Raw genomic sequence first — 1,153,433 nt, 5'->3', positions numbered from 1 at the left:
TTTAAAGTTGGTCTTTTTTTGTGGGTGAAAGATAGTTTTTACTCTTCTAAGCCTTTCTTTTTTTTCTTTTTTGGTGGTACTGGAGTTTGAACTCAGGGCCTCATGCTTGCTAGGCAGGCAATTTACCACTCGATTCATTCCGCCAGCCCTCTTCTAAGCCTTTCTATGAAAGGACTTTTTCCCCTCTATTTATTCTGAGACTGGGGAATAAAAGGAGTCTGAGTGGTGGGCACAGGTGTGGCTGGCTAGAGAACAAGGACCTTGACAAGCCCCTGACAGCAACCAAGGCTGTGTTCTCAGGGCTGTGCAGGCTGGTCTTGTATCCCACACCCATCTCAGGCCTCCTCCAGCTGCTGTGCACAGAGCAACTCTGATTCCAGGTGCCTGTGCCAGACAGACTCTCAAGGGAATCACCCACACTATCTTCAAGTTCTGAAGATGGTAGAAAGGTAGACCCAGAACACAACAGCCAACTAACACGCCTGACTTCACTACTTTATCAACAAAAATGACAAATGGTTGTCTGGTTAGGAAAAAAAAGAAATTTGGGTTTAAGAGACAGGAAGTGGGTGTGGGAACTAAATGCAGAGAAGGGAATTTAAGGCAAATCTGAAAGGAGAGTTTGCCTTTCATCCAGGATGGATTTGAGTGAAATGGGAGGTGGGAGACCAGTAAGAAAAGTTGGCACACTCAGCGCTTGAGTTCACAAATGTATGGGCAGGACGGCATATCAAACATGCTTTTTTTTTCTTTTTGCTATTTTTTTTATTCATATGTGCATACAATGCTTTGGTCATTTCCCCCCCTCCCCCTACCCCCTCTCTTACCACCCACCCCACCCCCTCCCTTTCCCCCCCACCCCCTCAATACCTGGCAGAAGCTATTTTGCCCTTATCTCTAATTTTGTTGAAGAGAGAGTAGAAGCAATAATAGGAAGGAGCAAGGTCAAACATGCTCTTTAAAGAAGTGACACCAAAATAACCTGACACTCTTTATTTTGGCAGTACTGGAGTGTGAGCTCAGGGTTTTATGCATGGTAGGCAAGCGCTCCACCACTTGAGACGCTCCACCAACCCTTTTCTTTTGTGTTGGGTGTATCTTTTGAGATAGGGTCTCACTTTTTGCCCAGATTGGGCAAGGCAGAATGCCATGCTGGAATTTCTTTAACTCCATGTTTTTCAAACTTACTTCCCCACAAGTCCCATCATTCACCTAATCTGTCAATTCTTATGGCCACTCTGGTTCCAGCATGTGTTGGTGTTGGTGTCAGAGAATTGACCTGGAAGTGGAGGATGAGTTTGGCTGGTGGGGTGGGGGGAAGGTGGGGAACTGTTGAGCTCAGGGGCATGACTGTCCTGTTGGTGTGAGACCAGATTACAATGGCAACCTGGTGTAGTGCACGCCTGTAATCCCACCACCAGTGAGACACTGTCCCAAAAAACAAAACAAAACAAAAAACCAAACGACACCCCCTACAAAAATAAACCCATACAATTGCTTTTCAATACAGAAATGAATTATATAGAATGTAAAAATCAATTTTTTTCCAAGAATGGTTCTTCAGCCCCCCCCCTCCACAAGTAAAATGAAGCAGTTTACAACAGATGGGACTTTTGGATATTTTTTGAGTAAATCAAAATATACTAAGTTACTCTGTGAAGGAAACTACTTTAAAAACTATGCTCTGTTCTTGTCTAAGTGATCCTTCACTCAGTCACTCAGTTAATATGTAGTGTGCCTGTGTGACCCTGAGTATTGTGTAGAAATACTTAACACAGTAATGCAAATGAGACTTCCTAGACCCTCAGGGCAAGTGTGAGGTCCTGAGTTCAAACCCCAGTACCAAAAAAAAAAAAAGTTCCAAGAAGTTGGTTAATCTGCTTCGTGCAAGTCAGAGCAGGACAAGTAATTATAATTCAGGCATTTTAAGTTCTTGCCAAATTTCCATTCTTGACAGACTGCTGGATTTTGTGTTCTCATGGTTCTTTCAAACAAAGCGTCAGACCACTGGGAGTACTGGAGTGCCACTAAGGGTTGCTTACGGTGGTTATATGGTCTTTAACTACTACAGCCATGATCTCAGATCAGTCCTGCCGGGATTTTTCGCTTCTCTTTTCCTATATTTTAAAAATAAACTTTAAAAAGTCTTAGAAATTATGTATGGGGAAAACAATCATTTCTTTCCTGAAATTAGCCAGGTGAGAAATACAGAAAGGAGGAAAAGGAGAAAATTAAGATAACACGATGCCGTAGATTCATAGGCTACAGGTAGTGATTTATAAGCCACCAAGTGCCCTTCCCCCATTTTGCTCAAGGTGTGTGATTACAAGCGCATGGTGGGTCTGCCTCCCATGAGCACCTCGTTACCTGCTTGGGGCACAACTCATGTGCCGCTTCGTGCGCCTCACACTATGGATTTTATGTAGCTCCACAAATTGGGTCACGTCATCTAAGTGAAGCCACTATTTATACAGAAACCTCTCTGCGATAATTCTCAGCCAGGGGGTGACTCTCACTTCGCCCCTGGCTGCCCGTTCCAGGAGTTATTCCAGTTCATCCTGGGTGAGGTAGTGGATGCTATTTATTTCACAGGGATCTGGATTTATTGTCATGTTCTTCCTCACAAGCAGAGAGTAACAAACTTCATGTTCTTCCCAAACTGGATCTGATATTGCCTTGTAATGATATCTTGTCATAAACATAATGTCCTCCAGAGAAATCTGGGACCGAAATTGATGTAATGCTAACAATGCTAGTGGGAAACAGAGTGTCTAGAAAACTAGAGAAAATACACATATTTGTTTTCCTCAAAGGAGATCACCAGTTTCTTTGGTAACTGATAATTACCCAAACCTTGATTTTAACTTGCTAAATTTTTGCGGACTCAAATCTGAATAGTAACCTGGCTTTGGTTTTTCCTGTCTTAAAGGACTGAGTCTCCCACCAAAAATCCTGTGGAGACTGATGAACCTCACAAGGAAATGTTCACCTTCTTTCGTCTACCTGTGATAATGGCTAAAGGTAAGGAGCGGACTGATAGTCCCCGCTGATTCTAGACATTCTTAGTGCCCATTTGCAATTCCTTCTTCAACGTTGTTTAGAAAGTCAGACTCCTGAACGGCGTCAGTCCTGCCCAGAACAACCCAAATGTCCCATCCCTTCTTCGTCACGGCGCCTTCATGAGACCAAGAGCACAAATCCAGTTCCCAGGCTCATGTCCAGCTTTTTCCCCTTGATTCCCCGGATTCACACTGATACGGCTGCTCCTGGGAGGGGTGGGTATGTGGTCCTGGGGGGATGCCCAGCTCAGCCTGCAGCCATCTCAGTGCTGCTTCCTCACTCCTGTGGCATCCTTTTCTTCCAGTTCTGCAGGGTTGCTCAGTGGATGACTGGAACAGGAGTCGGTACAATGTCCCAGAAAGAACGCATGTGGGAAATAGTCCTCATACTTTATTCCTGGCTACAGAACAGATTGAATATGAATGCCAACCTTCTGGGTAACATAATCCATCATTAGCAGCCTGGAAGGAGCGAAGACCCCTTGTCGTGGGTGCCCAGGACAGACCCTGTATCCCTGCTCTCCCGGCTGCAGGGGTTTGGGTGAGGTGTCTCCAGGTGGGCACTTGCAGGGCTCCCCCTGCTGCAACAGCTTGCCCATGTGCATTCTGACACCATCCAAGTGAGTCTTGGACAGAGACCAGTTCTAGTGCAGATTTGTGCCCCACAAAGGACCTGAGATCCCCAGGTGACAGCAGGAAGAGGTAAGTGCTGTGCATCGTGGGTGGGACTAGAGGTGGCACTGAGGAAACAGAAGGCACAGTTGGAAGTGTGGATTAGGACACTTCATCCCCAAACACAGCAGCAGGAGATTGGGAAATGCCACCACAAAGTTGCAGGCTTGGGTTTCAAACCAGAGGAGTTGAGGAACAGAGACTGAGGGACAGAATTGAAGAACATTGACACGGAAGGGACTTCCTCAGAACTTCCCTTGTCTGAACGTTACCAAAGAAGGGGAAGGGACCAGGGGTTCCCTCAGCTTCCCAGTTTCCATGCAAGTCATAGGAACTTAAGATTCACTATGAAAAGCATTTTAAGAGGGTCTCACAAAAAGGAGAATCTCACAAGGTGAAAGTTTAGCGAAGATTTATTCTAGTAAAACAGGCTAAAGTAGAAAAGGGAGAAAGAAGCATTTCCTGTTTCCCACACAGAAATGGGACAGAAGACTCAAACTGGTGGGTCTTTTTTTTTTTTTGGCAATGGTGGTATTAGGTTTGAACTCAGGGCCTCACACTTGCTAGGCAGGTGCTCTCACTGCCTGAGCCATTCTACCAGCCCAAGCTTATAACTTAACATCTGAAAGAAGGCAGATGCAGATAACTACTTTACATTTTCCTATTTTTGTAAATTGGAGAAGGTGATGGGAGGGGAGCTCTGTGCTCTGGTTTTTAAGTTTTTACTTCCCAGTATTAATGTGTCTGGTCCTTCATAATTTTTAATTTCCCTGTCACCTCATCTATCCATCCATCCTCATGACTACAGACAGGTCCACTGATCCTGAATCCTTTCTTTTGGGAAGTCGGTCAATGCCCTGGGAAAATCTACTCAGGAAGATCACATCCTAGAAGAGGCTGAAGGAGACAGCCACCCAGAGAGACACTGTCACCTCATCTCACAGTCCCTCCTGAGGCCCAAATCACAAAACAACCTTTCTTCACCTCACTCTCCTATAACCTGTCACTTCACCACCCCACAGAAGCCCCAAGCCCCTGTTGCTTTCTGTCACTCAGGGTCCCAAATGAACTCTGGCTCTGCTTCCAGTCTCATGTTTTGTGGGACTTCCATGGATGTGCATGTAACTGAAATGGGTTTTCCTGTTAATCTTCCACTGTGAGCGTATCTCATAGTCTCCTGACCAACACTTCAAGGGTAGAGAAGTCCCTTCTCTCCCCTACAGAAGAGGGAGGATTTGTGAGCATGGGTTTATAGAAAGACTTTCAGCTCTAGGATCTTTGACCAAGCTTTCTTAATGAAAGGTACCATGTCCTTTTACCCAGGTAATGAAATAGTTTGGTTGGTGAGTTACTTTTCCTTTCTAAATCTCTCTGTGTCCTACCTTGCTTCTTGGACCACTTCCCAGAATTCTGGCTAAACTGGAAAATATCCTTGCAAATACAAAAACTGGAACTTTGATCCTGATTCTCTGAAACTTGAAGGAGACCTCACATTTCATATGAAATTTTAGCACAGGGAACATTATTTGCAAACTGTGGCTCTCTGTGCCACCGTGAAGCTTCTAACTTACTAGCTCCTGAATTTTTCTGTGACAAATTTAGTTCAGCTTCATAGAGGAGCCAAGTAAATACAGAAATAGTTTGAGAATGAACTTCAGAGAAAGAACCAGGTGTGGTGGTTCACATCTGTAATCCAAGCACTTGGTAGGCTGAGGCAGGAGGATCACAAGTTTTGTAATCTTTTTAAAGTGGTACTGGGGATTAAACCTAGAGAGCTGTGCGTGCTAGGCAAGTGCTCTGCCACTGAGCTCAATTTTTGTGTTCTTAACAAAAAAAAAAACCACACCCCGATTTGTCTCTGTCTCTTCATCAAATTCTGTTCATACTGTATCTTTTCTTTTCAAAAAGATTACTCAAGCTGAACGGTTGTAGCTCATGCGTGTAATCCCAGCTTTTCCAGAGGCAGAGATCAATCAGGACCATTGCAGTTTGAAGCTGGCAGACAAATAGTTCACGAGACCTTATCTCAAAAATACCCAACACAAAAAATGGGCTGTCAGAGTGGCTCAAGTGGTAGAGAGCCTGCCTACCAAGCATGAGGCCCTGAGTTCAAACCCCAGTACCACAATAAAAAAAAGGTTTTTCAACTTGTGAATGCATCTTCCACACACTACCCAAATGGACAGATGACTCCATCTCCAGTGCCATGGAATGTAACAATCCATCTTCTGCTAGTAAATGGCTTGTTTTGCAAACTGGGTGATCATGGAAAATGATTTCGACAGAAATACACCTATTCTTAGTGCATTTTAAAGCTGTTTTTAAACCTGGAGTAAATTATGTAAATTACCTGGAGTAAATGATGTTGAAACATATTATGTTAATGTATGATTAAAGTGGTATTTCAAACAGACAGGGAAAAGATAAATTATTTGAGAATTGGTGGAGTAACTGTCTAGCTTTCTTAAATGGAGTACAACCATATTCTTCTACTGTCATATTAGAGACGCCCATATGAATTTAAGATTTTTTTTTTTGTGAGACTGGAGGAGTTTGAACTCGGGGCTTCCTGCTTGCAAAGTAGACACTGTACTGTTTGAACCATGCCGCCAACCTATTTTGCTCTGGTTATTTTGGAGGTGGAGTTCTCACTATTTTATCAGACTGGCCTCAAACCACAATCCTTCCAATCTCAGCCTCCTAAGTAGCTAGGATTATAGGCATGAGCCCGCGGCCCCTGGCAAATTCAAGATTTACTTGAAAACATGAAAGCATAAAAGTTCAAGAAAAATAATGTGTGAATAATTACATGATATACTCTCAGGATAAAGTCTTTCTAAGCATGACACCAGTATCAGAAATCTTGGAATATGTGCACAAAAGTAGTAAATTTAAATAAATTAAAATTGTCCTTCTCTATGTCAGGAAAGTCATGACCAAAGAAAAAGAGAGGTCAGAAAATGGAATTCTTTATCCCAATAACATTACGTATGAACACTTAATATCCTTACGCTAACAGACGTTGTTTTACAATTAGGACAGTTATGATAGAAACATGACTAGTTACATGAGTATCGATGCACAATTTAGAGAAGGAGCCGTTGTATGAACCTCCAGGTGTTGTGCAGACTCTGGTCTGAGGGATAAATGGCCTGTAGCTTGGAAACAATCAGGCAGAGAGACACAGAGAGCAAGGATGCTCCCTTCTGCCTTTTTATTCTGTTCTGATCTTCAAAGGACTGGACGATGTCCAGTTACATTGGACAGGCACACTATTTTAATCTGTGAATTTAATGCTAATCTCACCTCATGGTCACACCCAGAAATAATGTTGGATCAATTTTTTGTGCATCTTGTGGTGCTGCCAAGTTCACACATACAATGAAACATCATGTAAAAATTGTGTGGGTAGAATTCCTCCATGTTTGGGAAGTGAGAGAAATTTGAGTGGTAAACTTTGTCATTCAAAACAGCTTGTAGGAATGTAAATCTGTATATAGTAGAGATGCCTGCACACCTATGTTTACAGTAGCACTACTCACAATGGCCAAACTATGGAATCAGCCTAGATGTTCATCAACTGATGAATGGCTAAAAAAAATGCAAGATACATAGATACTCAATGGAGTATTATACAGCCATAAAGAAGAATGAAATTATGGTGTTTATAGGAAAATAGATGGAACTGGAGATCATGTTAAGTGAACTAAATCAGACTGAAAAGACAATATTGCATGTTCTCTTTCATATGCAGACTCTAAACCTTAAAAAATGAATGTAAACTGGGGAGGGGGACTCTTTAGGGGTGAAAACCAGTGTGGGAGACGGTGAAAGGAGAGTGTAAAGAGGGAAATTTGAGCCAAGTACTTCATACCTATGGATAAAAACAGAGTAATGAAACCCATAAAAACTGTTGAAAGAGAGGATAAGAAAGAGTAATAGAGGAGATGAATTTGATCAAAGCACACAATACATATGTACAGAAATGTCACAGTGGAACTCCTTTGCACAATTAATGTATGCTAGTAAGAAAAGAGAAAAAAACAGGTTCTAGAAGATGGCTCAGGAAGAAAACAAGAGCATGGAAGAACAGGAAAAATTTGAGATGTTTTTAGATAAAATTCAACATCCTACAAAAGAGAAATATTTTCATGAGTTCATAAAACATCTCTATTCTTGACTGTGTAATGGACCCAAAGAATGACAAAACATGAAACTATGTATATAATATGACCTTAAATGTTATAACTAATATTAAAGACTGAAATATATAAATTTAAAAACAGAAAGGCTGAGGATGTAGCTCAGTGGTAGAGCACTTGCCTCACTTGTACAAGGCCCTGGGTTTAACCCCCAGCACCTCAAGAAAACAAACACATAAACAAGAACCAGAACACACTTGGTTTAAAACTCAGTTTCTTAAATGGGTTAAGAAATCTTTAAAATATCTAAATGTTACTGAGATGATCTAGTAAGTAATGGCATAAGTAAGATCCATATAAATGTGTAATTCACACAGAGGTCACATTGCTGGGAAAACTTCTGTCCTTGCTTATGGTGTGACTCACACCTGTGATCCCAACACTCGGGAGGCTGAGGCAGGAGAATCTTGAGTTCAAAGGCAGGCTGGACTACATAATGACAACTGTCAATATTTGACTACTGCCAAAAAGAAAATTGTCCTTAAATGGCATATTTTAATTCATGTATATTGTCCTAACTTTTTAAAATGAAAATAAAAATTAAGCTTAAAGATGTCAGAACAGAAAAATAAAAAAAAATTACGGCACAAGTGCTCAGAATATCTTGGGCTGCACAGGATCCATGCCCCACTGGGACCCCCGCCTCTTGGGCCATGCCAGATCCACCCCCCTCCAGGACCCCTGCCCCTCAAGTCCCCTGCCCCTAAGGCTCTGCTGGACCCCAGCTCTGTGTGGGACAACTGGAGCCACACGCCACTAAGGTCCCTACCCCTCAGGGCCAGGCCCCAGCTCTACAGGCTTTCCAGATAACCCCTCCACCAGGCTCCCACTCAGGCTGCCACTAGAGGGCTCCAAACCTGCCTGAGAGACACCCAGACAGAACTGGATGCTAAAGGAGTAATAGAACAACTAACCTGCCTGCAATTCTACTGTTCCAGAGCTGGTAATTCTTTTTTCTTTTTTTCCCTCCCTTCTTTAAGGGTTTGGCTGCCTTGTTGGGCATTTGATCACCCACCATCTCTCCCATTTTTTTTCTTTTTCCCTCTCTTCTCTCTTCCTTTTATCTTTCCTTTTCTTTCTCTTTTTTATCCTTCTACCTTGGTTTTGTAAGTATTAATATTGCCACTCAACTAATACACATAGTCCAGGGACAGAAATGGTACCTAGTGGACATATGGGAAGAAGAAAAAGGGATGGAAACCATTCTCCCCTCAAAAATAAAGTAGTAGAGGATTTAGAGCAAAATGAAGAAAACGGATACCCAGATCTAGACTCCAACAAAACAAAGATAAACTATGCCAGGGAACCCAACAAAGCCCACAAGAACACCCAGAAAGAAGAAATCCTACAAGTAATTGAGAATTTCATAGAGATGTTATTAGACATGGTCAACCAAAACATACAGGAGGCACTCAAGAAATTCCAAGAAAACAAAAATAAAGAATATGAGAAAACACAGAAACAAATAAATGAAATCATAGAAGCCCTAAATAAACACTAAACTGAAACTGAGACCACCATAAATGGAGAGATAAACAAATTAAGGACAAAAATTGACAATATTAAAGAGGAAGTAACCCATGATATAGAAAACCTCAGAAAAAAGAATGAAACAGAAATACAAAACAAAATGGAAGGCCATTCCTGCAGAATAGAACAAACAGAAGACAGAATCTCAGAACTTGAAGATGAAATGGTAATTAAAGGAAAAACTGAAGAACTATTACTTATACAACTTAAGACCTGTGAAAAGAAAATGCAAGAACTCACTGACTCTATCAAAAGACCAAACCTGAGAATCATGGGCATTGAAGAAGGAGAAGAGGTGCAAGCAAAAGGAATGCGTAATATATTCAACAAAATAATAACAGAAAATTTCCCGAATCTAGAGAAAACTATGCCTGTTCATGTACAGGAAGCCTCCAGAACACTGAACAGATCTGACCAAAATAGAACTACCCCATGACATATTATTATTAAAACAACAAGTACAGAGACCAAAGAAAGAATATTGAAGGCTGTAAGAGAGAAAAAACAAATAACATACAAAGGTAAACCCATGAATATCACAGCAGACTTCTCAGTGGAAACATTAAAAGCAAGAAGAGCATGGAGTAAGGTCTTTCAAGCACTGAATGAAAATAACTTCAATCCTAGGATACTCTACCCAGCAAAACTATCATTCAAAATAGATGGAGCAATAAAAGTCTTCCGTGATAAGCAGAAACTAAAACAATATATGACTACAAAGCCACCACTCAAAAGATTCTTCAAGGAATTCTGCACACAGATAATGAAAGCAAACAAAACCATGAAAGGGCAGGCAGTACCAAACCATAGGAGAAGAAAAGGCAAGAAAGTAGAGAGTAACATTGATTCAGCTGCACACAATCAAATCCTTAATCAACAAAGACAACTACATGACAGGGATCACCAAATACTTATCAATACTAACAATGTTAATGGACTAAATTCCCCCATCAAAAGATACCAACTGGCAAACTGGATTAAAAAGGAAGATCCAACAATCTGCTGCTTACAGGAGACCCCCCTCATCAACAGAAATAAGCACTGGCTAAAAGTGAAAGGCTAGAAGAAGATTTACCAGGCCAATAGTCCCTGAAAACAGGCAGGGGTAGCAATACTTATCTTGGACACAGTAGACTGCAAACTTACATTGATCAAATGAGATAAAGAAGGACATTCCATACTAATAAAAGGGGAAATATGCTAAAAGGAAGTAACAATTATCAACCTATTTGCACCCAATGTCAATGCACCCAATCTCATCAAACATACTCTGAAGGACCTAAAAACATATATAAACTCCAACACAGTGGTTGTGGGAGACCTTAATACACCCCATCACAATAGATAGGTCATCCAAACAAAAAGTCAATAAAGAAATTCTAGAACTAAATCACACCCGAGATCAAATGGACCTAGCTGATGTCTATGGAATATTTCATCCAACTTCTGCACAATATACATTCTTCTCAGCAGCCTATGGAACCTTCTCCAAAATTGATCATATCTTAGGGCACAAAGCAAGCCTCAGCAAATATAAGAAAATAGAAATAATCTCATGCATTCTGTCTGTTCACAATGCATTAAAACCAGAACTCAACAACAAAAACAGCAGTAAAAAACATGCAAACAATTGGAAGCTGAACAACACATTGCTCAATAATGAATGGGTCATTGATGAAATAAGAGAGGAAATTAAAAGATTCCTGGAAGTTAATGAAAATGAAAATAAGACCTACCAGAACCTATGGGACACAGCAAAGGCAGTCCTAAGAGAAAGTTTATAACCATGAGTGCATATATTAAAAGGACAGAAAGATCTCAAATCAATGACCTAATACTACAGCTCAAACTCCTAGAAAAACAAGAACAAGCAAATCCCAAAACAAGCAGAAGGAAAGAAATAATAAAAATAAGGGCTGAAATCAATGAAATAGAAACAAACAAACAAAAAAAAAACCATACAAAAAAATCAATGAAACTAAAAGCTGGTTCTTTGAAAAAATAAATAAGATTGACAGACCCTGGCAAACCTGACTAAAATGAGGAGAGAAAAAAAAACCAAATCAGTAAAATCAGAAATGCAAAAGGGGAGATAACAACAAACACCACAGAAATCCAGGAAATCATCAGAGACTATTTTGAGAGTCTATACTCTAACAAATTTGAAAATCTTGAAGAAATTTAGACAGATTTCTAGAAACTTATAACCACCCAAAACTAAACCAAGAAGATGTTAATCACCTGAATAGATCTATAACACAAAATGAAATTGAAGCAGCAATAAAGAGTCTCCCAAAAAAGAAAAGTCCAGGACCTGATGGATTCACTGCTGAATTCTATCAGACTAATACCAACTCTCCTTAAACTGTTCCACAAAATAGAGATGGAAGGAACACTGTCTAACTCATTTCATGAAGCCAATATAACTCTCATACCAAAACCAGACAAAGACACCTCCAAAAAGGAGAATTACAGGCCAATTTCCTTAATGAATATTGATGCAAAAATCCTAAATAAAATAATGAAAAACTGAATCCAACAACACATCAGAAAGATCATTCACCATGACCAAGTCGGCTTCATCCCAGGGGTGCAGGGGTGGTTCAACATATGCAAATCTATAAATGTAATACAGCACGTTAATAGAAACAAAGACAAAAACCACTTGATCATCTCAGTAGATGCAGAAAAAGCCTTTGATAAGATCCAACACCACTTCATGATAAAAGCTCTAAGAAAACTAAGAATAGAAGTAATGTACCTCAACATTGTAAAGGCTATATATGACAAACCTACAGCCAGCACTATACTTATCGGAGAAAAACTGAAACCATTCCCTCTAAAATCAGGAACTAGACAAGGGTGCCCACTATCCCCACTCCTATTCAACATAGTACTGGAATTCCTAGCCAGAGCAATTAGGCAAGAAGAAGAAATAAAAGGAATACAAATAGGTAAAGAAACTGTCAAAATATCCTTATTTGCAGATGATATGATCCTATACCTTAAAGACCCAAAAAACTCTACTCAAAAACTCTTAGACACCATAAACAGCTACAGTAAGCTGGCAGGATACAAAATCAACTTTCAAAAATCATTGCATAGGGCTTTAGCTGTAAGTCTTAAAGGCTGGGGATGAAAAAGAAAAAAAAAAAAAAAAAAAAAAAAAAAAAATCATTAGCTTTTCTATACACCAACAATGAACAAACTATGAAGGAATATATGGAAACAATTCCATTCACAATAGCACCCCCAAAAATCAAAGACTAGGAGTAAATTTAACAAGGAATGTGAATGACCTCTACAAGGAGAATTACAAACCCTTGAAGAAAGAGATCAAGGAAGACTACAGAAGATGGAAAGATCTCCTGTGCTCATGGATTGATAGAATCAACATAGTAAAAATGGCTATACTACCAAAAGCAATCTACATATTTAATGCAATTCTCATCAAAATCCCAATGACATTCATCACAGAGATTGAAAAATCTACCCTAAAGTTTGTTTGGAAACACATTAGGCCACGACTAGCCAAGGTAATACTCAGCAAAAAAAGCAATGCTGGGGATATCACAATACCTGAATTCAAACTATATTACGAAGCAATAGCAATAAAAAAAACCATGGTATTGGGACAAAAACAGACATGAAGACCAGTGGAACAGAATAGAGGACCTGGATATGAATCCACACAACTATGCCCACCTTATTTTTGACAAAGGTGCTAAAAATATACAATGGAGATAAGACAGCCTCTTCAACAAATGTTGTTGGGAAAAGTGGTTATCCATTTTCAAAAAACTGAAACTAGATCCATGCTTATCACCCTGTACTAGTGTCAACTCAAAATGGATCAAGGACCTTAATATCAGACCCAAAACTCTGAAGTTAGTACAAAAGAGAAGGGAATGCTCTGGAAGCAATAGGTATAGGCAAGGACTTCCTCAATAGAACCCCAGCAGCCCAGCAACTAAGAGAAAGGATGGACAAATGGGACTTCATAAAATTAAAAAGCTTCTGTACAACAAAGGAAATGGTCTCTAAAGTGAAGCGATCACCCACAGAGTGGGAGAAAATATTTCCCAGCTATACATCAGACAAGGGACTGATAACCAGTATATACAGGGAACTTATGGAACTAAACTGTCCTAAAATCAATGAATCAATTAAAAAATGGCCAACTGAACTAAGCGGAACTTTCTCAAAAGAAGAAATTAAAATGACAAAAAAGCACATAAAAAAATGCTCACCATCTCTGGTCATAAAGGAAATGCAAATCAAAACCACACTAAGATTCCACCTCACCCCTGTTGGAATAGCCATCATCAAAAACACCACCAACAACAGGTGTTGGTGAGGATGTGGGGAAAAAGGAACCCTCTTACACTGTTGGTGGGAATGTAAACTAGTACAACCACTCTGGAAAAAAATTTGGAGACTTCTTAAAAATCTGAACATAGACCTGCCATATGATCCAGCAATCCCACTCCTGGGGATATATCCAAAGGAATGCGACACAGGTTACTCCAGAGGTACCTGCACACCCATGTTTATTGCAGCACTATTCACAATAGCCAAGTTATGGAAACAGCCAAGATGCCCCACTACTGATGAGTAGATCAAGAAAATGTGGTATTTATACACAATGGAATTTTACTCAGCCATGAAAAAGAATGAAATCTTTTCATTTGCAGGTAAATGGATGGAACTGGAGAACATCATTCTGAACGAAGTTAGCCAGGCTCAGAAAACCAAAAATCTTATGTCTTCCCTCATATGTGGACTTTAGATTTAGGGCAAATGCAGCAAGTCCAACATTTTTGGACTTAGATCACATGACAAGGAGAGAGCACATACAGAAGATATAGGAAAACCCAAAACATGAAAGTGTTTGATGTCCCCACTCCAGAGGAGCTAATACAGAAACCTTAAAGTGACAGAAGTTATCAGAGAAGGGGATCAGTAACCAGTGTAAAGATCAGTTAGAGATGAATCGACATGGGTCATAACACATGTGTACACGAAAGGAATGCTAGGAATCGTTCTGTATAGCTATCCTCAACTTAACTAGCAAAAATGCTTTGTCTTTCTTATTATGCTATGTCTTTTCTTCAACAAAATTAGCAATAAAGGCAGAACAGGACCTGCCTGGAACTGAGGGGGGAGGGGGAGAGAGGGAGAAGGAGGGTGGCAGGGGGGAGAAATGACCCAAACAATGTATGCACATGTGAATAAATGAATAATTTTAAAAAACAAACAAAAAACCCAAATGCTCCGAATAACTAAAAACTAATAAATTAATTCAATGTTTGAGAAAGTTATTAGGTAGTATAAATTCCTGCCTTCATATCACAGATATTATCATGCAAATAAAGCTCTGGCCCAAACAGTTGTGTGAACAGGTTCTATTAAAACTTTAAAAATATTTGCCACATTCTGGCTGCTCTCTTAGGTACCGTAGAGAAGGAAACCTTCCCATGGGTGTGTGACTCACACACCTGCTTTGGGCACAGATACAACAGGACTTAAAAAAAAACCAGCAGTTTACAGTGATAATAATTCTGTAAAAAGACGAGTATATTTTATTGTTTGCTTTTTTTGGAATCTAGTTCATTTTTTTTTGAGACAGGGTCTCACTATTTAGCCCAAGCTCATCTCAAACTTACCATGTAGTCCAAATTGGCCTTGAACTCACTACCCTCCTGTTTCAGCACTCTTGAGTGTGGGATTTCAGGTGTGAATCACCACACACAGCGATTTAAGAGTGGTATTTGATAACCATAATGGTGCAATATAGAAAGTGCAGGGAGGGAGGTGAGAAGAAGATTTCAGGATGGAAAATTCCTGGGGAAGGATGATTACATGAAAGGAAGGCAAATTAGAAGCAGCAGAAAGGTCACTATATATTAATGGAACCTAGAGGAAGAGGTGGAGACAAGATCAAGAAAACCAAGTGAAAAGAAAGTGGATAGCTAAAAATGTTTAGACAGACAAGTGCAGGCATGAGCAAGAGGCTAAAAAAATCTAGTGGATGCTAGATTGAAAAAGAGAACTACAGAAATAAAACTGAGAAGTTGGACATAATTCAAGAAAAATATTTCAGAAATTGACTATGTCTTAAATTCAGATTCCAAGGGTTTGCCATGTTTTGGAAATACTGACACAGAAATTTCAACATGGAAGCCAGGCATGGTTTACTCCTGTAATCCCAGCACTTGAGAAGTTGAGGAAGGTGAATGCAACTTTGAAGCCAGCCTGGGCTAGTTAGCAAGACCCTGTCTCAAAACAGAACCAAATGAAAAAAAGAGAGCCTTTCACATCTTTGAGAAAACTCAAGCACTCAGAAGAGGACACCATCTCTCCATCTGCTAGGTACTGCAGAAAAATCTGTACTCTCTGCTTTCCAACTGGAATAGGAGCTGCCCATGAACCTCAAAGGCAATGCCACCTCTTGTGAAAGAGGTCCACACACTGTCCTGTTCAAAGACATCGCTCAAAACAATTCTTCCTTTCTCTTCTGCATCAACAGATTTTCCCTCTCTGTTGGATTTTTCCCATCAGCATCCGCCATGCAGTTACTATTGCATTTATTTAAGTAAAAGCTGTTTTTAGTCCCCATTTACTCAGCATGTAACTCCTCTACTCTGTTCTCCAGAAACTCTTAGAAAATGTTCTTCATGCTACCTCCAATTCCCATCTCTAGTATTTCTCTCTCTCCCTTCTTTTCCCTCCTCCTCCCTCTCTCTCTTTTCTTCTCTCTCTTTCTCCCTCTCTTTCGAACATTTAACACTATCAACTAACTTAATCCAATCCATTAAGTACAATTGTTGTTGAACTGTTCACATTTTTACTCCTAGTTACAAAATTTCTAAGTGCAAATTCCTAAAACAACCATTCCCCATCATTTGATTACACAGGCTGAAACTTCTGTAGATATAAGAGATTATGTTTCAATCTGCATATTGAAAACTATGATTAATCAAATTTTTGGCAATTTTGAAATGAAATAACTTCCATGACTGGGTTAATTTTATCTGTGTAAAGCTAGAAAACATTAGCACTTTAATTATGATCACAAAAAACTAATTCTGTTTTGGAGACAGAATTAGTTTGGGAGTGTTAGCGGCTTTGAGTGTGTTCAGTTAGGACCGGAGGTGTGGCTCCCATGGTAGAGCACTTGTCTTGCAAGCACAGTGCCCTGAGTTCAAACCCCATATCAAAGGGAAAAAAAGCCAATACTGGAGAGACAAGAGTTGTTGGGAAGGAAATTAGTTATATTCACAGGCCAGCCCCTAGAAAATGGGAGCCATGGCCACAGAGCCCTTTGCACCCCTCACTCCCTAAGGTCTTAGGGCTTTTATAGGGAGAGAAAAGAGGAACCCAGAGGCACTTGGCAGAGAGACTGTGTGCTAAACATATTTGGACTTTTAAAAATAAAACATTCCTGTAAAAAAATCAAAGTAGGGTGGGACAAGGATTTTATTAATAGCTAAGACAGAGCAAGCAGGAGATGGTGAGGGATGCACACCAGTAATGCTATGTGGCCTGTCTTTAAACAAACAAACAAATGAGATGCCAGTAACACCTATTACAAGAACCAAAACTCAAAATACTGACTACACCAAATGCTGGCGAGAGGAACTCTCGTGTAGCAAAGAACTCACATTCATTGCTGATGGGAATGGAAAATGTGATGTCCATTCCTTTTCCTCTCTTTTATGATATTATTACCATGTACTTTACGCCTGTATATTTATCAAGCTCTGTACTACAGTGTTATAATACTCTCCCTTCAATCCACTCCAATCAACAACTGTCCCACAAAAATCTCACTTGTCAATGTGCTGTGAATTTATTCCAGGAGAATTAGCTGAGCCATTTTGCTGAAGTTCTAACTTGTCATTGATCCTTTGTTACAGCATCAGACATGACTTAGTAGTGTTGGTTTGTAGTCATGGGTCTAAAGTGACTTGGAGTGGTTTCTCCCAGATTGTCAGCAGTGCTTAGTGACACTGAGGTTGATAATTTGCACTTGATCTGGGTGGGACTCCTCATTACACTGGCCCTCTAGCTGTCAGGAAACCTTTGTTCTAATGATGTCACTCTGTTAATAACCTATAGATTTTTAAGCATTTTCATTTTGGGAACTGTGAATCTTTTTTTGGATAATTGAACTCAATTTAGCTGTCACTGTTAGTGCACTCATTACTCATGATTTCCACGTTGCTAACATCTTCTGGAAATCTTGGTCCAACATGTGAGACCCAGGCATGTGTGACAGGTGCTCCTTTCTAGGTGCTGTGAAAAGGGAGTGGCATTAGAGATTTTGTCTCCTGATTTAATGACAAATTTTAAAAAGGTCAGCCCTTTGCTTTGGTGCTTTAAAATTTGTTCTCACTGTAAGCTTTTCTCTTTATATTCCAAAGCTATAAAATGCAATTTTTGCAATTTCTTTATTTATCTGGTTTTCTTCTTTCTGCATACACTATTGGGAGATAGGTAATATAGAAAAGATGATGAAGGGGGAGTACAAGGAGGAATGGAGAGAGAAAGAGAGACAGATGTCTGAGAGAGGAGAGAGAGAATGAGAGCGAGAGAGAGAGAGAGAGAGAGAGATTATATGAAAGCTCGGACTAGGATTCTTATAGTGTGGTGATCCATATTACTTATCCCTTTTCCATTTCCTTCCTTATCATAAACTTTTAATTCATCTCTTCTCTTTCCTATTGCTTCCCACTTTGGTTTTTCATGGGTTGAAAACCATATGACTCAACTATTTTAATTTGGGCTGTGAGCCTTTGTTCTGTGTCTTGAAGCGTTTCTCATGCTGCCTCTGCATCGAGGTGATTTCCATCTGGCACAGCATCACACAGACCTGGCCATTCAACTGATGGCCGCAGGGATGCTGCCGTGCAATGTGGAAAGGGATGGTCTAGCCAGTAAATAATACCATGTAAAATGGTTATTCACATACCTTATACCATACACAAAAGTAATTAGAGGTGGATTACAGATCTAAATAGGAAAGGGAAAGCAATAAAAGCTTTTAGAGAAAAACAGAAAACATCTTCATGGGGTTGAAGTTGGTGAAAAACATTTAATAGGATTAAGAGAATGCCAATTACAATGGAAGAAACAGCTGAGTTAGATCTTATTAAGATCAAGGATTTCTTTTTCTCATGAGACACTATTGGGGGTGTAGCTCACTGTTAGAACCCCTGACTAGCAAGTGCAAAGCCCCGGGTTTGATCCTTAGCACTGTAAAAACAAAACAAAATACCCACAAAAACACCCAAAAAAAGGAGGGGGGAGAGAGAAAGAGAATGAAAAGATATTTGCAATAGATGTATACAGCCAAGAACTTTTATTCAAAATGTAAAATAATTCTTACAAATCAGTATGAAGAAAATTAAACACATCACAACAAAGGGATACTTCAATAGCAATAAACATCAGGAAAGGAATTCAATTTCATCAGTCCATGGTGAAGCGCAAAATAAAATCAAAACATGGTGCCATTAAATCACCAGAATTAATCAGATTGACAAGATGAAAAAAAAGGGACAATACCAAGTTGTGAGAAAATTGAGGGTCAGACAGAACTTTCACGTACTTATATTACAAATCCAATATTAAGTGAAAGAATCCACATAGAGAAACATACATTCTATTTATATGCAGCTCAAGACCAGGCCTGACAGTCCATATCGTTTATGGAGCCATAGGCTACAAATGTATAAGGAAAGACAAAGACAGATTAACCCCAGAAATCGGTGGGGGGCAAGGCGGGGGTTATCAAGGGCCTGTGTGTACTTGGTAATTATCTGTTAGATTGAACAGTTGTATTTTATACATGTTTCCATGTATGTCATATTTCACAATAAATTAAGATGCAAAGAACACGTCCATAGCACACATCCACAGTCAGTTTCTTGGCCTCCAAGTGGCTATCTTTCTGTCCTTTGTGCACACAGGATCCAGCTGTTCTGCTGTCTAGAGTGAATAGTCCAGTCCAACTTGCTTCCATCTTGGTACTACAATTCACTCATTTTGGGGCTCCTCAAGTAATCGCTGTCTACCCTGTCACTTTTCTAAATCCACATTCCCAGCCCCATCTCAGGAAGAAGTCAGATTTGCACTGATTGTTGGGACTGTTCCCAGGAGTTAGGATAGAGTCCTCTTTGTTTCTATGACTACAAGATTCCAGGTCAAATTTTTCTTAAAACCATAAAAGTACAAAGGACCTTCTTGTACCTATCTCCCCAAGGTAAAACTTGCCCTATCCTTCTAGGTGATTCTATTCTCAGTGACTCAAAGGTAATTTTCTATAAAAGTAGTTGATGCTAAAACACTTTATCCCTCTAGAAGTCAAGGTGATGACAATTATTGGGTAAAATGTACAAACAGGTGGAGGATAAGAGAACCTTATTGATGGATATCTCATGCAACAGTACACACAAAAGTAGGATTTACTTTACAGCAGAATAAGTATTTCAGTAAAATAAACAAAAGGAAAAGGAGTGTAAGCATGAGGAACTGGAGTGTATACTCATCAACCTTTAGCTAGAAGGTGAAGGTGAAGATTTTGTTTAACATATGAAGTATTTGCAGAATGACAGAGAGAACATGTTCCAAGGATTGCATCAGTACACATAATCTAGTTCTCTCAGGGCCACTGCAAGCTGTGGCTTCAACCATTGTAATTTAATAACTCAATCATGCCAGCACTGACACTGGATTTGCCATGTCAGGGTTTTAGAAACTTATAGAAGTCCAGTCTGTGGTTACAACTGTGAGTTTCTTGTTGTAGTGATGGTGTCGTTCTCATCAGTATAAAACAAGTGGAGTGACATTTTTCTTATAGGAAGCACAGTACTGAGAACAAAACCTGGCAATTTCACTAAAGAGAAGAAAAACTGCAAAAAAAAATCTAAATTGCCCATGTCCTGGCACCATATCTATGTAACATATTTGCCTGTTTATAAAGCAGTCTGGAATATAAAGGTGTCCTTCCCTTGCAAAATAAAAAGAGGAAAAATATTGAGAATTGGCTCTCTTGGTATATGAATGGTGCTGACATCAATTAACAATAGTGAAGTCACTGAATATCTATCCTAAATTATCTTACTTCTATCCCCAAAGTACAAATCCCCTCATTCTTCCAGGTGAATTCTATGCCCATCTACTCTGAATATAAATTTGTAAATTGTTACCATCCTAAGTCAAGATTTATGTTAAGCAGTACCATCTGAATGTGCAATCTGCCCTACTAAAATTCCTTGTAAAGAGACTGATAGCCTGCAAAACACATCACCAGGTAATACACCTTGGGTTTGTTGGGGCAAGAATGGCAAGACTAAAACACATACCTAGCCAATGAATCACACCTATGACATGCCTGTAAACCATCATCAAAGCAGCTTATGGAAAGTGGTGTGACATTCATTGAAGCTTCGTGATGGGCTGTTTTCAAGGATAGGTGCATACTGTAGGATGTTCATATGCTATGAAATTGTAAATTCCACAAATTCTAAGAGTGCCTATGACTGACCAGAAGCATAAAAATCCAGAGATTTGAAATAAGAATGGCTGTCAAATTTCATTACGTAGGTTTATAAAGTCTCCCTCTTTTGCTTCAGAAGCTAACTGAGGGGCTGTGAGGAACATTGTCCCCCATAAAACTGAAAAGGGTTGTTATCCATGGGAACAAAACCAGAGACATCATTGCTCAGCAAACAGTGTAAAGCAAGAAAAGCAGGCCTCCCCAAGTACTGCTCCAATTGTCTTGATAAACAGTTCACATACAAGACATTCTGTTTCCTGCCCTTCGAGAGGCAAGTACTGAGTTACTACTGTGTTCTGGGCTTAGTTCTGGCAAATACTAAGAAATGATCGATCACTTTGAAACCTCATCAGTGATTTCTGCCTGGGTCCCCTGGCTCTCTGGATATTAAAATAATACCGAATTCCTCTCAAAATTCCCAATCGTGTCTTTTACTTCCTTGATGATATTTAGAATTTTGTAAGGTTAGTGGCTAATAATCACCTGCACCATGAGGGTTTACAACTACTGGCTCTTATCTCCCTGGTAGGACTCACATCAGCTTGCCTCCTCATTGATCTGACTAGTCTTACTGAGTCCTGGACCCTGGGGATGAAGAAAAACTAGACAGTTTAACTTGGAGTCTATGGTGATGATTTTCTCCTTCGGAGATGATGATTTTTTTAAAAAGAAATTCCAAAGGAGGATCCAAGATGACAACTAGAGGGAGGAAGCAGACAGCATGAGCTCTGTGAATCAGAAATCTTGCTGAGATGCTGGAGACACACCTGGCAGGAAAAACACCAAGAAGAAGCAAAACTCTGACACCCTGAATCCCCAGCCTGTACAAAGCTTCTCCATGCCATATTACACTGAGAAAACAGGAGGGCTCCCATGCCACCAGACACCAGCTCCAAATCTGCTTGGGAGATGCAGGCCAACAGGTGAGCAAATAAGCAGCACATGGTATCCCCACAGCTACCCCTGGGGTAAGCCAGCATAGCCCTCTGGACAGTCTGACCCCCCACCCAACACACACACACACAAAAACCTGGATAATAAACAAGGAACTGAAAACAACATGCAGCAGAGGGGGCAGGGTGCACTGAGCACACCAGAGAAGTGGGGAGAGGCAAGGAGCTGCACTCCACATGAACTTTCAGTAAAGAAAGCCTAGAAAGGCAAATGAGCTGACAGTAGGCAGGTGATGAGCTGCTGCTTGAAATAGGGCAGATAGCAGTCCACAAAGCTCGTCTCCTGACCCAACCACCTGGCAAGACTACGACAGAACTTCTGCTTAAATAACAACACCAGGACAGGATGCTGAAGGAGTAACACCAGAACTACCAAGACTGAAATTCTATTGTTCCTGAGCCTGAATTTTTTTTTCTTTCTCTCTAAGTGTTTGTCTACCATCTCTCCCTGTTCATTTCTTTGGGTCTCTATTTTTTTTCTTCCTTTTTCTTTTTTCTCTTTCTTTCTTGGTTTCATTAGTTTTACTATTGTAAGTTAGCTAATACTAAATTACACACAGACCAGGGACAGAAACAGCACCAAGTGGAACAATGGGAAGACAAAAAAGGGATGGAAACCATTCTCTCCCAAAAAATAAATTAGCACAGGATTCAGAGGGAAATGAAGAAAATGGATACCCAAATCCAGACTCCAACAATACAAAGATAAACTATGCCAAGGAACCCAACGAAGCCCACAAGAACACCTTGAAAGAAGAAATCCTACAAGAAATCACTGAGAATTTCATGGAGATGTTACTAGACAAGGTCAACCAAAATGTACAGGAGGCAGTCAAGAAATTCCAAGACAACAAAAACAAAGAATATGAGAAGACACAAAAAACAAATAAGTGAACTCATAGGAGTCCTAACTAAATACCAAAGTGAAACAGAGAATACCGCAAATAGAGGGATAAATAAATTAAAGATGAAAATTGACAATACTATAGAGGAAGTAACCCATGATATGGAAAAGCTCAGAAAAAAGAATGAAACAGAAATAAAAAATACAATGGAATGCCAATCCAACAGAATAAAACAAGCAGAAGACAGAATCTCAGAACTTGAAGATGAAAAGAAAATTAAAGGAATAACTGAAGAACTGTTACTCAAACAACTCACAACCTGTGAAAAGAAAATGCAAGAACTCACTGACTCCATCAAAAGACCAAACATGAGAATCATGGGCATTGAAGAAGAAGAGGTGCAAGCAAAAGGAATTCATAATATATTCAACAAAATAACAGAAAATTTCCCAAATCTAGAGAAAACTGTGCCCATTCAGGTACAGAAAGCCTCCAGGACACCAAACAGACTTGACCAAAATAGAGCTAACTCACAACATATTATCTTTAAAACAACAAGCACAGTGGTAGAGAAAAAACATTGAAGGGTGTAGAGAGAAAAAACAAATAACATCAAACCCATCAAATCCATCAAACCCATCAAAATCACAGCAGATTTCTCAATGGAAGCTTTAAAAGCAAGAAGAGCATGCAGTGAGATATTCCAGGCACAGAATGAAAATAATGTCAACCCTAGGATACTCTACCCAGCAAAACTATCATTCAAAATAGATAGGGCAATAAAAGTATTCCATGATAAGCAGAAACTAAAACAATATATGACCACCAAGCCACCACCACAAAAGATTCTTCAAGGAATTCTGCACACAGAAAATGAAAGCAAACAAAACTATGAAAGGACAGGCAGTACCAAACCATAGGAGAAGAAAAGGCAAGAAAGCAGAGAGTAACACTGATTTACCTTAATGCAATCAAACCCTTAAACAACAAAACAACAGAATGATAAGGAATCACCACATACCAATACTAACACTGAATGTTAATGGTCTCAATTCCCCTATCAAAAGACACTGGTTGGCAAACAGGATTAAAAAGGAAGATCCAACAATCTGTTGCTTACAGGAGACCCATCGACAGAAACAAGCACTGGTTTAGGGTGAAGGGCTAGAAGAAGATTTCCCAAACCAATGGCCCCCCCAAAACAGGTAGGGGTAGCAATATTTATCTCGGACAAAATAGACTTCAAACCTACATTGATCAAATGAGATAAAGAAGGACATTCCATACTAATAAAAGGAGAAATACACCGAAAGGAAATAACAGTTATCAACCTACATGCACCCAATGTCAATGCACCCAATTTCATCAAACATACTCTGAAGGATCTAAAAACATATATAAACTCCAACACAGTGATAGTGGGAGAATTTAATACTCCCCTATCACCAACAGATAGGTCATCCAAACAAAAAGTCAATAAAGAAATTCTAGAACTAAATCACACCATAGATCAAATGGACCTAGCTGATGTCTACGGAATATTTCATCCAACTTCTGCACAATATACATTCTTCTCAGCAGCCTATAGAATCTTCTCCAAAATTGATCATATCTTAGGGCACAAAGCAAGCCTCAGCAAATATAAGAAAACAGAAATAATCCCATGCATTCTGTCTGTTCACAATGCATTAAAACTAGAACTCAACAACAAAAACAGCAGTAAAAAACATGCAAACAATTGGAAGCTGAACAACATATTGCTCAATAACAAATGGGTCACTGATGAAATAAAAGAGGAAATTAAAAGATTCCTGGAAGTTAATGAAAATGAAAACATGACCTACCAGAACCTATGGGACACAGCAAAGGCAGTCCTAAGAGGAAAGTTTATAGCCATGAGTGCATATATTAAAAGGACAGAAAGATCTCAAATCAATGACCTAATACTACAGCTCAAACTCCTAGAAAAACAAGAACAAGCAAATCCCAAAACAAGCAGAAGGAAAGAAATAATAAAAATAAGGGCTGAAATCAATGAAATAGAAACAAACAAAAAAATACAAAAAGCTGGTTCTTTGAAAAAATAAACAAGATTGACAGACCCTGGCAAACCTGACTAAAATGAGGAGAGAAAAAAACCCAAATCAGTAAAATCAGAAATGCAAAAGGGGAGATAACAACAAATACCACAGAAATCCAGGAAATCATCAGAGACTACATTGAGAACCTACATTCTAATAGATTTGAAAATCTTGAAGAAATGGACATATTTTAGATACTTATGACCATCCAAAACTGAACCAAGAAGATATTAATCACCTGAATAGATCTATAACACAAAATGAAATTGAAGCAGCAATCAAGAGTCTCCCAAAAAAGAAAAGTCCAGGACCTGATGGATTCTCTGCTGAATTCTATCAGACATTTAAAGAAGAACTGATACCAACCCTCCTTAAACTGTTCCATGAAATGGAAAGGGAAGGAACACTGCCTAACTCATTTTATGAAGACAGTAATACACTCATCCCAAAACCGGACAAAGACACCTCCAAAAAGGAGAACTGTAGGCCAATCTCCTTAATGAACATCAATGCAAAAATCCTCAATAAAATAATGGCAAACCGAATTCAACAACACATCAAAAAGATTATTCACCACGACCAAGTAGGCTTCATCTTAGGGATGCAGGGATGGTTCAACATACGAAAATCAATAAACGTAATAAACCACATTAACAGAAGCAAAGACAAAAACCACTTGATCATCTCAATAGATGCAGAAAAAGCCTTCAACAAGATCCAACACCATTTTATGATAAAAATTCTAAGAAAACTAAGAATAGATGTAATGTACCTCAACATTGTAAAAGCTATATATGACAAACCTACAGCCAACATCATACTTCATGGTGAAAAACTGAAACCATTTACCCTAAAATCAGGAACGAGACAAGGGTGCCCACTATCCCCACTCCTATTCAACATAGTACTGGAATTCCTAGCCAGAGCAATTAGGCAAGAAGAAGAAATAAAAGAAATACAAATTGGTAAAGAAGCTGTCAAAATATCCCTATTTGCAGATGACATGATCCTATATCTTAAAGACCCAAAAAACTCTGCCCAAAAACTCCTAGACACCATAAACAGCTACAGCAAGGTGGCAGGATACAAAATCAACTTACGGAAATCATTAGCTTTTCTATACACCAACAATGAACAAACTGAGAACGAATAAACAATTCCATTTACAATAACCTCAAAAATAATCAAATACCTAGGAGTAAACTTAACAAAGGATGTGAATGACCTCTATAAGGAGAACTACAAACCCCTGAAGAAAGAGATTGAGGAAGACTGCAGAAGGTGGAAAGGTCTCCTGTGCTCACGGATTGGTAGAATCAACATAGCAAAAATGGCTACACTACCAAAAGCAGTCTACATGCTTAATGCAATTCTCATCAAAATTCCAATGACATTCATCATAGAGATTGAAAAATCTACCCTAAAGTTCATTTGGAAACACATTAGGCCACGACTAGCCAAGGTAATACTCAGCAAAAAGAGCAATGCTGGGGATATCACAATACCTGATTTCAAACTATATTACAAAGCAATAGCAATAAAAAAAAAAACATGGTACTGGGACAAAAACAGACATGAAGACCAGTGGAACAGAATAGAGGACCTGGATATGAATCCACACAACTATGCCCACCTTATTTTTGACAAAGTTGCTAAAAATATACAATGGAGATAAGGACAGCCTCTTCAAAAAATGTTGCTGGGAAAAGCGATTATCTGTCTGCAAAAACTGAAAGTAGATCCATGTTTATCACCCTGTACTTGTATCAACTCAAAATGGATCAAGGATCTTAATATCAGATTTGAAACTCTGAAGTTGGTACAGGAAAAAGCAGGAAACACTTTGGAAGCAACAGGTATAGGCAAGGACTTCCTCAATAGAACCCCAGCAGTTCAGCAACTAAGAGAAAGGATGGACAAACGGGACTTCATAAAATTAAAAAGCTTCTGCACAACAAAAGAAATGGTCTCTAAACTGAAGAGATCACCCACAGAGTCAGAGAAAATATTTGCCAGATATACATCAGACAAAGGACTGATAAACAGAATATACAGGGAACTTAAGAAACTAAACTCTCCCAAAATCAATTAACCAATAAAGAAATGTGCAACTGAACTAAACAGAACTTTCTCAAAAGAAGAAATTCAAATGGCCAAAAAACACATGAAAAAATGCTCACCATCTCTGGAAAAGAAACACAACTCAAAACCACACTAAAATTCCACCTCCCCCCTGTTAGAATAGCTACCATCAAAAACACCACCAACAACAGGTGTTGGTGAGGATGTGGGGAAAAAGGAATCCCTGTACACTGCTGGTGGGAATGCAAACTAGTACAACCACTCTGGAAAACAATACAGAGGGCTTCTTAAAAAACTAAACATAAATCTGCCATATGATCCAGCAATCCCACTCCTAGGGATATACCCAAAGGAATGCAATACAGGTTACTCCAAAGGCACCTGCACACCCATGTTTATTGTAGTACTATTCACAATAGCCAAGTTATGGAAACAGCCAAGATGCTCCACTACTGGTGAATGGATTAAGAAAATGTGGTATTTATACACAATGGAATTTTACTCAACCATGAAGAAGAATGAAATCTTATTAGTCTCAAGTAAACGGATGGAACTGGAGAAAATCATTCTGAGCGAGGTTAGCCAGGCTCAGAAGACCAAAAATGTATGTTCTCCCTCATATGTGGACTTTAGATCTAGGGCAAATACAGCAATGTGGTTGGACTTGGGTCACATGCTAAGGGGAGAGCACACACAGGAGGAATGAAACCCAAAACATGAAAGTGTCTGATGTTCCCATTGCAGAGGAACTAATACAGAAACCTTAAAGCGACAGAGGTCAATATGGGAAGGGGATCAGGAACCAATGAAAAGGTCAGGTAGAGATGAATCAACTTGGGTTCTAACACACTTGTGTATGGAAGCAATGCTAGCAATCTCTCTGTATAGCTATCCTTATCTCAACTAGCAAAAATGCTTTGTCTTTCTTATTATTGCTTATGTCTTCTCTTCAACGAAATTGGAGAAAAGGGCAGAACAGGTTCTGCCTGGAAGCTAGGGGGAGTATGGGGGAGGGGAGGGGACAGGGTGGCGGGGTGTTACGGGGGAGAAATGACCCAAACAATGTATGCACATGTGAATAAATTAATTTTAAAAAAAAAGAAATTCCAGGCTGTCTCTAAATTCCTATGAGGATCAGTCTATTCTTAAGTTTACCCTAGAATGTAAAGCATGGGGAGTTCAACACAAGCCAGAACTCTCAGCAGGCCCCCACACATAGTCTTTGTTCCAGCATTCCAACCCATCTGTCAAAAGCTGTACTCGCTTCTCAGGATCTCCACTCTTTTTCTTGAATTGGGCAATTCCTCATGGGAAAAGGTAGCTCTGGGATTTTGACTCCATGCTTTTTAGAGCTGTTCAGTCTTTGAAGTCCATTCTTGGCGGGTGGGGTTGTGTGTCATTGTGTGGCTTGTCGTTACCTGAAGTGAAGCATGAACAGCCTTTGACATAAGAACTATGATTGCTGAGGACAACATCTGTATACAAGAGGTGAGGGGTCAAGAGACCCGTAAATATATGCTTAAATTTTCATTCATACATGCATACATTTCATTCAACCAGTAGTTGCTGAACTGCACTTTATGCTATAATCTAGATTTTTGAGTCCAGGCCGGATTATTTACAATGACACTTAAGCTAAGTCAAATTCAGCCAGGTGCAGACCAAGGGATGCACATTCCAGATAGCAGGAAAAGAATGTGAAAATGCTGAGATGCAAAAGTTTATCGCCTCAAAGCCAGAGGCGGTGTCCTCCCACCACTACTGGACTTGTTACGTTGAGTGGACACCTTTCCCTATTTCAGAGACAATCTGTATTCCTTGGCTCTGCACATATGGCAAGTGCAAGTCAGTGCTCTGCCAGTAAGGACCCTCTGACCATGGGAGACTGAGTCACCTGTTGAAGCTACCCTTGCTGTCTCTTCCCTATCTGGGGGAAGTGTGGCCCCCTGAGAGCTTGTTTTCACTGTTTTTCTTGGTGACCCAGGCTCTAAGATTCTGGGGGCAGAAGTGCACTGACTTCTCCTGGTGATCAGCCACCGATGTCCCTGCTTGACACTAATCCTATATAATTACTTCTATTGAGCTATCATTTACATAAAGTGCATGAATCTTAACGTCACTCAACTCTAACATATGCATTCACCTATGTAATTGACACCTTGTTAAGATAGAGAATATTTCCCAAATCTCTAAAGACTCCCTATTCCTTCTTGGTCACTGATCCTGACATCTTCAATTGTGTTTGCCTGTTTTTGATCTTCATTTCATTGGAATCACACGTGTCTGGGGTTCTTTCACTCAAGACTGGGGTTGTGAGATTTATGCGTGTTGTGTGTTGTGTTTAGCAAGTTTGTTCTTTTTGTTGCTTGACAGCATAAACAGCAAGGCTGATTTGCTCATTCCAGCTGTTCTGCAGGGCTTCTCTGGGCTGGCAGGCTGGACATGTACAGAAGAGCTCCGTGATAGAGGAAAAACCAACTTACACTGCACCACTTTTTATAGGGTTGTATGAAAACCTAGGAAACAACTAGCTTCTCAAAGTAACATTGAGTATATCAATGACTTCCTAGCCTAACAGGGTCAAGGTCTGCATATAAGGGCCAAAGTTATAAATGCTGTTAACAGGGCTGGTGGAGTGGCTCAAGTGGTAGAGTACCTGCCTAGCAATCGTGAGGCCCCGAGTTCAAATTCCAGTGCCACCAAAATTAACACATAAACAAATTAATAAAAAATGCTGTTAACAAATGGATCAAGCCAAAAGAACCACCCAGATGTGTTCCTCAGCAGGTACAATTCACCTGACTTTAGGAGGTAGTTCTGAATTTTTGACAGAACACACATTTGCACTCCCACCAGTGTGAGAACAACAGTTACTTTATAACCTGTCACTGCTTGGTAACATCTGTCCTTAAAATTCTTAATTTGCATTTACCCAATGATGATGGAGTTTCTTTTTTCTCTGCACATATGGTTAATGCACGATTGGATGTTCTTAAAATAATTTTATTCTGTAGATCAGTTCAGATTCACATCAAAATTGAGTGGAAGGCCCAGAGTTCGCATATACCTCCTAGTCCCCGACATGAACGACTGGCTATTGTCAACACCCACCATGTACATGAACCTACATTATCATTCAGAGCCCACAGTTGAGAGTTCATTCTTGGTGTTGGGTGCTGTGGGGGTGCACAATTTCATGATGGGCATCCACCATAATGGCTCCATACGGTGTCGTTTCACTGCCCTAAAAAAATCCTGTCCTTCTCCCCATTCATCTCTCCAGCTCCCCAACCCCTGGCACCACCTCTCTGCTCTTGTTCCTGCTTTCCTTTTACTAGATGGTGTCTTTCACTCTGTAGCTCTTTCCTTGGCTTCTTTCTTAGCCGTATGCATCTTAGGTTCCTCTGTCATTTTGTGACTTGATAGTGCATTTCCTTCTCTTGTTTTGAAATCTGTATGCTTATTAATGTTGCCTATATAAGAGGAGACGAGCCAATTCGAGTTATAATACATATGCATGGAAATCACAAGGAAACCTCCCCTGTATAGCTATCTTAAACAAGCAAAAATGTCTTTTATTTTTTTTAACATAACCTGATAACAGGAGGACAGAGCAGTTCTTACCTGGGGGTTGATACCAGTAGGAGGGGGAGGAGGTGGGATAAGTGTGGAAGGGTCAATATGGCAGAAATATTATGTACTCATGTACGTAAATGGAAAAATGAGACTGTTGAAACTATTCTAGGAATGGGGGGAGGGAGAGATAAGGAATGATGGAGGGGGTGAATTCAACTGTGATATATTTGATATATTGTAAGAACTTTTGTAAATGCCACAATGCACCCTAGCACAATAAAATAAAATAATTTTCAAAAGTACCTATATAAAACTTTGGTCTTCTTCACCTCTACCATTGCCATCAGTTTGAATATTTTAATTGTACTCATCCCATTTCTAGCACATGATCTAAATATTTCACATCATGAAATTAGTAAATTGAATTGATTAGATGTGCTCCTTGTTACCTCAGGAACACCTCATCTTTCCTGCAACAACTCCTCTTTTCCTTTACTTTTAGTTAAGTATGTAATGATGTCTCTCCTTCCACATTCAGCCAGGAGTGTATACAGTGGAATTATAGCATCGTTATCTAATCTTCAATTATGTCCAATCTCCCTAGGATATGGCGTTTCCATAACAGCCAGTTAATTTTTTTGGTAGTATTGACAGTTGAATTCAGGGCCTTGTGTTTGTGCTCTCCCACTTGAGCCATACCTTTGCCCCTTTTTGCTTTAGTTATTTTTCAGCAGGGTCACCTGCTTCTTTCCATGGCCAGCCTCTGACTGCAATTCTCCTATCTACGCATAGCTAGGACTGCAGGCATGAGTCACCATGCCTAGTTTGTTTGCTGAGATTGGGGGGCGGGGTCCTTCCTTTTTGCCTGGGCTGGCCTTGAACTGCAGTCCTCCCCATCTCTGCCTCCTGAGTAGCTAGGGTTATAGGTATAAGCCAACATGCCAGGCGATAATCAGTTCTTTTAGTCACGCTTCACTTACACTTTTCAACAGCAAATGTAAAAATTAAGACATCAAAGACTTGGTGAAAATTCGAGTAAACAACACTGCGGAAACACCGTAGTGAGGGTCCTTGGACAGCTACGGCTTCAGTCTTGACATGGCTTCCTCTGGGCAAAGCAGCAACCTGGTAAGCTGCTCTAGCAGGGGAATTACTTGTGAAACACTTGGTGGATCGCATTGACAGTACCAACAGCAAAAGTTTTTACCATGTTAATGAAGTCACCGCCTGCAGCTTCTAGAACTTCACTGTGTTTGCTAGAGCTTGTTTACTTCTTCTGCTACCCTTCCTGGCACAAGCTATCCACTGGAAAGGCCCGTGTCTAGCTGTCCTGTCATCTAATACAGCTTGACTGTGAGGACCACGCCCACTGGGGTCTTTTGTGGTGCTGACCTCTCTAATCAGGGATGTGGCTGGTCCTTGTTTCTTTTACAGCCCCTCTGCAAGAAGATGCTCGTACCTGATAGCACTGAATGATGTCTGATTGTCTTGATGTACCAGTTTGTTTACTCATTCATCTCAATAAAAGAGAATTCTGCCAAAACTTTACATATGGGAGTCTAAAGCATGTAGAAGAAAGATTGTGAAGCATGTGAAAATTGTAAACCAGAAAGTTGATGGGATATTAAACACAAATACATGCCTAAGTTCATTCTGTAACATGGCTAAGAGGTTATACTTGAAATTCAAAAATAAAACACAAAACTCACTTGGATCAAGGAACTCAGGCCACCTTATTCCACAAGGACCTGTTCCCCCTGTCTAACTGAGGGAATGAACACCCACAAGGACCCCCAAGAGTACAGATGGAAGGACAACTACCACCAAAAAACACATAAGCACATCCCAGCTGCCTGCTGATGTGCCCGAGTTCAGAACTAAACTATGCCTCTCACCATCTGCAAGGGTCAAAGATGACAGCCATCATCTCCCTCCTTCCTTCCTTGTGCTCAGGATCATGTAGGTATGGGGACAAAATAAAAAGAAAGGAAAGGAAGAAAGACTTAAAGAATCTCAGTTAGCTTTCAAGTTTAAAACCAACATATCAAAGTTCTTGCCCTTAGGGCCAGAGGTAGCAGCTGTATTTCAGGAAATGGACATTACTCTTCATTAAAAAAAAATGTACATATATATATATATATATATATATACACACACACACACATATATATATATATATATATACACATTTTAAAGGGTTCTGAGTGAAGGAGATTAAGATGAGGGAATATGATTGATGGACTTCATATGCTTACACAAAATAGAACAAGGAAACCCCTTGCAATTGCTTTAAGTGGGGTGGGACAGGGTGGAGGGGGAGAGATGATCGGGGAGAGCTAACCAATACACCAGGGAATATGATTGATGGACTTCATATGCTTACACAAAATAGAACAAGGAAACCCCTTGCAATTGCTTTAAGTGGGGTGGGACAGGGTGGAGGGGGAGAGATGATTGGGGAGAGCTAACCAATACACCATGTAAGCCTATTTCAAACTGTCACAAGTCCCCCCTGTACAAATATATCCTAAACAAAAATTTTAAAAAAGGGTCTTAAAGAGTTTACCAGATCAAAAAACCCCTACACTTATATATTCTGCAGAGACATTCTATCAATTCAACAGTGACATCTAATACCCGCCATTACTCACAAAGTACCAACTAGCAGCCTAAGGCTGCCTACAAGCCAATTCAGTAACCACTAGCCATATGCAGCTACTGAGTAACTACTTATGTGAAATTTTCCTAGAAAGTACAGATAGAGAAGTAGATCTTTTAAATGCATTTGAAACAATATGGTATTTACCACGTTTACGATACTATAGGCAGATTAATCTTTTATTGTATCAAAATTTTAATCGGACAGCAATATTAAAATGTGTTTTTTCGTTTTTACCTTTCAATAAATACTTGCTATATAGTCTTACCTGAAATGATACATTAACTACTCAGTTAAGAGGAAATTGAAGCTATAAAACACGTAGTTTTGTTAAGTTTTTATTTTTTGTTACACAGCATGTAAGAATAAAACTCTTAAGATTTCCAATTTGGTAATCTACGACAAGCATTAAAAAGTGCACTGATCAAGGTACAATTATAAATATACATTCAGCAACAACATTAGCTTTCCTCGCTATTACTCCTCACAACCCAGCCCAAAGTAAGACCTGGCCATAACAGTGGTTCTTTACTAGGGAAGACTCTGCCCCTACTTTGTGTCGTTCTGGTCGTCATGGCAGGAGGGATGCTACAAGGCATTAGCATGCAGAGCTCAGAGATGCTCCTAGTCATTCTTCAGTGCACAGGACCAACTCCCACAACAAAGAATTATCCAGACCAATTGTTGACAGTGCCAAGGGTTTTCTTAACTCCTCTAAAGTAGGACTCTACTCTCTTCCACTTTACTTCTGAAAACAGACTTTGCTAATTGGCAAACACTAATTAACAGATTTAACCAGGATCATTACCAAAAGTAACAGGTTGACCTTAAGTAACAAACGGTTCTTTCAGAATGGTTAAGCCACAAAATCAACGTAGAATGACAAAACTATGATATACACTTGGCCCTTCATCCAAGGACATGACCAATTTTGAATTGAAAATATTAGAAAAAAAATTCCATCTGTAGTATGTACAGATTTTCTTTGCCATCATTTCCTAAACAATACAATACAGCGGTCAATTACATGGCATTTGCTTTGTAAATTACAAGTAATCTGAATGATCTAAAGTATACGGAAGGATGTGCAAATGCTATGTCACGTCATGGGAGACTGAGCACCATAGATTTTGGTATGACTGGGGTCCTAAAACCAATGCTGAGGACTGGTGGATCATGACAGATGACTACATACCATTTAATTTCCCTTGAACCTGCTCTGCTAGATTTTGGTGTGTAGGGGGAAGTGCTGGAGAACTAAGCCATGGCCTTTTGTACATAACCACACTACCACTGAGCTACATCCCCAGCCCTGCTCTACCAGTTTAATCTCTTAAAAAGGACTGTTCTGAAGTAGCTAAGCAAATAGTTTCCTCTGCTCATTTTTCTGGACTATGATAAAAATTTAATGATATATAAAGTACCTGGAAAATAGCAAAATGTTCTGAAAATGTCTGTCAAACAAAAAATGAAGAGCTTTTCTTATGTCTTCAAATTTGTCCTATCTATGTCTTGGAAAGATAAATTAAGTTTTATTTGCTCTCTCATTTTACACTTTCTCGTAAATGTCTTTTACAAATAGCATACTGGGTGTGTAATACAAAACTGTAAGTCAGTTGTTTTCTCCACACAAATTCTGGTTGTAAGCTATCTATGTGGCATGAGAGTTCTCCTCAAAGGAAACTAAATTTAAAACAACAAAAAACCCAAAGCATACCAGGTGAGGAGATTTTCAACAATCATTCACTTATACATTCACATTCTATGTATTTTCTCATGGTCTATAAACTGATTCAAATGATTTAAGTTATCCCACCATGTAAAGAGAAAAGTCTCTACAATAATTTTAAACCATGGAGTTATCTTAATTTCACCAGTGGCTGCTTTTTTCATAAGTTCCTTCAGTTCCTCCTTTGACACATAGCAGTAGGTTTTAATCTCGTTGGGATCTGGATTCAAAGTTACATTCTTCTTCAGAAACAAAATGTAATCAATTTCATGTTCACCCCAGATTCCATCAGATTGTGCCTTGTAGTAAATTCGGGTTAGATAATTCATTTCTTCTGGATTAACCTAGGACACAAAAGGAAAAAATAATAAAACCACTATCAACAACAAACCCCTAAAATTAACTCACCATATTTCAACAATGTCTTGAATGAGAGCAGTACGGTTTTAGAATTAGAAATTTTAAAGTATTATTTTCCCATTCAACATGTATGGAAAAATTACTACATTGCTTTGAGTATCTCAATTTTTTTTTTTCATGGGAAGGGACCAAATGTAAGGATTTTTTTTTCAAAATATTAGAAAATATTTATCTTTGATTAGATTAATTATAACAATTTTATACACTGGCTAACAAATCAGTGAATCTCAGTATTAAACAAAACTATGACAAGTGGTATTAGGGAATCAAACTTTAACAGGCATGGAGGTGCATGCCTGTTATCCCAGCACTTGAGAGGCTGAGAAAGGGTTGTAAATTCTAGGTCAGCCTGGGCTACATACTGAGACACGGTCTTAAAAAAAATAAAAAAACAACAAAAACTTAAATAACGCTCTGTATTCAAGGTTCTGGAGCTAATTCATAACTCAGGAGGTTACAAAGCACAGCCCTTAAACTTGAATTTAAAATTTTTACTGGGACTAGAATATGGGTGTGATGGTGCACATCTATAATCCCAGCACTTGAGAGGTGGAGGCTGTAGCAGGAGGATGGAGATTTCAAGGTGAGCCTGGACTACAGGTGAGACCCCGTCTCAAAAAACCAAAATAATAGAGGAAAAAAGCATAGCTCAGTGGTAGAACAACTGCCTAGCATGGGAAAGGCATACCTATAACCCTTCAAATAAAAATTTCTACTAAAAAACTTTTTAGTGTATGTTTCAATTTCGGTTTGTGTGGTTGGCTAATAAAACTGTTACCTCTTCTAAGGGAATTCCTAATTCAGCTTTTAAACGTCTCTGTGCTGCTCGTCTTACACCAATGGCATCATTTTCTTCAATCTCGCCTGGATTATTTAATGGATGACTACAGCAACTATTAGTAAAACAACCTAGAAAATATTAATATAGATACAGATTAACTTTCCTTCAAAGTAGGTGTGAAAGATCAAGAAAGTTTTATAAGTAATAAAAAAGTAAAATGATTTTAGGAGCTATAAATTATTTATAACAGGCTATAGTAATTATTTTGCAAGACATTTGTAGGCAAATTCTTTATGAATGCCTCCTTAACCAAAATATCAGAATGTGTAGCTAATTCAGATATTTAAAACATATGCACATATATACACAACCTTTTCCTTAATAGTTGCTGTCCTTTACTGCTGTTTTATTAGGTTGCACTCAGTTAATATAAGCTCATTTTACTTAGAATATGAAACTATGTCACTCACAGGATTTTCCACTTTGACCTTGTTTCCAACAAGTTCAGAGTGATAAAAGAGTGAAATTGAACATAGTTTCCAACAAAATCTACCTTGTACATTAAATATACTAACCTGGAAAGGTAATTTTAGCATCTGATCTCTGCTGTAGCAGGAGCTTATTTTCAGTGTTAAATAAGAACACACTAAAAGCTCGATGCAATAATCCTGAAAGCAATAAAAAAAAGATAGTTGTAGCCATATTATATATATCAGCTATTGCCCAATTCTCCCCTGGTAGTTCAGAATATGAGTAGTAACTTGTTGACATTTTTGTTTTTTGCAGTGTTCTATCTGGACAGTCTCTGCATGGCTATGGTGGACAGGAGTTCTTGCATTTAGCAAGGCAGTCAGCTACCAAGTGGAAGATGGTGATTTTAGCAGCTTTCTCATGCCAAATGCTCTTTCTGGAACATTAACCCAGGCTGCCAGCCTTCCCCTCCTGGGGATGTTGTGAAGGTGCATGTTTCCATTTATGATACCTGCCCCTCTCTCTACTCATTAAAAGATTTATAGGATTGATAACTACATTAGGAATAGTCTGTTCCTTCTTTACAAATTAGTAGGACATGAGTAGAGAGAAATAGCTATTAAACAGGGAAGGTAGCAAGATAGACTACTATTACACCACTTAACTGGAACGAAAGATAAAATATATGATTATTTGCGAGTGGGCCAAGGATGATGTGCATGCCTGCCAGGAGGGAGGGATCTGGAAGGTGGTAGTTCGAAGCAGCCCAGGCAAAGAGTTAGCAAGACTCCATCCATCTCAGCAAAAAAAGCTGGGTGTGGTGGTGAGGACCTGTCATCTCAACTATGTGTTAGATGTAAGCAGGATCACAGTCCAGGTTGGCCTGGGGAAAATATGCAAGACTCTACCTGAGAAATAACTAAAGCAAAAAGGGCTGGGGGCATGGCTCAAGTAGTAAAGCACCTGCTTAGCACGTGTGAGACTAGGAGTTAAATCCCTAGTAATGCCAAGAAAAAAACTGCATTTCTTTTACTATAGTACTTTTCTCAGCTACCTTGAAATGCCTAGACAAAAAACTTTATATAACAAATAACATTTTAAAACAGTACCTTTATTGATGTTTTCATTCAGGTGACAATTCTTCTTGGTGTCAGCCCCAATTTTATTGTCATTTTCATCAATAAGAATACACATCTCTGCCAGGAGCTGAACCTGCTGCGAATCGAGATGGCTGGTATTTACTCCAGGCATTGTTATGAAATGTCTGATCTGTGCCAGAACGCTAACATCAACAACAGAAAGGAAGCGCATTAGATCTTATTTTCTGAGTATTATAATTTTCATTATAAATACAGTGGAGAGACAACTCTAGACCTGAGTCCAGTAACTGATTCAGCCATCAGCAGCCTTGCACCTTTCATATCCTTAGGTTCCCCCAAGAATGCTGCCCAGAGCTCAGCCTACCTTGGCCATTATTTCTCCTATAGGCAATCATAGCTGGCCTTTTTAGCAGTCACTATTAGCTGCCAAACTCAACGTTCTACTCAAATTTCTGATCTGAGACCCTCTGCACCATCTGACAGTCAACACTTCTTCCTTTGTGCACTTTCCTTCCCCATGATCTGGCCCTGACCCAACTTTTTAATCCTATTTTTCCACACAGCTTCTGGATTGTCCACTGTGTTCCCACAGCTATCTCTTGCCATTACATAATTAAGCTTAAGAATGGCACACACCAATGATTATTGAAATCCACTTTTCAAGGTTCAATTCACGTACCAAACATTCAATAATCCTTTTCCCAATGTCCCAGTAACACTGAATCCAGTTTTTTTCAACCTGGGCTCCTAGGTAGAAAAAAAGGTTTGTGTGTTTTGTCAATTATCCCACAGGCTAATTCCAGATAAACAAGAGAAAACTTAATTCATTATATTTAGGTGCTTGGCAACTTTGAGTATCAACTCTGCCTTTGTAACAAAGGCCATGCCAGAAGCAGGCAAGGCCTACACTGGGCAATGTGGAACTAAGTGCAGCTGTGTTCCACTGAGTCTTTCTTATGGACACCGAAATCTGAATTTCATTTAGCTTTTATGTCACGAAAATATTTTCTTCCTTTGATTTTTGTCCAAAAAAACCCATATTTAGAGGAATTCTTAGGCCAGATCTGGCCACTGGCCACAGATGATCCATACATAACTTAATGCATGAAGGCTTAATTTTCTGAACTCCAATTAATTCCTCCCGTGTGACTTAAACCCCTTATTAAACCACGTTCTATATTGTATATACCATTTTTTACACATCTGTATCCAGCAGCATATAACCACTCTAATCTTTGTATTCTTCTGGGCACCTGTATTCCTCCATGGTTTTTGAATCAGTTTTTGCACACACAAAATATTTTGAACATTCTCTGTGCTCTACTTCGTGTGCGATTTTCTTGCAAATGATTACAAAAAACTTGTAACAAAGTTTGAGCATAGTACAGAATGTATACAAAGGCTTTAAATACCAAAGTCCAGAAATGGCTACTTAACACAATTCGAAACAGAATTGGAGGAGTGTGTCAAGAGTCACTTGTGATAGTGAGACACAAAATAATATTTAATACCAAAAAGCTGAAATGAGATTAATGATTAAATCAAGAGATCAAGAGGCAGTTACTGTAGAAAATAAGTCTACTTCAAAGTTAGCCTCACTTTTCAAAAGATGCCATTTACAACGTCCATGGGACACATATATATTATAGACGTATATATAACGTACACCACTGAGGCGATGTCATTACTTTTTGAATTGATAACTTCTTTCTTTGAGGACAGCACTTGAAGATACTGTGTTCAACCCAACAGACGGATTTGGTTCTATCTGTGAGCTGCTCCCCGTGCCTCTCCTGCCGCACTCCCAAAGCAGCAGCCTCTGATCTTGGCTGACCATCCTCCTCCAAGAACTTCACAGACACCGCGCACGTATTTGCTGCACGCAGAACCAAGCTTTGGCTTTTTTTTTTTTGGCGGGACTGGGGTTTGAACCCAGGGCTTTAAACTTGGACAGCAGCTGCTCTACCGCAGGAGCCACAGCTCCCGTCCACTTTGCTCTGCGAGCCGTGTGCCAGGCTGTCCTGCAACCCCCATCTTCCGGCCTCAGCCTCGCAGGCAGCTGGGACTGCAGGCGTGAGCCACCGGCTCACTTTCCGCCTACGTCCCGACAACGACGACCTCAGCTTGTCGCCAAAGAGAAGTGTCCTTTTACATTCCAGACCTGACTCGACTTGGTGACACACTTAGACCCTCTTAAGCCTAAGATGCCTGAAGCCGTCAAGAACCGAATCTTAGTCCCCGCAGACACGCGCACGTGGCGCCCATCAACCACAGAACCCGCGCGCCTCGATGGCTGGCGTGGCCGCCGGAGGACAAGTCACCCCCACGCCGGGAGGGAGCCAGCCTTCGGGTTCCGGCGCCCCGGGTTTCTGACACTCTCCCGCGGACCGCGAGGACGCGATTCTGCGACCACTCGGGCCCGGCCACCACCCCCGGGTCCGCGCGCCCCCCACCTTCGGCGACCGCGGCCACGGCGCGGCCACGGCTTGGCGCCCCGGACGTCACGCCCGGCCCCAGGTGCAAAGAAACGAGGGGCGTCGCTCAGCCCCGCCGCCGAGCCGCTAGCCCCGGAGACTTCCGTCCCCCTGCCTCGGAGTGTCACCTCGACCCTGTCCACCCACCCCGCTGTCTTACTTCGTCCCGCGTCCCTTCATTTCGCCAGCGGCCCCAACCACAACCCGCGTCCCCGTACCTCAGGCCGGAGACACCGGCCGGTCCCGGCGCGCGCCCTATTTAAGTGCTGCCGGCCGTGCGTAACGCCCCTTGGCCCCGCCCCCCGGCTCGGTGTCCAACCGTTGGCGCTATCGCCCGGCCGCGCCACATGCTCCTGGCCAATCGTCGCGGTCGTGCGCCTGACGTCACGACCGCGCCAGGCTGTCGCGCGGTGGCACCACCTTCCTGGGCCTCGGTTCGCTAAGATGCGTGGGACTCTGCAAATTGCAGCAGGGACCCTGCGCTGAGACCCCGGGTCCTCGTAGCCTCTGAAGGGAGGTGTTCCGGTCGCCTTTCTACCCCGCTGAGGAGAAAGCAAGCAACTGGGGAGGCGCCAGAAGGGGGCGCGGCCCAGGGTCGCTCGACCCGCTAGCCAACCGTGCTCTCGGTCCTGCACAGGGAAGCCAATCGGCTGCAAGCATAATGAGGGTGGGACCAAGGCGCTGTGCGCGGAGTGCGTGATGACGTCAGACACCTTGACGCTCGTGCTCTGAGGAAGTCTTAGTTTTCCTGAGGGGACTCAATGGTGCGCTGTACCCTATAACTTGCAGAGGCCTTGAGAAACCGCCTAGTGGGATTTTGGAGTCCTGTGCTTAAGGATAGAGGGCCGAGGAGGTCTTCTGCTAGCTGGATTTAATGGAAATTAAGCAGAAATTAAGCAAAAATTAAGCTGTTAAGGCCGAGCGCCGGTAGCTAACGCCTGTATTCCCTGCCACGCAGGAGGCTGAGCTCTGGATAATGGGGGTCCGGCGAATAGTTCGGGAGATCGGATCTCGAAAAATCCCATCACGAAAAAAGGGCTGGTGGAGTGGCTCAAGGTGTAGGCCCTGAGTTCAACCCCAGTACCGAAAAAGAAAAAAAAAATTAAGACGCTGTTAATGTGTTATGATGTGCTGGTTTGGAATATTGACCGCCCCCATCCCTGGTCGCTCTGGTCGCTGAAGAATTTGCCTTCAGTAAGAAAGAGCAGGCATGGGGTCCTGCAAAGATAAGGCAGGTCGTAGAACTTGGATAGGATTAATTTGGCACTCATTAAAGAAACCATCAGGTGGCCTTTTCTTATTCAAGTAAGTTGAACAAATCAACGATATGTTAGCAGTCTTTTACTTTAGATTACAGGTGAAATTATTTGTGAATTTTTAAGTACCATGAGTGTAAGGAAATACAGGCCCCAAAGTGACCACGTGGAGAGGACTGATCTGGCCAAGAGATTCTTTATTGCCGGTGGGAGAGGGAGAGAGCAGAGAGCCTGAGAGAGGGAGAGAGGGGCAGGGGCTTAAATACCCCTCAGTGGGACTCAGCATGATCTGATTGGTTAGGGTCTTATGGCTCATGCTGATTGGAGGTTGGGGCAGAAGGAGGGTTCAAGCTAGACTTGAGGCTGGACTGTGACCTTGGGAGGCAGGACCGTGACCCAGGAAAACAGAAGCTTAAGGGTGCAGTAAGAACTGAAACCTATTGGCGCCATTATTGCCAACAATGAGAGATATGTGTTTTGGCAAAACGTTTATTTCCCTGTTATACCTGTGCTATTTTAAATATTGAATTTTCAGCCATAAAGTGTGGTGCACTGGCTCTCAAACTTTTGGTCTTTGTACACTTTTACATTCTTAAAATGTGTTGAGGACCTCCAAAAAGTTTTGCTTACTATTGACTGGATTGTACCTACTCTTATATATGATCAGACCAGGGCTGTCGTTTCCCATAGGCTGTTGGAGCTTTGGATCAGCAAGATTCTACTGCATGTCACAAGTTGTTCTGTTAACATCAGTACTTCGGGATGTGATTCCTTGTCAATAATCAAGCCATCATTTTCAGCCATTAGATTTCCTAATTCCTATAGAAGATCTTGGGATCTTCTGGACCAGTGTCTTCTTAGACACTCAGCCCAATAACAGGAATACTCTAGGTCCATTGCTGTTCATTCCAGTTGAATTGGTCCTGGCATTTAGCAGCTGAAGAAACACTAAAGAAAGATTAGCAAGATCCCAAATTGCATGATAATATCTCATTTAACATAAAAATGGCAGTGACTTCCCAGCTGGGGCCTATGACTTTCCCAGTCACAGGTTTCTGTCCTGGCTTACAGTACCAAACATGGGTCTGCCTCCCATGGTATAACACATGGGGCCGACGGCTGAACAGGACTATTACAGCAACTCCCCAACCCCACTGCATAGTGCCCTCCAACACTATGAATGCTAGCCAGTAGGGAGGAATCTTCCAGCTCTGTCCTGACTTGATTTCTCCATGTCCTATAATCAGAGCATGTGGTGATATCTTTAGCAACAGGGCCTTAGCATCCAGATTCCACGTGCAACCGTAGTGGCAACAGCATGTATGGTGTGGGAGGCCTCTCTGCCCAACAGCTCATAGGGAGGTAACCCATAGCCAGCACTGGTGTTTTTATTTGACTACCTTTGTTACTGGAGAGCCCTGTTCCATGGCCTCAATGCCAATTAATAGATAACAAAAGCAGGGTTTTGGAGGAAAAGGAAATAAAATTCATTATTCATCAGATGAAGAAGAGGACAGGGAGAGTCAATCTTTGAAAGCTTGGTCATTCCACTTCTAAGAGAAGATACTCAGTTTTTAAAGGGGAGTACAGGAACTCAGTTTGAGTACGTGATAAAGTTCATGCCCCAGAATAGGTGTTGGCTTTGGTTCCCCAAGTGCCTGGTGCCTCATCTCTGAAGCTATATGTCTTGGCTGACAGGTTTACTTCTCTGGTGGTCAGCAATAATGGGAAGAAGACTCCCTGGTTTAACTGAAGAGGGAAGGGTGTTAACCTTGGGCTGCTCAGCAAGTAGATGAAGAAGGTGAAAAATGTCAGTTTGAGAAGCAGAGTAAACTGGCCAGCATGCAAACTGGCTACACCAAAAGTTTTGCCCTTTTGTAGTTCCAGTTACACCTTTGACTTTTGGAAGCACTTCTTTCTTTTCTTTTTTCCCATGCAGGTTGCCTTTACTTAAACTCTTCAGTTGTTACAGTGCATGAGACCATTGTAAGGTACTGCCAAATAAAGACCACACCACGTGTGGAAAGGAAAGGTTTATTGGCCCAGACTGCAGGGCCCTCACTCTTTTTGGGTTCAGAGTGAGGTGGCTTGGCTGAATTGGGTAGTGGGCTTTATAGGAGGGTCCAAGCCATGGGGGAGGGAGAGAGTTTCTGGTATCTGATTATCTGTGATCACCAGATGGAACAGGTTGACATGCCTGGCTAGTTGAGTAACTGGAAGTTCCTGAGTTGTTTTGCAAGCCGAGAAACAGGCAGGGAGAAACAAGCGGTCATAAATCGGGGGTCTGGTTTCGGTGCTAGCCTCAGGTCCTTCCACCTGCCCCAAGAATGCCAGGGACCTAACATTCCAGCCTTTTGTTGGTATTATGGGTGCCGATTGATCTGGCTGCTTCGTGCTGAGTGGAGGTGTTGTTAAGGGGGGGTTTGGCTGGAATTTGGAAATTTGTGGGGTCCCTAGAGCAGAGGCTGATGGTTTTTCCCAGGCTTCATTTGCAGACAAGGCCAGTTGTTGGGAAAAGGTTGTAGTAGCATCTGGTGGGAAGTCTGTCTGCTGAGTTCCCTGAATGATCCTGGAGGCATCTAGGGTTAAAGAGAATTTTCCTGGTTTAAGGGTTTGTATTATGCAGGAGTGGAAGAGGGAGAGAGTTTGCAGGGGAGGCGTAGCCGCGTGGGGCCCAGCGGTATGCAAGAGTACTCATCCTTTGCTGTAGTGGAAGAGCCTGAAGTTGGTGGGCAACATTTTATCCTTGAAAGGTGCTGCCACTGGTGGTCCCGTTGAGCTTGACAGCGATGGGCGTTGTGAGGATGACCAGATGAGGGCTGGTCCACTGAGGTCCCAATGGAGAGGGTCAAAGATCCTTTAGGAGAGCAAGATTTCCTGGTTTAATTGAAATTGTTATAGGGTGAGGCAGAATCTGGTCTGTATGCTGTCTGAGAAGTTCCCGGAGGAGGTTAAGGTAAGGCAGATAAAAAAGTGTCTGCTAAAGGCTGTGCTTATCGTAACTCCCAAGAAAGCTTTAAGCTGCTTTTATGGTATGGGGGAGTGGGAAACTGAGGATTGGGTTGATTTACTCGTGACTCAGGGAGTGAGTCTGTCCTTTTAAGAGCACACCTAGGTAGGTGACCTGAGGGAGACATAATTGAGCCTTCTTCTTAGAGACTTTGTATCCCTGGAGGCCAGGAAGTTTTAAAAATGACTTGGTTGCCGTGCAGATAAGGGGCTCTGTGGCTCTGCATTGAAGAAGGGTGGCCTCTGATTGCTGCCAATCTAATAAGTCTCTGGTTGGAGCCTATCCACAAAGATGACGGCTGTCTTTAAATTCTTATGGCAAAACTGACCAGGTTAGTTGCTATGAAGCAGTTTTGGGACCTTTAAAGGCAAATAGAGGCTGACTGTCAGAATGTTGGGTTAAATGTAGCACTTCTGGATAAAAGAGAGCTTTAGCTCATTATTTTACATAAATTGACACTTTTTTAAATTAAATTAAATTTTTTAAAATTTTTATTGTTTTATTATTCATATGTGCATACAATGCTTGGATCATTTCTCCCCCCCTGCCCACTCCACCCCCTTCCTCTCCCCCTCACCCCCTCGATACCCGGCAGAAACTATTTTGCCCTTATCTCTAATTTTATTGAAGAGAGAGTATAAGCAATAATAGGAAGGAACAAGGGTTTTTGCTAGTTGAGATAAGGATAGCTATACAGGGGGTCTGTATAAAACAGGGGTCTTGTTTTATGGTGCTAGCCTCAGGTCCTTCCACCCGCCACAAGAATGCCAGGGACCTAACAACCATGATTTGTATAGCCAATGTTTTGATAATAGCTGTGATTTTTATTAATATTCCACTGGTGGAATCTTTGCTTCCATTTCCTATATGGGGAACAGGAATTGTTTCTCAATCCCTCTATACTTTATCCTGTTATACTAAAATAAATACTTACTAAAACTTCAAAAAAAATCCCTCTGGTAGTCTACACTGCTTGGTATTAATTACCCTGTATAGAACAGGCATTTTTTTTTTTACCAAGGTTTTTATTTTACCAAGTCAGGTGTCATTGTCTTTACTGTTTGCACCTTTAGGCAGAATTCTCCAACTGTAGTTGGAGGGTATGCCCTAGAATTGCATTCACCAGACAACATCGCAGTCTGTTTTCTTGCTGGAGAGAGATGTAAATAGTGTTCTCCGGGGGAGGACAGTTGTTCATTCCCAGGATAAGCCTGGTGATTTTTTTTATTTTCAACGTCCTGTTTCCATATTCATCTATAGCTCTCTGTTGACCTTCATATTTTGGGGGGATTGTCATGAATTAGGGTGTGATTTGTCCTGGTGTCCATTACAGTTCATGTAGTCTGTACATTAGTAAAGGACCAATATATTTACATTATAATGTTGGGAGCTACCCAAAATAATATTTCGATGTATCTTCCAGTATGGATGAGGTACCATAATAAATTTTACATTGTTTTCTGAGTTTAGGGTTCTGGTCTTCCTTGACACAAGAGAGAGGCATAAACTAAAGAGGTATATTGGTGTCTTCCCTCACCTCTTATAATAGTGCAGGTTGTGCAAGATGGTGGTCTAGAATGAGAAAGTAAAACTGAAAATCAGTCCCCATATTGATAGGAATCAGATAGGCTTGCCAGACTTGTCCAGAGTCATCCAGAGTTCTTCCCTTCTGGTATAGATAGCCATGGCGGGGGCTGCAGATGGCTCTTGGCAGCTTCAATGAGGCAAGGCCAACAGTTGCCCTTTCAGGCCTGATCCCAGCTCTCTTCAGAGCTGAGTGAGGGCAATCCTGGTTCCAGTGCCCTTTTACTTGCATATGGAACAGGGTGTCTTTGGTGGCTGTCATCCTCTAGGGCATTCCTTGCTCTAATGCCCAGACTACAGCTAAAGCAAATCTCTTCACTTGGAAATTTTCTTCACCATCATGTGCTTGCAGCAAAAAATATGAAGTGTCAGCTTTTTTAATTTGAATTTTTACATGAAAATTTAAATTTTACTATTAATTTTTTTGGGGGGTACTGGGGTTTGAACCAAGGGCCATGCACTTGCTAGGCAGTGCTCTATCACTTGAGCCACACCTCTAGCCCCCAAATTTTACTATTGGCAAGAAATACTGTAAGTTATTTCCTTGAGATAGTGTTGCGGGAAACGACGAGAGAAACAAAGTCACCGAGACCATTTTCACAGGAAGCAGGGAGTTTATTACACTAGCAGACTCAGGGGAGATAATTTCTCAAAGCCCTGAGCCCTGATCTGTGTCAGGAGCTGGGGTAAATACTTACAAAGTTTGTCCCCACCCCCCTACAGAATGTGGTCACAGTTACAGGAAACATTGCAGAGCTAGCTGGAGGCTTACAACTTTTGAGAGCTGGCAGAAAGCTGCTTGTAGACTCAGAGTGGGGAAACCAAAGTGAATACCAGACACAGTAAATCCCAGGAAAATAGCTAAGATGGCCCCAACAATAGCAGGCACATTCATTTATTTTCAAGAAATTGTCTGCCAAATACCCATCTTTGAATAAACTTGGTTTATTTCTCAGTAGTTCTTTGCAATAGAAATGTTTTTTTTGGGGGGGAGTGGGGAAGCAACTAGCTAGTTTAGCTTATAGCTCAAACTTTCTCAAGGTGTTTTTTCTAGAGGCAAATTTGATATATCATTTGATATGTAGCAGAAGTACACTTCCTATTTTGTTAAGCAGAATATTAAAGAGAAAAGTAACAAAGGATTGACATTATACGATTAATATTTTTTTTTTTACTGCTTTATCAAGGACACTGTTAAGTAGAACCACTTCTTAAATGACTTGGAAGTCTTATGGCTTCTTGAAAGGTGGCCAGAAATTTGGCTTGCTTCTTATCCAGCATCTGGTCTCACTTCTTACCTTGTTCTTCCTCTGTTTGATAATATGAGTATATCATCCAATTGTATGTGGACTCCTCTGGTGTCCTAGCCCTGTGGGATTGGGATCTCCATAATGAAGGAGGATACTGGTCATTGGCCTAACTATGTTTTGTCCCTCTCTGGCTCTATTTTTGCTGCTTGAATCTTCTCTGCCTGAGTCTGTCCCTGCATTCACCATGAATTTCAGGAACAATAGACTGATAAACATCTTTTTTTTGGCCTTACTAGGGTTTGAACCCAGAGCCTCATGCTTGCTAGGCAAGCACTCTACCACTTGAACCACTCCACCAGCTCAATTGATAAACATCTTGTGGTAAGAGTCAAAACTATCCTCCAGACAACAATGATTTCCTTACAGTGACAAGGCCCTCTTGACCAATGTTGAGATGATGTTCAACCAGACAACACTTTTGAACTGGACTGTTTAATGCATCCATCTTGCCCCCTACCCCAATTCTTCCTCTTTTTAAATCTAAAACTCATGGCCATATCCTGAAGATGGGCTGAAATGCTTACTCCCTCTTCCTGTATGCAGCCAACACATTAATAAATCTACTTTCTTTGATCTTTACCACTATTTGTTCCTTTAATTAGCATATTGGGGCAAATGGCCAGACCTGACATGTTGCAACCCCTGGAGTTGGATCTCTGACATAGAACTTCAGTTATAAGGTTTCCTGAATTTCTAATAAGCTCCTCCAGGTGACTTAAAATCAGCTAGCCCTGGCCAAGTTTAAGCAAGCTTTCAAGAATCTTTGCCCCAAAATGAAACAATACTGCTTTATGGGAAGTAGGTCTCTTACCTCTTACCAGGAAGATTTTTGCTTCGAAAAATGTGGCTTGTCCCTTAATTCAAACCTCAGTTCCACAAAAAAAAAAAAGGGCTTGTTTTTGCCATATAGACTATTTTAATGAACTGTGTTAGTTTTTTACTTGATCACAAGACAGTGCTAGGAGAATTACATGTTGTAAAGGTATAAAGGAATAAAATTCTTTTGCCCAATAACAGGAGCTAAAGATGGAGTCCTGTCTTTGTACCTTGAAAAGGAAGGTTGTTCTAGACCCTTAACATTTTGGGGAACTCAGCAGGAGTTCATTACTGCAAACTGGATTATTTGCTCTACAGTTTTCTAATGCAGCATGGTTGTTCTCCCACCTATAGGTTTTCTTATTGCTTCTCAGGTCCTTTCAACTTTAGTTGCAATTGCCAAAAGTCCTTTATCTTAGCTCAATTTTCCAGAGGAGGGAATTTGGAGGGTCCTGTGCCCTTTTTGAATTGGACTTTGTGATAGATTACTCATTTTTGGTTTATCTGTTACTCTGAGGTCAGAATCCCATGCTGAGCCAATAAATGGTGACCAAGAGGTATGAGTCAATGTCTAAAATACGGTCAATCTCTTAAACAGGAGTTGTGGTTGGAGCTCTTACCTCTCCAAAGCTGTGGTTGCAGTACTATAATTGATGTGAATAATAGAGGAATTTAGAAATTATTTTGTATCTTCCTTATTCATTTTGTATGATTACGTGTACTTAACCCTTGACATTATTTTGCAGATTCTTTCAACTATTTATATGTAAGTAGTCTTATAAGCAGCTTTACATATGTTGTGTGATTGAATAAATCAAACAGCTTCAGCTAAAAAATATTATAAAATAAATATGTGGACATTCTTCTACATTGTTATGGTTTGGATAGTATTCTATGAGTTGTAGCACTGATTAAACACTTTGAGATTGAGTGCTCTAGTCAGTTTTCTGTTGCTTTGAAGAATATCTGTGATAATCAAAGGAGTAGAGATTTATTTTGTTTCACAGTTTCAGAGGTTTCAGTCTATTGTCACTAGGATCCATGGTTTCTAAGCCTGTGGTAAGAGGGGATCATGGCAGAGAGGGAGAGGTTACCGGACACCATCCTGGTGAAATATTAGCATGGCCCATTATAACATTTCTTCTATTCTCTTATGTTCTAGCCACTTAATATTCTTTGAAGATTTGGGTTCCTAAAGGAAGGTGGGCAGTTAAATACTTTTTACTTTTTTTTGGTGGCAGGGGCAGCATTGGGATTTAAACTCAGGGCCTGAGGTTTGCTAAGTAGGCATTCTTACCACTTGAACCATCCCTCCTGCCCTTTTTTGTGATTTTTTTTTTGAGATAGGGTGTCACAAATTATTGTAATCATGATCCTCCTGATCTCTGCCTCCTGAGTAGCTGGGATTACAGGTATGAGCCACTGGTGCAATTTTGAGCTCTTTTTCTATTTTTTGATGAAACTAGTGTTTGAACTTAGGGACTTGTATTTGCTATCAGGCACTCTACCACTTAAACCATACCCCTAGCCCTAGAGAACACCTTTGAAATAGTTATTGAAAACACAGTATTTAAACTTGGGGAAGACTACATGGAAATGTGCAGAGATGTTTGTAGTATTTGAATCCCTTTACTATAAAATGCTACAAAATAAATGTCAGATATGATCACTCTGTGGTCTCAATGTGTCTCCCCAAATTCATGTGTTGGAAACTTAATACTGTTGGGAAGTAGGGCTTAGTGAGAGTTGGTTGTAGTGAAGTTTCCACCCTCTTAAACGCCTCTAAATACAGCTTGTGGGAGTGGGTTCTCTCTCTCCTACTCTTTTGCCACGTGAGGACATAGAGTTCTCCCTTCCAGAGCACACAGTGTTCAAGGTGCCATTTTGGAAGGGGAGAGACTGGGCCATAACTTGCCAGTGCCTTGGCCTTAGACTTCACAGTCTCCAGAACTCTGAGAAAAAATTTTCTGTGTTCATAAATTACCCAGTCTAACATATATTGTTATAGCAGCCAGAATGGACTGAGGTACTTTAATACTACCATTCATTCTCTTCATTTTTATGGCCACTGCATTTCTGTTCACTTGGCTTACTCCATCTTCAAACCAGCAATGGTGTGTCAAGTCCTGGTGGATCCAGTCTTCCAATCTGACTTCTTTTGCCATCTGCTGTTTGTTTTTAAGGGCTCATGTGATTAGAGTGGGCCCTCGTGGAAAAAAATCTTCCTATCTTCAACTTAACTGTGTCATATGATATAATCATTTAAGTATCTCATATATTTAAATGTTCCAGGAATTATGGTAGGTCATCTGTGGGGTGCCTTTTAGAATTACACCTGCTACAAAAAGTGATCAATGAGATTTTTAAGTATTGTTGCTGTCATCAATAACTCTAAACTTAGTCCGCCTTCTTTTCTGTTCTTATTTTTGTGCTTCATTTATTATTTTATTCTTTCAACAAAAGGTTCTTGTTTCCTTTATGTTAGGTACCAGGGATACAAAAATAAAAGTAATAGCTATTATCCGGGAGAGCTGTCTAAACAAAAGATATAACACATGATCTGATACAATGTCAAGATAAATTTCTAATCTACAGCTATGAAAAAATGCATCTTGGATTGGGAGGAAGGACACAGGGACAGGGGTTTACAGGGTATGTTTGATTGTTAACTAGGGAGTTTCCTAATATTTCCCCTCTTATAATTACCTTATTTTCTAAGAATCTGGCTATCATGAAAATGAGCACAATGCAGATTTGTTTCTTTACTCAAATCATGAAAACTCTTTTTCTAGACTTGACCTAAACCTGTATTTCTAAACACAGTTTGAAGATCAAACCAACTTGCTGAGGTTAGAATACTTGTTCCCTTTGGTATATCACATGGACAGCACACAAGGTAGTAACTTCCATTCAAAAATTAAATAGAGGAAAGATGGTGAGTACTTATTCGGTGGAGATTTAACACAGAGAGTGTAATAATGTGTTTCCAGGTGAGAAGTTGGCAGCATTTACTCAAGTGGTACTTCTTCCAGAGTCATGGCATATCCAGGAAACCTAGGTCAGTGTGAGTGATGAAGAGACAGCTATATACAGGGGGAATGCCATGTGATGATTGAAGTTACACTGCCATAAGCCAAGGATCGATTGCTGGCAAACTCTGGAAACTCAGAAGCATGGAATAGATTCTTCCTTGAAGCTCTCAGGAGAAAACAACTCTGCCAATACCTCGATCTTGGACTTTCAACCTCCAGAAATGTAAAACAGTAAATTTCTGCTTAACTTTTTAGTTTGCACTCTTTTGTTACTGCAGCCCTATTAAACAAGGACTGTATACTAATACACAATAGAAAGAAGATGGGCTTTGATAGCTGAATTTAAATATTTGCTCTGCTATATATTATCTTTTTGTTTTCTGACAAGTCACTTCAACATTCTCATGCTTAGGTAAAATTCAGTTTAGAGAAATAACTTCCTTATTGTTTTGGGGGCTGACTAAGTTAGAAAATATGTAAACTGGCCCTTGAAACTTGATCCATTTTTCTTGATTTTATGATACTTTATAAACACATTCAATTATTTTCAGTGACTGTGGAATCCCAAATATATCTAAAATTTTTTTCTTCCATTAACCATATCTTAAGTGGCATCCAAACTGTGGGTGCCATGTTGCAAAATAAAACCAGATAGTAGAATATGAGTTATCTGTAAGACAGATCTCTTTCTGGGTCACTGGGGCAGGAGTTAAAGCACTCTTAAGCATTTTAAAACATTAGGGCCAATAAGACATTTCCATGAGTGATATTTTCTTGCTTACTTTAGATATTTAACATTAGTAGAGTGCACTGAGCTGGTAACTCAGTCACTCAGTGAAAGTGACTGGCAACAAGAATTACAGAGAGTGGCCAGGGCAGAAACAATGAACAGCAGAGGTGGCAGAGATAATGAGAGATCACACAGAAGTAGAGCTAGAAGGCAAGAGCTTTAGCAGAAGCTAAAGAACGAAGCTGTGAAGAGCCAAAGAGAGGCTTTGGGCCCCAATTTCTGGAAGAGTTCCAGGGAGGTGCCAAGTTTTAAGGGTCAAGGGATGCAACACTAATCTCTGCAAAGCTAAGGGTTTCAGTACCTAGAGAACTGTAACACTACCAGGTGCTGCCTGCTGCTGCTTGCTTCTGTGTGGTCACCCCAGCTGGAAGCCAAGTAACAGCTGCCAAGTGCTGGGGCCACCGTGATTAAAACCCAACCCAGTAAACCTCTAATCTGAGCACCTAGAACCTGGAGCAACAGGCCCCTATTTCTCAGAAGATGGAGCTGTAAGTCTCTGGGTCTGCTAGCCTAGTCTTTATGCCTTTGGCATCCGGGATTGCCAGTACTGGAAGAACTTCTCCTTACCTACTCACAATTTCTATCCAGGTAGAGCAAAAGGCTCCCAGTCAGCTGATTGGTAACAGTTGAATACAATATTGTGGTCTACAAAGCTTTCTATTGTTTCTTTCTATTCTGCCCACAAGAATGTCCTGTGCAATATTTGTCGTTAAATAAAATTGTTACTTGAATGTCACAATCACCAAGTTTGATAATGAGATTTCTCTAAGGAGTCAAATATTTTTCCCTTAGTTCATGTTATAGAATTGTTTCCATGATAAGATTTTATTATTATACTTAATGCAGAAACAACTTCATGCTTTATTTTTTACATCCTTTTGTTACTCGAATTCCCAGATATGTTATTTTTAATTTTTTTTTAAGTGCAACAAACATACTATATTACTGGTTCTTGGATCTGAATCTTGAGTTTAATTTTTAAATGAAGGAGTAAGAATGTTGACCCACTTAAAAGAAAAATGCTTTCATGCTTTTGACTTACTCTGGATGAGCTTTACAGGCCCAGTTAGAGGAGGTTGTTTATGTAATAGCTCTAGTTTATTATGTAGCTTTCTCAACCTCAAGAAAAAAAGCAGCTCAAGTCCCACCTTTTGCAGTGAACAGCTGATTCTGTTTTCTCTTTTTAGCCAATGGTGATCAGATATTTCAGAAGGAAACCGTGTGAGTCATCTTCTGCAGATAAACTGAAATATTAATAGTTCTGCTTCCATCAGGCTCTCCTGCAGCCAAATAGCAAGACTCCTACAGAGCCAGCGAAGCGGTGCATAGCAGTCAGCCTGTAAAGCAGTCTAGATTAGAAAGATTGTGAAACTGATTAAAGGTTACAAACTGTATACCTGATCTGGCATTGTAAGGGATTATTTTTATTTTTGTTCCCAGCTCTTAGCCCAGAGCGAGGTTATAGGACAGATGGACTTAAAACCTGCCTGACCGTGGACCCCTCACTGGAACCCCTGCTGCGGTGAGTAGATCCAGTCTAACGAGAGGTCGCGAGTGCGTTTTCACGCGTCACAGACGCTCCAGGGTTCTAGGGAGTTGGCCCCCCGAACCATCGTGTGTATTGCATTGGGAGGGGTACAGGATTGGGGTCTTGCAGAGCCTGCGTCCTAGCATCTCCAGAAAGCTCCTGACACGAGAAGCTTGGAGCCCGTCTGCGCCACCAGGGGGCGCCATGCCCGCTCGCCTTCCAAGGTCATTCGCTTCGTCTTCGCAGTGCTAGCGGCTAGCTCCAGCCGGGGCCACAACGCAACAACGCAGGGGCCGAGAGAAAAGATACCCCTAGCTCGTCGGGACCCGTGGAACCATGGGGGCGGAAGCCACGGAGGAACTTCCGGAGTTGTCGGGCGTGGGGCAGAGGTCGGGGCGGGACTTCCTGCAGTTGCCGGAAGTGCGGGCGCACCAGTTGGGGTCGCCGGGTCGCGTCAGTGCGGAGGCGGCCGGTGTCCTGAACGTCTGTCGTTCAATCCTGGGCGCTGCGTTGTGGGGACCCACGGACTGAGTGTGACCTGGGCTGACTCCGGGAGGTGGCGAGTGCGGCGGCTGTGACAGGTGAGTGCCGCCATCTTCCCAGCTGTCTGGCTCCGCGTCTTTCCCGGAATGACTGGAGGAGGGGCCGAGGTGGCGGGGTGGGTGGGGGGAAGGGTCGCAGTGACGCGGTGGAGGAGGGGTCGGCGTGCAGCGGAGGGCTGGGGGCGGACGAGGGGACGAGGTGGTTGAGGGTTCGAGGAGAAGGAGGGCTCCCTTTGCCCTACCGGTGTCCCAAAGTGGTCCCTGCCGGGGCTGCGTGTGTCGGGGCGAGCCCAAAGAGAGGCACAGGTCGGGTCGCTTGGAAGGAGGGGGTACGACGGGATGCAGTGCGGGATGAGCGTATGCTCGGGTGACTAACCACCGCCATGCTTTTGTTCCTCTTCTGAGGAGTTCTCCTTTCCTTTCTCTTACACTGCCACCACCGAGGATGCACATTAATTTTAAGACAGCTGTGCTATGCAATAATACATAAGCATCCTAACTTACCCCATTCACCGAGAAGACATAATTTATGGTCGGCTTTCATCCAACTTAAACTGCGGCATTTCTTATGCTTGTCTGAGTCTTGGTGGAGATGCCATAGTCTTCTATAATGAGTGTTAATTGCTTGGAAGTTTCATTCAAGTTCAGATGGCGCTCCATTAAGTTTAGTAATTTGGCTGGTGACTTACAGCCTTCAAAGCATTCCAGAGATTCTTACCTGTAAGTAGGATAGCTCAAGATAATTATATGTCTTCAGGATCTTTTTTTCCTTAAGAACCGCTGCACTGTGGTTCTTTGCTCCTTGCTGTTTTGGTTACCTTCCTGATCAAATTCGAGTGTTTCCAAATTTCTTTTGAACTGTGGTCGCCATACCTAAACACTGTGTAAATATGATTTTATAAATGAGTGGTGCTTTTAGCTCCTTGTTTTGGATACTTCTGTCTAAATCCTGCCCACAAGAGACTGTAGGGCAGTGGATGCTGGGCCAAGCAGTAGCAGTGGTATGACCTTGGGCAGAGAACTTTCTAAGTCTCCATTTCCTGTTCTCTAAAATGTTGTTTATATCAGCTTCATTTTGCCTATATAAGATTAGGGAAGATTAGGTTATATACTATGTAAAGCATTCATGGAAAGTGCTGGAGACAGGAGATCTTTAGTGTTTCCTTTCTTTTCTCACTCTTTTAGTACTTCTTTTTGGATAGCTGTGTTAAGAATGTTATTTTGCCCTTGTGTTATAATCCTTAGTTCTTTCCCCAGAGGCTAAAGTAAGAGTTTTCTTAATTATCGTGGCTTTATTTCTCTAGGAAAATATTTTGTATTAAATTTCATCCTAGATTTGGGTTTCTTTTTTTAACTGTTGAGATCTTTTAAAAAATCTTGGCAGCAGTTTATCCAATTAATAATGTCTCTCATTTCCTGTAGAGACCATTGTCTCTTCTGATACTGGTCAGAAGTTGTGTTTGAATTCACCTTAAAGTCTTATTATGATACAATGTTACTAAAAGCTTTATCTTTAATACCACTTGCAAATATATATTTTTTAACCATTCTTTTTATCTTTTTTTTTGTGGTACTGGGATTTGAACTCAGAGCTTTGCACTTGGTAGGCAGGCACTGTACAGCTTGAGCCACACCTCCAGCCCTATTTTAATCATTCTTTTGCATATGATTGCTGTTCACAAAGTTAGACATTTAAGTAAGTGTTTTTCTCTTGAAATATCCCAGAGGATGTGAAGCAGAGAGTAATAGTTTGCATTTTATTCAAATTAAAGAATAATTTGTTGTGTTGCATTTTCTTTCTTTTCTTTTAACAGTACGGGGGTTTGAACTCATGACTACTTGCTTGCTTGACAGGTGCTTTACTGCTTGCACCACTTCTCCATCACTTTTTGCTATGGTTATTTTGGAGATAGGGTTTTGCTTTTTGCTTAGGCTAGCCTTGACCACCATCCTTTTGTAGTATGCTTCCTGCTGTCACTGGGATAATGGATGCATACCAGCATGTCCAGTTTTTTCTATTGAGATGGGGGTCTTAAAAAGTTTTTTTTTGCCTGTGCTGGCTGGATCCTCTCATTTCAGTATCCTTCATGGCTTGGGATGATAGGTGTGTGCCACTACACTTGGTTGTTGGTTGAGATGGGGTCTGCAGAACTTTTTTCCCTGGCTGTCCTTGAACCATAGTCTTCCTGATCCTCAGCCTTCCAAACAGCTAGGGTTACAGGTGTGAGCCACTGGTGCCTGACTTGTATTGATTTTTAAAAACAATTATTTTTTTAATCACAGAATAAATTTATTTATAACTTGAAAGGTTCTGATGCAGCAATTTGAGATTTAATACAAAGGAATTGTTACAGTTTTTAATACACTTTTATATATGAGGTACTTGATTTGATTTTTATCAAAATCCAATACAAGTATTGTTTTAAAAACCATTTTGGCTGTCTGCCTTTCTCAAAGTACTTGAATTTGATAACTTTAGTGACAGTTTACTTGATACTGAACATATTCAGAAGAGCAGAAAGCTAAATGTTCATTGATGATATTTAGTACTACAGGTTTGTAAGGGTGAGAAATTCAGCTTGCTAACACAGAGTATAGTTATAGATCTCATTAATTTGTTAATTATTTGGCCACTGCCTGCTCTGGGCACAGTGCTTCTGCGTCAAAACTGTTCTGCTGTGCTTATAAGCAATGAGGTGTGGGGGATAATATGTTTTGGCACTGTGTAGTAAGGATAAATGAGTTTGACAGGCCGTAAGTCAGTTCAAGAGACATTATAGTGAAGCTTATTTACCTAAGCCCTTTGTTTATTATGGTGATCTGCCCTATAATATTTGGTAAGTATGAATATTTTGAAGGAAAAGAATTACTTTTTGGAATTTTAATTAGTTTTTCTGGTGGGGCTGGGGTTTGAACTCTGGGCTTCATGCTTGCAAAACAGATGTTCTACCACTTGAGCCATACCTCCAGTCCATTTTGCTCTGGTTATTTTGAAGATGGGTTCTGGCTGGCCTGGAACCTCCATCCTCCTGATATCAGCATCTCAAGTAGCTAGGATTATAGGCAATGAGCCACCAGTGCCCAGCAGTTTTTTTTTTTAAAGTTTGTATTTAGGTGGAATAGTGCATAGTAGTTAAATTACCTTATTTAAAAAAAAATTGTGGTGCTGGGCTTAAACCCAGTGTGTCTATCGTGCTAGGCAAATTCTCTACCATGGAGCCATAACTCTAGCCCTAGCTTATTTTTAGAGTGAAACAATTTTCTTTCCCTTTGTAGTTCTATGATTAACTTACTGAAGGGTTTAATTTGTTAAATATTATCAGACTATTAATTGGATTTCAGAACTCTACCTTGAAGTCATGTTGTAAGGGTTAGTGACTCTTTGTTTTTATCCATCCATTTAAGCCTTATAAGCAATACTTTGTAGTAGTTTTCAACTGCAGGTAGACCTACTGCTAACTTTCCTTCATAACTCTCCATTTTTTCTGTTCTCACTTCCTTTCTTGTTTAGCTTAGATTCCATGGTATATCATTTCACTATTCCTTTTACAGATGCCTGCAACTTCTTTGTTTCTCTTTCCATTACATGATCTTAAGAAATCCTATACTTGTTATTAAATCAAACATGTACTTTTTTGCTAATACTGTCACATGGCCTGAGATGGAGACAGTAGTGCCTGCAACCCTTAAGATAATTTAGTTCTTGGGTCAGGGACTTATGTGTATGGAGGATCTGGTTTGAAATGAAGGAAGTGGTGATAGGACCAACAGACTGCTGAGAAAAAAAGGTTAAGGATATGAATACAGAGACAAGAGTAAAGGTAGAAAAAGTTGCAGGAAAAATTGTAACAAAGAGAAAGTGTGGTAAAAACAACAAAATTTAAAAGAAGTTAAAAAAACAAGTGGAAGCTAAGGAGCTAATTTTGGAAGAATATTGGTAGGTGAACAAAAGCCAAAGAAATTATAGGAAGAGGGAGAACTTCAATTAGCCATATCTTTTAGTGTTAATAGGCCAGTATATGGCATAGACATTGTGAACCCATCTTTAAAATAAGACTTCAGAGTTTGCAAAGTTACAAAATGATAGCATTACTCTAGTATGATAAATCTCCATTTTGTGTCAGGTTTGAGGATGTAATTGAAATGCATGTACTTGGTTGAGTTAATCAGTAGGAAAAGATTGCTGTGGTGAAGTGACAAGAAAAGCCAGGGAACATCATGTGATTTAATAGGAGTTGGAGAGGAGAGGCTTAAAAGCTCTGTGAAAGGCAGAGGGAGGGTTTTAAAATTAGTTGTGAAGAAGACTGCTTATTTTGTAGTGAAAATACAGGGCCTGAAAAAGTCAGTGGTGTGTCAGTTGAGATAAAATAAGTGATCAAAAACTTGTAACTTGAGAGGAAAAAGGTTGATACTACAAATTTGTGCATTTTTTGTAACCAAGTTGTAGAAGTTTTGGGATACATTAACCACCCAGTTTATGCTTGTCACAATGTTTGTACTGATGAAGTTTTAAAGAGAGAAGGGAAGCCCTTTACCATTTTTAGTTGCTTGACTTAAATATCTGGAGATATTTAAGATAGCTTTCATATTTGATGTTTTCTTTACAAAACATTTGTTATTAATTGATTGATTGATTTTTGGTGGTACTGGGGTTTATATACTCAAGGCTTTGTACTTGGTAGGCAGGCACTCTACCACTTAAGCCAGGCACTTTACCATTCCAGCCCTTTCTTGCTCTGGTAATTTTGGAGATGGAGGTCTTGCTTTTTTGCCCAGGCCGACCTAGGCCACAATCCTATTTTGTGTTTCCCCTGTAGTTAGAATGACAGGCTCAAACTACCATACCCATCTTTTTTTCTTGTTGAAATGGAGGTCTCATAAACTTTTTTAGCTCAGGCTGGCCCCATACTGCATCCTTCTGATCTCAGCCTGAGTAACTTGGGATGACAGGCATATGCCATTGTGTCCAACTATTGATTGAGATAGGGTCTCACTAACTTTTTCCTCTGAGCTAGCCTTGAACTGAGAACCTCCTAATCTCAGCTGGCTTCCCAAGTAACTAGGATTACAGGCATGATATTTATTTATTTTTTGACACAGGCTGGCCTCAAACTCACAGTTTTCCTGCTTCATCCTTCTTAGTGCTAGGAATGTAGTTGTTAACCACCACTCCTGGCTTACAAAATATATTTTAAAAGCTACAAGGTAAAGCAAGACTTTCCTTTGCCATTTTAAAATAAGGCCTACACATCAAGCTCAGAAAACCAAAGGCCGCATATTTTCTCTCATGTGGAATATAGACCTAATACAAATACAAGCAATATTATGATAAACAGGTCACATGCAAGAGAGGGAAGACAAAAAGAAGGAAGTTAAGAAAGTGAATATGGTTGATGTACTTCCTACACAAGAATCAATACAGAATTAAAAACCTGTTGAAATCACCATATGAAGGGGACTAAGGTAGAAAGGAGAAAATTAGAGATGAACAAATTCGGGTTGTAATACATATATACAGGGAAATGTCACAAGGAAACTCCCTGTATATCTATCTTCAACAAACATAAATGCCATTTTTTTTCTTTTATAAAATTGGAGAACAGGAGGGCAGAGCAGGTCCTGTCTCAGTGATTGGTACCAGTGGGAGGGGAGAGGATGTGGGGAAGGGGTGTGGGAGGGTGAATATGGTGCAAATACTGTGTACACATGTATGTAAATGGAAAAATAAGATCTGTTGATCTTATTTTGTGTGAGGAATGAGGGAAGAGGGGATAAAGGAGAATGATGGAAGGAGTGAATTCAACTATGATACATTGTAAGAACTTTTGTAAATGCCACAATGTACCCCCAGTACAACAATAAAAAGATGAAATGAGGCCTACACGTGAGACAAGTTGATTCTTGCCTTGTTCTTACAGAAAAATGGAATAGACATATCTTTCCCTGTTCCTCCCATTCAGTAAGGCTAAAAACAATGAACATTATGTACAAAACTAATATAAGACCAAAAGATAGAGAAAAAAGTATATTGACTAAGTACCTTGGGTTCCGAGAAATGACACAGAGCTTATTTGGGACCAGAGGTTAGTTCTCTAGGTTTTTTCCTTACATCATATATCCCTGACTTAGTACTAGAGAAGCTTGCAAACCAAATGACTCAGACAAAACAAAAACAAAACCAAAACCAGAAAATCCCCCAAAAGGAAAAACCCACAAAAGAAAAACAACAACAACAGCAACAACAACACAGCAAAACAAAAACTCAAGAAAAGCTTGATCTCTAGCTGAAAGACCAGGAAAGGAACAGCCTACCATACAGACAATAAATGTCTAGGTAATAAATGTTTAATTCACCTAATAAACTGAACAGTTTTCAGATGAAGAAATATAAATGGCTAGTAAGTACTTTAGTATCTTTAACCATCAGGGAAATATAAGTCAAAACTACATTGAGGGTCCACCTCACCCCAGTCAGAATGGCTATCACCAAGAGAACAAAAACCAGCAAATGCCAGCAAGGGTGCAGGAAAATAGGAATTCTTATGCAATGCCACTATGGAGATCAGTATGGAGGTTCCTCAAAAAATTAAAAATTGAATTTCATATGATCTAGCTATACCACTTCTGGGTATATACTTAAAAGATTCAAGTCAGCTTACTATAGAGATACCTGTGTAGTCATGATTATTGCTAGGTGCTCATCAACAGGTGAATGGCTAAAGAAAATGGTATATACACATAATGGAGTAGTATTCAGATATAAAAAAGCATGAAAGTAGTCATTTGTAGGAAAATGAATGGAACTAGAGCACATTATTTTAAATGAAATAAGCCAGTCTCAAAAAGGCAAGTATCACATGTTTTCTCTCATGTGGACTCTAGGGGGAAAATAAAAATAAAAGGGGGTGCATTAAGGATGTGGGAGTGGATTGGGGGACAAGAAAGGTCATACATGTATGGAAATGTCAGTGAAACCCCATTGTACAATTAAAAATAATTATAAAATAGAAATGCTTTAATAAGCAGTTACTAATCCTTGAAACAACAGTCTCAGAGAATACAGGATATAAAAAAGAAAATGGAAATTTTAGAAGTGAAAAATAAGTGAAATAAACTCAGTGATAGCTCAGCAGCAGAATGGAGAAGACAGCAAATAATCAGTCGATTTGAAGACACCAATAGAAGCTGCCCATTCTGAGCAACACAGAGAAAATGGAGCAGAAAAGAAGAATGAACAGAACCTCAGGGATCTCTGGGACTTTGACAGAAGATCAAACATTTATGTCCTTAGAGTTCCAGAAAGAGAGGAGAAAGGTGGTGGTAATAAAAAAGTGTGTGAAGAAGTAATGGCTGAATAGTTCCCACATTTGGCAAACTATAAACCTACAGATTCAAGAAGCTAAGAGAAGCTCAGACGGTTTACTCTCAAAGATGTTAAGGCACATCAAAGGCAAACTTCTGAAAATTAAAGCATCAAGAGAGAGAATACTACTTTACCTGTAGTGAAAAAACAATTTGAATTATAGTGGATTTCTCCTCAGAAACTATATTGACCAGAGAAAGTGATACATTTCAGGTGCTGAAGGAAAAGAAGTATCAGAATTCTAGGTCAAGTGAAACATCCTTCACACTGTTTGCCTTCAGCAGACCTGCTCCTCACATAATTGATAAAAAGTAAGTTTTCTCAACAGAAAGAAATGATAGAAAGAATGTGGGGATGGTAGTAAGGATGAACAAACAATGGAAAGGGCAAACATTTTGGAAAATTCAGCATACGTTTCTTTTCTATGTTATGTTTGAAAGTTGAAGTGTAACTATCTGATGTGTTTCTAGTCCTGTTGAAGTGTTTAAATACCTAGAACAGACAGTAACAAGTTGTGCAAAAGAGATAACCTTGGAAATACTGTAGATAAATCAAAATGAAATTCTAAAACATGTTCGAATAACCTCCAAGAAGGCAGGGAAAAGAAAATAAGAGAAGGAAGGAGGGTGAGGGAAAGGAGAGCTAGAGAGATGGGGATCGAGGGAGTAGGAGAGGGAAGGAGGGAAAGGCAGAGGGAGGGTGGAAGATAGGGAGGGAGGGAGGGAGGGAGGGACAATATGAATGTGATGGATGTAAGTTTGGATCAGTATTTGAAAGTCATCATTGTCATTGACTGTTGGTGGGTCAGTAAAGAAAAAAATCTGCACATTCATATTAGTTGATGCAGAAAAAAGCATATGACAGAATTCAGTACTCAGTTGTGAAGGAAACTTAGAAAATGAATGAGAGAGAAATGTCAAGTTGATAAGCAACTACAAAAAAACCTATGGCTAAAGCATCATTCTTAATGGTGAAGGAATAATTATTTTGACCCTGAGGTTGGGGCAAAGCAAGGATGTTGTCACTATTATAATTCATTACAGTACTGGAATTTCTAGCTAAATCAATAAGGTAAGAAGGAAATAGGCTGACAAATCAGAAAGGAATAAATAAAACTTTTTTTTTTCAGATAACATAATAGTCTACATAAAAAATTCCAAGCAATCTACAAAAAAAAAAAAACTTCTGGCATTTATAAATTCAGCAAGAATGCATGATACAAATTCAATTCACAAAATCATTTGTATTTCTATATATTAGCAATTAATGTGTAGAAACAAAAATGCAGTATTATTTAAAATTGCTCAAAACTAGTGAAAATGAGGAGACACATAGGACTTTTATGTAGTAAACTACAAAACTGACGTGTGACCTAAATAAATACTGTTTTAATAGGTTTGAAGTCTCAACATGATAAAGATAACACTTCTTCTTAAATTGATGGACAGCTTTACAAAATGGCTATCAAAATTTCAGCAAGAATGTTGGAGAAAAGAAAAGAATATCCTAAAATTAAGGGAAAGACCAAAAAACCAGAATAGCTAAAACAATTTCAAGAAAGACTTAAGTGATGAATCACTGTAACTCATATGAAGACACAACAGCCATGTATTGGTGGCTCATGCCTGTAATCCTAGCTACTCAGGAGGCAGAGATGAGGAGGATCGTGGTTTGAAGTCAGCCCAGGCAAACAGTTTGCAAGACCCTTTCTTGAAAATACCCAACACAAAACCCTGCTGTGGAGTGGCTCAAGTGGTAGAATGCCTGCCTAGCAAGTGTGAGGCCCTGAGTTCCCTCAGGACCCCCCACCCCCATGACTCATAATAATAAAAAACTTAGTGGTGGAGGGATAGATACATAGATCAGTGGAGTAGAAGACTAAGATATAACCCCACACATGGACAGCCAATTGACAGAGATGCCAGAGTAGTTCAGTATGGAGTGGATATTGTGAACATACTAAATGCTACTGAATTACACCTTCCTCCCCTCTCCTCCCCTTCTTCGCCCCCCTCCCCCCGTCTCTCGATCTCTCTCTCTCTCACCCCCCACCCTCCCTTCTTCTCTCTCTCTCTCTCTCTCTCTTTCTTCTCTCTCACTCACTGGAAATCTGGGCCTCATGCTTGCTAGGCAGGTGCTCTACCACTTGTTCCATTCTATTAGCTCTTGAATAATGCACTTTGAAATGGTGAATTTTAGTGGTATGTGAATTTCATCTTAGAAAATAAATATAGGATGAATAGTCTTCAACGAATAGTGCTGGAGTAATTGGACACCATAGGCATAACCAAAAAACAAAACCGTGACCAAAACCTTCCACCTTATAATCCACAGAATAAACCATCAAGTTTAAAAGGTTTTGCTGTGTGAACAGCTCTGTTAGGATGAAAAAAGGCAACAGATTGGGAGACATGATCTGCAACCCACTTATATTGGTGATTTTAAACTGCAGAACAATTCATGTTGTAGAATATATAAAGAATTCTCAAGTCCTATTAGATAATATGCAAAAGACAGGAAGAGACATCTCACTAGAAAGGACATTTGGATGGAAAATAAGCAGAGGAAAAGGTACTCGCTATCACTAGCCATCAGGGGAATGCAGATCAAGGCCACAGTGAATTATCTCACACTAGGAAAAGCTAAAATTAAAAATAGTGATAGGGTTGTTGGAGTGACTTAAGTGGTAGAGTGTCTGCCTAGCAGGTGGGAAGGCCCTGAGTTCAAACTCCAGTTCCACCAAAACAAAACAAAAAAAAAAAAAGAAAAAAAATAGTGACAATACCAACTGCTGGAGAGAATATAGTGCATTAAGTCTCATATGTTGCTGATAATAATGTAAAAAGGTCCAGCCACTCTGGAAAAATAGTTTGACAGTTTGTTTAAAAAGAAAAAAACAAGCTGGGTGCTGGTGGCTCACGCCTGTAATCCTAGCTACTCAGCAGGCAGAGATGTGGAGGAAGCCAGCCTTGCAGTTGGAAGCCAGCCCTGGCAAATAGTTTGTGACATCTTATCTCAAAAAAAAACCCTTCACAAAAAAAAAAAAAAAAAAGGGCTGGCTCAAGGTATAGGCCCTGAGTTCAAGCTGCAGTACTGAAAAAAATTCAAGCACTCAGGAGGCTGACACAGGAGGATGGCAAGTTCAAGGTGAGCCTAGGCTACACAGCAAAACCCTGTTTGTTTAATCTGTGGATATGAACCCAGACCAGTGGATGTAAAATGTGCAGATTCGGAGGGCTGACTATACATGAAGTGGCCAGGATAAGCAAATTTACATACAGAGAAAGTAGAGTGGTGGCTGCCTAGGGCTGGCCATGCAGAGTGGATTGGGGACCTGGGATGTGACCGCTAATGGGAATGGGGTTTCTTTTTGGAGTGATAAAATGTTTGAAAGTTGATCATAGTAGTTAATTGCACAGCTTCCAGAATGTACAGAAAGTCATTGAGTTGTACACTTTAAGTGTGTGACTTGTATGTTGTGTGAATTATATCTCAGTAAGATTAAAAAAAAAGGGCAAAAACCTAAGCATGTTTGTTGTATGACTTAGTGTTAATTCCTGGACTCTTCACCCAAAAGAAAACAAAGTTTATATTTACACAAAAACCTGTATATTATTTATAACAGCCCCATTTGCAATTGTAAGAAACTAGAAGGATCTACAGATTTTTGTATAGGTGAATAGTTATAAAAATGTGGTTAAACATCCACACTGTGGATACAACCTGTCAATAAAAGGGAAATAATTACTGTCACCACAGATTGAGTGGATCGTCACTATTGAGCTAAATGGAAAATAAATCTGAAATTGGGAGTTGTGTATACAGCTGAGGAGAGGGTGTTGGGATGACTGGTAAGTAACATGAGTGTGATCTTCGTGCTGATGGAAAAGTTTTGTGTCTTTTTTAATTTCAGGTGGTACTGGAGTTTGAACACAGACCCAAGGGCTTCTTGGCATGCATTCTGCCACTTGAGCCACACCCTAGCCCTTTTTTACTGTAGTTTTTTTTTTTTTTTTTCAGATAGGGTCTATTGTTTTTTCCCTGGGCTGTCTTGGACGCTGGTTCTCCTACTTATGTCTGTTGTGTAGCTGGGATTACATCTGTAATTAGCAAGACCACAGATGTGTAATCACATCTGAGATGTGCTTCTGAGATGTGGTCTTGCTAATTTTTTGCCTGGACTGACCTAAACCTGCTGTTCTCCTAAAGTCTTGTTTCCCCAGCGGCTGCCATTGTAGGCTGAGACGCTGTGCCCAGGGGAAGCCATGGGCCCCTGAGGCGCGGTGCCAGGGGAAGCCTTGAGCCCAGGGCCTTGCGTTCGTTCCTTGCACAGGCGCTGTGCCGCTAGCCCCGCCCCCGCCCAGTCTGCATCTCATTAGAGAGATTGATTTATGTGACAGGTGATGATGGTACAGACACACTGAGCCAGGGCCATTGGCTCACTTGACAGAATAAGCAAATTGATCAACAAATTTTGCTATTTATGATGTAACTATTGGAGAACCTCTCTATGCTGTTTACAACTGCTCATGAATTGGCTGTTGTTTCAAAGTAGTGAGTTAAGAAAAGAAGATCCTGGTTTTTTTTTTTGTGGTAAAATGGAGACTTACTAACACGAGTGTTTTGGTTAAGAGCAAGTACAAGCTTAATGAATAAGTTAAAGCTTTTAAAAGTGTTTTAACTATAAATCATAGACTGTTTTCTAGATTTCTAACATTTTTTGGTTAGGCCTGGCTTTAAAAATTTTATTTATGAGAGCTAAATAGTATATAATAAAAAAGAACAAAACTAGTTAATTTTTATGTACCTATATTTATATAGTACTATAGAGAAAAGGATTATAGATGTCCTCATATTCTAAGATTAAATTAATTGATTTCTGCTGTTTTAATCATATCACTAAAAATCTAAATGAATCGAAGTATTATAAGTGATAATATTTTCTTTTGTGGAAAGACTATTTTCAGCTTCAGTATTTAGGATTGCCAGCTTAATAAACCAAACAGGAAAGATTTTTTGTTTTGTTTTGTCATCATTATTATTGTTGCTTTTATTTTATTTTATTGTTTTTTCGGAGACAGGGCCTTGCTATGTTTAAGGCTGGTCTTAAATCCGTGATTCTCCTGCCTCAGCCTCCTGAGTGCTAGGTGTGTATCGCCATGCCTAGCTTTTATTATATTAATAAATCTTTATGGACGATACTCAATTTTGTGTGTGTGAATACATTCTATCTCCATTACAACACATTTGAATAAACTATTTTTTCTTGAAACCAACCTGAGTATATTTAAAAAGAAAAGAATACTGGTGATCTTAAACAACTGTAGTAAAGAAATCATTTTGCAACAAAGTATGAGGGTATTAAGATTATTAAGTAAGCTAGAGCCATTTAGAAGGAAAGGGATAACATTTTAGGGATTTCTGTCAGCATCTAGTAGTGTTGGAAGAGTCAGGAAGATGGCTGGACACTACAGATAAGTCTTGCTTTGGGGCACAGGCCTTTTATGCAGTCACTTACATCACAGATTTAGCCCTCTGTTTGGAATGTAGATGTTTATGTAGTCCTCAGGATTGTTTCAAAGGTCAGCATATTTTCCCATCAAGTTGATAACATTCATTTAGTAGGGCCGTCCCCCTAATGTTGGGATTTAGACCAAATTTTCTTTTCTAAATCAAGATTACTTGGGCATGTTGGTTTCTTAGAGGTCATGGATGTGACCTGTTTTGTCTTGTTCTGTCCTGGGGAGGGGATAAGCATGCTGTTACAGTGAAGCCCTGGGCTGGTTGTCAGCATTTACACAAACTGATGCAGAGATAGGGTTGTAGAGTGTAGTGATAGAGGAGGAGGGATAATAGCAAAACAGTAAGTGGGTAATACTCAAACAGATCTGCAGTTGATGTACTGAGTAATGTGTAAGCATATTACTTAAAATTGTATTTTACTATGATGGTGTGATTATATTGATAGGAAGAATGGATAATAGCAAGAAATGATTAGAAAATGCCCAAAGTAGGTAAATCATAATAATTAAATGATTTAGATTTGAATACTTAGCCACATGTGATGAGCTGGAGTTGAGATATGCTGTTTATATAAAATATAGAGCTGAATTTTGAAGAGGTAATCATAGAAGAGTACAAAATATCCTATTAATATATTTTGACTATAAAATATTTTAGACATGTTAAATTATTAAAAGTAAATTCACATGTTTTTACTTTTTAAGTTGTGGCCATTGGAAAACTAAAAATTACGTATGTGGCTTGCATTGTAGTCTTGGACTCTGTTACTCTAGAATCTACTATAGATTGTTTTGGTGGTACTGGGGTTTGAACTCATGGCTTCAGATTTGCAAGGCAGGTACTCTATCACTTGAGTCCTTGGCCCTTGGCTCTACTATAGTTTAGATAGTGTGATTAAAATTGGTTACCTCTAGGGAGTAGACTAAGCCTGAGTAAAGGTGGTATAAAGGAGAATTATTTTTATTATGAGTCCTTTGTTGCTTGCTTTTAAAAAATTTGATGAAGTTTATTAAGAAACACTCTTTAACAAAAGGCTGTGTTCTCTACCTTAAAAATCTTAATTTGTCATGTTTTAAATTGCATAGTATATGTTAACCATAGAAGTAAAGCTTGTAACTGAAGGAAATACTTACCTTGTCCACAGTTTTTTATTTTAATTTGTTGTATCAGAAATGAAGTACTGTTTTTCCTGCTGTTCAGCTTATTGCAGGAGTGACTAGGACACTACCTTCTTGAAGTAATGCCCACAGAAAGCGGAAGTTGTTCAGCTGCTCGCCAAGCAAAACAAAAACGCAAATCACATAGCCTTTCTATACGAAGAACTAACAGCTCAGAACAAGAGAGGACGGGACTACCAAGAGAAATGTTAGAAGGACAAGTAAGTTAATAATTGATTTAAAGATGGTGGTTGTGTTAATAGTGTTATTCTAATAGTCAAATGCATACAGGCTTATAAGTAGAAGAAAGGTTTGGATTCCCAAATCTTTTACCTTTTAATAAATGCATTAAAACTACTTTAAATTCAGGAGCATACACAGAAGTAGATTTCTGGGTTAACATACTTATAATATCTAAAAAGACAGGTATGAATATGAATTGGTTTTATTTGTACAAGTTAATTGACAGTATAGTTTTGTATTTTCTGTCTCAAATAGTCTTAAGAAAAAAAGAGCTTCCTACAGTTTTAATGATTCTTTTTGTTCTCTGAAGTATTTTGGAACCAGATCTTTTAGTAACTTAACTTAGCTTTATCCTGTCTCTGCTGTAGTAGGCATACTGTCATTTGATTAAATGCAGTAATCTCATTCATAAAGATAAATTTTGTATATTCTGCTTCTTTGTTGAAAATGCTTTGAGTTTTACAAGATTATTGTGAAGCCCAGACAAAAGTATATGTTATATTAAAATAATCTATAGATACATCTAACATATGCTGCACATACAAGTATGTGTATAAATATATGTCAACAGTTGGAATTCATCAGCTATAATGGTTCAGGAAAATAAAGCTCAGATCTGAGAAATGGGTTCTTATGAATATTGACTATTTTTTTCCTTTTTTTGTGGAATGCTTCATGAACTTGCATGTTGTCCTCAGCCAGGGGCCATGCTAATCTCTGAATTATTCTAGTTTTAGTATATGTGTTGCTGAAGTGAGCACTGAATGTTGGATCATGTTAGAACATGGGTGAATTTGTGCCTGGACATAACCTGTACAAAGGCAATGATGCCCACTCAGAACGCAACAGTTGCTGCCTCAAAGTAGATACTCAGAATTCAGTTACTATTGTCGTCATCCCTCAGTATCCCGAGGATATGAAGTTTTGTTAATGTGTCAAGTCCTTATATACAGTGGTACATTATTTGCATGGAACCTAGAGATGCTATGTAAAACAGTTGCTGTACTGTATTTAGCAAATGATAAGGAAGAAGTCTGCACACGTTTAATTCTAGTGTCCACATTTTTTTTTTTTTTTTTGAGATAGGGTCTTGCTACGTAGCCCAGGTTGGCTTTAAATCCATGGTCCTCTTGTCTTAGCCTCCCTATACCTGGGATTATAGGCATGTACCGCTATGACTGGCTTTTGTCAAATATTTTTGGTCTTTTATTGGTTGACTATATAAGGTTAGAATCCATGTATATTGAGGATCAACTGTCCCTTATTCTGTTTTATGTAAAAAATGATTACATTTTAATTTAATGTTGGAAATAAAATCATAAAAACAGGTTTGATTTTCTTAGTGTGTTATTTTGCTGTACCGCAAAGTACCACAAACTACGGGGCTTAACCAACAGATTTATTTTCTCACAATGTGGAGGCTGAAATCTGAGATGAAGGTGTGGAAAGCATTGGCTTGTCCTGATGTCTCTCACGTGGCTTGTAGGCAGCTCTGTCTGTCCTTACATGATCTTTCTTCCCTGCATATCCTAGTCTGCTCTTACAAGGATGCCAGTCATCATGGCCTGCCATTGTGACTGTGTGACTGCCTTTTACCTAACTCTAAATGTAGTCACACACTGAGTACTGGGGATTGAGGCATCAGCATACGAATTTTGGTAGACACAAGTGAGCCAGTAGAGAAAGTTATGTGGTAAGACTTCAGTGGTGATGGAAACATTTCTACCTGTGCTAGCTTATAAGGGAGCCACAAGGTGCACCTGACTGTTGAGCACTTGAAATGTGGTTGGTGTGAATTGGAACCAAAATCACTTTACTTAGAAATTTAAATAGTTATGTGGCTGGTGTCTATTATAGTGGACAGGCAATCAGCCTAGGATAGTTTCTAGATAGTCTTTTATTTACTTACACTTTTAGCTGTGAGAATTCTATAGCATCTTTTGCTGGTATAGTCTAGAGTTACCTCCCACGTATTCTTCTCTTGGCCTTCTTGAGTGCTTGTCCTCCATTGTGATGTAGCACACAGAGATAATTGCATCTCACAGTCACTGTCATGAAGGTAATTCAGAATTCTTTAAGCTGAACACCTTAGTCTCATGCACCACTCTAATGTCTTGCTTCTTTGTGCCCCCCACATTCCCTGGAAAGTACTTATTTGTTCAGTGAGTACAGTTGTTTGGAGTGGAACCAACCAGCATGTTCTGTAAGTGGTCAGTGTAAGGTGTTCTGCATTCCCTTTACAGCAGGAGGGAAGAGAGTGCTAAGTGTTTGGTGCAAGCAGTTGGCATGGTAGGTATAAGTGGAATGATGTGAGAATGTAGAGTTGTTGATTGCCACTAGATTGAATTATAGTAGTAACCACTTTCTAGACAAAGTATATAGTAATGTTCTTTTAGTTGAGGAATGTTATAAAAAAAGAGTGAAGAGTAGTCTGAATGATGCTATGCTAGGTTTAACTACATTCATAAATGATGTAGTTTAGAAAGCAGTGGTTAGTTCAGCAACTGTGTACAGGTCTGTAGTTGCAGAGTACTGCTAAATCTGTATGTCTGTATGCATGAATGCATATATGTGCCTGCCTGTCTGTCTGTCTGTGTATCTATCTATGTATCTATCTGTCTATCTATGTATGCAGCACTGACTGTAGCTTAAAGAGCTGCTTCTTGCATATATGTTCTGTTTTTTTTCAGGGGTATGGTCAGTGTTGATGTGATGAAATGCAAATTCATTTATAAGCTTTACTGAATCATAGTAGCTTTTCTGTCCTGAATTTTCTCAAGTGGTGCCAGAAGTTCAACACCTGTTTTAGGCTTTGTGAAAGTAAGTGGCACAAGAAAGAACTGATAGGAAAGGTTGAAGAGTAATTAAGGCAGAAAAGTCTCTTGGCTTCTAGTGAGAAAGTTCTCATTTTACTATTTTTAATTTCTTGATTATTTTATAAAGTGAGATTAGTGCTTTGTTTTCTGAAATGCATTTCAGCCTTTTTTTCTGTAACAATTACTTTTATAATAAAGTGCATTTAATTATTAGGTAAATACAACATTTTAGTTCTGAATAATAAAGATCTTAAAACATTAAGGGATCTGGTGTAGTGGTGTACTCCTGTAATTCTCGTTAGAAGCTGAAGGAAGGAGGACCAGGAGTTCAAGACTATCCTGCCTAATAGTGAGACCATGTCTCAATAAAACCCCAAACCAAACCAAACCAAAGTTGGATATTTAAGAAGAGATCTGGCATTACGTGGAAGTCAGAAAGGCTTCTGTAAGGATTTGCTAGATGGGAATGTTCCACAGAGAGAGTTGAACATGCATAGACCACAAGGTAGGGCTGAAAATTAAATTGTATTTTTTAGTTCTGGACAAGTTCATGTTTGCAGTTATTGGAACTTTTTTTCTTTGATAGTTTAGTTTTTAATTTTTCATTGTTGTTTTAAATTTTTCTTTTTCTTCCATGTTCTTCAGTAGCATTTTAGAGGGATGATGAAATTATCAATTCTACCAGATTCAGTTTTGTTTGTTTTGAGACAGGGTCTTGCTTTGTAGTCTACACTAGCTTCAAACTTGTAATCCTCCTGCCTTAGCCTCCAAGTGCTATCACAACGTGCCTCGAATCAGCTTTTTACACTAGTGGTTCCATATATATATATATATTCTAAGAAGTTTAAAAAAATGTGAGAAATACATGATTGTCAAAACTCAGATCGCTAAAATGTTATTTCCACCAAAATTTGTCTTCCTAAGAAAATTCCTTCCTGTAAAAGGAATTTAGATTCCTGAAAAGAAATTTCATAAGTCCTGTATATCTTTTTTTTTTAAATTTGCAACTCATCAAATATAAAAAAAATTGTGCTGTGTGTAAATTTAAAAGTTACTCTATTACACCAGTAGTACTTAAGTATTGGAACATTATTTTAGAAATACTTGTTGAGAGTGTTTTTTTGAAAATTACTTTGAGTGCCTTGGCAGGACACATGTACAAAATATTATGTAGGCCATACCCTCAAGGAGATTAGAGGAGAATGAATACTATATTAAGCAGTCTTTTATATATTAGCAGGATCTAGGAAAAGTATTTTGTAAACTTATTTACAAAATAAGTTATTTGTTATCTTGGATGCTGTTCACTCATTTGACCCTATTTAAAAATTTAGTTTCTTTTCATTTCCTTCCCTTGACCTTTTAGATAGAGACAAGATGTGCAGAGACATGAAGAATGGCTCAACTGGGAACTTAAAAGTTAATATTTTCACTTAACTAATAGACATTTTGCTCTTTTAGGTGAGATTTTTCTTCTTCCCCCTTTTCATAGTCATCTTAGTAATTAAGTAGAGTTACAGAAGTATCTAGTTTGCTGTGCTTAAAGCACAGTGGATGTAATGAGATGATAAAACACATCTATTAGTGTATAGCCTGTTAAAACACAATTATAGTATATGATACAACTTAAAGACCACGTATAAGTTCACTTACAAGAATTGCCTTTGTTGTCCACATATTTGGAAATTTTTGAATAAGGTAAGCTTATATTCTGTGTCAATGCAAAACAGAGCTCTTGCTCCAAAGGGAATAAGAGTTTATTCTGAGCCAGTTATGCATGAACAAGGCCCAGAACATGGATGCAAGTACCCTCAAATAACATGCTCCGCTGTGAAGATACTGCATAAACTTTTATAGCCCCCGAATGAAAGGATGTCATGCATCAGTGCTTTTACCAATAAATTGGTGGGGGCATCAGGTAGGTGGACTGCATACAGCAGGACAGAGAAATCTCTTACAAGTTTCAGATGTTATCTTACAACATTCTTAGCTTCAGGGTTGGTAGAAGCTAGAGGTCTGCTCAGTTTAGCAATATATTCTAAAAGAATGTTAGCTTAGATAAAGAGGTTGATAGTAAGTGGCTACTAAGGGGGACTGAAGATAGCCCAAGATACTTTTGGCTCTTGCTCTGCAGCATCACATCTCTCTATGCCTGGTGGTCTAGGTGGCCAGTCAGTCTGCAGGAATTTAGCACACATGTGCTACTTCAGAGAGCTTCACTTCATACTTGTGAGTGGAGAAATTTTGTTACTTTGAAGAAGTGCTTGTTCTTAAATCTTGTATTCCCCTAGGTAACCACTTATACAATTTGATTATAGTTCCTCTATAGAAATTTGAAACTTTTTTTTTTTTGTGCGTGTTAGGGATTGAACCCATGCCCTTGTGCTTGCGAAGCACATGCCCTACCACTGAGCTGTACTCCCAGCCAGACTTTAAAATTCTGTAAACATTTTATGTATAAGAAATAGATAATTATATAAGAGTTTAAGGTAAAAGATAATTCACTTTGAAAAATGTGTATTGGTACTTGGTATTAGACTTTCTCCCTCATTCATTTATTCATTCTAAACAAAATCTTTCTCTTCTACAGGATTCTAAACTGCCTTCCTCAGTTCGTACTACTCTTTTGGAACTGTTTGGTCAAATAGAAAGAGAATTTGAAAACCTGTATATTGAAAACTTGGAATGTGAGTATCTCTTATCTGAATATACTTTTTAAATTTTTCACGTCTCCATAGAATTTGTTCAGAGTAAGATTTTTGGGTACATATTCATGGCTATATTAATTTTCTGTTCTGCTGTAACAAACTTAGTGGCTTAAAATAACACAAATTATTATGTTACATTTCTGTAGACCTGGCACAATTCTCCCCAGACTAAAGGTGAACTATGCTCCCTTCTGGAGGCTCAAGGGATGAACATTTCCTGCTTGTTTGTACTGTGACAGAATTCAGTTCCTTGCAGTTTTAGGACAGGTTCCCTTGCTACACTGCTTGGTTCATGGTTCCCCTCCCCCTTGGTGATGGATCCTCTTGTGCTTTCCTGACCAATCCTTCTGTCTCCCCTCCACATGTAAGAACAAACATTCTAGGATTGGGTCCCTGGGATAATGCAGGGTGATCTCTCCACCTGAAGAGCTCCTTTTACCTTGTGAGGTAACATATTTACCAGTTGTGGGAATTGAAGCCTGGGAATCTTTGAGGGGGCCATTATTCTACCTGTTGCACCTCCCAATTCTAATTGTGATTTTGTAAAAGATAAATATGCACTATAAATTGAGAAAACTTTGATTCTTGTGTTTCTTTATATGATACCAAAATTATGCATTATCTGATTGATTAAAGGTCAGATTTTTTTGGTTTTTATTTTGGAAGTAATGCCTTACCTATGCTTATAAAAAAAAAAACACAGTATAAAAAAAGAAAAGATCTGCTATTACCCCTTCACCCATTGCAGTCTTCAAAGGAAGACATTTTCTACACTTTTTGCTTTTAGTTCTTCTGGTGATTATTTCTATAAACATAAATAATCTACTGCCAGTTTTAGATCTGTCCACCTTAGGTTGTATGCATTAATGCTTCACCGTAAGACGTTAGAAAATGATCATGCCTTTTATCATCTTTCACTGCTCCATTACTGCCAGTTTTTATTTTTATAGGAGTTGTGTTTATAAAATTTGTATTGTGCACACTAATAAAGCCTTCCATGCTTTATCTATAAGTTGACTCCAGAAATTGAATACTAACAATACTGTGTTATTAGATTATTTTTTACTTCATAATTATTGTGGTTGGATCAGTAATGAAGAGAATGCAATCCTATGTCATATGTAAACTTTGTTGATTTTAAAGTTCTTTTAAGCACTAGGTTTTTTTTTTTTTTTGGCGGCACTGGGGTTTGAACTCAGCCTTATGCTTGCTAGGCAAGCGTTCTTACCACTTGAGCCACTCCAGCAGCCCGAAGCCCTAGCGTTTTAATAACTGAAGTATTACTGAGTTTCCATTATGATCTAAAGCCTTATGTTTTATAAGTTCATGGAGTTTGTTTAAGAAATCATGGGATTGTGAATTACTGGTCATGAATTACTGGAAGGTACTTTGAGGTTTGCATAGTCTAACACTTACAGGTTTTGGTGTCTCCTGACTACCCATAAGAAAGAGTCCAAGTTTCTTAGATTGGGTATTGTTTAGAGCCTTTTGCCATAATGCTATTCCTGACTTTACCTGGTTCTGGGCTTTGGCCAGACCAGTATCCTGCTTATGCAGTTCCAGGAGGCTGAGCAAAAGGGTAGGCTGCAGAGTGGGGTGGACCTGTGTGCAGATCAGATCCCACCTGTGCCACGCCAGTAGCTTTGACTTTCCTGGCCGTGTCTTCAGTTCCACAGCTTGGCCAACAGGATAGATGCCCCAGACCTGCTCTGGATGGCCTTCTGATGCACAGAAGGACCTGTGTCCTCTTGTTTTTCTTCTCTGTATCACTGCTTGTTCTGTGCTTTACAGCTGGTGTCCTTCCTTTCATGTTCTCCACCCCGCACACACACACTATAACTCTTTAATTCCTGTTGAGTTTTCAGATCTTTTCTGGATTTTTAAATCTTTGTTATATGTAATTATCAGTTGGAGATTTTGTGGTGCCAAACACCAAGAGTTACATGTTGTTATTGTTTGTTTTCTTCTTAGTTGCATTATCCTCAGTTAGACTAACAATAATCTGTTGAATTTTGGACAGTTTCAGAATAATGTTTTTAATTGTACAGAATCAACACAAACTATACCGATGTACAGGTGCCCTGCTTGAGACCCTGATAGCAGCATCTTCACAGGGTTGCAAAGTATATGAGGTTTAATTTGGAATGCATCTGGAATGATGACTTGAGTTTTTAGAAGCCATAAATTGTAATCTTGCTTTCAGAATGTTTTTCATATCTTTATTTTGATAATACTAACGTAAAACATTTTTTACATGTGCACATTTTGGAAGTGGTAAGTATACTTAAACAAAAACATCTTACATGTTTGAAAACACTTTTTTTATTCCCAGTGCGTAGAGAAATTGATACTCTTAATGAACGCTTAGCTGCTGAAGGACAGGCGATTGATGGGGCAGAACTGAGTAAGGGCCAACTCAAAACAAAAGGTAAGGTGAATGCTTATAAAAGTATTGCCTGTAGATTACTTGTCAAGGAAATTTGGAATTTAATGAAGGATACTGACTTCTTTGCTTTTTGCTGACAGCAAAACTTGAAATACATACTTTAGGTATGGGTCTAGATGAAAAAAAAGAACAAGGAAGCTTGAGTCCTTGTTCCAGCTCTGCTGCTGTCTCCACATCTTGGTGGGCAAGCAGATCATTTAGGCTTCACTTTTGTTCTGTATAAGACAAAGATGTACTCTGTGTTGCTGTGGTTTTTTAGTTGGACAATATTTGATTGTTGATTCTGTCTCTGCAGCCAGTCACAGTACCAGTCAGCTTTCTCAGAAACTAAAGACCACTTACAAGGCTTCCACCAGCAAGGTATGCAGGGCGCTGGCTCTTGAACCAGTCATGTGGTGTTTAAGGTGTGCAGACGTGTACTTTAAATTGCATATTTTTCAATTAGAAATGTGTAATAGAAAAAGAAAAAATGTCTGGTTGCTAGGAAAGTTTAATTTTTAAAGAATTTCATATGTTAAGTGGCTATAGTATATATATGCTTAAGACTAACTTGTCCTAATACTCATCAAAATCAATATGTTATGTGTTAGTAAATATATTGTGTTTAGAGGAAAAATATATTTGCTGTTGCTAATTGGAGAAAGCTAATAAATAGATAAGGATAAGGCAATGAAAATTAAATATCAGGGCTAAAGCTACATTTTAGTTCATTATCTTTTCTTTCTATTACCTAAGTATGATGAACAAGTGAAGGTCTGTCTTCAAGGCAAGGATTTTAATTTTAAAGTTTCTTTTTTTGACCTTCTTAAAGTGGCAAGGGTGTAATTGTTTGGGAAGTCATCATATGATGGAGCAATATTTTGAGATAATTTTGTATGCATCTCTACATTGGAGTATTTCAAGTATGTAAAAGATAAATTAACTACCTTACCCTTAGTGAATGTATTCTCTTTTGGCTAAACCTGGGGGGGAAAGTTGAAATTTATAGTGAATATGCTGTGGTTACATAAATAGTTGTTGCATTTTTATTTTTCCAATTTGTTCTCTTGTGCTTAAAGTTATTTAGCATGACAGCTGCTGTGAGATTATCTGCAATTAATAGGGCAAATTGTCTTTCTGCTGTTTCTCCTTATTTGAGTTTTTGGCAGTTGTTATTTAGAAGAAAATACGAGTATTGCTGACATTTTCTGTTTACTTTGAGAACATCTAGAATGTAAGTTGCTAATGTATTTGATTTTTTTTGTCATATAATATCTAGCTCACACTAGTTTTAATCAATTAAATTTTTTTCTTCAAAATGAGGTGTGAAATTATGTTCTTCCTCATGTAATTTCTTGTTACATTATATGGAATTACATTGCTTATTCTGGTGCTTACAGTTGTATGTATGCAATGAGTGATCTTAGAGTTCCAAAACTTCCTGATTATTGTGAAGTGGAGGAAGATCTGATTATATAAAGTTATCCTTTGCCATGTGCAATAAAAAATAAGGTTTGGACAAAGCTAAATATATGTACAATAATATTTTGCTTTAAAATATATGTTAGAACTATTTAAAGCCCAGTCATTTTAGGGTTAGAAAATTCATATAAATTTATAAGAAACATATTAGTAGTGACCTTTGTAGCATTTTTCACACGGTGCATACCCATCTTAAAAATACAAAACATCTGAAAATTGAAGAAATAATTTAGTAACAGAATATATTCTGGTTTGTACTACAGCATGGATTCTTGGTATTAAAGCTAAGCATGAATGCAACAAGAAAAATGCTGCAGTCTAGATTCATTACTTTCTGTCCTTCTGACTCAGAGCCATGAAAAGGCAAGTCGCATGTTTGGTGAGATAGTGGGAATACAAAAGTGTTTTAAGTAAACCCAGAAGAGGTTTTTCAACTTCCTGGGTGGCCAATGACATGTTCCTAATGCTTTATTGGGAGGAGGTAAGACAGTCTAACCTATAAAATACCTTAAATTTGTGAAAATATTTGCAAATATTTTTATAAAGTACCTTTCATTGCAGAAAAAAAGCCCTTTATGATTTTTTTCAGAAGTGCTTTAGATTGTACCTCAGTTGAAATGATTTAGAATGACAGGCATAAGCATCATTTAATTGCTTCATTCTGCCGCTTTTCTGTATGAACATTCCTTCTAAGTAATTCCATCTGTTTTATTGGGCCTCTAATTGTGACTAAGTCAGTGTCTTTAAGAATAAAGACGTGTAGGGGGCATTTTGGAAGCAACATGTGACACGATATGTTAACGGTATTCATAAACAGCTTATTATTTTCTCAAGTAATACCAAAAATACAGTTGGGTTTTCATGGCAGTAATCCCTCCGTTCTTACCCTATGTATGGGATAGGTGAACAGTAATAGTATTATTTATATTAGAAATGGTGGGAGACTTGGAAAATGAAATTTACTACAGCTTATCATGGGAAAAGTATTATCCCTTCTAAAATGTTGTAATATTATATTTGTTTAACATCTGAATGACACCGTCAGTAAATGAAAGCACTTTCTCATATTGTGAAGGTATAATTTTGCTGGGTTGAATTGGCTGAATAACTTTGAGAAAGGAAAGAAGATATGATGAGTTAGAAGTTGAGAAACCCTTTTATATTTTCTGATAAATTTAAACCAAGTCAAATAGAATCTGTATGTTACTGTAAAAATGTTAGTGTCTTCATCAAGCATTTGTTTTAGTCTTTTACTATATCTGGGGATAGTTTAAAATGCACATACCTAATGGATGAAACAGTGGATTATACTTTAAATGTGTTTGTGTAATTCTTATACATTCTTTAGGACTTTGCTGAATCAGTGTTTAAAATAAGCTGTATGTTGCCACCAATTTTTATTTTTCACTTGGTTTTATTATTCTTAATAATCTGTATTTTTCTGTTTACCTAAAAACTGAGAAATCTTTTATCTAAGAAGAATTTCGAAATCAAACTAAAGAAATGTTTGTGTTAAGTTTCTTCCTCACTCTATATTTTTTTCTTATAAGAGAAAAGGAAAATTGCTTTCTGTATATGTTCATTATATGAGACAGTATCTTACTATGTGTATATATTATTGTCTGTGTAGTTTTCATGTCTGTTTTCCATTAGAATGTGAGCTTCCAAAAGGCAAGGAGTCCCTTTGCCTCCTCCATCTAGCACAGTACCTGGCTTCGAGCAAGTGTTCAATAAACAATCTTGAACAAACCTGCTCATCTGTAATAAGTGTGGTCTTTTGATTCCTCCCTCATATGTGGGCTTTTTCCTTCAGAAAATATGTGGTCGTTGTAGTAAATTATCAAAATTGTAAAAAAAATGAAAGTTCTCCTATGAGCACAGTAATTAGTGTTAATGGTTTGGGATATTATTCCTGATTTTTCATGTCTGGCTGGCTAGATAGCTCTTTGTTTTTTTAGAGAATTTGGAAATTTTGTCTGATGATTTGGATTTGTGGAAGAGTGACTTGAAATGCCTGCCTATGCCCTTCGTCTGTAGTAAGACATTTCTCCCCTGACTTCTCTTGTATCATACTGTGGAGTGGTAGAAGTCTTCTGAAGCCCCTAGAAAGGACTTCATTCTCTGTGACACTGAGCTGAATGAGACTAGTGATACTGTGCAAGGTGTCTGAGTTCTGTTCATGCTTGTTTTGTGTTCCTTCAGTGTTTATAATGATTTATGTTTGTAAGCGATTTACATATTCTTAAGACATCTTTTTGCTATTTTAACTTTTTCACTTACAAAACTTCAGTAAATGTTTAAAAAGACCCCTTTCCTTCTCAATTTTAGATTGTCTCCAGCTTTAAGACCACCACGTCCAGGGCTGTTTGCCAGCTTGTGAAGGAGTACATTGGCCACAGGGATGGGATCTGGGATGTCAGTGTTGCGAGAACACAGCCAGTGGTGCTGGGGACAGCATCTGCTGGTGAGTCAGATGCAGACAGGTTCAGCTGCCTCATAGAAATGTGGCTTTCTTTGATAACTGGTAAAATTGACTTTCAGTTAGAGTAGCAGAGTGGTATTTGGAAGCAGGTGTGGTGGGGGTGTCATTAGAACTAAAGTGCTTGCCTTGATGTGGGAGCATCTGCTCTGAAGGCCTGTAATCCTGTCTTTCTGTAGTCCTGTGGGCAGAATGTCAGAGCCACCAGTGGACTTAGATTTCTGAGGAAGGAAATATTTGGATTTAACTTACTAGTGTTTAGGAGTCAGTATTTAAATGGAGATACAGCGTAAGTGGAATATTTTTAAAATGTTATGTATATTTTGATTGGCTTTGATCTTTGGTATTCATAGCCAGGTGTGTTTCTGATTTGGGAATATACTTGACATTGTTCTTCCAGTAGTGAAGTATAACTCAGGGAAGCACTCTGGGAATAAATGGAAAGTGCACATTCTTTAGGGAGTGTAGCTGGTTGTGAAGGCCTTCGGGAGTCACAGTAGGGTGTTAGAGAGAGACACTTTTTCTCTTGCCACAAATAAGATATTTTATGAGAGCTAAAGGTGGTATAACATAATACCCCTTCAGATACAAATTGCTAGAATTAAAAATGGTGCTTAAAAGTCATTGAAAATGACTCTTCTCAGCCTTTTTTTTTTGTGTTTTTTTTTGGTGGTACTGGGGTTTGAACTCAGGACCTCACTAGGCAAGCGTTCTACCACTTGAGCCACTCCACCATCTCTCAATTGTGCATTTTAAAGATGGAATAGAACATGGTAAACTAGTTACAAAGGTGAAGAAAGTTCTTTCTCTTTTTTTGAAACTGTTTATATGTACCTGAGCACCTCATATTGATTTTTGAAATTGCAATTAAAAAAAAAATAGTGGAGTCTTCTTCCTGTAAGCAGCCTGAGTTCACCTGTGAAAATGATTTGCTCCTTTCTTGACCCAGAAAACACCACAAAATTATGCAAATTAAGACATTAAAATCTCCATGTTCACTTTAATAATACCCAAGAAACTGCCCAGGCTGTCAAGGGTTTGCATATTTGAAAAGCTACCAAGTATCTGAAAGATTGTAACCCTAGCCACTCAGGAGGCAGAGATGAGGAGAGCTGTGGTTTAAGGCCAGACCGGGCAAAACAAAACAAAACAAAAAAATGAGACCCTATATAAAAGTACCTAATACAAAAAGGGGCTGAGCTCTTTCTGCTTCATGGAGACGAAAAGGAACAAATTGTTCCTAAACTAGAAGATGAGGTTTCACAGAAGAAACAGATATCCCTGAAGAAAAAAAAAATTATGGCACAGAATAAATTCAGCATAAAATAAAATTCAGCAGCAAATAAAAGAAAGAAAAGTGGAGCTGGCTTTGGTGGTGCATATCTTAATAAGTGTAACATTTTTGCACTTGGGAGGTGGAGGCGGAAGAATCTTGGGTTCAAAGTCAGTCTTTTTTTTTTTTTTCAAGGTCAGTCTTAAGTTACGTAGTAAGACAGTGACTTCAAAAAAAAAGTGGAAAGATATTTTCTAATATTCTCGAAATTTCACTTGGAAAATTGAAATTTATTTATCAGATTTTTCTTTAACTTTATCTTTTTCCCTTTAATGTCAGTAAGAGTAAAAGACCCAAAGGAATATTCATTATCTCATGTAATGGACTTGATGCTATTTGAATTTGAATATTTGACAATGATCTGGAAAGCTCTAATAAATGGCCTCTAAAGCTGCAAGCATGGTGCTGTGAATGTAATAGTTAACTAGGAAACTGAACCCCCAGTGGTCCTTCTGCCAATTTCATGGCCTCAGACAACTCACAACTTCTCTGATCTTGGAAACATTTTTTTTTTTTTTAGATCAAATGAATTTTATAGAGTAGTCACAAGAAGTACTATTGGTAGTATAGCATACTTTTGGAGCATCTTACTCTCTTTTTAAAAAGACCATAAAATCAGTTATGGTTAAGTTATGACTTCTTTACCTTACAGACCACACGGCTTTGCTGTGGAGCATAGAGACTGGGAAATGTCTTGTTAAATATGCCGGCCATGTGGGGTCAGGTAAGTGTTGACCTAAATGAGAGCCAGCTGTGTTGACGGGAGGTTTTAGATGTGATAGGAGATTTGCCATTTTGGTTGTCTGGGGACAGTGTGATATATTCAAGACTAGAATAAACTCTGTACCTTTAGTTTGTATTAGTTTAATAAAGGGAAAAAGCTTAGTCCTAAACACTGTACAAATTAGTTTACATTTAATATTGTGTGTAAACCACATGTAAGAAATTTTATAACTGAAATGTGTCCATTTTCATTACAAAATATATATCTATTTTAAAGATTTACTTATAATAATTTAGATCTATTTTGGCTAAATAAAGAATACTCCTCCTGATAGTGCTTTTGTGTCTATAGTTAATGCTACTTATAGTAGCTCTCTTCTGTCTTTTCAGTTATACCTGTATATGCGCCAGTGTCCTGAAATTTTCTCTCCTTTCTCCCAAACATTCTGTGAGGTTTGTTATACCTGCAATGCCTTTATCTTCAGTTTCTTCCAGAAGCTGCTCACTCATGTCTACCTAGCTTTGGTGGACAGTGTCTGAGTCAGTATCACCTTTAGCTTTTGCAAAGTTATACACTTGGATGAATCCTCATTCATTCCAGTGCCTTCCTGCTCATTTCAGGAGTCTAACTGGGCTGGCAGATCACTACTTCTTCCATTTCTTAGTGCCTTCTCTCCTTCAGCTATTCTCTTATCACTTGGCCTTTTATCTCTTTTTTGCCATGGTTTTACCTTGTTAGTGTATAAACAAACTTGTACTTTTCCCATATTAAACATCCTCTCTCCATATTGCTTCCTTACTTGTCTTCCTTATATCTTACAGACTGTGGTGGTGGTCCATTGATTGCAATTTTCTAACATAATGCCAGGAATATATATAATAGGTACTCAAAAAAAGAACAAAATTTTGTTAAAAGAGTGAGTGCTGTGTTCTGTTTCTATGTCCTCACCTCAGATTTATTCTTTATTAGGTAAAGTTATTTTTAGGATTATATATTGCTTAAATGAACTACTTAAAGATGTCTGCAGTTTTCACTAGCACTTCAGTCATCTGTATTTTAATACTAACAATAAAAGATCATCTTCTAGCATTTTTCACTTAGTTCCTTAGAGAAATAAAATTCTAATGGCACACCTAAAAAATTTCATTAAAAGAGACAACTTAGTGAAGTTCAGTAAAATTCCCATACATGTTCTGTGTAAGGATTATGCATTTTCTTTCCGAGGTATAGAAGTGAGGATTGTGCCTCCCCAGAGTGACTTGAGTTCAGCTCTTGTGTCAGGCTAATTGATATCGATTTCAATCTATTTAAGACTTAGGATTTACTTGAGGAAAATCCTAGATGGGTAGGTGGCTCAGGACCTACTTAGTACCTCTCTGGGCTCCTGCCTCAGTGTGCTGGTTTATGGACTTAAGCTTATAGTCTTATTGACTACCCACTGAGATACCCCATCTGCATTCAAGGAAGAAAGGCAGGAAGGATAGAAGAATGGTGGGTGCTGGGATTCTTCTTTGGCTTTAGCTTTATTAAGAAAATAAGACTTTTTTTTTTTTTCATTTTTCTTTTATTATTCATATGTGCATACAAGGCTTGGTTCATTTCTCCCCCCTACCCCCACCCCCTCCCTTACCACCCACTCCACCCCCTCCCGCTCCCCCCCCTCAATACCCAGCAGAAACTATTTTGCCCTTATCTCTAATTTTGTTGTAGAGCGAGTATAAGCAATAATAGGAAGGAACAAGGGGTTTTGCTGGTTGAGATAAGGATAGCTATACAGGGCATTGACTCACATTGATTTCCTGTGTGTGGGTGTCACCTTCTAGGTTAATTCTTTTTGATCTAACCTTTTCTCTAGTTCCTGGTCCCCTTTTCCTATTGGCCTCAATTGCTTTAAGGTATCTGCTTTAGTTTCTCTGCATTAAGGGCAACAAATGCTAGCTAGTTTTTTAGGTGTCTTACCTATCCTCACCCCTCCCTTGTGTGCTCTCGCTTTTATCATGTGCTCATAGTCCAATCCCCTTGTTGTGTTTGCCCTTGATCTCATGTCCACATATGAGGGAGAACATACGATTTTGGGTCTTTTGGGCCAGGCTAACCTCACTCAGAATGATGTTCTCCAATTCCATCCATTTACCAGCGAATGATAACATTTCGTTCTTCTTCATGGCTGCATAAAATTCCATTGTGTATAGATACCACATTTTCTTAATCCATTCGTCAGTGCTGGGGCATCTTGGCTGTTTCCATAACTTGGCTATTGTGAATAGTGCCGCAATAAACATGGATGTGCAGGTGCCTCTGGAGTAACAGTCTTTTGGGTATATCCCCAAGAGTGGTATTGCTGGATCAAATGGTAGATCGATGTCCAGCTTTTTAAGTAGCCTCCAAATTTTTTTCCAGAGTGGTTGTACTAGTCTACATTCCCACCAACAGTGTAAGAGGGTTCCTTTTTCCCCGCATCCTCGCCAACACCTGTTGTTGGTGGTGTTGCTGATGATGGCTATTCTAACAGGGGTGAGGTGGAATCTTAGTGTGGTTTTAATTTGCATTTCCTTTATTGCTAGAGATGGTGAGCATTTTTTCATGTGTTTTCTGGCCATTTGAATTTCTTCTTTTGAGAAAGTTCTGTTTAGTTCACGTGCCCATTTCTTTATTGGTTCATTAGTTTTGGGAGAATTTAGTTTTTTAAGTTCCCTGTATATTCTGGTTATCAGTCCTTTGTCTGATGTATAATTGGCAAATATTTTCTCCCACTCTGTGGGTGTTCTCTTCAGTTTAGAGACCATTTCTTTTGATGAACAGAAGCTTTTTAGTTTTATGAGGTCCCATTTATCTATGCTATCTCTTAGTTGCTGTGCTGCTGGGGTTTCATTGAGAAAGTTCTTACCTATACCTACTAACTCCAGAGTATTTCCTACTCTTTCTTGTATCAACTTAAGAGTTTGGGGTCTGATATTAAGATCCTTGATCCATTTTGAGTTAATCTTGGTATAGGGTGATATACATGGATCTAGTTTCAGTTTTTTGCAGACTGCTAACCAGTTTTCCCAGCAGTTTTTGTTGAAGAGGCTGCTATTTCTCCATCGTATATTTTTAGCTCCTTTGTCAAAGATAAGTTGCTCATAGTTGTGTGGCTTCATATCTGGATCCTCTATTCTGTTGCACTGGTCTTCATGTCTGTTTTTGTGCCAGTACCATGCTGTTTTTATTGTTATTGCTTTGTAATATAGTTTGAAGTCAGGTATTGTGATACCTCCTGCATTGTTCTTTTGACTGAGTATTGCCTTGGCTATTCGTGGCCTCTTGTGTTTCCATATAAATTTCACAGTAGATTTTTCAATCTCTTTAATGAATGTCATTGGAATTTTGATGGGAATTGCATTAAACATGTAGATTACTTTGGGGAGTATCGACATTTTTACTATGTTGATTCTACCAATCCATGAGCATGGGAGATCTCTCCACTTTCTATAGTCTTCCTCAATCTCTTTCTTCAGAAGTGTATAGTTTTCCTTGTAGAGGTCTTTCACATCTTTTGTTAGGTTTACACCTAGGTATTTGATTTTGTTTGAGGCTATTGTAAATGGAATTGTTGTCATACATTCTTTTTCCATTTGCTCATTGTTAGTGTATAGAAATGCTAATGATTTTTCTATGTTGATTTTATATCCTGCTACCTTGCTATAGCTATTGATGATGTCTAGAAGCTTCTGAGTAGAGTTTTTTGGGTCTTTAAGGTATAGGATCATGTCGTCTGCAAATAGGGATATTTTGACAGTTTCTTTACCTATTTGTATTCCTTTTATTCCTTCTTCTTGCCTAATTGCTCTGGCTAGGAATTTCAGTACTATGTTGAATAGGAGTGGAGATAGTGGGCATCCTTGTCTGGTTCCTGATTTTAGAGGGAATGGTTTTAATTTTTCTCCGTTAAGTATAATGGTGGCTGTAGGTTTGTCATATATAGCTTTTATAATGTTGAGGAACTAAGAAAATAAGACTTTTACCAAATCATCTCCTGAATCTGGGTAAGGAAAATGGGAAGATACCATAACTGGTTTAAACTGACCTGATGTATTCCATGTGGCTGAGGAATTCACTCCTGGGGTCTCTACTAGTCATGGATAGATTGCAGTACAAGCTGGGAAGGAGAGAGGTTGAAGCTTATGGTCAGTGAGTACGCAGTAAGCAGCATCTGCATGGCAGTTGGCCTTTGCCTCTTGTAATAATCATGTTTTCTTTTTCCATTGTGGTTTATTTTAGCTCTAAATGACTTTCCCATCTGGAAAGAAATAGATTATTAATACTCATTTTCTGTGTGTCTTATAATTTAGCAGTTCACACTTTTTATTGTGTTTCTATTCTAACTTAAACATATATTCATAGTTCAATTGAATGGGGAGATCTAGTATTGAACTATCATAGTTCCCTTAATTTTTAATTTTAATTTTGTAATAGCAGTAGTTAATAAGTATTGATAACATGCTTTTGTCATTTTAAACTTGTTTTTGTAATATTTTTATTTTACAGTAAATTCTATAAAATTTCATCCTTCAGAGCAGTTGGCTCTCACTGGTATGTTGATTTTTTTTTTCTTTACTGAACAAAATGATTGATAATCTTAAACAGTCTTTTTATCAGTAGCATCAGCATCATCCAGGGCTGTTTTGAAATTTGGTAGATCTTTTATGAATTAAGTGAGAAATGAACAAAGGAATACGTTGAGTAGTACTTCTTAAACTCAATAGTGGATCACCAGTTAGAATAATTTGAATTTATTCTGAGGTTAAAATCAATTTATATTCTTCTTGAAGTCATTTTTAGAAAGCATTTTTGCATATGATGATTCACAGTAGATTGTAACACGGTTTTGCTCTTTCCTGACCCTGTCTGCATCTGAAATAAAAAAATGAGAAAAATAATACAGAAACATGATAATTTTCCAAAGCTAGCATTTTCATTCCTTTCTAGATACTTTACCTAAACTGTGATAGCTTAAATTTGCCATATTGTATAGAGAGGTTTTAGAAACATTCCTTCATTTGTTGCTTTTGAAGAGTAACCTTATCGTACTGAGGATTTTTCCTATAAAATTGTCAGACACCCATGAGCCCTGTGATATTTTGGAGACACTGGTGATAATCTTGAAGGGTATGTGTTGGTTTTTGGTAGACCCAGAGGTCAGCAAACTTTCTGTAAAGGACTAGTTAGTAAGCTTATGGTCTCTATCACAATGACACAGTTCTGTTGTAGCATGAAAGTAGCAGAGATAATGGAGAAATGAAGGGACAGGGCTGTTTATTTTCAAAAATGGGTTATGGAGCAGATTTTTCTGATCGTGGGATGGAGCGCAACAGTTGAGAGATGACTGAGTGCTTCGTGCAGGTGGAATTGTGTAGGAAGGAGCCCAAACATGAGTTTAATGTTTGAAATGCAGCAGCCACTCAGTTTGGTCAGAGAATTTTTATATGTGAGAGGAATACAGTGGGAAGGAGGGTCATTTTCATAGGTCTCGATCATCCTGGCTAATTTATACCTTAATAAATGTTTCAGGAGAAAAGTGGGCAAGGAATTTAAGCCTGATTACTTTGATGGTTTGTTGTATGATTGGAAAGAGGGAAGGAGGCGAGGAGATGAGTGGCAATTGCATATGTCTAGAAGTAAACGTTCAGGAAAGGAGGGGTGAAACCAAGAGGCATTTTAAAATGGAGCTGGTAGAAACTTTGAGACAGATGAAGTAGAGAGGAAGAGGTAGACTGTAATTTTTATGTATTGTTGATTTAAAGAGAAATTGGCAAGTCAGATGAATAAATTGATTTCTGTCATAAAAATTACACTATAGTTAAAACATTAACTTTAGGGAAGCTCTGAGGAAGTGAAGAGAAGACTGCTTTGATGAGGGTGAAACATGATCATTCTGGTGTATCTGAGGTCTGTTTTCTGCTCTGGAGTGCCATCCTTTGTCTTTTCATTCCTAAGTCAGAGCATTTTCTTACAGACTGGCTAATGAAAAGAGAGGAACAGGGAAGCAGCACAGATAAGTAGTACTAATAGGTGCCTGGCAAGTTGTAAAGTCCTATGGATAATGAGTGCATGAAAATGACTGTGACTTTCCTGAAACACTTCATAATCTGCTATAGTCATGAGTTAAGTATGATGGAATTTCTATTTAGACTGATGGAAAATAGAATTTACTATTTGTGATTTTTTTCTAAACTCCCACAGCTTTCTTCCTTAAAACGAAAGGGGAAATATTTTTATATAATATCCTGATTTTGCACATTTATTTTACTTTTAATAGCTTTGTGCAGTCTCTGAAAGTAGCTATATAAGTAAAGTACATTCATTTTACTAAATGATCACTAAGTTAGAAACATCTAACTAATGTTGCTTAGCCAGAATAAAGAGCAGATTTTATGCATGGCATGTACATTGGATAATTTTTCCCCAATTTCTCTCTACAGCTTCTGGAGATCAGACTGCTCATATTTGGAGATACGTGGTACAGCTGCCGACACCTCAGCCTGTTGCCGACACTAGTGTAAGCTCATTTACTTACCCTGAAAACTCAGCATAAGCCTACTGTTGTCTGGGTGCTTGCAAATTTTAGAATACACTTATAGTGTCTGCTGTGACTTGAATGTTTGTACCCCTCCATTCATGTGTTAAAGCCCTAGTCTCTAATATGACTATATTTAGAGATGGGGCCTCTAAAGAAGTAGTTAAGATTAAATGATGTCATGAACATAGAGCTGTAATCTGAGGGCTTTCCTCTTCTCTGTCTGTTAATGCTTATAACTTCCCTCTCTACCGCATGTGAGAATAGAGTGAGAGGGAAGCCATCTAAAAGCCAGAATGAGAGCCCTCACCAGAAACCACACTGGCAGAACCTTAATCTTACACTTTCAGTCTCCAGAACTGTGAGAAAATTAATTTCTGTTAGTAAGTCACGCAGTCTGTGGAAATTTGTTAAGGTAGTTGGAACTGACTAAGGGAGATTTTGGCACCCAATGTAGGATACTGAAAACTTTAAAGTGGCTTTAGAACTAGGTAATGGGTAGAAGTTAGAGGAATTTTGAGATACATGTTAGAAAAATTCTAGTTTTCTGGCAGAAATTTGAATGTTAAAGGTGATTCTGGTGAGGGCTCAGGAAGAAAAGAAGAGAGCAAGAGTCTTCTTTGCTCTTAGAGATCCATATGTATCGTCATGAACACAATGTTTGTAGAAATACAGATGTTAAAGGCCATTCTGGTGAGGTTTTCGAAGGAAATGAGCAGGTTATTAGAAACTGGAGGAAAGTCATCGTTGTTAAAAAGTTCCAGAGAACTTGGCTGAATTGTATTCTAGTGTTTTGTGAAAGGTAAGAATTTTCCAGTTTCAGAGTGAACTTGGATATTTACCGACAGGATTTCTAAGGAAAGTATTAAAGGTATGGCATGGATTCTCTTAACTGCTTAGAATAAATTGTGAGAAGGAGAGAGCTACATTGAAAGAATTGTTAAGGAAGAAAGGAACTTGATTGGAAAATTCTCAGCCTGTCCATATTGCAGAAAAGCAAGAAAATATGTTCTGAAGAGAACATTAAGAGTGTGGCTAAACAACTGTTTCAAAAGATTTGTATAGGTGTGAAATGTGAATGTAGTCAGCCACCTCAGCAGAAGCTAGCAATAGAGTGAGGTTAAACTAGAAGAGACACTGCCAGCAAGGAGTGAAGGAGACAGTGAAAATGGGATGAGATGAAGGAAGACTGTCCGAGTGCAGGCATTCAGCAAGCATTAGCAAATAGGACTGTCTGGCTATAGACGTGTATTATTCTTAAGATAGTAATCTAGTTTTGATATTTCTGCCTTTGAATGTTACTCTTCTACTTTTTTTTTTTTTTAAACATTATTCAATTTGGAGATAGGATAAAGAATTATTTCCAGCCGTAAATGCACTTGTCTGTATTTGCTCATTTTTACAGCTCTTCTTTTGGTGGTAGTGGGATTTGAACTGAGGGCCTCGTGCTTACTAGACAGGCCCTCTACCACTTGAGTCACACCCAGCCCTCATTTTTAATTGAGTGTTTTAGTAGTTCCTCTTTATCCACAGTTTCATTTTCTGAGGTTTCAGTTAAATTTTTATGCATACCATTAAAATATTAATAGTAAAGATAATTAAAGTTAAATAGATCTCTGTGATGGTAAAAATGTGTATAAACAAAAAAAAATTTCTACCTCTTTTGTCTCCTGCCCTTTGCCAACGAAGGTTAAATGAACTTATAATTGTTCTTTACTATGGTACTCAGTACATGCATACTTTAAAGAATCTGTCAGTACATAGTGCAGTTTGGAAAAATTACATCCTCCTGGGTACTTTATGGGCACGCGACCCCACCACGCCCAGCTAGTGACGGCAGTTCTTTTTGTTTTTGAGACAGGGTCTTACTGTGTAGACCCTGAACTCATAATCCTCCTGTTAGCCTCTGAGTGGAGTGCTAGGATTATAGGCATTTGCTGCCACAATAGTGGTTACAATTCTTGAGTCTACTTTTCTCTATCCCTGGGATACTGCTGCTGCTACATGTATCAGAAATCTCCACTGAGCTCTCCACGGACATCCTTCTTGTCAGGTTACCTAGGAGGTACAGGCCTGATGGGACATAGGGCATCAAGGTTTTTATTCCCTACTCCTCGTCTGTCTGCAGGAACCCTTGCAGCTGCTCACACAGTTGACTACAGAGATACTTGGCCACAGAACTTTCCAGAAAGTACTGTGCTCTTCTCCTCACCCAGGTACAGGTGCAGAAGCACAGGACTCCTCAGCCATGGCTGTAGTTGCTAAGGAGCCTCATGGCCCAGGAGCCAGTGCCTGTTGAGCATCTTCATAGGCAGCACCAGGGACAAGAGTCAGCTGGGCTCAAAGCTCAGAGCTGTGGCACTCCTGTCAGGAATTTTTGGTGGATATGGAGTTTTCTCCTCATCTCAGTGAAGTGTATCCACCAGGAGTCATTTTTACCTTGAGCAGCATGACCTGAATGAAGGTCTCATCTCTTGCAGAAGGAAAAGATTTTGTTGATTCTGTACCCTTTCATAGATTTACAAGTCCTCCTCTCTAGCCAGATCACTGAATTCGTGTCTTAAACTAGTTTCTCTGCCTTAGGTGTGACTGCTCACAATAGTTCTTTGCCATAGTCTATCAGGAGTGATCTTTCTAGAATCCCCCTTTGCCTTTGAGGTGAAGCCCTTTCAAAATACCTTCCATGATTTGCAGGGCATTTTTTGATTGCCTTTCTAGCCTTGCTTTTTTACTTTCCCTCCCTACTCCATCCAAACTGAACTCAGCTGCTCTTGCTGCTCTGTGCTTGCCATGTTCCACACTTACCCAGGCTGCCTCTCTCTCACCTTCCCCAAGCTCTTCATCCTTCACATTTGCTCATATATGGCTTCCTTAAAGGGGATAGACCACACTTGTGTGCTTTCAAGGCATCCTGGCACTCTTTCTTTGTAGCTTTTAGCATAATCTGAAATGAGTAATTAGTTGCATACTCATTTATGTTGAACTGTCACCAAATTATGGATCCTCTCTCCCTGGAGAAATACTAACTCTGGTTAATCTACTTTACCTCTGTCTCTTTTCCACACTTGAGCAGTGAGCATACAACTGATGGTCCTTACCTTGAGTTTGTGGAGTTTGTGTCAGTGAGGCCCTACCTGTGACATTCCCATTGCACTTCCCAGTCCTTCCCACACCCCTCTCCCTCCCATCTGCAACTTTTGCTTCTCTGAGAAGATGGAAGCATTGAGAGAATTCTGTCTACTTTTCACACAGCTGCTTCTGTTCATGGCACCAGCTGTCCTCTTAAGTTGTGGTTGTGTCCTTGCCTGCATTGTTGGGACTCTTCTCTCCTCCTTGTGAACATTGTTCCTGCAGTGATACCCTCTGGCCTGTGTCATCAGAATGTTCCATTCTCGAGTCCTTCCCCACAAAACACACGTCCATCCCATAGCCTATCAAGAACCACCACCTCATTGGCTTTCTTTTCCATGCTGAACTCAGAAGTGTCCCTCCTGAGATACTCTTTTCTCAGGCCAGCTTTGTCCATGCCACTTTGCTCAGACATCAACATCCCCTTCATGTTGCTTGTCCAGTAGATACTTGGAAGCTGTTTCTTGGGCTCCTTAATTGTAGTTATTAACTATGGCTCTCCCTTTAATGCATACCTATTTCCTCCTGCTTTCTTCCCTCCTCTTGAGTTTTGATGGCTGGCTTTCCTCTGATGCTCTGCCTGCTCTCCTGTGTGTGGCTTTCTTGTTCTGACTCTGTTGCTCACTTGTAATTCTCCTACACTAGTCCCAGCTGGTCTCATTCAGCACTCATGGCTGTATGGACCATCTGTTGCTGCTGTCCCCCAAATTTTCATACCATCTCTGGTGTGTCTTTTGAATACAGTCTTCCGTAGCTAACTGTCTGACTACTCAATTCATCTCTATTTGGGTGTCCCGTAGATATCACAGACCTTCTGTATCTGAAATTGGATTATGGATGTCCCCCATCCTGCTCCTTTCATTGTGCTACACGTGTCAAGAAATGTTACTGTCATTCAGCCAGTGGTTTGGACCATACACCTTTCAATTTTCTGTGAACTCTTGTATTTTTCTCATGCTGCCTATGGATGTCCATCTGTCAGCAAATCCTGAAGCTTTACTCAAAGAATATTTTAATCACCTTTTCTTCTCACCTCCATTTACCACCCCTCTAGTTCAGGCTGCCTTCTCTTCCCTGTTCTATAATTTGTCAGGTTCTCCCTTGTGTTTCCTGGGGCTGCTGTGACCAGATACCACTGGTTGGGTGACTTCAACATCTAATTTATGTTATTACAGATCTTGAACTTGTAAGTTCAAGATCAAGGTGTCAGCAGGATTTTTTTTTTTTTAATAAGGTCTCTCCTTAGCTTGCAGATGGTCACCTTCACACTGTCTTCACATGTTCTTTTTTTTGTGTGTGTCTGTTCAAATCCCCTCTTACAATATACCAATCATATTGGTTATGACCCACTTGAGTAGCCTGATTTTAACTTAATTACCTTCTGAAAGGCCCTGTTTCAAATGTAGTCACATTATGAGGTCCTGGGTGTTGGGCTTCAGCATAGAGAGACACAATTTAGCCCACAACAAACTCCTTTCATTTTTCCCTATGTATGATTTTCTGTTATACACGCAATAAAATCTAAAATCCCTTCCATGGTCTGCCAGGTTTTGCATGACTCTGTGTGCCTACCCGTCATACTGTGCTCCACCCACCTGGCAATTTCAGTTTGTGTAGCAGGGGCCTTTACCTTTCTTCCCTATGTCTGGAATTCTGATACCTTCAATATCTGCATGCCTTCTTCTCCCCACCCCCTTTTTTTTCTGTGGGTAAGGGGCACTGGGGTTTGAACTCAGGGCCTCTCACTTGCTAGGCAGGTGCTATAATCATTTGAGCCACAACACCAGCCCTTTTTTGTGATGGGTTTTTTTGAGATAGTGTCTCATGAACTGTTTGCCTTGGCTGGCTTCAAACCATGATTCTCCTGATCTCTGCTTCCTGAGTAGCTAGGATTATAGGCGTGAGCCAGTGGCGCCCAGCTTCTCCCTTTCTTCACAGTCTGACTCAAATGTTACCTTGTCAGAGTCTTTCCTTACTAATTTGGTATAAAATAGCAGTATCCCAACTGTATATCCTCATCTTGTTTCACTTTTCTTCATGGCACTTATTACCTTGTGACTGTGTATATATACATGACATATATTCCTGTATTAGTGTGCATACATGACATATTCCCTTGCATATTGTGTTCATGTGACACAGTAGTGTGTACATACATGTGATACACATTCTTTACTAGTGTGCGTGAGGTCTCTCTTCATTGTCAGAAAGAAACTTCTTTGAGGTAGAAACTTTTCTCGTGTATACTCCAGGATTCTTATCACCTAGAATGAGCATAGTCTTATATATGACAGATGTTGTCTGTTCCCCTCTTTGCTGTGTAAACATTACCATTTGTTTGTAAACACCTGATCAACATTGGTTGAGTGAATACACATTTTTTTTGAAGAGCTGACTCCTAGGCTGGCTGTTACATTTTTATTTCATCTGTGGTATTTGACAAAAAATTCTTTGATGTCATAGGAAAGTAAGTTATTTTAACTTAGAATTCTACTGCTGTAATACTAGGAGAGCTATTCTAAGTTAATTTAATGTAGAACTCTAAGCCTGTATTTTAAACAGGCTCCTGAGAATTGAAATGCTTTTCTTGTATTGTGATAAATTACTGACTTTTAATTATTTTTTTTAGTTTTATATTACATTTATACTTATAAATGGTAAAATCTTAAAATGTTGAAAATAACTTTATTTGCTATTTTCTTGGTTAGTGGAAATGAATTCATTTGATGTCATAGTGGCCATAATTTTTTTCTGATATTTGGCCTTTGGTTATAGCTAAGTTATAAAATTGTAAAGCATTCATTGAGCAAGTAATCAGATATTGTGATTGTATTGCTCATAATAGTGAATAAGTCATTGAAAGATAAATGATGGTCTGTACCATGTCAGAAAAAACTTCCAGGGTTCCCAGGAAGTCCTTCTTTTCTGATTTTACCCTTAGCAACAAATATCTGGAGAAGACGAAATTGAGTGCTCTGATAAAGATGAGCCTGATATCGATGGAGATGTGTCCAGTGACTGCCCTACCATTCGGGTTCCACTGACGTCTCTCAAAAGCCACCAGGGAGTGGTCATAGCTGCTGATTGGCTGGTTGGAGGGAAGCAGGTGGTGACAGCCTCGTGGGACAGAACAGCGAACCTGTATGATGTTGAGACATCTGAACTTGTTCATTCTCTCACAGGTACCTCACTAGAAACGGTTGAGCTTCCTAGTTGGGTGCTGCCAGTTGATGTTCATGTGTCGATGTCTGAGCCTGCAAATGATTTCTCGGCCAGAATTGTTTTTAGTCCTCTTGGCTCTGGTTGTAATTCTTGGAAATCCTTTCTAATTCACAGAACTGCTGGTAGTTAAATTTATTTTATCTTTAGGAGATTAATTGTAGTATGTAGTATTTAGATATTTGAAATACAGGTTGTTTTATTGGTTTTTGTGTTTCTTGTGACAAATTTCTAGAAACTTAATGGTTTTAAATAAGAGGAATTTACTATCTCATGGTTTCCTGGTCAGGATTTCTGGGTCCCTAGTAGCTACTCCTCTGCTCTGAGCCTTGCAGGCTGAAGTGAAGGTGTTGCCTAGGTGGGACCTCACCGAGGTTTGTGGTCTTCTTCCAAGTTTACTGGCTACCGGAGTAGTCCATTTCCTTTTGACCATGTGACTAGGTGTCCATTTTCTTGATACCTTTCAATTAGGGACTGTCCTGAGCACCTAGAGGCTGCCCTCGGTCCCTGGTGGACCCTCCAAAGGCAGTTTGCTATCTTTCAGGCCATCAGAACACATCTCTGCTGAATTTTTGAGGTTCTGGAGGGGCTAGCCACTTTAAAAGGGACCACCTGATTAGGTCAGGCCACCTAGGACAACCTTTCTTTTGATTAACGCAAAGTAAACTGATTTAGGGACTTTAATTACATCCATGAAATTCTTTTTGCCCTATAGTGTACCCTAATTACCAGAGTGGTATCATTATGTTTTTAGGTTTAGCCCAAATGGAAGGGTATAATACAAGGTGTGTATTTTACTGAAGGCCCATAGTATTATGCTGTTAGAAGTTACTCTAGAAGTGAAGAATTAAGATTTAAATTGCTGCAGTCAGACTGTTAAAGTGATTTTTCTGACTTTCTATTAGGATCAGAAAATGGGTTTATATAAACATCTAGTTCTCCCTGCTCCTTTTAAATGGATGACTGAAGGGACTTCAGGCCTCTGAGGTAGAACTGGTTCCACTGAGATTCCATGTACTGTGAAGTGATTCCTATAGGCTCAATTTTCACTGGATATGGAGTCCGCAAAGATTTTTGATTCTTTCAGTCTAATTGTGTGCCTGCAGGTGGATGATCTTGTGTTTTTATTGTACTTGGTTGTAGGGCACGACCAGGAGTTAACTCACTGTTGCACACACCCCACCCAGAGGCTCGTGGTGACCTCCTCCCGTGACACGACTTTCCGTCTCTGGGATTTCAGGGACCCTTCCATCCACTCTGTGAATGTTTTCCAAGGACACACGGAGTGAGTTGCCATTGTTCAGAAATCTTAACTATTCATGAAAAAGGTTTTATGGATTGCCATTAAAACATAATTCTAATCTTAATTTTCAGTATTTCCAACTTCACTGTCTTTCAGAATGATTGCTGCTTTCCTAAACATTTTGCTACATTTTTCATAGGATTTAAAAGATTAAGAGAAGACCCTGATACTCTTTCAGGAAATTGGTGGGATAGAATGGAGCAGTTGGGGGAAGGGAGAGCACTCCAGGGTTGGTGGCATGAGTAACAGGAAGGATGATCCTTGTCATCCTTGAGAGAGTCCAACTGGAGCTGTTTTCAGCCACTTGAAATTTATTGCAGTGCATCTTTTCACTCTGTTTTTTGATATTACATGTATTTGCAGAGCATATTTTGTGAGATTGTGTGTACACACAGACAAGCAGAGACCCTCATTCTAGTGTGTCCCTCTCTGCTTGGATTTCTGTCAGGCAGCTTGAGCACGAGGATAATAAACTTGTTCTTCTCCCAGCCTGATCCTTCTCAGTAAAGGAGGAGGCCATCTGTCCAGTTCTGCATGACAGACCTTGGGATTTTTCTTTTTCTTTTCTTTCTTTCGTTCTTTTTTTTTTTTTTTTTTTTTTTGTGGCATTGGGGTTTGAACTCAGGCTTCTAGCTTGCTAGGCAGGTGCTATACAACTGGGATATTTCTTGATACTTCTCTTTTAGGCCTCTTTTTTCACTAAATGATGTCCCCCATCTGGTCCATCAACAAGACTCTTGTGTAGACACACCTTCCCAATCTCAGCCTCCCAAGCAGCTAGGATTACAGTTGTGAGCCACTGGCACCTGGCTGAGCTCTTATTTTTTTTAGTGTAGACCTATGAATATAATTTCTAAGCATTTTGTGGTTGTGTGTGTGTGTGTGTGTGTGTGTATGGGTGTGTGTGAGATTAGGTGTTGTAGGCTTAGAGTAGACATAGTATGTCATTCACATGAAGCTCTTCTACCCAGCTCTTCTGAGATGTGACTCTAACCGTGAGGATAAGTGAAAGTTTTAATGAAAATAGGATATATGTGCAAGTCTCACTGTTGTTCACATTTCATTTTCTCTTTTCTCACTGGAGTAAGCATAAAGTAGTATATTTTATGGATGTATAGATCCTTAAAGTTTTAAAAAGGTTTCTTTTTGGTACTAATTTCCTTGCTGTATCAGAGAAATTTTATTTATTTTTAGGCCTTTCTGAATTGGCAGGACTTCTAGGTATAAGGAGGCTGAATTTTTTTCTTCCGTTTCTACATTCTGGGCAGACTCAGGGTGGCTGAGCATGTTGTGCCCTCTAGCCTTCCTTATGCAGGCTTAGGACTTGGTCAGCAGATGGAGCTATAGATGTCTTTATTGAATACAAAGTGCTTCATAATATTAGTGGTAAGCCTTTAGAAGTGTCTCTAATTTAGAAAGCAAGAAATTAGACATTTCTACAAGGTTTTATATGAGGAATCTTCTTACTAACTATCAATTTTTTCCTTTGTCATGGGCTCTATAGGTTTGAGCCCATACGTCAGATAGCTGATAGCTCAAATGGTAGAGCACCTGCCTAGCAAGCATGAGGCATGAATTCAAACTCCAGTACCACCAAAAAACACCCCCAAAAACCCAACAATTCTAACAGATAGCTGATAGCAAATACATATGAATTTGTATTCATGACAGGGCATGTTTTTATTAAAAAGAAATTCTTGATTAAGAGCAGAGGGATAGCTAGTGTCTTCAGTGTGTGTTCTGTTTAATCACTTCTCTATGATGTTTTAAATGTGATTTATGAAAACAAACCCTGGATCTCCTGCCTTTCCTCAGTCTTACCATCTAATAGGTCTTGTGTCTCGAAGGTGGTTCTGCCATGGTCTGCAGCAGCACCTGTGTGTTCCTGTTTTATTAACACCCTGAGACCAAGTGGAGTTACTATTGGGCCTGTGTGTTTACTATCTAGCAATTAAGGTGTCTGCCACCTTAATAAATAAGTGGAAATGTTCTCTTAGAAGCTCATTACTAGGCCTACAGTACTGTCTCTAATCTAACAAGTAACTCTTTTGGTTTTCTAGAATTAAATTTTTTTTAGTCCTTTAACTCAATTCCTGAATATTAAAAGCAAAACTCAGACTTGCAGTTCTTAAATTTGTTGTCCTTACTGGGTAGCCCTGAAAAGTCATATTTGAGGTGTTTTAATGTGAATCATTGCTTAAACAAAGGCAGTTTTTTTAAAACATAATATGGTTATAAAAGCCTTTCTCATGTAGTACATATTAACATGATACGGAACTCTGGAAAATTCACTTTAGGGCATATTTTTGTTTATGGAAGTTCAACATTAAAATTTTTAGTAACATGTATTAGAACATAGTACCTTTTATATTGTGAATAATTGACTTTCTTATCCAAGTAATTTGGATTTCTGTGTTGGGTTTTCTTCAGGCAAGAAGTAGCTGCATAGGTTTCAGGATTATTAGCCTAGTTTTGTAATCTAGTTTCTCTAGGAGCTGGAAAGAGATTTTTTTACCCCTTTTTTCACTTCCTCTTACTGTTATCCTTGTACGTTTTCATGGCTTTTATACCTTTTTGATATTTGTACTGTCATTATCTTAGCCAGATAAAGATAGGGATTTCCTTGATGTAAGCTGTGTTTAAGGCTTTTATCACATATTTTTAGAAAGGGCTAATACGCATTTTTCTTTTTTGATGTGTTTCATTTATTTTCACTCTGTGTTATATGACATGTCTTCATTATAATAGGAACTCTAACAATAGCATTTATTTGATATGACTGGCTATTATTTGACTAGTTAGTAGTAGTTCAATATATGTATCAATTTATAAGAAAAGTAATTTTAGATATTTTATATAGCATTTTATAAATAGCAGGAATGTAAAATTATGTGTATTGTTCTCAGAAATAATAGAAATATTTAATTTGAAAATTTTTCAACGACACAGGAATTTCAGGTATTGGCAGTTTATTTCTCACATATCTCTGACATAATCAAGAGCTGGAGCTGAAATCCAGTGCATTTTACCTGAACTGAGCTAAGTCCTTATCTGTTCAAGTGCTTTTCGCCTGGCAGGGTAATTCAGTAAGCCCAGCCGACTGCTTCCCAAGCCATCCTTTCTTCCTTGTCTGTGTCTTGCACCGTTCTGATGAGTTGGTCTCCATATAGACGTTCCAGCGTGCTTCTCAGCGTGTGGGTTGTGGATAGTACACATGTGTGAGAGGCTATTACTGTCAGAGAATTTGTATTTAGGTTAATTGCACTCACTGTCCTTTGAGAAGACCATGAGAGATGCCCATTTGTATTGTTCATTAACAGAAGGACCCTGGTTCCAGTCCTTGTGAATTCCTTTGACACTACTGTCTTCATGGAGTTTGTGGAGTTTCCCCGTCCCTTTTGTTTTGTTTTATTTCAATTGCTATTAAAAGGAGCTGACAGTTGAGGCTGTTACTGGTCATTAAGCTTCCTCCACGGGTGGCCAATGACTCCAGTTTATACCCAGCTAGCAGTATTTATCTACAAGTGTGAATAAACTTTGCCACCAAAAAGAGTCTGGAATTAGCTCAACATGGATAAAATATTTGAGGATAGAAAGGAATTAGCTTTCTTCTTTTTGGCTTTCTTTCCATAATTATAACTTTATTTTCAGAATGCAAACTTTGGCACTTTTGTCTAAAGAAAACAAAACACATCTAACAAAACAGAAAATGTCACCTAAAAATGGTAATGATTAGTTTGAAGTTAAGATATTTTCATATGCTTTTATTGCCAAATACCTAGGGGATGGATTTTTGGTACTAAATTCTAGGATCGCATACTTACCATGGTACAATAGCTTAGAATTTTATGTCCTGATAATAGTTTTCTTTGTGCTTTTAAAAAGAAGAATGTTTGGGAAAAGACATTTTGTACTTGGATGGTATTCAATTTTAAGTATAACTGAATGCTGTGCTTTGTCTAAGTTAGTATGCGGGATGCCTGAAGTGTACACTGAGGTCATGTGGGCAGCACTCCAGGTGTGCTGCCTCAGTGTGGAGATTTTGGAAGACCATATCAGGTTTTTAAATTTGGTTTACTACTGGTGATTGCTTTTAAGCTTTCCTCTGTGAGAAGGAAGGAAGAGGAGAAACAGGTATCTGCTCAGTGGTGTCATTATGGACAAAAGTTCAACCCCCTGAAGTGCCTCCCCAGGTGGAAATGGCTATTTGAGAAATAAAATGACCTGTAAATTACAGTGACCTCAAAACCATAGCTTAGGCCTTTGAACTCAAACTCCATCCCAGGTTTACATTCCCTTATCCATATTGTATCTTCTTTGTAATTAAGTAGATTAAAATATTTTTATTTTAAGGACTTACATTGTCCCTGGCAATAATTGGTCAATACCTAAGACTAACAAAGGAAAGCTGAGAGTAAGAACTAATAGGCTAATTGTATAAACTCCCAAAATATTGCCCCATTTTAGGTTTTTCACTTTTCTGAATAGATTGCACAGATTCAAAGAGAAATATAATGGTCAGTAGTTGGCAGAAATGAAGTCTAACTGCAGAGGTTGTGTTCAAATGTGTTTGTTTTATCCGTGACCACAGAAATGACCAAACAGACTTCAGTAGGTAGAGAGTGCTGTGTAAGCACACTGTGTACATGTATGTGTGCATAGTTGTTTCTTGAGGGAAGGACACCATTCTGTAAGTGTCACTGGTTTCACTGGCACCTTGTCCTAGGTCAGCAGCTACAGAGCTCTCCATTCTCTTTGTTCTGGGATCAGTATCCTGCAGTTTGAATAGATGGTAATTTACTGTGTCTGTTCCCTGTTGGTACATTTAAATTCTGATTCAGAATATACTTTTCAAAAGTAAGAGATTTAATATTTATCCATTTTTCTCTTTTAAAAACCCTCATTTAAGAAGGGCTTATTAAAATAAGGACATCAAGAAAATTGGTACTTTAAAATTGTTCTACTTAACAGCTTTGCTATGAGCTGCCCAGGTCAATCACTTTCACTGAGGTGACCTAAATAGCAACCATCAGATTATTGACACAGACTGTTTTCAGTACAGACTCACTGAGACAGGCATGAAACTTCTCTCTGTAAGCTAGCAGGTGGAGGCAGAAACTACTGTGTGTTGTGCAGAACTGGCAGTTGGGGAGAGAGAGCAGCTGCTAACAAGCCTGTCTTAGTTTTGGAAAAGGTGATAGTGACAATGGTATGTGCTTTGATTCCTGGCACAGCCAAGCTGGACAGACAGCCCAGTCTCACTTAGCTCATATGAGGCTCTCACTGGTCAGGTGGCAGCTACTTTCATTTCCTGTCACACTCAGCCTGGATTCTCAGCTTTGCATCTAAGCTGCAGGGTTCTTGACACTCGGTAACAGAGCAGAGTTAACACTTAATTTAACTGCGTTCTTTTGGGAGCGAGATGTTTTACATAACTGATTTCTCCAGTAATCCCTCAAGAACCAAAACTTACTGAGAAAGGCTGAATCGCTTAAGTGTGTTGTGTGTAGAAAGGGAAATCGGGATGCTTTCAGGAATCTTGTATGTGTTATAATGTTGCTGCTTTTCCATGCCAACTGGTCCCCAAAGTTTTGTGTCTCTTCTTTGTGTTTTGTTTTTGTTTTGACTTTTCTGGAAGTCACTTGTGACTTTTGGTGTTCTTATGTTAATGTCTAATGGTGTTTCTTTTTTAGGCCTCATTTTCTTTCATTTATGGGTCCTGATATTTTAAAGGTGACGTAACAAGAAAAGTTAACCCTGAATAAAAGCCCAGGGTACATTCTTAAAAAGCAAGAACATGAGTGCATAGAAGTTAGGAATTTGCTTCTATATTCTGAAAGGTGATGTTGGAAAGTAAGCCAAGAGCATACATTTGTAAATCATGTATATATATATGTCTTTGAACATGCAAGTAGTTGTAAGAAATCCTATGTGGTTGGAGGTATGGCCAGCCTAGAAAGCGTGAAGCCCTGAGTTCAAACCCCAGTACTGCAAAAATTAAAATACAATACAATAAAAAAAGAAAAAGTCCTTAACTAGCTTACATTGTCTCGGAAGACACAACAAGTACATGAAACAGAACATAGAGTGGAGTTCTGTTACTTAGTCTATGATGTCTTAAAGGGCTTGATTGGATGATTATAGATACTAACCTGACTTTGGAATCTACCTGAATGTGGATTGGGCTCTGGAACTTTTGGGTATGAAAATAGTGGTATCATGACTGCCTTTATCTTCCTTTTAGTACTGGTGGGCATCTTTCAGTCCTTGTGTAATGCAGAGGATGGCAAAGGATAGATTTGGAATCTTTGAGTTGATTTACCTTGAGTCATTTAATACCAGAATCTTAGCAGGATATGTTGGCCATGGCTTGATGAACTTGAGTAGTAAAAGTATTTTCCCATTGCAGTGTTTCACAGCCAGCTTTCCCCACACCCCATTCCTATAACAGCCAAATTTGATGGTGTGTGTGGAGGGAGGTGTGTTTGTTTTTCAGGTCAGGGGGCAGTTGCTTTGGTGGTTTTTGCCAGTAGTTTGCTTTTCTGTGGGGTCCGAAGCACACTGGGGCCATTTACCCACCTGTGAGCTCCTCAGGGTTATAAAGGATGGAGGGTTTTTCATGTCCTGTGCAATGGTGTCCCTTAAATGTCAATTGCCAGATGACCAGGCATAGAAAATGCTTGAATTCTTTTTTGGGTGGGTCTCTCTAAGGCAAGGCTATAGCCTGTTCTGAACTTTTAAATGTGTCATTTTACTCAGTGTGCCCTCCTCACCTAAGGGGAAACCCACGGGTACCTTCCTGGTGCCCGTCTGTTCCCTTCTTGGCCTCCTTCAGTGGGTGGTAGAATCAGGTACAGCTTGTGTTCAAAAACTGTTGTTCCTTAGCATACTGAAAACATCCATTTCTGTGTCAGTGGAGGTGAGTTACAGCTGTTTGCACAAACAGGTACATGTATATCTATGTATACATATGTACATGTATGTGTATATACTTGATATAAATATCATTCATCACCTCTGAGAGGCATTTTCGTACTATGGAGCTTGTCTCCATGCAGGGTGGGCTGTGACAGCTCTGGGTGCATGTGGTCCAGTGTTGCGTAAGTGGAGGAGTCCAGTTCAGGCAGCGTCTTTATTTCTCAAAGCCTTGGGCATGTCACTGCAGACTTAGGACTGGTGTGTGGGTCCTGCCTGGCACTCTGTGCTCTACATGGTGTCTCTTAGTGACTCATCTCTTGTTTATCAGTTAAAACAAGAGTGACTGTTCTGCTTTGCAGTTTATAGCTAAGTAAAAATCTGAAGTTCTTAATTTTCCTAACAAATTTCCTGTTTCCTGTATTATATTACCTTAAAAGCTGATACAAAATATATCTGAATTTTTTAGTATCTGAAAACTAAAGGAAACCTTCAAAATTCTTTTTATATGCAGAATTACACAATGGGTGCTCTGGAGACATTGGCCTCTTAATTGATAAGCACGTGACAGGTAGAGTCTTGGATCCAGAAAAGGAATGAAAAGTTAGATTATTAATACCAGATATTAAAATTTAAATACCATGCATTTCTCTCAGGTTCTTTAAAATTACTGATGCAATTATGAATATTCTAAATTCTACAGCTGACTATTATGATTTTTAATAAGAATGAATGACATTGAATGACCAGATTTCAAGAAAGCAAATAAGAGTCTTGACCCTTGATATTACAAGAATGGAGTTATTGTATAAATCTTATTAATTTAAACTTTTTTGTGATAATTTTATATCAAATTGTATTGAACTGAATATCATCTTTGTGCAGCTTATGAAGTAGGTTCTTACTATTACAGTTCAAAAATCTCAAGGATTTAGCCCAGTGACTAAATGTACTATTTTGATGTGCTTTGAAATCACTTTAGGAGTCTTGTCAGTGGGCCAGTGATCAATGTGGTTATTAACAGAAGCTTGTGTGTAACTTTAGCATGACTGTCAGCAGCACCTTTTTAGCCCTTCAGATGATATTGTGCACCCTAAAGCTGCATATGTATCTCATTAAAAAGGGGGTGAATATTGCCATCTTCTTTGTTAGAATGGAGACCTCACAGGCAGCAATTTTGTCCTCTTAACTGTTGCATGTTCTCTCTCACAGAGTGGGACCTGGCACAGGTCTGTAGTGTAGATGTATTGGAAATTTCTGACAAGAGAGGAGTAGAGAGCAGTGTAATCAAGTGTAATTCACGTTAGGTGAATTAATACCTTCGTTCCAGGAAACAGTTGAATTTCCAAACTGTTTTATAAAAAAGGGTCACCTGTGATACAAGTTTGACTTTTCTTTGATGGTGTTTTGTCTTAGAGTCCATTTTTTGTGGGGATTTAGCCATCAAGGACTATTTGAAAATGTGTTTGATTTGGACATTATTTTTCTCTTTCTCGGGCATCTGAGTTCTTAAAATACAGGCTGTGTGAGTTCTTTAAATTCTAAAAAGCACACATGATAGGAAAGGCAAAAAGAACCTCTGCTGTCCAAGATCCTAGCGTGTCTATGTATTCAGGTTGCTAAGGGTTAAGGCTTATTTTATCTGTTAGAAGTATGGTCTTATATAAATAGTTTAGAAAATGATAGTGAGGAGGGAATCTGGCAGCCTGATTACTTTGGACACCAAGAGTGCAGTAGCATCCTGTTCTGTCTGGCTTTAAGCATTGTTGTGTGCAGGTGCACCCTGGTTTTTTGTTGGCTCGTTGTACCATACTTTGGTTACTAACTCCAGACAATGCTTGGTTTGAAAGTCAGACCTATCAGATGATGTAGATGTTTTTATATTTGTACTTTTATATTATACATGCACTTTTATATTAATACTGGGGCGTACTTGAACAGTCAAAGTAATAAAGTCCCAATGGTATTTTCATAGGTGATCTTTTAGAATCCATCTTGTATACCTTGAACCCATAAAAGCTGGTGTGTTAAGGAAAGGGAGGCCCTGCACACTGTGTTTCTATTTAGGGAGCACTTGCTCTCTGTAAACTCACTGATTTTCAGATGTAAAAACATAATTTTGTAGGAATCTTTATTTTAAAAATAAGAAATGGAAACTATACTGAATTTTTGGTGTGGTGCCAGAAAAGCACACTGCATTAGCATTTCATGGTCCAGCATTTTCCACATCATATATTTTTTTTCTTAGCCGTGAAATTTCAGCAGATTGTTATGCAAAACGGTTTTGTGTCTCTGTGTGACTGGGAAGACAGCTGTTAGTCCTAATGAGGAGTGCTAGCATTACTGTATCTCCGTTGATTGAGACTCACGGAGGGAGCAGAATGTTCCAGATCAGGCAGTGGTGTGTGGTGAGAAGGTACCATACTGTCAGCTGGAAGTATATGCTCGGCTGCTCTCCACGACAAGATAAATGAGTTTTGCTGGAGTTTGGCAGAGTCGGAAGCTTTTCCAGTGAGTGGTTGTAGCTTACCAGCCTCCCTGTGGGACCCATAGTTTAAGGGTGCCTTTAAAACTACTGCTTCTTTGCCATTTTTTCCCTTTTGATGTTCTATAATACTTGTCAAGATTGTAGTTTATTAAAAACCTGATGTTTTCGAGTTTCATTAATATAGGGTTAGATGATCTTTTGTTGAGGTTCCCCCTCCCCCATTAATTTAGCAGAATGTTAGCTGAAATTTAACTTGGCCAAAACTGCCTGAAGACTATAGTCCCAAGAAAAGTCAGTGGGCATCTTTACCTTCTGCTTTTCAAAGACCTATCTGTAGTTGGAGCTCTTTAAGCCTTCTTGTAACATTTGCATTTAAGAAATAGCAACACATGATTTATACTCGGGTCTGTAAGCCAGTTATTTGTTTTTTAAAGAAAGAATTCGGATGGATTATTGGACTGATTTTACAATTACCCTCTCTGTCATTTCTCCCTTTATTGTATATTGCTATGTGCAAGATTTTATGTTTTATGCTCCTCTAGGTGTAGTGCTGTGGTTTCTAACCAGGGTGGTTTTGTTTATTGTCACATGTAGGGAGGGGACATTCAATAGTGTCTGATGAGCAGAAGCAGGGAGGCTGCTACTCTCTGCAGTGTCCAGGATGCCTCCAGCAGAGAACGATCCTACCCAGTGTCAGTTCCAGGTGGGGAATTAGAATGAGCAAATTCGTGCTGCAGATGCATGTGATGTGGCAGACAGTCTTTCAGAATGCAGATGTGCTGTTGAAGATGTCACCATGACATCATTCCTGATTGTGTGCTGGGGGCCTTAGTGTTAAGTCATAGTTTATTGTTAGGTCTTGTTGAAACTCCCTGATTCTTAGTAGTTATTCTGATGTTGTATTTTTAAAAATCTTTATCAAGGCAGCGGGGTTTAGACTTAATTAGAACTATACTTGTGTCCATTTAAATAAAGAGGGCTTTCATCAAAATGGGACACAGTGACTGGATAGTGCTCATCTCGTTAGGCATCTGAATAGAACATGAAGTTATATCTCACAGTATAGCTTTAGTGACAGGGACAACTGGCATTTAAATTGGAATTACTAAATTCCAAATAGTTAATAGGCATAAATTCAGGATGTAGAAACCAAGCTTTTGTCCATGAAATAAATGCTTTGTGAGGATAAGAGGACACTTTATTTCCTTGGTAGGTGGAAATTTACATGCTTGTCATCTTGGAGGGTGACTTCAGGAGCTTCAGTGAGTGCTGAGATGTGTTTTAAGCTCTTGTACAGTGTGAGCGACCCCAGGTTTTGTGGTCATGAGGAACAGTTGTAGAGGTGAGGCCTGTGTCTCTCTATATAGCTCCTGCCCTGATATCTTTCCATCTATTGACACTGGCCTGAAATCAGGTGATGTCTTTCTTGGTGGACCAGTCCTAGGGAGATAAGTTATTAACACATTGACTGAAATGGACACCTGGCACTACACTAGGCAGGAACCAGGTCCCTTAAAGACCCATTTAAAGAGATGAATAATAGAAATGGGAACTCAGCTGTATAAAATAAAGGCAATATCATGACCTTTAGGCTCCTCTGTGACAGGGAGGTAGATCATGTTTTAAAGGGTATGTACATAAGTAGACTATTTCAGTCCTAAGTTCACTGGAAAAGTAGATTTTTGTCATATTATTAAACTTTGTTAGTCAAAAGAGATGATTGATTTAGGCTTTTTTTTTTTTTTTTTCAAATGATAGTTTATTATTTCTTTTATGACTATCTCCTAACAGGCGATTGGCTACTTCTCTTTGACAGGAGGAAAGCTTGCATCACAAGTTAACAAACACAGTAGCCAATTCTGGGACAACCTCAGCTGGGAGGCACCAGTTTATTGTGATTGGATTTCTTCAAAGATGCACCTAGAGTGATAACATTACCACTTGTTTATATTTCTAATCTTAACTTTATTATTACTTAGAGCATACATAGTTATCACTGTATTGGACAGTGTATCTTCTACATTTCAAGGACAAAGTTAACCAACTAAATAACACAAAATAAAATTGTTCTTTATCTTTCTATTTTTATAGCACTTTCATTCTTTATTGTGTGATTCTTATGTCTCTGTCTTGCATTTCAGGTCCTCTTCTTCTGTTCTACAAACCCCCTACCCCCAAGTCATGTATTTCACATTGGAATTAAAAAAAATTAGTAATTATCTTCCCTTGATAAGTAGGCTCAAAGAGAGTGATTCTGATGTTTATTCTTCTCAAGCTTTTTGTTGTTTTAATTGTGGTCTAGGCTGGGTACACTAGTACATAGCTATAATTCCAGCACATGGGAGGCTAAGGCAGGAGGACCAAGAGTTTGAGGCCAGTCTGGGCTACATAGGAAATCCTGTCTCAAAAATTATGGCTAAGTATATACCACATGAAATTTGCCATTTTAATCATTTTTAAGTATACAGTTTAATGGCATTAAATAAATTCACATGGTTGTATAACCATCACCACTATCACCAGAAGTTTTCAATCATTGTAAGCAGAAGCTCTGGCCCCGTTAAGCTCCCCGTGCCCTCTCCCCCCAGATCTCGATGACCTCTGTTCTGATTTCTGTCCATATGCGTTTGTCTATCCATGGGCTTCATGTGAGAAGGTCCTTCAAGGCTTTAAAGTGTCACCCTCATGTGTCGTGTGTTAGGATTTCCCTTCCTTTTTGTGGCTGGATATTCCTCCATTATATACATATACCACATATTAAAAAAATCTGTCTTCTGATAGACATTTGGGTTGTTTCAGCTTTTTTGGCTCTTGTCAGTAATGCTGCTATGAATATTATTTCAGTACTTTTCAGTTATTTTAGGTATATACTCAGAAGTAGAAGTGCTGGATCATATGTTAATTCCATGTTTGTTTGATGAACTACTGTGCTGTTTTCCACAGTGGCTCACCATTTTACATCTCCCCCCAAATATACAAATATTCTCATTTTTCTAAATTCTTTTCAACACTTCCTATTTTAATCTTTTTTTGTCTTTGCTAACAGTCATTCTGAAGGGTATGTAGTGATCTTGTCATGTTTTGATTTGCATTTTCCTTGTGACTAGTTATGTTGAGCATCATTTCATGTGCTTACCTGTCATATGTATGTACGTTTTTAAAAAATGTATTGAACTCTTTTGCTGTATTTGAATTGTTTAGTTGTTAGTGTTTTCTTTAACTCCTGTGTTCTTAATTAATTTAATTAAGTTAAATTGAGATTGCACTTAGAATGTTATGGGAAAATTCATTGCCATAAGACACAAATACATAAAAATTTTGGCAGGTTCTGTCTACCTTACAGTTTTCTGGTAACTTATTTTTGCTCCATTGCTGGAGATAGTGGAGTAGAGTAGAAATAGGCTGCGTTTTTACTTTACTGAGAGAGAAATCAGGTGTTCATATTTAACATACTTATGGCGTGCACATCTCCACCCTTTCCACCCACCTTGCCATCTCTGGGAACAGGACTGTGTGTGCAGCTTGTAGTGTGGGAGCATAGTAGTCATATCTTGCATGCTTGCTTTTGAGATGTCTGACCCATACCCTTTACTTGTAGCACTGTGACCTCTGCCGTGTTCACTGTGGGAGATAACGTTGTTTCAGGCAGTGATGACCGCACAGTGAAAGTATGGGACTTAAAAAATATGAGATCCCCAATTGCAACCATTCGCACAGATTCTGCAATTAACAGGTAAGGGTTGATTGTAACATAATGCCTTATTTATATTGATTTGCTGTTTAATCAATACAGTCTTATGAAAAATGGCCTAGCCTTCTAGCAAAATATATTTTATTGATCCTCAAATGCAAGCTTAGTATTTGTAAGTACTTACAGTTTTCCAGCGTATAATCAGGATGGTGTAGTAAGGTAAGAATAAGAATGAACCTCTTATGGCCAGATGTTGTAGGACTTTTGTTTACTAACTAAGGGATTGATTTTGTGTTAGGATGGGTATGTGTCTGCTGTTGGGTAGTGTATGTCTGTGTTGTGCATTTTATGCATGGGGTCTGTATGTGTTCTCATAGTTACTTAATCTCTATTCTAATGCCATAGGCAGACAGAACCTGCTAGTCCAGCTTGCCTTGAAATGTGAATAGTATGGAATATCCTACTGCCCATTATCTATAACTTTTGCTGTTATTATTTTACATATGACCCATTTGTATTTCTTCTTCACAGAATCAATGTGTGTGTTGGCCAAAAAATCATAGCCCTCCCCCACGACAACCGACAAGTGCGATTGTTTGATATGTCAGGTGTGCGACTAGCACGACTTCCCCGGAGCAGTCGACAGGTAACATGAATTCCCAAAGCCCATTAGAGGAGAACTTGGGATCTCGTCTTAAATCACTGCTGTGTAGAAGAAATGTTATGAGAGCCACATTAAAATTACAATTTTCATTTTCTAATAACCACATTTAAAAAGGAGAGAAATCAATTTTAACATCTCCAAATTTATTTGTTTATCCAAATTTACCCACAGCAATATAATTTCAACATATAATCAGCATAAAACTATTAGAGATACTTTATATTCTTGTTTTCTCACTCAGTTTTCATTGGAAATACTTGATCTATTTTTAAAACTCACAAAATTTGAAGTTGAAAAGCAGAGTCATCATACTCAAGTTGTTCACTTTTCATGTTTAAAATAAGATCAAATGTTCCATTCTTCATTTTCACTAGCCAGGTTTGTTGAGCTCCTCAGCCTATATTCATGGCTGCCATGTTGGAAAGTACAGTATTAGATATTTTCCAATGAATTTATACAGAATAGAGACGCTGAGTTCAAGGAGTGCAAGGAATTGCTGTGCTCAGGCATGTGCGGTGTTAGTCACAGATGGACGGTACTCTTTGAGATGGGATCCCTACTTCTTCCACCAACCAGAGAAACCGCTTCTTCTGGCACATTGTTTTGATTATTACTTTTAAATTAGGGAATTGTTTCTTGCTAACTTCAGATGTGGTGAAAGGGAGTCAAGTCAGGTAGTGTTTCTGTGTGTGCTATTCAGACCACCCCACCATGGTCTCCTGCAATGCCTGATAAGAATTGAGACTCCGTGGCTCCAACTCAGTCCCACAGGGTCAGAATGTCTGATGGGAACACCTCCAAGCCTGCATTTATATAATTCCTTGGGTGATTCTGATGTTCTGTGAAGTTGGGGCCAGAGGCTTAGTGTGGATGATGTTGGTTAGTGACACTTTTCCATTGGTAGGTAATGGGTGGCTTTAATAAATACAAACTCTCTCATTTGTCAAGACAGTTTTAAGGTTTTTGTGTTTAATTGAGCCCCAGGATATAGTCACCCTCTTGTTTGTTTTCTTTTGATATTTTCTGGATGTCATTATGATTTCTGTGTGGCGAATCAGCAAATCCATTCTGTTAATCCATTCCTTGGGCCCTCTAGCTCACCTGTCTGTGTCTGCATGCCCACACACCTCAGAGGTGAGCATCAGTGGCACCTCGTCACCATTGCTCCCTTTGGGCTGCTGTTCTGTTATTTCCCATTGTTGATAACCACTCTCATATCATCATATAAAGCCTTAAAGGACAGTTCACGAGCCACAAGCCAGCTGTGCACTAGATGTGTACTTCAAACACTGCAGAGGAAGGATGGTTCTAGAGGTGGTTTGTAAAGTGAGGATTTGCTACCAACACAGCACCTTTCTCTTCAAGTGGCATGTGGTTTCTGAAGAGCAGCTATCTTTACTGCAAGGGTCTTTTAGCCATTCTCCTTTTGGATAGCTCTTTAGGTAACCATTCAAAGTTAATTATTGATGTTTTTATTCTTGGAATGCACAGTATAGGAAAATTTCTCATGAAATTAGAGTAACTAAAAAAAAAAAAATCTCCAAAACCCCTAGCAAAGTCATGATTTGTTTTTATATTTTGTTAACTGCTAAGTATTATGCATTTAAGTTGCATTTTCAACACAGTAGAAAATTCTCCTTCAGATGTGCCTGTTTGTGTTGTAAGATTGCTATGCAGCATGTAAAGTTTGCATTTATGAGACTTATGAGCATGTGTATGACTTTATTAGAGAATATTTTCCTCAAGAAAGAAAGAAGTTCTAAGTGGTTTTTGTGGTCCTAATTCTATGTAGAGAGTTTCATTTTAAATTATCTATAAATATTCAATGTTATTTGAATTGTAGAATTCTGTTGTACTTAGATTTGTTATATCTCAAAGTGATGAAATAGATTTTTAAGATTAATGAATAACATTTAGCTTTAGTTTGAATTTATAACCATTCAAAAATATATAAATATAGTTTTACTGTCACAGTTAGAAATCTCTGGTTTATATTGTTCTAATTGCTTGCAGCTGACCAGTTTTAAAAAAGAGAAAAACTAAACAAAATGTTTATGGGAACTCTTTTCTTTCTGTCAGTACTAGGGATTGAACTCAGGACCTTTTGCATGCTAGGCAAATTCTCTACTACTGAACTACATTCCCATCCCTTTTTATTTTATTTTGGGACAGGGTCTTGCTAAATTGAACAGGCTGGCCTCAAACTCACAATCTTCCTGCCTCAGCTTCCAAAGTACCTGGGATTACAGGTGTATACTACCACACATCGCTTATTGGAACTTTTAAGTAGTAGAATGAAATGGACTAGTAATTTAAAATTGGGGTTGACGTAGGCAATATTTCCCAAAACCATGTCTTAGGAAAGCATGCTTGGTGGACTGTTAGGGGAACTCCAGGGTAAAAATGCCCTAAAAAGTGAAGTTGTTTCAGGTTTGTAGGTGAGGAAATGTGATCTTACTCCCAGGGTGTTGCATAAGCCAGTGCATTCTGTGACATCCATAGATTGCCCCAGCGTGTTTGTCTGTGGATCCTTTTTCTTGCTGAATGAAGGAATGCTAGTAGCATACCAGGCATGGAAATCCCTAAGGCTCCCTGGTGTGAAACTGTTGACTCATCAATCCAGGAGGCACAGCTTTCAGCTCTTCTCCCTGTGTGGCTCTGGGGCACAGGGGATTTCCCTTTACCCAGTTGTCACAAACACCATTTCAGGGTTTCTGTAATGAACGCCTTGCATTTATCTTTAAATAGTTCATATCTGAAGGCACGGACTTAACTGTCAACTAACCAGTGAATGTCATTTCTGTTTTGTTGTATGTTGTTCCTTCCTTTTGTGCTTTGTAGAATAGTTTGAATAGCACTGGTGTTAGTTCTTCTCTAAAGTCTGGTAGAATTCAGCAGTGAGTCCATCAGGACCTGGGCTTTTCTTTGTTGGGAGGTTCTTTGTAACTATCTCAATCTCATTGTTTGTTACAGATCTGTGTAAGTTTTTAATGATCTCTTGGTTCAATTTTGACGAGTCATAAGTGTCAAGAAATTTATCTGTTTCTTTTTCATTTTCCAGTTTGTTGGAGTATAGGTTTTTAAAGTCTTCATGTATGATCTTCTGAATTTCATGGGTGTCTATTGTAATATCTACTTTTTTGTCTCTGATTTTATTAATTCAGGTCTTCTCCTTTCTTTTAATTAATTTGGCTAGAGGTTTGTCAATCTTGATTATTTTTTCAAAGAACCAGCTTTTTGTTTTAATTGATTTATGGTGTCATTTTCTTGGTCTGCAATTCTTTGATTTCTGCCCTAATTTTTATAGTCTCTTCCCATCTATTACTTTTTGGATTGGCTTGCTCTTCAGATAGATTCTTATGTTTTTTCCCTGGGCTGGCCTCTGACTGTGATCCACCTACTTATACCTCCATGTAGTTGGTATTGCAAGCACACACCACCATACCCAACTTACTGGTTGAGATAGGGGTCTTACTAAATTTTTGCTTAGGCTGCCTCATACCATGATCTTCCCTATCTCTGCCTCCTGTGTAGCTGATATAATAGGTGTGCACCACCCCAGTACTGGGGTTTGAATTCAGAGCTTCATACTTGCTAAACAAGTACTGTACCATTTGAGTTACATCTCCAGCCCTTGACTCATTTTCTTAAAGAAAAGAATCCTAAGCACTTTTGGTGTGTGTTCACTTCCTCAGGGCACTTTCTTCATGGCCTCACTAGCATCACTTCCTCAAGGACTGTTTCCATGTGTAGTATTTTTGGCTCACTTGGACTAATCTGTGTGTTAATTTTTTTCCTTTTATTTTCATCATTTGAGAGGTATAGTTATTAATTTGCTTTAAAAGTATCATTTCAGGAATAATGCACTAATTTTGGTTTGTCTGATTATTAATAGGGCCACAGAAGAATGGTGTGCTGTTCGGCATGGAGTGAAGACCACCCCATGTGCAACCTGTTCACGTGTGGGTTTGACAGGCAAGCCATTGGCTGGAACATCAACATTCCTGCATTGTTACAAGAGAAATAAGGTCACCACATTCCTCAGTTTTGTGGTTTGCCATGGACTTTGGATTCATGCAGGCTCTTTTGCACATTAATCTGCCATTTTGTGAGCGTTTGACCCTTGGAAGGGTACTTTGTATATGTTCTTTTCACATCGTGCCCAGCCTGCATGAAATGTACAGAAAGATGTGCGAACATATTTTTTATTTTTGTCTCGTGTGTATATATTGACATTCTCTGGTCAGTAGAAGTGAAGCTCACCCCCATTAGCACACAAAATGCTTGTGAGTTGTTGACATCTGACAGATGAGCAGTAGGGCATTACATTTGTGTGAGTTAATGTGAACCTGTGTACTTACTGTGAGGCACACATGGTCTGTTGCATTTTCTGGAATGATTATACATATCTACCTTGTACTGGGGAGGCTGCAGAGCTGCCATTGTGTTGGCTAACGAATGGCAGGAATGATCAAAGATTTCACGTTGACTTCTGTGTGATGTTTAGCATGTGCTAATGTGTAGTTCAATTTCAACTAATTTCTATTAGAGTTATGTAAAAATAACCTGGATTTTTGCAACATTTGCAGAGAGTTTCTTTTGAAAAGAACAAGTTTCTGCTCTTTTTATAGAAAATCATTTCAATCTCTTGAGGTCTCATACTAGCAAATTCTAAAATATGATTATTCAAATCTGATTTTAGATATTAAGCAAAATTTAAAGCACTTTAGTTTATAGCTGTGGTTATAAACAATTTTTAGAAGTTTCAAATGACTTATCCATTGAATGTGACTTGACCTTTATAGGAAGGCCCTGCTACCTGAAAACAGAATCTTATTTATTTTCTACATCTTGGGTTTGCATATTTCTAAATGCGTTCACTTCCTTGGTGGTATTTGAGAGCCAACAATGCAAATAAATGAGTACTACCTCAAAAATATTTGGAAAACTTCAGTCTCACTGTTGCCTAGCTGAAGCACTTTGGATTTATAGCTGGAATACTAAATTCAGTGTAGAAGGCAAGAAAGACAATCAAACCAAATGTGTGCTAAGGTAAAAGGTTCTTCATTTAGGCTAATAAGATGATAACCATGACAAATACTTCATAGGTAACAGGATGTTTTTGTCTTGAGTAGCTGGGATACCTCTCATTGCCAATCCTACTACTGCGTGAGTGAGCCTTTTATTCTTGCCTTCTTAGAAATTACTGTCCATCTGATATTTGTAAGTTAATAGTTCTTATTGAGTTACAGTTTTGATAAAGAGACATCTCAATTACTGCCCCTCATATTTTTAATCCTTTAGATGCAGCCATTGGAGGGTGATCACTTAGAGAGGCACAGGAAGGTAATATTAAACTTTCATTGTAGCCCCACCCCACTCTCAGTTCCCTAGGTTTTCCAGTTTTCTGGTGTTGTAGGAGGGCATCTGAGCCCGTAATAGCCCTTTGGTTGGGTGTAGTACTACAGTGCATGGGACGTTCTGGTGTCCTTTGCTGGAGCTTACCAAGAATGAGAAATGCCTCATTATTGGCACCTTTTACTTGGGTCTTAAGGAGCTGATCTTAGGAACTTCATACCTGACTCATCTGAATGATTTTGAAATGATTGACATGGCCAGGAAGCAGAGACCTGAGAATAACCGATAAGAACTTATGCAGAGTTGAGGTTGCCAACTGAGGGACATACCAGGAATGTTTTAGAATAATTCTGTTTCAAAAATTAGTTGTAGTTTTAAGCCTGACACCTTCTGATCACAGGTCTGACCACAATGTTTTTGAGAACTGAAGTCAGGCTGGTTATAATGGTTGGCTAGAATTTCAAGTTTCAGCTCCTATTGTCTGAGTGTATTTTGCTTGATGGAGTACTGTATCACGATATTTGCTATGGCCTAACTTTGTCTTACAGTGAGAGATGTTTGCCATATCCCCTTACGCCACTGCATATGCAAAGTTACGAACATAGAGGACTTCTAGTGATGAGCTGCACAAGCCATGTTCTTAGATTCCTGGTATTTGAGTTGAAAGTCTAGATATCTTAGAATGAATTGTTAAGAACGTTGAAAAATGTATCCACATAGCTAAATCAGACTTAAGAACAGAGCTCTGCCAGACAAAAAGAATTTTGAAGCTTTTAAAAATGGCCGTTGATGATGGCCATTTAGTTCTCTGCAGACTAGTGACTTTCACTGCCAGTAGTTGCTCACCTTCTCTTGCTAACTGAAGGGGGTCAGCCTCCCACACCAGAAACGAGGCTCCCCACTCATTTCTACGAGGGCGAAGACCCTAACGGTGCTCAAGCAGAGTTCTCAGGAGCAGGATGTGACTTACCGTAAACTGCTGTGTCACCTTCTAACGTGATCTCATCCCACTGCTGCTGTGGCCACAAGTGTTGTTATTTTCAAGAGGTTTATGATCGGGGATAGTGCGTGCACGTGTGTGTGCGTGTGTGTGTGGCTAAAATTAAGTCACCTTATCAGCCACATGTGACCTCATGTGAAATAGTGTTTAGAAGTAGGAACACTATTATGTGTTGAAGTGTCCAGAATTTCATTTAATAGTGGAAGGAAGGTGTGTGGTTACTAAAAAAAATGTGTGTTGATAGAAAATTTTAGGAGATTTGTTATTAGGCACAGCAACACTCTTTCTCAGCCACTGCACATCAATTTCTGTAGAGTCAAAAGTTCTGTACATATTTTGGAATCTGAAGCCTATGTAAGTCATTTGTTACTTAAATCTGTGAAAATAAGTCTCTTTGGAGGAGAAAGTATGCATTTATAAGTGTTCTGTGGAAGCAGTTATTTTTATTGTATTGATGTAATTGTTTTTAAGTGTTCCGTGTCTTCATTGCAATATGAAATTCATTAAAACATCCGTGTTCCATAATTACTCTTGTAATTATGTTATGAGAGTCTTCCTATTTTTACTTCTCTTCATGTTTTACTTTGTGAACCATTGTTAATGGTTATAGAAATACCACAATTGCCTAGAAATTGAACAAGTTATAATGCCTATTTGAAAAAAATAATTTTAGATTTGGAAATCCAATTGCCTTATATTCTCTAACCATCTCTTATGCCAAAATTGAATAATAATTGTGCCTGTTCGTCCCTATCACCACCCCACAATTTCTGAGAGAACTGACAATTGGAACTAATACAAGCTTTTGCTAAAGTATCTTAATACTCTTATTATAGCAAGCTTACTTGAAGATTAAAAAAAACAAACCTGTGGTTACACAAAGTCAGTGCCATTTTCTCTAAGAGAATGCAAATCGAGATGGGGTGACTACTTGTGCATGGTTATATTCTAATCTAATGAAGTGTATGGTTGTTAGAGAAACCCCAGAAGATGTTAAAGTTCTCCTGGATATCTCCTTGCTTGTTAGCAACTCCTTTCTCAGACCTGGAAGGCTCACTGCTTAAATTGTTACAGTGTTGTAATATTCAGACCTCACCAGAAATTTCTCTTCTGCCTGCTTACCTTATTACCTTACTCCTCAGAAAACATGTGATTATCTAAAGTTCATAATTGAATTTTTTTTTTTTTGTCTTTTCTTTTTTTGGTGCTGGGAATTGGACCCAGGGCCTTATGCATGCTAGGCAAGCGCTCTACCACTGAGCTACATCCCAGCCCTAAAGTTCTTAATTACGCCTCCAGCTAATTTAAAGGTTTATGTTATATTAGTGTAAAGAATTGAGAAGAAAAGACTTACATTGTTATGATTTAATCAAAAGCTGCTAAAATAGCTCTTTCCCTTACTATCCTTAGATTTGGGTTTTCTCCTAATGTAGAATTTTGTAGATTATTTGAAAAATTGGGAACATCTCAATCATGCAACAAGTATTATATAGTCCATATATAATATGGTGGGAAGAAGCTGAAAATGAACTCAGATAAAAGTTGTATAATTTAAAATTAATTTTATTAAAGTAGCTTTTGTTAAGCAGCTTTTGGTCAAAATGAAACCAGATTAAACAAATCTTTGGAGCTGTAAGTGGTCCACATGAAATATAGGGTAGAATTTTGGGGGGGACCTATATATGATTTGGGCTGCAATAGAGAATTGTGAGGGAACTCCTTTAGGTGATTTGGCCGAGTAGGCTTTTCTAAGGAGGTGACATTTAACTGAGTCCTAAAAGTTGACAAATGTGTCCAGGAAATTGCAGAAACAATTCCAGGTGAGGGAATGCCACACAGAAAGGTGCTGAGAAAGAGCTTGGGACACTGCTTGTGCTGGTGGACAATGAGCACAGTTTGACGTGGGGACCCCTCCCAGGGGAAGACTGGGGGTGAACAGGCACACACAGTGCCACTCAGAGGCCTTTGGGAGGAGTATGGGTTTTATCCATATCCACCGGCTTCCATGTGGAGATGGACTAGACAGGTGAAGATTAGAGTCAGGTTGGTGGTGGAGTCATCCAGGTGAAAGAGGCAGGTGACCAGCCTGTGTGGATGGCAACAAAAGAAGGGTGGCTTTCAGGTCTGTTTTGGTGGCAGCACAGGCAATTCTTGTTGGAAGGAAGGGTTCAGAATGCATCCGTAAAGAACACTTCTGCTGAAGGTACAGCTTTGACTTCACAGGCATTCCTCAGTATACCCAATGGATGTTTTGGGTATTTTTTATTAGTATAAAATAGTACGGGGGGGGGGGATACATTGTGAGGTTTATATGTGTGCTCACAGTATATCTTAATTAGATTCACCCCCTTCATCATTTTCCCTCATTCCCTTTCTTAGAACAATTTCAACAGGTTTCATTATTCTGTTTTCACACATGAATTCACCATTTTTACCCTCCTTTACCCTTTCCTTATGCCCTCCCCTCCCACTGGTACCCACTCCTGGAAAGGACCTAATTTACCCAAGGATATTTTAAGCCCTGACAAAATATCTGTTAAGGATTTCCCCTTAAAAACAAAAAAGGTAGATACCACTTTGGGAATTTGAATCACACCAGGCATTAGGGTTATGTTACCTTGCTAAATTGATCTGTGACCTACAGGTAGTAGATATTTTGTCATCACCACTTTCCAAACGCTGTCACTCTCATTGCACTGTGCCCATCCCACACCCACATAGGTACTGCAGAAGTTGTCACTTTCTGGTACCTGACTCTTTATCCAGGTACAGTTGATTGGTTGAGGTGAGGGGGTACCTAACTGAATTTTTCAGGATCTTCCCTTGAAAATTTTGGACCAAGAACTGGGAAAGCTAGTCTCTTGTAGACTAGCCCAGGAATTATCAGTGACCATGTTAGTGTGAAAATAACATGAAATGCTTTAAAGAGCTAAGAAAAAGTTATTAAAATTGTATACTTAACAACAATAATAATAACACCCTACCTTTCAGGAATGAGTGTGAAATAAAGATACTTTGAAAATCAAAAGAGTTTTCACCAATGTATGCCTTTCCTAATGGAACTCCCCGCCCTGCCCCACATGCCCGCATGCCCTTTTGGGGATAGTTCTGGGGTTTGAACTTGGCTTTTGCTTGCTACACAGGTGCTTTACCACTTGAGCTGTGCCTCCATCCTTTTTTTTCTTTATTTTTCAGATAGTGTCTCTCATTTATGCCTGGGCCAGCCTTGGCCTGTGACCTTCCTGTGTACTTCCCTCATAGTTGGTATTCAGGTGTAATCCTGCTCTTTGGTTGAGGTGGATCTTGCTAACTTTTTACCCAGACTGGCCTCAAACCATGATCCTCTCAATCTCCCCCTCCCAAGTAGCTGGGTTTATTAGATGGAACGTGAGAGTGGCATGATACATCCTAGTAAAACTTCTTAAGAAGATACTGTCAGAAGAAACAGTTATGAAAAAGGTTTTTAAATTTGGCAAAATGCCAAAACACATTACATGAGATGTACAATTACAGTTAGTGATTTAAATATTACATAGCAGGAAAAGTCAGGGATCCACACACAGCTACATGCAATGCTTTTTCTTTTCTTTTGAGACAGAGCCTCTTTATATTGTTACCCAGGATGGGCTCAGGTGGTCCTTTCGTCTCAGACTCCAGAGTGCTGGGCTTGCAGGTGTATGCCACCATGCCCAGCCTACCTGCAATCCTTGACCTTGGGAACATAATTTTGAATGAAAAAGAAGCCACTGGTACTACATACTATACGAAGTATACCTTTTTTATAAGGCACAAAATGCAAAACAAAGCGCTGTCTATTCATCTATGTATACATGTATGTACCATCTATCAATTACTAATATTTGTATTACTAATACAAATATATCAATTACTAATATTTCGGAACATGGGAATGAAAATACAAAATTTAGACCTGATGTTGTGGTGCACATCTGTAATTCCAGCACTCAGGAAGCTAAGGCAGGAGAAATTTTAAATTCAAGGTCAGCCCGAGATACATAGCAGACCCTGTCTCAACAAAACAAAATAGAAAACAAAATCTAGCCTCATTTTGTGAGCTGAGGGTAGAGGATGCGATAGGGAGACAGAGGCTGAAATAGGGAGATTTTTAACAATATTCGTTTGGCATATCTAATATTGTATAATTAGAATAGTAATATAAAAATTATTTTAAAAATGTGTTATATTCCAAAGATGGATAAAGTGGGTGCTGATAAAATGGGAAATTTGTACTAATACATTTTTTTAAAGCATCAGTTTCAAACTTATTGCACGGCTATAATTACTTTGAACTAGTTATTTTTTCATTTACAAACATGTAGTCTTATTATTCTAGAATGTTTGATTTTCAGTCGGTATATACATTCCATAGGAGGATACACACAACCAATTTTATTCTAAGACAGTGTTCTTGAAAAAGTGGTCACTAAGGAAACTATAAAAAGACACTGCACTACACTGTTGTCAAAATTGGGCTGTTTTCAAATACAGTTCAGGAATTTTAGCTTTCAAGTAGGAAATGTAATAAGGATTTCATTTACCAGGTATGATCATAAAACAGTAAAAGTCCTTTTTGTATGTTGCTCCTAAACTGGGACTGAAGATAACTTCCAGTTCAGGAAACAGTCCCAAAATTGTGTTGAGCAGTTCCAGCATACTACAGTAAGAATGGTTATTCTTTAGTATGGGTTTTGAGAAGCTAGCATTTATCTAGCTAGGTGGAGAAGTTCTGGAATATCTGCTAAAAATAATTTCCACGGTGCATAATAATTATAAGTATCTTCTAGTTCCTGATACGATTTTTTTCTCCTTTTGGCAGGGCTGGGGATTGAACCTCACACATGCTAGGGAAGCGCTCTACTACTGAGCTGCACCTCCCGTCCTCCCCCTTCCCCCCCCCCCACCGCCCTGCCCAGGCAGTAGCACATTTCTGTGTTGCTGTGATTCTTAGAATCACTCTAGAGGGCTGGGATGCTCTGCTAAACAACAAGCAATAACAAATGTTCTACTGGTAAGCCTGATTTTTTCCTTTGCAGTGATAAAATTAATTGTAGTTATTAACTATCCTCATTAGATGGAGCTATTTTTTCTTTTTTTTGTTTTTGAATGGCTTTGTTGTGGTGTAATTGATATCCAACATAGTGAACATATTTAAAATATAAAGCTAATGATATATATTTTTACCAATGAACTCATCACCACAATCAAGATGATGTGCATACAAATCATCCAAAAAACTAGGAATTTATCCCCTGATCAATCTGGCTGGGTCTGTCAGTTTTTTTGATACTCTTAAAAGACAATCTTTTGTATTGTTGACATGTTTTGCTTTTGTTTTTGGTTTTCTTTATTTCTTTTTTCTTATTACTTTGGGTTTAATTTCTCCTTCTTCTGTTCCTCTTCCCTATTCTGTTCCTCTTGTCTTTCTCTTTCTTTTTGTTCTCTCCCCGTCTCCTGAGTACTGGGATTACAAGCATGCACCATCGCTCTGGACTAATTTCCTCTTCTTTGGCCATATGGTCTAAGGTAGAGACTGAGGTCTTTGACTTCAGGTCCTCTTTTCTGTTGTAGGTTAGTGCTATCATTTTTTTCTAAGTACTACTTTAGCAATTTAGCGGTCCTTTACAAATTTTAATATATTATTGTCATTTTCATCCACTTTGAAATACTTTGTAATTTTTATTTTAATTATTTTCTTTGCCTTTTTTTTTTTTTTTTTGAGGGTCTCACTGTGTAGCTAAGGCTGACCTTGAACCTGTGATGCTTCCTGAGTACTGGGATTGAAGTACAACACTTGGTGTACAACACCCAGATTTTTTTCTTCAAGTTTTTAGAAGTGTGTTAGTTTACAAATATGTGAAAATTTCCAAGCATCTTTCTATTGATTTCTAATTTATTTACATTGTAATTAGAGATCTTACTTCATATGATTTGAATCTTTTTGCACTTAAAGAGTCTTTGAGGCCTTGGTAATAATAATATCTCCCTTGGTAAATGTTCTGTGTACACTTGAAAAAAATGTATTCTGTTGCAGTTGGAGTGTTATGTAAATGTCAGTTAGGTCAAGTAGGCTGACAGTGGAGATCAGGTTTTCTGTGTCCATATTTTTGTTCAGTTATTCAGAAAGGAAATATAGCTGTGACTTTGTCTATTTCTCCTTACAGTTCTATCAGGTTTTATTCTTGCATTTTGAAGTTCTGTTATTAGGTGCATAAATGTTTATAATTATGACCTCTTGACCAACTGAACCTGTGTTATTATGAAAAAAAAATTTTTTTAAGGGGACAGTACTGGAGTTTAAACTCAGGGTTTCAGTCTTAAGCCATGCCTCCAGCCCTTTTTTTGCTGTGGTTATTTTGGAAATAAGGTCTCACTTATTTCCTGGAGTTCATTCCTTCATTTTAGGCTTCCTACTGTAGCTGGGATGACAGATATACATACCCATCACAGCAGGCTTTTTTCTGTTGAGATTGGGTCTCATGACCTTTTTTGCCTTAGCTGGGCTGGAACTACGATCCTCCTGATCTCAGCCTCTTGTGTAGCATGGGATGACAGGTGAATACCACTGCACCCAGCCATTGGTTGAGATGGGGTCTCATAAGCTTTTTGCCCAGGGTGACCTTGAGCCATGAGCCTCCTGATGTCAGTTTCCCAAGTACATGCTAAGAGCCTCTGGTCCCCAGCTTGAAAGGAACTTCTCTATCCTGGAAGTATTATTTCTTTTGAAGTCTACTTTATCTGACATTTATAGCATGACTCCAGCTCTCTCCCCTTTTTTCTGATGGTACTGGGGTTTGAACTCGGCCTTGTGCTCTGCTAGGCAGATGCTCTACCACTTGAGCCGTGCCTCCAACCCATCCAGCTCTCTCTTCTGATTAGTATTCAGATTATATGATTTTCTCATCTTCATAATTATACCCTGTTTGTATTTGTATGTATAAAGTGCATTTTTTATAGGCAGAATATAGTTAGCTTTTGCTTTAGTTTTGTTTTTTTGGTCAGCATAATATTGTTTTGCCTTTTAATTGCAGTGTTAAGATCATTTACCCCTTATGGGGTTATTCATATGATCATGTTTAAATGTACCATCTTACTTTTTGTTTTATATATGTTCTGCTTGCTGTCTCTCTTTTCCTTCCTGCTTGTGTTGGTTTGAGTGTTTTATGATTGTTATCCTTTTTAGTTGGACAATTCTTTGTTTTATTTTAGGTTACTGCAATTTAAACTTATCATAGTCTACTTTCTACTTTTACATGTGATACAGATCCTCTACTGCACTGTTGTTCTGTTTTGTCTAAATGATCTTTTAAAGGAATTTAATAATAAAGGCATTTCATCTTTTTACATGCATAACACCCATCTTACTGATCTTCTGTTCTTTGTATAGCTGCACATTTCCATCAAAAATAGTTTTTTCTTGAAGGACTTAACAACGTTTCTTGTAGTATAGTTTTCCTTAGAATTAATTCTTTTGGCTTTTATATATGTGGAAAAACTATGTTTTTTAAAAGATGTATTCACTGTTAATAGAATTCTGGTTTGACTATTTTTTTCTCTCGATAGTTTAAAAATGTCGGTCCACTGTCATCTTGTGTGTAGTGCTCCTGACACTAAATTGTCTGCCATCTTCATCTTTGTTTTTCTGTCTCATTGGTTTAATATTTTTCTTTACCCTTGTTTTGAACAATCTCATCATAGCAGGCCTTGGTCTAGTTTTGTTCATCTTTTTTTTGTGCTTGGGGTTGTTTGATCAGTGTACTCACACTTAGAATGTTTTTGGCTATTATTTCTTTAAATATATTTTGTCCCTTGTTGCCTTTTTTTTCTTCCTTGGATGACTCCAGTTATTTGCTTATTCAATTGCTTGAAGTATTTACTGCCACAATGAATTATTTATATTTTTTCATCTTTTTTCTCCTTGTGTTTTATTTTTCATAGTTTCTTTCTTCTTTTTTTTTTAGAACGAGATAATATTAATAGCAACCACTCTCTTGGATCACCCCCCTCCCCTGTATAACCACCACACATTCAGTTTATACCCACAACCCATCCCTGATTTGTTAAATATGGTGCAAGCTCACAGACATGTACTCAAGTCTAGGTGTGCTGTAGAGTCCCTGGAGATCTGAGAGCCAAGGTGGAAGGCACCCCAAAGTTTTCCAATGCCCATGCCCTGGAGTGTGGCTCAGAGGGCCACAGCCAGGAGCTAGGAGCTGGGCCAGCTAATGAGGGAGGTAGTAGCCAGATGGCCTACTTAATTTGTGTGTCTTTTATCTTTCATGTCTCTACTTACTATGTTCAGACCTTCCTCTTTTTGAGCATATGAAAACAATAATAATAGCTATTTAATGTCTTTGATAAGTCTAGCAACTGTGTCAATTCTGGGTCAGTTTTTGATAAGTTGATTTTTATCATTATGAGATCTGTTTTCCTCTTTGTTGCATGCCTGGTAATATTTGATTACATGCTAGACATCGTGAATTTTACCTTTTTATGTGCTAGATGTTTTCATATTCCTTTAAATATTCTCATCTCTGTTCTGTCATGTAGCTAACATTGGAATAGTTTGGTCATTGTGGACCTTGCTTTTAGACTTGTCAGGTGGGACTAGAATAGTGCTTGGTCTGGAGCCAGTCACCTTGTACTACTGAGGAAAGATGGCTCCTGACGCTCTACCCAGTAGGAGCACACGTTTTTCCTGACCCTGTGTGATCTTGGGGTAACAGTTCCTCTACCTTTCTGGTCACTGTTTCCTCACATGCTCAGTGCTCAGATGAATACTTGAAGGAGATCCTACTTAGATCTTGAGAGCTCTCTGTGAAGTTACAGAAAATACTTCTCTAGACAACAAAGAAAAAGAAAAAAAATGTTGAGGCATATAAAAAATTGCCAACCTTCCTCTGCCCTGATGTTGAAATGCTCTTCTTGCAAGAGCATTTTCCTGTATTTTATTTTGTTGGTAGTACTGGGTTTGACCTCAGAGCCTTATGCTTGTCAGGCAAGCACTCCACCTCTGAGCTGTGCTGCCAGCCCTTTTATCTTTAGTTTATTTTTCAGATAGTCTTGTTTTAGCCTGGCTCAGCCTTAGACCATGATCCTCCCGCCGACCTCTGCTTCCCATGTAGCTGGGATTATAGACAAGCTCCACTGTACCCAGCCCTTCACATTTTAAGTAAATCAATTCAAATTTACCAAATGCTGGATTCAGAAGATTTCCAGAACAAATTAGGAAATTATGACTTCATAGTACCTAATTGTGTAGATAAGAACTTTTTAATTGGTGACACTTTGAGGTTTTGTTGTTGCTGTTTGTAAGTGAAACATTTAGCTAGAAAATGAAATCTTATTTCTTTACCCATGGTTAACATGTCTTGAAGGAACTGACTAAATGTATTGCTGGCACAAACTTGAGCAAACTAAAGATGTGTGAATGCTGTAATATATTTTGACTGAAGATTTATGAAACCATTGTTATTTTATTAGCTTCAAGACAGTTTTTTCCTACAGGATTTTTTTAAAAGGCACCTGTCAATCACATATGGACTTCAGTGAACTTGAGACAAGGGAAGACAGCACTGTCACCCCTTCTGGGTTATAGACCTCTCAGAATTCACTGACGGTATCTCCAGTTCTTTCATGGCTGTTGTGATGGTTAATCTTGACTGTCAACTTGATTGGATTGAAGACACCTAGGAGATTAGTAAAGCACACTTCTGGGTGTATCTGTCAGGGCATTTCCAGAGAAGATTAACTAAGTGGGAAAGACCCGTTCTGAATGTGGGTGGCACCACGCCATAGGCTGGGGGCCCAGATGGAATAAAAGGGGAAAGAGGAGGAAGCAGGCATTCTCTCTCTCTCTCTATCTCCTTTTCTGTCTCTCTCTCTACTTCCTGGCTGCCATGAGGTGAGAACTTTGCTCCATCATGCCCTTTCACCATGATGTTCTGCCTCACCACAGGTCCAGAAACATGGAGTTGCCTGAGCATGGACTGAAACTTCTGAAGTCGTGAGCCATTCATCATCTTCCCTTAAGTGTTTTTTTTTTCTTAGGCATTTGTCATAATGATGAAAAACTGTTAAAAACTACTCAGGAAAACAAAGATAACACTGTGGTTGTGGGTGTTGGGGTTGAAATTGCCAAGGAATTTTCAGAAGCCTTGGGGCCTTGGGGTTGAAATTGCCAAGGAATTTTCAGAAGCCACATGCAATGAATTTGTTTAATATTTGGTATAGACATAAAGTAGCATATATGTTCTGTTTCTTCTCTAGCTAATGATTATCTTCCATAGTTCAGCACTTTTAAAATGTGCAAGGAAAGAAGAATCCAGCAAAATTTCACCTAATTACTTCCTGTGGGATATAGAATTCCTGAAAACACACACACACACATACACACACACACACACACACACACACACACACACACAGGCTTCTGGAGCAGCTCTCCTCAGGTGGCCCGGGTGGAATGATGACCCCAGCAGATTTTATAAGGAAAGAGGTTTGCTAGACACCCAGAAACCGCTCTCAAGGGTGCCTGCAGACATGATTTGTTACTTCTTAAATTAACACTGCATGTAACCAATATTCATGAAGCCGAAGGGTTACAACTGAGATTTTTGCCCTTTCTTGAAACTATTAGAAAACCAGACCAAATGAGGCCAGCATTTCTACATTCTGGAGCTGGAGAGGGAGCCCTATTTATCCAGCTGGACCCTAACTCAACCTGGGCTGCTGCCACCCCTCTTTTGCTCAGTCGTATTAGCTACTCCTGTAGGGAAGTGAGTTTGCACCGTGTGAAACACATACCCATCACTTTCTAGATTTTATCTTCAGAGCCAACTTGTGCACTGAGCTCCAGATCCCACACCGATGTCTTGGATGACAAGCACTAATGTCACAATCCATTTTCCAAAACATTTTATTCTGAAACTTTTCAAGCCATGGAAAAAAGATTGCTGAAGTGAAAATCCTTATTTCCAGCACTTGTCTTTTATGATTTGCATGTTAAATTCTTGGGGCTTGGTGTGGAGGTCAGTGGTTGAGCACGTTTATCATGCACAGGCCCTAAGTTCCTCCCCAGCATCAGAAAGAAACAAGTAACTCACATTAATGTGACTTTAAAGTTAGAAGCATTAAATTGTCACAAAGTGTCCCTGGCCACATTTCTGCCTGGCTTTGGAAAGCTAATGGTGTTGTAACCTCTTGGCCACAATAAACAGCCATGCAGACCTCAGCTCAAGGAAGCTGATGTGCAGTGAGTAGGTTACTATGGCAGTTATCAGTGTTTTCAAATACCACGGAGTGCAAATTGCCTCACTCAGCAGTGTCCATTTTTAATCTGCACATTAGTCCTTTCTGCAAATCAGCACCTGGTAGGAAAAACTGATCTATTGTTAGATTGAGGGACTCTGGCAGCCTCTCTTTGTGGAAAAGAGAGAGATAAGGGCAGAGGAAATATTTTCCACAATCTGCCATTCTGAGTTATTGATCCTGATTGACAGCAGGGACATTTTAACTTCTTAGGAGTCTATGTGCCATAGAAGCCTGGGCCTGGAGTGGGTGGGCAGTACTGCAGGGGACACCCAGGCACAGTTCTGACTGCTTTGTCTTCAAGCTCCCTTTCCATTGCTGCTTCCCTCCCAATCTATCCTGGGAGTCCAGTACCCTCCTGGTTTTTCTTTCATTACATACATGAGCACACTCACATGCACATGCAGCATACACACGCATGTGTACCCACCACACAAATATGCACACACCTGTACACACAACATACCTCACACATGCAGATAGGTGAGCACTCACAAATGACCACATGCATGAGCACACACATGCACATTCCCCATAAATATACCTGCCTATGCACACACCATGCTTACACATAGATACATACATGGAAGCACACCACACAGTGCACACATGGGAACATGAACAAAGCACATACGAGTACACACAGGTGCATATCCACATTCACAAGCTACTATGCACAAGCCAGCGCACGTGAGCACAATACCCACACAAGTCCACACGTGCATGCACACACACACCACATACACACATGGGAGCATGTAAGGTGAGCCACACATGTCCATGAGTGCACACACTTATGTGCATATATCATAGGCACCCCATGGCTTTCTCCCTCTCTGCCAGCTGCAGATACCTCTCTGTCACGAGTCCCTTGTAGTGTATTAAAATAATTCACCCCGTATCTGTTTCTAGGAACTGAAGTGGGGTGGAGATGTGCACAGAAGCAGGTAGGTGTGGTGCCTTCCAGGACAAGCGTGCTGCTGAGTGTCAAGTGTGAACTGATGCACTCAGTGGGCACCGGGAGCTTTGTGGTTAAGCTGCAAAGGTCTTTGTGAGTGACAGGAGGAAGGAGAGTCACTGAGATGCAGGCCCTGGTGTGTGCTGTTGAAGTGGGAAGTTACAGGAGAGAGGGCAGAGCAAGGAAGGAGGAGGAGGAAGAATAGTCAGAGTTGAGGTTGGCCAGCCAGCTGATGAGGCAGTGGGTGAAAGGTGTGGAACATTCCGTGTCAGACAGTATCTTCTGCGAGAAGCATCAGAGCAATGAGTCTGCCATGAGATTTTCACAACACGTCTCAATCATCCAGACAGGCCAAGACCCAGAGGGACGGTATGTGGACCTGACTCCTGACTTCACCCTCTTCAGTGAAGTTCCTTAACAAGGTTGGCTTACTCAGGAATGCTGGGATGAATCAGTAATCCATGAGGTTTCCTGTGCCCACCTGAGGAATGAAAAACCTGCTATCTCTGGATGCTGCCTGAATGTGGTCAAGTACTCGAGAGCCTCACAAGCTGGGTGTAGGGAGAGATAAATATTACTGTCACCATCATTTCTACTATGGCATCCAGCAGAACAACTTCCAAGTGTTCCAGGAAGTTCAGATGTTGTGAGTTGTTTGCAAAGAACACTGCTTGTCCTTATTTAAGTCAAAAGCTTCAAAGGATGAGCTTAGTCCCAGGTTATGAAGTATTTCTCAAATTTTGATTCAGGAATTTTAGGAAAAATAAAAGGTCTAGTTTGAACTGGCTTAACAGATGGTTTACTGAATCATGAATTGAACTGATGTGTCTAAAAAAATCATCTTCTGGATTTTTAAATTAAGTATTCAGTTTCAGTTATGGTCTCATTAGAAATTAGAAAAGAAACCCAGTGAACAATATTGCCAGTAGAAGGAGAGCATGTAACTTGTGTGGTGCCCTACCCATTCACCTAAGAGTGGCCTTCAATGTCCTTTCTACCCAAACCACCACAAGCCAGAAGCACTAGTGGCTGTTTCAGGAGTTTCTTCTCTGTTCTTGATTCAATGGGGGTAGTCACAAGGTTGTAAGAGCTGTGTGCATAAGAAGTAGTAGTATCTTCAAGAAGTGGCATGATGTGTTGTGTAGTTTTTCAAGAAGTTGTAAGAATAAGGGCTGGGTTTGGTGGTGCACACCTGTAATCCCAGCTACTCAGGAGTCAGAGGTAGAGGGATCACAGTTTGAGGCCAGCCTGGGGAAAAGCATGAGACCCCATCTGAAAACAAACTAAAGCAAAGGACAAGGGGCCTTGCTCAAGTACTAGAGCTGCTTGCCTGGCAGACTTGAAGCCCTGTGTTCAATCTCCAGTCCTGCTAAAACAAAACAAAATACAAAACAAAACACTGTAAGAATACAGTCTAGGTCTTTATCAGAAATTAACTCTATAAATGTCGATTGTTTGCTGTGTACTTGGATGAGCCAGTCAAGTTTCACAGTTGCAATTTAAATGTGTGCGTGAATTGTGTTCTGACAGTCTTCCGGATAGAAGTCACTACAGTTTTCAGTGTCCCACAAGTCCACACACTCCATCTGGGGAGACCTCTGTCCCCCCAGAACGTGAAGCAACACATCCTGCTTCACGTCTGACCCAGAAACTCAGTTATTCTTACACTAATGACCACTGTGGAGAGGGAATCCCAACTGTTACTAGGAAGATTCAGGGCTCCTGATTAAAACCATAGTGCTTACAACCGTTAGTAAAGCACAACCCCCAGCCAGGTCCTAACCTCACACTTCTCACAGCAAGTGGGGACTTCCCAGCATTTTTTTTTTTAAGGGAATTTAGATCCTGGGCAGTCAAAAAAGATTGAAAAGTCATACCTGACAGAGGGCTCCAAGGGAAACCACAGGGTAATGAGTTTCTCAACAACTTCAAGTCCAATGAGGAGCTTCTCGACATACTCACTTCCTAAATTATAACCCAAAAGAGGCCCTACCCCATCTGTATCCATAGTTAGCATGTGCACAGATTTAAAATTTCAGTTTCTTTATTTGACAACTGAAATCATACATATGACCAAGTGATCTTGCTTTCTGCTCTAAAAGGAGTTTTTGTTTGTTTATTTGTTGGTGGCACTGGGGTTTGAACTCAGTGCTTCATGCTTGCTAGGCAGGCACTCTACCACTTGAACTATTCCACCAATACAATCAGAACATATTTTTATTTATTTTTGGTGGGCCTGGGGTTTGAACTCCAAGCTTTGTGCTTGCGAAGCAGGCATTTTACTGCTTGAGCCACGCCTTCAGTTGCTTTCTGCTCTATTTAGAGGTTTTTCTAGAGTTGGCTTTGGTAATAGATGAATCACAAGTTCCTGACCACCCAAATCTAATTTCTCCATATCTCAGACCACATGCATTTATGCCGATGGGAAATGGCATTAGAGGATTTGATTTGTTGCTACAAAGATTGATTTGGAAGTTGAGTGAATTTCACACATGTAACAGCTATGGCAAGCCTACTAAATCATAAAGTCCAGTGAGCTTATTCCTAAAAAGAAAATCACATTAATGATTAAGAATGTCATAGGTAAAGGGATAACTGGCCTTATTCTTCCACCAAAATAAAAATTTTTTGGCAGTACTGTGCTCTGAACTCAGAGCCTCATGCTGCTAGACATGTGCTCTACCATTTGAGTCATGCCTCCAGCCCTTTTTTGCTTTAGATATTTTTTGATAATTTTTTTTTTTGCCCAGGGTCAGCTTCAGACTACTATCCTCCTACCTATTATTCCTCCTGCTAGTTGGAGACATACACCATCCTGCCTGGCTGTAATTTCTATTATCTGGAAAACCAGATACCAAATGGGAAAGATAAGAAATTTGAGTTTTCTCTGTGGTCTTCCTGGCATTTGAGTATATCTGGATAAAATACAGTTCAAACACAGTCAAAAATACCCATAGAAGCATAACCTTTTGGATCATTTGTTTGTTTTCTGCTGTTTGAGAGAGAAAAAAAAATGCTGTTTGTGAATATACATACATACCAGGCATAGAAAATAATGGCTTCAGTCCATATATGAAGACTTCCAGTAAGAGAAGGCGTGTCAGAATTGCACTTTATTCTTCTTTTTAAGAAGCACCCAGTTTACATGCTTAGGTTCCCACGGTGGAAAAGGCCAACTTGGCCATCACACCTGCCCCCACCTCCTGCCCTTCTCTTTGCCCATGTGCCCTGCGGCTAGGCACAGGGCAGCTATGTGGTCTGAGAGGGAATAACAAGCCTGCCTTTCTCTCCCTGGTTTTCACTTGTCTCCTTCTTGTACATCTTTTTTCTCTTTCATCTCTTGTTGAATATTCTTTTCCTAAAAAATTGTTGCCATCTTTCTCTTTTTCTCTTGTGTTTTTTCAGCGTTCTTTTTCTTTTTCCTTTTCTTGTCACTCCTTTGCTATTTACATTTGATTCCACATAAAGCTCTTGATATTTTAAGTGACCTTTAGTGGCAGGACAGGTGATGCTAAAACCTGTGATGAAGAAGAAATAATTCACCTTGAGTTGGGCCACCTGAATGCGACCTCTGGTGGATCGTCAAAGACATCAATCAAGTGATTGAGAAACTACAAATTTCTCATCTAAGAATAAACCAGCGCTAGACTTCTTGCCATTAGTTGAACTTTAATGCATGTTGACTTGCATCTGTCTCCATACCGGGATGGTGGTTTAAAGGACACTTGACAAATCAGTAAATCTTTGATTTAGTGAAAGCTGGTGCTTTTGTTTTCTATTGCTGCCATATCAAGTAAGCAGACACTCAGTGGTTTTGAACAGCACATGTTATTATTTTACAGGGTTTCCCAAGGTGTAACAGTGCTGAGCTTTTTTTTTCATGGGGGATCTGGAGAAGAATCTGTAAATGCCTTCTCCAACTTCAAGGGAGCCCACATCCCTTGGACCAGGGACCCTCCCTCCAGCTTCAAAGTCATGAAGGTTGTATTTCTGCATCTTTCTTTGTAGTCTAATCCCTCTGACTTCTACTGATCATTTGTACCAGTACAGTGACGTTGGCCCCATGCAGATAATCTAGGATCGTATCCATATTTGAGGGAAGGCTGATTAGCTCTTTTTTTTCCCCTGCAGCTTTACTCCTGACCTCATGCTGTCATACAGTCATAGGATCTGGGGATTAGGACTCGGGGATTTAAAAAACTTATTAGTAAGTATGATAGTTTTACAGGGGGTTTTATTGTGACATTTCAATATATACATATGTTGTACTCCAGTTTGGTTCACTATTCTTCCTCATTCCCTACTCTCCGTCTTAAAATGATTTCAGCGGGTTTCAGTGTTCCACATTCATACATGTATAGGAAGTACCTCAGCCATATTCACTCTCCTTCCCCTTTTTCATTAGCCCTCCTGCTCCCTCTAATACTCTCTCCTTAACACGGCCTGTATTACTTTCCTGTCCATCGTTGGTTTAGTGTCTGTTAGTTGTTCAGTGGGGTTTTGCCTTGCTATTTTACCTCTTAACTACCTGTAATTTAGTCAGCCTTCATCTGTTACTCTTCCTTACCCTTTTCCCCTACCCTGTATCATTCAGTAGTTTTCAGTGCATTTTGTTGTGTCTTGTTCCTACACAGATGCAATGTATTTTGACATCATTCACTTTATCCTGCTTTTCTTCTTTTCCTCCTCCCTTAGTCTCCTCTAACAGCTCCGCTTTTGGAAACATGTTATATGTACATACACATACGTATATATGTATATGTACATCTATGTATGTATGTGTCTACATGTATATGTTTGTGCACATATAAGCAATATATATATGTATATTTAGCCTGAATCTGTATTTGGATTGTTCTTCCACATGAGAGAAAACAGGTAACTTTTGAGGACTCAGACGTTTTTGAGAGCTGTTATCTGACTACCATTGCAAGTATGAAATTTTACATTACCCTTTAAAATAATTTCCTTTCAATGACCAAACATGAACTAAATTAGTGGTGTGATGTTCAAAAATATCAGTGTACTTTTAACCTCTTTTGTGTGTTTATAACATGTTAACATCTAGTGGACTTTGTAATAAAAAAAGGCTTTTAGTTTTACATTGTGCAATCTTCACCTGCTTTCTAAAAATATATTAATTGGCCTACGTTATCTGTCTCTCTTTTTTTGTCCAAACCAGAAAAATTGTTTAAGAGTAGCAAGTCATTCTTTGAGATATGTCAACTTTTTGCCAATTTTTCATAAACATCAGCATAATAAAAATGGTCTTTGTTGCAAAGAAATTTGCAATACATGTGGGGAGGTATCTTCAAATATTAAGAAAATTTACAAGATTGCTCATAATTCTATTTGACTTTTTCTTTACTGGACCATCAGTTTTGAAGGGAGCATACTTCATGTACAAGTAATTCAGCTAAAAATATTAGTCTAATCAAGGACCTGCCCTTTCCAGGAACTGGCTTGACACTCGTGGAAGTGGATGTGAAGCAGCGGAGGAGATGGGAGCTGGTAGCAGAATTCCTTTCATACTGGACTCAAACATTTGCCACCGTGGTTAGTAACCCAGGGAGAACAAGTAGCTGATTTGATCATTTGGTTGTTTGGAAGTTTCCTAGTTTTCTAATTCTGCCTGAGGCATTTTATTGGATTCCTGGTGTCACCCCATGCTGTGTGACATTTGGGTAGAGACAGGCTGTCTGGGAGGAAAGCGTCCAAGGAAAGAGAGATGAAAACTTTCACTTGCCATTTTAGAATATTACTGATGAACAGGTGTCTGGGTCCTTGCGATGCCCGTATCTGGCTTTACAACTTAGATGAACACCATCAATGTTCAGTTTCTTTCTGCTAAGCTTCCAGGTCCAGTGCCTCCTTGTCACATGGTTCTAACAACCATTCTTGTCACTTTTCTGGGCTCTTTAACCTGCATCACTTCCACTGAAGGGCCTTAAAGACCTGTCATTTGGACCTTTCCTCTATCCTCTTGAGCCCTGATTAAGATGGGCGTGGAGCTTGTCCTGTCCGTTTTGTTCTCCCTTCCATCTTAGTCTCAGCTCACCTGGGTCTCCAGCTGCTTCCTGGGTGCAGAGTGTCTTAGGACACGAGTCCTTCTCTGAGAGCTCACCAGGGGGCAGGGCTCACTGTTGGACTGCCACAGAGGCTCTGGGCTCCACACGGGCTTTCTTAGGAATAGGCTAAAGTACGTTAGTGTGTAATTTATGTGCCTGTAGACACTGTGAGGTAATATAATTGGTCTGTCAGGGCAGCGGTGGTGTTTGCTTTGAAATATTCCTGTCAACACCCTCTCTTAAAGCTGCTGGGAATGTGCTGTGCCTTTTGATGTACTGATTTAAAGAAACCCCTCAGGCTTACCTGGGCCTCATTCATTAACTTTTTCCACATCGTATTTAGAAGCACAGAACAAATTCATCAAAACAGTGCCTTGGTTTTTGTTGGGGGGCCTGGAAAAGCACGTCTGCTTCTGCATCTGATAATTTCCTTCAATAAATAGGGATCATTGTAGGATGTGAGGTACAACAAATACCTGTTCCAAGCACGGTCATGGAGGAAGAGGCGTCCTTCCAGGCGACACCTATTTGCAAAGCTTTAGCATTGTGTGTGTGCGTTAGCTGTGTGTGTGTGAGTGTGTGTGTGTGTTCTGCAGCAAGCAGAAGAGTGCCATTTTCTGAGTACAGCCTGGCTGCCCATATGTGGTGCCTTCTGGAGGAAAAATCCCCTTCTGTCATCTGTCAATACACAGATTTAAGTGAGCAACCCCAAGCCTTAAGCAGAGATCTGGAGAGATTACCACACGTAGGTCTTTTTTCCTCTTCTCACTTCTCTCTCTTAGGGACATATTTCTAGCCCAGGCTGGCCTTGAACTCAAGATCCCACTGCCTGAGCCTCCCTAGTGCTGAGATTACAGGTGTACACCACCAAGTCTGGCTTTTTTCACCTTTAAGGATAAGGAGAACATATGTGTCCCCCAGGGAACCTGGTGGGGAGCAGTCACATCTTCACAAGGCTTCACATGCTGGGTATCCCTGAGTAGAAGAAGGCAGGCCATGGGGGCCTGGAACCAGGGCGTGTAACTCCCCCACCTCTGTTTCAATGGCCATGGTGGGAGCGTTTACACTAATTACAGCAATTGGCAAACACTACCTGAGTTTAAAAATGTCTTCCGAGGGTATGGTGAGGTATACCTGTAATCCCTGCACTTGAGAGGCTGAGTCAGGAGGGCTGTGAGTTTGAGACCAACTTGAGCTACACAGTGAGACCCCATCTCCTCTCTCTATCCTCAAAAGACTTCATTTGAAGACCTACCTGCAATAGCACACTTTGAAAGGAAACTTATGTGTCCGTGTATGTGTGTGTGTGTGTGTGTGTGTGTGTGAGAGAGAGAGAGAGAGAGAGAGAGAGAGAGAGAGAGAGACAGCTAAACATGGTTGGAGGCCAGGAAGGAAGGGGTGTGCTGAGGGACGGACGGAAGCTTGGGGGCTTGGTGAGGAAATGGAGTGGTCATACAAGCACAAACACTGGAAAGAGAAGAGACTCCTCAAAGACAGGAAAAGTATTCATTTGCCGTCTGTTCATTGATAGGAATCTTTCACAGCCCCTGGCACACTTTCTCAAAGATTCTTTGTTTTGCATATACAATCAATGTTGTTTCAACTGAAAGGTGTGCAAGTAAGGAATCATGGGATTTGGGATGAGAACTGGAGGCCACCACACAGAGGTCTTGGGGTTTCTTAGGATAGGTGGGAACTTTCTAGGCTTTACAAGGGGAACCAACCTGCCACAGTTTTTCTGAGAAAGAACCATTTTCATTGGCTGATCTGGGGTGGACTGCAGAGGAAAACCCCTGGCATCTAGGTGTTTGGTAGAAGTTAGTGATGAATTGAATTGTGGAGGGAGAGATAGAAAAGAATCATGATGAATCCAAAATGTTGAGGTAGGAGAAGGAATTTGGGAAGAAATCGAAAAGCAACTATTCTGGGGAGGAAAAAATTAAAGACAATGAGTTCAGTTTTCCAAATACTAGATTTCAAATCAATGTGAGACACAGCTGATGGTTTGTTAACGAAGGCAGTGACCTCTTGTTTGACTTCGAAGATGTGGATGTAAGGGACCACCAGATACAGAAAGACATTTGTCTCAACGCTGTGTGACCTCCACAGATACCAGGCTTCTGCTTCTTTTAGTTTTCTTCAAAGTAGAAACAGCCGAATGCACAGGAAGAGGCTCACATTAACCCTTTCTCTTGTACTCCACTAACTAAAGAGGGTTTTGGCGTCTCTTTGGCCAGTCATTAAAATTTTAATTAAACTACACAAAGAAGTAATATGCAGGGTGATGATGTTTAAAAGTAGTGTAGTTTAAAAAAAAAAACCAAGTTAATTTATTGACCAAACTGAACTTATATAAAAAAAAAAACCCAACTCATCTCTACTGGCAAGCAGATGTCTGTCACCTTTTCCTTGGGGCTCAAAATCCATGCTTGCATCTTATAGGCTTGCTCACCTAGGGCAGCGATCTGGGTAACACACAGAGCAGTATCTCACGTAGCCCAAGTAGCTGAGTTTTCACTTCACAATCCCCAAAGGGGTGACTTTCTAAACATCTAGCCACTTGCCAGAGCAGCGGAACCTTCCCATAAAGCTTCAGTTGTATTTAGCCACCAGTTTGGTCCAGGGTGGACGCAATCTGCCCACCAGCTGTGCTGGACTACGTGGGTCCCTCCAGAACAAATGATGTGTCATGCTCACCTGGCAGGTTGCAGTTTCACTGGATGGAACTGGGAGAACTTTTGTAAATGCCACAATGTACCTTCACCCAGCACAACAATTAAAAAAAAAAGAAAAGAAAAAAAATATTGTTGGTCAGGTGTTGTAGGACATCACGATTGGAAGAAGTTATTGGTATAGATCAATTTAGGAAAAAATAGAGCAGTGCAGTGGGAAGTTCGCATTGGTGTGTGTTCTAGAATTGTAAATAGTGCTGGTGCGTCTGTGATCAGAAGACTCCCAAATTCTTTGTGTCCCTCAGGAAGAATCCATTCCAGGACACGTGGGTATAAATGGGGTTTATTAAAAGTTAGGAAAGGAAAATACAAGGAGGGCATGGTGGACCCTGGTGGAATCTGGAGGCCAAGAGAGCATGCTTTTCTTTTTCAGGTGCTTTTTTTTTTTTTTTTTTTATTCATATGTGCATACAAGGCTTGGTTCATTTCTCCCCCCTGCCCCCACCCCCTCCCTTACCACCCACTCCGCCCCCTCCCTCTCCCCCCCCCTCAATACCCAGCAGAAACTATTTTGCCCTTATCTCTAATTTTGTTGTAGAGAGAGTATAAGCCATAATAGGAAGGAACAAGGGTTTTTGCTGGTTGAAATAAGGATAGCTATACAGGGCATTGACTCACATTGATTTCCTGTGCGTGGGTGTTACCTTCTAGGTTAATTCTTCTTGAACTAACTCATGGGAAGGGCAGACCCTGGAGATCCCTTCCAATAATCAGCGAGTGGGGAGGGGATGGGTGGTCCCCAGGCCAGAGCATGGTTAATCTGAGATGTAATATTTTTCTGAGTTCCAAACTTTCCCTAATTCTAGCCTGCCTCAGAATGACCTGGAGGTATAAGAACATGCTAAGGTGAGAAATATACATTAAACTTGGAGAAAATACCTCAGATGAGAGACAAGAGCTTTTCAGTAGGTGTGCTGATGGGTTATTTGTAAGAAATAGTTCAATAAATACGATACTGTATTGGCTTTGGGGAAAAAAGATTCAGTTGTAGAGTTGGGCCTTGTCCACAGCAGGCTTAAGGCTGTGTGTTTGAACATGGCCTATTATAATGGACGAGGGGCCAGCTGCCACCACCAGCCAGGTGACTCACTCTGCTTTTCACTGGATCAGAAGCTCAGTGCTCCAGCTGCAGGCCAGGGGTGGTGACAAGAGGCTCCTGTGGGCGGAGAGGAGAGCACTTCTGCTTGACTTCAGTGCTCTGCTCCCACACCCCTCCCTCCCGCCTTAGCCCTAGCAAGTGGACGTCTGCATCCTCCCCAGGGAAACCAGAGGCTGAGTGTCTCCCACGGGAGTGAAAACCCAGGAGAGACAGTGTGGTCACTCTCAGAGCCAGCAGCATCTGTACTCGGGCCTCTGCGGGGAGGAAATTACAGGAATCCACAAGAAAATGTGTCACAGGCTGTCTTTAGTACAGTGCATGCCCACCACCTGTGTTGCCTAAGCCGAGGGATAAATTGCACTCAGTAAAGTTCACACATCTTTTGTGCACAGCTCCATGTGGGAGCCAGCGTGGGTTCACCAGCAGACCACAACCTCTTTTCCTGTTCCTGGAGTTGAGCCCTGAAGATGAGCACAGCTTCCAAGAGTCCATGTTTCCACTTTTCATCTGTGTCCTAGGTGAAACCAGGTAGAAATGACATAAACTAATTTGAGTATATATATTTTTTGTCACGGACAGACCCCAATTCCAGGTGGCTTAAATCACACAGAAATTTCTTTCCCAAATGAGAAATTATATTTTAATTAGCTAGGATTAGTTTTGGTGGTGAGTGACAGAGCTCTCGAAATACCAGGCTTAAACGCTTGCTCTTCAAAGCGTGATCTATCCTGCAGCAGCCTGGCCACTGTCTGGGAGGTGTCTGGGGAAGTCCGATCTCAGTCCCAATCCCAGGCTCTGTGGTAAGAAATGGAGTGACTCATATGCACGCTGAACTTTGAAATACAATTTAAAAATGGGAGTTTATTTCTCTCATATGTAGGTTTGGAAGTGCTCTACCAAGACCAAGCGTGCGCTGTATTACGTCAGAAAATCAGATTTTTTTTTCTTTTTTTTTTTCTGGCAGTCCTGGGGTTTGGATTTTGGGTCTTGAGCTTGCTAGGCAGGCACATAGCACTTGAAACATGTGCCCAGCCCCACCCCACCTCCTCCTCCTCCTCCTCCTCCTTTTCTTTTTTGCTTTAGTTGTTTTTCAGTAGAGTCTAGCACTTTTTGTTAGGCCAGGCTTCAGATAGTGATTCTCCTACATTTGCATTCTGAATAGCTGGGATTACAGGCACACGCCATCAATTCTCCTACATTTGCATTCTGAATAACTGGGATTACAGGCACACACCATCAAAGACAGCTTACTTGTTGAGATGAGGTCTTGCGAAGTTTTTGCCTAGGCTGGTCTTGAATTGTGATCTTCCTGATCACTACCTCATGAGTAGCTGGGATTACAGATGTGTTCTACCATCTCTGGCTTAAAAAAAATCTTTTAGCTTCTATTTCAGGGTCTTCCTGTGGTTGAAAATGTCCACATCTGCTTTGTATTCCATACCTATATTTCATGTAAAGACAGTTCTCACAAGTTGCTTGTTGCCTGTGGTGACATCCTGTCAGCTAGCACTTTGGCACATGGCCACACTTAGATGCAATGGTGACTCTCCTACATGTTTTGGTTTCTTTCTTTTTCTTCCAATCCTTGACTGTTTCTTTTCCTCTTAAAAACCATTTTCACTGAAATCCTTGGCTTAGGTACTGTTTCTAGACCAATGAGTGAATTCAACATGGTCACCACATTTCAATTGTCATCAAAGTCAAAGGGCTGCTTTCCAGAGATGACCCTGAACTGGGAGCAGCATTCAGTGTCCTTTGGCCTTTCTTTCCAGTCTCTGAAGTCACCTTTTCTAGAAGGCTGGATCCATTTGAGCCACTTGCTTTCAGTGCAGTTAAATCCAGCGAGATAGCTGATGAGAGGGAAGTTCCTCAAACTTTAAACCATGTTTTTAAGAACCTGATGTTCCAAAAACTGGGAAGGTATTGCAGTTTAGGCAGCTAACTGCTAGAGCTACCTGAATAAAAATCGATTTGTTATTTTAGTTCATTAATTTTGTTACAGAAAATAATAAATAGAAGGAACTAGAAGAAAGCACTTTGAGGTAGAATGTGAAATTTGGTGAGCATTCGTTTTTGCAGCAGATGCTGGATGAAGATTTGCATCTATAAAAATGTCTCCCCAGCTTTGAGAGCACCTTGGTCACCTGTGATTTCTGATTTCTTAAATTAGGGTGACATAATGCCTTTATGCCATGCATATACTTCAGAGACAATTAGGTGGACACTCAAGAGCCTGGCAGTATGTTGGTTCCAATGAATTCTTGCTGTTTTGTCTTTCCCCAAGGAGATTTGGGTTATTTGAGGATAATATATGCTTGGGGGTACAATAGAGGTAGTTTTTTTCATGACGGTTCCATCACTGAGCTGACCAGAGAGGTGTAAGAGGAAATGCTCACATTATAGACGGAGATTGGTTTCCTCAGAGGCCTGGTGACCCTGTGACCCTTTGCTGTGATGAGTGATGATGGAATCACACATCCAAATAGAATGTGAGCAAAACTAGTCTTATTACTTGGACATCTGCATTCCAGTGCACCTTGGCTTGTATCATTGCTAACTGATTGGGATGAGCCTGTGTTCATTTTTCTAACTAATTTGTAAGTATTGATACAAATGAGAGAATGTGTGAGGATTCAGGAAACATTGAGCTTCAGTTGGCATGAACAATTGTTCAGTGTACTTTGGGCACCATTGACATTTTGTTCCAGAGGGATTTTTCTGCTTCTGATTTTCCTAAAAGGAAAACACCCCCATAGTTTTGATGACTGCTATTCCTCCTATACCACATGTTAAGATTTGTCCATTTTCTTCAGCTGTGTTGCCCAGCATCTATTCCAGTAACACGCTGGTTCTTATTTTCGAAGTGTAATTCTGTTGATGAGGAAAGGCCTCTCAAATGTAATTCAGCTCTGTTCAGAAGACCTCCTGCAGTGGAGGCCTCCATAGACTGGTGGCTCTTCCTCTTCTTGAACAGGCTGTGAGCTGTTTGATTGTTGGGAGTTTCTCAGTGTAAATAACAGATGTGACTGGTTGACCATCAAAGAGATTATGTTACTAGGATATCAGAGTGTGCTAGTCAGCCATTTGTCACTGTGACAAAAATACCTGAAGCAAACAACTTAAGGGAGGACAGATGTATTTTGGCTCATGGTTTCGGGCCGTTGTCACTTGACTCTATGTTTCTGGGCTGTGGTGGAAGGGTATGGTTGAGGAAAACTACTCACCCTTGGCAGCCAAGAAGCAGAGAGAGACAGGAGGGGGCCAGGGACAAGATGTATCTTTCAGAGGGTCCGCTTCCTCCAACCATGCCACATTTTCGAATAGCCCATTCGACTATGAATTCATAGATGAATTCGGTTAGTCCATTGATCGAATTAGCACCTTCGCGATCCAATCACCTCTCAATAAGCTATACCAGCTGGGACCAAGCCTTCAAAACATGAGCCCTTTTGGGGAACACTTCATATCCTAACCATAACCCTGGGCCCATGAAATCTTCATCCACGTTGGCTAATAGGAAAGAGCTAAGGCACTTTCAGAGATTGAGAAGGTGGATGCTCACTGATACTGCTTACCTGAAACCAGTTAGCCAGGCATTTCCTTGCATCCTCAGCTCAAGATCCTGTTTCAGGTGTGAGTGTCTCACAGGTCTGGGTTGCTTCTCCTGCCAACCTTCCTTCTAACTGAGCCAGGGAGAGGGAAGATCTATATAGACCCTCCAGCTTCTGTGCAATAAAAGATCCCATTAAACCAATAAGGGAGCTGAGAAAGAAGGTTCTTCAAGACATCAGGCTGCAATTAGGAAGGGAGATGGGTGCCAAGGAACTTTCGATGATAAAGGTAGACTCCAGATAACTAACTGAACTGCATCCTTGTAAGGGTTATGTGTGCCCTTAACCAATGGCTGTGGTTGGTTTGCGTTGATGATGGCACTTTGTCGTCTATACCCTCCTGACTAATGGGAGGCGCGTGCAAAAGGATGATGACGTGGTGTGAGGTCTGGTTGGTTGGTCTACCTGCATTTTCAATATTTTTTTTCTTTTGGAGGTTCTGGGATTAAAATTTTAGGCCTTGCACTTGCTCAGCAAGTGTTCTACCATGTGACCCAAGCTTCCAGCCCTTTTGCTTTGGTTATTTCTCAAGTAGGATCTCACTGTTGTGCCTAGGCTGGCCTGGACTGTGACCCTCCTCGTTAGTCCCGCATGTAGTTGGGATGACAGGCTTATGACACCATACCCAGCTTTTTCCTGGTGGAGATGGAATCTTTCTGATTTTTTTGCCCATGTTGGCCCTTAATGGTGGCAATTTCTGCCTCCCATGCCTGGTTTGTGTTTTCAATTCACTCCCACAGTCTAATAAATTGAATTATTGGGAGGTATCCATGAGAACTTTCTTATAATGAATGTGTGGTAGTAGCACACATATGTGTGAGACTTTTAAGACCTTCTCTAGGAGTTATATATGTTTGTGTTGATAAACACAGAATTTCATCAATAACTCACGAATTTGATAGGTCTTCTAAAGGCAGTATGTTATATGTATATATGTGTGTATGAATATATATATGTATCTCCATATCCATAACAAAAATTGAGATAGGTATAGACACAGTTTTATTGTGCTCTACTCATGGTCCCAGATTGACTCCTAGGGATGAGTGTGCTGGATACCTATTGAACAGGGATATGTTGCATCCCAACTCCATCAGTGTACAATGGTCACGGTGTTTCACACCTGAATATATTTCTTGTTGTTGACCAGAGCTCCCAAAGTCATCTATTTCTATGACTTCTAGATCTTAGGCTCTCAGCAACTGTGAACTTGTGCTTACATCAGGGAACTGTTTCTAGGCTCTTAGCGAGAGAACTATAGACTCTCACTGGATAAATGGAAGAACATCATGCTAGAGAAACCATCCATGTGCCCCAAGTCCTGTGTTCCCTAGAGAGAGCTGCAAAGCATATGGGTAGAGTTAAGTTCTTAAACTTTGTAGCTTTGACATATAAGGCAAGCTGTTTAAACTCTTCAAAGGTTCAGTTTCTTCATTTATTATGTGAGGCCCCAAATCCCAAAGATGTGAATTAAAAGTCATAAAGAAAAGTGAGTAGCAAGTGCCCAGAACATAGTCAAGTACTTGATACTTTTTAGTTTAAGATAAATCTTACTCAAAGCATGCAATTCATTTCCATTAACTCTAAGAACTACCTTATATCCTATATGCACTCAGCTGACAAATTGAATGGCCAAGGTTCAAGTTAAGGTTTGATTTCTAACCTTGCTTCCCATTCCATGATAAACTGCCTCCTGAATTACTTTTTTTTTTTTTTTATCACCATCAAGAGCATCCAAAGTTCAAGAATTGTGTGAACACTGAATATTTCAGACTCTCTCCTCCAGTTCCTGCAAGGTCACTATTCCCTTTCCTCAAGGCAGATGGTGGTCCTTCAGGGTGTCTTCCCACCAGGTGAATCTTTATTAAAGTCCCTGGAAGGGAGGGGTCAGCTGTACACTAACCATCGTGTATCAGGCTTTCTCTGGGCAGCTCACTGATACACGTGTCTGGAGTCTTTGTCCCTCGTGGGAACAGCACTGGTGCTTTAAACTGGGAAAATGAAATCTTATCAAGCCTCTCTCTCAGGTCAACCCCAGGAAATCAAAAGTGGGCACACATCAGCATGACAGCAGCAAGGTCAGAGAGAGGCAAGGTCGTTTCCCGGGATGCCTTTGAAAGTTACCTCCACCATAATTATCCTTTAACATGAAACGGGCCTGAAAAGGGTCCTGATGATGAGAGAAGAAATATTTGGAAAGAAAATTACTTTCATCTTAAAGAAAGTGAAATAACTACATTAATATTCTTTATTACTGAATTGGGTTGGCATATTAGGCAAATCACTCTCACAGCTTAATTAAATTGGCATGATATTTTGAAAATAACTATTCTCCTTCACTGTAAATGTGAAGTGTAGCTGTGAATTCTATTGTTAAAGAAATGCTATTTGCCAGACCGTGCCCTGAAGAGACCACCGATAACCACTGAGTTATCATCTGAGCATCTTCCACTTTTGTACTTGACAATATGGCACAGAACTCTCCTCGCTCATGAAATATTATAACAAAACATGAAATGTATTCCAATGTAGTCATGCATTCTAGCTCATTTGTCAATCTGACCTAAATCCTTATTTTTGTATTATTGAGAACCTCCTCTGGGTACCGTATTTCTCTTCAGTGTTACATACTCTCTGTTAGGGGATTTCTCCATTTTGATTACATTTTGTCATTTTCTTTGGACAGGAATTTCTCCAGTAGTCATTGGGTTATTGAAAATACAGATAAGTCTCATTTTATGTGCTAAATGAATTCATAAAGTTTATATTTGCTATTGTAGAAAATAAAATGGTGTCTGAAGTGTATGCACACACCTTAAGAACAATGGTAGGAAAACTTTTGGCAGTGAAAAGTTTTCTTGTGATAAGAACATTCACTCCCTTATTAAATAATGATAGAGTTTGACTAGGTTAGATTCCTAACACTTTGTGATTTTGCATGACTGAGAACTTCCTGTGCTGAATTTACTGGAAAGGGGGCACACATGCATCATTCTCTTGATGCTGAATCTTTGGTTCCCTGGTGGAGGTGACGTCTGTGTCTTTGTGCATGTGTATCCTCTGTAAGTATTTGATAACCACAGTGAGGTGCTGTGTTGATAACATGAACCTAGTGTCCAAAGATACCTTACCTCATTGCAGTGACTAGCACACACTAAGTAGGGCTTGTAGAGTGGGCGTGGCCAGCAGAGTGGGTGTGACTGGTGTCCTGGGCAAGGCCAACAGAGGTGTGGTTTGCATAGAGAGTGTGGCTGGTGTGCACTAGCTCTGTGCAGGTCTGCAGCGCCCTCTGTGGGTGTGTGTTTGGGCAGTTTGTCCCAGGCATCCTTGTGTACCTTCCTTTGATCCCCTATCAGCCCTCTGGGATAGGTGGAGCTGAAGAGTATGTTGTAGATAGATTGATGTATCTTCTTTTCTCTTCAGCTAGAGGACTTTATGTGACTTTACACATTTATTTAAAAAATAGAATTTAACTCTTTGCTAGGCATATCAAAACATGATATCTTGCCATAGAGAAGCAGGGAAGCAGAGAAAAGAAGTTGTGTTAGTTTGAGCTTCAGAGACTCATTGTGGGAGGAGGAGATAAGGAATGTGCTCTGGGCACAGCAGTGGGCAGTTGGGGCAGCCCCCTGCCATCCCCAGCCAGTTCCCACTGTTGAAGCCTGCTGGACATCACCTGAGTCCATTCTATCTTCATTATCAACCCCCACTCCCCACCGCCCCTGTGTAGTGGAGCAAACACTGGTATGTCTCAGGAGGCTAAGTAAGTTAGTGTGAGCCTGAAAAGGAAGGTAGGAACACTTCCTAACAACACCAGAGATGTGTCCAGGCTGTGCCATGGAGAGTAATGAATCACTGTCTTGTTTAAGTCACTTTTATTTCGTTGTCAGCTAAAGCAGCTAACACAGAAACAGTGCTTGACTAAATATACTTCACTAAAGAATTCTTGTCTTTCTTTGAAGTCCTCAGTGTCTGTTTAGACCTGGACTTGATTGAGATCGTTAAGTCACTTCCCTCTCTGGTTGAGGTAGGTTTTCTGGGCATGTCTCAGCCTCTTCTTGGCTCTCCCAGCTGAGTGATGGATGGCCCACGTCCAAAATGTCATGTTTAGCTCAGTGTGTCTAAGCGTATATTTTTAATTTGGAGAATTATATCTACAAGGGTTTATTGGCTTGTAAAAATGACCATTACATAATATCCACATGAACTGTTGCTTCTAGCAGCTTCCAGAAGAGAGCAGCATAGTTTGGATCTCACTATTATCCTGAGGTGTAAGCAACTGGCCTCACCAGGGAAGCAAGTAGAAAGAAGCCAGAGGAGGGCAGCTTTGACTCTGGTATTTCTCTCTAGTTCCTCAGTGGCCAAGGTCACCTGTTCTCCACCATGCAGGAACTCTGGGTCTCTCACTTCCCCTCACCAACAAGATGCATCAGTAGTAACATTCATGAAGTGCTGAGTATGTCAGTGTTTTCATAGGGTCCTGACTGTACCTTACAAACCCCATGAAGTAAGCTCTACATCTGCCTCTCTATCATGGAGGAGGAAGCATGACTTAGAAAGGCAAAGGACAGACTGTGATCGTGCAGCTGGTATGAGCGGCAGAGCTAACCAAGGCAACCCTGAAATAAATAAATCTCTCTCTCCCTCTCTCTCTCTCTCTCTCTCTCTCTCTCCCTCTCTCTCTCTCTCACTTCCTCTCTCCCTCCCATTTAGGGGCATACTCTCGTTGGATGTCTGCTGGACAGTATGACAACATATTTGATTTAATGTAACACCCAGTGCTAGCTAATGGCTGTATGCTCACATTTATAATATACTTGTTACATAGTAGTTTATTTGATAGCTTTATTAACCCTGTTTTAGAGAGCAGAAAAGGAGACTCAGAAAAAAGTGAATGACCTTAGCCAAAATTGTTATACCAATAAGTGACAGGTATGACACGGAGCTCTGGGGCTCTTGATGTTTTCTGCGTTCTGTTCTGGGGCACTCAGTGAACAGAGCTCATTTCAGTCAGCATTTGCAGGCACTAGCCCTTCCTGGCTTACACACAAATTGCTAGATCTCTGCTTTGTAAAATCCCCTCACTTAATCCTCACAATACGTCCAGGAGGCAGACAGCCTTGGGGCTGTCATCATACTATTATACAAATGCATAAACCAACTTAGGAGGGCGGAATCATTTTTCAAAATGACAGAGCAAGAAAATGGCAGAGTTAGGATTTGATTCCAGGTCTATTTAATTCCCAAACTCTTTCCTCCTTTCTCTAACATGGAACATAGCTAAATGTTCTAGGAGACACAGAAGAGGCACCAAAGCCTTCACCTACAAAAACTCACACTTAGTGTAAATGTCTTGATTATGGGAAGCAGTCAGGGTGCTTTGAGGCCATCTGTCACTTAGTTCATGCCTGTGTGATGTGACATAGTCGTGGCGATGTGGACAGAAGAGGAAGCTGAGCTGCTCCAAGCAAGATGGGAAGGGCTGTTACCAGTGGTGGCCAGGGTCAGGGAAGGCTCTGGAGGAACAAGAGAGCACATTCATGAAAGAGTGGGGGGGAGACTGAGAGTCAGAAAATAAAGTTTGGTGAAACTGTGTGCAGGTAGGGCAGAAGAAATGGGAGAGGGACAATGACAAGAGTGAGGCCAGGGTACAAGTCTGCAAGGAGGGAGCTGGAGATTGACACACTGATCACGCCACTCCTGCACTTGGCCTTTTCAGTGCCTGGTTTGCTAAACCTAACACACAGACATATATGCATGCATCTACATGCACACACCACCAACATAGGTATACATGTGTGCCGTGCAACACCTGAATACATGTGCAAAGTTTGCAAATTCACACTCACCCACACATACACATACCATACATGTATGTACATATAGACACATGCAGATGCTGCAGAACTCAGACCCCAAAACCACTTCTGTATGGGTAGAATTAGAAGGAGGCTTCCTGATGGGTAAAGAAGAGGATCATAGCAGCATGAATCTGACAAAGAAACTACAAAATCCTCTTCCCCATGTCCTGCTCCCCTTGCAAAGGCAACTGTCCCTCCTCCCCCTAACCACCACCAGTGACTTACCCTTCCTCTCTCTCCTGGGCCTCTGGCTTCTTCTCTCACTAGAGCCATGCAGCCTCTCTCTGAATCCCCTGTACCACAGTAGCTCTCACCTTGGGCGCTCTCTTTGCAAGAGAGAAGAGAGGGTGACAATTTTCTCTCTAAAGGACAGCAATAAAAGTCATTTTCCTTTCTCTTTCCTTTTTGTCTTGTTTTAAAATGTCTTATTATGGAAATTTCTAAACACATACAAAGTAAGACAGGGTGAATCCAGCTATCTGATTGATTCATGGTGATCAGTCTCTGCCTTCACCCTGCCCCACCCCATTCCTTTGATATAAATATCTCCTGTCACATGGGAGTTTGATTTTAACATGCCATTCTGAAGGAGACTGGGGCTATGACTACTAGATCTACTCGAGGATGCCTGTAGCCTTGAGAAGATCAATCACTACGTAAAAAATATCATCAGATTTAGAAAAGGGAAAAGTTAAACTGGGGTGTACGAGGATGGGGTTTCCCATTGTCTTCCCATGTGCTCCACATCTCACGAGGAGGTGTGAGTGTGTTGTTCGTGGTTATTCTATAAAACCTTATTTTCTTGTAAAGTGCTGTGCTTTTTATGTGTGCCACTAAGCCCAGCACACTACCCGCCTGGGATGCTTGTCTATCTGGTCTGTCCTAGTGACAGCCTGCGAAGCTGGCTTTTCCTGCATCCTATGTGGAGGACTGCTAACCACAGACCAATGACAGAGGAAGTGACTCTTCCTTGGCTTCCTGTGCTCTGTGTGCCTTGCCTGACTCACTCTGCACCAGAACACCTGCTACCCGAGGGCAGACTTGTTTATCCACCTCTAGCTCACAGCAAACGGCGCGGGGACTCATATACAGAAATGCTTAATAAATGTTTAATTGAACTTCGCTCAAGCACCTATCTGAAGTGCCCCCCCCCACCGTTAATTTTTTTTTTTTTCTTCATGGTATTGCATGAGACACTCAACTCATATTGGTGGAAAATGAGCTTCTGGGGCCATCTGGTGATTAATTTCACCCTTCAGAATGTCTGGCTCCAGTTGTCCACATCCCCCACTCTGGCTTTCTCCCCACACCTGCGGGAACCCCTGGGGTTGTTTTTTGCCAGGCCTGTCAGGGAATTTCTGAAACCAGCTTGACACTTTGCTTTATTTTGAAAAATGATTCAGAGTGGAGTCAACTGTGGAGCGAGGCCAGGTGATTTTGTGTGTGGTGCAGTAGGAGCAGGGAGCAATTCTGCTGGTGGTGTCGCTGGGGTGGGGGAGGGCATGTCCACAGGCCCCGAACCCCTGGTCAGAGGAACAGGTGGACTAAAGCAACCTCATTGCTCTGGGCTTGTTATGGAGGGAATTCTGTGTGCAGCAGCTCTCAAATGCTAACATCTTTTCAAGCTCTATGTTTAATTTTTTCTCGTTCAGAGAGCACAGGCAGGATGCGGGAGTCTGCCAGAAGACTGGCTGTGCTGCAGATGGCTTGATACAAAGGCTGTGTTGCGTAGGAGAACGTGTCTTGAGTTCGTGCAGAAATCTATGAGGCCAACTCATAGGGTGTCATTAATGCAGGTTGAGCGCTTACTTGTGGTCACACAGATCCGAGCACTTTACCCATCTCTGTGAGTAGGTAGTTTTATGGTATTATTCAATTAAGAAGAAATTGAAGCATAGGCTGACTGATTTCTCAAGGCCTGATGAGTTTCATGTGGAGTTCTCTGCGTGTCAGTACGGATGGATGAGCTTCGGACATGCTATTATAAGCAGTCCATGTGCCACATGTGTGGTAAGTCCCATTATTTTACATATTGATAAAAGTAATATTAAAAGGACAAGAAGCTCCTACTGAGTCGACAACAAGGCTGCTTCCTTCACTGAATACTGAGGTGATGGATGTTGGAAGCACTGTGGAGGACCATGGATGAGAACATCAACAAGCTGTCTCTGACTTGGGCTTCTCACCATACGATACTTGGGCTTCTCTGACAGATGGAACTTTCCAGAAGATACAGAAAAAAATCTCCCAGACTCTGTAAGAACTGACCTGAGTGGTCACCCAGGTCTACATCCACCATATTCTGTTCGCCACAGAGTCTGCTCCTTCAAGGGAGAGGACTGTACAACAAAGATGTGGATAATGGAGACTCCACTCCCTGATTATGGGTGACTTTGTATCTTGCCACTACACAGATTTGCCATTATGAGTAGTGCACTATATGTCTTGATTTTGCATGAAGAGAATTGCTTTTGAGTGTCTACCCAGACACCGAATTGCTGGGCTGTCAGATATTCACATTTCAACTATATTAATAATTAGAGTGGTCACACAGCACCCATCACTGAATTTAATGCTTCACCATCTTTAAATTCTCGTTATTTTCTCAAGAGGGGCACAATAGGTAACTGGTCTTATGAATTGTACCACAGGATTTTTCAAAGTGGTTGACCAATTTGCATTCCACCAGCTGTATCTGGAAGTTTCTCTTGTTCAAGATCCTCACCAACTCTTGGTATTTTCAGATTTTTAAATTTTTTCCAATCTTATGATTGTGTAATGAGATTTCATTGTACTTTTTAATTTGTATTTCCCTGATCACTGATAAGGTGGGAACTCTTTGTGTCTTTGTTGCCATTAACAATTTTTACTTTTTGTTTTGTGTGTCCTGTAGAGTTGCCTTTTTCTCCTTGGTCATAGTGAATCCTTTGTCAATTATAAGTTGTAAATAGCTTTTCCCATCTAGGAATTTAAAAAAGTTCAATGTAGTCAAATTCATCAATCTTTTCCTTTACAGGTTTTATTTTTTAGTGTCTTATTTAAGAAATCTTTCCCTATCTCAAGGTTAAGAAGGTAGTTTTCTATTTAGTCTTGTAAAAATCCCATACTTCCCTTGAATATGCCTGTGTTAGAGTTTGGATCTTCAATTTCTCTAATGGTCATAATGGTCCCCAGCATGGTGGTAGTGAGAAGTGGTGCTAGTGAGAAGCTTTTAGAGGCCTAGTGGGAGGTCTTAGGTCATTGGGGGCATAACCTGGAAAGAGATTTTTGGGATTCCAGCTCCCTTCTCATTGTCATTCACCTCTCAGCTCTGAGGTGACTGGTTTTACTCTGTTACATGTTCATCTCATCATGATGTACTTCCTTGGCATAGACCCAAAAGCAATGGGGCCAATTGACCATGGACTGGAACCTCCAAAACTGTAAACTCAAATAAATCTTTTCTCTTTATAAGTTGATTATCTCAGGTATCTTTCATAGTAATTGGATGCTAACATGAAGAGGAATTACCTTTCATAGCTGGTGTGAAATTAGATGGAGTCCATTTTCATTTTCTCTACATGAATACTTAATTGTCTAAGCATCAATGGTCTATATAGTTCAACCTCTGCCATTTATTAAGTATCCTTATGAGTTCATATAGCTCAATCCATGTCTGGGCTCTCTATTCTGTTTCATTGTCAATTCTTTGTCAATATCTTAATTAAATGAATTTTGTCATAAATCTTGATACCTAGCAGGACACGTGCAGGATTTAAAAAGGAGAAGTCTATTGGGGTTTTGATCACCATTTCATTGAGTCTAGAGATCAGTTTGTAGAGTATTGACATTTCAAAATCGTGCACATTCTGATATGCTACTTGGCATAACTCCATTTATTTAGATCTTTTAATTCTGATGTTTCTCATAAAGTTTTATAATTTCCTTCATAGAACTATTAAGCATCTACTGTTAGAGTTACTCCTAGGTGCTTCATATTTTTGGTGTTCATATAAATGTTGTTTTAAGATTAAAAGTATTTCTATTTATTGCTCATAGAAAGAAATGCAATTTTTTGTATTCATTTTGAGTTGGTAAATTTTCTGTTGTCTTGTTTTCTTCATATATTATTCATTCAGGGATAATTTTAGATTTACAAAAGACTTGAAAATATAGAATATAAAGAGAACTGTTAGGTACCCTTTTAGTTTTCAGTGGTGTTAACATCTTTTGTAATCAGGACACATTTGTCCACATTAAGAAATCAAAAGTGGCTCTCTAGATTAACTAAGAGCCAGACTTGATTCTAGTTTTGCAAGTTTTCCCACCTGGATTTTTCTGTTCCAGGGTCCAATCCAAGATCCGACATTGGATTATGTCATCATGTGACTGGTTTTCTCTCATTTCTTACAATTTCTCAGTCTGCTTATTTTTCACAGCTTTAACCATTTTGAAGAGTATTGGTTCTTTATATTGAATAAAGTCCATCACTAGGTTCTCTGGTATTTTCCTCACATTTATACTGGAGAATGAGTTTTGTTTCTTTTTCTTGAAAATTCATTGTCTAATGGTCCAAAAAGGGCAACATAAATATATCTAGTGACTTATGTTTGGGATCTCAAGAATCTCCGTTTCCAGTGATCATATTGAATGAAGCCTTGTGTCTGACATTCCATGAACGATTTTCCAGCTCTCAGACATTCAACAGGAGTTCTATTTAACTAAAGTTTTAAATATTCAAATTGCCTAGAAAAAAGTTTGTCCTGTTAATCAAAAAATGTTGTGAAGATAACGAAGTACATTAATCTCCAAGAAAAATTTCTGTATAGGTTAGGTAACAAAAATTGGGAAATTTCATGGAATATCTGTGAAACCAGGGCTCTGGCGTCACTATAGCTACTTGTGGAAAGACAGAATAAGGACCCATGGAAATCTGTTCCTCTATGAAATCAATGAGAACACTGACAAAAATAGTCAAGGTTAAGTTTGAAAGTTAACCAAAGGCTATAAAAATTTGAGTATTTATTCAAGCAAAAATGGATAACTTTAAGCAAAATTGTAAGCTTTCTGGTTTAACCTGAGCTATTTCTATCCCTCTGGCTAGCTTTGTGGTAGCCTTGAAAACCCATTAACTTCACAATCACACTACCTATAAAATACTGTAGACTAGCAGTCAGTAGAGGGGAAAGAATGGGGTTGGAGCTCCATAAAGCCTCAATACCAGATAATTGTCCTTTGATTGACAGGAACTGCCTGTCTTACAGTTCCCTAGAACACCCTGCCCCCACAGGACTTTTCTTCATTTGACTCAAAGTGTTCTTGGGACAATTTTGAAACATAATATCTGCCTGAGGTGACAATAGCATTTGGTACAAGCAAGAAGCTGACCAAAAAACTTCAAAGGAGAAGTTGGGGAAGTAGATATGCATAAGAGGCAATATTATTTCTGGGAATTTAGAAGACTGTACACACCCATAGGATTGCCCACATCCCTGGGACTGTGCCTATCCCAGGAAAAGACCTGAGAAGTCCTAATCTTTCACCTCTGGCTGACCTTGAAGCTCTGTGCAAGTAGAAAGCGAAGGCTAAGACAGTTGGAAATTGTCAGAGAAAGGTATGCTCCAATGTGCTCAAGGAGGCCCTTGACGATGGCTGGGAACATCATCAATTCAAGGCGTTAAAGGAAGTATCTGTTCAGTTATTAACTGACTATATAGTGAACTGAGTAGAGACGTCTGTGACTACAAATGACAGAGTGCAGAACTTGTTCAGGAATGTCACTAAGCAAACAAATAACAACAACAATCAGCTGGGATGGGATGAGATTTCTGAATTGTCACATTATATTCCCTCCTTCCCTTCCTTCCTTCTTTTTTTTCCCTCTTGGGTCTCATGTGTAGCCAAGGTGGCCTGAAACTAATAATCCTTCTGCCTTAGTCTCCTGAGTGCTGGGATGGCAGGCACGTTCTTCTACGTGTGGCATACATTTTATTTCAGAATTCCATGTTTTCTACTAAAAGTTGGGACAGCCAAGGAAACGGAAAAGTATGGTTCCTATACAAGAAAAAAAAGTGAATCAAATGTGTCCCTAGGGAAGTACATATATTGTATTTACTTGACAGCCTTTCTTTAAATGAATTTTTTATTAGGAAACATTCACTACACGGGACGGGGGACTCACAGTGACAACTCCAATCAGACTTACACTGTACACTATCCACATTGCCCTCATTGTCTCTCCCCCCACAGCCCCCTTCTCACCCCACCCAAAGCAATTGCAAGAGGTTATTCAGCTCTGCCTTATATAGGTATATGAAAGCCATCAACCATATATAGTCTCCTTAATCTCCTTCCTTCATCGCCCCTCCGACCAGTACCCCCACCCTGCACACACTGTGCCTATTTCTCAGTCCCTGTTTTCATTGTTAATATTGAAGTTGATGTTCAAAGGGGCATCTTAATGCATGCCCTCTGTAGGTGTGCCCATTTTGGTCTGTTCCATCCATTTTACCCCTTTACCTTCCTCCCCCCATTTTTCAACAGTTTTCAATACACATCCCCATATCCTCTTCCTTCACATCTTATGGTATACAAAACTAGTGAAACTCTTATCATTGTCTTTCCTTTTCCTCTTTTCCCGAGTTCCATAGAGTAGTTCCACTGTTATAAACATGTTCTACATTTGAGTTTGTATATGATCATGCTTGTTTTTGTGTATATGTTTATCTTTGGATCTATCTTCCCTGTGTGAGGGAAAATGTGTCTTTTGTGTTTCTGATCCTGGCTAGATTCACTTAGCATGATTTCCTCCAATTGCATCCATTTACCTTCAAACCCCATGTCATTATTCCTTGCAGCAGAGTATTACTCCATGTGTATATGTACCACAACTTCATGATCCATTCGTCAGTTGTAGGGCATCTGGGTTGTTTCCAGAGTTTGGCTGTTGTGAATAGTGCTTCAATGAACATAGGTGTTGAGGTATCTCTACAGTATCCTGTCTTATGTTCTTTTGGGTAGATGCCCAGGAATGGTATCACTGGATCATATGGCAGTTCTGTCTCCTTACCGTTTCCCTTAGTGGTTGTACTAACTTGCATTCCCACCAGCAGTGTTTAACGGTTCCTATTTTGCCACATCCTCGCCAGCATTTGTTGTTGTTATTACCCTTGAATATGGCCATTCTAACTGGGTGATAGGAAATCTAAGTGTTGTTTTGATTTACATCTCTTTTATAGCCAGGGAAGTTGAACACTTCTTCATGTGTTTACTGCTCATTTGTACCTCTTCTTTTAAGAATTCTGTTTAATTCATGTGTCCATTTCTTCATTGGGGGGTTGATTCTTTGGGGATTGAGTTTTTTGAGTTCCCTGTAGATTCTGGGTATTAGTCCTTTATTGGATGAGTTGCTGGCAAAGATTTTCTCCCATTCTGAGGGCTGTCTCTTGAGTCTGGTAACTGTTTCCTTTGCTGTGCAGAAGCTCTTTAATTTGATGTAGTCCCATTTGGTCATTGTTTCTCTTAGATGCTGAGTCTCTTGAGTTCTGTTTAGGAAGTCGTTTCCTGTACCTATCTGTTCCAGTGTATTTCCTACTGCTACTTGGAGTTGTTTCAGGGTTTCAGGCCTTATTACAAGGTCTTTGATCCACTTTGAGTTGATTTTGGTACAAGGTGAAAGACAGGAATCTAGTTTCATCCTTTTGCATGTGGATATCCAGTTTTCCGGCAGCATTTTTTGAAGAGGCTGTGTATTCTTCCTCATGTGTTTTGGGCTCCTTTGTTGAAGATCAGTTGGCTATAGAAGCATGGGTTTATGTCTGGGTCTTCTATTCTGATCCATTGGTCTTCCTGTCTGTTTTTGTGCCAATACCATGCTGTGTTTATTGTTGAAGCTGGGTATTGTGATGTCTCCAGCTTTGGATATTTTGCTCAGAATTGCTTTGGCTATTCGAGGTCTTTTGTGTTTCCATATGTATTTCATGATTGATTTTTCTGTTTCTGTGCAGAATGTCATTGGAATTTTGATAGTGATTGCATTGAATATGTGGATTGCTTTTGGTAGTATGGCCATTTTCACCATGTTGATTCTACCGATCCACGCACAGGGAAGGTCTTTCCATTTTCTTATATCTTTGATTTCTTTCTTCAGTGGTTTATAGTTTTCATTAAAAAGGTCTTTGGTTTCTTTCATTAAATTTATTACAAGGTACTTCACTGTTTTTGAGGCTATTGTAAATGGGATTGTTTCCTTGATTTCTTTCTCAGTCTGTGTATTCTTGTGATATAGGAAAGCTACTGATTTCTGTATGTTAATTTTGTATCCTCTACTTTGCCAATAGAGTTTATGATTTCTAGTAGTTTTTTGGTAGAGTTTTTGGGGTAACTTGGGTATAGGATCATGTCATCTGCAAATAGGGATAGTTTGGCTTCTTCCTTCCCTATTTGAATTCCCTTTTATTTTTTGCTCTTGTCTTGTTGCTCTGGCTAGAAATTCCAAAACTATATTTAATAAGAGTGGGGAAAGTGGACAACCTTGTCTTGTTCCTGATTTTAAGGGGAACAGTTTCAGTTATTCTCCATTTAGTATGACGTTGGCTCTAGGTTTGTAATATATAGCCTTTATTGTGTTGAGGAACATTCCTTCTATTCCTAGTTTCTTCAGTGCTTTTATCATGAATGTGTGCTGGATTTTTGTCAAAGTCTATTGAGAGGATAATGTGGTTTTTGTCCTTGTTTCTGTTTTTATGCTATATTACATTTATGGATTTTGTATGTTGAACCATCCTTATATCCCTGGATTGAAACCAACTTGTCATGGTGTATGATCTTTTTGACATGTTGTTGGATTCTGTTTGCCAGTATTTTGTTGAGAATCTTTGCATCTACATTCATTAAAGAAATTGGTCTGTAGTTCTCTTTTCCATTTATGTCTTTGTTTGGTTTTGAAATGAATGCAATTCTGGCTTCATAGAATGAGTTTGGTAGTATTCCTTCCCTTCCTATTTCCTGGAAAGTTTGAGGAGTATTGGAGTTAGTTTTTCTTTAAACGTTTGATAAAATTTGGTCATGAATCCATCAGGTCCTGGACTCTTCTTTGTAGGGAGACTATTACTGCTTTAATTTCATTGTAAGTAATAGGACTGCTTAAGTAGTTAATATCTTCTTGGCTCCATTTAGGTTGGTTATATGCATCTAGGAATTTATCTATTTCATCTAGATTTTCCAGTTTACTTGAATATAAGTTTTCAAAGTACTCTCTAATGATTCTCTGGATTTCATTGGTATTTGTGGTTTTGTCCCCCTTTTCATTTCTGGTTTTACTTATTTGGGTCTTCTCCCTCATCAGTTTTGTCATGTTGACTAAGGGTTTATTGCCTTGTTAATCTTTTCAAAGAACTAACTTTTTGTTTTACTGATTCTTTGTATAGTTTGTTTGGTTTCGATATCATTTATCTTGGCCCTGATCTTTATTATTTTTCTCTGTCTGCTGGTTTTGGGTTTGGTTTGTTCTTGTTTTTCTAGGAGCTTAAGATACATCATTAGATTGTTTATTTGAGAGGTCTCTGTGTTTTGAATGTAGGCAATTATAGCTATAAACTTTCCCCTTAGCCCAACCTTTGCTCTGTTTCATACATTCTGGTATGTTGTATTTTCATTTTCATTGGATTCCAGGAAATTTTTGATTTCTTCCCTTATTACTTCAGTCATCCAGTGGATTTTTTTTAAAGCAGTGTGCTGTTAAGTCTCTATGTGTATGAATATTTTCTGGTGTCTCTTTTGTTGTTGATGTCTAGTTTTATTCTGTTGTGATCTGATATGATGCAGGGGGTTATTTCGATTTTCTTGAATTCATTGAGACTTGATTTGTGTCCTAAAATATGATCTATTTTGGAGAAAGTTCCATGGGTTGCAGAAAAGAATGTGCATTACCTGTTTTACCTTAAGCTTCTAGAAAAACAAGAACAAACCAAACCCAAAACCAGCAGACAGAGAAAAATAATAAAGATCAGGGCCGAGATAAATGATATCGAAACCAAACAAACTATACAAACAATCAATAAAACAGTAAATCTACAGAGTGGAATACTCTGTAGATATCAACCATGTCCATTTGGTCTAATGTGTGAAGGAGCTTTGAAGTTTCTTTGCTGATCTTTTGTCTGGATGACCTATCTAATGGCGACAGTGGGGTATTCAGGTCTCCTGCTATCTCTGTGTTAATGTCTATCAGTGCTCTTAGGGCCACTGGAGTTTTTTGGTGCCCTGTATTTGGTGCATATATGTTAAGGATTGATTTTTCCTCTTGATGAATTGTTCCTTTCATTAATATGAAGTGACCTTCATTGTCTCCTCTGACTGATTTTAGTCTGAAATCTATTTTGTTAGTTATGAGTATGGCTACTCCTGCCTGTTTATGTGATCCATTTGCTTGGAAAACTTTTTTCTAGCCTTTGACTCTAAGCCAGTGTTTATTTTTTTCAGTGAGATGAATCTCTTGTAAGCAATATATGGTTGGGTCTTGTTTTTTAACCCAGTTTGCTATTCTGTCTTTCGACAAATGGCATTGAGGCCATTTGCATTCAGTGTTAATATTGAGAGGTGCTTGTTTCCAGACTTTCTTGTTCCCCTGTTGTTTAGTTTTACCTATTCCTTGTTTATTTGTCTGCTTGCTCAAAAGGGTTTATTCTTTCTTGAGTCTTCCTGTCTCACTCTAGTTTCTTCTTCTATATGTAAAAGTCTTTTACATATAGATTGGCTTGGTGGTCACAAATTCCTTTAGTTTTTCCTTGTTGCAGAAGGTTTTAATTTGTCCTTCAATTAGGAAGGATAGTTTTGCTGGGTAGACTAATCTAGGTTGATGGTTGCTTTCTTTTAGGACCTGGGTTATGTCTTTCCATGACCATCTTGCATTTAGAGTTTGAGTTGAGAAATCTGCTCTTATTCTAATGGGTTTGCCTTTATATGTGACTTGTTTTTTCTCTTTTGCAGCTTTCAGAATTCTTTCTTTGTTCTGTGTGCTGAGTGTTTTGATTATGATGTGTCTGGCAGTGTTTCTTTTTTTGAACCTGTCAGTTTGGTGTTCTGTAAGCTTCCTGTACCTGGGTGACTCTTTCTTTAGTTCAGGAAGGTTTTCAGCTATTATTCTATTGAATAGGTTGTCAGTGCCTTTAGTCTGTATCTCCTGTTTTGCTTCTACACCCATGGTTTGTAGGTTTGGCCTTTTCATGGTGTCCCATATATCTTGCACATTCCATTCATATATTCTTAGCATTCTTTCATGATCTTTTACTGTTTGGTCTAATTCCTCTACTTTGTTTTCCATTCCTGATACTCTGCTTTTAACTTGCTCCACTCTATTTACCAAGCTTTTGATTGTGATATTTATTTGGGATATTGAGTTGTTTATCTTGGATTGATTATTTTTCAGGGTTTCCATATCTTTATTGATTTCCTCTTTCATATCCTGGATAGTCTTCTCAATTTCATTCATCTGTTTGTTTGATCTCATTTAATTGTTTATTCATGTTCTCTTTGAGGTCTCAATCATTTTTACTACTGTTTTTTGGAATTCATTATTTGATAGTTCTTCCTCTAGGCAGGTGTTTGGATCCTTAGTAGTGGAATTGGCTTTTGATGGAGAGTGGTTGTCTTGCTGTTTCATTCTGCATTGAGATTTATGCATCTGAAGTTGTTTTTGGTTAGGGTTTTAGTCCTTATGTCCCTGTGGTTGGTGTTTTGCATTGTTTTTTTCTCCTGGAGCTCCAGCAGTGTTCCTCAGAGAGCAATATGCTGGATATGTTACCGCTTGCAGGGTTATTGTGGTGGTGATTACCTCTTTTCTCTCCTCAGCAAGGGGCTAGAGTTCCTGCTCTTTGATGGAGGTGCAGGGGCTCTCCTGCAGTCACAGTGGGGAGCACTGGGTTTCTTTGCACTGTGAGGGGTAGGTTTCCTAGTACCAGGAGAGTAGTGGATTGCCACTCAGTGTAGGAAGTAGGATTCCAGCTCTTGGACAGGAGAGACAAGACTGTTTTGCAGGGAGGTGCAGAAGCACTGGGCTTCTGTGTATCTTGGGGGAACAGGGCTTCTGGTGTCACCTGCAGAGTGGCAGGTTATAGCTTTCCTCTCCTCAGTGGGGAATCTGGTGTTCTTGCTTTTTGGTGTGGGAACAAGGGCTCTCTTGCTGTCAGGGACAGTGGGGAGGCTGGACCTCTGTGCTCTGTGGAGAGGGAAGCCTCCTGGTGCCAGAAAATAACAAAGCTTGGAGCCTGAGGTTCACTTGGGTGTGTGGTGGCAGGTTCCGGCACTGACTAACAATTTAAGGGTTCTTGTGGGGCAGCAGAGCTGGCAGGCTTGAATCGTCTGGTTCCCACAAGGCGGTGGAGGCTTTAAGGTCTACTTGCATTGGGGTGTAGGCTTCCAGGCTCCATGGCAGCCATTGCAGGGTGAAGGACCCAAGTCTTCAGGTAGCATGGGCCCTGAGGCTTGCTTGCTGGTGCTGGGCTACCAGGAGCCATGGCAACTGCTGGAGGTCCAGGGGAACCAAACCTTTGGACAGTGGGAATTCTGTGGTCTGCTTTATAGGTATGGGCTCCAGGAGGGTAGGCAGTAGTGTTGCAAGCTTGGGGGTGGGGGGACCAAATCTTCAGGCAGTGGGGTCTAATTTCCCACATGGGCTTCCAGAATCTCAGTTTAGTGGCTCTGCTGCCAGCTCGGTTCAGGAGAGCCAAGTTTGTGAGCATCCAGGGTTCCCAGGTCCAATCTCCCACATGGGCTTCAAGTGCACAGTTCAGTGGAACCACTGCTGGCTCACCTTGGAAGAACCAAGCCTGGAAGCAGTGGGGGTTCCCAGCTCAGTTCTGTGGTGTTGATTCCAGGGAAACAGAGCCTGTGGGCTTGCACCTTCTGCTTCTGTGGAGCAGCAGGAGCCAAGTGTCCTGCTTGCACAGTAGCACTGGGTTCCCTAGAGTTTCAGGGTGAAGGTAGCAAGTTGTGTGGTAGTGGGGAGCATGGAGCTCAAAGTTCCTATGTGTCCCGGGAATCAGGACTTACTGCCAAGGGAGTGCAAAGTGATGGAGCCTGGAGCTGTGTGGTGACTTCAGGAGCAGGGGATCAGGAGTGTTGAGCTGTGAGTCATTCTTCCCATTCCTTCCGTGGTTAGTTGCTTCTCTATTTGTGGATTTGGAGAGGGCTTTGATTCTTGCTGGTTATGGGACCCCATGGGTAACTTTTGGGGTCCTCCAATCTTCCTTTTTCAGGGTAGTCACTGCTGGGCTATATAGATGTCAACAATCTGCCATCTTAGCCTGTTTTTTGAGACAGGATCTCACTTTGTAGCCCAGGCTGACCTTGAACTCATGATCCTCCCGCTTCAGTCTTCTGAGTAAGTGCCAGGATTACGGATGTGAACCACTAAGCCCAACCTGACAGAGACTTAATCCACAGGACTTTGTCGTTCTTAGAGTCTTCTTGCATTACTTGGCCTACAGTCTTTCCTCACATTACTTCAATCTCTTGCTTTGGTCATCATATATCCTACTATCCTCATTGACTCCCGGACTCCCTTTTGTAAGAACCCTTACATTAAACCCATGTAGATAACCCAGAATAATCTCTCTATTTCAAAATCATTCACTTAATTACATCTGCAAAATCCATTAACTATATAAAGGTAACATCCACAGGCTTCTAAGATTAGGATGTGAACACCTTTGTGTGTGTGTGTGTGTGTGTGTGTGTGTGTGTGTGTGTGTGTAGCATTATTCAGTCTCATACAGGATTTAATAGATTTTATTTGGCAGAAATAACCAGTGAACTTAAAGATAGGCCAAACTGAGTCTTTATCATTTGAGGAATGGAGAGAACAAATGATGAAGGAAAGTAAGCAGATTCAGAGACCTGTGAGAGAACATCAGGTGACTAACATATGTATACTGGGAGTCACAGAAAGATAAGAGAGAGATGAAAGAACATTAGAAAAGAAATGAAAACCCCAAACTTCTCAAATATTATGAAAAATACTAATCTGAATGAACTCCAAATATGACAAACTTAAGGAAATTCATACCCATACATTTCATCACCAAACTATCAAGTAAAACAAAGACAAAGGCAGAATCTTGAAAGTGGCAAGAAAGAAATGACTCATATAAGGGGGTTTTCAATAATGTTAATAGCTGATTTCTTGTCAGAAACCATGGAGGCCAGAAGGCTTTGGAATGACATTCTCAAAGTCCTGGAAAAAATTAAGTCAAGAAGCCAGATACAAAAAGACCAAATATCCTCCAAAACTGAAGGAGAAATTATGATATTCCTAGACAAACCAAAACTGAGAATTTGTTATTAGCATAGGTTCTCCACCAGGAACACTTTTGTCCTTTTGGTTGAAAGGTAAGAATACCAAATAATAAAGCAAATGATGACATCAACAGATGCAAGAAAAACATTTGACAAATGCAACACCCTTTAATGATAAAAACACTCAGAAAACTAGCAATAGAAAAAAAATGTTCTCCACCTAATAAAGAATATCTATGAAAAGCTCACAGTTCACATCATACTTAATGGTAAATCTCTAAAGTCTCCTTGCTCCTAAAATTTGAAACAAGGTAGTTATGTCTGTTCTCACTACTTCTGTTCAAAACTGTACAGCAGGTTCTTGCCAGGTAACTTAGGCAGGAAAGGTAGAATTAAATGATTTCTGTTTATCAGAAATATCATACATATAGAAAATCCAAAGAAAGACCTCTCCCCCCTCCAAAAAACACCAACTATTAAAACAAGCCAACAAGATTTCAGGATTCAAGATCAGCATACTAATTTATTGTATTTCTATAGACTTGCAATAGACAACCAAAAAATTAAGAAAATAATTATATTTGCAATAGTTTAAAAAATACTACTAAGGAATAAATATAACAGAAAAAATGCAAGAGTTGTGCATTGCAAATCACAAAATATTGCTCAAAGAAATCAAAGAACAACCAGATAAGCAAAAAGACATCCATGGTTGGAGGAGAGGCTCAAGAGTTAGAGTGCCTGCCTGGTAAGCACAAAGTCCTGAGTTCAAACACCCATACCGCACACACACACACAAAAGGACACCCCATGTTTGTGTGCTGGAAGAGTTGATATTATTAAGATGGCATTAGCCCCCAAATTGATGTACTGATTCAGTGAAATCTCAACCAACTCCCCAGCTGGCCTTTGTTTTTTTAGAAACTGATGAGTTGATTTCAAAACCCATGTGCAACTGAAAGAGTTCCAGGATAGTAAAGATCATTTTGTAAAAATCATTTTGTAAAAACCAACAAAATTGGAGGATTCATACTTCTTGATCCCCAAAGTCACTACAAAGCTACAGTAATAAGTGTCCTGACACTGGCATAAGAATAGATCCATAGGTCAATAGAATATGATTTAAAATCCAAAAATAAACCCTTACATTTATAGTCAATTGATCTTCAACAAAGGTCCCAAGGTAATTCACTGGGGGAATGAATATTCTTTTCAACAAATAATACCATGACAACTAAATAATCATTTACAAAGGAAGGAAGAGGAATCTCTACCACTCCATATGCAAATAATAACTCAAAAAGGATCATAAATATAAGAGCTAAAACCATAAGATTCTTAGAAGGAGATATAGAAGTAAATATTTTTGACCTTAGGTTAGGCAATGGTTTCTTAGATATGGAGACTGAAGCAGAGGAAACAAAAGAAAAAAAATTGGATCTCATTAAAATTAATATTTTTGTACTTCAAAGAACATCATCAAGAAGGTGAAATAACAAAGTACAGAATGTGAGAAAGTACTTAAAATCATTTTCACAACATATCTACTAAGGGACTACTATCTGGAATATAAATAAATCTTGAAATTAAACAATAAAAGGACAAGTATCACAAATTCAAAATGGGCAAAGGCCGAGTATGTTTGTATACAACTGTTATTCCAGCACTTGGGAGGCTGAGGCAGAAGGAATGAGTTTGAGGCTAGCCTGGGCTACAGAGTGAGACCTTTGGTTAAAAAAATGGACAAACTCTTTGAGTAGATTTTTTTTTAAAGAAGAGATATAAATGGAAAATGAGTGCAAAAGATGCTTAAATTCATGTGCTGGGTTAGTCTTAATTGTTAACTTGATTGAAGTGAGAGAACTAGGAGATCAGTAAATCACATTTCTCAAGAGGATTAACTAAGGTGGAGACCTGCTCTGAGTATGGGTAGAACCATATAATAGGTTGGTGGCCTGGATGGAACAAAAGGAAGAGAAGGAGAAAGCCAGTGAACACAGGCATTGTCCTCTCTACTTCCTGGCTGCCAGGAGGTGAGCGGCTCTGCTCATCAAATCCTTTCACCAAGATGTTCTCCTTCACCATGGCCCACGAACAGTGGAACCAGCTGACCACAGACTGGTCAAATTAAATCTTTCTTGTTTTGAATTGTTTCACTCAGGTATTTGGTCACAGTGTTGAGAAAACTAACACACCATTTCTGAGTAGTATTTGGAAATAAAAAAGATTACAGTAGTGATAAATTCTATAACTTGGACTTGAAACTAAAGGGAAGCTAAAGGGAAGTGATCACACACGCAAACCACTTATCTGTGATTCCATTTATATGAAATGTCCACAGCGGGCAAATCCGTAGAGTCAGACAGTAGATAAGAGTCAAACAGTTTACCAGAGGCTGGAGAAAATTGGCAATAGGGAGAGACAGCTAATGATACAGTATTTATTTTGGGGTAATAACATATTCTGGATTTTTTTTGATACCTCAATTACAAAAATGGAAGTTATTTAAGTTATCTATACATACAGAGTACATGATACAAATATTTATTACATACAATTTCTGCTTCTCAACAAGAAAGTTATGTATACAGTACAAACTGTGGTAAGAATCCCACTGTGTTCTCTGATCCTAAGTCTCATACTTGTTTCTTTCCCACAACTGGACTAGCTCTTACAGTTATATACCCATTATGGCACTTATTTTCCCTAACAGTGTTCTTAAATCAGCAGTATACTTAGCAAGTTTTTTTTTATCTTAAACTCATGCATGTTCTGGATTTGTATTGATGATATCTCACAACTTTGTGCCTCTTCCCACCATGTGCCAAAATTTTAAACCTAATGCTTGCCACTTAGCACTTTTTGAGTTTTTGAGTTTGGGTGATTTAATTAGTTGCAGTAAGTTGTAGACTAAAATTGGGGAGCAGGAGGGAACTGAGTGACTTTTTTTCTTGTAACTAAAATTTCTCAAGGGGAGAGATTATTTTCTCTATAAAACTTGTATTGAGTTCCTTCTTTGTGTCGTATCTTCTCTTTTTTGTCTTTAATGTCTCCAGGAATGCCCAGGAAGGCATTCACTGTGGATTGTTAGTACTTATTTTGAATTTCACTGCCTTGAATCATGAGCGATTCTCTGTCTACTGAAACAGCAGTCTAGGCAGTCTGGTGTGGACTCCAGAATGATGGGAATTATTTCTGTTATATTGTTCTCTTCACACAGCACTCTTCTCCAATGCTCAATAAAAATTCTTTGATGACAATGAAGAGGGTAGTTTTGTACTTCTTAGAAAGTGGAAAAGTGCCCTTTCTCTAGAGTAGCAGAAGACCAGCTACTAGAAGTGGATTAGATTACCTAGCTAATGAGGGCCAAGTTGCTTAGGATGGGTTATATTGTGGCAAAAATCTTTGTCCTTAAATTTACTGTTAAGTTGAACTTTTGTTACCTCTCACTCCCACCTACTACCTCAAATTTCCATAAAGTTTTCCTGTGTATTTAGGTCTGCTAGCAATGCTCTTAGCTTTAGGTTCCTGGATAATGTCTTGCCAGGACCAAGTGACACTGTTAACACATTTTGGCACACAGCCTAGACAAAGCAAGAATAATATAGGCTTGTACACAAGGCAGGGTTTTCCTCCTAACATCTGATAGTGACAAGGAAATTGATGGGCTGTCTCTCAGGCAAAACATTTTCTCTGTTTTGCTTGTCTTTTAATGACAACACCACTGACGGTGGCAGAAACAGCAGCTAACATATGTCAGGCATTTGTGTTTCAGGCACTGTTCCATGTGTTTTATATCTTCACTCATTTAATCCTCAGAACAGCCCTATAAAGTGTGTACTATTATTCAGATTTACAGATGAGGAAACTGTGACATTGAGAACCTAGGTAGTCTATGGCCATACCACACTGAACATGCCTGATCTCATCTGATCTCAGAAGCTAAGCAGGGCTGGGCCTGGCTAGTACTTGGATGGGAGAGGCTAAGTAGTTCCCAGTGTCACATGGTCTTTAAGCCACAGAGGTAGGTAACCCAGATGGTCCAGCTCTGGGGTTGGTATACTACCACAATAATAGGTCACAGCTTGTGGGAGCTTTTTTGTGGTATGGGGTATTGGGGATGGAACCCAGGGCCTCATGTATGCTAGAGAAGTGCTCTACCATAGAGCTGTACCTGTAGCCCCTGACCTGTGGCACTTTTGACTTTCCTAGTCCCTGTGTACCTCTCTGGCATCTTTGGATAGTACAGTGCCTCAAAGTGCTGAAGGGCTGTGGATCTGAAGGAGGCATTCAAGCTAGAGTGTTCAATTAGCTCATTGGACTTAATTATCCTTTCTGTTAAGCTAAAGATGAAAAGGAATGCACTGCACACTTTCCGATGACTCCTTCTCTGATTGCTTTCCATCAGTTATTCACAGATATATGAGGTGGGAAGTTCCCTGCCTTCCTTGAGCCTATTCTGCTCTTTGTTTGTATATCAGACACACACAGTGTCTCAAAACTAAAGCTGTCAGACACTGAGGGGCTCATCACCTCTTAGTTCTCTTTTGCTTGCCCAGGACTTTTCATATTTCACACCATCATTTGTATCCTTCTTACAGTTTTTAGTACTATACCCAAGCATCACACTAAAGTTTTTTGTTATTTTTGCTGTGGGCTACAGTGGTGGTCAACAAAGACTACCTAGTAGCTTCTTTCATCAAGCTACAAGCTGGATGGTGTGGTTTCTGTCTCCACAATCAGCTATGAATCTTGCACCTCAAATCTGCAAACTAAAATAAAGCTCATGAGCAGCAGGGTTCTTCCCTGAAGTGTAGGCACATCCAGAAACAGTACAGCTGCTTCCAAAACCCCTTTTGCTCTAGGAGTCAGAATTTCCAATATTACCAAAGTCAGAATACACCCTCCCCCCAATACCTTTGTCTTCCTCAGTTTATTCAAATGCCACCTATCATTCATTGTCCCAATCACTTCCTTGTGCAGGAAGTTTTCCCAGATCATTCTATTTTGCTGTTCTCATTTTCTACACATTTAATACTCTCATTTACCTATTATGTTTTCCCTTATGACAACTCCTATGCTGTCTTCACCATTTGATTTCCTCATACTTTTAAGTTTGGTTTCATTAACAAATCTGTCACTTCCTTAGTATGAGACATTATGGTACCAAGTTTTTATTTTATTTTTTAAATTATTATCCTCAAGGACTTAGTATTGTGATTTGTTCATAGTGAGGCTTAATAAATACTGATTCATTAAGAATTTGGGAGAGACAGATGTTGCTGTCCTCTCTGTCAATGATCAGTTGAAATTTCAGTAACGGTAGGGAAGGCGAATCACCAAGGTAAATGATAAGTGGGAAAAAGAATCTGCCTATAGTAACTACTATCATCATCATTATCTTCTGAGTGCTTACTTTGCCCTTCACATTCCTCATGTCATTCAGTTCTTATGACAATGCTTCAGTGTAGGCATCATTATTCTATGATGAAAAGATGAAGAACCGTGGCTCAGAGGGAGTAAGGTGACTGCTGAAAGCTACGGAGTGCAGCTAGGTCTTTCTGATGCCCTAGTCTATGTGAAATTAGCCATTTCTCCTATAAGAAAATCAGCTCAAAAAACGTCTGGGAGATGTCAAGATCAGTGACAAAGTAAGTAGCGTGACTCTGTACAGAACTCAGCTGAGCATAAGTTAGGCAAACTGGGGCTCAGTCCAGGGATTTTCCTCCTCTTTTTCAAGGGGTGTAAGTGACTAGGACTTGATAATAGGTCACGCCTTCCATAAAATGGTCTGTCTTCACAGGGAGCTTTCAGGGTAGTGCTGTTTCTTTTGAAATGCAAAATAGTTCTTCCTAAAGCACGGAAGTTCTAAAACCTCTGTCTATGATATTTATGCAAAGAAGTTTAATGGCTATGTTAAATCCATGCAGTAAGGAGCTAGACTGATTTCTTTCAAAGGAAGACTCCAGCCAGAAAGCATGCAGAGCTCCAATGCTTCTGAGGACAAGGAGGTTAAGAAATCAGAGATCCTAGCCAAGGTGGGTGGATGGCACACCCTCCTGCAGCAGGATGGGCTCCATTAGAAATGATAAGCCTGAGGGATTGGGCAGGGGCTCCTCATGACCACATCACGTGGAGACAACACTCCTGTCATCTGAAAGTGCTCTAGGCCTTACTCTAGCCCTTTCCCAAGGGCCACAGGTGCTCTGTGCCCTCCAGCTCCTGCTGAGTTCATGGAGTGAAAGGTCTCTTTCTTCCATTCTGTATTTAGTCACATGGTTTTCAAAGCTTCATTGTCTTTTAGCTCTGTGTGTAGGTCAGTGGCAGTGTTTTTATTTATTTTTTATTTATTGATTCATCTCTTCCTGACCTCTTCACCACTTCCTGTTCTCCTTCCCATATTGATCTCTGTCATTTTAAGGTTACTCTGTTAGCTCCTCTGCAGTAGGGACATAAAACACTTTCAAGTTTTGGGTTTCCTACCTGTCCCCATTCCTCCTTTATGTGCTCTCCCCTTAGCATGTGACCCAAGTCCAACCACATTGCTGTATTTGCCCTGATCTAAAGTCCACATATGAGGGAGAACATGATTTTTGGTCTTCTGAGCCTGGCTAATCTCGCTCAGAATGATGTTCTCCAGTTTCATCCATTTACTTGTGAATGATAAGATTTCATTCTTCTTCATGGCTGAGTAAAATTTCATTGTGTATAAATACCACATTTTCTTAATCCATTCATCAGTAGTGGGGCATCTTGGCTGTTTCCATAACTTGTCTATGTGAATAGCACTGCAATAAACATGGGTGTGCAGGTGCCTCTGGAGTAACCTGAGTCGCATTCCTTTGGGTATATCCCCAGGAGTGGGATTGCTGGATCATATGGCAGATTTATGTTTAGTTTTTTAAGAAACTTCCATATTGTTTTCCAGAGTGGTTGCACCAGCTTGCATTCCTACCAACAGTGTAAGAGGGTTCCTTTTTCCCTACAGCCTCACCAACACCTGTTGTTTTTGGTGTTTTTGATGATAGCTATTCTAACAGGGGTGAGGTGGATCTTAGTGTGGTTTCGATTTGCATTTCTTTTATGGCCAGAGACGGTGAGCATTTTTTCATGTGTTTTTTTGGCCATTTAAATTTCTTCTTTTGAGAAAGTTCTATTTAGTTCAGTTGCCCATTTCTTTATTGGTTCAATGATTTTGGAAGAGTTTAAATTTTTTGAGTTCCCTATATATTCTGGTTATCAGTCCTTTGTCTGATGTATATCTGGCAAATATTTTCTCTCACTCTGTGGGTGATCTCTTCAGTTTAGAGACCATTTCTTTTGTTGTGGAGAACCTTTTTAATTTTATGAAGTCCCATTTATCCATCCTTTCTCTTAGTTGATGAGCTGCTGGGGTTCTATTGAGGTAGTCCTTGCCTATACCTATTGCTTCCAGAGCATTGCCTTTTCTTTCCTGTACTAACTTCAGAGTTTCAGGTCTGTTATTAAGGTCCTTGATCCCCTTTGAGTTGATACTAGTAAAGGGTGATAAACATGGATCTAGTTTCAGTTTTTTACAGGCAGATAACCACTTTTCCCAGCAACATTTGTTGAAGAGGCTGTCTTTTCTCCAACATATGTTTTTGGCACATTTGCCAAAAATAAATTGGGCATAGGTGTGTGGATTCATATCCGGGTCCTCTATTCTGTTCCACTGGTCTTCATGTCGGTTTTTGTGCCAGTACCATGCTGTTTTTATTGCTATTGCTTTGTAATATAGTTTGAAGTCAGGTATTGTGATACTTCCAGCATTGCTCTTTTTGCTGAGTATTGCCTTGGCTAGTCATGGCCTCTTTTATTTCCAAATGAACTTTTTGGTAGATTTCAATCTCTGTGATGAATGTCATTGGGAATTGCATTGAACATGTAGATTGCTTTTGGTAGTATAGCCATTTTTACTATGTTCATTCTACCAATCCATGAGAATGGGAGATCTTTCCACCTTCTGTAGTCTTCTTCGATCTCTTTCTTCAGGGGTTTGTAGTTCTCCTTGTAGAGGTCATTCACATCCTTTGTTAAATTTACTCCTAGGCATTTGATTGTTTTTGAGGCTACTGTAAATGCAATTGTTTCCATATATTCTTAGTTTATTCATTGTTGGTGTATAGAAAAGCTAATGATTTCTGTAAGTTGATTTTGTATTCTGTCACCTTGCTGTAGCTGTTCATGGTGTCTAGGAGCTTTTGGGTAGAGTTTTTTGGGTCTTTAAGATACAGGATCATGTCATCTGCAAATAGTGATATTTTGACAGTTTCTTTACCTATTTGTATTCCTTTTATTTCTTCTTGCCTAATTGCTCTGGCTAGGAATTCCATACTATGTTGAATAGGAGTGGGGATAGTGGGCACCCTTGTCTCATTCCTGATTTTAGGGTAACTGGTTTCAGTTTTTCACCATTAAATATGATGTTGGTTGTAGGTTTGTCATATATAGCTTTTACAATGTTGGGGTACTTTCCATATATTCCTAGTTTTCTTAGAGCTTTTATCATGAAGTGGTGGTGGATCTTGTCGAAGGCTTTTTCTGTTTATTGAGATGATCGAGTGGTTTTTGTCTTTGCTTCTATTAATGTGCTGTATTACATTTATAGATTTGCATATGTTGACCCACCCCCTGCATTCCTGTGATGAAACCTACTTGGTCGTGGTGAATGATCTTTCTGATGTGTTGTTGGATTCGGTTTTCCATTATTTTATTGAGGATTTTTGCATCAATGTTCATTAAGGAGATTGGCCTACAGTTCTCCTTTTTGGAGGTGTCTTTGTCTGGTTTGGTGATGAGTGTAATACTGGCTTCATAAAATGAGTTAGGCAGTTTTCCTTATCTTTATATTTCATGGAACAGTTTAAGGAGGGTTGGTATTAGTTCTTCTTTTAAGGTCTGATAAAATTCAGCAGAGAATCCATCAGGTCCTAGACTTTTCTTTTTTTGGGAGACTCTTTTTTGCTGCTTCAATTTCATTTTGTGTTATAGATCTATTCAGGTGATTAATATCCTCTTGGTTCAATTTTGGATGGTCATAAGTATCTAGAAATCTGTCCATTTCTTTAAGATTTTTGAATTTATTAAAATATAGATTCTCAAAGTAGTCTCTGATGATTCCCTGTATTTCTGTGGTGTTTGTTGTTATCTCCCCTTTTGCATTTCTGATTTTACTGATTTGGGTTTTTCTCTCCTCATTTTAGTCAGGTTTGCCAGGGGACTGTAAATCTTACTTATTTTTTCAAAGAACCAGGTTTTTGTTTTGTTGATTCTTTGTGTTTTTTTTTTTGTTTCCATCTTATTAATTTTTGCCCTTATTTTTATTATTTCTCTCCTTCTGCTTCTTTTGGGTTTTGCTAGTTCTTGTTTTTCTAGGAGTTTGAGATGTAGCATTAGGTGATTGATTTGAGATCTTTCTGTCCTTTTAATATATGCACTCATGGCTATAAACTTTCCTCTTAGGACTGCCTTTGCTGTGTCCCATAGGTTCTGGTAGGTCTTATTTTCATTTTCATTAACTTCTAGGAACCTTTTAATTTCCTCTTTTATTTCATCAATGACCACTGATCATTGAGCAATGTGTTGTTCAGCTTCCAATTGCTTACATATGTTCTGGTGTTGTTTTTGTTGTTGAGTTCTAGTTTTAATGCATTGTGAACAGAGAGAATGCATGGGATTATTTCTATTTTCTTATATTTGCTGTGGCTTGCTTTGTGCCCTAAGATATGACCAATTTTGGAGAAAGTTCCATGGGTTGCTGAGAAGAATGCATATTGTGCAGAATTTGTATGAAATATTCTGTAGACATCAGCTAGGTCCACTTGATCTATGGTGTGACTTAGTTCTAGAATTTCTTTATTGATATTTTGTTTGAATGACCTATCTATTGGTGATAGGGGGGTATTAAGGTCTCTCACTACCATTTTGTTGGAGTCTGTATATGCTTTTAGGTCCTTCAGAGTATGTTTGATGAAATTAGGTGCACTGACAATGGGTGCCTATAGATTGATAATTGTCATTTCTTTTTGGTATGTTTTTCCTTTTATTAATATGGAGTGTCCTTATTTATCTTGTTTGATCAATGTAAGTTTGAAGTCTACTTTGTCTGAGATAAATATTGCTACTCCTGCCTGTTTTTGGGGCTTTTCCCATTGGCTTGGGAAATCTTCTTCTAGCCTTTCACCCTAAGCCAGTGCTTGTTTCTGTCAATGAGATGGGTCTCCTGTAAACAACAGATTGTTGGATCTTCCTTTTTATTCCAGTTTCCCAAATGGTGTCTTTGGATGGTGGATTTAAGTCCATTAACATTCAGTGTTAGTATTGATAGGTATGTGGTGATTCCTGTCATTTAGTTGTTTTTGTTGTTTAAGGGTTTGATTATGTGCAGCTGAATCAATGTTACTCTCTGATTCCTTGTCTTTTCTTCTTCTGTGGTTTGATGCTGCCTGTCCTCTCACAGTTTTGTTTGCTTTCATCTTCTGTGTGCAGAATTCCTTGAAGACTCTTTTGTAGTGGTGGCTTGGTGGTCATATATTGTTTTAGTTTCTGTTCATCATGGAAGACTTTTATTGCTCTATCTATTTTGAATGATAGTTTTGCTGGGTAGAGTATCCTAGGGTTGAAGTTATTTTCATTCAGTGTCTGGAATACCTCACTCCATGTCCTTCTTGCTTTTAAGGTTTCCGTTGAGAAATCTGCTGTGAATTTGATGGATTTACCTTTGTATGTTATTTGTTTTTTCTCTCCTACAGCCTTAAATATTCTTTCTATATATTCTGTGCTTATTGTTTTAGTGATAATATGTCGTGGGGTAGTTCTATTTTGGTCAAGTCTGTTTGGTGTCCTGGAGGCTTCCTTTACCTGTATGGGAATAGCTTTCTCTATATTTGGGGAATTTTCTGTTATTATTTTGTTGAATATATTACAAATCCCTTTTGCTTGCACCCCTCTTCTTCAATGCCCATGATTCTCAGGTTTGGTCTTTAATGGAGTTGGTGAGTTCTTGCATATTTCTTTCACAGGTCTTGAGTTGTTTTACTAATAGCTCTTCAGTTTTTCCTTTAATTTCCATTTTATCTTCAAGTTCTGAGATTCTGTCTTCCTCTTGTTCTAGTCTGCTGCAGTGGCCTTCCATTGTGTTTCATTCTTTTTTCTGAGGTTTTCCATATCATGCATCACTTCCTCTTAATATTGTCAATTTTTGTCTTTAATTCATTTATCTCTCTATTTATAGTGTTCTCTGTTTGACTTGGTGTTTATTTAGGCCTCCTATGACTTCATTTATTTGTTTCTGTGTCTTCTTGTATTCTTTATTTTTGGTGTCTTGAAATTTCTTGAGTGCCTTTTGTATTTTTTGGTTAACCATGTCTAGTAAAATCTCCATGAGATTCTCAGTGATTACTTGCAGGATTTCTTCTTTGAGAGTGTTCTTGTAGGCATTGTTGGGTTCCTTGGCATTGTTTATCTTTGTTTTGTTGGAGTCTGGAACTGGGTATCTGTTTTCTTCATTTCCCTCTGAATCCTGTATTATATTATTTTGGGGGAGAATGGTTTCCATCCCTTTTTCATCTCCCTGATGCTCCACTTGGTACTGTGTAACTATGTTCTTGATAGGCCTGTTTTCTTTCCCTTGGTTTAATTGTATTTTGTGGCTGTATTGGGTTTTTAGCTTTGTGTGTGTGTGCTCTTTCTATCCCTGGTCCAGGTGTAATTTAGTATTAACTAATTCACAATAGTAAAACTAACAAAACAAAGCAAAACAAACAAAAAAACCAAACCAAACAAACGAACAAACAACCCCAAAGAAATCAGGGGGAAGAGATGACCAAACAAACACAAAAATCAAGCAAGAAACAAAACAAACAAACAAACAGACACACAACAAAAACCTCCAGGTTCAGGAACAATAGAATGTCAGTCTTCATTTAAGTGCTGGTGTTACTCCTCCAGCATCCAGTCCTGGTGTTGGTATTTAAAGAGAAGCTCTGTCATAGTCTTGCCTGGTGGTTGGGTAGTGTTTTTTTCCCTTCTGTCTTTCAGAGGCAGCTGCTTAGTCAGCTCCTCACTCAGTGAGGTGTGGCAGTTTAAGTTTGAGTGTTGTCCTCAGGTTCTGGAGATCAGCTCGGTAGCTGATCAGCTGTCTTGCTTTGTAGTTGGGTTTTCGCTATGCTGGTTTACTGGGGGCTTTTTTCTTTTCCTCACCCTCTTTCTCTGGGGCCAGGTCAGTGATCCATCAGCCAGCTCCCTGCTGTCAGGGTGTTGTGATGGTTTGCTGATTGTTTTTTCAATTTTGCAGTGTTATTTGACTTTTGATGTTGCTTACTAGCTTAGGAGATGAGTTTTGTGGTCTGTGTGGCTTATCACCTACCCACTGTTGGCCCTTCTGCCTTTCCAACCTTTGTTTACTGATAGTTTGTGTGGAGATCAGCTCCTTGATCCCCCCCCCTTCTCTGGTGCACTTTCAGTGTCCCAATCCCTCTGCTGTGTGCTAGGTTTCAGTTTGTTGTTTATTTAGTTTAGTTTTTTTTTTTTTTTTTTTTGCATGGGGGTCAGTCTTCCCAGGGGGCTATGCTGGTTTATCCTATGGGTGGCTGGGGGAATAGCACGTGATGCTTGGCACTTACCTGTTTGGTCTGCTGAATGTCTCCCACGCAGGTTTGGAGCCAGCATCTGGCGGCAATGGGAACCCTCCTGTTTTCTCAGTGTAACGTGGCATGGAGAAGCTTTCTGTGGGCTAGGAGTTCAGGATGCTGAAGTTTTGATTCTCCTAAGTGTTTTATTTCCACCAAGAGTGGCTCAGTGTCTAAGCAAGGTTTTTGATTCACAGAGCTCATGCTGTCTACTTCTGTGCCCTAGTCACCATCTTTGATCCTCCAGTGGCAGTGTTTTTAGTGAAAAAAAAGCAATCACAGTTCATGTTCCTCTGTTTTCCTCATCTGTGCCATGAATTAAGGTATACTAGGGCAAAGGACCAGCACGAGAAGCTGACATCATGCCGGCAGTGTACTTGCACTCCAGTCACTAGACAGAAGCACAGTTTTGCACCAAAGCTTGGCCAAAGAGACTCCATGGTTTCTCTTGAAAGTAGATTCCTGGTGATGGTGTGATCTGCCAGATATAGATATATCTGAATGTCAGTAAAAGTTAACACCAATCTGTGATCCTAACTATACTGAGAATCAAGATGAAGAAAGAGTTTCAAAAACATAAAGAAGTATCTAAGGTTCCTTAGATAGAGACATAGTTAAATAGAAGGTACAGGGAACATTTTATTTTTTCATTCTGGCCATGCTCAGTTTAAGGTCATAGTTCAAGAAGGAAAGATGATATACATGTTTTTGGACATGCTTAGTACAAGGTCATAGAGCACATGTTCAAATGTTTAAAATGGAGGACAGGAACACTTTTGGGCATGTTCAGCTTGTGTCATAAAGATTGTGGACAGAAAAGCCTCTGGTCACGCTCAGCTTTCTCTAAAAAATTTTAGCTGAAAAAGGAAAGGACATGTTGAAGATGCATTAATATAGGAGTTTGCCACTAAAGACAGTTGCCTTGATTAGTGGTTAACAAATTGGGTTTTTGTTTTCCTTGGATGAGAGCAATTGTCTGGCATGGGATTGTCATGGTGAACTACTAGAAACCAGTCCCAGTGGCCTCTGGAGGAGGTGCATCAGCCCATTAAGGGGATTTAGATTAGACTGAATCGGTGGCTGTGACAGTTTACTCCTTGTCTTGCTCAGACCCACTTGTTTCCCACGTTAGATTCTCTCCCTAATGCTACATTTTTCAAGGATTCTCAACAGTCAAAAACTCTGGGAAATTTTCAAGAGCACTGGTCAGTGTAATGCATGTCAGCTTCTGATGGTGTAGCTTGTCCTGCGGTGGGAATGGTTACACATGGTTTCCTTCTTCTATCACTCATCCCAGATTCCCCCACTCCTTGGCCAACATTTTTGCCTGTGATATTGATTCTATAAAGTGGAGCAACACCTGTCAGTATCAGGTGCACTTGCCTGATGAAGTAAATAGAGGTGCATTCCCGTGGTGAATGAGCCCCCATTCACAATGCTCTTACCAATTTCCCTATGCTGTACTTGACAATTACAGCTAAAATGAGACATAGTATCACCAAGAGATAAAATGATTTCTCCTTTACCCTACCATGTACTTCATGATGATCAGGGTCAATCTCTTTTGTCAGTACAATAACCCCCTTTCCCTGTTGGTTTGCAGGTATGAGTTGCTTCTAGGGACCTGACAGCAGTTGTTGATTTAAAATACTGTGCCTCTTTCTATGTCCTCTGGCCATTCTCAATAGCAACTGGAGTACATGCCTCCAGTTGAAGTTGAACATGCATGAGGTCTGGAAGGGAAGGAAGGGATGTTTCAGGTGTAAGATGGTTAGTTTCATATGTCAACTTGGCTGGGCCATAGGCTGCCCAGATATTTGGTTAAACACTATTCTCGATGTTTCTGTAAAGTGTTTTTGAATGGAACTAACGTTTAGACTAATGAAATTTGAGTTAAGCAGTGTCCTCCCTGAAGTGGGTGAACCTCATCCAATCAGCTGAAGGCCCAATAGAACAAAAACTGTGGTCTCTCAAAGAAATGGAAATTCTGCTGTGGACAACTTTTGTATTCAAACTGCACCTCTGCCCTGGGTCTTTAACCTGTTGCCCTATCCTACAAACTTTGGATCTTGCAAGCCTCCATAATTATGTGAGTAAATTTCTTGAAGCAATTCTCTCTCCCTTTATACATACACCCTTTCTTTGGCTTTGTTGATCCTGAGACCCCTGATTATTATGGTGTGGAAAAACAGCATGAACCAGGACACAGGAGTGCCTATTATTATTAGAGAATAAAGCACAAAGTGTGTGAAATTCTTGAGGGTCTGAGTCCCTTGGAGACTGAATTTGGTATTCTAACAGACACTGTATGTCTCTTTATGAGTTTAACACACCCAGCAAAGTGGGCAGAGCCTCCAGTTTGAACTGTGGTGATCATTCGAGCCCTTATTATGAAGTAGCCAGCCAGTGCAGTCACCAGCCTGGCCTGAGATTCTTTGCTCTCATACCTTCGTGGCCTGCTGTCTGACCTCTCTTTCCTGTCAATAGTTGCTACTCAACATTGGAGCATGCATTACCATTAATTTTTAAATAATCCATTTCAGGTGATCAAAATTGAAAGTAATGAAACTTATATTGTTCTGGACTCTATGCCAAGCAGGAAAGGCTTATGTCCAGCCTCAAACTACCATTTCTCAGAAAGTAGTCAGTCACTCCAAAATCCCTAAGCCCATGGTTTCACTTTGACAGCTTGTTGGGGGCCTCCAGGTTCTTGAGGGGACCTGAGATTTGGTCTGCTATGGGTTCCTGCTGGCTCTCAGGTATGTAGCCTGCATCCAGAGACCCTGGTGGTTTGGGAGTTTCGATTGTGCCTCATAGAGGTTCCTGGGGGCTTGTCACTAATTACATGTCATGGATCTTTTGTGTATACACAAATGGAAACTAATAGTCATGATCTAACAGGCCCGAGACCTAATGCTTGGGCTTCAGGGACAATGCTGACTTCTCTGGAGGTGTCATTTGACTACCAGGGCTTGACATGGCCACATCGGCTGGTGGCAGACTCTGGTCACAAGGGACATTTATCCACTTAGTGTAATTGAAGGGAGAGCAAAAGAAAAGTGATGTGTTGCTTAATAGGCTGCCATGTTCATGAAAGGAAACCAACAGAGACAAGTCTAAGCAGGCTTTTTTCTAAGGAGGCTGTCTAGAGCAGTGACCTTGTACTCGTGCAATTGTGACATGGAGTTAGATGGAGAGAGAGACAGCAAATGCACTGTGCAGGTGCAACGACAACCTTTTGCAAGCCAGAATATGCATGTTTGCAAATGGGGCCCATGCACTCTTCCTCTGACAAAAATCTGGATTTAAAAGATTAAATGCAAACAGTGTGTTGGTGCTGAGTGTCTATATTTCCCTTTTCTTGCAAGTCTTGACTGCATCCACCTGCTCCCTGTTGTTCTATTCTTCATTAGTAGAAATACTTATTTGTTTATTTATTTACAACTATTTAACATCAACTAAAGCTAGGCAGTAGGGCCACACTAGTAAATAAGCAAAACAAAACAAGCAGCCTGAAACTGGTGCTTTGGTGGAGTTTCCTTCCTGCAGAATCTCTCCTGAAGACCTAGGAGGATATCTGTAACCAGGGCAACAGCAGAAACATGGTCGTGCCAGAGACCAGCTTGGAGTGTCCTCTGTGCTGTTCCCTTAATGGTCCTGGTCATTCCTGTAGTACTTCCTCAGCTGGGCTACACTGATCACTGTGGGAAAGAGCCCTTACTCGACCAGCGTCCTCACTGTCCAATGACTATCTCACTCTTTTCTAGTTAAGGGCCAGTGAGCCATCTGTGCTCACCATCTTCATGGTATTGTCATTGTTCCCACCCTACCTCACTGTGTCACAATGTTACCTTAATCTTCTAATGATACAGATATCCTCTGAGTTGTTGAGGACCTATTCCAAGTCCTCAAGCTCTTCGTCTTAAAAATTATTTTTACATGGTCATTTTCCCGATGTGCTCTTTTCTCTTAGGCTCATAAAAATTGCATCACCTCATTCCCAGGGGAAAGTTATTATTATTATTGTTGTTGTTTTAAGACAGAGTTTCACTATATAGCCCAGCCTGGCCTTGAACTATGTTCATGCCTCAGCCTTCAAGTGCTAGAATTACACATGTGTACCCCCATCCCCAGTGCTTGGGACAACTTACCACCCTCCATGAATCCAGTTCCTTCTTCCATTCCCCCAAACTTCCTAACCCTGGGAAACTACATTGTTCTCATTCTTAAAATTGTGGTGTCTTTTAGTGAAGATGTTCTTTGAAGCAATTCACTCACCTGAGCCACCCTCTAAATGCTTTCAGTGTCTCTGAAGAAAAGCACCTGGTATTTGCTCAGTATCTCCCAGTGTAAGGAGTTTTCACTTTTCTGGTGTGATTTTTACCAAGGCTCTGCAGAGGATTACCCCATTTTATATTTGAAGCCCCTGAATGAGTTAGTTTTACCTGCCCAAGGTCACAGAGCTTGTCAATGACACAGCAAGCACTAGAAGTCCAGCATATTTCCATTCCCCCACTCTGAGCCCACTTCCCTCAGAGTCAGTCATCTGTCTTTCAGGAGTTCATTAAAGTTGTTCCCAAAGATAAGTGCCAGACATTTGTCAAAATTCTCCTATAGCAAACCTGAGTTCTCTCTCTCTCTATGTGTGTGTGTGTGTGTGTGAGAGAGAGAGAGAGATAGAATAGAGAGAGAGAGATAGGAGAGAGAGAGAGAGAGAGAGAGAGAGAGAGAGAGAGAGAGAGAGAGAGAGAGAGAGAGATGGTTTTTGAACACTGAAGTTCTCGGATGCGAGAGTGATCTGGCTGTGATACATCTGTCATGCCATTGGTGATAGTTAAGGTAGATTTGGTTGAATCTGACTGGCTAGGACATTGTCCCCTCCCCCACCACCATGCAGTGTGTTCCCCCCAAAATCTGCAGACTTGGTGGAAGAGTACGATTTTTCCTGAAAGGGGACAGTTTTTTGGTCCAGGGTATATGAGTAGCTGTGCTCCCTGGTAGAACCTCCAAAAAATTCTCAAACGTGTAAGTTCTTAGTGAGCTCAATTTGAGGTTTAGTCAAGTAATTTATAGGTCTGAAAAGCAAGAGATTGGGTGTGGCTGCTTTGGGGGTAGATGGGTACTCACAGCCGTCATTATTATGCTTAGACTCCTTCATGCTTTAACTTCACTGCTAAAGACTTAAAAAAAAATTCTGATCCTTTAAGAGCAGTGGGTTTCTGCAACTCACTGTCATCAAGCTAAACTCAACTAAGCGAACCTGATTTAATAGCTCCAAAGTGGACAAGGGTGTGATCAATCACAAACCTTAAAAACCATTGCTGTGGACAGTTTGTCCTTCAACCTTCATGTACACTTATCAAATTTTAAGAATCAGAGTAGATTTCATTTTCTTTCCTTGGGAACACACACTTAGCTAAAACCTTTTACTAAGACAATATATCATAAACTTCATGTTTCATGCTTTAAAAAAAAGTGTCAACAAGAAAGAAAAATGCTGCAAGAAATGAGCCTGTACTCCAGCCTAAGGCAGGCTGGAGCTTGACTGGCTTGAAGAATGATTTAGGTAGATGTGCAGAACCATTATGTGTAAAGAAGTTACCAAAATTGGACTGCTCATTTCCAAGAATGATGGGTTTCTTTTCTCATGGAAGGAAGTCCTCTGAGAGCGACAGCAGGCATTGGGTGCCAGTCTCGAGAATCACTTCTGGGAGGACATAAAAATTTTAGTTTGGAGACCTTTCTCTCCTTTAGCCAATAAATAATCCCTCCCACCAGACATTCAGATTCTTGAAGCTTGGTGATTCGTATCAGATGACTCCTGAGGCATGACACACCCCATTCATACTTTCAGGTCCCCTTTATTTCCCACTAATAATCCTGGTCCTTAATAATCCACTCTATGAGGGATAACTTTCAGACTGAAAAAATAAGAAGCTCTTCAGAACACTGACAGTCAACTGAGAGGAATTGCCCACCCCTAAGAATGAAAAGACGGTGTCAAATTTTTCCTGAGCTGTTTTAGACACCGCCCCTCCCCGCCTCCATATCTACTTTCTACTTGAGATCTCATGTGCTGTCTTTTGGGTTGAGCATCACTGTAGTTAATATGAAATAAGTATAGACTGAGCAACAACAGAAGAAATAGTTTTCCTGAGCTGAAGAGAATGTGTGATAGAATTGCAGACACTTCTTAGGACGGAGTAAATCTTATCCATGATCACTCAAACAGCAGTAAACAAGACCTGTGTTTAGCGTATTTGTAATTTTGTCTATTCCTGGGGTAACAAGTGAAACATCAAAGTTCTTGCAGCTAGCAAACTTATGTCCCTTTCTGGACATATTTGTGTCCAGACTTAGGTCTCTGAAAAGGAACAAGATGTGTTATTGGGATAACGCTCAGTGGAACACGGGAACATCCAATTCATGCAGAGTTATATAGGGTCAAAACTGTAAACATCCCCTAGTGGCATTTTAGGTTTTTCTTTTGTCCCGATATTCATCTGGATTAGTATTCTATAGGACAGTTATCAGTCACATCTATAGATTATTTGTTATGGCAAATTTGGGTAGAGAACCCAGAACATGTTAAATATTTACAATGCTTTAATTTTTCAAAGCATTGTAACATTTTGACTACATTGATTCCCCTTTGCAGTCCTGTGAATTTGTTGAATAAGTTTTGTTTCCCATACTTGACAATGAGAAAACTGAGGGGCAAAATCATGTATGAAATGGTTCATTTCATTTTACACAGATAATGAGATGCCAATTAAAGGTCTGAAGGCTTTTCATTCCTTGTTTTGTGATTATTTAGCTAGTTTACTTACATTAAATCTGTAAGGGTAACATCTGGGCTGGTAACTGTTGCTCTGGCATAGTCACCTAGATGTCATAATTATTATAAAAAGAAGAAGGCTTTAGAACTGGTATGCCATGTCTTTGGAATGGGCAGATGCTGCTCAGGACATCCCATCATAGGGTTCCAGAGAACCTTGAACACAGCCTGATGAAGAGAATCCCAGCAATCCAGGAAAGAACAATTTTACTTGATATTTTTATTCACTTAACAGAAACATTCACTTATCAGATATCAATGAAGTGCAATTTACATACCTTAGAGGCAAATTAACATATGTAAATTCATATTTTAAGATTTTGGATTTTTTTTTACAAATATTACAAATGTACATCCATTGGTACAATATTGCCATTCAGTCATGCTTTTTATGTACATACCTTCAATTAAGAATTATTTATTAACTTCATTTTGTTTAAAAAATGTGGAAAATTAACTGGGCACTGCTGGGAAAGATTTTTTTAAATGGATGCATGTACTGTAGAGTGATAGAAATCTAGTGCCTGTGGGAAAAGAGACACAAGAATCCAGATAACTTTATTTTTAAAGGATGCTTAACTTCTCCAATTTTTTAAAATGATGAGTCAGGAAATAAAGTATTTCTTCCTCAAGGTTTGATAGAGCGTACATTTCCCTGCAGGGATGATATCGTTTGATCTGAATTTCTAGAGATGTCGCCATCTTTGTTCCTTTTGGGAGGTCAGACTGAATGGGCACGTTCCAGGAGTCCAAAAAATCCCTGTAGTCAAGCTATCACATGAACACATCAGGAAGGCTACCGCTGAGCATAAATCTACTACACAGATCAGCCCAGGGGCAGAGCATGCCTGAGACTTCACTCCTCTCAGGGACATCAGGGAATCGGAACAAAGGAAGCACACATCTATGGGTAGAGAAGAGCAGACAATATGAGGGGGGAAGAAGAAGGAGGAAAAAAAATAAGAAAGGAGCCCAAACTGTATTAGAGAAGGCACCAGCAAAGAAGGTATGACATATTTTGCTGGGTGCTAAGTGAGACTCTTGCCATAAGAGGTGGTCGTGGTAGTCAAATGGCAGTATGATAAAATGAAAGACTTTTTCTAACTTTCCTTTGGTCATTACTAGAAAGTGATATTTATTGTATTTTGGGCCAATTACATTATTTCATTAGAATGGCTTCTTAAAAAATAAGTATATAAGTTTTTCTAAATTAAAAATGTCTACTATAGTTAAATTTCAATTGTCCTCTTAATTTTTTAAAACAAGATACTATAGACTCATCTTGAAATTTATAATCTAAAAATAAGATCTCATCAAAATACTCTAACTACTCTATTCTGGGAATTGATAGACTATGTATTTACTATTTATGGCTCTCCAGATACGGTAAACACTGTACCGAAAAAACCCACTTAACTTTATTGATAGGAACTGTTTCTCTTGAAAAGGAAATTATATGCAAAAATATGAGCTATGCATTTGTTTGAAAAGTAACTCAGTTTGACATTTCTGAGGAATAAGACATCACAAAATCAGTAGTGGAATGAAAGATATACACAGATTGAAAGAGAATCACAGGAATAGAAAAGGAAACAATAGTTATAGACTTGCAAATACTTTTGTTGCCAAAAACAAGATTCAAAGAAATCCTAAATTCAATAACTTGATATTATACACTGTTATGAAACCTTGTGCTGGAGGTGGATGAGCAGAATGCTTATGGCCCTTTCCCCTGGACTTGGTCCTATGAAAAGGCTCACAAATAATCAGACACTGACTTTTTTGACTAAAAACCAGGCAGGAAACCTTAAATTGCTTATCTCCACAGTAGGAAAGCAATGTGTATTTTGGAGGCAGATAAAGATGATGCTGATTTTATTTAGACTTCAGTAGTGGGACTAAATAGGAATGAACATAGAATACAGAAAATTTGGAAAGAAAAGACTTTGAGCCATTTGTGATGAAGCATAAAGATGGGTTGCTAGTTTTGAGAGCAGTCAAGGTGACTTAGATGCCTGGATGGTCCCTAACTTTGTGTTCTACCCATCTTCATTTTTTCTTTGCTTGGTTATATATATGTATTTTTTCAGGGTAACTAAAATTCACACATCACCTATTTGTGTTTTATTTACCTTACAGAAAGCTCGGGTGGGGAGGTGTATGTGAGTTATTCCCAAGACTAAGTGAAAAATGCAGGCTAGACCTAGTCTCAGATACTGTTGGGTTGTTCTTCGGATCACTGCAGTGAGAGTAACATCCTTCAGCTTCCACTGTTGGCCTTTTAGTCTCAGTGCTTACATGACTGGTCTGTCCCTGGCACACCAGACACTGCTTCAGAATCCTGTGACGGCCACTTCACAGCTGGGTGAGGCGCCTGCAAGTCGTGTGGCACAGTCTGGCAATGGTGTGCAGCCCTGACTTGAATACCTGGTGGCTTCAGAGAGTAAATGTATCCAGCCTTTTCACTCTCTCTGCTTCACTGCCCTCTGTTTTTCACATTGCTTGAAGGCTGTCTGGCTCCCCGGTATATGGCTCACATTGGGTTGTGTCAGCATTCCGTCTCCTTTCACTGTACAGAGCCTGGGATTATCCTCTCCCAACTTCCCGCTTCATTTCGCATTCACCCTGACAAGCGTCTTCCAAGATATTCAAGTATTTCCAAGAAAATCAAGTATTTTACAAGTACCTTCTTGGAAAAGCCCCAGCTTCTCAAACTTACTTTTGGAAGCATTAAAACTCTTCCCTTGCTATGGACCTCTGAAGAGCTTTCACCTCTCTGCCCTGATGACTTAGTGTGAATCCCTATGGTGGTATTCAGGGGTAGAAGGGAGTCAACCAGTGGCCTTCCTCAGAAGGAGAAATTCACATTTTAGTAAAGTTTGGGTTGTTTTTTGAGCCAGTGCCTTAGAAAAGGAGTCATGACCTGCAATTCAGGCATGTGGAATGTTCCTTATTGGAACAGCGATTGCTTTCCATGGCTCTTGAATCAGATCAGATGGGTGGCACCCACTGAGCCTGTTTGTGGTATGCCCCATCCTGCCTTTTTCCACTACAGTTAAGGCCCGCTGCTGATACTAGTCTCATTATAGGACTAACATTGCTTGGAGCACATTGATAGAAAACATCAGACATTCTACAAGTCACAGCTTGGAATATGAGTAATTTGAGGTTTGGGTCCGAGATTTCAACCATGAATCCTAAGTGCCTCTAGACTTTCAGAGAAGGGTTCCAGGTATCTGATGGTGAGGAACAGTGTTTGTGCCACAACTCAGCTCATGAGATATCCTAGTTCTCTAAGATTTCTCCTAGTGATACTTTGAGTTATCAGAAATTTATATAAAAAACTGGCCCTTTGATCCTAACCTCTACACTGATTTAAGATTTCATTTTACTCCCTTGATTTTTATGAAAGGCTAATATGAATTACCTATTTGTAAAAACATTTTCTTGTCTTTCAAAACTTTATCTCAAAGGAGTTACTAAAGCGACCATTTCCTTTTCTAAAAGGACTCCAGCGATAAATTTGACCTCATATTAAATCCCAGGAAGAGTTTCTATTGTCATACTAATATGGCTACTTCATAGTTTTTATATCAAATTGCTACAACACAAGTTGTTTCATTTTGCCTCGTTGTTACCATATCTGTGTTTATACTAGAATATATACAGCATGATGTAATGAGTGCATTTCTTGGGGAGTAGTCAGCTGGAATTCTATGCTAGATGCCCATACTCCAGGTGAGGCCATTTCTGTGATTTGTTATTTAGCATAATGCATTTCAGATAGAGGCTTTTTAATTGTAAAAATTAGAGACTTGTTACCTACGATGACAAATGTTAGAAATGAGTTCTCTGAGGTAATGTTAAAATAATTCCAGGAATGTGGGCTGACTAAAGATATGTTAGAGAAGTGACTTTCTCTTGCATGAATCAGGTACCTCTTCCCTTAGTAATGATGCTGTGAGCTAAATCCCAAAGGATCCTGTGTCATAGCGAGTTGTGAACTCTGTATGATGCCTGTTATAGAGATGATAGAATCCTGCTTCTTGTATTTTGGCAACTGTTGTGAGTTAATTCTTCTTTTTTTTTTTTGATCATGCAACATGATTATTGGAAAACCTAAAAAGAGTAGAGAGCTGTTAGTTCCACAAGTCTAAGTTAAACACTGTTTAGAATGGTTGTATAAGTGTGTGTGTATTTGCTTTCTAATAAAATTTAGTTTAAAAGTCAGAATTTGGTCTTAGACACAGTTTCCTTATTTCATGGTAGGGAAGTTGTAGGGTAGAATTACAAACTTACAGATTTTCAATGGCTATCGTGATCTACCAAAAGAAGCTAAGAGCTGTGATCTATTGAATAGGCATAGGCTGATCTGCAACACTCACTTGGTAGGACGTCTAAAAGTAGCTTCCTTACATTATAAATTGTAACTCCTCGGTGCCTTGGGCAACGATTCCTTTGCACTGCAAGAATGTTTGTCATCCTTCTGGTGCTATCTTAGTTGTTCTTTAAAAGTGCACATCTGAAATCCTTTTTGAAAGGAGGTGGTGAGAGCTAAAGAAATAATGAAAACAATAGGACATACCTATTTCTTTGGGGGAGCCAATTGCTTTTCTCTTCATTTGTGGCTTATCTTGAAGTGTCACATAAACATGTGCTACCGAGACTTGAACCATGCCAGAGGGCTCATGGCAAGCGAAGGAAGCTTAGGGAATGGTACGTTAGAGGCTCACTTCTAACATTAGGCTTCAGTACTATTTCCCAAGCCCACACCTAAGCTCCTCTCTCCTGAAGAGATGCTATCATTTCGCACCACCAAGAAGAGAGGGAGCTAGTGCAACAACACTTGTAACTCTAGATATGGAGGACAGAATTCTTGGGACTAGCAACCTGGGCAGAAGTGTGTCCCGAATTCAAATCTAGTTGCTCATCCAAACATTGACACTCCTGTGTTTTCAGAATGCTGAAGGAAAACAAACGCTGAGAACTGATAGATAGATACCTCACATTGCTCCACCCACACGGCCATGTTTCACTCTGGTCCAATAGCAAAGGAGTCTAGTGACTTAAAGAGTTAGTAGAAACTGATCTTGTTCTGGTGGCTTCCTCACCCAGGTGCCTAGACCAGCTTTCTGAAAAGCCTTAAACAGCTGCTGTTTAACGGACTGGTAGGTGTGAGCCCCCAGCTTGGCCTCACAGTACATGGATGGCGTGTCTCCATGGTTTGGGATCCGTGTGCTCAGCTGTGGACAGGAAAGAGAAAGAGCAAATCAACCACCAGAGAAACAGGAGCTTCACTGAGGTGTTTAGCAAGCAAAACACCAGCTCTTGGTCTTGGTCTTTGCTTCTCTTTCTCTCTTCCCTTAAAGCAAAAAAGCACCATGATAGAGAACATCTGTATTGGCAGTTACCTGAGTTTTATTAGAAAATTCTATGGAAAACCCAGTTATTAGGAAACTTTTCTCATCAGAAGTACAAATGATTAACAAACATATAACATGTAACTTGCTTGTTATTAAAAATCTAAACACTGTTTTTTTAAAAGGATTTTTAAAAAGGATTGGGGACTCAAAATGGGGGGTGGCAAGGCAAGGATGATGTATGCACTAACAACATCACGGTAGGCAGGAAAGAGGAAGGGCTTTGAGTTATGTTGTTAGTCACCCAGGGAGAAAGATAACAATAGGATGTGTTAGCTGGGGACAGTGGTCCTCCTGGGCTAAGTGGATGCTGGGATCCCTTATTTTTTTCATTGTGACCTTGCCTTCTTCAAACACTTTCTTGCTTTGTTTCCCAAATGCTCCAGGCTTTTGTCCAGGACACTATTCGTAAACAGATCAACTCAGTTCTGTTCCTCCAACAGGGCTGCTACAGTCACCTAAAGCAAGAAGACCCTGCTAATATCCCTGCCCCTTAAGAGACCTTGACATCCCTGTTCAGCAGGAAGTAGAAAGTAGATAGAGGAACATCCTGTGCCCCATTCCCTTTTATATATATAAAAGGAAGGACTGTTAGGGTAATAAAAGGAAGCCATGTTAGAACTGGACCCCCTCCCCCTTGAAAGTGACTTACTGAAAACTCTCCATCTGGCCCTACAGAAAAATAGACATTCACCTTCAGTCATTTACTAGAAACTCCACCACCTGGCCCAGAAGGAACGACCCACCCTTAAACCATATCTCAGGAGGGTCAGAAGGGATATTGAGGATTTTCTCACCCAGTGACCTTCCTGAGACTTCCCCACCCACCCTCCTTTATCCATCCCCAGTCTGAAAGCAGCTGTGGACTCCAGCTCTCTTGCTGGGATCCCTTCTGCAGGGCTTCTGAACAATAAACTCTGTGCTAGCATAAAAAACAAAAGGAAGTGTTCTGTGTCAGGCTTTTGAGTTATAATAAACAAAACTTTGGAGCCAATATAAGGCAGTGATCAAATATGGCTTCAATCCCCCAAACAGTGTGTGTGTGTGTGTGTGTGTGTGTGTGTGTATGTGTGTGTAACTGGGAGGATGGAGGGTTGGCTGGGAGTGGGAGTTCAAGATCTCACCACAGGGTCTTCTGAGAGTTTGTGGATCAACCACACCACTCACTGGTCAATGCTCCCTCAAGCAAGTTTAAAACAAGAGGCTCTGTTTGTTTAGCAAGACAAACTCAGTGCCTCCCTGACCTTCTAGTCTTTGGAATAAGTGAGACAGGGAAAAGTGCCCAGAGTAGACAGCATGGAGGCTGAGCTCTCTGGCAGAGCTGTAGGATGGTCTGGCCACAGACCCATGTCTATCATGGCTATGGTAGAGACAGAAGTCACTGCCAAGCTCAGAGCTAAATGTGCAGTTTTCAGTGTTCTCTAAGTTGACAAAAATGTTTAAGTGTAGGTTTGTCTATCCTGTTCTTCTACTGGATAGACTACAACCACCCCACTATTCTTAGATTTGGAATCATTGCCTGGGTTAAAAAAAAAGTACAGAAAAATGAGCAAAACTTTTTTTTATTTGTTGGCTTATTTTTCAGTTGTCTGTTCTTTTTTGGTTATGTGCTTTTGGAGCACATAAAAATCTGTATTTCAATGAAAAAAACCCTCAAGTGTAGCTATTATCTGTATTGACAGAGAGAAAGCAGGTTCTGAATCATTGCTATAATGAAAATGGGTAGGTTTATTCCCTCTAAAATCAGGAACGAGACAAGGGTGCCCACTATCTCCACTCCTATTCAACATAGTACTGGAATTCCTAGCCAAAGCAATTAGGCAAAAAGAAATAAAAGGAATACAAATAGGTAAAGAAACTGTCAAAATATCCCTATTTGCAGATGACATGATCCTATACCTTAAAGACCCAAAAAACTCTACTCAAAAGCTCCTAGACACCATCAACAGCTATAGCAAGGTAGCAGGATATAAAATCAACATAGAAAAATCATTAGCGTAAACTAGTACAACCACTCTGGAAAAAAAATTTGGAGGCTACTTAAAAAGCTAGACATTGATCTACCATTTGATCCAGCAATCCCACTCTTGGGGATATACCCAAAAGACTGTGACACAGGTTACTCCAGAGGCACCTGCACACCCATGTTTATTGCAGCACTATTCACAATAGCCAAGTTATGGAAACAGCCAAGATGCCCCACCCCTGACGAATGGATTAAGAAAATGTGGTATCTATACACAGTGGAATTCTATGCAGCCATGAAGAAGAACGAAATGTTATCATTCGCTGGTAAATGGATGGAATTGGAGAACATCATTCTGAGTGAGGTTAGCCTGGCCCAAAAGACCCAAAATCGTATGTTCTCCCTCATATGTGGACATTAGATCAAGGGCAAACACAACAAGGGGATTGGACTTTGAGCACATGATAAAAGCGAGAGCACATAAGGGAGGGGTGAGGATAGGTAAGACACCTAAAAAATTAGCTAGCATTTGTTGCCCTTAACACAGGGTAACTAAAGCAGATACCTTAAAGCAACTGAGGCCAATAGGAGAAGGGGACCAGGAACTAGAGAAAAGGTTAGATCAAAAAGAATTAACCTAGAAGGTAACACACATGCACAGGAAATCAATGTGAGTCAATGCCCTGTATAGCTATCCTTATCTCAACCAGCAAAAACCCTTGTTCCTTCCTATTGTTGCTTATACTCTCTCTTCAACAAAATCAGAGATAAGGGCAAAATAGTTTCTGCCTGGTAGTGAGGGGAAAAGGAAGGGAGGAAGGGGCTAGAAATGACCCAAACATTGTATGCACATATGAATAAAAGAAAAAAAAGAAAATGGGTAGGCTTTAGGGTAAAGGAGAAATTCTAACCCCTACATTCACTACTGTGAAATTTGGGAGCAATTATCTAGCTTTTCTGAGCAGTCTTGTCCTTATATCTGAACTTGAAATAATGTGGGATTCAGATTTTCTGTGTACTTTTCTTAGGACACCCAGGGTAAAGCCACTGGCATAGTGCTCGGCTACACGAGGTGTTCACCCATAAGCTCTTTTCCTGCTTGACTTCCTAGAGCCCCACTAACCAAGTCCGGTGCTGCTGGTGTGAGGACCACACCACGCAGCAGTCTTAAGTCTGCAGGGAAATGCCTGGGAAGTTGGAGAAGAGGATTTTTTTTGGAGGGGGGGTTTGGTAGGAGGGTTGAGCTCAGGCCCTTGGGCTTGCTAGGCAGGTGCTGCTTCTTGAGCCGGTAGCCCTAGGAATTATTTTTTATGTCTTGTCTTACCCCCACCACGGACCAAATGATGCCCTAATTTCCAGCCCAAGTCTAGCCGCAGGCAGCCAGCTCTCCCTCAGAAAGGACAGATGGGACCTACCATACCAAACAGCCGCGCCCACCGGGCGGAGAACGTGTGCTTGCAGAGCCGGGACGACCCACCGCAGCTCCTCTTCCCGGTCGTGGCATTAATGATCTCCAGGTCCGCGTTGCCCACGACCCAGTTCAGGCTGAAGTGGGGAGACTTTCCCGGCTGCCGGGCCTCCGCATTACTCACTCCTGTCAAGAGAGAAATAGAGAGCAGCCAAGCATTAACAGTCCTGCTCCAAACAGGGCTCCCGTGAGAGCAGATAATGGAAAAAAACCCTGCGTTTGAGCTGGGATGATATATTCACATACATGTCATCCAGCCTTCTATCTTCAACATAGTCATGTTGAAGTCATTGTTTTACTTGTAGGGATGAAGGTTGAAAATCAAGTACAACCTTGATGACAGCCTCATCACTGGTACCTGTTTTTAACCTTTAATTTAAAGGATTTTATGGGCAGTCATATTCAAAGAGCTCAGCCCAGATTTTACCCTGTCGATTAATATTTGTTGAATGAATTAATGAACAAACAGAGCCATGTAAAAACGATCTAAGAATGTGTATTTATTGGGCACCCATTGGATGCCCAGCCCCACTCAAGGCAAATAATTTCAGACAGATCTTAGCTTTATAGTTTAGTTGATTGAGAAAAAAAAAAAACCCTAATATAAATAAGAGAGATATAGATGTACGATAATTAATCAAGCAATGTTAGCTACAAACAGCACTGGCTATTTGCACTATGCAGTGCAAAATGAAAATGGGAGGCCCTCTGTAGGAAAGTTATTAAGAATTTCAAGAGTTCAACAGAACATTAAACTAAACACAGGATTTCTTTTTTTTTTTTTAATGAATCTTAGTTTTTATTTTTATTTATTTATTTATTTTTGTATTGTATTTTTTTTCCCTTTTTCTTTTATTATTCATATGTGCATACAAGGCTTGGTTCATTTCTCCCCCCTGCCTCCATCCCCTCCCTTACCACCCACTCCGCCCCCTTCCTCTCCCCCCCCAATACCCAGCAGAAACTATTTTGCTCTTATCTCTAATTTTGTTGTAGAGAGAGTATAAGCAATAATGGGAAGGAACAAGGGTTTTTGCTGGTTGAGATAAGGATAGCTATACAGGGCATTGACTCACATTGATTTCCTGTGCATGGGTGTTACCTTCTAGGTTAATTCTTCTTGATCTAACCTTTTCTCTAGTACCTGTTCCCCTTCTCCTATTGGCCTCAGTTGCTTTTAAGGTATCTGCTTTAGTTTCTCTGCGTTAAGGGCAACAAATGCTAGCTAGTTTTTTAGGTGTCTTACCTATCCTCACCCCTTCCTTGTGTGCTCTCGCTTTTATCATGTGCTCATAGTCCAATCCCCTTAAACACAGGATTTCTAAGCTCGGGGTCCTGTGCGACTGGGTGGGTTGCATGTCCATGAAGTGGTCTTACCCAGCAAGCATCCAGAATTCTCAGGGAAGTCCTTAATTCACAGTGGGTCTCCCCTTGTTAGATTGTACGCTTGACTTTCACTTGAGGCTCTCAATCCCCACAGCTAAAACTCCACACAGCAGAGCACAAGGAGAAGGCAGAGTCAGGGGGTTGGCAATGCTTTCCAGCTTCAAATGTCATCTCCAGCCTCAACTCCTGCTCAGTCCCCTCCCAACACTCCTCATTCCGATCAGAACTTCCTGGAGATGCTGGGGGAGATGTCTGGTAAACTTCAGTGAGCACCTCCGAAGTCCCTTCTGTCCTGTGCCACCAACTGGATGATCCACAAGCAAGAGTCTGGTACTACTTTGCCTTCCCAACTTGTTGGCTGTCTGCTTCCCTTCTTGAAGGTTATGCTGATGAATCTGTTGACCTTTGGGGAGAGGCCATTGAAGAAAGATACGCTACGGTGGTTGGAGGAATGACACCCAAGTGAGTACAGTCGATCGTTTCAATAGCTCTCATGTTTTGGACTCCTGGCAACCCCACATATGATACATGCTAGATGCTGCCCTTATAAGTTGTAGGGGGCATGCCCAAGGGCTCAGTCGCCATTCAAAATCTCATGGTCCAATCACAATAGTAAGCAGACAAGGAATTCAGTCTGTGGTCTGTTCATTTTAATCATATTCTGGGATATTTAGTGTATGATCCAAAACCCTTCATCAGATGCCTCCTACTGGTGCCTCTTGAACCTCTCACCTGCCATGGCTCCCATAGGCTCTCTTATATCACTTTCCCAGAATACAGCCCAGTTGACCTCTCTCCCCCCTTGATCAGTTCCACCTTGTGAAGGTCAACCCTGATCCTCCAGTCCTGCTTGCATTCTTCTTCTTTTCTTTTCTTTTTTTTTTTTCTTGTGGTATTGGGGTTTGAACTCAGGGCCTACACCTTGAGCCACTCCACCAGCCCTTTATTTTGAAGGAGTTTTTTTTTTTGAAATAGGGTCTATTTGCTCTGGGCTGGCTTCCAGCCTTTATCCTCCTGATCTGTGCCTCCTGAGTAGCTAGGATTACAGGCATGAGCCACTGGCACCTGGCTTCCTGCTTGCATTCTTATTCTGCCTTCTAAATTCCTGCTCTTTGCAGTTGGCACGAGTGACAGGAACCTGTCAAAGGTTCTCAGAGGTCTAGCCATGTATCATGTAAGCATGAGGATCCTGGAGAGAAGCACCAGAAAATTCAGGAAATGCAATGCATCAGACCTCAGGATGGCTACTAAGGGAACTTGACACTCAATGTTGGTGGAGAAGCCCAGGCTTCTAGAAGCAGGTCAGGTGCAAAGCATTGACTGGCTGAGCATATCTCGAGCCCTGGGATCTGCAGCAAGCTCCTGGGGAGAGATCTGTCCCCATGCTGAGTAAAATACCACACAAGGTAACTTTCTGGAGGCAGCCTGCTTTAAAATTCAGGAGATGATGCACTCGACTCTGAGTTGTGCAGCCATAGACCCCAGGATCCTCCTTGCTCCCAGCTTCACCCCAAATCCAGGGCTTCTTGGATAGAACCGAGGCTCACTCTAAGTACACTGTGTCTGAGTTTGCTGTCTGCCACTTACACAGCTCAGCTCCAGACTGAAAGTCACCCTGTGACCTTCTTCTGGTCACAGATGGGCAGTGTTGGACATTCAGGCTAATTCCACTCCGTTCATGTCAGCTCTTTTTCCTAGAATTGATTTGCTGTGACAGCTGCCCACCCCTGAGAGCTGGACAGGGGGGACAATCTGGCCCATTGGCAGCCATGGGCTGTCCTACTGGGCAGGGACCGTCTTAGCAGGAGGAGGCAGCTGCTGAGGTCAGGGATGACTGGGTACAAAAGGAGGTGGCCACCACTTGGGATATGCATGCAGCCAGGCTTGGCAGTGAGACAACCTCCTTCTCCTCTTTTCCCCCTCTTTCTCTTTTTCATTCCTCTAGTCTCTACAATGGTCAGGACTGACCACCATGGTGCAGAACTGGGTCTTCTCCGAAGTCCTAACCTCTGAACTCAGAGTAAAGCCTTGGAATGCCAATATGTAGCCTTCCTGGTTCCTGACAGGGTGTTCCACTCCTGATCTCTTCCCATCATCTCTTTACTGGGGACAGTGTTGCAATTTTGCTTCTGGCTTAGGCATCAAGACACCTGCCTGGGTGAGGCTCAGCTGCAGTCCACTGGGCTCTCCTCCCAAGGCTTGGCTGCCAGCCTTGCTGGGGCCCAGACAGTGCTGGGAAGGCAGCCGTGAGGGTGCTCCTGTTAACCTGGCACACTCTGCTCTGCACATGGGGGATGCAGGGGAGGAAAGGAAGGGAAGGAGGGAGGAAGGGAGGGAGGAAGAAAGTGAGGAATGGAGGGAGGAGAAAAGGAGGGAGGGAGGGAGAGAAGAAGGGAGGGAGGGAGGAAGAAGGAGGAAGGGAGGAAAGGAGGAAGGCAGGAAGGGAGGGAGGGAGGAAGAAAGGAAGGAAGAAAAGGAGGAAGGGAGAAGGGAGGAATGGAGGGAGGAGAAAAGGAGGAAGGGAGGAAGGGAGGAGAAAAGGAGGAAGGAAGGGAGGGAGGAAGGGAGGAAGGAAGGAAGGAAAGAAGAAAGTAAGAAAGGAAGGAAAGAAGAGGGAAGGCACAGGATTCAACTCGCAGTTGAGACTTGTAACTTAGGAACCTGAAACTAGGGTTCTAGCCCACCTTTGCTCTGGGACCTTGGCACATATCATTCTTTTCCTTCTTTTGTTCTTTGATAGCTGTAATTTCACTTCCCAAGGTGATGTGAAGATCAAATAAGACAGATAAGAGCACTTTTAAATCAAGTGCTATAGTTATTGTTAGTTCCATTTGAAGGAAGATTTGAAGTTCAACTCTAGTTTGCTTAGTACTCTGCAAGTCGCAAATATCAAAAATGTTCCCAGTTAGATTATAGAAAATGTTCTCAATTTAATTATAAATCACTTAATTGTTCCAGGGAATGGTAATCAGTCAACAAACATAAAACATTTTTACATTCGTTTATTTGTTTTACATATGCCCTTAAGGTCTCTGTGGGAGACATTATTGTCCATTCATACGTGAGCCTTTAGTTTAAGAATTATCTCCCTTCAGTCCTTTTCAAGCAAAAAATACTTCCCAAAACAACCTGACAGAATGACAATCTTTTCTCCCATTTGACCCCTCCCCTCGTTCTTTCTTTCTTTTTTTTTTTTTTTAATTCACCAACCGTATAGAGACAGCACTGGAATGTTTACTAAATATTCTTTCCAGCAGAACAATTTTTTTTTTGTGATACTGGGGTTTGAACTCAGGGCTTTGCACTTACTAAATTGGCACTCTACCACTTGAGCTATATCCCCAGCCCTAGTAGAACAATTTTTGACATTACTATAATTAATGATTGCCCAAGATGATGGAACCATGTACCAGACTCACTTGAATTTAATATGCAAATTTACCAATGTACAGTGAAACACACAATAATCATGCAGAACATTCACATCAGTCTAACACTGTATTCTCCTTTGGTAGGAGAGACCAGCTGCAGTCATGAGAAGGTAATCTCTGGGTGCTGTTTTTTTGGGTTAGCTTTTTTGTTATTGCTGTTTATTTATTTATTTGAGACAGGGTCTCACTATGTAGCAAAGGCTGGCTTTGAACTTGAGATCCTCTTGCCTCAACTTCCCTTGTGCTTACACTTTTAGATGGTGCTGGATAAAATGAAGACATATCCTCTCAGGCCTAGAAATAAAAGTCTGGTTTGTACTTAATTTTTTCCCTCTGTATGGCTAGGATTTGTGAAATGACAGAAGGTCTTAAGTCATTCTTCCTGAAGGGATATGAAAAGATTGATGATAAAAATCAAGGCACAAGGACACAATTCACAATAGTCACAGATGTACCCAGCTCAGACTCCTTTTATGATGTTTTAAGATAACACATCAGCATGCATTTAATAATTCAATGCATGCAGAAAGTACATTATTACTTCCTGTCTCCAGATCACAGCATTAAGTGCCTTATGGAGATTATTTCAAAACCTCCCTCCACAGAAGGACACCATCAGATCAGAATCTGTTAGCTGACGTGGGGCCCTAGTCCTGGTTAAGATTTAGGTAAGAGCTTTTGTGGTTTGAACGTGAAAGACACCAGCATTGTGCCAATTGCTTCAAGAAGAAAGTAATACTCAGAAACTCAGCTCTGTGAATACATGGATTAGTTTATTTCTGGGGTCCAGTACCATGTTACTTACATAGGCTACTGCAGACCACCTTAAGCAAAGATTCTGTGAATTTAGCCGTTGACATCCAGAAACTAAAACAAATCAAAAATAAAATTAACCCAATATGAACCCTGCAACCTTTGGCCTTTAATGAATGTTGCCTTTCATGAATTGTTTTGTAACAAGAACACACTGCAGAATTTAATATGGTCTCCATATGTAGAGAAACTATACTTTAATAATGTAGCATTGTATTCAGTTTCTGAGGCTGCTGTAACAATTGCTTTAAACTTGGTGGCTTAAAATAGTGATTTACCCTCTCAGAATGCTAGAGTCAGAAATCTGCAATCAAGTGTCAGCAGACTGAGCTCCTTCTGGAGGCTTTGTAGGGGAATTCCTTCCTGGTTTTCTAGCTCCTGGTGGCTACAGGCATTGGTTGGTTTGTGGCCACTGCAATCTCTGCTTCTATTTTTACACGGCCTTTACTGTTGGTGTCAAATCTCCCAGTACCTTCTTCTTATAAGCACCAGTGTGATTGCATGTAGGCAACTCTGAGATGACTCACACCATCTTTCCATCTCATGAGCCTTAATTGAATCACATCTGCAAGGATTCTTTCTCCAAATACGGTAATAATTTATAGTAACCTTACATCCAACAAGTCATCCCACACTCTGGGCATCACTTCCTGGAGTGATCCTTCACTCTGGATTCACTTCTTAGAGTAATCCTACACTTTGAGTGCCACTTCTTGGAGTAGGTGAGAGAGTTTAAGACTTCTTCTGGGCCGTGTTCACTTTCCCTCCCTTTGTGCCGTTAGTGAGACTCCTCTTAGGGAAGGCAGTGGCCTGGTACTGTGGCACAGCTGCCCACGAGAACATTTCTTGTGCAGACAGGCTGGTGGTGGAAAGTGACCAAGAGAAGCAGAGAGCACCACAGCACATGCTGCTATCTGAAGGAGGTCTCCCTCAGTCAAGGGCGATCTTGGATTTGGAAACTTGTGTAGAAAGCCCAGGAAAAGGTGAGGGAAAGATGGAGTCCCTGAAAAGCTGTAATCTGGTAAAGAATAGGATCTAGTCTCTCTCTTTTTTTTTTTTTCCAAGCAGTTTTGGAAATAATTCTATCCCTACCCAATAAGTTTCCTATTCAGAGTAGTCTGATACCTAACACAGAGATATGTTGACATTTATTAATTCATAACATATTGCATGATATATGGGTTAATAGTTTTTTAGGGATTTTTTGGAGTGTATCTTACTCTAAAGTAAATCTGTAGGAGAACATGCTCGTCTCTACCAGCCTTTGACACAAATATTTGGCCAGGTTGACTAATAGGGAGAGAGTGGTTCAGTGAGGTTGTCTGGCTGTCATTTCAGTGCACATAATCGTGCTAAGAGGGTGGGCTGTAGAAACAGAGCAAGGCCAAATATCAGTTCTGTGACTTACTAGCAGTGTAACCTCCGATAAGTTAATTAACCTACTGCTGCTCCTCCTCCTCCCTCCCACCAGCATTTGATTATTACCGCTGTCACTAGGAGCCCTACTGTCACTGTGACACTACTGTTGCTCCTATCATCGCCTAAGAGCAAAGAGAGAATCTGTAATTCATCCATGAAACTGACTTTTATTTTGACCCACATAGCTAAATAGAGATGCCTTGCTCTAAAGATGCCCTTATTTTCCTTTTATTTTTTTAAAAGACATGTAAGTAAGACATTGCAGCATGTCTTTAAATAGCCAGTGAGCCTACTATATTTAAAATATAATTCACTTTCCCCAAATTAAATTTACAGAAGATATTGCAGGGATGTAAGTTTTTACATGAAGTGAGGCAAGCCTGTAATACAGGAGAGCATTATATTTAATTTTGCAAAATGAATGGAGTAGTATGCGTGCTTCCAGGCATAGAATCATAAAATTGCAGGGATAGAAGGAACCTTTGAAATTTATGTACTGCTAGGTACCCTGTGAGCTCTCGCTCTCTCTTTCACACACACACACACACACACACACACACACACACACACACACACACACTTAATTGAAGTAGAATTAGTAAATTTAATGTGAATTTATGGATTTGGGTTACCTCACTACTAAGGCTATATTAATGCCATTTTATTCATTGTCACTAACATAATGTCATCATAATTGCTAGTAATTTCATAGCTACTGTCTTGTCCTAATAGAGCACTTCAATGGAGAATGTATGAAACCTAGTATGAAGTCTGGAGATAGTGTGGCAGGATTGAGGGTGGACAGTCAGTCCTGTCTGCAGTCAGATTGTCTTTACACGTTCTCTGGGTATTTAAATAATAGCCCCCTTCAGCTTGTCCCCTGCTTTCTTTCACCTGACTTGATGGTTGACAGCCCCCATAATGGCAGCACCATCCACGAGTGTTCTGTGAGAGTCTGTTCACGTAGCAGCAACGTCCCAGGACAGTGAGGCCAAGGAGTCTTGTCTTCTCAGGAGAGCTTATATTCCCCCAACACCACTGATTTCTAAAGACTATTTGTAGACTCAATAGGATCATGATCTCATTCATGAGGATGAGAGATTGTGGTTTACATTCCATATAGTTTGAAATGCTCACAAGATCCTTCAAAAGATGCTAAATTTCCACGGCAGGTGAGCTGTAGTGTACTGTTATTTTCCACACCTGTTCGTATGATGCCAGACCCCCTTTACCCAGTTAGGTGCCAGCTCATTGTGACAGGAAACTTGCTACCTGCTAAGGGGTGGAACTAGATGACTTTTAAGACATCTTATCATCTGTCTCTTGCCTTATTTACCCTACGGCTACTTATGTAACCCCTTAAAGGCCAAGCAGTTTTAGATCTGGGTAATTTCAAATGAACTTGAGTTCTTATCTTTGTGTCTCTCAAACACTGGGAGGTGTCACCAAGCCCACAGCAGCCTTTCTCAAAAAGCCCTTTTCTCTCCCACCTTCTTATCCCCAGATGTAACTGCAGCCCTGCCTGTTTCCTGAAATTTTCTTGGAAACCCTTCTCCCATTTCTTCTACCCTCTTCTCTTTCTATTTTCTCTCCATACTTCATTTTTTTTGTTCCTTCAGCTCTCTGCTCATGTTGTCACCTCAGTAGGATTGTGCCTGATGCATTATAAGAAATCAATATAAATTTGTTGGATGATTTAATGAATGCCTGGATTATGTTGATAAACCCATTGATTTGGACAAATTAAATATATCAACAGTGGGATTATTTTCCTTGGACTATTGACAATCAGCCAAAACAGCCTGCTCAAAAAAAATTATTTGTTTTGACACAGGATCTCATGATCCTCCTGCCTCAGCCTCCAAAGTGCTCGAATTGCAGGTGCGAATGACCACGTGTGGCTTCAAATACTTTTTAAAGCTCATGCATTTTATATAAAACATTTACAAAATTCGCCACTCCATCACTTATCTTTATTTGTTATAATGTAAAAATAACCTAAAACAAAATATTTACTATGATCTCACTGGGTTATTTTGCAAACTACTATTCGTGATCGATAATTTTAGAAATTTCCCTTGAATTAAAGAGATCTGACATGTCATATGAGATTCCTCATCTTAGTGTGACAGTATTTTGAAAATCTGGACTCACACAAAATAGGAATATAAATGGAAGCAGATATTCCTAGAATGGAAAAAATAGATGGTATTGAACAACATTTACAGTCTTCTATTGGTGAACATTTTGATAAGTGTCAAACTTCTTTCTGATTAATTAAGTTTCTGTGAAACACAGATGTCTGAAAGGGCTTCTAGATAAACAGGCAATTCATTTTTATTGTTTTAGGACAGCATGCACTGCGAAGAAAGACAGCTGATGTTCTGTTGTATTTTATCATCAATATAGTAATACTCATCACATGAACATAAACCAAGAGTCTTAAACAACTCATGGTTCCAGAGATCAGTTAGTTCTCTGGGCACATCTCTCCATTTTCATGTTTATTGCCAAGACCTGACCATGGGCTGTAAAAAATAATCATAGCTTTATCTTTAGTGTGGACTTGGAAAGTTCAAGGTTGAAAAAGTATCTATTAAACATGCCATTAACATGAACAAAGAGTTTATCCTATCCCCAAATCACTTTGTTGTTATCTTTTTCTTGATGAAAAAAATTAGTCTTGAGTTTGAAAGCTCACTGAAGCATATATCCTCAGCTTGGTATAACAAGCTGTCAAATCCACTTTTTATATCATGTCACTTTTTTTCCTAAAAAGGTGAGTATTCAAAGCACAGATTTTTTTTCTCATTTAATTTTTTTTCCTTTTATTATTCATATGTGCATACAAGGCTTGGGTCATTTCTCCCCCCTGCCCCCACCCCCTCCCTTACCACCCACTCCGCCCCCTCCCTCTCCCCCCCACCCCCTCAATACCCAGCAGAAACTATTTTGCCCTTATTTCTAATTTTGTTGTAGAGAGAGTATAAACAATAATAGGAAGGAATAAGGGTTTTTGCTGGTTGAGATAAGGACAGCTATACAGGGAGCTGACTCACATTGATTTCCTGTGCGTGGGTGTTACCTTCTAGGTTAATTCTTTTTGATCTAACCTTTTCTTTAGTTCCTGGTCCCCTTTTCCTATTGGCCTCAGTTGCTTTTAAGGTATCTGCTTTAGTTTCTCTGCGTTGAGGGCAACAAATGCTAGCTAGTTTTTTAGGTGTCTTACCTATCCTCACCCCTCCCTTGTGTGCTCTCGCTTTTATCATGTGCTCATAGTCCAATCCCCTTGTTGTGTTTGCCCTTGATCTAATGTCCGAATATGAGTGAGAACATAACGATTTTTGGTCTTTTGGGCCAGGCTAACCTCACTCAGAATGATGTTCTCCAATTCCATCCATTTACCAGCGAATGATAACATTTCGTTCTTCTTCATGGCTGCATAAAATTCCATTGTGTATAAATACCACATTTTCTTAATCCATTCGTCAGTGGTGGGGCATCTTGGTTGTTTCCATAACTTGGCTATTGTGAATAGGGCCGCAATAAACATGGGTGTGCAGGTGCCTCTGGAGTAACCTGTATCACAGTCTTTTGGGTATATCCCCAAGAGTGGTATTGCTGGATCAAATGGTAGATCAATGTTTAGCTTTTTAAGTAGCCTCCAAATTTTTTTCCAGAGTGGTTGTACTAGTTTACATTCCCACCAGCAGTGTAAGAGGGTTCCTTTTTCCCCCGCATCCTCGCCAACACCTGTTGTTGGTGGTGTTGTCAAAGCACAGATTTTTATTGATTACCATTCTCACCATTATTTTTTTACCTTATTGAATTCGTAAGAAGGATGAAGGGAGGACTTTTTTGGGGTAGCTGTTCACAGGCAATGATGCAGCATTTGCTGAAGGATTCAGGACTCTAGACAGCCTCAATGCGGGGTTTTGGTTGAAGCTAGCCATGGGTTAGCCTGGGCTGTGCAGTTTTCCAAGTATGTCTTTGGAGAACATTAATATACGCCCTATGACTGGGTTAATAAGGGTATCCTTTTCAGCTTGGCTGCTCTTTTTAACCCAGAACTGATTTTGTCATTTCTAAATTGCAGGCTTCATTCTACTAATGCATGCGCTTCATCTTTAAGACAATTCTGCAAACTGACCTTGAGGAAAGCTTCAAGCACAACTCATTTGCTTGTTTGAGTGTCTTTTTATTATTATCTTTATGCAAGACCTCAACCCTTTTTATTATTTTGCAAGTAGTTCTAATCACTTCCTTTCAAAATTTGCATGGTTAACAGGAAATCAATGTGAGTCAATGCCCTGTATAGCTATCCTTATCTCAACCAGCAAAACCCCTTGTTCCTTCCTATTAATGCTTATACTGTCTCTACAACAAAATTAGAGATAAGGGGAAAATAGTTTCTGCTGGGTATTGAGGGGGGGGAGCGGGAGGGGGTGGAGTGGGTGGTAAGGGAGGGGGTGGGGGCAGGGGGGAGAAATGAACCAAGCCTTGTATGCACATATGAATAATAAAAGAAAAAAAAAAAAGAAAAAAAAAACAAAAAAAAAACAAAATTTGCATGGTTAAATTTTAAATGTCTATTAAGAGTAATGCAGTTAATGTTTAGAACTTGCATGCAGGTGAGATATCAAGCTGTAGGCTTATTTGCACCTCTACAAAATAAAAACCATATTCTAAACAAGCACATAAGTACAGGTAGAAATGCTTAGTCAGACCACACTGCTGGTGGTACAGGCAGACGTCACCTGGGGGAGGGGATTGAATAGGTATCTTAAGTGCTTTGCTTTTATAGCACTCAACAATGTCAAGTGGTACTGAATTTTTCAAATTTTTAAAAAATTCACTGCATTTACACTTGAAATTAAAAAAAATTCCTATTTTATTTATGTTAACATATTCCCAGATGAGAACAGAAGAAGAATAGATGCCCAGGAAATGATGTGCTGGTACCCAAAGGATGGATAATAACCACTTCCTTGAAGTTCAGTAAGGATGGTTGTAGTTGTATTTTCTATTTCTTTGTACTTTCGGAGTTTGAACTATTTGTCACTAGTAGATGAACAAAGAAGAATGAGGACAACTCAAAGATCCAGGGCACAGAAAAAGAGAGAATTGAACCAATCAAAATGAATGAAAATTCTCTTAAGTTTAACTTAAAAATAAAACTAAGAGCTACACCATATTTTGAGGTCTCCAATATGGGAACATTTGCCTCTGGTTCTAACCTAATCATTCTAGGTCTTACCCAGAGTTACTATTAACCACAATAAGTAGTTTTAAGAAACAACAGGAGAAAGGAAAAAAGGAAGAATGAAAGCAAGAAAAAGGGATATTTTCCCCAAAGTGATTTTTTTAAAAATCAGAATTGATGAAATATTTGACCATTTAAAAAAATAAATACAATTTTCTAGACCTTGAGTTTTGCACTTGGCCGTGGATGAGTCCCGACTCTTATCTCAAGGATTGGGAGAAAAGCGGGCAGCTAAGAGTTTTACAAGCTTCAGTGGGTTGGTTTACTGCTCCCACGCCAATTCACCATTAGTTCGATGTTGCCACCTCTTCAGCTAGTCTTGTTTTGCATTATTAATTTTATGGTTTTAAAAATAGACTTCTAAACAATTGCACTATGTTGCTGTGGGACACAATGTGGTATGCTGAAAGAATTTACTATTTAAATCAATCAGATCTGAGTTCAAATTCCTGGTCCCTATTGAGCAAGTTTATAAAGCATCTTAAGAAAGTTATTGAATTTATGTGAGTCTCTTTTGACTTTTAAAAAACAGAGATAATACTACTTGTTGCTGGTTCATTTGAGGATCTAATGCAATATAACATAAACTTGACATTAAGAGAGAATACTTATTCAAGAAGCATTATCTTCTTTCGATAAATAATAGCGCCATTCTCTGAAGAAGCTTTTGAACTTTATAATAAGTGCACCAATCAGATCAGGCCCCTCTGGGTAGTCATCTCTCTCTACCACCAAGAAAACCACCCAGAGATCATTCATTTCTCAGAAGCTAAGTTTGGATCCTGGAGACTCTGCAGCTTTAGGCATACCTATAGACTGGATCCAGCTTTTTATGGCTTGGACCTGTGAGCTGAACTAACTCTGCCCAACACAGGAAATCTCATTACACTCTCTGTGTTGAGGGTGAGGGGACAGCCAAAGCTGGCAGCAGAAGTAGGGAGATGGGGATGCCACAACAAACAATGGCAGCAAGCACACTGAAGTTAAGTCCCCACTTGTATGTAGGTGTGACCCTGCCTTATTAATATTAACTCAACCCTAAGGATGGTGGATGGTAGCGAAGAAACCACCCCTTCCACCCTAGCTCACCCTTATGGTACAGTAAAGAAAGGTAAAGCTGTTAGCTATTTAACATTCCTACCTCTTTCAAATAGCCTCACTGAGGATTACTAACATCGACTATAAGTTCTCCTTTACTGCAACATTTGCAAGCTTCTGTAATCTAACTAGGTCCCATGGATTTGAGCACAGAGTAAAGCCAGTCCTCTTATGAATTAGTTTTTAGTAGAATGACAGAGTGCCACAAAACTCTGTCCACTGCTGACAAAAGGTAACAGGATCTCAGACTCTTAGGCAGAAGGTCTTGTATGTTTAAAAAAGCCTGGAATTTATTATTATTATTATTATTTTGGCAGTACTGGGGTTTGAGCAACTGGAGTTGCTCTCTAGCAACTCTACCACTTGAGCCATTCCTCAGTCCTTTTGCTCTTACTTTGATTTTCAGAAAGAATTTCACACTTTTACTCTGGAGTGGCCTTGAGTGAAGATTCTCCTTTGAGATTATAGATACACATCACCATATCTGGTCTAAAAATCTGAAATTTTAATATGTGAAGGAATTGGGATACAGTCACCATTCAGGGATGTATTGGGGAGCACCCTTCTTTTACCTTCTCTATTTTAACTTTTCGATCTGTGATCTTATTTTCCACAAAAATACATAGAAGGTGCTCAATTTTTAAGTGGTGAATATGGCAGAATAAATGAATAAGTGGACGCACTTTTGTGAGAGGTTATCTTCTTAGACGCTTTGCTTAGCATAATTATGCATTTTGCACGAATTATTTCATTTCCTTCCATATACTGCTCCCACCACCCTCGATTTTACCCCTGATCTTCTATTGTAGAATAATTTTAGATCTCTGGGAATAAATCTCAGTCCAATTACTCCCAGCTGCAATGTCAAAATGGCTGTTTCATCTTACTATTATCTCTTTCAAGCATTTGGGTTCAGACTGAAGGAGCAAAGCCTGTGGTTTTTGTCCCCTCTCTCCTGGATTCTAGATTAAGCTGCTCTCTGCACCAGAGTTCTGCTGTTTCCACTGCACCTGCCTGATTTTGCTCCAATCAGTTCACCTGCCCCAGCCAAGGAACCAACTCAAAGATCTACAGTTTTCCTCCAGGTATCCACCACGAGACTGATGAAATACAGTTAAAACCTCACACACTTCCTCTCTCAGCTTCAGTCAACTCCCATCAACTTGGAAGGCCCCTTATTGTGGAAGATCACAGAAGATAAAGGTCACCTTTCCAAAACCCTTTGAGACTTCTTACTGGCTACTTTCTAGTGTGCACAAAACTGCATGACTTCCAATGTGTTTCCTCAGCTGTGTGACCCATAACCCTCACAACCAGCTGTGCACCAGGTGAGCTGAAGTTTTCCAGGTCTCTAAAGACACCTGGGCTCTGTGGGAAGCAAGAGCTGTGGCCAGATCAGTGCTTGCAGAGTCACCTTGCTGCCTCTGAGGCACGCTTCCTACACACTTTGGGACCCACTCCAGCTGGCCTTCTGGGCCTGGTTGCCACCTTCCTTCTCTTTGCATCTGTCACCCCCCTGCTTGCTCCTCTGCAAGGCCTCCTGTAGAATAGCATCAAGGCAGATGCCGGGGACCTGCTGCACACACGTCATTGAGGGTCTTTGTTTATATTGGCTACTTTAGACACTGCAGTCAAAACTACACAGTGAGGCTGGTGGAGTGGCCCAGTCACAGAGAGCAAGCTTGAGGCCCCGAGTTCAAACCCCAGTACCACCAAAACCCCAGAACAGAACAAATAAAAAACCACATAGTAATGTATGATTGGTCCCACATGAATTCATGCTAAAATGTTGCTTATTCCTCTATTCAGAGATACACTGTATCCTTTTGTCTCTTTTAGGTCTGTCTTTGGATTGTTGCAATTTTGCTCGTTAAGTTTTAAATAGTTATTAACCAAAGTAAGTATGATCTGCCCAAAGGCCAGTGCCATGGGCTGCCGACAGGAAGGAGGTGGCAGGTCCCTCCAGGGTGATGTTTCCTTACCACTGAGGAGAGGTTGGTTGTGCCGGTATGAGGTGGGCAGCTGGCCGATGTCCTCCGTCCTGTGGCTCATGACCCGGGAGAGATGGCCCGTGTGGTGCAGGCTTCCCACGACGATGCTGTGGAGGTACACAGGCTCAATGAAGTGACAGAGGAGAGCACCCTGTAATCCCAGGACATTCCACCTGCAAGGAAAAGCCAGGGCAAGTCAGTGGGATTCCCTCAGGGACAGCAGACAGGGAACCTGGTTGTTGTGTGCAATGTTGGAGCCTTTGTGCCTTTTAGCTACCTCGTCCTCAAGGTGTCCCTTTTCCCATCACACAGAGTTGGGGAAGGACTGGCCGGGGAGCTCCCCAGACATGGCAGAACCATCAGGACAGCTTTGGCCTGTGGCCACTAATGACTGTGAGCTTCTTGGTCGCCAGGGGACTGAGCTCCAACAGCGCTTCTCCATGTTAATAAAGTTGGCTTCCTTTTCTGGAAAATGAGTCGTTAGAGAGAGAGGAAGTGGAATGTTCTCTCAGGGACTTAAAATTAGAATCTTTAAAAAAGACAGCTGCCCCTCAAAGTGAATCTGAATTTTTCTTTATATCAGCTGAGAGATATCAGGAATTGAATTTATTTCAATTTGGGGAAAATACCATCTTCCACTCCCTTTGTCCTCAGCAGTCAGAATGACCTCCAGGGTTGAAATTAAAGGACATTAATAAATGACCTTGTTCTCATCTGGGGATGATTTTGACTTTAGAAGGCCAGATCAGAGATGAATCTAAAGCCATTTTCTTTGAAAAAAATACAGTTCTGGATGAATGTTTTTGCTTCTTCAAGCAAAAATGCCAGGAGCCCTGAAAGATTTTCCTGCCCCTAAATTTGGGTGGTAAGAGGTTGCACATATTTGCTATTTCAGGCAACATTTTGTGGTTTTCACTCTAAATAATGTATCTAAAACCCAACCTCCATCCACGGCAAGCTTTATACAGCTAATTCTTTCCATGATTGTTCTTTTCATTAATTAACATTTCTCCACGGTTGGAGCAATTATTGTGGGGCCTCCGTGCTGTACATCTCTTTTCATGATTAATAAGGAGTCATTATATCTTCCTTCCCGAAGCAGTCAATTAACACAGAATTCTTTCCATTAATTACCGAATGTCTTTCTACCTGGAGAGCAATCTGCTCTGAGAACCTGTGACACCGATTGCTTTAAAAGTTCTCTTTAAATTTTATTCCGAAAACACAAGCAATTTAGCCAGTGATATTAATTTGCCTCAGAAGCATCACGGCGAATAGAAGCATCTTTTAATCTCATGCAAGAAAAGGCAGCCATCTGGCTGGCGAGAATTTCAGGGAGCAACTCTCCCACACTCCCTCCGAAAATGCAGGCCATTAAAGTAATGTGCTCATCTACATAAAACTCAAATGGAATATAAAAGGTAATATTTATATACAAACAATTTAGTCCTACAATTTAAACAGTCATTGGTTTTATGAAACATTTACTTTAGTCTATCAGATTTGCATAACTTCATTAAAGAAAATATTGTGGTCATTTCTATAAGTCACAGCGTTGCTCTCCAAAAGCAAGGAGAAGGCAGTCCTTGTCTACATCGAATCGTGTCAAAGGGTAAATATCAAAAGGTTCTGAGAGAAAGGGCACATCTGAAAGAAGCCCCTCCATTAGGCAATACTGTTTCTGCCTAAACTTGTGTTTTCACCAGAACAATCTAACACGCTAACCATGGTTCTCTCTTCCTCACTTTTCACTGATAGGTTATAGAATGTCTACAAAACCCAGGGGAGGACTTTGTGGTAGCTGAGACTTTCTTTGAAGGAACAATGCTAATGGTTTTGAGGGATTTGGTTCATTCCCTTAAATCTGAAACCAGAAGACAGGCAGAAAAGTGGAGGAGAAATTTAACAAAATGGATATCATTTAGTGTTTTAGAAACCTCTGTTTCAGATGTGAAGATGGTGTAAAAGTACACCAAGAAAAGATCATTGTTTGTAGGCAAGAATGCTGGGAAAGTGGGCGGAGAGAGTTATCGTTTATAGCAAAGGGTTCTGGGTTGCAGACAATCCAAGTGGGGCCTATTAATTCTCAGACTGCTGGTGGAATTTCAAAATTTCTTATCAATTAAAAGCGGGAAAATATACATTTCTCCACTGATAACAAAGCGCTTTCTTGAAACAAGCCATATCTTTAAAAATAAAATTAACATTCACAGCAGATAGATCATAGTTCTTGAGACCATCAAAGTATTGGTTTTGAACAAAACTTCTGGAACATACTTGTGTGGTTCTGATTCCACAGGATGGTTTAAGGACAAATAACTTCTATATCTGGTTTCTTCTTAATAACCTTTACAATAAAAAGAAAATCAACCTTCTCCTTGCCTGGCTATTGGAGTTTAAACTTATTCAGCCAACATGATCAATAAAACCAAATGTCTTTCTGAATATAAGCTGGAGAATTCTGAGCATTCAGGATTGAATGGAAAAATATCTCTCCTTTTGTTCAAATAGCTGATATTACTGCAGTGTTGACAGACAAAAAAATCCCAGGTCTAGTTTTCAATATAGATAATCCTTAAATAAATATATTTTTGTCTGTTTGTCAATCATTGAAATACCACAGAGAAGTGGGGAAAAAAATCTTGGAAAAGACTGTCTTCCTTTAGCCAGAGATGCAATCTCCTTGCTGAGTTCAAACTGTGTCCTCCAAGTTACAATAGGAACAATTGTGAAATTCCTTTTAGGATAGACTATACACAAGACTGTTAACAACAGTTGTGTGCCTTATATATAAGACAGAGAATAACAATTTTCCTTGTATATTTTGGACAGTTTGTCTTGCTACTTATTGTTTTCATCACCTCCAGTTGACCCTGAGAAAAGGTGTAACTAAAATTGTGGTGAAATCTATAGCAAAGCCTTTAAGCACCTTGACAAGTAAACTTTCTTTGTCCTCTTCTGTGGACAAATTTGCCCGGTACTGGAAGGAACTACCATGTTTGGCCTAATGTGTGTGAAGCCCACATTGAGGGGAAGAGGGGTGATGATTCACAGTCTTCATGTGTGACACATAGGCCCCCAACTTTATTTTCCATCTGGGGTCATCACCCCTCCCCCACACTTTTATAAAGACAGGCAATAATGCCAAGCCAGAGACACTTGCCATTCCATTTCCACTCTACTAATATCTTTCCTAAGTAAAAGAGATGACTGATATTCTTTGACTCAACAATGTCTTTGCTAGGAATTCAACCCACAGGTACCTATCAATAAGGTGTCAGGATATATGTATAAGGAGAGTTATAGAAAGATGCTTGCAGTTGCAAAGCAAACAAATGAGACAAAACAAAACCAAAAAACCCTGGAACTACTCTGGTTGCCTCTTAGTAGGGAATTGGTTAAGTAAATTATGGTATATTCAAACAGATATGATGGCCTGGTTGCCTGCCTGACCACCTGTGGCACATGTCACCTGCCTCCTCAGCACTGCGTCCCTAGATGACCCCACCCTGCTCTCCTGGTCTCCTGATTTTTTGTTTGGACGATCAATCTATTGATGATAGGGGGTATTAAAGTCTCCCACTACCACTGTGTTGGAGTCTGTGTGTGCTTTTAAGTCCTTCAATGTATGTTTGATGAAATTGGGTGCACTCACAGTGGGTGCATAAAGGTTGATAATTGTTAGTTCCTTTTGATGTATTTAACCTTTATTAGTATGAAATGTCCTTCTTTGTCTCATTTGACCAATGTAAGATTGAAGTCTACTTTGTGTGATATAAGTGTTGCTATTCCTGCCTGTTTTCAGGGGCCATTCCTCTACTCTTCTCCTATGTGGAGTCTTCACTATACTAACTGCCTAGTGACTTGCCCCAGGCATCAAGACCCTTGCTATTGCCCTAGAAACCCCTCCCTCAGCAGTATGTTTAGTTGGAGTCCATGAGGTCTGAAAGTCATCTATGAAGTTGTCTTAGATCCATGCTTGGCCATTTCTCTTGTATTCTTTTCACCTTTGTAGTGTTTCTGATCCAATCGCCAGTTTTGTTTTGCAGAATCAGGCTTCTCTTCCCTGTGTTGCCTGCACACACCTGGGTAAAATCCTGGGAGGATAGGGCTGTCCACTGTGTCTGAGGTGGGAAAGAGCCAGCCACTCTGTCCACTTTACAGGGAGAGTAACAGGGAGGCAGATGCAGCACCATTTCTGACTTGCTGTTATTGCTTTTAAATTTGATAATCATCATCAAATTGATCACTGACTACTTTCATCATGAAATGATGCAGTCTAATGAAAGAAGAGGTTAAAAATGTTTGTGATCCAAACCGAAAATTTGGGGTTGAATGCATATGAGGAGCAGTTGTTTAAAAAAGACCTATATTTCGAGATGAGGAAAATGAGTAACATGCATTTGACTTCTGTAGAGATGGTAACACTTTAAAGATAAGGTACCTGCCAATAAACTAAGGAGAAATGATGTCAGAATTTCCTCCTAGGTGGGCTATGTGCAGAAAGGAGGAGGGAGGCTCACTTTAGGAGGATGTTGAGCAGCAGATCTCTGCTTGGAAAGAGAGCTCACTCTTCACAATCAGAATCTAAGTTTAGCAATCAGACAGTGCCTCATTCTCCAGAGAGCAGCTATCATTTTTTTATAGTTCGTCTTTATGGAGAAAGTTTTAATCTATTCATTTAAAGACATGTGGTGATCAATAATCAGGCACAGGTACTTAAAATTGGAAACCATATCTAAAAGAGCATTAGTTCCAGAAGATTTAGATTTTTATTTGCCACTCAACTTTTGTTTCTTAGAGACAAAAGCAAAAAACACCATTCTGGTTTTCCTTGTTCTTTAAGGAGACTGTGGTTTTTGCCTGTTGGCAAGAGTTTAATAGACTGTTTCTGTGGCTTCGTAGAGCCACAGAACAGACCACATGTCCAGGAAGGTGACAGGTGACAATTTTCTTTGCTGAGGTCTGTTCCGTGTTCCATAGCAAGACAGGGCTGGTTGAGTGTGTGCTTACTCAAACCTTATTTTGTGGTTTTCAAGGTCAAATTTTCATTGACAAGGTGAAACAACCCATTTTCTATAGATTCATTCAGACTTTGAGGGTGATATTAGTCATGGGATTTTAAGAAACATATTTTATCAGATTCCATGATTTTCCAAAGAGTTAAGGTAAATGAGCAATTTCTCTCATAATACTGTATTAGTTTCTGAAGTTTTCCATAACAAATAATCACAAGCAGCATGGCTCAAAACAACAGGAATGTTTTCTCTTTTGATTCTGTAGGTCAAAAATCTGGAATCAAGGTTTTGGCAAGGCCTTGTGCCTGGAAGCTCTGGATCCTTCCTTTCCTGTTCCAGCTGCTAGCAATTTTTGGTGTTCCTTGTTTGTGACCACATCACTCTAATCTCTGCCTCTGTCATCGTATGGCTAGTCCCCAAACTTCCTCTGCCTCTGTTTTACAAGTTCACCTTAGAGGTCACCTGAATGGGGAATGAACCTACACTTGCCATCCTTAACTTAATCCTATGTTTACCCTCTACCACGAGTGGGTTCTATCATATCATTTTTCAGAATATGTCCTAAGAAAGAATTCTGAAATTTAGAAAAAGGCTTTTGTAGATGTATTATTAGAAACGCTATTCACGGTAGCAATCATTTGGAAACATCCCAGACATTAAGCTAGAAAGAACTTACCAGCTAATGGCATAACTATTAGGCATAATATCATGCATGCATTAAAGTGCTCGTTATTTTTAAAAAAGAGGCATGGTTATAGCGTTAAGTAACAGCATGTGAGCAAACTGGCATGCATTGCAAAATCCCAGCAACAGGAGAAAATGTAAGCCTAAGAAAAAAGAGTAACGGAATATAGCAATAGTTGACCATTGTTTTCTATGACGGTTGGAGTATTGGTTCCTACTTCTTTTTGCTTCTTTTTTTTTTTTTCCTAATTTTTCTTTCTTATGTTTTACTTTTTAATGAGGGGAACCTTTAAACGTGGGATACCATTCATTTTCAACTGTTATTTCAGCAGGAAATTTGTCAGGTTATTCTTTGATATCCTCTTTTACCTGAGGGTATTTTTTTTTTCTTTTTGTGATGCTGGAGATTGAACCCAGAGCCTTACTCATGCTAGCTAAGAAATCTACCACTAAGTTACATCTCTAGCCCTTGGTTTTTTGAGCAGGGTCTTGATATGTAGCCTAGGCTGGACTCAAACTTTCAGCTCCTGCCTCTGCCTCCCTAGTGCTGGGATTGCAGGTGGACCATGCTCAGCTCATTAAAAAACAAAACAAAACAAAAAAAATAGCTAACAGGTGCATTAAGAATGGACTGTGGCCCCAGGGACTTGGTTTTGTCTTCTCTACAAAGCCAGTTCACTCACAAGGGGGCTCATCCTTCCTTCCCACTTAGAACTTTTGAACTAGCTTTTATTTTGAAGGTTGTATTTAGCACCAGGATTTCAATGAAAATTTCTTTTAGACTGAGAAACCTAGAAAGGAAATTTCACTTTCAAAAGACTTTCATGGCCCAAACATTTTCCTGGTAATTTTGAGGGCTCTGTTCCAAACAAAAGGAATCTGATTTTGTTTTCTGTTCTGTTCAATATAAAAATTATTTTTGAAGGAAAAAACTTATCAGGCACATCCCTACTCCAGGCTTCAGGGCAGTCCTTTTCCCATCAAAGAAAAAGCAAAGACTCTTGCCCTCCCAGAATGCTTCCTGTGTCTGATCTGCCCAGTTTGGGGCTTCCAGCTTTGGGTGACAGTGAGGCAGAACATGTCCAATCTCTACTGTAAAATTGCTTTTAAAGGATGGTGCCACCTTACTCATGCAAGACGAAGACACGCCTGTGTGCCCCAGAAAGGGGACTGTATTCTTAATGGAGCCTTCAACAAAGCAGATACCCAAGTGTGTCTTAGATTTCACTGAGGCATTTATGATTGAGTTTGTGTGACACCTTGGGGACCTATGTGTGGAGGTGACCAGGTGCTTAAGCAAAGTGAGAGATGACAGGCTCCCAGCTTCTTGCTAAGAAGTAGTGCAACCCGAGCCAGTCACATGCATTTCACAGAGCTTCAGCTCCCAAATCTGTGAAGTGAAATTAATAATACTGACATTGATATAACAGCATCTGTCCTGTTACACATGAGTCACCTTGAAAACTGGGTCCATGTAAAGAAATTTAAAACACTGTACAGAGTTGGCATTGCAGGAAGGGCCTCTTCTGTGTTCAGTGTCCTGGGTCCAGGTGCCACCCCGCCATCCCTTATCCTCCAACCTCTGTGACACCTGCTGTTCTCTGATATACCATCAGGGAAGAGGACTAAGAAATCTTGTAGTTTCAGCCCTCTGCATTGGCTCTTATTCTGGCAGGTAAGCGCTGTGGCCTGTCCCTGGCCTAAGCTCAAATCCAGTCTTTCACAGCCTCTGCTCTGCAGGAAGAGACTTTTCTTCTCCCTTTCTTTATCCATCATTCTGATCAGCTTCAGTGAATAGCAAATGTGGTCTCTTCTTTGGGACCTCTGGGTCTCCTGGAGGACAAGGCTCTAGATCTGTGTGTTTTCATGTTAGAAAGCCTTTCCTCTTCTTGAATCACCAATCAAGTTATGAAGCTGCACTTCCATCCATTGCTTCTGGGCTGGTCTGGGGACCTGGCATCTTTTCAAGATCCCTTTATATCTCCAAGTGGTTACATAATCCTCAAATGAGTGTGCACCTAAGCCCCTATGATACTCAGACACTTCTCTGAGAGCTGAGGTAGGGAATGGCTTTTGCTTCCTAGTGGGCATCTCTCAGGGAGACAAGGTGTAAACAGAAAAACAGCTAAAGAAGAAAAGATTCCTATCAGGTGGAGACAATCCTTAGCCTTCTCTACTGGGGCCCAGCAAGTAGCTGAGAAGTAACCAGAGCTGGCATTATGGTTCGTCAAAGGTCAAGACAGTGTTTCAGATGGAGCAGGGGAAAGCTGGCTTAGTGATGGTTCCAGAACTTTTTTGAATAGTGAGGAAAATTACATAAGGATGGAGGAAGGTGGGCTGACTCTGTTATGATGAGAAGTTAAGTCGTTAAATGATTCCTAGAAAAATGTTAAGGTTTCATGAAAAAGAGTCATGACACTAGTCACCAGAGAGATTGCTCTGCTTACGACGAGGCTTTCATTCCTTGACAAAGAATCAGGACCACTGGGGAGGCACACAGTCAGACTTATCATCATACTCCCTTGACACTTACTTGCTATGCCCTGCAGACTGAATGGCGGTCTCCACAGGAGTTCTAGAGAAAGTCCAGAGTCCATGTACAGAGGACAGAGGGAAAAACACTTAGAACATTAGATGCTGTGTAAGGAAAGGTGAGAAAGATTTTCTTTGCTATGTTTTATGGCTCATTATAAACCACTGTAAAAATCTCAGACGTTCTGTAACATTTTCACGTTTTCCTGTAAGCTGATCTTACCATTGACACTGTAAAATGCAATCAGTTGTTATTCATAAAATTCTGTACTCAGAAGAATGCCTGTTGTTATGTAGAAATATTATTACTAAGGCATTATAGCTCCAAAAAGGTGATACCTGTCCATTACTTTTGATTTGTAGGTGGGAAATAATGTAGCTGTGTTGTTTGAATCTTTGGATTCAACAGCCTTCAGTTCATTTTTCGTTGATATCAAAGGGGATTTGCAAAGAGAATTGCAGATTTCTCCAGTGGAGATACTTTCCCTAACTTTATTAAAAACACAATTTCGTTCATTTTAAAACATGAAATTGTAGGGAATGAACATTTCTTCATGGTGCTTAAATGGAACTACATCTATTAATAGAGAAATTTCTAAATTACTAAATATCATTTAGGATAAGAATTTTATTTTCTTAGAAATGAAATCTTTGGGTTGTGAATTATAGATACATTCCTAAAATCTATGGGAAGCACAAATTTTTTTTTGTCTTGCTGGAAAGATTAGAGTCTTCTAAAATTTTAGTTCCCACATTGAATTCTATAATACACCTGTTCCATTTTACAGTTTGGCTGTTCTGATGAAAGAATAGGTTTCATTCATTTGTTTGTTCAACCAGGAAGCGTCTACTGACCACTGAATGAGACAGAATAATGATAAGAGTCAGAGCCTTTCCCTTCACCTTGGGTCTCCCCACAGTGATAAGAATGTCTTTTATGTATGGGTCTCAGTAGTGTCCATCTACTAATTGATGGTTGGTTCCTGAAGCAAGTGTAGCCAGTGGCAAGAGAAATAAAGGTGTTAGTCCTCTCCAGTCCTAGTCTAGTGTCTCCAACCTTTATAAACTCCCTTTCAACTTAGCAAAGGGGTACAGACACAGGCTGCAGAGGGATTAAAAGCTGTTATTGCCTTTGTAATGCCCCAGTCTTTCATCATTCCTTTTTCCATTCTCCTTTCCATCTCTCTTTGCTTCTCCCATAAACACTCATGGTGCCTGTTATATGCAGGTATTGACATGTCAGACACTGAATGTATTATGTAGATTAAGACGTGGTTGCTGTCCCTCAGGTGAGATTTTGGAGGGAGGAATAAATTGTAATGAGGAATGAAGGGCTCCTGAGGACACATGAGACCGCACAGCTAGCTCCACATGTGTTATTTCTAGACTCAGTACACTTGTTACAGTCTCTGATGATATGCTTTAACAATTGGCTCTCAAAAGAAAAAAAAAAAAGCTTACATTTGTAGTTTTTGCCTGTTTTCATGGTGTAAACACTATTACCACAGCAATTTTTGAGCTACCAGTATGAAGTCACTGACTACAGATTTGGGAGGAAATAAAAGAAGTTTGGGCAGCAGCAGATTACTTTACAGTGTTTCCTTGCTCACAAGCATAAATACTAGTAAGAGTAGTGGAGGTAATAAGGGTTTTATTTTGGGGGGATGCTAGGTCAGTGGATTACCACTGAGCTATACCTCCAGTCCAAGTGATGGGTTTTGAGTACCTTCATCTTAATATAATTTATTTAGTTGTAAGTTTAAGTAATTTAACTTTTAATAATGACTTTTAAAACTGCTTGAAAACTTAATAATTAGCTCTTGAGGACCTAGCTCTTTCCCACATGCTGGTATTATACTGGGTACTGTGTATCATGGTTATAGTTTTTACAGCCTAGTGTGTCCTCCCACCGTTTTATAGACTGTGACTTCTATGTCTTTGTGTCCTCAGAGCTCCATTCTCCAAAGAGCCTTGAGTGTCATGAATTCATTGAGTTACAATGTTTCATCTGCATTTGTGTATGAAAATCCTTTATTTTGAACATTATTTAAGCCCGAGGTTGAATTTTTGTTTCTGTACAGGATAGAAAACAGATGAACACATACATTATCAGATGGTCTCTTTGTGAAGCCTTTGTACAAATAATGCATATTACAGATGCTTATGGACTTGAGTCATTAGCATAACATATGCTCCTGCTCAAAAATGGCAAATGTGCCCCTGTTCTAAAATAGCTCGTGCTCGGCATTTGCATCCTTATCTCATGCTCAGGGTCTGATTATGGCAGAGGCACAAGGACTGCCATGCCAAAGGATGTGTTTCAATGCCAATTGCTTTTGCCTGACCCAGACAGGACTGTTCAGAGCTGGTGCATTATTTCTGTCATCGCCATGGTCACCATTGCCCTGTCCTCATCATCATTACCAACAGTCACTGTTTATCACGGGCTATCATGTGCATCTCACTGTGACAGACACCATGCAAATGAAGTGGCACCAACGATCTCTTGAAGGTCAGAGCTGAGATGCAGAAGCAAACACATCCCTGCCATTCCAGTGCAGGAGACAAGGTGGGTAATGGGGTGGGACCCTAAAAGAATGACCCTACAGCTAGGCAGGGAGCGGGGGCACAGTGGGTGACACAGGGGGGAAGAGGCCAGTTAGTGGAGAGCCTCAAAAACTCTTCAGAGTGTGAGTGGAGCTAAGGTGAGATGCTCAGCCAGATAGGAGGATGAGAGGGAGAGAGAGAGACAGAGAGGGAGAGAGGGAGGGAGGGAAAGGGGAGAAGGAGAAAGAGAAAGAGAAAGAGAGAGAGAGAAAGAGAGAGAGAAAGAGAGAGCCAGAGGGAGAAAGAGGAATGACAGAGGGAAAGAGACAAAGGGAGACAGATACAAAGAGGGAGACAGGGAGACATGGAGGCAGAGACAGAGATAATGGAGAGAACAGAGGGTGGAGGAGTGATGAGAGAAAGCAAAAGAGTGAGGAGGCAGAACAGAAAGCATAGAAAGTGGAAGGTGGGGAGATGGGCTTTGAGGTGACAGATTGAAGGAGTGAGGAGACATCTTCAAGCTCCTACTGGGTATCTCCCCCTTCTCCATTGTACCCCTCTATCCCATCTCTAACTACCTGGTCACCAGATCTGGGGAAAAGGAACTAGGTGAATGGGAAGAGAGGATGAAACTACTGACTTTGAACATACTTGCACATGTGGATTAATTCCCAGGCAAATTCAGGGAGAGTTCTCATTTCTTCTGGTTAGAGCCAGGGACGTTACAACTTTTATTTCTCTTTACAACACAGTCTAGAATCTTCCTCCATGTAAGACACCATTTAAAAATCCCTGGAGGGGATGCAACGTGGACTTTTATTTTTCAAGGTGATTTTATTAAAAAGAGAAAGACCTGACTTTAGAGCATTACCATTGAGAGACCTCCAACAACAAACACAGGGCAGGTTTTGTAACCGTGTTTAATTTACTGTCTATTGATGCTTAAGATCCCAGAGACAACAAAATTTCATTTCTGTAGTGTTAACTTCATTTTTCTGGGAGTCAGAGAGTTAATTTAGAAACCCAAATGCTATCTTAGGGTACCAAGAGAATTTCTGTTAAAGTGAATATTGCTGCTTTTTTCCCCCTTTCACTCCATGCATAGATGAAAACATTACAAAGGAGGAATGCATTTTCTTCTGAAAGATGAGCTATTTGGTGACTATGGGCTGCTCCCTTTGATACAGAATTCAGTGCTTTGATTTACTGTCATTAAGTCATCTCCTTACTATACTGAACCAGGAGCAATCAAAGCCACGGATGTAAATGGCGCCATTTTTTCCTGTAGTCACTTGGTAATTTCCCATGAGAATCTGGAATCACTGCTGTCAGGGGCTGATGTTTTCTCTGCCCTGTAGCCCCAGGAAGCCTCCAACAGGCAGCCGAGGGGTGGAGCCTGAGACAGGGGTAGAAGGAAGAAGTCCCGAAAGGCACCCTCTTCCCTCCTGGGAGCTGGGATGCTGGCTTTTTCCCTGGGTTCTGCACTTCCTGGCATTGCCTGATGTTCCTGCCTTGGACCTCATACACAACTAAATTCTCTTCACCCCTGGGCTTTGCGTTCCCCTCTCCAGATGAAAAGCAGCCAGTGGACCAGTCCTTGAGGTCATAATAAGTAAATAAATCCATTCAGTTCATCCACAAATATTTGTCGAGCATATAAGATGTGCCTAGTTTTGTATAGGTACTTGGGGGTGATTGCATTTTAACTGGGATTACAGGAGACAGCTTTGCCCACCCCCATTTTCAATCCCCAGATTCTGTAGTGGTGGTGGGAAGCTGAGGACCTCACAGGTACAAAATGCTTTCTGTATTAGCTTGCAATTGCCTTAGGTGATGTCATTGGGTTTTCCTGGGTCCTTATTTTATTTTTTTATGGTACTGGGGTTTGAACTCAGGGCCTCATGCTTGCTAGGCAGGTGCTCTACCACTTGAGCCACTCCACCAGCCCTCCTGGGTCCTTAGGCCATTTTTCCCCTCTTCCCCAACCCTTCTCCCTTCGCATCCTGTGAGACTAACCTCATCACCTGACTAGTTTCAGCCACAAATATGTCTATGTAGGTGGTTTAGGGGCACCAATGTCATTAGAATTTGGAGGCGTATCCTTGCTTAGAGACCGTATTTGCATAAAACGCTCTGTTTTTATTTGGCTTATCAACTATAGATTAATACATTTATCAAAGTTTCCAAATGATCATTAGATTCACTTTTTACCTAGTTTTTTTTTTTTTTCCTTTGCAGTACTGGAGACTGAACTGATGGCCTCACTCTTGCTAGGCAGGTGCTCTACCACTGGTGCCACATCCCCAGGCCTTTTGCTTTTAGTCTGATTTTTAGATAGGGTCTTGTGTTAACTTTGCCTGGACTAGCCTCTGACTGAGAGCCTCCTACCTCCACCTCCTGAGTAGCTGAGACCACAGCTGTGCACTACCACACCTGGCCCTTTGCCCAGGTTTTTTATGACCACCTTATCATGTTGTTATTGTCATGAGTGGCTTTGGGGGAGTGTATGGCTCTTTCAGAAAAACTTAAGCTGCTGTTCCGCCTCCTGCCAAAGCGTACCCTACAACTATTTTCCAAACTTTGACTTGAGGTTGGTGGTGGATGGAGGGTGGGTCTTGGGCATCACAATGAGTTTGAGGAAAGTGGTGTGGTTTAGGCTAGCTTGGAGCCTCCTTCCAAATAGCAGGTGCCTTGTGAGGGGGCTGAGAGGGGGCTGCCCTGTCTGCAAATTCCTCCTCCTCTTGTTCAACCTGGTCTCTGAGACCAGTAGAGGAGACTTTTGAAAATTCTCCTAAAAGGAAGGTATCTTTGGGAAATAGGAGAACAGCAGAGTCCCACTTAGCTGAAGGTTAATGTCTTTCCTTAGGCAATTGTCAGGCTTTAGTGTAAAGTAAGTGGCCTTATTTCAAATGCTGCCTTTGCTTCTCAATCAGTTCTGTAGCTGGACTTAACAATGACCAGGTATTTTATGTGTTTGCAGCAGGAACTTGACATTGCTAGGAACTTGCTTGCTCAAGGCACTTTTGCCTCAAGGACATGGAATGAAAAATGTGCCTTGGTCATTGAAGACAGGCACTGCCTTAGGCATCTAGCCTCTTAATGGTATGTGATGTGTTTCTCTGACTTCATTCAGGACCATGAAATGGCTTGGAGCCTTCTGTTTGTCATTCTCACAGAGGACCACAACCGACTTTTGGAAGTAGATAGGTAATGAGGCTCTTACCTGGCGATCTTGTCTGTGCAGGACATTGTGACTAGCTGCTCCCCTAGCAGGATGCCGTCCCATGTCTGTACTGAGCTGGGGCCCCGGACAGGGACTGTCCCCTCCCCGGACTCAATCTTGGTGCGCAGGTGCCCTCGGAACTTCCTGACGATGTGTTTGCTGCTGTTCACTAGGAAAGAAGAGGTGGTGGTGAGAGGTGGCAGGGACACTTGTGAAGAGACACAAGGGTTCTGTGGGTTTGCTGTGGATTTGAGACGTGAGAGAGGAGGAGGGAACTGACAGAGACCATGTCAGAGGGCCTTGGAGGGAGCTGAACAAGGGGGCAGGTTTTGGAAGTAAATGCCAGAGTGGGAGGAATTTCCTTATTTCAAGAGTGACATGGTTAAGAGCTGGGGTCCTGCACAATGCTGCTTTCCCTGGGTCAGCTGATTGTGCTATGAAGGGCAGAGAGTAAACATCTCAGAAACTTTGCAGGCCATACTGTCCTGTTACCATTGCCCAACTCTGCCACAGAAGCACAAAAGCAGCCTTGGATGACAGGTCAATGAATGAGCCTTGTTGTGCACTGAAACTTGAACATATAATTGAACATATAATTTTTACACATCACAAAATGCAGCTGGTCCTCCCTGTCTACCAGCTATGCATTTGTGGATTCAATCAACCAAAGATAAAAAATATTTGGAAAAAGTTTGTATCTATACTGACTTATTCCCTAAACATGGCAGCAAAACAGCTATTTACATTGTAGTAGGTATTACAAGTAATCCGGAGATGATTGAGAGCTTATGGGAGGACATGCATAAGTTATATAAATGCAAATACTACATCATTTTATGCAAGGGACTTGAGTATCCTTGGATTTTTGTATCTGTGGGGAGTTTGGGAGCCAGTTTCCCATGAATACTGAGGGATGTCTGTATTATTATTTTCACCTTTTTCCACCATTTAAAAACTGCAAAACCATGCTTATCTTTTAGACCATATAGGAAAAGGTGCTGGGTGGGTTTTGACCCTTACATTTATTTATTTTCTTTCTTTAAAAAGATTTTGTGTATTAAGTCTGGATTATATTGTACTAGAGAAATGGTTAACTCCTTTGCATACAAATTATGCATAAAAGAGCACAGTGATTCCAACATTTACATACATACAATAAGATAGATGAATGCTGAACACTTTCTTGAAAAAGTTTCTGTTTAAGTTTTGGAAGGTGTGTAGATAGAGTTTCTCCTTCATTTGCTCTATAAAGTGCTGAATAGTAGACACTTGAGTTTTTATGGGAACTTTCTCCTACAGAGATTAATTTCCAGGGTGCTTTCTTATTGGTTCTAAGAGCCGAAGTTCTTTCAGCACACTTTCATAGTACCTAAAGGCTATCTTTTGGGAAGAAGGGTTGCTGCACTTCCTGGAGAAAGAAACTTTTGGGGGTGTTTCAGACAGCTTTTTCACCCTAGAACTCACCAGATACCTAATGAGATCCAAGTTGGGTTTGTCTGTAAGTGATCCTTAGAAGGAAGAACCAAGGGGAAAACAAGTGCCCATAACTCCCCAGGTAGAATGACATTCTCTCTGGGATTGGCACTGGGAATTGTATGACAATGCTGATAGTGTGATAACGATGACGGTGCAGACAGTAATGGTGATGACAGTGGTGATAAGGACAGTGATGTTGATAGAGGTGGTGAGAATGATGGTGACACTACCGCTGCTGGTAATGATGAGTATCATGGTGGCATGATTGTGGATATGGCAATGATGATGGGTAATGGTGAGTATGGTGATGAGGATAACGGTGTTGACAATGATTATTAGTATGATGGTGATAATGTAGATGTGATGACAATGATGATGATGGTGATGACAAATTAAACATAAAATAATTCATATGACTCAAAAAATGCTTGAACAAACCTTGAGTTTAACCTGAGTTTTTATGTCTTCCAGGTGGAGTATTTGTTAAATATCAGCTTTCTGTGGCAAGCAGAATGGGGAGTGGAGGAGCCAGCATATCTCACAGCTTCTACAATATTTCCCCAATGTTAGGGACTTTACTCCCTAACCTCCTCAGTTGGGAGGTAGTTTCTCAGGGAATATGGTACTTACTCTCCTCTATTTGCATTGTAGTGTTCTCATACTCTCCCTATGTGTCAACTATCATGTCATCTTTTAAGTGTCCAAAGTTGCTCATTGTATTGTAAAGTCTTTCTAAATTCCTACCATCTGTTAAGGTCAAGACAATGGGAAGTCTGGCTTGAATTAACAATGGTTTCTAGGAGTCAACCCAAAGTGTTTAGACTAGATTAATTTTACCTCAAGAGCCAGGTGTGTGAGACATCCCCGAGAGTCTTAATTTTGGAGCAGTTAAGTCTCCAGCTGCCTTCTCTAGCACACTCCCTGATGAGCTTGATCAGTCCCAGGGCGAGTTGAAGAGCTGATGAACTCCTAGAACCCGCTTCCTCTGACTCCTTCTTGGTTAATTGCAAGAGGCAGGAGGGAGTTGAAAATGCCTCTTCAAGTAGAAATGCCAAATCTAACTAGAGACTTCTGGGGACTGAACTTAATCTTTAGTGGATTTATAGTATGTCTCAGATGGTGGGGCTATGGAACGTTAAGATGCTGCTTGTCGTGTATAAATGTCCCAAATCCACTGGAACATTGCATTCCAATTTTGATAGTCCAAATCATTGAACTCTTCATTATCATGATTATAACCTAATGTCCATACCTTCTGGGATTGACATTAAGGTGACTTAGAGTAGCAATATGTTTTAGAAAACTACTCCAAGTGAATATTTTGTTTTTTTAGGGAAGAGTCAAAAGATGACAATAAATGATAATTAAGTAAATAAATCCTCTAGGGAGCTAAGGATTTATCTAAAGAGCAATGCATGGTTGCTACGATGGCATAAGGGAGAGAGAGAGAGAGAGAGAGAGAGAGAGAGAGAACTGAAAGCCAAAAAAAAAAATCCACAAAGGTATAAGAAAGAAAGAAAATATCTTTAAACATTAAATAAACATCACATTTTCAAACTGTCTTAAGATAGGTATATATCTATGAGGCAATCCATTATTTATTATAGTAATAAAATCTACAATTTTTGCCATGTTGTCATGTAGGTGATCCTAACCTTATTGTATGGTGATGTCAAATTATAAATCATTAAAATTTATTATCTTACAATGCATGAAAATTATCATATATTGCATATTTCTGTAACTTAGTAGGAAATTTGCAGATAAGAATATAAGGAACTGAGATGTAGATTCCCTTACTTCTTATGGAATTTGTCTTAGTTTCCTAAATTGTGCTATGTAATAAATGTTCTGGTTTAGAATGAGTGTACTAGGCATTTACCATGAAATCATATATATATATGTATGTATGATTCTGCTGTTTTTTCATGGCATCTTGTGGGAGATACATCGGGGAATTTTATCTGTTAACTTCTTGGAAAATGATAGTGGGAACTGAATTTACCAGATTATTTAAAAATCAGGCCATATGCAGTGATGTTGGTAATTTGGGAGGAAGATAGGCTAATCAGCTGCAGTGAGGTGCTCTGGATCTTTATATTCTCTTAAATTTAGGATCTTACCAGAATGGCCTCAGTTCTAGCCCAGGCCTCCAGAGCCATTAAGGAAATAAGGTTGCTTTCTGAGAGGCTGGAGGGAGCCTCATCACTCCTTGGTGGAAGCTGGTGTCCTTAAGTATCTTAAGGACAGTCATCAGAATCCCAGCTCTGACCTAGGAACACAAAGCATGTTGACCTGGTTGTGAAGAAATAACTTTTAGGCATTTGTCTCCATTTTGACTGACTGTGGCCTCTCTGAGTCCAGGAGGAAGTCATAGGATTTAGCAGTTTTGAGTTACCTGAGATAAGTGGAGTGGTTCTGGGTTGTGTGAGATCAGTGACCACCATTTTCAAAGGCTGTTGCTAAAGCAGCTTTCCCTCACAGTGCGTGTGATGGACCAGAAGAAGCCTCTTCCTCCTGCCCAGTGTACAGCAGGTCAGGGATCTTGCGCAGAGCTCTGCCTGGCCTTTGCAGACACACTGCCAGACTCTCCTCTTCCCCAGATCTCTCCACTCAGCCACCAAGAAATAAGTGCCCAATACAGGTGGAAGACCATTAAGGGGGTTTAAATCCAGTGGCTCAAAATATAACTAACATTCAGAATACTCCCAATCCTTAGACCCCACTCCTCCCTCATGCACCTTGGTCAAAGGGAGTCTGGAGGGACCTGAATCTAAAAAGCTTCTTAGGTGATGCTGATAGACAAACCTGCTTTGGAAACAACTGAATTGAATACATTCCTAAGCTTGCAGTCAGTATTTCTCTCAAAGCATCATGGACTAATTGGCACTGATACAAGGGATGGAGACGTTTTGATCTGTTAAGATAAGTGATTTGGTGGAAAAAACAGAACTGAGAAACTGAGAATTTCTGCAGCTACAGGCCTCCCAGGAGACTGGGGCTCAGTGGTAACACCAGTGTCCTCATGTTGTCTTTTGGACCCAGAACCCCTGAACCTGGCCTCAGGGAGTTGGGATCATCTAGTAGACTTTGACCCATAGGGTCAGGGAACCCATAAACTTTCTGAGCTGTCAAAACAGCTGTGAGGCCAGAAAGGTCTCTGATGGAAGGCTGTCACTCTGCACCTTGTGGGGAGTTGGAAATATGTTCCTAGAAATTCCAAGTGAGGCTCGGGTCTCTCACAGGTCATCTGGTTATGTAATACTTGTTTTAATGATTGTTTAAAACTTCAGAAAAATTTTTTTATTATGCTCTGCATAAAAGGGCAGGGGATGATCTATGTTACCGCTTTAAAGTTCTGGATTTCTCTTAGACGTGGACATGTGGTAGCTTTCTTTGTGGACATTGACATTCAGAGCCTGTTGAGTGTTTGTGTGTGTGCATCTTGCTATGCATGTGTGTTTGTGTGTGCATGTGTGCTTATGCACATGTGTGCATGAAAGAGGGAGGGGGAAGGGGCTAGAGAGAAACACAGTGTGGGGAGGCAATTCTAGTACAACTGTGGCTTGATAAAGTTTAGCATGTGTCAGGCCCCGTGAGATGTATGATAGCTCTGTGTAGACCAAATGCAGAAGTGAGGAACAAACAAACGAACAAACAAGCAAAGTGATCAGGCCAGAGCAGGCGCTATGCTGATAGTGGGTGAGGAGGCAGAGAGAACCTTGGGAAGACTGAGAGCTGCAGTCCACAGCTTCCTTTGGTTTGGAATGAGCTTAGGCCCTTGATGAGCACTCAGTGGAATGGACAGGGTATCTGTGCCCTGCAGCCTCTGCATTTGTGGGCAGAATGATATTACAGGTGATCTTTGGGAGACAGCAGGTCCAGAGAACATGGATTCCAGGGCTTTGTTTAGGAGCGTGGACCTGGGCTGGTGGTCCAGTGAGCCTGGGGTCTCTACAGGTGAATCTGCGGAGGGTTAATGGTGCTGGCTGCAGACCTCTGGGACTAGGTAGATGGGAGTTTTCCCAGCTTCTCCATCTAAGTCTTTCTGCAGGGGCCTTGTCACCATAGGCTCTGCCCTCTGGTTGGCCCTGGCAGGAGCCTCTCAAAGCAAAGACCTTGTCACTTGCATTCCCTTATCTAGCAATCTGACTCTTCTTAAAGGGTAACAATGAAAAACCTGCATAAGTGAGCAGCAGGAGAACTGCTCACTCTTTTCTTGTAAAGCACTGCTCAGTAAATTACTTTAAGGTGGGAATTGCAGAAGCTGTTCTGCTGCCTTCCTTAGTTGGTGCGAGAGATGCTAGGCAGTCTCTGAAGGCTCCTTCCAAGCAGAAGAGAGTAGCCATTTGGCTTTTCTTGCCTTTACTGGGTGAATAAGGGGAAAGCAATGTATGGCTTTTGGCTGAGGAGTACAGTTTACCAAGTTGCTGTGTGCCTGCCTTCTCTGAACTCGCCAGGTGGGAAGAGTCAGGAGATATCAGCCTAATTTAGAGGCAGAAAGCAGGCAGTAGCAGCACTCTCTTGCCTGACATATCTGCAGCAAAAATGTGGGGGAAATGCTTTATTTTTTTTTTTCTTCCACCAGCACCTGCCACTTCTTAAAAGCACCATGAAATAAAAGACATCTGTGTCTGAAAGTGCACCTCAGGGGGCCACTGTGGATGTATTTGTTTGTTTTCTAAACCACCGACATTAGAAGTTGAAACTGAGGGCTGGATCAGCCACAGTTGGTGCTTGATGTACAGAGACATGGGAAACCCAATGAGCCAGAACTGTCCCCAGGGGAGACCAGGAAGCCTCAGGCATGGCCAAGGTTCTTGCAGTCCTCACTCAGCTTTTTCCGGACTCCTGCTGGGGACACATGGGCCAAGGAGGAAGCTGGATAAAGTAGGGCTAGTCCCAAATGTCTCCAAGGATTTTTCCTTCCTCAGTCTGAGGACTCTTAGGCTGAGTCTTTGTAATGCCAAACTTTTCCAGAGAAAATGGAAAGATAATTCCTAGTAGCCGTCTGTTGGGAAACGGATCAAATTTCATGATTTTATTGAGCAGGTTGCTATTATGTAGATCCAGCTGGGGGGACATTTCCAAGGAAATATTTTCCTTCTTTCTGTTTCAGAAAGCTACACAGTAGAGAAGCAATAGCCTGTGTGATCTTACAGGGTCTGTCCTGTGCCCACTTCCCTCTGGGGTAGCTCTGGGTATCTCTCTCTAGCCCTCTTACCCTTCTGGGAACAATTCCTTAAAAAATTTCTGATAGTTAATGGGTTCCCTTTTTAAACTCTCAATTCCACCTGATTCTCCCATTTGCTTTCCAAAGGATGTGAAAATGTCCCTGAGAATGGCCTTATGGAGAATTCCCACCAACAATCTCCAAAGGAGAAAGCCATGGAGTTCGAGGAAAGTTGTCACAAAGGAGAAAGGAGTTCCAGTCTGAGGGTTAGAGAAACAGCTAAACTGACGTCAGGTTAAGAAACACTACTTTCTCCCCTATGTCTTCTTTCTCTTTGGTGGAGACCCTCATCACAAGCCTGGAACACAGCAGACACTCAATAAATGTTCATTTTTCCTGGCCTTGGTAATTAGAACAGAAGTGTAGCTGCCCATATGAGGAAAATCGAAGGCCAAAGCCACCCTTAATAATGGGGCATTATCCAATGTGTTTCTACTGGGGATTTCCTCAGAGCACAGAATATACTTGCTGATGTTTCAATCCTTATTAGAGCTAGATCTGTCATGGTATATCATGTGTGTGTGTGTGTGTGCATATATACATATACATATATATATACATATACATATATATGTTTTAATTTTTTATAAATATTTAAATATTTTGATAGAATGAAAACCACAAAATATCATATCTGGGTGAAGAAATACATATACATATATTAAATTTTTTCTCTTTGGCATACTAATTTTATTTCCTTATATATTTATATATTTATATTTCCTTATATATTTCAATATATATACCCCCTACACACATACTTATTTTTTTTGTCTACATAGGAAGATTTTTCCTAGACTTGGAAATGTGTGTGTGTGTGTGTGTGTGTTGTATACACTTATACATATACTCATGTATGTACAATATGTATGCAAGTCCCACATAGAATTTTGTAAGGTGAGGAGGAGTGAGCCCTTGACACGTTCTGTTTTATGAGGAAGAAGCCATCAGCAACACCAAAGGGAAAACCCACCCTGTCCTCTAACCCTGGAACACACAGTGTTACCAGTGTTTGCTGATGGAAGGTGACTGGGAGGGGTGAAAGTGCATGGTTGCTTCTTGTGACTCCTCCATTGAAACACTCTGGCTGGACAGACCTGCCGAGGGGCTCAGCAATGGGAGTGCGCCCTTAACCTGGGTGGCACTTTTGCAGAACCTCACTCCCCACTACCTTCATTCTCCCCAAAATTGTAAGTAAAAGCAGTTTTTGCAGAGCCAGTTTGACTTTTCTTCCACCCTATGTAATTCTCATTTGCCCTCTCCCTTCCATTTTCCAGCCTGGGAGGTAGGGACTGTCTGTCCTATTAAAACAAAGCAGAGAACTATGGCAATTAAATAGCTAATTTTAGATGCAAACTACTTTTCCGCCATGATCTGGGCATCTCAGGCTAAGATTTTGGAGTTATGATTACCTAGCTAATTTGGAACTGTGATCTCCTTCCAGCGTCTTAGAGCCATGGCCCGCTGCACGCACGGGGCGCCTGGGCCAAGCTAGCCTGGGACCTAGTCCAGCTTGGCACAGTTTACAAAAAGCAAATGTGCGGTCTCTTACCGTCAGTGGTGATTTCGTAGGGGGAGTTGAGCCTGGCGTCCCCGCAGGGGGACGTGCTCACGTAGAGATGGAAGAGGATGTTTTCTCGAAGTCTGTAGCCTCCCTCCTTTAAACGCACGAAGATGGACCGCTCCGAGTCCTCGCGCCTCTTGCTGGGGACACAATGAAGACGCGGGTCATTTACTGCAAACCAAACCCCAAACCTTCCAACCAGGCGAATCATTTTGTTCTGTTTCCTAGAGTTGTTCCCCAGTTTTTCTTTTTTATCCCCTCTACTCAGACCGTGTTTGCCCCTTGCAGGACCAGATTGCAATGAAACCACGTGAAAGCAATCACAGCCAGTGAAGAGCGTGCCATTCTCCCCCTCCCGTAACGTTTACATTTTAGGTTTATCTTTTACAAAGCCAGCAGTTACCATTTATAAAACCGCAATTCTGTGGATTAGCAAACACTCTTCATGGCAGTATCTCGCGGTGGACTGTTGACTGGACAGAGCCTTAGTGGGCCACACTTGTGTGTATTGAAGAGGGAAAGGGACTTTAAAGGTGGAGCTGGGCTTGGGCACCAGAAGGACTAGATGAAAACAGTAAACAGGGCAAATCTGCTTTTTTTTTGCATCCAACTATGATCCAGGGCGAATCTGGAATAAATAAAGCTCCTGAATCTTGAAGGGATAACTGGATCTTTTGCTCCAGGAAACTCTCCCCGTTGCAGCCCTAAAACTCAAACCTAAGGGCTTCCCCTTCCTTGAGGTGGGGAGACCCTGCAGTGGGCATTGAACCAACGTGGCTGCTTTTCCTTGCCCAGATTCTGTTTTCCTTGGTTTCTGGCAGTCTACTTTCTGCTAGTCTTGCTGTTTCTACATATTCTGCCCCACTGGTGATGGATTCTGTGGTGCTGGGTCCTGAGATGTCATCATAGGCGGCAGAACAGACATTGTCTCCCCAGGAAATCTTTGAAGTGCCTAACAGCTCCTTAGCTGCGACCTGCCCTCTCTTTACTCAGGCATACCCCTTGGGGACAATGGAGCCTCCTCCAGAGCTCCATCCGGGTCTCCCAGCTGTGGAGCATGGTTTGCAGTGATGCAAACCTTGCTTCATCTTGCTGGCATTTGCAGTGCAGGGATGGGGTGCTGTTGTCTTTGAATTCCTCCCAGCAGGAGGCATAGCACTGGGCACACAGCCAGCTTCTGGCAAACATTGGCCTGATTGCCTTCTATGACACAAACAGGAACTAGGGTACTCGGAAATATTTCCGGTTGAGCAGTTGGATATTCCCACATTTTGAGAGGTTTCCAGGTCTGTTCCCCTACGTTCAGCCTGTCGGCAGGACTCCTGGAACTGATGTGGCAATATATCAGGCTGCTGCCTGCCGCTCAGAGGCTCAGATAAAAATTAATTGAGTGTATTAAGGTATTGCTTTTATCTGAGTCTGTTTGGCATATATTTGGGCCTTTCTTCCCTTTGTGTGGCTTCTGCACATGCTAATGGGCCTGAATGAGTCACTCACTAAAGTCCCCCCTGAGATTCCACTTTTAGTGAATTTGAAGAATACCACTTAGAAGGATAAGAAAAGGCAGCTGGAAGATGCAAGGCAGGAACGTTCTGGCAAAGAGACCCACAGCAATCAAAGCACTGTGACTAAATAGCTCAGTCCAGGAATGCATCGGAGACGTCATACACTCAAATCCACCTGCGTTTCTGCTCATGTCTTAGACAGGGATGTCAGCCCATCTGTGACAGTCTGCCTCTTCCTGCCATGAGAACACTGGAAATTCCACTGTTGGAGCACATTTCTTAGGGTCTGAATGGCCTTATTAAAATGCATCTGCAGGTGGGGCCAGGAAACAGGCAACACCACAAAACCCTCACTGCCACTTTAGTTACCTTCCCTGAAGACAAGGTCTAGTGATTGCAACATATTTGGGAATGTGGAGGTGTGGGGAGAACTGAAGTCAGGACAGGGTGACCTCCCCAAGGAGGATGAGGGCTGGAAGGTACTAAGCACCAATGTCAAAGTGGTCACTGTGTCATTTGCAAGAGCTACTTGCCTGGGACTTCTCCAGTGGAAACTGAGCCTGTTAACTGCAGATGGAGGACTGGGGACAAGAAGTAAAATGGCAGCCTGTCTATGAGCCTGGCATTTGAGAGATGGCCCTGGTCAGTCTTGCAGAAATCCTGAGTTCTATAAGAAATTTCCTTGGATGAGAAATTCTGAAACAAGGCTGATAAGGAAAGAAGGACTCCTTCTCTTCTGCAGAAATGCTGATCTGTGGGCCACATCTGAAGTGGACACAATTTGCTAAAATTGAGCAGAGATGTCAACTTCGACCTGACACCTTTCCAGGGATGAAATGAAAGTTTACTAGGAAGCAAGTGCATTGATCTAAGTCACCCTGCCTTATAACTGAACACACTTTTGATTCAATCAACACAATGTTTTCCCTCCTTCCTTCCTTCCTTCCTTTCTTCCTCCCTCCCTCCCTCCCTCCCTTCCTTCCTTCCTCCTTTTCTTCCTTCCTCCCTCCTTTCCTTCCTTTCTCCCTTCCTTTCTTCCTTCCTGCCTCTCTTGCTCCCTCCCTCTTTCTTCCTCCTCTCTTCCCTGCTCCCTCTCTTCTCTCCTCCTCCCTTGCTGGACCTGGGTTTAATAACTGGAGGACTGTGGTGAGAATAATACTGCCTTTATTTAGACCCACAGTGAAGGTACCAAAACTGGGTGGCTATTTCCTTTTGGGGAGTTCCTCTGTGTTCTTGGCCTTGGGGCTGGATTGTCTCCTGGTTCCACTGGCGTTTGGAGTTTGAGTAGCTAGCTGACTGGAGAAATACCTTGTTGAGCGTGGATGGCACTTAAAATCCAGGCTGGCTGGGCCCTGTGGTTTCCTTGACTCTAGAGGCACCTGAGCCTCGTGAGGAAGCTTTTGTTTGTGGGATGTGGTAGTGAACCCTGAATGTTTTAACTGAAAGAATAAATGGAATGAACTGTGACAGGGCATGTCCCAGGGTGCGCGCATATGTGCAGGCATCTGTGTGGAGGTGTGTGTGTATTTACCCATAGGCAAATAGGGTGTTTCCTGGAGAGAGACATTGGATACTGAGGAAGATACCTGGTATTTCAACATTTTACTGGTCTGTGTAGTGCTCAAGGAAGCCTCAAATCTGAATAAAAATAGATGCTTATGGCACATAGCCATATGCTCACCCTATGTAGGAAATCAAGTGGGGATGAGGGTCTCTCTTCTGTTCAGTGGCTGCTGACCAGCCTAGGTGTGTCAACAAACCCATCAAGGAGCTGCAATCCCTGGGAGACCATGCAGCCCACGCCAGGGGCCCATTTACCTTAGGTGCAGTTCCAGTTGTGCGTAGAGGAAGTGAAGAAATGCTCTCCTGGCCACAATCTCAGCATGGCAGTCATTGACCACCAGTCCCTGGTCACTGATGTGCTCACCGCTGATGCACTTGGTCCCCGAGGACAGGACGATGACCTGTGCCTGCCTGGTATCCAAGCCTAGGGGACATAGAGGATGGTCATAACAGCTTGGATTTCACAAACCCCATTCCATGGCTGGGAGACCCACTGCATGTATCCTTGTCAACTCTCCCATATACACCAGCCTTGAGGTTCAGCAGGCTGACATGCACAATGCAGTTTGCTATGTTTGTTGTGGGATTTGTGAAAGTCATGCAAAGTACTGCTTGTAGAATCTCCCCTTGTTCGTGGTATGCCTTTTATGCTGTACCCTGGAAGGCAGCTGGGCCAACAACTGTCATTCTGAGACCTCTGTTGACTTCTCTAGACCAAGATCAGCATGCTGACTCTTGAGTTTTGCCCCCTTAGCTATATCTGACGAGCTGATTATTTATCTGATGAGTAATTGGGAGTTTGTATTTTCCCCACCTTTGTGCAGGAGGCTTGGAAAAGATGGGCATAATACAGATGGGGTGGTAGCCTGCCACCAAAGAATTGACATAGGGCTAGAGCCCAGTTCAGCCTTGGAGGAGGAGGAACTGGACAGCTGTAGGATTTCCTGCTGAGATCCTAAAGGGGAAGAGGAAGGGCCTTTAGCTGCCCCAGAAGTTCTGCCACCTGCCCACGTCCTCCAAGTTAATGGTTGCATCTTCATTGAAAGATTGGCTGATGGAAAGTGTTATACATAGGTGAAAGCAAAAGAAGGGCTCCCCAAGCCTGGGTCTGCCCTGTAGACCTAGCTGTATTTTTCATGGAGGTGCAACCCAAATTATGGGGAGAGATATTTGTGCACACATGGGGCCTACACACACTCCTTCACCTTCCCTCAGCACAAAGAAACCAGGTAAACAGCTTAATCCAGGTGGCCTTCCATTCCAAATACATGTTTCATGGGGCATACTCCTGCATGGTGTGGGGACACCTGCCATTCATGTGTCACCTGCAGGGTTTGCTCTGCAGTTCAAGCCAATATTTATAAGTCAAGGCCCAGTGGTTTGGAAGGTCAGGGGTATGAGTGTCACACACGGCAATCTGTGCCTTATAGCACTGGTTGGAAGCCGAATATGACTGTGGAAGCTGCTGCTCAGGCTGCAGAGGGGGGAAAGCCTGTGAAGAGGTGGCAGGGCCAACCTCTAAACATGTTCCCTTCCTGAGTCACATTTCACATGCTGGTACTGGGGCCTGTGGAGGGGTGTCTGATGGTTGCAGCGCCTTTTCCACTTGTTCCTGTTCAGGGGTAGCTATCTCACCAGCAGTGAGCGATCAGCACAGGTAGATTGAGTGCTTATGGGTATATAACCATTTGCACACCAAGCCCATGCTGTTGGCCACAGCCTTGGGCAGGAACTTTGTGTTGTGCTCACAGTAATTGCTCAGGGTCTAGACTTGGCCATGGCTTTGTTCCTGGGCTGTGTTTTAGGAGCAACATAACTCTGTGATGAATTTTGTACTTCCTGAAACTTATATCTAAGAATGATATGCAAATCATTATTAGCAATGAAAGTGAATGAAATTTCAAATTCAATGTCACCAGGCTTTCCATTGCCCCTGTGCACCAGAGGATGGATGGGAGGTAGCAAGTAATGACACTGTTTCTCTTTCAGCACTTTACATGTCTGAGAGGCCACAGCTCCTTCCCACCTTCATGGAATGTACAGAGCGAGTAGCCTAGAGTCAATTCCCTCCTTCCTGATCTTTCTAGAAGGTCTCACAGGAGCTGGTCCATAGGGCTTAGAAAACTTGAAAATCATATATTTTCATGGGTTGATTTCTAGAACTGTGAAACTGGACTTTTGTTTGCTTCTGGCCATATGTGACCAACTGAACGAGTTCTAACAAGTCTATTAGGCTGGCAAGAGACAAACTTGCAAAATATCTTAAGTTATCATTATTGCTATTATTTAAATGTCTTTTATTCACAGCAAGAACAGAGACTTTTGAGGTCAGATTTACTAATGGGGCAATTTTTAGGGTTCTCTGGATCCCAGGTCCCAATCATAAAATGACAGCAGTACCAGCTACTGCTTAGAGATTCCCTATCTGTCCCCTCTAACTGGTCTGAGGTTTTACCTTTTCTCTTGTTAGGATCAACTTTCAGGACAGGAGTTGGATAGATTGTTTTTATTAACATGAAAAAGCATTGGATGCTCCATGGTTTACTTTTCACAAGGTTAAGTTTCATTTTGGTCATAGTTAAAAGAATCTTGTTAGTAAAAATGGTTCTTTGCAATACTAGAAATCAAACAAAACAAAGAAAACTTCAAAAACATCCTCCAGACTTAACTATTTAAAAATATGATAACAATCGCTTTGTTTGAGGAGATCCTAGAAGACTACAAATCAAAGCTTATTCTTTTTCCTGCTCTCATGAATCCATAAGTACACACGTATTTTCTCTTTACTTAGATGGTGAATTCCTTGAGGGCAGGAACCAGAATTTTCCCAAACTATTCTAATAAGGGACTCCCTAGGAGTCTGTGTAATTAGACGTACTGCCTGGGACAATCCAGTCTGTGTTGCTGACAAAAACAAATCCAATTTTCTAGATTTTGTAACTGAAAGTCAAGGGGATACCTTGTTACATATTTTAGTAAGCTACTGTTTGAAGGATTTTGGATTCTGTGGTCAGTAAAGAGGATGGTTTAGCAGCTGATCATATCCCACTCTCTTGCATTCTCTGGTAAATCAATCATTTCTTTGAAGAGACAAAATGCAAATTGAGGGCATAGCAAAACAGACTTTCAATTTTTAATAAGATTTGCTTCCCCAAATGTAAATGATGCTGGGCACATCCTAATTATTTTATATGTACTTGTTCTCCTATCTTGAAATTTTCTCCCTTGAAAACTTAACTTTGAGCCCAAGTATCAACTGGCCCTTCTTGCTTCCCCCTTTCTTCCCAGTTTGGATCTTTTTTTGGATATTAAAAAGGGGAGCAGAGAGGGAAAAAAGGGAGAAATATGCAGCTATAAGAGAGACCAGATGGAAGACTGAGGAATGAAGGAAGGGAACAATGGATGCAAACCTTCCATATGCATTCACTGGGCCTCCTCAGCTGCTAGCCACACTGCCTCCTCTTCTGTTCCAAAAAGCCCCAGCAGCTGGGCTTCCTGACTTCTTCTTCACAGTGCTGTCCCCTCCCCCCTCACTTCCATCGCTTTCCTCTGACTTCTCTTGGTGATTTCAACTTCTGAAAAAAACTTAGAAGTCCTGGTCATGCTGTCCTTACACTAACCCTTCCCCAGTGGTGGAATTTGGCTTCTTGGTGGTCACAGAGAACAACTGGACATGTTTAGCCACCATGTCAGCCACTATACCACTTTGATAAAAGAAAAAATAGCATACAACCAAGCTTTTTGTATTTTATTTCCTTAGGAGAAGCTTAAAACAACTACAAATGCAGCTGTCACCCTTTCCTGGGGTCTGGCATCTCATGGATCAACAGTTCTCTGGTAGGCTGCCTTCTAGTTGGGGGGTCCCAGAGGTAGAGTTAGCAATCATTTGTCAGCAGGAGCTAAAGCTACAGGAAGGAAGGCAAGCCAGCTGCTCACTCACCTCTCCCATGGTCCCCAGGAGCCATTTTCTACCTGAAATAGTTAACTTGACCCATGGGTTGTTGAGAAATACTCAGTGAGGCTGCCTTATTGATGGAGAAAACATATCCCAGATTCCAGCTTTAAAGTAGGCATTTAGAGTAATAGAAACTAACATTTGTAATAATATCTTGCCGTATTCCAGTATTCAGATGGCTGGTGCACATGTAGTGTAACCTAGACAACTCTGAAAGGGTGGCTACTGTGGCTTCTGAACCCCCTGACCTGATTCTCCTTTGGAGAATTTCCTGTGGAAATTAGAGCTGTAGACAAAAGGGAAACTGCTTTCTCTTCATCCCTCATTAATTCTCAACTCTGCTTGACTCCAGGCTCTGCTATATTCTGTAAATTATGTGGCTCAAGAAATGCATTATTTGCTTATTCCATTTTCATCAATCCTCCCTCCTATGGGCCAGCACCATGCTCAGTAACATAGGGGACATAAGACACAGTCCTGCCCTTTAGCATGTGTTTAGGGAAACAATGCAAAGACAGAGTGTCTTCAAAATAAAATGTTGTATGATAAATAGCTCATATGTACTTCACAAAGAATGTCACTAGAATGACAGAGAGAGAGAGAGAGAGAGAGAGAGAGAGAGAGAGGAGAGATTGACTTATATTTAGGAAGCTTTTGGTGTATGGCCATGTGGTATAGGAGGTATGCCAGGTAGAAGGTACACAATGGCCAAAGGTGTGGACAGAGGAAGATGCAGGCGCATTTTTGGGAGACAATGATAAGCCTATTTTGGTACCAGTGGGAAATTTGTATAGGGAAGTGATGGGTTTGAAGCTTAAATTTCAGGTGGCAATTGAATACAGAATCTTGAATGCCACCCTGAAGATATTAAATCTTACATACTAGACAATGGAGACTTGTTGAAGAACTTTTTGAGCAGGACAGAGACATTGTTGTCGTATGTGAGTGCAGCATGGAGGGACTGGATGAGCAGAGAGAGAAGGTTGGGATAACAGGTGGGAGGCCACTGCAACAGTTTACAGTCTGGACATTGTACAGTGAGGACTTGGGAAACACCAGCAGGCCTGGACAAGTGTGTGTGTGGGGTGGATTCAGAGAGAAGACTATGATGAATGAATCAATAAGACTGGGAAATTAAAAGAGAGGATGGGGAAAGGTAGAAGTCAAAACATATGCTCGAGAATTACATATTAAAAAATAAAACTATAAATGTTGCTATGAGGAACAGCCAAATTCAAGGCTGGCAGTCTTAATTTGGAGAAGAGGAGAGGTCAGAAGTTTTGTCATTATTTCTCCCCTGAAAGCTCACAGAGAGTGACTCAATGGCATCATCAGTTTTATGAGTTGGAAAATGGAGCTGAATCGCAACTGAAAAATACAAGCCAAAAAATTAAAAAAGATTAGGAACAAAATCTTCATTAACTAGCATTTAACTGGACAATTGTTTTCTTAACCTTCCTGTCTAGTGGGAAGATACAAATTATCCTAGTGAGGGCCATCAGTACTGTGGGGTGCTGTCATCCTCGCCCCTCATCAGATAAAGATCCCTTTTCTGTGTTGAAGTAAGAATTATTCTTCTCGTCTTGTGACTGTTAGCGCCTATGTGTGAATTAAAGGTATTCAGAGTGGTGTAATGGGACAGCTTGTTGCCGCACAGAAATTTTTTAGATTTTCCTTTTGACACTTTGGTTCTCAATGTAGAGACCTTAGAGTCCTGGGGATGTCAGTGAATGGACATTACGACGGGACTGCAAAGCTGTGTGTACTTACAAGTGCTCATAGACTCCATTAATGACGCTTTGGGAAACTAATGTGCCTCAGATCAGGCTAACTGGAAGCAGAAGCTGAGTTGGGGATTCTTTGACAGTGATTTATCTAGAGATCCAGGAATGAGGGTGGAGCAGAGGAAGAAGCTGGGTAAGGAGGAGTTTTTGCTAAAGTCTAGACCAAGACTGGCCTGACAAAAAAGTCATTGTCCTGACTTGAGGCAAGGGTACTGAGAGTTTTGACTCAGTGCCAGTTACTCATCAATGGTGGGCATTTCCAGGCATGCTGGCTTCTGTTGGCCAAGGTCATCTCTGGAGAAGGCTGCAGCTTGAGATGCTCCCAGCCAGCACTTGGGACAGGTGGGGAAGGAGGCTGGAGCCAGGAGTGGGCCTGGGTGTGCAGCCGATAGCACCTACCCTGATGTGTTAATATCCTTTAAATAATACTGGTATAACCCATAAAATGCACATTTATGTAGAAGCATCACTATTGATCAGGTCATTTCTTTTCTCATAAAATGGCATAAAACCAACATGAGAGCAAAACTAATATCCTATAACAGCATGAGAACTGGTCTTAGAAAATATAAACATACTAATTTTTATAAAGTAAGTAGAAAAACAATCAAAGAGCTCCTTTCCCACCCAAGTACCAATCCCAGTTAGTTTTGTGGGATCCACTGACCTTTCAATAAATAGTAGATGATTTCAATGCTATTTACAGAGTTTTGGTGCACATAAAAGTAAGGAAAGCCTTTAAGCTGTTGTTGTTATGAAATGCCCATATTATTAAAAATATCCACCTCGCTGAGACTACACAAGAAAGAAAACTGCAGAGGACTTTCAGTTAGGAATATTAAAAAATTCAAAATAAAATTTTATCCATCAAGCAGCATAGGAAAATGATAGCACAGCATTTCACTACAAGGCAGGCTTATGCCAGAAATGTGAAAATAGATTATATTAAAAATGCAATACAAAACATGATCATAATCGCAAACACTGAAAAGGCATCAGGTAAAATCCAACCATCAGACTTTAGATAAAAACTCAATAAAGTAGAATAAAGGGATTTTTCCAATGTGATTTTATATACACACACGAATCATGCTTGATAGGGAAATACTGGAGGGATTTCTACTACTCAGGAAAATACCAGAATGCCCTCTATAGCTCTGTTATTTAACATCTGCTGAAGCTATTACCCAACACAGCAAGAGAAAGAAGTCAGAAGTGTAGTAATTGGAAAGGAGCAGGTAACATAAGCACTGTCTCAGCATGCTGTGATTGCATATGTGGAAATCTCAAGAGAATCCAGTTGAAATACTGCTAGAAACAATAAGCGAGCTCAATAAGGTGATGGAGAACAAAGTTAATATACAGAAATCAATAGTTTTCATATATATATATATACACAACAACTAGAGAGAAACTATAAAGGAAAAACAACTCCATTTATAATAACAACAAACAAGGTAATAGGAATAGGTTTAACAAGCAATGAGAAAGAACTATAGGGAGAAAACTTTAAAGCCCTGCTGAAGAACTCCAACAATATTTGAGCGAACAGAAAAGACATGCTGTATTCCTAGATAGGAAGATGAATTCTCTCCATGTTGATTTATAGGTTAATGTTATTTTTATTAACAGCAATAGTGCTTTGTTTCGGACCAAGATGCCTGGGTCAACGGTATAGTTTATTTCTTTTTTGGACCATGAAAGCCGATGCTATAGGGAAACAGAGAATTCTGAAAAAGAAGACCAATGCTGGGAGATAAACCCTAGTAGATACCATGCAGGCTGCAAAGGCTCACTAGCAAGCCACTGTGGTTCTGATGCATGAAGTGAGGTAAGTAAAATAAAGCAGAGAGTTCAGAAATTGACCCAGATACCCACACGAATTTAGCACAGGATAAAGAGAATATCTCCAATCACCTTGTAACTGAAGAATTATCCGAAAAATATAGTTGCATCTTTATTTTACTCCATGCATCAGGGTAAATGCCAAATGAATCCAAGACTTAGGTGTAAAAAATGAACTTAACATGAATGTTTATAACTGCTGTATTCAAAATTTCCAAGATTTTAGATGTAAGCATGATGTCCTTTAGTAGGTAAAATGGATGAATCACCTGTGGTCCATCTGGATAACAGAATATTACTCAGCACTAAGGAGAAATGAATTATCAAACCACAAAAAGACATGGAGAAAACCTAAGTGCTTATTAGTACATAGAAGAAGCTAATCTGAAAAGGCTACATACATACTTGTGATTCTAACTACACAGCATTTTGGAAAGGACAAAACTATGGGGACAGAAAAAAATCAGTGGTTGCTGTGGGTTGCTGGGGAAAGGTTGACCAGATGGAGTAGAGAGGATTTGTAGAGCAGTGAAACCACTGGAAGATGCAGTAATGGTGGATACATGCTGTTTTATTTGTCCAAATGCATAGAATGTACAAAACTGAGAGTGAATCTTAAGTAAATTATGGACTTTGACTGATTAAAAAAGATGTATATGCCTTTGAAGAGAACAAGAGATAATTTCTTTATGAAACTGGTGGATGAAGGGACTTTCTAATTCTGACTCTAAGTTCAATGCAAGAAGAATTTTAATTTCAAGTGAAAAACTATTTCTATATAGAAAAACATCTTGAAGAAAACTAGAAAATTTCAATTTATGTCATAGACAAAACACTTATTTCTCTACTATATAAAGGACTTCTAGAAATAAAAAAAATACACTAACAGAGTAATGAGAAAAAAGTAAACTAGTTCAGAGAAAGAAAACAAATGGTTCTTAAGTATGTGGGAAAATAGTCAATTAAATGAAAACCAATGAAATGAAAATACAATGAGATACAATTCTTCATGTATTAAATTGAAAGGTACAATTGAAAAGGTGGTGAGAAGACATCTACTTTTATAAATGGTGGACAGAAATATATAATGGTAGAAAACGTTTGAAGGACAATTTAGCAACATCAATCCGATTTTGGAAATGCACATACTCTTTGCTCCAGCAATTCCACTTTTGGAAATTGATCTTATATATATTTGTGTATGTTTGAAAACTATCCATGTGTAAAATCATTTACTACAGCAATGTTTGTAATAGCAAAATAATACAAATAACCTAGTGTCCAGCAATAGAGATTAAAGATATCTTTAAATATATTAAAGATATTAATAGCTATTAAAGACACTAAGGAGGTTAAAAATATCCACTCTACATTAGAATCTTAAAAATTCTGTGTGGGAAAGATTCCTAGGATATATTGTTAAGTGAAGAAAGGCGAGATACAGAGAACATGTATGATATCCTGCCTTATGTATTGATAAAAGGAAGATAAGAATATATATGCATTTCCTTGTATACACATTAAGAAACTCTGGAAGGTATCTTTTAGGGTCTGCAAATTTACCCTGTGCATATGCTAACGTTAGCCTGTTTTATAGATGTTGGTAGAAGACACAGGACTTCCAGGTCAGAGACAAAGGATGCTATTACAGCACAGCAGGCAGTATAAGAAGCTCCATTTTGGCTTTCTAACCCTTGCTCCCTGCCTCTGCCCTCAGTCTCAGCAGATGATGCACACAAAGTGGGTCTTGGTTGTAGCTGAGTGACAGGGACCTAGGGGAACTCTCCATTTCCTAGTAAGGGGTAGGTGAGCCATCCTGCCTTTGTCCCACAGGGAGACAGTACCTCATCCTTCAAGCTTGCTTGTTGCAAACACTGCTCTAACAAAGGTTGCAGACCAAGAGTGGTCACAGCCCTAAGTTCTTCCCTTATCCACAGGAAAGTGTGACGATGTTCAGGCTGGTGGCCGTTGGCCTTTCCCAACAGTATCCAAGAAAATAAAGGTGATTACATTTGAGGTGGGAGGGATGGGAAAAGGCAGATAGGAGATGGGTCAAAGGCAAGCAGGCTTTCACTTTATACTTTTGGATACTTTTTGATGTGATATATAATCAATTTTAAATATTAAAACAATAAAATTACAACTAAAATTACATAAATAATAGATCTTCTCATTTAGAAGACTGGAACTTAACAACTGTGACAAATAATACCTATTATCAAGAGAGATGTTTATAAATAAGGAATAAATAAACATTAAGACTAAATAGAAGCGCTCCTCTGTGTGTGTATGTGTGTGTGTGTGTGTGTGTGTGTGTGTGTGTGTGTGTGGTAATGTCCTTTCTGGATGAAAGGGAATTTGTCAGGGGATAACATTTAACAGCATGAGTACCCCATTACTAACTACAGATGTCTTACTTTTGAAGCAACTTATGAGGCTTACGGGTGGCATACTAAAACCATGTGAGATCTTAAATCTACTGAGACTAGGTTTTCATAGCATGTAATGAAGATGGATTTTTTTTAAAAGCATCTAAAGCAAATGCTTTTAAATATCATTAGAATATATGTAAGTAATACAAATTAGGTAACATCCAGGTAACTCACTTCTCAGTGCTTGTAACAAAGCTTCAGTTATGTATACTAAGGAAAAAGTTTTAAAACTTTGTCCCCCATTAGTGGTTATACCTATACAAGCTATTTATGAAGTAGGGATGGTAATAATAGCTACCTGTTTTTGAACACTTGCTATTTAAATGTATTATGACAGAAGATGACAGGCTGGCTTCCTATCAAGCTGGCCTACATCTGATGTAGGTGGATGGCTTGCATGTTTGTGGCTGTCCAAATTTCATGTTGAAACATAATTCCCATTGCAAAATATCAAGGTGTGACCTTTGGGAAGTTATTAGGTCATGAAGGCTCCATTGTAATGACTTGATAGTGTTCCTCTTATGAGATGGCTACAGACTATGTAGGTCCCTCTTACTCTTCCATTCTTTTTACTGCGTGAGGACAGAGCATCCCTTCTCTCTGGAGGACATATGACCAAGTGCCACCTTGGAGGCAGACTGGGGCCCTCCCGGATGCTGAACCTGTCTGCACCTTGATCTTGGACTTTCCTGCTTCCCTTTCCTGTGATAAGTACATTTCTCTTGTTCATCGATTACCCATTCTCAAGTACCTAATTAAAGTTGTACAAATGAACAAAGACATTGGCCATCTTTTTAGCACACTATCCCCCTACCTAACTCCAGAACATCTCCAGGAATGCACTTTTATTTATTTAACTGGAATTAAGCAGTTCTTTCCTTGTTTCAACTATTTGAATACAAGCTTCCTTATTTTATACCTGATTCTGGAGGCATGCATTCTGGTGGTAGGCAGAATACATTACCAAGTTTTTAAGAATAAATCCAAAGCTAAAGTATGTCAACCTGCATCAAAGAAATAAATCTCAAAATTTTAGAAATTAGAGGCAGAAAGAAATGATTTTTGTTACACAAGAGGACTGTCCCAAGGGGGTGGTATATAATTTATTCCAACTCCTTGTTTTCTATACTATGTCTGTGGAGTTTAATGACTCAAGTAATAGGGTTTGCACACTTCCCTTGAGGAAGACTCTTCCAGAATTTATTGGCTTTTAGCACTAGGAAACTTTTGCCAGTATTTAGTCTAACCGAACTTCTGCACAATTTCATTGTATTACTCAAATTTTGTCTGTAAGAGCTCCCAGTCTCCTCGTGGTTCATATTCTCTGAACATTTGCAGAGAATATCATAATCTGCTTGCAATCCCACCTCTAGTCATTATTTGACTAACATCTATGTTTTATTTTTCAATTTTTCCCTGCAAGTAAGTTCTTTTCTCTTTTAAGTTTCTGCTTCCATTCTCTAAATTTCCTCTAATTAGATCTAATGTATGGATTTAAAAGTGCCTGTTTTATCCATGTCTGGTCTGATAGGGGCATGACTGGGCTAACACTGAAAGAAAACAATTTTGCTTTTGACAGGAGATTTTTTTTTCCCACTAGGGTTTTGAATGATCGTCACCCAGAAGTTAGAAGACACTAATATGCCACAGGCTCTAATTCTCTAAATGTTGCAAATGGACTAAGTTATGGGTCAGTGTTTTGTGCATTTCTCTATGAAAGATGATACATCTACAAAGTATCAAGTAATAATATGCGGTTGGTAGGCAGAATCCAATAGGCTCTGTTTCTTACTCCTCGGGACTTTGGTCAAGTAAATTTGACTACTTTCCATTGTCTTGTATGAAAAAAGTTATTAAGGGCTAAAAAAATCACACAAAGTTAAAAAAATTTAGATCTCATAATTTCTAGCTGGAAATTTCAATTCCCTTATAGTCATATTTGTTTCTCTATGAGCAACAAGGCTTTTTTCTATGACTTCTATTAGAACAATGTTAAAAGCTGTGCTTTCTATTATTACTTAGATTGACTACAAGCTATATGTTCTTTTTTGTTGCTGTTATTTTGGTGGTACTGTGGTTTGAACTCAGAGCCTTGTGTTTGCTAGGCAGGTACACTACTACTTGAGCCACACCACTAGTCCTTTTGCTTTTAAGTTTGCTTTTCACATAGAGTCTCACTTTTGCCTGGGTGGTTGGCCTCAGACAGAGATCTTTCTATCTACTTCTCCCAAGTAGCTATGATAACAGGCATGCTCCACCATACCCAGAAAAAGAGGGTTTGTTTGGAGCAGTTGAAGAAGAACATTCAAGGATATCTTATAAATAAATCTGACCATGGCACTAAGATATATGCTCAAATAAAAATTTAAGAAGAGTCCTTACTTACATCAAGGACATATTTTTAATTTTCATCCATCTGCCCATCCATCCATCCATCCAACATATATTTGAGTGCTTCAAAAGAAAGTGGGGTTGCGAAATTTTCCCAATGTTTGTAGGTCCCAAAGCCTGTGTCATCAGCACATACTCACAGGCCAGGGAAATAAGCAGGCATGGTAAGAAAGAGGGAATTTAGTAGGATTAGGGCAATAACAGATGTGAGGACAACTGAGAAGAGGGTGGAGGGTGATCACAGAAGTTCAGTCCATTGAAGAAAGGGAGAGACAAAGAATTTTTGTCCTGACTGAATGGTGCATAGACATTTGCCAGATGAAGCAGGCTGCATGGAGGGAGTGGTGGGTTGGATGCAGAGGGACTCTGTGGTCAGATGTAGTGGCCCCTGGCAAGTGGCACTAACAGTACCATCTGCCTTCTTCTCAGGGACTTCTCCCGAGAAGAAGATGGCAACCCAGCCTGCCATGTTGCTTTCACAAACTCTGTAAGAACTAGTAGTCCTTGTATAAAAGAAATCAACCATGTTCTTGACTTTTTTCCCTTAAATTTGTCTAATCAGAAGAATCCCTTGGTTATTGCTAAAACTACAAGTGCTAACGCCACTTCCTGGCAGCATGCCACCCCCAAACTGTTGAATAAACAAGTTCTTGGGAGTTTCCTGAAAAGCTGTCTTTTAAACAGTATTTTTGGGTTATGCTTATGGTCAGGTGAATTTGAGGAACACAGGCATATGAAAAAAACAGATGCAGAATTTTAATTTTTTCCAATTGGCTGTAGGATATCATGTGGATAGAGTTTGAAAACTAGTGCTATTAACTGAAGTAGAGTTTTAGGTAAGTAATTTGGGAAAAGAAATCATTAGCCTTGAGAAGCAGATTCTCTGACATTGAGACTTGCACACATATGACACTCAACAGACTCAAGGGTATTGAGTATTCTGTGTGTATCTGCAGGCACTTAGTGGCATTTGCCCCCTTATCAGTGTCTCAAAAGATAGTGATCATCTTACCAGTGAATAATCAACCAATGCTGAGGCTGATTTTGTGAACAAGCTGTGAAAGCCTGGATTTCTAAGCACCTTATTGTTAGAATAAATAGGATAGTCACATACTCATTAATTTTCTTCAAAAAGAAAAAAAAATGCTTCCATAGGGCATGCTCATCCCCCACCCCTTTTGGATTGCTGAGACTGTCAATCCATATGAGCACCAGCTCCTTTGTCAGGAGCCCTACTAAGAAAACATGGTGGCTCCTGAGAGGAAGAGCATAGGAAATCACAAAACAGGTGGGCAGAAAAGCATGGAGAAACTGAGACAACAGAGAAAAGCAGCAAACTGTTCCAAGCCTGGCCTGAGTTCCCTGGAGGTAGAGTGAAGCTGAAGGTGTAGAGTTGAGATTATGCAGCTTAAAGCACAATATTACCTCCTCATATTTTCCTTGATATCTCAATATATATTCCAAATTTTCTATACTATATTAAATAAATGTTACTGAATGTTTAAGTAAAAAAAATATTTTAAACATGTTTTCTTTCTTTCTTTTCTTTTTTTTTTTTTTTAAAAGATGTTGGGTCCAATTGCTCCAAGGTCTTAATGGGGCCCATATGAAGGAGTATTGGATTTGAGAATGCTAAAAACAAATGATTCTGTTATTTTAACACTATTCATTCTTTTCCTTATAAAATGACTTGGGCTTGTTTGTAGACACAGATTCATATGAAACCCTGATGAGGGATGAGGTTTGCTGTCTTCAGCAGGTTGACAGCCACTGAGTTGCCTGTGTCAGACAACTGTGACCACTGTGAAGGCTGGGTGTACACGTTGATCGTATGTGTACATGCATGTAAAGATGCAGGTTAGCGAAAGGCACCTAGCACCATCCAGAAACAATGTGGATGCTTGGCACTACTTGCTGACCAGGGGGACCTGCAGGAGTCATGAGAAAGTCAGGGTGTTGAAAACACTGAAACCATCAAGGATTTGAATTGAGCTTGCCACCACTGTTCAGCTTATTGTTTATGTGAGACTAATTAAGACATTGGTAATCAGCTATCTAATTTTGTGCTATCAGATGGATTCCTAATTGATACAACTTGAAGGATGCATAAATTTCAAGGTAGTATATGACATACATTAAATGATGTAAGGTGACCAGACTAGCTTATGAAGAGGTTTTAACTTATATCCACAAACATCAACATTGTAAAGGGTTTCCCTGGATACAAAGGTGGTAATTTCACATTTAGTAAACATACTCAATGCCCTCATCCTACCTCCAAGAAAGAAGTCGAACGATACAAACTCTTTGCAATTAACAGGCTGAAAAATCTATTTATCTCCCTGTTTGGATTGGGCTGAGTATGCTCTTCGCCCCATTAGTAACTCATTCTTTTATATCAAAGGAGCAAAATATGAAACACCTGGTCTGATCGATGAAAAATCTTTTCTTTTGTGCACCAAGGATGACTGACAAGATCTCCTTGCTGGTGCTAAAACCAGAAATAATGAGAGTGCAAAGCCACAGCTCATAAATAATTCATGGGCTAAATATTTTAACTGACAGTACTTTCTCTATCTGTAAGCAACCACTTGATATTCTCATTTTTGCTCTCTGTTCTTATTCTCTGCTTTAAAGAAGCTAGATATGGGATCATATTTGAAATAGTTCAAAGGGAAATTCTCTTTTAGGGCCTATGAGTTCTGTTCCTTCTGACCTGTGTCCCTCTGTCAACCTCCTAAGACCTCTATCTTTTTCTTGACAGAGCTGTGTGAGCTACTTTTGCTTAAATTTGGCTGGTTAGTTAAAACACTTGTCCTTGGTTAATAGCCCAATGATGCAGGTATACATTGACCTACCACCGGAGGCCACCCCCATAGCCTACCATTGTGACTTCTCTCCTCCCCTCTCTTCCTGTACTGACTTTGTACTGACACATTCTTATAGCTGACCACGATCAGTTGACACCAAAGCTAAGACTCTGTCGTAATTTTGGTGGTAAGGCATTGGTGAAGAAGCAAACAGGCCTCAGTTTTGCTGCGTGCTGCAGTTTGGATCTGTAACATCCCCCAAAGGCCCATGTGTTAAAGGCTTGATCCTTGGTTTGGCACTACTTGGAGGTGGTGGAAACATTTAGAGGTGGGGCCTGGTGGGAGGCCTTTAGGTCATTGGGGGTGTATCCTTGAAGGGGATTGAGACTGAGGGACTCTAGTTTCTCTAGTTTCTTCCTCTATTTGCTCCCTGACTATGAGGGGAGTGATTCTTCTGCCACATGACCCTGCTGTGATGTGCTGCTTTGCTTCAAATCTAAAAGCAACAGGGAAAATGGATTATGGACCAGAATATCCTAAATTGTGTGCCAAAACAGTCTTTTTCTCTTTGTAATTTGATTATCTCAGGTATTTATTGGAATGATAGAAAGCTGACTAGCATACTGAGTTAAACCATGAGACCCTGGATTTCCTTAGTGCGAATTACCTCAAATTCCAATACAGAGGTGACTAGACCCGCCCCATTTCCTCCTCCAATATTTATTACAGAGCACCCCTTTCAATATCATCACCTAATGTGGATGGAAAAAATTTTAAATATAGAGTCAACTAGGTAAGAAAGGAGTATGAACAACCATGACCTCAAGTGCAAGTATTTGAAAGTCCACAGATACTTCAAAGGGCTATAGTTTTACCCAGTTTCACATTTATTCATTAATTAGCCCAAACTCTTTAGAATATTTTACGGTACCTCCAGCCACACAGTAGGGGGCCCAGACAATGATAATTACTCCTCCTGCTAATAGGTAATGCTTAGTAATTTTCTGAAACTTGCTCCTTCCTTCCCTTTTCTTCCTTTCCTTCCCTCCTCCCTCCCTCTCTCCTTCTCTTCCTTCCTTCCTTCCCTCTTTCCCTCCCTCCATAAACATGATTTACCAGACATTGGAACTGATTGTATATAGTTAGGGTGAATATTTTAGCTTGTTGAACAAGATAACATGGTTTAAGCATCCCAAATATCTGTCAATGGATGTTAGTATCATTTCTTTTGCTTTTTTCTCTTTCACCAACAAACTTAGTGTTATGTTTCCATTTAAAATAGGGATCACAGTTTAAGAGACTAGAAAAAACATGAGGTTAGTTTTGTTGCTTTTAGCTACAGTGTTAGATTTTCTTACCTAGGGAAGGCTTTTAGGCAATTAGATTGCAGCTAAAATTGAATGCTTAGTTATGAGTTAATGATCAGAAAAATGCAGAAGTGTTTGAACAGCTTCAGTGGGAGAACCTGATCTCAAAAGAGGGCAGCAGAAGTATTTTCTTTCTCCATTTTAAAAAATGTGTTTTCCTCTAAACACTTCCTTACTGAGAAGGAATAAATGAAGGCATTTTGTGAGGATTTAGCTCATGGTCAGGGTTAGTGTTCCTCTCTTTAGCTAATTTACCTTTGAAGGTTTTTTTTTTAAATAGACACCTTTTAAATTATTCTAGATGAAATTGTCTCTACGAGAGTAGGGTGTCAGGGACTGATTTTCTTTTCTTGTATTTTAAGGAGGTGTTTTAGTGTGAATGGGTCAGCATTCAAGCCATCCAGGGTTCAGTCATAAGGATGGTAAAATCTTTCCTGCAGTTTGTAGTCTAAACTTAGTGGTTCCAACCAAAGATTTAAAAACAGTTGTGCATCGGTACTCTATTGCTCCATGAAGCTGGCTTCTGTGAATCTTAATGCACCTGTCTGAACAGATCATGGTGACATATCATCAGCTTCACATTTCTTTGTCTTCACTTAGCAATCATTAAGATCAAGTCCTTAAAATCCAGAGGACAATTTACCATCTTTTGTCATGGCATGACACTTCTGCTGTATTTTTTTTTGTCCAGTTCTTTTGTTTCAGCTTATCTTCCTCATGCCTGACTGAAAATAAATAAAAAGACTCTGCTTAATTTTAAGATCAAAGTGATTTCTCGTCATTTAGGGAAGAAAATGGAAAGAAAGAGGTTTTGAGATATTTGGGGAAATAAACTACTTACATCTTGATTCTGCTGGGCTCTGTGAAGGTGAATGTCTGCAACTACTCATGGTATAATGAAATGAGAAGTTTCCACTGTATGTATTAAACTGTCATGATTAATCAAGGGCAATGGGCAAATAGCATTTAAATATCAGCTTTATCTGGTTCAACACACTAACATGATTCTTTATTCAAGCTGGAAGTGTAGTGTGGACCATGCAGGCAGACTTCATGTTTTCACTTTAGGTTCAGAGTGTGTTCCATTGTTGAATTAATTGGCACTTTATATTTTTCCCAATAAGCCAGGCCTGGACACTTTGCTCAGAGTGTTTCACATTCTCAATGGTTTTCGTGAATTTCAACTTTACCAGGCTGTTTGTGCATCTTCTTCTTTCGTGTAAGTCCACGAAATTTGGGGAGTGACTAAAGCTGTATGTTAGCTTAAGTGGGGAGTAAAAAACATCATTTCTGAATGTTTTGCAGGACAGGCTAGGAAATGGAAGGTTTAAAAACAAACCCTGACATCCTTACTAAGTGAACTTCCTAAAGTCATGAGGGTAAGGAGAAGGTCAGAGCGAAAATGTGGAATTGTTGAATTCTCATTCTTCAGGACCCAGGTTGTTTTTGAAGCATCAAGATCTGGGGGTGAAGATGCACGACTTTTTTTTACGTAAAATGTTCTAAATCTATGAAACAACTAGGAAAAAAGTTTTCTAGTGTCTCTCCTAGGGTTATGTCAGTTGAACCAATTAATGTATGTCAACATGCTATTAGAATGACACATTTTCTTATAAGTGAAAATTGCCATTATGGACAGCTCCTTCAAGAATGACTTTCTTGTGGAAACTGCACTACTTCATTAACTTTCAGTGTACCTCACCTCACACAGCTATGAAGGTCGGATGAGAGTCACACAAGGTATTATTGTCAAATTCATCTCCCAAGTGCATGTTTCTGGCAGCACTTGGGGTTTAAGCTCAGGACTTTGTTTATTATTCTACCATTCAAGCATGCTCCAGCCCTTTTTGCTTTAGTTATTTCTGTTTTCAGACAGTCTTGTGTTTTGCTGTGATCCTCCTGTCTCTGACTCCCGAGTAGCTGGGATTACAGAGGTGGGCCCTCCCCCACACATTTTAAAAGGATGTTTTTGAGGATGCACTCTGTCACAGCAGAAGGAAGGCATTGATCCTAGACAGTGGGTCTAGGCTAGAAGCAATGGTCCTGGGGCAAAGGTCCTGCTGGGGTTGTTAGGGAAAGAAGTGGGTGATTCTGAGGACACTTGTGACTTGGAGGCTGTATGACTTAGCAAATGTGTTAAAGGATCCTCTTTCCTCATTTAGTTTTCAGCAAGAAAAAAGAATTTAGCTGGACTTTCCTAATATGGAAAATCTAGCTGGAATCACAACGAAACACCCTTGTACATTAATGCATGTTAATGAAAAGAAAGTCTAGCTGTAAACATGAATCAAACTTAAGTGTGATATGGTTGGTTCTGAGCTAGTGATGGAAGTGAGGAGAATCTATGTGGCCTGGATACGATGGATGTTCTCTCTAAGGGGAGAGCTCTGCTGCTGGGGAATTCAATGCAATTGATGATTCTGTTTACAGCATCCTGATCTGTTTGGTGGTTTTCAACTCTTAGAATTGCTCAAAACATAGAAGACTTAATTATGGGTATAGAATAGAATATAAATATCATGGTATTAAAAATATAATTGAGAAAATTGAGCTAGTACGGAAAAGGGTGGGTTTTCATCCTCCATTTACATAAAAGGAAGTGAAGCTGTGGCATCTAACTTTGATAGACCATGAAACAAAGGTTATGTAGATTAAATAAATTACAAAAATTACAAATACAAAAATGGAAAATGAAGAGGCATCAGACTGTAATAGTGTGAGTTAGCAGATGTCCAAATGTAGAATCAATAGAGTATTTAGTACCATAAACAAAATTAATAATTGGGTAGAAATAGCTGCCTCAGAGAGTGAGGAAAAGTGAGCAAGGGAACTAGAAAATATTGGTTTTCATAAGTTCTTTCCTATCTGAATGATTACCACATGACTTCATTAATTAGAAAAAATTTAAAAATCATTCTGTTTATATATATATGTATATATATGTGTGTATATATATGTATATATATGGAATAGTCTTTCTCATAATAGCTAAAAATGGTCTCTACCTCATTAATGGAAAGAACTTTCCATGAGCTAATTGATACAAATGAGTTGGCATCTTACCTACAAATGGAAGGTACAAATTGAATTATGTTTTATTTCAGAATAAGTTTTTTTTATTGCATTATAATACATGGAGCAACTAGAGCAACACATTGAGTCTTAGCGTTCTTTAGGCATTTGCTTGAATATCTGAAGTAGAATGAAGTTACAAGGCACATTAACTTTAAGCAAATGAATATTTACAAATATTCCTAGTCTTTATTGTACACATTTCTTCCTAAGCTTTTCTAAATCAATATTTCATTTCTTTTCCCTGTGGTACTGGGGCTTGAATTCAGGGCCTTCACTTTGAGCCACTCCACCAGCCCTATTTCTGTTAAGAGTTTTTTGAGATGGGGTCTCCTGAACTATTTGCCCAGCTGGCTTCGAACCGCGATCCTCCTGAGTAGCTAGGATTCCAGGTGTGAGCCACTGGTGCCTAGATAAATTAGCATTTCTAGTAAATAGTCCCTTTATAACAGTAAAGCAAATTTCAGCAGTTTATTCTCCAGTGTTTATAGATGACTGATTGTGAAGTCTCACTCTCACATAATAAACTAAGTTTGTATAAATGAACAACTTGCCTGCATATAAAATAGTGTATACACTGGCAACTTAGAGTAGCATTTTCCCACAAGCCTTTGTAAAATATTACTGTTTTCCATGTGAACTCTGAGAGTATCTTCCAAAACCTGCCAGTGTTGAGTTTTCCAGAAAAGTAGACAGACATTGGACAATCACAGCTTTAGAGCTAGGATATGTTGAAAAACGACTTGCCAAGTCATAGTGACTTATGCTGTTGGGGTCAGAAGGATATTTCACAATAAAAAGTAGCAGTGGTTGCTTCCTCTCCTTCTTCACTCATTCTCTTCCCCTCTTCCTTGCAGATCAAGATGCTAATTCACACTGAATTATCCTGGAATCTGTGGCAGAAATTGACGTGGCACTATATATTTTTTTAATTTACCAAAGTTTTGCTTGACTGGTCCTACAGCTTTGTATACAAAACTCTTTTAGAATTCTTTTTGTACTGGATTTAAATTGTTCTTAATGCCTTTTTCCAACTATATATGATTCACAAGGGTAGGCACTTGGTATATTTTACTTCTTGTTTGTTCTCTAGAACCTAGAATGGTTGGCACTCAAATAATTTGTGAATACAAAAGTACCATTGCTACTAGTAACTAATGTATACTTCTTATTATGGGTTAGGTCTACTTCTAAGTGCTTTATCTACATAAACACATTTAACCTTCAAAATAATCCTATTAGACAGTTATTCCTCAAATTATCCCCATTTTAAAGGTGAGAAAACTGACTCCTAGAGAGGCTAAGTGACTGGTTTAGGGTCACAGAACTAGTTGCATGGGGAGCTGGGATTCAAACCTAAGCACTCTAGGGCTAGAATCACGCTCTTGGCCTGAACGACCCTTACTGCTCCCTCAGTGATTATTATACCCAGTGTGGGGAATTATGTCTTTCTTTCATCCCTTGGCATGCAGAATGGTGCCCAGTGGATAGAAGAATCCAACTAACGGTTGCTGGCTGGATAGAAGAAGGTCACAGGCAGCAGTAATGATCTTGGTTGAGGTGAACTAAGCCCTCAGTTAAGAGTATTTCCTCTTCTACAGAGGTGAATGTCCTCAAATGTAAAAGGAGGGCAACTGTTAGTGGCCAAGGCAAGGGGGCATGCCACCACATACAATGACACCATTGACAAAACTGAATTGCTTTAGCTCAGTACAGGATGCTGTGTGTATAAAGCAATTTTCACCTTTCAAAGGATTTGATGCACTTTATCTTACTCAACAAATGACATTGTGAGCAGGCATTGCTATTTCCATTTTACTAAGGTGTCCAAATCGGAATAAGGCTAAAATCACATGCCCTTGTGGCATGTCTAAGACAGTCCTGGGAATTTTGTTCCTGTTCCACTGATCTTGAGTATTGGAGAGGTCCCCTGGGGTCTAGAACAGCAGACACATATGCCAATCATCTGATCTTTTGTTTTTTAGTGTAAATATTTTTGGCATTCAGGTAGATGGTCCTTGTTAGCCCCAGACTTTGCTTACACATGCAGAGCCATGTGTGGTTATGAAACTTTAATTACCCCCAAATTGTTTTTTACTTTATGAAAATCATTCTCTAATCGATCATTACATACTCATGCAAAACTGGAAATAAAAACAGTTGAATACAAGGTCAGGTTTTGTGGCTTATGCCTGCAATCATAGCTACTCAGGAGGGAGAGATCTGGAGGATCTCAGTTCAAGGTCAGCCTAGATAAAAAGTTAGTGAGACCCCATCTTAATCAATAAGCTGTATGTAGTGGTGTGCAGCTATGGTCCTAGCTATAAGGGAGGCTGTAGGTAGCAGGATTGCGGCCTGAGGCTGGCCTTTGATAAAAACAAGTGACCCTATCTGAAAAATAACTAAAGCAAAAAAAGGAGTGGGGGCATGGCTCAGGTGGTAGAGCACATGTGTAGCAAGTATGAGGCTCTGAGTTCATACTCCAGTACTGCCCCCCCAATAGTTGAATTCAAATAACCAGCTTGTTAGTTAATACAGGTTAGAAATGAGACGTTTTCATGAATTTGATCCTCAAAATGAATCTTCATTTTCTCCCAACCTGGCTTATTGAAGAGGTGACATTCCACTGGGTTTGACTATTTCCTTCCTGATTAGGCTGTTTTTGTTTTCTAGGATGGAATTCAATGTCTGGGTTGAAGAATCTTGGCAGGAAGGAGGGATTTCCACCAGGTAGTTTATACTCCAGCAAGAAAGATGCTGAACTCTCAGATGGCAGAGTCTCTGAAATGTGCCTCCTTGTCTCTGTGTAGTCCTCTGTGTTTCCCCATGTCCCCTGCATCTCTTTGTGTTCCCCTACTATTCCTCTGTGTCCCGTGTGTCTCATATTTCTCTACATACTTTGCTTCTCACTGTAGTTCCTCTGTGTCCCTTCTGTGTTCCCTTTATCCTTTTGGGTCCCCTGTGTTCTATGTGCTCATATAAACTCTGTGATCTCTGTGTCCCTTGTGTGTTCCTTTTTGTACTCTCTGAGGCCCCCTGTGTCTTCTCTGGGTTCCCTACTCCCTAGTGTTTCCTTTGCATTCCCTTTTGTCCCTCTGGGTCCTCTTTGTTCCCCTGGGTACCTGTGTTCTTTCAAGTCCTCTTAGTTTTCCACCTCCCCCACTTCTCATAGCTTCCCACCAGTGATAGTGCATGTGTGAAGTCTGCACAGAGACAGGCTCATGGATGCTGTTTGGTCATGGGAATCAGATACTCTGACAACCAGCAACCTTGGAAGGTCATCTCCACCCCTGGCTTCCCTCATCCAAGTTGGCTCCATCTTCCTTCCCTGGGTCCAAACATATGTGGGGACACATATGTTCTGTACAAACAATGGCATCAGCCCCTAGTCTTAAATTCATTAGCGGTGACAAGGGAGGAGGGAATCTCCTTACCTATCAGTCTCAAGTGACTTATTTGGTGGCCTGATCTGGCCTTAGATTTCAGCTTTAACAATACCAGCACTGATTCTTCTTGAAAACAAGGTGTGGGCAAAAACCAAATGGAAGTAGACCAGACAGGTCTTTTCAGATTGTTCATGGAAATCGAGAGAAACTTGATTTGGCAAGCTAATTATACCACCATTGTCAATATGGTTGTTCCTGGTGATAATATTGGTCACTGAGCTCTCTTTTAGCATTCTGATCTCCGTGTAGTATACTGATCCCTCTGCAGTATACTGATCCTTCCATTTTATAGATATATAAAACTACAACACATCTTTGCGTGCTAGAGAGTATCCTTTAGTTCCCAAGACCAGGTAAACACTAAATTCTTTTCTTTGGAGATAAAAATTTCCACAGGAAATGGAAGAGGCTGTTACCTTTGGTCATGACAATTCCTGCCAGTGCTTTGTGGCGGGCGTGCACTGATGTCAGGCCAACTGTAAGCTCTCGGAACTTCTGTGTGACCAGCTGGAACACAGAGTCAGCAAATTCCTGAAAAACACAAGCACCAAGGCTTTTTGAGGTGCTGAGCAGAAGTAATGAGTGGACATCTGGCTCTCACATTCCCTCTCCTCGGCCATGTCCCCATGTGAGTGTACAGAAGTGCCCATCACAGAACAGAATGCCCCATGACCACATGCACGTGCCTGCTGTCTGTCTTGATCTTCCCCATGGCCTTAGGAAGAAGTTGATTGTGAGGAATTAATTCCCAGCATTGTTCTTGGCAGAAATCCAGACCTGTGCCTGCATGGAGATGTGCAATTCCTCCCTGTCCTTGTCCCTTTCAGGGGCAGGCTCAGAGTAGTCTGTCAGGTAGGACTTGATTAGAAGAATCCTAAGAAGATTAGCTACCACTTTCTTCTCAGCATCACAGACCAGTTTTAAGGGTGGCTGGCACATCACGGGATACACCCCCTGGTGAACTGCTCACTATAGCTCCTCACAGCCCCTTCTCTACCTTCCTGCAAATGCAGACATGTACACATGCGAGCAAACACACACATCACACAGTGCACATAGCCTGCACACAAGCATTGCATGTACACACAAACACACATGTACTTCCAATACACAATGCACACGTGTGCATGCAAACACATGCATACACACACAAATGCAGGCACACTAACCTAACTTAATGTAACTTAATCCCTTATTAACCTGCCCAAAGGCCAACCCACTTCTCTGTTGAAACAGTACATATATAGTAACAAAGCTGGTGCAACCCAAAAAGTGTGTCTCTGTGCCTGCCCCCTTCCTCCAGGTCCTCCAGGTCCTCCAGGTCCTCCAGGTCCTCCAGGTCCTGTGGCTGAGATAGAGCCTCTTCCTAAATATGGATTGTCATGACTTTTTACTGGAGGCAGCATGGGTGGTATGACTTTCACAGGCCTTGGAGCAGGGAAACCTAGTTAGAGTCCCAGTTCTGCAGCCTATGAGGTCTGGCAAATCATTCAAAACCTCTGAGCCCCAATTTCCTAATTTACAAGGTAATCCTCTTAATTTCCATCTGACGGCGTTTTTGTGAGGATTGGATGAATTAATGCTTTTTAAACGCTTAGCACAGTGCTCCACACTGACTAAGGACTCACAATGATGCCTGTAACTGTTACTCTTATCATTACCATATTATCATTATTTCCCCCAGTCACCAAGGTATTGACTAAGTCTTTGTGTGACCACATTAAACCATTAACGTCTCCATAAAGTGAGCAAACAGTTCATTTTCTTTTTTAACGAACTAGATGTTCATGTCTCTACCAGGTGCATTTTGATATCGTGCAGGCATTGATGTAGATATGGACAGGTTTCTGATAAATATATGAGAGAGATAGTTATAAAAACTTCATTTGTATGCAATAAAACATGTCATATGAAAACAGGGCTGCCTCCAGGAAACAAAACACTGCCACAAAAATAACCCAGCATCTTTTTTCCTCCTAATCCTTCAGTGATAAATGGTGGGCAGCAGCGAGGGCCCAGGGCTGCCTCTTTCAAGCTCAGATTCTAGGATTCAAGGGCTTTTCCCTGGCTGTTGGAGCTATTGTGGCAGGTGCCACAATAATTATGGAAACCCTGTAATGTATTGCTGCTTCACAAATTGGCTTCCCCTCAGTGGGTACAATGCTGGGTGAAATTGAGTAGGGTGAACACTGACTTTTCAGGGATGGTTATATACTTGGGACTCTGTCCATCTCTTCCTCTCACTCAAGCTGCTTAATATGAGGCAATCCCCTCTAGGTGTTTGCCAGAGAGCCACAGGGTTTTAAAGACTAATCCCTGAGGTTGGTTGAACCAATCTTTTTATGTCCTGGAAACTGAAGTCCAGAGAGAGCAGCCTACATCCCCAGACACCTTCTGTGCTATGCCCTGGGGCTGCAGAGAAAGTAAACACAACTCGGGGCTTAAAACATCAGGAATTCATTCTCTCACAGGTCTGGAGTCTGAAGCCCAAGCCCAAGATGTCAGCAGGGCTGTGCTCCCTCCGGAGGTGTAGAGGAAGACCCTTCCTGCCTTTTCTGCTCTGGTGGCGCCAGGCATTCCTAGGGTTTTGGCTGCATGGTTGCATCTCTGCTTCTCTCTTCATGTGACCTTCTCTCCTCCATCTGTGCCTTTTCCTCACCTGTCTCTCATCAGGACATTTGTCATTAGACTCAGGACCTTCATGGAAAATCTAGGATGAGCAAATGTCAAAATCTTTAACTTGATTACACCTGCTAAGACATTTTCCCCCAAATACATCAGTCACAGGACTGGATGTGTCTTTTGGGGGCCACCAGGGTATGAATGTGGTTAGTTTTTATTTGTTCTGGAGGAGTTCATCTCTTAATTTGAGCAATGAGGAAGGGATTGATCTGACTTTTACCTTGGGTGCCCAAATCACATCGTTGTGGTCATGAGTGAGTGTCCACATGGACAGAGAGTAGACAGAAACCTCTATAACAGATCTCATCACCACCAAGATGGGTGATGCCATCTCCATTTAAGACAAGGTCTGATGACAAATCACATCCCTGCCTCAAACTGGGATGCCAGAGAGTAGAGGTCATCCCACACAACCTGTTCCCCATTGAGAACCTGGAACTGAGTTCTGAGCTGGAACTAGGAGGGGACCCAAGGGTAGGTTTACCTGTAGAGCTCCTTCTTCCAGGAGTGCAGAGAGCCTGAAGCTGACAGAGAGACCCAGAAGGGCTCAGTGATGACTTTGAGTTTTGGAAAAGTCAGCCTGTCAGTGAAGAGATGATCCAAGCAACCATATGACAGGCATGGGGCCACCAGCTTTTCCTTCACATGGTTGCTGGGCCTCTCCAGAGGGGCAAATATTCCAGGAGCTCAGAATATTTTATGGGGGCAACCCTGACCTGGAACCCAGAGACACATGGGATTCTGTGCTCTGTAAAGTATTGGAGCTTGAGGTTTTGGACAGGTCTGGGGAACTGGATGATGTTATATCCATAACACTGAGCCTGGGACATGTGTTTCCACTGTCCCCTGCAGGTTCCCACCTGGCCAGAGGATCCAGAAATGCTCTGTCTGAGGTTGATCTTTGAGATGGACTTGAAGAAAGAGTGGGATTTGCTATATTTTCTTTTGCAAACTTCCACTTCTCAGATAAGAGGATGAATTTGGCTCTCTTCCTTCTGGACAGCTTCACAGTATTTCAGTAAATGAGAGAAAATCTATTTTCTGTTCTACTGCCAGAAGCTTTGATCACAGGAGGTGACTACCTCTCCCCCTCCCCCAGAGGTTGTGATGACATTCTGTGAGCAGAGGTGCTTCACATGGCCTATCCTTTGTCCTGCCATCTCTGGACTCGGTTTCTAACTGCTCATGCTTCTTAATCACCATTCCTTAAGACCTTAAGTGCTTCAAGGGCAGAACCACATGTGGTTCTTCCAAAATCCCTTTCTGAAGTTTGTATATGTGATTCCTGGGTATCATGTGTTCCTTAGAGTTATTCTAAATGGTACTTTTTAATTGTCCTTTCTTCTTTCTAAGATGAAGTTTCCCATGTCCAAGGGTGACAAGAATTTGTCACATAGGGAGATCTCTTAGGCCCTGAGAATAAGATATCTCCAAACTTTGGATTAATTACATGGAATATGAAAAACCCAACTTCATTTTGGAAACCTAAAGACCCCTCTCCTTCACTTAGGACCAGAAAACACCCAAACAGAGTAGCAGAGACTTGCTATGTGCCAGGCGTGGTACTGGGCCCTGTGTATGTATTGTTCTGCTTAATCCTAACATGGAAAGCATTAATGTTATCCCTTTCATTAAAGCAATATAACCAAAATTACATGAGCAGATGTGGCAGACAGAGGATCTAAACTCCACAATTTGACTTCCCTCCATGCTGAACTCAGGTGACCAGATAACTGAGAGAAAAGCAGGATTTTTTCTGTCATCAAGACCTGTCATGGGTTTAGCTCCTTCTGGATTTAAACAGCACTGTTTGTAATGGGACATGACCAAATGTGCACTGTCATCCTGCAGAGGGCCAGACTGCACACACAGAGGCCCCAGGGTCCCTGCATGCCCTCCAGGCCTGCATCCCAGGATGCTTTGCACCCATTATGAGCTAATTAGGCCTGAGCCACAGACATCCCTAATGGAGTCATTTAAGGAAATGCTGAAGCAGAACAAATCACATTTGGTTTGGATTTTAGCATTTCCACAGATGAAGAGTTCCTTGACTCACTTCACTTGGCAAAGCTCAAGGGCCAATGGGACTTCAGGTAGACTGAGCTGTTCAGAGTGACAGGGAACTTGAGCTAGCAGAGATGGCCTCAAACTGAGCAAAGCGACATAGTGAGAGTGCTGGTGGCGAGTTTCTCCCACTCAGCTGCCTCTGGGAGGCCCGAGACAAAGCTGGTAGCTGTAAGATCACTGTTCCTGGCATTACCCACTCAGTCCTGGGGGAGGCCAGGTCCAGTTAGCAATAACTGTGACCATCCAGGATGAGGTCCTTCACCCTCCCAAAACACATGCACGCCACCAACTCCCTAACTCGTTTCTTAATCTGTTATGTATCCCTCTGGTCGCTTAAATCCTGTCTTGGGCAGAAAATGCTTCTTGTTTCAGTATTCAGAGGTCTTCTCTCATTTCTGCAGTCCTCTGTGTTTAGAATGCCAATAACACCCATGTTAGGATTTATTTATATTTTATCTTGCATGATTTCCTAGCAGTTTCCTGTTTTTAATGACATAACCTCAACTTAATCTTGCACATTTGTGGGGAGCATGGCTTGTGTTAGTTTTGGACTTTCTTGGTCTTGTCATAACACTGTTAGCAGCTAGGTGGGGCAGGTGCCCTTAGGGCAAACTCCTACATTAATGTACTTTGAAATGTCCTTTGCTTTGGTTTCAGCTAACATCTTTTTGAGTAAAAGAAGCTGAACATGCCTAGAAATGTTCCTGTCTGCCATTTTAACCTTTTGAGCATGTGCTCCATGACCTTGAGCTAAGCATGCCCAGGCATATGTCTGACATATTTCCTTCTTGAACTATGACCTTAAACTGAGCATGCTCGTTAATGTGTACTTGAAACCGGGCATGCTTAGGAATGTGCCTGCCCCAATGTGCTTTCTGACATGACTGTGTACAGGCTTTCTGAATAAAATCCCCAGCTTCCTTTGTTGGAGGAGGGCACTGCTTTTGGAATAACTCTAGGGCTCCCCCTACCTGCTACAGGTAATAAACCTTTCTCCATTCTATTATCTTCTGGTTGTGCTTATCAGCTTTGCACTCACTAAGAGCAGAACCCATTCTGTCCGGTTACAGCACTGTATGTGGTCACGGCTGTCGTCAATGATGGTGCACATCTTGAATGGATGATCAAGTGTATGAACAGATGAAATTTTCAGGGGTGAATTAAAAGGACGTATCAATGGCTGTCTAAAGAGTAAAAATCTCAGGAAAAAATTGATAATTTTTCTTCCTTATTCTCACCATTTTCTCCAACTGTAACATATTGTGTTTGTGTGGTTGGGTGGCATAGCAGAATACTACGGAGTGTGTGGCTTATAGTTCTAAAGACTGGAAGTCCAGATCAAGGTGTCTGAGCTTGTTTGCACTGCCGTTTTGCTGTGTATTCACATGGCCTCTTCTTGTGTGTGTGGAGAGAGCAAAAGCTAGATCTCTGGTGGAGACTAACCCTTGGAATCAGGGCCCCACTCTGAAACTTCATTTAACCATGACTACAGATACAGTCATATTGTCAATTAGGGCTTCAGCATATGAATTTGGGGGCAGCATAAACATTCAGTCCATACTATTTTGCAACCTCCTCATCAAGTCCTTCTTAAATGGCAAAATGCAGTTTTTTCATCCCAACTGGCCCCAAAGTCTTAATTTATACTAGCATCAATGTTTGAAGTCCAAAATTCTCAATTGAATAGCACTTAAATCAGGTGTGGGTGAGACTCCAGGTATGATTCATTTTGAGGCAAAATTCCTCTCTAGCTGTGAACTTGTGAAAGCAAACAAGTTATGTGCTTCCTAAATACAATGATAAGACGGGCATAGAATGGACATTCCCATTCCAAAAGAGAAAACTAGGAAGAAAGAGGTAATTGGTCCCAAGCAAGTCTAAAACCTAGCAGGGAAAATTCTGTTTGATCTTAAGGCTTGAGAATAATCCTCTTTGGTTTGATTCTTTGTCCTTCAGGGCCACAGTGCTGACAATATTACTTCCTAGGTTCAGGGAGAGAGTGAGCTCATGGTGTCTCTTCTTACAAGGACACAAATGCTATTGGTTCAGGACCCCATCCTCGTGACCTAATTAAACTTCATGACTGACTTCTTTACTCTAAATATTGCCACACTAGGAGTTGGAGCTCTGACACACAAATTTTGGGGGGACACAAATATTCATCCATAACACACACAAAACACAGTGTGACCTGATCAATATCCTTTCTGATACCATGTTATGCTTTAGTCTGGTGATTACAGGATATACTGTACTACTCATTCTTTCACCTCATGGATTAGATCCAAAAACATGGGGACTTCAGGGGTTGCAGGGATGGTGAGTATTTGTCAATATTGGTATATTCCTTTCATACTTGACATGTGACATCTCCTTGCTCCCTGTCATTGAGGTGGACCAGGGCTGTCCTCTGAGTGTTGGAGGAAATGTTGTTTACTGATTTTTGGTGTGGGCTCTAAAACTCTGAAGATATACTCCATGTTTATGTCTTTGATTCTTTCTCTTTTTCCTTCCTTCTCTCCCTCTGTTTCTAATTCTCTCATCTCTCTATTCCCTTCTTACCAAGCTAAAGGCAGAGATCCCCAGGGTGGGGCTACGAGAGCCAGAAGCTGTGATTTATCCTCTTGCTGTGAACTGCATGATCTCGTTCATATTAAGTCACTGATTTGGTTACAGAAACAGCCTTATTGGTGGGGAGGAATCCACTATAAAAAGGCAAATAAAACCCAATAATCAAAATTTCAAAAAGCAAATAGTGCACAGTCTTGTAACTTATTATGAAGAGCCAATGACTTCGCACAATAACTCATAATAACATGAGTTCTTCCAATGACTTGATAAGTGTGCTGGATCCATGATGAGCTGATCCACAGCTGACCTGACGCGTATGGAGGTCCAGATGGCAATCTTATCTTCTCCAACCAAATGAACAGATTCATATGAGAGGTGTGTGGGGGCCTGCAGATAGCAAGGATCAGATCCTCTCCACTTTTTTGTTGGCTGCTCATAAACCTTTTGAATATGAAAGAAACCAGTATTGAGCCTTCATTTATGGAACATCTAATTGCTGTTTGTCACTGAGTGTGGGTTCAAATATGCCATAGGAAACAGATGAAGCATCATGTATTTATTTTCTTTGTGATAGTTGATATTGGACCAGTAGGAAGAGGAGAGTTGGAGTGCTTCTAGAGACTTGTTTTTGGTGCAAAATTATCCTTGATGAAAGACAAACTGAGCCTCACACCATGTTCAACTGCAGCTCAGAAGCAGCCCTGAGAGGTACACAGAGACCATAGTCACCCCAGAGTCTGTTTTCCAGGTCAGAGTCCTGGAGAGGACTTGGTGTTAAGGCGTTGGCTGTCTTCTCTCTCTTCATCTCTGAACCCAGGCAGCTCCACTAGGGCATTAAAAAAAAAAAAATCTCTCCTCTGTAATCCTTTTCTCTCTATCTTTAAAAAATTTTGAGGGGTCTATAAGATTTATATTAAACATGATTCTCAATGTTCTATAAAGATAAATATAAGAAGAAAAAATCTCAAAGATTTAAAAACTTTTCTTACTTTGGGTGGTGACCTAATTAAAACAAAGAGAGATTTTCAGTTGGCTTGTTAAGGTTTATCTTTGATATTTAGCCAGTGTTATTTCCTATGACTACTTTAACAAGTCTTGCCTGTGGGCTGTCATATCTGGATCTTCCCTTCCTTGTTAAGATCCTGGCAGGTGGGAGCAATTCACCTCCACTAATAACTTACTACTCTTAAGTCATTCATCTCTGTCTCTGAGAAATGACCTCAGAATGGGTTGGGTGGGGTCATGCTCGTTATGGATTCTTTTCATCCTTTCAGGGCCCTTCCTTGCTTCCTCCCTCTCTCTCTCCCTCCCTCCTTCCCTCCCTTCCTTCCTCCCTTCCTTTCTTCCCTTTTTTTATTTGACATGGGGCTCTCTGTGTTGTTCAGGCTGGCCTCAAACTCCTGGGCTCAAGTATCATTCTGTCTCAGTCTCCTGAATACTGGGACTGCAGGTGTGTGCCACTGCACCCAGCCCACTTTGGTTTGTAAGTGTTCTTTATAGATCTACAATACCTTGTGCTTGTTCAAACACAGCCATCTTGCTAATAACCCCAAGTCACTTTAAACATGTTTTTTGTGAGGGATAATTTTATCAAATATTTATGCATTGAGCTATGACCCTTAGTTTTCCTGTTATTTACAAGTTAAAGGAAGAGAACTCATAAATACTCATGCTCAGCAGGAAGAGAAACTTGTTCTTCAGGTCCATGTTGTCTTCTTACAGACTTGCAGGAGTCTGAGAAGTAAAAATTGGCTTTGGAAAAGTGTAGAGAAGCTAAGCCTTCAAGCTTTTCTGCTCTGCATCCCTCCCTTTCCCAAAGAAAACCCTTCTTGCCTGCTGTCTCTGCAGTGCAGCTATTTTAAGTGATGGGTTTTTAATTAAATCACATATATGATTGCAGCTGTATGTAGTTTTTCAGCGTGAATTTCTGTATGTAAATGACATTGTTCTTGATTACATGGGGGTTAGAAGTGAGACAGAAACTTAGAATTCATATAGGGAGAGACATACTTGTTTAATTTAACACGAGGAATTTTTAATGTTTTAATCACATGGGACTTAATATATACAGTCAACTTTGGTTACAGCAAATGCAACTAATCAGGCCTTGCAATAACTTGATTTTTTTTCTCCACCTGGCTCTTGGTTTATGGTAGAAGCAGCTCAAGTGCTCTGAAACAAGTTTGTGTCTGATTAATTTTGTAAATTCAAATTCCAAGGTATACTTACAGGGCTGCAGGGAGTTCATTTAATCTCCTAGAATGTATAAATATATCCAAATTTAGCACCAAACTACTTAATTTAAAGAATCCTTTTGGAGCATGTGGGCCAGGTTATATCGTATTAATGGCTTACATTAATCTTGACCTTGAGGACATAGACATCTCACTGTATATTATGAGCAACCTATATACCTTCATTTAGGAGTTCTTTTGTAGTGTCTATATCTGAAGTTCTGTGGTAGCAACTATGATGCTTATATTATGTGTCTGTCCCTTTGAACTTTGAACTCGAATCACAAAAGGTAGACACACCTGAGCTCTGTCTCTACAAAGCTGGAATGCCAGCTTCTTTAAAAGGTTTCCAAATGTCAGAGCCCTGGGTGTTCCTCATCCTTCTTCATAGCATGTAGAAGCTATACCCTTTCTTGGCACAGCTGTATAGTTATCTTTCTGCCTCCGTCCTATTTGTGTCGTACATGTGTGATATGCTGTAGCCCTTGTGGACAAGTGGTTAAGATTTTAATTGTATCTGTATTGGTTAGTGGTAATTATATATCAAACATCGCTGAAAGTTTACTACTTACACATGCTTGCTGAAGGCTTTAAGTGCCTTTTTCGTTAATCCTTACAAGTCATTTCATGGTTAAGGAGCTGCCTTTGTTCCTATTTTTGTTAGTGATCATGTAAATTAACTACATTGTAGGCAGCCCATAGTGCCTGTCCTCCACGTGGCTTACTGGTGGAGTTGCACAGGTATTTACAGGAGGGAGACTACCTTTGGGTAGCATCTGGAGGTGGGTGGTAAGTAAACTCGCTGGAGGAGAGAGGATCTCTTGGGCTTTGAAGGAGTCATGCAACCTAAATTGGCAGGGGTTATAAAAGCAGGTAAATCCATAGCAAGCTGGATTGTGAGGACAGTCACTGGCCTAGGAAGACCAGTGCATTTTAGTAGGACTGTACCTTGCTGCTTGTGACTGTTCCCATCACCAGTGGTGGCAGCACATCGCCATTTCCAGTCTGTATTCTTACTGAGAACTCTGGAGGGGGACTGCTGATCTATCACTGCATTACCAACAACTGGGTCCTCAGGGATTACTAACCCCATTGCATCCATGCAGAAATTAAAGTTTAGAAATGGTTAGTAACTTGGCCAAAGCTTTTTCTTAAGTGCTGAAGAGAACTCAGGGTTTTGTGTTTGTAGGCAGGCACTCTACTGCTTGAGCTATGCTTCCAGCCTTTTTTTACTTTGGTTATTTTTGAGATAGGGTTTCCCTTTTTGCTCTGGTTATTTTGGAGATAGTGTTTCACTTTTTGCCTGGCTGGCCTGGACTACAATCCTCCTATTTTATGCTACATACTATACCTGGAATGACAGGCATGTACCACCGTTCCCAGATTTTTTTCCATTGAGATGGGGTCTTCCAAATTGTTTTGCACAGGCTGATCTGGATCCATAATCCCCCCTTTTTTGGCCTCCTGAGTAGCTTGGATTGTAAGCATGAGCCACTGGCGTCCAATGTGGCCAAAGTTTCAAAGCAAACAAGTAGTTGGGGCAGAAATGGAGTTGTCTTGTCTGAATCCTGAGTGTGGCAATCAGTCTCAACCCACTGTCTGCTGCTCCTCTGAGGTGGAGTTTTTAAGGCCTCAGGACACAAATCTGACCATATACTATACATCCTTTTAAATTTAAAAGGCTGTCCATCTGTAGACTCTAACTCCAGTCCTTGAGTGCCTAGGGGAGGGAGGAGAATCCTACAGATTCTTCCATGGTCTGGTCCAGATCCAGTGGGGAAGAACACTAAGGGTCCCAGGCTGAGGTCCCTCCAGACAGGAGGCATGGGTGACTGTCTGTCACCCTGCCTCAACAGTGACCAAGTGAGAGCTGGGGGAGGGGCTGAGAAGCTGGACAGAGGCAGGCAAGCTGCTGCCTTGCAATACAGAAAGCTCTCCTCAGGGAGACTGTAAACCTGCTCCAAAAAGCCCGAATAATCAACAGAAGAGTCATTTGCAATATAAATTCTTTGTTAAATATGAAAAAGAGAGACATCCAGCTGTACTCATTATTGTTAGTGATTTAGCAATTTAGGAAATGCTTGCAAAAGCGTCCCTTGGTAGCACGGAGGGTTGATGTGTCTTCCACAGTCATCCATGGCCTCCCAGGGCACCGTTTACACTGCTGGGGGAAAGGCAGCGTATCTTCCCTGTGAAATCTGATGAGGCGCTGCTGGCTTCTACCGGGGCAGATGTTGGCAGTTGGGTTGATGGCGGGGACGAGGAGTCTAGAGAATCCAGAGTCACTTCCAAAGCCTGATGCACAGAGCTCCGAGATACCCACTGTTGAAGCTACTATTGCCCAAATTGGTAAAGGCTGGACATTTGGAACAGAAACTGTCAGAAGAGAGAGAATTTGGCTTCTCATTAAATGATAACGATAATCAGGTACTTCAGATCTGAAGGTTAGGTGTGGGAGTCACCCCATATTTAATAAGTTGTGCGTTAGTTACTGTAGTTAATGGAAAAATGAAACAAAATGCTACATTTGCTTCTGCTTTTTATTGCTCAAATTTTTGCCTCTTGGCCCCAATGACTATGGCAAATTACCAGTATTCATATTGGAAAAATAAACTTTAAATGGGAGCATTGCAAGACTCAAACTTTATTCATTCCCAACACTAATATTTTGAATGGCATAAATAAATACAATGTGTTCAAATTTGCAAACACAGTCCTCGGGGTAAAATTGACATTCCGCCAAAGTGGTAGGGATATTAAAATCAATAGATTATAAGAAAGAAATCCTTTAGTAAATATTTTCCTGGTGAAATCCTGTCTTTGGGTTTATAATGCTGAAATCTCAAAAAGGTTAGATTTGCATACGGGTGGGGCAAGACTGACTTTAGGACCCAATATTGACACATTCTCCACTGCTGTTTTCTGCTTTGAATTTTGTTTTACAGCACAGGGGTGGCATATCCAGGGGGATGGAGAAGGGGCTTAGGAGGGCAGGCAGTAGAGGGAATGAGGGTCAAGTGCTCTGGAAGTAGAGCATGTCCTAGCTATCACATGACAGGCTCCTGCTCTTCCCGAATGGGTGCTGCTTCCAGAACTGGGGAGGCAGGAGAAAGGCTGCTAGAAAATTCACCCAGCCAGGCAGCAAACCAGGGCCTTGGAGATAATCAGAGAAAATGGAAGACAATCTTCCCAAACTTCCATCTTAATATTCCTTCCTCTTACCATGAGAAAGGCAGACTATATGTATTGGTATGAATCCTATTTGCTGACAATTACAAAACCACTGTCCAACTAAATAATTCAAATTATTTGATTATTCAATTATACTCAATCTCAAATGACCTAGAGGGCAGTAAATGAATTTGGATGAAGCCAGGAAAAATGAAAACCCTTTATCACAGCCGTGGTGTAGTGGGAAAAGCCCTACATGTGGGATCAGACCTGGTTGAATTCTGACAACATTTTCTCCCAACTGTGTAACCACCAAGGCAATTAGCATCTCTGAGCCATGGGTTCCTCATCTGCAAGAGGCATCATAATAATGACTCCTGGAGTCTCAGGTTCTGAATCATGGCAGAGAGACCTATGCTGACAACATTAACACAGAACATTTCTGGAAAATGTATTTTTTTTTAAAGGCAGGATAACATGCTACACCACCAAGAGACAGACAGGTGTTTATTTTAGGAAGCATTAATAGTACCATAATTGGTAGGTAACAGCACAAGACTGTGTATGGCTTCTTAAAGGTCTTTCCCTGACTATGTCCTCATTCAGAATATTCTGGTTGGATGTACCATGGACTCTGAGGCTTGGAGTTACTACATTTTGGCAGATTGCATTTTTCCAGAAGATGACTCATCAGCTTCTCTCATCCCACCAGTGACTCTTTTATGCCTCCCATCCAGCAGTGGGCTTTGTGTTCACTCCTCAGTGACCGTCCCAACCAACAGAGTGGTGAGAGGCTGGTGGGGTGTGACTTCTGAGTGAGTGAGGTTATACAAGGCCACTCCTGTGAGTCTTGTTCTCTTGGGAAACCCATGGAGAGAACCTGAAGCCACAGCTACACCTGCCTCTACTGGAGACTCTTCTGGGAGGTGAGTCTTCAGCTCCTTGCCACCCTTCTGTTGAACCATTCTGTCTGATGCCATGTGGAAGGAGATAAGCCATCCCTGCTGAGCCCTGCCCACATGGTGGGTTTATGAGCAAAATTCATGATCCTACTCATTTAAGCCACTAAATTTTGGTGGTTTGTTATACAGCAGTGGTGACTAACATAGATATCACCAAGTAATATCATTACTCTATTACAAGAGATAATACAGCCTAGGGCTTCAAAATGGGTATTCTGAAGTCATGCAATCCAGATTCAAATCCTGACTTAACTGCTATGTGATGTGATGAGCATTATTTAGTTCATCTCTCAAGTAGAAACAGTGTCTCCATCACATAGGGTCAAATGAAGTAGTGTACCTAAGATGCTTAATACAGTACCTAGCACTGTGCTGTAGTGTCTAGTACTCAAATATCAGCTATTGTTGCTTTTGTTCAGCCTTGTGCAAACATCAGGTTTCCTAGAAAAAATATAGAAACACCTTATACTTGTTTTCATCATCAGTGAAATGAAAGCTTTCTCAGTAGTAAGCTGTTTAAAGAATATGTTTTCATATGATTAAGCAGGGGTGGGTGCTTTTCAGAAGGCACATATTAAACTAACCTTTTCTGAAATATTTTCAGTATGTTAAGTGGCTTGCTTGAATTTTCCTTCAGCAGGGTTAACTCTGTCTGACTACACAGCTGGCCCTGTGATTCAGTCTCTACAACTGCACTCAGGGTGTAGCTCATTTTAAAAGAGCTTGAAAAATAAGTTGAATCGTGAGAAACTCAGAGCAATGTATTTGACTTTCACTCAACAACCTCGGACACAGGTGCTTGGATCCAAAGCTAAGCTTAGAGGAAATTATATGCATATCAGGCACTCCATTTAGGCATTATTAGTGAAAACATCGGTCAGTTTCTTGGTGAGGAAATGCTCGCCACTTAAATTCCTTGTTTGACCTTTTATTGCCTTTAAATTTATTATTATCATTTTTAGTTTAGAGACAAATGTCTTAGACAACAACACATCTAAGTACTAAATAAATGCTATTTGAAGTTCCACTGTCCCATGGTATAAGCTACTTTTTACCTCTACATGCTGTTTTCTGTACATGCTCCATCCTCTCCTTTCACAGCTCAGGTCACATTATTTTGTGACTATTGACATGCACATTGTCCTCATCACACTAGACGCCCCAGGGTAAGAATTCAGTCTTCCTCATCTTTGCAATCACAATATCTAGCAAATGCACACATTGTGCCCCAACCAGATGTGCACTAACCTTGGAGACATTTGTGTGTGCACATGCTGCCTCTGAAGACCTCCCTGAAGGGAAGTTGGGAGGGATTGAAAAGGTGTCAGAGTCAATTCCTGTGGACAGGCTGTGCTGTCTCCAGGATGGCCAGGGGGAGAAGCCATACTGGTGAAATTATATCTCAAGCATTTCTGCTTTTATTTCATCTCTATACTGGTCCCTTGGGGGGAAATCAATCAAAATTTATTGAGCAAGGCACTAATGAAATATGGAGATAAATAAGACAAGGTCCACTATATAAAAAAGCCTATAATATGAAAGAGGAAAATAAAACACATTGTGTTATAAACGGTAGCTGGCATTTCTCAAGGTCTCAGTACACAGAGTTATTCTGTGCAACCAAGGTGTATCATTCCTGTCAATCTACATTTTGTTCCTCAGAGGAATTACAGCTACTAACCTGTTTTGCAGATGACCAGGCTGAGGCTGAGAAAAATGAAATTCCTTGCCAAGAGCCCACAGATAGTAAGTTGTGGATCCAGGACTCACCCAAGTTCGTTCAGACCCCATGGAGTTGCTGCCAGAGATGCTGTGGTAAAGGAGAGCCGGGGAAAGGTGGGATACCACTTAACATCTTTCGACAGAGTGAGTGTGCAGACTACTGAAAGTAAATGCACTCATGCTGATAAGAAGTGAGGCACTTCAAATTCTGCGTTTTGCACAAGTTTGGGGTCTATGATCCTCTTCACTGTAGCAGTTTAGGAAAGCAAATGACTGCCAACTTCCTGAAACAGGCAGACAGCCACCTGCATCAGAGCCACCTAGAGGTGTCTGTGGATCTATATGCCCTTCTCTGGTCACCTGAATTGAATCAGGGCTCTGAAGGTACAGCTCAGGGAATTCTAATGCACACAGAAGTTTCATAGTGATTGCCCAAACCTTGGAGGGATATAAGCGAATGAAAGGGAAGTAGGCAGGTGGAGAGGCCTCTGTCCTCAAAATCAGGAAGCCAAGATCAGACCAGCGGCTGTTGAGCTGGATAGACTAGGAGGCAGGGGCAAATCCCACTTCCTAGGTTGGAAAACGGGAAGAACTCGGTGTTCTCAAGTGTCTTTTGTGTGAACTATTATATTAGTCCATCTTGTTCAATGTCACTTTGGTCATCAGTACCATCTTCTCTGGTTCTTGCCCCCTCCTCCCTCCTTCAGGGCCAGTGTCTTGATTCCATGTGCTGGACTCCATGGCTAAGGCTCTCTTCCATCTCTTTGGCCTATGCAGGTCACACCCTGCACAGTGCTACTGGGTGACAACGGACTCCCACCAAATTCAGCCCCTGGAGGAAGACTGCCTGGTCATCATTCCCGTGAATGTGCCCCAACCAGTCTAACTAACCCAGAAGTTGAGCTGGAATGTACCATCACTCTAGTTTCTCCAATTTGGGTAGATTGTTTACTGAACAAGAGAACCCTTGGCCTGAGGATAAGAAAATTCTTCAACATGTATAATGGGATGGATGAGAATGGGCAAGGTTTAGGCTGTTGGTTGATAGCATTTTAAAATTTCAATTTTGTAGGCATTAAGGTATTTTAGTCTTGTTTTGCTAGCATGTTTTAATTCTACCTGATTAGTTACAATAAAGAAACAGCCTAGGGAAAATGAAGAAATTAATGTTTTTAAAATAGAGGATCTGAATATAGCAAAAGTGGAAACAAAGTTGTACATGTATAGCTGATGCTATATGGGTGACAAAGGTTTTTCAATGTCAGGAGCTGACCTGCTTTCTCCCCCTGAGTCTGACAAATAGATTCTACTCTCTGCTTTTCACTATTTATTTTGTGAATTAGCCCAGTCATTACTCAGTTCAGCAGCACCTGTAGCAAAGAGTAGATGGCCAAAGAGAGCTCCAGTTCATGTGTTATTTATGAGCAGCAGCTCCCGGTAAGAGGGAAAGACATTGATCTTGACAATGCCTGCAGATGCTAGGCTTCCCCAGAAACCAGGTTTTGTCCCTCCATTATACCAATGAGGTGACCAACACAGAGGGAAGCTGACTCACTGACTGAACTGTCATCTTGTTGGGGGTACAGTTAGAATTCAAATTCTGATGTTTGTATTTGAGCTCCAACATCTGGGCTTTTGACTACAGTGTCTGATATGCCTTCCAAGGATTTTGCTAATTCAGATAAGCATAAGATAAGAGATCCCATGTTCAGTGTCTTAAGTAATTGAGAATTTAAGGGTTGTGTGCACAGATGTCTGTTCTACCTGTTGAGTAAGTAAGTTTGCAGTTATTCAGTTTCCTAAATTGTCAAATAGTCACAAATATTTTCATACGTATTAGCAGTAGTTACTGCTTTAACCAACTTTAACTTGGAATACTATAAAAGCATAGGAAATAAACTAAGAATGGCATTGAAAGATGAAATACAGATGAAATATATATTTTTTGTAAACTGATGCTTTCTGATCTGCTCAGGAAGATATTTTGAGTCTGGGTTTAATTAGAATCTTTAAATTCTCATTAGCATACTCATATGATGTTGGTAACAGATGAGGCCCTCAGTTTGGGGCTGATTCATGGTTGTTTGCCTTCATCTCGATAGAGAAAGACATAAACAAGAGGAAGCATTTCAGAGAAAAAAATTCCCATTGGAAATAGTTGTTCCATAAAGAAAGTAGTATTTGTTTTCAGTTATTGTCTAAATAATAAGGAATGCTAACATCTGTTTTGCAAAACCACTGTCAAGGTCAGCCTCATACTGGTTTCCAGATGACATGAAGGAGAATCTCTCAGACCCCTTTGTTTCATGATTTCACTCCTTAATCTGCTTTCTTTCCCTTGGAGACAGACTCTGGAGAGGAGAGTGAGTACATTAAAATGGCAAAAGAATTCCAAACAATGCATCTGACTTGCCAATAAAACTAGGGTGGGGCCATCATTGAGAATTTCCAGGAGTCATGGCTAGAGCAGAGGAGAGAGACACATTGCTGTCTACCCACGTCTGCCAAAAATGACATTCTTTTGGCTGTGGTTCACATTTCCTCCTCACACCAAAACAAGTGTCACCCGTGTGGTGTTTTGTTCCCTTCTCGAATGTCATATCTTTAATTCGATTGCTTATTTATATATTTGATGCCCCCTACTGCAGTAAAAGCACCTGCATTTAGCAAGGGCTCTTCCTGATCGCAGAACTCAATAAAATCTTGAAAAAAGTAAGGATCACAAATAATGTGGTAGCCAGTTCATTTCAGCTGAATGATATTTTAAATTTGTTTAGAACATATGTGAAATGAGGCTGGCTCCTTCAGGTGTATTCTGGTGGAGTATGAGCTAAATCCTTTGGAGTAGATAGTGAGTAGGCCAAGGAAGAGCAGTGAGATGGGTGAGGACCAAAACTGATTTGGGCAGTGCCTTGGTTTCTGTTCTGTGGTGTGTCAGATTCTGCTGCCAAAGATACACTTCTTATTTCCTGGTGCTGTCTGGCCATTCCCACTGTACATACAGAATATGGTTTCTCTACACCTTCACCAACTTCCTCAAGACTTTGATATCGCCAACAGTACTGCCACCATAGTGCTTAAGTGTCAGGTGTACTTGACCTTGTCTCTGTTATGCAGGTGTCCAGCTGCTCGGAAAGTGGGGACAGGGAAGATGACTTCTTAATGCCTTGATGACCTTGTATATCAATCATTTTAAGGTGACCAGTGTGTCAACCTTCCACAAGACTCAGTGTCATCTTGTCTCACATAGGAAAGCTCTGTGGGACAGTCATCCTTGGGAATTGTCAACTCTGGCCAAAGATACTTGGACCTAAGAACAGAACTACATTATAAATTCCCATTAAGAGCTTTTTCTCTTCAACAAAAGAGGAGTTATTTTGTTTTCTACCAGGCATGGCCTTTAAGCTTTCTGGCTTTGTCACATGCATTAATGAGTGCCCTTAGGAACTGGAAGGAAGGACAGAGCACCCTTATTTCCATCCATGCTGCTGAATCTTCCAGTCTCTCTCTGAGTCATAAGGACCAGCTTGTGAGATACCCTGGGAAACAATGCAAAGGGGTGTAAACCATGGGGCCCTCACAGCCTCTCAGTGTCTACAGAGGGGTGCCTCTATGCTCAGGGGGTATATCAAGAAGCTGAGCCTTCTGCATCATGAATCTGCTTAGCTATCTGACACAGGAAGGTGGTCAGTGTCTGCTTCTGGCTGGTGGCAGGCCCTTCCCTATCCCTCCGTGCTGCAAGGACACCAGGATATGGGTACAGGCTGGTGATGGGCATTCCATTAGAGGTGGACACAATGGTCTTCCTTACACTGGAGAAGTCACATAGGACAATGATTCATTCATCTCCAGTCATCCTTGTGGATAGCCTTCATCTTTCTTATTCCAGCTGGGAACCTTGAGAGAAGAGGCTGCCTTATGTGCAGAAGACTTTCCAGACCTGCCTTCTTTTCACCCCTTTCACATGAATTGAGTCCTATCTGAAGACTTAGGCATTTCCAAACCTGGACACTAGATTGTCTTCACTTTCTCAGCTTCTCTTGGGTGTTTGCACCTTTCCCTCCCGCTCACAAGTGGGGTCAAGCCTTCTGTTTTTGTCTGTGTCTCACTGTGTTCCTCACTCTGTTCATTACCAATGCTTGCCTGGGCATTTTCCTCTAACTTCAGCCAGTACTGTGATACTTCCTTCCAAGGCCAAAAGCACTCATCTATGCTGTGTACTAAGAAATATGACAGCATTTAGTTTTCCTGTGAATATATGTGACCCGTCCTGTGTTTTCCAATATGATCAAAAGAGAATTCCAACTAAAGTAAGTGCACCTTGAGGTCAAGAAGCATTTTGTTTTAAACTCCCACAAGGCATAGGAACAGAGTAGAAGACACAAGTAAATGCTTGTTGAAGCAAATGTTTAGAAAAAATTACACAAACTATTTTTATAGACTCTATAGTCATCACTTCAATGTGAAGCCTACTTATCTTCCATATTAAGACAAACACTTTCATATCAGGTCCTTCTCTCTAAAGACATCTTCCCAAATCAACATGCAGAGACTCTGTATTTTTTTCTCATACATTAGGTAGGTCTTTTGTTCTTATCATATTGCACAAGGAATCAAAAATGTCTGTGCCCATCCTCTGGACCTGTAACAATGAGATCTTGCTGGGTTCTGTATCTTCTTCACTGCCCAAAATTCAATCCATAGTGGTGGCTAATGACCTTGTGCTTTCTAGAAAACAATTCGGGTTTCCAGTCTCAGGAGCCAAGGCAATTGCTACTGTCAACTCACTTGCCACAAGGCACCATGACAAGAAGCAGAGAGGCTGAGGTGCAAGCGGCTAAGTACAGCCTACTCTCCAAACAGACTCCTTTTTAAGGGGACACTGACACCGGAACGCCATCTTGCCTCCATTCAATAACTTGTGAGGAGAAAAACCTAAGTCTTATGTTGCTAAGATACCTAGAATTCTTTCACTGAAAAGTTGAACCCTTTAAGAAAAGTGCATGAGAAATAGAGATGAGAGAGAGAGAGAGAGAGAGGGAGAGAGAGAGTTTGTTTTTAGGCATTTTCACTTTCATGTGGTCTGTTTTACTCCCTTCTTTCTTTTGTGTGTTTGAAAAACTGTTAATAGATTTTAGAAAGAAAATCTGTCTTTGTTATGAGCAGCCCAGGTTTTTTCTTTTTTTGCATTTTAAGGGAAAAGCTTGGAAATGCCGAACTATTATAACCAGTGGAAGTCTGTCCAGTTTGTGATAAAACCAAAACTAATTTATCTTTTGTTTACACTCTGCTCCCTTCAACAAAGCTTCTCTGAAGAGGTACATCTTCATTCCACTCCTTTTGTTTGTCATCTTTTTTTTTTTTCCAGCTTTGTTTTGCAACTGACAAGTGGAAAAAAATCTGACACCAACCTTGCAAGATGGTAATGCATTCAAGACTTTTTTTCCTGTCAGATGTGATAAAAATCTTGCCTAAAACCATGTCCAACCTTTTCCGCAGAAAGTCCAGATGGCTTTGCAGCCTGTAGAACAGACGTTACAAACCGATGAGTCTCACCATGTCAACAGGGCAATGCCTTTCTCACAACATAAATGCAAAACAAAAGACAGCATCTGTGATTTAGGGAGGTCAGGGGCATGGAGGGGAAGGGCTGATGCTTGTGTTGTCTGGGGAAGGAGTGCAAACAAAGACAAACTCAGAGCTGGCTCAGAAGATCTCCCTTGAAGGAGAATTCCCTCAGGCGGGATGGTGAAGGGAGGGGAAAGGGCTGAAAATCAGCTGCAGAGGAGCAGAAATAGATTATTCAAGATAACAGGAATTTAACTTTTCTCCCTTAGAAGATGAACCATGGCCAATAGCATCAGTTAAGTGTGTTTGGTATCTCCCTCAGTCAGAGTGGTGTTCTATTAGGAGAGATTCCATTTCTGATGTCAACTGGATGCTGGTGTGCTGAAATTTATCAACAGCAGAGTGTGTGTAAGAATAGAAGCCCTGGAAAAGTTGAGAATGCAATAGGACCTGGCAGGAGTGACATCGTTTGTCACTTATTTTTAGTTGTTATCAGAATGAGCAATAATTTCTTATTTTTGCTGCCCACAGCTAACACATTTTAGGTGGATAAAATTGTTTGCAAACATAGCTGATGGGTCCTTTGGCTTATCTGGAGAGATAAGTCTGTAAGATTTACATTATATTGTACAGTGGGAGAAACTGAGGCTAATAGAAGACAGCAAACTCTTCAAGCTATTTCTCATTAATGACCAGGTAGAACTGATCACCCAGCTTATTCCTTTCCCAGTGCTATCTCACTACCCCCATCCAGAGATGATAACCAATGGAATTTGCTTTCTTGTCTCTGCCTTCCATTGTCAAAGCTTTGTTGAGCTCATTATTGTATCTTTGATGAAATTCCAGCCAAATCAAATCCTTCACTGGGTCAAGATTTTCCTCTATTACAAAGCCATTCCTAATCAGCTCTGCCCAATTCTGACAACCTTGTGTACTCACAAATTCAAGTGATTGTTCTTAATCCTGCCTGAAAATTTTATTCTCCTGGGGGAATTGAAAAACATTCCAGTGCCAAGGACCCAACCTAGACCAAGTATAACAGGATGGCTGGGGATGAGGCCATCTCTGTTTTTAAATGCAGATTTCAGTGTGTAGCCAGAGTGGAGTCACTGGCAATGTGGCAAATAACCTGTGTGTGCTGGAATGGCTTATATTCTTTTCTGGAGAAAACAGGTTGAATGTCTTCCTTATGTGTGCTCACCTTGTTTTAACTGTTTAAATTTCAATGTCCCTGGAAGGTCATTGACAAACAGGGGACAATGTCTCCCTGTTTGGGATCTTGCCATAGTGTATAGTGCAGAGCTTGACACAGTGACATTTGTAACTGTTGCCTGGCTGAGTGACAGGGGCTGGGGACCATGAATGTGACATGGGAGTGAGAAAAATCAGCAAAGTGAAAACCAAGACATGACCTTCAAGGTGCTACAAAATCTTGAAAAAAGGTGAGACAGTTTGGCACAGGAAGTTATGTGGAGGACGTGCATTTGCACCCCGAGCTGAATGTGTTGAAATGAATTGATGTGCTTTTTCAGTCTCCTAAAGCCGCTTGGGTACCAGACAGGCCATCAAAATTTCGTTAAAAATATTGGGATTAGTACACCTGGTAGATCTATGATATAATTTAGGAAACATTAAAAGAAATCACCATGAACAGGAGATAAGAAGATCTCTGGGTTTGCAGACAGCCTAAGTCTGGGACATGGAATTTCCATGGGCCCTTGTTTCTTCATCTAAGTATATTGATAGGATTGGTTTTGTCTTCAGAATTCTTGCTTATTTAGAGATAAGGAGCAGCAAAGTATGTGAAGGGACTCATTAAGAAGTTTTGATTTTTTAGAGTTATTAAGTTTAAAATATGAAACAATTATAAATTATTTAATTCATCATTTTAAGACATTCTTCAGAGAAATCATCTGTCATCTTACATGGAGAACTACAACTTCTTTAAAACTATGTTAATCACTGACTTTAGTAGCAAAAAAGTGGCCTTTGTGTAGTGAATTAGGAAGTACTTGCTGTGTAACAAACCATGCTAAAATTCAATGGCTTCATCAACAGGCATTAATTATTTACTTAAGAGTCTGAAGTTTGGGGGGTTAGGACACTGTTGGGGCTTGGCTTCCAAGTGTGGCTTAGGATCAAGTTTGCTTCACTAGCATCTTATCATCCTTGGATCAGGAGCTACCTGAAACATGTTCTCATTATAGTGATATTCTAGAGTTCAATTCCAGCTGCTCAAGTGAGTTTTGAGACTCTGCTGATCAAGTCCCTTGAAATACAAAAGGCAGATACATGTATAAAACTAAAAACAAAGAGGGTAGGAAACTATATTTCTTCCTTGGAGGAGGGAGAAAAATCAAACTAAGTATTTCCTTTTCTGTGGCTTGTTTTTATTTTGAAATAGAGATGGCTTATAATATATCACATAGAACAATTTAAAAGATTATTGATTATTGGTACATCTGTAATACATTTGATGCCTTTTCAGACAACTACCAAACTGAGACATCTAATTGGTGGGAGACATATTGAATGTTGGTTTGGTGCATGGAGATCTTCCTGTGGTGATTTGTGCACAAAGGTCAAATTCTTTGTTTTAAATGTTGGGGAGACAAGTGGGAGGTGGTCAAGAGACAGTTATCTCCAAGTTTGCTTGGGGTTGTCTGTATTTAGCATCTTTCCATTCACAACATATTTACTGACTGTGAAATTTTTTGGACATTTTCAGTTTAGTACCTCTAACCTTAAAGGATTCCTTAGTGTTGACTGGCAATCATTTCAGCCATCCCTGTGTCTGACTTTAGCAAGGTAGTGCCTTTTGGCTTCTTTGTCATCTTTCAAATGAAGTGATTGCACCAGATGCATTTTCCTGATTCTGACTAAATTCTGACCTAATGACTCTGTTGGACTCTTCAGGACACTGGTCTCAAACATTTTCATTTTCTTTGATTCTCTCCAGCCCAATGGCTCTTCTCTTTGTTCTCAGAGAATGACTCTCCTCCTCCTTCATTGACAAGCACTCTTCTGACCAAGGCCTAAAACTTGTAAATGGACAATTCCTGAAAACAGTTCTTAATGTTTAAGTAGCTTTTATTACAGTATATTATTTTAATTGTTTTATTTGGTTGTTAGTAATTGTGGCTACTTTTACTATGCCAAATGCATAAATTAAACTTTATCATAGGTATGTATGTGTAGGAAAATCATGATATACACAAGGTTTGGTAGTATGTGGGGTCTTGGGTATCCACAGGGGTTTTTGGAACATTTCTCTGATAGCTGGGGCTACTCTAGGGGATTTGCATATGCAATTGATAAAGGATAGAGAAATGAAATTATCCTGGCCTTAGAGCAAGCCTTAAATCCAGTGACTGGTGTCTTTATAATAGAATGGAGAGGAAGACTTGAGTGCTGTTTCACAAAACAGCCAAGTGACCTCAGTGTATCAGCCCCTAGGTTTATTTTTATCAAAAACCTGACACAGCCAGAGTCAAGTTTTCACAGATACAATTATTTTTAAAAAATAGCTCAAACAGATTTTTTTATTATTTATTTCTTTTATTCATATGTGCATACAATGTTTGGGTCATTTCTCCCCCCTTCCCCCCACCCCCTCCCTCTTCCCCCACCCCCTCCCTCTCCCCCCCTACCCCCTCGCTACCAGGCAGAAACTATTTTGCCCTGATCTCTAACAAACAAACAGATTTTTAACCATTTAGTGCATGCTTGCTTTTCATACCTGGTTGCACCTTATCATATAGCTGTTACCCATTGAGAAGATAGGGCCTTGTAGCTATAAGACCCCATTTGGGAATGAGAACTTCAACCCAGAGACTCCCTGCTAGTCTGCTGAGTGATGTCATCTAGATGGTGACACTCTTCTCTGATCCCAATCTCCCCCAGAGCCCGGGTGCCTCCCTTGCTGTAAGCCTTTCAGACAATCTCACACCAAGAGGGACAGCCATGCATGCAAACCTGTCAAAGTGTGGTCCAGTACAGCCTGTGTGTGCTACTGGCACCTGTTGGTCATCTTTTTCCCCTTGCTCAGGCCTACGGTCCCTAATCTATAAACACTGGCGCACCCTGGAGGACACCGTGTGACAATAGAGGCAGAGACTGGAGGATGCACCCACAAGCCAAGGGAAAAAGGATTACCAGCTACCACCAGAAGCCAAGAGAGAAGCTTGAAGCAGCCAATCCTGATGCTTCTTCCATTCTAGTTCTGGGATCCAGAACTATGAGATAATAAATTTCTTAATCTGTTCAAACCCAGTCAGTGGTGGTACAGTTGCCTGTCTTACCCATGGTGGAACATGTTCCAAGGCCTCCAGTGGGTGTCCAAAACCACAGATAGTACCACATTCTCTCATATACCTATGATAAGGTTTAATTTATAAATGAGGCACAATAAGAGATTAGCAATGATAACTGGTAATAAAATAGAATAATTATAATAATATACAGCAGTATAAAGTATTTACAACTGAGAAATTGTTTATTTCTGGAAGTTCCTGTTTAATAGATTCAGACCATTACTCATGGGGGGGGTAACTGACACTTAGGGTGGTGAAACTTTGGGTAGGGAGGACTTTTGTGATTTATTCCAGTAGCACAGGAAACCAACATACAAACTTGACCTTCCTCTCAACTATGCCAATTCTCTGCTTGCTTCAGAGTTGAGAAGCACATTCCACTATGGTCTAGAAATGCAAATAGATGCCTCCTTGGTGGTTCTCCAAAACACCTATTCCCAGGGTCATTTTCCTCTGGTAGTCATTTTTTCTCTCTCTCACACTTGAGATTGCAGAAAATGGAACATTCAGTCACTTACTCATTCAACTGTGCCTTGTCTCCTTTGTGCCCCTCACACTTAGCCTTCCCCCTGCCCCTCTTTGTGGCCTCCAAAGGGCTTTTGTTTGGGACTCCTTGATAATGAGAGGATTCCAGTTGTCTGGTGCTGTTTCTGGAGGGGGAGCAGGACAATGGTTGACCCGGGGCTGCCTTTGCCTTCTTGTGACACCTTGTTACCAAGTGAATAAAGACTTGGTTGCTACTCAGAATTTAGCACCTTGGCCTACTTGACCACGATGACCACTTAGCAACCCCATGACACATTTAAATTACCTCCCCAAGAGAGGATAAAGGAGGAAGGTGGAAGGGGTGAATTTAAGGATGATATACTTGATATCTTGTAAGAACATTTATAAATGACACAATGTACCCCCACCCAGCACAACAATAAAAAAAGAATTACCTCCCCATAGTCTGGGTCCTGGGGCAGGCTGACTACGAAAGTGGAGGGGCTTTCCTCTTTTTCCCTTTTCCCTCAGTCATGCTGTATACTTTTCTCATCCTGTCAGGAGGAATGGTATATGTCTTACTTGATTGTTATGCTCTGTGCCTCCCAGGTGTCTGAAGAAGATTCCTCCTTTTCTTGGTGCTTTGGGGATTTTTTTTTTCTCAAAAGAACTAGTAGAGTAGCAATTTTGGGGTACTGGGTTTGAACTTGGAACCTCACACTTGTTAGGCAGGTGCTCTACCAACTGAACCACTCTACCAACACTGTTTGCTTTAGTTATTTTTCAGGTAGGATCTTTTATTTTTGCCTGAGGTAGTCTTGGATGAGGATCCTCCTACCAGTGGCCTCCCAAACAGCTAAGAGTATAGGCACACATGCCACCATGCCTGGCTTGTTAAGATGGGGGTCTTGTTAATTTTTTGCCTAGACTGGCTTTGAATCATAATCCTCCTGATTGATCTCTACCTCCTGAGCAGCTTGGATTACAGGTGTGAACCACCACTCCCAGTTTAGAGCAGCATCTTTACTATCTCTCTGCTTCTTATCTATCTTATTTCTAAACCTCTTAATTTTGCCAATAGATTAAAATTTTTTCAAATGTAGTGATGTCATTTGTGGATTAAACCCATTAATGAAGGCTCTCATGCTATGGAGTGGTTCTTCCACATTTCCCCTCCTTATCCCTACAGCTTAGCCACTCCCAGCATTTTCGTTTACAGAACCCAATTCCATGGCTGGGCCCTGCCTGTCCTGGGTACGCCCATTTGCCTCCTTATGTTACCTCAGCCCCATCTCCAGTCCCTGAGGGTCTGCCTCAGGCAGATGCTACCTTCTCCACTCATTAATTCTCTTCTCACCTGTGTGCCTCCAATATATCAAGAATAACTTTCTTATGCTACCCATCACAAACTATAACTTGTTCACCCACTTGATAAATATTTACTGAATGCTTATTCGAAATAAGAGTTTAGGTGCTTCCCTGAGGGTAGCAACTGTGTTTTCTTCATTGGTAAATTCCTAGTGCCTTAACAAGTGCTCCGTAAATATTTACTGAAAAGGCATTTGGAAATTGAAATCAGAATGCACCTGTGTGAGTAGTTCTGTTGCGTACTATTTTTGTGGCTTTGGGCAATACTTTATCTCTTTTTTGAGGCTTGCTTTTTCCTCATACACAAAGTACATAATAACACCTGTTTTGTTACTTTGATGTGGTCACTATGTTAAAGGAGGCAAAATGTAAGCGAGGCATTTAGTAGGCAGTAAAGCAGTATGCACCTGTAAAATGTTATCACTCTCATTGCTAGGTTTCTGATATGCTCACGGAATCAGTGTTCATGGAGCTGAATTCCACTCTATCGCCAGACTAGTGTGTCATCTCCTATTTAAAAACCACTGGCTCTTAGTGATATTTCCCAAATGCCAGAGAACATCAGTACTGGTTAGTAAGCCCCCAATTCTTGGTAAAATATTGAGGATGTCTGAGACGCTTCCTCGTTACTTTGGTTACTGAGTGTTTACAACATTATAACAGTGATTTAAGAGGTTAAGAGATTGATGCATTGTTTAAGAGACTGTGCATTGATCTTAAAGATAACAAAATGAAAGAATTGACTTATTTATTTAACGGCATTAAAATTCAAATATGCAAGTGATTTAATGTTTTGAACATTCATATGTCTATGATAAAAATGAAGTGACCAAGCAAAAGTTATCAACTCTGGCTGCTACCAACAGAGGGTGATAGTTGTCTTTCATATGGGATAAGTTACAATTGAACAGATGGGTTTTTAGAATGGAAACTGGCATAAACAGAAGAGCTTATATATGTTATTAAACACAGAGTATTAAATGCTAATATTTAACATAAATTGTCAAGAAAATCAAACTTACACAGACAAATCTTTGATGTTTCTCTCCCTCCCTCCTTCTCTCTCTCTCTCTCTCTCTCTTTCTCTCATCCTCTTCTCCTCCCTAGGATTCTTTAGTTTGGCTGATCAAATACTAGAGTGATTAGTTAGAGTCTAAAGTGAATATCAGACAATCTTAAGAACTCATACAGCATTCCTTGTGGTCTTGTTTCCTGTTATTGAATTTTATGCTGATAGCTCTGGTATGATACTCTCAGGCACCTAAGTTTTCCAAGAGACTATATGCTCGGGCAATTTTAGGTTCAATATACCTCCTGCCCCCACACATGCACAACCACCCCCATTCTCACCTTCCTGCACCAGGGTGTGCATTTGTTACAGTCAATGGATCTGCCTCGTCACACCATCACCACCCAGAGTCCATAGTTTACATGAGGGTTCATTCTTGGCCCTGTACATTTAATGGATTTAGACAAATGTATAACAACATCTGCCCACAATTACAGTATCATGCTCTAAAAATTCTCTGTGCTCTGCCTACCCTTCCCTCACTGCCCTTAATCCCTGGCAACCACTGATTATTTTTTCTGTCTTCCTACTTCTGCTTCTTCCAGACTGTAGTATAGGCAGAATCCTATAGTATGTAGCCTTTTCAGGTTGGTATTTTCACTCAGTAATAGGTATACATTTCTCTATTACTTGGTGTGTTTCCTTGATTAGCTCCTACCTTTCAGGCTTCACTTTGACCTGGTTCTCAGTCCTTGACTTCACTGAGTCTCTACAATTTCTTGCTGCTTAACTTGTTCATTCATTCATTCATTCATTCATCCATTCAATCAGCAAAAGTTTAATGGGGGGCAATTTTGGAGCAAGCACTATGGAAGGTAAAAATCAGATATGGTTTAGTTTTCATGCTGGGTAAGAAACATGAAGATGTTTACCTTTACACAGTGGAATGATTTCTGAGTCCATAATGCCTTGTGGTGAGACCCTCCCAGATGCTGACGTTTGCCAGTTTTAGATTAGCAGCCTCAAATGGCACACTGTCTGCATCAGAGATTAAACACTCCTGATAAACTATGGGGCTATCGGGATCAATGGGGAAAAGCCACTCCTGTTCTGTCTGTGTGCCTGTATGGATGACTTAATAACCTTTCTTGAATGAAAGACCAGAAGAGAAAGAAGACAGAAGAACCAACTTAGCTCAGTCTCCCAATTCTATGGGCATGGAAGTCAAAGGAGATGACACCAATTAATTGATGAGTTGACTGAGAAGATACTTAGGAAGAGCGCACTGTCCCAGGCATGGAGGATGCCACTGTGTCTAATTAAGGGCTAGTTCTCTTGGTACTCCTGCATGACAGAGAAAAGCTGAAAAGGGGAGAATGAGAAGTGGGAGGAAACGGTAGGCTGGCTTCTTAGCGCTGTAGGTGCTGACCCAACCCCAATTCCAATCCCCTGCCTCTCTACTGTCGCTTTCTAGCAGACGTGGCTTAGGGGAAGAGTACACAGGACTATTAAGGACAATAAATAGTTTTTAGTTCCTTGGATAAAAAAATTGAGACTAAAGGTTGAACTTATTTAGTATTAAGTTAAACAATATTACTTTGATAATATTTTGACCCATGGAAATGGAAATTTCATTTGTGTTAACCTAATAACTAAAATTTGTGCCTTGGAGTAAATGATGATTTCAGTTATCAAGTGATGTCTACAATAATCCAGATCTGGCTATAAGGAAATGAAAAATAAGGCGAACATAATACTTGAAGAATAAAAGGGCCGGGTGTCGGTAGCTCACGACTGTAATCCTACCTACTCAGGAGGCAGAGAGGATCCCAGTTTGAAGCCAGTCCAGGCAAATATTTTGCAAGACCTTATCTTGAAAAATCCTTCACAAAAAAAAAAAAGGGCTGGTGGAGTGGCTCAGGTTGAAGGCCCTGAGTTCAAGCCATAGTACTGCAAAAATAAATAAATAAACAAACAAATAATTATAGGGGTTAATAAGGATCTCAATTTAAATCCAAATGTTGCCTTTACTTAGTTATGCAAAGGCAATACTTAGAAACCACTCAGGTCACGCTTCTGTAAAGAGAGGAATGTGAGCCCTCTAAAGAGACAGTACTGTGATCCACTGGACATGACTGTGGAGCTGCTTTCTTGCCTCGTCCACCTGCTGCAAAGGCTGAATGCTCACACCAGGCATTTGTGTTGCTGCTGACTGCAATACTTTTGCTTCTGGTGCTGGTTTTGATTAGGTTTTTGGCAGGGGTCATCTAGTCTTGGTGGTAATAGCAGGGATAGGTGTGTGCCCCATCCAAGGCATCTTGTCTTGGAGACAGGGCTTCTGTAGGGATGGGTTTTCAGACATGCTGTACTTGAGACACTTCCTGGAAGAAGTGTCAATAAAACCTGAGCAAATTCTTCCAGAAAATGAAAAACAAAAGATGTCTGAAGCTTTTGCTTTCCTTTTTCTTTTTGGCAATATTGGGATTGAATTTAGGGCATTTCGCTTCCCAAGCAGGTGCTCTATGACTTGAGCCACAATCCCTAGCTCTTTTTGGTTTTAGTTTGTTTTTCAGATAGGATCTTCCACTAACTTTGCTTGGGCTGGCCTTGAGCTACAATCTTTCTATCTCCACTTCCCGAGTAGCTGGGACCATAAGCGTGCATCACCACCCCTTTTTAATAATGGATTTCTGCATATCTGAGCATCTCAATCTTCAGACACATAAGCTCAGTGAGGATGACCATGATACAAATAAAGACTTTGCATGAGAAAAAGGACGTGTCACTGTCCCTCTGCTTTCCTCCCTTACGCGGGTCCTTCTCTTTTTCTGAAAACCCTAGATCCTCATCACCACAACCGGGGACTTTTATTCCTCAAACTAGATCTCTCCCCTGAGATGATGGAAGTGCAGTTAAATGAAGCCCCTTGGAAACTAGTGTGCTAGATCTTAAGACTTCCTGAGAATTTAAGTGTAATTTAAGAAACTGGAAGAAATTATTGAGTCGGTGTCCTAATCCCCTGAGAGTTTCTGTACTCACTCGAGTGAGCAGCTTTAATCCTCTGTGGTACCCGCGACCTCTGGATGGCATTTTTAATTACCAGAATCTAATTTCTTCTTCTGAGTAGCATCTGTCGTTCAAGTAAACTCATGTGAAGATAAAGTATGAAAATCACTAATTTGACTTTGAGGTGAAATAGAATAGAAGAATAATTTTGCAGCCTGCCTGCTCCCCAACTCCCAGGCAGCTTTTGTGATGCATTGATCTCTTCCTTCTGCTTTGCACCCTCTCTGAAGTTATCTGTATCTGGGGTGGCGAGAAGACTGTCTGACTTTGCACCCACCCAAGACCCAGGGATGGAAGTAGTTTCTTCTGGGATGTGGTGGGCTGCTGCATTTTGCATTCTGCACTCTATAGAAGTGAAAGCAATAGAATTAACTTCTTCCAGGAGTCAAGGCACTGATCCACAGGAAACTGGCCACTCACACCTTCAGGTCAGGGTGAGCCTTGGCCAGTTTCCAGGTTGGCCTGAGACCAGTCATGGCAGGTTCGGTTTTGCTGCTGTGATTTAAACTCTGTTTTGTCTTAAACAGTTCTCAAAACTCACCTAACCCATGATGTTGGCATCTCTTCTGACTACTCGTTTCTCTAGTGATCATTAAAACAGCTAAGTTTGTCAACTGCTTATTGTTTTATGCCAGGCACCATGATAAGTACTTTACATACATTCTCTAATTTAATTGTCACAATAACCCTTCAAGGGTTGGCATTTAACCTTTTCTCATTTGCAAAGGAGGGGAAAAAAAGCATAGACAGGTGAATAACTTGCTGAGAGTCACATGGCTGATGGTGGCAATCAGGGTTCAAAACTGAGATAGATCAAAGCCTCCATAGAGGCTCCCATTTAAACCGTCTGATGTGATCTGGAGGCCCCTGGATGCCATGAAGAGTGAGCCGGTGCGTTCATTGTCTCCAGAATGAGCTCCTTGTCCTTGGACCCCTAGTTTTTCTGCTGTGTGTCTTGTAGCATTGTCTCCTAGCTGTTTAATTATCTTCTTCGTATAGATTATGGAGGGAGTGAAGATGGTAGGGTGGCAGGACTTGGGAAGAAAGGAAGATGTGATCCTGAGGTTTTCTCACCATTTTATTTGAATAGAAGCAGAAGTTCTTTAGGATTTTTCCAACCTTTATGTTCAATGCTAAAGCTGAAGTCATTCCTCCAATTCTTCCACATTGGCATATTTCATGAGCCTTTGATGAGTGCCAGGTATCAGGCCAGGTAGGTGGAGGTGGGAGTGCACAGGAGAGATGCAGGATCTTTGGTGTCCTACTTGTGCAGGGGTGGCCCCACAGGGGACAGCCAGCTTTGGGGAGAAGGACATAGGGGAATGACCCTTTATGCATCCATGCCAGCTCTTATGTCTTTCCTCTTGGCAGTGCCCAGCTGTTGGCTAGGACTCTAACATGGATAAGCAGGTCTTTTCCATGGTCCTCCTGGGTTCCCAACATTCAGCATCAAAGTAGAAGCATTATAAAAAGTGTTTCTCCAACTCATGAACAGTTACCTTTTTCACGTGTGGGTTTATCTTTGTGACAAGATTCCCTGTTAGCAAAAGGCACCAACATTTGCCACCGTGAGTCACTGCTTCCTGTGATGACAGGAGAAGCACAACCCAAACAGAACACAAACAGTTAACTCTGCTAATGTCCAGGGAGGATGGGGGAACCACAGCCACTGCACAGCAAAGAAAGCCACCAGTCAGTCCATCAGAGGGGCCTTCAGCTGCAGAGGCCAAACTCCCGTTATGCAAAGCTTTCACAAAATGTGCTTTCCATTTAACTTTCTTTCTGAGATGGTAGATATTCTAAAGTGCCCGTGGCTATCGGTGCTGTCTCTCGACTCATTTCTCCAGTCAACTGGCAATGCTAAAGATTCATAGCATGTCTTTTGCTAACTGGTAATATTTCTGAAATTTACTAGGTCTGAAAAGCAGTCATTTGGAACATTCTGCAGGGCAATTTCTAGCATCAGCTCTTGATGAAGAAAGGAAAGGCAATCTGTGAAAAGCAAATCGTATGATGATGAGAGAGCTCAGGAGCCCTTCAGACTTAGGTACTGGGTAATTTAGGATTGCTGTGGTAGGATTTACTCATTTATGCACCTGACATTTCAGATTCTCATTTTGGGCCACCTCTTCCCCTTCCGCTCTAGAACTAACTATTACAGTCATCATGAAAATCATACCTAGAGAGGCTTGCCCACATGTTGCACAGCTGCAATCTAAACCCATTCCTCTGCAAAACTGAGCAGTGGTTTTTCTTCCTGATGCTTGCCCCTTCAGCAATGCCATTGTCCCCCATGTATACTGTGCCCGTTTATCTGGGATCTTTTTGCCTCATTCACACAGAAAGAACAGATGAGGAGACCACTGCTGCCACATGTGTTGACACTTCCACTGGGAGACCCTGGAGAAAGCCCCACACGGGAAGAAAATCCAGACAACATAGGCTGAGGTGCTTGACTGCCAGCCCTTGCTCATCCAGCCTGTACTCCAGCATCAATTCCTTCTTCCTCCTGCTGGTGGGCTGCATCTGAACCCAGCTTCCTGAAGGAACTCTTTCTTCTCTGGCCACACCCTCCTCACACCTCCTCACTGCCTGTCTCCTGAACATCCTCTTCCCCAAGGCCCCACCTGGGCATTCTGGCTGTGCTCCCTTCCTCCCTGCTGTGACTGACTCTGTCCACCTCCCCGACCTGCTTATTCAGGGTCTCACAGTAGGGTCTGTAAGCACAGCTGCACATGGTTCAGACTTTTAAAAACTTAGTCTTAGATTTCCCAGGTGTGAAGCCCACCTGCTCCACTTGGACAAAAAAGTTTCCTCCAAAGGCATCTCTGGCAATCCATGCATGTAAGCAGAAGCAGCAGAGACTCCTTCCAAGATGGGGAGGCCAAGAGGGTCCTGAGGAACTAATTCTTCCTTAGGGGACTCCCTGCCTGGCTCACTATATGTGTGGTATCTGTGTAAACTTGGGGGCTTCTTCTGCTCCTTGGATACTTCACTATTGGTACAAAATTTTCTAAGGTATATTTCATCCTCCTAATGACAATAAAAGGGGAAAGTGATATTCACCCAAGAAAGACTAAAGATGGAGCTCCAGGACACTCTAGTTCTGTAGATAGCCTTACTTTTTGTCTGGTGTTCCCCCTGTCCTCATCATTCTTACATTTTCTCATCTTCCTCTGGGAGTTTCTACCATGAAGCAACAGGGTATGTTAAGTGATCCTTCTTTGGAGCCCCAGAGATCCTCTCCTTACAAGTCTCTATGGAAAAGAGGAGGAGATACCAGGAACAATTTGAGTTGGTGCAAATCTTAATCTTACCATGCCCCAAGATGCACCTCATCCTGGGGTGAAGGCTTCCAGGAAGAGTTTGGGGGCAGCTTAGAAAGTGGAGACCAGATCCAAGCCAAGCATAGCATCTGGCTGGATGTGTACAGGTGGCAGGAGGAATGTCTTCAGGGGGCTCGCCTGCCAAAGCACACTGTTTGCAGGGCTTCTGCCTTCATTGACTGCAGCTTGGGGCACCCCACATGGCTGAGCAAGTGTAAGGCATCCTGAATACCGTTTTTGGCATGGTTAATGTTTCTTGAGCCTTCCGGCAAGCCATACATCATGAAATATTGATATGGTTCCACTAGACTGCTGCACCTGACATTTGATTTATAGCTTTAGGTGTTCTTTTTTAATTCTAAACAGTCAATGAAGGATCAAAGGAAATGTCATATTTGCAGTGTTCAAGCTCAGAGTGGCCCCTCTGAAGCTAGACAGAAGCCACCCAAGGTTACTTTCTGCCAACTGGCTCTTCCCTGGGCCACCTTGGGTGGGGCTTTGAGGGTCTCAGCCTCTTTTGAGGCTGAGACATCCCTCCCTCTCACCCCAACATTTCAAATATTTATCACATTAAATATCAACCTCCAGAATATTGCCTTCGCTTAAGCTTTTCACGTTCCAATGATTTTTTATTATTTCCATCGACCAAAATAAATGAAGAAAATGTTTTAGACTACACTTGAAAGCATGTAAAAATCAATAACTGGATTTTAAAAGATTTAAAATGTCTTGAATACATTCATTTTCAAACATTTTTCCTCTGATCTTTAAATAGCTTTTCTTGGAGCATAACTATTTTTTGAAAAGTCAAATATGAAGCATTAAGGGTATAATTACCATTTTAATTATAACTCAATCATCCTATCTGCTTTGCATAGAAATTAAAGCTTTTATGTCAGGATTTTGGGCACTCACAAATGTGCAGGAGCAATTAATGTTATAAGTTTATTTTTTTAAAAACTGGGTATGAACTTTGCAGTTCTTCATTTCATTCTTGTTCAGATGGAAAAGCAGAAATGTTCCTGTTTGTCATTTGATTTCCAAAGTGAATCCATTTCCATTTTTGAGTTAGTGTCAGAGTCCTTCTTTAAGAGGCAGTGATGAAGGAATTGCTAGGTTGGAGTTCTGTCTCTGTTCACAACTTTGTTAGCTTCTTTCCACCTCAGTCTCCTTATCTATAAAATTGGGTCATAGCAGTCCTTAACTTGTAGGACTGTTGTAAGACTTACATGAGTGAGTATGGGTAAGGTGTTTGAGGACAATGTCTGCCTATAGTATACACCCTGCACTTTTCTTATGGTTTGTATGAGACTTCTATTACTGTAGGATCCAAAATAATTCCAACCATTCTGGTAGTTATTGATTTTCCTCCTACCGCGAATAGGATTGTTTAAAAAATGGTAGTAGTACCTGGGCATCCTTTGTATTCACAATGCATGGAGCTCTTCATATCGAATCACAAATCAATACAAAATCTTGTGCATCTCACAGACGCACGGTGTTGTCATAATTTTCTGCTTCTCTTTCCCTCGTGTGCATGCAGGGATATAAAGTTAACAAGGGGTATTTCAAAAGTCTCCATTTTGCATTAATGAAAATGCCATTTGGCTAAAACTCAACTAGATTTTCATTGAATTTAGCCCTGAAAACAAGATAGTAAAATGATACATTTCTTCATCATTTTACTGCAAGTGAATAACGTGCTTTGGAAGCACAAGGTTGCGTGTGTGTGTGTGTGTGTGTGTGTGTGTGTGTGTGTGTATGCATGTGCATACTCGTGTGCAAAATGCAGCCTTGCCATTTTTCTCCCAGTTAAACCCCCAATCTAAGATTTGGTCCATTTCTTCTTGAGCTGCCTCTGCAGCCACTGGAAGGAAAAAATCATTTTTATGGGCATTGCCGTGGCAAAATAAAATAATTCCATTTTTAGAAAGGCTGTTGAACTGGCCCCTTCCCTCCAGCATTTTTTTTTCTTTTGCTGACTGCCTATTTCTGTTTACATTTTATTTTTGCTTATTTTTATGTTTTATATTTTTCTTACTTGTGTTTAACATCTTATTTTTCTGCTTTATTAGGAAAAATGACAATGGAGGCAGGCAGACATAAGTTGAAAATAATTATTATACCACATCTTCTATACCATGAGTCAGATAATGTTCCCAGAGAGTTAATCACTAAATATCACTTTCATAATCAAGCCTAATCCTAAGCATAATTGTATAATCACCAAGAGCCTGACATGCATAGTGGATTGGCTCTGTAAGTGATTGTGTGGCCTGGATTTTTCCAGGACAGTGGAGATCTCACATAAATTTATTACTTTCAGTGAAGGAAATTGATTAAACACCTAGGTGCACAGCGCTTAATTTTAATAGCTTTGGAAGTTTTTGTGTAAGTAAGATCACTTTTAAGAAAACTTCCTTTTCTTAGGCCCTGTGTTCTGGATAGGGTTCCGTGCAGGAATTCATGGTAACTTTTTAAAAAAATTATTATCATATTATTGTTGTACTAGGGGAATGCATTGTGGCATTTACAAAAGTTCTTAGAATATGCCATAGTTGAATACACCCCTCCACTATTCTCCTTTATCCCACTTTCCCCTTCCCCCATTCCTGGAATAGTTTTAACATGTCTCAGTTTTCCATTTTCATACATGAGTACATACTATTTCCAGTACATTCACCCTCCAACATCCTTTCCTTATATCCTCCCCGCCTCCCATTGGTACCAACCCCCAGGCAGGACCAATTATACCTTCCTGTTCTGTTTTTGAAAACAGGTATTTTTGTTTGTTTAAGTAAAGGTAACACACATGCGCAGGAAATCAATGCAAGTCAACTCCCTGTATAGCTATCCTTATCTCAACCAGCAAAAACCCTTGGTCCTTCCTATTATTGCTTATACTCTCTCTTCAACAAAATTAGAGATAAGGGCAAAACAGTTTCTGCCAGGTATTGAGGGGGTGGGGGGGAGAGGGAGGGGGCAGAGTGGGTGGTAAGGGAGGGGATGGGGGCAGGGGGGAGAAATGACCCAAGCATATGAATAATAAAAAAATAAAAATTTAATAAAAAAAAGATAGCTACATAAACAGTTTCCTTGTGACATTTCCATTTATATATGTATTATAACTTGAATTGGTTCATCACCTCTATTTTTTTCCTTTCTACCTTATTCCCCTTCTTACGGTGATTTCAACAGGTTTAAAAATTCTATGTTCATTCTTGCATAGTAAGCACATCAACCATATTCACCTCAACTTTCTTCTTTTACCCTCCTGCTCCTTAGTGACTTCCCCTTAGCATAACCTGTTTTTCATAATATTGCTTGTCTATTTCCCACATATTAGAAAAAACATGTGGCCTTTGCCTTTGTCTTCCTGAGCCTGGCTTACTTCACTAACATGATGTCCTCCAATTACATCCATTTACCTTCAAACCACATGGTTTCATTCTTCTTTAGAGTTCATGGTAACTTTGGATAAACTCAGTTCCACAGTGTTGCTGGGTGCTTCCATCTGCCCTTTGTGTTCTGTGGGCTACACTAAGTGCTCCAAGTCCCTGTCCCTGTCAGTGGGGGCACAGACAGAGATGAGGGCTGGGGAAAGTGAGTCAGTTCACATCACCTGCTTTGGCCTCTGTGGGTGTCATTACCCCTCAACCAAAGATCCAGCTTGGACGGGCTGCCTTCTGCCTTCTCTGAATTCCCATCCCACTGGCTCTTGGTTTGTTGTACCCAATTGGCCTCCCTAAACTCTACCCACTCCAGGCTGAGTGGTCCCATCCTTCTTGATGGTCAATCCTTCTTGAGCATCCAATGGGAGTGTGCTGGGTTCCTACAAGACCCAGATCCATGAAGCAGTAATTTTAAGAGAGGAAGAATCAAGAGGGAGTAAGAACCCTCTCTGAATAGGTTTGAAATGTCTGCTACTTACATAGCTACTGCCCAGCTAGGCAATTTAAGATAGCAAAGAGTAAACTCTAATGCTGTTAGACAAAGTAAAATGTTTGCCATCTTCTAGTATTTATCATTACATGAATTTCATAGTAACACAAGCAATCAAATGAACAGACGTAGCCCATTCATAGAGAGGGTGGGCAGTCATAGGTGACAAACAAATCCTGCTGGTGGAGAATGTAATGGAGCTCATGACACATTCAGTACCACCTGCTTCCTTTTGCATCATCTTGCAGCTTGTGATGTACTAGAAGTTTCCTTTAAATTCAAGTACTGGTTGCTCCCTGAAGAATTTGAGAACCACCCAGAAATAAAGAGAGGGGAAGTAGGCTTTTTATTATTTATTCATTCATTTATGGACTTAGCAGCTCAACACACAACCATCGAACACCTTATTGGTGCTGGGGATGTGGCAGTAAATGAAGGTGAAAGCAAGTCTGCCCTTACAGAGTTCAAGTTCGAGCCTGACTTCTCTGAGACTCAGTCTCCTCATTTATAAGCAGATGACAATGCTTGCTCATTCAGCTCGGGGCTGATACAAAGACCAAGTGAACTGATGTTTGGGAATGCCTTTTGTGAACTCAAGAGTGTTGTCAAAATGTAATTTGTCCTTGTCAGAAAGAATCCCAAAGAGTGTGGGATTCTCTTGTTACTATGTCAGTTACAGACAGAAAACAATCTAGTTCCCACCCTCATTACTGGAAAAAGAGTCTCTTAGAATACAGCTGTAAGCCTGCAAATTCTAGCAGGGTGTAAAGATATATTACCAGTGTCCAAACAAACATCTCTTCTTGTAGAAAACTGTTCAGAATAGTGAGGACAAGTTCCAACAGCTTATGAAAATAGCTAATGACCCCATTCTTATTTTCTGCCATATAAATTCTTTCAAAATCCTGGACAAAGATTGTTTACAAACTCTAGAAATTATGAAAAAGAAAACTAACCTGCACAGATATGTACACAAATCAGAAATTACAAGTCATTAAAACAACATGAAACAGGTATGAGAATAAGTCTGGACCCATATGACAGGGCTGGTATCTTAGGAAAAGACATGCACACACATAAGTATTTATGTATATGTACATATATATATATATACACACATTTATGCAATGTACAATATGAGGGTACGGGAGAGGGGATATCATAAAACAGTGGAGAAGGGAATTGTTGTTCAGTAAAGTTTTTTTAGCATGACTGTAAGCAAGCATAATCTTGCCTTTGGATCACACCTCCCAATATATGACAGGTGGATAGAAGGAGCAAGAAAAACAAGCAAAAATGAATATTTGACAAGCTTTTGTGGGGATGGGTAGAAAAGATCTTCCAAAGTACAAAAATAGAAGAATCAACCATACATTTTACAGATAGATTGGACAAAAACTAAAAATTACTCTGTACTAAAACGCTCCCTCAGAACTGAAATAAGAAGAAAAATAAAAGATGTATTTAGACTTGGAAGGCTGAGGCAGGAGAATTGCAAGCTTGAGGCCAGCCTGGACGACTAAGAGAAACTCTGTCTCAAAAAAATGTGGTAGACTACTTCCTTAGCATGTGTAAAGCCTTGGGCTCAACCCTCGGTATAAACAAACAAAAAGATTACAATCACAATATCTCCATTGATAAGAACTCATAACCTAAATTCCCCTCATATAAGAACTGGAAAGAAGAGTCCACTTTTTGAATAATTGATATCTGCTATTTTCCCTTTAATAGAGCATTTCCCTAAACACCAGAATGTTCTGTGCTCTATCATAATACCTCTCTTTAGCTTGTGCTTACTTTCTGGGATTTTATGTCCCACTGGAAATTAAACATCATATGTATAATCAAGTGATACAGCTGAATTCCTGGCTAGTTAGATAATAACTGTCTTGTCTCTTACTTCTCCTCAGCGACATTAGACATTTTCTTTGGATAGATTCCCAGAAGTGGGATTACTAGATCAATATATACGGACATTTCTGAAATTATTAGCATGTATTGTCAAATTGTTTTGTACAAGGTGTAGCAACCAGCAGTGTCTGACAGTGACACCCCACACATGCAGAATGGGACTTACGCTCATGTAGACTCTTCTTCCTTTCCCCTTCCCTCCTTCCAGCATCATCATGTCCTTTTTCATCCTCCTCAGACTCGAAATGATTTTGAGTTGCCCCCAGTCCTATCAAAATGGGAACTATATATTGAAATTGAGTCATTCATATGAGGCTTGATGGATGCTTCATGTAGCTCCAGTTTCTAGTGATGTACTACTGAAAGCAAGATCAGTCTCAATAAGCATTGTTGTTTTTAACTCAGCAGAATGGGACTTTCAAATCATTGGGATTTTAAACGTGAAGGGCAGTGTTTGTGTAAATAAATAAATCAGCCAGATTCAGGGTCTGGTACCTAGCATCCCTCAGACTATGTCATCTGGATATTTTGATTATAGGTCATCTGGTGCTTCTGAGGAAGCCATTGTCTAAACTCAGGCCAGGACCCAATTTCATGTCTTCAGGTAGCTCCTGTTAGTGAAGGCCAAGTGCACTCTCTCACACTAACAAAAACTGTCAGACCATGGTGTAACAGTTCTGAGTTGTGCCATGTACCATTGAACAACTATCCGAGAAAAGGGAGTTTTTTACAATGAATTATTTGGTCACTTTGGGGTTGGCTTCTGGCTGTCACTCTGCCAGATAACAGCCATGATGAGATTTGCTGCCAGTCACGGTGAACTAGAAAATAAGAAACAGATGATAAAACAATTCCTTCAGAAGAAAATATTAGAAAATAGAAAGGCTGGCAGACAAATGATAGAATGTCTGTGGCCATTTTTTTAAGCACTCTCATAAAACATTTTGGAGGGTGGATGGTGAGGGTATGCATGCAGTGTGGTGTTGCACCATAAACAGAACTGAACTGGCCCAGAACTAGAGCCCTGTGGCAGCATAGGATCGTTGGGATTAGTTCATCAGTAGGAACATATTTTACTATGAAATGTTCTGATTACACTAAAAAAATGTAAAATTCCCATCCCCGAGACAACAGGTTTCATTTCCACTTCCATCTGTCAGACCGATGTACCATATGACCATGTAGTTAAAAACCCATATAAGTAATTTGGAACAGAAATCCATCCCTTTGGCTCTTTATGGGTCTCCCCATAAGATGGCATTCATATAGCCCTCTCCTCCTGCCCATTTGCAAAGGCAGCTTCCAAATTTTGCTTCACCAAATCTCTTTCCTTCCTTGCAGCTAGTCAGCCCTGCAGTGAAAAACCCCACATCTTCCTTATTTCGGAGGTTATTTCCCAGCCTTCACTATTTGAAAAAAATCCCACTGTGGGCAAAGACAACCTCATTATCTAATGCTCCTAAAACACGATAATACCACCCTATCTTAAATAAAACTTCACATTCTGTGTCAGGGAGAATCCCCAGTTACAAGGACCAATATTCAGGTTGAAAACAGCACAAGTCTGGTACCCCAGTACTCTAGCATGGAGGGAAGTAGGTTTCAAGGACCCAGTTCTTGCCTCTGGGCATTTGTGTACAACTTCTACTTGGTGAAGCAAGCCTGGTGGGGAGGAGAGAGGCAGTGCAGTGGACTTGTGGACTCCAGAACTGGGGTTAAAGCCTGCAGCAGAACTAGAGAGACTGTTTTCCTGCCATCTTCACCTACCTCCTCAGAGCAATCCAAGCACTGGGCTCAGGAGACGCAAATTAGTCCCTAGTGATACTTCTAAATAGCTCAGTACCAGAGAAAAGTGCAGGTCTCAACATTCCTCGCTGTCTTTCTAATGAAAGTCTTTGAAGCTTGGTGGGAGGTATGGGAGAGATGGAAATAATTAAGGATGGGCCATAAACTTGATTTTCTCTGTCTTAAATCCCACTCTCTTTTTTTTTTTTTTTCCTGGCAGAGAGGACTCAGACCCATTTGCTAAAAGACCTTGGTGGACACTGACGGGCTTGGAAAATACCTCCTCCCCAAAATAGTATAGTGTAGAAGAAAAAGCCTAGGCTCAGAGCCAGAGGGACTTTAGTTTGAATCTAGATTCTCTCTCTCTCTCTCTCTCTCTCTGCTCCCTCTCCCTCTCTCTTTCCCCTTTTCCCTCTCTCTCTTGTCCTCTCTCTCTTTCTCCTCCCTCTCCTCTATTTTTTTAATTTTTACAAACTATTTCAGTTGGGTCTCTTTATTACTTACTACACAGGTTTTTGGTTTAGGTCATATAACGATTAGCTAGTTTAAGGTGTTCACCAATTGAGGAATGATGAGGAAAGAACAAAATTATACCTTTTAGGCCAGTATTGAGGAAGGATAATGAAATAATAAATTAATCACGCCAGGAAATATAAAATAGCCACGTGGGGTTATTTAATGAAGGAAAATAGAAAACAGGCAGATGGATCCTAAGTCACTGACAGCATCACTCCATGGTCATAGAATGTAATCTAAGTCTGGAATCATGAGAGAGCTAAGAAAGATAGCGTGCCCGCTGCATACTATTGAAGCAGAAAAGCTGTTGTGTTTATAACGATCACTATGCAATTGCTAAAGGGAAAAATTTGGTTATAGTGTTCAATTACTTCAAAATTCAGTATCTATATAACATATCATATTTTACCAGCACCTAATCGAAACAGACTCAGTTCAGCTCTACCTACCACATTTGGCACAAGGAGGAAAAGTTGACTCGGCTCTGTTGAATTTATTTATGACAATGTCAGAATCATGAAAATAAAACACCTCTTTGGTGTGTTTAGCAGGCATTTTTATTAATTAATAATTTAAACAGGAGCTTGCAGTGCAGTGGGACTGGCCTGGAACTTGTGATCTTCCTGTTTCAGTCCCTCAAGTGCTGAGATTACAGATGTCTATTACCACCCCTGGTCCAGACCATTTTAAAAAGCTAAGTCAGGGCATCAAAAAGTGTTAGAAGTCAAAAAAGGAAGCAAGTCCTATTGTAGAAGCTTCTCTCTTTCTCTCTCTCTCTCTCTCAATCTCTCTCTCTCTCTCTCTCCTTCTTTGCTGGTGCTGGGGTTTGAACTCAGGGTCTATGCAGGCACTCTACCAGTTGAGCCACTCTATCTGCTTTCCCTTTTTAAATGAACTAATATATTAACACTTTTAGAAGAGGAATCTGGCACTCAGTGGGTTATAATATGATATCTCAGAGATTCTTTAGGATATTATAAAGTTATAAAAAAGCACTGTTAGGATCTATTTGCTGAAAATTATACAATACTGATAAAAAGAAACTAAGGAAACTCTGAATGAATGGAGTTATGTTCTGTAATCATGGGTTGGAGGCCTCAGACAGGAAAATGTCAGTTCTTTCCAAATTGACCTATGTTTTTAATGAAACTCTTATCAGCATACCAGCAAACATTTTGTGGACAGTGACAAGCTTATTCTGCAATTCATATGTCAAGGCAGAAGTCCTAGAATAACTAAAGCATTCACCTTACGAAAAGAAGAGTAAAGTAGGAGAACTCGCTTTGTCCAGTATTAACTTTCACTCCACAGCTGTAGCAGTTAATTGTGTGGCATTGGTGGTTGGGTGGATACATAAGTTAAGGGAGTGGAATAGAGAACTTGATTCGCAAAAATGTCCAGCTGACTTCTCATAAAGGTACAAAGGCAAGTCAATGGAGGACATACAGCCTTTTTTTTTTTTTTAAACCAATGGTACTGAAATAATTAGACCTTCACAGGCAAAAAAAGAAAAAAAAGAAAAAAGAAAAGAAAAAGAAAAAAAAATCAATCTAAATCATGAACCCACAATGGATGCAAAAATTAGGTGAAAGCAGAGCATTGACTTAAACTACAAAACTTTAAGAAACAAAAACAGTAGAAAATCTGTTATCTAGAGCAAGGGGTGGTGTTTTGGTTTGGGTATGCAGTGCCCCCCGAAAGGCTCATGTGTTCAAGGTTTGATCTCCAACTGGTGATTGCATCATGAGGGCTCTGACCTAATCAATGGATTAGTTCAATGATGAATTCATAATTTGATAGCATTGTTGGGAGGTGGGGCCTGGTTGGACGAAAGAGGTCGCCAGAAGTGTGACTTTGAAGGGTAAATCTTCTGCTTTCTACTCTGCCTGCTTCCCACATGCCAACAAGTGAGCAGCTCTGCTAGGCCACACACTTCTTGCTATGATTTCTACTCTTACTTCAGGCCCAGGAGTAGTGGGACCAAGTGACCATGACTGAAACCTTTGAAATTGTGAGCAGAATTAAATCTTTCCTCGTGTTAGTTGATTTGCTTAGGTGATAAACAGTGGTTAGTACAGGAAGAGCTCTTACACTCAACACTAACAATTCCCAAGAAAAAACATAAAACAATTTGGTTTCACCCGAAATTAAAGCTTTTTCTCTGCAAAAGACTCCTCTTTAACAGACTGAAAGACATGCCTCAACCTTCAGGAAAATATTCGCAAATGTACATCTGACAAAGAACTAGTATCAAGAATATTCAACCAGGAATGGGGTAGGGGAAGAAGAATAATGAGAGGGTGACTTCAACTATGATATATTGTAAGAACTTTTGTAAATGTCACAATGTACCCCCAGTACAACAATAATAAAAAAAATAAAATACCATTTTATTACCCATGATATCAAATGACTGTATATTATCCAGTGTGCAAAAGGTACTCTGTCTGGATTGTTATTTAAATATCAATTATGATTGCATCACATTAAAAAAGTTGGATATTTAATCTGAGAAACAAGTATGTAGCCTCAAAAAAAAAAAAAAGAGAATATTCAAAAGACCTTCCAAACTCATGAGTAAAAACAAACAACTGAATTTGAAAGTGGGCAAAAGACATGGGGACATTACAGTGAGGAGGACGTATAGATGGCACAGATAAGCACAGAAGGTGCTCAGCTACATTTGTTGTTTGTGAAATCCAAACAAAAGCCACAGGAGATATTAGCACATACCCAGCAGAATGGCTAAAGTAAAAATTAATGACAACACCAAATGCTAATGAGGCAATGAAGAAACCAGACCACTCCTATTTTGCTGGTGGGAATGTAAGATGCCCAATCACTTCGGAAAACTTGATTTCTTATTAAACTAGACCCGTGAACATCACAGAACTCTTCTTAAAACAGACACCTAAGAATGGGTCTTGGACATTTATTCCAGGGAAATGAAATGACCACATTCACACAGACTCTATACTTTTTTTTTTTGCAGTCAAAGTCTCCTTTTTTACTAGCATATTATAGTTGTACATGGGGATGCATTGTGACAGTACATAAGTGCTTGCAATATATCTTTTTAAAAAATTATTCATTTATTCACATGTGCATACATTGGGTCATTTCTCCACCCTGTCCCCTCCCCCACCTTCTCCTCCCTCCCCCCCCTTAGTTCCAGGCAGGTCCTTCCTATTCTGACCTTATCACTAATTTTGTTGAAGAAAAGACACAAGCATAATAAGGAAGTTTTTGCTAGTTGAGTTGAGGATAGCTATACAGAAATATTCCTAACATTGCTTTTGTTGTACCCATGTGTTACGACCCATGTTGATTCATCTCTAACTGATCTTTACACTGAGTTCCTGATCCCCTTCTCATGATAACCTCTGTTGCTTTAAGGCTTCTGTATTAGTTCCTTTGGAGTGGGGACATCAAACGCTTTCATGTTTTGGGTTTTCTACCTATTCCTATATTTCCCGAATGTGCTCTCCCCTTGTCATGTGATCCAAGTCCAACCACATTGCTGCATTTGCTCTAGATCTAAAGTCTGCATGTGAGGGAGAACATGCGATTTTTGGTGTTCTGAGTCTGGCTGACCTCGTTCAGAATGATGTTCTCCAGTTTCATCCATTTACTTGCAAATGATAACATTTCATTCTTCTTCGTGGCTGAGTAAAATTCCATTGTGTATAAATACCACATTTTCTTGATCCATTCATCAGTAGTGGGGCATCTGGTTGTTTCCATAACTTGGCTATTGTGAATAGTGCTGCATAAACATGGGTGTGCAGCTGCCTTTGGAGTAACCTGAATCACATTCCTTTGGGTATATCCCTAGGAGTGGGATTGCTGAATCATATGGCAGGTCTATGTTTAGTTTTTTAAGAAACCTCCATATTGTTTTCCAGAGTGGTTGCACTGGCTTGCATTCCCACCAGCAGTGGATTATGGCTCCTTTTTCCCCACATCCTTGCCAACACTTGTTGTTGGCGGTGTTTTTGATGATGGCTATTCTAACAGGGGTGAGGTGGAATCTTAGTGTGGTTTTAATTTGCATTTCCTTTATGGCTAGAGATGGTGAGCACTTTTTCATGTGTTTTGGCCATTTGAACTTCTTCTTTTGAGAAAGTTCTATTTAGTTCAGTTGCCCATTTCTTAATTGGTTCATTGATTTTAGGAGAGTTTAGTTTCTTAAGTTCCCTGTATATTCTGGTTATCAGTTCCTTGTCTGATGTAAACCTGGCAAATATTTTCTTCCACTCTGTGGGTGGTCTTTTAAGTTTAGTGGTCATTTCTTTTGTTGTGCAGAAGCTTTTTAATTTTATGAAGTCCCATTTATTCATCCTTTCTCTGAGTAGCTGGGATGCTGGGGTTCTATTGAGAAAGTCTTTGCCTATACCTATTTGTTCCAGAGTGTTTCCTGCTCCTTCCTGTAGTATCTTCAGTTTCAGGTCTGATATTTAGGTCCTTGATCCATTTTGAGTTGATAGTAGTACAGGGTGATAGACATGGATCTAGCTTCAGTTTCTTGCAGAAGGGTAACCACTTTTTCCAGCAACGTTTTTTTTTTTTTTTTCATTTTTCTTTTATTATTCATATGTGCATACAAGGCTTGGTTCATTTCTCCCCCCTGCCCCCACCCCCTCCCTTACCACCCACTCCGCCCTCTCCCTCTCCCCCCCCTCAATACCCAGCAGAAACTATTTTGCCCTTATTTCTAATTTTGTTGTAGAGAGAGTATAAGCAATAATAGGAAGGAACAAGGGTTTTTGCTGGTTGAGATAAGGATAGCTATACAGGGCACTGACTCACATTGATTTCCTGTGCGTGGGTGTTACCTTCTAGGTTAATTCTTTTGATCTAACCTTTTCTCTAGTTCCTGGTCCCCTTCTCCTATTGGCCTCAGTTGCTTTAAGGTATCTGCTTTAGTTTCTCTGCATTAACGGCAACAAATGCTAGCTAGTTTTTTAGGTGACTTACCTATCCTCACGCCTTCCTTGTGTGCTCTCGCTTTTATCATGTGCTCAAAGTCCAATCCCCTTGTTGTGTTTGCCCTTGATCTAATGTCCACATATGAGGGAGAACATACGATTTTTGGTCTTTTGGGCCAGGCTAACCTCACTCAGAATGATGTTCTCCAATTCCATCCATTTACCAGCGAATGATAACATTTCGTTCTTCTTCATGGCTGCATAAAATTCCATTGTGTATAGATACCACATTTCTTAATCCATTCATCAGTGCTGGGGCATCTTGGCTGTTTCCATAACTTGGCTATTGTGAATAGTGCTGCAATAAACATGGATGTGCAGGTGCCTCTGGAGTAACAGTCTTTTGGGTATATCCCCAAGAGTGGTATTGCTGGATCAAATGGAAGATCGATGTCCAGCTCTTTAAGTAGCCTCCAAATTTTTTTCCAGAGTGGTTGTACTAGTCTACATTCCCACCAACAGTGTAAGAGGGTTCCTTTATCCCGCATCCTCGCCAACACCTGTTGTTGGTGGTGTTGCTGATGATGGCTATTCTAACAGGGGTGAGGTGGAATCTTAGCGTGGTTTTAATTTGCATTTCCTTTATTGCTAGAGATGGTGAGCATTTTTTCATGTGTTTTCTGGCCATTTGAATTTCTTCTTTTGAGAAAGTTCTGTTTAGTTCACGTGCCCATTTCTTTATTGGTTCATTAGTTTTGGGAGAATTTAGTTTTTTAAGTTCCCTGTATATTCTGGTTATCAGTCCTTTGTCTGATGTATAGTGGCAAATATTTTCTCCCACTCTGTGGGTGTTCTCTTCAGTTTAGAGACCATTTCTTTTGATGAACAGAAGCTTTTTAGTTTTATGAGGTCCCATTTATCTATGCTATCTCTTAGTTGCTGTGCTGCTGGGGTTTCATTGAGAAAGTTCTTACCTATACCTACTAACTCCAGAGTATTTCCTACTCTTTCTTGTATCAACTTAAGAGTTTGGGGTCTGATATTAAGATCCTTGATCCATTTTGAGTTAATCTTGGTATAGGGTGATATACATGGATGTAGTTTCAGTTTTTTGCAGACTGCTAACCAGTTTCCCCAGCAGCTTTTGTTGAAGAGGCTGCTATTTCTCCATCGTATATTTTTAGCTCCTTTGTCAAAGACAAGTTGCTTATAGTTGTGTGGCTTCATATCTGGATCCTCTATTCTGTTCCAGTGGTCTTCATGTCTGTTTTTGTGCCAGTACCATGCTGTTTTTATTGTTATTGCTTTGTAATATAGTTTGAAGTCAGGTATCGTGATACCTCCTGCATTGTTCTTTTGACTGAGTATTGCCTTGGCTATTCGTGGCCTCTTGTGTTTCCATATAAATTTAACGGTAGATTTTTCAATCTCTTTAATGAATGTCATTGGAATTTTGATGGGAATTGCATTAAACATGTAGATTACTTTGGGGAGTATCGACATTTTTACTATGTTGATTCTACCAATCCATGAACATGGGAGATCTCTCCACTTTCTATAGTCTTCCTCAATCTCTTTCTTCAGAAGTGTATAGTTTTCCTTGTAGAGGTCGTTCACATCTTTTGTTAGGTTTACACCTAGGTATTTGATTTTGTTTGAGGCTATTGTAAATGGAATTGTTTTCATACATTCTTTTTCTGTCTGCTCATTGTTAGTGTATAGAAATGCTAATGATTTTTCTATGTTGATTTTATATCCTGCTACCTTGCTATAGCTATTGATGATGTCTAGAAGCTTCTGAGTAGAGTTTTTTGGTCTTTAAGGTATAGGATCATGTCGTCTTCCAGCAACATTTGTTGAAGAGGCTGTCTTTTCTCCATCATATATTTTTGGCACCTTTGTAAAAAATGAGGTGGATATAGTTGTGTGGATTCATATCTGGGTCCTCTATTCTGTTCCACTGGTCTTCATGTCTGTTTTTGTGCCAGTACCATGCTGTTTTTATTGCTACTGCTTTGTAATATAGTTCAAAGTTGGGTATTGTGATGCCTCCAGCATTGCTCTTTTTTGCTGGGTATTCGCAGTCTCTTGTGTTTCCAAATGAACTTTAGAGTAGATTTTTTCAATCTCTGTGATGAAAATCATTGGGTTTTGATGGGAATTGCATTAAACATGTAGATTGCTTTTGGTAGTATGTCCATTTTTCCTATGTTGATTCTACTTATCCATGAGCACGGGAGATCTCTCCACCTTCTGTAGTCTTCCTCAATCTCTTTCTTCAGGAGTTTGTAATTCTCCTTGTAGAGGTCATTCATATTCCTTGTTAAATTTACTCTTAGGTGTTTGATTTTTTTTGAGGCTATTGTGATTGGAATTGTTTCCATATATTCCTTCTCAGTTTGTTCGTTGTTGGTGTATAGAAAAGCTAATGATTTTTGTAAGTTGATTTTGTATCCTACTGTCTTGCTGTATCTGTTTATGGTGTCTAAGAGTTTTTGGGTTGAATTTTTTTTGGTCTTTAAGATATAGGATCATATCATCTGCAAATAAGGATATTTTGAGAGTTTCTTTACCTATTTGTATTCCTTTTATTTCTTTTTCTTGCTTAATTGCTCTGGCTAGAAATTCCAGTACTAGGTGAATAGGAGTGGGGATGGTGGACACCCTTGTCTCATTCCTGATTTTAGGGGAAATGGTTTTAGTTATTCACCATTAAGGATGATGTTGGCTGTAGGTTTGTGAAATATAGCCTTTACAATGTTGAGGTGCTTTCTTTCTGTTCCTAGTTTTCTTAGAGCTTTTATCATGAAGTGCTGTCGGATCTTGTTGAAGGCTTTTTCTCAATCTATTGAGATGATCAAGTGGTTTTTGTCTTTGTTTCTATTGATGTGCTGTATTACAATTATAGATTTGTGTATGTTGAACCACCCCCACATCCCTAGGATGAAGCTGACTTGGTCATGGTATATGATCTTTCTGATGTGTTGTTGGATTCGGTTTGCCATTATTTAAAAAGGATTTTTGCATCAATATTCATTAAGGAAATTCACCTATAGTTCTCCTTTCTGGAGGTGTCTTTCTCTGGTTTTGGGATGAGTGTTGTATTGGCTTCATAAAATGAGTTAGGCAGTGCTCCTTCCCTTTCTATTTCATGGAACAGTTTAAGGAGGGTTGGTATTAGTTCTTCTTTAAACATCTGATAGAATTCAGCAGTAAATCCATCAGATCCTGGACTTTTCTTTTTTGGGAGGCTCTTGATAGCTGCTTCAATTTCTTTTTGTGTAATAGATCTATTCAGGTGATTAATATCCTATAGGTTCAGTTTTGGATGGTTGTATCTAGAAATCTGTCCATTTCTTCAAGATTTTCAAATTTATTAGAGTACAGGCTCTCAAAGCAGTCTTTGATGATTTCCTGGATTTCTGTATTATTTCCTGGATTTCTGTAATATTTTAATTATTTCTTTCCTTCTGATTGTTTTGGAATTTGCTTGTTCTTGTTTTTCTAGGAGTTTGAGCTGTAGTATTAGGTCATTGATTTGAGATTTTTTCTGACCTTTCAATATATGCACTCATGGCTATAAACTTTTCTCTTAGGACTGCCTTTGCTATGTCCCATAGGTTCCGGTAGGTCATGTTTTCATTTCCATTAATTTCCAGGAATCTTTTAATTTCCTCTTTTACTTCATCAATGACCCATTGATCATTGAGCAATGTGTGGTTCAGCTTCCAGTTATTTGTATGTTTGTTACAGCTGTTTTTGTTGTTGATTTCTAGTTTTAATGCATTATGGTCAGATAGAATGCATGGGATTATTTCTATTTTCTTATATTTGCTGAGGCTTGCTTTGTGCCCTGAGATATGATCAATTTGGAGAAGGTTCCATGGGCTGCTGAGAAAAATGTATATTGTGCAGCAACTGGATGAAATATTCTGTAGACATCAGATAGGTTCATTTGATCTATGGTGTGATTTAGTTCTAGAATTTCTTTATTGATTTTTTGTTTGGATGATCTATCTGTTGGTGATAGGGGGGTATTAAGGTCTCCCACTACCACTGGGTTGGAGTCTATGTATGTTTTTAGGTCCTTCAGCATATGTTTGATGAAATTGGGTACATTGACATTGGGTGCATATAGGTTGATAATTGTTATTTCCTTTTGGTATATTTCCCCTTTTATTATTATAGAGTGTCCTTCTTTATCTCATTTGAACTATGTAGGTTTAAAGTCTACTTTGTCCGAGATAAGTATTACTACCTCTGCCTGTTTTTGGTGACCATTGGCTTGGTAGATCTTCTTCCAGCCTTTCACCCTAAGCCAGTACTTATTTCTGTCAATGAGGTGAGTCTCCTGTAGGCAGCAGATTGTTGGATTTTCTTTTTAATCCAGTTTGCCAATCGGTGTATTTTGATGGGGGAGATTATTCCATTAATATTCAGTGTTAGTATTGATAAGTACATGGTGACCCCTATCATGTAGTTGACTTTGTTGATTGAGGGTTTGATTATGTGTAGCTGAATCAATGTTACTCTTTACTTTCTTGCCTTTTATTCTACTGTGGTTTGGAATTGCCTGCCCTTTCATGGTTTTATTTGCTTTCATTTTCTGTGTGCAGAATTCCTTGGAGAATCTTTTGTAGTGGTGGCTTGTGGTCATATATTGTGTTAGTTTCTGCTTATCATGGAAGACTTTTATGTCTCCATCTATTTTGAATAATAGTTTTGCTGGATAGAGTATCTTAGGATTGAAGTTATTTTCACTTAGTGCCCGGAAGACCTCACTCCATGCTCTTCTTGCTTTTAATGTTTCTGTTGAGAAGTCTGCTGTGATTTTGATGGGTTTACCTTTATATGTTATTTGTTTTTTTTTTCCTCTTACAGCCTTCAATATTCTTTCTCTAGTCTTGTGCTTGTTGTTTTAATGATAATATGTCATGGGGTAGTTCTATTTTGGTCAGGTCTGTTTGGTGTTCTGGAGGCTTCCTGTACCTGAATGGGCATAGTTTTCTCTAGATTAGGAAAATTTTCTGTTATTATTTTGTTGAATACATTATGAATTTCTTTTGCTTGCACCTCTTCTCCTTCTTCAATGCCCGTGAGTCTCAGGTTTGATCTTTTGATGGAATCAGTGAGTTCTTTCATTTTCTTTTCACAGGTCTTGAGTTGTTTAATTAATAGTTCTTCAGTTTTCCCTTTAATTACCATTTCATCTTCAAGTTCTGAGATTCTGTCTTCTGTTTTGTTCTATTCTGCTGGAATGGCCTTCCATTTTGTTTTGGATTTCTGTTTCATTCTTTTTTCTGAGGTTTTCAAAATCGTGGGTTACTTCCTCTTTAATACTGTCAATTTTTTCCCTTAATTCATTTATCTCTGTGTTTATGGTGATCTGTGTTTCAGTTTGGTATTTATTTAGGGTTCCTATGATTTCATTTATTTGTTTCTGTGCATTCTCATATTCTTTAATTTTGTTGTCTTAGAATTTCTTGAGTACCTCCTGTACATTTTGGTTGACCATGTCTAGTAACATCTCTATGAAATTCTCTTTAATTGCTTGTAGGATTTCTTCTGTCAGAGTGTTCTTGTGGGCTTTGTTGGGTTCCTTGGTATAGTTTATCTTTTTTTTGTTAGAGTCTGGATCTGGGCATCCATTTTCTTCATTTTGCTTTAAATCCTGTACTACTTTATTTCTGGGGGGAGAGTGGTTCCCCTCCCTTTTTCTTCTTCCCATATTTCCACTAGGTACCATTTCTATCCCTGGACTATGTGTAATTTAGTATTAGCTGTGTTACAATATTAGTACTAACAAAAGCAAGAGAGAAGGATAAAAAAGCAGAAAGAGATGGAAAGATAAAAGGAAGAGAGAAGAGAGGAAAAGAAAAAAGAAAAAAAAATGGGAGAGATGGTGTGTGATCAAACAGCAAACCAAGAAGCAAATCCCTTAAAGAAGGCAAAAAAAAAAAAAAAAATCACCAGTTCTGGAACAGTAGAATTGCATTCTTAGTCGTTCTGATGTTACTCCTTGAGCATCCAGACCTGTCTGTGTGTGTCTCTTAGACAGGTTTGGAGTCCTCCTGTGGCTAGTGGCAGGTGGGTGGGGTCCCACAGGCCTACAGCAGAGGCCTTTCATTGAGGTGAACTAGTGGGCCTTTGGAGCATGGGTCTGTCATGCCTGAAGGGTGTGGGCAGGCTGAGTGGAGATCATTCATGTCTGTGGATTGCTGGCTTGGCAGGCTTTAGGGGCATGGTCCTGGCAGAGATCATAAAGGCCTGTGCAGACCTGAGGGCACATTCCAGTGGAGATCATGCATGTGTGGATTGCTGGCTTGGCAGGCCTTAGGGTTGTGGCCTGGCAGAGCAGAGATTGTGCAGACCTGTGCAGGCCTGAGGGCATGGCCTGGCCAGACTCTATACTAATGCTTATAGCAGCTGTATTCATAACAGTCCCAAGATGGAATCAGTCCAGATGTTTTCTAATGAGGAGCTGGTTAAACAAATTTTGATACAGCCATACAGTGGAGTACTATTCAGCAATAAAATGGTGTGAACTATGGATACACACAACAACTCCAATGAATCTCCAGAGAGTTATGCTGAATGAGAAAAGATGATAACACAATACAGTTAAGATTCTATTTATACTGATCCAAGATGGTGACTGGGACACAGCCAGAGACAGTATGAGTTCTGTGAACCAGGGACTTTGCTGAGACACTGGAGACACACTTGGCTGAGGTAAAGCACCAGGGAGAGCTGAAACTTTGGCACTGTGAACCTGTAGCTCGTGGAAGGGTTCTCCACACCATGATTTAATAGCAGAACAACTGGCACTGCAGGCTAAGTCCTGCCCCATAGGCCCACAGAGCTGCTGCTCTGAGGCCATGGGATCTATGATCCTCTGGTCCACTCCTCAGCCCCACCAGGCCTGCAACCCACAGGCCCATACGATATCCACTGGCCTGCACCCCTCAGGTCTGCCAGTGTTGAGCTCCACAGTCCCTCATGATCTCTGCTCTGCTGGGCCTAAGCTTGCTAGTTCACCTCAAGGACAGGCCTCCACCTGTAGGCCTGTGGGGCCATGCCCACCTGCCACCTGCCACAGAAGGGCTCCAAACCTGCCTAGGAGACACCAACAGGTCTAGATGCTAAAGGAGTAACACCAGAACTACTAAGACTGAAATTCCACTGTTCCTGAACTGCTGATTTTTTCTTCTTCTATTTCTGTTTCTTTCTCTTTTTTCTCCTTCCTTGGTTTTGTTAGTTTCACTATTGTAACTCAGCTAACACTAAATTACACATAGTTCAGGGACAGAAACAGTACCAAGTGGAAATATGGGAAGATGAAAAAGGGATGGAAACCATTCTCCCCCCAAAAATAAATTAGTACAGGATTCAGAGAAAAATGAAGAAAACGGATACCCAGATCCAGACTCCAACAAAACAAAGATAAACTATGCCAAAGAACCTAACGAAGCCCACAAGAACACCCTGAAAGAGAAATCCTGCAAGTAATCACTGAGAATTTCATGGAGATGTTACTAGACATGGTCAACCAAAACATACAAGAGGCAGTCAAGAAATTCCAAGACACCAAAAATAAAGAATATGAGAAAACACAAAAACAAATAATGAAATTATAGGAGCGCTAAATAAACACCAAAATGAAACAGAGAGCACCATAAATAGAGATGAATGAATTAAGGATGAAAATTGACAACATTAAAGAGGAAGTGACCCATGATATAGAAAACCTCAGAAAAAAGAATGAAACAGAAATCCAAAACAAAATGGAAGGCCATTCCAGCAGAATAGAACAAACAGAAGACAGAATCTCAGAACTTGAAGATGAAATGGTAATTAAAGGAAAAACTGAAGAACTATTAATTAAACAACTCAAGACCTGTGAAAAGAAAATGCAAGAACTCACTGACTCCATCAAAAGATCAAACCTGAGAATCACGGACATTGAAGAAGGAGAAGAGGAGCAAGCAAAAGGAATGCATAATATATTCAACAAAGTAATAACAGAAAATTTCCCAAATCTAAAGAAAACTATGTCCATCCAAGTACAGGGAACCTTCAGAACACCAAACAGACCTGACCAAAATAGAACTATCCCATGACATATTATTATTAAAACAACAAGCACAGAGGCTAGAGAAAGAATATTGAATGCTGTAAGAGAGAAAAAACAAATAACATACAAAGGTAAACCCATCAAAATTATAGCAGATTTCTCCATGGAAACCTTCAAAGCAAGAAGAGCATGGAGTGAGGTCTTCCGGGCACTAAATGAAAATAGCCTCAATCCTAGGATACTCTACCCAGCAAAACTTTCATTCAAAATAGATGGAGCAATAAAAGTCTTCCATGATAAGCAGAAACTAACACAATATATGACCACAAGCCACCACTACAAAAGATTCTCCAAGAATTCTGCACACAGAAAATGAAAGCAAACAAAACCATGAAAGGGCAGGCAGTAGTAAACCACAGGAGGAGAAAAGGCAAGCAAGTAGAGAGTAACATTGATTCAGCTGCACACCATCAAACCCTTAATCTACAAAGACAACTACATGACAGGGATCACCACGTAACTATCAATACTAATACTGAATGTTAATGGACTAAATTCCCCCTCAAAAGACACCGATTGGCAAACTGGATTAAAAAGAAGATCCAACAATCTGCTACCTACAGGAGACTCACCTCATTGACAGAAATAAGCACTGCCAGAGATGAAAGGCTGGAAGAAGATTTACCAAGACAATGGCCCCTGTTAACAGACAGGGGTAGTAATACTTATCTTGAATAAAGTAGACTTCAAACTGACATTGATCAAATGAGATAAAGGACACTCCATACTAATAAAAGGGGAAACACACAATAAGAAAGAACAATTATCAACCTATATGCACCCAACGTCAATGTACCCAATTTCATCAAACATACGCTGAAGGACCAAAAAGCATATATATATAAACTTCAACATAGTGAGAGTGTGAGACCATAATACCCCCTATCACCAATACATAGGTCATCCAAACAAAAAAATCAATAAAGAAATCCTAGAACTAAATCATACCATAGACCAAATGGACCTAGCTTATGTCTACAGAATATTTCATCCAACTTCTGCACAATATACATTCTTCTCAGCAGCCCATGGAACCTTCTCCAAAATTGATCATGTCTTAGGGCACGAAGCAATCCTCAACAAATATAAGAAAATAGAAATAATCCCATGCATTCTGTCTGACCACAATGCATTAAAACTAGAAATCAACAACAAAAACAGCAGTAAAAAATATGCAAACAATTGGATCTGAACAACACATTGCTCAATGAGAGGAAATTTAAAAGTTCCTGGAAATTAATGAAAATGAAAACATGACCTACCAGAACCTATGGAACACAGCAAAGGCAGTCCTAAGAGGAAAGTTTATAGCCATGAGTGCATATATTGAAAGGACAGAAAAATCTCAAATCAATGATCTAATACCATAGCTCAAATTCCTAGAAAAACAAGAATAAACAAATTCCAAAACAACCAGAGGGAAAGAAATAATTAAAATAAAGGCTGAAATCAATGAAATAAGAACAAAAAAAATACAAAGAATTAATGAAACAAAAAGCTGTTTCTTTAAAAAAATAAATAAGATTGACAGACCCCTGGCAAACCTGAGTAAAATGAAGAAAGAAAAAACCCAAATCAGTAAAATCAGAAATGCAAAACGGGAGATAACAAAAACACCATGGAAATCCAGGAAATCAGCAGAGAGACTGCTTTGAGAGCCCATACTCTATATAGAATTTTGAAGAAATGGACAGATTTCTAGATACTTATGACCATCCAAAACTGAACCAAGATGATATTAATCACTTGAATAGACCTATAACACAAAATGAAATTGAAGCAGCAATCAAGAGTCTCCCAAAACAGAAAAGTTCAGGATCTGATGGATTCTCTGCTGAATTCTATCAGACATTTAAAGAAGAAATAATATCAACCCTCCTTAAACTGTTCCATGAAATAGAAAGGGAAGGAGCACTGCCTAGCTCGTTTTATGAATCCAATATTACTCTCATCCCCAAACCAGACAAAGACACCTCCAAAAAGGAGAACTATAGGCCAATCTCCTTGATGAAGATCGATGCAAAAATCCTGAAGAAAATAGCTCCCCCTAGATTATTGCTGAAGTAGAGGGAAATATCTTGTTGCTTTCTGCTGGATTTTGCCTGTGTCAAAATCACCCTCAAGAGCTTTGGTGCAAAAAACTCTTATTTTACTTTGCTTATCAAGAAACAGCTCAAGAGAAAGGGGGCTACAAAAGTTTGTCACTGTGCTAATTTATGATACATCTAGTTCAGACACATTGCTCTGATTCAATACAAAGTTCACACTCTGACACGTACAGCTGGCGGCAGCTACGTAGATAAAGAATTTAACAAAATGCTGCAATGTTACATTTCAGAGTGACGGAGAGCTTCTTGGCAGCTGTCTCATATTTTGTGCCTGCTGCCAGTTGAGATGAAAAAATTGTCAGACTATTTATTTCTAAATGGAAATCTAGGCATTAATAATAACAAAAGCGTGAGTAAAATAAGAAAAACCTTTGCTATTAAATTTGTTCCAGTGATCCTTAAGAGTTTAGATAATTAAATCGATGAGAATGTCTCACTGCTCAGCATCTTTCAGACTGGAAACAAACGTTTTTAAGTTTTAGAACAATTGTCTACACGGCGAGGTAGTTGGAGAGGTTTGGTTGACATCATAACCAGCTCTAAGGCATGGTGGTTTTATACAAAATTTCCTACGGTATCGATCATTTTCCAGGCTGCTTACCCACTTTCTAATTCAAACCTTCGTTTTGCTCCTGGTTGTGGTTTCTGCCCCATTAGTTTCTGTGTGAACTCTGCTGTTCTGCTTAGTTGCTTTGGAAGCTGAGGGCTCTTTTGGATAGCCTGACTACATATTTTATTAATTGCTCTCCAAACACTGCCTCCATGATTGCTTCATTTAAGATTCATATGTAGTGACTTGGGAAAATCCTTCTTTTGCACTGGCTGCAGGGTTTGGTGCCATTTGCCAGCCTGGAAACTTGATTTGTCTCTCAGGCACAGGATTGCATGGAAGTGTTTCTAAGTTCATGGTGGAGTGGAATTCGTAAGGGCTGGTTACTTTGATTTGTTGTTTCTTGTTCAGAAGTTTCCCAAATGGATTTAGAAACACAGGACAGAATTAAGAGCTTCTGTACTTCAAAGGGTACCATGAAAGAAATTGAAAAGACAGCCTATAGAATGGGAGAAAATATTTGAAAATCATAAAATCGGATAATAAATCATAAAATCATAAAATCAAATAATATTCCAGAATGGAAATTTGTAACTCAGCAATAAAAAGACTCAAATAAAAATGGTGTAAAGATTTGAATAGGTATTTCTCCAAAGACGATATCTGAATGGCAAATGGCACATTAAAAGATGCTCGGGTTTATTAGCCACCAGGGAATAATAATTAAAACTTCATGCAATACTGTTTCATCCCCATTACATGGCTAAAATAAAAAAGACAGCTAATAAGTGTTGTCAAGGATGTGAAGAAATTTGAACCCTTATTCCTGTGTAAAATGATGCAACCAGTTTGGAAAACAGCTTGGAAATTTCTCAAAATGTGAAATACATTTCAACCCAGCAACTTTACTGTTAGGTGTACACCAAAGAGAAATGAAAACATACATTCACATAAAACATGTATTATCTATCAGAATAGCCCCAAATAGAAACAAACTGAATATTGGATAGATCAACTGACAAAAGGATAAATGAAATTCATAAAATGGAATACTACTCAACAATAAAAAGGAATGAATTACTGATACATGTTACAACATTGTATTTAATGAACAAAGCCAGGCACAAAAAATGTCATATTGTGTGGTTTTTACATAATACATACAGAAAAGGCAAATCCAAAGAGATAGAAAGGGAATGGAGATTAGTCAGTGACCAGAGGAGCAGAAATGATAGTGGGTTCTTTCTAGAGTAATTAAAATGTTCTAAAATAGATAGTTTGTACAATAGTACAATTATACTAAGAAACATTAAATTGTACACTTTAAAGGGTGAGTTTTATGGTAACTGATTTATATCTCCATAAAGATATTATGGAAACAATGAGATTAAAGTACCAATAAAAGTTCTGGTTTCATCTTTTACTCCAATGAATCATCTATACCCTCCATGCCTTGGAGACATTAATTTTTTATTATAAATTTTTTATTAGGATGTATTCATTATACAGGGGGAATTCATACTGACAATTTCAAATTAGACTTACATTATACATTATTTACATTACCCCCATCATCTCTCCCCCTCAACCCCTTCCACCCCACTAAAAGCAATTGCAAGAGGTTTCTTAGTTCTGTTTCATATAGGTCTATGAAGTCCGTCTACCATATACTGTCACCTTAATCTCCTTCATTCACTCTCCCCCTCACACTAGTCCCACCCCCCAACTCTGTGCCTATTTTACAGTCCTGGTTTTCATTATTAATTTTAAGTTGATGTGCAAAGGGGTGTGGAGACATTAATATATTTTAGTAATCAACTATGGGCCTCTTGAATTGTTTAGATAGCTTTGAAGGGTTTTTCAGAAATCTCCCCCTCTTGTGATGTGGTCATTGTTTTTTGGGCTGTTTGAAAAGTTTTGGGGAAAGATAATTTTACAACTGTCAGTCACAAGACTTGGATTTGATATGATTCAGAATGGCATGTACTATTTTCTCTAATTATATGTGAACAAGTTAAAATCTTAAATCTGCATGACAGGTGACAGTGGAGATGTTTGTTAACCCACATTGTTTTGGTGGCATCTAACAAGTATTAAATATTTTTTGCTGATTCATGAAAATTATTCCAATGAAGTCTGGCATACTTTTGATATTTTGACAAAGGACTTCAAGACAGCACAGGACAGCCAGTTGCTGCCACTGACAGTAGAGAAGGGCTGAGCATCAAAGAGAGTTCCCACATCTGGGTCCCTTTATAGCCTCACAACTGCCTTTCTTTTACAAGTTTTTGTAATTTTGGTTCTGTTATGGTATCTGTTCAACATAATGCTAGTGAATTAACTTGGTTATTTTGGAAAAGATGTATCTACTTATTTGAAGAAAAATCCCCAAGTTTCATGTGATCTGTTTAACTCAATTGATAAATTTATTAAGTCAAAATAATTTATCCTATTACACTGGAATCACAGTTACTTGACCAGTTGTCCTGTCTCCTCTGTCTTTAGAAAAAGATGAGAAAAAAAGTCCACACAGTCTATCAGAGCAGACACTTTTGTTGACAGTAGCAGAACTGGTGAGCAGTGAGCCTGCCTCTAAAGTCAACCATCTTGGTCTCTGCCTGCCTTCTCCTATTGATTTGCAACTCCAATTGCAAGTGGCCATCTCAGAACCCAAGTCCCTAAGCTCATTAAGGAAAGTGCTTGCTCCGTTTTTCACTCAACTGCCATGCTTATTAGAAGGGCCCCAGAATTGGCTGCGTTTCCTTGGTTTTTACTAGCTCTTCTCTTGGTTTTGATCCACTTTGACACCATAATTGCTTTGTTTACAGTTGTGTGGGACACAGTCTTTAGGCAACTAGTGAAACTTTTCTGGGAAGGAATTGGGATCTCAAAGTGTAGTAGGCACTGTTCATTTCTCCTCACCATGATCCTAAAAGCTAAGGGCTCTGAGAGCCCAACTTTATAGAACAGAGTATTAGACAACTTGCTTCAGGTCATGCTAACAGGGTGGAGTCAAGATCCAGGCTCAGACAGCTGAATTTCAGAGTCCACAGACTTAGCCAAACTTCCTCACTTAACTAAACTGCCTCAGTATGCTTTGTTGATGAGCTCAGACTAATCTTGAGAGTGTTTTTGACCTCAAAAGGTAATTTTTCTTATGCCTCTTACTATCTTTTTCTCATCATAGTAAAGCAGAATACTTGCAATAAGTGTTCCTTAATTTTTAAATTTTTGTTGACAGCACTGGGGTTTGAACTCAGGGCCTGTGATGGCTAGGCAAGTGCTCTATCATTTGAGGCATGCTCACAGCTTTTTTTGTTTATTTTTCAGATAGGGTCTTGCTTTTCCTGGAAGGCACAGGACCACAATTCTCCTAACTCCACCTCCTATAGTAACTGAGTTTTCAGACAATTCTATAATAAGAATTTTTATTGTATGGTGTGACTGTATATGTATATGTATATGTATGTATTTGTGTTTACATTTGTATATATGTGTATGGGCATGTATGTGTGATGTGTGTATGCATGTAATGGAAAATTTCATGCAGAAAAAAATGTATGCTGGAGGAGGCTGGGATTTGGGCTAGGTGGGTGATAGCTGGGGAAAGAGATGATGATGGTTATTGATAGAATAATAATGTCACCATTTTATGAATCAGCCAAAATGGCAGCCCCACTTCCCGTGCTCTAAGACAGCCCCACCCCTACCAGAGACTACTGCACCTGTACTAACTTCCTTACCCTCCCCCTTCTATAAAAGCCACTGCTTGCCCAGACTCAGGGCTGCGCCATCTTTTGCCTGGCCAGTCTGGCAGTTTGGGCCTGCCATTAAACTTTGCTCTATGGATCTGAGACTTTTCCTGTGAGCTTTCTTGGTGAGTGGCATTTTTCCTAATATTTGGTGCCCTGACTCAGATCGGGTTGAGTTCTCGGCACTGACCTTGCTCTCCTGGCCTCCCCCACCCCATCCTGCTCTCTCTCTCTCTCAATTCCCATTCCTTTCCTCTGGGATCTGAGCTGCTTTACTGGGACCCCTGATCCTAGAAAACTCCACTCTCTCACTAGCTCACAGGGAAGTTCCTCCACCTCAGCACGCCTCCAACCGCCATCCACCACCAGCCAATCTTCCCTCAAGGTCCTTTCTCCCTTGGTGAGTCCTCCTCGCATGCAGAGCTGTGGTCCCTCTCTCTCATTTCCTTGAAAACCCTAGCGCTGGGTTGCAGTTTGCGCTGTCTCTGGGAACTGGGTTCCCCACTAGGTACTGTGGACCCCCCTGTGGTGAAGACGTTCCCTCTGGGGGTTGTGTTCCACATTTCTCTCTCTCTCCTGAGGACCTGATATTTCAGGGACACCCACCATATCTCTCCTCAGGTCAGGCCTTCACCATGGAAGTTGGACCATCCCAAATTCCTTCAGACTCCCCACTGGGATGTCTCCTGGCCAACCTTGGGCCCCTCTGCCTAACACCTGATCTTAAGCCACAAAAGCTCATTTTTCTCTGTAATCAGGCCGGACCTGAATATCCGTTGGACAATGCCTCCAAATGGCCACTTAATGGCATTTTCAATCCCAATATTTTAAGGGATTTATACAATCTCTGTGAGCATGCTGGTAAATGAAAGGAACTTTCCTACATCCAATCCTTTCCCTATCTCTGCATCAAACCCTCCCTCTGTACTTTCTATTCCCCTGCACAGATTCTAACAGCCTGTAAGCTAGTTTAAATATCAACCAATTCCTCTCCCAAACCTCCTCCTTCCCCATGTAAACAGACTTCTTGCACTGCTTACCATAGCTATCTCCTCCTATCTTCCTGAAAAACTTTCCCCATCATGGAGTTAAGCAAGCCACTCCTCGCCAACTCTGGCCTCAAGGTGGTTCCAGTTCTGGGAGAGCTCATGCTCCCTTCCTGTGGGCTGAGACCAAGCCCTGGATTTTTTTGGGTACGCCTCATGGTACACTGGTGGAGTCCTGTTTGATTATGTCATTTGACAACTGCTTCTCCTCCCCCCTCCATCTAATGTCCGTTTCTCCTGAGACAGTGACCGGAGAGTGGAGGTTTCGTTTTGCTGAAAGCCAGTACCAGTCAATGGGAGTGACCTAGAGACACAGGTGATGTCTAATCCCTCAGGTCTGTGTCATGCCTCCAGGCTCTGCCTTCCCCTCCCTTACCTAAGATGTCAGCACACCTTTCTGCCTCCTCCATGGTCTCACCATGTGTCCTCTGTCTCTGTCTGCCTTCCCCTCCCTGGGCTTACTGGGACCCTGCCTCCCATGAAAAACTTGTAACATGGTACCTTATGACTTAAGTTATTCCAACTAGTTTGCCAGGCTTCTAGTCTAAAGTAACTTTAAGTCAGCTGTTTTACAAAAGCGCTTACAAAAAATCACGGCTGCCACACCCATGTTGTAACTCCACCCCCACAAGGGGAGGAGGGAAAGCAAACAGGTGCACCTGTGCACAGGATGCTGGCTCCTGGACACAGCAAAAACGCCTGCCATAGCTAAGAAAATCCATAGAGAGGACCCAGCACATCCTGGGCTGCCAGCCACTTGTGGCGATGGCTGTGGCCCGCCACCACGTCCCCTAGGATAAACATGTGCAGAGTACACAGGAAAGGGGGAGGGGTGACAGGCCACAGGATCAGGCCTAGGCATTCAGGGTCATTTGTCCCAGGTGTGTGTGGAGGGAGTGGCCTTGCACAAGTCCTGCTCCTAGCCCCACCTCACACCTCGGGGCATCAGACCCAGCTCTTGTAAGCCAATTATTAGCTCAAGTTATAGTACCAGAAATAACTAAATAAACATTACTGTGGTCTCTAAACTTCTCATTTAGAATTTTCTATACCTTTAGCCTCAGCATAAATTTTTCCCTCCAAATATTAACACTAGTTGTCCCGTATGGTACTGTTATTGGCATGAAATGCCCTCTGAATGCCCTTCTCTAACTTTACAAATGATTTATTTCTTTGTTAAAAAGGTAGCCTTTATTAAAGAGGCTGCCTGCTGTTAGCTAAAAGACAGGATCCTAACGTTTTGTTCTTTCTAGATGGGATCTGCATCTTCCAGTCTTCTGGCTGGTAGATGTTGGAAGCTTTGAACTGAGGCCTGGCCTCAGTATGCCTTGGGTGACCAAGAGAAGTGGCCTTCACAGGGTTCCTTAAATTACAATACCATACTCCAATTAGACCTTTTCTATAAAAGGAAAAAAATATATATAAATATATATATTATGAAAAAATGTCTTCCCAGCATGTACAAAGCCCTGGGTTCAATTCCCCAACATTACTAAATAAAAAAAAAATGGTAAGGAAGATAAGTGGCGTTAATGTCACTTCAGCCATCTCATAGTGGAAAAACGTAGTTTAACCTAGACCAGATCCCTTAGTCTTCAAGTGAGGAAACTGAGGCCCAGAACAGTTCAGAGACCTGCTCTCCAGAGTGTCAAGGTGTCAATGTAAAATAACAACTTTGCTTTACAGCAACACCCTAAAAAAAGAAAATCCCCCTACCTTTCTACAACATCTTAAGGAGGCTATCAGAAAGCATACCACGATGGACCCAGAGTCACAGGTGAGAGAGCTTCTCCTCAAAGATAAATTTCTACCTATCCTCACCCCTCCCTTGTGTGCTCTTGCAGAGAAACTAAAGCAGATACCTTAAAGCAACTGAGGCCAATAGGAAAAGAGGAACAGGTACTAGAGAAAAGGTTAGATCAAAAATAATTAACCTAGAAGGTAACACCCACGCACAGGAAATCAATGTGAGTCAATGCCCTGTATAGCTATCCTTATCTCAACCAGCAAAAACCCTTGTTCCTTCCTATTATTGCTTATACTCTCTCTACAACAAAATTAGAAATAAGGGCAAAATAGTTTCTGCTGGGTATTGAGGGGGAGGAGAGGGAGAGGGCGGAGTGGGTGGTAAGGGAGGGGGTGGGGGCAGGGGCGAGAAATGAACCAAGCCTTGTATGCACATATAAATAATAAAAGAAAAATGAAAAAAAATTTATACTCATGGAGATCAAAAAAAAAAAAAAGATAAATTTCTAACAGTCAGCCCCAGATATTCGTTAAAAACTCAGACTGTGGCTTAAGGGAAAAAGTCATTGAACCAAGTAATACAGCCAGCCGTGTCTGTATTTATAGATATGTCTGTATGTCTGGGACCTTACTAACAGGAGAGAAAAAGGTAAGAGACACCATGGCCTCATTGCTGCTCTCAGAGAGGACCCAACCCAACTGGGGCCTACATCCTGGACTTGCTACCATGGTGGACAGGAGGGGTATTTCTGCAGAGAATGCAAAAAGGGGGGACAGCCTGGGAGACAGCCCCGCCCCCAACCGGGACCTTGCCCTCTCTGCAAGGGTAACCACTGGAGGTCTAAGTGTTCCCATCTCCAGATGGAAGGTGAGGTGTCATCTCCTATGGATTGATGGGTCCCAGCCTCCTGTCCACACTCCACTTCTTGGTATCAATGTTGAGGAGCCATAATGGCAGAAAAACAAAAGGTCATTTTCCTCCTAGACAGTGGAGCCCATTTCTCTGTTTTACCTTTTTCTCTGGGTCCCCAGTCCAATGACAAAAGTTATCATTCAGGGCAAATCTGGAAAGCCCCTAGAGTGCTAGTTTACCTGGCCTCTGGCCTGCTCTTGGGGAAACCTCCTCTTCTGTCACTCTTTCCTCATAGTACCTAAAACTTCAGTGTCCCTGCTGGGATGGGATTTACTATCTCAACTAAAACTCAAATTCTCCTCTCCCCCAGGCAGCTATCTCTTATGCCCCCTCCTTCAGGAACAAAGAGATTCCACAGTATGGACTGATGAGATGAGTGTAGGGTGAGTCAGGATGGCCCTCCCTATTCAAATAAAGCTCAAAAATCCCTCACAGTTTCCACACCCAAAACAATATCCCCTCAAGCCTGAGGGACAATGAGGCCTTATGCCTCTCATAAATTCCTTAAAATAACAAGGGCTACTTAGTTGCTTCAGCCCCTATAATAAATTTAAAATTTTTATAAAAGTTAATTTTAAAATACAAGTTACAAAGTAAACAACTGGAAAAGATATAGATAGGAGTAAATGTATTTTTTGAGAAGTTAAAGGAAAAAGATGTGTTTTTAGATGAGAAAGGATTTTGTAAAGAAGGGTTTGTTCTAAATATTGTTTCAAATAAGAGGGATAAAGACAAACCATTAAAGGGTTTAGTATGCTATATAAAGGTCTAAGTAAGTTTTAAAGGTGTATAAAAAGCTTCAATGTGTAATAAAGTTAAAATTGACTATAATCTAAAAGTTGCCTAAAAGATTTTTAGGGTTATGTCAAACTAAAATCAAATCTTCTGTGTCTATAAAATAACAAGGTTATATTAATATTGTTCTGCTCTGAGTAATATCTACAAAAAACCAAGAAAGATTTTACCAAAGAAATTGTTTTCTGCTGATCTTGTCAAGCTTTAAGTACTACTAAATCAGAGTTCATTTATGTATTTGCTTATGTGTCTTAAATGACCACCTTGTAATTGTTATGTTATACTTTATCTAAATATGGTACAAACATTTACAAAGTTAAAAGTGCCAATTTCTATAAAATAATGAGCTAAAAGCTCTCTTTTATCCAAGAGTGTTACATTTAAATCCTGACAGCCCCTGCCTCCCACAGGTCACCTACCTAGGTGTGGCTTTAAAGGGACAGACTCACTCCCTGAGTCATAAATGCATCAACCCAATCTTCCATTTCCCAACCCCCATACCATAACACAATTTACAGCTTTCCTGGCAGTTATAGGATTTTGCAGAATTTAGATCCCTAGGTATGCAGTCCCTGAGCAGACACCTTTTTATGCTCCTCCTAATATTCCTATTTGGGTTTTAAATAATTTATGGCCACCCATTTCTCTTAGAAAACTTGCCTCCAACAGACTCTGCTCCTCTGGCTGACTACCTGCCTACCTTAACCTTCTCAGGGAACTTCTCAGAGAGTATGCAGACCAGATCCTGCCCCACCCTATAACAATTTCTGTTAAACCAGGGAATCTTGTTCTCCTAAAAGGATCTTCTACCCTCTCCATTGAGACTTTGATGGACCAGCCCTCATCTGGTCATTCTCATGACACCCACTACTGTCAAACTTGATGGGTTCCCCCAATGGCAGCACCTCTCAAGAAACAATTAGAAAAATGGAGAAGGGAATTGGAGGACTCTTGAAATTGTCTAGGGAACAACATTTCACAGTGGTTCTCCTGGCCAATGCCCATCCTAATGCCTATGTTTCTTGCTCTCTTATTCTTAAGCTTCCTCCTTTGTATCATACTACATGTCTGCTGTTGCTAATCAAAAATTTAACCAGTTGTACCTCCAGGGATACCAACCTCTCCAAAACCATCCAGAGGACTGCTATGAGGGCTCCCACGAGGACACAGGAGCCTGAGGATCCTGTCCCATACAATGCCCCCTGTCAGCAGGAAGCAGCTAAAGAGACCGATGCTTCACCCCAATTCCTGATCCTCAGCCCCTACCCTCATCATTATTAAAGAAAAAATGGGGGAATGATAGAACAATAATGTCGCCATTTCGTGAATCAGCCAAAATGGCAGCCCCGCCCTTAAACAAATTCCCGTGCTCTATGACAGCCCCACCCCTACCACAGACTACTGCACAAGCACTAACTTCCTTACCCTCCCCCTTCTATAAAAGCAACTGCTCACCCAGACTCGGGGCTGTGCCATCTTTTCCCTGGCCAGCTTGGCAATTTGGGCCTGCCATTAAACTTTGCTCTATGGATGCGAGACTTTTCTCGTGAACTTTCTTTGTGAGCGGCGTATTTCCTAACAGTTATCACCTGTGGACCTGAATGCAAAATACAGAAAAAGCAGATGTTAACTGTGCTGCAACAGATAGCTGTTGCCTTCATGCTCACCTGCTGCACAAGAACCCAATAGAAAGGAGTGAGCTGTCAGGTCCTCTCCTTGCTGGCTGCCCTTCCTCTGCTCCATCATGTTTACCTGTAACTTGAGCAGCAGTGATTGCTAATTTGTAGGAGCAGAAAGGCAGTCCAAAACTAAAATCCAATTCTTGCTTCCTTTGCTACCCAGATGGATGAATTAAAAATCTCTCCAAGAAAATGGGTACTAAGTATATCCCATGGTTTTCACAAATGCCAAAAATAAACCTCATAATAGAAGTATTCAGATATCAGTTTACTCAAATAAGCTGGAACAATCAGACTAGAAACATAATGAATTGTTTCTGAAAGAATGTTCCCATAAGTTTTTGGGTGGGTATGGGCCAACTGCTTCTTGGCTTTTTCTGTAGTAGCAGCAGAGTGGGAAGCATAGAAGAGAGCAGGAGTGGTCTGGAGTAGATGTTCAGAGATGGCCGGCAAATGGATTAACTGATGATATGTCACAGAAAGAGATCAAGCCCAGTGCCTTTGGCCAAATACATTTGGAGCTATTTTATCAAATGCCTTGATTGCTGTGATTGGTGTTGGCTGCCATGAACAGCAATACTGCATCTGTCAAGTGTGAGTCTCATGGTTCCATCACTGTGCTTCTTAAAGAGATGTTATAAGGAGGCATTGCAACATTTATGAGGTGAGACCTAGTGGAAGGAAAATGAGGTCACTGATGCACACCCTTAGAGGACTGGCCAGATATTGGCCCCTCTTCTTCTGTCTCTCTCTCTTGCTTCTGGGCTGCCTTGAGGGAAGCAGGTTTGCTCTATCTTGTGCCCCCCACCACAATGTTCTGCCTTGTTACAGGGGTAAAGCAATGGGGACAAGAGACCATGAACCAAAACCTGAAACCATGAACCAAAATCAATCTTTCCTCCTTGGAAGTTGATTATGTTAGCTATTTCATTGCAGTGTTAGAAAGCTAATACACTGGGCAAATTTTTTTGCTGGGAGTTTCTGAGCCTCAGGAAGGTCAGGGAACTTTTTGACCCGAGTGTGGGATCTGCTCAAGGGCAAGCCCATGTCTAATGCATCTCTGTAAGTATCCCTAACCCCTGGCACACTGCCTGGGGTAGAGGACTGCTTATTATAAATATCTGTGAAATGAATGAATGGAAGGATGGGTGGCTGGAGGGATACATGGAAACCAGTGTCTTTGCAAGTAGGCCTGACACAAGTTATGGGATGAACTGTGAGCAAAGTTTAGCAGTCATTTACATTTTTTCTAAACTCAGAGGAACATTTTGATATGTCTGAAACAAGAATTAAATAAATCCCTGCCTAAATAGGAAATACTTTGCCACTTTTCTCTGATTTCAAAAGTCATCAAAGCAAAATTTGCACATCCTGATTGTCTTATTGTTTTTGCAGCTAGCTCTTCACTTGGTTTACCTTATATGGAATACACAAGTCAGATACATGTTTGCATTACAAATAACTGCCTTCCAAGTTCCTTAACATTGAATTTGGGTTTGAATTGTGCTAAATGGGGCTTCTCATTTGGCTGTGGTGGTTAATCCAACCATTCATAGAATGTTTCTGTATTTCTTCATAACAAATATAAACAAAATTAGCTCTTATTCAAAAATAGTTTGGTTGTAAAATCCAGTGGTTTCTAAACATGTCCCCCCATTTTCAGAAACTCCAATATGTAAACATTCAAATTTATGGAATGCATATATTCAGCATCAATTCATTTCAAAAATAATTCTTTGCTTTATTATGAGCTTCACCACAGGTAACTTTCAAACAATGAGGATCTTGTAATGCATTTAGAATGTTACTCACTTTGGGATAATTAGACATAACTCCTAAAGGGAAGTGGTAGCACCTCTATGACAGAAATTATCTCATCAGTGTGTGGTTATTTTCATGTCTGTCTCTCATGTTCACTGTAAATTTCTTAACAAATTTTATCATGTTTATCTTTGTTTCCACACTGTCTTAAATACACAGTGTCCACTGAATGCTCTAAGCATCTAAAAGATATTACTGGATCTCTTGCACACCTTCGTGTCTCTCAAGATTCCCAATACATCATGGGAACCTCACCTTATATCTGTTAAATGGATATCTTTACTGCAGAAAGGTGGATAATTCCATATTATGATGTATGAGTACTATGTAGCTGGGCAAGGAAAATGAAAGGCTTAAAGGTTCCTTGGATAGTTCTTCTTGTTATAAAATAAGAATGACCTTTGCAACTCCTTAGGTTCAGCTGCTTATGAGTTATGAGGGCTTCCTACTGGAAAAGACATTTCCTACAGCCTACTTACCCTCAGAAGGCCACAAGACTTCTCTGTAGAAAAAGTTACGCTTCCTTAGTCCACGGAGGACTCCCATGTCAGGTGAAGTTTTATTATTGTCCTTAGTGCTAGAGAGAATGTTTCAGTTCATTACTCCCCATCTTCATCAGCGATTCTCAGCGGCAGTAACCTTTATGGTGTATATGTGTGAATGCAGTTGATCTGCTTCTATACTTGGTGTCCTGTCTCTACTTTCTTCTTCCATCTGCACAATCTGCCGTATATAACGACTCTAGATAACCCCAAATTACTGGACAGATTATTGAATTGAGTTATTTTAGAGCTAATTCAATGACATTTTCCTCTGTTTTATGAGATTTTTTGGGGGGTGTTTTAGCTATAACAAAAAATTGACTTTTACAAAGTGAGTTACTGATTAGGAGAAAATATAAAGTAGGTCCAGATAGTACCTGTTCAAAGAAACATATGGCATTGGGGTGTGTGTGGTGTGGTGTGTGTGTGTGTGTGTGTGTGTGTGTGTGCATGATTGCTTATGGCTAAATTAAATTTCTAAGACCAAATAACCAAGTATTATGAAGAAAAAAATAACCACCCTGATTTTACCAAGGATTTAGACTATACTTAAAACTCCAGTGGATTGCTGTGGAACAATGCACACACTTAGTTTAGGTGATAGGCCAACTTGATGACTGGTTTGAATTGGTAGTTGTTGATCTGAGTGGCCTGGCTTCCTTGAACTCTGCAATATAAGATGCTGTTGAATATTTATGCACATAGGTGGGGGTTTATTGCCATTTGCCTTCTGACTCAACTATCCTTCTTAACCTTATCCTGGGGTGGAGTGGGATGAATTGTCATGAAATCTCTGATACCCATTTTTTAAAATTTAGGTCAGTGTAATTATTCATGCTACATTGCTATATTGATTTCATTTTGTTTAACTCTCATTTTCAAATGCAAGGAGAAGTTAAGGGAGTATCATAAAATCTTTCAAGGTAACTGGTCAGACTACAAAGGAAGATGGACAGAGTGGACAATCATGGAACTCGCCTCCGAGGTGATAATCCAACCCATGGGTCTTCAAATCTCATAAACTGCATGTAGTCTGAGTATTGTGCCAATATTGTGTTATTAGCAGTGACTATCATTTGCTTTATCTTGGCAACATCATTTAATTCTGCTGCGGTACCTCATAGAATAGATTACAAGCAGTGTACATTATTATGATCTGAAACAATAACATCTATTTTAAATGAGCAGTCTCATGAAAGCAAGTCCATCTGGAAAAACTTTAAAGATGAACCACCCTGCCCAAATTCTATGGCAGTTCATTAAAAACAGGGAGAATATTAAGGAATGTGCAGTCAGTTCTCTTTTCATTCGTGGCAGCTGATAAGTACTTAGTTGAACACTACTTCAGAAGTTCAGCCCAATATATTTAAATTCATTCAACCAAAAGTTTAGCTATCTTGGGCTGCACACTTTCAATTGACTGTTCTCAGTTCACTGCTTCTGGTCTCTAATAACTACATTACAGATAAACTTCATTTTTTATCATTTTTCCCCATTTCCAATTTCTCTTCTTTGGATCTTTGTCATATAAAATGTTCCCCACTACTCATTCCCTCTGAAAACCCCTTTATAGGCAAAATACTAAAACAAGAAAATCAGGTCTTGTTAAGTCATATGAGGAATTTTTGAGAATGTGGCAGAGTTTTAAAGGTGCATGAATTTTCTATTTAGGGTGTCCCCAAACATGGACCAGCTAGTTCTCCATTTGGCAATTATGTCTGTCTTATAAATAGATCTAAAATTAAAAATGGCAGCTCCAAAGAGAGTCAACTAAGAGTCCAAATCTACAGATTGACTCCAGAAATTGCAGAATGGGTGGATAGACAGGTGGAAAGGAGAAGGGATTTCTAGGCTGAAAAAAGACAAATATTTTTTCTCCCTTTTCTTCCATCCCATCAGGTTTCAGGTTCTGAAAAGAGAGTGATGGATGGACTCTGTTCCTTTGCATGGATTGGAGAATGGGATGCTTGCTAGCTGGCTCACTCCATTATCCACTTGTTCCTGGTAGTTTGGCCATTAGAAGTTGATCTTTCTAACTACCAGCATTCCAATTACTAGCAGTGTCTACAGGTTCCCCTACCTTGAATTTGAAGTACCTTATTTTCTTGAGACACTTTCTTATTCTTGGTTGAAAAGAAGATAGTTTTCAAGTTTCTATTCAGCATTTCTGTGTCATGTCTCTCTTCCCTAACTACCCCAATCTCATCCCAGTTGCACAGTCACTTGCTGGGCTGTATTGCTCCATCTTTTATCTCTATCATACTTAGCAGCAGCTTTTCCTTAAAGCTAGCTCAGTCCCCACTGAAAATGTGGATCAAGTTTGCATCTCATTGAATTGGCAGCATACCAGTGACATACTCACAAGTGAAGTGTGTCCCTATACCTTCTTCTGGCCCCAGCACTTGGAATAATGAACAGAAGTCATCTTTTCTGGGATCATGATTCTATCAACCAGCTTTGATGTGGGAAGTCAATAAAAAACTTTGCAGTTTGCAAAGACCTTCAGATGGATTCCTGGCTGTGTTTTTGCTGTTTTCACTTTCTTGCTTCCAACATCCTGCTATTTGCTTTGATTTACAAAAGGGTTTAAAAACAGACATGCAGAATCAAACAAAACCAAACAAAGCACAAATATCTACTCATCTAGACTATGGCACATTCATGACAGACCATGAAGAGTTTCCAAATCAATAAATAATTCTATTAAGAAAGAGAACTTTTCTAGCATTGAAAAGTTGAGCAATTGCTGTTGGCAGAGAAAATGGGTTATTCTGGTCCCTGCTCCTTGAGGCTTCCTCAGGGGCTCAGAAGGATAGAGAGGTGCTCATCTTAGACAGGCACCTGCCTACATGTGACCAAGTGAAGATTTTAATAAAGGATTTTGTTCCTAACAATAAAATACAGAAGATTTGGAATGATTGACTTTCAATATAAATTTTGAGAGTTTCAAGATTAGCCTTCCAGCATCATGTTGTACTCTGACTTTATTTCTTGAGAAAATGAGGGGGTGAACTTATAGCTAGAGGTTGATAGTCAAGTGGATAGGAAACACTACACATGTGCGGATTGTAGGCTGTCATGTGTGCTGTGGTCCAAACAGGTTGAGAGTCACATTGACCTAGAATTCAATTTGCATTCACCAGAACACCACCCATCCTATACTATTTCCTGTTAGCTGAATATTGCTTTTTCATGATCTCTCTCTAATACTTGTGACACTTCCACCCTTTAACTCCTCCTCCTCCTCATGTATATGTCCCAGGCTCTACTGATCACAGTATTGATACATGTTTCATTCAACCAGATTTGGGCCTTAATTTAGCTAGTACTGAACTCAGAAGACAATAGGAAATCAATAACACTGAGTTCTGGGGTTGTCCTTCTGGGAGCCCCATTTGCTCTCCTTTTCTCCCACCCACTTTGAAAGACCAGTAGTTAAAGTGAAAATAGTGACAGTCGAATTTAACAGTTCATGAATTCTTGCTTTTGCCATGATCTCACTCACGTAATCATTAAAACAACCCAATAACGTAGCCTCTTTAATCTACTTTCCTATGTCACAGAGAATGGTAATCTAACTGGCTCAAAGTCACTCAAAGGGTCACTCAGAGACCCAGGATTGAAATTCAAATCAGTTTGACGTCAAAGTTCCTACTTAGAACCACAACACATGAGATTATATTTTCTGCTTATGTTAGATGCCATGGCATCAAAAGGTAGCTCAAGGGAATGGTTCTTCCCTGCTCCTAGAGGTTTCTCTTAAGACACGATCATTACTGGAGGAGCCCTTCAGCCCCTGTACTCTCTGACTCCACCCAGGGGAAGAGGCATTTGGTGAAGTTGGTCTTTCTCTTCCCTCTTCTTCTCAGCTTTTCCAGACTTGCAGAAAGCAAGCACTCTCTGGTGCTTGGGAACAAGGGCTGCACTGGGTGGAAAGGAGCCTAAAGTTTCTATCTCTGCCTGTGACTGTGGACACTTGGGACTTTAGCTTTACTCTGGGACCTGGGTTAGGAAACCTCATCATTCTGTCATCATTCAAAGCACCCACCTGCCAGGGGGTCCAGAATAATGTCTATATGAATTAGACTGTATATTCTGGGAAAACTTTCATATGCCTGGTATCATTTGACCTCCAGGTTGCTCAAAGCAGTTTCTTCAGTCAGGAAGATTGGCCATTTTACACATGAGGGCACTCAGACTGAATAAGTTGTCATAGGGCACCCAGCTAGTAGGTGGAGCAGGACTTAAATTCAAATGTGCTGATTTCTCAGAGACTTTCTCCCAGCTCCATAAAATTAATCTACCCTTGACTTTTTAGCACCATGAGTGCTCTCTTACAACCATACTTATCACAGTAGGGGAGGCATCCTAGCTTGATCTACCAGTGACCAGTGTCCTGTTATGAGAACAGACTATGACCCAGGCTGAAGTGTGTGCTCTTGCCATGCTGATGGTTAGGACAGTTCAGGGCTGCACCCCCCTTTTCCTGTGGGGCAGGATGAGAGTTCTGAGGCTAGGTCTGAAGGCTTCCTCACTAAATACCTTTGTTTCTTTTGGCCTTTTCAGTACTTCACATTCTTGTCTCTTGGGATTGAAATCCAGAATGACATCACATGAAAGCTGTAAAGGCCAAGAAATGAGCTTTGTAAAAGCATACTCACTCTGATTCCTCAGTTTAGATAACCAAAAACCTCTACCCTAAAGTCTACATTGTGAGTTGTTTTACCAGACACTTCATTTTACTGAAACTGTCACAAACAAAACATGTTTAAGACTCATACTGAAGGCAAAGACACCTTTTATCACTGCATTTCTTATTATCATGATCAGAAGGAAAATGCCTTGTATTTAAGGAACAGCTCTCTCATGCTTGGTGTTTGTATAGTAACTTTAGTCTGTATGCCTTTGATTTGAGTACTTGACTGAATTCTCAATTCTACTAAGTGCATTAATTTAGAAAAATACATTTCAAAAATGCTTAATTCAAATGCTATTGTCACAAACTTTTGTTCCACTTTATTATCTTCCATGCATCATTATCTGTACAGATGAGAGAGTGGTGAGTATGTGAAGGTAACAGAGGGCGGGACTGGGATGCAGGGGTCCTGAGCTTGTCTTGGCTCTCCCAACCTGAGAGGATCTCACAGTGCTCCAGTTCCTAGGGCTTGCATGGCACTGTGCCCATAGGTATTCCTCCAGTCCCCAGGAACTGAAGTAGGCACTGCATCTTAGTTAAAAACAAATACAGTATAGAAGGAGTAGGTGATTCTAAGAGGCACAGGCCAATCTGAATCTGGCTGGGTTCTTGTGCTTGAGAACGCCACAGAATATTTGAGAAGGAATCGAGGCGTAGCTGAGTGAGGTTTGAAAAGCCTCAGGATGCAACACGTTTAAACAGATCTGACACTAAGCCACTCTGCAACTCCTTTGAAGAGTATTCGGTGCTAAGGAGCATGGGGTGAGAAGGTGAGCTTCTTGGAGGTAAAAGATCCTCAAATGGAGTTTCCAACCCCATCTCCCTCTCTGGCCATTACATCTGGGGCAGCAGGTCCCTGTTAGTCCTGACACACCAAGTGCGTGATCTCTTCCTGCCAGGTGTCCCCAGCTCTCCCTCTGGGGGAGAAGCTGGATCTTGAGAGAAAACATCACTGGAGTGAGAAAACATAAGCTTTGGTTTGGGGCACTATGTTACAGCTCACCTGCCAGCCTGGTGATGTGACTGTATTTATTGCTCTTTAAATGTTATCAAGTAAGTGGCTGCTGGCATATTGTACCCATAATTTACACATCACATTGACATATGGGCATCTCATACAAAGTTTCCTTTTCCTAGAATGTGAGCGCTGCAAGTGAACATTCAAGCATGGTCTCTTTTTTCAAGATGAGGAAACTGAGGCCTCTCAGGAGTAGCTGAATGCTGTCAAGCCTCTTTCTCTTCACCTCCCAATCAGTCCTGCTTCTGGCCTTCTCCTCTTCATGCTTAGAAGATGCTTTCTCTCTATCCCAGAAACAGGACTGGTAGGACTCATGTTATTTTTTCTTAGAATATTTGCTCTCTTTCCTCTTCTCTAGTAGGGCATGCCTGTCCACTTGAGGTCACATTTCCACAACCACTGTCCCTGGAGTAAGGAGGAGAGACAGGGCCACAGCACTCTCTGTATGCTGAATGCTATTCTAAGTCCTTGTGTGGACCTACTTAAGTCTCTTGACCGTTCTGTGAAGTGGCTGTATTTATGATCGCCCCATTGCCTGAGGGTCAAAGAGGCTTGGGTCCCATAGCAGGCAGTCTGACTCAGGAGGCTGTGCTAATCCTCTTCTCTGGCTGTACCCCCTCCCTGAGCATGTACGTGCAAGGTATCACCTCCCCAGAAGGGAGCTGAAAAGTACATAGGGAAGGGCCCAGAAGACTTTATTTTTAAGCTCAACTCAATGGCTGCATGATCCTTGGCAAATCTTTGGACACTTCAATTGGGTCTGGCACACACTAGGTACTACACAAATGATTACTGACTTGGTACACATATAAAAATTACTGCCCTGAGATCACATGTATGCAAAGCACTAAATATGCTCTTAGTATATACCAGAGTTGCTAACCATGGAAACAGAATAGGCCCATGACAACTAAAAAGTAAATGGAAGGTGTGTGTGTGTGTGTGTGTGTGTGTGTGTGACAGAGAGAGAGAGAGAGAGAGAGAGAGAGAGAGAGAGAGAGAGAGAAGAGAGAGAGAAGAAATGAACCTAGGGCCTTCTAGGGTGCTCCCTCACCTGCCTTGGCAGTGGCTTGCAGAGTGTGGGGTACACAGTTCATTGTTGGGGGATAGGGTGGGAGTGGCTACTGAATTGCTTTCCATGGGAAAGAACTCTTCTCCATCCGTTCTATATTCTCACAAATGATCTTCAACACTTCTAAAGAAACTATTATTGCCTGCTTTAGTCAAAAGTTAACTCAGGATGGGGTGTCAGGAGTTTGGATGTGAGTTTTCCAGATAACCAGACTGCAGTGCCTCTGCAGATGAGTGGTCAGGTGTCTGTAGGTGCTCAATCTGCTGCCATCTTTCCTGGGCTGCCCAAAGTCATGGCCAAGTCCAGGGATAGCTGCCATTCTTGCTAGAGGTCAGTATTTGCCCTGCAGCTCCCTGTGGTGTTGACCTAAAATTTACTTGTCTGGTATGAATCAGAGACTCTTTTCTCAGCTGTCCCTCTTCCCCTCTTCTCTCCTGAAGCATATGGCCTTCCCTGCAAGAATTCTGCTCTAACCCCAGCAACACTCTTGCATGTTGGTTTCCTAGGGGACCTGAGCAGGGATGAGAAGAAAAAGAAGCTCAGGACTGTGCTGACTTTGGACTCACTCTCAGCGTTCTGCCGTTGTCATATTAGCTAAGAAGTACTTCCTGACGAGTTCCCCAGTGTGTGTGGAGTTCCCACTCCATCCCGAGGGATCTTCCCACAAAAAGTGTGAACACTGCTGGGAACATGTGTAAAAGCACAGAAACACATGAAAATAGCCCAATGATTTACCTAGGTGCCGAGAGAAAAGGCCAAGAGGCTTGAGTACAACTGGGTGAGGGAAAGAAGTCTCCAAGGAGGGGCTCATCTCCAGGGTGTCCTTTGGGGGTGGAGGCAAAGGCAACCTTGGCAATGCCCTATGTGCTTTTTTCCTTGTTCTCCCTCCCTCTGGCTCTTTGTGACTGGGGGACCTTTCTTTCTTCTCTCCGGGATGTTCTTCTTTTCTTTCTCTGGCTCATTTAAATGTTGGCATTCTCCCATTTGCCATTTTCTTTCTGCTGTTCTCTCCTTTTCAGTGTAACAATGAATCCCAAAGGAAGGGGTTACCTAGCTATGCCAACAAAGCCTGTCCCACCAGTGAGGCTGCAGGCTTCTAGCTGACAAAAGTGATCTTCCCAGGTGGAAGCTGTTGGCAGGCTCCCACCACCTTCCTGCTGCTTGGAGGTGACAGCAGGAGCTAGGGAGCCAGGAGGAAGATGCTTAATGGGGACAGACCTACTCCAGGCTCCTCTCCCCTGAGCACACACACGGGGCTTCCAAGCATTTATCAGTCTCTGGACGTGGCACCCAGGTTTGTGCCTTTACCCCAGCTTCCTAGTGTCCCACATGTGTGGTTAAACTCTGCAGTCTTTCAAAGCCAATCACCACTTTCCTTTTGCCAGCCTCCAATAGCTTTTCTCTGTTTGGAACCAATAGCAAATTCTTTTTGGTCACTATTATTAAGTCACCAGCCACTTTTAAAAAAAATGATACTGTGGATTGAACTCAGGGCCTATCCTTGCTAGCCAAGTTCTCTATCACTTGAGCCATTTTGATTTTTTAGTTATTTTTCAGGTAGGGTCTTGTGTTTTTTGCCCCTGACCAGCCTCAGACTAGTCTTATCTGTGCCTCCTGCCTAGTTGGGATTACAGTTGTGTGCTGCTACCATGCCTGGCTCCTTATTTGAGTCAGGGTCTTGCTGACAATTTTTTGTTTTTTGGCTTGGGCTTGCCTTGAACCATGATCTCCTATCTCTGTCTCCAAAGCAGCTGACATTACAGGCATGAGCTATCATGCCTGGCCTCTGTCTTCTTTTCAAACTATGTTCTATTTCCTATATAAGTTAGTAAAGTCATTGGAAACTGGGAGAGTGACAGGTTGGCATCCCAACGATAAGTTCACAGCTTTAAGGCTCAACAGCTAGACTTTGGGCAGAGGCTTAGATTTTTTGTACCTCAATGTCTTCATCTGTAAGTAGGAACACAAGCAGTGCTTTTCTCAAAGGCTTTATTTGAGGGCTGATGTGCTATTATATGCAAATCACTTAGAATATTTATTAGTATTTAAAATATTAGCTACTAATGTTACCATCAACATCATTATCACTAACATCTGTAATTGTGCTAGTAAATAATGAGAGAATTGGTAAAACTTGGTTTATGGACTCTGCTTAACTACTGAATGTCATATTAGCTATATTTGAAAATGCCAAACATAGTAAGAACTCATAGACTTAAACTCCTGTTTGTTAAAATCCTTTTACTTAAATTTCACTATCCATGTTTTGGTAGGAAGTAAAGTGGTAGAAGCTATTGTGTAAATGAGTAGATTAGGACTGGAAGTGTAGCTCAGGTGGTAGGCACCTGCCTGGCAAGCACAAAACCCTGAGTTCAAACCCCAGTACCACCACAAACAAACAAAATAAAACCAAAGAACCAAATGAATAGTATACATTGTATCTACACTGTATAAACATATGTTGAATAGAGGTGTAGTCTGTTATACATACATTGTACAAATGCACATTATAAACACAAATAGTGCACACATTACTTACAATGTATAAATGTGTAAGTGTATTAAGCATCCACAAAGCCTTCAATGACTATTTAAGGAGGCTTTTTTTAAAAGGCTTTTTGCATGTGTAATATCAATGAAGTGACCTATCATTATTGTTCTGGCTCACAGTGCCTCTTCTGAGGAAGCAGGATATGCTGACAGGCTATCAGAGTTCGAGAGCTATATATGTAGAAGGCATTTCTCTTTTTGTAAAAGACAACCTTGTTCTCCTTCATGAACCACAAGAGGGTGTATGTGGCCAGAGAACACAGAAGGTGGACGTGTTGGAAAGAAGAAAACCACTTGAATAATTCCTGCTTCAAATTGCAAAAGCGTTCACACCTGAGTGGGGAAATACAGAGAGGCAGGTGTCCTTCCTCTAAAGGGTTAGGCCCAGAGCTGGATTTCTGAGCCTTGCTCAGAGAATAGAACAGTCCTAGGGTGTGTTTATGGAAAATAACAGAACTTCACATAAACCCTAAAGATGTCCAGTTACTAAAATCTAGGAGGTCTCCTTTTGGATGTGGTCCAGCTTGTCTCAGCTTGCTGATGCTCCCCAGGGCACTACTCTGACCCAGAAGGGGTCAACAGGAAGAATTGTCTTCTCTGTCTCATTCCATGTGGGGCAGGGTGACTTAAACCTGGAGGAAAAGCTCATGCTTTCTTTCTTTCTTTTTTTGTTGGTACTGGGGTTTGAACTCAGGGTCTTGTGCTTGCTAAACAGGCGCTCTACCACTTAAGCCACTCTGTGTCATGGTTTGGACTAAAGCAGCCTTCTGTCTCAACTTCTACCTTTCTTAAACCAAGTACTAACAAAGCAAATATCACAGATTCTGAAAAATGTCAATAACCTTCAGAGAAGTAGATTTCAAAATTCAGAAAGATCATTCTCTTTCTTTCCTTAGATAAGTTATGGAATTATTGGGCAAGAAGGGCTGGTTTCCTACATAATTACTTTCTGTTCAATCTTTTACCCAAGTAATACACTGTGATATACGAAGTCAGAGAAGCATGACGTTCATTTCAAATAAGTGATTCCTGGGCTATACTGTCAGGCAGTTCCTTCTGGGGTCTAGCCTACATCAAACCTTTGATAATTTTATATGCAAATGAAATCAAATGAAACAGTGAATGTCGGCCCTCACAAATAAGAGTCCACAGCAGTAAACAGAAATTCTTAACAGCATTTAGGGAATGGAATTAAATTTTAAAGTCATAACCTGCTGTTATACTAGAAACCCTCATGACCATCCTCTGTGAAATTTATTTCCAAAAAGTGAACAATCTTTTAAGAGAATAACAACTAGTTTCCATTCAAAGGGGTAGAAAAGGCTGAGTGAGATAGACAAAGAAAGCCCTAATAATGGTACCCAGATGCAGCTTCTCCTCTTTCTAAGGTGTCTTTGGTGTGCACAGTGGACAGAAAGCCATTTTGACGTCTAATAAAGAAGGAACACTGTGTTCTCTAGCACACAGGAGTGCATGGGAAGAATGGGTGTCTGTGTTCAGTGGGAAACACCATGTCTCCAGGCCTCTTCTCAAGGGAACTTCACAGACACATTCTACATGGTTAATGTTTGCCTTCCCTGATCCAAACTCACAGAATCCAGTCTAAACACTTGTCCCTGGGGCAGGGACAGTTGCAAAACAAGTGCCCCAATGTGCCATCTGACCTCCCTTCCTGGGTTCCCAGCATGGTCTGTGTCTGCCAAGTTCATTACACTGATGTAAATGCTAGTGGCTCCTCTCTAGCAAAAGAGAAATTCCCTCCATTCACAAGGCTGAATGTTGATGAAAGGCATTTTTGAAGCAAAACAAAGTTTAAAAGAGTCTTTATAATAAATAGCCAAGGACCTGTTTCTCCTTGGCTAGTGACTAATTCAGACAAAACTGAGTGTAGGTGCTAGAGTCTGACCCAACACCCTGGTCTTCTGGGAAGAAAGAATGCATCATGGATGGTGACATTCCCACTTGAGTCTTTGGCACAAATTCTACCATCCAAATGCCATGTGTAGGTGGAGCTCTATAACCCTATCACATCAGAGCTCTGGAGAAAGCCCTGGGCTCCCATTCTGTGAGTCAGCAAAGTGAGACATCATTTCTGTTAGGTTAGTTCTGCTGAGTGGCTGAGCTGTTACAGCACCAATTCAAGCAATGTCTTTTGTTCCATGATGGGGCCACTGAAATACACATTTTCTTAAAAGAATCTGGCCAATGTTGACATGGCCAGGGTCTGAACAAGAGGCTCTGATTATTCAGTAAGCAGATGATTATTTAACAGTTAGTGACATCATCTATACTTCCATTTCCTGACACTAGATGGTATGAAAGGAAGCAATAAAGGTCAGGTAGAAAAAAATGCTAAGTTGTCTTAAATTCCATCATGCTGGTCGTTTTGGGAAGGAGGAAATTATGAGCTGGGATAGCAAGGGAACTATGTGTAGACAGACTCATAGTTTGGTGGGTCCGTGGAGGGGTGGATTCAGCTGCTACAGGCATAAGAAGCCATTTTGCTCCAACCTGACTGGCAGTGGATAAGCACTTGCAAGCATTTGCTCCTGTCTTAGGGTGAATAATGCACAGATATACTTTTACAAGGTCCCCAAATTACTGCATTTCAACCATATGTAAAATAAGAATCAAATAAGATTATCATTTCTCTATTTCCCCACAAAATTAGGTAGAAATCCTTCATAAGAGAGTGGCTGGCCCCATCTCAGGTCTGACTGATCATACCTTGCCATCAGGTGTTGGGGTACATTTTGAATTCTACCTTCACTGAAATCAGCACCAGGTTTGAGCTCATATGCCCCACATGAAATAAAGCTGCATTTCAGATACCATTATTTAGGGTACCTCCATTTTCACTAGAGGAAGTATTCTGGATTTTCTGACACCTCTTGGCTTTTTGAGAACAGAGGTGGGATGGTAAGTCTCCATGTAGCCAGAGAGAACTGTGGGGGTTGGGGGAGTAGAGAAGGAGGAATTTTTACTTATTATTAGGTGTCCTTATCTTCTTGCAATCCCTGTAGGACTCAGAGAAATGACCCCTTCAGAAACGTCAACTCCAGGCTTGTTGGTAAGTTTTGAGATTCATCAAGAGGTTGAGGTTTGTTCTGTTTGGGTGTCTTTGTGAACAGTTGCTCTTCTGAGGTGGAATTTACATCACAGTTTGCTATACCAGCAGGTCCCTGGATGCCTTGAGGTCAAACCCTGATCCCAGTACCTCAGGGAACTAGCAGGAAGTGAAGCTGAGAAAGTGGTAACAACATCAAACAATATGACTGCCTATAAAGGAGAATGAGTGCCTGTGACAAGGTGTACAGAAATCACTTTTGGTCAATAACAGGACTAATAAAGTCCTAGGCAACAGCTCAGATGCCATTCTGGAATTGCAGGGGCTGTACACATGGCCAATGGCAAGTCTGCACTTACTGCCCCTTCCTATCTGTAGAGAATAGATCTGCTACTGTTGCTGGGATGTTTTCAGATAAACCAGCTCAGACAGGGTTAAGCTATTTCAAATGTGGGTGAATGTGATTTCCAAACTGACTCACTTTTAATTTAAGTCTGTTTAAACTTTGAGGACCTTTCCATTGCTAATTTGTTATGGCAATGTCAGTGAACAGTTGGTTTTGCTTTACAGCAGTCAGGATGCTGCTTCTTTCGAGTAAGGTGAGATTAGCACAAGTAAGAGATTAAAAAAACACTCTAAAATGGTCAAATGCAACTGGGGTTACCTGGGTGTTCTGGAGAGGAACAGAGACATCGTGCAAACAACTTATTCATGTCTTAAAGTGCAGTTGCACTCATGCTGTTACAGACTTGGTTCCCCTGGGCTGCAGCTAATCCTAGGGACAAACTTCATGAAAAAGGATCATGTACAAGAGCTCTGATCCAAATGTACTTACTATAAAATGCCAAAACTTAAGAAATGGTTCCTTTTAATTACTTTATATACTCCCATGGTTTCTTCTCCCCTTGAGTACAAAGGGGGGAAGCTCGAATAGCTACGAAGTGCAGCAGATGGAGGAGAGTATGGGGAAGGTATGCTGGTCTGGTGAAAAATGGTTAGGACTGAAGCAACAGGCATAGTTTTCTCTAAATGGACCTTAATGGGCTTGGTCAAAGCAATCAACAGTCAGGTGTCATTTTTAAAGGCATTCCCTCTCTTACTCTGAGGAAAAAGTATATTTTAGTTGCCTTGACTAAGTCTTTGTGGGTACTATGAATACCAATTTGCCTGACATGGGAATTTTAAAAAGAAATGAGAAAATAGAAGGAATAATGAGGATGAGTGAAAAATTCACAAATAAGCTAATTGACTCCTTTTTTTCAGGATTACTGTGCATATAGGTAAATATTTTCCTTTAACTAGCGTTATTGCAAAGCCCTTCATTCTCATGGAAAGGAAATCTTGAAAAATATGACTTAATGGTGAATTTCAGCTTTTACAAATTCAGTTGTTTCCATGCTAGCAGTGGGAAGCAAAGGCTGAAGAGAGATTTTGTGATTTTCTCATTTTTCATGATGCTTTCAGGTAATGAGCGTTCATACTCTCACATAGTCTTGTTGTTAGTTCCAAGTGTCTGGTTAACCCAGAGGAGTCTTGTACCTACTGCAAATAAGGAAAACGTGAAGGATTTGAGCTGAGGCTCCCAGCTATCTCCTAGTGGGCACCGTCATTATCAACAGCTATTTATGTCATGCCATCTGAAGTACAGCAAACTCTACATTTTTATATCTGTTTCATGATTTTAAAAAATTAACAGATGCTTTGTTTTTGACACTCTGGCTGAGTCAGATCTCAAGAAATTGAAGATGTCAGACTAGCCAGGTTCTGAGACACCCCAAGGGACAGGAAGTGGTGAAAATTAGACCCTGGTGAAATCACACACATAAGTTCACATGCTTTTGAACTTATTCTTTCAAAACCCACACTGTCAATGAGTCTATATGATGCTGTTTTCACCACTGGAAAGCTACTTTAGTTTTGAAGAAAGTTGCTATTTTGAATTATGAGCATAGTAACTATGGCCATACATGCAGACACACCTGCAGGTCTTGGGAGGCAAGTATGGGAGGTTCTGCTTCCTTAGAATGGTCCTCACCAGAGAATAAATGCCTGCCCTGATCTGTGGTCTACCACCCCAGGCTGAGGCTGAGCTCAGTCATGACAGACTCCAGGTGTGCAGGTCCCTGACTGTGCGGTTCTCCGACTGGAAATTAGGTGGAGGAATTTACTGGAAATGCAGATTCCATCATGCGAGAACCATTGTTTCTTCCAGTAGGTTCCATAGCTGTATATTAAGCATGCTTTCCTAGCTGTTCCTAAACATCGTCATATGTGAAGTGTTTGTTTTTTTCATAGATTATCACTTAAAGAAGAGAACTCCCACTGGGGTGACTCTGAATCTGCATTCTGAAGACCCAGTCATTGGTTAAAGCATGAAACAGACTTCTGTGGAAGCCATAAGTGGCTTTGTTTGTCACCCTGGAAATCTAAGACTGTCTTGGAAATTTGGGCAAAAAATATTAAATAGTGGTGTCAGAACCCTAAGTTCCAGAAACTGCATCTTTTCAACAGGAGATATGGCTATGTGGTCCCAAAGCAGACATTGGCAGAGTTGTCATTGCTCAGGGGAGACAAGAAATGCCCTGTTCTAAGAGTGTAGGCAATAGTTTTGGCTCTATCCATGGCAGGTGGTAGCAGAGCAGTTAGACAAGGGACACAAAGTGCCAAGCCATTAGGGACTTAAAATTCTAGAGTCATGGTTCCTTTGGGACCAGAAATCTACCTGAGTAGGAAGAAACTTATATCCATGGGGATCCATGATATATAGATGGGGGAGATTAGTGATGCAAAGATAAGGGGGTCCATGAAGTATAGACAAGGGGAAATTCATAAAGTATAGATGATGTTAAATGAGGGGGCACGATATATAGATGGGAGTCTTCTATGATGTTTAGATAGGAGGACCTATGATGTATAGATGGGTGTCTGTGGTATGTAGGCAGAGGGTCCATGATGCACTGATGAGGGTTCTATGATGTAGAGGTGGAGGGTTCCATGATCTATAAATGGAAGTTTTCACAATATACAGACATACGGTTTGATAATATCTAGGCAGGGAGTTCCATGTTGTATAGACAGGGGATTCCATAATGTACAGATGATATTCTATGATCTATAAATGGAGGCTCCATGATCTATAGGTAGAGGGTTCATTATCTATAGCCATCATGGGGCCTCCATCTGTATATTGTTGAACCCCGTCTTGACTTTTGGACACTCTGTCTACACATCATTTAGCCCTCTCTCCCTATACTACAGACTCCCTATTTATGCATCATGGATCTCTCAACTAAAGGTCACACAAGCCTCCCATCTACACTTCAAGGAGATAAGGAAGATGGGGTTTAGGCAGTGCAGTATTTACAGTGATTCTTGGAATCTTTTCTTTTGATTTTTTCCCCCCCTGAATTCATACTTTATGCAGGACAGAATTTTAATTTCATAAGGCTTTCTGTGGTTCCTGGTCCTGAGTCCATTGGCATACTTGGCCTCCTCCCAGCCGGGGGTGGACATCTCAAGGGGCCCGAGGGAGAGGATAATGAGCCCCCTGGCATGGCGGTGTGCCGAGTGTGATGAATGTTCGCATTGCTCTGTGCCCTTCATCATCCAGTCGGAGTGGTTAGCAGACTGTCAGAGAAAAATAATTTAGCAGCCGTGGCTTTAACTGATGTGCTGCATTCTGGGGTCAAATGACTATTACAAAGTAGTAGCGCTGCCTGGTTTCTCCATCATGAGAGCTCAGGGTTGACAACATGAAGGAAGGAGGCATCACTCCCAGAATTCACTGACATCCTTCAATTTCACACAGTAGGAAGCAGGAGAGAGCTGGGGGGAAGGGATCTATCCTACTAAATAGAAAACCCCAGGCCTGGCTGGAAGCCAGCATCTCTGCAGAGTGGTGTCAGGCTGGATGAGAGTGAAACAGCAATGGGTTGACAAGCCACAGACACTGGTAGAGGGCTTCTCAGGGAAGGTGTCAAGAGAAGCTAGTCCACCAAGATCCTCCCAAAGGTCAAGGGAAAGCTCATCAGGGTGCCCTTCCAGGTAGCTGGGTGTAAAATGCTTCCATGGCTGTCTGGCCAGTTTAGACTACAGATAGTAGAGAAACAGAACAGGGAGGAAGAAGAGAGGAAGATAAAAAAGATAAAGGCCTAAGTAGAAAGAAAGGAAGGCTTTAACATTTCTTACTAGCAGGTGCACGGGGACTCCTTGGAAGCTGTTCTTGCTTTTCCATCACTCTGTTTTCACTTGGATTTTGTATTTATTTGAAGATTTGTTGGAAGACAACACCATTGGAGATTATGGTAAAAGCCCCTCCCACCTGCTCCTTAAAACGACAGAGGATGTTCAGTAAAAGCTTGACATTAAGTGAATAAACAGAAGGCAGAGACAGCCAGAGAAACAGGTATCCCTCGATCGGAACTCCTTGGTTAATTATCTTCTCTCTCCTTAGTCATCCATGCTTTGTGACAAGGAGAGCATCTGCTTTGCCCATTGTCTATCTCATTTTTGCTTTGAGTCAAATAAATATTGAATGAATGAGTGAATTCTCTACACAGTCACAACTCAAGTTAAGGGATCCTTTCCCCACTTTGTGTCTGCATACAGTATTCCTGGGCAGTAAAATGAGGTTTTGGTGGCATCCTGCATTCTCGAACAGATTTATGTCCCAAGGCAAAACAATGGATTCTGTTCTAGGTGTTGTGATGCAATGACAGCAGCCATCACTGTAATAACTTACAATTATTAAGTACTTACCATGAATCCCGCACTGGGCTAAGTGCCTTTTAACTATGCAAAGTGTTTCTTTCCTGATTGATGCCCAAAATGAATAAAGATAATTTTCCCTATCTACTGTATTAGTACTAAGTCTCAAAGTGATAAGAGAAAAGATAATTTGCATAAATAAGCAATTATAAGACTTGGCAGAATAAGGCTGTTTTAAATGGTATGAGAGTAGTTCCTGCCGCATAGGCAGCGCTGAAATGAGTGAAGGTAAACTCATGTAAGAATACAGACCCACAGGGCATGCCTAGCATGCAGAAGGCCCTGGGTTCCATCCCCTGGACAAACAGACAAAAAGTATATGCACAACTGTGCATGCAAAGGTGGGAGATGATCACATCCCTTGAGTAAAGCAGGACTCCAGTTTTCTCCCTCTGACCTTTGGCCTCTGCCAGCCTTCTCCTGGGTGAGTCTCCAGCTGAGCAAAAGGCCGGGGTGTAGAGGTACTGGCATTCAATAGGACTGTCCAGGTCTGCTTGGCTGTCGCCAGCCTCCCTCCCTAGAAACTCAACCCAGACCATCATCCAACACATAAATTTTACCTCCTGATATTTTCTTCTACCTGCTGAGTTACTGGAGTGTCTGGCAGTGTGACCTTCCTGCACTGTGACCCTCTCAGTGGGGACAGGATAGCCCATGCTCCATTCAGAGCCAGTGAAGGAGAGGCCTGCCCATTGCCCCCATCACAGGGAGAATAACCCAGCTCACATCCATCCCAGCATCCGTTCACCTGGCTGGCTGCTACCTGAGAATTCTCACCTGTGGTAATAGGTTACTTTTACTTCTGCTGGGCGTGTGGCCGGGCAGCCGGATGTCAAAGAGGGCCTGCAGGGCGGCCTGTGCGGCCTGGCCCTTGGCCAGCTTCTTGCTGCGTCCTGAGCCTTCGAACGTCCTCCCGTCCACGCACACTGCCATGACAAAGCTCTTGGCTCGAGGCTTCTCGGCGGTCTCCGAGAGGCACACGTACCGCAGGCCAGAGCGCAACTCATTCAGCACCACCACCGGGTTCCTCTCGCCCAGGGTCCCTGGGCCCGGCCTGGGTCTGTCGGGCCGGGCCTGGCCCATGAGGTCCAGGGTGTGGTAGAGAAGTCGCCCTCGCCGGTAGGCCGTGGACAGCAGCTCGGTGTCCATCGGACGACAGCTGGGGAAGTCCTGGCTCCGTGTGGACGGTTCGAACTCCTTGAAGAGTGTGTCTGGGAAGTCCGCCTGGTCGGAGGTGAAGTCTGTGCACGGGCTTGTGGCGTTGCCCATGGCCAGGTGGGCCTGGCAGGCGTTGGGGAACTGCACAAAGGACTTCAGTGCCAGCTCTGCTGCCCGCATCTTGGCTTTCTTCTTGGTGGGTCCTGTGCCCTCAAATGTGAGCCCGTTCACTTCCACAGCCACGGCAAAGACTGGGGCATGCACGGGCCCAGTCTGAGACACCATTCGGTACTGCAGGCCCGGCTTCAGCTCGTGCAACTGTACCAGTGCGTTCTTGGGTGTCATTGACCACGAGAGCCTCTTCCAGATTAGCTGGAGTTTGCAGAAATGGCCCCCATTACCTTCCTCCAGGGGTCTTTTCCTTTTAATGCTGGGTGTGCTGCCTCTGGCCCGGTCCCCAGGGGGCAGGGGCCTGGTCCCCAGGTTGCTGACATTACGATTTTCCTTCACTTCAGCGCTGCTGGTACCTGGAGGTGAGAACAAATTAGTCATGACCCAGGGCATTGACAGGTCACTACTAATGACAGATACTGTTACCAATGACCATATTGCAAAGCTCGAAATCCACGAATGTGATGCCCTTGGCATCAGCATGATCAGCCAGACCGGTGAGAGGTGTGATGGCCTCTGCCAGCTCCAAGGGACAGTATCTGGGTTGCCCATAGGATAAAGGACACACATCCTTAGGCAGCTCTTAGAGAGCTGTGCCTGAGAAGTGGGGAAGAGGAGCATATTCTGCTCCTGCTCTACCCATTTGCTGCTCTGAGTGTGACAAGTGTGACTTGTGATGTCATAGCCTAGAGGTACCTTCTCTCTGCCAATGCTGTCCCCAAGACGAATCAGACAAGTGGTCTTTCCTGTCTCTGGGTTTTGGCAATACTGAAAGTTAGAGAGGCCTTTCTTGTAATGATGGACTCCGTCCCTTCCCACCTGTTACCAGGGCCCCAAGGTTCAGTGCCCAATGACCACAACACCCCTAGCACTGAGGAGAAGGGACTCTGTTGCTTTCATACTCCTTTATATACAGCCCCAAACAAAATTTATTAAAACATCTCCTAATTCCTACCCACAGGTGAGGAAGGCCAGTGTTTCCTGAGACTTCCATGGAGCCAAGCAAGGGGAGTCATAGCAGCCTTCTCTCCAAGCACCTGCATGTTACCTGTGCAGGTAAATACAGATTTGGTAGTTCTGCTACACCACTTGTTTACCATTTAGGATGACAGAGCCGATGGTTGTGACAGAGATCACTAGGCCCTGAATCTGAGCTGTTTACCACCTGATCCTCTGCAGATAGTTTTTCCCAGTCCACCTCAGATGAAATAACCCACTGGGATCCATCAAAGTCCATGGGTGTTCAGACGTGGGCTTTTATGCTTCATAACAAACGCGGTTCTTGGGCCTCACTATTAGAATCACCTGGAGCTCCTCACCAGTCAGCATGGTTGCTATGTCCTCATTCCCTGGAGGCTGTATTGTCATTGTAAATAAAAAGCCCACATACCGATGTAGCAGGGTAGAACAAACGGTGTAACTGAACCAAGGGGTTGCTTAGGGCAGCGCCAGTGTTCCACCTATCCTAGACTGTGGGGTCATCTTATTTCTGCTGAGATCCTTACCATCAAACCAGACAGGCAAACATCTAAAGTAGACAAATAATGCCAAAGTGTTTTTAAGGCTATTTACCTACAGGTTGGTAGCAAAGAACACAAACAACTCCTTTGGAAAGCATTTTGGGTGCATTCAGCGAGAATCAAGAAACACGCATCCTTCTTGGCTATTTTGCCCCTGGGGCTATGTCCTAGAGAAACATTCACAAGCAGAAACGGATTTACAAAGATGTTCATTGCAGCTTATTTTTGCAAAATTTAGAAATGCCTAAGTTTTCATGGTTAGAGGAACAATAAATCAATCTTAACATAATCATACTGTAGAATAGTATATAGTAATTATATCTGAAGAACTCTAACTATGTGCTTCAATATAAATAAATCTCAGAAGTTTAATGTTAGATAACAAACTTGCAAAATAATCCACAGAGTAGGATACCATTCACACAAAGTATGTAATCAGATCCACGTGGAGAAGCTTAGATGCATATATAATAAAGACACCTGTCTGGGGAGAAAGGGAGGGGAAACGGGATGAGAGGCTAGAGGGTGACTTCATTTATATCTTAATGTTTTATTTCTTTTGGGAAAAATGATCTGAAGAAAATTTAGTAAAATCATTATTGGCTAACCGTAGGTGATGGATGCATTTAAAGACAATTAAATTTTTTCTGGATTGGCTATCCTGGACCAATGTTCCCTGTGAAAGCAGTGTGTTTAGGAAACCTCAGTTGTGGACTGCCCCATGACCTTCTGAGACCATCTTGCCTTTTGCTGGGGAGTGTGCTCCTTCAATACTGAGCTCTTAAGTTTACTGTATTACACTCTGAGAATTATGGTAGTGATGATACCATAGTACCATTGTTTTTTACTGAGACCTATTAGGTTCTTTGTCTCTACTTTGTTCCTTATTCTTCAAAGTAGCCCTGGAGATGTGCTATATGCTAACCAATTGATAGGTGGGAAAAACCAAGGTTTAAAGATGGGAAGTGAGTTTACAGAGGTTACACTGCTTATTGGCTTAAATATGACTCATTTCTAGGAATCTCAGATTTCCTCTCATCTGTGCCATTGCTATAAAGTGATTTTATGGACACTAAATAGTTCCATCATTTTCTCAGCCACTGTATAGAAACACCCCTTTTTGGGACCTCTGGAGATAATGATGATGCTGAGGCCACAGACTGCCTGTGTGTGATGGGTCCATGAGCTGATCTGGCCAGGCAAAACCACTGTCAGCTTTCTTTTTAGGCACCTTACAGGTGTCTCCAGGGACTGAGAGGCCTAGGTTCTCATGACGGATGTGAATGAATTTTTTTCTCATTAAGCAAGTGGAAACTTGAAGTGGTTTTTATAGCTAACCCATAGCTTAAAAAGAGATTTTGAGTGCCTGGATGGCTGGCGACACATGGCCCTATTTCTCCACAGGTAGGCTGAAAAGCTACATGGGGTGAGATAGAGCAGGCTCCCCACTGCACTCCCCACCCCTTGGTTTATGACATTGTTGTTGGAGAATAATAAAGAAGAAAGCACAATTTCACAGACACAAAGGACACCTTTGAAAATCAGGTGCGTTCGAGGTGTCCTGACATTTGAGAATGTTCTTTTTAGATTGTATGCTGCCTCCTCTTAGCTCGGGGTTAACCCATCGGTCACTCAGCCATGTCTGCTGTCACTTCTCTATAAAGATGCAGAAACAGCCAGTGGGAGGTACTGGACTCTGCTTTCAAAGTCACCTCAATTTCCCACTCATTTAGTTTTCTAAATTCAAACTGGTTCTACTATTGTCTTTAGCAATTTGATACTAAAAATATTATGTTTGGGGAGGTAATTTTGTTCAAAAGTGTGAATCTGAGGGCTTTGTAAGTGAACAGTATTCATTTGCAATCTATTTCAGCAGAAATAATTATCTTCTAAACAACAAGCACCAAATCTCAACCATTTTTGCTCATCGATATGTAGTTCAAGCTCTACCATTTAGGACTTTTCTAGCCAAGGGGGAGTAGATCAGATTAACCATGTGTTTTTTCCAAACTGAACTCAAAAATGGAAAAAAGAACAAACAATGCAACTCCCAGCCTCCCACATCAGATTGCCTGGAAACTTGTTTGGCGTGCTCTCATTTCTTATTGATTTCTTACAATGTGGGGATTGAGTAAGGGTGTCCATGTGATTGCAGTGGGCCAGCATATCAGATGACCTCTGCTGGATCTTAGGAACCCAACTCACAAACCAGTGCTTTTCCTTGCACCTGCACTGCAGTGCCTTTTATTCTCTTCCCTTCAATAGCTCTCAATATCAGCTGACTGTCTCAATTAAATATCTGTATGACATAAACCACTATAACCTTTTGAAATGATCACTAATCAATAGCAATCCATAAAAGGTGCAGACTTTGGTGCCTATCCTAAACACTGGCTAGAATCTCTGGGGTAATATTACCCAGTGTTTAAAGAGGCTAGTCCCCCTTTCTATCAGCCCAAATGCTCTGGTGAATTGACCTGCAGAATCCAGAAGACACTATAGGGTGCAGATTTGCTTGGGCTGTGGTCTCTGTTCTGGGAGCCTCCAGATGTGGGGAGATGCAGGAGCCACTCCACAGCATCTGGATTCAAGCAGGTAAGAGAGAAAATGACCCCTTAGTTACTTGTGCCTGTGCTACCTTGAGTAGGTCACTCTACCTGTCCAAACTCCTTTTTTTTTTTAACAGAAAATGAAGATTTTAATAGAATTTGCCTCATCAGGTGAATGAGGGTGAATAAAGTTAGCATGTATAAGTGGACTTGCAACAAGCCCACCACATTTTAAACAACAGTGCAGGCAGACTCCTCTCACTTGTTTCCTTCTGTCCAGTCCGACTTTCTCTCCCTGCTTATTTTGTTTGTGGGAGTTCTTGATCAATCTTCCCAGAAATTCTAGGACACTCCAAAAAAAGGGGTAAATAATTCCCTATTTCTGCTGTGCTGTGTTGGAAATTGCCATCTATGACCTAGGAACATCCTATTCCCTCCTAAGTGTCAAAGAACAACATTGACTTCTCCATACCCAGAACAGAATGCATCTTGTCTCTCCCTCTGGTTGACAAAACAAACATTTACTCTCACAAAAACTTAACAGAACATGCTTAGTATCAGTGCATATGAAGAAATACACTGGTCTTTTCTTTGGGGCCAGTTGGGTTCAGTGAGAGAGACACGGACACTTGAAATATTCCTGATGTGACAAACTTGGGGCCTAAGTGAGCCTCCCCTTCTCCAATGCTGCCTGAAGACACTCCGAGCTCAGTTGTAGGAAAGTTCAGCTGCCAGGCCCCCTCTGGCATTTTGCTACAGCCATTCTCTGTGAGCTCTTCACACCCCAATTTTACACATTAACATTTTCTCTTCCACATGGAAGGTATTAAATATGTTGCATTCTCCTCCTCTGACCCAGGAAATTGTGCTCATTTTTCTCCATTTAGTTAATAGGCTTCATACACCCAATTGTCATATATAATAATCCACAGATAAAAAGAAGAGCAAGAATGCTTTTTCTTTTAAACATAGACTTGAGCTGGGGCATGGCTCAAGTGGTAGAGCACCTGCCTATGAAGCCCGAGGCCCCAAGTTCAAACACCAGTACCTCAAAAAAAAAATGTTGCCATAAACATAGACATGAAAAGCCACTGTTCATTCATGTATGTGGTGGTAGTGGTGGTGGGATTCATTGCACCCTGAATCTAAGCTGTGTCCATCTGCACTGACTGTTTGTTGTTAATTTTCCAAACTTGTCCTTGGGATCTGTGCCTATACCAGGCCATACCTGGGCTGTAAAGGGACACAGGTACGCCCTCCTTCCTGGTGGGAATTGTCCCCTCTAGGTAGGTCATAAATCCTTTCTCTGAGTATTACTGTAGCCCTGGGAGTATTCAATCTATGCTAATTATCTGAGAGAGTAGATTTTAGGTGCTTTTACCCTACCTCTATAGTAATATTTGAAAATGATGAGGCATGTGCTCATAATTGCAGCTACCTAAGAAGCATAGGTAGAATGGTTGTGGTCTGAGGCTAGCCCTGGGCAAAAGTGAAACCCTTATCTGAAAAAACCCTAAAAGCAAAAAGGGATGGTACCATGGCTCAAGTGGTAGAGCACCTGCCTAGCAATTGTGAAACCCTGAGTTCAAACTCCAGTATCACCCCCCCCAAAATGATGACTATGTTAATTTTCTTCATGGCAGTAATTACTTCACTATGTGTACATGAACTAAAACACCATGCTGTATACATTAAATATATACAATAAGAAAGACACTATGAAAAAATGAATTGGATTTAGCCTCATGAAAACCTGATTATACTGGCAGATAGACAGCTGTGCTTTCCCCCTAGGCCCAGGGCTTGTACTGTTTTTGAGTCCTCCCCTCAGACTCTGTTCCTCCGAACTGACCTAGGCAAGCTGGAACTTTTCCTTGGCTGTCCCTTGTTAGGTTTTGAGCCATCAGTGGCAGAGGCTTGAGCTTTTCTTTGGAAGTACTCTCCAAACCTTATGGCAGAGACAGCAAACTGGCCTGTGTGTCTCTGGGGCACAGAGTTGGATTCTGCCCTCCCTATTGCTAGAAGTGAGACCTTGGTCATTACGGCTTCTGAACCTCACAAGCCTGTTATGTGCTTCAACACCTACAACCTACTACACAGGTTCATTGTGGCATCAGTGGAGACAAAGGGTCCATCAATGTGACAGGCACTCCAAGTGTGTGCTTGTTGTTAGGATGGTGACTAATTACGACCATGGAAGACTCAGACAGTCAGCATCCATTGCCTTTTGGGGGTATGATGTAGGGAGCACAGTGACCTTCTCCCTGGGAGTTTCCTAGTGGTTCCAGGATTCTAGGATTCAAGGGACCTATTTCCAGAATTCTAGGATTCAAGGGGCCTATGTGAGAAAAGTGATTTGGTTCTTAAAATGCATTTGTTGTACCTTGGAACAATTCAGATTGATGGCTTATAATAGGATATAAGAATTAGTGAATTCTTTAATTCCACTAGGAATTCATTCTCCCAAACAATTTTATTCTTGCCAATCATAAGTCATAGCATGTTGGAACTGGAAGTAGCTCTGAAAGAAACTGGCCTCCTTATTCTGGGGCAGACTGGGACCCACTTGTCATGTCAGCTAACATCAGGTGTCATTTAAAGGCTTATTATCCCCATCCCAACTGCTCTTCTGTTTCTCTCTTGGTCATTATCTTTCTCTCTCTCACACACACACCATTGAATAAGACTCCTTATAGTTAATAACTTAGGCTAAGCCATTGGATGTCAATCCATAGGTGAACAGAGTCTGAACATGTAATACAGCCAGGGTGAATTTGTGTGTGAGTGTGTGTGTGTGAGTGTGTGTATATGTACAAGTCCTGCAGAAGAATGCTGCAGGAGAATGCTGGGAAAGCCGACAGACAAAAAGAATGAGGCTCTGGAGGAACAGGGTAACTCCCACTGACCTCACCTACCTCACTGGGGCTCGTAGCACAATCTTTTCCCCTTGGAAAATTCCTGATCTGGATTCCACACACCTTTCCTGATGAAACCCAGTCCCAGTGAGACCAGGAGGATGGCATCATGAGTGTTCACAGTTGTGTATGTCTTCCTTTTGCCTCACAAATGCCTCATCCTTCAAGACATTAAAAGGAGACATCTCTGAACTGTGACTTCTACAAGGTCTTTTCAGACACATGTCCTTCCATTATAGAAATTAGAAAAAAAATCAGACAAATAACTTCAAACCACATTAGATAAATACCACAAGCAGCAGTAATAGAACAATCATGAGCAATTTGAAGACTGCCAGGCACTAAAAGAAAATGTCTAAGTCAGGGAGGTGTCTGTATGGGAAAATGCAAAATGAAATTATTTCATTCTGCTTCTCTCACACATGGATTTGTCTCCTGAGCCTCATAAGTGCATTATCTCATTTGACAAAAAAGTGTCAGCAAGTGTAGTGCAAAGTTTAAAGCATAAAAGAATTGCATTTTGGAGAGAAAGAGCAAAATTTGATATTGTCATAGCTGTGGCTAACCTTTTTTTTTCAAATGAAATATATCCTTTGGACTTTATTAAGTTTGATGACCTGGGCTGCCATCATTCAAAAGTGGAGAGACCAGGTGGAGGTTGGGGTCTTTGGATAGGATCTTATTGCTATCATCCCTCTGATGTGTATGCAGAAGTTGGTGCTTGCCAGTGGGTTTATTTATAAGCCTCTTCTTCTTCTGCCTCTGCCTTGCAGGCTAGCATCCTCTGCCTGGTCATTACACACAGCCAGCTTCCTCTCATGGGTTGACATCACTGGGATCATATGCATCACTAATAATGACACTGAGTGTCTGTGGGTCAGGAGGGCTCCGGGGAGCCAGCCATCCAGTGCTCCATGCTACATTTGCAGAGATAATATTGTTTTTAGTGAAGGTTATTCAGCTGCCAAGCAGCCCCATTTTTTTCTTTTTTCTTTTTAAGAATGACCCTTCGCCTAGACCACAGAGCTTAGCAGTAGGAGAATGGTAGGTGGCCTGGATTATTGATGTGTAGAGGGTTAGGAGGAACCCCTGTGCTGTGGTGGATGGCTGGTGGCATCTGGCTGGGCTGTGTAGAAAGTAGCATGGCTCTGGCATTTGCTGGTTCCATGTGGACATCACAATGTGTGAGGCTGGGCAGCTAGCAGAAGACGCCTCCTTCAAAGACTTGTCATGCTTGACCCCATGAAGCTGTGCTGTGTGTGCACAGGATTCAGGGATAAACAGACACAGCAGGGGAGGACAATTGTCCATCAGAATCCAAGGGCACCAAGAGCCCAATCTAAAAGCTTTGGCCTCAGCCATTCCCCCCTAGGACCTGGTCAAATCCAACCTCTCTGCAGAAGTGATGGAACCAGGATGGACAGCGTCTTATTGCTTTCCAGTGTGGGAAGGAGCAAACTTTTCTGAGCTAAGCAATGAAGGCAGACATGTCTTGGGAGCCTCTCAGCCTGAACCCAGTCTGTTTCTGATTGGCTTCCAAGTGAGGCCTTCTGGTCACCAAGTTCCCTCAGGTCGAATGTGTGAAGGGTATGTGGTTGGTGTACCCTGGTTACTTCTTCCCTGTTCCTTTGCTCAGTGCCTTTGAATGGAAGGACTCACAATTCCAGGCAAAAGCTGTGATGTGTGCTGAATTGCCAGGGATCTGGTCAGCTCCGGAAAACAGGGCCAATTCCTGATGGTCGAGTCCATGCAGTGATTAAACGTGAGTTGCTTTTGCTTTAGAGTAGCCTAGACATACCAGATCCACAGCATGCAAAAGCATGAGACATAATGACTTCCTCCATTCACCTTTGCTCTCACACCCATGGACCACACATGTATGTGCAAACACCACACCACACTTACACACAGAACACACATACCATACAACCACACGTATTGCATACTGCACATTCACACAATACACACATACGCTCAGCATACCCACCACACACACACACACACACACACACACACACACACCCCTAATACACACATACCACATACCCACCACACACACACACACCTAATACACACACACACACACAATACACACATACCACATACCCACCACACACACACACACCTAATACACACACACACACACAATACACACATACCACATACCCACCACACACACACACACACACACACACACACCTAATAAACACATACCACATACCCACCACACACACATACACACACAGACACACACACACCTAATACACACATACCACACACACACACACACACACACACACACACACACGTCTTTTGGATAGTAAATTGGTATTGCATTGGCAATACTTAGAACTATTAAGGCAGGTCCAATTACTATGGAGGTTTGTCTTTGAATAGTTTGTGAAAATATAGTTTTCTAAATAAATTAACAGCATCTATACAAAGGGAGAAAAACAAGTTTACTGGTCAACACTGAGTTTTCCCAAGCATTTCAAAAGCCTTTTAACATATGCTAAACAATTAAAAGTTATTTACACCTGTAAGTTTCTACCCATTAACCAGTAAAGTGAATGAGGGGAAAACACATTAATTATGAGTTTTGATCATTAGCCAATCTTGATGGAGTATTTCCTATGTTCTATGACCTTGCCTTTCTCCAGCTCCACAATTCAGGTTGTTCACTGTCTCTTGCAAATGAGCACAAGGCTCCGAGAAGTGAAATTCATGGCCCAAGTTTGTATGGTTCACATGTCCAAGCATAAGGTAAGCGTGCCACCATTTAACCTTTACCCCAAGCGAGGCTCCTACTTTCTTGACTATGCTGGTCTCAGGAAGGGGTCCTTGTGCTGGTGTTTCAGTGGGAGAAAAAACTTCTTAATGGTACGGGGAATTTCTCAGTCCTCAGGACAGAATAGTAACTACTTTCCAAAGGTGCTAGATTATACTGTTCTCAGCTCATTGTAGTTGAAAAGGGGGCCCATCTGTTAGGTGATATTAAAGTGCAGAGGTACTAAAATGGCTTGGAATGTTTTGGCCCCCTCTTTTAAATGCTTGACAATATGCCTCAAGGGAGAGGAGAGAATAGTGCAACCCAAATCTCCCAGAATCCTCTCTCTCTCTGTCTTCTCTCTCTCTCTCTCTGTCTCTCTCTGTCTCTGTCTCTCTCTCTCTCTCTCTCTCTCTCTCACACACACACACACACACACACACACACACACACACACTATTCTGGGCTCTCCTTATTGATCTGAGCAGAAAAGTCTGCTCAGCCTCCCTTACTTAAATCAGTTATTTTACTTTGGCTTTGCTCCATTTCATGCACCAGAAATGTTTTGAGAGGGAGGGTCTAGTCCGGTTCTTTCCTTGTTAAATAATTGTACAAATAGTGTTCTAAGACACGATTGTCATTTTTATTCTTTCATTTTTCTGTTTGAAGAGTTAAATAAAGGAAAGAGAGGGGATGGTCTAAGAAAACAGCCTTATTTCCTACAGTCTCTGGAGTTGTCAGTCACACAGACATCACTGATAGTTGACTTTCCCCAAGATAATGATGGGACTCTGGGAGAAGACAGGACTATAGGTGAGGATGGAACCAGGTGAGGGTAGAACTCTAGGTGACAGTAGGAGGGACTGCAGGTAAGGATGAGACTCCAGGTAAGAACGGGAATGTAGGTGAAACTAGAATTCCAGGGAAGGACAGGACTTCAGGAGTGTACGGGATTCCAGCTGAGGATGGGGCTGAAATGGAGCTACAGGTGAGTGTGGAGCTACAGGTGAGGATGCAGTTCCATATGTGTGAGACTCCAGGTGAGGATGGGGATGAGTTTGATCCTATAGCTGAGGATGCTGAGAAAGGATGCAGGTAATGATGATCTCCAGGTGAACATGGGATTCTAGTTATATCCATGAGGACATAACTATGTGTGAGAACATGTCTACAGAGACATGTTTCTTGAGAGAATAGGAGCAGAGCCTCCTGCTATGGGGAAAACCAGACAACCCATCCCCAGTGGCTCCAAAGGACTCAGTCGTTGGGGGACAGTGGGAGACACCCCTCATTGAACAGGGATTCTCCATACTTTGGGGAAGGGGAGATGCTTACTTAGATTGTCTTCATCCTCCGTGTTTGTGGTGCCAGGACTTAGGTACTTGAAGGGAGCGAGGAAGGTTGACAATATGCTTACTTTGTCTGGAAAGAAAAGAAGAACAGGAAATGCACTTTTGACATCGAGTTTCAGAAAAACTCAGTGCTTTCATATGTTCTTATTACTGAGGGGTCGGACAAGGGAGGTAGAAAGGTCATTTTGGTTTCAGACACTTCATTCTGGCTCAGTCTTTTTATTGAATTGCTGACAGCATTTTATCAAATTCCTCTCTCCATTCAATTTGAAACTTTATGATTTCCATCTTTCTTCTCTTATTTTTGGCCTCTTCCCTGCTTTTGTTCCATATCCTTCAAAACTTTAAGTAATTGTCTTTGGAGTAACAACCTTGCAGGTGGGCAGGCCAGTTACTTACCCTATTAAGGCCATTTTACAGAGAGAAACTAAGGCAAATAAAATGATCCCACAATTAAGAGAGAATTGTTCAAATAAGCCCAATACTCTTTTTCCTCATTTGTGGAGAATTTGCTTTGTAGACTTGAATGCGTGAAAAAGTGGGCTTATAAAAATCATAGCTATATTAGTTAGTGGGTATTTGAACAGAAGTATTGTGGGGGAGAGAAGGGAGGAGGGGCAGTGTAGGTTAGAGGGCCTGAATAGTCTTTCCTGGGAACGGGAGGTATAATTGACATTGTGGGTGGAATTCCAGGGACTGCCCTTTTCCCCACTCTGGTGGCCAGAGAAGGAAGGCAGACCAGCCAAGCATCTTGGGTATAGAATGCCAAGCAGAACACAATGGGAAAATGGACCAAACTAGGAAATAGCACTCATGACCAATAAAATAATATTGGCCATAGCAATTTTTCTCTTAAACAGAGAGGGGAAGGTTTACAATAGGTTCAGAGTACTATTGGGAGAAATTTTAGAAAATGAGTAATGAAGGGAATCAAAAGAAAAGTTCCTTATTTTAGAGACTTCAAAAATATATGTTAGAGAAAAGATAGTTACTTCAACAAATGGTGTTGGGAAAACTGGATCACAAGTAGAAGACTGAAAGTAGACCCCTATCTCTCATCCTATACAAAATCAGTTACAAATGAATCAAGGATCTTAATATAATACCAAAAGCTTTGAACCTACTACAGGAAAATATAGGAATAGCTCTTGAAGATGAAGGTATAGGAAATGCTTCCTGAATAGAACCCCAATTGAACAAGAATTGAAAAATGGGATTGTATCAAATTAAAAAGTTTCTGAACAGTAAAGGAAACAACTACTAGAATCAAAAGAAAACCTACAGAATAGAAAATGTTTGCCAGTTATTCATCAGAAAAAGGATTAATACCCAGAATGAATAAAGAGCTCATAAAATTAAACATCAAAAGAACAAAGAACCCAATTAGGAATGGGTAAATAATTTGAACAGTTTTCTAGGAAGAAGTATAAATGGCTAATGAATGCAGGAAGAAATGTTGAGCAGTCTTAGCCATAAAGGAAATGTAAATCAAAACATCATTGAGATTCCCTCTTACCCCAGTTAGAATGGCCATCATGATGAAAACAAACAACAACAAATGCCAGAAAGGATGCAGGGAAAAAGAAATCCTCATACAGTGTTGGTGGGAATGTGAATTAGTATACCCACTATGGAAGTCAGTATGGAGGCTTTTTAAGAAACTAAATATGGTCTTGTCATATTATCCTACTATACCCTTCTTGGGCATGTATTTGAAGGAATGTAAGTCAACATACAGTCAAGATACCTGTACACCCATGTTTATAGCAGCACTATTCACAATGGGCAAAGTATGGAATCAGCATAGATGTCACAGATGTCCATCAACCAAGGAATGGATAAAGAAAATGTACTATATAAACACAATGGAGTATTACTCAGCCATAAAGAAGAATGAAATCATGTCATTTGCAGGAAAATGGATGAACAGGTGATCTTTATGTTAAGTAAAATAAGCCATACTGAGAAAGACAAATATCACATGTTCTCTCTCATATGTGGAATCTAGTCTTTAAAAATGAATAACAGGAATATAAAATAGGTCCTTTTTGGAGGTGGGTATCAATGGGAGGGAGGGAGGAAGAGGATGAAAGGACAAGGCTTTCAAAGAACAAGGCTGTGTGTGTGAAAAAAAGAATCTACTCCCAGGAAGTGAGCCTGACAGAGACCCAGCAAGCCCATGGAGCGCCCTCAGTTCTCAGATTCCCCGCTGCACACAGACTCCCCTCACATCTGCACTCTTCACTGTTTCAGTATGACTCTGAACCACATTTATTAAAATACTAGTGATGAAAATGGAGACAGTACCTATCCAATGTGGTAAGACTTGCAATAGAGTCATTTCTGGTAGTCTATTGTGTGACTTGCCCAGGGCTTGGATATTAGGACTTGGCTGCTGTGTTATGGTGTGCCCCTTTCCTTTTCCTTCTGACATTGTCCACACCTGAGGGGGGATGTCTTAAGGATGTTACTGTGTTTGCAACACTGCTTCTGGTCTGTTTCTGTCATTACAGAGGAAACCTGTCTTTATCCGTGCTCCCATTTTGCACGGTATACCTTGAAGTAAGTGTGATTTTTCATGGAAATGCTCACTGGTGTTTTTATGTGTCCTTAGCCTTCAGGCATCCAGACTCAGCTTGGAACTTGCTCTTTTCCTTCTGAGGCTGAGCCCATTTTCTCTTTAGCCCAGCTTTCTGGAGGCCAGGGAGTTCACATTGAAATTCATCCAGGAGCCTGTTAACAGCTGTTGTTTCCAGTAGGGACAGGCAACAATATAGTATTCACACAAAGAGAACAATAAATAACTCAAATATGAAATGCCTGCTCTTTTTTTGTTCTACCAAACAAGAAGAATAAACCCAGGGAAGGATTTGCTCTCCCTGAACTCTTTCAGCCCAAGCTAATTTACTACAAGAGAATGAAATATCTTGCTTGAGTTATAATTTCATTAAGGGAGTCCAATAATGTTACAGAAAGAGAGTGAAGCTCAAATGATTTAGTCTGGAGGATCTCAAAATGAAATTACAATTTTTTAATAAAGTAGGGCTACCAGCCAAACATCCACAAAAATATACTAAACTATTTCAGAGCTCACCTTAGCAAAATTATGAAATATTTAAAGATTAGTTTAGATCCATCAGTTTTCACTTTCTGCTATTACTAGGTTTATCAAATAAAAATACAGGATACTCTGTTAAAATTGAATTTTAGATAAACAACAGACTTTAAAAAAAAGCATACATACATCCTCAATATTGTGTGAGGCATATATAAGCAGAGATAATTATTTATTGTTTTTCTGAAATTCATGTTTAAGGCAAAGAACTTGAGTAGACACTTCTCTAATTACAACATACTAATTGCCAATAAGCTCACGAAATGTTGCTCAACACGACTACTCATTGGGAAAATGCCATGAAAACCACAATGAAATGCCATTTCCTATCCATGAGGGTAGCTGTAATAAGCAAATCAGAAAATAATATGTTGGTGAAGATATGGAGGAAAGGAGAGCCCTTGTGCACTGCCGGTGGGAACAGAAAATGACGAAGCTGCTATAGAACCAATAGTTTCACTTACACATCCAAAGATCAGAAACGCAAAGAGATATTTGGACCCATATTCAGAGTGGTATTATTCACAGCAGCCTAGAGATGGAAGCAGCTCAAGTGTCCATCAACAGATGAATTGATTAACAAAATGTGGTATGCCCACACAATGGAATACTAATTAGCCTTAAAAAAGAAGGAAATCTTGGCATTTGCAATGATATGGTTGAAAAGGGAGGAGCTTATGCTAAGTGAAACATGTCAGACACAGACAGACAGATACTGTATCCCCTCACTTACATGTGCAACCTAAAAAGACTAATTCAGAGTGGATATAGTGTAGTGATTGTCAGGGCAGGAGAAGTCGAGGCAAAGTGAGATGTTAGACAAAGGGTTGAAAATTTCAATTATAAGATGACTAAATTCCATCAATCTAATGCACAGCATGGTAGTTATTAATAAGGTATTGAGTCCTTAAAATTTGATAAGAGCAGGTTTTTTGCACTTAATTCATGCATGCGTGCAAGCACACAATGGTAGCTATGAGTAATGATGGATGTGTTAATTTGATTGTGGTAATTACTACACAATATGTACATATATCAAACCATCATATTATATGCTTTGAACATATAGGAAACTTTTATTTCCTTTAGATTTTAGATTTCATAGGCCAGCTTAAACAAACCAACCAAAGAAAATAGGAAACCAAGAGTTACTAACACTTATTTTCTAAGGAGCACAGCTGGAATTCCAACTAGTGTCTACTATCACTATGGCTTTATAAAAGAGAAATATTTTAATGCTGGAGGTTCACAACATCTGTGTGAGAAAGTGTGTATCCCATTAGAATATTCTAAGAAAAAGGAGTGAGCAATTACATTTTTTAATACAGAAAACTACAACACAAATTACTCCATGCCGATGCCTTTCTTTCTCCATTGGCTTCTTCATGCACATTTGTCTGTTCAGTGTCTTTATGCAATTGGTTCAATGTTAGTGGAATTCCAGTACTCAACTAACTTTGTGTTTTTGTTTCTCACAGACATCTTTGGAAATTCTGGTTTCTTCCAGATTGCTGATGTAAAAGATGGAAGCCATGTTTTACTCGACCCAATTCTGGCATGCTGAGAGAAGCTGATTGAATTCCCCACATGTCTCATTGGCTCTCCCAACTCTGAGTATAAAGCCTAGCAGAAGATTGGCGACAGGCCGGGTGCTTCTCTATAGAGAAGTCTGGAAGGCCAGAGTGGGACTTCCTGCTCTCCAGCCATTCTTTGGCTTCTCGGTTTAAGCCCAGCTTTTCTGCTGTGAACCAGTTGGGAACTGATCTGGGAGAGATGTGTCTGGCCTTGTGTGGTTTTGTGTAGGAGTCAAGAGTCATTTTCAGGAAAGGTCTGGCCACCGTTAGTCACACCACAACGCTGTATTACTTCAAATGTTTCAGGACATTTGCATTACAGACCTTATTACTTGAGGAGAATAAGTGGTTTTGCCCTTAAAGAGCTGTATGTATCTTTTTGAGTGTGTGGGGAGCGTTTTCCCTTTCCTGGAACCACATGACATCAGGTAGAAGAGGGAGCTGCAAATGGAGGTTCCAGAGTTGTTATTGTGGTGAGATCATGACAGCTTAAGAAAACTACTAGGCTGTCAGAGGGCTAAGCGATACTTACTGGAATTACTTTTAGGCATTTTAAGATTTCCTCATCACCTTTAATTATTCGTTTATTTATTTTTGGTGGTACTGGGGTTAAACTCAGGGCTTTGCACTTGCTAGGTGACCTGAGCCATGCTCTTCTTCATAATGTATGGAAATTAAAATCTCCCAAATCAAGAGTTTACTTACTGGTTCTTGTTAGCATTTTGGGATTAATATCTTTGCATATGACAACTGTGGATTATTTACCCTGCAAAATACATGTGGATCTACTAACAATTTTGTATTTGATATCAGGGACTGATTAGTCCCCTAAGGGGACTGTAAGAATGTCTCATGTAAAATATTTCATGTTAAGAACCTGTGGTTGAAGTTACAGTGTACACATTGATCTTTGCCAAATGAAAATAACTGCAGATATTGAAGACACTTGGTTACCTCGTAATGAGTTAACCTGCGTAATTAGTGGTGGCCTGACTTTGTTCTCTTTGATGTACTTATTCCAGGTAAAGAAACTCAGACACTAGTCCTAAAGTGAAATAATCCACCCAGGCTTATCCATGGGTCACGGGCATGTCCACATTCCCAGCTCTGGTTGTCCTCCCTTGGGAGCAAAGTCTACGTAAGGAGCTCTTTCTTTTCTTTTTTTTTCTTTCTAGAGGGAAAGTTTCTACTGGAAGTGACCACAACTTTTTCTGAACTCATCCCCTTCCCTTCCTCTTTTCCTTTGCCAAATGTTAACTTTCCTTTGTTTAAGCTGTCATGTATTTAAAACCAGGAAAACAGCATTTTCCCTGTTACTGAGACCACAAAAGAACATGTAATGAATAAAATTCCATTGTGTAATTTTACTCAGCCATGAAGAAGAATGAAATCTTATCATTTGCAGGTAAATGGATGGAATTGGAGAACATCATTCTGAGTGAGGTTAGCCAGGCTCAGAACACCAAAAATGGTATGTTTTCCCTCATATGTGGACTTTAGATCTAGAGTAAGTGCAGCAATGTGGTTGGACTTGGGTCACATGACAAGGGGAGAGTGTATACGGGAGATATGGGGAGAGGTAGAAAACCCAAAACATGAAAGCGTTTGATGTCCCCACTGCAGAGGAACTAATACAGAAACCTTAAAGCAACAGAGGTTAACTTGAGAAGGGGATCAGGAACCAGTGTAAAGATCAGTTAGAGATGATCAACTTGGGTTGTAACAATTTCGTACATGGAAGCATTGGTAGGCATCTCTTTGTATAGCTATCCTTAACTCAACTAGCAAAAATGCTTTGTCTTCCTTATTACGCTTATGTCTTCTCTTCAACAAAATTAGAGATAAGAGCATAATAGGTTCTGCCTGGAAGCAAGGGGGAGGGGGAGAGAGGGAGAAATGACCCAAACAATGTACGCACATTGAATAAATGAATAATAAAAATTAAAAAAAAAGACATATAATGAATAATATTATGATTCAAGGGCTTAAATTTTGAGTCAAGTTAATATTTAGTAGAAGAATTATATGGGTTTTCTCCAGAAATAGCCACATGCAATATATTCATAAACAGAAGTTATCAAGATTATTAAAACTCAGGAATAGGCCTTGCTAAGGAATATTACCATATGCAAAAAGGAAAGCCAGTTCTCTACTCTGCCCTTCCAAATCCAAGACCATGATTTGACCCCACTGAGCAGAATAGGGTTCAGTAACTTTTCAATTTGTCTTGCCACTTTCTATTTAGATGAAGAATGGAAAATATAAATATACCATATTGTGTTACGTTGTGAGCTGAGAGCATGTGAGCACATTGGTCCAGAGTCTACACTGCAGTCCAAGAGAGAGCAGGAAGGAAGGGTCACTAGCAAGTTAGCTCACTTCTAGCCATGATGAAATAGCTGGAATTTGACTAGCTTTCTCATTGCAAAAATAGTAAAATGGGACAAAATGTCGAGAGCCACTGTTTTCAGAGACTGGAAAATCAGCAGTGGGCTGTCTTTGAGAAAAGGGAAACTTATGAGATGAATCCCACAGTTACTATGCTTCCTGCCTGGAAGCAATTTTTAGTAGTAGAACCGTGGACCCTAAGAAGAACACTGCAATGCTGACAAGTAGAAAAGGCAAAAATGAATATCTGAGCCTTGGAGGCCAGTAGAATTTGAGGGCAGAAGGCTGCATATAGAGGGAAGGGGCTCCAGAGGTCTCTGGAATTCTCTGACATCTTTGGTTAAGGCTGAGATGAACATGAGCAAAGGGAGAGCCTGAATCTGGCAGGTAGCAGCTTCTGGGGGCCTGAAGGCTAGATGAAGACTTGGGAGGCTGCAGAGTCTGAAGGACCGGTGTTTCAATCATGCAGAATGGAGGTGCCTCACTGAAGAGCTTTTGTTCAGTTATCTTAGAAAGGCCATGTTTAGGACTAGGGGTACTTGGAGTAATGAGTTCTGAATATGACCCAACAAAGACTAAAACATCTTTGAAATAATCAAGCTAATTGGCTAATAATAAATGGTTTATTAGAAGAAAAATTAAGAAACACTGCAAAATTTAGATTTTCAGTAACATAGTATCCTCACATGTCCACAGGATAACAGTAATAACAACATAGCCAGACATGGAAAGAAGCAGGGATAGATCTCTATAGTCTATCATGAATTTCTTCCTTTGTTCATGAGGCAGTAGCCTGAATAGTTAAAAGATGTGAAGCTAAAAGATTCCATGACATTGAAATGACCAGATCAGGACTTTAAAGAGAGGTTATAAATACCTTTAAGAATTTAAAGGAAAATGTGGACTTAATGAATGAGTGGATGGGGCATCCTGGTAGGAAAATGAAAACTCTAAAAAGGAAACTAATAAAAATTCTGAAGCTGAAAAATCTACTATTCGTAAAATGAAAAACTCACTTGATGGATTTATAAGTACATATAGGTCTCACAGATCTAAGTAGAATAAACCCAAAGAAAATAGTATCTATGCATATCATAGTCAAATTGCTGAAAACAAAAGATAAAAAAATCCCACAGTAGCCAGAGATATAAACCACTTTGCATACAGAGCAACTATTATGAGAATGATAAAGCACATGTCTAAATTTCACTAAACAACTATTAACTCTTTAAGGACACAATAATGACAATGTATCACAATAAGATACCAATGTACACCAATTGGAAAAGCTAAAATTAAATAGACTGAAATGCTAAAAGTGGGAAAAGAATCAGAGAAAAATCAGAACTCATATATTAGTATAACTTTAGAAAATTTTTGAAAATGTTTTGGCTCTTAAATATACCTGTCCTATGAACTACCAACTCCATTTCTTGGATATCCAAGATAAATGAAATATATATGCCTGCAAAAAGACTTGCACAAGGATATTTGTAGATACTTTATTCAACACAGCTCTAAACTAGAAATATCCCAAGTGCCCAAAAATGGAATGGATTAATGAATTGTGTACATTTATATAACGGAATAGTGTAAAGCAAAGAAAAAAAAAGAACGAAAAGATTAAACTATCACAATACATTATGTTATGAATGGATCTCAAAAGCATTATGTGGGTAAAAAAATCTAGTCACTAAAGAGAATGTGCTATGCATTTGAATTTATAAGAAGTTTCAGATCAGGCAAAATTGCTTCATGGTGAAAGAAAAGCATTACCTCATAAAATCACTATTTCAGAAAACTTCATGGTAAGAGAAATCAGAGTGGTGTCTTTCAGGGAAGTCTAGGGGTGGCTGGGAAGAGACCGTATTTAGAGAGGATATGAGCTACATATGTGAATGCATTTGTCATTGAACTGTAACTCACACAGTTTTTACATTTCATATTATGTAGCTTGTACTTTATTTCTAAAATATTACAAAGCAAAAAACATGACTAGAGAAGAAAGTAAATGATGGGAATCAAGTTTCAAAGTATTGTTTAATCTAGAGAAGGGAAAATAGAGGAAGGAAAGAGGTATTATTTGCTCTATAGAGAAGAAAATTCAGAATGAGAGATATTAAAAGAAGGTGTTTACCAGAAAGAATAAATTGTCTATTCACTTTATGCCTCTACTTAACAAGACTTAGATTTTACTTTTATTTTCTGCTTATTGTGTAGATATGAAAGCTTAGATATTAGAAATGCTTAGACATTCAACAAGAAAGATCACAACCTCACATATAAAGCCTTTGGAATGATCCGCAGGTTCATATCAAGGCAACTGTGTGAAAGTACCACAAAATGAGAGGTTATTCATGAAAGCAGAAATGAGAGTTCTAGAAAGTAAAAAACTGAGATCAGAATTATGAAGCTTAGGCCCAATCACTCCTGTCTCAGCAGCCCCAAAGACTCAGTTTACTCACAAACATGATTTTAAGAACCTTGAAAACATTGCATTTTCTGGAACCTACATTTTGTGGGTGAAAAAACTGTGTTGGGTATTAACAATTTTTATCAAGTAGGATACAATTAAAAAAAAAACCTTTGGTAGATAAGTTTGTTAGTTACCTAGAAAACCCATTCATATGAAATAACACATGTGCTTATAATTTTAAAGAAAAATGATAATTGCTAAAATATCTAAGAATTTGATCTTACACTCTGCCTTCTAAAAGCACTAAATATTGTATAGGATGAGCTATTTAAAAAAATACATAAACTGAGCACTTTGGTCCTGCCCTTATTTCGAACATTGAAAGTAAGGTTTTGTACTTTGTATCTTCCCCTTTTGTAGGCCACATGCATTTCAACATCCAGTGCAGCTATCTTGAACAATTACGTAACTGGGAAAGAAGGGTGACAGTTGGATGCCACAGAACTCTGTTGGTGCCCTTGGGCTACAATACTTCAGCCTCTTTTGTAAGTTCCCTTCTTATGTTTTCCTTTGGCCAAAACACACTCTGACAGATGGCCTCCCTCCAGCTCGACCCACTTTCTTTCATAACTGCATATTCTAATTGCACATAGGTATGTCTTTACATGGATGTGGCTTCTATGTAAACACAAACATAAATCAGTAAGAACAGGTGGGCTACCCTGGGAGCAGGGAAATAACCTTCATGCAGACATTGTGGGTTAAAGGCAAAAGACTTGTCTCACACACTTTCAGGAACATGGATTTTAAAACCCTGTTTTCAGGCTCCTATCCTATAAAGCAATTCAGTCAATTTTTAAAAGACTAGGTCAGAATTGGGTTTTGCAAAGCACAAGAAGGTTTCATTCCTTTGGTGACCAAAGGGTTTGAAGCTCTTACAACAAATTCAGAGATGGATAAAAACTCATGGGTTTAGTCCTGAAAGCATCTAATTAAACAGGAGGCCAGCCTGCAGAATTAGTTACCACTCCACTGTTATGGGCTCAACTGTCCTCCCTGTCCCCCAGAATTCACATGCTGAAGTCCTAACTCCCAGTCCCTCAGAATGTGACTGTATTTGGAGAGAGGGTAAAAATGACATCACTGTTGTGGACTCTCATTCTATCTAACTGTTGTCCTTATAAGAAGAGGAGATTAGGATATAGGACATGCATGAAGGGCAACAATGTGAGGACACAGGGAGAAGGCAGCTATCTAGGGGCCAAGGAGAGAGGCTTGGGGAAAACAACCCTGGTACACCTTGATTTCAGACTCCAACCTTCTCTTATTTAAGTAGTCTGATCTGTGGTACTCTGTTATGGCAGCCTTAGAAAGCTAGTACATTCATTCTACAGACATTTATCGACTGCAAATATTTGCATAGCTAAATACATGATTTCAGACTCCAATGCAACTTTGCCTTCTTCAGAGGGCATCTTTTAGAGAGTGACCGATTGACTGAGACTTAACAGCTGACAGTTATGCCTGCTGTTTACAAAACACTAGAAGTCTTTGAACCCAGGAAGTGTCTGGTAGAGTGACTGTGGGGTTAACCACTCAGGAGAGGAAAGAGAAATCCAAGCAGGAGAAACAACATCCTCTGAATAGTGAGGCAGAATATCAGTTTAAGCTTCCAAAATCAAGTAACTCTGAGAAGAAGACAAAGAAGAAGAAGAAGAAGAAAAAGAAGGACAGAGAGAGAGAGAGAGAGAGAGAGAGAGATATTCATTCTACACTTGTCCTGTGGGATAACCAATATTTGAAGAAGGGACATAGATGACCCATTAATTATGTCCAAGCTGACATTGAAAACTTTGATAATTAAACAAAGAAACTCTTATGTGTCCTTCTCTCTCAGATGGGCTCACAACTGAGTGAGATTATAAATTTTAATCTGGACTAGATGGAGTTTCATAAATTGAAACAATGAGTAGAAAGTTACTGATTCCATCTGAGAGCCAGAAGGATAAAGAAAGGGGGAGGGAGGATGAAAGAGAATGTGGTTAAAAGGAGAAAGTGGAAAGAAAAACAATCCTTGTTCCATATGTATATTCAGAGTTGAAACTCAGAATGAGTCAGCAACACTGCCTTCTGAGGAAGAATCCACTGCGTACTGCCTGGTTCCTGGGGTCCTCACCCCAGCAAGTTGACCCAGCTTCCCAGTCTCTCACCCTGGTGGTTATGTGCTATTCCTTCTATGCAGAGGTTGAAAGTGAGTAGAGAGTGGGAGCTCTTTTTATTCTTTGACATCCTGAGGTGTTCAGGAAATATACAACTCCTCAATTTCTTTTCAATTTCCCCAAACTCCTAGGAAGCAACGAATGCCATGTCAAAGTTGTGGGTAACTTCTGGCGGTGACAAGAGCTATTAGTAACCATGAATGCAATCACAGACATTAGAAGCATGACTGTTGAATAGTGGTGTGGCAAAATCTAGAAACTTTCATGGTTTCATTTCTGAGGCATCTTGTTCTCCTCCTCGACAGCTTCCCCTCATAGCATATTCCTGGGTCAATACTGGGGCACACTACAGGTAGGTTTTGGACTAGATTATTACTTCGATGCTATCCACAAGTCTCCAAGACCACACAGACATTCTTGGCTTGACGTATATATCACTTTCCAGCTAACTCTGGTTTATTTTTGGAACTAGGGAAAAAGCTTAAATACAAACAAGCACATACTGTTCCATGTGCTCTTCCAGATGTGAACAGTGGGCACAGATACAGATGGTCTGACAAATGATTGACAGGGGAAGGTGAATCTTTGCAGGAAAGTATATTTATATTAGGAAAAAGTTCTAAAGGTGTATGTTCACACTTCACTTAGTCTCATAGCTTTCTAAATGATCTGCCAAGGCATTCTGGGACTTTGCAAAGTTCTAAACAATTTCCTCATTTTATACTCTGGGAATGGATGCTTTTAGAAAGTGCATGATATCCTTGTCTGCATTTGTGTTTAGCATCCTCGGTGAACTTCACTGCTGAAACAAAGGTCATGCTGGACAACTTGGGGTGATGGAGCCTGGTGTAGCAGCCATAATCCTGGATATGACTGTGTCTCGCTTTTTCTGCTTGGGGCATCTGAAAGGCTCACAACAGTGAGAGCTGGTGTGATGGGAGAGAAGGTCAGAGATCGGCTGCTCTATTCTTTCAGACCTTGCACCAGACAAGAGACAGAGCAGCTTCTTTGGAGATTTTCCTCCCATTAAAACCAACAAGACAGAGGCTATCCAGAGTTCCTCCTTCAGCAATTGCCTCTTGAATCTACAGCTTGCTGAGAAATTGGCCTTCTGAAATTATCTAGGCAGTTAAGAAAGTTTTTATACAGCTGTGGTATATTTTTCATATTAGGAAATAAGACATGTTCTTTTTTTGAATTTAACTCTATATCCAAGTGCCAACTCTCATACACTGAAATAAGGACAGTTTCCCTCATGGCACTCTCATTTTGGAAGTTATAGAAGTTGTTCCTTGTCCTATTTTTTTCCTGCAGTGCTGGAGATGGAACCCTGGCCACTTGGATGATAGGAAAGAGCTCTACCACTGAGCTATGCTGCAGCCCCCTTGTCCTAATTTTATGTTTCTGTAGGAAATTTCTCAGGTGTTCTCTTTCTTTGAGCTCTATATTTGTTGGTTCTTTTCTAGACCTGGGACAAAGTTACTGTCAGTTCTGAAAGATCTGACCTTTTAGAACAACTTTAAATCTCATGGTTTCATTGTGTTCATCTCTGCCACCATCTAGTAATTTTTTTGGGGGGACCATTTGCTGGTGCTGAAGGAGCTCTTGGAAAGAGATAGCAGGTGGCCAAGGCCCAAGAGATTGTGGAGGATTTGGAGATGGGATCAAGAGACTTCATTGCTCACTTGGCTCTGAGAATTAGTCAATGCGTGAGAAAGTCTAAGAGACAGCTAGACTGTGATTCTACCAGGGAATTCTATTAGTTAATCAGCTTGGAGCTTGAAGTTCTTATGAAATACAAATTGAACTATATAGAGCTGCATAGGTACCATAAGGAACACAGTTAGTGAAGCACTGCTATAAGAAGAAGGATCGTATTCCACATAATCAGTGTTAATCCTACAATGACTCCTTTTCTGAAATTTCTTGTCCCTATTGGCATGTTGTTCCCAAAGTCTTCATTTAATATGTTGATTCTCTAGCCTTCCCTTTGTCTTTTCTTTGAAGACACATTATACTAAAATCCATTTGCTAATTTACACTTTTACATGCTGCTTTCATTTCATGAAAATGTTGCTCTAACTAGTTTTCTCTGGACAGGCACTTCCTGCCTTTCCTCTGCTAGAAATTTCAACCCTATCACCTATGTCCACACATGGACAGCTTCATTGGCACCCGGTATCTGATCTGAGGTTCATTTGGGTTTTTAAGCAGTGCATTGAGCATTGATATATCTGAGATATTGTTGTTTGAGACATGCTACACAGCATGGTAGAATTCAAATTATGAACTGCATCTGCTGTCTGTCCCTTTACAACCCTTTTCGTTCTCCTTCTCTTGCACTGTAATAGTGCAGCATGGGCCACATTTCCAAACTTGTAGGAGTCTGCTCATCTCTTATCTTGGATGGTGGCCAGTGTGGGTGCTATTTTTAAGTTTTCTTTAATGTGCACAATGTCTCTTTTTATTTTAAGGAGGACACATTTCCTCACTTGGCTGTGGATTTTGGATTGTGATTTCATAGTGACATTGAGGTTGTGGTTCACAGTGCTGTTGAGTAAAGCAGCATTGTCCCTAGTTTACTCAGCAAGGACAGGGGGCAGTCTGCCCCAGCATGCCTTCATCTGTCCCAGTTTGTCCTGTCGTTCTGGTGTGATCCTTAATAGCATCACTTCAACTTACAAGTGTCCCAGTTTGGCAGATAAAGTATAAGGTCACCCTACTTATGAATAAAGCTCTCATTTGAAGGGACATAGCCTGAAGGCAACTGTATGTCCTCTTTAATCCCGGACTCCCTTCTCATTCTAAAGTCAAATTCTTCAATTCTTACTAGACATTTTATCTGATTGTTAGATAGACATTTCTAAGTTCATCTCTCAAAACTGAGTGAGTGTCTTTAGTATGCCCAGCCTGTCTATGACCTATTTAATACCATGTACTCAGGATCCAAATTAGAAGACCTTGAGTCACTTCCACTTATCCATTTTCCTCACTCCATGTGTTAAATGGGTTACCCAGTTCTCTTGACCATAGTTTCCAGTTATTTCTCAGTTCTGTATCTGGCTATCACCACATAAACCTTATGTGGATTTTTGCAATAATCTCTTATGAATTATGTTTATCACTTGTTGTGCAAATCACTTTTCTTGAATGGAGGTTATGAAGAGGTGCAGGAGGTAAGAGACACTATGGAGACCTTGGAGTTACAAATAGATTCCTATGGCTGCAGGGAGGAGTCAAAGGTACGTAACAGCTGGAGAAGAAGCAGAGCCAAGCCCAGTAGGGCCCCATTTGCTTCATAATATTGCTGAGACTGCCCTTGAAGGTCTCAGGGAGCCATCAGAAGGTTAAAGCACAGGCTGATGGTAAGGAGATTTACATTCTGCAAAGACCATTGCATGAACTTCAAAGGGGAGGGAGCACATGTGGATGAAGGAATTCCCTCTGCTGGGGAGATGGATATACATGGATGAAGGAACTATCTACACACACACAGACCTTTCTATTCTTCAAGCTTGATCTGTCATTTTTTTTCAATTTTCTTTTCCCTCCCTTCTTTCTTTCCTTCCTTCCTTCCTTCCTTCCTTCCTTCCTTCCTTCCTTCCTTCCTTCCTTCCTTCCTTCCTTCCTTCCTTCCTTCCTTCCTCCCTCCCTCCCTCCCTCCCTCTCTCTCCTTTTTTTTCTTTCATGGTATTAGGCTCTCACACTTGCTAAGCAGGCACTCCACCACTTGAATCACTCTGCCAGCCACTTATTTTTAAGATAGGGTCTTGATTTATGCCTGGGAAATCCTGGACTGGGATCCTCCCATTCGTGCTTCTTCTTATAGCTGGAATGACATGTGAATGCCACAGCACCCAGGCGTTGGTTGAAATAGGATCTCATGAACTTTTCCCCTAGGCTGGCTTCAATTTGAGTTACTGCATCCAGATCTGAGCTCTTCTCTTTAACTCTCTGTTCAGAGATCTCCCATGACTGTCTTGAAGTAAAGCCTAATGTAGATTTCAAGCTCATGGAGAGTGAGTGAGTGACTGAGTGAGTGAGTGGCCTTGGCCATCTTCCACAAATGTCCTATACCTGAAACTCTCTGATGGTCCTGAATGTACATCATTGAAAGTCTTCACTTTGTAAATTTTCTGGTTTGGTAAGAGAACAGCTAGGTTGTGATGCACCTGAAGTCTTTTCTAACCCTGCCTCATCCTCTGATTTTCTAAAACACTTCCCACACATCACACTTGACAGTTACCATGTGTCTCTAGAAGAGCCAGAGAGTTTGCTAGCTGGATCATCCCTCCCTGGGGATAAAGGCCTGAGCTTTGCTGGCAATTTGGCTGCTCAGGAAGTTCTAAGTCCTAATTCATCTACAAGCTGTAAGAAGCTGTCCTGTCTGCTGACCTTCTTAAATCCCAGTTTCCTTATCTGTAAAGTACAGACCACCACTGCCACTACCACCACCACCATCTTTGTTAATATCATGGGGTTGTCATGAGAATTAGCTGAGATGAGGGTGTGAAATGCTACACAGTGTCTTGTGTATGACATGTTGCCAGTCATCAGCTTTAAATGATTATGAAGTCTGACTTATAGGATGCAATAACTCTCTTCTTTACTAGGCTTTCTGAAGATATTTTTGACACTTGCATTCTTGAAGGCAATTGCATCTGGTGTTTCTTTTTATCTCATTTTCTAGTATTAGTTTTATTAAGATACTGAACTGAATTAATTTGAAAACTAGAAATAAGATATAAAACCTCCAAGCAGGTCACTCTGTCCTCTGTTGACTTCAGTTAGTCACATTGTCAACACTAAGTCCATGTTCTTCTTCAACACTGTTAAAAATTTGGTTAATTTCTCATCTCTTAGATAGATCAGATACCCTAATAATTGAAAATGGAACAGAGATCCCAGAAGTAATTTTATAGAGAGCAGGTCAAAGTGTTAGTACCTGAATTTGTGAGTCTAAATTGAATTATTTTCCTTTAGAATTGAGCTTCTGGCTAATGTATGAAAATGATATTTATTGTTTTTAACCTCCCTAATAGACTGGTTTATTCATGCAGACTGTCTCAGGCCAGGTGTCACTAAATTATCCTTCCCAAGACTGACCAGAACATGACCGCAAGATCAAAGCAGTCTTTGCGGTACCTGTTTGTGTAATGATTCATAGCAGTCACATGTCATGGGGCATATGAATTGACAAACAGCCCTACAGGGTGTGAGATGGCCCCTTGTTCCTTGCCCCACTCTCCTCTCTCTCATCTGCAACACATGTCTTTCTTTAAGTCTGTCTGTTGTAACTTTGGGCCATTTGAATAAAGGGTGGAAATCACCTGTCATTCACTCATTCTACCATTTATTCAACCCAGATTTTCCAGGCACTTACCATGTCCCAGTGTCTAAGAATATATCCCAGAATTCTCTGTTCTTGCTTATTTCCTCCACAGCCTTCATCAAACCTTCAGCACTAAGCATTACCCTTGTTTGGTAAATACCTATCTCTCCCAGCTACAATTCAGGTGTCATGGGACAGAGTTCTATCTGCCTTGGCTATAAATGCTGAATCCCCAGGGTCCAAGATGTGGTCTGACACAGAGCAAGTGTGCAGAAATATTTTTTGAAATACTAAACAAGTGTTGCTCAAGATAATCTAACCTTTCAAATAGTGCAGGGTTGTAAAGGAAGCAAATATTTCTCTTGGTCCAGCCTGCTCCCTCTTGCTTTGTGCCAACTCTTCTCTTTGAGATAAAGTTCTCATCACTTTCTCCCTAGGGTGCCAACGAGGAGTCCCCTCCATAAGATTCCCAACCTTATGATCCAGATAAACCTTCTACGCTTTTCCTGATGTCTTCAGGGACATAGAACATTCTCATTTGCCATTTCTTTCCTTGAGATATTCCAAATAGGGTAAGGAATAATGGATTAAGGGGCACAGTTTAAATGGTGGAATTTTAGGTATTGAGACAGACATAGAAGAGACTTTGGACCTTCCAAGGAACCTTTCACATATAGCACATGCTCTCTGCTGGTTTGAGTGTCTTAGTTTCCCTGGAAGTCCAAGTTTACACTTGGGAAGAAGAGCTTTTCTTTCTTTGTATCAGCAACACAGACTGCAGGAGCACTGCTAAAGGGTGAGAAGTCATTCTGTCTCTTGGGACACAGGGACAATGACTTACTGAAGAACCACAGAACAACCTTCTAGAGAACAACTGAGAGTGTATTCCAAGTACCCTTGATTTTTCCTGGAAAATCTTTGCTAAGAATCCAGCATAGATTTCGGCATTTAGCAGGACCACAATAAATGTTCACTGAATGCAAACACTGATAACACAAGATGAAGAGAACATGGATTAATGATAGGTTTTAGGTTATTCTGTTGTGTCTGAGGTGGGTGCCTAAGTTCTAATACTAGTGAAATATACTGAGTTCTTGTACATGGTCTGTTAATGCAAAACACAGTGAGTTGCACCACTGTGTTTAATGTGCACCCTCCCTGCCATTTTCTAAGATTTTGATCGGATGGGTGTTTGTAGTTCAGGGATAGAAAGTGGAAACTGCTTCATGAGATCAAATTGATTTCTCCTGGCAAAGATCTCCTTTATAATTAGATGAATGAAGAGGGTTAACATTCTGATCTACAATAAGTCTACATCACCTAAGATTTGTACATAAAACAATTTTATAGAATTGGTAGGGATTTAGACCAGACAAATGGGATTTAAACAGAATTTTGGTCAAAAATACTCTATTTTTTTCTTTTTTTAGCTACTAGTTTTCATTACAACTCAGCATTTTTCTGTTTGTGGCTGATTTTCAGTCAATTAACAGGGTCATTCATTCCTGTTGCTTGGGGCCTTTCTACCTCCCAGTCTCCTGCAAAGCTGTTACTAAATGCTCAGATGTAATAGAAGTGTCACAAAGATTCTGCAGAGAATCCTCGCGCTGTGTGGACAATCCTGCCTTAAGACTGATTTGTAAATAGAAACTTTCCTGTATTCAAGGTTGTGATAATGTAATGTTATTTTGAAGGCACACTAAATTGTCATTGAGTAAATGGGGGAGGGGTACCTGTGTCACATCATTAAGACTGTGGGTAACAGTAAAAAATAAATAAAAAGAGGAAGAAACACAAAGTCTGATAGGTGGCTGTCCTCAAGCGGTTCACCTGATGACGGAAGCCACTGTTGGGCAGGCAGACATGAGGAGAAATTGGCACTTGGCTGGCGAAAGCCCTGAGTGAGGTGACATGGCATGTTTGCATCCTAAATGCACTCAGTGCTTAGAGAGCACTGGAATGTGCGTCGATTTTACTTCTTGTCCTTTTTCAAGTTGGCTTTGAGGATGAAGAAGTCAGAGGAGTGACAGCTCAGGTTTGGATAAGAGGAAAACACATGGACCTAGGCTGGAGGAGTGAGGGTGGTATGAGAGACACAGCAACACAGGACAGACAGCGATAGCTCTGTTACCCAGGACCCTGGGACCAGCCTCTGCCTGCGCCTCTCCCAGGGCAAGAGGGAAAAAGCCAGTCAGAGCAGCGGTTTTTCAATAAAACCTAAGCAGGTGTTTGCGTAGACGAATGCGAGGCTGGTCTGGAGCCTCCTTAACAACTTTCACACGAAAGGCCGTTTATAGAGCGAAACACATCGCGTTGTAAAATATTAGTTTCTTATTACTTCTTGTGAACAGCAAAGTAAGTAAAGAGCACAATGTGGGAGATGGATTTTCTGTGAGATAGGCAGCGTGGTACTGCTTTCTATTAGATTCCATGAAAATCAATCTGCAGCCTCGTTCAGCCTGGTAAAATTAGATCTAAAACTATTTAATTTTGTTTCCAGAGTGTTTTTCCCATCCAATGCCTAGCTTGAGGACACATGGCGATAAAATACCTTGAGTTATTACCGGCTCCCATGTGCCTCTGCCTGGTAAGACTTGTACAGCATTGTGTGTTTTCTAAGGGTCTATGACTGGGATAAAATGCTGTCCACTAAGACTGCGATTCTGTCACCTTCCTGGTATTAAGAGGCTCATTTTTTAATCCTCTTATTTTGCATTCCACATGGCTTGGTAATAAAATGTGGCAAATGAATGTTGTTAATTTGCCTGAGTACGACTTTTTATGTTTTTGGAATCAGCTGAACGTTGCAGAAGGTAGTTATTCTGAGGAAGCTGTGCTGGGCTGAGAAATGACACTACAAATGGGGGTGAAGAGGAATTAAGAGTTGTCACTTTTCATCTGTCCTGGGGACACTAACACTGGCCCTCACTGTACCCAGGGATGCATGGATCCAGATGGCAAGATGCAGAGGCAGGTGTGATACCAGGGTAAGGTAGTGTGGCAAAGAGCCCTAACTAGGTATTTTTAGAAACCTGACTTCGTTCTCTCTCTTTCCATCTTTTCAGCAGATTGCCAGATAGAGCAGACAAGAGAAGTGACAACTCTCACTTCCTCTTCACCCCCATTTGTAGTGTCATTTCTCTTGTGAAACAGAAGTTCCCTGGGATGCTAATGAAGACATTTCCAAGGTCATAAGAAACACTACATCCTTACTCCACCTCAGCTATTTCAAGTCATATCAGCCAGCTGAATGTTACCAGCCCTAAGAAGCCCTTTACTGAAAGCCAGATTTCAGTAAAGAAATCTGTTTAATTTTATAGATCTCAACATTCCACAAGTGCATCTGCTCATGGGAATTTTGGGGGGCAATAATGCTTAATTTTGTTTGGCAAAGCACAATTGATGAACTGCTCGCCAGATCTTACTACAACTTTCTAAAATTAATCGAGAAAAGCCCGCGTGGGTGACTTACCCACCTGTATAAGGTTGTGGAATACTTAGAAAAAGATGAACAATGCAGAGCAGAATTGCATGTGGTCTGCTGGGAGAAAGAAACTCCAGAGGCTAAGGGACTTAACAGTGGAGTCAGCGTAATGGTGGACGAGGGTTTGAGCATTTGTAATTCAGTTTTCAGCTTTCCAACCATGTGTAATAAACAGCTATGGGCATCAGAGGGATGAGCGGGGGGCTCAGCTCTAACAGATGGAACTACTGGAGAGAGGTCTGTGATGGCTGAGGTGATAACACACCACCCAGATCACAATGAAGTAAGTATTTGATTTTACTCAGAAATTAGTAGATACCATGGGTGAAGCACTGAGGTTGTTACCATATTGCATCATCCCTGATTTTCAGGCATGCAGAAGGGAGCAGTGAGTCCCCTCTGCTTCAGAGAGGAAGGCCTGGATTTTGGGGTTTTAGAGGTTTTTTTTTAATTTTTATCATTTTATTATTCATATGTGCATACAATGCTTGGGTCATTTCTCCCCCCTGCCTCCACCCCCTCCTTACCACCCCCTCCCTCTCCCCCCACCCCCTTGATACCCGGCAGAAACTATTTTGCCCTTATCTCTAATTTTGTTGAAGAGAGAGAATAAGCAATAATAGGAAGGAACAAGGGTTTTTGCTAGTTGAGATAAGGATAGCTATACAGGGAGTTGACTCACATTAATTTCCTGTGCGTGTGTGTTACCTTCTAGGTTAATTCTTTTTGATCTACCCTTTTCTGTAGTTCCTGGTCCTCTTTTCCTATTGGCCTCAGTTGCTTTTAAGGTATCTGCTTTAGTTTCTCTGTGTTGAGGGCAACAAACGCTAGCTAAGTTTTTAGGTGTCTTACCTATCCTCACACCTCCTTTGTGTGCTCTTGCTTTTATCACGTGCTCAAAGTTGGGGTTTCAGAGTTAACACGTCCAGGCTATCATCAGTTGAAGGATTGCCGAGGATTGGGCAGGTACGGTTCTAGGGCCATCACAGTTCCTTTTCTACAAAGACTAGACACAGCCTCAGAATTCTCCTCAACACAAAAATCTACACAGCCAGTGTTGGTCAGTGGGAATTGTCATGATAATGAAGACCACTCCAGGGAACAAACCACACACTGCTTAGTTTATAATTAAAAGAAGAAATTGCTTAATGATTTTGTAGACTGGTCCCAGCAGACAGACACCATGTAACTCTGCTCTGCATTGTTCATCTTTTTCTAAGTATTCCACAACCTTATACAGGTGGGTAAGTCACCCATGCGGGCTGACTTTTCTTGATTATTTTTAGAAAGTTGTAGTAAGATCTGGCGAGCAGTTCACCAACTGTGCTTTGCCAAACAAAATTAAGCATTATTGCCCCCCAAAATTCCCATGAGCAGATGCACTTGTGGAATGTTGAGATCTATAAAATTAAACAGATTTCTTTACTGAAATCTGGCTTTCAGTAAAGGGCTTCTTAGGGCTGGTAACATTCAGCTGGCTGATATGACTTGAAATAGCTGAGGTGGAGTAAGGATGTAGTGTTTCTTATGACCTTGGAAATGTCTTCATTAGCATCCCAGGGAACTTCTGTTTCACAAGAGAAACTTGAGAAGCACTGACATATGGACTGTTAGAAGGCCTAGCTTAATGTCATTGGAACTGCCCGGCAGTCATTTCCTAAGTAACGCAATGGAAAGATTTCATTTACCTTTGAATTGCTAAGTTCCAGGGTGAGGGATAAGAAATGCTTAATTTTGTTTCAGTATTTGGTGTAGAGAGGTGGTCTTGTCAGGGATGGGATATATTCTAAAATGTTATTTCTGAGCAATTTGTTTTCATCAAGTCAGTCTATGCACATGTATTGACAGCTTACTAAGTGTCAGGCATTTTCTACATAGTGGGGAGTCAGCAGAAAAGGAAACAGAGGGTATTTCACTAAGAACCAATGTTGCATGGAATTTTGTTCCATGGTAAAATAGAGACTTCTATTTAACCTACTCATACATAAAATGTATGCTATTACAGTTAAGTCATCTACATCAAATGTGAATTATAAAATATAGTAATCATTCGAAGACATCTGATGAAATGAACTGAAACAGCAGGAAGCACTCACACACAGAGTCTGATATGGGTACCCCATGTTTGTAGATATTCCTTATCTTTGCTGTTTAGCATCCATTCTTCTTCTAGTAAACAAATACCCTCTTTCCTTGGGAGCAGCCACTCCTGACTTGTAGGCTACTGATTAGGTGAGGCTAACCCTGTCTTAGCTCTAGGGGAACCTCTGATTTGCTTGATCCTGACTTCCTGTCCAGAATGTACTCCAGAGTCCAGAACAAAATGAAAATATGGGGTTTTTGTTCAGAAATCAAGCATTTCAAGATGGCAACACCAAAGCATGAAGTTAAAAGAAGGATCTTTCTGGGGACCTCGTGTGGCTGTGCCTGTACCATGCACGGGAATCCACATGCCTTGCCTGGTGGTTCTTTCATAGGTGGGCACAGGAGTCAAGCCAGGCCAGGGAGACTCAGAACCAGAATGCTTGATTGACTGATGGGCATCTGCAGGATGAAGGGACCATACAACTGTGGAGCCACTGTATCTGTTCTACAACTGCAGGAAACTGGACCTCCCAGGCCCTGTGTGTTGCCAACATGGAAGAGAAGACAGTTGGAGGCGTTGGAATACTGGCTTCTATCCTGCCATTGCAGTCTGATTCCAGCTGGGTCTGAGTCAGCTCTGCTACTAGACCCTTCAGTTCCACGAGCCAAGATTGGTTTTCAACACTTGCAACCAAATATATTCTAACTTATATAATACTCATCCCAAAATAATTTAAATGTTTTCTATTGGCTTCAAAGCCCTTATCAGTAAAATGAGAATTATAATATCTCTTTGGGTCATTGTAAGGACCCTGTCTCAGTTATCATTCTTCATCTCTTCTGCATCATGGAATAGAAGTTTCCTTATGTGGTATGATAGCTAGAACTCCATACTGAGGAATAATTATTTAGCCTTGTGTTGGCAAGGTGTGGGCTACTATCCTGGAAATTGTGATATATTTTCTAAAGAACTTGTTGCTGCTGTAATCAGTGAGGGGCCATTATTACTCATCCCTACTTGATTCATGCCAGAATGAACACACTGAGGTTGCTACTTGGGCCAAGCTGAATTGAGCAGTCAATTTGAAACCACAGAGCCTTTACAAAAATCCACAGGGACTGCAGCAGCCTAGTCTTCAAAGGGAACAAACAGCAGCCCACTGAGTTAACCCATTTGGAGATTATTGAGTTGCCATTTACAGTTGTCCCTCTGTAAAGTTGGGTCCTCTCAGCATGCAACAAGGTGTATTTCCTCTCTAATCTCTATATGCTTTTCATCTAATGCAGAATTTGGCTCTGCATCCCTCACATAGGCCCCTGGACCACCCAGGTACACCTTTATCATTGTGGCTATTGTATTATCTTCTGCTGTCCCAGCTAACTCAATCTCTTAACTCACTGCTGCAAGGTGGCCAGTACATCCTTATTTCATTTGGGTATGACCATAGGGTGGCTGTTCCATTGATACTGACCGATGTAGTAGCCATGAGGAGCAGTTTTATAATCCCCGTGGCTCAGTGTCAGGGCTTCCTAAGAACTAGGCTCTGAGGTAAGGCAGGGGCCCCTGCTATCTTCATGTCTTGGGAACTCCTGGGCTTACTGGGGTAAGAAGTGACTTCCAGCCAAGGGACTCATGCTTCATGGTTGTTTTCCTAATAACAAGAGGTAGAGAGCTCCACCAGTTGTTTAATGGGAACATGAGCCATTTGATCCAAAGCAGGAGAATCCTTTCTTTGCATAGAAGAAACGATTGCCAGGTACTGCATTTGCCTTGTGACTTTGTGGAAAGCTGAAGCCCGGGTTGGGGCAGGTTTGAAAGGTTGACATGGAAGAAACTCCACTGTATGGCTTCCTTTTGGGGCCTGTCAAACTTCCAGCATGCATTCCTGAGCTTTTCTCACAGGTCATGCCACCAGGAGCCATGTCAGGGACTGAGCATGCCCAGAATGTACTGAGGGTGTGCTCTTGAATGTCTAAAAACATGACATGGCCCAGTGCTGACCTTTCATAATTTCACTGGCATTTTTATGGCATTCCAAGGGTGACACCACCTTGGCTAATTTGAGATAGGTTGCACTTCGCGGGGTACCTGCTTCATTCCTTCACCTTCACCTTCAGTGAAAACACATCATTGTATGACTTGGCAATGAACTTCTTAAATGGCAACAGGCGGGACTCTGGGGGTGGCAGAGAGAGGCCACTGTGCACAGCCCTGGGTGGAGCAGAATCCGAATCCACCAAACTCTCCTCCTTTCCTGCTCATCATGGGCTACCCAAAACTCTTAGGTAAGTAAGAACCAGACAGCTACAGGTCCTATTTTTCTTATTTGGTCAGCAGTGAAATTCATGACCCCAAAGGACCTTGACCAGATCCCCCAAGACCAAAGTGATGAGCAATTGTTTTTGAAATCCTGAAATGTGAGCTGGAACACAATAAATTGGGGCCATCTTACTCAATCTCAAGGAAGTGGTAGATTGATTCCCCAAGAGCTCATATTTTCTATTGGTTCTTTTGCTTAGATTATTTAAGAGTATGTAACTCATTTAAACTGAAAAATCATATGTTCTGTTTTGCTCAAATTAATTCTCACATAGAAGATTCCCACATCAAATTCTTGCTGTACAAGCCGGAGTAGGAACAATTTCACCATCCCTATAGGACTGCTCAGAGACTATAGGTTTATGTGGGGCGCAGGTAATGATGAAGGCAAGAGGGAAGGCCAGGTCTCAAGACACAATTCTATCCACACCTCATTTTGCCAGAAGGCAACAGTGGGCCCAATGCTAATAAATAAGTACTTATCATGTATTGACTATATTTCTTTTTTTTTTTTTTTTTTAATAGACAAGGCAAAATTTACTTCTGCAGAAGGATGCACACCCGGTGGCAAGTCCTCTGGGGTTTTATCTGAGGCCATGCTGTCCCTCTCCTGCCCCTGGACTGGGCAGGTTTTGGGTTCACAGTCTACCCAGTTGGCTAATTAGAAAGGGGCCAGGTTAGGAGGAAGAAGGCTTTGGGAACAAAGAAGTTGAAAAGTTCAGAGAAGCAATAACTGTTTTTGGTTATCAGCTCTGGAACCATGGCTTCTAGATGAATTCTTGTCCCTACCCAGCTAAGGATAACAACCCTTTGTTCTTAATAGAAACCTTTATCATATTAAGCTGAGTCCATGAAGCCATAAGGCAGTTATTACTGACTCAATCCTTTGACAGAGAAGGATTGACTATATTTCAAGAAAAAGTATAAAGCATTAATTTACATGTATTGCCTCAACAAATATTCATGGCAATCTTCTGAGTTAGCTACAATTATTATTCTCCTTTTCATCCAGAAGAAAGCCAAGAGGGGTTTAAGTACTTTGCTCAAATTCAGGTTGACCAACCCTCAAGCCTTCACAAAGCAAGAGATCTCCACAAATAAGGGTTCCACATGTCAGTACATTTCTTGGGGAAGATACCATAATCTACCCACATATTCACCATGAATTCTGAAACCTCTGAGAAGTTGTGCACAAAATAGTCTTGCTTATTTTGCTCTTTGCTTATATATATACTGGCTACAAATTGTTTTTTTTCTTCAACGTGGGCTGCTATTTTTGTGGAGACATAGATTGTCATCTTAATGAGCTTGCTGAATGACCAAGGAGCATTATGCCTGTCTGGATCTCATAGCCCAGATGCCCACACCACAACATTAATTACCTGACATGTGCTGATGTCTTCCACGTATCAGACCCTTCCCAGGTGCTGAGATGTTGAAAGACACACCTTGCTTTCGTGACACCTATGTTGATAAATTCCTCTTGAGTGATGCAAAGGAACATCTCACCATTACACCTCTTGCCATTCACTCATAAAACTCTGTGCACGTGATACCAAGGAAGGACAGAAGGTGGGCCCAGAGGCTGGCCTCATAGCAGATATGGCTGGATAAACTAGCAGATGGTCATCTTCCTCAAGGATTTCTTCCTGATCTTTGAAACTTCCCTACATGAAAACTGTTGGTTCCTAGAAATAAATCTGGCCTTGGCTTTTCCTCTCAAGGATTGAAAGATCTTTCAAACTTTGGGAAAACTAATAGATAATCCAATGCTTAGTCTAACTTGACATGGCACAAGCAAAACAGGATGTTGAGAAGACTGAATGGAAATTTAGGGGAAAATGTAGAAAGTGTTATGGATCATTGTGTTGAAAACAAGGAAATTTTCCAATTGAATGGAAAGCTAGGACCCTTTCTGACTTCGATGGAAGGCATGCACTCAATCTAGCATACCAAATATTTGCAAAATGGCCCTCATTTATCCTTTTTTCCCTTCTTGTCACTACCTTCCATCCTGGTGACCCAAGACCCTGGTTCTCGCCTCATTCCAGGACTGAATGATGGATTGTGGCTTTCTCATTTAGTAGATGATAGGTGGGGGAAGGAGGAGGGAAGCGGAGACACCTTGCAGAACAGCAGGATCAGTTCATGCCCTCCATCAGAAACCTTTCTCAGGATGGCTGGCAGGAAAAGAGTGACCCAGGTCCTGAGGGAAGGTTTCTCCTTTTCTGGCTGTGCTGCTGCATAAAGCCAGCAGCCATAAAGCCCACTTATTTTTATAACCTTGCATTAAATTAAATGTGTTATTTTATACAAGCACTTACAAAGTCCACTAAATACCCACTAACACTTCCCTTATTCCCTGACATGGTGACAGACAAGGCCAGCCCAGAGCCCAGCAGAGTTCCACATTGATTTGCTGTTTCTGTGACAGGGCTGATTGGCTTAGCTGGGAAGCATCACTGACTTTTAATTGTCTCCCCTTCCACTCATCTTCCCAGGAAGTCCAGGGTGACAGCCTGCGGTCATATGGCATTTGTGGGCCTGTCTTTTGCAATCACCACTGAAGGGGAACTTGGAGATGAGATCCCTGGAACCTCCAAAGGGAGGATCTCAGCTATTCCTGAGGACTTCAGAAAAGAGGCTTCTAAGAATTCAAAATCCTGGTATTGGATGGGATTGGGGTTTCAGAGAACGTTCAATATGGTTCTGGATGTGGTGCCCTCTTCCCACCTCCCTATCCACACATTCTCCCTTAAGCCATTCTGGTGACTTCTGTCCTCCACTCCCAGGCCTCCTTCTGCTGTGGGTGGGATTTTCTCTAAATGGTGGTTCTCTGGATGGCATTGGTGGGCAGAGAGACACTAACTGTCCAGTTAAGTGAGAAATAAGAATAATAAATACTGTCTGGATTAATATGCAGTGATGTAGACTGCCTCTAAAATGCATGTCTTATTATTTTAGAAAATATGAAACCATACAACAGTTTTCAAAGGAAATGGGATTGCCTGCAACCCCACTTGCAAGAGCACACATTGTTAATCATTCTGCTTTGTGTGGAGAGTCAAAGACAGGAGATAAGTAGAGATTGAATTTAAAAATTTAATTTTTAAATATATGAATGTTTGCGTCAGTAATAAAATTGTGATCATAGTTTGCATGGTATTATAATCTTGACCTTCCCCCCGTTTAATATATTGGAGCATTTTCATTATTAAAAGACTTTATTCATTTTTTTATGCAGCACTGAGGATTGAATTCAAGGTCTTGAACTTGCTAAGCAGGTATCCTACCACTTGAGCCATGCTCCTAGTCCTTCTAGGTCTTTGTTTTTCAGATAGGGTCTCTGGTTTTGGACCAGGCTGGTCTCGGACTGCAATCCTTCTATCTATACCTCCTAAGTGGCTGGGATTACAAGTGTGTACCACCACACTTGGCTATCAAAATTGTGTTTTAAAACATGAGTTTAAATGTTTACATAACATATTCCATTGAAAATATATACCAGAATGTTTTACCATTCCCATATATAGGTATAGAGAGTTCCCAAGGTTTTAAAATATCATACATATGTACTTTTTGATGTTCATATATTGTTAATACTATAATAATATGCTTGAATTTTTAAGCACATCTCTATCTTTTTAGTTTATAGTCCTAGAAATGGCTGGGTCAAAAGAAATAATTTCAATGCTTTTGATACCCTAAATCAAACAATTTCAGAAAGATTGTATGACTCCCACGATCACCTATACAGTATGGGGTGCCCATCTCACTTAGCCCTCACCGGCTGTGAGCTCTGTTATTTTAAAGCGTCATTTGAAATGTAAAAGTGCATCCTACTGCTTTGATTTGCTCATGGCTGATGACTAATGAGGCTGTTATCTTTGTAGGTGGAGTGGTCGTTTGTATTTCTGGTGTGTTTTAGTTTTCTGATGCTTGCACTCATGGTCTAATTGACCCCTAAAGGGTCAACCTTCATTCTACGGACTGAGAGCACCAGTATAGACACCTGTAACTGGGAACTGTCTCACAAGCAGTCTGGATGGTGGGTTGGATCTGGACTCCATCCACCTGTGATGCTGAGGCCTGTCCAGCTTAGAGGATCAGAATGGGAGCCTCTGAATTATACCCTATATCCAGCCCGCATTCCTGTAGCTGATTTGGGCAGGAAGCTGCATCCTACCTCAGAAAGTTCTGGGTCCTTTGTGGTGAGTCAGCAATTTCTTTGAGTCAGTGATTGCCCAGTGCAAGAGACTTGATGAGCCCCGGCTGACCTGCAGGTCGATGCACCTTCTCTCACACACCTTTGACCCCCAGACACTCTCCTGTTCCTTCACAGCAACACCTTGCTAGCAGCAAACAGTGCACTTGCCCCATGGAGCTGCTTCATAGAGGCCAGAGTGACATCTCTGCATCACTCACCTGTGTCTTTAGCATGACAACCATGCCTGCCACTAAGATGATACCATTAGACAATGGCTTCCTGCCTTTGTCAGAGTGTTTTATGACTTTGATGTGATCTGAAGCTAAACACAAGTGTTTCTCTTTTCAGAAGTCTCATCTCCGTGGCCACCTAAACCTACCACATCTTCACTGGTTACCATCAGTGCTGGGGCTTCAACTTGCCTCTGTAGCAAAGACGGAGGAGGAGAGGTTCAGACTGTGGGTTTTCTTGGGCTGAGATAACATGTAATCACATTTCCTGAGAGTAAAATAATAAAGCAAGGAATGGTTGATTCCTTTTGTACAAATAATTGATATCAATTAAATCAAAATGTACACCAGACATTAGCAGAAAACAACTCCTGCTCTAGAAATATTATTTTAGGGTGGTGGTTGAGATTTAAATTGTTGATGGTGTTGCCTTGAAAACCAAAACAGGCATCAGCTCTGATGCCTCTTCTCCACACCAGGGCTGAAGAAACACCAAAGTCAGCTTTTCCATTTGAAGAGTCCTCCACCTTCCTTCACTCTCAGGGAGCATCAAACATGATGCTCATGTTTGAGTCACCACAAGGACAGGTGGAACTCATCTGATGATGCTTGTTGCACACACTCAGGTTTGCAGCAGGGCACCTTCCTTCTTCATCTGAATTTCTTCCTGGTGATTGAGAGCACTGGCTGGTTGTTTGAGTGAACATGGTGCTTTTTCTTTTAAACTCAATCTAAATCCCTCTCCTCCAGCTGCTTTTATTCCTCCTCAGAGCTCTGGGCTTGTTGAACTCTTGCACTTGTTGTGGGTGAGGAAGGCCAGCCCTGGGTCTTCACTGGGCCAAGCTTCATGTGCTGGCCTCCAGGGCCTCCTTTCTTCATGGTGCCAGACCTTTCCTGATGCCTGGATGGAGGCTGCTTCTTGCTCTGCTTTCTATAGCCCTGTGGGACTAGCTGGGCTCTCCACCATCAAATTGTCTCCCTTGTCTCTCTTGTACCTTGTGGTAAGTTTGGGTACATTTCTCCAAGCCTTTCTGGACCTATGGAGACTCAGGGTTCCTGGTACAGTCCATTTCTTGTCTTGGCAGTCTCCTTGCTCTCTCATCTGTCTTCTCCAGGGTACTCAGGTGACTGAGGCACAGGTGAGTTTGGGAGGCTGGGGAGCTGCTCCCCTAGTTCCAGGTGGGACAGAGGATTGTTCTTGCCCGTATACTTGGGGTTTCATTGTTGGATGGGAGAACAGCGTGACAGCACACCACCTCTCCTTCTTTCCTGATCTCCTGGGATAGGATCAGGACGAATCAGGACTTTTTGAGATAGAAGTTTCCAAATCCTTTAATGACTTATAGATTAATTCAAGACTTTTTGGATTTAATTTGGGATTAAACCCAGGGTCTCCCACTTGCTAGGCAAGAGCTCTACCATTGAACAACAACCCCAACACTTTTGTTTTTGAGATAGAGTCTAACTAACTTTTTCTGGGCTGGCCTCAAATGTTCAATCCTCCTGCCTCCAGCTCTGGAGTAATTGGTGTTACAGGAATGTACCACTATGCCTGGATGGACCTACGGTATTTTTGAACATAAAGCCAAGAATTTGACCTGTTCCCTTTTTAGGTAATATTCTGATGCAATCCTAGTTCAGGATGGCTGCCCTAATCCATAAGTAGGCCTTGAAGGAGGAGCAGTCTCAGACAGGCATGGGGCACTTATAATTGATAACACGTGGCTATACTGCAGCCGTGACCTCAGGAGGCAAGGCAGTCTATAGGAGAACAAGCTTTGCTATAAGATGCACATGGAATCCTACTACCAAGGCTGCTGTGAGAATTGAGTGTGCTACTTACAAAGGGATTAGACAGTGCCAGGTGTACAGCAAAAGCCATATAAGGGCTGGAAAACATGATTCTGCAGCAAATCTACTCTCTGTTATTCTGCATTTTCAACTGAAATTTGGAAGCCACTGATGTAGGGTTGTCAAGATACTTTTCTCTGTTCAAAGACCCCAAAGCTGCAGTTTAAAACAATTTCTATGTAAAGCTGATGTGGAAGACACCCTTGGCAATGGTCCATCAGCCTAAGAGAAACCAATAGACCTGATGCATCATTAATTTTCCTTTTTTTTGGTCCAGTCAAGTTACTAGGAATTTTGAGGTGGACACTCATTTTCTGAGAAATCTGTCAACACTCTAAGGCACATGGTGTGCAGTAAGGAAGCAATAGAGATGTTTGTTCATAAGAGCCTCCTCTCAGCATGAGCCTCAGCTCAGAAGCTGTCCTGCACTAGCTCAGCATGAGCTTCAAGAGGCTCAGGACATCCTTGAGGGTTTCAGGGGCTGATGGGAGGACGGTGTCATTCTGAGACAACTCTCAGGTCTTTAAAAGCAAGTTCAAAACATTTTAAAGATCTGGACTTGTTTAGTCTGTTTACTACATTGTCTTGAAGTGTTGGTTGGAAAGAGAAGCCAAAAACTTATAAGAAGAAATATTTTAAAAATAAATGAACTTCAAAAAATGTATAAATGCATGTTTATATTAAGTTTGGGCTTTAGCTACCATTGATTTGTGACTTTGATTTTGTTTTTAAAATAGCTTCCCCCCCCTTTTTTTGGCAGTATTGGGGATAGATTTAGGTTCTTCTGCTTGCTGGGGCAAATGCTCTACCATTTGAATTATTCCTTATGTTCTTTTGTTTTTTAGTTTGTTTTTCATATAAGTCATGTGCTTTTGTCTAGGAGAGCCTCAGACCACATTCCTCCTATCTCAGTGTCCTGAGCAGCTGGGATCACATGCATGTACAACCATGCCCAGTTTAGTAACTTCCCATTTTAAATTTGGGCTTGAATTTGGGGACTTGCACTTGCTATGCAAGTGTTCTACCACTTGAGCCCACTTCTAGCCCACTCCCATTTTATTTTAAAGCTATTGTACCTATAAATGAAAAAAAGTCCAAACTAGCAGTAAATATTTCTTTTGTGCTGACACCAAAAGCACAAAAGTAGTTCCCACATGTGGGTTAGACAATATTTCAGGCGATCAACCTGAGAGTGGCAGATGGACTCCATGAGTAACGGGCTGTACAATCAGTATGATTGACAGTGGCTTGGACCCATCACTGCACAGGCCCTGGTTGGGTAGGAAGTGTACAGGGTGGTCTTCACTAAAATGCTGGTATGGCTTTGAGCTGTATTTTCCTTTCCCAAGGGTAAGCCATGTTGCCTCTCTAAATCTCCATTTTCTCCTCTTTACCTAAAAAATAATAGCTACTTCATAGAGTTGTCATGACTATGAACTAAAGAAATCCATGGATGCAGCATGTGGGCTCTGTTTTTGTGACATTAGCCTGCTTTTTTCTCCACTCATTTTCCTGTCTTTCCCCACTACTTTCATCCCAACTGACAGCATGGCTTGTGCATTGTCTTAGGTTAGCAGGAGGTGACCAGACCCTGGGTTGGGACTCTGCATGGAACTTTGTTATAGCTATCTCTCAGCAGGAGAGCATGGACAGCTTGGCAGTGCTAAATAGTCTAGAATAGTCAAGAAACCACAGAGACCACAGTGTGCCCCATGAAAGGCCACAGGCAGGAGACAAGAATGTTAGAATCAAACCAGGCAGCTGATAACCTGAAGCTAGAGAAGGATCTTGGGTGACTTGAGCTATGCTGGTATGGGAAGTGGGTGTTCAATGGACAGAAACCACTCCATTCTGCATAAAGAGGGCTCTGTGTACTAGTTAGGTGAGTTCTACAAGAGTAAATTCTATTTCTTCGCACCTGTATTTGGCTATAAATTCATACTCAGACCATATGAGGACTTCATAATTACCCTGTCAATGTCACCTACTCTTCTTATAATTAAGATAGTCAAAATTACAGTTGAAATCTATAAGCACTTATTATGTGGCCATATGCCTCACTCAGTTCTTGCTATCTTATGAGATGGGCCCTTTTACCAGCCCCTTTTTTTCAGAGAAGGAGCCTGTGCATACAAAGTTAGACTGTGTAGCCAGTAAGTGGTGGAGCCAAGACTCAACTGCAAGGTCAGTGTTCACTGCTTTGCTGAGTGGCATCTCAGCCTCGTCCTTGAGAAGTTTGTAGGCTGAGCTCTGAGGATGCTCACAGCACAATGACAAATTCATCTTTTTGAATTTTTTTTTGTCAAAGCCCAAAGAATGTTTTATAAAGCTGATTTTCAAATTATGCAATCAATTCTGCCAAGATGGGTAGAAATGTTTAGCAATACTCAATAAATATTGGAAAAGAGTTTGGCTAAGTAAGATGAAGAAATCCTTGTACAGTGACAGTGAGTCACACTGTGATTTCTATTTGGTTCCACCTAAGGAACTCAGCAGACACTCATTATGTGCTACACCAATGGGAGGAGGGGCTGAGGAACATAGAGTTGTCTCAGGGCACACTCAGCCATATCCGAAGACACCGTTGACTATCATGACTACAGAATGGAGGTGATCCTGGTATCCAAAGGATGGAGGCAGGGGTGCTGGTAAACACTCTACAGTGCTTATGACAACCCCAAAACACAGAATGTCATCTGGTCCCAGATGACAGTATGGGCAAGCTGGAGTGACCCTGGGAATATAAAGACGTCAGCATTCTGGTTTGAATGTGTCTGCTTTCAGCTGCCCCTTCTAGTTGGCTGTTGCTGGATCAGGTCTCTTACAGGTGAAGCCTAGCTGGTAAAGGTCTGTTAGTCATTCTTCTACCATTTTGTACCCACTCTGAGCTCCACAGCCTCAGGGGTACCTTTCTGGATATGAGGGGAAGGCTGTGGCAACAGCAGCTCTTGTTCACCTCATGCTGGTCTCACCGCTTCACTGTACAAATCTCCATCAGACCTCTATGGGCTCTCTGAACACCTTGCCAGCATGTGTTTGTTTTAGGATAAAATCTGATGGGTTTCTTCTCTTTTAAAAATCCTCTTGTGCGTGTTTGAAGATGAAGTCCTGACCCTTCCTTCTTTCCCCCAGCTGCCAGTCTCCCCTTGTGTCACAGGATTTCAGCCCTAGAAGATACCTATTCCACATCAGCAGTACTCCCAGAACCTTTTTGTGGCAGTGAGACCGTTCTTGCCCCTCAAGTATGCCTGTACAATGTCCTTCAAATGCCACTCATCTTACTCTCCCCAATCCTTTTTCCCACCCAACTGTGAGGTAGGTGCATGCACCCAACCATCCTGTTGCCATCTGCCACCCGTCAGCTGTCTTGTAATAGCTACAAGGCTGTCACCCACCCAACTTTGTCCTCTCATGTTGGGGAATACAGTGAGCACTCAGTTGACAGGAAGATTGGACAGAGGATGGGTGAATAGATATGTGTGCAGTTAGATGGCTAAGCGGATGGATGGCTAGTAAATGATTGGGTAGATACATGATGAACTGATAGGTAGATGGGTGATGGATGGATGGGTGATGAATGGAAAGATGAATGGAGTGATTAATGGATGTAAGGATGGATGTATAGACAGATGGCTAAATGAGAGTGTGAATATAGCTGGTGGGTTGATGTAAGGATAGGTAGATGGGTAGATGGATGGAGAGTGGATGACAGACAATTACATAAACATTACATCCCATTGGAGTGATAAGGGATATTTGTGACCCTCCAATTGAGATTTAAATAATTCTTTATTTACTTGTATATTATAAAATGATAGTTTGATTGTAATTTTACCATATCAAGTTAATGCAAATAAGCATCCTCAATACAGTGATTAACTCTTAACAGTGAAAGTAAAAATTCAATTTATAATAAGTAAAAAACCAAATTAGGAAAAGTTATTTGCTTGATTCTGTCTACTGGAGTCAAAAGAAAGTAATTATCAGCTTATGTGAGAAGTTATAGATTTCTCAAATGCCATCTCTTCCAGGCAGCCTTTCTCACTGCTTTTAAAAAAAGTAGCATCTCACTTCTCTCAGCATTGGTAGAGCTCCTATAGCACTTACACCATGGTAAGTGCTTGTTTACACTCTTTCTGGCATCAAGAGCCTGGATATGAGGCTGGTTCCATCACCTACCAGCTCTATGATTATAGGCTATTGAATGAATATCTATAAGTCTGCAGGTTCCTGCTGTGAATGAGAAAAAATAGTAGGATCAAAGTCAAGAGCTACAGTGGATCTTTAACAGATTATATGTGTGATAGCATTTTGCCATCTGTGAAGATGTAAGTTAATATTAATTGTCATCGTCACATAGGTCATTTCCCTACTGCAAGTTCTTAGATGGATTGGATTGGTCTGTGAGTCACATGAACATATTGATGGGTACATATACATAAACATATTCTATGCATATTCACATATATATGTATATATACTCACATATTATTTTTAAGTAAGATGATATTTGACAAGTAGAAAAACACATTTACTGAATAAATGAGTTATGGGGCCACTGATGGCACCCAAAACTGAGAAGCAAAATGGAATTGAGGCTCAATTGATGTGTGCCCATGGGTGTTTGTTGAGAGGGTACCAATCACTTCATTGCATTTCAGTTACAAGTGGCTCCTGATCTAACTTACTGGAAGGGCTCAAAGTCTTTAAAACCATAGTAGGCCATAGTCCAGGTTCCTAGAGTAGTGAGCTCCTGGTCATCAAGTTGGTTGACACTGGTTCTACAAGAGTGTATTTTCCACAAGATGGACAGAGGAGAGGCCTAGAACATGTTGTTTCTGAGGCGTGCAGTATACCTGAAAAGGCAGGTGCCCCAGGAGGGTCTACTACAGGCTGTACAGAAATAGTTGTGGTTTAGTGAAGATCTCAGGTGAGATCCAACTCCATCACCCACGCTTGTGAGGTTGTAAAGAAAGCATTCTTCCAGGTGCTCCATCTGGAGGACTGGGACTGTATATCACTCACTCTTCAGGAAAACTAGGTCTCAGCCCTAAGCTATGAGGTGAGAGCTCCACTAGATAGAACTTGCCCTAGTCAAATATTCTCTGTCAGCAATGTCCTGCATTGTGGGTCCCATGAGAGAGAAGACCAGAAATGGTGGATGGAAATGTAGACCAGATGGTCAGGAAGCACAGACCAGAGAGTTAGGAAGGGTAAACTATATGATCAGGAAGGCTATGGATGGTGGCATGCCCAGATACCCAGGAAATATAGATCAGATGACCTGGAAGTGTACACCAGAAGGTCAGGAAGCAGAGACCAGAATGTCAGGAACTGTAATTCAGTTGGTCACGAAGTGTTAGATAGATATTCAGGACATGTGGACAGATGGTCAAGAAGTATGGACAGAAGGTCAGGAAGTGTAGAAAAAATGGTCAGAAACTGTAGGACAGATGATCAGGAAGTTTAGACCATCTAGTTAGAAAGTGTATGAACAGGGATGTGCAGTGTAGGCTAGGCAATCAGGAAGTGATTTGTAGGAGATTCCTGAGGCATTCTGCTAATTACTTTGCATAGATTATCTATGCATTACCGTTACTATGGTAATGATGAAGCACTGTTGAGGATGGATATCTTTCCTGTTTTACAGATGAGCAGAGACACAGAGAGATAAGTGATATTCCTAAAGTTATATAAAAGTAGACAGAAATAGAACCTGCACTGTTTGCTGGACAGATGGAAAAAATTCTGAGGTCTCATTAATTTGAGCTTCTTTTTATTTTATTGGTGGTTTTTGTCACTCCCTTTTCATATCTGTGCTATTGATTGAAAATCACTCCTTTCTGAATCACAGCCTCACAGCATTAAGAACTGGGGTAGGTACTCTTCTTCTGGCCTCTCTACACCCCTTGTGACCTTGACTTTGTACTCATCAGGATGCCTTGTGGCTGCTGCATAGCTACTCTCAACTCACTATTTCTCCAGAGTGGTTGGTGCTCAACAAGAATCTGTGAGTGAGTGACTGCATACATTGATGCCAAGTGTGTGCGCCAATGTAGGGCCATGCAAGAGTCTGCAGGAAGAGTTCAGGATATCCAGATGCTCAGGATAATTAGTAGCAATGGGCCTGCTTATTAACTTTCAAGTCAAAATACTTAGAAATTTTAAAGAATAAACTACTTGAAGCACATTTAAAAACTACATGAAGGTCATCCTATGTCCTTAGCTGAGAATAAGACTGAGATGTTTGGAGAGGCTTCGATTTTGGAGCAGAAGGCCTGGATGGGAGACCAGTTCTAGCTAAGCAACCTCAGTTGGCTCAATTCCTCATCTCAGAGCTGTGATCCATCGCTGTACCTGTCTGTCGTGTGGGTTGCAAGTGGGCTTTATAAACTGAAGAGCATCACACGACATCCAGGGTAATCATTAACGTAATGATGGTGTCATTACACTGCCTTTGAAAATCAGTCCTGGTGCCTGTGAGCCTCTCAGTTGATTTCAAGTCAGCTGTGAGCAACACTGAAGTTCCAGGAAAACTCTTTAGATTCAGACTCAGGATTTGAGTTTTAATACTTTTTTAAGGGCCCGATCCTTGGCTTTGTTCTTGTTCTACTTGCTGCTAAATCTCCCTTCCTCCCTCCCTCCCTCTGTTCCTTCCTCTCCTTATCCATTACTCCCTTTTCCTTCAGTTCCCTCCTTCCTCTTCCTCACCCTCACTCTCCTCTTTCTCTTTTCTTCTTTCTTTCCCCTCTCATTTTCCCTTCTCCTCCCCAACCCTCCCCTGCTCTCCCCTCTCCTTTCCCTCCCTTCCCCATGACACCTGCTTTCATGTCCCTTTCTTGATGGCCACCATGCCCACATGACTGCAGAACCTCCAGGGGACCAAACCTCCTTGTTCTAAGACAACCTTGGCTAAAGCACTCAAGGTATCAGGTGCTAAGGAGATGCTCTAAGTCCATCTGACAGCCACCTAACTAAGGTTTTATTCAAGGTACCAACAAAACTACTGCAATAGCACTGAAAAGGAAAAACAAACAGTCCAGGTGAAGTCTCTATCTAGTGTCTTTGGTAAATTATTTCCATTACAATTCATGTAGCTCTCCAGGCTGCAAATCCTATGAGTGGCCAGAGTATGACGGTATAATTCCTCAAAATTTTCTCATGCCCAGGGCCATAGCTAGTTTTAGGGTGAAGTTCACTGACACAAAAGTGATTTTCAAGCACAATGAGCATTCAAAATTTCTGTAAAATACATCAAGTCTTCCAAAATTTCTTCAGAACATACTGAAAACAAAACAAAACAAAACCTATGTTGTGATTTTTGTTAATTCTCTTGGAAACCTTTCCTTTTCTGTTGCATGTATTTTGTACCATGAACCAGATGTGTCCTAGGCCCTTTCTGAATGTTAACTGCATAGCAGAGAGAAGCAATGCACCCACTTTGAAGGCTGAATCATAGTTAAATTGTGGCACTAAAGAAATGGACATGCAGACAAAGCTGGTTTTCAGAAAAACAAAATAAAAACAGGGGTGTATATATACACAAATGTGTAAGGTGACACATCATTTGGTTATTAGCCATTTGATCTTTTTGGTGTCTATGGATCTACTCCCAATAAAATCTATAATTTTAATTTAGAATTTAGTAAATGGACAGTGGAGCCTCATTATAATACATTTTTTAAAAAAATAAAATGATATCAGATAAGAGAAGCTTATCTTGGCTCTTACCTCAGTGGAATTAATTATAGGAAAACTAAGGGTGGCTTTTCAGAGAGTACAGCTTCACTGGATATAGTGGTGTGATAATTCCTGAAGGAGGGTGTTGGGATCTGCAGTAAGCTAAGGGTGATAGAGAGGTATTTGTTGGCACAGCGGTTTTATTAATATCTCATTGTGTCTCTAAGCAGTTCTTGCAATGTAACCAGATGAATTATACTGTCCAAGGTTATTGTTCAGATAATCCGCTGGAAGTAGTAGTTTCCTTCTTTTATCACACAAATCTAAGTGTTAACTAAATGCTTGTTAGCGCTTCGCATTACATCGGAGGGATTCATTAGCTCTTACATCTCTGGATGTGTGCTTTAAAAGTCTTTAGATTAAAGATGCATCAAAGTGACTTAGCTCTGTAAGTTTTGGGCTAGAAACCAGGGCTCTCTGGACACCATCCAAGTGTAAAATGTAGCAAAATTGCCTCTAAAAATTAATAATTCACCAAATCTACGGGCTAAGCCCAGTCTGGCTTGAGAAGATAAGTAAAATAAATATTGTAAAGTCAATTTTTAATAATCTGTGGCATGAAATTTAAGCACAAGAGAAAACATTTAGTAATTAGGCAGGAGCATTCAGTGCATGATTAAATGTGAATAATATTTAAAAGCCCCATACCTTACTTGCTAGCAGGAAAGATCATTTAAAGTTCTAATCTGAATCATAACACAGCTCATACAGTTTCTTTGTTTAATGAGTGCCTGCCTTGTGATTTTCATGTTTGAGTAGTTGCTTTTATAAGTATTTCTACATCGATAGCTATGTGTAAGGCTGACATAAAGTAGCCTAGACAGATATTTGATGGGGGATTGTCAGACCAGTGCAGTCACTGAAAGTAATATAATTAGATCCTTCACTAGGCCGGTAACCAGTGGTTGGGTGTATTTATCTAATTATTGAGACAGCACATTTACATCTGAGGGGATTTTATTATGAGATTTGGAGTTGAGGGTGATCTTTTGTCTCTATATATGAAATAGAAACTGGCCTCTGGGCTATAGTTTTTCATGATGAAAAATAAAATCCCTGATGGATGATGGCAGGTCCTCATCTTCCAGGAAGAGGAATCAAAATAAAAGGCAGAGGAAATGAAATAGCCTGACTGAAAAATGGAGAGAGTGAGCACAGCGCTTTCAGAGGGTGAGCTGCAGACACAACATGTGCTCTGCATTCAGGGTGAAGGCTCTGGAAAGGAAAAGGAAGGGCAAGAAAATGTAATTCTGGGGGACCTTATCAGTTACCACTTGTGTAAGACCAGCAACAAATCAGATTGTTTTAAAAGATACAGTATTAAAGTCTTTGTTGATCTGTAAGGAATGTTCCCAAAGGAGGTTGCCTGATGTACATACGCTGAGCCAAGTAGAGACAGACAATCCAGAAGAAAATGAAGAATTCATATCAGTTCTGCATTGCTCAGGTCTTTCTCTGCTCTCACAACCACACCTCCGCTAGTGAAAACCTTTCACCACTAGAGGGTGCTCAACCTCCCCACCCAACAGTTCTAATCAAAGCACAGGTAAGGTCAAAGATGGGGGCTCCTGGATGGGGAAGACAATTACATGAAGAGGGGACAAAGTTTGGGTGGGTTCTTTGGACTTCTCTTGATTTTCATTAACAAAAAGAGCCCTTCACACTAGAGTGGGAGTCAAAATCTTCTAGTGAAAACAGTGAACTGTTTTTTCCCTGCCCATGTATTTGTCTCCTGTCCACATTGACAGAAGGTGTGGGTATCCAGATTAAATGGCTAGGTAGGCTTTGGAGACATTAACTGGCTACACTCAACATAGCTAAAACAAAAGATCTCAAGTGTCATACCTTAGAGTTCCAGGGCTGCCGCCTTATGACTTCATAAAGCCCATTAAATCTTTTTGGCCTTTTTCTAAAAGCCATGGGAATTTGGGAGTCAGAGAAGGATTTGAATTTACTCTTCTCTAAGGATGTCTTTTATTACAGAATTTTATTAACTTATTGAATATTTATTGGCATCTTCTATGGACCAGATACTGTTTTAGACCTTAGGGCTATGGCAGTGAATAGAACAGACAAAAATCTTGCCTTTGTGAACTTAGATACTAGGGCATGAAATGTGTCAAGCATCAAGACACATGATACTCAGATGGGATGGCATGATGTTTGAGAACATGAGAGGTAAGAGCAGGAACTGGCTGTTATTTAGTGTAGGCTGTTTTCCTTGTCCTTTCTACCATAAGACCCACTACACTGTCACCCAAAGTAAACCCCAGGGTAGGGGACATGTTGATGGGAAGGTGGTTGGAGGACAGGAATGGAGGTCATCGTTTAACCCTAATTCCCACTAAAATGCTTGAAGAGTTCCTAGACTGAAACAGGGGGAATAAAACCCATTTTGCATAATTGTTTTTTTCTTGATCTATTGAACTGCCAAAGAATGGCTGATGTAGGCATCCATTGATTGGACTATTTTCCTCTGAGGTTGTTTGAAAAATATATGGCAGAGGAAGCAACTGAGGCATCATAATTTAATATTAGAATGTTAAGCATAAAACTTCTAAATATGAAAGTTCTTCTGAGATAAGAAACCTCCTATTCAAAAAGCCCAATTATGGGCCAACAACCTTCACGAAAGAAAGCCCTGGACCTGTCAAGAGAAACAAAGACTTGGTTTTTGACCCCCATGAATTTGTAATTCAAGGTCAGCATGAAGAGCAGAACAGGAACATCAAGATACGTTGAAAGAATGATAAAAAAATATGTGGAATTCATCAAGTCCAGATGTTTCACAGCATTATAGTTTCCTGATAAATCCTGAAAGACTTATACACAGTCAGACATTTTTGGTGCTCTGATACTGTAAATTTATTTACACAGACAGACATTCTAGAGTTGACTGAGTGCCCAGGAACGAGGAAAGAAGTCACTGTCCATGCACTCATACCAGATAGCAGCAAATGTTTCTGAAGTCAGGAGTTTTAGTCTGAGGCCCTTGCCATCTGGACCCATCTGGCATTTTATAAGGATATGATGCCATGGTGCAGGGGCAGTAGGAAGCAGTGTGGTATCACTGAGCTGAAGGTGGGCGGTTGTCCTTGTCAAGAGGAGATTTGGCCCTCCCACACTGGGCCAGGAACACTGGTGACCAGCATTGCTTCCCAGTAGCACAAGCCCATCCCCACCAGCCATGCCTCTGTCACCCAAGAGTCATTATTAACTCACCAACCATATGTACATGTATCTCAACATAAAGTTGACATAGTCCAACAACTATTGAGTGAAAGCTGATGCTATGGTTTGAATGTCTCCTTCAAAACTTATGTTAAAATTTAATTGTAATTGTAGCAGTATTAAGAGGTGGGACTTTTGAGAAGTGATTAGGTCATGGGGCTTCTGCTGTCATGAATGGATTAGAGCCATTTTCATCAGAATGGGTTAGTTATCTTGGAAGTGGGTTCCTATTGAAAAAGAGTGAATTCAGCTTGTTTCTTCTGTCTTATGCATGCTTGCTTGTCTTTCCTTCTTGCTACAACATACAAGAAAGCTCTTACCAGATGTGGCCCTTTGATCTTGGACTTCCAAGCCTCCAGAACTATAAGCCAAATAAAATTCTATTGAATTCTAGGATCTTGGTAGTCTTCCTACCATGACAAATCTTTATCATCTGGCTCTAGCTCAATTCTCCACCGAGACTCCCATTGCTGTCACCTCTTAGCCCTCCCTAGAGCTAGAGTTCCAGTCCCAGGCATAGACTCCTGGATTCACGCTGTCGCTCATACTGTTGACTTCCCCATGCCCTGAAATTGCTGCCCTTATTTTCTCTCTAATGAGATCCCCATTCACTCCTTAAAAGCGAGCTCAGGTCCTGTGTATTCTGTAGAATCATCCCAGTAAGATCTATGTTAGAGCCATGGTTTCCAGGTCATACCAACAGTGGAATGCTCTGTGGTCTCTTCCTGGCCTTTACTGACCTGTGGTAAATATTCTAGCAGAGTATTTTCAAGTGATTTTCATATAATACTGGAGAGTTCTATTGTGAAGTAGTTTAATTTCCTGAATTATGTCGTAGGAAAGTTTTAGAAATGGCAATGAGACCAGCCTTTCAATGTGCTCATTAAATCCCCATGTAAATTTGGCGTTTTATCATGATAGTGCATTAGGAGATTGAAAAAAAAGATTGAGAGAGATAAATAAAAAATAAAAGGCACAGATGGGGTATGGACAGTTTCTCATTGCTTGTTCCATATGATAGAACTCAACACATCTGGTCTGCTCTGAAAAGCATCTTTGCACTAATTTGTTTGTCAGTATCCATTGAGAGGACGATCTGTCATCCTGTCGTGTTTTGGTTGCCCCGAGATGTTTGAAGACAAGGCTAGCCACAAATTGGAACTGTGGCCACCTGGGAATGAGTGGAGGAAACCACCAGCTGTTCAAAGTAGCATCAACTGTGATTTTTTTTCAAGCCGAAATTTCAATATAAGTTCTCCAAAAGCATTTAGCAGCTGCATGGAAAAAGCTAATCAGGGTAATAGGACAGTGAATCCATTCTTCCTCACACTATGGTGTGTGTGTGTGTGTGTGTGTGTGTGTGTGTAACCCTTATTATTGGCTGACACAGCAATAGAATGGCATGTTCAGGAAGAGCATGGAACCTGTCTTGCTTCTTGGTATTTTAAGACTTCTGGTCAAAGGAAACATAGCATTGTTCTGCAATTTGTCTTGACTTGCAGAAAGAAGAATAGAGATTTCATTGTCTGCTTCATTTAATTTCTTGATGGTCTGATGTGGTCATTGCTCCACTACTTCATACACCACCTGTTTCTCAGAACACATTATGCTCAGTGGCATTCATTTATTTGGGTTTTTGTCTCCCTGAATAAATTTTAATCTTCCCAGAGAACAGATACAATTCTCTGTCCTAGAACACAATAGGTGCTCAACAAATGTTATTTGGATTGAATTAATTTAAATTTATATCTTTTGAGCAACACATGAAGTGTCTAATTCTTAGATTCAGTGTGATGCGGCTAATGTTCCAAAGATCCCTTTGCATATTGCTGGCTATTTATCACACAGCAGGTCTCTATGGAGCACTCACAGTGTGGGAAGCACTGAGTTCACCTTCTTAGATTTCCCAGAGAAGAATCAGGACTGCTAAGAAGTATAGTCCTCCTTTGCAAGAGTCTTTGTGAGGTCACAAAATTTGCCTACCAATGAAAGCTATAGGTGTTCTTGCCTTGCTAACTGTTAATTCCTGCCTGTCTCTGACTTCTCTTTGTCAACATGCTAGTTTATAACCTGAATTTCATGACTGAGCTGGACTTATTTTAATTACCACGAAGACATTATGAGCATGGAGTATACCTGTTGAAATAGATTAGCAAATATCAACTCCTACCAAAAGCCATTGCCTCCCAACTATAACTCAGGTGTCAGAGAAAGATGTGCAAATATGGAGGAGGGAGGACTCAAAGTAAAGCCAAATGGTGTGGGTTAATTCCATGGACTGGCATTCTTCAAAAATAAAGTTTGCTATCATTTCCTTCTTCTACTCAGGTCATTTTGAGCAGTGCTGTGTTTGTCAGCAGATCATGTTTATGTTTTATTTTTGATCTAAAATGACAAAACAAAACTAATATAGAGAAAGTTAGTCAAGATCTGATGTGTTTAAAGGGTCTGCAGTTTTAAAAAAATGGTGGTATTTTGGGCTTCCTGGTCAGTGGTAGGAAGCTAAGCAATGCAGAGAAAGATTGCCACCTGAGGATTAGCTGGGGTGCATGATTCTTTGAAATGTACGATTCTGTGATCTTCACAGTATAAAAACAGAACAAGAAAAATCTATGAAGGAAAAGGAGCATATGTCCAAATCTTCAATCTGATGAGGTATAGAGCTTATTATACTTAATAAACTGACAAAAATGAAGTAGATAGAGCCACAGTTCTGCCATCTTTATTCATCAATTCAACAAATATTTAGAGTTTTCCTAAGTCCTGAGGTGCAGTGGTGAATAAGTCATGGTCTTTGCTACAGAAGAGCTGAGTGTTGCTTCCAGGTCTACCTTAGAAAGATGTTTATAGTCAGGAAAATGGAGAAAGGCAGAATTACGGTAGGTAGCAGTATCTGGTATTTGAACAATTTTTAAATTTTATCTCCAAGATTAATCTTTAAATTTTAGATAACCCATAAATAGAGCTACACAAAAGCTAATTTTTGATAAAGGTAAAAAGGGAATTCAGTGGAGGAATATTGTCTTTTCAACAGATGGGCTGGAGTCCTTAAGTATGACTCCAAGAGCTATAAAAGAAAACTTAATGAATTAGATCATATCAAAATTAAAACTTTTCTTCTACAAAAGACCCAAAGAGGGTAACAGAAACTAAATGCTGTGAGAAAATACTTGCAAACAATATATCTTACAAAGGACTAGAATCTAAAATGTATAAAGAATTCTTAAAACTCAATTGGAACAAAGCAATCCATTTAGAAATGAACAAAAGATAAGACATTTCACCGAAGAGGATGTACAGAAAGAAAGTAAGCAAATTAAAAGATGTCCATCATTTTGTCTATTAAGTAAATTCAAATTAAAACCACAGGTGATGTTACCATACACCAAGCAAATGGCTAAAATGAGAAGTAGTGACCACAGCAAATGCTGGCGAAGACACAGAAACTGGGTCATTCATATGTCTCTGGTGAGAATGCAAAATGTCACAGCCATTCTAGGAAACGGGTTAGCCATTTCTTATAAAACTAAATGAGTAACTAATATATGACTTAGAAATTACATTCTTGGGCATTACTCCTAGAAGAAATGAAATTTAGCTTTGCATAAAAACCTATATGTGAATGTTCATAGCAGTTTTGTTCATAGTGGCGCAAAATTGTAATCAGCTCAGATGTTCTTCGATGAATGACTGGTTAAAATATGGTATATACACACCGAGACTACAGCTTAGCAATAAAAAGGAATGAGCTATTTATATACACAATGACTGACATAAATCTCCAGGGATCAAGCTGAATGAAAAAAATATAAAATTTTTTTTAAAAAGGGAGAAAAGCTAGGCAGGCCTTGGCGTGGTGGTACATGTCTGTGATTCCAGCTACTGTGGAGGTAGAGAATGAGAGGGTTGTGATTCCAGCACAGCCTGGGCAAAAAGTTTGTTAGCGTCCACCTTACCCAATAAAAGCTGGGTGTGGTGGCCCCATGCCTATCATCCCAGATGCACAGGAGGCATAAATAGGAGGATCACAGTCTAGGCAATCAGGTCATAAACATGAGATCCTACATGAAAACAGCTAAAGCAAAAATGGCTGGGGGTGTGGGAGTACCTGCCTAGCAAGTGCACAACCCTGAATTCAAACTCCAGTTTTGTCAAAAAAAAGCTAGCCCATCCTTACATATTTATGTTTTTTAATATAACATTTAAAATGACAGAATTATAGAAAGAGAATAGATTAGTGGTTGCCAGGGGCTAGAGATGGAGGGTGGGGAGTAGGAATGGGAGGTAGGTGGATGTGCGTATAAAATGAAAAAATAAGGGACACTTGTGGTGATGGTGCATTCCATATCATGACAGTGATGTTGATACACAAGCCAACACCTGTGATAAGATTACTTGGAAATAATGCCTGCATACACACGTAAGCACAAGGGCGTGCACACACCCCTGCACGTAAACAAGTAAAATTGGGGAAATCTGAATAGATTGGATGGATTGTACCAATGTTGAGATCCTGGTTAACATATTGTACTGTAGTTTTGCAAATGTTATCATTTTTCAGAAACTGAATAAGGGGTACATGTGATATCAGCAATACTTCTTATCATTATTTTTAAAGTTTAATTAAAATTTAGTTAAATGCTTACAGGATTATGTGGAATTTACGTTTGCATAAATTTCATAATCAGAATAATGTGTTAAATCACCATAATAAACTGTGGTAGTGCTTCTGGTGGTGTTTTAGCTGATGAAATCTCATTAACCTGACATAGGACAAAATAGTCATTACCCACAAGCATATCCAATGGCCTGCAAGCAACAAATACTGAAACTTCAGTTTTGAGCCGTTGGCATGCAGATGGGAATCATGGCCTTCAATGAACTGACCCTGAAAAGAGAATATAGTTGGATATTATTCTGGACATCTAAGGCCCAGCCCACATAGACCCACATGTGTGAAAGCAGACAAAAGACAAAAGACAAAAGTCATTGCTCTGTCTAGTACCAATATGATGAATATCTTCTGTTGAAAAGCAGATTCTCAAGTTTGGGTTTTACAGCAAGTATTATTTTTAGCTTCTTGGGTTCTGCTAATAATTTGTTCCAGTGAAGATGCATTAGACATGAGGTTGGTCTGTGCCATGCTTACATAGGGAGTCACCTTGAATACCTGATTTTGGGATCCTGATAAAAATTAGGTCAATTCTGTTTCTTCCTAATATTTCTGCCTTTCTTTCTGACTGTTGTTTTAATTTTTTTCTCTCTTCTCCTCTCCTACCACCTCCTTCCATATCTTTTTTCTCCTCTCATCACTCATTTGTTGCTAGAAAACCATGCTTAAAGAATGGCTAAAGGAAGGTCTCTAAATAGAAAGTAAATAATAAAAGAAAGGGCTTAGGACTTAAAAATGGGAGGAAGAACATTAAAATGAGTAAAAGTGGGGCTGAATCAATAGACTATCTTCTCATGTGTTTCCCAAAGTACATGAAAGAGATTTCAGATAAATATGTTTAAAAAGTGGGGTTGGCAAAGGGACCCAAATGAGGTAAGGTTTTTATGTTTCATTCAAAGATGTAAAACATTGATGCCAACAGACTGTGGTATGCTATGTCTGTATTTTGTAACACTTACAGAAACCACTAAGAAAACTATACCAAACAGCATGCTGAAAAATATTATGAATAAATCAATGTGGGACTCTTAAAAATGTTCTTACAGTTTATAGGCATGTTTACAAAGAGAAAGAAGAAACAAACAGAAAACAGAAAATGACAGCCCTAAGTCACAACATGTCAATAGTTATCTTAAGTATAAGTCCTCTACACCAATTAAAGGACAGAGATTGGCAAAGTACACAACATGATCCAGCAATACACTGTCCACAAAAAATTCTCTTTGATTACAATAACATAAGTAGTTTGGAAGTAAAAGGATGAGAAAATATATGGCATGTGAATATTAATAAAAATGAAATGTCTGCATTAATATAAGATATAATAAGCTCCATTGCAAAGAAAATTACTTCAGACAAAGAAGGAAATGACACACTAATCAATCTATTGGGAAGATACAACTGTCTTCAATGTGTATGCACCAAGCAGCAAGGCATCAAAATCTATGAAGCAAAAATAGATAGACCTGAAATGCGAAATAAACAAATCCACAGTTTCATTGGGAACTTAAACTCTCCACTCTTATCAATTAATAGAATTACTAGATTGCAACTAAAAAAGAATACAGAAAAATAAAACAAGACCATCAACCAACAAGATCTAATATTTATAGAACATTTCATCCAATGACACAGAATATACATATTTTTCAAGCATATACATATTGGGCTATTAAATTTCAGCTTGTTTAAAATAATTGAAATCCTACAGAATATGTTATCTGATACAATAGAATTGAACTAAACATCAATAAGAGACAAGAAGAATGTTTCCAAGCACTTGAAAATGAAACAACGTACTTCTAAGTAATCATGTATTAAAAAGGAAGTCTCAAAGTAAATACAAATGCATTGAACTAAGTGAAACTGTAAATAGAATATCTTAAAATATGTTGGATGCAGCTAATGTAGTGCGGAGGGTGAAATTTATGTCACATTTAGTACTTAAACATTTTCAAAACTTTCTCTAGAACACTGGTATCACAAATGAGGAAGGATCTCAAATGAAAACTTCAAATTCCTATCTTATAAACCTAGAAAAAGCAGAGAAATACAAAGCCAAACTAAGCAGGGATAAAAGAATGAAGATAAATTGATGCAATTGAAAATAGAAAAACAAAAAAAAATGAAACAAAACTGGTCAATCTGTAAAACTGAAAAACATCTTGCAAGTCTGAGAAAGGTAAAAAGAGAAAATACAAATCAAATATCAGAAATGAAACAAGTTATCACTACACAAGCTGCTGTCATTAAGCATGGTAAGGGAAACAACAAGCAAATTTAATTTCATCAATTCAATATGTCAGAAATAGTTTCTACAAACTCCAAAAACTCAGTAAGGTTGGGAATGACAACCTGAATAGTTCTAAAACCAGTGAAGAAGATAACTTAAAAGTGAAACTCTCCTAAAAAAAAGATACTCAGAGCCTCTACCCTTACACCAACACCTCAGAGTAGGTCAGGTACCCCTTTCTTATCTCCTGTCCTTTTTCTTCATATACTTTTCACAATTCATATTAAATTGATGTGATAATTTTATTAAAGATTTTCTTCAACTATATTACTTCTTTCCCTACATGTACCCAGCATTAACCTGATACATACTAGTAAATGCACTGAAACGAATGATATCTTTAGATGAGAGAAACTTATTTGTTAGGTTACTTATTCAAATTGTCACATTTCAGAAATTGCTCTAGAATATCACAATCGATTTTGTTTAGCTCTGAAATGTCCTTTTCATATTTTGTGTAGAGAGTAATGCTGGGTTTAGGAATGTCATATTCCGGGGACTGAGGGTGTGGCTTAATTGGTAGAGCACCTGCCTAGCAAGCATGAGTTGAAACCCCAGTACTGCCCCCCCAAAAAAAGTTACCCATATGGATCCAGGCATGGTGGCTTACACCTGTAATTCCAGCACTTGGGAAGCTGAGGCAGGAAGATGGTGAGTTCGAGGCCAGCCTGAGCTACACAGTGAAATCCCATCTCAAAACAAACTCAAAAAACATTTGAAGGGAAGAGGGAATTGCATGTGGGAGCCAAGGCTCCACAGATAACTGGGCAAAGATTCTACCCCAACTCTATCCAGCCCCAAACCTCCATCTCTCTTCCCAGGATCGTCTCCCGGCAACCATGACTTGCCTCCTCACACTGATGGGGAAATTTCTGGAAGAAAAATACGGTTTGGAATCTATACAGAAGTAATTGAAAGGACTAGTACTAGGAAGTTCCATTTATGAGTGTAGTGTGTCCGAAAACTTCAAAGGATTCCTTCAGAACTTTACTACTTCTGGATATAGCAGTTTAAAGTAAATTTGGAACATGAAACAAATTCCCCACATTTCTAATCAACAAGCCTCCATGTATATTACATCGCAACATTACCATCATACTTAATTATAAGCTTATATTATGTATATGTGCAATTTTTAAATCACTTGACAAGTTGGTGCATATTAGATAGACACTATAGGTCAACATGACCATTTTGACACTTACATACTGATTTTGTTTTTGCAATCAGAAAGAAAATAATATTTTAAAGCAGTCGTTAGAGAGTTTGAGCTCTGGATTATGCCAGAGCATAAATTCAGGGTAAGTTGATAATGAGAGAAAATTTAAGATGACGTAAAATGATGTCAATACAGGCCAGTGGCAGGAATTCCACATTAAATGTTTGTGAATTAATGTATCTGGAAAACACTCACCAGGGACTACTTTTTGCAAGGTTTTAGATTTTGCTGGCAATTCTTGAGTGAGGCGGACTCACACCTTCATGTGGAGGGGTGGGGGACGTCCAGTCCGATATTTAGAAAATGCAATGTGGTTCATTGCTGGGGCTGTGTGGGAGGCTCTGAAACCATAAAGAAAGACACTTCGCCTTCCCTGCCTCAAGGCTAGCAGTGCCTCCAACAAGAGTTGTCCCGGGGCCATGGTGAGACAGCTCGAGAAAGACCTGATTCCTATATCACATTTTCAGTCTTTAATGAAAAGCAGTTTTTTGCCATCAAAAAGGCTATAATTATCCCATTATAGCTTTATTTATGCCACCTGTTTCCTTTGAAGCTTGGGACTTTTCCATAGCCTGTACAGAGGAGAGTGCCCTGCTATTGGGGTGGCGATAATGAGCACTTCTACAACCTGAACTCAGACCTAGCAGGCAGAGGCAGGCCACCATGCCCTGCACTGTCCCAGAGGGCATAAGATGCACATGTGGAAGTCAAAACAATATGCCGTAGCTTCCAGTGTACCTGTGCAAGCCACCTGTCATGTTGTGTAAGCTTTATTCTCTGCTCCCTTGGAGAGCAGGCTGGAAACCCAATCCTGTGTGCTGTCTCCTTTATGCTCCAGCATAAGACCCAATAAAGCCTTGTTTGGATGGTGTTACTTTGCCTCTTGGTGAGTTCTAGCTTGAACTGGGTAAAAGAACCCAAAGCCTAAGCTGGGAACACTAAGAGCTGATGATGTAAGAGTGGGATGCCTAAGTGAGGATAGGTGGAAAGGTGGCTCAGATGCAGAGGGACAATGGGAGCCTGGCCAGGTGCTGGTGAGAGGGTAGAGCTGGTTTCAGGCACTGTCTGAGTAGATGCATTTGTGTAAAATTAATTCCCAATGTTTTTATTTTAAAGCTTTAATTCCCCTAGGGTTATTGGGTAGAAAAACCTTGTTAAGAATGATGTAATCTCTGCTGCTGAGACAGCTAGGATCATTCACTTGTGGTGATTTGTTGGACTTTATTCTTGCAGCTTGCTCCTGCCCCATCACCACTTGCTCAGCATTTGCTCAGTGCTAGCACTTTGTGTATGGTCTTTCCATTTGAGTACAGCCTGCAAGCATCCCTCCTTTCCCTGTGTGGGTGACACTCCAATGTCCAGAGCTGAGAGTCTACACTGGGTTCTGTCCGAGTCCAGCCAAGGCTTTTGTCACTGTTTGGCTTCTGCCTCCCTGTGGCCACCCCCCCCTCACAAATTTGAAGATGTGGCCACAGAGAACTTTGTAGTCTATACATCATTCATAAGAAATTCAGTAAAATTTGTAATGATGCTGAAAAAACTTTTTAGAAAGGGAGTTTAACCTTTCTAATAAAACCACTTTGGTTAGCATGTTGCTTGTGGCGACACCACCTTTGTTCCCTGAATACGTTTGCCTTATTAAGTAAACAAATGTTAGCCAATCTGAATGAAATTATCCACAACTACTGAAGTCAAGAAGATATTTAATGTTCAAACTCCAGCCCTCACCTTTTGTAATGTAACTTTATTTTTTAATAGAAGCAACTCTTGGAGACTCTTGCTGTATGTGCATGTGGTGTGTGTGTGTGCGTGTGCGTGTGTGCACGCATATGTACAGAATTTATACCTTCATTCAAACACAGCAGCTCTGGTAATTACTTATCACTGTCTATTAATTTTCTCAAATTTTACAATATGGAGAATAATCACAAGGAAACCTATACTTTCCTAAAAGCTGTTTTCCCCCATTCCTTTTGAAATTCAGATCTCCTTTCATTTTAAAGAAGCTCTTTACTGATTTTTAGCAATCACATTTATTTCTCATGCATGAAAGCTGACAATCTGCAGTTTAAAAGGCAATTATGCCTAGCTTTTCATTTAAAAGCTACTCAGATATTACAAAATAATAATATATGACAATGTTAGGGTTGTGCTTAGATTAATCTTCCTAGAATATTTCATAGTATTGTAAACACCTTTATAAGAAATTTTAAAAAGCATTTACACCACGAACAGTTAATTTCTGTTTTCTAAAATTTTCTACCTTTTTCACACTTGTAGGAAATAGAGCATTGGTCTATCTTAATGCACACAGATGCATCTGAATTTCCCTAGGGGAGAAGCTACTTTAACTGCCATTTCAAATTTTACATTTTTGCTTTAAATGAGTGATTTCATTTCAATAAAAAGGTCTTATTTTCTGTCATGAAAATTCAGCTGCTTCTTGTAACCCTGAAGCATCTTGATTTATTATTGACTATATCCTCTTTCAAGGAGAATATTCTTCTCAGAGACATTATGCGGGAGCCCTTATATTTCTTACTCTTTGGCATTTTCTATTAATCTCGCTATATCTGTGTTCATGCTAGTTGGATAAAAAATTAGAAAAGTGTAGTAGCTACATATCTGGATAACTACGATTGCAAGAATGAATATATTGTGCTCACCTGAATGGCCTGTCTACTGTGTGTCATTAGCTGTGTTAGGATGCTTAGAAATTTAAGAAGAATTTTCAATAGGGAAAGTTATTTCTCAGTGCTCTAGGAAAAATATATAAAGTTTATCAAAATAAATTTTAGAAATTATTTTTGTAAAAGATGTAAATAGGGAAACTACATTTTTATAATTTTATATCCCAAAAATCATTTGGTAAGCTTATATATGTGCTACATACATACACACATACACATCCAGCTAACTTTATGTATTCATGTGCATATTTGCATCTATATATGAAGTTAGTTGTAGTTTATATGTGTAGTTTTAGTTTATCTGTACAGTTCATATATATTTATGCTACTATATATCTACAGAGCTAGAGTTTATATACATTTATAATATATATTTATAGAGTTACAGTTCATATATATCTATAGTTATAGTGTACAAATTATATTAACAGCCATTTTGGTCAGGACATTTATGGACAGACATACAGCCAACAAGTTATAAAAAACAAGTCAAGAATTCTTGGGATAAGAATTGTGTGGAATAACAATTGTATTGCTGATGCAAAAGGCACATCTATATGAAATACCTCTTGCCCTTAGGAAAGTTGAACTGTAGAGTTGACTCATCCAAGCTAATTGGAAAATTACTATTGACAAGAACTGTGTGAAAAAGGGAGGGATCAAGTGCGACTGAGTGCTGGGGGCAGCCTCGCAGTGGAAAGAAAGGCTGCTTTTTTTGAGAGGATTTGGAGGAAGGAGCAGGAGTTGGGCAATGATAATGGAGCCTGGGGCACACTAGAATTTCTGGCTGGAGTAGCAACAGCAGCAAACACTGGGGGTTAAAATTGGCATGAAACGTGCGGGAAATTGTTTAAAAAAGGTTAAAATCCACCGAAGGTAAGATGAGTGTTATAGTTCGAATAATTAAGAGCAAAAATAATCTTATTTAACTATTTTAAACAAATTTTCAATGTTTCTTTCTAATGTGAGATTCTTGTCCTGAGTTCTAATTTCCTATGCACTTAGATTTCCGTAGCCTGAATGACTCTATGTGACTCATGAATACTAAGACTTCCACAGGTCCTGTTGTCTGTTCTTTTCCCAACCTCATCTCTCATTCCCTTCTGTCTTAGTTGTGCTGAGTGGTGTGATGTCGGGGTTGAAAACCAGAGCCCCAATGTCAATTCTAGACTTTGGGCACAGACTGACTGTTTACACATTTTTTAGTGGGTTGAGGCTATTTGCTTTTTAGTGCCTATAGTTCTACTGCATGCTATTTCACGTGTTTGAGTTGTGCCAGTGATGAACTGCATAGAGCCTGGTTTGGAGAGACACAGGCTGAATTTCAAGCTGAACTTGACCCCTTGTTAACTATATGATCTTGGGTCAAGTCATCTGTGGTTCTGATCCTTGTGGTATTAACCACATCTAATATTCTATCTCATCTTTAATACTCCACAACATTTTCTCCATTATATCTAGTCCTAGAGGTGGTTCTATATTGTTTTCCTACAACATCCAGAGCAGGCCATGAGTTAGATCTTAATTTTGAAACATTCCCCAGGGTCCATTAAGAAATGAATAGGACACCAGAAAAACAGACTGTTTTTAATGAGGAAATAAGGTCCTTGGGAGACCATGAGATATAAGGATTTGGGTGAGTTTCTCAGAAAAACCTAGCACTGAAAACCCATGCACATTTCACATTCCAGCCTTTGCCAAACATAGAGGAATGAATAACTTGAAAACTGCAGAGTTGTCTTGCAGGTTTAGTGGCAGGCTGGTCTTCAGCTCATTAGGTGGTGTCCATTGAATCACTTTCCTAAGTACAACTGTCATGTTGACCAGATGTCAGTTTTTGTGTCTGGGCAGTGAATGCCTAGTTTCATTTGCTATCAGGAGGTTAAAAATTTTTGTCCTCTGAATTTCCTTTAATTATCTAGTTAAAAAAGACCATTTTATATTCTTTGGAGGGGGGAAACAATAGAATATGAATATTTCTAGCAAATGTTTTCCCCTTCAATAAACTATCTACAAACATTGTTTTCTGGGAAAGCAATATTCCTGTCCAGTATTTTTATTTTTTTCCTTCACATGTAGTGTTTGTGACATATGCCTTCTAGTATCTGAAAGATAGAAGTATTTGTGTAGTTAGTCTTACAGAACAAAGAGACAATTTCGTGGAGAAACGCTCATGCAGACAATTCATTGTTTTCACATGGTTCTTATTTTTGGAGGACATTTTAATTAAAAATAATAACAGCTAACATCATTTGTCTAAATCCTTTATACATAATATCTTAGTGAATTGTCACATTTGATTCTTCCTATTACATAGGTATTTCTCTTCACTCACATAGGAAATAAAGTCAATAATTTTTATTTATCCCCATGACATACTGAATTATGTCTTCTTTTCTGTGACAACCTATTGACCTCATAATAATCAAAAGGGATTTTAACATTAGTTGGAATGTTGATGCTTCTAAAGCTAAATAATTTCTACAGATGGTCTCCTTTAGTTTTCAGAGTTGAAATTGATAAGATAGTACTCTCTGTGTTTTACACAGGTGAAGGAATTGAACTCAGGGAAAGTAAGTAACTTGTGCTAATTCTCTTGCCCTAAATTCTTTTTTCACTGTGGAAATAAATATATAATTTGGGTTTATGTTTCAAGTACTCATAAGTAAATTGTATAGATATTTAGCATACTAAGTTTAATTACTATTGAAAACTCAAAACAAAATTCAAATAATTCCAGTTTAATTTTTAACTGTTGTATGTTAGAAGTTCATATAATAGGATCTTTCTATAAGTCGCTCATAACTACAGTTAAATGCCACATAGGGGTTTATTAAGTCAATAAATTTTAAATCATAGAATTAGATAAGGTATGGATTATTCAGGTTTTCTGGAATATCTTTTCTCTTTATTACCCTGATACCATAAGCACTTTACCTTTAAAATAAAGCTTTCTTGTTAAGATAAAAATACAGTTAGAGTTTCTGTCCTGGGTAGGAAAGGTTTCCTGACATCTTCTTGTCAAATTCCATTTCAGTTATATCTTGCTCCCTACCATAAGCATCACCCTGTAGGACTCACTTGCTGATTTCACACTTAATCTAATTGTTAAATTTTCTCTTGAGTTAATGTGTACTAATTTTTCCTGTTTTAGATGTAATCTCATACCATAGGCCTGATAGCTACACAGTGTTTGAAGTTAAACTTGATAAACAAAAATATAAACAATTACCAGAGAAATCAAACATTTTCCTCTAAGAGCTGCTCTGCCAGTTCAAATAATGTCAATGTTATTCCAAGCTCACCCCTCTGCTAGTCTGCTGGCAATAAACATTTCATAAAATGAAAGGATCAATAGCAATCTTTTTTGAGAGTAAGGCACTCACTACTTATGAAATTGAATGAAAGATTAATACGAACTCAGTCAAATATTATATGGTACATGATAAAAATTACAGAACATAGAAGAATTCTGATTAACATTTTAACTCTTTTATTCTTTTCCTCACAGACATGGAAGGACCACAACGAGAATTCTCACCCAAGATAAAGTGGAAATGGATCAAGAAGAGCTGCAGAAGTATGACCTTGTGAACTACATGAACAACAAAACAAAACAAAACTAGGAAAATGGAAAAATGCAATAAACCAATTTGAAAAGTTAATCACACTAAGATGGAAAATAGCAACGTAAATGATTAAAAAACTATAGCAAAGGGATGAAAATAATGTCATCATGGAAAATTGAATTGAAATAATACTTATGATGGAATGGGAGGGCTTGGAAAGAAGTGAATGGGAAAAAAAAAAACGAAACTTTTGAAGATGAGATTAAATGCAAACTAATTTAAAGCTTTTCCTTATCAGGCACAGGCCAAGGGCAGGAACCACCCCTAATGTGAAGCTCATTTCTGTCTGTCCTCTTCTGAGAACTCATTTTGCTTCATAGATCCCTTCCTTGGGCTGGAAACCCAGAGTATACAACCAGTTCTTGCTGGAGTTATCTTTGACACTCAGTCTCCGTCAAAATTTACCTGCTATTGATTTCATTCCCTATTAACCAAGATAACAAATTCTCAGATGGCAATAATATCCCATTGTGGAATGTTGTGTAATTTTGGTCTGCTATATGTAAGAACTTTGATTTCCCTAATAAAGAAAGCCAATATTTATATTTAACTATATCCCTTTATTTTTAAGTTCTTTAGCTGTATGTTAAAGGAATTGTTTCTTTGTGTGGGACCAGAGAAGAATGGGAAATTTCAGTACCTTTCAAATTACAACTCTTATATCTTAAAACTATTATAACTATGAAAAACCTCTTTACAATTTTTCAGATATCAGTATAAGTTTCACTCATTTCTCAAAGCTCATTTTTAATAATTTGGACTTCAGTGAGAATCAAAGGTGAAAGAATAAAAGTTTTTTAAAGTGTTATCAAACTATAATGGAAATCTTCTATAGTTGCAGATTGAAACAAGTTCTACCCATCATCTGTCCGTCCATCCATCCAGTCATCCATCCATCCATCATTTGTATGTGCTCAATAGTAAATCACATGATATGAGGATAACAGAAACATAAAATAGACTCAAGACCTTAAAGAGCCTTTTCTTTAGCTGAGGAAATTAAAAGTTATCAATAATGTAAAAGAATATATTTTCAATAGTATTAATGAAAACAGTGAAGGTCAGAGAAAAAGAAGATTGAACAGTGACTGTGTGGAAAAGGCTTATGGGCCAAAAAGCTGATTAGTCTGATGGAATGAAGTTTGTTAAGAGTAAGAACTAAGGTTACTTGCTAAGTTTTCCCCATTAAAAACAAAGAAAAAAAAGAAATAAAGTTGGCTACTTGATAGGACAATTAAAAAATACAATTAGTAAACATCTATAGAGGATCATTCCATATTTTAGGGAAAAGGTAAAACAGGTGAAACCATCATTAGCCTATGGGGGGACAGCAGATTCTGAAATAAGACTGCAAGCAACCTTTCTCTCCATTATGTAAAGACCATATCCCTATAAGGCTCTGTCTTGGAATGGGCATTCTCCATTATACTTTTGAAGATGGATCTAAACGGGACCATATGCTACTAACTGGAATTTAATACTGGACAATGGCAAATGGGAGGGAGAGATGAAGGACAAATGTGAAAAGATGAAAAACAAATGCTTTTTGTTTTCAAGGAACAGGATAAGAAGTTTAAAATCATAAAGTTATCCCTGATGTTCTCCTTTTGCATATAGTTCTTTGGGAAAGTCATTTAGACCTTTTGAGCTTTTCCTTTCCATTTCTGGAATAGATTTATTCATTATTATTATTATTATTGCCTCTCCTACCTCAGATAACTACTGTGATGATAGGAAAGGGTTTTGTGAATTATCTAAGTAGTACCCAAAATATACTAATAGAAGTAGTATGAACTATAACAACTAATCTTTATTGGGTATACTTCTAGGGACTTTAAATATTGACTTATTTGATTATCACAACAACTCTATGACCTAGGTATTAAGTCATTGCGTTCCCCATTTTATGAGTGAGCAAACTGAAGAAGAGATGTTAAATGGCACAGCATGGGTACAGAGCACTGCACTCACAAGGAAGCTGTACTGCCATGGAAATGGTACTGGGTTGGAGTCAGAAGGCCTCTCTGTCAGTTAATAGCTATGCTACTTAAAGAAAAGTTACTTGAACTCTCTGAGCCAGAGTTTGTACATTTGTTTTTAAAAGGATAGTAATTTTTATCTATATTACAGTGTTCATGTAAGGATTAAAATAATAATAATATATGTGAATTCATCTATTACAGTGCCTGCTTCATGGTGGATTTTGATAAATATTGCCTTTTTATTCATTTATTCAGGCATTTTTTGCTCATTAATACTCTTTTAAAAGTACTTGACTTATACTCATGGAGGGTTGACTATCTTAGAAGGTTTCAACCTATGCAATTTTCAAATATTCTGTTTCATTCTTCTTAATTTAATTATAGTAGTTGGTTTCTTGAAGCTCATGACTTCATTAATGAAATATCTGAAAATTGATTGTTCAATCACTTAATTGTAAAACATGAATGGAACTTCTTAGTTAATTACAGCCAGTAGCCAAGAGTTTAATTATAATTTTATATGCCAGATTTACCCAAAGCATTTTAATGGTGGGGATTAAATTAGGTACCTTTCAGAGAACAGGTCAGTAGAATTCTACTTTGAGGACTGCATGAAATAAATTAGAACAGTATGGAGTGAGGGAGAGGGTCTACAATAGAACTTAAGAAAACGGGGCTCTTGTGGCTCTACAAATATTTGAGATTATCCTAGAAAAAACATTTAAGTTCTTTGGGCTTCAGTTTTTTCATCTGTAAAATGGAATTTTGTTAGTACCTTTTTCCAAAGATATTAGTAGCAAATGATTTACCCTTGTGGTTCATGGCAGGCAACAACCAACTTGGAACTCAGGTTTGAGGAGGAAAATTAAGTGGCCCTAGAAGAGATCACTAAAATTCCATCAGGGAGAACAAAATAGGGTGAGAATCCAGAAGTCCATCTGTACAATTGTTGCATTGAGTGAAGAGAGATGATATGTAATTTTGATATTAAGAAAGAAGGAGCATTATAAATATAGGCTAAAATTGATATTCTTTAGTTGTCCAAGGGGAAAGATAAGTCACATTCTCTGTTGTGTTTGATCTAGTTAATACAGGTGTTTGAAACACACATGTGAGCTGTGTTGGAAAACACGCATGACAATCAAATGTGATTGTGACATTGAGCACGGCCCCTTTTGATTTCACGTAGTGTCAGAGTCTACAAGTGGCTTTGCTAAGAAGCTGGAGAAAGGAAGGAACCTTAGGTTACTGTCCTTACTGTTGGGCTGTACAGAAACCCTGAAAACAGCAGGAACAGGTGTAGATCTTGATGGCACGTGGAGAAGGTGAAGTCTCTGCTCAGTATCTGTGCACAGAGGGCTTTAGGAAGCTGCAATGTGGCAAAATTTAGTTATCTGAGTGAATTTCAGACGAATTAAGAAATATTACTAAGGAAGAGAGGAAAGTAAAGGATCAGACCATCATGGTTTCTTTCCTATGGCTATGTTAGGCATGGCGCCCCTGTTAAGCCACTACACTGCATGAAATGAAAATGCCCAGCAAGCCAGTACTTCTGGCTCCAGTCTTCAGGGAGGAAGGATATTAACTTAACAAAAGAAGCAATGTGAGGTTGGTTTTTCCATGCCCCTTGTTGACACACAGTAGTGTGTCAAACACCACAGAGAAACAGGCAAGGTGAAACAGAGGCCATAGTTTACATGTCAAAGCTAAAGTTTAGAGGATGGTATAAGTGTGATAGCTGTGAAATTGATTTGTGGAAAATAGGCTGGAACGACCATGAGCTAAGGTAGATTCTAAATGATTCTAATATCATGTTCTACAATTTTTTGGACTTTAAATTCCTTTCTATATTAAAAGAGAGAAAATACTACAGAAAAGAGTAAACAGGAATAAATAGATCAATGAAACAACAGAGAGGGCCATGGTAAATGGAAGATAGTGCATTACAAATTAGTAGAGCAAACATAGATTGTTAATTGAATTCTCTTAAAAAACTTGTTATTAGCATGGAAAAATGAAATTGAGTTTCTACCTTCTTCAAAACATAAAGATCAATTATAGAAGGATAAGACTTAATAATTTAAAACAAAAATCATATAAAACTTAATAAACTGTAAAGAAGATGCTTGCATATGCTTAAGAGAGAACCAAAATTGCAAAGACCATAAGTAGACAATTTGACAAATTTGACTTTGTTAAAAGCAAGGACATCTCAGGCTGGGATGTAGCATGGTGTTACAGTGCTTGCCTAGCATGCGTCAGGCCCTGGGTTCAATCCCAGCACCAAAAAAGAAAAGACAAAAAAAAAAAAAATGCAAGGACATGTCTTTGCTAAATTTAAACAGAGTATAAAGAAGGCCACAAACTGAGATACTTTTTTTGTGGATAAAAAAAATTTATATCCACAATATACACTACACAATAACCAGCTTAATTAAAATGGGTAAAAATATGAGGATTTTATAAAAAGAATTGAGAGGTAAGTAAATTAATTATAAGGTGTTCAATACAATGAGAAATCAAGAATTTGATTGAGGTTGACTAAATTGCAGTCAACCTCAGAAAGATGAGAAACAAATGAAGAGACCCTGTGATTTCCTCACTCGACACCTTGGGAGAGCTTCTGGAAATTCTCAAAGCATCTGAATCTAAACCTCCCTCAATTCTCAAAGCTCTGATTTAATTGCTATAGTTTTTGGTGGGGCTTCTTTTTGCTTTTTTAATTTTTTAAAACTTCTTAAAAAATTCTAACATGCATTCAGGGTTGAAAACTGCTGTTTAGTATGGCAACAGCCATGTGTGTAGGTTCTAAACTTTAGTGATACCTACCTATGTAGAGGCCAGACTTGCTATGCTAATTAGGCCAATAGGATTTGAATGACTGATTACTTCTTTTTTATAGCGTCAGGGTCATAAGTGTGATAGAGAGTAGTCTGTTATTCCCTTTCGAAAGCTCCTTCCCATTCTTCTTGTTGTTATTACAATATTTATTAATGTGTCCACAAAATAATGATGCAGTCTATTGTATGGGATGCAGTCACCTGAACTGTGTTGGGTCTTTTTCCTTTCCTTGAGAAATTGACTAACATATCTGAGTTTCAATTTCCTCAGCTACTATAAAGAAGTTTTAATAATTTCAGTGCTTAAGACAGTGGAGAACAAACCATAAAGCATCTAGCACAGCTCCTGGCGTTCACAGGAGCTAACTTCAGATGCTCATAATGGTAACTTGGGAAGTCCCTATTGATTGCTCTGGTTTGTGTTTGCTAGAATGAAGAGAAAGATGGAAAAACAGGCATTCTCAGGAAAATGTGGGGCTTACTAACAGCATGGCAAGGAATGTAGAGCATGAAAATCATCTTCAAGAGGAGACTGGAGGATAGCAGTGCGCGGAGGCATACATGTGCAAGAGCTTGGACAGCTTGTCAGAAAGAGTCAAACATGGAATAACAAGAGAAAGGTTAAATTGATGAAGGGAAAATAATTCAGAGGTCTGAGTGTATGAGAAAAGCATGAGCAAATTTTATAAAATGTGATTGGTTTGAATAAAACGTATAAGTTTGAATATGTATGACCTGTAATTACTTTTTCATGGCAGAGATTCTGAGAACCAAAGAGGGAAAATACAGGTAAAAATGAAGATATTACAGAATTGAAAGGGATTGAATGGAAGAATGAAGGTTTTACATAGTGTGACTATAGTACCTGCACTGGTCTTTTTTATTATTATTAATTTATTCACATGTGCATACACTGCTTGGGCCTTTTCTCTCCCCTACCCCCTGCTCCCTCCCTCTCCCCCTACCCCCCCTCACTTCCAGGCAGAACCTGTTCTGCCCTTATCTCTAATTTTGTTGAAGAGAAAATATAAGCAATAATAAGAAAGACAAAGAGTTTTTGCTAGTTAAGATAAGGATAGCTATACAGAGAGATTCCTAGCATTGCTTCCATGTACAAATGTGTTACATCCCAAGTTGATTCATCTCTAACTGACCTTTTCTCTAGCTCCTGATCCCCTTTTCATGTTGATCTCTGTCGCTTTAAGGTTTCTGTATTAGTTCCCCTGCAGTGGGGACATCAAATACTATCATGTTTTGGGTTTCTTACCTATCCCCATACCTCCCGTGTGTGCTCTCCTCTTATCATGTCACCCAAGTCCAACACATTGCTGTATTTGCCCTCGATCTAAAGTCTGCATATGAGGGAGAACATAAGATTTTTGGTCTTCTGAGCCTGGCTAACCTCACTCAGAATGATGTTCTCCAGTTCCATCCATTTACTTGTTCATGGCTGAGTAAAATTCCATTGTGTATAAATACCACATTTTCTTAATCCATTCATCAGTAGTGGGGCTTCTTGGCTGTTTCCTTAATTTGGCTATTGTGAATAGTGCTGCAATAAACACGCATGTGCAAGTGTGTCTGGAGAAACCTGTGTCTCATTCCTTTGGTATATCCCCAGTAGTGGGATTAATAGCTCATATGGCAGATCTATGTTTAGATTTTTAAGAAGCCTCCAAATTTTTTTCCAGAGTGGTTGTACTAGCTTGCATTCCCACCAGCAGTGTATGAGGGTTTCTTTTTCCCCACATCCTCGCCAACACCTGTTGTTAGTGGTGTTTTTAATGATTTGCGTTTCCTTTGTGGCCAGAGATGGTGAACATTTTTTCATGTGTTTTCTTGCTGTTTGAATTTCTTCTTTTGAGAAAGTTTTGTTTAGTTCAGTTGCCCATTTCTTTATTGGTTCATTAATTTTGGGAGAGTTTAGTTTTTTGAGTTCCCTATATATTCTGGTTATTTATCAGTCCTTTGTCTGATGTATAGCTGACAAATATTTTCTCCCACTCTGTGGGTGGTCTCTTCAGTTTAGAAACCATTTCTTTTTTGTGCAGAAGCTTTTTAGTTTTATGAAGTCCCGTTTGTCCATCCTTTCTCTTAGTTGCTGAGCTGCTGGGGTTCTATTGAGTAAGTCCTTGCCTATACCTATTATTTCCAGAGTGTTTCCTGCTCTTTCCTGTATCAACATTAGAGTTTTGGGTCAGATATTAAGGTCCTTGATCCATGTTGAGTTGATACTAGTACAGGGTGATAAACATGGGTCTAGTTTCAGGTTTTTGCAGATGGATAACTACTTTTTCCAGCAACATTTGTTGAAGAGGTTATCTTTTCTCCATCATATATTTTTAGCACCTTTGTCAAAAATAAGATAGGCATTGTTGTGTGGATTCATATCTGAGTCCTCTATTCTGTTCCACTGGTCTTCATGTCTGTTTTTGTGCTAGTACCATGCTGTTTTTATTGCTATTCCTGCATTGGTCTTTACCTGACCTCTTATCCTTGGGTGTGGGGACCAGATGTTGGGTGTGTCACATAATAGGTGACAGTATAGGATGAGGCTCCTTCATCTTCCTGGAGATTAAATTCCACCAGAACACCTGGAAGTAATATTTTAGGAAATTTAACCATTATGGAATTTTAAGCTTTATTTTAATAAGAAAAGTAATATGACATAATATAAAATAAGACAAAAAACTGACATGGATTCTAAGGTGGCTACATGAGATATTAAAGAAGCTGTATTTGTAACGGGATGGTTTGGGCTCTGCCCCTGGACAAGTAAAAGTGAGTTCATGACCATCTGCTGTTCAGAGTCCTCTAGTGGACTGTGGGCCTCTAGATGTGTGGTGTTTAGATGGATTTTAGCTCCTAATGGCATCTGTCTGTTGGAGTGAAAAGGAGTAGCTGGCACCTACCTGGAATCCATGCTGAAAATGTGACTAGTGGATGACAACACGATTTTCTTGAACTTTGGGGCCATCTGACCCAACCATAAGAATTACCAAAATTGTGAGGTTTATGGTTTTAACTCATTTAAAATCAGAATGATACACTGATGCTTATGTATTAGGGAATCAAGAGGCCTAGTTTCAATTTCAGTTGATGACAAAAATCGTTCCCTTCCCGCCCCACAAGGAAGACAGCTTGCTAGTAGAAACTCAGAACCATGCTACTCAGTGAACCATTGAACTTTTTACTCCATTTTCCTACTTAAAGAATGAAGAAATTATTTTTGAAGCTCTGAAAATTCAGGGTAAAACAATAGTTTGTCAAATAACCTAAAATATCATAAAATACAATGCAGGCTTTGTTTATTCTTATTAGTTAGACTTTCTTTCTAGGTGAACTTTATGCCACACTGGGCCCAGCATGACCAATTATTAGCCTCATGGGGAAGCTACATGCCTCATTTAAAAAAGCAAAAGGACAACAGAAAGAAAGCCAGCACAAAAACAAACAGGAAAGAAAAAGTGGTATCCCTATTTTGAAAATAAATTGCATCCCAGAAAAGCAAGAGACGTGTTTTCGTTCACATACCTGGGCCAAGAAGAAGAATGGATAAGACGTTCATTAAAAGAATATTTGCAGAATCTTAGAAAGAGAATTATGGGGTCATAATTCATGGAAATAGATTTTAGGGGAGTGGTGTGGACCTCCATCACTCTTGTGATCATACAGAAGCCCCTCCCCCATCATAAAACCTGTCCAACCCTCCTTCAGCCATCCTCTTTTACTGATATCTCAGGTAGTCTTCAGACTCTCCCCATAGCTGTGGTTTTTCATGCACACATCCTATGATGCACACACAGTCCAATTTCCCACATATACTCTTGGAAAAGCAGTTCTGGAGAGAAATGGGCTTTGGATTTGCATTAGGATACGTGTGTACCCCTTACTCTGGGACTCAAGGATGGATGGTTTTCATTGGTTCTTCTTTTGGTCTTTTCATCAGTCTGGATAAGACAAAGACTATCTCACCTGAAGCAACCTTCCTTTTCTTTATTTTCAGGGCCAACTGACTCCATAGACTGTTATCAATAATTGTCACTGGTTTCCAAATATTCTGTTTATTCATCGTTTCTTTCACTTATTTTTCACACTTGAATTCCATTCCCTTTCAGATACCAATGATCTGTCCTTTATTGATTTGTATTATTCAGCTACATTTCTCCACTGTTTGTGCAGGTTCGATTTGTCCTTAAAATAAAAAGTTCTTAAAAAGTCTCATGTTCAACATTTCCTCCTACCTTTTCCCTTTCTAACCCAGACTTCTCCTGTGATGTGTATATTTTTTTCTCATCTAAATCCTTCCACAAGCCTCTACACTAGCAGATGAAAGATCCTTAGAGGATTCCTACAACAGAAATCAGAGTTCCACCTAAAAAGAATTCCTAAAGGAGAAGCCTAACAAAGCACACATAAAGCTATGTAAATTCCAGGATGTCAAGTCCTTCTTAGTGGACACTAAAGGTATTACATGAAAGGAGGGGAGTCCTTAGTGAGCCTAGACCTGGGAGCTTTGTGCACACTAGCTCCTGCAAGATTGAAATATAGTATCTTCAGGTCCAATTTAATCTCTATTAGGCACTCAATGGCTAAATTAAGAACTTTATGGTTACTTAATTTAGATAAACCCTTACTATTAACCTCCAATAATGTCATCATTTCACTGAGTAGAAAAGAAAACATCTGGGTGAGTTCAATTAGCTAAGGGCGTGGATGTGGAGGTTGTTGAAGAGCCTGTGCATTCTAATTGTGTCTTGCTGACCTTGATGGGAGATTTTAACCTCACAGGAGGCTCCTGTCATCATGGTATCCCAGAAATGGACAGACTCTGTCTTTGTGTACCTAGCTTTCACTAGAATCTCCATGTTGTCAGAACATGTTCAGGGAACCCTTCTAAATCATTGTGACTGAGGAATTCTTTATGCATATACATAATCCTCAGTTAGAAGCCCATTCTTTTTTCTGACCTTTAAGAGTTGGGGAAAATAATGTCAATTATATAAGAGACTTTCACAACCTTTGTAAAATCATTATTAGGGTTTCTGTCCACTTTACTTTCTGTGGCCTCAGTGATTCTGTTTCTTTAGCAGTTGTACTTGCATTTTGTGTGCTATGGGAGACAGGGACTCTGAACAAGTACCCAGGGGACATGAAGGTGTCCAGTCTGCCTCCACCTCTTACACCTTTGGTGATTATTTAGCACCAGTGGTCTCACCACCACGACGATATGGTAGGACCTTTTCAAAAGCTTCTCTGATTTTCAACCTCTAATTCATTATGCCAGCATCTATGTTTCGATAGCTCCTTTTGCTCAGTATTTCTGTTTCGTCCTCATGTAGATCTGATCACAAAGGTGACTAAATAAGAATGAGATGTTTTACATTATTCTTCCCTGAAGAAAGTTCTGAGATGGGGCTCTGAGTGTAGGAAACTGTATTCTGGAGGTAATACCACAAGGCATTGGTGGATGTTGGGGAAGGGAGTTGGAGGACACTAGGGCTTTGGGACACTTGACAAAATTTGCTTCAGAGTTGTTTTACCCCAGATAGTAGGATTTTGAGTATCTGTCTTTTATTCTTCATTGAGCTGCTAGGGGATAAGAGGGTATCAATTTCCAATACTTCTAGCCTGTCTGTCAACCATGGCCAAACCTCACATAGTCAAAAGTGCTTGCAGAGGGAGGCTCTGAGTGCTTGGGCCAAGTGAATGTTAAGGAAGAGTGATGACAATGATAGTGTCTGCTACATGTTGTCATGAGATTGCTCTAGAAAAGGCAAAAAAAGAAAGAAACATTTCTGTTCAAATAAAAAATTTAAAATGATGATTCCATCACATCTTGGGGAGCCTCAGCATTTTCTTATTAAAGATTCTTAGATGGTCTAGAGAAAAGAAGAAGAAGGCTGAACCATTGGCTATGTAACTTGTATTATCTGGAAATTATTCATAATAGCATCATTTTTTTCAGGTAATACCTACACCATTTTATAAATTGATAAACTAGTGACATAGGTAAAAGTGCCCCCCCTTTATGTGAAAGTCACCAATGTATATATAAGTGGGAGTGCATGAGCAATATTTATCCTCAGGAGTGGAGAAGACAATTAAGTGCAATAAGCATTGCAAGTGACACAGTTGTCTTGACACTTGACCTCTCTGCTATGATTTGTGTGTGGCCTGTTCTTTAAGGGCTCATGTATTGGAAGCTTGGCCCTCAGTGTGGTGACATTAAGAGGTGGTGGGACCTTTAAGAGGGAGGACTAGTGGGAGGTCATTGAATAATTGTGGACATGCGCTCAGATAGGATTAACATAGTTTTCACAGGATCCAAATCTTGTTCTGGCTTCTTGTCTTGCTATCTGAGTTGTATCTTATACACATTCTTCCATTATTGTGTTTTCATCTGCTGTAAGGCACTCTCCAGAGAATACCATTCCCTTGATGCTCCAGAACTGTTAGCTTAAAAATCTTTTTTCTTTAAAATGTATCCAGCCTCAGGAGTATCATAGAAACAAAAAATGGGCTAATATACATTCAATGATTATGCAAAGTTCCATGTCTGAGTCCTCTTGGAGTAGGCTCACAGGTCAGCAAATAAGCTAGGAACCCTGTGTGTCCAAAGAGGATGCACAGCTGCAGAGGAGGGGACATGGATGTAGAGGAGGGGACATGGATGCAAGGGAGGGAATACATCTTTGTAAGGAGATATGCCTACAGAGGATAGAACACTCCTGAAAAGGGAAGACCATGAATATTTGAAAAGGGAACATGCTTATACGTGAATGGGGCATGAAAACATGAGGAGGGAACATAAATGTGTGAATTGGAGCCATACCACAGAGGAAGAGACACATGTGCATGAGGAAAAGAGCTGCAGTGATGGGCAAATCACTCCCTAACCCATGATCATTAAAGGAGGATACCCTACAGAATCAGGGCTCTTTTCTCTTCTACATATGAGAGGGATGGTAAATTTAAGCATTTTGCTGAGGTTACAGAACATCTCAGCTGCTTGCAAAAGGGCAGATGTATAACAAATAGCATGAAATAGTAGACCTTGGGTCACAGACTCTGAAGTCACAGCTGCTGTGACTGAGCACCATCCTCTGGCTGGCTAGAGGCAGGTGCCTGGCCGGAAGGCACACAAGCCTTCTTCAAAGTCAAAGTGTCTACCACCCTCAAGTAGCAAAGTCCAGTTTAATCTATGATAATAACTTTCCAGCACAAGAAATCTGCATTTTTTTGGTGGTGCTGGGTTTTGAACTCAAGGCCTTGTGTTTCCTGGGCAGGTACTCTACTACTTGAGCCACATTCCCGACCCTACATTTTTTTCTTGACTCAAAGAATATCTTAGAAATTAAAGTCAATTACAGTAGCTCTCAAATGTCAGCATGTATTGCAAACACTAGGACTGCTTATTAAAACATATTTTGCCATGACTCACCCTATATTTTCTGGCTTACTAGGTTTAGAATGGGTCCGAAAATCTTCATTTCTAACAATCCCCAGGTGATGCTGTTAATGCTGGTAAGAATCACACTTTGGGAACCACAAGACTATATTGCAGCCCTTACCTATAATTTAGTGCCATATTACCTCTGCCCCCTCACATGTCTGAATAAGGGAAGTCTTTGGAGAAGTAATGTCAGTTAACAGATTTGACTAGTAAGCTTCTGGGCTTTGTTCTCCCATGGAAATATCAAACAACCAATAGAATGACTAAAATAGCTTTATGGTAACTCTAGAAACGGGTAAAAGAGCTAGGCAAACCAAGAAAATGTCAAAGCAAGAGAAAGACATTCAAAATGTAGGAAATTTTGTGGTGTATTTTCTCATCCATAACTCACCATCCCCCTGGTATAGTGAGGCATAGTTGGGAAGAAGCTGCACAGGCTACTGTTCTTCAGAAAAAGAGTGGAACTTGTTTGCAACATGCTGTCTTGTCTGGAGGCTGCTCAAAGAACTGGTATTTGCCTCATCTGACTCAGGTCAAAAGCAGTGGAATAGTGTGGACATGAGTTGGAGGCCATTGATAGAAATTGTGGATGCAGCAGTTGTGGAGAGAACTACGAGGAAATGCAGACTTTCAGGCACCTGGAGGTAAGAGATTATGAGCAGAGGAACATGATACAAATATAGTCTTGAGATGAAGCAAAGGTGAGAGTCTTAGGAAAATTGAGACATTTAAAGGAAGACATGTATAAAGGAGAACTGGGGGTAAAAAGCACATTCACAGGCCAAAATCATGCTCAAAAATAATTTGAATAAAACTTGAGCCTTTATGCTGGATGGACAACTGAAGACATTGCCCTCCACTAGATAGTCTGCAAAGACTCAGAGTAGTGACTGCTTTTTCAAATGCCTAGTTTTCAGCAAATAATCACAAGACACATAACAAAAATGCCAACTACAATAATACTTAAAAAAACCAAAATAAGCAGGAAAATAATGCTTTTATAAAGGAACAAAATAAATTTACAGAAACCAACCCTAAAGTGATACAGGATTCAGGCTTACTAGAGAAAGGCCTTTAAAATGTCTTAGATATGCTCATAGTTAATGGAAAAGATAAACAACAGCAAAAAATAGAGGAAATCAAGAAAACTATATAAAGGACAAAGTGAGAATATCAGAAAAGATAGAAATTTAAAAGAAAAATAAATAGAAACTTTGGACTTAAAAAATTCAATAACTGAACTGAATAACTCACAAAGGAAATTCAACAACAGATTTGAATAGGTAGAATATAAAGAATCAGGTCATTTTGTATTATTGTGTATGAGGAGCAAAAGGACAAAAGAATGAAGTAAAGTGGGGTTGGGAGTGCTGACCAAGTAGTAGAGCACTTGCAGAATGCATGTGAGACCTTGGTCCAGTCCCCCAGTACCAGAGAGAGAGAGAGAGAGAGGTTGAGGGGGAGAGAGAGGAAAAAAGAATGGAGTAAAGTGAACAGATACTAAGGAACTTATGAAATATCAAGTGAACAAATACATGCATTATGAAGAAAGAAAGGACCTGAGAACTTGTGTGAAAAACTGATTGTTAGAAGTTTCCCAAATTTGAGGAAAGATATGGACATACAAATACAAAAAGCTCAACAAACTCCAAATAAAATCTTGAGGAGAATTTCTAGCAAGGTCAAAAGAGACCTACATGAAGACACATATATTCAAATGGTGAAAAGACAAAGACAACCTTGAGAGCAGGAAGAGAACAGAGACTTATCTAAAATCTGATGATCAGCAGATGTTCAAGCAGAAATATTATTGATAAGAGGCAGTGGGGTGATATCAATCTGCTGAAAGAAAAATTATTAAACAAGAATTCTATATCCAGCAAAACTAACCTTAAAAATGAGGTTGAAATTAATATATTGCAAGATAAACAAATTCAGAAGTTCTTTACTATTAGTCATGCCCTGCAAGAAATGTTAAATGGACTCCATTAAGTTGAAACAGAAGACAGTAACTCTAAACTATTCAAAATAACATTCTCCAGTAAAGGTTAACACCGGGACAAATACAAATTCTCTATTAGGTAATTTTGTTTTGTTAACTCTACTTTTTATTCTTTTGTGGGATTTAAAAGAGAAAAGTATACAAAATTACAGACTTATGTTAATGAATACATGATATATCATTGTGACATCAATAACATGAAGTATGAGGGCCACAAAGGTGTAGAGTTTTGTATACAATTGAAGTTATGTTGTTAGTTTAAAATAAATTGTTACAGCTTTAGAATTTTTATGACAACCAAAAAGAAAAAAAGTATAAAATGTACACAAAAGGAAGCTAGAGGGAAATAAACTTGTTATTATAAAAAAAAGCCAACTAAAATATAGAAAAGCAGGAAAAGAAGGAAATTAATAAATTGCTATAAGACATATGGATAACAATTAACAAATGGCAGAATAAGTTGCTATCAACAATGACTTTAAATGGAAATGAACTGAACTCTCCAATCAAAGACAGAGATAGATTGGAAAAAGATTAAAATTAAAAAGCAGGATCAAACTACATACTGCCTATAAGACATTCACTTTAGATAAAAGGATACAAATAGGTAGGAAGTGAAAATATATAAAAGATATTCCTGCCAATAGTAATAAAAGTAAAGGTAGCTATACTGATATCAGACAAAATATCCATAGTTTAGGTCAAAACTCTTACAAAATATAAAAAAGGCACATTAATAATACTAAAAGGGTCAACTCACCAGGAACATTATAAATATATATGTACCAAATACTGGGTCTCATAAATATGTGAAAGAAATAATGATAAAATTGAAGGGAAAACTTCATAATAATAGTAGGAGACTCTATAGAAAGTAGAGTGTTTCTACTTTCTATAATGCATAGATGAACCAGACAAAAGTTCAATCAGGAAACAGAAGACTCAAACAACACTACAGACCACTTTGACCTAGCATCCATACACACGACATTCCACTAACAAGCAGAATACAGTTTATCTTAAATGTAAATGAAACATTCCAGGATAGACCATGTCAGTCTGCAAAACAAGTCTCAATAGATTTAAAAAGATAGACGTCATATAAACTGTTTTCTTCAGCCACAATGATATTAAACTAGAATTCAATAGCAGATGAAAAACTGGAATTAGTTGGTTCATCAAAAGAATTGATAGAATTGACATATTTTTCTAGATTCACTACAAAAATAGAAGTTTGAAATAATTAAAATCAGAAATAAAACAAGGAACATTATTAATGATTTTACAGAAATAAAAAGTAGTACAAGCAAGTAATATGAGTAATTGTTTGCCAACAAATTTAATAGAGCAGGTATAAGGGAATGAATCTGAAAACACATATCTATTAAAACTGTATTGTGAAGAAGTTGAAAATCTGGACAGACTTATTGCTAGCAAGTATATTAAATCACTAACTGAAATTTTTTCAGAAAAGAAAATTCCAGGACCAGATGGCTTTACTAGTGAGTTGTACTGTACATTTAAAGAAGAATTAATACCAATCTTCTTAAAACTCTTTAAAAAAAACTTAAATAAGAAGGAAAATTAAGAAGCTAGGAAATTTGCTAATTCACTGTTTAATGCCTGCACTATTCTGTAGCAGCCAGACAAATATACCACAAAAAAGAAAACTCCAAACCAATTTCCTTGAAGAATAGTGATGAAAAATCCTTAACAAAATAACAGTGAACTGCTGGTAGAGTGGCTCAAGTGGTGGAGTGCCTGCCGGGCAAGTGTGAGGCCCTCAGTTAAACTTCAGTATGACCAAAAAATAAATAAAAATTAAAAATAACAGTAAACATGACTCAACAGCACAACCAAAGAATTATTAACCTGGGCCAAGTGAGATCTAATACCGGAATACAAGGCTGGTTCAATATTGAAAATAAGTGTGATACATCACATCAACAAAACAAGAGAGAGGAAAAAAAATACATGATTAGCTCAACTAACGCAGAAAAGGCATTTAGCAAAATTAAAATCATTTTCATGCTAAAAGCACTCAACAAACTAAGAGTAGAAGTATACTATCTCAACATGCTAAAGTCACGTATGGAAATTCCACTGCTAACATTATACTCAATGATGAAAGACTGAAAGAGTTTCTTATGATGTTAGAAGCAAAACAAGGTTGCCTGATCTTGCCATTTCTGTACAAAATAGTACTAGAATCTCTAGACAAAGTGATTACAGAAGAAAAAGAAATAAAAGGCATCTAAATTGGAAAGGAAAAGGTAAAATTATCTCTCTTTGCAGATAACATCTTTTATGTAGATAATATCCAGATGTGGATGTTCTTATCTGTAGATAATCTAAGTATGTAAATGACCTTCTATACAGAAATTCAGTTTGGGAAACTGGATCTTAACATGCAAAAGAATAAAGTTAGAGCCTTAATTAGTACTATATATAAAAATTAATTCAAAATGGATCCAAACTCTCATGTAATCGCTGAAATATTACAGTCTTATAAGAAAATTTAGGAAAAACAACTCATGACATTGGATTGGTAATGATTTTTTGCATTTGATACCAAAAGCACAGGAAGCAAACGAAAAAAAATACTTGAACCTCATAAAAATGAAAATCTTTTGTGCATCAAAGTACACAATCAATGAAGTGAATATGTGGCCCACAGAATGGTAGAAAACTTTTGCAAATCATTTATTTGATGAATCATTAGCATTCAGACTGTATAAAGTATGCATAAAACTGAACACAAAAAGAAAACGAAGTAATGGAAAATCTAATTAAAAAATGGGCAAGACTTGAGTAAAAATTTCTTGAAAGATCTACAAATATCAAAAAGCAAATGAAAAGATGTTCAATGTCACCAAATATTTGGGGAAATCCAACTCAAACTGCAATGAGATATCACATCACACCTACTAGAATGGCTACTGTCAAGAAAAGATAACAAGGAGGGTTGGTGAGAAGGTGGAGAAGAAATGGAACCCTGTATCGTATTGGAGGGAATGTTAAATGGTGGAGCTCCAATAGAAAATGGTATTATTATTTTCATAAAATTAAAATAAAACCACCATATAACCTAGCAATTCCACTTCTAGTTATGTACTCAACAGAACTTAAAGCAAGGACTCAAGGAGCTATTATAGCAATATCATTTGCAAAAGCAGGAATTTGAAAGCAACACTAGTGTACATTGATGGGTGAACTGATAAGCAAATGTGGTACAAACATAAAATAGAACACTATTTGGCTTCAAAGGAAGAAATTATGACAATGCTATAATATGGAAAAAAAACTAGAGGACAATATGTCAAGTACAACAAGCCAGTCAGAAGAGGACAAATCCCATTATAATTCTACTTATCTGAGTTACCTTGGATGGTCGAATTCATTGAGAATGGGGAGTTAGTATTTAATGGATTTAGAATTTCGGTTTGGGAAGATGAAAAATTTTCTGTGACTGGATAGTGGTGCAACAATGGTTGTGCAACAATATACTTAGTGCTACTGAATTATACAGTTAAAAACGGCTAAGATGAAACTGAAGATCATCTTGCTAAGTGAAATAAGTCAGACTCAGAAAGACAAATGTTACATTTTTTCTCTCATATGTGGAATCTAGATTTAAAAACATGAGAGTAGAAGGAGGATTATTTCAAAAGAGGAAGGAGACCATCAGGTTGTATGATAGGAGGACAAGAGAGGATAATGTGGGGATGAATATAATCTAAATGCATTATGTACATTTATGAAACATCATAATGAAACCCATTATTTTATATAATTAATATGCACTAATGAAAAAGAAAAAAATGGCCAAGATGATACATTTTATGCATCGTGTATTTTGCAATAAAAGAAAAAGAAAAAAAAAGAAGACCCTTGACAAGTTTTAAGAGAACTTTCTTCTAATATTCAGTGCAAATTTAGATTGTGTTATGTGGCTGTTTTATTACCACAGGCTACAGAGGAAGTTCCAAAAAAGTTTAATCTCATGGAAGAATTTTGGTTACAAAAGACCGAACTAGAATTAAATTCCTTTAGGGATTTCTCACCCCCTTGTAAGAAGAAAACTAAGACTTACTAGGACTCCACTTAAAAAGGAAGAAAATGGCGGGCAGCTAAGCAAGGAAGCACAGTATAACTGCTGCTGCTGCTGGTCTTCCCCCTCTATGGAAAGAGTGTGCACATGTCCCCGAGCAACGTGGTGTCACAGGTACAATTTATTTACAAGTAGCTCTAGGTCCTGCTCAGTATCCAAGCAGCCAACAGATGGCTGTTAGCAAGGATTGCAGGTGAGAAGAAGGCGATCTGTTAAAAACCAGCTGCTTCCTTAGTCTTTTGCCAGATGCAAATCTAGCACCACCTGGAAGAAATTTAATCATTTGATATGTATTTAAAAATAGTCACTTGCTGAATTTAAAATGTTAATTTATAATGATATGATGAGCAAAATAATTAGAAAATATAGATTTGTCAAATTAGGGTGCCAAGCAATTCAGATTATGATAATATTGAATTACTGTTATATGTGTGGATTAAGCTAGACCTAAGTAAACAAAAACAAAAAGAAAGCCTTAAAAAAAGAAAACAGAAGCAACAGTTGTGTGATAATGCAAGATTAAACTCTTCCTGGAAAGTTAAATTCTAGTTAGAACTAACACAAAGTTTGAATATTGATTCTTAATTCTCTCAAAAGGTTCAGTGTGGCAGAACCTTATTGTATAGCATTAGGTAAGCTTTCTTATCGGGCTGCTACTTTTCCAAAAATTAATATTCTTACTACAACTAATTTTGAGAGAATTACGTCATCTATGATTATCAGTTCCCAAATTTCTTAATGGAGACATCCCATTTCTAAATCATCCAACAGCTGACATACTTTTTGTGGAAAAGAATTTGTTAAAAGAATGTAATTTTGCATATATAAACTATTTCCTCTTTCCCATATAGTTCTCACCCATCATTACACAAATATGTCTTAGGTAAATGTAAACAAAACAACACACAATCTTAAGCAAAAAGATTTTTTTAAATACATGTCACTCCCAGGATTGTACAAGTTCATATGTCAATCAAGTCATTTGTAAGTGTGGTTACAATTCCTATGCAGAATAAGATATTCAGAATAAATAATTTGGTTATAATAATTCATATACTTTTTCCAGACAAATTATATGAGCTAAATGAAATAGATGATTCCATATATAACTAAACATTTCAAATCATGGAAAGCTTATATTCTATCTAATTTCACCCATGGTTCTAGCTATGGAGAAAGCTTACAAAATTTTTTTAGACCTTACCTACTAGTGAGAACAGAAACCAATATAATTCCTTGTCCCTGTGTTAAACAATACTGGAAATTCACTACTGTCTCAGGAAATAGCTGTCCCTGAAAGATAAGCCTGTGAATCAACTAAACAGCTTACTTATCAATCAACAACAATAGCTTGCCCACAGGGACTCATCTCCAGAGCATTGCTGAGGGTAGGAATCGGAAGTTATACCATGGCTCTGCTGCATCCCTACCAGTTCTCTCCTTGCAAGCCCTGGCTTAATGTTTCCCATTCCCCAGCTCCCAATTCTAATCTTCCACCCTGAAACATGCTAACGCTATACCAAGATGGTGTTTCCCTGTACTGAGGGAGTCTAGAAGTCTAATCAACAAACCATTGTGATGGTCTTTGTGGGGAGTTGAGTGTTGGTACTATACGTCATCAAGATGAACTTAGGACATGGAGGGTGGAAAAAGGAAACCATTAATAGCTCTTTCTTGCCTTTCCTCATCCCCCAAACATGTATCTATTTAACCTTTTATTTTGGGTAAACTGAAATATTGAGACTTCTTTAAGAAAATAGGATCTTTGAATTGCCTGAGAAAGATCAAATCCTTTTTTTTGAAAGAAAATCCATCTCATGATCTCTTGGGACAGATTTTCATGCTAAATAACACATTTTGTCTGAATGAAATAAAGCCAACCAAAGCTACAAAACATTGTAAGAGAATAATTTTTTTGGGTAACTGAAATAAAAAAATTAAAGACATACAACTTGGCTTGGTATAGAAGAACAAAACCCAGGAGGGCTGATAAAAGTGGGAAAAATTGTGATAGACACAGCATACACTCTTGAACTTAATTCTGGAAGGATTTTGGGTGAGCTGGTTGAGCTGCCACCTGACGTTAGGTTCTCTTTTCTGATTTTGCCATTGTGAGGCCACTTCTAGCTGTGGAATGGGAGACACACCTCATTAACTCCCATGGCCTCTTGGGAGTCTCTGTTCTGCCTCTGATGTATTTGTGTATGTGTATTTGAATCTCTGAAAATCTGCACAGGAAGGACAGTATATGTGTACATTCAAATTTCTTGCAAATACGGACTCCCCCTCTGCAAAACAGGCACTTCATTTCAAACTCACAATTGTGTAAGTCTTCTGCCATCAGTGAATTAATTGGTAAGTAAATGAGAAAAACTCCTGCTGGAAAATAAGCCTTTTGAGTCTCAAACTTCTCTTCCTTGATTTATTATATGAAATTAAGCTTTTTTTTGCTTTCTGTTATTTGTTGTTATTGAGTACAAAAAGAAGAGAAGAAAGTCCCCTGCTCCTTCTTGTCCACTGTTTCCAAGACAGGCTCCACTTCACTGGGTGAAGGTCCTCCATATTGAACCTTGTCTCTTTTCTGCTTTGCTGTCCCTCCACTATTGCTATCATGAAGCCATCCCATTCTGAGATGATATCTTTCTCAATGCCTTTTCAGCTTCTTGTGCTGCTCACTATTATTGCACATACCCTCATCTCCCCAGGCTCGTCATTCCTTTCCCATGTGTCCTTGAGGACCTAATTTGACTCCATGTTATGGACTGAATTACATCCCTCCAAATAGATGTGATGAAGCCCTAAACTGCAGTATCTCAGAATGTGACTACATTTAGAAGTAGAGTCTTTACAGAGGTGATTAAATTAAAATTCATTCATTTGTGTTCATCTCAATCCAATATGACTGAAGTCTTTATAAGAAGAGGAAATTTGCACAGACAGAGACACCAAGAATTTGCACAAAAGGATGATGCTGTGAAGATACAGAGAAAAGATACCATCTACAAAGCAAGGAGGGAGGCTTCAGGAGAAACTAACCCTACTGACAGTTTGATTGTAGACTTTCAGCTTCCAGAAATGTGAGATTATAAATGTCTGTTGTTCAAGCTCTCTAGTCTATTTTGTTACAGCACCTAAACTGACTAATATACTTCAAGCGGATTTTGTGAATGTAGTCTCTTATCAGTTTTGGTTGATTGCCTTCTCTTTGACAAAGCAGTCAGTGTATATGCCAGTGTCACAATCATTGCTATCTTTTGAGCACAAGGTGCTTTTTCTATGCATTCTGCTTACCTCTGGAGACTCTAAGGCTTTGAAAACAGTTTTCCATGAATGTAACTCCGAAAGACTTCTTCCCAAAGACAAAGTTCCAATGTACTCAGTGTCTCTGGCCTAATACAATGACAGCAGTATGTCTGTCTCAGACCTTCCTGAAAATTCAAGTTGGTCTCCCATAGACCGACACCCCAACTTCAGCTATCTATTGTCTCCATGCTTACATAGCTTCAGTTGGCAAAGGCATCCTTACTGTTTTATGTTTTTCTGCCTGCCCCTCACTCTGATAATCTATTAATTCTTAAATAACTAGGGCAGTACTCACCTAAAAAAAGTCTAATTGTGAAAGCTTTTGCAAAACGAAGAACTATCTAGCAAAGCACATAAATGCTCCCTAATGTACATTAAAAAAATTAGTATTAGATTTGCTTAAAGTGGGATAGATCAAATACTCAATGGACCAAATATGAAAAAAGCAATTTTGTGTACAATATGCTGACAGATTTTTATGGCCAAATTTAAATTCTAATTTGGACATTATATATTCTGTTGGGTTTTTTTTTTTTTGTTCGTCTTTACTAAGATGAGAAAAGTGGTTAGTATGACTCAACTGAATTAATTTCTTTAAAATCAGTGTCTGCTACATATCATGGGTGGGGCATGTGGAAATTATTTCTGCAACAATTTCCCACTTGAACCTTGGCAAAGAAATGTGATACCAATGACAACATGAAAAATGTCTTAAACCAAATGATTTCTGTGTCAGAGCTGCTCACGATCACTCTAACTTCTGTAGGTCATTTTCCATTTCAGATAACCGGTCCTATTGTCTTTACAAGTACACGTGTACTTGTCAGGCCCACAGTCCTGATGTTTGGTGCAGAAAATATGGTCATTGTAATTATGGCTCTTCCCAGAGCGAGGAAATAAGAATCCAGCTCATAATCCTTTTATCATCGAGTTGGATGATTTATTTCTCACCAAACGAGAATGGAGAAATTTCAAGGGCAATTTATCTAATTCTTTCTCTGCATATAATTCCTTTAGAAGAAATTTTCCCTGATCAGGAAAAGCACATTTTCAAGAAAGATTCTTTAAAGATATTGATCTCTTGTGCATTCCCTGGCCTGTGAGAGACCTTAAATAATTGTCCCAATTAAGCTACAAGGTGAGTTTCTAAATTCCCCCACCAAGCATCACTGATTATGTCTAAGTTGTTTAATTGTTATTTTTGCCATCAGGTTTCTATTTTCCAAAGAAAAATGATTAAGGGCTGCATTCAGCTTCTCTGTCCCATTTTTCTTATTTTCTCTGCCTTGTCCAGACCAATGTCCCCCTCAGTTCTGCTGTGTCCAGAGACCTCACTACAGCTTACTGTCCACCTGTATCTACTCCTGGGACTCTGATGATTCAGCTGTTAAAAGCACTTATGCCATATGTTAGCATTTTACATTTGGTCCCCAGAAAACCATTTTGTGAATGGAGGCTTAAGGAGACAAGTAAAATAGTGACAATATGCAAATTGTGTAGCTGAAGCTGGAATGGAGGTATCAAGTCCACTTGAGCCTCTGCTGATTGCTCTGGCTGCATCTTGATCAAAAAGAGTCATGTGAATATGGAAATGTGCAGAATGGGATGAGTTTTGTGGGCCTAAGGATACCTAATGTGTGTGTACTTATATGCAATAATAACCATAATAACTTACAAATATGATTATTTAAAAATAAAAACAAAATCACAGCACATGCCTGAAGACTTCTTTGGTTTTTTTTTTTTTCTGGTGGTATTGGAAGGTTGGACTTAGGCCTGTGGTTGCTAGGCAGTGCTCTACCTCTATCACTTGAACCATTCTGCCAGCTTTTTTTTGCCAGCCTGGTCCATGAGCCTCCTATTTGCGCTTCCCCAGGTAGCAAGGATGCCAGGTGCACGCTACTGTGCCCAGCCACTGGTAGAGATGGGTCTCATAAACTTTTCTCTTAGACTGGCCTCGAACAACCATTCCCCTGATCTCCACCTCCCAGGCAGCTAGGATTATAGGCTTGATCACCAAGAACCTGAAGACTCCTGAGCATTCTATAATGCTCAATTTATAGATGTGCTGAGGTGACATCCTTCCTGACACTCACTCACCCTACTTCCCCTCTCAGGTTCCACCATAGCTAGTTTTAGAAAATTCACTTTGGATACAGAGCAAAAGTGGGCTGTGTGGCTGGGTGAGGTGGGATGGAGGATAATGGAGGCAAGGTGGAAGCCAGGGCAATGAGGTAGGAGGCAGTGTGAAGATTTAGGAGGGTCTGAGTGAATAGAGTGACCATGGGATCTTGGTGGTTTGGGAGCCATGGACACGTCAGGCTTCTGACTTGAACAGGTGGGTGGGTGGGGGACACTACTATTTTTTAGCAGTTTTTCTATCTGATTTGATGGATGCCTTGCCTCCAGCACTCATCACATGGAGTCCCCACCTGTGTATACCTTGTCGAAGGGCAGAACTTTCCCGTAACTTGTGTTTGTGCCTCTAGTCTTCAACTCAAGGCTTGGTTCATAGGCAGAACTCAAAAATGAGTTCAGTGTGTGCATTAACCAGGGAGAATTTTAATATTGTTGCCCTGGTTAGTGACACAGATAGAAGTCACAGGTGGTTTAATGTCACTGGTTCTTCCATTGAAAGTGATTAACCCAGGGCTGGTCCTATTGACATGCTAGTATAATTCCAGCTAAGTAAGAGGCAGAGGGCAGAGGTAGGAGGATTGTGGTCCAAGGCTGACCCTGGACAAAATTGTTAGAACTTATGTAAAAATTAATGAAAGCAGGATGGTGTAGGGGCTTTCATTTCTTGAGGGGTAGAGCACTTGCCTAGCAAGCGTGAGCCTCAGAGCTTAAGGCCTACTACTTACTGTCAGCAAAAGGGGGAGGGTTATTCAAGGCTCAAGAAATCTGCACCTTTACATTAATATAAGAACCACCTTATGTCTGATTAATGATTTTTCTAGTGAAGACAACAAATAAACGTTCTCTTATTTTTCATAATACACCCAAAACACGATCCTGTCTGAATTTGTGTGACTGAAGATATTTTTGATACAACCCTAGTTTATAATGCAACTTAAGTTGGGTTTCATCAGCGTTAAGAATGTCCACTCTTTGATATGCACAGTTAGGAGAACGAAGAGAAGAGCCACAGGCAGAGACAATATTTGCAAATCACAAGTACAACATAGGACTAGTATCCAGAATGTAAAGTACTATCAAAAGTCACGAGGCCCTGGGTTCGAGCCCAGCACCAAAAAAGAAAAGACAAAAAAAAAAAAAAACCTCACTAAAAATATAATCCAGTAAAAATGGAAAAAGAGCCAGATGTGGTGACACACACTCTATAATCCCTGCATTTGAGAGGTTGAAGTGGGAGAATTATAAATTTGAAACCAGTCTGGATATAATGTAGCATGATCCTGTCTTAATTTTTTTTTCAAAATTTTTAAAAAAGAAAAGGATTTTAGTAAATAGTTCCAAGGGAAGAGACATAGATGCCCAGTAAAATCGGGAAAGGACAATATTCTTTAGGGAGGTGTAAATTACAAGCTCTGTGATATACCTCTATACATCAATTAGAATGACTAAAGTTAAGACAACAATAACAAAAAAAAAAGAAGAGAGAACCCAACAAACATGCTTCCTTACAGTCGTGGTGTGAATCCATGCTAGTGCAGCACTTTGGAAAAGTGTTTACTGTTTCTTTAAATAAAATTAAACATACACTTACCCTATAACCCATCAATAATTTTTCAAAGGAAGAGAAAACTTACATTCACACAAACACCGGTGCATGACTGTTTATAGTAGTTTTATATATAATCACCGACGCTGGAAGCCAAATATTTTCCTATAGGTAAGAATGGATAAATAAACCTGATACACCCATGTAATGGAATGCAATTCAGTGATACAAAACAGGAAATCTCTAATACTGACACTCAAATATTTCATGCTCAGTGAAAGAATACTTTCCAAGTGACACTTGGAGGATGATTCCATTTATATGATGTTCTCAAAAAAGGAGAATTATAGAGCTAGGAGAAGAATCTATGGCCTCCAGACACTGGGGCTGAGGCAGGAATTGACTGTAGAAGGGTATGAGGAAACACTTTTGGGGCAATGAAAGTATTTTATTTTTGATGTGCCTGTCAAAACTCATAGTGTACTAAAAAAGAGTGAATTTTACTAGATACTCAATACATCTCAATAAAAAAACTCAGCTAAGGAAAAGAAGGCAGCCAGCGCTTTTTTTAAAGTTTGAAATCATTGAAGAAATCCCTTAAGGTTTCTACTTCCTCCTCATTACACTTGAGTTCCTGGAATGAGATGCAACCATCACGATAAACATCTGGCTTAATGTTGACTGGCTAAGTCTTTCTTTCTTTCACTTTCAAGCGCTCTCAAGAAAGTCCACTGGGTTAGTAGGAAGGCCCAGAGGAAGTCGCCCATATAACAGTTATATAGTTATAGGTTTATGGAAGACAGGGGAAGACATCCTACTGACTTTAACTTTTTTCTCTCAATTTTTAACGATATGAAAGAAATAGCCAAGATGAGCTGTGCGAACATTATGCTAAGTGCGATCTACTGTACAATTCCATGAGGATCTTAGCATATTTATAGTCATGGCCTTGCCAAGGATGGGGACGGGGTGTTGGTGTGTAATGGGTAAAGAGTTTTAATTGGGAAGTTGCAGAACTTGGAGATGGATGGTGGTGATGGTTGTTCAATTGAATATACTTAATGTTACTGAACTGTATGCTTAGAAACACTTAAAATGGTACATTTAAAGTTATGTCTATGTTTTAGAAATTAATAAATAAAAGGATGTCTCTTCTGGTGTGTGTACTAGGCACCATCTCTTGAGTGTAGAACTTTCTATCAAGGCCTTTTCCAAGGGTGCCTGTAGAGAACCTGCCTAAAAGCAGTCATAGTAAACAAGTGTTGTCTGTGCTTTGAGCTTTTCTGCAATGTGTAATTCCAACTGAGCCCCATGGAAACTTTGTGGAACAAGTAGAGTTGCTCTTACTCCAGTTTACAAGTTGCAGTCTGGCTTCTCCACTGAGGTACAACTGGGCTGAGTACGGTTGGTGAGTGTAGGGTGGAGTCTCCTGGTTCCCAGGTTCTGATCTCCTGTTTACATGATAGGTGCTGACTTTCCCTTAATGGTCAATGATGGATCTTTTTCTCACTAGTGATTTTTAAGGAAAGCATTTTGTGTCTGCATCTACTTCACTTTTGTAAGATCTCCTGGGGAGCATAAAGAAGATAATGACATTCAAACATTCTCTTCCAATTTAAAGTTATCTCTCCTCAAAGGTGAACTTCTGGGCCCTTCTGGCAGGCAGCCAGTGTGAGCCAGCAGTGCCTGGTGTTCAGCTTCCCATAGGAAGGTGTCTTGGCCAGAGGATGGAAAGGGCTTGTTTTTTTTTGTCTCCCACATAGCTGCTAGATCCTAGGGTGTGTGAAGTTCCAACACCATGGCACAGCAGGTGTGAGCTGCGGCTTTTCTTGGAGACTTGATATAAGCCCAATGCTTCCTTTATCAGAAAGCAGGATGCCCTGTGTGAGGAAGCCCAGCACTGGAGGGCACAGCCACCGGAATCCTAGCAGCCTGTGGATTTACAGGTCATTTTATTTTGCTCAGCCTCACTTTCCTTATTATTAGCTTTTTGAAATGTGGTTGGGATGAAATAAAATAATCCACATAGAACATCTCACCCAGTGTCTGCTCCAAAGCTATACACAGTAAAGGCAAACTTTCTTTCCCCGGCCCCCCACCGCATTCTTGCTGGTAATATAATTGGTTTAGGCGCATGTTTATCTCCACCCGCCCCTGCTAGCACCTAGGCTTTGTCCTACCCAGCTTTGTCATCCATGTGGGAGTAAGACAGCTGCACAGAATGTCTCCCAGCGTTCCCTGAAGCTTGGTCTGCTGTGAGTGTGTTCTCTGGGGAACTCATCATGTTAGAGTAGGGAAGCCTATACTCTCCTCTTTGATCTTTGCTCTACCAGTCTGGCAATCATCTGAAGTCTGACTCGTATCCCCAAGGTCATTTTCTTTTATGAATATTCAGCTGACTTTGGGCTGATGGAAGGTAGGAGAGTCACAATTCTGGAAATTTTAACTTCCTTCTGATGGTTGAGATCAGATTAAACATCTGAGAAGCAGGATAGATTAATTTAGAACTTGAACTACACTAACTTGGTGAGATGAGAGGGTAGTAAGGGTGAAGAAAGAACACAGTCCAAATCCCTTGCAAAAATTCAGTTCGGGTGAGCACAGGATGCCACCTATATTCTTAGGCTGCAGTCAGCCATGTGCCTGGGCAGTGGTACCTAAGATTTTTATTGCCTGACCCCTTTCTGTTGCCACATCTCTGGATTCTCATGTCTTTATCATCCAGTCGTCTTGTGGACCTCAGTGAGAGCTAACAATTCAGATGCCTCACTGATAACATTGATTGTGGCTTCTGATGAATGAAAAAAGAAATTTAAGATAGATCTTCTTCTCCCCCCAGGTCTCACTTGGGTCAGGTTTAATTGGGGTAGCTCACAGGGAAACAATTGTCCTGAGAATTTTCACCTTGAGTATGTAAGTTGTTCTCTAAATATGTATTAGTCCTTTGAAAATACCACACATATTCATGAGCATATCTTGGAGTCCCCAGGGCTGCGAGCTACATCTTAGAAGTTAGGTTGACTTTATCCAAGGTCATGCAGATCTGGGGATGGATTCAGGCCAGTCCTATTCCCAAGGGACTATCCACAAGGAATATGAGAAGGGAGTGATTAATAAGCTCTAAAATATTATGTACTCATGTATGAAAATGGAGAAATGAGGCCTGTTGAAATTATTCTAAGAATGGGGTGAGGAAGGGATTAAGGAGAATGATGGAGGAGGTGAGTTTAACTAAGATATATTTGTAAATGTCACAATATACCCCCAATATAACAATAATATGATAATAAAATATATTTTCCTCAAGACTTCTCTATGGTGACTAAAAGTCCCACTCTTAGAATTCATTAGCCCCTTCTGGTATTGTATCCATGGAAGGGCCCAGATAAAATGAACTTGTCTGTGGAGGGCTATTGCTTTAAACCATGGGAAATTTCCCATGAGGGGGTCATCAGACTAGTTTTCAGAGACTGCCTGGGTCTTTGTGTTGTAAACCAAGCCTAGGACAGCACAAATAGGTACAGCTCTGAGTGTTGAGCACAGAATGACGTGAAAATTCTACAGAGAGGGGAAAGGGGAGGGGGAATTCTGAGCAGATTTCAGTTTATCGATTTTAAAATTTGGTTTCAAATTTATTTACTGCGTTTTTCTCACTCTTTCTCTTTTTTCCTCTTTCCTGTGGCACTATGATCAATTCTCATAAACCAGGAGAGACTTCTTGGTTTATAACTACTGCATAAAAGTACTTTTGGTCCTAGCAAAGCAGTCACTTTGACTGTATCTGTCTTTAACACTGTAAGTGCTTATCAATTTAGCTCTTGGCTACCAACTGGATACCCAAGATCCAGCCAGAACATGTATGTAAAAAGCCTGTTTTTCCAGGCTTTTGTCAGGCCTTCAAAGCAAATATCTCTCTGACAGAACCCAAGAAAATAAATGCCCAGTTGAGTTTTCAAGAACTAATTAAGGTACTGTCTAGCTTTATGAGAAATGTCCTCTCCTGGCCTGTCTCCTTATCTGTTCCCTGGAAAAGAGACTGAGGTTGGAAAGGAAATCAGGGATTGGTTCCAACTGTGTTTTTGTTTGGGCTGTGTTGACATATTAAAGCCCCATCGCTTCAATTGCTGGCATAGGAGCAAGATGGAGGCTTAGGCACAGGGTGAAGTGACAAATACAAAAGGCACTGTGCCACCTCTGTGGAAGAATTAAACCCACTGCTGAAACCGTGCCCAGCAAAACCAACACAGACTGACTATTAACTGGTCAGCTTTGCTTCCAGGGGCATGGAAAGCAGAGATCACAGTGAATAATGTAACCATTCCCGGTGCAATTCTGGCACTCCATGCCTTGGGAAAATAAAAATAAATGTTTATGCTGGCGGATTGTAAAATCTCCCACTACTTCCTTTATTCCATCTTGTGCTTTTAAATAGCACACATTAAGCTCACAGGGGAAGCTGGGTCTGACACAGCACCGTACCCCTCTTCACGAAATGAAAGCAATCTGTCTGACGAGGACATTGAGGACCAGTAATTTACTACCTCAGCTGTAATTTTAAATGCTCCCCACTGCAGGGGTTGATGCTTTCTTCCTATAATTATAGTGGAATCAAAAGACTAGCACAGTAATGCATTGAGCTACTATGCCAGCTATTTTTAATGGAGGCTTCTCGGCCAATATGTTTTTAATATGTCATCCATGCAAGGTTGTCGGGATCCATCCTGTCCTTTTGTTGTTTCTTTTTAAATAAAAACTAATATTACGACTTAAAATTTCAATGTTTATGACAAAGAAAAATACCCACAAATTTAAAATAAAGTCAAACCCAGCTTGCCTGTTTAGTCTGTTATAGAATAACTCTTTGAGACAGAGAGCCAGGATGGAAAGTCAAAGTAGCCACCTGGGGAAGGTTAGGTACACACTGTGGGCTCCTCGTTCTAGGTCTCTGAACCTGGAGAAGCAGTGCCTTTCCTGTTGTGGAGCCCACTGAGGATACGACCTGGTGTTCATACATGGCACGGTTTGCCTGCTTCCTGGTCTAACTTGTCTATGCCCTCTAATCGTGGTGCAGTCCCATTTATGTGACTAGCTCACAGAGCACAATGCTGTTTAAGCCTTCTAATAGTGTACACATCTTACCTAACCACTGCACTGAGGGGGAGGTAGCAGGCTTTTCCCCATTCAGTGAAGAATTTGTGAAGATCTATAGGTGTGCGCATAGCATGGTGTCAGTAAGCTAGGTCCAGAGACTGTTCTCCTCTACCACATAACACCTTCCAGTCGGTTCTTGCCAAACAACAGCTTCCTTCTTCTGACTCAGATCTTCAGCTGCTGTTCCTTTACACTTTCCCTCTTTACACTTTCTGAATTATTGAGTATGGAATCTGGAAGAAGCCTGTGGCATCTCTGCCAACTTTTGGTTGTTTTGCAGAGAAGAACACTGTAGCTGAGAAAGTTGGAGCAACCTGCCTGTGTGGCACAGCTGAGCTGATCCCCTGATCCCCGGCCATGTTCTTTCCACTGCAGTGAAGCTGTCGTGCTGCTTAATCCATTCAGATTGCCCTCTAGGAATTGGTAGTGGCCTCCAGCTGCATCCATTTCTTCTTCTTCCTATATAAAATGCTGATTGCAGACGTTGAAGGAGTCCTTTTTGTAAGAAATAGAAACTTCAGGCTGGGTTTAATTTGGGATGCTTCTCAGCAGAAAAAATGCATAGAAGAACCCCTTTCCTGCTGTGTGCCCATAAAGCTGACTGCTTAAGGCTGTTAAGGTTATGACCTTTCCATCAATGATCAAATGCAAAATGCACTTTTCAGGTAACACTTAATACTCATATCTTGACTTACGCTATCTTTATTTCCTTTCCTATTTGCATTTTTTAAATTCTCATTTTAGAATTTATCTGGAGAAAGTGCAAAGAATTTGAAAGCTATTAGTCACTCTAAATTTCACTTAAGCTATTAGGTGAAAATTGACACATTTTTAATGTCATACTTTTACATTCTTAGGCAAGTTAAATTTGGAAGCATATCAAAAAGCTCCAAATAATGAAAAATTCTAGAATTGATGGGAGAATAATCAGATCAAAAATTCTGAAATCAATTTATTGAATTGATTGGTTTCATGGTTATTTTCTTAAGTGTCTATTTATTATAACATGAATTAAATATTTTAAAATATCTTACTACTTGTAAGGCACAGGTAGGTCCTTCTGGGAAGAGAAAAATAAATAAAATATTTCTGTTGTTCTAAAGGCACCTATAGTCTAGAGGAGAAGACATTAACACTTTAAAGACATTAACTTTAAAGTTAAGACATTAACACGTATATATATATACGTGTATATATATATATATATACGTGTATATATATATATATATGTATTATATATATATATATATGCTTGTATTGGGGTTTGAACTCAGGGACTTGATAGGCAAGCACTCACGTTTTTGTCTGGACCAGCCTCAGACTATGATCCCCCTACCTCCACCTCCTGAGTAGCTGGGGTTACATGGATGCACTACCTTTCTTGGCTCTAGAGACTTTTTTTCTAAATACCCTATGAGGAGGTGCCAAAGTATGGATGAAGAAATAAATGTTGAACTCATGCAATAAATCCAGCCAAGGGAAAGAAAACAATCCAGCTTTAGAGACAGAATTGAACAGGACTCTCGTGGGGGAATGCCGAGCAGTTTATTCTGGATGAAGCACTGTGCACTTCAAATGGACATAAGGCAGGAACTTGAACATGGGCCTGAGTACCTCAGACTTCATCAAGGTAACGACAGAGAACTGCACAGTCACAGCTGTGGAAAGTCCTTTCACATTTGTCAGGCCTATCCCTTTCCCTTGTTGATAGAAAAATAACAGGTCAAATGAGTGTTTTTAATACAAGCACATCTGGAGGTCATTATATGCTTATATACTTTTTAAAAAGGTGTATTAGTTACTCATGTTTCAACTGTAATACATGCATCTTTCTAAACCAGGGACAATAAATTATAAGACAAAATAATTGGTGAGGCAAACATTTATTGCTGTATACTGTAATACCAGAGGGGTTAACAAATGGTACATAGCAAGATTATTGAAAATGCTAAAGTTAAGTTAACAGAGATTTATATTTAGAAGAACAAAAACCAGCAGTTTAAAACCATGACTAACTCAAATAACATTACAGATGCATTCTAACAAGTGTTCCTTTCCCAAGCTGCAGGAATCCCACTTATTTGTGTGTGCATATGTTTATAGGAGTTTTTTTGAGCAACCAAAAATACTGTAAACACACAATTTCAGTCTTTATTAACTCAAGAACATCAGTTTTTAGTATATTTTATGAATCATGCAGTGGACGATGTATAGGTGATCATTTAGATGTTAAGTAGATAACAAAATCTATGGAACCAATTTCTCATAAGAACCAAAGAAAGGAACCTTTAAAAAGATCCTCACATTTTTTTAGCAGCTCAGCACCTTACTGGAGAATGATCCCAAAGGAGTGGTTTTTCAGCTTTAAAAGCAAGGGAACACACTATTTCACAGAGGATTTAATTCCACAGAGCCCACCAGAGAATTTTCTTATATTTGTAAAATTTACCTCATAAAATCTACCCACTGTCCCCTCCCTGATCCCCTTCTGAGCTAGCAGAGCTCTACTTCTATATGTCTCCAGCCATCAGATGACAAGAAATGGTTCTTATTTTTAATTTTTGGTTGGTGAAACTAAGAACAGAACTTATTTGTTTTCTTATTACACTTTATGCTGCTTAATTGTTTACATTATTGCAGCCTGGTAAAAAATTTTCCTATTCAAATTGTAACATCCACTAGACCCCATACTTCTCAGGTTTGTGTGCCTTCATGAGTTTATGATTTTTATACATCTAAAATATTGAATAAGACAGGACCACAGACAGTGTCCTATACTGCACCATTACAGATTATTCTTCTTGTGAACAGAAATCGCTGGACGTGGCTACTTGAACATACTGTAATTAAATTTTGGTTGTGGTCATTTAAATGATTAAAAATCAAGTTTATATATGTTGTAATTCAATACACACTACATCATCTTACTTCAAAGAAAACAGATCAGTCTAGGAGTTCAGTTAGCACAATGAACATCTACTCTATGCCAGATAAGAGACTCCTGAGATGAATAAGCACAGTATCTACAGTTGACATACAACAGCTCTGATACCTCTTCAGCGAAGTAGATCAGAGGCATTGTGAAGAAACATTGTGGCCAGTATAACGGCAGAAGAATGAACAGAATAAGAAGATAGTGACATCTTTCATGGAAACCTTTCCTAGAGGATTAGTAGGATCACCACATAGAAGGAATAAGGGCAATCCAGATGAGGATACATGAGCAAAGGCAGAGGTGTCAAACAGCATGGCCTATCAATAAGATGCAAGGAATTCTACTTTGCTGGAGGCAGGCTGGCTGTGGTGTGGTATGAACAAGTGGCTGCCAGGCCAGGGAGAATCTTGCTTGTCTCTCTAGGAATTTCAGACTCAACTGAGAAGAAGCAACAGTTAGAAGACAGAAGAGTAAAGCTGGTGAGAAACAGTACCTATGGCTACAATAACCTCTTGTTCTAATAGTCTAGAATCATCTGAAAAGGAATTTTATCTAGTACAACATCTCTTAAGTGAAATTAAGTACAGTGAAATTAAGTATTTTAAATGATCTGTTGGATGATCTTTCCTAGAATTTTGCCTGAGATTGATATTGTTCCTAGTAGACTTTACTTTTCATAGTACACTCATCCCTTTATGGAAATGAGGGAATGTTTACATAATTCTAATCCTAAGGGAACTTGCCTCAGTATTCTTGAGATAAAGGGAATGCATTGCACATAGGAAGAAAGTCCTGTTTGTTTGAAACTTTGGAGTTAGTATGCATACTATTTTAAGGGTCTAAGAGATAGGTATGGCTGGAGACAGAAATGAGTTGAAGGAAAAAAACTGAAAATTCAACAGATCACAGAGGAAATGAAAATCATTTTAAAGCTTCATAATCTCATCCCAAAGGTCAATAGAATACCATGGAGGACAGATCTGAAGAGCACAAACTTGTTCAGTTTTGTACAGATTACTGATTAAGCCTAGGGACAAGGATGGTAATGTAGGAAAGGATGAAGTATAGCAAACTCAGGAATCAGGCTGTCATCCAGAAGAGAATTAAAGGATGTCAGCAACAGAAGTGAGGAGAAGCCGGTTGACTGCATCACTGCTGAGTGGTTGGAATCATCAATATACCGTGCTGGGTAGGGAGTGAAGAGGCAGTGGAACAACATTTTGCAACTTGGATCCTCGTTTTGCTGCTTACTCATCATATGTGATTGGGGAAATCCCTTTCTCTCTGAACTTTACTTTCGTCATCAGCAAATTAGACATTATATTGCCGATCTCATAAACTTGTGAGGATCAAGTGAACTAAGTCCATCATAACAACATCTGGAGCAGCTTAAAACTTAATGCATGTTGGCAGATACTGATTTGGGGGTTGAGGGAGTGATGGGTCTGTAATGGTTCCTAGGTTTCTGCAGCAGTGGTGGAATGCAGCACTGTGTGTTGGCAGTGGTTATGGACAACAGGGTTGTTCAGAGAACGGTGGAGTTGTGTATATGTTATTTCTGCTAGGGGAATTGCAGGGAGTTTATGTGAAAATGTGAAATAGGAGGAGGCTTGATGGACAATGGGAACCAGTCAAGAAAGAGGAGGGCATTCTCTGAAGAGGAAGGCAATGTTTCTGGAAGAGAGGTGAGGACAAAGGAATAAATCTTGGAGGTTATGGAAAATAATATGGTGAACAGCAGAGCAGGTGGAGGGGTAGAGTGTGAAATGAGGGCAAGGGCTTGAATGGACAGATCAAGATCAAACTCTTTATGCTAAAGTGGGAGAGTCATTGAAGTGTTTTAAGTCAGGAATAATTAGATTTGCATTTTAGAAAATCACTTTGTCACCAGAGTTGTGGTTATCTAGGTGAGAAATAATGCAGACTTAAATTAAGGTGATGCTGCTGACGGTGGAAAGGAGCTGTAATGTATTAAGGGAATATAAATAAATAGGACTTGTTGACTTCAACTTGGGATAAATGGACACAGTTTTTTGGATTGGGAAATTTGGATGGCTTCTGGTGGTATTTACTAGGATAAAAGAGTAGAGAAGCAAATCTTTGTAAGAGGGAAGATGGTTAGTTAGTTTTGAGGTGTTTGGGGGTTATCTGGGTGGAGTTATAATAGGTAGCTGGATAATTTCCAGGCATGAGAGAAACTTGGGGGACACAAGACCCAGCCTTTCCTTATAGAATCCCAGTGCTGAATTGGACTCAATATATGCCATCTTGTTGGTGTTGTGCTTACAATTTTTGTGTTAAACATCTCAGCCTTTATTTCTTACACTGCCTTTGTGAATGTGTCTCCTAGCACACATCTATTCTGTCAGTCAACAGCCATCTTCTCCTCTGACATCTGGCTCTCACATCTTGAGCTCTGAGCATCCTTGTGTAGACTCCACGGAGACATGGGATGTGAACCCTGGTTCCTGTCCCTGGAAGCTGAGGGTCTAGGGCTGGGAGATATAGATCCTCATTAAATAAAAGCTGAAATAGGGGATGACGTATTATAGTAAGGATGTACATAATGCAGAGAGGAGCATTGCTGTTAAAAGGCCAGACCAGGCAAAAAGCCAGTGAGAAACTGTCTCAAAAGTAAGCTGGCATGGTGGCCAATGTCTGCAATTCCAGCTATGTGGAAGGTGAAAGGTAGGAGGATCACAGTCTAAGGACAGCCCTGGCAAAAATGTGAGATCTTATCTGAAAAAATACTAAAAGCAAAAAGGGCTGGGGGCAAGGCTCATTTGGTAGAGCACTTTCTTAGCAAGCTCAAGAACCTGAAATCAAAGTTCAAGCCCCAGTATTGCAAAAAAAAAAAAGAAAAAAGGTGTGTGTGTGTGAATGTATTTGAAACTCAGTGGCACAAGGGAGCATAGAGGAGTTAGGGGCCACTGCAGTTCTATGTTGGATATAAGACTTTATAGAGGCTGGAAAAGTAACAGACCACTTCAGGGCGGGTGGGGGGGTGGGAATCAGGCAGGAGAGAGAATAGCACTCTAGAATGCTAACACAGCATAAACAGGGGAGGGATATAAACCTGAATGTTACATCCAGAGAGTACAGATTCATGGCAGAGGAAATATGCCATGGGGAAATATGAGTAACCCAGTGGGCTATGTGCACCTGACAAGTCAGGCTGATACTGTATAAGTTACTTTTATGTCCCAAGCACCCAGGAGAAGCTGTAGCCCTGGGTGGCTCTTTCTAACTATCTGTTCAATGAGATCTTCTGTTCAAATCAGAGAGGGCTGGTATGGAGAGGTTTCGTGCATGCCCAGGATATAGGAGAGAAAAGAATGTATGGGGAGAGATGGGCTCCCCAGGAAGGAGGAGGTTGCTGTTAGGTGGAGGATAAAAGCCTGCAAGTGAGATGAGGTATGTGTTCAGAAGGTTGGGTTAGGTACCCATGTCTAAGTGTGATGAGCTGGAAATCAGGACAGAGAGAGCTCTGGAAAGACAACACTATTAATGGTACCATATGTCATAGAGGGCCTGACCCAGAGAGGGATGCAAAGGAACCATTGGCTTCAGTGACATGACAGCCACTGGTCATCCTGGAGCAAGCAATTTCTTCACATTGGTGACACAGTTCCTGGCATATTTATTATTTTCTGAATTTTTTTTGCAACTGTCCCATGCCACTGGGGTCCTGGTTACGCCTATATCCCAGTTAGGGATGGCTCCTGTGAGATGCTCAGTAAATGCTTGTGGAATAAATGAATGGATATATTTTAAAGAAACAAGAATGGGAAAGCAATCTTTCCAGGGGAGAATCTTTCCTGTGTGTCCAATAACACAGGATCAACCCTGGGCAAGAGGACTGTCTTCCTCCCACATTGAAGCCAAGGGCGCAATTGCTTTTCTGACAGGAAGATTCAATGGAAATCTTATGCACACCTGATTTTAAGATTTCGGGGCAATTTCCTTCCTTGAGATTTAATGATTTGTTTCATATTTATTTGAGAGAATGTAATGGAAGGTGGGGGGCTTTTGTTCTAATCTCCTGCTTTATTTACCTGAACAACAAATTGCCTATCTCTAGGCCTGGATTACTTTATCTGTGAAGATAGAGAATAATATTTCATCTCTCCTATGAAGGGGATTGGACTACATAATCTTCCTGAGTTACACTTTGCAGATTGGGAAGTCTTTGAAAGGTTTCCTGGACTTTCCCCACGGTTTAAAAAAAATTGAGAAGGAGAAGGACACATACAGTGAAAAGAAAGAGTGTGATGCCTTATTTTTTTTTTAACCTGGTTTGTTCTTACACCTTTTTTTTTGAGTTCAACCGTGTGAGCCAAACCTTGTTATGAGAATTCTGTGATGTTACATGCTTGATGGATATTTAGCATAAATTTGAAACTGGAGTTGGAAGAGACAGGGCCGGCCAACGCAAAGAAAATGTGTACATCAATTACCCTTTTGTGCCTGCGTTTTATCTCAAGATGCAAAGGTCACTGGGAATGAGTCTAAGAAATGCTTCCAGCACAGTCAAGAAGATAATTGTATGAATTTTGTAGGCATAGGAAAGCAGTGTCTAATCACTCTAAAACACTAACATTTTTGTTTCTTCCCAAATCTAGGTGAAAATCATTTGTCTCAGAGGCAGTTAAATATTACTGTGAGAAAGTTCTCAACTGCTTTGAAAATAGTGAAGATTCTTTGCATTTTCCACAAAAGAAATGTGTTTTTGGAGGTGAGAAATTGTCACTACACAATTACCCAGAAATTTGCAAAAGTACAACATCTTTCAGAGGGGGAGAGAGAGAGAGACAGAGAAGATAAGTTACTCAGTTACTCAGAACACAACCAGAAAGCTCTGTGTGGGGCAGAAAGAATGGTGGGGAAGTTTTAAGGAAAGTGGGGTGGTGTCCACAAGAAGAGTGCTTGAAGGGCTACCAGTGTAAGTCCCTCTGGGGGAAGGGAGGAGGCCAGTTTGTAGAGGTCAAAGTTCAGACCTTTTTGTTGCCTCTTCTGTGGATCTCAGACAAGTGCCCTTTGCAAGAGGGAGACTAAGCCATGCCCAGGTGAGGTTCAGAGGAGGAGAACTCCACACCAGGGGCTCTGAGCAATTGTGTTTCAGAGTCCTGCATTGTGAATGTGCTCATAAAACTTCCAGTTCTTATGGGATGAATTCAAGGCTCCTGAAAGGAGGTCTAAGCTGTCTGATTGACAGCCCAGGAAGCTGAAGGCCCCGGAATGCATTTGGCGAGTGGTTATTGCTGCTGCTACCATGGAAACGCACACAAGATTGGGGGAGACAAGGTGAGGTTTTAAAGACAGCCTTCTTTTTATAACTTCCCCTTACCTTATCCTCTTCCATCTGATCGCTGTTCCCATGGCAACCAGATCAGAAAGGCCATCTGCAGCTAGAACTCTGATTTGCACCGTGGATTTACCAAGTGCAAGGCAATACCTTGAGCATCCAGGGGAGGCAAAGGCAGCCTTCACTATAGCACACCTCTCAGTCATATGGAGGGCTGCTGGACGGAAATTGCCAAAAGGTTTCAGGATGCCACAGCTCTCTGGAACATGAATGTAACTCCAAATGCTGGGACTCAACTGGGGCCAGTGAACACGTGCAGCCACATTAAATCCACAAGTTACAGACAACTGATAACCCATAGTAATTTCCTTCCCTAGCAAATAGAGATTACGATGTCAGACTGCCCATGAGCGGAAGGATAGCAGTCTTGGGGAAATCCTAGTCATTATCTGCAGATGCTCATCTAGCATTTGGGTCAATAGTCTAAAGTATTATCATTGCTGTCTGGGAGTGTACCACACTTAGAGGCAGCTCTGCCTTCTGTATTTGTTCACTGGCTGGGTGGACTTGGGACAGTACGACTTTTGTAAACCCTTGTTTAACTTCTACCAATGAGGCTAATACTCCTTCTTTACTGAATGGGACTGTCACACTGATGCGTGATGATGTACATGAAAACAGTGAGAAGGAGTACATAAATAGATAAAATGGGAGCCAGAGCGGAGTGCCACCCTGTGCATCTCTTTTTCAGATACAGGTGATATTTAATATTCAGAGAACTTATTTGTTATTATTTTCCTTAGACTTAGAGACTAAATCCATATCATTTTATTCAATATTTAAATCCAATTTGGGACTTACAAAATCTATGACAGATCTGATATCCCAGAACACTTCACGTTGGTCTAAATACATGGCATTTTCCAGATGCTGGCAGGGGCTTTCTCATGCTCTGAGGCTCGTCTCGGGAGGGGTCCCTCCATTAGAGGTTTTAAGATGGTTCCTGTGGGATATGAGTTATGTCATAGCATATTGTTTTGTTATGTATCTGTGATCAGTTTCTCTGCCTGCTAAATGTAGAACTTGAGTCCAACATAATTCCAGAAAATCTTTGCTGAGCCTGTCAGTAAAATCTAGGTGATGGAAAGTAAATAAGATAGCAATGCTGTCCAAACAGATCCACGTTTCAGGCTTGTATGAGCACTACTGATTCTTTCAAACCCTAAAATACTATGCAGTGTCATATAAAATGAACACCATTCAATTGTAACATTAGTTTTCCCATATTCTCAATAACATTCTGACATAGGCAATGCTTTTGAAGCCCAGGAAGCAATGTTGAAAACTGCATGCTGGAATGATATTTCCATTTCTTGCCCTGACTTTGACATTGAGCATGAAGGTTACAATGGCTAACTATAGGTGAGGTCATTAAAATCTTTCTATTGTCTGGTCTGTGGTTTTAAAAATTTTTAGATTTTTTTATATATTAGCATATTATAGCTGTGCAAGGGGTACATTATGACATTTATAAAATTGGTTACAGTATATCTTAGTCAGATTCACTGCCTCCATCTTTCTCTTTTATTGACCCTCCCTCTTTCTTAGAACAGTTTCAACAGGTCTCATTGTTCCATATTTATACATGAATACATAGTGCTTTGTCCTCCTTTGTCTTTTCTTTATGTCTTTCCTCCTTCCACTGGTACCAACCCCTGGAAAGAACTTGTTTTACCTTCCAGTCCTTCATTTTTCTTATTTTAGAAAAAGATGTTTTCGTTAATGATGGTTATACAGGGAGTTTTATTGTGGCATTTCCTTATTGCTCTGTACTTTCCTAGCATCTCTGGGTTTCAGTACCTTGATATCCTGGGCCCAACGACCACATTCATGAAGGAACCAACTCTACACACTGAGATAGTTGTTTGAAGACTTTCAGCTACTCAATATGATAGTTATCATCGTCATTAGCTACCGGCCACCAGAGAGGAGTGATAAAATGGGGACACTCAGAAAAGGAAGGGATTGAAAGGAGACGGATCCCACACCAAGGGATCCAAAGACAGAATGTTCCCAAGGGAGAAGCCAGCATTCTAGGTATAGTGTCTGAGGTGGATGGCTGGCAAATGTTGGTCTGGGAAATCTGTGAAGTAAGCCACAAGGGTCACATCTTAGCCTGCAGGATTACCTGTCTGGGTTGATTAAGACATTAGGAAGAAGTGAGATTATAGAGGCCCATTCTTATGGCAGGGGTAGGTAGGAAACCAGACCTTATTCAGACAGGATGGGTTCAGAGTAATCCCTGGGATACAAACAAAAATCCAGGCAAGGTACCTGCTATGTGGGTGCTGGGAGCAATGTGGAAAAGCCCTAACATACGATAGGTTTGTTGGGACACTGTTGGTAATGGATTATCCATGTACATGGAATAAAAATAATTTTCAGACCATCCTTCTCAAGTAGTCAGGCTTGGTTTCCATGGTCTCAGATCCTGTTCCTAGGAGATGAAGAGCTTCAGTTGGGCAACTGGGAAAAGGCAGGGTAGGTGGGGTACACAGCTTAGATGCTTACAGAAGCCCTATTCCTTAGAGAGAATACAGTAAAGCATGCTAGAAGGAGCACGGGATCCAGCGTTACTTCATGTCTCCTAACCCACGGGTAGAATATGAGCAGCTAGAAGGGAAGTGTACTTCAGACAGAGAATGGGAAAAAGTAGCAACTCCGACATGTAATTGGCTTATAGCCAGTAACCGCAGACAGTAGGTGAATCTGCTTAGTTACTTGAGAGACGCATTGTGCAATTGATTCATGTTTGTCAAAGCTGAGAGCAATGATTTACAGGGAAGAATACTTGTGGAGGACATGTAGTTCATTCATCTGTCTACAGATAGTTGAGCTGTCCTTTCAATAGAAAGATAAACCATCAGACAACTGCATGCTTGAGTCAGGTTGTTTTGGTGTTGTCACTGCCTTGCATTATTCTCTAAGTTTGCGAATAAAAGAAATGCAAGAAACCACCTTTAAAAACACAAAAAACTAAGACAAGGAGAAAACTCTTTTAAAATAACAAAGGTCATATGTAAAAGCCTTAAGCTCAAACAGGGTATGGTGAAGCATGCCTGCAATCCCAGCACTGGGAGGAAAAGGAAGGCATGTTTGAAGCCACTTGGGCTTCATAGTGTTACTCTATATGTTAGTGTCCAAACAATAGAAGTAACAGCAGCAACAACAACAACAAATATCCACAACTAGAATCTTACTCAATGATGAAACACTGAAAACCTTTTCTCTGGGATCAGGAACAAGAAAAGAATGGCTGCTTCTTCCATTCTATTCATCAGAATATTTGCCAGAGCAAGTAGGCAAGAAAAAAAGAAATAAAGGGTATCTAAATTGGAAACAAAGAGACAAAATGACTTACATTCACTTATGACAGAATCTCAAATGTAGAAAACCCTGAAGAGTCTACAAAAAATAGTTAGAGCTAATTGAATTTAGCAAAATTGCAGGATATAAAATCAGTAAACAAAAACCAGTTCTATTTTCATATACTAACAAATGATCATTTAAAAAAGAAATTAAGAAAAAACATTTATAATCATATCTAAAAGAATAAAATACTGGGTGGGGAGCATGGATCAAGTGACAGAACACCTGCCTAGCAAGTACAAAAGTCCTGAATTTAGACCCCAGTTCTGCCACAAAAAAAAAAAAAAAAAATCCTTAAAAGAATGAAATACTTAGGAACATAAACAAAGAGGTTTAAAGAAATCTCCAAAATTTGTACACTGAAAACTGTAAAGCATTGCTGAGAAAAATGAAGACACAAATACAGGGAAAGATAGCCCATGTTCGTGGATTAGAAGATGATTAAAACCTCATCATTAAGGTGATTATGTTACCCTCCAAATCTATGAGTCAATGCAATTCCTATCAAACTCCTGATGACATTTTTTCAGTAGAAGTAAGAAAAGCCATGCTAAAATTCATATGGAATCTGAAAGAACCTTGAATAGCCAAAACAATGTTGAAAAAGAACAAAGGGAACTCACACTTTCTGATTTCAAGACTTGCTATAAAGCTACAAATCAAATCAGCATGGTACTAGCATAAAGACAAATATAAAAGCCAGTGAAATGGAACAGAGTTTAAAAATAAACTTTTGCATACATGATCAAATAGTACTTGACAAAGTTCTTTGACCAGTTAATGGAAGAAGGACAATGTTTACAACAAATTATACTGAGAAACTGGAATGCAAGAGAATGAAGCTGGATTCACCTAACACTATATTCCAACACTAATGTGGAGTGAAGTCACAAAGATAAGACCTCAAGCTACAGAACTCTGGAAAAATCATAGGGAAAATTTCATGACATGGAATCTGGCAGTGATTTCTTGGATATGCACCAAAAGCACAGACAAATAAAAGAAAAAAATAGATAAATAGGAATTCACCAAAATTAAAAGCTTTTATGCTTCAAAAGACATCATCAAGAGAAAGAAATACACAAAATGTGAGAATGTATCTGGTAAGAGATTGGTATCATTAATATCTGGAATATATAAAGAGCTACAAATCAACAGCACAGAATGGAAAGTTAGTGTTTAATGGGTACAGAGTTTCAGTTCGGGAAACTGAGAAGTGTTCTGTGGATGGATGGTGGTAATGGTGGTACAAAAATGTGAACATACTTAATACCACTAAACCATACACTTGAAAGTAATAAAGTTGATGTCATGTGTATTTTGCTAAAATAAACACTCTTCCTGCTAGCTTATAATATTTTTATTGTGTGAATTTCGGAGAAGCTGCGAGGACTTTATCTTCTGTCGTCTTGGCTATGCGAAAACTCACGCCTAACTCTTCTTTATTCTATGTTCTAGGTTTCTTTGGAGACATTAGTATACTTTTCCCCTATGAATAGGAATTTTGTGAAATATTTTTTTAAGTCAAGTTTCTCTTTATACTTTAATTGCAAGGAACCCAGAAGTAAATTTGTAGCTCAACTTAAGAATTGCATATATATACGATCATTTTGCATGTGAAATTATTTTTCTATTTTATCCTGTTTCTGGACTCAATTTTAATGTATTTGTTTTTCTATTTTGATACACTGAAAATATTTTAATGACTGACTTCAATGTCCTTATGAATTTGTGCTGGGCTAATTATTGTAAATATGTAGATAAGAATACTCCCTTTTATTTGGTTGTTGGTTTTTTTTTTCCTAAAAACCTTGTAGGATTTAAATTATAGATTCAAATAGTACTAAAAGTAAAAGCTGAAAATATCAGTAAATTCAAAATGGCATATTTCAACACTCTTCTGTTTCAACAACATAGTTATTTTGTTAGTCACTTTTCTAGACACTGTTAGCTCTAGGTATTTCAGGGTTTGGATAACCCCATTACTGAAACAAAATGATCCTAATGGTGTAATAAGTTACAGTATCCAAACCAACAGTTTTACAATTCAACAGTAATTCCAACAAAATTTTACAGTCATTTTGTCCCAGCTCTACAAATGTTTACAGAAAATAGTGCTCAGCTCTCTGGAGAGCAAATAATTTTCAACATCATTTTGCTTGAGAAGAAACAAAGGTCTCCATGGAAAACTCAGACATCTCTTTGTCTTTTATATCCTGAGATTTTGTTTTTCTAATCTCTCAGTGGAGTTTTTCACATGAAAACATGCAAAGCCCATTGATAATTCTGTGATTTCACCAAATCTTTAAAAAATAACCTGCTTTTTCTCATCCAGTATGGAACAACCAGTGAAAATCAACAAACTAACAACAACAACACAAACAGACCTGGAATTGGTGAATCCAGCGATGTTATATTTGGCTTGTTGGTGACTCTCAATTACTCTTTTATTAATACTGGTGTCCAGGAGCCATGTGTATCCTCTGAGGTTGCTTTTCTTTGAGAGACTTTAACATTTACATATTTATAAAGATAATAAATACGTGAGTGGCTATAATACGATGTTTAATCAAGTAAGAACTGAGCTTATTATAACCGTTTCAACTTTCAAAGTATTTGCAAATCAACAGTGTTGGAATTACCCCTCCAGTTTCAAATACAGCGTTGGAGTAACTTAAAGGAAAACCTCCTTCATTACTCCACTGTGTGCCAGGGCATTTTTCTTTTCCTGAATGAAAGAGTCAGCATCTCATTTATTAACAATGCAGATACACATCAAAGCCACTATTGAATCTGTCTCTCCCCATTTATTTTGCTTTCCCATTTCTACAACCTATATTTCTTGTTTAACAAATTGCTCTCGATGTGATGTGTTCACAATATGCCCATAAGCTCAACTGAAACACAATTTCCTGCTAGCTTCAGTCAAAATACATTAATCCTCTAGATATTTCCCAGGACAATACTATCTCTCATGTGCAGACTTTATTTCTCTCATTTGGCTGCAAAGGAGAAAAATCCTTGAAAATTGGTTTGAAAAGTGACACACACACACACACACACACACAAAAGCAGAGTTAAGTTCCTTGTGTACACAATTTTCCTTAACTGCTCCTATTTTCATGAAAAACACTCATGTATGAGTAAAATTAAGAATGAAAAAAGAGTCACTCAACAGCCAAGGGCCCTGTATCGATGCCATCACAGTGGCTGCCATCCTGTCAGTCAAATGCATTGCTAGAACCACACGGTCATCGTACCTCTCTTTGTCAGCACTCAAGTCACATCTCCAAGAAAACCGAGCACTCTGCTTATGGAATGGAAACACCCAAGTGCTGTTTATTCTCTTTACTGTTCATTCAGGGGGACTTATATGAAATGCTCTGCTTGGTTCAAAAAAGTGCTTTTGTATCTAGCTAGATAAGCATGCATGCTTGTAGATGAGTAGGTGCACATGTAAGTACACAGGTAGAGAGGTAGGTATATAGATGAATAACATATGTATAGAGGTAACATGTAAGTATGTAAGAAGATATATGGTTATATAGACAGGTATGTATGTATGCACTCACATAATTATATGTACAGGTAGGTATGTATGTAGGTAAGTCTGTAGATGCATGAAGAGGTGTGTGCTAGCTATGTACAAGCATAGTTATGTTCTTATGCAAGAACACATGTATCTTGGTACATGTGTGGGTATGTACATAGGTTTTTACATCTGTAGATAGGCAGGTAGGTACATAGGTGACCTGTACAGGTATTTATGTATTTATTTACATAGGTGTCCATGTAAGTTGGCATGTATGCAAGTGTGTAGGTAGGTACACATGTAGGCACATGTGTAGACATGCATGCAGGCATGAACACACATAGGTGTTCAGATAGGCATGTGTAGACATGTGCCAATGGCTTTCACTCACTAGTTTGCCACTGTCTGCCTTGCAGGAAGGGCTGAGGGAGGACACAAAATGTCCCAGGCCTTGCCAGCTGCAGTTGATTGCTAACCCATCCGATCCACAAGGCTGAAACACTAACTTGTTCCTCGCCATCTTGTCACCTTGTCAAGATACATGCCCTCATGGAATGTAGCATCTTGCAGGGAAGGCTCGGGCTTTGCAGTGTGTTTGATGTGAGGTAAAGGTTGCAATGAATCTCCCTTGTTCGTCCCTCTACCTCACTCTCCTTGTGTACATTGGACAGAATACGTATTGGGACCAGAACCTTTTCAAATTCAGACTTTTGATGTAATACTAATCCGCAAAGTGCTGGCCTTGGCTTGGACTACTGAAATTTTATCCGGTGAGAACTAAGATATATGACTTTTCCTACCTCTTCTGGCCACATCATCTGCTTTTAGCAATTGGATGTTTGAGATGGTCTGGCAGGGAACTGAAATCCATGCCAGCTGGTGAAAGCTCAGAGGCTTCATTTTTCTGGTACAGTTGAGCCCTTATTGAAGATTGGAGAGACAAGATTCCTAGAGATGCACATCAGTTTCCCATTGGTCCCTAAGTTTTGCCACTGGGCCAATTATCTCAAGACGCAGTTGTAAATTGTGCTAGAGAAACAGTAATGAAAAGTGTGTATGTGTGTGCACCTGTGAGTGCGTGTGTGTATGCACTAATGGACAAGTATACGTGTATGCACATGTGTACGTTTTCATTAAGCACTAATACACGTCTCGTTAAAGGTTCCTGAATAGCAGCCATGACAGAAATCTTCTCTGTTAGGGAGAAATAGAATTCTAAATTACTGCATTACCATCCTTAAATTCCAGATCACTAATATAGTTTATATAGGTAACTCAAGATGGATAATGAAGGAAACCATCTGACCAAAAGCTTGAAACTTTCAGATTCAGAAATTGAAAACATAAATATCAATATGGACTGGTTAGCGTCCAACTAGAGTTAAGCAAAAAACCTGGGCTCAGAACGTCAATTTGCTTCGCCTCTCCTTTAAGCAGTTAAGAATGCTCTTGTTCAGCAATATTCTACTGTATTTTTCTTGTCTATGTTTTATTTTCAAATTTTTCTGATGTAGACTTACATACATCATTATGGACCTCAAGAAAATGTAGCAGGGTAAAAGTAATGAAGTGCCTCATTAGTGAGTGGAGATTGCATGGACTTGACCTTGACTTTTTCTTGACCTAGTCCTGTCTCTGAGGTCTGGGATAAAGAGTCTAAAATCTCAGAACTCATTTTAGGATAGGGGTTGGGTAAAGTAAAGCTCATAGTATATACTGTAGAACATCCAAATTATTCCTAAGGCATAGTCAGACAAAAAAAAAAGTGGAAAAAGAGAGTATATATTCTACAAGGGACATCTCCAGAAAAAAGTTCCAGGCATTATAAAGAGTATAAAAATGTTTGTTTTACAATTCTTGGTTTCGGGCTTATGTGAACAAAATACAGATTCAAATCTCAGCAGAATCAAGAGTGATCAGAGAAACAAAAGGTGAGGTGGCTCTTCATTAACTGCAAGTTAAAAGGAATTTTCCTTGGTGTGAAAGTGTTTGGCTTGATTCCAGAGAGGTAGGAAAAAAATGGATAGGAATGAATTGAATTTAGAGTGGATTAGAGTCTTTTCATTGAACAAATTTAAATATTATTTTATCAGTTCCTCATTTTTCAAAAATTGTAGAAGTTACCAGAGATGGTAATACATCTTTTTAATTAGTTTGCTTTGTGAAAATATTCAGCATAAAGTATTAATTCTATTATATTCTATACATGAAAACCTCTCGTAAACATATGACTACTTCATCATGTATAAGCCAGTATAGACTTTTAAAACAATTGCTTTCTTTTGAAAGATACAGACATGATCTCAGATTTAGTGATTGAAGGACGTAGAAAAATTGTATAGTTGGCATTGCTTTTTAATCATATTCAAAAGTGGTCCACAGCAAAATGGTAATATTTGTTTCACCACATGACCAGATCTGAGTAGCCAATGACCTGTGTCCAGGTTGCTAGAGTGTGATGTATTACAATTTGCTGCAGGCAGAAATCTTAATTAAGGCCTTTCCTAAAGAGTGACCTTCAAGGAGTACATTACCGAATTGGTGTGAAAATAGACAAATGGCCAAACAACATTAGTGAAATGGTGGGAACACGTTGATATGTATTTTCCCCAAAAGATTATGCTGTCAGTGATATTTGCTGGGCAATAGGACCTCTTCAATTATCAATTAGCCTTGCCCTCTAGGAAGAATATTATTGAACAAAAATGGAAGAGGGTTCTTGGAGGCTCTTCTTGAGTGAATGCATATCCCCTTCCTCAAGGTCAAATATTTTGCATCTCATTGCAAGCCTGTCCTATCTATGAACATGGTTTGTATGGGTTCTGTGTAGGACAATGTCCCTGAGTCATTTAGTTCTTTTGCTAACCATATTTGTGTATCCGTGTTTATCTAGGTATGTGACAATACAGTCACATATCTGTTCTTGATGGCACAGTCTGACAGGTTGATTTTTGGGAAGGAGACAGTTTCTTCCTGGTCAGCAAACTGGGATGAAATGGGAATGCATCTGATCTGGTCAGGGATCTTTTAGTGCACAGTGTGCCATCTCCTTTGAGAGAAGTGGAACAATATCCTCTACTAAGATTCAGTTTTGGCAGTGGGTCCGCCAGTGTAACCATGTGGCTTTATTTCTTCCAAATTTCTCCAGGCTGTGTGAAGTATCATGGCCAAGTGTTTCTCAATCTGCTCACTTCTTGGCCAAAATTATTTGCTTTTATTTTAACTCTTAGACATTTGACCAGCTCTTCATGTAGTAAGAGAAGCACACAGATTTCATCTCATCTTGTCTCTTGACAGGGTAAACCATGTTTTTCTGGAATACATTGGCTGGTTTAGATCATCTGGTGGCCTTTATACATTAATCTGTCATTTGAGTTTTACAGCATCCTTTGATCTAGCGTTTTTCTGTGACTCCAAAGGAATGAATGTCTTCACAGCCCCAACTTAATGTGTTTTCTTAGTAGTAAATTGACAAATTTTGACTTGTCTTTTTCTCTTTTTATTTTTATAATAACTTACACATAGGAATTGTTCATATTAATGGGTTTCACTGTGATATTTCCTTACATGCATATATTGCACATCGATCATGCCTACCCTTCCTTCTACATTCTCCCCTCCCCTCTGTCTTCTTCCTTGTCCCTAGTCACCTTCTTCTAATTTCAGGGTTTTTGTTTCTTTGTTTGCTTGTTTGTTTTAGTTTTCGCATATGGGAGAAAGCATGTGATATTTGTCTTTCTGTGCTTGGTTTATTTTGCCCAACATGGACTTCTGTGTTTGTGTTAGCAGAAGGAAGACAACAATGTCAATCTCAGAGATTCTTAAAATCATGGGAAAATCATAAATATGGAAATGGCTTTGAACAGTAATTCTTAAGTAAAAATAATTTCAAACTGCCTGGTCTTAAATAACGTGCACTTTGAACTTCTCAAATAACTACGTTTTAAAGCCTAGAAGAGGAATATTTGGGAGATAAAAGATGACAAAACAATTGTATTGTGGAAAAGATACTGGATGATTTTGGCATATTTGGATAAAAGGCATCGAGTTGGTTATAAACATGCTTTCTCTCAGCTTCTCTCTAGTGAGACATCTGGTGTGACTCTGTGTGTGTGTGAGAGAAAGAGAGAGAGGATGAGAGAGAGGGGAGGGAGAGGGAGAGGGAGGGGAGAAGGAGAGAATGCTGTGGGATATTTAACACCACATATATTTATACAGTGCAGATTTATCTTTGCAAGTTGTTTTTGTGGATGCAAAGGCATCTCAGTCATCACTCTTTTAGCTGACCAGCCATCTAATGATGAGAAGTGGAAGTTCATACTAGCTGCAAGGTAAGTAAGTCTATGAAAAGTACTGACATCAAGGAATAAGCAGAAAGTCGGAGCCCAGGAGAAAGAACAGCTCTGAAGCTCACACCATGGCAACCTGTCCTAAAGGAAGAATAGGACTTTGTCACACAGGAAGGCAATAAAAGGACAGTCATAGCAGACAATATCACACTACAGATTACATGGAAATAATAAGAGCAGTAGGCTAAGTGATAAAAATAATCTATAAGAATTTCATCATTTACAAGGTAAGTTCAAAAATATTAGTTTAAATGACCTACATAAAAATTCTCTGAGGTATGCATCATTACTTTTAAAAAAATAGTTAAATGGCTCAATCAAGGTAATAGAAAATTGAGATAAGACAACCAAGCACTGAACTTGGTTCTGCCTTTCCCAAAGGTGAAACCCATTCCGCTTTGTGAAGTACACAAGTCAGTGGGTAGGAGGTCAGATTTAAACCTAAATCAATTCAGTGATTAAGCAAAAGGAAGTAGAAATCTGAAGTATGATGGCATGTTTGATATCTATTAACAATAAAAGAATAAGTGGCTAAAGCAGTTGCCTTCTGTAATCTTTACAACTTTTCAATTTCTTTTTATGAAATTGAAAATTTTGAGCTTGACTTATAATCTCCTTGACACCTAGCATTCTTGTGCCCACAGAATGTATCACTGCCCTTGAATTGTAAAAAATCCTCATGACCAGTCAAAAAAGGAAAGCCTTCTAGCAGTGTGCTCTCGGGGGAAGCCCACCTGATTCAACATTTTGTCACTTCAATAGTCTTTCTGTCTGACAATTAACAGCTCCAGTTAGTAAGAAGTCCCAAACCAAAGTGCACCGTGTTTGTGGAAAATGAAAATGGAATGGACAAAATCAGATTCCACAACCTTGGAGAGTCCTGGTCCTAAACTTCATTTGGCATTGAGCCTTTAGTGTATCCCCACTACCCACCCCTCAACAAGGTGACGAGCTTGTTTGCCAAAAGGCTTCGGAAAAAAAAAAAGAGAAGCAAATAGGGTCAAAGGACCTCTTTTGCTTGCACTACCTCTGTTGTTCATGGCTGAGTGATTCACTTCTCTGAGCCTCTGTTTTCTCATGTTAAAAAGTAGACAACACTTCCCCAGCTTGTCTAACTGAATTATTGTAAAATATCAAAGGATGTAAGACAGGGGAAAACTGCTTTTCATTTGTAAAATGCTACAAAATGAAGGTTATTGTTCTTCCTCTTTCTTGACCCTTAATAGTTGTTGATAAGTTTATTTTGTGATATAAGCATCATTCACTCATTCTATAGTTTTTCAATGAGTCTCTGGTTTTGGGTTTAAAAAACTGAGTAGAGAATAAGACAGAGGAGCTTACAGTTTAGTGGCATGAGATAGTAATAAACTGAGAGTAAGTGAGAAAAATGTGCCAGTTTGTAGTAAGTGCTGTAACAGAGAAGGAAAACCTACTAATGGGGATGGTAATGGTTGAGAGGGACTTGATTTAGGGTGGCTGTTATTGATTAAATTGTGTCTTCCCAAGAAGATATGTTGATGCCCTACCTAGTCCAGATGACCTCAGATTGCCATCTTACTTGGATGTAGGGTCATTGCGGATGCAATTATTAAGATGAGGTCCTATTGGGATAGGGTGAGCTTATGATCTAATATGACTAGTGTCCTAATAAGAAGCTAGCTCTGTAGCCAGGTGGCACAAACCTGTAGTCCTAGCACTTGGAAGGCTGAAATAGAATGATTTCAAGTTTGAGAGTTTGAGGCCAGTGTGGGTTACCTAACAAGACTCTGTCTATATAAAAGGGGGAAAATACTGCCTTGTGAATGTCATGTAAGAACTAAGATGGAAATTGGAGTGTGGTGTCTGCTGGCATCTGGAAAAAGCTGGACGAGGCAGGAATAATCCTTGTCTAGAGCCTACAGACAGAGCACGGCTGTGGTGACACCTTGATTTTGAACTTCTGTTTTTGAGAATTGTAAGATCAATTTCAGTTGTTTTAAATCCAGCTTTGGCAGTCCTTTGAAACTTAAATGTGGTCCAAGAAGGCTTCTATATGGGAGTAATGCCTAATCATTAGCCAGAAGAAGGAGGTAGGGATGCCAGTCAGGTAAAACTGTCTCCACTCCTGGGGGCACCAGGCTCAGGCGTTTCATAAGCAGGAGGGCTGAAGGATGGCAAGCAAGGGAGAAGGAAGTGGGAGAGGAGACCAGAAAGGAAGAGGAGGGCTCTGTAGGATGAGGTAATGCATTTGGAGTTCATGTCCAGTGCAGGGCAGAGGCAGAAACGAGCCTCAAGCACAGAGCATTACTGCCATTGAGCCAGGACTCAGTGGACATCTTTAATACTATGTGGATGCACCAAGCAATGTCACAGTGAATTCCAAAACATAGAGCTAACTTAAAACACCAGAACAGACAAGTCTCAAGCATAGTTTTAGAATTATGTGACATAACATTTTCAGTTTTTATTCAACACATTTATAAATTCTTCATCAGAACTTTAAAAAAAAGGCAGAAATCACTTTCTAAAGCATCTTTTTTGACTAAGTAATAGAGTTGCTCATGATTCAGATTTTTGGCAATGTAGAACCTGTCACAGTATTTTATTTCTGGAAAATGATAAAGGAAGTACTTGTGCTATTTACAAAGTAGTAGGTGGTGCAGGTTAAAGAAGAATTTAAATTAATTTTGCTAATTCGTGGTTGATAGCTTTAGTCTATCTTCTGTTTATTTTTGCTGTAATTTTTAAAGTGTACATGTTCTAGTTTTATGCCATGATAGGTTCAGGTCAGAGTAATGAATACATAGAGTTCACTGGGTAAAACAATGTCAACATATTCTTCTGCGAGCTGTAAACAAAGAACTAAATGAGGAGTGGAAGGGCCCCAGTTCACATCTGTTAACACTCTCTGGTGATCTGGTCATGAGCTTCCTAGTGGCTTATCCACTAGGATAAGTTATTAACTTAGCAAGTGTTTAAATGCTCAAAACTGGGAGTAAATGCTTAAAGTCAGTGTGGTCCTGCCATCAAAGAGAAACCCAGTTATTGTGATGAGAGGCACAGTGTCATGTGCAGGACAGTACTTGACACCATACACATACATGCTCTATTTCTATGGTTTCTTACTCAGGACACAGACTTGGAGCATTCAGTAGAAAGGTTGGGGAAAAAAGCAAAAAAAAAATAGGAATAAATGTCAAGTGCATGCTATTTCATTTTCTTTTATGCTCCTAGAAATAATCACTAAAATTTTGAAGGAATGATAATATCTTTAGACGATATTTATTGTCTCTTTCTAAAATCTGCTTTGGGTCTGAGATTGACCACCTACCTTTGGTTGAAATAGTGCCCTGTCTGGATTCTGCTTCTTGTTTACTTTTAAGTGTGTAAATATTTGCATATGTGGTACGTTGAAACACTGTGCTTGTTAGAGAACCTCTGCTTGATTACGAAAGCCACAATAATAACACACAGCTATGAATGGTGAGCGAAAATGACCCTTTGTTCTAATTTTTAAAATCTATGGACTACAACAGTACCCTTGGGGACAATAACCTGTGCAATAGATTAAGAGCCTGTTAAATGCTATTTTCAGCTTGGCAGAACACCAACTGCTAGGTTACCCTTTAGTTCCACTTCTTTTGATGTATGGTAAACTTACTATAGCCAGGTGACAACACTAATGTGTCATTTCAGAGTGATTAAATAACTGTACAAACAAATGGAATTAGGTTTACTGTCTAATTTCTAAATAGAAAAGCTGGCTGAGCCAAACAGTAAGCGTGTGTGTATGTGTATAGGGGTGTTGGCACATTGACTTTCCAAATACCTACCGTGGGCTTCAAACCTCCCTAATAAATTTATAATCTAGTAAAAGTATACTTTGTACTATATTTAGAGTGTTAATGCAGCTTGAAGTCAATGCCCCTCCCACACCTTCTCAAGCTACAAACCTCTTTTTTTCTGAAATTCTGCAATGACTTCTGGTTTAAAACCTAAAAGGATTTTTATCGGTCTAGTGATTTTTTTTCAGGTTTCCTATTTAAAATTCTCAACCAAATCACAGGTATAATTTGGATTTTTCTAGTAGGAAGTGTTGGATCATTCACTAATTTTAAATAGTTTGATTCTGATTATAATTGCTTTTAGACTGTAATTCTTCTGGTATGGATGATTTGAAAACTAGTTTTCATTATAAATAATAATAAATTCATCTGAATTCCTTTAAGTCTATCACAAAATGAGCCTTGCAAGAATATTGCATCAGCTACAGCACCTGGCTTCAGAAGAACTGCCAGTCAAAAGCAATGTCTATGTTGGTGGAAACACATAGGCTATATATCAAATACGTAAGTTAATATCTAGTTAATGTTACATGTATTTACAAAACACCTCAGAGGACTTCAACCTTTCCAAGGACAAAAGGACTACTTCTATGAATGAATTCAATTAAAAGTATCTTACAATTTTTGTAGCCAAGTAAAAATAAATCCCAAACAGTGCTATTATGCCAGACATTTAAACATTTATATGCAGGCTGATGCATATAATTCCAGTTCTAATAATAGATTTGGGCAGAGCATAGTCTTTGCAAAGATTTGGAGTAGACTTCAGTCTTTAAGATGAGTGAGCTTCACTAGTTAGCATTTGTTGCCCTCAACACAGAGAAACTAAAGCAGATACTTTAAAGTGACAGAGGCCAATAAGAGAAGAGGACCAGGAACTAGAGAAAAGTTACTTTGAGAAGAATAAATTTAGAAGGTAACACACACACACAGGAAATTAATGTGAGTCAACTCCCTGGATAGCTATCCTTATCTCAACTAGCAAAAACCCTTGGTCCTTCCTATTATTGCTTATACTCTCTCTTCAACAAAACTAGAGATAAGGGCAAAATAGTTTCTGCCTGGAAGTGAAAGAGTAGGGGGGCAGAGGAAGGGGGTGGGGTGATTAAGGGAAGAGGCAGGGGGAAGGGGGGAGAAATGACCCAAACATTGTATGTACATATGAGTAAAAACAAAAAAGATAAGTGAGTTTCAAATGAGCTTTAGAAACAGCTCATGACATTGAATTAAAATATGAAGGCAAGTACAAACCTTTCTAGTTCTCATCAACATTGTCAAAATCAGCACAACAATCAGCAGCATCATTGTCATCAATATCATCACTGTCACTGTCACCATTACGTCATCATCCTTTTGTCCCGTCTTATTCATTTCTCCCTTCCTACACTGTTGCATAGCGACCAACACATGCTACACTATGAACAACGACTACTATGACTACTGTGTGCCTAGGCTGGTAAGGCTGAGATGTGGAGTAGAAGCAATCAATATTTAAGGGTTTTAGAATATATATTTATAGCACCATGACTCAAGGTCATGGCAGGGACATGGAATACAGAGAATTTTAGACCCAGTGCTACTTGGAGTGGCCACTAGCTTTTGTGCTGAAGGTTTTTTAACCTCTGTAAGCCCAAGTTATCACAATGGAATGGGTTGATGCTTGCCTCAGAATTGTGAATTTCACACATCTTTATTATTATTATGCTTTATTATTGTTGTGCTGGCTGGGGGTACATTGTAACATTTACAAAGGTTCTTACAATGTATCCAAATATTGTAATATTGATGAATTCATCCCTCCACTGCTCTTTCATCCTCCCTCCCCTTATTCCTGCAGCAGTTTCAATAGGCATCATTTTTGGATTTACTTACATGTGTGCACATTATTTGCCCCATATTCTCCCTCCTACCACTTTCCCCACCACTTGCCCCCTCCCTTTGTGCCAATACCCCCCTACTGCAGAACCTGTTCGCTCTCCTCTTCTCTGATTTTGTAGAAGAAAAAAACATAAAAAGATAATAAGAAAAACATGGCATTTTTGCTAGTTTGAGATAAAGATAGCTATACAGGGAATTCCTTGTGCTGTTAACATGCATATATGTATTGTAACCCAAACTGGTTCATCTCCACCGGACCTCTTCACTACTCCCTAGTCCCCTTTCCATAGTGGCCTCTGCCAGTTTAAGATTACTATATTCATTCCGATACAGTGAGCACATTCAAGCTTTTAGTTTCACGCGTCATAAAAAGCTCCATTTTTCAAAGAGAAAATCAATCATACGAAGATTAAGTAATTTACACAAGGAAGCACAGATGTCCACTGCCAGCCTGGGTATGACCTAGGATCTCTTTGATTAGGGACTTTATGTCCCTAACCTCTTGCCTGTACTGTCTCCATCGTGTGCAATATCACACATTTACCTTCTTTTCTTGTTTTGTCTTTTTGGGGGGAAAGAACTAGGGTCTGAGGATCTCAGCCTTGCTAGGCAGGTGCTTTACCACTTGAGCCACTCCACCAGCCTTAAAGTTTCTTTTCACTTTTAAAAACTCAGAAGGCATTTCTAAATAACTTTGCAGAAAATTTATTTCTCCATCAGAGATGGATTGTAGAGAAAGGACTCATTTAAAATAAAGGGCCAACACACAAACTGTTTTCTAACTCATCGGTTCCTCTCAGTTGTACTAAACACTTATTATTCTTCTTGTCCTCATAAATAATTGATCTAAAAATACTTATGAATCGCATATATGTGTGCTCACACAAAAATACAGTTATACACAAGCACCAGTAACACTCGTTTAGATAATATTGCTAAACTTTCAACCTAGAATCATCTTTTAAAACTGACTCGACATGTAAATGTCACCTTGGCCTTCTCATAATTTATAAGTTAGTTGGAGAGCTCTACATACACACCTGAGATATATGCAGAAGTAATTTTTCGGAGTGTAAATTGCGTGGGAGTTGAAGGAGAGGGAAGCTTTGTGTCGGTTGATGAGGTGGAGAAAGCTCATGTTGAATCCAGGTCCGAGGAGCCAGTTCCCATGGTCCTACCACCTCCATATTCATACCTGATTTCCCTCCCTCATGTGTCACCACCTGTCTGGTCCCTTTTGTTATTCCAGTTTGCTTCCTGTGCTCAAAAGCATTTTTAACCTAGCTATGTGTAATATAAATCAAACTGCTGGTATGCTTTTCTGTCTTTGGAAAATTATAGAGGCTAAAATTGGCATTCCTTTGAAACCATGATTTTAGTGGAAATTCTGTTCTCACAGCTATCCAAAAGGGCTGCATGGCAAAATCAATTGCAGTTCATGAACCCATCTTGATATTCATAGGTTGTTTTAAAAATATTAACTTATTTGCTAATATTTTTAAAAACTTGGGGTGAATTGCAGCAAGGGAATCTTTAGTAGGCCCATCAAATAGAAGTAATATAGGTATGCAAAAGTTATATTTAATATTTAGTAGATATTGGATGTTTAAGAAGGATTCAAAAACAGATTTCAAAGCCAGGTATGGTGGGGCATGCCTGTAATCTCAGTACTTGGGAGGCTGAGGCAGAAAGATTACGAGTTGAAGCCAGCCTGGGCTAGTGGGACCTTGCTTTAAAAAACAAAATAGAACAACATCAACAAAAATAATACAAGATTTTTTTTACAGGTAAGAACCTACTGCAGGGCAGAAATTCAGTGTCTCAACTGCATATTTACATAGTAGCTTCCTTGCAGCCAATGCAAGATTCAAAGAAATCATGAGACAAAAACAAGCCATTTATTATGGAAAAACACTGCTATTGCTGTCTCTGGAACTTGGAGACATATTTTCTCCTCTGTCTTTTTAAAGAGGTGATAAGTGGTGGGTTTGGGCACCTTAAACATTTCTGCAATAAAAGGAATTTTCATTTGCTGTCTGTGAGAACCTTTTTTGAGACTTCTGGAATTGCACCCAGAATCTTGTATGTATCTTGTGTGCAAAATATATACATTAATTTTTCTAGTGCTAACTATTCAGAGATGTTTCCAGGTTTTCAAAGGTAATCATATCCATAATGCATTCCACATACAGTTGTATTGGATTCATCAGAGAGATGACAAAACAGAGTCCTGGTCCTGGACTCCACCAAACCAGGATCACTGAAGGTGGACTTAGGAATTTGCACTAAAATGACTCTCTCTCTGTCTCTCTCTGTTTCTGTCACACACACACACACACACACACACACGCACACACACGAACTAATTTCTGTTTCTTATAATTATCTTAATTCAATTAAAAACAAAAATAACAAAAATCAATTTAGCAAGAAACAACTCCACAGAGGGACTCAATCAAGACAGCTCAAATATATCTCTCTCCAGCAGTCTGTCTTGATCCAAGGGTAAAATGTAAACTAGCCAGGGGAATTTATGGACTTTATGTCCTTCAGACAATCCTTCATAAATATCATTTCTCCCCACTGGGCATTTCAGGAGGATTAGAAAACAGAATTCAAGGTTTTCTTTACTGACAAGAACCTGCAGGACAGAAATTCAGTGTCTCAACTACAGATGAAGCCACTGAATTTGTTAACCAACTGGGCAGAGGGTAGGATTAAGATGGTATTCTCTTCTTTCTAAGAGTTTTTCCTGAGTGAATGGTTGCCACCTATCTGGTCCCAAAGTAGGTCAGTGGATGTTACACTTTGGGAATAGCCTGGTGAGGTCTGAAATTAGAACTGTAAGAGGGAGGCAAGTCTGAAAAGATGCTACATGGTGTCTACTTGGGAATCATTAAGCTCTGACCCCACAGGAATTGTGTTCACATAAAAAGAATACCATGTTAACCCTAACTGAGGTTGTTTGGGTTCCTTGATAGATCAGCCTGTTTCTGAGGCTGGAGGGGGGTGTCCTTATCTTCTACAATTATCCATCCATCACAATCATCTACAACTGTCAGACCAGTCATGCTAAAGACTCTTTACTTCCAGGGGCATTTTAAATTTTATTTCATGTATCTACACGAGGGAAGAAGACTTAATTGAATATATGTGGAAGTACACATTCACATGCACACAGATAAACATATTTTTCATCTTTCATGAGCAATAAAACGTGCTTTTACCAACCACATGTGCCTCTCCAAATCCTAATATTCCCTCCAAGGTTTCTCGTCACTCCCCCACAACCTTGAACCAGTGACCCAGCAACCAATGGATGAACTAAATCTACTACATTCTTTGATTTCTTACAGAAGCTAAGCTACAATAAATCAACTTCAAACTGTGATCCACCTGCTTGCTGTGGGCTCCCCACTCTTCTTCCAGTCTTGGGCATCACATCTGTGATGTGAGAAGTCTGAATCAGTTTCTCTTGAGTGCATGAGCTGTACCTAGGGGTGCAGTGATGGGTTTTGTGGTTTAAGTTATTCATTTGCCAACTTGTATTACCCTAACATTTTTTTTCCTCACAACCATTGACAAATAGAAAAATAAATGGGATCACATTGCTCTAGTTATTGCATAAAGAATCTCTAAGCATGCAAGAAAGAATTATATTTCAATAAATTTTGTTAAGATGTCTGTAGTTTGTATAGATCTCTGTAATGGCATAACCATACGGTGCCATTTCTTTGCTCTCATTATTTTACTCATTTCCTTATTTTTCTGCTGTAATCTAGCTTATTATCTTAATTATGTTTTAAATAACTTGAAAAAACATTAATGAGTAGCAGCAAGATTAAATCTAAGTACATGTATAATATCCACATTGTATAACAAAATTTACAAAGTAAGAACTAAAAGAATATGGCACCTACTTCTATTATTTAGAACTTCATTAATTAAATTACTTCACTGCCCAAGATTATGTACCTCTCTATCAGCTATCTATGTATCTATGTATCTATCTATCTACATTATCTATTTAATTTTTAGGAAGAAATCCACTTATTATGCAACATTAGCCTTTTATGAGGAACTTATTAAAGTTTAAAATAAGATGGTTCCTGTAACATTAATGTGTCAATATTTTCATGCATATTTCTTACAATGTAATCTTTATGACAACATCATGAAAAATGATACTTAGTTTTATAGACTGATAAATTGTTTGCAAACACAAAATTCTTGAGCAGCAAATTCAAACCTATTTAGGAATGTTAAGCATAGTTTGTGTTTAGGAATACAGGAAAATATGGTTGCATAAGGATCCTGGTAAATATGGACCACTTAGAGGGTTCGCTGTACATTAAATCTAATGTAAGAGTTGGGGCTTTCTTTCTACAGAAACTCAGACAATACCTGCCTGAATATTGGCTCTGCTCTTCTGAACTGTTTTAAGACTAACGAGCCAGTCTATATAAGGACCCACACTTTTTTGAGACGTTTCCCAAACTTAGTTCCAATCTCTTTTCACTTCTTTGTATATCATCTATCTCTCCTCCATTTGCCTCCATCCTCCTTAATTGGCCATCACTTCTCATCAATGGTCATGACTCTGCTATTTCAGAAAGACTCATGTCTCTCAACTCCTCCATGTTTTATTTCAGTCAGTGGGTTGTTTATGTCTTGGTTCAACTGACCGCTTCTGGATTGTCTTTCCAATGTCCCCTGGTGCCTTCTTAAGTCATGGCAATTCTTACCACACAGACAGACTATTGCCTTTCAGTCCTACTCTCAATACTAGTAAATATTCTTGCTAATTGTTAAATTGTGTTGGCATAGTATGGTTTGGGCCTGGGCTGGCACCCATTTTTTGGAATTGGGCAAATACTATGTAATAAAAGTCAGTCTTTGTCATAACTACTCAACTCTGCCGATGTAGCAAGAACAAGCTAAAGATGATGCATAAGTGAACAGTGTAGCCATGTTTCATAAAACTTGCATTGAGATACATGAGTCATTTCTTTTCTTTCCAAGCCTGAAGTCCTTGATTTACTCTAAATTGTTAACTTTCAATTTCCTCTAAATTTATTCAATGCAAAAATCATGGCCAATAGCTGGCCACTCATGCTTCCTGGAGGACTTGCACTCTGTGCTCTAGGCAGCATCCTCTTTCTTCATATTCTACAAGCCAATCTTACTGTTTTCTCCTGTCAAGTCAAGCGCCTTCATTTCTCCCAAACTCAACTCTTTCTTTTCCCTCTGCTGAACGGGAAACAGTCCATCTGGCTCTGAGAATTCTGGCACTGACTTAGTGCTTATCTCTTTGCAGACATGTGTACATTCTGCAGCCAGTATGCCCTGTCTGGAGCACCTCTCTGAGCACCACTGGCTAGGCTGACTGCACCCAGGCACGGTCTTCCACCTGTGTGGACTCGATGTCCACAGTTAAACCTGTGCTACAATCATGGGCCATTACAAAATGTCTTTTCATGACAGCAATGAATCAGCTGCTTCAAAATGCCAGTCTGCAGCCTGGGGACATTTCACAATAGTTTTCCTTAGGCCATGACAAAAGAAGAAAAACAAGGACATTGAAGTAAAATGTTTATGAAACTACATTTTTCTCAGTATTTAAAAAAATTCCTTAAATTTTTTAGTCACTTTTTTGCTACTAAGACACAGATAAGAGTAGTGTGCCCAGTATCCTGTTTTGAAATTGCACTGGACTGTGAAGTCCACAAATCTAGGACCCATGGTCTACAAATGCACATGCACAGCATAGGGTAAATTACAACCTCCCAGTGTGCATTGCATTGCTCCATTTAACCCACATTCTACATAATCGGAAAGTCTAAAAATGGGGACAAAGCCAAAGATGATGACAACCATGAAGGGAAGCGGGTACATGCAAGTGATATCAAAGTAGGTCTTTTTTTATGTGTGTAGCAACAAACAACTCAGATGCCAGTTTTCCTTTCCAGGGAAGTTTTATGGTTGGGTTAGCTGAGTCTCAGGGAGGTTAAATGATTTCCCTAAGGCATCATCTGACACACATCCACACACACCTTCTCACAGAAAAGACTTGTTCTGCTTGAGTTGAAATCCAAGCACCTTCTAGCCCTGAGCCATTTGCTCTAACTACCACACCGAGGACCCTCAGTGGGCAGCTTGCTCCCCAGCAGCCCCCAAGGTCTGCCATTCTCATTCCGTGCCATCTGTTTTCAACAAACATCTTCTTTTACTAAGAAAACTCTAAGCTAGGAGCTTCTGTCATCTTTTATTTCTTTGTCCATGTGTGAGGCATGTTATAAAAAGGTAATAAATAATTTTAAAATTTTATACTCTTTTATAACATTTCTCCTCCTTGACCTAAAAATCAAAATGTACTTTAGTAATCATCTGCTACCAGTTGTTTTTTTAATACCTGATAATATGCATGAACTCCTGATCTGATAATCTATGTTACTGTGTCTTCATGCAAAATAATGTGTGTCTAAAATAATGTGCGTTTGGGGTTAGCTGCAAGGATCCTTCAGAATATTTTTCACCTACAAATGAGTAATTGTATTGGCGATTGGTCAGGAAAAACATGTGTTAACATGCATTTGTTTATAAAAGTTTGGTCATGGGATTCATTTCAAATGTACCCCCTGCAACCCTTCTGAAATACAGATATTCTGTCTACAAATGAGAAAAGCCAGGAGGTAGCTAGCTTCCTCCCCTTCTACTCTGTTGTTCCAGGACGCAGAGGAGAACCAAAAAAGTGGGTTCTCACCAGACACTAGATCTGCCAACATCTTGATTTTGGACTCTCAACTTTCAGTGAGAGAGAAATGTCTGCTGTGTAAACTCCTTGTTCTGTGGGATTTTGTTATGTAATCCAAAGGGACTAAGACTGTGAGTGAGATCAAAATGTTTTTGACTCCTAAGTGGTTGCTTACTCATTCTTTGAGTTGTTGCTGAGGGACTACCTTGTAGCAGGGGCAGAAGACAAACAATAAAAAGTAAGCTTAATAAACAAATATGTGAGTAGGATGATGGGAAATGACCATCCTATGTAGAAAAGAAAGAGTGTGGCTCAGATGTGCTAGGGTAAGGAGGAAGACCCTATTTTAGATGTGAAAACCACACTAAGCCCTGAATTTAGGAAGGAGCAAGATCAGAGCAGCTGTGGTGAAGAGCGATGCATAAACAAATCATCCAGGGTAGGAGAGCAACAAGGGCACCTTTCAATAAACACATGCTTTCTGTCCTTCAGCTGAAGCACATCTTCCTGTGTTTTCCTTCCAAATCCAAATCTAGTCTTAGCTCGTTTCTCCATAGTGTTAATCTGACAACTTCATCACATGGAGTGTGATCTTTTGATGTTTCCCTAGATCAAAGCGACAGCTTTCAACAACAGAATTGAAATCTACTAATGCAGTTCACAGCTTCAAGCATCAGCCTGAGCGTGGAAGGGGAATGGAGTTGGGTTTGAGTGTCTCTCCTGGCCCAAGTGACACAGTTGAAATAGGATCAGATGTATAGGAGTTTCCTCTGCCTTGTAGTGAGCTCTGTGTTCTAGGCATGGGACATCCATGACAAACTGAACTTGCTATTGTTGGTGTCTATGCAACTTTCTTGTTGCAAATGTGTGGAGAACTCATAAGAAGAAAAACTGGAAGCACCTCTCTCTTTCCAGTCTCTGAATCCTATATATACAGCACTTTTCTGGCCATTGTCTCTTGGTAAGCAGGGAGAAGATGACACAATATTTCATCCGGTTTTTGATCATTCAGATACTGGTGATGTAGTGAGAGTTATTTCTCTAGTTTTAGGTATGTCTGATCCAAGATCCACAATTTACTGATTGTGTGACTTTGGGGAAGCCTTTGAATGTCTCCATGTTTCGTATTTCCAAATTCCATGGTAGATATGAAAACAAACACACAAGTCATATGTTCCTCATGCTAATGAGAACATGTATAAAAATATAAATCCTCGATCCAATCCCAACACATGATCAGTAAGCCCTTGACAATCCTCACTTGATTTCCGATTAACTAAATAGGTTTAATATAAGAAGAAGCTAAATGGATGAAAAGCCTCTGCAGGTTATTGGACTTCCTTCCACACCTAGGATCAGCTCTTGTAGATGTCACTGTTAAACATGGAACATGTCATCCTAATAAAAGGCTGCATCTGGATTTTGGCCTAAGTCACTGGTGAGCAGGAAGCCTCAATTTCCTCACTTATAAAACGAGAATCAACCAGTTAACTTGCCCCACAGAGTTGGTGTGAGATCTCATGTGGTATTTGGATGTACTTATGGCTTTCTGAGAGGGTCACATTTCTTTCCTCGGTCTGTAAAAACTGCTATATTCTGAATATGTACCCCTACAATTTCATATGCTGAAGCTTAATTGCTAGTGTGCTAGCATGAAGAGATGGGGCGTTAGGAGACTGATTTAGCTAGCTTGTAAATTAGGTTGAAGGTAGTGTCTCAGGCCCTTTTTATTCTTCTGTCCTTTCTGCCATGTGAGGACATCTAGGCCTTTGCCAGACACCAAATCTGCTAGTGCCTTGATCTTGGACTTGTTAGCTTCCAGAATGGTACAAAATTAATTTCTGTTAAATTACTCAGTCTCAGTCATTTTGTTAAGCCACACAAACTGACTAAGATAGCTGGGTAAGAGGAAATCCAAATTCTCTACAACAGCAATGTATAAATAGACTGTATTTCAGAGTGCCCTGTGAGGAGCCAGTATGTCTATAAAGACCCTGATAATCATGCCTTGTTTCAGGGTTTTATTGTGTGCCATGCATGAGATGATAAGTGTGTTTTCCAGACTAATGGCAATAGTGTGTGGAACTCAAATGCCACTTCCTGGTGAAAATGATCAATCTCTTTGATTTCACCAGTAAACATGTTCCACCAGGGGGTCACTAACATGCTTTATGACCTCACTGTCAGCGATGATACCATTACCAAGCTTGATAAACTATTCTTTTGAGATTTCTTTTTAATCTTATTTTTTTATGCAATCATGGGCGACAGTAACCAATAAATTTAGCTGGATGCTTTCTCACTATTAACTAACTCTGAAGAAGTTCCCAGGGGTTTTCCAGGACCAAACCCTTCAAAGAATTCATGCAGGACACTGGGACTGATATTCACCATGGGACAGAAGTTTAAGGCCTGAGCTGCTACTGTTTTCTTTGCCATTAGAGTTACAACTTGCCTAAATGTCACTTAGTTAAAATGCAGCATTCTGCAGATTTGCAGACAGGACTGACTATTTGTCTTTAATAAATTCATTGACTCACAGAAGAGGTATTAGATTATTTGTTTGAGGAAAGGATGTGTAAGTGGTACCAGACTGCTGATGGGCAGTTTCTCATTAGGTCCGTAGGCTCAAAAGTGCTCAAATCCAAATTAAGCTCTAGAGCCTTTTTGGAAAACATTGTAACAGCTGTGAAGTGGAGAAAGGGAATTTAAATGAGAGCCCCAGCTAGGGATCTTAAAGGGGTATCAGCTCAAGCTCTTTCTATGTACAACACCACAGGTCTGGCTAGTTTATGCTTTCTTTGAGTCAAGGTTGAGAATTTTTTTTTTAAACAATTGTATTTTAATGCTTGAGCTGTTTCTAAGGTTCCATTATCCTAAAATCCCATTTGCAGGAGCTTTTTCTAACTACTGTTTTCAACCACTGAGGACACTTACTGCCAGCTGATTAATTTCAAACTAAAATTCAAATTTAAGGGCCATCTTAAACTAACTGTGGGAAACAGCTTCTTTTTTGAATTCATATTAATAAGTCTTTTGGAAATCTTGGAAATGAAAGATAGGATGGATGATGACACCTTAGGTCCCTTATGATTCTATTATAATTATTGTTAATTTCAGATCAAGAGCTGTCCTCTTATATAATTACTTCTTCACTAGACTCTAACCTAAATGTCTTCTAAACACTAAAGCCTTTTGCTACAAACTCAAAAACAATTAAATACGTTTATAGAAGGAATCTGAAATCCAAGATTTTTTTTTTCCTTGCTTGTTTTGTTCCATTTGTGTGTTATTGGGGAGTTGGGTATGATATTGGCTTGGTATACTTAAAATATTGGAAAATGCTAGGGTGAATAATTTCAGCGAATAGATCACATATCAGAACGGTTATCTTAATTCAATAAATATTTATGGAGCACCTCCCCCATGGGAGGCTTTGTTCTCATGGTTAGAATACAAGATTAAACAAAAATGGTAGAAATCTGTTTCTTCAGGGAGTTTAACTTCAGAGAGTTAACTAGAACTAGTTAGTGGAGATAGGGTGTGTGTGTGTGTGAGTGTGTGTGTGAGTGAAATTGATGCATCAGAGGTTGAGAAATTCTATGGAGAACACAAAAGCAAAGTCAACAAGACAGTGATTGGTGGGGCTTAGATAGGGTTATCATCGTTGGACAGTGTGTAGTCAGGTAAACCTTTGGCCAGAAGCCTAAAAGTGAAAAGTCACTTGAGGTTGAATTAACTAATCAGCTCTGATCACGTGTAAGAGCGGTGATAATTTCTGTGTGCTAGGTTCTAAGTTAAGTGTTTTGCTTTAGCTGTGTAATCCTCAAATTCACTAAATAAGAATGGCATTATTTTATCCATTGCTTGAAGTCCAAAGTCTGGAAACTATTTCCAAGGAGGCATGATATTAAGTAGAAAAGTTGCGACTAAATTCAAGAGTGTGTAATTCACTGGCAGAGTGGCTCAAGTGGTAAGAGTGCTTGCCTAGCAAGTGTGAGGCTCTGAGTCCAAACCCCAGAGCTGACAAATAAAAAAGAGTGCATAGTTCAAGGACTGGGGGTGTAGCTTGCTTAGCATCCACAAGGCCCCGACTTTCATCCACAGCACTGGAATGAACAAACAAATACAAGATTCTAAGGCAAACTATTAGCCCTCCAAGTTTCCATTCTCATTGCCATTTTCTCACAGCTTGAAGTTCCATCCATAAACCACACTCGAAGATTGGATGGTTGGATGTCCCAAAGGAATGGAACAGGGATTCTGGTTGTTCCAATGAGATGAAGTAGATGGGTCTGGTCTCATCATGCTTGGAAAATATTCTGAGTCCATTTTGCCTTTTTCACAGCAGGCATTGAAGAGATATCCAGTAAATAGTGTGGATTGTGACAAATGACTGATTTTAAAATTTTCCTGACACATCTGCGGTTGGGGAGAATGAATAGGTCTGGAGATCTAATGTACAGGGTGAAGACTATATAAGATCATAATATTGTACAATGAAAAATTGAGAGTAGATTATGGCTGCTCTTATCATACACACACAAAAAGGGAGCTATATGTTGCATAGCAATCCTTTCACTGTGTGTATGTGTATAAAAACATGTTGCATATGCTATATACCATATATACAAATAAAATTTTTAATGATAAAAATATCATTTACCCAGACACTTAACAGTTCTAAGAAACATATCTTGGTACTGAGATCACGAGAAACCCCACACCCATACATTAATAATGAATATAACTAAAAATATACCATAACCATGCTGACTGATAGGGAGTGCTATGAAGTTTTTAAAAATGTTTCCCAGGTTAAAATCAAGCCTGTTTCCTGAATGTTGTAACATCCTGTACTAACTCTAGCATGGTGGCACCACCAGGGTGGTGGGCTTGACAAGGGCTTTTCTTCTCGGTCTCAGTTCAGGATTCTCTTCTTGCATGTCATGCATGGCATTCTTCAGATTTGTCCTGAAGCTCCTGGCATGGTTTCTAAGTAGGTGGGGAGCCATTTATGTGAGACAGTAGTGAGGCTACTTTAGCACTGAATTATAACAGGCTCTGCAGATTGACTATTTGGAGAGGCTTAGAGACAAGAACAATGGGCATATTTGTTTGGTTGCTGAGTAGTTTTTGATTTATAGTTAAAGTTCTAATACTCTGGAGAATATTTTTGTTTTTTTTATCAAGTACCTCTGACTTCATCTTTTTGCCTACAATCATCTGCTATCTTTTAGATTTATTATGTCTGAATCAGCCATTCAAATATTTTTGAAAGAGGTTTTTGGTAAATTAACAAAATATGTAAATATAAACTATATACCAGCTATTGCTTATCTAAGGCACTCGTGAATATGTAGAAGAATGGACTTGCTACTTTGAAATAATAGTTGAGGAATTCATTTAATATCAATTTGTATAACCTCTGTTTCAATGTAACAACCATGAATTCTTAATTGCTTTTCAAGTATTTGAATGAAAAATAAATTTGGAAATGCAATGTCTCTCAATGCCCTTGTGATACCATATAAATTTTAAATATTCAGTAACTAGAAAGTATTTCCCATATATCTCTATCCTTCAGTGTGACACATTTCTGTCTGGACCACTGCCATCTAAAACAATTTGTTACATTAACAGGCATGTTCTACATCTGGGCTGTCCAATAGGGTAGTCACCAGCTACCTGAAGTGTTTGAGTGCTTCTGTGGCCAATAATACATCTTAAACCTTCTCTCTCAGCTTACCCCCTGATAACTCCAGGTTTATTAGGTACTCCTGGAAGGAAGGAGTTTGTCTACATGTGGAACACCCCAACTTTTCTGAGAGATTGCATCCTAAATCTAGATTTGGAGCAAAGTTCCCAATCATGTATTACTCTCCCTAGATCACAGCAAAAGAAATAATTTTCAACAGGTATGCAAACATTTCCAAGGGCTACACTCCTCACCCTGGGGGCAGTATGGAAAAGAATGTAACAGAGAAACCTCCTGTTTCCAAAACGGTTCATGACACACTCTTCCTTTTGCTACTTGATGACCTAAGTCATAATTAACTTGCACTAGGGACTAAAAGGGACAGTAAAAAAAAAAAGTTCTTTAGGAACCTGAGCAACAATTTGGCATTTCTTGAACGTTTTCCCAGCTTATCCCAGCAATAACTCCAGGTCTCCCAGTTTCTCTTGAAAGAAATTTGCACATGTGTGGAGTGTCTCAGTTTTTACATCTTCTGTCCCAGACCATGCATTCCAAGTCTCCTAGCTCTCAGAGCAGAAGGGACTACCATGTGCTAATCTCCCTAGATCAAGGAGCAAAGAGGTAGGTGTAGTCAGGCGTGCAAACCTTGTAGGAACTCCACCCATGGGATCATTCAAAGAAGGAGCTAGAAAATGCAGTTCCCATTTTCACTGTAGAAAGAAGTTTATAGCACACTATCCCAATGGCTGGCTCTAACTAAGTTGCACCAAGGAGCTAATGGGGCTGATGAACAGCAGGCAGCACAGGCAGGAACTTGGACTGTCCCAACTAGACCACAGAAAACGAACAAGGGGAAAAACAACAAGCTGACTTCCAGGAACCTTTTTCCCCAGTATCAGAGGATGCAGCCTGAATATGAGTGTTGGCATTTGCCACAGAGCCTCTCCCCAGCTTATGAGAGAGGGTGGAGAGTAACATGCATGCTCAGCTTCAGCATGAGGCAAGAAGGAAGTGTAACATGCATCCAGCACCTCAGCTTTTACAGCTATGTCTAGAGGGGCTGGCTTCTACCTTCCTGATTATGAGGTACTGGCAGGCTATGGCACTTCTTATTTGCCAAAGGATCATCAATATCACAGAGAACAGTCTAGACAGATGCAACAGACACCTTGAGATCTCTGGCTACATAGAATGGTGAAATCCTCTTTCACAAGGCCGGTCTGACAAGACTGGAAGTGACAGTTGTCATCTGTATTGTATGCAAACCAATAGAAAGAGTCATGGAAAATGAAGAAACAGGAAACTGAACTCCAGAAAAAAAAAGAGCAAGAATAGATATTTGTGCAGAAACTGATATGAATGAAGTGGAGATATGAGATGTACCCAACAAAGAATTCAAAATAATTGTCATAAACATGTTCACCAAGGTCAAGAGAGCAAAGCAGAAACAAATTTAGAACTTTAACAAAGAGACAAAAAGTTTTAAAAACAGGAATGATGATGCTGAAGAATAACAGAACTGGGAAATTCAATAGAAGGGTTAAATAGAAGTACGTTAGATTACACACAAGAATAGATCAGTGAACTTGAGGACAGGCCTCTGGAAAACATCCAATGTGAGAATAAATATAAGGAAGAATAAAAATAATGAAAATGGCTTAAGAGACATGACATCATCAAGCTGAATAACTTACGCATTATAAGGGTACAGAAGAGAAAGGCAGGAACAGAAAACATTTGAAGAAATAATTGCAGAAAACTTCTCAAGTCTGAGAAAGGAAATAGAAAGCCAATCCTGGAAGGATGAATCCACAGAGATTAACATAGACCCATCATAATTAAAGTGTCAAAAGTTAAAGAAAAGTCAGGCACCAATGGCTCATGCCTGTAATCCTAGCTATCTGGAGAGGCTAAGCTTGGGAGGATTTTGGTTCAAGACCAGTTTAGGCAAATAGTTTGTGAGATCTCATCTCCAAAATAACCACAGCAAAATGGGCTGGAAGTGTGGCTCAAGCAGTAGAGCACTTGCTTTATAATTGTGAAACTCTGAGTTCAAACTCAAGACACACAAAAAAGTTAAAGACAGAGAGTATGGAAAGCAGCAAGGCAAAGGTGAGCCATGTACAAGAGAATGACCGGAAGACAGCACTGGATTTCTCAGCAGACACCTTGCAGCCCAGAGGAGAGAGGAATGATATATTCAACATCCTGAAAGGAGAAGCCCCACAACCTATCTTTCAAAAAGGAAGGAGTGATAAAGACTTTCTTAGACAGAACAAAAATATGAGAGTTTATCACCCTCAAACTATTCAACAAGAAAGCAAAGGGCTTGAATAGATATTTCTGAAAAAAGAAAACTATACAAATGGCCAACAGATACATGGGAAAAATGCCCAACATCTCTGCCAAGTGTGGTGCCTCTGCCTGCAATCCTGTGCTAGTGCATCCTTCACCTTTACCCCAAATACTCAGGAGGCTGAGATCAAGAGGATTGTGGTTAGAGGCCAGCACAGGCAAAAAAGTTTGTAAGACCCCATCTCACCCACTGAGAGCTGGGTGTGTGGCAGGCACCTGTCATCCCAGTTACTGTGGAAACATAAATGGCCCAAGTTGGCCCCAGCAAAAAAGCGAGACCCTATCTCAAAAATAACCAAAGCAAAACGGTTAGAGGAATGGCTTAAGTGGTGAAACACCTATCTAGCAAGGGTAAAGTCCAGAATTCAAACCCCAGTACCACTAAAAAAAAAAATGTTGGACACCTCTAATTATCACAGAAATGCAAATTAAAAGTACATAGTACCTCATACCTGTTAGATTAACTACTATAAAAGGAAGCTGGGTTTAGTGGTACACTCCTGTAATCCCAACACTTAGGCAGGAGGTTGAGGCAGAAGGATCACTAGTTCAAAGCCAACTTGGGCTAAATAGTGAGTTCTCAATCAGCCTGGGATACCAAATACCTGTCACAAAAAAACAGAACAAAATGAAAGCAAGCAGAAAAGATGAAAGATTGCAGGTGTTGGTGAGGGTGTGGAGGGAAGGGCACCCTTGTATACTGTTGATGTTGTTATAAATCTGTACAGCCATTTCGGAAAACAGTGTGTATATTGCTAAAAAAATAGAATTATATGATCAAGCAATTTTATGTCTGAGTATATATCCAAAGAAATTGAAATTAGTATGTTGAAGAGATGTCTATGCTCCCATGTTCATTGCAGCATTAGTGACAAAAAACCAAAATATGGAAACAATGCAAGTGTCCTCAATGGATGAATGGGTTAAAAAATATGGCATACAAACACAATGAAATACTATTCAGCCTTTAAAAAAGTGGGAAATTCTGTCACTTGCAACAACATGGGTGGCACAGAGCTGGTAAGGGGGTGCAAAGACTCAGAGAGGAGATGCAGGTTCTGATGAACTACTGTTTTGTACACTGTCAATAGCAAATGTAGATTTCAAAATAGCTAAAACAAAGGCTTTTAAATATTCTTACTACAGAGAAACAATGAGCATTTGTGGTGATGGATATGCTAATTAACCTGATTTAATTATTCCACAATGCATACACACATTGACACTTCACATTTTACCAAATAAATATATGCAGCAGTTTATCAGTTAAAAAACATTTTTTTTTTGGTTAAAAGAATATGTCTGGTGAGCTAGCAGAACTACAAGTTAAATTTTGTTAAATTTTGGTTAAACCTGAGTAGCCACAGGTGTTTATAAACTCCTGCATTGAGCAGTACAGATCTTTAGAATAATGTAGAAGCCTGCTACCCGACAGGCCTAAAATTTTGAGGCATTCATGTTTTGGGTGGGTTTTATGTTGGGAGAAAAAGAAATCCTTTATTAAGGGGTATTTATCCCTTGCCAAGTACATGGAAAATTATGCAATTTGGCTGTGATGCAGGAACTAGTGGAATCTTCTGTGCTCATGGCAATGCCAGGAGAGGATGGCTGGGTCTGAGCACTTGCTAGATTCTGGAGAAACTCTCACTTCTCAAGACAGAAGGTGACTGTACAGCCACAGGAGAAAGAGAAAACAGAAGAGAGGTGAAGGAGAGAGCCAAACAGAAAAGTCATAACGTGAACATGCACTGAGCACTGACAAGCATTGAAACCCCTTATTTTATAGCTGTAAAGCAAACCTATTGGCCAAGTTGGAATCAAATTTTAGCTGGAGGCTTTTGGGAACTTTTTGGAAAAGATGTTACAGCAGTGATAATGTTACCTCATAAAAAGGGAAGAACTGGAGAGGAAAACTATATAGTAGCCGGGAAGCAGCCTGAGTTTCTTCCTAAATAAGGGCTGAAAGAAGTTTGGCTGTCCCAACAGCACTAACCAGGGAACAGGGAAGGAATGTAGTGGAAACCACCATGTGTGAATCTTCCAGGTTATGGAGCAGAGTGGAGTAACTGAGACTTTTTGGCTGGTTGCCTCTGGTCTCTAAGGCCCTGAACTGACAGCCACATGAACAAGAGATCAGGTGAGCAGTGCCCTCAGGTTCCAGGTAGGAAACCCTGACTGGCTGCCACCATGACCTATGCAAGTCTAGCTCACACCTGTTCCAACCCCCTGACTCGTGTGGGGAAAACACATGTTGCAGAACAGTAAGGATATTCTTATAACATTGTCATATAGCTAAGAGATAATTTGGTACCAATCCTGCCATTGGGAAAATGTGAAGTGGGAAAACATTTTAGCTTCAAGATGCACCTCAAGCTCTAGAAGAAATCTTTCTTCTGGCACTCTGTTCCCAATGAGAAAGGATGGACTGTCCCATCTTCCAGGGATGTGCCTGAATACAAGTCCTTTCTCTGCAGTCAGCACTATTCTAGGACCTTAGGAAGAAACAACTTGAGATGGCCAAATATTTTATCTTGATCTTCATCCATTCATGGAGCTGCTGGTTGCTGATGGGCCAATTGGCACCTGTAGCAATTATGCAGTTCTTACTTAGCTCTCTTGTGAGCAGATTTTTCCATTCTTCTTTATGAGATTTAGGGAAGATATATTGCCTCTCGCATTTAAGTCCTTGGTTTTGCTCTCTACTCACACTTCACTTGAAGTGTGACTTTTTCCACCTGTGTGTGGGTAGGGAGTTTGAACCAGCCTCAGGTGTGGATGGACAGAACTCAAGTCAAATTCAAACAAAGCAGTATCAACGTGAGAGATATCCATTGGTGCTCATGGAGAGCAGTCAGTCCATGAAGTCCCAGCTCTCCACTTCTTTCGCAAGGGGCAATTGTGAGGCACGTGAGGTTCCACACCAAACCCTTCAGTTTTCCTAGACACTATATGCTCAATTGTCCATTGGGGTAGCTGGCTTGAATGATAAGGTCATCGGCTGTACTTCCTCTTTGTCTCTGTGCCGGTTTATCCTTCACCCTTACCCCACACAGACCACTCCAACTTGCTTCTTGCATGAGGAGCTCTCTTATCTCAGAAAGATCACTGCACCCTGGAGATCTTTGATGTACAGCCATATTTAATAACTACCAATTGAAGAGAGGCAACATTTCCTTCTTTCTCAGCTTCTCTCACTTTCATGAGGTAGGGCCCTGATGCAGATGCTTTCAGGCAGCTCATTACTTGGGCACATATTCTTGACACACACACTTCACACCGAACATCTGCTTATTTACCTATATTGGCGACTCTGCACTGGAGAAAATGAAGGCTGGCATAATTTCCTTCAATAATGTCATCCTGTTTTACACCATAATAAGAACTAGAAAAGAAACACTTATTTTAATGGTGTTGCATGCTAATATTGCCTAAAGCACAGCTCTCCATGAACACCCATGTGCACATTTCCAACAAAAATAAGAGAGGACTGAATTACAGCATGAGTATAATCTGTAAGATGAGGACAAAAGCAAATGGTTTCACTTGAAGTATTTGGATTTTTAAAGTTCTTGGGCAATAATAGCGAAAAGGAGATTTGCCAAGTAGTTTGTTTTAAACACGCTTGTTTGTGAGTCATCCTTACAATGTGTTGGGTTAAGGAGTCATTGTTCACCTGAAGTAGCAAAAATAAGGATTTGGCATCTCTTCCATGCTGGTCTGTGCTTTCCTGGTTTATCATCATACCTGCTATGTGGAGGAACACTTGATTCCAACAGTTCTGGCTGTCAGTTCCTTGACCACTGGAGGGAAGATTTCCATTAGAAAATTTCAAGTTCAAAGTTTGTCTTGGTTGCACTGAGAATGTGAGAGATCGTTTTATTCGGCGTTCGTCCCTGGAAGTAGCTTTTGCTTTCTGCCTTTCTTTATTGGAAATGGGACTGTTTGCTTAAATGGAGACTTAGGCAGACGATTATTATGGTTTATTATTTCTCCTTCAAATTATTTAAGCAAATCAATATCCAAAAGCAAATTTTACTTGTCTGTCTTTATATTCTCACTAAAAGCTGAGAAAGGCAGAGAAATCCCAGACTGCTATAATTTTCTTTGGGGAGCAGCAACTATGGGAGCTGATATTACCAGTTAAAAGCTTTACTAGGTATTAAGTGGTCATTTCCAGTGATGGCTTGGACAGTCAACTTGGTACGACTACAGCGGCTCAGGGGCAGACTTGCTTTCTTTCATACATGGGAATTAACATTTTTTTAATTTCTTTTGTTCCCCTTTTCTTATTTCCCTAATCTGTTCCCTACTAACGTTCATCTAGTGAATTTGGGAACACTGCATGTCACCTCATTTTATAGTTAGAAATTGTGTCAGAGGGCTCACACACATGACTTCTAGAGCATCTTCTCAAGATTGCATGGATTTGGTGAGTGCAGTCACTTTGACAAAGAACAGTGGAAAGAGCAATGCCTCTGAGAATGGCAAAGTTTGGGATCCATCCAAGCTTTATAGTTAACTAGTCAGGAAGTTAGTGAATTTCACTGAGTCTCTGTTTTCTCATCTAAATAACCAGAATATAAACTCCCTGAGGAAAGGGGTTATACTCTCATCCTTTTCTTCCATAAGGATAGCCTCAAAGCAGAGGACAGTGCTGTCATATAATAGGTGCTCACTAAATTTTAGCCTTGAGTGGCTAAAACATGGCTCAATTCACATCCTTTTTAGTCAGAGCTTTGGTCACTCTGAAAAAGACTTTGTAAGTGGAAAGGAAAAACAGTTGAAAGAAAAAAATTAGATGAAACATACAGATAATCTTTACTTTGTATTTAAGGACAATCACTTTTGAAAGTATTCCAGCAATGAAAGCTATGGACTCAGACCTCTTCTAATTAGATCAAAAAATATCATGTTGACTATATAACTATGCGCCTTGCTTCTTTTGTAGGAGTTTAGAAACAGATGTTCAAAACAAATGAATTCACAAAGTTAGCGAACTATTCCACTATCTAACTTTGCCACTAACTTTACTCAAAAGCAAATGACACACAACAGCGATAAAACCTAGACTATTATGTTCAGTTCTAAGACTTAACATGGCATTTAAGGTTATTTAATGATAAACCCAATTTATTTATTTGGGCAAGCAGTGTCTCTCACTATGTAGCTCAGGCTAGCCTCAAACTCATGATCCTCTTACCTCAGTCTCCTGAACGGTGGGAATGCAGGCACACACCACTATACTTGGCTTTATTTTAAAATTTATATTTATTTGTATGTCATATGCCATTCACTTCCTACATCATCCTGAAAACATGTTTATGTAATCTTTCCACATGTGTGCTCTGAAGACAGTGTTCCACACATCAAATATCCTGGAGAGAAACACACATACCTAGGTCTCTCCTAACTGGAATCTTCAGGTGTGGACCATGCACACCTGTGTATCTGAGAAACCATGTGGAAAAATCTAAAGCCATGTCAGAAAAAAGCCACTATTTCCTGAATGTTCTACTCTGATCAAGAGTGGATTTGAAAGGTGTATGTCAAATGTTCCACTAGCCCAAGTCCTCTTATTTGGGGTCATTTAATTTTGTTGCTCTGGTAGGCTTACCACACTATCAGGCCAAGAATAAGTTGTATGATTCAGGATTTGGGATTTCCCACAGCATGTTACAAAAACCATTGACCCAACTACTTCCCCACCTTGCATGTGTTTTGTAATTTTTTTCTTCTTCCTGTGCCTTGGAAAACTTAAGAGAATATTCAGATAATTGCTATTTAGGCTATATTCTGCCAACTAGAAATGTCTTTTCAGAAGCTTAAAAGCCATAGATATATTGTATTATCTAGAATGAGTGCCCATTGCTGTCTTTAATATAGGAGACTCACCTCAGAACCTACTCTAAGGAAAAGCTCACACTAGGTTTTTTATTTAAATAAGAGCAAAAGTATAAGCATGTAATAGCCAAAAATGATCCTAAACTAGGTTGAATACATACCTGAGAGCACATGCAACTTTGACAACACATTTAGTTAGTAATTTAATGTATTGTTAGGCTAAAAATTCAATTATTAAACTATAGGCACTGCTTTAACCTGTTTTATAATAAGTTTGTATACATATGTGTATGTATAAAAACATCTGAAGGATACAAACACAGTTGCATGGATCAAGATGAAGGTTCAAGAAATACTACATGCTATCATTTCTAGTATTACAGTTGCTGCTGCTGTTACATTATTACCTGCATGCAAAAATACATGGGTACTTCTTAGTCTAAGAGTCTTGTGTTTGGTTTGAAATGCCTGATAGTAGCAAAGTTCATACATATAACCAGATAAGGGCTCACAATCACCAATTTATATCCTCACAAATTGCAAGATGTGAGAAAGTCACAGGACAACTCATATAGGACAAGAGCTCTAAGAGGAAGGAAAACTAGCTTTGGGAGTCTGACCCCAGGAGCGTATTATGTCTGTAAAAGAAAGGGTTTGCCAAAGGCCATTCCTGGAAACAAATATCTGTAAAAACGGCCGAGGAAAGAATCACTTGCTAACCAGGGTCAATACAAGTGTCTGTGAGTATTCACCTTCAGAGCTCTGTTTTGTGGTGATTGTGTAGCTCCTCTGTCACTGTGTGTGTATGTGTGTGTATGTGTATATGTGTGCGTGTGTATGTGCATGCATGTGTTGTGGCTGTGGTGGGGTGGTACACTGTAAAATGGGGACTCTTACATACTAGTGTAGACCCTAAAACAATTTACCTTTTCTCAGCAATGATAATTCTCTTCTTCCTTTGAACTTTCATATATCAGTTATTGAGCTAGTGTATTTTAATCCTGGTTTTCAGTAGTCCTTAGAGAATTTTTTGATGCTACTTTTCAGATCATTTCCACGTCTTATTTGGTGGAAATGATGTTCCTGAAACTCCTTGTAATGTTCCCTGATGTGCAGCTCTGAACCTTATCAGCAACTCCTAACCACGTGCCTCATTTGTGCCTCTTGTTTCCCCACGGTATTAACGACTGCTCGCTCTTACCAGAGTGAGGATTATAGTGTGATTGGTTATAAAGCCTTTAAGCTCTCTTTTTAGCTGTGTTTCCAGTCTTCATATTCTTACTCTAACCAGGCTCTCTGCTCGGACCAGGTTTGGATGGGCGAGGTGAGAGAATGAACTGCTTAGCATCACTATATTCTTCCGTCTGCTGCCCGTGCTGCATCTCATTCCTAAGATCACCAATTAACAATTCCATTAGCAAATCAATAATGTTGAATGACAAAACTTAAAACCAGCAGTGGCTATTCTTCAGCTTTGGTTTTTAACACATAAGGCAATTATACATGAATCTCTGTTCAATCTGATGACAAATTAATTAATAATGATAACCACTGATATCTGCTTAGATATCTAACACAAAAGCGGAAAATAAATGATAAAATTAGAACCAGGGCATGAACATAAATGGGGACTCTTAGTGGGGGAAACCAGTGGGAGGTAAGGGGGGGAGAGAGGATGAAGGGGGAGAGTATTGCAGGCATGTATGAAAAGCTTATAATGAATCCCATTAAAATTGCAATAAAGATAAAAAGGGAGTATGGAGGGGAGAAAAAAGTAATAGATGGGTGAATATGGTCAAAGTATGTTACATGCATATATGGAATATCATAATAAAATGTGCAAAAAATAAAATTGGAATCATACTTTTGTGTAAGCAAAAGGATGATTCAGTCTTAACCCCCTAAGTTGCAGATCACTAAGTTCAATGCTGGAATGGCTAATTACTTTAGACAATTACACAGCCAAGAAAACTCTCTCTGGGCTTTCTCGACTGTCTCTCCTCATATCAGACTTGTCTCAAAGACTTGCTTTGAGACAACATCTCGTCAGTCACATATCCAAGGTCTTTCATTTTAATCAGAATCTAGTTCCACCATTTTTGATCCTTCACTTATTAGTAAGATAGTAACTTTATTCCAATTTTATATCATCCAAATTAATAGTGGTTTTTTTCCTTCTGAGAAATAACTAATGACATCAGTGAAATTAAAAATTCCTTATATGGGGTTTAATTCTAAAATGTAGTTAGACTCTCCTTTTCCTGGACTTATCACCATGTCAGTGTAAATGCTGACTATTTACACTTCTTATCTGTTATTTTTTATCTCTTATTTTATAAGTGTCCTGTCCTGTACAAATGCTTTGCATATTATGAGCTCTTATTGTCTTCCACATTGTTTCCATCTGGTTTATTTGCTCACTCAATATCCATTCATTTATCTGTCCACTTTCATTAAACATTTCATTTATTTATTTAGCACTTAACTATGTTCCAGACAATGTCCAGGAAATGGGAAGATAGATAGATGATAGGTAGGTGGATAGATGGATGATTCATGGGCTCTAAAAGGGTACACAGAATTTTGTTTAAGAGTCTGAGATATACATATTATTATAATATAATGAGTATATTTGGTGCAATAGAGCGAAAACAAATTTGGTACTCTAAATTATGAAGCATTAAAATCTAGGCAATCACCAAATATGAATCCCACTAAAGATAATAGCCACTCATTCCTATAATTAATTCATAAAGATATAAAATAAAATCCAAATCATTAAAATTCCTTAGCCATCTCTTTTTTTCCATAATTAGCACCCATCCATTTTTAAGGTTGTTGGGGCAATTTCCAAACCCATTGGCATCATGATTTTGAGTGTTTACTAAGTTCCTCAAGACAGACTTGGATGGGTCAGTAAGAAAGACCTCTTCCTGAGCCCAAAGCCTAAAAGCCTTGGAACAATGGACCTAATGAAAAATTTAATATCTCTCACTTCCTTGTTGTATTGACTTTTTGTTTGGTTTTCATGGGAATTCAATTCTGATTGTTTGCAGTAGGCAGGTGCTTTGACTTTGATTAAGGAAATGGAGCAGCTGAGTGGTGGGAATGGGGTCAAAGTGCACGTGTGTGTGTGTGTGTGTGTGCATGTGTGCACATATGTGATGTGTATGTGTATTGTGGGGCCTTAGGAATCATTGGCTGTCAACACTGAGGAACAATAAAGAGGCCTGCTACCTTATGCTTAGAGTATTTTCAGATGTCTAGCTGAAGTGGAATATACAAAAAAAATGGCACAGTCAACTCTATGCTTGAGCCTCAAGGATCAAAGATAATTTATACCAACAAATACATATTCCTATCTCTTTTTTTCCCTTCCATTTTCACAGCTATCAGTCCAATTAAGTAAGCATCCTTGCTTTAGTTATGGGCTTTAGAAATAAAATAATAATAACTTCACAAATAAGCTAGATTCTATAAACCCTAACTTTCACATCAGGAAACCACCCCAGAAAATGCTTTGTGTGCTAAATAGCTATTTAAAAAGTCACAAATCTGGCAGAAATAATTTCTTTCCATTGTTTGTATTTGGAGGAGGAGGAATTTCATATTGTACTTGTAACATGTACAAATCAAGTTACCTACAGATTCATTTTTACATAATACATTACCCTAAACATTTGAAACCATCATAAAGAAAACAGAAGTATGAAATTATAACATATTGCCCTAAGTTTTTTCTTCAGAAATCTCATTTGTGAAAGTGTATCTGAAATCTGATAACATATATTTCACCTAACTATGATTCTTTTTTACCCTGAAACCTTCTCTAATTGTTCTATTCTAAAATATTCTTATCTCTGTTTCACATAAATGACCTGCAATTGGTGCAATTTCATGGGTATCTAAAGGGTTTTTCAATTCAAAATATTTCAACAGCTTGACATTGTTCACCAAAATTCTGCCATCAGTACTGTGTGGTGCTTCCCTTTCTAGTTACCTTGGAAGTTGCATATGTGAGTTTTGATTAAGGAGGTTGGCTTCAATAAAGAGATACTTGCCATTTGCTATACCTGCACTTTTATGGCTACTAGGTGAAACAGCTGGCCTTGTGTTTGTGTGTGGGGAGGGGTAGATTGTCAAGGGAGAGAAGTCCACAACACGTCCTAGGTAGAGACGGCTTTGTGGCGAACATCAGGTTGTAGAGGAGCAGGACAAAGTCTTGCTCATGAGAGTTGAAGAAGGCAACAATGAGGAGTCAGATATATAGCACGTGGTAAGCAGAGCAGGTGTTAATGGGTATGGAGTTGAACTCTTCTTTACCTTATAGGCCACGTGGATGAACTATTCATCTTTTCTCCTAAGGAGAGGCACAGACAACATGAAATAGTTGTTTCATGGCATTCCTCCAGTCCCACCACACATCCCTAAGTCACACATTTGGTCACATAGAACACAGGTGCCATAGACAAGCACGCTTTGACACTTTGCTGTTTATAACATGTTAGTTCACATCCTTCATAGAATGATCCTGGCATGGAAATATGCTCAGCGCTCAAATTTGCTTTTGTTAGTAATTATGTGAAATACAGATAATGATTCCTTCAAGTTTTTGGAACCTTCACAATTTGGAGATATCAACCAAGTGACCATGTTTTAGTCGGGGCGGGGGGAGGGAGATTATCCTACTTTTTAACTAGAAAACTAGTCAATACCCTGGAAGAATAACAAAGGAAAAGAATTCTGAAAGGAAGTATCTCATTTTAGAACTGTGGTGCTTACTACAATATCTTGCTTCCAAGCTTTCTCAAAATACAAATATAAATCTGTGTGATCCAAATATACTACTCCTGGGTGTGCATCCCTGGGTATATGCCAAGTCAATATATGCTAGTGATGTCTGCACATCCATTTATTATAGTAATGTTCACAATAGCCAAATTATAGAATTAGTCTTGGTGCCCATCAGCAGATGAATGGATAAAGAAAATGTGGTGTACATACACAATGGTATTTTATTCATCCATAAGCAAGATGTAAAACCTGAAATTTTGACAAAATTATGCCATTTGCAGGAATATGGATGGAAATGGAGATCATCACGTTAAGTAAAATAAGCCAGACTCAGAAAGACAAATATCATATGTTTTCTCTGAAAGGCGTAATCTATATTTAGAAAGACATGAAAGTAGAAGAGGGACTGTTTGGGAAGAGGACGAGAACCAGTTGGGGGGTTGGGAGGGGAGCAAGAAGAGGTAGTTGGGGATGAATATGAGCCTAGTGCATTATATAAATGTATGAAAATGTCATGATAAAACTTATTATTTTATTTGATTAATACACACTAATAAAAAAGGAAAGAAAGGAAATAAAATAAAATACATAGTCTACTTTTCCTTCTAAAACACTCTCATCCTTACAAAGTAGATAAGGGTTTTTAAGGTAGTTTTTCTTCAGGGATGACTCAAGTTGGTGCCCAGCATTATACCTTCCTTAATGATTTTATGGGCTTTGCTTATAAGAGCATCTTAGTGAAGAGTTGGTTGTATTTGAAAGCCTCCTTTTCATTTTAAACCAATTAAGAAAAGAATCACCAACGCTAAACCCAAACTAATGCCTTTGTGATGGCTGGCAAGAAGGATGCTATATGTGTCACATCAAAACTTGTCAAAGGATGCTATGTACAGAATGATTGGAAAGGTAAAAATATAATATTGTGTGATGGAAGCAAGATATTATATTAGAATAGTCTTCCTTCTGTTTGATCACACATTTTACTAAAAGAGCAAGACAATCTTCCAGCATAAGATATTTCAAGTTATATTGGTGAGAACATCAGACAGATGATCAGGCAGAAAGTGGGCCAACAGCAGCAGGGAGAAGAAGTAGATGACTGATGGGTCTTTGCTGTTGCCTACATTCACAAATCTATCATTCTGGATGCACAAATTAAAATTATTCACTAAGCAAGAATGCCATTGAACTGTACCTTATAAAATTCCTGGAGTAAGTAGAAAAATGCCAGGCTGATATATCTGTGCAGTAAGAGGCATATAATACGCCACTGTCAATAACAGCACCCGCACTTTATGCACTTCACTCTTTTGGAGGCAGCTGTGAATACCCAAAATGCACACGCAGCCTCTGCCAAATACACAGCAATGGATTGTACGCTAGACTTGCCACACTCTGACTCCATCTGAAGCAATTAGAAGATCTTGTTTAACACATTTTGTAGGAGAGCAATTCCACATCACCAGCAAGTTCAAATGTTTATTGTCTGAACCACTGGTCTGCCCAGATATTTCAAGCTTTATCAAATAATGTACTCTATTTTTTTATTCTTTTGAAACCATATTGGAACCTATTTTTTTAAAAAAAAACTCTGACCACATTTCATATTTTATGTAACTGATCCAACACATAATCTATGAGTAATTATTCATTGAGTCCTGTTATATGTCAAGCACTCTGTTAAGGAGTTACATATATGCTAGAATTTTCATTTTTCGGCCATGAAAATTATATGAAGAACACATCTTTTATCTCCATTAGTAAATTGTGGACCAGAATGACCATAATTATTAGGTTAATTTTCTAGGTCTTCGTGTTGCCCAGCAGAGCCTGGATTTGCACCCATTACAATTTTTCCTGGTTTCCCATTGTCTATAGCTCCTTCCTGCTGATCTATGATCCTCTTTGACCTTTGCGTGATTAAGCTTTTCAAAAAACAATCAGAGGAGCTACCCCTCCTGTACTCAGGCTCTCAGGCCTTCCTTGTGAATCTAAAGCCCTTTCACTTTCTCAGAGATAATACAACCTCTTTTGTCTTTTCTTTTATATTCTTTGCCTTAACCATATTCTTGCCACCTTGTAAATATTTCTCCCATTTAAAATGATGGACCCATCATTTCCCTTTAGATCTTGTATAAACTCTACATGTAAGGCCTCTACATTGACTATCTTTCCTTCCTTCTTAAGACATTCTCTTCCTTGGTTTTCCTCATCTACTTTCCAAACTCAATATCTTGTCAATAATCACTGACACATCCTCCCTTCTCCAATTTACCCAGGTCCTAATGAGTTCACCTCATTGACTTCATCTCTACCATCACTGACTTACTATGGGATTACCTGGTCTACTTCAGTAGCCTCCTAAGCGGTCTAGCAAGATGGAAAGAATCCCCTCTGTCTCTGTTTCACAATGAGCCAGAATGACCTATTTTATTCAAGAATCTGATTGCGACACTCTTCTACTTAAAGCCCTTCAAATAGGTACCATCCTCTTATATTGATATTTTAACAAAAGCTGTAAGGTTTTGAGTTTTTTGGGTACTCCCAAACTCTCCAAATCCATCTCACACATTGTGTCTTCCTCCTCCTTTCTCTGTGAGATGTGGTTCTCCCGTTTACTGAACTCATTTTAGTCACATACCTTTGCCTTTAAACCTCTTCCAGCATTCTATGTTTATTTCTTCCTCTTTACCTTGTTGAATTTTACTTATACTCAGGAAAGTTGTTACCTTCCCAAAGATGTTTATCCTAACCATGTCCATTTCCCATTAGGCCAAATCCTTCAATGAGAAGTGCTCAAAGAAGTCATCATATTGATTAAATTCTGGCTCACCTAGTACACTCCAGGCCACCTTGCCTACAGGGCTATGGGCATGGTCCCCATGTTCTTTCAGGGTCAAACACTGTGTGTCATGCAGCATAGAACATTGCTAATGATCACTGAATGCTTAAATAAATGAATGAGTGCTTGAATAGGATTTGCCTTTTGGAAAGTACATTGATCATTTTATAAATCTATCCTTTTAGGAAACGAACCAATAAGGAGGCTGCTTTGTAGCCACAAGATCTCTTCCTCCTAAGCACCATTTGGTGAAAGATGTAACCAACATTCCAAAGGTATAAGGGCTTCCTTGGCTTCTGACTGTTTATATTTCCTATGTTAAAAATCCTACTTCTAACCTAATGTGGACTACCTAGGTACAATATTCTATACTGATTGTAACTCAGTTAAACATTTTATTAATTGAGTTGATAACTTTACAGGCTGATTCTTGTTATTGTCAAATAGTGATTGCGCCGTTCAAACCCAAGTTTTCTTGTAGAAGAATATCCAGCCTATATTCTGTATCTGACTTCTAGTACCACTTTAAACCTCTTCCAGCATTCTATGTTTATTTGTTCATGCTACTTTCAAAAAGCAACATGGTATCTTAGGCTGAAACCTTAAATCAAATACTTTTATGTCTGCAATTTGAATTAGAGCAAAAAAATCCCTGGGCATTGTCCCCAGAGTGTTAATTATTAATGTTCCCACCGTGTACTTTCTGTAGGCATTTTCTTACATCATCAGTGTTTCTTTCCCTGAGGACAAATCATTCCTTGACTGTTTTGTTGATGCTATTTTATCCCTTCAAGATACATTCCCTATCTCTTATTCCCTGTACTGATCTTTTTCCCTTTTAAGAAACCAACAAAACCAGTATCAAGAATAATCCTTTACCCTTACTGTGCTAAAGCACAAAGACTCAGTCCTTGGGTATCATTTCCTATTCTGATCATGGATGACTAAGGGATCTTTATTTCTGTTGGAGAAAGTGGCTATAAGCTTCATACCATGATGTATCAATCTGTTTTACTTCCTGCTGTGGATACTCGATAGCCTGTCCCTGTGCAGTTCCCCTAGCCTGTCCCTGTGCAGTTCTCCCCTTCCACCTGTCTTAGGAATGAGCAAAGGAAACTTTCTCAAAGTCCGTTTTGTTTTTTTATGCCTACACTTCAGAGAGAAGGAACCCTTTGTGGGAAGGAAGAATGAGTACTCTGCATTTTGCAATATTGAGAAAAGGGTGCCAAGATGAATGATTGAGTTATCCTAGAAGTAGAGAGAGAGCGAGAACACAGTGATTTGAGAGAGCTGGCTTTATCAGGAAGACTAAATACTCATGAGAGGCACCATTTACACAATGCTTGTTTTTTTAATTTAGTATGCATTCTAAAATAATTACAAAAGTGCTGTGAATGAACAGAACAAGAACTTTGTTGGTTTTCCTTTAATGTATTGCAGGAATACAATATATTCCTGCAAGTTAATACTTGGTATTAACTTCCTATTGAGTTTGAATGAGGCCTTCTGGGCTTTTTAGTCTTTTGGGTCATTAGAAGTCTTCCTATGCCTAGTTCTTTTATCCTACAATCTCCAGGGATTACTTAGAATTAATCACACTCTGATATTCAGTATTTCTTCTTCCTTATCCTGTATCCGTCAAACCCTTTCACTTAGGCATTGGTTGGAGAGCACTTAGTTTGAACTAGCTATCAATATCCCAGTTTTGCATGCTGTAGAGTCAAATCCATTTAGATAGCAACATTTTGTCAGGACAGAAACATTTCCTGAAGTTGCTACAGCACTTAGACAAACTCGGAAGTTTCAACAAGCTCACGCAGGCAGCTTCAGATTGTCTGGATTGGAGCAATGTTACGTGGAATAGAGTGTATGCTCTTTTCAAATAACCTTATTTTTTTTCAGTTAACATGTGCATTACAAGAAACAAACACACAAAGCAAAGAACAAAGCCATCTGTGGCCACAAGCAGTACAGTTGGAATGTCCTAGGTCCCACATGTACACACAAAGATCCATTTTAGGTAACTGAGATTGTGTGGTCTGTGTCACGCTTTTCTACACATGTTCACAGTGTGTTGCTCAACAGCTCAAAATCCCAAAACTACATGGACATTTTCATAACTAAGAATGTACTACACCAACTCAATCTGTTTGGGGAAAATTGAATCCTGACTTCTTTTGGGACAAAAATGTCACTGGTGACAGAAATGGCAGCAGGCCTCTCTCTAGACAGAAGTATTGTCAGAGTTACAATTAAAAATACTACATTCCCTTAATGTAAAGCATACATGGTTATAGCACCCTAGGGGAGATTTGCTGGTGTGCCCTTCTTGACATCAATAGTTGCGAAGTTGTGCCCATCACTGCAAAATTTACCCATTGGTATTTACTAGTGAAAGATGTGACCCTGTTTGGAATTAGGAAGTAGGTCCCAAGGATCAGAAGTCAAACAGGACATTTCTTTTCCTTAATTCTCCTCTAAATTTTTAAAAATTTCTTCTTTGTACAATTCTCACTTCCCTTTTATTCCATTTTCCATTGTTTATGAAAAGCAAAGATATTTAGAAAGTGAGGGAGTGAAAGCTTGTACACTTAAAGATGGACTATTCAATGAAACAGTAACAGAGAAAGGCCATACCTGGGATTCTCTAAATTCTTTTGTTAGTAGAGGGAAAGTCTTGCCTCAGTTTCTTGGAAAAGGCATCTCTGCCCTGATACACTGCTCCAAAAACCCCATGGCATCAGCTTGTGTGAGCCTCCCTTGTCTGAATCTCTTTTTCTTCCTAGTCAGCATTTTCTCATGTGGGACATTAGAAGACAAATCAGAGAGAGTTAGGCCTGGTAGCATGGCCATGACTACCCTCACTGTAGGTCTACGATTATTTCAGTGGATGGAATTAGGCATGTCCCCAGGTCTCCTTGAGCCTTGTCATCATTAGCTATATACTGATGAAGCTGGCCCATGTACCTGGGCTGCAATCAGGGTTGGAGTCTAGAATAACTGGAGAGTGTGTTCATAAGGCTTTCTATCTCCATAAGGATTCTGATTCCAGGGCCAAATGGGGTTTACATTAGCTCTTTTGGAAATGTGCCCAGGTCAGTTTGGATAAAGTCCTCTGGAGCATTCTCATCCTTCAGTCTCAGACAATCTGAGGGGGAGCTCGGGATGTCTGACATGAATCTTACGTAGCTCTCATGTACATTCCAAAAGATGCCTACCCACGTGTTCTCCAATAACTGAAAACAGTTGAAGCTTTCATTTTGCCACACATTTGTGGTTTATCTTTCACCAAGTCTACATACATAAGCCAGAAAATAATGTTAGAACCCTAACTACAATAATGAGCTGAAAAAAACGGGTGTGCATCTAGTGCGAGTCCCAACCCTGCTGCACAGTGGGAACTTGTTACATGCTATTGACTCAGAGAAAAGCAAATTACCCCTTGGAATTTTCTCTGTATATTCTATAAATTCCACTCTAACTGAATAAAACAATGCAGTTCTGACAATGAGCTTAAGAAAATACTGGTCAAAAGCTAGACTGGAGTTTTTTGAACATTTGTCTTATTTCTTTCTCCCTCCCTATTTTATTGTTTTCATTTGAGACATGGTCTTTGGACAGTTCTCATGTTATAAATTAGTTTATTTGATTTTATCTTCAATGAATCATTCCAAGTGATTTTGGGTCTGTCCATGAGACAAGGAGCAAAATCTGAGAAGAGTAGAAATTGGGTCTGTCTGTCTGTTGATGGTGGGGGCCTTCTCAGCAAAGCCAAATAAGTCTCATTTGCCTCAGGTTTCAAGTAAGGACAGAGTCCTCCTCAGTTCCCAAAGTGTGAAGATAACACCAGTCATTGAAGACAAGGGCTATGGGAGCAAGACCTCTGACTGCTGTTCCTTGTACACCAAATGGTTTGAAAAAGCAGAAGCAGCTTTCAACTTTTTCAAATCACAAACATGAACTGTGGTATCTGCAAAGCCAATGATGACATCATTCATATAGATGTCCCAAGAGAAGTTTTCTGTGAACTCTATCTACTTGTTCTTTGACAACCCATTCTAAATATTCTACAAGTCTATATGCCTTTCATGGTCTAGCATTTTTTATTCTCATTTTAAAGAAGTGGAACATGAGGCACAGAGAGGTCACTAGACCAAACCATGGAGGTCTGACTCATGTCGATTTGCATCCTGCTTATATGCTGCATGTCTCCATCATGAACTAGAATTTGGTAATATGAAATGGATCTTATTTCTATTTCTCTGAGAAGTAGAAGACTTACTGAACATCAGTCTACAAAGCAAACAAAATATGGAACAGGAGTAGGGCGGGGTTCTCTGAGATGTTGTTGACGTGAAATGAAAGCACTCAGCGAGACTGAGATGGTTTAATTGTGCAAAGCAAGCAGACAGCAGATTTCTATCTGATGTTCAAACTAAGTCGGCTGAGCGGACATCACAGGAAGTGCTCTGGCTTCGGCAGGGAAAGGGCAAGCCTGAAGCAGAAAAATATAAGTGTATATAAATACATGTATGTTTGCTGCCCTCAAGGGACCTCCCTCTGCCTTTTATTGACTCTTGCCGCAAACCATGCCAGACCTGAAAGCAGTTTTTGCTGTTTTTAGAACAAGGAGGAGGAGAGGCAATTAAACAAATCAGTCAGACATCAGAGGGTGGAAAGACCTAGGTGGGTTCAGGGTTTGAGGTTAATTCAAAAGTTGGAGTTAGGTTGTTGAAATTTGGTTGTGTTGGGACTAGAATCCTGGGAAGTCCAGCAGAAGGTGATGGTTCCCATATCAATCAGAATGGCTCTGGGGAGCTCTCTAGAGGTGCCTTGGTAGGGGCCACGACAACTTTGGGCTCTGCAGTTGCCTCCCTCAGCCAGTACCTCCCTTTATTGGGGAGTGAAGGTGATGTGTAGGTCTGAGTGGGGAGACACAGGAATGAAGCAAGAGATATCTCCTTCACATCAGGAGAGGTGGAGCAACCATGCCTGTGTTTCTTTGGAATCCTGTGTTTATCTTCTTTTCTCAAACTATAGCCCTCACTGTAAGAAAAACATCCAAATTCTAAATCTGGCCATGGAGACCTTTGGAGGGGTTTCTGTCATCTTCCTTGGGCACTTTTGCATGTGGTTACTTTTCCTGGCCTCCTCTCAGCCACAGCTTATCACTGCTCTGGGATTCGGGGTGTTTGGTGCAGACCCTCTCAGAGATGTTTGCCATGGTAGGCTACCTGGATGTGGAAAAGAAAACAAAGAGAATGGGTAGAATATTCTCAGCCCACTGTCAGTGGCTGCTCTGCTGTCATGGCCCTTTTTGTCAACTACTGAGAAAGTCAACTCTTAAGTAAGATGTGGAGTCAATGCATTGAGAATAAATGCCAAGTCTATAGATGATGGGTGGGTGTGAGAATGGGCCTTGGGGCTTCTAGAGGCTACAGAGCAGGTCATGTGGCCTGTGCATTCCAGTTTTCAACTGGAAAATAAGGACAAACACCACCTATAGTCATCTTGGTGGAGAGGCTAGAAACAGTGACCATCCTCAGCAAGTGGTAGACTTAGGAATAATTCAACTAAAATTCTCTAATGTAAAATGGCGGAACAGGACAACAGCTGGGCTGACTCACTTCTTTGCAATGTACTTTATAACAGTTAACAGTAGGTACTTGAAGACACAGCTACCAGTCAACGTGAAGGCCATAGGTTTAAGGGAATGTAAAGCCAGGTACCTTGGACTTGGTATGTCACAGCAATGGTGTCATGCCCTATTGTACAACTTTTTGAAGGACGCGTGAATGAAGTGGGTCCTCTTTCCTGACAGGCTATTAAGGGGCTCATGTCTAAAGGGAACTTCAAGTTGTTTAGCAATTTTGTTTCATAGAAATTATTCATACACCCTTGTTCAGTATTCCCAGAATATTGTCTTATCAGGCACAAGCTGGGCAACCCCACCAGGGGCACCAACACAGCATCACAAGCTGCTTGTGGATTTTTTATAATTCTTATCACCAGCAGTAATGATGGGAAACCAAAACATTTCTTTAGGAAGCAATGACTGGCTGGATAATGGCTTGAGGTCCATTGCTCCAGCTGGTCAATAGTACTTCTATTTTGGTGGATGGGTGGAGAAGCATCAGGCCAGAACCTGAAAGTGTAAGTGCATGTGTGGACAAAGGTCGGAGGATTTTTCAATGAGCATAAATCTTGATAATGAGGTGCATCCCACACCTCAGGCTCATCCCCAGGAGATGCATATAAGCCTACAGGCATCCAGGCAGTGCCTGTAATGAGATCCCACTTAAATGAAGGGGAGCAATGCAGTTCATTACCCCAGGGGAAGTGTAGGGCTGGGTCCTGGCATTCAACCTTCATTGAAGCAAACGCTCATTACACCTTCTTATTTGCCCTGGTGAGAAATGAGCCCCATCACTGTAACCTGTGCAAACATCATCTTTTCATCAGTATGTGGAGGCTGTGACCAGGGCATCGCCATGCTGGGAGTCCTACCTGGGAAGCACAGCCACTTGGGAATGTTTAGGGCCTTGAGGTCACTTTAATTCCTGACTCTGTATTGCCTGAGCAGGAAAGTAGCAGGTTGGTGCATTTGCCACAAAACACCCTGCCATAGGTGAACACTGAGTGAATTATTAATGTCCTAGTAGGAGGTTTCAGAAATTGGGTTCCATAGAACCCTATAACAGTTAGAAATTTAAAAAATAGCTTGGAAAAGATTTGACACTTGCTCTATTTCTTCTTCTGAGTTGACATCAGCATAATAAATGTCCAGATATGGTGAAAGAAAACTGTTAATTTTTTTCTTCTTCATCTTATTTCACCATGATAGTCCTCATAAAGCCAACCAACAACTATCTGTCATGCATTTTGAGAAAGTTTTTTAACCAAATTATTTGTATCCTTTAAAGTATCTTTCTGCCAGGGTATGGTGGTGCACACCTATAATCCCAGCACTTGTGAAGCAGAGGAAGAAGGGTCATGAGTTTGAGGTCAGCCTTAAACTGGGCTACATGCCTGGCTACATAGCAAGACCCTGTTTCTGAAAACAAAAAAGCAAAGCAAAACAAAATGCTCCTAAACCCCAAACTTTCTGATCACCAAACCCACAGCAACAAGATTGTAATTAGTCTCTGGATACTCAGAATGAAAAGACTGTGTTTTAATGACATCTGGGTTGATGTACCAGGGGGAGAGAGAGAGAGAGAGAGAGAGCACAACTTGGACAGCCTTTGGCATCCCCATACTCCATTCTCTGTGTAAATGACCCATGAGTGGTAATTTTGATTAGGACACATTGCAAGCACAATTGAAAACTGGTGAGCTGAGATGTGTGTCAAGGGTGGGACCCATCTGACCTGACATTGGATCACACACTGACATGTGATTTGTCAAATGATCTGTTTGACTGGGATCCCAAGTTTGGGACTTCATGAAATACTCAAAGTGTGTCTCCTGGAATCTGGAGAGGGTTGAAATATTCTTTGCACTGGAACTTTCCTCTGATCTTTTCACTTTAACATTTTTAGTGGCTCTTGCTAGCCTGAAGCTAGTGGATGTGAGAGTATGAGTTAAGAAGGAGGAGAGAGCAGGTTATGCCCATATTCACCTATACAGAGTCCCAGAGAGAGCAAATTCTTGGAGGAAATACAGGAGATACAAATTGGAGATGTCAAGACCATTAGCTTTTCCATGCAACAGAAAGTCTATGGTAGACTTAGGGGTCCCTGGCATTGACCATAGGAGGGGCACACATGCATGAAGCCAGTGTTTAGGTCCGTTTTCCTCAGCTTACTGTGGGTCAAGCTGTGGTAGGCACCATGAGAGGAATAGAGACAAGCAAACAGACACTTTCATAGAGCTTCTTGGGGGAGTTACAAGTGTGACTTTTGATGGGAGGTTTTAGGTTTTCTCAGCTGAAAACACACACTTAGTTAAACCTCCCCTGACATGTGTGCTTCCTCTGTCTTTTCCTTCTTGGACAAACTTCTTAAAAGAGAAGTGATTGAAGCCAAATGTACATATGCCCATCTTTCTTTCTAGCTTTTCAGATTTCTGGGGTTGACTGTACTCCCAGCCAAAATTCATGTTGACATTGGCAAGGTTACCAATTAGCTACTAATGCAAACCAAACCCAACATGCAAATGTCAGAAGGAGCCACTCCTGAACCCAAAACTATCAACAGACCCTGCTTAAATCTCTCTCCTTGACTTCTGGGAGTCTATTTTCCCCAAACTTTCAGATGCCAGAGACCTGCACAGGACAGCCTCCAAATTCACCAACGAGCAACAGGTGCCCGCTAAGAGCTTTCCAGATTTCTAAAACTCTTCTACTTTCTTTGCTTTGGTAGCACCAAAGGTGAGATGGCAGAAGACATTCTCTCAGCTTAGAAAGTTGTATCCTTTGAGCTCCTGTGGCTATCTTCTTGTTAGGAGAGTCTATGTCTTGTCTCCAGCCCAAGATGGCACCGATAAAACTCAGGGAAAATGGAGAGATTAGAAAGATGTGAGACAATGAAGGGAGTTGAAATCCCAGGAGGAATGAGAAATGAGAAATAAAGCATCCACCAGAGGAGAACACTGTGAGCAGACAACCAGTATTGCAGTTTCACAAGGTAAAGGGAAGAATTTGAAAGGTTTGTAAATAGTGAGGTGTAAGGTGGAAACAGACACTGGAGCTTTCCTTTTTCTTTTCCCAAGATGCTCCCCTTTCAGTCTTCCTGTTAGTCTGTGTCCCCTCAGTTGCTATAGATCCTAAGTCCTTCCCATAAAAATTTTCATGTTCATGGTTGGTCCCCCTCACTGTTATACCTCATCATTCCTATTTCATCCAACATATAATTTAAAAACTACTACTATGGACAGTGTACTAGACACAGGCAAGAAATTCAAATAAATGTCATATATGACTCATCTTTTCTGGAGTTTATATTCCAACTGGGGAGCCAAAACCGATAGGCAAATATTGGAATTTCACTGAGTGAGGAGCCTCATTACTGTGGTCCTTGAGCTGACAACCTGAATGGCACTTAACAACAGGGAAGCTGTGACATTGCTGCCTGTCCTTACATGGTAGGCAGAACTGGGAAAGCGGAGGGGATGGATGAAATGATTGTAACAGAGGACAATCAAAAGAACCTGTCTTCCACCTTCCTTCCCATTCCCTGTTATTAATGCCTTAGACATGGGCTCCATTTCTTTCTTTTTATTGATTCATACTTCCAGCCCTCTTGTATTTAGTTATTTTTCAGATAGAGGCTTGTGTCTTTACCTAGACCAGCCTTGGACTGAAATCCTCCAACCTACATCTCCTGTTTAGCTGGGATTACAGATGTGAGGCACTACACTTGACTCTTGGACTCCATTTCAATGAAGATAAAAAGCAACCATGGTGTGTCAATCATGCAGATGTCTGGGGGAGTAGGATCTCCTAAACCACATGGGAGGAAGAACACTTTTTTGCTATTGGTTTCACAGGGCTTTGTCTTCTATTCCAGGTGAAAATCTTGTGGCATGGTGATACCAATTTGCAATGTGATTTCCCAGGGGAGTGTTTTCAAATGACAAACATTTTAAGAAAAGGCTCACTAGCTTTAATTATCCAAAAGAGACATATGTGAAGTGATGGGATAGTCCTGGGTCTTCCTGTATGCAGAAGCTCCCTGGAAGTATTTATAGCCTAGACCACTAAGAGAAGCACAGATAGAAAAACTGGCTCTGACTTGTGTGGGCACAGCCCATGTGGGCATTTCCACATTGCCAGGATAGATAAAAGCATTGGGCAGGGGCTCTCAGAGGGCCTAACCAATGTGACATCGGTTGTAAGCGCAATATTTCATACCACATTTCAACATTGCTAATACTATCTACCTTTCTGCATAAGAACCTCAGGGGGCAGCAAGAAGTCACATGGAAAAGCCCACCAAGGCTCTGAGATGGAAGGAACAGGCTTTTCTGTTGGGCATTTTCTATCACCAATCAATGTGTCTGCCCAGGGGTTGTTTCACTCCTTGAGAACGTTAGACTCTCTAGGGCTGGTCAACTCGAAATATTTCATATCAAATAAGCATTTATTAGAACCCTGTTATTATGTCCTCTTACTTCCTTTCCATACAGCATGAATGGTGCCTATGGGAAGTGATCAATGGGAACCTGTGTTTGTGCATAGTTGTCCTCATCATTTTTACCTTGTTGCGTCCACAGATAGGTTATTGTGTGCACCACATAGATACATTATAAATTGTTCATATTAGAACAATAAAAGAAATAGATAAGTAAAAATATAATTTCTAAGAAAGTAGTTTCTAATTGGGGTGAGTGATCATATGTTTGGTGAGAAAGTGGGCAAAATTAACCTATACAATTAGAAGTAGGAGTGTTGTTACCCAAGGGGGCTTGGGATGAGGAGAAAATACTGGGAGGCTTCTAGGGAGCTGGAAAAGTTTGTTTTGTGATTAGATGCTTGGTAAAATTATGTGTTCATTCCATAGCTACTTATCAAACTGTACTTACTACACATCCCTTTTCCCCTGGAGGTATTTTATAATTCAAAAGAAAGTTTTTAAGAATTTGGGGCTGACTACTTTAGAGGTAGTTTTCAGCAGAGAACACTTATTATCAGCTGACTGACCAAGTTTAATATCTCCTGATAATCTTGGAACTGAGATCTCAGAGCTCTTGTAGATGCCAAGGAAGCACAATTGACCTCCCAGAATCCTCTAGTGAATTCTTTGAATCCTTTTGTTTTCCCTTTTGTTGGTACTGGGGTTTGAACACAAGCCCTCACACTTGCTAGGCAGACACTCTGCCACTTGAGCCCCTCTGTTAGCCCCAATTGTTTGCATCCTAATGGGTAAGTACAATGTCTATTGGTGTTTGGCTTAGCACCACATGGAGGGTTACTAGTCTTCTAGAAACAGCCATATTTGTCAGGAGGTCTCTGAAGTGGTTCTGTAGTGCCACAGACTTGCCAGAGCATAAGACTGTGCTGCTGTTGCAGTGAATTTGCTAGAAGGAGCCATGGGTTTTAGGAAGACTCAGGGTACTGAGTTCTAATTCAGGGACATTAGAGGGAAACTTAGGTTTTTCAAACTCCTGGCAATCCCGATGTTCTGCAAAGCTGTCTAGCTATGATGACTATTTTCACTACATTGCAAACTACTATTGGTTAGAAGGAAGAGTAGCATATAATGGTTGTTCTGTTTTTAAAATAACTTTTCTTGCATTTTGAGAGCTAGAAGGAAGTACTTCTGGTAAGTCTATTCGTACTGTGACCATTTGACAGCACAGCTGAAGAAAGACTGGCACAAGTATTACTGGCATAGTCAGGGATTAGGCCATGAGTTCACAGCCATTAAGAACCAAGACAAGCTCCTTACATGGTGGGGGGGGGGGGTCAAAACACCAGCTCATTGGAGTTTCTAGGAATAGTTAATCATTTTTGCTTCTTTTCACTATTGACTCATTCTTTGATGTTTCTGAAACTCTCTCTAGGGTGGAAGAACCCTGCATTCGGTTGCAACGCTGATTGTACTCACTCTAGCTCACTATTTTAACTAGCAGTCTCACGTCTGGATGCACCTATTAAACATATATTCTAAGCATTATAAACTCATGCTTGCAGTCCTACAACCAAGTCGGAAATAGTATGACTGGATGGACAGAAAGGTGACAACCGGAAGGCTACATGAATGAGTCAACAGGTAACAAAACTAGAGTCACTTCTCCATCAACCAGCAATGATATGTTCAATAGGATTCTAATCAAAATTTGTCATCTTGCCTCCTTCCCCAATCTGTCACTGTGTAGGTTCCTGAGGAATCAGGCATTATGCCAGGGCTCTGCCGTTCACATAATTTCTGGGCAACAGAGAAACCAGTGCTTCTCTTTGTCAATCAAACAAATAGAAAATCTCAAGGAGAATCCCTCCCAGCTGTTAATAGAATCTTCATATAAGAGTTAGTCTGATTCGGAGGATGAAATGAAATGAACATTCGGCAATACTTCTGCATCTGTGTGGCTAAGTTCTTGGTAAACACAATATACTGAAGTGATATTGCCCTGTTTCCTCAGATTAAATATATCTCGTCCTCAGATTTATACTGGCACTTTATGGCTTCTGCAAATGACTGCCTGAGCACTGCAAAGTAATTCCACCCTGTCATATTTGTCTTTGGAAATTGTAACAAATTATGGTGATTTATAACGTCAAACTCAACTCTTCCATTTTTCCCCAGACGGCAATGTCGCTGATGGCAAGAGTCTAGGCCATCCATTTATTCTGGGTAGAGGATGACAGTGAGACATGTTTCATCTGCTGCCATGACACTTGCTTCCCTTTGAGGGGACCCTGTCAACATAACTCAAGCTGTCCCAAAATGGATCTGCACCTCCACTTACCTATGGTCTCCTAATGAGGTGTGACTTCTCTGGGCCAGGCTAGTGGCTGCCTGCCCTGAATTTCCTTGTCTCTGACCCTTCTAGTCTCTACCAGTCAATAGAAGTTAAATGTTGGCCTTCCATGGTGCAGGGCAAGCTGGGGTCAGAGAATGTGGTGAAGTACAGCCCTGTTTCTTCCCAATCATGTTTCTTTTATTTCAAGAGGGGGCAAGAGTCCAATCTCTTTTGTGATTTTCTGGACAATTCAGAATTCAAATCTCTTAGGGCAAAAAGATAATGTAGACAAAAAAGTCTACCTACCAGACCCAGGAACCTTGTGACTGGCCTGAGTGCTCAGGCTGATAGCAGACCTGGTTCAAACTCCTTTGCTAATAACTGAATATGTTCCACCAGTTTCACAAGCTGTAGACCTGACCCCAAATGGGTGGTATTAGGATGTAGGAATTAGAGTTAGATGAGGTCATGAGGGTGGGGCTTCCTGATAAAGAGAGAGACCAGAGCTCCCCCTCTCTCTTCAACACAAGAGGATATAGTAAGAAGGTACCATCTTAAGCTGAAAAGAAGGACCTCACCAGGAACCCCATTCCCCCTCACCAGGGGCCAGAACTGGCACTTTGATCTCAGAATTTTAGCCTTGTCACAGAGAGAAAATAAATCTCTATTGTCTAACCAACAAAGCTGTGGTATTTCTGCATGGCAGCCAAATAGACTGACACCCTGCCTCTTAGTAAGGTGTCATTCTGCAAACCTTAAGACTGCTCTTTTCTTTGGCACCTAGGGTTAAGAGACACCATCAGTCAGCAAAACTTGCTGGAAATGCAGGTCTGTTATTGACAGCACCCTCTTCCCACAAAACAACATCTACTATGGGAGCACAGATTATGAATTGTTCTTGGATTAGTCACAATTGTAGAATCTATTTTATAAGTAACTAAAATCAGCTGTATCAGGATTCTGACTTTAAATGACCAGATAATAAGTCCTTCCTTCCTTCCTTCTTTCCTTCTTTCTTTTTTTCCCTGTATTGGAGTTTGACCTCAAAGCTTCGAGCTTGTTAGGTGGGTGCTCTGCCACTTGAATCATGCTTCCAGCCCTTTTTGCTTTGGTTATTTTTGAGATAAGGTCTCACTTTATATGCAGGCCAATCTGGACTATGATACTCCTATTTTACACTTCCCACCATAGATGGGATGACAGGTGTGCCATCATGTCCAGCTTTTTCTTTTGAGATGGGGTATCAGAAACACTTTTCTTTTTTTTGCTTGGACTGGCCTTGAATCATAATCTTCCCAGTCTCGGCCTCCTGAATAACTAGGATTATAGGCTTGAGATATTGCATCCAGCTAAAACTTTGTTTCTTAAAACATTCAAAGGAAAATGAGGAAATTGAAATTGCACTTTTAAAAAATTGGAAATAAGTTTAGAAATGCAAACAATACACTGCAATATCAATGTGGACAGAGAGTCAAATTTTGAGATCACTATGTGGCTAGCACACAAAACACTAACTAGGTCACAGAGCTCTTCTAAGGTAAAGTTAAAGACTACACAGATGCCATGCCACAAGTATTGCATGTCTCCACTTCGCTTCACTTTCTGGACCAATGCTGGTTTCTTGGATATCTCCAAGCAATCTTTTGCATGTCTTCTTCTTTAGCTGTGTGCCAAACATTTTAGATGGAGTGTTCCTGCCACAAAGGAACAAGCTGTTGTGGGCCTTCCCACAGGTGTCTGGATTGGGACCAGGGATATTATGAAACCCCTTTTGGAGCACACATCAGAAGAGTATCATCTACTCCCTCATTTGATCACATCTCAATTTGCATTACACATTGGAGATCCAGAAATAAAATACAATCCCTGAGCATGCAGTGGAGGAGACACAGGCAAACAGCAGGGTTAATACCAGCCAAGGGTATATTTTGGAAGACCACTGGCACTGTGAAAATATAGAATGTGCTCCTGACATAGACATGGAAATAAGTGGCAGAGTGGTGGCCTCCTGGAAACTTGGAGAACGGGATGTCCTATGACTTAAGAGAAGGGGGTGTTCCACACAAGAAAGGCAACCCATGTGAAGGCAGAGGAGGCTGAGGCCAAGCTCATGTAGGAATTTGAGGTCACTTAGGATGACTGGAGCACATTACGTAATGTGGGGATACTGGGAGATAAAATCAAAGGAGAAATGAGGGCTGGCAAAACCTTTGTCTCATTGCTGGTCTGGCTGTTGGTCCCATACAAGAGTTAGCTCAGCACTTAAAGTTCCAGGTAGAGAATGAAAGGTCACATTGCTAAGGCATTCACACCTTCAGAGTGCTTCTCCTTGGGATCCTGCTTTAGCCTTTCCACTGTCTTTGGAACTTGAAGGACAGAAGGTGTCATTTTCATATGACCTGCAAGAAGTCTCAGCGCACAGGGGAGGAGACTTGACTGGCCCCATCCAGCATTAACAATAGTGCTGGACACGAATCTTTGGAGTCTAAAGCTAGAGTTTCCTCTATGAGGTTATAGCAAAGGGATAGCAATGTTAGAGTAGCTAAAACAGGGAAACTTGAGTAGTTACGATCCAAATTCAAGGTTTGGCTTCATGATACAGCCATGCTGGGGTCTTGGCATGTTACTGAGAAGTTTCTGAACTTTAGCTTTAATTTTTTTTGTTTGTTTTCTGCCCAGGAGTACAGCAGGTATGTTACTCACTTCACACGTTTTAAGGAAAAACTTAGTAACGAGAGTATGGGAAAGACCTTCTGTACGTAAGTCTTGCTCATGTTTAGTGCCTTACTGGACAGTAGCTGGTGTTATTTTCCCCAGGCCTTGGTCTATTCTGCTATAAACACTTCACTCTGAATTGGTGCCCCAATTCAGAGACTAAAGGTAGAGAACTTAGACCTGCTAGTGTTGAAGTGTGATGTCTCCTGCACTGCATTGGCTATGTTAGTTCCATTTCTCTAAAACTGAGGACAGAAAACACAAATGAAGAGCAAAGAATGAGCCAGATTTGGAAGAAACTAGTCTTCTACAAAATCCTGAAGTTCATCTGTCTAACAGATCTGGTTATTTCTATCAGCTCACAAGGGAATTTAGAGTAACATACTTCTGTTTGACGATTTTGCTTTTATTTACAGGGGCTCGATCAAACATATATTTTACTTGATAAGTGGGAAGTGTCAAAATGTGCCACATAGAAAGTGGTGACAAAAGAAATCATTTCAATAAAATTACATAATGTACAACAAATCATTGAAACAGCCACATTACATATGGTTTGCATGCAACATGGCATCATATAGTTTTTTGACACTCTGCAGAGAGGTATTGGGTCTGGAGTAACTATGTTTAAAAAGCAATTTGCAGAATTTCTGTTCTTTTAGTGGTTTGAAAGCAGTGATAATTTTTTTGGTAGCTGACAAGTGAACAAAAAACAATAATTGAATAGTACCATTTTACCCAGAAGGCAAGCTGATAATTAGAGGTGTAACAGACAGTTGGGATTTTATCTGAGTAGTGGCAGCTCTTTTTTTTTTTTTTTTTCATAACACTAGGAACCAAATCAAGGCTTCCATTCTCAAGTGCAATAAAAGAAGAAAATGGGACTTCATCTTCGTTTCTTCAGTTTTATCCATTCTAGATGACACATATGTTTCCTCATCCATAAAGAAAAGTTCATAGGCCCTAAAATAAGGAGGGTGCATCCACTCAATAATCTGGGGAATAAAGAGAATTTTTCAGTAGCCAATATGGTCAGAAATGTAATGTAAATAGTCAGTTTATCCCACCCATAGTACCCTGGACAGCAGCTAGCAGTGACCTCCTGGCCTGGCTACCTCATGAGCTATTCCATGGGGACAGGGGTCTTACTGTGCCTCCTCGAACAAAGACTCAGACACAGTTTGGTTCCTGGATCACAACTGTTTGCATGAGAGACTTGTTATCCATGTCATGATTTTCAGCTTGTACTTTGGTGGCTGGGCTCTTTTAGGCCCTGCTAAGAGATGCCATGGTACAACTTCCCTACCTTGAGTTGTTGAAGCAGATATGATTCCACCCTGAAAATGGATGGGTGCTTCCCCTCTCCACACTCTCTGTATTCCTGTGTTGTACGATGATGGAATTCACCACCAGAAAACGTGAATCAGAAATGAGACCCCGAACAACTGAAACTCAGTATCCTGCGTGATCTTCTCCAGTGTTCATTGAAGAGAGCTGTGTATTCTAGACCTTCACACTTCCACAGAAGGACTCCTGGAAAGGATGTCCTCCAGGTGGGACTGCAGAGCAAATCAAGGGCCTTTTGCAATCAATATGCTGTGAACACATTCTAAAATAGCTCCCTACTCTCTTTAATCACAGACGTTGACAAAAGAGCCCATTATTTAGTATTCCGTTTTTGATAGCTCATTGTATCTAAAAAGAGATCAATTAAAGCTCTCACAAACCTCTCAAACTTAATTGAAGGACAATTTAGACATCACAGTCACACACAGATTATGCTGTCCATTGTTGCATTTATTCAGTCTTGGAACTATTCATGTCTCCCACAAACCCTCTGCAGATGAAGAGGTTTCACAGTGGAAAAGAAATGTTAACATCAGAAGAAAGATAAATTGTCACTAACTTCATTCTTCAACGGATGAAGGGAGCTTTTGAAATACAAAATACATCTGAAAAATGATGTGGTGGAAATATGTGTGCCTATATTCTTTTGAATAACCCAGGGACTTGTATTCATTATTTGTCCTTTGTAAAGGGGTACCACTGGCTTAACTTATTAGTGCTAGCTGCAGAGAAGTATTAAATTTACAGCCTCTGCAGATGCAAGGTGGCTCTGGTCAGAAATCTCAAGTTCATTCTTTTTAAGACAAATTTGTCTGCATTTTAAGAACTTGTCTCTTGCAAAAGGGGGCTTTGCAGTATTTTTTAATGGCCCTTGCATAGGTTTTACTGAAAGCATGTTTTGCAGGGTGGAAAGAATACAAAGTTGGTGACTACATGAACTCAGTTCGTGGACAACTGCAGGTCCAATGCATGTTTTTCTGTCCACCATGTAGAACTGTCCAGGATGGAATCACATTGTCCTAGCTTTGTAAAGTCATGGGAATCCCATTCCACTGGTGCATGAATATCAAAGGCAGACAAGAAGGGCATAAGAAGGCAGGCAGGGCTAACCTAACCTGAGCTGCTGTGCAGAGTGCTGTGTTGACTGTACCAGTCAGTAAGTGCCCATTGCTCTCCCTTGGTGGCCACGGCCCTGAGGCCAGCCGCAGGAAGCATCACTGCACATGTGCTACAGAGGGTTTGACTGGTGTACTGCTTCAGGGGAGCTCTGGGCATGCATTTCCACGACTTTACTCAGTGCAGACCCAGATCAGAGTCCCCAGGAGCAGCATCTGGGGAGCCTTGATCTTTCATGTGACTCTCAGACCATTGGTAGCACAGACTGTGCTTTACTGCAGGGCTGTTGTGGATCCCACCTGGGAGCTGCCTGAATGGGAAAGGGTAGTGGTTGTAGAGTGGTGGGGAAGGGAGGTTGTACTGTTAGGAAGGGTATCAAACCATGGAGGGAGGGATAACGCCAGTACAGAAGATAGAGAACATGGGGGAAGGAACATGTGTGCATGTATAGACCCCAGTCTGAAGCTGAGGCAATATGCAAAGTCTATGTGATACATGAACTATGTACAATGCATGTAACAGATAACATACATACCATATATACCATACTATATGTGACGTGAAGCACATATGATCTGCAGGGCTTACACAATATGTCAAATGTATATAACATGTAAAGTGTATATAATATGTAAAGTTCACGTGACATAAAATATGTACAATATGTAAAGTGTATATAGTGTGTATACTTTGTCATTATACAATATGTAACATGTAAAGTCTACATAATAGTAAAGTTTATATAAGATGTAAAGTCTATATAAAAAATTCTACTTAACAGGGAAAGTCTGCATGACGTGCAAAGTCTAGATAATAAGTGAATTATTCTGTTTTGTATTGCTCTAGTTGAAATACCTAAGGTTGGGCAGCTTCATAGTTCTGGTAGTTCAAGGGCTCTCATCTGGTGATGCCTTTTTTGAGACTTCTGGCAAAGGCTCACACAGACATTGGGTATCACATGCCAGGGGTCAGATAGCCCATGTCTGTGTCTATTCTGGTCCCTCTCCTTTTTCTTATAAAGACACAAATTTCAACCACGTGGTCTTTACCCTAATGGCCTTACACAATAAGCCCTCCTTATTTGTGAGTTTAACACATAGAGTTTTGACCAAGTTTTGTAAAAAAAAAAATCCCAAGCACATTACTGATGCACAGCTCTGTCAGTCAACCCAGTTGTGTTTAAACTGTCTTCATCCTGAGCCTTCATGGTTTTACTTCAATGGTGGTCTCCTTGGAACCATACACCAGTGGACACCAAGGGTCTACTGTTTAGTCCAAATCACTTTCCAAAGGCTCCACTCCTAATTACCACATTAGATTAAGTTTCAATCCTTTTAGTATTTTACAATAGGGATTAAATTTCAACACATGAACCCTTAAGGGATACATGCAAATCACACGAAACCATGATATAAAGTTCAGATAATATGTAAACTGTAGTTCAAAGCACACACAGTATATGTGTGTAATATATATATGTATAAATACACATACACATGTATGTGTAAAGCCTAGATGATGAGCAAAATGTATATTCAAAGTATACATAGATAGATGTATATGTATGTAGAGTACATATATACATACATGTGTGTATAAATTTATGGATGAATATATGTATACATACTTTACTGCAGGAATATGAGTGTTCCTTAGGAAGCTTTGGAGGCTTGGGGTGCCAACTTCTAAGGAATGTCCAACAAAGAGTTGAAAAATTAGCCTTTGTCTGGTCTACTGTCTCACAGCTATTTGTCCTTAGAATTCTGAGTGCCTGTGTTGTGAGGGTGTCCAATAATTTTGAAGAGTGACAGGATGCTATGGCCATTACTCTGTATTTTGTAAGAGTATTAATGGTTCCTCAGGCATACTTTTAGAACCAAATATGGTGGGCATTATTGACACATATGTGCTTATTCTGGAAGGCCATCTGCATTTTTCTCTTCATTTCTATTTTCTATCTTTCATAAGTTTAATGATAACTCAAAATGATTAAAATCAATTTGATTTAGACATGTGGAGTTAGTTTCACCAATAACTCATAGGTTTTTGGGGGATGCAGCCTAGGAAAAAAACAAATTAAGATAAATTGAACAGGAGAAAAACAAAGACCATGTGAGAGGATGGATTTCCTTGTATGCAAAGATACTTTCAGTGAATCAGGTGGGTAGCAAACTTGTTATTTTGTATGAATTTTATCTCTTTCTGGTTCTTTTCATCCCTTTCTTCCCTTGAGGAGGATGATGGTTAGCTGAGAAAGGACTCCTTCCCAGCTGTGGAAGGGTTACTACCTTTGTTGTAGTAGCCCTACTACCTTGTCATAGAAGTAAGTGGAGAGGGTATTGGGAGGAGACTTAGGGGACTGATGCTCACTGTACTGTACTTCATTAAAAGTACCAACAAAACCTTTGATGTCAGGCTGACGTGAGTGGCTTAAGTGGTAGAGTACTTGCTTAACAAGCATGAGGCCCTGAGTTCAAATCTCAGTACTGGCAAAAACAAAACAACAATAACAAAAACTTTGATGTCACTAGAGGCTGAAGCAAGGCCACCCCTGGCCTGAGCAACATCTTAGGTGGCACCTAGTCAGATACCTGAAGCACATGAGTGTTTGGGATGAAGCAGAGCAGCAGAAGATACAAATAGCATGGATGGGTGCAATTAAAACCCGAGGCCTTAAGTCCCTAACTATCTCTACAGTGACCATCTGCAGATTTCATTTTGAAGAGATTTCCTGTTTGTCTCTGTCTTGTTCTTTAGCAGAGGAGGTGAGGAACAGAGCCAATGTCAGTTAACAGAGTCACAGCTCTGTGCCCTAAGTTGCGGTTGAAAACACTGCTTCCTTTATCCCTCTGAGTCCTATGTATTTTACCTCTAAGACAAGAGTGTAATCTCTTAAAGGCATCTTTCTGCCCATTAAGGCCACTGCTAAACTCTCTGTAGAAAAGCAGCCTTATAGCCAGAGAAAGATAATGGTTTTCAGGAGACCCCACCTGGGTTAAGGGTGAAAACAATGCTGGAGAGGTCGAAAGGGTCCAGAACTTATTACTGGGCTCCTGATAACCATTCCAACTAAAAGAGTCCTGACAAATTACTCCCTGCAAAGCCGGATAAGCCCTAGATATTCATCAGCATAATGCTTGGCCAGGCAGAGAACTGCAGGAGGGCTGGCTGCTGTGGTGACAAGGGAAGTTCTGTTAGGTGCTCATGCAGGTAAGTTGGTTTTATGGGAAAGAGTGAACCATTAAATAAGCATTGCATGTGAAAAATAGACAAAGTAAACTAAGGCAAACACAGCCCAGTGGCAGAAAGAAGGCAGTTGTAAAAAGTAGGACCCGTGACAAAGCTCTGGGCTTCTATCCAAGCAAGGTATGCAGATAAGACATGGCTTATGCCAGGTGTGTATCCTCTGTGTGCACAGAAAGTTATTCAGGTCACTGAATCATATCAGAGAAAGATGATAGAGAGGCTGTTGGACTCATAGTCTTACCTAGGTCTGACCTACCTATGGGGCTGAGAACCATAAACCTAAGTGGAGCTGCCAGCAGGGCCATGTGATACACGTCTTCTTGGATACATCCACCCATCCATCCCTTCTGTCTACCACTTTTTCATTCCACATGTTCATTATATTCCTAAATGGAAGTAGTCAATAGCAATATAGAATGGAGCCAGGCTGGGTGGGGTTGAGAACTGACTGGCTCTACCACTTTCCTCTTGGGTAATCTTTAACAGTTACTCAACCCTAGGAGTCTTAGTTTCCTCATCCGTAAATGAGGATAAAAGTAGGGTAACTTTTGGGTTTATTCTGAGGATTAAATGACTTAATGTGTTTAAAGAGCTCAGGAGTATTTGCTACAGTGAGCATGGTATAAGTGTAAACTATGATATGTCTAGCTAGTTTGGCATACATATGGACAAGGAAGGATTGGTGTCTGCCCTTACAAGATTGGTGGTATGTTCTAGAAGTCAGGTCATTCACAGTCAGTAAATACGATTTGTATGATGGCAGAGGGAAACAGAAGTCCAGTCCCCTTCTACTCTATAGGGAAGATTCCAAGGGCGAAGCGACTTTAAACTTAAGCCTGAAGAATAAGATTTTTTCCAAAAAGAGAAAGATGAGAAAATGTTTGAGTCTGCAGGGTAAGAAAGCCCATGGTGATAAAGACAGATGGAGGGGACTCCATCAGACTGAGGGTAGGAGAGAACAACGCTTTTCAACAGCTAACGTGCAATCATGGAGATATTGCTCATTTGTTGATTCTGATCCAGTATCTCCAGGTTGGGCAATGGACTCCATATATCCAAGGGATGCTCCAGGCTGCTGGTCCTCTGAGTATACTTTGAGTAGCAAAGATATAGACTGGTGAGGGACAGGTGTGGGAATGAGATGAAGCTAGAGGTTAATAGGTCAGGGAGGTGTTGCTAAGCCAAATGAATAACTTTACCTTTTGATCTTAAAAGTGATGTTGAAATATTGAAAGTGTCAGGCATGAGAGAGATTTGCTCAGTTTTGGGTTGAAAGTATCAAGTGGGCTGCAACTCAGAGAACAGAATAAGGAGGGGCAAAATGGAAGTAGGAGCTGACTTGGTAAGCAGACACGAGGGGCATCATCCCTGAATGTGGTAGTATAAATCTTGACAATAGAGAGACATCAGAAGCTGTTAAGAGTTATCAGGACTTAGTGATTAGATGTGGGGAATCAGGAGAAAGAGGTGAATAAAGAATGACTTGGGGTTCCTGTTTGAGCAAATGAGTTGGCTGCCTTAGCAGACTTGTGTTGCTCAGGCCCTGCACATTCCCCCAAAAGTCTTGTTCTCAAGAATGGCTGTTGGCCAGTACTGGGAAAAACATCTCTGAGCCTCAGAATGTCCTAAGAAGAGTGTTGTATGCTTGAGGTTTTAGGCCCAATGGTACTGATTTGGCCAGTTTATTCTAAGTGTGTGATTTATGGTCAATCCCCATTTCCCCTCTAGTGAGATGAAGTCTGAGTACCTGTGGTCAGTTGCACACGTGTTGCTTGTTTAAGTGACTGAGCACAACAAAATCTCTGGACACAAGGCTCAGGTTAGCTGCTCTAGTTGGCAGCCTTTGCATGTGTTGTCACACGTTATTGCTGGGAGAATTAAGTGTATTGGTGAGAATCCACTAAGAGAGGACACCTAGAAACTTGTGCCTGGCGTCTCCCGGACTTCACCCTGTACACTTTACCCTTTGCTAGTGACAATCTGTAGACTTTCACTGTAACAAAATGTATCTATAAGCATGTCAGCCTAACTGAATTTGGTGAGTACTTCTAGTGAATCGCTGAGCCTCAGGGTGGTCTTGGGGACCCGGCATGGTCAAAAATCCTTTCACTGAGATGATGACTATATTGAGTAGGTCTAAAAACAGTGATAATAAATTCTATTTTATAGATTTTGAGTTTGGGCAGGCAATTGAGAGGTGAAAGAACAGATGCCTATAGGCAGTTGTAGAAGGAGTGAGTAGAGAAGGCTGGCTGTGGGGAAGACTGAGAAATTATTACCATATGGGTCACAATTGAAGACACAGATGTCAATTAAATCCACAGGAAATGTAGAGAGAGTAATAATCAAGAAAAAGTAGAGAAAGGCAGGTTGCACAGCAAGGAAAAATAAAAAGCAAGAAAAGAAAAGAGAAGGCAAGTGAAAGGCTTGTCACAGAAGCCATTATATTCAAAAAGAGGTTGACCAGTTGTCAATCATATGATGTCAAGAAGTCATGTAAATTAGCAACTTGTAAAACTGCCATTGGATTTAGGGATGCAAAGTTAACTTTGTGACCTGGGCTAGCAGTTTTATTAAAAGGCATAAGCTAAAAAGGCAGAGTGTGAGGGATTGAAGAACGACTCAAAGTGAATGTGGACAAATTGCTAAAGAAATCTTAACTATGGAGAGAGAGAAAAAGATGTGCATTTTTTTGTTGTTTTTAAGCTTATTGAGGTGCTAACTGGGAAGATGGTAAAAGAATGGGAAATTTTGAAAATATCTGCAGAAGAACGTAATAGAGTTTCTACAGTGGGGTGAGAGTAGGAGTTGAGGTTTGGTGCACAAAGTAGAAGGCACTGAAAGAGAAATCACTTTAGCTGGAAGAAAATTCCTCTCTCATTGAAAGGGTGGAGTGGGCAGGGCATGGAGCCCAGTTTATAAGTTGGAATCAGACAAGCAAGTTCCTTAAAAAAATCTATTTTCTTATTTAGCAGGGACAAATATCAGTGTTTGAAAACTCTTGGAGCAAAGGAATATAACAAAGACATATAACTTTGTTATTCTCATAGTTATGTGATGTTAAGCACATGACAGCATTTGGTTATTGCAAAGAATGTTTGTGGGAGAAACAAAGGAAGAGGGGTATAGGAGGTGGAAGGAGAAAGAGGCAAGGGAATAGGGTGGTAGAAGTGGGGCAAGGTGCCCTTTCCTGGCATTTCCACAGAGGTACATGGATTTGTCCTGAATGTGCCAAGAAAAGACAATACTTTTTACCCTTCCTCAAGGACCTATTTGGACAAATAGGTTTAAAAAGAAAGCAAATGTAAAGTATGGCACCTTATTTTTCTAAATGACTTTGTTATGGAGATGGCTATACTCATTGTCCTCATTTTCCAGGCATGGAGACTGATTCCATGAAAAAGGAGGAAACATAATAATGAACTCAGTAGAGCTGGGAACATAAAGCAAAGTCATCAGAAATCTCCTTTCTTGTTCAATCATGAAGAATTCCAAACTTCTTTTAAAACAACTGTGGTATTAGAGGAGTGGTAGATACAAGTTTCTCACCTCATCTCTTGATTGTTTACACCATGTGATGAAATTTAGAACAGAAAACCACTTAAGTGAGAGTGGAATTCATATACGTATTCATGAATTTCTGCTCTAGGAATTTCAAATGAAAAATTATAGAAGACATGACTCTTTTATCTTTCTACCTTTTAAGTATTCTAAAAGTTCATAAAGACATTTATCACAGGGTTAACTGTACGCCTAGGGTCGGGGAGCATAAAGTAATCAGTACTTCTTTCTTGCATCTGGTGGGTTTATACCTAATTGACTTAACAGAGAAAGAGTTACAGAATGTAACCTGGCATCTTCCTCTTGCCCACTCTGGGGCAGATGGAGTAATGCTCAGGTGTGGGACAGCAGAGTTAGTGGGCATTTTGCTGGGCACAGGGTGTCCCTGGTGTGTGTGTGTGTGTGTGTGTGTGTGTGTGTGTGTGTGTGTGTGTGTGTGTGTGTGTGTGTATCACAGCAGATGTGTCTTTGACTTTGTTCTTTTGCTCTCAGTATGTATCCACTGAAACATGAACTTAATAAACTTGAGCTTGTAACAGAGGGAATTCCTCTTTTTTTTTAAAAACGCCCTTATGTTTTCTTAAGAGACTGGAAGGGATTTAAATGTAAACACATGCTTATAAACAAACAAACTCCACACACTCATGAGGATCAAAAAGATTTTTCTCTCTCCAAGCTGCTCTGAGAAACTGGGATCCCTTCCCCCACCTTGCAGTCTTTCCAAGGAGCCTTTCTTATTGCAAGCTCAGCTGACCATGGAGCCTGTTCTCCCTGTACTGGTTAAACACACATTATTATATTTGATTTGTTTTCCTCTTCATTCCTCTGATCAAATTTTTAAGCACCTCTTTGTTGCTTTGTTCTCACCAAATTTCCTGGAAGTGCTAACCTCAGAGTACCATAGAAAATGCCTTCCTTACAGTACTTTTGGCCTGACAGTGGTGAATTGCACCTGTTTTCCAAGAAATCTCATTCTTGAGAGTTCCAATGCAATTGTACTGGTTTTGCTGGCTCTAGAAACCTCTGTGGCACCAGAAGTCTTTGAAAACCAAGAAAAGTGCATCAAAACATTTTCACAGCTTTTATGAAAGACTGCATACACTATCTAGTTGATTAAAACCCAGTGGCTCTCATGGGCCCATATGCCACCATTTGCCTGAGATCTAAGGCATGGATCCTAGTTCCTTTCAGGAAGGTCATGGTCTCACAGGCTCCATGGGGGTCATTTTAATGGAATGCACTTGAGGTGATCCTGTGGCTTTGGAATGAAATGATTTGTTTGGCTAGAGAACTCTTAGCATGTGAGCATCAGCAGGTACACTGATGAGAAAACTGAGACCCTAAGAGGTTAATCATTAGTCAAGAAGAAAGGCAGATAGATGCAGACCTAGAACATGAAAGACGATCATCCAACTGAAATTCATCCGTTCTTCCATGTTGGTGAGAGAGAGTAGTTTGGGTCACATCTGGAGAACTGCACAGAATTCAGAGCCCAAGATCCAGAGACCTAAAAGTTAATGCATTTTTAAAATACCAAGAACAGCAGAAAAAAGGGTACTGTGGGCTGAATGGCGCTTGGCCCAAAATTTACTTACTGAAATCCTAATCCACACAGGACTTCAGAATGTGACTATTTGAAGACATGGTGGTCATAGAAACGATGTTAACACGGGGTTCTTATTGGGACACAGACACATACAGAGGGTGACCATTTGAAGACAAAGAGAGAAGATGGCCATCTGTAAGCCAAGGAAAGAGGACTGAGAAGGAACCAGCCTACTGACATCTTGATGTTGGATTTCTGGCCTCTACAACTGTGAGAAATAAATTTCTGTTGCTTAAGCCATCAGCTTGTGGCATTTTGTTCCAACAGTCTGAGGAAACCAATGTAAGGTCCAACAAATATATGTTCACTTGCTTTAAAAAAGGAAAATATGCTATTCAGGTTAAATCAAAGGGGTGAAACCTTCCAACAAGGCCTTATTTCTCAGGGATCCAGAGGTGTGAAAGCAGGCAGGCTCAGGACTAAGAAAATCAATGCAGCAGTTAGTAGGCAACACACTTCTTCCAGAATGGGCCTTTCCTCTGTCCTCAACTAATTGACTTTCACTAGCTGACTTTTGAAAGATAAAAAGGGAATATTTAGGGACCTTCATGGTATAATCTTCTCTTTACTGAGGGAATCAACAGACAAAGGGGCCATTCATTTCAGGACATAAAAGTGAAATCGTGAGAATATTGTTGCTCTTTTTACCAAAAGACGTTAGGACAAGGTTCACATTAAATATATCAAGTAATGGGCTGTCTTCAATATTTAGAGAATCATAGGACCTTAGAACTCAAAGAAATCTTAAATGGCTAAATCTCACCCTCTTTGTTTACAGAAGATTAAACTGGATTCTTAAGACTCTAAGTGGAGGTTTCCATTGCTAAATGCAGCCTATTTGCAAGTCAAAGGATACTTAGAACACTGTATGCAAAGTGAAAAGGGCCAGTCTTCACCATGACTCCCAGTTTCTTACAGTCAGTCTCAGCAATCTGGAAGTTATAGGAAGCAAGCTGCCTAGAGTTTAAAAACTACTGTGCACCATGAAAAAGACCACATAAATGAATGGATTTCACTCTTCAGTGTATTTCTAAACTAAAAACAATTTGTTTAAGTCAAAGCCTTCCTTCCTTGTTAACCAGAGTTGTTAGTGTAAATATTTTTTGGCCATACTCTTTTGGTGGAATTCAAATTGCCATGTGTGTGTCAAATATATTTTCTTGGCTTTAAGAAAGCCAAGAATTACATTAAAAAAATATAAAATAATTATTTATTATTTGTCACTAAGAGAATAAGTAAACAAAGCATGGCTGGTTCTTCATGTCCTGCCATCTTCTACTCATCCTTCTTCTGTTGTGGACACCATGATGTCTGATTGCTCATACCCCCTGTGTCCCTGGCTACTGTAGCAATTTCAAAAAGTCATCCAGTACGTATATAATTCTTGCCAAACACAGATTCTATAACTTACATACTCTTTTTATTAACTCTTAAAGCAAGAAGGCTTCTTCTGATGAAATCTTTCGTAGTAGTTCAGAAATAAAACAGGTGGAAGGAAAGGGAGTTTTCCCCTAGGAAGCATCCTTGTGAGTGTTCAGGTTCTGGGTATCTGTACCTATAAGATCTTCCTTAAAGCCAGGGGATAGATATCTGGGATCAGGAGGAATACAGTCACGGAATGTATTAAATCTGATGAGGACCCTATCAACTTCGTAACAATGAATTTATCTGGGAAATGAGGAACCAAATACGTACATTTCAGAAACTTGGACTGAGCTGGGATTTTTGGAACCTGGTGTGAAAAGCAGACAACAAAGCAGCTGACGGAACACTATAGGGATATGAGTGACCTGCTTTCACCCTGGAAGATGTGGAGCACAGGGGGATGGGATGCAGGGAAGTTATGGCCTAGAGATGGAGATCAGGGTGGCAAGCATGGGTGAGTGGTCTTCCTTCACTGAACACAGACTCATCTGTCACCACTTCACCTGATAAAGCCTGCATTAGCATGCTTGGGACCCAGAGCCTTCTTCCTCAGAACTGATGGTGGTTCTTAGCTGGTCCATGCTAAGAAGTCACTGGCCAGAAAAAGACTGGAAGACTGTTCCCGAGCATGCCTTCCTGAAGGCAGCACTGCACTCCCTAGGATGGGCCTCAGTAGTGCAGCTTATCTGTGGCCCTCTTGGCTTCCTCGTTCAAATTTGCGGGTAACACTTCAAGGTAACTGTGCTGTACGACTATCAAGGTGAGCACAGTGCCAAGGTCCCCCTTGCTGCACTCTCTTGGGAGACACAATGTACTCCACTTGAGTAAGCAAAGAGAGGGAGAAGCATAGCCTACAGTGGTCAAATCGGGGTCTGTGTACACACCTTGCTGGAGGGACAGGATCGGAATGCCCAGGTGCTCTCCAGCCTGGTGCTCCATCAGGGGGCTGCAAAATACCAGTTAACGCCTTTCTTCAATCAACCAATACGTTTACTGAGAACAGGAAGAGAGAGAAGGGGCAGAGCAAGACTTTCAGAGCCACCCTGCTGTCGGATAATTCCCTTCAAGTCAGGCCTGGTTCAAGGGATAAGGTATGGATGTGTGCTCTTGGCAGGTATTTTTATTGACCTAAAATTTCCACATTTGCTTCAGCTATTGCTTCCCATGGAATTGAACCATCAATTAGTTCATTTATGTAGTCACTCATTCAGCAAACATTTGTAAGACTGTTTGAGGCAGAAACTGTACATAAACGTCAGAATTAGTGCCCACTTGCTCTGGGAGCACTCCAGGACAGAGCAGGGAACAGTGCAGTACAGATCACAGAGTTCTCAGTTGGAGACACTGCCCCTTTGACAGAGAATCATCTTGGCTTCACAGCCTGGTGAGAGAAGGAGAGAGAGAGAGACAGGAGAGAGAGAGAGAGAGAGAGAGAGAGAGAGAGAGAGAGAGAGAGAGAGCAAGTGTTCTGTAAACGCCAGCAGACACCAGGTGGCCAATAACTGTGGGAAATTACTGTTTTAATCATTAATTACCAAATAAATGTCACTTTGTTGGTACAATATATGCAGTGATTTCTGTCATAAATTGACATCTGTAAGTCATAAATTGCTTAGTTTTAGCTGCTTTTAATTGCTAAATTTTCCCAAGCTACATGGTGCACATATTTTGGATCCAGTTCAAACTTCTCTGGCACACCGGTGCCTTGTGAGAATTGGCAAAGGACGACAAAAACATTGGATTCTGATGGTTTCAACAGAGCAAGAGTTACCAGATTTCTCACAAAAGCATTTGGCCTGATCGCAGGAGAGAGAGTTCAGTGTGAAGCAAGAAGACCCTTTAATCAGGCAGGAGACTGTGCTGTGTCTCTCAGAAAGTATGTGGTTTCCACGGTAGAAATGAAAATCAAAGGGAAACGATGCTCTAATGGACTAGAGGAGGCAGGCTCTGTCTACGCATTGTTCAGAAACACCCTGGTTTCTTCTCTGTTTGATTTCAAACAAGTTATTCCTAGAGGAACCCACAGTCCTTTCTACACAGAAGCCTAAAAATACATGCTTTTGAGAGTATTGCCATAGTAGGTTAAGAATAAAAAAAGGTATTTGGAGCACAGGCATAAAGATCTTGCAGCTTTCTTCTAAGCACAGAGATGATCATGAGGATAACGAGCTACACAGTCTACACTCATGTGAACTAGGGCAGGTGGCCTTTTTCCATTTCACCCAGCACAAATCTCATGCAACTCATTTGTAAATGAACTCCCTATTCACTTAGAATAAATAGAATTTTGGAAGTTATATAAATGACAGCTAAAGGAGGTTTGGAAACTAGTGACCTGGGATGTCAGTGCAAAGCCGTGTTGGCTGGGAGTTTGCAACCTTGGGTCCTTGGCTCCTGGTGCCCCATGCCTCTCAGTTGTCTCAGGTGGCCTCAGTCCCTTGGGCTCTCACAGGAGGCAAAAGTTGGGACTGGGCCCCTCACAGAGCTTCAGACTCTGTGACTTTTTCTCTGTCTGATCCTATAGGGTGGGTGTTCAGGTTCTGTTTCCACTGTGGCCCAGGCTCTGTGTTCCCTAATGTGTTCTCCCTCATCCTTCTGCTGGGGCAGCAGTGGTTTCCTTGCTATTTCCTTTGGGCATCCTTGCCCTTTCTTTATCTGTGGAATCAATTCCCCACACTATTTTCCTTCTGGTTTTTTCTCTTGGTTTGGACCTTGACAAGACCATCAATGTTTCTCTTCCCAGGTACATATCAGAAATTAAATTTTCATTTTAAAAACACAAACTTGACTCAGTTACACAGAAGGCAGAGTTTGGAAGGATCATGGTTTGAGGTTATCCTTGGACAAGACATTAGCAAGACTTACCAACTCAATGAACCAGTCAAGTATGGTGGTATGTACCTGAAATCCCAGCTACATGGGAGGTATAGGTAGGACTGCCATGCAGTCCTGGAGAGAAAACAACAGACCTTATCTAAAAAATAACTAAAACAGAAAAAGACTTGGGGGTATGGCTCAAGTAGTAGAGCACCTGCCTAGTTACCATGAGGCTCTGAGCTCAAAACCCCAGTACCATCAAAAAATAAATAAAAAAAACCAAGCAAATACATAAAATAAGCTAAGAAACCCATCTCTTCGCTGTCCCTGCTTTGACCAGGGCTCCTCCAATTCCAGACTGTGACTTGCTAAGGTAGTTGTCACCATCCTCTCTCAACACAGAAAGCAGCTTCGGACCATGGATCACATTTTTTTTAAATTCTTTTTTGTTTAACACAGCACATAAAAGTACATAACATGATTGGGGACTTCACAAAGTTTTAAGTAACGTATATTTCATAGACATGACCTCCCTATAGTTTCTAGGATAACTTTTAGATTATAATACTAAAATATTATCTTAAATTAATTTGAGGCTTGATTGTCTTTTTGAAGAACGGTGAGAATGAATGTGGTGGCATATACCTGTAATCCCAGCATTTGGAAGGCTGAGGCAAAAGAATCACATGCTCAAGCCAGCCTCAGCTACAATGTCTCAAAACAACCAACCAACCAACCAACCAAATAATAATGGGCGTTAGTAATGTTTTACATAACCTATCACCTGTGATTTCTTGAAATGAATGTCATGAAAATATATTCTTGACAAAAACACAGAATAAGAAATGGGATGTCCACATTTCAGATATGTTAGAACTCAAAGGCAGAACTTAGGGTTGTACAAAAACATGTACACTGTGCACATTAAAGAGAGAATGGAAAAATATTTTAAAATATGAGCTCAATGCTCTTCTTCATCTGTATTTTCTATGTGCTAAATTATCAACTCTCAGAGATAAAGTCCAGAATCCTTCAGTCCTCTACAGATTATTTACTATGATGCTAAGTGACAAAATTCCCAGGAAGAGAGAAAACTACACCTCAGTATAGGAAACAAATGGTCTGGCTAAAGGGTCAAAGGCCACCTTCCTCCTTATCCCCATCAAGAGGGTCTAAAAGAAAGCCTTCCTCTCTGCCATTTTCCCGTATGCTGTCTTTAGTAGGGAACACATCCTTTTTCTCAAGAAGGTTTTGGATTATTTAAGGAATTTTGGCTGCATGTTTTGTCTTTAGCAAATGAAGATATTCTCATTCCTGCCTCTAGACTGATTCCAAAGTCTGGACAGCCAAACATGCCCCATCAACGTATTCTTCACCTTCATTCTCCACTGGTATTCTGGTGTTTCTCAAGCCTTATTGCACATCAGATCACCTAAGATCTTGTTAAATGAAGATTTTGATTTAATAGGTCTGAGGTAGGACCCAGGAATTTGTGTTTCTGTGGAGTTACTAAGTGGTAAGGATGGTGTGAGCTATCTGTTCATAGAACACATTTGGAGCCACAAGGCTAAAAATAGCAGTGGGTGAAATAGGCCCTAAGGACCAAATCCACCCCTCTATGTTATTGCAAATGAAGTTGTATTTAAACACAGAATGCACCTAGACTCAAAATCCCCAAGTCCTACACCCTACAACCTCCTGCCTCTTTGAAGTATTTAGTTTGGACTACATCTCTATCATTGTCTGCATGCTACCTCTCCTGATGACAGAAGATTTTAGCACCTGGGGCATTGTCTCTTTTTACCTTGATTTCTGTCATTATTTTTGCAGATTTTGATATTCATGAAGATAATACTTTGTATTTAATTAATAGAATTTTTTACCGTCTTCATTTTATTTTTCTAATCTGTTCCCATGATCATTACCAAAATGTACACCTTTCTTGATGCCTCAGTTTTAGGCATCCCTCTCTCCAAGTGCTGCTTCATTCTTTTCCCTCCCTTAAACTTCAGTGATTCCTTGTACTCTTCCCCATGCCTCCCATCTGCTGTGCCTGCTGTCCTTCCTCTGCCACCTTCTCTCTACTGACGTCTATTTCAGAACCCTGGAATCCATTTCCCACTCCTTTGCTAGTCTGATCCTCCATCTTTCTCACCCAAGACACTCCCAATTTTGGAGTGGCCCCAACCACAGTTGGCTCCAACTCGAAGCTCTTTTCAGGTCTGAACTAGAGTTTCTGAAATGTGATTGCAGAGAAACAGCAAACCCCTGCCAGCTAGTGTGACCTAAAATTCATAGCATGAGTCTTAAGCAGCTCTCCATGCTTCCCACCAGTCCAACCACATTTCGTAATAATTTATTACTCCAGTTTCTGAAGTGACTATTTTACAACTTTTCCTCTCTCTACTCAAGCCTCCAATGTCTTTTTACCTTCCTCATTCTTAGCTGTTGACCATGCTTTTGGATTTTTTAAATTTATTTTTTTATTATTGTTGTACTGGGGGTATGCTGTGAAATTTACAAAAGTCTTACAATATATCATAGTTGAATTTACCCCCTCCATCATTCTCCTTTATCCTCCCTCCCCCATTCTTGGAATAGTTTCCATTTATATACATGAGTACACAATATGTCTACCATATTCACCCTCTTATACCCTTTCCTTAATCCTCACCCCTCCAACTGATACCCACCCCCCAGACAGAACGTGTTTTGCCTTCCTGTCCTCTGTTTTTGAAAAAAAAAGACATTTTTGTTTAAGACAATTATACCAGATGTTTCACTGTGACATTTCCACATATATATGTATTATAACCCGAATTGATTCATCCCCTCTATTTTTCTCCTTTCGATCTTTGTTCCCTTCTTATGGTAGTTTCAAGAGGTTTAAAAATTCTATTTTCATTCTTGTATAGGAAATACATCAACCATATTCACTACTTTACTTTCCCTTCCTGGTATTTCATCAGGAAGACAATCCACATTCTCCCTCACACCTGCAGCCGCACCTGATGCTTACCTCCATTCTGAGCCCCTGGGCTCAACTTGAAGGACACTTTCTATTCATGAATGCCACTCCACTTCCCGCTCATCATCTGAAGCACTTCTCTTTCAATTATACCTTCTTTTTGGTACCAGGAGTTTTTATTTTTTAATGGAATGCTCCATTAGCATAAAATTTCCCAACCAAAGCTCACAAATGACTGCCTTTGACCTCACTCACTTCTGCCACAGCATTTACTGCAAAATTCCTAAAAAATTCCTTCCTCTCATAATCTCTTAAGCCAATTCTGATGCAAATTTCTCCCACACTTCACTCAGAGCTGGCAAGTGATCTAGAGCTCCCCCATGACCTCCATCCTACCTGAGATCTTACCTTTCTGGAAATTTAGCAACATTTGACATTCTTTTCCTGAATCATCTGATTCTCTTGATTTCCAGGACATTCTGCCTTCCTGCTTTTCCTTCTTCTTTGCTGACTCTTTCCTCTGGGTTTCCTTCAATAGATAAGTCTCCTCTTCTTGTCCCCCAAATATGGACTTCTGGGCCTCACAACTGGCATTCTTGGCCTGCCTCTTCTTTCCCAACAATCATTCCCTAGATGACCCCATAGGGTTACAAGGCTTTAATTTTTACATGACATCTGTATATTGACAACTCCCAAATTTTTACCGCCAGCTTATCTCTACTTGAATCCAAGCTCACAAGACTACTGGCTCCTTGACACCCTGGTTGGATATTGAAGAAGACAATGATCTCAAGACCCATCCCTTCATAGCTTCTCCCTGCATTCATTTTGTTTCTCTTTTCTTCTCTCACTCACATGTAATGAAATGGTAAGTCCTACCACTTCAGCCATGAAAATGTATTGCAAGGATGATCACTAAACATCTCACTCTACACTCTTGTCAAAGACATTGTCTTTCACCTGGATTGTTGCAGTGGGTATTTCTGGCAGATTGCGTTTCCAGAGAGTGCACAGGGGTATTTCCAGTCTCACCTTCTGCTCCAGGCCCTTATTACACACCATTAAGACAGAGAAGGAGGTCCATCTTCCCTCTCCTTGAGCCTGGAGTACATTGTCACAAACCCAATGTAGGTATCAAGCATGCACTTCATGCAGGGCTCCAGGACTGAGTCACCAAAGGTTGCATACCCTTACTTGGTACTCTCTCTTTCTCACCCCACCCATGAAAACCATGTACCATTTGTGAGGAAGGCTTTGTGTACGGGCCACCAGGGGGTATGTGACCAAGATCCACAGTTCAGGTTTTAGCCTTAGCCAGATTCATAAGGAGATATGTCAATGTGGGAGGTTTCCAGGGGCTCCATGAACATGAAGTGCCTGGATCGTGCTTCAGACCCTTCACCATTCAGGTTGTGATCAACATCATCTCTGAAGAGAGGTTCCTTCAAGTGCCATATCTAGACCTGCATCCAATCCAGTCCACTGGTCGCCCTTCTTCTCACCTCATTGTGTTTCAAAGCCATTATCACATCCTAACATAGTTTATATATATTGCCTGTCTTATTCCCTTAAAATTAAGTTGGCAACTAATATTTTGCTGTCTTGTTTGTGGATTGAACTCAGTGCCCAGCACATGTGGATCTGGTAAGCATTTGATGTTGGTGTTGGTTTTATGGGTTAGCAGAATCTGGTAAACTTTAGGCAGCATTTCCAGTGTTGAAATATTTGGCTGGCCTACATACATTCATGGAAGTCAAAGTCATGGAAGGACGTGAGTTGCATGTGCTATCACACCACACTTCAGAAGAGAAAGACAAGGTCCCAAAGGTAAATGCCAACTATCCTCTTCTCCCCATCAAGAGCTCTGCTGCTCCTTATAGAAGTGCAGTGTTGTGGTAGGGAGGTATGAAGGCTGAATAAATGATGTTACCATGTAGATATAGGGCTTGCTGCTAAAAGTTGTCATCAAGAATGGTCCAGATGATTTGTCAGTGCTCTGAAATGCCAATATGCATCAAGAGGTCAAAATGGCTCCTAAGATTCTGCAAGTGATCAGTGAGGGTCCCACAGAGTCCAAGTTCTCTCCATGGGAAGCCTGGGTCCCAGGCACCAGAAGACTTCATTCCTGCTATTGGCCTGTCTTTGCGTGTGAGTGTGTGTGTGTGTGTGTGTGTGTGTGTGTGTGTGTGTGTGTGCGCGCGCGGTCTACCGCTTAAGCCACACCCCCAGTACTTTCTGCTTTAGGTTACTTTTCAGATAGGGTCTTGTGTTTTTGCCCAGGGCTGGCCTCAGACCATGATCCTTCTACCTATGCCTCCCACATAGCTTGGATTTTTTGTTGAGATGGAGTCTTACTAACTTTTTTGCCCAGGATCACCTTAAACAGTGATTCTTCTGATCTCTACCTCCCAAGTAACTAGAATTATAGGCATGGCCCATCATACCCCTCCCATTAGCCTGTCTAAAAACACAAATTCTCTTTGGGAACACAGCAGATGCATTTAGTTAAACTGGCAGCAATTGGGAATACAAATGCTGGCCTAATAGATTTTAGTCTAGACTTTGACAGAAGAAGAGCAGGAGGAGCCCAGAGGGGAGCGGTGTTAGGTCAATTGCAGTGGGGAAAAGGATGAGGATGAGGAGAACAAAAGCCATGCTCAGCTACTTTACAAGATTGACTCCAAATTATTTCAGAAATTCAAAAGGAATTTCCTGGTTTCTCTATAGATTTGCAGGTCTTTTCATCTTGAAACAGGAAATAACCACAAGACTAAAAAAAGGGAAAATAATAAAATATAACACAAGCTGTGGTTCTGTTTTCTTCCCTAGAGACCAAAGACTTCTCAGAGGTGATCCTTCCTTCCTATGGGAGCAGATGGGTTGCTATCCTTGTTATAAATGCTGGGGTTCCATGTTTGAATCTGTTTGGCTAAAACATCCTACTGTGTGAACAAAGAGCAAAAACCATTGACTTACACAAGTTGTTTTGGTATCTAGGATAAAGGTAAAGCTAAGAAGTTTTCTTCTTCCCAGGCCAACTTGTATTATTTATCCAACAAGCCAGAAGATTCCCAGACTAAATCAGTATCCCTATGTACTGCTATAAAAATTATTTTTAAAAGTCAAATTTCTGGGTTTTTTTCTCCTTAACCCTCAAAGTGAAGCATACTTCAAAAACCCAACCTTGAAAAGAATGGGACCTTAAACTTACCATTCCCTTGTTTCTTTCAAGAGGTTACAAATGATTAATTAGAAATCTTATTTGACCTAAATACATTAGTCTTAGTGGAGCAACAAGAGTTTCACAACATATTTCATCTACAATATACAGCGGAAGACTAGTTGAGAACAACGTATTTCAGTGAGCATGGTGCAAATTGAGCTATTATACATGAATGGATATCAGAAGGGCAAGTTAGACAAGAAGGGCTCACGTTCCAGAATCTGCAGAGCAGGGGTCTGGCAGTCTTCAAAAATTCAGGCAACAATTGAGACCAATTCCAGGGAAAATGGAGTAAAGCAGAAAAAGCACTGACTCCTGTCTGAGGGGTGAGGGGACAAGCATAGTCTGTCCCAGAAACTGGGGCTCACATCTGTCTACACAGCAGGCTTGGGCCAAGCAGCTGGTTGCTGCAGAAAGTTGGAAAACCTGAGGGGAAGGTCTTGCCCCTGAATTAGGCACTATGAGGCTAGAAATATCTCTTCCCAGAATGCAAGTAAAGTCACCTGTTTATCTCTGGTCCCTACTTCTTACTACTCACTGCAGGTTTGCATTTCTAAGAGCCTGATCTATAGTTTTGGATCCTCATCATTCAATACAGAAGTAAAGGCATGAGGATAATTTTAACATTTTCTAGAAACTACAGTAAAAATTTAAAAAGAAACAAGTGAAATTAATTCTAATAATCAATTTTATAAGCACAATACCGTATACTTAAATATATTAGCATATCACCTTATAGTCAACATAAGGACTTTAAGGAGATATTTTGTATTTCTGGTACTTTTTTGAAATCCATTCTGTGTTTATCCTTTATAGTACCTCTCAGTCTAGATAGGTACACTGCAAGTACTTGTAACCATATGTGTCAATCATTACAGGCAACACCAATTTAATGTGTTTCTCTGAACCAATGTAAACACATAGGTATGGGTGGAATAGGATGCATGCCCTCTCTTTTCTCTAAATACTCTCTTCATTGATGTAACATCTACTGATATCCTTGGAATTTAGCTCCAAATGACTACATGGGTAGTAAAGATGTCAGGAAAGCAAAGGGGAAGAGAAGCCAAATTCTTGGGGGAACTCAGAAATAATTATGAAACAGTTTTTAAAGGCATCAAATTTCTGCCACCCAGAACAAGAAAGAATTTGAGTACTATAATTCAGTCATCTAGACTAATTTGTGTTTCGAGGGAAATCTACTTGGTTTAATTTTTTTCTCCTGTTCTTGATGATTTGTCCAGACCAACTACACATTTATGGCAACTACATATTTATTTACGGCATACCAAAGGTACTTATTTCCCCACAGCATTAAAAACTGCTATTTTATCTCAAGAAGATTCCTTGAGAGAAAAGGAAATAGTACATTGGAAAGCTATCCATTTAAAAATGCTTCTACATGACTGGGGTATGTTCATTCTTATAATGGTTCTTGAGACTCTACAACCTAAGCCATACATCTCCCTTTCTACTTAACTCATTGCAACAGAATAAAGTCAGGATCTCAGACTTCTGTGTGTAAATTGGTCTGAGTGCAGAATTAAAGAATCTTGATATTGTTGTGATAGTTTTTTCTCCTTTAAGTTGAGATTGGTCTGGCAAAAACCACCACTACCAACAATAACAAAATAACCCTCTCTGTGTTGTCTCTCATTGGAGATATTTAAAGTTGGTTTACTTTGTGTAATGCTTTCATTCTTATTCCAAAGATATAGGGTGGCCCACTGTTGGGTTTGTTAGGGACAGACCTCATTCCTGTCTGTTGTGCAGTGTGATTTTTGCTACTACTGGATTGCTCACTCAATAGATCTATGTTTGTGGCAAAAAATATATCACTCTAGACATGTTTCTCTTTTAAAGTATGGTACCAAAAAATTGTTCTCTTTTTCTTTTTGGCAATCCTAATTTGTTTTCCCAAGTACCATGAAATCCTGATTGCTTTCTTTTATTATCTGTGCATATGAGAAAGTGAAAATATTTGGAAATAATGGGCAAGGTTTTAGCAGTTAGTGGAGAAGTACTGGGGGTGGGGATATGGTAGAAAATTCAGCTTGGGTAAAAATAAAAATGTTACATGGCCCAGTGATGTTCCCTTTCTAATAGGAGATGATTGAGTCAGCTAGAGAAATTGCATATCTAATCATTAGTTAAAAAGTTAGTGTCACCTTGTTATACATAGCCATTTAGATTCTAGACTGAAAGTTGGAAGACATACACTGTTCTACACATCACATATATGTAAATCTTCTGTATATTCTTCATTACTCTGTATAACCACTTTAAACTATTAAATTCCTAAATTACACTAAAGTATATGTTCTTTTCTTAAATGTTTGCTTCCATAAAAAATACAAACCAGAAATGCAAATATGTCACTATAAACTACTTTGGTAAGAAAGAGAAATAAAGAATAATGAGGTTAAATGAATACAGTCTAAGTGTGAATTGTATTCTCTTTAGTTTAGACTTCAATGTAGATACATAGAATTACAGAATTTTAGAAAGCAAAGGATGGACTACATACTGTCTTGAAATCCAGTAATTATCAAGAGTGAGAGGTAGGGAGAATGTGATTAAAGATGCTTATAAAAATGAGGCCTGTAAGTTCTCCTACAAGAAAAGCAAAGTTGCTCACAATTCTGTGTGTTTTTTTGGAATGTCATAGTCACTTTTTTTGAAAATCTGTACAATAACTTCTGAATACTTTTATAAGAAACCTGACTCACTCAATGATTCTAGACATTCTTTCTCTCAAAGTCCATCAAAATTTGGGCACATGAACTTTCAATGTAACATGAAGGAGGGCACCAGGCTTGGCTCATTTTGGGCTCACTGGGCTCAGTGTTCAGCTCTCTGTAGTGGACCTCAGCTGGCTACTCAGGTGTATGTCTCCTGGTCTCCCCCACAGAATCTACACTAGTGTCAACTGTAGCATCCATTCCTTCAAGACCCACTCAATCTACCCCTTCTTCCCCACAACTTTGGCTCTTCTTTATCCTTGCTCTGAAGAGGAAAGGATCAGACTAGCAATGTTCCTGCCCCTGGCAGGCCAGGTGTGGTGGGCTCAGTGTTTTGTGTTTCAGCTCTTTGCCTGAGCACCCACAGGCACTTCTGTGAGCTTTACTCATATTCCTGCTTTGATGATGTTACTCACACCAACCATATTTCTAAATGCTAAGAATCTTAGAGACAGGGAATGTTTAATCTGTGTTCCTCATAGATAAATTGTCATGTGAAGAGTAAGGACTCAAACAGCGTTTGTTGAAGCATTTTCAGATAAGGAATCTGAGTTCCAGGAACATTAGGATCTGTGTTGTTTGACAGCTGGAAGGACCCAGGACCTAGGTCACTGACTCCTCAAAGAACAGCCTTTGCATATTAACTCTCTGAGCACCTCAAAGATATTATTGATAATACAGTCTCACCTCTGTCTAGAGCAGCTTCCTTTTGGGGGGACCCATGCCGTTAAGTCAGTGGTTGTGACATTCACTTTAAGTTCACAGGGAACCTAAAAGGTTAACAAGAAACATGACTGGAAGAATGACTGATTATATGTCAGCAAGAGATAAGTCTCATGCAGACTGCCGCCAGCTCCAGGGCAGTGTGCACAGTGTGGAGGCATCTGGGCACAAGGCCTGGGCCTGGTTTCCACAATATAGAAAGTAGACTTGATTTAACATTATGGTCCTGTTTAGAGCAAGCAGTGGGGCCAGATGGCCTCCAGAAAATAGTTGGATGTTGCTTGCACATCAGCAACACAGAAAAAGTCCTAATTGCTCATCTGTGGAGTGTCTCCAGCTAGCTGTGTACAAACTGAATTTCATAGCAATCAGTGTGGTCATTTGAAATTTAATCCAATTCCTGTGGTTTTAGTAAAATGTCATTTGTTAAGTTGCTAGTTTAAAAAAGGAAGGAAGGGAGGGAAGAGAGAAGGCAGGAAGAAAGGAATGGAAGGAGAAAGGAAAGGAAGGGGAAAGAAGAAAGCCATAGACCTTCACATGGAAGTCGCAATGTTGCCCTAATGTGCTTAGCAACCCTGCTCAGTTAAAGGTGAGTGCCTGTGATTGGCAGGTGCTGGCCCTACCTCCTGAAATGCTGTCTTTCGAATCTGAAGTGGATTTTTATATTGATAAACTAGACAGACAAAACATAAATGGTAGAATCTCTCATTTATCTTGGGTCACTGTGGTTATTACAGTTCCTCCAAATAAGTTACTTTATGATGATCTGGAAGGTTCTGAGACAGGAGAAAAGGACAAATGGAAAGAGGGGAGAATGTGAAATGGGAAGAGAGAGAAGAAAGACACGCTACAGACAGAAAGATGGAAACAGAGATAGAGAGATGGACAAAGAGATATAAATACAGAGACAGAAGTAGAAAGACAGAAAGATGCAAAAAGAAAGACATAGAGATGCAGAGATAGAAAGACTGAGAGATGCAGAGACAGAAAGAAAGATAGATGGTAGATAGATTGATGATAGGTGGGTAGATGATAGATATGGAGATATAGACAGACAGAAACACAGACACTGACAGACAGATAGAAAGAGAGATGGAGAGGCAGAGACAAAAAGCTCAACCTGAAATTTTAGTGTCTCTTGAATCCCAGCATCACTGTTCATGACTCCTCACCTGTTGCATAGCACGCTGTGAACCGCATGTCTACAGAAGCCCTGGCCTGCATAAAGGAAGATGCAGAGGCTGTGTAACTCAGGGAACCAGTCTTTTCTATTCCCAATGGGAGTGCGGCTGGTGCACCAACATCTGTAACCCATAATGAGGTCAACAAAGGTTGCCTCTGGGTTCTTATGCAGTCTATTTTTCAGTTTCTAATTTTACTCCTAAATTCCATTCTGATGAGCTGCAGAGGAGGAAGCCTTAGGAAATAAGTATTTTTACCTTAGCACCTGTCTCATTTTTAGAAATTATATGTGTCTATTTGCCATATTGTCAAATCAGTTAAGGGTTTAATTGCCTATGAAACTGCTCATCTTTTACCTTAGTACTTCAGACACATAGAAATTATTTTCTAAAACATGACTTTTCTCTTAAAATGTAATATTTCTCAAAATATTGTAAGGCATTCTTATAGATGATTTTTGGAAATAATGACAGAACTTGGGGCTGCTTGTTTTCTAACCCTACATTTCCATATTGCTTGTGAAGCATTAGCAATTATTATTTAAATCTAAAGGAAACTAAGAATAATTTGCATCATTTGTCATTGTTTTCTTCTTGGAATAAATTGCTAAATTACCATCAAGAACTTCATTGTGAAAGGAACATTCTTTTCTGAGTGTGAAAATGACATATGTTGACTTTTACAAGTGATGACAAGCTTTCTATTCGTGTGTGTGTATACATATATATATATATATCTTAAAATCATCATAGACTTCAGTGTAAGAGAGGATTTTGAATGCATTTTGTTAGAACATCTCTACCTGTGGGGTTTTGCTTTTTAATGGTACTTTTTGAGGGTGAATGTGCCCTCCTTTAAAGATGTTTAATTTATGGTGGACTTAAGTGAGGATTTACTTGAAGAGTGGCTTTTTGGTAAAATATATCAAAGATTCTTTTTCATTCAGCTGTCTTTCCTTCCCTAGGACTGATTAACCTTCAAGTTCTCCAGCATGCAGAATGGTCACTAGTGTTTTAAAGGTGCTTGGATGAGTTTTCAGTGACCATGAAAGGCAGAATAGGACAGGTGCTCACAGCATAGGATTGGAACAGCTCCATCCCTCAAATGTGTCTCTCTCCAGCCTGGTAGTTTTAGGATTGGTTTGCTTCTTGGAACCACAGATGTCTTGCCTGGGATAGCGTTGGAATATTCATCAGTTCTTTTTCCCTCATAGACTCTTACTACTTGTTGGTGTAGCAACTCAGGAGGCCAGCCAGAAGAGGCTAGCAACAGAAAAGATGAGGAGATTCTGATGGGGCAAAGACCAAACTGAAACCTGCAAATGTGTAGGAAAGGGCATGGAGCAGGGCAGTAAAGGTCTGGGCCTGGATAACAGGGGAGTGGCTATGAGGGCAAAGGAGTAGGTGCCGGGCTTGAGGGGAGAACTCAGAGATGATAACCCCTTCCTAAAATTCCCTGCAGTATAGGGGCCTCTTCTGGAAATGTCAGCCTATGATGTTAGCAACAAAAATAGAGGACGGTGATGCTACTCTGATCCTGTAATTGAAACAGTAATGTCAAGACAACTCTGGACACATAACTCAGAGCAAACACCTCTGAGTTTTGGGTGGGGAATCTGCCTCCTAGGTGAAATCCATTACTGGGTCTTCTCAACTTAATGGAATTAAATTAATCTCATTTATTTCTTTCAATAAATAAACATCAAATGATGTTGATGTAAATGAATTATTTCAGGAATAATTTTAAGGTACATTTAAAAGAATGAAGGGCTGGATGTGGTGGCCTATCACTGTAATCCCAGCTACATAGGAGGCACAGATGGGAAGATTAAGGGCAAGATATTGCCTGAAAAAAATTACAGCCAAAAGGACTAGGGGCTTGGTTCAAGTACCTTCAAGTAAGTGCAAAGCCCTGAGTTCAATTCCCAGCGCTGCCACCCTGACCCCGCCAAAAAAAAAGGAAGAAAGAGAATGCTCTGAAATCCACCCCTCAAGGGTCTTCTCTTTGGATTTTTGCACATTCAGGTAAGGAGATCACACTTTCCTGAATAACTAGTCTTTACTTAAATAAAATAGTATACTACTGGAGGTGTAACTTTGGATCTATTTTTATTAAAAACCTTGTATGACAGGTTGTGTTTACAGATATTTACGTGGTGCTTGTTGGTGATAATATAATTTATTTCCCTTGTGTTTGCTTTCCATGATATTTTCTTTTGGTAAATTTAGGAAGCAAGCAGAGAAACAAAAGATGCTGTTCGAAGCAAAGCTGATCCTGCAATTCATGTGTTTTGCTGCTGAGAGTGAAGAGTGAGGGCGAATATCATGGAAACTGCACTTGGCCTAGAAGCTTCTAGGCCAGAGACTGGATATCAGAACTCCCTCCTATATCTCCCACTCCTTTAGCTGCCAGCTGGGAGATAGTACTACATTTTGTGAGGTGACGAACTGTAGCTTCAAAGCCTCTAGGGCCCTCCCACTTGGAAAAGTCTATTATTTTGCTCCTTCAGTAAAGCAGACTGGTCTCGTGAACTTTGTTGTAGCTTGAGAGAGTCCTGCCTGGGCTGAGCATCTCCTTGCTGGTCTTGAGTGTGTAGGGAGCTTCTCCGTGTGTGTTTTATAGTCCAGGTATCAGGGTAGCCCAGGAGAAAGCAAGGGCTGCTGTTCTGTCTGTTTCACATAGGAAGAAAGCAAAGTTCAGGACAGTGACCCAAATGACCAGTTGGGAATGCTTAACTGATAAGAGCCCCAGATGGTAGCTGCTGCCACCAATTTGGAAAATCTAGCACAGAGTTCTATAACTGGCTACACCCTTGCCCACTATCATCTACCTGACTTTCCTGCTCAGTGTATGAGGCCAGAGGGTCTCTTGTGCCTGTCTCGCCCTGACTCCCTGGAGACCTCGGAGGGAAGGACCATAGAGGAGATGTCACTAGTGAGGGAAGAATTGAAGAGTAGACACCACAAGGCTGAGTCTCCCTGGGAAGCAGGGGCAGGTCCCCAGGGCCAGGCTAACAGAGCCCAAGGATAGTCCTTGCTGGGACACCACTACCTGCTGTGCTGGACATTTGATGGCAGGGTTTCTGGGCCCCTGTGCTCCTGAATGCTCTTCTCATGTACATGGATGGCTTTTCTTCCCTTTAGGAGAACACACACATGACTGGCTGGTCTGCTGCCCATACTCTGTTTGGGCTAAGGGTCTCCGATGTTCTCACACACTGGCAATCTCTCTCTATGCCCCACACCCTGATATGCCCACTTACTGAGGCCATGGGGAAGTCTGGCTGCTTTCGGAGGGTTGGCTTGAGCAGCCTAACAGCTTCCTTTGCAGAGCTAGGTCTGGGAAACAGAGCTTTGGGCTTGGAAAGGAGGATTTATCTTCGGATGTATGCCTGGAAGCAGACGTGTGCTCCACATGGCTTCTCTGGGATAGGCCTGTCTCTGTCATGGAGCAGGGAGAAGGGGCTCAGTAAGCAGGGCTCTCTAGATTCAGAAGAAATCAGCCTTGGCAGAGCAATCATCTTCACTCAAAGGTATTTGTGGCAAACACTGATGAACAGAAGCCCCATGGCTCCAAGTCTGTCACCTGCTATTCCCTGGGGTAGAACTTGTGTCCCATTTGCAATACATTACAGAAGGGCTCAATGGAGTGTTCAGCCTGAAGGGAAGGCTGTGAGGCTAAAGAACATGTCAAATAGTGAAGACATTTCCAGCAGAGAGTCAGCCCCTAGGCTTCCTCCCCTCTCACTCCACACCTCTCCCGTTTCCTAAAGATGACAAACAGTGCATGAAATTCCTATCTCTAGATGGGGGGAAGTGAATTCTTTAGGCAGTGGGCAGCCTCTTCTCCCCAGGTGGGACTCCTGCTGTTTGCAGCTGTCTCTCTTCCTCTCTTCCTGTCCCTCTCAGACTCAAACTCCCTTTGTGCCACCTTCCATACACACATGAAGAAAAGAACTCAAGCATCCTTGTGGAGGCTGAGGAAGAAGAATACCCAGAGTTCTGTTGCGTGTGGTCTTGGATACAGTAGACATCCAGCATGTTGGCAGCTCTGACCTGGCTGTCTAGCATGGCAGGATGTTGAGGACAAAGGCCCTGAACCAGAGTAGGTATTGGCCTGCCCTGAGCTTGGGGGAGTCTGTGTTTGGGTCTCCGTTGAATCCAGACTAGAAAGCTGATAGTCAGCAGTGGCAGGTGGCATTATGAACCATAGAGTTTTAGAAAAAAAGCCAATGGAGAGAAAAGAGACTGGGAGAAAGAGGGCAGATTAGAAGGAGTGTCCATCAGCTTCGGTGGCAGTAAGCTGTTTCACAAACTGGGTGATTTGGAGCACAGAAACCCACTGTCTTGCAGTTCTGAAGTCTGGATGTCTATTATCAAGGTGTCAACAGGGTTGGTTTCAATTGAGGCCTCTCTCCTTGGCTTGAAGATGGCTGCCTTCCCACTGTGTCCTCACATGGTCCTCCCTCTGTGTGTGTCTGTGCGCTGATTCCTTTTTTATAAGGACACTAGTCATACCGACTTAGGGTTCACTCTTAATGACTGCATTTTATCTAACCGACTCTGTAAAGACCCTATAAATACAGTCATATTCTGCAAGTCTGGGAGGTTGAGCTTCAGCATTTGAACTTTAGGGGACACAATTCAGCTCATGTTTGGAGACCATTTCATTACCTGGCACAAGACAGGAGAAGCTGGGATAGGTAGAATGGCGAGGGAGAGGATTTGAGGGATGTTTTTGAGGGTGTCTAATAATACCAACTAGGAGAACTAAGGGCTAGTAATTTCAAGGACTATGCTGACAGGTAGAAAAACTGAACCCAAAGGAGAAAACTCTGGGAAGTAATATTTTAACAGGCAACTTGATTTCCTGATTCCCTTTTACAGGTTATTAAAGTGGATTGGTTTTGTGAGTGAATTAAGATTATTGATAGAGCAGAATGAATCAATAACAGTAAAACCATAATAAGTAGTGCTAATTAATTCACCCCTCACAAAATGGCTTGCTTGTGATTGCATTTTATGAGCTGAGCAATTCTGCTGTTTTTGTTTCTTAAAAAAATTAAAACTAATATATTCCCATGGCTGCGTAAGAAGCTGCTATAAATTAATAGTTGGGCTGCTTAGCTCATTAAAAAGGTAGAAGTTTGATTCTATATTCTCACTGCTGATATTTTTCTGAGAGGGAGATAAAAAAATGTACGACTCCTCCTTGCCAGCTCACAGGTGGTAATCATGGAGATTAATGGGTCTTAAAGATGCCAAAGCAACACCCATCACATGGAGAAATACACCAGGTGAAAAATGCAACAAACGGGCAAGCAGTGTTTCAGTGTAAGTACCTGCTGGATCAGAAAGCCATAAAATATTCTGTTTTTAAACACTCTTATGCAGCTTCATGTCTGCATACATACATTGTAAGTATATGCATAGAGATTGTATTTGGGGCTATGCACCCATGTCCACCTGTCTATTTCTTCCTCTGCCTTACTCCCACCTGCTGAGGTACCTCTGCAGCTTCTTTTACTTGTATGCTGGCCCTTGGGCTGCTCTTATGATGAAATAGGATTGGGATGGTGTGTAAACAATTGTGGTGGGACTCAGGATGGGGCTGGGATGAACAAAGACACAGGGCAGGTCAAGCATGATTGTCAGATGAAGACAATGAGGCCCAGAGAGAATGGTGTGGCTCTAGCATCAGATGAAGGGCCACAGCACCTTCCAAGTCTGCCCACATAGTCCACCTCTATTCCTTCCTCCCCGGGACATCTTCTCAATTCTTCCCTTTCTGTCAGAAAGAACACAGAAAGACCCCACTCAAGACAAAGAGGGGTCACCTGCATTGCTGTGAAGCATACTCAGTGACCGCTGGAGTGGGGCTTGCAATGTGTCCATTGAAGTAGGGATGTTTTCTGAGGTTTGGGACGTCTCAGTACAGTGAAGATTTCCTGTTTGTCCAGTGTGTCCAGGTTGTACAGGATGATGGTGGTCACATTTTACCACCATGCTCTGTGGACAGTCCAACTGAATGCTGGTCATCACTGAGATCCTTGGTAAGCAATGACAAACTATGTTCAGAGGATGAGCCCACCATGCCTTCCTGAACTGATCAAATCCAACTCCAGAGACATTGCAAACCTCTCTATCCCCTCCCGAACCTTGGAAGGTACTGGAAAATCCTAGAAAACACCATGGTAGGGATTTAATTGTGTGCTTGCATGAGGCGCTGGTAGGTGATGAGCAGGAAAGGAGGATTCGTGTAACTCATACATGGGACACCCTGGAACAAACATTAAACCTGTTTCTTTGGCAGACCACTGCGATGAGTCCTATGGCAGTCCCTTCCCCCTCCCAGGCTCAGTTTTCCCCTCTGGGACTTGAAGACAATAAATGATCTCCCCTCAGCATCTGAGAGTTCAATGAGGGAATATCTTAATTACTCAGAGCAATGACTGGCTTGAAGCAAGACGTAGCAGATTTACCAGTCATCGTACATTCAGATCGTTGTATTACTTGCTAGGAGGTCTAAGGGGCATTCCTGCCTCCACTATCCCAGACAGTTCTACACCTTGACATTTACAAAGTGACTCTAGAAAACAGCAAGTAAAATCAATACGAAATGGCAAGAAGAGGTGATGAGTAGCCAAGCATGACCTAGAACTGGAGTTGCCAGACTTAATAAAAATTCAAGGTCTCTCGTAGATGATTTGGAAATGGTGTCTCTCAAGGCCTCTTGTGCTGAAATTTACAATATCCCATTGTAAGATATTTAAAAAGTGAAAATTTAACCCTGGCATTTACAGGTGGGGTCTTTGGGAGGTAATTAAGATTAGATACAGTCATCAAGACGGAGCCCCCATATTGAATCCTGGTGATTTTATAAGAAGAGGAAGAGACCAGATATAGAAAAGAGGGCCACAAAAAAATGGAGATAGTGATTAGAATGATGTGCTCATAAACCTAGGAATGCCTGGAGTCACCAGAAGGTGAAGAGGCAGGAAAGGTCCTTCCCTGGAGTGTCTAGACAGAAATGGATACAACTGAAGTGGTTGAATGATGACATTTAGAAGAGATGCCCATATTTTCACTCCCAGAATGTATGAACACGACTGAACGTGAAGTAGGCTCTCTGTTGATATAGTTAAGTAGAGGATCTGAAGGTGAGATTATCCTGGATTATGTAGTCCTCTTAAATCCTATGATAGGTGTCCTTATAAGACAAAGAGGAGGAGATTAAAATACACACACATGTTCCTTGTCTCTTGCCATGTGATGTACCACCTTGGAACTCTTCAGCTTTCCAAGCATCACCATCTGTGGTCCCATGACCTTGAATCTCTAGTACCATGGTAAAAAAAAAAAAAACCCAATATTTTTTATAAAGTTATCCAGACTTAGGTATTTCATTAAAGCAGTAAAAAAAAAAAAGTAGTTAAACCCAGCTAAAATGAATTTCAGAAACACAAGATATATTTTATTAAAAGTATGATCCAGATATTGCATAAAATATCAATAGCAACTAATTGTTATTTATTAACATTCAAATCTAAATATTTTGTCTAGCAACTCTACCCAGTATCAAGGATCTTTGGCCCCAAGCAGAGATGAGAGTCTTTGATAAGGGCTGGTGTGCTGTGAGTGCTCCAGGCATCTTGAAGTCTTGTGTGGCTACAGCTGATGAGGGCAGTGTGCCCGGGATGGTGCTGGAGTGGACCAGTAGGCAGAGCCAAAAACAGCCTTCATCAACCCTGGCAAGCAGCTGACAGGTGAGGAGGATGTAATAGACACTAGTAGTGACAATCTTTTCACTTCATGTGTCAGGAACCATACAATGTGCAATGTGAATTGTAGCTGACTTGTACCCCAAAATTCCTATGTTGAAATCCTAACTTCCAGGACCTTAGGATGTGACTATTTGGAGGACAGCCTTTAAAGAAGTGATTAAGATAAGAGAGGCCATTGAGGTGGGCTCTAATCCAACATGACTGTGTCTTATAAAAAGAGGAAACTTTGACATAGACAGTGTAGAGTGGAGTTGACACCTTGATCTTAGGCTTCCAGGTTTCAGAACTGTAAGAAAATAAACCACTGTTGTTTAAGCTGCTTTATTTTGGCAGCTAATTGATGTTTGTGACACTTGGTTGTCAAAGCCCAAACTGATTAATTCAATGTGCATTATCTTACTCAATCATTATCACAACACATTAGCACATTGCAAATGTGAGCAATGAATGCTGGTAAGTTACCCAGAATTTCCCAAAGTGATATAGAGAGTATGTAGCACAATGATGACTAATCTTAGGGCCAGGAGATGAAAAAAGGAAGTTATAATACATTCAATCAACAAACAGGAGACCCACACTTACTTATCCTGCCTCAGTTTACCCTGGCTTCCAGCTCCAATCAACTGTCACCCACATAGTGCATCTTTCTTTCCATGTTCTTCACATGTGTCAGGCAGATAAAGACAGTCCACATTCACTCACCCAGTGTCTGGGGAGGAAGATCCCATTTGCAAAAGCAAATATAATATGCTCTTGAAATGTTTCCCAGCAGACTTGGAGTCTTAACAAGACCAAACCATAAATAGAAGGCACAACTAATTTCCTCAGACTGTTGCTATGTTAGGCACAGCCACACACTTATTTTTGCAGCTGATTCATGTAATTTCTACATTTTATTAAAGAAAGATGGAAATGGGGAAATTATAGTATACACATAAGTTCAAGTTAATCATCGTTTTATTGAATCAAGAAAATTGTTGACTGTGATTTGAGATATTGTTATTCAGCTGCCAAGTGGATACAATGTAACATGCATTCAACACAACAGATTCTTTTGTATTTATATTTTATATAGACATAGATGACATGGAAGAGGGTTCTAAAATATGCTCCAGGTAAGAATTGTAATGATATTGTGTTGCAGCTGAGGAGCACCTCATTTCTCTACATAAAGCAAAAATGCCTTATAAAAAATAAAATAAACTGGGCACTGGCAGCTCACACTCACCTGTAATCCTACTTTCTTGGGAGGCTAAGATCAAGAGGATCAAGGGAGGCAAAAAGTTTTCAAGACTCCATCTCAACTAATAGCTGGGCACAGTAGGCATCTGTCATCCCAAGCTAAGTGGGAGGCTGAGTTTGGGAGGATGACCGTTCCAAGCCAGCCTGGGCAAATAATTTGTGAGACTCTGTCTCAACAAAAAATTCTGGGTGTGGACGTGTGCTCCTATTATTCCAGCTATGATGGGAAGCTTTAAGTAGAAGGATCATAGTTCAGCCAGCCTGGGCATAAAGGAAAACCCTGTGTCTAAATTAACTAGAGTAAAAAGGGTTGAGGGCGTGGTTCAAGTAGTAGTGTACCTGCCTACTACTCAGGACCCAGTGTGAAGTCCTGAGTTCAAACCCTAGTACCACAAAAAATAATAACAATAAAATAAAATAAAACATCAAATCAGAGCTAGTAAGATAAATATGGGATCTCAACAGAAGAATTCCATAGCCCCAAATGACATCTCTAACCTTCTCACTTGTTCATCACCCCCAAACCCTGTATACACTGGATCTGAGCTCTGTGTTCCCGGAATGGCCCTCAAGTCTGGCTTTCTGTGTTTCATGTGGCAATCTCTCCCTGAAACCTCTTAGCCTTTCCTGGGATCTCTAGCAGTTGGCTCACCTTTAAAATCTCCTCTGATCACCCAACAAACGTTAATTATCATGTATTTACATAAACACTATCTCTGCTCTCTAAAGATTTACAATTCAGTGGATGGGACTGACAAGAAAATTATTAAGCACAGAACAATGCCCTTTAATTGTCTAAACTGTATGCCACATCTCTGAATAAAATAGATATATGTAATCCTGGTTTGGTGTTTATAGTTATCTCTTCAAGGGAGATGAGGGAACTTGTCTTAATGTTTTTATTTTTAAATTTTTTTAAAAAAAACTATTTTTAGGGAACTTTTAGGGTAGAAGCAAAATTGCTAGGTAGATCCAGAGAACTCCTGTATAGCTCCTACCTCGACATGCACAGCTTCCCTTTATCAACACCCCTGCAGAAAGTGGTGTTTTTCACAATTAACAGACCTAGGTTGACATATCACTGTCATCTAAAGTCCATAGTTTATATTAGGGTTCACTCTTGGTGCGATACATCCTATGGGTTTGGACAAATTTATGACATGTATCCACCATTACAGTATCATACAGAATGGTTTCTCTGCTCTAAAAATCTCCTATTCTCTTTTACATGTCCCTCCCTCTCTCTCTAATCCCTGGAAGCCATAGGCCTTTGTGCTGTCTCTATGGTTCTGCCTTTCCCATAGTGTTGTATGGTTGGAATTATACAGAATATAGCTTCTTTTCAAATAGTCTTCTTTTCCTTAGAAATATGAATTTAAATTTTCTCCATTTCTTTCATGGCCTGAGGGCTCATTTCTTTATTGCACTGAATAATATACCCTAGTCTGGATGGACCACATCTTATTTATATACTCACCTACTGAAGAACATCTTGTAGTTCCAAATTTGGTTGTTATGAATAAAGCTACTTTAAACATTCATGTGCAGTTTTATGTAGCTAGAAAGGTTCAATCCATTTAGATTAATATCGAGGAGCACATTGGTGGATTGTATGGTGAGAATATGTTTACAGCTTTTTATGTGTTCATTGATTAACTGACTGGAAGCAGAAAAATAGTTCTGGGCTGGGAGAAGCAGGAAAAAATAGCAGTCTTAACATTATATCTAAGATGTAGAGAAGAAGGCTAGAACTCTATGAGGTCAAATCAAATCTGTCAGAATTTCTCCTCATGTGAGCTTTCCTGTGAAACATAGAGAGGGGGCACATATCCAAGTTCATTGGACCCAGATTTCCAGACTTCTCTGACACTTACTTCTTGAGAGACAGGGACTCTAGGAAACCATGTAACTCCTTCTGTCTGAGAGCAGGAGGGTGTGACACCAGAGTGGGAAGCCTGGAGCAGTCAGTCTGGGTCTCTAACTTGGCTTCACTTCCTGTTAGCTTTGACCTGAGGCCAGTTAATTAGCTTCAATATAAAGCTGTAAAATGGAACAATAGTACTGGCCACTATTATAGTACCTATAATAGCGGTACCTACCTAAATATTGGATAACATATACCACATGGGATTATTTTTCTGAGTAATAAGTGAGTGAATGTATGTGTGCATGTGTACGCGTATATGTGTGTGCATATCTAGACCGATATAGGTATAGAAATATATGTACACATACACACATGTATGTATATGTATAGCATATTTACATCTATATTGGTCTAGATATATACATACATATGAGATTACATATATCAGTATGCACACATCGAGAGATATATACATATAAATATAGAAACACGTGTATAGAAAAGCATAGGGTGTGTGTGTGTGTGTACAGACATGTACACACACACACACACACATGTACTTGTGGGGGTGGGGTAGGGAGGACTGCTCTAAATGTGTACTCTTAGCACAGCTCCTCATGCATGACAAGTCCTACTTCTGTTTTATTGCCCTGGAGCAGAATGCTCTTGCAGCCCTAGGAGGCCTCTCTGTCTGCCTCCCCCATCTCACTTGGCACTCAAGCTGCATAAACAGCACTTGAATTGAGGTCCGAGCAGACCTTAATCTAATCAATTCTGAAATACTTGCTGTCGAGGGCTAACAGCCTCTTGAAGAAACTTGGGGCTGTTCCACATTTCATTTACATGATGGATGAGATGCACAAATGGATTAAGTGGTAGATGAGCACCTTGGGACAAAGAGAAACTATCTCAGAGCTCGTCTCCATCCCTGCTCCTTCAGCTGCAGCGGGAAATGATATAACCTTGCATGATTAGAATCAGGCTTGGTTGCTCCATACCAGTGCCAGCCTCTGCCAGGCACTCACATGTCATGGATACTTAATCAGTAGACCTTCTTCCAAGCCAGAGTCTACATTCCAGGTCCTAGGAACCACAGTGGGTCCTCCTGCTGCCCTTGTGACCCTAACCTTCCCCAATGTCTCCAGATACACTGGTAGTTTGGGAGGATTCAGACAACATCAGTCAAACACACAGACACATTAAAAAAAACAAACAAAAAACTAACCCATGTATTTTTTTCTTGACGTATTTTCTATTTCTACTTAAGATTAATGGCAATTATAATTATGCAATTACCATCACTTTTATTGCAGATACTATACCACAAAGTTTTGAGTACAATGAGTATGACCATCAGTACTTTTAGGCAAAGAGCCAATAATTTCTAACGTCTGTATTAAAACTATATCTGAGAGACTCACAGACCCAATTCCTGACCCTGTTACACATGGGCCCATCCTTTGGCTACTGGTATTTGTATTGTTCTTAATAAACTTCCCAAGCATTCTGACTTACAGTGAAATACACTAGTCATAAATGTCACTTGCAATTAGGTGATAATTAGACCATGTTGATTGTCCTTGCTCTATCTCTCTATCATAGCTGGTTTCATAATCATGGCATCTCTGATCAGAATTAGCTACTGTAAAAAGTTCCCCAGTTCTTTTGAAATTATTAATTACATTAAGGGTTAGTTATCGATCTGTCTTTGAAAGTACTCCTCTACTTAAGGACTGAGCCAGTTACTTCTTTGTACCATCACAGGTATTTACTTTATACTTTTTCATTTATTTTTTTGGGTGAGGAGGAAACTTGGATTGAACCCAGGGCCTTGAGCATCACAGGCAAGCACTCTACTACTGAGCTACAACCTCACTTCACACTTTTTATAATCAATATTATTTCTTCTGGTAGCTGAGGGATTCCACCTGTCATCATAAAGTAATTGTTTAGTTGTGTTCCAATAAAAGCACAGGCATTTTTTCCAGATTTATAACAAACTGTGACTTCATGGCCTAGATTAACACACCACAAAACTTACTTCCATAGAGGTCACATTTCGACTTTAGATGTCCCTCAAATTTTATCCCCCAGGAGATATGTGAAAAATGTCACACAATAAGATGGTGATTAGAGGTTACCATCTTATAAAGAGTCATAGAATTCTATACAATGGCAGGACCTTTAATATAAATAGGATCTTGAGTAGCCACAGTGTTTTTCATTTTACAAAAGGCTCTCAAATTTGGTTTATTATTTAGTCTTTGTAACAGCTCTGCAGTTCTTGTAGAATATAGAGCAGCATTTTGTAGATAAGTTTATGTAGGCCCAGAGAAAGTAAGTGACTTACCATGGTGAAAAATTAAGCCTAAAAAGGAACCCCGTGTACCCCAAAATGAAGCACTTAGGTATAAATCTAACAAACCAAGTACAAGGTCTGTATGAGGAAAACTACAGAATTGATGGAAAAAAAATTAAAGAAGAATAAATGGAAAGATGTTCCATGTCCATGGATAGGAAGACTCAATAGTGTTAAGATGTGAGTTCTTTCTAACTTGATCTAGAGATTCAACACAATCTTAATAAAAATCCCAGTAAGTTATATTTATACTAAAGTTTATATGAAGAGGAAAAACAACCAGAATTGCTAACATAGTATTGAAAGAGAATAGCAAAGATGGAGGACTAGTAGTATCAAATTTCAAGACTTACTATAAAGTTACCATAATTAAGACAGTATAGTATTGGAGAAATAACAGACAAAGAGATCAGTGTAATAAAGCAGAGAGTCCAGAAATAGACCTGCATGGATACAGTCAGTTTACCTTTAATAAAGGAGAAAAAGCATTCACAAATAAAAGAAAGAGCCTACACATAGACCTTATTCTCTTCACAAAAAATAACATCAGCTGAATTACAGCCCTAAACAGAAAATGTAAAACTATAAAACTTTGACAAGATAATGTAGGAGAAAAATCTAGATGGTTAGATTTTTCAGATACAGCATCAAAAGCACAATTTATGAAAGAAATAATTGATAACCTGAATTTCATAAAAATTAAAAATGTCTGCTCTCTGAAAGACACTATCAAGAAAATGAGAAATCATGCCACAGACTGGGAAAGATATTTACAAAATACATTTCAGATAAAAGATTGTTTGTCAAAACATATAAAGGACTCTTAATATCACCAATAAAAAAACAAACAACACAAAACATGGGCCAAAAACCTTAACTGACACTTAACTAAAGATTTGCAGATGACAAGCATATGAAAAGCTGCTCCACACATCTCATCAGGAAAATACAGATTTAATCATCAATAAAGAACCACCACACATCGACTAACATAGCTAAACTCCATAGCTCCAACACACCAAATTCTGGTGAGAATATGGAGGAACTCTCATTCATTATTGGTAGGAATAAAAAACGGTACAGCCACTTTGGAAGACTGCTTTGTGGTTTATTAAAAAACCAAACATACTTTTACCATATGATATAGCAGTCATATTCCTTGGAATTTACCCAAAGGAGTTGAAAATTTAAGTCCATACAAAACATGCACACAGACGTTTACATCAGATTTCTTCATAATTGCTACAACTTAAAAAGCAGCCAAGATGGCTGTCAGCAGATAAGATAAATACATTCAGGACAATGGAATACTATCTAGCACTAAGAAGAAATGAGCTCTCAAGTCATGAAAAGACATACAAGCAACTTAAATGTACATTGCTAAGTGAAAGAAATCCATCTGAAAATGCTATATAGTGTATGTTTCCAAATATAAGGCATTTTGGAAAATGTAAACTTATATGGATGGTAAAAAGACTAGTGGTTGTCAAGGGTTTGTGGGGATGAATGAATAGGCAGAACAAAGATTTTTAGGGCAGTAGAACTATTCTGTATGATACTACAATGGTGGACATATACCACTGTGTATGAGTCGAAACCTGTAGAATATACAACACTAAGAGTGAACTCTATGGACTTTGGGTGGCAATTATACATCCTTGTAGGGCCATCGTCGTAACAAATGTATCACACAGACGTTGATGGTGAGGGAGGCTATACATGGATAGGGACAGGAGATATATGGGAAATCTGTACTTTTCACTCAATTTCGCTGTGAACCAAAAAGTTATTAAAATCTATTAAAATAAACAATGGAAAAAAAACCATCCAGGTTCTTGATATCCAGGCTGATACTCTGCTCCTGCATTAATCACAGGAATACACCAAAGACATTGGCTGAATGGACTCTGGTCACTTAGTTTGAGAACAACTGGGTCTTGGATTTAAAAGTCTTAAGACAAATTGACGGGACAGTTAGGAATGGCTCAGTTCATGTTTTCTGATGTATCTGACTTCACTTCGAGCAAATAGGGAGGATCCACAGAGGGATATTTCAACATGGAGCCATGGTCAAGGTCACACATGCTTGCACTTCCCACCCGAGAACATTTGTTCACCTTCCTCCTTCAGGTGATGACTAAAACATTCTCAGGACTTTTGTCCTTCACATGAAACTAGAGTTGATTTTGTCTGAAACAAAAACAAAAACAAAAACAAAAGCAGAGAACCTGAATTCCTCCTAAGCAAATAATGAATTCCTTGCTCCTCCTTAATAATTTAATGTAAGTTGAACAACATCCTCATTGCTGTAGTGCGAGAAAAAAATGTGTTGCACAAATGTGATTTTCTATTCAGAAAGTAGTTTGGGTTTGTAAGTAGTATAAAGGAACACATAAAAAGGCTCCTTTATTAACTCGTTAAAATGTGAAACAATAAACAGAAATGAAATACAATGTAATGAAATCAACATATAAGCTAGGGTTGTTTTTAATTATAACTTAAGTTAACCAGAGTATCTCCTTTGTGGAAGAATTCATTTCCAAAACAAAAATGAAGTCTATAAAAGTATATTCAATTATACTAGGGAATTGCAAATTTTCTGTCTTCTGACACTTAAAAGATATTCTTTTTTCATTTCTGGCTAAAATTATTATAACTACTTATATACTCATTTCTCCTACCAAAAGTTCTCATCTCCTTTCTTGTTTACACATAATTTGTGTTTTCCCTGAACAATGATTTTGACCTCAAAATAACAAACCAAATCAAACCAAAAAACAAAACCCCCAATGATTTCTGGTATCTTCAAATTCTAGGTTACTAATTGAGTTCCTCAGCTCCTTGGAGCCCTTAAGAGCCCCTTACCCACAGGTGTCCTTTTAGCAAAAAGGGAATTGTTGGTGCTTTACTACTCATCAAGAAAACAGAAGGAATGAGTTTTGTTTTAAATACATGAGGCCACTGCTTCGATAGGGCTAATGATTACATTGGAAGGAGGTGGTTCTATGAAATTATGGTTTTGATTTTTTTGTCAGAACAACTAACAAGACAATACAGTAAACATTGGGAGTTAGCATGACTTCACACGAGTAATGATACTAGTATGGATTTTTGTCTCTTAGTTGAACAATTTGGAATCAAGCATTTTTTTCTGTGCTAAATAATACTTAAACAAAGAAAAATGACTTGGGTGTAGAAAATCCTTGCCTTCAGGTGATAAGACTGAGTAAACTACAATAGCTGTTTACCAAGACCATACTTCAAGTCTCTCATCATATATGCCCACCAAATTTAAGCTTGGAGATCATAATCTCTGCCAAGTTCCCCAACTTGACTATTTTCAAGAGCTGCCTTAAAGTCACCCAGCCTAGACTCTGATACCCTAATGTTAGCTTCTTTTAATTTTCCCATTTTGAGATACTACAGATACTCTATCAAGGTGGCATAGTCTATTCTGCAGTGGGTCTAATGAACTTTTTACTTAATCAACAAAGTCCTTCTGATGCTATTCTTTTGTTTCTGATTTTTTTTTTGAGGAGGCAATCAATATAACAAATTTGGGAAGTCAAATGATGGATTTTCAATACACAGATTATTTTACAGAAATCTCTTTTTGATAAGGTGGAGGTAGGGAGACTGAGTGCTGGTGAACACAGAATGATGGTTAAGGACTAGGGGTGCACCAAGGATCATCCTTTTGCAGTATGAGTATCACCTGGTGAATGCAGAGAAACCATTTCAAGTGTGAAACCATGCTAGAAAAAAGCAAAGTAGTGCAAGGAGTTCCTGGAATAATGAAAAGAAAATGAATCAGACAATTGAGGATAAAGGAACAAAAGCAAATTCCTACATTTGGGCTATAGTTCAATTTGTTGAACAAAAAACTTGGATTGTTTAGAAGATGACAAGGTCCTTTACAAGGTAATCCAAACTCAGGATGCACTTGGGGCATAGGGGAACCATTTTTGAGTTGGCTTGAGGCGAAGTTTGCTTTCTCTTGAGTGGGCTGGTGCCTCTCAAATTTCAGAGGCTCAAGAATCTCAGAGAGCTTATGTATATATATGTGGTGTATTGCTGCTCTGCCTGTATGCCTAGTCTTTGCTTCAGGAGGTCTGGGTGGAGTCAAAGCACTTGCATTTCTAAGAAGCAGGTTGTGCTGATATTGCCTGTTACTAGACAATACTTGAAGTAAAGAAGGCATAAATTGTGTTTAATCCTAATCATCATATTTTAAGAGACATACCGACACTTCAAGAAATCATTCCCAGAAGGAGAATCAAGTGATGAAATGCTACATGACAGGCTTGCGAATACTTGAGAGGCATGTAGCAGGTGAGCAGGGTCGCATTACGGTTTTTGGATATGAAGTGTTCTCCCCAAGGGCTCATGTACAAGCAGGGTTCAGATGTGGGAGTTTGGGGATGTGGTTAGGTCACGAGAACTCTGCCTTCATCAGTGGATTAATTCATTGATGGATTCAAAATTTGAGCATACTATTAGGTGGTGGTGCCTGATGCAGGGAATAGGTCAAGGGGGCATGGCTTCAGAGGGTCCCTTGCCCTGGCCCCTTTCCCTCTCTTTCTCTCTCTGCTTCCTGGCATCTATGAGATAAATAGCTCTGCCTCACCATGCCCTTCCACCATGATGTTCTGCCTCAGTACAGTCCATAAATAATGGATCCAGCTAGACATGGGCTGAAACCTCTGAAATTCTAACTCACAACAAGTTCTTCCTCCCTTAAATTTTTGCCAGATATTGGTCCCAGCAGTGAAAAATCTAACTAACATTGGGATTAACTCTTTTCAATTAACAAAACCAAATTATACTTTACTATGGCTACCTGAAGAAAGCAATATTGCCTAGGAGCAGCAAGCACCAGATGTAGGGAGAAAGACTTTTCCTGGAAGCCTGGAAGAACTTGATCCTGTGAGAATAAAACAGACTCTGGTAGAAGAATAAATCTTGTTCTTGGATGTAGGAGGGGATAAAGAGAGTCCAGACACATTGAATGAATCTGAAGAGAAGTAACTATTAGTCTAGAGACGCTTCAAAGACAATTTCTTCTTCCTTTTTCTCTTCCCCCTTTTTCTTCCATTTTTCTCAACCTGCCTTTTACCATTTACAATTTGACTTTGGGACTTGACATTTATTTTCAGTGCATTAAAATGACAGTCAGTGACTCTATGAGATATAGGTGAGGAGTTCCCTGCTTGTTTAGCCATTCTCTCAGAATCTGCCTTTTAATGACCCAAGTATGCACTGTGGCCAGACATTTTCAAGAAGTTCAAAAGGAATGCTGGGAGAAACTTGTGTTTGGAAACTTAGCATCCTTTTCTGTGATGTGGAAACAAAATTCCAAGTTTTGTGTGTTTATGTGTGTATATACATGTATGTATATTTGTCTGTATATGTATATGGATATGTTTGTGTGTGTGTGAGAGAGAGAGAGAGAAAGAGAGAGAGGAGAAATGAAAAGTTCCTAGCCCACTTAACACAGCTATTTATTCCCCACCTCTGTTAACTTACTTTTTGTTTGACTTGATAGTGGAAGTTCCATAGCTAATAGAAACCATCACAAGGTTACTCAGCTGAGCTTAAAGAAGTCTGCAGACCATGAGTCTAAACAGTTGGTTATATTCATCTTATATTCAGCCTGTTAACAGTAGCCTCAATCTCTTCCTGCCTTGGTTTCCTATTCTTGTGCCCATGTTAATAGCGGATATGAAATCCCATCTTTCTATTAAGTGACCAAAAAAATACCCCAAAATTGCTTGGTTCTTAGTTGTTGCTAAATACTGACTCATTTTTCTTTCATAAACCTGCTGATACTGAAAAATGAAACCTATCTCAATACTCCTTGTGGATCATCAGTATTTGTTGCTGCTACCACCACTGATTCTGGATTTTCCTACAATTTATTAAGAGCAGGAAGTCCATGCTTGGTTCCCATGCTAAGAGCATCCAGGGTTGTATTCTGATCTGGAGGAATAGGAGCAGAATAGAGCAGGAAGGCAGTTCACGTGTCACCTGAGCACAACTAAGTTCAAAGCTTTATGAACCCAAACCTGTCTGCTCCATTTAAAAGTCCTTCTCTTTTCTGTTTTCCCTGTTCAAACTCCCTTGCTTTTCTAGATCGGAGGTAGAAATTTGACAGTGCTTGTGCTGTTTTCTCCCTTCTCAGTCATCTCAAGAATGTGCTGACCTACACAAGTTCGAGTGCCAAAGAGCTCCCATTAGACCATTTGGCATATGCTGGTGGCTTTGATATCAGTATTTCCCTGCCCCTCAGGGGTGTGCAGGGTTCTGAGTTCCCCCCTCAGCTGGGCTGAGTCAGACTCCATAGGACAGGAGGGCAGTCAAAGTACCTGCCATGAATAGCAGAGTCTCCGAAGGTTCACTATGACCCAGCTGGCACAGCAGCCACTTATCAGCTAAACAGAGCATTTAATCCAAAGTCCTGGAAGCAGCAGCAATGGTCACCCTCTGATCACTCACTGCCATGCTTCTCACAACATAACAACCCATACTCAGATGTCTCAAAGGTTCTGGTGTCAAGGCCCACCTGGGGAGCCTTCAGTGACTAGTAGGATTAGTGATCAGGACCAGGTACAGGCTTCTTCCTCTCATCACAGGTCACAGAAGCAGGTGGCACAGGTTGCTGTTTGCTTCAAGAAGGCCATGGAGACACCAGAATGGTCTTCACAGTGAGGCGAGGCTGGGCAGCTACTGAGGGCCACAGTGTGGTTATCTCTAAAGGAAGCAGGATGGCCAAGTCTGCTCTGAAATGTGCTGGGGAGGGCATTACCCCGAAGCTATGAGAGTTTCTCTTCTGAACATTTGGTTTTCTAGAAAACCTTGAGATGATACCTCTTTTAACTCAGTATTCTCAGTCTGGCTGCTGTGGACACTTTACTTTGAGTACTAATGTCCAGGCCTCATTCACCAAGATGAGGTCAGCCTCACGGGTCTCAGGGAGCTCTTTTCTGGGTCTTCGGGGCTAAGGGGGAGGGCTGTCATATATAAACAGCTCTGGAGCAAGGTCAGCCCCAAGTGTGGTGGGTCCCAACAGGTAGCTTCATGGCCCAGGGGGTCAGCAGAGATGAGCTCCTTCCCAGGGACCAGGGAGCTCCTGAGAGTATGAAGTTTTGTGGAGAAAACAAATTAACTCTAGAAGACAGAGCTTATTAGTAGATGTGGCACTAGCAATAAGTTCTAGTAACCCCCAGAAGATCTTTTGGCATGAAACCTCAATGACAGCCTCAGCACTTGGTATATCCTTGCATCCCCATCTCTACATCTCGATCTGTAGGTGTTTTGTTCTCTCAGTGGCTATTGTCCCTGCTTCTCTGCTTACTTGTCATTTCTCTTGGAGAAATCCTCCTGGTCCATCAACACTCAGTTTAAGAGACGCTTCCTCAGGAACGTGCACCTGGGTCCTTCAATTTTAATATTAAAACACAGTAAGCTATGGAAATAGAAGACATTTCCTACAGACAAAAGAAAAGGCATGGATCACACCATTTGAGAAGTGCATGAGCACAGGTGATATCTTTAGGAACAGAATTACAATAATTAGAGGGTTGGGAGTTTGGCTGTATAGGGAAATTTGGGTAAAGCAGAAAATCACAAAGTGTGGAGTAAGCCATAATGATATTCAGAAGGAAGGAGATCTCTACAGGGTTCAGGGGTCAAGGACCAATTCTGCACTCAGAGGGAGACACAGCTGTCTACTGAGAACCAGATGGGTTAAGAAATATATACCCACAGGGGCTAGACGTTTACAATCCAGGAAAATGAAAATCTGTATCTAGGTTGAGCCATTTGGCTGTTTTAAGTGTCTATGCCCAACTCAGGAGCCTGCCATCCATGTATGAGTCACAAAATAATTAGTGACCAACATGGCAGGGATACTGACAAACTAAAATAAGACAGACAGCAAAGAGTTGGAAGGTTCAAGGGGCAAGAACACAGATGGTGCTGGAGACTGTGAGCTTCAGGCATAGACTGTTAACCAACCAGTGCAGAATTATATGACATAATCTCTTGTCTGCATTTTAAAAAGCTCCAAAAGCCCAGTGTTTTCTACAAAACTCTTCTGTTCAGAAAACTTGACCTGAATTGATGTGAGACTATTTATCTTCATTATTTATCACACTTAATCTGAATACGCATATGTTCTAATGCACACATAATTAATACGATTCTATAAAGTCTACTGGGATATGGCTTGGTCTACACCATATTCCTTTCTTTCAAATATAAAGGTCTCCCAAGTTCTGAATTTTGGACCATTTTTGAAGGAAGGATGTGAACATTTTTAACAACTGGTAACTTGGTACAGAGTCTACTGACCAACATACATGACAGAATGAGTTATTGAAGGACCCTAATCAAAATCACACCATGACTGGGTGGAGAGTATTTGGTTTGGTCTCTGTCAAATTCTGTATTTCCCCAACTCTTCTTTCTATACTCATTGATGGACTACCTCTGAATTCAAAGCTTTTTAATTTCTGGCCTTGTCTGCTTGTCTCTCATCTCTTGCTTTAGATTCTTTTTCAGTTATAATTTTAGCTTCCTCATGTGTCCCTCTGGGAATTGTGCTCCAAAGAGATTTTCATCAGCCAGGGAACTGAAGTCTGACTTTGCTGGCTGCGGCTCCTCCCATAGCTTTGGATTCAGAGAATGGACCTAAGAAGGGACCCAGACAGAAATGGAAACAGTAAGTAGAGAGGTCAAATTGTGGACTTTGGAGCTGCACAGACAACCTGTGTGAGTCTTGGTTCTAATGCTCACCTGAGACATGAACCCCAATGTGTAGCCTCTCCTCATATTCAATGTCTTAAGCTACCTTCCAGGATTATATGCAGGTCTCATGGCTTAGGTCATGTGTCAGACAATAGCCCCTCAATAATTTCTGGACATCATTATTTCATTTTTAATTTTTTGTAAACTAGCCAATTAGGACCTTGTAATATGTGAGCAAGTTAAAATAAGCAATCAATATCAGGAATTTATATTCTAATTAATGGGAGACTATTACAATAATAGTCTCATATATTGAAGTCTACTCTATAATATTAGTTCTCATTTTCTGAGGTCTTGGTGATTTTTAAACTAAACTTTATTTCATATAAATAATATATTCACATGATCAAATAATAAAAAGTCAATGCATCGAAATAAGACAGCAATCTCCAGAGGCACCTCAGAGGTATTTTTTCTGGACTTTTCCATGTTGGAGGTACTCACATATGTCTGGTGACCCTTGGTTCCCCGATGGCCACTAACAGAGGGAGCCACTGAAATATTTAGTGGAAAATCTGTGTGCTCTATTGAGGCTTGGTTTGCAGAAGTCTTTTTATTTAAAGATATCAAGTAGAATGGTGGTTACCAGGGGGTGGGAGTGGGGGACAGGAAACATGTTGGTTAAAGAATATAAACTTTTAGTTATAGGATAAGTAAGTCTTAGAGATGGAATGTTGAGCATAGAGATAAAATGATAATACTGTATTATGTACTTAAAATTTGCTGAGGAAGTAGCTCTCAAGTGTTCTCACCATGTAAAATAATGATGAATGTCCTAATTAGCTTGATCATAGTCATCATTTTACAATCTATATGCATATCAAAACATTATGTTTTGCACCCTAAATTTGTACAATTTTATTTATCAATTACACCTCAACAAAGTTGTTATAAAAAACCTGTATATGTAGTCTTTTAAATTTCCTTTTTGTGGTTCTTCAAAAGAAGATTCTTCACTCTGCTGCCTGGGCTGGAAGTTTGGGAGAGGGAGCTTGATTTCCAAGAGTGCATGGCTTGAGTCACTGATTGGTGGAGTAGGCTGAGTAGGGATGAGACATGGGTTAGTGAGGCAACACCACATAGGAGGAACAATTGATGTGACAAGAGAGGATCTCACTTTGTCACCACCTATTATCCTGCATCCAGGACTGCTCTTAAAGAAGTGGAGAAGGTGGTCCTTTGTGTCTACTTCCCTTACTTCTTTCCTTCCTCCTAAAAATGCTCCTTCACTCCCAGCCAAAGTTTCATTCCTATTCAACATCTTTAAAGCATTAGTTGGTATGAGTCTGCCATTTGCATTTATTGGTGAAAGTCTGGACTCAATGTATTCAGGACTCCCAGGAAGTGGGGTTATATTTTGGGGGTAAATGTCTTTACTGGAACTTTCTGAATTCATTCCAGGACCTTGTACGGTGTTATCTTCTTGCATTGTTATCTTCAATGTCTACCCAATTGATAAAACACACAGTTTTCCATTTTATCTACCATGTTAAACCAATCTCTAATCTCTCTCTCTCTTTCTGTATTTCTCACCCCCCACAACACGCACCAGGAATTTCTCCCTGTCTTGTTCAACAAGGCAGCTGCATTGTGTTATGCTTGTCCAACATAATTCTAGTTGTGTCTCTACATGGAAAACTCCTTAGGGCAGAAACTTGGTTCAGCACAATTTCATCTATTATTCAACAATCTCTGTGTAGCTCTGGTATCTTGTAAGTGATAAATTATTATAATGAAAGAAAATTTGCTCACCAGTTAGTCTTGAAAATGCAAGATCAAATTCTTGCAGCCAGCATCATGCACCTTGTTCAAATGCCTAGGATCTACTCGGGCTCCCCTGAGAAGGGATGTTCTATTCTCTGTCTGACCTTGGTACATGAAGGATTTTGCTCTCTTTCCTCTTCCTTAGATCCTTTTGTCATAGTGTGATCAACTTACAGTGAATTTGAGATCCTGTTTAAGAAGGTCTAGAAGAAGATGCTGAGAGAACAGGACACCTGAGGAAGGAGTAAAATCATTCACAAATTTTATAATGCTCAGAGTGCCATCAATTCAAATATGATGAAGTCAAGCTCCCTCAGTGTTTGGCCTCCATATTGGCTGGGGTTGCTTTCTGCCCAGTCAGGATAACCTATGGGGTCCCACCTCTTCACATGGCTCCCTTCCTCCAAGTTGCTCTGTAAGTTTCCTTTCTGGCTGGACACAGTTTCTGGTATAACATGAGTGCTCAGTAGTCTCAAATTTACTTACATTAAACATCCTTTAGATAATTTGCAATTATATATAAAAGTGGTGATCAAATCATTATGATTTCCAAAGCTTGCTTCATTGTATACCATTTCTGTGAGACATTAATCAGCAAGAGCTTAAAAAAGGCAGAGAATTCTATTTTTAAAAAAGAATAATGAAAAAAGCTTGGGAAAAATTTCTTTAAACTAATTAATTAGTTAGTTAATTGGCTTGTTAGCTATTACCATGATACTCCTCAGAAATGTTAATGTGGAAACACATGCAAATATAAATTAAAATATACATTTGTTGTATGACCTGTTTCCTTGACTCTCTTATTTCCTAGCATAGTGATTGGTGGAACAATTGGGGAAAATTCATAAGAATAATTTTTTGCCTGAGAATAGCATTTGATAAGGTGCAAAGTGCTCTCACATGCATGTTTTAAGTACGGACCATCTTACTAGGCTCAGAGAGCTAGCTTTAGAACACCAAGATGCACATAGCTGGCCTTGGGGATGAACACTGGCCTAGATAAATTCACTTTTGGCATTCTACATTTGTATTCCGATGGACCAGGCGCTAGGTATCAGACTTTCTGTCTACATAGGGCAATAGCTTTCTTCATGACAAAGCCATTTATAAATCTAAGCCTCCAAGAGTAGAAACATTCCATCAAGTTACGTTGGGAAGGATTTTGGCATGGATCCTTGCAATGAGATGATGTTGCTAATTAGTTGTCAAATGGCCCAAACTCTCTGAGTGGGCTGAACACTACACAGCCTGGGCTCTGTGCGTTTGTCTACACCCCATTGTGCCAGCACAGAGATTCTGACAAATACTCCATCATGGCTTTAATGCTACTGGAAACGTTTGCTCATCTTTTTTTCTTTTTTGGCTGACTATAAGATTCCTTTTCAGAATTAACACTTAAAGCAGCTTAAGCCACTGAAGCAAGATTAAATGAAATTGTTGAAAAATATTGAAAAAGCCTCACTATTCTGTAGCCAGTTGAGGAGAATTTGCATCTTAAAAATCCTGTTAGTGGAGACTCAAAGGATTTTAAAAGCAGGGATCCCTTTTCTCAACCCAGTCATTGTATCAGGCCTGTTCACAGGCTTGACTTGCCTGTGAACAGTGTGGTCCATTCATTCATGCATGCAACCACTCAACAAGTGTTCATGGAGAATCCCCCACCTGCTCGACATCTGCTAGGAATTGGGTTGTGGTGCAGAAGCTGAAGATGAAAAAGAAATGGCCTTTCCTCAGGAGCTGTAGATGTGATAACTCATTCATGGACACACACACTGACCACAAACAAGGCAGGTGCCAGTGAGGTCTGACCTGTCTTCTAAATATCTCAGAGAAGCAGAGGCTTAGGTATCAGCATATTTTCAATATGGGGAGCATTATCCAGGTGGATAATTTAGGAGCTGGATTTTGGAAAATGAGTAGAAGTTCAGAAGTGAAGAAAAAAAATGAAAACTCTTAATTTAAGAAATGTAGTCCAGAATGGTCTGGGGACAACTACTCCATTCAATGAAGAGATGAGCATCCCAGAGTAGGGAAAGAGTAACAGAGAGACCAGGAAGACCATTTGGGCTCCCAGTGATGGAAGGCTTTGGACAACATGACATGGACTCTGGGCTTTATACAAACACGAAATTCTCTATGAGTGTTTGGAGGAGAACAATACAATCAGATTTGTATAGCATGAAATAGTGTGGAGAGACAGTCTGGGCTGAAAGTCCATTATAACTAGAGGGTAAGTTATATACATAACAAGTATATCTATAATATATATGTCTATATAGTCATTTATATCTATGGGATAAGATATAATATATGTATATAACAAAAATGTACTATGGTAAATTATATACATATGCATATACAGGGGTTTAGTTATAACTATGGGATGAGGTACTGGATTCCTTCCCTCTACACCTACCCCTTTTCTTCTAGCCCTATTCAAGTCAGACTCCAGTGTGAATAAAGAAGCATGCAAGTTAGTGCCTACTATCACAAATTTTAAGATTGAGTTGAGAAGATAAAAGTTTGGCACTGACGGTAATTGACTTCAAAGGTGATTATTGGAGATGTCCATAGAGATTGGAAGAGTCCTAGACTCTGCAGTTTTTAATGTTTGTGTCTTGGAGTCTTACTGCATGAGACCAAGCAAAACTGGGAGAAGGCTATGTTGTATATTACAACACACTGCTTAATGCTTTCAAAAGTCACCCAAAGTTTGTGCTACCAAATATGGGCTTTTTATTCCTATAGCTCTGAAGTCTACTTGTACATGCAGCTGTGTCTTGTCTGAAACTTCTTTAAGATTTTCTCATAGAAATAGTGAAGGATACCTAATTCATGCCAGTGAAATGTCAGAAGCAAGGTGGTCTAAATTACTGAATTTTATGAACTCCTGAGTTATGCATATTTTTAGGATTTTTGTCATCTCAGAATTCATATTAAAACCAACACTAATGTAGTCTGAGGTGGTACTTCATGACAGTGATATTCTTAGATAAGGAAAAAAGTGATAGGCAAGAATTCTAATGTCATGAATGTTTTTCTCATATTCATTTTCTTGGGAAAAAGAAAACCAACACATTCATTTTGTTTGTTAATGAAATGTCTTGTGCATAAAGAGAACTCCTTATATGAAGAGGGATAATTGTTCCTTACCTGAAAGTGTTATGGTTGTTATTATTATGATGATTATAATAAATGATTTAATAATTCTAAGAATAGCACCAGCAGGTAGGAGAATAAAATGTGATGCCAGACAGGAAGTGTTACTTAGCAGATATTTACCATGCAGAGTCCTATACTGAGGGCTATGCAGGGACTTCTGAGAAAATTGATGTTTTTCAGTCAGGACAAGAGTGTGTAGTACAGGTGCCCACTGAGGACAGGGTACTGCTCTGTGCAGTGGTTCAGGAAATGACTAATGATGGCACCTGGCATCTGGTGACTTTCAGCTTCACCTGTGGCCAGGGCTTAAGGGAGGCAACTGCCTAGAACAGGAAGAGGTCCTCTGTGCCCATCAAGCAGTGATCCCTAATCCTTGGAGCAACAATGACCAATCCTTGGCTCTTGTCATAGAGCAGACATGTCAATGTCCCTTAGGGTACAGAACAAGAATGATGAAACAGCAAGGAAGGAGCCTGGGAACAAGTCCATCATTAACTAAATCCCAGAGGATGAGCCCCTTTATATTCCATTTCCTATTTCTGGTACCAATGATCTTTTTAGTCTTAAATGAATGGAGGGGCATAATGACAAAATTTCATCCTTGACAATGAGTTATGCTGAAGGTGAAAAGAACCTTCTGACCAACAGTTCCTGGTCTCATGAAAGCTCACCAGAACTACAGACCAAAGTATGAAGGAGTTGTGATTATATAAGCAAAGAGCATAAAATAATTACATGTTATGCTGATGGACTTTTCTTTAGAAAAGTTATAAACCTTCATTAAAACCTTGCAAGTGACAGTAATGAAATGAAAATAAAGCCTTTCAAGTGAAGCCCTCTGGGTGTTTTTCTTTTCTGTTTGTTTTTTGGGGAAATGTGTATGTAGCAAAAAATAAGACAGATATTTAGATGATTGTGATTTTTGTCATCTTTAAAGCAAATTCCCATCACCAAGTCTTGCTGAAAAGGCCATCCATAGGCATGATCCTATCAAAAAATGAATAGTGGGTGTGATCAGTTTCTTGGAAGTCACAATGCTTGTCTACATTCAAGTCCACAAGGTTCTCATAGAAACTCCCAGTCTGAGATGAATAAGCTGCCCTTATGCAACCTTAAGGAGTGAGGAGGCTACAAAGGATGTAACAGAAAGCTCTTGGAGAAGCTAAGTCGTTCTGCATGCATAGGGTCACTCAGTGGGAACCCTTGTAGGGTCACTGAGGAACTGGCTGTCAGAGGAACCTTGGAGCCACGTGGTCACCTTGAAGTTGCTCCCTCAAAAGGGTCAAAATGATAAATATTCTATGAAGGGATAGCAGGAAGGAAGGTCTGCTCACGAGGCAAATCCAAGCCTATGGGTAGAAGTGAAAAGGGACTATCAGGTCACTCAACGCTTGGGGCTTCCACATAGGAACTACAAAGCCCATGTTGGGAACCAGATGCCAGAAAGTGGCTCCTACCATAAGCCCCTTAGGTTGATGTGTGTACCTGCTGTAGTGAGTGAAGTAGAGTGTGCAAATCTACCTAAGTGCAGAGCTTGACAGGTGTGGAGGGCACCCACAGCCTATGTGTTGCATACACACGTCATCCTTTTACTATGAAGAAGAGTATAAATCACAAGTCAAATCTGTGATGTTAATGGGAGGGCTTAAAGGAATCTAAATTGATAAATTGAGAAAGTATACTTTGTAAGATATTTCAGACATAAAATTCTAACTTCCCAGTGTGATTTGGTACTGACCATCCTCCACCAACTGTGGCTGGTTTGATAAAGGGCTTGAGAGCCTCGGGGTGTCAGGAAGTAATGCTCGAAGGCTATGGATAATCTCACTATTCTATTACAAGAGACTTACTTATGTGCTTCAGTTTGCTGAGCTGCAAAATGAGGGTAATAATAGGTCCAAATTCATAGGGTTATTGTGAAGATTAAATGAGAAAACATATAAAGAGCTCAGAGCTTTGACCTGTAAGCATGTAGTACTTATTAGTAGCTGTTCATAGTGTTACTGTCATCTGTCATTATTATGACATTACTGCCTCACATACAGTTCTCTAAATAATGTATTCATAAGCTCTGGGGTTACTGATTCCTGATAAAATCAGCTGATGGAGAACATATTTGATAATATGAGTTTGGGGAGGGTACCTGTGAAAGAAGCTTTAATGAATAGTGCACTTTCATGACCACTAAAGATACTCAGATTATTATTGAGAAGATGTAGCCCACTCTCAGTTGGTTCTTCAATCACAACAGAAAGATGGGACATAGCACAGGGGAAATAAGGAAATACGCAAATAACTTCTGTTTTTTTTTCTTTTTGAGACAGGGTCTCCCTGTATAGCCTAGGCTGGCCTCCAACTTGCAATCCTCCTACCTCAGCCTCCTGAGTACTAGGGTCATAACCATGCACCACCATGCGCAGCAAGCAAACAGTTTCTTAAGTATATTTCTCTCTTTCTAGCAGTGTCTGTGAAAATTAATTTTTAAAAATATAAACTAAAATAATTAAAATTATTTCTACTCCTTAAAAAGTCATAATAATTACATGATAAAGTCAGGTTTACCTGCTGGCTGGCCATATGTGGCACAGGAATAGGAATTGCAGGAAATGAGTATCTGTCTGCAGAAAGAAGTGGAGATTTGCAGGTGGTCCATTAGGCATTGGCCTTGGATCACTTGCCAACTCATAGCAGCACTTACAAGAACAGCACTGGCAATATCTCACAGCTAGGACTGCTGTCCTTTCTTGCGATATTATTGTAAACTCCTAATTTATGATAGAGATTAAGACTCAAGCACAAAGCCATACACAACTGCAAGTAATAGACGCCCTGACTTGAATGAGTCAACGTTTATTTCTGTCCTCACATTCATTCTGTTTTGCACTGCCACCTGCCAGGTTGGTGTCTTTGGACACCTTCATGATTCTCTGAGCCTCAGGACCGGCATCCGTGAAACACTGGTTCTAAAGGTGCCTCTTTCATAAGTATTTGTGAAGATTACATGCAATGATAAATATGAAGCACTCGGTATGTGGTTCTCAGAGCAGCTTGGCTTGTAGCAGAGATGATGATGACAATAACAGCAGCAGCAATGCTTCGGTGTGGTAGCAATAGCACGGTCTTACCTAGTCACAGAGGGTTGATGCTAGGTGCAATTTATTATAGGAAAGAATATTTCAGTGTGAAGAGCCTGAAATAATCAGATGAAAAATCAGACAGGTTTCCATCAGCTGTACACTGACTGCCAATAGGGAAAAGCTAATTTGCCAATTTTGGGCATCATTGAAACTCCTAATTCAGTTTCCAATTTCACAGAGACACACCAAGTATGACTCTGAACTTCAGATATTCATTGTGTGGTCGCCTGAGCCCAGGCATCAGTAGTCAAGTGGAGAATGTTGTCATGAACTAGGCGGATACCAGGTGGGCCTTACGGTGTGATCATTGGACAATGTCAAGGTGAACATCACCATCTGAGTCTAAGCTGACTTTTTCCTAATTTTCTTGCTGGCATGACCACCTTCACACAGTAGACTTTCTCCTGCGCCCTGAAGGAAGCACTGTTGGTGTTTTGTGACAACATGAGTTAAAGACCACTTTTTCATAAACACCTATTTCAATGATTGTCTCCTAAACAACAGCCTGCCAAGGAAAGAAACAAAGTCTGTTTTTTTCTGCATAAAATTTGGCACACTGTACACACATTACAAGCTGGGCAAAGTTAATGAGTAACTCACAAGAGCCTAAAAGTCCACTGGTATCTACAAAGCACTGGGAGGAAAGACAGTGTGTTCATAAAGAGCCTTCCTCCAACCCCAAAGGCAAGCAGCAGTAGTTGCTGCCTGTGTTTGGGGATACTTTCAGATATCCTTCAAAGACATCTTTTGGAACAAATAATCCTTACAGATCACAGTTTCAAAAGTTCATTTTCAAAACAAAATGAAGCCAAAGATCATGAGAAAACATTACTAGGGAAGTCTCTTTCCCTTCTTAGGAACCTATGAACTAGAATAAAACATGGACCTCCTTAATGAAGACCACCATCACTTTAACAAGTCTTCTCTCTGAAATTGACTCACATGGACACTGGTCAGGCAAGTAAATGGTAATCAGTGTATGTTTGGACTGAGGTACAAACTGAGTAAGAAAAGGACTATTCTGGGAAATGTATCAGGGACCTGAACACTGTAAGAGTGCTTTCCCATCTTCCCATGTATGTTGAGAGGTAAGAAGATTATAATTCAGGTATGGTTGTTCCTGCAGTGGAGGTCCACACACACAGGTATGGTCTCTTCCAGAGACTTGGAATGTGTGTGTACTTAATTGGCACCTGCGATCACAACACTGGGCTGAATGAGTCACTCCCCAAGGTTTGTTTGTTCTCAAAGAGTCCCTGAAAACCAGGTCCACTTTGCTTTTGAATCTACTTATTTATTTACTTTGATGGTACTGGGGTTTGAACTTGGGGCTCCTTGCTTGTTAGGCAGGTGCTGTACCACTTGAGCCATGCCCTCAGCCCTCTTTTAGTTTTTGTTATTTTTCAGACAGGGTCTCATGTTTATACCCAGGGCTGATTTCAGGCTATGACCCTCCTACCAGGATCCAGCCTTCCTGGTAGCTGGGATCATAGGCAGTTTCCACCACATGTGGCTTCACTTTGCTTTTAGTATCACTGATGCTCCACTTTGTATTTTCCTCGTACTTCCCTTCCCCAAATTGGCTATTCTTCACAACATCCTTGAGCAGTAGACTCACTTCCAAAGACAGATCCGTTGAAGGATGGAGGAGGAGAGCTGGTCATTCTTCTTTTCTCCCTCTCCTCATCTCTTGGCGTGTTGATTTGCTCCCCAGTGATAAATGAGGAGGTGTTCGATTCCCTTTGTCAGTGAAGAAACTAACTCCATTGCAATGCACAAAGGAATACCCTGGCTCTTTCTTCAAGAATGCACCTTGATTGTGGCTGTCTGCACAAATAATAACAATAATAATAATAAAAGACAGCTCAGGGTGGAGCCAAGGGTGAGGATGATCAATTCTCAGAGAAATTAGTACGACAACCCACTTGGTATGACAAGCAGGGCAGCATCAGGGAAAAAATGGGAGTCTTTCTTCCTGTGCAGACAGGCCAGCCCTCCAGTGCCTCATCAGTCAAAGGTCAGGAAGCAGCACCGGCTTTGAAGTTTGCTCCCTCTGCAGGTGCTCAGCTCTAAGGACTTCAGAATCCTGCTTTGAGCACTGTCAGCACTGCCACCTGGACAGTGCTGTAGGTCTCATAACACATGAGGAGTGCAGGACTGAACAGTCCTATTCTGGTATCAGGAAGTATTCTGATTGGAATGATTTCCTTGGCTTATAATGTAATATTTGTTATAACTGAGAACCCATTGGGTACCAGGGGCCTTATAGAGGCTTTATTGATAATGCAACTTAAACTTTCATAATTCGTAGTAGACCTCTCAAGTGTTACTGTAGGGGATATATAGTAGTCACAACATCGTGACTGCTTGCTGTATTAGAAGTAATGAATTTTTCCACCATTTTCAAACCTCATAGTAAGAAGCTGAGTCCCTCTCAAAATCTGATCATTTACATAGTGATAAAGAATAGTATGAAATAACTAGTCATCAATCAATATTTGTTCCGAACTTTCCAGAGAGAAGAAGAGCCAGATAAATTCCACACCAACTCTTAAGAAATTTTTCTTCGTGTAAAAAATATGAATAGCTCCTTCAGGGTTAGTAAGTGCCTTTGTGCATTACCTCATTTTTATTCTTACAAAAATTATTCTAAGTTGACATGACTTCTACTGTTCATACAAAAACAAGCCGATGTTAAAAGTTTAAGTCCCTTTTCTGTGGATTCTGGTTAGTAACTAGAGGAGCAATTTTGATCCTAAAGACCACAGAGGTTATGGTCACAGTGCCTCATGGACAAGGGAAACACAGTTGTTGAGAAAATAAACAAGGGACGGTGAAATGCTGTGTTGTTTGAATTACTGCAATTCATATTTGCATATTGTACTTAGAAAGTTCAGCACAACTTAGGAAGTGAAATACAAAGATACTGGTTTGGTAGGGTTTTGAATCTTATATCAGCCACTTACCTGTGGTGTGTTGGGAAAACACTAACTTTTGTAAAATTCAGTTCCTTCTCTGCCAAATTCATCAGTTCACCAGCTTGTTAAAAATCAAATTAAAGAATATGGCTTTTGTTTTGGTCGTACTGTGAACAAAGGGCCTTGTGCTTGCTAGGCAAATGTTTTGTCATTTGAGCCATACCCCTAGTACTTTATGCTTTCAGTTATTTTTCAGATAGGGTCTCACTTTTTGCCAGTCCCCATTCCTATGCTTCCAATGTAGCTAGGTCACGGGCTTATTTGTTGAAATGATATGTCACTAGCTTTATGATGGGGCTGGTCTCCCAAATTCCATCTCCTGAGTAGCTAGATTTACAGGTGTGCTCCACCATGCCCAAACAAGGGTATGTTTTAATATGCTCATTATAGTGAGTGCTCAACAGTTATCACTGTTGCATTTTTTAAAGAGGTCACAATTATTTAAAGGTGGAGATCCCACTCCTATTCAACATAGTCCTGGAATTCCTAGCCAGAGCAATTAGGCAAGAAGAAGGAATAAAAGGAATACAAATAGGTAAAGAAACTGTCAAAATATCCCTATTTGCAGACGACATGATCCTATACCTTAAAGACTCAAAAAACTCTACTCAGAAGCTTCTAGACATCATCAATAGCTGTAGCAAGGTAGCAGGATATAAAATCAACATAGAAAAATCATTAGCATTTCTATACACTAACAATGAGCAAACTGAAAAAGAATGTATGAAAACAATTCCATTTACAATAGCCTCAAAAAAATCAAATACCTAGGTGTAAACCTAACAAAAGATGTGAAAGACCTCTACAAGGAAAACTATACACTTCTGAAGAAAGAGATTGAGGAAGACTATAGAAAGTGGGGAGATCTCCCATGCTCATGGATTGGTAGAATCAACATAGTAAAAATGTCGATACTCCCCAAAGTAATCTACATGTTTAATGCAATTCCCATCAAAATTCCAGTGACATTCATTAAAGAGATTGAAAAATCTACTGTGAAATTTATATGGAAACACAAGAGGCCACGAATAGCCAAGGCAATACTCAGTCAAAAGAACAATGCAGGAGGTATCACAATACCTGACTTCAAACTATATTACAAAGCAATACCAATAAAAACAGCATGGTACTGGCACAAAAACAGACATGAGGACCAGTGGAACAGAGTAGAGGACCCAGATATGAAGCCACACAACTATACCCAACTTGTCTTTGACAAAGGAGCTAAAAATATACGATGGAGAAATAGCAGCCTCTTCAACAAAAACTGCTGGGAAAACTGGTTAGCAGTCTGCAAAAAACTGAAACTAGATCCATGTATATCACCCTATACCATGATTAATTCAAATGGATCAAGGATCTTAATATCAGACCCCAAACTCTAAAGTTGATACAGGAAAGAGTAGGAAATACTCTGGAGTTAGTAGGTATAGGTAAGAACTTTCTCAATGAAACCCCAGCAGCACAGCAACTAAGAGATAGCATAGATAAATGGGACCTCATAAAACTAAAAAGCTTCTGTTCATCAAAAGAAATGGTCTCTAAACTGAAGAGAACACCCACAGAGTGGGAGAAAATATTTGCCAACTACACATCAGACAAAGGACTGATAACCAGAATATATAGGGAACTTAAAAAACTAAATTCTCCCAAAACTAATGAACCAATAAAGAAATGGGCACGTGAACTAAACAGAACTTTCTCAAAAGAAGAAATTCAAATGGCCAAAAAACACATGAAAAAATGCTCACCATCTCTAGCAATAAAGGAAATGCAAATTAAAACCACGCTAAGATTCCACCTCACCCCTGTTAGAATAGCCATCATCAGCAACACCACCAACAACAGGTGTTAGTGAGGATGCGGGGAAAAAGGAACCCTCTTACACTGTTGGTGTAAATGTAGACTAGTACAACCACTCTGGCAAGGCTACTTAAAAAGCTAGACATCGATCTACCATTTGATCCAGCAATACCACTCTTGGGGATATACCCAAAAGACTGTGACACAGGTTACTCCAGAGGCACCTGCACATCCATGTTTATTGTGGCACTAGTCACAATAGCCAAGTTATGGAAACAGCCAAGATGCCCCACCACTGACGAATAGATCAAGAAAATGTGGTATCTATACACAATGGAATTTTATGCAGCCATGAAGAAGAATGAAATGTTATCATTCGCTGGTAAATGGATGGAATTGGAGATCATCATTCTGAGTGAGGTTAGCCTGGCCCAAAAGACCAAAAATCGTATGTTCTTTCTCATATGTGGACATTAGATCAAGGGCAAACACAACAAGGGGATTGGACTTTGAGCACATGATAAAAGCGAGAGCACACAAGGGAGGGGTGAGGATAGGTAAGACTCCTAAAAAATTAGCTAGCATTTGTTGCCCTTAACGCAGAGAAACTAAAGCAGATACCTTAAAAGCAACTGAGGCCAATAGGAAAAGGGGACCAGGAACTAGAGAAAAGGTTAGATCAAAAAGAATTAACCCTTAGGTAACACCCACGCACAGGAAATCAATGTGAGTCAATGCCCTGTATAGCTATCCTTATCTCAACCAGAAAAACCCTTGTTCCTTCCTGTTATTGCTTATACTCTCTCTACAACAAAATTAGAAATAAGGGCAAAATAGTTTCTGCTGGGTATTGAGGGGGGGAAGGGAGGGGGCGGAGTGGGTGGTAAGGGAGGGGGTGGGGGCAGGGGGGAGAAATGAACCAAGCCTTGTATGCACATATGAATAATAAAAGAAAAAAAAATAAAGGTGGAGATCACATTTAGAAATTGTTCCTTTAATTAATAACTTGCAAATTTCACCAGACTCTTATAAAGTGAACTATTAAGATAGTACTGCAACTCTATGGCTTTTGCCAAGTTTAGATTTGGTTGGATGGTCTTGGATATCAGAAAGCTCCTCCCTATAAATCAGGTTATTAAGGAAGCGGCAAATGATTTAAGTCTTGGGAAATTTTGGTACTGATAACATAAGTAGAGACATTTGAATTCCAGATAGCAGGTAACATACCCTTTAAACCCATTCTACAGCTTCAACTAATATTTTTTTAGACTGAGTTTTCTCAGCATAAATTCTGGGGCCTCAGGCAAATGAATTTAGGGTGACAGTTTCTCTCCTGAGTGATGTGGTTGGGTTTCGGTCTTGACTGGTTCATTTTAAGTAGGAATCACAGAGCCGCTTATCATTGGTTGGTGCCTTGCTTCTCAAATCTTTCCTTGTGGAAGTTAAACGTTACAAGATAGGGGAAGAAGAGATTTGATGCACAAAATCAAGACTTCAATAATTCTGTTTCTGTACAACATGAGTCTGTAGAGTTACTTAAGAGCATTTACCCAGTGGCTCTCAGGCAGAAGGATTTTACATTGAATGTGGAGACTGAGTGACTCTCTGGTGTGCGTGTGCGGATCTGAGTGTACAGGGTGGAATGAGGTCTCCCTGTTACCTCCCTTCGCTGAGCTGGCTGTTTACAGAGCAGCCGCACAGGCAGACAGTCAGTGGAGGACTATGGAAGAAGACCTGTGCAAAATGTTCTCTAGCTTTCTATAATGAGGAAGAAACAAAATGCTTCATGTTAAAAAAAAACAAAACAAAACTTTAGGTGATGCTATTGCCGGACCCAACAGACACACATACAAGATGCTCACATATTTACATAGACTTACATTTAGCTAGAACTAACGGTCAAAAGCTACTTTTGGCAGCGTCTGAAATCGTACTTGGGAATTTCCCGGAAAGGGAGAAATGTGCAAGAATAAGGGTGCTGCATGTGTCCAAAGTGAAAGTGGCATCTGTGTCCTTTTTTGGTAGTTTACACCAAACATCCTTCTAGAGCAGCTTGAAAGACAGCAATGGGAAAAATTAGTTTTTAAGCAGTTGATGGGTGAGACTGTCTTTTCTCACATTAAAATACATAACTTATTATTATAACTGTTCACAAAAAGAAATAACTGATACGAATCTATGATCTGTAATTGATCATTATCCAAATCTATTCCTACTTAATTAGTGAGGATGAGATAATAAGTGTACACACCAACTATAGTATTGGCTATTTGATGTGGTTCTGGATTCAAAGGGCACCTGACTGCTTCTAGCAGCATGTTTGGTGAGAAAGTTTGGCTCTGTCAAGATCTGAACACAACCAGTTCTTCTTAGTTCCATTTGTGCTGTGCTAAAGAAGCATGCTATTTTTTTATCTGCTCATTCTGCCATGTCCCAGTATTGCAGCTAGAACTTGGAAGTCTGAGATAAGAAAAGGACAAACTATTATGGTCAGAGAACTCAGAGGGCACATTTTCCATGCAATTATTTTTGTAATAGCAGAATAAACCCATTCGTATAATGGAGTTATGCTAATAAATAGTATATTAAATTTTCCTGTTGGGAAAATAACTTAGAGATGATGAAAATCTCATCTATATAAAACTAGACCAAATAACCTATTTTCAAACTGACTGCCAGGAGAAAACTCAGTTCTTTAGATCATTTCTCTCTTCTTGTCTTCCCTTCTTGATGGCAAACCCAGCTTTGTGTCTGTGGCCTCAGGGGTCACAGTGAACTTCATTCCTATCATGCAGTGATTTATGGGGAAGCTTCCAACATTTGTTGGTCACTAATTTAATCAGGTTTTTTGATTACATGAAGCTCCTACTTTAATTATGTCACTATCCCTTATATTAGAGATAATGCCCAGGGAATGAAGTGGTCCACAATGTCACTTGGCTGTCCTCTTTTCTGAGCAAATCTCTGATTGTGACTTGAATAAAGTGAGTGATCTCCTCAGAGGAGGCTGGACTCAGGATCAGTGCCAGGGCTAGCATTGCCCATTGGATGACCAGGCCCCAGTGAGCGACAATTCCCTTTGTTGGTCAAGAATTCTTAGCAATTCCTGTTAACTCTGTGTATAATTATAATTTATTTTTAATGTATATAGTTTCTATTAGGACAAAGAAATATGTGTTATTTGTTAAGGCCATTGGTTATTACAGATATTTTCTTAAATAATGAATTGTCAACCTATAGCTATTACTGTATGAGATCCAAGAAATCTCTGACATTTAAATGGGACCTTCAGCTTTGAAAAGATTGCTCTAGGTATCTCAATGACAAGAATAGGAATGGTGAAGCACTTTGGTAAATATTGACCTAGATTTGAACTCATAGACAAAGTAGAGATTGATAAGAGGCATAACAGCTCATTGTTTGGTAAATGAATGCCTAAAATCAATGTTTAAAGTGCAAAAAATACAGGTTTTCACAAGAAAATATCCATAGAACAAGCAGATTGGTTGAGTAGCAGCACAGTATTGTAATTTAAACATTCAAAGAGTCCTATAACCATGGTGTTTATCAATCAACTTGTTAGTGATTTAGTTAGAAAGTAAGGCCTTTAGAATTTTTATCTCATGGAAATTATACCCAATTGAAGGTTATCATTTGCTGTTTTTTCCTTGGCAGGTTTCAAAATTCCTTGTTTCTCTTCTCTTCTTCTTTTCCTGCTTCCCAGTGTGTATTAATACCCGGGGTGTTGGTATATTTCTGGGGTGCAGGTCCTAATTCTATGTCAGGGATTCCGAAAGGTCTCTGAGGACCTGCAGCACCAGGATCTCTTCAAGATCCTTAAAAATGCAAAGAACAGGTTCCAACCCAGCTTTACTGAGGGTGGAGCCCCAAGGTGGGCTTGGCAAACCTTCCAGGTGGTTCTGTGATGCTCCAAGTGAGAAACCCAGGAGAATCTTTCCTGGCAAGGTTGGTGCGAGGTAATTTTGACAGGCCAAGAGAGGGGAAGGAGGGAGGAGGTGTTTTAAGACTGCAAAAGAAAGCAAGCTTTCTGAATGGGGGATTGGTTCTCCTAATACGTAATTTAATGAACTCTCCAAGGTTAGGTAGGTACCTAGGCAGAAAGAGACTGGGGAAAACCAGGTGGAATCTGAAGATCATTAAGAAGGGTCAAAAGTGGCAGAGAAAAGGACAATTGTTTTTTGGATGAAAAACATTTCTATCCAAAGAGGTCAGGAAGGACCCCATGGAAGTCTGGATTGGATTACTGGGAGAGCTGTCTCCTCCCCAGGCCAGAAGGAGTGGAAGATAAACAGGCTGGTCCCTGCTTCCCATGTGGGGGAAGGAGCCCATGAGAGCAGGATATGTCTGGTCACCAAGAAGTACTCGTCGAATAAGTTAAACCTGAAGTTAACATTATCCAGTGGGAGGTAAATGATTTGCCTCATTGTGTACCATTTTAGTCTGTCTGTGACAAAATACTGGGCAAACAGACCAAAGATTCTGGCAAAAAATGAAGAATTGTATTATTTACTCCATCAGAGTCCCTTCTAAGGAGAAGTAAAGATTGTCATCTTAGAAACAAAACAAAACTATATCAGATAAGTACCAACACTCACTGTTAAAAACTGAATTTTTAACTCACTGTTTAAATGCTGCATATAGAAGATCCCTTAAGTTTTGGTAACTAAACATAAAACTTAACTTGCTTAAGTTGCTTTCCAGTGCCTGGCCGCTAACTCTAGTGGATACAATGATGCTTTCTTTGTCTGGGAGCCCAGCTGATGGGCTTGTCCTCTTCCTTCATTTATGGACATGGCATCACTTCCTCCACCAGAGGTCAGAAGGGAAGGGAATCCCTATCACTTTTTAGCAATGCTGGGTGTTTAGGTAGGGAGAATAGTTGAAAGAATCCTAAAATTTTCAAGTCACAGAAATACGACGTACACTGGCATATGTGAAATTAACCTTGGCCCCGATGTTCCCTGTCCCATAAGTCTTTGATTGAGGTACACATTTGAGCCACAGATTGCTGACCTGGTGTGGAGAAACGATAGAGACCAGGACAGTGGACACACCATGGGCTCCTTGTGCCACCCTTTACCTTCAGGTTTCAGATATGTGATCCCCAGAGACAAAAGGCTTTTCTGCCACCTTCACTCTCCAGCAAAGTCAGAATGTGCTTTGATTCTTACACAATGCAAACCACAGGACCAAGTTCAGAAGCAGGAGGAAGTAGAAGGAATCTGACAGGTATTTTCTCATTTAATCTGGGGATTCCATACAACTGCAAGTACTAGAAATCATTAGGACTTTTGACTTCATAACCCTGGGAAACTTTCTGGCTTCTCTGAGCCTCGCTGGCTGACCCGTGTATGGGGCTAATGGTGTGTTATCTCCAGGGTTGCTTGAGATTTAAGTAGAAAACGGGCTTGTAACAGGTAAGCAATGGCTGTACTTAGCACTACCACCTGGCTTGATAATTCCAAAGAGTTCTGTCTACTGATGGTGCCTAACGCAACAGCGTGCAGTAACAATGAAATATAATCCAATTAGCTCCTGAGGAGCTGATCCTGTTAGAAATGAGAATTAAGCCCACACAGATTTCTGGAAAAGTAACCTAGGTTTTGGAGAGGGGGATTGTAAAAGAAGGGTAAAATAGTCTCTACCATCAAATAATTTACTATCCTGTTCACAACACAAGAGCCATGCAAATGAAAAGTAATTCCATATATTTATTATAAAAGCAAGTGCTGGCATTTGGAGTACGGCCTGGAGAGTCCATGGGATATTAGAGAAGAAAGAGGCATTTTGAGAGAACCTTTTGTATTTGTCCCACAGTTTATTTCATAGATTTATGCTAACAGGGTCCCTCAGTCCCACAGCTAATGAAGAGTCGGCTTGCCTGTGCTCCAGCTGAGCCATTTGTCCAAGAGAATTTAAATTGTAATCATCAGCAGGAAATACTGAATGTGCAGTGTGTGAAAGTACTCTCTGACCGTATCTGCAGTGACCATTGGCAGAGAGAAGGAAGGAGGGAAAGAAAGCGAGAGAAGAAGGGACAGGGACCAGAGGGAGTACAAAAAGTCCTTCTTTCTCTCCTAGTTCCAACTGCTTTGTTTTAAGCCCTGCTCAGCACTTGTGGGCAGTGTCTGGTAATTCTGTCATATATTAGATCTAACATTCAGATCATAGCTCTGCAGTGGCTGCTTCTTCTTCCTGCCCCCATAAATTGTTGGGGTGTGTATGGATAATAGAGAAGGCAAGAAAGAAGCATGCTAAACACTCCACCAAACTGTAAATTAACATGCCACCCTTCAGGAAAAATGCAGGTTGGGGGAAGGTGAAGGTGGTTCCCAGTCCTCCTTGTGTGGAGCCTGACCCTCGTTCCCAGAAAAGCGTTTCTCAGATTTGTTCAGGTCACAAGTGGGATGGAAATGAGCTGCTGGTCCGTTGCTTCATACATCCGGATTTAATAGACTTTTTTCCACTGATAAAAGACCACTAATGAGTTCATTTTCAAGCTATTAAATTGGCTATAATAGCTAGTTCCACTGATGATTGCGCGGAGACCTGCTGGTCACAGTGGGCTTTGTCTCCTTAGTTAACTGTTTGTTGCCCTGGTACTGAGATCTAAACAATGTCGGGGGAAAGGCTGCACAGTGGGAAGGGGACACCTGCCAGCCCTCTTTGTCTCTGCATTTCAGATTCTCAGGTCCAGGAAGTGTACACGGGAGGCTCTTGTACTCATCCAATAACCAGATCATCTATTTCTCATAGAAACTTGGTCTCGAGTGAGAGTATTAGCTGGCTAAGGTTGCACAGAGGTTTAATATTCACATGTAATATGATAGGGTTCCATGCCTTCCTAATTGTGTGCATGAAAAGAAAAATCCATGGGATGTTACCTGCTATTGTGGGATGACCTATGAAGGAAACTTCATCTAGGCATATTTCCTTTTATTGGCATTTTGCAAGAATGCAGATGGCTTTCATCAATATATTAGCTTTGTGTGGACAGGACAAGTTATGTAGCTGAAATGAATGTGTTCCTATGCCTCTGTAGTCATTGTAACACGTGCAATTAGCAAATAGCCTCTCCAGGTGTCTGGTTTAAATACACTTCTCCACTGTTTAAAGGCAAGTAATTAATAGCAGGGTGCTCATAGCCACAGTCTGCCCTTTTCATTATGATTTTAGCTGGCTGGCTTCAGTTTGACTCCCAATGCTTCCGTTTATTATAATTTTGTTTTTAGCTCTTTAAGCGAAGGTGCCCAGAGACCTTCAAGCTTGGGCAGCCACCAGCTGAATTGGATAGCTGAGTATTTTTTATTATTACTGCCTGTTTTCCTTTTAAAGATTGTTTTATTATGAGGGGACCAACAGGTCAGAGACATTAAATTGCACAGTGATAAACTGTAATGTGTAGCAATTAATGACAGAGGCTAAGCCAGGCAGTCACCTCATGCGGTCTGACTGGTTTGTGGTGAGGGTGGGAAGCACTTCATGCACGAGCACCTGGAGTCGTGCTGATTTTGTGATTGTCACTCCAGGGCGGAGCTGGATGTGCGGCTGGGCATCTCATGGGTGCATGTGTGTCCTGCCCCACTAGGCTCCGAAAAGGAAGTCCTAGCAGGAGATCCACTTTGATTACAGCTCAATGCTTTCTGTCATGAGAGTGTGCTATTGTTTTCCTCTTTCTTAGATACCTTTGCTTAGTGCGAGAGAGTTTGTGTTTTTAAATGTATTATGAGTCTACCAGCACTGATGGACTCTCTTCTTGGGGCTGCCTCTTGACCACTGGTCAAGAGAGTTGGCTGTGTATAGAGAGGACTAGGAAATGAGACCTCCTGTCTGTGGTTCTTCCTCAGGCCAACCCTTACCACTCTTCCACAGTCCTCCCCATTTGACTAAGCTCCTCCCTGCAGCCCCAGAGTCCACCTGCCATTGCTATGTTCAGCCTCACATCTCTGCATAAAGTGCTCCCGTGGAATCCAGGCATTTGTCTCAACCATATATTCATAGGTCTCTTTTCCTCATGCCTCATGACAGCCTGTGACAAGGGCCAGAAACATGTTTTGTTCATCTCTTTTACTCACACATTGTGTGGTGCCAGGCCCTTGGTGGTCATTCAGTATATGTCTTTGCAAAGATGGCAGAATCATTTCCAGTAGCCATCACTAATTTTCTGGGTGAAATAAGCTGATTAAAAGAAAAGTATCAGGATGCTGAGTGCCTGGAAAATTTGAGTCATTTCTTTGAGATCAGCACAGCATCTGCTGCTGTGCCCAGCATAAGGGGACAGAACCTCACCGCGAGACCCTGAATGCAGCTCACAACAACTGACCACCCTCTTACGATTTATTTCCCTCCACTCTGGTCTAAGGGTACCTCACAGTCAGAACTATTCTTATTTGTGTCCTGGTATTTAATAAGATCTCTGGAGATATTAGATCATATTGACTTGTGATTATTCTTTCCAATCTTATAATAAAGTCTTAAAGATAAAAACAAAACAAAACACCCACTCAAATAAAGCCAGGCCAGAACCTTTAAGCAAGACTTATTAGAGATGTGTACACACACACATACCAGCACACACACACAAACACACACACGGACGGTCCGACACATCAGGACACACACATATAGGCACAAAGACATAGATACACACAGATATATAGACAGTCATATGCAGAGGCACACACATATACATGCCTTCTAATAAAGGACAATGCAATCTCTTGTGGAAAGTTTGAACAGACACCATGACAAAGTGTCTAGATTGAGGTCAGAAGAGATAGAGCTGGGTTTGGTTCCCAGTTTGTAGAGTGGTTTTTATGCCTACAAGTGATCACATCACACGCAGCAGCCAAACACTTCAAAGATTAAGTTGTCCCCTAGTTCACTTCAGATCTGGAGGTATGTTAGATGATAAGGTGAAACAGATTATCTGCCAGTCCTCCAGTCCCCTAAGTCAAGGGTACATGGGAGGCTCACATCATTTGCTTTCTTGACAGAATGTAGGCTTGTCTGGTTGGACATTGGTTGACCTCTTGAGCATCAGAGCTGGCAGGGAATGTCAGGATAGTGAGGCTGGCAAAGGCAACAGGATCTGGCCCATGTTGAGTGCCTAGTTGCTCAGGGCTCAGCTCTCCAATCTAGGACTCAACTTCTCTCAGTGTGAGACCTCATCTCCCTGGTGCACTTTGCAATTGTCCTCCTCTAGCTAGACTCCTGTACTCATGTTTCAAACCGAGTGGTAGCCATTCTCCACTTTCTCCCACAGGTGCTACCGCAGATCCATGTTCTCATGGCCACATTTGTGTATTATGTGTCCTGTACCAGAAATGCCCTTCTCTCTTCAGCTCAGGCACTGTGACAAGACTCCATCCCTGATACCCAGCACGGGCACGAACCTCTACCTCTCCACCACACCTCTTTGAAAGAACCCCAATTTTCTTACACTAACGTATATTGGTGAAATTCTGGTGTGTTCATTTCCTAGGGCTTCCATTTAAAAAAATACCCCATATAGAGAGGCTTCACAAACAGAAATATGTTTTCCCTCTGTAGGGGCTGGATGTCTAAAATCAAGGTGGCAGCAGACTTGGTTCAGTCTAAGGCCTCTGTCATTGGCTCGTAGATGGCTTCCTTTTCCCTATGTCCTTACGTGGTCTTCCCTAAGTGTGCGTATGTGCCCTAATCTTTTTTGCTGATAAGGACACCAGTCAGGTTGGATTTTGCATCTACCCTAATGTACCTATGTTACCTTAATCTCTCTTTTGAAGAATTTGCCTCCAAAAACAGTCACTGTCTGAAGTACTGGGGATTGGGACTTCAATATATGAATATTGAGAAACACGATTCACTGAAATAAAAAGGCTATTAAATTGTAAATTAGTGATAAGAAATATATATGGTCCACATTATAATGTCAATGTTAAGAGGTTTTACTTTCTAATCCCTGCTGGGGTGTGTGTGTGTGTGTGTGTGTGTGTGTGTAGTTCTAAACCCTATCACTAAAATACCAAAGACAGGGAAGTGGGGAAGGAAACCCTTCTCCACAGGCCAGGCTTTTCTCCTGAAAGGTTAAGAAATGTCACACGTGGGTGATTCTTACAAGTCCATCTTGCAGGCTGGGAGTGAAATGATTGCATGTTTAAAGTAGCTGATCTTGGTTTTCTCTTTGGACCTTCAGAGTGTTGAAGGTCCATAAATCAGTTTCTGCTCTCAGTTGCTGCTAAAATCTGTAATATTTGGTTCCTCTTTCAACTAACTCTCAGAACAAATAATTTAAGGCATGAAGACAGTGGCAGTATATTTGATCTAAGGGGGAAATTTGCTCCTGTTCCTTTGGAAATCGTCTGCTTAGATAACATTCTCTCTCCAATAATTGGCGTTTTCCCTCTTGTAGGTTCACTAATCCAGACCTACATCACAGGAGCCTCTTGTTTACGCCAACACCCAGGAAATGGAGGGCTTCACCAGGGGAAGAGCTTTACCTCCATCTGTCCTTTTCTACTGTTGTCCTCAATGTATACAGCCCTCTTCCTCTCTCCTTGGGAACTAGGCACTGTCCTCCTGTTGACATTTTTAAGACAGGAATATGACACATACATTAGGCTGAAGGAAGGGAGAAAAAAAACCTAATTCTGCCTTTGGTGTAATTTCAGCCCAGCAGTGTAGGATTCATTCTAGATGACCTTAGCTCAAGGTGACTTGATATTTTTCCCAGCAATGAGATTTTTGGTGTCTCTTCCCATCCACCCTTTCCTTGCTGAAACTCTTGCATTCGTGGAGAAAAATGGACAGAGCCCTGGAAATGCCTGACTATTCCATCATTGCACGAATGTCACTATCAGGAACACAGTTTATGGGGACTCTTCCCCACCTTGGGGACCTCAGTCTGTTTTCATTGTGTTCCAATATGGGCAGAACCATGAGAGTGGTCTCCAGTGTTACCAGAAATTAGGAAGGGCCACATATCCAAAGGCTGAGAGCATGTTGAGATTTATCTAACCCAACCTGGGGAAATTGGGATGATGTTTTCAGTCTGTAACTCCTGTTGAGTGCTCCTCCTGAGGTATGAGGAGGGCCCCTCTCTTGTGAACGTTCATACATTCATTAGGAGTTATGTGGTATTATTTGTATAGGGTGAGCTTCGGGAGCAAGTTCTGAGGATGAACATGGCATTTGAGGAAGTGCTCTGAGATTCCACACCTGGCAGGTGAAGGTGCAGGTGGCAGAGCTGATCATTGTCATTAATAGAGGCTGCTGTCTACTCAATAGGGAGCTGTAAGGAGTGGTGGGGATAGGGTATCCCCTCTGAATTGTGGGGAGACAATACTTATGCAATGACCACAACTACTCATCTGTCCTGGAAGAATGGCTGGGCACTGCCCATCAAACAGAGCACTGGAGGCCAGGACTTTGAGAGCGGTTGACTATCAATCCTTTGGGCATCTGAGGACCCTTCTAGGGAAGGAAGCTCTGAGTGCCCATCAAAGCACCAACTGTTCATGACCATTAGAAAATAGTGGGTGCTCATGGACATTTCTTTGAATTGAGACTTTAAAACAGTACTGGAATTGTTTAGCAGATATTGTCTATTATTAATTGTATTCACTTCTACAACTCAGAGATAGCCGCGATTAAAGTCACCATCTATAAAAAAGTTAGGGCTCAAAGACATTAAACAAAGTGCCTAAATCACTTGATCAGTGGTAGAGTGAATGCTACAGCCCTGGTTGGTGTGAAGTTAGAGGCTGTACTTTTGACCATCAGTTTACCCCATTGAGGACCTTTCCTTCAATGGTCTTTGTGCACCATAAGCATTGGTCACAACAACTGACACATGCATATTAAATAGTCAGTTGAGTAGGTTAAGACACATTCCAGGAAAAGTGGCGTAAGCAAAACTATGAGAGATGGTGGAGTAGCTCATGATAATAGCTCATGCTTAGAAGGCACAAGGACTTGGCTCCAACACTCAGCATGAGAGAGAGAGAGAGAGAGAGAGGGAGAGAGAGAGAGAGAGGGAGAGAGGGAGAGAGAGAGAGAGAGAGAGAGAGAGAGAGAGAGAGAGAGAGAGGGAGAGAGAGAGAGAGAGAGAGAGAGAGAGAGAGAGGGAGAGAGAGAGAGAGAGAGAGAGAGAGAGAGAGAGAGAGAGAGGGAGAGAGAGAGAGAGAGAGAGAGAGAACAGAGAGAAAAATTTTATGATTCTCCAGCGTGACATCTTTATAATTTTTTCCATCATATCTTATCTTATTATTTTGTTGCAAACACCCATGAGACATTCTTTAGACCTGAGGATTATCCATAATTTCAAAGTGAAACTTGAAAGTCTGCTGTAGAAACACTCTGGAGTAATTTGTTTAGAATTTCAAGCATTGCAGTGCAGTCACCCAAAACAAAAGTGACTTTTAAAGCAGGTGTTCATTTTAATTAATGTTGATCTCAGTAATCCATTAACACTTTAAGTGTATCCAGGTTTACACACTGTAATCTTGTTTGTCCACGAGCTGAAAATTTGACTGGTATAAGTTAGTTATCTTTTGGTACAGTCTTCAAAGGTAGAGTTGAACAGACATGTTTCTTATTAGCCATTTTCTGGCACTCTATGACTGGAACACGATGCCTTCATGTACAAAGCTAATAACCCAGATAAGGCTGCTGAGGAAGACCACAGCTCCTCAGTACTCTACCTGTGAGCAGAAAACCAGTAGCTAAGCAAGCTCAGGGAGCACAGAGAGATTCAAGGAGTTTATTTCTCCAGGCTTACAAATTTGATTACTATAGAGTACAAAGCTATTAAAAATATGACCTTTCTATTTTTTTTAAACCTTGGCAAAAAGCCTTATAATAACTTTGTTTGACTTGGTTAGTATGATAGAGTGCTTATTCAGATGGAAATAAAATGACTTTTCTTTACTGGAAATTATACCTTGAAGTCTAAATGTCCATCATCGATATATCGCACAGACAGACACGTTAATTCAAGCCTGAAAGCAACCCATGCTGTTAAAGAGAGAACTACAGCTTTCCATCTTCTGCAGAGGAAAATGCATATTTCTGTACAGATGTCACAAAGTTAAAAAGGCAAAAGGTAAAACTATTGTTATAGGACAAGTGAAAAATATTTGATTATACTACATTATCAGAATATTGAAATTGTCCTTTATTACAGCCTTACGATTGAAATAAATATTTCTTCCTCTTAAACCATTGTTTAAGTACTTTTAAGCCAGGCAAAGCAAACACATTTGGATAGATTAGTCTAAGTTTTAATTTGAACATTAAAAATATGAAAAGGGGCCATGATTTTATTGCCCTAAACCATGATTCAATTTCTGAAAGTTAAAATCTGAAAGCTGTTGCTATCAGGGTTTGAAACAAGAAAACACTGGGGTTTGTTGATTAGTTGCCTCCCATGGTGCAGGAAAATATGTTCACTCAATGTGAGAAAATGTGTCTGTTTCAGGATTCCTTGTAAGAAGTTTAGAAAATATCCCTTTTCTTTTTGCTCCAGGGCAATGAACAGGTCTCCAGGGCTGATGGTCTGCACCCTTTTATGGAGACCTGTCATAGAAAGGCTTCATGGGTATTTTACTTCTGTGTTCTGAGATGGATGTGTCACAGATTACTTAAATTACAAAAATGGTACTTCATTCCGATGCCTGATTTTTTTTCTGCTTTTTGTTCTTTTTTTTTCTTTTAGAAAATAATGACAAACATTACTATAATGAAAATGGGGTGCAAAGAAAAGTTCTAGATGAGGTTGGGCATGTTCAGGGTTGTATGGCCAGAGACAAAGGAAAGTTCTAGAAAGTATTAAAAGGAACACAGTGATTCCTGGTCTCACTTTTCCCTTGACCTTGCCCTGGTCCCAGGGACCTGATGTGTCTTCCTCTCCTTCCTGTGGTGCTCTGATTGACAGCATTCATGAGTTACAGAATACCTCTCCCATCTCCTGAGTAGCCTGGGCATCGCCTCCAACATGGAAATCATTTTCCTGGGAACTGGCCTCCAGTACTCACTCTTGCTATGTGCCCATCACCCAGAGATACCTAACTTGAAATACGATGGAGCAGACACTTCAGGGCTCACATAGCACCAGTTGTGTGGTAGGAAACTGCCCACCAAGGAACAGTGTGTATCTCACACCAAGCTCTGTGTTTGTGCTACTTCCCTCAGAGTTAGAAAAGACAGAGGGCACACAACCAGGGGAGGTAAGTATGGGTCTTCCCCACTATTACATAAAAAATTTGTTTCTGTTCTATCTCCATGACCTTGGTGTGATCAACTGGCAGGTTTGTTGACCAAAGGGACTATCTCTCTAGCAAAGAATATGACCATTATTTCTTTATGTAGAAGGCTAAGATTGCTCTATGACCATTTTTCCTGTCCAGTATCTAAACAAGTTGACAGGAAGAGGCCACCATCCTGAATGCCATAATTCCTCCACAGAGAAACTGGAGTGCTTCCACCCCATGGAAGCAGAAATGACACCTGTGTTAGGAACACAAATAATTAGTTAGCACTCTGATATCTGTTTCACTTGTCAAAGGGAATCTATGATCCACAAATAAGGAGAGAGCCACTGAAGTTTGGATCTTGTGGAAATCAGAGCTCAGACTACCCCTCATCAAATTTGCAGAGGTGTGGGCAAAACCTAAGGGAAAGTTTTTACAAAGTTTGTGGCAGAAGAAGTTAGAATTTACTCTTAGTCATTGCAACCTCCTTCTGAAGTGAATAATAGAGCAACTCTATTTTTTGCTAATTGGTTATACATTTTCCCTCTTTTTTATTGGCACCATGTAGGAAGGACAGTGATGGTGACTTACATTTTGATAGAGGATCTCAGTGGGAGTGTTTCTGAGTCCAAATCATTACAAAAATACTTCTGTTGATGGAACATTCTGCTTCTTTCATGTTGGAAACTTGAATGATTCATCCAGACCAAAAAAAAAAAAATGAGGATCAAATAGTGAATGGTGTTGGGTGGGCCATTTCCTACCCAAATACAATATCCACCCAATTGTGCTCTGCTCTGCATCCTGGGAAACTGACCTCTGAGGATTGCATGACTCTGATTCTCTTGGTTTCAACTGATAAGCATAGGTGGACCTATTTCAGATGGTGGGGGGAGGGGATCTAAGCTATTTTTCCTCTCAGCCTCTGTTTGGAGTTTTCTGTGCTCCCCCCTATGAGATTTCTCGTGGATGGCTCTTCTCCCATGGCTACAACCTCAAATGGCAGCTCTCTCCTTCTTTCCCTTAACTTGCAAGTCCCTGGGTGCCTCATTATTCTCTTTATTTTCCCTAACATTTTGAGATACTTCTTTATTATATTTCTTTTTTGTCTTTTTAGTGTGCCTTCCTTTATTGGCCCAAATTGGGTTCCAGTCTTTAACACTCTCCTATATGTAAATCACATAGTTGCCCTATAAATTAGAAGAGTGGACTAATTTATAAGACTTTTCACAGTTGAGATTCTATGATCTCGATTCATTTAAAAACATGCCACCATTACTATTACTCCTTTATGATGACTGAACATTCAAAAATATAATTTTGGTGGACAATGCAATGATATTTATAGTTTATCAACTTTTTAAATAAGTCATGCAACAGTAAGAAACAAGAGAAATAAAAAGATTCTATTAATCCTGAAAACTCATATAATTGTAAGAAATGCTGATATATTAAATCATAGACTATTTTGTCATTATTTCCTAAGGTCATTTTAATCTTTAACAACTCATTTTCTTCCCCAAGTATTAATGTCACTTAGTTTTAAAATTAGGTTTTAGGTGATGCCATTTAGTCAGATTGAGGTAGTTACAATTTTTGATATGGTGGTGTAATAGTTTCTCAATGAATTAAGTAAGAATAATAAGAGAATTGTTTTAGTAGAGAGAATGCTGTGTTGGACTCCACATGTAAAACTTAAAGCCATTGAAATATATATACATATATATATATATATATGTATATATATATATATATATGTATATTTAAGCCAGGATTTCCAGCAATGACAAGCTGAAGAGACCATCAATCTTCTTCTTAAAAGCAAATATAGAGCTCAACTTTCTCTCTGATTCCCTGAATATGACAGGCAGTTTCTTAGCTATACTCAGTGACTCATTTGGTTTAGAGGAAGGATGATGTGAAATAATCAAAAGAGGATATGAAGTGGCACACTCAGTCATTCAAGGAAAGATAAAGACACAAAAGACAGGAGACACATGGAGAGCAAACAGCAAAATAGAAAATGCTGATCCACTTGTATCCATAATTGCATTAAATATTAATGGACTAAAAATTCAAGTTTTAAAAAAAGAGATGATCAGATTGTATAAATAAGCAAGATTCAACTATATTCTATCTACACATTATACACCATAGAATCAAAGAGACAAATACATCAAAAATAAAAAGAATGGAAAAATACACCCGAAGCAAACAGTAACTCTACAGAAAAGCTACATTTCTACTTTACTGATAGAACAATTAGGTTGAAAATTAGGCACTTAAACAACAGTATAAGGCAACTAAATGTAGGTAACGAATATAGGCACTCCATGCAATAACTTCATAGTACATATTTTTTAAAGGACAAATGGAACATTTTACAAGGGAGACAATAGGTTAGACCATAAAACATAAAAATTTGTGTTCTAAGCATTGTGGAATTAAATCAGAAAATAAGAGATGGAAATCTGGAAAAGAAAATCTCTAAATATTTAAAAACTAAACAAAATTCATCTAAGGAACATATATCAATGAAATAACAGAAGAAAATTAGAAGATATTTTAACTGAATTAAAATGAAATAATAGTGCATCAAAATCCATAAAGTGCAGCTAAGACAGTATTTAGAGAACAATCTATAGCTTTAAACACCTATATAAAAATAAAAAAAATCTAAAATCAATAATCTATGCTTCAGTGTGAAATATAAAAAGTCAGAGCAAATTAAAGCAAGGCATAATAAAGGTTAGAGCAGAAATATATAAAGCAAAAGGCAAATAAAAGGAATAAAATTGATAAAGTTTTGAGTAGATTGATCAAGGAAAAAAGATAGCAGAGTCAAATTATCGAAATTAAATATGAAAGATAAGAATGGGATCGCAAGAAAATATTGTGAGCCACTCTATTCCCTAAATGAGGCAGCAAGGTGAAACAGGGAGATTACTGGAAATTCTTGGAGATGTACACATTTCTAAAAATGACTAAAGAATCTGAATATTCCAATAATAATTAGTGAAATTCAATTGATAATTAAAGTTCTTTTCCACAAGAAAATCTCAGGACCAGATGGTATCAATGGGGAATCTATTAAATATTTCAATAAGAAATAACAGAAAAGTCCAGGACCTGATGGATTCTCTGATGAATTCTATCAGACCTTTAAAGAAGAACTGATACCAACCCTCCTTAAACTGTTCCACGAAATAGAAAGAGAAAGAAAACTGTCTAACACATTTTATGAAGCCAATACTATACTCATCCTAAAACCAGACAAAGACACCTCCAAAAAGGAGAACTATAGGGCAATCTCCTTAATGAACATTGTTGCAAAAATCCTCAATAAAATAATGACAAGCCAAATTCAACAACACATCAGAAAGATTATTCACCATGACCAAGACGGCTTCATCCCAGGAATGCAGGGGTGGTTCAACATACATAAATCTATGAATGTAATAAACCACATTAACAGAAGCAAAGACAAAAACCACTTGATCATCTCAATAGATGCAGAAAAAGCCTTTGATAAGATCCAACACCATTTCATGATAAAAGCTCTAAGAAAACTAGGAATAGAAGTAAAGTACCTCAACATTATAAAAGCTGCATATGGCAAACCTACAGCCAGCATTATACTTAATGGTAAAAAACTGAAACCATTTCCCCTAAAAACAGGAATGAAAAAAGGATGCCCACTATCTCCACTCCTATTCAACATAGTACTGGAATTCCTAGCCAGAGCAATTAGGCAAGAAGAAGAAATAAAAAGAACACAAATAGGTAAAGAAACTGTTCAAATATCCTTATTTGCAGATGATATGATCCTATACCTTAAAGACCCAAAAAACTCTACCCAAAAGCTCCTAGACACCATCAACAGCTACAGCAAGGTGGCAGGATATAAAATCAACTTACAAAAATCATTAGCTGTTCTATACACTCATAGTGAACAAACTGAGAAAGAGTACATGAAAACAATTCCATTTACAATAACCTCAAAAAAAATGAAATACCTAGGAGCAAACTTAACAAAGGATGTGAATGACCTCTACAAGGAGAACTACAAACCCCTGAAGAAAGAGATTGAGGAAGACTACAGAAGGTGGAAAGATCTCCCATGCTCACGGATTGGTAGAATCAACATAGTAAAAATGGGTATACTACCAAAAGCAATCTACATGTTTGATGCAATTCCCATTAAAATACCAATGACTTTCACCACACAGATTAAAAAAAAAAGTTCATTTGGAAACACAAGAGACTGTGAATAGCCAAGGCAATACTCAGCAAAAAGAGCAATGCTGGAGGTATCACAATACCCAGCTTCAAACTATATTACAAAGCAATAGCAATAAAAACAGCATGGTACTGTCATAAAAACAGACATGAAGACCAGAGGAACAGAATAGAGGGCCCAGATATGAAGCCACACAGCTATGCCCAACTTATTTTTGACAAAGGTGTTAAAAACATATGTTGGAGGAAAGACAGCCTCTTCAACAAATGTTGCTGGGAAAAGTGGTTATCCATCTATAAAAAACTGAAACTAGATCCATGTTTATCACCCTGTACTAGTATCAACTCAAAATGGATCAAGGACCTTAACATCAAACCCAAACTCTAAAGTTGGTACAGGAAAGAGTAGGAAACACTTTGGAAGTAATAGGTTTAGGCAAGGACTTTCTCAATGGAACCCCAGCAGCTCAGCAACTAAGAGAAAGGATGGACAAATAGGACTACATAAAATTAAACAGCTTCTGCACAACAAAAGAAATGGTTTCTAAACTGAAGAAACTACCCACAGAGTGGGAGAAAATCTTTGCCAGCTAAACATCAGACAAAGGACTGATAATCAGAATACATAGGGAACTCAAAAAACTAAACTGTCCCCAAATTAATGAACCAATAAAGAAATGGGCAAGTGAACTAAACAGAAGTTTCTCAAAAGAAGAAATTCAAATGGCCAAAAAACACCTGAAGAAATGCTCACCATCTCTAGCCATAAAGGAAATGCAAATCAAAACCACACTAAGATCTCACCTCACCTCTGTTAGAATAGCCATCATTAGAAACACCACAGGATGTGGGGAAAAAAGAATCCTCGTATACTGCTGGTGGGAATGCAAACTAGTGCAACAACTCTGGAAAAAAATTTGGAGGCTTCTCAAAAATCTAAACATAGATCTGCTATATTATCCAGCAATCCCACTCCTGAGGATATACCCAAAGGAATGTGACACAGGTTACTCCAGAGGCACCTGCATACCCAGGTTTATTGCGGCACTATTCACAATAGCCAAGTTATGGAAACAGCCAAGATGCCCCACCACTGACGAATGGATTAAGAAAATGTGGTATTTATACACAATGGAATTTTACTCAGCAATGAAGAAGAATGAAATCTTATCATTTGCAAGTAAATGGATGGAACTGGAGAACATCATCCTGAGCGAGATTAGCCAGGTTCAGAAGACCAATAATTGTATGTTCTCCCTCATATGTGGACTTTAGATCTAGGGCAAATACAGCAAGGGGATTGGACTTTGGTCACTTGATAAGGCAAGATCACACAAGGGAGGTGTGAGCATAGGTAAGAAACCCAAAAAACATGATAGTATTTGATGTCCTCAATGCAAAGGAACTAATGCAGAAACTTTAAAGTGACAGAGGCCAATAGGATAAGGGATCAGTAGCTAGAGAAAAGGTCAGTTTGAGAAGAATCAACTTAGAATGTAACATATATGTACATGAAAGCAATGCGAGGAATCTCCCTGTATAGCTATCCTTATCTCAACTAGCAAAAATGTTTTTTCTTTCTTATTATTGCTTATACTCTCTCTTCAACAAAATTAGAGATAAGGTCAGAACAGTTTCTGCCTGGAAGCGAAGGGGTAGGGGAGAGAGGGAAGGGACGGGGTGGGGAAGAGGGAAGGGGTGGGGTAAGGGAGAGAGGGGACGGGGATAGGGAGGAGAAATGGCCAAAACATTGTGTGCACATATGAATAAATGAAAAAAAAAAGAAATAACAATCTTTCACAACCTCCTTCAGAAAATAGATGGGGGAGCAACTTCCAACTTATTCGATTATTTTAATATTATATTGACAAGAGGCGCAATGACATCACAAAGAATAAAATTACAGACCAATATTCCTTAAGAATATTGAAGAAAAAACTATCAACACAATATTAATGAATGAATCTAGCACATATATCAATATTAAGTAAGATTTATGCCTGTATTGAAAAGTTTGCTCAACATAGGAAAATTGTTTAATATACCATATCATTCAGATATAGTATATACACTATATATTTATATATGGTATTTATATGCTAATTAACATATACTATATATATTATATATATACTATATTAATCAGTTAATGTAAAAAGGAAAACCTACCTACTTGGTCATTACAATAAATGCAGGAAAAACATAACTCAAAATCTAACAGTCACAAAAAAATCTAATAGTCACTCATGATAAAATTTCTCAACAATTATGAGTGGAAGATAACTTCCTCAATCTTCAGGGGGCAAATATGAAAAACCCACAACTAATATCAATCCTGAGTGGGTGGGGACTTTCTCATAAGATTGGAGACAAAGCAAATATATTCACTTTCACACTTCAACTCTACACTGTACTGAAATTCTAGTTAGTATTGCACCACAATAAACAGATAACTAAAACCAAACAGATCCATACAAGCATCCAGAAGGGAAAGAAAGAAATTAAACTTTGCTTATTTGCAGGTGACACAATCATCTCTGTAGCAAATCTGATGAATTGACAAAAAGATTATTAGAACTAATGACTGATTTTATCAAGAATTGCAGGACACCAGAATAATACAAACACAGCAATTGTGTTTTCATGTATTACTGATAATCTGAAAATAAAAGTAAGAAAATTGCTATATTTACAAGAGCATCAAAAATAAATGCAAGATTTGCATAGTGGAATTTGCAAAACGTTACTGAGAGAAATTATAGAATCTCTAAATAAGTAGTGAGGCATTTATTCCAAGTTTATGAATAAAAAACCTCAGTAATGTCAAGGTAGAAATTCTTCCTAAATTGATCTATGGGTTCAAACCTATCCCTGTCAAATCTTAGAACTTTTTTTTTGTAGAAAATGATGAAAGTCTGTTCCTAAAATTTATCAGAAAATGCAAATGACCTAATAGCTCTTCATTTGCAAAAGAAGAGCAAAATTGGAGTACTTATAATAAATGATTTCAAAATTTACTATATAAGAACAGTGATCTAGATTAATTGACTGAAATTCAGAATTCATAAATAAATGCTGACATCATGGGCAACTAATTTCTACAAAGGTGCCAAGATATTTTATTAGAGAAAGGATAGCTTTTCAAGAAATTGTTCTGGGACAATTATATAATGACATTCATAGAAATGAACTTAGATCCTTAATTTACAATAAAACAAATACAAATATTAATTCAAATGGGTCACAAACCTAAAAGTAGAAAATAAAGAGAAATTTTTTACTAGCTAGACATTGGTAAAGAGTTTTTAGATCTAGCATAAAAAGCAAAATCCATTAAAGGAAATGTTGAAGTAGGATTTCATCAAATTTGAAAACGTTTGAGCTTCAGAAAATGCCATTAAAGAAATGAAATAATAGGGCTCAAACTGGGAGAAAATATTTTCAAATTATGTATCTGATAAAGGATTTTATCCAGATTATATCTTGCTACCCAAAATGAAGACAAAACTCCAACAACAAAGTAAAAATTTGAAAAGTCATATCAAAGATGATGTGCAGGAAGCAAATAAGAATATGAAAAATACAAATAGAAACGGCATGAGCTAAAGCAATATACGCACTAAAATATCATTAATTAAAAGGACGGACAGGTCTGATAAAATATGGAGAAAAATGAAGTCCTGATACTTTCTCTAAAATGGTATATCTACTTTGATAAATAGTTCAACAGTTTCTTAAATAGTTAAGTACACACTTGCCATACAATAGAATAGTTAAACCCTTTGGAATGTACTCAAGAGGCAATGGAAGCTCATAGCTGCACAAAAAGAAGGAAGGCAACGCACATAGTGACATCATTCATGAATAGATTAGAGTTGGAGTCAATACAAATGTCCATCAACAGTACATGCATAGACAGAAGGTGGTGCATTTCCAAATCATGAAATACCTTTCAGGAAGTCAAGGGTGTGAAGCGCTACGTATAGAGAGACATGAAGTCTATTAGTGACCATCCAGGGCTGGGGCGTGGGGATGGGAGTTTACTGTAAGTACTGCAGTGGGCATGAAAAGACTTCTTGGAGTGGTGCTAATTGCTCAACTCTATAAATTTACTAGTTATTAAATTGCGTAGTCAATACGGGTGAATTTTATGGTATGAGAAATTATTTCTCAATAAGGCTGGAAAAATAAAAGTCACATTTTGTGGTACTTGAATGCCATTTACTCTTACACTTGATTAAGACGCTAGTGTTGTTTTGGGAAATTTTTCTTACAAAACCAGATTTCACATAGCCCTGTTCAGACTCTATTTTGTCACCAGTCACAGAGTTCCATCATTAGCAACTCTTCTTTACAGGGCAGTGCTAGATCATAGTGAGTAGTCTTGAATTTCTAGTCTGTCTCATTTAGCTTCTGTCATTAAGTAGCATGTAATTGCACAAGAGCACTCCATGCTTTGCATAGGATTCCTAGTCTCCTCGAATAGATCAGAGACCTCCCGAGTACAGAGCAGGGGGCTATGCTTCCTTTTACGCTTAAGAGTACCCAGTCCCAAGGCTAAGCGTTGCAGAAACAATTGCTAATATTGGTAGTTTATTAAAGAACTATAAACTATAGTGTTGAATCCTCAGACAATCCTAATGCAACTCAGGCATAGCAAGGTAACATGATTTGCCAGGTAACTCAGATAGCTAAAGATGGATTCAGGATAAAAACAAGATTGCCTGCATTCTGAAGCATTAAAGATAATTTTGGATTGCCTCCATATTTCTGATGGAATTACAGGCTTTTCTGTGGTGCGGGTTTTCAACAGGTGATGTCAACACTCTAATTGTATCAGTGATCATGGTGTCCTGTCCCCAACCCAAATGCAGGCCCAGAGCAGCCTGGGAAATCCTGTGTATGTGTTTCCTGTGTTGCTGATGTTTCTTGAAGCAGTGACACCTATGTATCAGTGAATATTCATGAGGTAATGACACTTCTCCACTTCTGAAAATAACATTGATTGATACGTTTTTAAGAGACTGACATATGTAACTCTTTATTAAAAATTATTAAATATCTCCTTGAAATAAAGAGGGAGTCATGTAATTAACAGTTATGTACTGCATGACAGCATAATTATTCATTACCAATATGCAGGAACAAAGTGACTGCTAATTTCAACTTCAGAGTCTTCAAAGGAAAAAAATACAATGCTCTGAAAGGAAGGAAACTAAAAAGAGAAGAGAGCCTTTGTAAGCACTTGAGATTTTTCTTGACTCAGTATAAAATATCTAATAAGTAAATTATGAATAATGTTATGCTATATTTGAGCAGGTGACTATAAACACGTGTACATTTCAATAAAAATAAGTTTAAAACATGCTCATAGAGAAGATTATAGCACTTATTTGTTTATCTATTTACTTACTTTTTGGGGGTGCTGGGGATTGAACCTAGAGCCTCATGAACACTAAGTATGCACTCTACTTTTCAGCTACATCCCCAGCCACAAGCACTTATTTTTCCAAGAGTTGTTTTAGCTAAAGATTTTTTTAATCCTCTGGAGAAATGTGAATTTATCTATCTGTTCATAATTGGCAAAATGTCTCCATAAATTATTTAGAATTATTGATGAGTCCTGAAATCCAAATCCCAGCAGACATTTTTCTAGCTTGTTTTCTATAATTCAAAAAAGAATTTGGTACAAGACAATAGGATCTTAAAACATTGAGTCCAGGTCTTGGATTGAATGTGGGGCCCATGTCACCTTCTTTATTTTCATTTAAAAGAAGTGAGTAGGATATAAGCAGCAAGTGTAAAATACAGACTGATGACCCAGTCACATGTGGGTGGAGGTAACTTAAGACCAGCAAGGACCAGTTTATAGGGACTTTAATTTGTACCTTAGCCCTGGTTGGGATTTTCAGAGCTGTGAACAGGGATAATACCAAGGTCACGGTTAAGCAGAAGAAGAGAATGGGCTTCATAAAGGAAAAGGACCCTAGGACTGCAGGGTTTGTATTTGGAATGTAAAGTTATATTGTGGAGGTCCTTGCATAGCTTCCTAGGAGGTCTCCACTTGCTTCTTTAAGCATTGGGAAGCCATGAAGAGTGTTTGAGCATAATCACATTGATACTTAGCAAGATTAAGCTGGTGTGACAATGCAGGACTGAAAAATGTTCATTGGCAACCAGACACCATCTAACCAGAAACAATCTAGGATATAACCTTTAGAGCTACATTCCATAAAATCCAGTGGGGTGACAGTAGACATCGTGGACATGCCTTTCCTGTGACCTATTAGAAATCACTCACGAGTAACCTGGAGTTTCTGAAGTTGCTCTTGTGCATATTTTGCATAAATAGATTCAGATTTCTGCCGCTATTATGTGTCTCCCAGTCTCATTCACTCTCACCACAAGCTCTCATCCTAGCAAATTCTTCTTTGCTATGTCCCGCTCCTGTTTTTTTGTCTAATTAACTCAGGTCCTTTCTTCATCTCTCAGGCTCAGCTCAGTCAGTCTTCTTTGAGGCACTTTCTGGCCACCCTGGCTGGGATGCAGTTCTCGTCAGTGTTCCCATGTGACTTTGTCTTCCCCCATTCTGCAGTCAGCAACTTAGGCAAATCGTTAGGTCCTCATGTGCTAAGACTGAGACTTATACATTTTAATAACTCTGCACGTGCTTGAGAAGGGGCCTTGCGAGCCTCTGATTGATTTATTGACTTGGAGGTTGCTAGTCTAGCCAAAGTTACTAACAATTAGAGTCCTGGAAGATTGTATCACAGAGTTTGAGACACAAGAAGGACTTTGATAATCATGAAGCACTTGATTCCATTTTGAGAGTTGGGCCAGTCTGTGTGTTCAAGATTGCCTTGTGTGAAGGAGAAATGTTCTTTTCCTGATTGCCTTTCTGCCTGAATATTTTTCCCACTTTTGCTACTTTCTCATACCTGTGGGAGGTTAAAAGGCACAACCCAGTGTCTAACAAATAATTTTGACTGTAAGCTTAAATCTCAGTCTTTGCACAGACCCTGTAATCAAAGTCTGAAAAGAAGCTATAAAAACTTTGTGTAAAGGTTTTCTCACATGTGTAATACCATGCCATCCCATGTAATATGATGCCTGTATGATCTAAATTTCCTGGTTTTTAATGTCGTTGACTCTGACTGCTTTATTTTTCATAAGAGAAGAAGATGTAAAGGCAGTGGCTGTTTTCCAGAATTAATGCAGCAAATAGGGAGTGGGAGTTTTTCTCTGGTTTCTCACTCTACAACTGCTTTCTTTGTTGCTCTCCATCTCCTCTGCTGGTTTTACCCTTTGCATTCATTAACCACTTGTTCTCAAACACACAGAATAAATTCAAAGTATCTGACGTGCAACTTTTTAGAGATCAGTTTTCTTTTTGGTACTGTTTCTCTTTACAGTGACTTACTATAACACTTGAAAACACAGCTTCTAGCCCAGTCCAAATATCCATTCTCCTCTACAGATTTCCCTGACTCTGTGTCTCTTTCTCCACTACTCACTGAATTTCCCCTTGTCCATGTTTCTCTCACTCTGTCTTCACTTCTGTCTGGCTCACCAAGTGTGTTAGGAGACATAAACCCACCTCTTTCCACTATAGGGAGAATATGTGGGAGAGGGATCCTCCATCATTGACACTCCCCCAACCCTGAAGATAGCAGCAAATTAGTCAGTATTGGAGTTTATTTAGTCATTATATGAGAAAGATTCAGATATCTGGGACTGTCAAATTCTGGCTATCTTTAATATGATGCCAATTTATTGTTGTCTTTTTTTCAATGGCCTCCTGGAAAGAGAAATGTAAATTATACCAGGCACCAACCATTTCTATTGGAAAGTGCTTTCTAGCTACAGGAGTTCTGACCAATTTGTACAGTGAATATATTTACTTTCTCTGATCCCTTCTCCTTGTTAGGAATTCATTTCATTTGGGTGCCATGGAGCATAGAGCAGGTAGATCCATGGTGTCCATGGAGAAGAAACAAAACCTTCCATTTTGCTGCCTACCCTGCATTGCCCCCGCCCACCTCATAGGCGTTGCAGACAGAACAATCAATGTCCTAAACCAACAGGACATTTTCTTCCTGTCTGAGAATCCAATGGCCAAGTGCAAGCTTTTGACTATCATGCTGAGAGTGCTGTGGGTCCTGCCCTTGTCTATCTGTAGGGAGACTGGGAACATGGGCAGCTGCAAGTCCCCAGGTCATGGCCATCCTTGGAAAATACTGGCAAGTAGGTGCATAATGGGACAAGAACAAACATATTAAGAAATTCTTCTCTCTGCCTCTTCCTTATGCTTTCCTTGCTGTGCTTAGGGGAAAAGATGCCTTAATACATACATCGTAAAGGACCAAGAGGGGCCTCATCAGTGCTGTATGGTAACCAAGTGTAAATCCTCTGCACGATGGGTCGTTGCCATGATTAATTGCATTCTGTCGACATCAGGCTGCATTATTATCAGCTGCTTGATGTTCAGCACTTGCTAGGCTGTTAATTATTGTTGTGTGGCTCTAAGGAATGTTTTCAAAACATTTTAGAATTCTGTTACTGTGATGGCATAGGGAGGAACTTAACAAGCCACCATTCTGCATGGAAAGACAAACAGATATTTTTAAAACATGAAAATAATTTAATTATGGCTTTTTCTCCTCTGGCTGTTCATGCCAAAAATGTAATTCTGACATTCTGCTAAATGTCATTAGTGAGTCTCAGCTATCCTGATTCCTGTTTAATTTTGTACACAAATGTAATGGAAGGAGACTCAGGGCATGGACGTAAATCGAATTAAAGGGAATGGATTCAAATCCTGCAATGCTTTAGCACTGATTTTTATGTTTTTAATCAAGTACTTATTACTAGTATTTCTATGAATTGGGAGGAATGCAAAAATATTTAACTGGTGAGTCTATCAATTTTCTGTAGATTTTGGGGAAAAAAGAAGTGTGGTCCATGCCCTTTCTCTGGGTGCTCTTTCCCACCTAACCCTGGTAACTATGTACAAGCCAAGGACATAAACAAGGTCATTGCTGCCCAGAACTATTATATACATTTTAAGGTGTCTCATTGGCATTTCTGGACTTTGGAGTTTTGAGACAAATCCAAACTTCTTTTTTCCCTGTGAATGCTGGGCAAGCAGCTGATTTCATTTTGTTTTATGAAGGTCTGGGAGGCTCCACAAGTACAAGTGCAAGAGCAAAACACACAGACCATCCTGTTCTCAAGGCTTCACAAAGAACCAAAGGAAAGTCATCATTATTGAAATAGGGAAGTTCCGACCGTGAGGACACACAGTGGGATCTGGCTCAAGCTATTCACAAATGTCCCTAAACAACACTAAGAGTTCAAGTACAACAGTTTTTTTACATTCAGGAAGTATGGATTTTTTATTTGAGAGCTTTGTGGTTACTTGATTCATTCTTCCTCTTTCATTTCAATAAGAAAACTCAGATCCACAGAACTCTACAACAACAAAGTCACACCCTGGTGAGTGGCCTGTGCCTACAACATGCAGTTTCTACCTACTGCTTTGTAGTTTTAAAAAATCTATTTGTGAAACAATTGTGCTTATTCCTTAGCATGCTACCCCCAGGAATTATAGTCACCTCTTCACCAAGATAGCTGGGATGTTTACAATTAGATAAATTCTACTTCATTTTCTCTGACTTTATCTTCTCCTGCCGTCCAACCCAAACTCAGTTTCTACTGCTCCATAAGTACTCACTAATGCCTTAATGTAAACTGTTCTGGTTCTCTGGACCCTGCCATTCCACGCATCTGCAGACCCTTCACCATGCACGTACAGCTCACCCCTGGCCTCCATTACAAAGCTTTCCCCACACTGTGCTATCTTACACTGCTGTTTCTGTTTCTCAAATCCCTACAAGGTTATTATCTGAGACTTATAAGTTGTTAAAAAACTTTTCAGTGACTTCATGTGAGGTTAGGAAACATTGCCCGCTTGTGCTTCTGAATTTGCTAGAAACCCCAAGAAGGCAGACTAGAAAAAGAGTGTGAATTCACAGGAAGCAACATAGTTACTATCTATAATTACTGAGTGTTACAGCACAGTAAAATTGCTAGTGACACACAATGAATTTCTATTGATAAAAAGGCATTAATATAAAAAGACTTAAATTGGGAGGTCAGGGTATTGAGATTAGACTCAGAAAATGATGAGTGATAGATGAATGGATGGATGGATGGATAGATCAGTCTGGATGTCTTTCTTTCGTGGTACTGGTGTTTGAACTCAGGGCCTTTGGCTTTCTAGGTATGTCCTCCCCAATTTGAACCATACTCCCAGCCTTTTTTGCTTTAGGTAATTTAAATTTTAGACAGGGTCTTGTGTTTTTGCCCTAGTCAGCCTGGTACCACAATCCTCCTACCTATGCCTCTACTCAGGTGGGATCACAGGTGCATACCAAGGAATACCCTATTTGCTGGATGAGATGGGGTTGCAGAAACTTCCCACCTTCCTCCCACAGATGGGCTTGAACCATAACCATCCTGACCTCTACTTCAGAGTAAAGTACACACATAAGCCATTGCAGGCCAGGCCCTGATGCTTTTTTAAATGCAGATTTTATGTAAAATGTAACACTGCATGGGATGTAGAGCAGTAAATAGTTCCCATTCTTCTCCTGCCACCATATCTAGGAAAATGTGACAAAATGGGACCCTTCTTGTATGCCTTCATAAAGAATATGTTATTTGGGAAGTGTCACAAAAATACACATAATTTTAAAAGGTTATCTGGAGAACAATTATCTCCATTCGTTATTGAAAACACTTCTCTAGGTGAAATATTTCAGTTCACAAAATAAACAGTTTTTGGAGTTTAACTGCATACACAATATCAGGGATGGACTAGGAAATTCAGAAAGCAGTACCTAAGAAAATGGTCTATTCAGTATTGACTTGTGGAACATATTTAAGATGTCCATCTAAGAGAGCATGAGTGCTGAGATTACGTCACTGTGCTTACCACATGGCCTTGGCTTCAAATTTGCCCTTGGAGATCAGCAAACTGAAAGTTTGAGAAACAGAAATGGCAGTGTAGGATAGCACAGTGTGGGGAAAACTTTGTAAAATTTTCTACTTCATTTTGACTCTATCTATTATTTTGTAAGAAGAAAATTTCCAGTATGACAGTCTCCATACATTGTTTGCAGTTGACCCTGTCCACAGTGAGCCTCCTTCTCTCAGGACAGCCTTATGTTGGGTTCAAAGCCTCCTTACCATCTATCTCTCATTCATTTCTTCCCTGGAGACAGAATCAGCTGACACATTTCTCTTATACGTTTTAAAACATCGTTTAGTTACCTTCATTTCTCTCTCTGTCACCTAAGTGATTCTGGTCCCTTTTATCTTACTTAAATCTTCTTCCTCAGTGGGTTTTATTTTCTCTCTAATCTACTCTGTTTTCATCCCTGGATCTTGTGCAGAAACCAAAAGTCTGAAAACACACAAGTGAAGGTTACTGTTTAAAACAGCTCTCACAGATACAGGCATGGGTGTAAAGCACTTTTCTTAAAGACAACTCTGAGATGTGTATTGGGAACACTGCTTCTCCTTTCTTAGGAATAACTTGGAAGATATAATATTTGAACTTATTCAATTTGAATTTTGTAAAATTTTCACATATAATTCCAGCCAACAGCTTTTGGTCACTTTAGTTTAACTTTGATATTTAGGAGAATAGTCTTTATTATCTGAAAAATGGCCTATTATTTATGATCCTTCATTATTGACAGTTTGGACATCTAGTGAAAAGTTTCCCTAACACAATATAAGCAGAAACACTGAATACATCAAGGATATTCCTGCCATAAGCCATTTTATTTTGAAATATTGAAATTTCTTCTTATCACAATGGCTCTGTTATAGATGACATCTGATATTTGGTAACTTATTTTTCTGTAATTGATGACGTATATCGTTTTTCCACAGAATCCTTTAGATTTTATATCTTGACAATTTAGGAACAGGAAAGGATGAGTAGCATTGTCTGTTTTGAGTTTCATTTTTAATGATGGCATTCTTCCTTGATTAGTGGTATAATCATATAGTACCTTATAAATAAACAATGCAAGTCTAATGAAACCCAACATAATTTTGAAAAGCAAATATACTTCCTTCTAGTAATAGTGAAGATTTTTTCATAAATAATTGCCATCAACACTTTTACAGTGTTCAAATTTTCAAATAATTTTGCATAAAATAACTCATTTGAGCCTTGATACTAAAAAGTTAAACAGAACTCATGGCCAAAGGCAGGGAAAATATAATTTCTCACTCTCAATCAGTATTACTCTTCTGATTAAGACTTCTAGTCTACCCCTAGAAAATATATAAAATCTTAAATTAATTACACTCTTAAGTGAGTCTTTTTAGGATGATGTATAGATAATTATACCCAATACTTGCCTCCTCAGTAAAGTTGCTTGTCAGGGTGGCTCCTGATTACAAATGAAACAAGGTTTCTGCTCCATGATGATTCATGATGCCCTTTTGCTGCTTCTCTAAAGATATTTGCATCAGGGATGCCAGGTGGAAAGTATAAAATAAAATGAAAAAATTATTTTTCTAGGTTGGGGGAACTAAAACATCAAATATTTTTACATGAGCACAGAGAATTGGAGCTGCTTCCACTACTAGCTAAAGACAGTAGTGGGATTTGGGATAATCACAGACATTGGATGTCAGGGAGAAGATGCTTGAGGCTGGTTTTCAAACTCGAAGAATGCAACAATGAAAAGTTGGATTTCCAACTCTCATTTGCTGCTATTATAATTCCTGAGTTACCCTGTCAAATCTGACACCAAATATAAATGAAGCCAACTTGTAGTCATTCCAGGAGAGACAGAGGACAGCTATAGATATTACACTTCAATGTATGGAAAATCTCACAATGTCATTAACTTTTGAATTAACAATGAGCCCCAATTGTTTGAAAAAAAGATGACATATTTTCCCATTTAGAGTTTGGGATGAGAAGTTAATTTAAATGCTAAAAGTATATATATTTGAGTAACTTGATGTCAAATAAATCTTTCAGCCTTGATATAAAATGGAATTTATAAAAGCTATAATGAATATAGTTAAAGGCATGCTTTCTTCAACATTTTTACTCAATTGAGACCTTTTAAAGCATCAGCCTATTGTTTTACTTTTATTAGACTTGCTTTCAGACCAATTATAGCAAAGAGCTTCTATTCTACGTTGGTATCTGCTTGATGATGACTGCTGACCACATTTTTTGTGTGTGTGCATATGTGCGTTACATAGTTTTCTACAACAGCCCTATGAGACAGATTGTCTTATTATCATTTTTTCCCAGGCGAAGAGATTGACACCTAGGATTAAATATTTCATTTAAGGTCATACATGTAAGAAGGTGTGGATCACATTGCAGCCAGTTCTGCCGGGATGTCTACAGGACAACAAATCAGAGCTGGACTGAGAGAAGGAAAATAAACCATTCATTATTCATTGTCTATTTGCTTAATATGATGTGCCAGGTGCTCATGCATTTCTAATCGTGCATCTACCTTGCTGATAATATTTATTAAAAAACTGGAGCAGAGAGAATTTGGCTGACTTTCCTCATCACCCAGTTTTTCAGTGGGAAAGACACAGTTCACTGAATTTCCCAGTTTGGGGTTATCAGTCCAGTCAGGAGGTAAAGTAGCAACAATATGAACTATCTATCCAGTATTGCCAGAAAATTTTAGAATAATGGAAGGGGCATCATCCCATGAACAAGAGTGCTCAGCCATTTTCTTCAGTGAACTACTCTTTTGGTAGCTGGGCTCAGAACTTGCTCAGTCCAGATGGCTGTCAGGGATATCCCAGAGCAATAGGAATCAGGGAATTCTCAGCACATGCCACCAGTTTTGGATCTAAGTGTTTTTTTTTTTCCCCTATAGCCCCACAACTCTGAACCATCTGCTGAGGTATGTTTGTTCCACACTCTCCAAAGAAAGCTCTAGGCACTATTCTTGAATTCTGACAATGCCTGTTATTACAAGATATTAAGGAGCCTCAAATCTACAACTTGCTTTGCTACACCCAGTTGTCCTCAGTGTGACCACCTCAGAGTAAAAACTTCAGACCCTGGTATTGGGTGGGGAGGGTCTGAACTTTGTGAACAATGATCAAATGGTCACATAGCAGCAGGTCAGCTATGCTTAAACTCCTCCAGTGATGGGGAATTAAGTGCCTCCCATGAACACTTCCTGTTTCTCCCAGGGAAACCTATTCCATCTTTTGGAAGTTGGTAAGGATTGCACCTTTATAGAAATTCAGCTTAGTGGTCTCACTTAACATGTCATGATTATAGGTTTACTCCTTAGAAGGAAGAGATTAAATTTAAGCTGCCCTCTTCCAAATGCTCAGTTCTTTCACATTGTACCAGTTGGAAAGGAAGTGATAGAATATTATTTTCTCTTTCAGTATGATAATCACGTGATATTTTAAAGAAAGTAGGGGAAAGTGGCAAATGAGCAAAAAACAATTCCACTTTTCAGGAAAGGTTAAAGCAAGTGCAATTTATCACATTTAAAGGGATATAAGCAGCCCATTTACATTTTGACTTGAAATATGAGGAAAACACATTGAGAGAAAAACAAAAAATTGGGGACGCCCTAAATTAAATGCCAAATATTTCAATTTTTTTTAAACAGAGAATGGATCAACCTAGAGCAAATCTAGGTATTTCCTGGGAGATTTATATGGCCGTGTGAGATATGGTGTGTGTGTGTTTACTTATCATAAATACTTTTTTGGAATATCCTGTGAAACACTTTATACTGTAAAAGAAATATTTGCTGCTTTCTCTATGTCTGTTGAAAAATATATTAGTGAGAAAATATCTTTTTAAAAGAAGACTAATGACAGATGGTGAAAGTAAAGTAAAGGATAGAAGATATCTCCCAATGAGACAACATGGTGAATATAGCTCACGCTGGCAAAGCCAAAGCTGCCTTGTGTTTCTACCTGGCAAAAACAGTAAGGCACTAAAGTTTACTCTTAGCTAAAGTTGGTACAAACTATGAATCCAGGAGAAGTTTACCTTCTGGGAAAAAATAGTATAGCTATTTCCGTTCTCATGTTAGGTAAACTTGCTAAAACATAAAATTGGATAAATTCAAGAAAAATACAATAAATCACAAATATATATTCAAAGGAAAATATCTATAATTAATATGGAAGCCAACAGTTACCAATGTCTGAATTCATATATTACTTAGAACCTAATATAAAAAAATCTTAGGGCACGAAATAATTTTAGAGCACTTATATCTAAATACAGCATTGTCAAAGAATGAAATATCTCCAAAAGAGTTATGAACACTGACCAACTCCTGTCAAACCAACAGTATGAAATAGGTTCATTCACACTCTGACATACCGTTTTCTAGCCTAGTACAATGGGCTTCAGTTGCTTACTGTAATTTCATGTAAACAAACGACATGAGGCACCTAATATTAGGTCTCGAACTCACAATGGCTATTTTTAAATCATAGTCTATTTTTAAAGAAAAAAGTATACTTATTTCTAGGACATAGAAGGTGTTGGAATTTGAACTAAAATCATGTACAGTTAGAAGACAGCAAATGCTGTGTTTTTTAAGACTTGGGAAATACCTATTTTCCATTTATCTTTGTTGTCAAAGTGCAGCCATAGGTCTGTGTCCTGCTAATTAATCAGTGACTCTGCCATCATTCTGCCTCTCCAGAATCGGTCTGCTAAGATCATTTCTCTATAAATCTTTTCAAAGGATGCTTCAATTGCTAATTGTTTATACTTCACCTCAGAGTAAACACATTTGACACCTATAGATTTTTTTTGTTTTTCACACAAAGTCTCATTTCCATATTTGTGACTTCTTTTCAATAAGTTGACCTCAAAGCTGAGAAATAAAAATCAGAATTTACATTAGATCATAACACCAAAATATATACATGGCTTTTGTCCACATTAGATCACAAACACTCAAAGCATTTCTTGACACCCAGTTTCTGTCCAATTACTTGCTGCATGAACACTTAACCCAACTCTTTTAACTTCAAATTTTCTCAAAACTATCAAGCTTGGCTGTGGAAAATGGATACAGTTACTTTTTTTAGTTTCCATGTCTGTGTTTTGGTCAAACATTGGGTTAAATATTGGTCAAAATGGCCAATGGCTAATGGTGTGCACTTGCATGTTTTGGAAATTTTATTTAAGTGTTTATTTATTATAATTAAGTATTTCCTCACTTTTAATTCTCAAATCATGTATTGTAGCATGTCAGATCATTTGATCAGAATAAAACCACCTCACTAATATAATTTCTATAAAATAAACAAGCAAGACAATGAAGTATTTGTTAAAGTTAATCTACTACCAATGACTACAATTTACCTCAGTGTTTTAATATTTTTGAATTTGTTCAAGGGGATCCCCCATAAATTCTCATACATGTACATGAACACACACATCTATACTCAACACAGTCACACACACAAACACAGCCACATTCAGTTGAAGACTCACATTCATGTCCACATTCAAACCCATATACGCTCACACTGATATTTATCTACACTTACACACACACACACACACACACAGTCTCTAGGATGGGAACCACAGATATATTCTGGGAGAAATTCAAGGGGCAGATGGACTTCAGCACCAACTCCATTATGTAAAGGAAAACTCCATCTTCTTTGGCCTTTCGCCTATTTAATTAGCAATAACATCAACATTCATTGAGTACCAAGCACAGTACAAGGGAGCTTGTGTGTATTACTTTGAGTCATCCTCCTAATTAAGTGGATAGAGGAACACTTTGCCATTTTTCAGGTCAGAGAACTGAGGTGTGATGTTCAAATTGTATAGAGCCGGTAACTGGCAGAAATAGGATTTAAAACTCAGCTCTGACAAACTGTTATATATGTACTATATTTCAGATAAAATGTTCTCTAAAATGCAGGAAAAGTAGAGTGCAATAAATTCTTGCCTACAAGATATTAATGGAAATACTGAAATTTTCCTTTTGCAGAATTTTTAATGCAAAGTCTTTGCACCGATAAACTTAGACATCTGGAGTTTGGAAGCCAATGGCTCTATTTTTTCTCCACACTCACTCTTATGTCAGAGATAGTCACTGTCTATTATACTTTATATGTTAAATTCATCCAGACTAAAATAATTGCAGGCATTCCCAGGACAGGGTCACCTGGAAGGTGATTCATAGTGAGGAGGTGAGGTAGGATCACATCAGAATTTAATTCCTCCTTCCACAAAGAAAGCAAAAAAACAACAGTGACTTCAGCTTCAGAAAGATGTGAAAATAGGTGGGTGACGTGGAGGTGGGAATGGAGGTGGACTTCCTATGACCTTTTAGAGGACAAGAATGACTAGTTTAGCTGAGTCTGGAATTGGGACCACGGACAGCTCGCTGCATCCTTCTGTCTAAGGAAGGATTAGACAGAATCCTTGTCCTTTCTACCCTCTTTATTTAGCTCCCAAATAAAGCATTTTTTGGTGAAAAGAGATGTTCTGGCTAATTTTCTATCACTACAGAAACCCAATCCAAGATATGTAAACTTAATTCTGTGAATATTTTGAGACTTCAGAAGTGACAGTTGGAAGGTACTGGTGGATTTGGCTGGCCACCTAAAAACTCCAAGACCTGGATGGTATATTAGATCAGTAATGTGAAACCAGAGATAGTGTGGTCTCATCTTTCCTTGCTTCATTACAAAATGCTTCATGACTGAGTGGCACACAGGTCACATGACCACGACTCAGCTCCCCTCTTCTCAGGATAAATAAAGACTGCAGGTTATCTCAAAGGCAGAAATGGAAACAAGTAATGCAGGAAGATGAGACATTCATTATTCCATTTACAAGGGCTGAGGATAAATGTTCAAATTCCCTGTGTCAACCACAAGAGCTCAAGTATAATTTATAAATGCAGGAAGTATTTCTCTGGGGTTTTGATATTTTCCTCCTCCAGGCTTCAGCCACATCTGTGAGGGTGCCAAGTTCTGCCATTACTGATTTACTGCGCTGGAAGCAGCATTCCATCAACGTCCCTGAGCTGCCACGGCCACCAAGCTCTCCCTGTCCCCGGGCATCTTGCTTACAGAAGAAAATTATTCACTTGCTTGCATGTTACATGCAAAACAAACTATTTTTAGCTGACTACATCTATCACCTCCTTTTGCTATCAAGGCTTGGTTGGGGGAGCAGAGAGAAGGAGGACAAAGGAGTAGGGAATGCTCATGCTTTTCCTTTTTTTTTTTTTTAAACAAAAAAGCAACACATGAGCATTCTGGCGGTAAAACAGGTTATCATAGGCAGTGACAGAGAAATGTGCAGGTTGTTCCAATTGCTGTCACAAGAGTTTTGTCTTGTCCTGCCAGGTACCAACACGAAGTGGACAGTCAATGATGATGGTGGTGTGTGCGCAATTTTTCTTGTCTGCACAAGAGAAGCTTTGTCAAGCTCCTTGCTCCTGAGGCGTCCTAGACTTTTAAAAAGGGTAGGAAGCCTTTTAAATGACTTTTCTGATAAAGTGATAGATTACATTGACATCAAACTCCCTTTTTTGACGTTTGATTTTTCACTTTGTTTTGTTAATGTTTAAATTTTTGACATGAGATTTCACTCTCCAATGATGATGCCTTGGGCTCTTCAAGTGTAGCTTTGTAATGCTAATTTTCACAGGCATTTTCTAAAGAGCATGTCATGCCTATATAAACACACAGAAAAAAGACTGAGGCAGAGCATAAGATGTCAGAATCTGGTTGAATATGGTCTTCATGCGATTAGTGGATGTAAAAGAAACAGAAATCCCAACACATGGAAAGATGGCTTTAGAGAGGAGAGTCAATAGGGACTGAGATTCATGAAGGGGGAGGAAGGAAGTGTTTCTGACGGAGGGGACATGCAGTAGTGACTCAGAAACTAAGGCTCCTGAGAATTTGAGATGCTGGAATTGAGTAACCAATAGGAAAGTTGTGTCAATGCTAAATGTGTGCACTGCTTATGTAAGTCTTGTTATGAAAGAGTTGAATGGGCCAGTTCTAAAGTCTCAGATAGGGCAGAACCAACAGATAGTGTTTTCAGTAATTCTTTATCGAGGGATTAGAGATACTCAGGTAAGCGGTGCATGCAGTCTAACAGAACCTGGAGCTATGACCAGCTCATACAACTTCTGCTTCCCCAATCAAGAAGATTGCATACACCTGAAGACCAACTCAGATGGGAACAGCTCCCTCACCTGATCTAATAGTATTCTCACAAAGCCAAAACTCAAAATGGTGGTTCATATAAGCATAAATCTAACCAGTTTCAAGACCCACTGGAAGCTCACCATCACTTCTAATCCAGCTTTTTCTAGGTCAGTACCTGTTACTGCCTGTCTTCTGGTCTCATCACTGTCCCCATTTCATCTCCATTTTAATGCAGTGATAGTCAAGGGCTCCCTCTCCTTCAGCTCCATAAAGTCAATGGACTTTAATGCCCAAATATCAATGCTCAATTTCTCTTGATTTTTGCTTGAAACTTCTCTTTCTGTCCTGCACTCTTCTTCATCCATCAAGACTTATTCATTTATAAATTCAGTCAGTCATGCAAACACACAAAGTGCTCTGTGAGATACACGACACCCCTGCTTTGTGGATCTCCATATCCAGTAGGAAAGGCAGGCAGATGTTGACAAATAATGACAACTATGACAAGAAGTAAGAAACATTTCCTGTGGATGCTTGGCCAAGGTGCACAACCTTAGGCAGAGAGGTTAGGAAAGGGCTTCTAGATGCAGAATTTACTAGGCTACCTCTGTAAAGATAAATATGGACCAGCTGAGGTCAGCTTAAAACCTATAAGGGATTTCCATTAGAATATATCTGAATTTATTCACCTGATTTAAATGCTCCATATATTAAGGGTCCTGGAACTGGGGATATAGTTCAGTGATAGAGTACTTGCCTAGCGTGTACAAGGACCTGGGTTTGATCCTCAGGACCTCCAAATTAATAATAAAAATGATAATGATGTTGATGTCATTACTGTTGCACTTTTAGCCATCGTGGGCTTTACTGAACACAGCACAAGGGCATAATCTCTGAAGTCCCCATATAAGTCTAGAATTCTCACATCCTGAGAGGCTTCTGTTCAGTCCTGGTATTCCCTGAATGTATTTTATGCATCCCTTGAATCCACAAACAGTGAACATGAATCTTACTAAATAATAAGACAAAAGATAGGTATTTAAAGAAAAACTCCTAGTGGCTACTGCATATAAATGGATATTAAGAAAGGGTGCTTGGCTTTCAGGCAACTGGTGGAATTGCCTTATTTGACTATATGGTGAACTTAGGTTGTTGCCAACATGACCTCATAAAACCTTTATTTCAAATCCATCTGCTATAAAAATATAAATCACACCATCACATAAGAGCAGTGGTTTGGAATTAAAGGCACTGGAGGTGACTTTGGATTCTTGGGGTTGAATTAGTTCCTCCAAATTCTAACTTGAAACAGTCTTATTTCCAGATTTTATACTCTACACCACCAGAGTATTTCCTAAATCGTTGTCCCAGCCTTCTAATTTGTTTTACTGTTTGGGTGGGGGAATGTGTTGGATTGTTGTGAAGTGCTGCTAAACTCAGTAAGCACTCTGGAGACATGCCAAGGTGCAATTGTTGTGTACACCCAGCTCTGTTTGTAACTGTTACACATCCTTGGATGTATCTGTGCCATGATCTCTACACGTTTAACCAGCAATCATAGGGTTCCCTTGATTGTAGTAACAAAGCAGCTGTTAAGGATGGAGACTGATGAAGAAATATTAAGACTCTACAACTGGAGGGAGGATAAAATTCAAAGGAGAAAACTTCCCACCATGCTACCACTAACACTTGTATGAGATCCATTGTCACTGCTAATGTTATTTATTATAGCTTCATGTTGCATTTGAGGCACAATTTATAAAGATAAATAACTGTAGAGACCCTTGCCAAGATAAATGAATAGTTTGAGGGTGTTTCCTTTCCATGTCTTTCCTAGGAACATGAGAAAAAAAAGTGTTTTAGAGTTCTTTGTAGAAACTTCATGAAAAAAATGCAGGGCTGTACAAGCCACTTCTTCTTTTAGCTATGGTTTCTTCTACCACTGGTTCAGTGTGAATATATGTGTTTATATAATTTTACATATATAATTTTTAAATTTAGTATGTATCAGGCACTAGATACTCTAATTTATGAGACTGAAATACCATTAAGCTGATGTAAGAAATTCTAAGTAGGCAGATATATAACTTTTCTGAGAGAAGTAATTTAGAAAAATTCAACAAGATTGGGTTTATGGACACATAGGTATGTTAACAGAAAGCTTAGAAAACTGGAAAAATATTTTTGCAGTTTTAAAAAGCTTCTGCTTTTTTAAAACAGTGTAACATTTCTCTGGCCTTTTGCGCTTCTGAAGATTATTATATGAAGTTTATACTGTATCTGTCCTAGACTCTCTGCTTTGCTTCCTAAAATAATTCATCTTCCTCAGTAACGCTCTCTTCAAAGCGGATTTATTTCTAACCCTTTCACACATAGCCAGGCACAAAGCAATGCTCTTTGACTTGAAGTTTCTGACACAGGGCAGGAAGTATAGCAAGTTTTATTTTCAGCTTCTTCCCCAAGCATCCCTAGGACTTTTCATAAACTTAATTAATACAGTCTGTCCTAAAGACAGGCTAGGAATAACTGAACAGCTTATTCCAAAAGTGCGTTTCTCTAGGAAATATTTGTTCATCCTTTTCCCACACTACTTCCATAGTCTCACCGAACAGAAACGCTGTGCTTTGAATCATTCCTAAATCTTACCAAGATGTATAAATTTAGAAGATAAATGTGCCTAGGAATTGGTCCATATTTATGTTCAATCAAAAGATTTGAGGGATAGTGCAGTGGTTCAAGCAGTAAGAGCACCTGCCTAGCCAGCATGAGACCCCGAGTTCAAACCCCAGTATCACACACACAAAAGAGAGTACTTAAGATATTTTGGTTATAATAGGAATATGTTTTCACACAATCTACCTCTGGTACCATTTTATTTGCCTTTGTGTTTAATGCATATTCAGAAGCCAAACAGAAGTGCTGGCTATATATTGAGCAGTGTTTTCTATACCATCTGTTTGAAAAGTTTCTTCTATGCATTGGACATAGTTTGCACCACTGCCCTGTGGTTTGCACTATTGTGATCTTCCACTTTAAGTAAGGCTCAGAGAGCGTATATAACTTGTGCAATATTGACTGCTTGTAAGTGGTAGCGTAGCATTTGACATATAAATCAGTAGAGCAGGCTACCTCTCCTTACTTTTCATTTATATAGCATTTTACAAAAGATATTATTGTCTTTTATAATAGTAGAAATCTTGGGAAAGTAGATACTTGGATGAAACTCAGAGTCCAGATAAGGAATTCAGGACACAGCTACTAAAGCATATATCTAAATCTCAGATTTATGTTCAACCCCACTGACTCAAGTTTTTCAATTTACATTTGGTTCCATCACCTTAATTTGCTTATATGGCACAAAATTCAGAGAAAAGAGGGTCTTTCTTATATCCTTTAAAATGTCCTCAGTAATGTATTTGATTTGAGATCATTTCATAAATTTGAACAATTTATAAAATTTTCAAAGCCTAGTGTGGTTCTTAATGTACTATTTTCAGCAGTGGATATTCCTAGCTTTCACAGGGAACAGCCTTTCTTATATTCACCAACATATCTCTCCTCCATCCTTTAACTACATTTAATCTTTTCTGACCATTCTAGTATATAATAATTTCTTCCTTCTGTTATATTGATTGCTTATCTGACAGCTTGTATCTACTTAGACCTTTTTTCTTTTCTTTTCTTTAAGCTGGTTTCTCTGTGCAAGATATGAGTGTCTCAAATGTTTAGGTACAGAAAAGGAATTTTAATTTGTTGATTACTTTGCAAGAAATGATCTCAAAACTTTGGACAGATTGCCAGAAGAGGAGAGAGAGCATTCTGGTTTGATGGCATCTGCAACCTGTGTCTGCTTGGGGATAGGGGTGGGGGAGTTTTTGTCGGAGCACCTGGGCAAGTGCCAGACAGGCCTGATTCCACTTACTGGGCCACTGAGCCACTGGTTTTCTGTTGTATCATTTTTAAAATAACATAGGTTTAGGTGGATAGGAAAGTCTCTCAACTTCTGTAAAGTTCTTGAATCTGTGATCTGCACCAAATTATTCTTAAAGTCACTTAAGACAAGTTCTGAAACCATGTGGTTGCTGACTTCCTGATGGATGGTGTTTATGCAGACATGGGTTGGTTTGGAAGTCCTGCTTCTGTAATTGAACTGAGCTGCTCATTCCATATTGTACCTTTTCATCATTATAAATGAAGAAGGTATTTATAATGTCAAATATTGGTGGACAATTAAATCGTATGTGCCATTGCTGTTGCTTTTGACAGAGAATGCAGCTACATAGCTACTATGGAAGTTTGGTTATTCATGACTGTTCTCAAATTCCCTTCTGAAACAGTTAAATGACAACTCTGTAAGGAGGGAGATTTGTAGTCTAATATATATATATAATATCATATATATATTATATCATATCTATCTATCTATCTATATATTCTTGGAGGTTGAGAGTTTCTCAAATGTGTCTGGAAGCCACTTAACCTCAGTCTATGTCACTTGTAGATGAAGAAAATACTAGGTTTGCAGTGGGGGCCTCCTGACACTTTGGTTAAGTCAGCATCTCTGTTATGAGATGGTAAAAAGATTTTGATCAGATATTTGACAAGCTAAGTACTTTAGGAATTGTGAGAGAGGAAAAAGGCTACAAAAGGAAGTAGAAGAATAAGATACAGCCTCATAAATAAAGCTGAGTAAGCAGATCTGAAACATAGATTTAAAAAGGTCCACAACACAAAAATGGAACTTTCTCCTAACTCTTCTCTTTGTGGACTTCATAGAATCTACCAATACAAACATGTCAGATACCAATCTAATGCATCAGAAATTCTGCTATCAGTCCATAAAAGGTTTAACTTAATCTGCCCCATACTATTTAGACTGGGTACATCACTCACCTTCATCATCAGTAAGGTCTTTCACAATGTAAAATTTTAATTCTCTACTTGCTCATTGCAGTATTCTATAGGTAGCATGAAGAGGTCTGATATTTAGTTGACATACTTGAAAAAGATACATGTGCCTGAAGTTTCCTTGACCAAGAGACATATCCCCATAGCTCAGGGTAGGAAGGTCACTGGCAAATGTTCATGCCCCACAAGGACTCAAACTGTGTTGTTGATACAAGGGGGAGACAGCTTTTCACCACAGAAGGATGGTCGGCAGCACAGTATCTGCCTGGCTTTCAGAAGCTCTGTCTCCCCTTGTGGAGGTCGACTCAAGGATTTTGGAGAGTTGCATGTTTCTCCTTCGGTGCGAAGGTGAACCACACAAATGCTTCAGATGTTCAGCAGTCCTCTCGTGAGACAGACGGTGCAGCTTCTCATGGCTTTGGGGATAGGAATATGCCGGTCACTGGCCACAAAATGACAAATTACCTCCCTGCCAATATGAGAGCTGGGACAGCACTCGCCACAGCATCCTCCAGATGGGCCTAATTAAACTATTAGCCAATGAGCAAGGTCTGATGGCTCCATTAGGAACCCTCCTGTGCTTAAATAAACAGCTCAGAATAAATAGTCTCTCTATCAGAGTCCTTCCATCTGTGGCTCCAGCCTCCTATATACACAGTCTCCAAAGGTCTGCTCTTGGTTAACCAGGTGGGCATTCCTGGGCTCCAGCAGGCCACCTTCCTGTAGTTCTAATCCTCTCAGATGTGCCATAAATATCTAATTTCACAGAGATGGGCTCTTTAGGTAAAAGGAACAATAGTAGCCATCAGTCATTACCTGGTAGGACTGTTGCTTTTTAAAAATTAATTTCCTTCTGCTGTTGTGTATAGCAATGTTGCTCTTGTTTTTTGTTTATTTGTTCTTGGTGCTACTGAGATTTGAACTTAGGGCCTCGTACTGCTCAGCAGGTGCTCTACTACCCCAACCATGCTCCCAGCCCTTCTTGGTTTTGTTTTATTATTTTCAATCCTCATGAAACCAAAGCATATAGAATGTCTTCCTTTCTCTTCTTTGACTGACATATCAGCCCATCTTTCAAGACCAATGTCCTCTAAGAGCTGCTGCCCAATCTCATATGACAGAGACCTCCTCCTCCTATGATCTGAGGTGACAATCCCTGTCTCAGACACTCAATCACAGACTGCAGGGAAATACTAATGTAGAGATCCTTGTGAAAAAGGCTACTGAGCGTACATGAAGCTGTGGGCATATCCTAATGCCTTCCCACAAAAGTGACACGAACGAGAGGTCAGGCCATCCAGGGGAACTATTGGGTCAGTTGTCTGGACAAGAGATAGAGATGAGCATGAGGGAGTATGTCCTCTGCCTAGCCCTGGGGTTGGCAGCTGAGGAAGCTGCTTTTTCATGAAGGACTTAGAGACATAGCAGGGAGGTGAGTCCTTGAAGTCTGCTCCTGAGATGTGAAAGAGCTACCTTTGGCCAGCCACCTGAGCAGAGGGTGCTGGTGAGGAGGAAGGAAGTGTGGAGCAGGCAAATGGCATGAGGCAGCTGTAGTGCTATAAGTACTAAAAAGGAGAGACTGGGAATGATAGTCACACTTGATCTTGGTCAGTAATCTCTACCTGACCTTTTGTGTCTGCAGGGTGGTGAGCTCTTTGGGTTCTGGCGCTTACCAAAGTTGATCTCATCTTCTCCAAAATGCTGTTACATTTCTTTAAACTCAGGACTAGGTCTAGTGGTGTGGACATAATAGTACCTCAATAAATGATAAATTGAATTGATTTTATTTTCCTTTAAACCTCCTTAGTAGAGTTTTTATATGGTTTTGGGTCAGAAACAAGCTACTGAATGCTTAGCATTCTTTTCCTGTTCCAGGAGGAGAACAGAATGGCAACCATGGCTGAATATTGAAGGGACATCAGGGCCCTTGTTGGCTGTGCATCAGGAAGGACATGGTGTTATGTTCTCCACAGAACTAACTTTGCTGCAACTCTTACCCACTGTACTTGTTGCTAGGTAGTGCTTATAGGTGCTACTTCTCCCATAGAGATTTCTGATGGTGATGGTGCTCTTGATTTTGTTTTGAGCTTTTCAGTCCACATGAAATCAGACCATGACACTTTGTCTTGATTTAGCAGCCCAAGAAGGCACTTTCAATATTTCATCATGCTCTCCAATGTCTGTGTGTCTTGTCCTCATCTATGTCCTATGGTCTTCTTTCCCTGCTGTCATTGCAGAAACATCCACTCAGGTATTTGAGCTACGTCAAATCCATTTGAAATGAGGCAAGATGAACCAATCAATACAAGAATTGATCAATATTATTCTGATGATTCTACCTGGTTTCTTGGATGCCTGTGGTCTAGATGGTAGGTTCAGTCTCAACAGGTTCAAATCTGAACACTGTGGTTCTATGGTGGCCCTGGGAACATGAGTCACACACCTCCTCTGGCAGGGACTCAACTTACCCATAGCCATAGATCCTGCTCTGTAAGCTCATAGCTGCCATGATCAGAGCCACACTTCCCTTGGGCTGCTCCTAGATTACCTGGGCACAGGAGGGATACTGAGGTAGGCCTGTTATTCAGCAGCCCATAGAATGAACTGCATTGTGACCAGGAGTTTTTATTCATTCTTTCTGTCCCTCCTGTGGAACCAGACTGGTATCCCATCTGACATCCATCCAGATTCTCTCAGATGTCAACCCATAATCTCTCACGGATGTTTCTCCTTGCATGTGTAAGCCCAACTTGGTATCCACCTCTTATAGGACCTCCCTCTGAGGTCCTGTTTTTGACTATTTTGAATAAAAACCTATTCCTCCTATACCTGCTTCCATGTCTCAATCAATGTCCCAAATCTCCTCTCCAGAAACTTCAGGTTATCTTTAACTCTCTGCTTTCCTTTACACTGCACACTCAATGCACTAGGAAGACCAGAGGTCCTGATTCATTTTGCCCCACCCTCCAGGCCACCAGTGTTTCATGCTGGATTGTATGGGCAACCCCTCATTCACCTGCTGCCACCCTTGACTTGGTAACATTTGCTGTGGAATTAGTGCTTGTTTCCTCTAGGTGATGGTATCAGGAGAGTTCCTAAGGTGACACTTACTGATCCATTTAGTCACCCACTTACATTAAGGTTTTGGCAGATCCATGAGGGCTGAAATGTCGGTGCTTCTTTTTCCTCACTGTATTTTGATCATAATAAGGTCCTAAGTCCAAAGCAGAGCTGCATGTATTTGAGATGATGACAGAGCCCAGAATCTTTACTTCTCAATAGGAGGTCTGGGATCCTTGGAGGAGAAACAAGAATAGAGGGGGGATGGGTAGGATGTAGGGTTCAACCAGAGGTAGCTTTTATTTTGGAGTTTCTTTGTGGGGGCATTCTCAGGGAGTTCAGCAACCATACCTGCCTAACTACTGAACCTGCAAGTTGCTGTGGCCATCCTGAAAGACAAACAGTAGAGCAACTGGGTGGTGATGCTTAAATTTACTCAAAGCCTAGTGCTATAGAAAATGAGTGCTTTGAAACCCTAGTCTTGAGGGACGTTTTGAATAGGGAAAAGAGGCTTTCAGGCTGATCTCTAGATGTAGTTTTTCCTGGCCATGTTTTCTGTAAGGCTCATTTGGATCTTTGAGATGTAAACGGTCCTAATCAGTAACTGCAAACACTTCTGTGATGTACACTTAATTATAAGCAATTTGATATTGATTAACCATTTATCTTAATAGCGCCACTGTAATCTGTCCTGTGTGTTTAACCAGCATAGTGAAGGAGCCAAAATCTTTTGCATTTCCAAATATTCTCTTCTCTAAGTCAAAGATCAGCATTTTCAGTGATTCTAGAGAGGAGATGGAAAGGCACATTAGAAAAAGTGAATTAAAGAATATGAATTGAAAGCTGGAGAATTCCTTTTAAAAAAAAATTAGAAAACTCCCTCATGGGAACAGATGACTTTCAGTTGGAAGTTTGTAGCCAGTGTCCCTTCTTAAATGGCCAGTACTGAGACTTGAAAGGTTTTGATTCTTTTAAAGAGCATCAATGCTCACAGTTAGTATTATACATATCAAATTACCTCTTGGAGGGAGAAAAAAGACCTACTATTTATGTTTACATTATACATGAGCTTATGAATTAGTAGCTTTCAATAAAAATTTTGTTGTGAAGTAAGACATGAGTATTGCATATGAGGTGTGAATTACTTATACATAAAATTGATGTCTCTTTTATCTAACCTCATTGACAAAAAATAATTCCCAGACTTAATCTTTCAGATAATGAGACAAACTCATGTAAGAGTAAAGTTGTGTATAATTGTAAGCAGTTTTACTAACATTTCTGGCAATTTTTACTGACTTCCTTGCCTTTGAAACATAATAATTTAACTATGTTTAAAAGCACAATATGATCCTTGTGGGTAACAATTAATATCCTAGAAAGTAATTTTGAAACACCAAGCTTCCTTTGAGTTAATAGAGTGTTCAGAACAATGCATGCTTATCTGTGGGTCCCAGACACCTCACTCCCAGAGCCTCACAGCTTCATTCCCTGCTTGTCATCACCTGCCAGCCTCCTTGGAGCCATCTCTAATTCTACTTCCTTCCTTTGTCACGTCTCCTAAACAGAAAGGTTCAGCTGGTGAAGATTTTATAAGATATGATGTTTCCTGAGATGTGAAAATATGATCGCTTGACTTCCATACTGGTTGGGGAAAGAGGGAGGAAAGAGGGAAGAGCGCGCGAGAGAGACAGAGAGAGAGATGGTTATGTAAAACTGTGTGCTCCTCTGTAATAAAGTGTGTGACTTTGGAAATGACATGTTCCTAGCTGCTCTTAACATTGTTCGAGGCTCTTCACTGTGGCCTTGAACCTGGAGATGTGGCTGTTCTATACATGGGATGAACAGAATTTGCCTCTGTGCTAGAACCGAACTTTTTCAGGGCAATGTGCTCATCAGTATCAAGTTAATTACATTAATATTAATCAATAATTTTAAAAGGAATCATATGTAGGGCATATCTTAAAATCATTCTCAAAGCTTAGCTCTTCTGTCGCTCAGAGAGTACTACGGAGAAATTAGCATAGGTTGGAGAAAAACAAAGTGAGCTTATTAAAAATCAAGATACTTTGAGATAAAAAAATCCAGAAACTCTTCTTAAAGCAATGTTATCTATTTGATTTTTTTTCAAAAGGTGCTCTTGAAGCTTAAAATTTCTGACTAATTCAGTGATTTAGGTTCCACAGTGTTATATTTTTTAACAACATATACCAGAGAGAGTGTGTACTCAAGTTCAAAAAGAGGTCCTTGGTTTTAGTTTCTCCAGGTGGCAAATTTCTTCAGATCTAGATTTCCAAAAAAATTATAAAAGCAGCAAAAAGTTATTAATCAAACTGCAGTGGCACATCCCAACTTCAATAAGCCATTTCAGGTAGAGCTGAAAATTTTAATTAATTTAAGATTTTAATTAATGGCTGCTCATTGTGAACAGGAAGTGAGATTCAGCCTTGGGAAAAGGCTGAAGGAAGGAAGAACACAAGGAACTTGAAAAAACCCATATTTTTTGATCTTTAAAATGTTTTTCTGTTTTTAAAAAAAAAGATCTGAAGAAGTAACACTTTCTCTTATTAAATTTTTCAAGAACCTTCTTTCTTACTCTCTGGGCCTTGGGCAGATTGTGTAGATAATCAGTCCCACTGTCCATCTCATTCTGAAAACTACAAATTACTGGAAGTTTCCTTTTTCTAAATCTCTGGAGGGTCCAGTAGAATGTGTCATCTCCTTTGCTGTTACCAAGTGACAGAACTCAGAAAAGTACAAAAGATTTACATGCAGTGTACCCTAAAAGCCAGAATTTCAGAATCAAAGAGCCATGAGAAAAGCTTCCTTTGATAAGAAACATTGATGGAATGAAAGAGAAGCTGGGAAGTTCCCTGGAATCCGGAAGTACTATGTCTATCTATCTATCTAGCTAGCTAGCTATCAATCATCTATCTATCATCTATCATCTGTCTATCAATCTATCATCTATCTATGATCTCTCTCTTTCCCTCTCTCATTCTGTCAGGTCCAATATAGAACACAACAGTACTGAGAAAACTCTTCACTGAGAAGACAAGCCAGTCGTCACGAACCTTGCTGGTGTCTGTGACTAGTGGAAAGTCTCCTTGGCCACAAGGTCTAGGGAGCTTCTTTGTTCTCAGGCAGCATCCTTGGGTCTGAACGGTGCCGGGGACCAGTCTTAGGTTGGCAAGCCTCAAATGCAATTAATGGGAACTGCTTTTGTGATGTGTACCTTGAGTTAATCTCTTTGTGGAAGTGTCTATTGTTTCAGATCAGGCTGTCAGTATTGTTATCCTATGAAATCTCACTGAAGTTCTACTTCTCTGTCGAAAATGCCATGATGCTAGCCAAGTGGGGAGAAAAGGTCCTTTGGAGACTGATTTTTCCAGACACTGTGGTTCTGTTCAATTGAATTCACTCAAGTTGTGGTTAACATAAACACTACAGAGAGTATGACATGTCAAATTAGCAGCTTTGCAAATCTCCTGTTAATTGTCAGCCTAATTAAAAAATTGCTAATTATAATGTTTATAACTTCAAATAACTGTTCAGCTATAAAGTACGGCCTGTCAGGTGTAAACAGGGGACTGGAGGGAAAAAAATCAATCGACATCTGTTAATTTATCAGCAGCAATGCACCAAATTGAAAAATGGATTGCCTATTGCACTGTAAATCTGCATTACGATAAAAAGACCAATTCATTCAACACCTGCTTAATAAATGGTAATGGCCGTCTTAACTGGCTTGCTCCAGGGTTTCACTGCTTATCAAATTCCCATCCTGTCTATGAGCAGAAGAAAGACAAGTACCAGCCACACGGATAGAATATAAGACCTCCTGCGACTCTGCTGAAGAGAAACATTTAACAGTGGTGCTACACAAAATTAATGAAAAAAATGATAAAACTAAAATGTGCACAGAGCCATAAATTCATATGTTAAAAGTGGGAGGTCTCTTTTCCCTTAAAGAATCCCTAAGACCCATCATTTGTTTGGTTTAGTCTGAATTCACTAGCTGCTCGATCTTGTGGGGCAAGGAGGTTGACACACAAACTCTTGGTCTTTAACATCTACAGAATTCTAGTACAGCTTTCATGAGCATTGTGAACTTGCCATGCAGAAGATCTGCAACTGTTCTTAGCATCTGCTTCACACTGCACACGGTTATTTTATGGTTGTTTCCTAAGTTTTCCAAGCACATTCCTTTCTCTTGTGAGCTTCTGCAGGTTGGGACCTCTGGCTTCACTGTCTTCCCTCTCCATCACCTCATTATGACCTACAGAGAGAAGGGGGGCAATATAAACCAGCCCCTGCTGCTTGTCTTCTGCAGAATACACACAAAGCATTCACTCCCTTCCTTGGAGGAGAAGCCACAAGTAAACTCTTGCAGATGTATTAACAAGCACTGAGCACTGTCTAGTCTTGATTCAACAAACACTTATTGAGAATTTTATTCCATGACAGAAATTATATGAAGACAAGTGAAACAAAAAGTTCTAAAGGTCCTATCCCTGGAAAGTTTATGGACTAGTGAGACTACAGACACTGAATCAAATGTGAAGGGAATGACAGCCAGTTCTGATAACCACATATAATGAGTGGTAAAGACTCAAAAGTCCCTTGGATTTCACATTTTCAGCTGGAGCACCTAAGGATGACCAGCCCAAGACAACAGAAACAGGATTCATTCATCCCATTATTACTTTTACCTGGTCTTTCATGGATCCACATTTTGACCTGATTTATTGGGTGAACAGGTGAAGGTAATGAGTACAGGTGGAGTGAGGCAACACAGGGTACCTATGGATGCTTCACCTCTCCCTTCCCATCTCAATCTCGTTGTTTCCTGTTTCTCTGAACTCGTGACTTTATGCTTAAGATTTCAGGGGACATTGGGTCTTTTCTTCCTTCTAGGGCATTAAAAAATCCTGTTCATTGCCCTGTCTGAGTCACTTTCTCTGGGCTGTGATCTGGCATGTTTCACTCCTCTTCTGTACACCATAGCTATAAGTAGGATGGGTTTCCATGTTTATTAGGTCACAACTGCTCAGAGTCTTATGGGCTATCCATTTCTTACCTGTACTGAAATCTTCTCATTTAATATCCTGTTATAAAGGGGAATGACTGACTGTGCTGGAGAAAATTCTTTAACTTATTTTCTTTATTTTTACTGTATGCATTAGAAATTGCCCTTTCGAGTCTGAAGAGCTCCTGTGGTGTAGATGGCTCCTAGGAAGCAGGAGGAGTGCAGGACAGTTAGGAAGAACACAGGCACCAGCTGCAAGATGCAGATAGGTGGCAGGCAGAGGAGTTGGCACAAAACCAGCATCGAAGCAGAGAGAAGGATGCCGTGTAGAGTCCACATTCACTGGGTAAATATGTGTCAGTAATTAAGTGCCTATAATCAATCACCTTTCAAAACAACTGTCAGATTATATCACCATTGTTCCAGGTACAGATGAGAGAGTTAAAAGCACTAATATTCACAAACTTGCCCCAAATCCTCAAACTGGAAAAGGATGGAATAAAAATGGGAACTTGAAATTCTCATCTTTCCTCTACTTCTGTCAAACTGCATGACCACGGAGGGAAGAAACAGGCTAAGAGAAGCAATCAGACCAAAGAAAGAGAAAGTGGTTGTGTTCCGGCATCAATAGATGCGTTCATAAATAAATAAAGCCCGAAGTACAGTGGTTCATCCTAGCACATGTATGAATGAGGAATAGTCCCCTAAAGATGTTTCCAGCCAATCCCAAGGAATGGAATATGCTACTTCGCCTGCAACAAGGATTTTGCAGATGTTATTAGGGTTATTTACCCTAGAATAGGGAGCTATCCTGTATTATCTGAGATTACCTATTCGCCTTTGAAATCAGAGAAGATTTCAAGCAGTTAAGGGGCCACATGGAAATCATGAGATTCATGGGACAGCCTCTAGGAGCCAAGAGTAGCCCTTGTCTGACAAGAAGAAAATGAGGCCTCAGTCCTACAACCTCATGGACATGAATCCAGCCACCACCCCAACTGAACTAGGAAGTGGAGCCCTCCAGCAGCTCCAGAAGGAAAGTCATCTGTCTGAGACTTTGACCTTAGCTATGGGAGGTCAGCTAAGCCACACATGACCACACTTCTGGCTGAGAAAATAAGTGGTGTTGTTTTAAGCCACTACCTTTGTGGTGATTTTACCACGGCTCTAGAAACTGAACATGCTTATTTCTTGTTCAAAGAACTATTTGATCTGGGTGATGGATGCACCTCTGAGTGAGTGGAACTCTATAGGCAATTCTAGCCTCTTAAAATCCCACTGTTTCTAGCTGGTCAAAGAAGAAAGACAACATGGAGAAACATCACTGGCTTCCAAGAAGCCCTAACCTCCTGAAAGGGATTCACATGAGTGTTGCTCTCTGTTCACCTATGAGTTCTCATATGGCCACACCTGGGTGAAAGGGATGCTGTGAAATACAGTTCTGCCGGACAGCCATCCCTAACAATGCCTGTCTGTGGAAAGGAGTACAGACGTATCCTGGTGGGCAGATGCTGTCTGTGCTCTGGTTACCTACTGACCAGACATCGGCATGCACATGGTCTGTAAGCACCAACAAAATACCAGAATATGACCCAGGAGGACTGCTGAGAATCAGATGGAGTAGACCGTGGTTCAAGGACACAGCCAACAGCTGTGCATACAGGTGTATTCCAGACAAAACTGAATTTAAATCCATATACTACAGATGTGTTTACTTGTAATATTCAATTAATTTGATAAATCTGTTTAATACATCATCACAGCTTGTTATAGAGTATTTTTAAGTGAATTGACTGTCTTAGAGCAGTTTTAGGTTTATAGAAAAATTGAGAAGGTACTGACAGTCTCCATATGCCCTCTTCTTATGCCCATTTTCCCTGATTCCTAACATCTTCGATCAAAGTTGTTCATCTCTTAAGACCGATGAAGAATATTTAGGTAATATTATTGTTATTGTTAACTAAATACACACTTTGGTTTATTCATTTTCTCACAGAACTTGATGAATTCAAACGAATTCATATCTACAATTATGGTGTCATGAAGGATATTTTACTGCACTAAAAATCATCTGTTTTTCACCAATTCATCCCTCCTCTTCTCCAACCCCTGAGAAGACCTGCCCTTGTTTTGGTCGTATTGGGGTTTGAACTCAGGGCCTCATGCTCTAGGCAATTATTTTTGAGATAGGGTCTTGTGTTCAGAGAACAGGCAGGCCTAGATCATGATCTTGCAACTTATAGCTTCCTGCATAGCTGGGATGACAGGCATGTGACACCACATGCAACTTTTAATTGTTGAAAGAGGAGAATCTCACTAACTTTTTCCCCAGGCTGACGTGCAACTGTGATCCTCCCCATCTCTGCCTCCTGAGGAGCTAGAATTATAGGTGTGAGCTACCATATCCAGCCTACTTAAGTTATTTTTAAGGTAGGAACTTGTGTTTTTGCCTGGGACTGGCCTCAGACTGAGATTGTCCTTCCTTGGCCTCCAGGGCAGCGAGGCTCACAGTCTGGCAACATCACGCCTTGCCTTATTTTTTACTTCTATGTTTGGTAGTAGTAGGGCTCGAACTCAGGGCTTCATGCTTGCTAGACAGGTGCTACGCTGCTTGAGCCAGCCCCTACCACTGGCTTCTTGATTGAGATGGTGTCTTGCAAATTTTTGCCCAGGCTAATCTTGAACTGCTGTCCTCCTAATCTGCACCTTCTGAGTAGTTGGGATTACAGGTACGGGCAACCTTGCTGGCTTGCCCCTGTTCTACAAGTTTGCTGCTACGGAATGTCACATGGAAGGAATTAAGCAGGCTACGGCTTCTTTCCCTTAGTAGTATGCGTTTGAGCTTCCGTCTTGCCTTTTTTGGTAGTTCATTTCCTTTTACTGACAAGTAGTATTCCATTACCTTGATGTACCACAACCCACTTGTCGACTCACCTACTCAAAGTCATCTTGGTTGCTTTCAAGTTTGGCGACTACGAAGGAAGTCGTTCTAAACATTCATATGCAGGTTTTTGTTGTGCACATAAACTTTAGACTCATTTGGGTTAATATCAGGGAGTGTGATTGCTGGATAGCACGTTAAGAGCGTGTTTAATTTTGCAGGAAACTGCAACCTGTATCCCAAAGTGGATGAACCATTTTGAATTCTTACCAGCAAAGATCAATAGTTCCTTCAAAGACTTGACATAATGGCCTGTATAATGTTTCTATTAGGGCTTCCTTTTTAGGAAGTTTCATGGTTCGGGGAACTAATTTTACTAATGACATTTCAATTAGTTAATAAAAATAGTCACTATTCATTTGGTGATGGCCACCTGCTAGGTATTTTATACTCATCATCTCATTGAATCATTTCAGTGACCTGAGAGGCTTGTGCTATTATCTCTCTCTTGGTGATAAGAGACTGAAGGCTGGGAAGGTTAAGCAACTTCCCAAAGATCACAGTCAGCAAACAGCAAAAGCAGAAGTTGAAACTCAAATTTGGCTGACTCAGAAGCCTGTGCTCTTTCTTCCCCGAGATGCTGTCACTCCATAACTTCACAACATTGTCATGTCTTGAAATGCCTTCTTAAGCATGGGCAAAGGTAGTTATATGCCTAGCTGAGTGTGTAGCTTGAATTGCTTAGAATGAGATGGGAAAAGAAAACTGAGAGAGAAAAAGTAAAGGAATTAGATCACACTTGGGAGGCCACAAACCAAAAGAAAAATAGCCACAGAATTCATGCTTTCTCGTGTGTCCACCTTGAGCAGAGGCGAGGTGGGAGGAGTCTTTTACGTTATCACTAGAATCAGTAGACTTGAAGAAGTAGAGCTTCTTGTATTGAGTCTCCCTTTTCCCACAGGAAGTAGGGAACCATAATTAAGAAAGAAGGGGAAAAATAGCTTAGGTCATTGCTAACTTCCAACTTTAGCATCTTTAATTTTGATTATTTCCCCTGGCTCCTTTGCTTATTGCCCTAGATCTTTCCTTAATATTTAAGACTTTGCATAATAGTTAATATAAAACCCTCGCAACCATTTCCAGTTAATTCAGAAAACATGTCAAATGGGGGTTGTGTGCTGGCACTGGACTTGGTCCTGAGGAAGGGCTGTGGAGACTTGGGATGGGCCTTATGTGTAAGGGACGCTCCTCTGTCTAGGATGAAAAACACACTTGCATCCACTCCTAACACATGACAGCTGAATGAACCTTGGTGGTGACCTGGCTGAACACTTTCTGTTTCACACATGCACCTGTGGTCTGATAGCTTGGCTTCAGTGCCTCACCTAAATGGTGGATAGAGTAATGGTGGTGTCTGATCACTTGGCTTCAATATAGAGATTTTCAACTATGCCCCATGCCAAGAAGTGGTGAAATAAAATATCAGCAGCTAAGAAACAGTGCAGGGAAGTAAACTCTTCCACCTGGAGGAAATCAGGGGTAGAGAAAGGCAGAAGTGATTGTAGTGGGTGTAGGTCAGGCATGAGAGGGACAGAACAGTTTTCTGGGAAAGTCTCTGTGGGACTTTAAATCCTCATGCCAGTGGAGTTGTTGATGCCTTTGGAGGCTTCTGAGTTTTGTAGACTCTCAGGTCTTTTGCCCAACTTCCAGACCCAGAACAAAGGAAGTGTAAACACTGGAGGATAGAAAGGAATCACACATGAAGGGATAAAGTAGTGAGATATCCAGGGATGCCCAGCTCAACCTGAGGGAAAAATGGGGTTAAAGCATAGTACCCTGAGATTATCCTGCAGATCATTGGGGCTGGGTGGTGTGGAGTCTCATGACTGAGAACAACTGTGAATGGAATGAGTGGAGGCCAACATTATTTAGGATCCGAGAATCCACATGTAAAGAAAGCAACACAACTGTAGAACATCATGGATGGATAGCAGGAGGATTTAGGATAGTGTACAACAGTGAGGGAAAGGACAGCTTGCATGGGAGCAAAAGAGAGCATGAGAAAAACATCAGGGATTTCCTGAAGTAGCACATGTCAAAAAGTAAGCAGAGGTATCACAGGGTCTTCCACCTCATCTCACCCATGCCATACAGTGTATCAGCTATGTTTTTTATACTCAGCACCCTAGTGGTTCTTATGACCACACAGGTGTTTGCTACATGAAGATCCAGTCTGGATTCCCAGAATCACAATTCCCTTAGGAAAGTCACCAGAGGGTTTCCAACGTGGAAAGCAGCAACACCAAGACCATTTTCTTTGATAGTTTCTCGTGTTCTACCCGATCATGGGTCTTCAGCATTCTTCTGCAGTGGGATGTATGCCTTCCGTTCTGAGGATAGTTTGTGACATTCTGCTAGAAACAGACTCCTCAATACTCTCTTTCCAAACCTTTATTCAAGTCCTGCTCCTTGCTTTCATTGTTTTGTCTTAAAAAAGAATGTGAGCATTGGACATGTATGAATCTACACTATTCACAATAGCCAAGTTATGGAAATAGCCAAGATGCCCCACCACTGACGAATGGATTAAGAGGTTAGCCTGGCCCAAAAGACCAAAAATCGTATGTTCTCCCTCATATGTGAACATTAGATCAAGGGCAAACACAACAAGGGGATTGGACTTTGAGCACATGATAAAAACGGTAGCACACAAGGGAGGGGTGAGGATAGGTAAGACACCTAAAAAACTAGCTAGCATTTGTTGCCCTTAATGCAGAGAAACTAAAGCAGATACCTTAAAGCAACTGAGGCCAATAGGAAAAGGGGACCAGGAACTAGAGAAAAGGTTAGATCAAAAAGAATTAACCTAGAAGGTAACACACATGCACAGTAAATCAATGTGAGTCAATGCCCTGTATAGCTATCCTTATCTCAACCAGCAAAACCCCTTGTTCCTTCCTATTATTGCTTATACTCTCTCTACGACAAAATTAGAGATAAGGGCAAAATAGTTTCTGCTGGGTATTGAGGGGGTGGGGGGGAGAGGGAGGGGGCGCAGTGGGTGGTAAGGGAGGGGGTGGGGGCAGGGGGGAGAAGTGACCCAAGCCTTGTATGCACATATGAATAATAAAACAATAAAAAAAAAGAAAAAAAAAGGACGTGGAGCTTTTAATAAGCTTCAATTATTTCTAACTCATTAGAAAAGCTGTTATCCAAAGTGACAAATAACAAATGTTGAAAAGGTGCAAAGAAAAGGAAACTCACACACACACTATTGGTGGAGATATGTATAGCTGTTGGAAGAGAGTATGCAGGTTCTTAAAGAAAAAGTCTGGCATGGTGGTTCCTGCCTGTAATCCCAGCTACTTGGAAAGTGGAGGTAGGAGGATTACAGTCTGAGGCCAGTCCAGGCAAAAGCATGAGACCATATCTGAAAAACAGACTAAAAGCAAAGAACTGGGGCCATAGCTCAAGTGGTAGAGCACTTGCCTAGCAAGTGCAAGGTCAAGAGTTCAATACCCAGTACCAACCCAGCCCCAAAACCCCAACTGGGCATGGTGGTACACACTTTAAATCCCAGATACTTTTGAGGCTGAGGTAGGAGGATCACATATGGGAGGCCTGCCTGGACTACCTAGCAAGTTAGAAGCCAGCCTGGGCAACTTAGAAGATTCTATCTTAAAATAAAAATTAAAAGAGCAACTGGGGATGTGGCTCAATGTTTAGCATCTGTAAGGGTCTGTGTTTGATAACCAGTATGAAAAAGCAAAAAAAAAAAAAAAAATAGACCTGCCATATGATCCTGCTATTCTATTTCTGGGTACATATCCAAAGAAAATTAAATCAGTAATCAGTATATCAAAGAGATATCTGCACTCCCATTTTTACTACAACACTATTCATAATAGCCAAGATATGGGATAAACCAATCAATAAAAGAATGGATAAAGAAAATATGGTATATTTATGAAATGGAATATTACTCAACTATAAATAAGAACGAAATCCTGTCATTTGCAGCAACATGGATGGGCCCGAAGTACAGTATGCTAAGTGAAATAATCCAGAATTAGAAAGACAAATGCTGCATGTTTTCACAATTATGTACATGCTAAAAAAAAGTTTATTACAAAAAGAGAATAGAACAGCGGTCACTAGAGCTAGGAATGAGAGAGGAGCGAGGACAGAGGTAAATAGGATAACAGGTACCAAACTACAGTTCCGTCAGGAGGAATTATTTCTAGTGTTCTATGGCATAGTAGGGTGACTATAGTTTACAACAATTTACTCTATATTTTATATAAAGAACTGGAAGAGAGGACTTTCAAGATCCCAATACAAAGAAATGACAAATGTTTAAGGAGATGGAAATGCTACTCACTGTGATTTGATCATTACATGTTGTATTCATGTATAAAATTATCACACTGTGAGGCCAAAATATGCATAATTATTATGTGTCAATTAAAAATAAAAAGGTATCTGAAACTTCTTAAATGGCTAACATAAAAGACAATAGCTTTGACAAAGTGTTGCAATTTTTTGACTGTCTGTCTCCAACCAATGAGCTTCATCGAGGGTTTTATAGACCTAATTGCTAACGGGTTTCATAAGAACAAAATGTTTGAGTCCGGATACTTCCAAAATTTTTTGGACTCTGAGATGACCCTTAATATGATCTACTAAAATCTGAGAACTTTTCTCAGTTATTATTATGGTATTTACATCAGTGATATCTGTTATATCCAGAAGATGCTTTTGCATTTAAAAGTACACTTGTGTGAAAAATTATTTACATAGATTATCCCAAATAGAATTTAATTTAAAGACATAGATTTAATATCCTTGTTTCATTGGAAAGTCCAGGATGGTGAACCAAACATTAAATTAAATGTCACATGATAATTAACCAGCTACTGCAAGTTTATATTTCAAATTTCTCTGACTCTTTTCTTTAGGTATCAGGACTGGAGCACATGTTTTATGGGGGCTATAAAACATGTGAAATTTCCTTTTAGCTACTTTTTTAAGGACTTCATAGATCCTCAAATTTGGCATGTTTAAGTTAAACTCATATATAAGCAAAATTGTACACCATGTTTTAAATGGGGTTCTTTGTAAATATCTTTGCTAATAAAAGCATTTTTATTTTGTAAATAATACCAGAGTTCCAGGAGAATAAATCATGCATTTATAAACAGCATTTGCTGAAAAGAAGTGAACTAAGCAATTTTCTGATCTCCAGTGGAACTGAGTGATCCTTGTTTTTGTAGCTGAATATTCAAAGGGATGTTTACCATAATTGGAGGACACTTGACAGTTGAAGTAGCCCACACTTAGCAGGCTTCAAAATAGGTTCTAAATTATTTGTTGCAAGCCTTTAGGTAAACAAGAAGAGTGCTTCTCAATTGTCCTAAAAAGGCACAAATTAGAGTCATTTCTGGGTTAGCCCATTACATTTCTGAATGTAATGATAAAATTCTGATTTCCATTTGTATTAGTCTTCTTTTGAACTTCAGAAGAGCTCTCTTTGAAGTTCAATAACCCTTTTAACAACAATCTAATTGTAGATGTAAACCAAAAGGACAAAGAAAAGATGGAGCCCACCCTGGGTGGCCCTGTGGGCATCATGTTTGCTGGAACTGGGTTATTCTTCCTTCTGACAAGGACATTCTCCTTGACTAGACATCAGCAGGCTCCTCTGAGCCTTCTCTGGACCAGGTCTTGCCCTTGTCCTTCCAAGTCTAGTTTTAGCAGGGATTCTGTGAAGTCAATTTTTGAGACCCCCCCCAGCCCCACTCTGAGATGATGCTAAGTAGATCCTCTGAGTAATTTCCCACACACTCCTTTACCTCATCCTTTGGCTATAAAACCCCATTGGCCCCTAGTGTATTTGGAGTTGGGTTCAGTTTCCCTCTCCTATTGCAATAGTTTGAGTATAGTGTTGCTTATTTGACGGGCCTAATGTGATCTTTCTCTTACATTTCTTATAGCTTCTTAGAATCCTACTATATGACAACTTGGCTTTGTGAGAAGTGAGGTTTTCAGGGCCTATGAATAGCTAAAATAAACCATCCAAATATTAGACCCTGAAACCCGTGCTGTTAGTTCAGCACTAAGTCTCTCAGATGTGGGTTCAGATCTAATTTGCCAAATTCTTAAATAAATATCTGAGAAGCTTGAGTTCTTGGTTTCCAAATTCCCAAAAAATTAGAATTAGCCAATTAGCAACACCAGAGTAGTCTCCTTGACAGGGAGGAAAAGTGGCACAAAACAGAGAAGACAGAAGGACAATAACTGAAACAGCAAATGACAATTGGGCCATGTAATGGCAGGACAGATACCTTTGCAACGGACAGTACTACTGCATATTATGATAACTCATTTTTGTAACAATAAGCCAGTCTCCAAGAAAAGGTAGCCTTTATTCCACATGCTTACTGAAAATATGCAAAAAGGTATTTTAATCCCTTAATGTTTTTCTTTTCTTAATAAAAACAATTTCCCCCTTTTGCTACTTATAGGTGAAGCTCTCAACATAGCAAGGGTGTTTCTGTTACATTTGGGATTACCGTCTTCCAAGTGTTCTTGGTGCCAAAGGTTTTATTATACATGACAGAGCTGTGATCCGTACCTCCTTCCACTGTGGCTCCAGGAGGATTAACTCTGTCACCCAGGCTGACTAGAGGGCAATCATTGAAGAGTTGGGTAGAGCCGAAATTTAATGTATACAGTAAGCCAAGCTCTAGCCTGCTTCAGCTTAATGATGCAGTAAGGGCAAGAACATGGATGGACATTGGTCTTGGATACACACTGTCCCCCCACCCAATAGAATAAACAGCCCCCCGCACCCAGGTTTTCTTGTCTCTCCGCCCCACACCTGTTTTTCAGCCTGTGTAGGTCACACAGTCATAGAAGGCTCCGTGCCCCACCAAGAAGTGCTCCAGCCCATGCAGAGCTGTTCCCACCCATCTGCTTTCACCTGATGGAGCACAAACTTTGTCCTGCTTGTTTGCCAGCTTCATATGAAGCTGAAGTGAAGGGAAGTGAATCATTTCTGGGGGAACTGTGGGAGCCAGGTCTGCAGGGTGAGGCCACCCACCTCTCATCTGGGCTAGAGTCCTGCATAGAGGCTGCACAAAAACTCCAGGAAGAGCCACATAGGTACTCAGCAAAGTCCTGAGGAGACAATGGCATGTTGCGTCCTCATGGAAGAGTTGATGTGAATTCCAAGAAGGAAAGGGCAATCCCAGAGACAGCTGGATGTCAAGATCATGCTGATGGGCTGCCTGGGAGACTGTCCAACACATTCACCATGTGGAAAAAACACAGGCACACTGCACACACACATACACAGACACACACATGCACACACTCACAGAGATGCACACTCACATCCAGGCAAAGACACACATAAACACTCACACACAATGGAAGTGAGTTTAGGATGGCTGATCACAAACCTGTGAAGGTTTCAACTTCACAGTCCTAAACCTCTGGGATTTCAGGAAAGATAAATAACTTACCTGGAGCTCTATGTGCCGAAGATTTAGAATAGTTGGAAAACGTACTTTGCAGTCTAACCCTTATTAAATTTGTTTTCCCTCGGTTGGCACTCAGTAGAATTTTTGTATTAGTTTCATCATGGTAAGTTAAGAATGTGGACAGAATTATGGCCCTTACTTGATACAGGGACCTTGCAGGTAACCCCACAGGCTGCTCCACAGGGAAGGACACTGAGTGACAACTAGAATGTCATTGGAGGCTGAACTCCAGAGCAGGTAGTCACCATCCCAGGTTACCAGGAAGAAGGATACGTATGCTAACCTACTCTGTCCCACCCACCCTCTTCCAAGGTCCTGTATCTACTGGTTTAATGCAGAGCAATGAACCTTATTTGTTGTCAAAAGAAAAGAAATGATGGTATTTAGAAGGCTTTTGTGGCTGATTGTTAATCAAGGTTTCTTTTACAACATATTAAAATTTAGAAGTAAAATAATAATTATTGTCTTTCCCAAAATTTGAACACAGATTATCAGAGGGCTGAAACCAGTAGCAGATGGACTTTTGTATAAGTTGCATAAATGGTTAAACATTTAAATAATTTAGGTCACATTATTTTCAAATATTTAAATGATTTTCCAGTTTAAAAACCAGAAATATTTACACTAATATTTGAGTTATTGGCTTTCGTTGAAAAAAATCAGAAGATCCAGCTTCTTTGGACCTATGTCTGCCTCTGTCTGTTGCTGGCAGATACTGACCATCAGTTGTCGCTGTCCACGGTCCCCCAGTCCCCTGCACCTCCTTTGGATGACATCTGCCCTGCTTTCTTCCTTCTTAATCTGCCTGGAGCTGGAAGCACTTGAGTTTGCAACCTCTCATGAAGGTCAATGCCTCTCACTGTATCTTAGGGCAGTAAAGTTGGGACTTAACAAATATGCCATAGATTATAAGTACAGATCAGGACCAGACTTGAGACTGGACTGCACGGTCTGCTTTTGCTTCTTGTCACTCTCCCAGTTGATTCTATAAGACAGCGGTTATAAAAAGGTGATTAGGGTGTCTGTGTAGGAACCATGACAAGAAGTGATTTCAGACAATGGGAAACTCAGACGACTAGAAGAGGCGGAGGAGGAAGAAAGTCAGTGTCACAGATAAATGTGAGTTGCATTTATTACATGTCTTTTGAGTGAGTCAGCTACACACCTCAAGCCTTTTTCTTATTTTGATTTTTAAATGGAAATTCAAATTCTTCGTATGGAAAGAAAAAGAAAGGTCAAACATAGGTAATTTCATTATCTTGCCACACATCTACTTGTCAAACATAATTTTCCAGGCTTGCTGTCTGTTCTCACATCCTCCTCTTGTTTCTTGTCTGCCGAGTGACTGAGCCTGTTTCTGGGGCAAGGAGGATCCCAGAAAGGTACGGTTGTCTTCCTGTGTGTTGTTTTCCCCCTCATTCATGTGTAGACTTCTAGATGTCTTTGATCTGTTTCTCTTTCTCCTTAGAAGGTTCTTGGCTCTTCTAAATTTCACTCTTCTTTATCAGGGCTTGTATGGGAGAGGACACATGTGTATCTTTTGTGCTTTTCTTTGTGAAGACAACACTGATTAAATCCAGTCTGGTGGGTGCCCAGGTTGAGTGTTATCCAATTGCTAATAGATAGAATGAGCCACCCATTGTACCCACTTCCATCCTTCTAATCATACACATTTGCAAACTTACCCGCAGGTCAGGGGTTGGATTCTTGATGTTGAGTCAAGACAAAGCACACTTGTACTATTTGGGGAGCATCACACATGTCCTTCTCTGGATTCTGTCTGTCACCTTTCAAAATCTTTGGCATTCACTGTTAGTTATGTGTTTAAGATGTTCCTTTACTGGAGTGTAAGTTTAATCTTTTTAGTTTTGATTGTGTCTTATCATTCCATATCCAGTGATGTTCCATCCAGAGATGCTCAATGCCTTTGCATCAAACTGAAGTGCATGCAGCTAATCTGCCATAAATATTGGCATTACATTTCACTAATATGCCAAAATGCTCCTAGAAGTTTACAACACAAGTGTGGGGAAATGCATACAGCTTTTCATCTTTCCTTTCTCCTTTGCGAAGAGTTCTCCTTGAGAACTCTTTTTCACCAGGTGAGGTGTTTCAGCAACACATTTACTTTTATTCCTATGTTCCTGCTAACACACACTTCTTTGCGGCTTAGGCCCAGTACAGTTCATTACTGACAGTAAGTGAGTTAGGGTAGGGATAGAGTTGGCCTCTGTCCTCTCCCTCCTTAGTGTCCTCATGTACACAGATAAAGCCACATCTTCCAGTCTTCTTTGTGGCTAGGGGTTCCTGTGTTCTGCGGCACACCTGAGAGGATACCGGGTGGGATTCCTGGGAGGAGGCTCTAAAGCCATGAAATCACCCAATTCCTTATTCTTCTGGAATGCTGATGTGACACCTAAAGCTACAGCTTTGAGTAGGAAAATCAGATTTGGGAGACGATAAAGTGGGAAGACAGGAGTTGAGGTACCATCTTAACTTTGTAGAGCCCTGAATTAGCTCTGACATCTACCTCTAATTTGTTAGGTGAGCAGGAAATTAGCATCTTTCTTATTTCAGACACTTCTATTTTTTTCTCTTCCACTACCTTCCAGGAGCCTTGATCCTAAATGATACATAGTTTTAAATTAGTATTTCTTGAATGAGTACTGTTGGTTGCTTCAATATTACCAACAACCTACAATTAAACTAAGGACATATCTCTGAGTAGGGAGTTGGTTTGCCTTTGACAGCTGATGTGTGCATTGCAAACACTTTCTCTCCACAAGCCCATCCTCTCCTCCTTCTGTGTAGCTCACATTGTGCTCCATGGTTTGTGCTTTTCCTTCCTCCTTCCTGCTAATGCATATTCAACAACTTCCAGATTTTGTTTTCTAGGTGGAATAAATAAGTTACTGAAGACCAATCATTTTACAAATGAAACAACTAAGAGCTAGAAGCAGGGAGTAATTACTCAGGGTGGCTCACAAATCAGTGGGGGAAAATACATTGTTAAAATCAAGAAAATTCATCTTCTGTTCACCAGTGTTATCAGCCTTGCTTTCAAGGGATCCTAACAGGCTGTAGGAGGGCAGGCAGTCTGAACGAGTGACAATGTCTGTTCCTGCCTCAAATAGGAGGGCAGACAGTCTGAATGAGTGACAATGTTTGTTCCTGCCTCAAATGTACTGTCATTGGGCCAAACACTTCATCTCAGTTCCTTCTTGGTGTAGCTTTTTCCAGAGTTTACCATGTTGACCTGAGAGTTGAATTACTTTAAAAGCCTATAATCTGGCCATTGGGGAATTCCCCAATGTAAATTCTAGAAACCTAAATTTTATTATAATGACAAAGTAAATATTGTTTTGTGGATTTACATGTGTATATATAATGTCATGTCACATATATGTCAAATACAGAAGAAACGATTTGTTGCTGTATGTATAGGATATATACATATTTTAAGGCATTTTGTGAGTAGGCAACTACTATCAAAATATGGAACTTAGAATATTTTAAGAAAGTGTTCACAATTTTGTTTTAAGGGTTATATTTGTGAAACCAACTCATTGAAATAAAAAAGGATGACGTGACGAAAATTTCAAAATATTTTTACCTCTTTATAGTAGTCACAGAAACAAATAAATCATTTATAATTTATAATGTAGACTCATACCTGCTATACTGATTGTTCCAAGGGTATGCAGCATAAGGACAGCGAGAAACTCAGAGGAAACACTGAAAAACTGGCTGATTCGTGAAAATGATAAACAAACATTAAACTCCTTTGACTGAATTAATGTGTCACACTGATGAAAAATGAGTGGCAAGGAAGCTCCCAGGGCTAAGCACCAATTCAGTTGTACTGCTGCCTCTCATTGATCACCAGCTGTATGAAGGGCTGTGCTGGACACTCATGTGTGCTTCACCAACTAGCAGGTGGGCTGTGTCCTGGCTCAATACTTGTGGACTTGTGGGATGGGATCCCAGGTAAGTTACTTTATTTCTCCGTGTTTTCATTCCCTCTTTTGTAAATAAAAATGATATTATGTACTTCATATAAAGGGTTTTTGTGAGGATTAAAGGAATTAGTAACCATAAACTACTCAACATCAGAAACATAAATATTTTAGGTATAAAAATTTAAGAAAAAAACAAATAATGTGTTAATAGTCTGAATAAAGTTCTGTAGGAAAAATTTTAGTCTTTGTAGTCAAATGAAGTTGAACATTAGATGTGAGGAATGAGAAACGACCATGTTGGCTTGTTGCCCAGAAATCAGCTTTTATGTTGTGAGTGCTTTTCACAACGTTTTCTTTTTCTACTTCAGAACAAACGATTCTTTGAAACACTCATTTTTAAAAAATCCCTTAACCCATCCCCATGCTAGAAAGTTGGCAAGTGTGGTGGCCCCAGCTGCTTCAACTTTGTAAGGCTGAGTTTCTAACTTAAAGTGACTTTTGTGCTGAATTTTAATGGATCCGTTGCATGTATTGCAATGGCTGCTCTTGGCTTTTTGGGCTTTGTTGGTTAGCATTTTGGAAGATTTTGGTGGAACTCTGATTTAAATAATACAGGTTTGATCAATATTGAGCTAGCTTGTTAGTTAAACATCAGTTGAAAAAGTTTATTCACTTTCCCATTCTTGACTTGATAAACTGCACTAAAATTGTTGGCCAAAAACCTCAAGTTATTTGTGCCATTCCCTTTGTCCATGTTGTGACTGAAAAGATTAAAGAGTACATGCTACTTTCGATTTTTAGCTTCTAGATCTTCTTGACACGACCAGGCCCAAGGTCACATCCTACTCACTAATCAACTGCGAGTTTATAAGAGAGGCAAAGCACATCTCCAGAAAGTCCAATATTTAAGAAACAAAATGAAGAAGTGAAAACAATTCAAATAAAGAGTCCTCAGTGAAACTTTTTCTGTGAGATATATGATGATGTCAGAAGCAAAGGGCCTGGGTTTTGGAGGTTTGGATTCGGGAACATATAGGTGTCTTCTAAGAACCTTGAGACTTAGTGTAAGTTGCTAAGTCTCTGTAATACAGTGTCTTGATCACTTATTCTTAATAACTGGGAAAATAATCCATCTTCAAATGATTATTGTCCAGCACCGATAACACCATGTACGAGCAATATTAAATGAGATGCCCTACACTTCCTTAGTGCTCATTAAATAAGAGGAGAAATTAACTCTGAGACGTGAGGGATCTTTGCAGGTAGAAGAGAGAAGTCCTGTCTTCCTTGCAGGTGCTGAGCTTACTCTGAGAGGCAGCTTAGGTGAAGGGACTACGGATTTCCATATGGATCAGACGGTTCTACTCCTCTCAGACATGGAACAAATGTTCAAATCCTTGGCAGCTTAATGACTCACCCACTTAGGCAAAATGTGTAATTAGTCACACATTACTGTGGTAAAGTGCCAAGTGCTTCCATGGTCTTGGAACACTTGAGCTCAGAGACTTCTGGGTAACAGAATCCTGCCTTAAAGGTTCACATGCATGATTGAACAAAAAAAGCCATTAGGTATGATATTCAATGAATTGAGAAAACATGTTGTTGGGGATTTTTTAGAAAACCATTAAAATTCCACTTCTGTTGCAGAAAGCAGGAATGGCCCTTATTTTCTCAGATCTACCCAAGAGCCTTCGCCATGTACAGCTAATAGACTTGAGCCCACACCCAGAACTATTATGTACGTGATCAAGGATTCAGTAGAGGAGTTCTGGCATGTGAGTCATTGACTTTTATAGGCTTAGGTGTTTTTCTTTTAAATTTTTTAAGTTCATAAACATTTTATAGCAATATGTTTAAAGCACAGGCACTTCTTTTAAAGCACAATAGTTCATTAGTTTTAATGATGTACTTCAGAAAGGCATGAGTGTGAACACATTACCTTTTACATGGACCGTGGTTTTCCTCTTCATATTTTACTTACATTATTTAGGAGTTCAATGGGAACAAAACATTGGGGTCTTGGAAACATTGAGGTGGTGGTTTAAAAAATTCCAAAGACTCTTCTTTCATTGAGATCCTTATTCAGTACTGAAGTTTTTATTTTTAAGATGATAAAGGTGTTTGCTAAATAAAATAATGGTCATTGGAAAGCCACAAAGAAGACAGGGAGGAAAATTATGCAGAGTCCCAGGAGCTATGAGAAACCATCTCTTACTGATGAGTTTGTGGGGCCTTGGTACATTTTTTTAAATCCTCTTCTTCTAGCATCCCTCTAGCTGAGTAAGAACCTCATATTGGCACATGCTCTGGAAAATGAGAACCTTTCATGCTTGTCAGAAAGCAGAAAATTCCTTTCATCCTAGTAGTTAAGGAGCATGGCTTGAGACCCAAGAAGATGAAAAATTCTACCAACATGCTTAGTTACAATTTAAAGAACAAAATATTATATATCATAGCAAGCTTGGAGTTGAATGCTTACATGGCAAGAGTCAGACAGAAATACTTTTTTTTTCCTTCTGAAGGTTCAATTTTTGTTTTTTAAGCCTAGAGTCTATTGGGTTTCTTTAAAGGAATTTCAAGTCTTTGAACTAAGCTTGAACATGTTGACCATTCTGCATTTGGGCAACATAATTTTTTGTATTAAAAACACTAAAATGGGTGCAATAAGTTTAGTGAATTGAGACCTGGCAAGACTTTTAAATAAGTGGAACATATTGGAACTGCCCAGAGCTGGACTGCTGTTAAACCATTTGAGAAAAAGACAAACATCTGCCCATAAATACATGTGGGTTGTCAGCCACATTGGAGGCTCCAACCAGGGTCATCCAGCAGGGATCCATCATGGAAAGGTAACTGATGGAAATCCCTTGGTACAAAGAAAGTAAGACCCCCAAGCCACATTATCATAGGTTGGGGGTCCTCCTCACCTATGATATGAGTCATTGATTCAGAGCATTAAGAATAATGTTGTCTGCCCTCTGTTGCATTCATTTTTTACCTCTTAGAAATCTGAACTAAAATTATGCATTTGTGAAATCATCATCACAACAGAAAGGTGGCAGCATCTCTTGGTTCCACCCAGGCTGATCTCCGGCTGGGCTGAGCAGCTTCCAGTTTTCTCTCACTTCTTGCTGCCTTTGAGGAATAGCCAGCACACCAAGCTCTCCCTGGACTCCCAGAAAATCCCACATGGTGCAGATGTATTATATGTATTTCCTTTGCACCCAGTAAAGCATGTTATTATGTGTTTTTACAGATAGCAGAAGATTACTATAGGCTTAAAAGCACAGTCTACTCCTGGCAAATTCTTGCTTGTTAGTGTCTTTGGTTACAACAGTCAGGAGATGCCACGGCAACAAACTAAATCACTTGGTATGTTCCACAGGCCTGGTGCTTTTACAGGGCAATTCCTGTCACTACAAACTCTAAAGTGGAGTGAGTGACTTGGAAATGGCAATTTTAGGGTCTAGCAGTGAGACAGTAGTCACTCAGCAAGTGCCCACACATCATTGTGAGCATCTACCCATTTTCTCTTCCAGCATTCAGTTCACTAACAGAAGAGGCTTATGTGATGGGAAGCTAAGTGATTCAGCCTGGGTGATTTAGGACTTGAGTTTTCCTCTCACCTGCTACATCTCCTCCTTTCACTTCCATTTTTCTTTCCTCTACAGTCTCCAGTAAACTCTGAGCCTAAAAAGACCTTGATGGTGATCTACCCCCTTGAATCGTTTCCTTGGGTTCTGTGACTGTTATAAAGGTGATATTTAATGATAAGGAGTTCATTTCTCTGTAACAGGACATCTTCACTTGTGGCTAACTCTGATTGGAAGATTCTCCATGTACAGCCATTGTGCCTGGGAGTGGGAGTGGCACCCACCATTCCACATCACTTTGTGCCAGCTCTTGAAAGCAGGTTTCTTGTTTCTACATGACACCCTTTAGCTTGTTCCTGCCTCACTTTACAGCCTCTTTGCAATCAATGTTCTCTCTGACAATGGCCCTTCTAGAGATGCCTATAGCTTGTCCTTCCATCTTTGACTTCTCTTATCACAAATGAAGCAAGGGACAGGGTTTTGCATGGTTCTGGGTGTCTCAGCTAGCTCCCACACAGGCTTCAGGCCCCAATACTCACCAAACCAGGAGGTGCCTAAATTCTGCAGTCATTCTCCTCTAAGCTTCTGCCAGTCACGATTTGCAGCAGTTCAAACAATAAGGGATTCATGTCCTGTGCTACATTTCCAGAGAGGTGGCTTTAAACAACAAATATGGGGCACTTGCTGTTTCATCTTTCCAAAGATAACAGGCCATTGAGAAATGAAAGGCAGAAGGGAGTGATCCTTCTCATTTATCCTTAGAGGGTGAGTGACTGCACAGTCCAGGTTGGCTGAGGCCAGTCCCAGTTTATGCTTATTCTCCCAGCATAATTATTAATAGTGCTCTCTCTCACTTTTAAGAGTGTCCTGGTTTAGATGATAAATTATAGGAGCACCCTATTTAGAGGAGATCTGTGCTGTGTGCACAATGGCAAAAGCCTCTTTATTTCCCTCCCTCCATCATATCATCAGACACATATCTTTCCAAGCAGAGCTAATTAGAATTTTGCATAAATGGAATTACTAATGAGAGATTTACCCTTGTGCTATTATTTTGGCTTGAAATCTGTCCTGAACTGAATGGCTGATTACAGTCAAGGTGATCGGGTTCCACTCAGTGCAACTCCTGGACCCTTAAAATCTCATTTCGTTTGACCTGGTTAATTGAGGTGTTTTTATGTTAATGCCTCATTATGGTCATGGAATGGAATGTTTTAGTTACAGTTCTTAGATCACGTTCCACCACAACCAGTCTGAATTCCAGATTTTAGAGCTATAGATTGTTCTAGTACATGACCATGCTTTAAAACATAGTACAATTATCTGTTACTTAATGAGAAAATGTTCAAACCACAGATCACATGAGCTCAACACTGTGGAATCAAACTAAAGAGATATCTGCTACATGGGTTCCATTTCACTTTTCTACATCCTCTTATTTTCTACTTGATATTTCTTCACTTTTCTCCCATTTACAAATGCTCAAATGTAGACTGTCTTTTTGCACTTACTCCAATATAAAACAGGTACATTCAAAGGCTTCTTAGGACCAAATAAGCACAGAAAATATAGTCCAAATGCTAAGGGAGCAATCTAATTCTCTACAATCTGTGTCTTTCTTTGTTGTCTACTTACATTACCTTTGTATTCAAAAGAAATCCCATTACTCATGAACTAGTTGGTGTTCTGGTGCTTCTGGACCATACATCTTCCATATTCTTCCTTAACTCTGTCTTTTTCTTTCCTGGTTGGAGTAACATTTACCTTGTCCCTCAACACATTTCCATATTTGCCTACCAGATCCCAGGCACACAGAAGGATCAACTCAGTTCCTTTTGATACCTGGAGGGGTCTGAGCATCTCTAGGTTGTGGCTATTCTGGGGTATGGGCAAATTGAACAAAGATTTGGATAAAATGCACAGAATTAGCAAGCAAAGTATAGATTTATTGAAAGTGGAGTACACTCTCACAGATGAGAGTAGACCTGAGTGAAGAAGTAAGTTAAAGGCCCTGATTCTCCATCAAGGTTGTAATTTAAGGTCAAAGCTGGGGCTGAGGTGAGGGGGTGGAAGTTGGAGAGAAATGAAAAGGGTGTCCCTGTTATGATCAACAGCTTTGATTGACAGGAGGATATTTTATAACTTATTTTTGACTGACATGCTCCCATCAGTAATGCGTTTTGTTAGAATTACATGCATGAGATGCAGTCCATATATACGAAGCTTTATGTTGGGGAGGGGTGTCTCAAAAGGTCATCTAAGGACAGGCTCTCCAGTCCTTGGTGCTTGCGTTAGCTCTAGGAGTTTCCCTTCTGTACCACAAATATTCTCTTTTATCATGATGTAGCTGCTCTTGAGTTAACCACAAAAAGGGGGTTTCAAGGACATTCCCAACCAGACGTCTCCTGAAGGGGACCTGTCCTCGGTGGAGCTTTTATGATATTTTATCTGGTCAGTCTCCACTACCCTCTTGACCAAACTTCCCTCTTCTTCTGCCTCACCTCCATAAGGACTTGCTGATTTGTTTAACCAGGGCTGGTGTCTCTAAACTGTCAAGACTTTTAAGCTGTCACTCACAAACCATTTTCTACTTAATATTTCTTACTTCACACAATTCTGTACTGTTTGGGTATGTGAGCCCTGTCAAAAGCATAGATAGAGATTATTGTATTCCTCTAACAGCATTCTAGACCAATGAGTCTCAATAAAGATGCACTGAATGAGGGAATCCATGAAGATATTTACTTTTTTATTAGGGAAAAGATTGTGTTCCATCTTCTATGTCCTCCTAAACCTCCAGGACCACTTTGTCTTAATAATTAACTATAGGTTTTCCAGGATGAAATGGCTAGATAGAGTCAACTCAATATAACAAGTGTATCTGGGGGCATACCAAGTACTGGGTTGAGTTTTCAAGACACACACATACATTTGAACAATAAAACTCTTTCATATTCTATGAAGCCCACAATAGGGTATTACATCCTCATTAGATCATATAATAGTCTTGGTATTTTCTTTTTTTTACTAGACATTGGCACTACAATAGATCTCAGTATTCTCAGGTATTATGGTTTGCCTAAAAATGTTCCCCAAAGGCTCATGTGTTAAGGGCTGGACTGCCAGTTGATGGTATTGTGAAGGCTCAAACTTCATTAATGCATCAATCCACTGATGGGTTCGTAGCTGAATGACTATTAGGAGATGAGCTTAGTTAAAGGAAGTAGAACACTGGAAGAATGACTTTAAAGGGTATATCTTATCCTTTCCTCCTTCTTCTTTGTCTCTCTGCTTCCTGGCCACAGTGAGGCAAGCAGTTCTGCTCCACTATGACTTTCTGCCTTACTTACTTTCTGCCCATAGTTATGGGGTCAACTGATTGAAATCTCTTAAACAGTGAGCCCAAATAAATCCTTTCTCCTTTAAGTTGCTTTGTTAGGTATTTGTCACTGAAACAAAAAGTGACTAACACATCGGACAAATAGTGATGACTTGATATTTATAATTTACATCCTCAGGACACTGTGGAGTCATGAGAGAAGCTGAAAAGTTCAGGTTAAAAGGCATCACCTGGCAAGACACAATATAAAGCCACAACTGCCCCAACTCATGAATAAAGCCCAACCATCTAATTATAGGAGCCACCCCTGTCTGCCTAGACACATCATTCTGACTTGTTTTCAACTGATTTACTTTGTTTAGAGAGAAAACTTTACCTTTTAGTAGCAATAAAATAAGTTTTATGTCTAAGCCATACAGAGCAGAATGCAGTTCTCTCAAATTCAATTCCTCAAAACAGTATATTCTAAGCTGGAAAACACAAAGCATGGTTCTTAATGTCTCCTTTTCCAACAACTTGTAGAAGAAAATTCCCAAAGTAATATTATGACTATTACTATTTCATTTCTCCCTGTTATAGGAAGGTCCAAAACTTGAAGTGGCAGACTAATATAGTTTAAAAAATGGTATAAACTAGGAATTAGGACACATAGAATCTAGTCCTGGCTCTGCAATAAATTATCTGTATGAGCTTGAGCAAATCGTTTGGCCTCAGGGTCATAGTTTCCTCACCTGTAAAATGAGGTGATGGAATTGGATGGTCCTGAGGTTTCTAAGAGCTCCACTATTCTGCAATTCTCCAGTGAGCTAAAGCTCTCCCCAAGCCCTCTGACTCCACACTGGGCTTTTGTTACCTCCAAACTCATTCTTGTGACCTATTAATGATGCTTAATACATTTATTTCATATGTGATCAAATAATGTCATTCAGTGAAGCTTGGGTGTTTGGTTTGATTCCCTACAAATAATTCTCCAAGCCAGTGAACTCCAAGCAGCAAATTAAAGCAGTGATTCAAGGACAAGTGAATATAGCACAGAGCAACCTGGCCTTAGTACTAATGAAGGAAAGGATTGTTCCCAGGATGGAACATGGTAGGAAGAACCCATGAGGGCAAAATGAAATTCCATGGGCTTTGGGGTTCCCAGGCAGAATACAATATTCCTTAAAAGACAAATAGTTGTGTGCCATACATATGCTAGCATATGGAGCTATTTAAAATAGATATGAAGTTACCTTCTTACATTGGATCATTTAATTTGATTCATGAAAAAAGAATTGTAGTTTGTCAGGTACAAATTGAATGAGAACTCAGGAAAAATGGAAAAACACAGGAACGAAATAGCACTAGGCATCAGAGATATGCAGAGTCTTCAGCACAAAACCAATAGCTTGTTGATGTGGCAGAGATAAAAACATGAATAAAAACCAGGACAATTGGGTAATAAGTCTGGATTTTTCCTGTGTCTTCTTAGGAAGTTACTAGGGTTTCATCTACAACAGTCATCAGATAACTTCCCAAATGAATCATGAATTAAGGAAAGCCATGAACATTTCTGGGAGAAAAGTATACACAGAAAGTATTACCTGAAGGTCTTTCTTAAAGCAACAAATCAAATAAATCAAAATGATGAAGTCCAAAAAACTAAAAAGGACTAACACCTGTATGACATAGTTGCTTTGTTTTCTTGCTGATGTTAGTAATTTCTTTCTATTTAACCTGGAAAATAAGGAAGGTTTAGGTATAATTTCTGTTGTCAACATGGTTTCCAACTTCAGTTTATTTCATTCAACTGCTTTTCAGGGTTCAAAATGTTTCCTGTGATGCTCATGGCCTCCCACCTGCAAGAGGAGGGAAGCACATCTTAGTTGCCTGAAAATGTTTGCCAATTATATTGAGGGGTGAGAACATTAGATGTGATTCTAAGGAAGTTAAATTTCATGCATTTGCTTAAATGGGAGAATATCCAAGATGGGTAAGAAGATATGCTTGAGGTAGACTGGTTCTCATTATACTCAGAAAGCATGTGGCAAAGACTGTGCAAAGAAAAGCATGAAGTCAGTAAAACCTTATGCAGGATAACAAGTGATACAAATCTTTATGATAAAGTTTAGATGTTCAAGACAAATAAGTGACAGTGGATTTAGATTTAAGATGCACACCATTTACGAGACCTGTACTTAATCATAGGTTTATTTGGATGGAAGTAGAAACTCTTAAAGCTTACATATATCCTTTTATGAGGTTTTCATAATTTTCTTATGATATACATTATTTCTCAATCACAGATCAGAACAGGGGGACTTTTGCTTGAGCTTACAAAGCTAGAAATAGATAGTGCTAGAATTGTTAACCAGAAATTATTCACTTTTCCACTTTGTTTTTGTTTGTTTATTTTATTTTTTTGGTGGTACTGGAGTTTGAACTCAGGGCTTCACACTTGCTAGGTGGGTGCTCTAGCACTTAAGCTACTCCACCACCCCTCACTTTCCCACTTTGGCTCAAGTATCTCTTGGTTCTAAATTAAACTTCATTCTGAGAAACATCAGACTTGACTTTCATAGGGAATCCAAACTGACCAGACTGACACCACTTTTGGAACATGATTTGAAAAGGACAAAGCAGGGAACAGAAAGAAATAAAGTACAGGAAGGCACATTAATAACCTCTAATTTTTTTTTTCAAAAGGAAAAAAGAGTGAACACTCATCTAGATTCAGAGCTCACCTCATCCATTGGCAAAAAGCTGGAAATATTTTGCAGTGATCTAACATTAGGAAGCTCTGAGCTCCCCAGTGAGTTTCTTCATATGAGCTGCAACCCACTGAGTCAATCGGGTCAGAAGCTGGGTCAGGATCAGTTTATTCTCAGATCAGCTTGTGTCTTCAGCCCCAGGACAGATATCCGGGAAAATCATTGTGTTCTAATGCTACCTTCATCAGTTTACTGACATTGAGCCAAGCCAGATGATAATGAATGCTTAGTGGTTAACTTTATATATCTATTATGTTTTGAAATTCTCAGGAGAATGGAAAGAAGAGAGAAAGACATCATGGCTGTTCCCAAAGAAATGGTATAGGGAAGGCAAATATCTCACGAAGAATATATGATGAGTGCATTTTATAAACAATGGTTCTGAGTTGAGAGCAGAGTGCCCTGAATTGAGATATTTTTAATGTATTATATAAAAAGTGACTTAGGTCAGTATGTCAGAATTCTAGAACTTAGTGTACAGGTGTGTGTCCCGTGATCAAGAATAAATGTGGATAAGTCCCCCTAAAAAGAGATATTGAAGGCAAATTAAGTGAATTCTAACGAGCACACATCCGTGCACGTGCAGTATTCTACAATATTAAGTTCAAAATAATGTCTCTGAAATCCATGGTGAAAAATGGGCTTCTTTTTGAAACAAACAGTTTCAGTGGACAGTGAAAACCTGAAGGCATCCTTCTCAGTGACTTGAGGTTTTTAATTCACTTAAACTACCAGAACAAGAATCTGGAAGGTACCCCAGAAATTCTTTAGAACTCAAAGAAGCAGTGAATGCAGTGTTCATCCTAAGATGCAAAGAAAAAATTTGTACTGAAAAAATCATATGTGTATACACATATATATACACATTTGTGTATCTGAATACAGAGATACATATGGTTGATCACTCTATTTATCCATTGAGAAGACAATAATGATGTTCCCTGAAAAGTTTTAAATGAAGTGATGAGTAAATGCACTAAAATAACAACTATGGGGCACTTTAAGATATTTATATTTTACATAGGATCAGAAACAAGACAATGAGCACGAGAACATCATACCTGGATTGCAGGTAAGTTCTAGAATTCTCTTTTCTCTTACCACTTTTCTGAAGATTTATACACCTGACCAAATAGGTATAGTTTTGTAAGCCCTGTTTTGTTACTCCTCTGCCATCCGGCTTGATTTTATAATAGTTGTTTTCTTTTGAACAATTAAATGGTACTAGGACAGATCAGGTTTTGGTAAATGAAAGCTAATTTTACCAAAAGGTTTGCCAATTTTATCATTTCGATAGAATTTCTTTATGAATGTGCAGGAGTTGCCCAGACACCAAGGGAAGCAGCTAGTTCTAAATTCAGTTCCTTCTGTGCTCACAGGTGGGGTGGGGGTGAGAATGACAGGGAAGGAGAGAAGGCAGAGGATTACATCAGCCTCATGGACAAGAAATGATGAGGTTAAAGTGCCATGCCTGATTCTCCTTCTATGAGCAGAGCATATTGCTATGTAGCATACACGAATGTGTGCATGTTTGTTTGTCTGTGCGTATGCACAGATGCAAGAGAGAGCAGGCGAAAGGGAGAGAGACAGAGAGGGCAACCACTAAAAAAAGCCCGTCGCTAACATTTAATTTTCTCTTGGACAAATTTCAATAAGTAATCATTTCTGTCTCCAATGAATGTAAGAAACAACTCAAAGCAATTGTATTATTTTAGTTTTCTGTTTCACTATGTGAAGTAACCTTTTAATGTTTGTGTGCTGCATAGATTCAGCAGGAAAAAGGAAAGTGGCTCAGGAAGGAGTTTTACAGCTTTTAAACTACAACACCAGTGTCTCCATAGCCAAAGTGTCTAGCCCAGATCTCTGCACGCAGGAACAATGGGAGTCCTTACATCAAATATAATGAGTGTTTGTAAACCCTGGAGATGGCCTGGGATGCCAAGGGGCTTCAGTCTCTCTACTGGGAAGGTGAGGTGTGTTCTGGGCTGACAGGAGCCTGAGTCACCCTGGGCAGGATGAAAACCACAGTGTAATTTCTGTCTGGCTATGACACCCCAAACCCACTCAGAGCTGCTCAGCCTCCCTAGAATTACTCCATTTAAGCTTCTTCTCTTTTTCTTTTCTCTTTTAATAGCATCAGGCTTGAAAGGATAAGCACTTCTAAGTGAAATAAGCCTTGGTATTTGAGAACGGTTAGACTTTTCACCTGCCTCTTAAAATAACCTACCAAACAAAAACAGAAACAAGTGGAAGCTGGTCAGCAGAGACTAGCATTTTAATTGGAGGGTTGATGCTGATGGCGGGTCATTGATCTGCAGGTGCTGGGGACAGGGCAGAGGCGATGGCAGATAGGATAGTTAAGTGAAATGAATGTCCTGGTTATAAACTGGTTGGAATGAATCAATTGAGTTGAACAAAGAGAGAATCATGTGTGGGGAAGTTAGAACCAAATAGGTTTAAAGTAATCATAGTTTGAAAGCTGCAGCTGCTGCAAGCTCTTGCAATCATGAAATTGATGAGCAGTTAATTTGCGTGAAACTAGAGAAAGGTCTAATGCTGTTTAGGTGATAAGAAACAAAGGCTGCGGGGGGCTGATGGAGTCCATCAATCTTCCGGGAACAGCTGAACATTCATCATGTCGGTAAGGAAACACACAGGACGGTGAATGAAATCAGACTCTGCACAATTAGCTGACGCTGTTGTCGACTCCTCTTCTCTACATGTGCACAGTATTTTGCTAATTAAGTTGTGAAAACTTTAAGATCTGAGGCTATGCCTTAAGCTATTTTATGTAGTGGGTACAATAATATTACACTGTTAATTATGTTAACAAGGCATGTAATATTAACATTCATGAATGTCTATTGTCGATCACTTTCACAAATGAAATCCAAAAGAAAAAAAACCCCAATATTTTGAGCTTTGAAAGTGTCAGCTAATTAATCATGATCAAGTCTAAAGTGAAGAAATTAAATTATTTTATATGTATTTATATCTTGGCTACTTGTCATCTATACTCCTATACTCAATATACTTCAAAAGCAAGACTGGTTTCCACATTCCTCCCAGTGTGGTCATTAAATTGCTTCTGGGTTGACTTCAGAATATGTTTCTCCTCCTATGTCTGCTTAAGGAAGAGTTTCTGGGATTTTAGATTACCTGTTAAAAGATAGTCACTATTTTCATATTCTTACCAAGGCTGTGTGTGGGAATCTCTATTCTCTCCATAGTGGTTAACAAAAACCAATTAGCAACTCCCTCTGGCTCCTGAGGGTCACACAAAATTTGTGTCTGAAATTCTCTATCCAAAATTCTCAGGTTTAAAATTTGGTGCTCCAAAAAGAGCCCCATCATTTTCCTTGGTTTCATAAGGCAGAAAAGTTAGAAATTCATTTCAAAAATGAAGTTTATAATAATAGATACAATGTATGTTAATTATTTAAGTAGCAATGTAATTTTCTTTGCAAAAGAAAATTTTCATGACCAAAGCTTTCCTGTAGAGTTTAAAATCTTGGGGTTCATGGCTGGATTCTGGTTGTTGCCCCATGAATGACCAGGGACAGCCTTCCTGTGGGCTTTCATGTGGACCATGGAGGACTGGGGTAATGGAGAGTGGATGTCACTTAGATATTTGGTGGAGGAGGGGACAGCCATCGTCTTCATTTGGCTCCATTGTGTTCTAAATTAAGGACGCTTGACTAGGTAAGTATTAAAGTCACTAGTGCATGTAAGGTGACAGTTCTAAACAGAACAGTTTAAATGTTTGCATGTCACACATATCATTAGATTCACAGCCTTCTTTTAAAAAGACTGAACAGATGGCTGTTTGCTTATATCATGATTTTCTTCAAATATGTGGTAGAGGGGTGTTTGAAGCACACAATTATTTTAAACAAAGCAATGCAAACTATTCATTACACAAATGAATAATCAATAACTGAGGATGCCCCGGGTGTCAGGTTATCAAAAAGGAAGACGTGAAGACATGGACAGCCAGTGGAGAGACTGGAGGATGAGTGGAGGTTAAAGCTTGTGTCCCCAGTCCTAATCCTGTTGGTGACCAACCTTACACCTTGGGGGCATGCTCTGAGCCTGGCTTACCTCTTCTGGAGATGAGGACTCAGCTCTTCCCCAAGTCAGCCCTGCAGATGTCCAGCATTGGGCATGCTTGGGAGGGGGAGGAGGCTCTGCTGACTTGCTTGCTCTCCCCTCAGCTCTTTGCTGTTCCAGTTCAGATGGGGTTGCATTCTGAGCTCCCAGACCTTGAAGGGGGCAGCAAAGGCCTAAAACCCCCTTACTTCTGTTCCTCAGACAGGACTTCTAGGATTATATGCCCAGTAAAAATGTAGCATAATCTGGGCCTTAAAAAATACCACTGGGGAAAGTGGTGCCTTCTGATAGTTCACCTATCCCCCTCTGTGGAAAAATTTAAAAAATAGTTATCTGAGGGGGATTATTCATTAAAGTAATGGACTTAGAAATAAAGATAACTTCTAATTTACTTGTTCAATTCAAGAAAGAAATTGAGAATCAAGTTAGTATTGGTGCTACCTTAACTTTGCTGAACTGACTCCAATCATTACTGACATTGCAAAGTATTCTTTTTTTGCTTTTTGGTGGTACTAGGGTTTGAACTCAGAGCTTCAAACTTGCTAGACAGGTGCTCTACCACTTGAGCCGTGTCCCCATCCCTTTTTTTGCTTTAGTTATTTTTCAAATAGGGTCTTGCTCTTTCTGCCCAGTCTGGCCTCAATCTGCAGTTTTCCTTTCTACCTACTTGTAATACCAAATAGCTGGGATTATACTTGTAAATCATCATGCTCAGCTCGCTTGTTGAGATGGGGGTCTTGCTTACTTTTTTGCTCAGGTTGGCCTTGAAGCACGATCCTCCTGATCTCTACCTCCTAATTATTGGGGTGTACAGACATGCAGCATCACACTCAGCTCACAAATTGTTCTTAAGAGCCTCCTTATTATTTCTACTCTTGTTACTGAAGTTAAGAGATGGGTAGCTCTTTCAAAACACTTTAAAGTAAAAAAACCCCAGAAGTTCCATAGTAAAATCATAGTCACAAAGACTATATTATAGTCCTGTCACATGATGAGGTTTTAGTCAATGGATGACCACATATGAGATGGTTGTCCCCAAAGATCACACTGTCTGGTAATGCCACAGCTATTCTGGTTCATGTAAGTATGAATTTGTGGGATGCTGAAGTTGGCTAATAGTGTCCGTAGTTTATAGCATACATGACTGTGTATGTGTTGAAGCATACACAATGCTGTGTCTATGTGGAGAAATTTAAAAAATAAGTCCCCTTAGTTTTTTTTTTTATTGGTTATTTTATTTTAACAAAAGCCACACTGCCAGATGTGGTGGTGCCCACCAGTAATTTGAGCTACTCAGGAGACTGAGGCAAGATGACTGCAATTTTGAGGCTGGTTGTGGCAAATTAGTAAGACCTTGCCTCAAAATTTAAAAAACCAAAAAGGGTGGTAGAGCGCTTGCCTAGCATATGGGGGCCCTGAGTTCAATCCTCAGTGTTAAAAAAAAGAAAAGGATTTTAACAAAAAGAAAAAAAACTTAAATTTAGGAAATGTTACGTAAGTAATAAAATAATAAAAACCCCAAAAGACCACCCGAGAGAACTATTTATATTTTGATATAACTCCAACAATTATCAATTCATAGTCATATCTGGTGTTTCTGGACTTCCTGTGGTTCCCTGAAATTCCCCAACAAGATTATTTAGAGATAAATCCCAGGTAGGACATAATTTTATCATAAATATTTTAGCATTTCTCTCTAAATTTAAAGTTTGTTTTGCACACGGTGCTGGGAATGGAACCCAGGGCTTTGCACATGTGAGGCAAGTACTTTACCACTGAGCCCTAAAAAGTATAATGCTGCCAGGAAAGGTAGTGCAAGCCTGTAATCCTTGCTACCCAGAAGGTGAAGATCAGAATGATTGAGTTTCGAGGTCAGCACAAGCAAAAATCTTGAGAGACTTCATCTCCATCAGTAAAAGCTGGGCACGGTAGTGTGTGCCTGTCATCCCAGCAACTCAGGAAGTCTAACCAGGAGGATTGTGGTCCAGGGCAAAGTTCAAAGCCCATTACTACCAAAACACAAAAACAAAGAGCAAACAACAAACAAAAATAACCAAAACAGAAAGGGCTAGGGAAGTACTCAAGTGGTAGAGCGCCTGCCTAGCAAGTGCAAGGCCCTGAGTTCAAACCCCAGTAATGAAAAAAAAAAAAAACAAAATCAAACAAACCATAATACCAATATAAATATCACACCTATAAAAGAAGTTTTTTTCTTTTGTTTTTCTTTTTGCCTCAGAGTTTCTCTGTGTTGTCCAGGCTGGCACCAAACTCCTGGGCTCAAGCAATCCTCTTGCCTCGGTTTCCCAAGTAGCTGAGACTACAGGCAAATGCCACCACAGCAGGCTCAAAAATGTCCCTAATGTTATCAAGAGATGGCCATTATTCAAATTTCCCTAATCATACATTTCTTTTTTGTGTGTCAATTATTTTTCTTTTTTTTCTTTTTTTATTATTCATATGTGCATACAAGGCTTGGGTCATTTCTCCCCCCTGCCCCCACCTCCTCTCTTACCACCCACTCCGCCCCCTCCCTCTCCCCCCCACCCCCTCAATACCCAGCAAAAACTATTTTGCCCTTATCTCTAGTTTTGTTGAAGAAAGAATATAAGCAATAATAGGAAGGAACAAGTGTTTTTGCTGGTTGAGATAAGGATAACCAAACAGGGTGTTGACTCACCTTAATTTCCTGTGCATGTGTGTTACCTTCTAGGTTAATTCTTTTTGATTTCACCTTTTCTCTAGTTCCTGGTCCCCTTCTCCTATTGGCTTCAGCCTCTTAGTTTTTCAGTACCCTGTACCCCAGGACCAAAATCAATACTGTCTTGTCTCTCCCTTCCTGAAGTCCTGTATGCATATGGACACACACACCCATATGAGATGAGGAGGCACCACTAACTGATCTACTGTTTTTATGGAACTGAAGTTTTCCATGGAAAAGATACGGTGTAGGAAATGGTATAAGTCACCTATCAAGTTCCTCTTGACAACATTTAGATCGCCTGCTACTGCTTTTTCTCTGGATAAGTGTTTCAGTAAGCATCCTGTTCAAAATCTTATTTGTCACATATATGCACTGCAGGTAAAGATGCAATTGTTTGGTGGCCCTAGCTTCTTGGGAGGTGGAGGTAGGAGGATCCCAGTGCAAGGCCGGCTAGGACAAAAGCAAGAGACCCTATCTGAAAAACAAACTTAAGCAAAAAGGTCTGAGATATGGTTCAAGTGGCAGAAAGCTTGCCTCAAAAGTGTGAGGCTCTGAGTTCAATCCCTGGTATCACCAAAAAACAAACAAACAAACAAAAATTCTTCTGTTAAAGAATAGGTGGATTTTGGATTTTGATAGAGTTAAATTGCCCACCAACGAACATTAACCTCAATAATTAAGTAGGTGTTTCTTTTCCTACATTCCATGGTAATTTTTAAATAATATACTTACAGATTCCTTTATTAAAGAAACAATGATTCCTAGAGAGAAACAAACTTCCTTGGCACATGCTATTTGCCTAAGACTTCCTGATATTGAAGATGTGGTTGGGGATAGAAAGAAAACAACATGTTGCTTGCTATTCTCAGGCAGCAGTCAGTATAAAAAGCCAAAGGAAAGGAGAGACTAATTTCCACTGTGAATTCACAGCTAATGCCACAGGACTACGTTGCTTATGTTTCTCAGCTGGTAGAAGCGTTTGCACAGTTGAGGTTTAACTAATGGTAGTTCCCTGAACAAGAGACAGAAACACAAAGCGTGGTTGTGATACCTAATTAAATGTGAACCTGCTGTTTTGGATGTTAGCACCTTATGACATACCTGCTGCAGGATGTTATTGCAGATCTGAAGCTCGGTGTTAAGGAGGAAAAGCTGTGGATTGGGTCAGGTAGTGTAGTGTAGCAGGTGTTGGGTCTCAAGAGAGAAATTGCAGAGCTGCAGATACGTGGATTCAATTATGGATATTTGAAGTTCAGAAGTGGATACCTGTTTGCAATACAAGGGCCTCTTCGGGGCTGGTAAAACATAGTTGGAGGGAAAGGAGAAGAGAGAGAGACACCAAGACAACATGTGCGTGTTTCCGGTACTCTTTTCTCTCTTGTTCTTCATGTAGAACATTACAGGGCTTGTTATATGCCGTATCCAAAGTATCCTCACAGCCTGTGCACTGTACCTTACAAATGTCTTCTGCAATCCACCCAGAACTTTGCATACCTTTCCCATCCCCAGACATGCTTTTCACCTCCTTGGCAGGTGTGTCCCAAATCCTCCCCTCTATTTTGCACCTGGTAATCCTTTCTCAGCATGGCCTATAAGATATCACCTAGGTGCATATCTTCCCCGCTCACTCATGAAACCATGCATGTCCTGCCCGCTGCCTGCTCTCAACCCCTGTTCACTCTCCTCTGCTTCCTGACGCTGGTGACACAGCCTCCCTCACTTCTGTGGGCTGAAGTGTCCCCCCAAATTCATGTGGTGGGTCCCAAGACTCTGCCACTCAGAATGTGACTGTATATGAAGACAGGATTTTTCAAAAAGTGACTAAATTGCAATGAGGTCGTTAGGGTGGCCCCAATCCACAACTAGTATGCAAATAAGATTATTAGTCTTAAGACTCAGGCACACACAGAGGGAAGACAGGGGTAAGATGTCCATCTCAAAGCCAAAAAGAGGCCTTGGAGGAAACCAACTCTGCTGACACCTTGATCTTGAACTTTCAGCTTCCAGAACTGTGAGAAAATAAAACTCCCATTGTTTCAATTGTCTAGTCTGTGGTACTTTGCTATTTCAGCCCTAGGCAATTTATATAGTGGCCTTTTACTCCTGGATTTTGCTATATTTCTCATGCCTCAGAGCCCTCACTCTTGTTTTACCATTTGCTTGGATCTGCACTGTTCATATGTCTGTAATCTATGCTGTGTGAACACATACAACTCATCTTATGGACGAATGAGAAAAATTACGGGTAGGTCATCTCATTTACAATGTTTTATGTTGAGCACAAGCTGAAAGGTTAATATTTGGATCCATCGGACTAAGTAAACTTTATAATACAAATTAGTTTCACTTATTTCTTCTTAACATTGAAGATTCGGTTTTGCCCACCCCAAATAATTGAAGTCTGTTTTTAGCTAGTAGGTTACTTGAGACTAGCTGATTTATTCTTCTAGAACATTATTGAGCTCAAGGAGCTGGTTTAATATATTTTGTTTCTTTCTGCTTTTTTCCTCTTCTCACTTATCCTGTCTTCCAGGATATAGCACCAAAGCCTCAAGTCTTTGGAAGACTCTAGGAAGGATTTGATGTCGTTACAGACTCAAGCTGAACTCATTAGTGTCAGTATGTTAATCTCAGATATTTGCTAAGTCTTTTATCTGGAATTATGGAACACATGGCTTTGTTTTCTGCTGAAGGCTGTAGGGGGCCCTGGGGAGCATAAAAGTATGGTGTTTCTAACCTGAAAGGGGCTTTAGAAACAATCCATGCCCAGCTCCCCATGTTCCAGATGAACAACCTCTAGTCTAGGGAGATTAAGTGCCTGTCAGGTCCCCATGTTCAACCTTGAGGGCAAACCCACTAGGTTACTGCTGGAGGGCACAAAGTAAGTAGAAGGTACTGAGGTGCTGATAACTATAACAGGACCCCAAACCACTGCCTCACATTCTTTTATTTTCCCTTTTTTCATTCTTGTCATTATTTTCACGTGGTAAAAGGATAAAAATATGAATCAAAACAATTACCTGTTTATAACCAGTTATATTTGGTTAATAAGCAGATGCTTTTCCTACTGTATACTGCTTAGAATTACTTACTTAAAAAAAACTCAGTGTTGTTTTCAAAGAAATAAATTAAAGTTAGTTTCTCAGATGATAACATTTTTTAGAAGATATTGGAATTCATTCAATCTCTAACCTATGTGACCTTTTTGCAGTACTGGGTTTTGAACTCAGAGCCTACACCTTGCACTACTCCACCAGCCCTTTTTTTGTGGTGGGTTTTTTTGAGATAGGGTCTTGAGAACTATTTTCCCGGGCTGGTTTTGGACTGTGATCTTCCTGATCTCTGCTTCCTAATATCTAGGATTATAGGTGTGAGTCACTGGCACCCTGCTCCTATTTTACTCCTGCATATGAAAACAATTGTGCCAAGGTCATCAGTGAAGAGCTAAAACAGATAAAAGGTTAAATATTTTTTAAAAATCACTTCAAATTTCCATCATAGTTATACTGAGAAAATATCAAGAAAAGAATACATTTCTTGGAATTCCCTTCAAAGAATGAGTTATGGCACTGTGCAGTCCCTTTACTTCATAATTATTTAAATAGAGTTGACATTCACTGATGGCTTTCTTAAAAGCAGGCTGATGATATAATGATACTAGTCTTCTCTATAGGATTTCTCAAAGTGTATACCATGGAACACTAACTCCTTAGAATGGTAGCAAGCATTGCCCAGAGAAATGTTGCTTTAGCTAAATACGTCAGGAAGCTTAAGTCTTTCTCTACTGAAGGACTTATTGGAACCTTTAGTATTTTAATCTAACACCGTATGCCTTGCTGGAGCATATGGCATGCAAATTTCCCATAATTATTTGATTATCACTAGAACACATGTTTTTGTTTTGAGTTATATTCAAAGAGTAGGTATTTCTCTAAAATATTTTACAAATATCACTATAAAGAAATATTGATTAAACTTCACTCCTTGGTGTGAAGTGCAAATTTTTTGAAATCCATAGCAAATCATTTCCCATATTAATTAGAGCAACATGTTATTTAGCTAATTCATTCTCTTGCAAACTGTCAGGTCGATGCACAATTACTCTTTTATGAGGGTCAACATAGTATAAATGATGAGTGTGCTTATTTTATCTCCTAGATACTGATTGTTATCCCTTATTTGTTATTCAATTGAACACAACTTGTGAACTCTACATATAGTACTCACAAGAGTTAATTGTGCTCCTTTGTCACTATGAATTTATCTCAGTGGAGAACACAGTGAGACAAATGCAATGGTGATATTTAGTGGGGATCTGAAAGTCTGTACAAATCTGTCTTATCCTATACTTTATCAATATATAGAATGTCAATTAACAGTCATATTGGTCAATCTCAATAAAGATAACTGGAAGTAGGGAGAACTGAACATCAGGTACTTTTGGACAATTAGAAAATAGGTCAACACATCTACATTTTTATTTCTTATTTATTTTTTGGTGGTACTGGTATTTGAACTCAGGGCCTTGCTAGCCAAGTACTCTATCAATTGAGCCACATCCCAGCCCTTTGTGCTTTCTTTATTTTTTTGGATAGGGTCTGTGTTTTTGCTTATGGCTGGCCTTGGACTGTGATCATCCTCCCACATGTTTGATGGGCTTTAGGATGGCTTAACAGCCCGGGTGATATTCATGCCAGAATCAGGCAGGTCCTTGTGAGGGGAGAGCAGAAGTGGAGACATGGTGGAGTGTGTATCCCAAAGTCTCCCTTATAAGTGAAGCTGCTGAGTGGAGTGTTAAAATGGCCACACACTTGCAGCCAACTCACTCAGGGTCTCAGGACGTAGTAAGAGCTATGGGATCTATGAGTTCATGGGCTTCAAGTGTCAACAGTGTCTCCTCTTGGATTTACGCAGCAGAAAAACAGGCACAAACTTCCTTGCACAGTGAGCATAGAGGCTATCTCCTGGGAAGAACTGAGCCTTGGCCTCTAAGCATCACCTTTGCCAGCTGTACTGCACAGGGTGATACTGTGGCCCCAGAGCCTCAGCCTTCTCATCAGTAAGAGGATCACATGAGCAAGGAGCAGAGCTCACACCAGTGGCTCAGTAATGACAGTTTTCTTCCCTTTCCCCATCAAGCTACTCACAGTAAGGGTCATCATTACCACTGATTCAGTCCTTCATTTATTCATCAAGTATTTGCGGAGTAATCTCTAAGTATATGTAGATGAAGACAGCACAACAGAGATAAGCGAGGCAGAGGAGGGTCTCACATAAGTGTATTTGCATATTTGGGTGAATATGTGTGCACTTGTGCATATGTATGTGTGGTGTGTAGGGAGTAGGAATGAGGTTATGACAGACTTTATATAGAAATACATATATATTCTTTTCTTTTAAAAATGGAAAAATTGTACAACTTTGTTTTTTTTTTTTTTCATTTTGGTAGTGTCAACATTTATGTTTTAAACAGGCCTAGATCAAGTCAGATTCTTTACATTTGATTAAAACCCCTGGCTTTTTGCTTTGTCCTCCAGGGGTATTTCAGCATAAAATCATAGACATTTAACCACGACAGGTACATCTGGTGGAACCCCACACAGTTTCCAGGTGAGCTAACCTGAGAATTGTCACAGCATTGCTTGTGACATCCTCTGACACATTTTGAGAAGCTGTGGTATGAAGGATATTGACGCTGTCTCTTCGGGGACTGGAGGCAACCTCCCAGAGGGAAGAGAGGTTGCCTCTATTGCTTCCTCTCACAAGTGCCAGCAGTTCACTCCCATTCTGGCCCTCCCTCGTGCCTGGCCTCTGTAAGCCTCTAAAGATTTTCTTTTCTATTTTTCTTGAATGCACCTTATCTCTCATTTGGACAGGACCTCTACACAAGTTCACAGCTATGGGGAGAGCTATCTGCCCACTTCCCCCCAAACCACACACACATACACACACACACACACACACACACGCACACACACACTCATCACTACCTATATGATGATGGAGTCCCTGTATGAAGCCTTTTTATTAGGGAAGGAAAATCGAACAAGATCCTGGAAACAGATAAAATTTTCTTGAAGGCAGTATTCTCCAGGTGCACTCTTATTTTCCCTAATTTATTGCTGAGGTTTCAATTGATCACCATTCAGCAACATTTATTGAACACTGAGGAAAATAGATTAAAAAAAGAAAGTAGTGCTTAAAATTATCCCATTACTAGAGGTATTTATGAGACATTTACACCGAGGAGGATGGAGAGAGTGAGAAGAAATTAGGTAGAAAAGAACAACTAAGACCTATTCCAAGGAAAAACCCCTAAACCTTTTATTGAAATGTCTTTCCCAGTGAGAGATGTTCTGCTTTACAGGCCCATCAAGGGGAAGTACTGCAGTTGCATTTTGCACACTTCCCATTACATGCTGTGCCAAGGACCCCAGGCAGGTTCATAGAAAGATCCAGAGCTTAGTGCCTGCTGTGTGCTATAGCCAGTGATAGGAGGATGACATTAAGAAGCCCCTGTGGGCTCCTTCAGTTGATCCTGTCATTCCCCACACCCCTAACTCTTTGCAACTTTCAATCACGTTCAAACTGTATCTATGAATTGAATCCATCCCTATGAGAGGATTTATCTCAGATAAGACAGCAAGGAGAATCTAGGTTATTGAGTTGTGAAAAGTAGAGAATAGGCAGTCTCTTACTGAGTTCTCTTACATCAAACCAAACCATAAAATGTCAATTCCACCTATCAGAACAAATGCACACAATCCTTAGAATGATTCATTACAAATATGTGCCTGAATTAACATTCTTACTCCTCTTCCCATATACTGCTCTGAACTCCCTACTTACTAACTTCTTACACACTCTGGATATCCCATGTTGACACTCATGGCCCACCAGGTCCTTGTCTGATCCTGTCCACCATTTATTTGCTGTCTCCTTGGCTCCATGCTGGAATGTCTGTCTAGCCCATCTTGTTCTTTTCATCATCCCTCATTCAACACAAGGACAGAACTTTGTCCTCTATGTGCCCTCAAGTCATTAACATGCCCAAGTGCCACATCATAGTTTGGCACTATGGTGTGGCACTAAACTAACTGCCACAGATAGTTTCTCAGATGATAGAAGCTCACCAGTCTTCATTTCTCCCTGAAGTAAGCACACTTTCTCTTGGTATTCAAAATTCTTCCCAAAGGCTAATGAGCGGTTCCATCCCAGGTGCTCACTCTCCCTTGCTTCCCAAATAGATTCCCCCAAATAGCTGCTGAAACTTTCTTTATATCACAGTGTAGCCCAAAGCAGCTTAGGCATGCATGAGAAGTATTTGATTTAATGAGTTGTATCTTATAAAAATTCTACACTTTGTATAATTTACCCTGTAATGTACAAATGACTGTTTTATGATATAAGAAGCCCCTCACCATTGCAAATATTTAAGTAAATTGTTGTTTCAGGTTATCTTATTCATTTTTGGGGGGTCAGTCTAATTTTTTAGCCTATCTTTTTAGAGAGTGTAAATAGTCCAAAGGCAGCAGATTACATTTTGGGGTGGTAGTGTGTGAGTGTGTATATGAGGGTAACACATACTATATGAGATTAAACAAGTTTTTGTTAAATAATACTCTGATGTGAATTAGTCAGAGGTTCAAGAATTAAGAATATTGTTATGTTTTGAATTTTACGTTTTTCTTTCTCTTTCTTATGAACAGACTAAATCATTTACTTTCACCAGGCCAAAGACATACAACAAAAAGCAGTTGAGGGAACAGGGCAAGTGCCCCTGTGTGAAGACGTCAGGGCTGTTGGAGGTCTATTATCATCATGAACCACCCCCAGCAAAGATCAACTCAGTAGCTAGCCCCTGGAGGTGGTTCTAAGCTTGGCCAAGAAAGAGAGACTCAAGATTTATGTTCTGCCTTCCAGGGAAATGAAGACCCCATTTCCTGTCAGAGTGCCAACATGCTGTTCATTGATGTGGTGGGCTTCAAACCTTTCCATTCCAAATGCCCCAGAGCAGCCCTAGGCTAACATGACAGTTGGGAATGGGAAATGTGTTGGAGTAAGAACTTGATTAGAAGAGCCATTTCTAGTGTTGGAAAAGGTACAACTATGTGTCATAAAAAGGTAGTTAGAAGTTGAGCAAAGTATTGGAAAATTGACTTAATTACAATAAAATAGTGAGGTTGAAAATGGTTTAAGGGAAAAAATGACTTTTTTTTACAAAAAAGCCTGATTTTTAAAATGAAGAACATCCTCAAATAAAGGATTTACTCACTATCAGGTACAACATGTTACAATTCCATTCAAATTAAAAACCAGTTAATCTGTAATACATCCTGTTGTATGAAGTGGGATGTGTTTTTGATTTAGGGCAATGAAAAAAAGATAGGAAGTTAAATAAAACCCAAGACAATGACGTAGAAGAGCAAAAGTAATGTTCACGTGTCATTTGCTGAGTAAGCCTCATTTGACTGCTAACTGAAAATGGAAGTTGATGTAGTCTGTAATCAGAATTGAGACTCCTATGTCCAATAAACTAAAACTACTAACTATTGATAGGTATATTGTCTATCCACCTTTAAGTCATGTACAAAAGACTTAAGTGCAAGGACAACTAGTTATTATAGCACAGTATATGAGTGCAAAATTTTTGAGATAAATTATTGAGAACAGTGTACAAATACACCCTGCTCCTTAGATGGAATTATCATGAAGCCATCCTGTTTTAGAACAGGTTTATGACCTCTTTGTGAATATGAGGGCTGTGGAATAGAAGAAGGAGGGGAGCAAGTCTCTTAGATCCCTGATACCTCCCCTCTCTTGAGGTATTGATGTTCTCACATCTGCCAACCAAATAGCTCTTGGGTTGGTGGCAGACCCTGAAGGACTGAGGATTTTCCTCTGTAGCTGTCACCACCAACCCCTGTTTCTCTTTATCCCTCTTGATTAAAATCCAGATTGGCTAAACAATGGCTGCTAATCCCTGGGACAATTCCTCCATTCTCAAACTAGCTGAACTCCAGTGACCCTGATTCTGCTAAAGCTTTCTAAGATATTCTGCCTCTGTTTCCCAGGTAAAATGCTCTTTCCAGCCTTTTTTGCCCTGCATTTGGGATAAACACAGAGCTAACAGTGCTCTGCTTGATTTTTATCCCATAGGTTCAGAACAGATTTACTCCAACTCTCCCTTTTTTTAAAGAATACTCAATGATATGTGATGATCAGTGTAATGCTACTTTTTTAAAGAGCAGGTTATAATGCAAGATGTAAGGTATAAGCCTCTTGCTACAAGTCGTAAGCCTTGAATAAAAAGATCAGAAGGCTCTGCAGTTTTTTTAAAAAAAATTAGCTGCTGTTATTTTCAGATGATAGGACAACAGGTTGTCATTTTCTTTTTAATACTTCTCTAAAATTCCAGACATTCCTGCAATGGAACCTCCAGTAACTTTATCATTTGAATTGTATTTTGAGCATGACATTTGATATTCTAAATACAATACCCATCTTCTTTGAGTTCAACTCCCAACTCTCTATTTAGTGGTGAATGACCTTGGAGAAACTATGGAAGCCTTTATATTTCAGTTTTCTTATCTACAGAATGGGACCAACAAAAATGTCTAATTCTTTGGGATTTTCTGAGGAATACATGTAAAGCAGTTAGGAATTATTTGATTCATCGATATTGCTATAAGGGAAAGAAAAAATTGATAGTCTTTAGGAGAACATGGAAAGTGTAGAATGGAAGAAAGAGCATGGGTCTAGATTTAACAAGCTGGAAATTATTGAGAATGGGAATTTATAGACACTCAGCTCTCATGACCTCTTTTTCCTTTGCTGTGCAGCCTGCCAGCTCATTGACTAAATGGGAAGAGGATAAAGGAAGATGGTGAGGACATGGGGCCTAACCAAGCCATAAGTCCTAGTGCTATTTATACCATGAGTACAAACCCATTGGTGAAAGGACTGATAACAGTCCTTTTGAATTTTTTCAGTTTGTATGCAAAAAATTATACTTGAAATCCCATCAATTTTTTAAAAATTAAAGAGACAAAATTCTGGATTGATTTTTATGCTATTGATTAAAGTTGCATTTTCCAAATATCTCTAGTAGGAAAATGGCTTTGACATGACAATCGTCAGTCCCTCATTCATGAAGGACAGAGCAGGGTGTGAGGACACAGCAGGGTGGCACAGAGTGACTGTGCTTTGCAGGGTGGTCTCCATTGTTCTGTGTCTGTGACTGAGGGGGGCATCTGCAGTTTAGAAGAGTTGCTACATGAGAGCAGGACAGGGAAGATGTGGCAGGGAAGATGGACAGCATCAGGAAGCTCCAGTATTGCTCAAGGTCACAGGGCAGTAGCACCAGTAGGAGAAAGGGGAAGAAGGGAAAGGAAGAGCTGCAAGGGCAAATCAAACTTAATGTGGCTGCCCAAAGAAGGGGTCATAAGAGAAGGTGAGACAAAGGAGAATGAAGTCTCTCACACTGAAGATCAGAGGGAGAGAACGAGCATAAGGGGAGATTTGAAGAGGATATTGTAAAGATGGAAATTCAGGGTTATACCTTTGCCCCCTTGCAAGGTGTGGCAGGTAAGGCAAGTTGCTAAAGCAGTCTTTTTTTTTTTTTTTTCCCTAGCATTCTCCATCAGGTGATTTTTACATGTCACCGCTAAAAGTCATCTTACAAAGAAAAGAGCAGATGATACCTCTCATTTTGCCTTATCTGAAGGTTCCAGTCCATAACTTGCTTAAATGTCTGAATGTTTAGATAATGACTTCAATGTACAATGAGAGCTGTTAAAAAAAAAAAGAGTTTGGAAGTTATTTAAATCTGGAGTTGAAATTTTGGTTTGATTGTTTTTGTGCTAAAATTTCTTCTTTTGATATTCCAGGATCCAAGGTTGCAGAACACTTTATGTATGGATTTCAATTGTTTAATGCCCTACTTTTAAATTTATATTCTTATTTATGCCATTTTATCTTCTTATTTTTATTTCTTATTTATATCTAAGGCTCTAGTCCACATAAATGCTTAACCAGTCATTAGTTTTTATTAGTAAAGCTAAAGTGAATGACACTGATATGAGCAGCATAAAACATTGACCTGCTTTTATTTGAGAAAAGAAGAGAATGCACAGGTGGAGCCAGGTGCTCTGGTTTCCTGTGTCTGCTGAAATGCTGTGTTTTCGCCACCTGCTCTGGAACATCCATGTCACTCCTAAGCACAGTACCTCACGTTGAAGGTGTGCTCATTGACATCACCCACTCCAAGTTGCTTGCCATTCAGAAGCAGAGAATTTCACATATGAAAAATGGGCACAGAGGGGGAAGAGAAAGGTGAAAGGGAAGCGAAAGAGGAAAACATCCCTGTGCTTTGCATCAGAACCTTGTCTTCCTCGTGCACATTTTCCATGGACCCGTGTTTGTTCTAGAAGCCAGAAAAAGCAATCCCTAGGTAGTTATAGGTATTCAAATAGCACATTCTGTGCTGCAGTCATTTCTCTTTCTCGAGACAATGAATCCAAATGGTGTTCCAATAGAGGATTTTCAGTTCCCTTTGATACCCTCAAGTACATTTACTTAAAAAAATCCAGAGTCCTTCTTTTCAAGAACCTGAGGGCCTGCTCTATAGACTACAAACTGTAGCACTGTATAGTAAAGTAGCAATTTGGAGAGTCTAAAGTCTGGTTCCTCAGACATTATCTCCTTTGTGTGTGAGGTTAAAGATCACATCCCATTAAACAAACACATGTGGACATTCAAATCAAAAAGAGAACACCTATCAGAGTCTTCCTATTTTAAGAGAAGGATATCATAGAATCCCAAATCCTTATTCTTTTCACCGACATCTCAAAGGAAAATGGCAGACATCCTACTAGGGCAAAGGGTTTCTCCCAGGAGTCCTACCCTAATTTGCATGGTCTTCTTTTGACATAAACAGTCCAGAATGAAGAATAAACTATACTCAATAAAAACAGTTTTAGGATTTTAACATTTTAATATAAAAATATTTTCATCATATGAAATATTATTTCCAAATATATGATTCTTCTTCACAGGATTCCTTCTGAAAGTGTTTGGATTCTTACACATTTTCACAATTCAACTCTCTTGACCCCAGTCTGCCCTTGGCCTTCCCAAATAACATTCCTTTTATTGCTTTGCCTTTGCTTCTACCTCACCTGAGGTAGTAGAGCTGAAGCTCTGAGGAGGAGGAAATAGATGAGAACTATGATTCTTCAAATCCTCATTAATCTCATTTTCTATAATTTTCTTCTTTTTTGTAAACATTTGCATTACCCAGTGATACCTCTGTTTAATCTCTGATTTTCAGTTTGCTCAGTCCTTTAGCCTTTTCCTTATAACCCTATTTTTCATATAATCATTTTGATCCAGCTTCATAAAACTGTGTTTTTTTCAAATCAGGTTTTTCCAACCTGATTTTGAAAATGAACTTCATTTGTTTTTAGAACAATGTTTGAGAATTGCTGCAGTGGCCTGGTCTATATAGCAGAGAATGGCTGATGCTTGGTAATATGTCTCATCTTAGACTGGGCAGACTTGAGGGTATATGGAGCACATGAATCAACACATAAATACAGAAGCATTGGTGGACTTTGGCTTACTTAGAATTTTCCAAAAGAAATAGTTTGAGTTCTCCTTTGTCTATACACTAGCCATTTGGCTCAGAAGACTGTGTAACTAAAATTCAGAATTAAAGCTCTGTTTTCTGCAGGTAGCACAGAACTCAGGCTTTGTCCTGATTTATTCTCTTCCTATGTAGGAAACCAGACTGATCTATGCCCACAGAAGAGGCATTTCTCAACCCACAGGTGAGACTGCAGGAGCTCTAAGAAGAGTTACTGACTGCAATTATTTCTCATCACGAAAAGTACTATATTAAAAGTCTTTAACATTCTACAATGTGTTAAAGCCTGAGATATAGGTCTCTCTAGGGAAAATGACACATTGACTCATACTCATGGTAAAAGCAACAGATACATGATTTTGGAATCCCACGGCACCCAGCTATTCTGTCTGGGATTCTTTCTGCTCAGTGTGGGCTGCCTCCTGCCGTTGTGCTTCATTTTCTGGATGGCAGACATTCTAATTTGACTTGATATCAGGCACTGTCTTGCACAAAGTGGCAGGTTACAGAAACTCGGGGAAAATTCTTTGTGGTACAGGTGAGGTGAGAAAATCAAAGGGGGCAAAGAAAAAGAGTCTTATGCTCTCAAAACCAAACCACTGATTTTCAGTTTAGCCAAGGCAAGTCCCCCAAATCAAGCATTGGTCAGAAAAAGCATAATTGGTTTCTCAAAGGTGATACAATACTGGTACACTGTATTCATTTATAATTTAATTCATAATAATATTTAGTCCTGACTGAATTTACACAAATTTTCTTTTGAATGAAAAGTATGACTATATCTATATCAACCCTGCTTAGACTCTTGAAGAAGGACCTTGGATACCAACAAGGACCAAGACTCATTTACTCAAGATGGTGATGTCAATCTTATAAGAATTGCTGAGCTGCTAAAATGTGTCAAGAAGTATTAACTTTAGGTCCAATCCCTCTTTGTGCCATATTTTATAGTGTTTTAGGATATAGTTTTCCTTTTCTGCACAGTGGAAATAATAACATCTATCTCCTTGGGTAACAATGAGCAGTCAATGAAATCATACGCACAGAAGCACTTGGCACATCTGAGGTGATTATCAAATATTAAATCCTTTCTTCCTTCTTTCATCTTTCTAGAGCCTTTGCATAATCAATCCATCATCTGTGAACCATATCTGTGAACACCCAAGACCTGTAGCTGGCTTATAGATGGATGGGTGGGGGTGATAGCATGAGAATCTATGTGAAGGGAGTGTGATGATGGACAGAGAAAGGTCACGAAGTCAGGGGTTGACAAGGGAGCATCAGTAGAACATTTTAACATGGAAGAATGAAGGGCAGCCATCTTGAATCCTGATGAATATCTACATCTTGATATGGTAGATCACCTGAAACGGGGAGCGACCACTTGATAAGGGCTTCTTGCTCCTGTATTGACTAAGTTCCTGCATCAATGTTGCTAAGTAGAAATCTACTTATGTTTCTATTTAAATCTACTGTCCAGTGGTTTATTGATCAATCATCAGGTGATAGTCTACAAATTGCTACAGTATACATGTCATGTAGAACTAATTAATAATAAAAGATTTCTAACTTATCAGTTAGAAAATATTCCTTGCTGGCTACAGTCTAGAGACATGTTGTTTAGTTTTTTAAAATTGCAGATATGCCTTCCTGTGATGTGTCACAAATCTTCATAATAAGTATAAAGAATCTTATCTGTTTTCTTGCTGTAGACTCTAATTTCTTTGTGAATCTTATTTGGATTTGAATTCTAATAAGCAAATAGTAAGGTTTGTTAGCTGTGATTATGAAATGGATGAAGGGTTTTCTTTCCTTTTTCTCCTATTTTATTTCTTTTTCATAGTCTCTTTATTTTGAACTCACTTATGATCTAAAGGAAGCTAGATTTTGTTTTATTAGATAAAATGACCCTCATCAGTGTAGGGGGTGACTTCCAAAGTAGGAGCAGCTCTGAAAGTATCATCAAAGTCAGAGAGAGAATAGGGAGTAATCCAATGATGCTACACAGTCCAGTGTCTTCTGTCAACTCATGGCCGATCACGTACCTGGCCTTTACCAGGAAGAACTTAAACTGATGTTCCTCTCCTTCCTCTTACTTCAACCAAAGGACTACCTCAGCTGCTCAGCTGTAATATTGAGACGTTTCAGTATTGAAATTTGTTTTTCCTCACTGAACTTTAAGCAGAATTTCAAGTGCCAAGTCTCTAAAGCCAAGTGGGGCTATTAAGAGATAATTACTAATTATGCAAATTTGAGAAGTTGCTGCTATTTTCTTCCCTGGTCATTTTACGTGCAGCTCTCCTGAGAGAACAGTCCCCTTACAGAGCTAATAACCTTCCCTTCAAAGTGTGTGGTAGAGGACAGTGTGTCCTAAACCTTCACATCCCCAACACAAGGCTTCCAGTTGATCACAAATTACAACAGGACTAGGAGAATTTGTGTCCTCATCATTAATGATGCATACTGGCTACTAATTTGTCACATGCTAAAAGAAAATGGTTATTTTCCTTTATACTCAGACCTGAAGAGTAAGTTTCATTTCTAATATACATATATATTTTCCCTCATCATCTTAAATCTTCATATAATGAACACTGAGTATGAGAATCTGCCACAGTACTCTGAGGTGCTGAAATAGATTCCGTGGGGCATTGTGCATCTTTGATAATCACCACCCTTTCTCTGAAAAAAGTTACTATTTAAAGGAAATACAATGTATCAGTGAAAATAATTATTTATCTTCTTGAGTTTGATGTTGATCACATAAACCTTGCATCTCCAAGATGTGCACAACAGAGGATATGTTGGAGAAATAAGAATGAGATGCATTTGCAAAATGTTGCCTTCAGGTAAGGGTTGGGAAGGCATTTTCCCCTCATTCCTGATCTCTTCCTACTCCTTTATCCTCCACTCATAGGAAAGTGGAAGGATTTCCCTAAGTGACAAGTTTGAAGGGACCAATGTGTCTGGGCTCAGCTCTCCACACTTCCTAAGGAAGAAGGTCAATGTGTGGATTGCCCTTGGGCATCTACCTGTTGCCAACTCCAAGGTCCTCTTGGCTGCTCTAGTTTTCCTACCCACTCCTGCCTTCATTTTTGCCTTTATTAGCCATAAAGACCATACTGGGACTTCAACCTCACTTCTCATATTATCTCTTAATTTGATCAGATCATCATGAAGGAGAGGCGGGCTTGGACATCCTCCAGAAGAGTCTCCAGGGTGGGGCTCTGAGACTGGCCATTCCAGTGTCCTAAGGCTCCCAGAAACAGGCAACTATTGTCAGAGACAGTTGAGTCCAATCTTAAGCTCTGTCTGGGTAACCAGGCAGCCCAGTCTTAGAGCTGTGGGCTGGATCTGAGTCACCACTGCTTCCTGTTCGTACAGAGGAGAGCTGATTTATGTTTAGCCCCCAAAGTCAAAAACTCAGTGTCTCCTATTAGAAAGAGGACAAGCCTCTACATGATGCCGAGGAAGTGGCTGTCAGACTTAAGCTCTGAAAGAAGCACCTGAGGACAACTTCTAATCCTGGCCATGCCTGTTAATGACCCTGCATGCACCACAATAGCTAACAAGAGCACTGTGAATATTGATGACTGGCATACATTTCAAAGATCACATATTTCATTCATTTGTTCTTTGATATAGAACACATTCTGATAAAGGATCCCTCTCAAAGCTGCTTTGCTGCACTTGACAAAGAAGAAAGTGTGCTAAAAATAAGAGTTTAGGAGATGTTTAGAGCTCATTACCAGCTGACCTGAGACAAGTTGCTTACTTTCTCAGTAACTCAGTTTTCTCTTGTGTAACAGCTTCCACAACATGGGAGCTGTAAGTATTATAAATGCTACTGAAACTGATGACTTCCTTTATGAAAATACATGAAAAAAGTATTTTCTTTCTGTCCATGTCATTGTAGGTTCACAAGTATAGCTTCTTACTGTCTAAGAAATAGGAAGAAAGGAGCTCTGATATATTTAGTTTACTCCAGATTGTGGCAGAACTCTCAAAGTTGTTTGGAATTTAATAATACTCTGAAGTACACTTATGCCACCAAAGCATCTTTATGCAGAATTAAAACTTAGATACATTCTGCGAGTGTTTTAGCCATGTATCAGCCATCAGATTGAAGTTGACTTGGCTTCTCCAGGATTCTCAAACTGCCCATAATTTTTGTTGCTCAAAATATATGTATTAAAAAATAAATTTATAACTTACATATGGCTAAGATACATTAAGAAAATGTACAAGACAATGACGTCATCAGCTAAATCTAAATGTTCTCAAATTCATGTGCCAGAGTTTCTCTAGGACAAAGGCCTAAGAGAAAAAGACTGAATTCCTATTCGTAAGGGACTCTATGTGTATTGCCTGATAAGTGATAGGCACTCAAAACTTGCTTTATACAACCTGACCAAGCAGAAATGCAACATTTTGTATCTTGCAAAATGTAATATTTTTGGAAAGAATTTGTAAAGCTGTTACACAGGCAAACAGAGCATAATCTGATGCACTATTTAATACAAAGGTAGGAAATAAAGACTGGGTGTATCACAGGATTCATACCTTTGCTTTTCCTTTGGATACCTACTCCATTGGGGAGCCAGTGTTAGGAAGCAAGTAGTGTCCTCCTCACAATAGGAACTAAAAGTGGCCCAAGTGCTACATGAGGGCATCAGGAAGACTCCTTTCACCTAGCCTGGACAGCTCTCCTAGTGACTAAAACCACTGTTACTTTTACTGCATTGGGCAGAAACTGATTTCATACTGACATGAAGCTCCTTAGTTGTGACAACACAGTTGTCATCAGTCATGTGTGCTTCCTTGTGAAATAGTCTATCAGATCACTTCCAGCTGCTAACCAGATGACATCAGATTATAATAGACCAGTTGGAGGAAAAAGTCCAGCTGTTAGGGGACAGTGAGTGTAAAACTCTGGGCCATCAGAACTCACTAGATATACTGGACCCCAAGAGGATGCCACACCACCTGGATGGACAGGTGATGCAGGGCAAGGATGAACTATGCAAAGGTACAGTAGGCTAATCCATTTCAAAAAAGCCTAATTTGACTAGGACAGTCTGCAAATGTAATAATTAGTGCTCCTGACCAGTTATGTATAGAACTATTCCAACTATGTAGACAATTAGGGAAAAAAATTAAGCCAGGTCATGTTGCTTGTAGGATATTAAAAGTTGATGATCAGGTAGCAGTGTGTGCAGCAGGTATGAGAAAGAAAACACAGTTATAATTTCTGTGTATATGTAAATATTCACAGCAGGACTGTATTGCAAGGCTTCCTCATATGGCTTCTAATGGGTATTTTTAAAGCCAAAATATTATTTTGTTTGGACAAAAAGATATGGGAAGAGATTGTAGGTAAACCTAAGCATCAGTGTAGAAGCCCAGTAAGCAAATGTACTGACCAGAACACAAGCCACATGCATTGACTGACTTCCTCCTGCAGGTGAACCTCCATACTCCAGCCACATGGGGAGCGTACTCATATTATTTGTACCCTGAATGTGAATTAATGCTATATTACACTCACTTGCTTCCTTGAGAAATAGCACTAAGTTGAAGGTTTTGGGATACAAATGTGTAATAAAAGATACCAACAATACAAGTTTAGGTCAGATCAAATGTGTGGTTAGCTTGGTCACTGAATGTGTTTCCTGGGATTCAAAGGGTTTGTATATCTCAGCTTTTGGCTTTGCAAAAGTAGATACACTTACGATTTCAGTTAAAAGATCTTCCATTGCTTCAAAAGCACATTTAATTAGAATGAGTGGGACAACATGTCTCTAGGAGATCTACAGGAAGGGAGGTACTTCTTGGACTAGAATGGTAGTAAAAATAAAAAAGATACAACATAACAAAACAATGAACAATGAACATTTGAGCAGTTTCTGAATAAAAAAAAATTGGAGGCTAGGTTGTGAAGGCATTTGGAGATGAGTGTCTAGGATCAATTTTGCACCAGCAGGAGGAAGGGTTACATGATTTAGGTTGAGTTCACAATTGATGATATAAAGCACTTCAATAAACTCAAGTGTTATTGTCTCAATTACCTAATGAGCAAACAGAATTTAGGCACACGTCTGGTAAAGCTAATGGCTAATCTTTGTTTCATTTATTAAAAGCCAAATCTGAAATAATTAATGACAATTTCTAATTTGCATGGAACCTTTAATTCTTGGTCAAACTTGGCTTCTGAACATGCATTTAAGTTCCATCAACACCCACGCAACGCCTTTCAGAGTGGATACATACATTCAGGAAGTAAAACTTCAATCTTTAAAATTCTGACATCAGTGGTAAAAGCTAGTTCTCGACCCTCTTACATTTTGTACCAAACCTAAATTGTCTTTCATACTTTTAGATATGTCTCCTGATGCCATAGAAAATACGAAGATTAATGTCTGTTTTTATAGTCTTGACTCTGTTATACCAGCCTTAACCATATGAAGTGAGTCCACAAAGCTGTGTGCTTCTTCGGTTATCCAGGTGAACATTTTATAGTACCTCTCTTTGGACAGTCAGTCTATCAGAACCAGTTACTTAAAAACTGGATGCCTCACTGACACATTAGTAATACTCTTTTACAACCATAATAGTGTCCACTTAGTTATCTCCCTTACTTTCTTAAGTCATACCCCCTAACTTTTTTTCTTCCTTTGGCTGACATCCTGGTTTGATTGCTTGTATTTGAAAACAAGAAGTCTCTAATTCATTATGTTTATCTTTTTGTTTGGGTCATCAGGAAGCCCAGGACTTTAAAGCTCCATTGCAGTAGTCACCTCATCTCCTAGATTTTTCTTTCATTCAATTTGGAAGTATATTTTCACTTGGAAAACTGTAATCTTTATTTTTATGATAAACATGGAAAATTCTTTTGAGAGTAAGTAGGGCTTAAGGCTAAAATTAGTTACAAATGTATTTGTAGCATTTCTTTTTACTGTTTGGATGATAGAGTTTGACTAGCTGAGAAACTTCCATGGCTATTTCATATTAAATGTGATTTTTAAAAATATCTGAATGAAAATTTACCCCAAATAGCTAGAAAAAGCAGCAATATCTAAGGATCCTGACACAGTGCACTTCCTAAACAGCTGTGAAACGACTAAGCTGGTGGATGACCTAGCCAGGAGCTCAAAATCCACTTCTCACCAGTGTTTCCCATGCCTTGCTTTGTCCTATATTTTAAAAAGGCTCCTGGAAATAAAATAGTATGCTCTTATTTGCAAGAAGCTGAAACTAAATGCTTTAGTTTTCAGCCAAATGAGCATGTAGTAAGTAGATGAACATAGAGGACTTCTTTCCTAGAATGGAAAGAAGTCTAGAAAGTGAGGAAACTCAGGAAGTTTGGAGAGGGTTTCCAGAGCTAGGTGGCAGTACACTGAGCTTAATGCTTTATCCTTGCTGCTTTCCCCTCTTTCCCACCTACTAGACACAAGTGCTGGACGTCTTTACTTGACAAGAACGTGGCTATAATAAATGCTAGCTTCAGGTTATGCTTGCGTAACTCTCTCTAGGGTCGTAATGCAGTGTGCTGTGCAGTATTCCAGTCACTGCTGCCCCAGCTCCAGAAACAAGCTGGCCATCCCCTTTGGCTTCCCCAGTTAGGAAAGTGATTTAGATTCTGAAGAGCCACAAAATAACGCTTGGTCTGATAAACATTTGCTCTGTACAGCTGGAGACGGTAGTGAAAAAGGTATTAAAAGATCTAATAATATTATGATTCTTAGAAAGAAAATAGACATTTTAGATTGAAATGAAATTGAAAATTGTAGCAAATTCCATTGCGAACTAACTAATGAAAGTCTTTGGTGTTACTTATTAATTATTTGAGCACTTCCTAAATGTTACCTCATTGAATGCTAATGTTTAGTGAGACATTAATGCATCATTCGATCCCCCAAAAGTTGTTTAAGGTTGAAATAAGCATAGAAAATGCAGCATACTTGTCTTTCTTGGAGATTTTCAGTATGCGTGAGCTTGCAAAAGTCTTACAGCAAAACCTGTTTAATTTAAATAAATCAAAACTACCTCAAGCTTTTTTAAACAAATACATCTTGCACATAAGTCCACTTGGAAATTTTACCTTATTCCGTTTCATGGTAGAAATGGCATCCTATAAAAGCTTTGGCAGATTTAAGATTCTGAACTCTCTGAGGATATACCTCTTATGAATTTCAAGAAGCTACTATAGAGAATATTTCCAAGAATAAAAAGTCTAGGAAATAACCCTAAAGTTCACATACACCTTGGATAACAATAAAATATATGTAAGTCCTTTTAATTCACTGGGATATGCAGGATAAAAAGCACCCCACAAATTCTCTGGAGACTATGCTTTCTCAAGCACGTTCATTTCATTCTGATCCATATAACCTTTCCCTTTTCTTACAAGAAAGGAAATGGGCCCCACTACGTCTCACCCCTCCAAAAAAAATCTCCTCTGCCTATACCTGGTTTTGGTTGTGTGTTTTATTCCTTTGTTTTGGAAAAATTTGCAGACACAGATTGTCACATTTCTCAGAGCAGTTTTGGGGGAGAAACCACAGCAGTGTTCACTTGTGAAAATGCACAGGAAGTACAAATACCTATAATTGGGGGGAGATTATATTCTTTACCACTTTCCTGACTCCAGAGCTGAATTTTCCGATGGATCGTGTTCCTGGTTTCAGGAAAAATCACACAGAACCGCTTTCCTCTGACTTTCATGGGAATGGGCTACCTGGGCTCTTGGCTGTGAAGGATGTTACTCTATCCCAGTGTGCACAGGTCTCTGCAGTCAGTACTAACCTGGGAACCTTTGGGAAATGTGTCTCATCTCTAGACCTACCCTGAATGCCCTTTCTCTTGTTCCAGTAATGATGTTATGTGTGTGCACATGTGCACACGTGTATATGTTCCTTTGTGTAAGTCCACAGTGGAGTTCCTCAGTCAGTCCTGGGTTGTTCCTGTGCCTCTCCCCCTCCACACACCACACCATCATATAAGGTGAGTATTGCACCATAGAGGAAACAAGACAGGGAGGAGAGTGCAGAGGATGCAGGAAGTGATGCTGTTTCTGAGATCGTGTAGGAGCAGGTGGAGCAGTAGAAGTCTGGCACAGCCTGCTCCACTTATGTGTCATCTGGGACCTGTTTAAATTGCAGAATCACAAGCTCCATCAACAGCCTCCACTTTTGCAGAATGGGGCTCAGCTTTTGTCTTCAAACTCACACATACCCAAGTCTTACACTTGGAGAAATATAAGACATATTCAGTAAGGAGACTGTGTCCTGTGCATTTTATTGAGATGGTATAGATTTCCCTTCAATCTTCTTTGACTTATAATAGAGAAAACACTGAGATTTAGTTTTGATTTTAGTGAGGATACTTCCTTCTTTTTCTTAACCATATAATTTGTCAAAAACTTATTTTTCATTTGCTCATTTTCCACATATCTTCCTTAATATTTAGGGTATCAGAATCTAATGTACTCCCCCTCTTCTCTTGCTCCCCGATTTGGGAATCTCATAATTTAAAACCATTTATTATTCTTTTATTTAATGCATCATTCATATCTTCTGAACTTCAGAAAAATGCCTTGTAAATTGAAAATAAAATGTCCACAGACATTTTTCCTCTTACCTCTGTAGATGGGGGGAATTTTACATGATAGTCTTTTGTCAATTTCTCAAAGAAAATTCTTGGGGGCATGTTTAATTAGAATATTTAGTGGAATAATTAGTATGCTTTGTTAGTTATGGGATATGCGATCGTGTGATTTACTTTCAGATCAGGAACTTTATGAATGAAGTGGGGCATAATTTCTAATAAATCCGACACTGCAAGTGTACACTGGGGAGGCTTGAGCAAGCTCTGACACATGGAAACTGTGTTATGAAACACTTGGTAAGCTTGACAGTCCATCCAAGGAATATTTTGGAACAGCAGCTAATGTAGTACTGAAAAAAAGAAAAGGAACAAAAGACATGTAAGTGAATTGTACAATTATAGCTCTTTTTTGTTTTGTTTTTTGCAGTAGTGGGTCTTGAATTCAGGGTTTTCACCTTGAGCCATTCCACCAGCCCTTTTTTTTTTTTTTTTTTTTTTTTGGTGAAGGGTGTTTTGAGATAGAGGCTTGCCAACTATTTGCCTGGTCTGGCTTCAAACCATGATCCTCCTGATCTCTGTCTCCTGAGTAGCTAGGATTACAGGTGTGAGCCACCAGCACCTGGCCAATCATTTCTCTTTTGTTTACTTGTATGTGCATTTGCTCAGTATGGGTGCTTCTGTTTGGAAGATTATCAGAAAGTCAAAGCATCCATCACTTTTCCTTATGTAAATCTTCATTGATCTTCCCATTGCTTTGATGAAAAATATTCAAAAATATAATACAACTCTGAGACTTTTAAAGGAAAGAATACAATTAATGTAACTGAAAACGAAATCTGTATTCATTTGACAGAAGGAAAATAATAATTAAAAATCTTAAATTTCAAGATTCATGATTTCTGCCTTCCTTGGGTTGAAGGGTCCTCAGCAGAAAGAATGACCAAGATGTGGCCATCACAGTTAACTAATTATCACCAAAGTTGTATAGCCTTAAAAATCACTTTCAGAAACAATATGAACCAAAATACTGTAAGAAGTAAAATTTTACCGTATGTCTTAAGGTAAGATGAAGGAAATATTGACGATTGTATGCAATTAATATAGGGGGACAAATTAGGAACATACTTTCTAGATTTTCCCATGATGTGTTTATCTAGAAAGACTGCATAATAATTAACCTGGCTTTGCTATGTCCACATTTGTTATACGGAGTGCAAACAAACACAAACAACACACACACACACACACACACACACACACACACACACACTCCCTCTCTCTCTCTCTCAGTTTTAAGTGTACAGCTTAAAAATACCTTCTGTGGTAAGTCAATTTGGGCTTTATATATAAATTTATTTAACATACAATTGACCCTCTATATCTAAGGGTTCTGTACCCATAAGCCCAACCAACTATGGATTGAAAATGTTAAAAAAAAATTACATCTGTATAAACATTTTTTGTCGTTATTTCCTAAACAGTAACAACTATTTACTTAGCACTTGCAATGAGCTGTGTATTACAAATAATCTAGACAGGGCTTAAAGTATACAAGAGGATGTGCATTGGTTCTGTGCCATTTTATGTAAGGAATTTGAGCGTACAGGGATATTGGTACTCTAGGGAGGTCCTGAGACCAATCCTCTAGACATATGGAGACATGGCTGTATATGGAATTTTATGCATTGTTTTTATGCCAGCAGAAGAATTCAAAAAAGTGCATTGAAGCCAGATGTGTAGACTGCCACATGTCTACACATCCTGCTGGAATGATATGCATGAGCTTTGGATTTCAGGCTTGTGTAATTTGCTCTCTATGTGCACCCTGTCTTGCTTTGCTCTAGCTGAGTCTGGAGACTTCCTCGCTTCCACATAAATGACCAAAACAGAGATCTAAAGATATCCTCTCAGTCTGCATCTCTACTTTCAGTGATAGGAGGAGCCACACATTTCCATTTCTGGTGTTTTGGATTAATATTCACGGATCCTTTCTAAATAAAATGTCACCAAAGAAAATTTAAAACCCAGACATTCTACCTGTGGGTGTTTATGTAAAGTGACTTTATACATAAGATTCTGAACAGATGGGAAAAGCCATTTTAGTCAATTTGTCTGTAATGTGGCTGTATATATATTCTTCTTAATGATGACTATCCCTTGTTAGGTGGTGGGAACATGGTGTGTTTTCTTAATTATTTAATGCTTATTTTTTAAGTTGACACTTCAAGGATTAGCCACAACACAGAAGGTTCAAATGACCAATTTGATAAACTGCATTGGAATTTATTTCTGTAGCTTAATTTTCATTCATTTACTCCCAAAATTTGAAACAGGACACATACGTTTACCAATATATGTTTATTGGGGGCTCAAATTTGATTGTAACTTTGTATTCCTAGCAGAGAATCAGAACAAGCTTAATCCAGGAAATTGGACCAGTAAGCTTATTCTTTATGCATGCAAACAGATGAAAAATATCCTTCATGCAAACACACAGAGACAGGCACACAAGGTAATGTGATGCTTTTGCTGTAAATCTAGATGCTCCATAACCAAAGTTGTATTTAAATCAGTGAATACACTTTATAGCATCTGAATTTGGTCCCAGGGTTTTGTTGAATGAATAAAATACTTTATTTTCATTACATGCTATTAGTTGATTTGAGTATTACAACAATTTGTTCATCTAGACTTATCTTGTTTTGTATGGTGTTTTGCGTGTCTATATAGCATGTCAGCTTCCTTTTTTCTATTTGTTTTTTGAGAAATAGGATTTAAATTTTTAATTTCTAATTTTAACTCATTGTGTTCCTAATATAAACTGAATTAATAATTATTTTGCAATTCAATGTACTTATTGTAAAGATATCCGAAAATGAAGCTGTTTGCATATATGAGTTTATATAATCTCTAAAGTTTCCTTTAATTTTCAAATCAGAAAACTGTATTATAGATACTACTTGAGCCAGCCAGCCAGAGCACAGTGGAGAGTGTATGGAAATATGTACATATTTACATATAGACACATACAAAAATAGCAACACAAACTGACATTCACACTCACTAAGGCATCGTGAGCTCAGTTGCATGCTCTTCTGCATTCTCCTGGAAATGGAACTACAGCACTCTCCTTCTGAGGTCTTTGTACTATGGCTCCATGTCATATCTTTTACAGCCACTGGTAGCATATTGCTTCTGAGATAGTGGCTTTAAAATCAGCTTGGAAAGCTTGCAGAAGAGTTTCCTAAGTGGCAGTTAACTCTATGTTGCCCAGAGAGATCTGTTCCTGCATTTTGTGTATTCTGACAAAGAAAGTCCAATCCTTCTAGGGACCTATGGATTCTGCTTTCTGCACCCACGGTCCCACACTAGGGTCATGATCCTCTCTTAAGCCAAGAATATCTGATTGAAACTCAAAGGATCTAGATATAACTCAGAGTGTTCACTAGTTAGCTTTCTGAAGTAGATACTTATGTTTTCTGGGTCTGCTTCATTCTTCCATAAAGCAAAAATGCTGTTTAAGTAAAGTTAGTCATCTCTGAGTTGCCTTTCTACCTCTTAATAAGAAAGATATGTGACTGATCCCACCCAGGTTGAAAAAAAAGCAATTTGTGGGAGATGAAACATGATTCTCCAACCATTTACATTGTGGACAGAAACTCTTCATAGACTTAATTCCCCCTACTTTTAACTAGAAACAAACATCTTTAAAGAGGCCAGGAGAGGAAGAAACAAAAGAGAGAATACAATAAAATTCACACAGATGTGAACCAACCCCTTTTAGTATCAATATGACAAAGTAATCACAAAAAATTTTCTGGACATTACTTAATCAAACTTAATAATAGTGCAATTCTACAAGTATTTTATATCCCCTAGAGATATTATGGTTTTTTGGCAAGAGATTTTACAGTGATGGAAATGGAGTTTATGAATTTTTGGGCCCTGGATAAGGTAGAAATAATATTTCTAGGAAAGAATACTAATAGTCTAACCATATGCTTTAATTTTCAGGAAATATCTCCAAAGGTGAACAGAACTGTGGTTTTCTATCTGCTGTGGACTGAGTACTGTTGTGTATGTTAGCGTTCTAATGTGCAGTGCTTCAGAATGTGACCATATTTGGAGATGGGGTGATTAAGCTAAAAATGAAGTTGTAGACACACATAGCAATCTTATAATTCAAATCTTATGTTTTATAGAGAAGGAAGTGTTTTAGCAGAGAGGAGTTTCTAGAAATTGGAGTTCACAAGTGTGTGGCCAGGATTTAGTACATACAGTAGGAGACCATCTTTGAGGAAAAACCAAATACTTAGGATGTATAGATTTCAGCACCTAAAATTACTCAAATTTATGTGTACCATTTGTACAGTAGGTCTGAGCATCCATCACTTGAAACCACATAGAGTAGGCTACATTACTGTCACAAAATTCCTGTTGTACACATTATCACTGCTCAACAAAAACTAGATCTTATTTCATGCTCTTTATCAGAAATGCAGCAGATCTTTGACTCATTTTTCCCATATGGGAAGTTGCCACCAAACTTCCACTAAAGACACACTGTCTTTCAACAAATGTAAACTTCTTACTTTATTACTTCAATTAATTTGTATTTTATTTTTATATTTTTGCTTTTTTCCATTAATTTTTTATTAGGATATATTTCTTGTATAGGGGGGATTCATTGTGACAACTCAAATAGGCTTATATTGTACATTGGTAAGATTGCCCCTACTGTCTCTCACCATTCACCCACTCCCTGCCCCACTTAAAACTATTGCAGGATTCTTTGTTCTAGTTCATACAAGTATATGAATGACATCCATCAACCATATTCCCTCACCTTGATCTCCTTCATTCACCCTCACTCTTCCCAAAAACCCTCCCTTGTACCTATTTTACTGTCCTGTCATTATTAATACTTAAGTTGATGTTCAAAGGGGCTTCTCAATGTATTCCTGCCGTGAGTATACTTTAATTTGGCCCATTCAACCCCTTCCATAACCCCCTTACATCTTCACCTGTCCCCCACTCAGTTTTTCAACAGCTTTCAATACATATCCTTATTTCCTCTACCTTCATATATCTTATGTTTCATGATTAAACACACATGATTGCACTTTGGGCATCAATTGATTTTTTGGGAGGAAGATTTTGGGAAGGGAAACACCCTGCAGATCACACAATTTTAACACAATAGGTGATAACACAGTACTGACTGAGAATTTTTTTTTTTGTATCAACTGAGCTGTGTAATGCATGCATGGACATGTAAATTTTTGTTTTTGCAATTTCTTTTGAAATTATTTATTTATTTTAGTTTTGACCATGTTGGTCAAAACCATATGTAATAAATCCACAAATAAAATAAGTGTATGACATACATATACTTTTTTTTCACTTCCTGGACTCATGCCCTATGGTTACACCCATCTTCATGCCTAGCCCATGGAGAATCACAAGGTGAATAGTTCTTGACTAGTTAATTCTTCTCATTAGTAAGTCTTGTTGTCAGCACCCCTGTTGTATTGAAAGATACTATCACATCAGCATGTGCAAGCATCTTTCACTTTGAGACATTAGGACACATCTGCCAGGTTTGTCTTCATTCTCCAGTGCTAAGTCCACTCCCAAGCATCACATAAGATGTGGTATCCCTAGATGATGGGCACATGGCACCTACTAAGCTTCCTTTTGTGCCCAGCACCAGGAGGATTGGACCAGTGACAGGGATCATTCAGGGGAACCAGGTTAAGTATTTCTGATTCTAGTACTTTAAGTCCTGTTGGACTGTGGGCTTCAGCCATTGACCACAGGGGTCTTGGCAAAGTTTGCAGTACCATAGAGTAATAAGAGAAGAACCAGGTGAAAGAAGAACTTTGTCCAGAAGTACCACATTAAAAGTGGTAAAATCTAGAACGCTTCCCGTTTTTGGGATAGCAGCCTTTAACCTAGGAAGATGGCATCAGAACTTTTGATAAACAAGGGTATCATCAGACTGAGAAGTTAGGATACCTGAATGTGTGGCCTCAGTCATGCCTCAACCTCTCTGTGTTCCAATGGTTTTCTCTGCAAAATGAAGACAATATTACTATTCTGTAGCATTGTTGGGAGGATTAAATGAGGTTTTATTTCCTAAGCACTTAGGACAGTGTAAATGCCCACTTAATATTAGCATTTTTTAATTCATGTTGCCTAAGGACCAAATGGACAGACAATTAAACACCCACATCATTGTAGATTTTACACTTGAGAAATCTACTGAATCTCACTGAAAACACTGAAGTAGAATATCTGAACAAAATGGATCTTTTAGGATATGGTCTCTCTTGTCTTGTGTTGACCTCTGGAATAGTAAAACATTTTGTAAAATTGATAAATCAGTTTCATGAAGTTCTTGTTCATGTGCTTTTGTGTGTTTTGTGACCAAACTGCAAAGTTGGTAGTAGGGATAGCACCATATATTTGTTTCTATTTATTTTTATTTCTTTCCTATTCTATTTCCTTTTTATCTCTTTATTTTATTTTTTTCTATTCACTTTTATTAAGTGTAAGACGCGTTTTGACCTGACCACTGACTAGAACACCATTCCTTCTTGCAAAAATATATCAGAAGAAATCACACACCATTGGTTCAGTCATATCCAGAACATTTCACGTGAGTCCTGTGGACCAGAAAAATATAATCCCAGGACAGTGTGAAGAAGGCATGATCTTCCCAGGGAAACAGCAAGACAGAACCATGGGGAAAGAAACATGCTGCAAGTACAGAAGACAATGTCACTGCATCCATTTCTGAAATTTGAGTATTATCCATCACAAATATTTGGATACTGGTGATAAGAACCCAGACATAAGGAAGTAAACTTTCAGAGCAGAAAGACACAAACCAAGCCATCTCAGCAAACGCTGAAGGAACAGTTCAGTCTGAACACCATCAAAAGAAAAGTTCAAGAACAAGAGGAGGAGAAAGCACCATTTCTTTAGCCACCCTGGATTTAAGATAAAACGCTTTTGTAGTAAAGAGGTATGGGTGCTAATACCAGAATTCTACTGTGGGTAAGTTATAATTTAATATGGATAGATAAATACAAATAATACAGTGATATATACTATATATAAATAGTGTACAATCCATTGTATTATTAATTTCTGTGATGTTAAAGTTTTAAAATACTCTCAAGTATGATTATAGATAGAATACATAGGCTTAACTACTTCAGCCAGTATTATTGCTGCAGACCAAGCATGCAGTACCTACTAAAGTATTTTGTCTTCTGGTGATGCATTTTTTGTGTGGGTTTTATTATGTATGCCTCCTGCTTAGGTTAGTGTATATAAGATAGAGAAAGAGATGGCAGGTTACAGATGAATAGAAATTATAGCTATGATTATAAAGTTATCTAATAAGTAAGATTAAAAATACCAAGAAGCATGCTATCCATGTAGAAACAAGGGATATACTCAATGATTGTCATCTTTTTCACATTCGACCACATACCGAAACACTGAATGGATGTGGAACTTCCAACTCTTCTATGATTATATAGCTGTCCACTGCATTCGACAAATGAGTGTACATCCTACTTTAGGTGACCTCCAGGCAAAGAGATGCTGTCCTTGGTTACAAAAATTGCCAAGGTATATTACAAGAGACTGTAATTTAAGTTATGACTTTGGCTTGGTGCCAGACCTTTGCATCATACAAAGGCACACAAATGTTTGCCCTTAGCAGTGGTGGTGGCTGAGCACTTGGGTAGAACCTGGACATTCCTAATGGAGGAAGTTAGGCCACTGATTACAGGTGTGGGAGACTGAAAGACAACTTCATATCCCAGTGAGGAGCATACTTCCTATGGAGATAACAGCTGCCCAAGCTGGACTCGCAGGTGAGGGAGAAAGAGGTGACTGAGAAGAGTACCCCAGGGATGCTAGTGATGGGAGCAGTCTTAGAAGTCTGCTTTTCAAGAAGGACCTCAGGCTCTTTTGAATTTGTTGAGTCAAAGGATTTCATCTCATTTCTTATATGCAAAACATTGATGAATAATTAGCATGCCAATCAAAAGAAGTGAGTCTCCCACACTCTCTGAAAGGGGAGTTTTGTAAAATATCTCTTCAGCATAGAGGACAGAGAAGGCAGAACACACTAAGATTTACTTTCTCCTTATTGTAGAACATTTTCTAGAACTTCCTATACTGCTTGATCCCTACCATTTAGCATGTGAACAAATGAAGGTGTTCAATAAATGAATGGATGAATGCCAATATACATAACTCTGATTTAAAAATAAGTCAGACAGTACACATTATAAATTTACAACCTACAACTGTAGCTATTTCTCCAACACACATTTATTGATTACATACAAAGAGATGGTCACTATGCCAGTTTTGGAGAACACAAAGATGCATACCGTGACACTCATCTTTGAGATGTCACAAAGAAGATAGAAGCCACACCAGACATTCAAACCTGCAGATTGTTTAGCAAATTAAGAACCAAAGAGACTATTCTTTTCTATTTTCTGTGCATCTTTGGGGTGATTAAATCCCTATATACTAACTATCATCCCTATATACTAACACCACATTGATTGCTCCCTTACAAAAGCTACTATAGCTCATACGATCTGTACACAATCAGTAGAAAATGTTCTTTTTTACTATAGTGTTCTCTTTCCTTAAGAAATTCCCATTTCAAAAGTGAAATTAATCTCAGTGAGTTTTCATTGAGTCACTATTATGTTTTGGTATTGAAGAAGAAATTAAAATGTTCAAACATGGAGGAATTTGTATTTCAATGATTTCACTTGAAATAATGAAGGACATACAACATGTACTCAATTTTGTAAAAACAATGGGTACCATTTTGTATTTTAAAAATATTTACCGTAGATCATAATAGTGCATTGGAGTCATGATAGATTATTTTCAGTCCCTGTATTTATTTCACGTCTCCATACACAATATAAGGTCAGAGAGAAGGGCCATGTCAACTTCTTTTTCTTGTGTCTTTTTGTATCTAGGTCCTTGCCTAACCCATAGTAGGCACTAGAGATATAGTTGTATATAAACAGATAAATAACTAAAACACATACCCAATACAGTTCTTGTCTAAATACACATACAAGTTTGAAGCAAAATCATACAAAGAGCAGAATTGGATAACATGCCTCATATTTTTAGATCAAGTGTCCTTTCTGCATTGAAAGCTGCATAAAATAAAGTGCAGGAGAGATGAACTCTAATATGGCATAGAAAAAAGAGCCTCCCAAGATATTTTCTGTGTCTCTCCCTCTCCTTTAAAGCCCCTATGTACAGGTGTGTTTTTTATTTCCTGTTTTATGATGTAAGAAGATGGATTATTTTCTATTAGTTGGCAAAGCCAAAAAGATTCATTTTACTTGGTGTGAAATAGCCACAAAGGGAAATTTCAATTGGTAATGTTTTTCAACTATTAACGTTAAGCAATTAATGTTTTCTTCAGTATTTTGGAGCACAACCACAAACTAGCATCCTTTTTCCATAATGCTTTCAGAAGTTTAGGCAAGATTTTTTTGGTATATGTTTTTTAAAATGTTCATATGTTAGACTACTACTGTTCTAGAATTCAGGAATCTTCTAACATTTCAATAATTCAATAAACGCTCCTGCATTTTAATCTTGAGTCTGCCTGTCTATATGTTACATGCATTTATTATGAATCTGTACAAATTTTAATGACTTGAATTATATTCACTAGCTACAAACAAAAGCTCATGACATGATTTAACTTCCCTGAAACTCGGGGTGATTACATGAAATTATAAGAACTCTGACATTTATTAGGCTTAAAAATAAGCTTGTATACCTAGATTCTTAATAAGTAAATATTTCCCTCAATTCAAATCAGTGCTGAAAATCTGCACTTTTGCAGTTCCCAGAGTGGAGTGATGTACAGACATGGAGGCAACTCAATCCCACACACCAAAGCTACCTTTAGAGGCAATGCCATTTGCCTTGAGTTTGTCTCAGAGTCTAACTTTGCATCTTTCAAAGGCTCTCAAAGTTAGTGTACTTCCTGTGCTACTATCTCAGGGAATTTTCAAATATTGTCTTGTCCCAGTGTTTTTCTGAGGGCTCTAACAAGTGATTTTTATTTTAACATGATTTCTTCTTTAGAGAGAAAATTGAAAGCACAGAATTAATTGATATTTCAAAAATTTTGCTTTTAACCATATACATTCTGTCAGACATCTTCTGTTAGAATCCTGTTAAAATCTGAATAGTTCTTTTAAAAGTTTCAGCCATACTAGCAATACAGTTGAAGCATGAATTAAATATCTTTATGCTTGTGGCTAAAATTGGATGACCAATATTTTTGTTCACCTAAGGAATATTAAAAGTCACTGCTTTTCAATAATCTTTTGCTCATCTCCCAAATTTATAGTCTTTAAAAAAAATTGTGCATGTCAGATAGTGTCTGAGCCTGTGTATATTTGTATACTTTTCATGCCTCTGTACTTAGGCATGAACATAGGATAATATGGAGGGGTGGGTATTTCTTTTCTGGCTACATCTATTTTTGCAGCCATGAGTCCAATGTGAGTGCAGCATCTGTTATAGACAGGGATGAGTGAACCCAGCCAGACTTGGGGTTTAGAGGAGGTCAAAATCTATTTTTCTGACATTTCTGTCATGTTTACTAAATTGCATTTTTCCAAATGCAATTAAAATTTTAGGAAATATTCCATTTATTTTAAAGAGAGGAAAGCTGTGCAGTTCCCGTGGACTTTGACTAATGCAATCTGTTTTTTAAATCAGTTATTGGTATCCTAGGTATATGCTTTCCACTAGCTTAAAATGAGTATCAAATCCTGTTTCTTAGAAATAGAGCCTCTCCACTTTTCTTTCTTTTTAACCACAAGAAGGGATTAGAGGTGGGCTGACATTTTCTAGTAGAAATAGGCTTTAGTGTGAGAGAATCGAGTCCCCACAAACTGTCCTATTTTAATGGCACATTTGAGAAGACATATTTGAGAACTCATGTAAGACATTACAAAATGATGAGGCAGTAGGAAACAAGAATCAGAGATCTCATCTCAAATAAATGGAGCAGCAAAGATTAATTAAATCTATGAAGTTCTTCAAAGCACATCCTGGTTAAGGTATTTAAAGGAATGCATTCCTTTATATTTAAGTCATCTGAAAGTGTTCGGCCATCATTGAGGTATAAGACTCACTCCATCTACTACAGACCTTAGAAAAGGAGTTTATAAACATAATCAAATCAGGATTACTAGTTTTATTTGTTACCCAAATGACAAAACAACAGTTACAGACAGAACCGTTGGTCTGTGTGGTTAATGAGTTATCCTTCACACTGAAATAAAAATGCTGAATGGGATGAATATGGCCAGGTTGGAGTTCTGGTATCAATATAAGTGGATGGGTGCTTACACTTAAAAACAACATCTGCCCTATTGCATCTTTGTGTTCATAGTATGGGATTTTTTTTTGTCTTCTTTCTAATTTGTATGAGATTTTGATCTCATAAGGTGTGGAGAGGCTTCAGCCCTGGTTCATGTTAGAACTGAATTAGCAGTTACACAAACATGACAATTTTAATTGCCCTCTGTACATCAGAAGCAGCTAAATGAAGCCACCCTCAATCTTGTCTGAATTTTAAGTGTCCACAGGTCATAAAAGCTTTTAATTTTCATCACTTAGATATCTATAAGGAATGGCCTTAAATATCTAGCAATCGTCTGAGCATTTATATTGTATTTCTCTTCAATCTTAAACACACATGCTACTTTTCTTTGTTTTTATGAATGTTTCATTTACTGGACACTACTTATTAATCAAGCATGAAATCTTCTCCTTCATATAGACATAACAGTTACATGAGATTACATGAGTTTAAAAACTTAACTATTGGCAATTTTTAAATTCTAATAATTTAAAACGGGTGATAGTGAATTCCAATGTATTTGTATTTTACAACACAAAGGGGACATTTACTCTCCATTTTCTTACCATAAACCAGATAGTAATTGTATTCATTTTCCATCAATAAAGGAATAAAATGCAATTATTTTGCTGCCATTCATACTCAATACCTATAACTAGAATAAAAGATGATTAAATACCCATAGTGTACATAAAAGACCCAGGCAATTCAGATTAACTCTTTATTTTCAGAAACATATTGCTCTTCAGAAAAAGTATGCTGTCTCTGCAAGCGGCCCAGTTTATTTTTAGGAAAATTACAGATCTCTTAAAAAACAAATCAGCGTCTAAGTTGGTAATTCTTAGTTGTGGTTTCTGGGGAACTTGATTCACTCATAAATTTGCAATTGGAGATTTAAAGAAAAGATTCTGCTTGCTGTGACACTGCTTAAACAATGTCAGCCAAGAAATCAGATGCAAAACCCCTGCCCTTCATTCCTGCTAGATAAAATAAAGAAGCAAAGAAAAGCTCAACTTTGATCACTAAACAGAGATGTCTTCTTATCGGGGATTAATATATGTAAGTAGAAAAGCAATTCTTGCTGTAAGTTTGTAAATTTCTAAATCTGCTAAGGCCTCATAAGAACATAGACATGAACATAAATTTAAAAAAAACTATTTTCTTCTCTTTTAAAAAACAACATCCCTGTATTTGATATTGGGGCATTCTTAAGTGAGTTATCATGTATTAATAGCTAAGAATAAATAGCCACCTTTTATTAATTAAGCATTTACAGCATGTGTTTCTCTGAGTGAAGGAAAATCATTTAATTGTACAGATAGGGGTTAGTTTAGGTTCGTCTTATTTACAAATGCTTAGCAACATGAATCAGGGTTGCACATCAGCCAGTAGGCATTGTTATGCTGTTGTTTTTTTTTTTTTTCAGGTACCCATGCAACCACAAGGAGAACTTAAGCAGTCAGTTCCTTGACTATTTTATAAAGGACAGTCATGCTTTTCATAGTTCACTTGTTATTGACCTTTTTTTCCTTTCTTCAGTTTCGAAATGGCTTTTAAAATCCTTTTAAAATCTTTCTGTCTTTAAAAATTGTTTTATTGTTGTGCTTGGAGTACATTGTGGCCTTTACAAAAGTTCTTACAATTTGTCAAATATAAAATCTTTCTTATGATATGTAAATTTGTCCTTCTAGAAATCTTGTTTGCAAGAAATTAGGAGCCAAATCTATCACAGCAATATCTATTAATATAATATATATATTATGTAATTAATATAATAACATTTTAAAATTTCAGAGCAGAGTAATATAATTATTTTTGATTTTAGAAGTTGTTCAAAACTGCTCATATTACAAAAATACTGACATTTATTTTCTAACATTATAGAAAAAGGAGCAGGCAAGTATAAAATCTGCTCAAATGTTTCAGCTGTTTTTAGTGTATATAAACTCATACACTAAGGCAGTAATACATATATATGTATACATAACATGTACACATATAGTTTTTCAATTAAACACTGGATGCTTTCATAACGTAAATTACAATTTCTTACTCTGTTTTTCCTTACATAATGCTCCCTGAGAAAGTTCTTCTGAGATAACCCAATCACCGCTATTTAGATATGGATACATGCGCCTCATATTTTTATTCTAAGTTCAAGTTCACTCATCGTATCTAATGCCCTCGAAGCAATCTCAAATTGCTGCTATTACACGGGTCACTAGAAACCAGAGGCACTAATACAAATTTTAAAAAGAGAGAAAAGGGGAAAAAAGCCCCATACAATTAGATGGTGGCTAACGGCTTAATCAATTTGATTTCATCATTAAATCCAGTCCTTGCTCTTGAGCTGTCAGGGAGGGAGATAGGCTGAGGATGTCAGGGCTCCAGCCGGTGGTGGTGTAGAAGGGCTGTGTCCCTTACCAGCCAGAGTGACAGCGCTGTGGAATTCTCTGGCATGGCAGGGTATGGACAGCCATACGGCTGCAGTACCCTCATCCAGAGCACAGTCTTTCTATTTCATTAATTTTTCATGGAATTTCATTTCACAACAAGCCAGGGTCTGCCATCCATCTGCTCCACTTATTCTGTCCCTTTTGGCAACTTTTTTCTTTGCATTTCACAACAGCCCCCTCCATTCTCCATCGCTTTCCCAAGATTCATCACTTTACTTTTATAGAGCTACCTTGTGGTGGTGGTCTCAAAATTTATTTCCCATTCTCTAAAACCTGGAATAACCAACCACCCAGGAACCACAGCTGAATTTCAAGTTAACTGATTTTTTTGGTCAAATGGTACAAAGAAAGCCATTGTCATGTGTGAATGCGCAAATCAATTTTCACTGATTTGCCAATGCATTGTCTACATAGCCTTTCACACACTCCCCAAAGTTCCTTTCCTTCTCTAATTTGTGGAAGAATGACACATCTCAAAACTGTATCCTTCAAGTTACCTTGTGGCACCAACTGAATGTATATGGACTAACAATTTATTTCCAAATATGTTTGTCTTGAAAGAGACTTTTTAAAAACTTTCTAGAAATTTTAGTCATTTTATACATTCTGTACAGTAGTAAGCAGGGCTTTAAAAATATTTTACTTGCAAAATGCATTTAGTGCCAATGCATTTCTTCTTTGGGGAAGAAAAAATACATTCCCAAAAGACAGAAAAACAGATACGCAAAGCAGAATATATGTACCATTTTAAAAAATTTACTCTATATGTACCATTTGATAAATGAAAACTATTTATGATACTCTTTGAACATTGTCTTGACATTATTCTATGGTTTGGAGATTAACTGACAGGTTCTTAAGCAATTGATTTTTATGTGCTACACTGTTTTTGATTATCTGATCGAGCTAATACTAATTTAAAAAAAACCCTTTAAATATTCACATTCCTTATTTTGAGTTAGTATGTATACTTTTACAATATTTACACATAGTTATTTTCTAATACAAGCAGATATTATCCTATATAACTACATAACAGATGAGGGTATTAATAATCTCCTTGTGTAATTCTTCCCAATACAATAAGGTGCATCTTTTAGTCCTTTCTGTGGGCAATCAAACATACAGTTATTTAGTGATGGCAAGAAACCGTCAGTCTCCATAAAGTGCTAGTGCTCCTATCATTTTCTCAAAGTCTCTGAATGAAATAGAAGCGGGATAAACTGAAGTCTCTCACACATCACATGAGATGTGGACATTACTCTGCTGTATATGCGAAAATGAGATGTTTTTCCTATTCTTTCTTATGTTTTTTTTTTCCAGTTGCTTGTCTTTTTCCTTAGAAAAGTCAAATTTTCACATTTTCCACTTGTATAAAAATATATATCACTTATAAATAATTTTTATGAGAAAACCCTTACTAAAATATCACATATGGAGAAAATGCATAACGGTATGATACGAGGAGTTGATTTAACAACAGAAGTGAGATTGGTGTGTGTGTAGGGAGGATTTATTCCTTGAATTTTCTTTAAAGTTTATCTGAGAGAGAAATATAGGCTCCTGCTAGTTAATCCCTGAAAGTCATATTCTGTGACTGGAAACTTTTCTTTTTTTTAAAAAAAAATATTTTAAAGATACATATTACTTCCTATGTGCTACAATGATTAAAGACTCTTGGACAGGAAAGGATTTCATTCCCAGGACAATGGGTTGATAATAATGAAAGTATCATATAATTGCCAACTTAAGCTATAGCTGGAATGTTTTAGTTCAGAGCCCGATTGACCATACAAAGCACAGCATTTCAAAGCCACTCTCAGACAATATGTATGGAAAATAAGTAGCATTTCACAGCACTGGCAAACTAAATGCTAACATGCATTTTCAAAAACAACTCTTGTCCATTAGAATAGGAAAAAGTATACATGTCATAGGCAAAAGATCAATATTAATCTTAATTGTATTTAATCACTTATAAGAACAGCTCTTACTTTGTACTTACAATCAGTGTCTTTCATTACTACTTAGTACAACCTAACTAAAATTCCTTAACAGTCATGCATGCACATGTGGATTTTAAGTTGAAGCAAGGTTAGAGTTTTAATGTAATACAAGCTTAAAAATTTAGGCCATTTTATTTAATTAAGGTGGAGGTACATGACTAGTAAGACAAAATTTAAACTCACTATTGTTCTTTGTAGAACAGATAAACAACAATAACTAGGAATTTTGTAAAAACCATCTACTTCCAGGAATGTATAAATAATTATTTAATGTGTCCCCTAGCTTGCTATGTTATTCTTTAATTTGATCTTGTATATTTATATTGTGAACTTTTTTCCCCAAAGTGAATATTTAGCTGTGTGATTTGACTTTCCTACAATGCTAGCTATTGGCAGATCCCACGGAAAATGTCACCTCACACAAATCTATGCAGAAGAGGAACTGGTTTATGAATCTTGATAAATCCTGATTGATTTTTTCCCACTTTAATATTTGTCTATGAAAATTGAGAGGCTCAGTGTAGTCAAAATTACTAAGATGTAGAAATAGTTGCCGTAAGAATTTTATTTTGAGTTGTTATAGCTAAGTTTATAGTAAATTCTTTCAGATTTCTTTTTTCTTTCCAAAAAGAATGCTTTCTAAGTTAGTATGCCTGGCATTTAATGATAAAGCAAATGAACTTGAAGAAGTGTGAAATTTCCATCAGCTTATATTTCTATAGATTGAATTATTGGTAAATATTCCATACTCCTAATTTTAAATATTAAGCAAACTAAAATAATATTGGGAAACATGAACACCTGAAGTAAAAGTGTTACTCAGTATTCAATGCTTTGGTTTTCTTAATATTGTTGTCACTTTTGTTAGCATTGTTTTTAGAAGAAACCAACAAGTTGGTCTCAGAATAGTTTCAAATAGCAATGTGAGTATCAAACACACATTTTATCCATTTTAGAGTGAAAGTAGAAATACAAAAATCATCCCCCTTCTGAAAACGAAGGTTCTGAAGCCTTTTAAGGAAGTTTTCAGGCCATATTTGCTCCCAGCAGTTCTGATACTCAGTCATAATTAATGACTACTTGCTATTGACATATATGTCTTCAAACTGTTTGGCTAATTTCTATTATCAGAAGAAGCAATAACAGACTTAGGGACTGTGAGCAAGCAATTAAGAAACAATCAGACTGAAACTTATCTTCGACCACCACAAAGATGAAAATTCTCCAGAGAGGATGCAGAACATGACTCTATCTTAACAATGCATCCTGTGTTAGAACAACTGGGAAATCTAATATATTTACTTGTATCTTTCCAACTGTTCTTGATAGCTTTATGCTCACTTAAAAAAAAAACCTACACATTTAAAATAATGAAACTTTCTCCTGAAGACCCACAATAAGGAGCTAACAATAACATAAGTTCTCTCTAAGAAAGAAAGGATGGCATTAAAATCCTCTTTCCATCCTTCTGTGGAATGCATACTGGCTACAATGGCATTTTAAGGCATTGCCTCTCACATCGGAGCAATTGCTAATTATATACAAGCCCTTGTGTGGAAGCTCTGGGCTTGTGATAACAGTGACTAACTTCAGTACCGCCAATCTCCAAGAATATCGGTAACAAGGCTCAGAATGACAGTTTCTCAGTAGCGACCTGTCATCTGGTTGCTTTTTTTTCCTTCTTGGGTTTGTAGCTTTATCTTTGCCACTAACAAGATGTAATGCTTACTTCTTTTCATGTACTAATTCCTGCCTGTTTCTCCAAGGACAAGCCCTGTGTTTGTTGTAGGTTCCGGTGTTTACAAAAGGACAGAATTACCTCACTAAGTAAGGACTGCCAGCCAGTTTGGGGAGACGATTGCCAGGGTTTTGCCCACTTTTTCCTTGGAGACAATTTGGATGGGAAGAGCTGGCGCCAGGGCGCAATTCCTCATTTTTATGTATATTGGCTTAGGAGAGTGTTTCCTTTGGCGTCGGGTGACACTGTGGCCTCCAAGAGGGTCTAAGGCAGTGCCAGCCTTGGGGGCACTGGCACCCAGAGAAGGAAACATCCTCTAGTCAAAGCACTAATGCTCCCAAAACAGCCCTCTCCCCTTCTTTGCATTGCCGCCTGTCAAACGTCTCTGGAGCAGCCGCTCTCTCAGCTCACTGTCCCTTCTGCGCTGGCGGAAGCCCCCGGCCATTTACAAAGGGATTTGAATTCGTAAGTTCCCTACGCTGTGTGGACATCCCACCCAGCAGCTTAAAGTGAAGCTGCTGGGGACAAACAGAGATCGCAGGAAGGACAAGGGGAGACAGGAGAGTTGCAGAGGGGAGGCGAGTGCAGAGCGAGCTTCTTACCTTTCCTCTTGGACCTCCTCCTCCTCCTCCTCTTGGACTTGCATTTGAGTTGACTACTTAGCCCTCCAGACCCTCTGCCGCTCCCCAGGACGGATGCCATGGCTGAGACCCAGTCGGGAGAGGGGAATTGGAGCTCTTCCTTAAGCAATTTCACCTTACTGGCTCTTGCTGCTGTCGCCGCGGCCGCGAAGGCTTCTGCTCTTGCAAATCAGAGAGCAGGTTCACTTTTTAGGACCGAGCATGTGAGCGCGCTCTAATTGTTCTCTGTCACTTGGTTCCAGCTGGGCTGAGAGCCTCTTTTGGGAGCCGGAGGGCCGAATCTGTCCTTGGGCAGAAAGCGCTGGGGGAAGGTGCACCTGCCGCTCCTGAGCAGCCTCAGAGCTCTCCTCGGGCTGCCTCTTCATCTGGGCTCCCAACGCAGGGCTGCTACTTTTGCACCTCTGCTAGTTGTTTGGCACCAGCCACTTTGAAGCCAATCACGCAGGGAGCTTATCTATTTGCTGCTGCAAAGTCTAATTAGATCCAATCACAACCGTCTGCTGGCTCTGACATCAGCAGCACCAGCCCCTCTGTCCCTGGCAGCTTGCTAACTCAGCTCCCATTTGGATGGATTCAGCAGCCCAGGACTTGGTGGAAGGAGAGAGACTGCCCTGGGAGAGGCCCAAGGAGAGGTTTGCAGAAGGGGACCCTACCCTGGGATAACCAGGCTTCTCTGCTGCAATCACTCTCTATGTTCAAAAAGACACAGCGACTGTGTTCTCTAACCCAACAGTTTTTAACTAGTTAATTCACTATCCTGCTCATTGTATGGAGGGGGAGAAAACCTCTCTGAATCAGAGACCCCACTTCCTCAGAAAGTGACTGAGATTTGCAATTCCCGGGAGACAATCTCTTTGTGGGGGGGTGTCTTTATTTCTCAGAGTCTGCTAGCTTGTCCCCTCACCCCCTTTCATAACCCTAGGCAAAAGGGAAGTGTTACATAAAGACTGAGATGCTAAGATCTGATTCTGAATTTTACAGAGAGTTTTTCTCTGTAATTTTATTGAGGGAACAGTTACAGGAAAGGTAAGGAGAGCTCTCAGCCAATAGATTTGTTGCCTAATGTAACATTCAAATGAAAGAAAGAAACATTTATGAGAAGGTGAATGACAAACTGAAATACATTTGAACAATTTTTTTCAGGGATAGCCTAGGTTTTAAGACTGTACTTACAGCATCATAAACCTCTAAAAAAATATCAAAAGGTATATAATTCAGCAATAGTAATGGCTTCAAAACATTCATTCTAAAATTTTATTAGCATGAGTTAATATGTTGATACAAAAAACAATACACAGTATTTCTGTTATTCACTGCTCTCATACTCCTTCTGAAGCTCTGCGTGGGCCTTGAAATTTCTCAATAATTTCCCTTATGGAAGAAAAATTATTTTTCTAGGGAATATTAAAGGTAATTAGGATGTTCATAGGTTGTTTTGTGGTTAGCTGACAGATCATAACTCAGTTTCATTGATGAGAGAGGCAGAGACAGACAGACAGACAGAGAGACAGAGTCAGAAGGATCTTTGATTTCAAATCCTAATTCTATGGCTATGATTTTGGACAAGTTAAACTGTGCCTCAGTTTCCTCATCTGGAACATGGGAGTAGAAAGACTACCTTCCTCATAGTTGTGCTCAACTTTCGAATCAGTAGAAACAGTAACTGACATACATTAATCACTTGTTGTTTTTTAAATCTATCCAGCAGATAATTTTGAAAGACCTCTTACAACACTTAACTGTATGTCTCATTTCAGACCAGTAACTACAATCAAACCAGCTTCTTCTTCTGGGCTGGGTTCAACATTTCCATTCTAGTAACATCAGAATTTAATGCTACTGATAATTTCTAGTGAATATAGAAAAAGTATATGGCTTGCCCACTTAACCTACAATACAAAAGGTATTTGAAAGTTTTAACTCTATCCAGAAAGGCAGCTGTAGAACTATGTCCGTGAAACTTCTGTGCTTCACACCATTCACCTGCAGTAATCCAAGGTTGCCCTACTTACGTGTCTGCAGAAAATCTGTCAAGGAATTGAGTAACTAAGGAAGATGTTTCAGACAATGTTGCAAACAGGTGCCCCATCACAGCTAGGCTGCTGGAATGTATTAATGGCCTCTCATAGCCCATCACCACAGAAAGCAGAGACACTGCCTCTGAGACTCACATATGTTGACCCTTCTTGTACTAGGACTGTAGTCAGGGGAAGCAGAAAACAGAATCTCTAAATTCTATGCTTCTTCCAATTTTGGTGAGGAGGGGGAATAAAACTGAAACATGTATTTTAAAAAACTTAGTTTAGTCCCTGATTAGAAAATTATTTAAGATCCAAATCTTGGCAAATCTTTATTTTTCTTGAAGTTCCCCAATTTGTATACTTTGTATATAATTTATGCAAATATTATTTTACTAGAGATCTATGCTGTTTTCTGTATTTCGTTTTGTGAGACATAATACATTCTAGATGGTGTAACAGTGAAGTCAGAGTGACACAAATGGGTGTCTCTTATCCTAGCAGAAGAAGCTTTTAAAGAAGTGATTCACAATGACAAATATTCATACTCAGGCATAGTTTCTAATATGTTTTTTGTTATCACGATCTGAGCTTAAAGTGAGCCATGTTGATAAGCTGCCATTCTCTGAGGAGTCCTTTTGCTTTTCTGTCTGTTCTCTAGACCACTTCAGCACAGCTTGGCAGCCTGAGATGATGAAGAGCAGTTGGAAGAGGCGTTTGGATCAGGATCCAATCTCACCCTATCACCCATCAGGAGACATCACTGATGTCTAAACTAGTTTGTGTTCAGTCTCTGTTCTTCCCACAGAACAAAGAGCTAGCCAAGGGATTCCAAGGAGAAGGTAGGCTGGTCAAAAAGTCAACTGTAGTCTAGCATGAGCCTGTCAGCTGGAGAGCTTGGTGAGGAACAGAGACAAACCCTTGGCTAGCCTGGAAGGGCAGTGCTGCCTCTGCAGTTCCTCCTCGGTGCCATATTTGTGCTAAGGAAAGTGTTTCCACAGTCAAGGACCTGGTTAGATTCATTCAGAGAACCCCATGATTTTCAGCATTGCTCTTGTCAGTTACTGTAACGCTCCAGTTATTTTTCACGATGTCTTTTTTCTTTAATGTCTGTCTCCTGACAGTCAACACCATGTCTCTTTAGCTCACAGCTACACAGACCCTGAACTTGAGGTGTTAGTATTTTTATGTTATGCATCATAATATTCACCACAGTGCTTGTTTTGCTAAAAGAACAGCACAAGGTCTGAATATCATAGTGAGTCTCACTTAGTCTCCACAAGACCTCTGGTGAACAGAGCTGACATGGTACTCATTATTGTGATGAGGAGGCTAAGGCTCACAGAACATGACACTTGCCAAAGTCACATGGATTATAGCAGAAGTCACACTCAGGCCATTCCAACTTTACAGTCTGGGCTTTTCATCACCATGATTTACTGATTTGTATTATTTTTTGGTGGTACCTTGATTTGAACTCAGGGCCTTGTACTTGCTAGGCAAGCATTCTGCCACTTGAGCCATGCTCTCACCCCTTTTTTGCTTTTAGCGTAGTTTAGATAGGGTCTTGTACCTCAGACCATGGTCCTCCTGTCTCTGCTTCCTGTGTAGCTGGGATTACCAACATTCGCAAGCATACTTGCTTGTTGGTTTTTAAAAACTTTTTATTAGTGCAAATTAATTGTATAAAGGGGTTTCTTTGTGATGTTTACAACATGCATATAAGTACTTTGATCAACTTCACTCTGTTTATATTATTATTTTTTAGTCACTTTCCCTTCTCCCATCTCTTATTTAACAGGTTTTGTTGTGTTTCATTATGCTATTTTCAAAAATATATATATATATATAATTTTGAGATAGGGTCTCAGTAGCTGCTCTGGCCTTAAACTATGATCCTCTGTCTCCTGGCTATTTGGGATCACAGGTGTATACAAACCTCTCTGCTCTACTGACTTTCATTTCAGAGTTGAGTTCAGTTAGTTTGTTAAGCTTCTGTGGGATAGAAGGAAAAGTACACACACATCTGTCATCTATCTATCATCTATCTATCTATCTATCTATCTATCTATCTATCTATCTATCATCTGTCTAGGAGCAGGCTATCCACATTGACTGTGACTTTCACTATTAATAAATGAAGCAGTAGCAGTGTCCCCTGTGTGTTATATAAATACAGATGCTCTCAAGTGCACAGAGCTTGTCTTTCTCAGAATTATCTTAGGATATGGAGGAGAAAGACTTCCTAGATGGTGATAGAGCCAAGACTTGGAGAGACATTCCAAAAAGAATGTGAGAAATTCCATAGACTCAGATAACTGATCTGACCTTGGAGAGAGAGAGGATAGAGAGAGAGAGAGAGAGAGAGAGAGAGAGAGAGAGAGAGAGAGAGAGAGAGGAGAGAGAGCCAAGGCATATGAGCACTATGAGGCACCATGCCTCATGGCACATTTATCCAAGTTCACATCCTCTTATTGTCACTGTGCAGTGATGTTTCTAAAACCATGCATACGTATTCTTGTGTCCTAATGGCTAATGCCATCTCACGATGATTTCAGTTCTCAACTCATTATTACAATATCTGTATTACCAAACAGTTCATTTAAAATCACAGTTTAACTTGTTTTATTACTGTTTTCCAAAAACAAATAAGAACACTAAGATGAACATGACTTATTTAGAGTTAGAATTTTTGTTACTATTTCCCACACATCAGACAATTACATTAGGTAGAAAATAGAGGAGCAAAGGTTTCCCTAGAGATATTTATGTTTGCTGACTCACTATATCATCACATATGACATTAAGTTATTATTTTTACAAACAGAAAAATGGCACAAGAAGGCTTTTTTTTTTAGTCTTTCATCTTCATTCATTGCTCTTAAATTTAAATAACTCACATCAAAGATCTTGGGCATAAGATCTGAAAGTATTGCAAAATGATATTTTGAGATAACATCTACTATATCAAATACATTCTTATCCACATTCTCATCCAGGGGTGTGGAAGTATGGTTGATAAGGGAGTAGGGGCACTTGAGAGGTCCCAGGGAGCAGAGTGGAGCCTTGATGTGACAATGCTCTATACAATGCTCTTACTGAAATTATTTTTTTCCTTTGTTCTATTATTTTTCTCTAAAGCATGCCTATGGCTTGAGAACACCAAATGCATACTTAGCAATTTATGGAGTGACCATGTTATAGACCAGATTTGAAAAGTGATTTTTCTAAAGTAATTTTTCCAAATAATTTGGGCATACAGAGTGTTTATTGGTGACTATCACAGGGATCTTAATTTGCTAATGTATGTTTTCTTCTTCCTAAACTTAGTTGAGTTCTGCATTAATGTTTAATAAGGCAAGGTAACTCCCTGTGTGGCTATCTTAAAGAGACAAAAATGTCATTTTTCTTTCTTTTACAAAATCAGAGAGCGTAGGAAGACAGAACAGGTCCTGCCTGGTGGAGTGGGGCGGAGGTTGGCACCAGTGGGAGGAGCGAGGAAGTGGGGAAAGGGAGTGGGAGGGTGAATATAGAGCAAATACTGTGTACACATGTATTAAAATGAAAAAATGATACCTGTTGAAACTGTTCCACGAATGAGGAAGGGGGATAAAGCAGAATGATTCAGGGGATGAATTCAAGTATGATATATTTGATATATTGTAAATACTTTTGTAAATGCCACAATGTACCCTTACCCAGTACAACAATAAATAAATACATAAAATATAAAAAACAAACAAAAACTACAAAAGTAACATTTAAAACTATTGTATTTCAAAAAAGTAATAAAGATAAGGAACCATTTAACTATAAAAAATAAGACACTGCCAAACAATGGACACACATGCAAAGAAATGAATAATTTTTTAAAAAGACACTGGTTGACAAAAAACAGATACAGAAAAATAATGTCCTACCTTTATAATCATGGTTTCAGACCTCAAATTCTCCTCCCATCTGTCCCATGTACAGTATATTGTCAGAAGTTTAACCTTCTTGAACTTCAGCTGTAAAATGAGGGAAAACAATGTCACAGAATTGCTGTGGACATCAAATAAGAGCAAGCCAGTACGCAAAACTCTTTGTGAATGGACGCTGAAATATTGAAGTCTTCTTGCAACATATAGGGTGTTGATTTTGTTAACTTAGAACCATGAAAAAGCATTTAAAAAGAAGATTTTTCTTGGATCATAAGAACCCATGGGCAGATAGCCATCCATTTCATGAATCTGAAGGCTCACAAGCCCATCTATTATGCATTATGGGCAACTTTGGGTCACCCATCTTTTCTCAGGGATAATTGTAACAGCTGATTCCATTTCTTCCCACAGGTTCAGGTCATTCTTGAGATCGTTCTGCCAGCTGCAGGGACAATGTGCAGAATCAGTGTTTTATGGTAACTGTGACCTTTTGATAGAGTAAAGCATGGTATTTTACTACTAAATATTTGTGCAGGATGTGAGAAATATGGTATGGAATAATCTCCCTCAACATTCTACATGGATTCAATTACTTACATTTACATTTAAAATGCCCTTGGTTGCTAGTTTCTGAAATGTGAAACCTTAATATTTTATTGAATCATAGAGAATTACCACTACTTAAAGCTACATTAATGCACACCTACCTAGATGTTCCTTTGTATCTTAAACTAATATAGTTCAAAGAGTTTTTTTTTATTCTTTCCAAATCTTCTCTTTTAAACCAGTGATTTTCAAAATGAAGGATGTCATATCCCCAGAGTGCTGTGTGACAGCATGAAAAAAGGAAAGAAATAAAACACAGATGGAATTAATGGTTTGGGATGTTAATCAATGTAATAAATTGAAAGGAAGGGATGGGAGCTTGTCAAGAATACATTTCTGTAATTTAAATGAGGATTGGCTGATGCGATGAATTTATTTCAATTTTCTACTGTGATGTTTAAAGTCTAAGCACTGCGTTTCCTCTTCTGGTTTCCTTGATTCTTCCATTATCTGAGACATAAGGTGTGTATATTATGAAATTATAATATGTTATTTACTCTCCTCTTCTCATATTGGCCTATTATGATCATGTGCAAGGAAATAAATGGACAGCTGCTTGTCATGTTGTTTAAATGGTTTGACCTATGATCTTTTGGCTATTTATGGCATTAATTTCCAAAACCTGCACAGGAATTCCATGCATTGAGTCACAGGAGGAAGAAGAAAAGTTAGAGGAGAGAAACATAGATGGGACTGAGTGGGTTCTTAATGAAAACTGGGGTGCTGGGTGACTAGGGCTGCTGTTTACCCAAAGACCTCTGACCTCCCCTAGAATCTATGCCTGACTTATTTCCAGGGATGTCAGTGAGTAGCCTTTGCTACAGACCCTCCTCCTTGTCTCATCTTTTTGAGTCTGCATAAGAGTACAATTGGCCATCGCAGCAGGAGCAGAAAGCTTCCCTGTGAGTAAAAACCCTCAACATTATCCCTTCCTTGAGTGAATGTGTTCCTCGTGAAATGCAACATGACACATTAGCAAGATACATTACCAGGCTAGGACAGATCAGTGCAAACTGTATGTGACAGAAGGAGACTTTGCTATCACATGTCAATCCAAGATGTATACTGAGGCAGATTATTCTCTTATCAATCAAAACCCTGGATCATACAGAGCAGTCCTTGCTCTTAGCACTATTATATATTAGGAAAATAATTGTGCCCACTCATTTCTGTGAAAAACCAACACAACCAGCATAGCCAACCACCACATCACTATCACAATTGCAAAGAAATCAGAAAAGCAAAAAGAGGATGGAGGAGGGGTTCACTCTGCAAGAGCACTGAATGAAGTATATAGAGTGGATAGAAAAACAAATGCCAATCCATGTAGCAGGGGTGGATATGTTTGTAGGGTTCTCTCTCACATTTGAGATTGAAAGAAAGAGAGAAAGCTAATAGCAATGTCCCAGTAAAGCCAGTCTTCTCAGCCGAATTCTGTCAAGACTTGGTCATATTCTGGTCTTTCAGCTTTATAATTTTCCTAGAGTTGTTGGGTTCCTTTAACCTATTCTGAGAATGAAGTGAACCTTCTAGGGTCCAGCAAGTCCTTTCAGAAATTTGTTCACAGGCTTTCTCCTTCATATTTTTAAGTGCTCAGCCAAATTTAATCCATGACTTCAAAATCCCACTATTGGGGGAAGTTCCCAATAAAGAGCTAAGACACTTTGACCTTGGGCTTGTAGTCTGTGCCATGGGAAACAGTTTTCCCTAAAGGATTGTGGTGAGGATTTAGTAAGTGAACATTTTGAAAATTCCTGGAGCTGGGGAAATCTGTGTGTAGGTACCAGAAATAAATCAAGACTGCTCTTGTCTCATAAAGCACCTTTAGGTCCACTGACAGTGGATGGGCTTCTACAAGTCAGAATCAGTATCATGGTGAGAGCACATCCCTGAGAGGGCAGAACCTCCTGAACTCCCAGCTGTGTGGCCACTGTCTTTACTTTCCTTATTGGCAGAGGCAGAGAAGATTAGTACCTACCTCCTAGGATCAGAATGGGGAGGGTATTGGCTAAAAGATGCACACGTATCTGTTAAATAATGGTAAAAATCCAGTGACCTCATATCATTGCTGTGATCCCAATGTTGGAAGTCAATTTTCATATCCATTGTGTACCTTGGGAATTTTGTAGTGACAGTCCTCAATGACCGGATTGACTAAACACTTTTCTCTCTTCTCAGGGTAAATCTTTGGAGAAGAATAGGTAGGGCATAAGAGACACGAATACTTCATTAATTATTATCTCTATTTTCATAAGATTTCCCTCTGAACCACAGGTCTTATTAAAAGAGAGATGAGGAATATCATGACAGAGATAGCTGCAGTCTTTGAAAAAGAGAGGATACAGAAAGAAGAAAAAGGAGATGATTCTAGAATATTTCATGAGAAATGACTAAATACTAGGTAGATGTAAAGCTTCTAAAACCAAGAAATGATTTCCAGAGATGTGTGTATCTTGGGTGTGTATGGGGGTGTAGACAAACTGGGATTTTGAGCCAAGCAGCTTTGAATTCAAATCTCAGTTGAGTCACCCATTGGATGTGTGATGTTAACTATGTTCTCTCTGACATATGGGGTGACATATTTATTTTTTAGTTTTGTGATCATCACACAAGGTTATTTATGCAAAATGTCACATCCATAGACACGCCCAAGGAGCACCCATGCTACTTCTTTGCACTTATTCTGCTGTTACCCCAAAATTAGAGATGTTATTAATGTCTTATTGTATTTTGACATCTAGCTTCCCATGAGCACTTTTGGCGTGATATAATCATGGCAAAGAGGCAGTTTTCAACTGCATACTTCATAATCTAGGTGTCCTGAGTGGTATTCCATGGTCATGCTGCCTTGGCAACTATAATGCTGGCTGTGGGCCGATGGCAACACTGGCTGTTTAAAGTCACATTGGTTTCCACTGGACCCTCAGAGATGGTCCTCAGGAGCCAGGCCTCAGAGGGAGAGAGGATTTTCTGAGGACAGTTGCCAGCAATTCATGTAAATTGCAGTTTGAGTGCAATCAATAGATGTGACAAACAGCCAATGCTGGCAACGGGGCACATAATGAAGGTGAGGCTGTGTAAACGCTCACAGATAACAATGGAGGGGAAATTACAGGGCAGTGCTGTATTGAATAAGTGAGGTGCCAAATGAGCTGCTGCACTGGGGTCAAGCTTTCCAACTGCTCAAGTGTCTGTGTTCTTGTCCTCTGTAATTGTTAGTGGCAGTAGAGCTGGCTGGACCATGGAGGGCATGTGTTCAAGCCGCATTTGTTCTGCATTACAAACCACTCTGGATGTGACTGTCTGATCCATAGTGTCAGTGACCACCTCCCAGTGGACAAGACACCAGCAAAAACACCAATGCTCCACGCAGCCAGAGTCAAGAGGCCCATCATTAAAGCAATAACGGATTCCCGGCTCTCCTGGAAAAGGATTAAAATGGAAAATCACTTTGGCTGTTATTATAGTATTTTCAATTTCTTCAGTATCTAGGAAACAGTCTCTGATAAGTGAAGGGAAATATGCTAATATGGTATTTCTTTTTAAAAAAGGGAAAATGTTGAAAGATGCAATGTAAAACATGTAACCTTAAATCTACCATGCATTCCTATGATTTTAATATTGAATTTTTTGAAATGTAATTCTTTGTGATTTCTGTCATTTGTGAGTGCATTCCTAGCTGACTAAAACTATTCTTTACAATGATAATTTATGGTAGAACATTACTAGGCATAGCCATAACTATGCTTTTATAAGGGACTCAAAAGTTTATGACAGAAATGACTTTTTTTATTAATCTGAAAATTACTGTGTTAATAATTAAATATACTGTTTATCATATTGTTTAACTCTCTAACTTTGGAATAATTGAATAGATAAAATTTTCCTCTAATTTAGCTACTACAATAATGTATGTATTTGAAAAATTTCAAAACATCAAAATAAACTGGGACTCTCTCTCCTCAAAGGTTGATCATGTTCTCATATAATTGCAAACCAGCTGACAATTGGAGATGGAATACAAGTCTCCTGCTTTTTAGATAAGGAAACCACAGGAGATAAGCTTGCCGGCACAGAGGGCTCTCTCACTGTTACTGAGGGATATAGGGAATGTCTTGGGTCCTGACTTTTGCCCTTTCTCAGCTACATCACATTGAATCCTCATATTCTGCCAGTTATCTTTGCTTTTCAAATGACATGCATTTGATAGTCATTGTATTTCTCCAACCATTTGTTTGCCAACATAATTAGGGAAAATGTTTCAGCAAAGTCAAAATTGTAATGTTCAGTAATGAGCATGCACCATTTTTTCAGAATTTATAGGCCTATGAAGGAATATGCATTTGGATAAATCAAATCCTTGATGAGACTTGTCTTCTTTGGTTAAAACCCACTAATTTATATATTTATAATAATATGTGTTCTGTAAAGGTTTTTCAACCATGCTCCGTATTAGTATAGCTACTATTATAAAATTACTTAGTATTGACCTGAGCAGATCAGCATGCTGCTGAGACAATTCCCCCAACAATTCTGTAGGTGTCTAAACTATCAAAGGCTATGAAGTGGTATGGGATGGATATTCTGCAGCTCTAGGTAAGCCCTCAGGACCAGCTATGGGAGAATTCCAGTTTCATGATGTAGGACTCAGAAAGAATTTTGGATTATTCTGGTTGATTCAGATGAATAAATCCAGGTAAAGTACCAAGCAAATGGACAGTGGTGTGGTGGAACATACTGTCCAAGTTCAAAATTCAATCTTCCTGGGATATGATGTAAAGGGAAGTCAGATTTAACATTTTAAAGTAGATTTTGTTTCTCTCTCTTCTCCGAGTAATTTGATCTTCCTCATAGCATTTCATGGATCTTATAGAAATTTAGAGCCAAAGCCATCCTTGAATGATCAACTAGAGTAATGAATATTCAAAACTTTGTAGACACAGAGACTTCTGTTCAAATGAAGGTACACATTGAAGGTTATCAATTTAATGTACTGTAAAAGGAAGTGCCACATTGGAGACAAACTCACCCTCCTTGCTGTCCATGGTGCTTTCTGGGGCACAGCCACATCCATGACTGTGAGGAGCACACTTACAAGTCACTGGTCTTCCTCAACACCTTCCCTTTATTACACACATGGGGAAATTGAGTCCTTAAGACCAAGTAAATGAATTGAGGGATTTTCTCTTCTAATCCTAAGTATGTCATCCAAGGAGCTATTCCTAGCCTTTCTTTGAAATGTTGTGCCTATTTTTCTATCAAAATTAAATTGAAATTTCTTTTATAGAGTTTTACTTCCTCATGGTGTGCCTTCTGCATTATTTAGATGAGAAGCAACAGACACATCAATGAGTGAATTAACCCTGACTCCTTCTACCCATGTGAAACAGGAAAATGAGAGGTCTTATTTTAAAATCTGTTTATTTTCAGAAGTGAGAATTATTAGGGTTAGATTCTTGGAAAGCAACGTGGAAAAACATTTGTTTTTCTATATTTGTATTATAAAATTTCAGGTTGCTTCTGGGAAGTTGGATGTCTTCACTTTTGTCCTTACAACAAAGATCTAGTTAAAATTCTGAAAATCAATAGCTCTTCTTAAAGTCCTCAGAGAAGTGAGGTCACAGGACACATTCTGGGGGAATAAAGACAGATGGATACAGAGAATCACAGCGTACAGAGTAGTAGTCCAGGAGCAGAAACCTCTGTGGCGCCAGGACCTGTGAAGGGTAGGGAAGCCTGAACTTGATTTGAAGAATTGCTGGACCTTATAGTGGACACTTAGAGAGGGCCCTTCACACTTTGGTGAGTTTTACTTAAAGAAGTTCAACCAGATTCTGACAACAAAGATCAGAGAAAAATTCCCCATGTTTTTAGCTGGGGAAGGAAAAAAGTAAAAGTAATCATTTTGAGATAATTCAGAACATTCCTTTCATCTGAAAAAAGTTTGCCTTTGGGAGAAACCACTTTCCCAACACCACACCTATTGGGGTTTGTATCGGAGTCTGAATTACACAAGGGGAATAAGGTACCAAAATCCTATTCTAGCCTTTCCTTCCCACTTAAAGGGGCAGAAAAAATAAGAAAGAAGAAGAAAGAAAGAACTCTTATAAGTGACTGCCCAGGACCCTAAAGGTTGAGATCTAACCATAGGATTGCAGAACACTGCCCCTATCTCTATTCCTTATTATGATATCTAAAGGGCTCCTGTGTATAATAAGTGGGTAAGATGAAAAGAAGCACATTATTTCTCTGACCTTATTTAGGGAAAAATATTTGGGAAAAGCCAAAGAAAACTAAGGAGATGCAAATAAGGACACTAGCCTCTGATATCCACAGCTAGAGCAAACAGGAGACAAGGCCTCATACCTAGCCAGGAAAACATGAAGCTGAAGGGATGGAGCTTGCTTCAGAACTAGAATTAGTTGTAACAGGAATATTGGAATTAGGAATCTAAAATACCTATGATTAAAATGCTAAGATCTCTAAAGGGAATATGGACCAAACACAGAACAGATGAGACGTATGTAAACAGAGATTAAAAAAAACTAAGAAAAATCAAAAGGAAATGTGAGAAACCACTAACTATAGCAGAAGTGGAATATGGCTTTGATGGGCTCTTCAGTAGATTGAACACTGCTGAGCAAATGAGCTAGTGAGCTTGAAGAAATGCTTAAAACAACCTCCAGAACTGAATATGGAGAGATAAAAGAAGAACAAGACACAAAAGACAGCCAATATTTCAGAGCCAATTATGTAAGGTGTAATGGGAAAAAATAAATCAGGAGAAGAGAGATATAAAGAAATATTTGTAATAATAGACATTGAATATTTTCCACAACTAGTGATAGACATCAAACCACTGATTTAAGAAGATCAGAGAACAATAAATACAAAAAACATCTGCCCATAGATTTTTACTGCAGAAAATAAAAGGAAAGAAAGAAAGAAGGAAGGAAGGAAAGTTTTAAAAATAAGCTAGAAAGAAAACACCTCACCTGTAGAGGAACAAGTATAAAAATCATATAGAAATTTTCTTCAGAAACCATGCAAACAGAATAGAGTTAAGTGAAATATTTGAGCACTGAAAGAAAGAAAAAAACACTAACCTAAAATTTTGCATCTAGAAAAATTATCCTTCAAAAACATAGGCAAGCCTCAGAATGGAAAAAATATTTGCAAAAGATATATCTGGCACAAAATGCCACAATAAGAAAACAATTTATCTTAAAAAGCATGTAGCATATCTGAACTGGAACTTCACAAAGAAGGTATATAGGAAGTATACAAATAAGTATATGCAAAAGAATTCTATATTATGTCATCATTGAAATTACAGATTAAAACAATAATAAGATACCACTCCACACTTACTAGAATGACCAAATTGCAAAACAAAACTGTGGTAACACCAAAAGCTGGCCAGGATGTGGAGCAATGAGAACTCTCATCTCTCATTCATTACTGATAGGAGTGCAAAATAATACAGCCATGCTGAGGAATTAACTCAGTGGTAGAGTAGAGCACTTGTCATTGTGTGCATGGCTCTGGATTTAATCCCCACCATTAAAAAATTAACAAACATGGGGGTAGGTGGGAAATCCAAAACATGAAAGTGTTTGATGTCCTCACTGCAGAGGAGCTAATACAGAAACCTTAAAGTAACAGAGGTCACTATGGGAAGGGGTCAGGAACTAGTGAAAAGGTCAGGTACAGAAGAATCAACTTGGGTTGTAACACACTTGTGCGTGGAAGCAATGCCAGGAATCTCTCTGTATAGCTATCCTTATCTCAAATAGCAAAAATGCTATGTCTTTCTTATTATTGCTTATGTCTACTCTTCAACAAAATTGGAGAAAAGGGCAGAACAGGTTCTGCTTGGAAGAGAGGGGGGTAGGGGGGAGAAATGGCCCAAACAATGAATGCACATGTGAATAAATGAATAAAAAATTTAAAAAAACTAACAAACAACATGAAAAACTTAACCCAAAATAAACAAATCCCCCGAAATGGTACAGCCACAGTCACAGTAGTGTAGCAGACTCTTACAAAACAAAATGTACTCTCACCAAATGATCCAGTAACCATACTCTTGGGTGTTTGCCTGAATGGGTTGAAAGTCATGTCCACACAAAACCTGCATGCAGATATTTACAGGACTCTTACTTATAGTTGCTGACACTTGGAAGCAACCAAGATGTTCTTCACTAGGGGTATGGGTAAAAAATCCCAGCACATCCATAAATAGAATATCATAGAGTGTTAAACAGAAATAAACTGTCAAACTATAAGAAGACATGCAAGAATCTAAAATATAGATTGCTTAAAAAAAAGTTGATATGAAAAGGCTACATCCTGTATGATTCCAACAATAAGACATTCTGGAGAAAGAAAGACTTGGAGACAGTAAAAAGGTCAGTAGTCTTAGGGGTTAGAGGATGTAGATAGGATGATAAGAACTCTATGATACTATAATGGTGAATGGATCTCATCACACATTTGTCCAAACTCATGGAACACCAGAAGTGAATCCTAATGCAAATGATGGACTCTAGGTGATAATAATATCCTAATGTACATTCCTCAGTTGCAACAAATGTACCACGTAATGGCAGATGTTAATGGTGGGGCAAATTGAGGGAGGGAAGAGAAACTCTGCCTCTGTTTAATTTTTATGTAAACTAAAATCTGATACGAAACATAAAATCTATTAATCACAACAGGTAAAACATTTTGTAAAATTCCTTGCTTTAGAAGCATTAGAAACAAGGCAAAATATGGGAATAAAGCATGCAGGACTAACAGATACCTTATGGAAAGATAGATGATCAACACAGGCCTTGTTATGTGATGAGGGACATGATTCTCTAAACTTCCTTTATAATAAGCATCGTTTTGGTTAAGGTAAGGCTTATTATTTTGTGATATTGGATGTCAAGTCTTCTTGAAAATGAAAGTATTGCTAATTTATACACATCTTTAAAAATGTTATGTAACACTAATTATTTTGACTAATTATTACTTATTTTAGTGTAATTTTGATTACACTAGTCACCTAGGAATAGCATTTTTGAACTAGGATAGTTTAATACAGTTCATTGATTTATCACAGCTCAATTTCATTTAAAAAGAGCTCCAACCACAAGATCTTTCAGTTAGGTAAGATAATTTCCAGAACTTAGATACTCAAACCCAGAGAAAAAATGGCAAGGGAACAAGTAGACATCAGATTTACTAAATTTCCAAACACTTTTGGAGAAGTCACTAGGTCCTTAGAGAGTTGTTTCCATATCTCACCTTGATACTCTCACTTTTTATTAGTTTATATTAATTGTGCGAAATAATGGATTTGATTACATCATTTTCACACATGTATATAATGTACTCTGATCATATTCATCCTTCCCATCACCCTCTCCTGTTCTTCCTCTCCTCACCCTGATCCCCTTCCTGTTCCCAAATAATCACCTTCTACTTTCATGTTTTTAAAAAATTAATCTAGGTTATACATATGAAAGAAAACCTGCGATGTTTGTCTTTCTAAGTCTGGCTTATTTTGCCGAACACGACAGTTCCATCCATTCTCCTGCAAACAAAACAATTTCATCTTTCTGTATGACTGAATAAAACTTCATTGTGAGATATATATAGATATAGATATAGATATAGATACAGATATAGATATAGATATAGATAGATATAGATATATATAGAGAGATTCAGATAAACTCCAATGTGATATATATATAGAACATATATATATGTATATGTATGTATATATATATATATATATATATATATATTATATCATTTTCTTTATCCATTTATCTGTTGATGGGTACCTAGGCTAGCTGATTCTATAACTTGTCTATTGTGAATAGACAATGTGATAAAATGGGTGTGAAGTTATTTCCATTGGATATTGGATGCTAACATACATGATTCTCATTCTTGCTAGGATAATGTCAGGTGAGAGTTTTAAATAGAAAATCAGTCTGAGGACTCTCCTCTGAGGGTCAAAGCATTAGCATCTTTACAAATTCCCCAGGTAATGTGAGTGTCCAACCAAGTTTCATGACCACTGTTCTGCATGGGGGTTGAGCTCCACTATTCTGTGCCATCTGAGCTGGAAGGCTTGAGAATCACTGTTCTGCATCCGTGCCTTGGGAAAGGTTGAGCAGTGCTGCTCCATACCATGTACTTAGAGAATTTTATTTCTGAGCATCAACCAAAACACATATACTTACCAAATAAGATGAGGCAGCATTAGCAATTTAGCGAACTCATATAGGGAAATTGACTAGCATTTTAACAAGCTGCTGAAATACCCAAATAGAGTTATTGTTTGACCTCAATCTATTTTTACTTTTATTTTCTATCTTTTAATTGACACATGATATCTGTACATGTTCATGGGTTACAGTATAATTTGATACCTATATGCAATATGTAACAATCAAATCAGTGAAATTAGCATTTCCATCTCCCCAAACATTTATCATTTCTCTGGGTTGAGTTCCTTCAAATTCTGATTGTTGTGAAATGTATAACCAATTACTGTAGACTGTAGTTATTCTACGTACTGTAGAGCACTAAATCCTCCTAACTGTACTCTGTTACGAATTATTCAATCTTGCTCTATCTTCTTTCTTCTCTCCTCTTCTTTGCCTCGAACACTCTTCTACTTTCTAGTTCTATGAAAACAACTTTTCTTTTTAGCTTCTAGATATGAGGGTGAATATCTGGTATTGGTCTTTCTTTAAAAAAAAATTTGGTGGTACTGGGGCTGAACTCAGGGCCTCACACTTGTTAGGCTGGAACTGTACCCATTGAACTACTAGTCCTTTTTAATGTTGGGTATTTTCAAGATCAGGTCTTGGGTTTTACTGGCCTTGAGCAGCAATTCTTTTGGTCTCTTCCTCCCAAGTAGCTAGGATTACAGGTGTGAGACACCAGCACCCAGCTGGGATTTGCCTTTTGTGCCTGGCTTATTTCAGTTAATGTTCTCCAGTTTTAACCATGTTGTTATATCTGAAAGGATTTTATCCTTTTTGTGGTTGCATATTGCATTCATCTGTTTCTAGCTCATTCATCTGTTGATGAACTCTTTAGTTGATTCCTTATCTTGACTATTATCATTGTGTTGCAATAAATAAAGGCATACAGATATCTCTTTATATAATTTATTTTCCTTTGGAGATATATATATATATATATATATATATATATATATATATATATATATATAGTACTGGGATTCATGGTCATCTAGATTTTTAAGAATTCTATTTTCCATAATGGCTGTACTAATTTACATTCCTCTTTCTCTTTGTCCTCTTCAGAATTTTATTTTTTCTTCTAAGAAATAACCATTCTAATTAGGATGAGATTATACCTCATTATGGTTTGGGTTGCATTTCCATGATGATTAGTGAGGTTGAGCACTTTTTCATATGCTTCTTGGCCCTTTGTGGATGTTCTTTTGAGAAATGTCTATTCACATCATTTGCTCATTTTAAAATCAGTTTATTTGAATTTTGCTATTGAGTTGTTTGCATTCCTTATATACACCACATACTAATCCCCTGTCAAATGGATAGTGCTAACCTCAATTTTTGTTAAATAGCCAGGAAAACTGGTACAAGAGAATTTTAGTTATTAGCTACAACTCCAGCAAATATCTTATTCAGGAGTTATACTCTGAACACAGGAATTTGCAGAATTTCTCCATTCAAATGTGGGTAGAACACCTAGGGGCTATATCTCAAAAGGGTAGATGCTGTGGTCTTCTTCCTATGGTGTCACTCATTCAGGAGATACATATTTAACAAAGCCCAGTGCTGAGATTATCTTAAACAGTGGATAAATGATAAAAATTAATTTGAGCATGATGTATGCCTACAAAACAGAGAGAAAGCAGAAATGATCTCATAGATGTGTTAAGTGAAAAAACTGTGCTAGAAAGTGGTTCACAGAAGAATGCAGGGTGGGAGGCTGGAACATTCTTTCAGTACACTGTTTTTTTTAGAACTAGACTGAAAATATTGTGTGTATGTATGTATGTATGTTTAAGTTAGTGACATCAGACTGCCCAAAGCTGATACTCCATTTCATAGCTGCCATATATTCTAAGTCTGCTTTTATTGTGAACGGTTTCAGGTGTCCCAGCTTCTTCAGCTCTGTGTCCTCTGACTGCAGGAGCCTAGGGACAGCACCAGAAAGGCAAGAAATACAGAACATGGAGCCGAAATACATCCCCCACTACAGAAGTGTTGACTGGACATTCTGACTTCTTTACAAAGAGCACATCATGGTAAAGAGGAAATTAAGGAAAGCTTTGGAGCAGACAAATTAGTAAATACCAGTTAGGTGTGAGAGGATCCAAGATGGCGACTAGGGCGCAGAAGCAGAAAATCTTGCTAAGATGCTGGAGCCACACTTGGCAAAAGTAAAACACCTAGGAGAATCAAAACTTCAACACCCTGAATCCCTAGCCCTTAGAAAGCTTCTCCACACCATGTTACACTGAGAAAACAGTAGGGCTGCCATGCTGCCTGACACTGGCTCCAAACCTCTTGGGAGACATTCAGCCGACCAAACAGGTGAGCACCAAGCATCACATGGTATTTCTCCATCCACCCCTGGGATAAACCAGCATAGCCCCTGGGGCAGACTTACCCCTCTGTAAAAAAAAAAAAAAGAAGAAGAAATAGGGGACGAAAAACTAGCACACAGCATAGGGGGGCAGGAATGCTGGAAGTGCACCAGAGAAGAGGGGAGAAGCAAGGAGCTGATCTCCATGTGAACTTTCAGTAAACAAAGGCTGGAAAGGCAGAAGGGCCAACAGTGGGCCGGTGATAAGCTGCTGCCTGAAATAGGGCAGGTATCAGTCCACAAAGCTCATCCACTGAGCCAATGAGCAACATCCAAAGTCAAACAACACTGCAAAATTGAAAAACAATCAATAAACTATCACAACATGCAGAAGCAGGGGGCTGGCTGACAGATCACTGACCTTGCACTAGAGAAAGGGGGCGAGGCAAAGAAACAAGCCCCCAGTAAACCAACACAGCAAAACTCAACTCCAAAGCAGGATGGCTGGTGGGCTACAGAGCTGATTCTGGGACCTGAGGACAACACACAAATGTAAACTGCCACAACCCACTGAGGGAGGAGCTGACCAAGCAGCTTCTGCTGAAAGACAGAAGAAACAAAAATAGACTACAAACAACCTGGTGAGACTACAACAGAGCTTCTGCTTAAATACCAACACCATGATTGGATGATGGAGGAGTAACTCCAGAACTTAATCTAAGACTGAAATTCTATTGTTCCTGAACCTGAAGGTTTGTGTGTGTGTGTGTGTGTGTGTTTATTTTGTTTCTTGTTTGTTTGTTTGTGTTTATTTGTTCTTCTCTCCCTGTTGATTTGTTGATTTCTTTGGGGATTATTTTTGTTTTGTTTTGTTAGTTTTACTATTGTGAGTTAGTTAATACTAAATTACACCCAGACCAGGGACAGAAATAGCACACATACACTAAGCTAAAAACCCAAAGCAGCCCCAAAATAAAATTAAACCAAGGGAAAGAAAACAGGTGACTGAAACCACCAACTAGCCTATCAAGAACATGGTCACACAGTACCAAGTGTGGGAAGATGAAAAGGGATGGAAACCACTCTCCTCCAAAAAACAATTTAATACAGGATTCAGAAGGAAATGAAGAAAATGGATATCCAGTTCTGGACTCCAACAAAACCAAGGTAAACAATGCCAAGGAACCTAATGATGCCCACAAGAACAACCTTAAAGAAGAAATCCTGCAAGTAATCACTGGGAATTTCATGGAGATGTTACTAGACATGATTAAACAAAACGTACAAGAGGCACTCTAGAAATATCAAGACACCAAAAATAAAGAATACAAGAAGACATAGAAACAAATAAATGAACTCATAGGAGCCCAAAATAAACACCAAAATGAAACAGAGAATACTATAAATAGAGAGATAAATGAATTACAGATGTTAATTGAACAATATTAACGAGGAAGTGACCCATGATATAGAAAACTTCAGAAAAAAAATGAAACAGAAACACAAAACACAATGGAAGGTCACTCCAGCAGACTAGAACAAGTGGAGGACAGAATCTTAGAACTTGAAGGTGAAATGGAAATTAAAGGAAAAACTGAAGAGCTATTAGTCAAACAACTCAGGACCTGTGAAAGGAATATATAAGGCAATGGCCCCTGAAAACAGGCAGGAGTAGCAATACTTATCTCAGACAAAGTAGACTTCAAACTTACATTGATCAAACAAGATAAAGAAGGACATTCCATACTAATAAAAGGAGAAATACACCAAAAGGCAATAACAATTATCAACCTACATGCACACAATGTCACACCCAATTTCATCAAATATATTCTGAAGAACATAAAAGCATAGATTCCAACAAAGTGGTAGTGGGAGACTTTAATACCCTCCTATCACTAATATTAGGTCATACAAACAAAAAATCAATAAAGAATTCTAGAACTAAATCACACCATAGATCTAATGGACCTAGCTGAATGTCTACAGAATATTTCATACAACTTCTGCACAATATACATTCTTCTCAGCAGCCCATGGAACTTTCTCCATAACTAATCATATCTTAGAGCACAAAGCAAGTCTCAGCAAATATAAAAAATAGAAATAATCCCATGCATTCTATCTGATCACAATGCATTAAAACAAGAACTCAATAACAAAAACAACAGTAAAAAACATGCAAATAATTGGAAGCTGAACAACACATTGCTCAATGATCAGTAAGTCATTGATGAAAACACGACCTATCAGAACCTATGGGACACAGCAAAGGCAGTCCTAAGAGGAAAGTTTTAGCCATGAGTGCATATATTAAAAGGACAGAAAGATCTCAAACCAATGACTTAATGCTACATCTCAAACTCCTAGAAAAACAAGAACAAGCAAATCCTAAAATAAACAGAAAGAGAGAAATAATAAAAATAAGGACTGAAATCAATGAAATAGAAACAAACAAACAAAAACCACACAAAGAATCAACAAAACAAAAATCTGCTTCTTTGAAAAAATAAGACTTACAGTCCCCTGGCAAACCTGACTAAAATGAGGAGAGAAAAAACCAAATCAGTAAAATCAGAAATGAAAAAGGAGAGATAATAGCAAACACCACAGAAAACCAGGAAATCATCAGAGACTACCTTGAGAACCTATATTCTAATAAATTTGAAAATCTTGAAGAAATGGACAGATTTCTAGATTCTTATGATCATCCAAAATTGAACCAAGAGGACATTAATCACCTGAATAGATCTATAACAAAAAATGAAATTGAAGCAGCAATAGAGTCTCTCAAAGAGAAAAGTCCAGGACCTGATGGATTCTCTGCTGAATTCTGTCAGACCTTTAAAGAAGAACTAATACCAACTCTCCTTAAACTTTTCCCTGAAATAGAAAGGGAAGGAACACTGCCTAACTCATTTTATGAAGCCAGTATTACACTCATCCCAAAACCAGACAAAGACACCTCCAAAAAAGAGAACTATAGGCCAATTTCCTTAATGAGCATCAATGCAAAAATCCTCAATAAAATAATGGCAAACCGAACCCAATAACATATCAGAAAGATCATCCACCACGACTAAGTTGGCTTCATCCCAGGGATGCAGGGGTGGTTCAACATACGCAAATCTATAAATGTAATACAGCACATTAATAGAAGCAAAAACAAAAACCACTTGATCATCTCAATAGATGCAGAAAAAGCCTTCAACAAAATCCAACACCACTTCATGATAAAAGCTCTAAGAAAACTAGGAATAGAAGGAATGTACCTCAACATTGTAAAGGCTATATATGACAAACCTATAGTCAACATCATACTTAATGGTGAAAAACTGAAACTATTTCCCCTAAAATCAGCAATGAGACAAGGGTGCCCCCTATCTCCACTCCTATTCAACATAGTACTGGATTCCTTGCTAGAGCAATTCAAGAAGAAGAAAAAAATAAAAGGAATGCAAATAGGTAAAGAAACTGTCAAAATATCCCTATTTGCAGACAATATGATCCTATATCTTAAAGACCCAAAAAACTCTACTCCAAAACTCCTAGATACCATAAACAGCTACAGCAAGGTGGCAGGATACAAAATCAGCTTACAGAAATCTTTAACTTTTCTATATACCAACAATTAACAAATTGAGAAAGAATATATGGAAACAATTCTATTTATAGTAGCCTCAAAAAAATCAAATACCTGGGAGTAAACTTAACAAAGGTTGTGAATGACCTATACAAGGAGAACTATAAACACTTGAAGAAAGAGATGGAGGAAGACTACAGAAGGTGGAATCATCTCCCATTCTCATGGATTGGTATTATCAACATAGTAAAAATGGCTACACTACCAAAAGCAATCTACATGTTTAATGCAATTCCCATCAAAATCCCAATGACTTTCATCACAGAGATTGAAAGATCTACCCTAAAGTTCATTTGGAAATGTAAGAGACTGCGAATAGCCAAGGCAATGCTCAGCAAAAAAGCAATGCTAGAGGTATCACAATACCTGAATTCAAACTATATTACAAAACAATAGCAATAAAAACAGCGTGGTACTGGCCCAAAAACAGACATGAAGAACAGAATAGAGGACCCAGATATGAATCTACACAGCTATGCCCACCTTATTTTTGACAAAAGCACCAAAAACATATGATGGAGAAAAGAGCCTCTTCAACAAATGTTGCTGAGAAAAGTGGTTATCTGCCTACAGAAAACTGAAACTAGATCCATGTTTATCACCCTGTACTAGTATCAATTCAAAATGTATTAAAGACCTTAATATCAGACCTGAAACTCTGAAGTTAGTACAGGAAAGAGCAGGGAATACTCTGGAAGCAATATAGGCAAGGACTTCCTCAATAGAACCCCAGTAGCTCAGCAACTAACAGAAAGGATGGACAAATGGGACTACATGAAATTAAAAAGTTTCTGCACAAGAAAAGAAATGGTCTCTGAACTGAAGAGACCACCCACAGAGTGGAAGAAAATATTTGCCAGCTATACATCAGACAAAGGACTGATAACCAGACCCCAAATCAATGATCCAATAAGGAAATGGGCAACTGAACTAAAGAGAACTTTCTCAAAAGAAGAAATTCAAATGGCCAAAAAACACATGAAAAAATGCTCACCATCTCTGGTCATAAAGGAAATGCAAATCAAAACCACATTGAGATTCCACCTCACCCCTGTTAGAAAAGCCATCATAAAAAACACCATCAACAACAGGTGTTAGTGAGGATGTGGGGAAAAAGGAACCCTTGTACACTGCTGGAGGGAATGCAAGCTAGTGCAACCACTCTGGAAGACAATATGGAGGCTTCTTAAAAAACTAAACATAGATCTGCCACTTGATCCAGCAATACCACTCCTGGGGATATACCCAAAGGAATGCAACACAGGTTACTCCAAGGCACCTGCACACCCGTGTTTATTGCAGCACTATTCATAATAGCCAAGTTATGGAAACAGCCAAGATGCCCCACTACTGATGAGTGGATTAAGAAAATGTGGTATTTATACACAATGGAGTTTTACTCAGCCATGAAGAAGAATGAAATCTTATAATTCGCAAGTAAATGGATGAAACTGAAGAAAGAACATCATTCTGAGCGAGGTAGCCAGGCTCCCTCATATGCAGACTTTAGATCTAGGGCAAAGGCAGCAATGTTGTTGGATTTGGGTCACAAGCTAAGGGGAGAGCACATATGGGAGGAAAGGGGATAGGGAGGAAACCCAAAACTTGAAAGTGTTTGATGTGCCCACTGCAGAGGAGCTAATACAGTAACCTTAAAATGACAGAGTTCAAAATGGGAAGGTGACTGGGAAGTAGTGAAAAGGTCATGTAGAGACGAATCAATTCGGGTTGTAACACACTTGTGCATGGAAGCTATGCTAGGAATCTCTCTGTATAGTTATCCTTATCTCAACTATCAAAACCCTATGTCTTTCTTACTATCGCTTATGTCTACTCTTCAACAAAATTGGAGAAAAGGGCAGAACAGGTTCTGCCTGGAAGCCAGGGGGGTAGTGGGGAGAGTGAGAGGGTAGGGAGTAGGGGGGAGAAATGGCCCAAACAATGTATGAACATATGAATAAATGAATGAAAAAATAGTGACATGAAAGAGAAAGAACCTCATATTTATTTACATTATCCACAAGAAACTTCCAAGGACAGAGGTGCTATCAAGACGATCCCTGGTACCTAAATGGTTAAGGAGAGACTCTGGCTACTGAGCAGGTCATTTGAGTCCCTGTCTCCAAGGCTGTGCTTTCAAATGCATCCAACCTTTTCCTTATGGAAAGGTTCCTGATGTGACAGCCACACTATCTCTCTACAGGATATCCCAGGGGACTGGGAAAGGAGGCAGCTTTCTAAAAATGCCAGTGAGGAAAAGCAGTAACTCCACATCCCTGTAAAAAAAAATGCTTCCACCCAATACTGTTATATACTATAATTTCTACAATTGTGAAAGACATCCTTCTTAGGATTTACTAGCAAATACATCTGGGTGTGAACATTAAGTATACTAATTTACTCTTTCATATTATTTAAAACAGAAATTTTCATGGTCTTCACATCTAGAAGTAGCTAACTAATTTTTAATGATCTGTTCTGAAGGGATTTGTTTCATATTTACACTCTGCTTTTCCTTTGATCTACTCAGTCTTTAAGAGGTTTATTTGGTACAAGTGGAAAAAAATATAATGAAAGAGAACTTTCAAGTTTCTCCATATTTAAAATTCAAATTTTCAAACTTCAATGATTTCTGTAAATTTTATTTAGTTTAGGGATATAAAGATATTTTTTCTTAATTTGTTTTGTTGTATTTTCCTGTGCAAATTATCGATCCAAATGTTCTCTGGGAAAAATGATTAAGAATTATTGTCAGATGTCTGACTGGAGGTCTTTCACTGTTCAAAGATTTGATAAATATCACTTATCAATATTGCAACAATGAATGACCAAAAACTAAAGGTCCGTGAATGTATTTTATCTGTGTGTTAGTGTGAACATGCTCACTTACAGCATTGACTTTTCCTCTCACACATTGCTTACGTAAGAATGGTGACTGTAATGTTTTTGGATTCTTGCATCATCACTGTAAATTGGGAAGACTGGAGCCCTATTCCGTACGATAGTTTTTTGGCAATTAAATATAAATACTTGCTAGTAGAGGCCCAGCTCTCCCTCACTATCAAAAATGAAACCCAGTATAAACAGATTTTGTCATTTCTGTGTCACAAAAGCATGGCCCACATTGATGGTATTTAACATTTTATCAACTGAACAAAAGAAGAGATGTTATGTGTTTGAGCACCAGGCAAAGGGCAGGAGGCTAATGCTGACCCTTGCCAACTGTAACACATGGAATGTGAAGCGGCCACAATTACTGGTCCAGTGTGTTTTACAAGGCGCTGGAGGTCATAGCACTTGGATTGCTCTGTATGGGACAGCAATGATTCAAGTCCCGCTTGTTTGTGTTGAGCTTACACAAGCTGCTAAGGTAGAATGTGGCTATGCTCTCTGAGGATGGACTGGATATGATCTGGCTTGCCCTTACCCACAGAGCAGACTTGGAGCTGTATGGGGTTGGGGTGGAGAGGTCTTGTATACAAGTTGTAATCACTCTCAGAGTCCCTGTTAGCACCTCATTCTTATAAAAGGGTGATGAATCCATCTTTTATCTCCAAAGCACAGATTTTTATCAAAGTTCTGAGTATCATATACAGAAGGAAATTTTTTTCTGACCTCTGTTTCTTTCCCTCCTCTTTTCTCCTCACCCACCCTCCTAAATGCTGGGCCCATGTGAAGGGAACAGTTCCTTCCTTCCTTCCAGAGGTGCTGCCCTGCACAACAAAGGCTAACATTGGGTCTGAGGACACAGCTGCCTTTACCTTTGAACTCAGGTGCCACTGTTGAGGGAAAGAATTACAACAGAATAAAACAAAAACACACAGCCAGAACAATGAGACAAAAACTGGAAAGGAAAGCTCCCACTTTAATGTATCAGAAGTGATCTTGTAGCTCCAGGCCTTATGGTTAACTGTAATGTGAACCCAAAATACGAATTATTCTTCTTAATGGAAAAACAGTGCTTAGTAATCAATGGGTTCTCATTATTTTAAACATACCTTCCTCTCCCTTTTCCTTAAAATAATAGTAGGGAGCTTTTTCCTTCTCTAGATCACAAATGTGTTTAACCCAACATAGCTCACCCCTTTTCTACTTCCAGACAGAATGGCAAGTCTTTTCAACTCCAAATGTTCGTGATCCTCCTGAGTCCCATATCATGGTGATTTTCTATTGGGTTCTAGGAAGGAGCACTGTCAATTTTTTTAAAGAGCCACACTTTTCAAGTTAGTATAACTAACCATAGTGCCTGTTTTCTCCCAATCACACACACCCACCACACGCGCGTGCGCGCACACACACACACACACACACACACACACTCACCAGTACCTTACACACATAAACACTATGGACTCTCCCCTGTGTAGCCACAGGGGGTCACTGGAGAGCGACACTGTTGGCAAACAGCATTCTCTAAATTATCAGAAATCCTCTAGCTTTGCTTTAGGATAACCTCATTAGGAATATGATTAAAAAGAAAATTGAAGCAAGGAAATTTAAGAAGGAATCTATTTTAAGTATGTGTTAAAGGGAACAAGATTTGGAGATAAAATAAATTCTTTTGTGAAGAGAATATTCCCCCAGACACTTCTGTGAAACAAATATTTGTGGCTCAAGTGCTCAGGTGTCAAATCCTGGAAAAGAGCTGAGAAAAGTGCTTTGGGGGGAGGGAAGGGATAGTTTTACATAGTTTTATTATCTGCTAAAGGAATTATCAAAAACAGAAAGAAGAAGTCCACTCCAATGATTGGAAGAAGTACTGTAATATTTTAAGAATAAAACAAAATAAAAACCATAATAATTATTGTGCCTTGTTTAGTAAAAAGATACTGAAAACTGAAATTCTAAATCTGAGACCTAAAGTGTGAGGGAAAAGATTTCCTTATTTAATTTTTATGATATAACCTACTAGATCAGAATCAATGAATAGAGTTCAATGACTTCATAGGTATATCTATTCTTGGTAACCTAATTTCTGAAATATTTAAAAAATATGTGTATACACATTCATAGAAATAGAGATTTTTAAGCCACAGAAAGAGCAAACCTCCACTTAGGGCTACAAAGGTAGAGTAGATTTCTGTGGATTTTCAGTTACTAATTTATCACTCAGGTAAATCTGGATTAGTGAAGGAAAGAAAGATAAAGAATACTCCAGTGCTTGCTACAGATAAGGCACATATAAGATATTTTGGATAAAATATTTTGTTGGTTGTTCAACAAAAAGCAGTTTAATGTAGTATGAAAAGTGGTAAGACACCAAGACATGAAAAGTTGACCAACTAACAATTGATAATATCTTACAGAAAGTTCTGCTAATTTTTATATAAATAAGAAAAAAAGTTATGAATTAAAATTAGCAGCAGACAACGATGGAGTAGAGCAATCTGTGAAATCTTTGTAGGCGAGTTTTCATTGAGCCAGTAAATATTTATTGAGTATATAATAACCTAGAAATAGAAAATGGCTTTACTTGATACTGCAGATTTGCATGTTTGGAGACAGAGGAGAGATTTCACACAGGAAGGCAGAGAGACAGGATGATCAACTTTGCTTCAGGGATTCTGAGGAAGACTTTCTGACTTTCTGGCTCTCTTAAGAGTATAGGGAATTAACAGCAATATAGACATATGAACTGAGAGGAGTATCTGAAAGGCTTTTGATAAATGCGTAAAGATTTGAATTTTATTTTGTACGGAAGCCATAGAAAATGTTTCAGTAGCAGAATTAGTCAGCTGTTGTGAGCACAAAAGATAATTACCTACCTGAACCTTCACTGACACGCCATCATGTTGAGGGATCTGCTTCCACCCACCTGGAGTTCCTGACTCTAACGTGGTCTGAATTCTCCGGAGAAGCATAGAAACAACAATGATGAGTTGAAGATCTGACAACTGTCCCAAGCCAGTACCAACTGTATACGTGGTCATTTGCTAGGTTATGCTACAGTAACAATAATCCCAGGGTATGAAAGGCTTTAGGCTACAAAGGTTTATTTCTTGATTGTATTGTAGGTCTGTTGTGGCTTTCTCTCCACGGTTTTCCTCATTCTCGGATAGGGTAGTGACTGCCCCTGTAAGGACTTTGCTATGCTCAAGGCAGCCAGAAAAGAACAATGGCAGATATACGAGACAACCTCCAAGATTAGGCTAAGAGATGGCATACTTTATTTCAGGCATTGCCTGTTGGTCAAAGCAATTATGATGGGCAAACCTGAAGTCACTGAGAAATGGAGAGAAAGTTATGTTATCAAAATAATCTTGTCTACTATTTTTTTAGTAGTTTTCATGGTTGCATTTGTAACCAGTCACATACATAAAAATACAAGTATTTTGTGCCAAAATGCTTTTGAATTTTACTAATGTCTAAATTAATTAACTGTTCTTCTGTAGCCATATGTTCTAATTATTGCTAATTTGACTCAATGGGAACAGCCTGATGATATAAAAAGGAAGTTTTTAACAAGTCATCTGTTTAGAAGCTGTAGCAGAATTGCTTATCAATAAACTTACAGCCAACATTATGAGATGTTATAGCATTTTGCTGTTAAACATTGACCAACAAATTAGTATTATGAAAAATGTACAAGTTGCAGAGTGATGCATGTGGATTGGACCATATAAATCCGTGCCAGATAAAGCATTAACAGGTTTTGTATCTCACATATATTTTTTATTGTTGTGAAAAATTACAGAATTATCTCATAAAATAGTGGCTCAATAAAAGAATGAAACAGAATGATTGGAGAACTTAAATAGATTATTTCCAACTCCAGATATTAATTCTACATTCCAAACCCATCAACAAAGTTTGCATGTGTTCTTCTCCCCACAGTCTTCTCTTACAAAAGTGAGAATTAAATTTATCAAGGTGTTAGTTTTTTTACTAGGCACACTACATCATAGAAAATATGAACAAGCCCAGCACAGTGGTTCACACCTATAATCCTAGCTACTCAAGAGGCACAGTTCAAGAGGATTGTGTTTCAAGGCCAGCTTAGACAAAAAAGTTTGAGAGACTCCATCCCAATGAATGAAAGCTCGGTGCATATCTGTCATCCCAGCTACACAGGAAGCATAAATAGGAGGATTGTAGTCCAGGCACACACAATCAGGGTATTACGCTTGCTAAGCTTGCTAGGCTGTTTCTTTACCACTTAAGCTAGTGTGTGTGTGGAGACTGAATGAAGGAGATTAAAGTGAAGGTATATGGTTGATGGACTTCATATACTTATATGAAATAGAACAAAGAAATGTCTTGCAATTGCTTTAAGTGGGGTGGGGAGGGGGGCTTGAGGGGGAGAAATGATTGGGTGCTGTAACCTAATTGGAATTGTCACTATGAATCCCCCCCATATAATGAATATACCCTAACAAAAAATTATAAAAGAAAAAAAAGTCCAGCTATATGGCTCAATTGTGAGGTCCTGAGTTCAAATCCAAGTACCATAAAATGATAGATGTTTGTTTCTTTAACAAAAGATTTAGTCCTTTATAGAATGCTCAAGTACCATGAATTTGAGAAACAAATTCTCAAACAAAGTCTCTCTCTTACCTGAGGTTAAAGTAAATATATACATACATATATATGTATATATATGTATCTGTGTGGTATATATATGTAAAATATATATATATATATATGTAAAATATATATATATATATGTAAATATATATATATATATATATATGTAAATATATATATATATATATATATATATTAAATACCAGGAGAGCCACTCATCATTTTTAGGAGAAAATATTGTCTGTGATTAAGATAGGCATTTTATGGGGTTATGTGAACTTTTAGGTTAATAATTTACAAATACTGCTCTAAACATGGGAAGAATTCAAAGGGTTTTCTAGCACATTGCCTTTCACTTTTGTAATACTCAGAGCTTCACTAGATACACAGAAAGGGGCTCATATAATTAGACCCATGCTGTCATTTCGGATTGCTTATCACAACAGACATTACATTCTTAATTGTTTCTAATGTAAAGAATAGTAAGAACTTGGGTTGGTGGGTGTGAGAGAAAGCAGATATCCAAATGCATGCAAAAAAATAAATAAGACCCTTGGAAGAAACAGAACTTTTGTTACTTAAAAGTTTGAATGAGTGGAAGTAGCTTGAAACATGGCACCTCTTAGGGTGAATTTAGTCTTTGAAAAGATGGTTCAGTGGTGCATAAAATTAACCTTTTCCTGTGGAGTGGTAGTAAGTTCTGGAGAGAAACTGAAAACAGAAAAAAATAGAAAAAAAAAAGAAAGAAAAATTGTTATGTAGTTACTTAAAAATAAATATTATTTGGAAAAAATAAAATGCTTTATTTTCATAGACAAATCTTCCAACCAGGAATTATAAACTACCCAAAATTACCATGTAAAATCTTAAAGGCACAGAACCATAGAAAATTCTAGTTGTGAAAAACTTTGGATAAAAAGGTGACTCACCCCCAATTTCACTTCAAGAAGTTTGTGCAGGGATACGGTTGTCCACGAACCTCCCTTTTCACCAGGAAGAGACTTGGTCCTGGTGAAACTCAGCCTTTTCCCACCTTACTAGTGCCCTGGCTAGTCACTTGCATTATATTGTAGCAGAGATGCTGCAATGCTCTGTACAATAATTTGTTGATGTATGTGCTATTTTTTTAACATATGAGGTCAATCTTTATTATTCCCAGATTTATATTTGTGAATTTTCCTACTTAGATAAATATATTTAGTGTTCTAAAGGGTTATTTAAAGATCATTTACAGACATGTGCTGAGAAATTTGAAAGTGGTAAAAGGTAGGAATCACTGGCATGTATGTTCCCGGCTGAGCTGACAATCCGTGTTCCTCTTTCAGCTATCAAGATTCTTGTCATGTCCTGTTTAATACTAAGTGTTTGCATTTTTCCTTTTCTTTTTTGTTGATGATCTAGATGCCCAAACCAGTTCCAAGCACAATACTGAGCAGTATCCAGTGTTTGTAAACATATAAGATTTTGATGTGCCTTACAGAAAACACCTGTGTACTAGATGGACTTTGCTCAGGTGTGAAGCACAATATGGTTAGCCATGAGTTCAAGGTCAATAAGTACACAATATATATTTAGCAAGTTGTCTTTAAACAGAATTACTCATAAGGCAAGGTTATGTACTGATTGGTTGGTGAAAATATTGTGACCAGACACTTTCACAAGCCTAGCCCTGTATTTTCCCTAGGAGCAATGGTTTAGGTGCATTTTGTGTTCTGAAGGACTTCATAGAATTTGACTAACTGCAAATAATGAGACCCAGTGTTTTTTAATCAGCACAACCATCTCAGTTTGCTAACCCTATCCCGGTATTTCTGTGCCCATCACTTGCTCAGTGATGGGGTTAGAGTTGGGACCAGGGACAGATACAGCCCTATCCCTACTATCATTATGATGAGTACAAACATATCCTTCCCATCAGGTAGCTACATTCTTATGTAATGGGTACAAGGCAGGACAGTAGAGCAAGCTCTGAGATTCCAAACATGGAGAATTATTCTTTCAAGAGATATTTTCATAAGAAGTGGCAACTTGGCTAAGACTGAACAGTGAAAACAGTTAAGTGGAATACAGAAAGAGTATTCCCAAAAGAAAAGGACTATTTTGTTTAACAAGATCTGAGGAAAAAGAAACAAAACGTTTGGAAATGTTCTGTTAATAGAAAACACTAGCGGCAGGTAATGGATGGATGGCCATTGTCTGTTTCTAAAGATGAGGGAAGAGAGATTGGGAAAGAGAATCAATTTGCTGAAAACCAAACATTCACACAGATTCATTGCTGGCCAACCCAGGGTTAAAATTAGATAGCTTTTTGGATTAAAACTCCTGAATTTTTGATTAATTCCCCACTTGCTTCCATTTCCAACCAATCCTCCCCCTAACTTCTAACAATTATGCCTTCAGTCAAATACTGTTTTCTGTGTTTTACAGGACAGAACAAATGCTTTCTCTGTCTCTGTTTTTTCGAAGCCTGCCCTGAAGTCTCAATTTCCATGTTCCACAAAACTAGCAGCTGACCATCATCCTAAGCAGATCTACAGAGTTAGGGATGTCTTGCAGGTTTTAGGGAGGCTTGCAGAAAGTCTCATGAATTAATTGCACTCTGTATCATTAACCTCAAGGTTGGATTAGGTCACCTCTATTAAATGCTGGTATCTAAAGAGTGAAACAGGTAAGAAGGTGGGTCAGAACTCTGACGCCAAACTCAACATGCTCAGCGACATTAACACCCTAACTTAACCAGTTAAAAAATACCATAAAACTACATTTTATTCATATAAGAAATTAATAGCTTTTTTCAATTCACATACTTTCCATTGTTATTAGCATTTAAGAGACCAGCGTTTTATATAATTATGGTCATTTGAACAAAACACACAGAGTCAGCAGTCTTATTTATTTAGGGATCTCTTCATATGCCACACACACACACACACACACACACACACACACACACACACACGATTCACTGGACACTGGAGTGGAAAGGCATATTCTGGGCAGGAAGATTTTTGTACTTTTGACTTGTCCTCGCTTCCCCACGCTGGCTCCATAGTCAGTTCTCGAGTTTGGTTAATATGGATCTTCTTTAAAATATGTCACACTTCATAGGCTTGTTATAAGGTTAAAAGATGTTATAATGACCATATAGTGCTACCCATCATACGCTTTCAGAGAGTGTCATTCCTCCATCACTCTCCATTCAGTCATCTGTTGATGGGCAACAAATTGCCCTCAATCTCAGCAGCTTGAAACAACCAACATTTCTTATCTTACTCTGTTTCCGAGGTTGGATCAGCAGCACCACCTCACTCCAGGCTTGACCGCTGAAGGACCAACTTCCAAACTTGATCTGGTAACTGCTGGCCAAGCATACATCCATGCTGGATGTTGGGTAAGACTTCAGTTTCTCACCATAGACAGCCTGTTTCTTGGACTGCAAGTGATGGGAGAGAGAAGAAAGAGATGAGAGAAAAGAGAAGGAGAAGAGGACGAGGAAGGGAAAGGAGAGAGAGAGAGAGAGAGAGAGAGAGAGAGAGAGAGAGAGAGAGAGAGAGGTAGAGAGAGAGTCCAAGATGGAGCAGCAACTGAACCTCAGAAGTGACATTCTATAATCCCCCAGTCTGCTGCTGGTCACACCTGGTATATATGTGAGCACCAGGGATCTAGAGGTCTTCCTCATTCCCCAAAAGATGTTTAATTTCACACTAAGATTAAATTACTTGAAGCAGTAACAATCACAAACCAAACTGATACAATAGCTATGGAGACTTCAAAATTATTGTGGTGTAGAAGAAAGCCCAATAGAAACATAAGGCAATTCACGTATAGAATATCAAATTTTCTAGTAGCTGTATTAAAAGGTTGTGACATGGTATGACTTAACACTCTCTAAGATTTAATTTCTTTTCCTGTAAAATAGGAACTTCTGTAACCTCTGCTATGGGAAGCTGTTGTGAAAATCATCTAGGAAAATCGCTTGGGGTAGGGCCCAGATGTAGCAAGTACCCTACATATTAGGTTAAAAAAGAGAACCTCTGTAGCTGCTTTGTTTGAACTTGCTATGGATTTGGTTCTTGCATTTGCTGTGAGAGAAACAAAGCAACTGACCAGCATACAAGTAAATCTGATGTAGAGTTGAATTACCACCTAGTAAGACTCTGCAAAAAGTTGAATAATAAGATAATCATAATATATTTTGCAATAGGTATGTCATGAGCAGGAAATCTATTGACAAAGTTCAGCCCCAAGACAACAGTTAAAAAAACCATCTTTGCTGCCATGATTACATAAATTACTCAGTGGGTAAGGTTACTCAAGTGTGATAACTGGCATATAGCATTTTTTGCTCAAATAACCATAATTATATAAAATTCTGATCTCCTGAATGCTAATAACAATGGAAAGTATGCAAATTGAAAAAAACTATTAATTTCTTATACAATAAAATGTAGTTTTATGGTATTTTTTAACTGTTTAAGTGTGCATTTGTGAGCGTGTGTCTGTGTGTGTGTGTGTGTGTGTGTGTGTATAAGAGAGAGAGAGAGAGAGAGAGGTGACAGGGAGTGAAGGGAAAGAAATAAGGGAAGAATTTTAATAGAGAGCAGTAATATTATTTAATCTTCTTCTTATCACATGAGTTTCAAAATATATTTAAAATTCTTACCTCTTCGCTTTCTTTGTGGCATATTTGGCTTTATGCTAAACTGAATTCAGAAGATCCTATTAATGAAGATGGTTTAATGCCTGTGCATTATCATAATGGACTCCTTTGTTCTGCATTTTCTCCCTGTGTCATAGACTAAGTCATTAATCAATGGGTGCTGAAAAATAATTGTCTAGCTCCTAACAATTGTCTATTGTTGAAACATTTGGAATTTCAAGATAAAGATGTACAGGCTGCTCTAAAAAATGGTTTAAGATTACCCTTCATGGAATTGGGGACATGTTGTTGGAAACGCAGAACAGCTGACCTGGTTTTAATGCATTTTTGAGTTCGTTGTTCAATTGCCTATTCAAATGGTGCTGGAAAAGTTGACTTCATTAATGTCAGGAAATAATGATTTCATATTTTTTATTGAGCTGGCACAATTATTAAATGCAGAAATATCATAGAATTCTTTAGTATTCTAAGATAGAAGTGAGGCATGTTAATAATCATGATGGCAAGTTTTTGTGCATTTAACGTCATGTTTTGTACATAGTACTCCCATCTTAGGTACCAGCTATAAATAAGAAACCTGTATCTGAGTGATTACTATTCAACAAGAAATATATGACTACATCATGCTGTTTTAGTAGCTCACAATTAGATATCTTTCTCATTGAAAATGCTGTAATTTGAAATGTCAATAAATACATTTCATGCCACCTCATACTATAACAAATTACTCCTTAAATCTGTCAAGATTGAAATCTAACTCACACCTGAAAAAAATGAATGTTAACTTGGGGGAAAATAAGTGCTTTGATTTGCTAATATAACTCACTTTGATATAAATTTTCTTGCAGGTCTAACTCTTCCCTGACAGAGTATTTGCATAGACAGGTATTATTTTTAGTATAGACCTAACCTATTATAAATAAATATTATCAAATGCTTTTCTTTGATGAATGCCTAGAATAAATATTTTTTGTTGTTGTTTTTGAGTCAGGATCTTGTTATGTAGCCTAGGTTGGCCTTGAACTCATGATCCTCCTGCTTCAACTTCTCGAGTGCTGGGATTACAAAGATGTTTCCCACAATGTGCAAGTACCAACCCTGTTTCATCCTAATGGGGCTGATCATAACTCATCTTTGCTCTCTTATCCTTAACAAGAGACTAAAAATGAGCAACCTTCTCTCTCCTACGTGTATTCAATAAATCCTCAGGGCATGCCACTGCAAGAAAGGGTAGCTGGCATTAGCTGACCACTTCCATCTCTGTGAAGTCCCACAAGAGTCACTTGTGTGTATAAAAGTACTCCTTTATGGTCATGATCACTTCCTCGCAGGTTATGTGTGAGGTCTCCTATGAATGGGCCCCTTAGAATGGGGTGGGGTAAAGCCTCTTGCTTCTCTTCTGCATTTTTTTCTCTTCTACCCAGCTGCTCCGTGCCTCGCTCTCGTGTCAGTGATGGGAAGCTTGGTTCAAATTTGGCATTTTCTGTGGCTGCCAGATATTCAAGATTCATTCTTTGTTTCTGGTCATTGCTCTCCATAGCTCTCCTTTGGCCTCTGTATTAATGACCAGCCAACCTTGTCTTCGAATGGCCTCCATCAGAGTGAACAAACCTAGACTCTCAGAGTGTCATGCTAAGACTTTTCATGCGGTAAACATGAGCTCCTTCCCTTGGAGTGAGGGGTTGGAGAAAGATTCCTACCACACCTGATGCTGCTGCCAATGAAATTCTATGTAACAATATTTTCATTTGCTAATTCATTGATTTAGATAAAAATTAAAAGAATATGCGTACAAATACATAAAAATGCAATTACAATTTTGCATTATTAGATAATATTTCCTCTACTATTTTTACATTTTAGAAATCTTTTGAGACTATTGTTTTAGACTAATATATGTCTTTTTTTGTTGAAGTTTCATAGGAACTATAAAGAAGGCAGAGAGTTGGATATATAGTAAATTTACCTAATTAATTATGTGATTTAGGTCTTTTGTAATCTTGCTTCTTCTGAGAGAAATAAATAAAAGTCTTCTATGGCATTTTATCTATAACTTCTGCTTTTTAAGCAATGCTGTTAAAGTGTTTCTGGACTATGTTTTATTGTCATTATGAATTTCATTCTTTGACTTTCATAATTGTCCTTCTTTGATTAATAAAATGACTTTGGGCTGGTATTATCTGATATTAAAATCATGTGTTGTCTTCTTTGTTGCATTTTTCAATATAGCTTCTCATCCTTTTGTTTTCAATGGTTTTTGAATCATTTTGTTAGGAGAGCTTCTTATATGTAAGCATAGAATTGTTTTTGCATTGTGCTGAAATCTGAATATCCTTTTCATTTAGTAGGAGAATGGTAGTGGTATTTTTACTTTTGATCTTGATTCAATAATATTACTTTTGTATTTTGTGGTGTTTTTTAAGCATTTCTTTTTATAAAGTTTGATTCTTTGGGTGTACATTGCCTTGATATTTAGGAAAGTTTCAAGTTGTTCTAAGTTGTTCATCAAGTTGTTCTCTTTATGATTATCATTTGAAAAATGACTTGAAATATCACAAAACAACTTGTAATTTGATAAAGTTAATTTTCTTCTTACTGTAGTAGGGAAGAAAATGGCCTCAAGAGGGTGTTGGTGGCAGCAGGGAAAGGGGAGGAAGCGAAGTTGCAATGTTTATAGAACTTTATTTTGAAGGCAAGTCTTTCAAAAGAGGAACTTAATTAGGGGTTGGGTAGGGTCATTTTTGGGATTGAAGGACACAGCTGTGCAACCATTTTGAGGTGAGGATTTAAAGAATCTTCGGTGTAAATAGTACACTGCTTTTCATTGAAGATTTTTTCAGTCTTTTGGGAAGATTCCGGAATGAATAATGGAGTTATTTGCAGCTTCTATTTCCCTGATTAAAGCTAAGCTGGGGAAGAGAGTCCAGCAGAGGAGCTGAGTTAACAGAGATGGCTATGCTCTCCGGGAGCAGTGGTCTCATGTCTCAAGTGTGTCCTTAGTTCACTGCTCTTCAGGGAGCATCTGATGATTCCCCACTGGAGGAGGGATAAACTCACTGCATTTCTTTTTTACATCGCCTTTTCCTTTCCTCCTGATTTAGACAATAAAAATTGCATGGCTTACTTTATTTTTTTCCTGATGCATTTGAAATTATTGGAAGTTATATTACCAGAACTCACTTCATTGTAAGATTCAGAAGGCTATAAGGGAATATCACTGCCATTTTACCTCAAGAAATGATTGGTAATCAACAAAATCATGACTTTGCTTGAGTCTATCAGAGAGAGGAAGCCATGGAACAACCATGTATATATGTGAACTGAATTTGAGAAGGAACAAACCCAATGAAGTGAGACAATGGACACACAAATTCTGGCAGAACTGGAGAAAAAGGTAGAACATGAATAACCTGGTACAATGAAAAAAATTTAATTCATGTATGGAAATGTTCCCACGAAGAAAGTGTCAAGTCCAGATGGCTGTCTGGTGACTTAAAAAATATATGAGAAAGAAATCATGCCAATTCTACCCCAACTCTTTGGGAAAATAGACGAGGAAACAAAAAGTCATTTCATGTGTTCAGAAATCAATGATACAAAAATTACACAAAGATATTACCAGAAAATAAAATGATAAGACAATAACTCCATTATTTAAAATTGACTGATGATAGATGCTAACCACACCTATAAAATACCTTCATTGCAATACCAAGACAAGCGTTTGGCTCATCTGGCTGTAGCCTAGCCATGTTAACATAGAAAACTGATCCTCACATCACTGTGACAAAGCGAAGAAAAGAGATTAAAGGCAAACAGACTTGAAATCAATAAATAAGACTTTTGAATTAAAATTACACATTTCATGATATAATATATAGAGAATCCCAGATTCCACAAAAATACCACTAGAACTGTAAGATGTGCTCAGTAAGGTTACAGGTTAGAGATCAATATGTAAAATCAATTCCATTTCTATATAATAGCTATGAGTTCTTGGAAACTGGAAGAAAAATACCATTTACAAAAATTGTGAGCAAATGTTAAATCTAGCATATTTGTGCCTGAAGGTGCTTTTAGGACCACGTAACTGCTATGTCATCCGTGTGATAGTGATAGCACAGATTTGACTAAATTAATTGGATTACACACTCAAAACCCAGCATATCTTACTGTGTGTCAATTATACCTGTACAAGCCTGAATTTAAAAAATACACCATATACATAACATTCAACAATTTTATTACTGGGGTTTTCTATTTTAAATAACATTTAAGAAATAATTTTGATTCTTTGGTGTTATAGGTAAAACAATAAACTTACTTTTTTATGGGCTTTCTCATGATGCTAGTTTTATATGTTGAGATGTGGTGGTACACACCTGTAATCCAAGCACTGGAAGTCTAAGGCAGGAGAATCATGAGTTTGAAGCAAGTGGGGCTGCAGGGTGAATTCAAGGCCAGCTGGTGAACAAAGTGAGGCCCTGTTTCAAATAAACAAACACACCAAAAAACTGGACTGGATATATTGATGCATACTTGTAATCCCAGCTACTCTATCTAGGTGGTAGAGATAAGATGATTGCAGTCTCAGGGCAGCCTGGGCAAAAGTTAGCTGAGGACCCTATCTGAACAACAAACTAAAAACAAAAAGACTAGGTATGGATGTGGTAGAGCACATGCCTAGCATGTTCAAGGCCTTGGGATCAATCCCTAGTACCACAAAACAAATAAAAATATCCTGAAACCTACTATCTCAGAATGTAACCCCAGAGGTGTTTCAATGACTATGAAGACAGGGAAATTTGGAAAAAGAAACATATAAAGGGAGGACAGTGTGAAGGCACAGAAAAGACTGCAGTGTATAAGCCAAGGAGAAAGTCTTGGAACAGGCTTTTCCTCACAACCTCAGGAAGTCAATGCTGCTGCCTTCTTGATCTTAAACACCCGGCCTCCAGAATTGTAAGACAATAATTTTCTCATGTTAAATCTCACAGTCTGTGGTGTTTCATTACGACTTCCCTGGATACTAACACTCTGTACTGCCTGTCCTTCCTCCTTTCCTTTCCCAATTTTGTTGGTTACTCACAGAGACACTGATAAGGCAATGGCATTTACATTTTTGATTGCCACCCTAATCCACCAAGTTTGTTTAACTTAGTTCCACTTTAAAGTATAGTCAATTCTTCCTGTCAGATCTTTTGCTGTGGTTTCCTCTGGACTCTCTGGGGTGACTTTTTATTTTGTTTGTTTTGGAGGTTTTATTCATTTATTGAGAAACAGATTTAACTACAACTTTAAATAAACCAAATTAAAAAAAGACAAGAATATCCAAACCCATATCAAATAAAACATACAAGTAAAGGCTAACACTGTACTGCAGCATGCTCCAAATTTGTTCTAATCATTGAAGATATCTGCATTTAAAAAATATTGACTTATAGGTACAATGTGACTGATTAATACTGCTGTCCTTATTCTTGACATTGAGATTTCTAGGACAGGCCTGGAGCAAGAGTTAACGTCTACTCAGTTTCCCTGTCGAAGGAGGTGCCTGGCTGTCCCAGCTCCAGACCCTGGAGGCTTTGCACACATCACTGCTCCTGCCTTGTCTCCTGCAAGTTGGTGTGATCTTTCCACCCAAGAGCTGATGAGTGGAGATTATAGATCTCATTACAAATGCTGCAGAGGGTGTCCCCAGTCATCTTGGGATAACCACAGGTTCCAGACCTGGTCACAGACGTCTGGGTCCTTGTGCTAAAGTAGTTCATTGGGCTGTGGTAATTGTGCGAGCATAGGACTCTGTGGGCAGTAAAGGTGGTAGATGGCAGGGACCACCAGTTTATACGGCACTGTGGATGGTGGGTCCATGTGTGTGGGGTCCATGTGGCAGGACACGGATGGCAGGTGTTGAAGCTGTGCTAATAATTCAATGAGTCCTATCAGGAGCATCTAGTTTGGATTTGTAGCTTCTCTTTCTGGCTGACAAGAGTCAGGCTAACCCTGAGAAGAGCATATTTGTCTTAGTACAGCCTTAACTTGGATATCTCGGGGGGCCCAGACCAAGTCATATCTGAGGACAAAGGACTGAGTTCCATCCATTGAGCTGTGGCTCTGAGCATTGCTTGGGAGTGTGAAGTTGTAGGTAGCTGTGGGCATGGAGAAGGTCTCTACAGAGTTAAGTGGCTGAGTAGAGGACAGGAGGGAGCTACAGGGGTAAATAGAAGTAGGGTGGCTCTGTAGGGTGTTTTTTTACTGCTCTCTGGCTTGACTGTTGTGCACATGGTGCCTCTTTCTCTTTCTCTCATTTAAGACCACATACAGTGGCTTGGAGTGCACCATGTAATCACTCATTTAATGGCTGATTTGTCTCTTTGGGAAAAGAAATTCAGACAAAGCCAAATCCCTTGAGTCTTCTTCCTTCAGAAACATCTTGAGTCTGGTTATTGATCCAAATGGACAAAACCATATTTCTTCTCATCAGTGAATAAATAAATTAAGTGATAAATAAATTAAATTGTTGGTAAGCAATTCATTGATCAGAAAGTTAACCTGTTTTAAGTGCCTAGTCACACAAGTTCTAGTTAACTTAGGCAGCTATACAATTGTCTCAGTAATTTTGTTTCAGGAACACTTCCATTGCCCTCACATGTTCCCTTAGGTCTATTTACTGTCAGTTCCTGGTCCCACCTTGGTCTAGTAAACATTTACTTTCTACTTCTTTTAAATGTCAGTTAGTCTTCTTGAGGTGTAATTGACATAAAGTAAACTGCACATGTTAAATTATGGATATGATGAGTTTGGGCATTTACATTTGTACCTGTGAAATCATGCCCACAGCAGAAAACACGAACATATTCATCTTTTTCAAAACTTTCTTGTGCATCTTTGTCAGACTTGACCTGTCCCTAGGCAACCACTGATGTGATTCCTGTTACTACAGATTATTTTACATTTTTAACAATGTTCCCACACTGAATTATATGGTATATAGTATTTTGCATCTAGCATCTTTTACTCAAAAAGAACTAATGAGATTTGCCTCTGTTTTTGTGTGTCAATAATAACTGTTTATTGCTGAGTAGTTTTCAATTTGTTTATCCATTCCTCTGTTGATGAAAGTTTAAACTGCCTCATACCTTGTGTATTACAAATAAAATTAATATGAGTGTTTAGATACAAGTCTCGGGATGGACATAAGCTTTCATTTCTTTGGGTAAATACCTAGAAGTGAGACAGCACCAACTTATAGCAGGTGTATGTTTAATATTTTAAGAAATTGCCAAACTATTTTCCACAATTACAGGTTTCATTTCCATTCCTCAGCAGTATGGGGGAGAGTTTCAGTTAGTCCACATTTTGTCCTTTCAATACCTGTATCTCCTCAGTATTTTGATTTGCACTTTCCAAACACCTGAAGATAACGAATCTGTTTTTATGTGGTCATATTCCATGAGTTTTATCATGCCTGATGGAGTCTCTGTTCAAAAACTTTTCTCACATAAAAAGTGGGTTGTTTGCTTATTATTTGGTTTTGAGAATTCTTTATATATTATAGATGTGAATTCTTTATCAATGATATGATTTACAAATAATTCCAATATGTAGTGAGCCTTTTCCTTCTGTTAGTGGTGTGTTTTAGAAAGCAGAGGTTTTGATTTTGATGAAGTACAATTTAATACTTTTTCCTTATTCAGATTTTTTACATGGGACAGAAAACTAAATATTGTTTAAGGTGACAATTCTTCCCAAATTGAGCTGTAGATTCAATGTAATCTCAATGAAAACCTCAGCATGCTTTATCATAGAAATTTTCAAGCTGATTCTAAAATTCCTGTGGAACATAAAAGGTTTAGAATATCCAAAATAACTTTGTAAAAAGAAATAACATGGAGGGCTAACTTTACTTATTGTGAATTTGCTATACAATCTACATTTGATTTGAACAGTCTACATTAATCATGTCAGCCTGGCTTTTATATCAAGTAGACAAAAAACCAACAGAAAAGGATGGTGAGTTCAGAAATAGATCCATATATACTTGTACATATATATACATGTATATACACAAATATATACATATATAATAAATATATGTAATATTCTATGTATATCACAACTAAATTTTGAGAAAGGTGCAAAAGCAGTTTTGTGGAGAAAGAAGTATTTAGGAACCATTGGATAGGCATATACAAAAAAAGGACTTTGATCTATGTCTGACACTGTGTAAAGCAGTCTCAAAATTGATACATATCTAAGCCTAACACTTAGTCATATAAACTCCTAGAAGAAAACAGAACATCTTTTTGATCTTAGGATAGGCAAAACAATTTATTCTTAGTTAAAACTCGTATTCTTATGGTATGCTTTTTTAGAGTCAGGGCCTGTGAATCTTAAGCAAGAACTCTACCACTTGAGCTTTGCCTTCAGCTGTTATGCTATTTAGTTTATTAGGCCTCACTACCTTTTGCCTGAGATGGCCTTAAGCCATGATACTCCTGTTTCTGCTTCTTAGTAACTGGAATTACAGACATGTACCACAATGCCTGGCCTAAGGGTCAGATTTTCTTTAGCCTTTGGACCCTAGAATGCAGAACTGTAGCAAGCAGTAAGACTTGACTGCTGCTCTGGAGACTTGCATTCTCAAAACATGAGGAGTGAGAGAAAGTAGAAGGTAAGGACTTGCAGAGAAATCAGATTCAGTATGAAACACTCCCCAGAGATCAACAGAGCTGGTTATTCAATGATGGTGGGTATCTATGGAAAGTCTGTTTGGAATGGTTGTGCCTGAGAGCAATTCTTTTTCATAATGAGGAAATGCTAGAAATTCCTGTACCTGTCTCCTGTTCCTCTCACTGTGTGACACCCTTTCACAGTTCCAATTTATTTTGCTTAGGACAGACTTCCAGTAAGTCACTGGGAAGATGAAGCTTGCAATGTGTAGGCAGGTGTACATGGGGGTGGGAGCAGAGGAAGCCCATCACAGGTGCACTGGAGGTTCTGCTGAGCCCCTTCTCAACCCAGGTCAGAACAGCTAGAAGACACAGATGGGGTAGTCAGGGATCTCCGCTGAGCATCGGATGAGCTGTAAAGTGAGGAGGGGGGTGTCAAAAGTTCTGGGAAAGCACATAAGTTGAGTGCAGAATGAAAGCTGCGTGAGATGTAGGAAAACAAGAGCGGGTTAGGAAAACATCTAGGAAGGTTGAAGATGTCAGGTTTCTATAGTTGGGTTTTGTGTCTATTCTATGAAAACTTAACATATACAGGAGTGTGAGTTTATTTAATGATATTGAGAAGTAATAAGGGAAGATACTCTAATTTACCTTTTAAAAGTATAAAATGATTTTTTGGAGTCTATGACCTACAATTGGCATAGGTATTCATTCTTTCTGTTTTATAGGGCTTTTAAAGAGCAAAAAATACTGTCTAGTTTAGAGGTTTGAAGGTGGTGCTTTTTACCTACTTGGCTCTATCAGAGAGGATTGTTATTAATTTTCGACATTTTTGACAATTCTTATGAGTGGGGTTGAATTTAAAAAATGTATTTTTGTATTAATATAATAAACAGATAAAGGGTTTCATACCTGCCAAAGCATTTAATCCCCATAGGCATCATTCACTTTCCTCTTTCTTCATTAAATAGGATGCTTTGTGCTTATGTGCTCATACCAATAGGTTAGATCGTATTTTAGTGGACTCAATTTCCTTCTGACTATGTATTCTGTGTAGTGAATGCCTTCCTGTAAGTTTTACCATCTACAGTTCTGCTACCAATCATCTATCTTCATTCAGTAAGAACATGAGCAAAATAGGTATTTTTGATAAAATGATTAGGATAGATTTAGATCTAGTAGAGTTTTAGCAGTTATTCCACTTTTTCACCTACTTTATAATACTCTATCATTTTTCTCAAACCTTATTGACCATTATTTTGCTTCACTCATATCTAATTGTTTTCTAGATATCCTTATGTCCTTGGCCACAGTGGTTCTATCTTGGAGCAAATTCAAGGCCATACTTAACCTAAGAGTTCAAAAATCACCTCTGAAGTGAAGCAAATGCAATTTTGGAGCTGGGAGGTACATTTAAGAGAATTTATGCCAAACCTTCATTTCATAAATAAGTATCCTCTGACCTTCAGGGATGACTGATGCATCTACATAGTTCTTGATGGCTAAAGATAATGTGAATAATCTCTATGGATTAGGGAATATTATATGGAATAGTATGGAATATTATCCATACATCCTAAATTGAGACATACTATCTTTTAAACAGTCCTGTATGTGATATTTCTAGCTGTCCTGCCAGAATGAGATGCTTTCTCTGGCACCTCTGACTGATCAATGGCTTTTTACTCTTTTGGAAAATAATCTTATGGAACAAAAGGTTACAGACTTGGGAGCGATACCAATGTAAGAGAGAAAGAGAAGAAATCCATGTTGTTCTCCAAATCAGTTCAATAAACACTACCAAAATAGATGCTATACATTTGCTGTAGTTAAAATACCCTCCCACGCAATCAGACCATCAATAAGTATTTACCAACTCTCAGTTAAGAAAGCAAATCCTTAACAGCAAAATTTAAAAGGAAAGGAATTAGCTCTGTCAATGGAACCTATAGGAAGTTACTTCATATTTTGAATCAAAAATAAAATTACATTGAAAGGTGGCATGCAGGGTTACCTGTAATATTTCTTCTAGATAAAACACTTATCTTCTCAACATCTTGGTATTTTAATGGGTAAAATCTAATGGAATCCAGTTCTGATAAATCAAAAGAGAAATACCTGCCTCAGATAAATGAATTTTAAAATTCTTCTCTTTTAATGATTGATAAGCAAGGAAAAGGACTGAGTGTGTAATATAATTTTATTAGAAATTCTGTTTGCAATTATGTATTAGTGTTAAAATAATATTGACCATGTATAATATATTTATTAACTGGAAATGTCTTAGAAAGTAGGCATTGGTGTTCATATAGTCACTGTGACCTAAAGGCTATAAGTATCATACAACCAGTAGACACTCAGGGAACACATATATTCTGCCTATAAGTCATATCATTATAAACCAGTACATGTGACTTATGGAAATCAATGATACGATAATTTTATATGGTGATTGTTAAAGACTTATATATAATAGTCTTCAATATCTAATTATTTCACAGAAAGTTCTGCTATGGTCATTGATTAACAGTAACTAGAAATCATTGTCTCCTGAACTTTGTTCTGGTTGGTGATGATTTGGAACTATATGTTAAAACTACATTTAAACAGAAATCAAATCAATTAAAACACTAATAAGAAAGGCAAATAGACCAAAAAGAAAAGCAAAACCCCAGCCCCTTTTCAGTTCTTAGTAGCTGAGTATGGACCTGTTTCTTTAAATGCCAAGGCGTTGGTCTGGTGTTACAAGATTTGATGATAGTGTTGTTCCACTGCTTATCCAAACTGTACTGAAGGAGACTCGTTTGGTCTGGGAATGAAGACTTGTCCTGTGGTTTCATTAGGCAGAGTCATTAATTACATGGAATATCCCCTAGACTTTTATGAAATTAAAAATATAAATATAAAAATTTATAGCAACGATAATGATGTAAATCTAATAATTTTTACTCTATTTAATTCCTTTAAAGTATTTTGTGTATTTTGGACTCCTGTCCTAGATGTATGTCATAAATAAAAGTGATGATAGGCAAGCTGGGATTAGGTGGAAACATAATTCAGTTTTAGTGTTTAACATGGGACAGAGAACACAGTTAAGTTCATTTTTATGTTCCCTTCTGCTTGACTGGCATATCTAAAGCTACTAAAAATCCATATTGGAGACGTGAAAGAGACAAATGGTTTTGCTGAGAGATATTTGGCTTTTGTCAGTGCGTGTTTCTGGTGATTGATATCTGACCTTTAACCATGAATATTTTAGTTTGGACAAAGACTAAAGGAAGAACCACCTGCCTGCCTTAAAAAATTATTTAGTTTAAAGTGATATACTCTTAATTCTGTCCCTAAAATTAAGCATTCCTTCCCTTTTTTGGGGGACCTCTTTATTTTGCATTTCTCTTACTTGGGTTTATTCACAGCCCTCACCTTATATTTTGTATTACAATCTTTATATTTTTCCCTTACTTCGATAATCTTGATGGGTAAAATATTGGACCAAGGCCAAGAAAAGGTAATTTAACAGGTCTATTTTGAAGGCCAAACTTTATGAGAAAAAAGAAAAATTTGCTGCTGAAATGCAGATTTGACAATGTCAGACCCTCAACACCCATGAAAGATGTGTGATAGTTAGTCTGTAAACTTATTATGAGCCATGAGTGTGAATTCTGCATGTTCAGATGGTATATGACGTAGGAAAAATGGTCAAGGCCACTTTATGGAAGTGACATTGGTAAATTTATTTAGAGAAGACTGATTGGGATAACTGGGGATATCAATCAATTGGGAATTACAACTCTGAGTCCTTTCACAAGACACTATTCATGAAGGGTGGTTGAGGGGACTATCTCTGCTTCAGCCTGCAGACAACAATGAGAACTGTCAAAGCTGCTTTCAGTTGTTAGAAACTCTGCTCTGAGGAAGTTGGTGCACTTGATCTAGGTGGCTCCAGAACATTGGACTGAGATTAGTGTCTAAGCAGGCAAAAAGAACCTATTTTGATATACAAAGTATGAATTTGATGAAGAGAGCCAGATCCCTCTAATGAAGATTTCTTGTAGGACTTTGAAAATATTTCGGTTGGCTCTGCATCAAGAGCATGATTTGCCAGGTGCATGAGGGTGACATTAAAAATATCCACTAATGGATGGCAGATTAGGTTGGCAGGAAGCATAAGTGCTTTACAGAGTTATTTATTTTAATATTTGCAACAGGTGCCTGAAGTAGCAACATGTAATGTTCATGCTTTAACAGCAATGTTGCAAAAGCAAGAGACATAGGGTCATATACAATGCTCCATTGCCACACATCAACCACTGACTCTTGGGGCTCATCCAGCTCTATCTGAGGGAAGTCTGCATGTTTTAGGGATCAGGTGAGGAAAGGGGTGAAGCATCAAAGGAAAACATTTGAAGAAGAAGCTAGCAAGGATGTATTTCTGCTTATATACAAAATATTTCTGTTAATAGTCAATATTCTTCTTCTCTTTTCTATAAACTCATCTCTATGTATGCATATAGAAGCCAGGGATTCCATTTGCAAAACTTACTTGCTGGGAAAGTGTGGTTTGAATTCTGCAAACATAAAGTACTTGCAGTGATGTAGAACTTGATATTCTTCAATGGCAGCTGTGGGCAGACAGGTGGGCACTATCTGGCAGGAGCTAGGATTTCAGGTGATATCTTTGAACAGCATTCCTGAGAATCACGGGCATGTGTGCCAACAGTGTCTACCATCACTGGTGTCTGGAATTTTTCTGAGTCATACTTCTCCTGGCTTTTCAAAGGCTATGTAAATGAAAATTTTCTTGAAATACTGAAGGCGATTTCTCTTTTTTGATTGAATACTGACCTGTAACACTATTGAAAAAGGTGACTCTTTCCATGTATTGGGGCCTCTTTTGTGAGAATAAGCTCCTGGTTTTCACTGTAAGCAGTGACTACCACAGGAACAAATAAGAGGATACAATCATGAGAAAATGTAGAGAAAGTAGTTGAGAAAAATGTGTACCTTCCTGGGATGGGACCCTCTGTCTTGCATGCCCAGGCCAGGCAGGGGGTTTTCCTAAGCTGTGTTTCCAGAGGCATCTTTGCCTAGTTGTCAGTATGAAGCCAGACTGCAAATATATCTGTGTCAGTGCAAAGCCTACATAGTCCCAGGTCAATGACCTAGTATTAAAAGAAAATACTATTTGGAGTCAAGTGCTTGCTGCTTTTCTATACCACCAGTTTGCTGTCAGCTCTTGATTATATGATTTAGGCCTCTGGCTTATGTCTGTGGCTACAAAATGTGAAAAGGCTACTACAAGACTCTTCCAGGTCTAAAATTCTCTCAAACATATACCTGATCTCATGTAGGGTAGTTCTTATTTTACTTAGCCAATTGTGAATAAGGAGCTCAACTTACCCCACGCCAGTGCAAGTGAGAAAGTAGGAAAACTTTGACCAAATTTTTGTTTTATATTTTAGACATAATTTCCATGCCCCTTTAGAACAGAATTCTATACCTGTCACAAATCTTCACTGTGGTTTTAAAACCAGAGTTTTGGACCCAACCTCAAACTCCTGGGCTTCCATAGGTCAGGTCTGTCCACTGGCCTCTATATGTTGCAAAGACATGGTGAAGAACAGAGAAAAGAGATTTATTACATTGCTTGGGATACTTCATGCAAAGAGGCAAAGAAAATACTTTGCCCTCATTCAGCCATCTTCAGCCACAAACATGAATTAGACAAAGAATTAGGGGCAGGGGACAAATGGTATGCATAGTTAAACAGTCCCAGTCACAGGTGTGTTCCAGTGGTGCTTGGTAACACTTTTAGTCCTTGTTCTTCAAGGTTTCTGGAAAAGTTGTTGTCACTGCCATCACTTGAGGGGACCAATATGGTTCCTAAGACATGATTACTCCTGTTCCTTAGTAATTTCAACCCCTTATCATAAAGATGTTGTTAATCATTCCCATCCTTCATGATTCCTCAGTGTCTGCATGACAGAATGGCTCAGAGCAAAGGATAACACATACAAAATGGAGACAGATATGCAAGCTTTTCTCCTCTTTTTAGCTAATTTGTGGGCCTAAATTAAGGAGCCAGTGCTTTTCAGCAAAAGCGTTTAAGAACCTCTTACCATTCAGAGATGTTGGGGAAAGAGTATTCCAGTCATTCAACTGACTAATTCTCATATGAGTGGTTCCCCATTTCCATATAACCACTTTTAAAGAAATAGTGTCAAAGAAAAACCATCTGGACTCAGGTAAGCAGATAATTAATCTGAAAAGACTATTGGCAGTGAGGTTGAGGGTAGGGGGCTGTGTTAAGGAGAATGATAGGATCTCAGCATCTGTATATGTCTAAAAGTCAAGCAGAAAAGGGTTTTCTTTAGAGGCGTGAGTGAGCCAAGGGGTGATCGTATGGGACATGTCATGTGCAGGGCATCCTTATACAGGTGGGCAACTGAGGGCTACTGTGAGGTCAGCCATTCTTTAGGAGAGCTATAAAGAGGGTTTCTCTGTGTCTAATGCCTACTTAAATATGAGGACCAGCCAAAGCCTAGAGGCCCAAGAGCAGGAGGAAAACCCAAGTCAAGCTTGGTTGAGTTCAGTTTTCAGGTATTGTGTCCAGGTTGGTCACTGGGCAAGCAGTTCAGTTCATCATTGATGAGGCAGAAGATGGCAATTTAGAGGGGCCTTGTCTGGCCTTGTCTTAAGTAAATGTGAGGGTCATTCCTGAGTCTCATCTGAGTTGTTCAGGAAAGGAGGTTCTTTGCAGCAAGCTTTTCCCATAACACAAAGGTGTGGAGGGATTTTAACTGTGGCTGATTTCCTGGACCAAAAGGCTTAGGTCAAGGCCAACTCTCTCAGTAGAGATTAAGCGTGAGAATCTTTAATCTAATTCTATACCAACTAAATTATATACACTGCAGGAAATCCATAAGCATGGGAGTTTCCAAAAGTTTCCCGAGGATGGTGGCCTATGTCAGGTTTCTTGAAAGCAGTCTCAAGGGTAGCGATGTACGGAGTTGACTTTGGGTTGCTTGTGGGGAAGACCTCCATGAGGTCAAGAACACCAGATATGTGCTGAAAGGGGGCTTGGGAGTGTAACTTTGCAGAGTTCACTTTTTTTTGTTTTCAGAGAATGTCTGGCTTTGCCCTTCACATGCATCAGCCTTCCTCAGATGTATGCCACTTGTGGAGATGTGGCTTTTCTTGGCCAAGTATAATTCACTGAAAAGGGTACAGTTAAGAGTCATTGCCAGATGACACTCAAGGAAGTGAGATTGACTTCCCTGTCCAGGGAAAAGCTTTAGAATCCAGATCCATCTAACAAGAAGACAGACTTCCTTCTTCCATGAAGGTCTTCCTTTGGCAAATACACTGGCAGCAATATTTGGATTGAATTATCATTATATTGATTGGAATTCTCTTTGTAAATTATATCATTAGTTGACAGCTTGATCCAAAAACAAAACATGTGAAGTATACCATAGAGAGCACAATTTCACAGTGCTTCTGAATGAAAAATTATATTGCACTATTAAGACACCATAGTAAAAATGATAAATCAACAAAACATTTAGTTGCTTGAACTCAAATCCTTTCCTTATGTCTACTTTTCTCCCATTTTCCTGTTTAAGCTATCAGCATCAATTTTCCAAGAGAGCCATTTGTTTCAGGAAGGTGTTACTGAAAGTGAGCACAACCACCTGCCTTGGACCATCTCTCTGGTGACAGGAAATCAGGTAAGATGGGGAATTATAGTGAAAGTGCTAGTAAAATTTATTAGGAAGGGAACACACTTTTAATTGACTGAAAGCAGGTCATCTGTAGAGTAAGAATGACAATGACAATTTTTTTTTACCTCACTCTGGCACCAGTTTTTATTGAGGTGGAAGGGCCTTGGAGCATTAAGTCCCTCTCTAGGGCAAGTCCATGAGCCTGCATCATTAGGCTTGAGTAGGTCTACAGATTTATGAAGGAACAACTATGATTGGGTCCACCTGATTTCTAGGATATGGTTTATAAGCCTAGATCTTTTTTTTCTTAAGTAAAGATCTATTGTTTTAGGAACTTTAGGACAGGTGACTCAAAAGTATCTGTGACATCCTATGACCTTGGTGGGCTATTTTGATCTTAACAGGAGCTGTTCAGTGTTTTCCTTTCAGAGATCTTGAAGAATCATGCATTTTAGTTTCACTTTGCAAATCCCAATCACTCATGGCTAACTGCTACATAACAAAATATTTTTGAATCAAACCTTGGTTCAGATCCTTACTCTGGCAAATACTGTATATCTTTGGACAGAGAATTCAGAGGGTTATTTATGAGATTTAAGCTGGGAATAGAAGTTACTGAATTAAATGAGTTACTGAGAATTAAGTGAGTTGTTATGTGTAAACACAAGTATAGTGGGTACTCAGTAAAGGGTGGTTGTGATGATTCTTGTTTTCCATGCAATATTCTTGCTCCCATTTTCTGTATGCCTACCTCTTACCTGTCCTTCATACCCAGGGAAGCTCATCCACCTGTTACTGGAAAGTTTACACAGCAATCTACCTCCATTCTTGCATTTCATGAGAGAAGAATTCAGGCAAGGCATGAAAATATAGTAAAAATACTGGTAAAGTTTATTAGGCAAGAAATTTGGTATGAAAAGATAAAAGTAGGGAGAAATGGGGAAACATTTTGTGCCCCCCACACAGGAAATGGAAGTAGAGACTCAAAATGGTGGTCCTTATCTGTAGTCTTATATTTTCAGAGCTGGGGTAATACATATGGTTATGTCTAGAAACCTATAATTATTAAGATAATGGATCTGGGTGACTAAGAAGGGTGTTAAAATAGGGAGATGTCATCTAAGCTTTCCCAAAACACAGGAACAATATGTGTGCTCTGGGACCTCCCTTTGCTAGCATGACTTTTACTCTTTCTGTCCCTCTACCCATCCAAGGAGCCTGGCAGCTTGTTAACATCTCAAAGGAGAAGGCAGGAGCACAAAGTCCCATTTTGTCTCTCTATTCTTATAAATTGACATCTAAAAGGAGATGGGAGGGGGTTAACTGTTCTGCCTTCTTAGTTTTTACATCTTCTTTCCAATGTCTTAGTCTGGCCCTTAAATATTTGTAAAAAAAAATACAATTTCCCTGACTACTTATCTACCTATTTTGCCTCACTCCTTAGAGAGCTTCCCTTTTCTGATTCACTACATCATATCCCCCATCTACATGACTCTTCCATAAACATTTCTGATGGTCCTAGTGAAAAGAATTTCTACTGAAGATCAGCTGCATTCAAGTGTTCTACGAATAATATGAATTGCCTGATTCATGCCTCTTTCTTATCTTCCTGAAGGTCAGGTAGAATGCAACAGCACATAGTATATTGCAGGGATTTAAAATCTCAGCCTTTTAATATTCTATCTAAGCGGGAAAATAAGTGATGTGAAAATGAATGAATCTGAGATTCTGTGAATTTTAGAAGTTAAGCAGAAAGATGCATCATTTTTAAAATAATAATTGCCATATTTAGCCAATAAAGATCGGTTTGTAAGGAACAGCCCTAGATGATAGCAGCACAAGATTTACACTGGTGTTTGTAATCCCCCCTAGTTTAAAACTGTTACAGCTGCCTATGAATAACATCTCAAAATAGGGAGTTTTTCTTTCTTTGTAAACAGGGCATATATTCTATAGTGAAAATCAAATGAAAAAAATGAACAAAAAAAAAACTCATGCTGACCCCAGAATGATTTTCATCATGAATTCAAAAGATATTTTTCTTAAAAGAGGCATTTTGTCCTGTAAAAATGATGATGGGAAAATCAGTCATACTTGTGGCATGTTTTTCTTCACTCTCAATTGTGCCTGTCAGAATAAAAGTTGAAAATGCAATCAGATATCAGATATGCATTTGAAAAGCACCTTGTCTACTATATTTAATATAATTATAATTTTTCAATTTTTTATTCACAACAAAGTCATATTATGATAGCAAGATGTATTAGCATATTTATAATTTTACCCTTTGTGCCCAGCCAATAACTTGCAGACTCTCTAATTTGAATGATCTTTTGTTTAAATTTAACTACCTTCCTACTACAAACAACACCATTGACCCCAATGTCAGGCAACATTATCTACTCAGTAATTTGCACCAATAGACTCATTGTATTTCATTTAGCATGGTGCTTATCAGGGAAAGACAGGAAGACAGAAAGCCACAGCTCTTTGTAAAATAAATGCAAGTAACAATAATAAAAAAAGATAGGACTTCAGGAAGCAGATTGGGAAAGCATGCAGACAGGTGGCAGAGAGACCTGATATTTGGTCATTTGATAAACATGGTAACAATCAGGAACACAGGTTGGCAACTGTGACCATGAGTGGCTCTGGGGTAAGCTCATGTGAACTGCAATCCCTTGTTCCCAATTTCAGGCACCTAGGAATCCTATTTCTGGCTTTGGGGTTTGAAATAAAGGATGCAATTGCTTATAAATCCAATAAAGGGTAGAGGTGGGAAAAAGAAGTGGGAGCTAGTTATAATGTCTCTGAACCCTACAAGGTATGAACTTATCCTTCATCCATTCAATAAATCTTTGTTTAATATCTTATTTGTATCTGCTACTAGGCAAAGCCCTTGCTGTCATGGAACTTACTATCTAGTGGTCTGAAACAGAAAAGAAACAAATGAAGAAATCATAAGGAAACTATAAAACAGTGAGAGCACAAGGAAAATAAAGTCATGTGAAAAGTGGCTCTCTATCATCATTAGACTGTAGTGTCAGAAAGGACTCTAGAAAAATATAATCTTTATACTGAACTTCAAGTGGCAAAAGAGAAGCAAGTGGGGTGGGGAGAGACAGGCAAGTGACAGGGGGGAGAAATGGCCCAAACAATGTATACACATATAAATAAATGAATAAACAATAAACAATAAAAATAAAAAAGAATATAATGAAAAAGAAAAAAACAACAAAGAGAAATAAAAAAAAAAAACTGCATCCAGAAATAACAACCTGCTAGCAAGAGGCAGAGTTAGTGCCAAGTCCTCAGCACAAAATTGGGATGAAAAGGTATCTGGAAGGTGCTGGAGCATGGTAAAGTCAGAGGTGACCCTAGTCAAAGCAGTGAAAATAGACTTTGTCCAGTAAGTGCTAACAGTAAGGAAAGCTGAGCTCCATCTGATTTACATGGAAGTGACTGGGCATGTTAAAGAGAGCAGGAGGGAGTAGAGAGGGAGACTGGGACTCAGTAGAGGTGGGGAGGTGGAAAATGACAAAAGGTGGGAAGAGGGTTGGTCCCTGTGAAAACTTTGGGTTTGCTAATTCATGTTTATAGAAGTGAGACTCCAATCCCCCCAGCAGAGGCTGGGAATTAGGGATGTCACCTTGCTAATGGTGACATCTCAAAAGAATGGCTCTTATATCCTTGAGAAAAATACTCCAGAGATGTAGGAGACACGTATACAGATTCTCCTCAATTTACAGTGGAGTTGCATCCTGATTAAGCCATCCTAAGTTCAAAATATTGCCAAGTCAAAATACATTTAACATACCTACCTAGTGACCCTCATAGCTTAGCCTAGAAGAATGTGTTCAGAACACTGACATTAGCCTACAGTTTGGGAAAATCACCTCACATGGAATCTATTTTATAATAAAGTATTGCATATCTTATGTAAGTTGCTGAATCCTGAAAGTGAGAAACAGTGGTTTGTATGGTGCTCACAGTTTCACACAGCTGAAAGGACACTGGGCCTGAAGAATATTTGAAGCATTGAACTAAAATTAACCACTGATGAGGGAGGTATGTGGTCATCCATTTCTGACAGAGGCTGTACTTCCCTGCTACTATCCAGCATCATGAGAGAATATTGTCATATGGCAAGCCCAGGAAAAGATTAAATTTACAGTAGGTTTCTACTGAATGCTTATTGCTTTTGCATTATTATAAAGTCAAAACCTTCCAGTTGAAGCTTCCTTAGCTGGGGCCCATCTGAACCTCTGAAAGGGCAAAGGAGAATTCCTAGTTGTAGATCTTTTTAACAAATGTTCTAAGAATAGATTGTCAGTATCATTGGTGTTCACTACAATAAAGAGTAAATTTTCATGCAGGCCTTGAGGTTTCTCAGCAAATACTTTAAGAGAAGTAGGATCATGGGAGAGATTCAGCCTGGCGCCATGATCAAATATGTTGGTGTTTGTTTCAGTTTTTTGGTGTGGGGGACACCAAAAAAGAGGACAAAACCTAGATCATTTAGGATTATCTTTCAAATTAAAATGAAAGTTTGTATTTTTTTCCATTGGGTTATTTGTGTGGATATTTAAAATTATCATGACTTTCAATTGGTAGCTATTCTTTATGTTGAATTTAAACCGTAGAACTCATTAATGACAGAATTGTCTTTGAGTATTAGGTACCAATAGCACAGAATTACAAACAATCTGAAAGGTTTTGTTCTGAGTCTACAGGGCTTACACACCAAAGGGGACATTGATAGAGAGGACTCTCAGTCGTATGTCACTGTGGCTGGAGTTTGGTCAAAGAGGATATCTGGTCATGGCACCTGCCAAGAAGGTTGTCTCTTGTTTCTTACCCTTCACCTAATCTAGCAGAAAAGCTGTGTTGTCCTGGAGAGGCTGTGACTTGGGGATCAAAACTACAACCTTCCCGTGGGTTCCAGATTCCAAATCACACTTACTTTTTTGGAAAACTAGGGAGAAAAAAAATCAGTTGCTCCCATTGACTGATCAGTGTCTTCTTTATGTCACCATCTATGGAAGGGGATCTACACAGCAGTGTGTGTTCACTGTTTTTACCTTGGGCCAACCAGATCTGGCTCTCAGCCAGTGGTGGTTCCAGGAACATCTCCACCTACGTGGTTTTCTAGCTGAGCAGTTACTGAATTTCTTGTTGTTTCAGCTTCCTCATCTTTAAGGTAGGAGTAATAGTAGGACCTTCATCTCTGGGGAGAAACTGAAAATGCAAATGGACAGCCACCAAACTACACAGGACTTTGGGACTCTGACCACAGCATACAGCCGTCATCCTCAGAGGCCAAACCACAACCTCTTAATAAAACAGCACAAAACATCCATGACTTCCTCAATAAAGGGCAGTATCTTTAATTTTGCTTTTGTTTCCAACTTACCAACCAGAGGAAGATAAATTTATTCCACAAATCAACCCATGGATACTTGACTTTCAGTGAGCTCATTCTAGCTTTCCCAGGCCAACAGCTTCCACCACGATCACTGGGGCCTTTCTTTTTTCTCAGAGTAAAGCTTTCCCACTCTTTGCTGCTTTGGAGTCTCTGCTGAATACACATGGCAGTGTCTGACTCCTGAGATACAGCAGGCTCTGAATCCACAGTCTTGACTTGTTCTTGTCTGGGTGGTCTTCACTTACTTGTTTGTATCTAGATAGTGCCTGGAACACAGTAATCACAGTGGCAAAGGTTAGGTGTTAGATAAACTATATCAGATGTGTATGAGCATTTCTAAAATGTTTGTTGTGCTATGCAAATCATAACTTACTGTATATTATTCCATTCAGAAATAGACTCAAACCATTGAAATATAAATAGGTGTGTTTGGCAAAGAAAGTTCCTAAGAGATAGAGAGGAAAAGTGCCACTCCTAATCCATATGATTATGACTGTCTCTGTACCTAAGGTACCCCTGTCCAAAATTGTCTTTTTTTTTATAAAGCAATGCATTGTAAGCTCCACTTTGCGTGGCAGCTTGTAAAGAAACAGACAGTACAAACAGCAGTAACATTAATTTAAATTGCTGAACAGTTCCAAATTACAAAATAATAGGAAATGGTGATGGGTGATGTTGAAAACACCAGAGAGTTGGTATGACCCTGGAGGCAAGTATGGGTCATGCGCAGGAACTTGGGAATGAAGGAATAAAAACAGCAATGAGAAATTTATAGGGTTGTCATTATTTCCTTGGAATTTCGCATTGTGTGCTGTATGCCACATCTTTTCCAGCTTCCAGAACTTCACTTACGCCCTGCATGCTTGATATTTGTACAAAATCTTGTAAAAATGCTGGGTCACTTATCACAGAATCATTGCCAAGAAAAAGAGGACCACAGCAGGAGGTCAAATGTGAGTTGAAGAATTCTGAAGGAATGAAAGTTAGAATGAAGGGATTTTAGAATTTGTAGGTGAAATGTCACAATTCTAAATCACCTTGGGTAGAATCCTTGTTCCAATTTTATTTAAATACGAAAGGACAGAGAGATCTCAACTAGCATTTGGTTAAATTTTAAAATAATAGTAAGTATAATAAGAAGGGAAACTGGATTATCTTTCAAAGCTAACATTGAAGCTTAGGGCATTTTGCTGGCTTATTTTTGTGGATATTTAAACTTTCCATTGGTAGCTATATTTTTTTTTACACTTAAATCATAGACCTTATTTTTGACAGAATTGTCTTTGAGTATAATATATCATCTATGCATTTATCACACAAGATTCTGAATAATCTAAAACGTTATAATGATAATTTTCTTGGATGATTAGATTATGGAAGAGAAATAAGATAAAACTAAACTTTTGAATATACACCTCCATACTCCCAAAACATGTATCTATAACTATATCTATCTATTTATCTATCTGTCATCTATATACCTATTTATCATCTATTATCATCTATATATCTATTTATCTCTCTATTTTCTTCCTATCTATCTACTGTCTAGATACCTATTTATCTGTCATCTAACCTATTTATCTCTCTATCATCTATCTCTCTATCATTTATATACCTATTTGTATATCTATCATCTATATAACTATCTATCTATTATCTATCTATCTATCTATCTATCTATCTATCTATCTATCTATCTATCTAATTTATCTCTAGCTCCATACCTATATATACCTGTATAAACATGTACACATACATATATGGAAGAAGTTATTTTACATATATCATCTTGGATCCCTTTGACTCTGCTTAGTGTCATATTTCTCAGAGAGTTTTAACATTTTAAACTGTTTTTGGAAGGAAACATCTTGTCTTGATTTTTTTTTTCACGAGCAATGACTGAGAAAAGTTGGAAATACAAGCTTTCAATATCATTCTTAAATTATTGTCAGAATTGCTGATCTTGTCAAGGTTATCAGAAAACTGTGGAGCAAGAACTTCACAAAATGGCAGTTTAGCTAAAAGTGTCCTTCTTGGCTATGTGGTGAATCCTTAGTTGAAAAGACACCATAAGAAGATCATAGTGCAAAGGTTTTAGTGGTATTGGGGTTCAAACTTAGGGCTTCACACTTGCAAGGGAGGTGCTCTACCATTTAAGTCACATCTCTAGCCTTTCTTTCTTCTTTTATTATTTTTTGAGGTAGGGTCTTGCTTTTTTTTGCCCAGCTGGCATGGACTGCAATCTTCCTATTTTAAGCTTCCTGCCATTGCTGGGAGGACAGGCATGTGCCATCATGACCAGCTGTCGATGGAGATGGGGTCTGCTAATTTGCTGATTGTGCTGGTCTGGAACTGTAATTATTCCTATCTCAGCCTTCCAAGTAACTAGGATTTCAGGCTTGAGCCACGGGCACCTGGCTTAGAGCAAAAGTTTTCAAAGACCTGAGTTCACACTTGGCTTTTCCATCCACTAACTCAGAGATTGTAGAATAGCTGCTTAATATTTTGAACTTCATTGTCCTTATGAGAGTGGATATTAATAATGACCTTTCAACAGTCATTTTCATAGAATATCATTATGTGCCTAGCTCAAGGCTTGACACATGTAGAATCTTAAAAAGTAGCAATTCTATTATTATTGTTGTTGATATTATACTTGGAAATAGACTGAATGTTATATATACTAGCTACTATAAAAACTCATTAATAAGTCCCAGTTTGAATATCAGGTTAACCTGGTCAAGAAGAGCATTTAGGCTTTTGTGATGATATCATTTCCTTTGGAGTACTCAGATATTAATATTGCATGCATGTACAATCCAAAAGAGAAAATCATTGAAATAAAAACAGATTCACAGCATTTAAATAATATGGAGCAATTTGCTCTCCCAAGCCACATTGTGAGTGAAGACTGGCCAAGAAAGAGTACATTTTTCAAAGTCATACGCTTAATAACAACTGTAGAACTAGAAAAAGGATTCAGATTTCCTGGTGACCACTTTAGACTGACACCTTTTAAAATAAGAGAGTACAGTTGGCCTTGTTAGTATTACAGAAGCCTTTTCTGGTGTATCAAAATAGGGTATAACAAAGTTAATTATACACAACCAGCCAAGTAAAAAATCTCAAACTATAATTCGCAGGCGAATCTTGGTGGTTTCCATGGTAATGGGAAGTTGAGAGTTTTCAAATAAAGCAGTCTTGCAAAGGAAATGTATTTGGTGATTTTTCTGACAAGCCATAAGTGGTTTATCAGGCTAGATCCAGTGGGATGTTAATTTCAGGGAGAAAAGCAAACTCCATTTCAGTTCAACCCTGTGTCCATCACACAACTGTGCCTGGCGCTGGTCTAGGCATTGTGGTATCTGAATATATGAGACTCCTCTTAATGTGTGGAGCTCACCAAATATTAGACTATTTGAAGTCAGTATGGCAGGGGATGGGGAAGGGAGACATGAACAGAGGCTTTTAGGGTATTGGAACTATTTTATATGATGCTATAATGGTGGATATATGTCATTGTCCATGTATAATGGTGGACACGTGTCCAAATTCATAGGATGTACAATACCAAGAGAAAACCCTAATATAAACTGTGCATGTTGGGTGCCAGTGGTGTGCTAATGTAGGTTGATTGGTTGTCACAGATGTACCACTTTGATGCTGAATGAGAGAAACCTATACTCACAGGTGTTTTCACAAATGGACCTCAGAAAGAAGAAAAATATACTATGAAGCTACATGAAGAATGGTCAAAAAGGAAATCAAAGCTCTGGTTTAATCTTAACTCTAATTATGTAAGAGAACTATCTCTTCTTTGTGGAATCTTAAACAGGAGAGAATTAAAACAGCATGCAAATAGTAGGAAAATAGAAGGGTAGTTAGAATCATTGTGTCAAGCCTTATTGGAGTGGAGATAACATTTATAGGTCTATCATGAAGTTAATTATGAAAATAAATGAAAACTACAAATAAAATGTAAATAAGTTAAAAAATTCTAAGCTAATAGAAAAATAACAAGAGATAATGGAAACAAATTAATAGAAAATGACTATAAAGGAAGAAAAGCATGAAAATAGCACAGAGCAAAAGATGAGATGTAGAAAAAGTCTAACATCAACAATTTTTAAAATATAAATGAATAAAATTATCCAGTTACTAAAGATAATAAATTGCCTAAAATATTTCAGATTTCTAATGTTTTTGAAAGGGAAATCTGAACTATGAGAACCAAGAGAAGTTGAAAGTATGTTGATAGAAAAGAGTTAACCAGGAAAAAATTAGTAACAAAAGCAAAAACAAAGAAATAGCAAAAGTTAATTAAATACAATAAAATGTATATCTCAGACAAAATGGACTTTAATGATAAAGTCAATACTAATGATACAGATAATTACTAAAATATGACTGTCAAATTTATAGACAGATTAAACAGTGTTTGAATCTGGCATATACTTAGTAATTAACCTTAAGTCACATGAAACAAAAATTAAAGGAATCATGAGAAATGCAGAAGTACACAATTCTATTATCATAATGGAAGCTTAATATACTTCTCACAATGATTAATTTAAGCAAATAAAATAAGATATAGAATTTTTGAGTATGTATATGCTTTTGCATGCTCATTCATGTGTAGTTAATGAGGAAACACAGTCATTATAAAATTTTTGTGTCATTTATAAATCAACAGTATGCTATGTCATAAAGCAAGTTATATGAGTTTAAAAAATTTTTATCACGTGAGCCTCACTCGCCAAAAAACAATTAGGACTAAATAAGAAAAAAAGGTAAAACCTAAACTCCCATATATATGTGCAAAAATACACACATATTTTTAAATACCATGTTTAAAATAGTCATGGAAAAGAAGTATAGAAGGGAGCTAAACACTTCACAAATTCCCAGGCACATGTTATTCTCAATGGTAAAACCTTAGGAGGTAAATATGAATGCCCACTTGCTTCTTTGCAATATTGATGAATCAAATATTGTTGAATATTGTTGTGTTGTTCTAGACAACAATTAATGACAAGAAAAAATAAAGGCATAAATAATATAAATGGCCCAATTTCTGTGTCTCTAATGTTGTCCCAGTCCCACTTGCTCAGAGGGAATATCAGTTGGCACCTACTTTTATTTTGTCTCCTACAGAGCTGACCATCCCAGTCTTATAAGGTTTAGGGTTAGACTGTGTCATGGAGACACTCATTTCCCATAGTCACAGACACTGTGCTGAAAATTAGTTCCAATGTCAGCTACAATGGTGGCAAAGTTGCAGTGGAATTTATACGGACTGTCTCCAGACACCTCCCATGGCAGCACCCACCTGTTCTGGGAAGAACAGGAGACACAGGAATCAGCTGGTGCATACTGGCAATGCTCAGGGGAATTTGACAGGGGTTGATCATGGGTCTATTGGATAAGGAGTGTGGAATGTAAGATTGTGAAGGAAGACATCATCCAAATGACAGCACTCACCTGTGACACAGGATCTGCAGTTGTGGCAAACACACTGAACCCAAAAAGTAGTAGAGAACTTGTGTGAGTCTCTGAGTCCAAACCTCAGTAGAGCCACACACACACACACACACACACACACAAAGTGAGAATTCACTACCTGCACATACTCCATAGGAGCGACCAATGGTCACATGCAAGCTAAGAGAGTTAAAGCAGGGGAAACACAGTGGTATGTCCTCTATCATCATGCAGGGATGACCACAAAACATGTTTTTCTTTACATTGTTGTCAACAGATGGCTTGAGGAAGGCATGAAATGAGAGATCCAAGTGGCAACATTTAACCTTCGGAGATGAGGTGAATCACATCACTGTTATTGGTTGTAAAGCCAGATGTCAGGTTTCTCTACTTGGAACATGTGGTGATGACCAACGAATAAGGAGGTTTCTTGTGAAGACACAGATGGTCAACAAGCTAGAAGACTTCTCTATTTGAATCACTGTAATGATAACAACCATAATCAGAATCAAAACCTGATAAAAAAGAAAACTGAGTAGTGCTGTCATAACAGAAAAATCACTCTCCAAATCTCTACATCTGTGCCAGCTCACAGATCCAGAGAACATTGGTTCCCTTGAGGAAATTCCCTGGAAGTACACATGGGGAATATTGCTCCAGTCTTCCTCCATAAAGGGATGAAGATCTTTGCTAGGGCAACTGCCAAATTTACTCTCCCTTAACACATACCTCTGACTTTGTGGTGAATCCCTCACGATTCATGTGAGGATTCATTTTTTATGCACGTCACTCCTGGGTAATTTTGATTGTAAGAAGAGGCTTTATCAGCTTTTCTTTTCTGGGACCATAGGCATAAATTAGAACTCTTCCAGTGGGCAGAGCATCAAACTTGCTTGCTCACCTGGAAAGGAGGGAGACCTGTCTAGAGATGCTACTCCTTACTGACTGTCAGCAATTTGCATATGGACTTTCAAAGGAACAGCATTAGAAGACCTGGCATGAGATCTTCAGAAAACTATATGGTAGGACTGAGTTCCAAGTATGGCTATCGTTGAGTTTCACACTAATTCTTACCAGAGAGCAACAATCTCACTCTCTTAGAGTCCTTTAAGAGTATATGTTATGGCTTTGTCTGTCTTAGTAAGAAAAAAGCACCATCATATTTCTTCCATTCATGAAGTTATTAAACTTTATGAAAGAATTGAAATGTTTGGAAAGAATTTTAAAATGTTGCATAGTTAGTGCCCAATTCCACTAAAATGAAAAGTTGCAGTATAATTCAATTATTTTATCATTGTTTAAATGACTAAATAGAACTTTTTAATATTTTAATCTTTTCTTCTAGTATATCTGTCTATTATCTACCTCTATCTCTCTATCTATCTCTCTGTCTATCTATCATCTATCTACCCACTACCGACAAGGAGAATTTTTTAAATTCTCAAGCTACAACATGAATATAAAGCTCATATCTTCTGTAAGCATACTTTAAACAAGTGGGGACCTGTGGTTTTACTTTTCACATGATAATTTGAATATTGGTGAAGTGATATAAAATATTGATGAAACGTAAGATGTATATGAAACATTGCCTATTCCCTTTGCTTTCCACAGAAAGGAAAACCTATGATCAATATTAGGGTATATTAGGGGACTTAGATTAAGGCTGCCACAGATAGTCATTCTATGAATATATCAGAACTCAACTAAATATTGTCCACTGCTGTATATTTAAGCTGTTATAAAACTTAAATTCTTACATATGATGTGTATTGGCACATACATGTTTGTCTGAACTTCTGATTATGGAAGTAAAGGTGAAGCTGATTACTGGTGTAGATGTATTGACTAAAAGGATTTGAATTTCACAAAAAATTTGATAGACATTTCCAAAGGAATTTAAGGTGGTCTGAATCTATGTTCTCATAAGTAGTTTATTATAGTTCTTTTTCACTATCCTTCAGTAATCTCCTATAGACATATTTTATGTCTTTTGGTATATTAATTCTGGTATATTTTCAATATTATTGCTTACTTGTGATATTATTTACCTTTTAACATATTTCTTGAGCACATTTCTTTGGTAGATATTTGGATTTCTGCTTATTTGTATTATTTCATTATTTATTTGTGAGTCCTCTTAATGAAGAAAATGTTTATTAATATTTTATAATTCTTGCAGCTAATAATTTTCTGAGTTTATTTAGCTTGATTCTGAGATGTGGATAAGAAATAGAGAAATAGAAATAGATTTACAAAAGACAGATGGAGACAAACATTTAACATAATTTTCCCTTCTTTACTTAATTACCTAATATAATTCTACATAGGTTTTTATGATTAATGAAGTCTCTTTCCAGAAAGCCCATGTTTTGGGGATTTGGTCCCCAGCTAGTGGTACTATTTTGGGAAATTCTGGAAATATTTGGAGGTGGGACCTAGCTGGAGGAAGTAGGTCACTGAGGGTGGATCCTTGGGAATACCTTATTTATGGACCCTTCCTATCTTTCTCTTTATTTCTCTCTCTCTGCTTTCTGTCCACCATGAAAGCCAAGTAGACAGTCTCCTCCTCCACATGCTTGTTTCACCCACAGCCAGTGGAGCCACTCATGATGAACTGAGCTCTTTGAAATTTTGAGCAAAAATAAACAATTTTTCCCTTTGTGTTGGTCTTCTTTGGTATTTGTCACAATGACTCTAAAGTAACTAAAACAAAATGCATAAGCCAATGGTCACTTGGCCCTATTTTACGTGTACATATTCAGAGTGGATAATATTGTCATATTTACCCACTATTTTAGTTCTTTAGATGTTGGCTGTACATCTAGAAGAACACTTGTATATTAGTTACTCATATCTAACAGCTTATTCAAAGACTTAGTGTAAGTATTTTTCTTCATGGTATAAAAAAAGAAAAGAGCATCTTTTTGAAAGTGTAGAATGATTCACTGACAAATCCAGCTTATAAATTGCATCTACCAAAGAGATATTTAAGAAGGGAACATTGTGCCATGCAAATCTATTTATTTTACCAGAACTTTGTAAATCTGTGAGATCAGTCCACCTGTTCATTCTGTTCCTCCTTAAGGAAATCTGTGTCCTCCTCTCTGAGGAATCTTAGCAGCACTGGGGGATGGTGGTAAATGAGTGTGAGGTAATGTGAAATATGTTAACAATGCATATTACCAAGGAAGCCAGGACTCAGAAACTGAAGTGGATAGCCACTGTCAGCGGAGATCTCTTTAACTTTTCAGGCAATTATTATGTCAAAAAAGGCAAAAAAAAAAATAAGCATTGAAGTCAAAAAATAAACCTTGGTCTAGGAGCAGAAGCCAAGAAGATGTATGTGAAAAAAATCAAGGAAAGTGTGTTATTTAAGACAATGAGAGCCTCACACTTAAAACTCAGCAACACATTGTTGCGTTGAATCAGAACCTTGTGGAATTCATGAGATGTAAGTTTGTAGTGTAATATTTTCTAATTTGAGCTTCCTTTGCCTCTGTGTTGATTTTTTTCGGCAGTAAATAGTATGCCAGACTAAAAGGCCATCACTACAGTACTTCTCTTAGAAACTCCTACTATATTCCTTGATATGGGATTGGTTGTTGTGAAACTTCACTGGAACATAGAGTGCTAAGATATTTCATCAAACATTATTCTGAGGGTTTCTGTAAGGGTGTTTTTATATGAATAGACTGAGTAAAGCAGATTGTCTTCCATAATGTGTGCATACATCATTCCTCTAGTTGAAGGCTGAATTAGAACAAAAAGAATGATTTTGCCTCATGTAAGAGAAAATCCTTTCTGTCTGATGATCTTTGAGCCAGGACATTTTCTCTACAAAGTATGTATTTGCCAATCCCTGTAATCTTATGACCTAATTCCTATCTATCTATGTATCTATCTATGTATCTGTCTATCTATTTATCTATGTAAGTGTCTATGTATCTATCATCTATCATCTATATATGTATCTATCATCTATCTATCATCTATGTATCTATCATCTATCTATCCTAGTGGTTTTGTTTCACTGGAGAACCCTAATATAATTATTTTATAATGATAAATGGAATTGAGTAGTCTGGTTGGCCCCACGAAGAATGAATACAGAAAAAAGTGGAAGAATTAGTGAGGCTCCCATGTTCACCTATCCAACTCTTTGCACTTACAGAAATTGACAGTAGGCTACAAATGGTTTGTTACTGCTATCACAGTTATGATGCACAGCTGATGAGGTAGCTGTTCTCTTCCTCTGAATGAAACCTACATCCCTAGATTTGAGATCATTCAGAAGACAATTTGGATATTAATGCTTTGCCTATTGTTAAGCTATTCTAAGAAAGGTAACAGTCATCCCAGACAATTTATGTTAGAAGAAACTGACCAATGGTACACACTGTGCAATAATAACAGCTGTCAGGCATATGTAAGGTGCCCAATTAATATCTGTTAGAAAAAACTAAGATTATATTCTGAAGGGGCCATTATTTGGGCATTTAAACACAGTGTATCTTGTAATCATTGTTGTGAGTTCATATCAGTCAAGGTGCAAAAAGCTTTTTAAACCTTTCAAAGTTCAGTTTCCTCACTTAAAAATAGGAATGAGAGAAGCTGCCTACAATGTAATAGAAGCACAAAACTAATATCTGATATAGTCTTGCCATTGGTATTGTTCAGATGTAGTGATGCCTTTTCTGAAAGAGGTGATATTTTAGTGAAGAAAAATGTACAAAGATAATCACAATGGATCCTATAAATATGATCACAGGCATTTTAAGAAGTTTGATAGAACCCAGAAAAGAAAACACTCTGTATATTTGAGAAGTGGAAACACACTTAATGGACAAGTCAACTTCTCACTGAAAGATGAAAGTTACTATGTGTTCTGTGCAGATGAGAAAGAAGTGGGGAGACGGAGAGCGAATGTCCAGGGGCTATGGGGCTTGTGTGTGAGCACAGGCTATGTGCATGTGCACATGTGTTTGTATGCACACATACATGTGTGTGCATGTATGTTTATATGTGTCCTTCTGGGCATGCATGTATGCATGTGTATAAAGATAATTGTTAGGAAGAAACACTTGAGAGATAATTCTACCATACAGAAATTGGGAAATCTTTCAAACCTTGTCAACTTCATTTTACACATAAATAGTTTCAGTGGAGAATTTTTATTTGTCTATATTAAAATAGAGAGAATTAATGCATGGAATTGCTTCCTAAATGAATGTTGAATGGAGTAGATTTGAAAATGTGCCTAACATTTAGAAATTAAAGAGAAATTCACTCACTACTGTTTTCACTCTTGAGTCTTAGAGAAAATTCCAGTAAGTGAAATATAAATTAATACATTTTGTGGATACCCAAAGATGCTTCACTGTGATTCTCTCATGTGATAAGGTTTAGAAATCTGTTTCAAGTTTCTGTTTTAAAAATTAATTTCTCCCATGAAAAACAGAAAAGGTTCTCACTGTCATACCTGAGTTCAAGACAATAACAGTTGAACATAGATCTGCCATATGATCCAGCAATCCCACTGCTGGGGATATACCCGAAGGAATGTGACACAAGTTACTCCAGAGGCACCTGCACACCAACACTATTCACAATAGCCAAGTTATGGAAACAACCAAGATGCCCCACCACTGACGAATGGGTCAAGAAAATGTGGTATTTATACACAATGCAATTTTACTCAGCCATGAAGACGATAGCAGTTGAGTAGATGAACTTCTAACCTTTCTTTTTTTGCATAGAGATTAGACTAAAAGCAGACATATTTTGCAATATAATAGTAATAAAAATTAAAATGATCCTTTAGTGTTACTTTTTCGCAGTGTCTACAGTTATGTGATTTCACTATATTCACCTGATGGATATGGTGGAAAAATCCATATGCAATAACATGTTTATAGGCAATGAAGTATATAGGTTGCCCACAATAAAATCTCAAATTATCAATAGTACAAAATATCATTCCACATGTTTTTATTATACTTTTTAATTGTTACATAAAACAGAGGCAATATCATTTCAACACAGAACTTTTAAACACATTGTTCTTAATGAGTCACACTTAGCAATTACACGTACATCTTACTTTGTTCAGAGTATATGATCAACAGCATAACATGTCTTACCTTTTACAAAATTATAAAACAATCTTCATGTTTTAATAACTCTTCAGATATCAGGAATCATAATGTGTTAACAGAAGGAGATTTGGGCTGAAAGTCAGATGCTATATTTCTATCATGATTTTGGGAGTCCTGGGATGAATGCAAGTCCAGTCTTTCTGAGCCTCCATGATGCTGTCTGTGTAAATGCAGTCTCTTAGATCCTTTTCATGATGAAATGATAAGCCCTTTCATATTCATCTAGGATTCAGGGATTTGTTGTAGAAGCATTATATACTTTTTGTGCAAATGTGTATTTAAACCTATGTAATATATATAGTTTATATTATAGGAATGGAAAGAAGATAATGAGTAAGAAAATATGAATACTAGTAACAAAGTTTCTTTCATAGTTCTTTTTGGACATCAATAATTTTGATAGGTAGCCTAGTAATTTGATTTCAGGTATAGCAGTCATTGTACCATAGTAACAAAAGAATGTGTTCTCTGTGCAGTTGAAACTGTATCAGATTATTAGTATTGCTTGACCCTTACAGGTTTATTTTTATTTTTAAAATAATTTACTCATTTATTTCAAGCTAAGAAGTATTAATATGAAAAATTCAATACAAACATGCATCAAGTTCTATTCAAAAATTTTTGGAAATATTTTAACAATTCATAACTGATTTAAGTGTGTAGATGTGAGAATCATTGAAACACTTCAGTTTACATCAAATAGGCTGATTTAAAATAATGTGTGTGGTATGTGGTGTGTGTGTGTGAGTGTGTGTGTGTGTGTGTGTGTGCATCCATGTGTATATACTCAGGGCTGGGAATTGATCTAAGATCTCATGCCTGCTAAGCAGGAATAAATAATTTTGATCATGCATGTTGGTTTGGGATCTGTTTTTAGGCACCATGAACATATGTTTTAAGCATAGAACATAAAAAGATCACATTCCCTGTTAATACTAGGACAATCTGTCATCAGATACTGTGATCTTGTGCAGCCAGGGAGCACCCTAGAGGAACGGAGGACACCTCTCTACAACAAGATAGAAAGCAAGGAGGGAGGAATCTTCTGTGGAGTGGGAAGTAAGATGGGCCTGGGGGAGGCAGGATCAGTTCTGAATTGCCTGTTCCTTGGAGGGATTAGTGGAAGTGAGGATTAATTATGGATTAAGAGCTGCTTTGAGTTAAGGGCAGTTTAGCAACAGGGTATCCAATTTCTAGGGGGAAATAGCAAAGCAGTTGTAAGATGCTATTAGAAAGAAAGCAATAGCCACTCAAAGAGGGGCCATTATGGTATTTTACAGCTGCTGCTGACCTTGGAGAAACTCTTTTCGAAATTTGCAGCTGGCTTTATCTATCCATCTTTGTTCCTGCTCTGATCAATGATGGAGCTGTTATTTTTCTTTATCTGTCTAGCTGACAATCCAAGACAAATTTATTTTTCTTTCAAAACACAAAAACCCTCTGTTATTTATTATGTTAATATGTTTATTTATAACATAGAGTAACTAATTTAGAAAGGAAGATAGACATTACTGATGGAGGATGTTGAGGTTTCAGAGAATTGGTTGGTTCAATCCAAGGACGTATAGTTAGTTTGCAGCCACTAACATGGTTTACATTCCAGCTGTAAAACTCAACTTAGGTATAACACAGAATAATCACTAGCTTCTTCATTGATCAGTACCAATGCTGATACTTGCATATAAACTGATACTACCATGGTGACTGGAAGTGTCCATAGTCAATGGTCACTGCAACAGTGGTTCAACATTGTTTATAAAGTTCATAAAATGTTTTATGATCGTTACTGTTCCTAGATTGTAAGACTTTCCACAAGGTTGGTTTAAAACTTGCGATATAACACAGGCAAGCCTTGAACTCTTTGTCCTCCTGCCTAAACCTCCTTCGAAGAATCTGTACATTCTTGTTGTCAACTGTGACAGAAGTCTCTGCCATTTGTTTAGTGAAGAGTGCTAGGTGCCATCACTGTTGCCTCATCTACATCACTGTCTGTCTCAGCCTCCTTGGAATGGGGACTTTTGTATGGCCACAATGATATCCACTGTGGTGGGATTTACTGTGGTTGAACTCAAAAGGAACCATGGATTTGTAGTTCCCCCTACCTCTTCTTAATTCAGATTAGGGTAAGGAGATTCCACTATTGTACTGTTCATCATAGTAGCTTTGTATTAGAATCTTCAATGTCAAGCAGTTAACATCCTATGGAATTTTTTGACCAAGAAGTCAACCAAAAATTGATAGTAGACAAATCCTCTCCTTTTCTCCCCTCATAGACCTGTTCTGAGGAGTTCTAAGCCTATCTAGAAGCCAGTCTGAACTCTTCTCTAAAGTTGTTTACACCATAGTGATATACCATCTCAGGATAACTGCCCATTTCAGCATTGTCTTTAAAGAGCAGCAGTAAAGGGAAATCCTCTCGGTGCCCAGAAAGTTGAGCTGTGCACTTGATTTTCATTTCATATGTAGTTAGATATGTGAATACATGCTAATTCTTGAATTGCGCTAAGTCCCTGAACTGGGTAGAATGATCATTGTTCTGGATGCCATCTGTTTTCTTGCAGCCCCAACATCCAGTACTTGCAAAATGCAGCAATGCTCATGGTGGTTCTTTTGGGAGAGAAGCCTGTGCATGGCTGTAATGTAGGAAGCAATCTGGCCAATAACGAAGCTAAGTGTCAACATTCAGCAGCTGATGATAATCTTAGTTCCACATATAACACTATTTTTTTGGGGAAAAAGTTATGCAACGAATATTAGGACAATTATATTAGGCCTCCTTTGCCTGAGAGGAGACAGCTAGCTATTCATTCTTACCAGAATTGATACAAACTGCAGCTATTGGTGCATCTTTGCTCACTGATAAACCTCTGAAGGTCAAAATGGCCAAATCAACAGACTTAGTAATTCATACCACTTGACCTTACCAAAAAACTTATCTTAGAGTGAAAAGTAGATATATCCTGATGGACGAAGAATGTAGAATATAATGCTATTTCTTGTAGCATATTATCATCCTTTGGGAAGAGGTGGCAGAAGAGAGGGGTGGGGCAAAATGCTAATTGGTCATTCAGCTAAGTTGCAAACTTCGTTTTTCAATGTTTTCTCAATGCTCTTGGAACTCAAACACTTTACAGGAGAAAATGCTAAATATAAAAGCAAACATGAAAGCACATTTATATAGGTGGCAAGGAATGAGGAGTGTCGTATATGATGCAAAAATGTCTCTCAGCAAGAACACATTTGGAAGACATTTGCTGACACTCAGGAAATTTTTCAGAAAGTTTGCAATTGTTATGCTTTATACATTAATGTTATTAAAATGTTGCATTGAAATTAGGAAAGTAAATATATTTACATATGGACACTAATTAGAGTTTTTTATATTGAGAAGTATTTTGAGTAATTCTATGCAGTGTGAAGATTAAACATTGAGTGATGTTTTACTTAGAAAATGTGAAATTAACATTGTACTCCTGAAGTGAACATGATTTGGTAATAAATTATTGAGTATGTAGTCTTATTTGGCAATGAGGCATTTTATATGTTATATGTGAAATACATAGTGTGTTATATGTTGTGTATAAAATATTAAATGTATATTATCATATATATGTAAATAAACTTACTTATTTTGTCAGTGTGGTGCTATTTTGCTGTTTTGATTAGTGATATTGAGTTGCAATATTCCTTCATCTTTTAGTCTTCAGTAAAAATTATATGTTAGCATCATAAAATAAAAGCAGAAAGACATATTCTTTCTGCTTTTTCAAGGAAGATGTTATCAAAAAATAAAATATATTAATTTTCATGGCCAGGCATTGGAGGCACTTGTCTGTAATCCCAGCTTCTCAGGAGGCAAAGATCTGAAAGATCCCTGTTTGAGTCTAGCCTGGGCAAAAAATTAATGAAACCCAATCTCAACCAATAAGCCAGGTGTAGTAGCATGCCTGGAATCCCAGCTACTGGGAGGCAAAACTAGGGAGGTTGGGGTCTGTGGATAGCCCTGGACTAAAACATGAGACCCTTTCCAAAAAATAACTAAAGAAAAAAAAAGTGCTCTTATGTGGTTCAAGTGGTATGGGATCTGTCTAATAAACAGGAGGCCCTGAATTCAAACTCCAGTATCCCCCCCTGAAACCATACAATTTTCATTGCATTATTCTGAAGCTAGCCTTGTTAGGGAGATCACAGCTGAGTCATTTAACAGCAGTACCTGGGAAGTTTCTAGACTCCGCATATGAGAATTGTCTCTGCTTATGCTGTTCTGCGTGGTTCCCAGACAATAAGGTGTGAAGTGAAGCAGTTTCATGGAGCAACATACCATATAGGTCTCAATTACATTTCTGTTATATTTTCTCCTGTGCTCATAGAAATAATCTTTTACGATTGATGATGCTTAGTATCCTCAACTTTAAAGTAATATAATATAAATTGCTGGCAGTTTCCCAAGTAAGCAGACTATGAATGGTGAGCTGATGGCATGATGCTTTGGCCAACACTTCTGGGGAAGTGTTGAAACCAGAAGTGCTGGAGAAGGAAGCCAGATGCAGCAAGGGAGAAGTTGGGCTGTGTGCAGTTCTGACAAAGACCTAGTCAAACCTTGGGGAACTGTGTATTGGGATGGTTCTTTAACTTGACCTCTTGCACAATAAAATGGTGGGGGCTGGCCCTGCGCTGTACACCTGCCAATGGTGGGAGGAAGACACCTCAGGAAAGGAATATGACATTATGGATGGAGGGGTGTGGACAGCTGAGGAACCTCAGTCACAACACTCCACACAGCTGGAGGAATGAGTTCCTCATTTCTAGAGAGGCCTCTGTGGGTGCCACATAGAGACCAAGACACATACACAGCATGGTTGTGATGGAGGAGATGGAGTCTTTGCAGTTACCAGTCATAATTTTTGAATGACTTTTGTTTTATTTATTTATTTTTTCTTTATTCATTTATTCATATGTGCATACATTGTTTAGGTCATTTCTCCCCCCTGCCCCCTATCCTCTCCCTCTCTCCCCCAATTCCCCTTATTTCCAGGCAGAACCTGTTCTGCCCCTCAATTTTGTTGAAGAGTAGATATATGCAATAATAAGAAAGACATAGCATTTTTGCTAGTTGAGATAAGCATAGCTATACAGAGAGATTCCTAGCATTGCTTCCATGCACAAGTGTATTACAACCTGAATTGATTCATCTGTACCTGACCTCTTCACTATTTCCCAGTCACCTTCCCATATTGACCTCTGTCACTTTAAAGTTTCTGTATTAGTTCCTCTGCAGTGGGGACATCAAACACTTTCAAGTTTTGGGTTTCCTACCTATCCCCATACCTCGTATGTTCTCTCCCCTTGTCATGTGACCCAAGTCCAACAACATTGCTGCATTTGCCCTAGATCTAAAGTTCTCATATGAGGGAGAACATAAGATTTTTAGAGTGAAATACAGGCTTTCTTAACCCTCTGACTGCTGAATCATTGAGTATCCAATTTAATTATGAGTAGGTTGCTTACTTTCCATCAAAATCTTCTTGTGTCCCTCCACATCTTGCTTATATATAATTAGGGTCCAATTTCAAATAATGGATCCTCAGATATTTAGTCTACTTTTTCAGTAACTATATATTTTGTGGAATTGACTTTTATAAATGCTTTCTTGGGTGTGAAAAACTGCAAAAGGTCTGGATCATATGCTAAGAGTATGTTTAGTTTAATAGGAAACTGTCAAAATTGTATTTTGCTGAAGGTAAATTAATTATCCTCATGTATATTGTTACGAAATTAGGTTTTCTGTTTTGAGAGAAAAAAACTGGCATTGCATATCTTAGTTAAAAGAAATGTGGCAAAAATTGTGTGCAGTAATTTCTCAAACTTGGTTCCATTTCTGCCTGCTGTACTCAGCCAAATAGGCTGAATTTAAGCTTTGATAGTAAGGAGTTCTCTGGTTTCCTGACTATTGACTTCTGTTTTTATCTTTTTTCACTTACTGATTATTGCTTTTCTTTGACATACCCCAATCCCTTCCTTGTGTGCACATATCTCTTTCCAACTTAGTTATCAACACTTTTACTCCTGTTTATTAAAACGTAATCTGGTAAAGCATACTACTGCCATTATTTTCAATATTTCCATATCACTTTAAAATGTGTATGTCCTGGAAGGAGTACGTGACTGAAAGGTGCTTTAAAAATAAATTTTCTCTTAGGAGGAAAATATAAACAATTTACATTTATAGTCAAATGGAAATACTTTAAATTAGTCTAGTCACAATATGTTACATTTTGGGAAAAAGGGAAATTTTATTTCCCTTTGATTACAAATAAAATTGATGAAATGTTTTATATACCTTATTTTTAAAGCATATTCATCTTTAAATCTATTTAAACTTTGATGTCATTACCAACATCAATTGTGCTGAATAATTTTTATGTTATTAACTGATATAAATATTCTTTTGTATCCCTTCAGCTTCTTATCTCAATGCCCAAAGATATTGGAGATTTATTTTTAATGGCTTTTGATTTGAAATTTATTTTACTTTTGTTTCTGACATTAAATATCTTTAACTTTGCATTAAAAATCATGAATTTTAAGAATGTTTAAACCATGGATTTCACATTCATATGCCATGTTACCAAAAATTATTTTAATTAAAGTCTGGATTTTACTGGAGTTAGTGCTTCTCATTATTTTTAGTAATAAAGATTTCTTTATTTTAACTTTTCTCATTCTTGCATTTTGTTTTTTCATTTGCTGATATGCTAACACAAATATTTGTAAGATACATGTTATTAAAATCTTATCAGAATATATAGCTATTCAGTTCCATATACTTTTTATATACTCAATTCTCATTTTTCTAAGTGTTGATTTTCCTGTTACCTAATTACATTCATGGGTAAATGTTGAAGGCAACCAGTAAGTGTCATATATTGAACTCCAGTAGTAACTGTGGTCATTGTTTTTCTAGGGGCCTTCTCTGAGCATGATGGGCTCAGATGGAAAATGCAGACAAACAATGTATTCAGTTAGTATGTGTGTTAATTAGTTAATGTTATTTTTCACATCTAATGGAAATTTATATACATTTATCCAGTAAGCAGTCTAGAGTTCAAGGAATATAAAGTTTTGGGAATAATTAGTATGACAGGCTGAGATCTTTCAAAGATTTATGATATAGAATATTAATTTAAAATTTTTTATGTCAAATACACTTTACATCTCATATTTAATGAGGTAGATCCATTGGTGTACAGAGGACATTTTGACATAGAGAAATTAAGTAACCAGTGTGTAAGACTCCATTGGGTCAACGTAGGAAGATTTCCAATAACAACATCCCTGGAAATTCCTGTATTTAAAGCTGGTAGGGAAAATGAAGTCTGCAAATGAGATTAAGGAAAGGTCAGAGTGCCAGGATCAGAGAAGGAAAGAAGTAGCCAATTCACCTGAAAAACAGAAGAAATGCCTAGACAACATCTGTGTGGGTAACTGTTCACCTTTCCCTGAGGAGAGCAGCATAATGCTGGAGTTCCCACTGAACTTTAAGTGGGAGATGGTAAGGCCCATATGAAGGCACAGACTAAAGACCTGGATCACAAACTCTATTCTCAAGGAATTTTATTTGAATTAGATGAAGAAGATAGTGTGGCTGCTAAAATACCGCACACTATAGAGACACAGGTGTGTGTGTGTGTGTGCGGGGGTTCCCTAGTAAAGAGACAAACATTTAAAATAGGAAAAACCAAACCTAATTTCCCAAAGTGTGCAAACTAGAAATTAAGATTACAGGAGTGATTGGTCTTCAAAAGAAAGAATGGATGGAAGTGAAACTATGCATACATTTTTAATCAAGGGACCTGGAAATGAAGAAATATAGAAATATAATAGACTTTGAAGATTAAGTCACAAAGATGGAATAAAATGACCCTTTCTTAATGACAATGATGCAGAGGCCAGGACACTTGCAGACTGGGGGATGTGGACTGTAGGCTTTGCTGGATCGTACCTGTACAGAACAAACTGATTCCACCTCACTCTTACATCTCACTCCTTTGTTAAAGTTAAAGTAAAATCTCCCTTAAACATATTGTCCTTTAAGATGGTCATTTTATGAGTTTCCTCACTAATGTAAGTATTTTGCAGTATTTCTCAAAGATGTCTGGTTCTTACATGTACATAGAACATGTACACACATATGCACACATATGCACACATGCACACTCATGCATATACTTCTATGTGTGTAGACACCTATATACTACCTTCTTCAGTCACACAAATACTGTCACCATTTCATCTCTTTCTGAATTTTTGCAATGCAGTCTGCTGTTTACCACTTACAATTTTAAAGTTCTCTATGAGTTTTTACTGGCCAATTTTAGGCAGGTCTGAATCACGGTACATAATTTTGTGTGAGACTCATGTCTGATAGTTCGTTATTTGTCTCAGGAGAGCAAGCACACAGTTCTATATGGAACAGATTCTTAATAATTATTTATTGGTCATTTGAAAGTGACTAGTGTTTTTGGAACTTATTCAGGAATATGTGCACAGTTACAATACCCAATGGGAAAAATGGTCAGTCAGTGGCATGACTCTGTGTGGTTTTCTTATACCATGTATGGGTTCGCACTGTTTCTCAGCATTCTTATATAATAAGATGAGATGCACACTAAAAATACAAGTTTTAGAGATACTTTTCCCACTTGGCTTAGAGCTGAATTGCTTTGCACATTCTTTGGAGAAAAAACTGAAATACTGTTAGTTAGCATTATGATTCAGCTGTCTATTTATGACATAGATTTTATGGAGTACATATATTTATTTGGGAATGGTACCAGAGGGAATAAGGAAATCAAAATGAATGTCTTAGGTTGCCTCTATGTGATACCTGAACAACTTAGATATTCTACCAATTCAGTAGAAAAAAAAATCAGACAAGCATGCAAGTTAATTGCTTAGAATTTTGATACAGAAAATCTGAGAGAATGAATTCTTTGTTTCATTACTTTGTTTAGTGTAGACACCATTCAAATACAAAGAATTATGTTGCACTTGTAAACTGAATATATGAAAACTGTTTGCCAGTATTTGACATCCTCTACTTGTGCAGTTATTTGTGAGGTGGGAGCTAGAGTTTTGCCTCCATAGCATTCATTTTAGGAAGGAAGATCATATTGGTAAAAACATCTCCGGGGTTCCCTATATATTCTGGTTATCAGTCCTTTATCTGATGTACAGCTAGCAAATATTCTCTCCCACTCTGTGGGTGGTCTCTTTAGTTTAAAGATCATTTCTTTTGTTGTGCAGAAGCTTTTTAATATTATAAAGTCCCATTTGCCCATTCTTTCTCTTAGTTGCTGGGCTGCTAGGGTTCTATTGAGGAAGTCCTTGCCTATACCTATTAGTTCCAGAGTGTTTCCTGATCCTTCCTGTACTAACTTCAGAGTTTCAGATCTGATATTAGGGTCCGTGATCCATTTTGAGAAACTAAACTGTCCCAAAATCAATGAACCAATTAAGAAATGGGCAACTGAACTAAATAGAACTTTCTCAAAAGAAGAAATTCAGATGGCCAAAAAATGCATGAAAAAATGCTCACCATCTCTGGCCATAAAGGAAATGCAAATCAAAACCACACTAAGATTCCACCTCACCCCTGTTAGAATAGCCATCATCAAAAACACCACCAACAAGAGGTGTTGGCGAGGATGCGGGGAAAAAGGAACCCTCTTACACTGTTGGTAGGAATGCAAGCTGGTGCAACCACTCTGGAAAAAAATTTGGAGGCTTCTTAAAAATCTAAACATAGATCTGACACATGATCCAGCAATCCCACTCCTGGGGATATACCCAAAGGAATGCAATACAGGTTACTCCAAAGGCACCTGCACATCCATGTTTATTGCAGCACTATTCACAATAGTCAAGTTATGGAAACAACCAAGATGCCCCACTACTGGAGAATGGACCAAGAAAATGTGGTATCTATACACAATGGAATTTTACTCAGCCATGAAGACAAACGAAATCTTATCATTCGCAAGCAAATGGATGGAACTGGAGAACATCATTCTGAGCGAAGTTAGCCAGACTCAGAAGACCAAAAATCTTATGTTCTCCCTCATATGCGGTCTTTAGATCTAGGGCAAATACAGCAAAGTTGTAGGACTTGGGTTACATGACAAGGGGAGAACATATACGGGAGGTACATGAAAGCAGAGGTCAACACAAGAAGGGGATCAGAATCCCTGTAAAGACCAGTTAGAGATGAATCAACCTGCGTTGTAACACATTTGTACATGAAATCAATGCTAGCAATCTCTCTGTATAGCTGTTGTTATCTCAACTAGCAAAAATGCTGTGTCTTTCTTATTATTGCTTATTTCTACTCTTCAACAGAACTGGAGAAAAGTGCAGAACAGGTTCTCCTTGGAAGGGAGGGGGGAGCGAGGGAGAGGGTGGGGGCGGGGGCAAGAGGGAGAAATGACCCAAACAATGTATGCACATGTGAATAAATGAATAATAATAATAAAAACAATCAACTCCTGGCCTCAGCCTTAATCAAGGTATTGGTGATTCCTAAGAGAAAGGGGATGTTTCTCCACTTGACTAAATAAGCTCAGTGTACTTATTGCTTGCTATGTGGAAAGGAAGGAGCAAAAAGCCTCAAAGGAAGATTGAAGGTTAGATACTGAAGTCAGCAGGAACATAAGTAACAGAACATGTCTGAGAGTATGCAAGAAGAGAAGGCCAATGGTTAGCATCAGGTTTGGAAATTAGGAATGCCCAATCTGAGTTGTTTCTCATAGGAATTGTGTCCGTAGTCCAACTCCCAAGTCTGCCAGCATGCTTTTCCAGCTCATGTACTAATGCCATGAGGTTTATCTAGAATGGTCTGTGAAACGGCATGTAGAGAAGTAGGGCTGAAATTTGGGGGCTTGGAGTTTTCAGGGATGCTCCCCACCTATGGCTGAGTTGTTTTCCTCAACACTCAATCAGCTGAGAAGTGGGTGATTGAAACAGCCAGTCATTATTTAAATTGCAGGGGCAACCTAAATTCAAGTTGTGCTTCATGGTCACTTGAAGTTATCCACAATAATAAGGATACAACCAGTGTTTTCATATGTGACAACTTTTATTATCATGATTCAATCAATTCAGCAAACACTTTCTGTAGAAATTGCAGTATGACAAACTTTATGGAGGATGGTAATGAGCTTAGAGTTGGCAGAAGAGATGAATTAAAATGGGAGGGTGTTCTGAGACCATGAGGAATTGATCATGTTAGAAAAGGAATAGGGGAAGGTTTCTCTGCAGTAATTGAAAATGCAAGGAGGGTATGTGTTTTATTCCTGGTGGGAAGGAGTATAGGGAAGTCAGCAGGGGTTCTGTGATAGATATACCACACAGGTGTAATATATAGCAGTTTTAACCAATCATGAATAAATGCACCACTATTTAAGATCCTTAAGGCTACCTGCCTGTGACTCTGAGACTGTGACTCTTCCCCAGGCTCCATCTCTTTACCTCTTTGTTCAATTCACATTTCTCCTTAGCTCTTCAAATTCTGCCCCTAAGCCAGTCATCTCTGGTTTTCTGCTCTAGTTTTTGCTTTCTTTCTAAGGCTGATAGAAACAAGAGGGCATGGCTGGTTCAGGTGTTTGCCAACCTCCCAAGGGTGCTGTGGTCTTCTTCTTTCCTTGCAGTGACCAATGGGCCACCAGTGTCTACTTTGCTCTTCCTTGCTGTGTACAGATGATGCAACTGTTTCCCCTAAAACTTCTGAGTCTCATGATGTCAGTCTGTATCCATTCATTCATGCACCACTTCTCCTGGTAGCTCCTATACCCACCCCTCCCCATCTGGACTAGAATATCCTCCAGGTATGGTCACAACTTTTTGCTTCCTCCCAATGGCATCTATGGGGCCACTGAGGAGCACATTGACCTTGGACCCAGGTGTTTTTCTCAACACTTACACACTGTATTTTATTTTGTTTATGGTGTGCATTTCCCATAGGTTGATGATCTGAAGGGTGAAGGTTCACATTTACTTCTTTTTTAACTGCTTTGGCTCTAGTACCTAAAACAACACTAGGCCCAGGCTAGCCTGGGGTCCCTCAGTGAAGACTTTGTTTTATGAAGGAACAAAGTAATCTGTCCGTGCATTTTCTGAGCAAACATTTTTTAGAAAACAGAGGGAGGATAATAGTTTTTTCCTTTGTTTTGTGTGTGTGTGTGTGTGTGTGTGTGTATTTTGTAGCTCAGGCTTACCAGGAACTTCCAAGTCTCCTGCTTCAGCCTCCTGAGTGCTGGGATTGTGGCCATGTAGCACTGAGATACTAGTTTCTTCTCAGGGTTGTTTAGGCTGAGAGACACACTCATTATCCACCAGTATTTCTGAGTCAGAATTGACAAACCTGCAATGACAAGGCAAACTGATTCCAACATGATGCCAAAGTCCAAAGTTACAGGTACAGACATTTACATTGTTAGCATTGTTCCTTGATTTTAAGTAAAAACATACTATACAAGCCCAAATAATTATTTCCCTGAGGCTGCTTCTCTTCTGTTTGAAGTTTGTAAAATGAATGCATATGTACACACAGCTTCTCATTATTCTGATCAAACACAGAAGAGTTGGAGGGTGTACAGGTAATACAAGTTACCAAAAATAGTATAGATATCATCTGCTTTTACAGTTGCATATTCTTTGGACATAATTGACAAAACATAATTATGTCCCTCTACAACTACATTTTGTGTTTTCCAAGCTGTTTTTAGGGCGGTGTTTGGGAGTCCCCAATGTGACTGTTCAGTCCTGTCTATTGCCTCTTGCCTCTAGCATGCAGACATGCTACTGAGCAGCAACAGGAAGAAGTGGCTGGAAGTGGGAACTTGGGGTGGGGAAGAAACGGAATTGGGGTATAAAGCAGCTGTCTTAAAGAAGGCTGCTCTGTGAGTAGTCTAATGGTGCTGGTAGTGGTACCTACTTCATCCTCACTATATAACATGTAAAGGCACATTTGTAGGCGAGAACCTCTTGAACTTTTGCAAGAACCTGGCCAAACTTCTTTTAAATGGAAATTTATTTGCAACCTTTCCATGTAAATCTAAAGGGAATAGAAAGTTTCTACTTCTGATCATCCAGGCCTGAGAGTGCTGGAGTTTTCTCTACATGCCTTTTTTTGATACCTAGAATATTTTGGAAAGGAGTAGGGCTTTGCTATTATTGTAGGTGTTTATTAACTTTGTAGGAATATATCCATGGGTAAGAATTCAGATAAACTTTCTATGGTCAGCATGCTAGTTGAATTTTAGTCATTCTTTTTTTTTTTCTTATAAACAAAACTTATGAAGAATTTGATACACACTTGTCTTAGCTTATAGAGAACAGATTTGGTCATGGTTACAGATGCAATGGGTTAACCAGTTGAGTGAATTAGATCTAAGTATTTAAATTGAAACTAAATCCCAAGGCAAGCTTTCTAAACAACACTTTTTACATAAGAAAAAAATACATATATATGAAAACAAGTTTACGGTTCTACTATTGTGTCAATACTATGTTGAACAAATATAACCTGTGTGTTTTCTACACTTGGGGGTCTGGTGCACAGTTGACCTAGAACATAAGTACTTAAAAGGCAGTCTGTTTTTAGTATTTAATGCAATTGGAGATCTTTATATTTTTACCACTCATATATTAATTTTGTGGGTTTTAAGCTCTTTTACATCTGTTTGCTTTATCAAGGTTGACATGGTTCTAAGAACCCTAATGCCAATAGATTTCTATTAGCTTCTGTCTGCTTTACCAACTGTTTATTTCATGAATTTTGGTGATGTTGTTTCAAAAATTAAAACTTACTGTGAGAGTCATTGTTTTGTCAGAAGTTGCTATTCTGTTTTTTTTTCCTGCTAAGTTGTTGTTTTGTTTGTTTTTGCCTGATCTCCTTTTTTATTATCCTGTTAGCATATGATAGTTGTACAGGGGGATACATTGTGATATCATATATGTGCTTACAATATATCTTAGTGGGATTTACCCCCACCATCATTCTCCCTCTTCCCCCATCCCCTTTTTAGAACAATTTCAGCAGGTTTCCTTCTTTTGTTCTTGTATATGGATACAAAATGCACCCACCATATTCAGACTCATTCCCCCTTTCCTTGTGCTCACCCACCTCCCACTGGTATCCACCTGTGGAAAAGACCTATTTTTCCCTGCTGCCCTTCATTTTTTTAAGTGTATTATTGATAGTTCAAGGGAATTTTTTGTGGTACTTCATTGCCCTATCTTCTTTGTGGTTGTCTTTCTTTCTCTTTATCGCTATAATATTTGGGAGGAAATAATACAAAATTATTGCTTTTGATCATCCATGCTTTTACATACCTAATTACTAATACCAAAAATTAGACACTATTTTAGTCTCCATAGGTTAAGCAACATAATACACTTTTATAATTCTTGCCAGTGTTTACTTCCATATTGGAAAATAGCTAGACTTTTAAGATTTTTTTTTCTCTTTTTTAAAAAAGAGAACTTTATTTTAACTATCCTCAAGAGCCACATCAGACTTGTTTAGTCAGAAAAACCTTATTTTCAAAACCACATAACTTATCATTCATGACCCATACTTGACAGATTTAAAATACTTAACCAGGTTCTCCTGTATATGTTCCAATGTTTGTCTATAGTTATTTCATTCCCTATTTTTACTTTAAGTTCAGTTCTCAGTTGCATTACTTTTGAATTGCTTATTGTTCATAAGCTTCTAGTTAAAATTGTATTAAAACTTTTTTCAGGGACAAGAAACTAAACTGTATTCTGAATTCCATTATGTTGGATATACTGTTTTTCTTACTTAACTACTCTCACCTGTCAGTGACAATTTAGATGACTTAAATTCTTTCAAGTACTCATTGTTACTGAAGTACTTTATAAATAATGCATCTTTGGCTTTTGAAATTAGGACTGCTATGAATTATTACTAATCTGATCTTTATTCTTTGAATTTGTTCTAATTAACTTGCTGTAAAATATTTTCTTTAGTTGTTATCATTAAAATATGCCCTATTTCTATAATTAGTTAAATTAAATATAATTTGCATAGGGTGTCTTTTTTCACTTTTGTGTTTCCTGTTTATTTTGTGTCATTGGCACATAGGCTATGACTCCCTAAGTCCTTTTTTATCCTGTCACAGTACTTTCTTTTATTTGTAATTTTTCTCTTCTTACATGGTAAATCAGTATATTTTTCCTAACTATAAAAAAATATCCAAAGCAGGCTGCTTTATAAAAATAAGGTGTTTACTCTGATTCATGTTTCTGGAGGTGCAAGGTCAAGGGCTGCCTCAAGTGCTGGGCTTCTTGCTAAAATCACAAGAGATTCTAGAGCAACACAAAAGACAGGGAGGATGCCTGTATGTGTTTCTTCTGATCAGTCTCTTTCTTCTGAAAAGCCATTAGGATTTGGTCATGAGAGATCCACCCTGGTGACTTTATCTATTCTAATCACCTCTCAAGGCCCCACCTCTAAACATCGTAGTCTAGTTAAGTTCCTATTTTCTTAATACATCCCAGTAGGAATACATTTGAACACATGACTTTTTGCAGAACACACTCAAACCACGTCCAAACCATGCCAGATGTTATATAGTGCTTATTCAATGCCATATCTTTTAATTTTGCCTTTTAACAAATTTCTACATAAATTTTATTTATTACAATTTTTAAGATTTTGTCATTTCACCTTTTTTCTCCTTCAGTTCTGATTTCTTACCTTCCTGCTGTTATTATGTGTCAGCATGTCTCTCTTTGTGCTTTCTTGAACTTTGTAGAGACCATGTCTTAGTGTCATTGATCAAGAACTATGGACCTTTTTTATCAAATTTCTCCCCAGTTCCTACAGGACTGTGCTTTCAGTCATGTTTTATGCTTTTGCACACTCTTTATGATGCCGTCTTTTTGTGGTAATGGGCACCAGAAAGTGACCCCTGAAGAATTGTATCCTTGTGGGATCCTCTCAGTACCTGTGGCTGTTTCTAGCCTTCTAGCCATGGGTATTGCACAGGGTGGATGTCCCTTCTTTGTGAGTTCTTATATAGAAGACTCCATCATGGCTGATGGCTTGGAGAAGGTTAGTTGCCTTGTGGTGAGGAAACCTGTGAAGATGAACTGTGGGTATTCTTTTCAACTGACGGGTTCCCAGCTAAAGAGCCAGGACCACAGTTATCCTGACTGCTGGACTCCAGAGATACATCTTGAGCTCCAGCTAAAATTGCATGTGATCTCACCTTGCCATTGTGGTCTTATGAGGCTTTGGGGATTTTGAGACAGTAAAGATTATATTGGGCCTAGCTCCAAGTTTTTGACAACTTCTTATTCAGTGACAGAAAAGAATGCCTTGTTTTTGAAGTATTCTGAGCACTCTGTTCTTTCTTCCCTTTATTCACTTTTATGAGACATCTCATGACTGAAAATTCTGGTTGATTACTTAAGCCACTATTACTCTTTCAGAATAAAGAAAAGATAAATTGAAGGACTAGAGGTGAATCTCCATGGTAGAGTGCTTGTCTAGCATGTGCAAGGCCCTGCATTTGATCCCCAGCATGGAAAAAAATGAAAATAAAAAAATAAATGAACTCCAAACTAAAGCTTCATCTTTTATACATATTTGTTTGAAGGTGAATAGACATTTTTCTAACATTTGTAGGTGCATTTAAAGTTACCAACTAGAGTTATAGAGATTATTTTCCATACTTACTAAATATTTTTGATATTAGTTGAGAATACTTAAAAAGTTGGTGCAACTTTGATTCACATCGGAGGACAAAATCTTGTCTAGCTTTTGTTGTCCCAGAAGACTCCTTTAAAGATTGTGACTGAATAAATTAGTCTTCTGACTATCAGCATAAGAAAATATGCATAAAATTTGCCCCCACAATAATAATACTTACTAATTATTTTTTTCTGGCTCATCGCTACTTCTAAAGCCCTAGAGCCCACAGAAAAGCTGTATTTTTGTTTTAACAGTGTATTTTAGTGTTACAGGATTGTATTGAAATGTCCTGGGGGAATTGGATTATATAGTTGCATTTGCAGGGTATTTGCCTCCTTTTATTGTGAAAGCATAACAAATAACCTCTCATGGCTTATTGGTAGTGAAATTCCAAAATAAAGCAGACTCCACACACTTCAAAGCTCTCCTGAAGACCAAGTAGAGAAGGTTGTTTTAACAAGCTCCCCCTTGGAAACCCTAGTGTGGATTCTCCACCACAAAGTTCTCCAAAATGGCTAAACACCAGAGACTGGGCAGTATAGACAACAGACTTTTGTTCTCACAGTATCAGAGGCTGGAAGTCCAAGATCAAAATGTCACCAGGGTTGGTTTCTCCTGAGGCTTCTTTCCTTGGCTTTCAGATGGTCACCTTCTCCCTCTGTCCCAATATGGTCCTCCCGTTGTGTGTTTGTTCTATGTCCTTTACTTTTGAAGTCATAGGCCAGACTAAATTAGAGCTCACCTTAATAACCTCATTTTATCTTACTCACCTCTGTAAGGACCCTACGTAATCTAAGTGTCTTTTCTAAGGACCTTACTATATACTCCATCTTCTGGGGATTAAGACTACAATGTATGAATGGGGAGTGCAATTCAACCCATAATACTGCCTTTTCTTCAACCATAGAAACCATAGTGTTCTTTCATGTAATCTTCCAAACCGCAAGTGTTTATGACCTCAACCCAGTCACCCTCACAAACTCACAAACCTGTTTGTGGTGAATTTGAATAAATGGGAGGCAATTATTGTCTTTCCTCTTGTTCTCAACATCCTTTGAGGCTGCCAGCTCCAGAATGTATGAATTTATGAGAAAATGCCTTTCCAAGGTAGGGAAGAAGTAGAGTCCTAGGTTTGTTAAGATGATCCTCACAGCAGGTACACAGTTGATAGGGGATAAGTACAAAACCACCAAGAGACTTAACTTTGGGTTAAACCATGTAGTTGTACACTGAGCGTGCATAACGTATCTTATGTTGAGTGTAATACCTGATAAACATTGGTAAAATAATTTAGGAGTTTATCTGCAACAACTACTGTATAAGAAAGAATAACTAAATATATCCAATATTCAAAGATGAAATAACTTGTCTTTTTAGTATAATATTGAAGCTAAGGTCGGTAACAAAAATTAATTTATGGAGAAACAAATTGCTTACTGGGAGTATCTATATTTTGGAAAAATATATCTGTTAGTGGTAACATATGGGCTTCTCTTTAAAAACATAAGCTTTTCCAAATCCCATTAGGCATGCATTTTTCTAAATAGTTACTCCTAAACTTCATAAACAAGCCAAACAACATATGGAATGATTATTATTTGCATAAAATATGATGTGGGAAATGTCCCATAAATTCCTCCTAAGTTTGTTGCACACTTTCTTTTTGGAAACAACAAAGCCAAGGGAAAAAAGTTGTTTCAATTTATGATGTTTTAAAAATTGACTTCTCTTTTAATAATCCACTTGCATGTCAATGACCTCCTGTTACTAAGTATTTCCAGTCACTTTCAGGGGTGATGTCAAGTGAGCTCTTTCTGGCCACATTTTTTTTTCTTTGATGTTATAAAAGAATCTGTGTCAGGTCCCAAATGCTTCCAATTGTGTGATATTTATCAAGTTCATGTTGTTGAAGACATGCAAAAAGCTTCACGAATAGATTCCACATTGAGTCCCTTCTGTCCTGAGAAGGGAATTTTGTCATGGATTCTGTGAATTTATTGTCTTTCTTTCCAGCAGCCCTGGGATGCTAAAAGACAACATGTTTGTGATTATATGTGACACGTAGCATCCCAGGGAGAAGGACCAATGCAGCCTACTGCATCTTGGATTTGATGCCATCCATTTGTGCAAAAATAAGCAGGAGATCATGTTTTTATATCCTTGTATGTATACCCTCTTTATGGAGAGACTGAAGGAGCAAGAAACAGGTTGGGCAGGGCCATGGAGACTCAAACCTTGCATGTTTTGAAGTTTATTGTATCCATGCTATTTGTCCCTAAATTGCCACGTTTTGTTGAGGGCACCAAGTGTCAAGCTCTGTGTCCAGTTACAAGACTACAAGAGCAAATGTCACCAGAAAAAAGCCTGGCCACCAGAGAGTGTCCAGTCTGTTCAACCTCAGCTGCAGCTGTCCAAGACTCAGTTTTCATGTGACCATAGACATGAGTTATAATACTAGTTGCTCCAATTTCAGAGAGCAGCTGTTCTTAAACAAGATAATGTGTAGGCAATCAGTTTGAAACACATCTAGCACTTAAAAATATAAGTTCTTATTTTCTATTGTATATTATCGAAGCAAATTTCCTCTAGATAGTGCAGGACAACCAAGGACTGGAAGAAATCTGTGATGTCATCCAGTAACTCCTAACCTCCCAGGCAGAGCTGAGTAGAGTCTTGAGAGACACACTCTGTCACTTCTTTTGTTGAGGGCATCTGCACTCAACTTTTGCTTTGCAAAGTGGATATTCTCATCTGGTTTGTCATCTCTGATGGTTCTACTTTGTACCTTGTCTCAGTGGTGTTTTTTATATCAATCATTCATGATGGGCCCATGACAAGCATAGTATAGAAATCCTGGTTGGTGATGACCCAAGATGTGACCAGCCATTTTCTTGATTCGGTTTCTCCTTCCTTTTACTTTCTTCATTTCAACACATGTGGGATTGTTACTTTCCAGTATGTACATCATGTTTTGGACAAGTAAGAGAGCTGATACTCAAGCCAGTGCCTGGCATGTTAAAGGATACAGGAGCTTTGATGTTACACAGAGTTCTAACACTCATAGCTCAGGCAAAGAAAATTATTCACATGGTTTGGTAAAGGAGATCAATAAATATGCCACAGCATATAGTCCTCTTTGGTGAATAAAGTTAGTGGCCTAAGTGTGTAAGAAGAGGAAGGAAATCTCTAGTGTAGAAAAAGACTCAGGCCACACACTTGGTAGGATGATTGAGGATGGAGCAGTCACATTTCCTTTGACTCTATCTTTATAAACTTGTGCCTACACCCATGAACTTTCTTTTTATTTATTTATTTATTGGCAATAGTGGGGTTTGAACTCAAGGCCTTGTGCTTGCTGCTTGTTAGGCAAGTACTCTACTACTTGAGTCACACCTCCATCCTATTTTGCTTTAGGTTATTTTTTACATAGTTTCTCGTGCTTTTTGCCAGAGTCAGCCTTAGAGTTCTATCTTCCCAACTATGCTTCTTACATAGCTGGGATTACAGACAGGAACACTAACACTCCAGTCTTTGAGATGGGATCTCACTAACTTTTTGAGTACATTTGACAACTTTAACGAGAAAAGAAGCAAGCTATTTAGATTTTCAAAGTTAAAACTTTTCACATCACCTTTGTTATCCTGGGAATCCATGTCATGAAAACAAAGGCACTGACACATTCACTCATTTAAATGAAAGAATTCATATGGTTTCATGTGATATGGAGAAACTGTAGCAAGATTTTGGAAAATTAACCATGCCCTGCTATTTTGCATATCTACCTGTGTGTCTGTATGTCGCAGTGACCGGATGAAATGTGTTCAAAGCTGCACAGCTTTGTGCTGCTGTATGTCATTTAGGGAGGAACAGCAGTGGAAGGGGGGAGTCGAGGTGACAGTGGCTATAACATGAACTAATTACTATCAGTGTAAGAGTGCATGCAGATATTCAAGCATAAATCAGAGGATGGTTTCCAGTGTACCATGCTGAGATTTCCTAATGAAGTAGTACTTTGTTTCTCATATTTGTTTATATTGCTTGCTTAAGTATTTCATTTTTCTTACTTTTACAATAAGACTATGTTATTTATATAATCAGAAAGAACCCACACAGTGAAGCCATGTTACCTGCAAAATAATGATAGATATTACTGTGAACTGATTTATAAATTTTTTGGAGAATAAGGATATATCTTTTCTGACATTGTATTCACTGTGATGTCATTCAGTGCACTTTTATATGTTGCTTTAATATTTTTAAATAATCAATTTTGAAGTTTAAGATACGAAATATCATTTACTATAAGCAATTTCATTGTAGTGGATTATGATTGAAATAAATGGATGCCAATAAAAAGTCATAAATACCAATTTTATATTAAAATATAACAATTGAAAAAGAAATTTTAGCATTGAAATTCTTCTTGAGGTATTATGAAGCAGTCACTATAACCAAAATTCTAATTTTTAATGAAAAGTTGTCTTTTTACATTAAATTATTTTTATATATTGCTGATTTTTATAAAATTGAAAAAATCCTTCAAATTCTTCCAAATCACTAGTGTGGAAGAACATGAAGCAGCCTCTTTTGCATGTGTTCCAATGAGGAGTGAATGTGGGTGAAGAGGTCTTGGCTCTTCCTGAAGGAATGCATGAGTGCTTGTCCATATGTTTATTTGAATGCACCCATGTCAAGAATTGCCTAGCAACACAGTGCAGAGATAGGATTCAGGACAAGGGGCAGGGTTTATGACAACAGAGAGAGGAGAATGCTGTATAATCAAGTGTCATACTCATGATTTCTTTTGAAGGAATAAAAATATAAAATTCATTTCCAAGCTATGTTGACTGGAAGTGCAGAGCCAAAACTGCCAACACTGTGTGTGTCATGCTCTTATCTTGGGAAATATAATTTCACCATCCCACTTAGTTATCCCAGATGTCTATTGAGAGCTACCAAGAGTTAAGCTTGTCACACCTGCAAAGAGGCAAGGTCATATGCCACAAGTCACTTCATGACACTTATCTGGTGTCTGTATGTATGTAAAATGAGTATTCATATGTGCATGTTCATATGTGTATGAATATGTATATTTTTTCCTTTGAATTTTTCTAGGCTCTCCAAAAAACAGAACCAATAAAATGTAAATACAGAGAGAAAGAGATTTATTTTTATAAGGAGTTGACTCACAACATGGTGAGGCTGAGAAATTTCAAGATCTACAGACAGCAAACATGAGACTCAGGAGAGCTAATATTGTAAATTACTGTTCAAATCTGAAGACAGAAGACCAATGTCCTAGCTAAAAGTCAGACAGTCAGACAGAGAGAGAGAGGTAGGGAGGGAGGGGGGAGAGAGAGAGAGAGAGAATTCATTCCCAGACTTTTTGTTCTTATGTGCTCTTATGTGATTTAGTGGAGGCCCATTCACATAAAGGTAGGCAATTTGCTTTACCTAATCTGTATATTCAAGTGTTAAACTCATCAAGGAATCCCCTCACAGGAAACTGCAAAAGCATGTTTGGTTAAATATCTGGGCATCCCAAGGCCCAGTCAGGTTGACACAAAAATTAATTTGCATCCACACATCCACACATATGATACATATATGTTATATTCATAACAGTATATATGTAATGCATATATAAGTTAAATATATATGTATATATTAGGCAATGAAGACAGAGAAGAGAAAGAGAGAGAAAGAGAAGGAGAGAGAGGAGGAGAGAGGGAGAGAGAGGAGAGAGAGAGAAGAGGAGAGAAAAACGGAGAAGAAACTGTATAAAAGTATCTAGAATTATAGATACAGCTGTATACAGCTGTATTATTGAGTAACTATATAAAAGTTAGGAATTCATTAACCTTTCAAATTATAAATCACAAATTCCAAAATAAAAGATTTTAGACATCACAGAAAATAATGTAGGAATAGCAATTTTATTCAACATATATACAGAATAAAGCAGCAAAATAATTTCTATGAGATGACCTCAAGGAAATAAGTGAAGAGTCATTTCTCTCCAGTTTTGTGTGACTTAAAATATGATTTTCCTGTTTTGCTGTTAACATTATCGTAGTCAAAATTTTTCTGTATGGATGCAGTTCTCTGCTTTAGCAAATTTAGTGCATAGAGATTTAAGAATGGGCCAAGTGAATTATCTAGCATGTTACTTAAAATGAGGAGTTATGAGAGAACATTCACCAAAACACAAAATTTTCATTCAAATATAGCTGTGCACACACATTTGAATTTATACATTGAAAGCTTCTTTCCATATAAGTATGAACCTGCTATTTATAATGTACAAGATATGTAATAATAAATTTACCATTTTAGAAACAGATTTTCTTATTTATTTCAAGTGTAAGAAATTCAAAATAAAGGGGGAAAAACAAAATCTTTATTTGGATTTAAAGACATTGATTCTGTTCAGAATGGATAGGGTCTATACTCAACCATAGATAAAGGGATATGTAAATTTGTAAATAAATGTTCAAAATGATTCTTTAAGTTACAAACCAATTTGTCCCTTACAAATGGATCACCTCAAGTTCATTAAATTTGTTCATTAGGCCTCCACATGGGGCATGCTGTGTTATGGTGCAAATAGCAACAATTTGCAGTGAATTTGTTCTGTAAATCAGGACATGCAGATGAAAAGGGGAGCCTGAGATTTTGTGGGTTTTCTGCCTTTTAAATCATAAAATTACTCAGTACATGTGGGAAATGTTTCTGCAGAGAATAAAGAAAGGCAGGGAAGATGTCTGTCTGTACTATAGCTGGATGTCTCAGGTCTTGCTGTCTTGGAATTTTCCATAATAAATTACTATGATTGTACATCAAATCTCTCCATTACTAGTGATTTCTTGGGTTCAACCTAAACAGTTATTCAACAGAATTAGTGTCAATAAATTTAAGGGAATATGGGGAAATATGTGGATATTCACTTAGACCAGAGATATGAATTTATTATAAACTTATTTGAAAGCAGATAACTTTGGTGGTCTGGCAAATGATATTTGTCCTCAGAGGTTTTAAGCAATAAATTGAGCATCATTCAAATAGATGTAAATGAATGCATGCAGATGAAGATATGAACAAAAATATGGTACCCCAAAGCAAAAGGTGACAAGTACATGTGACGACTCATCAAATTATTGAATTAACTTCACTTTCTTATATATTTTACTCTGCTCCCAAATTATCTGCTTATCTTTCCTTCACGAGGTTAATACTTTGTTTCTATTGTGGGTTCAAACCTCAGTGTGTGTCTCAGGTTTGACTTACACCAGCCACATACCTTCTAAGCCCTGTCAGTGTTAGAGGCGTTTATCTCGAACCTTCTTTGATTATAGTCAGAGAAACCCTCCCCATTTTTCATGACCCAGACTCAAGCCCCACTTCTCTTAAAATACCCCTTCTCTAAGTAGCATATGTCTCAGTTTATCAGATATTGATGAATAATTATTTTCTCTACATATAGCTTATAGCATAAATACTATTTTCTCTTAATACATCAATCTCTCATGTGTCTTGCTTCTCCAGTTTGACTATGAATTTTCTGAAGTTTGGCTCCAGCCTTGATCATAATATCCCCTAGAAATATACACATTATGAATGATAAATTAATGATAATTACTGATAATTGATAATAATTAATTACTGATTATGAAGTAAACCTGGCAGATAGCCATAGAACACTTTACCTAACAAAGCAGAATATTCATGATCCACAAGGGTATATGGACATACTCCAGGATAGACCACAGTAGGCCATTAAACCTGCTTAATAAATGAAAAGTGTTAAAAAGTTTTAAGGTATCTTTTCTGATGAATCTTTATTTCTGAAATTAGAAATAACTACGGAAAGAAAGTTGGAAAATTCACACATTTGGGAATATTACACATTTGGGAATATAATCGTAAATAGTGGGTAAAATAAGACATCATAAGAGGAACTTTAAGATACTTGGAAATTCGTGAGGCCAGGACACAGTATGCCAAAAATACGGGATGCAACTAATGCAGGATTTAAATAGAAATTTATGGGTGAAAATGACTAAATTTAGAAAAAATGAAAGAACTCAAATTGATAAATTAATCATACCTTAAGAAACTGGGTGGTAAGGGAGGGGGTGGGGACAGGGGGGAGAAATGACGCAAGCCTTGTATGCACATATGAATAATAAAACAATAAAAAACAAAAGAAAAGAACCTGATGAGGAAGTGCAACCTAAAGACAAAGCAGTAAGATAGAAAGGAATAATAAATATTATCAGAAATTAATGAAATAAGAATTACAAAATCTACAGAGAAGCCAGAATTTGCTTATTTGGTAATAACAACAAAATGGGAAGATTTTTAGCTAGACTGTCCGAATAAAAAAAGTAAGAAGGCTCATTTCTAAACGCAGGAATGAAAGAAGGCACCTTATGGCAATAAAAATGATTGTAAGACAACACTGTGAAGAACTGCATGACAACTAATTAGATGATGTAAATGAAGAGGCCAAGATTCCAGAAAGACACAAACTCAGAAGCTGACTCAAGAGAAAGCAGAAAACGCAGAATTAACATACTGGAGATTTAATTAGTAATCAGAACTTCTTTTTTTTTCATTATTCATTTATTCATATGTGCATACATTGTTGGGCCATTTCTCCCCCTGCTTCACATCCCCTCCCTCTCCCCCATAACCTCCTCACTTTCAGGCAGAACATTTTCTGCCCTTTTCTCCAATGTTGTTGAAGAGAAGACATAAGCAATAATAAGAAAGACATAGCGTTTTTGCTAGTTGAGATAAGGATAGCTATACAGACAAAGTCCTAGCATTGCTTCCATGCACAAGGGTGCTACAGCCCGAATTGATTTATCTCTACCTGATCTTTTCACTAGTTCCTGGTCCCCTTCCCATATTGACCTCTGTCACTTTAAGGTTTCTGTATTAGGTCCTCTGCAGTGGGGACATCAGAAACTTTGATGTTTTGGGTTTCCTACCTTTCCCTATTCTTCCTGTATGTGTCCTCCTCTTAGCGTGTGACCCATGTCTAATGATATCACTATATCTGTTTTAGATCTAAAGTCTGCATATGAGGGAGAACATAATTTTTGGCTTTCTTAGCCTGGCCAACTTTGCTTAAGATGATGTTCTCCAGTTCCATCCATTTACTTGCAAATGATAAGATGTCATTCTTCTTCATGGCTGAGTAAAATTCCATTGTGCATAAATACATTTTCTTAATCCATTTGTCAGTGGTGGGGCATCTTGGCTGTTTCCATAACTTGGCTATTGTGAATAGCGCTGCAGTAAACATGGGTGTGCAGGTGCCTCTGGAGTAGCCTGTGTCACATTCCTTTGGGGGTATCCCTAGGAGATCTATGTTTAGTTTTTTTAAAAAGCCTCCATATTGTTTTCCAGAGTGGTTGCACTAGCTTGCATTCCCACCAGCAGTGTACTAGGGTTCCTTTTTCCCCACATCCTCACTAACACCTGTTGTTGATGGTGTTTTTTATGATGGCTTTTCTAACAGGGGTGAGGTGGAATCTCAATGTGGTTTTGATTTGCATTTCCTTTATGACCAGAGATGGTGAGCATTTTTTCATGTGTTTTTTGGCCATTTGAATTTCTTCTTTTGAAAAAGTTCTGTTTAGTTCAGTTGCCCATTTTTTTATTGGTTCAGTGATTTTGGGAGAGTTTAGTTTTTTGAGCTCCCTGTATATTCTGGTTGTCAGTCCTTTATGCACAGCTAGCAAATATTTTCTCCCACTCGGTGGGTGGTCTCTTTAGTTTAGAGACTATTTCTTTTGTTGTGCAGAAGCTTTTTAATTTTTTGTAGTCCCATTTGTCCATCCTTTCTCTTAGTTGCTGAGGTTCTGGGGTTCTATTGAGGAAGTCCTTGCCTATACCTATTGCTTCCAGAGTATTCCCTGCTCTTTCCTGTACTAACTTCAGAGTTTCGGGTCTGATATTAAGTTCCATTTTGTGTTGCTACTAGTACAGGGTGATAAACATGGATCTAGTTTCAGTTTTCTGTAGGCAGATAACCACTTTTCCCAGAAACATTTGTTGAATAGGCTATCTTTTCTCCATTGTATGTTTTTGGCACCTTTGTCAAAATTAAGGTGGGCATAGCTGTGTGGATTTATATCCAGGTCCTGTATTCTTTTCCACTGGTCTTCTTATCTGTTTTTTGTGCCAGTACTATGCTGGTTTTATTGCTATTGCTTTGTAATATAGTTCGAAGTCGGGTTTTGTGATACCGCCAGCATTGCTTTTTTTGCTGAGTATAGCCTTGGCTATTTGCAGTCTCTTGTGTTTCCAAATGAACTTTAGGGTAGTTTTTTCAATATCTGTGATGAATGTCATTGGGATTTTGATAGGAATTGCGTTGAACATGTAGATTGCTTTTGGTAGTATAGCCATTTTTACTATGTTGATTCTACCAATCCATGAGCACAGGAGATCTTTCCACCTTCTGTAGTCTTCCTCGATCTCTTTCTTCAGGAGTTTGTAGTTCTCCTTGTAGAGGTCATTCACATCCTTTGTTAAATTTACTCCTAGGTATTTGAGTTTTTGAAGCTATTGTAAACGGAGTTGTTTCCATATATTCTTTCTCAATTTGTTAGTTGTTGGTGTATAGAAAAGCTAATGATTTTTGTGGGTTGATTTTGCATCTTGCCACCTTGCTGTAGCTGTTTATGGTGTCCAAGAGTTTGTTGGGTAGAGTTTTTTTAGGTCTTTAAAATATAGAATCATGTCATCTGCAAATAGGGATATTTTGACAGTTTCTTTACCTACTTGCATTCCTCTTATTTCTTCTTCTGCCTAATTGTTCTGGCTAGGAATTCCAGGACTATGTTGAATAGAAGTGGGGATAGTGGGCACATTTGTCTTGTATACCTGATTTTAGGGGAAATGGTTTCAGTTTTTCTCCATTAAGTATAATGTTGGCTGTAGGTTTGTCATATACAGCCTTTACAATGTTGAGGTACTTTCTTTCTATTCCTAGTTTTCTTAGAGTTTTTATCATGAAGTGGTGTTGAATCTTATCAAAGGCTTTTTCTGCATTGATTGAGATGATCAGGTGGTTTTTGTCTTTTCTTCTATTAATGTGCTGTATTACATTTATAAATTTGCATATGTTCAACCATCCCTGCATCCTTGGGACAAAGCCAACTTGGTCTGATATGTTATTGGATTCTGTTTGACATTATTTTATTGAGGATTTTTGCATCTGTGCTCATTAGGAAGATTGGCCTATAGTTCTTTTTTGGATGTGTCTTTGTCTGGTTTTGGGATGAGTGTAATAATGGCTTCATAGAATGAGTTAGGCAGTGCTCCATCCCTTTCTATTTCATGGAAAAGTTTAAGGAGAGCTGGAATTCAGGAAAGAATCCATCAGGTTCTGGACTTTTTGTCTTTGGGAGACTTTTTTTGCTGCTTCAATTTCATTCCTTGTTATAGATCTATTTAAGTGGTTAATATCCTTTTGGTTCAATTTTGAATGGTCATAAGTATCTAGAAATTTGTCCATTTTTTCAAGATTTTCAAATTTATTGGAATATAGGTTTTCAAAGTAGTTTCTGATGATTCCCTGGATTTCTGTGGTGTTTATTGTTATCTTCCTTTTGCATTTCTGATTTTACTGATTTGAGTTTTTTCTCTCCGATTTTAGTCCAATTTGCCAGGGGTCTGTCAATCTTGTTTATTTTTTCAAAGAACAAGCTTTTTGTTTTGTTGATTCTTTGTATGCTTTTTTTTGGTTCTCTATTTCATTAATTTCAGCCCTTATTTTTATTATTTCTCCCCTTCTGCTTGTTTTTTGATTTGCTTGTTCTTGTTTTACTAGGAGTTTGAGATGTAGCATTAGGTTATTGATTTGAGATCTTTCTATCTTTTAATGTATGCACTAATGGCTATAAACTTTCCTCTTAGGACTGCCTTTGCTGTTCCCATAGGTTTGGTAGGTTGTATTTTCATTTTCATTAACTTCCAGGAACATTTTAATTTCCTCTTTTATTTCATCAATGACCTACTGATCATTGAGCAATGTGTTGCTCAGCTTCCAATTGTTTGTATGTTTTTTACTATTGTTTTTGTTGTTGAGTTCTAGTTTTAGTGCATTGTGATCAGATAGAATGCATGGGATTATTTCTATTTTCTTATATTTGCTGAGGCTTGCTTTGTGCCCTAAGATATGATCGGTTTTGGAGAAGATTCCATGGGCTGCTGAGAAGAATGTGTATGGTGAGGGTGTTGTATGAAATATTCTGTAGACATCAGCTAGGTCCATTTGATCTATAGTATGATTTAGTTCTAGAATTTCTTTATTGATTTTTTGTTTAGATGACCTATCGGTGATAGGGAGGTAATAAATTCACTCACTACCACTGTTTTGGAGTTTATATGGATTTTTTTGGTCTTACCGAGTATGATTAATGAAATTGGGTGTGCTGATGTTGGGTGCATATAGGTTGATAATTGTTATTTTCTTTTGGTGCATTTCTCTTTTTATTAGTATGGACTGTCCTTGTTTATCTCATTTGCTCAATATAGTTTAAAGTCTACTTATATTAAAGATAAGTATTGCTACTTCTGCCTGTTTTCGGGGGTCATTGGCTTGGTAAATCTTCTTCCAGCCTTTCATCCTAAGCCAGTGCTTGATTCTGTCAATGAGATGGGTCTCCTGTAAACAACAGATCATTGGATCTTCCTTTTTAATCCAGTTTGCCAAACAGTGTCTTTGATTTATTCAGTGTCAATATTATAGGTATTTGGTGATCCCTATTATTTAGTTATTTTTGTTGTTTAAGGGTTTGATTATGTGCAGCTGAATCAATGTTACTTTCTGATTCCTTGTCTTCTCTTCTTCTGTGGTTTGGTGCTGCTTGTCTTCTCATGGTTTTGTTTGCTTTAATTTTCTGTGTGCAGAATTCCTTGGAGAATCTTTTGTAGTGGTGGCTTGGTGGTCATATATAGTTTTATTTTCTGGTTATCATGGAAGACTTTTAATGCTATTTTGAATGATAGTTTTGAGGGGTAGAGTATCCTAAGGTTGAAGTTGTTTTCATTCAGGGCCCAGAATACCTCATTCCATGTCCTTCTTGCTTTTAAATCTATTAAGATTATTAAAACTAGTTAAAGACTTCAGGTATGTTGCAGTATATAACATTAGCACACAGAAATAAATTTTACATCTGTGTACTAGCTGTGAACAATATAAAAGTAAATTTAAGAAAATTAATTTTACATATAGTACTAATGACATTAGGAACAGCTAGAAAAAGAAGTGGAAAGTTTATCCTCTGGAAACTGTAACACATTGCTAAAAGAAGTTGAAGACATAAATAAACAAGAAGATATATCTGTTCCTGAAAAGGAAGGCTTAATGTTACTAAGATGGACTATTAGCCCAAATTGATCTACAGATTTGATATCACCTTGTCAAAAACCCAATTGTCTTAGTTGCAGAAACTGAAAAATATGATACTAAATTTGTATAAAACTCAAGGGTCCAAATATAGTCAAAAAGTTTTTGAAAAAGATTGGAAAGATGACAGATCTATACCTCCAAATTTCAAACTTAGAATAAAGCTATTATAGTTATCAAGGCAATATGGAGCTGACATAAAAATAGAAATGCAGAATAGCATTAAGAATCCCGAAATGAATATATACATTTATGCCCTGTTTTCCCAATGAGAATGCTTAGACCTACTCATGAGGATGGAATAGTTTTTTAACACATGGTACTAGGAAAAGTGAATAACCACATGTGAAAAATGAATTTGATCCCTGCCTCACACCATACATAAAAAGTAATTTGAAATAGATCAAATACCTAATGTAAAATGTAAAACTATTGAGTGCCTATAAAAATAACTTGGAAATAAACCTTTATTCTCTTGGATTAGGCAAGAGTTTCTTTGATATCAAAAGCATAAACAAACAAAATGTAGATAAATTTGATTTCATCCATATTAGAAAATATTGTTCTTCTATGGAATAACAGACAATAGAAGAAATAACATATAGAAAGTAAAAAAAGTACAATGTAGAGAGCAGGAGAAAAAGTTTTAGAAACTATACATGTGATAAGGGTCTTGAATCTAGAATGTTTAAGGAATTCCTACAGCTCAGTAAAATGCAAATAACCCAGTTTAGAGATGGGGAAAACATGGATCAATTATTTGTTCAAACAAGTTATACTAATGGTCAATGAGTAGTTGACAAGATGTTCAATACCACTACCCATTAGGGTAATGTGAATCAAATCCAAGGTGGGATACAATTTTATATCATCTAAAATGGGTAGAATAAAAAAGTGACATTAACAGAATTTTGGCTATGGAATGGGATAATTGGAACCCTCATACATTGCTGGTTGGAACAGGTGCAGTCACTGTAAAATAACCTGGTAGTTACTTAAAAATCTATACATTGGGTTACTACATGAGTCTATAGTCCCACTACTAGGTATACACTCAAGAGAAATGAAAAATATATATTCATGCAAAAACTTACATATATGAATATTTGTAGCAGCATCACTCAAAATAGCTAAAAAGAAGAAGCAACAAATATTTCAATAAACAAATATTTGAATAAACACAGTGTTTGAGTCACCTAAAACCCACTGAGGTAAGAATGAATATAGAAATCTTTGACTGAAACCACCATAAGAAAGGGATTAAGGTAGAATGAAGAAAATTAGATGAGAGGAACCAATCAGGGTTATAATACATGAATACATGGAAATGTCACAAGGAAATCCCTGTGTAGCTACCTTTATCTTAGGTTAAAATGTCATGTTTTTTGGTTTAATCTTTTCTCTTTTTTCTCCTACAAAATCAGAGAACAGGAGGGCAGAACAAGTCCTACCCAGGGGGGAGGGCTGGCACCAATGGGAGGAGGGAGGTGTTGGGGAAAGTGGGTAGGAGGGTGAATATGGAGCAATAAAATGTGTACAGGATGTAAGTAAATGCAAAAATGATACTTGTTGAAACTACTTCAGGAATCAAGGGGATGAGGGATGAAGGAGAATGGTTGAGGAAGTGAATTTGTGTATGACATATTTGATACATCATAAGAACCTGTGTAAATGCCACAATGTATCCTCACCCACCACAGCAATAAAAGAAAAAAATAAAATCCATTGTGGTGTATCCATATAATTGTTTTTTTTTAAAATTATTCACTTTTTGTTGAATAGTAAAAAATTATAATACTGATTTGTACTATGACACAGATAAATTAAAACATTATGATAGAGGGCAGTCACAAAACATCACATTCTGTATGGTAAAGTTATTTTTTATTTGTTCATTGTTTAAAGTTATTTTAAACATTTAACATAAGAAAATCTGGAAAGACTATACATAGATTAGTGTTTGCCTTCAGCTGGGGAAGGGAATGCTCAGAGCTGAAAATGATTTTAATGGGTACAGGGTTTCTTTTGGGGATGAGGAAAATATTCTAAATCTGGTTGTGGAGGAAACCCTGGGCTCTCCTCCTCTAATTTGCTTTCTGCCATATGAGTTTGCCTTTTCTGGACATTCCTTGTAATGTTGTGAGGTACACGACCCTGTGAACATACCACTGGAATGAAAGTCAGAATTGACACTTTCAATGGTTCCAGCACATGAGTTTGTATGATATGTGCATTATGTCTTAATAAACCATAAAAGCTACTGATGAATGTTTGGAATTTCAGTGGAAATTGGTGTTGTTTTTGGCATGAATATCATATGAGCAAGCAATACACTCCACAGTTGCTGAGACTTCTAGTGTGTAGATGGAATGAGAGGATGTCATATATTATTACCCTTTATACATTGATTTTTTTGATTAACATGTAAATTACTTTTGTAGTACAGCATGTTTACTTATAAATGCCTTACCCAAAGCATCCCCCTTTTACTTCTTAATTTTTGCTTAATAACCCCTTGCTTATTTTTGACATAAAATTTACACAACAAAAAATTTACAATTTTAAATTTTATAGGTAAAGAGAATTAGGTATTTTACTATGGTAGGAATTCAACACCATTATGTAATTCCAGAACATTTCCCTCACCTAAAAGGAAACCCAATCCTAATAATAGCTAATTCCAATTCTCTCTTTCCCTTTTTTCTACTAATCTACTTTCTGTCTGTATGGGTTTGCCTTTTCTGGGCATTACATACAAGTGGAATCATATATGACATAGCTTTTTGTGTCTGGCTTGTTGCATTTAACAAAGTTTTCAAGGTTCATTCATGTTAGAGCTTATGACATATTTCAATTCTTTTTACGGAGGCATGCTATTGTGTTGTTTAGATGCATATAGTTGACTCTCATTGTTTGCAGTTTCTGTATTTGCAAACACTACTGCTCAATAAGTTTTAAATGAATAACTTGTTGCATTTGTGATCCACTTTGAACATTGATGAAGTGGTAAAAAACTTGAGCCAGGTCATATGACTGTTTTCATCTGAGGATGAACAAAGTAACATCCTATCTTCTCAATTCAGTTCCCATGAGACGTATCCTTCTCATGGTCTTTTAGTGTCAAAATTTTCTCCTCACATTTTTCAGCTTTTTGTTGCTGAATTCACTGTTTCAAGTTGTCCCTCAGTGTGGTGCTAAAGTGGTGTCCAGCACAGAGGCTGTGGTGTATGTGCCATGTGGAGAAAACACGTATGTTAGACAAGCTCTGCTCAGTGAATCAGTGCTGTTGGCCCTGAACATAGTGTTGAGGAGTTATAGTACATTCAGAAAAAGAAAGTGTGAAATTTTCAATCTGGAAAATAACAGCTACAATGTATGATAGAGTTTTGGAAAAGATGGAAAATTGCTAGATTTGTGGATTCATCTGATGACAATCAATAAAACTTATTGTGGACAGCATTATTGAGAGCCTGAAAGCCAAAGAAATTTATAATCCCATCACACAGGGTCAGGAAAATGTTAAACAGTTCTAGGCTAGTGCTGGCTGGAGCACAAGTATCAAAAGATGATTTGATTCTGCAGGAAAAATGTCAAACTGGCAGGGGAGGCAAGTTCTACTGACACAGAGGATGTGCAGTAATTTATAAAATATCTTCTAAGGATTATGCAGGAAGTGCATTATGCAGATGAGCCAGTTTTTTTAACAGTAATAACTATGACTTGGTTTTTGTTAAAGAAGACCTATATAACATAATTACCTTTCAAAGTCCCTGAGTTTAAATGACTGCAGTGATTTACAGAAAAAAAGCTTCGCACAAGGTGTCTTTAAATGGAAACACACATATAAGGTTATGTATGTATCAGTTGATGAAAATATGGCCAAAGGCTTGAAGGAACCTAACCCTGCATTCTTCTTAGGAACAATGGCTCATATTCTCTCATCGTTTGTGGTGACTTTGTATAAACACAGCTACTCTGATTATTTATGGATACTCTTTGTATTTTATGAATAAAGTGCCACTAGCATTACATTTCTGTACTTGTGTTTGTGTGAACTAATGTTTTCGATTCCGAGGAAAGCTCTCTGGACTGATGGGTCTTGTGGTAATTCTGTTTGCTTTCTTGAAGAGCTGCCTGACTCCTTTTTGTACTGCTGTATCAGTTCACATTCCGTTCCCTCATAAAGTGAGGGCAACTGTTTCTATCTATCCTCACCAACAATAGTTATTGACCTTTTGTTAGTACTTACTTAGTTGGTGTGAAGTGGAATTTCACTAGAGTGGTAGAATTTGTTCATGTGCTTACTGACTATTTTTACACTTCGTTTGGAGAAATGTCTTTTCACACAGAACTCATTTTCAATTGAGTTCTTATTCTTTTTGGTCTTGGTGGGACTGTCCTTGATTTTATCCTGGTTGGACCTTGTTGAGCTTCATCTATTTGTAGATTAATATTTTTCATCAAAGAATGGAAATTTTATCTTTTTCCTGAAATATTTCTACCTTTCCTCTCCTCTATTGATCTATTTTGTATATGCTTGTATGTTTGGCAGTCTCTCATAGGTTCATTTTTTGTTAACCATTTTTTCCTCTGTTTCTCAATCTGGGTAAACTCATTTGACTTGTCCACAAGTTCACTGAAATTTTTTGCCTATAAAAGCTTGCATTTGGTATTTGTAGTATAGTTTTCATTTTAGTTATAATAACAGTTCTCAACTCAAAAAGAATTATTTTATTAAAAATAATTTCTCTGTACTTTCAGGTTTTTTAAACTAAAGCAGGTATACAAAGTGTCACAAATTGGGTACTTTAGAAATCAGTAATTTATTGTGTCACAGTTCTGGAGATTGGAAATTCAAAATGTAGCTGAGATCAGGTTTGGTGTCTTCTGAAGGCTGTGTGGGATGACCTGTTCTAGGTATCTCCCTTTGTCTTAAAGATGGAAATCTTTTCCCTTTGTGGATTATTATCCATCACACATGTCTGTGTATCCAAGTGTCTCCTTAATATAAATAAATCCTCCATATTAGATTCAGGTCTACCTTAATGACCTCCTTTCAACTTGATTATCTCTTTAGCTACATTCTGATGTCCTAAGATTAGGACATTAAGATAAGCATTTTGGGGAATGTAGACTATTGTTCTCATGGTCAACATTAATAACTTCCCAACATTTTTACTGAGCCTCAGATCTTTTTCTGGAATTAGTGTACTACAAGCTTTCAGTTAATTTCCCAACTTCCAAAACACTTGATCCTGGCAAGTTATGCCAGTTCTTTTTTAGATTTCAATTAAGAAACAGTTTATCTCAAAACCTAATAACTCAAATTCCTGGTTCTCAGCAACAATGATAATACTAAAGCAGATAAAATAATACCTAATATACTCCTGGAAAAGAGGGAGAAAGCATGTGCTTGGGTCACCTGTCATCCTCCCAATATTTTTTACAAGGAGGATTTGATATGATGGTGGCTGGTCATTTTTCGTCTTACCCTATCCCCTAATCAGCTACTCAGACACAAGAGAAGTTTTCTCAATGTAGAATAAAATTTTATACCTGGATAAATAAAATGTGACATCCTTTTGGACCACTTATAATATCACATGCCTTGCCACTCATAAACATCACAATAAAAAGGCAAATAAATATCTGCTAGTGAAGATAAGTAAGTTCTGAAATTTATGATCCTGAAAAAGGATGTGGGAAATGAGAGATTCAGGCAGCACAGTTAAGATATTCTGTAGAACTTCCAATACCCACAGTTTTTAAAGGAATAAAGGAGTAAACTCAGAAATGAATAGCTGCTTTGTACCATAAGCAATTCATCTGAAGGTAGTTGCACACTTAATGAACTGTGACATTGTACTACATCCTATGCAGTTACTGCCAGGATAAACCCAAGCAGCCAAGAATCCATTGAGCACCTGAGCAGGAATGGGCTGCATCTGTCCCAAACCCAGGATGCTTGCCACCTTTATAGGTAATAAGCTGCAGTGCAGGCACAGGGCAAAGGTGACTTCAAGAGGATCCTGAAGGCACACTGAGGAGTAATATCAAGCAATAGGTTTCCAAATGGCAGAGGTGTTTGTGTAAGGTGAACCTGAACTTGAAAAAAAAAAAAACAAAAACAAAGAAAGATCATAGAAAAGAAAGATTTTAGGTTTAGATCTGAGAACATGAAATGCTGTATGCTCAGGATACAGAATGGGATGAGGATGGCAGGTCCCCGTGTATGCCCAGAGGGGCATTTCATCTGGAGATGGGGTGTGGTAAGAGGGGACCACTCCTCCTGTTCTTGGATCCAAGATGATGTGAACACATTCCATCCTTTAAAGTCCAGGAACAATGGAAAGTGTTTAAACTTCCACTAAAACAGATAACCTCTTGTCTTTTTTACTTGAACTCGTATCTCAATAACACCATTTTTAACTCAGAATCCTGACCCTGTGTGACTCCTCATTCCTAGAAGAGATGACTTAAATAGGGCCACACTTCTCTTACTTAGCTGTTTCATCTCTGATCTTTGCTCAAGTGTGCAGATTCTCAAATGCAACTCCAAAGAGACATTTTGATAAAAGAATGTGCTTTATAAAGTTGAAACCAAATCCTTATCATTATTTATAACTTTCCATCTTAATAGCACACTATTTTTGCCTTGCATAAATACAAAAGTTACCTCTTAAACTCTTCCAGATAAAATTTTTATACAGCTTCTAACCGCCTCATTCACTTTCTCTTTAAGTTTCTCTTTTCAAATCCTATCATCCCCTGAAGCACTGCACATAATTTTCCTCTCCTTGTTAGCGCACTGCCTTGTTAACTCTAATTCTCTATTTCATATGGGGTATTTGTTCATGGTTATGATCTAGATCTCACCTACCATCAATTGAGTTCAAAGTCTCCATGGTGCCTCCTTTAGCAATGCATCTTGTGTTTTATTCTCATCAGCATCATCTTCTATATCATTTCATCTTCACTTTTGTCTAATGCTTTGTTTCAATTTCTCTTTCCTGGCTGAAATTGTCACTTTGTCACATCATTAGTTACATATTAAGCATCAAGTCTCTCCCATTCTCTCTCGCTCTCTTTCATAAACAACCTTGAGCCTCACCTTCAGCTGAGATTCAGGAATTCAGTAATATCTATCATATTTATGGAAAATGCATTTACATAACCATCTAGTGCCTGTGTGCAAAGTTTATTGGAGTTGTGAAGTATACATCTCTAAGTCAGACATTTCTGTCCTCAAACAGTTTTATTGTCTGCCACAAAAGTTTTGATATGAATCTGGTTTGTATAGATGAATACAAATGAATTTATTACCCAGTGGGATGCGATGGATAACATGTGAGTGAAATTGGTACCCCAGGAATGTGCATGAAAGTCAAACTCACATCTTGCTCCGATGGCTGGAGATTGCACAGTGGAAGAGAGGGCATTCGAGCTGGAACTTGAACAGCAAACAAGGCATGGACAGAGTGGGAATGTTATAAAGATGGAGAGACTTGGACCAAGAAAATTATCCAGGCAGATTTTTCTTTTTAAAAATCATATTCATAAAAGTCACATGTATAGAGATTTAACATGTTCTTCCAGAATAGGAGTTTCAGAGATGCTTGTATTTCATTACTGATAACTTTAGAATGACCATGCATGTGTGCATATGACTTTACTTTATTCAAGTTGACTGTCTGGTATGTGGAGTCCTTTCAACACTTTCAAAGCACTCCACTGTTTTTGAACAGTAATAGTATTGCAGAGTTTGGGATATTCAATGTGCTATGTAGGTTTTGGTTCCAATGTCCTGAATGGTCATGCCTAGAAAGTGTTCTCCTGTGATGACAGGAGAGAAAATTTGGCTTTTGGCCTAAGATGGGTAGCAGACATCACTTCCTTTTACCGGCCAAAAGTAAGAAATTTCAGAGTTCTACTCATAGTTCAAACCCTATTGCTTCCACATCACCTTTAAATAACTTTTGCTCTTTCCTGTGTCCCATATTTATTTTATTAAGATATGAAACTTCTCCTAGTTACTAGGGAAGAGTTTGGTCTTTGTTTTACTAGGTTACTCTGTAATGGACAACTGTTCAGAAAGGCTGCACAGGGTCCCAGGACATGACCTGCCATTGGTCATCCAGGGCTGGGTGGTGATAGAGAGAGTGGAATACTATTATGGGTACCAGACAGTTCCTCTTTGGTTGATGACTGAAAAAATAAAATATAATAAAATAAAAAACATGGGAGAACTCCATGAATGTTTTAGACTTCAAAAGATAGAATTAATTTTTTTAAAAAACCAGCACTGTTGACATCAGAAATTGCATATTTCTCAGTAGGTTATCAGATAACAAAAAAACTTATAAATGATTGGTTATGCTATCAACTGTTGGGTAACTGTAGATATATGACATTGATTTTTCTTGGGATTATACAATGATGAGTTTAATTACTAATAATAACAATAGCTAACACTTAGTACTGAATATATGCCAGAAATTATTCACTATGCTTCAAATATTATCTTTATCTAATTTTCACAAAACCTTGTGATAGATATAATTATTGTTCCTATTTTATAGAGAAACTGAAGACTGGAGAGGTAAAATAACATGAAGTTCACATAGCCAGTAAGTGATGGAGACTGGCTTAAAAACTAAGCTCTCTGACACTCTGTTCATGTTCTTAGCCAGTAGGTAATATTGGTACTAATTAATCCCCTTTTTATAGTCAATCCTATAACTAACACCTTCACTTCACACTTTAGGTGTATGCATGGCATGTGTGCACCTTTTCTTTAACTGTTTTCTTAAGTGTATTATTTTTAGTAATTCTACATAGTGACAATGTATATATTTATGACTTTTTTCATTAAATCATTTTATGTAAATGAGATTAAATGTTATATATCCCTCTAAATATATGGTTTATCATCTTTTATATTATTTATTTTTATAAATAATGGTTATAAAATTCCCTATTAGGACATTTGGAAAATAAAAGAATATAAAAAAGCATCATCTTGATCTAATCACTTAATTTTATGTATGTTTTCAAATTTCACAGAAACTATTTTGATGTTATTTGGACTATATTGGTTTATTACTAACATAATAAATGGTAATTATTAATAAATAGTGATCCCGTTTGTATATTGTTCACACAATATCTCTAACACACCCTTTGCCATGTCATTAAATTCATAACTCATGTAAAATCATAGAAATTCCCTTTAGAAAAATTCAAGTTGCATTTCTGCTATTTGAGGACACAAGATAACACAAGCTGATAAAGGCAGGATGGTGAACTGAAGACATCCACCACATTCCTTTATCTCCAGGAAGCTGAAATAGAATCTCAGCTTTACATTCTTGAATAGAGAGCTGGCTTTACATGAAGGTTGCTCTCATCCTCCATCTGCTGCTTTGGAACCACTGCTGTGGGCTACAGCAGTCCCCCTCCCAGGGCTGCTCCTTTCTGAAATTGCTGCTATGTGAGGGGACCAGCCATGTCCTCTCCAACAGCTTCCCTGGCCCAGAGCCTTAGCAAACCCCACCCAACCACCATACCCATACTACATTGAGAAGGGACTAACCAGCAACCCTGGGCACAGGGGAAAACAGGAGTGAAAACAGACATTGGAGGAAAACACCTGCTACAGTGACAGCACCCAGCTGGTGTACACTCTCCTCCTTATCAAAGAAGAAGAAGTGATTTTTTTATTCTTTAATTTTTTATCCTTTTTCATTCCCCGACTACATTTTCTCTGAAATAACCATACTGTATTCTCACAGACAGTATACCTTTATCCCACATACTTCATCCTCTCTTTCTATTTCTTTTCCCTTCATTCACCTCCTTTCATTTTGCTACTTAATTTTTAATATCTTGACTTTTAATAATTTTTATATTCTTATAATAACCCGAGTTCTCCTAAATTTTATAGTTGGTATAGATGATGCTTGCAACTGTTCTTTATTTCATTTAAATAACTAGTTTGGTTTTGAATTTGTGATTTTGTTATTGTTGTATGCTTTCTCTTCTCTGGGTGGTAGTGTAAGGGATATCCAATGTAACAAATACACATATGGAAACATTGAAACATGAGCAATATGAACAAGCAAAGTAACGTGACTCCTCCAGAAGTCCTTAGCACCTCAACAACCAAATCTAAACACACTGAAATGGGTGAAATGTCAAAGAATTCAAAAGTTTACTCTTGAAAATGATAAATCACCTCAAACAGAATTTAGACAAAAAGGTAAATGAAATAAGGAAATCAGTTAAAGACCTGGACAAAGAATCAGCAATAGGGACAAAAAATTCAGGAAATTGAGATTCTGAAACAGAAAAAAGGAAATAGAAAAGTTGGAAATGAAAATTTTAAGAATTCAAATATAAATACACAGTAGAAAACATCAGTAGTAGACAAGTTTTAGCAGAAGAAAGAATATCGGGGCTTGAAGATAAGTTTGAGGAAACATTGCACTCGTCAATATAGAAAGAAAGATAAGTAAGCTTGATCACAATTTTCAAGAACTCTGAGAAACCATTGTGTAGAAAAAGGAGTTGAATAAAACAAAAGACACAAAAAGCTTATTCATTGAATTTATAACAGAAAATTCCTCAAATCTTGGAGAAGATATTGACACCATGCACAGGAAGCATTTGGAAGTCAAAATAGAAGTGAGCAGAAAAGAACTTTCCCAGTGCCACACCATCATGAAAGTTTCGACACTAAAGAACAAAGAAATGATAGTGAAACCTGAAAGAGAAAAACACCACCTTACGTACAAAGGCAAATACATAAGAATTCCCTCAGACATTTCAATATAATCTCTAAAAGCCAAAAAAGCATGAAATGCTGTATTTCAAGTTCTGAAAGCAAATAACTGCCAGACAAGATGTCAATATCTGGTAAAGTCACCCTTCTAATTTGATGGAGAAATACAAACCTTCTAAGAAAAGTTCAAGCTAAAGTAGTTCATGTTCAACAACCTTGAATTGCAGAAGATACTTAAGTGAATACTATGTACAGACAAGGAAGAAAGTCACAAATATGACAGCACAAGGAAGAATAAATATCAAGAGAGGAATAAAGGCATGGGAATTAGGAAAGAATCAAACATATTCAATACAGCAAACCACCAAAACCTAAAGATGAATAAGGGCAAAAGAAAAGAACAAACAATTTTGAATCAATCTCAGGGGAAAACCCAACAGAATCATGGGAAACAGTAAACACCTTTCAATTATATCCCTAAATATAATGATATTAACTGTCCAATTAATAGACATAGGCAGCAATGTACCCCCAGTACAACAATAATATGGTAATTTAGAAAAGACAAGGACTGGATGTTTGGATTTAAAAAAAGGAGATGCAATTATTTGTTGTCTATAAGTGACACACTTCATGATAAAAACACAAACTGAATGGCAAAGTGTGGAAATGATATACCAAGCAAGTGGAAGCTGAAATCAAGCAGGAGTAGTGATATTCATAGCTGAGAACAAAATAGATGGCAAGCCAAAATTAGTCAGATGTGATAAAGAAGGGTACTGTATATTAATAAGAATAGCCCATCAAGAAAATATAATAATTATAAATATATGCAATTAATATTGGTGCACACAGTGTTATCATAAACACTATTGGTCACAAAGTGACAGATGGATCCAGACACTTCAATACTGAACCCTCATCAACAGATATATCACGCAGATGAAAAGATCAACAGAGCAACTTCAGAGTTAAGCTGCACATAGAGCATACGGACTGCATGTTCCATCCAAGGACTGCATCACAGCAGCCCACAGAAATTTTCTAATATAAGTCACATTTTAGATCATAAAGCAAGTCTCAACAAATCCAAGAAAATCCAAATAGCCTTCTATTTTTTTCAGTCTTTTTATCAGATCATCATGGAGTAAAATGACACATCAATAGCAAGAGAAAGTTTAGAAACTACACAAACAAATTGAGATTGAAAAATATACTTTGAATGAATGGGCCACTAAAAAAAAATCAGGGTGGAAATTAAAAAGGTTCCTAGAATCAAATGAAAATTAAAACACAGATTACTCGGATCTGTGGGACTCATCAAGCATCTAAGAAGGAAGTTAAAAATTATGAGTGCCTACATTAAAAACTCAAAAAGATCCCAATTATGTAACCTAATGTTGTATCTCAGGCTGTTAGAAAAACAAGAACATGTCACTTCCACAGTTAGTAGATGGAAAGAGTAAAGATTGGGGTATAAATTAATGAAATGGATACTAAAAGAAATCAGTAAAACAAAGAGAAATGCAAGTTGCCCTTTTGCTGTTTGAGGACACAAGATGGCAAAAGCTGACAAAGGCAGAATAGTGTACTGAAGAACAAAACAAGGAATTTTCAAAGAAAAGAATAAAAAGTTTCTTGTTTAAGATTGACAAATCCTTAGCCAAACCAACAAAAAGAAATAAAGAAGGACGAAATTAATAAAATTAAACATGAAAAAAAGGACATCATAATAGATAACAATGAAATTCAGGAGATCATTAGTGAATATTTGGAAAACTTATATTCAGATAAATAGGAAAATCTAGAAGAAATGGATGCGTATTTCAGACACAAATGACTTACCAAAATTGAGTCAAGAAGATATAAACAATTTACACAGATCAATACTGAGCAAAGAAATTGAAGTATTATTAGTCTCCCAACAAAGAGGAGCCCAAGACGGAATGATTTCACTACCCAATTTATCAGAACTTTAAAGAAGAAGTATATATAATAATAAAAATTACTACTAATAAAAATGGTGAGAAAGAAATCTGGAAAACAATTCTATTCATAACAGTCTTAAAAGATAGCTAAGTATAAATTTAACTAAGGCGGTGAAAAACATATGCAATAAAAACTGTAAAAGACAGATGAAAGAAATTGAAGACTGCACCAGAAGGTCTTCCCATGTTCATGACAGGCAGCATAAATATTTTGAACATAGCCATGTTACTAAAATTATCTGTGAATTTAATGCAATTCCCCTCACAATTCCAATGACGTTTTTCACAGAAAAAAAAAGTAATCCAAAACTTCATATGGAAGCACAAAAGACCCAGAATAGCCAAAACAATCTTGAACAAAAATGTCAGTGCTGCATCACAGCACCTACTTCAAGTTATACACTGAGCTGAAGCAACAACAAAAGCACAAGACAGACACACAGACCAATAAAATAAAGAGAAAACCCAGAAATAAGCTCATGCAGCTACAGCCATCTGATTCTGGACAAATATGTCAAAGACATACACTGGAGATAAGACAGCTTCTTCAGTACATGGTGTGGGAAAACTGGTTACTTACATGTAGAAGACTGAAACTACATCTTTATTTCTCACCCTGTACCTGAAATTTAAATATATCAAAGACCTGAATTGAAACTTTGAAAGTAGCAGAGGAAACCACTTCAAGATTTAGACATAGGGAAGGACTTCCTGAATAGGACTTTAGTAGAATGGACAAATGGAACTGCATCAGATTAAAGAGCTCAACAAAGGTAATAATTATCAAAGTAGAGACAGACTACAGAATTAGAGAAAATCTTTGCCAGTTCCTCATCTAACAAGTGATTAATATGCAAAATGTATATAGAGCTCAAAAAATTAAACACCAACAGAAAAATTAATTCTAATTAATAAGTGGGCAAATGAATTGAACAGACACATTTTGGAAGAAGTACAAATGGCCAATAAAGATAAGAAGAAATGTTCAGCACCCTGAGCCATAAAGGAAATGGAAGTCTAACAATTGTTGACATTCCACCTCACCTCAGTCAGAATGTCAATCATCAAGAAGACAAGCAACAGTCTGGCCCTGGTGGCTCGGACCTGTAATCCTACCTACCTGGGAGGCTGAGATCGGGAGGATTATGTTGTAAGCCAGCACAGGTAAATAGCTCACAAGACTCCATCTCCTAAATAACCAGAGCAAAATGGACTGGAGGTGTGGCTCAAGCAGTAGAGCACTTAATTTCTGAGCCCCTGCTTTGTAAGTGTGAAGTCCTGAGTTTAAAAACCAGTCCCACCAAACCCAAAACAAAGCTAAACAAAGAAAACAAACAACAACAAATGCCAGTGAAGATATAGGGAGAAAGAAATCCTTATAAACTGTTCATAGAAATTTAAATTAGTACACTGTGGAAATCAGTATGGAGGTTACTCACAAAACTATCACCCTGTTGCACCACTCTGTGGCATACACTGAAGGAATGCAAGTCAGCATACATCAGAGATACCAGCACAGCCATCTGCATTGCACCACTGTTCATAACAGTCAAGTTATGGAATAGTCTAGATGCCAACAGATATACAGATAATGAACGTTCTAGCTACACAATGGAGTATTATTTAGCCATAAAGAAGAATGAATTTATATTATTGGCAGGAAAATGAATGGAGCTAGAGATCATGTAAGTGAAGTAAGTCCGACTCAGAAAGACAAATGTTGCATATTTTCTCTCATATGTAGAATCTTGATGTAAAGAAAAGAGTACATAAGCATTGGAAAAGAGCTGAAGGAGTGGGGTAGAACAGAGCTGAATTGTATGCACTGATGAAAAGTTCATAATGGAATCCACACAAAATTTACAATAAAGTTAGAAAATTGAGAGAGGATAAGAAACTGTGGTAGAAGGTCAAACATATCATAGTGTATTTCAATCATGTAGATGCATAGAAATACATGCTCAAAATATACATTTTGTATAATTAACATGTCAATAAAAATAAACAAGTAAAATAAAGATATAAAGGCATAGTCCATGAAGCCAGCACTCGCTAGACATCACATCTAGTGACACCCTGATCTTCGATTTTCCAGCCTGAGGAAGTGTGAGTAATAAATTTCTGTTATGTACTTTAAAATAAGAAAAAAAGAAAAATGCAAGTTATAGAAAAGATACATTTTTATCCTGTTCAGCATTGCTCATCTCATAGCTTGGGCTTCCTGACCTTTAATCTTGGATGATATAAGGAGATTTGGTCACCACTGTAGACTTTTCAATTGTAAAGAAATATTTTGGAAGAGATATTACAAAATTATCAAAATGTATAGCTGATGTGTCTATACTAATGGATATTTTGATTGTATAATCCCTGGACTGTTAACATATAATGAAAAGCTTTGAAGTGAGTAAATTGTGTCATCACAAGTTGAATTATGATGATTCGATTTCTGCTGGGGTGTTGATCAGAAAATAAAACATTTCTTAGGAAACAAATGTATTATTATTTCAACAGAGACAGGAAAGTTATGTGTGCTTGGTTTGTTATAAAGCAATAATTGTCTCATATGTGGATAAACGGCATTAGAATTAACACCGTAAGTGGGAGCCAGGGATTTTAAGTGAATTTATGAATTTATGTTATAGTTTTGTTTATACTATAAAAGTTATATTCCTTTTTATAAGAAATGGGCACAATGAATTAGCACAAAATATACAAAAATTGACTTTCTATGATAAGAATTTGATTTGGAGAACTGATAATTTATTGAAAGATGCTATGCACAGTAGTGTTTTGGGAATTCTCTTTTCAAGCAAAGGAGCTTCTGAACAGTGAAGACTGGTGGGGTGGGCTTTGCACATGACCACCATTCTGTGCAACACTGTGATGTTTTCTGGTGTGATGGTCTTTACAGCTTGCATAGAGAGGGCACAGGGCAATCACTACCTGAAAATGTTTGCAAGAAAGAAGACACATGAAAAGAAGTGTGACCTTATCAGTCCACATTAACATTCTCCTTGTACTACCTCATGGTGTTCAAAATATGTGATATCCTACTTTCTGTGTCTGACCCCAAACTAGGATAAGGAAGATCACAGAGAATGTCATTACTCAGTATTCTGATCAAATTTTTTAAGTACATGATATCTTCATTCATTTTGATATTTCTTATCCTCAAGTTATTCATCAAAGTTCCATGTGATATTTTTCTCAGCTCAGTGTTTCCTTCATAAACCCTTTTACCTCTATCCTTTCTTTCTTCCATATCCAGAGTTGAGATTTCCCAAGGACTTTAAGTATGAATGGTTTCAGTAACGGCAAATGCATTCACTAATATGGATGCATTGGTTTGTGTGCTGGGAGCCTGGCACTTTTCTGGGCTTAAAGCTTATAACTTAATAGATGAGGTCAGCAAATAAACACATATGTGTTCACATATACATGCATATGCACACACTAACATTGATGCAATTCATGACTCACCTGCATGTCTGCACATAAACACAAGAGACATATGAACAAGCCCCTCAACTTACACACATATACATACACACACACACACACACACACACTCACAAAGTGCTGTACTCTCTGTACCTTTTCTCTCAGATATTCCCTTTTGCTAGGGACTTAGAAGGGCACCTGTGTGTGGGCAAATAGAGGAGACAATAACTAAGGCATAACCTAATAAATTACCTACATGTTGTAATCACAGGATGTCTTGGGCTTGCTAACACTCATCTCTTGCTCATTACTACAATGAGTCTCAAACTCATTTCCATGTGTTTGACCATGCACTTGAGCATGCTGGCTCTTTCTCACTCAGCACAGAGCTTTAACTTCATTAAGCTTCCTAACTGTCTGGATAATCCAATTCCTAGAACCATTGCTCTGTGATAAGCCTTCAGGGAGGTTCTTAAAGTTTTGCAGAAGATTGGTCAGACAAAGGCATGTTTCACTTTGGAGGCACCCAAGTACCCAAGGGTTACCAAAGCAAGGACTAACAAGAAAGAATATGACAAGAATGCAGGAACAGATACTTAATGATGGTTTTGTCAAGGTGTATGGTTGGGTGGAGGTCTGTCCTTCAGGTCTGATCGAGACTTAAAGTGCAGATAGATTTGTCCTGGTCCCTGTGAGAGGCCCTCCTAAGTGTACACAGAAACTCACTGTTTCTGTAAAAATTTGTTTTCCTTCATTGTTTTTCTGTGTTGTGATCATATATTTTCATTTCTCCCCCATTTGCTGTAAGCTCCATGAGTCACGTGTATCTGTAGCACCCCCACCCTTCCAATGCATAAGCAGCATTTGGCAAATGGAGACAAAAAAAAAAAGGGGGGGGGGAGCTGACGTATGGGACAAGACCATTGCAACACCATTTTCTTTATTACAGGTGTCCAAAACTCTCAAGTGATTGATCTGGATGATCCAGTGGACGTGAGATAGAAGGGCCCCTGGAAGTCTCCATTATGATCTACCAGTGACCTAAAAAAGGATGAAAAGAAGAAATAAAAGGATGTACCAGAATAAGGACACCATGAGAGTTAGGACACAACCAATCAGAATGTTGCAGGCACAGCCAAGCAAATTGTGTTTTCTGCATACCTAATTAACATAGAGATTGAGCAACTCCCTGGAAAATATAAAAACCTCAGACCACATCACTTTTCTGACAACCCACTCGAGACCCTCCCTTCCTTCAGGAGCTTTCATTCTTTCCCTTAGTAAACTTTTCTGCCTCTATGCTCACCCTTTGTTGTCTGCACAGTTCATTCTTCAGCTTCCTAAGACAAGAACTCAGAACTCCAAACCTCCTCTTGCTAAACACTTAAGCCAGAAAAGTTGAATGGAGGTTTTCAGTACTACACAATCTCCTATATTAGAGAGATGATTTACTGAAAGTGTTCTCAACGGGTACACACACACCAGGTTAAAGTGATGGATATGTGAACTAGCTTGATTGTGATGGGTACTCCATCGTATGTATACTTATGAAAACATCAAATTGTATAGCTCAAATGTGCATTAGCTTTATTTGTCTAGTATACCTCAATATTGTACACCTTGTCTACATGTTATTTTTATTGTTCAAACATATCTCAAAAAAGTGGGGGTTGGAGAAAGATGTTCCAAACCTAACTTAGTGAGAGGCCTTTTATAACTTAAAATAGATACCACCTCAAAGAACAGTAAAGGATGACAGTAGTAGGAATTTGGTAGTTCCGTTTTCTATAGTATCTTTTTTCCACACTTGATTATTTAAAAATGAGTGGAGTTTCATTGTGATATTTCCACACATGCATTTAATATACTTTGATCAAACTGACCTCCTCCATCACTCATCTTACTCCCTTTTGCACCTCCTTTTTATCTTTCTTGCAGTTTTTAAATGGGTTTCATTGTGACCTTCACGTAAGTGCTTATCATATACTTCAATCATACTCCCCTCCTTCACCCCATCTTTTACTCCTCCATCTCCTGCTGGCTCTCCTCTAAACAGTTCCCAATTTACGTCCATACTCATTTTTTTTCTTTAGATCTGTATTCTGTATAGGAGAGAAAACATGCTGCATTTGTCTTGCAGAAGAATCACATTTTCACCTCTATATGTAAAATTGAGCAGCAGAAAAAAAAATCATTAACTAGCAAATCCAAATAACACAATAACTTTTCTTAAACAGTACATGCAGAATGCCTGGAAACGATACTGATCTGTAATGTTTGTAAGAAAATCAAGGAAATGTACCCATCCACACATGTGATACACAGATACTTAAAAGCTCTTACATGGATTAGACATTATAAAATAATTGTCTTATATTTACTGTGGAATGAAATATATAAAATAAGCAGAATACTCACTCTGTAAATGCTATAGAGAAAAATAATGCAAGGAGGCAAGGTAAGAATGCAAGGAGGACAGAAGGCTTGCTGTTTGTGAGCAAGGGAGGTTGCTCTGGAACTCAGTCAAAAATGGTGAAGGAGGGAAAAATGCAAATATCTGGCAAAGGACCTTTCCATGTAGAGGCAATGAACTAGAAGTACAAAGACCCTGGGGCAGGAGTGAAGCAGGGGACAAATTGGTGAGCAGGAAGCTAGAATGAAGTGTGGTGGGCCTCCTTGACCGGCCACTGGAAGAACATGTCCTAAATCATGTATCTGAAATTTAGTGGGTCAAAGATTTTAGTTTCAGAACTCAAACTTTTCAAGATTTTAGGAGGTAATTAAAAAAGGTCATTTCTAATCAGAAATTTTACTTACAAATAAATTAGAAGGATAACATAGGCCATACTGCCATTAACTTACTCTCTCCCCCAGAGTTTGTGATAAAATCCCTTAATTGTTTACACTGATAGAGTAGCAGTGAAAACAGGGGACGTATCTCAGGCTATATTTTTATATAGCAGAGTTTGGGCATCAAATTTTGAGTATTTGGAGGACTGAGAATTTAGAATTAGTGAAAGAAGATGGAGATCTATCCTTTTGCTTTTATTCAGTGTAAGATGTGGAGCAAGGAGAGTATTGGAGCAGAAGGAAGACAAGACTAACACCTTTCAGCATATCCCTGCTTACTATGTGGGGATTGAGAATAATCTTGGATGGGCTGCTCTGCACACTCCGTGACAAGGAGCTACTGGTCTTGTTTTCTTTTTATCTATTGTGTAACATACATATCATAGGATTTTTTTTTTTTGGCAGTATTGGGTTTGAAATCGGAGCCTTTCATTTGCAATGCAGGCACTCTATCACTTGAGCCATGCCTCTAACCCTTTTAGTCTTAGTTATTTTACAGATAGAGTCCCATGCTTTTCCCAGGGTGTCAGCCTTAAAGGGAGCTCCTCTTACCTCTGCCTCCTACAGAGCTGGGATTTCAGACATGCTACCCCATGCCTGGTTTATTCTTTGAGATAGGGTGTCACTAACTTGTTTGCCTAAGCTGGCCTCCTATCACAATCCCATCTCCAGGTAGCTGTGATTACAGGTTTGCACAATCATGCCCAGCCCAAGGTGGGTTTTATAGTGTATAATTTGCTTAGTGTCAATACATTTGGATGCTTGTGCTCATATATTTAATTAACTTTTCAGTCTCAGATCTTTCCTACATAGGATTTCCTCAGAATAGACCAACAACTCAGTGGGCTGAAGGATTTTTATTTCTTTCATGTTTTTACCATGATTTTGAAAATTCCTTTTATTGTTTATATCACACCACATCATGTTGATGATATATTATCTAGAGAATTAAATAAATGACTATTTTCAGCACTGCAATCTCATTGCAATGATTAATTAAAAAGTTATAGCCAAGCTATCAGTGATATCTGTACATAAAAAACTTCAAGGGCTTATTTCTTCATTACACACATTATTAAAATTTTCTACTTGAAAGCATAACAGTGAAATTAAATGGCAAGAGCCGTGTTTTTGGTCTGTCCTTCCATTTTTCATATTGTAGAGTTGATGTTTCCAACATTGTTCCTAAAATACAACTAGAGATGTTGCCTAGCACCAACATCCAACTGATAGGTTACAGTTCTGCGGAGCCCTCCTGCTGCAGCCTCTGCAGGCCCTCTGGTAGGACTACTTGTCTCTGTTTAATGTTTGAAGCCATACAACTAGAAGTAACTCCTTTTCTAACAATTAAATAAAAAGGTACTTTTTAATTTTGTTTTGTTTGTTTGTTTTGTAAATAAACAGTTGAAGCTGGAAAGAGACCTGACAGCACTCAGAGCTCTCCTGTTCCCTGTAGGTTGGTCAGACTCTGGAAACACCTGCCCCTGTGGGAATCACTGTTCGGCCTCCAGGTCACTTGTTTGTCTTGAACTGTTTGTTCAACAGATCCATGTTCATTGTCCAGCATCCTGCCAAGATGTCAGGAGAACCCTCAGGATCCACAACTCTCACCTGGACACTCAGCACCCTTCTGTCTCACTCACAAGGAAAAGGCCACCTGCCAGGGTGCAGGTGTGTGACAGTAATTTGTCTGCCTGCTGTCACCACAGTGCAATCTGCTTTCCCTGTTTCTCCCACTACAACATGAGAACACAGATGAAGTGTTTTTAAAGTGAACACAGCTCAACACCATTCCTTTTCAGTAGCTAGTTTTGCCATTAAATCCTTAGGCAAATACCATTCTTTTCCAGTAAAATTCATACTAGACTAAAATGCATGGGAAAAAAAATCCTGTGGTTTTTGTACCATGAAAAGAAATACACTGGCCTCTCTTCATTTGTTTTTCCATTCAGACTTTCAAAAACTTAAATATTTTCTATTGCGCTCTTGTAGCTGGATGATTTTATGTTGTCCCCGTCTTTAAAGACCTGCATGACTATTACTAACAAGCAAAAAATTATAGTACCAGCAACCCAGAGTTTTTTAATATTGCTAGAGATTGATATTGTATTAAAGAGTATTTGTATTGTATGTTTTAAATGCAGTTTGTACCCTCTAAGAACTGTTTTGAGAAATAAGACAAAAATAAACAGAAGAACCAAGTGACAGGGTAGACAGTAAGAAGTTAATGTCACATGCGTGGTGTAGATAAAAGGAACTCAGAAGGACAGAGAGGGCAGGCTGCCAGCGTGTGGGGAAGATCAGATTGCTTTGTGGAGGCAGCAGCTTGTGAATGGAGCCTGCCCAGGTGCATCCCAGGCAGCCCCCTGGCCTTCTGTAAATGTTGATTATATGGCTCAGTAGAAAACAGATGGGGATGGGCAGAGGGGTGGAGAGGGAGAACAAAGAAACAGATACAACTAAAGCAATCTCTAATGGAAAGAATCAAGCAGGACATTGGTCAAGCAGGTGGCTGAAAAGGCTGGCAGGGTGGAGACGGGATTTGAAGGTCACTTGGGACTTAATGGGGCAAAAAGTGGCTCCTCCTGGAGACTCTAAGGCAGAATGATGCTCTTCAGAGAGAAAGGCCACAGAGCCTTAGACCCGAGGCCCGTGCAGGGCACATGGTGGGAGACACAAACACCTCCACCCCGCTCTCCCTATCCCTTCTCTCCCCTTTCTTTGCTTCACTTATTTCACTGAGCACTGTGTCTTCCAGATTCAGGAAACCTATAGTACCCATGGCAACTATAGTTAATATCAACCTAATGTGTTGTTGAAAATTGCTGAGAGTAGATCTTGAGTTTTCCACCACAAAAAGTATGCAAAATAATACATGTATTGATTGGCTTCCTCTAGCCATTCCCCAATACACACATATTTCAAAGAGTGCTGTACATGATGAATATAGACAATTTTAATTGTTGAACAATAAATTTAAGACACTGAAAACTTTACACTTTTAGATTCAGAATTTTTAGACTTCTATGTTTCCCTCTGATGTCTGGCACAGAAAAAGACAAGGTAGGGAGGAAGATATTTTTATAACCATATGAAAACAAAAGGCCTTCAATTGTTAATTACTTCTTGTGATATTAAAGACCATTAATCATAGAATTGCACCTTGGAATTAAATAGTTATAAAATTTTAGATAATATTGACTTTAATATGGCTATAAAAATACTAACAAAATGAAATTGGGATTTCTTCTGACTGGGCTGAGATGCTGCTTTTTACAATGTAAGAACATAAAATCCTTGAATAAGCAGGTTACAATATGCTTCTGTAAATATTGACAAACACCCTTTTCTGGAGGGGAATATTTGATACAGATCATGCACACTAGAATGCAGGGGGCCTATTATGGAGGACTTGAGGCTTCACTATGAGCCAGAGTTGATACTTCAGCAGCTCTGAAACCATCACAAATTACTTAGCTCTTTTTTCTTCAAAAGTCAGATGCCTGCAGCTATATGGGGAAACCACTGGAAGAATTTCAGAAGGCTGGACACATGTATCCATTTTGGTGGAATATTCCAGAGAGAAGAAAACCAAAGCAAAGAGGCAAAAAATGAGAGTGAAGTCATGGTTTGTTAAAAAGATTTCTTATGTGGTTGACATGCAATACTCTTAAAATAATGTCTATAAATTATTTGGAATGGTATTATTAAATTCAGTTGCAATTAAAAAGATCAATGTCAATTATTTTTATAGATTATTTTCTCTTTAAAAATGACTTGGTAAAGTGTTTGGTATTTTTTAAAGCAATGCCTAGTTTATCATCCAAGCTACTGATGACTAAGAAGGTATACACATCACATTTCACTCTTATTTTCTCTTTTTTTGGGGTTGGCATCTCAGGTACATATCAAAGGATATGTTCATTATTCAGAGCATAGTCAGAGAATACTAACAACTTCCAGAACCGAATCTTTCATGTTTACATCAACTGTAAGTACAGCGTATATTTTCAGTGTGCATGCTGCACTTTTGCGTCAGCTCAAGGTTCACGATGTCCATTCTCACTGTGGATGGAAAGCACCAAGTTCCTGCACTCCAGAGGGGAAATTGGTGCAGGGAGGACTCATTCAACTCCCCAAGGTGTACAGTTAATGCTAGCAGCATTAAGAAATTAATTGATAAGATCTAAAGTTACAACATATATAGCTAGAAGTATAAATCTAGATTTAGACCATAGTTTACATTTATAACAGGTTTTGATTCAGAACAGAATATAAAGGAACACTAGATGAAAACACTTAATTGATACAGGAAAGAAAAGACTAAGAATAAAGGAACTGGGGTGGATTTCCCAAGCACAAGAAGATACAGCTATGTCCTGTTCATTTCCTTCCTCAGCTTTGTACAAAGGTGTCGTTACATGCATTGTCTGAGACAATTCAATACTTGCGTTTTGCAATTACATTCATATCTTAAGATGCTTTTTGTACTTTTCTCAACTGCTTTTAAAACCAGTAATTAGCATTTCAAAGACAGGGATTATTTATTAACCAGATGGATGTTATTCCCGTATGTTAAGTATAGTACTAAATGTAGAGACTTTTATTTTTAGTTTCTTAAAACTATTCATTAAAAATAAAATCATGACATGAATCAACTCATCAAAAGTATGTTTTACTAAGAGTTTATTTATCCCTGTTCTCTTTCTTTATACATGGGAAACACTATTATAAGCTTATTCACAGAATGTTGGTGAGTAAAGTTTATGCATTAGATCATACAGAATGTTTTCTAGTTTAAAAAAAGAGCTCTCAAGTTCAAACAAGGTATACTGATGTTCAAAAAAATTGCAAATTATATAATTGGAGTCCAGTTAAATGGTCAACTCTTTCATACAAATTATTTTACAAAAGAGATGAAATGATAGAAAATCAACTTCATGTAATAAGAATACTTATTAAATATCAGGGGATGTTCCATAGTCAATAGATGAAGAGCTTCATACTTTAATATATGGGACTCTGTAGCATAACAATATAAAGATAGATGAAGTGACATGTGATCATCAGCCATCAAACACATTTCAATTTCTTAGTATAAGAATCAGAACTCTTAGAAATATTTTCCCCAACTTGGCATGGTGGTTCATGCCTGTAATCTCAGCTATGTGGAAGGAAAAGGTTGGATAATCAGGGTCTGAGGTCAGTCTTGGCAAAAACATGAGACCCTATTGAAAAACAAGCAAAATGCAAAAAGGTCTGGGAGTATATTTCATAGCTCAAGTGATAGAAAGAAAGAGAGAGAGAGAGAGAGAGAGAGAGAGAGAGAGAGAGAGAGAGAGAAGAAGAAGAAGAAGAAGAAGAAGAAGAAGAAGAAGAAGAAGAAGAAGAAGAAGAAGAAGAAGGAAGAGGAGGAGGAGGAGGAGGAAGAAGAAGGAAGGAAGAAAGGAAGGAAAAAGAAATACCATCCTCAAGCACACATGCATTTCCTTGGAAATTAGAGATCTTTAGATGCTCTTACCCTGGCAACCAGGTAACCAAAATAAACCAGCCAATTATCTTTAAGTATCAGTGACACAGTTTCTGTATGGTAAAAAATCAAATAAAAGGTTTAGTGATGTTTAGATTTCCTTTCCCTGTCACCCACCCACCCACTTCCTTCTTTAAGAATCAACAAAGCTTTTCTTTAAGGAATGCCTCCTTTAATTGTTTTGCCCATGTGGTTTAGATGGGTGGTATCTTCATCTGGGAGCGAATTTATCAAAGCCCTGGAAAGTAGTGATTTAGGTTCATTTTAAACTAGAGCTGGTAAAAGGAAGACTCTTTCTAGTTGTGAGATTTTAAGATTATGAGACCAGAAGTTAGACTAAGAGAAAGAAGTTCCACACAGAATGAACTAGAAGCAGAACAGAAACTCAGATTCCCAACATTCTGATAGGAAAGTTCTTTATCTTTTCCACCATGCAATATGGAAGACAATATTCCCACAATGGTTTAACCACATTCAAGTTGGGTTGCTGATAATGCAATGGAACTAGGCAATGTACTGAATGAACCTTTGAAGTCATTTCATCTCTATGATTCCATGATGTCATGGTGAATTAAATGATGGGCAAAAAAGATATTTCTGGTTAAAACTCAGTCCATAAAAATACATTTTATTAACAGTTGAATGGTTTATAATGGCTAACACACATGAAGACTTGCATAAATATTTGCTCATTATAGAGTGGTCTTAAATAACTTAAATGTTGATGAGTGACAATGCATTTATTGGTAGAATTATACCAAAAAGGAAGTTTACTTGGCTGTTACCACAGTAACTGGTTCCTGTGGGCATGTGATGTTCCTTGAACAGTAATTTGGAAGCATGTTATCTACATGATGCATTTTCTTGTATTAGAACAGGATGTAAAATGCTCTCTATGTAGCCAGTTTTCATGGGGACTCTGTATATCAATGGGGCATCAGTTTCAGCTAAAACTGAGAAGTTCTCATAACACCTGGGGATATGAGGTGGTGGTGTGTGCCTGATTCCAGCTATGCCAAGAGTATAAATGGGGGATCATGGTCTAGACCAGCACAGTCAAATGCAAGACCTTATTCTAAAAATAACAGAGGCAAAAGGGCTGGGAGTGTGGTTCAAGTGCTAGAGTCCCTGCCCAGCAAGTGGAAGACTTTGAGTTCAAACCCCACTACTGCTAAAGAAATTAAATAAAAACTAAGAATAAATGACATATATAACTGGCAAGAAATGGAAGAAAGGAATAAATAACAATAAATAAAAATGTAAAAGAAAATGCAGGAACTCAAACCATGGGTGAAGTAGAAATAAGGAGAAAGATGGTTGGCACTTAAAAAGCCATTATGTTAGTGTATAAATAAAGTACAAATTGATTAAATACACAAAATCAAAACTAAGTCTGTGTTACTGGGAAAAACAGTAATTTCAATCAAATGCTACTTATAGGAGATACATTATAATTATTAGGATAAACTGGAGAAAATAATAACATGAGAACCCAACTAGTTTAAATATCATAACATGAAAGTAAGTGGAAACACAAAGCAATGTCAAAGATAAAGGAAAAGATTTCATATAGCAAAGGAGTCAATCCAATAAACTATATGCCAGGTAAGTACATATGTACTTTACAACCTAGTACAAAATATGTGAAAAACAAAGAATATAACCAAAAGAATAAAGAGACACTCCTATATCAATGATGTTTTAACATGTGAGACATTTTACCATACCTTGCTTGATGGCAAAGAGAAGAAGGAGTAAAATATAACTACATGAAATTTTTTAATATCAAAATCATTGTATATAACCTAATTGAAGTATATAGATACATGGAGCCAGCCTTGAGAGAATGCACTCTACCTGATACTCATGGAAAATGGACCAAAAATGACAACATGTTTTTTGAGAGATGAAATTGTCTTTGATTACAGTAAAGTTAAATGATACAAGAACATCCTAAGGAGTGCCTGTATAGCAAGCATGACGCCCTGAGTTGAAACCACAGTACTATCACAAACAAAAAGGAATAGTATAAAGATTAATCAAAAATTTGTAAAAACTGGAAATTAAACCAAGATACTTCAAAATAACTTATGAATCTTATGAGTCTTAAAAGGATGGGGAATGGGAGACAGAGAGAGAGAGAGAGAAGAAAAAGGAGGAGGAGGAGGAAGAAAAAGAAGGATGAAGAAAGAAGAAGGAGAAGGAGAAGAAGAAGAAGAAGAAGAAGAAGAAGAAGAAGAAGAAGAAGGAGGAGGAGGAGGAGGAGGAGGAGGAGGAGGAGGAGGAGGAGGAGGAGGAGGAGGAGGAGAGAAGACAGGGAATTAACTAGCAACCAGAATACAGAATTGATAGTGGATAATATGTCATCAAAATCACTGGTCGAACACAGTGACAGCAATGCCTAGAAGGAAATGCCTGCTTCTAACTGCATATGTTGGAGAAGAAAAAAGTCCGAAAATCAATTACCTTATTTTCTATCTTAAGACGGTTAGAAAAAAATAAGTGAAAGAAGCAAGAAGAAAATAATAGCTACCATCACATTATGTGCACATAAAATTCAAGGACTCACCCTTAAAAAAGCTCTGAATTGCACCTACCATCTTGGAAAATCCCAGAGTGGCACAGCCAGCAGAGAATGTCTGTCCTAGTAAAAAAGTCCCCTGGACATTTCTCTTTCATTTTTTTCTCTTAATAAGCAGAAGACAAGAGTATTAATCAGAATCAAACTCTATGACATCCTGGACCCCAAACCCATGGAAAGCCTCCCAATGCTCTACCACACTGAGAAAAGTGGCACACCATTTCTCTCTGCCAGTTGGTTCCAAAGCTGCTTGGGTAAACCTGCAAAAGGAACAAGTGAGTAACATGCAACACACATGACTCCCCTACCCACCCCCCAGGAACATAATCTAGAGCAACCCCTGGGCAGATTGAATCACCTCCCACACACAAAAACTGAAAAGCATAAACAGAAAATTGCAATCTAGCACTGACAGCATGTGTTGAGTGGAACATTGAACCTGCTCAAGAGAACAGGGTGGGGCAAGGAGCCAAACTCTCAGTGAACAAAGGTGGGAAAAGCAACAAAGTCTGAGAGAGGGGGTGGGACAACAAGCCAATCTCCCAAAGTGGGCAGATGGTGGATCCCTGAGGTGGTCTCCTGGGACTGATGTGGTACTCAAAACTGAATTGCCTCACCTTGCTGGGGGAGGAACCAAGCAGACAGAGTTGAAGCTGTAGGTCAATGCAGCAGTTGCCTGGTGAAAACAACAGCTCTGAACACCTTGCATGAACTGGCAGTGAGCTACCTCAGGTCCCAATTGCAACCTGTAGAAAGAAGGAACCAAATACTACTCACAAGCCAGTTAACTGGTGAGACCATACCAGAGCTCCCACTTGTAATGGACAACCCATAAGACCAAGAAGAGTGGGAAAAACAAGAAAAAAAAACCCAACTACCCAGCTCTCTCCACCCAATCTGTCCAACAAGAGGGGCAGCACCCTTCTCCAAAAAACCCAGAATACCAAGCACCAATACTAGGATTGGATGCATGAGGAAAAACCCCAGAACTTTTACCAAGCAGACTGTACTTTTTGTTGTTGCTGTACCTGGTGGGTTTTTTTGTTGTTGTATTATTAACTTTACCATCACTATTTTCTTATCCCTATTCTTATCCCTTTCACTTTCCCCCTTTTCTTGTACTACAATCCATTATTCTTCCTCCCAACTACTCTTTTTGCCCCTTCTCATCCATTCTCTCCCCTGTCTTTGGCTCCCCCACCTATCCTTCCCCAACCTGTCACCACACTACCCCTCTCTCCTACACACTCACCACCTGCTGATCAACCTACTGTACCAACTGTACACACTCCCAGTCCCCTGCAATCCCTAACATAAGCACCCTCACCCTCCATTACAACAGTGGAAATACACCCTAACACACATAAGGACCACAAAACCCAACAACCCCCATACCCCTTCACACTCCCTTCTTCACCCCCTTTTTGTGCCACCTTTACCAATTGTCCAAGTTTCTGTCTAACTTAATAACCCTTACTCCCCCACCTCCCATGATTTATAGATATTATCACCAAGGGGTTTTGGATATAATATGTAAAAAACTCGTCTGGCATTGAACTTGTGAAATTGCTATTGCTAAATTATACCTCGAGGCCAGGAATAGAATCAGCACATTAACCTAGTTAACAACCAAGTCAGTCACAACTCAAAAATTAAATCAAAGGAAAGAAAACAGGCAATTAAAACCACCAACTAGCCTATCAAGAACATAGTTGCACAGCACCAAGTAGAGCCATGGGAAGAAGAAGAAGGTACAGAAACTATACTCCTCGAAAAATAATTCAATAGAGGATTTGGTGGGAAATGAAGAAAATGGCTACCCAGCTCCTGACCCCAACAAAACAATGATAAATGTCACTAGTGAACCCTGTGGTGCCCACAAAAAAAAATCCCTCAAAGAGAAAATCATGGAAGAAATCATTAAGAAACTCATGGAGAAGATACTAGACATGGTTAACCATGTCTAGTTAACTCAAAAAATTTCAAGACACCAAAAAGAAAAGAACATAAAAAGACACAGAAACAAATGAAAGAATTAAGAGAGGAGTTCAGCAAACACAAAAGTGAAACAAAAGACACTTAAAAAAAAGAAATATATGAATTAAAGAAGGCAACACAGAATATATAATGGGAGTTGAACAAGGATATGAAAAACCATGGAAAAAAGAATCAAACAAATCCTGGAAATAAAAAGTCCCTTTAGTTACACAAAAACATAGTGAAATGCCAATCCAGCAGACTAGAACAAGTGGAAGACAGAATCTCAGAGCTCCAAGATAAAATAGAAATTAAAGAAAAAACAGAAGAAATTTAGTCAAACAACCGAAGAGCTGTGAAAGGAATATGCAGGAACTCAGAAACTTCCTCAAAATATGAAAAATGAGAATCATGGGCATTGAAGAAGGAGAAGAGGTACAAGCCAAAGGATATATAATACTTTCAATAAAATAATAACAGAAAAGTTCCCAAATCTCAAGAAAGTTTTGCCTATTCAGGTACAGGAAGCCTCCAGGACACCAAACAGACTTGACTAGAATAGAACCAATCCATGAGATATTATCATTAAAACAACAAGCATAGAGAACAGAGAAAGAATATTAAAGTCTGTAAGGAAGAAAAACATAATGTATGAAGATAAACCCGTCAAAATAATAGCAGATTTCTCAACAGAAATCTTAAAGGCAAGAAGGGCAAGAAGGGAGGCAGACACTTAATGAAAATAATTTCAGCCTTAGGATACCCTACTCAGCAAAACTATCATTCAAAATTGATGGAGGAATAAAAGTCTTCCATAATAAACAGAAACTAAAACAATATGTGACCACCAAGCCAACACTATAGAAGATTCTGCAAGGAATTCTGCACACAGAATATGAAAGCAAACAAAACCACAAGAGGACAGGAAGCATTAAACTGCAGGAGAAGAAAAGACAAGGAATCAGAGAGTAGCATTGATTCGGCTGCACACAATCAAATTCTTAAACAACAAAAACAACTAAATGGCAGGAATCACCACATTACTATCAGTATTAACACCGAATGTCAATGAACTCATCTCCATTATATGCACCTAATGTCAGGATGCCCAACTTCATCAAACATACACTAAATGACTTAAAAATACATACAGACTCCAACACAGTGGCAGTGGCCAAATTTAATACCTCTCTGTCACCAATATTTAGGTCATCTAGACAAAAAAATCAACAGAGAAATCCTAGACTTAATGACACCATAGATACACGAATTTAACTGATAAATTAAAAATATTTCATCCAGCAACAGCACAATATACATTATTCTCACAGCCTATGGAACTTTCTCCAAATTGATCATATCTTAGGGCACAAGGCAAGCCTCAGCAAATATAAGAAAATAGAAATAATCCCCTGCATTCTATCTGAGCACATTACAATAAAACTAGAACTCAACAACAAAAGCAACAGCAGAAAATATGCAAACAATTGGAAGCTGAATAACACATTTCTCAAAGATCAGTGGGTCATAGCAGAAATAAGAGAGGAAATCAAAAGGTCATGGAATTTAATGAAAATGAAAACACAACCTATCAGAACCTATGGGACACAGCAAAGAAAGTGCTAGGAGGAAAGTTTATAGCCATGAGTGCATATATTAAAAAGACAGAAAAATCTCAAATAAATGACCTTATACTACATCTCAAACTCATAGAAAAACAAGAACAAGCAAAACCCAAAACAAGCAGGAGAAAAATAATTAAAATAAGGGCTGAAATTAATGAACTAGAGACTAAAAATCCATACAAACAATCAATGAAACCAAAAACTGGTTCTTTGAAAAAATAAACAACTTTGACAAGCCCCTGGCAAATCTGACTAAAATGAAGAGGGAAAAGACCCAAATAAGTAAAATCAGAAAGGAGAAAGGGGAGATAACAACAAACACCAAGAAAATCCAGGGAATCATCAAAGACTACTTTGAGAACCTATATTCACATAAATGGGAAAATCTTGAAGAAATGGACAAATTTCTAGACACTTATGACCATCCAAAAGTGAGTCAAGAGGATACTAACCACCTAAACAGATCTATAACATGTAATGAAATTGAAGCAGCAATAAAGTCTCCCAAAAAAGAAAAGTCCAGGACCTGACAGATTCTGTGTGGAATTCTACCACACCTTTAAGGAAGAACTAATACCAACTCTCCTTAAACTTTTCCATGAAATAGAAAGGGAAGGAACACTGCCTAACTTATTTATGAAGCCAGTATTTCACTCATCTCCAAACTGGACAAGCAAACTACAGGCCAATCTCCTTAATGAAAAATTGATTTAAAAATCATCAATAAAATAAAAGCAAACAGAACCCAACAACAATTAGAAAGATCATTTACCATGACCAAGTTGGATGCAGGGATGGTTCAATATATGCAAATCTATAAATGTAATACAGCACATTAATAGAAGCAAAGGCAAAAACCACTTGTTCATTTCAATAATGCAGAAAAAGCCTTCATTAAAATTCAAAACCATTTCATGATAAAAGCTCTAATAAAACTAGAATAGAAGGAATGTAACTCAACATCGTAAAGGCTATATATGACAAACCTATAACATGCTTAAAGGGGAAAAATTGAAAACCATTTCCCCTAAAGTTGGGAACAAGACAAGCGTGCCCACTCTCTCCTCTCCTATTCAACATAATCCTGGAATTCCTACCCAGAGCAATAAGGCAAGAAGAACTAATAAAAGGATTACAAATAGGTAAAGAAACTGCCAACATATCCCTATTTGCAGACAACATGATTCTATACTTTAAAGACCCAAAAACCTTTACCCCAAAACTCCTAGACATCATAAACAGCTTCAGCAATGTGGCCGGAAAAAAATCACCTTACAAAAATCATTAGCTTTTCTATACACCAACAATGAACACATTGAAAAAGAATATAGGAAAACAATTCCATTTAGAAAGCCTCAAAAAAATCAAATAGCTAGGAGTAAACTTAACAAAGATGTGAATGATCTCTACAAGGACTACAAACCTCTGAGGAAAGAGATCAAGATAGACTACAGAAGGTAGAAAGAACTTCCATGCTTTTGGATCAACAGAATTCACATAGTAAAAAAAAATACTAAAAGCAATCTACATGTTCTACATAACCCAATTAAAATCCCAAAGACATTCATCACAGAGATTGAAAAATCTACCCTAAATTTCTTTTGAAAACACAAAAGACTGTGAATAGCCAAGGTAATACTGAGCAAAAAGAGCCATGCTGGAGGCGGTATCACAATACCTGACTTCCAACCATACTACAGATCCACAGCAATAAAATCAGCATGGTGCTGACACAAAAACAGACACGAAGACCAGTGGAACAGAATAGAGGACCAGGATATGAATCCATGAAGCTATGCCCACTTTATTTTTGACGAAGGTGCCAAAAACATACAATGGAGAATAGGCAGCCTCTTCAACAAATGTTGCTGGGAAAAGTGACTCTCTGCCTGCAGAAAGCTGAAACTAGATCCATGCCTGTCATCCTGTACATGTATCAATTCAAAGCGGATTAAGAACCTTAATACAAAACCTTGAGGTTAGTACTGGAAGCAATAGGTATAAGCAAGGACTTCCTCAGTGGAACTCAAGTAGCCCAGCAACTAAAAGAAAGGATGGACAAATGGGACTATATGAAATTATAAAGCTTTTGCACAACAAAAGAAATGGCCTCTAAATTGAGAGACCACCCACAGAATGGGAGAAAAATCTTTGCTAGCTATACATCAGACAAGGGACTTATAACCAGAATATTCAAGGAGCTCAAAAACTAAACTTCCCAATTATCAATGAGTTGATAAAGAAATGGGCATCTGAACTAAACAGAAATTTTTCAAAGGATGAAGTCCAAATGGTCAAGAAAACACATGAAAAAATGCTCACCATCCCTGGCCATAAAGGAACTACAAATCAAAACCACACTAAGATTCCACTGCACCCCTGTTAGAATAGCCATCATCAAGAACACCACCACCACCAAATGTTGGCGAGGATGTGGAACAAAGGAACCCTCATACATTGCTGGTGGGAATGTGAGTTAGTACAACCACTTTTGAAAACAATATGGAGGCTTCTTAAAAAACCAGACATTGATCTGCCATATGATCCAGCAATCCCACTCTTGGGGATATACCCAAAGGAATATGACTCAGGTTACTCCAGAGGCACCTGCACACCCATGTTTATTGCAGCACTATTCACAATAGCCAAGTTATGGAAACAGCCAAGATGCCCCACTACTGATGAATGCATTAAGAAAATGTGGTATTTATACACAATGGAATTTTACTCAGCCATAAAGAAGAATGAAATTTTGTTTGCAAGTAAGTGGATGGAACTAGAGAACATCATCTTAAGCGAAGCTAGCCAGACTCAGAAGGCCAAAAATTGCAAGTTCTCTCTCATGTGTGGGCTATAGGCCTAAAACAAATGCAATAATATTATTGGACATGGGTCAGACACTAAGGGGAGAACACACATGGGGAGGAATAGGGAAAGGTAGGAAACCTAAAACTTGAAAGTGGTTGATATGCTTACTCAATAGAAGTGAATAAAGTAATCTTAAACTGGCAGAGGCCGCTATGGGAAAGGGACTAGGAAGTAGTGAAGAGGTCTGGTAGAGATGAACCAATGTGGGTTGTAATACATATGTTCATGTAAAAAACACTAGGAATCGCTCTGTATAGCTATCTTTATCACAAACTAACAAAACCACTATGTTTTTCTTATTATCTTTTGTTTTCTCTTCAACAAAGAAGGCGGAACAGGTTCTGTCAGAAGTGGGGTGGGGGTGGAAGTGGCCCAAATAATGTGTACACATATAAGTAAATGTAAAAACCATAAAATAAAATTAAAATATAAAAGGAAGAAAAGAAAAGAAGAGAAGAGAGAGAAAACAGAGAATTAACTAGCAACCAGAATGCAGAATTGATAGTGGATAATGTCATCAAAATCACTGGTAGAATACAGTGACAGAATGAATAGAAGGAAATTCATGCTTCTAACTGCATATGTTGGACAAGAAAAAAGTCTGAAAATCAATTACCTTATTTTCTATCTTAAAACATTAGCAAAAATAAGTGAAAGAAGCATGTAGAGAACATAGAAAAACGACACACACATACACAAATAATCCTCGCACACATACACAATCACACACACTGTGTAATCAGGATTCTTCTACAGTGGTACAAGACATATGTGAATTCAGTGGGTTACTGATATTTGTTTACACTTTTTATATGTATTTGCCTATTATGAAATAAAATATTTAAGAAATAAAAGTCATGCTGGGCTCCGGTGGCTCACACCTGTAATCCTAGCTACTGGGGAGGCTGAGAACAGGAGGACTGAAGTTTGAAGCCAGCCTGGGCTAATAGTTCTCAGAATCTATCTCTAAAATAACCAGGTCAAAAATGGGCTCAGGCAGTATGTAAAGCCCTGAGTTCAAACCCAGATAGGTCCTACCAAAAAAAAAAAAAAAGTCAACATTGGTAAAAGCTTTACAGAAGGTGATTTTTTTCAATTAAGTCACGTCTTCAGAATTAAGTTTTAAATTTGGAAAACCTTCATGACTAACAAACACTTCTATTTATTATTCAGATATTTTCCCCTGTATCTCAGATTAATTCTTATTTAACCAAAAAGGGATGCTATTACAAATGGAAAATGCTATTAGTTTAGTACTCTTTATATTATTTGTTAATTCCAGAGCAGACACTTTGGGAAGTTTTCAAAATTTTCATACCCTGTGTGATGACACTATCAACCGTGTTTGTAATAATGGTTTGATAGTTTTCACAAGCTCTAATAACAGTATCCCAGGGATATTTTTATTTACTAATTTTTTCTTATTAATCACTTAAAAGACCTTTATCATCTCTACTTATATTTGTTAAGACTTTTTATTTCTTTCAAGTGCATTTTGGTTTATATGATAGAGGCAATTTTTTTTTGGTTGAAAATAGGGCATTTTTTGGCTATTTTTGATATGTGGATTCTAAACTCTGAGCTCTTGAGAGAGTTACCAAATTGCTGTCAGTCTTTGTTTTCACATCTACAAGTGAGGATTAAATGTCGAGTTCATAATTGCAAGTAATGTTTTTGTTTTGTTCACTGTTATTTCCTGGTGCCAAGGAAACCGAATAAACATTTGTTGAATAAGTGAATAAATGATTATTCAGTTAATATGTCTAAAGTACCTGGTTTAGCATCTGCTGTATTTCAAATGTGTTAGTAAATGCTGATTTGATACAGTTGGGATTTTGAAATATTTTAATACATTAGATAAAATGTATGTGAGCACATCTGAGGAAATTAATGAAATCCTAAGAATGAATGCACTGAGTGGTGTTTGATTTCAATGCAAAGTGAAAAGCCTAGCATTGGTGCAGATTTTGGCATTCTATTTCCCTTTCTTACCCTGTGGGAAAAGGCCACAAGTGGTAGACGTAGATGATTATCTTGAATGATTTCGTGAGACCAGGCAGCACATTTGTTTGACTTTGATGACCATTTGAGAGCCATGTGAAGGGAGGAGCATGTTTTGTTTTTCAGGGCTAACTCTAGGACATCAAAGTCATATCTGAAAACTAGTAAGTGTGCAGACTTGCGTGTACTGAGGTGAGGCGTCTGCTTCACACTTTCACATCGCTGTGGTTGCACTTAGATCATGCACCATTTTGGTGATGAGACTTCAGAAGGTCCTGGGTGTGGTAGGCAGTGAAAGTAGGTTGAGAGGAACATAGTGGAGCCTTTGTGAATGCAAGTGTCCTGAAAATAAGAGGCCCAGAAAAATTCAATTAAAAACTACTATTTCCTTGTATAGACAATCTGGAATGCATCCTTCATATTTAAGAAATCATGGTCTAACATTTTTCTTTTCAGAATTCCTGGAGTTCAGTGATGATGATGATAATAGCACAAATAATAACAGTGAATGTTTACTGATGGTTTTGGTATAATCTGATCTATCTATCTATCTATCTAGTTAGCTAGCTAGCTCTGTCTACTTACTATATATACTTTGCCTACCTATGTGTCATCATTTATATTTAAATATTCAAATCATGCAAGTGAACATAGATTGATGAATAGAGTTTGAGAGGAAAGTAATTCTCCAGAGTCACCAAGCTGCTGTGGTAAATCCTTGTTTGAATCCAGAGCCTAGGTTACGAATGGAATGGAACTTTCTGTGACTGGACAAGATACAGCAGAACTCTTAAATTAATCTATTTTATGTGTATTATCAAGGTGCAATTACTTCTGTTAGTTGATGACAATTATAAAATGATATTGTATACTAAATCTTGTTAGGCTAACGTACTTAACTGTGGTAAGTAACTTATTTACAGTTCTCACTATGTCTCCCATGACCTTCAATAGCCCAGCTGTCAGTCACAGCACCTGGAAAGTTAAAGAATGAGCATCTCCACAGGTCAGAGGCCATTTAGGAAATAAACCTAAGACTCATGCATTCCTTTGTTATAGCAAGGGAGAAGAAGAGCAAAGAGGCATAAACTCCTCACTAAACTACAGATAGAGCAGGAAATAGCAATAACAATATTCAGTTTAAAATGCAAATGCAGATCCAACATTGAAATAGCTAACATAGGTTTTCTTTGTGTTGTTTTTTATAAGTGTTTGTGATGCATACAAATGTGCATATATTTCTGGAATCATTTAAAATCTTCCTTTCACATCTATGAATTGAATAAACACAGACTACATTATATTAAATAATCTAATTGCCACAGCTCTTACTTCACCAAATAGCATTTGAAAAGACACAGAGTTGACAATTTACACAAAGTTTTGTTTATTAGAGAAGAACTAAAAGTGCAGGAGCTGTCTGACATGCACCTCGAAGGCAGTGGAGAATTCTGCCAATGACAACAATAAGCAAAACTATATTGCCTTTCACATATTAACTTAAAAATTTTCAGTTCTAATCCACAGAAGATATTCTTAAAAGCTTTGTAGAAATAAAGTAACTTAGTCCAAATTGCATGACTTTTTCATTCATTTATTTTTGATAAATATACTGTCAATTATGAGTGTAAAAATGAGGAGAAGCAGGGTGCTAGTGGATCACACTTGTAATCATATCTACTTGAGAGGCAGAGCTCAGGAGGATTGTGATTTGAGGCCAGTCAGGGCAAATAATTCCTGAGACCTTATTTAGAAAATACCCAACGCAAAAAAATGGCTGGAGGAGTGGCTCAAGTGGTAAAGCACCTATGTAGCAAGCATGAGGACCTGAGTCCAAACCCCAACACTACCAAAAACTGAGGTGAAACTTCTATTATTCATTTTGAAGACTTTTTATTAATGAAAATCACTTTGCTGGTGATTATGACAACAGATAATTATATTACAAGGTAAAGTGTTAAATTCTATTGCAGGCAATATATGAAAATTGACTGCTCAATGTCTGATCTACTGGATCTTCATAAAGCTTGGTCCTGGTTTGTGTCTATATGTGAGAATCACAGGCTGATTGGGGAGGTTGCATTGGAAGAGGGATTCTGGTTTGAGGGAACAGAATAATCATGACCAGTCTTGTTATAATCTACAGAAGCTAAACCATTTGATGAAACATGAAGGACAGTGTCAGTTTGTGACAACATAATCTATTATATGACCCAGGAAGACTGTTGGGAGTCACAGGGAGAGGGGACACCTATGACTTTATGGATATCAGAAGCCATAGACACAAGACACAGTTTCCAGAGAGGAAACAAATTGGATGGAATCACTTGCAGCTGTGTACAAACAGTCCCCCACATCGCTCAGTTAAAGTTCATCATATCATTTTTTCTAACATGGCTAACACAATCATGATTTTTTTTCATGTTTTTTCAAAAGTGATTAATAATGATGCCAAAGCAGTAGTGCCTCGTAGCAAAGATTTGTAACAGCATATTTGGAGATGTACTTCTAGGAATACATTGCACCTAAAATCTAAATCTGCCCCCACAAGGATCAAAAGGTCAGTTTCATGTCATCCTCTTGCTCTGTGGATTACTAGCACCTGGCATCTTGGTGTATGTCTTTTATTATACAACTTTTATTATGCAGTGAGGATAAGACTTTAACTATTTAGTAGAAGACTGTTGTAAAATGCCCAGAATTCAGGCCCAGTCATTATAGAATACACTGATTGATTTAACTGTAGATGGTGGAATGGAAGAAATTTTGAAAAAAATTAAAATGTACATTTTAAAGCCAGCACAACTTTTTAAAGGCTCAGATTCCTTAATATTTGAATATAGTATATTTAAAACTGAGATTTGAATTTCAGAATGATAAGAAAAAGCCACGAAAATAAAACTTTCAAAAATGTACTTTAGGTGCATTTTTAACTGTGGTGGTGCAGATATGTAATCACAAATACTTGAGGGAGAGATGACAGGTTGTGGTCCAAAGTCAGCCTGTGCAAAGCATGAGACCATGTCTGAAAAATAAACTAAAGCAAAAAGGGATAGGAAGGTGAAGCAAGTGGTGGAGTGCTTGTGGGAGGCCCTGAGATCAAAGCCCAGTACCGCCAAACAATGCACTTAAATGTTTTCATTAGATTTACAATTTTATAGTTAGAACATTCTTTGGTGGTTAAAAATCCCCAACTTCTGTGTTAATGTATGAGAAACGGTGAATGCCAAATGTCAAGTAGGTAAATGGGTTTCAACATTTACCAGAACTTCAATCAACCATTTATCAGATGTGAGACCTTGAAGAACCTATTTCCTTTCTACTGGGCTTTGGCATCTTATTTGTAATGTGGGGATAATGATAATGGCTATATCAAAGGATTGTATTGCAAGTGACATGACCAGAGTAAATAAAACCCCATTGCACCATGATGGGCACATTTGGGTATGCCCATCAGTGAGTGAGCCATCATTATGAAAAATAACAGTAGCGAGAAATTTGAATAAATAGCAATCCAAATAACTGAACCCCAAATAAATAATGGAAATGTTAACAAACAAAGTGTGTGTGGTTCCATAATTAATTCAGGTTAGCATTATATATATTATGTCACTTATACTGACAGTGTCTGGAAATGTGGAATCAGTTGATGTATATTTAAGATTCTCATTAAATTCTATTAAATATAAAACCCTTTCATAGGAGGCAAACTTGGAACTCACCAAACACTAAAGGCAAAGTAATAGGACTCCATGGTCAAAAATTTTGAAGGCAATTTATAAATCAAGAGAAACAATAAAATGGAAGAGCCATGTTAGCTGGAAGGAACAAATCACCATTATCAACTCGTAAGTGTAGTTTAGGGTCTGTGCACTGCCTCACACGGATTGAAATTCATTGGATTTGTTTTATGGGATGAAGAGTCCAATTGTCACTTTATTCTTTTTGATATACTTTAGCAAAGATGAAAAGGGAGGAAATCTATAGGATTGAAAGACTCTTTTAAATTTATAACCAGAGAGTTGCAAGTCAGGGAGTGTGTTAACAAGATTTAGAATATATGAATTAGAATATATGAATGTCAGAATATTTTTGCTTGATTTGAACAACTTCGAATGAAAACCACAATAATCACTTCTGTGTACAAGTGATTTAAAATATAATCTGATGGTTCCTTTATGAATGAATTTACTACGTAAAGCATGAAGAAAGCTTTCAAGAATATGAATTCACTATAAAATTCCAGTGTATTCAATATACAGTCAGGGTTTTAGAAACTACAATACAAATGTGTCATGAAATTCCTTTGGTTAGGAGTAATCAACAATGAAAAATAACATCTTTTTCTCATTAACATATTTTATCAGCTTTGTAAAATTCAAAATATGAGAGTGTGGAGATACAGTCTACAATATCTCAGTATGAACCTAGTCAAATTTTGATGGAGAATCAAAATCAAAATATGACAGAATCAGAATGTCTTCTCCATCCTTTAAATTTCAGTGTGAGATCATGGGAAAATGTTCATAAAGTAATATGGCATCATCACTATAAAATAAATTGGTATATATTTGAACAGCTTGGCTTCACACATTTCACTGTGAGCTATGCTTCTGACTGAGTTGTTTCTGCCTCAGTAATTTAAGACAGCTGAGGAGTTAGGGCTTGATCAAGGTAGGACATGATTAAGATTTGTTCTCCTTTTGCATTTTCACTGTGAAACAGGATTTCATGCATTTCAAATCCAATTAGCTTATTTAGTAAAAGTGACCTTTCCAATACCCTTTCTCAAATATGAGATGTTGTCTTCTGCTTATCATTAACAGAGAGAACTATGTCAAATGCTGCTTTTAAACATATTTTCCTATTCAAATTTAGTAGATCTAATAAAAAAAACCTTAGGCTTCGCAGCTGCATCCATTTGTACATGCAAATTCACTAATTGCTTATATAAATTGAGTAAACTGTACATGAAAACAAGCTGTTAAATGTTCGATTAATCAGTTTGCAAAAAAATATCTCCCAATGTTCTTGCTACCAACAAACTCTTTCCTAGATCATCTATAGGAGCTGAAAACCAACCTAATATTTCATCTGCGCATACAACAAGGTATTTTCATTTTCCATGACTTGACTCTAGTTCTTTCATTCTTTGGTTCTTTTCTACAGAACGCATAATTGTCAGATACAGAAATTTCATGATGAACAAGACAGGACCCCTGTCCACCTCAGATATGTTCATTTTTTAAAACTCTGAATAAACTATGGAGACACAAATAAGAAATTTTGTCATTTAATTTTGTTCCTACAATCTTCTTTCTTCTGTGTCAGCTTCATAGGTAGGCAAAATGAAGTAATGTAAAATTGATCCAGTGTGTGTGTGTGTGTGTGTGTGTTGTGTTACTGAGAATTGAACACATGGCAAAGGCATGCCAGGCAAATGGTCTGCAACTTGAACCATGGGCTGAGAACTTTTGTGTTTGAGATACAGTCTTACTAATGTTGCCCATACTGGTTTTGAACTCACAATCTTCCAGAGTCAACCTGCTAAGTAGCTGGGATTACAGACATCCATCACTATATTTGGCTGAAAACCACTTTTTCATCTCAACTGTTAGAATTCTTGGAAAACAATTTCTGACGCTTCCACAAATTCCTCATGTGTAAAATGAGGGAGTTCAACCAGATCTCACACATCTTGCTTTTACCTCTAGGGTCTTGTGAGTTCATACTATGTACTTACCTGTCATTCTCTGTCTCTTTTGCAGTGTGGAGTGTCAAGTGGCACACACATGAACCACCTGGGGAAGCTGTTCCAATTCTGAGTCAAGTGACACCAATATTCTGGGTCCCCGGGCTGTGTGCTGAGTGACCAGGGCAAAAGGGTATGCTGCATGCTATGCTTGCTTACCTTGTTTTTCTTTCTAGATTGATCTTAGAAAAAATAGTGTAGTTGGAGAAAAGAATGTGTTTTTAATAAAATAAAGAGGCAGGGATGGATGATAGCCCAATGTGTATGAAGTAAGAAAGATAGGTAGGTATTAACAAACTTTTCTTTGATTATCCCCATTTTGCTTAAGTTATATTGTGAATGAGAATATGGATTTAGTCTGCTGTGCTCATGGTAGGAAACAATTCTAACTACTAGGTACTGCATCCTGATGATAGAGACTCTAGTGCCTTGTCCGGTGCTTCTGCCCTTTCCAACAACCTGTCCTTTCTTCACATCTGGTGTCTAAGGAAACTTAAATCTTAGTGTGGTTAAGTAATTTTCCCAATTTCATAACTACAGTAAGTGGCAGGGCTGCAGTTCTCAGCCAATTCTGTGTAAATCCAGAGCTTATGCTGTGCAAAAATCCTTCCCATTATCTCAACAATCACTGCTTTCCATAGCTTGATGCAATTACTAGTTTGGTGGTAGAAGTTGCATTATGCAAAAAATGAAAGAACATTGATTTTTATCAGCTGGTATTATTTAAAAAGTCAACATTTGGCATAATGCACGCTTCTTGAGATGATGACCTATTCAAGAATTTGGATTTCTGAGCTTTTTAGATTTCATGAAGATATAGTTCAATGGAGACAGCATTGTATGAAAGTTCCTATTAATATGTATGCATATCAGGAAAAAATGTCTTATCATTGCTCAGGGTCTGCATTTGGATATGTGGATTTTAAAATCTGTTTTTTAAGTAAAGAGAGTCTGTTTATAGTATTTAAGCCAAAAAGTTCTGAGAATTACTTTTTATTATCTGTTGAGATTTGAAGAAACTTTCTTTTGTGAAAGTCCAATGTGTGAGTATTCTCATTTTTGGGACATTTTCTTCTTCTACTTTGCATATAAGCTTTTTGAATCCAGTGGAGAAATTTGTCCCTAGCATTCTCCTGGAAATATAGGGAGATCTAGCAGACTTCATCACCTGGGGTGGTTTGACACTGTGGCGTGACCCTACACTGACACTATGGTTCCATTTCTGGGAGCACAGTTTAGGATGACATATTTCTCCTGTCTTCTGAAATTTTTCAGTCAATACCTGAAGAAGCCTATTTAGTTCTCAACTTCACAATTCATTAGGGCATAGATAATAAATTTTTTTAAAAAAAGAATAGACTGATAAAGATATCTTTTGAATAAATTAAAATGCTGACCTAGGAAAGTGGAAATTTGAAGGTGCAATAATGTTTTTCAAATATAGGAAGGATTAACTCTTTGGTCCAAATAAAGCTGAGGTATGAAATAAAAGGGTGTGGACTTTGTTTTATCTGTAGGAGTGAGGATGAATTTTGCCTTGGGTTGTTGTGAGTTGTGAGCACAAGGGACACAAGGAAGCTGGGTATCCCAGCAGTATGATGCCATGGAAGGGACTTGAGATAGGTCATCCTTAAGGGCCTTTCCAATTTCCACATCAGGACACTGTTTGGTGCAGTTTATCTGCAGGAAGGTCCTCATAAGTCAGGTTGATTCAGGAGGGTTGACATTGAACAAATCTGTGAATCATCTGAGATTTACTTTTCCTTCTCCTCATATATGTGTCTCCCTCATGTGCCCTCTGTTTTCTTTCTAACCCAACAGCCAGCTTCTTCTATTCTGATGGTGTGCTCAGTCAGTCCTAGAGTTCAAGTTATTCCAGTGACTTCCACTCTGTATGAGTATCCCAGCATCAAACCGGCTCTGGGTGACTGCCAAAGTCTGCTACAGGAGAGAGCTGGAGGGAACTCCTGAAAGCATGTTAGTACTGCAATGACTGCCCCAAGTAAAGTTGTTACCTGCATGGTTGACACAGGAGTTTCCATCTCAATGATAAGCCAGTAAGGGGTATCTTTAAAATAAATATAAAGGAGAACATATGATTTTTGGTCTTCTGAGCCTGACTGACCTCACTCAGAATGATGCTCTCCAGTTCCATCTATTTACCTGCAAATGATAAGATTTCATTCTTCTTCATGGCTGAGTAAAATTCCATTGTGTATAAATATTATATTTTCTTAATCCATTCATCAGTAGTGGGGCAACTTGATTGTTTCCATAACTTGGCTATTGTGAATTGTGGACTTTAGATGTAGGGCAAATGCAGCAATGTGGTTGAACTTGGATCACATGACAAGGGGAGAGCGCATATGGGAGATACAGGAATAGGTAGAAAACCCAAAACATGAAAGCATTTGATGTCCCCACTCCAGAGGAACTAATACAGAAACCTTAAAGTGACAGAGGTCAACACAAGAAGGGGATGAGGAACCAGTGTAAAGATCAGTTAGAGATGAATCAACATGGATCGTAACACGTGGGTACACGAAAGCAATATTAGGATTCTCTCTGTACAGCTATCCTTAACTCAACTAGCAAAAATGCTTTTTCTTCCTTATTATGCTTGTGTCTTTTCTTCAACAAAATTAGTGATAAGGGCAGAACAAGACCTGCCTGGAACTGACGGGGGAAGGGAGGGAGAGGGTGGGGTAGGGTGGAGAAATGATCCAAACTATGTATGCACATCTGAATAAATGAATAAAAAAACCCCACCAAAAACAAACAAACAAAAATAAATATAAACCTCAAATTCAGCTTTTCACCAAAACAAAGGGAATTTTATGTTTTACAGGTAACATAAAGACTTTCACCTTTTATAATTCAGTGGTCCTGGAATTCCATATGCAGTTTCAGAATTCAGATTTGTTTGACAAGATAGGAATAATTTTCAGAATCATTTTTGGCCTGTGTTTTAGATTATTTCTTAGTCATCAACTTCTGAAATAATTGTAATAGAGAAACCATTTTTCTTTGCTGATACATGACAAGATTTAAGGACAAGGATCAGAAAGACTTATTAAGAGGAATCAAGTAAGGTTATATGTAATTTTAATCTTTATTTTGATACAGTTCTTAAGTTATTTAAACTTGTCAGCTATATATCTGAATCAGTAACCAATTTATCATTGTAGTAAGTTTCTGTGTTCACATTTGTATATTTGTAATATGCATTATGTATTTGTATCACGTGCTTATAATCTTAGGTATTTGAAGAATGTGTTAGTAATGAAGTATCATTTTTTAAATCTCAGAAATATATTCAAGCATAAGCAAAAGTATGTGCATGTTTGTGTGTGTGTCTGCTAGGTTTACATAAAAAAGGGGAGAAAAAAATGACCTGAGGAAATATAAGATAAGTTGATGATTAAAGGATTCTAACTGATATTTATACAATGCAGAGAATAGACGGGGGTTTGTCGTGGGCTAAATATGATTTTGATAAGTGAAATATTTGTAATTTATTTATATTTATTCATTTACTGATTCTAAATTGACTGTCTTTAGACAGTAATAAGTATATCCTGAAAAATAAAATTAAATAGCATATACAGATCTTAGAAAACATAAAAGATTGAAAGTACAATTGATAGATTAGTAATGGGATAATGTAGAATAATACATAGTACCACATGACAATACATAGAAAGAGGACAAAAGGATTTAAGAATTATGAGGCAGGTTGAAAACAATTAATAAGGTAATACATTTAAATAAAACCAGATCAACAATTAAATGTAAATGGTCTAAGCAGTCAGAGATTTTCACATTACATAAAAAAGACAACAGTGGGCTGCCTTTCTAAACACATTTTAAATATAAAGACATGAAATTTTAAGATAAAATTCAGAGAATGGGACAAGGCACTCTCAGTAAACTAGTCCAAAGGAAGCTGAGGTTACTGTGTTAATTCTAAGGTAGGTGGCGTAACAATGTTACCAGCTCTACAAAGAGACATTATATAAAGATGAAGTGGTTAATTCATCAAGAAGAAATCTGATTCCCAAATGTGTGTGCAACTAATAACAGAGTTTCAAGGTAAATCTGATAGAACTGAAAAACAACATAGGCAAATCTAAAATTATTTCTGGGGTGTTTAACATCCGTCTGTTAGTCATAAACAGAATGATTTTTTTTTAACAGGGGAGAATGCGAATGCAGTCCCCCACTACCACAAATTATGCAGTCGAGTTTCCCACATTTGAGGAAATCGCAGGGGTCAGCACATCTGAAGTGCAATGGATAAACCTCGCCCTGGGAAAACCAACTTCGTGATCATGCTATCTCCCCTGCCAGGTAAGTAAAATCAGAATGATTAAACACACAAAAATGAGGACATAGAAACACTGAATTTTGATCTTGTCGATGCTTGCTGAGTACCACACCTAACAGAGGAATACACATAATTTCCAAGAACACACGGAATAGTCATTAAGATACACTGCACTCCTGGCTATGAAACAAATATCAATGGCTATAATGTCTTCAAAATTTCTACTAAGTGTGTTTTATGAACACAGCAGTATTAAAAGAAAATTCAGGAACATAGAGGTATTTTGAGAATATCCAAATACTTGAAAATTAAGTGATATTTTTTACATAATCCAATGGTGAAAGAAGAAATATCAGGGATATTATAATTTTTTTCTGGTACAAGTAATCAAACCCAGGGACTTCTGCTGAACAATTGCTGTACCACTTGAGCTACATCCTGGTCCCTTTTTTTTTTGTTCCATTTTATTTTGTTTTTGTTTTTGAGGTAGGGTCTTGATAACTTTGCAGGGCTTGCCTCAAATTGGCAATCTTGTTCCAACCTTCCAACCAGCTAGTATTACAGGTGTGCAGGGTCTTGCATGATTGTAACATGCTTTAATTGAACAAAATGTGTGTTGTGGAGTGGCATTGTTTTATCCTTACACATTGTTGTTGCAAGTATAAAAGACTACAACTAATTTTGAAATCAGTTTGGCAGTTTCTTATATAACTAAATATAATCTGATCATAAGACCCAACAATTCTACTATCATGACATGAAATATTTAATGAAATTAATATTAATTATTAATTCACATTATGATAAGAAAGGAAATATATGCTTTCATAGTAATTGCCATAATATGGAGAATCACCTTTTGAATAAATAAACAAATTGTGGTACATTCATATAATAGAAACATTACTCAGAACTAAAATCAAATGGTTCACAGAATACTATTGAAGAATTTCAAAAGCCTGTAGTTAAGGTAAAAACACAAGCAATGCATCCACCTAGGTATGATTTTAATTAGAGATCATTCTAAAAATGCAAAGTTATAGGATAGGAGCCAGATCAGAGTTCATTAGGGGCTCTCAGTGGGAACAGAGAATCACTGTACAGGTGAATGAAGGTTTTAGGGTGATAGAAAAGTTCTCTCTTTTGATCTTGGCATGGTTAAAAGTCTTTGTACATATTGCCAAAGCCCATTAAACTATACACTTCAAAAGAGTAAATTTTGCTATTTATTAATTAATTCTTATGATCTGATTAAAAAGGAAATGGAAATTCTTATGATAATTTGGATTCATAAGAGTACATTTGTTGGAAGCTCATGAGTTTGGTGCCAAAGACAGTGTCTAGATTTACTCCTGTTTCTAATTTGATTAAATTAGTTCAGCTATGAAATATAGTTGCAGTACTCTCTGGAACCTTGCATTGGTTATTGTTATATGTACTTAAGAACAAACCTTAAAATGTGCCAATGTCAGATTTTAACAAAAGGAGCTACGTAAGAGCATCTCTCTTTGAGTATGTTCTCATTTTTATGCCTTCCTCAAGTGCTGAAAAAAATAATCTTGTAGAAAGACACTGAAATGGATCTAAGAACTACATCTCATAATAACAGGAATGCTTACCTCTGGACATCATAAGACCTCTTTTGAGTTTATAAAGAAAATTCTTTTATTGTTACTGACACTGTATCCAGGGGCAAAGGAGTCAATGACATGACCTTTTCTGGAATTTTAGAAACTTTTGTTAATGTACTTAGAATGATTTGTCCTACATATGTAAGTAAGAATGACTTGATTTTCTTTTTTTTCCTTTTTGATTCTCATTCCTATTGCGCAAAATAATTTTCATGTGCTAAAATCTCTTGCCAAAATTTGTGTTTTTAGAATTATTTTTAAATGACAGATAGTAGTTGCATATATTTTGGGAGTACAGTGTGGTTTTGACCTAAGTATACATTCCAGAAAGAATCAACCATGTTAATTAACATGTCCATCATTTCACCAACTTCCCATTTTAAATAGGGAAGATGTTGGCATCTATTTCTTTAGCAATCTTGAGGTACATAATACATTAATGGTGACCACTCTGCTGCTGAGCAATAGACCTGTAAGACTTATTTTTCCAGTCTAACTGAAACTTTATACCCTTTGATCAACAACCCTCTTTTCCCTGTTCACACCTTCTCCCTTTCAGCCACTGGTAACCACTTTTCTATCCTGATGCTATGAAACTACTGTTTTTAGATTCCCACACACATATGAGGTCAGTTTTTGTATGTGTGCTTGGCTCATTTCACTTTCTGATATCTTCCAGTTCCATCCATGTTTTACCAATGGCACCGTTTCCTTTTTGAAAGTTTGTATAGTGTGTTATTTATTTTTCAAACCCTAAGTGTCTTGGAATAGTTAAAATTTCACTTTTGTCTTAAATAACAATTTAACATACTCTGCACTGGTGACTCCGGTTTTATCTTTTTGCTTACTCTCATGTGTTGCTGAATCTGATACTCAGGAGAACATTTGACAGTCTGCTTGTATTTAATATGGCTAATTGAAATTTAATGTTCTCACAATTGTTTTTGCCCTCCAAGTAGCACTGAATTATTTATGAATAATTTCAAATGTCTTTAAGTAAAACACAGCTTTTCCAGTGAGTCAAAGCAAGAGTAGTGATCACAGTTCGTTCTGGGAAACAGCTGATGTGCGCACCAAACCTGACTCCTGAGGATGACTTTCTACTGAAGAGTGTTCCTCAAAGTTGGGGACTATCCCCAAATCACTGCTCACCTTTCCCCCTATTCCCACTGAACCTGCAATATGTTTTCTTAAAAAATATAATATTCTGTCTTACACACATACACACTCATCATTGGAAGTGAATCTCTCTGTTCACACATTTAAAGAACTATGTGAGCCCTCACCAGTGTTGGTCCCATCCATGTGGACATTGATTGAACCTATGGGATGTAGTTATATTTATTCTTCCCATTCAGTACATGACTTGTTTAATTTCTAGGAATGATGCATGTCTTCCCTTAGAATTAACTTCATTTCCCCAGGGGAATTCAAGTAAACAAAGGTATGACATTTTATTATGGAGAAAATAGGCAGAATTAAATTTCATCTCTTTACTTAATACACGAGCCATTGCCTAATTGTGTATAAAATAGAGTAAAATAATAATTATCATATGAGGCCATTGTGAAGACTCAAGAAAATATTCCTAACATTCCTAATACAGTGACATATACATAAAAAGGGACACAATGAATAATTGCTACTATTCTTTCTGTCACATTATATGTGCATACTTTAAATAAATAATGTTCATTTAAATAACCTTTGTCATATCTCTACAAATGTAGAGATAAGCTAGAAGGCAAGGCAATGTGGCATAATGATGGAAAAGTCATACAAGATTGATATTTGAGTGGCAGTGGCATCAAAGGATCTGTATAGATTTTATTCAGGTATTAGGTTTTTTATTACTTCAATGAACTAACATGTATATCTTAGGTACAGTGTTCACAAGATCTCTCTTGGTTACATCCAATATTTGCTCATGTAGTCAGATCTATTTTTCATTCTTCTATCAACTTCCACTTATTTTCTCCTATGAAGGATTTCATGTTAATCCAGTAAAGTACCAGAGACTATGAGTCCTTATTATTGAACAGTGAGTACTTCTTTAGACAACACTGGATGCAAGAATAGACAGTGACTTGAAAAACAGATGTTTAAAATGTGGAATTAGAATGAAGAGAAGTGAAGAAATAGTTTTCCACATTTGTTTTACAATACTTTTTCTCCCCTTAGTCTTAAAATTCTTTGAAAAACAAAATAAAATAATCAGTCCCACCACTGCTTTTTATCAGTAAAGAACGGGAGCAACAATTCCCTTCTTCCTGTCTCTCATGGGACAGAGTGGCCCAAGTCTGAGAAAGCAGAGAGTACACCACCAGGTTCTAGATGACTTGAATTACCTTAAACAATTGGAATTATTTCTATAACTTGTCAAAGTCATAGTGAAAAACGTGGTCCTTTAGAGTTCCTGCAATGACAGTGAAGATGATCTTTCATGTAAATTTTAAACCACACCTAGGTAGGATGTACAACTGTCCCTCATCCACTGGATGGATTTTTATATAAGTTTGGTGTTAAGTGAAGCAGCCACCTTTAGAGGCAAACTCGTATACTGACACACTCTTGAAGTGTTATTTCAGTTTTTTCAGGTAAAGCAGTTTGGAGAAAGCTGAATATCTCCCACATATTCCTTTATGCCATTTTAATCTTTTGAACACATGCTTCATAACCTAGAGTTAAGCATGCCCAAAATTGTGTCTGCCATGTTTCCCTTTGGAACTATCACCTTAGATTGACCCCTGCCCTAAAATGCTTTCTTCTACAGATATGTATAGGTTCCCAGAATAAAATCCCTACCCTTGATTTGTTCCAGGAGAGCATTGCTTTAGAAATAATTCCTGCATGCTCCTGAGCTGATTTTTATTCCTTGGTGGTGCTTGTTTTAGCTCTCCACTTACTATGATATGAACCTAAGGCATTTTGTTATGTAAGTTTGTGTGTAGGATATTGGAACATGCCTACAACTAGCATGCTACAGATTTTAACCCTTGGTAAAGCCAGAAATCTTTGAATAATTTGAGGGAAGCTTTTCTTGTTAGAGGTTATTTTACTGCAAAAAAGGAGGGAGTTAATACTATTTTAAAACCTGTGAAGTGTACTTTTTATGCCAGTGTAATCTCTATGAGATACTGTGCCAAGTTCCAGAGAAGAAACCACAGGCTCGTTGAAATGATAGTCAAAGTAAATCAAAGCATCTTGACACATCCATTCATTTACTATAAACCTTCCTGGCACTTTGTAATGTAGGCATGGTATGAAGGCTTAGGTTTTTGGGAATTCATATTTAAAACATTTCATTTATTCCAGAGGAATTAATTATTGAAACTAAGTGGTCAAAACCATAAATAAATACCAACAGAAAGTGATGTGGTCTTGGAGAGGCATTTTTAAACTATAATGGAAATCTTTTTTGGAGAATCCACATCATTTTGTAATACAGATAATATTCAAATTGGATCTTTAATGTATTTGACACACAGAAATGAGTTGTTCTCTGCAGAGGAGATGGCACATGGCAGGATAAACACTGGTGACTTCTGGTAGGCCCAACAGCACCAAAAAGACCAGTGTGGAATTGACCTGTCCTTGTCCTTGGAATCCACCCAAGGATTAGGACCAATGGAACAGGTGGCCAGCAACACATTCCGTGTACCTGTGGAAGGACAGAAGAAGATTAGTCCTCCAGAATTAAATAAAACAACACAAGCCAGGCAGATTTCAAAGCTAAAATCTGCAAAGCATTTGCTAATGCACAGCTCTAAGATCCTGGCGGCTCTCACAGGAAAACCAGCTGCATGCAGGACTTCCCCTGAGAGTCTCCTAATTGCCTTGAAGGTCTAAACATACCCTGCAATGTTGTCAGGGATTGCTATGGATAGCCAACTCTATTCTGCTGAACAAAACCAGTAATTTGGAAAAATTACATCCCTGGATGCCATCATTGGCAGTAAAAGGACAGCCTCCCTACTAACTGTTTAAAAAAAGGAAAAAAAAATTGGCAGTACACTAAACCAAGGAAAGCCTCTTTGTGAAAAGTACCATTCAGTAGCTTTTGGAAAGGAAGTCATATAGAGATCTGGATAAATATGTGATGATTTAACCTAGGACAGTGATACCTTAGAAGGATGTGGCTCTTTGTTTTTAAATAGCTACTCAGAGACAAAAATGAAATATTCTGCTTCACAGTGTTAGCCACAGGAAAGTACTGTTTAGCAACTTGTACATAGGGACAACTTTCTCTGAATTGCTGGTTAGTCATGCAATATATTCATCTCACTGGGGACTCATATAAACACAGGCATGTGGACACATCTGAGTTACAGACTCTAAAATAGGATGCCGGCTATCACATTGAGTGTTTTGTTTTTATTCATGCCACCCTCCCCAGATCGGGCCTGGAATTTTGCAAATATCAGAAAGGAACTATATTAACTGGGAAGTTCTTCTCCTTGCTTTATTCTTAGCATTTTTTTATTTGTGGGGAATGACTATTCCTAGCTCAAAACTTTTCTCCTTCATGAAGATATACCAATCATCAGATGAGTGAATGTTTCCTGAGTTCACATAGGAAGCTTTTACCTCCATCATGGATGGAAGAAAATGAAGGAAGCAATATGACAAGGCCCGTTTTTCTTTCATAATATGCATACTTTAAAATAAGAATAATATAAGCTACACCCTATCTTCCTCTTATTGTCTACAGTTGTCTGATGATGAAAAGTCTCTTGATACTATTCTCATGCCATTGCATAAGCATATATGCTTGTGGAATATGTTAATCAGAATTTTAGTAAAAAGAACAACAAGCCAAACAATATCAAGCCCTTTGATCATTGATGCTGCCACACAGACTGAGCCTGGTCTGTGATTTTCTTTCCAATATTTTAACTTAGGAGTGCTATTCCATCCATTATCTCATAATTTTTAGGCATTTTTCCAAATTATTAAACCAATAGTCATCTAGTTTTATCCAGACATTAAAATGTCATATTCTGGAGGCATTCCATATTAGTATCACTCCTCTTATCTAAAGGTTATGGGGGAAACAAACTGAAACACCATCATCTCAGGTTAGATTCTTGAGAGGATGTGACCTTTTTATACCATAATTCTAATGTTTATGAGCACACATAGGTTGTGGTTCATTCTCTGGCCATTTCCAATAAAGGTTTTTCCTCATTTCATAAAAGAAGTTGGTAAATCTTAATGCTTTGGTGAAAAAAGATGGTGGGCTTAGGGATCCAAAACTGGAGGCATTGAAACTCAACAGCTTATTTTACAGGGGTTTTATTCAGTTACTGGTATGAATTTATAACCTGTAATTTTGAATCAATCATTACAACTGGCTAGCCATAAGTAGCCCCCTTTATTGACCCTATCAATTGACTAATGATCACGTGACAATGGAAGACACTATTGGATTCCACATTCAAACTGAGCCTCCCTATGAGATATTAATATGAAAGATCAGTGTGATAATTTTAGGGTGAGAATGAGCCTTAACTTTTTAAAGGTATTAAAAGGAAATTGGTTTTTACAATTTAATGTCTTAACATGAAAAAGGAAATATGTAGTTTACACCCTAGACATAAATGGTCAAATAAGTACATTAATTTCTATGGAGTCTCCATTTCATGTATTGATCATGAATCTGCCAATTCTTCCTTCCTTCCAGCTCAATGGAAGTAAGTGCCTTTGAAGGATTGAATGAAATTTGCAAACCTCAGGTTCTTGCCTTGTATAATGGGATTCCAGGATGCCTCAATTTGTTTATATTTATGCAGGTTTAGAAATGAATGAATGAATGATTCAACTGCATCTGTCCATTTAACTGGAGACTTTGGAACCATATTAACTATGGACTTACAAAACAGAATGACTCCTGTATATTGCAGAGTAGTGGCATATCTCAATAAAAGGAAAATCATATGGAATGATGGTAAATTATATAGTTTGTCAGGGTGAAGGACACTAAGGGTTATGTTAAATATTTATATGGATGAAACTGACTAGTTTTGGACAGAGATCTTTGAGGAAAATAATTTCCTGGAAAATTCATATTTAAAACAATACAAAAGAAGAAAAAAGTTTATAGATTCTATCTTAGAACACTAAATAGACAGAAACTTACTGGAGATGTGGTTGATCCCCAGTTGACTTTGAGATTTGCTTACATCTGTCTCATGAACCCTGAGGCTACAGTAGAGCAGCACTCAATGCTACTGAAATGCTCAAATGATGTCATTTGCTTCCTTCCTAGCTTTGCATAAAAGCAGCTCAGTTAAATAAAACAAGGTCAATTCAAAATAAATTCATGATTCTATCACTGAATGGTCTATATAAGCAAATGTTTTATATCCTTCCTCTAAAATCAGATGTAGGTGCAATTCAATGGAATTGATTTGATGGGGGCACAGTTAGATGGCATTAAATAAACATGATGGAGGATATAGGTGATCCCAGATGCTGGAGCAAACATACATGAGACGGACTCACAGGTGATGCAAATCCATTCAGCATTGTACCTCTGCCTTTTAAACACATGGCTTTTTATTCCTTATTTTGGGATAGCAAACTCTTTCTACATTCAGACTAAGCAGTATTTTCATGATGGTGGACTGTTTTTCCTGGGAAGTCTTCCAATCCATCATTTTGCATGCTTCTTCTCATGTGGCTTTTTCTTCCAATTTCACACATTAAAAACATTCTGCCACAACTTGCACAGGCATTATTGCTGCTGTTCTAATACCTAAAAGATAACATAAATTGGGGTTTTGATTATTATAGGTAAGGCAGAGTGCTAATGCCTTTTCTTGTGATGTTGACCATATGAGGAAGAGACCAGATGAGGAAATAGATGGTAGAAGGTATAAGTCAGTTGTGAAAGTCATCTAATTTTTAAGTCTGATAGAACATGCTTTGGAAGCCCACTCTGATTCCAGAACTCTTGATCACTCGATATTCTGCCTTTTCAATGTAAGTATCCCTGATTTCTTAGCAATAGCCGACTACCTAAACAAAATGAGACAACCAAACAATTAAAAATGCCACCTGTGTATTCCAAACTGCTTGGTCTCATCAATAATGCATACATCTGTACATAGCAATGCTTGCTGCTGGGTCAAAGCACTTGGCTAGTCTCATACAGAACCTGACTCTCGAAATGTGTCATCTTTACTAATGAAGTTGGGAGCTGCAGTGTCTTTAGGGGAAAATGTACACAACTGCAGCTAGTAAGTAAGTAAGAATTTATCTGATTCATAAAATTGACACCTGCAGCCTTAGTACCCTGAACCAGTGTTACATAAATGTTTTCAAAAGAATAACATTCATGAAACTCCAGTGCATTCTAGTAAGTTAAATTCCTATTTCCTGTACCATCCTTCTGGATCTTTATTAGCTTATGGTTTAGTCTTTCGAGCATGAGGATGAGCAGAAACAAATAAGCAGTTATGACAATAGGAAGACTGCTTGTAGAGGCTCAGGGGGCTCTACAAGCTGGTGAGCCAAGTGGCAATCTCCCTGATTCTCTTCTTCCTCAAAAACAGAATGAAGAAATACAGATTGGTGCTTTCTTAACCTCATACCAGACTTCAGAATCAGATGCTAGGCTTGTAGAGGTTTGTTTCTTACTGGATTTAGCTTCTACTTCAAGAACATTCCAGCAGAAACAGAATGCATCCTCATTGATCCCATTATGTTTTCACAGCATAAGCTTCAGTCTGATCTCCTTTCTCAAAAAATTATTTCTTGAAGGTAAGCAAACCCACTTATCCTCATGAGTGATATCGCTACAGCAGCCCATAATTTCTACCTCTGCTGCTCCTGTCCTCGCCCAGCTCTTTTGAGCACGCTCATATTGTTGTTCCATTTTATTTTGCTTCATGTTGAGTCTTTATGAGTAAATGCAATCAGGTAGGAGGCAATTATTTCTTCTAACAGAGTCTCCTTTTTACCTTTATCCACATCTCTTGCAGTGATGCAATGTTTTCTTCATAAAGTGCTTGAAGAAGGGTACTTTCTGGTGGAGAACTAAAAGAAAGGATATAAAAGCTCTTTGGAAATATTCTTCCAAGAAGTGCTTGTCTTTTATGCATAATGGATGAAAGTGCTTTAACTATAAGCAAATATGTAAAGCTAAATCATTTTGGAAACTCATTAGATTTGTTTAAAAATTGTAAGATGTTTGTTAATTACAAAAAAGAAAGATAAAGTTATAATGCCATAAACTGTCAAATATCCAACACCCAGAAATACAGAAATTATGATTGTTAATATTACCTTATGTTTGTCTTATAATTTTAATAACAGACATAAAATATTGCAGATTACATTATATTCTTCTATATGATCATAGTATACCTTCAGAAAATAAAGAAAATCCTTCTTGGTCTCTGATTCATATGTAAACTATGGATTATCTATCTATCTATCTATCTATCTATCTATCTATCTACCTATCTACCTATCTTCCCCTCATTGTCTGTCTACATATCTACAGACCCCTTGGCTCACACTTTTCAGTTGTATTTAGGTAACTTGGATCAAAGGAGAGGACTAATTTGGTTATTGAGATGTTTTAAATCAAAACACTTCAGATGTTTTAAAACTTTACCACTGCCCAGCTGAGTATAGAATTATACTACGTGTAGGAGGAGCTTAATGAAATGGTTATCAAGGAACTTAGTTCATTTCAGTTTATGGCTAAGTCCCTTATTAAGAAGGGTAGAGTGCCCTGTTAGTTACTGGTAAACAGTCAATGATTATCCTCCTCATTTCTTCATATAGTTCTTAGACAGCAGTGGGAATGAAAAATGTGTTATGAAGAGCCATAAATACCATAAATGTGAGAGTATCTTAGCCATCTCCATCTGGAAAGATTTGATTTCCTAATTATTATGGTCTGGGGCAATTATTCAGCAGGCCCATCTCTACTTCTGGGTTGTAAGTGGCAGGGGGTGTTCTTGTTAATATGAATATTTATCGAGGGTGATGAACCATGTCACTTTCAAACTTCTTCATGGTAGCTTCATAGTCCCATGCAGGTGACAACTATTTAATAAATATTTGTTGATTGAACCAAGAGGGGAATGACAGGTAATGAATTAACATGTGGTGAATGATATGTGTTGCCAAAGCATTTTCTTAGATTACTGAATCAGAAAGGTCTCTGGAATTGTACTTACAGACTGAACATAGAAAGATAAAAATTCCAGTTTTATTAAAAGAGAGAGGGCTTGTGTTCCCTTGCTGCCCATCTCTTTCTTATCTCAAGTAGCTCTACAGCTCCCACTGTACCCCTCTGCTCCCAGTAGAAATTTCCTCTTCCTCATTGTGCTGGCTCCTTAATCTCCCCCACTTCAAAGAATACTTAAGGGCTTCACTAACCTTTTTGAGGACCTGGAAAGCCCTTGCAGTATCACTATCCTTGATTCCTCCTTCAATACACATTCCATTTCTATAATAGCAACTGAAAAATAAAGTGAGCATTGTATTTTAGGGCATTCCATATCCTGTTGACACCACTGCTATGACCTTTGTGTAGGCTCATTTGAAACTTTGGCTTGTGTGTTTCAGGGCTTTATGCCCTTGGGTTTAAAGTAGATATGATTACTTATATATGTGCCAAATTTTCTATTGTGTCATGTTTGATGCTGCTGAACAAAATGTGAGGTTTTTGTCTCTTCTGTTTCTAATTTCATTCTGAGCCTTCCTATTTTCTCCATATAACATAAGTGGAACTGTGAAGTCCTACTGTAGAATCTTAGAAACTAATTACATAACACACACACACATGCCCCAAACTAAAACCAACAGTAATATATTAGATCTTTCTTCCTCCTTTTATATGTATTATAATTGGTGTCAGAATCATTTGATTTATAAGGTGAAGAGTATCAGCTGTGTGTGTGTGCATGTGAGTGTGTTTAATTAATAGATAAAAAAGCAATGCCTGTATGAAAGACCAAAAGCTTTCACTTTCTTGCACTTAACTAGTTGCTTCATTTAGAGTAACTTTATACTGTCCTGTTACATTTAAGCATGACATAGAATCTCTCCATCATCTTAATTGTGAATGCTACCCTGGATTATTTTATTAGTTCACTGATAATCTGACTAGTTAGTCCTATAATTGTCTAATACCTTTACCAAATTTCAATGTGTCATTGTTTAGTTACATGAAAACTACAACTCATTGTAACTGAATTATTTGAACTCCATTTCATCTGTAAAATTGTATTTTGAAAGAAAAAGACTTAAAAACAAATTTATACCAGAAATATACTCATAAGCACAAATTTCTACAATTTCTGAAGTTAAATCTAAGGAAATCTGAGAAGTCATATCATATCTCAAATAAACAAATACCTGCTTAGTTTTTGTCATTAGTCCCTTTCTAAGGAGGAACAATTATAGACAGTATTTTAGCAATACAATAAGCACTTATGTTATATAGAAACTTCACTCTATGTAGACCACTAAATATTAAGCAGAGGGATTTGCAAAATTTGCCCAGGCTTATTTGTCCCTGGACATAATCAACCATTATTTCTTGTGTTAAGTGGTAAAAGAAGAAATATTTTCTATTTGACTCGAGGGGATTTTACAATGGAAGAAGGCGCATCTGTATCCATGATTCTATGGTAACAAGCAACTCCAGATTCTTAGTGGGTCACAGCAACATCTTCCCTATATTGTCCTTGTCCTCATCTTGGGAAACAGAGTGAGAAATATGAAACTCGTGGAGCACATTCCTCTGCTCCCATTTTATATGTGGAAACAATGCAGCTAACACTCCTGAGTTTAAGAAGGTAAGGGGAGCTTTGATAGAATTGTCTTAAAGATCAGGTAGCTAAAGTATTTTGCAACAGTACTAAAAGTGATGCAAGATTAGATCCAAGGTGATATTTCTTCCTCCTTTACAAATAGGTATGATGATATCTATCTTAAAGAAGGTGTGTAACTTAGTGAGATTACAAAGTGTCCCAAACAATATTTGGCTTCCCTAAGGCAATTAGTAAATAGCTCTGCTCATATTTGGTGCATGTTACTGAGTATTTTGTCTGTGTTAGGAATGTGATTTGAATTCTTCCATTTAATCCTTACACTAATAGGTATTGTTATGAATTCTATTTTGGATATAAAGAAACCATACTATGAAGACATATAATAATATGACTGAGGTCAAATTAAATCAAATTGTGAAGCTACACACACACAAAAAAGAACTGACAGACTTAAGTAGTAGAGCGCCTGCCTACCAAGCATGAGGCCCTGAGTTCAACTCCAGTAACGCCAAACAAAAGAAAAGAAAAATTATTTACAGGAAATATCAAAGGTGGGATTCTTTCTAAAATGTCTTATCAGATACCAACACTGGAATCAGAAAGGACAGATAAGTTTGAAGTCTCTTGAGACGTCTCACAGGAGTGAAGCCAACCTGTAGTAAAAGAAAGTATCTTTGTCAATGCACCATAGGTAGTAAATGTTGCATTAATCCAAAGTGAATAACTTCTATTCAATTGTATACTTCACATTTTTATTTTCTCTCATATATTGGGAGGTCTTGGTGTCTACATTTAGTTAGCTTAAGCTTCCTTTTTGTAGATATTTAGCAAATGCGATAAAAGCAGGAACAAAGGTTTCAGAAACTACTTGCAGGAAATTTCATTATCCTAAGATTTTAGGCTATAATAAATGATTATACACTACTAATATATTCTTTTCAAATTTTTTTTGAGTCATCTAACATTTAAGAGAGATAATAATTAAAAATAAGTGTGCATTTACTTTTATACAAAATGTCAGTTTGGGTAAATAAATATGAACTTTTATTCTTTTTATGGAAATTAATGTTCAGAAAAACTAAGGTGCCACCCCAGAAATACGTGCCCTCTGTCATATTATTTCTGTCTACAACAAGCAACTCTTCATCCAGGTCAGCCCAGAGCAACACCTAATGCTGTTGATAGAAACACATCACCTATACCTGCAGGAATTTAATCGAGGAAATAGCCAATTTCTTGGAAAAGCCTCCATGGGGCATTAATATTTAAATTTATGATATTTTTCTTAAAATTTCTCTTAACTCAATCTCTTTTCAATTTTTCCCAAGGATTCTCACAATGTATTAAATTATCCTATGATACCTTTAATGATGCAGATGTTGAAATACAGAAAATAAAACCTACAGAATCACTAAAACCTATCATCTATTCAGATTCTTGGGCTGCATTACAAATCTGTTGAGCCTACATTCTCGCAGAGAAGTGAGTATTTTTTTATTCTGGACCTAATGGTTGGCTCTTTTTCTAAGACATAGTAATGGTTCATGAACCAATCCATCATTGCAGAGTGAGTTCATTGGATGACCAGATGGTGTCATTCCAATCCCTGTATTTGAACAGGTGTTACCTTACATAGTAAAAGGAATTTTTCAGGTGCAATTGACATTACTGTTCTAAAAATAGAAAAACTATCCTGGATTATCCAGATGTACCTTATTTATGCACACAAGCTGTTAAAAGCAGAGAGCTGTCTCCTGCTGGAGGCAGAGAGATTCAAGGGGAGGGAGCAGAGAGACTCTAAGTGTGACAGAGTCTCCACCCACCATTTCCAGAGGAGGTCACATGGAAATCTAAGAAGGAACTTGGGAGGCCTCTAGAAGAAACTACTGGCTGAGAGACAGCAAAGAAAGAGGACTCAGTCCTGTGACAGTATGAAACTTGTTTTAAATTGTTTTATGTTGTCATAACAGAACATGTGAGACTGTGTAATTTTTAGATTACAAAAATGTATTCTCTTACAGTTTGGGATAGAAACGAGTCCAAAATCATGGCTCCAGCATCCAGTGTGGGCTTTCTTATTGTATGCTCACACAACTGAAGACAGAAGTGCAAGAGAGAGTGAACCCTCACAAGTTCTTTTTATAAGTGACATTAATATATTTATGAGGGCAGAGCCCTCATGACCTAAACACTTCCTAACATGCCCCACCTTCTGATGCGGTTGCACTGGGGATTAGGTTTCCAAAATATGAACTTTCAGGGTCACATTCAGGGCAAGACAGAACTGAATTCAGGCAACACACTAAATGAATCTGGAAGCACAGTATTGCTTAAGAGACTCTGTAAGGAATTCACTGTTGCCACTCCTGATATTCATCTTTGAGATCTCAGCCTTCTGGCCCAGATCAGTGAGATAATGAATTTGTGTTGTTTGCAGCTGATAAGTTTGTAGTAATTTGTTACAGCAGCAATAGAAAACAAACAGTGAATTTCTGTGAGTTTATAGTAAGAATTAGATATGAGGGAATTTCATGGTTGTCCTGGCCACCTTGTCTGCATCACCAAGAAACAGGCAGCTGTAAATTCAGAGAAATTGCTTCCTGAGTTAATATTGATTAAAAACAGTAGTCCACTTCAGGAATACTGCTCACATCGGTAAAAGGTATCAGAAATGTCTTTTTATATTAAAACTCAAACCCATCATGAGCTATGGGCATCTACTGAGTTTAAATTTTCTTCTGGAAGTCACAGAGAGGTTTCATGGTGTCTAGTCCATCACATAGTCTGAATTGGGCACCTGGGTCATTGCTGGACTGGGGTCTGAGGTTGGGCTTGTTCAATGCTCACCAACTTTCCTGTCACTGGCTGGCATTGGAGAAACTACAGGTGCAGCTCTTCCTAGCAGTGTAGGACTTGGTATCTGAACCCATGGAGATCCCTCTCATAAGCTTCTGAACCACCAGGAATTGTCACATCTACTCTTAGGTGCAGGATTTCAATGCCAGTCTAAGTGGAACCATAGTTTACTTTCTCCACTCTGGGTCCTGGTAGCCGAGTGTTCTCTGTGTCCTCCATGTTTGCCTTCCACTCAACATTATGTCCTGGGATCTCAGTGTTCTTCCCAAAAAGATCCAATTAGGTTTGGATAACATGGGGAAGCACAAAATTTTAAAAATTAAAGATATTTATAGGAATTTGTATGGAACAGCAAATATATTGATCAAACCTTGTGCAAGTGTGTATTTCTGGCCATGAAGCCCAGGATTCTATAGCCAAAATGAATGTTCCAGGTGATTCTGAGAAGTTGGTTTAAATGGTGAGAACCACCACTCAAGAGATTTATCACTATTTCTTCTACCCTATGCCAGAGTGTCCCAACGTCTATTGGCTGCTTTGTGATAATCTATATACCAAGTTCATGTTCAAGTACAAATGGCTGATGAGTTGTGAAAACTTATTACCCTCTAAACTCCATAGAATGAACAAGCTTTGTTCATTTGTAACAGGCTTTGTTACATTAAGGAAAGTAACAAAGCCTTTATAGCACCTACTCACCTCCTTCCAGCATTTTCATTCTTGTGCCTTTCCCACAAAGGCTACGAACTGTGTATTCCCAGGGCAGAAGGTACATATGAGCACCAAATGCCCACTGAGGGTGAACAGTATATATTTATGATCTAAACAGCTTGCCTATAGGAACCAATTCCCTAGAATTGGATTTTTTTTATTGAAAAGCAATAAGATAGACAGTTAAAAATCAATTGGATGTTTGACCTGTATGTAAAAGAAATAAACCTCAAGTTCTGCCCCATGGGAATGATGTCCTCAGGTTAAGGTGGGAATTGCTTTGTCATAACATGGTCAACAGCCTCCTGTGAAAAAAATTCATTCCAATTCTCCAAAGAGACAACCTGTGTTATTGGTTTGTACTCTCCTGTAGGATTGCTTTCAATTTGTTGCTCCCCTTCAGCCTCGATATTATTCCATCTCTTGACTTACAGCCCAGAAGCTAAGAGCATTTTAGAGTCTGCAGTTGATTACCAGGGTAAATAATGAATGAGCCACTGTTAGTCAGCTGGCACGACCTAACTCTGTGTTGCATTGTGTTTAGTGACTGTGTCGATGGGGACTCTAGAGTGCATCTTCTGAAGTATGGCCTGTATTGCTTAATTTGTAATCCTTAATTCTACATGTAAGGATGTTGAAACAAGAGAGAGATAAGGAGAGAGACAGAGAAAGTGAGAGACAGAGAGAGGGATGGTAGAGGAAGAGAGAGAAACAGGGATGGTGGAGAGATGGAGAAAGAAAGACAGAATAGGAAAATATTCACCTCAAGTTTTCAAATACTTGACTAGCTGAGTGGCAAATTTTGAAACCCACCCACACTTAGATTTGTGTTTTCAGTGTCAGTATGAGAAAAGTAGTTTCCATTTCCATTTAAATGCAGAGGCATTGGGGAAAATTACATGTAGGTCTACCACTCAGAAGGAAAATAAATGTTGTAATATTTTTGATGTATCACTGATGGTGAAGTGTGGACTGCGATAACATTTCTTTGCTGCAGGGGGAGAGGTCCACAATTGGCTGATATTTGTGGAGCCATCATGAGAAACCAAGAAATAGCAAGCAGCATTAGGACCCATAAGAGGTTCTCTCACCCCTTGTATCACAGTGTCTAGGTGAGAGAGCATGGATACAAAACAGAGTAGATAAGAAATAGCAGTATAACAAGATAATGCAAGGATCAGAAGACTGGAGAGTCTTTTGATCACCCATAGTGATATGGGTGGAGTAGTACCTCACGAAGGTACTGGGCTGGACCTAACCCAGTCATAGGCTTCTTCTAAGAGAAATCAATGGGTTAATGGAAGGCAGGCCAGAATGCAGGTTCCTGGTAGGCTCAGGAAGTAGACATGTTGGATTGCTATAAGGCTACTGAGTTCCTGGTTCTTTCCAAAGGATGTTTCTAAGTGTGGTCACCCCATGGGATGGCGATTGTTTTAGGCATACATTCCAGAATACTATCAAACTTAACAGTTTAATCATCTACAAAGGAGTAGAAATCTCTGACATAAAAACCATGATATGGTGAACACAAATGAGTGAAACCTGAGTGGGTAGAATTGAAAGATCTATTTAGATGCTTCTTTTTCAAGTTCATCATTGTGTGTTCTCTAAATCATAGCTAAGAGAATATTTTTTAAAAAAAATTATAGGCAGTAGCAGGGTAAACAACAAGCAAAAAGTTTTCCACAATAGAGAGAAGATAAATTTATTATTTGAATTTCTAGAAGTGTAACCTGCTACTTAGTAGAGCTGTAGATTCAAGTCTACTAAGGAATGCTTAGGAAGACAGATGAATTTTAGCATATGAAACTTGAAAGTCTTTAGTTATCTAAAATTCATTACTAGAAAGAAAAATGTCATTCTTTAAAAAAGAAACAACTATGATTTTGCTAGCTCTTCCTCAAGAGCTATGTCCGATGTCTGCTGGTACACACTTAATGCAACAGTGCTTTTCCTTCCCTAGAAGCAGTGGTGTTTTAGTGATAGATAAGGTGCCATTATTTTAAGCACATAATAAACATGGGGTTGTTCCATGCTGAGGGGAGCAATTTAGTGTAGTATCATCATAGTCTCCATTAGGGAGGAAATAGTGTTTAAGGACAATAACCTTTAACTTTGGTCATTACCACCCTCCAGTTGGTTAAAGAGGAAATTGAATACTACCTCAGCTGAAGAACCTATGCAATGTGCTTATGACTCACAGAATGGCCTCCCTGTCCTACCCATTAAGGGCTTCATGGTATGCCTCCCATGGGATGAGAGTGAAGGAGGTAGCCTGTCTCGTAGTGATTTCTCAAGTCTTGTTAGATTAAATTAAATTTAGAGCCGAGGATCCCTGTTATCTTGAGTCCCTAGATATCAAGTGACAACCTGCCATGGTACAGATGACTGTGAGTCTCAGTCAATCACAGCACCTGTGCTTGTCAATCACGAGACTCAGCAAATTCTAGTAGGCAAAACATGCAACTATAACCAATTAAGTCATTCGTGTTTGTTACTTCTGTTTTCTGTCCATAAATGTTTTTGGAGTTCTGAGACTGGCTTTTACTGTTACTCACTTGTGGAACCATAAATAAAGGCTAATTACTTTAAACCACATTTGGTATAATTTTGCCTTTTGATAATCCATGTAATTAGATCTTTGAAGTGAGATTATATACAAATTGATTCCACTGACATTTCCAGAAACTACAAGGACTTATATTAGATCATGGCACCCTATCCCATTCCTCTCGCCCATAAACTCCTCACAAATGTGGTCAGGTCCACCCCAACCTCTTCATGAGAATTCTTTGATTCCAAACTTAAGCAGTTGGCCATGTCTGACCAACTGTGACATTGCTATAGAGGGCTACTCAGCAAACTTTGAGTTGCTGCATTATCATTGCTGTTACTGTTTTCCCTTACTTCTGTTCAGGTCATATTTATGAAGTTGAAGTGATTCAAAGGTGGGAAGAGAGTTGACCATGGGGCCAGGTGTGAGGAGCACCCTTAAAACTTTCACAATCCAGTCAGTCACCTCTCCTGGTCTGCAATGGATATGGCCTCAGTTGTTTGCATCAATAGGACATTTTAACATGTTAAGAACAAGTATTGTGAATTTTATCCCCCAGGAAGAATTAAACATATGAAATAAGAGTTGGATGAATGCATTTATTACCTCTTTGCCAAACACTGAAACAGAGCAATCAGTAGAAAGCCCAATCTAGGTAGGAAGTGAAAATGTACATTAGGATTGACTCTTGTTATTGTACATTTTATGGGTTTTGACAAATGCATAATGTCATGTATCTAACACAGAAGTGTCACCCAAAATAGTTTCTCTGCACTCTGTTGGTTTATTCCTCCCTCCCCTCCCCCATGCCACTGCTGATTTTATAAAAGCTGATTCCATAGTTTTGTCTTTTCCAGAATGTCATAGAGTGGGAATCAGACAGTATGTAGTCTTTTCATTTAGCAATGTACATTTAAGATTCATTCACAGTTTTTCCAAAGCTTGATATCTCATTTATTTTTTTTAGCACTGAATCATGTTCTTCTGGACCTACACCAGTTTATTTACCTACTGAAGGGCATCTCAGTTGCTTCTGAGTTTTGATGATTATGAATAAAGCTTTACACACAGCCACATTCAGGTTTTTGTGTAGATATAAGTTTTCAACTCATTTGAGTGAATACCAGGAAGAATGATTGCGAATTATCTGATAAGACTTTTGTAAGAAAAGAAAAGACAATTCCCCACCCCCTTAAACAAAAACAAAGACCAAACTTTCTAAAATAAATATTTCTTAAATGTTCTTTTATGGTAGCTGTACCATTTTCACTTCCCATGAACAATTAATGACAACTCCTGCTGCTCTTCCTCCTTGGTAGCATTTGGTGCCAATTGTGTTTTGGATTTTGACCATTTTAATGGTGCATCTCATTGTTTAATTTGCATTTCCCTGAAGGTATATGATGTGGAACATTTTTCCATATGTCTATTTGGGATAGCAGTCCTCATATTAGCAGATGATACTTACAAATGTATTTATCTGATCATCCATGGGTTATCTCTTCATTCCCCACTCTCCTAATAATGTATCTTTGCCAGAGTTTTTAATTTTAATGAAGTCCAAGTTAGCATCTTTTTTATTGATTGTACTTTGCATATTATATTTTAAAAGTCATCACTAAATTCAAGAAGGTCTGGATTTTTTTTCTACATAATTTTCTAGGTGTTTTATAGTTTTGCATTTTATATTTAGTTCTGTGACCCAGTCTGGGTTAATCTGAATGAAATTATGCAAGACCTGTTTCTAGACTCATGTTTTTCTGCATGTCTTTGTCCAAGTGTGTCAGGATCATTTGTTGTAGACACTGTCCTTCCTCCACTGAATTGGCTTGCTTCTTTGTCAAAGATCAGTTCAGTATACTTATGTTGGTTTAATTTTGGCACCCTCTGTTCTGTTCCATTGATCTGTTTGTCTATTCACCAATCTGATTGTTTGCCTATTCTGCACTGTCTTGACCACTGTAGCATTATAAGAAGTCTTTTTTTTCTGAAGAGAATGTTTGAAATATATTCAAAAGAGCTCTTAACACAGGAGAAACAATCAAATGAGATTACGATTGTCCAAAACACACATTAACATTCCCAGAAAGATAGAGTTTTGTGTTATTTTGTTATATCTGAATTTTCTTTATAGAAGTAAAATGTAGACTTATTTAACAGTCAATGTAAATATTCTAAGATTATGGAGGCAGTCTTGCTTAAAGAAACTAAATCACTTGTTATTTTAAATAATTGGCTATAGATAATAGCAAGTTTTAAAGACACATTTTCTGATAGATCTAAAAGAATTATAGCAATGGTTACCTTTTAATGAAAACAATTTGTATTTAATCTGATTTCAAAGATCTAGTGAAAGGAGTTATTGTGCTACTCTGTGCTATGCCTACTCAGATTAGTAGTCTAGCAAATGGCAATAATGAGGCCAAGGTCATGATTAGGACCTGTGAGGACCAGGAAGATGCACCCAGTTCTGGCAATTTTATCTGCCTTTCAAAGCATGACACACTGTCTTATATGGAGAGAAAAATTGTGGAGACTTAAAGAGCAATCCAGGAAATCTCCAGCAAAGCCAAGGGTTGGGTAGTGGTTCAGAATGTAAGCTTTTCAAAATTGATTCAGAAGTACCATATATGGATAGAAAAAAGATACAATGATTCCCCAGCGTAATATTCTTGAATAATAATGGGATTCAGATTTTTCCCTGAATCTTATTGTATCCTGTCAATTTTTATTTTTGAAGTATGGCTTTCAGGATTACTTTACTTCTTTTTAAAAATTTAATTTGGTTTTTAGTTTACAAATAATTATTGTATATGTCATATGGTTGTGGGGTACAATGTGTTGTTCTGATGCAAGTTTACATAGTAGAGTGATTAGATGAAGCTAATTAACAAATCCATCACCTCTAATTCTTTGGAAGGGAAAATATTTAACCACATTGTTTTGATCATCTCAAAATATACAATGCTTTATTTATTTATTATAGTCACTATTCTGTGCAATAGATCACTAAACTTATTTATCCTATCTAACTGAAAATGTATACTCTTTGATCAGCATCTTCCTTCTCCCTGTCCTTACCTACTCGGTACTCAAAATTCTGCTCTTTATTTCTATGAGTTTGACATGTTTGGATTCCACATGTAAGTGAGGTCAGTTGTATGTGTGCATGTGTATGTGTATGTTTGTCTGACTTCAGTTTTTATCTTTGTTTATTGTTATCATTTTAGTGAATTTGATGTTTTGAGTAGTATAGTAAGGTATAAGAAAGTCTCAGTATAATATTTAAATACTGAGTTCTTTGCAACATAAAAAATGGCTTAATAACTAGAGAAGATCAGGCAGAAATTATTTATGGTCATTTACTTAGGAAGTTTTACTTTCTTCACCCTTAGTTTGATTATACTGTGTTTTTCCTTTTTATGTTACTAGATTGGAATATTTTAATGTTACAAAGTTAAAATGTCCACACACTGTTCCATTATGTTTTTAGGGATTTAGGCATCCAAATTTAAATTTTTTACATACTAAAATATGTACCACTTTGGACTGAAACCAAAATAAAATATGAAGGAGAAAAGAAATAATTCATTTAAGACATGCCTCTCCCTATTGTCAACAGTGATGCAATTTTGTTACTCTAAATAATAGCAACACAAAGCTAGAAATATATCCAGAGTAAAACATAACTTTTACCCAAAGGAGACTAATCAGAGAAAAATTATGACAGAAACAGGAAAAACAGTATAAATGTGAACACTTGAAAGATGGACAATAAGAAATGGAGCTTGAAGCAAATTCCATTAACATAGTCCCAAGGGGTTCATTTGTCAACTGGGATGCTCAAAATATTCCCACAGGTTTTGCATGTCCTAAATGCAGCTATCATTTTTGAGCTAACATGTAGAGTTTACTCTTGTGATTTTGATAGCCGCTAAAAGTAAAACTATTTTAATCTAAAAGAAGTACTTTCACCTGATTCAGAATATGTTCAAAAATATATATGAAGGTATGAACTTTTGCACAAAAATCATTAAACATGCTAACTGTTACCAGGTAACATGTTCCTTAATCACTTCATTCAAACAGAGGTTAGAATAGCAAGTTCTATTATTGTATAGAAGTTGACTTTGGGGAAAAACAAGTGCATCATCCAGACATCAGTTGAAGCCAAGAATATGTTCTGATTTAACTGAAGTATAAATGTTGTTGTAAGTTTTGTGACATTTCAAATCATTCTTTTGTTTGGATGTATGACATTTTCAATAAAAAGTACTTGTACCCTAAATCATGATAATTTTCTGTACACAGTAAAGTTGAAATCTTCCTAAGGCTTAAGATGGTAGCAACAAGATACTTCAAGTTTCAATTGTTCTCTCACTGCATTGGCCATGTCAATTGTTCAAGACATTTTATCACATTTTGTATTATTGGTAGAGGAAAGAAAGTAAGAATAAAGCTAAGTCAGAAAAGTGGTGCAGAAATTTTTGTTGGTGATGATTAGAAGGTTTTCTAATAAGGAATTTAAAGCAAGCAATTCTATCTCTTTATTTCAACATCTTGTTTTTTCTTAGTGAGATAAGACCCATCAAAACCAAGTCCTGGGCTCAAGGGACTTGAATTGTAGAGATAGTGCTTTGGTAGCAAAAATAGAAAGATGTTTTGCAACTTCTCCCAGCGTGAAGTGGTATCTTTTCTCAATTCCTTGAACCTAGACTGGTGACTTTGACCTGTTTTGACCAATTGAATATAGTGGAGGTGTTAACTCAGATTCTGAGTCTAGTCCTCAAGCAAATGTGCAGTTCATCCTCTTGTCCACAGAACTCTGCCACAATGTGGAAAAGGTTGGTCCAGTTTGCTGGAGGATGAAACACCATTTGGAGCAGAGATGAACTGCCCCTGGTGAAGTTTTCCTTAGTCAAGTAAACCCTAGTTGGTGTTGAACTTGACCATGAACACATGGTCACTGATTCCTGATGAGACAACCTGTTCAGCCACACACATATATATATATATATACACACACACATACATATATACACATACATATATATAAAACCATATAGCTCAGTCTAGCATCCAACTCATGATTCTCCTGCCTCTGCCTCCATACTGTTGGGATTTCAGGCATGTGTCACAATACCTAGTTCATAGTTATTGTGTGAAACTGCTAAGTTTTGAAATGGTTTACTACATAGGAAAAGCAGACTGATAGAGAAATATGTACCTACAAGTATAATGCTGAAAATGACAATAAACACACAATAAGCTGAAACATATAACATCGACTTTAGGAAAAGACAATAAATGGAGGCTGGGCTCAAAGATGGTAAAAATGATGAGCAACTTATTATTGCACATTGTTTAGAATAATTTCATGCAAAGCTTCAAATTCTGGCTGATTTTATATAGTAGCGAAAGCAATTGGCAAAATGCCTTCTGTAATAACTTGGATGATAGAAAATGGATCTTGTGAACATGTTGAAAGTGTAAGTTGGTTTCCTTCAGCTTCTGTGATAAAATATAAGAAGAAAATAAGGCCAAGGTTGTAACTCAGGATAGGGCTGGGATATGCAAATCCCTGGGTTCAATCCTGAGCACTGTAAAAAAGATATAAGGAAAGGAAGGACTAAAGAAATGATTGTTCAGTCTGTAAGTAGTATTTCTAGCAGTTATAGAGTAGACAGGTCTTCTTGGTTTGGAAAGTAGAAGTACTTCTCATTCCTAGGATCCCTATCTGATAAAAGATTCTCAAAGTGTAACAAGATTTCCAGTCAAAGATCAGACAGGGTAAGTATAGAAACCTTTGTTAGGATCCTTAAATGTTTAAAATGGTGTTGAATAGAACTCACTGTTGTACAGTGGAACTTCTAAGACTGTTAAGAGCTCAGTATTCTAGAATCTTAATCACAAAAATAACGTAAGACTAGATTAAGGGACAATAATGTCTCAAAAACACAGTCACATGCTGCACAGTGACATTTTGGTCAGTGATGGATTGCTTACAGCACTGTGGTCCAATAAGAGCTCATCACCTATACCACCTATCTATTCTATGTATACTTCATTGAGTAAATGCAATGCCTAAATACCTAAAGATACACTTCTTAGAATGACTCTCTCTCAGTACACAATGCATGACTGTAACAGGGTTTAGCTTCAGCTAACAGGAGAGGACCTAATGGTAAAATAGAAAGTTCAGATGATTTAAGAGGTTTATGCATAAAAACATGATGCCACCTTGTTCAAGATAAGTCTGCGATTGATGAAATTTCAGGGGCCTCTGAGCCCTCAGTATTCTTTATGAAGAAAGCAAATTTGGAAATACCTTTATCTGAAAAAACAACCTTCTGATTTGTTAAGGAAAAGGAAGGGTAACTTAAGAAAACAGAAACTAGAGTCCAGTGTTTGACACCAAGAATCATAAAGAGGAATAAATAAGCAATCTTCTCCTAAGGAATACAAGGATTCAATGACCTGGGATTTCCTGCAGAACCATGCAGGGACACCACCATGGAGCAGAGAGGAGGCCTTCTTAGGGAGTACTGAAAACCTTTGCCAAGGGAGATGCATGCCCTAGTACGATTTCAGAGCTATTGGAACGAGGAGCTGAAACATTCCTGCTGCATCTAAGTGAGTGTGTCTATTGAAAATATGCCGTCCCCAAAATGCCACAGTTTTTGGGTATGTGAAAGGGAGATAGCTTACCTTTTAATTCATGGGTTGGTGGATGAAGAGAGATTGCATTCCAGAAGCTATATCGGGACATAATAGGCCTAATGATATCCTAAATTTTGAGTTCATGTCATCATAGGATGAGACATCAAGAGTGTTAGGGTGAGTGAACTTGACATGGGGGGGACTTAGATCACTGAAGTCACAGAGTAGATTATAGTGATCGATGTAGTGACGGCCCCACGTAAGCCATATCAGTCTTGTGTAGTCCATACTGAGTAAAGGTTCAGCCACTTAACTTGTGTCACTGGGAAAACAGCACATTGGATGCAGGCACAGTTGTGGAAAATGCTTGTGCTGTGGGCCTTTTCCTCATTTTCTGATCATGAAATCTGCCACTATGAGCCATTGTAAAAAACCTGTGAGTCGGGCCAACCCATTGTTCCCACTGACAGCCAATGAGCAAATATGTGAAAAAGGCCACATGGAACCTGTAAATGCTACCACAAAGACATTAGCAAAATATATTCTGCGTCAGGAACAGAACTTTGGAATAAAATGGTCTGAGTGACTCTAACGATTTCTTTATAGCTTCTTGCTCAAAAATAAATGTGTGTTCTTTATAATTTATAATGTGATGGAAATATGGTTCCTTTTCTTTGTATGTACAAAATGTTTTATTAAATATCCTATTGAAGTATATTGAATTGAAGATACAGAATTTTTTTAAAATGTGTACACCAATACCCCATGAGCAGAATTCCAATATGATTCTTTGTTCATTGTTTTATTCATAAAGTTAGACCTGGCATTTTTCAAGATCAAAGATTTGCTTTAATTTTTATTCTAGTTCTTATTGAATATTGAAATATTTTCTGCCCTATTTACTTGAAGATAAAGTGTATATGACTGAGTAAAATGTGCTATTTATTGCAATATTGGTAATCTGTTGATAGATATTTATGATGAAATTTACTTGTTTGTTTGTTATTTTAAACAGGTGTTATTCCCAGATTCTGTAAACACTTACATTGGAAAATTTGCAACATATTGACCTGCGAGGTTTACATATTCAGCAATATTCTCTTTCAGAAGGACATGCCTTACCTAAGTATTTTTATCTCTTGTTCTCTGAATGCTAATATTCTGTGGTTATTGCCATCATTTTGGGAACAATGAAATATATGTTTCTGATGGTGCTAGCTGGAGATTTCCCTGAGATGTGTGATTTCAGATGTTGACAAGCTCTCTGTGACTGACATTGGCATCACTTCTCAGACTGACAGAGTTCTGGCATGGTACTTGTAGCAACAGATGTTCATGTGAGACTTCTCCACATGAACTGCAAAAGCTACAGTGTCGGGGCAGATGTATTAGTCTTATTTTTACAGAAAAATCATGCATGCTGAAAGGAAACAGTTTTATAAATTCATCTTTTTAAAATCTGTGCAAGGCAGAGTTTGACTGCTATATCTAGCTGCAATGGAATGACCAGTACAGGATTAGCCTGCTCCATTCTTAACAGCCATGGGCCATTGTTTTCCTAGGTTTGGAACAAAGAGAGACCAGTACTGTCATTGACTTGGTGGTATTTATTGTAGAAAAGGAAAACTCATGAAGTGAGTACCACAATCACACTGCTTGTGATCATGGACAATGGCCTCATTCTGGGGAAACCCAAGCTAGAGGGGCATGAATTTGTGACAGTTGGGCCTGGAGAGTAAGTAGCTGGACAAAATGGAGCACAGAGTTTCAGGCTATGTTCTGGACATTTTAGGCTCAGATTGAGGAATAATAAGATAAAACGGCTGCTCTGAGTTCAAAATGGGAATGGGATACTTAAACTATAGTTGTGCTAGGGTCTGCTGATGTTTTAACCTAGCTGGACTGGAGAAAACTTAGTATCTCATCAACAACTTGTACACCAATGTGAAATATGAGAGAGAACTCATATTTATACTTATATTTACACTTATACTAAGCATAATATTCTACAGTGCATCCCACTCAAGGACTCCCACCTCACTTGTGAGAAGCTTGTGAGCAGATGACAAAACAGTGTCTGTTAGAAACTGAGGGGAAATAAAAACAGCACATCAAAATTTGGGGTACTAATCCAAGATGGTGACTGGGACACAGCCGCAGACTGCATGAGTTCCATGAAGTAGGGACCTTGCTGAGATGCTGGAGACACACTTGGCTGAGGTAAAGCACAAGGGAGAGCTGAAAGTAAGTCACTCTGAACCCTTAGATCATGGAGGGCTTCTCCACACCACAATTTACTGAAAGAACAGTTGGCCTGCCAAGTCACCTCCCCATTGGCCTGTGGAACTGCTGCTATGCTCCACCAGGATTCTCACAGCTTGGGCTCTTCCAGGCCCCAGCTCCTTGTGGGACTGCCAGAACCACATCCCCACCAGGTCCCATGCCCCTCAGGCCCCACTGGGCCCCAGCTTCACATTGCACTACTGGATACCTGCCCCTCCAGGCTCCCCTGCCCCTTGGGCACTGCTGGTTCCCAGCTATGCATGGGACTGCCAGGCCCCACTAGGCCCCATCTCTACAGGCTTTTTGGATAGTAGCTCCATCATGCCCCTGCATGGCAGCCTTCACAGGAGGGCTCCAAACTTGCCTAAGAGACACAGACAGACAGGACAGGATGCTAAAGGAGTAATATCAAAACAACTAAGACTGTAATTCTACTGTTCCAAAACCAGTCATTTTTTTTCCCCTTTCTTTTAGGGTTTGGCTGTCTGGTTTGCTGTGTGATCATCTACCATCTCTCCCACTTTTTCTCCTTTTTCTTTATTTCTTTTATCTTTCCTTCTCTTTCTCTTTTTTCTCCTTCTCTCTTGGTTTTGTTAGTATTAATATTGTAACTCAGCTAACATCAAATTACACACAGTCCAAGGACAAAAACAGTACCTAGTGGAAATATGGGAAGACACAAAAGGGATGGAAACCATTCTCCCCCCCAAAATAAATTAGTACAGGATTCAGAGAGAAATGAAGAAAACGGATGCCCAGATCCAGACTCCAACAAAACAAAAATAAACTATACCAAGTAACCTAATTAACCCACAAAACACTCTGAAAGAAGAAATCCTGCAAGTAATTAATGAGAAAATGATAGAGATGTTACTAGACATGGTCAACCAAAACATACAGGAGGCACTCAAGAAATTTCAAGACAACAAAACTAAAGAATATGAAAAAACACAGAAACAAATAAATGAAATTGTAGGAGCCCTAAATAAACACCAAACTGAAACAGAGAACACATAAACATAGAGATAAATGAATTAAGGATGAAAATTGACAATGCTAAAGAGGAAGTGATCCATGATATGGAAAACCTCAGAAAAAGGAATGAAACAGAAATACAAAAAAAAAATGGAAGGCCATTCCAGCAGAATAGAACAAACAGAAGACACAATCTCAGAACTTGAAGATGAAATGGCAATTAAAGGAAAAATTGAAGAACTATTTGTCCAACAACTCAAGACCTGTGAAAAGAATATGCAAGAACACACTGACTTCATCAAAAGACCAAACCTGAGAATCATGGGCATTGAAGAAGGAGAAGAGGTGCAAGCAAAAGGAATGTGTAATATATCCAACAAAAGAATAACAGAAAATTTCCCAAATCTAGAGAAAACTTTGCCCATTCAGGTACAGGAAGCCTCAAGAACACCGAACAGACTTGACCAAAATAGAAGTACCCCATGACATATTATCATAAAAACAACAAATACAGACAATAGAGAAAAAACATTGAAGGCTGTAAGAGAGAAAAAACAAATAACATACAAAGGTAAACCCATCAAAATCACAACAGATTTTTCAATGGAAACCTTAAAAGCAAGAGCATGCAGTGAGGTCTTCTGGCCACTGAATGAAAATAACTTCAATCCCAGGATACTCAACCCAGAAAAACTCTCATTGAAAATTGATGGAGCAATAAAAGTCTTCCACGATAAGCAGAAACTAAAACAATGTGTGTCCACCAAGCCACCACTACAAAAGATTCTCCAAGGAATTCTGCACGCAGAAAGTGAAAGTAGTCAAAACCATGAAAGGTCAAGCAATACCAAACCACAGGAGAATAAAAGGCAAGAATGCAGAGAGTAACATTGATTCAGCTACACACCATCAAACCCTTAATCTACAAAGACAACTACATGATAGGGATCACCACATACCTATCAATACTAACACTGAATGTTAATGGACTAAATTCCCCCATCAAAAGACACCAATTGACAAACTGGATTAAAAAGGAAGATCCAACAATCTGCTGCCTACAGGAATCCCACCTCACTGACAGAAATAAGAACTGCCTAAGAGTGAAGGGCTGGAAGATTTACCAAGACAATGACCCCTGAAAACAGGCAGGGATAGCAATACTTATCAACTTACACTGATCAAACAAGATAAATAAGGACACACATACTAATAAAAGGGGAAATGCACCAAAAGGAAATAACAATTATCAACCTGTAGGCACCCAATGTCAGTTTCATCAAACATACTCTGAAGGACCTAAAAACATACATAAACTCTAACACAGTGGTAGTGGGAGACCTTAATACCCCCAATCGCCAATAGATAGGTCATCCAAACAAAAATCAATAAAGAAATCCTATAACTAAATCACATCATAAATCAAATGGACCTAGCTGATGTCTACAGAGTATTTCATCCAACTTCTGTACGATATACAGTCTTCTCAGCAGCTCATGGAACCTTCTCCAAAATTGATATCTTAGGGCACAAAGCAAGTCTCAGCAAATAGAAGAAAATAGAAATAATCCCATTCATTCTATCTGTTCACAATGCATTAAAACTAGAAATCAACAACAAAAACAGCAGTAAAAAACATGCAAACAATTGGAAGCTGAACAACACATTGCTCAATGATCAGTGGGTCATTGATGAAATAAAAGAGGAAATTAAAAGTTTCCTGGAAGTTAATGAAAATGAAAACACAACCTACCAGAACTTATGGGACACAGCAAAGGCAGTCCTAAGAGGAAAGTTTATAGCCATGAGTGCATATATTAAAAGGACAGAAATATCTCAAATATTACTGTTCAAACTAATACTACAGTTCAAACTCCTAGAAACACAAGAAAAAGCAAATCCCAAAACAAGCAGAAGGAAAGAAATAATTAAAAAGAGGGCTGAAATAAATGAAATAGAAACAAAACAAAACAAAACAAAAAACCATAGAAATAATCAATGAAACAAAAAGCTGGTTCTTTAAAAAAATAAATAAGATTTACAGAACCCTGGCAAACCTGACTAAAATGGGGAGATAAAAATCCCAAATCATTAAAATCAGAAATGCAAAAAGTGAGATAACAACAAACATCAAGGAAATCCAGGAAATCATCAGAGATTACTTTGAGAGACTATACTCTAATAAATTTGAAAATTTTGAAGAAATGGAAAGATTTCTAGAAACTTATGACCATTCAAAACTGAACCAAGAGGATATTAATCACCTGAATAGATCTGTAACACAAAAAGTAATTAAAGCAGCAATCAAGAGTCTCCCAAAAAAGAAAAGTGCAGGACCTGATGGAGTCACTGTTGAATTCTAACAGACATTTAAAAAAGAAATAATATCAACCCTCCTTAAACTTTCCACAAAATAGAAAGGGAAGGAGCACTACCTAACTCATTTTATGAAGCCAATATTACTCTCATCCAAAAACCAGACAAAGACACTTCCAAAAAGGAGAACTATAGGTCAATCTTAATGAACATCAATGCAAAAAGCCTTAGTAAAGTAATGGCAAACCGAATTCAACAACACATCAGAAAGATCATTCACCACAACCAAGTCAGCTTCATCCCAGGGATGCAGGGGTGGTTCAACATATGCAAATCTATAAATGTAATACAGTATGTCAATAGAAGCAAAGACAAAAACCACTTGATCATCTTAATAGATGCAGAAAAAGCCTTCAACAAGATCCAACACCACTTCATTGTAAAAGCTCTAAGAAAACTAGGAATAGAAGGAAAGTACTTCAACATTGTAAAGGCTATTTATGACATACCTATAGCCAACATTATACATATCATTGAAGAACTGAAACCATTTCCCCTAATATCAGGAACTAGACAAGGGTGCCCACTATCCCCACTCCTATTCTACATAGTACTGGAATTTCTAGCCAGAGCAATTAGGCAAGAAGAAGAAATAAAAGAAATACAAATAGGTAAGGAAACTGTCAAATATCCTTATTTGAAGGTGATATGATCCCATGTTGCCATTTAACTGCAGGACCTGGGTGATCGGAGCCTAAAAAGATGAGGGGACTTTTGAGTTGTGCTCAATAGCTGCTTTATCGAAAAACAATTGTGCCTTTTATAGGCTGTTTTAACACAGAGAGCAAATGATCAGGAAAAGCATGCCGAGTATTACATGTAAAGGTTACATTAGTACAAGGAAGCACAGTTACTATTAACTTTATCTTTGTTATGTCTCCATTAAAACAGGAACACAAGGACATAAGAAGCACAGGGTCAACATAACATTCTTATTCATATCTGAAGGACACAAAGCCATCTGGGGAAGCTTAAGCACTGTTATTTTTCTGTACATCGAATCCTGAGACCTTTGCCTCACTTCCTTGGAGCTTTCTCATAAGACAAGATGCCAAATCACACAAGCATGGTCCCATTGCTGGCTCTGACAATTCCCCCTTTTTTATTTTTTAAGCATAGAAATTCCAGTGTGACCATGGCTCCAGAAGTTTTGTAAGATTTTAACTGTTGTCAGAGACAGAAGTATCCTATACAAAAATGACAATGTAATGTTATCTCCTAATACACTATGCATAATGCTTTGAGACCAAGACCTAGGATCCATATCTTGTAAAGCATCTGCAATGCCTTTTGCCAAGTCTTCATAAGAAATACCAGGCAATTTATTTTTGAATGTGTTAAAAATGTCCCTTTTCAATTCTTTCACATCTAAGCTGACATTACGTCTAAAATCTTATAAATAATATTTTATTTGTTCCCAATTATATCAGGAAGCATTATATTTTGCTGGAGTAACACAATACATAGTAATATTCCAATCATATGAAAGCATTAATTGGTGTTGTCTGCTAACTATCTTACCCCCTAGCCATGTTACAGCTTGCTGTAGGTCCCCTATTTTACTTTCTATCTCTTCATTGATTTTAGATTGGGTAGACCATAATGTATGTGATTGATTTTGCCATTGTGCAACAAACTCATGTGTTTGAATGGAAGTCTGTAATGCTACTTCTGTCACAGCAGCTGTAACAGCAATGGTAATCAGATCAACTATAGCAAGAATGACCAATTTGATAAATCTTTTTGATCATATTAATAGCTCAGATACTATTTTAGTCATTAAACCTTCTAAGGGAGAGTGTTGCCATTCTCTTGCTAAGTTTACAGGTAACCAAACATCTTTTCTTACCCTTAATATAAACAATGCTTGAGAGGACCAATTACTAGACAAGGAATTGTTAACACAGGTGTATAATTTGCAATCAAAGCAGTCAACACTTTTTAGAGTAAAATTAAAACTAAAAGTTCCAAGAGCTAAGACATGGTAAGCTGACACATGCCATAATCAAAGCCATAATCAGACCAGAAATATTTGCTTTCAGAAAAGTTTTCTTTCCAATAGGTCATTGGCACAGAGGTAGCAACCAATTTCCAGATTTCAGGTTGCTCTGGATAAGTAATATTTTCTATTAGCAATCGGGGCCTGGGGGATGAAATTCCTCCATCATGCAATGCCATTAGTCCTTTCATATGATGTTCTCTATGTAATGGACTAGTTTCCCAAATAGTTTTATTAATATAATCACAGACTGTGTTATTCCAATCCTCAGGACAGTTATGTACAAACTGTCCATGGGGGCCCCAATCAATAAAAGAGGAATTATGAGTGGATACAAGTAACTTTCCAGTGCTGGCATGGCAATTGCTCTAATAAGGAGGGGAATATTTCCAGTGTTTATTAGGGAGATTGGGTTTTCCTATGTTGGTAGTAATAATTTCTATAAAATTTAAAGACAATGTCTCAAATAGTCCAATTCCAGTATGGCTTTCCTTTGTAGGAGGTAATATGTTAAACCATGTTTGAATGCTTACAGGAAGACAAGGAGCTGGATGACCAACACACAAAGGCAGAATTTCATCTCCTAAGGATATATTCATAACAATCTCTTCCTCCGAAGGGTGATGTGGTCCAGTACTTTTCCAAGGAGGAGGGAGATGGGCAGAATCATTAGTGGAAACAATAGATCCCCTTTCAGACCATTTCACTAATCTTAATAGAGGAGGATGGGGCATAAAGTCCCAATATATTTATCCACTTACCACAGCTGTACAGGTATAGACAGCAACCATGGCCAAGAAAAGATTCTCTGGAGTAATGGAGCTTCGAGTAGATCATAGGACATTTTTACCTCTTGCTAATAATGCTTTAATTTGTCCCCAAGTAGGGATGGAACTTTTCACATGATATGGATGAGAACATTTCTCCCTGAAAGTAAGGGCAGACATTTTATGTGTGATTGGTTCTATTTGTACATCTTCAAGGTGCTCCCTCAGAGGACTGGTCATCACCTTGTTGGACACGCTCATTGGTTTTCCTGGGCCTGATGTTCTGAAGAGGAACCCATGATGTTTTGGGGGATCCATGGACATCTATGGAAACACAAGCATAATCTTTGCCTTTTTTAAGTAAGAGCCCAGGTAACCAACAGTTAAGAGATTTATACCAAATCAGAATTTGTATGTCCAGCAAAGAATGAGGTTCACCAAAATGTTTATCTGCTGCAGTCAAAATATCATCCTGAGGTAAATTTTAAAAATTTAAAGTGAACAGTGTTAATGCTAAGGTGTTTTGGGGAGTTCCCCCCCTTTTTTTTTTAACAATTGTGTTTTTAAAGTTTTATGTGTCCTTTTAATGATAGCTTGTCCTTGTGGATTGTAAGGGAGGTCAGTGACATGAACAATGTTTTATTTTTTACAAAATTATTTAAATCAGTGACCTGTATATGTAGGTCCATTGTTCATTTTAATTTTGAAGGGCACTCCCATAATTGTAAAGCATTGTAAGACAGAGGCAATGACGGCATGAACATTTGTATGATGTTGAGGAACAGCTCAAATGAATTTAGCATAAGTATCAATAACAACATGTAAATATGGTTGTTGTTGAAGAAAGGTTATGTGAGTCACATCTATTTGTTATAATTTATTAGTACAGAGACCTCAAGGATTAACACCAGACTAATCCTCATCTGTGAGATCTACAATATAAAGGAGCACATACAGGACAAGATTTGACTATATCATTAGTGGTGTGAAGAGGAATTTTATAATGTACATGTAATCTATTGACATTAGTATGTAAATGTTCATTTTTATTTTAGGGGATGAAAACACTGTATATGTAAGCTCATTTGTAATATCATTCCCTCACATCAGAGGGCCAGGTAAATTAGAATGAGTTCTAATATGAGTAACATATAAGGGATAAGTGTGGGTCTGTATTAGATGTTGTAATGTGGATAATTATGTTTTTATAACTTTATGAGTAGTATAAATAAGGGCAGTTTCAATAGCAGGAAACAGTCCTATTACATAAGCTGAATCTGAGAAAATATTTAGCAATTTATCTGTAACTTTTTGTAATAAATAAATCAGAATTGTTAATTTTACCTGCTATGTAGAAGAATAGCTTTATGTAAATCAGGTCCACGTATGTCTCCTTTACCAGATGATGATCCATCTATGTAATAAACTGAAGCATGAAATATGGGATTTAATTTTATTATAATGTTAATAATAAATGGAGTTTTAAAAAAAAAATCTTACAATTCACCTGTCGGGTAATGATTATCTATATATCTGTAATAATTGTTTATACTATTACTTAAATTATTACTAAGGGGTAACAAATGTTTAAACTGTTTGTTAGTGAGGGGTAAAATAATGAGTTGCGAGTCAAATCTCAGAATCTGTAGGCGTCTTGTTTTATCCTGTATAGTTAAAGAGTATATTAGATCAATACATGAAGTTAACACTTTAGTTTTTTATGATTTAAATATAGCCACTCTAAAGGAGAGTTTTGGGGGCTAAAATTCCTGTAGGAGAATGTGGAGAAGGAAATATTAACAGGGAACTAGGTTTTAAATGATCAAATCTTGTTAGAAAAGCAGTCTGTAATCATGACACAAAAAATTGCGATTTATCAGTAGTAGGCATTAAAGTTTGAGGGCTGTCCAGGGCGGTATCACCTTTTAAGATATAAAATAAATTAGTAAGCTTATAATTTGGTATATCTAAATAAGGATGAAGCCAATTAATGTCTCCTAGTAACTTTTGGAAATTATTTAGAGTTTTTAATGAGTCTCTTTGTATGGCAGATTTTTGAGGATGAACAGTGAATTGCTCAACTGTATGACCCAAATATTGAAAAGGAATAGTAGTTTGTATTTTTGTAGGAGCTATTATCAATCTTCTTGTATGGTTTTAAAAATTTTATGTAGTTGTCTAGAACATGTATCAGAGATTAAGATGTCATCCATATAGTGGATGATATATGTGATAGGAAATGTTACTCTAATAGGTTGTAATATTTTTCCTACAAAATACTGACACATAGTGGGGGAATTAGTCGTACCCTGTGGCAGCACTGTCCATTGATATCTCTGAAAAGGTTCTTGTTGATTTAAGCTGGGGACAGAAAATGTAAAACTTTTCCCATCTTTGGGATGTATAGATATAATATAAAAGCAATCTTGTAAATCTAAAACAATCAAAGGCCATTCTTTAGGAATACATGTAGGAGTAGGCAATCCAGGTTGTAAAGCTCTCATAGTTACCATAGATGTATTTAGATGTCACAGATCTATAAGAAGTCTCCATTTTCCTGATTTTTTCTAAATAACAAACACTGGGGAATTCCATGGAGAAAAGGAAGGTTTTATATATTTATATTTTATTTGTTATTGAACTAATTGTTTTTAAAGCCTGCAATTTTTCATTATTTAGGGGCTGTTGAGAAGTCTAAATGGGAGAATCTGTTTTCTATTGAATGGGAATAGGGTCAGGCTTTATGAACTCAATGGCCCCTAAGAAAAACCCAGTCCTTGGTGATTGTGTTTAATGTGTGGTGTAATAATATCAGATTGTCCTTGTAGATTTTTTTCCAAGCCTTTTTAATGAACATATCCCATTTTTTTTCATAATTTAAAGGGAGTATTTAGAATATGAAGTAAGGATATAAATTTCAGCATTGCATTGTTGTAAAAGATCTTGTCCCCATAAGTTCATAGGGATTGGGGTGATATATGGTTGAAGAATGGCCTATAAATCTTTAGGACCTTTACATTTAAGTTTTTGTGTATTTTGTTGTAATTGCAATGTCATCATAGTGCTTACTCCTTGTATAGAAAAATCAGCATCTTTAGTGGGCCAAGTATGAAGCCACTGGTCTGAAGAAATTATCAGCTCCAGAATCCAATAAATCAGTAAAGGTTTTTTAATTAATTATTAAAGTACACAAAGGTCAATTTTGTTCTTGTATTAATGTTGAATAATTAATTTGTTTATTATACCACCACATCCCCCACACCTCACATTAGAATATTTAGAAATTCTAATGTAAGGCAACAATAACAATTGGGCACTATGTTCTCCCACTTTAAAAGACCAAGCAGTAGATACAGAGACCATAAGTTTCAATTCCTCTTTATAATCAGAATCAATAACCCTAGTGTGTATACCTACCCCTGCCATAGTTAAACTGCTTTGGCCCAACAACAATCTGATTGTCCTTTTAGGAATAGGGCTGTATATGTTAGTTGAAAGTTTGAATGGACACTGGTTGGCATGAATATCAATATCATTTGGACAGCGAATATCAAGGGCAGCACTCCTAGCAATAGTGGGCTTTAGAGATGAAATAGTTAATCGAGATCTGTCTGAACTGGGAATAAAGTAGCCCTCATATTTGTTGGGGCCTGAGGGTAGCCCTGTCGCTCATTTCCTAATTGAACATTTTTTATTGGTAATGGATTACTGTCTTTATCCGATTTTGAGTGACATTCTTTGGCCCAATGTCATCCTTTTTTACATTTTGGGCATATCCCAGGAAGGGAAAGGTTACCAGGTTTGTTATAATTATTACTTTGTGTCAGTAATTTGTACTGTTTTTTCATGTATCCTGGTTTACCAGAATTAAATCATTTGACTGTTTTTTGTTTTTGTATTGTCATGGTTTCTAAAGCAGCAATTCTGGCTTTATGTTTAAAGGTACCTACATTATGACAGGCCTTTAAATAGTCCATAATATCACCAGTCTCTCAAATTGGTCGAATAAGACTTTGGCAGTCCTCATTAGCATTATCAAAAGCCAATTGATGCAGTAGGATTTTTTTGTGTTTGATCTCCCCTCACCTGTTTTTTTATGGACTCCTCCAATCTTTCTATAAAATCAGAAAAAGGTTCAGTTGGTCCTTGTTGTACTTTTGTGTAACTATCTTGATATTCTGTTCCTGTGCTAATTTTATCCCATGCAGCCAAAGCAATATCATGCATATGAGGTGAAGCAGCAGGTGGTATATTTCTGACCTGATGAGCCTGAGCTACCCAAGCACCTGTACCAATCAACATCTCATATGAAACCACCCTGATATTGCCACATTGTCCTAAAGCCCTCACTTTTTCATGGGCTTCATCAGACAACCACATATTCCATTGTAAAAGCTCTGTTGAAAATAATATCATTTTTGTCACAATATGAATATTATATGGTATCCATCTAGCGCCATTACTCCATCCAGCCAAATATTCCCTACAATAAGGAGAAGCAGGGCCATAGGTTGCACAATCTTTCTTAAAATCTCTCATGGGATTCATGTCTAGGCCATTATAAGCATTATTGCCATTCATGTGAAACATTACAGGAAACAAAAAGTGCAACTCATGTGGTCACCAGGGGGACATAGCCGTTAGAAGGGTCTCCTCTTGGTCTTACACCCTTATCAGGGTAGATATGTAAATAATGAATTTCTCCCTCAATATTTCCCATTTCAGAATATTCATCCCAATCCTCATCCTCTGGAAGAGGAGGATAAGGATCAGCAGTCTCTCTCAGAGGAGCCGTTACAATCGCTGGTGCTGCAAGCGGCAGTGCCAGTTTACTTTTGGTTTCCTCTGGCACAGTAAAACCATGACTAAAGCACGATTTACTTTCCTTAGTGACTTCTTCCATGTCTCCTTTATCGAATTCATTCTCATGAAGGGATGCAACAGTATCTTTTTCTAAATTTTTTTCCTTTTCTCTCCTCCAAGTATAAGAATTACAGATTTAACCAGAGCCCATGTTATCAAAAAATGAACAGGTATCTTCTCTCCCTGTCTATACATCTTTTCAACATTTTTACATGCTCATCCTAGACTTCTTCATTTAACGTACCTTCCTCAGGCAACCAAGGATTATATTCACAAATAACTTCTAAATTGTCCTTTAACTGTTGTTTGGAAATGTGAGCTCCTTCCTTGTAATAAGAAATGATGCACGAGTGAAAGAAATTGCTGGACTTTGCACTGATTTTGCCCCATCTTGTCTCATTTACCACCTTCTGTGAGGGTCTCTGTGTCATTATCAAAATTGTCCTTCAGGTCCCTGTTCAGACACCAGCTGTTGTTGTTTGGCAAGACCTGGGTGATCAGAGCTGAAAAAGATGAGGGGACTCTTGAGTTGTGCTCAATAGCTGCTTTATTGAAAAACACTTGTGCCTTTTATAGGCTGTTTTAACACAGAGTGCATGTGGTCAGGAAAAGCATGCCAAGTATTACATGTAAAGGTTACATTAGTACAAGAAAGCACAGTTAATATTAACTTTATCTTTGTTATGTCTCCATAAAAATGGAAACACAAGGACATAAAAAGCACACAGTCAACATAACCTTCTTATTCATATCTGAAGGATGCAAACCCATCTTTCCCCATCTGGGAAACCTTAAACACTGTTGTTTTGCTGGACATCGAGTCCTGAGACCTTTGTCTCAGTTCCTTGGAGCTTTCTCACAAGACATGATGCCAAATCACACAGACATGGTCCCACTGCTGACTCTGACAATCCTGTACTTTGAAGACCCAAAAAACTCTACCCTAAAACTCTTAGACACCATAAACAACTACAGCAAGGTGGCAGGATACAAAATTAACACAAAAAATCATTAGCTTTTCTATACACCAAAAACAAAAAAAACTGAGAAGGAATATATGGAAAAAATTACATTCACAATATCCTCAAAAAAAGATCAAATACTTAGTAGTAAACTTAACAAGGGCTGTGAATGACCTCTACAAGGAGAATTATAAACTCCTGAGGAAAGATATCAAGGAAGACTACAGAAGATGGAAAGATCTCCCATGCTCATGGATTAGTAGAATCAACATACTAAAATTGGCTATACTCCCAAGAGCAATCTACCTGTTTAATGCAATTCCCATCAAAATCCCAATGACATTCATCACAGAGATTGAAAAATTTACCCTAAAGTTCATTTTGAAACAAAACAGACCATGAATAGCCAAGGCTATACTCAGCAAAAAGAGCAATGCTGGAGGTATCAAAATACCTTTTTTATTGCCATAGCAATAAAAACAACATGGTACTGGCACAAAAACAGACATGATGACCAGTGGAACAGAATAGAAGACCCAGATATGAATCCACACAACTATACCTACCTCATTTTTGACAAGTTGCCAAAAATATACGATGGAGAAAAGACACCCTCTTCAAAAAATGTTGCTAGGAAAAATGGTTATACCTCTGCAAGAAACTGAAACTAGATCCATATTTGTCACCCTGTACTAGTATCAACTCAAAATTGATCAAGGACCTTAATTTCAGATCAAAACTCTGAAGTTAATACAGGAAGGAGCAGGAAACACCCTGGAACTAATAGGTATAGTCAAGGACTTCCTCAATAGAACCCCAGCAGCTCAGGAACTAAGAGAAAGGATGGACAAATGGGACTTGATAAATTAAAAAGCTTCTGCACAACAAAAGAAATGGTCTCTAAACTGAAGGGACCACCAACAGATGGGAGAAAATATTTGCCTGCTGTATATCAGACAAAGGACTGATAAGCAGAATACACAGGGAACTTAAAAAGCTAAAGTCTCCCAAAATCAATGAACCAATTAAGAAATGGGCAACTGAACTTAACAGAACTTTCTCAAAGCAAGAAATTCAAATGACCAAAAAATACATGAAAAAGTGCTCACCATCTCTGGCCATAAAGAAAATGCAAATCAAAACTACACTAAGATTCCACCTCACCCCTGTTAATCTACCATCAAAAACATCACCAAAAACGTGTTGGTGAGGATGTGGAGAAAAAGAACCCTCATACACTCCTGGTGGGAATGCAAGCTTGTGCAACCACTCTGGAAAAAAATTTGGAGGCTTTTAAAAAATCTAAACATAGATCTGCCATATGATCCAGCAATCCCTCTGCTGGGGATATACCCAAAGGAATGCAATACAGGTTACTCCAGAGGCACCTGCACACCCATGTTTATTGCAGCGCTTTTCAAAATAGCCAAGTATGGAAACAACCAAGATGCTCCACTTCTGATGAATGGATCAAGAAAATGTGGTATTTATACACAATGGAATTTTACTCAGCCATGAAGAAGAAGAAAATCTTATCATTCACAAGTAAATGGATGGAACTGGAGAACATCATCCTGATTGAGGATAGCCAGGTTCAGAAGACCAAAAACTGTATGTTCTCCCTCATATGCAGACTTTAGATCGAGGGCAAATACAGCAATGTTGTTGGACTTGGGTCACATGACAAGGGAAGAGCACATATGGGAGGTATGGGGATAGGTAGAAAACCCAAAACATGAAAGCGTTTGATGTCCCCACTCCAGAGGAACTAATACAGAAACCTTAAAGTGACAGAGGTCAATATGGGAAGGGGATCAGGATCCAGTGTAAAGATCAGTTAGAGATGAATCACCTTGGGTTGTAACACGTTTGTACATGGAAGCAATGCTAGGAATCTCTCTGTATAGCTGTCCTTATCTCAACTAGCAAAAACTCTGTCTTCCTTATTATGCTCATGCTTCTCTTCAACAATATTAGTGGTAAGGGAAGAACAGTTTCTGTCTGGAAGTGAGTGGGGGAGAGGCAGAGAGGGTGGGGGATGGGAGCAATGGGGAGAATTGACCCAAACAATGTATGCACATGTAAATAAATGAATAATAAAAAATTCTTAAAAGTTGAGGTACTTTGCTGAAGAAGTGTTTAGAGGGAAAATTACAGCAATTCATATTTATAGAGTGTTAGAAAAGAAGAAATTTATGAAATTGATGAGAAGTTTATTGATTAATAAACTAGAAAAAATAAATAGGACAAGAGCGAGAAAGGAAATGATAAAGGGCTAAATCCGTTAAATTCACATAAGAAGAATAATGGCAAATATCATACTATTCAAAAGTCAGTTCTTCCCCTGGTCTCCTTATTCATGTTTATACTCTCTCTTCAACAAAATTAGAGATAAGGGCAAAACAGTATCTGCTTGGGAGCGAGGGGTTGGGAGTGAGAGGGAGGGAGTAGGGGGAAGGGATGGCGGGGAGGGATGATAGGGGAGTAATGATCCAATTATTGTATGCACACATGAATAAAGGAAATTTTAAAAAGTCAGTCTTTATAGTGACCAGCAAAACTGTTAAATGTTAATATGATGCTTGATAAGCACAAAGGGAATGAAAAGAATAAAAGTAGACTTCAGATCCCATCATCTAAAAGAATAATAAGAGAAATAATAATTCTATGCAAAGAAATCCACAAATTCCTAGGAAAGCACAAATTACCAAATGCCATTTAAGATTTTAAAAACTTAAATAGCCCTATATTTATTAAATTTTTTTTATTTTCAAATTCTTGCCACAGAGAAAGCCTGTGTTCCACAGTTATAGTGGTGAAGTCTGTGAAAAGTTCCAGAAATAAATATCAATTCTACACAAACCTTTCATTTTAAAATATATTTATCTAATCAAAATATGGAAGAAATTGTAAGACAATTACTGATTACCCTTCCTAAATTCAGACTATGCAATTTTTGAGAAAATATTAACACTCTAGCATCCAATAATATATAAAATATATTATGATCAAGTGGTGTTTATTTTAGGAATGAGAGGTTATTTCAACTTTTGAAAATAAGCCAATTTAATTCACCTTATTAATGGTTTAATAAAAAGAAAAGTTACATGACTATCTTAAAAGATGTAGAAGACACACTTCAAAAATTTTAATATCCAATCTAAAAAGTTCTTTTACGAACCTAGAGAAAAAAGGGAGTCAGTATGTCAACATCAAATACTACAGGTACATTAGCAGTGAGTAAATGACTTTGTCCACGATCAGCAGCAAAACCAAGATACTTTCTTTCACCATTTCTATTCAACATTTACTGGATATTTTAATTAATACAATAAGGTGGAAAATTAATTAGGACTAAAGCTGGTTTAATTCACCTATGACATGATTTTCTGAATAGAAAATATCTCCAGATTCTACTAAAAAAATGTGAGTCAACAATCAAGTTTTGGAATGTTATAGTTTACAAGATCAATATCAGAAATCGATTGATTTTCAGTACATTTTTTACAATTCTAGCACATTTTCTTTGAAAAAAATCAAAAATTGAAAATATGCGTAGAAAATCATTTCCAAAAATATCTAATAGAATATTTTAGCAATAATACTATCAAAATATGTGCAACATAAGTGAGCTAAGAACCATAGCTTTGTTGAGAAACTAGAGAAAACCAAATAAATTGAGAGATGTACTCTACTGATGGATCAAAAGATTCAATAATGTTAAGATATTAGTATTTGACAATAGTAATATACATATTAATAATAATATTAACATAAAATTAAATAGATCAGTTAAAATTCAAGCATGCTTTTATTTTGAAATTTATGATCTGATTCTAAAATTTATATGATAATAATGAAGATCTAATAATACATAAAAATGTCAGAGGAAGACCAAATTTGGATAATTTACATTAACTGATTCTTAGACATAATATGAAAATCTGTTACTAAAGACTCTGTAGTCTTAATAAGAATACAGATACATATATCAACAAAACAGAATAAAGAATCCAGACATAGATTCACATATATTCACCTGATTGTCAACGACAGTGTTATTTAGTCCAATGGAGAAAATAATGGTCTCTTCAACAAATGGTTCTAAACATTGATTAATTTTTATCTCACATAATAAAAATGATTTAATATCAACCGTGGATTTACATATCTGAAATAAATCAATAAAAGTTTGAATTCTTCATGGCCTTGAATGAAGAAACATTTTAATAGTCACAAAGGGTAAATATAAGTGAATTAATTAATGAATTATTAAGTACTAATATAAACACTTTAACTTTTCAAAAGTAACTTTAATGAATGAAATGCCAAGACATCACATAGAATGTAATATTTTCAAGACAGTTTTCTGATTAAGGAGTTGTATCTAAGTCGGAATGGTGCAAACACTTGTTGCAGCTACTTGGGAGGCAAGGGTAGGAAGAGGATCATTTGAGGCCAGCCGGGCACAGTGACATGAGATCCCGTCTGGGAAAGGAGGAGGACTGGGGTCATGATGGAAGGGGTACAGCACTTGTCTAGCCAAAGTATATAAAGAAGTCTTTTAATTAATAATAACTAGAACATATTTTATCAGTGTATATTAACTATACAAAGTGATGGGCTTCATTATGTTTTCATATATGCATATAACTTACTTTGATCATCTTTACCTCTTATATTACCATTTCCCCCCTCTCCTCTTTCCTTTTCCCCTTTCACATTCCTGATAGTTCCCTTTTTCCTTCATGTTCTTTTCCTCCCTGAATTCCACATGAGAGCAAACATGAAACTTGTCTGTGTTAGTGTGAATATTTCAGTTAACATGATGATCTCCAGTTCCATTTGTTTTCCTGCTAATGACATACTTTATTCTTCTTTATGGTCAAATACTACTCCATTGTGTATATACACTACATTTTCTTTATCCACTCATCCATAAAACATAATTTTTAAATGGACAAAAATTTTAACAAATACTCAGAAAACAAAATATATTAATAGTAAAGAAGCAAGTGGAGAAAATAATATCATTAACAATTTGTGAAATTTAAACTAAAACAGTTATGGAAAGTACCAGGTTCTACCCTGTGATCTCAACTATCAGGAGACAAATCTTGGTGAATATGTGGAGGAACTAGAAATTACATCTGCTATTATTTAGAATAAAAATAGTGCAGCAACTTTGAAACACAATTTGTCAGCATCCTTCAAAGTTATACTTTTGCATATGACTTATTAGTTAGTATATGAAAACCAAATGCTTCAAGACATATTAACCAAAGAGTTACATTTGAATATTCATGACACCTTTATTCAGTCATAATTTGCAAAAAAGCACCATGATCAAACCAGTATTGATTAATTATTGATGGTCATATTCATACACCAGAATACTACTTAACCAAAATAAACAAAATGCTAATAAGCATATAAATTGAAAAAAATCTCAGAAGAATTAGATTGAGTTGAAGATGACACATTGCATGATTTACATACAGAAAATTTAAAATCTATACATGCAAAACTATGGTGGCATTGGGAGATTACTGCAAAGGAGTGGAGGGAAATTTGGGGGTGACTGAAGTGTTCTATATTACAATTCTGTTGGTTGTTCTGTGGCAAGATATTCTGCCAAGATTCCAGTGATAAGCTTAAAATTTAAGAATGCATAATATTGAAATATATTATACCTCAATACATCTGATATAAACTAAATAGAAATACAGACTTTGTCAGACAAAAGAAGCTGAAAGAAAGCATTGCCCACAGCCTCACACCACAAGAAATGTTAAAATAAGTTATTTACACAGAAAGAAAATTGCAGCAGATGGAAATTTGTATCAACAGAAACATGAAAAGAGAAGTTGTAAATATGGGCAAGTGTATATATATGATGTTCTTCAGCATTTTAAATACTTTAAAATGATCGAGGACTCTCTAATAAAGAAAATGACAGCCATGTAGCAGGGTGCTTATAACATATCTGGGTTAAAATGTCTGAAAACAATGCAGAAATACAAGAATGAGGAACTAGAAGTGCACTATTTAAATGTGCAGCATGTGAAGTCACCTGAGGTAAATTAAAGTGATATATTATAAATGTAATTGTTACCACTAAAAGTAAGGTGGCATGACAATTAAAACATCCACAGAGGTAAAAATAAGTCCTCAACTTTTTCAATTGAAATATGGAAAGGAAAAAAATAAAAGATAAGCTGAGTTTAACATTTATAGGGAAATTCAAGACAACTAAAAATACCAAGAGAATCTTAAGTAAAAATAATAGGATGGGAGAATTTCCACTATTTTATGACTATCATATATTTATAGTAATTAATAGAATATGTCAATTTTACAGACTTAGAAAATTAGGGCAATGTGGGAACAAATATTCCAAAAATATATACAGACTAATTTAGTCATGTGATTTATATAAAGGACTCCAAAACATTTCAATATCTAGTATTAAATCCTTACAATAAATTATGCTGAAATAAGAGGAATTTTTTATCTAGAAAATATAAGCTTTGGCCCCAACCACAAAGATAAGTAATTAAGACTGAAGTGAAAGCACGTTATACTAAAAAATTAAAAATAACAGTAAAGGAAAAATTAAGAGACCTTAAAAATTGAAGAGCTATACCATGTTCACACACAGGAAGAACCAGCACTGCAGTCCACAAATCTATAAACCTTCTAAAAGAAAGCACTGGGAATTATTATCACAATTTTTAGTACAGCAAATTTTTTAAATAAACAACAGAATAAGAGCATGGGACATACAAAATGAGAATGTTGAGTTTAACTTTATTATAATTGAATATTTCTGCTTATCCATAGAAACTGTAAATAAAAATGAAATCACAGTTGGCATTTTCTCTTTTTGTCCCACAATATATAAGAAAATCAAAACATATATCAACAAATGACTCAGATTTGAATATTCATGACACCTTATACAAATAGATAAAATTGACAAAAATCTAATATTAATAAAATTGCTAGTGATAGTATTCATATATATATTTTATATATTATGGATCTATTCATAATCTATAAAGAAATTGTTCTATTCATGAATATAATAAGATATCCAAAAATATACAACTACAGAAAATTCTTATTTTTATTCATTTATTCACATGTGTGTACATTGTTTGGGTCATTTCTCCCCCTCTGCCCTCCACTCCTGCCCTCTCCCCCTACCCCTCCTCTGTTCCAGGCAGAATCTGTTCTGCTCTTGTGTCTAATTTTGTTGAAGAGAAGACATAAGCATAATAGGAAAGACATAGAATTTTTGCTAGTTGAGATAAGGATAGCTATACAGAGAGATTCCTAGCATTGCTTCCATGTACAAATGTGTTACAACCCAAGGTGATTCATCTCTAACTGATCTTTACACTGGTTCCTGATCCCCTTCCCATATTGACCTCTGTCATTTAAAGGTTTCTGTATTAGTTCCTCTGGAGTGGGGACATCAAACACTTTCATGTTTTGGGTTTTTTACCTCTCCCCATACCTCCCATATGTGCTCTCTCCCTGTCATGTGATCCAAGTCCAACAACATTGCTGTATTTGTCCTAGATCTAAAGTCCGCATATGAGGGAGATCATACGATTTTTGGTTTTCTGAGCCTGGCTAACCTAACTCAGAATGATGTTCTCCAGTTCCATCCATTTACTTGTGAATGATAAAATTTCATTCTTCTTCATAGCTGCATAAAATTCCACTGTGTATACATACCACATTTTCTTGATCCATTTGTTAGTGGTGGGGCATCTTGGCTGTTTCCATAACTTGGCTATTGTGAATAGTGCTGCAATAAACATGGATGTGCAGGTGCCTCTGAAGTAACCTGAGTCACATTCCTTTGGGTATATCCCTAGGAGTGGGATTGCTGGATCATACATATGGCAGATCTATGTTTATATTTTTAAGAAGCCTCCAAATTTTTTTTCCAGAGTGGTTGCACAAGCTTTCATTCCCACCAGGAGTGTATGAGGGTTCTTTTTCTCCACATCCTCACCAACACCTGTTGGTGGTGTTTTTGATGATGGCTATTCTAACAGGGGTGGGGTGGAATCTTAGTGTGTTTTTGATTTTCATTTTTTTTATGGTTAGAGATGGTGAGTATTTTTTCATGCATTTTTTTGGCCACTTGAATTTCTTCTTTTGGTAAAGTTCTGTTTAGTTCACTTGCCCATTTCTTTATTGGTTCATTGATTTTTGGAGAGTTTAGTTTCTTAAGTTCCCTGTATATTCTGGTTATCAGTCCTTTGTCTGATGTGTAGCTGGCAAATATTTTCTCCCATTCTGTGGGTGCTCTTCAGTTTAGAGACCATTTCTTTTGTTGTGCAGAAGCTTTTTAATGTTATGAAGTCCCATTTGTTCATTCTTTTAGCGAAAAGTGTTGATTTTCTCATAAGGCAGATTTATCAACGTCATTAATCACCAGAAAACTAAAAATTCAAAAGAATGAAAGAGTACCATACATGCAGTATTGAGTAAACTTAAAATGCTTGAAAATGCTAAAATTAAATAGTGGCAAGAATGTAGAACACTGAAACTTACAAATATATTGCTATCTGAATTGTAAAATGGCACAATTTTGCTGGAAAACGTCTCATAAAAGTAAACTGACATATTTGTTGAACTCAGGTATTTTATTTATAGGTATTTACCCAAAAGAAATAAAAACAATTCACAGCATGCTCAAAGTATCTTTATATTCAAAAGACCAAATTAAACAAAACTGAGTCTGGAAAGAATTTAAATGTAGCCAGCTGGATAAGGAGGAACCCAATTATGGTTTATTCACACCATGGAGTAATAACTAGAAACAAACACCAAAAGAACAGCCTCCAATACAGAGCACACCATGGAGAAATGCTGAAAATTTTGTGGTAGGGACAAGAAGCCAGGCATAAAAGAATACATAATATATCATTTTATTTACAAAAGTTTTTGAACAGACAAAACCAAACCTTTTGATGAGAAGTCAGAACAATGTTTCTGTGTGAAAAGGGGAAGAGATGGATGGAGAAGGGCATGAGAAAACTTCCACTGGTGATAGTGTCTTCACTTCTCTGGGTTGTGATTAGATTTATATATAAATATATAAAAATTCATTGGGCTGGTTATTTAAAGTTTATACTTTTACTCCTACATTTAAACATAGGCCATTCATCAGAGGATGCAAACATTTCAATATCTGTGCTTTTTTTTTTTTAACTACACTGGATTTTCTTGAGATTTTTCACAATCATCTCAGATGAGTATTTTGGGATACCATGGGAAAAGAAAAAAGTGAACTTTTATTCTAAAACATAACATAACCTTAAAGGTAATTCAATTAATATGATAATGTATCCTCTGAGTTTTCTTATCAGTCAATTAAATTCTTATCTTCTTTTGCCTTGTAATTCTCAACACACACACAGAGACGCATACAAATACACACACAGACAGACACACAGACACAGTAGTGTAATGTGTCCAATATGAGGCAAGAATTATCTCTGCTGCTCTGAGTAGTTAGGTAAGAATGCTGTGATAATTAATGCTTTTTAACTTGTTGAGTAAAGGCCTAATTTTTAGGCCTAACTGTTTAAAGACCAAAACATTGGTGATTATGAATTAATATGGGGTGTTTTCATTTGTTATTCCATATTATAACAATAATCTTCTATATTTAACACATTTGATCAAACTGACTTTATTAAGGAAAATCAGTGATGTTCAGTAGATCGCACTTTACTAGTGGGTGGTCTGCTCTGAAGGCAGGGAGTAGGCACTGAAAAGGTGCACTTGTCTTTGTCATTTCCCACCATACTGTGGACTGGGCTGTGTACATGGGTTTGTTTACAATCTGCCCTGCCTAACTACCTCTCCCCTTGTATGTTCCCAGGTTTATGTATTTTTTGGGGGGGGGGCATACTTGTTCAGTAGTGCCCTACCACTTGGAATATTCCCCCAGCCCTTTTATGCTTTAGTTATTTTTCAGGTAGGGTTTTTTGCCCAGGCCTGGCCTGGACTGCAATCCTCCTACCTTATGGTCTCCCACAGAGCTGGGACCACAGAAATGCTCTACCATGGCTGGTTTGTTTTGAGATGGAGTCTTGCTAACTTTTTGCCAGGTCTGGTTTTGAACCATGGATGGTCCAATCTTTGTCTTCTGAGGAGCTGGGAGAATAGGTGTGAGCCACCGTGCTCGGCTCTCATGTTCAGATTTCTGTAGGTAGCAACAGATTTTGCCTTTGGTCTTGGGGCTGGTATGTTACAGTAGCAGAGCATTCATTGTATTATTCACTAGGAATGTGCCTTGTTAGGAATAAGCCTTAACACAGACTTATCTTCCTTCCTCCCTGAAGACATAACAAAAGAAAGATGACACCACATGCTATGCAGAAAGTCACAGGGCAACTTCCCATTGGGTGGTTCTAGAATCTTCAATTGCCAACCCCGTAGGGTGCCATTGTTCTCATAACTTTACTGAGTATGGTTGTCATCTGCAATCATTATCTCTTTATGCATCCTCTTTTGCTTTTCTCAGGTTTTACAATTTTAATTTTTGTGTGAAAGTGGGGTGAATAATTATTCTCAGCGAAATTTCAGCTTTCTCTATTGGCAATTTTCTTGCCATGCTTTAAGAAGATAATTTTTCTACATTTTTAATACTTTTCTCAAAAAGATATTTGCTGTTTCAATATTTATTATGTAAAGTATCAGAAGACAGAGCATGTGATTCATCGTGCTAAACACATCTAACATAGTTCAAAACTCTGTGTTTCTTTGTGCTCTTCTTCTTCCTCCTTTTATCAGTGTATCTTCTCTGTGGTCCATTCTAGGATGGGCAGGATGTTTCCTGTTAGTTTATTTCATGTTTTTCCTTTCCTCTTTCTCCTTTCCTATCCTCTTTCCCTTTTTATTCCCCTTTCCTCTCCTTCCCTCCTCTCCTCTCCCTCTCTTCCTCTCCCTCCCCTCCTCTCCCTTCCTTTCCCTTGGTACTGGAGTTTGACCTCAAGGAAGCCCTTGACCCCACTCATTTTTTGATTTGATTATTTTCTTGCCTTTTCGCCTGGGACCAGCCTCAGACTGATCCTCTCCCCACTACCTCCTGCATAGTTGGGACCTTAGGCACAGACCACTGTGCTCAGCTTGTTGGTTGAGATGGTTTTTGCTTACTTCTTATCTGAGCTGCCCTTGATCTGCAATCCTCCTGATCTTTGCTTCCAGAGTAGCTGTGATTACACAGTGAGCCACCATGATCAGCTCCTATCATTCTTTCTTTCTTTCTCTTTCTTCTCTCTCTCTCTCTCTCTCTCTCTCTCAAACTAGAAGAGGTATAGATTGTCTCTGTTTTTGACAATACTGTTTTGGAAGGTGATACAGGCTGAATGGTCTCCTACTAAATTTTGTATTCTCGAACCCAAACCCTCAGAACCTCAAGATGTGCTTTATTTAGAGAAAAGACCTTTAAAGAAATGGTTAAGCTAAAATGACATTGTTCCAATCTGACTGGTGGTTGTATAAGAAGAGATTAGGGCAGAGAAGCATGACAATGTGAGAACTCAGGAAGAAGATGGTCACAGGCAAGCCAGAGAGAAGCCTTGGGAAGCCAGACTTGATCTTGGACTTCCGGTCTCCACAACTGTGGGAGAAAACATTTTGCTGTTTAGGACTGAGCCTGTGTGTAGGGCTGTGTTGTGACAACCCTAGTGAACTAATTGAAAGGACTCCTAAAATTTGAGTGCACTAATTATGGTGTATGTAGTTTTCAAAGTACTCTTTTTAACCCACAAAGAAAGATTTTTTTTTGTTTCTTGGTTGTTGTCATAAATTTAATATATGTATCAGAGTCTGTCACTGTGTTATACTGAATGATGACTACTGACACATCAGCAATTCCACCATCAGGACAAATTCAGTTCATCAGTTTGAGGCCTCAGCATATCCTGTACCAGATTCTGTTCTCTTACAGCATTTCAATTTATTTTAAATTAAAAGATATTATGTCATTGCTTACTGGATTAATTTGTCACAGACAGCAATTCAGCTGGCAATATTTTCAGTTGCTTTTTTGCATGCTTTCAAAATTCCCTGATTATTGAAGTTTGTTTATTTATTTTGTGGTACTGGGGTTTGAACTCAGGGCCTCAACCTTGCTATATAGGTACTTTACCACCTGAACCATGCAGCAAGCCTTTTTGTGTGCTGGGTATTTTCCAGATAGGGGTTTTCTTTTAATGCCCAGGCTGGCCTTGAACTGTGATTTTCTTGATCTCTGCCTCCTGAGTATCTAGGATTACAGATGTGAGCCACTGGCACTTGGCTCTGTATTGAAGTTTTAATGTCAAGTGTAGAGGTGTGGCTGGTTTTAAATCCCTCCTATCTTAGGCTCAGTGAGTATATGTGGATTGGTGTCTTCCATTAGTTTTGGAAAATTCTTTAACATTAGCTCTTTTATACTGGAGACTGAACTCAGGGCTTCACACATGATAGGCAACTGCTCTATCTCTGGACCCCCTCCCATGCACACCCAGCATTTTTTTTTTGTATTTGCTTCTGCGACAAGGTCTCACTGTTTTTGACCAGGCTGGCTTTGAACTTGTGATCCTCCTGCTTCTGCCTCCTCAGTAGCTCTATCATGCCCAGCCTAATGTTACCTCTTCAAATACTTCTTCTTTACTAGACCAGGATATCCAACCCTAGATATTAGATGGATAATTATATTTGTGTCCTCTTTTTTGCTCACTTTTATTTACTTAAATTTCATCTGTGGCTTTGTTTTTATTTATATCTAGCTTTGTCATGCTTATTTTTTAAAAAAAATCCTTATTTCTGCTATGTTTATTTTAACTTTTTACATTTCCTCTAGACCTTTTTGTAGTTTTGCTTTTAAACTTAAATTTCTTTTCTACTAGTTTTCTAAAATTTTCTGCAGATTTTTCTAGTTGTTTTTGCTAATATTTCTCATAATGGACAAAGGGATATTTTCCTTAACACTCTGTGTTCTGAGCAGAAAATGATGAAAGAATTTAATAAATTTGTGATGAATTATGAATGAAATCAGAATTATCAGTGAAACTATGTGTTTAGCTAAATATCACAAGGGAACCGAAGCATGTTTCTTAGGTCTCAAAGAGCTGTGAACAGTAGACTCACGTCTGAACACAGCCAGGCTTGAGCCTGCTAATTAACCATTATTCCTCAACTTGTATTTCCTTCCTTTTTTTGGTACTGGTAATAAGATGAGCTCCCACCTCAGTTCTGGTGTTCTGCACCTTTAACAGTCTTAGATAGGATGCCTAATTTTAGCATGTTATGAATTGGTACCTTATCCTTCTCTCTAGCTTCACCTCCCCAAATTCCAGGAGAAAGACATATTCAAACACACACAGTGTTTTGGGGCAAGATATGAACATTATCTGTGGGCACTAAATAGTTACTTTACAACTGATGCTACACAAGCAATGAATACATCCATCAAGCATTTTTCTCTTCCCTAGAGAATTATTTCTGCACATTACCAGTCAAGTTGCATCTTCTCTTCCTGCATGCAATCCTCAGGTCCATCACAACCCTTCTCCAGCCCAATGTTTTCCTCATAAATACCCTATTAAAATCAATTAACTATGCAGAATAGCTTTTCTTCATTAAAAAAAACATAACAGTAACCTATACAAAGTATCTCCCAAACATGGGTGTATTTGTACCAGGTGTTTAGAAAGTGAAATTGCATTTTGCTCTTGCTAGTGTTGCCTTTGCTAACAGTTGTTGCTCTATGTTTCTTATATCCATACCTATACATGTTCATAATGAACTCTTTCTGGACAGGCTGGTGATGTTTGAGGGTAAATAACAGATTAACTGCAATGCATTGAATTTCATTTTACTGAACTATAACTATATTAGAGGGTTATGAAAAGCTGTGCTCATTCAACTATATATATTTGACAGAACCACAGCAAATATCAGAAAATCCTAGAACTCTTGTATATCACCTTAAAAATTAACTTGAATTTGGAATTCTGTACCATAACTTAGGTAAATTTATTTTATGTGAAATGTAATAACTTCATATGCATATATATTTACTAAATATATACTTGTTAAATATAGATAGATAGATGGTAGATAGATAAATAGATAGAGATATACTCTGTGGACTCAAGGGCCTTCTGAATCTATCTATGTATATCTATAATGTCATCTATCTATCTATCTATCTATATTTATATATAAACATGGGAGAAACATCCATCATACCTGATCCTACTACTACAATGGCATACAATAATTCAAGACTGTAGATTGTGTCCTCCCCTAGTTTTTCACTAAATTTTATATTTTATTATTTCCATACCTGAATGCTTAGCAAGTATTCCTCCTTAACAATTCCTTGCTTACTATATTCAGAGATTGTAGATACAGAAATGCAGTCCCAGTTAAATTTTCATTGCAATTTACAGGGTCTAACGCCCTCCATGTGCAGCTCCTAGTGAGAAGTCATGGCCCAGCTAGGATTTATGCTCTCTCTTCTGCAAGAGGTTGCATGAGTCTCCTGTACCCACCTAACCTTCAACTAATTGTACAATTAGTGCTGTAATATAAAGTCTCTAAGCTAACACAAGTTCCCTCGTGACGTGATTAACTCCTGGGATTCTAGGCAGCAGGAGCCAGTTGCAAAGTGCAAATTAATTAATATTGGAGGACAAGGAAAACGACAAGCAAGGTCGTGCAGCTGACATGCTCATGATAGAGTCACTTGCAACAGAAATAAAAGTTCAGCTGTAGAGGTTGCAATAGGGATATTATGATCTTTCTATTTCTCTTGACTTTGCATAAGAAGTGTGAAGGGATAAATAAAGAGATTATTGTAATCATACAAGCACAAAGAATAAAACCAAGTGAGAACAACTGCTTTTGAAATATTCAGCAAACCATTGAGCAGCAACCTCAATGGTTGGAGGAACCCTGTGGAAAGTTTTGTCTTCACTATATTTTCATTTTACATCTGGAGGAAACATGGCTCTATGGGCCCAACCACAATGAAACTGACCATGTTGCCATCAAAGCCCTATTATAAGATAGGTGAGCAGATTTAAAAAAAAACACACACAGCAAAAGGCCAGTAAAAATATCAGGTAAAATAATGATATCATTCCTACAGTTTGTGGAACTGAGTGAAGAAAAAGACCTTTCTTGAATAAAAAACTGGCCTTCCTTTTCAGCCTTTTTCACATTTGTGAAATGTGAAAAATGTGAAAAAAAAAGCTTCTTAATTTTTTGTGACTTTTTACTGATATTATTACTAAATAATAAAAAGTACAAGAGTGTAAAATTCCTAGCTGAATGCCTGTTAGAAATCTAAAAATACATGCTGACATTCTGATGGAAATCTGTAAGGTTAGTGGTCTTGACAGGTTACATAGGGAAACTTGTAGGACACAGAACATAATGTCTCATCCAATTTTGAGTGCTACTGTGAAGAAGAAAAGGAAGACACACATAGTTTAGGACATGCAAACCTGTGATGCTAACAGTAGGGACACAAGGCTCACAAGTAATTCATTGCCTTGGAATCACATGATAAAACTCACCGATCATATATAATGCTTAAGACCCAGTTGGATAACTGACATTCCCAATATTTTCACTTTGAGACTTAATAATCTTGTGAATTAGCTTGAGGTAGCAATTAGAAAGTTTGTGTTACACTCATTTCTAAGGCAATTTCTTTTACCGGTCACAATGCAAATTGGTATATTATCGGATCTCAGAATCCTGGGGTAGGAAAAATCTCCAAAGCTTTGTTGAACTCACATCTTCTTGCTTTTTCTTTAATTCATAGGTTGCATTTCCAATGGCATTTTAAACGGAAACCGTTTTCAGATGGGCTGGCTTATGATGCCCATGTTTATGGAACATCGTGTCTCTTCAAATGGTGCCAAGGATTACTGGCTACTAGCAATTTTCCTCTTAATATATTTTCCAGTTTGGGTTAGGCAGCACTAAGTGAGTTGAAATCTGCATTCAGTGGATTCTGAAAGTGCTTTTCTTTAGAGAATTCATGTGAACTCTCTTTTGCACCCCTTCCCCATGGCCAACTTAAAAGGTTAACTGAATGTCTCTTCTTGTGATAGGACAAATAGTACCTTAGTAATAATTGTAGTGCATTCTGTATTTGGTCTACTCCAGAGGGTAGAGCAGATGGACAGAAGGTGCCATTTTGGGCAGTGATTTATTTGTAATCTTTAGATTTATTTATAATCTTTAGAATATTGTCAAAGCATTAGAAAGCTGCCCAGTGGGTCACAGTCCAATATTCAGACATTTGTCTTCTTTACCAACCTTGGCCTGGAAATAAAAGCAGTGCATTGCTGGATTAAGCTGTTAATGATTCATGGATCCAAGGAGATTATTATGACAGTCAGACTAAGTGTCCTTTTTGGGGAAGAAGAAATGACACTGAACAACTTTGTGATGAAGCAGGAAAAATCCTAATGCCATGGATAATAACATGATAAATATCCTGGTATGTACATTTTGATTCTACTTTCCTTTGTTTTTCTCTATTTTTAGAACACATTTACCTAGCCTGATATGCCCTTGGAACCTAAAAAACATATAATTTCAGTTGATACATTTTTTACACTTATATATACATGTACATTGTATCCTAATATATTAAGTCCACCATTATTTGATATTTATATGAAAGCGTTGAAGCAAAGCCTGATTTCATGATTGTCTTAGCTATTTATGTATTTCTATTTCATTTTGGGTGCTGAGCACCACTTTGAGAAGCCTAAGCCTAGTTTCGACACTGCAGCTTGCAAGAAGACGTACTCCTGGGGTCCAACCATTAGAGGTACTTTAATCCTTTAGAACAATTGTTCAATACTGTTTACATGAGGGGCTTTCTTGTACAAACCCTCTTTGCATAGGACAAGAATAACACAGGAAGGAACTATTTGTCTCTGATCTCTGCAGAGGAGAGCAAATGGGAATCCTTAGGGGAGTTTTCTGTCTTTTATACTTACCAGGAGGAGATTAATAAAATATCTCTATGCTGTCTGATGTGCAGTCAGTTACATAGCTGCAGTGTCATTGATCAAGTCATGGTACAATAACAGAGTCACAGGATTGACAGCAGCAATGTTGCTAGAACAGAAACAAATCTCAGAACAGGTGCACTGCTCATGAAGCAACAGCTGTCACGGGTGTTAGTTCTCCACTTTTCCCCAAAACTCTCAACTTTGTGCCTGTGCGATTTTTGTCCTCACTTGTTTCACGTTACAATTGTGAAAACCTGTAGTGTTTCCACACCACAGTTAGCCTTTGTTCTGTTCAGGTTCTCAGACTTAGCAATGATTTTTTTATGATTTAACCTATGATTTTAGACTACATTTTACCTATACAGAATACTTTTTCATTTAATTAAATGTGATGTCATTTAATACCCATTATGTTCATGTGACATAGGACTGAAAGTAGTTAGAAAACTTGAGGCTTTGTCCTGCTGCCTGAAGTCCCTGTAATGAGCATGCCACAATACAAAATCTAATGTTGTAAGTGCTTCTTTCAGAAACCATAGTAATCAAAGTCTGTGAGATATTTTAACTCAGTTCACAGCAAACATGTCCTTTGGCAGAGGAGGGTTTATGACATGTTGGAGACCAGTGATTAGAGTATACCATTAACTTGTTTTCACAAATTCTTATTCCTTTCAGTTTTCTGATGGCTGTTGCCTCAATTAATATGTGATTTTTTTTTTGGGTCCTCCACTTGCATTTTTCTGAAGTTATTATGCTCATTTAAAGATGTAGCCGCAAGCCAGGCACAGGTGGCTCATGCCTGTAATCCTAGCTACTCAGGAGGCAATGATCTGTAGGATCATGGTTTGAAGTCAGCCTGGGCAAATAGTTCTGCAAAACTCTATCTCGTAAAACCCTTCACAAAAATAGAGCTTGTGGAGTGGCTCAAGGTGAAGGCTGAGTTCAAGCCCCAGTGCTGTAAAACCAAACAAAGATATAGCCACATATAGTCTTTGGTGTAACTATTAAACCTATGAACTCTAATTTTAAGACAATTTCTGTGTTTAAAACAATTATGCAAGATCAAATGTAGAGTAAATTAGATATCTCAGACTAGTTGCTTTGGAATGTTACACATCCCAGGAACTCTTTTAAATGGAAAGAGGAACAACCGGAGCGGCAGAGGGGCTCAAGTGGTAGAGTGCTTACCTAGCTAGCGTCAGGCCCTGTGTTCAAACCCCAGTACCGCCAAAAAAAAGGAAAAACTGAGGGAAACTAGAAATTTTCTGAACTGCATCATTGAACAGGAGAAAAACATAAGTTTTATATATATACAATTTGAATATTTAAAAATTTTTGAAATTTAAAAAATGTCAACAGGTCTGAAATATTCATAACTTTAATTATTGGTATACAATTTACAGATATTTTCCTATTTGAATTGACCTTTAATTTCACATGGTACTTTCTGATTGTCAAGGTAGGGGTGTGTGTGTGTTATCTATTTTTTCTCTTGTGACACTCTACTTTGAGACTATGTAACCTTTTCTGCTAATTCATTCATGATTTGCATTTATTGACATTATATTCTCTTATTCAATTCCAAATCATTTTAAGATATGAAGCAATCATCCAAACATTGTTATTTTGGTTGGTTATTCAAAAAAATTTTTGATCACTTACCACTGATTGAGATTCTTATTTTCAATACTATTTATTGATTTTATATATATATATATATGTCTATTTATGGACTTGGTGCTGCATTTACTTGGTGATTCTGATTATTCATAAAATAATTCTGCTGACTATTAAACAAGGGAACATTATTGTTTTGGCCATACTTGTGTGTCTCGCCATATTGACTCTTTCCTCCTGGCACTTGGGTCTTCATTTCTTTCCAAATGGAGAGCCCAGCTGCTACAACAGTCCCCTCATATAGTAAACTCTCTGTCTTGACTTTGTCAGCATGGAGTCTGTACTTCTGGCCTTTGTCCATCTGTGTGACTAACCTTTGAGGGGATGATGTAGAAATTGCAAGTCTCAACTCTTACCTGAGGGCAGCTGAGGTGCTCAGGAAGGTGTGGATGTGTCGTTCACTTCAGTGCATGGGGGAAGTCTATGTGAGGGTTTCCTGCCTAAGACAAGGCAGAGCTGGTGAGATCTCAGGTTTAGCAGACGGACTGCTTCTGCTCCTCCTAGACCCTCCCATTTGTAACTAAAATGCCCTGTGCATCACACCACACACAGGAAGACTCAGAAAGGTAGAAAGAAGGAAGTATCCATTTGGAAGGGCTTCCATTCATACACTTTTCTGAAGAAAACTCTCAACATGTGAGATGTTGAAGGGCTATATTTCAACACATGATGACCTGTAAAGCCATGAATACCAAACTCACGGATGATGTCATACTCATGGTGACAAGTTGGAAGTTTTTCTTTAATATCAAGAGGAAAGTAAGGGTGCCTACTATCTCCACTTTAATTCAACATAGTACTGGGAGTCCTGGCCAGAGCAATTAGGCAAGAAAAGTATTAATAGGAGAGGAAAAAGTTAAATTGTTTGTTGCTGTTTACCTGTTCTCATATGTAGAAATACCAATGACCTCATCAAAAACTGTTAAAATTTATAAAATTCAAGTTATGTTATCTAGTTTCAAATTTCACCTTCTCTTCATCAATAGTATTTAAGTTTTATTATTTTTGTTAAACCTGTAATTTTTTCTGTACATTCTGTTGACCTTTTACATGCAGAAATATATACTCTGGACAATGGGAGCTTTGTTTATTTGTTTCTTGCCTTATTGGATGGATTAGCACTTCAGTGATAAACAGGGAGCAAAGGCTCCCTGGATTTGGATTCAGAGAGGAAGCTTTTTCCCTAACAAAGCATGACATTTCCCTTGCTTTGTGCATGGCCTCCTTTATTGAATTAAAAACATTTAGTTTGATTTTTAATGTTATTTTTTCATTGATTATACTTAAGATATAATTATAATTATATCTTGAACTATGTCAATTTCACAGGGGTCTATAGCTGTAATCATGAATGAGATTGGCTTTAATAGTCCATTCATATCATTTCTGTCAAGATATGTTCAGAATAATTTGGTGAATAGTTGGTATTATTCTTTCTTTAAATATTTGGCAAAGTCACTGGTGATTCCTGTGACATGGAGTTATCTTTATGGGACTATTTTATGTTAATTTAATTTAACAGTTTTATGATAATTTAGATTTCTATCCATGTTTTGGATGGCTTGGAAAAAATTTTCCTAAGGATTATTTTCTAATATGGATTTTTAAATTCACTGTCATATCTTCCTTAATATGTTCTTTGTTGGTAACTCTGAAATTATTAATTATATATATTTATCACGTCTGGGGCAATTATTTCTGTTCTCCTTTATCTTGACCTATCCCCAGAACTTTATTGATTTTAGAAATTTTTCATTGAGTTTATTCATGGTTTGGTTAACTTGTCTAGGATATATTTATTTACTATTTCATTAATTTTGAATTCATTTTTAATATTTTATCTTCTTAACTGTTTCTGAAAACTAATAATGTAAGCATCCATCACAATAAGCACAGAAAGCACAATTAATTTAAAAACTTCATTATTAGAATTTATGGAAAGTAAATTTTCTGTCTGAATATTTGCTAATGTGCTGCATATAATAAATTGTTCTTTAGCCTATGGATAATTTAGAAGTATTCTTAATTTCTAACTTAATGAGCATGGGAGATTTGTAACATGGAGAGAATATGCCCTGTATGATTTTAAACTTTGAAGAAGGATGAGCCTTATCTAAGAGTCTAGCTCTGGAATATTCCAGAAGTATGTGTGTACATGATCTATTCATTAAAAATTCTAAGTAATAAGTATACAGGAGTAACATGTTTTAAAAAATCTCTGATATTTAAGATTTATGGGTGTGAGAGAAACAAAATGAAAACAAGTAAAAATCTAGACATTAAATAATTTACAAAATTATCATAAGAGAGATAAAGTAAAATATAGTTTATAATTTGGTTAAACAACAATTTTTTTGAGTCTATGGGATAAATATGCTATATTTAATAAATTTCTGAGGCCTAATTTTTTTCTGTTGCTATTCAATCAAGGCTGAACTATTGGGATTTGTTGTTCAAACACAGGCCGGGTCTTTTTAATTCTATTCTATTAAAAAAGTACAGAGAATAGTACATTGAATTTGCAAAACAAGCTGTTTTATGTTTGATTAAGTTTTCTTATGTCAAAATTTGATCCCTTCATTTCTGATAAATAACCTAGAAAAATTTGGTAGGCAGGAGACCATTTTCAGGCCATTTTAAAAAATAAGGGCAGGGACAAAAAGGTGAGAGTGAGAGGTAATTTGGCACATAGCTATCACAAATCCCACAGTTTGGGATTGTAAGGAAGGAGAAGCAAAGCAGCAGGAAGGAAAACACACAAGAGATGGAATTTGTATTTCGTTCATTCCTCTGTATTGGACATGGGAGATCAGTTGAAAATAAATTGTGAAACCTCTCTTCTATTATGTACCTCTCTTCTATACATTATTTAATGATAAATAATTTTTGTTTGCATGCTTAATTTGATACTTTATAAATAATCTGGTACAAAAACCCAAGTCTTAAGAGGAAAGATTAACAGAATAATACAATAGAAGTAATCCATTGTTAAAAATTTAAGAAACTATTTAACCTAAGACCTATGTGTTTGGGAACACATAATGTTAGCCCAATGGTGAGTGTTGGGAGACAAAAATGCACAGTAACTCACTGCATTGTAGGACTCAGCAAACTTTAAACATGGTGTAATTTACAACAGCATTTCCTATTCTGTCTCTCAAAAGACAAAAAAAAAAAACCCATATCCTTTTAACTTAAAAAATATTGTATTAAATTTTACTGGCCTTAATTTTCCATGATCAGAAACACACAAAATAGCAACACATTTACACAGTCAGAATTGGTTCCTCCCTTAAAAACATTAAGAGAAATAACTATTAATGATTACATGTCATCATTTTTCATTAAACAAGTGAGAAAAACAAACTCAAAGAAAGAGGAATTTTCCTATAATTTAAAATAGCAAAATAGCATTCAATCTTTGCAAATGTGATTATTCTTTAACAGAAGGAATAAAAATGTCTGTACAAAACAGGTTATTGTCCTCATGATTTTGCCAGAGGTAAATCCAACCTCACATGTTTTTGGAATCAATCTTGCTGCTGTTTGTTTATCTCTCCTCAGCATTGGAGGGAGAAAAAAAGCATCACTTGCTGTAATTAGAAATACAGGTTTCCTCATCTATCTGTTCCAAGTCACTTGCTATCCTACCCTAAGCCACATTCTTGAAATCTTATAGAATTTTAGTATTTGAAGTTAACATTAAAAAAAAACACCATGTTTACAATTTCATATATTGTGATATGCACGTCTTACCATCATTACTACTGTTCATAATTAATCATATAATTAATATGATTAATTGAGATAATTAATTAATATAATAATATAATTATATGATTTTAATCATACAATTAATTGATCATATGATTAATATACCTATCATTGAAGCTAGTAGCTCTTTGATGCTTAGTGTACAAACACAAATACACCTAGGCAACAACACCTTACTTTTTTCTTAACTTTTTGCAATAATTCTGAGGGGGATATTGTTATCCCCAATTTATAAATGGGTTCCCTGAAGTTGACTGAGTGAAAATGGTATGCAGATTAAAAGGAGAATAATTGTAAATCTAAGCTTTCGCACTTCAGTATTGTGATGCAGTATTTTTATAAATAAAATCACCAGTGAACACTTTATCTAGGACTGCACAGTAGGAAAGGGAGTGATTCTTAGAAGGCAGAAAGAAGAAACTGCACATGGTAGAAAATGGAGTGGATGCAAAAATGCCATTCTGATAATGGGTGTGGACGATAATGAAAGGTACTTCTTTTGGTTTCTGGCATTTTGTCTAAGAATTTTTGAAAGGATACTAGGAACATGAACAGATGGTAAAAGGGGGAAAACGACAGGTTCCAATTGATTACCTACAATTTACTCCATAGATCACAGTCCCCTGAGTACTCCCTGGGCTCTTATTTAGTGAAAACATGTATAGTGTTTTGTTACAACTCCCAAAACATGAAAATTTACCAGGCATTTGTGATAAATGGACCTTTTACTGAATATTTCATGAGGAGACAGGAAATGAGAATGTATGGCACAAAATATGCAGTGTCACTTATATTCTCTTTCAACATCTCTGTCATTGTCCCTGAAGTTATCTCAGTTGCCAAAGCCCTAGGTCCTTTTTTATTTCACATGACGTTTACATCATTTTCAGGAGTAAGTAAATGTTGGATTCAGTATAAAAGTGCAGTAATTTACAGAATCTAAATATTCTTATAATAGAAAGTATTGTAAGGCTACATAGTTTGTTCTTCCATGGTCCTGGGGGCTCTGAAGTCATGACTCTGAGGACATTCTAAAGTATTCATTCAAAAAAGTTAGTAGCTGTTACTATGGGTTGGGGTGTGAGCTCTGCACCCAATAAAAGACTCTTTTCTTCAGCCTTGGGCCATTTATAAGTTTTGCTTATTTTACTTTGGCTTTTCACTTACCCTGGTGCACAAACTCAAGCAGCAGGATAAAATCAATTTTTCTATGCAGGAGAAAACAATGGCAGTCGGGAACAGAATATAAATAAGATTCTCCTATAAAGGATCAGTCAGGGTAATAGGCCAGTGTCTCAACTCACTCTTTGCTTGACTACAAGGTGCATGTATTTTGTAAGGTCTGAAAACTTCAACTGCATTTCAAACCAATCATAACAAAACAATAAAAACCAAACAACAAACACTATTTAAAAGTCCTCTTTTAACACTGACAGATGTTTTGCTGATAGACTTGAGAAGGGATAGCAGTGAGTTAGCTAAAGTCAATGAGATGAAAAAATAATTTTTGGCTCCTTAAATATTAAATACAGCTTTTCATGAACACCTTGAAGTAAGGTCTCTGTATTTTGTATTTTATAAATCCTGTGTTACACGTGATGATGAAACTGTTGCATGTAGTCATGTAGCTGAAAACTGTACAACTTCTGGGGCCACCAATTGTGTAAATTATAATCACTGATGTTTCTTGGGAGTTTTGCAGGTGGTAATTCTTTCATATATAACAGTTACAGGAAGCTATGTGTCTTCACACTTCACAGAGGTCATAAAAGTGTATACAGTTCTATCACATTCATAATGTCAGTTTCTACATGTCTAACTTCAAAAAGAGGGCAAAAAGAAGCCAGAGTAGGACTGGGGGTACATGGACTTCCCTTACGTGCTATCCATTCATGTGCTGGGACTATAAAAAAAGGAGATGTTATACAAACTATATTCCTTTTTTGTTGTAGGAGAAAGTGAACTAATACATTTTCTTACAAAATTTTAGAGAATACCCAAAGAATACTAACACTCATAATATTAATATCAGTAACCTTAATAAACAACTATCCAGGGGGGACAAAGAATGAATTAGTTTATTCTTCAAAATTGGGATAAGTCAGAGCTATTTTTTACTTGATGTATTTTTTAAATTCTGGAAAATCTACACTGTTTTATAGGTTAATTAAGCTTTGTTCTTCTCTCTGAAAATTGTGTTTGATTGTGAGGCTTATTTGCCTATGTGAAAGAACTCTGTAACTGACATAAATCTTTAGACACCACCCTCTGCCATGCTTTCCCAGGTAGATTAGCAGATGCATTAGTTTCTTTATAAATCCCATCCCAGTTTATTTCAATGTTCTCTGAGAAATGTTGCTGGAATAACATTGAGTCCCCTCTATCAATTTATGTAACTAAGAGAAATTGCAAACATTTTTTCTTATATTTATTATAATGTTGCTATTAAAACATATCTGTATATTTTTACATTTTTATTATCACATACCAGTTTTATGGGGGGGGTGTTCATTGTGACATTTACATATGTACTTGCAATATATCTTACTTATATTTACCCCCTCCATTATTCTCCATCTTCCTGTCTATATTATCAACCATTAGGAAATTTAATAAGATATTTAATGAGAAGTCTTATTTAAATAGTTTTCTTAATTTTATGTCTAGCTTTCATCTACGGAACATTGAAAAATTTTTATCAATTTCAATATTTCATAAAGTAAAAATAATAAATGTATAAATTTTACTTTTTTCAAGAAACAACATTGTCTTTTCATGTAATTATTGTGAAATCTAGTAGTTTTACTTACAATGTATTTTGTGAAAGCCAAATCACTCTCGTAATTGCATTTAAAATGATTATTCTTTTTTCATTATTTTCTTTATTTTTTTCTTTTATTCATATGTGCATACAATGTTTGGGTCATTTCTATTGTAAGTGGAATTGTTTTCATATACTCTTTCTCAGTTTGTTCATTATTAGTGTATAGAAATGCTAATGATTTTTCTATGTTGATTTTATATCCTGCTACTTTGTTATAGCTGTTGATGGTGTCTAGGAGCCTTTGAGTAGAGTTTTTTGGTTCTTTAAGGTATAGGATCATATCATCTGCAAATAGGGATATTTTGACAGTTTCTTTACCTATTTGTATTCTTTTTATTCCTTCTTGCCTAATTGCTCTGGCTAGGAATTCCATTACTGTGTTGAATAGGAGTGGAGATAGTGGGCATCCTTGTCTCATTCCTGATTTTAGAGGGAGTGGTTTCAGTTTTTCACCATTAAGTATAATGCTGGCTGTAGGTTTGCCATATGCAGCTTTTATAATGTTGAGGTACTTTCCTTCTATTCCTAGTTTTCTTAGATTTTATCATGAAATGGTGTTGGATCTTATCAAAGGCTTTTTCTGCATCTATTGAGATGATCAATTCATTTTTGTTTTTGCTTTTATTAATGTGCTGTATTACATTTATTGATTTACATTTGTTGAACCACCCCTGCATCCCTGGGATGAAGCCAACAAGGTTGTCATGAAAGATCTTTCTGATATCTTGTTGGATTCGATTTGCCATTATTTTATTGAGGATTTTTGCATCAAAGTTCATTAAGGAGATTGGCCTATAGTTCTCCTTTTTGGAGGAGTCTTTGTCTGGAGACAGCTTTGTGAATGTCTATCTGAGGCTGCGGCTCACCTGCCTCCTACTGTCAGCCAGCTGGTCTGCAGGCTTTATTTATACAGATCTCAGGAATGAGCTTTACATCCACCTAGCCCTGTAGGCTTTGTTTATTGAGAGTTCTCCTGGGTGCATGCCCCTTTTATTATCTCCAGTATACAGACCTACCCGCCTGTTGCAATTGCAGTCTTTTTTAATTTCTAGTTTGCATGGGGAGTGGCTCTCGCCCACTCTCTGGTGGAGCTTTCCACATGACAGCCTCTGTTACAAGCCTTCCTCTCTCCAAGCCCACTGGGGGAGGTGGCACCACTCCTGCCTTCCCCAGCTGGCTCCACTCTCTGGAGCTCAGGGCGCCCCGCCCTCTTTGCTACATGTCTTTTTTTTTATTCAGCTGCTTGTTTTTTATTCAGTTTTGTTTTTTCTCTTTTTTCCCTGGGTGGGGATCAGTGTGTCCAGGAGGCTGTGCTGATCTGGCCCAGGGTCGTTTGTGGGAGTACTGCGTGCCGCTTAGCTCACGTGGTGGTCTGCTTTTCCCAAGCAGGATAGGAGCTGGCGACTGGCTGCAGGGAGCCCTCTGGTTTCTCCATTTACTGTGGAGGGAGATGCTATGCACAGGCTGGGGGAGTGGAGGTGTCAGAGTTTTGCCTCTTCTCGGTGGTTTTTCCTGCAGGGTGTATCTCCAGCGTCTCTCCAGGATTTTACTTGAGGAACCACGCTTTCTGCTTCCTCCCTCTAGTTGCCATCTTCTCATTACCTTCTATTAGAGTAAATTTGCAACAGTTGATAAGAATTTCAAACTCTCATATCCTTTATCCTGGGGTCAACCAAAAAGTCCAAATTCACTTCCATAGTTCATTGTTCAATTCTTGGTATTTAATTCTCAGTGAAATTTATTTGGCATATGGTGGAAAACATTTAAACTAATTGCCTTTTTATTGCATCAGTTGAAGAAGACTTCATATGGAAAATAAGTATCAAAATAAAATCTTCAGTATCTTTCTCAAGATTCTGGCTCACACTATAGATTTTCTTCCTATAATTTTACTGATATAATTTGCACTAAAATCCAATAATATTTTCATGTATATTTTTCCAATGGAAAACTTTCAAAGCACAAACATTTTTGCAACATATATATGCACACATATACATATGTGTGTGTATATATACATATACGCATATATATGTTATACTTCCTTTCAATATCATGAGATCAAAGATGAAATTATCTAAGGTGTGAATTCTATATTTTAAAGGAATTATTTAAACATTTGCTTATTGGATGTGAATCATCATAGGTTTTCTTGATTTTTGATTGTATTTTCTCATGAAAATACATGGATGTTTGGCAACAAGTCAAATATATATCTAAGTATTAATATTCTGTCATGAAATCTGAATAAATGTTAAATGTTTAAGAGTATTTGATTACTTTTAAGAAATAAGAATATATTGTTAAAATTTTCAGCTTAATTTCTGATGAGTTTAGTTTGCTTTCCCAATATTTCTTGAAAGATATTTTTATAATTTTTCAGTCTAAAATTATTTTAATTTTTTTAAATGATTTTTTTTTCATTGATGATTGTAAATTCTATCCATTGGAACACAGATCTTAAATATACTTTCTTTCTGGTAAAATATCTAAATGTTAGTGGTTTGAGATTTGAATGATATAACTTTTAGGTATCATTTGCCTTCAGTGTTATCCAAGCTTTACAGTTTTCATATTCTGAAAATTTTCTCATTAATGTTTTACTTAAAACTATCAAATTTATAAATATTAACATGGCATAGTGAAGTTGCACAATTATTGCTCAGGAAAATATTATATGAAATGTAAAAATATAATTATTAGCAAAAACTACATACTTTTAATGTTATAAAAATTGACAGTCTACTAACATTTAGAATATATGAAATGTACAATTCAGTCATTCTCTCTACATGATCTCAGGTTAATCTAGTAGATAGGAGTATACACTGATAATTTTACCACTGACCCCAGTTAACTGGGTAGCAAATGACAGAAATATTTTCAGAGCCATACCAATATTTGCTGGTTGAAAATAAGCCCTTACTTAATGATTTGTTTCAGGATACTGAACTTTCTCCATCTCTAGGGGAGAATTTTTTCTGGCCTCTTCCAGCAGTAATAGCCCATTGACTTGGGGGTGATTTACTTCAATCTTGGCCTTTCTTCACATGGCCTCTGCTTGAGACTGTTCCTTAGCTTTCTCCTAAATTAGCAACCTGTTGAATTTGGAATCTATCTGGATAATCCAGGAATATTTCCTCCTGAAATAGTCAATTACCGTACATCTACAATGTCTTTTTATACCAAATAAATCCACAATTCCTTTATATTTTGATTTTGGATTTCTGGCCTCCAGATCTATGAGTTTCTATTGTCCTGAACCACTAAATTTCATCCTGCTAAGGTAGTGCTTTGTATTTGTTGATTTGCCTGTGTTGAATTATCCTTGAATACTAGAGATGAATTCCACTTGATCCATCTAGTTTGTTCTTGAATTCCATTAGCTAGTATTTTGTTGAGGATTTTCACATCGATGTACACTGAGATATTGGCTCGCAATAGTCTTTACTTTAGTGTACTTTTCTGGTTTTGATTTCAGAGTGATGCTGGCTTTGCAAAATAAATTTGCAAGTATGCCATTTGTTGAATTTTTGGACAAGTTTGAGTAGGACTGATATTAATTCATATTTAAGTGTTTGCTAGAATTTACCAGTGAAACCATTTGGCTCTAGGCTTTTCTTTTCAGTCTTTTGTTCACTGTTTCAGTCTCCTTACCTGTTGTTTGTCTGCTTAGGTTTTTTATTTTTGATGATTCCAAATTGGTAAATTGCATGTTTCTAGGAATTTAACCATGTCTTCTAGGTTCTCCAATTTGTTGGTACTTGAGGGATCAGAGTCTCTTGTGATACTTTGTACCTCTGTAGGTTCAAATGTAATGTCATCTGTTTCATTAATAATTTTCATTATTTGAATGATCTGCTTTTTCTACCTAAAAGTTAGTCAATTTTATTTAGTTTTTCAAAAAAAAACTGTAAGTTTTGTTGATATTTTCTACTGTTTTTATAATTGCTATTTCATCTATTTCTCTCTAATCTTTATTATTTCCTTTCTAATGCTAGCTTTGTTTTTTGTTTTTCTCTTCCTTGAAGTTTACAATTACATTGACCATTTGTTTTTCAAACATAGAATTTTGTTACTATAATCTTACCTCATGGAAATTTTTGCAGCATCCTATAGGCTTTTAGTTTATTTTTTAACTTGCTGTGAAGGCTATTTTATCTGCTATTAATGTAGCAAATCCTGCTTTCTTTTGACTAATATTTGAATTTTTCCATGATATTGTCCTGGCTTGGGTTAGTTATTTTTAAAAAGTTCCATCTTGCTGGATTTCTTTCTTATTGCTTTGGTTAGAGATAGCTGGTTTTCCTTGGGGCTATTGTTTTCTATCTGCTCTGCTGATATTTTTGGGTTGTCAGCTTCTTCAACACTTAGCTATCATCTATCTATCTATCTGTCTATCTATTATTTATCATCTATCTACCTATACATACATATGCATGTGTGTGCACCCCCATTTATAGTTATTCCTTGAGTTCAGAATCCCCATTAAGTCTACCTTCTCTCCACCATTCAGAGACTTCCTGTGATTGGTTTGGATGTAACATATTTCTTTTTAGCTATAATTAGTGGGAGGAATATGATGAATATGTCCACTCCATCTTTTCTGGAATGAGAAATATCCTTTCACTGCATCTCATAGTGGTTATCTGTAGGTATAGAAGAGCTAATAAGTTGGTGTAGATTTTTTTTGTCAATTACTTTCTATAACTCTTGTAACTTACAAATTTTTCTCCTGTTTTGTAGATTTCTCACTAAATAATAATATAAAATATTTTAGTTTTGACATTATCTTGCCAATATTTATGTCTATTGTTACTTCAAATGTTCTATTTTTATGTGTCTTAGTATTACATGACTCCTATTATCTCTGAATAATGAGTAGAAGTAAAAATGAGGCATATAAATTTACATTTAAAAGTACATGTTTATGATATGTTATCACAAGGTGCTTCTTGTCCATTCTAAGTCCTAGCCAAAGTATCACCTTCATCAGAAAGTTTTAAATGATTTTTAAGAGATACATTTGATAGTATGAGTCTTATAATACAACTCAACATTTATTTGTACCAAATTTAAATTTTTATTTCTATTGTTTAAAATTTTCTGACTGCTAAACATGTATTGGGTTTTTTTTCCCTGAGCATATTTCTTGAGAACAGGTAATAAACTCAAGTGAACCCTTTATATACTTTATAGTACTCCCCAATACCTTAGGACATAGGAGTTGCTCAACATGGATACCCAGAGTCAATGGACGGTCTCTAGGTAAAGCCTCTGGAGTCACCCAGCTCTTTGGCCCTCTCACACAATGTTGAGGAAAAATTTTTATCATGATCATTCTCCATATTGTAGAGTCCTTGATGTAGACTTCCTTCTGTAAGCACATACAATTCTTCTCTTGTCAGGACTGAACTTGGGTATAGGCATACATTACATTAATAAGGCATGAGAGTGCCAGGAGTTGGTTAGCAAAAGGAACTCAAGAAATAATCACTGCTGTTTTTATTTTGAGTTCTAGTTTTAACACCTCGTGATCAAATGGAATTCAGAGAGTTATTTCTATTTTCTTATATTTGCTGAGGCTTGCTTTGTGTCTTAAGATATGATCTATCTTGGAGAAAGTTCCATGGGCTGCTGAGAAGAATGTACATTGTGGTGTTGGATGAAATATTCTGTAGACATCAATTAAGTCCATTTGATTTACGGAGTCATTCAGTTCTAGGATTTCTTTGTTGATTTTTTGCTTGGGTGACCTATCAATGATACAAGAGTATTAAAATCTCCCACTACCACTGCGTTGGAGTCTATATGTGCTTTTAATTCCTTTAGTGTATGTTTGATGCAGTTGGGTACACTGACATTGGGGGCATATAGGTTGATAATTATTATTTCCTTTTGATATATTGTACCTTTAATCAGTATGAAGTGTTCTTCATTATCTAGTTTGACCAATATAATTTTAAGTCTACTTTGTTTGATATAAGTATTGCTACTCCTGCTTGTTTTGGGGACCATTGGCTTGGTAAAGTATCAACTCAAAGTTGATTAACTATTTTAATATGAGACCTGAAACCTTGCAGTTAGTACATGAGAGAGGAGGGAACACCCTGGAAACAAAAGAATAGGGAAGCACTTCCTCAGTAGAACTCCATCAGCCCAGCGACTAAGAGAAATGGGACTACATGAAATTAAAAAGTTTCCATACAAAAAAAGAAATGGTCTCTATAGAAGAGATAACCCACAGAGTGGGAGAAAATATTTGCTACCTATACATTGGACAAAGGACTGATAACCAGAATGTATAGAGAACTCAAAAAACTAAACTCCCCCCAAATCAATGAACCATAAAGAAATGGGCAACTGAACTAAACAGAACTTTTTTACTAAGGATGAAATCCAAATGGACAAAAAATACATGAAAAATGCTCAGTGTCCTTGGCCATAGAGGAAATGCAAATCGAACTACACTAAGATTCCATCTCATCCCTGTTAGAATGGCTATCATCAAGAATACCACCAACAACAAATGCTGGCAAGGATGTGGGAAAAAAAACCTTCCATACATTGCTGGTGGGAATGTAAGCTAGTACAACCACATTGGAAAGCAATATGAGGCTCCTTAAAAAATCTTAACATAGATCTGCCATATGTTCCATCAATACCACTCCTAGGGATATACCTGAAGTAATGTGACTTAGTTATTGAAAAAAGCACCTGCATGGCCATGTTTATTGTAGCACTATTTACAATAGCCAAGTTATGGAAACATCCAAGATGCCCCAAAAATGACAAATGGATCAAGAAAATATGGTATTTATACACAATGGAATTTTACTTAGTCACAATGAAGAATGAAATTTTATCATTCACAAGTCAATGGATAGAACTAGACAACATCATCTTAAGCAAAGTTAGCCAGGCTCACAATGCCAAAAATCTCATGTTCTCCCTCATATGTGAATTATAAACCCAACACAAATGCAGTAATATTACTGGACATGGGTCACACGCTAAGGGGAGAAAGCACACAGGAGAAATAGGGAAAGGAAAGAAAACCTAAAATTTGAATGTGGTTGATGTGCTCCCTGGTGAGGAGTGAATAAAATAATCTTAAATTAGCAGAGGCCACTATGGGAAAGGGACCAAGAAGTAGCAGAGAGTTCTGGAAGAAATGAACCAATGTGGGTTGCAATACACGTGTGCATGGAAGCAATGCTAGGAATCTCTCTGTAAAGCTATCTTTATCTCCAGCTAGCAAAAATGCTATGTCTTTCTTGTTATTTCATATTTTCTCTTCAACAAAATCGGAGAAGAAGAGGGCAGAACAGGATCAGCCTGGAATCAATGGGGGGCCGGTGTTGGGGAAAGGTGGAGGGATGGGTGGGGAAGTGGCCCAAATAATGTATATACGTGTAGTAAATGCAAAAATGATAAAATAAAAGGAGAAAGAAATAAAAAGAAATAATCGCACAAGAATTTGTCAAGTAGGCTCCATAGGAATGCTTTTCCCTTCAACTTCCTTCTATCCGAACATGTGATCATTTTTCAGTATTTTTCCTGGTCGTTACCTAGAGAGACCACATGTCATTATGAGTCCCATTATAATATTGTTTCATATTTGGCAAAGATATATGAAAAGATATTAAGGAAAACTAGACCCTAAAACTCTCAAGACATTCGAGATTGCATATTTTATGTATATATTTTTATTTTATTTACCTTCTTGACCTTCAATTTTAAGAAAAGTACAAGTTCAGAAAATCAGTCAAGAGTTAAATTATATGGAAATTCACTTAAGATGATTTCCTAGTTTTAAGCTCTTGCACCTCTCTCTGGATGAGCATGAGAAAGAGGGTGTGGAAATTAGCTTTTGGACGGCACAGGATTGAGAAAGATCAGCTTAGCGAGCAAAGCTCTGAAAAGCAAACTTCTGTCTGCCGGAACAGTCACAGTAAGGAATAGAGCCTTTCCTAATCCTTTATCCTGGGTGTGCAATCATACAACACCCACCAGGAAATTAAAGGTTTAAAATGACAATTCTAAATTATATTGATGGATTGTAAGAAGGGGATGAAAAGTTGCATATTTCTAAAAATTATTTTGCAAAGTCTCTTGATCAGGTTCTAATAAAAATGATTTGCAAATGGCAATTACAATTGGGTGAATGCACTGGTCCTGTGCTCTGGGACTGTTATAGAATACAAGCAAAGTGGTTAGCAAATTAAAGATACCCACATTGGGAGCTGCTGATACTGATGAAAACCTCAAGGTTCAACATTTTAAGACCAAATGAATATATTCAAATTCTTAGACTATATCATAAAGAAAAAACTCGGTGTGGATGTGGTGGTCAGAATTAAAATTGCATAAAGTTGCCATGTTTAGAGAGATAACAAAATAATTTAATCAGTCTATATAAATGCAATATGAATAAAATGAAAAGTAAGACAGTGTATGAAAGCCAGCATACAGTTCACATCGTCACTCCTTTCCAAATTTGTTGCTGCCTGAAGAGAAATTAGTGCTAGAAGGCATGAAATTTTAATGATTAGTCTTCAGACTGATGATTCATTTGTACATTGAATACTTTGAAATTTCATAACTTGGTAATACTAGAATCATTATAGTAAAAGTGACTAAAATGTGGCCTTTTTAATTATATAAAAATTGTAACTCTGACAGACACCCTACAAAATCAACTATATTAAATGCCATATTTCCTAATTGACTTTTTACAGACAATAACCTATTAGTTCTTCTTAATCCAATGGCTTGACATTGTTGTGTAATAAAATTATATATGTAGTTAGTAGTTTTAAAAATTGGACTTTGCTTGTCAAAGTGCATTTTGCCTATTCCCTCTATTCCCAATCCTGCAGGATATACGATTTGAATAAATTTTCCATTTAATCACCATGTCACTGATTCTTTGCCAAAATAAAATTTCTATGAGTGTGATAGTCTTCCAGCTGATGTATCAGAAAATAACACTGATAAGAAAAGCCTGAATTTAGTACTCTATGATACTAAAAAACCTATATAATCCGAACAACCAAGTTGATCATTTATGTTAAAACAGTAATTTAATAAAATTACTGTGTCTACTTTTTATATATACATGAAATTTATATTCATGAATATAATGAAATTTATGCATGTACTTCAAATAGAAAAAAATCATCTATCTTACACGCTCAATGGTGTTAAGGTTTCAGAATTAACTACAACAATCCATCAGTTAGTACATATTTTATTATGTCTTCTTTAATCCAGAGCTTCATAAAAATAAGATAAATGTATATTTATAGTTTTGAACTTCAAGTTATAAATTGTAGCAAGATTAAATAATTGAGTGGCTATATATCCCTTTATGTATCTTGGGTTTTAAATTCTTTCTTCTACAGCTCTACGCAAATGACTACTTCCTCTTTAAAAGATTTATGACCATGGATAATGAAATTAGGCTGAGTTCATTTCCCTACATTATTTCTGGAATTCTTAAACTTCTGCTCTTTTTCCTACACCACGCCCACTTCTCTGTGTGAGTTTGTGCTAAGATCTTGGTTGAAAAATGGAGTAATTTACTGAGTATAGGTAAACACATTTCATAACATCCTGCATTTTCCAATTAATACATTGAAACAAATTCATACATACCTTCTTTTCATTTTATTTATCTTGTATTGTCTTCTATTATTCCCATTGAATTAAAAATCATTATAGGGTTGAGTTTATATTGCTTGTCTCTTAATTTCTAGTATTTACCACAGGGGCTTATACATCATAGGAATTCATTTAAGACATCTTTTCAAAATGTTCATGAGAGGATTGGCTGCGAAAGACAAAATCCTCACACATTCAAGTAGTCTGAATTGACTATTTGAAATGGGGACTTTGGACCAGATATGCACACCTGTTGTCTTAGCACTAGGGAAGATGTGGCAGGAAGATTATGGCTTTGAGAGCAGCCTGGGCTACAAAATAATTTCCAGGCCATCTTGGGCTACTGAGTGAGCAAAACAGGAAGAAATATGCTGTTTTTTATCTTAAGATCTAAATGTCTGTAAATCAATCAAAAGACAATGTAGTTTTAGAAAAATCATTGGGTTTTTGGTATGATACAAGGTGACTCTGAAGTTTCTACATCACTATACAGGAGATTCTTTTTTATTTGGTATCATTTCAAAATACAAATAAATCACTTCTGTCCCCTATAAGAATTGGGGTCCTGTGGCCAAGATGTGATTATCTACAAAGGTTTCTCTTAGGGTTATAATAAAATATTTCACCTGTTGATTCAGAATTAATGTTTTTGAAGGCTAAATCTTTATAATATCATCCAAGGACTTTTAAGCACATGGTTTTTCATAGTGTTAATTGAAGCAATTTAAATGAAATCTATGTCCTTACGATCATTTTCATTTTAATTTGCACACACCCATTATAGAAATAGCTAGTTTGGATTGTTGCTGTCATTGGCAATAACTTTGTTGTTTGATGAGAAAGTTCTTCCAGAAGAAGAATAGACTGTGTCTTCCAGAAAGAACATCCAAAGCATGGCAGTTTCTGCTTGAATAAAAGACTGAGTGAGTACTGTTCTGAGTGAGGCTAAGGAAAGAGAACACCTGAGCTGCACAGCTTTCAATGACCCTTCATCAATCAATTATCTGAGCTTACAGGAGGGCTGCAGGCAGGCAAATGCCTTAATCCATAACATGCATTTTCAACAAGAAGAATCAAAGTACAGACAACACAGGGGACAGTTATGTTTATGTGTAATGTAAATATTACCAAACTTAAGCATTGTAAAATTGCTGAAGTTGTAAAGTCAAAGGAGAGAAAAAACAGCATCCGGGTTAAGGGATACTCACACCCTTGATTTACAAAGTGGAAAATCCAGATACAGATTCCAAATCTGATGAACAAGAATGACAAAGCAGTAGATTAACAATATATTCTTTTTTCTCAGACTGGGACTTAAGCACAGGGCTTTGAATTTGCAAAGCAGGCACTGTACCACTTGAGCCATGCTTCCAGTTCATTTTGCTGTGGATATTTTGGGAATGGGGTCTCACAAACTATTTGCCCAGGTTGGCCTCAAACCCTGATCTTCCTGATCTCAGCCTCCCATGTAACTAGTATTATAGGTGTGAGCCACCCGTGCCAAGCAGATTAACTATATATTTTTAGATTCCCCAAGATTATCAATAGATATTACACTATATGGAAAGTGTAAAGAGAGTAGACAGGTGATGTTAGGTAGTGTAAATAAGTTACCATACTGTTTTTGTTAAGCAGACAATGTTTAAAGCAGATAACCATTGAGGAGTTACTTATTTCTGCTCTATTGAGAAATAAGGATGCAACTTCTACAATAATTAAAAGAAAGGTTTATAAATCTTAAAACAATTTTGAAAGTGTTATTTCATGTTATACTGTGGGTAGAGAAACTTTTGGGTACCAAACAAAAGTCTGTTTAACCATTAATCCTTTAATACAATTTGATTTGGGAATTATATATTATTTTTCAACTAATTTAACTTACAACTTAAACAAAATGACAGTCAAGTTATGATTTTTAATTTGTATATAAAAAAATTGAGCCTGGAAATGAATGTTTGGTTTTGTCTAAATGTAGGTTAATGGTGTAGTAGGAGTCTGGGACAGGATTTCTTTATCTGGTGATCTTTATTCTGAAGCAGTAAAGGAATGTGGAGCTGTAAGTATCCATGATGTCTGTTGATCCTTTTAGACATCTGTAGGGACACTCTGGGAAAGCTTCAATGAGTAGAGAAACAATGGCCAATCCACGCTGACTGATTGGATCTGAGGTTGGGCTGGGTAATTTGGCTAGGAGAACCAGTCTGTATGACTTCTTTACATATGGAGTGGGGATTGTTCTCATTTAAAAAGAAATGCTATTTGCTTCATACTGAGAATTGACATAGTTGCTGTTTTTCCCTTTCCTGTTAGAATGGAGGAACAATTGACTCCACACAAAGGTCCACTATTCATTTTAAGTACTCAATGAAAGTCCTGTATGTATATTTGAAGTGCCAGCCAGAGAAGAGGAAATTAGAAACTTAGGAAATATTTGAACACAGGTTTGAGGTTATTGGAACTACTAATAGAACTAAAATGCTAACAACATTTATTACTAATGAGACTGAAGATATGATTAGACTTCCTTTGTAAGCGAGCACAGCACCTCCTGGCAACCACTGGCTTTATTTCAGACATGGAACCTTTACCTTATCAAACATAGTCTACCTGACTACGGGACTCAATTGTTAGAATATTGAAGCATTGTGACTTATTGTCACCAAGTCAGCATGCAATTTTCTCTATGAAATAATTGTAACTTTCTACTGTATTTAAGGAACTGCTTTAGATAAAGAAATTGGGAATGAAAATGGTTAAATATGGGAAATTTCAACTAAATTCTATGAGGGTTTTTATTGATAATTATCTAACACGTAGGAAATGTTGCCAGAATTCATATCTGAAGGATGTTGTGAAATCAATCATCATTTTTTATTTCATTAGCATAATACTAATAAAATTAGTACTGTAGAAGATGATACAGAAATAAGTGATTTATGTATAGATCACTTTTCTTCATATCTTTTTACAGCATACAGTTTTAAGAAAACAATTGTGATCAGAAAAATGCATATTGTTTGATTTCATTTCACTTTTTTGGAAATGTTGATTATAAATTGCATGACCATAAGCTTATGGTCATGTTTGGTTGTAAGACTTCTTGTAAGATCATGAAATGTAGATAAACTTTCATATTTTAATTAAAGAATAATGGACTTTTTTTGTAGAAAAGCAAAATTAAAATCAATGTTTAGAGTAAGGAGAAGAAATACTGAGAGATTCGGTCTGAATGTAAAGATGAATTAAAGATGTTATAACCGTATTACTAAAATTACATTTTTAAAATAAAAGTAAAAATAACACATAGACAACTGAAAGTCCCTGCTCACTTTCTACCTTACCAAGAGTTAATCACTGCTATCTGTCTGCCAGTAATTCTCCAGGTATTTTTCTTCATTACAGTAATACGTGTTATAAGTATAATATCTCCAGCATGTGCTCCTTCATGACTGTTTAGCTTTTTCACTTATCAGTGTTGTGTACCATAGGCAACTTTCCCAAATGTCCTTTCAATATACATTGTCATCAGATGATCTTAAACTGCTTTTGAAATGATCAACATTTCCCTTATAGGTAAAGAGAGCTCTTAAAATTGATCTAAATAAATACTTCTATACCACACATAGTACAATAGAGACTGTGTAAATGTGGCTTTAGTCCTGGAGATTGGGGGAAAACTGTACATGAATAATAATATATTAATGAAAAGATAACAGTAGCTAGACAAACACTAATAAGATAAAAAGAATTGAAATTTGCCATAGTAAAGTTAATATTCTTGCTATACTAGTATCTCTATATGTTAAAATAAAAATCATGCTATTTCCTTTACTAAAATACTCCATTTGTTAGCCATGTGCACCCTATTTAAATACCAACAAACATTCATGGATGTATTTATCTATTTATTGAGACAGAATCTCACTGTGTAACTCAGACTAGCCTAAAACTCACTATGTAGCCTGGGCTGGCCTCTAACTCACAATCTTCCTGCCTGCATCTCCTGAGTGCTGAGATTATATGCATGAACCACCATGACTGGCTCATTCATAGAATTTTGCAAATGAGGTTTTCTTTTCCCATCACCCAGATTCCTTAATGCTTGGAGAATGTGAGGACAATCTGGAAATCCTGTCCCATCCATACTGCCTTGTTGAGATGATGGTTTTGGGAAAGGCTAAGGTTAAATTATAAATTATTACATTTAGCTGATACTTAAATTATTTTGTATTTCTTACACAGAATCTTTAATTACATAGAGGTCAATAGGAACTTGAATAACTATAGACAGGAAGACTTTTTAGTTTGAAAATATGATTAGTAACTGCATTTCTTCATTCCCATAGCTGTAACGGGTAGCTTGACTATCATTCACTTGGTTTAAATCAATGAGTGCTTTCCTATTTAGTAAACAAAGGGCAGATACAATTGCTTGCTCATCACTCTATTCTGCAGGAGGCTCAGAATATAGTGACACATTATATTTGAATTAATAATTAAAAGGAAGACAAACTAAAGGTCTTGGTGAGTGAGTGCCAAGCAATATTGCCACAGTGGAGAACACATGCTGCCAACTTGGATGGAAATTTACAGTTTGGATAAGGGCACAGGGTGCATAGGTGTTGAAGGGGGAAATTGCTAAGAAGGCGTTTGAAATTATGCTGAGAAAGAAAATAAGCACCATTGAAAATGACTTTATGTTTCTTTAGTATTTAGTCTAAGAAGATGCTGAGCAAAAAACTGTCCTCAAGTGATTGTGCAGAAAGGGTCACCGCGTGTATTCATTGGTTCCTTTAACTAACAGTTATCGAAAGTCTTCTCCAACCAGGCTCTCTTCCAGACTTTTGAAGTTTCCACCTTCCATAAATCATGTAGGATGCCAGAAGGTAAAAGACACTCTAAGAAACAGAGGCGAAATAAAACAGGGCAAAGGAGATAAATGGCTGTGGTGTTAAACAAGGGGTCAAGTCTTGCCTTACTGAAATTTTGTTACTGGAACAGGATTTAAAAATGACAAGTGTGTGATACAGGTGAACAGTGAAGGATAGTGTTCTGGGTAGAGGAAATTTCTAGAGGAGGGAAGACACGCCTGGAAAGCTGTGGAGCAGATCTGAGACCAGTGTTGTTGTGGAGTTTATAACAGGGAATAGATCATACATAGCTGTGGGAATTAGCTAATTTTTTTTCTTTGAAGTTATACTTTTTTTTTCTTTTATTCATATGTACATACAATGTTTGAGTCATTTCTACCCCCTTCCCCCAACCTGTCCCTCTCCCCACCTCACTTCCAGGCAGAAACTGTTTTGTCCTTATATCTAATTTTGTTGAAGAGAGAGTATAAGCAATAATAAGAAGGACCAAGGGTTTTTGCTGGTTGAGATAAGGATAGCTGTACAGAGAGATTCCTCACATTGCTTTCCAGCTGAATTCTTTATATACGCTTTTGCTACCATGTTTGTGCTGGACCTATCCCAGGAAGAGGAGAAACTTAAGAAGGAGACACTGAAGGAAGTGGAGAAGCTGCAGGTTTGGCTATACCTCTGCCCACATGATGAACCAGCAGGTTAGAGGCAGCAGTGCCTTGTGCCCCACACCAACCTGCCATATGCATGAAGGATATGGCAACTACTTCACTGTTTCCTTCCAGATCCCATGCAGACTATCTGCTATGGCCCCAAAAGACTGGAACTGTAAAGGGGAAATGGTTTTGGGAAATTTAGTTCTACCTCAGCTAAATTGACACACTACAAATCAATCACCAAGGACAGACAAAAAATGGCGGTGACCTGGAAGCAAAGAGAGCAAAGTGATTTGAGAAAGAGAAAATGACCAACTATACTATTTTCTGCTGATAAGTAAGGTGAAGACTGAGATGGGATCATTAGCTTGGCACTGCAGAGTTCATTAATAAATCCAACAGGAAAAGTTTCAGTGGAATTGGTGGGACAAGAAATGGGTTTTAGAGAGATTGGGAGCAGAGGAACTGCAGATAAAAGTACAGAGAGCAGACAGCATTGTGCAAAACCTTTGCTGAGAAAGAGGAGAGAGAGAAAGAGAGAGAGAGAAAATAAGGAGAAAGAATAGCAATTAGTGAGGGAAGAGATATGTCTTTATAAAGAAGGGTAAAATAAACCAAAAAAATAAAAATAAATGAATTAAAAGGAAAAATGTTGGTAAGACAGAAGAATGAGGGGGTATAGTGAGTATATTCTCTAACAGGCAAGAAGGGATATGATCAGGAGTACAAATGATAAGATGGGCTTTATGTGCAAGCAGAGACAGTTCCCCAATAGAAAGTGGAGAGGCAGGATGTAAGATTCATGTGAAGTTTGCAGAGCTGAAGTGTTTTTGGTGTCTCAGCTGTATCTCATTTAATTGCTCCAAATGGAAAAATGGAGACATCATAACAGAAAAGAATGGGGTGGGGATATTGGAGGCTTGGAGAGAAAATAACCTGTGAAGATTATCTATAGACTGTGAGAGTGAATGTACCCAGGGTTTTCGTACCATTTCCCAGCAATATTACAGACCCACTAAGGTCTATGAAATAGGATTATGCATTAGCCCCAAAGAGTGTTACTTTATAGTGAATTTGCATCTCTTCAAAAAGTCTTCTATTAGATTACACCAACAGCAAAATGCCATGCTAGGTAGACAGAAGCCAAATCCCCTGGAAGTTATTTACACTGAGCTCTGTGTAGCAGTAGTTCAAGTTCAAATTTAATAATATACTCATAATCAAACTCATAACCTAAATGTGAAAGCCTTTCAAAAACACTTAGTAAGGTGAAAGTATAAATGAAATTCTAATTATAAACTGTAGGAAGTTATGTAGAGATTAACATACCTCATCAGAAAATATTTTTTAAGCATAAGTGCAAACTGGAGCTCTAGTCCACCAACTGGCTGTGACCTCTTTATTTCTACTCTGGGGCTTGCATAGTTGGGGGTGTACATATTCATTAAGCAGACTGCACAGAGAAGCACTTCCACACATAATGAATGCATACTGAGATGAATCAGTTATTGGCACCAACAACCACCTCAGCTTTATGCAGTTGGTTTTATTTTTATTTTTTCATATTTCTCCAGTTCACCCACTAAATTTTATTCTTTTTGCCAAGCTGTGCCCCATGCTTGCTTTAGAAATAAGACACAACATTGCACTTCTGTGTTCACATATAAAACATAGCAGAATAACATTGATTTTCGATCTCTCTTCATTTGGGGTTATATTTTTAAGAACCAATGACTTGAAAATGGGAACAGAACTAAAAGAATCAGATAACGAATTGACTAAATGGATGTGTTCCTGTGCAAAATATTTGAGGAGAATGAAAATGAAAACATACACATTTGTATGAGATAGCTTTTATTTTCCAGAGTAAAGCTTATTTTTCATGTAGTCTGTAGTAAGGTCCAGGCAACATTTAATGTATTTTTCTTTATATTCTTATTCATTTGGGCAGGTGGGTGATTGTTCTATTGCTGTGATTTAGTTTGCATTTTCCTGGGGTCTGATGAGTTTGACTGGCCTTCAATTTCCCATTCTTCAGTTGGGATAGTCTTTGGATGAAGTACTGCTCAAAGCTTTTCGCTCATTTTTACTGTGTTATCTTCATACTGCTTTACAAAATGTTTTGTGTATTATGGATATATTTCATTAATTCTAAATTTCAAAATTTATATTCTAATCTGTGGTTCTACTTTGTCACTTAGCAGTGGCTTTCCTGATAATCAGAAATGTTTGATTTAAATGTATATTAGTTTACCAATACTTTTTAATGTTAATGTGTCCTGAGTTCTGTTTAAAAATTATACCTCCTCTGATGCCACAAATCTGTTTTCTTATGTAAGCTTTATTAAGTTTCACATATAGATATACAGATCAACTGTCTTCTGCTGTTGTTATATTTTGTGTCAGAGGTCAAAATACTTTTATTTCTTATGAGTAGCCCAATATCAGTTGTCCTTTGCCAGACTAATGCAGTATAACAATTGACCATAATGCTCAATAGCTCAATAGAATAAAATGTTATTCAGCTCACAAGCCACAGAGTTAGTAGTTTAGGCTAGACAGGATTGAGAAGTTCTTCAAGTATTGGTTTAACAGAAACATAACTGAAGAGACATGGTTCTTTCCCAAGCATCTTTTTTTTTCTTTGCATCTATTGATCTAGTGGTATGATGGTGTCGTTTTATTTTTAGTTAACTAATGTGGAATTTAATTAGTGGATAGTTTATCTTGAATCATCATTATATTTTCCAGGTAAATCTAACTTGAACTTGATGTAGTATTCTTTATTTTTACAGTTCTGAATTTGAGTCCTATGATTTTGCATGTCAATTTGACTAGACTATTGTCCAATTATTTGATTCAACAATTGTCTACATGTTGTTTTAAAGGTGTTGCAATGTGATTAAAGTTTAAATAAGTAGACTCTGAACAAAGCAGATTACTTTTCATAACGTGGGTGGATATTACCTAAAAAGTTGAAGGTCTTAAAAGACCGTATTCCCATGAGAAGGATTTCTCTCTCATAGTCTCTCTTTCTCTCTCTCTCTCTCTCTCTTGCCAATCCATGCCCAGAACAAGGGAAGTTCCTGTTTCTGCAATAGTTATGGGATTAATTTGGGCAAAATGACTCATTGGATACACCAGATTAAATGGTACTTGAAGTGTCATTGACATTTATCTGGTGAATGATAGTATAGTCCTTTCGGACTTTAGAGCATGACCTTGTCACCATCCGCAGATAACTGCTTTCCTTTTGAAATAAAACTCTGGGTCCATTACTGGCCTGTAAGAGACACTGACTACTTGTCCAGTGACCACCACTTTGCCCTGAAACTTGAACTGTACTTCATGAACTGGGTATTATTGATCATACAAGCCATAAAAATCCAGCATGAATAGCAGCACACCATTGTGAGAGGGAAGTAATGTAGTTTGATGGGAACTTAGCTGGCCCTGAAGGCACAAGTGTGTTACATGAAGAAGTGCTGCAGATGCCCATGGTTCCTGCACTGCCTCCCGTTCTGATCTTACACTTACAGCTTTATCTTACAAAGTGAGCTCTGTTAGTCACTTTTCATTGTCGTGACAAAATACCTCGAAAATTCATGTTGAAAGAGGAAAGGTTTGTTTTGGCTTTTGGTTTCAGATTATGGTCAAATAGCTCAGTTGCTTTTGGGCCTAAGGTGACACAGAACATCATGGCCTGGAGGACATAGTGGATCAAAGCTGATCACTTTGTGGTGGCTAGGACGCAGGGTGGGGGGCAAGATGTACCCTTCCATGACCTGCCCATCATGACTTTCACCACCTCCCAATAGTGCCATCAAATTGTAGATTCATCACTGAATCAGTACACTGGTGTGGTTAAGCCTTCATGACCCAATAACTTCTTAGTAGCACATCAACTGGCAACCAAGTTTTAAACACATGAGTCAAATTCAAACCATAGCAGGTGCTACTTACCATGAGTTACAGAGGAAGAAAAGGCTTAGACCTAGGTTTTGGATGGCTCTGCACGATAGGCAGGCACCACTTCCCTATATGGATACCTATAGCATTGCAGCCAGTTTCTGGAACATTTCTGAAGAACAGTAGTGAAGGAAAATATTCTCAGTGGAGAAAAGTTCAAACAGTGTAGATGCCTGTCCTTTTTGTTTGCTTGTGTGTACGTGTGAGAAAGGAATAGGGAGAGGGAGAGGAGGAGGGAGAGACTTGTCATAATTATCTTATGCCAAGAACATATTAGTATTTTTAATCTTAAACAATTTTCTAGACATCTTGAATATTTGTGAATAGTTTCTGAGTATGCCCACCCATGAATACATATTCATTCATTCAAATACTAACACAGGTAAAATATAGTGTTTATCCACCACCCCTTTCGTTTTTTCTTTATCTGAGCTTTGTGCCAAATTTACTTTACAATACATCATACACAACTTATACTATCATATCAGACATTCAGTCTTTGTTAGGTTCTTTTACCTCGCAAAGGGAGTGATTGAAGCACATACCTTCAAAATAATAATCTCCTCAAACCTATTACCGGCAGTGGTTACTGACCATTTGATGAAAGCCATCACAGTGGTGAGTAACACCAGGGCATAACATCCTCCGCTTCTAAAGTCCAAATACTTTTGTGGAGCTAACATGCAATAAAATGACTGATGGCAAACATAAACAAACTCTTCTCCACAGGCAGAGCTGGAAAATCAGAAGTACACTTTTGAAGTGTATGAAATGGTCACTTCTGAAAAGAGCAGAAAGGTAACTTTTGGTGGAAGCAGAAATATAGGATTTGGAAGAATTTGGGGAAAGGACTCTTCTTCAGCTCTTTTGTTTGTTTTTCCACTAGAATTGGTATGACTTCTTTCTATTTGCTCCCTTCCCGAGGCCTGAGTCAAATCACTTTATGCAAAGAATCAATGGGGAGATAAATGAAGATGAAGGTAAGATCAAATTATTATTTTTGTGGCTTTAGATCTAAAAAGAAAGTAGGACCAATTTTTATACTGTCTACTCACAATAGTTTGCTCTGAGACATTGTTGATGCACACACATCATTTGGCTTTGATTGACAGTAAATGTTTCCAGTATAGTATAAATGATTACTCAAGGAGGGGAATCATGATTCAGGGTTTCCTTAGAGGATATTACCTTTAACTGACAGGTATTAGATAGCTACATGTAATGAAATGAGATGAATTCTGCAACAAAAAGGCACTGATGGAAGATTCTTAAGGTTGGATAGCCATATAAAGTTATAACCGTCAAATTCAGAAGTTCCAAGCAAACCTAGGTCTTTGGTCCTAAATATGCCTTCAGAATTTTCTGTGATACAAAAAATACACAAGTAGTCTTAGCAGTTCACAGAATTATTATGTCTAGTTAATGTTCAGTGTCAGCTTGAGGTTACCATATACTTATGGTTGTGACAAGAGAGAATATAGGGAAATGTTACTTTTTAAAAATCAGAGTTGATAAGCAGCCAACATAAGTGTGGTTAAAATGATTCCAACATTATCTGCTCAAGCTTCAGCCAAGTCCCTCTGTAGTCACCTTAATTTTCTGAGTTCTCATGAAGACATGGGGCTCTTCAAAGCAGGAAGTTGTCATGAAAAAGGTTTTCCAAGTTAAAATAATAATCTCCAAATACTACGAGCTTATCAGAAAACTAAAGGGATGTTAGTAAGTAATTTCTCCAGTGACTAATGATCATGGCTTTTGCTGAAGTAATTCAAGTTGATCTTTGGAGTTCAGTGTAATCAATTATTTTTATATATAAATGGTCCCTAATCAAATATTTATTTATTACTTTATACAACCATGAATCTATACCAGGTGCTAACAGTTTTCTGCTCATTGACCAATAATACTTAGACATATGTAGATAATGCATCCTTTATATCTTCAAGAATATTAAATGTTAAAATTACTGCCACTGGGGAACCTGATTCATGGATATTATTGAACTTTCCCAAACTCACCAAATAGATTAATATTATATCCAGAGAAGTGAAAGAAGCATTAAAGGGAGTGGGTGCACTCAAGGTCCAGTTAATGTTTGAGAATTTATATCCATTCTTTAGAGAATTAATTTCACTTGCTTCAAGCTGACATCCAAGATTAACCAAATAACATTTGTGACGTACACAGAGTATCCCAAAATTCATCAGCTAATGAATACAAATAGGTTGCTGTATTATGTTTTCAATTATATTAATATTTCAGATATCATACTTCCTATATTTCTTCATACATGATTAAACTCTAGTTATTTTGCTAGTATTATACTCAGAATTAGTTCTCATGAATATCTTTGTATAAATGTGAGCAGCCTCTCTTGATTGTTCCTACCACTAATAGGGAAGATATAAATTCATCAATTCATATTCAGCAGCCAGTCCTTACTTTTGACAGTAGAAAAATTCCCACTACATTATTGTCGCCAGTAACTCCCAGATCGACCTTAATGTCTCTTTATCATGACTTTCCAGAAGTCACTTTTGAAGTGGTGTTTCTTATTTATTCAAAAGGAAACCCAGACCCAAACGCTAACATGTTAAAAATAAAAAGAAGGCGTGCACTCAACATTTTTTGGGCAAGGAATGAAGATCACATTCCTTGTCAATTATAAGCTGCACAGTTATGGTTGTACTCCCATGGGATTTCTAGAGCCTTGTGCTGCACCAAAGCCAGTTTAGATTTGTTTTTAATGGGAATTGCCTGCATGCTTGTCTATGGAGTCCATCCCTGCATATGGGACATGCATTTAATGTTGTGAAAATGAATGATGGCCACAATCTGTCAAGCTCTTATTCAGGTAAGTGTATGTAATTAGACACGTGGGAGGAATTTGGATGATACCTTGGGAACCTCCTCCCAACCCCAAGTCAGAGGCAAGAAAGAGAAATTCCCAATACCATCATGCATTATCATCTGATCAGAAAGTTTGAGATTCTGTGTGTATTAGGTTGAGTATTTTTTCTTACTAGTATTAATGTACAATGCCTATCCTTTGCAATTTATTACTTTAAAATGTTCTTCATGGATATACCTATTGTCTGAGACTTTGATTCAGTTCAATAAGGAAGTGACTTAGTACAGGGAATGGTAACTTGTCATGGGAAGATGAGAGAAAAAAGAGGGGGAATAAATATATAAAAGACTTTTGTGGGCCTAGGGAAAAACCAAAGAATGTCATGACATATTCTGTGAACAAAAGTTTTAAAGAGGTTAAGTCATGACACATACTGTGAGAGCTGATTCATCAGTACTGCAGTGCTCTAAGGACAAGCTGCATAATTGAAGGCCCTATTCTTGCTGTGATGGATACCCTTCATCAGCTCCTCCTTGTTCTTGCATAGTGGCAAAGTTATTAGCATCAAGCCTAGTAGGATATATTAAATAATTATTTTGTTGCCAATATGTTTTGTGTATTATGTTAAGTGCAGTATCAAATGATTTATTACTTTATTGCATGGATTACATCAAGTAATTAAAGGACATTAAATATAACTAAATAGTATAGTTGAACACTGTTGGAAATTAGAGAATATTTTATTTTCTTCTCTTTCTAAGGGATCATACATTAGCTTGACAGAGTCAGACCTGGTGTAAAGTTTTGTCCTATAAGTCCTACTTGCTGATTCAAACAAAAATGTCCAGTGGCCCTATGGTCACTTTGCTGACATCATATCTCCAGGGCAGAGATGAGGAGAGAATTATGTAAGAAGCAAAGATAATTAAAACATCTCCCAGGAGAAGTGAAAGGATGTTGGCTCATGAAATCCTTTCTAAGGACGTACTTCTCAGCCATAGGTGAAAGTCAGTGTATGTAGACCTGGAGAGGATAACCTCAATGCAATTCTAATAGCAGTAGAAAATATGTTTTGAGTTCCTTTCTTTTGTGATCATTTTCAAACATTGATCACATACCTATATATTATTCCTTAAAACATCTTTGCAAAAGTAACATACTATTGTGATTATTTTATTTCCCCAAAATCATTCAAACTGTGCAAAATCTTTACCTTATATTTAGGACACATGCATATCAATTATATGAAAAAATTTTACCAAAATTTCCAGTGTCTATTTTTAATCTACATTGCCTTCATTTTACCAAATGACCTTAACTATTAACTATATGTAACAATTAAATATTTGTTGTTGAATTCTCATCCATGTATAGTATTATACAATTCCAATTACTCTTTTTTATAAGAACACATTCCTAAATTAGTCCTTCTATTTTACTTTAAGGAGTTTATTCATTTTTTTTAGAAATAAATGAGTACCTAAGATACTACTTTTCATGCTTAGAGCAATCCCGCATCTACTTGTAGCTCTATTTGTAAAGTTTAATTAATTCTTTAATCCTGCTGCTGCTTTTGTTTCACTCACTAATACCTTGAACAGTTTTTAAATGGGCATAAATGTATTCTGCTTTGTTGACATGCTTAAGTGCCTCTTCTAAGCTGTGTTATATGCTACTGACAAATTGAAGACATTATTAGACTAGAAAAAGTAAATAATAATACTTTTCCTGGGAAATCCAAGTGCATTTTAATATGACTCTGAAATGTTCACACATTTTTGTCAAATGAGTATAGGAAATTATATTTATAATTCATGGATGAAAATATTTATGCTATAAGTTGGCAAGGCATTTTTTTTGTTTGTGGTTTTGAGACAGCATGTCACTGAGCTGCCCAGGATGCCTTCAAACTCATGATCCTTGCCATAGCCTCTTGAGTGCTTGGATTATAGGCATGATCCATTATTCCCAGTGCATTTAAAGCAATTCATTAGATAGGAGATTTTTAAAAATTAGCCCAGGTTTTTCTTTCATCTTAGGTAAACTTCATGCTTGCAACACTTTCTCACTATAACTGGCAGTAGTCACAATGTTTTTGCTAGTGATGGGGACCGGTCCTATGACACATGGTCAGTACATGGAAGGCTGAGAATTCCTGTTGTGTGAACAGGTTAATTTGGGATCCCAACCAGAGTCAGCTGAACATCTGTAACCTGCTTGAAAGATCATTGCAACCATTGTCCTCCTTTATTTCAATGACTGTTTTCTAGTCTTATTGTCTACTCATTTTTTATTGCCTCCAGCAGGTCCTGTCTATATCTAAGAAGTTCCTCTACCATACCAATTATAATCCTATCTCATAAACTCTGCACATATTAGCACAATGTGATTAATCTGTGACATCCAACGGTCTCTCTAGCATGAATATTTACTTCTCAAGTACTTCTTCTTTTCTTCCTCTTTCTTGGGAAAATGTATCACTCATGATATATGATTTCTGTATTGAAAATTTATATTTTTTTCCTATTATTCTTTATTCCCTTTTGCATAATCATTAACAAATTAGTCACACATTTAGTAATGTTTGAAAGTAGTAAAACTGTGCCAGAAATGGTGGTTCACACCTTTAATCCTTGTACTTGAGAGGTAGAGACAGGAAAATTGAGAGTTTGAGGCAGCCTGGGTTGCATAGCAGGCCCTGTCTCAAAAGCAGTAGTAAAATAGGTTAGATTTAACTTCTTTTTGTTAGATAAATTTGCCCTAATGGCTGTTGAAAATTTATTCACTTATTTACTTATTCACTAATCAATCAGTGATTAGTACTTATCAATTACTATATCTGTGCCAACCACCAAGTTAAGTGAGTAGGAAGTCAACATCCAGAGCCAATAACAGAAGAGCATAATGGATAGTGCATCCACAATGTGTTTTCTGAGTATAGATACATTTTTTTCCCTAAATCTATTCTCTACGAATTTTCTTGAAGGAAATATGTTCCTTCTTAACTTATCAGTTCTAAACTTCAGATACAAATTTATGTAACAATTGTATACTCTTTTGGGTAAACTTAAGGAACCTGTCCCCATGAAAGGAAGGTATATATGCGGTAAGTGCTAAACCAAGAAACTTTAGGTGTCTATGACTTCAATTTGAACCAAGGAAAATTGTCACTGGTATGTTCAGAAGACACCATGCCATGACTCTAACCATGGAGGGGGGTGCCAGTTATAAACGCTCAGGAACAGGTGGGAGGAGAAATTGGGATGGGCTCAATGGTCATAAAACCAAGGGGAAATCCCTAAAAAAGATTTGCTGTGGGTGTAAAAGTAATGAACACCAAATAAAATAGCATGTATATTCTAAAACATCAATTTTAAGTGCTTTTCAAGTGGGTCAAGATTGGAAATCAAATAGAATTAATCTTATAATAGCATTAGAAGACTGATATGGAGGGACTTAGCAAAACTCAAGTTGGTGTGTAATTTCTAAAAGGAAACATAATTCTAGGTAAAGTTGTGAAATTTTAGACTGCATGACTCTTTTCCATATATTCTTGACAGCAAGCACCTAGCGTTCCCTCCTTAGAGGTTTGCATACATTTCAAAAGTCTGTACGTGCTTTTTAACCAATGACTTTAACATTTAAGCTTCATATATGGATTCCTGTCAACACAAGATTTTAGAAATGTAATAAAGTGAATAATATATCAAGAATAGATGACAAGTGTATCATATACACACTAAATGTTGTCACACCCAATTTCTCAAAACATAGAACAGATAGACCCTGACACAGTAATAGTGGGTGATTTTAATATCTCACTCTCACCAATAGATAGGTCATCCAGACAAAAAACATCAACAAAGAAACTCGTGATTAAGTGGCACTATAGACCAAATGGACTTAGCACACATCAATAGAATATTTCATGAACAGCTGTAAGACACCCATTTCTTTACAGCAGCCCATGGCACTTTCTTCAAAATAGGCTGTATTTTGAACATTAGCCAATTCTTAAACAAATATAAGAAAATTGAAATAACCCCTGTACTCCTATATAAAATATTTGAATACATAGAGACTGAGCAATACACTGTTGAATGACCAGTGGGCCACTGAAGAAATAAGAGGGAAGGGAATAAAATATCTTAAAATCAAATGAAAATGAAAAACACATTACCGCAACCTTTGAATCTTTGAGATACAGAAAAAGCAGTGTTAAGAGGAAAGTTTATAGCTCTGAATACCTACATTTAAAAGAGAGAGAGAGAGAGAGGGAGGAAGGAGCAGGGTGCCAGTGGCTCATGCCTGTAATCCTTGCTACTCAAAAGGTAGAGATCATGAGCACTGAGCATCACAGTTTGAAGTCAGCCCTGGCAAAGAGTTCATGAGATACTACTCAAAAGCAAACAAACAAAAAAAACCTACACACGAAAGAATGGCTGGTGGAGTAGCTCAAAGTGTAGGCCCTGAGTTCATACCCCAGAATCACAAAAATAAATTAAGTGAATAAATAAAAACAAAAAACAAAGATGTGTCAAATAAATAACCTAATTATGTACCTTAAGCTCTTAGAGAAAAAAGCTCTTAGAAACCAAACCCAAAATTAATAGATGTAAAAAAATAAAGACCAAGACAGAAATTAATGAACTGGAGATGAAGCAAATGCAAAGAATCAATAAAAGAAAAAATTGATACTTTTAAAAGATAAACAAGATTTATAAATCCTTAGCCAAACTAACAAAAGAAGAAAAATTAAATTAATACAAATTAGAGATAAAAGGTGTACATCACAACAAATCCTAATTAAATTCAGAAGATCATTATAGAATGAATGATTACACTTCTACATTTATGTGACCTACCAAAGTTAATCAAAAGGTTATAAACCACTTAAAGAGATCTGTAACAAGTAATAAGTTTGAGACAATATTGAAGAGTCTCCCAGGAAAGAAGAGTCCAGGACTTGATAGATTCATTGCTGAATTCTACCAGACCTTTAGGGAAGAACTAATACCAGTATCCTCAAACTATTCCATAAAATAGGGAAGAAATATTACTAAGTCCATGAAGCCAGTATGACCTTGACACCAAAACCAGACAAAGACACAGCAACAAAAGGAAATTACAGACCAATTTCCTTGATGAACATAGATGCAAATATTCTCAATAAAATACATACTAACTGAATCCAACAACACAATAAATAGATCAAACACCATGGCGGAGTTGGATTCATTCCAGGGACACCAGGATGGTTCAACATATGCAGATTGATAATCATAATACAGAACATAAACAGAATCAAAGACAAAAATTGCACAATCATTTCAATAGATGTAGAAAAAGCATTTGACAAAAATTCAACATCTTTTCATGATAAAAGCTATGAAGAAACCAGGAATGTAAGGAACATACCTCAACACAAGAAAGACTAACATGAGAAACCTATAAAGAACATCACACTAAGTGGGGAAAAATTAAAATCTTTTCCTTTAAAGTCAGAAGAGACAAAGTTGTTCCCTTTCCTCACTCCTATTCAGTATAGTGGTTACAATCCTAGCCAGAGTAGAAGGCAAGAAAAAGAAATAAAAGCGATATGAAAAGGAAATGAAGATGCCAAGTTATCCCTATTTGTAGATAATATTATCCTACACTTAAGTGACCCTAGACACACAACCAAAAAGCTCCTAGATATGATAAACTCTTTTGGAAATGTATTAGGATGAAAAAAGTCAATATTCAAAAATCAGTAACTTTTCTATTATCAACAACAAACAGTCTGAGAAATAAATAATGAAAATAATCTCATTAACAGTATCCTGAAAAAATATCAAGGAATAAACTTAACTAAGGAAGTGAAAGACTCCTACCACAAAACCCACCCATAAAACTCTGAAGAAAGAAAATGAAGCTTCTTCATGGACCAGCAGAATTAATATTGCGAACATGGCTATGCTAACAAAATCTACAGTTTGAATGCAATTCCCATCAGAATTCCAATGCCATTCATTTTGGATAGAATTAGAAAAATAAAACCTAAAATTCATATGGAAACTTAAAGGACTGCAAATAGCAAAAGTAATCCTGAGCAAAATCAGCAATCCTGGAGCTATCATAGCACTAGACTTCAAATCATACTACAGGGCCATAATAAAAACAAACAAACAAGCAAACAAACAAAAACATGGAACTGGCACAAAAATAGACATAAAGACCAACTAAACACATTCCAATTAAAATGTATGTGTGCAAATTTTTTGAAGGGTCTGCTTTTGATGGACTAAAACAGCCATTAGTCCAAGATAATAAAAGCAGTTCTTCTGTATTAGCATAATAATATAGTTTTTTATGAGTGCGTGGTTTGTTCTGTCAACATAATCCCATATTATAGGAACTTTAAAATGTGTGTTAACATGCACAGGAAATCAATGCGAGTCAACTCCCTGTATAGCTACCCTTATCTCAACTAGCAAACCCCTTGTTCCTTCCTATTATTGCTTATACTCTCTCGTCAACAAAATTAGAGATAAGGGCAAAATAGTTTTTTGCTGGGTAGTGAGGGGATGGGGGGGAGAGGGAGGTGGTGAGGGATATGGGAGGGGGTGGGGGATAAGGGAGGGTATGGGGGATGTGGGGGAGAAATGACCCAAACATTGTATGCACATATGGATAAAAGAAAAATTTAAAAAAATGAAGAAGATAAAAAAAAAATTTAAAAATGTGTTGTTAACTCCATATTCCCTTCATTATGGCTTTATCTATTTAATACTGACTAACATTAGAAGACACACTGCTAACCAGAGGAAATATTCTCTTCCATCCAAAAGCACACAATAGAAGATACACAGGGAAGTCCAAGTTAAAATAGCTACAGTGTTCACTAAGATTGCACCAAGGAGGACAGAAAAGAAGAAGAAAAGGAACCAATTAGTCCTCAGAATTGAGAAGGGAGTAAATGACGACTCTTTCTCAGTGACAGAAAGGAATTCTCAAGGACTTTATCTGTCTTAATCAGTTGTTCATGTGGACATTACCAAAACAGATGAAAATACTGTCCTTATCTAGGCAGCTGAAATGTAAGAGATAGGGATCAATGTGACCAATGAAAGAGGCATAAGGTCACAGAGTGCATATTTTTGTTCTGTGTTTTGCTTTTGCTAGAGACATCTATCATATAATTAACTTGTGTGAATTTTAGAGATGGTTTCAATTTGGAAAGAGTTGGGAAGCATAGAGAAGCCAAGATAGAAAGTGATACCTTCAAGACCGATTACTAACCTAATAACATTTGGGAACCTCATTTATTCAAAATACCTACATTTACTTTATTTTAACCCCTCTCATGTTTTAACCTTATTTACATGGTGCATTAGTTTGCTAGGACTTCTGTAATGAAGTATCATAAACTGAGTGGCTCACAACAACAGATATTTGTTGTCTCACTGTTCTAGAAGCTAGAAGTCTGATATCAAGGGATCAATATGGATACATCTGGTGGTTTTCACAAATCTCTGCAGGCTCTTGGCTGGAAGCAGAGTAATTTCAATCTCTTTCTTTATTTGCACTTGGCATTCCTGTTATGTGTTGCTTTTTTTGGCTGTCTTCTTACCAGGACATAAATCATGTTTGATTAGGAGGCCACCCTACTCTAGTATGACCTCAACTTAGCTAATTACATATGTCATGACCCTATTTCCACATAAGTCACATCTGAGGTACTGGTGGTAAGACTTCAGCATAACATCTTTGGAGGCAAACATTTCAACTCATTGAAGCTTATAAAATAGAAGAACTAGAATGGTTTCTTTGCAAAAGTGCTCTGTTAACAAGACAGCTACATGAAATATGTTTTCACACATATTTCCTTATTACTTGAGCAGCAAACCTGTTCTGTTCCATATAGTATTTTGACAAAACATTCAAAATTATCCATTCACATTCCAAATAAAGTCTATTTTGAGAATATTTAAGTGTGACGATATTTCATGTTTAAAAAGCAATTTTTACTGCACATGTCTATATTCATACATATAAATTATAGTTTATAAAGTAGTTTAGAATGTATACTAATTGGCATTAATGTTGTTTGGTTATTTCCTATTAAGCTATGTTCTCATAAATTGTCTTTATGACAATTTATTTGGATTACCCCAAATAAATTTAAAAAGTAATTTCAATTGCTACTTCCTCTTATTTGCCATTCTTTCTTCTTTCCTTTTTTCCTTCCTTTCTTTCTTATGGATAGTAATGATTGGCTAAGAGATTTCTGTTTTAGGAATTCCCAAAGTATTACTCTAGTAGGAATATACTTGAAATACTAGAGTAACATGCTAGAAATGTGGGTAAGGTGTATGTATAATACTTGACTTCCATTCACAAGGAAGGAATTTCCATTCACAAGGAAGGAATTCACATTCAACAGTGTTGAAGTATTCATGCCAAAAACCCACATGCAGGGCATAAGTACATTCTTTTTTAGTACTGAAGGCAGCAGTAGACTCTAAAAGTCAAGAGAGGTCCAAAGTTTGGAAAGAAATTATGAAGTTTCATATAATTGGTAAAATTTAATAAAATCAGAGTCAGAAAAGGAATGGTCATCCTGCCAACAAATATTCTTAGGTGGGACTCAGATACACAAATGATTGTGACACCTTCCTGGAAGTCATTGACTATTGAGAAATATGCAAAGTTGCCAAGATAAAAACAAAGCAAGATGGCATCAGATGTAAATATTCAGTACCAAGGGAAAGGTGAGCTTAGTAAGCAAGGAAGATGTTGGAAATATTTATATTTTCCTGGCCTCAAGTAGCAGCAGCCCAGTTCTGCATGGCCATATTGGGCTAAGCGAGGAGAGGATTTTAACTCTTTTAAGTATGGTCACTTCATTATTCCCATCTCAGTATGTGACCATTGAGTAGCCTGCAGATGACCAAGCCGTGTCTCTGAAAATGGGTCAGCTAAATGCCCAACTTCAAATTCTAGAGAAAACAGAGGCAGAATAAAACCATGACAAGTTCTTCTACCTTTTAAAAAAACTTTTCATGTTGTTCCAAAATAGGATAATTATAGAACAATTGCAAATATTTTATTTATAGGCATGTTTATGGTTTCCTTAACTGCTGTTGGGACTCAAAATGTTCTACTCAGTACACAGTCCTTTAAAAGCACTTAACAATAACAAGTCTCTCAAGGTTATACCCTGTCTTGTTTTTTCTCTTTATGTCATTTGTAACAACTATGGTCTCTGACATTTAGTTAATTAAATCTGCCCACAGTGTCTGACTTGGTTGTGCAATTCCTCTAAGAATGTAATTTTTAAAGGTGGCAGGAAGAATATCTAACCTTGATGAGTCAGTTAGCTACAGTAGCATGTTATTCAAGAAGATGGGAGAAAAATTAGAATGCTTGTGTCACACACAAATAAAACACCCCTTGACCCAGCATGGAGATGGAATACCTAGGATCTATGTCATGCTTTGGAAACAGGGTAGCAAGAAATCAAATGATTGCACAAGCAAAGCCTGTTCCATGACAATCAGGAATCTCCATAGATATTAATTTAATTCATGACATTTTATAAAGAATTTTTACATGATTTTTAAAATTATGGTTGTTTGAATGTTTCCTTTTACTCGTATTAAAAAGCTCATTTTGAATTGACAGTTTTTATCATAATTTTGTTGGACTCAGGAAATATCTAGTATTTTATCATAATTTTTATTATTCTGCTCCAACTATTATTTGCTACTGGGGAACTGTTCTGTAGAGAACGAAAATTTAGCTTTCAGGGCATTGATCAGGATTTCCAGCATCACTGACAAGGCAGTCTTATTATGAGTCCTGTTTGGTTTGTCATGACCCTTTTACCTGATGTACAGGCTTGAGCTGTCACTGGGAATGGGCTTTGGTTGGTGTTAAGAATTTGTTTACTGTTTCTGATTCTATGATTTTTGGCAGGGATTAGGAACACTTTAAATCTGAATGTACATTATGTATTCACTGCTAATTTGACGCCAACTTCACTAGCATTGGTGTTGTGTAACGCAGAATGTTATTTACAGAAATTCTATAACGTATCTTCAAATAATGTGATTACTGTGCAATAGAATGCACTGAGAACAAAAATGGGAAAAGAAAACAAAAAATGCACTCTTCTGGCAAAATTCAACAAGAATAGCCAATATAAAGTATTTCATTTTAACAACCATACCTACACTCCTCCTATGTTACTTCAATCAGCTGGGTGGTCATCTTCGAAGATTACAGATTTCAAGTGTGGTTCTTTGGGTTTTATTAAGAACTGAATATAAATGATACATTAGTTCTTCAAGGGCAAAACTTGCCATGAGATCATTTTCCAGTGGTGAGAACAATGAACAGAGCTCTGGATAGAATATAGATGCTTGATGCATATTTATTGAATTTTTTATCATTTCTTTTTCTTAGAGAAGCATCACCTGGCGTTCATAATTTTGGACAATGAAAACTGTGATAGGTGACTTATTAAAAAATAAGTTTTAGATGAACAAGTTTGAGGGCTGGAAGTGTGGACAGGCAGAGTTGTTGGAATCTGAGTGTAGTTGGTCAAAGAAATGAGTGGCCATGAAGTATTGTCCAAGTGTGAAGGGAGGAGACAAGCAACCACACACCAGCTATGATACAGGCGAGCAATGAAGCCTGAAGCTTGCATACTAGCTCTTGTCAAATATCTTGGCAATTTGGGACAATAGGTTTGAATTCTGATCTTACTGGAGGATAGAAATAGACTAATGAAGTAGGAATTATAACGGAAGTGAAAATGAAATTGAAGTTAACAAAACTGCTATATTGATCTTAAAACAATTAGAAAAGATTTTCATTTCTAGAAATATGGAAGAGTAAATAGTCTGAGAATAACCTGTTTCAATCACTCACTTTTGTATACAACCCCACCAAGTAAGTGTCAGCTAAAATCAGAGAAGTAACTGTAATCAGAAACTCCTTTGCTAGAAGGTAAATGCCTACAACAGATGTAAATTGCAAGGTATCTGATGTGAAAAAGAATGGAAAAGGTCAGGTGCAGTGGCTCATTTCTATAATCCCAGCTACTTGGGAGGTAGAGATTGTAAAGATGGTTCATGGCTGGCGAGTCTGGGCAAAAAAATTAGCAAGACCCAATCTTACTCAGTAAGTGGGATGTGGTGGCACGCACCTGTGATCCTAAGTACATTGGAGGCTGTAGGCAGTAGGATCACATTTTGAGGCATCCACAGACAAAAATGCACAACCCTATTTGAAATATGATGAAAAGGTGGAGGACATGCTTCCATAGTAAAGCACCTGCCTATAAGTGTGAAGCCCTGAATTCAAATCCCAGTACCACCAATAAATAAATAAATAAATAAATTAAAAGCCTGGAAACAGGACATTCTACATTGCATATGGCAGCCTGCATGGGAGATTTGAGATTATCAGTGGAGATGAACTCCTTGGACTTGGGGAGAGAGGAAAGTATATGTGTGATTAGTGAACACAGCTAAGTTTGGCATTAGTTTCAAATGCCAAGCCTTAGACAAAACTTAGAGTTGTTCAATTTGGGCAGTATAAAAGAGGAGAGGCTCATTTTTACAGCTCTTGGCAGAATCTTAATAAGTTTTGTGATAATTGGGGCAGGGTGAGAAGTAAGTCTAGGATGTTGTGATTGAGGTTCCTAATGCCTGAGTTCTAGCAGGTGCTGAACAGGTGTGCTGGAGGACACCTGTTCTGAGTGAATCTCTCTCTCCTCAGAGTTAAGATCAAGATGAGGGGTATTCTGATGCATGTGGACGGTATAAAAGCAGAGAAAATACACTTGAAGTCAACCTACATGAGTTGAAGGGGAATTGTTTAAAGAAGAATAAGGAATTTAAATGAAAAACAGAGTGAAAATTTAGTTGCCTTTCTTTATTTTAAAAAAGTTTTCTCTATTGCATTCCATCTTGTAGTGAGAATCAGATATCTGACAGGTTGAGGTGCAAGACAATTCGTTTTAATAGAAAAAAAGAGGATTTGAGAGCTTTTCTTTTCCTTCTCTGTTCAGCTGTAACACGTGGAGGATGTTCAGATGATCAGTCTGCCAATTTGTTCTTACAATAATCACTATAACAAAATTGTTAATGAATACAAGAGGGAAAGGTAAAATGAACAATTGAAAGAAGGTTTGAGGAGCAACTAAAGTTAAGCTTTTTCTTGCCCTTTAGTCTGTACGAACAGGAATGAAGACATCAGGAAATGCACAAAGCATTGAGAGACTATATATGAGTTAGAAACTACAGTCCCTATGGGGAGGATTAGGAAATAGACACAAAAAACATTATTTTGAAAAAACTGAAAAAGTGCTCAAAGAAGTGAAGAGGGAAACAAGGAAAGATGGAAATGAGTGAACGTGTGTGCTTTGAAAGAAACGAGCTCATGTAGGAGAGCCAACTGTGAAAGAAAACATTACAAAATCTCTCCTGATTAAAAAAAAAGTGAATTAAGAGAAAGCACATAACTTATCTGATCAATCTTTAGCTTCAATTTTTTCACTTTTAGATAAATATGCAATTTATTATGTTTGATCTGGGAGTGAACAGAGCTTCTATTAACTTAAGAAAGAGAAGTTGAGCACATGAAAATTCCCATAATACCTGGATACACGTGTGTGATCTCTGAATTAAGAATAAACTCATAAGCTAGACCATCCTTAATTCTTGTTGTTATCCTAAATAACCTCATGTTTCTATTTTTAAAATCTTTTTAATATTCCAAGTAATTTTCTGGCACTAGTCTGTTATTTTTTCTTTTGGATTAAATATAGCCTAAGAAGATTAGCCACGTCAGTCTTTTAACTCCATAATCTTATTTTATCTGAAAGCTCATTGTGCCCTGATCTAGTCTAAGTCATTGTTTCCAGCTTCATCTTTGGGATATGTACAATGTACTGTCACACAGCTAAGGCACGCAATTCCCCTGAGATGGAAAAGAGGAGTTAGTCCACTGGTATTTGCTTTTCTCTTCATACCTTGCATGAACTTCACCTCCTTTAAATATTTAGTCACTTAGCTGAATTTTACAACTAAATTTTATGAGTTCATAATAATTATGTTTTACAACTAAATTTTATGAGTTCATAATAATTATGTTTCTAATTGCACCTCTATAAGAAAAGAAATCCATGCCCATAATCTCAGAAGAGGTAGGTGTTCCCAGAGGAGTTATGAGGATACCATTTTATCAAGCACAGCTGTGGTAAGGATAGGATTTCAATGACTGCTGTCTGTGAGGAGTGAATTTTATCAGTTTATCATTGAACTCTGCTTCTGTGTGACAAACATGGAGAAATGAAGTCACACAAATGTCCTTTAAATTGATTCCTAAAGATGAGCAGCATCAAAGTTACTTGGGCAAAAAAAGAGTTTTACACTGTAAACATTGTAAAATTTAATTAACTTTATGCATGGGAATATTTACCTTATTGAAAAACTGTCAATAAATTCCTCTATACTGAGGTTTCCATTACAACACAGTGAAAAGAGAGGCCAGGCATTTTATATGAACTAATAAGACTATATAAGTACGTTGGAAATCCAATAATCTTTTCCTATCTTCGGTAACGTCCTGAAGAAGATCTCAGAATGGATCTTGAGATTCAATTCTGTTTAGAGGAATTTCTTTAAAGGAAAATGATGTCTGATATTTAGTGATCATTAGTTCATGATGCAAAACAGCATACAGCATTTCTCCCATCATTTAGCATTCCCAGAAAATTTGCTATATAACATTTATTGACAGTCAGCATTATAAAATGTCAGAATTGCATAGGACCTCAGAGACCATTGAGCCATTCCCTTTTTATATACAAAAATCTATAATAATTGATAGCAATATTAATAAGTCATATATATTCTGCACTTGCTACTTTATACCACATTTCCTAAGAGTTAAAAATTTTAAGTGTATCAATCTTTAAGACATCTCTATGATAGTTGTATTATAATTATTTTCATTTTATAGTTAAAGAAAAGGAAGAATCAAGAAGTTAAACAAGTTGCTAGGCTCAGGAGACTGATTTGAATCAGAATATAGAGATAGGATTCAAGGATGGAGTTTATACTAATGCAGTATGAGTCACTCTCGCCATATCACTACTTTGGCCCAGCAACACAGAACAAGTAGGCCACAGTCTAATAGCTTTTTTTTTAAAAGCAGAGGCTTAGCAGAGTTACTATCTCTGCCCCAGAACTATTTGCATTTTTTCTGATGTTCAACTAATTAAACCCCTACCCAAATTCTGAAAAACCTATTACTAAGTAGTTGAACATTTCTCAACGCAATTCCCAATGTTTATTTACATATTTATTGGATCTGGTGTCCATATTTTCCCAGCTTCTACTTATTTCTTTTGACACTTCTACTTTCTCATGTGACACTGGCATATCCCCAAGGATACCACAGCCATAGTAAAAGGAAGTTTATTTCCACATCTCACTTGCTGTTTCTTATTTTATCATTTCTTTTGTTGGCTTTATAGATGGAAGCTTGGCTGATTTTTCTATGTCTCGTGGGTCAGATTACTATTTTGAGAAGGTTTTCAAAGTATCTTTTAAGAAAAGAGAACATTTTATACGTCCCATATTGATTCAAAAAGTCCACTTCCACTTTAATCACTCCCTATAAAATTTTTAATGACCATACATCAACAGAGCTATAAGAGAGTTATTAAAACAGTACCATGAATAATCCCCAAAGTCCCTTCTACTTCCTGAGAGAAGGTGAGGGTAACAGATAATAATAATTCAACATATCTCCTGGTATTAGGTGGCTCAGTAAGAACCCATCCCATTTGGCTTGCAATAACTTTTTAAGTCACACTTGGGGAAAAAAAACCACACACACAGAGCAGCCTCAGTGTCACACTACCTTATTATATTACATAAACTACAGAGAGTCAAATTTGTAAGAGAAAGCAGGCTGGCAATTCTCATTGTGCTATGAATCCAACTGAATAAATACCCATTTGAGTTTGAGGTTGTGGTTAACTAAAATAAAATAAAAAGAATGGATCAACTGATGATGGATTATTTAAGTTTTATGTGAAGAGCATAGCTTTATGAGCAAGAAAGACTGTGGTTTGTCTTCTTATTAATTTCTTTTTCTTTAGCGCTTCTGTAATTTAAAAGGATTATGTGGCTCTTACCATCTTGGTTAATATTTCTGCTTCTTGCTTGTGGTCTTCTAACTTTTATTTCTTTAGAATTCAGATTGTTTTGAAGCAATAGTATGGATTGAATAGTGAGTTTAATGTAATGAGGATGAAAAAGTGAGGAAATAAAACACAAAGAATATAATACTAAGATTGTCTCTGGAATTGTGCAAACATCAATCTGGGGCCCTCAAATAATACATACTATTAAAACACTTGAAACAAATTCATTATTTTTTTAATGTAGTCTCATACTTATTTAATTGTGATTAAAATAAAGGATTCACTTGGCTAACATAGCTTGCTCTCCATGTCTATTGTTGAAACGTTTTGGGTCATTTACAAGGAGCTTGCAGCAGACCCTGTGGTGCACAGCCCAGTTCTTCTAGGGCCTGTTTTATTATTTGGTGCATCTCCCTGGCCTTTCTGCTGCTGGCTTTTCATAGACCTCAAGTATCTGCCTTGAAGTCCTTTTGTCTTCATGACACATGAGATAAATGCAAGTTACAGGGTAACCCTCAGCCAAGGACTGGTGCAGGATGAAAGATCAAATCTTTTACCTTTGATCAAGACAGCCTCTGAGGCGTAATTTATATCAAGTGTCATGTAAGATAAGGCTAACATTGTCCTTTGGAGTGGATTTTATCTCTGACTGAAGCCTTGGTAAGACTACTGCCCTTTCCTACCCTGCTTCCTCATCCTTTTCTTAGTTTCTCCTGTGAACAGCTCCTTAGTCAATCCCATAAACACTTCTTTAGTCAGTCACATGTATTCTTCTTCAATTAATCACCTCTGATTAGATTCTGCTCCAAAGAGCCTGACCCAAGGCACAGACTAATCTTATAGGATTGCAATTGCCTTCATTAGTTTCTTCTTTATATTTGCTTCTTATACTTTAATTGAATTTGGAAAATCAAACAAGTGGTCATAGGGTAATAGCTGAGACTGAAGATGGTTTCTTGAGGAAACACATTTTGAGCTAGAAATGATCTTAGAAGTCTTCTATTTCACTGCCCATTCATGAGTGAGCTGCCCATGTCTGGATAACTATTTACCCATATCGCTGCACAATAAGGCACGGTATGAAACTTGAATCAGACCCTCCTGAATCTACAGCTGGTTTTCTTCCTAAATGAAGTTGACTCATCAGTAGACAGCAAGTCTAGTCCTCAGCCTGCAAATCATTATCACAATGATAGATTAAAAGGAAATCTCTTCAGCATTCATATTTCACTATAGGGATGAGTGAAGATGAGCAGAATGTTTCAGCTTTGCTGTACAAAGTCAGTGACTAGTTAAGCCTGGAGACCAGCATGGTATAGAAGAGAAGTAACTCCCAGTTTCTTTATTTTTTTTCTTTTATTCATATGTGCATACAATGTTTGGGTCATTTCTCCCCCCTTCCCCCACCCCCTCCCTTACCTATCCTGCCCCCTCCCTCTTCCCCTCACCCCCTTGCTACCCAGCAGAAACTATTTTGCCCTTATCTCTAATTTTGTTGAAGAGAGAGTATAAGCAATAATAGGAAGGAACAAGGGTTTTTGCTGGTTGAGCTAAGGATAGCTATACAGGGAGTAACTCCCAGTTTCTATTACTCTATACCCAGAAGTTGTATTTGGTCACTAACTATGTTCACTAGTGTGTGATTCACTCTCAATATAAAGAATTGTGTGTATATGCATGTGTTTTATATATATGTAACATCTTTTGTCATATGCATATGTATTTTATACACATATGTGTGTGTGTCTTGAGAAATAATCTCTGATTTTGAGAACTAAATAATTTATGTATTACAACAAACATTTTAAATGTCCCTTTAAACAAGCAAGAGTACCAGTTCTCAATGTGTTCATGTTTATGTGGCAGTGATTCCTTGTGGGCTAGTACTGTAGCTCTTCTACGTCTTTTCTTTTTTTCTTTAGTGGTATGTGGGTTTGAAGACAGCTCCATCAACCTGAGCCACACTCATAGTCCAGGTGGAGCAGAGGTTCTGGATGTGGTACATCTTGGCTGATGGTTCCCTAACATTAACCTCTGTAGGTAAGCCTTATTTTAGAAAGACTTAAAATTGTAAAGCCATAATTCAATACCTAAATAACAATTTTCTCCATTGAAGTTTATAGAATAAAAACTTGATCCAGAGTGATTTTCCATTTAGCATTCACTTAGCTCTCCCTAATATTACACAGAGAGATTCCATTATTATGGAAACAATATTCTTTCTCCATCACAATTAAGCCATGTCTCATTAATTTCTAGCTGACTGATGAAATAACCCCAATGATCTTCCATCACTTTTACATTTATGCCAGTTTCTAAAATTCAGTTGAAATTTGTGTGAGCCTTTCCCACATAGACAATGCCTATGAAAAGCTATATAAATATGTCTATCAATGCACATTATTAACCTTATTGTTAAAGGGTCACAATGATTAAAGTCGTAAAAAGTGAAATAAAATAATGGGATCAGAATTTTAACCCACACAAAGACATCAGGCTCTGTGTGGTTTTGTCATCTAACTTTGATGAGGGTTGCCTAGTTAGAGGCAGGTAAGGGCATGACTTCAGGACAGGATGCCATTTTATCATATTTTTCCTCAAACAGTTTACAGTCCCTTGAGGGAGATATTTCAATGGCTTTTATTTGGGTGCGATTCAGGAACTCCTTTTATAGTGTACTTTCTCCAGTGTGTTGTAGATACTATGTATTATAAGAGGATCCTGACCATAATTATTCTTTTATTCTTTATTTAGATATATTTTAATCTTATCCACAAACTGCATTTGTATTATTTCACCATGTAACAGCAAAGATTGAAAACACTGCATTTCAAACAAATGCCATGACTTCCTTGATTGGGACAGAAAGAAAGAGGGAGCCAAGAGAAAGAGAGAGAGAGAGAGAGAGAGAGAGAGGGGGAGATTGAAGATACATATTTAGATTTTGGGCCAGTGGGATGGGGGGGAGCTAAACTGGTAAACATGTAGGGAACTTTTTAAACAAACTTATTTTCTGTAATGGTATGGGGTAAGTTGTAAAACACTTTTCAATGTGCTATAAGATCAAGAAAATGAATAACTTTGGGTGTCAGGGAATAAAGAAACTGAGGTACAGGAAGAACATAACGGATGGTAGGAAGGCTCTATTCTAATTAAAATATTGGAATAATAAGCAACAACAAATAAGTTGTCTTGATTCCTTCAAGTGTCATCCACTGTGCCTCTCTGCAGGACTTCTCAAACTTTTCCACTTAGCAAGTATAAACTCATATGCACTTTGAGGATAGTCAAGAGCAGCTCATTATTTAAGAATCAAAAAGCAAAAGCAAAACGAACCTTGAGCTCTGTGTTTCCCTTGCTTCTCTAGTAATACCTGTACCTTTGTCATTATATGTAAGTAATCTGCTCACCCTCACCTCTACTTTCACATTTTCCTCCAAAGATCAATAACTTTTGTAAGTCTTTACATCTACAATGGAGACAGTCTGCTTATCTGCTGATGCTCACCAAACCATGGACTTCTCCAGTTTTATCTTTTTCTTGTTGCTATTTTGTTTGGTGGGACTAGGGTTTAAACACTTGCAAAGCAGGCCCCCTACAGCTTGAACCACACCTTCAACCCCTTTTTTTTTAATCTTTGGATGCTAGAAGAATTCGGCTGATACTTTGTAAATTCTGTGTGGATTCATCCTCTGTCAGATTCAAAAGTTCATCAGCAACATTTTTCCTCTAGTAATTCTTGTTTAATTGCTTTGTTAATTGCTCTTACAGAGCAAAATCTGGATCTTTTCTTCTCCCATTTTAGAATTATTTAGTCTTTGTCTTTCAAGCCTTTGCTGACAATCTGCAAGGCCCTTTCCCATTCTTGCCACCTACTGGTCTCAAAGCAAATGCTATACATTCTGGGCTTTTGTCATCCACACCACCAAATTAATTTCCAGGTATTTATCTATCTATCTATCTATCTATAATAAGCCACCCCAAAATTTGGTGATGTGAAGTGGCACTTTATTGTTTCACACATAGTTATCCTCATTGACTGGGCTCTTTTGTGTGGTTTTTATTTCCTGTCAGAGTGATGGGAGGGAGATGGAATTTAACAACCTAACTGGTTGTACATTCAAGACAGCTTTTCTATGTATTTCCTTTTTGTTAGCATACATTAATAGTACAGGGGTTTTATTGTATAATTTCATAGTTATGTATAGTGTACGTTGGACAATTCCACCTTCTCTATTATATTTCAGTAATCCCTTGCTACTTCCTCCTTTGTCAAACAGTGTTTGGGGAGTTTTATTATGTTATCTTCACATAAGCTACTTCAGTTCATTTTACTAGCTAGCAACCTCTCCTCCTGCTGATACCCCACACAATCTCCCTTTTATTCTCAGGTTCCATTACTATTATTAGTGTTAATATCATCATCATCATTACTATCATTTTAGGTCTAGATTCCACACATATGCCAACACATGTGATATTTGGCTTTTTGATCTTGTCTTATTTCATTCAACATGATGATCTCCAGTTCCATCCACTTCCCTGAAAATGACATAATTTCACTCTTCTTTATGACTGAATACTAATTCATAGTACATATATACCACATTTTCTTTATCCATTTATTTGTTGTTGAATTCCTAGGTTTGTTCCATAGCTTGACTATTCTCTATTCATTTCTAATAAATTACGTGATTTTTCACTCAAAGGTAAGCCTCTCAAGACAGCTTGTTCTCATACCGTGGATACAGGCTCTACCAATGGACAATCCCATAAAAAGCTTTCCAAGAGGCAGGAAGTAGAGGCCTCAGCAATATACAGAGTTATTTTCACCATGTTCTAGTTATTAAACCAGTTCAAGACTAACACAAATAAATAAGTGAATATCACCCCCTGATAGGAGTATAGAAAGATCACATCACACATGACGTTGTGAATGGGAAATTTGCTCCACTGTATTTGTAAAATGCATAATAATGGTAGGTTTCCATTGGGTTGCTGTGAGGATTCTGAAACTAGTACCTTGCCTAGCAATTACCCACTAATTATTAGTTATTGTTATTATTGTTTAATTTTGCCTCATCTTGGAACTGAGGTTGAGAATAAGTGCATAATATCATGTATAGTATTTTCATTACTTTGTGATCCTAGAAAAGATTTTCATTTGGCATGTGATCAATTTCCAAACCTTCTGGATTCCATTTCCAGACCTCTGTCCTTCCCCTCTAAACCTTATGTATTTAGACTTTTTGTCAACTCGAATAATATCATTGAATAATAAATAAGGAAAACAACAAGACTACATTGCAATTAGAGAAACATACTTTATTGAACATTGATGATTTCTGACAATGAAAGGTACTATGATGATAATCCAACAGGGATCTGAAAATCTAGAGACTTAATGATCAACCAAGATTTTTTTTAATTTTTATTTTTTTATTATTCATATGTGCACACAAGGCTTGGGTCATTTCTCCCCCCCTGCCCCCACCCCCTCCCTTACCACCCACTCTGCCCTCCCCCCTCCCCCTCAATACCCGGCAGAAACTATTTTGCCCTTATTTCTAATTTTGTTGTAGAGAGAGTATAAGCAATAATAGGAAGGAACAAGGGTTTTTGCTTGTTGAGATAAGGATAGCTATACAGAGCGTTGACTCACATTGATTTCCTGTGTGTGGGTGTTACCTTCTAGGTTAATTCTTTTTGATCTAACCTTTTCTCTAGTTCCTGGTCCCCTTCTCCTATTGGCCTCAGTTGCTTTTAAGGTATCTGCTTTAGTTTCTCTGCGTTGAAGGCAACAAATGCTAGCTAATTTTTTAGGTGTCTTACCTATCCTCACCCCTCCCTTGTGTGCTCTCACTTTTATCATGTGCTCAAAGTCCAATCCCCTTGTTGTGTTTGCCCTTGATCTAATGTCCACATATGAGGGAGAACATACGATTTTTGGTCTTTTGGGCTAGGCTAACCTCACTCAGAATGATGTTCTCCAGTTCCATCCATTTACCAGCAAATGATAACATTTCGTTCTTCTTCATGGCTGCATAAAATTCCATTGTGTATAGATACCACATTCTCTTGAACCATTCTTCAGTAGTGGGGCACCTTGGCTGTTTCCATAACTTGGCTATTATGAATAGTGCCACAATAAACATGGGTGCGCAGGTGCCTCTGGAGTAACCTGTGTCACAGTCTTTTGGGTATATCCCCAAGAGTGGTATTGCTGGATCAAATGGTAGATCAGTGTTTAGCTTTTTAAGTAGCCTCCAAATTTTTTTCCAGAGTGGTTGTACTAGTTTACATTCCCACCAACAGTGTAAGAGGGTTCCTTTTTTCCCGCATCCTCGCCAACACCTGTTGGTGGTGGTGTTGCTAATGATGGCTATTCTAACAGGGGTGAGGTGGAATCTTAGTGTGGTTTTAATTTGCATTTCCTTTGTTGCTAGAGATTCAATCAAGACTTTTATACATACTTTGTTTTCATAAAATGTCTGATCAAGGTGAACTGCAATGAGCAAACAGCAGTCAGGTGTTTATATGATTATATGTGTGGGATCTGAGGAAGAGATTACAGGTATGAGGAATAAGCCAGTACGAGGGGGACCTTTGAACAGGCTTTGCTACTTCAAGAACAGAAGCAAAGATATTCACTTCAGTTTGGGACACAAAAAAGGTATCCTCCCATGGGGGACAAAAATAAATGCACATGTTCATTTAATGGAAAACTCTGCAGTTACAAAAAATGAAAGAATAAAGAGAAACAGAAATATGTGCTGTAATATAGAAACTTAGAAGGATAAAATAGTAAAAAGGGAAAATGTGCACACCATACACACATATAATGTATACACCAGAATATTCCTCTATATTTCCTATATTTACCTTTAAAATATGTTTTAAAGTTAGTGGGTCAATGGTTTGTCACTTTTCTAAAAATATGTTACTCATGTTCCTTGCCCACCATGTGGTAAATAAGAAAGTCATTGCATTTAGTTTAGAAATCTTGTGAACTATGAGGGGAAATGTTCAAGTGGTGCCATTGGCCTGGTCTGATCAACTGCACTAGTGATGTTTCACTTATGTGAGAGATTAACGTGAATCCTGTTTGCATGTATTAATAGTGTTATTTCCAGTAAGATATGCACGAAAGTTATGAGATTTTGTTCTACTAGTAATAAGTCTAGTTTTGGGTAAAGAAAAGAAAAAAAAGTAGCATTGGAGGGATGTAATTTAAAATGTATCATGTTACAAAGCATGACAAATCAGAGTGAATACTTTCAGCACCAAAATATATTTAATAATTACATGGTTAGACTAAATATAGAACAGCTGATGTGCAGAAATGTAACTGAAAGTCATGAAGACATGTCTGAAATAAGTCAAATAAAAGGTGAATCACTTTTATGACATTACAAAACCTCTATCTCATTGCTTTCCCTTGGATTTTACATTCTTAGATTTTTCACAAATGTGCTATAAATATTTTTAGATGGAAAATTGTTATGGTGAAGAATAAATTTTATGTTCTTCACTGCTCTTTTGCCAAAAATTCTACATGTCAACTGAGAACTCTTCCCAGAGGCCCGGAAAAGTAGTCTAGGCATTACCATAAGAGTACACGGTGATAGGTGTAGGTAGGAGGAGATGAGGAGGCAGAAATTACATTTGGTATAGTTAACAGCCAAGTTATAAAGTGACTGTATAACTAGGAAAATACAGAAATAGTTGAAGAAGGCATTCAAAATAAATATAAAAAACTCCAACTGTAAGTATTGCCAGTGTTAGTGTAGATTATTTCAAGTATTAAAAAATATCAGATCATTCAGTTTTACAATTGTTTCTAAATTGGTGGTATATGACAAGCATTTATGAGCTCACAAAATCATCTTCCACCACAATTTTCAGAGCAGAGGAGTATTCTCTTTAAGGTTTGTGTCATCATTCACTCTGTTACTCACCTGTTTGGCTTTTGTTGATGGCTGCTCCAAATAAAATTTGTGAATGGTTAATAGTTGGTTATCAACCAACAGTTCTTCATTAATCCTCATAATTTTGTGTGTCTCTCTCACTCTGATTCTCATTCAGTCCACAAAGTTCAGAAGGAAGTGCAGAGCAGAACAACAAAACACAGAAGGTTCAATTTTAATCCTTGAGAATCAGAGTTGGATTTCAAATTTCTGAAGAAATAATGCATGAGAAAGCAGCTGAGTCTTAAAATCTCAAAATAATGATTTTTGCTTCTCAGTGCAACTTTTTGTTATAAACAGGGAAAATTGGGGCCCAATTCTGGATATGTTAACCATCAGATTTTTTTCCACCTTAGGTTTGAATTAATTAGGCATTGTTTAGAAAAAAAAAGTAAATTTCAGAGAGAAAATAGCTGTGCCTGAGGAGAAGTCAGGGCAGAAATTCCAAACTAAGAAAACCACAAATTGGTTTTGATATTTCTGAATTAATTAAATTTAAATCTGTAAGGTTAAAGAATGGGGATGGATAAAGACATTGCATTCAGTATTAGAAATATTATTTTTATACAAAATTTTAGTTATCAAGACTCATACATAGTTGAAAGTAGTTTAATATATCTTCAACTATTGTGTTATAATGAATTCTAAGAATTCATTAGAATAGTTGAAGTACCTTAAGTAAACTGATATTTAAATATGAACCATATAACATATTCAGTCTGCTTTAAAGATACAAACACAACACCCTATCCTTGCAATGGAATCCATAGTCTTAGTGGTAGTGTTCCACATATTACATATATCAGTCTAATTAATATCATGTATTCTATATATTAATATAAATATCAATTCCATTTTGTGCCTGTGAGACTCTTTGCCCCTTGTTTGTATTTTCTATTAGTAAGTTAAGTTGCAGAAGAAAATGGTTGAGTAGTTTGATAATGGCAAATTTCCTATGCCATTTTTCTGAATATTTCTAAGGATTTGTTCTGCTAAAAATCAAGTCAGGCTTGATGTGCTTGCTTCTTCAAGCTCCTTCTTACATATGGAAACTGAATTCAATAATCAGTTTATCGGTGTATTAAACCATGGTATAGGGAAGGTATCACTGCAGCTTTCAGTAATGCTCCAGTGCTCCCTAGTGCTGTGACTCTTCCTGTAAATATAAATGAAGACTGAAAGAGAAATAAGCTGAGAGTGAAATTTGATCTCTAGAAAACAGTTCAAACATTTCCTCAAGTGTGAGAAAAAACACTCTATATGATGCACTCTATATGATGCACTTTGAAATGTGGATCACCCTTTCTTCCTCATTGAGAGAACTTTTAAACATTCTCTTCCATTTTAAACATTTCCATCCTTATTCCATGTGACTTTTATTATTTTTTTTGGTGGAAAGATTATGGTTAAAAGATATTAACAGGAATTTTCCAACAGATGTGTAGCAGGTGGAGCTGTTCTTACTATTGAAATAAATTGGACAGAGTGTATTGAGTTATTTTTGTTTTAATGTGAGCCTTAATGGATGAGATTAAAAGAAGCAGATTTGTTTATCACAAGTAGAGGACAATTGCTCTAATCCTTATTTTAACTGGATTTGGTATTTTGCTCTTAAAAACAAGAAGGGCATGTTAATCTCTAAGTCCTTCCCTCCTCAAGCTACATTAAACCTAGAAGGTTCATGCAACTGTGATTTTTTTCTCTCATTTTAAATAACAAGGTCATTAATAAACACAACCATGAACTTTCTGTTCTAGAGCGTGATTGACATAGCTATTCCTGGAAGACTCCTGCTACCTCTTTTCCATCTTCATGCATCCTTCATGCATCATGAACGTATGTATCCTTCCTTAGGTCAAATATTTTGTAGTACATGTAAACTAACACGTTTGTAATAAAGTGCTTGTAAGTGGGAGGTTTTAATGTTTAAAGAAGATCATCTAACTCTTGTATGAATGATTCCTTGTATGTACTTAAGAAAGCCATTCTGTCTTAAAGTGTTACATTGTCTAATAAACATAGAGCTGTTTCCAGGAGTCATGGTTGTATTTTGCTTGGCTCTGTAGGCAGTACTGCTATGTAGCTCCTTTGTAGATGGTGTATGTCAATGTGTTTTTGCTAAGGTGCACACTAAAAGTTGTACCTCAGTTTATGAACTGATTTTTCATGGATAACAAGTACAATCACAATGATGCCCTTTGAGATGGCAATTTATAAGAACTGGTAGCAGTGAGGGGGAACAAGCAGACAGAAAAGCAAAACCATTACTTATTGGCAGAATCAAATGTCTATCATGTCTACATTGAAGGGTGTGAGGAAATCCTCCAGTTCTGAAATAGTCCTGTTCAATGTATCACTTTAAAACTCAACTTTCTTCTACCACTTTAGACATAAAGTCTGATACTGCTTTCACATAAAAGTTTGATCTCTTACTAGGGTTTATTGATCTGAGAGGAGAAATCCACCAAACTAGTTTAAAAACATCAACACTAAAAAGACTAGAAAACATGGTGTCTTGTCTAATATTTGTGATTAACTATGATTTCATCAGCTTCATTTACTAGTCTGCAGCTTATCATCCACAAAATGAGAAGCTAGGTCAGTGTGATAGATTCTAAGCTGTCAGTGGTGCTTTGTCCTGCTTCCCTTTGGGTCATTGCTAACAAATCAAATATGGCAAAAGCGAAGGGTTACATAAGATTGGAATATATAAGACTTCAATTTCTGTGTTTCTGGCATACCTTCCTTCTTGCCTCCTCACTTTAGTGACTCCTGGGGATGGCCTCCAACCAAGAGCCTGCTAGGCACTGATTCCCTCAATCTAATTGTCTCAAGTAACAGTATTCTGTCTAAGTAGCAGTGTGCTTGCCAACACATGCATTCCCGTTTACTTCAGATGAAGCCCCAGCCCTGGTTGACAGCTCATTGCCGCTATAAGAAATGTTAGAGCAAAGATCCAACTAAGCTTTTTTTTTCATCTTCATATTATTGTTCCACTGGGGTACATTGTGACATTCATGAAAGCGCTTAGGATATATTAGTTAAATTTATCCCCTCCATCATTCTCCTTTATTCCCCCACCTTGTTGGAATAGTTTCAGCAGGTGTTGTTTTTCCATTTTCATACATGAGTACATAATATTTCCATTGTATTCACCCTCCTTCACCCTTTCCTTATACCCTCCCCCCTCCCATTGGTACCAATCCCCAGACAGGACATGTTTTATTTTCTTGTCCTTCATTTTGAACAAAAGACATTTTTGTTTGTTTAAGATAGCTATACAGGGAGTTTCATTATGACATTTTCACATATAGATGTAGTATATCCTGAATTATTTCATCTCCATTTTTCTCCTTTCTACCATAGTCCCATTCTTACAGTGATTTCAACAGATTTAAATATTCTGTGTTTATTCTTATATAGAAAGTATATCAACCATATTTACCTTCCTTACTTTCTTCTTTTATCCTCCTCCTGTTAGTGCTCTTCCCTTAGCATGATCTTTTTTTCATTCTTGTCCTTTGCTGTTCAGGTGTATGTTCATTGTTTAGTATGATTTTTGTCTTGGTATTACACCTGCACATGCATTGTACTTAAGTTGATGTAACCCCCCTTTTCCCACTCTTCTGTGTTGTTTGTTTTCAGTGTGTTTCAGTGTGTCTTGTTCCTATATAGATGTACCCATGTTTATTTATTGCAGCACTATTCACAATAACTAAGCTATGGAAACAACCAAGATGTCCCACAACTGATGAATGGATTAAGAAACTGTGGTAATTATATACAATGGAACTTTTCCAGCCATAGAGAAGAATGAAATTTTCACATTTGCAGGTAAATGGATGGAACTGAAGAACATCATCTTAAGTGAAGTTAACCAGGTTCAGAAAGGCAAAGTCACATGTTTTCTCTCTGGAATATAGGTCCAGCTCAGCTGTGATTGAATTTCTTACCTACAGAATCTCCCATGTAGCAAATGTTCTTTGGTATAAGCTGTGAGTTTGTGCAAATTGGTTATAAATCAATAAACAAATTATGCATTCATTCTATATTTATTAGCAATTCAAATCCTTACTTTTAAAAAATTCTTCATTTATAAGGGAGAAAATCAAGAAACAAAGGGACTAGACTGATATTGTTCGTATTTGACTCTAACCTCCCTCAGTTATGAGCTAGCCAGTTTGGAACTTGTTACTTAATTGTACTTTTCTCTTCATTTTCTCACCTTTATAATGGCATAATATTTGCCTTAGAGAATCATCATGAAGATAAATGAGTTAATGCACATAAAATGCTTAGAACAATGCCTTGCACCGTAAAATATTAATGTCAATGACCTGTGCTAATGATTATGCATCAAGATATGGAAAAATTCTTCCTATAGATATTAACTGCAAGTGCAAGAAAAAGATCCACAGAGTAGGAAAACTTGGGGAATATGTCCACATAGGTGCAGCAATTTCTACTCACCTGCCAAGAGAGGTGAGGGTTGCTTTTGGAGACATCTATATACATCTTGTATTGGATATTTATATGAAGAGATAGTTAGCAGTGCTAAGAGAAAATGCATACTTCTTATGCTCAATATTTTCTACTAAGTACCCAGCTTCACAGTTCCTGGGTTTTACCTGGTGAAGAAATACCTAAATGCCAAACAGGATTGCTACTGTCTTCACTTCAGAGGATTTCTGAGCAGCCTATAAAAGCTGTGAGTGCAGTTGGTAGAGAGATTCCACACCTGCAAAGTTTAAACATTTAACAAGTACCTATTAAATAAATGAGCAAAAGAATGAAAAATAGAAACTTCACACTTGTCAGTGAGTTTTAAACCCCATTGTGTCATATTACAAGGGCTTAAACATAGTAGCCACTTTTCTGGTCTCCTTTTAGGTTAAATAGCAAATCTAACCACACACACAAGGACATAATAACAGTACTTCTAATTTTTGCAATACTTAAAATATGATCTCATTTTATATTCACAATATCCTTCTGAGATGGGGGAGGGGAGATTTTGTTCCTTTAAAATTACAGACAAGTTAATGGGTTCAGAGAGATGAATGTCATGCTACAAAGCCACTCTCATATGCAGAGAAATTAGAGACTCAAAGTACATCTTCACAAAATTAGCCATGTTGATTTTTTAAGGATGCATTTATTGTTGCTTAGCATTCTACAGATAGTATGGACTTCAGATTTTAAATCCTCACTGTAAGTCTCACTTTTATTACTAGCTGGATGACCCAGAGCAAAATAGTTACAAATCAGTATCTTATTTTTTCATCATGAAGTGTTGATTAAAATACCTTTTTCATGATAATAATATGCAAATGATAAATTCATCTTTAAAATTGTACACAAGAAGTCAATCACCAGTGGCTCATACCTGTGATCATAGCTACTCAGGAAGCAGAGATCAGGAAGGATCATGGTTCGAAGCCAGCCTGGGCAAATAACTTGTGAGACCCTATCTCAAAAACACTCAACACAGTGGCTCAAGTGGTAGAGTGCCTGCCTAGCAAGTATGAGGTCCTGAGTTTAAACCCCAGTTCTGCCAAAAAATTGTACACAGTTTTACATATGCATGTTTAAATATTTTTTGAAAAATATTAAGTAAAACAGTATTAACATAATACAGTTTTCTAAAGAGAAATGTTGCTACAAAGTTGTCTCTTGTCACACCACTGCTCTTCCATAGCCCAAGGTGATCTTTTGAGTGAAACTCTTTGTGAAATCTTAATTGTGCTTTCTGTACTTACTTCCAGATTTACCAGTGACTTCTTTATATCACCAAGTACTCACATACTTACTTTAGACATTAGTGATAGAATCCAAGGGGTAGAAAATGAGTTATGCATGTATAACTTCTCTTCCCACTTACACATGGACACAGATGTTTCTTTTCTTTTCTTTTCCAATTAGTTATAAACAAATTTTAGTAAAATCATTTGTGGCACTGACATTATATGACTATGTGCTATGGGTCACAGTCCATTTGGAATACTGATTTTTCCCTAGCTCATTTTAATTGCTTCTTGTTTTGTCTTTTGTATCAAATTTTATGTATTTGCCATGGAATCTCAAATTTTTAGATGAATCTAAAAAGTTGTTTTCCGTATTGATTGGAGAAGGTGCTCCTAGTATCTGACACCCACATGTTGCCACCTGCACATCTCTCCTGTAAAGGATTCAGGGATTACGATATAATATCTCCTTCCTTAATGATTTACTCCTGTATTTTGTTATCCACATGTGGATAGACTACACATAGATGATACTTATGGTAATTTGCAGAATAAAAATATATTTCTCTTGCACCATTTCTTGTGATTTAAGCACTAAAATGTCTTATTCTTATGCCACTGTTCTAATTACAAATATTAACTTCATAGAGTGTTGCAAGTTGAAGTAATTCACACTTGTAATATAATCCTTCTATGTTTAGAAGCCCTAAAATTAAATTTCAGTTTGTAAGTTTAGAGTTCTAGCTTGAGAATAATTTGCCCTAAAAATTTTGAAATGTTTTCACACTTTCTCTCTAGACTGTAGTATTGTTAAGAGTTTGGATGCCATTATACAGTATTACGTACTTATTTTTAAGCGAAACCTGTTTTAAATAAAGAAAATAACTCATCCAAGGGATTAATTTGATGAATTTTCTAGCCCATTCAGATGGCATGGTCGGGAAGAGGCACAAGCAAATAAAGGAAGAAGAATGCTAGCTATTTGAAAATAATTTTCAGCAAGCACCAGTTTTTAGGTATGTGGCCAGGCATTGTGTGAAGTATATTATAGTTATTAAAGTATTTGTTTTCAAACTAACCTTACATGATGTTCTAATTTTTAAGATGAAGAAACAGGTTATCAAAGATAAATAGTTCATTCAGCAATGACACATGCATGAAGGCAGGAGATTTGAACACAGATCTTAAGTTGATTTCTAAGTCTTTTTGCAGCAATCCCTTATAACTACTCATGATTCCAAATGTACTCCATACACTTCTAGACACTCACAGCCATCATTAGAAATATAAACTATTCTCATCAATATAAGGAGCATTGTACTATGAATCAATTATAAAGTAAATGTATATTGGCATTATAGTAATGAATATATACAAGAAAAGTCCCAGAGATCTTGAGAATTCATTCATGATGGAGGTATTTCTCTACAATGAATGAAGAAAGCCTATAATGAATAAGAAGTTATCTAGCAAATTTGAGGAATGAAAAAAATATAAAGATAATTCATCACATTTTATTTTCTTATGCTTTTGACAACATAATCTGTTTCACAGATGCTGCTGTTACATCCTTCATAAATTCCTTCCTAAGATTATAGAAAGCTTGTTTCTTATGTTTACCTTCTGAATTTTACAGTCAGAAATATTTGAGGGTTGAATGTGTTCACTGCCTATGTGAATTAAATTAATGCAATAGTAAAGCAAGTTGTGTGAGATAATATTCTTTTTACTTCTTATGTTCATAGACTTTTACTGAAACAGGAGTGTCCCAACAAAATGAAAGAAGTGACATGATCTGAGAGCCAATGTGACATTAACAAGATAATGACATGTGTCTGAAGAAAGATTAGATAACATTATTCAGAATCTCTATGAGAGACAGTAAAGGCACTACTTATACTATATGGAAAAGGAAACTTAGAATAAGACTAAATGCCTATGTGTAACATGTTCAGATGATGCTTATAAGGAGCTCATGTATAAATATAATATGTAGAGAATAAGAAACCCTGAAGATGACATCACAAAGGCATTGTTTTCTGATACAAAGGTCATCCCAGATTGTATCAACCATCTCTAAAGAAGAATTCTCCGACCTTCAAGAAAAACAAATATAAATTAAGGAGAAAAATAAGAAATGAGTGTTTGGTTGTACTTTTCTGGTGGGGATGTAAAATGGTGCTGCTATGGAAAACAGTTTGGATGTCCCTCAAAAATTAAACATAAAATTATCATATAACCTAACAATTCCATTCCTAAGCATATATATCCAAAATAATTGAAAATGGCACTCAAATTGATGTATATGTATGAATGTTCATTGTATCATTATTCACAGTAGCCCAAAGGTAGAAACAACCCAAATGTTCACAAACAGATGAATGGAAAACAGTGTGATATTTATATACAATGAAATATTTTTAGCCATAAAGAGAAATAAACTTTGGTACATATTACAACATAGGTGAGTATTGAAAACATTATGCTGATTGAATTGAACTAGACACAAAAGGACAAATATTATATGGTTACAATTATGTAAAATATGCAAAATAGACAAATTCCTAGAGAAGGAAAATAGATTAGCCATTACTGGGTGATAGTGATGTGATGGATGAATTAGTGGGTACAGTGTTTGTGTATGGGGAAATGAGAAAAGTTTAGAAATAGATGGTTATGATGACTCTACAGCATTGTCAATGCAATTAATGCAATTATATTGTACACTTAAAATGACTCAAAAGAACCTAGTGTAGCATGATCAAATGATATTTGTATAGATTTAAGATGGCATATGCTAAAAACTGACAGAGAGTGGGGAACACTAATGTTGAAAGTTTTTGTGTTTCCTAATATTCAGTTCATTCTGCATTTTAATTTTAATTTTAAAGAGTGGGGATTGCTACATTTTGAAGGGAAAAGCTCAAACAAAAGTCTTTACTAAATACTTCTACACCAACTGTACTTCAGAATTTAGATTAACAATAACGAATAACTAAACAATGTATCGAAAAGACAATATTTTTTTCCATGATAGTAGAATATGAACAAAATAGGTCACTCTATGGTGGCATATAATTTCTTACATTAAAAGTGGTTCTTTTAAATTTATCTACAAATATCTTAAGAAAGAAAGAAGAAAGGTATGTTGTATCAGAAGTGAAGAAATTTATAAAAGAAGGAAGAAGTAAAGTTTAAAATGCCCAATTCTCACATTTCCTTTGGTTCTGTTCTAAAACCCCACTAAAATGAAGAGGGTTTAAAATACACAAGAGCCTGCAAATGAAAGGAAAGAGTATTAAAATATTCAAAATTTGGGAGAGGAGATAAGAAGTTTCCTAACTTCTGATGTAATGAAACACTCAGAGGAGCAGGACCTAACTTACTATGCAGGAGGCTGCTGAAACCAGAGATTCCATTCATTTTGCAGAATTCTGAAGGTCTTCAGAACTTGGAGGTAACTGAATAACTCCTAAAATGAAGTTGAGAAGAATGTGGTAGCAGCTGGGATGGTGGAAGTCTACAAAAGAACTTAGAGCTTCAGATTTCTTTCCTATCCTAAGTGAGAAACACTCCCATCCCCAAGGAGATAGCTGGAAGTTTACTCTCTGACAAGGTTTAAATCAAAAGACTGTGGACACCAGGTACAGCGATAAGTCCACATTCTGAACCATGGATCCTCTAGGATAGTACTATAAACTTTTTGTTGAGATATTAAAAAGGTTAATGGGGTGAGCAAAGTCAATTTTGGATAGATAGGAGCCCATTTAAGGGTCTTAAGGCATGTCACACAGATCCTCCCTTTTAAATATTGAGATTAGGAGAGCCAAGATGGTGACTAGGGTACAGAAGTAGAAAGCTTCTGTGACTCCTAAAACCTCCCTGAGACATTGGAGCCACACTTGGGAAATTCTGACTGCTTCTAGCTAAAATAATAACTGCCATCACACTAGGGGCAGGAAAAAATTCAAAGACTGACCCACAAATCAGCCTTTAATTGCACCTAACAGCTGAGACCTGCTGCACAGTCAGCAAGGTGTGTCCAGCCGTGTGGAAACCCTCCTCCTCCATGGTGATTTATTTTCTTTTTCTTTTTTTTTCTTTCCTCCTCTTCACCTTCCTCCATCAAGTGCAAATAAAGCAACAACCAGAATCAAACTTTCAACATCATGAACCCCTACCTGTGGAAAGGTTCCCACACCATGTTACACTGAGAAAATTTGGCACCATTTCTCACTGCTGTCACTGCTGGCACCATACCTGCCTGCATGTCAATTGACAGAAAAACAGGTGAGCACCAAACATGATGCAGGAATCCCCTATTCACCCCGGGGAACATAAACCAGCACAGTCCCTGCTAGAATGATCCCCCAACAAAACTGAATAACAAACAGCAAAATGAAATCAAACAGTGGAAGGGGCAGGTCAAACACTGAAACTGAACCAGAGAAAGGGGGAGGGGCAAGGACCTAAACTCAGTGCCAAACTATCAGTAAATAAACATAAGAAAGGCAGCAAAGGCTGAAAACTGGCAATAAGCCATTCCCCAAAGCAGGGGAAGGTAGTGGATCACAGAGCTAATCCTCTAAGCCAGAGAGCAGCATCCAAAACTAAACTGCCCCACAATACTGAAGAACAAAGAGGAAACTGTAATCTAGCAAGGACAGTAGAGGGGGCAGGTGGAACACTGAAACTATCCCAGAGAAAGGTGGCAGGGCAAAGAACAAAACTCCCAGTGCTGAACTCTCAGTGAACAAACACAGGGGTAAGTCACCTCCAAAACAGGGCATGTAGTAGATCCTAGAGCTGATCTCCTGAACCAGAGGGCAGCATTCAAAATTGAACTGCCCCACCTCGCTGGGGGAGGAGCTATACAAACAGCTGCAGCTGAAGGATAACACAGTTATCAGCTGGGAAAACAATAGGTTTGACCACCCTGAATGATCTGGCAAACCTAACTCACTTCACAATTTCAATTAAACTGGTTGACAGAAGAACAAAACTCTACTCACAAGTCAATCACCTGGTGAGACTACATCAGAGCTTCTGCTTATATGCCAATACCAGGACTGGATACTAGGGGAGTAATTCCAGATTTTAAACTAAGATTGAAATTCTATTGTTCCTGAACCTGGTGGGGTTTTTTAATTTTTTTCCTTTTTTTTCTGTTGTTGTTGTTTGTTTTATTATTGTGGGTTTTTAATTTTAATTTTAATTTTTATTCCTATTTTCTCTCTATATTATAAACTTTACCATAATCATCTAATCCCAAAGTTCACCCTCTTCACTCTCCCTCCTTCTCCTGTGCTACAATCCATTGTTCTCTTTCCCAACTACTCCTTCTGCCCCTTCTCATCCTTGCTCTCCCTCTGCTGATGCCTGCCCCTCCCACTCTCCCCCAACTTGTCACCAGACTACATCTCCCTCCTACACACTCATCACCTGCTGACCAACCTACTATACCAACTTTACACAGCACTAAACCCTGCAATCCCTGACACAAGCACCTTACACTCCAACACAAAAATATACCCAAACACATACAAGGGCCACAAAACCCAGCAGACCCCTCACTGCTTCCCTCACTCACCCACCCCCTCCCCACCTCCCCTTTTAATGACACCCCAACCAACTCTCCAAATTTCTACAGCTAGCTTAACAAATATTAACCTCTCAATTCCAACTGCTTATAGGTATTACCACTAAGGGGTCTTCTATATAATATATGAAAAACTGGGCAGGTATTGAAACTGTGAATTAGTTATTGCTAAATTATAGCTCCAGATCAGGGAAAGAAATAGCACACTAACCTAGCTAATGACCAAAACAGCCACAACACAAAAATTAAATCAAGGGAAAGAAAAAAGGTCACTAAAACCACCAACTAGCCTAGTAAAAACATAGTTGCACAGTATCAAATAGAGCAATGAGAAGAAGAAGAAGACCACTCGTCCTCAAAAAAATAATTTAATACAGGATTCAGGGGAAATGAAGAAAATGGACACTCTGTTCCTGACCCCAACAAAACAATGATAAACAAAACTAAGGAACCCAGGAATGCCCACAAAAACATCCTTAAAGAAGAAATCTTGCAAATAATCACTGAGAATTTCATGAAGAAGATACTAGACATGGTTAACCAAAATGTACAAGATGCACTCAAGAAATTTCAAGACAGCAAAAATAGAGAACATGAGAAAACACTGAAACAAATAAATGAACTCAGAGGAGCCCTAAATAAACACCAAAGTGAAACAGAGAACACTATAGATAGAGAAATAAACGAATTAAAAGATGAAAAAGAAAAAAATTAAAAAGGGAGTGATCCAAGATATGGAAAACCTCAGAAAAAGAATCAAAGAGAAACACAAATAACAGTGGAAGGCTACTCGATCAGACTATCACACGTGCAAGAAAGAATCTCAGAAGGTAACGATAAAATAGAAGTTAAAGGAAAAACTGAAGAACTGTTAGTCAAACAACTCAAAATCTGTAAAAGGAATGTGCAAGAACTCACCAACTCCATCAAAAGACCAAGCCTGAGATCATGGGCATTGAAGAAGGAGAAGAGGTCCAAACAAAAGGGATTTGTAATATATTGAATAAAATAATCACAGAAAATTTCCCAAATCTTGAGAAAGTTTTGCCCATTTAGGTACAGGAAGCTTCCAGAACACCAAAAAGACCTGACCAAAATAGAATCTCCCCACAACATATTATCATTAAAACAACAAGCATAGAGAACAGAAAAAGTATACTGAAGGCTGTAAGAGACAAGAGACAAATAACATACAAAGGTAAACCCATCAAAATCACAGCAGATTTCTCAATGGAATCCTTAAAAGCAAAAAGGGCATGGAGTGAGGTATTTTAGGTACTGAATGAAAATAACTTCAACCCTAGGATACTCTACCCAGCAAAACTATCATCCAAAATAGATGGAGCAATAAAAAGCTTCCATGATAATCAAAAAGTAAAACACTATATGACCACCAAGCCACCACTACAAAAGATTCTCCAAGGACTCTGCACACAGAAGATGAAAGCAAACACCCATGAGAGGATGGGCAGTATCAAACCACAGGAGAAGAAAAGACAAGCAATCAGAGAGCTGCACACAAAATCCTTAAAAACAAAAACAACTAAATGGCAGGAATCACCATATATCTATCAATACTAACACTGAATGTCAAAGGACTCAACTTCCCCATCAAAGGACACCATTTGGGAAGCTGAATTAAAAGAGAAGATCCAACAATCTGTTGTTTACAGGAGATCCATCTCATTGACAGAAACAAACACTGGCTTAGTGTGAAAGGCTGGAAGAAGATTTATCAAGTCAATGGCCCCTGAAAATAGGCAGGAGTAACAATACTTATATCAACAAAGTAGACTTCAAACTTACATTGATCAAATGAGATAAAGAAGGACACTCCATACTAATAAAAGGGGAAATACACCAAAAGGAAATAACAATTATCAACCTATATGCACCCAATGTAAGTGCATCCAATTTGATCAAACACACTCTAAAGGATTTCAAAACATATATAGACTCTAACATAGTGGTAGTGGGAGACTTTAATATCCCTCTATCACCAATAGATAGGTCATCCAAACAAAAATCAATAAAGAAATTTCAGAACCAAATCATACCATAGATCAAATGGATCTAGCTTATGTCTCTAGAATATGTCATCCAATTGCTGCACAATATACATTCTTCTCAGCAGCCCATGGAACTTTCTCCAAAACTGGTCATATCTTGGGGCACAAAGCAAGCCTCAGTAAATGTAAGAAAACAGAAATAATCCCCTGCATTCTATCTGATCACAATGCATTAAAACTAGAACTCAACAAGAAAAACAACAGCAGAAAATATTCAAACAACTGGAAGCTGAACAACACATTGCTCAATGATCAGTGGGTCATTGATGAAATGAAAGAGGAAATAAAAAGGTTCCTGGAAGTTAATGAAAATGAAAATATGACCTACCAGAACCTATTGGACACAGCAAAGGCAGTCCTAAGAGGAAAGTTTATAGCCATGAGTGCATATATTAAAAGGACAGAAAGATCTCAAATAAATTCCCTAATGCTACATCTCAAACTCTGAGGAAAAACAAGAACAGCAAAACCCAAATCAAGCAGAAGCAGAGAAATAATAAAAATAAGGGCTGAAATTAATGAAATAAAGACCATTTTTTCTTTGAAAAAATATACAAGAATGACAAACCCCTGGCAAATCTGACTAAAATGAGAAGGGAAAAAACCCAAATCAGTAAAATCAGAAATGAAAAATGGGAGATAACAACACCAAGGAAATATAGGGAAACTTCAGAGACTACATTGAGAACTCATATTCCAATAAATTTGAAAATCCTGAAGCAATAGACAAATTTCTTGATACTTATGACCATCTAATACTGAACCAAGAGGATATTAACCATCTAAACAGATTTATAACACAAAATAAAATTGAAGCAGCAATAAATAATCTCCCAAAAAAGAAAAGTCCAGGACCTGATGGATTCCCTGTTAAATTCTATCAGACCTTTAAAGAAGAACTAATACCAACTCTCAAATTTTTCCGCAAAATAAAAAGGAAGAAACACTGCCTAACTGATACTATGAAGCCAGTTTTACACTCATCCCAAAACCAGACAAAGATACATCCAGAAAAGGAGAACTATAGGCCAACCTCCTTAATGAACATCAATGCAAAAATCCTCAAAAAAATAATGGCAAACCATATCCAACAACATATCAGAAAGATCATTCATCATGACCAAGTTGGCTTCATCCCAGGGATACAGGGGGATGGTTCAATATACTCAAATCTATAAATGTAATACAGCACATTAATAGAAGCAAAGACAAAAACCACTCGATCATCTCAATATGAAGTAAAAGCCTTTGATAAGATCCAACACCACTTTATGATAAAAGCTCTAAGAAAACTAGGAATACAAGGAATGTACCTCAACATTGTAAAGGCTATATATAGCAAACCTACAGCCAACATTATATTTAATGGAGAAAAACTTAAACCATTTCCCCAAAAATCAGGAACAAGACAAGAGTGCTGACTCTCCCCACTCCTATTCAACATAGTCCTGGAATTCCAAGCCAGAGCAATAAGGCAAGGATAAGTAATAAAAGGAATACAAATAGGTAAAGAAACTGCCAACATATTCCTATTTGCAGACAACATGATCCTACTCTTTAAAGACCCTAAAAACTCTACCCCAAAACTCCTAGACACCATAAACAGCTTCAACAATGTGGCAGGAAACAAAATCAACTTACAAAAATCATTACCTTTTCTATACACCAACAATGAAGACATTGAGAAAGAATATATTAAAACAACTCCATTTAGAAAGCCTCAATAAAATCAAATAGCTAGGAGTAAACTTAACAAAGGATGTGAATGACCTCTACAAAGAGAACTACAAACCTCTGAAAAAAGAGATTGAGGAAGACTACAGAAGGAAGAAAGATCTCCCATGCTCATGGATTGGTAGAATCAACAAAGTAAAAATGGCTATACTAACAAAAGCAATCTACATGTTTAATGCAATTTCCATAAAAATCCCAATGACATTCATTACAGAGATTGAAAAATCTACCCTAAAGTTAATTTGGAAACACAAGAGACTGTGGATAACCAAGGCAATACTCAGCAAAAAGAGCAATGCTGAAGGTATAGTGATACCTGATTTCAAACTATATTAAAAAGCAATAGCAATAAAAACAGCATGGAACTGGCACAAAAACAGACATGAAGACCAGTGGAACAGAGTAGAGGACCTGGATATGAATACACACAGCTATGCCCAACTTATCTTTGACAAAGGCACTAATAACATACAATGGAGAAGAGAGAGCTTCTTCAGCAAATGTTGCTTGGAAAAGTGGTTTTCTGCTGGCAGAAAACTTAAACTACATCCATGTCTATCACCCTGTACTAGTACCAACTCAAAGTGGATTAAGGACTTTAATATCAGATCCAAAAGTCTGAAGTTAGTACAGGAAAGAGCAGGGAATACTCTGGAAGCAATAGGTATAGGCAAGGACTTCCTCAATAGAACTCCAGCCTCCCACCTACTAAGAGAAAAGATGGACAAATGGGACTACATGAATTCACAAAGCTTCTGTACAACAAAAGAAATGGTCTCTAAATTGAAGAGACCACCCACAGAGTGGAAAAAAGCATTCCCTGGCTATATATCAGACAAATGACTGCTAACCAGAATATACAGAGAGCTCAAAAATAAACTCTGTAAAATCAGTGATCCAATAAAGAAGTGGGCAACTGAACTAAATAGAACTTTTTCAAAGGAAGAAATCCAAATGGCCAAAAAACACATGAAAAAATGCTCACCATCCTTGGACATAAAGGAAATGCAAATCAAAACTACACTAAGATTCCACCTCACTCTTGTAAGAATAGCTATCATCAAAAATACCATCAGCAGTAAATGTTGGTGAGGATGTGGGGAAAAAGAAACCCTTATACACTGCTGGTGGGAATGTAAGCTAGTACAACCACTGTGGAAAACAATATGGAGGTGCCTTAAAAAACCAAACATAGATCTTCCATATGATCCAGCAATACACTGTTAGAGATATACCCAAAGGACCGCGACTCAGGTTATTCCAAAGGCACCTGCACACTTCTGCTTATTGTAGCACTGTTCACAATAACCAACTATGGAAACAGACACGAGGCCCCACTACTGATTAATGGATTAAGAAAATGTGGTATTTATACACAATGGAATTTTACTCAGCCACAAAAAGAATAAAATTTTGTCATTTGCAAGTAAATGGATGGAAATGGAGAACATCATCTGAAGAGAAGTTAGCCAGGCTCAGAAAGGCCAAAAATTGTATATTCTCCCTCATATGCAGACTTTAGACCTAAAACACTTGCAGTAATATTATTGGACATGGGTCACATGCTAAAGGGAGAACACATACAGGAGGAATAGGGAAAGGAAAGGAAACCTAAAACTTGAAAGTGTTTGATGTGTCCACTGTAGAAGAGCTAATAATATAACCTTAAATTGATAGAGGCCACTATGGGAAGGTGACCAGGAAGTAGTGAAGAGGTCTGGTAGAGGTGAACCAATTCGGGTTGTAATACACACGTGCATGGAAGCAATGCTAGGAATCCCTCTGTATCTTTATCTCAAATCAGCAAAAATGCTGTCCATCTTATCATTGCTTATGTCTTCTCTTCAATAAAATTGGAGAAGAGGGCAGAACAGGTTTTGTCTGTGAGGGGGGTGTAGGGGTGGGGGAGGGGGTGGGGGGCAGGGAGAAAAGATGGCCCAAATAATGCATGCACATATGAATAAATGAATAAAAAATAAAAACATACTGAGATTCCAAGAGACCAAAATTGTTGTGAGAAGGTAGCCCTTCAGGGAGCCCAAGGCAAAGAAGAGTTAGTCTGGAAGGGATGTGGGTGTGGCTTTTGGGTCGGGAACAACAAACCAACCACAGGACCTTGAGCCGCATTTCTAGGGAAGCGGATTGAGATGGCTACTCACTTGCAAACATGGATTCTTCTTTTTTGTGTGTGTGTCAATAAAACTTTATTATTTTTGTTTGTTTTTTATTCATATGTGCATACAATGTTTGGGTCATTTCTCCCCCCTTCCCCCAGCTCCTCTCTTACCCCCCTCCATTCTTCTTATGTGAAAGGAAAGATGATCTAGAAAGGGAATCAAGAGCCTACAGCATGGAATCAAATACTACAGAGATCAAGTCTGAAGCAGAAGGAACAATTCCTACTGAAGGAATTGGCAATATTGCCCACGTAGATGTCAGAGTTGCTTTGAATCAGTGGTGTCCTTCCATTTGTTCCTACCATCTCTTACCTTTTGAAAAGAAGTATCTACAGTGATTATAATATTGCTGTCCTAATTGTACAGGTGTGTGCATGAAAGAAAACATACCTTTAGTTCACAGATCTTGAGATCAATACCACCCACCCTCCAAGATTCCTATTACCTCCTGAACCTCATCTGGATGCTGAGTTTCCAGACTGGGAGCTCTTACTGATGGCATAATGTTAATGACATATTATGGAGTCCTTGGAGTGCCAGGTGTATTTTGCAAGTGGAAAGAGGGAAAGAACATGTAGCCTCAACACAGAAGTGGCAATTAAACCTGTGTCTGAAAAATTTTTCATTTTTCTGTCAAGAATGGGCTATAGGACCCACTCCTTGAAGCTGGCTGGTCCTTAGTGACTTACTTGCAACCAAAAAAAGTAAAAAAGACTGGTATGATAGTTTATCCTATAAAGATGGGCTATAAAAGTGATAAAGCCTTTTTCTTTCCTTGCTGGATCACTTTTTCCGGGATTCCCAGCCACCATATAACTATAAGGAACTATTTCATTATGAAGTCTCTACCCAGGATCCAGGTATACATGTGATGATATATCCTTAGTCACGGAAATGCCCTAACAGTTCAAGTCTTACCAACTGGAGCCCTAGAAATCACAGAGCAGAAAAGAATTAACTCTCCAGTCTCTTCCCTAATTCTGTTCACATTATGCTTTCTAAGCATAATAAAATTTCACATTTTACTAAGTTGTGGGTGACACCACCATCTCAATACATTTGGGGTGATATAGTTCAAAGCAATAATAACTTGAGTACATGCAAAAAGCATGAATTGGAATGTAACCAGACTTCTCTGCAGCATTACTGGAAGACAGGAACTCCAATCCCTCTTGCTTCTGAGGGAAGACAGTTTTCAACAGAAATTCTACATTTAGCAAAACAACCACAGCATATGAAAACAAATGAATTTTTACATATTTGAGTTCTAAAAAATGTACTTTCATATATAATTTCTCAGTATGTTCCACTGAATAATAAAAGAAATTAAAAAATGCAGGAGATGCAGAAAGCAGTAGACCCAATGTAGGTGAGGTAAAGTACCTTTTCTTGAGAGTGAAAAGGGATCTCAGAATGATAGCTTTGCAATTGGCCTTAACAGCAAGCATGAGTCCAAGTTTAGTAGTCTTCTCCTGAAGGGAAGCTTTCAATGAAAAATGAAACTATTGTGACTTCAAGTATATTAACATAGAGCAAAGTGATTTACTCATTTTCTCACAGGAAGTCTAGGGATCAATTAGTGATGGACATGTCCTAAAAGAAGCAATACATGTACCATACCTAGACCATCTCTAAATGTAGTGTTTTAACCACAAGGGAACACAGTTTTTAAGAAAATACAATCATGATATTCCTATTTTTGCAAACTTAACATTGACAGTCATATTAATAAAAGCCAAGGTAAACTGGGACATAAAGGAAATCATTTTAAAAGCAAATGGTATCTTAAGTACCTTTAGAAACAGAGATTCATGAATTTCCTTCTTCAGTACAGAAAGCAACAACTCTAAATAATAAAGCTGAGAGACCACACTTCTCTGACATGCCAAAAAGTTATTTTGCAAAATATGTTCAACTTAAACAGTCAACGAAAGAACACTAATGCCAATTGAACTTACTGCTCTATGCAATCTGCTAAATTTTGTGTGGGGGGTATGTGTGAATGGGAAAAAGCTGTTACTGCCAATGTGTCTGTGGAAACATTCAAATACTGAATAACTTGCTCTTTTAAATCTGAAGGATGAGTAATTTGGAAATAACATGTTGCTAAAGTCACTGCTTTTCAAAGACTAATGGTACTATTTGCTACTGAATTTTCACCTTTTTTCCCCCTGCTTAGTCATATCTCTAAGTTACTTCTGTGTCTATCTATGTACTTTTTATACTAATGTTAATAATATTCTCAGTCTGTCAAGAAATCATGTTGGTTCTGTTTCACAGTGTTTTGAGTCTGCAGTTTCTCACAAGTGACATTGCAAATACTTTTATCCAAATCAACATTTTTTTTCCAGAGCATCCTCAATGGTCCTCTCAACACATGTTCTATGTCTACTGCCCCTCACTTACTTCCATCAAAGCAGGATGATCTTTAATATTTAGCTAGTAATATGCCACTCTTTAGGTCAAAGCTTGACAGTAAATCTCCATTTCATTCAGGCTCAATGCCTACATAATCTTCAGAACAGTGAATGTGACCTGACTGCCAATCACAAAGACTCTGTCAGCCCTGGGACCTCATTCCTCCATATCTCACTTCCATAGAAGTGAATCTTGCCGTTCCTCAACTCCATCAGACATGTGCCATGTTAGGGACTCTGCTCCAATTCTTAGTCTCTGTTTGACTCAGATTTTCTTGCTAAGTATTTCTGTTTTCCATCGTTTGACTCCATGTCTCCAAGGTAATGTCTGGTACATAACTAGGGCCCCGAGGCATGTTTCTTAGTATGAATGTATATAAAGGACATTTTTATTGGGGTATGCCGGCAGGATTTGGGGCAGAAAAAGGAAAAACTCATGGTATTTTTTTCTCAGTAGAAGTTTTTCCCTTACTTTCCCAGTCCTGCCTTGTTCACTTTTCTTTTTCTCATACTTAGCAACTTATCTACTTTCCAAGTTTCTGTGCTTCAGATTCATATGGAAATGGAATTATTTTTGTGTGTGTTTATGCCTAAAATAAAATCCTTAGTGTAAGCTCCAATTTGCAAATGTGGGGAGGTCAAGAAAAACATGTTTACTGATTTAAAAGTTTCCCAAACTCAGAAAAACACCCTACCATAAAATGAAGATTCTCTAATTCCAACATCCTTTTAGAGGATTTTATGGAATGGACAAAGGTATATCTTCTTATTTGCATATATGTTCAGAGCAGAGATTTCTAAATAGACTTTCCAGGTTTGCATGCCTGCTGTAACAAGTGGAACAAATTATAAAATTCACATTTTACAGATATTTGAGGTCTGTGGAAATAAAAATAAATAAACTGAACTATATAGTTCCAAATAACGATGAGTCATTCCCAAGTAAAGTGCATATTTTGGCAATGTACTTCCTTGTGGGCATAGTTGATTGCTGGTGTGAGTTAGCTGGGAGGCTTAGTCTGTACAGAGATACTTCAGGAGAGGAAGGTGAGAAGTCTCAGGTAAGCCAAAATGACATCCATTAAAAAGAAAGACACATGAAAGAACAACTAAGAAAAGTGCCAAAAACACAAAAGAAAGAAAAATTTTAAAGGAACTGAAGGAAAACTATCTCTGCTTTATACACTATGTTCAAGAGGAACAATAAGAACAAACTAAGCAGTCTTGAATCTGTGGATTGGTGCCTTCCATCTAGGTTGGAAAGATCTTGGAGATTACCTTTTACCATATTTCTTCTGTTTCATTCTCTTCTGTTTCTGGGATTCCACATATATGTGAAACTGTTTTTTTTTAAATTGTGTGCAAAATTTCTATTATTCTTTTTCCCCACTAATTTCTTTTAATCCTCTGAGCTTTAGTTGGTATGTTTTCATTTTTCCTTTTCTAGCATCTTGCCTTTTGTACATCAATGTGATGTTGAACTTATGAATGTATTTCAAGGTTAATTTCAGAAAGCATTTCCAACTCTAGAATTTTGGGAAATGTTTCAGTTTATTATTGTTCTTTAATGCAATTCGATGTTGAAATTGTCTAACTTATAAATATGACCTTTCATCTTTCCTCTGTATTTCAAATATATCAATCATATTTATTTGAGATTTTTCTGCAATTTCCATACCCATGATAGTGATTTATTTTCTGTGGTTGTCTTTTTAAGATATATAATTCTACTTCTTGTAGTAATGTTTTGTTTGGATGTCTCATGTTTGGTTTAAAAATTATTTTTTGATGATACTGAGGACTGAGCTCAGGGCCTTACACTTGCTAAGCAAGTGCTCTACAACTGGAACCGCATACTAGATTTTTGCTTTTAGTTATTTTTCAGGTAGTCTCACATTTCTTGCCTAGACTGGTCTAAGATCACAATTCTCCTGCCTGTGCCTCCTACATAGCTGGGATTACAAATGTGAGCCACCACACACAGCTTGTTCTTTGAGATAGTGTTGATAACTTTTTTTTTTTTTGGCTGGGAATTACCTTGTACTGTTCCCTTCCTATCCCTACCTCCCAATAGATGAGCTTCCACTTCTAGCATGATAAAAAATTCTTGAGGTTTAAACTTTTAAAAATACATTGAGTGGTGTGATAATCACCTGGTCCAAGCAGTTTGATGTACTGATACTGGCAAGGTACAGCATGCCTCTGGCTTACCCTATTCTTGTACCATAGCCACATAAATTTTTATCTTGACACCTTGCTATGATATCAATACTCTGACCTGTCTTCTCAGCACAAACAAATACAAGCAATTCCTTTTAGTTCTTTAAAAGATGTCAGGTTAATTTTTTATCCTTCATTACTGCAACCTCAGAATTCAGAAAGTGTATTTAAGAGACAGTTACATCAGTATCTATAGAAAGGTCTTAAATCAGGTTGTCACTAGTCAATATGACAGCCCAAATTTATGGTATCTTCTCCATATCAACAGGTATGACGAACTACCTTGATTCACTTGGTGAAGTCACATCGTTGACATACATGCATTCTTCCCTTTGCTAAATATTCCAAAATGATAGTGGTGCTAAATTTTATAAATATGCTGGAAAAGACATTAGACAAGTATATTATTTGTTCTTTGGTTTACAGTTAGCAATATTGTTTAAATATTCACTAATTTTATCAGTTATTCACAGTGATAAATTTAATCTCTGCTGTGAAATAAATGATCTCATTCTTGAACACAGATGTTCCCTTAAAAAATTTATTTTCTTTTATTTTCATGAAATCCCCTTTTTTTAATCCTGAAAGAAGTTTCAGACATAGAAATTATTCATTATGTAGACAAACAGAGTACAAGCCAATATTCTTCAAGAAAGAGCAAAATGCTGAAGAGTTGGTTTGGTATTTGCAGAACACAATTTTTGAAAGTCAGTTTGTCTATGTAGTGACTGATTCAAAACTTCCTTGACTGACAGATAGATGGATAGGTAGGTGATAGATACATAGATAAATAGGCAGATGACAGATGGATGTAGGTTTATTTTAAATATTCAGAAATGCCACTGGAAACTATTTTATGTTAATTTAATTTCCTTTCCTAGCAACCAAACTACACTTGTCTCAATTATAAAGAAATGGATTCTGCTAAAGTATATGTGTGTTTTATGACACGTTACTGCTACTAACTCCATTATAATAGGCAGAGCTGATAATGGGGATATCAAGTCTTCTTTTCAAAGTGTTTAGGAGAAGAGAATGTTGCATGGAATTATAAAATCAATTAATATGTATTAATTAATATATAATTAAACAATACATAATTGCATTATCATAATGTATTAATGATAAATAATATATAATATGACAGGACAAATATAATAAGTGCAAATCATGTAAGGACAGGTAGGAATTGTGTGAGGGAAGGGTGCACTTATGATGGAGTAGACAGAGACTTGGGTTGTTGTGCAAAGTAATACCAGGAGATGGTAGATGAAGCCCTCAGGTAGAGAAGCTCCCTGGTAGGATGGACAGGGGCACATGTAGCAAAAGACAAGGATTTGAAGCATGGATATTGACCACATTTGTGGAGATTCTGACTCAGTAAGCATGGGTAAAATCTCTAAATTCTTAATAAAAAAAAACTTTCCAGGAGGATATGAAAGGTAGGTGAGAATGATCACATTAAAGATTTGAATCACAGTGGATATGTTAATTAGAATTAGCTTTATTTGTTTTATATTATATTAAAAATCATAATGTAATTTTTTCTATATGTATATATATATTGCAGTATTGGGTTTGAACTCAGGGGATGCTGTTTGCTAAGCAGGCACTCTACCACTTAAGCCATACTCCAGCCCTTGTTCTATAGGTACATATTCATATATTTAGCTATACAACTATCATCTATCTATCATCTATGCATCAATGTACCTACTTACCTATTTATCTATCTACAAAAACTTGAATCTTAAGGAATATTCACTTTTAGAAAATAATAAGAGAATATTAACTCAGAATAAAATGTTTAAATGCCTGTCACTATTATCATCTTGTTTTACACTTTGACAAAACTGGGTTTGAAAGAATTTAACTCAGTTTCTCAAGGGAAATGAACAGTCAAAGAACAGAGCTTCAATACAAATTCTAGTTGGTTTATTGAAAAATGTATAGTTTAACTCTTTTAGATGCTATATGTTTAGAAACAAATGAAGATGAAGTAACCAGATGGGAGTATAGAAAACAGGTTATGCAACATAGTTGCAAGCATTATACCTTGTATAGTGCCAAGAAAGTCAAGTTCAGATTTTTAAGAAGAAGTAAAGTTTTGCAAAATTCAGAGGCTGAGTAGAAATAGATACATCTCACTGGAGATTTCTGGGGATTGATTAATTAATAGTCACTAATCAAAAGAAGGAAGTTTAGGGGAAAAGGGACAGACATGTAGTTTTAAAAAATTAACTATTTAATAATACAAAGAATAATAGAAGAGGGTTAACTTTATCCTACTATGAAATGAATTCTCAGTTTCAAGTAAAAATCTGAAAACTTAAGGGTAAATTTAAACAGGATTATTGTCTTTTCTTAAAGGTCTATTCTCCAACTGAGTGTTTGAGATAGCTAACTTTTTATTTGGGGTAATTAAAAATAAATGGGCATAGTGCCTTAGCCCACTAAATACTAAATTTGAATGAAAAAGGTACTTCTATGTGTCAAGGTGGTTAGTGTCAAAAATGGAACTCACACACAATTCTCCTTGCTTACCAGGAGAAGATTGTCAGAGGGAGAGTTTATTGACACTTGGGTCTAGAAAAAAATTGCAAGAGAGAACCTGGAAAGTTATTGATGATTGATGTATAGCCTCATCATAAATAAGTTATACCTTTTTGCCAATCAAACTAAACTCTCCCAACACCCAGCATTTAAATAGAGGACGAGCAATCATTCCAGTGGGTTCAGTAAATGAAAAAGGTTGAGATTTCTCATTTTTTTTCTTGATGTCCTTGTCTTTTATTCTAAGTCTAGATATTTCCCTTCTTGGGCATTCTTATTCTTCAGGTGGATTTTTTCACTTAATTCACTGCACAGTAATTACTGCTAACACTATTTAGAAATTAAGTCAGAGTTGAATTCATGAATTGGCACATGAAGAATGTGACAACTGCAGTTCCCTTACTTCATGGTTGGGTGCAGTTACTTAATCACCTGGGAGGGCTCCTCCTTCCCTATCCTCTAAACCCTAGCATCAGGAGGGGTCCTGCTTCCTATCACATGTGTATTTCTAAAAAGTGCTCAGAGGCAAACATGATGATTATCATTCACCCTGCTCTTTCACCTTACATAGGCAAACACACCATCATGTTGAAAATTATAAAATGACTATTCATATCCATAAAATAACACATTTTAAAGCACACTGTAATCTGAACCTCAATTATATTAGGTTGTTATAAGGTAAAAACAAGGGAATATTCTGAATGAAAGTTCACAATTATGATTATATTGTTAGGTGGTACTAGGATTTGAACTCAGGGCTTTGCTCTTGCTAAGCACAGGCTCTACCACTTGAGTCACACCCCCAGCCCTTTTGTTTTTCTGATGGGGTCTCACATTTATGCTGGAACTGACCACCATGATCCTATGTACACTACCAGTGTAGCTGGGGTGACAGACGTGCACCAGCTTTTGTTCCTGGTTGAAGTGGGGTCTCACTAACTCATTTCCGGGGTTGCCTTCCAACTGCAATCCCCCCAATCTCTGCCTCCCGAGTAGCTAGGATTACAGGTGTGAGCCACCATGCCCAGCTATGACTACATTTTTAAATTTAATTTTTAACTTTTCAAAATAAAGGAATACCAAATATTAGTTTTACAGATTTCACATTGAATAGGAGTAGAGAGGTTTAAAGACATCAGACAGGTCTCAAATGTGATCACCATGTGTGCTCATGAGAAAAATATTTTTGAATAACAAAGTGAAACTTGGATCAGATCAGAACCCCCTGCAAACTTTTTCTTCATAGCACTCTTTAGTCACTTTTCTCCAAAATTTTAATTACCAGAAGGTCACATGCAGTAGGTGTGAAGAAATCTGCACTACATAGTGTTATTATTCTCCTTGTTTGTCAGCAGAAGATTGTCAGAGAGAGAGTTTATTGATACTTGGGTTTCCATAATCACACTAAAGTAGAAAGCAAAGGGTAAAGTTTTCTGGGTAATTGGCTCAATTTTTCATTTTAGTGATAGGAATTTTGAGTGTATCATACTTTACCTCTGTTACTTAAGCAAAAGGAAGAAAATATTGAGGAGAAAATACCAATATATATTGGTATGTATATGGGGTATATATGTGTGTTATAAGTATATAGAAGAAGTCTTGAGTCTAGAATCTTTAGAATGAGTGAAAGTTAACACTTAATAGAAGGTCATGTCTGTCTGCAAAGGTCACCAACTAAACTTGCTCAAAAGCTACAGATACTGCACATGAAGATACTCAAAATTAGATCTTTTTAATTAATGCTGTTTTCAAATTTGGTCAGTTATTCATAGGACAGTTTTTAATATGAAAACATGATAACATGAAGAAAAACACATTAGTTAATTTATATGCAGTGGATATTCCTATGAACAAATCTATGATAAATTAATTGTAGCAGTTTGACTCCCATCATAAGGCATGATTATGATGCAGTTATCATAATTCATTGAGAATAGTTCCCAGGGTTAGGAAGGGGAAATAGCAGAATTTACAACTTGAATTATAACCTGTCAGTTTTGGAACATGAGCTTTGTAAAAAGTGGAAAAAACAGCCAAGCTCTTTAGAAACAACTGAAATGCATCATTATTCCATTTTGGGATTGTTTAGCATTCATTATCTTTAATGCTTCCCATGAACAGCTGAACAAAATACTAAAGGGGTATGTTTAAAATATCTTAAATGATTACTTTTTCATCTGTGTGTTGCATGAGACAAAATGGTCTTCAAATAAGTTTTTATCCTCCATAAGCTGTAGGAGCAGTGAATAAATAATAGAGTAATAATCATTTTTATCTCTGGTACAGTGGAATGAAGTATTTTGTCTATTCACAAACTTTAAGAGCCTATTGTAAGAATATCAAAGATCAAGGAAAATAATATTCACATTCTAATTATTTTCAAGAAATTTATCATGTATTTTTCATTCTTTAATGAATTGCTTTGTTGGAGACCTGCTTTTCTCTTTTGAAGAAAGGTCTCATATCTTCCCCAACCCTATAATTTCTTGAGGTAGGAGAACAGAGCGGTGGCATTTTGGGTTAGTGACTCTTCGTTTTGTGGAAGTATTCTACATCTGCAAGGCATTTGCATCCCTGGTTTCTAGCTGTAAAAGCCATTGGCATTGCTGAGAAATTACAACAAAGCAAAGCAAAACAACCCCAAATGCTCTCTGACACATTTCCAACTATCATTAAGTGGAGAGATCATTAGATGTCTCAAGTGAAGAAAGGATTTGTTTGCTTGCATGCCCTCAAACAACAAGCAATAAATAAAAAGACCACAAGAAACATTTATAAATTGCCTTTGTTTCTTCAAACACAGAGCTTCTATGGCCCATAGGTTTCTGTCAGTGTCTCAATTATGTTTGCTTATTCAGTTGCATTTCAACCAATGAGTTCAATCCCTGCAAAAGTTAATGTGCGCCCATTCCTCTTCCATCTCAATATTAATGCTCCCTCCTACATTTTAATGGTGAGCCTCTATCTACTCTTCTCATGTGTCCGTATATATAATCTTTCCTGTAGATTGCTTCTGATTATCTTTCTAAATAAATTGGATTATTTTCTTTCTTTCAATCTGTCTTCCATATCCTTATCTTTTCCTTCTTCTTTCCCCCAAAAAAGTTATAGTCACAGAGGAAAGATGGCCCTTGCCTTCTTGGAAATTAGAAAAAATAGACATTGCACAAACATCCTTGTGCACACTCACACAGGTGTGTACACACACACACACACACACACACACACACCTTTTCAATTTGATCTAACTTGTGGTTAGAATTCCAGATGGAATGTGTCCAAATGCACTTAGGAAAAAGCAACTTAACTTGTTGCAGAATCTAAAATAGGTCCTCCAGTCTGCAGAGGAGAGAGCAAGGTGAATGACAAGAGGTATGGTAGAGATGAATCAATTTGGGTTGTAGTATTTGTACATGGAAGCCATGCTAAGAATCTCTCTGTATAGGTATCCTTATCTCAATGAGCAAAAATGCTATGTCTTTCTTATTATTGTTTATGTCTACTCTTCAACAAAATTGGAGAAAAGGGCAGAACAGGTTCTGCCTGGAATCAAGGGGTGTGGGGGGAGAGGGAGGGGGCGGGAAGCAGCAGGGGAGAAATGGCCCAAACAATGTATGCACATATGAATAAATGAATAATGAAAAAAAAGGAGAGATGGAGATACTAGGGTCTGGATCATGAAGAATCCCCAGGCAATGTTAAGGTGTTTGTGTTTTCACTTGGTGCTTGGAGAGTTTGTTAATTTTTTTTTCCTATTTATCTCTTCACACAGTAAAAAGCCTATGTTTTGGTCATTCATCTAGCAAAAGAGATTACTGGTGGAGCCTCAACTTCATCTAAATCCCGTGGTGTGTGTGGTATCTAATAACACTTGTGTGGTGTGTGGTTTGCTTGCTTGCTGTTTGTTTACTTCAATTGCCTAAGTGTCCTTTGTCTTAGTTTGGACTTCTTACAAGCAAAACCAGAGGGAGTTTTTAGCACAAGTGATTTATTGAGGGCGTGGTCTCATATAATCTTTGTGGAACTGAGAAGGAGGAGGGTGGGGCAGAGGAAGACACTGATCAGCAGAAACATAGAATGATCTGGAGCAAGATAGCCCCAGCAGAAACATAGAATGATCTGGAGCAAGATAGCCCCATTCCCTTGTCTTCACCTGATGCAAGGTGCCTGGGCTTGCACAACCCATTCCTGACAGCCCTTGGTGTGGGCACCCCAGGAGGAGAGTGTGACCTTCTAGATACTCTCGGAAAGAGCTCCCCTTGCAGGCCATAGCAATGTTCAGAAAAGTGAAGCTGTGATCAGATGGCACTCAGAAAACTTGTGAGTTACCAGCCTGTTAAGTGTCAGGGGCTTACTGTTTTTCTCTCTGCCATTCACTTTTTAGAATCCCAGCTCATGGCTGTTAAATTTGTAATTTTTGTAGTTTCTTAATTAATGTACAAAGTCAAAGTGCTTTATAATGACGTAGTAAGTAGACATAAATGTTTGCATTTGAAGAAACTTTAATGCCAAGGGATCATCTTTATAATAGACTTGTTCATAATATATTATTATAATAACATGACAATATATTATATTATGCATAACATATTGCTTAGAGTTGTTAGTATGATTTAAATCATATAAAAACATTTCTATCATTATAATTATATAAAAATGCATACCATATTATATATCACATATATATTATATGTTCCATTATATGTTATATTCAATATAATATTTATAAATTAGGTGAAATGTACTACAGTAAATCACATAGTATACTATATAGACTTGTCATATTACATGCTATCTTGCCTTTTATGAGTATTTGTTTAAACTAGCTTCTCTACATTTTAGTGATCTTCAATTCTATCCATATAATTTCATACTACCTTATGTGACTTTAAATTCTAACATCTCCGCTAATAAGCAATTAGAATTAACTTCTTTCTTCTTATTTGTGATCTTTTAATCTGTTTCTGCCTCGATTTGATCCCAGTATCTTCCTCATGTATCATAAGCATTTTCGTGGGTTCAAATCCTGTTTCTGAAATGTATTAGCTGATTGATCTTGGACAAATTAATTTCACTATGCCTCAATTATTGTCTTTAAGATGAGATAATAATGGTATCTACTTCCAGTGGTTTTTTGAGAACTAAATGAGGCTAACCTCACTTAGAAGCACACATTGCTCTGAGTTATCAGCCAAAGTCTTTGGTTCATGTTTGAAATTCCCTTTGGGTCTAAAGGAACACTTTTCACAGAATATTCCTTCATCAATTTGCTGGAAGAGCAAATTTTTCTTGTTTCATTCTTCATCACTGGACCTAGAATATCTACCTTTAACAGTATCCATTCAAACCTTGTTTTGAAGACATAGCTCAATTCCTTCTATGTACCGTCTTTCCTATTTCAGCTCCCACTAATTTGTCTCCTTCCAACTTTGACAGTACGTAGACAATGTTCCACACAATTTAGCACTCAATTACATGCTGTCTTATATTCATATTTGTGTCATGTATTATAATCATCTTCTTAAATACATTGTTAACTCCTTGAGGGTATCACTTGGAAAGCTATTAAAACTGTCACAAAGATTGGCTCAACTTTGAGTTCAGAGTAGACTTCAGGAGAAATTTTGATGATTCATCGATTCATCAAATTTATTCACCATTTACTAAATGAGATCCACATTTGATGTATCAGCTTAGCAGACTTGATTTAAAGATGTGTACATGAAACTTATTAAAGAAAACATTTACTGTAATAAGCACAAAGGGTATAGTCTCAAAAAGCCTGGCTGGAGATGAAAGACTGCACAGTGAACTTTCTCAAATTTCCTCAGGTCCTCATAGAAGCTGTACATGGACAGAGATTGATGGTTTTGTTTCTGTCCCAGATAGACTGGCCAGGTTTCAGAAAAGCAATGCACCTCAGGCAATGCAAAGCCATGCTGTGACCACCACTGAGTTTGTCTGGATCTGGATCTATCCTTGGGCTGTCTTGCAAGTGCTACCTTGTAGAATTGTGCCAGTCATATAGAAATGACACACAGGCTTTATCTGTGCTATGTAATAATCAGAGGTCAGAAAATGAATGGGGCAGCACCAGCATAGGGTGGAGAGTGAGGGATGTTTCAGAGACAGTATGCATGTGCAGTGACACAGAAAGAAGCTGAATGCTCTCAGATTCTAAGTCTGCAGTAATGATAATAAGCAGATGCAGGTTTAGTTATGTACATTTTAGCTATAGACATGTATGCATATATTAGTCATATATATGTTATGTATATAATTCAATTATATGTATAATTCAGTTATATTTGTAGATGAATATAAAAATATATATGAAGACACATATTTTCTTGATCATGTCCAAAACATTTTTTTAAATATTTAAAATTGTTTTCATTCTTAGTACATAGAATTCACATCATGGATACACTGGGTAGAAAATGAATTTTTAAAAAATATGTCTTATATAATATTTTCTTCACTAGAAACTTCTACCAAAAGACTTCCTAGAACCACTGTCAGAAGCAAAACAAAAGAACCTTAGTTTACCTTCTCAGCTGTTACTAATACCAATGCAACTGTCCTGCTCAGACAACTACCCTATAGAAGACCACATCATAGTTTTACTGCTAATTAAACTATGTGCTAATGACAAAAGATTTCATTATAACAAGTTGAGCTACATCTCATCAAATCAAATGAAAAAGTTTGAGGACTGAACGAAGGGTTGATTTGTCGATCTACAAAAGAGAAATGGGGATTACCAGAAGCAGTGAAAGCATCGGGGAGAGAAGAGTTAAATGCCTGAGCCTGTACCCTCCTGTAGGCTATTCTGTGGCTGCCATTCTGAAGCTTCTCTCAGAGGTAACACAGAGACAATGAGAAGAGGAGAAAAAGCAGAACTTAGAGAATACAGATTAAATGGAACTTGGAAGGAAGAGGCATTGGTAAATAGTAAGAGATAGTGAGGAAAGCTTGAGGAATAGATGCCAGACCAGAAAGTTAGGAGGACTGTTCCTTCTTTTGGTATCAATGTGTCAAGGTCCATAAACTCTGAAATCTGATTACCGCTATGACAATACTTACAACAGCTGGTATTAGTTGATGGTTTATTATAAGTCCATTTCCTAAGTCCTATACGATTATGTGTGTAAGAGTGAGAAAAAGAGACAGACACAGTCATTGCAACAATCCTTCACAATACATGATAATATGAATTTTTTTAAAGATGAAGTGATGAAGGAACGAACCAAAGGTCATGTAACTAGTAAGTCCATAGCTTTTCTATGCATGATTTGGATATGATGTGTTCCCCCAAAAGGCTCATGTGTTGAAGGCTTAGTTTCCAATACAGCTGTGTTCAGAGGTGGGGCTTTTCAAAAGAGATTGCATTGTGAGGGCTCTTCATCAATGGAGTAATCCACTGATGGGTTCATAATTTGATGACATTGTTGGGAGATGGTGGAAACTGTGGAAGGTGAGGTCTAATTTGGGAAAGTGGATCTGGAGGCATGCCTTTGAAGGGTGTATTTCATGCCTATTTCCTCTGCTTTCTCTGCTTCCTGGCCATCATGGGTTGAATAGATGCCACCATCCCCCTCTCCACCACTCCTCACTGCTGCTCTCATGCCTTTCTGCAATCACGCTTCTGCCCTGCCATAGGGCAATGAAGCCAGCAGACCATGGACTGGAAACCTCTGAAATTATGAGCCAAAAGTAATCTTCTTTCTGTTAAGTCATTAATGCAGGTATTTTGTCACCATGGTGAAAAAGTCACTTAGAAACCCAGGAAAACTTTGTTCCTATACCTTCAGCACTCCTGTAATAACAAGATGCACAAAAAGTCAAAATGGCTGAAGATTTTTATTATAACTTTTTGGTACCAGGACAGGTCTCCATCAGGAGATAGCGTTAATATATCTGACAGAAGGAATCAGTGGTCTGGCACATCACAGGCAAACCAAGGCATACCACCAGACTATAAGAACTAAGAAGGAAAAGCAATACTTTTCAGTCACCAATCTGTGGATTTTCCTTATTAATGGCCTCCACTGCATCTTGAATAAATTAAACATTCTGATTTGCACAGTTAGAAGCTTTTGTGAGCCCCTTCCTGTGCTAAGTGTCAATATCTACAGAGCCCTGCACTGGGAAGATGGCTAATAAAGGAAGTTGTGGTCTGAAAAAAAAAAGTCAATTTTGTATTTGATCATTAATTGAATGATGCAAGAGAAAGAAGTTCCTGAACTGAAGTATGACAAACTGAAGTTATTAGCTGAATTTCATCAGTGTACCTGAAACTGAATCATATACATACAAAAAATTTAAATTACTGTTTCTTAAAAATTTACAAACATTTTATATTGAGAATGTAGTTTAGCCAGGTGCCAGTGGCTCATGCCTGTAATTTTAGGTACTAAGGAGGCAGAGATCAAGAGGATCCCAGTTCAAAGGCAGCCCAGACAAATAATTTGTGAGACCCTATTTTGAAAAATCCTTCACAAAAAATTGGACTGGTGGAGTAACTCAAGGTGAAGGCCCTGAGTTTAAGTTCCAATACCGCAAAAAAAAAAAAGAATGTAGTTTATTTCCCCAATGGTTTTTGTACACATAAAAGTTTTCCTTAAATGTAACTCTAAAAGTTAAAGAATATTTAGTTGTTAGAATTCTAAACCTAAGTAGTCAAATTTACTTTATACATTTATTTTGAGGCTGTGGAAATTACTTGAGATCTATTGGACGCATGAATTTTTAATCTCCTGTTCCTTGGTATTATCATTGCTTACTATAAGAAAAAATTTACATTCATTATTGTTTGGTGTTTGTGATGATTGATTTTAATAATGTTAAACTTCAGCAAGGAGAACATACAATTTTTACTATTGTACTCTTAACATCATAATAGCCTATGTCAATAGCCTTTGTGAGAAGAAGCCATAAGGGAAAGTGATACTTAAGGTCTCTAGACATTTTTCCTGATCCTCAGGGTGAAATAAACGTTAATGTGGAAGTGCAGGCCTTTGATAAGAGAAGTCTGAGAGAATTGGTGGGATTCAAGTGCTACTAATGATTTGCCTTTACTTCACCTCATTCAAATGATCTTAAAATTCTTTATGCTTTGTCCTTAATCCCTGAACTAGGATTTTGACTGTCCTCCAACTCAGTGACTTGAACTGAAGTAGTATTAATTTTTAAAACATTCATTGCTATGCACACATCACCAGGGTAGTGTTAATTTGTAATAATTTTATTTAAAATTGGACTGGGGAGAAGATGGGGATAAAGGAGAATGGTTGAGGAGGTGAATTCATGTATGATATATTTGATACATTATAATAACCTGTGTAAATGCTACAATGCGCCCCCACCCATCATAACAATAAAGGAAAAAAATTAAATAAGTAAAATATAATTGATTTTTAATGTATTATAGGATTTTAGGCTCGACTTTAGGATTGTCTTTTGTATCCTCTCTAATTAAACAGAAGTATGACATATTCCTTCCAAATTGCAGTGGGCATGCTTCAACAGCTCTGTTTCTATTTTTCAGAAATTAATTTTTCTGGTGTGTTTCCACAGTGATGAACATTTGCCCTCTTTCCTTCTACATATTCTGTAGTATTGAGAAAGATTATACTTTGTTCCTTGTTATTATACTAGAATTTTCCAACTGGAGTCAAACTTTAAATGACTTCCCTAAGTGGACATAAACATGGATTTTTCTGGCACTCTCTGAGTAACACCATTAAGCATCCTCTCTGGAAGCTGTTGATCAATATCTTACAAATTTACCATTTCACATCTTTTGTTAAATTCAGCAGTTAACAGCTGAGACATGGGTCAGTTGGTCCTGAGAGGCAGCTAAGGTTTTTTTTTTATTGCTGACTGATCTAGTGAGGTTAGGGATGGTTTATATTTATCAAGTCTAGCAATGCTTTGACATTCTGTAAGAAACTGAAGTGAGGGGACCTCATTTGCTACCATCTCTCAATCTAAATCTCTAAGACATTTTTTCATGAAGCTCTGCATCAGAATAATTACGGAATATATTCTATTAATGTTCAGCTTTTTTCCATTAAAAGATTTATTAGAAAGTTTGGTACATTGGAAATTGTCAATTTTGGTGCAAGGAAAAATGCCATGAAGTGAATTTAGTATAAAGAACTTCCACAAATTAATTCACTGAGGATTTGTTTTCACAGAATTCAGAAGTTAAAAAATAGAAGAAAACAACAACAAAAAGCATAAGAATAGAGACACCAAAAGTACTAGTAGCATAAAGGTAGCAGTAGTGGAGATTTAAAATAGCTTACTATTTTAGCTGCAAGTCATTATAGCTTGTGTATATTTATATAGCTCTCAACAATTTCAGAAGTTATTCTCTGGTGGCAAAAGCCTTAGCTTCAAAATTTTAAGATTAACGTATGACTATCAGTAGTTCATAGATGAGACCTATTGTCTCTAATTTTCATTGTTCACTTGCTCAAAATAAGAAATCCATTGTAAGAGTGTAATTGACCTGTGAAATGGCATAAGAAAGCATGGGTGTTTACAAAGATCTTTATTTCTAGGTCTTAACATATTGTGTAGAATTCAAAGAAAATCTTAACAATAGAACAAAATATTAACTTGATTTGCGTTTGTTTAAAATTGCTGAAATTTTAACTTTGGAAGATGTAAAAATATACCCATTTTAACTTGAGAGGGTAAGATATTCTGCTCTAACTATATGTATTATGGAAAAAACATATAAGTGAGTATATTACCCATTAGGTATCAAAAATATAAGAAGAATTTCAACAGCAAGCTGAGGTTCAACAATATTAAGTTTCAATTTATTTTGCATCTGTTGCCCAAATCATTTAATTGTGAGCTCTAGATAATATATGGATAAAATAAAAGACATACATTATTCAACACACTTTTGGAATTCAGGAAAGAAATAATTTGAGAACAAATGAGAGGTTTTTTTAATCCCTAAATTGTAGTATCTACTGGTTTGAATCATGGATTTCTAATTAACATAAAATACTGACCATATGAGCTGTGTGTGCATACATGTGTGTGCAGTGTTCTGTTTGTGTATGTGTGTGTGAAATTAGAGTTATGGGTCTATTTTTATGATCTATTTTCAAATCTGAACTTTACAATTTTTGTTGAGCTGTGTTGGAGATACTGGCTTACTCTTTGTGTTCCTGGAAAAATCAGTATGGTAATACCATTGATTTCACCAAGAAAAGACTCATTCTATAACATGACAGTAGAAGTACGTGGGGGATTCTTTTTTATTGCATATTTTCTTTAAAAGAAACATTAAAAACCACCATTTTTAAAAAGTATTCTTTAAACTAATTAAACAATTGTAAGTTTTCTGTCAAAACATTTAGTCATTTTGACAAGCTCTTATTCACAGACAATACACAAATTGCCATCAAAGTTTAGTTATTATGATAGCTTCTATATTTGGTAAAATTTTATCTTTTAGGAAGTTTTATATATATTTGAACATAACTTAAATTGCTTTCATATGATTTGTTAACATTTACTTCAATTCCCCACAATACCTCAAAAAGACAATCTTATTAAAATTTTATAATGCTGTCCCTCATAATTAAGAGGCCTAAAGCAAAAGGACAGATTACAATCTACATGGCAAATATCTAAATATTTAAATGTCATAAATGAGCTAATAATTTTTTATAAAACTGTTTTTCCTCTGACTTACAACTTGGCAGATCAAATTAGTTCTAATTCAGAATTCTTAGCCTTCCTCTTGTTCATCACTCATGACTCTATTCTAGAGGTTAATTGCAAATGGTTTATCATTGGTTGCCATTGGTATTTTGACTTTGCTTAAAGTGTGTTTTTTCTTTATTGAATGTTCAATTTTTACATAGTTGGGTTTATCAATATTATTTCTTGTTTTCTGGATAATTTGTTAATCTTTTAAAAAATACTTTTTAATCTTTAAATTAAAAACCATATATCTCAAGTGTCAATGCAATGTTTGCTTTTTTGTTTATTTATTTAGCAAATAATTGTCCTGATCTCTGCCTCTTTTTCCACACTGACTCAATTGGATCCCCTAATAGTCTACTTAGAATAAAATATATTTATGGATCTATATATCATTTGCAGAAAGTATAACTTGTATTTTTATGAGACAGGCCCATATCATGTTGAGAGCTAATTGGGACTTCAAAAGAAACACTCACATGTTCTTTCTGGTTCATTTAAACCCAGAGAGTAATTTCATAGACGTGGGTTTATTTTTCACTCCAACTGTTAAGGTCCCCAGGCTTCTCTGCAAACACTGATGATAAGACATGGCTGTTCTCTACTGTCCCCAGAGCTCCCAGTGCCTAGTGCCTGCCCTGAATATCCTGCTGGAAGTGTTTATGGTACAACTGTTGAGGTTCTGATCAGCTAACTCATCGCTCAGATTTACTCCTTTCTCAGGCATTGTGGCTGAGTTACAACTTACATCAGTACAAGTCCATCTAAGCCAAAGGCATATCTCCACTCTTGTGAGTTGACTGTGCCCAATAATTACCAAAATCTACAGACGGAAGGGGCTTCAGCATAGTCCTGCGTTCTCAAAATGTGGCTAGTGCAGTAGCAGACTCAATTTTATGTATTTTTAATTTAATTTTTACTTAATTTAAACTTAAATTTCAGTAGCCACTTATATGTCCAATAGTTCTGGTATTTGATGTTACAGCCTAAAATCATAGCTCTCTCCCACATAAATGTGAATGCAGGGATTTCTACCTTTATTCAACTAGCAACATCTGAATTCTAGATGTGAAGATATGTACTAGTGGAAGACTAATCATTCTCAGCAGCATTGAGAATTTCAATTTTATGAAGACAGGTGTGGTCATTTACTGATATATGGGTTTTCATTAGCAAGTACATGCCTTTAAAAAGAGAGGTTGTAGCATTATTGCTATAAAAGTTTTCTCATAGTTTTAACCACGATGTTTTGTTTTCTTCCTTTTCTTAATCAAGAGCAATCACTACTGAATTTGATAAGCATATGAGAAATTTTTTGAAAAAAAACCCACTTTATTTGGTAGAATGAAAAAAGGGAATAAATAAATAACAAAACGATAAAAATAGAGGAAATCCCAAGATAGATTTTGACAGCTCTCAAAGTAAGTCTTTATCTCTGCAAAACAGATCAATATATTCCATTTGAAAGATAGAAATGAATGTTTGTAAAATTCATGAAAATTTTAATAATATCTGGCATCTACAGCTTTTTATATACAGCTGGATTAGGTGTTTTGGGAAATAATGAGTAATAATCTGTTAAGTAATATCAGTACTAACACGATTATTTCCAATAGCATGTCCTTTGTTTTATAAGAGCTACTCTATCTTTTATTTCCTCCTTGAGAACTTTTGCCAATATAAAAATGCTAAAAGGACTGAAATATGTTTCCAATAACATCATTCTTCCTTTATCTTACAAATAAGCCATATATAATTACTAATTGATGCTTTGGTTAAAACAGATAATAGCTGTTATTTTAACTTCAGAAAAAAATGATGTAACCTGTAATACAATAAGAATATTCCTGAGAAAGATAGCTATTATACATGGGCACAAATATGTAATTGACAAATCCATTACTTGCCTTAAGAAAGTATTGCTTTCTTACAAGATGTAATCTATGCAACAGGAGAAAATATGACATGAAAATTGATGATTTTGGGGGAGGTCATGGCATTTTATTTTGTTCCTGTTATGTACTTAGGTTAGGTTGTCACCTACTATGACTTAGACTTTAAGTGTTTAATTCCTTTTAGGGAAGTACAACAATTCAAACAATGCTAAAAAAAAGTTTGAAAAACATAAAACCAGCTCTTCAAATCTGAGCTTTTTAATGAAAATTAATTTGGAAATGAATTTAGGAAACACATATCAAGAATGCCTACATAATGAAAAAACTAATAATTTTATTTGAGAACTGAAATGTTTGAGTTGACATGGTAGTTTTATGGCAAAAGAAGGGATATTTAGTCTTGATTTATATATTTTCATGAGTAGAGGTTTTAGATTATAAAGTCAGGGTTGAGTAGATGGTTGAAATTAATAGTATACTTTTCCTGTATGTTGAATTGTGTACTCCCCCCAAACAAAATATGCTGAAATCTTAAATTGACCTATTGAATTATAGAGCACCTCAGAATATGACGTCTGAGCCTTTATTTAAGTCAGCAATTTAAAATGAAAGTACTAATCCAATATACTGGATTTCTCCCTTACAAAATGGGGAAATTTGGAGACAGACACACATACAGGGAGAATATTATATGAAATCACAGGCAGAGATTGCAATCCATCAACAAGACAAGGAGTACCTAGACCTACCAGAAGACAGAAGAGGCAAAGAACAATCTTCAGAGGGAACTTGATCCCATCAAGTTTGGATTTCAAGACTCCTTGTTCATGAGACAAAATATTTTTGTTTTAATTCCCCAGGTTTGTGATGTTTTGTTATGCAGCCTGAGAATGCTAATACTGATTTTGATACTGAGTAGTATAGTAGTGTGTGCTATAATGCATACCTAAAATGTAGATGTAGTTTTGGAATTGGATAATGGCTAGAGGATGAAAGACTTTTCAGACTCATGTCCTAAAAACACTACATTGTAAGATGTATTTTGTCAAAGTATGAACTTTAAAGGGATTCTGTTGAAGGTTTAGGTACAAGTAAGAAGTACGATGTTGGAATATGGAGGACAGATGATCCTGAACACAAAGTGGTCGAGAGCTAGGCATGATTGTTTTCTGGTGAATGGAAAGTAAAACTTGGGAGATTCCAAGATGGTGGCTAGAGGGAGGAAGCAGAAAGCGAGCCTCCTATAGTGAAATCTTGAAGAGATGCTGGAGACACACCTTGCAGGCAAAACCACCGAGAAGAGGCAAAACTTTGACTCCCCAACACCTCCAGCTGGCGCAGAGAATCTCCATTTCACGTCAAATGGAGAAACCAGGAGGGCCCCCACGCCACCAGTCGCCTGCGCCCAGATGGCTTGGGAAGATGCGGACAAGGTGAGCTTCGTGGTACCGCGGTACTCCCACAGACAACCCTGGGCCAGAGCAGCATAGCCCCCTGGACAGACCGACCTCTACCCAGGGAAAAAAGAGAAACTCAGTAATAAGCAATAAGAACAATAAAGACACATGGGAAAGAGGGTGGGGTGCACTGAGTACCGAAGAGTGGGGGAGGGGAATCCTTCCTGGAACTGTAAATTAACAAGCCAGGCAGGGCCGGAGAGGCTCCAGCAGGATCGGGGATGCGCGCCCAGCAACAAGGAGTGGGACAGCTTGTGAGAGAGGTGGAGGGAGGGAAACTCCACAGGAGAGGGGGGAAGGCCCACCTCCCACGTGAGCTATAAACAAACACGCAGGCCTGACAACGCGGGTGAAGTGTCACCTTTCCCAGTGCTTGGAAAGGGGAAACCTTGTAGCAGAGGCTCCCACACAGGAGAACTCTGACTAAACAAAGCCTGCAGGGCCAGGTGAGTGCTAAGCTCACCCCTGAGATCTGCATAAATAATTCCTCAAGCAACAGCAGGCTGACAGCAGCGGGCAGGCAAACCACAGCCGCAGATACCACTCTCAGAACTGTCTCCAGACTCTTTTTTTTTCCTCTCTCCCTATCTTAGATGAGAAAACAACCGAACTACACCTCCATGCTGAAAAACTTACTGAAACTGTATTGCATTTGAACTTGGGACACTTTGTGGGTTTTTTTTTTTTTTTGGTGCAGTTTTGTTCTACTTTATGCGTCCCCTTTGATGAGACAACTACAGAACAACATCTGAGGCACCAAATCCAGGATTGGAGACTGAGATGGTCACCAAAATTATTAAGACTGAAACTTCATTGGATTTGAACTTGGAGGTATTTAAAAAATTTTTTTATTTTCTATTTTTCATTTTTTTTTATTTTATATATATGTATATATTTTTCTTTCATTTGCTTATTTTTTATTTTTATTCTTATTTTTATTCTTTTTATTTTTTATTTTCAATCCTCTCTCTGTCTCTCTAATGTCTGTTCAGCTTACTGTTGATTAGTACACCAATGCTCTCTGTTTATACCTTTGAAAGTTTATCTTTGATTCCTTGTTTTGTTTTTTCCTACTTGTCTGTGTATTTGTTTTCTCCTTTTTCTTTAATTTATTGCTTTCCATATCAGCTCACCCTTCCATTCTAAATATTACCATTGTTATTATTACAAGCTAGAAAATACTTAATTGCACACAGTACAGGGACAGTAACAACACCAAGGACAATGACTGGAAGACAGAAAAAACAAGGAAACCAGTTTCCCCACAGCAAAAAATTAGTACAGGAACCAGAGGGGAATGAAGAAAACAGATACTCAGATCCAGACTCCAATAAAATGAAGATAAACTATGCCAAAGAATCCAATGAAACCCATAAGAATAATTTAAAAGAAGACATACTACAGGTACTCAATGAGAATTTTATAGAGATGATACTGGATAGGGTCAACCAAAATGTACAGGAGACATTCAAGAAATTCCAAGACAACAAAAATAGAGAATTTGAAAAAGCAAAAGAAGAAATAAAGGAAACCATAGAAGCACTGTATAAACACCAAAGTGAAACAGAGAACACGATTAATAAACAGATAAATGAACTCAGGACAAAAATAGACAACATTAAAGAGGAAACCACCCAGGATATGGAAAACCTCAGAAAAAAGAACGAAACAGAACTGCAAAACAAAACAGAAGGCCAATCCAGCAGAATAGAACAAACAGAAGACAGAATCTCAGAACTCGAAGATGAAATGGTAATTAAAGGAAAAACTGAAGAACTATTAATTAAACAACTCAAGACCTGTGAAAAGAAAATGCAAGAACTCACCACTCCATCAAAAGACCAAACTTGAGAATCATGGGCATCGAAGAAGGAGAAGAGGTGCAAGCGAAGGGAATGCGTAATATATTCAACAAAATAATAACAGAAAATTTCCCAAATCTAGAGACAGATATTCCCATATAGATGCAAGAGGCCTCCAGGACACCAAACAAACCAGATCAAAATAGAACTACCCCACGACATATCATCATTAAAACAACAAGATCAGAAACTAGGAAAAGAATATTGAAGGCTGTAAGAGAGAAAAAACAAATAACATACAAAGGTAAACCCATCAAAATCACAGCAGACTTCTCAACAGAAACATTAAAAGCAAGAAGAGCATGGGGTGAGATCTTCCAGACACTGAATGAAAATAACTTCAACCCCAGGATACTTTACTCAGCAAAACTATCATTCAAAATAGATGGAGCAAAAAAAGTCTTCCATGATAAGCTGAAACTAAAACAATATGTGACCACAAAGCCACCACTACAAGATTCTTCAAGGGATTCTGCACACAGAAAGTGAAACCCAACTTAACCATGAAAATACAGGCAGCACCAAACCACAGGAAAAGAAAAAGCAAGAAAGTAGAGAGTAACCTCAACTTAGGTACACACAATCAAACCTTCAAACAACTAAGACAACTAAATGACAGGAATCACCACATACCTATCAGTACTAACACTTAATGTTAACGGACTTAATTCACCCATCAAAAGGCACCACTTGACGAAATGCATTAAAAGGGAAGATCCAACAATTTGCTGTTTACAGGAGACCCATCTCATTGACAGAAATAAGCATAGGCTTAGGATGAAAGGCTGGAAGAAGATTTACCAAGTCATTGGCCCCTGAAAACAGGCAGGAATAGCAATACTTATTTCTGACAAAGTAGACTTCAAACCTACATTGATCAAACGAGATAAAGAAGGACATTCCATACTAATAAAAGGGGAAATAGACCAAAAGGAAATAATAGTCATCAACCTGTACGCACCCAATGTCAACGCACCCAATTTCATCAAACATACCCTGAAAGACCTAAAAGCATATATAAACGCCAACACAGTGGTTGGGGGAGACTTTAACCCACCCTATTATCATCAATAGATAGGTCATCCAAACAAAAAATCAATAAAGAAATCCAAGATCTAAAATATACAATAGATCAAATGGACCTACTTGATGTCTACAGAACATTTCATCCAACTTCTACACAATATACATTCTTCTCAGCAGCCCATGGAACCTTCTCCAAAATAGATCATATCCTAGGGCACAAAGCAAGCTTCTGCAAATATAAGAAAATAGAAATTATACCGTGCATAGTATCTGATCACAATGCAGTAAAACTAGAACTCAACAACAAAAGTAAAGACAAAAAAATGCAAACAACTGGAAACTAAATAACTCATTACTTAATGAACAATGGATCATCAAAGAAATAAAAGAGGAAATTAAGAAGTTCCTGGAAGTCAATGAAAATGAAAACACTACCTACTGGAACCTACGGGTCACAGCAAAGGCAGTCCTGAGAGGAAAGTTTATAGCTATGAATGCATATATTAAAAAGACTGAAAGATCCCAAATCAATGTCCTAATGATACATCTCAAACTCCTAGAAAACAAGAACAAGCAAATCCCAAAACAAATAAAAAGAGAGAAATAATAAAAATAAGAGCTGAAATCAATGAAATAGAAACCAAAAAAACCATACAAAGAATTAATGAAACAAAAAGTTGGTTCTTTGAAAAAATAAGATCGATAGACCCCTGGCAAACCTGACTAAAATGAGGAGAGAAAAAGCCCAAATTAGTAGAATCAGGAATGCAAAAGGGGAGATAACAACAAACACCATGGAAGTCCAGGAAATCATCAGAGACTACTTTGAGAACTTATATTCAAATAAATTTGAAAATCTTAAAGAAATGGACAGATTTCTAGATACATATGATCATCTAACACTGAACCAAGAGGAAATTAATCACCTGAATAGATCGATAACACAAAATGAAATTGAAGCAGCAATCAAGAGTCTCCCCAAAAAGAAAAGTTCAGGACCTGATGGATTCTCCACTGAATTCTATCAGATCTTTAAAGAAGAACTGATACCAACCCTCCTTAAACTGTTCCATGAAATAGAAAGGGAAGGGAAACTGCCTAACACATTTTATGAAGCCAGTATTACTCTTATCCCAAAACCAGAAAAAGACATCTCCAAAAAGGAGAACTATAGGCCAATCTCCTTAATGAACACTAATGCAAAAATCCTCAACAAAATAATGGCAAACCGAATTCAACAACACATCAAAAAGATCATTCACCACATCCAAGCAGGCTTCATCCCAGGAATGCAGGGGTGGTTCAATATATGAAAATCAATAACCATAATAAACCACATTAACAGAAGCAAAGACAAAAACCACTTGATCATCTCAATAGATGCAGAAAAAGCCTTTGATAAGATCCAACATCATTTCATGATAAAAGCTCTAAGAAAACTAGGAATAGAAGGAAAGTTCCTCAACATTCTAAAAGCTATATATGACAAACCTACAGCCAGCATTATACTTAACGGAGAAAAACTGAAACCATTCCCTCTAAAATCAGGAACCAGACAAGGATGCCCACTATCTCCACTCCTATTCAACATAGTACTGGAATTCCTAGCCAGAGCAATTAGGCAAGAAGAAGGAATAAAAGGAATACAAATAGGTAAAGAAACTGTCAAAATATCCCTGTTTGCAGACGACATGATCCTATAACTTAAAGACCCAAAAAACTCTACTCAGAAGCTTCTAGACATCATCAATAGCTACAGTAAGGTAGCAAGATATAAAATCAACATAGAAAAATCATTAGCATTTCTATACACTAACAATGAGCAAACTAAAAAAGAATGTATGAAAACAATTCCATTTACAATAGCCTCAAAAAAAATCAAATACCTAGGTGTAAACCTAACAAAGGATGTGAACGACCTCTACAAGGAAAACTATACACTTCTGAAGAAAGAGATTGAGGAAGACTATAGAAAATGGAGAGACCTCCCATGCTCATGGATTGGTAGAATCAACATAGTAAAAATGTCTATACTCCCAAAAGTAATCTACATGTTTAATGTAATTCCCATCAAAATTCCAATGACATTCATTAAAGAGATTGAAAAAATCTACCGTGAAATTTATATGGAAACAAAAGAAGCCACAAATAGGCAAGGCAATACTCAGTCAAAAGAACAATGCTGGAGGTATCACGATACCTGATCTCAAACTATATTACAAAGCAATAACAATAAAAACAGCATGGTACTGTCACAAAAACAGACATGAAAACCATTGGAACAGAATAGAGGACCAAGATATGAAGTCACACAACTATAACCAACTTGTCTTTGACAAAGGAGCTAAAAATATACAATGGAGAAATAGCAGCCTCTTCAACAAAAACTGCTGGGAAAACTGGTTAGCAGTCTACAAAAAACTGAAACTAGATCCATGTATATCACCCTATACCAATATTAACTCAAAATGGATCAAGGATCTTAATATCAGACCCCAAACTCTTAAGTTGATACAGGAAAGAGTAGGAAATAATCTGGAGTTAGTAGGTATAGGTAAGAACTTTCTCAATGAAACCCCAGCAGCACAGCAACTAAGAGATAGCATAGATAAATGGGACCTCATAACACTAAAAAGCTTCTGTTCATCAAAAGAAATGGTCTCTAAACTGAAGAGAACACCCACAGAGTGGGAGAAAATATTTGCCAACTATACATCAGACAAAGGACTGATAACCAGAATATACAGGGAACTTAAAAAAGTAAATTCTCCAAAACTAATGAACCAATAAAGAAATGGGCAAGTGAACTAAACAGAACTTTCTCAAAAGAAGAAATTCAACTGGCCAGAAAACACATGAAAAAATGCTCACCATCTCTAGCAATAAAGGAAATGCAAATTAAAACCACACTAAGATTCCACCTCACCCCTGTTAGAATAGCCATCATCAGCAACACCACCAACAACAGGTGTTGGCGAGGATGCGGGGAAAAAGGAACCCTCTTACACTGTTGGTGGGAATGTAAATTAGTACAACCACTCTGGAAAAAAATTTGGAGGCTACTTAAAAAGCTAAACATTGATCTACCATTTGATCCAGCAATATCTTGGGGATATACCCAAAAGATTGTGACACAGGTTACTCCAGAGGCACCTGCACACCCATGTTTATTGTGGCACTATTCACAATAGCCAAGGTATGGAAACAGCCAAGATGCCCCACCACTGACAAATGGATCAAGAAAATGTGGTATCTATACACAATGGAATTTTATGCAGCCATGAAGAAGAACGAAATGTTATCATTTGCTGGTAAATGGATGGAATTGGAGAACATCATTTTGAGTGAGGTTAGCCTGGCCCAAAAGACCAAAAATCGTATGTTCTCCCTCATATGCGGACATTAGATCAAGGGCAAACCCAGCAAGAGGATTGGACTTTCAGCACATGATAAAAGCGAGAGCACACAAGGGAGGGCTGGGGATAGGTAAGACACCTAAAAAACTAGCTAGCATTTGTTGCCCTTAACACAGAGAAACTAAAGCAGATACCTTAAAAGCAATTGAGGCCAATAGGAAAAGGAGACCAGGAACTAGAGAAAAGGTGAGATCAAAAAGAATTAACCTAGAAGGTAACACACAGAGGAAATTAATGTGAGTCAACTCCCTGTATAGCTATCCTTATCTCAACCAGCAAAAACCCTTGGTCCTTCCTATTATTGCTTTTACTCTGTCTTCAATAAAATCAGAGATAAGGGCAAAATAGTTTCTGCTGGGTAGCGAGGGGGTGGGGCGGAGAGGGAGGGGGCGGAGTGGGTGGTAAGGGAGGGGATGGGGGCAGGGGGGAGAAATGACCCAAGCCTTGTATGCACAAATGAATAACAAAACAATAAAAAAAAAGAAAGTAAAACTTGTGGTGATGAAACTGGATATTTAGCTGAGGACATCTTTGAACAAAGTTTTGAAGGAGTTCCATGATTTCTTCTTGCTGCTTATAGCAAAATGAAAGAGGCAATGAGTAAAATCAAGAAGTGATAGATAAAAAAATACCAGAACTTGAAGATTTGAAAAATTCTTAGACTATCTGTATTGACAAAGTAATACTTTTGGAATAATATTGAAAACGTGGCTGGGCATTTGTTTACAGCAGAGATTAGACAGGTGATTTATGGATCCAGTTAGCTCTCTCAGCAGAAGCATTACTAGATTGCACTGAAGGGACAGAGAGATGGTAAAAATAAAGTTGACTGCTTTCTAAATCAGTGCTTTAAAAATTCAAAATATGCACAAATACATAAGATAGCCTAATGTTGCTAACTTGTTTTCTTTCCTCTTTGGATAGATTAGTTTGGGCTTTGTAATTAAACTTCATTGCAGTTTGTTTATGTACACCATTTCCATGCTAGTTACACATTATGTATAAATAAATAGTGACACAGAATAGAGTAAACCTACCTGTCCACAGACAGCCCCAGGAAGAGAAGACTTTCAGATACCTCAAGTTGTTTCCATTTTCTCTGTACTATGTGGCTTCTTTCTGTATCATTCAGAAGAGGATATTTTGCAGCAAAGGCTATCTTTACCATTGTATAATAGCTTCTATTTCCAACACTAAAGATTGTCTAAACTGTTTCCCCTTGTCATTAATGTACTGATGCAGGTCAAACTATGTGACTATTTTTAGACTCTTTTCCTAAATATTTTTATATATAGGTAATCCTTAAGTGTTTCATTTCAAGTGAAATTTATTTGTACAACTTCTGATAAGCAAATAGTTATGTATTCTAAAATAGTTGGTAAACTTTAAAGTACTCTACAATGAATAACTACTCTTTCTGCTATTATTTTTCTTATAGTTAGAAAAATGATCTTCATAGGAATTACTTCATCTGTGATTATTCCTGGGATTATCTCATACCAGGTAAGAGAGAGAAAAAGTATGTTGGAAAATATATTTAGATAAAATTGATTACTAGTCAACCAGAGACACTCCCTTGGTACACTGTAGTTTTTCTCCTAAATCATAATCCTTTCTTATTTTTTTCTCCATAGATGTACATTGACACTCAGGGTATTACAAATTTTAAACACCTACCAGCAACTTATGGTCCTATCTGTTTCTCACATGGTGACTCAGTGAATAGACTGATCTATATTATCATTCAGTCTGGTTTTTCTGTCGTGTTGCCTCACTGTGGACACCTGAGTCACAATTTTCATCCTATGTAAGATCTGCCCAAGATGGTAAAATGACCAACATGGAAGTAATTTGGGAAGTAGTTTACTTCTAAATTGTTATTACAACTACCTTTAATTCACTTATTAATTGATTCCAATCAGCCTTTGAGAAAATGTCATGGAAAACATCTTAGGAAATAATTTGTATATATTAAGTATCTAGAGTATCCTACTTTTCAATCATGCCCTCATTTTTCTAAAGGAAATTTCTGAAATTAATTGAATATATTTTCATGTAATTAATACATTGAATTATTACCAGAACACTCAGGTGATTATGCACTTTGAGTCATAAAGATGCAATTTGCATGTTATTAAAATAATCAGAAGGACTTCAGTATTAGAAGAAAGATAACATTTAATTTTAGCTTACTTAAATCATTTGGTTAGCAAAGAAAAATGAGGTAGGTAATCATTTGATTTATTAAGATCTTAGGGCACGTGAAATCTGAACTTTTCACTTAAATTTTGTGACAGAAACCAGTAAGAGATACTGGGACCATCTCTGTCTTCACTTATTTACAAAGCTCTGAAGTGAACCTTCTATTTGGAAGATTGTATCTTTTCTCAAATCACTCTCCAGAGTTCTTTACTTTTTAAACATCATGATACAGACATATCCTTGTAGAAGCCTAACACAAATTGCTTTTACAACAGGTGCTGGCTTAGAATGATGTTGAGCAAGAAAAGTGAGAAGGGTTCTTTTCTGAGCAAAGCTGTGAAGTGTTTTCCATTCCCCAAATTTGCAAGGAGGGAAAACTTCTCTTCACCATGAATACACTTGGGCTCTTGTCATTAGCAGATGGTCTGTCCACTTTGTTAGGATCTTGGACAGATAAAATTTACAAGGTTGAAGGCATTGTATAATTTTGGGTGAATGAGAAGATGGCAATAACAAAAGGTTTTCATCCAGGGAGGGCTGTGGTTGACCATGTGAGAGAGCACAGTGAAGTGGCAATGGGAAGGAAGAGAAGCAGACAGCAAGGAAGAAAATCATACAGGATGGGTAGTCAGACTTTGGGCATAAGGACAGATGTGCCTCTGGACTCATGGATATGTGAAACCAGGATGTGCTTTTTTTTTTCCTGGAGGTCCCAAATTTGGCAGAGGTGAAGAGTGCACTTGTTAGTGGATGAAAATTGCAGAGGGTATGGCTCGAGCACTCACAGTTATGGGCTTACACTGGGCTCTTGTGGATGGAGCCCTGGAGTCCTGTAGTAGGACAATGAAATTCTCATTGTACAGATGTCTGTTAACTCCACTATAGAGGCTTTCCTGGTGGCAGGGGAACACATCACTCTTAATACACTGAGCCTGGAGACAGTGTCTTGAGCCATTTTGGAAATGTGAACTTATTCTAAGTAATAAGATCGCTTTGGACTTCCTATAACTTGCAAATAAACATAGTTTCTCCCTTTATAAATGTACAAGATTATGTCTATTACTTTATTTTCTCATTGCATTTTATAGAAGCAATATAATTTTGCTTGACACTGGTAAGTGCTTGGTTTTTTAAAATTTAACTTAAGTTCCTTAGTGTACTGGGGTTTGAACTCAGGGCCTTATGCTTGTAGGCAAGAGCTCCACCACTTCAGCCATGCACCCTGCCCTATTTTTCAGGTAGGTTCTAATCTTGTGCTTTTGCCAGCTTTAGGCTGTGATTTTTCTACCTGCATAGATAGATTTGTCTCCTGCATAGATAAAATGATAGGCATGCGTCATTTTGCTTGGCTTGTTCTTTGAGATACTGTCTCACTAGCTTTTTTTACCAGGCTGGCCTACAATCTCAGCCTCCAAAATATCTGGGGATATAGGCATGGGTACCACACCAGTCTTCCTTTTGTTATTTTGATGGACCCTTAAATTGGCCAAAGGTTTCCCTCACTGTCACAGAGTTATCAAATTTGTCATAGAGCTATCAAATCCTCAGTCAATTTTTCTCAGTAGTCTCTTCTCACATGTGTTGATTCAAATGAGTTCTCATGTGTCCTTACTACCTAGATATGCTCAGAACCACTCCTGAGTGAGCCAGTATATTTGTCCCACTTGTTACACTCTAATGTGCTCTAGATATATTATATTCAGGAGATAGTGGTGCTGTCAAACTAAGTCATATTGAATTTAAGTTTTCCTAAATAACGATAATTTTATTTTTAAGTTAGGGTTTTGCTATTATCTAATATCTATTTTTCCATGTTTTATGGATAGGGAAATGCCAATATAACTTTGACATTGCATAAATACTGATTGCTATAAAGCAAATATTTTAAAAATAAGCTTGTGATATTAACTTCGTTAATTTCATGCTATAATTTTTCTAAAATCTGACATTCAGAATGGATGCAACTCTAAAAGTTTTCTGACTTTCAAAAGATGAAAACACACCTTTAGTTTATTGTCTGTGATTGAAAACAACTTCACTTGGGTCTGTTTAAAATGATACATTATTAAACCAGTGTAAAGATTTGTGAAGAGTGAAGATAATTTTATGCTAATTTATCTATAAAGTACATTTCTGGAACATTTAATAAGTGTACATTTTTAACATTAAAATAATTTTCAAAAATCGATGCATGGCATAGAACGCCAGCCGGTAGGTATTGCAGTATACTTGCTTACATAAACAATCACTTCTTTAATTGCAAATGTATTAATCTACTGGCTAATAAAAATCACAGAATTCCAGTTCATATCTCAAAGATAAGAGATTTTATAAAGGAGTAATAGTACTAATAGAAAAGTATCCTTATTGGTAAGAGAAAAACATGAAAGTTATGAGATCCATTTCTGTTCCTTTAACTTCATAGCCTCCAGTTTACAACATCCTTTGGATTTTTATTTTATATAATGCACTCAATGTGAACTTAAGAGAACCCAATCTTGTTATTGGGGCATGTTATGGTGTGAATATTTGTGCCCCATAACTTCATATCTTGAATATTTAACCTCCATGTTGATGGTATTAGCAGGTGATTGTGTCATGAGGGTGGAGCCTATACAATGGGATTAGTGCCCTAATAAAGGAGGCACCAGAGAACTTGCTTGACCCTTCTACCTTGTTAGGATATAGCAAGAAGGCACAGTCAATGAACTAGGCTCTTGCCTTTCCTTTTTTTAATAATTATCAAATCTGCAGGCTTGGACTTTCAGCTTCCAGAAATGTGAGAAATAGATTTTGTGGTGTTTGTGATATTTTGTCATAGTAGCACAAACAAACTAAAACAGTTTATGTCTAGTATTTTCTTAAGCAAGATTGATATCTCATGTGACCTTAACAATAAACACTGGTTACTCTTCTTTTAGGTGTCTTATTCCTGCCTGTAGGGCACCAGTCCTTCCTATCACTCATCCCTGTAGTGACCATGTGTGTAAGGGAAAGAAAAATGACTATTAGTCTATTGTGTTTTAGAATAGTTTTAGTGAACTATTTTGTTTTGAATGGAAATGTAGCTAACTGCACACAAAATCAGACTGCCTGTGAATTTTTTGATCATTAAAGAGACCCTGAATTAAGTTGTCCTTCAAAAAAGACTTATGTCTATTTGAAGAAAAGTTTTTCTTAGACTGAGGTATAATATGAGATGACACATCCTACACACAAAAGTGTGGCTCGCCCCACCTTAGCAGGCTCCTTTTCTGCATGCTCTGTCCTCCCCTGGCTCTTCTCCATCATTTCTAGGTAGAATCCCATCTCTAGTTGTGTATATTCACTGTCGTATGTAGTAATACTCCAGTAGTCCTTATTCTAAATCCATCAGATTTTCCTTTCTTTTTTTCATTCAAGTGATATTCTATTCCCATGGTAGATGGATACCTTCTCCATCTAACACTTTTCTACTTTAAAGGAAGAATTCAGTTAGTCTATTAACATATCTACTCCTGGGATCACTTTCTGAGTTCCTGCTGGGATTTACAGCTCACAGCAGCAAGTATTTCTATGTTGTTATTTGCCATATTCCTTGCTCTTGTACATAGGTGTGGAATAAGGCAATGAGAGCTCTCCCAGGTTTATTGCATTGCACACTATTACTTAGGGTCCTGGTTTGTGAATTCTTGCATGTATGTTTCTCTGCTAGCATGTGGAGAGCTTTTTGATAAAAGAAAGGCATTGTGTTCATCTTTATATTTTTTGCACCCATCAGTGAATCGGGCTTTCTCCTCAGAGGATGAATGTGATGATGAAAAATGAATTCACATCAGTTTTGGTGGAACATTTACTTGTGGAGCCAGCTGATAATTATGGATTATTAAATCTGATTATACATTTTCTGTGCAGATAAATTTAGATTATTGCACAAATAAAAAGTTAAGGAAACTTACTTTTAGCTCTTAAGAACTAAACTATTTCCTTGGGCTAGGTGTGATGGCTCACTCCTGTAATCCTAACTACTCTGGAAATGGAGACAGAGAGGATTATGGTTGGAGTCCAGTCTGGACAAAATGTTGGTGAGCCCCCATCCCAACCAATAAGAAGCTAGGCATTGTGGTACACACCTTTCATCCCAGCTATGACAGAAGCATGACCAAGAAGATCATGGTCCCGGTTGACCTGGACATAAATGCGAGACCTAATACCAAAATTAACTAAAGCAGAAATGGCTAAGGGCATGACTCAAGTTGCAGAGCACCTGCCTAGTAAACCTGAGGCCTAGCCTAGAGTTCAAATCCCAGCATCATTACCAACAAATAAACAAATAAATGAACTACTTCTTATTCTCGTTTATGTATTGTGCAGAGTTCTCTGCTGCTAGGTGTTATCCACTTTGTACGTCCCTGTGATATTCTGAGATACAGTGATCACAGGTGGTGAACATTGGTTTTGTTAATAACAATAGTATATTTTCATTTCCAGTATGGTCTAGCAACTGATGTAGGAGAATTTTATGCAGGATAAGGTCAGGTAGTCAGTGATGCGATAATTTAAAAGGCAGGGCTGGCATATTTACTGGAAAGAAAGTTGTTGCCACACCATCTCTACAACAACATCTTGGTTAGGATCTTTAAGCATGAATTCATTATTTTTAGTTGGTTAGAATTAAGATAATATAGGTCCAAGTTCAAATATAAGCATTATCATATATATATATATATACATATGTTTATATTCAGAACATGTTTCTAATTCTGGTACTGCTAGAGGAGACTAGAGGAGGAGAGAAAGAAGAGAATGACAGAGAGTAAATACTATTGAAATACATCACATCTGTGTAGAAACAAGACACAACAAAATGCACTGGAAACTGTTGAACAATACAGAGTAGGGGTAAGAAAGTGTAATAGAGGGGCTTAGACAGATTAAAATACATTCTCAGGTAAAATACCAAGGCAAAACCTCAATGAACAATGAATAGAGACTTAAACAGTGAAGGACAGGAATGTGAAGGAGGTCATGCTAAGGGGAGGGCACCAGTAGGAAGGGAGGATAAATGGAAAGGGTAAAGAGAGTGAATATGGTGATGAGGTTTCTACACAGGTATGAATATGGAACATTTAAATCTGTCGATGTCATTTTAAGAAGAAGAGTGGGGAAAGAGGCAGAATAATGGAGGTGATGAACCAAAGTGGGATAGGATATATGTATATATGGAAATGTCACAATGAACCCCCTATATGATTATCATATACTAATAAAACATTTTAATAGTGTCCCTGTTTACCTCAGAAGGATATTGTAAATACAAAATGAGATAATATTTTAAGTGCTGAAAAAACTAGAAGCACTTTTATTGTGTCACACCAAAACCTCCTATACAACTATCATACACTAAAGAAACTGTTTTCAAAAAAGGAATTAAAAGAGTTCCTAATTCCTTGCTGCATTGGAAAAGGAGTTGTCCCCGCTTGGAAACAGAAGTCCTAGTATATCATACAAAAAAGAAATGCTACAAATAAGAACAAAATAAACCTTGAAACCCAAAGCAGAGACTTCACCACAAAATTCAGTTCTTTTAAATCCAAGTGATTTTTCCTTCATTGTAACAACCTAAGACCATTGGCCAGGAGAGAAATATGGTAGATAAAATATTCTGTTGTTATCACTTTTAGTAAATCTTTTTAAACATCTACTTTGTGTGCTATTCTGCAAACTGTCAATTGCAGTACAACTTATAGCCAAATTTACATTCATGGACCTTTGCCTGTGAATTTGGGGATATTTTGATCTGATAGGGTAGAAAGGGATGGCAAAGACTCACTCTAAACTATAGATCATATAATTAGAGTGATGCTTTTCTCTAGGCTGGAAAGTAATTGTTGGCAGGTGCACATATCAAAACCAATGCCAAAATGCATAATGCTGAAGAATTATTATGCTAGTCATCACAACTTCCCTCTAATTCTAGCTGTCAAGTTCTGCTGAGTGACTATGTAAAAATAGATAATAATATAGACTTTGGTTGAATTGTACCTCTGGATAATTGCATTGTCACATTAAACCAATAAAACTACTGAACTATCATCTTCACATCTTTTGGGACACACAAAAAAGATAACTCCATCACAGAACCCAGACTGTGACAGGCCGTTATGACATGCATGGAGTTTCTGCCCTATGCTGAGTACTGTCATAGGTTAAGCATGTTTGGCACACACTCATACACATGCACACATTGTAGGATGCAAATGCAAAAAAGATCATAGATATCACTCAAAATAAAAGATATATCGCTCAAAATAAAAGAGATTTTAAACTATAAAAATGTATTTCAACTTATCAATTAAGAAAAATTGAAGGTCATGTTTTCCTTTAAAACATGAAATTCATTAGAAGAACTCATTGAAATTTCATGAGCTCCCAAGAAATTGTAGCTCATTGAATATATAGCAACTCATTATGATTCCTTTCCTAATTAACTTTACTTACTCATTCAAGATATTTATTATAAATGACAAACATATAGTTAGTGTACTGTGAGTCCTGAGATGTTTTGCTACTGGGCAGTTCAAAATCCATGTATTGTTTCTTTCTTTATCTACATTTCTTTCTATAACTTTTCAAACTGTGTTTGGAAACTATATATATATATATATATATATATATATATATATAGAGAGAGAGAGAGAGAGAGAGAGAGAGAGAGAGAGAGACCACATATCTGTAACTACATGTATATAGTGTGCTTTGTATGTGTGTCTACATGAGTGATGTGTATGGATGGCATGTGTGGTGAGTGGCATCTATAGTAATGTGTGATGTGGTGCAAGTGTGACAGAATACCTAGTGTTATAAATATTTATAATGAAGTTGACTACTTAGCATTTTACTTCTTCACAGCCAGGATCTTTCAGTGTAAACTCTCTTGAGTTGTTTTCTGATGATGGTGTGTGGATATTTAAAGAATAAGGTTGAGTCAGGAGTCCATGTTTTAAAAAATACCAACATCTTGAGTTCCTACTCTATTATTGCTGTTACAAATAATCCCAAACTGAGTGGACTAACCATCTATGCCTATATGCTCAGATTCTACTGTCTGAGTTCCTTACTTTTTCCTTAAAAAATGGCCCATGTTTGCAGTGCTTCCTGTCAGCTGCTTCCTCTTGTAAAAGTTGGCTGTATTTTACCATCTTCTGTTTTAGTCCAGGCTGCTTTGCTTCTGCTAACACATTTCTCTGAAAATCTTATGCTTTTACTATAGTCGTGGGGTTTACTCTATCAGACAATCTGGAATCTCAGCTCTTTAAACAAGACTCTTCTTTTTCCCTGTGAAACTAAACTCTATGACATTACCCTTAATACTATGATAAGCTCTGTGTTAACAGAATGCATCTATGATGGTTGTCCTCAATATCTGAGAAGGCTTTGTCTTTGGCAAGGTCTACAAGGTAAGAATTTCAGTAGATTCATGGGCAAACCTTCAGTTTAAGGCCACATTTTCATGGTGATGCCAGGCATTGATTTTTGCCTTGAGAACTTTTCTTTCTTTGAAGAAGAGACTTTAAGATAGTAATAATTTGGTTTTCACAACAAGCAAATACAAGCTCATTTATATTTCTAGAAAATTCTTCCTGAAAACTGCATAGATTGTTATTTGAGTCATCTCTCTTCTGGCAATTTTGCAGGACTGATTGAGGACAATGTCTGTCAAACAAAAAGAGCACTAGACAACTCTGCGTGGTTTGATCTGCACATAACATCGTGGCGGGAAGGTGTGCAGGTGGCGAGACAGTGATGCAGGTTTGAGAGTTGTGCTGCTCCTAAGATTAAAGTGGAAGTCCCGTTGTCTTGTTACCCAGCCTCCAAAACACTTCGTGTGGCTTCTGTGTGCTCACAGAAGTCACAGGCCTGCCCAGACTCTAGGAGGGGACCCACATTTTGATGGGAAGGTAAGATCTCACTGCAGAAGGAAATAATTGTTGTCATTACTATTGAAACATAAAGAAGCCTCACATGTTGCTGTGAGGGCTGGATTGTGTCTCCTCAACACTGATATATTGAAGTCCAAACCTCCAGCAACTCAGAATGTGATCAGATTTGGAGAAAGGGCCTTTAAAAAGGTGATGAAATTAAAATGATGTCATTATGGTAGGTTGATCATAATCAGTGTTCTGATAGATCATTTTGACAAATGGAGACACCAGGGTTATGTAAACACAAAGAACTGATGTGAGGACCCAGTGAGAAGGCCATGATGTACAAGACAAGGAGAGAAGCTCTCAGAAGAAATTACGCTATGAATACACACATTGATCTTGGATTTCCAGCCTCCAAAACTGTGAGCGAATAAATTTCTGTTGTTGTATTCCCCAGTCTGTGGTATTTTGTTCTGCCTATCATGGCAAATTAATGCAATTAGTTTCCCTTTATTTAAGAAAGATTTAAACATTTATTATCAGAGAGTTTTTTTCCCCATAAACCAAATATTCAAAATGTTTATTGAAAAAAAACTAGAGAAAAGAATTAAATTACATACATGGAATCTGAAGAAATGTATGGCTCAGGACTACTCTGTTGTGCTTTTGCATGTGATCTACCTCTACTTGTGTTGTGACGGGTGAACTGAGATTGTCCAGACTGGCAAACTCTGAGAGCTTTACTGTAAGGATAAGATTTTATTTATATCTATAAATTACATTTCCAGATTAACAGGTTTACATAAAAGTATATTTCTCTGCCAGCCTAAATATTGTCATTTATTCTGGAAACAAAGGGAAGGAACCCATATGTCTAAATGCATCAGAAATTGCTCCTTTTTATTCAGCCCATCTTGAGCAACATATGTGTGTATAATCTTTATTAAGTGAGGACTAGGAAGTAACACTTTTTATGGTTCCTTCACATACTGGTGCTTTCCAAAGAGGAACAGTTTATGTTGTCATAATGCATTTATTTTTATTTAGGGAATATTTCTCTTCAGAAAATATGTGGTTAGCATTCTGCTTATTTCAGGCTAGATAATCAGAAAATTGTTTTGAAGACACAAGTTGTATGAAATCAAGTGTCTGGCAAAAAGAAAAATTCACAAATACACACATACACAAACAATCTGATTTAAGAAAACTCCTATCAATGTATTAAGATCTGTAAAGAGGAAAATGGCCTTTTAAAATCAGATGCATGGAAACACAATCTTAAAATCATAAATCAAAGCTTTTTTTTTCTTGCATGGTTGCCCAGGGAAGTCTGCCAATTATTTTTAATTAGCATTAATTTATTTAATTTTAAAATGTCTTAATTAGTATATATTTCTTTAAAAATAACATTTGGATTGCATGACCATGGTTAACTTTTCACATACATTTCTGTCTCGTGACTGCCAAAAATCTTTTGGGGCATTGAAAATCTTACTTTGGAAAGCATAAAATGAACTACCCTGGTAACAAAAGAGGAATGACATATGAAGGCCTTAAAACCCATCTATTTGAAAATATTACAGGCAGATGTATGTGAGTGAATGTCTTAAAAACAAGAGACAAGGAAAAGAATCAGTAAGACTTGCTTGTAAAGATGGGGATTGTGATTTTGGGGTGGCTATGTTATCCTCTCTGTGTTTTGATTTTTCTCCAGTGGGAAAATTATGTATGCATTACTATTGCAGTTAAGAGCAAAACATATAATTACGATGGAAAACCTGGCATTGATACACATGGTTAGAACTCTCTGTTAGATGTGGAAGGTATGATAGGATGTGTGTAGAATCAAGAGACAGAATAATGCTAGTTGAATGCCCTTGTGTCTTGCTTAACCATGACAAGCTTATTTTGACCACACTCTCTGAGCTAATCTATATCCAAACTCTGAAGGGATGAATTAGTTTTTCAAATGTGTGTGTGTGTGTGTGTGTGTGTGTGTGAAGCTGTTAGGTAGAATTAGAAAAGTCAAAGATTAGAAAAGTCCTTCCTCAGAAATGCTGAGGATAACCTGAGATGATTAAACACAGAGCCATGCAGACTCTGTAATAGCTCATTACGGTGGGTTATCAGCAGAGGAGTGATGCAACTTTTTGAATGCAGACTGATGTCTATTTGGTCTAAATCACAGCAGCCATTCTCAGTCCCATCATATTCAATATATATATATTTTTATTTAGTGTCACTGGGGTTTGAACTCAGGGCCTCACTCTTGCTAGGTAGGGACTCTTACAACTAGAGCCATTCCACCACCTCTCAAACATTTTTTGATGAGTTATTTAATAAGTGGATGGCATTATTTTTTAAAGGAATAGGGAACATATCAGTTGGTAGAATAAGTACATACAAAGATTTTGACAGCATAGTACTTTACAGAAAAAGATACAATTCACCATCAGTGTATCAGTTAGGGTTTTCTAGAGAAAGACAACTAATAGCACATCAATAGGTATGTAAAAGGAAATTAACCAAGTCATCATGAAATTATGAGGTGTTATGCCATGTGCAAGCGGATAACTAGAAGGGTCAGTACCTTACTTCATTCTAACTCAAAAGGCTTGAGACCCTCAAACTTGGATGTCCAAAAGGAGAGAAGGCTATATAAATCAAGGACAGAGAGAATTCACCTTTTCTTCACTGCCTTGTTCTATTCAGGCTCTCAAAATGATGTCCATAATACTTGGTGAGGCAGATTTTCACTTTAATTAGCATAATTTCATTAATAATTGGTTTCAATGTGACATTTTCATATATGCATATAAAGTATTTTGATTGTGTTCTCCCATCATCTTCTCTTGTCTCCACTCTCCCTGCTCCTGCTTCTCTTCCTTTTCCCAAATCATCCCCTTTCTCCATTTATGTCTTTAAAAAAAAATCTAGATTTTGTATAGGAAAGAAAACATGCAATATATATCTCCTAGGCTGACTTACTTTACTTAACATGAGGCTTTCCATATCATCCATTTTCCTGCAAAGGGAAAGGACACGATTCATTTCTTTATGACTGAATAATACATCATTGTGTAGGAATGTTATATTCTCTTTCTTCATTTATCCATTGATTGACACCAAAGTTGACTCTGTAACTTGGCTACTGTGAATAGTTCTATGATAAGCATGGATTTGTAAGTATCTCTATTGTATGCTGACTTTAATTCTTTTGGGTACATATGCAAGAAGGGGTAGCTGGATCCTATAAAGAACTACTTTTACTTTTTGAGGAACTTCCATATTGATTTCCATTGTGTTCGTGATAATTTACATTCATACCATGTGAATAAGGGTGTCTTTTCCTTGAATGTCAACATTTGTTGGCATTAGTTTAGGTGGTTGAGGCAGGGTCTTTGCTGTATAGTCCAGACTAGCTTTGAACTCAGTGCTTCTACTTTTGCCTTCCGAGTCCTGGAATTACCACCATGCCAGGCTTTGTTTGTGGTATTAAGATTGAACCCAGTGCCTCACACATGCTAGGCAAGCACTCTACCACTTAAGGTACACCACCATCCCTGGCCATTTGATTTCTGTTTTCTTGATGATTGTCATTGTGACAGGGGTGAGGTGGAATCTCAGTGTAATTTTGATTTGAATTTCCCTAATGGCTAAAGAAGTGGAATGTTTTTCCATGAATTTATTGGCCCTTTGTACTTTTTTTGAGAACTACTTGTTCAGTTTATCACCCAACTTATTGGTTGGATTACTTAGTCTCTTGGTGTTTAATTTCTTGAGTTCTTTATATATTCTATATGTTTATCCCCTGTTGAATAAATAGTTGAGCAGGATTTTTCTCTCATTCTGTAGACTGTCTCTTCACACTAGTAAATGTTTCCTTTGACGTACAGAAGCTTTTTGAATTTGATGCAATCACATTTTTCAATTCTTTTATTTACTGAGCTATTAAAAAATCTCTTCAGAAAGTTTTGCCTATACCTTTATCCTGAAGTATTTCTCCTACATTTTCTTCTACTAGTATCAAAGTTTCAGGTTTTACATTAATGTCTTTGATCATTTTTAATTGATTTTTCTACTTGTGTGAGAAATGGAGGTCTTCAGGATCTTTTTGTCTTCAACAAGTGGCTATCCAGTTTACCTTGCCAGCTTATGTTCTGCATCATATTATCATTAAAACAACCAGCACAGAGAACAGAGAAAGAATACTGAAGGCTGTAAGAGGAAAAACAAACAATGTATAAAGGTAAACCCATCAAAATAACAACAGATTTCTCTTTATCAAAATCAGATGGCTTAAGCTGTGTGTGTTTATATTTGGGTTTTCTATTCTAATCCATTTCTCTACATGCCTGATTTGAGGCCTGTACCTTTCTGTTTTTTTCAATATTACATGTAATTTGAAGTCCTCTGTTGTGATACATCCAGCATTGCTCTTTTATTGAGGATTGCTTTGGTTATTTGTGGTCTTTTGTGCTTCCAGATGAATTTCAGGATGTTTTTTCTTCTAGCTCTGTGAAGATTGTCATTGGAATTTTGATGAAGATTGCATTGAATCTGAACATTTCTTTTGGTAATATGTTCATCTTCACAATATTAAACATGAGGCCCAAATTCTAGTGTTTTCTTCAGTTTTTTTCTTTGGTGTTTTATAGTCTTCATTTTAGAGGTCTTTCAAGTCCCTTGTTAGGTCTACCTCTAGGTTGTGTGTGTGTGTGCATGTGTGGGTGCATATGTCCACTCACACATGTATTGTAAATGGGATTGTTATCCTAATTTCTTTCTCAGCTACTTTGTTATTGCAGTATAGAAAAGCTACTGATATTTGTATGTTGATTTTATATTCTGCTAGTTTTCTTTTAAATCAAATCTAAGAGTTTTCTGTTAAAGTCTTTAGGGTCTAAATACAGGATCATACCTGCAAATAGAAGTAATTTAGCTTCTCCCTATTCTGTATGTATTCATTTTATTTCTTTGTCTTGCCTTAATGCTTTGGCAAAGAATTCAAACACTGTATTGAGTAAGAGTGGAGATAGAGGGTTCCCTAGTCTGGTTTCTGATTTTACAGGAAACAATTTAGCTTTTTTCTAATTCTGTGTAATGTTGGCTGTTGGGCTTGTCTTATATAGACACTATTACATTGAGATATGAGTTACTTCAGAGCTTTTATTATGAAGGGATGGTGAATAGTCTTAAATTTTTTTCTGCATCTATTGAAATGATCATGTGATTTTTGTCTTAGGGGCTGTGCTGCTTTATGCTTGTTGATATTCCTATATATTAAACTATTCATGTATTCCTGGAATAAAATCATTTGATCACAATGTGAATCTTTTTAAAGGGCTGTTGAATTATTTTGCAATAGCAAAATAATCAATGATTTTAGTTTTGCATCTATGTCATTAATGAAATTGCTCCATACTTTTCTTTCTTTCTTTCTTTCTTTTTTTTTTTTGGTTTTATCCTTATACTCTTTTTGATATCAGGGAGAGACTGAGTTCACAGAATGAATCTGGAAGCATTCCTTCACTTTCTTTTTTATGGAATAGTTTGAATAGCATTAGTGTTAGTTCTTTAAACTTCTGGAAAATTCAGCTGTGAATCTGTTGTGATCCTGGCCTTTTCTCTGTGAGGAATCTTTCATTATTACTAGTAATGAAATAATCTTAGTGCTTACTATTCATCTATTTAAGTTGTTTGTAGCTTCTTGGTTTAATTTTGGTAGGTCATATGTGTCTAGAAATTTATCCATCTAGGTTTCCCAATTTATTAGAGAATAAGTTTTTTCAAATAGGGCAGAGTGGTGGTTCACACTTGCAATCTCAGCTATGTAGGAAGCATAGGCAGAAGAATTGTACTCTGAGGGCAGCTCCCAGACAAAAAGTGTAGCTCCCGCATGAAAAATGACAGAGGCAAGAAAGGGTTAGTGCTGGGTTTAAGAGGCAGAGCACTTGTCGGGCAAGCACCAGGCCCTGAATTCAAACCCCAGTGCTGCCAAAGGAAAAAAACATAATGATTCTCGAATTCAAGTGGTATCTGTTATAATATTTCCATTACAGTTGTCAATTTTACTAATTTGGGTCATCTGCCCCTTTCATTTTAATTAGTTATGTTTTGCTCAATCTTATTTATCTCTATAAAGAACTATATCTACTACTCAGTCTCCTGACTTAAAAATCTAAAGTCCCGGAAACACTTTCATGGACATTCAGAAATGATGCTTCACCAGCTATCCAGGCATCCCTTGACCCAGTCCAGCTGAAACATAAAATTGACTGTCATGGTTAAATGTTTTCAAACACTAAGATTGATGTGCAGTGATATATTCAGGGAAGATTTGTTAGGCATTAGGGGACTCCAAAGCACCCCAGTTATGTATGCATCATACTGAGGATCAAAAAATGCACAGACTATTTGCTGAGATGTGTGAAGGTATGCATTCTAGAATAGTGTCTCACATAAAATGTTTAGCAAATTATCAATAGATCGAATTTCACATGGTTCTATAGGAATAGGATAGTTTATAGTCAATCTGTCTAATCTTATTTGATGAAAGTACTTTAATAGATATAGCATATTCTGAAGATGAGTGCAACTTAGCAGAGTTAAAGGTGCTTTGTAGGCACAATTTAAAAACTGGATTGATCACTATACATTGAGGTATTCATTACTCTTAAGATTATTTTTTTTAATCATCAGAGACTCTGATCCACAGGATCAAAATGTAAACAAATAGGCAGGTAGTGCCATGATATGACCAATGGTTCAAGACAGGAGAGCAGTGTCATGCTTCACCATCCCTGATGTGACATTAATTCAACAATGAGTCCTCTCTTCAAAGAGCATAAAGTTTTCCATATATGAAAATGCACTTGACCAGTAATTCATTGCATAGCTTGGAACATTAGAATTTAGTAATCCATTGCTCATCTTTGGAAAACTAGAACTAACAATTATTTACCAGGTCTCAACTTTTTCCTTTTCCTTTTTTTTTTTTTTAGTTTGGCTCTCTTTTCTTTTGGTAATAATGGATGTTGAACTCAGACCATCATGCTTGTCAGGCAGGCACTCTACCATTTGAACTCTTCCGTCAGCCCTTTTTACATTGGTTAGTTTGAAATAGGGTCTCGCTTTTTACCCAGGCCAGACTGGACCATGATGTTCTTTTATGTGCTTCCCTGCATGGGATGATAAGCACACACCACCATGCCCACCCATTGATTGAGATGGGATCTCACTAACTGTTTTCTAGGGATGACCTTGAACCCTTGATTCTCCTGATTTTGGTACCCCAAGTAGTTAGGATTGTATGGTTGAGCCACTGTGCCAAGCCACCATGTTTCAACTTCTGAGAACTCACTGCTCCGAACTTGAAACAAGAAATGGAACCACGTGTTTCAAAATCCTTTGCTTTAACCTTAATTTTTAGCTAGTTATTAAGGGTGAAAAACAGATGTCAGATTCATAGTAGTCAATTATTACTTATTTTATGTCAGTTAAGTAAAAAGTCATCATTCAAATCTCGTAATACTACTTCCAATTTCCAAAGTGGGACAGTCTTTTAATTGATTGGCGTTGTGCCTTTGATGTGAAACAAAGAGTTCAAATTCTTAGGCTTTGCAATAAAACTGCAAACAGTGTCAAAATATAACAAAACATTGTCAAAGCAAACCTATGGAAAAGTATTAAGACGTCAAAATTAAAATGCCATTGTACATTACAGTAGCAATTTTAAAAAATGAAGCTTGAAGACCTCTATTTATATGAGTGTACACTGTCACTCATTTCAAACTAATTGTTAAGACCAGATGTGTAGGAGGTGTGATAAATGTTCCCAAGTACGGGGAATATATATTCCAAAAATAGTCAAGGCATTATTAAAAGTGAGCTGCAAAATTTTTTGTGAGTTTTGTTACTTAAAATTCACTTTATTTCTAAATCTTAAATATCCCTATTTTCTTAGTCTAGTTGCATATCTTACACATATATGTAACTAAAATTTTGTAAATACATCTTTCTTTGTATTCTTATATCCTAGAACTCAACTTGGAAAACAGTAGATCGGTAATAAATTATTTGCTACAGAAATGAATGAGGACATTGGAATAGCTTCAGAGCTAATGATAATGTGTGCTATTATTATTAATGGAAATGCTTTGTTAATAAACAACTTAGTAAGTACAATGTGATTGTCAGCATTATTATTTTGTCATTATACACATTTCTATTATCATCAATCTGGTTTTCCTCACTAAGAATTGTTTGATAAGACTTATGTAATTCATATTCTATTGGAAAGTATAAACTGTATGCTATCTAGAATTTATAGCATGACTTCTATCAGAATTTTGTGAATTTGTGACATATAAACACTATTAGATGGATCACCCATTAAACAATATAATTTGGAAACAGCAATTTTGAGTATGGCAATATCTTAGTATCAGTTTTTTTAAAACAAAGATGTTAGTGTGCTACGTTTGTTAAAATGATGAGTCAGTATCAAAACAATAGTATTAAAGTCCAAAATTTACATTAGGGTTCTATCTGAGTCCCTTTGAGGTGCTAAACCAAAATGCCATAATCTGGGTGGCATATAAGCAACATAAGTTTATCTCTCATAGTTCTGAAGCCCATGAAACCCAAGATCAATTTGTCAGCAGACCTGGCATCTGGTGATACCCGCTTTATTGTTCATAAACAATGCCTTGTTGTTGTATCTTCGCATGGTGGAAGGGGTATGGTAGTTCCTGGATCATCTTTTATAGAGATTATTCCTATTTATGAAGCTTTTCCTTTTGGAATTAATTACCTCCCAAAGTCCCACCTATTATTATGGTAACATTGGGGGTTAGGATTCAACACATGAATTTGGGGAAGGGACACAAATATTCAGGTAATAGCATTTGTCTCCTGGTTCCCCAAACTCATCAGTCTTCTTACATACAAAATCCATTAATTCCATCACAATAGCCCTACAAGTTCTACCTGACTGCAGAATCAACCATAAAGTCTAAAGTCTAGAGTCACATTTAAATATTATATAAATCAAGTATGTATAAGATGTAAGGTACTATTCATCCAGAAGAAACTGTTCTCCACTTATGAACCTATGAAATTAAACATGGTATGTACTTTCCAAATACAGTGATGTCACGGGCATAGAACAAATAAAAGATACACATTTTCATTGCAAAATGGAGAAGTAGAAAAGAAAATGTAATAGGTCCTTAGTAGGACCAAACACTTACTGCTTGAAAACAATCCTTAACTCAAGGGTCTATCCTGTAGGTATATACATGGGTGTGTAGGTACTGGTAGGTTCAGTCTTCAGGAGACATTGGAGCAGTGGTCTGACTCCATGGCTTTGTACAGCTTTGCCCCCACAGTGATTTTCTGCCTGGTTGCTGTGGTTCTTCAGGAAATCTTTAGAAATCTATGGCAGGCAGCTACTCCCATAGCTTCTGCTGCACATACTTCTGGGACCTGCCTTAGTAATATGGGAGTAGAGGATGAATTTGGTGGGGGTCTCTTGAAATTAGATTGGGAAGTGGAGTCATGAGGTTTTGTGGGTGCCCTGGGCCTCTCCCTTGCTTTTGTTCTGTAACCCCTTCTCCATGACTACCACTCAGGGCCTGTTATGGGAGAATCAGTCCTGATGACCTCAGTAATGTCTTAGGCCTACTTTCTATTTTATTGATCAATAGGATCTGGTCTCTGTTGAGATGAAACATCCATACACTCCCCTGTCAAATGGTCACTTGATCACACCATAGTCCCTCCTGAGCACACTTTATTACTCTTCTCAATATTTATAGGCTGAGGATTTTCCAAAATCTTGAGTTCTGTTTCCTTTTGAACTAAAAGTTCTTGTTTTTTTAAAATCATTTCTCTCTTCTCACATTTTAGTATAATCAATCAAGCCAAGCCACACCTTCAACATGTTGCTTTAAAATCTCTTTAATCAAACATGCCATCTCATCATTCAGAAGTTCTGCATCCCACAAAATACTAGCATACATATGAATTTTGAGGGGAAGTGTTAGACCAAACAGGTCTTTTCCTTATGTTGTACATCCTATGAGTGTGTCGAACGCATACTGTCATGAGTCCACCATTATCGTACCCTACAGAATAGTTTCACTGCCCCGAACACCTGAAGCAGTGACAAATTCATCACTTGCTGTGGATCAAATTCTGCAGAAAGTTTCTGACAAAGTCTTGGGCCAGATTGTATCCTGGGTAAGATTGTATTCTGTGTAAGTGTATTCATCTACTCGTGGTGGTTGAAGTGATAAAGAATTTAAGGCCATCTTTTATTCATTCACAATTTTCCTTTTACCACAAGACTTCTCTTTCATTTTTCCTTCACGATGGACTGCAAAACGCAGGACCTCATGCTGACAGGGCTTTACTGTGAGTGAGGTCCTACAATAGCTCTTGGGATGCAGAGACCTGTGAACAAAATAACCAGTTATCTGCGCCTTTCACAGCCAGCATTCCTTAAGGAGATGTGGATAGTTAAAACAAGGGATGGGGAAAAGCAGAAGCCATGTGTTCTTGCTTCTCTTAATCATCTCTACTGTACAAGATTTTGAAATCCAGCTGAGCCCACATTGCCAATTTACCCTGCCCAGCAATCTAGGGTCTACTTGACTGGGTCCTCATTCTACTCCTTGAAAGTGATTCTCTTCAGCTTTTGAATGTGTTTTCTGAGGTCTTGGTTCTTCTTGATGTCTCCTTTCAATTTAAAATGGCTCTCTCTTTTAAACCATATTTATCCATCTCTTATTCTTGGATTGTACAGACTTTGGGTCCAAGAGACAAGTCACAGTGCTTTCTTAGGTTTGTTGATACTTTTTTCTAGACACTAAGACCTTATGTACTAGGGATACTTCAATTCGATCTTTGTCTTCAGGCTGTTTCTAATTTTGAAATTCTTATGCCACCTAGAGAGATGGAAATGAGAAAAAATATTTTTTAAACCAGAAATTTCTGAGTCAAACTTGTTTGCCTCTAATTATGCCCAGGAATTGAACAGTAACTCCTTAGGGTTTTTCTTCTCATCCTGCACTTTTTCATGGGCAGCTAAGAATGACTAATTGTCACTTTCAGTATTCTTTCTGGACAGAATCTTAGACAGATTCATGGAATCATTACTTTAATTTTTATCCCATGGCTACAGGTGAGTGTGTTGCCAACAGGGGTTGCCTTTCTCCACCTTCCAGTAAACCCTTTCTCACTGCCATTCCTGAATCTACTGCAGTCCTGTCACTATCCTATACAACTCTGCTTAAGTCATGTTCCAAAGCCAGACCTTGTGACATGATTCAGATACTGTTACCACAGCAACTCAGCTTGGCACTCATTGATTAAGGAAGCTGAACCTTAGTAAGTAAAGTACAGAAAATATCTGGATAATAAGAGCTCTAGCTTGTCTCTTATCAAATCTCACATTTTAACCATCAGAGTCATATGGCTTCACTTCTATCTTTTAAATATCATGCACATTTCTGTTTTGGATAATACTGATGGGTTCTGTTTAGTGGTGGGTACACTCACAGGAGAGTGGGTGGAGTGAATGTTCGAACCATTCTATGCACATGTAAGGGAATAGAGCTAAGAAACTTGTTGAAATTGTTTTAGGAATGGGGTGGGGAACATGAGGAAGAGTGGTAGAGGGAATTGATTCTATAAAGTTACATTGCATGTCTATATAGGAGCATCACAGTGAAACCCCTGGATACAACTCCTCATTATTTCAACTATTTTGTTGTTTGACCCAAAAATTTGTTGTAATGGTATTTTAACCATTTGACACAATGTCTAGATTCTATGAAGTACTTTCCAAAGTCCCAGTGTGAGCGGTAATATATATTTTAGGAGTAATTAATGTTAGCTAATCCATATTAACTTAATTTGGAATTACGTTCTATATCAAAGACATAATCATGTCTGTATTAGTCAGAATAAAGCATAAATGATACACATTTTTAGCTGGATAAAGTAGATTATAAACATTTTAAATTAATTTGTACTTGCCTATTTTGTAAGAGTCTAAGCACAGAATTGTAATGGAACTTTGCCAACAAGGTAAAGAGTTAATTGTTTCAAATGGCCAAGTTGATAAAATTTTTGCATTTATGTGAGCTTTGGGAGAAATATGAGATGCAAATTGATACTTATAATTACTAGTTGGTAAATCTAATCAGAGAAGACCACTGGAAGCCTGATACTGTAATAATATACAAAGTAGAAAGAAGTGAGAATTGAGCATCTGTAGCTGTAATTCCATTTCAGCAATTTGCTTAGTGCATTTTTGTTGTTTTTAAAATAACAGATTGCAGACAGATTTAGTGCAGCATCATTATATAATGTAGCATAGCATGCTTTGAGAATGAGAGAAGCTATAGTGACAAAAGCTAGATATTGTAAGACAAAGCTCATGCTAGAAGCATAAGGAAGAAAGTAAAAATCAACATCAGATACTTATCAAAAGGGCATTTTCATTTCTGAAACAACCACTATCAAAATGTCTTGGTTTCCTTTGAGATCAATAGAGTCTAATTATGAATATGAAAAAGTAAATTTTGCTTGTTGCTTCAAAGACAGCTATAGTCACTGAATCTTTCTACTTTAGCTTTGTTTCAAATAGGCTTAATTTTTTTTTTTGGTTCACAGAATAACAAAAAGTAAAGAGAGTTTCCACATTGCTTTTTCCAGCCACATGCTCTACATACACTCTCCATCACTGCCATTATTTCTCATTAGAATGGCACATTTGTGATCATCCATGAATCAACGCTGAAACATCATTATCACCCAAAGGTCTTAGTTTCCATGGGAGCTCAATCTTGGTGTTTTCATATCCTGTGGGTTTGAACACAGATGTGCATCCATTAATGTACCATACAGTGTTTTTGCCCTAGAATATTTGGTCTTTACAACTGTCTCTCTCCCCTCTAACCCTTGAAAGCTATTGATTCATAGAAGCTACTATGCCCATCGTTTTGCCTTTTCCAGATTGTCTTACAGTTAGAAACTTCTTTTTAGATTGACTTCTGTCATTTAATAATAAGCACTTATGTTCTCTCTACAGCTCCTTATGACTTCACGGCTCATTTATTTTTACTATTGAATAATATCCTATTATCTGGATGTATAGCTTTGTTTATCCATTCATCAGTTGAAGCATATCTTGGTTGAACTCAGGTTTTCACAGTTATAAATAAAATTGCTATAAATGGTTGTCCAAGGGTTTTGGTGAAGATGTAAGTTTGGATTGTATGATTAGAGCATGTTTAGTTTTGTATTAAACTGCCAAATTGCCTTCCTGAGTGGTTATACAATTTTATATTTCCAGTAACAATAAATGAGAGTTCTTACTATGTCATATCTTCCCAGCACTTGTTGTTTTTAGTATTTTGGGCTTTCACCATTGTAATACAGGCTTAGTGGTCTCTCATAATTGCTTTAATTTGCAATTTCCTAATGACTTATGATGTAGAGCACTTCTTATATGCTTACTTATCACCCATATATCATATTTGGTGAGGTGTGTGTCTAGATCATTTGCCAGTTTTTTAGTAAGTTTGTCAATTTTCTAGTTGTTGAGATTTATGGGTTCTTTGTATAATTTGGATTTGTGTGGTTTTTTTCTGAGATAGGCATTTTGCAAATAGTTCTGTCAATCTGATATATTTCCTCATACTATTGATATTATCCTTCATAGGACAAAAGCTTTTAATTTTACTCGAGTCCAATTTGTGAGATTTTTTTTTCTTTCTTGTCTATGACTTTGACTTAAAATGTTATCACCAAACCCAAGGTCATTTGGATTTTCTCCTATGTTATCTAAATGTTTTACACATTCTCTTTTGAGTTGATTTCTGTGAAAAGTATGATACCTGGGTTTGTATTCATTTTTCCTTATCTGCATACTTATGTTCAGTTTTTCCAGCACTGCTTTGAAGATTCTTCTTCACAATGAATTTTCTTGCTTCTTTTTCAACCTTTGTTGACAGTATTTATGTGGGTGTATTTCTGGGTCATCACTTTAGTCCATTGATTTATCTTTATTTTTTGTTTAACAAATGCCACGCTGTCTAGATTACTGAATCTTCACAACAAGTTTTGACGTTGAGTGGTACCAGTTTTCAGATTCTGTGCTTGCCTTTCAATACTGTGTAGGAAATTCCTTCTCTGCATCACTGGGTAATTTTAGAACCAGTTTATCAACACAAAGTAAGGGATTTAGTGTTTAATGGCTACAACGTTTCAGTTGGGAGGATGAAAAAGTTTACAAAATAGATAGTACCAATGGTTGTAGAACAATATGAATGTACTTAATGCCAGAGAACTACTTTCTTAAAAGTGGTTCAAATGATAAATTTCTTGTATAGTGCTGGGGATCAAATTAAGGATCTTACACCTGATAGGCAAGCAGTCCGCCAGTCAGCTGTATCCCCAGTCATGTTATGTATATTTTATCACAATAAAGGAATTTTAAAGAGAACAGATGAGATAGCCATAGAAGATGGGAACAGAGATTTAAGTTTTCAGACACAACCCAAGTAACTCCTGGAGGCACCAGAGATAGAAGAAGCAAGAAATGAGTTTCTCCTATGCTATAAAGCATATGGCTTTGTGATTTTGGACTTATACCTTTCCTAATTGTGAAACAATAAATTTTTATTGCTTTAACCATAATAAAAACAAAGTAAGTTTCTGAGATTTTTAAAAATGTAATTATAAACTTTTAAGGTTTTTTTAAAAAAAACTTTAGGTGACATAATTATTGCACATACTTATGGATGATACTTTTTGAGGTTTTGATTGCAATTACACTGAATCTCTAGGTCAAGAACTGACATCTTAACAATGCTGTATCTTCCTATCAGTGAACACAGAACATTAATAATTTCCACATAGGTTTTTAATTTTTTTGCCAGAGTTTTGTAATTTTCCTCATATAGGTTTTTAACATTTTGTAGATTTATACCTAAGTATTTCATTTTGAGGGATGCTAATGTAAATGATATTGTGCTTAAATTTCAAATTCTACTTGTTCATTGCTGTTATATAGGCAAGTTATTGACTTTTTACCTTTTGCAACCCATAACCTTTGCTATAATAGTTTATTAGTTCTAGGGATTTTTGTTAACTCTTTGGGACTTCACACATAGGTAATTCTAACATCTGTGAGTAAAGTCAGTTTTGTTTTTTTCTTCTCAGTCTGTATATCTTATTTCCTTTTTTTCTTAGTGAAGTACTTAGGGCTTCATACTGTGATGTTGAAAATATATGATGAGGGCACTTGTGTCTTGTTTCTCAGCTTAACAGGAAAATTTCTAGTTTTTTATTAAATATGATGCTAATTTTACAGATATTCGTAGATGTTCTTTATCAAGTTGAGGAAGGTTTTCTTTATTCCTAATTTAATGAGAATTTTCTCATGAATACCTTTTTGAATTTCTTAAATGAAGTTGATATGATCATGTAATTTTTGAAGTAATCAGGTAATTTTTTTCTTTAGCATGTTGACATGATGGATTCCATTGAGTTTCAGACATTGAGCCAGACTTGTATACCTGCAACCAACTCTTAGTTTTAGTGTGTATATATCTCTTGCTAGTATTAAATATAGTGTTTTGTGCTTTTTTAAATTACATTTTGTTGAGGATTTTTGCATCTATGCTTACAGAGATATTAATCTGCAGTTTTCTCCTAATCCCTTTGGTTTTAGTATTAGGATAGTTCTGGCCTTACAGAATGAATTTCAATGTATTTTTCCTACTTCTATCCACTAAAAGGGTTCACAGAGAACTGGTAGAATTTCTTCTTAAGTAGTTGGAGAATTTCTTCTTAAGTAGTTGGTAAAATCACCAGCGAACTTGTCTGATCCTGGAGTTTTCAATTTTGGTAGTATTTTAATTATTGCTTTATTACTCATTCATGTGATCTATTTTAATGATGTTTAGAAGATTATATCTTTCATCTAATTGTGTTTAAGTTATCATATTTTATCATAATATTCCTTTATGATGTATTTGGTATCTAAGAGGAAAGTTTGTTGGTAAATCTTTCATTTCTTCTATCAGCAGTTTGTAACTTTTTTCTCTTATTCTCTCTCTTTATGTTAACCTGAGTGGAGATCAGTGATCTTTTCAAAGAATCAGCTTTTCATTCTGTTGATTTTCTTGATTTTAGTTTCATTGGTTTCTGCTCTCATTTTTATTATTTATTTATTTTGCTTATTTTGGATTTGATTTGCCTTTCCTTTTTGACTTTTAGGGGAAATTTTAGATTATTGATTTTTAATAATTATTGTGATTTTAAATGATTTATTGTGTTTACATTTCAAATGGATTTTGTCATATGTTCTCCCTCATATGCAGACATTAGATATAGGGCAAACACAACAAGGGGATTGGACCTTGATCACATGGTAAAGCGAGAGCACACAAGGGAGGTATGAGGATAGCTAAGACACCTAAAAAACTAGATAGCATTTGTTGCCCTCAACGCAGAGAAACTAAAGCAGATACTTTAAAGCAACTGAGGCCAATAGGAGAAGGGGACCAGGAACTAGAGAAAAGGTTAGTTTGAGAAGAATTAACTTAGAAGATAACACACATGTACAGGAAATCAATGTGAGTCAACTCCCTGTATAGCTATCCTTATCTCAACTAGCAAAAACCTTGGTCCTTCCTATTATTGCTTATACTCTCTCTACAACAAAATTAGAGATAAGGGCAAAATAGTTTCTGCCGGGTAACAAGGGGGGATGGGGGGAGAGGGAGGGGGCGAGGGGGTAAGGGAAGGGGTGGGGGAAGGGGGGAAATGACCCAAACATTGTATGCACATATGAATAAAATAAAAATTTTTTTAAAAATGGATTTTGTGTTAACAACATGTGCACTTTTTCATTGAATAACTTTAGTTTAAAGTATTGTGCCTTGGTGTAGATTTTTTTTAGCATTTATCTTCACTTGTGTTCTCTGGGTGTTCTGGTTCTGTTGTCTGAAATTAACCTCAAGTATTTAGTCATTATTACTTCAAATATTTCTTTTGTTTCTTTTTCTCTTTCATTATAGTTTTCCCATTGTAAATGTCTCTTTTTTTCTTCATTCTACAATTCTTGAATATCTTATTCAATTTTTATAGCTGTTTTTACCTGTCCTCTGTTTTCGAAGTTTTTTTTGACATTTCTTCAAGTTCACTTACTCTTTAGTCAACTATGTCTAATTTGGTACTGCTGATCAGAGATATTTTATTTGTATTACAGTGTTTATTTCTACGGTGACTTTTTTATTCTGTTTTAGAATTTCCATCTGTTCACATTGACTATGTCTCCTTGCATTTTGTTTACTTGTGCCAGTAGGGCTTTTGTATTTTATTTATGGCTATTTTAAATACCTGGCCATATAATTCCAGCATTTCTTCTATGTGTCTGAGACTCATGCTGGTACCTTGTTCTTTAGTCTGTATTCTAATATTTTGTTAAACGCTGGTTATGATGTTCTGGGTAAAAGAAAGTGATACATAGAGACATTTAGTGATGAGGTATAAGGAGTGTGTATGTAGGCAGGAAGACTTCTATGATTTTGTGATTAAGTATTTCAGTCTTCTAGTGAGCCAGGGCCCTTGGGGCATGACCTTAGAGGTGTTTTTCCTTCCTGCCACCCTTCAGTGTGATACAAAGGGAGCTGGAGTAGAATGTTTTCCTTCTTTCAGGTCATTAGCCTCTTAAATTCCTTGTTGTTCAGGCTATCATAAAATAGTTTGCCCTGAAGTCAGACCTTGTTAAACAGGACGGGATGCACTGATACATTTCAAACTGTTCTATTAGTGTGTGGAAAGTTCTCTCCAATAATTGCCATAAGAACATATTGGGGCTCTTGGAGGAAAAAGTCACAAAAGTTTCAGAAGCTGATATAAGTGGGTTTTTTGTTTTCTTTTCTTTTTCTTCAGATTTGTCTATCTACCATTCTGTCCATTTGCCAGTTACAGTTTTAATTTTCCTTCTTTGACCCCCATAAAGCCTTCTGTTCCAGGAGTTTTATTTTAAAAATCTGTGATTCTCAATATCCATCTGCTGTACCTTTAGTTTTTGGTGCAACAGTTTTCATTGTGACCTCAATTCTCTGATAGATCTAAGAAGAGTTGTTAATTTTCAGTTTCTTCAGTGGTTTTTCTCATAAAAATAGGGATGATGTTTTCCACATATCTTATATGTTGGAAGGAAACCTGTAGGTCTACTTAAAATGAGTGAATATGTGAATTTTTAAAATTCAAATGAAGTCCAAATGTAGAATTCAAGAAAAAGGTATTAGCTATAAAGAAGAAGAACTGTGCACCACAAATTAATATAAAGAAGCATAATTATTGACAGTTCTCATTTTGCTTCATTTTACAGTTAGGTATCTAGAAGATATCTATGGTGAAAGACTTACTGGGAAAAAGAACTCAGGTTAGGGCAAAATTATATTCTACACAATAACCTTAATTATCATTTTTAGAATGCTATTACATTCATAAAATAAACACACCAAATCAAGAATTTTTTAAAAGTCAGGAAAGTATCATAAATCTTGATATTTCCTAAGAAAAAAGTATGCAGGTATTAAGTGGGAAAGGTATGGGTGACAGAGAAACAAGTGAAGATTCAAGCTTGGGCATATTGTGGGAAAAATATATATGGTCTCAGGTGTGCTGCTTTCTTTGGGTTGTGGGTTTCTTCAAAGGCTGGAGTACTTTATCATTAACATGCTGCTTGAGCTTCATGGTTGACTTTTACATTATTGCTGTAGCTATTACTATGCATGCATTATTTATATTTGGCTATCATGGAAAAAAGGCAAGCAATTTACTTGTCAAAACACATTAGAATGCATGACTTTAAATCAAAGTTGCATGGGTTGGTAAAAAGCTATAATAAATGCACTTTGGCTAATATGTTAGCACAGTGCAGTTTGAGATGGTCACTGTATTGACTGAGAAACCTATAATCATCTCTGGGACTCTTTCAGAAGAATGGCACTCCAAATTTACACTATGATTTTAATTGCATAATAGTAAATTCCATTATTATTTTTCTTTCCACAGATATTTTAACGTAAGAAAATCAGGTGTATAAAAATTAAATTCTTAATAATAGAAGTCTTAGGATTAAATCTATCATTTGTTTATGTTCTATGCATTCTTTGTAATGCTTAAATAATAGAACTATGTCACACAGTCATGAGCTTTCTTTGTTTTGTCTAGTCAATTAATAACTGTCCTTGTTTCTTGACGTTCTCCTTACTAAAGTCCCATTGTTGTGACTGAGCAAATATTTAAGTAAATGTCTAACACCAACACCTTTACCCTAAGAGGTCAATGGCTGATTCACAAACTGAGGGGTTATTCAATCACATTGTTTAAAACTAGAAAAAGTAAGTAGCAGGAAGCTCTAGGAAGACTGAGCACTCCACCTAAGGCTTTCAAGATCTGAGAGTTCAGGCAAGTTACAAACAATTTCTATTTAATGCTCTAATTAAAAAAAAAAAAACACATTGTATGGGGTGAGTTTTTTCTCCCTACTGGTTATTACTGAACCTTACTGGGGCTGAGTGGTGACAGTATATGCAGAAAGGACAAAGGATAGACAGACAGAAAGTGGGATCAGGTGTGTTGGGCACTCAAGTGGAGACACAACTGCCTCCTTGCTTCTTATCTCTATTAATCTCTTAATTTACTCTGCTTCTTTTCTCTATCTTTATTCTGTAAGTCCTTACTCCTTTACAGTTCTAAAGTCTTCCTTAAAACCTTGCTTCACTGTTCTTTAAAACCTCTTTCCTTAGACTCACACTGTTTCATGTTTTCTCTTTAGCTTTCTTACAGCCTCGGTGCTCAGACTTGCAAACAACAATAATCTCATCTAAAAACTTCATATGCGTAAAGTCTCGGTCCTTGACTTGCACTGTCCCATGTTCTCTTTAGCTTTCTTAAAATCTAGGCCCTGAGACTTGCTAGCAGTTCCATTTTTGCAGTTTTCCTTCAGCAATTCTTTTCCCTTCAGCAATCATCCCTTCAGCAATTTCTCTTCAGCCATTTATTTTCCCCCTGCAGCAATCTCCCTCCAGCAATCTTCCCTTCCAAAAACCTCCCATATCCAAAAAGCCAAAAGCAAAAGCCAAAAGCAAACAACCCCCTCTTCCTTCCTCCCTCTTCCTTCAGAGTGTCTTTTTTTTTTCAGGGTGTCTTTTATACCCAATGGTACAATGGTAACAAGGTGGAGCAGCCATTCTTGGGGAGGGGCATGACATTGTAACAGGAGAAACCTGCGTTCCTGCTTCTCTGAACCTAAACAACTCAGGAAAAACAGCTGGGCTGCATTTTGCTTTCGTAGGCTTCTCCTATCCTGCTCTCCACACTTGTAGAAGGCAAAGCATTAGAAAAACTACTTTTAGAACATTATATTGAGATATCAACTTTTAGCATTATTCTTCCAGGTTATTGTGTTCTCCCAAGATGGACTCTGGGAAGACAGTTTGGCCAGAAGGATTTGATCTCTTTAGGAAGGGATTGAGTCTGAGTACTCCAGTATTGGGAACAGAAAAAAACAGAGCCTGGCATTGATCTGAAAAGCCAGAGTGCCTGGCAGTCTGATCTCCTGGATGTATGTGATGGTGGGAATTGTTCTGGTTTCAGGAACCACCTGTTCTGCTTTGGGCAGACCCAGCTGAAAGAAGAGATAGGGCATCCACAGAAGAGAGAAGCCCATGTTAGAAAAAGGCAGGGAGCTTAATTTTATCTGTTTTTATTTACTAAATTCTGTTTACAGAAAACAAAAGCAAATGGAATCTTAATAAATGTCTTACAACAGAGTAAAAAACACAGATAATTTGAGAACTAGCTTGTTAGAGAAAAGTCTTTAACAGTCCATTTGGGTGGGAAAAAATGGTCCTTACATTTGTATACAAAAGGAGAAGCAAAAGCAAGGATGGAGTACTATTCAGGTGGTATAATCACCAAACTAAAAAGGAAGAATAGAAGATGCTCCCTGACACTGTGATGATTATCAGCCACAAATGGAAACCACAGATCTTTGCTGCCCCCTTTTAAGAGAGTCAGCGCTTCCAGTTAGTGCACTCACTGCACCTTGTTACTGTTATAGAAAGAAGTTCAAATATGGGATGCTGATCAGCAAAGCAAATGTGGTTGATGGTTTATCTGTTGCTGTTCAGATCTGAATCTATGATTTACTTCTTCCTCTGTAATGGGAAAGTAGGATCTGCAATATTTTCACTGCCCAGACCTTATTTTCTTAGCAAGTTCTATTGTGTACAGCCAAGAGATTCACCATAGGGGGACTTGAAGACAGCAGGGAAGAAGGCATTTTCATTCATTCTTTCACCTCTGGGAAGACCACAACCCCTGGGGAATTGGCCCTGCCAGCAGCAGAGGCTCCAGTCTGTAGCTTCTTGTGGCAGCACAATTGTGCCCAATTTTTTAAAATATATTTTCTCTATGGTCCTGTCTTGCTGAACTGGAATGGCTGCAACACCAGGAGGTAAGACTGGAAGCTCATCTCTAGGTGGCTGGCTTTGCACATGGTAGATAGACAGCAGCAGAGACAGAATGGAGCACCACAAGAACCACATGTCACCTCTAAAGAGCATGCATACTTTCACCCCTCCTTTATCTGTCTCAACTTTTCATGTGTCATAAGAGGAATCAAAGGCAGCATGAAAGGGAGGAGTAAGGAAAGTGCTTTTGTCTCTTTGTGCATCCAGCCTGGAAACACTTGGGCTGGTCAGAATATTCTCTTCCAAATCAACTTTAAAATTTTGATATACATATTAAATATTCTACATTTTGGACTGCATCTGTACTTGTATTAAAAATTTCCCCTAAGAGTAAAAAGAAAACAGTGATAAGGACTGTAGTTATGTCCAATGAAGGCTGACTTGGGAGGCATTAATCACAAGTTGCTGAATAAAAAATTCAATGAGAGACATATCCAAAAGATTTCCTATCAGTGAAAAGCATGGATCTCCCTAGTTTGAAAAGCTGGTCTTTTTTCTTTTGGGTTTCATTATCACTGCCTTTTTTATAGGCTATTTTTTAGTGGTACTGAGGTTTGAACTCAGGGCTTCATGCTTGCAAGGCAGGTGCTCTACCAGGTGAGCCACTCCACCAGCCCTATCTCTACCCTTTATAAAAAGTATTTCTTTTAGAAAAGTTGATGTTTATCTTGAGTAAAGAAATTTAAAAACCTTATCTTTATAGATGAATGAAATGGGAAGTGTTTTGTATCTATTATAATAGTATGGCAAATAACACATGATAGCAAATCCTAATTTTATAAAATACACACAAAAGGCTACATAGATATAAAATCAGTTCAATATTGTGACTTCTTCATTTTCTTCCTCATATTTTCTCAAAAAGTGTTTCAAATTACACACATACATGTTGTGTGTGGTGTAATATATATCTTCAAGTAATTGTTGTGAAATATTGTATATATTGTTTTTATTCTTACTACTTTCATTTTTTCTCCTTTTAAAATTATTACTCTGTTCATTCTTTCTAAAAGTTGAGATCAACAGTTGATTTAAAGTCATATATTTATATATCCACATATATATGTAAAGGACATATACACATGATATTAAAATACATTTAATATATATATACTTAAATGTAAACCATTTTAATATGTGTATGTATATATGTCTATATAAAAGCATAAGAGCTCTTGTCTTATTAAGACATATTGACACCTAGGTTATATAAGGTAAATTTAATACTTGGGAAAACTACTATAACTGGAATGACTAACTCCAATATAGTAGAATATCTTTTACCACTTTCATTTCTAATGCTTTATATTAATAAGTCTTTTGAGTCATGCTATAAATATAATAAAATCTGTCATAAGTGGCAAGGGGTACAGGCAATTCCAAATTTACTAAGATATAAATATTCCTAGAGTAACTATGAAATAAATTGAAAATAGGCTGACTCTTGAGGTATTCATTCATTGTGCAGTTATGTTGCTCTAAACAAATTTAAAAAATTGCCTATGTTGAGCATGATCCTCACATTTAAAAGTCTTGACTTGATCTGCTAGGCAAAGGTATTTGAAAGTCAAAGTAAAATGGAACATCAAAGCAACCATGTTATAGATTTAAGAGTATAGTACTATAAAGGAATTAAAATTAGCACATGACATAAACCTTGAATTGGTTCATATAAATTGCTCTACAGTGTTAATACATGTTTTCAAAAATAACATAATAAATAAACATGTTCTAGAAATATAGGGTTAGGAAATAAATAGTGCTTATATTTAGAAGTTCTGAAATTAAATATTTGGTAGTCAGGAAAATGCATATGTTATATATTTTCTTATATTCAGAGGAAGCACACATAAGTACTACCATTAGTAACAATGAATGAAAAAGAAGCATTGATCATCAACAATATGTTAAGTACTTTAAAAGTCTCATCAATTTTATTTTCTTACTTACTCTTACTCAAATCCCATCAGCATTCTGCACTTTGATACCTATTTCATTGTTATTAAATTCATACTGCTAACATTTTATAGTACTTTAGAGTTGGCAATGAATTGCTTTGAAAACTAAATGGAACACAAAAAAGTGCTTATTCACCTAGAATTCAGGAATGGGTTGAACTCTTGCAACGTCAGGGAGGCAAAGAGTGCATTAATCAGAAAACATTACCTAATTACAAGTGTGTCTTTTTCTGTCACAAAAGCAAGAGTTTGCAAGTAATAGACACATAAAAACTTCTGTGGTTGACAACAGTTAAAATGTAATGGGGGAAGAAGGAGGTGTTACCTTTGGAAGGTGATATCAAATGTTTTACAATCATTTCTACTTTGTAAGGACAAAAGCACAGTAATTTCTGCTGAATCTATTCTTTGTGTTATGATACTCATACTTTTGTATACACGTTGTTCTGTGATAAAAGGAGATATTTATTTTTATATTGCTCCCCCTCTCCATCACAAAGATATTATTGTGGTATTTACTTATTATGAACAGTAATACACAAAATAAAATAATCTTTACCAAATTTCCCATGATAGAAAGTTACCTTGGCAACTTCAATGAAAAAGAATTTGCTACATATTTGACCTCTAATCTTTCTCTTTCAGATATAATGAAAGATTCTACATGAAGCCTCTATAGACTTATAAAAAGGGAATGGCCTGCCCCAGAATAAATATATTTTAGCTCAAATAGTTTGTTAAGTACAAGAGCACCATACTAAATTCTACACAGAGACACACTCATTTTGTCTAATCTGTTGTCTTTCAAGGTTGAGTTTGCCAAAGAACTCTTTAAGCAAAAGTTATACTAAAATTCCCTTAATCCCCCTGAATTGTGCATTTTTAAAACTAACATTTGCTAATGTGGTACTTATATTTTTATTTATCATGTTTTACTGTTTAATAGAAATGCGGAAAAGAATACATACCATGTAGAATATTCTGAATTGCTCAGGCCCTTCCCGGTTGGTTGCAAATCCTAGTGTCACCATAGTTTGTGACTGTGTCTTTTCTGGGCTATTGACAGTAACTAAAATCATCTCTGACCAAATTCTTGTTGAAATCAGGTTAAACTGAACAGACTTTTCCCATCTGCATCAATGTTTCCTTCTCTTTTTATGTTTTATTTTTTCCATTTTCACTTAAACCTAACTATGATTATATTTTGTTTAGAATGTGTACACACTTTCCATAAATCCAGTATCTGGCCACATTTATTAGAGGAGTCAAGATTTGTATGTTTGGGGCTGTATACACACACACACACACACACACACACACACACACAGTGAAATACCTATTTAAAGTGGATCTTCTATATAAAGTGAGATGTTGTATGGCAATAACGAGATGATTGTATTTATTGTTTTCAACTTCTTTCACTGATATGCTTGCGTTAGCATTGTGTTATTCTAAGATTCTTAAATTTTCTCCCTTATTTTACTATTTTCATATTTGTTGGGACAGTCCTTTTTACTATATATATATATATATATATATATATATATATATATATATAATTTGAGAAGAATCATCTCTCCAAAATAAGTGGTCTTTCTGAATTGAAACACTGAATGATACTTCATTTGAGCAATATTACATAGATTTCAGTTAAGCTGAATTTTGTCAGCTTAAGAAAATGTTTTGCATTGAGGGAAAAAGCATTAATTCTCCATTCAAATTAGGCTTACAGAAAGATGCAATATAAACAGAGAATTCAAACAGACAATGTCAGGAAGGAAAAAATAATACCAGAACTCAGTCTTTCAAAAAAAATCCTAGAAAGAAAACATGGAAACTTAGATGCAAGTAAATTTGAAAATTGTAATTCAAAACACTTTAAAAATATGACACCAAAACTAACACAAGAAAAAAACAGAATATTCCAAAGCTGTTTATAAAATTGAAGCCACAGTTTAAAATAATCTCACAGGAAGGGAGGATAAACCCACAACCCTCAAACTCTAGGGGGATTCAGTACTCAATGAACCAAATACTTAGGTAAGAGATATAATAAACACACACTAATATCCCCAGAAAATAACCAAAAATAATATGGGGCTCTTGGAATTTCATTTAACAAGGATGTAGATTCCTTACGCTCAACAGACATGGAATAGAAGGTTTACAAAAGTGCCACACAGCTGGAGCCATCTGAGTTCTGACAACAGCATCATAAACCTACATCGGAGAAAAGAAAGTCTCTTCAACAAATGGTGTCAGGAGTGAGCCACAGGCACCCAACTTCATTGATCATTTTTAACAGTAGGTTTCCAAATTGTCATCAGACTTTTTAAGTCAATTCATTATCTTTGGTTCAGTTGTTGAGCTATTGTGGGGCTTTGAAGGGGAGATACTTCTTTGATTTTTCATATTTAAATTTCTACTCTGTGGTATGCAACTGTTGGCTTGTTTCTCTTTTACTTCCTCATAGGAGGAAGTAACGTTCAATAATTCAGGGATAAATCAAACATTTATTTTACTGAGCCAGAAACAATTGGAACTTTTATATTTTTCCCCACCAAGGTTGTATGGGAGCAAAACACTGATTTCTAGGGCGATGATATGATCACTTAGCCCTGGTTGAATGGTATAGGAATTGGAAATTTTGTAATACAGGGGAAGGGAGGGGAGTAGGAAGATGAAAAGAAGAGGAGGTAGGTATTGGAAATGATAGTATGAGAAAAACTCTATAAACTTAAAAAATTAAGAAGTAAAGAAAAAAGATTTTGACAAATAGAAATCAAATTTTTAAAAAGGAAAGAAAAAGGGAAAGAAAGAAGCACCAAACTAAAACTCAATGAAGAGCAAAGTTTATTTTTCACATAGGAGAGGTGTTGATGTAGGTTGTGTTTTGTTGAAGTTAGTCCTTCTTGCCACAGTTTTTATGGGAAGAGCTTCAGGAAGGTGGAATTGCACCTGTAGATGTTTTTCCAGTAAGGAAGTTTTTGCAATGAGAGGAAATTCTCAGCTTAGGGTGTAGGCAAGGGCCTGGTTGCCAGGAAAAGGCACAGCTCATACAATGTGGTTGGCACACTCTGGGGCAGTTCCCTTAACAAACAACTCTGTTCTTGTAGTAGTTTTGAGACTGCATGGTCTCTGCAGATAGGGTTGTGAAGGTTCCTGTGAAATACAGAGAGATTTGAGTGGGTGAGGCCACTCACTCACTCCATAAGTAAGGCCTCAGTCAGTGGAACTGCTTTTGCTGTGTAGAGTGGAGCTGCCAACTCTGAGCCATTTGCTGCTTTTCAAATTGCCCCAGACAAAATTTCTCCCTCTATGTCTGCCTCTAGTGCCTCTGGTGCCTCTGGTGGCAGTCTCCCTTGCAGGCACAGTGGCTGTGGGACCCAGAACTCCCCAAGCTGTAATCCTGAAAATCCTCTGGATTGCTCAGTCTCAAAGCTCTCCCTGACTGTGCTTTTGCAGGCAGGCAGCTTCTATACATTGAATTCTATGGCAGTGGAGGCTGGGTACTTTGTTTTTGAAATTGGCCTTAGTCAATGGAGCTGCTGTTGCTGGATAAATGGAGTACCAACCTCTGTGTCTTCTGTTGCTTTCTATCTACTCTGCCTCTGGTGGCAGTCTTCCATGCAGACACTGTGATTGGGAATCCTAGAACTCCCTGGTCTGTGATTCTTCAAATGTCCCATGTTAGAAAGGAAGATTTTCAACATATAATGTTGGGTCAAATAGGCCAAAAAAAAAAAACCAAAAAACAAAACTTGACCTTTCTCCTAAACAACATGTGGGAATCAGTCTTGAGTGGTTTTTAATCTCATTGTGAAAGGCAAACCAATAAATCTATAAGAAAATATAGGAGTTGACCAAGACTAACCTTACAAGTAATGGTGAATAAATTCAGTCCATCATAGAATGAAAAACTACTGTTTTTAAAAAGATACCATTTGAAGAATTAAAATGTAGGCCAAAAAATGAGAGCTGTATGGTCAACAATGTGCTCTTCCTTGTGAAATACACACAGTCTCTAAAATCAGAAAGAAAAATGATACTATAGAAAAAATAGGAAAGAAGAGGAACTTATGAATTCGTCATAACGGGACATCCAAGTATGTAGAGACAAAAGAAAAGATAATTATGAAATATGACTATTCAAGTCAGTGTACCATGATACAGTAGACATTCCCACTGTGTAGAAATGTCACATGAACATGATTGACTTACAATGTTGATAAAGATATGTATCAACAGGAACAATCATATAATCCTAGTAAAAGTATAAATAATTAAATATTTGTATATAATAAACCCCATCATTTCCAGTCTGGACATATACCAGACAAATGGAAATGCTTACACATATGCACTGAATAATATTTGTAAAAAATGCCCATCAACAGTAGAATAAATAAATGAGCAGTGATGTCTCAATACAGGAGTAGAATCTGCCCTCTGCATTGTTGTTTTGAATGTCTACGCAGCTAGAAACTATTGAAAAAATTTTATGCTTAATTATGTTTTAATTTGAGTCAATACCATTTCTTTTAACTTGTATGCCTTCCCTAGGAGCATAAATGTTTGTCTTATTTCAACTTCCTAAAATATTGAGATTAATACAAAAAATCAAACAAAAAATGATCCATTGGGCAACATACATCACGACACACAGTTCCCGCATGCCAGGTTGTTTAACACAAGTTGCCTGCTTAGTGATGAATTCCTGGAATTGGAGAAAGGGCCATTGCACACAAAAACACTGGTTTGCCATGGCTACAATTATTTCATAATGTGTGAGAGTTTATCAGGCTAAACAGACCATATGGTGAAATGAATCCCTAAGCTGACAAACAGAAAGGCATTTTAAAGTGTCAAAGAGGAGAAAAGTCATCCACACATTTCTGTAGAGAAAGAGAAAGAAGGAAAAGTCTGAAAAGAAACAGTATGCTGTAGTAAATACACACATACAAACTTGGGACCCTAGTGATGATAAAATGTGAAATTTAAAACTTCTATGGATTTCATGCATAAGAAAAAAAGGGAAATATGATTCCTGTGATGATTTAAAATACAGTTCCAATTATGCTTAGTGTTTTGCTCACGTTATGATTTCTTCAAAGAAGAAAGAAAAAAAACTGCTTTGATGACGAAGAAGTACAAATAAAGAAGAAAATATTGTTGTTGTTGTTAAACAAGCTTAGATGCCAAAGTATGTGCCAGTGTGGAATAAACAAGGCCCTACAAAAATGGGATGAGAATATCCATGAAGTTAAATCTAAAGGGATAAACATTCTAAGTTCCTTGATTGTCTTCTGACCCTATTCTGAAATGAATTTAGAATATGAAGCACAGAGCCAACTCGTTCATGGTGCTGTCCTTTACTCCTCAAATAAACAACTTTACCTGTGATAGAAAGGACAGGTGTTGGTCAATCTTTTGTTTATTAGGAAATGAGAAACCAGTGAGCCTCCACTGCATGAAAAGCAGGGGAACGACTTGAACATCGCATCTGCTCCCTCTGATGTAATTTCTTCAGCTTAATTGCTTTCCTACAGCAATCCCTGAATTTTTCAGAAGCCTTCTGTCCAATATTTAGCTACAGAAGATTCTCCCAGACTTCTTCACTGGTGCCAAGAATGGAATATTTAAATTGTATGACCATATATAACATTTTGTATTTAAGTATTTAAGATTTTAAGAGTGTGTGTGTGTGTGTGTGTGTGTGTGTGTGGTGTGTTTGTGTGTGTGTGTTCATGTGTGTTCAGTACATTAAACACGATGGCCTAATGGTGGAAAACACAGAAATATATTTGAACATGTACTGAAAGTTAATTCCATGATATTTTATAAGCATACACGCATTTTTCTCCAAATCTTCATTTTTGGATTTAAAAGTTTTGGTATAGTGCAAAGATTAGCTTCTGTTACCAAGTTGAGAAATTTAATAAAATACAATGAAAATTAGGGTCATTTAGAGTTAAATCATATTCCTGTGTACTTACTTTTGGTGAAGAAATATAGAGGGGCTTTATTTCTAATTGTTTCTGTCAAGAGAGCAAAAAATATTAGATTAGAAAACATTTCTGTGAGCACAGAAGAATTTAGATTAAAAATCATGCCCCACTTTCTGAAGTGTCTGAGATCTTTTTAGAATTCAAATCTCTATAAATGATCACATCATTGTTTTCTCTTAGCCCACTTTATTTCTGTCTTACATTTTATTTCTGAGTCATCACAGTTGTATTCTGGCTTGTCCATTGCTAAATGATAGAAACCAAAAAATTCTGTGGTTCAAATTTCCCATGACTTTCCAAAAGCTTGTATCCAATTTTCAAGTATTTTGATTTTAAGAGCAATGATGTAGAATGAGTATTGTGGGAATTCATTTTGCCTTTTAATATTCTCTCATAGGAATATTATCAAGTGATATATATTTAAGGTCAAATAATATTCCGTTATGTGTATATGCATTTGTGTATATACATGAAAGAGATATAGAGGAAAGTACTGAAATACAACACATCATGATCTCACTCATAAATAGAATCTAAAACAAAACTAAACACACAAAGCTTGAATGCACACAAAGAGAGTATTAAATGACTGTTCTACTCTCTGGGGAAGCTGTGAAATACGGAGAGATGTAGGTCAAAGGACATGAAGATTTAGAGATGCAGGATGTGTAAATTCTAGAGACAGAGTGGACAGAATGAGGGCTATGGTTAATAACATTGTATTACATATTGGGAATTTGTGGAGAATGAACTTTATGTATTTTAGCTCACATGGAAGAGGTTACTATGTGAAATAATGAACATTTTAATTTGAGTATAGTAATTATTTCATTATATATATGTATATGAAAACATCATGCTATACACATTAAATATATTCAATAAAAAGAATAATTACACATTGTAAAAATGAACACACACATGATCATAAAACTTGGAAATGAAGAATTTGTTGCTTTATATATGTTAAAATATCTTAAATAAGCAGTTGATGACTGAACTATATTTATTTTGGTAATTAAAATGTTCAAATTTGTGTTAAAATTTTCAGCCTACAAAATGATAGGTAATTGTTTGGAGATTGGGGCTATTTTTGCAACTGCTATTGATTTTGTATGGTTCAAACATAGATGTTAAGAATAAGAGCAATGGAATCAAATACACCTGTTTTAATTTCCAACTGTCTTATATACTAGATAAATATTCTTAGAATATCTGTTTTTTAATCCTCAGTGTTTATTTGAAAGTTAGATAATAACTGTCACATGGGGAAGGTGTATTTAACACCCACTGCTTATCCTAGTAGAGGAAGTATTTATTACATGTCTACAGTGGCGGGAAGTGGATGCTGAAAGCTGCAAAACACAGAAAAGGAGGGATTACCCTACATTTTCCTTCCAATTTTTTTTGCTTGTTAGTTTCCTTCACTGTCTCACTGAGGAAACACTTTTGTTTGAAGAATATTTGAGCATTTATTTTACAATGCTGTAGTTGCAAGATCTCAGACAGGTGTACTAACCCAGTTTGCTTTTGGGTTAGTTGTCTACTGTATGTTCTTGTTTACTGACACTATTACTAGAATCTCTACCTGTCTTTACTGTTAGCTCAGAAGCATGTTCTACAACCTTTGCCAGCTGGTGTAACAATGTCTATTATTTATTTTTTCCTCAAGTGTTCAATTTGATTCAGGGATCGTAATAAACATAAATTGTAATCATCACCTGAGAACTTGCTAGTTTGTAGATTTCTAAGGCCTTTATCTCAAATTGTCTTCAGGGAGGTAAGGAATGGTCAGTATAAATGATCAATTGGAGTTTATACACACTGCAAATAACTTCATGTTGGCGACATGATTTTGAGATTGCATTAATTAGAAAATTAACTGAAATCACAGGGGAAAACAAAAGCAAAACAGCACATTGGGGAGAGGGAGAAGTAGCTAAGATTTGTAGTAGATCATGAGATGGAATTATTATAGTTGACAGTTTATTTTGAGTTGGTAATTACCTCCTATGCAGTTTAATTTTCCTGTTGGAATAAAGCTGAATTATGAATATTACTGTTTACCTAAAATGAACCTAATGTTCATTGTAGACAAAAAAATAATTATCAGCTACTGAGAGCAATAATAGAGAAAGGTAGAATCCCAACTATAAATTGAATGACTTATACTAGAAGATCTTGGACAGTATCTTCTCAGCATTTTAAAGTTTATCAGTTAAAAAACAAACTAAGCCCGGCACCTGTGGCTCACGCCTGCAATCCTAGTTCCTTGGGAGGCTGAGATCAGAGGCTGGCAGTTCCAGGGCAGCTTGGGCAAAAACTGTTTGGTGGTGGTGTGTGACTGTCATACCAACAGTGGAGCATAAAATAGGAAGGTCATAGTCCAGGCCAGCCTGGCCAAAAGTGAGATCCTTTCTCCAAAAAAACTATAGTGAAAAGGGCTGGAGATGTGGCTCAAGAGGTAGAGTGGTTGCTTTACAAATATGAAGCCCCTGAATTCAAATGGCAGCACTGTAAAAACAAACAAACAAACAAAAAAACAAAGAACAAACTAAACTAAAGATAGAATTTGATGATCAATATTTGACTCATTGATTTTACTCCCCTCCCCCATAAAATTAAAGTTTAGGATTCTGGTAGATTGAGAATAATTCAGGATGAGTCATATTATTTATGTGTGACCATTGGTGAAAATACCTTAATCAGCTATGTTTAATATCAAGTTATTTAAAAACTGTTTAGTAAATGACACAGTCCATGATTTCTTAACTGATATAATCAATAAAAGTAGTTCTTGACTTTCACTACCATGTTTAAGAATAGACATAAAGCTTGGTTATTTTGAAGTTAATAGCAGTATTTGAATTCCCAATTAAAAATTTAAAAATGGGAGAGATAAAATAATATAACAATACCTAGGATGTTTTAAATAAAACAATCTAACTTATTTTAAAACTACTTATAACACATCACTTATAAATGCATTTCTCATGCAATTAGGGATCCTAATTCTTCCATCTTACAGTCATTATTTGTAAAGTGAAATTCAGGAAACCTAGTGAAAGTGGCACTGAAATAAAGCAAAAACTGGATGTGAGAGTGACAATGGATCTATTACATTGTTTTTGATACAGTTCCAAGAGCTCAGTGATCTGAGATGGCCACAACATCAGAAAATGGGACAAGTATAAATGCCTACCCAGTTTGATTGGGAGAGCATCAGCAGTAAGAAACCATGCAGTAATGCCAGTACAAACCTCAGCCACATTACATGGGCAGAGTGCAGGGCAAGGGTTTCCATCAGAGAGCCAGTAGAAGGAGAGAAAGTAGGACAGTCCTCCACTGAGTTTCTCTGCCTTGGTAATAAACACATGTAGTTCTTATCCTGTTTAACTGCTGAATTGGTCTTAGGAATATACAGGTTAGCTCTCCAGCATGAGACCTGAGCAAATGAAGAAAAATTTCAGGAGAAATGAATTAATCAAAAAATTAAAAATCCAGCTGGGTGTAGTGGTATACTTTTTAATACCAGCTACTGAGGAGGCAGGGGCAGGAAGATTGATGGTTCAATCCCTAGTATTGAAAAACAAAATAAAGCAACAAGGGTGTCACAGAAGTTACTCATGCAAACATAAAGGAATGGAGATTTGTGATATATAATTTCAGTGAGGAAAACTAGATGTATAGTTCTCTAATTTAGAGGGAAAATTATATCAAAAAGAGAAGGAGCCGTAAAAGAAAAACACCAAGATCATACAAACCATTCAAGCTTACTTATAATGCCATATGTTCTTGACTAACTATGTAGGGACTAGAAATTTAAGAAAACTACTTGGCTGATGCTGGGTAGATGTGTTTCCATCAATATCAGGGAGAAATTTAAAAATGATTTTCATAGTGTTTGTTTTATCTGTATTTAAAAAGTACTGGACAATGCAAGAGAGTGATAAAATAAATTAATTGACACTCGTATCACTGAACAATAGTTTTCAGTGTATGATTTTCTAATTTGTAAGCTAAATGTTAACATTTACCTTTATTTTATTGCATTGATGTTATATTTAAAGCTTATAAAGACTAATGACAATGTCAAGTTTAAGTCAAACTATATTACATGGTAATAAAAAAACTATTTCAATCTTTATAAGCATGCTAGATACACAATTGGCAAGAAAATACAAAATAGAGAATAAGCTCACAACTTCCTTTAAGAATAATTAAATTAATTACATCTTAAGGACAAACTAAATCCCCAAATACTTTGAATTCATCTTAATATTCTCTTTAAAAACTTTGATGCAAAGGTAAAGTAATCTAGAAATAAAAGACAAAAAATGTTCAAAATAACAGGCAGAGTATTTGAAAAATTTAGAAAAACAGTAATACCAACAAATTGAAATGATAATTAAAGAGAAAAAGCATGAAGTTCAGAAAACAAGTAAAAATATTAAGAAGTTGTACTAATAAAACATACAGTTCTCTGACAAACTGAAGAAAAGTCAAAATAAATTTAATAGTAGTATATTGAAGGAATTTAACCAAAAATTTTAAAAGGCAGTAATTTTCTAAACAGGACTCTACTTGCCCAAGAAATAAGAGCAAGAATTGACAAATGGGATTGCATCAAACTAAAAATCTTCTGCACATCAAAGGGAACAATTACCAGAGCAAAGAGGTGGCCCAAAGAATGGGAGAAACTCATTTCAGTCTACTCATTGGATAATAGATTAATCCAGAATATACAAAAAGCTCAAAAAATTAAACAACAAAAGGACAAATAATCCAAATAATAAATCTGCAAATATTAACAGTTCTCAGAAAAAGTATGAATGGTTAATAAACACATGAAGAAACATTCAATGTCCTTAACCATAAAGGAAATGCAAATCAAAACTGTATTGAGATTCCATCTGAACCCAGTCAGAATGGCGGTCATCAAAAAAACCCCAACAAAAAATGGAGAGGATATCTTGTGGCAGGGAGACATGCTGTTGGTAGAAATGTAAACGAGTGCAGCCTCTATGGAAATCAGTAAGGAGGTCCATCAAAGAGCTAGAAATAGACCTACCATAGGAACCTGCTGTACGACACTTGGGCATATCTCTAATGGAGTGTCAATAAACATACAAGAGACACACCTGCACACCCATGTTCATTGAAGCACTATTTACAATAGACAAAGTGTAGAATCAGCCCAGGTGCCTGACAACTGATGAATAAATAAAGAGAATGTAGTATACATACATACAATATATATATATATCTATATATACACACACACAACATGGAGTATTATTTGGTCATGAAGGATGAAATTATATCATTTGCAGGAAAATGGATGGAACTGGAGATCATCATGTTGAGCAAAATAAGCAAAGCTCAAAAAGTCAAACATCTCATGTTTTCACTTATATTGGAATCTAGGTCTAAAATAATAATGATAATAATAATAAGCAGACTTGAGGATATTATGAATTCAACAAAAGAGGGGGAGGAGAGAGGGAGCTGAAGGAATATTCAAAGTACCATGAAATTTCTTTGCAATATTAATGATTCCTAAAATAACTTTAAAAAGAAAATCAAATAAAAGTCAAAACTGGAACAGAGTCATGCATTAATAACTGGGAAATCTAAATAAAAAATTTTAAAAACACAAATATTCAAATGCCTTATCAAAAGTCAATTATAAATATTGAATAAATCAACAAACATTGAAAAGTTTGAAAGAAAGTAAAATCTTGTAACCCAAAAGTACACTTTGCTTAGAATATTTTATTTGAAATTGCATTATATTTCAAGGATAAAACAACTCTTCCATTGTGTAGACATGTGTACGGTATGTAGGGGGAAAAATTTTGTTGTTGTTAAATTGGTTTATTAGACCCAAAGACCAATATCTGACATGTATGTTCCTCACACATGCTTTTAATAAAATGTGGAGACTCCAAAGGAAAATAATAGCCAATTGGTAGCACTATATATTGGTTTATATATATATATATATACAACATGTGCCAGGAAAAGAAAAATAGGTCAATGTGAAGAAGTCCAATAGTGATTTGATTTTTTAGTAAATCAAGTGAAGAACACATAGCATTAACTATCCAAAACCAAGAGAGTAAAACGATTGTAATGTAATTGAGATAGCCCATTTCAATCAGAACAAGAAAAGATATGCACCATGTTTTACATAGTGCAGGAAGTTTTAGAAAAAAATTACTTTAAAATAATTACATGTACACATATTTGAGAAGAAATATTATTTTCATATTTTATTATTGCTATTATATAGTACATTATTTTACTGCTTTAATATTCAAAGAGATAAAATGAAAATATTACATCAGATATTAATGTTCAAAGTCTTTTCTATATATTCACTATTGGTTGAATCAAACAGGATCCATCTGGAACAAGGAGACATACTTTCCTGAATCTGCCCCTCTACCCCTAAAACAGAGTAAAGAGGGAGTGTTTAAAAACAAGACATAACAACTCAATAATGAACACATACAGAGTAGGAAAAAAAGTAAGTAGCTAGAAGAAAGACAAATTACCTTCCAAGGAACATAAAAATGCAGATAATTGCCATGGTATCCCTGAGGTGCTAAGAAAAGTAACTGCCTACCTACAGATCTCCATCCAATGAAATGTTCTGTTTTACATATTTGCAAATAACTAGAAGAGTGGATTTTAATGTTCTCACAATGAAGAAATGCTAAATGTTTGAAGTTTGGTGATGGATATACTATTGCTTTGAAGTACAGTATATTCACGCAACAAGACATCACATTACACTACCCGTACCCCTCCAAAGAAATGATGACAAACTGAAGGTGAAATAAGCCATCTTCAGACAACAAAAAAGAAGAAAAATTGTCCCCAGAAAATACAGATAAAAGAATTATCAGAGTCTGCTCTTTGGGCTGATAAACAATCATTTTACTTGGTGACTACAGAGTGCTGGAAGGTAAAGAGCAAGGAAGGGATATAGGGTAAATCTGAGAAGGCATTGGTTTTATAAAACAATGAAAATATTCTTAATAAACACTAACAATGCATAGGATAACAATATGTCATATCATACAAAATATAACCAGATTAATAAAAATAATATAAACACCTATACAAATGGGACTGGTATTTATGATATAGTATAATGTGATAATATAAAATAATGGTCACGAGACAAATTTTAATGACTGAGGGTTACAAACATTGACTTTTTTCAAAATGATCTTAGTGGATTCTGATTTTTGATATTTCTTTAGCTATTGTCATTGCTTTCTCCTGGTTTACATAAGTTTACACATTTGTCAAAGGATATGCCTTGGAAAGAAGCAGGGATTCATTTTATTTCAAGCTCAAAAACTCCCTGTAGGATAAACACAAAAATACCCATATCCAAAGACATCTTGGAAATTGTTCTGACCAAGGGAGAGCATTTCTCAACTCCTTCCTTTATTCTTTCTCCTAAAGCAACTTGTTGCTTTCACAGAGTTAACTAGCATCCTCTTAATCTCTTATCCCCAGTCTCCACTGTGCTCAGGAATGCTGCTAAATTCCATCTTTCCTACACTCTATTCTGAAGAAAAACTGGTGGCGAGCTCTGGACCCCTTTCCACTGTGCTGTTCTGCCTTATAAGCTGGATGCTGGGTGGCACAGTAATGTTCAGTTTTCCTGGCTTACTTTCTAAGTCAACTCATGAGCAAGCTGCGGCACAGGCTCGCTTGCCTAAGGATGTATCAGGGAGGAGGATCAGAAGAAAATAAACTAGGCCTGAGCTCTGATAAAGTAACAGAGAAGTAGGGATGGCACTGCAGAGATAAAACCTGAGGAATCTGAACGTGGAGAGGGTCACTTAGCACTGGGAGGGGAAAGTCGTAACACTAGGGTAAAGTAGCCAATAAAATTGTATATAACCATATATGGATTAGACCTTGCTCTTTGCTTCTGTAACCTGCTTGCAAGGGTACATAAGGTGAGACCCCTTTGTTCTTGAGGCTCAGCCTTTGGACACAAGTCTGCTGGGCCTGTGCTGGCACAATAAAATGCTTCCTGCTAAACTGCTTCAGTGTCCCATAACTTAGCTTGAGATTCCCGCAACAAGGACACTTGGATTGCTGTGCCTGGGGTAGAGCTCCAAAGTGGGGGCTAGATGGAGGAAAAGGACCCTGGGCTTTCCATGGAAGTCAACTGGAATTCAGTTTTAGTAACACGCACCTGGGGAGAATAAGGAAGTAGGCCTGCTGTTCCTTCAAAGGACTAGTTCAATTAACAAGTGGGAAGAAGGAGCCTGTGGCTGTCTCCAGTGTAATGCTAGCAGGGGAGGGGAGGGGAGGGGAAGGGAGGGGAGGGGAGAGGAAGGAAGGAGAGGGAGGGCAGGGCAGGGGAGGGCAGAGAAGCAGCTTGCCTTAAAGGTGAAAGATTCTTCTTATGCAGATTTAGTAGATTATCTTGAATGTATATTTTTCATTTACTGCATACCCTTAGGATGTTCCAAACCTTCAATCACTTTTAAAAATAAGTTTGGCTAGTTATGGTTTGTTTTAGTGAGAGTGTGTTCAGAATTTTCCAACCACCACGGAAAAAGCTATTCTTAGGAACAGTGGTTGGCAGTGACTCTGGCTGAGTATCTTTCAGAAACGTTCCCAGAGGCCATTTTAAATTCAACTCCTCCCCACCCATTCTTAGATCTTGGAAAACGTTCAGATATAGAAGGCATTAGGGTAAGATAGAACTCAGAGGATGGTGTGGTAAGGGACCTGGGGGACATCATGAGCCTGTTTTGCTGTAGTGATAATTGCTCCTTTAAATTATAAAAGATAAGCAACATGAATGTGAACCTTTATTCAATTATCCAATTATTTATTCAATTATTCTAATTGGACTGTCTCTCTTTCTCACCTGTATTTACCTTCCCAATTTGAACTTTCTCACTCCTGTTTTACTCATGTTTGGACTGACCAATCAGGACTATATTAATATATAGCTTCTTCTTGATTTCATTTTCTCTTTCTCAAAACTTTTTGCTATTTTGATTTTAACTTTATCTTTGTTACCTTTTTAATCATAAATACATTTCATAATGAAAATTTTAACCTATATCTTTATGTTTTGTATTAGACTTAATCATGTCACTGCTTTTTCTAGACCAATAATATATGGACATAGGCAATTTGATGTATTGGTATGAAGATGTTATAAACAGAAATTCAATAAGTAATAGTTACAATATTATTATCCCTAAATATTATTTGTCACATGCTTTATAAAATTTTGTGTCAGTAAATTTGAAGGAAATTGCTTGTCAAAGTTAACAGTATTTTATATACATTATATTGTTATTTGATCATCTTATCCACATTTAATGTTTTTATTTTTGTACTTTGCCTATTTAATAGATTTATTTTCAACACTGATTTATAGTTGCTTTTTAAAAATTGTTAGTATAGCTACCAGCAAGACTGCATCTTGAATTTCATGTATTCTTTGATAGATTATTTTTTAATTTAGTCAAAGATCATTCAGAATTTCTTTTCTTGAAAGAATGGAAGATACTTTTTCTAAATCCTCTATATGTCTGTAACTACATTTATCATTGAGTGATCATTTGTTTTCATAATGGACTTCTGTCTTGAAAATTACCTTCTTTTGAAATGGGTATAATACTCCATTGCTTTGATAATAAATGTTGCCAATTTTGTCAGTCTGCTTATTATTCTTTTGAAAATAACTTTTTTTTTCTTTTCTGGGTGTTTTCAGGAACTTCGTTTTGTCATTGGCATTCTAAGTATAATTCATTAACTCATGTTGACTGTTGCTTAAGTATGACCTTCAAGAAGCCTCATACTTTTTAAGCTTTTAACGATTAAACTTTTATTTAAAATAGAAGATTGGGTCTAATATATATTTTCCATTCTCTGTGTCACTCCTGTAGTGTGCATTGCCAATCTTGAAGGAATAGTTTTTCTTGCATTACTTACTCTGTTCGCCTATTTTCTATATTGCCGTTATTGTATACTAACTCCCCAAGTGTTCTTAAATTTCTAATACCAATATTCTGTTGCTTTTTACATTGTAATAATTATACATTAAATTAAAACTTACATTTTATTTTGATAGTTTTCTTTTAAACCGCTGAATAGTTCTTTTGATAAACAACCTACTCAGATTGTCAGTTCTCTTTCCTCAAGTTTTCTATGAGTTGCTGAATTAAAATTTGAATGGTTATATTTGGATCTTTGCTGTTAGATTTTCTCGTCAGTAGCTTTTGGTGTTAGGGTTCAGATTCATGGTTCTTGTACATGATGTTTCAAATTTCTGGTGATTGACATGTTTGTACCTTAAAATGAAGTTTTTCTCAGTTAGTATAAAGTGATGACATATTACTTTTTTCTCTTCACAGTCTGGTACATCCATCGGATGTTTATAATCAACAGGAGGCATTGTGAAAGTGCTCTGCAGAAGGGCTGAGCATTGAATTGCTGCAGTTCAGTTCAAGGTGATTACAATGGGCTTTGAGAAGTTGGCTGAGACCCACTCAGGTACCAAACTAAGGAGGGAAACCCCTTGGGAACAGAGCCCACCACAGCATTTGCATTTGTGCATGTAAGTTGTGCTTAAATTTGAGGAATGAAAATAAATGAGGGCTCTTCCAGCTCACCTATAAGTAAGTCATTAATTGATAACTTACTCAAGCTCTATCCTCTCTAAATGTCAGCCAGTAAGTGAAGCATGTCCCTTTAGAGGAAAACTCCTATATTAATTTATCCTTTCCTTTTTTTCAGCTGAAATGTTATGATGCAAGTTGGGCATGTGCACATGGTTCTTGTCTGCATCTTTATGACTCAAGTTGTTCATGCCCAAAAGTAATTCTGTCCACCATTTTGACCTTTCAAACATATGTTTATGATCGAGAGCTAACCATACATAAAAATGTGTTTGTCATCTTTTCTTCTTGAACTATGATCTTAAATTAAGCATGCTCAGGAAGGTACTCCTTAACCAAGCTGGCTCAGGGATGTACCTGCTTCTAAAGGGCTTTCCTTTAGGAGTATGTACAGGCTTTAAGTAAAGTCTTTCTGCCCCATTTCCTTTGCTCCAGGAGAGCCCTGCTTTGGAAATGACTCCTCTTCTTTCCTTACATGTGGACTAAAAGTAGCAAATCAATTTCTACTTTTATTTCTTCACTATATTTTGTTTAGTTTTGTACTCATCAAGATGTGAACATTGGGTACATTGACATTAAACCAATATTTGGGAGTTTCTCCCATTATTTCTCTGCATTACTTTGAATTATTATGCATTAGAGATGGGTTCTCTCTTTCCTGGTTAATCCATTAATTTGGTGCCATCTACTTTCTATATTACACAGATTTGGCAAAATATTTATAACATACCAACACCCACAGTCTTATTCTTAGAGCTACAATTATTACATTCCCTTTGATGAATATTGGTTTTATTCCAGTTTTATTGGAAAACAATAGGATTAAAGATGTATGGTAAATTGTTATTTTGGACTGCCTTATGCCAGTGAAAATTGAGTAAAAATGTTTTATCATAGCAGCAATGATCTTATCCTGTATTTTTTACTGTCAACTAGCTCTTAAAATTAATTACATGCATCTACTAGGATTACCAACATCTTTTACTTATCCTCATTTTATGGAGATGATTTATTAAAGAGCCAACGCTAGGCCATTCTCCTAACATTTGATATTGAGCCTAGATATAAACTACATAACTAAAGCAAAGACTTTTACAACGTTCAGTTCCTTAATGGATCTTGGATAAATGCCACTATTCTTTGTCAATTTTTTGCATCTACTAAAAGTCATGACATAAATAAAGATTAATAATAAAGTGTAATAAGAAAAGTTGAAAGTGGAGTTGATTCTGAGACAGGATGATTGCTCAAATAATAGACAAAGGTATTGAGTGCTTATGTAGAAATTGATAGGTATTTATTCATTTATTTTTTTTAAAAAGGGCTGTATTGACAAATGCATCAAACTAAAAAGTTTCCGCAAAAACAACATTAACAGAGTGAAGATAAAGCTTACATAATGGAAGAAAAGATTTGCCAGATATTCATATGACTGAGTATTCATGTCCACAAAAAAAAAAACACTGAGAAAACAAATAATAAGTAGGCAAATTAAATGAACACTTTTCCAGTGAATAAATGCAAATGGACAATAAATATGTGAAAAAATATTCAGCTTCTTTAAGTACCAAGGAAATGCAAATCCAAACTACATTGAGGGTCCGTCTTGAATTCAACTGTGATGTATTTGATCTATTGTAAGATCTTTTGTAAATGGCACAATGTACCCCTAGCACAACAATAAAAAAATAAGTCAAAAGATAACTATAAAAAAAATGACTATGGTCAAGAAAACAAACAATAAACAATAAATGTTGGCAAAGATGCAAGGATACACTGTGGTGGGAATAAAAACTATTCTAGCTATGATGGAAATAAAAAGTAGAACTGCCATGTAGTTGAACTATACCACCCAGATATATAATCGAATAAGTTAAAAACAACACACAATATAGATGCCTGTATCACACTTGTTGCAATAGTCATCATGAAATTCATTAATACACAAATGGATAAAGTAAATGTGGTATACATACACAGTGGAATATTATTCAGACACAAGAAGAATGAAATCAAGTCATTTGCAGGAAAATGAATGGAGTTTGAGATCATCATGTTAAGCAAAATAAGCAAGATTCAGAATTTTCTTGCATGTGTGGAACCTTAACAACAGCAGCAAGTTATGAAAATGGAAGGGGACTATTAGAGAATTTGAAGGGGACAAGTGGAGAGGGGATAGGGGATAAGTGTACAGAACAGGGGGGATGATGTAAAGTACCTTATATATATGTATGAAAATAAAAGAATGAAAACCTCTATTTTGAACAATTAACATAGATTTAAAAAGCTCTAGTGACATAAAAGCAAGATGAAATTGACTTTGGTGTTGAAGATCTGTATTCTACGGAAAAGCAAACGGCCAGAATTTACCAATGAAAAGGCTAAATCTGTAATGCTGGTAATATTGACATAATACTGTAAAATCTAATCCAAAGCATGAATTCATCAGAAGAATTGAATTAAATGCTCTGATACGTAGCACCTAAAATTTGAATCAGAACTAGTACTGCAGATATTTGTTATATAATATGAATATAAATGATTATCAATCAATTTAACATAATTTAAATAAAACGCTGAAAGATCACTTTAGGGAAATGGAAAAGTGAATTTTAAAACTGATTTGGACTGGGAAAGGTAAAAGAATATTGAAGGTAATGTTTAAAATGTAGAAAAGTATTTACTACTGCAGGTAATTAAAATTATTTGTTATCATAATTAAAACACTGAAGATTAAAAAATAGTTATACCAGTAGCATTAAAATTGAAGTGTTAGTACACATTATGCAAAATGGGAAAGTGGTGAAAAATAGCTAGGAAATTAAAATTTTAATTTTGAATTAGAAAAACTCAAAATTGAATTTTGTAGTTTAATTGAACAGAATTAAATATTGTTCCATTCCAATATAAAATCTTGCTTCAACTTCTTTAACATACATGTGTAGATATAAAGTTCAGAAAGTTTAAAGTCAGAAACATGGCAAATAACACTACTAGGAAATGCATGATGTTTTTGTCACTTAGATTGCATAAAACCTTTTTTATGAGGATTAATTGTATCCATAAAGGAAACCATAAAGGAAAGTGAAGAAATAACTGACTAGTTGGTTAGCACATATGGCTGGAAGGAAATATGGAAAAACTAAAAAACCCAAAAATTAAGAGTAGCCAGAATATGTAAAGAATAACCACACCATCAATTTTAAATAGACTGCTAAGTGACACAAAGCATGTGAGCAAGAAATTAACAAAGAAGATTCTCAAGCTAATAAATGTAATGGAATTTGTGTAAACTCATACATAATCACAGAAAGGAAATTAAAATAGAAACGGTACCATTGTCACATTTGACTACATTTCAAGGTATAGCAATATAAGACATTACTGAAAACACAGGGAAATAAAACTTCCCCTACACTGCTGTTATGAGCATGTTTTGGATAGCCTCAGTGGAAAGCCATGCAGAAGCAACTAGTAAAGTGTGTGCGCTCAGTGTGACCTCGTGGATCTCCTTCTGGGTGCATATGTCACATAACAAATATGTGCACACATATGCATGTATACTTACGTCCTAGAACACGTACATGTGAAGCAGGGTGATGAGCAGACATCTTCACTTCAATGCATGTATCAAAATATCACCTGGTACCCTACTGATAGGTGTGTGATTTTTAGGTTTTTATGTATCAGGTTTCTTAAAATAAAAATTTTTAAATGTGAAGCTAGTGATGTAGCTCAGTGATAATGGATAGCACATATGCAGAGGCCCTGGGCTCAATCCCCAGTGTCAAAATAATAAAAACAAAAGAAAATTCTTCATAGAGCACTTGTAATAAAATAGAACCTGAAATCATCTCAATAATTATGAATTGTGTATAAATAGTTGTGCATTTTCACCTAATAAAATGTATTATATAAAATGCTATAAGATTAGGACATATAAAATGTATCAATATAGATCTCAAAAATACATGGCCAGGTGAAAAAGTACACTGTGGGCTGGGGGTAGAGCTCCGTGGGAGTCCATGTGCCTAGTGTACATGAGGCCTAGGGTTCCATTCCTGACAAAAGCTTAAAGAAAAACAACAAAAGAAGTACACCACAAAAAATTATGCATCACGTAAACACTTGTGTATGCGTCACACATGATCTAAATATCACTTCAAGTCTTAAATACAGTTTTATATTGGTATACGTGCACACATGCGTAAACATTCATGTGTGAACATGCATTTAATACACTTGCATATGTATACGTGTACAATGTATGTGAATATAGATATGTGTCTGCATAAAGACTGTGCGTGTGCATACACCCACACTCCAAATAATACAGAAAATTTTCCTGGGAGTTCAGGTGTTCAAGAAAAATGTGGGCTTAAGGTAGTGATTAAAATAGATTTGAATTTTATTAGTTACATCTGTTTCTTCAGAAACGCTAAACAAATATTAACTGTTGCTGTTTCTAGCTAAAGAAACTACAGATATTTCTAAATTATTTGTTATTTTGCATTGTCAAATGAAGAGATCCCAAACAAACCTTTGATACAATATTTTGACTTAAGTTAACATCAACTATGAAGGCTAAATTTGTCTAAGGATTGAAAGTGTATCTAATTTATTTTTGCTCTGTTTTTATTGTCCAGATTCATATTTTGAAAGTAACCAACACTAGGTCAATATATCATTGTCTGGTGTTTCTCTTTCTTAACCATTGGCAAAGACAATGTAGTAAGACTTCAATAATTAAGCAAGTTTCCACTCATAGATATTGAATTGTTATAGAAAAACTGAAAGTTATATATAACTGTGCTTAAATGTTAATTAATTATTGTAGAAGCAAAGTTTTATATTCAGGGCCCTAACACATAAACCTTGAGCCTTCTGTTCAAAGGATGATTTCGTACAGACCTCTTTCCTGGCTTACATTTTCTACTCAAGAGCAAAGAATAGGGTGTTGATCCAAACAGCAACAAAGATTTTCTTTTTGAAGTGGGCAAGCATTTTATCACTTGACCCATGCCCCCAGTCCTTTTTTTTCCGTTATTTATTTTTCAGACAGAGTCTCCAGCTTTTGCCCAGTGCTGGCCCCCCATATGATCTTCCTATATCTCTGTCTCCTGCATAACTAGGATTACAGCTGTGAGCCACCATGTCTATCTTGCTTTATTGAGATGGAATGACACTGAATTTTTTGTTCAGGCTCTACCTCTTGAGTAGCTAGGATCGAGGGCATGTATCACCACTCCTGGCAAAAATCTTATATCATGGCCTGGCATCGGTAGTTCACACTTATAATCCTGGCTACTTGGGACACTGATATTGAGAAGATTGTGATTAGAGGCCATTCTGGGCAAATATTTCTCAAGACCCCTTCTCCAAAATAATCAGAGAAAAATAGACTGGAGGTGTGGCTCAAGTGGTAAAGCTCCTGCTTTATAAGCATGAAGCCCTGAGTTCAAACTTCAGTCCCACAAAAAATTCTAAATTCACTCCTTTTCTCCAAGTTTTCATCAAACTGAGTCAAACATAGTTTGAACGTTAAGTGACTTTAATTTTGAGAGGTTAGTATTGTTTAAGTTAGAGTGATCAGACTTACTGCAAAGACTCAGAACTTTGCACAGTTCCTAATGTTCTCTCTGCAAGATCTGTCTGTCAGTACCCTGGCATTGGATGTGACTTTGTCACCTTGAGTAACAGTCCATGTTATCAGTCCTGGGAGTGAAATCCCTATGACTGAGCAGAATACCCACCCAACTCCACCTTGCCCACCTTGGGACTTCACACCCCTAGTACTGTATTGCAAACTTAGAGCACCACATGGGGGCGGAAGTGTTTCAGCTCACAAGACAGTTACTATCATACCACGTTCAAAAGAGCTTTGAGGAGGCCTATTCTTCTGTCTCATTTCATAAATTCCCAAAGACAGTGAAAGACAATGTCGATGAGCTTAATTATTCTTCTGCTTGAGCATACTGTGAGAAAAGATTAAGGGGAGGGGAGGAGGAAGAGATAAAATATCCATGACACAAATTAGTATTTAGCATACATTTGTGCAATCGTGCTGCTTCTGCCAGCTCCAGTGCGTCTCACTTTCAACATAGAGCCAACCAAGTCTCTCCTTTTCAGCTCAATTATGTAACTGTCTAAATTTAAAGTGCATTTTCCTCTAGGTTCCTGATATCTTCAAATGTCCTGCAGCATATAATTCTGCATGGAGAGAAGTAAATTTCATTGTGTTAAGATGTACAGAATTAACTTTTAGGGGCTAAACCCACCCTTAGCACCATACTCACCATTTGTGCTTTAAGCTTCAGAAATTCTACATTTTGTGCTTACAGTGAACAAAGATATTATAAGGCACAATGATATTATCAAACTGCAAATTAAATGAAAATATATTCATGTAGTATTCAAAATGAGTTTCCACATTTTGATACCTATTTTAATATTCACAGAAATAGTGTGATTAAGGCACACTGTTTAGAGCTAAAATCACAGAACTACTAAATATTGCAACCCACAATGATAGATATTTATTTCAACAAACATATCTGAAACTAATATATTCATTCACTATGAAATGATTGCCTAACAGTAGTTGACTTGCTAAGAATACATATAAATTACCATGGCTGAGGCTTACCCCTCTTCATCTGTACCCTCTGTCTACGTCTACTTTCTACCATTGCTTATTTTCTCCAAAATTTCTTGAGGGGAACTTTTCCTTCTGTGGTCTGCAAAGGATATTGCATATCTCACTACTATATCAAGGACTCAAGGCTCTTACAGACTGAAATACATTTCAGCTCAGGCACTAAAGGCAACTCTAGGAGTTCAAATTTGGAATTTGGAAAGTTGGAGTGAATAATGTATACTTCAAACTTGGATTAATTCTCTATGGCTCAATCTTATGAAAGAATTGAAAAATATTCTGGGATCCTAACAGTATGTGCTTGTGTCTTTTTCAAGGATATTTAAAAACTGAGAAGTTATCTGAGTGCCAAACGCCCACATCAATAATCCTAGCTACTTTGGAGGCTGAGATCAGAGTGATCACAATTCTAATGTAGGCCATGCAAAAGATTCAAGAGACACCATTTCAATTGAAAAACTGTGAGCATGGTGGCACATGCCTGTCATCCCAGTGATGACAGAAGGAAGTGAAAAATAGAAAGATCAAAGTCCACAATGGCCTGAGCAAAACCAAGACCCTATCTCCAAAATAACCACAGCAAAAAGGGCTGAGGGTGTGCCTCAAGAGGTAGTGTCTTCTTCACAAGTGCAAAGCCCTGAGTTTATACCTAAGAGCCACTAAATAAAAATGAACAAACAAATAAATAAATAATAAAAACTTTGAGGTGAATCATCAAGAAAACTTCTAAGAAAAACAATGGAATTAATACTTGTTCCTTCCATATATTCTTTATCACTTCCATCCTATACCAAATACCTTTGCATACCCCTTCACCAGTAGGTATCCTACTGAAAGCAGGACATTGAGAAAATTATCCAGTAAAAACACCCTAACATTAAGTATAAGGGAAATTCTGGGATGGTGTTTCCTGCTTGTGGCTACTGTTCTACCCCACATCCCTCCCAGCCACCTGGGCAGCAATGCAGAGTTGCCAGCAATCCCATGTGCTAACGACTAATGACACTTCTGTTCTTCATAACAGTAAGAGCTGGGTGAAGCATATGCCACAATTATCCTCGAGTAAAACTAACAGCAGTAATAGCAAAAGCTAGGATGCCTTGACCTTTCCCAGTGCTTGGCTTGCTTTCCATTGTCCTTTTTGCCATAGTCATTGACAGGTGACCAGAGTAGCCAAGCAGATCCTCCAACCATATTCTGTAGCAAGGATTGTGTAATGATAGACATGGTGGTCTTCTATTTCACCAGAAAAACAGGTCTACAGTTTCTTATATTTCTCTTCCAACCAAAAAAAGACTATCTTTTCTTCTGGTTATCTGGTGTAATCTGCAGACCAAGCCCTGCCCAAGTGTATCATGAATTAGATATACACAAGAGATGAATAAATTCACACCTGCTGACAATACACTTGTTATTCTGTATTTCTGTTATTAATACATGGTGGAAATTAAAGAGAATAAATAACTAGAATGAGCAAGACTAAATGAGCTTATACCTTACCACTGTTATGTACCTTGGAGAAGACCCTTCAATACATATTTTTGGTTTGATACCAAGGATTTTTATAGTTACAACTATAAGTAGCTATTGTGAAAAAAAACTCTCAAATATATGTGTCTACTAATAAAGATGGTTATAACTAAAATTTCATATGATAGAGTGACTAATATAAAGATCCTAATCATTGTGACTCACAAATCCATACTGGGCAATTATCCTATGACAGAGCAATTTTTATAAGAATAAATGTTATGAAAGAAAAATTAAAAGCTATGGAAGCAATGGAACCAGACCACAGCAACTCTTCACAGGGAGTCCAGATGAGAATGAAGTATTAAAAGAGAAGTAGTCATCAAAGATATAATGAAAGAACATTTTCCTGAGATAAAACTATACTCATTTTTCAAAGTTAAAGATACATCAGATATAGGTGAGCTCTGGAAAAAATATGCCTATCTAGTAAAATTCTCAGTTTTCAAGAGAAGACAGAATCAAATAGGGTTCTAAAAGAGAATAATTTGTCTGCAGAGGAAAGAAATCAAGTTAGCATCAAACACTTTAATTTGAATAACAATTAAAATTCACAAAGGTTGAATTATTATAACAATCCTAGTGCAATGACTGGCAAACACAAAATCCTATAAAGTTTTGTAATTGTTATCATACAAATTGCTATAATAAAGTATTTTTGTAACACTATGAGATAAAGAAAATGTAATCTAGAGGTTTAGAATATTCTGAAGTGTTCTTCATATTGCAATAGTAAGAAGGGTATTTTCAAACAGACATGGATTATACACACTTTCAGAAGACCAGATGTGCATGAAGTAAGCATCTGAAATATGTCAAATTAGAAACAGAATCAATGCAGGTATTTCACTGACAAGGAATGACATGCATACATTTTGTACTTAGATTTAGAAAACATAGAAAAGAGCAATTTTAAATACAATGAAATTTTTAAGAATATAGTCATAAATTTTTATAAATATTTTATTAAAATTAGCAGTTTCTTGTACCCAAAAGTCTGGGTAAGTTTAATAAGGTAAAGTCAGGATTATAAGAGACTAAAGTAAAATTTTTCTAAAAGTCCCATGATAGCATAGGATGAGCTATTATAGAGTCCATGATTTTAATAGTTATATTCATAGTTAATAATGTTTTCTGATAAATAAAAACATCTAATAGTAACTATAACTAGTAAAACAATGGAGATTTTAACAACTCATTCAAAGCAAGGAAAAAAATAATAGAAATATAACAGAAATGACAAAATGAAACTACAAAATACGTCCTAAGTCCTAATATAAAAAATTTGCAAATTAAAATTTTGAAAATAAGTCAATAAGGAAGTCTACATTGTAATATACCACATAAAGATGCAATTATAGTTTGTATGTCAAATGTAAAGTGTTATAACAGTTATGTTTACAGAACTGGTTTCAGGTTAAAAAATGAAATCTCTTAGGTATTTATTTTTGTGAGGCTAAGGATTCCATTTTACTTTTGTATTTTTCTAAGGTACAACAAAGTATACTAAACTGTACATACTTAAACTTAATTAGATTCATTTTTTATATCCTTGTAAAACCAGCACCATAAGCAAGATAACATTCTATTTTATTAGAATATATAAGCAGAATACTTTAATCCTAAATTTTCCCTGGCATGCAGAGCTTTTCCTTCTTAAGTATCATGGGAAGATTACCATTAAAATGTGCCACTGACTGGGGGCCTTAAACAACAGGAATAAATTTCCTAACTGTCCTGGGAGCTCAGAGTCTCAGGTCAATGTGTAAGCAGTGTTGGTTTCTCCTGAGCCCTCTCTCCTTGGCTTGGAGGTTAACTGCACCTTTTCCCTGAGCTCTCACATTGTAGTTCTTCAGGTGTTCTTTTTTATAAGAACACCAGTCATATTGGATAAGGCCTACCCACATGTCCTCATTTTAACTTACTTCTTTATAAAGATCCTCTGTCTTAGGCATATATTGAGGTAATAGGGGATAGGAATTGAGCAAGAGTTTTGAGGGGGTAATTTCCAATTCCCCAAATCATCTTGTGGTCATTTATTTCCAACTAGGTATAGTCTCAGTTAAGCTCATTTATTAACAACTACTTACTGCTAATAGCTACTCACTCACCATTCCCACCATGTACTCATTGTTCCTTAAAAAAGTTCTGTGTAACCAAATGTTGTTGTATGTACATGGGTAATAAAAACAACATGGAGGAGAATGCATGCTTGTGTAGAACATCTGGAATCTAGTAGACTTTGACTACAAAGTCAGATCTCCATATTCACAATGGTGGAAGAGAAGGGGGTGAGGCACAGCTGTCCTATAATATGGAGAAAATTCTTGGTGATGTAGCTCCTGAAGTGAGATTCTGAAAGTCTCAAGTATGATAAAACTCACAATAAAAATTGAACTTTTAAATTAGTTGCGAATTGCAGAATCACAAAGCCAACTCCTGGACTGGTTAGAAAACATGAATGTCTGTAAAACATTGAGGGTCTGGTTCATACTAATCTGGAAATTAGTTCAACTGAGTATAGGGTTGACATAACAAAACCCATTTTTTTGTATCACTAACATTTGGATGGAAGATGAGGATGGAAAAAATTGTGAGGAAATCATCAGAGATTGTTGCAGAAAAATATCATGATAATTCTCATCGGAGTCTAAAAATAGTGAACTATATTGTACAATGGAGAAATAGTCACAATCCTGTGATATCCAATGACTTGGAAGATGAAAAATATACCTAATGAACATTTAGATGTGACCCAAATGATTACCAGTCAAATGCTAGCTATTTCATCTTGGCTGTACATTACTTTTGAAAAGTCAGAGCTAAAAGAAATAAAGTACTGGCCGGTTTGTAGTAGAATTTAGAAGAGGGTATAGAGAGGCCTGGTTTTGTGGGATTAGAAAATAAAACCATCCTTCATCTTTCATCCTCTCCAGCTAGCAAAAGGCTCTCAAAGTAATATATAGCCTAGAGCCACAGACCAAATCAATGGTGTGGCAGTAAGACCCTTTGTAAGGATCTCTGTCAGATTTGAGTCAGTGTGTAATAGACACTTTCAGCTAAACAAAAAGACTTCAAAGAGCTGTGCCCCAGAAGCCTGACACATCTAAAAGAGCACAGATCAAGGCTACAGAGAAAAGTTTGTCTGGAAAAGAATTGTGAGTTTCTCTTTTTTCAAGTGGATAGAAAGTAAATCAAATACAGAGAAGTCTATAGGGTTTCCTATGGGAGACGCACTGACTCAAGGGCTTGAGTTGTTCAAAACACAAAACAGTAAACTCCCAGAGTCCCTTAATCAAGAGACATACTGAGAAATATACCCAGCTACCACGGTCTGGTTCTTTAGAAAAAGCCATATAGAGTAATGGAGAAGAAAGGATGTCCCAAAGAGTGAACCCAAGAACCATGGAGACCAGTGGAGTGGAAGCCACTTCAGAAGGCAAAGAATAACCTCCTGAAGTGGTACAGCACACAGTACTTCCCAGAAGATGCCATGCAAACATTTGTCCAGCAGAATTTCCAATTGCTAAGGACTAGTGAGTGTTTTATGCTTTCCATTCTTCACTCCAGTAAGCATTCTTTTTCTGTTGGGAATGTTTGTGAGGACATTCTGCCATTAGTGTAGCTGAAGGTCTGTGTATGGGAAGATAATTTGTATTTTTAGTTTAGAGGTCTCCAGAAATTGGAGCATCTCCAGTCTGTATTAAGTGCATCTTTCTCAACTTCATGTCCAGTTGGTGCCTTGAGATGAGCACTGTAGAAGCATTTGCACCCCAGAGATAAGCCGATGTCACAATTCAGATTTGTTCTCCCTAAGAGAGCTGCTTGTTCCATATTTATCACCACACCACTATCTCAGAATGAGGACCCACATCTTGATCTGGTGAAGATTGTAGAATTTTGGACATTGTAATTGACGCAGTGATCAAATGAAACTTATGAAGCTTTTGAGAATATAATTGTAGGCTAGAAAAAGTGAACAAATGGATCCACTATTGGATGGTGGTGGATTGATTGCATGGAAAGCCACAATCAATGGCCTCCTTGTCTCCATGTCTTTTTCAATATGAGAAACTCCTTCCATTTCAAGATGGGTTCTGTGAATCAGTTTTAGACTTGCTTTGACAAGACAATAGTCTGTGAGTGATCATTTGATACTTCCAAGCATAGCCTCTGGAAGCCTAGTCCCTTTCGCTTGCTGTCTTGCAGGTTAGTAGACTTTTTTCTGTTCTGTATCTGTACTGGGCTAACTCTTCCAGATGAGTTTACCTTAGGATAAGAGACCACACAGAACATGGTTGAATCATCTTAAGTGAGTCATCCTGTATTACACCAGCCATCTGAAAAAGGTATATAAGTGAGTCTGATCCAGCAGAACCAAACAGCCTAACTGATCCATAGAACTCTGAAGATGAAAAGTCTGATTATTGGGCTAGTCAAGCTATAACACTAATGTTGTAAGTACACTAAAATGTTTTTGTTTTGAAGTATAACAATTTTTGTAGGGACTTACAAGTGACATGTAAAACATTTTCTATCTATCTATCATCTATCATCATCATCATCTATCTATCATCTATCTGTCTACCTATCATCTATTTAATTATTATCTATATATCTACCCATCAATTATTTATCTATTCATATATTTACCTATATTTACTTATACTGCAAGGTAACTTGCTAATCACTATATAATGTATGGACTAGTACATATTTTATAAAGCAATCATGAGAATGTTTCACTTTAAATCATTTCCAGATTTCACTGAACAAAATGGGACAGATGTGAACAACTTTCTCTAAGAGCTGTGTCTCACTTTGATTCACACGCAGTGATATATTCCATTTCATCCCACCTTTATATTTTAATTATGAGTATGTATTTTTTATGAAAATGTATAAATACCATAAGCTTGAGTTTTACATACTATGTATAACCATAATTTAGGGCAATGTCTTTTTTATAGGAAAAGGCTTTTATTTTTAAAAATTTTTTATTGTGCTGGGTGAGGGTACACTTCAGCATTTACAAAAGTTCTTACAATATATCAAATATATCATACTTGAATTCACCACCCTCCATCATTATGTTTCATCTCTACCTTCCCCAGTTCCTGGAATAGTTTGAACAGATATCATTTTTCCATTTATACATGTGTACACAGTATTTGCACCATACTCATCCTCCTTCACCATTTTCCCACCTCCTCCCCCCCCCATTGGTACCAACCCCCCAAGGGGTTGTAGAAAAAAAGAAGAAAAAGAAATGACATTTTTGCCTGTTTAAGATAGCTGCACAGGGAGTTTCCTTGTGCTACTTCCATGTCTATATGTATTATAGCCAGATTTGGTTCATCTCCTCTATTTTTCTTCTTTCTACCTTAGTCCCTTTCTTATGGTGCTTTCACCCAGTTTAAAAATTCTGTATTCATTCTTGTATAGAGAATAAATCAACCATATTTGCCTTCTTAACTTCCGTCTTTTATGCTCCTCCTCTTGTATGTGACCTCCCTTTAGCATGACCTATATTTCACAATATTGCTCTATTTGTATTAGGTTTATATTCCACATGTGACAGAAAACATGAGGCTTTTGGCCATCTGAACCTGACTACCTTCATTTAAGATGATAGTCTGCAGTTCTATTCATTTGCTTGCAAATGACAAAATTTCTTTCTTCTTTGTGGCTGAATAAAACTCTATTGTATATAAATACCATATTTTCTTAATCTATTCATCAATAGTGGGACATCCTGGCTTTTTCCATAATTTAGGTATTGTGAATAACGCTGTACTAAACATGGGTGTGCAGTTACCTTTGTTGTAATCTGACTTACATTTCTTTGGATATATCCCTAGGAATGGAATTGCTGGATCATATGGCAGTTCTGATTTTATTTTTCTGAGGAGCCTTCATACTGTTTTCCATAGTAGTTGTACTAATTTACATTTCCACAAGCAGTGTATGAGGATTCCTTTTCTCCCACCTGAACCCCACCCTCAGTTACTCCCCCTGCCTTGCTTCCAGGCTTTTCTCCAGTTCCATTGAAGACTAGAAATAAGCAATAATAAGAAAGACAGAGTTTTTGCTAGTTGAGATAAGGACAGCTATACAGAGAGATTCCTAGCATTGCTTTCATGTACAAATGTGTTACAACACAGGTTGATTCATCTCTAACTGTCTTTACACTGGTTCCATGTTGACTTCTGTCATTTTAAGGTTTCTGTATTAGTTCCTCTGCAGTGGGGACATCAAATGCTCTCATGTTTTGGGTTTTCTACCTGTTCCCATATCTCCCGTATGTGTTCTCCCCTTGTCATGTAACCCAAGTCCAACAACATTGCTGTATTTTTCCTAGATCTAAAGAACAAATATGAGGGAGAACATACGATTTTTGGTCTTATAAGTCTGGCTAAACTTGCTAAGAATGATGTTCTCAAGTTCCATCCATTTACATGCAAATGATAAGATTTCATTCTTCTTCATGGCTGAGTAAAATTCCATTGTGTATAAATATTATATTTTCTTAATCCATTCATCAGTAGTGGGGCATCTTGGCTGTTTCCAAAACTTGGCTATTGTGAATAGCGCTGCAATAAATATGGGTGTGCAGGTGCCTCTGGAGTAACCTGTGTCGCATCCCTTTGGGTATATCCCCAGGAGTGGGATTGCTAGACCATATGGAATATCTATGTTTAGATTTTTAAGAAGCCTCCAAATTTTTTTTTAGAATGGTTGCACAAGCTTGCATTCCCACTAGCAGTGTACGAGGGTTCCTTTTTCCCCACATATGTGTCAACACATGCAGTTGGTGGTGTTGGTGATGATGGCTATTCTAATAGGGGTGAGGTGGAATCTTAGTGTGGTTTTGATTTGCATTTCCTTTATGACTAGAGATGGTGAGCATTTTTTGATGTGTTTTTTGGCCATTTGAATTTCTTCTTTTGAGAAAGTTCTATTTAGTTCAGTTGCCCATTTCTCAATTGGTTCATTAATTTTAAGAGAGTTTAGTTTCTTAAGTTCCCTGTATATTCTGGTTATCAGTCCTTTGTCTGATGTGTAGCTGGCAAATATTTTCTCCCACTCTGTGGGTGGTCTCTTCAGTTTAGAGATCATTTCTTTTTTGTGCAGAAGCCTTTTAATTTCATGTAGTCCCATTTGTCCGTCCTTTCTCTTAGTTGCTGGGCTGATGGGGTTCTATTGAGGAAGTCCTTGCCTATACCTATTGCTTCCAGAGTACTCCCTTCTCTTTTCAGTACTAACTTCAGAGTCTCGGGTCTGATATTAAGGTTCTTGATCCATTTTGAGTTGATACTGGTACAGGGTGATAAACATGGACCTAGTTTCACTTTCTTGCAGACAGATAACCACTTTTCCCAACAACATTTGTTGAAGAGGCTGTCTTTTAGCCATCGTATATTTTTGGTACCTTTGTCAAAAATAAGTTGGTCATAGTTGTGTGGATTCATATCCAGGTCCTCTATTCTTTTCCACTGGTCTTCATATCTATTTTTGTGCCAGTACCATGCTGTTTTTATTGCTTTTGCTTTGTAATATAGTTTGAAGTCGGGTATCGTGATATCACCAGCATTACTCTTTTTGCTGAGTATCATCTTGGCTATTTGAGGTCTCTTGTGTTTCCAAATGAACTTTAGGGTAGGTTTTTCAATCTCTGTGTTGAAAGTCATTGGGATTTTGATGGGAATTGCATTAAACATGTAGATTGCTTTTGGTAGTGTAGCCATTTTTACTATGTTCATTCTACCAGTCCATGAGCATGGGAGATCTTTCCATTTTCTGTACAATTCCTTCATCTCTTTCTTCAGGGGTTTGTAATTCTCCTTATAGAGGTCATTCATGTCTTTTGTTAAGTTTACTCCCAGGTATTTGATTTTTTTTTGAGGCTATTGAAAATGGAATTGTTTCCATATATTCTTTCTCAATTTGTTTGTTGTTGGTGTATAGAAAAACTAATGATTTTTACAAGTTGATTTTGTATCCTGCCACCTTGCTAAACCTGTTTATGGTGTCTAAGAGTTTTGGGGTATAGAATCATATCATCTGCAAATAGGAATATTTTGACAGTATTTTTTACCTATTTGTATTCCTTTTATTTCTTATTCTTGCCTGAATGCTCTGGTTAGAAATTTTAGTACTATGTTGAATAGGAGTGGGGATAGTGGGCATCCTTGTCTCGTTCCTGATTTTAGTGGAAATGGTTACAGTTTTTCACCATTAAGTATGATGTTGGCTGTAGGTTTGTCACATATAGCCTTTACAATGTTGATGTACATTCCTTCTATTCCTTGTTTTCTTAGAGCTTTTATCATGAAGTGGTGTTGGATCTTGTCAAAGGCTTTTGCTGCATCTATTGAGATGAACAAGTGGTTTTTGTCTTTGCTTTTATTAATGTGCTGTATTACATTTATAGATTTGCATATATTGAACCACCTCTGCATCCCTGGGATGAAGCCAACTTGGTCATGGTATATATATTACTGATGTGTTATTGGATTCTGTTTGCCATTATTTTATTGAGGATTTTTGCAGTGATAGTCATAAAGGAAATTGGCCTACAGTTCTCCTTTTTGGAGGTGTCTTCGTTTGGTTTTGGGATGAGAGTAATATTAGCTTCATAAAACGAGTTAGGCAGTGTTCCTTCCCTTTCTATTGCATGGAACATTTTTTAGGGGGGGTTGGTATTAGTTCTTCTTTAAATGTCTGATAGAATTCAGCAGTGAATCCATCAGGTCCTGACTTTTTTTGGGGGAGACTCTTAATTGCTGCTTCAATTTCGTTTTGTGTTATAGATCTATTCAGGTGGTTAATATCCTGTTAGTTCAGTTTGGGTGGTCATAAGTACCTAGAAATCTGTCCATTTCTTCAAAATTTTCAAATTTATTAGAATATAGGTTCTCAAGGTAGTCTCTGATGATTTCCTGGATTTCCATGGTGTTTGTTGTGATCTCCCCTTTTGCATTTCTGATTTTACTGATTGGGTTTTTTCTTTCCTCATTTTAGTCAGGTTTGCCAGGGGTCTGTCGATCTTATTTATTTTTTCAGAGAACCGGCTATTTTTTTCATTAATTCTCTGTATGGTTTCTTTTCTATTTCACTGATTTTAGCCCTTATTTTATTATTTCTCTCCTTCTGTTTGTTTTAAGGTTTGCTTGTTCTTATTTTTTTAGGAGTTTGAGCTGTAGTATTAGATCATTGATTTGAGATCTTTTTGACCTTTTAACGTATCCATTCATGGTTATAAACTTTCCTCTTAGGACTGCCTTTGCTGTGTACCATAGGTTCTGGTAGGGCGTGTTTTCATCTTCTTTAACATCCGGGAACCTTTAAATTTCCTCTTTTATTTCATCAATGACCCATTGACCATTGAGCAATGTGTTGTTCAGCTTCCAATTGTTTGCATGTTTTTTACTGTTGTTTTTGTTGTTGATTTCTAGTTCTAATGCATTGTGGTCAGATAGAATTCATGGCATTATTTCTCTTTTCTTATATTTGCTGAGGCTTGCTTTGTGCCCTAAGATATGATCAATTTTGAAGAAGGTTCCATGAGCTGCTGAGAAGAATGTATATTTGTGCAGAAGTTGGAAGAAATATTCTGTAGACATCAGCTAGGTCCATTTAATCTATGGTGTGATTTTGTTCTAGGATTTCTTTATTGATTTGTTGTTTGAATGACTTATCTATTGTTAATGGGGGGTATGAAGGTCTCCCACTAGCACTGTGTTGGAGTTTATATATGTTTTTAGGTTCCTCAGCGTATGTTTGATGAAATTGGGTATGTTGACAATGGGTGCTTATAGGCTGATAATTGTTATTTCCTTTTGTTGTATTTCCCCTTTTATTAATATAGAGAGTCCTTCTTTATCGTGTTTGATCAATGTAAGTTTGAAGTCTACTTTATCTGAGATATGTATTGCTACCCCTGTCTGTTTACAGGGGCCATTGGCTTGGTAAATCTTCTTCCAGCCTTTCACTCTGAGCCAGTGCTTATTTCTGTTGATGAGATGGATCTCCTGTAGGCAGCAGATTGTTGGGTCTTCCTTTTAATCCAGTTTGCCAAAGGGTGTCTTTTAATGGGAGAATTAAGTCTGTTAACATTCAGTGTTAGTATTGATAGGTACATTGTGATCCCTGTCATGTAGTTGTCTTTGTTGTTTAAGTGTTTGATTGTATGTAGCTGAATCAGTGTTACTCTTTACTTTCTTGCTTTTTCTTCTCCTGTGGTTTGGTATTGCCTGCCCTTTCATGGTTTTGTTTGCTTTCACATTCTGTGTACAGAATTCCTTGGAGAATCTTTTGTAGTGGTGGCTTGGTGGTCATATATTGTTGAAGTTTCTGCTTACCATGGAAGTCTTTTATTGTTCCATCTATTTTGAATGAGAATTTTGCTGGGTAGAGTATCCTAGGGTTGAAGTTATTTTTGTTTAGTGCCCGGAAGACCACACTCCTTTCTCTTCTTGCTTTGAAGGTTTCCAGGAAGAAATCCGCTGTGAATTTGATGGGTTTTCCTTTGTATTTTATTTGTTTTTTCTCCTTTACAGCTTTCAATATTCTTTCTCTTGTCTCTGTGCTTGTTGTTTTACTAATAATATGTCGTGGGGTAGTTCTATTTTGGTCAAGTCTGTTTGGGGTTCTGGAGGCTTCCTGTACCTGGATGGGCATAGTTTTCTCTAGATTTGGGAAATTTGCTGTTATTATTTTGTTGAATATATTACGCATTCCTTTTGCTTGCTCCTCTTCTCCTTCTTCAATGCCCATGATTCTCAGGTTTGTTCTTTTAATGGAATCAGTGAGTTCTTGCATTTTCCTTTCACAGGTCTTGAATTGTTTGATTAATAGTTCTTCAGTTTTTTCTCTAATTACCATTTCATCTTCAAGTTCTGAGATTGTGTCTTCTGTTTGTTCTTTTCTGCTGAAATGGCCTTCCATTTTGTTTTGTATTTCTGCTTCATTCTTTTTTCTGAGGTTTTCCATATCATGGGTCACTTCCTCTTTAATGTTGTCAATTTTCGTCCTTAATTCATTTATCTCTCTATTTATGATGTTTTCTGTTTCATTTTGGTGATTATTTAGAGCTCCTATGATTTAATTTATTTGTTTTTGTCTTTTCTCATATTCTTTATTTTTTTCCTCTTGGAATTTCTTGAGTGCCTCTTGTATGTTTTGGTTGACCATCTCTAGTAATATCTCCATGAAATTCTCAGTGATTACTTGCAGGATTTCTTCTTTCAGAATGTTCTTGTGGGTTTTGTTAGGTTATTTAGCATAGTTTATCTTTGTTTCATTGGAGTCTGGATCTTGGTATCTGTTTTCTTTCATTTCCCTTTCAATCCTGTACTAATTTATTTTGGGGGGAAGAATGGTTTCCATCCCTTTTTCATCTTCCCATATTTCCACTTGGTACTTTCTGTCCATTGGCTATGTGTAATTTAGTGTTAGCTGAAACTAACAAAACCAAGGAAGAATAAGAAAAAAAAGATAGAGAAATACAAGGAAAAAAAAAGAAGAGAACCAAGGAAAACAGCAGGAAGAGATGGTGGACAATCAAACAGTAAACGAGATAGCCAAACCTTTAAAGAAAGGCAAAAAAATAAAAAATTGCCAGTTCAGGAACAGTGGAATTTAGTCTTAGTAGTTCTGGTGTTACTCCTTTAGCATCTAGAACTGTCTGTTTGTGCCTCCTAGGCAGGTTTGGAGCCCACCTGTGGTGCGTGGCAGGTGCCCCATGGGCCTGCAGGCAGAGGCCTGTCATTGAGGTGATCTAGTGTGTCTGTGGAACACAGGCCTGGCAGGCCTGAAGGGCACAGGCCTGGCAGAGATTGTGTGGGCCTGTGGATTATGGGCTTGGTGTGCCTGAGAGGTGGGAGCCTGGGGGAGGTTGTGCAGGCCTGTGGAGCACATGCCTGGCAGGCAGAGATCCCATGGCCTGTGAAGCAGACTCCCTGGTCCTGTGGGGCAGGGCTTGGCATGCAGCACCATCTGTTCTGTTAGTAAATCAAGGCATGGAGAAGCTTTCTAGGAGCTTGGGGTTCTGAGTGCCAAAGTTTCAGTCAAGTGTGTCTCCAGAATCTGTGGTTTTGATTTGCATTTCCTTTATGGCTAGAGATGATAAGCTTTTCTTCATTTGCTTTTTAGCCATTTGGGCTTCTTCCTTTGAAAAAGCTCTGTTCCGTTCATTTGTCCATTTCTATATTGGGTCATTGCTTTTTTGGGAGCTCAGTTTTTCAAGTTACCTATATATTCTAGTTATCAATCCCTTATCAGATGTACTGCTTGCAAAAATTTTCTGCCATTCTGTGTATAGCCTCTTCAATTTAGTGACCAGTTCTTTTGCTGTGCAGAACCTGTTGATTTCATGGAGTGCCATTTGTCCATTCTTTCTCTTAGTTGCTGAGTCACTTGACTTCTACTGAGGAAGTCATTACTTATGCCTATTACTTCTTGAGTATTCCCTGCTCTTTCCTGTACTAACTTCAAAGTTTCAGTAATAATCCACTTTGAGTTGACACTTATACTGGGTGACAGACATGGATCTAGTATCAGTTTTATGCAGGAAGATATCCAGTGCTCCCAGCAACATTTGGTAAAGAGGCTTTCTTTTTACCATTTGTTTTTGGTGCCTTTGTCAAAAATCAGGTGGGCATAGCTGCGTGAATTCATATCTGGGTCCTATTTTGTTTTACTGATCTTCTTATCTGTTTTGGGGACAAGACCTTGATCTTTTTATTGCTATGACTCTGTTGTATAGTTTGAAGTAGGCTATTGTAATACCTCCAGCATTGCTCTTTTTACTCACTATTGTATTGCCTTATTTCTTCATGATCTTTTGTGCTTCCAAATGAACAGTAGGGTTAATTTTTCAATCTCGGTAATGAGTGTCATTGGAATTTTTGTGGGAATTGCCTTGAACATGTGGATTGCTTCTGGTAGTACCGCCATTTTTACTATGTTGATTCTACCAACACATGAGCATGAAAGATCTTTCCACCTTCTGTAATCTTCTTTAATGGTTTGTAGGATATTTATGGTAGAGGTCATTCATCTCTTTTGTTAAGGTTATTTCTTGGTATTTGATTTTTTTGAGACTCCTTTAAATAGAATTATTTTCCTGTATTCTTTCTCAGTGTGTTCATTGTTGGTGTATAGGAAGGCTACTAATTTTTGTAAATTGATTTTGTATCCTGCTACTTTGATGAAACTGTTTATGATGTCTAGGAGGTTTTTGGTGGAGTTTTTCAGGTCTTTCAGGTATAAGATCATGTCATTTTGAGTATGGATATTTTTACTATTTCTTTACCTATTTTTATTCCTTTTATTTCTTCTTCCTGTTTTATTGCTTTGGCTAAGAATTTTAAGACTATTTGAATAGGAAAGGGGAGAGTGGACACACTTGTCTCATTCCTGATGGAGGAAATGTTTTCTTTTTTTCCCTATTTGGTATGATGTTCACTATAGGCTTGTCATATATAGCCTTTATTATGTTGAGGTACATTCCTTCTATTCCTAGTTTTATAAGAGCTTTTATCAGAAAGGTGTTGAATGTTATCAAAGGAAATTTCTGCATCTATTGAGATGATAATGTGGTTTTGTTTTTGCTACTATTAACATGCATTTAATGTATTAAATATTAAATTTGAGTGTTTTAACCAGCCCTGCATCCCTGAAATGAAACCAATTTTGTCATGGTGTATGATCTTTTTGATATACTGTTGAATTCAGTTTGCCAATATTTTATTGAGGATTTTTGCATCTATGTTAAATAAGAGATTTTCCTGTTGTGTCCTGATCTAGTTTTGCAATTAATGCAATGCTGGCTTCATAGAATGAGTTTGGCAGTGTTCCATCCCTTTCTGTTTCATGGAATAGTTTGAGTAGTTTTGGTATTAGTTCCTCTTTAAAGGTCTGGTAGAATTCAATGGTGAATCCATTAGGTCCTGAACTTTAATTTTTGGAAGACTCTTTATTACTGATTCAATTTCCTTGTGTGTTATAGATCTGTTTAGATGATTAATATTCTCTTGGTTCAATTTTGGATGATCATATTTATCTAGAAATTTGCCCATTTCTTCTAGATTTTCCAATTCATTTGTATATAGGTATTCAAAGTAGTCCCTTATAATTGCCTGAATTTCCTTGGTGTTTGTTGTTATCTCCCTTTTTTCATTTCTAATTTTATTAATTTGTGTCTTTTCCTGCCTAATTTTATTCAGATTTCTGAGGGATTTGTCAACCTGTTTATCTCTTTAAAGAAGCAGCTTTTTGTTTCATTTGATTCTTTGCATAATTTTTTTGGGTCAGCACCAGCAATAGTTATATAAGATAAAATAAACTTCAAACCTAAATTGGTCAGAAGAGATAAAGAAGGTCACTTCATACTAATAAAAGGATCAATACATCAAGAGGAAATAATAACCATTAACTTATATGTGCCCAATATTGGGGCACCCTACTTCATTAAATATACACTACCGGACTTAAAAACACAGATAAACTCAAGCACAGTGGCAGTAGGAGATTTCGATTCTACACTATCATTAATAGTTAGGTCATACAGACAAAAAATTAACAAAGAAACCCCACAATTGTGTGACATCACAGATCTAATGGACCTGACAGATGTCTACAGAGTATTCCGTCTAGCAACAGCACAATATACATTCTTCTCAACAGCCCGGGGAACTTTCTCCAAAATAGAACATACTTGAAGTCACAGAGAAAGTTGTAACAAATACAAGAAAATTGAAATAACCCCTGCATACTGTGTGACCACAATGTGATTAAACTGGAATTCAACAAAAGAAACAGGAGAAAATACTCAAACAACTGGAGTCTGAATAATATGTTGCTCCATGATCAGTGGGTCATAGAAGAAATAAGGGAGGAAATCAAAAGTTCCTGGAATTTAATGAAAATGAAAACACAATCAGATCCTATAGAACATAGCAAAGGCAGTCTTAAGGGGAAAGTTTATAAACCTGAAGTGCATACATTAAAAGCAGAAAGATATCAAATAAATGACCCAATGCTGCATCTAAAACTCTTGGAAAAACTAGAGCAGCTAAACTCAAAACTAGCAAAAGGAGAGATATAATCAAAATAAGGGCCAAAATTAGGATACTATCTTTTTGAAATAAGAAATTGAAAGAAGGTATAATCATCGCCAACACAATTATTCTAGCTCTTAATTTCATGTGTCCTGGTGCTTTCCTGTCTACTTAACAGTGCACATTTCAGAATTACTTAGTGTATTTTTAATGTTTATTGTTAAATTCACTCATTTTTCATGAAATTGTGTTCTTTTCATGAATTTATAGACTCACCCAGATGTCTAGGAGGAAATTGGACACTGTTATGAACATTACTTGAATGTTCAGAAATTTTTCTAAGAATGATCTGTAAATATGCTATGAGAAGAAAAGCATAATGACAATAATGATTTATTTGTGTGATTTAAACATTCTATTGATTATTTAGTAATTGAACCTTGATTAAAGTTATATATCCACTCATTCTTTTTTTGTAGCAAACAAGAGCAAAGACAAATAAAACATATACCTCATATTTATATGCAAATTATGACTTGGAATGCCATATAGGATAAAGAACACATCATGGAATACTATAATTTGTTCTTGCTACTTCAAAAGTTAATCATTTTGGACTTTGAAGTAATTTAAGAACATATAAGAAAAATATTGCACCATTATGGATTTCAGTGTTACAAGTTAATCTATCTCCCTGTTCCCAAGTAAAAGTTTGTATTCAGGTATATGCATTCAGTTGACTTCAGTAAAATTAGAATAAGCAGTGTAGCATTACTTTTGTTGTAAATTTGACTCATGAAAACAAAGAATCATTTGTGTTAAAAAGTTCAGATTCTACCACATGACTGTATTTTAAATGAATGAGTTACTATTATCACTACTATAAATATCATTAGTGTTAATATTCTGTTAACACTACCCATCTTCATCTGAGGGAATAAAAAATTTTATGCCATCTACTAAAGATTTTTCTGTGTATACTGTAAAACATATATTTATGTTCAAATTTTTAAATTTTATTTATTTTTTGTTCATTTATTCACATGTGCATACATTGGGTCATTTCTCCACCCTGTTCCCCTCTCCCACCTTTCTCCCCCTCCCCCCTCAGTTCCAGGCAGGTCTCTTCTCCCTTATCACTGATTTTGTTGAAGAAAAGACATAAACATAATAAGGAAGACAAAGCGCTTTTGCTAGTTGAGTTAAGGATAGCTTTACAGAGAGATTCCTACTATTGTTTTCATGTTCCCATGCGTTACAACCCATGTTGATTCAACTCTAACTGATCTTTACATTGTTTCCTGATCCTCTGCTCATGATAACCTGTCATTTTAAGGTTTCTGTATTAGTTCCTCTGGAGTGGGGACATCAAATGCTTTCTGTTTTGGGTTTTCTACCTATTCCTATATCTCCCATATGTGCTCTCCCCTTGTCTTGTGATCCAAGTCCAACCACACTGCTGCATTTGCCCTTGATCTAAGGTCTGCATATGAGGGAGAACATATGATTTTTGGTCTTCTGAGCCTGGCTGACTTCGCTCAGAATGATGTTCTCCAGTTCCATCCATTTACCTGCAAATGGTAAGATTTCATTCTTTTTCATGACTGAGTAAAATTCCATTGTGTACAAGTACCACATTTTCATGATCCATTCATCAGTAGTGGGGCATCTTGGTTGTTTCCATAACTTTTCAAAGAGAATGTTCTCAGTGATAAGGGGGAGTTCTGAAGTTTTTGAACAAAAATTTTTATTTTTCTTCATTTATCTCATTGTCATCAAGTAAATTATTTGAAATCCATAATTTATTCTTTATTTGATATAAATTGAAATAACAGTATAATTGGACCACAGTGAAAAAGAGATGATTTTAATAAACAGGATACAATATAATATGTTATTCATTTTCTAGAAAGTTCATATAAAGTGTAAGAAGGACATTTCCTTCAAAATCGACTAGTGAAATTAAGAATTGTACAAACCAAAGAAAAACATAAAAGCACCAACTGTCCTAAAAAATAAGTAGCACTTCCTAGAGGATAATTTCTAACTATGTTCTTATGTAGATCTCACATAAAGTGAAAAATTGAAACAAATCTGAGAAATTTCATTTATGTACCCAAATTTGAAGCTAATACCTGCGTGGCCTCCACTCTCAATAGAGAGTAATGAACTGAGAAGGTCAGGACACATGGCTAGAACCCTCGCTGTTTGAAGTGAAGGGACCATGAGTACATGTTGAATTAGCAGAAGAATTCAAACCATGGGAAACCCATGCTCTTGGCTAAAAAAAAGTTAGAAAACATTAACTACATTAAACAAGTACAGAAGAAGCAGGAGCATTTTACCAGAAGACAGAACAAATGTCAAACATTTTCAATTCGCAGTCTTCAGCCTACAGTACATCTCATACTAAGGCTCAAATTTTAACATGATACAGCACAATGCATTATAAACTCTTGAATAATAATACATGTCTGAAATATCAAGGCAAAACCCCATTGAACTATCAATATACACTTAAAAAATGAAGAAAAGGAAGGTAAAGCAGGTCCTGTTCAGGAGTGGATACCATTGGAAAGGGGCTGGGTAAATGGAGTGGGTGAAGGAAGGTGAACATGGTGGCTGTATTTTGTATGTGTGATGAAAATGGAACAATGAAACTTGCTTAAATTGCACTAAGAGGTAAGTAAGGGGGATGAGGAAGAATGATGGAGGGGGTTAATCTAATTAAGATGTATTGTAAATACATATATAACCGTCACAATGTTTGTCCCCTATAAAACCACTATATGCTAAAAATTTTTAAAAATGTGAAATACAAGTAGGGAATCAATTAGAAATTATTAGTCTGCAGTAAGACAAGAAGAGTTTCTCAAGGGTCAGATCAGAGTTTCTCAAACTTAGGAAACTGAATATTATGTATTGACAATTATATGTGTATTATGACAAAAGAATCAAATATAACAAAAGGAAGAAGAAAATAATGGAATAATGCAAGAGGAATGATGTACAATAGAAAAATAATATATGACTTTTCATAAAATTTCTTAAAAATAGTTCATAATAGGCCATGTCTATAATCCCAACACTAGGGAAGTTCAGGCAAGAAGATTGCAAGTTCAAGGCCAGACTGAGCTCATGAGCTGGAGGTCAGTCTAGCCTACAGAGTGAGACACCATCTCAGAAAACCAAAGTTATTCTAAATAATTAGGGACATTTTGCCACAGAAAGAGCAGATATCTTACATGTTGACAAAGTAAACAAAATAAAACCAACAATAAAAGAAAATAAAAGATTACAGACAGGGAACAAAGGTTTAGGGATTGAATTTCCTTATCTTTCAAAACAACAAAAGCACATTTAGTAAAATGTCTAACAATAATCACATATATCATTCACCCTTCTACGCTTTTCCTCTACCTTCTATCCTTATAATGTCACTGCAGAAATATCTTGTTATTAAAAAGCACTTCCCTAAAGCCCAATTGCACTTTTAGTTTATTTTAAATCCTAAAATAAGATTAAGTAAAATTAAATTTGGATATTAAAATACCATATAGACTTCAATTCTGTTTTTTAGTGAGGTATTGTTCTGACTTTGTCTTTCTCAACATTTATTCACCTACCATATGGTTTCAATTTATATAAATACCTCTCTCTCTCTCACAGACACACACACACACACAGACAAATTGGCTTGATTAAAAATTACCTAATAACAATTGTCAAACTGATACTGGAACAGGAGATACTGTATTATTGCTTTCTTAAATAATCTGCCTTGCTTGGATATCTACAGTGAGTTATGCCACTTAAAATTTTTTATTAAAATGAGGGAGAAGAACGGTTGTTAAGTATATAAATACAAAGTTAATTCAGAACAGTTTCTTTTTTCTTTCCATTCTATTTAGCAGTTTTCCAGGTAGACTTTCTTCATCCTGTTCAGTTTGTTTATTGCCCTGTTACATCTGTGTAGGAGGTCTGCGGTGATATCAGCAGAGGAGAAATACTGTTAGTGAAATGGAGATGCTACATTTAGTGACCTCTACACATTCAGCCTAATCATTCTACAGTTCTCAAGAGGAGCTACCAACCCTTTCTTTTCTTAAGTTCTGTTTCTATGGCAACATTTCTTCCTAGCCTGCTGTCTACACACCATTTATTATTCTGTCCACTACATTTACTCATTACCTGTTATTTTTTAACATCAGTCCATTACTTCTTTTGATCCTCTATCTTACCTAAATTCTGGCCTCAGAATTTGAAGACTGGCTCCCATCTACCCACCAATGACTTCAGAGTCAACACTTATAATTAGGGGACATGTGCTTAACTTAGTTTATTTTTTTTCTCCACTAACTTCTTCATTAATAAAAAATTCATGTCTTGTTAATTTTCTCAAGTGTATATAACTTCTAGCTCAGACTGTCAGTTGTTTATGAGAGTCTTGGTGTTAACACATAATCTTCCTAGTCACTGTTACTAAGAAATACAACATCTGATGTGATAAGGTCCAATTTTTGACTCTTAGAGAAATTATTTTCTGCTGAGTATTCTCTCTTGTAAGACTAGTTTTTCCTCTTTCCAATACTTAGGAAAGAAAAAGCACAACACAGCTCTTAATTTCTGACACTTTTCTCCTTTCTTGTGAAGGCATGATATATTGCCACTTTATTTCTAATTAACCTGCCACAGTGTGTGTGTCAGTAAATGGTTGAGCTGGACTCTTGATCCTGAACCTCTACAGAGGTTAGACCATTTTGAACCATAACCATATATTCTAAATACAGTGTAAGCATTGGAATAGCCATTGCAGCTTCAAATATAAACTCTTTGATGAGTAAGAGCCAGTTCAGAGGAGATTTGGATAGGGCACTGCATGGTACATAGTATGATGTTTATTACCTCAGAGGAAATCTCAGCATTGGGAGGCTGCAGAGCAGACACTTGAGAAACCTAGCAGGGGTCAGGTGGTTGTGTGAGTAAAATTCTCAGACGCATAGTCACAAGAAATCGCCTGGGGGGACCTAACAAACCAGAAGGTGATGCCAAATTATGCCCACCCCAAAAATGATTTACAAGAGGCCAGTAGATGGCAATCAATATGAATAGGTGCTAATTACTTCAGGGATCTTTTATGGAAGTTGTCTTGCAAATTATTTTCTTTTTAAATTCAGATTTCACAATGATAGCTTATAAAAATGATAAAGAAAACTCCTGTCATTATGAACATTAAATAGAGTTTGTAGCACAGGACATTGTGTGTTGTCTAAAAGATGTTTCCAGTTTAGTTATTAATTCTTCCTTCACCTGTACAACTGTCATCTTTTGAAGCTATGGCAATTTATTGTTCGAAAGGGAGGGAGGGAAGAAGGAAGGAAGAAAAGAAGAAAGGAAGGAAGGAAAGAAGGGAGAGGAGGGCAGGGAACTATCCCTGCAACCTCTGAAGTGTGTTGTAGGTACATGACTTTGGCTGATTAAATGTGAGCAAAGATGAATGATGCCACTTTTAAAGGAACATTTTACAAGCCAAAGATTTCCCAGATTCCTTTTCTCTTCCTGATTGACAATAAAAAGTATGCCTTGAGATGGTCCTCAGACGGTAAGCTAAATATATCACTCAACCCAAATGGGCACACAGCATGTTTCTACAGTGTGAATTCATCAATGCTTATAGGTTTTGTTACTGCAACTAACTTCCCATATCTTGACTGATACATCACTACTAATTCCTTCAAAAACAGATGTTGCTTCTCAAACTTGGCATTTTGATGATTTTCTTGCATGGATGGGTGCTCTGAATAACTATGATCAAAGAAGACATGGATTTCATCTAATTATGTGTGCCATTCCTGTGTCATGAATTTTTATCATGCATAGGACATACACCATAGTGGCATACTTTCTCAGACTTTGAACAGAATACTTAACTGCCTGAAAGACATTTTTCTTCTCCATTTTGAAAATGGCAAAACGGGCAGATGTGTAAGGACAGAAGAATATCAAGGACTTACAAAATACCTGTAAGCTATAATCTTAAAGTGCACCAGTGCACTGCTAAAGCAATGAAATTTGTGGCACTTTCATCCTTTGTCTCTAGGAAAAATTGAGAGGTAGGCATAAGATTTCTGATTCTAAAATTGAACATGTTTTCAGCTTCTCTACCTTCCTCCTTACTCTGTTCAACATACAGAATACTTTCCTGCTATTCTTATATATATACAGCAATATTTAAAATTATCAATGATAGCTGGAAGGAACAAAAGGAAAAAATACAGATTCATTTGCATTCATTTGAGTGAAATTATTATATTATTAAAAACCTAATTAATATATGTAATTGAAAAAAATCATATCTGATCTTTCACTATGTATCTGATCAAACTACAAAGTTAAAGTTTTGACTTCTTCTTGATACCTTATCTATCATGTTTCCTTTGGATGGAGGCATGTGATCTGTGTTCTAATCTTAAGAGATGTCATTTTATAAAATTTACACTTCCCCACTATTTGAGAAACTTGATCAGGTTATTATTAATGTAATTTACTCTGTAATGACACCTTCTGATCTGGAACAACATAGATTTTCTGTGTATATAACAGCAATGAACAATAGAGGTGCTACATTAGGGGAGATAAAACACCCATTGGGCTTTAGAAAGGAACCCTGATACAAATGTGACATGTACTTAACTACAGAGGCATGAATGCTAATGCTACAATTATGTTAAGAGCTGAAAGAGTGTTATTAAAGTCTTTTCAAACTGCCAGTCTCAGTCCCCACCCTTTGGATGCTTGCTTTGTCCATTTAGAGATTGTTTTTATTTTAGAGATATGAGGTTTGGCTGTTGCAGTGAGCCTGGGGCCAGGTGCTATTGAGAAAATGATAGAATTTGGCCACTATTGGATGGAATCTGATGCAGTTGGCCCAAGTGATTTCCCCTAGGAACAATAAAATTCCCTCTAATTCTGTGTTTGCTGGACATGCCTTCCCATGTCCACATCTCCTGTAGCATTACTATGTATGGCTGTTACCTCTTTTGTATCTTCCATTTTTTTGTAGTCCTCTGCTGTGTATTGTTTTATTGTGTTTGTTCTTGCTTTAAGACTTTCATTTGCTTTTTGTATTTGACATGCTTAATCTTATAAATCAAATAATAAATGCTGATTTGACCTTATTCCAAAATAACATTTAATGGCAAATAGATACACAGTGAATAACTTCTTCTGAAGGGTATAATTGTGAGTAAAATATGTAATTCAGTCACTTTTCATTCACATGTTACCAGAAATTACAAACTTTTAGATTAGTTTTTCAATATCAGAGGCAGAAAAAAATTTGAGCTTATACCTTGCATGTATACCTACTATTTGATCACTCAAAAGTCTTTAAATTTAAACTAATGTTAATTAGTCAAATCAAACTTTTGAATTAATATGGTTGATTTATTTTTAGGTTTTGTTTTTACTAAGGATAGGACCATTCTGAAGAAGGGTTTTGCTATTTCTCTTTCATTTGGTTTCTTTAGGCAATCATACCTTGTGTTTACATCAGTGAGATTCCAGAATAATTTATTTTTAATAACACTGAGAAACAAATCAATATTACATACATTTAGTTCTTTTTTTTTACATCAATAGAAAGGAAATTTACTGCATTAAGTCAATATAATTAGCTTTAGAGGAAAAGAAGAAACAATGGATCACACACACATTTGTATATATACATGTATAAATCTTTTATTAAGTTTTCAATTAATCCAAGAACCACATATTCTTGGAGTGTTTTATGCATTTTAAGTTGATAGTTAACATTTATATATTTTTGTTGCACAATGATGTTCTCATATATGTATACATTATGGAATGATCAAGTCAGGGCAATTGGTAAATTTATCATATCAAGCATTTATCATTTCTTTGTATGAAAACAGCTAAAATTCTGTCATTGAGGGATATTAAAATATACAATTATTATTACTTACTACCATTACTGTGCTGTGTAGATCACCAGAACTTGGTCTTGCTGTGTAGAAACTTTGTACCCATTATGGGGTCATATATTATTAACATTGAAGTTTTCTTAAAGTGCATGATGATGCTAAATTTTCATTGCAAAATTATAATGAAAGTTCTAATGAAGAACATAAACTATTACAGAAGGCCAACATAGGAATGCTACCCTAAGCTAATTTTGGACATTGCAAAATTTTATACTTCGCACATTATTATCATTAGTAAAATTTCTAATTACAATGTAATAATAGTAATAATGATGATAACTACTAACCTATTTAATTGACTTTAAGGATGGACTATGCAGTGTTCAAGGATAGCAAAATTTTCACCATGAAACGGGTTAAAAATTACAAATGCGTTTGTTACCTGCTGGTGACTTCAGCATCTTAAAGTATAAAGATTCAAATAATATAGTTTCTAATAATTAGTTTTTTTTCCTGTCATAAGAAACAGCATTAAGGTTTTGAAATTCAGCAAAGCAACCCATTAATTCTCAGAGCCAATTCTTCACTTGCGAGTGACATTATCCTTCGGCCATCTGATGAGCTCTCTGATAAGAATGGGAGCCATGACCACAGACCCTTGCTGTGGACCAGAGGCCTTATCAGCGAGCAATGGCTGTGTTTAGGGGGAGGCCAGAGACACTGCTCAGCACCCAGGATGCCTCACCCAACAGGACAGATTGCCTCCATTGTCTAGAGTACTGATGGGGAGATCCTGTGCTAAGTATTTGAAAAAAGGATTAAATCCACTCCCTGCTCAAACTAGACATCAGAATAAAGTCCTGATTAGGGAAAAACAAGAAAAATAAAACAAAAAAATGAATAAAAGCCATGATTGATTTTCATTACCCTGATCTGATTTAGACAGGTGTTCATTTGTGGCCTATTGTGAAACCAACAATTCACTAGACATGGCAGAGTTCACAAGGAGCCATTTTTGCCCTGAGTAGCAATATTTATTTCTATATAAAAACCACATGGGGATCAATTGGAATAGGGATGGCAGACAACAAGATATCACAGTAGAATAAGGTAATAAGGAGTCAGGCACAATGTAGTCTGTCTTCAATACTCCTTCTATGGCTTAGCTATTCCAATTAAGATGTCATACATTCATAAAATGTCAAATCTAAAATTCAGATAACTTACCATATAATACCAAGTCTGGTCTCATTACTTGAACCTGTGTGTGTGTGTGTGTATGTAGGTATGTGTGTATCTGTGTATGTATGTATGTGTGTGTATCCATCTGTGTGTATGGATGGATGTGTGTCCATGAGTATGTGTGTATTTGTGTATGTATGTGTGCACATGTATGTGTGTATGTTTGTACACGTGTGTATATGTATATGTATGCATGTGTATGGGTTTATGCATGTATGTATGTGTGTACATGTGTGTGTATGTGTATGCATGTGTGTGTATACATACGTATGTGTATGCATGTGTATGTATTGTGTGTGTATATGTGTGTGTATTTGCACTTTTTTAAACACACCCTTTATAGACATGGAAACATTAAGATGTTTAAATAGTCAAAAAAATTCCATGAAACATTTTCTTTTTACAAGTTCTTTTGAGTCTTGGGTTTCCTATGTCTGGTAATTCTAAACAATGAATTGGTATATTAACAATAGTTCCCGGTTTTCTGCTTATTATTTTGACATCTTTTTCTGGCTTAGAATTACTCCTGTTTTATCATTTAAAAAAAACTAACAAGGTGGTAAACTAAAATTTCATTAAAATAAGGTAGAATCAGGCTGGGGTTACAGCTAGGTGTAGAGAACTTACTTAACATGTGAGACCCTGCCCTCTATTTCTAGTACCACAAAATAAAAATTTAAAGAAGGTGGGGGGAGCTAGTAGATTTACAGTTAGCAGCTGCATTTCACTTGGTAATAAAGAGAGATGTCACTCTAATCTTTTGTTAGATCTGAAAAGTCATTAGCAGTTGTCACACTCCCTTTTCCCAGATTCTGGGATAACTAACTCCGCCCCTCCAGAGAGAAGCACAGGAAGCACTCCCTAACTGAAGAAGGAGCACCAACAGCACCTGTCAGCAGCAATGTGCTTCTCAGATTCCTGGTTTTGGAGACAATTTTTCTTTAATAACCATTTGAACTGTGTCTGTCCCTGCTGATCATGCCTGTGCTTGATTCCATGCTAGGTCTCTGAAATGCACGCAGCAGGTCACAGCCAGAAAATTATAGATTGAGGAGTAGAAGCTTAGATGGTCTTCCTATAATATGCACATAGAATAATCCCACATTCTTGATGGAACAGTGCTGTCAATTTATTACATGGCATAAATCTATAATGATTTATTAAATAAGAAATGTGTTAAAAATGCAAGGATATGTCTCATAAAAAATCAAGCACAAAGTTTCCTCTTTTGTGAAATTAAAATAAAGGCAAGATAGGTATAACCTTGCACAAAAATGTTGCCAAAAATTACCATCTGCCATTAGGTATGATGACCACAGGAAACACCAAAGACACATTTTTGCAGAATGTGTATGGAGATTGACCTCAAAAGCCATTCTTGTAAGAACTCTGTATTCAAAGATGCTGATTTAACATACACAGCTACAGAAGATGCTCAGGTGACTTGTCACCTACCTCCTTTTATTTGCAGGCGTTCCACTAGCCAATTTGTGAACCTTTTGTTAATATTCCTCCCTGCATTTTTAGGGTGCTTGGTAACCCCTTTACTGAAGATCTTTTGCTGTGTTGTGTGAGATGTCTCCTACTCTTCTGCCTTTTGTCCTCACCTTTATCCCAATCACCTTCCCTCTGCCAAAGGTTATTCCATTCCACTTCTGCTTATTGTATAAATGTGTCTAATAATTTTACCTATACTTATTTCCATTTCCAAGAAATTTCATAATCATTGGGGAAAGCATAATGTTTGGGCTCAATTATCACAAATTGAAATCCAATCTGTATTTTTAAAATTTAATATTATTGAGTATAACACACATGTAGAAAGATACAAAAATCTTAATTATAAAGCCTCAAGAATTGTATTATACATGTTTGCTCAAGTAATTTTCACCTGGATCTTGATGTAGGTCATTACATAGCCTCAGGGATTGCCCTAGTACCCCTAGAGACAACCACTCTTCTGATTTACCATAGGGACATAAGAGTGGAAGTAATTTTCTATTAACTTCCATCTGTCATTTGCTGAACCTACTTCTTGGGGCTACAGGTCTCTTAAACTTTTTGGCAGGTCAAGGATTTCCTACAGCCAAAGATGTCCCTCAGGAAGGATTGTGGATCCTTGTGGGAAGTTTGAACCAATTTGGAACAATGACATCTGAAGATTTGTGGGCAAACCACCAACAGACTGCTATGGTTCTTTGAGTTCCAGATTTATTCCTTCTTGTCTCCATATTGCACTGGAGGCCTATCTGCATGTGATTAACAGTCCCAATCCCCACACTAGCAGAGGAACTCCTTTCTGTCAACAAGGGTTATAAACACCCTTAGGAAACTATTGACCTCTGAATGGCAATTAGCAAGAAGAAAAATCAAGAGATCACAGCATCAAATTTCTGTCCTAGCAGAGATGTCTTTAAAATACTTTGTACATCCTCCTTTCTGAGCCAAGCAAGTTTCTGTAGCAAGAGAAAGTCTTTTGACTGAGAATCATAGAAGAGGGCAGCTAATGACTGGGAAAAAATGGCTTTGGACCAGACATACATGGGCAAGTGAACCATAGTTCCTACTACACTGAATGTTTCTGGTCACCACTTGATAAATTAACCAAAAGAATGAAAGCTTGCCAGAATTACATAATTATTTTCCTTCCTTCCTTCCTTCCTTCCTTCCTTCCTTCCTTCCTTCCTTCCTTCCTTCCTTCCTTCCTTCCACCTTCCTTCCTTCCTGTACTGGGGATTGAACTCAGGGTCTTCCAAATTCCTATCCTCAGAATTTCTAATAAAGATATGGAAATAGATAAACTAAATGAAAGACTAAGATACTTCCAATAGCATGCAGTAATTTCTTTAATACATTTATATTGTTTCTTAAATTTAGTATTTTACTTAGAAAAGCTTTTTTAAAATTGAAAATATAAAACTGAGAACTTATCCCCATCCTGTATCCAGTGGTGTGGACTGGATATCACCCCCAAATTCATATGGTAAAAGTTTTTAGAGAGATAATCAAGCTAAAACGAGGTCGTATGTATGGTCGTATCCATTTTTGTCTTACAAAAATGGAAAATTTGGACAGAAATTGGCCCAGAGGAAGAATGCCATGAGAAGAGACTTAGAGGGAGCTCAACCAACTACATGCCAAGGAAAGGGCCTGAGAAAGGGCCAACCCTGCCAACACCTTGATTTTGAACTTTCAGTTTCCAGAATTGTGAGAGAATACATTTGCATTGTTTGAACTCCCTAGTTTAAATGCCCTAGCATATTAATACATGCCCCCATATTTTCCCCCTCTTCCTCCAATCAATTCCTTATGCATATTTCCCATGTTTCCTCAAGCAACTCCAAAAGCATATATGGATATATGTGTTACCAAAATATGGATGTGTTTTATGTTTACTTTACTTGTCACTTAACAGTAGACACGCATCAGCATGCTTAAGAGTCCCTCCTGCATTGTGTGGTAGGTATATTCTGCAGATTCTTATTGAAGGACAATTAGCTGTTCTGATCTTGATAATTAACAGAATATAGCAATACATAATCTTGCAAGTGACTCACTTAGCATTTATATTACTCTGGATTCTTCTGAAAACATGCACAAAATGATCTGTGTGAATAGTTAGATAGATTAGTGACAGATGATAAATAAATATATTTGATGACAAATGATTTGATATGTACATGCAGAAAATATACGTATGTATATACACATACAAATATATATGTACATATATACATATATATATATAGAGAGAGAGAATATTGCTATTAGAAAAAACAGTCTATCAAGTGGGAATGAGAGATGAGGGTTTTTAAGCAAACACAATACCGCCAATAAGCCCTAAGTATTTTGAAGGTTAGTCAAAAAGAAAAACATAATAGTAATAATAATATACACCTAATGAGACATTTTCAGGTCATTGGGGTGGTGCCATTGAAGGAATGGGTTCCACCCTCCTTTATCTTCCTCTCTGTTCTGCTTCCTGGTCATGAGGTGAGCAGCTGTGTTCTGACCCACATTCCACCATGATGTGCTCCCTCACCCCAGGACTTAAAGCAACACTACCCATCAGGGTCTGGGACCTTCAATCCTGTGAGTCAGAATAAATCTTCTCTCTTTCTAAGTTTATTATCTCAGGTATTTTTTGCGGTGACAGAAAGGTGACTAACAAAAAGATTCATGATGATACTAATTATTTTTCAATTCTCGGTAGGTGAATTTAGGTCTTCTTTTATCTTTAGAACATTTCCTTAAATTTTTATTCTATTCCTGAATGTGTTTTCTTCAGGAAGTTGAAGAAAACTTTCTGACATAAAACCCATGGGGTCTTTTCGCATATATTCTTTATATACCATTGTCTATGTCATTCTCCGGGTTTGCTCACTTTTCACCTAGGACACACACTGTGCTGTTGTGAATGTTGACAGTTGTTGTTGCATGCCCCATCTGTCTCCATGTCTTTGTAACTATTAAGATATAAACTCTGAGGTCTTCAATGTCTTTATACCTGCAGGCATCAAGGGTGGGACCTTTAACCACACTTCTTTTTCTACTATCTTTCATTTCCCATTTCAAACAGCCTGGTATCTGCTGTCAAATTGTCCTTCGTTTGTTTCTTTTAGATCTTGTATTTCTATACTGTACTATATATTATGTATATTTTTGACTTTCATTGCTTTATAATTATGATTTCCTCAGTTTGAGATGGGATGTTGGGTTACAAATTTCATCTGTTCTGTGACATTTCTTTTGCAGTTTCTAATAAGCTAGGGAGCATTATTTTTCTTTCCTATGCATTTTCCTGGACCATTTTCATAAAAGTTGCATTTATACATTTTAATAATATTCTTATATAAATAATTTCATTGTCCTACACCTCTGAAAAATTTTCTTGTTAAGGGGACAACAGAATAACTTTCCAGTTTTCTCAGTCACAGATTTAAGATTTCTGTTCCTTTTGAAAGTAGCATGTTAGCTATTGAAACAGGATTCCCCTGTGCTGGTTTGCTTTTCAGAGACACACCTGGTTCATAAAGACTTCCACTGCCAGATGTGGTGTCTCCTCATGAGTCCTCATGGCTGCTGACCTCAGGAGAGGCAGGTGATATATTCTGAGATTTGATTCCCTCTAATTTCCCTTTCTACTGGGAATTTTGATCTCCTTTTTCTTAATATTCATGTCATAAATTTATCATGGCAGATACAATTTCCTATTTAAAATGGGATTCACTCCTTTGAGGAACAAATACTTGCTGAAGTGTTTTAATATTTGCCACTAGGATACCTGCACAGGTGTCCCGTTTCTCTCTCAATCATCTATCTCTATTCCCTGCACAAAGTCTACTGGCTTAAGACACAGTTCCAACTGGACATTTGTGAGTTTTCTCAGTCTTATAATTTAGTTGACTACATAGGTTTGCTTTTTTCTTATTTTTCTCCTTGTTTTTATATCTACTTTCCAGGAGAAAAATTAAAGTGATTTGGAAATAAACTATCATATGTTTGGATCAGGATGTATACTGTGTTCTTATGATTTAATAATCACTCATAGATAAGAAATTAGATAACTACCTTCTAGTTTTAATGAATTTTTTAGGACATGGATAACATGTTTTCCATGTGCTTTCCTGTTTTATGTTCATTCAAATCCAAAAGTGTGTCTAATTATAATAAAATTATTACTGATTCTAAGATAACACCTTTTACAAATAAGAAAAAAGTTATAAATTAACTGTATTGAATTTAATTTAATGTTCATTACTTATTATTAAATGAGGACTGTTTGATATAGAGAAAGGAAAAAGGATACAAATCTTAAAAATCCAGTTAAATCAGTTTATATTTCTTCATGTTTTTGTGTACACACAGTCTTGCAACTATCACCCATGTGAAGATACATATCATTCCTGGAACCCTAGAGAGCTTCAGCATGCCACACGCCAGTCATCACCATCCTAAACACTGTAATTTCAGCTAATTCCATAGATTACATGGCTTGTTTTTATATTGTACTGAATGACACAATTTGTACTCTTTCGCCTCTGACTTCTGTCACCCAACATTGTATCTCTGAACTTCATCTGGTTGACACATGTTCCAGTGGTTCATATTTTCATTGTTATGTTTCTTTGTATGAATATATCACAAAATGTTGTCTTTTTCTCCTGATGGCCCTAGCATTTTTAGTAATAATTAGTTCCTATGAATATAGTTTCCACATTGTTGTATCTATCTTTTGATGACGTAATCAGCAAACGCATGAGAACAGAAGTGCTGAGCGATGAATCTTGTGTTTTAGAGTGGTTTCCTTAGAGCAACTGCTCCCCACATCTTCACCAGCACTTGATTTTGCCAGTCATTTTAATTCTAGTGAACATATGGTGCTATTTTTTTAGGACCACCTTTTTTTCAAAGATGAAAGTAGGATAAAAGGGTGGGATAAGAATGCTAAAGTGGAGAGTAGTGACCAACACGGCCTCATCCCAGTGACCGAGGTGGGGCACGTAAGGAAATTCTGAGAAATTGTGTAGGCAAGAGGAGTCACAAAGATTAACTGTGATGTGGTGTCCTGCAAGAGAACCTAGAACAGCAGAAGACATTAGGGAAAATCTAAGGATATCTATATAAAATGTGATACTTAGTCAATATTAATTATCAACATTGGCTCTTTAATTGTGGTTAATGTACCATACTAATATGGGATGGTAATAATTCTGGGTGTAGGACATATGGGAGATCTTTTCACTTTCTTCTCAATTTTTGTAAATATAAAACTGTTATGAAGATAAAAAGAATTTAGAAATAAATAAAAGTGATCAAAATCACTCTCTGTTTGTGAAAACCCTTTTATAATAGTGAAGTAGGCATTTTTGTGCTTTGTTCCTTAACACCCATTCTAGGAAATTTAGACTATAATAACAGTAATTTTTGCCAACATGTTTTCTTTAAATTAGTAAATATGTAGAATCATTTATTTTACATTTAAAATTTTTACAGTAATAATATTTCACAGCATTTTCTTTTCCTTTAAGTAATTAAATTCCATACTTCTGAGAAGATGTGATTATCATGCTGCAGAGAACAGTAACCTTTGCTTTCAGTAAGGAACACTGAAAAAGGACTCCATTTCAAAGCTGGGTTAAGGATTTGATATAACATTCTACCACTAAACATGACTATCATGTCTCTTATTCTAAAAAAATGGCTAAATGGGTCAAGTTTGAAATCTTTAAAGTGGAGTTGTTAGCATCACACTTTCACTCTTTTTAGCCTAAGGAAATTTCTTTTTACCAAAAGTGATTTGCTTTTATTTTCATACAATAAAAAGCTTTGCTTTTCCTCAAGAAGCACGTTGTCAGAAGTCCTCGATAGTAAAATTGTATTTACTTTTTTTGCCTGTGGCAGGTCATGAAGGATGTCAGCTTGAGTGACTTAAAAAAGTTGTGCTCCTGAGAATTCAAAGAAAGAGCCTACAGGGGCAGACAGAAGAACAATATGACAAGCCAACAAAAATACTCCTTGAAGAATAAATTAATTCTAGGGCTTTTGTCTACAAATTGCTACATGACTATACTGTGTAGCAGTACAAGATTAAAAAAAAAAAAACCTCTCTGTTAATGTTAAAGGAGAGGCAATCCTACACTTGTAGTATCTTTTTTGGAAGATAATAGCTTGGCTTTAAATTAGTAATAAGGAGTGAAGACAAGTTTGCCATTGTATTGGGGAAAAGACCTCATAAAACATTGATGAGGATCCTGGCAACCCTAGGTTTGAATCTTTTTTGGGGTGGAGGGCAGGTGGGGAATCTGACCAGGGATTAAACTCAGGGCTTCCTGTTTACAAAGCAGATACTCCACTGCTTGGGCCACACCTTTAGTACACTTTTCTCTGGTTGTTTTGGAGTTGGGGCATCTCACAAATAATTTGCCTGGGCTGGCCTCCAGCTATAATCCTGCTGATTTTAGCCTCCTAAGTATCTAGGATTGCAGGCTTAAGCCACCAGTGGCTAGCTGTAGGTTTAGATCTTTTTCATTTTTTGGTGGTACTGGAGTTTGATTTCAGGTCTTCATGCTTCCCAGGCAGGTACTGTACCACCCGAGCCACTCTGTCAGTCCTAGGATTGGATCTTAATTCTGCTTTTAATCAGGTTTGTTCCTTTGAACAAATTTACTTATGTCCCCAAGCCAAAGTTTTCTTACCTAAAAAATAAGAACAATCGTCATATTTGTCATGGAAATTTGTAGTGACCATTACAGACAATATGTCAGCAAGCATGCTTTGAAAGGCACACTTCACTGTTGATATTTTAATGCATATCTGTTGTATTTGTTTCTCAGCATCCATTCCCCTTTTCTAGCACTCTATTTTATTTTTGAGAAAAGGTATATGAGGATTGTGATTGTGCTGTTTCTTGTACAGAGCTCTAACTCAAAAAGTTAAAGAAAAGAGAACCTTTTCAAACTGAGGCGGTCAGATGTGCTTGGGAAGGATCTCAAGCATTAGCTAGTGATTTAAGTCAGAAGGTCGGACCTCCAAGGGATGAGAGATCACCTATGCGTCTGGTTTGTCTTTGTGTCCCTTACTCACTGGCCCTGGAATGCTTTTGATTTCTGATCATCCTTGTTCCTCACATTTCCTTTGAATTTGAGTGCCCCAGTGTCTTTGAAACACATTCCCCTCTTCAGTTAGTTAAAGGGGAGCTGGTCTCTTGTTGGTCTTGGTTAATCTCCCTGTAGCTTTACTTTCCTTATATGTTAGGTTAATTTATGGAAGGCATTCACTGTAGTACAGAATGCAATTATTTATCAGCACTATTATTAGTGATTAAAATATTGTGATATTCTGAGCATGACTTTGATATTCACTTTTATTACTAATAAAAAAGAATCGAACCTTAAGTTAAAATAATTTCATTAGTATACATTAATTGTACAAAATACTTTAAGACATTTCTTACATGTGTATAAAGTATTTTGATCATATTTAAGTGTCATTGCCCATTCTTACCACCACCCCCTCACCCACTGGTCCTCTTCCTGCTCTCTAATGGTCCTTCTTCTTTTGTGTCTGCTTTGTTTTAGCTTCCACATATCAGAAAGTACATGTGGCAACTGTCTTTCTGAGACTGGCAATTTTCACATAACAAGAGGATCTCCAGTTCTGTCCATTTTGCAAAGGACATGATTTCATTCTTCTTAATGGCCAAGTAAGAATCTGGCATATATGATGTATTTTCCTTATCCATTCATCCCTTGATGGCCACCAAGGCTAAATCTGTGACTATCTGTGACTTGGTTATTGTCAATAGGGCCACAGTAAACAAGGATGTGCCGTATCTTGGACTTTGACTCCTTCCAGCCAAGAGTGGTATAGCTAGATCATTAGGTAGTTTTAGTTTTAGTTTTTACAGAACATCTGTTACTGATTTCCATGGTGGCTTCACTAATTCGCATTTCTACCACCATTGAATAAGAGGTCCTCTTTCCCTGCATCCATGTTGACATTTGTTGTTTTTTGTTTTCTTGATGATAGCCAATCTGACTGGAATAAAGTGAAATCTCAAAGCAGTTTTCATGTGCATTTCCCTGGCTTCTAAACAGGCTGAACATTTCTTTATGTATTTAATGGCCATTTGTATTTCTTCTTGAAAAAATATGTCTTTTCAGGTCATTTGCCCATTTATTGATTGGAATATTTCTTCCTTTGGTATTAATTTTCATTGAATTCTTTATATATTCTGGATATTAATCCTCTGTCAGATAAATAGTTGGTAAATATTTCTCTTATCCTTTAGGCTGTCTCTTCACTTTGGTAATTTTTAAATTTGCTGTACAGAGCCTTTTAGTTCAGTGCACTATCACTTTTAAGTTCTCTTTATTATTCCTTGAGCTATTAAAGTCCTATTTAGAAATTCCTTGCCTATACATTTGTCTTGAAATGTTTCCCCTAAGTTTTCCTTTATTAGTTTCAAAGTTTCTGGCCTTATATTAACACATTGATCCATTTTGAATTGAACTTTTTATAGGGTGAGAGATACAGATCTGGTTTTAACCTTTACATGTGGATATCCAGTTTTTCCCAGGGCCACTTGTTAAATAGACTGCCTTTCCTCACATGTATGCTTGTTGGCACCTTTGTTGAGAATTAGATGATTGCAGTTGTGTGGGTTTATTTCAGTGCCTTCTATTTTATTCTGTTGGTCTACGAGTCAGTTTTGTGTCAGTGCCATGCTGATTGTGTTACTATAGTTTAGGTTGAAGTCAGGTACTGTGATAGTATCAGTGTTGCTTTTTATACTCAGTATTGATTAAATTATTTGGGATCTTTTGTGCTTTTTATATAAATTTTAGGATTGATTGTTCTACTTATGTAGAGAATGTTATAATTTTGTTGAGGATCACATTGAATCTATAGATGGACTTTGGTAATATGGCTGTATTCACAATATTAATTTTGCTAATCCACAAACATGGAATATTTAACCACTTTCCAGTGCTTTTTTCAATTTCTTTTTTCAGTGTTTTATAATTTTCATCATAAGGTCTTTCACATCTGTGATTAGGTTTATACCTAGCTATTGTGTGTGTGTGTGTGTGTGTGTGTGAATCAGGGCCCTCAATTGTGAATGGAATTGTTTTCTTTCTCATCAAATTTGTTGTTGGCTTATTTTAAAAAGCTGTTATTTTTTGTGTGCACATTTTATATCCTGCTACTTTTCTGAAAGTGTTTATCTGATCTAAAAGTCTTCTGATGGACCCTTTAGGGTCTTTTAAGTACAGTATCATATCTGCAAATAGAGATAAATTTACTTTTTTCCTTTCCTATTTCTAATTCTTTTCCTAAGTTTTCCTTTTACTTGCCTTATTGTTCTGGCTAAGAATTCAAGCAGCATATTGAATAAGTGTAGTGATAGTGAAAATCCTGTCTCATTTGTGATTTTAGAAAAAATATTTTCAGTTTTCCCCCATCCAGTATAATGTTGGGTATAGTCTGTTTTATGTAGCTTTTATTATGTGTTACCAGGTATTATACCTGAAACAAAGATTTTTTTTATAAACACACTGTTAAAGCATTGCTATTTGGTCTTCTGTTAATTTTGTTGATGATTTTTCTTCCTTGTTAAATGCTCCAAATTCTTGATTTTTTTTATTGCTTTCTAATCCTACATAGACTGGGAATGTCCTTCTTTGAACATGTTTTTCAAGCTCCCTAGAAAACTCTACTTAGCCTCCCTTACTATGGAGTAACCCAGAGCTCTCTGAATTTTATTAACAGTAATATGTAGTTAGCTTAGCAATTCTAAAAGAGATAGTTTATATCCAAGAAACCATTATTCAGACCAATGTTGTAACTGTTTCCCCTAAATTTGTTTTCAATCAAAGTTACTCTTTTGGGTCTTATGTTTATGCTTCTTATCCATTTTCAGTAGATTTTTGTATATAATGTGAGACAATTCCACATATGAATGACAGTTTTCCCCACACTGTTTATTGAAGAGACTGTCTTTTCCCCATTGTATGGTGTAGGTACTTTGCCAAAAAATCAGCTGACCATATGTAACTCAAATAAAAATCTTTTGTGCAGCAAGGAAAAAAGAAAAAGTAAGAGAAAACCCATGAATTTGGAGAAAAAATGCAAACTATAAATCTGACAAGGGGCTAGCATCCAAAATATATGAAGAACTCAAACAACTTAATAAAACAAAGTCAAAAAATCCCAATAAACTCAAGAAAACAAATGATTGAATTATAAACTAGGCAAGAGATTATATCAGACATTTCTCAAAAGAAGAAATATAAATGACCCACAGATATATAAAGAAAATGCTCAACATCTCTAACCTTAAAGGAAATGCAAATTAAAACCACAAGTGCAATTGACTTGCAACCAACAGAATGGATATCATAATAGAAGAGTATCTATGAAGGTATGGTGAAAGGGAATCTTGATAAACATTGAGAGGAATGGAAATTAGTGAAGACATTTTAGAAAATAGTATATGTGTTCTCTCCAAATGCTAACAATATGATGACCATATGATTTTGCAAATTCACTTTTGAGTATGCATCTAGAGATTAAAATCAGTATGTTGAAGAGATATCTGCTGTCCCATGTTCATTTCAGCATTATTCACAATAGTCACAATATGTAAGTAACCTAAGTGCTCACCACCAGATTGATGGATAAAGAAAATGTGACAGAAATGCACAATGGAATACTATACAGCATTAAGTAAAAAGAAAGTCTGTTCTTCACAAGAAAGTGGATAGAATAAGAGGGTGTTGTGCTAAATGAAAGAAGTCAGGCACAGAAAGAAATAGTACATTATCTCACTTATATTAGAGTTGCTCTCATACTATAAAATAGTTGCTATCATAGAAACAGAGAGTAGAATTGTAGTTACCACAGACAGAGGTGGGGTTGAGTGATTAGGGGAGGAAATAGAAGAGACTGGGAAAGAGATGATATTGATCAAAGGTACAAAGTATCAATGACTAAAAGAATCAGTTCTAGTGATCTATTGCACTGCATGATGACTGGAGTTAATAATATATTACTCATCTCAAAATTACTAAAAGAATGGATTTCCAAGGTTCTCACCACCAAAATTCTTCATGGTACCCTATGTGGTCCCAGTATAGAATGTTACCTTCCTGATATGCATTTGTAATTCTTTCTGCTTGTAATGGAATTAATATTGCAAAAAACTTGATACAGGAAACTCCAACCTGAGTTCTGGTCTCTCATCTTCTTTCTCCTGACAGATGAGCTTCAGCACATGCTCCACCATCTTTTCTACCAGCTACCGGTCCCAGTGCTCCTACCCATCACCCAGGCACAGGTTGGGTAGATCAATAGTGCAGCCATCAGGTTACCAGATTTCCATGTCCTACTGTGCCAGGTTCTGAAGCAGCTAAGGGTCTGGCCATGTGGATAGCCAGGGACCTGGCAGAAATGGGCAATATCCAGAGTAAGAAGAAGACCACACAAGACCTGAGCAACCACTTGGTCTTCTATCTGTATGGAGTGAGAAGTCTGGAGACTGATAATTGGAGTCTTGATAGAAAAACTCAGGAACATCTAGATGAGAAGGTCTCAGGTCATAGACTTGGTCACTCTTTAAGACCATTGAGGAGCTGAGGGTTCAGATTCTTGCAAACTGTGTGAAAAACGCTGTCATTGTCCTGAAAATTGACAATTTTCATCATGCTACTGATGACTTCTGTCAAGTATGAGATGGTACTGGCAATGCTCCCATCTATGGAAAGCATAAACACTTCAAAGTCAGTTTGGAACATCATAGCATTCAGCTGCAGCTGGGGGCAGAAATTGAGGCTGTCAAGGAGGAAGTGTTATTTGTGAAGAAGAGCCATGAGGAGGAAGTCGAAGGCCTGTCCAGTGATCCCAGACTACCAGCTCTGGGTTGACCATGGAGGTGGACAGCCCCAAGTCTCAGAACCTCAGCAAGAAGATGGCACACATCCAGGGCAAGCATGATGAATTGGCTCAGAAGAACCCAAAGAAGCTGGACAAGTGCTGGTCCCAGGGAAGGAAGAGCACCTTGCTGTTTGACAAGATCACAGTTTCTGAGATGATACTAATGGGGCTGAGTTACATGTTTCAGTCCTTAGTGATCCACCTGGACTCCATAAGAAATCCGAAAGCCAGCATGGACACCAGCCTGAGGATCATGGAAGCCAGCTGAGCCATGCAGATGGAGAAACTCACAGGGTTGCTGCACCTGGAGTTGGAAGGGGCACAGACCTGGGCAGAGAATCAGTACCAAGCCCAGGAGTGTGAGGCTCTGATGAGTTTCAAGGTCAAACTGGAAGACAATGAGGACTTTGGTCTGGATGATGCCCTGGACAATGGCAATTCCAGCAAACCATACAAAGGATCCCCACTCACAGAATTGTGGAGGTAAAATTTTGTCTAAGACACAAAAGTTCTCAGGTACTGAGGAAGAGAAGCAGGGTACTCTTGGGGATTAGGGGGTCAGTAATAAGTCCAGAGGTCATTAGTTGTCAAAAAAATACACAAAAGAGAAGCAAAATTGTAAAATAATTGCAAACAAATTGTTAAGTAATTTGGGCAAATATCTAAATTATTCAGCAAAACTAATATCAAGTGAAAGAGAAGATGTGTTCACCATAAAAGTTGTTTAAAGTGATTGCAAATTAGACACAAGCAAAAGTTGTTAAAAAGTTTCTGGGCACAGTAGTACAAGCTTCTAATCCTAACTACTTGGGAGGGGAAGATCAGGAGAGTCACAGTTTGAGAGCAGCTCAGGCTCAAAGTTCTGAGACTGCATCTCAACCAATAACTGAGCCCAGCAGTGTATGCCTGCTGAGAGCCTGTCATCCCAGATATGCAGGAAAGCACAAATAGGACGACCATAGGAGGATTGTAGTTCAGGCTGACCAGGCATCAAGTGATCACTTGTTTTATTTTTAAATTGATTCATTATAAGCATGGTGACTAATTCAGAGTTGTGTTTTGACACCTTGACTCTGGATGCAGTGTGTGAAGTACACTGGTTGTGGAATTGGGGATGGGGAAGGATAGGATTTGAAAATTTAGGAGGCTTTGCAGTTGTGAGCACAGTTATGTCACCAGCTTCATTAGGATAGTAGTGTTGGAGACAGAGAAACTGGAATAACTGAAAGTCAATTAAGAGGCAAAAATGCTAAATATTGGCGACAAATTAAACATGGGAATAAGAAAGGCAGAGCATGTAATTCTAAAGATGCATGCTCCATTCATTGGGAAATAAAATACTGGAAAGCAATGGAGCTGAGGAGAGGCAAGTGGATATATTTGGAAGTTATGATTTTTGGATACTGTTTTCACTACATTCCAACAATGTGATTTCCCCCAACACCAAAATTTGCAGAATTAAAAAATAGTCTCAGCTTGACTGTGATTTTGTCAGATGTCATTTCACTATAAAAGCTGTCTTAAAAAAATTCTTCCTTATTTAAGAAATAGTTATCAGGCCTGGTGATCTGTGCCTGTAATCTCAGCACTCAAGAGGTAGAGGTAGGTGAATGGCAAGTTCAAGTACAGCCAGGTTGCAAAGTGAGATTGTATCTAACAAAAACAGACACACACAGACACACACACATACACACACACACACACACAGAGAGAGAGAGAGAGAGAGAGAGAGAGAGAGAGAGAGAGAGAGAGAGAGAGAGAATAGTTCATAGAACCATTTACCAATTGTGTTAATCATCTTCTTAAAGCTGAAGGGAAATTACATTTTGTATTCATGTGTGTGTGTCTCCGTTTGGCTTTTGCTATTGAGAAATTGAAAGAGCTGTTCAAAACTACTTATTGAGGTTACCCTGAACAAGAAAGCATAGAGAAGTCATCACTGGCTCACAGGCTGGGAGCTAGGGTCTGACCTTGGTTGAAATGTCAGTTTTTGTAAAACTGTCTTTGTGAACTTGAGGAAGAAGTTGACGTCTAATGCAAATTCTGTATTTGCTAAATGGAAGTATTTATTTCTTAGGGTCACTGAGAAGAGAAAATAAGGTAATAAATATAAGATACTTAGAACAGTGCGTGGCTCAAAGTGAATAATAAATATATATTAGTTATTATCATCTCCTAAGACATTTATTTGAAATGAGCTGAATTTGAAAAATAATAGAAACTATAGGAATGGGTTGCCAAGGCAATGATATGAAAGACTCCAAAACCATATTTTTTTTCTAGAAAATAAAGCTGCTCATGCAGGAGAACCTGAATGTTAAAATGTTTTCAGCATTAGAGGTAAATTAAGGTCAAATATATTGATATTAAAATCTCAAGAAAAAAACCTATAAAAACAAATTGTTGGGATTTTTCCATTACATTCACTGAGTTGGAACTTCTGCTTTCTTGATTAAAAATAAACTCATTTCCTTGCACAATACATTTTTAAACACCACAAATTGAAAAAAATAAATGATTCAGGTTCCAGTTAATCTCATAAGCAAATTTCATACAGTAACTTTTAAATGAAAGCAAATTTCCTGTAGAATGAGCACACAGTTGTGCTAGGGGGAGGAAAATGTAGCCCTCTCTTAATGGGGCCACTGTGATCAGTTAATGGTAATTTTACAGGTGCCTTAAAATCTTCACTGGCTTTGAGTTAATGTTATATAAGAACAGTATTACTTAGAATGGAATAATTCTTTTAATCAGATTAGATTTGTTGACTTTAACATTCTGAGGTGAATGTCTTCTCGCAATTGTAATGATGAAACTCAGAAGTGATCTTATCTGCTCTGCTGATGTGCAGGTAGCAGAAGGGGTAGAGCACTGACTTCAAGTGCACCACTGTCTGGCACCAGAAAGAGGGGAAGATTTCTACCAACTTCAAGGATTTGCTCTGTCCTTGTCTCTTTTGGAAGCTCTATTATAAAGCAGCTTATGTGATTGTGACCTCTGATGCTAAATTTGTCTTGACATCCTAATTTAGCTATCACGGGTTCTGATATGTTCCATTTGATGTATTTGCTTTTTTTAAATTCTGACCTTAATATTTCCAACTCCAAGCAAACTGACCCTTTTTTTCTAATTTCTTCCATTGCCTGATAAGTTGCTTAGCAGGCAATGTCATAAATAAAATCAGCATGGAAGTTTTCAAGAGATTTTAAGGAACGTTTAAATAGCTCTGGTCATATTCATAATGTATATGACACATGTGCCCTTAGAAATAAAAGTAAACATTTAAATCAGTTTTTCACTGTGGTCAGCCCAGATATCATGTCTTTTTTATATTTTGCTATAGATGTGTTTTATGCATACATAAATGTGTTAAATCTCACACTGTAGACACTGATATTTTATCCCATTTCAAAGCTATGTAGTTGGCCTACCACAATTTCCTATGCAGAAACTATCAGTAGATGCAAGACCTCTGGGTCAGAGTAAAAAATTGTATATTACTCACAGCAAAGAAGCAGCCATCTGAACAGTCACCTGTATTAGTTTTTTGTATCCCAAACTAATATGGGTTTGCCTGTGAGTGCAGTGGGTAGAGTTACAGGGGGAGAAACTCCCAAATCAGAACACAGATTCTCTTCAACTGCTATCATTTCTGTCTATTTTCCCAAAGGGAGAGATTACTGGTTGCTGTGGAATGTAAGTGAATCTCCTCCATGGATTAGAGTGTGGGAGGTTTCAGTTTATTAATGTGGGGATTAAATCCACCAAAGGGAATGTATCTTAAGTCTCTCAGAAGAAATCATTATCTCCAGCTTTTAAGGTCTTTCCTATTCAAATAAGCCTTTGATTAGAAGGCTTGAACTGAGTAGCAATGTCAGACCCACAAGAATCTCCCAGAATCAAGGATCCAAGTCATTGCTTCAATCACACCTTACCATTGCCAGCAGGTGACAAGTACCCAAAAATGCACAAACCATCCATCAGAGGTATCACACTATCTGGAGATCAATGTTTCATAACAGGTTGACACAATATTCTGGGGCACAGAGAATTCTCAAAAGTGTACCGTCACAGTGTTCCAGTAGAGTAAAACTTTTCCTTACAACTGATAATGCATGCTGATAGTAATGTTAGCTAAGTAGAAAGGCTAATAGATTGTGTAATGCAACACTATAAAACTAAGGGTTCACTGGAGCTTGCAAAAACCTTACTTTTGCACAAGAAACCAGAAAGTTGTCCTGTGATGAATGATAAATAAATGAGTGAAACAGAATTAAGGATGTCTTTTAGACCATACATATCATAGTAGTAATTATATTATATTATTGATGACCTTGTATAAACTGTCCCGAGTCTTTAAAGTTAATAATCTATTTAAGAGTCTACTAAAGTTGAGAATTCAGAAATGTCCTTTTATGGAAAAAGTTTGAGAGTGATATTTTGATATACATGCTTTCTCCTCCATGTCTAATATTCATGTGCCAGAATCAAAGAGGTTATTTAAAAATTATTGTGCATGAGTATACTATTTCTAATCATTTTATTAGACTAAACTATGAGTATGTAATTAAGTATGTTTAAAGCTTTCGTGCAATGTCCATTTATCCATTGTCAAATATGGAATGTTGTTCATTACGGAAGGAAAAAATTTAAAAACTGAAAGAAGAGAGCACTAGAGAAGAACAATAGCATAATTTGACAAAAGTAGGACATTTTAAAATAAAACTTCTATATTGATCTTGTCTGAAAGTAGAGAGTACAAAGTTATATTAGATCATTTTTATAGTCACATGTAAATAAAAATTATAAAAATGTCTGACAAACAGAAAGAACAAAAGTGGCTAATCCAAAATAAAACTGACTTGCATCTTTATTATTTCAAGTACAGAAATAAGACTATTTTGTAAACTGTGTTACTGTGATTATAAATCCAATCATTTTAAACAATATCATCTATACTTATATACTACCTTTTTAAGAGAAAGAAAGGTAAGTGACAAAAGTTCTTAATTGATAAATCAAAGTTTTATATAAGAGCTAATATCGGTTTGTGAATGATACTGCACAACAGAAATTCCAGGACGAGAATAATGAGTTCCAGACCAGCCTGGACTACATAGCCTGTCTCAGAAAAATCCTTCCCCTGCCAAGAAAAAAGAACAAACACTGGATCTCTTCAAACTATTAATGGACAAATAAACTGATAAACATTATAAACATCTTCTGTTGGTATAAAGAGATCAAATTCCAAATGATAGGCTATGCCTTTCATTAAATCACTAATCTGAGAAGATCTGATGGGATGTTTAGGGATAAATCTGAGTAGACAGTGGCAGCCATTACCATTCACAATTCATTTCACAAAGACTTGGGAGGCTTTCCATTCCTCAAACGTACAAATAGCATGAAATCCCCAGGAACAGAAAACCTGAAGGGAATTCAATCATTTTTCCTCCCCCAGTCTTTCAGTCTCTCTAGTGACAATGGACTGAAGCCAATCCAAGAACCTTGCTTATTCTGTGACAGTGTTCCAGGTCCCTCAATGTGTCTTCCTGTTAAATTATCAATGGTCATGGATTTCCCTGGATCTACTATTGATAGATCAGTTGTGCTTGCATCACTTGAGCAAGCCACACATTTTAAAGGAGCAGAAATGTTGACTTTGTCATTATCATAGACATGATTCTACCCAGTGTTTGGCAGGTATTTAGAGGACAGTATGTTTTTCAATGAAGGAGCATGACTCTAGACATGGGGCTGCCTTCAAATTCCCATATAACTCTTCTCAGCTTTGCTTCAAACCCAAACTGCAAAAACAAAAACGAACAAAAGGCAAGGTCTTTAGAAACTGTGCACCCAAACTGTATTCATGAGATTTCCTTTTAGAAGGAAAACTGTATCTGGAAAAAAAAATTCCTTTTTTATTATCCAGGTAGTTTTGCTTGAATTATCTGATTTGGCCCCAAATTCATTTTCAGGGTGTGTGATTTTTAAGATTATACCTGCCAATGGCCTCATGCTCAAGTAGAAATTATCCCATTTGCTTTGTACCCTTCTCAGAAGGGCAGAAGCAGGGTTTGTCAAGCTGAATGCCTCAGCTGAACTTTACTTATTTTTTCTTACCTTTCCTTAAATTCAGAATTCACCTAAATGTGCATCACCTAAGAACTAACTTTTTTCATATTATTCTATAGTGATTGGTTTGGGATGTCACTAAGACTTTTCTGAATTTGGATTATGTCCATGAGAGCATTTGCAAATAGGAATGCATTCCAAGTACTTTTTTTTTTGTATGGGGGGTTTGAAGTCAGGACCTTGTGGTTTCGCAGGTGCTCTACCACTTCAGCCAGGATGCAGCCCTATTGTTTTAGCAGTTTTGGAGATAGCCTCCCGATTAGCTAGGATTACAGGTGTGTCATTGCACCTGAGTTACCAAAACCTTTAAAAAATCAAAGATATTATGGCAATTTAATGATTCAAATAGCTTAATGTTATCTTTCCCTTTCCACAAACATATTGGTACATTACATTACCTTTATTTCTCCTTGAGTTAAGCAATGCTGCAACTAATAAAAGATATCTATGTCAACTTTTGACATGCACATTTGTACAAAATAAATGAGAAATAGAATGTTATGCAGTTCTTAATCTCTATTTTCTAAAGTCCCCTTTTCTTCTCTACTTTTATCATTCCTCTGCCAGTTTTATAAGAAACATTATAGAGTCATTGAACTTACTATTTTAAACATCACAATTGAATCTTTGATGAGGATGTTTTGAGGAAATATGGAAAAATATGGCTTTGCTTAAGATCATTCATTAATAGTTAGAGGAGAATTTAAAACTAGCATGTTTTCTTTCTGCTAACACTCCTTACAGCCATCTATTCAGAAAATGAAGTTTGGAAGGCATATTTGAGTGTCTCAGGCTTTCTTGATTCACCTGTCTTTATACCCTTAAATAGAGCAAAGGAACAGAGGGTCTGTCATTATTCCTGTGATAGCATTTGTATCATTGTGACATTGTTATAAGATAAACTGATATCTTCAGCTTCCGTAAGACTAGCTTTTTCATTCTCAGGTTTGAGAAATACCTCTTCCCTTCTAATGACTTTGACATGCTCTATTAGGGACAGGCAGTTGTTAGGTGGGAGACATTTCAAAAACTTCCTACATCTCTGAAAAACTTAAGATGATTTTTCTGAAGATTATGAAGCAGGAAAAACTTCTCCATATTATTGGCCTCTGATTCTTCATTTTTTTCCCTCTTGTTTGGCTTTGGACTTCCTCTAACTAAAGGAGTAGAATATATTTCTATATCACATGACTGCATCAGTCATGTGACTCCATTTGACCAACCAAATGAGGGAAGTCTGACTTCCTTTTGCAAGCTTCCTATATTCCTATTAACCCTTCTGCCATAACCACAAGAACACGCCCAGTATGAGGACAATAGATGTGGAGTTGAACCGCCCTGTCCAGACCTCCCTATCCATCCAAATAACCCACCCACCTAAACTCAACCAAGAAGAGACAAATGAATGCTTATTTTTGCATCCTCTTGGGGTTTTGTAATGTTTGTTATATAGCCAGTGTACACTGAGGCAAATAATACATATTTTAAATTAGGTCATTTAATTTCACACTTTTTATCTGATTCCTCAGCAATGCAAGTATTGTATATAGCCTTCATCTTCCAAACAGAGCGTTTGTGAATTGTGTGATGACTGTGCATTCACTGAGCAAAAATGATGGCTCATCATTGCATTTCTTTTGGGGCTTTGTGAATACTCACTGAAGGAATAAATAATGGGATCTCATCATCTATAATAATTGTACCTAAGTTAACAACATAGTGAGGAGGAAAATTTGCATATGTTATGGAAATAATCACTCACATTTATTACTCTTTGAAACTCTCTGGAATGAAAACAGCTCCCTGGTTTTTTTTGCGCATGTGGCTATGGAAATGCCATTTCTTTAATTAAGTGATTAAGGTAGAATCATGCTACCTCTTTGAAGAAGCTCTTAGCTGTATTGTGAAGGCAGGGATCTTTGTCTTACTCAGGTCTTTCCCAGCATTTGTTTTGGTTAGTATTCTTATTGTGTCAATGTTTTATAAGTGATGGTATTGATAAAAGTGTTTGCTCAAAGCTTGGGATAAAAGGTTTGGGACATGTACAATAGAAATGGAGTGCTTTCTAAGAGTCATCTATTTAGACAAATGATTGAACTCTTGCTCCTTACTCAATTTTGCAAGTTTGCAATCTCTCCACTTAATTAGATACATAAGAATTTGCCACTAAGTGGAATTCTACCTCGGTTGCACATTCCTCTGTGACTCAAAATCCCCAGGACTTTAAGGAGCTAAACTGAAGAGCCTAACCTTTTGTTAGCACCATGTTTTGGTTGGACAAAGGAAATATTCTCATGCCTTCCCTTAAAATCCTCTAACCAACAGGCTAACTTGTAAATCTGAGACGTGCTGACAAATTCTTTAAGTAACATAGACCTTGCCATATTCTTAGGATCATATTCATATGGTGATTTTCTTTCTTTCTTTTTCCTTTTCTATTATGTGTTTTTTTGATTTTTTTTTTTTTGTGGTACTGGGGTTTAAATTCAGAGCATTGTGCTTGGAGGCAGACACTCTACCACTTGAGGCATGTCCACATAGTTGTTTTCTTGTAAGTTTATGGGGTAAACTTCATGCACGTAACTTTCTCCATTTTGTCTAACATAGGATTCAATAAGTACTTATTAATTAATTGCTCAACAGGCACACACTATATTTAACATATTTATGCATATTATTTTAATTTTATTTAGATACTATCATAAATTTAAAAATGCTTTTAAAGTATTTCATGTCCAGAATATTTTCGCAGCAGTTATGGGATTATTTGGTGAAGAAAAAATGAAATGATGTTTAAAAATAGATCAGTATTCAACTTCTTTTTTACAAACCATCTTAAGATCGAAGTAAGAACCCAGAAATCTAGGAAGATTCAACCTCTACTCTGCAGGTCAGCTATAAAAATACTGATTTTGACAAAATTGTAAAGATGGTCCTTTCTAAAATATAAGAAAAAGAGGTGCATTTACTGTGGCAGGTGTTAATTTTCTTTTCATGGTCCAGTTAGTTATATGCTCAAATCGTCCTGCAGGCTCCTATTCCTTGAGTCAGAAAGCATGGATTCTCACTTAATATTTTTGAAGGCAGACGAATTATTCCCCAGACCAGCTAATGGCGGCAGAACATATTTGACAAGCAACCACCTGAGGGGATCAGAGGCTGCAAGCATGTTTTCAAGTTAAACTTTAAAAACCTCTCTCAGCTGGAACTTTCCCTCCTGCTCAGAGCATTCTGGTCAGCACCACTGGCTACAGGAAACCCTCTTGATTTAAGTGGATTGAGCTTTTTAATTACTGAGGTTGCCCAGCCTTCTCGCTTAATGACCAAGACAAAGGAAGTTTTAGAGCCCTCAGTGGTAAACACTGAACTTCCAGGAAAAGACAAGCCTTCGGAAAGATAATTCAGCAAAGTAGTTACTACCTCCTGCCACTTAAAACATTATGCTCTCCTTGCATAAATAGGAGAGAGGAAAAAACTTGGAAAAAAAAATCTGTCATGTTAAGATAACATCACCTAGGGCAATGGGTAAGAGGAGATTCCTCTTCTAGCTCAAGTGTGTTCATTCAACTTACTACTGAAAATGTAGTGGGAGGAGTTGTTTACCTTTAATTCTTTATCCCCAAATAGGAGAAAAAGAAATGAAAGAGCAAAAGATAATCTTCATTGAGAAAGCAAAAAATTATATATACTAATTTACTCATTATGGATACAAGTTATTTTTCTTTTCTTTTATATAAAGACAAAGAAATGTTTCTACTAATGAAAATTCAGCTTCATTCAATACAAATCTGGAAGTAGTGAATCAGTATTAACTATGTGGTATTTGTTTTGTTGAGTTCCAGGTTTAAAAAAATTTCCAAAGAAATTAAATATTATCTAAATCTTGAGCAATCAATTATTAAAGATGTAATAAATGAATATGTTACCTTAAATCAGAAAGATTTTCAAAGATTCCACAGTTTGATAAAAAAATGATTGTCAAAACCAAGAAAGAAATTGTAAGAGAATGTATTTGACTTTTTGGATTCATCTTGGGTTTGCCCACAGTTACCAATGGTCCTGGTCCATTTGTCCTTTTGAGTCAGTGTTATTCTAGACCTATTGCTATGCTGTTTTCAGTGAGACAGCCTTGATACCACAAAATTTCTTTCATACCATATGCAGCCCTTTAGTAAGTTTAATACAAATGAAATTAATGATAAAAATCAGTGTGTTAAATATTTCATTCCTAGTTTTTATTTGACCTATTTCCTGAGTACATTAGATCCAAATGTTTTATAGTCTCCAAGTGTGGGACATCAAATCTGCTCAAAGCTTATATTTCTCTGTCTTTTAATATTTTTCATTTTTTATGGTTTGTAAATGTCTTGCACACATGGCACCTCATTTGTAGCTCATTCATCAATCTTGCAAATTAAGGAGAACAGATAGCATAATTAAAAATAATTAAGTAAATGATTCAGAAAAGTTAATGCATTCATCTGGGATAGCATACCTAATGGTCATGACCTCTAGGGACATAAACATTCTATTTTGGCTTACCTCACTGATCATTAAATGTGCTACTTCACTCCCAACACAAGGCTTCCAACACATATATAAGCTGCCTTAGATCCCTATCATAGGCAATGTGTCTTATTGCAGTTTAGGGTTAATAGGATACAATATCTTATTTTTTCATATCACATTGATCTCAACATTCTCTTTGCATCAAGGCAGTTACTATCCTCATCAATGAGAACAGCCACACCTAGAGCAAGCATTGATCAAATGCATACAATGTACTAGATCCTCCTTAAAATCAGACTGTATACTCTTCATTATATTACAAGGCTGGTATTAACAATTTATTTTGAAAAAATTGATATAGCTTCACTTAAGCCATCATTGGCGTTTCGGTAGGGCTTCTGTACCTCAAGAAGCTATAAGAGGAAATCTGATCTTTGCCTATTCAAATTTTTGAAATGCTATTGGCATCCTTCACTATAGTGACTTGCTCCAACTTTAAGGCTAACATCTTCAAATTCCTCTCTGTTCTCTCTCTCTCTCTCTCTCTCTGTGATTTTTCTGACTCTTCTTCTAAGGACACTCTCTACTAATTATTTGTCTTAACACAAAATTAGTTGTGCTAAACTCTGCCCAGGATTAAGGTTTTTCACTGTTGTCCTTCGAGGTGACTTTTGAGTGGACATGTACTTGTCCACTTGTCCACTTTGAGTAGCCATAATCTATGCTCAGTGTTGACCAGATCTAAATCATGCTTTTTTCCTCTTTATCAGTCAGTTTTAATACTCTGTGAAACCATAGGCATTGACTGAGCAAGGCAATAAAATGGATCCTGGATGTATCACTTTCATCTTAGGATAGATCACTGTTAAACCCATATGCCTTGCAACATGATGGGTTTGATAGTAGCCAGTGTGTAGTGGGTAGTGCTGGCTAGGAGTCTGGTACTTTGACAGAGGAAGGCCTAGTAACTTACCAGGAGCTATCTTCCCAAGTGTACATAATTCTCAGAGGCAGGTGGCATGACCTTGTTCCAGAACTGATGGGTCTATCCTGTCATGATTTTGTTGGAGCTTATTACACATGTTACAAGACAGATTTCTCTCCCAACAGATAGCTTTTATAAAATGGAGTTTGCTGGATTGCAGTTCCAAATTCAAGAGGCTGCTTTTAGTGATTTTTTGAATCTCGTGGATATTTCCTGCTCTAGACTCAGTGTAAGCTCATAGCCTTTTATTTTACCTGAAATATGGACTGTAGCAGTGTCTATGTATGGAATATAATGCACCCAAACCAAAAAGACCTGCCAAGCTTCCTGATGGGATGTTCAAGATGAAATAATGTATCTTTGCTTTGTAAGATGTATCCTGGCATACCCAGACTCCAAATCCCTAAAAGCTGCACTGCTGATATGCTTTAGATATTTCTAGGGTTTATTTCTTACCTTTAAGAGTCTTACTAATTGAGTTCAACCAACATAATATCATATAGTTGAAAGTTGAGACATTCTTCAGGATATATAGATGACCCAGACCTTTTTCAAGTATGTTACAAAAAAAGAAAGTTAAAATCAATGCAGTTCATTGGAAAACTATAAATGTATACTCTGGTGTATTTCAAGTGTTCTAATTGTTTCTAATGGTTATATTGGATATTGATGATAAGCCCAGATTGATGAAGGACCACACTACTCAGGGTCAGCTATAGGAAAAATACCATGCAACTTGTGACAAGTGAAATTGGGGATGCCATTGTTATATTGACTATTCATCTGACTTTTGTAGGAGCTAAACTGGTAAAGAAAAATAATACATGATGGGTATCATGATTTGTGCATCCTTTATCTCTTTAGCAGTGACACTGTCTAAAGTATTGTCCTTAGAAATTTTTTTCTTAATCATCTTGGCTAAGGGGACTGGCAAGGCAATGTTAGAGACTTGACCTGGCCCATTGTGACTCCACAGGCCAGGCCACTTAATCTAGGTGTTGTTTGTGTGAATTATACTTGTAAGTTCAGGTTCTAGGGAAGTTATTCCCCACTGTCTGCACTGACTAATAGACAGTCTAGGAGCCAGCCCTCAGTAAGGCATTCATTTATTATATGGTTTCCAAATTTATATTAACACTATTCTGTTGGAATCCTATCATTCCCTTGCTATCATTGAGCCTAGTTGTATAACAGCATCTAGTAACATCGCCAAGGCTTGGAGTGAAGAATCAACAACACCATGACTGCGCAATCCTCTGCCTTCAGCATACTCCTTATTTATATGGGAAATACAATGTCTACAGAGTTCACTTTAGACGGAAAGTGGGTTTTCAAGTCCTACATAGTGTGGTGGTCTAAAGAATGGTATTCACAGATACTCAGGTTCTAATCTCTCAAAAACCTACAAATAGAGGTGATTTCAACTAAGGGAGAATATCTTGGATTATCCACATGGGCCTTATCCATAAACACAAGGGTTCTAATGGGAAGGAGATTCTTTAAGAACACAGAAGGCCTTCTCTGCCAAGCTGAGAGTGCTACACTGTGGTCTCTAGAGATGGGTAAATGGCCATGGATCAAAGAATATGAGGACTGCAGCTCTAGAAACATGGAATAGCAAGACAATGGGTCCTCCCCACGTCCCCCAGAAAAGGCTAGCCCTAAGACTCCTTGATTTTGCCTGGTAACACAGAATTGGGAGTTTTGATCTCCAGAATTGCAAAATGACAAATTTCCATTGCTTTAAAACACCTTTGTTTCCTAATTTGTTTTAAGAGACAGATGTATTATTCTCAGTGGGACTTGTGTTTCTCTGAGCCTTTTGATTCTGTCTTATATTGACAATTCTGACATTTCTTCTTCTCTTCATGCAGCTATCACTATTTCCATTGTTCTAAGAGCCATGCTTGTGATTGCCCAAGCCACTGCCTAGTTGTTAAATCTTGTATTCTGGGATCATTCTACATTGATAAGCTCTCTATTGTCCTTCTTTGTATCTGCTTCACTTGAGCTCATACACTGAGAAGGAATTCAGTCCCACACACTCTTCCCCGCAGCTGCAGGCCCACGTTGTCTGGTTTGGGCAGCATCTTTGTGCCAATGTCCCTTTGTTTCTTAGGAGGTCCAGTGTCCCTAGACAGGTTTTGCTCTGGTCTTGTTGTGGTCCCAGGATAGCAGGCACATTCTGATAGCAGTGTCATTGTCTTCTTAGGAAAAGGCTTCAGGTTTCTCTCCAAGCTAGGAGAAAACTTGGAGGTGTTGGGGATTGTAGGACTCATGGGTAAAAGGAGTCTAGAACCCTAAATGACTGATTATAGCAGCCAAACCCCAATATCTCAGACAAACACTACTATATATATAAACCTCTTTAATATTAAGCTTGAATTCCAAATGTTTGTGTTGTCATTATGTTTCCTTTTATTTGTTTCAATAGCTAGTATACCCTATCTTACACACTAATAAAATCTCTGGCATGTGGTAGATATTAAATTGAAGTTTGTTGAATGTATATATAAATAAATGAATATGAAAGAATATACGAGACACTATTTATAAAAATAAACATACAATTGTATATTTGTTCTTCTAAAGAAAATAATCTGCAAGACTTAGATGTACCCTCTGCTCATCTGCTTTTATCATCATATATTCTAAAAACTGTAATTCTTTTTAGCACATATAAATGAATATTTCCAAATGAAACAAAAATCATGGCTAAGTCAGAAGCCTGCTGTTACACTATGTTTGCCAAGAGCACAGCTTAAAAACAGTATGTAATTACACAGTGTTTTTATTATCTCAGTAAGAATATTGTTCATCACAGAGAATCCTGCATCTCCCAATTTCTGAAATTAAAGAACCTCAAAGCTGGTTTCAGTGTGATAAGAAAAATCCATGTTCTTCAGCATTCATCTTTATATTTAATTATCTCCAAAGCTATAATGTGATCACTTTATCATATTTCTTTTCAACGATCTACTAAATCTATATACTGTGCATGCATTTGTGTATGTGCACACTTTTATTGTACTGTTCTGGAGTATAAGATCATAGAAAAGCATCATTATTTTAGAGCTTTATGACGAAAACATATCCATTCCATTCTCACAGTTGAGCCTAATGCTATAGCTACCCTACCCTCCTCAAGGACTTCAGATGGTTTCTCACTGCCGAGAAGTTAGTCAATATGTCAAAACAGAGTGTTGATATAATCTTTAAAATGCAAGTGACTTAGATCTTCAACTATTTCCAATAACAATATTAAAGCTAACTTGTTATTTAAAGGTTAGAACATTTTATGGCTGGTTGAAATGTTTAGGGTGGCTATTTCTTCATTATAAAGTAATATTTGTTAGGCAGATATATATTATTTCCATGATGAAATTTCAAGGCACATAAAAATGTGTATTTAAAGAGACAGATAAAGGGAACAAACATTACAAAGGCAGTACATTGTGAAATATCTATATATTATTTCTGTTAAGAATGGGTTGCACTTGCTTCTAACAGAAGTATTAGAGCAATAATATCTATGAATGCTTGTGAATTAATGTGCAAATTTCAAAAATATGCTTCAGAAATGTTTTTGAAAATTAATGTCATTGATTTTCTCATGACAACTAATTCTCACAGTTCCCTCTCAGTTTAAGATTCATATGTTTATTATTATAGATCAGTGCCAGACTATATGAATGAGAGTGAAGTGTCTTTTTTTGGTAAGGCTATATATTATTATAGCTTCTCAGTATCACACAATTTTGACTTTTCTTTTAGAGAGGGTCTTTTTTTCTAATCATTTAATAACAAACAGCATCACACATCTTGTTAACTAAAAGCATCTTATTGATTAAATAGCCAATTCAATTTAAAAATATATTATGATAAAATTAGTGCAATATTTTGTTGCTTAAAAGTGGATATGGACACTATCATCAGACTTTTTGGGGGGAGTTGTAGAAAAGTGTTTAAAGTCATAATTTGGTATATAAAAACTTTCACATTTTCTGTAGTTCCATATAACATTGAAACTATCAAATTTGAATCTCCAGATTCTTGAATCACTTATATTTGTCATATTGAGATGTCTAAGTATCAAATGCACATCAGGAAGCTCCAGAAATCCTTAAGGGTATCTGGCATCCTTTGTTTCAATTTTTGCCAAATGCTTTAAAATTATTATTGAGGGAATAAAATTGTCAGTGAGGTGGATAATGATCACATTATCAAACAGTCAGTAATGCCCAACTGACTACCAAATTAGCTTAAACAACTCAGTCTTGTCTCCAAGATACCCAGAACATGGTCACACATGAGTTTTCAGTGCCATCTACTACTGTTCTCTTACATGTAACTTCTGCTCAAACTGAATTAAATTCTATTATAAAACACAATCCAAAATAACCACTTTTGTGAATTGCTGACTGTAATCTCTGTTTCTCTGCTTCTTGATCTGATAGAGATTTCCAAATTCCTGAACTCCCTTTAATCATGGCTTCCCTGTGTCCCTCAGCCCGATATGTGGTCTGTTTTCCCCAAAACTCACATGGTGTCCTGACCAGGAATGAAGGCATGTCAAAATGATGGTCAAACAATGAATAGACAAAAAGCATGGCAGAAAAAAATGAAGAGGCCAATAGTAAACACTGTCGTAGAGGAAATATGTTGAATGATAAATATTTTAGTTTAAAATGTGACAAGAGTTGGACTTTTCAATTAATGGTGATAACTGGTGAGAAATTTCAGGAGGCTAAATAGAGTACTTTTTATTATACTTAAAAGGTTATAGATAATGGAGAGAAGAGGACTCAGAACAGCCAAGACAATACTGAAGAAGAAGAACAAGTTGGGCCACCAACACTACCTGACATTGAGACTTATTGTAAAGTTACACGAGCTAAGTCAGTGAAGTAAAGTCTAGGGAACAAGTTGATGAGTGAAATACAATGGAGAGCTTAGAATCAGAACTACACAAATATAGTCAATGAGCCATTGACAAAAGAGGAAAAGCAATAAAGAAAAGATGGTCTTTATAATAACAATGCTAGAAAAACGGAACATCCACTTGAAAAATGAAGACTCTAGATACATAACTTATGTGTTTCAAAATTTTAACTCAAAATGAATCACTGACCTAAATGTAAAACATAAAATTGTTCAACTGCTAGAAGATAGCACATGAGAAAAACTAGATGACCTTGAGTTTGGTCATGATTTTATAGCTATCAATAATCATGATCCATGTCAAAAAAAGTGAGAAGCTGGTCTACAGTTATAAATTTCTGCTCTACAAGGGTCAATGTCAAGGAATGCAAAGATAGCACTATTGACAGGGAGTAAATATTTGTAAAACCCATCTATGTGGTGTGTTTGTGTGTGTGTAAAATAAAGGACTGTTTTTCAAAACATACAAAAGCTCATAAAACTCAACAATAAAAACATAGTCTATTAAAAAAATAGATCAAGGGGTCAGGAGTGGTCATGCTTGCCTAAAATCCCATTTACATGGGAGGCAGCAGTGGGAGGACCATGGTTTGAAGTCAACTCAGCCAAAAACATCAGTGAGACCTATCTCAAAAACAAAGATGGGCAGCGTGGTTCACATCTGCAACATCAGCTACATGAAAGGTGGAGTTAGGATGATCTTGATCCAAGGCTAGTCTTAGGCAAAAAGTAACAGCTTATCTGAAAAACAAACTAAAGCAAACAGTGCTGGGTGTGTAGCTCAAGTTGTAGAGCTACTCAGTGCCCTGATTTAAAATCCCAGCACAGCAAAAATGGGGGGAGGGATTAATAAACAGAGCATAGAATTTTCAGGGCTACCAAACTATTCTGTGTTATACTAAAGTGGTGGATTCATGTCATTATACATTCATCCTAACACTGGAATGTAGAAAATTAAGTGCAAAGCCTAGTACAAACTATAGACTCTGAGTAATAATGATGGTGATGTCATCAGTTTGATGAACTAGCATTGTCATGGGTGCATGTTGACAACAAGAGACTGTGAGGAGGGTAGAGGATATATGGGAATTCCCAATATCTATGTGAATGTTGAGTCTTTTAAAAATAAAATTGAAAATACTCATCATTTTTGATGAAAAATAAATAAAATTACTAAAATAAAGAATAGGTTATGAGTTGTATCTTTTTTGAGAAAAGAAAGGTTTTCCAAATATTTGATGCAATAAGAAACAAATATGAGCCCAAAATTTGAAAATATTATATAGCAATGTACATAACTAGGTAACAAAATACTTAGCAGCCTCAATCAAATGAATTTTTTTTCTTTTTTTTTTATTCTTTTATTCACATGTGCATACATTGCTTGGGTCATTTCTCTCCCCGTCCCCCTCCCCCACCATCTCTCCCTCCCCTCTTCAGTTCCAGGCAGATCCTGTTCTGCCTTTATCACTAGTTTTGTTGAAGGAAAGAGACAAGCCTAATAAGGAAGACAAAGTGTTTTTGCTAGTTGAGTTGAGGAGAGCTATACAGAAATATTCCTAGCATTGCTTTAGTGTGCACGTGTTATGACCCATGTTGATTCATCTCTAACTGATCTTTACCCTAGTTACTGACCCCTTCTCATGATAACTTCTGTTGCTTTAAGGTTTCTGTATTAGCTCCTTTGGAGTGGGGATATCAAACGCTTTTGTGTTTTGGGTTTTCTACCTATTTCTATATCACCCAAATGTGCTCTCCCCTTATCATGTGATACATTGCTGCATTTGCTCTAGATCTAAAGTCAGCATATGAAGGAGAACATACAATTTTTGGTCTTCTGAGCTTGACTGACCTCACTCAGAAAGATGTTCTCTAGTTCCATCCATTTACCTGCAAATGATAAGATTTCATTCTTCTTCATGGCTGAATAAAATTCCATTGTGTTCAAGTACCATATTTTCTTGATCCATTCATCAATAGTGGAGTATCTTGGTTTTTTCCATAACTTGGCTATTGTGAATAGTGCCACAATAAACATGGGTGTGCAGGTGCCTCTGGAGTAACCTGTGTTGCATTCCTTTGGGTATATCCCCCGCAGTGGGATTGCTGGATCATATGGCAGGTCTATGTTTAGATTTTTAAGGAGTTTCCAAATTTTTTTCCAGAGTGGTTATACCAGCTTGCATCCCCACCAACATTGGATTAGGGTTCCTTTTTCCCCATATCCTTGCCAAGACATGTTGTTGGTGGTGTTTTTGATGGTGGCTATTCTAACAGGGGTGAGGTGGAATCTTAGTGTGGCTTTGATTTGCATTTCCTTTGTGGCTAGAGATGGTGAGCATTTTATCATGTGTTTTTTGGCCATTTGAATTTCTTCTTTTGAGAAAGTTCTGTTAAGTTCAGTTGCCCATTTTTAAATTGGTTCATTGATTTTAGGAGAGTTTAGTTTCTTAAGTAAACTGTACATTCTGTTTATCATTCCCTTGTCTGATGTGTAGCTAGCAAATATTTTCTCCCACTCTGTGGGTGCTCTTCAGTTTAAAGATCATTTCTTTTGTTGTGCAGAAGCTTTTTAATTTTATGAAGTCCCATTTGTCCTCCTTTCTTTTAGTTGCTGGACTGCTGGGGTTGTATTGAGGAAGTCCTTGCCTATACGTATTAGTTCCAGAGTGTTTCCTGCTCCTTCCTTTAGTAACTTCAGAGCTTCAGGTTTTATATTTAGGTCCTTGATCCATTTTGAGTTGATACTAGTTCAGGGTGATAGACATGAATATAGTTTCACTTTCTTGCAGATGGATAACCACTTTTCCCAGCAACATTTGTTGAAGAGGCTGTCTTTTCTCCATTGTATGTTTTTGGCACCTTTGTCAAAAGTGAGGTGGGTATAGTTGTGTGGATTCATATCTGGGTCCTCTATTCTGTTCCACTGGTCTTCATGTCTGTTTTTGTGCCAGTCCCATGTTGTTTTTATTGCTATTACTTTGTAATATAGTTTGAAGTTGGGTATTGTGATCCCTCCAGCATTACTTTTTTTTGCTGAGTATTGCCTTGGCTGTTCGCAATCTCTTGTGTTTCCAAATCAGCAGTCCATGGAACCTTCTCAAAAATTGATCATATCTTAGGACACAAAGCAAGCCTCAACAAATATAAGAAAAGAGAAATAATCCCATGCATTCTATATGACCACAATGCATTTAAACTAGAAATCAACAACAAAAACAGCAGTAAAAAACCTGTAAAGAATTGGAAGCTGAACAACACATTGCTCAATGACGAATGGGTCATTGATGAAATAAAAGAGGAAATTAAAAGTTTCCTATGAATTAATGAAAATGAAAACATGACCAAGCATAACCTATGGGACATAGCAAAGGCAGTCCTAAGAGAAAAGTTTATAGCCATGAGTGCATATATTAAAAGGACAAAAGATTTCAAATCAATGACCTAATGCTACATCTCAGACTCCTAGAAGAACAAGAACAAGCAAATCCCAAAACAAGCAGAAGGAAAGAATTAATTAAAATAAGGGCTGAAATCAATGAAATAGAAAACAAAAAAACTATACAAAGACTCAATGAAACGCAAAAAGAAATTGAAGCAGCAATTAAGAGTCTTCCAAAAAAAAGAAAAGTCCAGGACCTGATGGATTCACTGCTGAAATCTATCAGACATTTAAGGAAGAACTAATACCAACTCTCCTTAAACTGTTCCACAAAATAGAAAGGGAAGGAACACTATCTAATTCATTCTATGAAGCCAATATAATTCTCATCCCAAAACTAGACAAAGATGCCTCCTAAAAGGAGAATTATGGGCCAATTTCCTTAATGAATATTGATGCAAAAATCCTTAATAAATTAATGGCAAACTGAATCCAACAACACATCAGAAAGATCATACACTATGACCAAGTTGGCTTCATCCCAGGGATGCAGGAGTGGTTCAACATACACAAATCTATAAATGTAATACAGCACATTAGTAAAAGCAAAGACAAAAGCCACTTGATCATCTCAAGAGATGCAGAAAAAGCCTTTGACAAGATCCAACACCACTTCATGATAAAAGCTCTAAGAAAACTAGGAATAAAAAGAATGTATCTCAACATTGTAAAGGCTATATATGACAAACCTACAGCCAACATCATACTAACAGTGAAAAATGAAACCATTTCCACTAAAATCAGGAACAAGTGAGACAAGGATGCCCACTATCTCCACTCCTATTCAACATAGTACTGGAATTCCTAGCCAGAACAATTAGGCAAGAAGAAGAAATAAAAGGAATACAAATAGGTAAAGAAACTGTCAAAATATCCCTATTTGCAGATGACATTATCCTATACCTTAAAGACCCAAAAAACTCCACCCAAAAACTCTTAGATACTGTAAACAGCTACATTAAGGTGGCAGGATACAAAATCAACCTACAAAAACCATTAGTTTTTCTATACACCAACAACGAACAAACTGAGACTGAATATATGGAAACAACTCCATTCACAATAGCCTCCCAAAAATCAAATACCTAGGGGTAAATTTAACAAAAGATGTGAATGACCTCTATAATGAAAACTACAAACTGCTGAAGAAAGAGATCAAGGAAGTGTACAGAAGGTGGAAAGATCTCCCATGCTCATGGATTGGTAGAATGAACATTGTAAAAATGGCAATACTACCGAAAGCAAGCTACATGTTTAATGCAATTCCCATCAAAATCCCAATGACATTCATCACAGAGATTGAAAAGTCTACCCTAAAGTTCATTTGGAAACTCAAACAAAATTTTAAAAGCAGAAAATTGTCCATTAGGAAAATTGTATACCACATGCACGTGAGGCAATGGGGACCAAACTGATACTTATTTCACTTACCGTAGGTTATCTATCTACATTTAGGTATGTATGCAAGCCTGTAGGTGTGTATGTGGCAGCCACAGGTTATTATTCATGATGTTAGTATTATCTCCAAAATATTGAATTTGAAGATAATTTGACTCTCTTTCTTGTATTTTACTTTTCTTCATTAAATTGCCCCACGAATTAAAGATACAATGGTTTTGACAATAGCTTTCAAAGAAACCAAATGACCGTGGGTTTAATCAAAACCAGCCTTAATTAAGGTAGGCACAGACTATCTCAAAATAATTGTTATTGAGGAAGGCAGACTGTTATTTTTTACTAATCTCTCCTAACTTTGTGCATGTCCCTGTGAACACCATCTTCTAATTACATTCCACCCGTATAATCTAGATGGAGCTGTGATAAGTGCTTCTTGACTAGATTTAATATTGTGTCTCAGACTCACGGAAAAAGATACAATTGACTTTTTATAGTGTTTGGCATGAGAGACATCATAATTTTTTAAGAAATTTAATCCTAGCAATAGCCTTATCCTCACTGAAACAAAAAAGAATAGACACTGGAATGGTGTAACAAATAGAATGAGGAAATTAAATTTAGAGCTAGGATGGAGAAGGACCAATATAACAATATAAAACTTTAAATTACTTTCTTTGGTATGCAGTGGTGGAGATTTCTCAACCTGACCTGATAACTCCTCTTGAAATAAGTAAATAAAGTCATTTTTGAGAAATTATATAACACTGTCAACTTTTTGTAAAAAAAAGAAAATAAGTCTTAAACAGAGTTTTGAACTTAACTATATTGATACTGCCATTTTTCATCTGCATAAGAATTAGCAGGACTGTGTCTTTGAAATCTCTGGCATTTGCTTGACAATCCTTTCTCCTGAAATTAGAATTTGAAAATTCATAATAGCTGGAGTTAGAGAGAGTCACGAAAGCATACCCTATATTACAAATAAACCTGCCCATCTTCCTATGAGCTGCCATATCTTTGTCTTTCTCTACTACCAACAAACAAGTGTGCTCTGAGCGAAGGTCAACTTCTGGTCATGGGCACCCGTCACCTTCACCAACTCTTGTTCCAGGATCTCGTCTCTCTTCCACTTCATCATTTTCCCTCTATATGAAGTAATTACCCTCAGCGTGCAAACACACAACGTCTCCCATCCTAAAATGAAAGGCAACATTATCTGTGGGCTGAGCATTCCACGATATGGAAGACAGGTTCTCACTTTCATTAGATCTAGTAAAGCATTGTGCTTATAAGGAACTTGTAGATATTTTTAGAGATGCTACTGAAATATGTGTCTGTATAATAATGATGAAATATTTGCTTTATAATGCTTCAAAATACTATATAAAATGGAGGTAAATGAAACAAATGTGACAAAAATCATAATTACCAAATTTAGATGATAAACATCTCAGAGATTTTTATACGGTTTTCTTTACTTCATAACAAGTAAATCTAAACTAATTCTCACCACAGTACATTTTATAGTCACCACCTCTTTTCTCTCTTTCCTACAAACAGAAATTTCTTCTGCAGGTTTATTCATACACATTGCCTTTATTTCCATTCTCCAGAATCCTATGGTAGCTGAACCCAGCACTTCCACCCTCCTCCAAAGGTAGCTACCAACAAACTCCCTGCTGCATTGAAGAGCTTATTCTTACTTCCCTTCTCTAAATAAAACAGTGTGGAATACAGTCTCGTTCTGGAAAAATAATTATTTTTTCAGTTTGGAGTTTTGCTTTCTGGAACTCATTTGTTGGCGACCTCCCGAGACTCCATCCTGGGATGCTGGAGTATCTCAGGGCTCAGCCCTTGCATCATCTTGCTTTCTCATGGTATTATGTCCCTGGATTGTGCATTTTAGCTCCGGGTAGTAAACCATTGTTATACTGATAGCTCTTAAATTGATATTGCTTTATTCCTGATCTAGATATTAAACTACATATTTCATACCTGCAACTAGATAGCAAATAATAACCAAAACATGAATATGTCCCCAACTGGATTCTTCATTTTTTTCAGCTCAAAAAGCCTCCACTTGAAATCTCACCTCTACCACCGGAGGTTTCCTTATGAAAAAGTATGAAAACTATACCTTTTCAGATGCTCAGAAGTTTCAATCTCTCACCTTGTGTAATTTACACCCAAACACTCAAAACAAGTTTTCAAACCATATTTAGCCTTATTTGTTGTTGTTGTTTGGTTTTCCTGGGTTTGTACTTGGGGACATGTGCTCAATAGGCAAGTGCTCTACCCCTTGAGCCATGCCTCCAAACTTATTGGCTCTGGTTATTTTTGAGATATGGGCTCCCTTTTTGCCTGAGCTGGTCTGGACTATAATCCTTTTCTTCATAATTCCTGTTGTAGCTGGAATGACAGGGCTTCATGCCACAGTTCTCTTACGGGCATTCCTGCTGTAATTGGGATCACAGTCATGCACTACCACCCCAACATTTTCTATTGAGAAGAGGACTTATGAACTTTTTTCCCAGGATGTCCTTGAACCATGGTCTTTCCACTGCACCCAGCTCGTATTCTGACTTTAGCTGGGAACCTGTGGCTCACACATGTAATCCTAGCTACTTGGTAGGCTAAACTAGTAAGGATAGAGTTGGAAGTCAGCCTGGACAAAATGTTTGTGAGAACCCATCTCAACAGAAAAAGTTGGGGGTTGTGATGCATGTTTGTAATCCCAGCTAGAGTGGGAAATGCCAATCAAAGGATATTGGCACAATCCCTGAGTTCCAAACAAGTACTACTAAAAATAATTCCAAAACTATCTACATCTTCACCTCCACAGTCTTTGACATGGATGATTAGAGCTGCCTCTGCCTGGTCTTTCTATTTGTATCTTCTCCACTTCATTCTCTTACAGGAAAAACTTAAGTCTGTGTGTCAAACCTAACCCCTTTACCCACTTCTGTTTAAACCTTAAACTAATAATGTTTTTCTTAGTTTTAAATGGTTGAAAATATCAAAAGAAGAATATTTTTGTGACAAATGTATAATATATGAAATTTAAAATTTAGCACCCAAAATACAATTTTATTAAATTATGACCACACTTTGTTGACATATGGCCTATGACTGTTTTTCCTGCTACAAAGAGGAAGGTTGAGACTTTGTGACCAAAATAGTAGGGCATGCTAAGTCTAAAATATTTACTACTTTGCTCTTAACACAGTTTTCTGATTACTGAACTGTTTTCATTCCATTTCTCGGAATGATTCTGCTAAAATAAAATTCAAATAATTACACTTTTCAAATCCCTTCATCACCCACCTCATGAAAAAGATTATTACAGTGGGCTAGAGGCATTGTGTCTTTGGGATCCAAATTGCTTTACTTTTAGAACAAAGTAAGAAGTTATCAACAATTATCTTTGAATAACAGTCATGAGCTGACTTAATCTCTGAGCTCCACATAATTTGAATTCATTGACTTGAGAGTCAATGAATCATAATCTTGAATTATTCCACCTGGGCTGCTACTATTTTCTTATAGTTCTAGAGCTTGGAGGTCCAAAAATCAAGGTTTCTGCTAATTTGACTGGCTGGTGAAGATGCTTTTCCTGACTTGTATAGATGGCTGTCTTCTTGATTTTCCTCACATGGCACAGAGAGAGAGGGAAGGGGCTCCATGGTGTTTCTTCTTCTTCTAAATCCATCCTGGAGCCCCACTCTCCTGACCTCACCCAAACTATTTTCCAAAGGTTTTACCTTCTAATACCATCCTATTGGGGTTAGGAGCTCAGCATATGAATTTGGGAGTACATATTCATTTCATAGCAGGTCTCATTTCCTATTACTTCCCCTCCTCATTCATTTAGTTTCAGTCTGTAAATCTCTGCCTTTTTTAATATCCCGGGCATATACCAAACTCCAACCCTGGAGCGCTCTCTGCCTGTCTCGTATCTGCTTCTCAGTTACTTCAGGTCTCTCACGTGTCATTTTTCACGTGCTAGTTAACTTTCTATTGCTGTAACAAAATACTGGAGAGAAACAACTCAAAGGAGGAAAGGTTTATTTTGGCTCATGGTTTCAGAGGTTTCAGTCGGTGTGGGTTGGATTTATTGCTGTGGGTCTGTGATGAGGCAGAACCTCATGGTGGAAAGAGATGGGGTGGAGGACAGTCTCACATCATGGCATACAGACAGCAGAGTAAGAGAGAAAGAGCTTTGAGTTCGACTGTTTCTAGGAGAGATTCAAATAATTAGATAGTTCTAGCTATGTTGTTTTGTGTTCTTTTTCCTTCTAGCTATTTGTAAGAAAACATTCCTATGTAAACTATAAATCTTAAAGTAACATTTTAAAGGGAGCATAGCTGCACCTAAATAAATGTATTCTCTCACCCATATCTTTTCACTATACATATTATTGAAAAAATTTCAATATAAAATGATAATGTGTCTGAAATAGCAACAAATATGTTTAACCTTTCTCTTCACCTCACCTCTAATTCAGAATTGTAGTATATCGCATCAGAAATGCCCTTTTTAATAGGCATTTTGCTTCTTTGAGTAAAATAATCAGTACATTTTACTTAGGAATATAGATGAAAAATAAGACATCCTATCCACACAGGACTTTTCTGATGAATTTAAGCATGAGAAAACTTAGCAATCATAGTTATTATGTTAAGTGACTAATGGAAAATAGACCTATGTTCTTTTTCGTTTACTTTTCCATGAATAGATATGGCATTTATTTTACAAAAAATCCATTAACTGAAAATTGATAATATCACATTAGCAAAGAAACTTGCAGATGCTCTGGATTCCTGTCCTTTAAATTAGTTGCAGAATTAAACAAAACTCTTCAGTGAAATGATGAATTCTTAATATGACTGAACGTTGAATATTATAACTCTTAATAAATCCTAACTCCATAGTTGGAAAAACTTAGTAAATGTTAGCTTATGAAGGTGGCACAGCTATAGAAAGACATTCATACTTCATATTCAGACTGGCAAATCATAAATGCTTTTAAGCAAATATGATTATTTATCTTAAAATTTATAGTTTTGCAACAAAATACAAAGTGGGAGGTTAAGTCTTCATCTCAGTTTAAGAAGGAAATCCAAACATTACCATACAAGGAAAGAACATATCTGACCCATTCATTGTATGCCTCCAATTTACAATAGTGCCTGCAGCATGGAATCATGCTAGAATACATATTGAATATATGAATAAGGGAGTAAATAAGTTGCTGAACATCTGTGAACTTCTCATCTTTATCTCCTGTAATTCACTATGTCTCAGGAGACTTGTAGTGAACTCATACGTTAGGGGGCCACAGTGCTGGAAAATAGATTTTTCAAAGTAGGAAAGTGAAGGCTAATTATTTAATTGAACCAGGATCCCAGGATTTCCAAGTAAGGGCATGCCCTTGAAGACCTACCTTTCTTCTACTAAGTCCCACTTCCTAACGTCCCACAACCTCCTACTTCTGCCATCAACTGGGGCTTCAACACATGAGTCTTTGGGGAACATTTGGCATCTAAGCCATAACAGCTACGAACAGATTTTAAAGCTTGTTTTTACTCCACTCAAATCTGTCCTGTAAGACTTGCTTCTTAGCCAAGCATGGGGGCATCCCAGCATTCAGGTGGCTGAAGCAGGAAGATTGTTAGCTCAAGACCAGCCCAGATTATTTAAGTTGGTCCACATCAACATTGGATACATAGTAAGGTATGAATTTTAGTGTATTCCTTTTGTAAAAAGTCATTTATTTTGTTAAATGCCACACTAATATGACAGATTTAAGACTAGATTTCAAAGTGGTATCTTTAAACTATATTGAGTTAAGGAGTATTTTTCTAAAAATATCTTTATTACTTTTCTTGTCACTGTGACAAAGTACCTGACAGAAACAACCTGAAAGAAGAAGGATTTAATTTGGATCATGGTTTCAGTCCATCATGGCAAGGAAGGCATAGTGGAGTCGAGCAATTCACATCATGGTAGCCAGGAGGCAGAGGAAAGGGAATGTAGGAAGAGTGCAGGGGTGAGATGTTACCACTTGAGGAAAAGTGTTTAGGCCTTGATGTGAGAAGGAGTAGACTTATAATGGTGAATTTTGATTACCAACTTCACTGAATTAGTAAAGTTCACCTCTAGGAGTATCTGTCAAACACATCATGAGGGTTCTGATTAATGAATGGTTTAATCCATTATTGGATACAAAATTTGAATAAACCATTGCAAGGTGGTAGAACTGTAGAATGTGGGGTCAGTCAGGATGGAGGAAGTAGGTCACCAGGTAGGGGTATCCTCGGGGTTTAACGCCCTTACCCCTTCCTCTTACTGCCCTGCTGTTTCCTGTCTGCCATGGTATGAGCTGCTCTGGTCCACCATGGTTTCCACAAAATGTCGGACTAAAACCTCTAAATCTGTGAACAAATAAAATGATTGTCTCCTTAAATTCTCTGTGTCAGGTAGTTTGTCACAGTGATGTAAAACCTGAGTAACACAGGACCTGTTCATCACAAGATATAGATAACAGATTGTTACCATTAGCTTTTTTCCTCCGACATCTAAAATTAGTGTCAGCACTCTGACTGTTCTGAAACATCAGCACAGCATGTTGTGCCTGTAATCTATGAAAATGTGTATCCATTGTATTGAGTTGGTTAATTCTGAGTGTGACTTTTTAGAAATCTCTAAATTTGTACATAGTATTTGTTGACTGTGTAAATCTTCTTTGAGGCACTAATGAAAATATCATGAATGAAGTTAGTAGAACTCGTTGATGATTTCTAATTCAAGGAAATGGAAATATTACAATGCATCAGGAAGCGTAGAATATTGTAATCTTCTCATCCCAGATGAACCAGCTCTGGGGGTTGTTGGTATGAATTTTTGACCTTCATTCTGCATATCCTTGTGTGTAAAATAATAACTTCCCCTCCCTGCCACCTGTGAAGTGTCTTCCTCCTACTGTCTCATGTTATTCTGGGCTGGAATATTGGCACTTTGATACGGGCTCTGGTAAGACCCATTATTTTGGAGACTGAAGAAACCATGAGGAAGGCAATGCATGTCCAGAACTAGCTTAGGAAATATGCAAGCAAGAAAGTAATTTTATAATAAATTCTTCTGTTTTAGAATTGACAATCCTCTCTTCATTTTCCTTTTTAAGACCTGAAGAAAACAAAAGACCTTTTACTATGTGTCCACATGATATGATAAATGTTCTGTACTACAATGGCACTATTCTAATTTCACTCCTATTTTATGATTAATTAAATATTTGAGATAAACTTTCAAACTTGATTTGAGAGACAAGCATGTGAAAATGTCTCTAGCATTTGCTTCTTTCACTATTGAATATCCACAGTTTCAAAAATTGTAACATATGCAGCAGCTGCTTGAAAGAGTGATTAATAATGATGTATTTTTCTGAGATGGAAAATGCCCAAATCAGAAATTGCAGTGACAGTATCACTAAGCCACATTGTCTCTTGGTGTTTGATAAACTAGTTACCTGCATTTGAAAAACTTATTTGTATATATGGTTCTATATTTAAAATCAATTATTCTTCTTAAATATATGCATCTTTGTGATTATGATGAATTTTATTAAGGCAGGTTTTTTTTTAAAAAATGAGTCTTTGGAAAAGAAAAATATTATTAAATTTATTATATATTCCAAATACAGATATTATAATAAGTTGTATAAATGATACTTAAGATGTCATAAAGATAATAATAGCATTATTGTAGACTTCATTTTTATGCTTCTAATTGTGTACCCTTATGAAAACTTTACCTTTCATCTGAGAAAAGTGATAACATATTCTAAAGTTATTTCTCAATATCTTTATTTATCGTCATGAAAAGCAACCACTACATATAATACAGAGGTGAAAAAATTAAATTTAGTCCCTTAAACAAAAATGTTATTTCTGAGAGGACTACAAGGGAATTATTTTGTTACTCATTCTCTGGAGGAGCTAAGAAAGAAAGTAAATTATTCTATAGATTAGATAATTTTGGAAGGAATGTGCTACTTTTGTTATTTCTTCCCTAAACAACTTTATTCTTTGACAATGAATACTGTCAGAACTATGCTGTTTTCTCCCTATAATTATGCCCTTTTAGTGACTTGATTCTCAAATTTATCATGCATCCTACTCTTGTAGACTTGTTAAAATACAGCCCCTAGGTAGCACCTGAAGATGTCCAGTGCTATAGGTCTGGACCTAACTCTGGTATGGCATTTTTAAATGGCTCCTGAGCCATGGGTCTAGGAGTATACTTTGAGAGCCACTTATCCAGCTGTGTCAAGTCTGCATGCTAATCATAATTTTTTGAGTAATTGTCATGCTCTGTTGAAAGAATCTGTTACTAACCCTCTGCTATTTACTGAATGTTTGTGTCTTCCCAACTGCAAATATTGAAATATGACCTCCAATGTGGTGATATTCAAGGTGAGGTTTTCGGGTCATGATTAGGTCATGAAGGTAGAGACTTCATTATAGGATTAGTGCCCTTATAAAAAGAGAAAGGGACACAAGATCCACCATACAAGACCAACATCTGCAAATCAGGAAGACTTCTCACCAGGACCTTATCTACTGGAACCTTGATCTTGGACTTGTAAGACTGCAGAACTTTAAAAGTAAATGTTGGTGGTTTAATCCACAAATTTCACAGTGGTTTGTTAGAGCAGTCTAAACTAACTAAGACAAAATCTTTTATTGATTGAACTGTGGAAATCTATAGAGGAAGTCTAAATTACCATAAATCCTACATCAAACCAGTACCTGGTTTTACAGGGTTTTGAATAGCATATACTAGACAAATTACAAATTTGTTCAAATAACAAATAACACCAAGAGAATTTCAAAAAAGGAGTATAAAAGGAACAATGATTCTTGGGAATCAATTTAAAATGAATCAACCACATATGTGAAACATGTGTGATGAATTACATATATGTAATAATGAAGAACAGCCTTACTAAAGAGAAAATTCAGGAGAAAAACTGAAGCAAGATAAGGCAGATTTTATTAGATATAATGCTTATATTCAAACAATACAGAATAATCTATCTTTTCCATCTATAGATGGAAAGATATGTTTTCCCTGTCAACAAAAATTATCAGATTTCTTGTGTTCTGAAGACTTGATGAAATGATACGTTAGTATTAAATTATAGTTTATACCCACATGCTATGAAAAAGAAGTACATGGACACTCTATCGCAGGGAGTATAAAATAATTAAAACCTCAGATCCATCTATTTCAAAAGCAACAAGTTATTGACAGAAAAAGCTAGAGCAGAAATTGTTATTCTGAACTTGGTAGAAGACTGTGATGACAGCAGTGGGATTTGGAAAGGCAGGTAAATTGATAGAATCTCATGCTCAGATCTGATGAAATTATGCAGGCCATGGGTTTTTTGGGGGTAGACACATAAAAAAGGATAGAATAAAAACTCTGTTTTCTCCATATGTAAGTCAATTTGTATTTTTTGCCATTCTCCCAGTATTAATATCTTAAAGGGACATAAACTACTTTGCAATGGTGAGAAATATACAATTACTAATATGTGCAGTTATTCTGCTTTTAGTATAAAGCTTCAACTTTACAGCAAAAAGCATAGATATAAGAATAAAGCAACTCTGTTAATGATACTTGATAAAATTGTTTAACACCTTTGTGTAGAAATGTGACTCCAAATGTGTATCAAAGAGAAAATAAAGGAAAAGTTCTTATCCCCATGGAAAGTACTGGCTGTACCTACCCATCCCTGAAACAGAGCACACTCCATCACACTTGACTGTGCACACCAGAGCCTCTGGATCCTGCGTTTTTATCCTCAGCAAGTGCCACACATCCCTTCTCCCATTCCCATTGTGTTGCCTCATACTTTTTGCCTGCTCATCATTCTTTTTCTGACAGGAAATACTGCAGAACATTGCAACTAATATTTCTATTTTCATTCTCTCACATCCTTCCTTTATTATGCTGTTAGCAGAATAAATTTTCCCAAAAAAAGTTTTTCTTTTTTAAAAAATTGGTGATTGTTTTTGTACAATAGAATGAAGTCTAATATGTTAATTGTACAATGTGTTTGGTGCACTAATGCAAGTACATAATCTAGGCTCAAGCAATTGTCTAGAGAGGCACACAGGGACCTCACATTTTGAATTTATATGCCTTTTCAATGTTCCACCTTTCAGTTTAGAATATCTTCCTTATTTCATCTTTTCCCACACTTGAAGAGTTTTCAGGAATTGAAGGTGAACCGTGAGTTATAGAGAAAGCAAGAATAAGTACAAAAATAATTCTGCATAGTAAGTTTTATGAAAATAAACTCAACTATCGTTCAATTTACTCTGAAAGTTTTAAATGTAATGCCTTCCTGAGACTTGATGTTTGTGAATAGAGCCTAAATATTATATTTGTCACAAAAATCTATTATTATTATTGTTCTTTTACTGTCTGCATTATAGCTGACTTTGGTTTTCTTTCTTATAGCTCAGGAGTCAATTAATATTAAGCAATTAAAAGCAATTACTTGGTTTAGTGAAGAATTGACAGCTTTGGAGTTCTGTAGAATTTTACTTAAGACTCTAAAACCTTTAGGGTTTGCTAGGCCAGGAGTAGAAGCTGCTGGGTAAAGTTGGAGGGAAGATTCTGGTATGGTACTCACTGAATCTGGTAGTGTAAAGAGATTTTTTTTTTCACCCTTCATTTTGGTAAAGCAAATTCCACAGCACTCTGCAAAGAATCGAGCTTATTATCTCCAAATACCATTTGAAAATAAGTGATCAGCACTGTAGAGTCATTAAATATACACAATTGGAATATTGAGCCTATAATCTATGAGAACGACTTGGAATATATTGCTTCATTATTTTATTTTATAGCCAAAGACATAACTTGCATTATGTTTCAGTGAACAATGAGCATCAAACCCTGACAAAATTACCTCATTTCTTTTTATGCTTTCTCAATATAGGCAAATGCATTACAAACTTTAATTTATTCTGACCTAGAAATTGCTCTGTGGCATATTCCTGCAGGCCTTTGTGTGGATGAAACAGGAAGTCATTCAGCATAGGATTATTGCTCCTGATTTTTTCAAATTATTACTTATATTTCCAAAAGTTAAAATAAAGTTAAATTAGCTGTCTTTGTTAACTTGTAATATTTTCCCAAAGATAACACTGTTGCCTAGGATTAATGCCATTCTGTAATCTCATTGAGGAAGAACAACTGGTATTCATAGTACTAATCAGGTGAACAACTATGAAACACTTGTACCTGAGTCATGTAATTTGATTCTGTATATCTAAATTTGTTCTGAGGTGAAATTAAAGGGTGTAACAAAGAAGGGGCTTAATTACCCAACAGGACTGAGGGCAGAGAAAAAACTGGGAATGGAAATGTCGTCAATTAGTGAGAACTGGTGATAGTGTAAGTTGCCTTTCTTTATCTGTGGTATCCACACATTAGTCTCTGTTCACTAAACACTTAGCTCCTCCAGTAGAATGTTACATTGTTACATTGGAGCTTTTAGCTAAATATTCCTTAATATTGAAAAGCCCAGACTTTATCACTCCTTCCTATATTAAAACACCTTAAGAACTGTTGTAATAAGGAAGCCAGCCACAGAGTACAAGCTATATGATTCCACAGGTGAAGTTCAAAGCAGTTGAAATTTTGTGAGTTAGCTTTTCTGTTGTTGTGACAAAACACCTGAGAAACAACTTAAAATAATAAAGGTTTATTTTGGCACAGTTTCAGAGGTTTCAGTTAGATAGTTGCTGGTTTCATTGCATCACTTGAGAAGAGATTTGTAAAGCAGATCTGCTCTCTTCATCATGGTCAGGAAGCAGGGTCAGGAAGCAGGGACAGGGACACTCTTCCTCCGGTAAGGTCACACTCCTAGTTTCCACCATCTACCAATAATGCCATAAAATTATGAATTTATCAGTGGGTTAATCCATAATTTGGGTCAGAGTCCCATTGATCCAATCATTTCCCCATATTCATATATTCAAAATATATGAATCTTTTGGTGAACACTTCATATCCAAACCACAGATATACTGGTCCTTTGAGACAGCAATCAGACAACGTTCCCACTGCGACTGAGAGGTTCCAAAGGTGGAAAGGATGCCAGGAAGCTTCAAAGGATGATGAAAGTTTCTTCTGCCTCAATCAATAAGGGTTTATAAGGGTGTGTGTATTAGTAACAAACAAAACAAAAACTCATTGAGATCTATACTGAAGATTTGTGCTCTTTGCTATCTGTGTGTTGTAACATTTTTTAAGTTTAAAATACAAGTAAATCAGACTGGTTTACAAAGAAACAGCTTACAATGCTCCACCACACACTACCCCCCTGTTCCCAAACCCAAAATGAACGGAGACAGAAGGCGAACTGCTAGAAGCCTGAAACAGATAATGGACCATCTGACAATCTTTCTCTTCTTCTCTGAGTCACTCTAATCCTTCTCCAGTCTTCTCTGTGACCCAAACAAAAATGACCCATTCCTTCCCACTGTGGTCCTCAAATTATACTCCACGTGGTCCTGGATTTCTGAGTGTTAGATGGAGGGTATTTTATCAGTGAAAATGAGTAATAGTCATCTATTTCCATTGCACATAAATTTAATGGGTGATATTTTCTTCATCTGATATTTTTCTTTTTTGTAAAATTTCCTAAAGTCTCTGTTATCTATTACCACCATTCTTTCATAGAACTTTTACCAAAAATAAAATTGATGCGCAAATAGCAAATCCACAGTAGGGGAAAACATATAAACCTTTGTTTGTGGACAGTTTGACAGCAATTTTTTTAGTAGGTAAATGTGTTTTTCATATACTAATAGCTGCCATGATATGGTACAGTTCACAATATCAGCAGTCCAAAGTACTTTTGAAAGTGCACGATGTTCTTCAGTCCTTTACGGTCTAGTATCTGAGGTGTCTGAGCAGAATGAAAATTTTGGCCTTAGGAAATAGTTGCATTTAATAAGGTTGGAAGAAGAACAAAGTCCGTGTGCATTCTAGATGTGAAACAATACACACATTTCACTTTTTAACTAAAAATCTGTTCTCTTCAAAGAGGAGCAGACATGATTTGGCTATACCTTTGCTATGGGCTCTGTCTTACTCCATTTTCTGTTGCTAACAATAAAATACCATAAATTTGGTAAGTTATAAAGAATAGAGGTTTATTTTGGTTCCGGTCCACTGTCAAAAGGTCCTACCTGGTGATGGCCTTGTTGGCAGAGTCTCGAGTAGGTGTAGGATATCATATGGCAAGAGAAAGGGAATGCCTGCCTGCATGTATTTCCCCTCCCCCTTCTCCTCCTCCTCCTCCTTTCTTCTTCTTCTTCTTCTTTTTCTTCTTCTTCTTCTTCTTTCTTCTTCTTCTTCTTCCTCTTCCTCTTCCCCCTTCTCCTGCCTCTTCTCTCTCTCTATAAAGCCATGAGATCTTAATTATGGAGCCTCTTTGATGACTATATCTTAATCACTGCCTAAAGACTCACTTATGAATACCATTGTCAGATTAAGTTTCCACCCATCCAACACCTCACCGTGAGAATGGTATTTCAACACAAGAACCCTTGGGGGATGCATTCAAACTATATATAAACTATAGACAGGTCTCACCCTCAGTCTTTCTCCTAAAGTCTCAGAGAATTTGAGTAGAATAAAGAAGGAAGAGGGAGCAAAATGGAGGGGCTGAGGTGTTTTATTTTCAATTTTTAAGTTTAGTTTTTCAAAAACTCTTAACCACTTATTATTTGAGAGCTGTTACATATCAGTTTTATTTTATGGAACAAGAAATAAATACAGAGAATAATTAAACAAACTGTCAAAGTATCCTTTTTCCAAAATATTTGGTAGCAGAAGGGTTGCAGGTTTGGATTTTGCTCAGATTTGGGGATATTTACAAATACATAATGAGATATGTATCAATCTAAACACAAAATTTATCTGTGTTCCTGTATACTTCATAAGTGTAGCCAAAAGGTAAATTCACAAAATACTGTAATACATCTGCATTTTGAGGTCCGTGTGGGATTTTCCTCTTGTGGCACCATGTCTGTACTCAAAAAGTTTGCCGTTTTAGAGTATTTCAGATTTTGAATGTTAAGTTTAGTGATCCTCAGTCTTTATTTAGTTTGGAGTCAAAGGTAAATAGCAATATCAAAACTTTTGATCATAGAAAGATTTTAAGATTTTTAAACTATTCTTTAAGTTAAAAAGAAAAACAGTCTTTGTTGACAAAGTCCCATACATTTGGAATGAGTCTAACAGACGCTCCTTCTCCCCCAAATTTTGGGACATTAAGCAACTACTTAGAATATATTAAAAATGATTTTTATCAAAAGTATTTCACCTTGGAGTTTCTGTAGAACTGGGTATTTCTATCCCTCTTATCAGAATCTAATGGAGATGAGTTACTTTATTTACTTCCAACATAAGAACAAGTGCACCCAGACCTCCACATTCAGAGCTCATTACATTGAAATGATTAATGTAGAGGGAAACACAGAAAAAGCAAAACATAGAGCCACTACTAACTGGTTCAGCTGGGAATTCTGCTCATGCTCCCAAGGCCTGGCACTGCTTACTGAATGAGTAGAAACTTTACCTAGGTAACACTTAGTATATATTTATAGATAACAAGAAAAAAGTAGAAATTAAAAATATAAAGCTTGCTGTTCACAAAAGGAGCCTTGAGATTTTCAAAACTATTTTTAATTTCAGGTTTAGGTAAGTGAAAGCTCAGATGAAAGGTCCATGTTGAGGTGACTTCAAAGTGACTGTCTCCTCTTTTGAGGAGAAAAGTGGTTATCCAATCCCCTTGTTGATAAAATCAGCATTGGCTGAGCCTGGCTCTATGGTGTTATCAGATAATTTGTCTGCTTTCTGTCCATTAGGCTAACTTTGCCCCTTCTTTCATGTCTCTCGGCTCGCCTCATCAGTATCTCATTTTGCTATCTAAAGATATGAAAAGGGAATTTATGAAAGTGATACAGAAAAGTGTCAAAAACACAGCCAACAGAGCATTCTTGCAGATCAGATGCATGTTTGGTGGATGAAGATTCAGAATGTCCCCCTGGGGCCATGAAAACACAGCCATCCTGCTGAGCCAGCTCAGATTTTATTTTCTAGAATCAAATTTGGTAAATGTCACTTAGACATTGAAGTCAGATGTCTTAGGTTTTTGTATTTTATTTCCCATGGAGATACACTAAGAAAACCTTCTAATATTAGTTTCCATTCTTTACTGGTTTCTAAATTCCAAGGAGTTACACTTTATTTCTGATTCACATTATGCATAAAAGGCAGGTCCCGAGAGACAGAAAGCAGACATCTGATATTACTCTGAACACTGAACATGATCCGTCCTGGGGAAATAGACACAGGCTCACACATCTTCTCGTTTCCCAAACTATCCTGAATTTGCCACTTAAGGGTTTGCCCATGTCTGGTAATGTGGGGCAGGAGTGTGTGAGTCAGACTACCCAGCTCAAATCCCTGCTTATCATCTGTCATCCAAATGACCATCAGTGGTTGTTGATTTAGCTGCTCTATGGGTATTTCCTTCAGGGTTCCAAGAAGCCTAAAATTAGGACCTATCTGATTACAGTTAATCCAATCTCATCTCATATCCTTACTTAATTCTGTAAAGATCCCTCAGAGTTCATTATTATGTCTCTTGTATATTGAAGAAGAGGAAGTCTGTCCACCTTCATTCATGCAACACTGTAAGACCTTAGATCTAGATGAAAAAACATATGACAATAGAATTCCTACTCTAAAGATGATGGTTTGTGGTCATCTTATGCTCAAAACAAGTGTCACACGCATATGCATACACAATACATATACATCACTGAGATGAGAACTTTAAGAAGAGCTATAGGAAGCTTGGGAGATACTCAGAGTTGCTGCTCCTGGTCCCTCACCTTACATCCTCCTCACATCACAAATTTAATGAACAGCACTAAACTTCTAATCCAAGTCTCAGCACCCCTCTCACTGCACAGGTTTCGTGGGTATTCCTCCAGGAAATGGCAAAATTCATGAGATGTAAAACTGAACTGTGGGTTTGAAAGACTGCTCTGCACAGCAAGCAGCATCCTCTGTCCGTGACATTTCTCTTGGCCCTGTATCCCTGGCATAGCAACTGTACAATGATGTATGTGATGAAGACACCTCTATGAATTCCCATTTTTAGTGAAACTTATTTTAAGATATAGTTGATACCACAAAATCAGCCATGGCAGGTGTACATTTTAATGATTTTAAGTACATTTACAAAGTTGTTCATCAGTCATCAAAAATATAATTTGAATATTTCTATCATCTCAAGAAATTTCCAAAAGTCCGTTTACAGCCAATCCCTGCTCCCTCCACCAGCTCTTCATAACCAGAGACCTGGTTATTTTTTGTTTATAAACATATCCATTTATATATTCCTGATATATTTATAAAGGGAATCAGGTAATGTGGCCACTCGTGGCTGGATTCTTTCATTTGGCATAATATTTTTTCAAAGCTTATCCATGTTATATTACATTTCTTTTTATTTTAATAGTTTTTACTTATTAAATAATACCACATTTTGTCCTCAATTTATGGACCATTGGGTTATTTCAATGATTTGATGATTATAAATATTGGTGCTTTGCATACCTCTTTGGTTGAGCAGGTTTTTTTTTTTTATCTCAATTGGGTTGGTACATAAGAGTGAAATTTCTGCATTGTACATGAAGTTTATGTTTAACTTTTTAAGAGGTTACCAAACTCACTTACAAAGTGGCTACAGTGTTTATATACCCATCATCATTGTTTGAAGATTCCTATTGCTCCACATTCTGACCAACAGTTTGCATATTTTGCCTTTTGGATGGTGGCCATTCTTTTGCATATTTAACACTGCTACTTGTATTTCAGTTGGCATGCTAAACTTTCAAGCATAGTCTTGTAATCATTTTAATACTGTAGGTAAAACAGCTTTCAATTTCTTCCTTCACTATCTAGCCACCTGAAATGATTCTGGGTCAAATTAGATGCCCCTACCTTAAACTCTGCCATGCTTTCTACTTAAAGAAAGAAATCTCCTAAGGAGAAAGTACTATGTCTTAGTCATCTTGCTTTAAGTGTTTTTATTTTGAAACAATTTTAGGAAATTTCACATAGAATACACCTACATACCTCCCTTAGATTCCACCTATGTGATTATCTTACCTAAAATTAACACAATTCTAAAAATTAAGAATTCAATATTGATGAAATCCTATTAACTAAACATCACTTGCATTTGGAATTCATCCATGTTCTCTGGCTTGAGTTACTAAGTGTCTTTAGTCTTTAATATATTATTGTTTTTCACAATTGCTTTGACATTTCTGAACCCTGTGTCCCCATTTAGATTTTAGAACAAACTTGCCAATATAATCCAAAGACGCTGCTGGCGTTTTAAATATATATATATTTTTTGTTTTTAGTTGACGCATAATAATTGTACATATTTGAAGGATACAGTGTATCATTTTAATAATCAGTACAATGTGTCAAAGTCAGACCAAGAAAACGGGCTTACCTACCACCAGGGACACAGGTGTTGAGAACATTCCAGATTCTCTTTACAGACAATTTTTGAAATATTCAATTAACTGTTGTAACCATATGTTATTCCACTGTGCTAGAAGTTATTCTTCCAATCTAACTGCAACCACACATCCATTAGCCATCTTCCTTCCATCCTTCCCATCCTCTTGTCCTTCCCAGGCTCTGAGAACAATTTATTATATTTTCTGCCTCTTTGACATCAGTATTTTAGTTTCTACATATAAGTGAAAACACCCAGTGTTTGTTTCTTTGTGCCTGGTTTATTTTACCCTAATGCAATGTCTTCAATTCCATCTGTGTTGTGGCAAATGACAAATTTTATTATTTATGGGTAAATAATATTCCATTGTGCACACACACATTTTCTCTATTCACTCACCCATTGATGGACATGTAGGTTGACTGCATATTTTGGCTATTGTGAAGATTACCTCAATAAACACGTAAGTGCAGATGCTCCTTCAGCATACTGATTTCAATTCCTTTGGATATATGAAGGGATGTTGCATTTTATCAAATGCTTTTTCTCTGTTTGTTGAAGTGATCATATGGATTTTATCTTTCATTATTTTGGTGTAATGTATTATATTAACTAATTGTGTATATTGAACCATCCTTCCATCTCTGGGATAAATCTCACTTTGTTGATCAACTTAATGATCTTTTCAATATATTGTTGAATTAAATTTAAGGATATTTGTATCTTTGTATCTATGCTTATGCAGGATATTGATCTATCTGCTGTTCTATTATTGTGATTTTATTGCATCTATAAGTTTAATTGGGATATAATTGGCACCAATAAATGATTGGTGTTGCTATTTACTGAGGTTTCTTTGATTTTTTTCATCACTATTTTATACAGATCCCACATAAATTATGTTAAATTTGAACCTAGGCATTTGATTTTTTTGTGTTAGGATAAATAAAACTTTTGTACCAATTACTCATTTCAAGCAAAATGACAGTATAATTGACCTTCTTATAGAGACCTTGAATGACCTGTTATTTTGCAATCATTATGAAATTTATTTAATATTTAAGAATTTTCAGAGTCTTTAGAAATTTGTAGGTGTCTGATTATTTCATGACATTGATAAATAGAGACTCTCAACTTATATAATACAGTTTAATGATAGTGGTGAGAGGAAACCCTTGATCGAAATTCAGTTTTTCAAATAATCATTCATTTTTGTATCATTAATTATAATGGAAGTTTAATGTTTTTTCATAGACTCCTTTTAACACATTAAGGAGATACCATTATACTCTGAATTTTGGGGAATTTGGGGGAATCCTGAATGGAGGTAAACATTTTATAATCAGATGCTTTTTCTGACTCTATTGTGATTTACCCTTCTAACCCCAGAATAGGTGAATTGTTTTAAATGTTATCCTGATATTATGCCAATCTTAAATTTCTGGGGTAGTCATCACTTTCTACTCAGGTATTATCCTGTTTTTATACTTTGTTGGGTTTGATTTGCCAATATTTAGGTGGGGATGATTGCATTGATATTTCTAAGTGATATTATTTTCTAGTGGCTTGACTTGTGTTGTCATTGACAAGTTTTGGGTCTAGGATTATTTTGGCCTTATTTTCTATATTCTGTTTCTTTCCTGTTTTCTGAAAATGATTTTATAGAATTTGTAGCAATTCTTTTTGAATTATTTGTTATTTTTCACCAGTGAAACCAGTTGGGCCCAAAGTTGTCTTCACTGAATGATTTTAAGCTACAATTTCAATTTTTAAAATACATATAGGACTATTAGATAATCTGATTCCTAACGAGTGCATTTCCATAACTGTGTCTATCCAGGAATTAATGTCATCTAACTTATTAAAATTTTAGGACTATCTGGATGCTTTAAATGCTAATATTTATTTTTTTCTATGAAATATTTGTAGGATTTTGTTGTTCTGATTAACTTTCAAACTTAGACAAGCCCCACATTCTTGGACTTTGGACCTGTGAATTTTTCACTGTCCCTGCCCTACTGCCAGAATCCTCTGAGCCTACCATGTGTTTCTGCTTTTCTTCCAGGAGTTGAGGGATTTTTCCTGATCCAGTTCCCTAGATGAAAGGATTTTTATTAGTATTATAAAATACTTACCACTTTCCTCCCCCATCTGTAGGTTTTCCATGGTTTAGCTAAGGAGCAATGTCCTGGGACTTCATTACTTCCTGTCAGTGAGTCATTCCCCTCCCCACCTGCAGCTCATTCAGTTACTTCCAATCTCTCTGGAGACGTCCTAGTTTTATTATGGAGGAAAAAAAAGCCTGAAGGATGATACGGATGGATTCTCCAACCAGTATCTGTAATATTTTTTTTTGTATCCAATTGTATCTTTTTTAGATAAACCAGTTTCCTCATCTTGTCTCATTTCTCCCTAATCTCACCAATCTTCTTCCTTGATGGGAGGCAAGGTTTTTTTATTGTTTATTTATTTATTCATAATTGCATACATTGTTTGGGCCATCTCTCCCTGTTGTCCCCTGTCCCTTCCCTCTCCCCCACACCCCCCTGCTTCCAGGCAGAACCGGTTCTGTCCTCTTCTCTATTTTTGTTGAAAAGAAGACATAAGCAATAATAAGAAAGACATAGCGTTTTTGGTAGTTTGAGATAAAGATAGCTACACAGAGAGATTCCTAGCACTGCTTTCATGAACATGTGTATTACAACCCACACTGGTTCATCTCTACCAGACCTCTTCACTACTTCCCTGTCACCTTCCCATAGTGACCTCTGTAAGTGTATTGCTTCACTATTCACAATAGTCAAGTTATGGAAACAGCCAAGATGTCCCACTACCGATGAATGGATTAAGAAAATGTGGTATTTATATACAATGGAATTTTACTAAGTCACAAAGAAGAATGAAATTTCGTCATTCATAAGTAAATGGATGGAACTGGAGAACATCATCTTAAGCGAAGTTAGCCAGGCTCAGAAGGCCAAATATTGTATGTTCTGCCTCATATGCAGACTTTAAACCTAAAACAAATGCAGCAATATTATTGAACATGGGTCACACACTAAATGGAGAACGTGTACAGGAGGAATAAGGAAAGGAAGGAGACCCAGAACTTGCAAGTGTTTGATGTGTCTACTGTAGAGAAGTGAATAAAGTAATCTTAAACTGAAAGATTTCTTTTTTAAAAATTTTAACTTCAGTGCTCAAATGGTTTTAAGCAAAGCTAAGAACTTACTGCCTGGCATTCTTTCATTATAAGTTTGGGAGTGCTGTTCTTCCCAGCTCTCAATAACTGAGAGCCAATTGGTATCTTTTACATCTCAAAATTTTAGTTTCTTCATTGTAAAAAGATCTTGAAAGGATTTATCTTAAGTCATAAAACATAAAAGTATTAATTTTAATATTAAAAACTTTAGGGGCATACCCAATATTTATTTAGCATTTTCTTTAACTAGATACATTTAAAAATTAAAAATATTTAATTTTTAAAAGAACACAATGTAACAGATGACATTCTTGTCACGTTATGTTTTCCCAACTTATGAAATGAAGGTCCAGAGTCTTAATGTCACCAAGTCACAAAAATCAACAAATGTAAAACATGTGGCATTAAAAATTCATTAACTGTTTCCATTAACTTAGAATGTACTCAGTGTGTTTATAGAGCATAATGGCACCATGCATGTATGCATATAAAATACTTTTGTTTAATATGCACTACCTTTCCCATATATGCATAACACAATTCAGAATAAGCTCAGATCTTTATTGCTGAATCAAAGTATTATTGAGATACCAACTGCTTCATCAAAATTGTTTCCTAGCTAAGATTTCTAAAGAAGGATAACAAACAATACCACTATTTTGAGACATCAATGTAATCCATTCCTCAGCAAATGAAGAATATCTCCAAGATGATAAGTTAATAATGAGTAGTTATTAATTAAAATAGTATGATAAAATTGTGACTACAAATTCCCCCCAAATTGCATTATTTAAATTACTAATGAGATTTAAGTTCCCATTAGAAGAGCCCCACAAGATAAATGTTACAACATAATTCTTGATATTGTATTGTAATATTTATAGTGGTGACAGAGTGTGAACTTTGAGTGTTACAATCACAATTGTATTTTCCATAATGCAAAGTTGCAACTAATTTGTTATGCAAGCCCGAAGACCAAACACAGCTTATTCACAACAAACAACTTAATTAGGGGCTAGTAATATTTTACTGTAATTGGCAGATAAACACTCCCCTGAAAATGTTGACTTTTATTGGTTTGATCACAAAAAGAAATTAAGTAGCAAATCCTTGTGATTAATTATGTTAGTTGCTTCTTTGCATAATTGAAGGAAAGGAATTTGCTTACTTTTAAGAAGAAAATTGAGCTTATTCAATAACTCAAGATAGGCATTTGGGTGAGTCAACAAATTGTTTCCTGATTTGTTCTTCACCTGTGCTGTTCCAAACTAAAGGTTGAAAACTTAGCAGAAAGTTACATATGATAGAAAACTATAAAATTTGAAAAATATTGCTGCAGCAGACAGATGACTGTATTCTCCACATTCTTTGCATGCTTCTTTCTGGCTAATATGATCCATCTTGGTTCACAGTTTGTGTATTTCCCTCCATAAGTGCACTCCATTCAAATATGTTGTTTTTGGATGAAAATGCTGTTTCTAAGATCAACTTGCTTGCTTTAGGCCTATCCATATGGGCCATTCTAGATGGAAAGAATGGGAATATTTGCTACAAAGGAACTGTGACAGTAAATATTTGCTTGCTTAAATATAGGATCAGGCATTTCTAGCTTTGTTTTTTGTTTTGCTTTTAAGGAATCAAAGTTTGATTGATTTGTTTTTGTTTTTTCTGTTCTCAGTTTCATTATTTCTGGTTTAATCTTTATTGCTTCTTTACTTCTACTTACTTTGGTTTTAGTTTGCTCTACTTTTTTCTAGTTTCTTAAAATGAAAAGTTTGAAATATTTTTCATTGCCATCATTTTTATTTTTACAGTCCCTTATAGGGACCTTATAAGTGTTGGGAAATTTTTTGTTCATTTCAAAGAATTTTATAATTTTCATTGCAGTTTCTTCCTTGAACTATTGATCATTTATTAATGTGCTATATAATTTAGCATGCTTGAATTTGGCATCCTTTTCTTTTTTTATTCATTTATTCATATCTGCATATACTGTTTGGGCCATTTCTTCCCCCAGTCGCCCACCCCCCCCATCACTTGCAGGCAGGACCTGTTCTGCCTTATCTCTAATTTTGTTGAAGAGAAAGTATAAGCAATAATAAGACAGACAAAGCATTTTTGCTAGTTGAGATAAGGATAGCTATACAGAGAGATTCCTAGCATTGCTTCCATGTACAAATATGTTACATACCAAGTTCATTCATCTCTAATTGACCTTTTCACTAGTTCCTGATCCCCTTCTCATATTGAACTCTGTCACTTTAAAGTTTCTGTATTAGTTCCTCTGCAGTGGGGACATCAAGCACTTTCATGTTTTGGATTTTCTACCCATCCCCATACCTCCTGTGTGTAATCTCTCCTATCATGAGACCCAAGTTCAACCACATTGCTGTATTTGCCCTACATCTAAAGTCCACATATGAGGGAGAACATAGGATTTTTGGTCTTCTGAGCATGGCTAACCTCACTCAGAATGATGTTCTCCAGTTCCATCCATTTACTTGTAAATGATAAAATTTCATTCTTCTTCATGGCTGCATAAAATTCCATTGTGTATACATACCACATTTTCTTGATCCATTCGTCTGTAGTGAGGCATCTTGGTTTTTTCCATAACTTGGCTATTGTGAATAGTGCTACAATAAATATTTATTTTATTTATATTTATTTATATATTTATTTATATTTATTTATATTTTATTTATATTTATTTATATTATTAAATTATAATAATATAAATTATATTTATATTATTTATTTATTTTATTTTATTTATATTACAGGTGCCTTTGGAGTAGCTTGTGTCACATTCCTTTGGGTATATCCCCAGGAGTGGGATTGTTGGATCATATGGCAGATCTATGTTTAGATTTTTAAGAAACCTCCAAATTTTATTCCAGAGTGGTTGCACCAGCTTGCATTCCCACCAGCCATGTATGAGGGTTCCTTTTTCCCTGCATCCTCGCCAACACCTGTTGTTGGTGGTGTTGCTAATAATGACTATTCTAACAGGGGTGAGGTGGAATCTTAGCGTGGTTTTAATTTGCATTTCCTTTGTGGCTAGAGATGGTGAGCATTTTTTCATGTGTTTTTTGGCCTTTTGAATTTCTTCTTTTGAGAAAGTTCTGTTAAATTCATTACCCATTTCTTTATTGGTTCATTGATTTTGGGAGGGTTTAGTTTTTTGAGTTCTCTGTAGATTTTGGTTATCAGTCCTTTGTCTGATGTGTAGCTGGCAAATATTTTCTCCCACTCTGTGGGTGGTCGCTTTAGTTTAGAGACCATTTCTTTTGTTGTGCAGAAGCTTTTAAATTTTATGAAGTCCCATTTGTCCATCCTTTCTCTCAGTTGCTGAGCTACTGAGGTTCTATTGAGGAAGCCCTCGCCTATACCTATTAGTTCCAGAGTGTTTCCTGCTCTTTCCTGTACTAACTTCAGAGTTTCAGGTCTGATATTAAGGTCCTTGATCGATTTTGAGCTGATACTAGTACAGGGTGATAAACATGGATCTAGTTTCAGTTTCTTGCAGACAGATAACCACTTTTCCCTGCAACATTTATTGAAGAGGCTGTCTTTTCTCCATCATATATTTTTAGCACCTTTGTCAAAAATAAGGTGGGCATAGTTGTGTGGCTTCATATCTGGGTCCTCTATTCTGTTCCACTGGTCTTCATGTCTGTTTTTGTGCCAGTACCATGCTGTTTTTATTGTTATTGCTTTGTAATATAGTTTTAAATCAGGTATTGTGATACCTTCAGGATTGCTCTTTTTGCTGAGTATTGCCTTGGCTATTCATGGTATCTTGTGTTTCCAAATGAATTCTAGGGTAGATTTTTCTATCTCTGTAATGAATGTCATTGGGATTTTGATGGGAATTGCATTAAGCATGTAGATTGCTTTTGGGAATATATCCATTTTTACTATGTTGATTCTACCAGTCCATGAGCACAGGAGATCTTTCCATCTTCTGTAGTCTTCCTTGATCTCTTTCCTCAGAAGTTTATAGTTTTCCTTGTAGAGGTCATTCACATCCTTTGTTAAGTTTACTCCTACGTATTGATTGCTTTTGAGGCTATTGTAAGTGGAATTGTTTCCATATATTCTTTCTCAGTTTGCTCATAATTGGTGTATAGAAAAGCTAATGATTTTTTTTAAGTTGATTTTGTATCCTGCTACCTTGCTTTCACTGTTTATGGTGTCTAAGAGTTTTGGGTAGAGTTTTTTGGGTCTTTAAGGTACCAGATCATATCATTGGCCAATAGTTTTCTTGCCTATTTGTTTTCCTTTTATTTCTTCTTGTTGCCTAATTGGTCTGGCTAGGAATTCCAGTATTATATTGAATAGGAGTGGGGATAGTGGGCACCCTTGTCTTGTCCCCGATTTTAGGGGAAATGGTTTCAGTTTTTACTGTTAATTATGATGATAGCTGTAGGTTTGTCATGTACAGCCTTTATAATGCTGAAGTACTTTCCTTCTATTCCTAGTTTTCTTAGAGCTTTTATCATGAATTGGTGTTGGATCTTATCAAATGCTTTTTCTGCATCTATTGAGATGATCAAGTGTTTTTTGTCTTTGTTTCTATTAATGTGCTATATTACATTTATAGATTTGCATGTTGAACCACCCCTGCATTCCTGTGATGAAGGCTACTTGGTCATGGTGAATGATCTTTCTGATGTGTTGTTGGATTTGGTTTGCCATTATTTTGTTGAGGATTTTTGCATCGATGTTCATTAAGGGTATTGGCCTACAGTTCTCCTCTTTGGAGGTGTCTTTGTCTGGTTTGGGGATGAGTGTAATACTGGCTTCATAAAATGAGTTAGGCAGTGTTTCTTCACTTTATATTTTGTGGAAAAGTTTAAGGAGGATTGGCATTAGTTCTTCTTTAAAGATCTGATAGAATTCAGCAGATAATCCAGCACGTCTTGGCTTTTCTTTTTTGGGATACTCCTTATTGCTGCTTCAATTTCATTTTGTGTTATAGATTTATTTAGGTGATTAATATCCTCTTGGTTCAGTTTTGGATGATCCTAAGTATCTGGAAATATGTCCATTTCTTCAAGATTTTCAAATTTATTAGAATATAGGTTCTCAAAGTAGTCTCTGACAATTTTCTGGATTTCCGTGATGTTTGTTGTTTTCTCCCCTTTTGCATTTCTGACTTTACTGATTTGGGTTTTTTCTCTCCTCATTTAAGTCAGGTTTGCCAATGGTCTGTCAATCTTATTTATTTTTTCATAGAACCAACTTTTTCTTTCATTGATTTTTTTTTTGTATTTTTTTTGTTTCTATTTCATGATTTCAGCCCTTTTTCCTTCTGTCTGTTTTGGGATTTGCTTGTTCTTGTTTTTCTAGGAATCTGAGATGTAGCATTAGGTCACTGATTTGAGATCTTTGTGTTCTTTTAATATATGCACTTATGGCTATAAACTTTCCTCTCAGGACTGCCTTTGCTGTGTCCCTTAGGTTCCAGTAGGTCATGTATTCATTTTCATTAACTTCCAGGAAACTTTTAATTTCCTCTTTTATTTCATCAATGACCTATTGATCACTGAGCAATATGTTGTTCAGCTTCCAAATATTTGCATGTTTTTTACTATTGTTTTTGTTGTTGAGTTCTAGTTTTAATGCATTGTGGTCAGATAGAATGCATGGGATTATTTCTGTTCTTTTTTTTATATTTGCTGAGGCTTGCTTTGTGCCTTAAGATATGATTAGTTTTGGAGAAAGTTCCACGGGCTGCTGAGAAGAATGTGTATTGTGAGGATGTTGGGTGAAATATTCCATAGACATCAGCTAGGTCCATTTGATCTATGGTGTGATTTAGTTCTAGAATTTCTTTATTGATGTTTGTTTGGATGATCTATCTATTGGTGATAGGGGGGTATTAAAGTCTCCCACTAACACTGTGTTGAAGTTTGTATATGTTTTTAGGTCCTTCAGAGTATGTTTGATGAAATTGGGTGCATTGACATTGGGTGCATACAGGTTGATAATTTGTATTTCTTTTTGGTGTATTTCCCCTGTTATTAGTATGAAATGTCCTTCTTTATCTCATTCGATCAATGTAGGTTTGAAGTCTACTTTGTCTGAGCTAAGTATTACTACTCCTGCCTGTTTTCAGGGGCCATTGGCTTGGTAAATCTTCTTCCAGCCTTTCATCCTAAGCCAGTGCTTATTTCTGCCAGTGAGATGGGTCTCCTCTAAGCAACAGGTTTTTGGATCTTCCCTTTTAATCCAGTTTGCCAAATGTTGTCTTTTGCTGGGGGAATTTAGTTCATTAATGTTTAGTGTTAGTATTGATAGGTATGTGGTGATTCCTGTCATTTAGTTCTCTTTGTTGTTTAATGGTTTGATTGTGTGCATCCAGATCAATGTTACTCTCTACTTTCTTGCCTTTTCTTCTCCTGTGGTTTGGTACTTCCTGCCCTTTCTTGGTTTTGTATGCTTTCATTTTCTATATTCAGGATTCTTTGACAAATCTTATGAAGCAGTGGCTTGGTTGTCATATATTATTTTAGCTTCCACTTATCATGGAAAACTTTTATTGCTCCATTTATTTTTAATGATAGTTTTGCTGGGTAGAGTACCCTAGGTCTGAAGTTATTTTCATTCAGTGCCCAGAAGACCTCAGTCCGTGATCTTCTTGCTTTTAAGGTTTCCATTGAGAAATCTGCTGTGATTTTGATGGGTTTACCTTTGTATGTTATTTTTTTTCTCTCTTACAACCTTCAATATTCTTTTTCTATTGTCTGTGCTTGCTGTTTTAATGATAATATGTTGTGGGATAGCTCTATTTTGGTCAAGTCTGTTTTGTGTCCTGGAGGCTTCCTGTACCTGAATGGGCATAGTTTTCTCTAGATTTGGGAAATTTTCTATTATTATTTTGTTGCATAAATTATAAATTCCTTTTTGCTTGCACCTCTTCTCCTTCTTCATTGCCCATGATTCTCAGGTTTGGTCTTTTTATAAAGTCAGTGAATTCTTGCATATTCCTTTCATAGGTCTTAAGTTGTCTGACTAATAGTTCTTCAGTTTTTTTTATTACCATTTCATCTTCAAGTTCTGAGAGTCTGTCTTCTGCTTATTCTAGTCTGCTGGAATGGCCTTCCATTGTGTTTTGTATTTCTGTTTCATTTTTTTTCTGAGGTTTTCCATATCATGGGTCACTTCCTCCTTAATATTGTCAATTTTTGTCCTTAGTTTATTTATCTCTCTATTTATGGTGTTCTCTGTTTCACTTTGGTATTTATTGATGGCTCCTATGAGTTCACTTATTTCTTTTTGTGTCTTCTCATATTCTTTATTTTTATTGTCTTGGAATTTCTTGAGTGTCTCCTGTATGTTTTGGTTAACCTTGTCTAGGAACATCTCCTTGAAATTCTCAGTGATTTCTTCTTTCAAGTTGTTCTTGTGGGCTTCATTGGGTTCCTTGGCATAGTCTATCTTTGTTTTGTTGGTGTCTGGAACTGGGTATCCATTTTCTTCATGTCCTTCTGAATACTTTACTAATTTACTTTTGAGGGGAGAATGGTTTCCATCCCTTTTTCTTCTTCCCATGATTCTACTTGGTGCTGTTTCTGTCCCTGTTCTGTGTGTAATTTAGTATTAGCTAACTTAGAATAGTAAAAGTTATGAAACCAAGAAAGAAAAGAAAATAGAGAACCAAAGAAATCAACAGGGAGAGATGGTATACTAACCAACAGTGATCAAGACAAACACTTAAAAAGAAAGAAAGAAAAAAGAAAAAAAGGAAAAAAGAAAAAGAAAAAAACTATCAGGTTCAGGAACAATGAAGTTTCAGTCTTAGTAGTTCTGGTGTTACTCCTTCAGCATCCATTCCTAGTGTTGGTATTTAAGCAGTAGGTCGGTTGTAGTCTTGCCAGGTGGTTGGGTCAGGAGACAGCTTTGTGAAACTGCTATCTGCCCTATTTCAGGCTGTAACACATCTGCCCCCTCTGCCAGCTGGCTACTTTTGCAGGCTTTGCTTACTGAAAGTTCATGTGGAGAGCAGTCTCTTGCTCTTCCCCCTTCTCTGGTGTGCTCAAGGCACCCTGCCCTCTCTGCTGCATGTCCTTTTCAGAACCTTGATTTTTATTCATTTTTGTTTCTTTTTTGCAGTGTGGGAGTCAGTCTGTCCAGGGGGCTCTGCTGGTTTATCCCAGTGGTGGCTGTGGGAGTACCATGTGGCACTTACTTGCTCACATGTTGGTCTGCATCTCCCAAGCAGGTTTGGAGCCAGCATCTGGCAGGGCAGGAGCCCTCTTGGTTTCTCAATGTAACATGTCATGGAGAAGCTTTGTGCAGGCTGGGGGTTCAGGGTTGGAGTTTTGCTTCTTCTTGGTGTTTTTTTCTGCCAAGTGTGGCTCCAGTGTCTCAGAAAAATTTTTGATTTACAGAGTTCATGCTGTCTGCTTCCTCCCTTTAGTCACCATCTTGGATCCTCCTGGCACTCTTTTCAATTAGATTCTGATTTAATACTTTTTTTGATCAGAGAACATACTGTATGTGAGCTTAATATATTTAAAGTTATTGAAGGTTGTCTTATTTGATAAAATCAAAATGATCCTGGTTGATGTTACATGTCCACTTTTGTTGGGAGGCGTGCTCTGTAGGGGATTTCTTAGGTCAAGCTGGCTTACAGGTGTTTCAAGTTATACATTTTTTTTGTTGATCTTCATAATTTTCTTATCAATTACTGAAAGTGAGATAGTGAACTCTCTAGGATTTTTGTGTTTTCTATTTTGTACATCTACATTAGATGCAAATCTTCTTGTAGCAGTTATATCTTTTGATGGATAGACACTTTTACTCTAAAGTGCCCATATTTGTTTATGGTAACAGTTTCTGTTTTAAGTCTATTATCCTGATATTGATAAACTCACTCCAGCTCTCTTTTTGTCACATTTTTATAGTGTACCTTTTCCTAACTTTTATTTCCTATCAATTTATATATTGGTATTCACACTATGTTCCTTGTAGGTAGTGTATAAGTGGATCATGACTCTGTGTGTGTGTGTGTGTGTGTGTGTGTTTATCCATTCTTTCCACTCTTCCTTTTGATGATACAGCTCATAATTAATGCTTATCAAGATAGTACATATTTAGCACCAAAACATTAATTTAAAAATTGAAACAGCATAAATGGAAGTAAATGAAATTAACAGTAGAAAAATTGCTGAATATTTCCAAATGTCAGAAATTGAAGAACATGTTTCTAAATAGCCTATGGGTCAAAGAAGAAATATCATCAGAACTTAAATTTTCTATTTTGAAGTGAATAAATCATAAAATAAAGGAAATTTGTGGCATGCAGCAAAAACAGTTCTTAAAATATTTATAGCATTCAATAAATACATGTCTTAGAAAAGAATAAAGATCTAAAATTAATAATCTAGGCTCATATTCGTACATTTATTTAAAAGTAAAAAACACAAAACCTAAGAAGTAATAATAAAATTAATACTTTTGTGTTTAAAAACTAACCTAGAATTCTACCTAGGCAACTGGAAAAGAAGAAAAATTTATATCAAAAGCAAGCACAAGAAAAGAAATAGCAAAAATAAGACAAGGAATGGATATAATTGAAATCAGAAAAAAAACCCAAAAATGAACAAAATGAAAAATGTGACTTGGCTAATGTTGATAAAATTGATAAAACTCCAGACAGGCTAAACAAGAAAACAAAAAGCAAAATGACAACTATGAGAAATGAAAATGCCTTCATTTTTTATGCAAGGGCATTAAAATGACAGAAAAGTCCCAGATGAACACACCAGGTAATTGTGCCAAACACTTAAGAAAAAATTGTACATGATGCATAACCAGGGAGAATACTTGCTAACTAACTCAATGTTACCATTATCTGATCCCCAAACCAGGTAAAGACATTACAAGAAAGAAAAACTATAAAAGTTCTAATGAATAGTGTTACAAAAATTTCAACAAAACAATAGCAACACAATCCAACAATGCATAAAACAGTTGTACATAATATCCAAGTGGGATTTATTTCAAGTATATAAATTTGGTTCAACACATGAGAACCATTTCAGAAATTCAGCACATCAACAGACTAAACAAGGAAAATTATATGATTGTATAAATTAACACAAAAAAAGCACTGGATGACACATAACACTTTATGATTTAAAAGAATCTTCAGCATATGAGAAACAGGAAAAATTTCCTAATTTAATAAAGGATATCTCCAAAAAAACCTAGAGCAGCATTAAATTTAGTGGTAAAAACTGGAAGTTTTCTGTCCAATTTTGGAAGAAGACCAGGACATAGCCTCTTACGACTCCCACTCCACATGTGCTACAAGTACCAGCTCTCAGTACATGAAAAGAAAAGTCAGTAAAAAGTACACTGATAAGAAAGTAAATTGAATTTCTTCAGATGAACTGAATGCTATGAAAAAGGTCCCAGAGGATCAAGCAACAAATACTGGAGCGAATAAATACATAGAACAACATTTTTGGATTACTTGGAGCAATTAGAATTTGAAATATAAAAAAATCAATACATTTCAAAGATTATCAAATTTAATGAGAAACTTAGGTGCAAGTTTAATCAAATGTGAAGAAGACCACAGAATATGATGAAAGAAATCAAGGATCTAAACAAATGGAAAGTTTTCTGTCCACATGGTGTGGGAGACTCCATCCCATTGCTAACATGTCCATTCTTCCCAATGTGATCTGTAGGTTCAATGAAATCACAATAAAATCCCAGCAAGCTATGTAGTAGATATCAACAAACTGATTCTGAAGTTCAAATGGTAAAGCAAAAGACCTACATTAAACAGAACAATAATAAAAAGCAAAGTTAAATAACTCTTATTACCTGATTTTGATATTTACTCTGACACTTCTTCAATCAAGCAGAACAGTAATGTTCAAAGTATGAACAAATAGAGTCAGGAAACAGCATGGAGAGCCCAGAAATAGATGCACACAAATACAGCCAAATATATTTGCAAAAATATGAGACACAATTCAATGGAGAAAAGTTGTAATCACGTTAACAAATGGTACTGGAAGAATTCTACATCAATACATCAGAATTAGTTTCGAGAACTTACACCAATGACAAACATTAACATTGTGGATCAAAAACCAAAATGCACAATGGAAACTTGCTTTTTTAATTCTCAAAGAATATACAGAAGAATCTACCTGAGCTCCAATTTAATGACAAATTTATATATATATTTGTATGTATGTACATTTATATATGAAACATAAGTAGCTCAATCTGTGAAAGAAAAAAAATGATAGATTGCCTTGAGATAGACACAGTTAGGAGAATGAAAAGAGAGTTATGAACTGGGAGGAAATATTTACAAACCTATCTGCTAAAAATTTGTGTCCAAATTATATGAAAAACTCTTTAATTAACAATAAGGAAACAAATGGGCCAACTGAAAATATACAGAAGATCTAAGCAGAAATCTTACTAAAGAAGACACATAGATGGAAAATAAGCATATGAAGCATGTTCATACTTATTCCACATCAGGAAACACTAAATTAAAATGGCACAAATAGTTATTAGAAATGTGTATATCCATTAGAAAGACTAAAATCCAAAATAATATCAACTTCTGGTTAGGATTTGAAGTCACAAGAAATTTATCATCAGTGGCCCTGAAAAATAGTACAACTTTAGAAGACATTTTAGTAGTTCCTTCCAAGACTAAACTTAGTCTTACTTGATCCAGTAGTCATGGTTGCATATGTCTATGCCACTTAGTTGAATATTTATCTCTACAAAAATCCTGCATATGTGTACTTTCCTTCTCTTTCTGTCTCTTTCTTTCTTTCTCTCTTTGCTTGTTTCCTTCTTTTCTCTTTCTCTCTTCTTCCTTCCTTTCTTCCATCCTCCTGTCCTTCTTCCTGTATTCTCTCTCTGTTTCTTTTCCTTTCTTTTGCAGAACTGGCGATTGAACTCAGGTCCTGTGCTTGCTAGGGAAGCACTCTACCAATTGAGCAACACCTTTTGTTTTTAAGCTTCTTTTTAGATAAGGTCTTGTACTTTTGCCCCAGCCAGCCTCTAACCCTATCTCCTGAGTAGTTGGGACCCAGCACTATAGTACCTTTATTTACAATAGCCCAAAAATTGAGGCAAATTAAGCTACATTTATGGGAACACACTCTGGGATTACTTGGTACTGTCTCCATTTATTCTTACTGCCCTGGAATGCCATTCAGTTTCATCATTATCCCATGTATTTCAAGTTTCATTACTTTTAACATTGGCAATTGTGTTAGGCTAAATCAGAATGGAGTTGAAGGACTTGCTACTTGTCCTTCCCAAATCATCCACTGCAATCTATATGTAGCAAAGCATTCTTACTTGTTAAATACTAAATGTTTATGTCTCCACAAATCCATATTTGAAGTCATAATCCCTAGTGGGATCGTTTGTGGAATTGGGCCATTCATGGGGTGACGGGGTATAAATAATTCCATGAGCCTCTTTCTTTCTTATATAAAGGGAAAAAGACTGGAATTCCCTCTCTCTGTGTCATGGGAAGACACTTGGGGAAGTCATCTTCTATGAATCAGGAATCCAACCTTCATCAAGAACTGAATTTACTAGCACCTAAGCTCGGACTTTTCAGGCTCCAGAACAGTGAGAATAAGTGTCCACCACTTCAGTCCCCAGACTGTGGGATTTTGTTATAGCAAAGCAAATGTCTCAGACATCATATTACCACCTGGCAAACCTAAACGAGTGTCGGTGGCTGGTTTCTCTTTTCTACATGAAGTTGAAAAACAATTTCACCTTTCAAGAAGAATAAGCAGAATGTTTTCTGATAAAAAAAAATGTGATCCCCTATGAAGCAGGTTGGCTTCTGTGGATATGGTAAAACATTCAATCCCAATACCTTTGCTGCCTGGCTACTTGGACCATACAGTTCGCACAAACCTTTCAGGCCAGTGTAGTGGTGTATCTCATCAGCAGAAAGAGAAATTGTAAATGTGTGATTTATAACCCAGTATGAAAGTATGTGAGATAATTATAAGTAAATACTTCACAGTATTGTTTTCCTTAAAATTATTATTTTCAAATAAGTACCCTATTTTTAGTTGAATTTTGGTCAAAATAATCAGAACCCTTTTATCTAAGTATTCAGTGAGCTGACTCTCAAAGCTTAGTGTTTGAAGCTTTTAGCGAATTGCAATAAATACAAAAATCAAAGTTTTCAAAAATATTGAAGTTTCTACAAAGTATGAAATAAGAAAAATAATATTGAAATTCAAATGTGTATAATATTTAATTTTGAAGTTGTACCTTATTTTGTTATCTCTCAATTATAGGAAGATTCATTACTTGAAACATCTATTTTAAATTAAATAAATTTATACTTTGGTAATTATATATTCTTACAAGAATGAGATAATATTTATATCGAACAATGAGTTTTAAATAAGGGGATCAGTAACCAGGGTAAAGATCAGTTAGAGATGAATCAACATGGGTCATAACACTTGTACATGAAAGCAATGCTAGGAATATTTCTGACTAGCTATCCTTAACTCAACTAGCAAAAACACTTTGTCTTCCTTATTATGCTTGTCTCTTTTCTCCAACATAACTAATGATAAAGGCAGAACAGGACCTGCCTGGAACTGAGGGGGGAAGGGGGGGAGGGGGCAGGGGGGAGAAATGACCCAAACAATGCATGCACATGTGAATAAATGAATAATAAAAAAGAAACAATAAAAATAAAATCATGTTTTCACTTTCTTGAAAAAATAAAATAAAATAAAATATGTTATATGAATGAAGTATTAAAAAACAATTATTAATAGAATACATTGTTTAAATAGTTTTACCTTATTTTATTAAAGAAAGGTACTTACAGAAAGCAGAACCAGATGCTTTTGAAAAGTTCTGTGGATATATTGAAACTTTTCAGGTATAATAATTTAAAATAGAGATCTTTCCCTTTTAGTAGAAGTTCTTTGAACTTACCAGGTGCCTTAGCATTTTGTGTTTTCTCAGCTACAATTATAGCCAACAAAGAGGGCTAAATTGAAGTAAAAACAACTTCAAATGACATTTTGAAAATGATTACAGACAATTTTATGAAAACATAAAAATAATAAGACTATATTGAAAAAGTGAATTCTTTAGACTATTATTATGATATTATTAGATACAGGTGTAACTAAAAAAAGCAATGAAAACGAATATTCAACATGAAAATTTTTGGTTATGTTATTTTAATAGTTACTTAATTTAAAAAGAAATTCTATATGTAATTTAGTTGTATAGGTTTATATTTTAGAATCTCACTTATAAAAACAGCTTTTTATGTATAATCTATAAACAATAATTTTTAGTTAATGTATATATATATTATTTTCCTTTGCTTTGACAGTACTGGGGATTGAACCTAGGGCACAATGCATGCTAAGCAAGAGCTTTACCACTTGAGTCCTATTTCTAGTTCTATTGTTTGTATTTTGTTTGTGAGATAGGGTTTCCCTAAATTTTCCTGGTTTGGACTTTATCTTCAATCTTTCTGCCTCTGCCTCATGAGTAGCTAGGATTACAGGAATCCAATACAATGTCAAGTTTAGTCAATGAATATTTTTTAATATAGAATTATTTTTCAGTCTTGCAGTGATATACTTTCAACAATAAGTTATGTCATCACTCTCTGAGGCCACACTCTCACAAGTGAGTTTGAAAAGGGCATGCTAGTTACTTTCCCAAGTAAACTCTTTTTGTTTGTGGTGGTGTGAGGGTTTGAACTCAGAGCCCGGCAGTCACTAGGCAAACATTCTAACACTTGAGCCAGACTTCCAGCCCATTATGGCTTAGGTTATTTTTCAGATGTTTTCCCTTTTGTGATTGGGGCCAGTCTCAGACAAGAGTCATCCTATCTAAGGCCTCAGACGTAGTTAGGATTATAGGTGCTCACAACCATGCCTGGCTTAATTTTTGAGATGGAATCTCAATAACTTTTAGCTAATCTGGCATTTTTATTTTTATTTTTTATTTTGGTGGGACTGGAGTTTGAAATCAGGGCTTCACAGTTGCAAAGAAAGTGCTGTACCACTTGAGCTACTCCACTAGCCCTCAGGTCTGGCCTTGAACTGTGAACCTCTTGATTTCTGTCTCATTAAGTAGCTAGGATTCTAATAATTGAACTCTTGAGACACTGTGCCTTATAACTTAAATTAACTGCATTTTATTGTAAATTCAGTTTAGCAAATATGGCTTGTCAAGTTTTCACAGGAAGATACTGTTTTTCTTTGTGGAGATAAAGCATAAATGTGCCTGATAGACGCTGTATATGATAAAATGTAATGGCAAGGGTAGACAAAGCACATTATATATGTGTGTGAACATGTGCCCTTTGCTTTGTACAATTAATACAGCCTAGTATAAAATAGAAAAATAAAGAAAAGAAATTGTATGATAATAAAACAGAGGGTGGCCCTTTCCTTTGCATTGAGAGCAAAAAGAAAAAGAAAGAAAAAGAAACCTTGATGACTATACTACTTCAATATTCCTAGTTGCTGAAGATCCTATATGTCAAGTGAGAGGAGAAGGAATGGAGAAAGGTGTCTTCCATTGAGACTCACCAGTTTCTGGTGGGAGTATGGCACATGCCTATAATCCCAGTTACTCTGTAGGTGATTGTAGGAGAACTGCAGTCCAAGGCCTGCCTGGTTAAAAGTGCAAGACCCTGTTTAGAAAAAAAAACTAAAAGCAAAAAGACTATATCTGAGGCTGAAGTGGTGGAGCCAGCAAGTACAAGGCCCTGAGTTCTGTCCAGTACTGCCAAAAAGTAAAACTAAAGTAAAAACTCGCCTGTATCTGAATATACAAAATCTTGTATTCATACACACACACACACACACACACGCACGCACACGCACACACATGCACACACACACACATACACAGGCATATACATGCATACATACACATGCATGCACATATACATGCATACTCATGCACACACATGCACACATGCATACTCATGCACACACAAATACAGGCACACACACGCACACACACATACCCCAATTTCAGCAAATTCAACCGTTTTGGTTTTTTAAGGGTATATTCAGTGGTGAATTGTGTCATGATAGTCTATCTGATTAAAGTAATGGTCCCATAATTCAACACTTTCCTCTTGAGTACAGGTATTTTTCAGTGTGTACCACTTTCTATACCTTGTATACTCTATTGTATGGGTTTGACTTCAAGACATTTGTGAATACTTGCATACATAAGGTTAAGTCATGCAGACACAGCCTCCAATTTGGGCACCACAGCCTCAATGGCTGAGAGCATTGGGTTAAACATTGCCACAAATGGATTTGTAGAGCAAATGTCTAATTAGAACTCAAGGCAGAGGTTGAGGGTAGGTATGGGTAATATTGGAATCTAGTGGAGGGAACTTGAAGCTTTGCATGCCTATAGATATCTCTCAAGTTGTGTGTGTACCACACTGGATATGTGATCTTCAACAGTCATCTATGACCTGAGGATGTTGTACATTGATATATAAGAACTTGAAAACCCTGCATGAGCCGTGGGTTCCTGCTGTTGCTTTCTGTAGCTTGTTTTCCCTGATTAGGTTTTGTGTAGGAAGCCACTTGGGACTGGCTATGCCTTTAAGCTGTTCACACAACAATTTCCAGGCAGTTCTATCCTTGGTCACTGCTTGAGCTCACAACAGACTCGATCATTCTGGTTAACAGCAAGTTAAGCCTTTTTGTTTGGGCCAGAGCAATGCATGCTTGGAAGTCCTCTGGGAGATGTCTAACAACAGCACAGCTCTTGCCTCTAGCTGTACAATTTACTCTCTTTTCCATTCTTTTCAGACTTTGGTTGTACCAGTCACATTTTCACAGTGAAACCCATACACATGCTCTCTCCTGAGGCACTGTGGGGGCCATTGATCCTGGGTTCAGAACTGAGAACTAGTCATTTGCGTCTGGCTTTTGACTCTGGCTGTAGGCTCTTCAGACATGAGTTTTCTTATGTAAGCACTGCTGAATTCCCAGTTAGTGATTCTTGGTCCAAGTATTACAGAAATGATAAGAAAGATAATAACATGCCAAGGTCAGATAAAATTGATGCATGTGGCATTAAAATAGCCTTCCACATAGACAAATGTTTATGTATCTATCTTTCTGAAATAAGTAGATTGATACAAACATATGCATAGATGTATGTGAAATGTAAACTTTTATATATATGAACACACACATCAAATTTGTTAGGTTATATGATGTGAAGAGAGTCTAAGTGGTAAATATGGAGAACTACAGCAAAGCATTGGCAAATTTAGTAGAATGTGAGTTCAGTAAAAAGTGAAGAGAACATACAAAAGAGAACTGGCAACAGCAGCAATGGGGCAACAGTGCCTGTATGCTTTCAGAGATGGAGAAGATACACTGGAGAGGAGTAGAGTGCAGAGCTCCATTCCAATGAGAGTCATGCATTCTGCTTCCTTATTCTTAAATTAAGTTAATAGTTGCTTGCTATTTTATGTACTTCACTGTATAGATCTGAATTTTATGACTTTTATTTATCCCCTAAGGCATTGACACTCTGACATAACTTCTGAAAGCTGGCTTGTGCGACATGATTATTTATGCACAGTTATCATGGTACCATGTGATGAGGATAAGGATGCACATGCAGCAAACTTGTGCCTTCTTCTTTCCAGACATAGTCATAGGCTGCTGTCTCTGCAGCTGTATGGCTGAATTATAGCTGACAGGACGTAAATGGAGGTGAAGATGATTCATGTCTGTTGACAGTTTTTCTCCTACAAATTCCAAGATATATTTCATCATCTATGTATTTCCCTATTTGTCATCCCCAAACTATCTTAAACTTATACAGGCTCAGTTCCAGCCTCTGACATCACTTGGCCTTGTACATCCATCTCAGTCCCTCGACACAAGGCAAGGTAGTTTATGAGTTAGAGCCTTGGAATTTCCTGTCCAAATAGCAGGGAGAAAATTTATTGGGTATGCACAACTCTTCCTCACCATGTCTTCGGATGTGTTGGGCCAATGACAGAAGTCATGATGCCCTAAATTATCACATGCAAACATTAATTTTGACTTCTTAATCCACTGTTCATTCATTTTTCTTTCACATCTACCAGAAGCATTTCTATATGAACCATACCTCATCCACACATGCAGATCTTTTTTTCATCACTCATTTCCCTCTTTATGTCATGAAACATAATTACATTGCTTTCCTTCCTTCAAACAACAAAGAAATAGTCAATCTTACATACCAAAATTATATAAATGCAAACTCCTAGAAAAATCAAGTGAATCTTTCAATTTACTGCTTAATTTATTATTATGGCAACTGAGAAAGCATAGTTTTAGTTTATCAGATTACAAATTAACTTTTGATGATTTTTAAAAATATAATGTACATATTCTTTCAACTACTTGCACAGAAAAATATTATTTTATTAACAATTGTATCCCATTATTTCACATTTCAAATCCATCTAAGAGGGAAAAGTAATTGTAATTTATTATCTATGCTATTCTGAATCAAATACTTATTTGAGTAGACAAATATACAAGGAAGATAAACTCAAACACTACTTTCATTTCTACCATTCACATAACTGTTATGTCATTTTCTTTCCTTCCTTCTTATGGTGGGGTAAGGTTTCGAAACAAGGTCTCACTATAGAGCTCAGGCTGGACTCATGTTCCATTTGTAGCCCAGGCTGGCCTAGAATTTTCAGTTTTCCAGCTTCTACCTGGGATTATAGATGTGTGACACCAGGGCTTTCTTTCTTCTACAATTTTTAATTATGTAATGTTTTATAAATATTTTGAGTCATAAATAGTCAGAGGCTTATTTTCCCTTTGCCATTCTATCACAATTTTTATTTTAGAAATTATTTCAACTTCCTGATTGATGAATTAATTTTACAAAAAGGGTAAGTATTCAAATATCCTGCAAAATTGTATGAAAGAAAACATGAAAAAAAAAAACATTAAGATATACACACACACACACACACACACAGAATGATCTGACAAGATTTATCTCAGGATAAATCGATAGTATAGCAGAGTGCTAAAAGCCATTTCATTTTTTGCTTATTTGTGTGTTTTGGTTTTTTGTGGTTATTTTGGTGGTCCTGGAGTTTGAATTTAGGAGTTTGTGCTTCTAGACAGGTGTTCTAAATCTTGAGTCATACCTCTAGTCTTTTTTGTTCTGGCTATTCTAGGCATGGGTCTTGGCTTTTCACCAAGGCCAGCCTGAACTATAATTGTTCTATTTTATGTTTCCAGCCATCACTGGGATGGTAGGTGCACCACCATGCCCAGCTTATTCTCATTGAGATGGGTTCTCCAGAACTTTTATACTTGGGTTAATCTGGACCTGAGATCCGTCTGATTCAGCATCCCAAGCAGCTAGGATTACATGTGTGAGTTATTTGCACTGGAAACGTTTAGTTTTCTTACAGCATAATTTTTCTTATATAATGAGCTTTAAAAATAAGTGTGCCTTTTGGAAATTTTCAACTAAAATTCACTGAGTGTTCCAAAAGATCTGTTACAATTAACTGTCCATTCTCTATATTAACAAAGGGATTATGAATCCACAATGACTGTTCCCTGGACCCACTCTCTATGGAGTTCAATGTCCACAGCAAACGTGACAATTTGAGTAGCAGGGAAGTGACTGATACACCTATCTGATTTGAGTACATTGATCTAAAACAAATATGAGAAGCCTTTAAAACAGTATTAGGAAATAAAATCCATGTATCAGTTAAAAATCTAATGATTAAAAACATTAAAATATAGGACTGTAAGTTACTTATGGCTTAACATTGGTATTATGATGTTAACTTTGGGTCTAGAGTTGTAAAACAGTATTGCTTTGATACTTTACAAAGAGTTTTCAGGTTTTTAAAAACATAATACAACACGCATTTAGAGTTCTATCATTGATATCTCGTTTCTTAAATTTCATGATGACTCTTCCCTATTCTTGGTTCCTCTAAAGCTACGATAGCTGCTTTAAGTGAATTTATTTTTAAAAAATGCAAGTCTCTTAAAATGAGGTAGGGTTTCTTTTGTTAGTAATTTCCTTCAAATGTTCATTGGTTGTCTTTGTTGTTTTTTCTATTGGCAGCTAAGGAACATGGGGTACCATAGCCATGTTGGGAAATATAAGTATCCTCTAACAGAAACTACAAAAAGAACAAAAAAAGAAAAAACCAGTTGAATCTTTCCACAAATTTGCTGTGAGCATTACTGCTGTTACTGAACTCACTGCTTTAATAGAAAGATTGAGACTTACCAGCCATTGACAGGAAGACCCTCCTACTTACTTAAAAACTTGCATCTTCTATGATTCTTTGCCACCTCCCACTATCACATCCAACCAGCAACAGACTTGATATTTCCACAAGATCAAATGTCACCTTGCCAACAGTTTTCTGTGTCATCTGCAGTATTGTGGATTGTTCATAAACCATGGAGAACTCTTTGTTATTCCATTACTTCCAGAATTTCTGGATGCTTATGAATCCTACAATGATAAAATAGGTGAGTTCTAAGTGCTGCACCTATTCTTCAAAAGTTAATCCTGATAGAGGCTTGTAGCAGGGTAAAATTGAGCTAACTGGGATAGCTTATGGTTTCCCACTCTGACAGACTCCTGCCTGCCCTATTTCCTCAGAAATAGTTCTTTCCTTGTCTTTGTAAAATTAATTAGCTTTGTCTTCTATTTGTTCAACATTTGCCTCATT

At 38.2% G+C, this 1,153,433-nt stretch overlaps 3 protein-coding genes, 1 long non-coding RNA gene, 2 other non-coding genes and 1 pseudogene across 14 annotated transcripts; 2 read left to right on the top strand and 5 right to left on the bottom strand.

Moving 5' to 3' along the window:
• Positions 1 to 31,472: 31,472 nt before the first annotated feature.
• On the bottom strand, positions 31,473 to 33,207 carry LOC109689186 (2-iminobutanoate/2-iminopropanoate deaminase pseudogene; annotated as a pseudogene).
• A 337-nt stretch (positions 33,208 to 33,544) lies between these two features.
• On the bottom strand, positions 33,545 to 40,437 carry Idi1 (isopentenyl-diphosphate delta isomerase 1). 3 transcript variants are annotated; one of them, XM_020167936.2, is made up of 6 exons: positions 40,358 to 40,400; positions 38,403 to 38,470; positions 37,733 to 37,905; positions 36,728 to 36,820; positions 36,150 to 36,280; positions 33,545 to 35,295 (listed from the first exon to the last, which is right to left on the bottom strand). In XM_020167936.2, the coding sequence occupies exons 3-6, from the start codon at positions 37,872 to 37,874 to the stop codon at positions 34,978 to 34,980; spliced, it is 684 nt and encodes a 227-aa protein (XP_020023525.1). In that variant the 5' UTR covers positions 37,875 to 37,905; positions 38,403 to 38,470; positions 40,358 to 40,400; the 3' UTR covers positions 33,545 to 34,977. The 3 variants fall into 3 exon arrangements, with proteins under 3 accessions (XP_020023525.1, XP_020023523.2, XP_020023524.1); XM_020167934.2 differs by lacking the exons at positions 38,403 to 38,470; positions 40,358 to 40,400 and adding an exon at positions 40,416 to 40,437; XM_020167935.2 differs by lacking the exon at positions 38,403 to 38,470 and having other exon boundaries at positions 40,358 to 40,426.
• Positions 40,438 to 53,242: 12,805 nt separating this feature from the next.
• On the top strand, positions 53,243 to 117,166 carry Wdr37 (WD repeat domain 37). Of its 2 annotated transcripts, none has more exons than XM_074056756.1 (14): positions 53,243 to 53,517; positions 68,152 to 68,329; positions 73,758 to 73,854; positions 76,208 to 76,303; positions 76,617 to 76,681; positions 80,111 to 80,246; positions 82,247 to 82,318; positions 86,846 to 86,890; positions 88,780 to 88,856; positions 94,945 to 95,185; positions 96,366 to 96,507; positions 109,527 to 109,661; positions 110,151 to 110,265; positions 114,179 to 117,166. In XM_074056756.1, exons 2-14 carry the CDS (start codon positions 68,192 to 68,194, stop codon positions 114,308 to 114,310), a joined length of 1,491 nt encoding a protein of 496 aa, XP_073912857.1. In that variant the 5' UTR covers positions 53,243 to 53,517; positions 68,152 to 68,191; the 3' UTR covers positions 114,311 to 117,166. The 2 variants fall into 2 exon arrangements, with proteins under 2 accessions (XP_073912857.1, XP_073912858.1); XM_074056757.1 differs by lacking the exon at positions 53,243 to 53,517 and adding an exon at positions 53,921 to 54,104.
• LOC141417667 (U6 spliceosomal RNA) lies at positions 69,009 to 69,112 on the bottom strand. The gene has a single exon (XR_012442316.1). It is a non-coding gene; the product is annotated as a U6 spliceosomal RNA (small nuclear RNA).
• Positions 117,167 to 132,317: 15,151 nt separating the features above from the next.
• Positions 132,318 to 138,098, top strand: LOC141417552 (uncharacterized). Its single transcript, XR_012442202.1, has 3 exons — positions 132,318 to 132,908; positions 133,059 to 133,134; positions 134,383 to 138,098. It is a non-coding gene; the product is annotated as an uncharacterized lncRNA (long non-coding RNA).
• A 44,162-nt stretch (positions 138,099 to 182,260) lies between these two features.
• Positions 182,261 to 694,442, bottom strand: Adarb2 (adenosine deaminase RNA specific B2 (inactive)). Of its 6 annotated transcripts, XR_012442201.1 has the most exons (11): positions 693,937 to 694,440; positions 355,061 to 355,147; positions 343,423 to 344,330; positions 255,179 to 255,293; positions 231,916 to 232,084; positions 228,581 to 228,732; positions 220,320 to 220,488; positions 206,307 to 206,488; positions 190,862 to 191,040; positions 187,063 to 187,303; positions 182,261 to 186,179 (listed from the first exon to the last, which is right to left on the bottom strand). XR_012442201.1 is itself a non-coding variant. In XM_074056752.1 (10 exons), the coding sequence occupies exons 1-10, from the start codon at positions 694,034 to 694,036 to the stop codon at positions 187,127 to 187,129; spliced, it is 2,172 nt and encodes a 723-aa protein (XP_073912853.1). In that variant the 5' UTR covers positions 694,037 to 694,442; the 3' UTR covers positions 182,261 to 187,126. The 6 variants fall into 6 exon arrangements, 5 of the variants coding, with proteins under 5 accessions (XP_073912853.1, XP_073912852.1, XP_073912855.1 ...); XM_074056752.1 differs by having other exon boundaries at positions 182,261 to 187,303; positions 206,307 to 206,422; positions 693,937 to 694,442; XM_074056751.1 differs by having other exon boundaries at positions 182,261 to 187,303; positions 693,937 to 694,439.
• Positions 694,443 to 838,204: 143,762 nt separating this feature from the next.
• LOC141417788 (U1 spliceosomal RNA) lies at positions 838,205 to 838,366 on the bottom strand. Its single transcript, XR_012442415.1, has one exon. It is a non-coding gene; the product is annotated as a U1 spliceosomal RNA (small nuclear RNA).
• Positions 838,367 to 1,153,433: the final 315,067 nt, after the last annotated feature.

This window comes from Castor canadensis, chromosome 15 (genome assembly GCF_047511655.1).
Source record: "Castor canadensis chromosome 15, mCasCan1.hap1v2, whole genome shotgun sequence".
Classification (NCBI taxonomy): Eukaryota; Metazoa; Chordata; class Mammalia; order Rodentia; family Castoridae; genus Castor; species Castor canadensis.
This window is presented reverse-complemented; position numbering and strand designations above follow the sequence as displayed.

What these genes read in the sequence shown, in the direction of transcription:
- Idi1 (XM_020167935.2), bottom strand. Translation starts at nt 40,377, where the DNA reads ATGAAGGGACGCGGGACGAA. An exon ending in GAATGAAAACATCAATAAAG is followed by an intron (nt 36,821 to 37,732) that starts GTACTGTTTTAA and finishes TATTGCTTTCAG; the next exon opens with GATTATTGCATCGAGCTTTT. An exon ending in TGCTAAAATTACCTTTCCAG is followed by an intron (nt 36,281 to 36,727) that starts GTTAGTATATTT and finishes AATATTTTCTAG; the next exon opens with GTTGTTTTACTAATAGTTGC.
- Wdr37 (XM_074056756.1), top strand. Translation starts at nt 68,192, where the DNA reads ATGCCCACAGAAAGCGGAAGTTGTTCAGCTGCTCGCCAAGCAAAACAA. An exon ending in AGAGCAGTTGGCTCTCACTG is followed by an intron (nt 86,891 to 88,779) that starts GTATGTTGATTT and finishes TTCTCTCTACAG; the next exon opens with CTTCTGGAGATCAGACTGCT. An exon ending in TTCCCCGGAGCAGTCGACAG is followed by an intron (nt 110,266 to 114,178) that starts GTAACATGAATT and finishes GATTATTAATAG; the next exon opens with GGCCACAGAAGAATGGTGTG.
- Adarb2 (XM_074056751.1), bottom strand. Translation starts at nt 694,036, where the DNA reads ATGGCATCCGTCCTGGGGAGCGGCAGAGGGTCTGGAGGGCTAAGTAGT. An exon ending in CAACTGGAACTGCACCTAAG is followed by an intron (nt 228,733 to 231,915) that starts GTAAATGGGCCC and finishes TTGTGTCCCCAG; the next exon opens with CAAGAGGCGCGAGGACTCGG. An exon ending in CTACGAAATCACCACTGACG is followed by an intron (nt 220,489 to 228,580) that starts GTAAGAGACCGC and finishes CTTCTTTCCTAG; the next exon opens with TGAACAGCAGCAAACACATC.